The 1,153,433-nt window shown below is 43.4% G+C and overlaps 6 protein-coding genes across 18 annotated transcripts; 3 read left to right on the top strand and 3 right to left on the bottom strand.

Annotated features, from left to right (window-relative positions):
- The first annotated feature begins 50,873 nt into the window (after positions 1-50,873).
- Positions 50,874-240,610, top strand: LOC117347916 (RNA exonuclease 1 homolog). Of its 3 annotated transcripts, none has more exons than XM_033919436.1 (16): positions 50,874-51,235; positions 61,793-63,462; positions 85,604-85,705; positions 85,982-86,183; positions 110,543-110,688; positions 114,901-115,038; positions 115,362-115,476; positions 120,094-120,153; positions 134,809-134,958; positions 146,122-146,235; positions 153,343-153,416; positions 176,810-176,920; positions 181,572-181,687; positions 189,094-189,232; positions 198,451-198,571; positions 238,567-240,608. In XM_033919436.1, exons 1-16 carry the CDS (start codon positions 51,031-51,033, stop codon positions 238,653-238,655), a joined length of 3,552 nt encoding a protein of 1,183 aa, XP_033775327.1. In that variant the 5' UTR covers positions 50,874-51,030; the 3' UTR covers positions 238,656-240,608. The 3 variants fall into 3 exon arrangements, with proteins under 3 accessions (XP_033775327.1, XP_033775328.1, XP_033775330.1); XM_033919437.1 differs by having other exon boundaries at positions 110,546-110,688; positions 238,567-240,607; XM_033919439.1 differs by lacking the exon at positions 176,810-176,920 and having other exon boundaries at positions 238,567-240,610.
- A 22,390-nt stretch (positions 240,611-263,000) lies between these two features.
- On the bottom strand, positions 263,001-502,531 carry TEK (TEK receptor tyrosine kinase). The gene is made up of 23 exons (XM_033919424.1): positions 502,163-502,531; positions 429,635-429,943; positions 421,321-421,431; positions 412,095-412,247; positions 402,878-403,009; positions 378,866-379,006; positions 372,250-372,378; positions 365,029-365,186; positions 357,334-357,478; positions 348,685-348,849; positions 346,249-346,389; positions 337,760-338,047; positions 333,488-333,784; positions 330,886-331,043; positions 324,950-325,160; positions 323,768-323,878; positions 320,495-320,685; positions 301,508-301,621; positions 297,172-297,242; positions 289,299-289,339; positions 280,035-280,131; positions 272,333-272,432; positions 263,001-263,327 (listed from the first exon to the last, which is right to left on the bottom strand). Exons 1-23 carry the CDS (start codon positions 502,212-502,214, stop codon positions 263,253-263,255), a joined length of 3,390 nt encoding a protein of 1,129 aa, XP_033775315.1. The 5' UTR covers positions 502,215-502,531; the 3' UTR covers positions 263,001-263,252.
- Positions 502,532-521,791: 19,260 nt separating this feature from the next.
- Positions 521,792-826,966, bottom strand: IFT74 (intraflagellar transport 74). 7 transcript variants are annotated; one of them, XM_033919374.1, is made up of 20 exons: positions 826,880-826,966; positions 814,714-814,853; positions 782,113-782,245; positions 761,174-761,222; positions 747,616-747,714; positions 747,369-747,429; positions 734,677-734,736; positions 723,516-723,577; positions 666,573-666,711; positions 653,324-653,386; positions 635,380-635,523; positions 620,587-620,627; positions 612,583-612,662; positions 590,007-590,060; positions 583,683-583,780; positions 582,480-582,606; positions 568,712-568,875; positions 563,775-563,900; positions 541,034-541,094; positions 521,792-524,382 (listed from the first exon to the last, which is right to left on the bottom strand). In XM_033919374.1, the coding sequence occupies exons 2-20, from the start codon at positions 814,831-814,833 to the stop codon at positions 524,267-524,269; spliced, it is 1,797 nt and encodes a 598-aa protein (XP_033775265.1). In that variant the 5' UTR covers positions 814,834-814,853; positions 826,880-826,966; the 3' UTR covers positions 521,792-524,266. The 7 variants fall into 7 exon arrangements, with proteins under 7 accessions (XP_033775265.1, XP_033775257.1, XP_033775239.1 ...); XM_033919366.1 differs by having other exon boundaries at positions 826,831-826,882; XM_033919348.1 differs by lacking the exon at positions 826,880-826,966 and adding an exon at positions 826,739-826,867.
- On the top strand, positions 667,691-719,582 carry LRRC19 (leucine rich repeat containing 19). Of its 2 annotated transcripts, XM_033919403.1 has the most exons (5): positions 667,696-667,808; positions 675,483-675,569; positions 693,591-694,029; positions 708,938-709,135; positions 718,845-719,582. In XM_033919403.1, exons 1-5 carry the CDS (start codon positions 667,791-667,793, stop codon positions 719,168-719,170), a joined length of 1,068 nt encoding a protein of 355 aa, XP_033775294.1. In that variant the 5' UTR covers positions 667,696-667,790; the 3' UTR covers positions 719,171-719,582. The 2 variants fall into 2 exon arrangements, with proteins under 2 accessions (XP_033775302.1, XP_033775294.1); XM_033919411.1 differs by lacking the exon at positions 675,483-675,569 and having other exon boundaries at positions 667,691-667,808.
- Positions 826,967-852,968: 26,002 nt separating the features above from the next.
- PLAA (phospholipase A2 activating protein) lies at positions 852,969-1,005,160 on the bottom strand. The gene is made up of 14 exons (XM_033919326.1): positions 1,004,502-1,005,160; positions 996,544-996,737; positions 969,819-969,919; positions 969,588-969,708; positions 961,463-961,630; positions 958,300-958,435; positions 952,928-953,097; positions 938,639-938,796; positions 937,660-937,879; positions 919,600-919,662; positions 917,269-917,337; positions 892,353-892,451; positions 871,373-871,537; positions 852,969-853,903 (listed from the first exon to the last, which is right to left on the bottom strand). The coding sequence occupies exons 1-14, from the start codon at positions 1,004,639-1,004,641 to the stop codon at positions 853,338-853,340; spliced, it is 2,370 nt and encodes a 789-aa protein (XP_033775217.1). The 5' UTR covers positions 1,004,642-1,005,160; the 3' UTR covers positions 852,969-853,337.
- Positions 1,005,161-1,009,358: 4,198 nt separating this feature from the next.
- Positions 1,009,359-1,152,267, top strand: CAAP1 (caspase activity and apoptosis inhibitor 1). 4 transcript variants are annotated; one of them, XM_033919288.1, is made up of 7 exons: positions 1,009,359-1,009,476; positions 1,018,863-1,018,999; positions 1,056,356-1,056,559; positions 1,076,183-1,076,267; positions 1,093,375-1,093,435; positions 1,127,138-1,127,211; positions 1,151,032-1,152,267. In XM_033919288.1, the coding sequence occupies exons 2-7, from the start codon at positions 1,018,883-1,018,885 to the stop codon at positions 1,151,379-1,151,381; spliced, it is 891 nt and encodes a 296-aa protein (XP_033775179.1). In that variant the 5' UTR covers positions 1,009,359-1,009,476; positions 1,018,863-1,018,882; the 3' UTR covers positions 1,151,382-1,152,267. The 4 variants fall into 4 exon arrangements, with proteins under 4 accessions (XP_033775179.1, XP_033775205.1, XP_033775186.1 ...); XM_033919314.1 differs by lacking the exon at positions 1,009,359-1,009,476 and adding an exon at positions 1,009,501-1,009,547; XM_033919295.1 differs by lacking the exon at positions 1,009,359-1,009,476 and adding an exon at positions 1,009,630-1,009,731.
- The last annotated feature ends 1,166 nt before the right edge of the window (positions 1,152,268-1,153,433 follow it).

The raw sequence follows: 1,153,433 nt of genomic DNA, 5'->3' as shown, positions 1-1,153,433 counted from the left end.
GAAATTGTGATGTCATAATACCTCATTCCACCAATAAGAGCCAACCTCATCAGTGATGTCACAATGGCTTGATTGTGCCCTCCAACCCAGCCAGCTGATTAACCATTCCCCTTAACTATATCCATGACATCTTGTTTGTTTGTCTTGCCTGTTTAGATTGTAAGTTCTTTTGAGCAGGGACTGTTTTCTTACTTTTTGTGACTCTGTATAGCGCTGCATGCGTCTGGTACATTAAACTAAATTAAACCTTAAGTTTGTATACCGCATCATCTCCATAAAGATAGAGCTCGGCACGGTTTACAGGTAATTCAATAAATGAGGGAAGGACATAATAAGAAATTAGAGGTTCTGAAGAGGATAGCTAACTTTACATTTTAAATAGATAGCTTTACATTTTGGAGAAAAGCCAGGTTTTCAGATGCTTTCGGAATAATTGGAATGAGCCCTGGTAGTACTATAGAAATAATAGTAGTAGTAGGATACCCAGTAACGATACACTTACATATATGGATGTATGGCCTTTACCAAATAGATTGCAAAAATACATAATTAATACAATACTAAGACATTCTGAGTTATTTGAATCAACTCTTCACTTTTGGTTTTCCTTTTTTTTTTTTCCCAGTAAGTTAGAGTCCAAGAATCTGAGAACTCCAGCAGCTTCTGAAGTTTTGTATTTCTTCCCAGCTACATGACAGCACAGAGGAGCCTATGCTTGATCACAGGAAAAAGGGTTTGCAAACTGTAGTAATGCAGGATCTGATTATTTAAATCACAGTGGAATCCACCAGAATTTTGTTTGCTTGCATTTTTTTTGAGTAATATATTTTATTGATTTTCAAAAAGAACCTAACAATTACAGAACACTGCAGTGTACAAAGCAATGAAATGAGTACCAACTTTCTTGTCACATTTCACTATGGTGTGCCAATTCCCCCCTCCCAATCCCAAAAACACAAGACCAACCAAGAACAAGCCATAATCCCCATTCCAGTGTGCCACAAACAGAAAAAGTTAAACATTCAACAAATGACTATGAGCTTTGGGCGTCGGAGTGGACCAAAAGGGTTCCCAACAAGAACAAAACACTTGCCCCTGCGGCGTTTCCAAAGAAGGTACTTGAAGGCGCTCCATGGATGCCAATTCTATCATAAGAGTACGCCAATGAGTCAAAGTCGGAGAATCAGAAGATATCCAGCAATGAAGTATCACTTTCTTGCCTAGCAAAATTGCTCGTTCCAAGAAGTCCCTGAAACCCTTCGGAGAAGGTCTCAGCAGAAAATCCACAGTGAACAACAGGATCGGGCCAAACATGTATGTGTGATTCCACATGGCCATGATGTGCTGATGAACCTGCTGGCAAAAGGTTTGTATCTGTGCACATGTTCAAAATTGGTGTCCAAGAGTAGCTGGAGAATAATGATACTTGAGGCAATTAGCAGAAGCTCGAAACAAATATGCCGGAGACCTGTAGAGGCATAGCAGAAATTTGTAATTCAGTTCAATCAAAGTCACTCTAGAGGTCAATTTTGCCACTTGACGAAGTCCTCTTTGCACCATTTGATCAGTAACCACACAAGGTAAGTCCAAAGTCCATTGATTCGCATAATGAGCGTAAGGCAGTTCACCTAAAGATTCCTGCAGGTGACGATGATGATACCATAAAGGAATCAACGTCTGAGCTGACAAACATAAAGCCTCTGAAAGAGTTTCCATTCGTCTATCCGTAAGACAGTCTTGAGGTAATGAACGAACATAGTAAGAAAGCTGGGCGTAAGGGAGCCAATTTTGAGCTGTCCAACCACCGGACCAGACCCTAGGTCCATCTTGTCTGGCAACCCACACACGCGGAGGCTAAGCTAGGTGTTCCCTAATGGACACCTTGTTCACCCGTATCCCTCAATGTGATTTGCAAGAAGGTGTGCATCCAACTTGCCCTTAAATCCTAAAATGGTGGTATCTGTCACAACCTCCTCTGGGAGAGCATTCCAAGCTCACTCGCTGTGTGAAGCAGAACTTCCTGACATTAGTCTTGAGTCTGCCGCCCCTCAGTTTTAGTCCATGACCTCTTGTTCGAGTCACTTTAGACAGTGTGAATAATGAAGTTTCTTGCTCTATTTTGTCGAAACCTTTTAGTATTTTAAAAGTCTCTATCATATCCCCTCACAGCCTTCTCTTCTGGAGGGTGAACAATCCCAATTTTTCGAGGCGTTCTTTGTAGCTTAAATTCTCCACACCTTTTATTAGTTTCGTGGCTCGTCTCTGCACCCTCTCCAGCAGGGTTATATCCTTTTTTAGGTAGGGAGACCAGTGTTGAACATGCTCCCAAATGAGGTCCTTCAAAGTGTATAGGGTACCATTAGAATGGACAAGTTGAAAAATATATTGAGAAGAAGCATCCTTCCACACTGCTGCCGCCACCGGGGGCATCCCTGGAATAAAGTCGCCATTTCCCTGTATGGGATATGCATTCTTTCCAGACTTGACGCAAGGGCAACAAAAATAAATCTCTGGCAGAGGATGTCTTCGGAAGCAAACGCTTCGCATGAAGTAAATAGCTGAAGTGAAATGTACCACAGAGAGACTGTTTTGACTTATAGCTAAAAAATGGCCTGTCCCCCGGAACCAATCGTTAAGATGTCTCATCTGACAGGCCAAGGACAACATCTTTAAACAGCGCAGTCCCAGTCCACCCTGGTCCCTAGGTCTTTGCAAAGCAGACAAGGATAATCTTGCTTTCTTCCCATTCCACAAATAACGACGTAAACATGTACCCAATTCCTTATCATGTTTAGTAGAAAGGAGTATTGGTAGCATCTGAAAGACATAAAGCCACTGTGGTACCAAAACCATATTATACAATGCTATCTTCCCCAAAAGAGAGAGAGGGTAAACCTGCCAGTTCTGCAATTTTTGTTTGATGATGGCCAGTAAAGGGGAAATATTCAAAAGATAAAGCTAAGAAAGATCCGGAGAAACATGAATGCTAAGATATTTCAACTGCCCCTGGGCCCAGACTAAGGGAAAAGGGCCCTGCCAGATACTTTGTACATCTGGAGATAGTGCCAATACCATTGATTTCTGTTTATTTAACACCAGGCCTGAATACATATTAAACTCATCGAGGAGCTCCAGAGCTCGAAGAAGAGATCTCTGCGGATTCCCAAGGGTCAACAGGAGATCATCCGCAAACGCCAACACCCGCAACTGCGAATCGCCCTCCAGTAGACCCTGCAATTCATCATCACACTGTAATGTGTGCAAAAAGGGATCCAGGTAAAGAAGAAACAGAAGGGGCGATAAAGGACTCCCCTGTCTGGTGCCACACGCAATCGTAAAGGAAGATGTGCGACTGCCATTGACCAGGACACAGGCTGTAGGATTCGTGTACAACAACCGAACCATATTTAAATACCAACCTGAAATGCCCATATATTGGAGCACCTGAAAAAGATAACGCCAGTTGACCTGGTCAAAGGCCTTAGCAGCATCCAAGCCAACCAAAAGCCAACCAAAACCCCCTTAAGAACCGCATCCTGTGTGCGCTGCATGGCTGTGAGCAACCGACAAACATTTAAAACGGAATGGCGATGCTTCACGAAACCTACCTGTTCAGGGACAATCAGTGCAGATAATAAGAGTGCTAACCGGTTGGCCAAAATCTTATCCAGAATCCTAAGATCAACATTTATCAGTGATATAGGACGATAGGACTCAAGATCTGTGTCAGGCTTCCCTGGCTTAGGTATTAAGGTAATATAGGCATGATTTGCTCCAGGAGGAAACCCACCAGACTCAAGGGCCACAGAAAAGTAGGCCTCCAATGAACCACATAATGACGAAAATAAAATCGTATAAAACTCTGGGGAAAATCCGTCAGGACCCGGAGAAGTACAATTTTTGAGTTGATTTACTGTTACTTGAATCTCTTTCTCTTGAATGGGCCGATTTAATTGGTGGTGTGTGGGAGATGATAAGCGAGGGATCCCTGCATCCGCCAGGTAATCACTTACATTAAGGCCTCCAGAGCTCTCCCTCGAGGAATAAAAAGCTTTATAATATTGGAAAAAACCCTCTGCTATCTCCGGCGTAGTAGTCACCACCCCCCTGAAGGAAGTTTAAGACAAGGAATATAACGGTTAGGCCACTTAGGTTTTGTCAGTGCCGCCAGAAGGCGACCCAGCTTATTGCCATATTTGTAGTAGTGAAATCTAGTATAATAGAGATACTTTTGAGTGCGCTCGTGAAGTAGAGTGTTCAAGGAGGCCTGAGCCGCCACCCAGGCCTCCCTCGATTGAGGGGAAGGATAAATAATATAGGTGTATTTAAGCCGCCTACATTCCCTTTCCAAATGTATTATATCTTGGGACAATCGTTTTCTCTGAGCCACCATATAAGAAATTATATCTCCCCGGAGTACTACTTTTGCCGCTTCCCAAAATAGTAATGGAGTATCCTTATGTAGAGTTAAGACTCATAATCCTCCCACTTTTAGTTAAATATTGAGTGAAATCTGGGTTTTTAGCCAAATAGGAGGGAAACTTCCAACTGTCCAACACTGGAGAATCGTCCTTCCTAAGCAAATGTACCCAGATAGGGCAATGATCAGACAGGGAGAACAGACCCACCACAGAAGAATGAATCTGAGGAAAGTAATTCTTGGAAATCAAAGGTATGATGGGCCCGGGATTGATGGGTATAATCTCTCTCATTAGAATATAAGAGACGCCAGAGATCAATTAGGTCCAAAGTATCACACAAGTAAGGAATACCCCTGGTTATGGTATGCGGGAGAGACGTACCTGGTCCTGTCCTGTCTAAGGCCGGGTCTAACACTTGATTAAGGTCCCCCAGGAGAATCAATGGAGTAGATGGGTCTCGGAGGCCAACTTGAGTCAATGAAGAGAAAAAATTTTGATCATATTGATTAGGTGCATACGCCATCAAAAGGTTAAAGGATTGCCCTGACATAGTAACTTTACATAATAAAATCCTACCAGATGCATCCCCGTATAATTGTTCCACTCTGCCAGGAAATCCCTCATGGACAAGAAGGGCTACCCCCGCCTTTTTATGAGGGGAGGATGCATAAAATACCTGGGCCACCCAACTTTTCTGTAGTTTAGCATGTTCCACATCTGTCAATCGTGTTTCCTGCAAACAGGCTAAATCATCCCCATGGGATTTGAGGCATTGGAGAAGTTTAGTGCGCTTCATCGGAGAGGAAATGACACACACATTCCAGGAAATAATTCGAAAGGTCCTACCACTCAGGGCTCCACACACTCACCATGCACAAACAATGCACTCTAGGAAATCCCCTGAGTGCCCAGCCATCGCCCAAGGAAAATTGTACAGAACCCTGTCTTCTGACCGCCAACCAAACAAAAATCTGACAGCCCCGGACACACTGAATGTACAAAATTACAACCCCACAATACCCACCCCACTCCCACTCCCCAAATGTTTGCTTGCATTTGAATCTCAAGTCAGTTTTTAAACTGTTTTTATCAGATTTGCTAACATTTGTCACTAAGCATTCCTTTAATTTTTATATTAGGACCAAAGAAAGAACTCTGGGCTAGCAATCAAAAATTTTATCCATTTACAAAGCATTTCTAACAGAATTCTTTCTCTGGCATGATGTTGATAATGTAAACAAAGAATCATCAATCATTCATAGCAAAGAAAATTGTGTTTTCAAAAGAAAACAATCTAAAAGTATTAGACAAGACAGTAAAAACCACAGGAATCTTTCGGCATTGTTGAACCTCAGACAACCTGTAGGTAATTCTTCAAAAGGACAGAGAAAAATTTAGGATTCAAAGCATTGTCCTGGCTGATGAACTTCAAAGTTGTATTAATCATTAGACCAACAATGTCTGATGTTGATAAGTCTTCGGGTTATAGTTTATAGGGTGTGGACTTGTGGAGTGACTATATGTTATTTTGGTGCTATGCACCTTAAACCACATGTAGACATGCCTTCCATTTTTCATGAATTCTGTCTCCGAGACATTACTGGAAAAGAACTGAGAAATAAAGCTAACTGAAAGAAAGACAGAATAGGCTGCCCAGTTTTGACAGTTTCTCAGTCAAAGGTATGTAAATTGGATGTTTTCGAAAGCATATAAGCAAAGAATGGCAGTTTTCTTTATAGCATTTCTAATAAGACTACAATGATCTAAAGCAGTGGTATTCAACCCAGTCCTCAGGGACCACCTGGCCAGTCGGGTTTTCAAAATCTCTGTCATCCATATTCATTGTGGATATCCTGAAAACCTGACTGGCTAGGTGGTCCCCGAGGACTGGGTTGAATACCACTGCTTTAGATCATTGTAGTCTTATTAGAATGTTTATTTTCTTATTTTTCTTATCTATTCTCTATTTTATTTCTTCATTACTCTACTAATTGTCATTTTTCCAGGTACTTTAGTTAGATTGTGAGCTTTCGGGACAGTAAGGGAATTTCTAAGTACCTATTTTACTTATAATTTTAATGCACCCTATTGTCTATTTTTCTGTAAACCGCTTAGAATCCTAACGGAGTTTAGCGGTATATAAGAAATAAATTACATTACATTACATAAAGATTTTAGTGCCCCTATGTGGAGAGTGATGAGGAAAAAGCAGATGCGATAAACAAATACTCCTATTCTGTGCTCATGGAGGGAATTCCTGGAGAAGGACTTCAGTTGGCTACTTAGGGTATATGTGGGAATGGAGTATATATTGCATTAATCAAGGAAGAAATGGCATATGAATAACTTGAAAAACTGAAGGTAGGAAAAGCCATGGTGGGATACATCCAAGAATATTGAGAGAACTTAAACCTTGACAGGACCTCTTAAGGATTTATTTACTACTATCTACTTTACAGAGAGGGTGGTGGATGCCTGGAATGCGCTCCTGAGAGAGGTGGTGGAGAGGAAAACGGTGACGGAGTTCAAAGAAGCGTGGGATGAACACAGAGGATCTAGAATCAGAAAATAATATTAAATATTGAACTAAGGCCAGTACTGGGCAGACTTGCACGGCCTGTGTCTGTATATGGCCGTTTGGGGGAGGATGGGCTGGGGAGGGCTTCAATGGCTGGGAGGGTGTAGATGGGCTGGAGTAGGTTTTAACGGAGATTTCGGCAGTAGGAACCCAAGCACAGTACAGGGTAGAGCTTTGGATTCTTGCCCAGAAATAGCTAAGAAGAAAAAATTTAAAAATTTAAATTGAATCAGGTTGGGCAGACTGGATGGACCATTCGGGTCTTTATCTGCCATCATCTATTATGTTACTATGTTACTACTACTAATTATTTCTATAGTGCTACTAGATGTATGCAGTGCTGTACACATTATATGGAGGTACTTTCTCTGCCCCTATTGGACTCACAATCTGTTTTTGTACCTGGGGCAATGGAGGGTTAAGTGACTTGCCCAGGGTCGCAAGGAGCTGCAGTAGAAATTAAACCCAATTCTCCAGGATCTCAGCCCACTGTACTAACCAGTAGGTTATTCCTCCTGTCCACTTATTCATTGGGTCCTTGAAAATGGGAGATGTTCTGTGACAATGGAGATGAGCAGATATAGCCCCACTTCACAAAAGTGGAGACAGGGAAGGAGTGGGAAACTATAGGCTGGTAAACCTTACTTTGATGATTGCAAACTAATGGAGATGCCACTGAAGGAAAGGAAAGTGAACGTCCTGGAATCCAGCAGGTTGCAGGATCCGAGGCAGCATGGTATTGCCAAAGGAAAATCCAGCCAGACAAATCTGATTTGATTTCTATGACTGGAGGAAAAGAAGGTGAGCAGTGGAGTGTTTCAGGGTTCAGTGCTGGAGCCATTCTTTTTAATATATTTAGGCGTGACATTGCTAATGGTTAGAGGGAAAAGTTTGACTTTTTGCAGATGACATGAAAATTACCAACAGAATGGATACCATTTTTTCCATTCCTTGTGACTAGGTAGTTATTATCGCTTCTTTCCTTCTTTTTCTGCATTCTAAACCTAGCCTCTTGTTCTTATCCTCTTTGTTTTTCCCTCATGATATTGTAAGTCTTTCCTGCCCCTGATTGTCCTCTTGTGTCTAGTTTAGTTATTTAGTCTACGTACATCTCATTTGTTCTGTTGTGGTTGGGGTTTTTTTTTTTAACTTATTTTTTGATAAAGCCCATTGTTTTTATTTGTTGTAAACTGCTTTGATTTGACTTTTTTGGTTAAAAATGGCGGTATATCAAATAAATAACTGTAAATACCCCAGAGGGAGTAAAAAGCATGAGAACAGATCTACAGCAATTAGAAGACTGGTCTAATATTTAGCAGTGAAAATTGAATGTGAGGAAGTACACGGTGACGTACTTCGGTTGCAGAAAGTCAAAAGATATATATGACATTGGAAGCAAGAGACTGATAAGCAAAGTTCAAGAGAGAGACCTTGGGGTAATAGTGTTCAGGGATCTCAAGATGGCGAAACAATGTGACAAGGTGATGGTTATGACCAAAAGAATGCTAGGCTACATAGAGAAATGTATAACTAGCAGGAAAAAGGAAGTGTTGATGCCCCTGTACAAGTTGCTGGTGAGGCTTGTAGTTGATAAGGGCTCACAAGCTGACCACATGTTAATTGGTCTCCTTATGGTGATGTAGCTGCGCTAACCAATTAGCCTACTCTCTGCTCCCAGACACACATGGGTAGCATGCACCAATCCCAAAACTACTACGGGACACCTGAGCATGCTCCATGGTAGTGCTTTATTTATTTATTGTACTTTGAGCAAACTAGCCCACATTATGAAGACACATCTAGAATATTTAGCAAAGAATTAAAACTAAGGTACATCTACAGCAGTGGTCTCAAACTCAAACCCTTTGGAGGGCCACATTTTGGATTTATAAATGCTTAGAGGGCCTCAGAAAAAAATAGTTAATATCTTATTAAGGAAATAAAAATTTTGCATAAGGTAAAACTTTTTGTAGTTTATAAATAATAATGTAATAATGTAATTTATAGCTGTTTTATTTTACTTTTGTGATTATGATAAATATACTGAGGGCCTCAAAATAGTACTTGGCGGGCCGCGGGTTTGAGACCACTGTTATCCCATTATCTAAAGAAAAATACAATAGGATCCACTCGGGGTGGCAGTGAAAACCAGAAAAGGAAGCGTTTATCTCTGTCAATAGCACAGAAAGTTAGGGTATTGAAGAAGCTTGATGAAGGTGTGTCTGTATAACGGCTGACTGAAGAATATGATATGGGAACAAAAACTATAACTTAAAGAAACAGAAAGATAAGTTGTTGACATTTTACAGTGGGAGTGATGACTAGAAATTAATGAAAACCAGAAAAACATTGCATAGGACAAAAAACCCAAAGATTTAGATTGTGTGCTGATTGAGTGGATTCAGCAAAGAAGGCGTGAACACATGGTTTGATGGCAATTAAGCAAGCCAAAAAAATACCATAAAAAACTGAACATTCAGAAGGTTGACTGCAGAAATTTAAGAAGAGCATTGGTGTTATCTCAAAATCTGTGGTGATAAAGCTTCTGCTGATTACGAGGCAGCTGAAAGTTACATTAATGATTTTGCTAAGAGGATATCTGATGGAAACATTGGTTTTGAACAAATTTACAGCGCTGATGAAACAGCTCTCTGCTGATGAAATGTTCCTAGAAAAACACTGAATTGGAAGCCAAGGACGGGTCTCAATGATGAGACGAAATCACACAACGAAGGAGTCGTGAGGACAGGATGTCAGAAGATCAGCTGAGGGTGTATTGTTCAAAAAAGTCACTTTATTGATAAATATGCCTCAGTAGCTCAATAGACTCGACACTGGCAGTGTTTTGGCATCTGTGCCTTTATCAAGAGTCTAGAGGACCATGTGAAAATATAATAAAATAAAACATGATTATGAATGAAACATGAATAAATAGAACAAAACATGAATACAACCATAGTATAATTTAGAGCATATATGTACACCAAACCAAACATAAAAACATATGTGTAAATATGTTTGCATAGCTTAAATAAAAACATATTAAAAACAGAACTGGATTGAAACCATTACATCATTAGAGATGAATGCATAGAGGGGCATAATCGAAAGGAATGTCTAAGTCCGTTTTCATCTAAGTCGCATGCAAGTCGGCCAAAGTAAAAAAAACACTGTAGGACACATTTTCGAAAAATATGTCCAAAAAATATTTGTTTTCAAAAATCGTCTATCTATACATCCAGCCGGCCTGAATGTCCATCTTTATACCACATTTTCGTCCAACTTTTCGTCCAAGTCCAAAACGCCTAGAAACAGACCTTTTGGACATGGGAGGGGTCTGCAAAGTGATGGACAGGACACCCACACAGGGCACCTACACAGTGGGCTACCTTACAGAGCACTGCTGTGAACTTCACAAAAAGGGTGCCACGTAATCATCTAACTACAGCTCCCTTATAGGTAATGGTGAGCCCCTCAAACCACTTCCAGAATCTCCTAGACCCACCTATCTACCACCCCAATAGCCCTTATGGCTGCAGAAGCCACTTATAGGGCAGTACAAAAGGGTTTTGGGGTTTTTTTTAAGAGAGTGCACGTTTCACCATCAATGCAGTCATTACAGTGGCTTATAGGTCCTCCTCTCCATGAGTCCCTAACCCACCCCCAAGACCACGTAAGACGCCTCTGTGCAGCGCAAATAGGCTTTCCTATGCCAGGCTGCCAGGTGCTGATGTTTTGGAGGCAGAATTTAAAAGTTGTGATTACGATTTTTATGGGGGTGAGGGGTGATCACTGGGGTAGTGTGTGTGGCTCTGTACTATGTGTTTGCAGTACTTATCTGGTCACTTTAGGTTGGTTTTTGTGACTTAGACCATGTTTTAAATGGTCTAAGACACAACATCTAAGTTTCGTCTATGCTGTGTTTTAAAACGTTCAGTTACACATGCAGTACAACTAAGTCTAAGCCGGCCCATGTCCCGCCCTCGACACTCCTCCTGAAATTCCCCATTTAGCTCTGGTTGTTCAGCGGCACTGTGAAGGTCTAAGTCGTTTATAAATACGTCTAAAACCTGGATTTATTATCAGCACTTGGACATATTTTGACAATGTTCGTCCAAGTGCTAACTTAGGAAGTTTTTTGGACATTTTTCACTTTCGATTATGAGCCCCATGCTGTATAGCGAAAACATATAGCAAATTAAAACTGGGCTAATAAAATAATATTAATAGTTATAACAAAAATTATTTTAAAAACCATGCGGAATGGGTCAATATAAATATAAACATAAACACGGGAACATAAAAAGTATGTAAAAAATATAATGTAATAAATATATATCTGTAGCATAATCAGCCAAAGCATTTTATTAAAAACATAATGAACATATGTAGCATAAACAAAACATAACATAAATGCAAGCACAGTGTGGTTAAAGCATATTTAAAAACAAAGGGTGCAAATATATGTTCAGCAAATGCATATAATAAAAGCATATAACAAAACAGAGCTACGCTGTTAAAAACAAATACAAAGATAAAAACCTTTATCCAACCAACCCAACTGAGGGTAAAAGGAAGGAAGGGACATTGTGTCTGAAGAAGAGTGCTATCTCCAGGGTAAAGGAGGGTCCTCCATGCCGTCTCTCCCAGTGAGAGGAAACTCCTTCTTTGTGCAAGATACAAGAGTCTAGAATCAGCTAGCGAGGAGCTCAAGGAGAGAGCCTGTAGTTAGAAGTAGGGTTTTTTCCGCCCAATGTCAGAGCAGTGGCATAGCTGGAGTGAGCAGTGCCTGGGGCAATGGAGCCCTTCTCCTGCTTTCCCCCCCCCCCCCCCCCCCCGCCACACATGCACCCCTTCCCTGTACCTTTGTATCTTTCGGTGCAAACATGAAATTCTAGGTATAGCGGTATACAAGAAATAAAATTATTATTATTATTATATTAGATCAGAAACTAACTTAAAGAAATTCAAAGGCGCTTTAAAATGTTTTTTGTTCAAAGATGCCTAGGAATACCGGATACCCTTTGTGAATGTGCTGCTCGCCCCTTACAGTTTTTCTTCTCTTAAAAGAAATATAGCAGCATAATATGTCTTCCCATTCCTTGCGTTGTTCCTGTTATGTTTTCTTTTGTGACTTTATTGTAGTTTCTCCCCCCTTCCCACGGGATTCAAGATAAAGTTAGACAAATTCCTGCTTAGAATTTGTCCTACCAGAACGTACGCAGGTAAGGCTAGTCTCAGTTAGGGCACTGGTCTTTGATCTAAGGGCCGTCGCGGGAGCGGACTGCTGGGCATGATGGACCCACTGGTATGACCCAGCAGCAGCAATTCTTATGTTCTTATGTATAATCAGTTTGGTTTGTTCTTAGTCTGTAGATGTCTTTGTTTTAAATTATTGTATCCATTATTTTTTTTTTAATTGAAATTTATTAATGTATCCAAACAAGTATACAGGATATGGGAATTTACACAAAAAATATAGAAATATTATTTCTTAATAACTTAAATCAATCATAGAAAATCAGAAATCCCATCAAGCCCACATCATTGAGGAGAAAGAATTATATTACATAATAACATAAAATTTAGTAATCAATAAGGGATAACATCCTTAATTTTATAGAGGCATTTAACTATTTAAACTCCTATTTTCATTGAAATTATCATAACCAAGAAAGGAAAATTCTACCCCAACTTACAAAAAAGGGGGGTTACTAAGAATGTTCAAGAAAATACTCTAATTGAATAGGATCAAAAAATATGTAATCCTTATCCTGAAAAGTTATCAAACACTTAGACGGAAATTTCAGAAAAAATGTGGCACCGGATTCCACTACCTTATATTTCAAAGCTAAGAAAGCTTTTCGTCTAAGTTGGGTTACTCTTGCCACATCTGGAAATATTTGGATTCTAGCCCCAAAAAACATTGCCTGTTTATTTATTTATTTTTTTCTTATAATTTCTTTATTCATTTTTAAACTTACATCAAGTGTACAGTAAATATCAACCAAATAGAATACAACATCACTTGAAAAATTTTCAATATCATACACCAAGAAGATTTAACCCCACTCCTCTCCCAAATTCATATACAACTAATATATACCACATGAAAATAATATCTTACGACAATCATCTATATATTCTTAATGGAAAAACAAGAAATCCCCCCCCCCAAATCCACATGTGTATTAAGATTGGGAAAAGTGTAACTTATTCATTACTATAATTTAATAAAGGTCCCCACACATCCTTAAATTTATTATAATAACCTTTTTGAACAGCCAACGCTCTTTCCATTTTATACACATGACAAACTGAAGACCACCAAAAACAATAATTCAGTCTTTTACAGTCCTTCCAATTATGTGTTATTTGTTGGATGGCAACTCCTGTTAATATCAATAAAAGCTTGTTATTATTAGCAGATATTTGACATTTAGCTCTCATAGACATGCCAAATAAAATTATTATTATTATTATTATTATTTTTAAAATATTGTTTCATTATCAGTACCGTATCACTCTCATTTGTACATGAAACTAAGAGGGTAGACCTGGTTTGTATTGTATCTTTGTATCTATTAATTTTATTATTGTACTTTCGTAAGATAAGAAGGGGAGAAAATGATTGTTTAATGTAATAGTTAATAGTGTGTTTTTATGCAGTTTCTATGATTTACCATTTGTATTGCACTATCAAAGTTTAAAAGTCAATAAAGATTTACAAAAAAAAAAATAAAAAATTGTACTTTCGCCTAGAATTTTGATAGGCGTGTAATCAGATTTTAAATAAACTATGAAACTATGAAGTAGCTGCTCACCTTAGCTTTGGTGCTCTCTCTAACGTCACTTCCTAGGTACAGAAGTCAATGTGAGCAAGAGATTCGACCCATGCACATTTATATTACATAGATATTTAAACGTCTCTATCCTATCTCCCCTCTCCCGCCTTTCCTCCAAAGGATAGAGATTGAGATCTTTAAACCTGTCCCTATACGCCTTATCACGAAGACCACACACCATTTTAGTAGCCTTCCTCTGGACCTAGTCCATCTTTTTAATATTTTTTTCAAATTTCTTAATGGCTCAAAAGCAATCTGCGTGCTCTAAACCTGGAAAAATGTGAATCTTATATTATTCTCATCATTGTCCGATACTATCCTCACACCCCCTACCATTGATCAACATCCACTTGTACCTTCTCAGAATCAGTTTGTATCCTTGGTGTCATTTTTAATGCAAACTTATCATTCAAACAACATATTAATTCATTTGTTCAAGCTTCATTCTATTCACTTCTACAAATTCGCTCAGCTCGCTCCCTTTTTTCACCTTCACTTTTACAACCATTAATCCATGCATTTGTCATTTCTCACCTGGACTATTGTAATTCATTATTTCCAGGTCTCCCTCTCTCATCCCTTAAAAGATTACAACTTATCCAGTCTATTCCTATTAAACTGTTATACTCTGCACGATGCTTTGAACATGTTACCCCACTTTTAAAACAGGAACATTGGCTGCCCCTTTCTGCCCAAATCACATAAAATTACTAATTTTAGTTTTTCTGTCACACCTTCCCACAGCCTCTCTGTACCTCAGCAGACTTATTATCCCTTATATACCCTCACATTCCCTTCATTCAACCAACAGTAATTTCCTCTGTTTGCTGCCACTATTTGAAATCCATTTATCCTCCTCTCGACACTCAGTTTTTTGATATATTGATCCTAAGCTCCAGAATGATCTCTTCCCATACATTAGGAACCTTTCAGCATTAACAGAATTCAAAAAGGTATCAAAACGTACTTATTCAGACAAACTTTAAGTAAATTAACCCAATGCTCAATGATGTTTTGTTTTCCAACTATTTAACTGACCGTGTTGTGGGTTTTTTTTCTGTGCATGCTGCATGTTTAATTTGGAAATATATACAGTAAAACCTTGGTTTGTGAGCATAATTCGTTCCAGAAGCATGCTTGTAATCCAAAGCACTCGTAGGAAATAATGGAAACTCGGAAGATTCGTTCCACAACCCCAAAACTTTAATACAAAATACTATACGTACTTGCATCGCAAGACCTCGCTCATTTTGAACAGTCACTATACTCCTGCAGCGTCAGAGAGAGAAGAACCATTGGCTCAGTTGTAATGAAGTGACGCGTGTATACTGTGTGTACTCGTATTGCAAGACTTTGCTTGTTTAGAACAGTCATTACACTTGCAGTGTCAGAGAGAGAAGAACCTTCGGCTCAGTTGTGATAATGTGATGTGTGTATACTCTACGTACTTGTATTGCAAGATATTGCTTGTATATCAAGTTAAAATTTAATGAAATGTTTTGCTTGTCTTGCAAAACACTTGCAAACCAAGGTTCTATTGTACTTGCCTTGTTGAGATTCATTATAAACTGCTGAATTGTCTGTCTCTTTGATTTTTTTTTTTACATTGTAATTGTGTTATGTGTATCTACATTTGATGTAAACCGCTGTGATGTCTCTGTGACCATCAGCTGTATATCAAATTCAAATAAGATAAAGTAAAGATAAGAAACCATACACAATCTATAGGAAGATACATACCATAGTTCAATCAAAATTCACATTAAATCAGATAAAAATAAGAATTTAATCTAGACAGTATCATATAAAAAGTCTTCAACTTTTTGCAAAATCTTAACTGAATTCATACCTTTTAGGCCTACTCATTTATGCCAGGTTTTTCTTGGCCTAAATGCCTGCGCTTTAGTTGTTCGCACATTGGCGCATAAGTCAAAAACTTGTGCATAACTTTAAAAAAATGTCCACAGTCTGCCCCTAACCATGTTCACTTTTACATACACATACTAGACATGATGCATAACACTTTCTGTTATGCACCTACCTAGTTGTGTGCATAACTTTCAATTAACTCCAGTTAACATCAGCTACGATGTTAATTGACAATTATAGGCATCAATTAAGCCTGTCAATTAAGTTGTTAATATACCGCTACATTGGCTACTCACGCCGATGTGTGCGCACAACTTTAGATACCATATATAGAATTGGGGGGGAAGTGTGCATATATGTCATAGTAACAAAGCAAATGACGGCAGATAAAGACCTTCATGGTTCGTTCAGTCTGCTCTAGAAAAGATTTGTTTGTAGATTAATGCCATTCAAGTATTTAAACCTCTGTATCATATCTCCTCTATCTCATCTTTCCTGTGTACCGCTTACATATACTAATAGTTGTCTACATTTGTCTATTTCTAATCTGAAGGGTCACCTTTGAGAGCTAATCAAACAATGCACTACGTAAGTTAGTTCAATTAAAAAGGTATTGCCTTTAATCTTTTTGTTTTATTTCTTTTAATTATATATATTATCTCAAACAGTGCACCAACTCAGCTACCATACCATTTCACTCTATGGTATACATATTGGGGTATTCAACTCTCTTCTCATATGTCTTAATTCTTTGACTGGGTGACCAGAGAATTGGGTAGAGGGAGTGCGCTAGATATGGTGTATTTAGATTTTAGCAAAGCCTTTAACAGTGTTCCTCACAGATGTCTAATAAATAAACTGAGTGCCCTCAGGATGGGTCCCAAAGTGATGGGCTGGGTCACGAAATGGTTGAGTGGAAGATGGAGGAAAGGGATGTTACCAGTGCTGTGCCTCAAGGTTCTGTTCTTGGGCCTGTTCTTTTTAACATTTTTATAAGCGATATTGCTATCAGATAAGATTTGCCTCTTTTGCAGTTGATTCCAAAATCTGCAATAGAGTAGACACCCTGGATGATGTGAATAACATGAAGAAAGACCTAGCAAAGCTTGAAGAATGGTCATAAATTTGGCATCTAAAATTTAATGCTAAGTAATGCAAGGTCATGCTTTGGGCTGCAAAATCTGAAGGAACAGTACAGTGTAGGGGATGAAGAACATATGTGCATGACAGAAGAGCAACACTTAGGTGTGATTATATGTGATGATCTTAAGGTGGCCAAACAGATTGGAATGGTGATGGTGAAAGCTAGAAGGATGCTAGGGTGCATAGGAAGAGTTATGGCCAGTAGGAAAAAGGAGATATTGATGCCCCTGTATAAGACTCTGGTGAGACTTCATTTAGAATATTGTGTACCATTTTAGAGACCACACCTTCAAAAAGATATGAAAAGGATGGAGTCGGTCCAGTGGAAGGCTACTAAAATGGTGCGTGGTCTTTGTCATAAGATGTATAGGGACAGACTTAAAGGGCTTAATATGTGGAATAATAAAATTCGCGGACGACACCAAACTATTTAATGGAGCTCAGCCTAAAGAGGATTGTGAAGAATTGCAAAGGGACTAGAACAAACTAGGGGAATGGGCGACGAGATGGCAGATGAAGTTCAACATTGAGAAATGTAAAGTACTACATGTGGGAAGCAGAATCCCGAGGTACAGCTATACGATGGGAGGGATGTTATTGAAGGAGAGTACCTAAGAAAGGGACTTGGGGGTAATAGTGAATTTGACAATGAAGCCGATGGCATAGTGCGCAGCGGCCGCTAGGAGAGCGAATAGAATGCTAGGTATAATCAAGAAGGGTATTATTACCAGAACGAAAGAAGTTATCCTGTCGTTGTATCGGGCGATGGTGTGTCCGCATCTGAAGTACTGCGTCCAATATTGGTCGCTGTACCTTAAAAGGATATGGCGTTACTCGAGAGGGTTCAGAGGAGAGCAACACGTCTGATAAAAGGTATGGAAAACCTTTCATACGCTGAGAGATTGGAGAAACTGGGACTCTTTTCCCTGGAGAAGAGGAGACTTAAAGGGGATATGATAGAGACTTACAAGATCATGAAGGGCATAGAGAGAGTAGAGAGGGACAAATTCTTCAAACTTTTGAAAAATAAAAGAACAAGAGGGCATTTGGAAAAGTTGAAAGGGGACAGATTCAAAACGAATGCTAGGAGGTTCTTCTTTACCCAATGTGTGGTGGACACCTGGAATGCACTTCCAGAGGGCGTAAAAGGGCAGAGTACGGTACTGGGATTCAAGAAAGGATTGGACAATTTCCTGCTGGAAAAGGGGATAAAGGGGTATAGATAGAGGATTACTGAACAGGTCCTGGACCTGTTGGGCCGCCATGTGAGCGGACTGCTGGGCACAGTGGACCTCAGGTCTGACCCAGCGGAGGCATTGCTTATGTTCTTAAGTTGCGGTAGGGGGTTTAACGCGTGGAATACCGCGCGTTAAACCACCTGCCGCGCTAGCCACTAACGCCTACATTGAGCAGGTGTTAGTTTTTTAGCCAGCCGCGGGGGTTAGCGCGTGATGAAATGTCTGATGCGCTAACCCCGCTAGCGCGGCTTGATAAAAGGACCCCATAGTCCAAGTCAAAAACATAACAAAGTACCCCAAAAAATATCAATAAAGGTCCAAAGTTAATATAATCCATGCCTATGCAGCAAATCCAATCTCGTCTTCCTCGACACAGATCGTGTTTCAAACGGTTCTTTCTCAAGAGGAAGAGGACGCGGGTGGAGAGCAAAGACTACACACTCCCCAGCTCAGCAGTGCAATAACTGCCAGACCAAACCAGTGGCTTTCATGTATGGAGGAGTGTGTGGCGCAGTGGTTGGATCTACAGCCTCAGCACCCTGGGGTTGTGGGTTCAAACCCCACGCTGCTCCTTGTGATTCTGGGCAAGTCACTCAGTCCTCTATAGCCCCAGGTATGTTAGATACATTGTGAGCCCACCGGGACAGATAGGGAAAATGCTTGAGTACCTGATTGTAAAAACCGCTTAGATAACCTTGATAAGTGGTATATCAAATCCTAATAAACTTGAATAAACTTGTATGTTCATGCCACTGATCACATATTAATTTAAATTTGCGATTTTGTTTATTTAAATTCTCTTAAATTTTAACTGCTAAACATTAGAGCATTCTTCTAACATTTGTATATCGCATCTGCAAAAAGACTTACTTTTCCTTCTAACCCTCCAGTAATGTCACTCACAAATATATTGGACGGAATAGGCCCCAGTACCTATCCATGAGGCACACCCTTATTTTAATCATTTACATTTATAATTGATGTGTAAATGTTCGCATTCACTTTTAATTTCCCCTTCCTTCTCATGCTATAAAATCACCTAAATTTAGATGCCAATTGTGTGCTTAAGTTACAGAATACTAGGAGTGACACATATGACTGTTAACATGTAAGTACTAGCTGTGCTTTCAGTAGTATTAGGGTTACCATATTTTTTCTCCAAAAAAAAAGAGGACATATTGCCCCGCCCTGTTCTGCCCTGGCCCTGCCATGTTCTGCCCTCAGCCCCACCCCGTTCCACCCACAGTCCTGCCCCATTTCACTCCCCAGCCTCGGCCCCACACAAACCTCAGCCCCCAAGTTCAATGGTTTTCACAGCCCGGACAAAGTGCCGGATTTTGAAAACCCAAGAGGACATGTCCGGTTAAATTCAGATATCTGGTAACCCTACGCTTGCATGCATGTACTTTTGCTGTTGACATGCCTAAATATTAAGTTGCTGACTTATGCTAGTATTCTATAAGAATCTTTATGCAGGTAAGTGCTCTTATATAATTAGCTCCCAGCCCATATCATTTGGGCACTTATAGAACTTCCCCAGATCACCCTCAAATGAAGTAATGGGAGCTAGACATCTGCTTAAGTGCTCTGATATGGAGTTATGCTAACCTCGAGAAGAAGTAATGCTATTTGATTCAAAGGCCAGAGGCCATGAATGCTCGGTATGCTTGCATTTGAGTGACTAGTTCTTTGTGGGCATACCTGCGAACAGAGCAGCAGGCACTAGGTTGGGCCATAATAAAATAAATAAATCTTTCAGTATCATTTTCGGCTATGACAAATATTTCCTTTTGTTGCCAAAGATCTCCCACATTCCTATTTTTATGGCAGATGCTGTTCAGACCTTTCCCCTCACTTTGTCCTATAGATAATTCTGTGAATAGAGCTCATTATGTCTGTGGGAAGACTAATCAGCCCGACATGTCAAGCTCCATGGGGGGTCAGCTAGATCTCATACTTTTGTGAAGATTGCCATCTACTGGTCGATTGCTTCTATTCAGGTATCAAGGTTTATGTTTACTGGGAGCACTTTTTAAAGATGAGCACAAATATTTCTTAAGAACATAAAAAATTAGAAGGTCCATCAAACCCAGTATCCTGTTCCAACAGTGGCAAACCCAGGTCACAAATACCTACTAAGATTGCAAAAGAGTGAAACAGATTTTATGCTGCTTGTCCCAGGAATAAGCAGTGTATTTTCCCAACTCATCCTTAACAATGGTTTATGGATTTCTCTTTTAGAAACTTGTCTAAACATGTTTATAAGTCCTGCTAAGCTAACTGCTTTTACCACATACTCTAGCAACAAATTCCAGTGTTTAATTATGGACATAGGTACAACGAGCGAGGTGATTAAATTTGCGGACAAACGAAGTTATTCAAAGTAGTGAAGACGCAGGGGGATTGCGAAGATATGCAACGTGACATAATCAGGCTCAAGGAATGGGCATCAAAATGGCAGTTGAGATTTCACATGGATAAGTGTAAAGTGACAAAAATCTCATGCACGAATACAGGATGTCCGGGGTGGTACTTGGACAGACCTCCCAGGAAAGGGACTTGGGAGTTCTGATCGACAAGTCGATGAAGCCATCTGCGCAATGAGTGGTGGTGGTGAAAAGGGCGAACAGAATGCTAGGAATGATAAAGAAGGGGATCACAAACAGATCGGAGAAGGTTATCATGCTGCTGTACCGGGCCATGGTGCGCCCTCACCTGGAGTACTTCGTAAATGATGGAGGACACGGTACTACTCGAAAGGGTCCAGAGAAAAGCGACTAAGATGGTTAAGGGGTTGGAGGAGCTGCTGAACAGTGAAAGATTAGAGAAACTGGGCCTCTTCTCCCTCGAACAGAGGAGATTGCAAAGGAACATGATCGAAACATTCAAGGTACTGAAGGGGATAGACTTAGTAGATAAGGACAGGTTGTTCAGCCTCTCCAAGGTAGGGAGAACGAGAGGGCACTCTCTAAAGTTGAAAGGGGATAGATTTCGTATGAACGTAAGGAAGTTCTTCTTCATCCAGAGAGTGGTAGAAAACTGGAACACTCTTCCGGAGTCTGTTATAGGGGAAAACACCCTCCAGGGATTCAAGACAAAGATAGACAAGTTCCTGCTGAACAAGAACGTGCACTGGTAGAGCTAGTTTCAGTTAATGCATTGGTCTTTGACCAGAGGGCCGCTGCGTGAGCGGACTGCTGGGCATGATGGACCGCTGGTCTGACCTAGCAGCGGCAATTCTTATGTTTTTATGTATGCATTAAGTGAATAAATATTTTCTCGATTTGTCCAGCACTGGTTGCCATACATGAAGAAGGACATAGTATTACTCTAAAGGGTCCAGAGAAGAGCGACTAAAATGGTTAAAGGGCTGGAGGAGTTGCCATACAGTGAGAGATTAGAGAAACTGAGACTGAAAGGGGACATGATCAAAACATTCAAGATAATGAAGGGAATAGACTTGATAGATAAAGACAGGTTGTTCACCCTCTCCAAGGTAGAGAGAATGAGAGGGCACTCTCTGTAGTTAAAAGGGGATAGATTCCGTAAATATGTAAGGAAGTTCTTCTTCACCCAAAGAGTGGTAGAAATCTGGAACACTTCTGGAGGCTGTTATAGGGGAAAACACCCTCCAGGGATTCAAGGCAAAGTTAGACAAGTTGCTGAACCGGAACATATGCAGGTAAGGTTAGACTCAGTTAGGGCACTGGTCTTTGACCTAAGGGCCGCCGCGGGAGTGAACTGCTGGGTACGATGGACCACTGGTCTGATTCAACAGCGGCAATTCTTATGTTCTTATGTTCTAAATTTTCTACGTAGTAGCTTCATTCATTGCATGCTTCCTAATTATTCTATTTTTGGAAAGAGCAAACATTGAAACATGATGGCAGATAAAAGCCAAATGGCCCATCCAGTCTGCCCATCCACAGTAACCATTATCTCTTCCTTTATCTAAGACATCCCGTGTGCATATCTAATGCTTTCATTTTTTTTTTAAACTTTATTAATTTTTCAAGCCAACAAAAGTACAGAATAATATATATATATAATCATTAATCCACCAAAGTAAGCACTTATAATCTGTCAATAATAATATATAAAGAATAACCCCCCTCCCTTCCCTTCTATAACCTATAGACATAGAACATAACAAAGCAAAGATATACCCCCCCAACCTCCCACCCTACCCTGGATGTGTGTGTAATTCCACAAAAAACTAAAGATAAAAGACAATTATAATGAAGTAATAAAAGATGTTAATGGGCCCCAAATCAAATTAAATAATTTGCTATGCCCCAACATATCAGCATTTATTTTCTCATACATGTAGCAGAGGCATAAATTTGCCCACCAAAAAGAAAAATTAAGGTGATCGCAATTTTTCCAATTACGAGTAACCATCTGTATGGCTACCCTGGTCATAATAAGGAGTAGCCGGCTTTTATATCAGTCCAAAGGGGGTTTAAGATGTAATAACGTCCCACATATGACTACATCATATGTCAATGGAATCGATGACTCCAGTACAGTGTTAATCGACTTCCAAAAACTAAGTATTAAAGGACAGTAAAACAACAGATAATCCAATGTCCCAATGTCAAGATGACAGTGCCAGCATCTGTTAGATTTAGAATTATCTAACTTCTGTAGACGAACCATGCTTTCTTGAATTCAGATACATTCTCTGTCTCCACCACCTTTTCAGGAAACTGTTCCACGCATCTACCACCTTTTCTGTAAAAAAGTATTACCTTAGATTACTCCTGAACCTATCACTTCTTAACTTCATCCTATGCTCTCTCATTCCAAAGCTTCCTTTCAAATGAAAGAGACTTGACTCGTGCATTTATACCACATAGGTATTTAAACGTCTCTCTCATATCTCCCCTCTCCCGCCTTTCCTCCAAAGTATGCATATTGAGATATTTAAGTCTGTCCCCATACATCTTATGATGAAGACCACGTACCATTTTAGTAGCTTTCCACTGGACCGACTCCATCCTTTTCATATCTTTTTGAAGGTGTAGTCTCCAGAATTGTACACAATATTCTAAATGAAGTCTCATCAGAGTCTTATACAGGGGCATCAATATCTCCTTTTTCCTATTGGCCATAACTCTTCCTATGTACCCTAGCATACTTCTAGCTTTCGCTGTCACCTTTTCAACCTGTTTGGCCACTTTAAGATCATTACATACAATCACACCCAAGTCCCACTCTTCTGTCATATACATAAGTTCTTCACCCCCTAAACTGTACCATTCCTTTGGGCTTATGCAGCCCAAATGCATGACCTTGCCTTTCTTAGCATTAAATTTTAGCTGCCAAATTTCAGACCATTCTTCAAGCTTCGCTAGGTCTTTCTTCATGTTATTCACACTTACTAGGGTATATAATCTATAGCAGATTTTGGTATCATCCGCAAAGAGGCAAATCTTATGTGACAGCCCTTTATCAATATCACTTATTAAAATGTTAAAAAGAAAAGGCCCAAGAACAGAACTTTGAGGCACAGCACTGGTAACATCCCTTTCCTCAGTGCGATCTCTATTGACCACTACCCTCTATCGTCTTCCACTCAACCAATTTGTGGCCCAGCCTGTCACTTCAAGGCACATCCCGAGGGCATTCAGTTTATTTATTAGACGTCTATGTGGAACACTGTCAGAGGTTTTGCTAAAATCTAAAGACACCACATCTAGCGCACTCCCTCTATCCCATTCTCTGGTCACTCTGATCAGATTTGTCTGACAAGACCTACCTCTAGTGAATCCATGTTGCCTCTGTTTTAAAAGCATTTCCATTAATTTGCTTACCACAGAAGTCAGACTTACCAGCCTGTAACTCCCTACTTCCTTACTTCCACTTTTGTGTAGAGGGACCACATCTGCCCTTCTCCAGTCCTCCGGTACCACTTCTGACTCTAGAGAAGCATTGAAAAGGTCAGTCACCGGAGCCCCCAGAACTTCCCTAAGTTCCTTCAGCACCCTTGGATGTACACCATCCGGCCCCATTGCTTTGTCTAACTTTAATTTAGCTAGCTCCTCATGTACATAACCCTCTGATAATCGATCAGGGTATACCACTCCTCCATCCCTATTTGTTTGTTTGTTTGTTTAACCCAGCGGGATTTCAGGGCAAAAGCCCCTTCTTCAGGAACCGAGCAGGACTGAATAACACAGCCGTGGGTCAGAGAAAATTTGGGTGGGCTTCCAAAGCTCAGGATGAGCATGTGGCAAAGAATATGGACTCTGCAGGCAGAAAGGTGCCCTGTCTTGCTAAGGGCGTGGCACCCCTCCTCTATACCCCCCCTGCTCCTCTCCTTGCCGCGTGCCCCCTTGGCTTCCCCCTTACCTTTTTTACTTCCCCGGCACGAGGTTGCTCTCTCTGATGTCACTTCCAGGACCCGTACCTAGGAAGTGACATCAAAGGCCAGAGAAGTTAAAAAGGTACGGGAAAAGGAAAAGGGCATGCATGTGGCAGAGAAGTGGGATGGGGGAAGGGCATCACTGCCCTGGGCACCGCTCACCCTTACTACGCCACTGGCTGCAGTGCAAAAGGGGATAAAGAACCAGTCCCAAAAAACGGGAATATGCTTGGAGCCAGGGAGAGCAGAGCATGGAAACGATCCAAGCCTCTGATCAATGGGAAGTTGCAAATTGAACATGAGTTAAATCTACAAACAAAGGGAAGTCTCACCTGTAGAGGAGAATGAGCCAAACCTGCATGGAATGGCAACTAGCTAAGGAAAAGTGCATTGGACCTTGCTGGGGAGTGGAGAGAAACAAAAGGCTAGAAAAAAGGAAATAAGAAGCAGAACAGGTTAAAAAGATTTAGGGAGTAGAGTAGGCCTAGAGCAATTAAATTCCCTGCTCCCCAAATACAAAGCATCAAATTATGCCTATATAGGAGGATGGAGGGAGGAGATGAAATTAGGGAAAATGAACAAATTGGGGAAATAGAGTGTGGTGTAGATTGGCTGAGGGAAAAGAGGGACCGGTTACAGAAAAGTACTATAAATTGCTTGAATGTTGGGAGAAAGAGAGTAAAATGCTGTTACTCTGAGAGGGGAAGGAGAGAGTGGCTGGACCCTAGCTTTTGGTTTGTTCACATTCCCTGCCCCTGCTTTTGACATTTAGATACAGACTGGTCATCACTATCATTCGCTACCAGATGTACTTTGTTTTTCCTTTTTTTCTCTTTGTTGGGCGAGGGGAAATTTGTTGTGACTTATGAGTTGAGCACCCCCAATCATTTTCAAAAGTTGGCTCCTATGCCCCAGCAAACTCCTTGACTTCAGCATCCAGACTCTCTGCTTGGCTGAGGTAAGTCAATTCTTTGTACTGACTAAGTTCTAAGGTCTGGCTAGGACTAGACCTTGCTACCTGTTTGGAAGAAGACTTTTTGCAGTCTGTTTGAGGCGTGGTAGTACTGTACCTGCTCTAGGTTCAGCTCAGGACTTTTGTTTGTCAAGAGATTGGTTTTTTTTCTTCTGTGTACCCAATCCTATGAAACAACAGGATTCAGGGAGTGTTTTGTTTAAAGCCAATAAAGAACTATTCTGCATTATTGCTGGTTGTGTCTGGCTGTGTGTTTCCAGGCCCAAAAACCCTAACATGACATAACAATATGCTTGCATACCGCAGCTATCTCTCAGTTCTTTTTTTTTCTATTTATAATTTTGAATACATTACAATATCCAATAATTTAAAAGAAAAAAGGAAAATCACATAAAGCAATACATAATCAAATCATACATACATAATTCCTTTTAAGCCCACATTAATGGGGAGTATATCTTGCTATTTCTAACAGAATAAAGTTCAAGAAAATAAAGGACAATAATTCTTGGTTCACACTAAAGAACCTTGAATCATTCCTTAAAATGGGATACTATTTATATTAATACTCCTTGCTATCTCTCAGTTCTGTGCGGTTTACAGAGTAAAAATGCTGGACATTCACAGTGAATTACAATCCATTAGTTAAAATATTTACTAAATAAGTATGTTTTTAATAATTTTCTAAATGCCAGATAGGTGCTGGAATTTAATATAAAATTACCAAGATGTTTATCCCATATACCGGCCATATACTGCACTCAACAAAATATTTTTTAACCATATCTTTTCATGAAATCAATAGCAATCTTGGAAAATTTAACAGTCTTCTAACTTGATTTTCAAGATACTCCAACCTCCGGTGAATATAATTTGTATCCCTAAGGGAGACTAATTCCAAATTTGACAAAATCTAAATTTTATGTTTTAGTATTGCATTCTCAGAGAGCTGCCCATTGATGACTTGAACCTGAACAAGAGCAGCCTTGGAAAGTATTTTCAAACCACCAGAATGCTCACCAGTTATCAGCAGCAGAGAATGCATGTTATGTACAGCATCCCAAAGTGACTCCAAAGTCACGTGGCAAGTTTTTCCCGAACCCGAATTTCTCTGCCAGAAATAATCTGGTTCCTCAATCCACCCAAACTACTGTCTGCTCAGATAGGATCCTGGAAGCACATTGAAATGCAAAGTGTTCTTCTGAAAGAGGAGCCATACTCAGTGCTACCCCCAGCACAAAAGTTTGCAACCAACTCCTGGGAAACCTCAGCTGCACATTGCCCTTCACCAAGACCACCCAATTTGATCATAGACAATTGGAGGATTTTCTTAAAGCTACAGAGGGAATTTGTTGTTGTGCAGATCATTATGGAACCAAAAACAAAAACGTTGTGGAGAAGATGTCCAAGATGCAGGCTTATGGGTCCTAGACATTTTATTATGTGGATTTTATGACTGTATCTTCAGTAAAGCCTGTATCTTCAGTAAAGCCTGTATCTTGGACATCTTCTCCACAGCGTTTTTGTTTTTGGTTGCTCTTTGATTCTGTGGAGTATCCGGGTCAATTTCTGTTTGGTTGTGTAGATCAGGAGTGTCAAAGTCCCTCCTCGAGGGCCACAATCCAGTCAGGTTTTCAGGATTTCCACAATGAATATGCATGAGCTCTATTAGTGTACAATGAAAGCAGTGCATGCAAATAGATCTCATGCATATTCATTGGGGAAATCCTGAAAACCCAACTGGATTGCGGCCCTCGAGGAGGGACTTTGACACCCCTGGTGTAGATCATTATGTTCATTATTAAGCTGGTTTATGGAAGTTTTTTAAAAAAAATTGAAATCCAGGGTCTATACAACAATACAATAGAGAATAGACAAAAATAATCCAAAAAGTGAATAACAAAATCAATGTACCAGCATCAAAGCACCCTGAGTAAAACCAAATACAAAACAGTAGCGGTGGAAATACTCCCAGAATTGTTTTTGTAGTAATTATAGAAAGAAAACAACAACCTCCTCCTTCCAAAAACCTATCCCCCTACCCTTCCTTGCAATGACACACTGTAGAATATAGGTGGTGTACAGCATCAAGAACTTTGTGTTCATTTTAAAATAATTTTTCTTCATAATATTTTTCCTTTCATGGATCTCTATTTTCCTTTATTGTGGACAAATAAATGTATTTTTCCCCCTCAGTACTGAAGCGTATGATTATATTTGCTGTATTTCCTTGTATCTTAGGTGGATGGTGATATGTGTAATCTGAAAATTCAATAAATATAAAGTAAAAAAAAAATTGTGCCCAATATGCCCGCTAGCATGACTCCAAAGTTCTAGATCTCTCTCCCCATTGAAAGAACTCTCTTAAAGTCTAGCTCAGAATACCTGGGAGTTACTTAACTACATACAGAACTGAGGGCTCCTTTTACTAAGGTGTGCTTGGGCTTTAACGCACGGAATAGCGCGCACTAGCCCTTAACGCCAGCATTGAGCTGGCGTTAGTTCTAGAAGCGTAGCACGCGATAATTTCCTGTGTGCGCTGAAAACGCTAGCACACCTTAGTATAAGGAGCCCTAAGGGACATGTTTATTAAAGTGCAGTAGGATTTAGCACTCAGTGCAAGTTAGCAGCCAAAATCAGCACTTATTGACGCTTGGATTTTAGATAGTTCACCCAAAGTTAGTTAATGAGCTCTTAACAATCAATAATTAATGTTACCAGTAATTGGCAACAAACGAGATGCTGTTTTATAAAATGCGTGCTTAAATTTCATAGCGTGCAACTGCAATGGGGCATAACCATGGAAAGGATATGGGCAAATCAGGGGCATTCCCAAATGACGTTCCTACTCCCACTTCATACCGAGCCACTGGAATCGACAGTCCCCACAGATCAGATCCCTTGAAGGACTCCTCAACTTTAGGAAAGTAATAAAAACATACTTCGGCACCTAACTCTCCTACCCTTGACCAGTGGATTGCATTGATTCCAGATCCCAGTATGTGTCGCATAAGGAAAATTTGTGCTGAAAAATCTTGCACTGTAACTTTGGGAAATCTAACCTGTAAACTGACTAAGGGCTCCTTTTATAAAGGTGCGCGCTAGCATTTTTTCAGCGCACGCACCGGATTAGCGCGCGCTAGCCGAAAAACTACCAACTGCTCAAGAGGAGGCGGTAGTGGCTAGCGCGGGCGGCATTTTAGCATGCGCTATTCCGCGCGTTAAGGCCCTAACGCACCTTCGTAAAAGGAGCCCTAAGATGTCAACTTAGGATAAAACTTGTACTGTAAGGATAACTATGGCAAATTTTAACCTGCAAACTGTATATTAGTATTAGTCCCCTAGTATGTGTCAAGTTAGGATAAAAGCTTGTATCGTAAACTTGTACTGTAATTATAGCAAATCCAGTGCAAATCGTAACCTGTTAACTGTATATTATGTGTGTTTAACCTGTAACCCGTTCTGAGCTCTTTGGGGAAAATGAGATAGAAAACGAATTAAATAAATAAATACAGTTAAGCATGATGTTATAGAATACCCGACACTGGCATTATGCACATAAATAAGTATGATTTAGATTTTACATAGGATGTTTGTACTAGGGTATAGATGCACAGACGAGCGCATACATAGAATAAATGCAATGTACATATAGAGTGGAGATAGGACATACATATGGTATATAGATAGATATATGTTGGTTGGAGAGTATTCTATACTATACACTCAGTCAAAAAACAAACTGTATTAATCTGTCTCATAACCATCACAGAAGCACGTCTATTGTAACACAATTGCAGAAGCTCATGTAAACTGCTCCGAAATGACTCCCCAGTCATTAGTAGCGGTATATAAGCTTTCAGTGAACAATTTTGTGTACCCCAAATGCCACAAATGAGGCATTTACACCAGGTTTTGGGATGTGTAAATGTTGGTGCCTACTTAGGCGCTTAAGAGGGAAATTCTGTAAGGGACACCTAAAGTTAGGCTCTGGCAGGTGCCTAACTTAATTGTTTTAATTGGCTTTAGTGGCACGATAATTGATCAGGCCATTAAAAGCCATTGAAAAACCAAAATCTAGGTGCCTCCTGGGTCCAGCGGCTAACGCCTGGGTGCCTAGTGGCGCATAGTGATGCTACACACCTAAGTAGTCATGTTTAGGGGCAGAGTTAACCTTAGGTATCACTAACCCTAACCCTAAGCACCACTAGGCGCAATTCTAAGACGAACCTAGGCACTGGAAATGTCAAACTCCAGCCTACATTATCAATTAGGCGCCTATAGCCACGACTCTCTAAGTGGCGCCTGAACCTGATTTGGCACTTGGCAGATTTTTCTAGGCGCCTGCTGTTTCAGGCACCACTTTCCGTGCTTAGCTAGTTTTCTATAAAGAGCATTCAGAACAGAGTATCGTTTGCTGAATATTATCTTGGTTCAGATCTTTCCAGCAATTAACGTTGGGTGCCATTTATTAAATCCAGCCCTAGGTCCAAACAGTGTGCAGTCACATTTCCAGAATTCCTCATGCCGATTCTCTAACATATATTACTGTCGGGCATGATGAGCATAGGTGCACGCAAGGCTACCTCTTGAGCAAGCATTAGATGAACCTGCATTAATTGCACATTTGACAGCACATGCTACCTACAACACACTAATTACAATGTGCAGTTCATGCCAAATCTCCTTCCATAACTCACCCAGTCTCCACCCATCCCACAGTAAGCAGTTAATGCAGGGATGAATCCCAGCATGGACCTACTGGACCCCCAGACCCAGGGGCCCAAATGTCTGGTGGGGACCCTTCTCATTATCAAGGTAGGCTTTGCATAGCCACCTACCTGTACAGTCCAGTGGTTGTGCTTTTCAGGAATGTGATAAATCTCTTTATAAACTCTGCTGCAACCCTGACATTTGCCATTTATTAATGCTCATGTCAATATAGTCAAACAAAAAAAGGCAAGGGTGGTGTTTTTCAACCGGTAATACAATCTTTATTCACCAAATATAGTCCCAATAAGGATCCCAGTTTCAGCGTATGGGAACGCCTTCTTCAGGGGACACTGACAGATATCGCTGAAATCCACTGAACACGTGAAGCTGTTTATGCTGCTGCTCACCACTCACGTTTTCAGTGGATTTCAGCGATATATCTTTCCGTGTCCCTTGAGGAAGGCATTACCATACCCCGAAACAGGGATCCTTGTTGGGACTATATTTGGTGAATAAAGATTGTATTACCGGTTGAAAAGACACCACCCTTGCCTTTTTTGTTTGACTGTTCTTCCCTGAAGGCGAGGTGTTCTTCTGTTTGTTCGCCATGTCAATATAGTAACTTGATTTAGCAAAATAGTTTATTTTATTCCCTCTACCAATATCTACGTACAATAGATTATATTTCATAAACTTTGCAAACTTTCTCTTATGTCATTTGTCATTGGCATTTTGTTGGTTATTGTTGATACTGTTATTGGCAAATGGATCGTAAGCCTTTAAGTGGTTCTGTAAAGGGGGAGGGGGGCTTATGTGCTAGTTGGCCCAGGGACACACAAACTTGCGATCCATCCCTGCATTAGAACCAGGCTTATTATCATACTGCCTGCTAATACCTGCTAGGTGTTAGTTCAGGCTGACAGCACTCATGACTATTGTTTTGAAAACTGCACTAAGGATAAACTTAAGAAAGTGTGACAAAAATTAAGTGCAAAAGATAGGGTTGTGATGCCCCCATTTATATAAAGGCAATGGCAATTATAGAATAAAGTGTAATTTGCATATGCATACCTATCTTTAGATGCGAGGCGAGCAGTTAAGTTAAAGCTTGGTGTAAATCTTCATGCCTACAGTTGGTAGTTGCATACAGAAGCAATAGTATCTTATCATGTGTGTGTGTAACTGCAAGACATGCCCCAGATCCGCCCATATGCCTACCAAGTTGTGTGCATATCTTCTAATTTGTGCTAATTAGCATCAATTAGGTGTTAATTTCTAATTATCAGCACTGATTGGTCTGTTAAAACAATTAAGTTGCGTGTGCAAATTGGCTGTGCATTCTAATTTGGGGGGAAAGTTTATAGAATAGTACCCAAGTGCAGTTAGGAACACAACTACAAATTGGTGACAATTAGCAGCAATTAACGTCACCTACAGACTATTATTGGTATTTAACAAGTTAGATGCGCAATTGGCTCAATTTTATAAACTGGCTAGTTAGACACTTGTACTCACAACTTTATAGAATGAGGAGGTAACTGCTTAGTGCATCTTGGTTAACATGCAGTATGTTTAGATGGCTATTTAAAGTCAAATGGTATCTTATTAAGAGACTAATCAAATATACTTGTCACTAGCTGGGCAAGGCTAACTGATTTGGTTCACAGAAAGCTATTAAAAATGGTTTTCTGACCTTTATGTCTACAATATATCCTTAGGTGAATTAAAGTAGCGATCACTTGGTTTCCATCCTCTTCAGATAACATTACGTTAAACCTGCCTGATGATCATGTTTTTGGTATAATCAAGAACCCAAACAGTTAATTATGGGAATGCAATGACAGTAAGTTGCTTTGCACAAATCCAAACTGAAAAACAACTGTGTAAGCCTAACCACAAGGAACTCTACGTGGGTGGACATCCGCTTTCTAATTCTAATACTTTCAGTTCTGACAAAGGCCCGAAAGGCTTTAATGATACAGAAAAACATTCAGAACGAGAAAGGACATTCAATGTACAAAAAAAAAAAAGAAAGTATTATATAAAAAAAAAAAGAGGGCATGACAAAATCGGAACTCCTTAAATGGTTTTGAAAGAAAAGGTCCCGGAATCATTACAGCCACTAGAATGATTTTTGCTTCAGTTTATTGCTCTAGGAGGCTTACCATCAGCAATTTATCTTTTATAGTATTTCATGTAGAAAATTTCTCAAAGTAAATCATTCTTGCTGTTGCATATAAAGAACTCTATAAGACATTATTCATGTTTTAGATACTTATGGGCTAATTTTCTAAAGGCTGCTACCACTACTACTATTAATTTCTGTTTTATAAATGTTATTGAAAAGATTTTAAAATTACATATCAATGGTTTTTTTTTATTATTTATTTATCAATTTTTTACATGTTATAAATCAAGTATCCACTTGTACAGAAAGTTGAAGAAAAGCAAGAAAATAATACTCAAAGGTAAAATACATAATAATCAAATCAAATCAAATAAATATTTAGCTTAAATTCAGCTCAAGTCCTCAACATTAGATCCAAGAAGGATAAGGCGGACATATTAACAAATGCTAACAACTGCTAACAACTATCAATTCAAATATTAGGAAAACAAGATCCCCTGGCTGAGAAAGGATATCATTATTCAAATGCACTTCACTTTGATTTTGATTTTCCTTCATCCAGCCGAGTTCCTGCCAAAAAGGCTGTCAACTGGAATGGTTCAAAGGATACATATTTCTTCATATGGTATTGTATTACACATTTACAAGGGTGTCGAAGGAAAAAAGTCCCACCAAGAGATGTAACCCCTGGCTTCATCAAAAGAAACTCTCGCCTTCTCCTCTGGGTTTCCCGTGCCAAGTCTGGAAACATTAATATTTTTTGTCCAAGAAATTCTTTCATTTTATTTCTAAAGAACAATCTAAGCAACCAGTTTTTATCTGGAGCAAGAGCCACAGTAAGAAGCAATGTTGCCGGAGATACTAGCTCTCTATCCGAAAGTTCCAAGATTGCTGAAACATTAAGTAGTTGATTATTCTCCTGTTGTTTAGATGGTGATTTAATAGCTTTCATTGGTAGGTAATATACTTGAGTAAGTGGTGGTAATGTATCCTCTGGAATACCCAAAATCTCCAACATATAACGTTTCAACATATCCCTAGGTGTCACCGAGGCTATCCTAGGAAAGTTAATCAGTCGGAGACAGTGGCGTACCTAGGGTATGTGGCACCCGGGGCCCATCATTTTTTGACACCCCCCCCCCATGTAAAAAAATTTTTTTTTTTTTTTTTTTTTGCAATAACCATGAAATGGAATAAATGGTCAGAATAGAAACAGGCAGTGAAAATTTTCTTTTATTGAACCTCATATATGTAACCATTATTCCAAACATAACATAACGCCTGTCCCTTCCCCTTGTAGGCCTGTCCCCCCCTTGAAGGCCTGCCCCCCCCCTTGAAGGCCTGTCCCCCCCCCCTTGTAGGCCTGTCCCCCCCCCTTGTAGGCCTATCCCCCCCTTGAAGGCCTGCCTGCCTTTCCCCCCTTGAAGGCCTGCACCCCCTTGAAGGTCTGCACCCCCCCAAAGGCCTACACCCCCCCCCCGAAGGCCTGTCCCCCCTTGAAGGCCTGCCTGCCTGCCTGTCACCCCCTCCCCCTTGAAAGCCTGCTTGCCTGCCCGCCCGCCCCAACTTCCTGACCCCCAAACGCATTTTGCAGGGGCGACCTGCTTCCGCCCTCCGCCCCCTACCGCCGGGGCTCGCCGCTTCTACTTGCCTCGGTCTTGGTGATGCGATGCCTGGCCAGTTTCACTACGGCGAAGTTGCCCTTTCCCAGGGTGCGCTCGATGTCGTAGAAGCCCACCCGCACGGGCCCCCGTTGCAAGTGCCTCTGACCATCCGCCATGACCATGGCTGAGAGTCGGAGTGGGGCGGGGGAGGGGAGGAGGGACGGGGAACGGAACGGCAGCGGCAAAACGCGGGCAGAGGAGAGCTCGAGGACAGTGGGAGCCGGGTTGCACCGTAACTCCGCGCGCCACTCCGAGCCCGCCAGCCCCAGCCTCCGACGTCTGACGTCAGAGGAGGGGCGGGATCGCAGCGCAGGGATGCTGACGCTGACTTCGCGATCCTGCTGCGGCTGTTCATAGGTGGTGCGGGGAGGCCAGGGGGGCGAGCGGTCCTTCGGGGGTGGCGGGGGACTGAACGGCAAGGCCGGGAACACCCCCTTAGGGCTGGTACCCGGGGCGGCCCGCCCCCCCCCTAGGTACGCCACTGGTCGGAGATTATTATTACGAGAAAAATTCTCCAAAGATTCCAGTTTTCTACGCATATTTGTATTATCTTTTATTATTGCTTCATTAAGCTGTTTTGATACTTTTAACTCCTGTTGTATATTCTCAATAGAATTCTTAGATTCACCAATTTCAACTTTTATGTTTTTTATCTCAGTTTCTTGAAGAGTAATTTTATTTTCCAGCTGCAAAAGCTGGGGCTTGACAGACTTGGCGAGGTCAGCCACTAAATCCCAAATTGAATCCAGTGTTACTTCTCTGGGTTTTTCAATAACATATGAAGGATTAAAAGTTTGAATAGTCTCACCAGTTTTCAGCTGTTCCTGGCAATCCTTCTGCTGGCCTGAAGTAATCCCTGATGTTTCCAAGTCCTCGGTGTTTCTTGGACTCACCTGAAAACTCAGGGAGTCCATCTCAACGCTCCCCTCTCTGTTCTCTCTGGCCTCCGAGGGTAGATGTCTGCCTTCTCCCGGCAGCTCCTCCACTCGTGGGGAGCTGGTAACCTGAGGAGGTGGGGGAGGTGCCCTAGCGTCGGGGCTCAACGTTGTCTCTAGCCCCAAGGAGATCACCTCATTTCCGCCCTTCTGAGGCGTCTCCAGCGGGGGTGCCGACGCTGCTGGGATATCCTGCATCCGACGCAGGAGTTCTTCTATGTTGCCGAACGAGGGGACCGTCGAACGCCGCGAGGCTCCAGCGGCGCTGCGATCTCTCCTCTTCGGCATTCTAGGTAGGTAAATCTGTTCAGCAGAAAATTTTCAGAAAGTCTCCTCCGGTGTGCTGCTCAGCGTCCGGGACCGTCGGCCATCTTGGATCGTATCTGGCCCTGCACTCTTCTAAAGTCAGTCACATATCAATGTAATAAACAATATACATACTCAAATGTGAGTACCTACGCCTTTTGATGTAGGTGAAGACAATACAGGTATTACAATGTAATAGTATTTTCCTCAATAATAGAGTTGGTACATACTTGAACAGTTAACAATATAACAAAAAAAATTTTATACAGAAGATAGAAATAAAAGAAAATTATCGACTACTACTATTAATATAGCTAGAATTGTTAGCTTAAGTTTGCAACCTATTAATGGATTTAGAGAGAGAATCATCCAATTTCTTACATTTACGGAAGCACTTACATGAAGGAGGTAATTCTTGAAAACAATATCTTCATATTTCATATATAATAAAATGATATTCCCAAATGATGAGGACAAAACTATAAAAAGTGGATTTCTTGCTAGACCTCAAACACCCAAGGCACTACTTTTGATTTTATTCGTGCCCTTCTGGGGTAGTGTTTTCATCATTGGTCTTAGCAAATGGCATGTGCAATAAATATTTTAATTAATTTTCAACAGGCTCTGCATAAATTATAAAGTGCATAGAGTGCTATAAAAGTGCTATATAGTGCTCTAAAGGAAAGGCACTTATCTTTGCGCCCGACGGCTGCCCAACCGTTTCACTTTATGTTTCGTCAGGGGCTATGCCTCCTTGGTTACAAGCACCAACATTTTTTAGTTAGAAAAGCCCATTCTTTGAGCTGAAACCACCTCTACTTGCGGCACTGCACTCAGCCTCAGCCTGGGCTTTTCCAACTAAAAAATGTTGGTGCTTGTAACCAAGGAGGCATAGTCCCTGACGAAACATAAAGTGAAACGGTTGGGCAGCCGTCGGGCGCAAAGATAAGTGCCTTTCCTTTAGAGCACTATATAGCACTTTTATAGCACTCTATGCACTTTATAATTTATGCAGAGTCTGTTGAAAATTAATTAAAATATTTATTGCACATGCTATTTGCTAAGACCAATGATGAAAACACCACCCCAGTAAGGGCATGAATAAAATCAAAAGTAGTGCCTTGGGTGTTTGAGGTCTAGCAAGAAATCTACTTTTTATAGTTTTGTCCTCAGCATTTGGTATTTATATTCATTGGACATCTCTTAAAGTTTCCTTATTTAGTTGATTTGTACATAAAATGATATTCCACCATAAGAAAATTGATAATTGTTGAATTGTTAATTTCAATGCAACAGATATTAGAAAATCAAGAAGTAAAGGGTACTTTCTCTATCCCTAGTGGGCTCACAATCTAAGTATTTTTTTTGTACCTGTGGCCATAGGGGGTTAGGTGACTTGCCCAGGGTGGGAATTGAACCCAGTTCCCTATGATCATACTCCACTGCACCAGCCATTAGACTCCTCCTCCACTGATGCCTTTTAGTGTGGATGCCAAATAGTAATATGGTGACTCATGATTAAAGTCAAGCATGTTTGTGGACATAAAAGAACAGCATTAACATTCAAATTATACATGTATGTTCATAGCAAGTTCATGAGCTTCCATCATCCTAATTACAAAGAAACTCAATTAATAAGTAATAATTAAAATTAATTAGAAACAGTTTAAATTTGCATGCAGATCTTCCCTAGTCACTACGTATTCTGTAACATCGGTGTCTAACTTTCCTAGCATGCAACACAAAAAGAACATAATCCTGGGAGAGACATAAGCGGGTCAGGGGGCATTCCTAGAAGTTAGGCCTGATATCATAGAATACTGTCATTTGCATGCTCATTTCCCAATAATTAGATGCCAGCATTTACACCAGATTTCAGCAGGCTTCAGTGACAGTGCAGTGCAGATATCTACGCTAAGTGCTTTTTATAAAGAGCATTTGGTGCAAATCATCCTTTATAGAATACAAGTTCAGCATGGATCTTTCCAGTACCTTTCGGTGCCATTTTACTGATCCAACCTCAGTAAAGTTTAACACCACTTCAAGATGTTAAAATACAGGGGAAGGCCGTATCCTCAAAGCATCCCCTAAATTTAAAGGTTCACCCACCCCTTCCTCCCTCCTCATTCATTGTGAAAAATCTTCTGGGGGCTGCCACCCTCATTCCCTCCAACTGAAACTAGAATCTTTCCAAACGGTAGCCATGAACACTCTAGTTGGCTGAACAGGGTAGTAACTATCAGTGCTTCAGTAAAGAAGGCACAGGGATGTTGGGAAGGGAATAGAGAATAGGGGGGGGGGATATAAGGGGTGAGGACAGAAAGGAGATCTTGAAGGAAGATGGAGAAAGGAACTGAGGAAGATGGAGAAAGAATCCTGGGGATGAGAGGCAGGGAATGAAGTGGTATTGGGGATGAGAGAACAAGAGGGGAAAAGTCACAATGGGGATGGAATCAGGAAGAAGGGGGATGAATGACAAAAAAGAAAGGGGCATTGAGAGACTCAGGGAAAAGAGGGGATTCTTTAATTTTAGGATATTTTGGATTGAATGATGATTCATATGAGGGCTGATTGAAAAGTAATGAGACTGGGTTTTTTTAAAAAAAAAAATTCAAAATGATGACTCCATAAGATCTGAACATTTTTTTCTTTTTCAAAGTAGCATCTTTGACATTCAACACATTTTTTTGAAGTATGTCAAACACAATTCAGAGATGTGCAGTAGATAGTTTGTGACATCACTTTTTGCAGCTGTGGCATTTTTCACTTCATCATCTCAAGAGAAAACTTCTTTCTGTGTAATTGTTTTTTTTCAGGTTTGGGAACATTTCAAGAGTTTCATAACACTTTTTCCAAGTTTAACACAAAATTCAATCACACACCTCTGGCGTACGCTCACAGACATGTCTCATCTGCCATGACAAAACATACAAAGTTCTTCTTCTCACTGTGTGACTCAACAATGAAGACAATGGCAGGCCATCTGCAGGTTCAGAAACGTTTGAGCGTCACAAGATGTAAATCTTGATCGCAGCTTTCTGAGCAGTGACATGTCTTATCATACCCTGCACTCCACACACCAGGAAAAACTATTGCACATATATTTGTTACCACCACTTTAGGGACCCCCTGATGAAGACGTGTTGATCGAAACACAGACCGTGTCAGGTCCCTTTATTTACCTAAGGTGGTTTATTTGTGCGCAACAAATTATTGAAATAAACATTGCCTGCATCTTGTACAGTGTCCTGTAGTTTTTTTTTCTTGTTTTGAGCTTTACAAGAACCAGCACAGCTTTGCCACATCTACTTGAAATGAAAAACAGAGGCAGTCTCATTACTTTTCTATCAGGCCTTGTACATCTCCTGCTGATGCTAATCTCTTTTCTCATTTACCGGTATATATCCCAAATCCCCTCCAATCCACTCATTTATACCCTAATATTCCTCAAGTTTCTTCACTCATGGTCTCTTCATCTCTCTGCAGTTCTTGTTCTTTTCCCACCCCTCTGTTCCCCTCACACACAGCCTACCTCCTGTTTAATGCCCTGCCTCACTTCTAGAACTTTCACCAACCACTGTTTGATTTTGGCTTGTTATTATAAGAAGACAATGGTGATATAGCTCCTACGATCCATTTTAAAATGAGTTTGTTGATTCAAACCATTGCTTTTACAGTGACCACAATTCACTCTAAAAATTACAGTTGATTGCAGTGATTAATCTACTGAATGCAAATCTGTATTTTGGATCAGTATAATTTGCTTTTACAGTGACCACAATTCACTCTAAAAATTACAGTTGATTGCAGTGATTAATCTACTGAATGCAAATCTGTATTTTGGATCAGTATAATTTGATTTTGTCCACTCATAGTGCAACCACAGTTTTCAAGATTTTATTTAATTCCAGATTATAATCATCCATGTTGAATTATGCAAGGAAGTGTTAGTTAACCAATAAAAATTCAAACTGGTTTGTAATTTTATAGGGTTGATAATTTGGTACTTATGCTTCAGAACTGATATATTTTGGCTTTCAGTTTTCTTTTCATAATTTCTAATGCAGCTTCTGGGCTAGAACAAAGTGACTGAATCTGGCACATGAAATACAGATCTGAGTCATTATTCCATATGGTCAGTTTTCATCTGAGTCACAATATTGTCAGTTTTGCACATGAAACAAACAAATTTCCTTCCTCTTATATCAAGCTTGATGGCTCTTTGCCATTGTGAGCTAGAAATGCCATCTTGCTGCAGTTTCAAACTCAACAGTAGGAAGAAGTATTAAAACTGAGTATTCAGAATCATAAATTAATGTGCAATTCAGAGTAGTATGCAATCATTCCTGCTTTTTAACTGATTCTTCTCGTGTCCAGTTGCCATTATGGTTTTCCTTCAATCCTGCATAGAATCTCAGGCTATAATAAGGTGCCTCTCCCTCTAAATTAGCTTGATAGACTTTGAATGTTAGTTTACTTTGGCTGTGTGTTACAAAAAAGAGGGCACATGGTTAAGTATGGTAGGCAGGGCCGGTTTTAGACCTACTGGGGCCCATGGCAAACATTAAGGAGGGGGCCCCAATCCCTTCTCCTTGGACCCTCCCCCATCTGTCATTTCTACCACACACAGAATAACTTTAAATGACTTCTTCACACAGTATATCCCCTCCTTCCATTCTTCTAACCCAACATCTCCTGTCCTTCTCCCCTTCATGGCCAAACATCTCTCTTCCCTTTATTCCTCCATTTTTCTGTTCCATCTCTCTTCCCTCCTGTTCACCTCCTCTCTCTCTCTCCTCCCCCTCATGGTCCAAAATGCTCCTGCTCTCTTTCCTGCTGTTCTTTCCTCTTCTCGCCCCATGATCCAACGTATCTCCTACCCACCCCAGCCCCCGGTCCAACATTTCTCCTTCTTTCCCTCCCTCCCTCTTCAATATATTTCTTGTTCTTCCCAACTGCCCTTCCATCCAGCATCTTCCCCTTTCCAGTCTACTTCCCCCAAGTCCAACATTTCTGCCATTCTTTTCCCTCATCAGGGGAATAGCCATGGGGGTCCAAGCACCCCCCCCCCCCATTCATGGCTCAGGTTCCCCAGCTGTAGTGCTGTATAAACTGTTAAGTAAGGGATCCAATGCTTTGATCATGCAGTTTGATTTAGGCTGCACTTTTGATTTAGTGGATCATGAAAAACTTTTGGAATGTCTAGCAGCACTTTGAATACATGGAAAAGTATATAACTGGTTTGAAGGATTTCTATCCAGCTGTTCTTATCAGGTTAAATTTAATAACGAACTTTCAGGAAAGTGGAAAAGTGCTGTCCACTCTTCCCCTTATTGTTTAATGTGTATTTGTCTTCTTTGAGGTCAAAGTTGACTTCCTTGGGGTTAAATTTATTCATTTATGCTGATAATGTTACTATAATTTTGCCTTTTTCTCAATCAGTAGCAGAAGGAAAAATTCCGGGCCACATAAGACAGCATGCTTACGGTACTTCACCGGTTCCAGAACAGATCCCTGCAGTACTCCATTATTTACCCTCCTCCACTGAGAAAAATGGTGAGAACCAACTGGTTTTTAAATTTAAGCCTTACCAGTGAAGCTACATTAATTTTAGTGTTTTTTTTTACAAGAGTGTCTGGTGTGGATGTGTTATGAGTGAAAGTTGTTGTTTGAGTATAAGAAACAACTGCAAACTCCAGAAGACTAAAGAGGAGGCTGTCCTAAAGACATTTTAGGGGGAAAAAAAGTATAGGCAGGATGAGAAAAATACCTTTATTGTCTTTTGTTAATTAGTCTTACAGTAAACAGGTCTCCAGAGCAGGCAGGCGGACTCTCCATTTACTTCCTTTAAGTAATGTTTAAGAACATAAGAATAGCCTTACTGGGTCAGACCAATGGTCCATCAAGCCTAGTAGCCCGTTCTCACAGTGGCCAATCCAGGTCCCTAGTACCTGGCCAAAACCCAAGGAGTAGCAATATTCCATACAACTGACACAGGGCAAGCAGTGGCTTCCCCCATGTCCTTCTCAATAACAGACTATGGAAGATACAGAGGAAGACTGAAGAAGAGGGGCCTGAAGAAAAGATAAGAAGAAGAAGCAAAGGACATTTTAACTTTTGTTATGAGAGATTGAGACACTTGCACATATATTATATTTACCTGGTCACTATAATGGAAAAAGAAAATTGAGATTAAAAAGAATAAGCCTGAATTAAATGTTTGGTAGTAAATATGAAGAAAAATTATTTAAAGAGACTTCTGAAAGTTTTCTTAGAATGTTCTGTAAAAGACTATAGTAATTCAGAATGCAATATAGATTATTGGATCCAGTTTAGGAATGTGTAGCATACTCTATATTGGAATGTGAACTTTATTACATTATTGGAATCTTAACTTGTTTTAAAGTATTTTACAAATTTTAAAGAATTGGGAGAGTGCAACAAAATAATTAATGCATTTTCAGATTGGGTCATTTCTCATTTAGACCAGTGTTCTTCAACCACTGGCCTGCAAAAATGTCCTGCTGGTCCATGGCCCGATGACTGGCGGTTGAGTAGAGTATTGTGGGACAAGTATTTAGGCTATGACTTCCAAGGCAGATGGTCTTGGGTGCTTATCTGCAGCGATTGGCTTATCAGGATAGGGAATTCCCTGTAGGAACAATGGTGCACTTTGGTGAGGTCGTCTCTTGGAGGGAAACAGCAGTGTTGGCGACACTGAACAGGCTGCTTCTCTGCCAGGATCTTCCCTCTACCGCCACGTCACTGATGACATCATCAATGACGCAACAGCAGAAGGAAGGCCCCTGTGGGAAAGGCCGTGCAACCTGTTCAATTGTGCCGCTGCTGTTGTTTTGAACGGAGGCATGTCGGCCTCGTGGTGGTTGGGCCAGCTGTGCGGAATAGGATGGGAGTGAGAGATGGAAAGATGATACGCAGGGGGATGGGTTGGCGGGGTCATCGGGGTTCTGCAAGCTCAGGGCTCCCACTGATTCAGCATTATGGTAAGTTGTATAATTTTTATTATATTATAACGTAATAATAATAGAAATGTAATGTATATAACTGCCCTAAGAACCTGCCCCGAATCCTCCCCCCCTACTGGTCCCTGGAAAAATTTGCTTCTATAAAAGCGGTCCTTGGTGTCAAAAAGGTTGGGGACTACTGATTTAGACAATTTAAGTAAAACAATATCGTTACACTGCCTCTGAATCTTCATACCACATTAATCCTAGCCAGGTTATCCTTGATATTCCAGTCAAAAATTGGTTAGTTGTTGTCTCTGAGCACTCCCCTCCTGAGTAAAAGTTATCAGCTAGGCCATTTGGGATACTGCGATTACGTTATAATTGAAATAAAACTGCAATACTCTTCGGGGAGGGAGGGGGGGGGCTACATCAAATTCCCTTTCACCAGAGAGGCATTTAGACCTGGATTCTCTAAATGGTACTTATATCAGCAGCAGCCTAAAAAGCGGCTACCGATTGTGTGTCAATCACGTGATGGTGCTCTTTGGAGAAATGAACATCCAGGAAAGATAGGCAGCAGAAATGTAGGCCAGGGTTTTCAAGACCTACATTTCTGGTGCTTATCTTTGTGGTGAATCATGCCTACGCAGGCGCTTTATGGCGCCTAACACCACTTCCAGCGTTAGCCATGCATATAGTGGCATTAGGTATTGGTAGGCACCTTCGGAGGTTTGATTTTGATGCCTTTTGTTTAGGTGCTGGTAGATGATTTAAATTTAATGTTGCTTGCTGTTTCAAATGGTATTTCCCAATTAACTTAGGCACCAGTAGGGTGCCATTTATAGAATTTCTCATAGTGGCATCTATGGATACAATTTTCCCTGAACACTCATTTAGTTTCCCACTACATGAAACCAAATCAGTCTCTATTGAAGTTGCTTCCCCAGTATTATTCCCCTGTAATATTGAAGTTGCTTCCCCAGTAACAGTTGATATCCCCTCCATTCTAGTTATCAATTTCCATATTTCAACATTGAGGACCTCGTTAGGTATCAATGCTATTTCAAGATTTTGCCTCATGTAGCCTCCAAAAGTAACTGCCTTGAAGGCAAGTCTAGTTGGTAACATACGAGGGTCATTTCATAAATAATGCACACTATTTTTTTTTTTTTTAATTTACGGTACTATTTTTATTTTTCAAGTATTTCTTTACAATCCTTCAATATAGTCTCCCTGCTTTGCAAAGAACAAGTCCCAACATCCAGGAAGCTTCATTATTCCATCCAAGACACCATTTTGTTCAGTTGCCGAATGGTTCGGGTACTGGCGGAAGAAAGCTCTTCCAGAGATGCAAAACGATGTCCATGCATAGGTTGTTTCAACTTTGGAAAAAGGTCGAAGTCTGGTGGAATCATGTCTGGACTGTAGGAAGCATGAGGTAACACCTCCCAGCCGTATTCGCATAGTTTTTCAATGACAAGTGGAGAGCTCCATCTTCCCCATGACCAAAAAAATTTCAATGAGCTCAATCAAAAGTCAAACAAATGATGATTTTTGCTTATGATCAAGGCATCATCATCACAGACAAAGTTCCATGTGGAAGAAGTGTCAAAGCAATATATTATTGTGATTTTGTGCAGAAAAATGCACAAAACCCAACCTCAATTGCTCTTGGCTGGGCCACTCATTCTTCACAACGCTCGACCACACATAGGGAATGTCATTGAAAAACTACATGAATATGGCTGGGAGGTATTACCTCATGCTCCCTACAGTCCAGACATGAGACCACCAGACTTTGACCTTTTTCCAAAGTTGAAACAACCTATATGTGGACATCATTTTGCATCTCTGGAAGAGCTTTCTTCTGTCAGTACCCAAGTCATTCGGCAACTGAACTAAACAGTGTCTTGGATGGAATAATGAAGCTTCCCGGGCGTTGGGACTCGGTCATTGCAAAGCAGGGAGACTATATTGAAGGATTGTAAAGAAATACTTGAAAAAACAAGCAAACATGTAAATTAAAAAAAAATAGTGTGCATTATTTATGAAATGACCCTCATATTCTTAGAAAATGAGCTAACAGATGGTACAGCTGCAGCAACCAATTGAGAAACTCCACCAATTATCTCCAGGTCAACCCACATCCACTGTGAAACTAGAAGTCACTGGAGCAGAACTTGAGGAAGCATTAGGTGAATTAGGCAGTGAACATGGATCAAGGCATAATGAAGGAGCTTCCAAACTATTTTCAGTATTAATAGTCAAATTTGTTTCATGTGTAGTCTTCCATCCTAGCAACTAAGCATCAGAATCTCTCACCAGTTCCCATTTACTCCCACCTCACTCTTTCCATGTCAGTTCAATGGATCAGAAATGTGCCTTTAAATTTGATCCTTAGAGCAGTACTCTTCAACCTTTTTACAGCTATGGACCAGCGGAAATAAAAGAATTATTTTGTGGATCAGCAAACTACTAAGGCAAATAAAAACCCCTGTCTCCACCCCATCCCTGCAGCTCGGTCCCCATCCCGTCCCTTTGAACTCGGTCCCCGTCTCCATCCCGTGTAGAGGGAGCGGGGAGATAATAATAATAATAACTTTATTCTTCTATACCGCCACAATCTTGCGACTTCTAGGCGGTTTACAATCAAGAGTGCTGGACATTCAGCGAAATACAATAAGTAGATATTCAGAGGAAATAGAGATCAGATAGAGATCCATGGTGCATCTCTCCCACTCCCTCTACTGCCATATCCAACATTTTTCCCTTTCTCATTTCCTGAATCATGTGCATTTTTCACTATTGCCCACCAGCCCCATGCCTAACATTTTTCCTTCTATCACCCCTCTCCATCACCATACCACACCTCTCCCTCCATCACTATGTCCAACATTCCTCCCCCTTGCATCCCCTTCAATCTGTCCCTCTCTACTACCATATCCAACATTTCTCCCTCTCATCCTTCTTTTCCCTATGTATCTCTTCCTCACTCCTCTCTCTATGCCCAACAATTTTCCTCTTTCTTCTTTTCCCCATGTGCACCATCACCATCTTTCCCCTTTCACTTATATACTCATCTTCAGTAATTCTCCCTTTCTAATCCTTCCTTTGTGTCCCAAGTTGATGCCTCCTGCCTTCCTTCTGTGTCCCGAGTTTGTGTCCCCCCCTCCCCCCAACCTTTGCCCCTCCCATGTCCCAACACACTCCTCACCCCCTTCCTTACTTGTTCAGGACCATCCAGCTTCTCTCCCTTGTTCAGGGCCGTTCAGCCTCTGCCGAAGCCGGATCAGTGTTCCTTGCAAGTGCGTGTCTGTCTTCCTTCCAGCTTGACTGCTCCTTATCTTCAGCGCCAGGACAGTGTGCAGCGGCTCTTGCACGCTGCAGACTCGGTTCTGGTTCCGAGTCAGCCAAGTGCAGCATGCATTAGCCACTGTGCGCTGTTCCAGCAAACAAGTGCAGCTGGCGCTGAAGGAGCAGCCAAGCCGGAAGGAAGACAGACACGAGCTTGCAGGGGACACTAATTTTTCATGGACCAGCAGGAAATTTTTGCAGACTGGCGGTTTAAGAACACTGCCTTAGAGATTGACACGGAGACAAATTTGTCCCCGTCCCTGCAGGATCTCAATATCCCTATCCCCAAGAGTCCTGTCCCTGTCCCATTCCTACTCATCAGTACATTCAGGTTACAATGTCAACTGTCCAAAGTTATGTGCAGTTTTCTAATAATAATAATTGTAATTTACATTTTAAAACAAAAAAGTGAAAATGGAATTTGTGGAAAGAAAACAAATTGATTGTGTAGTAAATAAGCAAGCCATATAGGTTATAAAGAGGTTAACTTGTTTTTATTTCTAAAATATTACCAAAATAATATTGTGCATTTAATCTCCAGGTTTGGTAGGAAGCATTGAAAAAGAAAACAGCCTGTCCTTCCGTCCCTGAAATATATATAAGCCCTTTCAGTGTGAGTCATCGGAACTCTGTGGTTTGTGTATCCTGAGTGAAGAATAGATTTTGTATACTTCTGAGGCATTTAGCAAGCATTAAAAAAAAAGGAATTCTTGATAAGGAAGTTAAATATTGGATCGGAAATGTCTGGTGCTTGTTGCTTTTTAATTTTAATTGTGTGCATAATAATTTAATTATGTTTCTTTCTAAGCCATGGATCGATCCAACAGGCTGTGAGAGGGAAATTAAAAGAAATATACCTACCATTACAGATGGAAGAACAATGATGACATTTTGATACCAGACTATAGGGAAATGTTCAAACCTATCAGCACAGATGTACAGCCCAGGGATATTTGTTGCACTTTATACAAGTTAAAAAAATAGTATGTACATACTTTCCCACAGACTTTCCCATACTTTCTCAAACTACCTTTGAGAAAAAGTACCTCCAGAAGTTTAAATTTGCTTTTTCTGCAGGTCTCTTTTCCGTCTAAAACAATGTATATATTTTGAAACCCCTTGGGAGCCACTAGGAGCTGCGATGAGCGACGCTTTTATGAGGATTTTTGTGTAAGACTGATTTGAAAATATGGGTAAGCGAAAGGCTAAGCCTAAAAGTTCGACACCTGCATTATTAGGTCCTATGGATAATAATAATAATAAAGCTTTATTTATATCCCATCATACCTTTTCAGTTCAACACGGTATATAGTAGCGGAAAAGTACAAAGTGGATAATGAACCTTTTCAGTTCTAGACAGTATACAATAGTGGATACAGTAGTGGATAGTTACAAAGTGGGATTGTGGGGACAGTTATCAATATAAGTAAGGGGTAGGGGGAAGAGGGAAAGAGAAGGGGAGGTGGAAGTAGAGGGGGGAAAGGGGAAGAGAAGCAGGAAGAGAGGGGTGGAGGGGCTTTTAGAATGGGTCAGGGGCTTGGAGGATCAAACGAACTTGTCGAATAAATGGATTTTCAGTGCTCCTCTGAGCTTGGTATGTTGGGGAATTTAAGAGGAGGGTGCTTAGGGTGCTGTTCCAGATGCCTGATTGGAAGGATAGTGTTCTATCAAGGAATCTTTTGTAGTGGCAATTCTTGGGAGTTGGGAATGAGAATATCAACATTTTGTGGGAGGGGTGGGGTTTGTCCTATAGGTCGAAGTGATTCAGGAGGTAGGTGGGTGAGGTGCCGAATAGTGTCTTGTAGCAAAGGCAACCAAATTTACCGATGATTCTGGCCTCAATCGGCAACCAATGCAGTTTTCTGAAATATGGGGTTATGTGATCGGATTTTTCAGGCCAAAGATCAGACGCACTGCCATGTTTTGGATCATTCTTAGTCTTTTTATGTTTTTTTAAATGAGATCCTAGGTATACAATGTTGCTGTAGTCCAGTGAACTTAGAGATTGGACTAGAAGTCTGAATGCAGCGAAATCGAAGGTTAAAGCATTTTTTGATTAGGATGCTGGTATAGGCCTCAAATGTGAGTTGTTGGTCGATGGTAATGCCTAAGATTTTTATTGTGGAGTTGATTGGGGAGTTTCTTCCATTTATGTCAAGTGAGGATTCAGTGTTTTTAGTGGTTGGGGAGGCCATGAAGAATTTGTTTTTTTCTGGGTTTAATTTAAGTTTAAAATTGTTTGTCCATTTAGCTACCTGGTTGATCACTGATGCAATGAAGTCTCTAGTTTCAGTCGAGAGGGTAGAGATGGGGATGATGATTGTGATGTCATCCGTGCATATGTATGATTTGAAGTTCAGTTTTGATAGAGTGTGTCCAAAAGAGGCCATGTAGAGGTTGAAGAGGGTGGGAGAGAGAGGTGAACCTTGTGGGACACCACAGGCATTGGTCCATGGTTGTGAGTAGGCTTGTTCATTGACAACTTGGTAGGATCAGCATTTGAACCAGTTTAGTACTTGGCCCGTATTGCCGATAGCATCCAGGCAGCTGAGTAAGATATCATGGTCCACCAGGTTGAAAACACTGCTCAAATCAAATTGGAGTACTAGTGCTTGTTTCCTGGAGCTAAGTATATGGGAGATGTGATCTATGATGGAGGCTAAGGCGGTTTCAGTGCTGTGTGTGCGGAAGCCTGATTGGAATTCGTGTAGTGTTGAGAATTTGTCCAGGTAGTTTGTCAGGGCTATGTTGATCAGTCCTTCTATCAATTTGGTGAAGAAGTGGATATTGGCTACTGGTCTGTAGTTGGAGGGTAGAGATATTGGCCCTTTATGGTTTTTGATGATGGGAGTGATGAGTATATGGCCGATATCAGTTGGGATCATTTGTTGTGATGTCCAGTCATTTGTTGTGATGTCCGGTCGTAGAGCAGTACTTTGAAGGGTGTGGGAACTGATTTCACGATGCTAGGCGGGCAACTATCAAGGCGGCAATAGGAGTTGGCATATTTGTTGTAGAGTTGGAGGAATTGGAACCAGTCGGGGGTTTCGAAGCGGTCCCAGTACATGTTGGCTGGGATTGAGTCAAGTCGGGGGCACGTAGAGGTAAAGGGGTGATGGAGGGGGAAGGGTTGTTTTGGAAGGATGTCCTTAGTAGGAGGATTTTTGATTTGAAGTGGGATGTGAAGGTCTCTGCAGATGGAAGATGGGTGGAAGGGGCTCTTTTGTGTTGGTTGACATCAAATAGAGTGTTGATTAGTATGAAGAGGTCTTTACTATTGGCAGTGGGGAATCCTATTTTATTTGAGTAGTAGTAGGGACAGCCCTAGATGTATTTATGTGGATTACTTATTTGTTTTAATAAAGCCATCAACTTGGACATCAATTCTCCACAAGTTTTTTGTTTTTCTATGATTAGGTGAAAAAGAAAATAGAAGAATGTGGAGTGTGTGAGATGGGAAATGAGAGAGCTAGAGCATAAGAGATGAAAAGTTGGTAGGTAGATGAAAAAAGAAGTGAAATTTGAGTGGCTGGAGACGCAGGAAGAGCTAAAAAGGAAAAATCAGTATATCAGACAGGTGTAGAGAGAGAATGAAAAAGGAGAGAGGAAAAAAGACATAGACAACAACCACTGGATAGGGAATTTATTAGAAGACATGGGATAGTAGAAGATGCATACACCTAGGAGGAAGATTGTTATTTCTGTTTTATCAAACTTATTGTCCAGGACATCTAAAGTAAAGCATACAATAGAAAAGGGCCATAAAATGAATACATCACAGACACAAGAACATTAGCAGTCTTCAAAAACCTTCCACAAACCCAACTGGTCACAGCAGGGATAGAGGTCTGAAATAGTTGAAAAGACAAAATATCATGATCCATCTATGTCTAAAGAAAGGACATTAGATGCTTTTTGCATCGAGTAGCATCTACAGACCCACACAGCTGATTCAAGAGGGGGGGAGGGGTAGTGTACATCCTGTAAATGATAAATTAGAGCTATGCAGACCTTATATGAATTATGACAAAGGGTAGAAATATTTGACATCAATTATACAGCTTTGAAAACTAATAAAGATTTTTTTCTTTGGTGTGGGTAGTACAAGCATTTCTTTTATAATCGTAGCAGTATCCTGGAACAGCAATGAGATCTACAGAAAAACTGTAGTGGAAGCATATCCAAGAAGCAGTTCCACTGTGACTGAACAACTCTATCTGGATAGGAGCACTTGTGAAAGTAAATTCTTGATCCAGGTGGATACATCCCTCCTGGAAGCAATAGGGGCTGGATCCAGCCCTCCTGGAAGCAAAGACATACTATCCTCCTTTGCTTAATCCTGCCCCCACAGGTCAACTGTAGGTCAGGGAGTCAGGACAGGGCAAAGAGCCAGACATAACAGGTCAGCATGAGGGGGGGGGGGGGGGGGGGAAGAGCTTGTCCTGACCATACCAAAACCAGCAGTAGCTGCCAAATGAAAATTACACTCTGGTCTTAAGGTGGTACTTTAAAGATCTAGAAAATCCTACTTTTGCTAAGATCCTTACCTTCACATTACTGTTCCCACCTATAAGCCAGTCACTATATTAAGGTGTGTAAGGAGCAACTGCACTGGGCCTTAAGCCTTTCTGAACCCGAAGGAAAAATAACTTCTTAGTGGATTATGAAGCCCCCTCCCAAATTTCTAGTCAGGATTCCTACAAGTCTAACGACAGTCTTGCAACCAGGGCCATAAGCAGTAACTACTTAGTTATTTCCATGTCAGGCTTCAATAACAAGTTCCACCCACATTTCTGAAGTAAACGTAAAGCATCGTTAAAGATTCCATATTTATTTCTATATACTTGAGGCGTTTGCATCTTAGCCTATGGGTTCCTTCCCTCTTCAACACTCCATAACTTAAAAACTGCTACAACCAAATATCGCAGGATCTATTTCGGAATAGGCCAAGCCAACAAAACGATCATTTTTTTTCCTCTCATTTCCCGCCCTTCCGTCCAGTGGGGGAGGGGGGTGGACCAGCACCTCTCGCCCTACTCCTGTCTCCTTCTTCATCCCCTCGTCTCTAACTCCTCGCCAGCGCGAGCAGCATCCCCAGCCTACTGCTGGGTCCTGCCTCGGCCCTCCCTCTGAAGTCACTTCCTGGTCGCGGGACTAGGAAACGACGTCAGAAAGAGAGCCGAGGTCGATGCGACTGCAAAGTTTGCGACGCTGCTCCCGCGGGCGAAATTAAAGAGGGAAAGGGGGAGGGGGCTCCTCCCACTGGCGCTACGCCACTGCATTATTTGTCTACTGAAGTGGGCACGTGGTCCACTGAGAGCGTGTACAAGTGGGAGGGGTTTGCGCGCCCTCCTTTGCCATTGGTGGATGGTTTGGCTTTCGAACACGCCCCTTCCGGCCTCGTCTTCTGACGAGTTTGTTTCTTGTTCTAGTTCTTATTAATACTGCGGTTAATATACCTTTTTGTTTTCCCGCCTTTTTTTTTTTTTTTAGTTTTTTTTTGCTCCGTGGGGGCTTTCCCCGTGTGTATGTGCTTGTGTATGTTGCGTCCGGCGGGCTACTTCAGGGATATACCCTGCCCTTTTGACCAGGCTGCGCCTGGGGGATGTTTGCGGCCCCACTGCCAATACAAGCATAGTCGAGGGGACTGGAGGGAGCCCCGGCCGCTTGTGGTTGCTGCTGCTACTACCGCCGCCTGCCCTTCTCTTGTTAGTAGTACTCGGCGAACCTTGGGTGAGAACACGAAAAGAAACTTTTTCTCTGCTGACTCGCTGTTAAATCAAACACATCCCAAAAGGATTTGGAGGAGGTGTATGTACGCCTTTAGAACTTTGATATTGACAGTGATGTTTCAATAATTGGCAACAGTAGCCACCTCTACAAACGTTGCTTCGAGGGACAATTGGTATTTGCAAGAACGGGTAGTATGGATTGGGTTAGAATGCTTTTTTTTTTTTTTCAGCCTCCCACTGGGGCCAGATTCATATTTGTTCTTGTTAAAATTCGATGTACTGTATTAGATTTCTAATAACATTGGTTTTGGATAAAATTAAATGTTTTGGTCTTCCAGAAAAACGAAGTGCGTCTGCCATTTGAAGATACTGTAGTTGGTACGGTAAAGTGTCTGAGCTAGCCCTCAGCTTCTTGCAGTCATACTGGCCATCCTTGTTCTCATGTGTTAGTTTTATTTATGAAATTTAGAAATTGAAATTGTTCACATATAAACCTGTTCAACTAAAAACCTGGCTCTTCTCTAACATGTAATTTCTTTTTCCTTACTTTTCCACTCGATTTATAAACTTATGTAAACCTTTTCCTACCCTTTCTCATTTTTAAGTTCTTGTAAACCGTGCCGAGCTCTACTTCCGTGGAGATGATGCGGTAAATTTTGCAGTAGCCGCCCCAACGTTGTGGAATGTTCTGCCACAGCAACTCCGAGATGAACAACATCTAGACAAATTCAAGATAAGCCTGAAGACTTTTTTATTTCGTGACGCATTCGCTTGTGTTTAGACTTATCTTCTCTTTTCCTTTTTCTTTTTGTTCTCTTCTTTCTCATTTTCTTTTTCTCTCTTAAGCAACCAACCGCTTTAAAAAAGCGACCCTACCCAATATGTTTTATCCTATTCCCACTTTCTCCTTTTCTTCTCAAATATATAACTTTTCCCTTCCATTCCCTTTTACCCTCACTTTCAAGTCTGTCCAGTTAATGTCTTTGATGTTCACTCTATTTATTTCTAAATATTTATTATTTTATTTTCTTCTTTCTTACCCTTTTAAAATTTTATTGTTAACCGGCCAGATATTTGTTGATGGTCGGTATATTAAAAAGCTAATAAACTTGATAAACTTGAAACTATATAAACTTAAGGTTTAGTTTAGTTTAGTTTAAACCACAATATGCCCGGTCTGTTACGTCCCTTCCAGATTCAGGCCCAGATTCTCAAAACTTTAACGCTGTCACTAAACTGGTTTCCGACGGTTTAGCCTGCACGCATTTTAGTGATGAATTATCAAAATGGCTTATCTTTAGCGAGCTTTCTAGCAGTCTCAGACACTGCCATGCAAATGGATTCTTCCAACATTAAAATGAGCACTCCAGTGGATTATTGAAAATCGCAGAGCCATTTTCTAAGAGTGGTGTCGGCTTTTTGCAACAAAAACCAGTGACTGGTCCAGGGGTGCCAGTACAGTGACAGCACTCTTTAAAACCCCAGCAGCACTTTTTTAAACCCTGGCACTGGGAGAGAGGTCCACTCTCTCCTGCTGCCACACAACACCCTCACCCCCACAGAGGGAGGGATGCCCACTTTCTCCTGCTGCTCTCCTATGGAAGGGGGCTTTAAACAGCCTGGGCCAATCAGAACCTCGGGTGCCTCCCTGGTGTATCCAAGGATGCACCAGGGAGGGGAAGGCCCATTTTGAAGAGGCGGGCGTAGGGAGGAAGGCAGGCATCCTTCTGATCAGCCATCTAATTCAAGGTACGGGGGGGTGGGGTGGGGGGTGTTGTGTGACAGCGGGAGAGAATGGGCATCTCTCCTGCAGCTGGGGGGGGGCATCTCTCCCGCTGCTGGGGGGTTCACTTGGCAGTGGGAGAGATTGAACATATCTACTAGAGAATGACACAGGGAAAAATTCTGTCCCTGTCACTGCCCCGTCCCACCATCCTCTTCACCGCCCTGTTCCCGTCCCCGCAGCATCCATACAAGCCTCAGTACTGCAATATTTAGCTTATTCCTTCCTTATAAATCAAAGTTCTGGCTGCTGAACTAGAGAAAGAGATGTTCAGCTAGCAGGACTTTGTTTATGAATTTTTATAAACACAATTAATATACTACTTTATTCTAAAACAAATTAAATAAATAAATAGAATTTTTTTTTCTACCTTTGTTGTCTGGTTTCTGCTTCCCTCATCTTCTCATTCAATTCCTTCCATCCACTGTCTGCCATCTCTCTGCGTCTTAAATTTGCTCTGTTACTGTGCCTCTCCCGTCACCCCCCCCAATTGGTCTGGCACCTATCTTCTTCCTTCCGCTCCCCCATAGTCTGGCATCTCTGTCTTCTTCCCTTCCAACGTCTTCTCCTCACTCTCTCCTCCCCATTTCTCAGCGTCTTCTCACTCTCTCTTCCCCATTTCTCAGCGTCTTCTCCTCACTCTCTCTTCCCCATTTCTCAGCGTCTTCTCCTCACTCTCTCTTCCCCATTTCTCAGCGTCTTCTCCTCACTCTCTCTTCCCCATTTCTCAGCGTCTTCTCCTCACTCTCTCTTCCCCATTTCTCAGCGTCTTCTCCTCACTCTCTCTTCCCCATTTCTCAGCGTCTTCTCCTCACTCTCTCTTCCCCATTTCTCAGCGTCTTCTCCTCACTCTCTCTTCCCCATTTCTCAGCGTCTTCTCCTCACTCTCTCTTCCCCATTTCTCAGCGTCTTCTCCCCACTCTCTCTTCCCCATTTCTCAGCGTCTTCTCCCCACTCTCTCTTCCCCATTTCTCAGCGTCTTCTCCCCACTCTCTCTTCCCCATTTCTCAGCGTCTTCTCCCCACTCTCTCTTCCCCATTTCTCAGCGTCTTCTCCCCACTCTCTTTTCCCCATTTCCCAGCGTCTTCTCCCCACTCTCTCTTCCCCAGTTCCCTTCAGGCTGCTTCAGCGTCTTCTCCTCTCCATCCCCCTACCCCCAGCACCCTTTGCGCGGTCCAGCAGCTCCCTCTCTCCAGCCAGCCGTGCATCTCTCTCCCTCCCATTCTCTTGTGGTGAAACTGGCGATTTCTATAAGGCTATGCGCTGTATTACAGCCGGAGTCTTGAAGTCGCGTTGTGTTGCCTACAGGAAAAGTCTCCTCTGATGCAACTGGAAACAGGAAGTTGCGTCAGAGGAGACTTTTCCAGCAGGCAACGCGATGCGACTTCAAGACTCCAGCTGTAATACAGCGCATAGCCTTGTAGAAATCGCCAATTTCGCCACATGAGAAGGTAAGAGAGAGAGGGAGATGCACGGCCGGATGGCTGGCGGAAGAGAGGGGGCTGATGGACCGCACGCTCGTTCACCGAGCGTGCTCACCATTCACTGCTCCACGGGGTGGTGAATGGCCTTGTCCCCTATCTCATGGTGACCTTGTTTTTTTGGTCACCATTTCAGTGGGTAACAACCACTGTGTCATTTTCTAATATCTACCACTGTTATTGTTTTTTGTTTTTTTGTTTTCTGGGCATGTGCCTATCACCAGGGATGGACACATGTAAATTTAGCGAGTCTTCTTAACTCTCCGCCAACTTCATTTACATGAGCGTTTCTTGGAGAATGACTCGTTTTTAAAATTTTGCAGCTCATTTTTTAACATTTGCGATAGCAGCCCATTGTTTTTAATGTGGTTTTTGAGAATCTAGGCCTCAGTACACTAGGTGTTCAATCCCTTCCCGCAATCTGGGAGTTGCAGAAATCCAAACACTTTTCTAAGCACATGCTAGCGAGAGATAGAGAGCCCCCAGCAGTTTTCAGTTTCTGTAGGCAATCTGTGCAGATGTCTTTTGGATATGCTCTTCATCTTTTTCTTATTTTTTTGCTTAAAGTTCTTTCTTTCTTTCTTTTTTTTTTTGTGTGGCTCATCCATGAGACCCCATGTGGTGTCCTCTCCCTAATGAACTTCGCTGAAAACCTACCTATACTAAATTTAGAACTTCTTTTAAAACCTATTTAATTGAATTGGCATTTCTTTTGTCATATGGTTTTAGAGCATTGGATCATACAGTAACTAAATGGATGCATTTTTTTTTTCTTTCTTACCTATTCCTTTTTTTAATATCTGTACTATAATTATTGGCGTTCTTTTCCTTTTTAATTGATGTACACCGCACTGATGTTATAACAAAGAGCAGTGTATAAATAATAATAAACTTAAACATGCCAGCCTGTTTGGCTGGGGGGCCCCCTGCAGTGGTCGTCTGGTGCAAGGGAAATGGACACCATCTCAGCAGAATTGATTGATAAATAGGCTAGAACTGAGAGCGATCCACCTGGCTTTGTGAAACCTACAGTCGGTATTGGAAGGCAAAGGCCTAAAAGTTTTCTCAGACAATGCCACAGCAATGGCCTATTTCAATCAGCAAGCAGGCACCAGAAGCACATCACTCTAATGAGAGGTGAAAATACTGTTCACTTGGGCAGAAAGCACCGGCTGGCCATCACGGTGTCACATGTAGCCAGAATGGACAATGTGCATGCGAACTACCTCAGCAGACCTGGGAGAGTGGCTTTTGGCCTTGTGGGCATTCCAAGACATTGTTGGGCGTTGGGGGCATCTGACATTCGATCTGATGGCAATGGCATGCAACAAGAAAGCATCTTGGTTTTTCAGCCAAAGATACGAGACGGAATGCCCTGGGGCAACCATGGCCGAAGTCCAAACTGCTATATATGTTTCCTCCATGGCCCCTGATAGGCCGGGTAGTCCATCTCGTAGCATCACGCCCATTGAGGATGATCCTCGTGGCCTCGGATTGGCTCAGGTGTTCTTGGTATACAGATCTAGTACACCTATAAGCTGATGAATGTCTCTGTCAGAGATTACAAAGGCTAGGGGACACTCGATGAAAGTTACAGGGAAATACTTTTAAAACCAATAGGAGGAAATATTTTTTCATTCAGAAAACAGTTAAGCTCTGGAACGCATTACCAGAGGTTGTAAGATTGGCTAGCATAGCTGGTTTTAAGAAAGGTTTGGACAGTTTCCTGGAGGAAAAGTCCATAGTCTATTATTGAGAGAGTCATGGGGACAGGCCACTGCTTGCCCTGTATCAGTAACATGGAATGTTGCTAATCTTTGGGTTTTGGCCAGGTACTGGTGACCTGGGTTGGCCACCATGAGAATGGACTACTTGGCTTGATGGTCCGTTTGTCTGACCCAGTAAAGCTGTTCTTATGTTCAGGTGTATCTGGACTTGCTCACACAGGGGCCGATTGCTCTAGAAGATCCAGGTCACTTCGGTCTTACAACATGGCCCTTGATCGTGCAGCGCTAGCCAAGAAAGGATGTTCAGAAATAGTCATTACCACCCTACTGAAGGCCATGAAACCAACCATCCACTCTTTCGGTATATGCTAAAGCATGGGATATTTTTCAGTGCTGGTGCAATAAGGAGAATCTGAAAGCCCAACAAAGTCCCAGTATCTTTGACACGCAGCTCCTGATTGGTAAGGCCCGACTTTAGTGCAGGAAGAGACGGTTTGAGCATACAGCGAGTGATTTCCTTCACTCGCCGATGCTCCGGCTGTTCTCTCCTGCCTCTCCCGCTGCCCTCTCCAGTCTCCCCCATGAAAAACCGTATTCGTGGGGGTTCCTGGAACAGAACCCCTGCGAATTTCGGGGGAATACTGTATGCTTTATCATGCCAAAGAAAGGCTCTGAAGATTGTGGCCTACTCTGTATCTTCAAGTAAATACGACTCTCAAGGTTCCACGCTTTCGCATGGAGACAGTGCGATCAGTCATTGCAGCAGTGGCCTCAGGAGAGTTCCTTGCCTCTCTGGATCTCGTGGAAGCCTACTTGCACATTCCAATATTTCCAGCCCATTACAAATGCTTGCGGTTTTATGTACTAGAACAGCATTACCAGTTCTCGGCACCGCCTTTTAGGCTGGCAACAACTCCCCATACCTTCACCAAGGTGATGGTGGTTGTAGCAGCTTATCAGTGAAAAATGGGTCTGCAGGTACACCCTTACTTGGATGACTGACTTATCAGGGCTCCCTCATTGGCCGAGGGTCGGCGCACGGTGGATCAGGTGATCCAGGTGCTGGAGGAACTAGGCTGGATCGTGGGCTACAGAAAAACCGATTTGATGCCCACGCAGTCTCTTTAATATCTGGAAGTTCTCTTCTGCACGGCTGTGGGCTATGTCTATCTTTCAGAGGTGCGCAGACAAACTCTGTGCCCAGATTTCTTCCTTTCTGGAAGCAAGGGTCTCGACACTCTAGTGCAGCCATGACCTCTGGAGATTCTGCTGTATTGTCTTTTCTCCCTGGCCAATGATAGGCCAGGATATTCGGCGGATCACGGTCCATCTGGGCAGCGTCATTCTGGTGGCTCCAGATTGGCTTCGCAGACCATGGTACGCAGATCTGATGTGCCCATTCAAACCTGCTTATGCAGGGTCTGGTCTGCATGGAGGACCTGAGTCGTTTTGCTCTTATGGCAAGGCTCTTGAACACGCAGCCTTAGAATACAAAGGTTATTCTGATGTGGTTATTGACACTTCTCAAGTCTACGAAGTCGTCCACAATTTCTGCTTACACTAAGGCATGGAAAGCTTTCCAACACTGGTGTACTCAGGACCAGGTGGACCCTTTTTCAGCTCTGAACACTGTGATTCTTGCTTTTCTGGAAGCTGGAGTTGATAAGGGCCTCGCTGTAGCATCTGTTTGGGTTCGGGCTGTCTTGTTTTAGAGCTTGGGATTGCCATTCCTGATGTCGCTAGATTTCTGAAGGGGGCTCTTCGCATCAGATTGCTGGTTAAGCAGCCGTTCCTTTCTTGGGACTTCAACCTGGTGCTGTCTAGCCTCACCAAGGCTTCCTTTGAGCCCCTTCGGGATGCTTCCCTCTTGGACTTTGAGGCCTTTGTTGGCTGTTTGCAGTTGATTTTCTAATGTTACTTCTTAAGCAGAACAGTTGTTGCTGAACTTGATTGCCATGGGTATCCCTTCTTCATGTTTATGTAGTGACTCTGTGCTTGGTTACTAACTGTAGGTGGTGCTAAGGAGCCTAATGAAGTACACCAGAGGCACAGAGAAAAACAATCTGGAGTTGATTCCTTCTATAGATGGCACATGGCCATGGGGATACTACCCATCTGTCTAGAATGTCTCGCCTATCTGAAAAAGAGCTTACCAGGGTAGATACATAATCTCTTTTTAGATTCTTCAAAGGAACCCTGAGGCTTAGGCTGCTGATATGAGATCCCTTCTGTTTCTGGAATATCAACATCATTTTAGAGAGTCTTTGGAGGGTCCCTTTTATAGCCTTTGGAGAAAGCTTCTCTCATGGATCTTATGATCAAAGCGGTGTTTCTATTTGCAATTATTTCAGTCAGAAGAGTCAGAATGGCAAGCTTTGTCATGCAGAATACTGTTTCTGAGGATCACGGAAATGGGAGTGACCTTCCTTTTGTTAAAGGTTATTTTAGCATTTTCACATCAACCAGGAAGTCAGGCTACCAGCCTTTCAACCTACGGGTTCTAAGAAGAAAGACTAGACTTTAAAGCTGCAGGACGTCCACAAAGTTCTCTTGTGTTATCTGGAAGTGACTAATGATATTTTAATTATTGATTGCTTTTGTATTTTACCGTAGATTTTGTGGCTTCTTTGAATGTAAATCGCTTTGAACCTTTTTGGTATAGTTCGATTAATAAGTTGTGTATTAGATTAGATTAGGTAGATCAGACCATCTCTTTGTCCTAACGAAAGAGTCAACCTGAGGCAGACCAGCCTCCAAAGGCACCATTTCCTAGTGAATTTGGACAGTGATCTCCTCCATCTACATTGTCTGTCTGCGGCAAAAAACCGCCAGTGCTGTTGAAAGCATATTTGACCTCTTGGACGGAATTGAGGGTGATACCTCCGGAAGAAATAGGCAAATCTATGACATGGTCTTCCCTACACACTGTCACTAAATTCTATAGGGTGAATGTGGTAGCGCAAGAAGATTCCACTTTTGGATCCTCGGTACTGAAAGCAGTCTTCTCTCCCACCTGAGACTTTGGGGACTGCTTAGGTACGTCATAAGGTTCATCATACCATTCCTATTGCACTGGAAAAAGAGATTAGGTTCTCACCTTGATAATATATTTTCCAGTAGATAGGAATGGTATGTTGAACCCTCTGCCCGATAATTTCTGATGCACCTGTTTCTGTCTTATGCTATATGGTTATCTCCTTAGCTAAGACTTCTCTGCCAGTCGGACTATGGGTTCAGGATCAGTTTGTAAATAGAATCTAGAGAGAATTGAGCTCCACTGATATTCAAGCTGTTGCTATTATTTGATGTGCTTTAATGTTCAGTGGTAATATTCGTTCTAATCTAATCTTCCATTTGTGAGTCGCGCATACCTTTACAGGCTCAAGGCGACAGATCAAAGAGGAAGGGGAAAGTAGTGGGGGAAGGGACATGGAGAAGAAAGAGGAGGAACCTAGAAGTAGGGGGTGCTATATAGAATTGAAGACAGTTAATTGTCAAACTGGTGAGTCTTCAGGTTTTTTCTGAAAGTAGTATACTGTAGTTTGTTTCTTTCCTGATGGTTTCTGGTAGGTCATTCCAGGTTTTTAAATCCAGATAAGTTAGCAGAGAGTAGAAAATTCGTTTGTAGTGGAGGTATTTTGTGGATGGCAGGTTTAGTTGGATTCTGTTAAGGATTCTATTTGATGTCGACCAAGCAGTAGAGAATAATTGAATAAGAGGGGCTGCTGAGTTTCCATATAGAATCTGGTGTAGCAGGGGTGCCCACACTTTTTGCCGTGCGAGCTACTTTTAAAATGACCAAGTCAAAATGATCTACCAACAATAAAAAATACTAAAAGTATACCCCCTCTACACGCTAAGTGCTAATGCACCCATTATATTCTATGGACGAATTAGCATTTAGCATGTGCTAAATCTTCTAGTGCACCTTAGTAAAAGACCCCCCATATTTATTTATTATATATTCTGTGTGCACCTCTTCTGTCCTCCAGACCTTGTTCCATTCCCCAACCAACATCTCTCTCTGTCCCTCCAGGAGTCCAACTTTTCTTTCTCTCTGCTTCACCTCTATTGGCAACATGTCTCCCTCCTCTGTTATGATTGTGCATCTCTCTGTTCTTCCTCAGGGTCTTTCCCCCTCTGTCTGCACCTCTCTTCTGTCTCCCCTTTGTTTCAGGTTTCTCCTCTCTATCTTCCTTCTGCTAACATTTTGAGTCCTCCCACCTTTGGTTCAGGTCTTTGTCTCTCTCACTATGTCTTCCCCCTCCCCAGGGTCTGGCATCTCTCTTTCCTCAGTTCAGGGTGTTTCCCCTCTTTAATCCCTCTGGTAGTCTAGGATCTGCCCTGTCTTCCCCCTCCCTTTTGGTTCAAGGCTGCTTTCCCCCTCCCCTCCTTAAGGTCCTTTTGTCTTCCTCCCCCCGATCCAGCGTCTCTAAAGCAACCCCCATCCCACCTCGCGATGGGCACAGCCTTACCTCCTCCGCTGCTTCACACACACAGTGACTGTCAGGACCTTGGACCTCTTGATTGCAACTGTCCTCGTTTCCGTTCTTCCCTCTGAGCCTATCACAGTTGAAAGTTAATTGCAGCAGCATGCAGAGAAAACATAGCTGGCTGCCGTCAGCCTCTAGAGCACGTTCTCTCTACCGCGGTCCCGCACCTCCTCTAACGTCATGGGCGAGACTGCAGCAGAGGGAACGTGCTACAGAGGCCAATGGCAGCCTGCTATGTTTGCTCTGCAGGCTGCCGTAATTAACTTTCAACTGTGATAGGTCCAGAGGGAAGAACGGAGGATGCTGAGGGGGAAGCGTGTCATCTGAGCGCAGAGCGCCCGGCTAAAAGATGCTAAAAACGCTAGATAGAACACTGGCTCAGCAAACTACTGGCATTGCCTTTGCGATCAACCGGTAGATCGCGATCAATGTTTTGGGCACCCCTGTGGTGTAGGATACATGACGATTTGAAAATTATCCGTGATGAAATTGGGAGCCAATGTAGTTTCCTGATGAAGGTTGTGATTGAATTATATTTCTTCAGGTATACATTGCAGTTTCATTATTGACTGTTATAACGTTATATGAGTAGATCAGAACCTTGGTTTCGGGGAGTTCCCTGTGTCCCTCCTTAGCTCTTTTACTCTAGAGCTCTTGCATGCTTTGGAACAAACTGAAGGGAGCAGCAGACTCCAGGGAAAAGTAGGTTTCAAAAGCTGTCATTGACATCTCTCTGCAGTATGCTTGCAAGAATGGACAGAATACCCTAAGGTTCAGCATACCATTCCTTTCTACTGGAAAAGATAAGGTAAGAACCTAATCTCTTTTTGTACCAATATTTCAGTGTATTTGGACATTTATCAATTGTTTTGACACAAAGAAAATTACATTTTTAGGTGTGAAGATAATGTATTAGAAGCTGATTTTCTGAGCAGAGTTGGGGGGTTTACAGAGTAAGTTTATGATAGCTTTAGAAAATCATCAAATGCCTGTGCCATATTAGACAAAAATTGAAATTCATTTCTGAACAAAGTATTTTGCACTTTTTTAAACTAATTTATTTTCTGGTTACAGAACTTGAAAGAATTAATAAAGAAATTGAGGCAGTGAAGACAGAAATGGAAGAAAACCAGAAGAAACTTGTCCAGTATAAGCAGGAGGCAAAAAATGATGAAAATATCAATATTGGTACTAATTTGATTGACATAAATGGAAATCATCCATGCTGTGCAGATGAACAGCATATTGGAGATTCAAAAGGCAGTCATAATGCAACTTCTAGCAGCTCTAGGAAAGTCCTTCACTCAGTTTCTAGTGAGAAATATGTTGTTGATCACCGCTGTCCAGCAACTGACCTGGAATATGACCCAATACTTAACTACTCTGCAGACCTTCTTAATTCCTTTACCAAAAAAGAGGCTGAAAATAAGTTAAAGCCTAAGCGTTTTAAAATTAGTGGACATGAAAATGGAGGCAGCTCCAAGTGTAAAAGATCAAGAACTGCATCACCAGTCAGGCTTGAAATAAATCTTCAAGAATCTGATGACGATACCCTTGTTATTGATGTCCCACCATTAAAACCTATGTCTAAGAAACCGAGAATAAAGAAGAACACTGACTGGAATCGGAGGGAAAAAGAGTGTCATCTTGTGCATGAAGAAAATCCTCCAAATAATAATTTACTGAAAGAGTCTATGAAGGTGATAGAGACAAGCAAAATTGAGAAAAACATTGCCTCTGGACCAAATGACAGCAACGACTTGAACAAAACAGTTGCAGTTCAGAAACAGCAAAATATGCCATTGATGCAAAATATTTATCTGTCAGCTGTTACAGAAATGAACACTTTCAATGAAAGTGATGTTAATCTTGATAATACAAAATATTCTTCCATACCTAAAATGAGTAACATTTGTTTAGCACAGAAAGATAAAGGTCAGCTTGTGCATGAAGAAAATCCTCCAAATAATAATTCACTGAATGAGTCTATAAAGGTGATAGAGACAAGCAAAATAGAAAAAAACATTGCCTCTGGACCAAATGACAATGACTTGAACAAAACAGTTGCAGTTCAGAAACAGCAAAATATGCCATTGATGCAAAATATTTATCTGTCAGATGTTACAAAAACAAACACTTTCAATGAAAGTGGTGATAATCTTGATAATACAAAATATTCTTCCATACCTAAAATGAGTAACATTTGTTTAGCACAGAAAGATAAATGTGAAAATGATGAACAAAAATGTGCACAATCTGAAAGCATACAAACTGATCTTCAGCAGGCAAAAACAGGGCATAAGAACTTCTGCAATAGCAAAAGGCCAAAAATCAATGCACATCGAGACAGTTCTAAAGAGGGAATGTCACAAATGCATGCTGATTTTAAAGTTAGGGATTTAGAAAAAGTTAAAGGCATGTCAGGAAGTAAAAAAGCTACAATACTGGATAGTACACATCTCAATGAAACCACATCTTTAGTAGACCAATTAAGTTTCTTTAACAGTGTTCCTTGTGAAACAGAAGTGACACACAGCTTGTATAACAAGGATGGTAATGGTGCTTTATGTACAAAAGTCAAAGAAAATGAAATCATTGTATTAGATTCATCATCTGGAGACTGCACAGATGTTTCTGATCATGATGCGGAAGAGTCCGATTCAGATGACCCCATGGAAGAATGCCTCCGAATTTTTAATGAATTTGCTGAGAGTGAATTACAGAAGGAAGAACTACCTAAGCAGGTAAAGTCTGAACATCATTGGATTATAGATTGGATTGGATTTTAGATTAGATGACTTAATTTCTAGTGTAATGTGTTTACTAGTTATGAATTCTAGGATTATGTACCTGAACCCACAAGTTGCTTGCAGAAAGCTGTCAATCATCTTTCAACTCCACCTCCTTCCCAGGAAGCTGCTCCTTCCCCTTGGGTTTTTTTTTTTTTTTTTCTTTATTCAAGTTGCTCAGAAATGTTTCTGATTTGCTCTGTGATTTTGTTATTTTCAGGCTTTATGTTTTGTTTGTCTTTGTGTTCAGTTGGAGGCTTGGTGCCCAGAGGTTCCCACTTCTGGGACCTCTGCCTGGAGGAAGACGCAGACTTGCACGGCAGAAGTCTACTGCTTGCAGGATCAGCCCTTGGGGGCACTGAACTAGCCCCATACTATTTTCATATTTTTTGGAGCTCAGGGGCCGTCCCCTGTATAGCTGCTCGCATCCCTGATTTATCAGCAGCTTGAGCGCAGGCTGTTTGGCTCTGACTTGGTTGTGCTTAAAAGTAGGGCAGCTGCTTGATCCTCCACCTGTCACGGCGTGAGGTTTTCTAGGGACATTAAAACACTAAGGTCACCATGGACCAATGCAATAAAATATTTTCCTCCAGAAAAAAAAGCAAAACAGTTTATAACTTGAAGAGTTGACCATTTTTCAATGTTAATGTATGTCATTACTTTGGAAACTTCCATAACTTTTGATCCTTATTTTTATCCCAGGACAAGCAGGCAGCCTATTCTCACATAAGGGTGATGTCATCCACGGAGCATGGATGCGGACAGCCTCGCAAACAGACTTGCTTGTAGAAACGTAGAAATTTCAAGTCAGCTGCACCGTGCATGTGCGAGTGCCTTCACGCCCAGTGCAGGGCGAGTCCTCTCAGTTTTCTGCAGAGCCGAGAAGTCCGTCTTTGACACTTTGCGCCAAACTTTTCTAATTCGTGCCTTCTCACCGCGGTTTGTGTTACTTTTCGTCGCGAATCGCTGTGTTATTTCTTTTCTTTCAGTTTAAAAAAAAAACAAAGACTTTATTTTTTCTTCGTTCGACTGGCGGGGCAGGCCGCTTGGCCGCAGCCTGTGGGCTTCGACTTCACTGCGGTCATTTTTCCTCCTATGTTCTGGCCAGCAACGGGCTTCAAGAAGTGTAGCCAGTGCCAGCATGCAGTTTCACTCACAGACCCACACTGTTGGTGCCTCAAGTGCCTCGGGCCTGACCATAATTCTAAGTCATGCAAGCGCTGTGCTACTCTTCAACCTTGGGCCCTTAAGCGTCATGGGATTTTAGTGGAGAAACTGTTCGGGATGGACTCTTCAGTCGCACCTTAGACTTCGAGCACGGCCTCGGTCCCATCTTCCAACAAGGATCCTCCTGCTTCCACCACTCCGACCTGGAGCCTCATCAGATCTTCTTTGTTTGGGACGTCTCTGACCTCGAGTAAACCTGCTGTGTCTTCCCCTGATCTTCCCTCAGGGCAGATACCTAAGCAGAAGGTTCCGGCGGTGGTCCTCAAGCTTTCCAAGACTTCTAAGTCGAAGCACATCTCCACTGCCACTTTGGAGCCTATAACCGCAGCAAGTGGTCCGGTTTCAGACGCGGATCCATCTTTGCTCTCCATCCATCCTCACACTCCATTCAAGGAGTAGAGTCTTTGGGAGTGCTTTGAGATTCCTCCATCAAACCTCCTAAGTTTTGATCTACTGCTTCTAGCCCTATACATTCACCTGTAGCATTGCCTACTTCCATCTCTCCTCGAGACCTGCTTCTACACACCACTCTCATCCTCGATCGAGGCCTTCATTAAGGCATCCATCCAGGCATAGGTCTTCTTCCAAAGAGCAACCTTCTTCATCTAGGCCTCATTCCAGACCTTCCAGCTCTCCCAGACGACCGACTCCTCGATCGAGGTCTCCGCTTCCAGACCTCAAGGACTCAGCTTCTTCCATTGCCTTGTCCAAGTCTCCATATTCCTTTAATGGTCATTCTTTAGCACTCTCCAGACCAGTAGAGGTTAACTTTACGAATGGGTATATATCTAATCATGACCAGCAGGTGGAGACTGAAAACAAAACTTTGGGACAGTATATCCTAGCCCCTCCTCTCTATTTCCCTCAGTCTTCTTTCAGTCTCCAGCAGGTGTTGATGTGATCTGTACCCATCTCCCTTGGTAGGGCTGTTGGAATTTGTTTAGGGGGTTTATTGTCCCTGTTTTTGGCCGGACGGAGCTTGGACGGACTCTGTTTGGGGGTTCGTCCGACCTCGGGGGTGTCAAACCCGGCGGGTCTCGAGCGGGGTCCCTCCCCCCACTTCCTCCACCTCCCCATATTTTTTTAGAGGAGCCTCAGCAGTAAGCCTTGCCCCCTAAATCAAGCAAGGCATATTGCTTAGAGAGCCTGTGGAGTCTGTTCTGTAAAAAAAAAAAAAAAAATCCTGAGGTAGTGCTGGTCTGGAGGGTTGTATCCCTTTAAGAACACTGTATTTTACTGTATTTTTCATCTAACCGGCACTTTTTTACAGCTAGGTCGCGTATGGAGCAATGAGCACTTCTAAAGGGAAAAAGTGCTCATTGTGCTCCAGACGCGAGGCACTCGCGGCCGGCCTGTGCAAGCGGTGTTCAGGCCGGTGCGGTGGAGGAGCTCCGTCGGCAGCGGCTGCAGGCGCCCAGAGCTCCCCGCCGATGGTGCCTCGCGAGTCGGCAGGGAACGGTGGAGAAGCCCGGTCTTCTCCGTCCGCCCACGGAGGGATTCCCCGAGCCGCCGACGGTCGGGTTTTAGAGGATTCCCTCTCAGCTGATATTTTGACAGCTGATGCCGGCTTGCCTGCTTTAGCGGCTGAGACTATTCAGGTCTCTCAGCCGCTGCAGGCTATGGAGGGAGCTGTTTTGGCGGGAAAGACGCCATCTTCTCTGTCTGGCCCCTCCATTTTGTCTTCCACCTCAGGTGACCTTCCCCCTGTTTTGTCTAAGCAGGGGCAGGTTTCTGCTGGGTCCCCTGCTGTGGCAGGGAGTCCCTTGGGACCCTCGGGGGGTTTTTCCCCTGATTTTTTCTTTTCTTTATGCAAAGCCTATTTTCAGGCGGCTGGGGGTCCCGGTTGCGCCCAGGGGGTTTCGGGGGGTGGGATTTCCTCCGCGCTCCCTGCGGCTTTGCCTCTCTCGTCTGACGTGACGTCCCCTCCGCCGCCTCTCTTGTCCAAGCGTCCGCAGGTGTCGTGGGACGAGGATTTGTGGTCGGAGGAACGTGTCGGTCTGGAGGAGGACCTGGACCCTTCTGAGGAATTCCAGGACCCTCTGGAGGGGACGGAAGCTGGCGGCGGGTTGTCGGGTTTCCCGTTCTCCAGTGACGAGGCGTCCGTGGTGCGCCTTTTTCAGAGAGATGAGCTGCCTGACCTTATTCAACAGGTTTCTTCGGTTTTGCGTTTTGAGGACGCGCCGCCGGAGACTCCGCGTGTGGGGGACCCTCTGTTACGAGGGATCCGTTCCGTTTCCCGCTCTTTTCCTATGCATCAGGATATTCGGGATATTATTCTTGAGCAGTGGAAAACGCCGGAGACGCCGTTTCGGCTGGCGCGCAGCATGGCTCGCCTGTATCCCATTCCTGAAGGGGATCGGGCTACGTTAGCTTCGCCAGTCGTAGATGCGGTGGTCTCGGCTATTTCCAAGCGGCATACCGTGCCTGTTGAGGGCGGTTCTGCCTTGCGGGACTCTGAGGAGCGCAAATTGGAGAACATCCTTAAGCAAAATTTTCAAGTCTCTGCCTTTGGGGTCCAGGCGGCTATTTGTGGGGGACTGGTCGCTCGCGCCGTGTTTCGGTGGGCGGAGCGGGTCTTGGATCGAGAGTCTGATGACTGGTCTCTGGTGGATCAGGAGGTGGCGAAGATTGAGATGGCTGCCTCATTCCTCTCTGATGCTCTGTATGACTTGGTGCGGATCTCGGCTAAGTCTATGGCTTTTGGCGTGGCCGCAAGGCGTGTGTTGTGGCTGCGCGCTTGGGCGGCGGATGCTGCGTCCAAAGCTAAGCTTACTAAATTTCCCTTTCGGGGGTCGTTTTTATTTGGAGAGGACTTGGATAAGTTGATTCAGACTCTGTCGGACTCGAAAGTTCCCCGTTTGCCGGAGGACCGTGCCCGCCCGGCGTCTCGGGGGGGTGCGGCCCGGGGGCGTTTGCGGGAATTTCGCAAGTATCGCCCTGGGCGTGGGGCTGCTTCTTTCCAGTCTCCGGGGTTTTCCCGGGGTCGGTTCTTCCAGCGCATGCAGCCCTTTCGGGGGGCCCGTCGGGGGGCAGGGAATCCCTCCGCCGGTTCCCCCGCTTCCCGTCCTGCACAATGACGCCTTGCCGGCGCCCCCCTTGGTTCTGGTGGGGGCCCGGCTGCGCGACTTTTTTCCCAAATGGGCCGAGATCACGTCCGATCAGTGGGTCCTGGAGGTGGTGCGGGACGGTTATGCCCTGGAGTTCGCCCGCTCTCTGCCGGATTTTTTCCTCGCTTCTCCATGTCAGACTCCTGGGAAGACGCTGGCGTTTCGCCAGACCCTTCAGCGCTTGCTAGATCTCAGGGCAGTTGTTCCAGTGCCCCCCCCGGAGTGGGGCACGGGCAGGTACTCCATTTACTTTGTGGTGCCCAAGAAGGAGGGGACTTTTCGGCCCATCCTCGATTTGAAAGGGGTCAACAGGGCTCTCAAGGTTCCCTCTTTCCGTATGGAAACGCTGCGGTCGGTCATTCTGGCGGTTCAGCCGGGGGAGTTTCTCACTTCTCTCGATCTGACGGAGGCCTACTTGCATGTTCCCATTCGGGCCTCTCATCAGCGTTTCCTGCGCTTTGCGATCTTGGGTCGGCACTATCAGTTCTGTGCGCTTCCCTTTGGGCTGGCCACGGCTCCCCGGACGTTCACCAAGGTGATGGTGGTCGTCGCGGCAGCCTTGCGGTCAGAGGGCATCCTGGTACACCCCTACCTGGACGACTGGTTAATTCGGGCCAAGTCGTTGCAGGAAAGCTGCCGGGTTACGGCTCGGGTGGTGGAGTTTCTCCGGTCGCTGGGCTGGGTGGTCAACCTTTCCAAGAGTCGGTTGGTTCCGGCTCAGCGTCTGGAGTACCTCGGGGTGCTGTTCGACACCTCCTTGGGGAAGGTCTTCCTCCCAGAGGCCCGGGTGAGCAAATTGCAATCTCAGATTCGCCTGCTTTTGGCGTCCCGGTGTCCTCGGGCGCGAGATTTCCTCCAGGTCCTGGGGTCGATGGCGGCGTCCCTGGACGTGGTGAGGTGGGCGCGGGCCCACATGCGTCCTCTCCAGTATGCTCTGCTCCGGAGGTGGTCTCCCCAGAGGCACGGGATGGATGTTCCGGTTCCCCTGCGAGGCTTGGCGCGCTGCAGTCTGCGTTGGTGGCTCCGGACCCCTCACCTAGTTCAGGGGGTGGGTCTGGATCTTCCGCGGTGGACGGTGCTCCTTACGGATGCGAGTCTCCTGGGTTGGGGGGCCCAGTGCCTGGGTCACTCAGCTCAGGGAACCTGGACCACGGAGGAGGCCTCCTGGTCGATCAACGTGTTGGAGACCAGGGCGGTCCGGCTGGCGCTGTTGGCCTTCCACTCCCTTTTGTTGGGCAAGTCGGTCAGAGTCCTGTCGGACAATGCCACGGCGGTGGCTTATGTCAATCGTCAGGGGGGCACCAAGAGCACTCTGGTGGCGCAGGAAGCGGCTCGGCTCATGGTTTGGGCGGAGTCGCATCTTCTGGACCTCTCGGCCTCTCACATTGCCGGGGTAGAAAACGTTCAGGCGGACTTCCTCAGTCGTCACTTCTTGGATCCGGGAGAGTGGTGTCTCGGCGCCGAGGCGTTTCAGTTGATAGTGCGTGCTTGGGGGCAGCCCCTGATGGATCTGATGGCTACAAGTGGCAACGCCAAAGTACCCCGCTTCTTCAGTCGTCGCAGGGACGGTCTGGCCGAGGGTCTGGATGCTCTGGTCCAACCGTGGCCAACGGAGGGGCTGTTGTATGTGTTCCCTCCTTGGCCATTAGTGGGCAGAGTACTGCTTCGCATTGTTCGCCATCCGGGGCTGGTGGTTTTGGTGGCTCCGGATTGGCCTCGTCGTCCGTGGTATGCGGATCTGGTGAGGCATCTGGTGGCGGATCCTCTTCCTCTGCCTCTCGGGTGCGATCTTCTGACGCAGGGTCCCATTCCCATGTTCGACCCGTCTCCCTTTTGTCTTACGGCTTGGCTCTTGAAAGGGGCCGCCTGAGTAAGAAGGGATATTCCGACAAGGTGATCTCTACACTTTTGGGGTCCCGGAGGCTTTCTACCTCTCGGGCTTATGTACGGGTTTGGCGTCTTTTTGAGGAATGGTGCCGAGCGCGGGGAGTGGTCTCTTTTCGCGCTTCTCTGCCTAACATTCTAGAGTTTTTGCAGGATGGCCTGGATAGGGGCCTGGCCTGGTCTTCTCTCCGGGTTCATCTGGCGGCCCTGTCGGCTTTTCGGGGGCTGGTGACAGGTCAGCGTTTGTCAGCCATTCCTGATGTGATTCGCTTTCTTAGGGCGGCCAAGTTGATCAGGCCTCCCATAAGGCCCTCGATTCCCTCTTGGGATCTCAATCTGGTTCTCTATGTTCTAGTGCGCCCTCCTTTCGAGCCGTTGGATGGCTGTTCGTTGAAGGACCTTACGCTGAAGTCGGTCTTTTTGGTGGCCATTACTTCCGCTAGACGGGTGTCTGAGCTACAGGCTTTCTCTTGTAGGGCTCCCTTCCTGGAGTTTTCGAAGGAGCGGGTTGTTTTGCGGCCTGTTCCTTCCTTTCTGCCGAAGGTAGTTTCTCCTTTTCATGTCAATCAATCGGTGGTCCTCCCGGTCTTGGGTAGTCGGGAGGGTTCTTCTGAGCAACGACAGCTGCGCAAGTTGGATGTCGGTCGGGTCCTCCATGCTTATGTGCAGCGGACCCGGGATTTTCGGAGCTCCGATCATCTCTTTGTGCTTCTGGCGGGTCCTCGTCGGGGGGCTGGCGCTTCTAAGGCTACTATTGCGCGCTGGATCAAGGAGACGATTGCTTCCGCTTATCTTCTGAGTCAGAAGCCGGTTCCGGAGTTTCTCAAGGCTCATTCCACTAGGGGTCAGGCGGCTTCTTGGGCTGAGTCGTCGCTCGTGCCTCCGGTGGATATTTGTAAGGCTGCGGTTTGGTCCTCCTTGCATTCATTTGTTCGGCATTATCGGGTAGATGTTCAGGCGCGTCGGGACGCGGTGTTCGGTGAGCGTGTTCTGGTATCGGCCCTTCGGGGGTCCCGCCCGTGAGAGGGACTGCTTTGGTACGTCCCATTCGTAAAGTTAACCTCTACTGGTCTGGAGAGTGCTAAAGAAGGAGAAATTAGGTTCTTACCTGCTAATTTACTTTCTTTTAGCTTCTCCAGACCAGTAGAGGTCCCCACCCTGTCTGTTGTTGTTGTTGTTGGGGCTGTTGCGCGGGCAGTTTTTTGGTTTTTGCTGCGGGTTCTAGTATTTTTCTAGGGCCGGGGAGAATTGAAGAACAGCGGCTGTGGCTCGGCTGGCTTAGCTGGCGAGCTGTGGGGACCTTCTTCCTTCGGGAATTTTCTCCTCTGCATTTTCCAACAGCATTTTTGGGTATGTTCTTTGTTACTCCTTTCGGAGTATTGTTTTTTCTCTCTGTTGTTTTCCAGTTCTTGGTTCTGCTTGGCTATTCGGCAGACTGAGGGAAATAGAGAGGAGGGGCTAGGATATACTGTCCCAAAGTTTTGTTTTCAGTCTCCACCTGCTGGTCATGATTAGATATATACCCATTCGTAAAGTTAACCTCTACTGGTCTGGAGAAGCTAAAAGAAAGTAAATTAGCAGGTAAGAACCTAATTTCTCCTTTCTCCAGAGAGGCTTTGCCTCCGACCCAGGCCGCCTCGGGGTCATCGCGTCTGTCTCGAGGCAAGGCCTTGGTGGATCAGCTGTCTTTCTCTGCTTTTCTCCGACAGATGGCTAATGACCTGGAACTTCAATTAGATGCTGGTTCTAAGTACTCTAAGGAGTACCTTGAGGTCATGCATCCTTCAACCTCCTGCAGAGTCACTTAAGCTTCCTTTTCACAAGCTTTTGTCTCAGACTTTCACATGCTGCCTGGAGACTCCTTATACCATTTCTGCTGTTCCAGGCAAATTGGACTCCAGGTATAAAACTCTATATTGCAAAGGATTTGAGAATTCACAATTGTCTCACCAATCCCTTCTTGTGGAGTCCTCCTTAAAGAGATCCCTTCCTTCCAGAGTATATGCTACTGTTCCTCCTGGAAGGGAGGGGAAAACTATGGATAAGTTTGGATGTCGTCTTTTATCAAGATGTTATGATGTCCTCCAAAGTCCTTAATTATAATTTTAACTTTGTTACTTATCTCAAGTTCCTCATTGACCTACTTCCAAAGTTTCTCAATTTCCTGGATACACAGAAGCACTTCGAATTCCAAGAAGTTATTGCTACTCTGTCACAACTCAGATTTCTTCTTCTTCAATCCTCTTATGATGCCTTTGAGTTGTCAGTCAGGGCCACTGCTTTCTCTGTAGCAATGCGCTGCTTGGCCTAGCTTCGTACCATTGACATGGACCCTAATCTTCAGGACCGCCTGGCTAACATCCCTTGTGATGAATCCATAGAGGCAGCTACCAAGAAACTGTCTGAACATGAAAAATCTTTTGCTTCCATTGTCAGACCAAAGCCTAAGCCAGCTCCTGTGAAACCTTCACGCCCTCCTCCAATTTTCCAGAGGCGTTGTACTCCGAACAATCGAGCGCCTCCCAAGAAACAGAAGCAACAGAAACCTCAGCCTTCTGCTGCACCTAAGTTTGCGCAACCTTTTTGATATTTAAAACAGAGCATAACCTCTATTGTTCTGTCTGTGTCCTCTCTTCCCCCCCCCCCCCATAGGAGGTCATCTCCATTATTTTTATCACCGATGGGAGACAATTACATCTGAACTCTGGGTGCTGTCAGTCATCAGGGAAGGATACTATCTTCATTTCACTCAGGTTTCACCAGAGCTTCCTCCAAGAGAGTATACTTCAATCCATCCCAGACCGCCCTTCTTCTTCAGGAAGCTCAAGCTCTGCTTCGTCTCCGTGCCATCGAACCAGTTCCTTTGGAACAGCAGAACAGGGGGGGGGTACTCCCGTTACTTACTAATTCCGAAGAAGACGGGCGATCTGCGACCCATTCTGGATTTCAGGGCTCAACAAATTTTTAGTAAAAGAAAAATTTTGCATGTTGTCCCTGGCGTCCCTTTAACCCCTTCTAGATCAGAACAATTGGTTATGCTCTCTGATCTCAAGGAGGCTTATACTCATATTCCCATTCATCCGGCCTCCCATCAATATCTCAGATTTCAGGTGGGGAATCTGCATTACCAATACAGAGTGCTACCCTTTGGCCTGGCTTCATCTCCCAGAGTATTCACCAAATGCCTGGTGGTGGTGGTAGCAGCAGCAGCTCTAAGGAACCATCGTCTTCAGGTGTTCCCCTAACTAGATGACTGGCTCATCAAGGATTCCACATCTCAGGGGGTTATTGTAGCGACCATAACGGACTATGTAGTTCCTACAAAGTTTGGGATTCGAAATCAACTTTCCCAAATCCCAACTTCAGCCCTCTCAGAATCTACAGTTCATCGGAGCTGTTCTGGACACTATCCAACTCAGAGCATTCCTTCCGCAACAACGTCTGGAAGCTCTCCTTCAACTCTGTCAAGCAGTGTCTTCCCACTCTTCAATCTCAGCGAGACACATGATGGTACTCCTAGGTCACATGGCCTCCACAGTACACGTGACTCCTTTTGCCAGATTCACCTCAGAATTCCTCAGTGGACTCTGACATCTCAGTGGACGCAGGCTTGCGACCCACTCTATTGACACATTACAGTCACTTCTTCGTTGAGACAGTATCTCCGCTGGTGGATGCTCTCTTCCAATCTCTCCAGAGGCTTGCTGTTTCAAACGCCCCCTCATCAGAAGTCCTCACAACAGATTCTTCGACCTACGCTTGGGGCACTCATCTCGATGGTCTCCGTACTCGAGGCCACTGGACCAGTACGGATCGTTAGTGTCACATCAATCTGTTGGAACTCAGAGCAATCTTCAGTGCTCTCAAAGCTTTTCAACATCTTCTTCACAACCAGGTAGTCATCATTCGAACGGACAAGCAAATCGCCATGTACTATGTCAACAAGCAGGGGGGGACAGGATCTCCCTCCCTTTGTCAAGAAGCTCTGAAGGTTTGGGATGGGTCAATCCTTCACAACACCTTCCTCAAAGCTGTCTACATCCAAGGGGCGAAAAACAGTTTGTCGGATAAATTGAGTCGTCTTCTGCAACCTCACAAATGGACACTCAATTCCTCGCCTCTTCATCACATTTTTTCACAGTGGGGAACACATCAGATAGATCTCTTTGCAGCTTCCCACAAACTGCCCCAGTTCTGCTCCAGGATATATTCTCCTTATCACCTCGAGGCAGATGCTTTCCTACTGGAATGGACGAATCTTTTTCTATATGCATTCCCTCCATTCCCTCTCATTCTCAAGACTCTTGTTAAGTTGAAGAACGATCATGCCACCATGATTCTGATAGATCCTCGGCCGAGAAAGTCTTGGTACTCCCTTCTACTTCAACTCAGCAGCAGGGAGCCATACCTTCTACCAGTTTTTCCGTATCTGCTTATACAGAGTCAAGGATCTCTGCTTCATCCCAACCTGTAGTCTCTACACCTGACAGCTTGGTACCTCTCAACATAACTCCTCTTCGGTTTTCTCAACCTGTAAGAGACATTTTAAAGGCTTCTAGGAAGCCTGCCACTAGACAATGCTACCACCAAAAATGGACTAGATTTTCTCCTTATCTTCTGTTCTAGATTATCTTTTGCACTTATCCACCTCTGGCCTCAAGTCTACATCGATCCGAGTCCATCTTAGTGCAATTGCTGCTTTCCATCAGCCTATTGAAGGGAAACCCCTCTCTGTTCATCCGGTAGTTTCCAGATTCATGAAGGGACTTTTCCATGTCAAACCTCCTCTCAAACCGCCTTCAGTGGTTTGGGATCTCAGTGTTCTTGCTCAATTGATGAACCTCCATTTGAACCAATATCTACAGCTCATCTGAAGTATCTCACTTGGAAAGTGGTGTTTCTCATTGCCCTCACATCTGTTTGAAAAGGCAGTGAGCTGCAAGCGTTAGTTGCTTATCACCTTTCACAGTTTTCCATCATGACAAGGTGGTCCTCCGTACTCATCCTAAATTCTTACCTAAAGTGGTTTCAGAATTTCATCTCAATCAATCTATTGTACTACCAGTGTTTTTCCCACGGCCTCATTCTCATCCTGGAGAATCAGCTCTTCATACTTTGGACTGTAAATGTGCTTTGGTCTTCTACTTGAAACACACCAAACCACACAGAACTGCTCCTCAACTTTTTGTCTCCTTCAATCCAAACAAGTTGGGACATCCAATCTCTAAGCGTACCATCTCCAACTGGATGGCTACTTGTATCTCTTTCTGCTATGCCCAGGCTGGATTACAACTACAGAGTTGAGTCACAGCCCACAAAGTCAGAGCAAAGGCAGCTTCAGTGGCTTTCCTCAGATCCACACCTATTGAGGAAATTTGCAAAGCTGCTACGTGGTTCTCGGTTCATACTTTCACTTCTCACTATTGTCTGGATGTTTTCTCCAGACGGGATGGCCACTTTGGTCAGAGAGTATTAAAAAATGTATTCTCCTAAGTTGCCAACACTCCCACCATCCCATTCTGGTTAGCTTGGAGGTCACCCAGATGTGAGAATAGGCTGTCTGCTTGTCTTGTGATAAAGCACAGTTATTTACCGTAACAGTTGTTATCCAGGGACAGCAGGCAGCTATTCTCACAACACACCCACCTCCCCTGGTTGGCTTCTCTGCTAGCTATCTGAACTAAGGAGACTCGCCCTGCACAGGGCAGGAAGGCACTTGCGCCTGCGCGGTGCAGCTGACTCGAAACTTCTACGTTTCTACAAGCAAGTCTGCTTGCGAGGCTGCCCGCATCCGGGCTCCATGGATGACATCACCCATATGTGAGAATAGCTGCCTGCTGTCCCTGGATAACAACTGTTACGGTAAGTATCTGTGCTTTAGGCCAGTGTTCTTCAACCTTTTTATACCTATGGACCAGCGGAAATAAAATAATTATTTTGTGGACCGGCAAACTACTAAGACTGAAATTAAAAACAAAAACATTTCCACCCCGTCTCCGCGAGCTCGGTCCCTGCAAACCATCTGATCCCATCCGCACAAGCCTCAGTTATGATTTTATATTGAATGTATTTTATTAAAGTATAAAAAGAAATAATATTCTGTATAATTGTCATTTTATAAATATAAATATACAGAACAAGGACCAACAAAACCCCTGTCTCCCCTCCCCTTCACATATATCCCCTCTACTATCAAGAAAACTGAACAAGCCAAATTATTACAGAATGCTGCACAGAAATATCATGCTAACAAAATACCACAGTCCCACATGACAGGAATAGTGTTAGGGGAGTGCCCCCTAGTCAGAGAGAGCCCTAAGCCAGCTGGAAGCTAAAGAAGCACTGCCTGGGCTTTGCAGTCCCCAGTTATGTCTCTAGCAGGATATATAGTTCAAATCTGATATATTCTAATGACAAAATAGAAATAAAATTATTTTTTCTACCTTTATTGTCTGCCCATTTTGTTCTGCTTTCTTCTGTCTTTTCTTAATTTTCTTTCCAAGGTCTTCAGTCTATCTGCTACTTCTGTCCCTTCCTATCTTTTATCTATTATTCCAATATCCAGAACCTCCTTTTTCTTCTTACTGCATCCACCCCGTGTCCAGCAACTCCCACCTGTCTTCCTACTCAGTCAAGTCTGCTTTTTTCTTTCACCCTACAACCTCCATGTCCAGCATCTTCCTGTGTTTTTTTTTTTTTTCTTCCCGTTGCTGAGCCAGCCAGCCAACCCACCTCTTTTCCCATCCAATTCCAGTACCTCCCCTCTTTTCCCCATCTTAATCCGGCAGATACCTTCCATCACCCTACTCCCTCCATTCCTTATTCAGCATCTTCTCCTTGTCTCCCTATTCCCCCTTCACTATGTCCAGCATATCCCCTCTGTCTCCCTAATCCCTTTACCCATGTCCAACATCTTACTTCTGTCTTCATACTCCTCTCTCGTGTTCAGCATTTTCTATGTCTCTCTGCCCCCTGTAAGGTCCAGCATCTGTCTTTGTGTCCCTATTCTTCCAACTCCCACCTAGTTTCAATAACTATCCTCCCCCAAGGGGATCCACCATCTCACTTCTGTCACTCCAATCCCCCCCACCGGTCTACCATCTTCTTTCCACAACACGTATATCACATTTTTCCCTCTCCTCATAATCCAGCATCTCTTATTCCCTCCCTTGGCTGCTGGCCCCAGAGTGGCTCCAGTGTCACAATGGCTGGTTTCACCATAACTGACACTAAATCGGAAGCAGCCTGGTTCTTAACTCGCATCAGTTTACTTACAGTTCCCTTGCCCAGAACTCTGGAATATAGAGCTACACGGGAACGGGGATGACGGGAATCCCGCGGGTTCCCCCTTCGGGTCTCGGGGATCCCATGGGGACGCCCCCTAGGGTCGCGGGAATCCAGTGGGGACGCCTCCGAGGGTCATGGGGTTCCTGCGGGGCTGGATGTACTCAGCCGTGAGGCTCGTCTTCTCCCTACCTGCCCTGCCGCAGCACATAGCCGAACGGAAGTCTTCCCGATGTCAGCGCTGACGTCGGAGGGAGGGCTTAAGCAAAGCCCTCCCTCCCTCCAACGTCGGCGCTGGCATTGGGAAGACTTCCGTTCGGCTGTGTGCTGCGGCAGGGCAGGTAGGGAAAAGGCAGTGGCGTACCAAGGGGGGCTAGGAGGGCGGTCTGCCCCGGGTGCAGCACAGCCGGCCAGGTCCCCTTACCTTTGTGGCGTTTCCCCCGACCGACTGACAACAGGCCCGGTCCGACAAACCTCCCTGCCCTGTAGCTGCGACTCTAAATTACTTTCTTACAGCAGCTTCAATACTCCAGCTGCTGTAAGAAGGTAATTTAGATTCACGGCTACAGGGCAGGGAGGTTTGTCGGACCGGGCCTGTTCTGTTGTCAGTCGGGCGGGGAAGCGCCACAAAGGTAAGGGGCAGGGAGGGAGAAAGGGAGGAAAGGTGGAGTGAAGAGGAAAAGACGCTTAAGGTAAAACGGGGGAGAAGGACGCTGAAAGGACATGGGGAAGATGGGGGGGAGAAGGACGCTGAAAGGACATGGGGAAGACAAAGGGGTGGAGAAGGACGCTGAAAGGACATGGGGAAGACGGGGGGAGAAGGACGCTGGAAGGACTTGGGGAAGATGGGGGGGGGAGAAGGAAACTGAAAGCACATGGGGAAGACAGAGGGGGAGAAGGACACTGAAAGCACATGGGGAAGACAGAGGGGGAGACAGGGGGGAGAAGGATGCTGACAGGACATGGGGAAGAGGGAGTGGGGAGAAGACGCTGGCAGGGAAGAAGACAGAGATGCCAGACTATGGGGGGAGCGGAGGGAAGAAGATGGGTGCCAGACCAATTTGGAAGGGGGGGGAGAAAGGGAGAGGCACAGTAACAGAACAAATGGAAGACGAAGAGAGAAGAGAGACAGTGGATGGAAGGAATTGAATGAGAACATGAGGAAAACAGAAACCAGGCAACAAAGGTAGGAAAAAAATTCTATTTCTTTTTTTTTTTTTTTTGCTTTAGGATAAAGTAATATATTAGTTGTGTTGATAAAAATTTATAAACATTAGAGGCTCTGGTAGAAACCCGTTTACAAAGTATGTATTCTTCCCAATTAATATTTCCAAATTAATAAAGTCTTTTTGCTTATTTGTAAATGGGTTTCTACCAGAGCCTTTAATTCAGTAGCATAATTAAATGAAATAACTATTTCTGTAGTTTATAGGGACGGTGGGGACGGAGGGGATTCCTCGCAGGGACGGGTGGGGACGGAGGGGATTCCTCGCGGGGACGGAGGAGATTCCTTGCGGGGACAGGTGGGACTTTGGTGGGGACGGGTGGGATTTCTGTCCCCGCGCAACTCTCTCCTCTGGAAGCAGCTTGAAAGGCTTGTTCTTCATTCAGAGTTAAGCCCAATAATGCTGCTGTCTGCCTCCCTTGCTCGCTGGGACTTGACTCAGACAAGCGCTGAACTGCAGTGGCGGGGGAGCCACCCATTCCATGGGGCTTAGGGATGTCTCTCCCAAACTCGATTGCTATCAGTCCTGCCTTAGTTGTGGTCCCGCTAAATCAGATGGCTAGAACGAAGACAGAAGGCGTGGAACCTTTCTTCTTGCCTGTATTGCTATTAGCTATAAGCTCTGCCAGTCTCAATCCTGCCCCTCAAATACAGGAAGTCACTTCAGAGGGGGGCGGGATCAGGATCGGCAGAGCCTATAGCAATGCAGACAAGAGGAAAAGTCCCACGGCTTCTGTGTTTCTTTTTGATGTCCGTTGTAGCAGTACTGCGGCCAATCCTAAAGCCAGCCCTGGAAGGGAAAGGGGAAGAGATGCCAGCCAGGAAATTTAACTGCGTCGATTTTGCCGGCCCTGTGCGGACCGGCATGAATTTTCTGTGGACCAGCACCAGTCCACGGACCAGCGGTTGAACAGTGCTTTAGGCACTGTTTGCTTGTGTTTAAAAACAAAACCAACTTTTTCAGGGGGGTCTGAAACATTGTTCTTTCTAATAGTTAGTTTGAAAATGTTTCCAGAACATTATTTTTTGTAAAAGCTGGCATTGCAATGGAAATTTAGGTGACCTTAAGCATATGATTTATGACTGCCCAAATATTCAACTATTTTGGAGATCAGTATGGAAAACCATATGCACTATAATTACTATTTCTTCTCAGTTATATTATGATATTGTTCTCTTTCATTCTTTTGCTTTGCCTGATGTACTGGACAAATGGCATTCTAAGTTACTTGATATTCTTATGGCTTTTATCCTGCAAATGATTCTCTCACACTGGAAGTCAGCTCAATTATTAAACACCTCTTTTTGGTGGGCTACGGTCATGATGATTCATAAATATGAATACAAAGCGAATTCCCTTACTAATAGGAGCTTTAAAACTAACAAAATATGGTTTCCAATAACAAATGAAGGAAAAGGGGATCCATGGGTACAATTAGAGGGTTACTATACAGTACAGAAGGCTGTAAAGTAATAGAGTAGTAGAGTAATAGATCACTACAGGTCATTGACCTGGGGGGCCACCTCGGGAGCGGACTGCTGGGCGTGATGGACCTATGGTCTGACTCAGCAGAGGCAATGCTTATGTGCTTAAATATCTCTTCTCATTTGTTAGGTAATTGTTACATTTCAGCTGGTAACTTTGAGTAGAATTTCTTATCCTAATGTTTTACTTATTACTTGTGATGCTTAATTTACTAAAATTAGTTCTAATCGAATATTATCTAATCTTTGGTCTTTACCTAATTGTATAGTTACATATATATATTTAAAATTGTCCAAACAAAACAAAAAAGGACACTTAAAATATGTGAAGTGCAAAGCTATAACTTAACTTAAATGTAGCAAAAAAGAAGTCTTAGAAGTTGTCTCACTGCAGCGTGTACTGGCGGATACAGTCTCACACTTTAGATCAGTGTTCTTCAACCTTTTTACACCTATGGACCACGGAAATAAAAGAATTATTTTGTGGACCGGAAAATTACAAAGACTGAAATTAAAAAAAACATTTCCGCCTTGTCTCCGTGAGCGCGTTCCCCGCAAACCATCTGATCCCATCTGCACAAGCCTCAGTTATGATTTTATATTGAATGTATTTTATTAAAGTACAAAAGAAACAATATTCTGTACAATTGTCATTTTATAAATACAAATAATACAGAGCAAGGATCAACAAAACCCCTGTCTCCCCTCCCCTTCACATTTATCCCCTCTACTATCAAAACTGAATAAGCCAAATTATTACAGAATGCTGCACAGAAATATCATTCTAACAGAATACTGCAGACCCACATGACAGGAATAGTGTTAGGGTAGTGCCCCCTGATCAGAGAGAGCCCTAAGCCAGCTGGAAGCTAAAGAAGCACTGCCTGGGCTTTGCAGTCCCCAGTTATGTCTTAACACCAGCTCTAGCAGGATATATATTTCAAATCTGATATATTCTAATGACAAAATAGAAATAAAAATTATTTTCTAGCTTTTGTTGTCTCTGGTGTCTGCTTTCATCTTCTTTTTTCTCTCTTTCTTCAGCGTCTGCCCTCTCTGTCTCTTCAATCCAGCATTTGCCCCTTCCATTCACTGTCTGCCCTCTCCCCCTTCCATATGGTATCTGCCTTTTTTCTGTGCCTCTCTCCTCTTTCCATCCAGCCTGTGCCCCCTCTCTCCTTTTTACATGATTCATTCCAGCTTCACTGCTCTCTTCATTTTTATCTCTCCTACACCAGATCTAGCATCTTTGTCCCTCTCTCATTTCTCTGCTGACCCCCTTTCCAGCATCAATCTCTCTTTACTTTCTTATTCCTTTGTCTCTCTCCTTTCCCTCACCTGATCTCTCCATTCCACCCTGACCCCTTCACCTCCTCTAATCTCCCTGCCAGCTGGTTCCTTCCTTTTTTCCTTCTCCCTTCCCTCCTCCCCCCTATCCAACAGTAACTCTCTTCCCGTCCCTTTCCCTCCTCTCCTCCCAGCAGCATCTCTCCTTCTACCTCCCTCCAGGTCCAGTAGCAACTTTCCCTTTATCCAGCAGCTTCTCAGCCGTCAACAGTGGCTTCCTCCGCTCCCCTCCCAGCTGCTCAGTACTTGCCTACAGCAGCGAATCACTTAGGCAGCTTTGGATCCCTTGATGGGTCGTGCCACCTCTGAGGAAAGAGGAAGTTGCATCATCAGAGGCGGGCTGCGACTCAGCAAGTGCCCCAAGGCTGCCAAAGTGAATCCCTGCGCTGGCAAGTACCGAGAGCTGCTGGGAGGGGAGAGAGCCACTGTCGGAGGCTCCCCATGATCTTGCTCACCCCTGCTCCCAAACTCCCACACGTGCTCTGCATGTTCGCGGCCACCCTCCCCCCCCCAACAAGCTGACGCAAACAACGTTGCACCACAGGCCCTGCCACTCAAGACAAGCCGGAGGCCCTTACCCGCCACCCTGCCGTCAAGTCACCACGAGTGAGCGGCCTGCCGACAGGAAAGCTCAGCTGCACTGCTCGCTGACCCATGGATGCTGTCAACAACCTGGTGGCGGCCACTGAACACGGTATGACTCTGCAGCCGCATGGGCTCAACCCGTTGCACCCAGAGGCACTCTCTCAACCACCAGGTGCTCGCACGTATCCTGCACATGAGTGGACTCTCGCTGCACAAACGAGCCATCGCAGAGGGAAGGCCCAGATGCTGCTGATGGACCCAATCCACACGCCGGCCCCACGCACCGCCTGGAACCCGAGGCAGGGTGGAACAACAGCCTGCCGCCAACACCACCACAATCAGGGAGCCCAAGACTGGTGCCACACTGCTGTACACCCGGCAGGAAATTTCAGTTGACCCTGCGCGGACTAGCAGGAATTCTCTGCAGACCGACACCAATCCACGGACCGGCAGTTGAAGAACACTGCTGTAGATGACTTAAAATTTGTGATTTTGGAAGCCCAGAGGTTGAAAAGAGGTGGAATCATGAAAGTTGTCTTATGGAAGAAAGAACACTCATGGATATTCCATTGGCAGACAATAGATCCAGAGGGGCTACACCGGGAGGTGGAATAGTGGGCGTTCCTCCATAAATGATTGATATCAGTGTGAATAGTTAAACCGGGACGTTTACTGGGGGTGACATCAGCAAACTGGAAATGAAGTAACTGTGAGAGGATAGCAAAGTATTCACCAGTGGCGGCGTGAGCTTGTTTGTAAGACTCTTTTATTTCACATTTTGAATGGCAGCTTTCATCTTTTTCTGTTTAGGGAGAAGTTTTCCACTATTTAACAGCCAGCGAGAATGGGTTCTCTGAAGAAGCCACTGGCAAAACGCGTCAGAACCTGCCAGTACACGCTGCAGTGAGACAACTTCGGAGACTTCTTTTTTTGGCTACATTAAAGTTAAGTTATAGCTTTGTACTTCACAAATTGAAAACATTTCTATTTAAGAAATTGAATATTCTTCTTTTTTTCACACAGCAAAAACCTTTTCATTGGCAAAAAAAGATTGTGCAATGATAGACTCTGGAAAGCTTATTTAGGGGCTTGTCCCAGTTTGTGATTTTCTTACCACCTTCATTGGGTCAGAGCACCTCTGTCAGTTTAAGAGATTCAATATTTTAAGTGTCCTTTTTTTGTTTTGTTTAGTATTGCTCCTTTGGGACACACTCGTTCGAGAATAAACACCCAGTAGTGTGATTGGAATTTAAAATTGTCTACATAGATGTTTTTTGTCTTCTCTGCATCTATGTTTTACATTTATAAATCATTTGTTCTGTAAAATATCATTGTATTGTATTTAATCACTTGTTATATGTTAAACTTCAATAAAAAAAATTTTAAATGAAAAAAAATACCCAATTTTTGACAATTAAAAAACCCCAACAACTTTAAATTGAAATTATAAAGTAATGAGATTAGTTTATATGTTGAAATTGTATATTTGAGAACAAAGTCATGTTACAAAATAGCAGACAAACTTTGACAGGGATATCTTCATTATTACAGGAGCCACAGAAGGCAAAACTTTGAAATTTTTTAACACGATCCATTTTTTTGACCCACTTTGAGGTTTTTTACTTACGTCAGTTTAAAAAATTAAAATGTGCATTAGTTCCATTGAATATATGTAAAAGAGTGCCAAGTTTCATTTGTTTAATTTCAAAGGTCAAGGAAATATTTTGACTCAAAGTTGCCAAAATTGTGCAGGGATACTATCAAAATGATTGTGGTATGGTATCAAACAAAGAGCTATATCTCCACAAGCATTCCACTGGTGGATCATAAACTTTATCAGTGTTAGGTCATGTAAGATTCAGCACACAAAGTTTCATCAAAATCCATGAGGTGGGGAGCCCTAGACCACTTGATACAGAATGACTCTGCTCTTTTGACTTAGCTTTTAGGGCTCTAGTCCGTACCTTCGTCCTGTTGATCGCAGCCCCTTTCATGGCCGCCTCAATCTCTGAAAGCAGAATGGGGCCCCTTTGGCCAGGCCCATCACTGGATGCAGAGTGCCACTCTGCTTGCATCACAGCCAAGTCTCCCTTGCTGGTATGCACAGCTTCGGCTGCATCTGTACCTAGCCTATATCTCTGGATCCAGAGAGCAGCTGCCAGTCTGTCAGCAGCTCCCAGTCTCATCTCTGCTCCATCTCTGAAGGTAAAGTGCAGCTTTGGCTGCCTGGTTGGCTCTGCTTCATCTCTGGTGGTAGAGCCCAACTCCACTTACCTCCTGGGGCAGCTTTCTCTTTAGATGTGGGATATCAAGTGCTGCTCTCTTGGGTTCATAGCATAGCTCGTGGATCCTCTTGCCTGTTTGCCATAATTTCATCATTGGCTTTAGAGCATGGCTGTACTGGCCTGTTTGGCACGGTTCCATCCGTAGAAGTGGAGCATAACCCCCTTTGCCTATTTGGCACGGCTCTGTTTTTACAAGCAGAGCACAATTCCACTTGCCTGTTTGCCTGATCTTTGGTGTCCATGTTGGCTCCGCTTGCCTATTTGGCATAGTTCCTCCTTCAGATATAGAGGGCAGTTCTGCTAGCAGGACTGGCACAGCGCCATCTTTGGATGTGGACGGCAGCTCCTCTTGTATGTGGTGCAGCTCCCTGTTTGGATGCGGAGCGAGGCTTCTCTTCCTGATTGGTACAGAGCTACCCTGCGATGTACTACATGCCTCCTCTGGCCTCCATATTCAGATGTGCTCCACAACTTTGGATGCTTGCCTAGCGCATCTCCATCTTTGGGTGTTGAATGTTGCTTTGAATACCTGCCTAGTGTGTCTCCATTTTCGGAGGTGGAACACCGCTTTGGATACCTGCCCACCGTGTCTCCATCTTTGGATGTAGACCAATGCTTTGGATGCCTGCTTCATGCGTCTCCATCTTTGCCTACTTCGGGCGTCTCCATCTTCGGATGTCAACGGTCTCATTGGACGCCTACTTCAGGCTTCTCCATCTTTGGATGTAGACCTACGCTTTCGATGCCTCTGGATTTCTAGATGTGGTCTTCCACGTTGCATGCCCACATGTAGAGACTGTCGCTCTGTGTGTCTGCCATGTGCATCTCTTGCGTTCCAGGCAGGCCCTGTCTCCTTCTCTGGAGGTAGAGCTCCTTTATCATGCCCTCATCATTTCATGGCATCCAGGAGCTCCTCTAGGCTAGGGCACAGCTCCATATGAGCTGTCGTCCTTGGCGCCAGGTCAATAAGATGTGCACAGCTCCTCTGTGCAGACTGTAGTTCAGGTCTCATAGTGCTGGATCTACACTGGTCTAGAGTTGCTGTACTCCATTCTTTCACTCTTTCAGGGCTTGTGGGCATCAGATGTTGGTATCCTTTCTGTGTGCCAATTTATGTCCCACCCTCCTATAGATGGATTGCTTTGTTTCATCCCACTCAGGTCTGGATTCATCTGCTGCTGATGACAAAGAAAGAAACATTATATATCATACCTGATGATAATATTTGTTTCTTTAGTCACAGCAGATGAATCCAAAGCCCTGCCCTTTCCAATTATTCCAATTGTTCTCTGTTTTGCTTTTGCTCCAAAGGAATTGGGCCTGGGGGCGGCCTCTGCGTTCATTCAACAGCTGTAAAGTGGGAGTTCTCTTCGGTATGTATGGCAGTCAACTTTGTGCTCTCTATCTCCGCCTACTGGTAGGTGGACACAACCCATTCATCTGCTGTGCCTAAAGGAATGAACATTATCAGGTATGATATATAATGTTTCTTTATCTTAGATTTAAACCTAGCTGGACCTAATATAAAATAACCTGACCAGCAATGTTATATATATATATATATATATATATATATATATATCCAAAGGGCCATAATTTTTACCACTATGAAATTTGCTAGTGTGGCTATAAACCCTTTAATGTACTGCACTTTTATTTCCCACTAGGTTCCTGTGGAAGAACATATTGAAATGGATGTATCCGATAGTAAAACAATGGATAAGATTTCTGGCCAAAAGAAAAGAATTGCACATCCTGCAAAATGCAATGTAAGATTAATAGCTGTGGAGGGTTATATGTTAGCCTATAGGTTAATTGGACACTAAAAAGACAAAATTTGCATCAATGGCAGTAGGGTAGAAAACTGTGAATAAAACTGCACATGTAGCCATAATAACTTGGTTTCTGAAATCAAAGTCTGTTTGTTTTTTGTTTGTGTGACAATAGATATTTCCTATTATGTTTAAATATCAGAAAAGACAAAACATAGGATGGATAAGAGGATGGATTAGAGGAGTAGTATAACATGTCTTTTTTTTACATAGGTAAAATCAAATCGAGAAATACTTGTACCATTCAAGGTATCTGCTCCACATCAAATATTTAATTCCAGAATTCTACAAGCTCAGCAACAGGCAGTGCAAATAACAGCCGCTGTTAAGAGTGGACAAGCTTTTGTTGCTGCCACTTCTATGCAGCACATGTCTGGATTCCCAGCCACTGGTCCACACTATGAACCTGAGATAGGTATGTTACAGATCCTTTGATGATACTTCCATCAAAAAAATCTTTCCTGCATATTTAAACTGCAAAATCATATTGTTACCTAGATATCTGTCCCTCCAGTGATTATGAAATCAGTTTCTATCAGTTTTAAAAAGGAAGTTTATGAATGGATAATTCCTTTATTACAAAAGGAGAATTATCCTTGGACAAGCAGGCAGCATATTCTCACAAGTGGGTGACATCATCCACGGAGCCTCTGTACGGACAGTGAACAGTGAAGTATCACTTTAAGCTTTTGAAAGCTTTTAGACTGCCTGCACTGCGCATGTGCAAGTACCTTCCCGCTCAACACCAGCTCGCGAGGTCATCAGTTTTTCGTTTTCAGTGGAGTGTAGGAAGACATTTCTTGTTACTTCAAGTTGCCTTCCTGTTTATTTATTTATTTTTTTTATAAATCTTTTTAAAGTTTCTTTTTTCTCTTCTACTACTTTTCTTTTGAAAATAAGCAAAGAAGAAAGGTAGAAAGGAAAATAAATTTTGGACTTTTTTTCAAACTTCTTTCAATGTTTAGCGGCCTTCACACAAATTTCCATCCTGTCTTCCTCTGTGATCATCGATGGATTGCTGGCCTTGTTTCTACTCCACTCTGGTTTGCCCTCTCCAATTGTTTCTAACTATAGGGGGGGGGGCTATAGATTAGAAGAAGAAGAAGACAAACATTGTTTATTGATGTCAAAGTTTTTCTTCTTTTGTTTCTTTATTTCAACATATAGTTCTGGAGTTGGACTTCTATCTACCTGCATTGGTGGCATATTAGCATCAAATTTATTTAATGCATGCCTTTAACCGATGTCTCAACTACACAGATGAATTGCAGTGGACAGTGCCCTGCCAATTAAGTATTGAGTCCATTTGATGCATGGCTTTCTAGGCGAAAACACCAAAAACAAAAAGAAACTGCAGAGGGGAATGTAAAAGGTACAGGAATTTTTATTGAAAGTCAGTAAAATGATGTTTTCCAAAGGATAGCTCTCTTATACATGAAGACCGGACCCAACACGGTCCGTGTTTCGGAGAAACACTCCTTCAGGGCTTCCGAGTTGTCCTATGCTTCAGTAATAGAGAACCATGTGGAATGCGTCGATATGGGATAAAATCCTTAAAATATAAAATACTCCTGTTTGACTGACGCGCAGTGTGAACACTGAATGCAAAAGTGAAAGGAAGAACGTCATGGGAATCGGCAGCCTCATCATTTTACTGGCTTTCAATAAAAATTCCTGCACCTTGTACATTCCTCTCTGCAGTTTCTTTTTGTTTTTGATGTTTTCCCATTACTACAGATTCATTGGATTTCTTTTTATTTGGCTTTTTAGGCAATACAGGTTGTCAGAAGTGCATCACCTTTTCAGGCACTCCCACTTCAACATCTTTGGCACTATCGATACCACTTGATGTTATATGATCATGGTGTCTCCTCGTCATTGATGAACATCGATCCAGATTGTCGTTTTAGAGTACATCGCCTTCTCTGGCATCCATGCTTCAACGACTGTGGCACTTTTGATACCACATGATGATATATGGCGTTGGTGCCTCCTTTTCATGCATTGATCTACATCGGTACCGATCCATGCTAAATGTAGCATATCCAACAATGATACCTTATCCAACAATGGTACCTTCGTCATGCATCGTAGCATCAATGATTGTTGAGCCTTAGTGTAGTATTTTCTTACAGTAGCAGGTTTTTCTTCAGTACTGCGGCATCTACACCAATGGTACCTGTCCTGGATCCAAGGATATGGGTGTACATTGTTGAGGAATACTTCCACATTGACACTGGCGTTCTCCTGTGCAGGTTGTGTCTTCTACTGGGCTTGCAACCTTTTTGAGGTCTCTCACCCTTCAACACATTGATGCCCACTCAGTCTCAAGTATCTGTGCAGACTATTTGTTCCAGGGTCGATGATTTTATGCACACTGCTTCACATCATTTACATCAACCATGACCTACTTAATCTTGACAGAGCATTGCATCAGCTGCAGTTTGGGGGAATGTTCCTTTTTCTTGGAGCAGTACCGAAGACATCGGGGAGTATCATTGTTCTCCCATTTATATTCATCGGATACCACTTCAGCCTCTGTTCATACATGTTGCTCTTCTTTGCATTGACTCAAAGTGGCCTTCTGCTTTCATAAGGTATCAACGCCGTCAGCGATCCTCTTCATTGGAGACTCGATCACCAGCGAAATACTGATTTTCTTCACATCGAGGCTTGGTATCGAGGGTCTTTGGGGCACCAAAAATTTTTCATCAAAAATACAACTTAAATTTGAACTCGTCCTTAGCCATGGCACAGCATTCCAGCTCTAGTTTCTTAATTTCTAACAGTCTTTGAATTTTATTTTTGTGTGGACTCCGCTGCGCAGATTCACATAAGAAGGGAATTTGTTGTTATATTACAGATGACGTCACTGCTTATATTGGAGCGTCAGTCTGGGTCCAAAAGGCATCAACGTTCTTGTTCCCGTTGACAGTGATCTTGCTCCTCAGACTTTGATCATCTTTGAAGCATCTATGCCCTTCTTTACATTGAGATTCTGCATTGACATCGATGGTTTTTAATTGGGATACTGTGAGGCTTCATCTACGTTTCAGAAACCAGCTCATTCTTTTTGACCTGCTTCTAGAGACTGCTTTCTTTGGTACTGGGCCTACCTAAGCATAGCATTTTGTTGGCTTCAAGGTACCGAATCTGGTTTTCTATTGAGAAATCGATCTATGTTGCAGCTGTCTTTCCATACCACTTCAGTAATCCAGAGTGTAGAGCCTGTAAGGTGTGTTTTTGCTGTTGTCTTGACATGTGAACATGAAAAACATGGGTCTTTTTTTACACTTATGAAAAACAAAAGACTGATAAAATGTCTTTAACTGTTCATCTCCAGTAGTTCACTGAGCAAAAATAACTGTTTAATAAATGGCCTCAAAGTCTTTTCTACACATCACAAGAACTAGTGGATGAATCGGTGTCAGGTCAAAAGCGCACCGGGACAAAGGCGCGAGCAGACAATTGAGCGTAGCGCGGAGGCGCGTGCCGAAGAAAATTACTGTTTTTAGGGGCTCCGATGGGGGTGTGTGTGGGGGAACCCTCCCACTTTACTTAATGCAGATCGCGCCGCGTTGTGGGGGATTTGGGGGGTTGTAACCCCCCACATTTTACTGAAAACTTCACTTTTTCCCTGTTTTTCGGGAAAAAGTTAAGTTTCCAGTAAAATGTGGGGGGTTACATACCCTCCACAACGCCGCCACGATCTGTATTAAGTAAAGTGGGGGGGGGCTCCCCAACAAAACCCCCCGTCGGAGCCCCTAAAAACAGTAATTTTCTTCGGCGCGCACCTCCATCTTGCGCTCAGTTGTCGGCGCGCGCCTTTGTCTTCCGCGATTATGTCTATGAACCGGTGAATCTAACATGGGTGTAGAGCCTGTTAAGTTAAATTCCCTACTATGTTTAAAAAAAAACCCCAATTTTAGTTGACCTTGTGTGATCTCTTGTTACAACCATGTCTTGTTACAATCATTTCCTAATGGTCTAGCAGGGTTAATTTACTTCTTGCTTTTACCTAGAGAAGAAGAGTTTGGGCTGCTGTAGAAGGGTAGAGTGGTTGGTCTGTTTGACTTTTTTTCTACCATTATCAATAATAATATAAACCCTTAGCCGCACATGCGCCTCTGTGCCTGCATGCTTCCGTACCGCCACATTTGCAGTAGAAGGAGCCTGCGGTGGTTTCCCCATCGCTCTCTCTCCTCATGCACATACTCGGCAATGGCTTCCCACCCCCCAACCAGCCTGTGCCTCGACAAATGGCAAATGTCCAATCCACTAGGGGTCAAGGCACCGCTGCTAGGCCCAAAGACGGGAATAGCGGGGTTTCCCCTGCCCGAGGGTAACTGCTGGGCGTGGTGGAAGATGGCTGCGGCTCTTCGGCGATTGGAAATGAGGACGATCGTCGTGAGGCATTTCCGTGACTGGGTTTGCTTGCCCAGGAAGCCAAGGAGCCAGAGGTAAGAGGGAGGAGAGCTACGATTAAACATCTTGCCTACATCTCGGGGATCTGCGCATCCCATCTACCTCTGCAATTGCCCCAGCTGGAAAACACAAAAAAGCCGAATCATCCCTCCCAACCAACTGGAAAGGAAATGAAATCCTTGCAGAGCACGGGAGACAGAAAGAAAGAAAAACAGACAGGCAGGCAGGGGGGCAGGGAGAGAGACAGAAAGAAAGACAGACAGGGGGCCAGGGTGACAGAAAGAAAGAAAGACAGCTACACAGAAAGACAGGGGGCAGTGAGAGAGACAGAAAGATAGACAGGGGGGGCAAGTAGAGAGAAAGAAAGACAGAGATTGAGAGGCCAAGATGGCATCGAATGCAGACGCTTGAGAGAGAGGCTCCCTGCAGTCGACTCCCTACTTTCGTCATTGTCGGTGGCCTTTCCCTTATATTATGGGAAAGAGGAAGGGAACCCCGCATTCTAATCCTCCAGCGGCGGTGGCGGCCCCGCAGTGTTTGAGGCAGACAACTCTGCCAGCAGCTTTTTCTCCCTCTGGCAAACCTGTTTTCCCTACTTCGGGGAAGAGCCTGATGTCCTTGGGGGATCCTGGCTTCCATTCTGACTGGGCGTCTCTAAGCCCAGAGCAGCGGCTGGTCCCACCCCAACCAGGAAGCACACCAGTGCCTGGAGAGACTGAGTTAGCCGAGCCCAGAGTGGAGATCTCGGACCTCAGCGTTGGAGGGTCTCTCGCACCAACTTCAACAGGAAAAGGAGCAGTAGGAGAGTCATTCCATCCACCAAGCACTGGATCAGAGATGAGAGGTGCTTCTGGTGTATCTTCAGTCCAGTTTAGGGTGCTTTAAAAGCATAAGGAAGCATTATGGCAAGCCATATCGGTAATGGATGCTAATCTCAAACTATCTTTTTCAACTTTAAGTAGTGACTGTGGAACTATTTTTTCCAAAGTTGAGCAACAAGGTTTAGCTATTACAAAGGTAAATGAAAAGTTGGAGAAACAGGAAGAAAAGATTCGGGAAATGAAGGTAGTTGAAAATGAATTGGTGAAGGAAAGATCTTTTATGGCAAGGAAAATCAATTAAGAAAAAATAACTTAAGACTTCTGAATTTTCCTAAGTGTCCTTTGATTTTTCCTTTGGAGATGGTAAAATATTTTACAGAAATTCTTGCTATTCCAACGGACAATTTGCCTCCGATTGAAGAAACCTGCAGGGGTCTCTACCCCTAATGAGACTCAAGTTGACAAAGTGGTGGATATGAATTTAAAAACGTTCCTGGAGAGTTCACTTGAGGTTATAACAGAAGGAAAAACCTTGCTGATAACTCTTGCTTTGGAAAGTGATAGAGAATATGTATTGCATCTTTATTTCCGGAATATAAATGATCAGTTTTTGGGCTCTAATGTGCAAATATTTCCTGACATGTCTCAGAGGCGAAGAAAGGAATTCCTGGCATTAAGGCCAAGAATCCTATTCCTGGGAGGGTGCAGCATCTCTAACTTAAGATATGAAACTTGTCATAATACCGGCTGTAGGATTAACGGGGTATTGCTGTTCTCTTGTTTGATTATTATATTCTCCTTTTTAATTCTTTTTTATTTCCTGTTGTTCTCTCTCAAATTATTGTGGTCTATATAAATGAATAGATATTTATTTTTTTCTTTTTGGAAATTATGGATCTGATTCAAGTTGTAATTATTATGCTTGATTGTAAATAAGAAATGTGATAAATAAAGAATTTAAAAAGAAAGAAAGACAGAAAGTCGGGGGCAGGGAGAGAGAGAGAGAGAAAGAGGGAGGAGGGGCCAGGGAGAGAGACAGAAAGAAAGGGGCCAAGGAGAGAGAGAGAGAGAAAGACAGAAAGAAAGGAGGCAGGGAGAGAGAGAAAGACAGACAAAAAGAAAGAAACACCTCAGTGCCCCATTGTGCTAAAAGTTTACACATCTGTTCTAGCACCCATTAATGTAACGGGCTTAAACACTATCTTGCCTGCATCTCGGGGATCTGCGCATCCCATCTACCTCTGCTATTACCCCAGCTGGAAAATGCAAAAAAGCCGAATCCTCCCTCCCAACCGACTAGAAATGAAATCTTTGCAGAGTACGGGAGATAGACAGAAAGAAAGAAAGACAGACAGGGGGGCAGGGAGAGAGACAGAAAAAAAAGACAGATAGGAAGGGGGCAGGGAGAGAGACAGAAACAAAGAAAGACAGACAGGTGGGCAGGGAGAGAGCGAGAAAGAAAGACAGATAAGGGGAGAGAGACGGAAAGAGAGACAGGGGGCAGGAAAAGACAGAAAGAAAGAAAGACAGGCAGGCAGGTGGCAGGGAGAGAGACAGAAAAAAAGAAAGACAGGCAGGCAGGGGGCAGGGAGAGAGACAGAAAAAAAGAAAGACAGACAGGTGGGCGGGGAGAGAGACAGAAAGACGGGGCAGGGAAAGAGAAAGAAAGACAGACAGGAGAGAGAGACAAAAGACAGACGGGGCAGGAAGAGAGATAGAAAGAAATACAGACAGGTGGGCATGGAGAGAGAAAGAAAGACAGACACAGAAAGACAGAGGGGCAAGGAGAGAGACAAAGATGGACAGGGGGCAGGGAGAGAGAAAGAAAGATAGAAAGAAAGGGGGCAGAGAGAAAGAAAGACAAACATAGAAAAGGGGCAGAGAGAGAAAGAAAGACAAACAAAGAAAGGGGGCAGAAAAAGAACGGGGGCAGAGAGAGACAAAGGGGCAGAGAGAGACAAAGAAAGGGAGGCAGGGAGAGAAAGAAAGAAAGATAGAAAGAAAGGGCAGAGAGAGAGATAAAAACAAAAAGGGGCAGAGAGACAGAAAGAAAGACAGATGGGGGCAGAGAGAGAGAAAGAAAGACAGACAAACGCTTCAGCGCCCCATTGTGTTAAAAGTTTACACATCTATTCTAGCATCCGTTAATGTAATGGGCTTAAACACTATCTTGTGCGCATCCCATCTACCTCCGCAATTGCCCCAGCTGAAAAACGCAAAAAAGCCGAATCCTCCCAATCGACTGGAAAGGAAATGAAAGACAGACAGATGGAGATAGGAAGGGAGACAGAAAGAAAGACAGGCAGACAGACATCAGGGGAAGAGAGATTGACAGACCATGTCACTCCACTTCTTAAGGAAGCCCATTGGCTTCCTGTTACTCACAGAATCATTTATAAACTCAGCTTGCTTACTTTCAAATCTCTTTCTCTCAAAACTCCGGCTTTTATATATAAATCATTAATCCCTTACACCACGAATAGAACATTAAGATCTACCGACCAACATCTACTATCAATCCCTTCACTTAAAATCATTAACACACGACGCCAATTTATTTTTTCCGTCACTGCTCCCCAAACATGGAATTCTTTACCTTATCAATTGAGACAAGAAGTCAACTTAGAGAAATTCAAGAGTAATCTGAAAACATTTTTATTTAATGATGCATTTCTAAATTAATAATAATTTCATCATATCAACTTCAGGACCAAGCCTCACCCCTTCCTCATGTTCTTTCCCTAAATGTGACCCCCATCTTTATTTTATATTGTAACTTCTTACCTTCTCTTTCCCATATGTTTCTAGTATTGTCTTTTTTTGTCTTAAGTTCAGTCAATTATCTTCAATGTTTTAATATGTTTATACTGTAATTTTTAATGTACATCGCTTTGAATTAAGAAAAAGCGATTAATCAAAACCTAATTAAACTTGGAAACTTGGAAACATACAGGGGGGCAGGGAGAGAGAAAAAAAGAAAGACAGGACAGGGAGAGAGAAAAACAGACTGAAAAAAAGGGGCCAGGGAGTGAGAGAGAAAAACAGACAGACAGAAAGAAAGCTGGGCAGGGAGAGAGAAAGAAAGAAACGCCCAGCGCCCCATTGTGATAAGTCTACACATCTATTCTAGTACCTGTTAATGTAACAGGCTTAAACACCTAGTGTTTCTATATTTCTGTAGGAAATATGGTGTGCATGTCATCCTACTTGTAGTTCCTTCAATGGGTTTGGGTGCTGGAAATGTTCTTGCACGTTTCTCTGATTTCTATTTCTAAAATTCACACACAAGACCTTATTCTGAGTCTGCGTTGTTTTCTGGATGGACCTCTGGTATTACACCTGCTCCAGCAATTTTAGTCCTTCATATTTTGTTTTTCTCCATTGCATGCTTCTCTGTGCAACACTGAGGTTTTCTTTTGTTGGTTGTCCATTTCCTCTTGTGTTTTCTGGTACTTGTAAATAGAGAATGACACAGTGACTGTTACCTGCGGCTAGCTGCGGGTAACTCATAGGAATGGGGGGGGGATGAGTGGTTGCCACAGGTACGGAGAAAAGGCCATTCATTGCCCCGAGGAGTGGTGAATGGCCTTGTCCCCGCAGTGAAGTGTCTACCGCAAAGGGGCTGAGCCAGGTTAATTGGTTGTTGTTTTTTGTTTTTGGGGGGGAGGTTGGTTAGGGTTTTTTTGCTGTCCATTGGGAGGGAGGGTGCAAGGGTTGGGATGCTGTTGGACCGGTGAGAGGGAGGGAGGCTGCTGGACTTGCAAAGGGGGGGGGGGCTGTTTCTGCACCCAAGAAAGGGGAGATGCTTGGGCAGCTGGACGTGTACTAGCTGGAGCTGAAGGGAAGGGAGACAGTTGCAGAATCTAGTCTGGGGATTGGGGGGGAAGGGAAACAGGTGGTGGGTGGAGTGGAGCTGGAGGGATGAGCGAGGTGCCAGATCCACACCTGGGTGCTGAAGGGAGGGGATAGAGGTGGTGCATCCATGGGAAGGGGGAGAGGTACAGGACCTGCAGAAAGGAAGAGAGAGAAAGAAAGGGAAAAAGAAAAGCTGAACCAAGGAGATGAAGGAAAGAGTGAGTGAAATATTGAACATAGTGGAAGGAGGAAAGAGTGACTGTGAGAGACAAATTGTTTTAAAGGAGTAAGAGAGGAGAGAAGTTAGACACGGAGATATACAAACAGAGGGAAGATGATGAGAGCATAGGAAAAAAAATTATTTTCAATTTTGTGAATTAGATTATATCAGATTTGAAATATGTATCCTGCTAGAGCTGCTGTTAGACATAACAGGGGACTGCAAAGTCCAGCCTGTGCTGCTCTAGCTTCCAGCTGGCTTAGGACTCTCTCTGACCGGGGTAGTTGCCCTAGTTGCACTCCCCTAACGCTATTCCTGTCATGTGTGACTGTAGTATTCTGTTTAAGTAAAGATCACAGTCTCCTCTTCTACATTAGTCACCTCTCTATACTCAATACTTAAACGACTAATGTCTCCACTGTCTCATCACATCTATAGTAGAAATTTTTTAATTGTTAACGGGCTTCAGACATGCCATTTTTGTACGCCCACATTTTTTGGCGATACAAAATGCTCTTAGTGGCTATGACTGCGGCTTCTTCATTTGCCCAAATTATTTATATTTTTGTTTTCTTTTTTATTTTTAAAGTGCATGGTGCCCTCATAAATATTTGCAATAAAAATATTTTGCAATAAAATTTGACTTATCTTAAATATCTATTGGTTCCTTAATAGGATCAAATATCGGGTAGGGGCTTGTCACATCGACATGTTTTGCCGTGAGGCTTTTTCAAGATAATATCCCCTATAAGAATAAAAGAAGACATAATGTTTCCCATCATATTTCCTACAAAGATATCTTTCCTTAACTTTAAAGGGACCACATAGTGGAATAAGTTCAAAACCATATGCTCACCCTTTTTTTATTATTTTAACAGACCGTCCCGATGTCAAAGTTTTCTGATCTAACAAAGATGGCCGCGGCGTCTTTTTTACAATTTTTATACCTCCCCCACTCGATGACATCACTCCTTCAGTTAACGAATCAGGAGCATACATTATAACAAAGTGTTCCATTCCACTTCCTGGTTTAAACCTCCCGGTACCACTGTATTTAACCTGTAGATCCATTTTTGTTCTAACCAGTTTAATCTTTTTTTGTAGTTCCCACCCTCCCACCCTTCCTTAATATGTGCTATAACTCGCCATCTTATATCCGTGCTCTGATGCCTATAAGTTTCCCAATGTTCTACTAAAGGGGCTTCCATCACTTTATTGACTATTCTTGACTTGTGCTCGTTCAGTCTGATGTTCATCTGTCGGCTAGTTCTGCCCACATATATTAAGTCACAAGGGCATAATATAATGTATACTACATTATGGGTTTTACATGTGGTGGTCGTGTCCGCTGTGATCTTAATTTCCCTATGTGGGGGGCACCACTCAAGACCTTCTATTGTGCATTTGCACCACTGGCAGTGTTGACAACTTTGATGACCTAAAATTGTTTGCACTCCACGTTCTTCCGTGAAGTATCTATGGCATGCTAGGCACTCGCCTATATTTTTTCCCCGATGATAGGTGATTGTGGGAAAATCCTCAAAAACATTAGAAACAGTTTTCAAAATGTGCCAATATTTCTTCATACTATTGACTATATAGTTCGATCCCATATGAAAAGGCAGTACACACACCATTCTTGAATTTTTCTCCTCCTGACTTTCTTTTTGATCTTCTCCTTCTTCCGTTTGGGCTCTCGATGACGATTGTAGTAGTAACTCCCGGTTGGCGTATTTTGCTCTAAGGAACGCTTTTCGTATAGCTCGATTTGGATACCCTCTAGCTCTAATGCGATTTTCAAGTAATCTAGATTGGTAAACAAAGTCCTGATCTTCTGAGCAAAGGCGTCGCAACCTGAGAAACTGACCTACCGGTAAATTGTATTTCAGTTTAAATGGGTGGTGACTATGGAACTTTAAAAGTGTGTTCCTAGATACAGGTTTGCGATATAATGACGTGATGAATCTTCCTTGTTCATAAGTTACTGTAAGATCCAGGATTGTAATCTGCTGTGAATTTTATATGTTGATTCAAACTATTAAGGGCTTGTACAAATGTTAACAGGGCTTCTTCTGTATCTCTCCAGATGATAAAAACATCATCTAAAAACCGCCTCCACATCCCTACTTTATCAAAATTCTGCATGGTGTAAATCAGGTTGTCCTCCATGCTGGCCAAATATAGTGTTGCCACCGAGGGCGCCAGCGTCGCCCCCATTGCCACACCCTGAATTTGTAGATAGTATCCTCCATTAAACCAGAAGTAGTTAGCTGATATAACAAGTTCTGCTAAATCCAATAAGAAGCTGGTATGTATTCTGGGATTCCCTATCCGTTTTTCCAAGACATCTTTAATAATGTCCAGCGCTGCTTGTTGTGGTATCATGGTGTACAAAGATGTTATGTCCAAAGAGGCAAGCATGGGGATATCATCAAGCTGTTCAACATCATTTAACATGGTAATAAAATGTGAGGAGGCAACACTATATTTGGCCAGCATGGAGGACAACCTGATTTACACCATGCAGAATTTTGATAAAGTAGGGATGTGGAGGCAGTTTTTAGATGATGTTTTTATCATCTGGAGAGATACAGAAGAAGCCCTGTTAACATTTGTACAAGCCCTTAATAGTTTGAATCAACATATAAAATTCACAGCAGATTACAATCCTGGATCTTACAGTAACTTATGAACAAGATTTTTCTGTGTAGCATTCTGTAATAATTTGGCTTATATAGTTTTCTCAATAATGGAAGGGATATTTGTGAAAGGGAGGGGAGACAGGGGTATTGTTGTTCTTTGCTCTGTACAGAATGTTGTTTCTTTTTATACTTTAATAAAATAAGTTCAATATAAAATCATAGCTATTCGAGGCTTGTGCAGATGGAATCTAACAGTTTGCAGGGACAGAGACTGAGCTCTCAGGGATGAGACGGAGCCGGGGGACTGAGCTCGTTGAGACAGGACAAATTTTTTCCTCCGTGTCATTCTGTACTTGTGACCACTTTCCTTGAAGTACCTCTATTGCTTCCCAAGAAGATTCTATTCCGCACCTCAACTCTGCAGGCATATTGCCTCTTTTTTTGTTTAGTTAGGTCATTATCGACTCTCTGGCTCAGAAGTAATTTCTTCAATTTTTTTTTTGGGGGGGAGGGGGGTACCACATGGCTAAGCTCTGTTACCCATGATCCCTCTTCTATATAAAGAGGGTACAGGAGTTAATTGACACGGGTTTATTACTTTTTCCTGTTCACCTTCTTGGGTACATGTGTTTTTATGTGCCACTTATTTGTTACTCGGTGCCACATCTATCATGGCTCGTTTCTCCATTCCTTATTTTTACTGGGGTAAAATTTTATATATTTTGATTCCCAAGTTGAAAACTATTTTCCTTATAGAAATATGTTTTTATGGTTCAGGTCCCAATTTTAGTAACATTCTAACCCTAATTGTATTACTTTATAACCAGATTGTAATTCATTCCTAGTTTTCCCTGTATTTTTGATTGTATGTGTAATTTGACTTACTATTATGTTTTAATAGATTTGGTACTTGTCATTTATGTTCGTCTTCCTTTACTTTGTAATTTTTATCTCTTTGTACATCGCTTAGAATTCGGATTAGACAATTAATCAAATGTCATAATAAACTTGAAACTTACTAAATTCCTCTTTTTTAGTACATGAGGAGCCTTTTTTTAAAAAAAAACAACCAACAATAAGAAAAAAAACATTTGACCAACTTTTTATTTTTACAAGGATATTAAACAAATCCATTCTCACTTTCCTTACTAAATGTCTGAAGGGATTTCGTGTTTACTGGCATATTGCTTGTGTAATATGCTTCCCCTTCCTGTTCCTGGCTTATTACAATACATTCTAAGCCTTTGCAAGATTAAATATATATATATATACTAGTGTTTAAGCCCGTTACATTAACGGGTGCTAGAATAGATGTGTAGACTTTTAGCACAATGGGACGCTGAGGCGTTTCTTTCTTTCTGTCTGTCTTTCTTTCTCCCTGCCCCCTTTCTTTCTGTCTGTCTCTCTCCCTGGCCCCCTGTCTGTCTTTCTTTCTGTTTCTTCTCCCTTCCTTTTACCTCCCATGTCCAGCAGTACCCCTTCCCTGCTCCCCCTGTCCAGCAGTAACCTCTCTCCCTTCCTTTTACCTACCCATATTCAGGCTCCCATTTCCCCTTTTACCTTCCATATTTCCACCTTTTTCTCCCCATCCAGCATCATTCCATCTTCTCTCTCTCTGCTATCCCATCCAGCATGCTGCTGTCTCTGTCTTCCCCTCCATCAAGAATCACCCCAAACCCACAAGACAACTGGCACACAAATAAGCCCCCTTCCCAGTGACATACGCATACCAAGGGTTGTGCAGGGAGTTTGGATGTGCTAGTGCAGTTGCGGGTCTGCAGTCTGCCTGCGGCTTCAGTGGCCCACCTCCCCATCTGACATCAACTTCCTGTTCCACGACAGGGGACCAGGAGAACCAATGGCCTCATGCAGGCAGCCTGCAACCCTGTGACCGATCCACACACCTTACCATTACCTGGAGGACGGGGGTGCTCTGCCCTGGGTTCCCATCCCTACAGGTATGCTACTGGCCCTTCCTATCTACAGCTGTAAAAGCATATACAGTGAGACTAAAAGCTCATGCATGTGCAAGACCTAGGTCCACAGGCTATCTTATAAGACCTGGTGTAGATTCTCCATTTCAGAACCCAAGGCGTACCATTCTCCCTCCCTGTTTCTCTTGTTTTTTTCCTTTCTCTCTCTCTATCCCTTCCTGTGTATCTTTTTTTGTTTAAATCTTTATTGATTTTCAAACTTTGACAGTGCAATACAATTAATTGAACATAAAATACTACATAAAACGCACTATTAACTACACAAATAATACATAAAACAATCATTTTCTCCTACCCTCCTCCCAATTATTAATACAATATGACATATGATGTGATTACAACATTCTCTCTATCCCTTCCTCTGTATCTTAATTTCCCTTCTTATCCTTCAGTTCGGTCTCTTTTTTTTTTCTTTCTCTCTTATCCTCTGTATCGTGTCCCCCCCCCCCCCCCCAACCTTTCTTTCTGGCTCCCTGGCTTTTCCATCAGCTAGAGGGAGCAGTTTCCTCAGCAGTTGAGTTACTTGCCGGATCAGGCGCTTCTCTTTCTTCTTCTAGCCCTGTCCTCAGCCCATCCTTTCCCAGCACAGCCCGGAAACAGAGAGACAGGGACACGGTCGCTGGGGTCACTGTGGCTCGCTGCTATTTTACTTCGCGTCCTCTTGCGTTTGGGAAGCCAGGCTTCAGCCATCTTCCGCCGCAGCCGACAGCTGCCGCGGGGGATTCTCGCGCATGCGCACTCCTACCTGCGATGCCCTACAGCGCACGAAGAACAGGAGCACGCAGGTGGGAGTGTGCATGCGCGCTTAGGGCTTTATTATATTAGATAGATAGATAGATATATATATATATTTTTTTAATATTTATTTATTTTATCAGGAGGTTACTTTCACCACAGCCACTATGTTCTACTTTTATACTTCATAGCATCGGCTTTTCTTTCCTTCTAGGATAGTTCCTCCTTTTTATCCTCTAAGGCTGTTCTTTTCATAAGAATCATGCTTTCGTTGCTTTTACATTCGTATCTATTCTGGAACATGACTGATTTCAACTGATCGTTTGGTCTGCTGTTCCATATGGGTGTATTTGCCAATAGTCCATCCTTATTTGATTCTTGAATCTTTTTGGCTTCTCCATTGCCTATATTTAGATTTCACCTGCCTCTATGATGTTGTTTATTATTTTCTCAGCCTCCATACATATAGGTTTTCTCAGAATCCTCCTTTTACCTCTAAAGAGCATGGAGTTCATCTATTCATTTTTTCCCAATTATGTTCCTTCCCTTGCCTTCGCGCTCTCGTATCAAACTTTTAGGTCTAGGTTTTTGCGAGGCAACTCAAAATTTTCTGAGTTCTTGGAACCCAATTCTCCCTCCATCCCTTTTTTTTTATTTTTTTTATTTTTTTAAAGCTAGTGAGTCCCACATGTGAGAATATGTTGCCTGCTTGTCTAAGGATAAAGCACAGTTACTTACCATAACAGGTGATATCCTGGGACAGCAGGCAGATATTCTCGCAACCCGCCCACCTCACCTAGTTGGCTTCTGCGCTTGGGCATAGAACTGACAACCTCATGTGCTGGCGACAGGTGGGAAGGTACTCGCGCATGCATGGTGTGGGCAGTCTAAAAGCTTGCAAAAGCTTAAAGTAATACTTCACTGTCTATACTGGGTCTTTGTGGATGATGTCATCCATATGTGAGAATATCTGCCTGCTGTGCTTTTCTGAAAGAATTATGTCATATTATTACGCCAATAACAAAAAATCCAAATGAATCTTTGTCTTTAATTACTAATTATAGACCAATTGCAGGTATTTCAATTTTTGTAAAACTGATGGAAGGTCTGGTTAAGATTGAAATGATGAATTATTTGGATCAATTTTCTATCTTGCATGACTCCCAACCTGTTTTTTTGTGCCCTCCATAGTATGGAAACAGTTTTAGCTTCTTTATTGGATCATATTCACAAATTATTCAGTACAGGTAGGAGTGCACTGGTCTGCGTTTGATCTCGTGGATCTTGGAATTCTGATTAAATATTTAGATGCAATTGGTATTTCGGGTTGTGTTCTCCAATGGTTTGAAGGATTTTTAAAATATTGAACTTATTGGGTTCGTAGTGATGAACAATATTCTCATGTCTGGAGTAACACAAGTGGAGTTCCGCAGAGTTCTCCACTTTCTCCCTCACTGTTCAATGTTTATTTGGCATCCTTGGGCAATAAACTAACAAGTCTTGGCTTGAAACTATAGTTATGCAGATGATATAACTATTCTGTAGCTCACTGTTCTTCAACTGCCGGTCTGTGGACTGGTGCTGATCCGCAGAACATTTCTGCCCATCCGCACAGGGCCGGCGAGATCGAGTTGGCGGTTAAATTTCCTGCTGGCGGCAGGCTTCTGATTAGCTTGACCACCTCCTCCTCAGGGAGTAGCACTTGGACAGGGTGTCTCTGCAGAGCCCTCACAGACCGATTTACAGTCACGACTCAGGTTCCTCTTCTGAAGAGCCCAGCTGTAGGAAAGTACAACCACAGCGCCGCCATGCTCTCTTGGCAACGAGCTCTGATGTCAGGAGCCGATCCCATGCAGTTGCAGACGATGACGTCAGTCGATGAGACTAGCTACCATGTGTATGGCGCCAGAAAACGACTACATTACACACAGGGAGCCCTAGAAAACGTGAAATACAATTGCCGTTAATGAAGGTCACGCGAGACTAGCAGCTAAGGGCTTTGACTTTTGAGCCCGTTGCTCATTGGCTGCTGGCGGCAGGCTTCTGATTGGCTACTTTTGTGTTCCCTCCCTTCCTTAATCCTGTTGCGCCAGGATTTTGTGGCTGCTGATGGGTTTCAGGTAAGTTTGTAGCAGAACAGAAATGTTAGTCCCCCCCCCCCTTCCTATTTTTCTGTTTTAGTGCTTGCTGTTCGATTACTTTGGTACTAACTGAAGGGGGCTCTATAGCACTGTTCTTCAACCGCCGGTCCACGGACTGGTGCCGGTCCACAAAATAATTCTTTTATTTCTGCTGGTCCACGGGTGTAAAAAGGTTGAAAAGCACTGCTGTAGCGCCTGTTGGACCGGTATAGTCCTAGTGAATGGGTATTATACCTCACTATGACTCAGGTGGAGAATGAGACAAAAACTTTTTGTAGTATATTAGCTGAGGCTTCCTCTAGCAATCTGGTCTATCTCAGTCTCCAGCAGGTGGTAAGACTAATTTGGCTCCCCTCTTAGTGCTGTTAGAATTGGTTTTGGACTCCTGGGTTCCCCTTTTGTACCGGCGGATCTCGTGCTGGGTCCCTCCCCCTACCTTTCTCCACCTCCCCAAATTTTTGTAGAGGTGCCTCAGCCGGCAGCCTGGCCCACGTGGTTGGGCAGGCTTCCAGCTTTGAGAGCCGTGGAGTCTGTCCTGATTGACTAAATTGCCCTGCAAAAGAAAAAATAAATAAATCCTGAGGCTATGCTGGTCTAAAGGGCTCATTTCCCTTTAAAACTGTTGTTTTACTTGTATTTTCTCATATAACCGTCCCTTTTCTCCGGTTAGGGCAGTTTTGGAGCACAATGAGCACTCGGCAGGAGAAAAAGTGCTCATTGTGTTCCAGCTGCGAGGCACTTGCGGCCATCCAGTGCAAATGCTGCGCAGGCCGGAGCGGTGGAAGATCCTCGTCTGCTTCGGGAGCCAGTGCTGTGGCAGAGAGTCCCTTGGGGCCACTGGGGTTGGGGGTTATGTGCTGATACCTGGAGGTCCTGTTTCCAATCCGGTGATCTCAGGGGGTTGGTGCCCTTGACGTCTGCTCCGGTTCAGCCCCAGACAGTAGCAGTTTTGCCCCCTTCTACTCCTCTCTCGTCCCAGTGGCCGAGGGTCTGTTGGGACGAGGTATTTTGTCTAGAGAAGCAAGATGTGCTTGTGGAGGACCTGGACCTGTGGGGAGCTTTCCAGGATCCTCTTGGGGGGTCTGATTTGCCTCAACTTATCTTTTATCTCATTTCGTGTTGTATAGTCCTATAAGGAAAACTAGGAATTCACATTTATTTGCTTATCCAAAAATTGCTGGTTGCAGATACAAAACTTTTTTGGGTAAGATTCTCACATTCCAAGCAGGTAAAGAGCAATTTTGGCTGGGTAGATACATTGGTGAAGCTATGTTGTCTTATGGTGCATTTAGTAAAGAAATTAAGCCAGCGCTGTTTGACAAATTTATTCCTTAAACGTGGGTACTATTGTTAGCAAAACTCTACTTTGAGTATATCTAAATAACTGTTGTATTTTTAACTATTTGTATTTTGCTGATTGTCTAGCCTTCTGTGTAAACCGCCTAGAAATCATTTGGTTATGGCGGTATAGAAGAATAAAGTTATGTTATGAGTGCCTGCAGAAAAAAGACTGGATTTTTTGGCTCGTTGCTGCTTTTTTCTGCGGAACACGCTTCCTGAGCTAATTCTTCCGGTTTCCTCTTGGTTGCACTTTGAGGATGCTTTGTCGGAGCCCCCGCGTACAGTAGACCCCTTGCTTAAGGGGATTCGCTCTGCTTCCTGCTCTTTTCCTCTGCAGCAAGATATTCGGAATATTCTCGCACAGTGGCAGGTGCCGGAGGCACCTTTTCATTTTTTGTGCTCCATGGCCTACCTGTACCCCATTCCTGAAGGAGATGAGGACTCTCTGCAGTCGCCGGTGGTTGGAGTCTCTCCTTAAACAGAGTTTTGATATGTTATCTCTGGCGCGCTGGTGGCTCGGGCGTGTTTTCGCTGGGCCTAGCATGTGCTTGACAGTAAATCTCAGGATTGGGAATTGGTCAGGCATGAAGTTCCCAAAATTGAATTGGGTTCTTCTTATCTTTCAGATGCCATGCATGATTTATTGCGAGCTTCTGCCAAGTTGTTGGTGTTTGGAGTGGCAGCACGCCATACCTTGTGGCTTCGTGCTCAGTCGGCGGATATGGCGTCCAAAGCTAAGTTGACTAAGTTCCCATTTAAGGGGTCTTTCTTGTCTGGTGAGGACTTGGACAAGTTGGTTCAGACTTTAACTTATTCTAAAGTGCCTCGTTTGCCTGTGGTTAGGCCTAGGTCGCTGGCTTGGGGTGGTGGTGTTCGTGGGCGTGATTTCCACCCTGGTTGAGGGGCTGCCTCTTTTCAGTCTCCTGGGTTCTCTAGAGGCAGGATTTTTCAGCGTATGCAGTCCTTAAGAAGGGCCTGCCGGGGTGCGGGTAGCGCCTCCACCTGGTCCCCTGCAGCCCATCCTGCCCAATGCCTCCTGGCCGGTGCCCGTCTTGGTTCTGGTGGGTGCCTGGCTGCGCAGTTTTTTTATCCAAAGTGGGCAGAGATCACATCAAATCAGTGGGTTCTGGAGGTGATTCAGGACGGCTGTGTTCGCCCGTTCCTTGCCAGATCATTTTTTCGCTTCTACCTCGCAGGTGGCATGGAAGCAGAAGGCCTTTCATCAGACCCTTTAAAAGATTGTTTGATCTCCATGCGGGGGTTCCAATACTTTGCAGGAGTGGAGCACAAGTTGGTACTCGATTTATTTTGTGTTGCCAAAGAAAGAAGGGACTTTTCGGCCCATCCTCGATTTGCAAGGGGTCAACAGGGCTCTTCACGTGCCTTCCTTCCGCTTGGAAACTCTGTGGTCTGCGATTCTTGCAGTTCAGCCAGGGGAGTTTCTGACCTCTCTCAATCTGATGGAGGCCTACTTGCACGTTCCAATTTCGGCCTCCCATCATCGCTTCCTATGCTTTGCGATCTTGGGGCAACACTGTCAGTTCTGTGCGCTTCCCTTTGGTCTGGCCACAGCTGCGCGGACGTTCACCAAGATGATGGTTGTTGTTGTGGCAGCATTGCGAAAAGAGGGCATTTTGGTTCTTCCCTATCTGGACGACTGGTTGATTCGAGCAAAGTCGTTCCAGGAGAGCACCCGGGTCACGGCTCGGGTGGTGGCATTTCTGCAGTCGCTGGGCTGGGTTGTCAACCTTGACAAGAGCTGGTTGTCTCCATCTCAGCGCCTGGAGTATCTAGGAGTTCTGTTCGACACCTCCTTGGGGAAGGTCTTCCTCCCGGAGGCCTGGGCGAGAAAATTGCAATCTCAGATTTGCCTGCTTATGGCATCCAGTGTCCTTGGGCGCAGGATTTCCTCCAAGTCTTGGGGTTGATGGCAGCTTCCCTAGATGTGGTGAGGTGGACTCGTGCCCATATGCATCCTCTTCAATATGCTGTTCTTCGAAGGTGGTCGCCTCAGAGACACAGTCTGGATCATCCTGTTCCTCTTCAGGGTTTGGCTCGTTGCAGTCTTCGTTGGTGGCTCCAGACCTCCTATGTTGTACAAGGGGTGAGTCTGGACCTGCCGCAGTGGACGGTGCTGCTCTCGGATGCCAGTCTCCTCGGTTGGGGAGCATAGTGTCTAGGGCATTCAGCTCGGGGCACCTGGTCCACGGAGGAGGCTTCCTAGTCAGTCAATGTCTTAGAGATCAGAGCCATTTGTCTAGTGCTATTAGTCTTCCAGTCCTTTCTGATGGGCGAGTCAGTCAGAGTTCTTTTGGACAATGCCACAGCGATGACCTATGTCAGTCTTCAGGGGGGCACCAAGAGTTCTTTTATGGCGTAGGAGGTAGCTCTACTCATGCTCTGGGCAGAGTCTCACCTTCAGGATATTTTGGCCTCCCATATAGTGGACGTAGAGAATGTTCGGCGGACTTTCTGAGTTGTCACGCCGTAGATCCCAAAGAGTGGTGTCTAAGTCCTGCAGCTTTTCAGCTACTTGTTCAGTCTTGGGGTCAGCCCCTCATGGACCTGATGGTCCCAAGTGTCAACGCCAAAACACCCCGCTTCTTCAGTTGTTGCAGGGTTGGTCAGGCCGAGGGGCTGGATGCTCAGGTTCAACCATGGCCAACAAAGGGTCTGTTGTATGTGTTCCCTCCGTGGCCCCATTAATGGGCAGAGTTCTCTGCATTGTTTGGCATCCCGGCCTGGTGGTTCTGGTGGCTCCGGATTGGCCCAGGTGACTGTGGTATGTGGATCTGGTGGCGGATCCTCTTCCTCTGCCTCTCTTGGCTGACCTTCTGTCTTACGGCTTGGCTCTTGAAAAGGAACGCCTAGGTAAGAAGGGGTATTCGGATAAAGTGATCTCAACCTTCTTGGTGTCCCGGAGACTTTCTCCTTCTTGGCATTATGTGAGGATTTGGCATGTATTTGAGGAGTGGTGTGCTACGTGTGGAGTGTCTCTTTTTGCAATTCCCTGTCTGCCATCTTAGAGTTCTTGGGCTTCTCTCTGGGTTCAGCTTGCGGCCTTGTCAGCCTTTTGTGGATTGTTGAAAGGTCAGTGTTTGTCTGCCATTCCAGTGTTTGTCTGCCATTCGCTTCTTGCGGGCGGCTAAATTGCTCATGTCTCCCGTGCGTCCCTCTGTTTCATAGTGGGATCTACATCTGGTTCTGTCTGTTCTGGTGCATCTACCTTTTGAACCTTTGGGCGTCTGCTCTTTGAGGGACCTTACTCTTTTAAAGTGGTCGTCTTGGTGGCAATTTCATCTGCTAGACGTGTTTCTGCGTTGCAGGCTTTCTCTTGTGGGGCTCCCTTCCTGGAATTTTCTAGGGAACAGGTTATCTTGCAGCCTGTTCCTTCCTTTCTGCCAAGGGTAGTTTCTCCTTTTCATGTCAATCAGGCAGTGGTCCTCCCAGTGTTGGGTCATCGGGAGGGATCTTCCAAGCAGAGACGGATGTGCAAGTTGGATGTCAGTTTGTTCTTCTAGCGGGTCCTCGTAAGGGGGATGGCACTTCCAAGGCTACCATTGCGCTCTGGCTCAGGGGGACTATTGCTTCTGCCTATCTTCTTAAGAAAAAAACATATTCCTGAATTTCTCAAGGCTCATTCCATTCGGGGTCAGGCAGCTTCTTGGGCTAAGTCTTGTCTAGTGCCTCCAGTGGATATTTGCAGGGTTGCAGTTTGGTCTTCTCTGCATTCCTTTGTCAAACATTATCATGTAGATGTTCACGTGTGGCAGGACGCAGTATTCGGTGAGCATGTTCTGATGTTAGCCCTTCGGGGGTCCCACCCTTGATGGGTATTGCTTTGGTATGTCCCATTCGTAAGGACTACACTGGTCTAACAGGCGCTACAGAAGGAGAAATTAGGTTCTTACTTGCTAACTTTCTTTCTGTTAGCCTATAGACCGGTATAGTCACCCACCCTATCTGTCTTTGTGCGGTGCTTGCGTGTTTTTGCTTGCGTGCAGGTTTTGTTTTTTCTGCGGGTTCTAGTATTTTTCTAGGGCCGGGGAGATATAAGAATAGTGACTATGGCTTAGCTGGTGAGCTCTGGGGACTTTTTCTATGCCAGGTTTTCAGTTCCCTACATGTTCCAACAGTTGCTTATCAGTGTTTGTTGTTTTTACACTCCTGTTCAAAGTATGCTTTACTGTTTTTCAGTTGAAGTCTTTCCTAGGTTCTGCTTGGCTATTCGGCAGACTGGATTGCTAGAGGGAGCCTCAGCTAATATAGTACAACAAGTTTTTGTCTTAGTCTCCTCTTGCTGGTCATACTGAGGTGTAATACCCATTCATAAGAACTATACCGGTCTACAGGCTAACAGAAAGAAAATTAGCAGGTAAGAACCTAATTTCTCCTTGTAGTCCCTATTTCTTTGTTAACATTGGATACTCAACATTTTGTATAATCCATAAATGCTTGTTGAGCAATGGTCAAAAGAATTTAGACTAAAATTAAGATTTTTTTTTTTGGCAAGTCTAGCTAATAAGATTAAAGAAAATTCTTTAATATTGAATGGAATTAATTATCCTATCAGTCCAGTTATTAAAATCTTGACCGAAACTTATCGTTCGATGCTCAACTTGATGCTTTAGTAAAGAAAAGTTTTTTCACACTATGAAAGCTTCGCACAATTAAATCTTATTTTGACTTTTTGTCTTTCAGATTGATTATACAGTCCTTGGTTCTGAGTACTTTTAGACTATTGTAACATCATTTATCTAGGTTCTTATCAAAAATCATTAGGAAGATACAGATCATCCAAAATACAGCTGTTTGTCTAATTTTCAATCTAAAAAAATCAGAACATGCAACAGCATGCTATCAGAAGTTGCATTGGCTCCCGGTAGAGGCAAGAATAATTTTTAAATTGGCCTGTATTTGTTATAAAACATTATATGGTCTTATACCAAGTTAACTTTTAGATCATTTTGAGCTAGTAGAAAACATGTTGTTCACAAAATGCAACCTTATTTTCTCAAATCCAACTTTTGAGCTTGAATAAATAGTTTAAAAGAGACTTATCTTTGGCGTTGGCGTTCTTCTGCCCCTGGTATTAGCTAATGTCTAAACCAGGACTTCAAAGATAAGTCTCAATTAAATTATTTATTCAAGCTCACAAGCTGGATTTGAGAATTTTAAAGATATAAGCTAATAATAAGATTTCTATATATTCAGTAGTGTATGAGCCTATGAGGAAGCATAAGCGGCAAAGAGCTCCACGAATTTGATATCTTGTATATCTGGAGTGCCGCTTTTGATGGCTCTAACTTATAGGCAGACTGGATGGACTGTTCAGGTCTTTGTCTGCTGTCATGTTCTGTTACTATATGACAAACATTAAATGCCATTGAGAACACTTCATTTCAATGTTGTGGTTATGAGAAAATCTTTTTAAGAACCTGAGGGATTTGCATACTATCATGGAAAATTGTAATATAGCAAACCTCAAAACCTTATTAGCTTGTTTAAGAGCTTGATCTATCTGGAGCATGGCATGGGTGGAGAGGGGACATGGAATGATTGGCCAGCTGCTGCATTATACTCGTAGTTGGTGGCTAACAGAGTTAATGCTGGTGCACATATGGCCAGATTCTATAAACACACCTCCATTAGGCACTGCTAAGCGTTGTAATTGGTGCACCTAGCAATGCCTATCTTTAGAATCTGCGTACATATTTTTATATTGGCTTAATTGGCTTGGTAACTAACCACACTAGTTTTCAGCCAATCAAAAAAAGTTTTAAAATTTACAATTAGAGTTTGGCATCACACTCTTAGGATGCCTAAGTGGAGGCACCCTCTGATGCCTACCTGAAAAGAAGTCGTGTTTAATGGCAGAGAATAGGTGTGATTTACTTAGGCTTCAGAGATGAGCGACAGCAAATTATGCCTGGTAAAACTTGGCCTAATATACCGGTGCCCACCTCAGAGATACCTAGAGAGATGCCCAAATCCACTTAGACACCACTAGGCATTATCTATAAAAGGCACCTTGTGGTTTATTGACAATTGTACTGAGTGGTGCCTACAATGTAGGTGCTGTTTTTAGAATCTGGCCCTAAATGCCTCCTAAAGGAGGTGGTAAGTGGTCTCACATCAACCTCCTGGGCCTTCTATGCATTAATGTTTATATAAAAGCATGACCTGCAATTTTAAAAAATGGTGTCATGCTAAATCTGGTCTTATGGTGCAATAAAATCCTATGTTATAAGCCAAGATTTCAGCACCCTTTTACAAAAGGGCCTCTCAATCAAGATCTTTAGTTCTTGTGAAAAAGTAAGCATAATCAAAAGCTAAACTCGGGATAATATTTTGAGGCTCAACGTTGATCAAATAAGATTTCATCTAGTAGTATATCACGAGTCCCAATACATTTTTACTGTGGTTGCTTAACATGGTAAACATTTATTGGTAAACTGAGGAAATGTAGTATATAAAATAGTGATCTTGAGTAGGAAACCATAATCTGTTACAAAGTCATTTCTTGATTGACTGTTAAGTATAGTAAAGATGTATGATCTATGGATTTTATGTACTAGTAATACATTTTTGATTTATAAGCAGTATGCATAAACTTGTTGGATATTCAGCCAGCTGTATCAAGTGGAAACCATTCATATGGAGTCTTTCAAGGACATTCCATTGCAGCTGTAACCTGCAGGCCAAATATTCCTCTCAGAAAAACAATTCAAATGCCACCTCCTAAGGTATGATAGTTTTTAAAACCATTAAATACAAAAAGCATAAATTGTAACTTTTTGGAACAATAACAATTCATATGTTTGTAGCATTTACAGAATGATCATAACTATCTTGTAGCCCAGGGGTGGGCAAACTTTTTGACTTGTGGGTCACAATGGGTTCTTAAACTTGACAGAGGGGCCAGACCAAGAGCTTCCTGGGTGCCACTTCTTCTTCCAGCCGACAGCCCCACATGTGCGTGCACACGTGCGTCTCGCAGAACTGAAACTGGCCATGGGGGAGTTCCAGGTGCACTGGGTATGCTTCTTCTGCTTCGTGCCCTCAGGGGTCCGCTGTCTGCATTAATGTGGCCACTCGGAGCGCTTGGCCGTGGCCCACCTGGACAGCTCCATTGAGATCTTCAATCTGGCCGCCAACTGGGAAAACACAGGCATTGCAGGAAAACTCGGCAGGCCGGATTAAAAAACTAAACGGGCCAGATATGGCCCATTGGCCGTAGTTTGCCCATGTCTGTTGTAGCCCCATCACTAGAAACTTTGTTTTTTTCAGACTTGTATTCCTATGATTCTGACTTTGATAATAATATTCTTCTTAGAAGACCAGATTCCCTAGTAAAACAAGTGGTCAGAAATGTGCATTGGCACCAAATGAACATGTCTACTCGGAGCTTTTTGGAATAGGCAAGATTTTTTTCTCTGTGTCTCAATCAGCTCTTTTGTTCTGGAGAGCCCCTGGAGATGATCTTCCTTGTCTAAAAATGTTTCTCCCTCTTAGTAATCCAGTAATTTCATGAAAATATCTTTAAAATATTGTCTGGCCTGGCTAGTTTTGCCAGTAAGCTATCCTATGGTCACCCTATTGTCACCCAAGTCCCATTTATAAGGTCTCTTAAGATGGAATTCTGGTAACTTTTTTTTTAATTTTCTACCATTTCAGTCCAGAACCAATGGGTTATGCTCATCAACCAGCAGATGGAGACATGGAAAATAAATTGTGAGCCCTGCTTCATAAAGAGCACCATGTAACCACTTACCAGTGTGCTTTAGCAGATGGGGATAGAATGTTCTGTGCTGCTTCTGAACTGGGCTGGTGAGGCTGCTCCTGGGCCCTGCAGGAGAGCTGATTACTCAGTTGACCTAGGCCATCAAGGGAGAGAAATCTAGGATTTTGCTGTAATGACCACTTGCTTGGAGAGAATTTTATTTAATCAGATATTGGGATTGCCCTGAATAAAAATTTTCTGGGCCTTAACTAACAGCTTAATTTTGATTTGAAATTTACATGGTAACCAGTGTGATCCTTTTAAAAGGGGAGAAGCCCTATCTTAGCACATGGCACCTGAAACAATCCTAATAGTCTATTTTAACCATGTATTCTGGTAGGCCATTAAAGAGAGAGTTGGTCTTTTTCCCGTCCTCCCAACCACAGTTCTCAAGAGGTCTAGGGAGTCTCATCTCTACCTTCTTTCCCCATACTTTCTCAACCCATTAAAAAAAGGTAAGGCGGAGGATCAGGAAAGCAGGAGGGAGATTCTGTGAGTTCAGGACAAGCTTGCAGATAGTATTGGTGCACACCAGAAGCAGACCCTGGCAAGCGAGTTATCAAAAGACAACCAGAACCTGGGACCAACATGATTTGAATAATGACCAGACAACAAAAGGTAGAAAAAATAATTATAATATGGAAGATTTGAAATGTGTATCCTGCTAGAGCTGGTGTTAGACAGCAAATGTGAACTAGGACCTAAAAGAGAGAGGAAAAGTATTTTTTATTTATTTTGTTTACATCACAGAGCCGGCGTGGGGTTTGAGAGGTTGTAACCCTATACTTCTACTAAGACTAAGGGGTGCTTTTATTAAGGTGCACATTTAGAGTACGCTAAATTGGTTAGTGTACCTTTAATAAAAGGACCCCTAAATATCTTAATTAAAAATTTGGCCTGCGACTTAGCCTATGTTTTAGATTTTGGCCCCTTATGTGATTGAATTTGACACCCCTGGTCTAGAAGAGATGTACAACGGAGCTGATTTGGGCTTTAAAAGAAAGCATTGTCAAGAATTTTGCCTAAAAGTTTAATAGTCTGTATCAGTTGTATTGGAGTGGAAGAAATGTATAATTGGGATTTCACTGACTTTCATCTCAATCGATCGATTGTGCTTCCAGTATTTTTTCCCAACCCTCACTCTCATCCTGGAGAAGTGGCTTTTCATATTCTGGACTGCAAGCGAGCATTGGCTTATTACTTGCACAGAACTCAGCCGCACAGAACCTCTCCTCAACTTTTTGTCTCTTTTGATCCTAACAAGTTGGGACATTCTGTATCCAAGAGAACTATTTCCACTTTGTTGGCGGCTGTATCTTATTCTGTTATGCTCAGGCTGGGCTGCAACTGGGGAGTCGTGTCACAGCCCATAAAGTGCGAGCTATGGCAGCTTCAGTTGCTTTTCTCCGCTCTATTTCAATTGATGAGATCTGTAAAGCTGCTACTTGGTCCTCAGTTCATACATTCATATCACATTACTGTCTGGAATCCTATTCCAGACAGGATGGTTACTTCAGCCAAGCAGTATTGCAAAATTTATTTTCATAATGGCCAAACACTCCCTCCATCCCATTCTAATAAGCTAGGGAGTCCCACATGTGAGAATATGCTGCCTGCTTGTCCTGGGATAAAGCATAGTTGCTTACCATAACAGGTGTTATCCAGGGACAGCAGGCAGATATTCTCACAACCCACTCACCTCCTCTGGTTGGCTTCTTAGCTGGTTTACCGCATGCCTACATCGGGTGGAAAGGCACTCGCGCATATGCAGTGTGGGCAGTTCACAAACTTTCCTAAGTTCTTAAAGTAGCGATACACTTTTAAAGCCGTACCGGGGCTTCTTGGACGACGTCACCCACATGTGAGATATATCTGCCTGCTGTCCCTGGATAACGCCTGTTATGGTAAATAACTGTGCTGTCTGTGGCATTGCTAATGAAAAAAAAAAAAAAAGGAAGAATAAACAGTTTTTAAATGTTAGTATATTTCAAATTTAGGTTTGCTTATGTAGTCAATACATTGCCACCATCTGACTCCTAACAAAAGGTCTGCTGAAGACTTGCTTTGGTTATGTAAAACTGTGATCCAGTTTGAAGAGGTATTCATTTATAGCAAATGTTGAACACAGGAGTTTTGTTGCAAAGTAAAACTTTTGCCACTTAAACACAAAGGGATAAATACAATATAGGTCACCAAAAGTTAGTGACCAAAAAATGGACCCTAAACTAGTATTCTGTAACAATCATACTATCATTAATCTGCAGCATGATCACCTAATGCCAAGTTTATGCCTAGTGTAAATAGTAGTGCCTAAATGCAGCAGTTGGAAGAAAGGCGGGAGAGGGGAGACAGAAGAGACATTTAAATACTTACTTGGCATATCTATGCATGAGGCCAATCTCTTTCAATTGAAAAAACTCCAGAGTGAGAGGGCCTGGGAAGAAGTTAAGAGTTGATAGGCTCAGGAGTAATCTAAGAAAATACCTTTTTTACAGAAAAGGTGGCAGATGTGTAGAATAGTCTCCCGGTAGAGGTGATGGAGACACTCTGAATTCAAGAAAGCGTTGGACAGGCACATGGGATCTCTTGGGGAGAGGAGGAGATAGTGGATGCTGTGGATGGGATGAATGGATAGGTCATTTGGTCTTTATCTGCTGTCATGTTTCTGTGTTTAAATGCAACTATTCTATAAAGTGCACGTAAGGATAGTGGGAAAGCCCCTGACACACCCATTCCCCTCTTATAAATGCCCTCTTTGCCGTTGTGTGTGTTTTAGAGGCTCAGTTTACAGAATAAGGCTGTATGTCATTTGTATGCAATTGCCAATTAATGCTTAATGCCAATTATTGGTAGTTATCTCTGATTAAGTGCCAATTTACCACCAATTAACTAGTTATGTTATGTACATAACTGTCCCTATAACTGGGCATACAATTATACACCTAACTTTAGGTATCACTTATAGAAGTTGGGGGAAATACTTTTAGGTGCTTGCTTTGCTGGTGAAACAGATGGTGGTGAAAATTATTCTTTATTTAATTTGTTTTCTATCCTGTTCCTTCCTCCCTCCAAAGAGCTCAAGAACGGGTTACAAGTTACACTTCTGTAAATGCTATAGGGTTGAATTTATGCAAATTGATGATAATTTCTATCAGAATACTTTAATCTTTTAAAGGTTGTAACTCGAAGGAGACCTTCAGTAATTCCTGAAATTGGATCTAAAGTTCCACATGATACACGTCAACGATATGTCAATTTCTTTGTTGAAGAGTCTTTGAAAACTTGTTCAACTGTGGAAGAAGCTTTTGATAAGGTTGGTGAGAAACTGTTAAAGAGCACTCTATTTTTTTAAATTGGTATATATGAACAATTTTTATCAGCATAGGAGGTTGAAATTTAGCATTCCAATTCACAAAATTCTGCTTCCTTCTTTAGTGTTCTTTTGCATTATTAGGGATTCTAGGCTGTGATTCTGCTCTGGTGTTTTGAAGCTGTTACCAGTGTAAATATGTTGGAGAATATTTACATATTGCTTTCTTTCATGAATAGTATGACTGTTCAGAATAAGTGTGTTTGGTATATATTTGTTTTCTGATTATCCCAGCTGCTTTTTTTTTTTTTTTTTTTAATACTTAGGCTTTGTCTGAAGAAAAGGCAATTTATGATCGTTGTGGAAGCAAAAATATGTACTTGAATATTGCAGTGAATACTCTTAAGAAACTGAGGGATCAGGGAAATCTATCTTCAGATTGTAAGTTTGTTTTACAATGCTGTATAAGTCAGTGAAATCTCTTAGTTGCTGAGTTTGCTCTTATGCAGTTCAAATACTGTGTGCAATTAGAAAAGGTACAGAGAAGGGTGATGGAAATGATAAAGAGGATGGGACAACTGCCCTATAAGGAAAGCCTAAAGCAGCTAGGGCTCTTCAGCCTGTAGAAGAGACAGCTCAGGGGAGATATGATAGAGGTCTATCAAATACTGGGTGGAGTGGAATGGATAGATGTGAATCACCTATTTGTGCCTTCCAAAAATACTAGCACTAGGGGCCATATATTGAAGCTGCTAAATAGATTTAGCATCACATCACGTGACCCCTAGCTGCTAAATAGATTTAAAACAAACCAGATAAATTTGTTTTCATGCAATATGTAGTTACAATCTAGAATTCGTTGTCAGAGAATGTGGTAAAAGTAGTTAGCTTAGCAGGGTTTTAAAAGGATTGGATAACTTCCTAAAAGAGAAGTCCATAAACCATTATTAAGATGGACTTGAGGAAATCCACTGCTTATTCCTAGGATAATTGGCATAAAAAATGTTTTAGTCTTTGGGATCTTGCCAGGTACTTGTGACCTGGGTTGGCCATTCATGGAAACAGAATACTAGACTTGATGAACCTTCGGTCTGTCCAATATGGCAACTCTTATTTTCTTAATGAATTATGAATTGAGCAAGGATTTTCATTTATTGTGAGGATTTGATGTGAAATTATAGTTAGCATTTCATGATGAATTTGTAATGTGATTTGCTGACTTTAGTAGGATCATCTTCAGGAACAGTGTACTGTACCACATATGTTAATGTTGCTATGAACAGTGTTCAAATTTTATTTTATTCTGAATGATATGTAATTATGCCAAGGCAGTAGCAAGCTATAATTGTACCTCCTGCCCCAAGAAATTGGGGGCTTGGGAAGTAGGTGTATGCTCTTTGGAGGGAGAGAGGTGCATACTGCAGGCCTCTACAAATTTTTGGTAAATCTAGGAGCTAGCAGCGGAGACATTTTGATTCTCCAGCATAGTTCCCAGTGAATTTCAGAAAAGGGCGGCGAGAATCTCCTCCCAGGTAAGCAGTTGCTCTTTCAGAGGATCGTGATTCACGCAATGCGCATAAAGAAGGGTAACTGACTACCTGGCTGCCAGGTGTTAGAGATGGACCAAGGGAAGCAAAAGAAGATCACAAAAACATTTATAAAACTTCACCGTAAATCCATCCAATCCTGGAGACTTACCCGCTTTCATAGATCTAATCGCTTGGCGAGCTTCCATAAGAGTAATAGACTGATCAAGACGCAGGAAGTCCAACTTGGTAACTTTCCCCAAATTTGCAGAATGTATATAATCTTCTGTCTGCCCGGGTCTTTTATACTCTTTCGGGGTATAAAGCTGTTGATAGTAAGCAGCAAAACATACCCTAATATTTTCATCCCACTATATCTCCTCTCCTGACATCCCATGCAAAGACAAAACATTGTTTTGTGTATGGCATACTCACAATCTGTGGGCCACCAGACGACTGGCCTTGTTAAATTCAAAATATCTCTGCATACTCTCCAACTCATATTTCTCCAGGTGCTGCCGCACTGACCGTAACTGGAAGAGAGAACCTCTTTTATGGATACCTTCCAAGGTTCTAATCAACTTAATCAGCCTGACCTCCTCTGTGCACCGCTGGTGCATCCAAAAAGATGCCAGTGCAATAAGACGTGGCCATAATAATAATAATAACTTTATTTTTGTATACCGCAGTACCACAAAACAGTTCAGAGCGGTTTACAGGAGAAGAGACTGCATATACAGTGAAGATACAAAGAGTTAGTTATCAAGTGTATAACCAGTAGCAATTACAAAATAATCCAATAACAATTACAAGGGAGTGCAGAAAGGGGATAGGAAAAACCGGGGGAGATGAGGTATATAGGTGAGAAGGGAGAGGAAAGGGGCATGCCCCTTCGGAGCCCGTGAGGAGTCTGGAGCGGGCCAGTATCAATTCCTTCCACGATGGGTAAAAGAAAGGCAAAATTAATCTACCAGTTTCAGGTATGGGCCCAATCGACCATCACCTCACGATCCCCTCTTTGCCACGGTTGGAAGAGCACGTAACTTTAGGTATACAGTCTGCTTCCTTCTCCTCAGGGGAACCGTCACCACCTCCCCAGCCATCAAATTTTGTTGGAAGAGTAGAGACACCCTCTAAGGTTGAAGATATAATCTCTTCCTTACAATTTTCTGATGTAACTGGACTTAGTGTTTCTGATCAATCTGGTATGGTGGGAACTAAAGGTTTGACTCCCGTACAAATGTTTGTGGAGCCAAGTCTTAGTGTTCTCCCTAAAGATAAAGTTGCCACTTTAAATGATGTATGGCTAACTGTTAATAGAATTCAGTTTTCATTGCAAAATACTGTTTTGAAATTGTCAGTTCTCTTTCGATACAACTGATAAAATGAATGAGCATGAAATTCAAATAACGGAGCTAGGAAATAAATTGGATAAATCTGTGTGCAATATACAGAGTACTGCTTCTTCTAACATCAAAGATAGTATATTGGTTCATGCTAAGATGGAAAAACTGGAGAACAATATGAGAGCCAAGAATCTCTGTTTTTTTAAATTTTCCTATCACACACTACCTATCTCCATTGGAGCTAGTAAGAATGTTTGAGGGAGATTTTGCAATATCCTAATATGGACACTTTCCGAGAGCTTCTAAGGAGGTGGTAGATGAGGGGAAAATAGATAAACTAGTGTCACCAGATAGTTTGGATTTGTCTCATTTCCTTGAGTCATCTAAGGACACAATTACAAAATGTGCTACACTCTTGGTAGCTTTCAAAACAGAGCTAGAGAAACAAGCTATTTTGAAGTTATACTTTATTAAGGCCTAGATTCACTAAGCAAACCGATCGTGTATCGATTGGTTTGTGACCCGTTTATGACCCTGACCTGATTCACTAACCTTCTGACCGATCCTGTCTGCACCCGATCTGATCCACGCATGCAAATGAGTGAGATGGCATGCAAATCTAGCAAGGCAGCGATTCACCAACATTTTTCAGGCACACCGACTGGGCTGGCTGATCTGAAACCAAGTGACTGGTGAGGACCAGTCACTTACTCCTTTCCTGCTCTCTTCCGTGCTGAAATACCAGCCTTGCAGCCCTGAAACTCCCTGCTTGCAGCTGACCATGGATACGAGAAACTCCACTGTGGGGAAAAATGCTTCTCAGACTCTCCTGCTCTCTGCCGCCCATCCCTACAGTACAGCCCCGCTTTAAAACCACGGGCTGCAGCGAGTACCAATTGGCTCTCCCCATGGCTCACAGGGAATTCAGCTGGCTAATTTTTTTTTTTCACCCTGCCTGCTCTTCCTTCCTGCAGTTGTGACATGCGCCACTTCCAGATTCATGGAGGTGGAAGATTGCTGGCTGTTCTCCCTGCTCAGCTGCCAGCTTCTCCTCACTACCACTAGCAGCCTGCACATAAGGGCTCCTCTTCAGTGCCGGCTCCTGCCTTTAGCCGACAGTCTCCATCTCAGGGCCCCCCCCCCTCCCCAATTATGTTGGTGATCATAAGCGCTAGCTCTGTGGATGCCTTTGCCTTGCTTGCCTGCTATTACTTCCCCAACCCTTCCCCCTTCTCCTGCTGGTGCAGGAGAGCAACGCATGCGGGATCGCATGTACAGCCATCAATGATGTTCTGCGCATGCGTCGCGATCGGTCTTCAGCAATCTGTGGGATTGCTTGTGGGCGTGTTTACGATTAGGTGATTTGCATGGGGAGCCTTTAGTGAATGAGTCACCCAGCAAGTCTCGGAAACGGAGCAGAACAAGATCGGATAGGTAAGGGGGCTTTAGTGAATCTAGCCCTAAGAAACGAGCTCTGTTTTGTGGCCAACGAGTGTCAAAATTGCTTGATGTGTCTAAGCAGACTCAGTTAAAGAGGAAGCAGTTTCTATCGCTCAAGCCTAAGGCTTCAGCAGTAGATGCGATCTTCTTAAAATTTCCTTGCAAGTGCCTTATCTCATTTGCAAGTAACAAATATGTGTTTCTGGACCCAATCCAGTTAGAAGATTTTCTTAGAGATAAACCTTTGCAGATAGTTTCTTAAAATTTTTATTTGTTTTTTCTAGGGAGGATAATTGATGACATTTAAAGAATATGCCACATGTTTGCCTGCCAAGATGTTAACATTTTTAAAATTAATTTCCTAACCTCCGGCACTTTTGGCCATTTAATGTGGGTTAGATCACTGATAAATGATTGCCTTGAGACTTTATTTGTTGAACATTTTTATGCTATGTTTGAAAAATTGATATACCTGTATGTTTGTTATATAATTGTAAAAAAATAAATAAGTTAAAAAAAAAAAAAAAGGAAACAATGGAAGACAGTTTTCTTTCCCGGGAAGGTGTAAGTGGCCTAGAATCTCGCTACTTTTTGAGCTGCTGCCATGTTCTTGTGACCCGAATTGTTTACTTAAAAATGGGATACCGTGCTAGATGGACCAGTATGTTTTTATGTAGCAATATAGTATGACAACTGCATTTTTTTAAAATATGAAGTACTGATGTTAATCTTTTCCTCTAATTTAGATTTACAGCTGGCTGGTAGAGAGAACAATACTAGATCCAGAAAACAGGATGAAAAAAATGGTAATAAAATTTTTTTTTTTCCCAGAAATGAACTTTATTAATCAAAAAAATATGCACCTTCAAGTCTGAACCTGGAGTTTTTCTTCAGTTAGTTGGATGTACATGTACCAATAAAATGCAAATAAAGTAATGAATTTGTTGAGTGTTGGAGCCCATAGGTGTTAAGGCTAGTTGTACATAGGTCGGTTCATTGGTACACCTATGTTTTATGTTCATACTAATTATTCTTTTTCATGAGTTATAGATCAGAACAGAAATGTATTGTGCCCCTCCTCTGAATTTCCTTTCTTATAGTGGAGCTCAACTGCTTTGGTAGAAACTGAAGAGGGCACTATATTCCACTGATGAAGGAGGAGGAGCTGAAAGATTTGATTTGATACCCTTCTGCAAGCAACTCACAACCAGGGAATATTCATCTAATGTACAAACTCCTACGTCTTCTAATAGAAAAAAGATTAACAAGGTAAGAACCTAATCTTCCAATAGGTGGCATTGTGCCCTCTTGAATTTGTCAGCCTAAAGCCTTAAAGTCAATCTTTGGCTAGTTTCTATGCCATACAGTCATCAAAAGGGTATGTTATCTTTGGGACATCTTTCTGGCACCTCCTTGCCTATTAAATTGATTTTCATAAGGGTATATCTTCTATGTGGAAGTTCTGCCTTCCTGGCTCTCTTGCCTTCTTCATATATCTGCTTCTCTTTTTCGTGCACATACACTAGAGATCTGCATAAGGATGATGGTCATAGGAATCCTGCAGGTATGACCTTTGGGTTTGTGGGATTCCCATGGGGATGGAAGAAGTTGCTGTGGGTTTACTGTGGGAGTGGAGTCTACCTTTGGGAAAACCAAAATGAGGATTGGAATGCCCAGAGGCAACTGGTATACCAGACTGAGGCTTGGAACATTCACTGTTGCATAGTGAATACTGCCAAAAATATGCAGTGGTTTTTTTTAGGAAGGAGGTGAGATGGCTGAGAAAACCAGGGCTGTAGAGTCGAGGAGTCGGAGACAATTTTGAGTACCTGGTGTCGGAGTTGATAAAAATGTACCGACTCTGACTCCTGATAAATTTAAATTATAATTAAAAAATAAAGCAAGTTCAAATGTCCTATTTCACAAACAATAGTCATAATTAACACATTGTTTATGGGTATTTTTCACCGATTTACACCAAAAAGTGGGCAGATTTTTTAAATGTTGCACAGGAAATTGTTTCACATAAAACAACTAACTTCTGAACCATTGCTTATTTTTTTCTTATATTGAATTCTTTGGGCTCCTTTTACGAAGGTGCGTTAGTGGGTTTAACGCATGAGACTTTTCATCACACGCTAACCCCTGCGCTAGCCGAAAAACTACCGCCTTCTTAAAAGGAGGCAGTAGCGGCTAGCACGTCCGGCGGTTTAGCGCACGGTATTACGTGCGTTAAACTGCTAATGCGCCTTCGTAAAAGGAGCTCTTTATTATAATTTGAACACATTTTTAAATTATTTTGTTATAAACAATTACAACATTCAAGGTTAATTTAAAAATTTTAAAAAACTACTCTTATACTGAAGAAATTTAAGGAAAGACAACTGAATTTACCGCTATTTTATTTATGATTTTGATCTCCCTTCCAACCCTAATTCCACGAATCGTTGGGTATCTCTTAACCGCCTAACGTCTAATGATAGATAATGTGTAATTTTTAATTCACCGAATAGCCATGTTTACATTTTTGCTGCACCCCAGCACTAATTTGTAGAAACCAAGTTTTGTCGTCTCCCTAGTGATAGTATGCGAAAAACGTATTTCTGTAGCACCTGGTAGACTGGTATAGTCTTTACGAATGGGTTATATACCTCACTTCTACCAGCAGGTGGAGACTGAGAACAAACTTGTATATCAGGATAGCTTCCCCTCTTGCAATCCAGTCTTCCTCAGTCTCCATTAAAGCAGGTAGTAAGACTAATTCGTCTCCCCTCTTATTACTGTTGGAATTTTGTTTTGGACTTCTGGGTTCCCCTTTTGTTCCAGATAGAGCTTGGATGGGTCCTGTTTGGGGATCCGTCTGACCTTGGGGATGTTAAACTTGGCAGGTCTCGTGCTGGGTCCCTCCCCCCACCTTCCTCCACCTTCCCACATTTTTGTAGAGGTGCCTCAGCCGGCGGGCTTCCCCCTGGTTGGTCAGCCCTCCAGTTTTGAGAGCCATGGAGTCTGTTCTGACTTAAGTGGAAAAAAACAAATCCTGAGGTGTGCTGGTCTAAAGGGCTCAATTCCCTTTAAAACTGCCATTTGTATTGTTTTTTCTCATCTAACCCGCACTTTTATTACAGCTAGGGCGTTTTTCAGCACAATGAGCACTTTTAAGAGGAACAAAATGCTCCTTGTGCTCCAGACGCGAGGTACTCGCAGACGGCGTGTGCAAGGGTTGTGCAGGCCGCAGCAGTGGGGGAGTCTCATCAGCAGCGATTGCTGACGGCCAGGGCACCACGCCACATGTACCTTGCGAAGGATTCCCTTACTGCCGGAGCAGCAGGGGATTATCTTTTCGTGTCGGTCAGTGCCTCAGCGTTAGGAAAGTCCCAGACTTTTAAGACACGACAGGCCGCAGCAGCTCCGATTTTAGCAGTTTCAGCTCCAATTTCAGCGGGAACCTCTTCCTTCATTTCTGTTACCTCAGGTGACCTTCCTCCTGTTCTGGAAATACAGGGGCAAGATATGGCAGGGTCCCCTTGGGGCCTTCAGGGGTTTTCCCCCCTGAATTTATGTTAGCACTTTGTAAAACTTATGTGCTGACGGCTGGAGGTTCCGTGTCTACTCCGGGGGTCTTTGGGGGGGTTGCCGTCTGTCTTCCCCGGTGTGGTCCCACACCGGCGGTTTTGCCCCCCTCTACTCCTCTCTCATCCAAACGCTCGAGGGTCTCTTAGGAGTAAGAGGTAATTGATGAGGATCTGGACCCTTGGGGAGATTTCCAGGATCCTCTTGGGGGTCGGATTCTGCCAGCGAGGAGTTCGAGCACCCCTCTGCTGGCGAAGATGCATCTGTTCTGTGCATTTTTCAGCGGGAAGAGCTTCATGAGCTAATTCTTCAGGTCTCCTCAGTTTTGCACTTTGAGGATACCGTGTCGGAGCCCCCGCGTATGGTGGACCTCTTTGCTTAAGGGGATCCGCTCTACTTCACGCTCTTTTCGTATGCATCAGGATATTTGGGACATTATGCTCGCACAGTGGCAGGTGCCGGAAGCTACCTTTCGTTTTGCGTTCCATGACCCGCCTGTATCCCATTCCTGAAGGGGATAGGGACACTCTAAAGTCACCTGTGGTGGACGTGGTGGTCTTGGCCATCTCTAAGAGGCATATCGTGCCTGTTGAGGGCAGTGCGGCCTTGAAGGACTCGGAGGAGCGTAAGTTGGAGTCCCTCCTTAAACAGAGTTTGATGTGACAGCTATGGCGGTCCAGGTGGCAATGTGTGGGGGGCTGATGGCTCTGGGATTGGGAATTTCTCAAGGATTGGGAATTGCTCAAACGTGAGATGGCAAAGATTGAATTAGGTGCTTCTTATCTTTCAGATGCCATGTTTGACTTCTTGTGAGCTTCTACCAAATCGTTGGCATTTGAAGTGGCAGCTTGCCGTACCGAAGTTGACAAAGTTTCCTTTTAAAGGATCTTTCTTGTTTGGTGAGGACTTGGACAAGTTGGTTCAGACTTTCACTGATTCTAAACTGCCTTGTTTGCCTGAGCTGCTGGATCGAAGTGGGGCTGCTCGTGGGCGTGATTTCCGCCTCTTCCGCCCTGGTCGAGTGGCTGCCTCTTTTCAGTCTCCTGGGCTCTTTAAAGGCAGGTTCTTTCAGCGCATGCAGTCCTTTCATGGGGCCCGCCAGGGTGCGGTTAGCGTCCCTGCCAGTCCCCTGCCGCCCGTCCTGCCCAATGACTCCTTGCTTGCGCCTGTCTTGGTTCCGGTGGGCGCCCGGCTGAGGGATTTTTATCCAAAGTGGGCAGACATCACGTCCGATCAGTGAGTTCTGGAGGTGATTTGGGATGTTTATGCTCTGGAGTTTGCCCGTTCCTTGCCAGACCGTTTTCTCGCTTCTCCCTCGCAGGTGGCGTGGAAGCAGCAGGCCATATTAAAAATTGAACTAAGGTCAGTACTGGGCAGACTTGCATGGTCTGTGTCTGTATATGGCCATTTGGTGGAGGATGGGCTGAGGAGGGCTTCAATGGCTGGGAGGGTGTAGATGGGCTGGAGTAGGTTTTAACAGAGATTTCAGCAGTAGGAACACAAGCACAGTACCGGGTAGAGCTTTGGCTTCTTGCCCAGAAATAGCTAAGAAAAAAAAATTTAAAAATTTAAATTGAATCAGGTTGGGCAGATTGGATGGACCATTCGGGTCTTTATCTGCCGTCATCTACTATGTTACTATGTTACCAGCCCCTTCAAAGATTGTTAGATCTCCACGTGGTGCTTCCAGTTCCCTCGCAGGAGTATGGCATAGGTTGGTATTCGATTTACTTTGTGGTGCCAAAGAAAGAAGGGACCTTTCAACCCATCCTGGATTTGAAGGAGGTCAACAGGGCTCTTCATGTGCCTTCCTTCCGCATGGAAACTTTGCGGTCTATGATTCTGGCGGTTCAGCCAGAGGAGTTTCTGACCTTTCTAGATCTGACCGAAGCCTACTTGCACATTCCTATTCAGGCTTCCCATCATCACTTCCTGCGCTTTGCGATCTTGGGGCAACACTATCAATTCTGTGCACTTCCCTTTGGTCTGGCCATGAGTCTGCAGACATTCACCAAGTTGATGGTGGTCATTGTGGCGGCGTTGTGAAAAGGGGCATTCTATTTCATCCCTACCTGGACAAATGATTGATTTGAGCAAAGTTGTTCCAGGAGAGCACCCAGGTCACAGCTCGGGTGGTAGAGTTTCTGCAGTTTCTGGGATGGGTTGTCAACCTTTCTCGGAGCCGGTTGTCTCCATCTCAGTGCCTGGAGTATCTAGGAGTTCTGATCAACACCTCCTTGGGGAAGGTCTTTCTTCTGAAGGCCCGGATAAGCAAATTGCAATCTCAGATTCGCCTGCTTATGGTATCCTGGGGTCCTCGGGCGCAGAATTTCCTCCAAGTCTTGGGGTCGATGGCGGCTTCCCTAGATGTAGTGAGGTGGTCGCGGGCCCTCATGCATCGTCATCTTCAGTATGCTCTTTGGAGGTGGTCGTCTCAGAGGCACAGTCTGGATCATTCTGTTCCACTTCCAGGCGAGTCTGGATCAGCCACAGTGGATAGTGCTACTCACAGATGCAAGTCTTCTTGGTTGGGGAGCTCAGTGTCTAGGTCACTCAGCTCAGGGCACCTGGTCCACGGAGGAGGCTTCTTGGTTGATCAATGTCTTGGAGACCAGAGCCATCCAGGCCTTCCAGGCCTTTCTGATGGGCAAGTCAGTCAGGGTTGGCCTATGTCGATCATCAGGGGGCACCAGGAGCACTTTGGTGGCACAGGAGGTGGCTCTGCTCATGGTCTGGGCAAATTCGCACCTTCAGCCTCTCACGTAGCTGGAGTGGAGAATGTTCAAGTGGACTTCCTAAGTCATCATGTGCTAGATCCCGGAGAATGGCCTTTCAGTTGATAGTGCAGTCTTGGGATCAGCCCCTCATGGCCCTGATGGCCACAAGTGTCAACGCCAAAACCACCTGCTTCTCAGTCATCTCGGAGATGGTCATGCCGAGGGCCTAGATGCTCTGGTTCATCCATGGCCAATAGAGGGGCTATTGTATGTGTTCCCTCCTTGGCCATTAATGGGCAGTATTCTTCTCCACATAGTTCATCATCCGGGCCTGGTGGTGCTGGCAGCCATGGTACGTGGATCTGGTGAGGCATCTGGTGGCAGATCCTCTGCCTCTTTTGGATGACCTTCTGACTCAGGGTCCCATTCCAATGTTCAATCCGGGTCCCTTCTTTTGTTTTACGGCTTGGCTCTTGAAAGGGATCGCCTACGTAAGAAGGGGTATTTCAGATAAAGTGATCTCAACTCTCTTGGGGTCCCGGAGGCTTTCCACCTCACGGGCTTATGTGAGAGTTTGGCGTATATTTGATGAGTGGTGTGCTGCGCGTGGAATAGTCTCTTTTCTCTCTTCCCTGACTACCATCTTAGAGTTCTTGCAGGATGGCCTGGATAGGGGACTGGCTTGGTCTTCTCTCCGTGTACAGCTTGCGGCCTTGTCAGCCTTTTGTTGAAAGGTCAGCGTTTTACTGCCATTCCTGATGTGATTCGCTTCTTGCGGGTGGCCAAATTTCTCAAGCCTCCCGTACGACCCTCTGTTCCTTCTTGGGATCTGAATCTTGTTCTGTCAGTTCTAGTGCGCCCTCCCTTTGAACCGTTGGGCAACTGTTCTTTGAAGGACCTTACTCTTAAAGCGGTCTTCTTGGTGGCCATTACTTCTGCTAGACATGTTTCAGAGCTACAGGCTTTCTCTTGTAGGGCTTCCTTCGTGGAGTTTTTTAGGAAGCGGGTTGTATTGAGGCCTGTTCCTTCCTTTCTGCCAAAGGTAGTTTCTCCTTCTCATGTCAGTCAGGGAGTGCTCCTCCCAGTGTTGGGTAGCCGGAAGAGCTCTTTTGAGCAGAGACAGTTGAGCAAGTTGGATGTCGATCAGGTCCTTCACTCTTATGTGCAAGGGACCCAGGAGATCAGGAAATCCGATCATCTCTTTGTCCTTCTAGCGGGTCCTCATAAGGGGGATGGCACTTCTAAGGCTACTATTGCGCGTTGGATCAAGGAGACTATTGCTTCTGCTTATCTTCTGAAGAAAAAGGTCTGTTCCAGAGTTTCTCAAGTCTCATTCCACTTGGGGTCAGGCAGCTTCTTGGGCTGAGTCTTCTCTAGTGCCTCCAGTGGATATTTGCAAGGCTACAATTTGGTCTTCTCTGCATTCCTTTGTCAGACACTTCCTTGTGGATGTTCAAGCACATCAGGATGCAGTATTCGGTGAACGTTTTCTGGTGTCGGCCCTTCAGGGGTCCCACCCTTAATGGGTACTGCTTTTGCACATCCCATTCGAAAGGACTATACCAGTCTACCAGGCAATATAGAAGGAGAAATTAGGTTCTTACCTGCTAATTTTTTTTCTGTTAGCCTGTAGACTGGTATAGTCCCCCACCCTATCTGTCTTTGTGCAGTGCTTGCAGGTTTTTGTTTTGCTTGTGTGCAGATTTTGTTTTTTCTGCGAGTTCTAGAATTTTTCTAGGGCCGGGGAGAATTTAGAACAGCAGCTATGGCTCAGCTGGCGAGCTGTGAGGATGTTTTCGCTACCAGGTTTCAGTTCTACACATGTTCCAACAGTAGTTTATAAGTATTTGTTGTTTTTCCACTCCTGTTTGGAGTGTGTTTTATTGTTTTCAGTTGAAGTCTTTCCTAGGTTCTACTTGGCTATTCGGCAGACTGGATTGCAAGAGGGGAAACTATCCTGATATATAAGTTAGTTCTAAGTCTCCACCTGCTGGTAGCAGTGAGGTATATAACCCATTTGTAAGGGCTATACCAGTCTACAGGCTAACAGAAAGAAAATTAGCAGGTAAGAACCTAATTTCTCCTTAGTCGTTTCCCGCCAACAATGTGTTAAGTACTTCTCTAATGTAAGAATAAAGCCCAGTGCTTAGTTGTATTTCTACTAGTGTGAAGGCAGGCCTAGTGAATTCCATTCACATTCACATTATTGTAATCTGACATTCACATTATTGTAATCTGGATTATGTACATTACAAAAAGTGTTTTCATTTATTTCAGATATGTGTTTAACAAGTTCATTTGCATGTAAACAAGTGTAATGATGTAAGTGTAGGTGAGTGCTATGGTGTCCTGTCTACACTTTCCATATATGCTCCGATCCAGAGCTGAACTTCATCATTTTGCACACCACCTAATACTAGGAAGTTAGTTAAGTGGCCCCCAAGGCCCTGGAACCACGTTGGAGTCGGAGGTACCAGAAACTGAGGAGTCAGAATCAAAGGATTTACCGTATTTTTCACTCCATAAGATACACTTTTTTTCCATCCAAAAGTGGGTGGAAATCTCGGTGCGTCTTATGAAGCGAAGATACAAAATTTCCCCCCCCCCCCCCCCCCGAGCAGCTGCAGCACCTTTCTGAACACCGCCTGCCTGCCGCTGCTGCAGGATCACCTTTTTAAAACAAACACCTCACCTGCCTTGACTGATCTGTACTATTTCAGGTCAGCAGGCGCACGAGTCAGGAGCGCAGAGGTCAGGACTGGTGGCAGCCATTCAGAAAACAGCACGGGGCCAGGAGGGAACGCGGAAAGCTCGCGCCTGACCTCCATGCCCCTGACTTTGCGACTGCTGCCTGGAAATAGTACGGAGCCGTCGAGAGAGGGAAGGAAGAATTTTAAAAGGTACAGGGTAGTCTCATCCGCCTTGCTTGCCGTGGTTTTGGTTGTTTGCTTTTTTCTTTCTTTGTTTCTCTCGTTTCTCTTTCTTCCTCTATTTTTCTCTACTTCCTTTGTTTCCTACGATGCAATTGGAGGGGGGTTTGGGGGTGGGGAGGCACTTTGGGAGGTAGGGGGGTTAGGCTGTTCTTGACGTTTCATGTTTATTGGATGGATATCTTATATTGTTTCTCTGAAAGATTGAATTGGGGGATTGGTTTGAGGTCTTCTTTGTTTTCTGTGTTTTTGACATTGTGTCTTTTGCATTGGGCCTCATTGCATTTGTTTCTGGGGGTTGGGGGGAGGGGGTTGCGTGCTCTGGAGTGAAAACGAAAAATGAATGTCAAGATTTATCCTGTACGGTTTTCTTTATATTTGGTTTTCTGTTGTACTCAATAAAACCTTTTTTTAAAATAAAAGGTGCAGGGTTAAAAAAAAAGGTACAGGGGAGTATGATTTATAAGGTATGGGGGTATTTAAAAAGGTTCGGGGTATGGGGGATGATTTAAGGTACTGGGGAGGTACGTGGGGGTATGGAGATGATTTAAGGTACTGGGGTACATGGGGGCATGGGGGGATGTTTTAAGGTACCGGGGGTACATGGGTATGGGGGGATAATTTAAGGTATGGGGGGTATGGGACCTGCCTGCCTTCCACTAGGCCTGCCTGCCCTGTGCCGGCCTACCACTAGACGACCAGAGAGGGGGACTGGGTGCAGAGCCTGGCAGGGAGAATTTGATTCAGAATGTTTTTTTTTTTCTTGTTTTCTGCCTCTAAATCTAGGGTGTGTCTTATGGTCTTCAATGAGAAACCTAGGGGGCAAGGGGGCCCCTTCTGGTGATTAAGGCAGGTCATGACCTGTTGGGGCCGCCGCGGGGGCGGACTGCTGGGCGGGATGGACCTCTGGTCTGACCCGGCAGAGGCACTGCTTATGTTCTTAGGTGCGTCTTATGGAGCGAAAAATACAGTATCTACCAACTCCATAGCCCTGGAGAAAAGAAAGTTGTGAGCAAGTAAATTGTAATGTGGCTGCTATGGGGAAAGCCTGAGTAAGAGTGGCCTTGGTGGCATAAAGGGTAGCAGATTGAAATTAATAATAATATGGATCTGCATTCCTGCTTTTACAGAGCTTATGTTCAATTGTGGAAATTCCTTAAACTGCTAAAACTTTATAGAACTGTTGCTGGTGGTTTTGAAGATAGTATCTAGGACCACACACTGTAGATGAATTTCTGTTTTGCATGGAGTTAATTACTTTTAGATAAAAAAATAAGTTCCATTGGGTTTTTTTTGTTTATATATTCAAGAATCTGAAGGGATGTTTGGGTGAGGTATTGAAGGGTGGGGGAATGGAATGGATGTTAGCAGGTAAGGATAGGTATGGTTTAGAGTCCAGTGAGAATGTGGGGAGATAAGGTGAAATTTGTCTCCATGCAACTCTTAACATACACAGGTGCACAACTTATAGTCTGTAAGCATCAAAGTATTTAGATCAGCTTCTCGCAAATTAGCCAGAGCCGCTGCACACTAAATGGGATTGCGGCTGGATGTCTACACATGCGCAAAGGCTCTGTGTCACCAATGGGGGATACTTAACAGGAGAGGCATGGGTAGGAGGAGAGGCGCCGTTGGCAGCTGACTGTCTACAAGATGACCGTCTCTTCGCAAGAGGCACGTTCTTTAGGAAGTCAGACGGTGCTTCGCGGCACACAGTTTGCGATTCACTCTGTTTCTCAACTTCTTCAAGCCAAGTACCCTCAAGCCTAACAAGTACCAACCGAGTACCCCTGCCCAAGCTCTGCCCCAGACCTGCCCAAGCTCCACCCATGACCCCATCCCCATAATCATAATACTAATTGTAACGCAATTTCTTCCATCCATTTTTCATATACACACAATATAATCTTATTAATACATAATGGTAATCACAAAATTTAAAAAACACAAAGCACACTGTATGCAGAGAAAGTGTTATCTTTTATATTTGGGCTTTTTTTTTTTCAAAGAGGTCAAGGCAGATGACTTTAAAATATGTAATCAGTAACAACTATAGATAAATAGACAAATATAAAGCAAAATAAGAGAGAAAAGAGAATAGTTACTGTATTTTTCGCTCCATAAGACACATTTTTTGCACCCCAAAAAGGGGGGTGGGTCTTATGGAACGAAGATGAAACCGCCGCCCCTCCCCCGCCGTATCTTACCTTTTTAAGCGCCCCTTAAGCCTAGTGGTCCAGCGGTGTATGGGCCGACAGGAGCATACTGTCTGTGCTGCTGCCTGGGCCCGCCCCACTTTCAGCATGGCTGCATCAGTTCTCGTGGAACATTAGAGCGGTCGCGCAACTGCATTCATGCTAGGGAATGGGGAAAGGTCAGGGCATCATGACGCTGCGCACTGAGATCAGCCGGGGCTGGTGGCGAGAAAGTGCAGTCACGCAGCAGAGCAACACGGAAGGAGCTGAAAAGCTGTCAGTCGCACCCTCCACACGCTCTTCCCAGCCTACAGAGTCACCCCGGAGGCGTGAGCTGGAAGCTGTGCAGCAGAAGAGATTCTGGGGCACGAGGTGCTCTCGCGCTTGGTTGTGGTGCGCCCACAGTCAGGTATACCTTCCTAAAAATATCTGTAATGAGACACACAGAAATAGGTCCCACGTAAGATTAAAAACAAGAAAACAACAACACAATCTGTTTTCTCTCCTGAGTGGTTTTCTTATTTAGCTCTTCGATTAGAAACGTGATGCAGGAACTCATGCCCATATTATGTTAGAAGGCATGTCATGTAAAAAGCAATACTGATCTAGCTATGTACATAGAAGTAACAGGAAGCTGAGGTAAATGTTGATTATTCCTGAGCGTGATTTGCCAGATTGAATGTTAAATGTACCTTACAGTAATAAATCAGTTTGGAAATGCACTAGAGGTGAGGGGGGATGGTAGGTTACAGGTCAGGGAAGGGGGGGATAGGGTGCAGAGCCTGACAGGGAAGGGAGGACAGGGTGCAGAGCCTGGCAGGGAAGGGAGGACTGAGTGCAGAGCCTGAGTGTGGGGTTGGGTGCAGAGCCTGGCAAGGAGTGAGGGAGGCTGGGTGCACAATTTGGATCAAAATGGGTTTTTTTTCTTGTTTTCCTCTTCTAAATCTGAGGTGCATCTTATGGAGCAAAAAATACGGTAAGCTCTGCAATGCTTTGCCAGAGGATGTGGTAAGAGCGGATAGCGTAGCTGGTTTTAAGAAAGGTTTGGACAAGGTACTGGAGGAAACGTACATAGTCTTATTTTTTTTTTTTTAATTCTTTATTCATTTTAAAACTTTCATCAAGTGTACAAATATTCAAAATAAACACAATTAGTCTGAGCACTTGAACATCTTATCATTATAACTTATAAGTAGAAATGTAACCCTCACCCCACCCTCCCTCAAATCCCTCTATTCATTATAAGATCTTATATTTGAAACCCTCCCCCACCCAATACTAAATGGTGTATAATTAATAGAAAAATGGCATCTAATCATGACAGAAAGATGTTAATGGCTCCCATATTTTAATAAAATTTTTATAATTTCCATTCTGTACCGCTATTGATCTTTCCATTCTATATACAGTGGTACCTTGGATTACGAGCATAATCCGTTCCAGGAGCATGCTCGTAATCCAAAATGCTCGTTTATCAAAGTGAGTTTCCCCATAGGAAATAATGGAAACTCGCTTTGATGCGTTCCCCCCCCCCCCTTCGATCAGGCACCCCCCCTGTGATCCGGCACCGCCCCTGCCTCGAACCGGCACCCCCCCGACACGATTGGGCCCCCCCCCGGCCACGATCCGACCCCCTCCCGCCACGATTGGGCACCCCCCTGACACGATCCGACATCCCCTCGACACAATTGGGCACCCCCCTGCCGCTTCTTACCCTCATCTGGGCACTCTTGAAAATCGGCCTCCTCGTCTGCTGGGCCTTGAGCATCTGAGCTTGCTCAAGGCCTGCGAGTTCACGTTCAGAACGTGAACTCGTGAGCATGCTCAGATGCTCAAGGCCCGACAGACGAGAAGGACGATTTTCAAGAGTGCCCAGATGAGGGTAAGAAGTGGCGGGGGGGGGTGCCCAATTGTGGCGGGGGGGTCAGATCGTGGCGGGGGGGTGCCGGTTCGAGGCAGGGGAGTTGCCGGATCGCAGGGGGGGGTGCTCGTAAATTGAGCCATGCTCGGTTTCCGAGGCACTGATTTTGCAAATGTTTTGCTTGTCTTGCAAAGCACTCGCAAACCGGTGCACTCGTAAACCAAGGTACCACTGTATATGACATACTGAATTCCACCAAAAATTAAAATTAAGCCTACTATGATCTTTCTAGTTATTAGTAATATGTTGGATGGCAACTCCAGTCAAAATCATTAAAAGTTTATTGTTACACGCTGATATCTGACTCTCTTTTTTCTCATAGACATTCCAAATATCACAGTATCATAAGATAACGCTACATGGTTTTCCAATAAACAATTTATTTAATCCCAGATTGGGTTCCAAAAGGCTAAGATATGGGGAGAGTAAAACAAAAGATGATCCAAAGTCCCTACATCCAGATTACAATGCCAGCATTTATTAGACAAAGAACTATTTAACTTTTGTAATCTAGCTGGGGTCCAAACAGCTCTCTTTTTTTTTACATAGTCTGTTATTGAGAAAGACATGGGGAAGCCACTGCTTGCCCTGTATCGGTAGCATGGAATATTGCTACTCCTGGGGTTTTGACCAGGTACTAGTGACCTGGATTGGCCACCGTGAGAATGAGCTACTGGGTTTGATGGACCATTGGTCTGACCCAGTAAGGCTATTCTTATGTTCTAAAATATAGACAGCAGATATAAATTCACAAAACTGACAAATTTTGATCACTAAATTGAAAATACAATTATTTTCCTACCTTTATTGTCTGGTGATTTTATGAGTTTCTGGTTGCATTTCCTTCTGACTGTGCATTCAATATTTCTTTCTTTCTGCTTCCTTCATGCTTCCTCTCCTCCGGACCCCATTCCCTTCCCCATACAACATCTCTCCCTCTCTTTCTCTCCATGAGTCCAACTTTTCTTCCTCTCTCCTCCATCCCTATTGGCAATATGTCTCCCTCTCTCTCTCTCTCTCACTGTCCATCTGTCTTGAGAGATCCAGGTATCTCTCCTACCCTCTCTACTGCCACATCCAACATTTCTCCCTCTCTCATCCCCTGGATCATGTGCTGCATTTTTCACCACTGCCCTCCAGCACAATGCCACTTTCTCCCTCCATCACTATGTCCAACATTCCTCCCCCTTGCATCCCTTTCAATCTACCCTCTCCACCACCATATCCAACATTTCTCCGTCTCATCCTTCTATTTCCCTTACTCCTATTTTCCTTTCTTCCTTTCCCCATGTGCACCATCTCTCACTCACACATTCATGCCCATCAATTCTCCCTTTCTATTCTCTCCCTTCTTTGTCCCATGTTCATGCCCCGTCCCTTCCTTCTGTGTCGAGTTTGTGCCCCCTCCCTGCCTTTCAGCTCTGTCCCAAAATTAAGTTGCTCTCCTGGGGATCCCTGCCTGCCCCATCCATCTGCACTCCCCCCTCCCCCAAAGCCGACCCATCCACAGAAGCCTCAGGCGTCAGCAAGAATCCCTGCCCGCTCACCCCCTGCTGAAGCCGCTGCTGGGGATCCCTCCCTGCCTGCCCGCCCGTCACACCACTCCCATCCCCAAAACCGACCTTGTTACTTTGTTGGAGCCGGATTCGCTCCATCCTCCCCCAGCAGCAACTCCATGCAGGGACAGCACGTGCAGCGATTCACATGCTGCATGTGACTGGCCCATAAGCCTTCCCTCTGATGTCGGTTCTGATGGAGAGAAGATTCCGGGTTAGCTACGCAGTGTGTGAGTCACTGCCTGCGTCCCTGCATGGAGTGTTGCTAGGGGAGGAGGGAGCCAGTCTGGCTCCAACAAAGTAACAGAGTCGGCAGGGAGTGATCCCTGGCAGCGGCTTCAGCAGGGGGCAGGTGGGCAGGGAGGGATCCCCGGCGGCAGTGGCCAGGCTGCATACCCCCAAGCGGTCCTCATACCCTCAAGAGTATACATACCGCGTGTTGACAAACACTGATTTAGAGGACCAGTTATTGTGTAGCATATCGTATTGAATGCTGTTCCCATGATTTTATAGGAGGGGAGGTTTTATAATATACTAATACTTTTTATCTAAAACCCCTTTTTCTGGTTTAGATGTTACAGGAGTCATTTTCTATAAACTCATTAAAGTCTATGCACTGAGTGAAGAGCAATTAGAAGAAAATGGTTATCCCCGAATAAATCCTAACAAACCAGGCAGTGCCATAATATGCACAGGAGTAACAAAAAACTTTCTATCTGATGGTGAGTAAAATTTCCTATATTTTACCAAATTTGAGGCCAAGGCCAGATCACTACTTCAGACGTAGTACATTGCCGTGGGTGAATTTCTTCAAAAAGGTGGTAAGTAAATCCTAATAAATGAATGAATAAAATAAAGCACATTTCACAGGCTCTTAAAAAATTGTGAAAGGGTACACATCCACAAGATAGACACATGAGCTAATTCTGTAAGTGCTGACTGAAAAGGCAGGTGCCTAGAAAAATGACATCTGCTGTGTGTCAGTCACTTTCAGATACTATTTAGAGAATCTTGTTTACTGGCGCCTAAAGAAGAACTTAGATGCTGGTAATGTAAGGCCAGGGTTTTAAAGGCCTACATCTTTGGCATCTAGGTTCATCATAGAATTATGCCTAGTAGTGCTTAGTGACACCTAAAGCCAGCTCCTCCCCTAAACATGCCTACTTAGACGTGCAGCATTACTAAGTGCTGCTAGGCGCCTGAGTGTTAGCCGCTAGTCCCAGGAGGTGCCTAGCAGCGCCAATATTTTTTTTAATTGTTTTTTTTAAATGTTAGAGGATTGCATTCCCTCCCTCCCCAAACGTACAGCCTTGTTTAGAGAGCTAGTGCATCTCCAAGCAGAGATATGCTTCCTACAGGAATCCCATCTTCCCAGAGCCTATGAAAGCTACTTGAGGGACTCTAGATTCCCTTCGATGTATTGGGCATCTACTGGGGCTTCCAAAAAGAGAGAGGTGGGCATTTTGTTCGCCAGGAACCTGCCACTAGAAGTTAAGACAGTGATTCGGGACCCTCAAGGCCATTATATTATTGTGGTGGGGGTTCTCCAGGGTCGCATCTATACCTTTGCTAATTTTTATGCACCAACTGAGAGGCAGGTGACTTCTTTCATGAAATGACATCTAAGCTACTTCAATACAAAGAGGGCTCGCTGATCATTGAGAGGGACCTGAATATGACACACTTTCCATCCTTGGACAGTTCTGGCAGTCAGGTGACTTATGGTAGGAGGGCTAGGGCTGAGCTGCGCCGCTTCCTCCTAGATCTTAACTTAGAGGATGGGTGGAGATGGCTGAACCCTAGGGACCGGGATTACACTTATTTTTCATACTCTCGAATAGACTACATTTTGGTGAAGAAAGAACTTTTACATAGGGTGGGCTGAGCTGGAATTGAACCACAGAGCGAATCTGACCACTCACCTGTATGGGTATATTTGGAGGGTTGTCTTCCAAAGCACAGGTTGTACTTATTGGAAGCTAAATGATGGCCTCTTGGATGATCCTGTGGTCCTACATAATAATAATAATAATTTTATTTTTATATACCGCCAAAGCCATGAAAAGTTCAAGGCGGTTTACAACAAGAAGCGCTGGACAATCAGCGAAGAGGTCAACAATTCAAAGACATCTATACAATCTTATATAATGGAAGAAGTAGAAAGCTATATAGTTCATAAGGTTAATGGTTGAATTTGCAGTGCTATAAAATTCTTAGTTTACAAATTGATTGAACAAACTCGTTTTTATCAATTTTCTAAAACTGAGGTAGGTTGAGGAGTGCGTGATAACGTTGTTCAGCCAATCATTCTATTTGCCTGCCTGGAAGGCGAGGATTCTGACCAGGAATCTTTTGTAGTGTTAAGCCTTTATTGTTGGGTAGGTGAACAGATGTGTTCTTCATGTAGGCCTAATAGAACTTGCCAGATTAAATTGGGAAACTAGGTAAGTGGGGGCCAGACCAAATATTGATTTATAACACAGAACAGAGAACTTAAACAGAATTTCACGCCTCCAGGGGCAGCCAGTGAAGTTTTTGATAATAGGGGCTTATGTGATCCCATTTCTTCAGCCCAAAAATCAGTTGAACTGATGAATTTTGAATGACTCTGAGTCTTAGAATGGTTTTTTGAAGGTTCCCAAGTAAATGATGTTGCAATAATCGAGAATGCTTAAGATGGAAGATTGAACCAGTAAGCGGAAAGATGTTGCATCAAAGTATTTTCTGATGGTTCTGAGTTTCCAAAGTAACGAGAAGCATTTTTTAACCAGTAAATCTGTGTGAGCATTTAGAGTAAGGTGGCAGTCCAGAGTCACTCCCAGAATTTTAATGGAATGTCAATAGGGAAGACCTGACCGTTCAAGGAGATCGATGAGTCTTTGATTTTGTCGTTAGGGCTTGCTAGGAAAAATTTAATTTTGTATGTGTTGAGCTTCAATTTGAAGTCGGTCATCCATAGTTCAATTTGTTCTAGAATGAATGATATATGAATCTTTGTCTCGGAGGTCAGAGTAGTAAGTGGAATAACTATGGTGATATCATCAGCATAGATATAAAATGTAATTTTTAAGCTTTGTAGTAAGTTCCCCAGTGAGGCAAGGTATATGTTGAACAATGTAGGGGATAGAGGAGAGCTCTGCGGGACTCCGCAAGAATTTACGCAACTACAGGATTTTTTATTGTCACTATAGACTTGATATGACCGTTTGCTCAAAAAATCCTGAAACCATTTTAACACGTTACCTGAAAGACCGATTGATTCCAGACAGTCAATCAGAATGACTTGGTCGACCAGATCGAAGGCACTACTCAGGTCTAGTTGCAGAATTAGGGCACTGGTACCCTGACTGAATAATGTATGAAGGAAATCCAGCAGTGATGCAATGACAGTTTCAGTGCTGAACCCAGAACGAAAACCTGACTGATTGTTTTTCAGTATGCTTAATTTGTCCAAATACATTACTAGTTCCTGGTTGACCAAGCCTTCCATCAGTTTAACGAAGAAGGGAGTGCTCGTGATTTGTCTGTAATTAGAGGTCAGTTTGGTAGATTCTTTAGGATTTTTGACGATCGGGGTGATCAGAATCTGGCCTAATTCTTCAGGGAAAGTACCGGTTAGTAAGAGAGAGGAGAGCCAGTTGTATAACTTGGCTTTAAATGAGACTGGAGCAACTTTCATTATATTTGGGGGGCAGCAGTCTAATCTGCAGTAGGAATCAGCGTATTTCATGTAATATTTGGAGAATTGTTGCCAGGATGGAGTAGTAAAATTATTCCAGATCATATCTACCCTAGGTTCATCTTTGTGTTGTGCAAACTGGGTGGTTCAAATGTTTGGTTGCGGGACCTGTTAGTTTAGATCTCAATTGTTGATTTTGTTGTTGAAAAAGTCGGCCAGGTCGTCTGCAGATGGTGGGGAATCTGGGGTAGAACATGAGAAGCCTGTATGTCATAGAGATTGTTGACTAATTCAAAGAGATTTCTACTGTTGGCGTTCGGTGATCTGATTTTTTGGTGTAAAAGTTGGTGCGTTTTCTTTTATTATTAGTTTTTTTGTATTCGTTTAGTTTTTGTCTCCAGATTGACCTTCCCACACTGTCCCCTGATTTCAGCCATTGTCTTTCGAGTTTCCGTAATTCCCGTTTTACATTTCCTAACTCAGTATCATACCAGCCATCCAGATTCTTATTTCTTATTTTTCTTAGTTTAGTGGGGGCCATTTTGTTTAATATCTGCGGACTCATGTTGGTCCAAGAGACAGCCAAAAAGGAGTCCGAGTCTGAACTAGAAGTTATGTCATAGTGTGACCAGAATTCTACCAGAGTTCACCCTACCTCTGCTAGCTACCATTTTCTTAGCTCTTATTGCCTCCTTGGATTTGGTTGGGGGGTGTCTTACTTGCCAGCTGAATTGGAAGCTACACAAACGGTGGTCTGACCATAGAGAGTCGGTCCAGATGGCTTGGTTCCAGAAAATCTTGGGATTGACTAGCTCTTTGGAGGAATAAGTGACTAGATCTAGCTGGTGGCCTTTTTGATGGGTCTTTTCAGGGGGCGGCACAAAGAAGTCTAGTGAAGAGATGAAGGATAGTAGATCTTTGGAGTCACCCTGATCTGCCTGCACTAGGTGAATATTTAGATCACCTGTCAGTAGGTTGTATGGGCCTAGTGTTGAGTTTGTAAGGAGAAATTCGTAAAACATGTCTCTGGCTGCGGGCCATTTCTTAGGAGGAATGTAGAATAGGGTAATTATTAGAGCATCTTCTAATTGATTTGACCAGAGTTTGCAGGAAAGAATTTCTAGGTTCGCTGAGGAATTTGAGGCTAGGATTGTGGACTCGAATGATTCTTTTAAGATAATCGCTAGTCCTCCCCCTCTACCTCTGCTTCTAGGTAGAGAAATAATTTTAAACCCAGGGGGTAGACAGTCACGTATAATAATGTCGTTATCTGAGACCAGCCAAATTTCAGTTAGAAGAACAAAATCAGGGTTGGCTTCTTCCAGCCAGTTTTTGACCAGCTGTGACTTGTTCCTAATAGAGCGTATATTTAAGTAGAACCATGAAGATTTTGATGGTGAGGAGCATTGGTGGTTACAGGGTAGGTAATCTTTCTCAATATCCGCTGTCTTTTACAGTAGGGTCTGCTAGGTTTTCGTGTGGGGGGGTACAACCGGGATTTGGAAGGGACCCCTTTCTGAACAGTCATATAAAGAAGGATTAACATCTCTAAGATGTTCTGAAGTAGTTGAGCGAGACCTTATAAGTCAGGGGTGTCCAATGTCGGTCCTCGAGGGCCGCAATCCAGTCGGGTTTTCAGGATTTCCCCAATGAATATGCATTGAAAGCAGTGCATGCACATAGATCTCATGCATATTCATTGGGGAAATCCTGAAAACCCGACTGGATTGTGGCCCTCGAGGACCGACATTGGACACCCCTGTTATAAGTACTGGAATGGGAATAGCATAAAATGCAGCAACTGACCTGCTTTTGTAGCAGATCCAATAAACCATAAGGACCTAAATCAGATAATTGGTTAGGAGAGCCATCCTATACAGAGTGGACAACAGAGATTGAAAGGCTTCAGAGAAGTAATGTTCGTAGTCTAAATCATACAGAGATCTAGTTAGAAATTGACCGGGAAGTGAGCATGGGCATTGGACGCCTGCGCACTCATAAAGCTGCAGTTGCCAATTAAGCTGCTAGCTTTCACTCAAGGTGTGTAAAATAACAAAAAACATGGAAAATGACGCTAACACAAGGTTTTAACAAAATATAATAATTATGTATTTATTGTTTTTATTTTTCAATCATGAAACTCAAAAGAATAAAGCATAGTTCCGTTAACAGTTGCGTTAGTGGGAGGTCGTTATAGTTGCCAAAATGCTGGCCTTCTGATAACGAATTCAGCTCAATACTTCGAAGCACCCCATTATATACCTTTGGCCCAGTGTGACATCATTGGCTGTGCGGGCCAATCAAAACTAACAGAGGTGGTCTTAAAAGTTAGACAAAGAAAATTCCTCTACGTTTAAAAGTTTCAGAAATTACATTTGTTTGTTTACATTCATTTCTGAATATACATTAACATTTTATTACATATTCAATATTCTTTTTGTCATTCTTAAAACTTATTTCAGACAATTTGTCTATATGTCAGGCAAGATGCTGAAATGTTCTAAGCCTGCTTTGAACAACTAAGTTTCATGTTACACCTACAAACAGTGCTGAAAATTGGTCAGCTTTAGAAGAAAGGAGGGGCTGTCTTCCCCTCTCCCTGAGCTGACAGTTTCAAATTTCATTGATCTTCACACAGAAGCCTTCCTATGTTAGAGACTGGAACAGCAGTCTCTGACTCTAAGTTAACCATTTCCGGATGTTGTGTTCAGGATTTTTCCCTTAGTATCTTCCATTTCATTTTTAATACAAAATTCCTTCATCCATCCATACTTGGGCCCAACATTCATAACTTCACACACATTATATGTCATTCATATTTAATACATATTATATCTTAGTTTAGGATACGTAATCTAATATGCTCTTCCTACCCCGCCTAAGGCACATCTGATATCAATTAGAACCACGATGCTAGGAGCGGGAAACCTGAACAAAGACAGAGACAGAAAGTCACTGACATAAAATGGAGTCCAAAACACAGAAGATACAGAAAAGACAGAGAACAAAATGGAGTCCATGTATATCCTGATTTCCTCCATGATCTAGCCTAATAGCAAAGTACATACAAATAATATTATTATACTTTCCCTTAATATTAATCTGTAGTGTGTTTTTCTTGACTACATCCATATTCAGATTTTTATTCACCAGCTTTTCGTACGCTTCTTTTGGACGTGGCCTTAACTAACACATATGCTTGTATCTAACTAGAGTTACCCAGAATCATACGAAAAACAGGCCCTTTTGTAGAAAAATTCCACAAAAATACTGCACTATTATATCCTGATGTCCATTCCATTACCGTCCCACAGACATCACCCCCTACTGGCCACGAGCCACTACTGCTCAGGAAGATCATGCAAATACTTTATATAAAAAAGTCATGCAATTAGATTTGCCAGAGTAGTCATTCAAATACTTATAAGATTTTGTCCAGGCTGTGGGCCTGTGGGGGTCTTCCAAGGCAGGAGGAAGAAATCGCTCAAGCAGGCACATGTTGCTGATGAGTTCTTGTGGAGTTGTAGAGAAGTTTTCCTGTTAGCAGTCCCCGAGTAGCTAGGAGGAGGAGGGAGCGACGGAGTAAGATCTTTAGCCCATTGTTTGGTCGTACCAGGCTGGAATGCTCCTGGCTAGTCGGGAGGGGCGGAGCAAGGTCGCACACCTGGCTGGGGGAAGGGGGCCACAGCAAGGCTCCGTGCAGGAACAGGAATCTGGCCCGATCGCTGAGGAGGTGAGGAGGTGCTGGATCTTCCGAGGGGGAGCTCCTTCAGCCGAATTTGAATGTCCCCGGCTAGTCGGGAGAGGCGGAGCAAGCTCGCACACCCGGCTGTGGGAAGGGGGCCGCAGCAAGGCTCCATGCAGGAGCAGGAATCCGGCTCGATCGCTGAGGAGGCGCTGGATCTGCTGAGGGGGAGCTCCCTCAGCCGAATTTGAATGCTCCCGGCTAGTTGGGTGGGGCGGAGCAAGCTCGCACACCCAGCTGGGGCAAGGGGGCCGCAGCAAGGCTTCGTGCAGGAGCAGGAATCCGGCCCGATCGCTGAGGAGGTGAGGAGGCGCTGGATCTGCTGATTCAGACTATTATTAATGATTATATCCAGTTGAATGTGGGTGGTGAAGCTTCCCAGAAGGCAATTTGTGAAGGGCTAAAAGCAGTAATGCAGAGTCATTTCATCTCGGTGGCGACCCACAAGAAGAGACAGAGGGTACAAGAGGTCCTGCATCTCAGCAAAGTTAGAGGGAACTCACAAGCATCAATCGGGGGAGGGTGGGGTCTTGCATTGTCTTTGGGAGGCATGGTTGTGGAGCCTCTGGCCCAGAGGATGCGGAGCGATTGCATTATGGTAGGCTTTTGGGTTTTCAGACAAACGTGTCCAAATCAGAACTGTTAAATATCACTCTTTCCCCTGTCCGAGAGAGGGCCTTGTGCCGTCTCTTTCACTTCCATTGGGTGAAAGGAGCTATGTGCTACTTGAAAATCCATATAAGCCCTCCTGCCTTTTGTATTTACAATTAAAATTATATCCCGACGCTTCAGAGAATTAAGAGAGGAACTGAATACTTGGGAAAAATCTTGCTTCTTGGTAGGATTGAGGTGATTAAGATGATGATTCTACCCCAGCTTCTATTTCTTTTTCAGACCCTTCCAATTTGGGTGGGTAGAAATATGCTTGGGGCAATGCAACAGTGACTTCTTGCTTTCGTGTGGGCCCATAAGCTTTCACGGATCAGTGGGAGAGTGTTGTGTTTGCACAAACAATTTGGTGGCCTGGCGGTGCCGTCCCTTTTGAAATATTATCAGGCGACCCAGCTGAGGACGTTTCTGGAATGGCAGATTCAAACCTGCAAACCCTGGGTGGATATAGATCAGAGCAGAGACAACTTGATTCCCTTGCTCTATTTGCCATGGTTCTCGGGAGGTAGGAAGTACACGGGGTGGGGGGGGGGGGAGTCTGGAAGCTGTGAAGACTGCCCTGTGGGTCTGGTGCTCGGTGGAGCATCTGGCCCTGCAGTAAAGGCAACACTCTTGGTATACCCCACTCTGATTTAACCCTGAATTTGCCTCTGGCTGTAGGGTGGGGATCTTTCACGGTGGAAACTTCAGGGGCTGGTATGTGTGGGTCAATTTATAGACATAGAGGGGCAGGTTGTACGGTCTTTTGGAGACCTCCAGGAGAGAGATGGTTTGGAACCTAGAGATTTGTTCCATATCCCCAAACAAAGGACTACATTCAACGGGCTGGGATTCTGAGAGAGCTCCTTGGGGTGGGGGTAACTGAATTTGAAAAGCTGTTGGGCCCGGAGGTTAAAAAAGGCATGATTTCCACTATATATGCCTGCCTTAATAGTAGATCCAATATCCCCCTGAAATGCATGTTAGCATGGGAAACAGATTTGGTCTGGAATACCCAATTTGGGCAGTGCTACCCAAAAGTTCGGGCAATGTGAACAGCGCGCGCAAACGGATATAGTATGCCCTTCCGCCGCTAGAGATGTCTAGCAGTATGCTTTGTGAATCAGTGTGCCAACGGGCATGCAACTGAGTGGTCGCATTGCTTTGTTCTGTGTGATTTTGTAAGGCTGTGTTTTAGTGACTCGGCAGATTTCGATGTGATGGATTTTACCGAGCAAAGAATCGGCATCAAATTTTGTTTCAAACTTTAAAAAACTGCTGCAGAAACCCATCGTATGCTCCAGGAAGCCTTTGAAGATAATGCCATATGCCAAAGCAAAATCTTTCTTTGGTACAAATGGTTCAAGGACGGACGAACATCTGTCCACAACGATGACTGTTCTGGATAACCGTCAACAAGCACAACACTGGAAACCATAGCAAAGGTTTGTGAGACTATCCTTGCAAATCATAGGCAAATTATCCACAGTGTTTGTGAGATAGTAGGACAGTCATACGGGACAGTTCAATGAATTTTGTCAGACGAATTGAACATGAAGACGCATTGGTTGCTCTACCATGGCAACGCGCCCGCTCGTTGTTTGGCAGTTCCTGACTTCCAGAAACATTATAGTGATTACGCATCCTCCCTATTCGCCTGACCTTTCCCCCTGTGATTTTTTTTCCTGTTCCCCAAAATGAAATTACGACTGAAAGGGCGCAGTTTTAACACAATTGAAGAGATCCAGGCAGAATCGCAGCAGGTCCTCAAGACACTCACCCAAGATGACTTCCATAGATGCATGGACTCATGGGAAAAATGCTGGGATCGCTGTATACATTCTCAAGGGGACTACTTCGAAGGAGACGGTAGAAACTAGGAGTTTCGGCAAGCAATTTTTTTTTTTTACAATTGAATTCCCAAAACTTTTGGGTAGCACCTCGTATAATCCAAGAGGAATGGGACATGACCTGGAAGCATACTGCCACACTTGGTTTAACCACTGTGATGGTGGAAAATGGGTGCTACATTCCTATTTTCCTAGCAAAACTCTCTGGAAGGGGGGGATGGACAGTGTTGGTGGAGCTGTGGGTTCCCAGGTACTTATTTGCACATGTGGTGGGATTGTGGAATGACTCAGGGGTTCTGGATTTCAGTATTCCAAATCTTGTCATTATCTTGCATAGGGCTCTTGAGCCCTTCATTGGGTTAGTATTTCTGCATCATTATGATAATGTTTGGGAGGAGGGGGAAAGTCTGCTTCACTAAACTGTGCCTGTCAGCGACCTGCTGGTGCTGATGGCCAGTTGGAAACAGTTTGCTGCTCCAGTTATGCAATTAGTGCTGACTAAACTGGACAACTGGTACTCTGTATAGGCTGCTGGCCTTGAAGTATCTTAGGATGGGGAGCTTTATTGGGAAATGGAAATGCTATGAAGAATGGAAGAAAACTGTACAGTGAAGGTGATGTTTGTTGTGTTTGGGGAGGGGGAGAATTAATGTTGCTGGTTGCTTTATGTACAGAAAACACTCTCCCTTGGTTAGGGCTGTTGGAAATTGTTTAGGGCTCCTAGTCCCTGTTTTTTTGCCGGACTAAGCTTGGGTGGGCCCATTAATGAACACCTTTAGTGAAGCGACCGAACTACCACAATTTCAAGCTCTACTAACCAACCTACCCCATGCCTTCTCCTCCTCCCGCCATTTCATAGCTATGACGTTATACACGTTGAGGTTTGAAGGATTGAATGTTGGGTACGTCAGATGGCCAAGATGGCGACCACCGGTGGGACTTGCAAAAAAAAAAAAAAAAGTGGTTGCTGAGAGGAAAGCATGTGTCGTGTGTCCCCGTTAGTACTGCTGAGGTCGTAATTTCGATTTCAGCTTTGTAATTAAAAAAAAAAAAAAGTAAAAAGAAAACTAGTTCCTTCTAACGAGTGTAGTGCTTTGTTTCGCTTGTTGTCAGTTTACGTTTAATTTGCGGGGACCGAGCTCACGGAGACGGGACGGAAATGGGTTTTTAAAATTTCAGTCTTAGTAGTTTGCCGGTCCACAAAATAATTCTTTTATTTCTGCCGGACTGTAGGTATAAAAAGGTTGAAAAACACTGTTCTAAGAGATGCTGAACTTGTTCACTTGCTTCTGTTTATAGTTTAATTGATACTTTGAATGTTTTTTCCTAATTTTTATGGGGAGTTAGATTCACTGCTTTAAAGAAAATACTAGCCACTGCAAGGCAGCACAGAATGCTGTATAGTGATGTCACTTCAATAGTTCTTAGTCTCCTGCTGGCTGGAGAGCATATTCTCAAGTGGCTGGCTTGGTTTTGAAGGACTCGAGGAAAGAAAATTAGGTATGATCTAATTTAACATTTTTGAAAAAACTTTTATTCAATATTTGAAATCCTGTTAAACAAAAACTAATAAAGAGTAGGTCATTTAAAAACAACATTCAGTTTTCAACTGCTTGAGCAATTAATGGCTTTTAAAACCTAAAGATTTGTGGATATCTAGTGTCTTTCCTTGCTATACCAGCCGCTCTAAAGTGATCCTAATTGAATTTCCATTCTAAAGGATGCCTGGAAACTAGACTGCTAGATATTATATTTTTATAACTGGTAACAATCTACTTTAACAATAAAGTAATTTTCTTCCAATAAGAGAAGGTTAGAAATTGACATTTATTTCCAGGGTCAAGAAGTTTTGAGAGTAGTTCTATAAAGGGACACCTGGATTTGAAGCTTAATTTATTTATAGAGAATTTCAAAGTTCTAAATTCATACTTTCAGGCTAACCATTATTCTCTTTTTGTTCTAGGTCTTAGAAGGATTTGTTGTCGCTGTGGTGAAACATATTCTGTAACTTCTAAAGGAAAGCATGTTCGTAAAGAAGAATGTAACTATCATTCTGGGAGGGTGCTCAGACACAAAGGTAAATATATGTTTCTTCAGAAATGAGTAATTTCCAGATAGTATTGATGACAGCGCTGTACGTTTTCATTCAGAGGATCTGAGCTTGATTCTTTGATCTTGTCTTCTGTTAGGCCAGAACTAGTGGTGCTGCAGAGGTGGAGCTTACAGCCCCTAGGAGGAGGAGGAAGCCCAGTCATTTTGCAACAGTGGCTCTTGGCAGCTGGATTTTGGGGTCTATGAGTGCAGGTTTCTGTTAAGTGCCTGGTGCATGGCCCCTGATTGAAGACTGTCTGCAATGAACAGGCTAAGCAATTTGGGAGGGAATATAAATTAGAGGAAAAACAGAGTAGATATAGACGAATGTTCAGAGAGCCAGATCCTAATCCCTGGTTTTTGCAGATCTGAAATCCAAAAGTAGTATGAATTTGAAGGGCAAACAAAAAAATTATTAATCCCACTTTTAAGCACTGCTGAATACTGTGGTTCATATTTATAATAGATGTGCAATAAGTTGGTACAATTTTTTATCCCAGAACAAACAGGCAGAATATTCTCACATGTGGGTGACATCATTCACGGAGCCTCGGTACAGACAGTGCAAAAGTGTACTGTCACTTCTTTAGAAGTGTCAAGACTGCCAGTGCCTTCCCGCCTGATGTCGGCTCATAGGACCAATAGTTCTTAGTCTTCCGGAGAGCTAAAAAGTCATGTTCAGTTTTTTCTTGTTTTCTTTGTTTTTTCATTTTCCCTACCTTTTTCTTTTTCTTTTCTGTTTTTGGCCTTCCCTCAGCCTGTTTTTAGGTCAGTTACATTGAGCCTTTTTTGGACACTCATTCACTCAGCCTCCAGAACAATTGAGTCCTTCGACCTCTCAGCAGTAGTTTTTCCATCAATGTCAAATCCTTCTAGTGCAGTGGTCTCAAACTCAAACCCTTTGCAGAGCCACATTTTGGTTTTGTAGGTACTTGGAGAGCCGTAGAAAAAATAGTTCATGTCTTATTTTAAAAAATGACAACCTTGCATGAGGTAAACCTCATTATAGTTTATAAATCTTTCCTTTAACTGTTAAAGGAAAAATTTATAAGAGTTTTACCTCATTCAAAATTGTCATTTCTTTAATAAGACATTAACTATTTTTTCTGCGGCCCTCACAGTTAAAGTTTAACATCTGTCCTTTCTCAAAACTGACACATTTCAATCACTATAGAAGATAAAATCATTTTCCCTACGTTTGTTGTCTGGTGACTTAATTTTTCTGTGCTTTTAACTATGTTTCCAGGGTCTTCTTATCCATTGACTGTTTTTCTTTCCATCTTCACTTTCTGCCTTGCATCCATCTTTGGCATTAACTTAACATTCAATTTTTCTGCTTTCTTCTCAAAATCTATTTTTCCATGTCTTCCCTTCCTATCTCTCTCTCCTTCCCTCCCTATTTCCATGGTCTGACATCTCTGTCCTTCCCTCCTTGTGTAGCATTTTTCTTTTTCTTCCTCCTTTCTGCCCCTTGCAGTCCATGTCCCTTCCCTTCCTCCTTTCTGGCCCTCCTCCCAGTCCAACATTTTTCCCTCCTTTCCACCAGTCATAGAAACATAGACTATGACGGCAGAAAAGGGCCACAGGCCTAACAAGTCTGCCCACTCTAATGACCCTCTCCCCTAAGTTCTTTCTTGAAGTGATCCTACATGCTTATCCCATTTTTTCTTAAAATCTAGCATGTTGCTGGCCCCAATTACCTGCAGTGGAAGATCATTCCAACAATCAACCACCCTTTCGGTGAAGAAATACTTCCTGGTGTCGCTATGAAATCTCCCACCCCTGATTTTCAACGGATGCCCTCTTGTTGCCATAGGTCCTATAAGGCAGTGTTCTTCAACCACTGGTCCATGGACCAGTGCCTGTCCACAGAAATTTCCTGCCGGTCCACAGGGCCAGCACGTGCATCAGGCCCAAAACAGTGTTCTTCAACCGCCGGCCCATGGTGCGATCAATGCGGCGTTATCTTCGAACCAGCTCCCTCTTCCTAACTGATTCAGTGCACAGAGCCACAGGCAGTGGCTCCTACGGGCATCCTGCGCCTGAACCGGAAGCCTTCTCTCTTACTTTGCAACGTCAGAGGGAATGCTTCCAGATGAGACACGGGACGTGCAAGGTGCAATTAGTACTATTATGGGGGCGGGGTCTGGGGTGGAGATTGGGTAGAGATGGGTGGGATCTGGCCTACAACTTAGCCCAGTGTTCTTCAACTGCCGGTCCACAGAATAATTCTTTTATTTCTGCCGGTCCATAGGTGTAAAAAGGTTGAAAAACACTGCTTTAAGGAAAAAAATATCCTCTTCTACCTCAATATGGCCCGTAACATATTTGAACGTCTCAATCATGTCACCCCTCTCTCTGCGTTCCTCGTGAGTATAGCTGCAACTTACCCAGACGTTCCTCATACGGGAGATCCTCGAGTCCTGAGACCGACTCAACTCTCAGCACATCCTTTTGATAATGTGGCCTCCAGAATTGTACACAATATTCCAGATGAGGTCTCACCATGGACCTGTACAACAGTATTACAACTGCAACATTTTTTTCTGTCTTCCTCTTGCATGCTTCTCCTCTGGTCCTCCTTTCCTCCCCAACCAACATCTCTCTCTCTCTCTCTCCCTCCCTTGAGTCCAAGTTTTCACTCTCTGCCCTCTCTCCCTTCCCCAGTGTAATATTTCTCCTTCCGTCCTTTCAGTCCTCCCCATCAATCTTGCCCTCTCCATGAGTTCAACACTTTCTGCCTCTTGCACGCTTTCTCTCTTTATCCTTACCTCTTCCCTTGAATGGCATCCCTCCTTCCCATCTCCCCAACCCAACATGCTCTCTCCCCATGCACCATCGCACCCTCCCCTCCAGTATGTAGTACCTTTCCAGGTGTATTCAGTGCATAGGACCTGATCATCGTCTGGAGTCGTTCACCCGCTGTGCTACACCTCAAAATCGAGCCCTCAAACGACGTCGTGTTCAACTTGAAAAGATTTTCAGGGGTATGGATCTTTCTTCAGCTAAAGCCTCAACCTCGACTCTGTCTAAGTCTTCTGTGGGGCCCAAAGCTTCGACCTCGACCTCGTTAAAGCCTTCCTCGATGGGAAAGTCCTTATCCTCGGGGAAATCTGCAAAATCGTCTCCGGAGGGGCCGTTATCCTCAGTGTCTCCATCAGGTAAGCTACCTAAGCCAGTCCTTCATGAGTCACAGCCCATTCCACCAGCGACCTTAGTGGGCCCGGTTGCTTCGAGGTTTCCCAAGAAGCGTGTCTCAAAAACGAGGCAGCACTCTTCTTCGAGGTCGTCTTCCTCAGAATCTATAGCCACACAAATTGTACCAGCTCCAGTGGTTTTGGTGCCGGCTTTGCAGAATATGTTGGAAACTATTCTGCATCAGGAGTTTGGTAACATGCTTGCCAATTGACTCCTGCCTTGACCATGCTTCCTGCAGTCCAGCCTGAGCACTCAGCATTATTACAAGGAGTGGAGTCCTTGAGAGTGCCTCGAGGTCAATCTGAACACATTATACAAGGAGCCGAGTCCTTGCAAGTGTTTCGACCTTGATTTTCAACTTCCAGTCCTATCTCACAGCATCAGACAATACCTTATTCGAAGCACAGGGCGAGGACACCTTGATATTCCTCATCGAGGCTGGATTCAAGATCACTGCCCTGTTCTTTGAGGCATAGTTAATCACCACACCATCTGTCGAGGCATTCGTCTCAACCCAGGTCGTTTTCTCGAGGCAGACCTCGTTCTTCGAGACATCAAGACCACTCGAATCCAACAACTCCCTTGTCGAGGAAATCTATGGAACCTCACCAGAAGCCACAGGTTTCTCACCAGTTCTGCAAGATTTTCTTCAACTGGTTCCTCAAAAAGAAAATGTTCTGTTTCTCCTACTCATTCCAGAAGTGGACTTTCGTCTTCATCTGCCTAAGGATTCAGATCTTCAGTACCAGTATTCTAGAGAGGCTTCACCTTTCTTTGCTGTAAGGGGTATTTCGGGAGGCTCTCGTTCACCTTCACCTCAACAAGGCCATCCCTCTTCTGATCCGGTGTCCTTTACTAAGTTCCTATGTCAAATGAGTAAAGATCTCAACATTGCCTTGGAGTCTGATTTGAAATACTCTAAGGAGTATATGGAAGAGCTGGGTTTGTCTAATCCTCCTAGGGATTCTCTCAAATTACCCATGAATGGCATTTTCTCTCAGACTTTTAAGAGAAATCTGGATACCCCGTATTCTATTCCTGCGGTGCCAGCAAAGCTAGAATCTGGTTATAAGATGGTTCATTGTAAAGGATTTGAGAAGTCTCAACTGTTCCATCAATCTCTTTTCGTGGAGTCTTCTTTAAAACAAACCAATCCTGCCAAAGTTTATGCCACAGTTCCTCCTGGCCGAAAAGGAAGGGCCATGGATAAGTTTGGCCATAGTCTGTATCAAAATTCTATGATGACGAATCGGATTTTAAACTATAATTTGGTCTTCACATCCTATCTGAAGCATTGGGTCAACTCCATGCCTACTTTCTTTAAGTATCTACCTAAACATTGGCTCCCAGAGTTCCAACACATGCATCATACTCTGGGTCAACTTCGTATGCATATGATGTTTTTGAAATGTCCTCCAGAGTAACGGTGTTCTCAATAGCCATGCACCGTCTAGCCTGGCTCCGCACCGTAGATAAGGATCCAAATCTGCAAGATCAACTGGCCAACATCCCATGTCAAGGGATTGAGCTGTTTGATGAGGCAGCTACAAAGCGCTTGTCTGAGCATGAGAAATTGTTTGCCTCTATAGTTAAGCTGAAGCCTTCCACTGCTAAGAGTTATAGACCTCCTCCATCTTATAAGAGGCACTATCCTCAGAAGTCAGCACCTTATTCAAGGCCGCCTCCTAAGAAACAACAACAGTGGCAGCGTAAACCTCAGACTCCTGCTTCTCCAAGTCCACTTAGCCTGTCTGACCATCTAACACTGAGCATAACCTCAATCATTCTGCCTCTGTCCTCCCCTCTTCCCATTGGAGGTCATCTCCATCATTTTTATCGATTATGGGAACTAATTACATCCGACCTCTGGGTCCTCACAATAATCAGGTAAGGTTACTCTCTTCACTTCTTTCAGCTTCCACCAGATCTTCCTCTAAGACCACCCTTCTTCTTCAGATAGCTCAAGCTCTGCTTCATCTCCGCGCCATCGAGGAAGTTCCTCTGGAGCAGCAGAGCACGTGGTTTTACTCCCGTTACTTCCTTGTCCTGAAGAAGACGAGGGATCTGCGACCTATCCTGGATCTCAAATTTCTTGTCAGAGCATCCTTGTATCCCCTTCTGGATCACAATGATTGGTTTTGCTCTCTGGATCTCAAAGAGGCTTACACTCAAATTCCCATTCATCCAGCCTTTCGCAAGTTTCTCAGATTTCAGGTGGGAAATCATTTTCAATACAGAATGCTGCCTTTCGGCCTGGCATCATCACCCAGAGTTTTCACTAAATGCCTGATTGTAGTAGCAGCAGCTCTGCGCAGCTATGGTCTTCAGTTTTTCCCGTACCTGGACGACTGGCTCATCAAAGACTCAACATCTCAGGGGGTTATTGTAGCGACCCAATGGACTATTTGGTTCCTCCAAAGTTTGGGGTTTGAAATAAACTTTCCAAAATCCCAGCTACAGCCCTCTCAGATTCTACAGTTCATTGGAGCTGTACTGGACACTGTGCAACTCAGAGCATTCCTTCCTCTACAACGTCAGGATACTCTCATACAACTTTATCGCAAAGTGTCGTCCCTCACTTCACTCTCAGCGAGAAGCATGATGGTTTTCCTAGGTCACATGGCCTCTACAGTTCACGTGACCCCTTTTGCCAGAATTCACCTCAGAATTTCTCAGTGGACCTTGGCCTCTCAGTGGGCGCAGGCTTCTAATCTACTCTCTCAGCACATTACAGTGACTCCTTCATTGAGATAGTCTCTCCACTGGTGGATGCTCTCTTCCAATCTCTCCAGAGAAACGCCCCCTCATCAGAAGGTCCTCACGACAGATTCCTTGACCTACGCTTGGGGGGCTCATCTCGATTGTCTCCGTACTCAAGTATATTGGTCCATCACAGTCACATAAATCTGCTGTCAAAGCTTTTCAGCATCTTCTTCACAATCAAGTAATCCTTATTCGTGCAGACAATCAAGTAGCCATGTATTATGTCAACAAGCAGGGAGGAATAGGATTCTTCCCCCTTTCCAAGGAAGCTCAGAAGGTTTGGAATTGGGCAATTCTTCACATCTTTCTGAAAGTGGTCTACATTCAAGGAAATAAAAATTTTCTGGCTCACAATTTGAGTCGTGTCTTACAACCTCACGAATGGATACACAATTCATCGCCTTTCCATCACATTTTTTCTCAGTGGGGAACCCCTCAAATAGATCTCTTTGCATCTCCCCACAACAACAATTTTTCTTTGCTCCTGCCCCGTGCAAAGCTATGATCAGAAATGGCTGCACAAGTTCCCGGGGCAGTCTCGTGAGACTGTGAGAAAAAAATTGCTCCTGCCCTGCTTCACTGCTAGATCACCAGGGTTCAAAAGGTATGTTGTAGAGGGGTCCAGGAGATGGGGTGGTTAACAGCTAGCCGGGACAGGGCGCAGGAAGGATCGCTCCTGTCCTGGATCAATGCTGGACCGCCAAGACTTAAGGGAGGCCTGCAGTGGGCATTGGAGGATGGGTGCAGAGCTGGACAGAGAGGGAAGGAAGGAGGGAGGGCGTGATCATTCTTAAAAAGAAGAAATGAGTCTTAGAAGAGAAAAGTGGAGGATAATATAAAGAAAAAACCTATATAGGAAATTATATCTGAATTACCTCATTCTGAATTAAGCACTTTCCATTATAACTGTTATAACTGTTATAACTTCAAATACAATTAAACATCTTCATATGGTTCAACTGAATTCACAGGTAAAACCTGAGATTCTCTAATGATAAATTACCTGAAGACTCATTAATCTATTGAAGAAAAGTCTTTAAAAACTATGTACACTACACAAGATATTGAAAATTTCACTTTTAGTAGCAGATCTTTATCAAATCAGTTTGTTTCTTTTTTTTTTTTTTAACAGTGCCTGGTGGTGTGGAAACTCGCTATAGCTGTTGTGAAGCAGTAGTAGGGACCCCTGGATGCCAAGTTGCAAAGGTAAAATGTATGGAACTTTTTCTTTTTTTGCTATCTTGAATTTAAAAAAAAAAAAGTACACTAATTTTTGGATTCAAGTTGTACATGTTTTAACATAATTTTCCTGTAAAAGATCTCAGTTTAAAACAAATGACCTTTGGTTTTGGGGAAAAAAATCCTTAAACCTTGCATACTTCAGTGTAATTACAAATTTTCATTTTCTGGGTTTTAGGCCAGCCTCTCTGCTCAGGTTTGAATAACACATGCAGTTTTTTTTTATCCTTACAGAGCAGTTCTAATATACAGGTTATACCCCCCAGCCATCAGATGGGAAAGATTTTATATGACTTTAACTTAATTATAAGGCTGCTATAGATTAAGATCTGCATCACATGGTGCTGATATCTAGTAACTACTACACTAGATCAGAAGCTTTGGGGTAGAGAGTTGAGAGACTTGGGAACGTCCAAGCAACAATTCAATTGATTTTCCTGTTTCCTGCTAGGGATACCCAGTTTGAGGGTTGATATAGGAGAAGTTCCTTACTTGGCAGTGCTTAGAAGACAAGGATGCCCTGTTTGAGGGCTTTTGGACTATGAGGAGACTCTTAAGGGATTTGTGAAAGATCAGGCAATGCATTAAAGTCTTAAAAAATATATAGAGAGAAAAGTTTTGCCTTCACATTCCCCTCTCCTAACCTAGTTAACCTATGATATCATCTGAGTTCAGTTAAGAAGGCTGTTTTAGGTATGTCCAGTTTGGATAAGTAGTGCCTAGTATGTATGACCTACAGTTCAATAACTGGGCGTACCAGTGCCATATTTGTTTGTAAATGGTGCAGAGCAGTGAGATCTTGAGAGCAAGCACACTTGTTGGCAAATAATCCTGAATCCCCTTGTGAGGCTTACTGCTAGTCTGCCTTGTCTCTCCCCCTCCCCCCCTCTTCCAATTTAGTTCCAAGTATCCCTGATTTACTGTTCTAGCTTCAGGCTGCTTCTGTAGCTTCCCCATTCATTTGTTGAAATTTTCTCCTGTCTCATTCTTTACAGACTGGATTGACCATTTAGCCTTTATCTGCCGTCATGTTTCTATCACCTCCATCAAAAAATACCAATTTTGTCTCAGTTCACAATATCCTATCATTTCTCAGTTTATTGTAAAGAGCCTTGCATTTTGTAGCCTGAGGTCAATGTAGCAAACCTTAATAAAGGGCTTGAGTCAAATGGAGTCGGCTTCAATTAGGCTTGCTCTGGATCCACTGCCACCATTGCAATCAGCACTTTTTTTCCTCTGGGCTATCTCCCTGGGGTAAAACTTAACTAGTGAATATAGATTAAACTTGGGCTCTCTCTCACTAATCTTAATATGTTTGCTAATATCACTGCACAACAATTTTTTGGTTAAGTCTTGATTCCTGAAAAGTTTTTGGTGATTATGACAGGTACCAACTTGGTATGCTCAAATATGGTTTTGGTTTTACTGCATCACGTAAGAACTATGAGAAATAGACATTTTTATGTTTACTGACAATAAAATATATAGTCAAGTTTACGTTTCGCACAAGCGACTAAATGAAACAGAATTAAAAGTGTTTTGCTCCCGAGTTTCTTTTATATTCAGTGTCTGGTGCATCACGTTGTAGCATCCAACAATAGTCGGCAAGCATTGACGGATTCCAATTGCCCTGGTATCGTTTCTCCATCGTAGCTATGTCTTGATGAAACCTTTCACCGTGCTCGTCACTCACAGCACCGAGATTTGCGGGGAAGAAGTCCAAGTGTGAATGGAGGAAATGAATCTTGAGTGACATATTGCACTTCATTCTCTTGTATGCTTTGAGAAGTTTGTCTACCAGCTGAATGTAGTTTGGGGCTCTGTAATTGCCCAGAAAATTGTCAACAACGTCTTTCAAGGCTTTCCAGCCAATTTTTTCCGGCCCAACTAACAGATCTTCAAATCGCTTGTCACTCATAACATGTCTGATCTGGGGGCCAACAAAAATACCCTCTTTGATCTTGGCATCAGTTATTCTTGGGAACATCTGTCTTAAATAACGAAAACCTTCCCCTTCCTTGTTCATTGCTTTCACAAAATTCTTCATGAGTCCCAGTTTAATGTGAAGAGGAGGCAAAAATATCTTTGTCGGGTCAACAAGCGATTCATGTGCTACATTTTTCTGTCCTGGAACTAACTTTTTACGGAGTGGCCAGTTCTTTCTAGAATAGTGCGACTCTCTGTCTCGGCTGTCCCATTCGCAGATGAAACAGCAGTACTTTGTATAGCCAAGCTGCAGTCCTAGTAACAGAGCAACGACTTTGAGGTCTCCACAGATATTCCAGTTATACCTGGTATACTGGACATACTTTAGTAACATTTCCATATTCTCATATGTTTCTTTCATATGTGCTGCATAGCCAACAGGTACTGAAGGATAAACGTTGCCATTGTGCAACAGAACAGCTTTCAGGCTTAACATTGACGAATCAATGAAAAGACGCCACTCTTCCGGGTTGTGATCACAACCAAAGACCGAGAACAATCCTTCAATGTCACAACAGAAACAGAGACTGTCGACTTGTGCAAAAAATTTGGTTATATCATGATGCCGGTCTCGAAACACAGAAATTTTCGTACCTGGTGATAGCAAACACCATTCCTGCAGTCTCGAACCTAGCAGCTCAGCTTTTGCTTTTGACAGACCCAAATCTCTGACCAAATCGTTCAATTCGGACTGTGTTATCAGATGTGGATCGCCTGATGAGGATGGTTCAAAATCCGGGTCAATGTCACTGTTAGAACCCTGCACTGCAGTTTCTTCATCTGGTTCGTCTAAGGTCCAATCCTCTGGTGGTTTCGGAACTGGAAGACTGTCATCATGTGGCATGGGTCTCATTGCTGAAGGCAGATTAGGATATTCAATTGACTTCTTGTTTTTGGCAGAGAAACCAGACACATTAGTCAAACAGAAATAACAGTCCGTCACATGGTCTTTCTGTTCTCGCCATATCATCGGAACAGCAAATGGCATCGTCTTTCGAGTACCTCTGAGCCAGGCTCTCAGACTAACAGCACATGTCGCACAGCAAATGTGAGGCGCCCATTGCTTGTCTTGATCACCTATTTTGCAGCCAAAATACAGATGATAGGCTTTCTTTACAAGGGCAGTCATCGAACGTCTCTGAGGCGTAAGTGTATATTCCCCACAGATATAGCAGAATGTGTCTCGGCTGTTACGACACCGACGAGACATATTGCCCGACACCAAAACGTCTATAGCATCAAGCTTACTTACTGTTATATTGCTACAGCTACTATACTACTATACTTTACTATACTGATACTATATACACACACGGACTATCTATATTAACCAAATGAGCAGGATCGGTGTATGGAAGCCACCATTATAGCATGGTGAGACAGCGCAAGCTCGTTCAGACCTGCCCAGACATGCCCAGGATGTCATCTTCCATAAAACAGCTTCCAACCTGGCTAGATTTTATGCATGGACATACCCAGGCGGCACAAACCGTTGTTGATAAGACACTTATGGGAGAAAAAAATTGTTTGCATCCAAATATAAGAAAAAATCACGACAAAATTGAAGATTTCTCTGAAATGGTACGTGATGGGTAATTTTTGATGTAATATTCATGATCAGCACCCAAAATTCTATAAGAAACACCCAGCAGTGTTCAGGAAGCAAAAACTTTGTTGTGCAGTGTATTTTTATGTCCATTTAGCAGCAAAATAGGCACAAGCTGTTAAGCCTGTCCCTTATTCAGGTAGCACTCTGATTCTTTCTCATGTCATGGAACAGGATAGCCCATGACCTGCAATAAACTATTAAACAAGACCACCAACTGGTAGTTTTCATTAGTTAACCTTGGCCTAGCTACTAACTAGCAGGTTTATATTTTTTCTGTAAAAGCATTCTGTAACAAACAAAGGGAAAAACCAACAAAGTCTGCAGTGAAGAACGTGAAACAAAAACAAGGAAAACTGCAGAAACACGTACAATGATGCAGGCTGAATTTATTTATAACAAATAATTGAGTGTGGTTAATAATACCACCTTAAAAACAAACCTAGGGACCCGACACGGTCCGTGTTTCGGTTAACACGCCTTCATCAGAGATCACAGGGCGATAAGGGATCAAATAAAACCGCAAACAAAGAAAACTGTAAAAATAATACCATAGCCTGTGGAAAAATGAACATCAAAGAGCAATCTGTGTGTGAACTCCTGCGTAACAAAGCATTCTGTAACCTTGGAGATTCATAGTAACATAGCTAATGACGGAAGATAAAGACCTGAATAGTACATCCAGTCTGCCTATTAGTTATACCCATTAAAATACATGATTAACTTAACTTGTCTCTTCTTTGAAATCCTGTTTGCAAGATATCTACCATAAAGTCTGGCCATTAACATCCTCATGTTCCAATGGAATTCCCATTGATGCCCTCCCCAGCTCAGTCCTACACCAAATCATCACATATGAGCCACAGACAATAATAATAACTTTATTTTTATATACCGCCATACCACAAACAGTTCTAAGTGGTTTACAAGAGAAAAGACTGTATACAGACAGCGACATTACAGAGAACTTTCAAAATTACTTTGGCATGTTAAGTTTAGTCAGGCTTCTTTGGAAGTATTTTGGAAGTACATCAGGTTGAGGTACATCAGGTTGAAGTGGGGTCAGAAATTTGTCAAAGAGATAAGTTTTTATTGACTTCCTAAATGTTTGGTACGAAAGTGCGTTTGAGATGAAGTTGATTAAACATTTGTTCCATTTGCCTGCTTGGAATGATAGTGTTCTGTCGAGGTATCTCTTGTAAGTGCAGCCCTTTAGGGATGGAAAAGCGAACAAATAGGTACTGCGTGTATTAGTTGTGCCTGGGAATTCGAATTGGTGAGACAGATAGGTTGGGGATGAACCGGTCATGGTTTTGAAGCAAAGGCAAGCAAACTTAAAAATGACCCTTGCTTCCACAGGCAACCAGTGTAGTTTTTTGTGCAAGTCTGTCCAGTACCAGCCTTAGCTCTTTAATTTACATTCTTTGTTTTCTAATTAGAGATCCTCTATGTTTATCCCACACTTTTTTGAATTCCATCACCGTTTTCCTCTCCACTACCTCCAGCCATCTACCACCCTCTGCATGAAAAATAATTTCTGAACATTGCTCCTGAGTCTTCCTCCCCACAACCTCAAATTATGCCCTCTAGTTACCATTTTCTCTTCTCTGGAAAAGATTTGGTTCTACATTAATACCTTTCAAGTATTTAAACATCTGTCCCTCCTCTCCTCCAAGTATACGTATTTAAGTCTTCCAGTCTCTTCTCATACTTCTTTTGGTTCAAACCCCTTACCATTTTTGTCGCCTTCCTGGACTGCTTCAAGTCTTTGTATATCCTTCATCAGATACGTTCTCCAAAACTGAACACAATACTCCAAGTGTGGCCTCACCAAAGATCTATACAGGGGCACCAACACCTCCCTTCTTCTGCTGGTTATTCCTCTTTCTATACAGCCTAGCATCCTGGCTACAGCCACTACCTTATCACACTGTTTAGATGCCTTTAGATCCTCAGACACAATCACCACAAGGTCCATCTCTCCATCTGTGCTTATCAGCTTCTCACCTCCCAGCTCCTATGGTTCCCTTGGATTTCTGCTCCCCAAATGCATCACTCTGCAGTTCTTCGCATTGAATTTTAGTTGCCAGGAAAACTGCTGGAATGGGGTCCTGAGGGTCTCCTAGCTTGGATTCATGCCAAATTTGTGAAGATTTGCCGTTGTTTGAGCATTTATGCGGTACGTGCTCTCTTTACCTAAGGCCTTGACCCCGATTCCGGGCCCAACCGACTCCAGCAAAGTTTTTCTACAGGGCCAAAATCTTCAACCTCGATCTCGATCAAACCTTCCTTGATGGGGAAATCTTTGTCTTCGGGGAAAATCAGCTAAATCTTCCCCTGAGGCAGTGTTATCCTCAGTGTCTCTATCAGGTAAGATAGCAAAGCCAACCCCTACGGACATGCCACCCTTAGAACTGGTGAGTCTGAGGTTATCCAGGAAACGTGTCTCAAAATCGAGGCAACACTCTTCCTCGAGGTCATCTTCCTTGGAGTCCATAGCCACACCAATAGTACCAGATCAAGTGGTCTCGTGCCGGCTTTGCAGAGATGTTGGAAGTTATTCTGCATCAGGAGTTTGGTAACATGCTTGCCAAATTAACTCCTGCCTTGACCCTGCTTCCTGCAGTCCAGCCTGAGCACTCAGCGGTAATACAAGGAGTCGAGTCCTTGAGAGTGCCTTGAGATCAATCTACACACTCTGTGCAAGGAGTTGAGTCTTTGCGAGTGCCTCAAGATACATCTGCACATCCTTATCTGTGTCTTGACTTCGATCTCCAACTTCCAGCCCTACCTCTACGCCTAAGGCATTGCCTTCTTCGAGGCACAGGGCGAGGACTCCTCAACATTCTTCATCGAGGCTGGATTCAAGTTCACCACCTCGTTCTCCGAGGCACAGTTCATCTCCACACTATCTTTCGAGACATTCATCGAGGCCCAGGTCTTCTTCTCGAGACAGAACTCGTCTCTCGAGGCATCGAGACTCCTCGAGGCAACCAGCTTCCTTGTCGAGGAAATCAACTGCAGAACCACAGCATTCTCGTCAGTCGCGTTCTTCTCCTGTGAGGTTTTCTTCACCAGCTGGTTCTTCCAAATGGAAATGTTCCGCCTCTCTGGCTCACTCCTATGGATTCAGACCTCAGGTATCAATATTCCAGAAAGGCTCCACCTTCTTTCTTGGCTATGAGAGATACTTCGAGGGGCTCTTGTTCAACTTTGCTTCAACAGGGCCATCCCTCTTCTTCTTCGATGTCCTTTACCAAATTTCTTTGCCAAATGAGTAAAGATCTTAACATCACTTTGGAGTCTGATTCAAAATACTCTAAGGAGTATTTGGAAGAACTAGGTATACCTAATCCTCCTAGGGATTCATTAAAATTACCCATGAATGGCATTCTCACTCAAACTTTCAAAAGAAATCTTGATACACCATATTTCGTTCCTGCTGTGCCAGCAAAATTGGAATCTTGATAAGGAAAGGGAGTCCCTCAGGGTTCGGTGCTGGGGCTGATCCTGTTCAATATGTTTGAGTGACATTGCTGAAGGGTTAGAAGGAAAAGTGTGCCTTTTTGCAGATGATACCAAGATTTGTAACAGAGTAGACACCGAAGAGGGAGTAGAAAATATGAAAAAGGATCTGCAAAAGTTAGAGGAACGGTCTAATGCCTGGTAACTAAAATTCAATGCAAAGAAATGCAGAGTAATGCATTTGGGGATTAATAATCGGAAGGAACCGCATATGCTGGGAGGTAAGAAGCTGATATGCACGGACGGGGAGAGGGACCTTGGGGTGATAGTGTCCGAAGATCTAAAAGCGAAAAAACAGTGTGACAAGGCGGTGGCTGCTGCCAGAAGAATGCTGAGTATAAATAGAGGTGTAGCCAGTAGAAGGAAGAAGGTGTTGATGCCCCTGTACAGGTCATTGGTGAGGCCCCACTTGGAGTATTGTGTTTAGTTTTGGAGACCGTATCTGGCGAAGGACATAAGAAGACTTGAAGCGGCCCGGGGGAGGGCAACGAAAATGATAGGAGGCTTGCACCAGAAGACGTTGAGGAGAGACTGGAAGCCCTGAATATGTATACCCTAGAGGAAAAGAGGGACAGGGGAGATATGATTCAGACTTTCAGATACTTGAAGGTATTAACGTAGAACAAAATCTTTACCAGAGAAAGGAAAATGGTAAAACCAGAGGACATAATTTGAGGTTGAGGAGTGGTAGATTTAAGAGTAATGTTAGGAAATTCTACTTTATGGAGAGGGTGGTGGATGCCTGGAATGTGCTCCTGAGAGAGGTTGTGGAGAGGAAAATGGTGACTGAGTTCAAAGAAGCATGGGATGAACACAGAGGATCTAGAATCAGAAAATAATATTAAATATTGAACTAAGGCCAGTACTGGGCAGACTTGCACGGTCTGTATATGGCCGTTTGGGGAAGGATGGGCTGGAGAGGGCTTCAATGACTGGGAGGGTGTAGATGGGCTGGAGTAGGTTTTTGACGGAGATTTTGGCAGTTGGAGCCCAAGCACAGTACCAGGTAAAGCTTGGATTCTTGCCCAGAAATAGCTAAGAAGAAAAAATTAAAAAAATTTAAATTAAATCAGGTTGGGCAGACTGGATGGACCATTCGGGTCTTTGTCTGCCGTCATCTACTTTGTTACTATGTTATGTTATTTGAAAAGTCTCAACTATCCCATCAATCTCTTCTCGTGGAGTCTTCGTTGAAAAGAACCAATCCGGCCAAGATCTATGCCACAGTCCCACCTGGCCGAGAGGGAAGAACCATGGACAAGTTTGGCTGTCGGCTGTATCAAAATTCTATGATGACAAATAGAATTTTAAACTACAGCTTTATCTTTACATCATATCTCAAATATTGGGTCAATGCTATGCCCAATTTCTTCAAGTACCTCTCAGAACATCGCCTGTCATAGTTCCAGCATATGCATTTCACTCTGGGTCAACTTCGCATGCATGTGGTCCAAGCTGCATAAGACGCTTTTGAGATGTTCTCCAGGGTCACTGCTTTCTCGGTGGTGATGCTCCGTCTAGCTTGGCTCCGCACCGTAGATATGGACCTGAATATACAGGATCGACTGGCCAATATCCCATGCCAGAGTTGCATGAGAAGTCGTTTGCCTCCATCATCAGTCCAAAGCCGAAGCCTTCCGTCGCTAAAGGTTATAGGCGTCCTCCATCTTACCAGAGGCATTATCCTCAGAAGGCAGCACCTTATTCAAGGCCGCCTCCTAAGAAACTATAGCAACAGCAGCGTAAACCTCAGACTCCTGCTGCACCCAAGGTCTTTCAGTCTTTTTGACCATCTAACACAGAGCATAACCTCAATCGTTCTGCCCCTGTCCTCTCTTTTTCTCATAGGGGGTCGTCTCCATTATTTCTATCAAAGATGGGAATTCATTACATTTGACCTCAATCAGGGAAGGTAACTCTCTTCACTTCCTTCAGATCCACCAGATCTTCCCCAAGAGAGTATCCTTCCAATCCATCCCAAACCACCCTTCTTCTTCAGGAAGCTCAATCTCTGCTTCATCTCCGTGCCATCGAGGAGGTGCCTCTGGAACAGCAGAGCAAGAGGTTTTACTCCCATTGCTTCCTTGTCCCGAAGAAGATGAGGGATCTATGACCTATCCTGGATTTCAAAGCTCTCAACATTTCTTGTCAGAAAGTTTGGATGCTGTCTCTAGCATCCTTGTATCCTCTTCTAGATCACAGCGATTGGTTATGCTCTCTGGATCTCAAAGAGGCTTACACTCACATTCCTATTCATTCAGCCTCTCGCAAGTTCCTCAGATTTTGGGTGGGAAATCATCATTTTCTGTAGAGTGCTGCCTTTTGGCCTGGCATCAACTTCCAGGGTTTTCACCAAGTGCCTAGTAGTGGTAGCAGCAGATCTCTGCAGCCATGGTCTCCAGGTCTTCCCCTACATGGACGACTGGCTCATCAAAGATGCAACATCTCAGGGGGGTTATTGTAGCGACCCAACAGACTATTTGGTTCCTCCAACATTTGAGGTTCGAAATAAACTTTCCAAAATCCCAGCTACAGCTCTCTCAAAACCTACAGTTCATTGAAGCTGTACTGGACACTATGCAACTCAGAGCATTCTTTCCGTAACAACGTCAGGATATTCTCATTCACCTTTGCCTCAAAGTGTCATCCCTCACTTCACTCTCAGCAAGACACATGATGGTTCTCCTAGGTCACATGGCCTCTACGATTCACATGACTCCTTTTTCCAGACTTCACCTCAGAATTCCTCAGTGGACCTTGGCCTCTCAGTGGGTGCAGGCTTCCGATACACTCTCTCAGCACATTACAGTGACTCCTTCGTTGAGACAGTCTCTCCACTGGTGGATGCTCTCCTCCAATCTTTCCAGAGGTTTGCTTTTTCAAACGCACCTTCATCAGAAGGTCCTCACAACAGATTCCTCGACCTACGCTTGGGGAGTTCATCTCGATGGGCATTGGTCCAGCACAGATCGTTGGAGCCACATCAATCTGTTGGAACTCAGAACGATTTTCAACACTCTCAAAGCTTTTCAACGTCTTCTTTACGATCAAGTAGTCCTCATTCGTATAGACAATCAAGTAGCCATGTACTATGTTAACAAGCAGGGAGGAACAAGATCTCTCCCTCTTTGCCAGGAAGCTCAAAAATTTTGGAATTGGGCAATTCTTCACAATGTCTTCCTGAAAGCAGTCTACATTCAAGGAGAGAAAAACTGTCTGGAGGACAAATTGAGTTGTTTTCTACAACCTCATGAATGGACACTCAATTCCTCCCCTCTCCACCGCATTTTTTCTCAGTGGGGAACTCCTCAAATAGATCTCTTTGCTTCTCCCCACAACAGCAAGCTGCCTCAGTTTTGCTCCAGGATCTACTCTCCTCAACGCCTGGAGGTAGATGCATTTCTTCTGGAATGGATCTGCAAATTCCTGTATGCGTTTCCTCCATTCCCTCTAATTCTAAAGACACTCGTCAAACTCAAACACGAACCATGATTCTCATAGCTCCTCGGTGGCCCAGACACCTTGGACGGTCAGGCACTTGCACATGCGCGGTGCGGCAGTCGCAAACTTTCTAAAAGTTCTTCTTCTTCAAGCAAGTCTGCTTGTGAAGCTGTCCGCATCGGAGCTCCATGGATGACATCACCCATATATTGAGAATATCTGCCTGCTGTCCCTGGATAACACCTGTTAAGGTGAGTAACTGCTATATCTAATGAGTACTAAGAAAAATTTGGCCAGGTTGAACTTGGTTCAGAATATGGCAGTAAGCATGATATATGGTCTGAGAAAATATGACACTTAACACCTTATTATCGTGAGCTGCATTGGCTTCTGGTGGAGGCTTGGGTGATCTTTAGGTTAGGATGCTTATATTAAAAATTGCCTTTGGTGTCGCTCCATTATATCTTGCCAACAGGTTTGTCATAGTTTCGCATGAAAATAGTAGACAATCTCATGCTTTATTTACGTTTTCTTCGGCCAAGGGCTATAAAAGTAAGAAATATGGGCATTGCTCTCCTACCAAGCAGCTTACTATGATAAGGATTTCCAATTACAGTCAAACCTCGGTTTGCAAATAACCCGGTTTGCGAGTGTTTTGCAAGACGAGCAAAACATTCTCACAAAACTTGTCTCGCAAACCGAGTGTTGACTCGATTTGCGAACACCCCCTCCCACCCCCCCGAGAACCGGAATCGCTCCCCCCCCCCGGCTTGCAAAGGCCACCCCGCGCGAACTGGCACTCCCCCATCCGAAAAACTTGAAACTTACCCCCCGTCTGGAACCGGCACACAGCCCACAGGACGTGCCAGTGCTGCTTGAAGAACTTCCTGCCTCTGCCAGGCCTTGAGCATGCATCTGCGCATGCTCAAGGCCTTCTAATTCTACCTCTCGCCGGCAGAGGCAGGAAGTTCTTCAAACGGCACCAGCACATCCTGTGGGCTGCGTGCCAGTGCTAGACGAGGGGTAAGTTTAAAGTTGTTCGGGCAGGGGGGTGCCGGTTCGTGGGGGTGGGGGAGCAGCGCCGCTGGCCTCGGGGTGGGGGTTGGGGGATGGGAACGTATCAAGCGAGTTTCCATTATTTCCTATGGGGAAACTCACTTTGATATATGAGTACCCAGTATTTTGGTTTACGAGCATGCTTCTGGAATGAATTATGCTCGTAAATCAAAGTTCCACTGTACTACTATTCAGATCCTCGTCCTACGAACGTTTTAGAAAATTACTGAAAATCTTTCTTTTCTCTAAATTTTTGACCAGTTGGATCCCCCTGTACTTCATAGCATTTCTTCGAAGTCCCTTCTCTTGCTTCTTCATGTCCCCTTCCCCTACCACTTTCCCCTTCCTCTTTGATCTGTCGCCTTGAGCCTGTATAGGTATGTGTGACTCACAAATAGAAGATTATATTAGATATTTCTCATAGCATAATCTTTTGTTAACCGCATTGAGCTCATGGCTATGCTGTCTAGAAATTAGTTATTATGTCATGTTATGTCACTTGAAATAACTGACCCAAAAGGTCCTATTTTTGGTGGTGGGTCAGTGAGATCTAGCCTTAAAGATTTTCAACAATAAGAGTGGTCTTGCTTGCACATTCTAAGTTCTTAAGATAGTGTCAGAGTTCCATCTTAACCAGTTAATTGTTCTGGCAACATTTTTTTTCAAAGCTTTATACCCACAAAGGTGAAAGCACACTGTACACTTTGGACTGGGAGAAAACTTTAGCTTTCTATCTGGAGAATACTAAAGCCCATAGACCCAGCTTTTTGTTTCTTTTAACCCAAACAGAATGTGAACTGCATCAGCAAATGGACTTTCAATTTGGCTAGTGGCCTATATTTTCTTTTACTTTTGTCTAAACTGGGCCATCTATGAGCCACTTACATGACCCTCAACATTGTCAGAGCTATGTTGGTAATCCATATGAGATCAGTATCCATAAAGGTAAATTGCAGAGCTTTAATATGGTCTTCAGTCCATACATTGACATCTTATTACTGTTTAGAACAAGACTCCCAATTTGACAGTCATTTTGGTCAGACTGTCCTTCGGATATTATTTGGGATCCAACTCTGTAGCCCATTTTTTCAATTCCAAGCTGCTCCTACAGTGGGGAAGTGAAGCCAGTTCTGGAAGGCCACCTACAGTCTGTGTCCCATATGTAGCAAGACGGGCCAGAATTAGCTGAAATTAGCTTTAATGGCACCTCGGTAGCTGGAAAGTAGGACCAATGCAGGGCAGACTTACTTACAATCTGAGCCCTGAAAATGGCAAGAATGGATCAGGAGCTAGTTTGCATGTTTCATATTACATTCATATCATCTGAGTGCAAGTCTTGCATATCTCACGGGGAGGGGAAGACATCTTATAGTGGAACTTAGCAAGTACAGTAGACTGTTATCCGGTATCCATGAGGATTGGTGTATGCCAGATAACTCGTTTCTGGTTGCTTGAATTACTGTAAAAATATTGTTGTCTCCCTTCCCACCTCACTCACTCTATCATCCCCCCCACCCCAACTTTGTAGGTCCAGCATCTGTTCTTCCCTTCTTTCTGGGTCACTTTCTCTCTCCCCCCTTCTCCCCTCACTTATGGGTCAAGCATCTATCCATCTCCCCTGCCCTTCATCCTGCAGAACCAGTATCCATGTCCCTTCCTCTCCCCACACACACTTATAGGTCCAGCATCCATGACAGCTGATTCTGACAACACCCCTCCTTCCCTCCAGTGCCGGGTGTATTTCTTTAGTGGTTTGCCCAGAAATATTAAAGAAAAGACAGTTTAGCCCAAAATATATGATGTGTGTGACTATTGGGCAGACAGGATGGATCGTTCAGGTCTTTATCTGCTGTCATTTTACTATGCTACACTGGAATTAGCCAGTCCTTACAACCCCCCTCCCTCCCTTACCCGAAGCAGCAGAGCTGGTCCTGACAACCCCCTTCCCTCTCTCCCTTACCCGAAGCAGTAGTAGCAGCCAGTGAGCAGAGATAGCGCTGTAAGCAGGCTGCTTCTGGCCAGCCCCAGCATGACCTTTGCCACATCAGAAGAGGAAAGGCCCTGCCAGGTCTGGTCAGAAGCAGCCTGTTTATGTCACAGTTTCTGCCACTACTGCTTCGGGTAAGAGAGGGAGGGGGGGTTGTCCTTCTCCTGCTAACAAATGCAGATGAATGGGTGGTGTCGTCCTACCAGCAAATGATGGTAGAGAATTGATATCTTCCAGGAAAATGCTGGTAGAACGGGTGGTGCAGTCTGGAACTTTCCAGTATTCTCTTCCTTCAGCATAGGATGTAGGTTGGGCTGGTACAGCATGTCTAGTGTTTGGGTCTGACTCTCTGGACCTGCAGTATTCAAGGCTATCTCTTTGCTAGCTGCTCCTGGAATTCAGACCATGGCCTTTATTCACAATTGATCTGGGAGGAGTGCCTTCCTCCAGAGGGTTGAGCACAGCTCATAGGCTGGTGCTTGGTGAGTCTGGTAGTGGAGCCTCTACTTCATTGAGAAGGGGGCACGAGATGCATCATTCTCCCTTCCCCATACTTCTGCAAACACTTTAATATTTTGGTGAGCCATGCTTTTAATTTTACTTATCTAGCAGTTTGGTAGGAAAGTAAAGCTACATTAAAAAGTGAAAGCACAGGGAGTGCAGGGTGAAAGCAGACAAGAGAGACAGAATTCCAATCCTGCACCCTTGGACAAGTACAGGACAGGGTCTGATGGGAAAGAGTTCTCCCCCCACCCTCCAACTACAGCATTGTCAGTGGTGTGAAGGTGAGAATTGCAGGCACAGTAGTGCTGCAGGAGAGTCTGGAGAATAAGTACCAGGATTTTGCATAGATGCACAGCTCCCTTTGAACTCCTAATGATGGCTGCAGGCCAGAATGAGAAACACTAGACAGAATTTGGAGCCCTCAATATTCTGCTTATTTGTGGTAGACATTTCAAATTCTTTAAGAGTTCTGGAAAGGGCCCCTGGGAATTTTAGGGCTCCAAATACTGAAAGCAATTAGTCCCTTATGTTCACAGTAATTTCAGGGACCTCTTCAGGCATGTTACCATGGTGCTTGAGTTCCTGGAGGAGGATTGGGCCCCATGCGCTCCCTTTTTCTCCCTGGATATTCTAGGGAGAGGCTAATTCCAATGCTGCATAGTAAATGACAGCAGATAAAGACCTGAACGGTCCATCCTATCTGCCCACTAGTCACACTCATTATGTATTCTTGGTCAAACTGTCTTTTCTTTAATATTTCTGGGCCGTAGAAGTCTGCCCGGTACTGTTTTTCGGTTCCTACTGCTGCAGTTGCCATTGAAGCCCACTCCAGTCTATCCTAACCTTCCTGTCACTGGAGCTTTTATCAAAGCCCTCCCTAGCTCATCCTAAACTAAATCATCATAAATGGGACACAGACCATGCAGGATTGCCCATTACTGGCTTTAGTTTGTTTTTATACCATTCATTTTCTAATTAGAGGTCCTCTGTGATCATCCCATGCTTTTTTAAATTATATCACCGTTTTCATCTCTACCACCTCAATGTCTTGGGCTTGAAGGCAGATCTCAAGCGGGGAAGACTCTTCCCTTTGAGGAGGGGGATATCTGATCAGTCTCTTCAGACTTAGAGCTAAGTGGTGACTTAGCCAAAGACAAAGATAGGGCACCTCAAGGATGGGGGTCTGCGAACATCCCAAGGCTTACCAGACAGTTGATTAGCTTGGAAAATTCACAATAGCATTTTGAAGGGGAAATGAGCAGCTGAGTATGCCTTAATTGCTTCCTTGAAATATTGCACAAGATCTTTCGACTTTCAAAAGTGGATGTTCTCATCACAGTCATGATGAAGGCAGTTACACTCCAGGGGTAGGGATGTTTAGCCCTTCAGGACGTTGTCATTGTAAGTAGTTCAAGAAACTTTATGGCTCTTCAGAGAGACAATTATTCTTCCTGGAATAGCTGTCTTTCCACCTATAAATCACAGGATCAGGCTGTCTTGTGCATGATGGTGGTAGACATGAGGGGAAAAAAAGGGTCTTTCTTAGGACAATCTACCTCTGGTAGATGGCCTGAGACTAGGTCTGCATTTTCTTCAGGGTGGTGGTGTCTCCATTGGTAGCTTACAGGCGCTTAGCTGTTATTGAGTAGCATGACGCAGCTTCTAGGGCCCACTTGAAAAAGCCTCCTCTTTGGAGCTGCATGTTCAGAGATAGCCTTAGGCTGGAAGAATGCTTGACTTTGCTGGTCCTGACAGAAGCTTCTTTGCTTTCATGTTCCAGGAAGCACATGGATTCCTTCATTGGTTCTGGGTGCTCAACAGGAATTTTCTGTTCAAAATGATGCCCTTTGACCTGCCACTGTACCCCATGGTGCCTCTAAGATCATTGAGGTGCTGGCATCGCATTCCCACAGGCTGGGGATCTGGGTCCATCTGTTCATGACATCTGGTGGAGCCCATTTTGAAACGGGGAGAATTTTTTTTCTCTCTTGGAACAGCTTGGAGGTGAAGGAGTCTTGTCAATTCTGAATACTTGTTTGGACACACAACAAAGATGAAGGCTACTTATCTAACATTTTACCTCTTCCTGCCTTCACAGAAGGGGACAACAGTCTAGGTGAGGTCTGATTCTACAATAGTGGCATATGTTAATAAATAAGGAGGTAGATCAAAAAATTTCTAATATACAAGATTAAAAATAATATTATCAGCTAAAAAAACCTACTTGACATGGGGCTGTGTTTTGGTAGAAGAACTGTCTGTTTCAGGAGTCAAAATATATTCTGTTGAATGTGTTATGCGATCGAAACAGTATCCAACATAAAACAGATGACAAAAAACAACTGTAGACAGTTAAATCTGCAGCATAGAGGTCAATTACAAAATGCAATAAATAGACCAATGTTTTCCACATTTTCTAACTGACTTCTCTACGCTGGAGTAAAGCAGATTGACTGTCCACAGTTGGGTTTTTTTTGTCCGTTTTATGTTGGATATTGTCACAATTGGTTAACACATTCCACAGAATATATTTTGACCCATAGAGCAGGCGGTTCTTCTGCCAAAACACAGTCCTGTGTTGGATCTTTTTAAAGTTGGTACTTTTATTATTATTATTAGTTTTTTAATCTTGTATGTTAGAAATTTTTCGGCTCACCCTTCTGTTTTTGGACTTTTTTACTAAGGGGGTTTTCTTTACTTTTTTTTGTTGTTTGAACAAATAAGGAGGTACCTGGAATGTGGAAGTGGTATTGGAAAAACATATATATATATATATATATATATATATATATATATATATATATATATATATATATATATGGACCCATAGGGATGGCAGGAGGGAAGAGAGCTGGGATAAGAAGATGCTAGGAGATGGAAGGAAAAGGACAAGGAATTATAGCCTGACCAGAGGAGAAATGGAGGGGGATTCTTAAAGTGGTGAGCCATGTGGATGAGGTCAAAAGGGAGATGACAAGATGAGTGAGAGAGCAGTGAATACAGTGGTAGAAATGTGGTAATGGAGAGTAGACAGTAGGAAGGAGGTTGGGAAAGGAGTGAGATGGGAAATGGAAGAGTTAGGAACTGAGAGAAGATGGAGAATTAAGAGGAAGCTAAACATTTAAAAAGAAGAACGGTGAGAAAGAAGGCAAGATTTGAGTGGACAGAGGCAAAAAAGAAAAAGTTAAGAAAGCTGAAAAGGAAAAATCAATATATTGGAGACAGGCATAAGAAGGAAATGGAATGAGAGAAGAGGAGAAAAAAATGGACAGCAGACACTGGAAAGAGAATTAGTTGAAGATAGAGAAAAAACAGAAAGAGAAACTGGGACCAAGCTGATGGAATAACAAAACATCCAGTCAACAAGGTAGAAAAAATGGTTTTATTTTGAATTTATTAACTGGAATATGTTAGCTTTGGGATATGTGCATCACAATTATTTTTGTATTCAGTGGCTTAGTCATGTACAGCTGATTTGGGGGAGGGACGATCCCAAAATTAGTGGATGGGCACCAAAGTTTCTTGAGCTAGTGGGGATTTCCAAACCCTGCCAACTGAAGAGATCTTCCTTCAGTCTGGCAACTCAAAATCTCCAAGCTTTGCAGCCAATGGCAATATCCTCAAGCTGCCCCTGCTTTCATGCATGCATGAAAGCCAAAGGGGAGGGGCAGGGAGGAGGGAAGGCAGCAGCTCTGCAGAACTTGCCAGCTGCAGAACTTGGGAAGTTGGAGGGGGAGGAGATGGCTGTCAGTTGGTGAGGCTTGGGGATCCCTACTAGCTACAACAGGGGAGATGTTCATTTTGAGGGAGCTTAAGCTCAAAGCAGGAGGCCCAAAAAGCAGTAATATTTACCCTGATTAAACGATCCTCCACGTGTGCTCCTGACAGCTGATTCAGCATCCCCGCTCTTATGAGGCTCACCTCTGAAGAGGCTCACCGTAGCTATAATAGAAGTGAATGGGAGAACCAGGAGCGCGCATCCCTGCTCATCAGAGTGGGGATGCGGAAGCCTGTGGCTGCTCCCACTGTCAGTGGAGCAAGTGGAGGATCACTCAGCCAGGGTAAGTATTACTGCTTTTTTGGGTTCCTTTCCATAGTGTCCCTTTAATGAAGGTTTATTATTAGATACGTACATCTTCTATATTAGTGATTGTACAGTCAATTTAATATCCAATTTGCAAGTTTTTCCGGAATTAATCTAGGTACCTCTTCTCCCTTGTAACCAAACCCCCCCCAAAAAAAAAAACTGTTGTAACTTCACTGGAAATGTCCAGTTAGCTCTTTTGTAATCCGCCTTGAACTGCAAGGTATAGGCGGAATAGAATTCCCTAATGTAATGTAATGTAATGATTGCAAATTTGGGACCTGCTCAACCTTTTTTTTTGCTCATCGGCTAGTGTTAGTGTTTGTGCGGCCCCAGAAAAACTTTTTTCTGCTAATGCAGCCCAGGGAAGCCAAAAGGTTGGACACCCCTGATATAGAGTATTCCTGGCAGGCAAATTAGGCCTCAATTAAATATGTGACTTTTTATCTTCAACCAAATTAGTATCTGAAACTTTCTGCACAGGTTTATCTTTCAAGAAATTCTCCAACTGTAATGGATCCGCAAAAACAAATTTATCAATCCCATATGTTACAAGGCACTTACATGGAAACTTTAGGAAGAATGCAGCTCCAACAGTTAAGACTTTAGATCTAAGCTGTAGGAATTGCCTTCTAAATTGCGTCTGTCTGGACACATCTAGGAAAATATTCAGTTGTTGTCCACAGAACAGTGCTCTCTTATTCACAAAGTACAATTTAAGAATTTGTTGTTTTTCCATCTCCGATTTAAAAGTTACCAATAAAGTAGCACATTTAGTTATCAAATCTTTAGAAGATTCCAAAAATTGAGAAATGTTCAAACTATCTGGTGACACTAGTCTATCATTTTCCCCTTTTTCCCTTATTTCTTTGGAACTCCTAGGAATATAATATTGGTATCCGGTACAAAAGTATCCACCTGAGGGTATTGTAAAATATCCTTCAGGTACATTCTTAGGAGTTCCAAGGGTGCCAAATAGTGTGAGATAGGAAAGTTAAGGCATCTAGGATTCTTTTGTCTCATTAGATTCTCTGTTTTCTCCATCTGTGTATGAAGTAAAGTACTATCCTTAATATTTGCCATAGCTGTTTACTGTAAAGTATTAACTGTACCTTCCAATTTTTCTACATTATTTTCAAAGGACTTTTTCTGAGATAATTGCTAATTTACTTTAACAGTTATATCTGAGGAGAATTGACATAAATTAGACACAGTAGCCTGTAATGAGGACTCAATCTTATTGACCACAAGCCAGACATCGTTCAAAGTAATTACTTTGTCTTTAGGAAGGACTTCCTTATTAGTCGCTAGTACCATTTGAACCGGAGTCAAAAGATGTACTCCTAAGGACTTAGCGCCTTCCTGAGATGAATCCATAATGTCAGTTAGATGAGGAAATTGTAAGAGAGAATATGATGATTCCCCCATCTTATGGAAATCGACTAAACTTCCAGAGGAATTAAGTATCGGTTGAAGAGGAGGTGACAGTTCCCAAGAGGAGGGAGACACAGTTTGAGATGGCATGATTACCTTGTCTTCCATCAATGGTGAAAATAGGGGTTGAAGATGTCTGTCCATTGGTCCTGAGGTCAGCTTGAGATGGCACAATTTTAGCTTTCCTCTTCCCCATGATGAAGCACTATGTTAATCCCTTGGACTCTACTCCTCATGGCTCCAAAGGGGCTCATAAGAGGCATGTCCTGCCCCTTTGGTCACGCTGCTTCGGACACGTGACTGCGGGCCGTGTACCACAGCTCTCTGCTGATTAATATACTCTCCACCAGGTAGCTTAGGTGGCTGCGGGGAAGCCTGCCTGATCTCCTACTGCTCCAGTAGCAGCTTACTTACTCGCGGCTCACAGCTGATTAATATACTCTCCACCGGGTAGCTTAGGTGGCTACGGGGAAGCCTGCCCGATCTCCGATTGCTCCAGTAGCAGCTCCAGAACTGAGTTGTTTTAGACCCTGATGGTTAGTTGGGGAGCTCCCTCTTCTGACTGGTTGGAGTCACAGCAAAATTGATTGTAGCTTTCTCCCACAGAAAAAAAAAAGCTCAGCTTGGCTGGCTTAGACACCCTAGCTAGTGGCTACTGATGGGCAGGGTCTTCAGTGTGTGTCCAGGCAGCCATTCCAATGATCTTATTGACTCTAGACTGGCTGTGTCCTCTGTGATATGTGGCATTGGTTTGGCTCACAGCAGGTCCAAGTATTTCTTACCTGTAGGGACGTGAACTACTGTTAAAGGGACCAGTGGTCGGGGAGGATTCAGTTCCTTTCTGGCTCAAGACCTGGTCCTGAAGAGGTGATGCCTGTGTTCTAGAGTTGCTTTTCTACAAAACTTGCTACTCAGCAGAAGACTCGTAGGCCTTTTTGTTCTTGGCTTATGTCCAATATGGCATGTCTTTGGGAGAAGCTGCACAGAGTGTGGCACTCTTTGATGAACAGGCTTGTATTTCTTCCTGACATCCTATATTTTGCCCTAGAGCAAAAATTGATTAATTCCTTCAAATATCAGGGAGCAACTTTGTTTTATTCTTATAGCAGGAGGCAGGCAGTTTCCTATAGAATGACCTGGATGTAGTTCATATCTTGTGTGGTATAGAACATTTTTGTTCCCTTTGCATGTAGTGCTTGATTGAACTGGTATTTCAGCTCTTGAAGTAGACTTTCCTGGAACAATGTTTGGCCCGTCAAGGGTCAGAGATGCAAGCCATACTTAAATTTGCAAATAATGAAAGCTCCACATACTATTCCATCTTTTTGCTAATGTTGACTTTTCCACCCATATGAATCGAGTGATAATTTTTCCTGCCTTTGCAGCAGCAGCTACCATAAATGCCTTTCTGTAGCTTTTTATCCTAAATGTTTGCCAAGTGCTATTGCAGTGCTTATTAGGAAGCCACTTAGGTTCTTTAGGGGAAATTCTTAACTTAATAAGTAAATTAGCTTCAATTATGAGCTTTAACAAACTCGTAACTGAAAAAAGAAATTAATTGGGTAATAGGTGCATATCTGCTTAGGTGCGATTCTACAAAAGGTAGCGGTGACTATCTCCTAAGTAGGCATGTTTAGGGGCAGAGAAGGACTTGGCACCACTAGGCGTGATTCTCTAATGGACTTAAGTACCTGTAGCAAGATTTATGGTATACCAATCAGTTACATAAACAAGTTACGTGTCTGTTAGTTTTGCCTAGGGAAAACCATAAACGCTGATCCAGGTTCAGCTTTCTTGGTCTATTTATACGACACAAGACCCAGGCTAATGCTAAATATTTTTAATATGAAAATAGAAAAATAATTCACAAGCCAGCTGCAATCTCTAAATATTGTTCACAAAATATCTGATTACATAAATGAAACTCAGTACATAATTATCACAATACATTTGTTAGATAACTAAGTAAACTAATTGTTACACACACTAAACAATTCCTTATAATAATAATAATCCCTGATTAGCAAATGATTACAGTAATCACCAAGGTAGCTTTACAAACCTTGTCCTATATCACAATTGGATATACTTATCTAACCCAGCTGATAAGATAGTAAGTTCCGTATTCTCACCCTTTGATTTGGCCTCTGGCGAAAATTAGGTGAAATGGAAAACTTTCTTGTTAGCTTCAGGAGATGTAAGAAATCCTTTGTTACAGGCACACGTGTTCGTCAACCACTGGTAAGGCTATAATTCATTGGCAGACAAGTTCCTTGAAGTGCTGCAATTCAGAGCTGTTTAGAGTCCGATTCACATTCTCTTAGGCAGAGAGTCACACGAGGTAACTTCTCAGGTCTTACTTATTGAAGAAAAGGTTACGTGCAGGAGACCTGTGGTAAGATGTGAGCTTCCTCGCACCCCAACACAGACTAACTGTAATTAGCACCCTTTCACTTGGATCTCGTCAGATGACTTACTCGGACCAATCCAGAAACAGAACTTAGATGAATAGCCTTTCTGTGTAAGGTGTCATATAGACTGGTAGACACAGGTGCCGTTAGACATATAAGAACAGGATAGGAGTATAACTCCCCCAAGAATCACACAGTCCAATTATGAAGACACAGATGGATGTCCTTGAGTAGAATAACATTCTGGTACATACCCAGAATGCATCAGACAGAAACAGCAAAGATGTGTTCTTCTCTCTCTCTTGCAAAATTCATGCTGGAAAGATTTCTTGCGGACAATGGTTCAGGCTTGATGATGTCAGAGAGGCCTAACCTTCAGGTGCAAATACGGAAACACCCCTACATACCCAAGTTTTAAGGCTCCACTAAGTGCATTTCTGTAATGGGCACATAAGAGTGATTGACAAAAGATAGGTGCCAATTACAGAATCTGACCCTTTGTGCTTTCTCAGGGTCTGCATGTAAGGGCTGTGGTTTCAGAATCCCAAGATGGCCAACAAGACAGCCTATATCCTTAAAAAAAAAAAGGTGTGTAGGGGGGAGGCTTTGTACGCTAGGTTCTGAACTTCCACTCCACTCAGGCAGAAGCAACTTCTCAGGCTGTGGTCCAGGTATTAATAATTCTCTTGGGAAAAGTAGTGACCTGATTAATACAACATTCCTTCATGAAGCATTCTAAGATTATTGATCTAGCTAGGGGTTTAGTGTCCTCTGACAGTCATTCAAAGGGCCTCAACTTCTCCACCCTAAAAGGTACTGCTTTTGTATAGCCTATTCTGGACTGATCTAGCAGGATAAAGAAGATGAAATTTATTCATACCTGTTAATTTCCTTTCCTTGACTCATGCTAGACCAGTACAGGACCTGGCCTAGGTTGGGGAAAAGATTCCTGAATTTCACTAGATCTCTTCTTTGACTTTAGAAGGGTAATTAGTTATTGAAGTAGGGGTGGTTGAGAGCTTCTTCAGAGTTTCCCCATGGAGTGTGTAAATTTGCAAGTTTGATTTTGTTGAACTGCTATGGCAGTGGCCAGTAGAACCAACCTTTTAAACTAGAAACATAGAAACATAGAAAAATGACGGCAGAAAAGGGCCAAAGCCCATCAAGTCTGCCCACTCCAGTGACCCTAATGATGTCACAGAAAATTTTCAGCCCTCTACATCCTTCAGCTGGAACATAACTCATTTGTCTAGACTAGTTTTGCTGGATTCAGGGAAAGGAAATTAACTGATAAATAAATTTCACCTTTTTTTCCATCTTATATAGCTCCATGTTCATGATGGGCAGAAGGAAAACTTGGATGGCTTTATGAAGACATTTATGAAACAGCTGCCTTCTGATGGTAATCCGGGGGTATTTGCAGTGGATTGTGAAATGGTATGATTTTTTATTCTAGATTATTTACATGCTGCCACTTAAAGAGAGATTTTATTTTAATAGACTTTCAGTATATAATTGCATCTTCCACAATTCTGCTTTTTGCTTTAGTATTCCTTTTTCACACAAAAATTGTCCAATCACAGCATGATATAGCGATTCGAAAGAATGCACAGATAATACGGGATCATGCATCTTTAGCAAAACAAGTTCCAAGATTTTAAAATATGGAAAATACATGCATTTTTCTTGGTGCATTATTTCTGTTTTTAAGGGAAGATAATATTCAGTATGATGGTATCAAAGCTTGCTTTGTCTCTTTAGATCTGGATCATTGATTAATGGTAATTTTTATACAATCCTACTTGTTCTGAACAAGTGAGTAGTCAATCCCATCTCACGAGATCTCTTGTAGGAAGCCTCATGTGCATAGTTTTGATTCTCCACTCTTACCTCAGAATTGCTCTGTAACTTCCAGTTGTCTTCCTACAAGTAAGACAGTAGGAGCTAGGTTTTTCTGCTTGTGTTTATTTTCCACGGGTGAAGATACAGCAGCCTCAGGGCTGCGGGACCCAGATCTTGGGTGGAGGGGGGGAATCAGGATTTTAGAGAAGATACCACTGTGCACAGGCTGTTTTCAACAGTTGCCATTGAGGGAATGATACCAAAGTCCCAGCAGGAGATGAAATTAGACACTCATGTGACCTCGGCCTTGCATTGCTTCCTTGGGAGTAGCGCAAAACCACAATCTTTTTCTGTTTTACGTTTCATCCAGACATCGCTCAGACACATGGATCACTGGGACATGCCCAAAGGGGTCCTACAGGAGGCCAAGGCTTTGACTGACACTTTTAATCAGTGCTTTGTTCTGCCAAAGGTGGATTCACTGGGGAGGGGGCACAAGTTCCCTACTGCACATGTTTCTTCAGTGGCAGTGGTGTGGTGTTCACCGACACCTAGGACTGCAGACTTGATTTTGTACTAAAACGCCTTCTTTTGGACTCCACAGCTTGGGGTTTGAAGGCAGCCACAGTGGCCTCCTTCGTCGCCAAGGCCTGTCACTCCAGCTTGCCGTCACGATCCTAACACCGTTGGGGATAAGAATCTCTCCTTTTTAATCTTTGGAATACGTTATGTAACTGATGCCCTGTATGTCCTTTTCCAAGTTGTGAGCCAGCTTTCGCTTTACTCCGTCTCCGCATGGAGCATTCTCTGAACTAGACAATGGTTTGGGAATTCTTCCTCAAAAGCCACGCTTAGTAAGCTGCCGTGTAAGGGATAGCTACTTTTATGTTAAGGCTTTGATTGATGTACACCGCCTAGAAGTCTGATTAGAGGGTATAAATATTTTTTTTAATAAACTTGAAACTTGGATGGTTTTCTGGCCAGTGTACCAGGCTGCAATTTTTTCGTCCAGTCCCTGTGAGTTTTGTAGCTTTCCCTGCCCCAATCCTGTAAGCTCTGCCTTAACCACATAAGCCGTGAATACTTAGGATTTTAAAATGTTTGAGGCTTGTGCAGATGAGGACAGAGCTTGCAGGAATGGGCAGGGAAAGGAAAATAACTCGACAGGGCAGGAAAATGAGTTCCCGCTGAAATGGGGAAAATTTTATCCCTGTTTCATTCTCCAGAACCCACAACCCCGGGGTGCTGAGGCTATAGCTCTAACCACTGTGCCACACACTCCCCCTATGTTTTCATGACAAAGGCTGTAATGACTCAATTTACTGAATTGTGCAGTTCTTATGAACCAAATGTTTCCTATTACATTTCATTTTTTTTAAGTTGTTTTGTTCAACATATAATGCAGAGTTCATGTAGCATTGTAATGTTGTGTGTAATGGTGTATTACTGTGACATTATCAGTTAGCACTGTTGCTGGCTAACAACATATGTTAATCAGGGTCATTAGTGGACACATGGTTTAGAAGGGGGTACCAGGCTTTCATTGATCAATTAAAGGGATGTGGGAATAAAAAGAAAGTTGTTTTCTGAGCTATGAAAGCATTTTTACCAGTTGTGCTTTGTTGGATAACCATTATCCAGATGTGAAGATTTATATCCTGCTATCCACAGAACACCTGCTACAAGCCAAGTTGCTTGGTTTTACTGACAACTTTAATCTGCTTCCAAATAATTCTCATACTGAGCAAAAACAAGAGGAACTGTGATCACCTTTTTTTTTTCTTATCCCAGACTGTAAGAGGGGAGCGTTAAATAATTTATCTACCTCAGTAAGAAAGAAAAGTTTTCAAAAAAAAATTTATTTTTTCCCTGATAGCTCCATACACTTCATCCACTTTTCCTGCAAAGACTTTAACCCCTTTGAAAAGAATTCTTCTGTTTGACCTTCAAACCAGGATGTCACAGTTTTCTTAATGTCGTCTTCACTTGAGAACTGCTGTCCACGGATAGATTTCTTTCAAAACTCAGAACAGGAAATAATCTGAGTGAGCCAGGTCAGGACTGTAGGGTAGATGGTACAGCTGCTGAAACCCACATTCTTGGATGGTAGCCTGTGATTGTCGTGAAGAAGCAGCAGGCCTGCTGTGAGTTTTCCTTGTCTTTTCTCTTTGATTCCCACAAAGCGATCATTGTATTGGCATAACTCTCCCCGGTTATGGTCATCTTGTGTGGCATGAACTCCAGAAGCAAAAGTCCTTCATCATCCCAGAAGACAATTGCCATGACTTTGCCTTCAGATTTTTGTATCTTGAACTTTTTTGGGGTGGACTCAGAATTTCTGTGAGAGAACCAGATTTTGGACTCAGAATCTCTGTTATAGAACCAAATCTCATCTCCAGTCACCAAACAATGAAAAAAAAAATCACTTGGTCTTCACAGACCATCTCCAAATTCTCCTGACAACACTGGAGCCTCGTGGCCTTCTGACATGACATCAGCATTCTTGGAACCCATCTTGCACTAACCTTGAACATTCCCAACTTTTCATGAATTATTTTCTAAACTACCTGCTGAGATGCCCATTTCTTCAGCTATTCGTGAAGCCTTAATTTGTCTGTCTGACAAAATTAAATCCTTGACTTTCTTGCACATTTCTGTGGAAGTTGCTTCCACAGGCCATTCAGTGTGAGGGTCCTCTTCAATAGATTCTCTACCCCAGTGTTCTTCAACCACCGGTCCATGGATCAGTGCCGGTCCACAGAAATTTCCTACCGGTCCACAGGGCCAGCACATGCATCAGGCCCAAAACAGTGCTCTTCAACCGCCGGTCCACGGTGCGATCGATGCGGCATTATCTTCGAGCCAGCTCCCTCTTCCTAACTGATTCAGTGCACAAATCCATGGGCAGTGGCTCCTACGGGCATCCTGCGCCTGAACCGGAAGCCTTCTCTCTGATGTTGCAACGTCAGAGGGAAGGTTTCCAGATGAGGCACTGGACGTGCAAGGTGCAATTAGTAGTATTATGGGGGCGGGGTCTGGAGTGGAGATTGGATAGAGATGGGCGGGGTCTGGCCCATGACTTAGCCCAGCTAAGTTCTTCAACCGCTGGTCCACGGACCGATGCCAATCCACAGAATAATTATTTTATTTCTGCCGGTCCATAGGTGTAAAAAGGTTGAAAACACTGCTCTACCCCACTTAAACTGCTTGCTCCAAAATTTTACTTTGTAGAATGATGGGGTAGACTCACCATAAATTGCAGTCATATTTTCATGGATCTCCTTTGGCTTTTTCCCTTTTTGTGAGAAATTTTATCACTGAACGGTGCTCCAAATCTAGCAGTTTCTTAATTGATTCACACGAGGACTCTTCTGACATCCTTGGAATGTTAGATTTGCACTAAAACGTAACTGTGCATAAGTAACCTTGAGACGTGTCATAACATGCACATACCGTATATATTTTTTGGCCCAAAAATGGGAGTCCTGATTTGTAATCGGGCCACCGCCCCCCTCCCAGAATTATTGCAGGCCACTGCCAGGTTCTGTATCCTGTCCCCCCTCTCTGCTCTGTCCTCGTACCTGCTCTGTCAATCCCTGGTGGTCCAGAGGTGCAGCGGGTAGGAGCGAGCGTTCCGTGCTCCTACCCCGCTTCTAACCCAGTCGGTGATAGCTGCCGCGAGATCAGATTTCTTCAGCCGCTGAGCAACACAGAGCAGGAGCGCCCTTTGGCAAGAATTTGCGGGAGCCAGTCAGGAAGCCACTCAGTGCCAAGCAACAGCGCCAAAGAGTGCAGAGCCTGACAAGGGAGGAAAGGAAGGAAAGGGGCTGGGTGCAGAGCCTGACAGGGGTTGGGAAGGAAGAGGGCTGAGTGCAGAGCATGGGAGGGAGGGAAGAGGGTTGGGTGTAGTGCCAGGCAGGAAGGGGGCTGGGTGCAGAGCCTGGCAGGGAGGAGGCTGGTGCAGAGCCTGACAGGGCAGGGCACTTGAATATTAAGCCATCCGACTTGCATTCGAGTCTACCATTTTTCCTCCTTTTTGGGTGGAAAATGGGGGGGTCTTGAGTTGACTTATATTCGAGTATATACGGTACTTGTTTCAATACGCTTGCTATTTTCTTTCATACTCAGTTAGATAAATTATTGAACATCCCTCATACATAGAATCTTTTGTTATTGAATGGTACTTTAAAAGAAATTCTAATCTATTGTGTGTGGGTTGTTGGTTTTCTTTTTTTTAATTATTTAGTGCTACACAACTCAAGGTCTGGAGCTTACTAGAGTGACAGTGGTTGATTCCAGTCTACAAATTGTGTATGATACTTTTGTAAAGCCTGCTAATGAAATAATCGACTATAATACTAGGTATGTTTCTAAATTTATAAATCTTTGTATAATATATACTAAAGTGCTTTTTGTTAGATATTGAATTGGTCTAGTGATTTCTTCAAAGATTATATGAAACATAATGCCTCCACCTCCATAATTTTTGCTTAAATGAAAATAGTGTGAATAAAATTATGCTTTGAATTTATTTGCTTTTCTACATAGTTGCCACCATTCACTGCACATTTCTGCCAATGATGTACTAGTTTTTGAACGTTGTCATAAAAAGAACATGTCTTGTCTTTTCAATCAGTTGCTAATTGTCCTTTCCATTTCTTCGAGTTGAACAGATGCTCTAAAGGTATTCCTTCAATGGTGGATGGGTAAGACTGAGATCCATCTTCACAATTGCGTTGTAATGTTGCAACAAAATTTCTTCTTGTACTTCTGAACGCTTCTCAATCATTCTTCCAAAGTTTTCAGGGTTGCAGTTTAATGCTTTGAATAATCCTCCATTCTGGTGTTACATACACATGTTTGCCGTATATATTTGAATATAAACTGATGTTTTTGGGCCCAAAAAAGGGGGTCTCGTTTTATATTTGAGTCCATCAGATAGCTGAGCTTTTGTACTCTTTTTAATAATGGGTGCTGCTTCCCTGCACTCCCACCACTCCCTGATGACTGGCGCTGCGCTCCTGCATGCCCCCTGAAGAGCGGAGCTACTCTCCTCTCCCCAATGACTGGGCTGCGAAATAGCAAATGAGGTTCAACGTGGATAAGTGCAAGGTGATGCATGTCGGTAACAAAAATCATATGCATGAATACAGGATGTCCAGTGCTATATTCGGAAAGAGCCCCCAGGAAAGAGACTTGGGAGTACTTGTAGACAAGTCAATGAAACCATCCGCGCAATGCGCAGCGGTGGTGAATAGGACAAATAGAATGCTCGGAATGATTAAGAAGGGGATCACAAACAGATCGTAGAAGGTTATCATGCTGCTGTACTGGGCCATGGTATGCCCCTACCTGGAATACTGCGTCCAACACTGGTCGCCGTACATGAAAAAGGACATAGTACTACTCGAAAGGGTCCAGAGAAGAGCAACAAAAATGGTTAAGGGACTGGAGGAGTTGCTGTACAATGAGAGGCTAGAGAAACTGAGCCTCTTCTCCCTTGAAAAGAGGAGACTGAGGGGACATGATCGAAACATTCAAGATAGTGAAGGGAATTGACTTGGTAGAGAAAGAGAGATTGTTCACCCTCTCCAAGGTGGAGAGAACAAGAGGGCACTCTATAAAGTTAAAAGGGGATAGATTCCGTACAAACGTAAGGAAGTTTTTCTTCACTCAGAGAGTGGTAGAAATCTGGAACGCTCTTCCGGAGACTGTTATAGGGGAAATCACCCTTCAGGGATTCAAGAAAAGATTAGATAAGTTCCTGCTGGACCAGAACATATGCAGATAAGGCTAGACTCAAATAGGGCACTGGTCTTTGACCTAAGGCCGCCGGCATGAGCGGACTCCTGGGCATGATGGACCACTGGGTCTGACCCAGCAGCGGCAAATCTTATGTTCTTATGCTGTCCTGTGCATTCTCCCTCTCCTCCTCCCCCCAATGATTGGTACTGCTGCGCTTCTCTGTACTCTATCCCCCACCATCCTTAGCCACTCTGCTGCTCAGGGGACGAAGACAGATAGAATTGTTGGACATGATGGGAGAGGAGTGAGGTAGAGATGCATGGGCGCAGAGAGAAGGGGGAGAACATGCTGGGCCGAGGAAGCCTCCTGGACTTTTTTTGGGGGGAGTAGGGTATTAAAAGAAGCGCCAGACTGGGCGTGGGTGGAGAGCTTATGGGGCCAGAAACAGAGGATAGAAAGAGAGATGGTGGGCAATGGTCTGAAGGGAGAGAAGTTGGACCTGGGGTGGTGTGGAGGAAGAGGGAAAGAGATACTCGAAGGGAAAACTTTTGGGAAGAGAAAGGAAGAAATGGTGGACCTGGGGAAGGGAGGCAGGGAGAGAGATAGGATGGGGGCAGTTGGGAAGAGAAAGGGAAAGAAGTTGGATCTGGGGATGGGAGGGATGGAAGACACAGAGATGCAGCATCTCTCTTTATTTCCTCCATTTCATTGTTCAGCATCAAGGGGGGAGGGAAGAAGAAAACCAGAAAAGAGAGGGAGCAAAATGTTGGACCATGGAGGTAGAAGAGGAGAGATGGAACCATGGGAGGGCAGGAGGGAAGAGAGCTGAGATAAGATGATGCGAGGGGATGGAAAGAAAGGGACAGGGAGTTATAGCCTGACCAGTGGAGAGAGGGATAGAGATTTATAGCCTGACTAGTGGAGAGAGGGAGGGGGTTTCTGAAAGTGGTGAGCCATGTGAATGAGGTCAAAAGGGAGATGACAAGATTGAGTGAGAGAGCAAGTGAGTACAGTGGTAGAAATGTGGTAATGGGGAGTAGATAGAAGGGAATAGAAAGCTGGGAAAGGAATGAGATGGGAAATGGGAGAGCTAGAGACTGAGAGAAGATGGAGAATTGAGAGGTAGCTAAACAGTTAAAAAGATGAAGTGTGAGAAAGAAGGCAAGACTTGAAGGGACAGAGGCAAAAAGAAAAGAAAAAGTTAAAGCTGAAAGGGAAAAATCAATACGTTGGAGATAGGCATAAGAAGGAAATGGAACAACAGAAGAGGAGAAAAAAATGGACAACAGACACTGGAAAGAGAATTAGTTGAAGATGGATAAAAAGCAGAAAGAGAAACTGGGACCAAGATGATGGAAAAACAAAACATCTAGACAACAAGGTAGGAAAAATTGTTTTATTTTGAATTTATTAACTGGAATATGTTAGCTTTGGGATATCACAATTATTTTTGTATTCAGTGGCGTAGTCATATACAGCTGATTTGGGAGGTGGGACTGGAGCCCAAAATTAGTGGATGGGCACCAAAGTTTCTCTCCGCCTGAGTGGAATTTTTAAATACTTGAGTTAGTGGGGATTCCCAAGCCCTGCCAACTGAAGAGATCTTCCTCCAGTCTGGCAACTCAAAATCTCCAAATATTGCAGCCAATGGCAATAATCTCAAGCTGCCCCTGCTTTCATGCATGCATGAAAGCCAAGGGGGAAAAGGAAGGCAGCTGCTCTGCAATATTGCTGCCAGCTGCAGAACTTGGGAAGCTGGAGGGGGATGAGGTAGCCATCATTTGATAAGGCTTGGGGTTCCCTACTAGCTACAGCAGGGGAGATATTCATTTTGAGGGAGCCTAAGCTCAAAGTGGGAGGTCCAAAAAAGCAGTAATATTTACCCTGATTAAACGATCCTTCACATGCGCTACTGACAGGTGATTCATCATCCCCACTCTGATGAGGCTCACCTCTGAAGAGGCTCACCGTAGCTGTAATAGAAGTGAATGGGAGAACAGGAGCGCATATCCCTGCTCATCAGAGTAGGGATGTGGAAGCCTGTGGCTGCTACCACTGTCAGCAGTATACGTGGAGGATCACTCAGTCAGGGTAAGTATTACTGCTTTTTGGGGTTTCTCTCCACAGTGTCACTTTAATGAAGGTTTATTATTATATACGTACATCTTCTATATTAGTGATTGCAAATTTGGGACCTGCTCAACCTTTTTTTTGCTCATCAGCTAGTGTTTGTGCGGCCCCAGAAAATATTTTTTCGTCCAATGCGGCCCAGGGAAGCTGAAAGGTTGGACACCACTGGTGTAGATGAACTGGAGTGAGCTTTGATGGAGACTTTAGTAGTTGGAACATAAGAACAATACCAGGCAGAGCTTTGGATTCTTGCCCAGAAATATCTAAGAAGAAGAAGAAGAAAAACTCCAACAAATTTTTAGATTGAATCATGTTGATCAGACTGGATGGACTATTCGAGTCTTTATCTGCCATCATCTACTATGTTACTAAACAAGTGGTCACATGACCACGGTTTTTTGAAAAAAATGCACGAAAATGGCAAATAGAAGTAAAATGGCGCAATCAGCTTAAGTGCTGTTGAACTAGAGAACGAGTGATCACATGGCCATGGGGTTTGAAAAAAAAAACACGAAAATAGCAAAGCTACTAAAACCATGACTCAACCAAAATAAACTAATCACAGCAAAAAGGGGAAAACTTGAAAACCAACTAAAAAAGCATCATGCATGAAAATAAAAAATCATCATCATGCATGAAAATAATAAATAAGTAAAAGCAAGATGTCAGGGGACAAAAAGTACAGCGCGATCAAAATTGAAAACATAGCATATGACAATGGAGGAATGAAGAGAGAAAGATAGACATGACCGGAGTGGAAAACGCATGATGAAAGAGCTGAAGGGAGATAGGGACTGCAGTCAGACATAACTAAACAAATCAAAGTTGGAGCCGAGTGTGTGAAACAACGATAAAACATGGGAGAAATGCTGGTTAAGGTGTTCCAATGAATCATACTTGAGGGCAGTCAGAAGTTGTACAAGGAGCGAGGGGACTGCAAATAGAGACAGACAAAGAGCAGAGGAGAACAGATCCTTAGTTTGGGAATATCCCCATACCCCTCCTTCTTATGTGTTCCTTTATAGGGCAATCGCCTGCTTTGGTACAAACTGAAGGGGGTAAGAGAGCCCTCTGGAAAAGGAAGAGTTTAAAACCTGGAATGGATTCCTTCTGCATGGCTAACGAGTATGGGAAGAAAACCTTACTTTACAGAATGACGCACCTATCTACTAGAAAAGATATTAGCGCAAGGTAAGGGTACACCGACAAATGCACGCAGGACAATAGCGCCCTGCAATTGCACCCCGTAGAAAGAAGAGATTTATTGGCTACATATGAATCTTCCCTGGACGATGACATGACGGACCTAACGCCCTGATTGGCTCAGGCACCTGAGGCCCCTCCCAAGGGATAGGGCCTGAGGAGTCTGAGCAAATCAGAACCTTCCAGATAGGGTTCCCATAATCAGTATGTAAACGTTACCCTAATACTAGATAAGAAATTAATATTTTCAGTATAGTGGGGGGGGGGTCCTCCCCACCCCCTCAAAAAAGAGGGTTACTTGTAACCCTCGAAAAGATAAAATAATATCCACGTCGGGCCACATTTGACAGGTCACCATTCAGTACACGTGTGCGCATTTGTTGTGCGTGCGCATAGTTGTCAGGGAACTATTGTCCTCCATGCATTTGAGGGGTCACCAAGGTAAGAACGTAATCTCTTTTTACATTTTGATAACTGTTAATAGCAGAAGTTTGAAGAAGAGCATACTGTAAATCAGGTTTTAAGATTAAAGCAACTGTTCAGCAGAATCTGATTTTATGCTATTAGTAGACAGTTCTCTGTTTTATACAACTCTTGTCATTCCCATGTATTTTTATCATTATTGATTATCTTTCCTTTGGGTTAGCATTTTAACATTTGGCAGTTATCTACATTTTTTTTACTGCATTGTTTTACATCATAAGCACATTTTAGATAACCTTTTTCCAGATTAGCAAATTCATTTTTTATTCAATTATTTTAAATTCCTATATGATTGAATTGTCATCGGTAAGATAAATATTTATGCATATTTTGAATAAAGTTTTATCAAAATATACTGGCATTAAATAGTGCTTGAGGATAGACAACAAGTTTGGTTTTAACAAGATTTTATATTTTTTGGAAAGTACTTAAATATACTTTTAACATTAGGATCATAAGCTTTTGGTTTTCTTTTTTCCAAAAGAGTGGGATTTGTTCTATTCTGTGATGTGATTGACTGCTGCTTATGCTGATGAGCATACATAATATTTGTCTCTCCTCCTCCACCTTTTACAAAACCATGCCAGAGGTTTTTAGTGCCGGCCGGCATGCTGAATGCTCTGCACTGCTCCAACACTCATAGGAGCAACACAGAGCATTCAGTGCGCCGGCCGGCACTAAAAACCTCTTGCATGGTTTTGTAAAAGAGGTGGTGGTATTTTCTCATGAGTATGAAGCTAATTTGCAGTCTAGTAGAATGCTTCTTACCTTGAGCTCCATTTACAAAGTTACAATAGTGATTCTTCCATGGCAAATGTACCGAAGCCCTTTACTTTTTGTTAATTTTTTTAGCTGATAGATCCCTGAGTAGGAAATTAATTTTCTTATGGTACTCGTATGTGGAAGAAGGTTTTGTGTGAAACTTTGATCTTAATACTGCGACATGTGACATAAAATCAGGGCTGTGGAGTCGGTAGATAAATGTTCCGACTGACTCCGACTCCTCAGTTTTTTGTACTTCCTCCTCGACTCCGACTCCACAGCACTAGTTAATTTTCAGATCGTTAAAATGGAATGTCAAGTTGAGAGAAATGAGCATTTTCGACACCACCTTCTTTTTGCTTTTAATCAAGGTTCTAAGGCTGCAGAAGCTGCTCGCAACATTTGTGCTGTGTGTATAGTGGGTGCTATAGCTGAAAGAATTGCTCGTGATTGGTATGCCAAGTTAAAAAATGGAGTCGGTAGATAAATGTTCCGACTCCGACTCCTCAGTTTTTTGTACTTCTGACTCCGACTATGACTCCTCCTCAGTTTTTTGTACTTCAGACTCCGACTCCAGGTACCCGAAATTTCCTCCGACTCCTGGACTCCAACTCCGACTCCACAGCCCTGCATAAAATATAGCAAATTACCCTGCAAACTTAATCCCTACAAAAAATTATGGTGTCGGTAGCATTGTTATGAGATGCTTTACAGCAACAGGGATAGGGAATCTTGTGGCAGTCAAGGGAAGGATACATGATGCCAAGTACAGACAGATCGTCCATCTGGGACTAGGGAGATTTACATTTTAGTAAACAATGATTCTAAGCAAAAGCATGTAGTGATGCATCTTAGCAAGAAGAAAGTGAATATCTTCAAGTGGTTCAGTCAAACCCCCAGACCTGACTCTTATAGAGCATCTGTGACAAAATTTGAAGACTGGAATCCATGGATGATGTCCAGCATCTTGAAAGAGCTTCTGCCAAGAATAGGCAAAAACTATGCCAGCCCACTGTACAATGTTAAAAGACAGTTATCCTAAACAACTCATGGCTTTTACTTCTGCAAAAAAGGCTTCCTCCAAGTACTGAATCAAGGGATGTGAAAGTTTTTTTAGTTAGAAGTATAATTTCATATTCTTTATTACTTTGTGAATTTCTGGAATTAATTTTCTTGAATATATAGACATGTGTTGATTAATGTAACAACTCCAATGCATTTTTTAATTGTATTTTGTAGATAGAATGTGAAAATGAAAGATGAAGACTTTTTTGCAAGACATTGTAGCTGAGTCATACTAATACATTTAGTACAGTAATGTTTCAAAGTCTGTCCTTAAGATGTGTTAATTTTAGCACACAAGGTCTTAGACAGGACTATGAATAATATAAAATATTTTACATTGCTGATAGGTAATAAGAGTATATATTTTTTATGTTCTGTAGATTTTCTGGCGTGACTGAAGATGACTTGAAGAATATAACCACTTCCATTCGAGATGTTCAAGCAATTTTGCTAAATATGTTCAGTGCAGAGTCGATTTTAATTGGACACAGTTTGGAAAATGATCTTTATGCTCTCAAGGTAAATCTTGGTTCTTCATGAGTATAAAATGATTTCTAATTAAGGTGCATGTCTGAAAAAAAAATCCCTCCAATGTTTTAATAATAACAACTTTATTTTTATATACCGCCATACCACAAACAGTTCTAAGTGGTTTACAAGGGAAGAGACTGTATATAGACAGCGACATTACAGCGAACTTTTGAATTTACATTGGCTTGTTAAGTTTAGTCAGGTTTATATGGAAGTGTATTGAAAGTACATCAGGTTGAGGTGGGGTCAGAGAAATTTGTCAAAGAATAAGGTTTTATCGACTTTCTAAACGTTTGGTACGAGAGTGCATTTAAGATGAAGTTGGTTAAACATTTGTTTTATTTGCCTGCTTGGAATGATAGTGCTCTGTCGAGGTATCTCTTGTAGGTGCAGCCCTTTAGGGATGGAAAAGCGAACAAGTAGGTACTGCATGTATTAGTTGTGCCTGGGAATTTGAATTGGTAAGACAGATAGGTTGGGGATGAACCTGTCATGGTTTTGAAGCAAAGGCAAGCAAACTTAAAAATGACCCTTGCTTCCACCGGCAGCCAGTGTAGTTTTCTGTAATATGGGCTTATATGGTCTGATTTCTTGAGGCCATAAATGAGACAGACTGCAGCATTTTGGATGACTGTCATTTGATGATTTTTTTGAGAGATCCCAAGTCTATAATGTTGCAGTAGTCTAAGGTACTTAAGATCAGGGATTGAACCAGCAGTTGAAAGGAAAAGAAATCAAAATATTATTTAATGGTACGAAGTTTCCATAGAGTGAGAAAGCATTTTTTGACTTGAGCATTAGCAGTTAGTGAAATAGTTCCCCTGGGTTTGATTTGCAACTCTGGTTCCTGCTTCTTAAGCAGGAGGGTTGGTGTGCGAGTGCTAAAGATACAGAAATTGGAGACTAAGGTTCAATCAAATATGGGTTACTGTAGTCTAAACACAACATATATGTTCTGCCTTTGCTGATACACATAGCAAAGCAGTTTAAAATAGATTGAAAGGAACATCAGTGTGACAGAAAAAAATGAATTCATTGTACATGAAGGAATGAAAACAAGTAGAAAATATTAGAAGGATAGGTCAGTGCAAAGATTAAGTGGTCCTCAGAGAATTACAAGGAGCCACATAATTTCTCATTTTGAGCAGAAAGTCTAACAGTATGCCTGAGTTATGTAGTAGTGGTCACATTGTTACCTTCTCTTATCTCTATTCTTATTATGCTCTGCTACTGTCTAGAGGCAAGAGTGTTGTTCAAATTTGCCCCTTTGTTTCAAATCTATTCTAGGTTTGGCCCCCATATACCTGGTCTCCCATTTTAACCTGGACTGTTTCACTAGGCCTACACACTGAGTACATATGTTTAGCCACCCAACAATAAAGGCCTGCCGATACAAGAGATACCTGGACAGAACTTTTGCTTTCCAGGCAGGTCAACAAAACGGTTGGCTGACAGAATTGACGGCCAGTCTAGAGGAGGTATGTAGGCAGATTGATAGGCTTAAGAGCGATAAATCCCCGGGACCGGATGGCATCCATCCGAGGGTCATCAAGGAACTGAAAGGGACCATAGCTGAACTGCTTCAGCTAATAGCCAATCTGTCGATCAAATCGGGAAAGATTCCGGAAGACTGGAAGGTAGCGAATGTTACACCTATCTTCAAGAAAGGTTTGAGGGGAGATCCAGGGAACTACAGACCGGTGAGTCTGACCTCTGTACCGGGAAAGATGGTAGAGTCACTGATAAAAGACAGCATCGTTGATCACCTTGACGGAAACGGGCTGATGAGGACCAGTCAGCATGGTTTTAGCAAAGGCAGATCGTGTTTGACAAACTTGCTGCACTTCTTTGAGGGAGTAAACAGACAGATAGACAAGGGCGATCCAGTCGACATTGTATATCTGGATTTTCAAAAGGCGTTCGACAAGGTTCCGCATGAACGACTATTTCGGAAAATTGCAAACCATGGAATTGAGGGTGAAATACTCACGTGGATTAAAAACTGGCTGGAGCATAGGAAACAGAAAGTGGGGGTAAATGGACAATACTCGGACTGGAAGAGCGTCACCAGTGGGGTGCCGCAGGGCTCGGAGCTTGGACCCGTGCTCTTTAACATCTTTATAAATGATCTGGACATAGATACGACGAGCGAGGTTATTAAATTTGCGGATGACACGAAGTTATTCAGAATAGTAAAGACGCAGGGGGATTGCGAAGATCTGCAACGTGACATAATCAAGCTCGAGGAATGGGCATCGACATGGCAGATGAGGTTCAACGTGGATAAGTGTAAAGTGATGCATGTCGGTAACAAAAATCTCATGCACGAATACAGGATGACCGGGGCGGTACTTGGAGAGACATCCCAGGAAAGAGACTTGGGAGTTCTGATCGACAAGTCGATGAAGCCGTCCACACAATGTGCGGTGGCAGCAAAAAGGGCAAACAGAATGCTAGGAATGATAAAGAAGGGGATCATGAACAGATCAGAGAAGGTTATCATGCCACTGTACTGGGCCATGGTACGCCCTCACCTGGAGTACTGCGTCCAGCACTGGTCGCCGTACCTGAAGAATGACACGGTACTACTCGAAAGGGTCCAGAGAAGAGCGACTAAGATGGTTAAGAGGCTGGAGGAGCTGCAGTACAGCGAAAGATTAGAGAAACTGGGCCTCTTCTCTCTCAAACAGAGGAGATTGGAAGGGAACATGATCGAAACATTCAAGGTACTGAAGGGGATAGACTTAGTAGATAAGGACAGGTTGTTCACCCTTTCCAAGGTAGGGAGAACAAGAGGGCACTCTCTAAAGTTGAAAGGGGATAGATTCCGTACAATCGTAAGGAAGTTCTTCTTCACCCAGAGAGTGGTAGAAAGCTGGAACGCCCTTCCAGAGGCTGTTATAGGGAAAAACACCCTCCAAGGATTCAAGTTAGACAAGTTTCTGTTGAACAAGAACGTGCGCTGGTAGGGCTAGTCTCAGTTAGGGTGCTGGTCTTAGACCAGAGGGCCGCCGCGTGAGCGGACTGCTGGGCATGATGGACCACTGGTCTGACTCAGCAGTGGCAATTCTTATGTTCTTACCATCATTAAGCACTCCTCATCCTATCTTAGCTTTAGAAAACTAGTTAAAACAAACCTGTTTAACCAATTTGTAACCAAGAACTCTTAAAGCCTTATCCCTGTATTCTACTTACATGTATTCAGTGTCCCTATGTTGTGACTATTACTCTGACTTTCTCCCCTTCCACTTGTATTCTCCCTCTCTACATGTATTCGACGACTTCATTGTAATTATTTTCGCTGATTGTCCAGCTCTTCTTGTTGTAAACCGCCTCGAACTACTATGGCTTTGGCGGTATATAAGAATAAAATTATTATTATTAAAAACCTTTTTCTAGTGCAAAAAGCGTATGAGTCTTGAACCAATAAGATATTTTCATTTAATGGCTAGTTCTGTAGAAGACATCATCTACATTTTTCTTCTGCATCCTTGAGCTGTGCTATAGCTCCTCAGTTTTTCCTTCTACTTGTGAGTTAGAAGGTGTTATTCTGATCTGCTCTGATTCTGGTTTATTATTTTTGGGTTTTTGTCCAGATTTTGAGGCCTCTCAGTTCTTCAAAGGTCCCCAGTGTTACTGGGACAGCTCTATCTTGGATAAGACACAGACTCTCTGGGTCAGAAGTCTTTAGCTAGGAGGGCAACCCTTTTATAGGGCATCTGCCTGGCCGGCCTGTATTAGCATTATTTTGGTGGCTTGGGATCCGTGCCCCTGGTAGCAAGGCTTACTCCTGGTACTCCCAGAACTTGAGCGCAGGCTATGTGGCCCCATGTCAGTTCTGAGGGCTCTATCTGATGCTTCCCCCCACCCTGACGTGTTTAGAACTGTAGGGGTCTGACGTTTCATGCTCTCTTAGGGTCTGACTGGCAGCCCAAAGAAACAAGAATTTAGATCATTTTTACATGCTTATCTGAGGCAGTATCCTTCTCCATATCCCAGCTGCTGAGTCAGCTGAAGCAGGCACTGCACCAGAACAATTGTGAGTACTGTCTATGGGAGACATCGAAGAGTCTCTAATTTCAGTTTTAAGGTTTCTGAGGCTAGGTTTAATAATAATAATAATAATAATAACTTTATTTTTGTATACCGCAATACCACAAAACAGTTCAGAGCGGTTTACAGGTTAAGAGACTGTACATTTACAGCGAAGTTACAGCATGTCAGAATACAGTTCAGCATATCAGAAAACAATTTAGAGCAATTTATGCAATGAAGGTGCAGAGAATTAGTTAACAAGTGTATGGTATAAACCAGTGACAATTACAAAATGATCCAATCGCTGTTGTCAAGGGGGTGCCAACCGGGGAGGAAGGGTAGGGAGGGGAGGCGAGGTTGGGATTATTAGTTTGGTAGGGAGGGCGGGGGTTAGAGGAATTTATCAAAGAGGTATGATTTGAGAGATTTCATGAAGGATTGATAAGTTGGGGCAAGAGAGATGAGGGTGGACAAGCAGTCATTCCATTTGCCAGCTTGGAAAGAGAGGGTTTTGTCGAAGAATCTTTTGTAGGTGCATCCTTTTGGGGAGGGGTAGGCAAACAGGTGGGCATTGCGTGTACGGTTAGAGCCTGGGAAGACGAAGTGGCGTGACAGATATATCGGGGCTGAGCCAGTTAGGGTTTTGAAGCAGAGGCAGGCGAATTTGAAGATGATCCTTGCTTCGAACGGTAGCCAATGAAGTTTTCTATAGAAAGGGCTGATATGGTCTGACTTTTTGAGCCCGTAGATGAGGCGGACGGCGGTGTTCTGGATGAGTCTTAGTCGTTTAATGGTTTTCTTGTAGGAGCCCAGATATATGATGTTGCAGTAATCCAGGGAGTTTAGGATTAGGGATTGGACTAGCAATCTGAAGATGGGGAAATCAAAGTAATGTTTGATGGAACGGAGTTTCCAAAGGGTGGAAAAGCATTTTTTGACCTGGGCATTAGTGTGGTCTTCCAAAGTGAGGCATCGGTCCAAGATGACTCCGAGGATTTTTATAGTGGGGTTGATTGGGTACATTAAACCATTAAGTTGCAGGGTAGTGGACGTTAGTTTGTGGTTAGGACTTGCGAGGAAGAACTTGGTTTTTTCTGGGTTTAGTTTCAGTTTGAAGTGTGTGGTCCAGTTTTCTACCATGGTGAGGACAGTTGAGATGTATTGTTCTGTCTCATGTGACAGTGAGGTGATGGGTATGATGATTGTAATGTCATCAGCGTAAATATAGGATTTCAGGTTACAGTTCGATAACATGTGTCCCAGTGATGCCATGTAGATATTGAATAGTGACAGGGATAGGGGGGAGCCTTGGGGGACTCCGCAGGGGTTGTTTAGCGTCCCCTACTTCCAAATCCCCTTTCCTGAATTTTTTGAATTTTGATGTAGCTCTCCCGGGCCATTTTATTGTGCCAAAACATTGCCATCTTGGATTCTGTATCGCCTGGTAGACTGGTATAGTCCTTACGAATGAGTTATATACCTCACTGCTACCAGCAGGTGGAGACTGAGAACAAACTTGTATATCAGGATAGCTTCCCCTCTTGCAATCCAATCTTCCTCAGTCTTCATTAAAGCAGGTAGGAAGACTAATTCGTCTCCCCTCTTAGTACTGTTGGAATTTTGTTTTGGACTCCTGGGTTTCCCTTTTGTGCTGGATAGAGCTTGGAAGGGTCCTGTTTGGGGATCCGTTCGATCTCGGGGGTGTTAAACTTGGCGGGTCTCTTGCTGGGTCCCTCCCCCCACCTTCCTCCACCTCCTCACATTTTTGTAGAGGTGCCTCAGCCAGCGGCCTGGCTCCCTGGTTGGTCAGCCCTCCAGCTTTGAGAGCCATAGAGTCTGTTCTGAAGAAAAAAAAAAAAGACAAAAATCCTGAGGTGTGCCAGTCTAAAGGGCTCAATTCCCTTTAAAATTGCCATTTGTAAGGGGGATGGCGCTTCTAAGGCTACAATTGCGCGATGGATCAAGGAGACTATTGCTTCCGCTTATCTTCCGAAGAACAAGCTTGTTCCAGAATTTCTCAAGGCTCATTCTACTAGGGGTCAGGCAGCTTCTTGGGATAAGTCTTCACTAGTGCCTCCAGTGGATATTTTGCAAGGCTGCAGTTTGATCTTCTCTGCATTCCTTTGTCAGACAATTCCTTGTGGATGTTCAAGCGCATCAGGATGCAGTTTGGTCTTCTCTGCATTCCTTTGTAAGACACTACCGTGTGGATGTTCAAGTGTGCCGGGACGCGGTATTTGGTGAACGTGTTCTGCTGTTGGCCCTTTGGGGGTCCCACACTTAATGGGTACTGCTTTGGTACGTCCCATTCGTAAGGACTATACCAGTCTACCAGGCGATACAGAAAGAGAAATTAGGTTCTTACCCGCTAATTTTCTTTCTTTTAGCTTGTAGACTGGTATAGCCCCCCAGCCTATCTGTCTTTGTGCTGTGATTACGGGTTTTTGTTTTGCTCGCGTGCAGATTTTGGGTTTTTCTGTGGGTTCTAGTATTTTTTCTAGGGCTGGGAGAAGTAAGAACAGCGGCTATGGCTTAGCTGGTGAGCTGTGGGGATGTTTTCTATACCAGGATTCAGTTCTACCCATGTTCCAACAGTAGTTTACCAGTGTTTTTTTTGTTTTTGCACTCCTGTTCGGAGTGTGTTATACTGTTTTCAGTTTGAAGTCTTTCCTAGGTTCTGCTTGGCTATTTGGCAGACTGGATTGCAAGAGAGGGGAAGCTATCCTGATATACAAGTTTGTTCTCAGTCTCCACCTGCTGGTAGCAGTGAGGTATATAACCCATTCGTAAGGACTATACCGGTCTACAGGCTAACAGAAAGAAAATTAGGTAAGAACTTAATTTCTCCTTTCCCGATTTGATTTTAAAAGCCTCTATCTACCTCAAAATACCTCAATTTGGATTAAAATTGATAGTTGTGGACTCCTCAGGCTTTTTTACACCTGATTCATGTCAGATTTGCACTGGATGGCCAATTAAGGAGTGTCCATGTTCCACATACCGTGAGGCACATGAGAATGGCAGGAGTACTGGGCACCCCCTTTCAGCTGTCTAGAGTGATGGAGTTGCAGGTGGCTTGTTTTTTGGGTCAGAAATCCCCCATAGTGCCCTTGATTCACTATTCAAAAGACAATTTGAGGTGCTGGCTTTAGACCTTAAGGCATCAGCTGCAGCATCCTATGTGATAAGAGCCTGCCACAAAATGCTATGCCAGAATCTGGGCAGCACTCTTCTCATGCTGTTCTTCGCAGAGGGATCCTCTGCATGTTCGACTGCCCTGGACGACGGAGGCCCACTGCAGAATGTCCTGGCGGCTTCACCCTCAGTCGCTGTCCTCCGGGATACCTCTTAAGAATCAACTCTTAGACCACACTGACAACGGATGCCAGCCTACTGGTCTGGGGAGCGCATTGTGAGGATCACCCAATGAAGAGGCAATGGTCCCCATTGTAGTGCTATTGATCCATCAACAGGCTGGAGCTCTGGGTCATCTGGTTGGTGCTGATTCAATTTCAGCCCCAGTTATTGAACAAAGCGGTCAAAGTGTTTTGTGACAACAGGCAAGCCTACCAATAGCTTTCTTGAGATAAGGAGACCAGAATTGAACACAGTACTCCAGGTGAGGTCGCACCATGGAGCGATACAGAGGCATTATAATATCTTTAGTCTCATTAGCCATACCTTTTTAAATAATTCCTAGCATCTTGTTCTTTGAGGGTATAAAATATCAAGATTCATTAGTGGGTTTTTATGCTGCAGATACCATTGCTTATGTATCTTTTTTCTGTGGAATGAAATGTGTATTTTTGTGGAAAACGTGCAAAACTGATTGGAGAAGACAAGGGAGAGGTAATAGTACGAGGGGAAGTTTTTACAGTGTTTAGTAAAATGATTTGTTTGAAAAAGCATTCCCAAGCAAATATATTCAGTTAATTTTTTAAAACCTGAAAAAAGACATCTTAATTATACTACAGAACACTTATTGCAGTTTTGTCAGTTCTACCTATTAGGTTGGTGAAATTGGCTTCTGTTCATATAAGCTTCTTGTTAATAGCAGGAGAAATTTTATGAAACAGACTGTCGGTTTCACTTAGGATGACAAGGAATTATATTGTTTTTTTAAAACTTTTTTGTTGTACCTTTTCATTGTGAATCTTAATGATTTGAGTTTGATTTTTTTTTTTTGGTTTTTAGTCTGCTGTATGGCTTTATATTTAGTTTTGAATGTTTTATTTGATGATTGTGTTTATGGCAGTTTTTATTTAATCCATTTTAGGTTAGCTTTACTGAGAGTTGTTGGAATAGAAGTATAATTGAACATATTTAGAGCTCCTTTTACTAAACCGCGGAAGAGCTTCGTAACTGCAAACTGGTGAGGTAAATGTTCTGACGCTCATTCAGTTCCTATGAACATCCGGAGCATTTACCTTGCTGTCCCACAGTAAGAAGCTCTTCCACAGTTTAGTAAAACCTAGCATTGGGTACAGCATAGGGATACCTGTGTGCTAAGAAGAGCTCAGCAAACTCAACATTTTCCTAGATCAAGAATTCCTCAGACTTGTCCTGGAGGACCACCAGCCAGTTGGATTTTCAGGATACCCACAATAAATATACATGAGATGGTGGTAGTAGGCATCCAAATCTATTATATATAGATCTATTTTCCCTATATCTGACTTAGTGAGAATTATTCCAGTTTGATGCCATTAAAGGCCATCAACCACTGATTTATCTTGTCTACAGAGAGCTCCTGATATAAAAATGCAGTTAAACGGCTTACTTCTCAGTGATCAAACTCTTGTTGGTAACTGATATATTTCTGTGTTACTATACAAACCAACCCAGCTCCCCTTTGGGAGTAGCTCTCCTCTGCCTATTTAAATTGAGTAAAACTGGGAGGACTGCAGGTTTGCATCCATACAGAAAGCTCAGATAAGACACATGACTCTGGAAACTCGAAAAGCACGACTACACTTGCCTGACTTGTCTTCAGAATATACCTGTTATGTGTAAGTAACCATGCTATCGCGGCCTTAGAAGCAGATAAGAGAGGTCTTACGGGGATAAAAATCAGTATCTGAATACTTAAAACATGAACTTTCAAAAATTTTAAGTAGAAATTTTGTATGCACTCTGCTTAGCAATAAATTCACTTTTCTTTTCTTTGACAGCTAATCCATGACAATGTTGTTGACACATCAGTAGTGTTTCCTCATCGTTTGGGCTTACCTAATAAAAGAGCTCTTAGAAATCTAATAGCAGATTACCTCAGACGCATTGTTCAGGATGATGGTAAGACCATATTATAACCCAAATTTCCATTAAAATTTCTTTAACTGCCCTATAGTTTGTTACGAGTGTAATATGTGACCATTTAGAGCAGGGGTGGCCATACTTTTTTTGGCTTGCGAGCTACTTTTAAAATGACCAAGTCAAAATGATCTACCAACAATAAAATTTTAAAAAGCACACTGTATGCAGAGAAAATATTAATTATCATTTGTATTCGGGGTTTTTATCAGAGGTCAAGGCAGATGACTTTAAAATATGCAATGTCACCTCAGTAACAACTATACAAAAATAGACAAATATACCCCCTCCCCTTTTACTAAACCACGATAGCGGTTTTTAGCGCAGGAAGCTGCGCTGAATGCCCTGTGCTGCCCTCGATGCTCATAGTCTCCCTGCACTAAAAACCGCTATTGTGGTTTAATAAAAGGGGGCCATAATGCAAAATATAGACAGCAGATATAAATTCTCAAAACAGACACATTTTGATCACTAAATTGAAAAAAAATCATTTTTCCTACCTTTTTGTCTGGTGATTTCATGAGTCTTTGGTTGCACTTCTTCTGTAAAGCCAATATTTTTTCTGCCTTTCTTTTTCTCTCCCCCTGCCCCCTCTTTCTTTCTGCTTTTCTTTCGCTCTCCCCCTGCCCCCCCCCCCCCCCAAGCCATTGTGCCGATTTCTCCACTTGACGTCGGAGGTGAAGTTTTGTAAGTCCGGCACTTGTATGCGCCAGGCCTGGCTTGGGGAAGCAGCAAGGAGAAAAAGATCGCAAAGGCAACGCAATTGACTCGCATTGCCTTTGCGATCTACTGGTCTGAGAATCTCATTTAGAGCGAGAACCAGAAGGCCTTGAGCATGCGCAGATGCTCAAGGCCCAGCCCAAGCAAGAGGGAGGATCTTCAGGCACCGGAACTGGCAAATCCTGTGTGTTGGTGCCGGTGCCAGATCCAGGGTAAGGGATCGTGTTTGGGTGGGTGAGTGGGGGATGCCGGGGGGGGTGGGGGCATGCACGACAAGAGCGGGGGTGAGATGACATTCTCAGAGGGTGTTAATGTCAGTTTCTCTAGTGTCCCCCCCCAATGTATGGTGGTAGGGGTTAAGTGCGAGGCGTACTGACAAACGCTGGTCCCAGATTCAGTTCCCTCACTGAAGTTTCATCAGGAAGTAGAATCAAATAATAGGCACAGCCAGAGGTGATTGCATAAAGAATATATTATAGAAATAGTCTTACAGGAAAGCAATATTTATAAGCATTACAACTAAGTAGAGAGCAAAGCAGTTTCCCTGCCTTACAGAGTCCAGAAACAAAGAGAGTCAGAAGTTCTAGGAAGAGCCAGAGAGAGAGAGAGCCAAGACCCCTCTCCTCCAGAGATAGAAAGATAGATTGATAGAACAGAGAGGAGGCTTTTATACCTTGGAATCTTATTCTGTGTATAGAAAACTATTGAGCTTCAATAGAAGTTAAATCTTCCCCTCCTTAGTAAACAGCCGAAGAATAGGCTATGGGCATATATGTATTTCCAGTCTGTCTCTGACAATAGTTTCTGATTAAGTTATCTGTGCACCTGGACCCATTGTCCTAAGCACCCTCTTAATCAGACATTAACACCTTTTAGAGGTGAAGAAGCTTACTTATCATACTGTTGTCCTTCCAATTACAATTTCCTTTACAATCATCGTCATAACCGTAGGGGTGGAGGACTTGCTGTTATCTATAAACATAATTTTCTAAACTTAATCGATCAATCCCCGAAAGCATCTACAATCGAATTTCTACAATTAAAATGTAATATAAATAATAAGATCCATTTTCTACTATTATATGTACCACCACCCATAGATTTAAATAAATTGACACAACTACAGGATATTATTTTCGACTTTTCGTCTTCAACCACCATTCCGTTCATATTAGGTGATCTTAACGTACATTTTGATGATTTTGACAATGTTAACACGAAGGACCTACTTAATATCTTAATGCCCCTTCAGATGCATCCACAAATAACAATTCCTACTCACATAGCCAATCACATACTAGACATGATATTGTTACCACAATCTCAACAATCAAATCTTTTAGATCTTTCAGTTGTACCTGTCCCCTGGTCTGATCATCATTTCATAACATTTATTTTTAATTCCGTTAACATTACTAACCTTTCCATACCTTCTAAAACTAAAACTATAACCTATAGAGAATTTGACAATCTAGAAAATATAGACATAACTTCTTTACTTGACCCAGAAATTTTAACAACACATTCAGACTCCATTGAAACTCAAATGTCGGCATGGAATTCATCTTTGCTAACTCTCCTTGATAAATTATCTCCATTAATACTCAAACCTCTCTCCCTTCGTCAAATCACTAATCCTTGGTACAATTCAGAATTAAAATTAATTAAACAACAAGTGCGTTCCCTTGAAAGAAAATGGAGAAAGAATAAAACAATTGAGAATCTTCAATTATACAGAGATAAGGTTTCACTGTATAAAACCAAAATTAACTCGGTTAAAAAACTATATTACTCCAAAAAAATTGAAAAAGCAAAAAACACGTCGATACTATATAAAATCTTAAAATCTATGGATCCAAAAAACAATCAAAATAACTCCTTTCAAAATTCTTCTCTAAAAGCTCAAGAATTAGCAGATGCATTCGTTCAAAAAATAAACAAAATCCGAAACTCATTCACTCAATCTATATCTTCTATCCCAAATAGTTTTGATTCTTCTTCTAAATTAATTCCGACATCAAAATGTTCAAATTTCAAAATTCCTTCTCTTCGAGATATTGAATCCTTATTTCTACAAATGAATTTAAAAAGTTCTCAATTTGATTTGATACCCCCATTCTACTTAAAAAAATATTTTTCTCATTTTGGGCCATTCATATTATCTCTTATCCAGAATAGTCTGCTTACATCTACTGTTCCATCCCACTGGAAAAAGGCTTCCATTACTCCTATTGTCAAAGATCACAAAATTAGTTTAAATGAGGTATCAAATTATCGGCCAATCACTAACATATCATTTATTGCAAAATTAACAGAAAAGCTGATTTTTAATCAGCTTTCTGATTTCATCGAGAAAACAAATGCACTACATCCGAATCAAACCGGATTCAGAAAATTTCATAATACTGAATACTCCTTAATAGGACTGACCTCTAACATCCAATACTATTTAGATCACCATAGATCCGTTATTCTTTTCTCCCTTGACGTTTCGGCTGCCTTTGACACCATAGATCATGATCTACTCCTATATAGACTTGAGGAAAAAGGAATAAATGAAAGTGTATTACAATGGTTTAAATCTTACCTTACAAATCGAACTTCCTCAGTCAGATTTAACAATGAAAATTCTAATTCGTTTACCTCAACATTTGAAATTCCCCAGGGTTCCATCTTATCCCCTTTACTATTTAACATTTTCTTATCTCCTTTATTAGAAATCAGTCAGGCCTTAGGTTTTATACCATTCTCTTATGCGGATGATATCCAACTTATACATCCCTTGGATCCCGAAAATCACTCAGAAATCTTAGCTATAAACCAAAAATTGGAACAAATTCAAAATTGGCTGGATATAAATAAACTGGCTTTAAATATTAACAAGACTAAATCCGTTCTGTTTACTTGGAAGAAAGAATTATCACTTATAAAACCTTTTTATCTTAATAACATTCCAATTAATTTGGTTCCCTCGGTTAAAATTCTTGGTATATTGATAGATGAGAAACTTTCATACCATGATCATATCTCCCTCATTGTTAAAAACTGTTTTTATAAACTTCGTCAGATTAGGTCAATTTCCAAATTCCTTTCCACATCTTCTTTGAAAATATTAATCCATTCTTTTATAATATCAAAAATTGATTATTGTAACGCCTTATTTCTAAATATTACTAATAAGGAAAAAAGGAGACTACAGATAATTCAGAACACAGCCGTAAAATTAATTTATAAAGCAAAAAAGTTTGACCATGTTTCCCCTCTCTTAAAAGATGCGCATTGGTTACCTATCGGCCACAGGATCATGTTTAAAATATTGTTTCTTATTTTTAAGACATTAGCATCTAACGAACCACAGTTCATTTCCAAATCACTGATTCCTTACAAACCTAAACGTTCCCTGCGATCACCTGAACAAAATCTCCTCTCGGTACCGTCATTAAAGATTATTGGGACCAGAAGATCAGATATATTTACAGTTATGGGCCCTCAATGGTGGAATACTCTGCCTCAGTATATTCGATCTGAACAAGATATTGTAAAATTTAAAATACTGTTAAAGACCCATTTATTTAAAGATGCCTATGATTTTTAACATTAGTTTTTTCAACTAATTTAAAATTTGCTTATTTCATTACATTGTGCTTTGGTTTTATAAATCCCCTCCTTTTGTTTTTTCCTTTTTTAACTAATCCCAAATATTGTAACTTTTAACCCTATTCCTCAAACTCATGTCTGTATTGTTTTAAATTTGAAATTTGAATTTATTTTGTAAGTTTCTTCTATCTAAATTATAATATGTACATCGCCTAGAAATTGTAATAGGCGATTCATCAAAAATTAAATAAACTTGAAACTTGAAACTTAGCTAGTCATGATTCAATCAGGGCTATCAGGGATACTTAAAACATATCAATCAGGGCTACTTAAAACCGTCTTCCTGCCCTCAGGGTCTATCTGCATTCCCATGCCAGAGTCAGATTGATATAATTTCCCATAGGCCTCGCTGACATAAGTAATGTCAACTAAAAATGCTGAATGGTAGCGATAGCTAGGCTGACAGTTCTCTGGCGGGGGGGGGGGGTATGCCAGTTCTCGGTGGGGGGGGGGGGGGGGGCAGCGCCGGGGGCCTCGGGGGGGGGGGGGGTAAGTGGAGCAACACCGATGGCCTCGGGGGGGGGGAACTAATCAAGCGAGTTTCCCTTACTTCCTATGGGGAAACTCGCTTTGATATACGAGCAATTTGGTTTACGAGCATGTTTCTGGAACGAATTATGCTCGTAAACCAAGGTTCCACTGTATATAGAATTTGAAGATATATGTGTTGAACTGTCTTTGGAAATGAGTTCCAATGTCTTTTTTCCTCCATGTTTAAGTATGAGGGCATTTCAGAAATTAACAGCAAACTGAATATTTTGAGATATATAATTCAATTAGAGATACAAATTATATGTCATTTTTCTACATAATCGCACTCCTTTTCAGCACACTTCTCACATAGTTGTACAAATTTCTCTATTCCATTGGAAAAAGAATGTTTTTGGTTGTGCCTTGAGCATGCTTGCACTGCGCCTTGTCTCAACATAGGGTACCTTATGCCAATTAATACACACACAGATGTATTTTCATAAAAATATTTATTCAATTTATATCAAATTAAACTTGAGGTTAAGGGCTCCTTTTACAAAGGTGCGCTAACGTTTTTAGCGCACACACCAGATTAGCACGTGCTACCTGAAAAACTACCGCCTGCTCAAGTGCAGGCGGTAGCAGCTAGCGCGCGCTATTCCACGCATTAAGGCCCTAACGCACCTTTGTAAAAGGAGCCCTAAAATTAGAATTAAAATGCCAATTATATGCATTACATGCATTCCCATAAACCCTATAAACAGTCTGTGTGTGGAGAGATGTATCATCCATGAGACAAAGTTGTTCATGCATGTGGAGGAGGTTTCCAATGAATCGGAACTTTGTTGCTGCTTATATATCATTACAGTGATAGTGACATGTCACTTCAATCTTCCAATGCTCAGCTACCACTTCCTCTTAGGAATCGGGTCTGTTTCAGACAATCCTTAAACTTTTTAGATAACAGGCATAAAGAAAAGTTTTACAAAGAATACAAGTTATATATATTTCTGTTAAGATATGTGTATTCTTAAAAGGAGCATTCCTAAGCACCACTTAAGCTGACAATTTACCTAAGAAATACAAAGCTTGTTTTTAGAAAGAAAGGATATATTTTATCTTTTTTTCATTAAATCCCTATTCTCAAAAGATTTCAGGATATGTGCATTGTTGAAAATAGCCAATAATTTTACCCTTAGAAATATCTTTTATGAATTAGCTTATGTTTCTACAGGCTTGAAGAATTAATCAGAAATCTCTTTCTGACCAAAATAATTATTTCTAGAAAAAGCAGGTGACAGTTTACACAAACCCAAGCTACTGCAATTTACATTTTACTCAGGTTTAACAAAGCAATCTAATCTAAAGAGACTCCTTGCATTCCTTCTTTGTTTTCCTAGAATGCAACTGAGAGATCCTCCACAGATAGCCCCAATTCACTAAAGTCAGCGATCGTCGCTAAACCTGTTTCCACAGATTTAGCGACAATCCTTGCTACCCACCCGATTCACTAAACGGCCCACCGCGTGTTGTCTGATCCAATCCAACCCATGCAAATTAGTAAAACCCAATGTAAAATAGCCAAGCGATTGATGCACTAACATTTGCTTGACTATTTTGAATCAGGTTTTATTATCCTAAAACCCGACTGCTGTAGACCTGTCAGTAACTGTTACCGACAGGTCTGCTGGTTTTTTGACAGGTCTGCCTGTCTTTTTTTATTCATTTTTTTTTCCCATGGCACAGATATTTTGCATGTAATACACATGCAAAATATCTTTTTTTTTTTAGTTCAATAAATTTTATTCAGTATTTTAAAAAATACAAGGAGCAATTCAAATACATAAAAGTAGTATAACATTTTGCATTAATATACAGTTAATTATAAAGGCCCATATTATTAAGAAAAGCTCAGAGTTGTTTTTGGATTTGTTTGTGGTGATGTATGACAATAGAAAGTGAAATAGGACAAAGTAAAAATTGAAAGAGAGAGGAAAAAAGAAGAGAGAAAGAAAAAAAAATATATATATATATAATTTTTAAAGAGAGGAGAAGACAGGAGTGTCTACATAGTAGAATGTACATATGAATCTAAAAATGACCAGGGTGATTTTTTGTTTTTCCAATTCATGGATTTATGGAGTGAAATTTTATTTTCATATGCATATGATTCAAATCTGTGGTACATACATAGAGAGTTCCACCAAAAAGTATAATCTAATAACGAAGATGATTTCCAATTTTTCAGAATATGCATGAGAGCAGTCACAAACATGGTATCAATAAGTTTAGGAGGACAATTTGATTGCGCGAAACAGGGGTGTTGAGATCGAAGGATTATAATGTCCATAGAAATCTCTTCTGAGCAGTTGGTGATAGATTGTATGGTATTCCAGATTTTGGACCAAAAAGAACGGACCAGAGTACAATGGAAGAACATATGATCAAGAGTTCCTTCCTCTTTCAAACAGTTCCAGCAGATAGAATCTTGTTTTAATTTGGCTTTCCACATACGAAATGGGGTCCATATTGCATTCCACATTACAAAGAGCATTGACTGTGAAACTCTAGAAGATAAAAGTGGGCGATTTGTTGAAGACCAAAAGAGTTCCCAGTCAATGTCAGAAAGTGGAATGGTTATTATATTATCCCAGTGTTTCATAGCATGATATGAGAAAGTGAAGGATTGGTCTCTTAGAATATTATAAAAAAAAGATATAGCTTTCCCTTTTGATAGAGACCGTAAAGACCAATGGTAAATAGTATTTTTAGAAGATATGAAGTCATATTGTATCTGTACAGAAGACAGTATTTCACTGAGTATGATCCATTGTGAATAAGCAGAGGATGTTAGTAGGTATGTGGAGCAAAGTATATCAAAAGGGATTAGTTTATTAAGAGTATATAATTGATGAACAAACCATATACCTGTCCGTTGCCACCGTTTCCATGAAAGGGATTTGCCTTGGTTTTGGATATTGGGATTGTTCCAAAGGGACATGAATGGGCTAACACTAATTGAGATATCAGCTATTTTATCTAAATGATGGAGAGCATGCTGCGTTGAATTCAAAAGAGAGTATTTTCTCAAATGTCTGGGTATTGGTATCGTTAATAGGCAAGAGATGTGTAAAGGTTTGCATAGAAAACATTCCATTTCATACCAATTAGGAGGGTCTTGAGAGAAGGAGTCATTGACCCAGTAAGCTCCATATTTAGTTAATGAAGCAATATAGTAGTGGTAGAAATCTGGAAAGTTAAGACCACCGTTAATTTTAGAGGCCTTCAGCTTGGCTAGAGCAATTCGGGGTTTTTTCTTGTTCCATATAAATTCAGATAGCTTCTTATTTAGCCAATGGAAAAATGATTTCTGGCATAAAAGAGGAAGCATTGAGAGGATGTAATTAATTTGAGGTGCTAGGGTCATTTTGATGGATGATATTCTACCCCACCAAGACAAATAAAGTGGAGACCACCTAGATGTAGTGTTAAGAACTAAATTTTTGATTTTGGATATATTAAGATCTTGAGCAAAGACTGGATCTTTGTGTATTAAAATCCCTAAATATTTCACAGCTTCATTTGACCATGTGAATGGAAAATTAGCCAAGTCTGATTGAAGAATGTTATTGTTCAGAGGAAAGATTTCTGATTTCTCCCAGTTTACAGAATATCCTGAGAAGCTAGAATATTGTTTGATGATATGTATAAGATGAGGGAGAGAAGATTGAGGGTTCCTTAGAAAAATTAATACATCATCAGCATATGCTGCTAGTTTGAAGTCTCTATCAGGGGAGGGAATACCATTAATTAGCGGGCATTGTCGAATAGCAGAGAGAAGAGGCTCCAACACTAAATTGAACAATAGTGGTGAGAGAGGACAGCCCTGTCTAGTGCCTCTGTGAAGGGGAAATTTATTGGATAAAGAGTTATTAATTAGAATACGAGCATTAGGACTATAATATAATGTTTTTATCCATTTCGTGAAAAATGATCCAAAGTTATACCATTTTAAGACACTGAAAAGAAAAGACCACTCCACTCGATCAAAGGCTTTTTCAGCGTCTATAGCTAGGCCTATTATTGGGTCTGTCAATGTTTTAGCATGTGCATTCACGTGGTGAAAAAGTCGTAGGTTATCTCCTATATATCTTTGTTTAATAAATCCCGTTTGGTCTTTGTGTATAAGATGTGGAATCACTTTGGTGAGTCTTAATGCAAGTAACTTTGCCATTATTTTATAATCTAAGTTAAGGAGAGAGATGGGACGGAAGTTTTTGACCAAGGTAGCGTCTCTGTCAGGTTTAGGGATTACAACGATGGTGGCTTCTGTGAAATTAAATTGTTTATCTGGAGAGGAGTGGAGGAAATCATAGTATGTAAGGAGATGAGGAGCTAAGATGTTTCGAAATAGTTTATAAAATTCGTTAGTAAAACCATCCGGACCTGGGGCTTTTCCAGTCGGTAGGGAAGATATAGCAGTTTCTATTTCTGTTATGGTTATCGGAGAATCTAGTTCCAATTTAACAGGCTCCGATTTGGTCGGGTGAGATAAGGAGGAAAGAAAAGAGTCTATATCTGATTCAGGAGCCACAACTTCAGACTTATATAATGAAGTATAAAAATTTTCAAATTGAGAAGAAATTGAAGATCTGGTTTTGACTAATTGTCCTAATGAATTTTGGATAGATGTGATATGTAATCTTTTGGATTTAATTTTAAGGTATCTGGCCAGTGGACGACCCATAAGATTATCTCCCATATAATGACCAGAATTGGAAATGAAGATATCTCGTCTGGCTGTGCATGAAACTAAAGTATTATATTCATATTTAAGTTTTTGGATATGATGGAGAATAGTTGGGTCATGTAAGTGATTAGACATATGTTGTATTTCTAATGTTTTAATAGCGTTTTCTAATTCTTTTTCTTTTTTCATGGACTGTTTTTTTTTCCAAGAGGCAATTTTTATCAATTCACCTCTAAGGGTTGCTTTATAAGCTTCCCAGATTATGGAAGGACAAACTTCAGGATCTTTAGAGTTATTTTCGAAGAATTCTAATGTAAATGAGTTGATTTTTTCAACAGTTTCTTCATCCAAGAGTAAGGCGTTGTTTAGTCTCCAAGAAGGAGATTCATTACGTGGAGCCGAAATAGAAATATATAAAGAAATGGCAGCATGGTCCGTAAGGGAGATTGGATGTATACTAGTATTAGTAAGGTCATGAATGAGAGAGGAGGATATAAGAAAGAAATCAATTCTCGAGTATGTATTATGCGGTGGTGAAAAATGTGAATATTCTCTACCTTTCGGGTGAAGTAGTCGCCAAGGATCTACAAGGGAGAAAGCATCTTTTAGGGCCTGTAGAGCTGTGAAAGACTTGGTCTTGGATGGTTTACAGGAAGAAGATCTGTCAATATATAAGTCTTGGATTTGGTTAAAATCTCCACCCAATATCAGAGAACAAGAACTGAATTCAATTAGTGCTAGTTGAATGTCTCTAAAAAAATCCGGGTGATCTTTAACCGGGCCATAAATATTGAGAAGAACAAAGTCTATTGAGTGCAACGCAGCATGTACCAGACACCATCTTCCCTCTGTGTCTGTTTTAATTGAATGAATAATGGGAGAGAGTTTATCTTTAAGAAAGATTGAAACACCATTTTTCTTTTGATAAGTCGCAGGGGAGTATATATGAGCAGAGTATCCCTTTAGTTGAAATTTCGTGGCGGCAGCAGATGGGAGGTGGGTTTCTTGTAATAAAATTATGTCTGGATGTTTATTGGACACATAATTGGATATCTTTTTTCTTTTAATGGGATGATTCAGGCCATTCACATTAAAGGAAAAGACATGTAGGTCAGCCATAATATATGATTTGCGTTAGAGAGATATGCAGTATATCACTTTTGTCGAGAGAAGATATCTGATATATTAGTGAGATAAGGTAGACACTCCTGTCTAATAAGAAAAGTAGAAAAGACATTAAAATAAGAAAGAAGAAGATAGTAATGACCTCATAATATGTGGTCAGAAGATAGATAAACCAAACTATCATGTACATATTAAAATATTTTAAGGATGCTTCTATGAGCATATAAGAATGACGCATGTGAAGCATCTAACATCTAACAAGATCCACACCTAATCAGTAATATAAATGTAAAGATTAGTGTGCTTAATTTAGCAGGTTATATAAAATTTGTATTTCATTACATAACATAACATGTTAAGATAAGAGCTTATTGGCTCAGATTAAAATATTAAATTTGGAATTGATTTGATCAAACAGATACCTCAAAGTAAAATATATGGCTGATAATATTAGCCCGTTGGGGTAGTATTTGTCTCAGGTATAGAGTCTATAAATAGTTGTGCGGTTGCTTTGTCTGTGAATGAGTGTGATTTCCCTTCTCTCCATATGCGTAAAGTCGCTGGATACACTAGTGCAAACTTCACTCCTCGATGATGCAGTGTAGAACATAGTGGCACCATCGTCTTGCGAAGGGTGGATACATGTAGGGAGTAGTCGTTGAACAAAAGTAATCTTTGACCTTCATATTCAAGTCGACCATATTTTCGAAAGGCTTGTATGATAAGATCTTTATCTTTCCAGTTGATATATCTAGCAATAACTGCTCTCGGGCGGTTGTTATTCTCTGTACGTTGGCTCAAGCGGTGTGCCCGTTCGCATGGAAAACCAGAATCAGGGGTCACTAGGCCAAGTTGTTTTGGGAGCCAAAGTTGAAAAAAATAGTATAGATCCTGATCAGTACGGAGATCAGGTAGCCCCACTACTCGTAGATTGTTGCGGCGTTGACGATTCTCCTGGTCGTCCAAACGTGTTGTCAGTGTTGCTATTTGATTTTGCAATGCTGTTACTTTTTCACGATCTTGCAAAGTTGCATCTTCATTATCAGACACCCTTTGCTCCACTGCTGTAATACGTCCAGCGTGTGATTCAAAACGATCATTAATACAGTCTACAGCCAGTTGTAATTTAAGAAATTTTTCTTCCAGGGCCTCGGTGACCATTTTTGAGATTTCTTGGGCCCAATCTCCCCATTGTGTCAAGGTTATAGATGGAGTCGGTGACGTCGCCATTTTAAGTTCTGAGCAGGATAATTTATGTTTAGGTGTTTTTGCCGGTCTTACCGGCATTTCTATTTGATGCACACTTTTAAATTGCTACGTATTTAAATGTAATGAAAATAAAATTGCAAAAGCACAGATTATATTAAATCAGGTGTGTAAGAGGAGCCGTTAAGCCATCCGTGCGTTTTTCGTGGCGATCAGGTCATGGACTTGAAATCACCTTCCTCTTCGGCGGTTCACAGTGGGCGGTGCCGAAGTGGCTGTTAGGGGGCGGGGCAAACCGCCGATTTCAGGCTCCTCCGGTGCAGTGAAGGGGGATGCCTCGATCTCCCTTTCCCTTCACTGTGCTGGATTTTGAAGAGGGGTCCTGTATTCAGAGCCCTCAAGAGGGCTGCAAAGGCAGACTTGTGCCGAAGTGGCTGTTGGGGGCGGGGCAAACCGCCGATCTCGGGCTCCTCCGGTGCAGTGAAGGGGGACGCCTCGATCTCCCTTCCCCTTCACTGTGCTGGATTTTGAAGAGGGGTCCTGTATTCAGAGCCCTCAAGAGGGCTGCAAAGGCAGACTTGTGCCGAAGTGGCTGTTGGGGGCGGGGCAAACCGCCGATCTCGGGCTCCTCCGGTGCAGTGAAGGGGGACGCCTCGATCTCCCTTCCCCTTCACTGTGCTGGATTTTGAAGAGGGGTCCTGTATTCAGAGCCCTCAAGAGGGCTGCAAAGGCAGACTTGTGCCGAAGTGGCTGTTGGGGGCGGGGCAAACCGCCGATCTCGGGCTCCTCCGGTGCAGTGAAGGGGGACGCCTCGATCTTCCTTCCCCTTCACTGTGCTGGATTCCAAGGATGGATCTTGAATTCAGAGCCCTTAAGAGGGCTGCAAAGGCAGACTTGTGCTGAAAGTGGCTGTTGGGGGCGGGGCAAACCGCCGATCTCGGGCTCCTCCGGTGCAGTGAAGGGGGATGCCTCGATCTTCCTTCCCCTTCACTGTGCTGGATTCCAAGGATGGATATTGAATTCAGAGCCCTTAAGAGGGCTGCAAAGGCAGACTTGTGCTGAAAGTGGCTGTTGGGGGCGGGGCAAACCGCCGATCTCGGGCTCCTCCGGTGCAGTGAAGGGGGATGCCTCGATCTTCCTTCCCCTTCACTGTGCTGGATTCCAAGGATGGATATTGAATTCAGAGCCCTTAAGAGGGCTGCAAAGGCAGACTTGTGCTGAAAGTGGCTGTTGGGGGCGGGGCAAACCGCCGATCTCGGGCTCCTCCGGTGCAGTGAAGGGGGATGCCTCGATCTTCCTTCCCCTTCACTGTGCTGGATTCCAAGGATGGATATTGAATTCAGAGCCCTTAAGAGGGCTGCAAAGGCAGACTTGTGCTGAAAGTGGCTGTTGGGGGCGGGGCAAACCGCCGATCTCGGGCTCCTCCGGTGCAGTGAAGGGGGATGCCTCGATCTTCCTTCCCCTTCACTGTGCTGGATTCCAAGGATGGATCTTGAATTCAGAGCCCTTAAGAGGGCTGCAAAGGCAGACTTGTGCTGAAAGTGGCTGTTGGGGGCGGGGCAAACCGCCGATCTCGGGCTCCTCCGGTGCAGTGAAGGGGGATGCCTCGATCTTCCTTCCCCTTCACTGTGCTGGATTCCAAGGATGGATCTTGAATTCAGAGCCCTTAAGAGGGCTGCAAAGGCAGACTTGTGCTGAAAGTGGCTGTTGGGGGCGGGGCAAACCGCCGATCTCGGGCTCCTCCGGTGCAGTGAAGGGGGATGCCTCGATCTTGCAAAATATCTGTCCCATAAAAAAAATGAATAAAAGACAGGCAGACCTGTCAAAAAACCGCCCCCATAGACCCACAAATGGCAAAAGGGATTCACACTCCCTCTTGCCACCCGACGCTCCCCCCACTGTGCTGAAAATATGTCAGGAGGGCAGGGCTGATGTCAGGACGGTGCTGCACTTTTACAACAAATTAAAGGTATACATGTGGTGGGAAGGAGTAGAAGTCGGCGAGGGGACATGGCCGAGAGTCGACCAGCAGGCATGTTGTCCGGTAGAAAGGTGCCTCTTCCACTGGAATCTGCTATATTTCTACGCCACAGAATACTAAATTACATGCACTCTTATTGCATATATTATAGAGCCTTACCATTCTTTTCAGTATTGATTAATGAACTATTTATGATTTTTGGTAATAGTTATTTCACCCCACATTTTTGTTGTTTATCATTTTTGATTTTTCAGTGGAGTTTTTTTGTCTTTCTTGATTTTGCGTTTGATATATTATAGAACTATATGCAGACTACCAAGCATATAGTAGCTACATGTGTAATAAATTTTTGTATGGACCTTCGGACTGCAGTTGGGCACTGAATCCTTCCAACTGCTAAACTATTCATCAGTCCAATTTTTATTGAAAATGTCTAGCTATTGTTTTTTTATCTTTATGTGTCATTCCTTATTAATAGTGCAACTACTCATATATATTTTAAAAAATCCATTTGAATCAATTTGAATCACTTAGCTTTAAATATTGTTTTTTTCTTTTTCACTTCTTTTTTCAAATCTCAACAAAGCCACGTCTCCCGACATGCATGTTTCAAATGAAACTTTCTTCAGGGTCAAGGGGAGCTAGAAACATCACATAAAAACAAGAATCTTACTATCGTAGCTTCTAATTGCTGAATATTGTGCCTCAGCGATAGCACAAACAGTTCTCATTATATCCAACTTCTAAAATCATCATTCAACGTGCCAAAGAAGATAAAATATTCATTCACTTACCAATTGAGGGAACTTTCATCCAGTGTCAAACATAGCCGCAGTTTGTAATTTGAGACCGTTTTATTACAGCTGATCTAACGCGGGACTAACATGCACCGTGCAACTTCTGGACGATGACCAATGAATAGAGTTTAACTATTGTTCTATGGAAACAACTCATGCACCCGCACGATCTACAGTTGTAGATGTTTGGTCTCCCCTCAGGCATTAGCACCATCAGCTCAATTAAAACTGTATTCAGACAGATTTGTTGTTGAAAAGACATCAGGACAGAATCATATTACAGATAACCATTTGATTTCTTCATTTAAACCATCAGACATTAAAGATTTCAAACAAAATATCCATTTTTGTTCTTTTAATGCTAATGCTTTTTGAAAATTTCCTCCCTCCCACCCAACAGAGATTGAATCCATTATTCTCCATCTGATGTCAGACCAAGTGTGGCCCATTAATTGCCAGTGTTTTACAAGCGGAGCAGTGTCATTCCTTGTGCACCCTCGACTTATGTTCATTAAGTCATACTTTAATTGATTGCATAGTGTGTCCAATATAGATTTTGTTCCAGGGACAGTGGATCAGGTAGATTACATATGTGGAATCACAATCTATCAATTCACGAGTATAATATTTCCTTCCTGTGTTTGGATGTATCCAACAGTCCCCTGTCATGGCAGATGTGCACCATTGGCACCTGCCACAAATATTGAGTCCACCTCTGTTTTGACATCTAGAGGCATGCAAGTTGTCTTTCACCAATGTTTCTTGTGCGTTTATATGAGAACATAGGTGTTTCAAAGGACTCTGAGAGGGCCATTCTGGCCACATGCCAGTGTTTTCGGATCAAATTATTGATCTTGGATGCGAGAGGGGTATATTTTTGAACAAAAATTAGTCCCATATCTTCCTTTTCCACTGTAGTGACATTTCAGATTCGGGGGAGAGAGGGAGTGAGGGAAGGTAGAGATGTTGGACGCAAATGAGGGCAGGAGGGAGATGTGAGGAAGGGAGAGTGGCGCATTGGGTTACAGGAGGGAGGGAGAGGGGCGCATTGAGACACGGAAGAAAGGAAGGGAGCATGAACTGGAGACGAAGGAAGAAGGGAAGGGGCATGAATTTAGGGCACAGAAGGGAGAAAGGGGGCACAAACTTGGGACAAAGTCTGGAAGGAAGGAGGGAGGGGACACTAATTTGGGACATAGGATGGAGGGAGGGGAAAAGAGATTCTGAAGTGGGGAGGGAATAGAAAGGGAGAATTGCTGAGCATGGTTTTGAGAGAAAGGAAGAAAGAATTGTCGGGCATAGTGAGGGAGAGAATTGTTGGACATGGTGATGGAAGAGGAGTGAGATAGAGAGAGATGAGGGAGAAATGTTGGATGTGGTGCTGGAGAGGGAACAGTGGGGCAGATGAAAGGGATGCAAGAGGGAGTAATGTTGGACATTTTGGGGGAGGGAATGGAGGAAGAGATGTGGTATGGAGCTGGAGAAGAGTGATAGAAGGAGAAATGTTGGGCATGGGGTAAGGTTGAAAGATTCTGCACACAGTGTGGGGGATAAGAGAGGGAGAAATGTTGGATGTGGCAATAGAGGGGGTGGGAGATATGCACCCTGGATCCCTTTTTTGCTCTCTCTCTTTTTCCCCACTCCCTTTGCCCATACTTCTCCACTTCTAAAACAGTATCACTTGCTTCCAGTTGATCAACATATTAAATTTAAAATCTTGTTTCTAACTTTCAAAGCTCTCTGTTATGGTTTACCTGATTATCTTCATTGCTTAACCATTCCTTACACACCACACAATACACTCCGGTCTATTAATGATGATTGATTAGTCCTGCCTGCCCCTCATTCTCCTGGACTTAAATCAACCCGTCCTAGTGCTTTTTCTTTATGGCTCCCGCATTTTGGAATTTATTACCATTGGTAATTCATAGTGATCGTTCACTGAAAAAGTTGAAAACGGATATAAAAGCATAGCTCTGTCAACAAGCCTTCAGTGACTAATGCCTGGACTTTTCAGGATCCGACAATAATGTCAACTATCCTCTATAATTCTTTGTTTTATGCTCCCTTACCTTTTTTAGAATTATTGATTGTGTGTATGGATGACTCTTTCCTATTTTAATTTGTAGTTCTTTTCCAATATTTTTATTTTAGAATGTATACTGCTTTGCTCTATCATAATAGTTAAAAGAAAAATAATCTACTTTGCCTGTTGATTTGAGTTTTCTTCTCCCCCCCCCCCCTTTTTTTTTTTTTGTTCTTTCTACATTAGATCTGCCTCCTTTTAAGCTTATGGATTCTGCAACTTTGATATCACTCTTAGAGCATTTTTTTCTTGTAACTGGTCAGCTAGATGAATTTCAGCATTCTAGGTCTTATCCTGCAGGGGACCTTTTAAAGTTTTTAACAAGGAAAAGGTACTTGAGGGAGTACAAAGAAGAGCAACTAAACTGATAAAGGGAATGGAAAATCTCCCATATACCGACAGATTGAAGCAGTTGGGACTTTTCTCCCTGGAAAAGCGGAGACTTAGAAGAGTCATGATAGAAACCTTCAAGATCCTGAAGGGCATAGAAAAAGTAGACAGGGACAGATTTTTCAAATTATGGGGCACCACAAGTACAAGGGGGCACTCGGAGAAATTGAAAGGGGACAGGTTTAGAACAAACGTTAGGAAGTTCTTTTTTACTCAGAGGGTGGTGGATACATGGAACGCGCTTCTAGATGCTGTTGTAGACAAGAAAACATTAAATGGTTTCAAAGAAGGTTTGGATAGATTCCTAGAAGAAAAAGGGATTGAGGGGTATAGATAGGTATAGACCATTACTCAGGCAATGGGCCTGATGGGCCGCCGCGGGAGCGGACCGCTGGGCAGGATGGACCTATGGTCTGCCTCAGCGGAGGCAACTTCTTATCTTCTTATGTTCTTAGTCCATCCCCATCCTCCTATCTGAATCAGACTGTCTGTTTTTTTGGACCTTAAAAGTGAGGATACTGCATTTGTCTTGCACAAATTGTACGTGGGACACATATTGAAGTCCCTGAAGCATACTGAGACTAAGAAAATCAGGTAAGCTGTATTGATTTTGGTGGAGTCTGTAAAGGAGAAGCAGCATTAAAAGCGCAAAGCTATTGCTTCCATGTATATTTTCAATGGGCATGTCCAGAATTTTTGGAAGTTCATTCTCCAAAGGTTCAGTCATACCTCCCTCCCCCCCAAACACAGACAAGATAATTAAAACTACAACTGGGAACCTAACTCACTTTGAAACTGTCTCCCGTGACAATATCACCAAAATGCTAGACACTAGTCACCCTTCTAGCGCCATCCTAGACCCTATCTGTCACATCTTCTAGTGGCTGTGAAAGACGCCATTCTTCCTCTCCTCTACACCTCTCTACAAACAGGTTTAGTGCCCACAAACTGGAAGTCATCAGACCGATCTTGAAAAAACCCATACTCAACCCTAACGTGCCCAGCAACTGTAGACCTGTATCCAACTTCCCTTTCCGTCTTAAAGATCCTGGAAAAAGCAATACTAAACCAATTACACTCCTTCATTGACAAACAAGGAGCCTTCCAATCAGGATTCGGGAAATTCCACATTTCTGAAACCGTCCTCAACATAATTGACGATTGCTAGAAACTCATGGATTGCTAGAAACTCATGATATTCTTCTGGTGTTTTAAGATCTCAGCGCAGCATTCGACACTATTGATCATCCTCTCCTCATTGCATGGCTCTCTGAAATTGGAATTCAAGACACTGTGTTACTTACGATGGTTCACCTTCTTCCTGAATAATAGATCCCAAAGCGTACTGCTCAATGATGCGATGGAAACCAATCAAATATGGTGTTCCTCAGGGGGCTCTACTATCCGCTGCCTCCCCCCCCCTATTATTCAGTCTCCACATTAGACCTGTCCTAAACATAGCCCACAAATACCAAATACAGATTACAATACATTACATTAGTGATTTCTATTCCGTCATTACCTTGCAGTTTAAGGCAGATTATATAAGGAGTTATTTGGACATTTAGGAATACATAAGGAGTTATCTGGACATTTCTCATTGTTTTATGGAGTGCAGCGGGTTGCTATTGGGGATTGAGAAGATTCTTGCTGTGTTAGTTTGTCTTTAAGGATTTCTTGAATAGCAGGGTTTTTATTTCTTTTCTGAAAGTTTTGTAGTCTGGGGTCATGATCAGTAAATTGGAGAATTGGTAGTCTAGTTTTGCTGCTTGAGTGGCAAGGAGACCATCGTACATTTTTTTTCGTTTGACGTTTCTGATTGGAGGGTGCGTGAATGGTGTGTGGGTTCTCCTATGTCTGGTTGTGGTTGTTTGGATTAGTCAGTTGTTCAAGTAGGCTGGGCAGTCTCCGTTTATGATCTTAAATAGTAGACAGTAGAATTTGAATAGTATTCTTGCTTGTATTGGGAGCCAGTGTGAATCGAGGTAAGCTGCTGTGATGTGGTTGTGTTTTCTCAGTGAGTAGATAAGTCTCAGAGCTGTGTTTTGTACTGTTTGTAGTTGTTTTATCATGGTTGCAGGGCAGGGGAGATAGAGGATGTTGCAGTAGTATAAAGACCCAGGACCATGAGCTGGAATTGTTTTCTGTTGAAGATTCATTCCTTCACATAAGAACATAAGAAGTTGCCTCCGCTGAGTCAGACCAGAGGTCCATCCTGCCCAGCGGTCCGCTCCCGCGGCGGCCCATCAGGCCTAATTGCCTGAACAGTGTCCATGATTAAATTTGTAACTGCCTCTAATCCTATCCCTATTACCTACCTCTACTCCTATCTGTACCCCTCAATCCCTTTTTCCTCCAGGTACCTGTCCAGACCCTCTTTGAAGCCCTGTAGCGTGCTTCTGCTTATCACATCATCCGGTAGCGCGTTCCATGTATCCACCACCCTCTGAGTGAAAAAGAACTTCCTGGCGTTTGTTCTAAACCTTTCCCCTTTCAATTTCTCTGAGTGCCCCCTTGTACTTGTGGTTCCCCGTAATTTGAAAAATCTGTCCCTGTCTACTCTTTCTATGCCCTTCATGATCTTGAAGGTTTCTATCATGTCTCCTCTAAGTCTCTGCTTTTCCAGGGAGAAAAGCCCCAACTTCTTCAGTCTGTTAGTATATGAGAGGTCTTCCATACCCTTTATTAGCTTAGTTGCTCTTCTCTGGACTCTCTCAAGTACCGCCATGTCCTTCTTGAGGTACGGCGACCAGTACTAGACAACAGTACTCCAGGTGCGGGCGCACCATTGCGCGATACAGTGGCAGGATTACTTCCTTCGTCCTGGTCGTGATACCCTTCTTAATGATGCCCAACATTCTGTTCGCCTTCCTTGAGGCTATGGTGCACTGCGCCGACACCTTCAATGATGTGTCTACCATCACTCCCAGGTCTCTTTCAAGGTTACTCACCCCTAGTGGTGATCCCCCCATTTTGTAAGTGAACATCGTGTTCTTTTTCCCTACATGCATGACCTTGCATTTCCCTATGTTGAAGCTTATTTGCCACTTTTTGGCCCACTCTTCCAGCGTTGTCAGATCTTTTTGGAGGTCTTTGCAGTCCTCCATGGTTTTGACCCTGCTGTATAGTTTAGTGTCATCCGCAAATTTAATAACCTAACATTTTGTTCCTGTCTCCAAGTCGTTGATAAATATATTGAACAGGAGCAGTCCCAGCACCGACCCCTGCGGAACTCCGCTCGTGACCCATTGCCAGTGTGAGTAGTGGCCCTTTATTCCGACCCTCTGTTTCCTGTTTTCCTGACATCCAACTATATCTGCTGCTAGGAGAAACTACTGCCTTTCGGAAATCAAAAACTGGATGTCCAACAAATTACAGCTAAATGCCTCCAAAACAGAACTCCTTTAGATCCGCAAAGAGCAGTGCTACCACGCGCATCCCTCCCTGCACTAGGACTCAACTACCATAACTGCAAAGGACCAAGCACACAGCCTAGGAATATTCCTTGACTCCAACCTATCGCTTTCCAACCATATCGCACAGGTGGTATCTTCTTCATTCTACTACTCGTAGCAACTCTGAAAAATAAGAAGCAATATTTCTGAGTCTGACCTCGCCCAACTACTCTATGCCCTTGTCCTCTCACACATGGACTACTGCAACACGCTATTCATGGGTCCCACAGTGAAGAACATAGGTCTCCAGACTTCTGAGAAAATTAGAAAGTTATGGGCTAGGAGGTAATGTCCACGTATGGATTAAGAACTGATTGAAAGACAAAACTAAGAGTGGATTTAAATGGTCAATATTCTCAATGCAGAAGGGTAAATAGGTATCCCAGGGGTCTGTGCTGGGACTGCTGCTTTTTAACATATTTATCAATGATCTAGAGATAGGAATAACTAGTAAGATAATTAAATTTGCTGATGACACAGAGTTGTTAAATTGCAAGAGGATTGTGAAGAGTTGCAAGAGGACCTTGTGAGACTGGAAGACTGCATCAAAATGGCAGATGACGTTTAATGTGAGCAAGTGCAAAATGATGCATGTGGGAAAGAGGAACCCAAACTATAGCTATGTGATGTTGGGTTGTATGTTAGGAGTCACTGCCCAGGAAAATGAACTAGGTGTCATTGTTGAGGATATGTTGAAACCCTCAGCTCAATGTGCAGCGGCTGCTAAGAAAGCAAATAGAATGTTAGGCATTATCAGGAAAGGAATGGAAAACAAAGATAAAAATGTTATAATGTCCTTGTGTTGTTGCTCTATGGTACAGCTGCAACTTGTATACTGTATTCAGTTCTGGTCGTCATATCTCAGAAAAAGATATAGCGGAATTAGAAAAGGTACAGAGAAGGGCAACAAAAATGATAAAAAGGATGGGACTATTTCCCTATGAGGAAAGGCTAAAATGGCTAGGGCTGAGTAGAGTGAAAGGGGTGGATGTGAAAAGCTTATTCACCCTTTCCAAAGGTGCTAGGACTAGGGGGCATGCAATGAAGCTACTAAGTGGTAGATTTAAAGCAAACTGGAGAAAATGTTTGTTCACGCAACGTGAAATTAAACTCTGGAGTTTGTTGCCAGAGAATGTGGTGAAATCAGCGGGGATTTAAAAAGGGCTTGGATAATTTCCTAAAATGGAAATCCATAGGCCATTATTGAGATAGCTTGGGGACATACACTGCTTATTCCTAGGATAAGCAGCATGCAATCTCTTTTACTACTTGGGATCTAGCTAAGTACTTGGGACTTGGGTTAGCCACTGTTTGAAACAAGATACTGGGCATGATGGACCTTCGGTCTGTCCAGTATAGCAGTTCTTATGTTCACTAGTAAGACTTTGCTGGGAAATTTCTATTAAACTTGGGAAAAGGGAATCCTAAAGCTAAATTGATAAGCTCAGGGAATTATTTTATTTAAAGCAGTTTGCTCTCTTAGCAAGGGAATTTTAAGGATACAGTAGTTTGTTTTTTTCTTAGCATAGGACGTGTCTGTTAGTGTACATAGGCTAGCATTTCAAGGGGCTATTTTAAAATTGCCATAGTATTAGTGTAAAGCAAGCTAGTAGGTGCAGACAGCTTCAGTTTAGATTTTTATTTAACGTAGCCATTTCAAAGACAGAGCTAACAATACAAACTGAAAGCAAGCTATTTGTGGCTATCTGATTTCAACCATGTCAATCAAACCACAGTGATTAATTAAAGACAAAAATTCAAAAGGGCCCACTGATACATTATTTGCAGTATGAACTAGCATGGATCTAGCAGCACATAAATAGGGCACTGCTGAATCCCCTCCTCAGTCCAGAAGCGGTGCTGTGAGAGGACTTCAGAGACAAGAGAGATCTTCACTGGTAAGACTTTGCTGGGAAATTGCTTACAAACTTGGGAAAAGTGAATCCTAATAATAAGTAGATGAGCTCAGGGATTCTTTTATTTAAAACACTTTCCTTAGCATAGCAGCAGATGAATCCAGAGACAAGTGGGATAGCTCACATCGACCAGCAGGTGGAGATAGAGAAACTGATTAACAGTTGGTCTTATAGACTGGTATTCCTCTTGTCCATTCAGTTTGCTCTATCTCCCAGCAGGGGTTGGAGCTATCACTCTAGCTCCTGGATTCTGGCTGTGCCAGGTGAATTTGTGTACAGTTATATTCTTCTGTTGAGACTAGCTCTCTTCAGAAAGACAGGGGTGCCTGGCTTAGCGGTGCCGGCTTTGGGAGCTACACCTGGGCCCTCCCAGGTCCCTTCTCCACCCTCCCCTCCGGAAGATTGAGGGGTTTACTTGGGCTCTGCAGTTTCTTCTTTCCAGTATAAAAAAAAAAAAAAAAAAACAGCCTGCCTATTCTGTGCTGTGCCTTTTTGGTCAGCTTTCAGTTACAATTGCCAGCCATAACTTTGCTTCCTGTGGTGCTGTTTGGGAGTTTGTGGTGAGTAAGATTTCTGGTTTCTGTAGTTTTGTTGCATTTTGTTTGGGCCCCCCCCCCTCCGCGACCCGTCCGTCCGGTCCGCAGAACGAGTGCCGGTTTTTTTGGAGGGCTGCGTCGGCGGTTTTGGCGGGCTTTTTCCGTTTAAAAAAAAAAAAAAAAAGAGAGATAAATGGCGGCAGAGGCTGTAAAGCGGTGTTCGCGCTGTGGGAAGCGCAGAACACTGTCGGGACTGTGCTCTGCCGGTTGTACAGATGCACCGGCAGAGGATTCTTTCTTGCAGGCGTGTGACTTGGCCATTTCCCGCGTTGGGGAGGCGCGATCGACTTCCCCTTCTCTCGCGGTCGAGTCGGCCATGCTACAGTGCACTTCAGCGGCTGAGGGGAATTCGGCGGCTGTAGTGGCATCGGGAACGCTGGGAGGAGCCGCGGTTCCGCTCTACTGCTCAGAACAGGCAGGGTCGGCGGGATTCGGGCTGAGTTCGTTTTCACCGGAATTTGTTATGCTGATGCACCGGGCTTTTGTTTTGCAGAGCTCTCAGCCTGCTCAGCCGGTGCCTTTGAATTTTCCGTTGCTGCCTGTTCCATCTACTTCCACTACTATTTTTACTAGTAGTAATGCTGGTGCGGCTGCGGTTAATACTGTTTCTCCGGTGAAGTCGCAGGTAGCGAAGAAGCGCAGACACGCGGCCGCGGACGAAGGGGATCCTATTCCAGTCTCCCCTTTATCTCTTCCTGAGTCACTGGAGGAAGGTGAGGTGTTAGACTTGGAAGCGGATGATCCCCCGGGTAGGGAAGTGGATGATCCTTCCGCTCTCCGTCTTTTTCATAGGGAAGAACTTTCTTCTTTAATTTCAAAGGCGTTGCAGGGATTAAACATCTCGCAGGAGGATGCTAAAGTTTCTGGGTCCGCGAACCCCCTTATGGCAGGGACGTGAAAGCCGCCTAGGTCCTTTCCGGTGCATGAAGCAATGCAGGAGCTTATCGCGGCGCAATGGGACACGCCGGAGGCCAGTCTAAGGGTGGCAAAAGCCATGCGGCTCTTGTATCCTGTTGCCCCGAACGAACTCGAGAAATTTAAGTTACCCAGGGTTGACACGCTGGTGGCCGCGGTTACCAAAAAGACTACCTTGCCGGTTGAAGGGGGAGTTGCGCTGAAGGATGCCCAGGATAGGAAGATTGAATCTTCACTGAAAATGTCCTTTGAAGTGGCTGCGGTCACCTTACAGGCCGCGATTTGTAGTTCGTATGCGGCGCGGGCGTGTCTGCAATGGTCTCAGTTGATGGCTGATAATTTGATGGAGTCCGGGGGTTCTGTCCCATCGGAACTGGCTGATTTGGAGTCGGGACTGGCGTATTTGGCAGATGCCTTATATGATATTATTCGCGCTTCTGCAAAGCAGATGTCTCTTTCGGTTGTTTCTCGCAGATCTTTATGGCTCCGTAATTGGGCGGCGGATGCGGCGTCCAAACTTCGGCTCGTGAAACTCCCTTTTAAAGGGCGTTTGCTGTTTGGGGAAGATTTAGATAGATTGGTGAAGGATTTTGGTGATACCAAAACCCAACGATTGCCGGAAGACAGGCCTAGGCCCCCGTTGAAGTCCTCAGCTTCCAGATCGCGTTTCAGGGATGTTCAGAGATATAGGACAGGTAAACCATTCTTCCGGTCCGCGTATGGTTCCTTCACTTCTTCGAGACCTAGATTTCCGCAGAAAAGTTCCTTTCATACAGCGAAACCTCCAGCTCAGCCAGCCTGTGCCCCAGCAAGTCGCACTCCACAATGATGGGGTCTTGGCTCCCTCCGCCATTCCCTTAGGGGGGCGGCTGTCGGCCTTTTTGGCAGAGTGGGCCAAAATCACGTCGGATCAGTGGGTGTTAGACATTATTCAAGAAGGTTACAAGTTAGAGTTTGCCTCTCCCGTCGCCGATTCTTTCTTGGTGTCCCCGTGCAATGGGGCGGCCAAGGGAGACTCGGTCCGATGGACTCTTCAGGTGCTTCTGGATCTTGGGGCGGTGGTGCTGGTGCCACCGGAAGAGGTGGGCCTCGGCAGGTATTCCATATACTTCATTGTGCACAAAAAAGGGGGGTCGTTCAGACCAGTGCTGGATCTCAAGAGTCAACAAATTTCTCAGTGTTCGCCATTTCCGTATGGAGACAGTTCGCTCAGTTATTGCGGCAGTAAGGCCGGGGGAGTTCCTCACGTCCCTCGATCTCAAGGAGGCGTACCTCCATATTCCGATATGGTCTCCGCATCAGCGGTTTCGGCGGTTTGCGATCCTAGGCCAGCATTATCAATTTCGGGCGATGCCCTTTGGTCTGGCAACGGCTCCCCGCACCTTTTCAAAGGTGATGGTGGTAGTGGGAGCATTTCTGCGCAAAGAGGGAATTCGGGTACACCCTTACTTGGACGACTGGTTGATCCGCGCCTCTTCCAGGCAGGAGAGTTTGTCGGTGACTCAGAGAGTGATATCTCTCCTTCAGTCTTTGGGGTGGATCATCAACTTTCCCAAGAGCTCTCTGTCCCCGTCCCAGTCATTGGTGCATCTGGGAGTGAGGTTTGACACTTGTCTGGGGAAGGTGTTTCTGCCCCGAGACCGGGGAGAGAAGTTGCAGTCTCAGGTTCGTCTACTTCTCGGGTCGCCCAGACCTCGGGTTTGGGATTATGTACAGGTTCTGGGCTCGATGGTGGCGGCTCTGGAGGTGGTTCCCTGGGCTCGGTTCCACATGAGGCCATTACAGAAGTCTCTACTTTCCCGGTGGTCCCCGGCATCTCAGGACTACGATCGGTGTCTCCAGTAGAGTCCTCTGGCGGCTCACAGCATGCAGTGGTGGCTCAACGAGTTCAATCTATTCCGGGGCATGCCGCTAGCGACGCCGGAATGGGTCGTGATTACGACTGATGCCAGTCTTCTGGGCTGGGGGGCTCAGTGCCTGCAAGCATCGGTGCAGGGGGTTTGGTCCTCAGAGGAGGCCCAGTGGTCGATCAATATGCTGGAGTTGAGAGCTATCAGGCTTGCGCTTCTGGCGTTTCAGTCCATGATTCAAGACCGTCCGACCAAGGTCTTTTCGGACAGCGTCACGGCGGTGGCGTATATCAATCATCAGGGGGGTACCCGGAGTCCTCAGTTAGCCGAAGAGGCAATGGTGCTGTTTCGATGGGCGGAGGTGCATGTTCCTCTTCTCTCGGCGGCACACATTGCGGGTCACGAAAACGTTCAGGCGGACTTCCTCAGCAGAAATCTTCTCGATCCAGGCGAATGGGAGCTGTCCGCTCGGGCGTTCGATCTGCTGGTCCTACGGTGGGGGCTTCCAGAAATAGATCTCATGGCCTCGTCCCGCAATGCAAAGCTGCCTCGGTTCTTCAGCAGACGCAAGGAGCAGGACTTGGAGGGGGTGGACGCGTTAGCTCTCCCGTGGCCTCCGAATTCCCTTCTGTATGTATTTCCTCCTTGGCCGATGATAGGTCGAGTGTTACACCGCATCTCTCTCTTTCAGGGGAGGGTGATCCTGGTGGCTCCGGATTGGCCGCGTCGGCCGTGGTACGCAGATCTGATTCAACTATCCGCAGGCGATCGGCTAAGGTTTCAGGTGACTCCGGACTTACTGACTCAGGGTCCAATCTCCATGGAAAATCCGTCCCACTTTGGTCTTACGGCCTGGCTATTGAACGGTCGCGGCTGAGAAGTAGGGGCTATTCAGAGCAGGTTATTGCCACTCTTCTTCAAGCTAAGAAGATTTCTACGTCTGCCTCCTATGCTAGAGTCTGGAGAGTTTTTGAGTCATGGTGTGGGAGGCAGGGTATTTCGCCCTTCCGGGCGTCTCTGTCGGCTATTCTTTCTTTTCTGCAGGAGGGCGTAGCTAAAGGGTTGGCCTATAATTCTCTGAAGGTTCAGGTGGTGGCCATTGCTTGTTACAGGGGCCAGGTTTCTCGTTCGGCGCTCACATCGCAGCCCGACGTGGTCCAATTCCTCAAGGGGGTTCACCATATCCGGCCTCCTGTAAAGCGAACCTGTCCCGCTGGAGTCTTAAACTTGTCCTTGGGAGGTTGCGGGCGGCGCCTTTTGAGCCTTTGTCTACGGCTACGCTGAAAGATGTCACGTTGAAAACGGTGTTTTTGGTGGCTATGGCTTCTGCAAGACGGGTGTCGGAATTGCAGGCGCTATCTTGCAGGGATCCGTTTTTGCGTATTTCGGATGCTGGGGTGTCTGTTCGGACGGTGCCGTCCTTCCTGCCTAAGGTGGTTTCTTCCTTTCATGTGAACCAGTATTTATTCCTCCCGGCCTTTCGGCGGGAGGATTGGGGGGAGCGATACTCGTCGTTGCGTCTCCTGGATGTGCGCCGGATGGTTCTACATTATTTGGGGGTGACTAACGACTTTCGTCGGTCGGATCACCTGTTCGTGGTGTTCGCGGGCAAAAACAAGGGTATGGCCGCGTCTAAAGCTTCCGTTGCTCGTTGGGTCAAAGAGACAATTGCTTCGGCTTATTTGTTAACGGGGAAGCAGGTACCAGAGCAACTTCGTGCTCATTCGACTCGAGCATTGGCTACGTCTTGGGCGGAGTCCGGAGGTCTTTCCTTGGAGGAAATTTGCTGGGCGGCTACTTGGTCGTCTGGAAATACCTTTTCGAAGCATTACCGATTGGATGTGGCTGCCCGTGAGGAGGCTAGTTTTGCCGCTTCAGTGATTGCGGAGGCGGCATTAGCTTCCCACCCGGTTTGAGTTTTGCTTTGCTACATCCCACTTGTCTCTGGATTCATCTGCTGCTATGCTAAGGAAGGTAAAATTATGTTCTTACCTGTTAATTTTCTTTCCTTTAGAAGCAGCAGATGAATCCAGAGCCCCACCCTTTCTGTGGACTATCTGTCTCTGTGTTATGTGGCATTTTTTCAGTTGGGTTATTGTTGGTAGTTGTATTCTTGAATTTATGGTTTGAACATTCGCTACTGGAAAGAAGTTTTTTGGATGCTCATTCTCCTGTCTCTGGATGCTTGGGCAAGGAGCATAACTGAATGGACAAGAGGAATACTAGTCTATAAGACCAACTGTTAATCAGTTTCTCTATCTCCACCTGCTGGTTGATGTGAGCTATCCCACTTGTCTCTGGATTCATCTGCTGCTTCTAAAGGAAAGAAAATTAACAGGTAAGAACATAATTTTACCTTGCTCACTTAGCAAGGAAGTTTTAGGGATAGTTTGTTTTTTCTTAGCATAGGAAGTGATTTTTAATATATATAGGCTAGCATTTCAAGATGCTATTTTAAAATTGCTATAGTATCAGTATAAAGCACAGCTAATAAAGGTACAGGAAGCTTCCATTTATTTTGATAAATTTTTATTAAATTTTAAAAACTAATACATCCAGAAACACAGACCAAAGTGAGCCACACAAGTTCGTTCTTCACGGTGGCCCCAGCAAAATCAATACAAGACCAAAGTATTACATTTCTTTGAAGGGGTGAATGAACATGTGAATAAAGATGAGCCGTTGACATTGTTTATTTGGATTTTCAAAAATCATTTGATAAAGTACCTCATAAGACTCCTGAGGAAATTAGAAAATCATGGAATAGGAGGTAATGTCCTATTATGAATTAAGAACTGGTTGAAAGTCAGAAAAATGGTCAAGATTCTCAATGGAGAAAGGTAAATAGTGGGGTTCCCCAGGGGTTTGTGAAGAACATACGTCTTCAACATGTACATGAAAGACTTCTGAGAAAATTAGAAAGTTATAAGCTAGGAGGTAATATCCTATTATGGATTAAGAACTGGTTGAAAGACAGAAAGCAGAGAGTGGGTTTTAATTGTCAATATTCTCAATGGAGAAGGGTAAATAGGGTTTCCCAGGGGTTTGTGCTGGAACCTCTGCTTTTTAACATATTTATCAATGATCTAGAGACGGGAATAACTAGTGAGAATTAAATGTGCTGATGACACAAAGTTGTTCAAAGTTGTTAAATTCAACAGGATTGTGAACAATTGCAAGAGGACCTTGGGAGACTGGGCATCAAAATGGCAGATGGCGTTTAATGTGAGAATGCAAAGTGATGCATGTGGGAAAGAGGAACCCGAACTATAGCTATGTGATACTTGTTCTATGTTAGGAATCACTGCCCAGGAAAAAGATCTAGGCTTGAGAATATGTTGAAACCTTCAGCTCAGTGTGTGGCGGCAGCTATGAAAGCAAATAGTCTCTCATATTAGGGCAATTAATAACAATATTTATCACTATCACAAACTTATTCCACCGGACAAAACATTGAACGCATATAACTGTTCATATGTGTCATAGATATGCAAGTTTGAACTTGTGTGAAGTGCGAATCACGTGTGCACCGCTCAGCCCAGTCAGTAAAAAAATTCTTCTCAGGCCATGCAGTGCAAACGCGATTCGCACTTAACAAATCTATTTAGCTGCATGAAATAGATTAAAAAAATCATACAATATGATTATTTTATGTTACTTTCAGTAAATTGCAAAATAAAAAGAAGTTGGCCTGGGGATTACAAAACTTTTTAACATTATGGCGGTCGACGTGTTAATTGTTGGTCTGTGAGGTGATGGTGCAGCTGGTGGCCTTGTTGCAAGGAGTTGAATAGCATCCTTTATCCTGACTCTCAGGAAGAAGAATGCTTGAGTGTTTGGAACACCATTGGTAGATGATTATACCAAAGTGTATATGTTTAGCTATTAGCAAGGTAAGTTAAATTTCTGTTACTTTCCACAATAAAGTGCAGATACTGAAGGTTCATTTAATAAAATACTGCTAGATCTTTTGCATAAAGTGTCTTTTTATCATTATTTGATGGCAGGAGAATGTTTTTGGAGACTCTAGCATTATTTCTGACCTGATTTATTGTTCTTTTTCAATAAAAGAGATGAATTAAAATGTCTTTTTATCAATGTATCATTGCTGAGTGTGAAAACATAAGTTATAGCTATAAAACCAAGAAATTTGCTCCATTAAGCAAAAATAATAGCAAATTTTAAGAAAAATGGAGCTTTATGTAATCCAGTGTCTCAAACTTTCTTGAACCGGGGCACATTAAAGGTAGTGGCCATGGCTCGAGGCACTCAGAAGTGTGCAGACGTCACCATGATGATAGCATGCGCATGTGTGACATCATCACGTCGACATCTGCGCATGCGCAGAGGCCCTCAAGACAAGCCCTGAGATGCCTATAGGGGGGACCAGAGAGAAGGAGAAGTACTGGTGCCGGCTGATTGCCTACAGCAGTGTTTCTCAACTACTTCAAGCTATGTACCCCCTAAGTCTAACAAATATCAACTGAGTACCCCAACCACAGACCACCCTAGGCCTACCCAAGATCTACAATTTTTTCCATTCATTTTTCATATACGCACAATATACACTTCAGATATAAATTCTCAAAACTGACACATTTCAATCACTATATTGAAAATAAAATCATTTTCCCTACCTTTGTGGTCTGGTGACTTTATTTTTCTGTGCTTTTAACTATGTTTCCAATGCCACCTTATCCATTGACTGTTTTTATCTCCTTCTTCACTTTCTGCCTTGCATCCATCTTTTGTGCAAAACAATCAATGAAGGCACTACTTTTTTTCTTGGAACTATGATCAAACTCACACAAATAAAACTGGTTCCAAAATATACGTTTCTAATCTTCTTTCAACCTGCACCATTCAAAATGTTCTTGTTTAATCTAGTTAGCATTGCTCATGCCACAGACCTCAGAAACACCCCTCCTCCGTCCCATATAGGCTATGTTCTTTTAAACGGGGAGAAACAAGTGTGAACTCCTCACTGGTCAGGGCTCAATTTTCTGTTGATTTGCTCATTTCATTCATATGTGTTATAAATCTCTTTAAAAAACTAATGAAAGATGTTTAGCGGCATGAGTGGATCCCTGACGAAGTGGCAGCGAAACATGTCAGGTCTACCCACTTAAGCATTTAAGCACTTATGAAGATAAGTACTATTTTTCATTAATTTTTAAGAGATTTATAACACACATGAATGAAATGAGCAAATCAACAGAAAATTGAGCCCTGACCAGTGAGGAGTTCACACTTGTTTCTCCCCGTTTAAAAGAACATAACCTATATGGGACGGAGGAGGGGTGTTTCTGATGTCTGTGGCATAAGCAATGCTAACTAGATGAAACAAGAACATTTTGAATGGTGCAGGTTGAAAGAAGATTAGAAACATATATTTTGGAACCAGTTTTATTTGTGTGGGGTTGCATCCATCTTTGGCATTAACTTAACATTCAATTTTTTTGCTTTCTTCTCAAAATCTACTTTTCCATGTCTTACCTTCCCTTCCTATCTCTCTCCTTCCCTCCGCGTTTCCATGGTCAGACATCTCTCTTCTTCACTCCTTCCCGCCCAGTAATCCAACATCTCTCTCCTTCCTTTTGTCTTTCCCAGTCTGGCATCTCTCTCCTCTCCTTCCCATAATCTGGCATCTCTCTTCTACTACTACTACTATTTCCCTTCTATTCCCTGATCTGGTATCTCTCCCTTCTTTTAGTCATCTCTCTTCCCCCCACTGTAACATTTCTCTCTTCCTTTCTTCCCCCTTCTGCCTCAGGATGTCCGGTGCAGTACTTGGAGAGAGTACTGGTCGAGAAGTCAATGAAGCTGTCCGCAGCAGCGAAAAGGGTGAACAGAATGCTAGGAATGATTAAGAAGGGGATAACAAACAGATCGGTGAAGGTTATCATGCCGCTGAACCGGGCCATGGTATGCCCCCACCTGGAATACTGCGTTGCCGTACATGAAGAAGGTCACAGTACTACTCGAAAGGGTCCAAAGAAGAGCAACTAAAATGGTTAAGGGGCTGGAGAAGTTACCATACAGTGAGAGATTAGAGAAACTGGGCCTCTTCTCCCTTGAAAAGAGGAGACTGGGGGGGCATGATCGAAACATTCGAGATAATGAAGGGAATAGACTTAGTAGATAAAGACAGGTTGTTCACTCTCTCCAAGGTAGAGAGAACAAGAGGGCACTCTCTAAAGTTAAAAGGGGATAGATTCCGTACAAATGTAAGGAAGTTCTTCTTCACCCAGAAAACTGGAACGCTCTTCCGGAGGCTGTTATAGGGGAAAACACCCTCCAGGGATTCAAGACAAAGTTAGACAAGTTCCTGCTGAGCCAGAACATACGCAGGTAAGACTAGTCTCAGGGCACTGGTCTTTGACCTAAGGGCCGCTGTGGGAGCGGACTGCTAGGCACAATGGACCACTGGTCTGATCCAGCAGCAGCAATTCTTATGTACAGTCCTCTTTCTTTATGTGAACCGCTCAGAACTTATGGCAGGGCGGTATACAAGAATAAAGTTTATTATTATGCCTAATTATCGTATCGGTTATAATTTTTTTTTTCTGGTGACCACCAATTACCTTCTATAGCTAATTTCCTATGTTCTCAAAGGCCAATAAACTAGGTGATGACATACTCTATAGTTTGTTTTCCTTATATTGCTTTTATTACACTTTTAGCTGGAAACTTGCTATTTAACAGCATAACAAGGGTAAAGGATAGTTTAAGTATGAAACTAGATGCAGGTGCACATTTATCACTAGCTGATTTCATCCACAACAATTCTTCAAAAAAAGGCACATCAGGATCAAGTTCAAGATGTAGATGCTTGACAATTAGGGGTTTGACATATGACAGCAGATGTAGGATTTACATTTTACTAAGAAAAACCCACAGAATATGAAACCTACAAGTATATTTTCTGTGTTTAAGATCAACTACTGTCCCATTAACCTACCTTTCAGAGGATAATAATAACTTACTACACATACTAATCCTCATTGCAATTGAAATCATTCTCTCTAATTTTGAAGAATTTAACCATTGCTGAATACGATGCCTGGTGGAGCTCGGTATGTCTGGTGGCTAAATACGAGCGCATTGCTTCTGAGCAGTTACGTTCCTTGCAAAAATTTGAAAGGCTCTGGGCCCTTCCTCTGGATTTCACCATTTGTCTTTACCAGTCTTCAGGTTGACTCCTCTTGCTACAAAAATGGGTTGATTGGAATTCTTATTTACTGCTAACATCATATTGTGCTACTTTGCTAATCTCTCACTGAGTCCTTTTCTGGTTGACATCCAGGTATTGCTGTTTATTGTCTACAAGTTACTGTGTTTCTGTCTATTTTATTTTATTTATTTCTTTATTGTACTGATTGTATTGTGGCGCTGCTTTTGAGATGTACATTGAGCATATGGATTAAGCCATATGTTTTCTTGGAAAAACTCAATAAAATCCTTTCTGAACTTAAAAAACCTACTTATAGCAAGGTACTACTATATAATTGTTTCCTCAGGTTGAATAGATATGATGGTTGTTTTAAAATAATGAAGTGTAGTTTTGTGTAACATTTTCTCAATTAGTTTGTTGCTTGGATTTGAAATACTACTTCATTTTAGGTTTGTAATCCACCTTAGTAAGAGGTGAACATTTCATTATAATTGCATGCTAAATTAAACAGTAGTGTCTTCTACTGTATTGTGAATGAAAGTTTGACTGAAATATCTGGGGTTTTTCCTCTAGTTATGGGATACCAATTTCTAACATGTACCAAAACAGAGATGTAAGAAATTGGGAGATAATTAACTGATTATAATCTAACCCTCTAGTACTTTTAAGTACTGGTTTGATTTGGATACGTTAGGAATATTGCTGCTGTTAGAGACTGCTCTACTACCTCTAACTGAAAAAAAAAGAGCTTTCAGCTCTTCTGGCAGATGTAATAACTAGTATGAGTAACCATCCAGATTACAACTACCCCTAGGTAACCTTTCTAACCATTTATAAAGACCAGAATGACTGAGTATTGAATGTCTCAAGATTGAAGCTGGATTATGCGAGTAATACAGAATTTTCTTCTCTCCCTCCTGTTACTTTGACCATTCTGATGTCCTCTTCCCTTCTTCCTTAATTTTAATTGCCACAGAAGGAAAGGACCTTTTGAATAAATTGTGCAAGTTTCTGAGAGCTTGGTCTTTGGATCTTTCACCCCATGTTCTTAACCTGGTCCTCAGGCCCCTACCCATTCAGTCAGGTTTTCAGAATTCCCATAATGAATATGCATGAGATATTTATATGTACTAAGAATATAAGAATAGCCTTACTGGGTCAGATCAATGGTCCATCAAGCCCAGTAACCCGTTCTCACGCTGGCCAAGCCAGGTGACTAGTACCTGGCCAAAACCCAAGGAGTAGCAATATTCCATGCTACCGATACAGGGCAAGCAGTGGCTTCCCCCATGTCTTTCTCAATAACAGACTATGGACTTTTCCTCCAGGAACTTGTCCAAACCTTTCTTAAAACCAGCTACACTATGCACTCTTACCACATTCTCTGGCAATGTGTTCCAGAGCTTTAACTATGCAAATCTGGCTTTATATATATCATTGTGTGTATCCTGAAAACCTGATTGCTTAAGGATTTGAGGGCTGAGATGAGAATCACTGCTGTAATATGGCTGTCTAGAACACAGTTCTTCAACCGCCGGTCCACGGACCGGTGCCGGTCCGCAGGAAATTTTTGCCGGTCCGCACAGGACCGGCAAGATTGACTCATTTCAACTTCCTGCCGGTCCGCGCAGGACCGGCAAGATCAGCATCGGAAGCGTGCGCTGGGCCGGAGAGATCTTGGGGAGCCTCCGACAGTGGCTTTCTCCCCTCTCTTCAGCTCTCCTTTACCTCCCAGCGCAGCGATTCACGAAGGCAGCCTCGGGGCTTTTGCTGAGTCGCGGCTGCCTCTGATGATGCAACTTCCTCTTTCCTCAGAGGCGGCGCGACCCAACAAAGGACCCGAGGCTGCCTTCGTGAATCGCTGCGCTGGGAAGTAAGAAGAGCTGCTGGGAGGGGAGAAAACCACTATCAGAGTCTGGGAAGCTGCTGGGCAGGGGAAAAAGGGACAGCTGCTACTGGAAAGGGAGAAGGAGAGATGCTTCTGGGAGGGGAGGAGGGAAAGGAATCTGGGAAGCTGCTGGGCCAGGAAAAAAAAGGGACAGCTGCTACTGGAGAAGGAGAGATGCATCTGGGAGGGGAGGAGGGAAAGGAATCTGGGAAGCTGCTGGGCCAGGAAAAAAAGGACAGCTGCTACTGGAGAGGGAGAAGGAGAGATGCTTCTGGGAGGGGAGGAGGGAAAGGAATCTGGGAAGCTGCTGGGCCAGGAAAAAAAAGGGACAGCTGCTACTGGAGAAGGAGAGATGCATCTGGGAGGGGAGGAGGGAAAGGAATCTGGGAAGCTGCTGGGCCAGGAAAAAAAGGACAGCTGCTACTGGAGAGGGAGAAGGAGAGATGCTTCTGGGAGGGGAGGAGGGAAAGGAATCTGGGAAGCTGCTGGGCAAGGAAAAAAAGGGACAGCTGCTACTGGAGAGGGAGACGGAGAGATGCTGCTGGGAGGGGAGGAAGGGAAGAGAGTTACTGCTGGACAGGAGGAGGAGGGAAGGGAGAATGAAAAAAGGAAGGAAACAGCTGGCAGAGAGATTAGAGGAGGGGAAGGGGAAACACAGGCATGAGAAAGTAGAGAGATTGATGATAGGAAGGGGTCAGCAGAAAAATAAGCAGAGGGACAACGATGATAAAAATGAAGAGAGCAGTGAAGATGGAATGAATCATGTAAAAAGGAGAGAGGGGCACAAGCTGGATGGAAAGGGGAGAGGGACATAGAAAGAAGACATACCATATGGAAGGGGCAGATGCTGGATTGAAGAGACAGAGAGAGCATACGCTGGAAGGAAGAGAGTGAAAAAAAGATTGAAAGCAGAAACCAGAGATGACAAAAGGTAGAAAAAAATAATTTTATTTCTATTTTGTGATTAGAATATATCAGATTTGAAATATATATCCTGCTAGAGCTGGTGTTAGACATAACTGGGGACTGCAAAACCCAGGCAGTGCTTCTTTAGCTTCCAGCTGGCTTAGGGCGCTCTCTGACCAGGGGGCAGTTGCCCTAGTTGCACTCCCCTAAAACTATTCCTGTCATGTGTTACTTCAGTATTCTGTTAGCATGATATTTCTGTGTAGCATTCTGTAATAATTTGGCTTGTTCAGTTTTCTTGATAGTAGAGGGGATATATGTTAAGGGGAGGGGAGACAGGGGTTTTGTTGATCCTTGCTCTGAATTATTTATATTTATAAAATGACAATTCTACAGAATATTGTTTCTTTTTATACTTTAATAAAATACATTCAATATAAAATCATAACTGAGGCTTGTGTGGATGGGATCAGATGATTTGTGGGGACCGAGCTCGCGGAGATGGGGCGGAAACGGGGTTTTTAAATTTTAGTCCTAGTAGTTTGCCGGTCCACAAAATAATTCTTTTTTTTCTGCCGGTCCACGGGTGTAAAAAGGTTGAAGAACACTGGTCTAGAAAACCGGTGAAATAGAATTATGCCAAAGCCCAATGTTCACTAAACTTACCAGTACAAATCTTTGTGCCACATTACATTTACAAATAAAACTAGTATTTCAAATCCAGTACCATGGGAGAAAATCTTTGACCAATATTTCTGGGTTTGGTTGGGGTTTTTTTTTTGTACCACTTCTAGCCTTGGCAGGAGCAATAGCATCAGCAACCCTTCTATCTCGTTCCAGCTTACCCCTTTAGTTTCTAATAACTTAGCCTTGATTCCTTTTTCAGTTGATCCTAAGGCTTTTATAACATTAGAAGTATCTATAAACCCCTTATAGCCTACTGCCTCTCTTTATTCACCATTATGTATTGAGAGAAAAATTATCTACTGATAAACTTAGAAACAGAAACTTGATGGCAGATAAAGGCTAAATGGTCCATCCAGTCTGCTCATCCCCTAAGAGATCCCAAGTGGTTGTCCCACGCTTTCTTGAATTCAGGCACAGTCTTTATCTCCACTGCCTCTGCTGGCAAACTATAACACGCATATACCACCTTTTCTGTAAAAAAAGAAAAAAAAGTATTTCCTTAGATCAGTGGTTCTTAAACCTGTCATAGGGAACCCCCCCCAGTCTGTTGGGTTTTCAAGAAATCCCTAATATATATATATGAGGCAAATTTGCAGCTATTTTATGCAAATCTGCCTCATGCATATAGCTTTTTCAAGCTGTTTGGCCACCTTAAGATCATCACATACTATCAGACCCATGTTCCGCTCCTCTTTTGTACATAAAAGTTCTTCACCCCCTAAACCAGTGGTCTCAAACTCGTGGACCGCCAGGTACTATTTTGAGGCCCTTGGTATGTTTATTATAATCACAAAAGTAAAAGAAAATAGTTTCTTGATCATATGTCTCTTTAGCTATAAATTACAATATTATTATTAAGACTTAGCCAAAAGGAAAGATTTATAAAACTATAAAGAGTTTTATCTCATGCAAAATTGTCATTTCTGTAATAAGATATTAACTATTTTTTCTGAGGCCTTCCAAGTACCTAGAAATCCAAAATGTGGCCCTGCAAAAAGTTTGAGACCACTGCCCTAAACTGTACCGTGCCCTCAGGGTTTTGCAGTCCAAATTACATTACATTAGTGACTTCTATTCCGCCAGTACCTTGCAGTTCTAGGCGGATTACAAAAGAAGATAACTGGACATTTCCAGGAAAAAAATGCATGACCTTCAATTTCTTAGTTTTAAATCTTAGCTGCCAATTTTCAGACCAAGTTTCGCTAGGTCCTTCCTCATATTATTCACACCATCAGATGTGTCTGTTGCAGATTTTGGTTTCATCTGCAAAGGAATCCACACTATGAGTACAGATATCACTCGGAATGTATATTAACTTCTTATCTAATCTGAGATTTCCGAGTTGCTCTATACCTAACTAGGTTCAAACTGACTTCCAATGCTATTTAAATTGTTACAATTTAAAGAAAAAAATAGTAATACAAAAAGCTCTTAGAAGTACATAATAATACAAATGTGTGTGTGTGTGGGGGGGGGGGTAATAAAATTGGAGAGTTAATACTCTATGTAAGGGAAGCTAAGGGTGGAGAACCCTACTGTGCAGTTTCTACAGAGACACAAACTAGTGCTATGCAATAGTGATGATAATATCATGTGGAGCACTGCTCTTTTCAGCTATACCGTCACACTAGGATATCCCTTACAAATAAATCTTTATTAGTGATATTATCATCACTATTGCATAGAAGTTAATATACCTCATGAGTGCTATCTGTACTCATAGTATGGATTTCTTTGAAAAAGTATGGGCCTGTTCGACCTTGGGTTGATTTGATTTGGTTCATCTGCAGACAACTCTTACCTGAGAGCCCTTCAGTAATATCGCTTACAAAAATGTTAAAAAGTAGCAAACCTTGAGGCACACCACTGGTAACATCCCTTTCCTCAGAGAGATCTCCATTGACCAGTACCCTCTGTTGACTTCCACTCACCCAGTTCCTAACCTAGTCCGTCACTTGGGGCCCATAGTAAGCGCACTCAGTTTTTTTTATTAGCTGCCTGTGTGGAACATTATCAAAGGCTTTGCTAAAATCTAAATACATCACATCTAGCACACTCCCTCTATCCAATTCTCTGGTCACCCTGTCAAAGAAATTAATCAGATTTGTCTAACAAGACCTGCCTCTGCTAAATCCATGTTGCCTCGGGTCCTGGGGCTAATAGGTCTAATCTGTACCCCCTCCTCTGCTTGTAACAAGTTAATTGTACCAATTTTGAACAGTTATAGCCTAGTAATTGCCATCTAGCCGCAAATTAGACCACTCAACAAGAAGTACTAGGAGACTAGTTGGAAGTTGACAATAAGGTCAAATAGGAAGAGAGTGTGGGTCCCCCTGCTCTATGGACTATGTGCTGCATTCAGTTATAAGATATACCTCATTTTCTTTTTTTTTTCTTTTTTAAAATTCTTTATTCATTTTCAAATTTACAATAAGTGTAACAATATAACCAAACAAATTGACAATAAATATAACACTTAATAATCATCAATGTACAAATAATATGCTCTTATCTCCCACCCTTCCCACCCTTTCTTATCATATAATCAATACCTTATACAATATGTAACAATAAATTTACCCTCCCCTCTCCCCCTCACAATCAAACTTGTAAATTTAAGGGAAAAAAAAATAAAATGTCATCTAATCGGTATAATACTTTGTAAATGGCTCCCACACATCCTGAAAAAAACCGCGCTGTATTGCAATAAATCTTTCCATTTTATAAACATGACATATGGAATTCCACCAGAAATTATAATTTAATCTACTCTAATTTTTCCAATTATACGTAATATACCTCATTTTCTAGCCCTTCACATGTACACTCTTGTTGCTGCTTCTACTTCATACTATAATTGTCTGTTTACTATCACGATCCAGCTGCCAAGCTTTTAAAAATTTCTTTCCTTGGAACTGAGCATTATTACCCTGACCTTTACAAACTTCAGCAGAATTGGCTAAGCACTGCCCGCAGTACCTGGCTCCGAGATCAGATTTGCCAATAATGCTTCCTTCCTTTTACTATCTGCCTGCATATATTTGCCCCTTACCTTTGCTCCCCTCACCTTTTTTTACCCATGTCTAGCCAAATAAATACCCTAACCTAGTAGCCTCACCAAAAACTCAATAATTCAGATGGTCACAATTCCCTCATTCCACAGTTCATTCCCCATAATCAAATAACAGGAGTAATACCAATTCCTACCTTTTTTAACCTCTTCACAGAATAAAATATCCAAGCTGTCATAAACACATACTAAGTGCTCACACTTAGAGCATTTTAATGCAGCTACTCTTGGTGAAATTTGGGAGCAAAAATGGCACTTGGTAAATAAGTCTCTGAAGTTGTGTTTTGACCTAGATGTGTTTTAAAAATACTTTTCTAATTCTTTTTGTTCTGTTTAGTTGGTGGTCATAACTGTGTTGAAGATGCAAGAGCTTGTATGGAATTAATGATTTGGAAGGTCAAAGAAGACACCAAAGGAAGAAGATGATTCTTTGTATTAAATACCTGTTGTATTAAAAATGAAAGTGAACAATTATGCTATATTGTAACTTACTGTATTGGGTTGTTTATACTTGTATGTATTTTCTGTAAAATATGTACATTTGATTTCCATGGAAAAATCTATATGCTGTGATTGTAAAATCTGTAAAGCTTTAACAGTTTTGTATATTAATGTTAAAAGCCTAAGGAGGATTGTTTCTATTATGTCTACTCTGCATTTGTATTGTAGTGTTTCTTACTGTTGTACTTCTTTTTTGTTTTCAGTCCAAACCGCTACCCTAAGCCAAATAGTTAATGTCATTCTATTCAACAGCAGTTCTCAGTCTTGAAAAGACATGTTCCATATTGGGTGTGGGTTAGTCTGCCTTCTTTAAGAATACTGGCGAGTTGGCCTTGAGAGCCTTTGTGTGATGGCTTGGCTTTAGCGGCTTCTTTTTTGAAACGCTAATGCTGTGCTACTCATCACGATAATTTAAGCTACAGGCATATACCACTATGGCAGTATTGTATTGGTTATGTCAAATTTTAAGACACTAGCTCAAAAGAAAGAATGAAGTTTGAAGCTGATTGTGAGAGGTGAGTAGGGAAACAGTCAAGGACAATCATCAACTTCTATTTTTTCTAAAGCTTTTGCCGATGCTGCTTTCCCTACTTTTTGTGAATAATATGTCAGAGTCCATCAACAGCAGTTCATGTAACAAATGTCAGCATGACAGCAGTTATAAATTGTGTCCTGGTTGATTTTCAGAATCCTCATAATGGCTACAGAGCAGATAGTTTGAATATCCAGTCCTTCTGCATACCCTTTAAAAAAAAAAAAAATCCTCAGTAACTGAGGATAATAGTGAGCAAGAGCCTATTTTCTTTGAAATTATTCTGGCAAATTGGGATAATTATAGTTAGGTTTGATGAGTTGTCATTACAATAGCTGTAGGCTTTATTGAATACTTTGAAATAGTTCATTTGATTGTTTCTTATTAGCTGGGCAATGGGGCAATTAGCTTTTGGTTTAATTTTAGTAAAAAAGAAAAATAGTGGGAATGTTCTGTTTGGAGGGAGGAGGAAGCTATCATTTTGCTTAGACTGTAACCCTATGACCTTTGGGAAATAGCAAAGGAACTGTTGTGTTGAGATACACTTTTGATTTATTGATTTATTTAATTTGTTTTCCTTGTTGAAAACTGTTAAAGCTAGAAGCCATTATGTTGGAATTATGCAAAATAAAAATATAGAGCCATGATGGTGAGGGATTATACAGCAGTAGTTTAAAAACTGTGATCTAAATTTAAAGCAATTTTCTGTTCAAGGTATAGTATAGTGTGTTTAAAATCCTTTCTTATTTTGGGAAAAATAATTTGTGTGAACCTTAAGTGTAACTAAAAACTGATTCAAAACCTGGCTTGTCTCTTTAATCTGTTTACAAATCTCTTCTGCCCTCCATTGAATCTTTCTGACTTTGCTAATCTTGCAAGTTCTAATCCTATAAACTCCTTTGTGGGTTTATGTGTGAGAAATGTCTTGTGCTTTTTATTTATTTATTTAAACATTTTCTATACCGCTTAAGAACTAAATGGTTCACATGAGTTAAACATAATTATGATAAACTAAAGTCTTAAAATCAACAGGGGAGAACTATCTTTTCTTTTCCAAAGAACTGTTAAGTCATAAGAATACGGTGACAAACAATTGGGTTTTTAGCTGTTTCTTGAATTGAAACCGATCACTACATTGTCGCAACTGCCCTACCAAAGCATTCCACATCTTTAACACCAGCAATGCAGAATGTGATTGCTCTGGTGTCTGCATAATAATCTTGCTTCCTTGAGGTTAATATATTTTTATTTTCAGATTGTAAAGATCTACATCAGGGGTCGCAAAGTCCCTCCTTGAGGGCTGCAATCCAGTTGGGTTTTCAGGATTTCCCCAATGAATATGCATGAGATCTATGTGCATGCACTGCTTTCAGTGCATATTCATTTGGGGAAATCCTGAACACCCGACTGGATTATGGCTCTCAAGGAAGGACTTTTGAGATCCCTGATCTACATTTTTATAGTTTACAATGACTTGAAAATACCACAAGGTTTGATGGTAAATATAGATGAGGAAAGCTGATTTAACTAATCAATGCTAATGCCTGGTAATAATCACCTTGTATGTTCCAAGAATACTTGTCTGTCCCATGGTTGAACTAACTTTCGATGGTATCTTTAGAAAATTATCAAGTTCACCAGGAAAGAAATGTGATTCTCTTGGACAAAGTTTGCAGGCATGTCTCTTTGTATATATGTTGTGAATGTTCAAGGGATAGCTTGAGTAAAGCTGCTCTTGAGCAGGAATTCTTAGCTTTTTAGGATCTGCATAATGAATAGGCATGAGATAGATTTGCATACAATACAGGCAGTCTCATGCATACCCTCAAAACTTTGACTGGACCAAGAACCCCCTATACTAGGGTAGTGCTGTTCAATACAATCTTTGGTCACATTTACACAGACAGATTTTTGGAGTATCAATATGAAATAGATTTGCATACACTGTTCCTTGATATTCAGATATATCTTATGCATATGGTTTGTGGATAATCTGAAAACTCAAGTGGCTGGGGTGCCTTATGACAAACAAATGGAGGCAGGAGCCAACAGGGGAAAAAAAACACAGGTATGTAAAAAAAGTTGGATAAAACATAAACACAGTATGGTAAAAGTCACTTCAAATGAGCCTAGTATGGTCATGTTTTGGTTTGTGCCTTATAAGAGCAAAAAAATTGTATCTTGACAGATGTGTCTCAAGCTACAGGCTAATGAAATGCTTGGCCATTGAAGCCTTAAAAACTAGTGATATTTACCTGATATGCAATCACAGTTAATAATGTAACAGAGAGGAAGGAACATAAGGAAATTAACATATGCCCAATCTTTTATAAACATATATAATATACCCCCCCTTAAAAAAAAAAACTGCTAGTGGTTTGCGCCGGCAACAGCTCTGAAGCTCATAGGAAATCTATGATCATCAGCGTTGTTACTGCTGTGATCAGCAATTTTTTAAAAATGCTAGTGTTTTGTAAAAGGGGGGGGGGGAGGGGTGACATAAGGCCAACCCAAGAGGAAAAGATCTTGGAGCCCAGCTTCACCATTCCAAACAGAACCCAGACACCAACACCATTTTTTAAAAAATGATAATTTTTAATTACAAAAAGTGCTGTATGCAATGCAAAATACAAATTAATCAAATTGCAATGTCTTGGTGGCTATAACCTAACTCAGGGCTGCTCAAGTCCGGTCCTTGAGATCTACTGGCAGGCCAGGTTTTCAGGATATCCACAATGAATATGCATGAGAGAGATTTGCATATCAAGAAGGCAGTGCAGGCAAATCTCTCTTATGCATATTCATTGTGGATATCCTGAAAACCTGGCCCGCCAGTAGATCTCGAGGACCAGACTTGAGCAGCCCTGACCTAAATTATTTGCGAGTTCACCTTTATATTGAAAGCTGAGATTGGGTCCATTGCTGTTACAATATTTTGCTAAATCCTGCTTCAGGATTTTAGAGGGCTAATCTTGCACGCTGATATTCAGTGATACTTCTAGCACAGGATCCATCTATAATAATAAAACGCTAAGCGTGCATGTGCACTCATGCCGCGTGATCCCAGATCTGTTGGGATGTGGCGGCACGAGTGCGCATGCGCGCCAGACAAGCCTCCCTGCTCTCCACCTCACAATACGGCCCTACCGGCTGAAGTTTCTTTAGATGCTGCCGCCACGGCTTGAGGTGAAAGGTGGTGCAAAGACAGTGCGGAGCGGCGGCTGCCGGGAGGAGGCCACGGCGGCTTGAGGCAAAAGGCAGTGCAGAGCGGCGGCTGTCGGGAGGAGGCCATGGCGGCTTGAGGCACCTGCAGACCGCAGCAGCTTGAGGCTCCTGCAGGCTGCGGCAGGCCTTCCTGGTCTGAGCCGCGTACTTTTCAACCTCACAGATGGTCCCTGGATGCAACTCTTTGGTTCCCTCTTTCAAGTGTGGAGAATGCCTCAAATTGGCCTTTTTGTAAGTGCGGAGAATGCAAAGCTTCTTTTGCATTATTCGATTCTTCTTTTCTCCTTATATTTAGCTCCAGCTACCCTGGCAACTTGATCATCCTTCTACACTTATCCTATTCCTCTCATACTGAGAGTGCTACACAGGTTCCAGCAAAGCTGAGGCACTATAATTCTCATAGTAGCATATAGTGAGACCTTTTTAAAGCTGCAGGGGGGGGGGGATAGAAATGCTGCTGCATAGGGGGCAGGGAGAAAGACAGATAGTGGGAAGGGAGGGAGACAGAAATAAAGACAGACAAACATATATTCTAGCAGGGGGGAGGTAAAACAAAGGGAGAAGGGCTGCTGCTGGATAAAGAGCAGTGAAGGAGTGATGGTGGACACAGGGGAGGTAAAAGGAAGGGAGAATGGACAGGTGGAGCAAGCAAGAGGTGCTGGTGGGCAGCCAAGGAAAAAGAAAGAAATAAAGCGGTTAAGGAGAGAGAAAGAAATAAAGACAGACACACACACATATATTCTAGCACCCGTTAATGTAACAGGCTATAAGACTAGTAATATTTCAACATTTCTCTGCTTTGTAGCTCAATTTCTTACAATCTGTTTCACCTCTTCCCAATCCTCTGGTACAGCAGGGGTTTTTAAACCTGTCCTAGAGGATCCCCAGCCAGTCAGGTTTTGAAGATATCTCTAATGAATATGTATGCCTACTATCTAAATCTCACTCATGTTTATTCATTAGAGATATCTTGAAAACTGACTGGCTGGGGATCCCCCAGAACAGGTTTAAGAACCACTGTTCTACTGTATCAGCATCTTCCTTCTCCTTACTCTTCTAAAATCTACCCTCTGCTGCTTCTGCCTTTATCTGACTTGTTCTTCCTTCCTCCCTCATGATGCTCTCCGTCCTCAGCATCTTCTCCCATCTCTCTGCTTTGCTCTCTTAAATTAGAGAATGACATGGGAACAATTTGTCCCTGTCCCTGCAGGAACTCAATTTCCCTGTCTCATCCCTGTAAGCTCTGCCTTAACCACACAAGCTTGAACACATGATTTTAAAGTGTTTTGAAGCTTGTGTAGATTAGAACAGAGCTTGCGGGAATGGGGCAGGGACAGGAAAAGATTTATCCCCTTGTCATTCTCTGCTCTTAATGCTAAGATACACACATCCACACAAAATATAGAGATGAAGAAGCTATCCCTATTTAATCTCTTAACCACCTCACCCTTGTCAACACTTGGAAACAGTAGTAGTCCTCCAAGGACCCAGAATTAAGATTTGCCAGAGTGAGATTTGCCTTGGGGTGGGAAATTGAATGGACCAATGCCTCTTGTTGCTCTACCACAATGATGGGAAGAAAGTGGACCTACAATCCAAGTGGCTAATTTTGCTTCCTCAAGGACAGAAAGACCCTACACTTGCTCCTCATATTGCTTCCTTAGAGGACAACCAATAACCATACTTTTGCTTCAGCGACCTCTGCCTTCAGCTATTCTATGCCTCTTTTGGAACTAGGGCACAATGGATTCCATGACACTGACTTGTGCCTTCATGGGAGTGGAAAGGTCAAATAGATCACAGGAATAGCCTTACTGGGTCAGACTGTAGCCTGTTCTCATGGTGGCCAATCCAGGTCATTAGTATCTGGCCAAAACCCAAAGCGCAACAACATTTCATGCGACTGATCCAGGACAAGCATCGGCTTCCCCCATATCTTTCTCAATAACAAACTATGGACTTTTCCTCCAGGAAATTGTCCAGACCTGTCTTAGTACCCAAACAAAGAGATGCAATTGAGTGTGTTGCAAGTGGTAGCATCCCTGAACCTTATCAGTAGAGAAAAAGGGAATCCAGAGAGAGGTTGAAAGGAAACTCCATGAAACTAATTGGGGAAAAATCAACTTTTATGTGATCTATTATAGGCATCCCTGAAGGTAACTGGAAAACATGGAGGTGAAGTTACAGTGTACTGTATATGCATATTTTGAGGTACATGTATAAAATACATATGCATGTTTGCACTTTTATCAGAGCAGATGTATTCATATGGGCATTTGCACATTATTAGGACCGGTTATGAGATCCTTTATGGCTTTATAAAATAAGCTTAAAATAGTTATCTCTTTGGACTTCTCACCTAAGCTATCATTTTATGAAATCTCCCCCAAAGAGAGGAACTAATTCCAGATTATTTGGCATTGGAGTCTGTCCATCAGTTCTCATTCTTCGGATGTATGCACTGCTGTGTCAATCTGAGGCATTTTTCTCTTATTTTGGGTGCATGCTGGGTTTGAATCAGGTGGTCTCTCAGTGGCCATGATCGTACAACACTTTTTTTGAATTTATATGATCATACGTATTTGATGTTATCCTCATTGTATTTGTTAACACTGAATACAATGCCTGCAGTGAAGTGAACATTGAATTAGAGGTGTCAGCAGAAGGTTTTTCAAGGTTTCAAAGTTTTATTAAAAATTAGATTAATCACCTATTAACATTCTAGGCGATATACAATTAAATTGAGGGGATCAAAATTAAAATAATTAACGAGAACCAAAACACAGACAAGACCCACAGACAAACAGAAAACAGTTAAGGATAACACAAAGGGGTAGAAGAAAGTTAGTTGGGAGCTGCCCTTTCATAGATTGTAAACGAGAACTGAATTATGGAGTAAAAGCATCTCTGTAGAGGAAGCTTTTTAATGTCCCTTTAAATTTATCAATATATGATTCTTCCCTCAGATAAGAGGGCAGGGAGTTCAAACATATCTTCCACCACCACGTCTCATCTGCATCTTCAGGTGTGATGAATGATCAACATGTAGGGGGGAAAAAAAAGTATCCTTGTAGCCAAAGAGAGGTTGTGCTGGCAACGAGAATGCAGTGATATTTCTGGAGCACTGGGGAAGTTCAGAATTGGGTACAGGCTGGCTGAGGTCAGCTGTTTTGTGCCTAGGCTGTTGGGGGGTTTCTCAGCCAGGCAGCAAATGAAAGGAAACCTCATATTGTTTAGTCAGCAGGGGATGGCAAAGGCCACAGTCTAGAACAGAAGATAAGTGGTCCATATTTCACTGAGCCCCAGCAGAAGAAGGTATTCTTCCAGGCTACAACACAGAGGTTTCCTCTATTTCACTGAAGTATCTTATTTGTATGTCTTGCTCAGGACTCAAGATTTGAATAGCCAAACTGTATGACTTTTTTCAGAAGTCCAAAAGATGTAGAGGAACTATAAATTTGTCACCTGTGGGGAAAGAAAAATGTCATTAAAAAAAAAAAAGCCACCACATCAAAATCCCTGAAAACTTTAAAGAAGGTAATGCAAAAGGTTTTAAATAAACATTTTAAATTGTTTAGTGTTCATATCATAGAGACCATATAACATCTGTTCTGTCAAAATAAGCTCATATTTTTAATCCTCAAACCATAACTTTTTAATCATACATAAAAACTTTTTATTTACGCCATTTTATTCAACTTGCTCAAAATATCAACTTTGTCCAAAATATATTGAAAATCACTTATCTTTAAAATTCTAAAGTAATAAAGTTCCAACATTGGCCATGTTTCTTTGTTGCTTTCTTTTGAAACCCATAAATCTTTGCATACAGTCTATTCAAATTTCAAAAGATGCCCCGGTGTATTTTTTCTCGAGGTAGTTTGAGCAAAGTTGATATTCATATCATGGCATACATAAAAATATTTTTTGATGATTAAAAAATATACGATACAGCTGATTTTGATAAAAACAGATGTCTGATATGAGCACTAAATAATTTTAAAAGTTTTATTGTAAAAATGCATATAATTTTATTTGTTTAAAATTTTTTTCATTTTTCCAGAAGTGCACAGAATTTTACATTACTGGCCAGTATGTAGAAGGGTAATGGTAATATGTGTGCAGAGTTTTTGGAATTTAAAACCTCTGCAATTTTCCAGTCAACACCCCCCTCCCCTCCCCCATGTGTGACTGCTAACTCTTTTCATTGTAACTAGCAACAGAGACCATAGGTACAATCTTGCCAAAAGGAAGAGAGTAAGGGCAGAGGACTGGAAGGTATCTCTAGCCCCAGAAAGGGAGAAGGTGATCTGGAAGATGTTTCTGTACTGTAGAAGTAAATTTCTGCATGAGTGTGGGAGGGAGAGAAATGTCCCAGTGTATATTTCTGTGGGAGAAGCAGTTACAATGCATGCAGTATGCATATACACTGATTCACTGTAACAAGAAATTAATGAATTTCACCTTTCAAACTGCATTCCCTTGTCATTTCCTCTCCTGATCACAAACATACACTATAAATGCAAGCATGGACTTGCACACACGTACACACATTCCAGCTCCTCTCCATACACACTTTTACATTACATTAGTGATTTATATTCTACCGTTACCTTGCAGCTCAAGGCAGATTACATAAAGGATCTATCTGGCCATTTCCAGAGGAATTATAGAATAGTTAGATTGGTTCTTAAAGATTAGGTGGTTCTTTTGGCGTTAGGTTGTTTTAGAGAGTAGAGAGGCTTTAGGTTGGTTTCGATTGTTGGGTATCAGGGTTTAAAAAAAAAAAAAAAGTATGGTTTTTATTTCTTTTCTAAATGTTCTGTAGTCTGGGGTCGTTACCAACAAAGTAGAGAGTTGGTGGTCTAATCTCGCTGCTTGTGTGGCCAGGAGGCCTTTGTACAGTTTTTTCCATTTGACTTCTCTGATTGGGAGGTATGTGAATGGAGTGTGGGTTCTCCTTTGTCTGGTTGAGGTGGTTCATATTAGACGGTTGTTTAGGTATAGTGGGCTGTTGCCGTTCATGGTTTTAAATAGAAGACAGTAGAACTTTAATTGTATTCTTGCTTGAATTGGTAGCCAGTATGAGTGGAGGTAGCTGTGGTTTTCCCGCTGAGCCTTTTACACTGGCTCTGCGGTCGGGGCGGAGTGCTCTTCCACGCCTGTAGTCCTCAGTCGCTCCGGTCAGCAAGATGGTGGTGAAAATGAAGAAACAGTAGTAGATTTCCCACTGAGCCTTTTAACTGGCTCTGTGGTTGGAGCGAGGAGCTTGGGTGGAGTGCTCTCCCATGCCTGGCGTCCTCGGTCTCTCCGGCCGGCAAGATGCATGCAAAGGGACTGGAAAGAATTCCATAAGCCATGCTCTGCATACTTTCCCCACTTATTTATATACTGTATAGCAGGAATGTGGTTGGGTACTGATTATAATTTTACATTTTTTTTTTCCTGAGATTGCTGCTGTCAATTTTTTGATCTGTTAAAAATCTATTGGGCAATTGGTAGTAGTAATCAGTTAATGAATTTGACTGAATTGATTATTAATATACAACTTAGATTTTTATTCTTTATTGCATTATACTTTTAAACAGTTTTTGAGTCAAATGTTCAGCTAGCAGTGGTCAGCGTTTCTTTAAACACTGACTACTGTTGGCTAAATTAGATCCAGATATTCAATGCCTCGACACTGAAAATACAGGTTGTCAGCAGTACCTGGAAATTATTCAGGTCTGGCCAATATTGAGTGCTGTATCTCCATTGCTAAGAAAACCCAAAAAAACTCTGTGGAGTGACGATGTTCCTAAATGGACTTTATTTGAAAGTATCAAAGTTCCTGCCTGTGGCTCTCGAGGACCAGAATTGCCTACCCCTGGCCTAAGCAGTTCTTCATTTGTCATTTACTATGTTGTCTCATTATCTCAACAATTTTATGTCTTGAAAGATAGTGGATGATTATGACTAGAAAATCTTGAACTGGGATATTAGGTTTTTGACAGTGGATGAGAAGGTGATTGGCATTAGAACTAATGTGGTTATGTTGGTAAAAGATAATACTATTTTTCAAAATGGAGAGTTTGGAAGACTCAATTAGGTGGAAGAATCTAAGTCTAGCTAATTTTGCTAAAGCAGATCAAACTGCCCCTCTGTAGTTATTTTAAAAAAATTTGACATATATTGAAAATTCCTATTGAATCTCAGCCTCCTATGTTTAGAGTATTTTATATACTGTCATCAACGAGAACATCTGGTGCGTAGAATACTTCTAGGATTTTGTCAAATAACCTGGTAAGTTCCAGAAGGGGAGAAGTTTCCTTAGCAATTTATGGTTTTGTTTTTAATCTTGAATCTGGACAGAGATTGGATATTACCTTTATTGTTCAGATTATAAAAAGGAGGGAGCTTTTAGCTTTAAATTTATATCTTTCCAGATGTTGGCAGGGCGAGTCAAAAAGGCAAATGCAGTTTTTTAAATGTTAAGGCCTAGGATTTTGCAGGTAGATGCACTGTTATTTGTGAAATACCCTTATAAATATGTTATTATCCAACCCAATCAACTCTCTTCTTATGTGATATCCCTTTGCAAAAGGGGGTTACTTCTGTATTGGGTTTAGGCTAAGAGTTATTTTGTGGGACTGGTTTTCTCACCTGTTTGGATACGTTGGAGTAAAATTTACTCATTATTTTACTTTTTAGTTTTTTAGTTTTTTTTTAAATCTTTACTCATTTTTAAACTTATAATAAGTGTGATAACATATCCATACAAATAACCATAAATATATCACTTAATAATCAACAACGATACATATAATATTCTCTTATCTCCCCCCTCCCCACCCTTATCTATCATATAATCAATACTTATACAACATGTAACAATAAAAATACCCTCCCTCCCACCCCATAATTGAACTTGTAAATTCAAAGGAAACAAGATTTTTCTAATCATTACAATACTTTGTTAATGGCTCCCAAATATCTTGAAATTTCCTGAAACAACCCTGTTGTATTGCAATGTCTCTCCATTTTATAAATATGACATAAGGAGTTCCACCAAAAATTATAATTTAATCTATTCCAATTTTTCCAATTATATGTAATGGCAACCCCACTCATTATAAGTAATAATTTGTTATTTTTTACTTTTTAGTTTTGAGTTTCTTGAGTTTTTGGACAACTTCACTTCCCTTTATATCATGAACTTTGGAAGGACTGAAAAGGGCAGCCTTGGATAGTTAAGAATATACTAGCTATTGTCTTATTTCTGTATTTCCTCTTTTAGGTAAATTATTGAAGAGGCAGCTTTTTGCCACTTTCATGAATTAGTGAAGAAGTGGGATTTACTGGATTTTGTCAGATAAATTTCCACCCAGGTTGTATTAGTAAGAATAGGCATTTAGGTTCTGTTTAAATTTCCTTGAATATATCAACTACCATTGAGAATGGGACAATGCTGTCATGTCTCAAGGTCATCATTGTCAAGGTCCATGATCATATTCAGCTTTCTGGTGAACTAAGAGCTGAGAAGGCTCATTAATTGTCAAAACTTTTAAGCTGTTTGAAATGAGTGGAGTATCCTTATGGTTAGTTCAGTGGGCTGTGAACAATTCCCACTACAGCTCCTTGTGGCCCTGGCCAAGCACTTAATACTCCATTATCTCTGCTACTATTCTTCAAATCTTCAGTGCAGCCATCCTCTGACAATTCAGGGTTGGTTTGTACTCACAACACAGGCCAGCTTATTGAGCTAGGGAGCTGATTGTCTCCTTCAGTCAAGTCCATGGCCGATGGTATAGTCTGTAAAAGCTGACAAAATTCTTGATTTTAAATCAATCACAGTAAGTGACAAAAAGAGAAATAGTTGGTTCCACTCAGGTGAGTAAGAAAATTTTAAATAACAATCCTCATCACTTGTTTAAAATTGTGTATGATTTAACAAACAACTCTTCTTAAGAACATAAAAATTGCCATACTTGGGCAGACCGAAGGCCCATCAAGCCCAGTATCCCATTTCCAACAGTAGCTAATCCAGGTCCCATGAACCTAGCTAGATCCCAAGTAGCAAAACAGATTCTATGCTGCTTATCCTAGGAATAAGCAGTGCATTTTCCCCAAGCCATCTCAATAATGGCCTATGGATTTCTCTTTTAGGAAATGATCCAAACCTTTTTAAAACCCTGCTAAGCTAAATGATTTCACCATATTCTCCGCAACAGTATTTTTGGAAAGAGTGAACAAGTGACTCACATCTACCCTCTCTACTCCACTCATTATTTTGTAGACTTCTATCATATCACCCCTGATCCATCTCTTCTCCAAGCTGAAGAGCCCTAGTTGCTTTAGCCTCTCCTCATAAGGAAGTCGTTCCAGCCCTTTTATCATTTTTGCAGCCCTTCTGTGTACCATTTCTAATTCTGCTATATCTTTTTTGAGATATGGTGACCAGAACTTCACACAGTATTCAAGGTGCAGCCATACCATAGAGCGATACAAGGGCATTATAATATTTTCATCTTTCTTTTCCATTCCTTTCCTGATAATTCCTAACATTCTATTTGCTTTCTTAGCAGCCACCGCACATTGAGCTGAGGGTTTCAACGTAGCCTCAACAATGATACCTAGATCCTTTTCCTGGGCAGTGACTCCTAACACAGAACCCAGCATCACAAAGCTATAGTTCGGGTTCCTCTTTTCCACATGCATCACTTTGCACTTGCTCACTTGCTATTTTGATGCCCAGTCTTCCAGTCTCACAAGGTCCTGTTGCAATTTTTCACCCTCCTGCGATTTGACAACCTTAAATCTTAGAAACATAGAAACATAGAAATTGACGGCAGAAAAGGGCCATAGCCCATCGAGTCTGCCCATACCAATGACCCGCTCCTTGATTCTTACTCTCCTAGAGATCCCACATGAATATCCCATTTTCTCTTGAAATCTAACACGCTGCTGGCCTCAATCACCCGCTGAGGCAGCTCGTTCCAATGATCGACCACCCTTTCGGTGAAGAAGTACTTCCTAGCATCACCCCGAAATTTCCCTCCCCTGATTTTCAGCGAGTGTCCTCTGGTTACCGAGGGTCCTGTAAGACTGAAGATATCATCTTTCACCTCTATACGCCCAGTAATATACTTAAAGGTCTCAATCATGTCCCCTCTGTCTCTTCGCTCCTCCAGCGAGTACATCCGCAGTTTCTTTAACCTTTCTTCATACGTGAGATCCCTGAGCCCCAAGACCATTCTGGTAGCCATTCGCTGAACCGACTCAATTCTCAACACATCTTTTCGGTAGTGTGGTCTCCAGAATTGAACACAATACTCGAGATGAGGTCTCACCATGGATCTGTACAGTGGCATTATGACCTCAGGTTTTCTGCTGACAAAACCCCTACGGATACAGCCCATCATTTGTCTTGCCTTAGACGAAGCCTTCTCTACTTGATTGGCAGCCTTCATATCATCGCTAATGATCACTCCTAAATCACGTTCCACCGTGGTCCTGGACAAGGTTTCACCATTTAGTGTGTAAGTTCTGTGTGGATTTTTTTTCCCTAGGTGCATTACTTTACATTTTTTAGCATTGAAGCCTAGCTGCCAAGTGGATGACCACTGTTCAAGCTGTCTTAGGTCCTGCGTCATAAAGTCAGGCACACTGCTTTTGCCAACTATGTTGCATAGTTTGGCATCGTCGGCAAACAGTGATACTTTTCCTCTAAGTCCTTGGGTCAAGTCTCCTATGAATAAATTGAATAGAATCGGCCCCAAGACGGAGCCTTGAGGTACTCCACTCATCACTGCTGACGTTTTCGAGGGGGTACCGTTTACCATCACCCTTTGAAGCCTACCATCTAGCCAATCCCTTACCCATGTAGTGAATGTATCCCCCAATCCCATCGATTTTAGTTTGTTCAACAGCCTGCGGTGTGGAACGCTATCAAAAGCTTTGCTGAAGTCCAAATATATCACGTCAAGGGACTCACCGGCATCCAGATGACTGGTCACCCAACCAAAGAAGTCAATCAGATTAGATTGGCAGGACCTTCCCCTGGTAAATCCGTGTTGATGTGGATCACGTAAATTTTCTTCGTCTAGAATTTTGTCAAGTTCCTGTTTGATCAGTGTTTCCATGAGTTTGCATACTATGGATGTAAGACTCACCGGTCTGTAATTTCCTGTCTCTGTTCTGCAGCCCTTTTTGTGGAGTGGAATCACGTTAGCTGTTTTCCAGTCTAGGGGTACTTTTCCCTTGCGCATGGAAAGGTTGAAGAGTACGGATAGTGGTTCAGCCAGAACTTCACTCAGCTCTCTGAGTACCCTGGGGTGTAGATTGTCTGGCCCCATGGCTTTGTGTCATCAGCAAATTTAATTATCTCACTAGTTATTCCCATCTCTAGATCATTGATAAATATGTTAAAAAGCAGCAGTGCCAGCACAGACCCCTGGGGAACCCCACTATTTACCCTTCTCCATTGAGAATTTACCCTTCTCCATTTAAACCTACTCTGATTTCTGTCTTTCAACCAATTCTCAATCTCATGAGTTTCTAATTTCCTCAGAAGTCTTTCATGAGGTACTTTGTCAAATGCCTTTTGAAAATCCAAATAAACAATATCAGTCAGTTTACCTTTATCCATATGTTCATTCACCCCTTCAAAGACATGCAGTAGATTGGTGAGGCAAGATTTCCCTTGACTAAAACCATGTTGCCTTTCCCTCATTAATCCATGCTTACGTATATGTGCTGTCATTTTATGTTTATGTTTTATTAACATTTGATATACCGCTTAAGCATATTACAGATCTAAGCGGTTTACAATAAAATACAGGTACTTAGAACTTCCCTATCTGTCCCGAAGGCTCACAATCTAGCTTAATCTTTATAATAGTCCTACCATTTTGCTTCAAAAAAGAAGAATATTGAGACAAATATACTTGCAGGACATGGGGTTAATGGACCTTCGGTCTATCCCAGTATGGAAATTTTTATATTTTTATGTAAAATACAGCAATCAGACTTCTAAAAAATCTCCATGCCTGTGACCCTATCTCCTTTATCATCAGCTCACAGGCTACCCACAGCCAAACATGCCTTCAAGGGTCTAATGCTAGCATTTAAATCCTTGCATGACATGACGCCAGACTACAAGATAACCAAGCTTTCTTTGTATGTGCTGAACAGGTCCCTCCTCTCCCAGGCTGAAATATGCCTCAAAATGTCGTTCCCTTCAACTGCAAACTGTCAAACAACGTTCCTACTCCCATTTCATACCAAGCCACTGGAATCAACTTCCTTTGAAGTAACCCCGAACTTTAGAAAAGCAATAAAAACATACCTCTTCACCTAACTCCCCTGCCTATAGCTAGTGGATTACAAAGAAATGTATTGGTATTAGATCCCTTATATGTGTCAAGTTAGGATAAAAACTTGTATTGGAAAAGATTGTACTGTAGCTATGGGAAATTGTAACCCGTTAACTGTATATTATGTATGTTGGTCTGTAACCCATTTTGAGCTTGGTGGGAAAATCGGGATAGAAAATGAATTAAATAAATACAACAGAGAGATTTTTGTGCCATTTTGATTTAAAAAAATTCCACTTTAATGAAAAACCAGACAGCTGCAGCATTCGGTTTAATGGAATTGAAAGATGAAGTTAGTGATCAGGTCCAAAAAGATGAAATCAATGATCAGGTTCAAAAACTGAAATGTAATCAAATTTGGGAACAGTTTAATTCTGTTGCTGTATCTGAGCTCAAGCAAATTGTGTCTTGGAGAAATCTGCTTATTCCTAGGATAAGCAGTATATAATATGTTTTACTACTTGGAATCTTGCAAGGTTATTTGGGACCTGAGTTGGCCACTGTTGGAAACAGGATACAGGGCTTGATGGACTTTCAGCCTGTCCCAGTGTGGCAATTCATATGTGACCTCAGTAAATTCTTCGGCAGTCCAGTTAGATATTGTTCCATTCAGGATTCTAACCTCGAGTAGGAAAATAATCATTCCTTTTATAGTCCTTTTATTGTCAATCTGTATTTGAACTTAGGAACTGTCCAGATTGCTTAAAGAAATCAGTAATCACCCCATTAGTAAAAAGAATTCATTAGTTTGAACTTAAGAACATACGAATAGCCTTACTGTGTCAGACTAGCCCATTCTCACAGTAGCCCATTCTCACAGTGGCCAATCCAGGTCATTAGTACCTGGCCAAAACCCAAGGAGTAGCACTTATTCTATGCTACCGATACAGGGCAAGCAGTGGCTTCCCCCGTGTCTTTCTCAATAACAGACTATGGACTTTTCCTCCAGGAAATTGTCCAAACCTTTCTTAAAACCAGATACGCTATCTGCTCTTACCACATCCTCTGACAACACGTTCCAGAGCTTAACTATTCTCTGAGTGAAAAAAATTTCCTCCAATTGGTTTTAAAAGTATTTCCCTGTAACTTCATCAAGTGTCCCCTAGTCTTTGTAATTTTTGATGGAGTGAAAAATCGATCCACTTGTACCCGTTCTAATCCACTCAGGATTTTGTAGACTTCAATCATATTTCCCCTCAGCCTTCTCTTTCCCAAGCTGAAGAGCCTTAACCTTTTTAGTCTTTCCTTTTCTATTGGCCCCCAATTCCTTGGACTAGATCTTCTTCTTCTGTTTTGGATATGATCGCCAATGCCTCAACTAAATTTCATAGATTATTAGTATTAGGTGACTTAAATTTACATCTTGAAGATACTAATAATAGGGATGTCTCTGATTTCATCCTTTTTCTTCAGGCATTGGATTTTTCATCTTCACCTTTTACTTCAACCCATGAAAAAGGTCATTTACTGGATATTGTTAGTTTTTTTAATCAAACCACCCAACAGACTTTTATTGATCCTGTCCACCGGCAGCAAGTCCCTTGGACTGATCACTATCTTGGTGAGTTTTCACTTCCTATTTTTATGTCCCCTATTCTGACACAATCTTTGCAGAAAAAAACTGTTACTTTTAGAAAGAAAATCTGTCCAGAATCCTTCTGGTCTCAAGTCTTAGCTTCCCTCCCTGGTTCCCCTAGGGAATATCCTATTGATGTGATCTGGCCTAAGTGGAGTTCTTTTACGGAACATATCTATCATTCTTTAGCACCAATCACTACTAAAATCATTTCTTATGTTTGGAATGCACCATGGTTTTTACCTTCCCATAGAGTTATGAAACAAAATTGTAGAAAGTTAGAAAAGAAATGGAAAAAATTTCATTCAGACTTGGACAAATTAAATGGAGAAGTGCAATTAGAATATATAATTTTGAACTTAGAAAAGCGATGAAATCTTACTATGTTTGTAAAATAGCTAAGTCCAATAACCAGAGTGGCACCCTTTTTAAACTCTGGCGTTCCTTGACTGATTTTAAATCTGACCATTCTTCATTTCCCTCTGCTGATACTCTAGCTTATTTTTTTCAAGATAAAATCTCTCTCATTAGACAATCTTTTCCCACAAGTGAAACTGAGTATCTCCCTACATATTTCAAAACTTCTACAGATAAGATTCCAGCTGATCGCTATTGGTGTTCTTTCACTCCAGTATCTGAACTTCAAGTTTCTAGACTGTGTGAAAAGATGAGAAAATGTAAATATTCACTGGATCCTTTTTCGTCATATCTGTTTCTTAATATTCCTTCTTAAGCTATAACATAGTTAACCTACTGAATTTCTCTTTGGAAAATGGTTACTTTTCACAATTCATGGGTCAAATAGCACTTATTCCTCTTCTAAAAAAAGTAAATTTAGATCCTACAATTCCCTCTCACTACTGACCAATTGCTAATATACCTTTATGGAGTCAATTGTAGCTGGTCAACTTATTGACTATTTGGAGAAATATTTGTTACTTCAGCCGTTTCAACATGGATTTCGCTCTAATTTTAGTACTGAAACCTTATTGATTTCTCTTCTTTCAAAAATTCAACAAATTCGTCCTCAAAATAAATGTTCTGTTCTACTCCAGTTCGATTTATCTGCAGCATTTGATGTAGTACATCATGATATTTTACTTCAGCTACTTTCAGATATAGGTCTCCATCAGGTTGTTTTGGATTGGTTTTCTAAATTTCTTCTGTACCGTTCCTATTCAGTAAATATTGAAGGCGATATCTCCAACTCCTGGCAGCCTCTCTGTGGGGTTCCTCAAGACTCCCCACACTCTCCAATTTTATTCAATCTCTATATGACCACACTGAACACCTTTAAACTGTCAGCTTGAGAAACGTTATTCACTTACATAGAAACATAGAAACATAGAAATAGACGGCAGATAAGGGCCAAGGCCCATCCAGTCTGCCCACCCTAATGTCCCTCCCCTACCATTGCCCTGTGTGAATAGATCCCTCCTCTTCCTTTGCCCTGTGAATAGATCCCACGTGACGATCCCATCTGGCCTTAAAATCAGGCACGCTGCTGGCCTCGATCACATGTAGTGGAAGACTATTCCAGCGATCAACCACCCTTTCTGTGAAAAAGAATTTCCTGGTGTCAGCTCGTAGTTTCCCTCCCCTAATTTTCCACGGATGCCCTCTTGTTGTCGTGGGACCCTTGAAGAGGAAGATATCTTCCTTCGTCTCTATGCGGCCCGTGAGATACTTGAACGTCTCGATCATGTCCCCCCTCTCTCTGTGCTCCTCGAGTGAGTATAGCTGCAATTTGTTTAACCGTTCCTCGTATGGGAGATCCTTGAGTCCTGAGACCATCCGAGTGGCCATTCTCTGAACCAACTCCAGTCTCAGCACATCCTTGCGATAATGCGGTCTCCAGAATTGCACACAGTATTCCAGGTGGGGCCTCACCATGGATCTATACAATGGCATAATGACTTCCGGCTTTCGGCTGACGAAGCCTCTGCGTATGCAACCTATGACTTGTCTTGCTTTGGATGAAGCTTGCTCCACTTGATTGGCAGCCTTCATGTCCTCACTGACGATCACCCCTAGGTCACGTTCTGCTTCAGTTCTTGTTAGGATCTCGCCATTTAGGGTGTAAGTCTTGCATGGATTTTGGCTGCCCAGGTGCATAACTTTGCATTTTTTGGCATTGAAGCTGAGTTGCCAGGACCTAGACCAGCGCTCCAGTAGGAGTAGGTCGTGCATCATGTTGTCGGGCATTGAAACATCATCTATTGTGCATTTGCCCACTACATTACTTAGTTTGGCGTCATCGGCGAATAATGTTATTTTACCCCTAAGCCCTTCTGCCAAGTCCCTTATAAAGATGTTGAATAGGATTGGGCCCAAGACCGAGCCCTGTGGCACTCCACTGATCACCTCCGTCATTTCAGAGGGTGTGCCATTCACCACCACCCTTTGAAGCCTACCTCCAAGCCAGTTCCCAACCCATTTCGTCAATGTGTCACCTAATCCTATAGAACTCATCTTGCTCAGCAACCTGCGGTGTGGTACGCTATCAAATGCTTTGCTAAAGTCCAGGTACACGATGTCCAGGGACTCCCTAATATCTAGCTTCCCCGTCACCCAGTCAAAGAAGCTGATCAAGTTGGATTGGCACGATCTCCCTTTTGTAAATCCATGTTGACGGGGATCACGTAGATTCTCCTCATCCAGGATCTTATCCAATTGGTGTTTTATTAGAGTTTCCATTAGTTTGCTTACTATCGATGTTAGACTCACTGGTCTGTAGTTTGCTGTCTCCATCTTGGAGCCTTTCTTGTGGAGTGGAATAACGTTAGCCGTCCTCCAGTCCGACGGAATGCTGCCTTTGCTAAGGGAGAGGTTGAAGAGCTTGGACAGTGGCTCCGCCAGGACATCACTCAGCTCCCATAGCACCCTGGGGTGTAGGTTGTCAGGCCCCATTGCCTTGTTAACCTTGAGCCTTCATAGCTCACTGTAGACACTGCTGGGCGTAAACTCGAAGTTACTGAATGGATCAACTGAGTCAACCCTTGTCTGTAGCTGAGGGCCAAGCCCCGGCACTTCTCGGGTGAAGACTGAGCTGAAGTATTCATTTAATAGTTGGGCTTTTTCCGAATCCTTTTCCACATAGTCTCTCTCCGTCTGGTTTCCTAAGACGTACAATCCCGCCTGAGTTTTTACTTCTGTCACTGATATACCTAAAGAAGGATTTATCTCCCTTCTTGATGTTTTTTGCCAGAGACTCCTCCATGTGAAACTTAGCCTCCCTGACTGCCGTTTTGACGGCTTTTGATTTGGTCAAGTAGTCTGCTCTAGAGACCTGTTTCCCTGATTGTTTGTAAGAGATGAATGCTTTTTTCTTCTCCTTGATAAGGGCCGAGATCTCTGTAGTGAACCACTTCGGCTTATTGTTCCTTCGTTGTTTACTTACTAATTTAACATAGCGGTTTGTCGCTTCCTGTATGGTGGTTTTCAAAGTCGACCACATTTCTTCCACGCTATCGGTTTCTGCTTGTTCTTGTAGCGCCTGGTGAACGAAGTCTCCCATTTCTTTGAAGTTTGTGTCCTTGAATTTGAGGATCTTGGTAAGTGTGGTAGATTTAGTGAAACCTTTCCTAAGATTGAACCATACCATGTTGTGGTCACTGGAGGCCAATGTGTCACCCACCGAGACCTCTGTGACACTTTCTCCATTGGTAAGTAATAGGTCCAGTATTGCCTGATCCCTTGTTGGGTCCAACACCAGTTGCTTGAGACCAGCTCCCTTCATAGCATTTAATAGCCTCCTGCTGCTGCCGGAAGCAGAGGTAAGTTTATCCCAATCCACATCAGGCATGTTGAAGTCACCTAACACTACTGTGTCCCCACGCAAGGTGATATTTTCTATATCACTGATTATTTCCATATCCAGGTCATCATGTTGTCTTGGGGGTCTGTAAATTACGCCAAGATACAAGCATTTGTCCTTCCCTCTGGCCAAATTAACCCAAAGGGATTCCCCAGTGTACTGGACATCTGAGATTCTTGTGACCATAATGTCATCTTTAGTATATAATGCTACACCTCCCCCTATTCTGCCCTCCCTGTCCCGGCGAAGCAAGTTGTAACCTGGTAAGACCATGTCCCACCTGTGGGAGTCTGTGAGCCAGGTTTCAGATATTGCCACCACATCCAGGTCGTCATTCCTTATTTCCGTTTCTAATTCTTATGCGGATGATATCTTTATAATGATTGAGATTGATCCGGATATTACCAATCTAGTTTCCAAAGTAAATCTTTGCATTTCCAAACTTCAAGCCTGGGCTTTATCTGTCCGAATGAAGCTTAATACAACTAAAACTAAGGGCCCCTTTTACAAAGGCATGTTAGGGCCTTAACGCACAGAATAGCACACGCTAAAATGCCACGTGCGCTAGCCACTACCGCCTCCTCTTGAGCAGGCGGTAGTTTTTCAGCTAGCACGCACTATAGCGCGCGCTAATCTGGTGAGTGCGCTAAAAACACTAGCACACTTCCTCCTACTGTAGCTCTGGTATCTGGGTCCTCCTTACCAATTGAGTTCTCTGCTAAGATATTGGGAGTTCTTTTTGATTCCTCTCTTTCCTTTAAGGCCCAAATAAATTCCTTGCTCATGAAAAGCTTCTTTAGTTTGCGAATGCCGAGGAAGGTTAGACATCTTTTTCATCACCGTCATTTTTCTATCTTAGTTCAATCAATTATATTATCTCGTCTTGATTACTGTAACGCTATCTACCTCAGCATTACAAAAATTTGTCTTCATAGATTACAATTAATTCAGAATACTGCTGCGAAGCTGATCTTTGGAAAATGTAAATTTGACTATGTGACCCCTTTGCTTCAGAGTCTTCATTGGCTCCCGGTTAATTTTAGAATTCAATTTACATGCACTTGTATTTCTTTTAAAATTGTACATGGTATCTTTAATTATTTTATTCCTTTATTTTGGAATGTTTACCAAGAGGTATCCAACAATTTAAACTCTCCCTTCCTTCTAAAAAAGGGATTAAAGGAGTCAAGATCTTCAGACAATCTTTGGTCTTTAAACTCTCTCAACTCTGGAATGATCTCTCCTTTTTTTTAAGGAGTTCCAGTTCATTTCAATTTTTCCGTAAATCTTTAAAAACTACTCTATTTACCAAACATTTTGAAAATTAATTATTTTGAAATTTTGCTATTATCATCTATTTATCATTTGTAAATCATTCCCTGTTTATTTAAATTGCTGTAAACTGAGTCGAGCCTTCTCAGAATGATGACTCAGTATAGTTTCAAGTTTATTAGGATTTTATATACCGCCTATCAAGGTTATCTAAGCGGTTTTTACAATCAGGTACTCAAGCATTTTCCCTCTCTGTCCCGGTGGGCCCACAATCTATCTAACGTACCTGGAGCTATGGAGGATTAAGTGACTTGCCCAGGGTCACAAGGAGCAGCGCGGGGTTTGAACCCACAACCCCAGGGTGCTGAGGCTGTAGATCCAACCACTGCGCCACACACTCCTCCTACAAAGTTAAGCTTTAGTTTAGTTTAGTTTTAGGAGTTCCATCCCCTTTATCATCTTTGTCACTCTTCTTTGAACCTTTTCCAGCGCCACCATAATCTTTCTTGAGATAAGGAGACCAGAATTAAACGTAGCTTAATGGTTAGTGTAATGGCCTGAGAACCTAGTGACTCTTGGCAAGTCACTTAATCCTTCATTGCCCCATGTACACTACTTTAGTGAGCCCACTAGGGAGAGAGAAAATACTTGCATATATTAAATGTAAACTGCTTTGCTTGTACCACAGAAAGTAGGAGACCCATTACCCTTACAGTATTGTATAAACTATGAGGGGCATAATCAAAACATCCAGATATCCAAAAACTTGCCTAAATTGGCCTAATCACCAGGAAGTCCAAGTGCCGAAAATCAAAACAGTCTTTCTGTACATCTAGCAAGGTGTTCCAGCCTCTGTACTTTTAGAGCATGAGATGGGCTTGGTGGAGATGTGTTATGGGCAGGCTTTGGGCAGTCTCAATGTTGGGTTAGACATGGACGTCTTGTAGTGATAATCAAATATTTTGCAAGACATCCTGGACAGAACTTATACATTTGGAACTAGACCTGTTTTAGAAGGGTCTAAGTGCCACAAAGGTGCCCAAATGACCAGGTGACCATGCATCAAGGTAAGACACCTCTACACTCTCCCAGTATTCACTGACCCCCTCACACCTACAAAGATCAGAATATAAACTTACATACCTGTCTCCAGAACATTAGCACCTGGTATAGGAAAGCCTAGTAGAGCTGCATAGAGGTGTCTTCAGTAGCCTGGGGGGTGGGATAGTGAGGAGTAGCAAGTCCCATAAGTCACTCTAGCTACTACATTCATGGTGGAAAATGTGAACCCCCCTCAAAACCCTACTCTACTGCCATATAGATGTCACCTGCAGCCATAAGGGCTATTTGGGTTGTAGACAGGTGGGTATAGTAGGATTTTTTTTTGGGGGGGAGGCTCACCATAACCCATATGGGAGTTCTGGTGAGATGTTTATCTTGCACCCTTTATATGAAGTTCACAGCAGTGCCCTCTAAGGTGCCCCACTGCTTTGTTGCTATGTCTGGGTGACCAGTCCATTACAGGACTGGCTCTTCTCATGTCCAAATGGTCTTGTTCTGGGCATTTGGGACTTGGACAAAATTTTTGTCGAAAATGCAACATAAAGATAGATGTCCTGACAGTCTGGGCATCCCAATGGCCTGGACGTCCAGATAGAGGATTATAAAAAAAAAAAGATTTCTAAACATATGGCGGTTTGCCTTTTGAAAATAAGCATTTTCTTACTGCCAACTTTGGACGTCTAGCGCCATATGTCCAAATCAGACTTAGAAGTACGTTTTGAAAATGCCCCTCCACACGCATAATGGGGGACATGCCTATGCTCTGCTCATATGGTAGGGCACTTAGGCGCTACCTTACAGAATAGCAGCTATGAGTGCATGTAGAGAGGTATTTTCAATATGACATCTAAGTCCGACTTTGGATATTTTGCATTAGAAAAAAATGGCCAGTTTCAAACCAGATATATATCCAACTTTTTGCTTTGCGAATGGCCAGTATTTCAACTCAAAGCAACATTTAGGGTTCCTTTTACTAAGGTGCGCTAGTGGTTTTAGCGCACACTACAATGCCGCGTGTGCTAGACGCTAACACCTCCATAGAGCTTGCGTTAGTATTTTTTGTTTAGCGTGTGGTTTGCGCGCGCTAATCTTCAGCGCGCGCTAAAAACGCTAGCACACCTTAGTAAAAGGAGCCCTTAATAACTCACCTAAAAAAAAAAAAGAGCAGGGGGGAGAGAGAACCTGCATGGAGCAGTAGGTACAACCTTGATCTCCTGTCTGCTATCATGCGTTACTATGTGTAATTAAACAAAATCAAGTTATATCTGGAATATATACGTTCATATAATTATTTTTTTTAAAAATGTTTCATAGAGGTAAACACATATATGACAAATAGTCTATTTCTTAAGCTTCCAATAGCACGCTATGACATGCCTTATTTCCTATATGCAAGCTTTACAAATATTGAAAGAAATATAAAGCATTGATATTACTGTGCCAGTAAGTCCAGGTTTCTACCAAAATGTATTATTATATGTGAAATGCACATAAAGCATGCTCATAGTTTTAGCACAATATAATATTTACACTCTTAGAAAGCAGCATTGTAAGATCTACATACAGGTAGCCATAGTTTAATAGTATAATACAGAGATATACACAGATCCACATCAAAACATCATATTACATTGTATTCCAAAACTCTGCTTTCTTCCACAGATAAAAGAGAGAGAGATTTTCATTAAGCAGCTTCTTCAGCAGAGCAATCAATGCCTGCATAGGTAAACTTCTCATAAAGTGTAGTATTCACATAGGTCTGAAAAAAGCAAGAGAAGTTGGTAGTTAATATAAACAAAATGGCATGCCGTTTATATTTTCTCTCTCTGTATTTTTACTGCCCAGACTGATTTCTGTTTTATTCCTGTTCTCTAACCTTGTTCAAGAACCGTGACTATTCCCACAATCAGACTGATGCAGAAAACTTGCACAAAAGACTCTTGCCTTTGTTTTCTTCAAAATCATTGGTACAAAAAAAAAAAAGCAAGTTAAACAAAGTAGTCTCCATCGAGGGCTATAAGCTTAGTCCAGTGAGTTTCCAGTTTTTTTGTACCGTATGACAAATAGCTTACAAAAAAACCTGGAAACTTGCTGAACTCATAAGTATATATGCTTTTTTACCAAACCTTTCAAGCCACCTTCATACTAGAGAATGACATGGGGACAAATTTTTCCCCGTCCCTGCAGGAACTCATTTTCCCATCCCTGTGAGTTTTTTTCCTGTCACTGCCCCGTTCCTGCAAGCTGTGCATTTAAGGCAGAGCTTACAAGAATGGGGCAGGGACAGGGACAACGACAAAACTCGCAGGGACGGAATGGGAAAATTGAGTTCTCTACTTCATACCTCCCATTAAATCAGGGGTAGGTCACCAAGGTCCTTGAGGGTCACAATCCAGTCAGGTTTTCAAAGATTTCAACAATTAATATATGTGAAATTGAATTTGCATTTACTGCTTCTATTGAAAACCTGACTGGCTTGTGGTCCTCGAGGATCATAGTTGCCTACCTCTGTATTAAACTTACTTCCCAGGAGAGATTCTTTACAGTTCAAAGGCTCAAAGCAAGATTCCTCTGAAATCTTAGTTCAAGTGTAAAATGAACCAGGGCACAATGCAAACTTGGCCTTAAGTAGTATGTTTTCAAAAGAAAATATCATCTTACTTTAAAAATGCTATCTTGAATGTTATATGAGAATGGCGGTGTATATTTTGAATTATAATATGACAAGGGCTCTCAACCAGTCAGGTTTTCACAATGAATTTGCATAAGATAAATTTGCATGCATGATCCCCATTTTATATAAATCTATCTCAAGTATATCCATTGTGGACATCTTGAAAAGCTGATTGGGTATGTCCCGAACACGGAGTTGAGACTTTCTAGACTTGTATAGGTGGGATGTGCATCACAATAGTAAAAGATAATAAAAGAACACCATTTTAGAATGTATTGTAAACCGCATATGCTTCAAGTAAAATGGGGATGATGCGGTATATAAAATGAAAGATTAGATTAGAATGTATTAGCTTTTAAAAGACAACTGCTGTGGAATTTACAGAAGCTGTCTAGGTAACCCTTCCAGTCCAGCCTCTCATCTGCTCCAGTCTCTGATTTTCTCTTACAAGTTTCAAATTTATTTAAAAATTTGATTCAATCGCAGTATCATATTTCAAAGTGATTTACAAATTAAAAATCGAGATAATGACAAAACTCAATGCACACGTGACTCAGACAGTACATGACAAACATAGGGTAGGCAGGTAGAACTACAATAAATAAGAGAAAAAGAGAAACATGTAGGGTTAGACCATTAGGAGTGGGAATTGCTATCCATGGAAAAAATGGGATAGAATAAATTATAACTTTTGGTGGGAAATCTTAAGCCAGGGGTGTCAAAGTCCCTCCTCGAGGGCCGCAATCCAGTCAGGTTTTCTGGATTTCCCAAATGAATATGCTTGAGATCTATTTGCATGCACTACTTTCATTCTATGCTAATAGATCTCATGCATATACATTGGGGAAATCCTGAAAACCCGACTGGATTGCGGCCCTCGAGGAGGGACTTCGACACCCCTGCCTTAAGCCAAGTTTATAAATTTGAACATATTAACTCGTTACAATTGGGACATTATAATAAATTCAAAGAGATTTGGGATCCATTAATAAACTTTGTACGAATTGATCATTAATATTTACCTTTGATTTCTGAATGAGTTAAATGCACATCCAGGAAGGGGGGATAGGAGGGAAGTTGGGGGGGATAAGTACTTATCTTATTGTAATGAGTGCTGTTGTTGTTAATCTGTTGCACTTTGTGTTGGCTTTTAAAACAAATAAAGAATTGGAAAAAAAAAAAAGTTTCTTTTCTAGAAATAAGTGGCCTCAGATGAAAAGCAGGTTTCAAATGAATCCGAATAGAATTGAAATTCTGAGTAAAGTTGAATTTCAAGATTCAACTGCGTCCTTATAAAGCCAGCTTTTTAATAGTCCTTTGAACCTATTAAGTATTTTTTCTTTCCTAATATAGGTCAGCAGTGAGTTCCATATTTGCGGAGCCGTGACAGAGAAAATAGTATTCCTCCAAGTGTTGATCAATCTTAGAGAAGGGACTGAAGGAGTGTTTTATCCTCAGATCTTAGAGATCTGTTTGGTGTATACCGGGGTCTCAAAGTCCCTCCTTGAGGGCCACAATCCAGTCGGGTTTTCAGGATCTCCCCAATGAATATGCATGAGATATATTTGCATGCACTGCTTTCAATGCATATTCATTGGGGAAATCCTGAAAACCCAACTGGATTGCGGCCCTCAAGGAGGGACTTTGAGATCCCTAGTGTATACGGAATCAAATATCTTTCTAAAAATGTGGGCGCTTTATCTATTAGTATTTTATGAGTCAGTAATGCTAATTTATAAGAGATTCTGTGAATTATGGGTAGCCAATGAGCTTTCTGTAAGAGTGGAGTAATATGATCAAATTTTTTCCTCTTAGCGATTATTTTTATTGCGGTATTTTACAGGCTGGTAAGTGAGGCAAAGTTTTTTTTGTTTGTTTATGCAACTTTTCCCAGTTACATTAAAGTGAATTTCACCCAATCATGTTTTCTAGAGTTTCACTTTACAAGCGGTTTTATACAGCCTCTTCAGAGACCCATTTACTTACGGCCTCTTTTACAAAGCTGCACTAACGGCCCCGAAGCCTATAGAGATTTAAAGGGCTTCGGGGCTGTTGCTGTGCGGCTTTGTAAAAGAGGCCTTTAGTTTAAATTGTCTCTACCTTGATTTATCCCAGTTAGTTTAGTTCTTCTCAGTCAATTTTCCTTTTAACTTTGATAATGTATAGAAATAAAACAAAGAAAATAAAGCAATACCTTTTATTTTAGACTAACTCAATTGAGTTCACCTTTTAACTTTAAAAACTTCTTAAGTGATTTTTTTTAAATTGGTATATCTTGCCTGAAAAAAAATTTTAAGAATTTAAATTGAATCAGGTTGAGCAGATTGGATGGACCATTCGGGTCTTTATCTGCCGTCATCTACTATGTTACTATGTATGTTGACTAGATTGCAAGTTCTGATAGCCAGTGGCGTACAAAGGGGGGGCGGGGGGGGGGGCGGTGCGCCCCGGGTGCCAGCCCTAAGGGGGTGTTCCCGGCCTTGCCGTTCAGTCCCCCGCCACCCCCAAAGGACCGCTCGCCCCACTGACCTTCCTGCACCACCTGTGAAGCAGCCCGCAGCAGGATCGCGAAGTCAGAGGAGGGGCGGGACCGTGGCGCAGGAAGCAGCGCAGGGATCGCTGACGCTGACTTCGCGATCCTGCTGCGGCTGCTTCACAGGTGGTGCGGGGAGGCCAGGGGGGCGAGCGGTCCTTCGGGGTGGGTCAGGGCATCAGGCCTTCAGGGTGGGGCGGGCGGGCAGGCAAGCAGGCTTTCAAGGGGGAGGGGGTGACAGGCAGGCAGGCCTTCAAGGGGGGACAGGCCTTCGGGGGGGGTGCAGACCTTCAAGGGGTGCAGGCCTTCAAGGGGGGCAGGCAGGCCTTCAGGGGGGGTGTAGGCCTTCGGGGGGGTGTAGGCCTTTGGGGGGGTGTAGGCCTTTGGGGGGGTGCAGACCTTCAAGGGGGTGCAGGCCTTCAAGGGGGGGAACAGGCCTTCAAGGGGGGAAAGGCAGGCAGGCCTTCAAGGGGGGGACAGGCCTACAAGGGGGGGGACAGGCCTACAAGGGGGTGGGACAGGCCTTCAAGGGGGTGGGACAGGCCTTCAAGGGGGGGTGCAGGCCTTCAAGGGGGAGACAGGCCTTCAAGGGGGGGAAAGGCAGGCAGGCAGGCAGGCCTTAAAGGGGGGACAGGCCTACAAGGGGGTGGGACAGGCCTTCGGGGGGGGGGTGCAGACCTTCAAGGGAGTGCAGGCCTTCGGGGGGGTGCAGGCCTTCAAGGGGGGGAAAGGCAGGCAGGCAGGCCTTCAAGGGGGGGACAGGCCTACAAGGGGGGGAGAAGCTACAAGGGGGTGGGACAGGCCTTCAAGTGGGGGACAGGCCTTCGGGGGGTGCAGACCTTCAAGGGGGGGACAGGCAGGCAGGCCTTCAAGGGGGGGACAGGCCTACAAGGGGATGGGACAGGCCTTCAAGGGGGGTGCAGGCCTTCAAGGGGGGACAGGCAGACCTTTAAGGGGGGACAGGCCTTTGGGGGGGGGACCATGATTTAGAAGTACACGGAGGGAAGGGGGTGTTCAAAGAGACGTGCATATGCCAAACTTTGGGGGGGGGGGAAGAAATAATGGGTCTGAAAATAGAGGAGAGGGAGAGAGATGATGGACCATGGGATTTAGGGAGGGAAGGAACAGAAAGGGAGAGAAATTGGACACAAGGGATGGTGTGGAGGAGGGATAGAGATACTGGATAGGAGGGTAATTAGGAAAAGAAAGGGAGAGATGGCGGACTCTGGGATGGTGGGGAAGGAGGGAGAGATGCCGGATGAAAGGGTATTTAAGAAAAGGTGGATCTGTGGAGGGAGATGAAAAAAAGGAAAGATACCAGACTTCCTGGGAAGGGAAGGGAAATGGAAAGGGAGGACAGAGTTGGCAGATGGATGGTTAGCATGCAGAAAGAAGGAGACCCTGGCAAGCAAGTTATCAGAAGAAAACCAGAGCCTTGGACCAACAAGATTTGAAATATAACCAGACAACAAAAGGTAGAAAAATTAATTTTATTTTCTGTTTTGTGATTATAATATGTCAGATTTGAAATGTGTATCCTGCCAGAGCTGGTGTTGGACTGCAAACGTGAGCTAGGATTTAACAGAGAGAGGAAAAGTCCTTTTTGTTTCTTTATTTTATTTACACCAAAGCGCCAGTGTGGTTAGGAGAAGCCAAAGGGGGTGAAAAAGCTATAAAACCCACCAGGAGTTTTGAAAAAAATCACCCAACTGGGCAGGAAAATCGAATTGAAAAACCAATTCAATAGGGCTGAATCGAATCAAAAATTTTTTTCCTGTATCTGGCAGCATTAGTTTGCGCTACTGTCTTACACTTTAGGACCTGGGATTGGGGAGAGATGGCATCCTCAGTACTTTATAATGCAAGTGAAACGAGGATTTGGTCAGACTTTTGAAGGGTCTGCAGAAAAAAAATATTGTATAGGCCGGGGACATGAGACAGCAGGAAATGGGAACTTTTCTTCCTTCTATTTTTGTGAATGGAAAGGCTGAGGATGTCAGAGAGTTCAGTTAAAATATGTGCTTTATAAGAAAATATAATAATGTGTTTTATAAAGTTTATAGCATAGCTGGCCTACCCAGTGAGGTGTTCCTAGTGGTGATGGTGGCAGCGTGTCAATGTGTTGAGAGGAAGAGGTGGTCTGGGAAATTCTGCTGAGCAAACTCCGGGCCCATTTCCACCCCCCAGTTAGTCCACTCCACTCAACTGGTTCACACACTGAGTGGGTCTTTGGGTGTTGTTTTGGGATCTCTTCCAGTGGTTTATCTCCTTCTGGTCCAAGGAAGGAAACTTTGTTATCCTTAGCATTGACCTACAGAATATGTTTGTAACAGCGCTGCTTGTGTGGCATTAGGCTAAGTAGTGATCGAAAGAAAAAAACAGACCTTTGCACATTTGTGCACTATATGGTGGGTGTATGAGGAGATTCACATTTCCTGCACAGCTAAGTCCATGTGAAGTTACCTTGTGCTGTATTTGACATCTAGCAAGGTCTCTGTTTGAAAGGAAAGATCTAAACTTAAAAATGAAGTGGCCAGAAGTTATGGTAAAAGCAGATAGTGTAGCTGGTTTTAAGAAAGATTTGGACAAATTCCTGGAGGAAAAGTCCATAATCTGTTATTAAGACATGGGGGAAGTGTCTGCTTGCCCTGGATCGGTAGCATGGAATGTTGCTACTCTTTGGGTTTTGACCAGGTATTAGTGTCCTGGATTGGCTACCATGAGAATGGGCTACTGGGCATGATGGACCATTGGTCTAACCCAGTTAGGCTATTATTATGTTATGTTCTCATCTGTAGGGGCCTTTGTTTTCACTTCTTATTTTAATGTATTTTTTTTCTGGGAACTTATCAGTGTTTTTTATAATGGGAACAAAAATGGAAGAGAATTAATGTGTGTGGGATGAGGGGGTAACTAATTTCTTCAGCTAAATAATTTAATCCACCTCAACCAGACATAGGAGAACTCACGCACCATTCACACACCCTCCAACCAAAAACGTCAAAAGAAAAAAACTGTTCGACAACCTCCTAGCCATTCGAGCTGCAACACTCGACCCCCAACTCTACAACCAATTGACATCGACCACAGACTGCAAAACCTTCAAAAAGAAATAAAAACCCTTCTATTCAAAAAACACATAAAACCGAACTAACACAATCAGAACTGTCCCAAGCATCACCTGCAACTACTCCATATGTACTTCTGATGTCATGACAATTCAGACATAATTTATGTTATGTTATGTTTGGAATATAAGAAAATTTTCACTGCCTGTTTCTATTCTGACCATTTATTCTGTTTCATGGTCATTACAAAAAATATTTTTTTACATAGGGGGGGGGTGTCAAAAAATGATGGGCCCCGGGTGCCACATACCCTAGGTACGCCACTGCTGATAGCAGAGTCTAGATTTTATGTTTTTATAAAGTGCTGTGCACATCTATTAGCACCTCACAAATAATGGATTTATGTTTATATGAAGATCAACCAGCTATCATGTCCTCATATATCAGGGGACATTGTCTAATGCTGCTTGAGGTAGGAGGGAGTGGGAGGGAGGAAGATGTCAATCTTCTTCAAGAAGTTGGGTGGAAGGGGGATGGAATCGGGAACCAACAACTTTCAGGTGAGGGGTTGGATGGCACAGTTAGATCATGTGGGGGAGGGGCTGTTAGTAGCTGAATGGATTCAGCCTGCTACTCAGAGCTAGTAGATGCACTAAAGTCAGCGATCATCTAACAATGATCGCTATACCGGTTTTGACTGGTTTAGTGACGATCGGATTTGATGACCCGATGCACAAAACAGCAATCGCTCATTCAATCTGGCCATGCAAATAAGGTCATTAATATTGAAATGTAAACTAGCAGTGCAATTGATGCTCTAACATGGCTTTCCGATTCACAGAAAAAGTGAACGCTTTTAGCGATCTGAAAAAAGCAACTGTTCAAGACCAGTCGTTTACCTGTCCTACTGATACAAATTAATATATTTATGACATGCCATACCTTTTTTGTTTTAATGGGCACAGCACACACACACAATTTATGCCCCATTAAAAAAAAAATCCCGCAGCCAAGCCACCCCTTCCCGATGACAAGCTGTCACTCCCCCCCAACCCGACAACAACAGTGGGTCCCTGAACCTCCTAACAGAGAAACAGGAGGGATGATCACTCCTTCCTGCCACCGTGTCAGCCTGTGTCAGCCAAAATTGACCCTGAATGTTCCCCTTGTGCCAGGTGCCCCCTCCCCTGAACCAGTGAAACCAATCAGGGCCTTAGGTTCCTCCCTCTGTATCCTGAGATACAGAGGAAGGACGCTAAGGCCCTGATTGGCTCAGATGTTTAAGGCACCTCCCCATGCATCACATGATGCACCGAGGAGGGAAAGGCCCATCATTTTGGACTGACGGGCCTCTGAGCTGGAGGGACCTTCCTGCTCTCAACTTCAGACAAAGAAACTGGGGGAGGGGGAGCTCAGGGGGATTTGGGGAGCATCTGATGGCAGGAGGGAGTGGGCATCCATCCTGCTTTTGGGGAGGAAGAGGTAGGGTAGGAGATGGTTCACAGGGTGGGGCACCTGGCGCAGGGGGGCCTCCATTGGCAGGAGGGAGTGGGCTTCCCTCCTACCATTTTTGCTGCTGCAGGTTGCTGAAGCAGGAAGGAGTGGACATTCCTTCTATCTCCCGTGGGGGGCAGCTGTCATCATTGGGGGAGGAGGGGGGACCTGCAGTTTTCGTTAGGGGATTACGAAGGTTGTAGAAAGCCTTCCTCAGGTTTTCTAGTGGAAGCTGAAACATGGACCATGTTGGGTCCAAAATATGAGTGAAAGGACTCTATTTAAGGATTGGTGTCTTACATATTTTATATATGTGATTTGTTTTTAAGGCTTGGTCTCTTATATATTATATATATGTGACATATTTTTTATGATTATTTTCAAAAAATTATAATTGTCCAAAGGTTGCTGTGCACAGTCCCTTTCCCACTTGTTTTTTGTTCCATATTTTAGTAACCATACTAAAATACCATACTACTATCTCCAATCTACTGATCAAATCAATAGACATTAAAGCATTCCGAAAAGAAATCAAAACTCATCTCTTCAAAAAACACTTCCCATCATTTTAACCTCACTATAGCACTAGAAAATACTCTAATGAACACCACCACCACCACCACAGCAACACCTTCAACATTGTACAACTCACTACTGTATCCCGATTGTATTATTATTCATCACAGTAACCTATTATATACCTACTCTTTGCTTTGTAATTCTCCTGGAAATGACCAGACTAACAATTGTAACTTGCTACATACATGATTCTTTGTACTGTAATGCTCCTGGAAATGTCCAGACTTTTAACTTGTAATCCGCTTAGAACCGCAAGGCACAAGCGGAATAGAAATCACTAATGTAATGTAATTGTGGGGAATAGATTCTTTCTTCGCATGGTACCCTTGTAATCTTGAAAGCTCATGTTCAATATCTATGAATTATTTTGATGGTGATCCAATGAAAAGAAAACATTTAAATGCATTAAATCTTACCTTTCTTTCTTCTAACATCCTGTTCAATGACACCAGTATCTGAGCAAATGATGGTCGTTCATATGGTTTCTCACGCCAGCACTGTCTCATGAGGTCATACCTTAGAAAACAAGAAGTAATTCAAATTGAACTATTCTGTATTATCTTCAATGTTTATTTTGTATAATAATCAAGAACCTCATTCAATGAATTGGACAGAAAATGCCAATTTGTTTTGTTTTCTCAGCTTTCCTATGCTGTATTTTCATGTATAGGTATGAGATGTAAGATACTGTCATAGTTTCAGTCTATCAAGTAAAAGAAGATACAGGTAACAAAAGGTGAGTAAAACATGCATATTAAAGTTTCATAACCTCAAACATTAAAAAAATAACTTCCCCCTCCCCCGTTTGCAAAACCATAGCGCGGTTTTTAGCGCCGGCTGCAGCGGTAACAGCTCTGACACTCATAGGAATTCTGTAAGCGTCGGAGCTGTTACCATTGTGGCTGGTGCTAAAAGACGCACTAGAGGTTGTGGTAAGAGCAGATAGTGTAGCTGGTTTTAAGAAGGGTTTGGACAATTTCCTGGAGGAAAAGTCCATAGTTTGTTATTGAGAAATACATGAGGGAAGTCACGGTTTGCCCTGGATCGGTAGCATGGAATATTGCTACTCCTTGGGTTTTGGCTCGGTACTAGGGACCTGAATTGGCCACTGTGAGAATGGGTTACTGGGCTTGATGGATCTTTGGTCTGACCCACTAAGGCTATTCTTATGTTCTTATGGTCAAATAACATGCAAGTACATCAGGAGTTAAAGTATTCCAATACAAATGTGTGCAAAAATGCAAGTAAAAGGTACACTGGAAGATCAGCTAAAAATAATAGCAAAGCCCTATTTTTATTGTAGATGAAAGTTAAGTCTAACCATTGAATTAAAATAATTGAAGACTTTGGTCCAAGCTAGGATTCCTAGCTACAATGGATCTGCCTTAGGATGAATAAGTTAGTAACTGGGTGGAAGGATAGCTAGGTAATGAAAGATTAGGTTCTTACCTAGATAATCTTCTTTCTGTTAATATACACAGGTGTCTGTACATTAGATAATCAATACATGCTCTCGAACTGTTGCAGAAGGATGTCAGTCACATCTTTCAGCTCCCCTTCAGTTTGCACCAAAGCTAACAATCTCCACTGTAACAGAAGAAAAGAGAAGGAGGGGCATAGGGAACTTCCCTAGAGATACCATACAATTCTGTTCTGCTCTTTAACTCATGAAAAAGACTAATTAGCATGAACTTGCAACATAGATGTATCAATGAACCAACCTGCTGAATGCAAATAGCACTAACACATAAGGAGCTCTAAAGTAGCCTGAAACTCCACCCCTGCAGATTTGTAAAAGGAGCCCATAGAGATAAGAGTCGAAACGTTTGCTTTTAACATTTGATGTTCTTGTCCACAGGCATCTTTGAAAAACTTTTGCTGAAAAACATGTTGTTTGCTCGGCTTCCTGAACTAGCATCTGTGAAACATGGCTCGTGTTGAGGCCGGGGTTCATTTCCAGCAAGATAAGTGTTTATAATTCAGGCCATTATAAGCTTGAGTTTATAACTTTTTCAGTATGTGAAGCTTGTGTGCTATGATTTGAATCACTTGCACCACTGGTATAAAGTTATTTACTACAGGGTTGCTTTGTGAATGATCACTCTAAGCACATGAAGACTAGTCTTAAGAAACTGTATCTTTTATATTTTGTGTAAACCAATTATATCTCTGGGGATAATTTTTTTTTTTTTTTTCTGTTGTGATAATTGTTGTTTCCCTTTGATATTCATTTTTTTCCACATTAAATTCTCTTTTTGATTTTGATGTATTATGACAGGCAGGAGTGGTGATGGCAACTCCAGCTGTGAGGAACCGAGTCCAGTGCTGGCCAGGCTTCTATTGTCTGTGTTCCCTTTATGGCAAGACAGCTTAGGATGGGCTAGAGTGGGCTTTGATGGTGCCTTCAGCGTTGGGATATTAGAACAGTATCAGGAAGACTTCTATGATCTGTGTCCCATGCATGGCAAAACAGATCAGGATTGGCTGGAATGGGCTTCGATAGCACCTCCAGTAGTCGGGATGTAAGGACAGACTTCTATGGTCTGTAAAACGAAAATAGCACAGAAAGATCAGAATCATAAGAACATAAGAATAGCCTTACTGGGTCAGACCAATGGTCCATCTAGCCCAGAATCCTGTCTTTATGGTGGCCAATCCTGGTAAAAATCGAAAATGTAGCAACAAATATATGTACCGTATTTTATATCACTTTCATTGTTGGTTTAATCATGAATGTGACTGTAGGGCAGATTGGATGGACCATTCAGGTCTTTATCTGCCATTAACTACTACTATATGTTACTATGGCCTCCTTTTATCAATCTAGATTGGGTTTTTAAAAAATCTCTGGCTGCTGCAGTAAAAGTTCTGATGCTCAAAGAATTCCTATAAGTGTTGGAGCTTTTACTACAGTGGCAGGTGATAAAAAACCGTAACATAGCTTGATAAAAGGGGGTCTATGTTATTTCTTCCAACTTTTTCAGTTTCTGGAATTCCTCATCAACTTCCAGAAGTTCATCCTTCATCTAACCAGCATTATTTTATAGAAATTGTGTAGGACACTATTCATGCCAAGGCTTTTCTTCCAGAGGATAGTATTCAAATGGTTATGACATGTTCAGGCCATACAATCAGTGCCCTAAGTCACAGTCAGAGCCAGAGGTGGCTCAAGGCAAAATGGGGGTGGGGCAAGGGATGAGCTACCCCCCTCCCCAAGCATCCAAGATGGGGGTAGGGCAAGGGCTACCCCAGTTATTAGGTAAGGCTGGCCAGCTGCCTATGGCAGCAGCTTCTAATAGGGTAGTAGCTTCAGTAACACAGTAAATGACAGTAGAGCCTCACACACCACTCCTTTTAAGCCCAAGTCACCCATGTTTAAAGCAAAACAATGGATCCTGCCAGACAAACTCAAAGAACCATGTTTCTTGCCACACATTGTTTAACCTGCTTTTTAGAAGACCTCAATATGTATACTTCCGAGGAAAGACGGGAGAGGGGAGACAGCTGCCTGTCTCTACCTGAAACACAGTTGCCTGCTCTTCTGGTCTCTACTCAGCTTCTGTCTTGAAACATATATTTATGAAAAGCTCCAATGCTAATCATCTAGCCATTGTATCAGACTCCATGAATCAATGTGGAGATGGACTATCAACAAATACATATTCAATATTGCTGAGGCCAAAACCCCTCACTACACTTTAGAAATTGTCTAATGCGTACAACTTCACCCCCAATCCTAGGTCAATCAGACATTGACTCCTAATCTAATGCACTGGTCCTGGTGGACTTCTTCCAAAACAAGATTTAAAAAGTACAATCAGAAGTCAAAAAAGCTACTATCACTGCCCCTATATCTTTCCAACTGAGTTATACACCAAATCTGGAGCACTTTCCAGCCTTTATCCCAAACAACCACTGTTACTCTCTTGAAAAAACTGTCCACTTGCAGCAGTATACTCAACCGATGCCCCAATTGTCTACTTGCAGAAGCCCCTGACCACATCATATGAAGGTCATTTCATAAATAGTGCACACTATTATTTCAAATTTACATTTTTTTTTCAAGTATTTCTTTACAATCCTTCAATACAGTCTCCCTGCTTTACAATGACTGAGTCCCAACGTCCGGGAAGTTTCATTATTTCATCCAAGACACTATTTTAGTTCAGTTGCCGAATGGCTCTGGTACCAGCGGAAGAAAGCTCTTTCAGAGATGCAAAACGATGTCCACGCATAGGTTTTTCAACTTTGGAAAAAGGTCAAAGTCTGGTGGTCTCATATCCGGACTGTAGGGAGCATGAGGTAACACCCCAGCCGTATTCGTGTAGTTTTTCAATGACATTCCCTATATGCAGGTGAGCGTTGTCGTGAAGAATGAGTGGCCCAGCCAAGAGCAACTGAGGTCGGGTTTTGTGCATTTTTTGCAGAAAATCACGATAATATACTGCTGTGACACTTCTTCCACATGGAACTTTGTCTGTGATGATGCCTTCATGATCAAAAGCAAAAATCATAATTTGTTTGACTTTTGATTGAGCTCATCAAAATTTTTCTGGTCATGGGGAAGATGGAGCTCCCCCACTTGTCATTGAAAAACTACACGAATATGGCTGGGTGATGCCACTCTGGATGTTGGGACTCGGTCATTGCACAGCAGGGAGACTATATTGAAGAATTGTAAAGAAGTATTTTTTTTTTTTTTAATGTAAATTTTTAAAAAATAGTGTGCATTATTTATGAAATGACCCTCGTAGAATGGCCAACAAAACTCTTAAACAATCTTCTTCACCATGGCCAACTACCATCCTAAATGGAGGAAATTGCTCTCACACTGATCTCCAAAGCCCAGAACGTAGACCTCTCTAACCCCTCAAATTACAGACCCATAGCAGGAATCCCTATACTATCCAAACTTCTTGAAACGCACGTCAGCAAACAAACCTCTGCCTACATTCAACAACACTCTTGCCTCCATCCCATTCAATATGGTTTCCGCTCAAATCACAGCAGAGATGTTCTGTTATTGACATTTAACCACCAAAATCAAGCAATACTTGAGCATTGGATGCCAGGCGATCCTCCTTCAATTTGATATATCAGCAGCCTTCAACTTGGTCGACCACCAAATATTACTAGCCAAACTCAACAAAATAGGCATTGTAGGAGCCGTTCTGAACTGGTTCAAGGACTTCTTACAAAGCAGACAATATCTTGTCTACAAAGATGAAAAGTTTTCAAAAAACTGGCAAGCATTCTATGGCGTACCACAAGGATCACTATTATCACCAACTCTATAATCTTTTCATGAGCTTATTAAGTCATATCAAATTTGACAACAATAAATACATATTTTCATATGCAGATGACATTCTTCTATTAATCAGGACTCTAATGACACAATGCTGATAATAACAAATGGAATACATAAAATACATACCTGGGCTGCATCCAACACACTCAAACTACTCCCCCCCCCCATTTTTACAAAGCCGCATTAGGCTTTTATATAACTGGCTGTGGTGTGGTATTAGCTCAGATGCTCATAGGAATTCTATAAAAAAGCCTAACTTGGCTTTGTAAAAGGAGCCCTAAATGCATACAACCAAAGTTCTATGGTTTCATAATGCTGCACATATGGTTCCTCCTGCTGTAACTCTAATCTCAGGTTCCACACTGGATATCAACAAGATGTCCAAGGTTCTTGGAGTCACACTTGACCCCACCCTATCATATGAATCTCAAGTATCCAACCTAAGGAAGAAAACTTTCTACAGCAGGGCTGCCCAAGTCCGGTCCTCGAGATCTACTGGCAGGCCAAGTTTTCAGGAAATCCACAATGAACATGCATGAGAGAGATTTGCATACCAAGAAGGCAGTGCAGGCAAATCTTCTCATGCATGTTCATTGTGGATATCCTGAAAACCTGGCCTGCCAGTAGATCTCAAGGACCGGACTTGGGCAGCCCTGTTCTACAATATGAGAAGACTAAGACTTATCAGACCCTTTTTTCAAGAGCATCATTCTGCCATACTGATGCAAATCTGATACTGTCCCAGCTGGATTATTGCAACTCCCTCTATGTGGGCAACTCCGGTCCTCGAGGGCCGGAATCCAGTCGGGTTTTCAGGATTTCTCCAATGAATATGCATGAGATCTATTTGCATGCATTGCTTTCAATGCATATTCATTGGGGAAATCCTGAAAACCCGACTGGATTCTGTCCCTTGGATTCTGCCCACCCCTGGTCTAAACTCTACTCTCCTAAACAAACTACAGATGATTCAAAACAAGGTGGTCAGACTAATATTCAAGCAAAAAAATTTGACTCCATTTCACCTTATTATAAGAACTTACATTGGCGACTTGTCAAAGCTCGTATCACCTTCAAACTATCATGCATAATGTTCCAAATCCTATATGCAAAAACTGCAGAACCGCTCATAAACTTATTTGCCAATTCTTGGTCTAAGTCAACCAGAAAACTGAAATCACTTCAACTGCTCCTCCCATCTCCCCAAAGGTTTAAATACAAATGCATATTTGACTCGCTCTTCCAGGTCTTGGTACCAAGATATGTGAAAAACCTCCTGACAGACATCAAGACGGAACCATTCTACAACAGATTCTGAAACAAATAAAAAACTCTCTTCTATGAAAGCATACATACTGTAGACAACTAACTCGAAATACCTAATGTCGCTAAATCTCATACTCTACTCAAGTGCTATACCAGTATTGTTATAGAACCTCCATTCACAACTCTACCCTTCTCACTCTGCTATACATTCTGTAATTTCCTATATTGTAAGTCACCTTGAACCTGTTTAGGCATAGAGCAACTCAAAAATACTAGATTGGATTAGATTAGATATGATAGAGATGTTTAAATACATACATGGCATAAATGAGCATAAAGTGAGTCTCTTTCATTTGAAAGGAAGCTCCAGAATGAGAGGACTTAGGAGGAAGGCTCAGGGGTAATTTAAGGAAATACAGTATGTTTTTTACAGAAAGGATGGCAGATGCATGGAATAGTCTCCCATTGGAAGTGGTGGAGAGAATGACTACAGGCTCCTTTTACGAAGTTGTGCTAGCGGTTTTAACGCGTACTACAATTCCCCACACACTAGACGCTAACGCCTCCAAAGAGCTGGCGTTAGTTTTTCCGTGTAACATGGTGGTCAGTGTGCGCTAATCTTCAGCGTACGCTAAAATCGCGACTGCAGCTTAGTAAAAGGAGCCCTATGTCTGAAGAAAGCATGGGATAGGCATGTGGGATCTCTTAGGGAGAGGACAAGATAGTGGATGCTGTGGATGGGCAGACTGGATGGGCCATTTGGCCTTTTTCTGCCATCAAGTTTCTATGTTTCAAATTAAATGTTTTTAGCTGGTGTATATATTTGCTGTACACTGCCCTGAAAAGCCAAAACACAGTAATTATTGAGAATGTAAATATGAGAAAAGTCAAAAACATAATTTTTTTGAATAAATCCCATGATGTAATTTTTGATCAAAACTAACACAGTACTGTGTTCTGGCTTAATGTATTTCCCATTTGTACTGTGTTTTGGACTTTTGCTATTGGTTTGAAAATACATCCAAATGTTAAATGGCTTCCATATTAAGAAATGCAAAATAACTACAAGACATCGGGCAAGTTAGCTTAGTTTTGACCAAAATGTCCTGGCTTTCCAGGGCAATCTACCACCAAGGGAAAAATCTTTCATTTAGACATTAGTGCAGATACATGAATTTTTAAAAGTGATACTTTACCTTTTGGTGGGTAACGTTGTACTTATATTATAGGTATGAGAGAATGTATGCGGAACAAGTAGGAAATAATAAAAAAATTCAAAGAAGTCTGGGGTCCGTTGGAAAATTTATTAAATTGTAGATTGGTTAATTGAAACGATCCTTAATTTTTTGATTTTTTTTATTTTTCCACACACATCCAGATGGGGGGGGGGAGGGGAGGGAGTGGGGAGGGTGTAAGGGGTTTTGTTTTTTATATTTATGCAATTTTCTTCAGTTTGGAAAATTAATAAATATTTATTTTTTAAGTGATACCTTTTAAGTGTTTTTTAAAATATTTTTATGGGTACATATTTTTTAGCTTACACTTCATCATCACAGTTGAGTGGCTTTTCAAGCCTGTATCCTTGTGGCAATTTTTCATAGAGTTCTGCACAGGTCATGCCACAGTAGGGTGTTCCTCCTATTAAAAAGAAAAAGAAAGAAAGTCACTTTAGGAATTTCCTCAATGATTTCATTGCGTTACATTACATTGTGCTTGTTAACCGTGTAACCACAAGTTCAACGCGGTTTACAAAAGACTATTAACTAAGCCTAGTACAAATGAATGAATTAATCAGATACTTGGAAAATAGATAAGTCTTCAGCTGTGTTCTAAAATGTTTATAAAAATAAGCTGTGAGCAATAACGCTCGAAATTCTTTGTCATGAGAGGCTGCTTGGTACGCAAGTGTATGATCAAGACATTTTTTTACTTCTACAGCCTTGGACAGAAGGAAAATTAAACAGAGGTTGAGTTTTTCTGCTATGTTTATATGAAGCTAAGGAGAATCTATTGACCAAATAAGGAGGAGTTGATCCATACAGTACTTTGTAGCAAAAACAACCCAGCTTAAACAGCACCTGAGCTTCCACAGGAAGCCAATGTAATTCACAGTAAAAAGATGTGATATGGTCATGTTTCTTCAGGCCGTAGATCAGCCTGACCGCTGTTTTCTGCATTAGTATCAGTCTCCCTAATTCTCTCTTAGTGATTGTCAAATAGACAATGTTGCAGTAATCAAGAAGACTCAGTAATAGTGATTGTACTAATAGTCGTAAAGCAGCAAATTCAAAATAGGATTTAATTGTTCATAACCTCCATAAGGTGAAATAACTTTTACGTACTACTGCATCTATCTGTCAGCAGAAAAATGAAAGGAGTCCACGTTGTCTTCATTGATTCCTCTTTTCAAACTTATTTCTAAATAACTCAAGCCATAAAATAGGGTAAATGCACAGTAGCATGCATTATTAGTAAAATGATTAGATATTTTCTAGTAACTAGGAGGATTATTGGTCAGTAATAAATACTTCAAAGTTGGGAGCGCAATTGCTTGTTTCATAAATGCTAAGATTAGTCTCTCTTCCTTAGATGCATTCATGATTAGGTTAAGAGAAGCCATAACTTCCAAATTAACCCCCTCATTTTACAAAACCGCGCTATGAGCGTCAGAGCTGTTACTGCCGTGGCCTGTGCTAAAAACACTAGTGCAGTTTTGTAAAAGGAGTGGTAAATTTTCTAGTCCAATTCATCAAACAAGGACATAAATAATAAGACGACCCTTGTGAATGAGGAACCACATTTGACACTGCTTCTTTCATGACAAGACTAAAAACTCATTCCAATAATCAAAAAGACTTTGACACTATCCATCTTCTTCAATGACACATGTAATGATCCCAAAGCCAAGTTACTCAATTTGGACTCAAAAATCAGTGGTAAAACCTTTAGGCCTAGAAACCAGAAACTTAACAAATGAAAATAACTTTCTAGGCTGGTCTAATGCATAGCATATTTTCTTGCGAAAAAATGTACAGTATTTTATTTGTCAAGCAGCACTCTATGGGCTCTTTTTACTACGCTGCACTACCGGTTTTAGCGCGCGCTTAGCGCGTGCTGCACTGCTGTGCGCGCTAAGCACTAATGCCTCCATTGAGCTGACGTTGTTTTTGGCGCGTAGCGCAGGGTTAGCGCGTGCTAAAAATGCTAGTGCACCTTAGTAAAAGGAGCCCTATATGTTCTAAAACATTGAAATACCTTGATTTAGAAAGAGTTGAGTGAATTTTTGTCCATATCCATTTAGGGCAAGGGTTTTCAATCCAGTCCTTGGGACACACCCAGCACAGTCATATTGTCAGGATGCCCAAAATGAATATGCATGAAACAGATTTGCATACAATGGAGGTAGTGTATGCAAATTTATCTCATGCATATTCAATGCAGATATCTTGAAAACTTGACTGGCTGGGTGTATCCCCAGGACTTGGTTAAGAACACCTTACGTATTTAGGGTGAAAGTTATCAATATGGGCTAAAGTAAAGATTTGTTATTTTACTTTTACCCTCAGTTATTAATTACTAGATTTCATTGCATAAAATGGAAGATTAGGTTCTTACCCTGATAATTTTCTTTCCAGTAGAAAAGCACATGAGTCCTGAACCTGTGGGTAGTGCATCTTCACTGGTGAGGGATGCTGAAAGTATCATCTTACATTTTCAACTCCACCTCCCTGCATCACTGAGCACTGCCTTCTCTCCTCAGTTTGTACGAAAGCAGAGATAATCCCTGAAAGAGGAAAAAAACAAGGAGGGGCACAGGGAAACTCCCTGATCGCAAACTTTTGATCTGCTCTGCAGGAAAATACAATTCATTAACAAATGGAATATAGCATCAACAAGACAGAACAAAAACAACCACCTAACTATGTGCAACCTGTATAGATGCTCCTGTATCTCTGAAACCGTAGCTTCATATTGTTTCTTCTTGCTTGAGTGCCATTAGACAAGCCTCTGCAGAAACATATCTCTCTGAGGCTAAAAGCCGGCTACACTGAAAACTGATAGGGCAAGGCTTCATGACTCATGTGCTTTCCTATTTGAAAGATTATTGAGGTAACGTATCAAACCAATCCCTCGAGCCTAGGGTGGGATAGAAGAGCCTGCTGCTAGCACCCCTGCTGGCAATCCTCACCCCGAAGTGCCATGGTTCGGAGGGGGGTGGGCGATCACCATCGCAGCAGATGAGCCATCTCTCCTGCAGCGATCAGCCCTCCCCCACGACTCGATCTGGGAAAAAGGGAGCCAAGCCCTCTTGCCCAGTGGCACCCCCCCCTGCCGATAATGATTGGGCAAGAGGGAGCCCAAGCCCTCTTGCCTGGCGGCACCCACACCCACCGATTGTGATTGGGCAAGAGGGAGCCCAAGCCCTCTTACCCGGTGGCACCCCCTGCCGATAATGATTGGGCAAGAAGAGGTCCTGTGGGCGGGGTTTTAGCCACCTGGGCCAATCAGGCCCTAAGGCCAGCCATTCAAAGGATGGCTGGCCTGCTGGACGGATGGGCTAGGCACCCGTTCGTCCGTCCAACTAATTTAAGGTACGGGGAGGAGGGTTGAGGGTGGGGGGGTTGAGGGGTCGGCAGGGTCTCGCGGGTTGGCAGGAGGGGGCCGATCAGGGGTTCGGGGTCGTTCATTGGAGGGGGGGGGTGTCGAGGGCAGGAGGGCCTGGGATCCTTGCTGCCCTTATCTTAGTGGGGGTAGGGGGTTTGCCTGGGCAGGAGGGCTTGGGCTCTCTCCTGGCCCGATCGTTGGGGGGGGGGGGAGTGGATTCTGTAACCAGTGTTGTTTTTGACGAACACCGGTTACAGAATCCAGCTTTTAGGCAAAGGACTGGCTCCTCCTTTGCCTAAAAGCTTTTGTTTTGGGCGTTTGGGAGTTAGGCTTTTTTTAGGTTGATTATATGTTGTTAATGTAGACGTAGTGGTGGTCTGGGCATTTAAACAGCTGAACATAGAGGCAACCATTATACAAAAAACCTCCTTTTGGACTTTTTTTTTGATAATAGACATTTTCCCTGCTTCTACTTTCAACGTTTAAGATCTTAGGCCAAAAGGGGACTTAGATGTTTTTTTTTATTATGCCCCTCCACGTGTTCCTGTGTTAGCCAGTTAGCATGCGATAAGTATAACTCATTAGTTAGTTAAAGCTTTCATGCTGACTGCTAAAGCTAAGCCTCCTCAGAGAAAAATTCAGAAAACTTCAGTAATGTGGGATTTAACATGCCGTAGCAAGCAAACTACCACACGACCCCTAAAGGCGTTTGTGCGGGAACCTGTTACTGCATTCTAACCATGCTTTAAGTACTTAACGTTCTTTAGTAAAGGGGCCCCTTAATGGGATAATTTTGGCCAAATATCACAGAATATCTGTGTTATCTGGCTAAAGTTTTACCATCCCCTGTAGACCTTTGAGTCTTGTGGTCAACAGTTAACCAATCTGTGAGATGGGAAATTGTAAAACAAAACTTTGTCCAGGTAATGCTTGAAGTTACCTAGATAAGTCTTTTGAATATCAGCCCCCAATTTAACATTTTTACTTAGAAAACTTATAACAGTTACAATAAGGTGCTCATTTCTGAAGCAGACAGATGTCTCAAAATGGCCACAAAAAGTCCGTCTGCTGAAAATGTCCATATTGCTATTTTCAATAGGCAGAATTTGGATACTTACACTACAGTTTGTCCATTAAAGCAAGGAGGTGTGCTGGAGACATGTTTGCGCGGGACTAGGGCAGACTCAAAATGAGGACATTTTTCAGTGATAATTGAACAGGAAGAAACATCCAAGGCAAAAAAGAAGGAAGCTTTTATCTAGACCTGTTTCAATCACATTCAGAATACAAAAAGGTACAATAATTGAGCAGCTGGCCACTGGAAGGATGAAGGCATGACCGCTCCTGCATCTCCCAGTGGCTACTGACTTCCTCCCACCAGGCTCTATGACAGCATCAGATATTATGATCATTCCTGATAGAGCAGCAAGCACGTGTAAAGAGTAGTGCTGCCCGATTCACGATTCAAATCGGTTCACCGATTCACTTCGGGTGAATCGATTCAAATTGATTTAAAACAAACAAAAAAAATTGGCTTCTTGATTCGGTAACTGACTCTCCCCCTTGCGCTGCCTATTGCTGGCAGGTCGCTGCCGCACCTGCTTTAGAGGGCGAAGGGGGAGGGTCAGTCAGGAAGTGGTAGTGTCTGGCTTTTCCCCTGGCCTCCCGCGCATCCATTTAATTAATATCAGCAACCTGCAGAGAAGCTCGCCAGTGCTAGCAATCTTTGTTTCCTCTGCTGCGATCCTGCCTCTGACGTCAAAGGAGGGGCGGGACCGCGGCAGAGGAAACAGCTCTGAAGACCTATGGCAGCTTGCAAAGATCTCTAGCACCGGTGATCATCTCTCCAGGCTGCTGATATTAGGTAAATGGATACGCGGCTATTATAGTGCGGTGGCTATTATAGTGGTATACCTTTAAGTACAGTACATTTTTATCTGTTTCTGGAAGGTTCACAATAACATATAACAGAATTAAGGTACCCTTTTATTAAGCTGTGTTAGAGGTTTTTAGCGCGGGCTGGCAAGGTAAGTGTTCCGACACTCATAGCAATTCTGTGAGCGTCAGAGCATTTACCATGCTGGATCACGCTAAAAACCTCTAACACAGCTTAATAAAAGGAGCCCTAAGATAGGATTTGCACTTTTGTTCCATTGTTTAAAGTCCAATGCACTGACTATCAGGCTAATTCTCTGCTCTGCAGGGATGTCTGTATGGCCATTTTTGTATAAATGATGCCAGACAGATGTTTTTATGCCTGCTTTTTTTTTGGGGGGGGGTTTCATATTTTGGATGTTTCATTTTGGAAAATGGCTGTTCATTTTAGACATTTTCAGGTCAAGAACGTTCTTCTCTTGTATTTTTGAAAAGAAAATCCCAGCATTTTTCCCGTTCAAAAATGGCTGAGAGATGGACTTTGCTTTGGGTGTTATGTACAAGTACATCTGAATTTTGACATGGACATTCTTACAAAAATACCTCTCTGCCTGAATTAAAGTTGTACAAACTTCAAACAAGTTATTCTTATACATGTACTGTATATTAAGGAGGGAAGTTATTTATTTATTCAATTTTTGATACTGTTCTCCTAAGGGAGCTCAGAACGGTTTACATGAATTTATTCATGTACTCAAGCATTTTTCCCTGTCTGTCCCGGCAGGCTCACAAACTATCTAATGTACCTGGGGGCAATGGGAGGATTAAGTGATAGGGTCACAAGGAGCAGCATGGATTTGAATCCACAACCTTAGGGTGTGTGAATGCACTACTTACTCCCATAAGAACATGAGAATTACTGCTGCTGGTTCAGACCAGTGGTCCATCATGCCCAGCAGTCCGCTCACGCGGTGGCCCTCTGGTCAAAGCCCAGTGCCAGACCAGCGCACATTCTTGTTCAGCAGGAACTTATCTAACTTTGTCTTGAATCCCTGGAGGGTGTTTTCCCCTATGAGAGACTCCGGAAGAGTGTTTAGTTTTCTACCACTCTCTGGGTGAAGAAGAACTTCCTTACGTTTGTACGGAATCTATCCCCTTTCAACTTTAGAGAGTGGCTTCTCATTCTCCCTACCTTGGAGAGGGTGAACCACCTGTCCTTATCTACTAAGTCTATTCCCTTCAGTACCTTGAATGTTTCGATCATGTCCCCTCTCAATCTCCTCTGTTCGAGGGAGAAGAGGCCCTGTTTCTCTAATCTTACGCTGTACGGCAGCTCCTCCAACCCCTTAACCATCTTAGTCGCTCTTCTCTGGACCCTTTCAAGTAGTACCGTGTCCATTTTATATCTCCCATTCTCCTTATCACAATCTTCCCATAGGACCCATGAAGGAGTGTTTTCTGAAACATGGATTGCGTTGAGTCCGGTGTACTCACACAAGAGAACCATTTGTTTGGAATGCTACCTTGAATTTTTTTTTTTTTCAATAAAGATAAGACTTTTAAACCTTGCACATCATTTCTGCAGTTTTTCTCCTTGTTTTGGTTATTTTACCAGAAGTCAGGTTATTTGAGCACAGGGTTCCATTTTATACAATAAGATCCTAAAATAACCTGATTTGTTGTACAGTAACTCGACTTATGATATAATAACCCGACTTAACAGTAACCCACATTGATAACTTCCCCCTTAATTGAGACAATAAGCAGCTGATCGAGTTAGAATGGTAACAGTGACATGTTTCCTGTTTGATTATTCATAAGGCTGCTCTTAGGATACATTTTAGCAAATATAACCTATATTTGATCATTTTCGTATGGGAGAAGTTGGTGATGGCGATGCCTAAACTGATCTAAAATGCAATGTGATTATTTTTAAAACATAATTATACATACAGAGTCGATTTTTCAGTAAGATAGCAGTTGTATACGTAATTGAAAGCCTAAACAGAACAAAGTGTTTTTCAAAAAGGTTTCTGAGGTCAGTTTGAAAACTGAGTGGTTATGTGTGTAAAGAATATATACAGACTTTTAAGTAAAATAAAATAAGGGTGTAATGTTGGAGACTTTAGCAGTATTCATACCTTTTGAAAATGTAAGGTACATACATACATCTCCTACATGTCCTCAAAACACCTTCAGTTCCTTCTTCCATAATCATCTTTTTATCATGCTAAAATAGGGTTAGTCCATTTAAGTCAATCATATGAAGTCAAGCCCTTAAATGAGAACTTCACACCTAGAAGTAATACCACAAGACTACTGCTAGGGGTCACCCTACTACTACTAGCAGTAGTCACAAGACTACTGCCAGTGTGATTTTGAACCCAGTGCCTGCAGGGACAAGAATGATTTGAGGATTGTTCCTATCCTGGGGGGATCTTAGACCATAAGAAATTCAAAGAAGTAGGCCTAGGGGTCCTACAAGAGGATGATGTCTTTGGGATGGTCTCTATAGGGAGGTGGCATCCTTATAGGCAAAGGGGAACTTCAAGGGGTGTGTTTGGAGGGGAGCTCTACTGTATTCAAAGGGCCTTTATAGGGAAAGGGAACTCTATGGGGGATATTTGAGGAGGGATTCTGTAGGGGTGTTTCTTCAATGGGAGGTGGGAAAATATATTTCAGCTCATGCCTCTTTAAGAAGAAGTCGAACAATGCATCTTGCAAAGTCGATCACAATTTGTATTATTCATGTACCAAGGGAATCACATTAAGATGTGGTAAAATGCCATCCTACTACATCTTAGTAACTACCCGCCTAAATCTGAAATAGTTTATCCCCAAGATCTTTAAAATGTCATGTAGAATAATGGATGCATTTCAAAAATGAAATACATTTTTTCAACTTTTTTATGATTAGTCTTGTGGTGGTGATAAATTGTTTACATTAGAAGTCAAAAATCAAGAAAACTGAAGCTGCAAAAATATAGAATAACAGGATTCTGTGCCTTTAAAGGTTTTCAGTTGTAATTACTTCTATAAAAGCAACCCTTTGATCTACATATACTGAAGACATGATGAGCCATTTTTGATAGGATGTCTAAGTCCGAATTTGGATGTTTCCTGCAAGAGTCTAAGTAGCCGATTAAAAAAATAAAATAAATTGGAAGTCTTGCAATATTGCTGGTTTCAAAAATGGTTGTTTTTCCGCCTCTGACTTTGGACATCTTGGCTGCCAAGACATGCAACCCTTAGGACCACAAAACCATCCAAGTTCAAAATGTCCAAATCCAGACCATTTGGACGTGGGAGGGGCCAGAATTGTAATGGACTGGCCACATAGACATACACAAATACAGCAGTGGGGCACTTTTAGAGACCACTGATGTACATCTCCCCATAACCCCCTTATAATGTATGGTTAACCCTTCAAAACTCCCCCAAACCTATTATACCCACCTGTTTACCACCCCAATAGCCCTTATGGCTGCAGGTGGCACCTATATGGCAGTAGAGTAGGATTTTGGTGGGCTCACACTTTCCATCATAAATGTAGTGTTTAGAGTGGCTTAAAGGGCTGGATCCTCCTCTCTGTGGTTCACTAGCCAACCTACCAGGCTACTTAAGACACCTGTGTGCTGCTCTTCTAGGCTTTCCCATATTAGGTGCTGCTGTTCTAGAGATAGGTATGTACTGTTTCATTCAGATTTTTGGGGGGTAGGAGAGGCTCAGTGACCACAGGTGGAGTGTGAGGGGTCATAACTTAATCCCTCCAGTGGTATTCTTGTCAGTCTGGGTACCTTTTTGGCACTTGGATGCTTTTAAAACAGGTCTAGCTCACAATGTCTCAGCCCAGGACGTCTTAGAAAAGATTTGATTATTCCTGCAAAACATCCAAGTCTAAGCCCGCCCAAAGCTGGCCCATAATATGCCTCCAACACAGTCCCCTGTAGTTCTGGACGCACAGTGGATAGAACGACTTGCAAGACATCCAGAAAGACAATTTTGAAAATCGGCACTTGAACGCCCTGGCAATAGGACGTCTAAGTGCCAATTTATGCTCTCTTTTGGGCATCTTAATGTTTTGAAAATGCCCCTAGTAGCCATGTTGGCTGTGAGTTTTTAAAAAATAAAATGTGTATGTTTGTGAGTGACCTTAACTTTCTTCATTTTTTAATCACTCACATAAAGCTTTTCATAAACAAGCAACATCTATGGATCCATCCATCAATAAACAAAGGATCAAAAAACTGTTCGTATGGGTCACATAGAATTTCAGCATATAAATGTGATTGCAGTCAGTACAAGCAAGAAAAAAAAATACTCACCTAAACTCACAACTTCCCATAATAATATCCCATATGACCATCTGTAAATAACATGGTAAAAGTCAGTAATTTCTGTTATAATTCACAATAAAAACTAGCAAAGTAATTAAATATGTGCACCAGGTACTCAATGTGTTTCTATGCAGGCAATTTTATTTATTTATTGCACATTTGCAATACTGCTAAAAATGCGAACATAAGAATTGCCACTGCTGGGTCAGACCAGTGGTCCATCGTGCCCAGCAGTCCGCTCCCGCGGTGGCCCTTAGGTCAAAGATCAGTGCCCTAACTGAGTCTAGCCTTACTTGCGTACGTACGTTCTGGTTCAGCAGGAACTTGTCTAACTTTGTCTTGAATCCCTGGAGGGTGTTTTCCCCTATAACAGCCTCCAGAAGAACATTCCAGTTTTCTACCACTCTCTGGGTGAAGAAGAACTTCCTTATGTTTGTACGGAATCTATCCCCTTTTAACTTTAGAGAGTGGCCTCTCGTTCTCTCTACCTTGGAGAGGGTGAACAATCTGTCTTTATCTACTAAGTCTATTCCCTTCATTTTCTTGAATGTTTCGATCATGCTTCTCTCAGTCTCCTCTTTTCAAGGAAGAAAAGGCCCAGTTTCTATAATCTCTCACTGTATGGCAACTCCTCCAGCTCCTTAACCATTTTATTCGCTCTTTCGAGTAGTACTGTGACCTTCTTCATGTACGGCAACCAGTGCTGGACGCAGTATTCCAGGTAGGGGCGTACCATGGCCCGATACAGCGGCATGATAACCTTCTCCGATCTGTTCATGATCCCCTTCTTAATCACTTCTAGCATTCTGTTTGCCCTTTTCGCCGCCGCTGCGCATTGCGCAGATGGCTTCATCGACTTGTCGACCAGTACTCCTTTTCTGGGGGGGTCTCTCCAAGTACTGCACCGGACATCCTGTATTCGTGTAAAAAATTTTTGTTACCGACATGCATCACTTTACACTTATCCACGTTAAACCTCATTTGCCATGTCATGGCCCATTTCTCGAGAATGTTTATGTCACGTTGCAGGTCCTCACAATCCTTCTGTGTCTTCACTACTCTGAATAACTTCGTATTGTCTGCATATTTAATCACCTCACTCGTCGTACCAATTTCCAGGTCGTTTATAAATATGTTGAAGAGCACAGGTCCAAGCACCGAACCCTGCGGCACTCCACTCGTGACGCTTTTCAAGTCCGAGTATTGTCCATTTACCCCCACTCTCTGTTTCCTATCTGCCAACCAGTTTTTAATCCATGTGAGTATTTCACCCTCGATTCCATGGCTCGCAATTTTTCAAAGTAGTCGTTCATGCGGGACCTTGTCGAACGCCTTCTGAAAATTCAGATATACAATGTCGACCGGGTCACCCTTGTCTATCTGCCTGTTAACTCCCTCAAAGAAGTGCAGCAAGTTCGTCAAGCAAGATCTTCCCTTGCTGAAGCCGTGCTGGCTGGTCCTCATCAGATTGTGTCCGTCAAGATAGTCAGAGATGCGGTCCTTTATCAGCACTAAGTGGTTATTCTGTGTTATTCAATAATGAAACTTCTAATAATTTTTCCTTAACATACGGTGTTCCACAAGGTTCCATATTATCTCCACTTTTATTTAATATCTTTCTTGCACCACTCCTTACTCTTTGTCAGTCCATCGGCTTTAATGTCTTTGCTTATGCCAATGACATTCAATTGTTACATCCCATTGATACTAATAATCCCTTGGACATTTCAACAATAACCATGAAACTAGAAAAAATATCAGATTGGTTAAATATCAATCGTCTGGCATTGAATATAAATAAATCAAATACAATGCTCTTTCCCTGGAAAGATAATTTAAGTCTTAATTTCCCAATCACTATCAAGGGCTTTCCGTTACAAGAAGTTATAAAAATAAAAATCTTAGGAATTATATTTGATAATAAACTCACTTTTCATGACCATATCAGCAGTGTTGTCAAATTATCTTTTTTTAGGCTCAGACAAATTTGCTCTATTTCTCAATTTCTTTGTGAAAAGTCTCTTAAAATTCTTATCCATTCTTTCGTTTTATCTAAGATAGACTATTGTAACTCTTTATATAATGGTATTGCTCAAAAGGAACTTAAACGCCTTCAGATTATTCAAAACACATCTATAAAATTGATTACCAAAGCAAGGAAATTCGACCATGTGACACCTCTTCTTAGGGAAGCCCACTGGCTCCCAGTCACACATCGTGTAACTTATAAAATATGCCTACTTACATATAAAACTCTTCTTTTCAAAACCCCAGCATTTATTCATAAATATTTGATTCCATATACCACTAATCGAATATTAAGATCTACAGAACAACATCTTCTATCGGTTCCCTCTCTTAAATTCATAAACACTAGACGACAAGCTATCTTTTCTGTTTCAGCCCCCAAAACCTGGAATTCTCTCCCTATCTATTTAAGGGAAGAAACAAACATAGAAAAATTCAAAGGTAAGCTGAAGAGTTTTCTCTTTAAAGATGCCTTTTCTAGTTAATCATTTCTACACTAATTAATAATAATTATTTTACTTCTAATCTTTCACCGAAACATTTAGCCTTTTCCCTCTCCTTATGTACTTTCCCTACTTGTTTTTCTATCTTTAAAACATATTGTAACTTTTACCCATGCTTTTCCTCATGTGTTTCTTATTTTTTTTTTTGCTTTTTGTTTTGTCAATAGTATGTTCAGTTCTATTCAGTGTATTATTCCCCTTTTATTGTAATTTTAGTAATATGTAAATCGCTTAGAATGTGGATTAAGCGATTAATCAAATTTTTAATAAACTTGAAACTTGAAACTAAGGAAAGGAATGACATTTATTTGGACAATAAAGAGAAGTTGAAAGTGGATATATGAAATGGATATATGAAAAGAAATAACAACAGATAAAGAAAGGTATTGGAAAAACGGACATGAGGGGTAAAAGGGGTTCTGCAATAATAACCAACTATAATATGAACCTTTCATTCTCAGATTCAAAAGGCTTGTGAAACATCCAGGTCTTTACAGCCGACTCAAAGTCTTTGAGAGAGGACAGAGGACAGATCGAGAGAGGTAAATTATTCCATGTCAAAGAGGCAGAGAAATAGAAAGCTTTCTGTCTGGTGACTTCCAATTGTGCCTGTTTAGGTCCCGAGAGCACCAACTGATGTTCATTCAAGGACCACAGTAAGCAGGCAGAGTATTAAGGAATAGTCAAGGCTGACAGGTAATCTGGAGTCTTGAAACACAAGGCTTTGAAGATCAAAAGTAAAAATCTGTATGTGATTCTCTGCTTAGCTAGGAGCCAATGATGAGATTTTAGCAGAGATGTAACTTTGTCATACTGGCTCGTCTTACATAGATGCCGAATGGCCATGTTCTGGGGTTTCTGTAGTTTTTTTTTATTATGGAGATTGGCGGACCTGTGTAGATGATATTGCAGTAAATGATCCTTGAGACAAAAAGAGACAAAATCAGTGAATGAAAAGTATTTTGATTGAAGAGGTGCCTTATTTACCTTGGTTAGTGAAATATTAAGAAACTTGATTTTACTAAATTTGAAACATGTAGAATGAAAGCTGAGAATCTAGAATTATCCTAAATAGTGGAAATTATCAACGGGTGTAATTCTGTTATCAAAGAAAAAGATAGTCTGCTGGTTTGGGGAGGGTGCCCGTGAGCCAGCAGGCAACTGTTTTATCCTTATTTAAGACCAGTCTGTTTTGGAATAACCATTTGGCGACAGAATCAAAACATTTTGAAGGAGGGTCAGAGAGGGGGCAAAAGGATTAGTTGGAAAAATTAGAAGGAGATCATCTGCACAGAAATAAGCAAATATTCCTTTTGATTGGATCAACACAGCCAGTGGGCTTAGAAAGAGACTGAACAGTGAGAGAGGATGGAGCCCTGAGGTACTCCGCAGTCTGTCATATATTTGAGAAACAGAGTGGGGAGTGTGGACCTGAAAAGCTCTCTGGGATTAAAAAAAAAAAAAAAGACTGTAATCACCATAGAAGAGAGTGTTTCACTAGGTCAAAAGTGGCACCTAGATCATCAAGAGTTACAGCCAGAATGATATGTTTGACAAAGTAAGAGTGGACTTTATTCATGAGGGCAACTGACTGTCTCTGAGCTATGTTGGGTCCTGAATCCCAACTATCTGGGGTGAAGGATGTCAGTTGGGTGTAAATCACTTTCTTTAAAATTCTGGATATAAGTTAGATATGGGATGGTAATTAGCTTTTAACGAGGGATCCAGAGTCGATTTTTTAAGATAGAGCGATCAGTTGCTAGTTTCCAAAGGGCAGGAAATTTGACCGTTGAAAGGCTTAGACCAGGGGTGCCCACACTTTTTGGGCTTGCGAGCTACTTTTAAAATGACCAAGTCAAAATGATCTACCAACAATAAAATTTAAAAAAAAACACAACGCACACTGTACGCATAGAAAATGTTAATTATCATTCCTATCCAGGGTTTTTCAAAGAGGTCAAAGCAGATGACTCTATGCACTGTCACCTCAGTAACAACCATACAAAAATAGACAAATATACCCCCTCCCTTTTTACTAAACCATGATAGCAGTTTTTTAGAGCGCAGGGAGCTGCGCTGAATGCCCAGCGCTGCTCTCGACGCTCATAGGCTCCCTGTGCTAAAAAACTATTGCGGTTTAGTAAAAGGGGACTTTAGTGTAAAATATAGACAGCAGATATAAATTCAGACACATTTTGATCACTAAATTTAAAATAAAATCATTTTTCCTACCTTGTCTGGTGATTTCATGAGTCTCTGGTTGCACTTTCTTCTTCTGACTGTGCATCCAATCTTTCTTCTCTTCTTTTAGCCTGTATGCTTCCTCTCCTCCAGACCTCATTCCTTCCCCCAACTTTTCCTTCCTCTTCCCTGCCCTTTCTTTCTCTCTGCCTCCCTTGCTTTTTTTTCTGTTTCTCTTCTTTCCTTCTGTCTCCCTGCCTGCCCTTTTTATTTCTTTCTCCCTGCCCTCCCCCAAGCCACTGCCATCGGGGACCAGGACCCAAACCGCCACCAATAACAGGCCCGAAAGCCGCCGCCGCCCCAAGCTGTCCCTGCTTCGGCCGACCAGCATTCCTCTCCCCGATGTCAATTCTGCCGTTGGGGAGAGGAAGGCTGATTGGGCCAAGATCACGATCGACCTATTGGGGGAAATGCTGCCGGGTCCTGCCTTCGAGGAAACAGAAAGTAGGCAGGACCCGGCAGCAAGAAGAGCAAATGCTTCACTAACCTGTCTCCCGCCTTAGCCCATAGCGAACGCTTGCTTCAGGGCTCTCAACATGTGCGTGCCGGCTTCCCTTCACCCCCCCCCCCCCCCGGACATAACTTCTGGTTTCTGAGGGAAGAGAATGGAAGCCGTCACGCACACGTTAGAGCCACAGACCATAAGTTCGCTACGGGCTGAAATCTCCAAGCCGGGTTTTTTTTGGTTTTTTTTTAATGTTCAGCAGCGGCGGCAGCAGCAGATGATAGCTGGGCGAACCGCCCAGCTAAAAGGCCCTAGAGAGAACACTGGAGAGGAAGGCTGATTGGCCCGGTAGATCAGGATGGCAACACAAGTCTATCATGGAGCCCGGGATGGGCTCCGCGATCGACTCGCGTTGCCTTCCTGAGCTACTGGTCAATCGCGATCGACGTGTTGGGCACCCCTGGCTTTGACTGATACCAAAATCTGCAATAGAGTAGACACCTCTGCCGATGTAGATAACATGAGGAAGGACCTAATAAAGCTTGAGGAATGGTCTGAAATTTGGCAGCTAAGATTTAATTCCAAGAAATGCAAGGTCATGCATTCGGGCTGCAAAAACCTGATGGAACGGTATGGTTTAGGAGGTGAAGAACTTTTGTGCACAAAAGAGGAGTGGAACTTGGGTGTGATAGTATGTAATAATCTTAAGGTGGACACACAGGTTGAAAAGGTGACAATAAAAGCTAGAAGGATGTTTGGGTGCATAGGGAGAGGAATGGCCAATAGGAAAAAGGAGGTATTGGTGCCCCTGTATAAGATTCCAGTAAGACCTCATTTAGAATATTGTGTACAACTCTGAAGATTGCACTTTCAAAAAGATATAAACAGGATGAAGTCAGTCCAGAGAAAGACTACTAAAATGGTTGGTGGTCTACATCATACGATGTATGGGGACAGAATTTAAGATCTGAATATGTATACTTTGGAGGAAAGGTGGGAGAGGGAAGATATAAGAGACGTTTAGATACCTATGTTGCATAAATATGCATCAGGCGAGTCTCTTTCAATTGAAAGGAAACTCCAGAGTGAGAAGGCATACTATACTATACAAGTCTTATATCCTACAATTTCTCAACAAGGATTCAATGCAGCTAACAAAAGACTTTGTACAGCATTTAACAGGAGGAATTGTGAATGAGGTAAGAGAGATCAGTAGAGACAGATATACTGGTTAGAGTCATCATATCCTATGTGGGGAAGAGATATGTCTTAAGTCTGTTCCGGAAGCGGAAGTAAGAGGAGATCTGTCATAGAGGCATTGGGAGTTTATTCCAAATGTACAGAGCTTGGAATATGAAGGTGGACTCGAACATTTTTTTTCTGGTGGATTTGTTGAGGAGATGGGAAGGAGATCTTGAACCATTGTGTTGGTCTTGCAGTGAAGAAGGAGTTTTCGCAATATATAGCTTTGTGGATCGTGCATGCCATCTTGAACTGTATTCATTTCTTAATCAGTAGCCAGGGTAGTTCTTTTAGATGTGGGGTGGCCTTGTCCATTGTGCTGGCTCGGAGTATCAGTCTGGCTGCTGTAGTTTGGAGTGTCTGTAATATTTTGAGTTCCTTTTATGCGATGCCAGTGTATAGAGAATTACAGTAATCCAGGTATGGTAGGCGATAGGCTCAGGAGTAATCTAAGGAAATACCCTTTTAAAGAAAGGGTAGTATTCATTTAGTATTTTATTTATTTATTTTAATATTTATATACCACTTATAGCCTATGTGGTTTACATTCGAGTGCTCAAGCACTTTTCTCTATCAGGAATAGTCTCCCAGTAGAGGTGCTGGAGACAAAGGCTGTATCTGAATTCAAGAAAGCATGTGGGATCTCTCAGGGAGAGAAGGAGATAGTGGATACTGCGGATGAGCAGACTGGATGGGTCATTTGGCCTTTATCTGCTGTCATGCTTTTATGTTTCTAAACTCCACCCCTGCATATGCTTGTGAACCAAATATGAATGCATTTAGGTGCATAGGTGATCACATATGTGCAAAAATTGCAGGATGCACTTTAAATAGTTGCAGTTGAGTAGTTGACAAGACTTTTCACATGTGAGCCACCTAGATAACTAGTTCTGTAGGTGGGGTAGAAACTCTCAATAAACCGGAAACTTGATTGGTGCTACAGAGCTGGCATAAGTATGTGTGCCCAAGTTCTTGAAATACGCATGCAACTTACAGTATTATACTGCATAAATTATATGCAGAACTTTGTGCCCAGTCTACACTCTATCCAGATTCTGCCCACATGTACGTATGCCTACCTGCAGACTATGTTCTATCAGAGATATGCTGTATAGAACAGCATTTTGGCACATGTCATGCACATAATATGCTTATATGCTGGTATTCTTAACATTTACAAATATATCTGCCACATAAGGCAGAGGAGGAGACAGTAGATCATGTGGATGGCAGACTGGATAGGCCATTTCACCTTTATCTACCATCATATTTCTATAAATGTTAGCACCTACTTTACAGAATTACCTCCTAAGTGCTTAGGATAGATTTAAATATATTCCGTGTCATGTCATAATTTGCAGTACTGTCATTGCACTAAAACATTTTTAAGAGAGTTACTTACACATCACTGTTTGTTGTATATACACTGTAATTTAGAGACTCGATTGCCATCCATCGCACTGGAAGCCTTCCCTGTTGAAAACAACAATTACCTATGACATTGTTTGCTCTGAATATCTACATGAACAGGTTGAACAGTGGCAAGGCTTACAGGTGAGGCACATCTATTCCCCAAAATTTTGGGGAAGTTTGAGAAATGGGGAGAGGGACTCATCCAGTTGAATGTGACACCCCCAAGGTCAGACAGACCCCCAAGAGGGTCCCCAAAGCTCATTCCGGCCCCACAACAGGGACAAGAAGGCCATTAAGCAAATCCAACAGGCCCCACACTACACCAAGGAAATATTTCACAGGCTTACTACCTCTACCTGCTGGAGACTGAGAACAGACTGATTGTAGATGGGACTGCACAGACCACTTATACTGCAGCCAAAAGTCAATGTCTCAGTCCACCTGCTGGCAGAGGAGCATAAATCCATCCATTTCTGTGCCGGTCTGGAGGGTCGCTAAAGAAATTATACTTTAAACATTCAAGGCCTTGGGAGTTCTTGGCAACCTACTAATTGGTAGGGTACCAATCAAGAATCTCTCCGAATTGCAAGTGACTGGCCATTTTATTGGGTTTATGACATCACTTAAGGAAATAATTAAACATATGTAGTTGTTACATCTGCCAATTGAATTACAATTGTTTCATTAAGATCCAATGATAAATTGCATACTATAGCAATGTTCTTTTGGTTATTTTTGATCACATGATTTCTTTCCAATCTTATTTCATTAGTAATTTTCCCTAGCAACAATAATGACTTAGTTATCACATGCTATTCAGCTTTGCCCCTGTCAGCATTAGAGAGGGTGTTCTATTTCAGTGCATTGCTCAACTTGTAACAACATGTCCATTTAGGGCACAATGACCTTAGGCACTTCCTATATTCTGTTAATGGAACGGGATGTAACTGGGTCAAACATCTAACCAAGCAATATTCTTTTTACTGTAACTCTGAAGCATTTCTATATCCTTCAACTTAATCTTTTATTTCTATATCTATATACTGGTGTCTTTTCAGATTTCCCAGGCAAGGGGTGTCTCATACATACTGGGTTATGGGCTCCCCTTACATCCTGTTTAATACTATTATTCAAATAACAAAACAAGAAAGCAATAATTCCACAACCAAAATATCACATACTCAACAAAAGTGGAATGAAACTAGGTTTAAATTTATCAATTCTATTCAATTCAATTGCACTGATAGATCACTTATGGAAGAAGGCAAAACCTCAGACCATATTGGTACGTCTCATAACAGCCAATGGCTATTTGACAAATGCGATGTTTCAATCATTGGTCCGCCTCCGTCCCTTTGATATCAATTATAGCACTAAGTGAATTATTGCATTTATATCAAAGGGACGGAGGCGGACCAATGATTGAAACCGTAAACATTGCATTTGTCAAATAGCCATTGGCTGTTATGAGACGTACCAATATGATCTGAGGTTTTGCCTTCTTCCATAAGTGATCTATCAGTGCAATTGAATTGAATAGAATTGATAAATTTAAACCTAGTTTCATTCCACTTTTGTTGAATATTTAATACCATTATTTAACAGAATACCAATAAAAATCGGCAATTAATATAGAAAGAGCAAAAAACCTCACTATATAAGTCAAAATGAGGGGAGTACAAAAATATGAAAAAAAAAATGAAATCCATCAACAATGAACTGAAAAAGAGAGACCTCAGTACTGGGGAACTGCAATGAATCAAATCCCTAGCAGTATACCCCCGGGCAGACACCTCATGTTTAACTTGAAGACTGTAACCTAAATGAGTTCACCCCGTACATTACAATATCTCCTCTACAGTACACAAATACTAAATAAATGAACAATAATTGCACTTACTGACCTAAAAGAACATTTACTCTAAAGCCCCTCATATCTCTCCTCACTCATCTCCCCCTATGCTTCCTCCCATGAACTCTATTCATTAGGTAAGTCCCTTCTATCTGTATCCTTCTCTTCCACTGCCAACTCCAGACTGTCCCTTCTATTTTGCTGCACTGGATGCCTAGAACAGACTACCTGAGTCATTATGTCAGACTATCCCCCTCTTTTACGAAACTGCGATAGCAGTTTCTAGCATAGAGAGCCGCGCTAAAAAATGCTACCGCAGTTTAATAGAAGAGGGCCTATGTCTCTAGCAGTACAGCCAAACCTCGGTTTGCGAGTAATGTGGTTTGCGAACGTTTTGCAAGATGCAAAGACGTTTTGCAACCTTAACTTGCAAAACGAGTGTTGACTCGCTAAACGAGCTCTCAGCTATGGTGGCCCAGGGGTGGGTACCTGCCTGTGGGTGCTGCAGCCCTTTCAGCGTGGTGGCTTCCTTCCCTCAGGGTCCCCGTGCGGCTGCCCTTCCGCTTTGGCTGATGCCTCTGCCGTCTACCAGCGCCTCCCGGCTTCTGATTCAAGCTGGCCGCCATCCTGCAGAAGCATGCACAGGACCTCTCAACTCCTGAGTCAAGCCGGCCGCCACTCCAACAACACGCGCACCACATACAAGCACGCATGATGTCCTGCGTGCTTGTACGTGGTGCACGTGTTGTCAGGGCGGCGGCCAGCTTGGCTCAGGAGTTGAGAGGTCCTGCGCATGCTTCTGGAAGATGGCGACCGGCTTGAATCAGAAGCCGGGAGGCGCTGGTGGACGGCAGAGGCATCGGCCGAAGCGGGAGGGCAGCCGCATGGGGACCCCGAGGGAAGGAAGCCACCACGCTGAAAGGTGCTGCAGCACCCACATGCAGGTACCCACCCCTGGGCCATCATAGTACACCTTGGTTGTAGAACGAATCTTCTGAGTTTGCATTACGGCCTATGGGGAACTTTGCTTTGATATACGAGTGCTTTGGCTTACGAGCATGCTTCTGGAACGAATTATGCTCGTAAATCAAGGTACCACTGTATTCAAATCCAAGCAAAAATCCCACTTTTTCAAGGTTGTTTTCAATTCCTAACTCCCACTCACTGTAAGACACCTATATCCATCCCATCATTCTCTCTGCAAGACTCTCCCCAACCCCTATGTGTCCTGTCTGTCTGTCCAAATTAGATTGTAAACTCTTCTAAACAGGGACCATCTATTACATGTTAAGTGTACATCACTGTGTACACCTTTCAGCATTATAGAAATGATAAATAGTCGTAGTAATAGTCATTCCAAGCATGAAACTTGCAAGTGGAATACAAAAGCACTCGCCCAATACTATCTGAATGTGTTTATAATTAAGTAATATCTAGTTTAAAATTAGGATAATATGAGATCACACAGATGACTGTATGTAAGTGAGGGGAGATTAGTTGAGAAACATTTGCATACAATTGTTTTCAAAATACAAACTGGTGTATATTCTATAATGTGTTTATTATTGTAATAGTAATCCACCTTGAAGCTTGAATTAAGTTAAAGGTGGAAAATCACAACAAATGAATGGAATATTGATTTATACTTATGCATATGCTGCAAACTAGAGAATGGCACGGGGACATATTTTTCTCCCATCCCAGCGGGAACTAATTTTCCCATTCCGGCAAGTTCTTTTCCTATCCCTGCCCCATTCCTGCAAGTTCTGTTCTCATCTGCACAAGCCTCAAACACTTTAAAATCTTAAGTGTTCGAGGCTTGTGCGGTTAAGGCAAAGCTTACGGGAATGGAGCAGGGACAGCGACAAAACGTGCGGGAACGGGACGGGAAAATTGAGTTTCTGCGGGGACGGGGAAAAATTTGTCCCCGTGTCATTTTTTACTGCAAACCCATGGGGCTCCTTTTACTAAGCTGCGTTAGGGCTTTAACGCGCAGAATAGCGCGCACTACAATGCCGCGCATGCTAGAAGCTAACACCAGCATTGAGCTGGCGTTAGTTCTAGCTACGTAGCGCAGGATTAGCGCATGCTAATCTGCTGCGTACGCTAAAATGCTAGCGCACCTTAGTAAAAGAAGCCCATAGTATTTCAGAATTTGAAAAGTACTTGAATGTATATCACTCAGTTCATTCAGGCTGTTGTATTTCTTTTCATATTGCTATCTGTGGAAACTGTACTGCTTCTATGCAAAATGTCTCCTCACCTCCACCATAACTTGGCTACAGTACTGAATGTTGAGTAACCCTAGTTCTTCCAACAATAGCTTATTTAGCTATCAGCCACATTCCATTATTTCTTTACAGCTAATCTTTAGCTCTTCTTCAACCAATCTCTTCATCATTCAAATGAAAATGTGCAGTACAGGCCAGTTTTAAGTGACAAGCAAACATCGTTTACATATTCCAGTTCTTACCATTGTCTTTTTTACATAAACTTCTTGGCCTCTTGTTAATCCAAAGTCTGCAATTTTTGCCACATAGTTTTCTCCCACCAAAATGTTTCTAGCGGCTAAATCCCTGTGGATAAACTAAGACAAAACAAAATTTCTTAGTTTTTCATGATTGTAGTGCATGTTAAAGAGGTTTAAGTATCAATGCAGAATGAATAAACAAACAGAATTAAACAGTTAACACTTAAGATTTTCAAGTCAAGGCAAATACACAGTGGTGTACCTAGCATATGTGACACCCAGGGCCCATGATTTTTTGACACCCCCCCATCTATATGAAAAATATGATTTTTAGTAACAATCCACATATCGCACAACAAGAGTGTACCTAGGAAAAGGCAGCATCTTAAACACTGCAGTGAACACCAACACATACATTGTAAAACTAAACAAGCCAGATCCTGCACAGTCAATTGATCCTGCAGTCAATGCCAACTGAAAACTATGTTCTTTTCATACACACAGAACAGAGATACACCCTCGCCCAATATGGAATAATCACAAACTAAAAATAGAAATATGTAGACAAAAGTTAAACTGAACCGCCAAGAAACCAGACTTTGCATACAATGCAACACCACACCACAAAAACAGTAACACATGTCTTCTAATACTGTGCAAAATATAAAGCCAGTAGATGTAAATTTGAAAAAACTGATACATAACAATCACCACTTTACAAATTAACAAATAAAAATAAATCAAATAATGAGAAATAAGAAAATACCATTTTATTGGACTAATCTCCGTAAGCTCAGTCCCCATCCACACAAGCTTTGAATTGTTTTATATTGAACTTATTATATTAAAGTATAAAAAGAAACAATATTCTGTACAATTGTCAATTTATAAATCAGCGTCTTCTCCCCACTCTCTCTTCCCCATTTCCCTTCAGCGTCCTCAGCCCACTCTCTTTCTACTTTCCTTCAGCACACGCACATAAAAACAAGCAAGTAATTTTATATCATTTTCATTCTATTCATTCACAGAAATTAAAGTCTAAATAATGCCAGTCACATAACAAAACATGATTTTACAAAAATAATTCCCTGCAGTCAAGCCTGCAAGGATTACTAGATGTCTTTCAGCAGCTCCCTACCCTCCCTCCCCCTTACCTTTGTGGCCAAGTCAAAATGATCTATCAACAATAAAATTTTTAAAGCACACTGTACGCAGAGAAAATGTTAATTATCATTTATATTCCGCAGGTTTTCAAAGAGGTCAAGGCAGATGATTTTATGCAATGTCACCTCAGTAAACAACTATACAAAAAATAGACAAATATATTGCCTCCCTTTTTACTAAACCGTGATAGTGGGAGCTGCGCTGAATGCCCCACGCTGCTCTCGACGCTCATAGGCTCCCTGCGCTAAAAACTGCTATTGTGGTTTAATAAAAGGGGGCCAAGTGCAAAATATAGACAGCATATATAAATTCTCAAAACGGACACAATTTGATCACTAAATTGAAAATAAAAATCATTTTTTCTACCTTTGTTTGGTAATTCATCAGTCTCTGGTTGCACTTTATTCTTCTGACTGTGCATCCAATATTTTTTCCCTTCTTTCAGCCTCCTGTATGCTTCCTCTCCTCCAGACCTCATTCCCTCCCCCAATGTTTTCTTTGTTTCATCCTGCCCCCTTTTTTCTTTCTCTCTCTATGCCCCCTTTCTTTCTGTATGTCTGTCTTTATCTCTCTCTGTGTCCCATTTCTTTCTTTCTTTCTTTCATCCTGCCCCCTTCTTTCTTTCTCTCTTCATGCCCCCTTTCTTTCTCTAGGTCTGTCTTTCTCTCTCTCCATGCCCCATTTCTTTCTTTCACCCTGCCCCCTTTTTTCTTTCTCTCTCCATGCCCACTTTTTTTCTCTATGTCTGTCTTTCTCTCTCTCCGTGCCCCATTTCTTTCTTTTTTTCACCCTGCCCCCTTCTTTCTTTCTCTCTCCATGCCCACTTTCTTTTTCTATGTCTGTCTTTCTCTCTCTCCGTGCCCCATTTTCTTTCTTTCTCCCTGCCCTCCCCCATGCTACCGCCATTAGGAAACATGCTGCTGTCACCACCGCCGGGGAAAGGCTGCCACTGCAGCTGTCGGGAACAGGCCGGCGCCGAGTTCTCCCTCCCTGCTTTTCTTCCCCGTGGTGCCGACCAACTCTCGCCGCCCGACGTCAATTCTAACATCGGAGAGGATGTTCTGGGCTAGCCAGGCAGTGATTGGCTAGCCCAGAACGGCCTCTCCGATGTCAGAATTGACATTGGGTTGCGAGAGTTGGTCGGCCCTGTGGGGAAGAAAAGCAGGGAGAACTCGGCGCCAGCTTGTTCCCGATGGCGAAGTGGTGGCCTATTCCCCGGCGGCAGCCTATTCCCCGGTGGGTGGCCAGTTGTACACCCCCTAGGATGTGCACCCGGGACGGACCTCCCCCCCTGCCCCCCCCCCCTTGGTATGCTACTGCAAATACATTTTACAGACTGGTATAAGGACGCTTAAAACTTTTATTTTCTTTCACACTGTAAGACGTCCACCCAATGTCCTTAATGTTATAATGTTTTATTATTATGACGTTATATAGAATGGTGATTTTATGCTGTTTTTCATTAAAATTGTAAGCAATGAAATGAAATGTTTATTTTTTTTTATTCGGATTTTTTAAAAAATCTTTTAATCTTTTTTAAAATTTCTCTTCTGTCACAGACAGTGAGTGGGATTTGATTTCGAACCAGCAACGTCAGAGTAGAAGGCTGTAGGTCTAACCAGTGTGCCACAGAGTGAGCTAGTGAGCTACATAGCAATTGTAAAACTAGGTCTTATAGGCATTGTAAAGCAGGTCTACTTTTGAGTGTGACTTGGGCAGTAGACAGACGTCAGTTAAGTGGACAGGACTTAGCGGGCTTTGGACGTCTCTAATGCGTTCTGCTAAATAGGTTTATGGGGGCTTTTATTTTTGCTTTATTAAGCTCAAAATACATTTAACAATACACCACATAAACAGGACACATGAATACAGATATATTGCATGCAAAATCTTCTATTTTTGTGGGTAAACAGCAATGGTATTTGCTAATTATAGGAAAAGATCCATTAACAAGCACAGCTCATGAAAAAGATATCTTTATATTGCTTACTTAAAAAACTTTTCTTTTTCTGAGTAGAGTGCTGCAATGTGCAAAGTCTTGAAAGAGCTGCATTATGATTGGGTATAAGTCCAGTAGGTTTTGGGTATACCTGGGACTTTTTATGTGAAATTCACTTCAGTGTCTGATAGGGTGTCCCACTGCCTCAGCACGGATGAATGCAGCAGGCTGATGATATCACAGAGCATGAAATGCATCACAACTCCAGAATACCTGTTGCTAAGCAACTGGAGAGACCCTACATTTACCTTCTCACCTGCAGCCTAGGGCCAACTAGGAGAACCTTCTGGAGAGAAGCAAAATATAACTCACTTCTTGACAACCCTGGGGATTGGAAATAAACAGCATCCTCCCATTGCACAAGTTCTGGGGAATAATGTGAAGTTAGGGGTGACCCCACAATGTGTGACTGTTACAACTGCTGCTGAAGTATATATCCAAGCTCTGTTATTTTTTTTTTTAATTTATTTATTCAATTTTTCTATACCGTTCTCCCAGGGGAGTTCAGAACGGTTTACATTAATTTATTCAGGTACTCAAGCATTTTTCCCTGTCTGTCCCGGCAGGCTCACAATCTACCTAATGTACCTGGGGCAATGGGGGGATTAAGTGACTTGCCCAGGGTCACAAGGAGCAGCGTGGGTTTGAACCCACAACCCCAGGGTGCTGAAGCTGTAGCTTTAACCACTGCGCGACCAACATACAGTGAAAGGGGAAGAATTACTTCCTAGACAAGAGGATGGAAGCACAGTGGCCAGGGCTGGTAGAGAAGCATAGGATGGGAAACAGGCAAGATCTGGAAGAGACACGCAGATCAGGCTTTGGAGGGGAAATGAACAACAGGAACATCTTGGAGGCTAACAAAAGTATCAGGACAATGAGCAAATTTAAGTTGGGCTCTGCTCTTTGTAGCTGGTAAGGAGAAATTAGGTTCTTACCTGCTAATTTACTTTCTTTTAGCTTCTCCAGACCAGTAGAGGTTAACTTTACGAATGGGTATATATCTAATCATGACCAGCAGGTGGAGACTGAAAACAAAACTTTGGGACAGTATATCCTAGCCCCTCCTCTCTATTTCCCTCAGTCTGCCGAATAGCCAAGCAGAACCAAGAACTGGAAAACAACAGAGAGAAAAAACAATACTCCGAAAGGAGTAACAAATAACATACCCAAAATGCTGTTGGAAAATGCAGAGGAGAAATTCCCGAAGGAAGAATGTCCCCACAGCTCGCCAGCTAAGCCAGCCGAGCCACAGCCGCTGTTCTTCAATTCTCCCCGGCCCTAGAAAAATACTAGAACCCGCAGCAAAAACCAAAAACTGCCCGCACAACGGCCCCAACAACAACAACAACAGACAGGGTGGGGACCTCTACTGGTCTGGAGAAGCTAAAAGAAAGTAAATTAGCAGGTAAGAACCTAATTTCTCCTTCTTTAGCACTCTCCAGACCAGTAGAGGTTAACTTTACGAATGGGACGTACCAAAGCAGTCCCTCTCACGGGCGGGACCCCCGAAGGGCCGATACCAGAACACGCTCACCGAACACCGCGTCCCGACGCGCCTGAACATCTACCCGATAATGCCGACAAATGAATGCAAGGAGGACCAAACCGCAGCCTTACAAATATCCACCGGAGGCACGAGCGACGACTCAGCCCAAGAAGCCGCCTGACCCCTAGTGGAATGAGCCTTGAGAAACTCCGGAACCGGCTTCTGACTCAGAAGATAAGCGGAAGCAATCGTCTCCTTGATCCAGCGCGCAATAGTAGCCTTAGAAGCGCCAGCCCCCCGACGAGGACCCGCCAGAAGCACAAAGAGATGATCGGAGCTCCGAAAATCCCGGGTCCGCTGCACATAAGCATGGAGGACCCGACCGACATCCAACTTGCGCAGCTGCCGTTGCTCAGAAGAACCCTCCCGACTACCCAAGACCGGGAGGACCACCGATTGATTGACATGAAAAGGAGAAACTACCTTCGGCAGAAAGGAAGGAACAGGCCGCAAAACAACCGCTCCTTCGAAAACTCCAGGAAGGGCAGCCCTACAAGAGAAAGCCTGTAGCTCAGACACCCGTCCTAGCGGAAGTAATGGCCACCAAAAAGACCGACTTCAGCGTAAGGTCCTTCAACGAACAGCCATCCAACGGCTCGAAAGGAGGGCGCACTAGAACAGAGAGAACCAGATTGAGATCCCAAGAGGGAATCGAGGGCCTTATGGGAGGCCTGATCAACTTGGCCGCCCTAAGAAAGCGAATCACATCAGGAATGGCTGACAAACGCTGACCTGTCACCAGCCCCCGAAAAGCCGACAGGGCCGCCAGATGAACCCGGAGAGAAGACCAGGCCAGGCCCCTATCCAGGCCATCCTGCAAAAACTCTAGAATGTTAGGCAGAGAAGCGCGAAAAGAGACCACTCCCCGCGCTCGGCACCATTCCTCAAAAAGACGCCAAACCCGTACATAAGCCCGAGAGGTAGAAAGCCTCCGGGACCCCAAAAGTGTAGAGATCACCTTGTCGGAATATCCCTTCTTACTCAGGCGGCCCCTTTCAAGAGCCAAGCCGTAAGACAAAAGGGAGACGGGTCGAACATGGGAATGGGACCCTGCGTCAGAAGATCGCACCCGAGAGGCAGAGGAAGAGGATCCGCCACCAGATGCCTCACCAGATCCGCATACCACGGACGACGAGGCCAATCCGGAGCCACCAAAACCACCAGCCCCGGATGGCGAACAATGCGAAACAGTACTCTGCCCACTAATGGCCAAGGAGGGAACACATACAACAGCCCCTCCGTTGGCCACGGTTGGACCAGAGCATCCAGACCCTCGGCCAGACTGTCCCTGCGACGACTGAAGAAGCGGGGTACTTTGGCGTTGCCACTTGTAGCCATCAGATCCATCAGGGGCTGCCCCCAAGCACGCACTATCAACTGAAACGCCTCGGCGCCGAGACACCACTCTCCCGGATCCAAGAAGTGACGACTGAGGAAGTCCGCCTGAACGTTTTCTACCCCGGCAATGTGAGAGGCCGAGAGGTCCAGAAGATGCGACTCCGCCCAAACCATGAGCCGAGCCGCTTCCTGCACCACCAGAGTGCTCTTGGTGCCCCCCTGACGATTGACATAAGCCACCGCCGTGGCATTGTCCGACAGGACTCTGACCGACTTGCCCAACAAAAGGAGTGGAAAGCCAACAGCGCCAGCCGGACCGCCCTGGTCTCCAACACGTTGATCGACCAGGAGGCCTCCTCCGTGGACCAGGTTCCCTGAGCTGAGTGACCCAGGCACTGGGCCCCCCAACCCAGGAGACTCGCATCCGTAAGGAGCACCGTCCACCGCGGAAGATCCAGACCCACCCCCTGAACTAGGTGAGGGGTCCGGAGCCACCAACGCAGACTGCAGCGCGCCAAGCCTCGCAGGGGAACCGGAACATCCATCCCGTGCCTCTGGGGAGACCACCTCCGGAGCAGAGCATACTGGAGAGGACGCATGTGGGCCCGCGCCCACCTCACCACGTCCAGGGACGCCGCCATCGACCCCAGGACCTGGAGGAAATCTCGCGCCCGAGGACACCGGGACGCCAAAAGCAGGCGAATCTGAGATTGCAATTTGCTCACCCGGGCCTCTGGGAGGAAGACCTTCCCCAAGGAGGTGTCGAACAGCACCCCGAGGTACTCCAGACGCTGAGCCGGAACCAACCGACTCTTGGAAAGGTTGACCACCCAGCCCAGCGACCGGAGAAACTCCACCACCCGAGCCGTAACCCGGGAGCTTTCCTGCAACGACTTGGCCCGAATTAACCAGTCGTCCAGGTAGGGGTGTACCAGGATGCCCTCCGACCGCAAGGCTGCCGCGACGACCACCATCACCTTGGTGAACGTCCGGGGAGCCGTGGCCAGCCCAAAAGGAAGCGCACAGAACTGATAGTGCCGACCCAAGATCGCAAAGCGCAGGAAACGCTGATGAGAGGCCCGAATGGGAACATGCAAGTAGGCCTCCGTCAGATCGAGAGAAGTGAGAAACTCCCCCGGCTGAACCGCCAGAATGACCGACCGCAGCGTTTCCATACGGAAAGAGGGAACCTTGAGAGCCCTGTTGACCCCTTTCAAATCGAGGATGGGCCGAAAAGTCCCCTCCTTCTTGGGCACCACAAAGTAAATGGAGTACCTGCCCGTGCCCCACTCCGGGGGGGGCACTGGAACAACTGCCCTGAGATCTAGCAAGCGCTGAAGGGTCTGGCGAAACGCCAGCGTCTTCCCAGGAGTCTGACATGGAGAAGCGAGGAAAAAATCCGGCAGAGAGCGGGCGAACTCCAGGGCATAACCGTCCCGCACCACCTCCAGGACCCACTGATCGGACGTGATCTCGGCCCATTTGGGGAAAAAAGTCGCGCAGCCGGGCCCCCACCGGAACCAAGGGGGGCGCCGGCAAGGCGTCATTGTGCAGGACGGGAAGCGGGGGAACCGGCGGAGGGATTCCCTGCCCCCCGACGGGCCCCCCGAAAGGGCTGCATGCGCTGGAAGAACCGACCCCGGGAAAACCCCGGAGACTGGAAAGAAGCAGCCCCACGACCAGGGCGATACTTGCGAAATTCCCGCAAACGCCCCCGGGCCGCACCACCCCGAGACGCCGGGCGGGCACGGTCCTCCGGCAGACGGGGAACTTTCGAGTCCGACAGAGTCTGAATCAACTTATCCAAGTCCTCTCCAAATAAAAACGACCCCCGAAAGGGAAATTTAGTAAGCTTAGCTTTGGACGCAGCATCCGCCGCCCAAGCGCGCAGCCACAACACACGCCTTGCGGCCACGCCAAAAGCCATAGACTTAGCCGAGATCCGCACCAAGTCATACAGAGCATCAGAGAGGAATGAGGCAGCCATCTCAATCTTCGCCACCTCCTGATCCACCAGAGACCAGTCATCAGACTCTCGATCCAAGACCCGCTCCGCCCACCGAAACACGGCGCGAGCGACCAGTCCCCCACAAATAGCCGCCTGGACCCCAAAGGCAGAGACTTGAAAATTTTGCTTAAGGATGTTCTCCAATTTGCGCTCCTCAGAGTCCCGCAAGGCAGAACCGCCCTCAACAGGCACGGTATGCCGCTTGGAAATAGCCGAGACCACCGCATCCACGACTGGCGAAGCTAACGTAGCCCGATCCCCTTCAGGAATGGGATACAGGCGAGCCATGCTGCGCGCCAGCCGAAACGGCGTCTCCGGCGTTTTCCACTGCTCAAGAATAATATCCCGAATATCCTGATGCATAGGAAAAGAGCGGGAAACGGAACGGATCCCTCGTAACAGAGGGTCCCCCACACGCGGAGTCTCCGGCGGCGCGTCCTCAAAACGCAAAACCGAAGAAACCTGTTGAATAAGGTCAGGCAGCTCATCTCTCTGAAAAAGGCGCACCACGGACGCCTCGTCACTGGAGAACGGGAAACCCGACAACCCGCCGCCAGCTTCCGTCCCCTCCAGAGGGTCCTGGAATTCCTCAGAAGGGTCCAGGTCCTCCTCCAGACCGACACGTTCCTCCGACCACAAATCCTCGTCCCACGACACCCGCGGACGCTTGGACAAGAGAGGCGGCGGAGGGGACGTCACGTCAGACGAGAGAGGCAAAGCCGCAGGGAGCGCGGAGGAAACCCCACCCCCCGAAACCCCCTGGGCGCAACCGGGACCCCCAGCCGCCTGAAAATAGGCTTTGCATAAAGAAAAGAAAAAATCAGGGGAAAAACCCCCCGAGGGTCCCAAGGGACTCCCTGCCACAGCAGGGGACCCAGCAGAAACCTGCCCCTGCTTAGACAAAACAGGGGGAAGGTCACCTGAGGTGGAAGACAAAATGGAGGGGCCAGACAGAGAAGATGGCGTCTTTCCCGCCAAAACAGCTCCCTCCATAGCCTGCAGCGGCTGAGAGACCTGAACAGTCTCAGCCGCTAAAGCAGGCAAGCCGGCATCAGCTGTCAAAATATCAGCTGAGAGGGAATCCTCTAAAACCCGACCGTCGGCGGCTCGGGGAATCCCTCCGTGGGCGGACGAAGAAGACCGGGCTTCTCCACCGTTCCCTGCCGACTCGCGAGGCACCATCGGCGGGGAGCTCTGGGCGCCTGCAGCCGCTGCCGACGGAGCTCCTCCACCGCACCGGCCTGAACACCGCTTGCACAGGCCGGCCGCGAGTGCCTCGCGTCTGGAGCACAATGAGCACTTTTTCCCTTTAGAAGTGCTCATTGCTCCATACGCGACCTAGCTGTAAAAAAGTGCCGGTTAGTTGAAAAATACAGTAAAATACAGTGTTCTTAAAGGGATACAACCCTCCAGACCAGCACTACCTCAGGATTTTTTTTTTTTTTTTTTTTTACAGAACAGACTCCACAGGCTCTCTAAGCAATATGCCTTGCTTGATTTAGGGGGCAAGGCTTACTGCTGAGGCTCCTCTAAAAAAATATGGGGAGGTGGAGGAAGTGGGGGGAGGGACCCCGCTCGAGACCCGCCGGGTTTGACACCCCCGAGGTCGGACGAACCCCCAAACAGAGTCCGTCCAAGCTCCGTCCGGCCAAAAACAGGGACAATAAACCCCCTAAACAAATTCCAACAGCCCTACCAAGGGAGATGGGTACAGATCACATCAACACCTGCTGGAGACTGAAAGAAGACTGAGGGAAATAGAGAGGAGGGGCTAGGATATACTGTCCCAAAGTTTTGTTTTCAGTCTCCACCTGCTGGTCATGATTAGATATATACCCATTCGTAAAGTTAACCTCTACTGGTCTGGAGAGTGCTAAAGAAGTAATACATTTGCTGTTTCTTTTTTTTAAATCTTTATTTAGTTTTCAATGCCAACAAAAAGTGCAATACAATATACATACAAATAATAATAATCAAATAAGCACTTATAATCAATCAGTATCAATACAAAAATAAAACTCCTTCCCCCATCCAACATTACCATCAGGGAATAATACCAAACAAAAAAATATACCCCCACCCTCTCCTGGATGTGTGGGTGCTAAAACAATAGAAAATAAAGATAAAGATAAAGGACAACTATAATGAATCCACAAAAGATGTCAATGGACCCCAAACTAGTTTGAATATCTTAGTATGCCCTAGCATGTCAGCATTCATTTTCTCATACTTATAACTTAAGCATAAATTTGCCCACCAAGAAGCAAAACTAAGGCGATCTCAATTTTTCCAATTGCGAGTAACCATTTGCACGGCTATCCTGGTCATAATAAGAAAAAGCCGACATTTATATCTGTCCAATGAAGGTTTAATATGCAATATCATCCTACATATGACAACCTCATACGTCAATGGAATCGATGACTCCAGTATTAATCTGTCCCCATATTGACTTCCAAAAGTTGAGTATCAAAGGACAATAGAATAGCAAATGATCTTAAACACTTGAATAGCCAAGACAAGAGAATGTGGGAAGCTTGAGAGAGGAGATGGGCTGAAGGGGAGGGGAGTGCAGCCGAGTCAGGAAATAGACTGGAGGGAAAAGAGGTTAAGAGAAGTGATTAGCAGGAAGAGAAGTTGGCTGAGAGTGAAATACTGTATCTCAATGACTTTATCGCTTAGAAATTTGTATAAGTGTTTTTATCAAATTTTAAATAAACTTGAAACTCCTTAACGATAGGGAAAAGGAATTGGTGGGACTCATATACCACCTTTTTGTAGTTTTACAACCACACTCAAAGTGATATACATACAGGTACTTTAAGCATGTTCCCTATCTGTCCTGGTGAGCTCACATTCTGTCTATTGTACCTGGGCCAGTGGAGGATTAAGTGACTTGCCCAGAGTCACAAGGAGCAGCCAGCATAGGGTTTGAATCCACAACCTCAGGGTTGCTGAGGCTGTAGATCTAGAGAACCACACTATAGATATACTTTTTTGTTATTCAACACAATACTCATAAGAAACATAATGAATATATCAAATACGTAGATTGTTTCAGAATTTGAGAGAGAAGGGTATGGATCTCCCACCCTACCTGGTTAGTTTGTTGTAGTAGTCATTTGGGGGTCATGTGAATTTTTAAATGCTAAAATGGGGTCACATCAACTAATGAGAAGCACTGGGTTATTTGAGCACATACATCGGTCTGAATATTGAACTCGGGGTGATAATTAAGTTCACAGCAGTCAGCGGTTATAAAGCTGCTAACAGCTGTGGGGCTGAATTATACTCAGATATTCAATGCTACACCATATCCATGCACCAGCATTCAATATCATCTCATCCGCAGACTCAGAAGTTAAGCAAGTGCTGACCAGTATCCAGTGCCAGTACCTGCATACCTAACTGGGCAAAGATAGTCTCCTTCTTTTCATCTATTCATCTATCTACCATCTTGGTTTCAACTCCCTGTCGTCCCATTTCCAGCATTCCCATCGCTCCCTCTGTTTATTCTCCCTTCTGTCTCTGATCTCTAATCTAATCTATTGGTTCATAATTGTGTATGTTTGCTTGTTAGTCGCTTAAGTTGTAAGCAGGTTATAAATTTTTTAAATAAATAATCTAATCTTTCATTTCTAGCCCGTTTGATTCTCGTAATAGGTTCAAAGCAGCTCACAAGAAAACAGATATCGTAAATGTAGACAGCACATAAAAGTAATATGCTATCATGTAATTAACTATTACAACTTAGTGAGCATGAAACTCTTAATTTAAGAATCTCTCAAACAGTAAAAATTTCAATCCCTTTTGAAATAACATGTATGATGATTGATTCGTCAAGGAAAGTGTATGCATATTCCAAATTTTGAGTAGATTGATGCATAAAAGAATTCACCAAATACTGCTTACATTTTACTCCTTTGAAAGATGGACTTGCTAAATCAAAATGGTGAACTAAACAACTAGCTTAATTGACAAACTCTGATATACAAGACCTCTACAATAATCTAGGTGTGACATAATCACACTGAACCAACAATCCAAAATGCTGACTCATGAAAATATGCTTGGATTGATCTTTTTTTTTTTTTTCATAAGTACTGCCATCTCCGGATCAGACCTTCATAAGAACATAAGAAAAGCCCTCACCAGATCAGACCAAGGTCCATCCAGTCCGGTGATCCGCACACGCGGCGGCCCATTTAGGTACTCCTGATTGAAGAACCAGATATATACATAGCCCTCAATACAATTTGCAAGAAGGTGTGCATCCAACTTGCGCTTGAAAATCCCAGAACAGTAGTCTCTTGTCACAACATCCTCTGGGAGAGCATTCCAAATTCCAGCACGCGCTGTGTAAAAAAGTAACTTCCTGACATTCGTCCTGAACCTGCTGCCACTCAGTTTCAGTCTGTGATCTCTTGTCCGTGTCACCTCCGAAAAAGTTAGCAATGCTTCTTCTTGGTCGATTTTATCAAATCCCTTATATTATTTTAAAAGTCCTCTATTAAATTCCCCTCTTAGTCTTCTCTGCTCGAGGGTAAATAATCCCAATTTCCTAAGGCGCTCTTTGTAGCTCAAATTCTCCAATCCCTTGACAAGTTTCGTGGCTCTCCTCTGTACCCTTTCCAGCAGAATTATATCTTTCTTGAGGTATGGAGACCAGTGTTGGACACAGTATTCCAATTGAGATCTGACCATTGCTCTATAAAGTGGCATTATTACATCTTCCGATCTACTCGTAATCCCCTTCTTAATCATGCCCAACATCCTGTTTGCTTTCTTCGCCGCCGCCGCACATGTGCCGAAGGCTTTAGGGTTCTGTCAATCAGTACCCCCCAAATCCCTTTCTTGTTCACATTTTGCTAATGTCACCCCCCAACATCTCTATACTTGTGTTCTTTGTTTTTTTTTCCTAGATGCTATCACCTTGCATTTGTTTATGTTAAAATTCATCTGCCACTTTGTTGCCCATACTTCTAGCTTGTTCAGATCCTTCTGGAGTTCCTCGTAGTCCCTTTGAGAGTCAACAGCCCGACATAGTTTTGTATCATCTGCAAACTTTATTATATTGCAAGTTGTTTCCTCCTCCAGGTCATTTATAAAAATATTGAACAAGATAGGCCCAAGAACCGAGCCCTGGGGCACTCCGCTAGTCACCCTCTCCCAGTCCGAGAATTTCCCATTTATGTTAACCCTCTGCTTTCTGTTCTCCAACCACTTGCCGATCCATCTGTGCACCTCTCCTCCTACTCCATGGCTTAGTAGTTTCTTCATATAGCCTTGCATGCGGAAACCTTGTCAAACGCTTTCTGGAAGTCCAAATAAACTATGTCCACTGAATCTCCACTATCTACTTGTTTGTTCACTTTCTCAAAGAATTGTAGTAAATTTGTCAAACATGACTTCCCTTTCCTGAATCCGTGTTGACTAGCCCTTATTAGGTTGTAATCCTCCAAATGTTGTACAATGTTGTCTTTAATCAGTGTTTCAATTATCTTCCCAGGAACCGAACTGAGGCTCACAGGTCGATAGTTCCCTGGATCACCTCTTGATCCTTTTTTTAAAATTGGGATAACATTTGCTATCCTCCAGTCTTCTGGTATTTGCCCGGTTCTAATTAACATATTAGCCACAGATTGTAACAATTCACCAATTTCGACCTTAAATTCCTTTAATACCCTCGGGTGAATTCCATCCGGTCCAGGGGATTTGTCGCTTTTCAGTTTGTCAATCTGAAAGTATATCATGTCCAACGTCACATTTACTGTTGTGAGTCTTTCTTCTATGCCTCCGGTAAATATCTTTCCTGTGTCTGGCACTGTTGAAATGTCCTCATTTGTGAAGACAGAGGTAAAAGAATGAATTTAAACCTATCGGCAACCTTGTTTATCCTCCTTAATTGCCCCTTTCTTCCTTGATCGTTGAGAGGGCCCCACTGCCTCTCTTGCTGGTTTCTTACCTTTTATATATATCTAAAAAAGGGCTTGAAGTTTTTGGTTTCCTGTGCTATCTTTTCTTCATAGATCTTTTTTGGCATCTTTTACCACTTTATGACACTTTTCTGATCTCTTTTGTGACAGTTCCAGGCCTCTGGATGTTTTTTTCTCGTTTCCATTTTTTAAACGAGTTCCCTCTTCTCCCTCACTGCATCTGTTCACCTCTTTTGATAACCCCAACTGGTTCTCCTTTTGTTCTTCTTTCGCCTTCCTTTAGATATCTTCGGTATGTGAAGATTCTGTGCTTCTGTGATGGGTGTTTTTCAGCAGAGACCATGCTTGATCAACTGTCTGGAATTTCTGCTTTGTCTTCTTGAGCCGTTTTCTAACCATGGATCTCATGTTGTCATAATTGCCTTTTCTGAAGTTAAGAGGTCGTGGCTTTATTCTTGATTGGTTTCCCCTTTCCGATGCTAATGGTAAAATTGATCATATTGTGATCACGTTGTCCCTATCGGGGCCTTAACTTTTACATCAGTCGCTCTTCCTGAAATTCCCATTATAACCAAGTCCAGGAGTGCATTTTCCTCTTGTCGGTTCTCCTACCATTTGCTCCATGAAGCAATCTCCTATCATTTCCAGGAATTTTATCTCCTTGCCGCAGTATTGACGTTCCCAAATTCCAGTTTATCCCCGGAAAAAGTTAAAGTCTCCCATGATCGTCATATTGCCTGATTTGCATCCTTCGGTCCATCAAGTCCGGCGATCCGCACATGCGGAGAGGCCCAGCCAGGTGTACACCTGGCGTAATTTTAGTTACCCATATCCCTCTATGCTCTCTCGAAGGAGATGTGCATTCTAGTTTGCTTTTAAATTCCTAGAACAGTGGATTCTGCAATAACCTCCTCTGGGAGAGCTTTCCAGGTGTCCACCACTTGTTGCGTGAAGCAGAACTTCCTGATATTTGTCCTGGACTTGTCCCCCCTTAGCTTCAGTCCATGTCCTCTTGTCCGTGTCACATTGGACATTGCAAATAATTTTTTTTTTCCTGCTCTATTTTGTCGATTCCTTTCAGTATTCCCTAATCTCTCATTTCCATCCTCTGTACTCGGCCTCTCAGATCTCACTTACCTTCACCAGCCCCAGCTTGAAAGCTGGTTATATTAACAGGAGTGATTAGAGCTGCCGCCTCAGCACCCTGAGGATGCAGGTTCAATCCCAGTGCTGCTTCTTGTGACCCTAGGCAAGTCACTTAAACCCTCCACTGCCCCCAGGTACCATATGTCCGATTGTGAGCTCCCCAGGACAGATATGGATAATTACCGTATTTTCACGCATTAACGCGCTGCGTTATACACGGTTTTTACCAAACCGTGCATAATCTTGCGTGTTATACGCGTGAGTGCGTTGTACAAAATTTTTTTTACATAGTTCCCCCCGATGTCCGATTCACCCCCCCCACCCGCAGGACCGCGTCGCACCCCCACCCCGAAGGACCGCTCGCACGCGACCCGCACCCCACCCCGAAGGACCGCTCGCACGCACTCCACCCGCACCTGCACCCCCACCCTGAAGGACCCGCTCGCACCCCCACAGCCTCCCGACCCACCCCCCATCATGTAGAAGCTCCTAACGGTGTCCTGCTGCTTCCTCTTGGCGGACCCGGCCCTTCTGTGAGCCCTGCGCCTTCGCTCCTTCTTCCAGTAGTCCCGCCCTTTCTCTGACGTCAAGCGCCTCTTGCCCCGCGACTCCCCGACACGATCGGGGCAAAAAGGGAGCCCAAGCCCTCTTGCCCCGCTGACTCCCCAACTTCCCCGACAATATCGGGCCAGGAGGGAGCCCAAGCCCTCCTGGCTCTGGTGACACCCCCCCCCCCGCTAGTTGTTCGGGCCAGGAGGGATCCCAGGCCCTCCTGCCTTCGACGCAAACCCCCCTCCCCCCAACGACCGCCCCACCCAAGAACCTCCGACCGCCCCAACCCGACCTGTGCCCAAGGCCCCCCGCCCCTAGGAGGGACCTAAGGCTCCCGGGCCTATTCTGATTGGCCCAGGCGCCTTAGGCCCCACCAGTAGGTGGAGCTTTGGGACGGATGGGCCAATCCGGCCTCATTCCGTCGTTGGCTGCCTGCCAGACAGGCAGGTTTGGCTCCCGTCTGTCCGGCCAACTACACAAAGGTACGGGGAAGGGGTGGGGGTGTCGTGGGGGTCGGCCAGGGGGGTTGCGGGTCGGTTGGGGGGGCGGTCGGAGGTTCTTGGGGGATGGTCATTGAGGGTGAGGGGGGGGTTTGCGTCGAGGGCAGGAGGGCCTGGGATCCCTCCTGCCCGTAATGTAGTGCGGGGTGGGGGGTAGGGGGTCGCCGTGGCCAGAAGGGTTTGGGTAGCCCCTCCTGGCCCGAACGAGGGGAGGGGGTCGCCAGGGCCAGGAGGACTTGGGCTCCCTCCTGGCCCGAACAACTAGCTGGGGGGGGTCGCCAGAGCCTAGAGGGCTTGGGCTCCCTCCTGGCCCGATATTTCAGGGAGTTGGGGAGTCGGCGGGGGCAAGAGGGCTTGGGCTCCCTTTTGCCCCGATCGTGTCGGTGAGTCCGCGGTTGGCTGGGGCAATAGGGCTTGAGCTCCCCTCTTGCCCCGATCGTATCGGGGAGTCGGCGGGGCAAGAAGGCTTGATGTCAGAGAAAGGGTGGGACCGCCGGAAGACGAAGGCAGCGCAGGACGCAGGGCTCACAGAAGGGCCGGGACCAGCCCAAGAGGAAGCAGCAGGACACCGGTAGGAGCTTCTACATGATGAGGGGGGAGGGGTCGGGAGGCTGTGGGGGTGCGAGCGGTCCTTCAGGGTGGGGGTGCGGGTGCGAGTGCGTGCAAGCGGTCCTTCGGGGTGCGGGTGCGTGCGAGCGGTCCTTCGGGGTGGGGGTGCGAGTGGTCCTGCGGGGGGGTGAATCGGACGTCGGGGGGCATCAGGCTTTCAGGGTGGAGGACAGGACTTCAAGGGGGAGAGGAGAGTCAGGGCGGAGGAAAGGAGAGTCGGGGTGGCCAGAGGAGAGTCGGGGGTGGGTGAAAGGAGAGTCGGGTGGCGACGGGAGAGTCGGGGCAGCATGCGCGGTATAAGGGTGTGCGCGGTATATAAAAATTTTTTTTACATACATGTCGGTTTCCCGCGCGCTATACCCGTGTGCGCGTTTTACACGGGTGCGCGTTATGTACGTGAAAATACGGTACTTAGAGTACCTGCTTACTATTCAATATATTATAAACCACTTTGATATATGCAGAGGAAAGGTGGTATATCAAATAAAGATAACCATATCCATAACATGTTCTAGCAGTCCAGGGCATAGGAGCATGCACTCATACACACATTCATCACCTTTTCTGGAAGGAAATAGCTCCTCATGTTACCTGTTGTTAATCTCAATGGTGGCCAGTATCCGCAGGAAGAAATGGTTGTATTACCAATTAAGGTACAGAGATTTATAGGTTGGTGTGTTAAGTCAATTTGTAAGTGCAAAATATCCTTAACATGCAAAGATAATAAGGGATCAATATTTAAAGTGATCTAGCCAGCAAGAAACACCTGCTGGCCATATAAATCACATGGATAGGGCTATCTGCTACCATACGGCAACACTTAACTTGGCAGTGAAACTGAATATCACCACAGACCTCTAAAGTGAAATCTGGCTATTTTGTGGGTCCAGGAGTGGAGTCAATGCTAAGAACATAAGAATAGCCTTACTGAGTCAGACCAATGCTCCATCATGCCCAGTAGCCCGTTCTCACGGTGACCAATCCAGGCCAAAACCCAAGGAGTAGCAATATTCCATGCTACCGATCCAAGGCAAGCAGTGGCTAACCCAGTCATGGGCAAATTACGGCCCGCGGGCCATATCCGGCCCATTTAGTTTTTTAATCTAGCCCGCCGACCATCCAAACCCCGCCGACCACGAACCCTACATATCTCCCTCCAGAGCAGTGTCGGGTCGGCAGCATTCTAAACAGGCTGCTTTGTGGCCTTCTCTCGTCGGGGAATTCAGTCTGCAGCATCACTGATGATATTATCCGTAACGCGGCACACAGAAGCCCCAACGAGAGAAGGCCGTAAAGCAGCCTGTTTAGAATAAAGCTGGATATTCAGTGTCAATGCTTAGCCATGGAACAACAAAAAACAAGAAGACGCAAATTTCCACAGCAAATGAACAAGTCCAAACAAAAGACACTGTGGAAATAAAATGCTCTCGGACCTTGGAGATAATTTATTCAAGATTTTCTTGATAAAAGCAAACAATAATAAAACAGTAGAAAAACTCAATCCACATGTGTCTTTTAGAAGGACCCTCACAATATATGTGGCCTTAATTAGCAGAGAAAAAAAATCTCTCTTGAGTGAAGCAGCATATAAAGTTTAATAAACAAATAGCCACACTCTTTCAGTTCAGTCCATTCCAAAAATATCTATGATCCACTTTAAGTAACAGTTAGCAAATACTCCTAAAGTGACCTCAGCGGCTACACTCAAGCATCATTTTTCATGTAAAGCTTAAGATATATAGTAGCCAGCCTCCTCATTGGTCACATTATTTTATATATTCATTCATTTTCTATTATAAGATTTTAGGTTCAGAAGAACTTATCTTTAATGATATACTGAATGGAGCCCCGGTCATGTGAATACAAATAAATACAGTATTTTGTGATACTCGTATTTAGCTACAGGATACAGATGAGGAAAGGACTCATTTGTTTCCTGTAGACCGGTTATTCCTCCTTGGTATGCAAATCTATCACATGCATATTCACTGTGGATATCCTGAAAACTTGAATGGATGGGGTTTCCCCAGTACAGGTCTGAGAACCCCTGCTGTAGCCAAATGCCACCAAAAAAAAATGGCTGCTAATCCAAACATGTTTTCTTTGAGTTAGTACATTGGTCTCTTAGCAATTAAGCCGTCAATGTTTTCAAGAGGGTGCAGTCTTCACAAAAGTGGCCTCGAGCATACCTGTTTTTGGCTCAAGTACTCCATCCCTCTGGCTACATCTGCCGCAAAGTGCAGGAGTTGCTGGGAAGACAGTGTGGAGGCAGTGCTGTTGGCAATGGCAAATGCTGGGTCTGTCTCTAATACTCTGCTTTTCCGAAGGAAGTCCAGCAGATTTCCGTGAGGAGCATACTCGATAGCAAGGTACAAATAGCCTATAAACCAAAGAGTAAATGTTAGGCACTTGAATCATAAAAATATAAAATGATTTCAAACAGTACATCTATGCAATCTACCAGCACTATAGACTGAAATGCTGTATTAGAAGATAATAATAATAATTTCTTTTTATATTCCGCCTAACCAGCAGTTCATAGCGGTTTACACAATAGGTACTCGGCATACAATATAAAAATAACATACTGACAAGTTGTGCATAATCTGTGATGATTATCTTCATTCTGACACCACCTTAGAACCAAATTTGGAATTAAATACCCTTTTCCAGATTTTGCTAATGCCATTAAGGCTGTACAACTTGTTCAGAACCATATTGTCTTGGTACTTATAGAGCTAAACTGGTTGCCTATTCAGTATAGGATTCTCAATAAAATCCTACCAATGATTTAAAAGCCTGTTAGGGGATTCATTGTTCTGTTTCCTTGTTGTCGATGCTTTGCTCTTTTGTTAGGCTGTTGCGCACCTGCTTACATGCTGCTTTTTATGGGTTAGAACTTTATTTTGGTTGTGATGCAAAAATACAGTAATCCTTAGATGGGGTGGTCGGGAGGGAGAATAAGTGGCTGAACAGTCACGGTGATATGAAAGATGCGAGTATAGCGGAGTTTTAGCTAAATTCTATAAATGGCATCCAAATTAGCACTATTCTATAAATGACGCTCAGGCAGGCTCTGCGTCCAATTTTGGGTGTGAGGATTTATATCGACTGAAACTTGCCCCCTCTTTTACAAAGGTGCGCTAAGCTTTTTAAGTTGATGTTAGCTACTAAATTCACATTGGGGAATGTTATCAGTTTAGAGCAGGGGCCCTGGGCTTCCCTGGGCCGCATTGTCCGAAAAAAATGTTTCTGGGGCCGCGCAAACGCTGCAGCAAGATAGAGGAGGGAGCCGGCAAGACGGTAAACACCCAGGGGCAGCAGAGGAAAACACCGCATCGCCCTTGACCAGGGCCGCACAAAATACTTCACTGGGCCGCAGGTTGGACACCCCTGGTTTAGAGGTTTGGGAGATGTTTTTACATGCCACCACTGATACTGCTATCATTTTGCAGTGGGGTCAGTTCCAGCAATACCTTTGAGTAACTGGGCTTCAACTAAATCAGCATTTACTCAATTTTCCCTATTAATTAGCGGTAATAGTTATTTATTTATTTATTTATTTATTTATACGAAGAAAATAATTGTGTTTTAATTTTGATACAGATTGAAGAATGGATGGCTACTTATGCTGGTCGAATGTACTGGGCAAAGCATTATTTTTCAGGTAGCAGCAGATGTTTTTTAAGAGCATAAGAATAGTCTTACTGGGTCAGACCAAAGGTCCATCATGCCCAGTAGCCCGTTCTCATGGTGGCCAATCCAGGTCACTAGTACCTGGCTGAAACCCAAAGAGTAGCAACATTCCATGCTACCGATCCAGGGCAAGCAATGGCTTGCCCCATATCTTTCTGAATAACAGACTATGGACTTTTCCTCCAGGAAATTATCCAAACCCTTCTTAAAACCAGCTACGCCATCCTCTCTTACCACAACCTCAACCTCTGGCAAGCTCTTATGCTACAAAGAAAGTGGCACTCCTGTGATCTAAAGCTGAAGTTTAACAAGTGGCAGGCTTATTCCCTATAAAGTGTCAATTTTGAGATGCTCCATAGAACTTTTTTGTTCCTAGTGGGCTGCACTCTACAGAAGGGATTGGGGGAGGCTGCACCCCATCCCAACTGATTCTGCTGAATGACTGTGAGCTCTGTTTTTAATTGCAGAAAATAAAGCTAATGCAATACTTAGAAACATAGAAGACAAAATAATTTAGTACTTCATGAAATTATATTCCAATATGTAAAAAACAAAAGGAATTGACCCCAAAATATCCACAAAGAAGAAAATCCAGAGAAAACAAAAAAACTCTGTGGAGTGACGATGTTCCTAAATGGACTTTATAGGACCCCCAGGAATCCCTGAAGAAGAGTTTTTGTCGAAACGCGGACCATGTTGGGTCCTGTATCCCTAGCGGACTAGGTCCTTTAAGGCTCTTATGTGGATGATTTATTTTTATGTGGATGGAATTATTTTATGTAGATGATTTCAGTGTACGTTTGGAACTTTGACACTTTCAAATAAAGTCCATTTAGGAACATCGTCACTCCAATATGTAAACAAGATATTGACATGTAGATTTCTAAAATTACTATTACTACTACTACTATGATTTATCATTTCTATAGCACTGAAAGCATACGCAGCGCTGTACAATCAATAAACAATAGACAGTCCCTGCTCAGAAGAGCTTATAATCTAATTGTACACACAGACAGGACATATAGGGGTTGACAATCATAAACCTAACTCTATAACCCTGATTCTATAAATGGCACCTAAATTGGTAAGTGCCTAGAGAAATGGTGCCTGCCAAATGTCAATCAAATTTATAGAATCCATCCATTCCCAAAGCAGTAGAGCCGATACTGACAACCCTCCTTCCCTCTGTTCCCGAAGCAGTAGAGTATCCTGACAAACCCCCCTCCCTCCCTCCCTCATGTGCCTGAAGCTGTAGTGGCTGCTAGCGAGCAGAGGAAGTGCCAGTAAACAGGCTGCTTCTGGCCAGCCCTGGCAGGGACTTTCCTCTGCCTCATCACATCCGACACGGCAGAGGAAAGGCCCTCTGACTGTTTACTGGCGCTTCCTCTGCTCGCTGGCTGCTGCAGCTTCAAATGAGTGAGGGGGGTTTGTCAGGATGCTCTACTGCATCGGGAATGGAGGGAGGGAAGGGGTTGTCAGGACTGGTTCTACTGCTTTGGGAACAGAGGGAGGGAGGGAGTGGGGGGAAAGAAAATGGGAGAAAAAAAGGGAAGAACAGGTGCTGGACCTACAAGAGGGGGTAGGGAGATGATAGAGTGAGGTGGGAAGGGAGATCAAACTTATCATTACAGTAACTCTCAAGCAACCAGAAACTACAACTATCTGGCATCCACCAATCCCCATAATGTCTTTATTTTTCCCAGGGCAAAAATTTAAGGTAATATTGATGAAATGATGAAAACAAAGTTAGTGCATATCCCTACCCCGGTGCTCACAAGCTCCTAAGAGATTTATGATATTGGGATGGTGCCCAAGTTTACAAAGAACTTCCAGTTCACCAGCAAAATCCCTGTGATCATCTTTGGATGCATACTCTGAAACAGAAACAAGAAAAAAAATAACATCAGTTCTATATTTGATATAGCTTTTAGGGCTTGAACCTGCATACACATGTTAGCTGTATGTACTATTATCATATGCTCATTATCACTGAAATCATGACCACAGACTTTGCTCCAGTTTTGAATATCATTTTTTTAAATTTTCCGACCTCCACAAATAGCAAGGAGTAGACTGTAACAAAACATTGTCCCTTGGGAGGGAGGGGTTCTCTCCAAACTCACTCTGTGTCTCTCCTTTACCACCCCTCAATATCTGATTCTCCTTCCAGGTTTAACTATTGAGATAGATGACATTAAATATAATGTGGAAAAATCAGTAAAAATATTAGGAATTATCTTGGATTCCCTATGGAAATGCAGACTAATCACTTGTTAAAAAGTGCTTTTTGGGCTATGAGGTAGTTCAGAAGAGTTTGTAAATATATACTGTTAGCTAATTTTAGATTAGTAGTCCAATTGTTAATTTTAAGTAAAATAGACTACTGTAATACTGTCTATCTGGCCACTTCTAAAATCATACAAAAATTTGCTGTACCAACTTTATACCTCCCCTGACTAGCTCCTTGCTCGTGGCTTGCATTAGCCCTTAGTGCTTGTCACTTGAAGCTCACATCTGCCACCAGTGTCCAGGCTCTCCTCATTATAGGCAGAGAGGCTCATAGGCTGGTGGTGATTCCATTATCAGCATTACAGAGGCTGCCCAGTACTGGCCTTAGTTCCTTCAAGGTATACCTATTATTTTCTGATAGAGATCCTCTGTGAGACGAACACAGAGGATGGTATGGTTGCACATGTTATAAGTGAGGAGGACTTCAATTATTGGTCATAGTATAGAGTAGGCGGGAGAACCAAGAGGCATTTCACACAGGGTGTGATTCTGTTGAAGGGCTTGTTGAAACTTCCAAAATATGCAAATCTTATCTTGCCAAGCTAAACGAAATTCAGGATGAAGCCAAAAAAATTAGTAAGATAAAGGAGAGGCAACAGAGAACAGATCTTTTCAACACAACCAAAGATAGGGAAAAAGCAACAAACCTCACTCACCTTTCATTCTTTTAATGGCTGCGTCCATCCGCAAACCATCCTTTTTTATTCGAGCTTTAAGAACTTGCCCAAAGTTCCCTTCTCCAATCACATCTTGAAATTTGATATCATTCCAATCCAGAACTGGGTAGACAATGGGATCAGGGCTGTTTTTTGCTTTCTTTAGAAGTGGTAGCATGCCTGAATTAAACTGCACAGCTGGCTCTTCTCTCTGGAAGGATAAAGGCCTTTAAGTATGAGCACAGTATAAAACCGCAGCAGTTGATCTTTATGTTGCATAATTTAAATGTTTGCAAATTCTGGGCAAAAAGGCATCACAGTTATGGGAGATATTACCAAATATGACTTCTTTCCTCAATAAACAGTAGGGATGTTGATGCTGGTGGTTCAAACCCCCTACTGCGTCATAGCTTTGCTTCATTTCCCTATTTACTACTACTACTACTAATAATAATAATAAACTTTATTCTTGTATACCGCCATACCATTTAGTTCTAGGCGGTTCACATTCAAGAGAGACTGAACAGTTCACTGACAATACATTCTTAGAGAATACAAAGTATAACTGATGTTTACTTTACAAATTTTTCAAAAAGATTCTAGAAGCGTAGCGCGCGGTAATTTCCTGCGTGCGCTAAAAACCGCTAGTGCACCTTAGTAAAAGGAGCCCTGAGTCTGGGAAATTATTGTACTTAACCAATCGTTTGGTTTGCCTGCCCGAAATGCAAACATTTTTATCACGAAATCTTTTATAACGGCAATGTTTTAGTGTAGGATAGGCAAAGAAATGGATTCTTCAAGCAGACTTTTTTTTATCCCATGTAGTTCAAACCGTGAAGATAGGTAGCGAGGACAAATAAGAAACTACACAGGATTAAAAAGCTGGGAGGAAATGTCTGCCTTGTATTCTTAACTCTGATCCTGTTCTGCCTTCATATCTCTGGTTACCCAGGGATTGCTGCCTTGCTAAATCACTTTTCACAGGAAGAGGAGAGAATTGAATATTGCTGTTTACATGCTATCTCTAGGTAAAATGTTTCTGCGATGGTGCGCCCGCATTTGGAGTACTGCGTCCAATATTGGTTGCCGTATCTTAAGAAGGATATGGCGTTAGTCGAGAGGGTTCAGAGGAGAGCGACGCGTCTGATAAAAGGTATGGAAAACCTGTCATATGCTGAGATTGGAGAAGCTGGGTCTCTTTTCCCTGGAGAAGAGGAGACTTAGAGGGGATATGATAGAGACTTATAAGATCATGAAGGGCATAGAGAGAGTAGAGAGGGACAGATTCTTCAAACTTTCGAATAATAAAAGAACAAGAGGGCACTCGGAAAAGTTGATAGGAGACAGATTCAAAACAAATGCTAGGAAGTTCTTCTTTACCCAACGTGTGGTGGACACCTGGAATGCGCTTCCAGAGGACGTTATAAGGCAGAGTACGGTACTGGGGTTCAAGAAAGGATTGGACAAATTCCTACTGGAAATGGGGATAGAGGGGTATAGATAGAAGATTACTGCACAGGTCCTGGACCTGTTGGGCCGCCGCGTGAGCGGACTGCTGGGCACGATGGACCTCGGGTCTGACCCAGCAGAGGCAATTCTTATGTTCTTATGTTATCTTTTGGATATAGGGTTTGCTCCAAAAGACATATATGAGAAGAGATGTGAAGATTTGAACATGTAATACTTATAGGAAAAGAGGGACAGGGGAGATATGATACAGGTGTTTAAACAATTGACAGGTATTAAATGCACATACAAAAATGTTTTTTTTCAGAGATAGGTTAGTGGTAGTACTAGAAGACACAAATAGAGGTTAGAGGGAGGCAGACAGGAGAAATATCAGGAATATATTATACAGAGAGTGTTGTAGATGCCTAAAATACCCTCTTAGTTCCATCTTTAAAACAAATAAACACTATGGGCTCCTTTTACAAAGGTGCGCTAGCGGTTTTAGCACGCGCTTATCACGCGCTAAAATGCCCTCCGCGCTAGCCGCTACCGCCTCCTTTGAAGCAGGCGGTAATTTTTCGGCTACCGCCCACTAATCTTGTCCATGCGCTAAAAACGCTAGCGCACCTCAGTAAAAGGAGCCCTTATAAGATCTAACAATTTTGCAGTAAGCGCACCATCACTATGGAACTCTATTCCCAGTTATATTCGGGAAGAAAAATCTTTGATCCATTTTAAAACAAACTTTAAAAACGTTTCTGTTCTAAGATGCGTATGACACCTAAATGCTCTTATAAGGGCCAAAAAAATAAAAAAAGCTGACTGCAGAAAGCATCCTTTTATCCCTACCCCTAATTTTTTTCCCTTAATTGTTCTTTTTCTCTTGAAAAACATTGTAGTTCTTCCCCCCTTTCCCATTTGTTTCTGTCCGTCCCTTCTAATTTATTACACAGTTTATTTTAAATGTTTTCCCCATTTTATGTGACACAAATTGTAATTTTTATTGTACACCGTTCAGAAGTCTGATTGAGCGGTATAAAAAATTTTAAATAAACTTGAAACTTGAAAAATATGCAGGATAATTACAGAGGATACCTACATAGGAAGAGGAGTGAATCAAAGCAAAAAAAAAAAAAAGCATAAAAGAGTGGCAGGTAAAAAACTCTAACCACCTAATTGGGCAGATCATATAAGTCTTTTCTGCCATCATTTACTATGTTACTATATATTACTATGGAGGCTGACATTCAAAGGAAGTTATGTTACATATATTTATTTTTTAAAATTTATTACCCACCTAAACCTAGGAGATTTACAAACACTGTCATAACAGTACAACGGCAACAAAAATAAATTAAAACTCTGCAATCAATGCTCCGCCAAAGATATTACACTTTGAAATTTATAAATATTAATTTAGAAGTTATATAAATATTAATTTAGTTGTATAAATATTAATTTTGAAGTAGTAAAATTAGATCCCTTAGACCAGGGCTGCCCAAGTCCGGTCCTCGAGATCTATTGGCAGGCCAGGTTTTCTGGATATCCGCAATGAACATGCATGAGAGAGATTTGCATACCAAGAAGGCAGTGCAGGCAAATCTCTCTCTTGCATATTTATTGCGGATATCCAGAAAACCTGGCCTGGTAGTAGATCTCGAGGATCGGACTTGGGCAGCCCTGCCTTAGACCTTTTCTCTGCAAAATCTCTCTTGGCAACATTCACAGTAAAATAGGTCATAAACTTAGGAATAAGCTGTCACTTTATCTGAGATTTCAGATTTCTTTGACTAAATTCAGATCAGATCTGAAAACATTTCTTTTCTCTGATGCCTATACTTGATCTTTTCCTTTTCCCTCCAATCCAGCTAGAATGGTCTGGGAATTAAGAAAGCAGAGCTAATCCTTCTTGTATTGCTCCTCCTCTTTCCTAGGATTATCATATTTCACTCCAGGATACTCCGGAGACAAGACCCCACCCTGTTCCACCTCCAGACCCACTCCATTCCACCCCGCCCCGCCCAATTCTGCTTCCAGCCCTGCCCCCACAAAGCCTCCTCTTTTCTTCCAGACAAGCTCCAGCCGCGTCTGGAGGGCCTGGAGCATATGCGGATGTGTGTGACGTCATCTGCAGTGCAAATGCTCAGAGGCCGTCCAGACGCGGCCAGAGCTCATCAGGGCTTTCCAAAACCCAGACAAATGCCAGGTTTTGGAATGTCTGTCCGGGAGTCCGGACAGTCCTCTAAAAAGAGGACATGTCCGGATTTTAACCCTACCCTTTCCTATCTAATTTTGCAGTTGTGCCCTCTCCCCCACTGTCCTGTCTAGTTCGCACACGCCCTCCCCTATGAAGCTAGATTTTAAGCTGTTCAGACATTGCTTCCTCGATAAGTGAGATATTAAATCCCAAATAAACTTGGAAATTTTAAACCTGAAACGAAAAGCCAATGCTTTTCAAGTGGCTGACTAGGTACCATATTCAGAGTGACAGCTGACATCATAACTCCACAGAGAGGCTAGTTCCTAATGAATTTATCATCCCACATTTACAGATTTAAATTCCTGCTAAAATTGTATCAAAAACATTTTTGGAGCACTCTACCATATGAACTATTGTGCAAGATCATAATTGCAATCACAGTACAAAATAAAAGAATACAAAGAGTAGCTCCCTAGAAGTGGCGTAGAAAGAAGGGGTGGGGGAGGCTGTCTTGGTGGGGGCACCGGCACCGTCCTCCTCTCTGCTCCCCACTACCGCACATGCGCGCTTCTTTCCCTCGTATCTCATTAATGTTCACAGAAGCAACCCCAACCTGCCGCTCACGCCAGCGTCAGCTCTTCCTCTGACATCACTTCCTGGACCTGCGCCTAGGAACTGACGTCAGAGGAGGAACCATCGCTGGCACGAGCAGCAGGTTGGGGGTTGTTGCTCGCACCGCGAACATTAAAGAGGTACAGGGTACGTGCGCAGCAGAATGGGGCGGGGAAGGAGCGGATGGGGGAGCGGAGAAGAGGGCAGGGGTGCCACCGCCTGGGAATGCCACTCACCTTCGCTACACCATTGCTCTCTTTACAATCTCTGATGGTCAAGTGATGCAGTCAGGGCAGAAGCAAGGCCCCAGTCATAGCAGCCATTTTGACAGCAGAGCCATTCGGGCAGGAGTAACTGCAGATCATTCCTACCCCAACTACACTTCTAGTCCACCATGGATGTAAGAGAGGACTAGGGGTCCTACAGAAGTGTGTGTGTGTTGGGGAGGGGAGTCCAGGAGGAGGTGCAATTCTTGTTCAGGGGAGGGGGAGAGATAGAGGGAGAAAAATGGGACAAAACATTTTTAGCTTCCAGCAAAAACATATGATCAAAAAACGAAAATAAACCATGACCAAAACCAAAATTCAGTTAGCCTCTAGACACCAGAGAGTTCTCACTGCTACCATGCTTCTATCTAGCTCTGCCCTCTGGAAGACTAATGAAAACTTTAAGAACCAGAATTACTTCTCCACCACCCCCGAGTCAGTTCATATAATCAGAAAAGCTTTTTTCTTGGTACATGGAAACAGTGAGCGATCTCAGTGCATCCGACCAGAAAAGTGACATTTGTACCTCTAATCCATGGATGGATTTGAATTGTAAGCAGCCTTAGGCAATGGGAAGAGGGAAGCATCCAGAAATCAGAGGGGTGACCCCCCACCCCGAATTGCCTCTCCCTAGATCCTCCCCTCTACTTAGTGGACCCCTCACCTTGCCCACTTGTCATGAAGAGCAGCCCAAAGCTGGCACAGCATCAGTAACTCCCATAATACAATTCAGTGTGTGTGTGTGTTGGATGGAGGGGGAGGGGGGCTGTGAGACCTCACATGATGGTTGACCCTACAGCACCTCACTCCTTACACATGTTTCCAAGGTGAAAGGAAAGCCTTGGAAGAAGAGGGGCAGAGTGCTGCTCAGTTGGAACTGACTTCTTTTGGCCTGAGACCTTATGAGCCCAACATTCATACCATACTGTACTATGTCCCCTTGACACTAAATTGAACCAGTCACTGCAATATCAGTCTTTGACTGGGGGCCTATTTCCAATGATATTCCATTTTAATGTGTGCTTTATGGCTTGTGGGAAACATTGGATTATTGTAATGTGCTCTATCTTTCGATATCCAATAGTTTGAGGCGGTTTACAATAAGAAGAGCTGGACAATCAGCGAAGATAGGTACAATGAAAAGTCGATTGAATACAAGTGAGCAGGATAAAGAGATAAGAGGAGCTGGGACAATCAGCACACAATCAGCGAAAATAGGCACACTATGAAGTCGTCAAGTACATGTAAGCAGAGTACTAAGAAGGCTTGAGAGATCTTGGTTACAAATCGGTTAGAGTATAACGGGAACAGGCTTTAGGAGATCTAGTGAAACTCTGCCTGTAAAGAAAAAGGTACCTTTCACAAAAAATACCTCCTCCATTCAGAAACTCCCACATCTGAAAACATACCACTCCATTTTGGAAAGCCTGGACCATCCTGCGTTGAAAGTGCGCTCGCTTGAACTGCAGAATGATCAGAAATGCCAGCAGTATTGTCAGGCAGGTCATTCCCGCAGAGCCCAGGATAGCAATGAGCAGCAGGTTTCCATCCCTCGCCTCTTGTGGTGCTGGGAAGGAGAGAAAGAAATCCCTTTACAGCACTGTACATCTTTATTTAGTATAGTATAATACGAACAAAACTATGCCCCATTTTCTGCCACCACTGCTGTACTAATCTTTCCCCCAGCCATTCTCCCATTGCAATTAGAGGTCTGCACGGGAACGGAGATCGCGGGAATCCCACAGGTCCTGTGGGGTTCCCACGGGAATTCCCCCTAACCCACGGGACTCCCGTGGGGACCCCCATCTGGCTCACTGGACTCCCATGGGGACCCCCCTCTAGCCAACGGGACTCCCACGGGGATGGAAGGCTTTGGAAGTGGGGTTCGTCCATATAATATAATGGACACGTCAGCCTTAGTAAAAGAAGGGGTTTATAAGTTAATTACCAGAACAGAAAACAAAAAAAGGGTTCCACCAAAGAGATTCCACAAGGAAAACAGCAACGCAAACACAAAAGAAACTGTGGAATTGATGATCCTGTCAGAAGTAATTGCTGCTTTTTATGGGGACGGGCGGGGATGGAGGTAATTCCTTGCGGGGACAGGTGGAGATGGAGAGGATCCTGACGGGGATGGGTGGGGATGGGGAGGATCCTGACGGGGACGGGTGAGGACAGAGAGGATCCTGGCAGGGACGGGTGGGATTTCTGTCCCCGTGCAACTCTTTAATTGCAATCACTCTGAGACATCGCTAAACACTTGCATGAAACAGAGTCAATAATCAAATAGAGCTAAAAGTTTAATAGCCAGTGACCACTGGGAGAGCGTGGGGGGTTATAACTTAATTCCTCCAGTGGTCTTCTGATCAGTTTGGGTACCTTTTAGGCACATAGATGCTTTTAAAACAGGTCTAGCTCAGAACATCCGAGTTCCATCCAGGATATCTTGGGAAAAGATTTGATTATTACCGCAAGACATCCAAGTCTAAGTCCGCCCAAAGGCCCCACCCAGAACACACCTCTAACATACCCCCTTCCCCCTTTTGTTTTGGATGCAAGTGGCTGGGAAGCCAGAAAGACGGTTTTGAAAATCGGCACTTGGTCGTCCCAACGATTAGGATGTCCAAAAAATGAACCTCATAGGTGCTTATGTCTTCATAAAGTATGTCCAAAATAAGCACTTTTTTGCACTTGCAACCTAGGTGACCTGCTATAAAATGATCTTCTCCGTATATAACTGCAGGAGGTCTTCTAAAGTAAATTGCATACCTTTACATATAAAAGACTCTATAAGTATAGCTAATAATGATCACTGTTTTCCATGTACACTCAAATGTATCAGTGATGAATATAGGTATTTTCTTAAACACCAAAGCTAGCGTTTAAAATAATACTGTACAATGATTACTACAACCAAAAATGGACCTAATATATTTGACTCTGATATTTAAAAAGAAGTACTAGCTACAAACAATAATTTGCTTGGTCTTGAGTCCCTTTCTTTCTGTTTTGATCTATGTATGGGTCATTGGTTTCTCTGAATGTACTTTTTTTCTTTTTATGGTACAACGTCAATAGCACGCAGGACAATTGTGCCCCGACAATTTCACTCCATCAAATGCACCGACAAGTGTGCACACAAAGGGAGCTGGGTTTATGGGGTGCAATTATAAGAGTAGTGAGGGGGGGGGTTAGCGGCAATCTTCAACATCGGCATCCTCCTGAACAAGAGTGGGATTGAAGTGGGGGTGTTCCCCCTCACACACACACCTCAGAGCAGAAACAAGAAAGCTTCAGGAGAAGAGCGGGAGTTTTAAGTGTAGTGGGGGTATCCCCCCCCACACCCTTCCTCAATGAGAGTGCGAGTGTGTTGGGGGGGTCCCCCAACCCCCCTCAAAGCACTAACGGAAAGCCATAGGGGGTGGCAAGTGGGCGGCGTGCATTTCTCCTGCGCTCAAATGTTTGGGCAGAAGTGTCGGCGCGCCATTGTCCTACTCACATTTGACGGGTCACCTTTTTTATAGTTTCACACATTTGTGGGCAACAGAAAATGGGGACACACTTTTTATTATAGGTACAGCTTTTAACTTTGCCATTTTTCAGTTAGTTCAGTAGTGAATTTCGAGTCTGTGGAAAAGTTCCTTAGTGGCTTCTTTCTGTTAATACCATCAAGGTTGGTATCTACAATGTGTTCCTTTAGGCCTCGATTCCATAAAATTCCTGGGCCATTTAGTTGGCAATATTCAAGCTGAAACATTTTATTTCAGATTGAAAAATACATATTTGGGCTGGTCTAAGGAATATTCATCATCATCCTGTGGGAATTATGTAATTATTTCCACTTCTCTGAATTTTGAAGAATCAGGGCTTAACTGAATAGCACTGTGGCAAATGTGAGCTCGGTGCTTGGATTTGGACCGAAAGACAAGAAAAATGGAGACATGCTGAGCAGTTTGATCCAGAATGAAGATTCATGTCATATTTCACATTCACGATTCTGGGAAAACCTACCTGTAATTTCTAAGGATGTTTTCATTTGCATCCTGGAATTTGGGAAGCTCTGCCCAATATTGTTCTCTGCACAGATCTCCACTATGTATGGTGTGTTTGCCTCTAGGCCCTTGAGCTGGTACTGAGTGATAGAGATGTTTCTTATCTTGATGTCATGGTTGAAGTCCATGCTCTCAGCAATTTTGTACCGAATAGTGATTGAGGTAATAGAGTGCCCTTCTTCCAAGGACCAGGAGATGAAGGCAGAGGAATCGGTGACGTTAAAAATGTTAATGCTTGCAGGTGCAGGCGGCATTCCTATAAAAAGCAAAAACATTCATTCATTTTATCTAAGATCATTCACAGAGAAAATAATTCTTCGTCAGATGTGGTCACATTTTCGCCTTTGACATCAAAATTACCTGCTGTCCCTCATCATTTTGATATATGTTGTGCTGAAACACATTCCTTTAGTATGTTTCTGATTCTTGGTCTCTGTTTATTCACCAATGGCCCTACATGACAGCAGGACTTGCAAGACACATTTTTAAGAAAAGTGACAGCAGGACTGTTAGCAGAGCCACAGTGCTCTGAAAATGGTAGTGGTCACTACCACCCATTCCTACCTCCAGCTCACTGGGCAGTTCTTCTTATCCACCCCTGTATTATGGCAAGCTGGGCAGTGCAGGCCTGCTTGGTAAGGAGGGAGAACTATCAAATCACAAAACCCAAATTAAAGAACACCTTAAATACGGAACAAAGCATAGTTCTTGAGGAAGTGGTGTTTAGGAGAGAGGATTCCACACACATGAATTTCAAATAATCAATAAAGTTTTGAATTTTTTGGGAGACCTCAGTGTGGATTGATTAAGTCAAGTAAACGCAAAGTGCTCAATCCTTCAACCCATGCTTGAGCAAAAGCTCAATGCAACACACCATCACAGCGTCTTCCCATGTGTGTTTAAATGTGAGTAAGTGCAAAACACACTAAACTTAAATGTGAATAAAGCGCAACCCAATCTCATAAACATAAAATATAATATATAACTGCACAGCCCTTTAAAATTCAAGGACTTATCTCATATTAAAGAGCTGGTCAAAGTCGTCATTGCTCCCGATAGGTGTGCCTAATTGGCTGTAACAAGTTCATTTCTCCATTTATCTTTGAGAAATGAACTCAGTCACAGTTTTACTCTCCACCACCTCTCTCGGGAGCGCATTCCAGGCATCTACTTTACGGAGAGGGTGGTGGATGCCTGGAATGTACTCCCAAGAGAGGCGGTGGAGAGTACAAAGAAGCGTGGGATGAACACAAAGGATCTAGAATCAGAAAATAAGATTAAATATTGAACTAAGGCCAGTACTGGGCAGACTTGCACGGTCTGTGTCTGTATATGGCCGTTTGGTGGAGGATGGGCTAGGGAGGGCTTCAATGGCTGGGAGGGTGTAGATGGGCTGGAGTAAGTCTTAACAGAGTACCTGATTGTAAAACCGCTTAGAAAACCTTGATAGGCGGTATATAAAATCCTAATAAACTTAAACTTAAACTTAAACCACAGCAAAAGCTAGAAGGATGCTAGGATGCACAGGAAGACGTATGGCCAGTAGGAAAAAGAAGGTATTGATGCCCCTATATAAGACTCTGGTGAGACCTCATTTAGAATATTGTGTACAATTCTGGAGTTGACACCTTTAAAAAGATATAAACAGGATGGAGTCGGTCCAGAGGAAGGCTACTAAAATGGTCTGTGGTCTTTGTTGTAAGGCATATGGGAACAGATGTAAAGATCTCTATGTATACTTTGGAGGAAAGGTGGGAGGGGGGGGAGATATGATAGAGACGTTTAAATATCTACATGGCATAAATGCACATAAGGTGAATCTCTTTCATTTGAAAGGAAGCTCCGGAAAGGGAGGGCTTAGGATGAAATTAAGAAATGATAGGCTCAGGAGTAATTTAAGGCAATACCTTTTTACAGAAAGGATGGTAAATGCGTGGAACAGTCTCCCGAAAGAGGTGGTGGAGATTAACTCCCTCTTCTACAAAGCCATGTTAGCGGCTGCCGCATAGCAACAGCCCCGAAGCCCTTTAAATCTCTATGGGCTTCGGGGCCGTTACCACGTGGCTTTGTAGAAAAGGGGGATAAGACTTCTCAGAATTCAAGAAAGTGTAGGACAGGCAGGTGGGATCTCTTAGGGCGGGGGTAGGGAACTCCGGTCCTCGAGAGCCGTATTCCAGTTGGGTTTTCAGGATTTCCCCCAATGAATATGCATGAGATCTATTTGCATGCACTGCTTTCAATGCATATTCATTGGGGAAATCCTGAAAACCTGACTGGAATACGGCTCTCGAGGACCGGAGTTCCCTACCCCTGTCTTAGGGAGAGGAAGAGATAATGAATGTGGATGGGCAGACTGGATGGGCCATTTAGCCTTTATCTGCCATCATGCTTCTATGTTTCATCTATGAGGATAACTTTATCAAGTCTAAACTATATGGAAAGGGGATGGGACGATATACTTCCTTTCTGTGGTTACTATCAAAGCGGTTTGCATACTATATTTTTTGTACCTGGCACAGTGACTTCCCAGAGACACAAAAAACTACAGTGGAAATTGAACCCAGTTCCCCAAGTTTGCAGGCTCCTGCACTAACCACTAGGCTACTCCCCCACTCGTGTTTCACATGCAGAAATTGGCTTTTATAAAACTACACAACCACATACATGCACAAAAACTATATGGATGGAAAGTGTGTACCTATTTTTACATAACTTTCATGGAGGCATTCTCAGGGGTATAGAGCAGGCAGGGCAAAGATATAAAATATGTATGTACATATGTAGAGTATATACACATATTTACGCTTCTCACAAATGCATCCTGTTATAAAATCAAGCCCCAACATGTTCAAAAATTTACTTTCTAGCAACAGAGGCAGTCCAAGTGCAGATTCTAGGCAGAATTAAGATCTATATTCGTTCTTTTGAATTTCGCAAAGTATACATGCAAATTTTCTCAGCAATTCTTCAAAGTAGCAGATGTAATTTGTGAAAGTAGATTGACCAATAGGTTTCAGAGTGAATAAAGTCACTTTGAAAACTGGGCTATGTTGACGGAATAAGTCTATAACAAGGTACCTAAAATTAGATGCCCAAAGGGTGCCTGGTAGGAATCTTTTCCACAAATGAATGTAGGTGCATACTTTTCTATATAGAATACCAGCCTAACTGTGTACATATGTGCTTAATATTTAAGTATAAGCATTTATGCCGGTCATAGAACTGGTGTAAATGTTGGCACCTAAGTGCTACAGACACTTGTGTAATTTACAGTTTTTGTACAATCTAATGGGTTCCCCCACCAACCCCTGAATTTATTAATATGATGTTCCAGGCTAATTTGGCTTGGAACGTAATGCCAGCCATCCTTCTGCAGGCATCATCGCTGGCTATGAAGACCCCTCCATCCCAGGGCACAGGCTTTCTCTCCTGCCCCCACACTGTGGTCTTGGCTAATACGCTGGCCATGTATGTGGTTGACCCGGATGCTCTGACAATGTGCCTCTGCTTATACAGGCGGGCACCATTCCTTTGGGAAATGTTGTGGCCCTTGTGGATCTCCAGGACCAAGATCAGGGTAGGGTGCTGGATCGGGGAGGGGGGGGGGACCCCACTATATGCACAGCCATCTGGTGAATTTGAAATTCTAGCCTGTAGCAGTCCTGGAGGACCTCCAGGACCCAACGGCCGGCAATGATGCCTGCAGAAGGGCAGTTGGCATTAAGTCCCAAGCCAAATAAGCCTGGAACATCATATTAATAAATTCAGGGGGAAATGTATTACTCCAGGAATAGATTGTGGATTTACAAGAAAGAAGATTAGCTTTAGGTAAGAACCTAATCTTTCATAGCTCCTCTTGCAATTACATGCTATCTACGTTACAAGGGTAATTACAGAAGTGCTTAAGTGTATATATCCACATAATGAGTAAATAAACATTAGCACCTAGTTATTGTGCACCTATGTTATATGCACAATAGCCTTCTAATTTCTGCAGACTGTTTTAGAATTATCACCTATATTATTTCCTTTTCTTCACACTTCTTTTTAATATTTGTAATTCACTCATTATTTTCCATCCGCCTATGTGTTTGTGCCTAAGAAAACTTAGGTTTTTATGCATCTGAGAAACAAAACTGAAAATGGCAATACGCTTCTGGGAACCTGAGAGTTTTAAGGTCTCACGACGCCTTAAATTTCACAATTGGCACAGATGAATTCATTAACTTACTGTCACTGTAAGTCCATGCACACACCGTCTCACTCCACTCTCCTGAGGATGTGGTATTTACACGGACTCTGCACCGATACAGCTGTCGAGGTTCTAAGCCCTCTATCGTAGCATTCAGCTCATTTCCTTGTACTTTCATAGATTTCTGCAGACCACTGCCATTCACTGTCCTGCATTCAATCTCATAATCATATTTTTCCTCTGTGCTCTTAGTGGCAGGCAGCCAGGTCAAGTTGAGTGATGTCTGATCTTTAGGAAGCACGATGAGTCTTCTTGGTGGAGGGAAACCTTTGAGAAATCACATAGATATGCAAGTTTATTTTAGGCAGTAAAGCTCAACTTTGGCATGTGTGAAGCATGCTACTCTTCATACAACCTGGGATGCTGATAAAATAATGTTTTGTCATTCCAATTTTATATCTGTCCTAGTGCTTGGTAAAATTTTAGAATTCCCTCCCTGGCATCCCGAGGACCTGTCCTGATCGTTTACAGTTTAGAAAGATGTTGAAGACACAACTGTTTGTGGAGGCTTTTCATTGAAATTGTGCTGGTAGGCATATCTAATAAGAATCTCAGATTATGACTGCTGCACGTTATTTAGTAGGGATGGATAATATGTAAAGTCATTGAGTTTTAACATTATTTTAAGTGGATAAAATTACTATGTGATTGGAATGTAATTGAATGCATTTTGTAAATGTACTGTCCTTTGAACTATGAATATTTTAATTGTTAACCGCTTAGTTATAGGCAGTTTAGAAATTTTAGAAAAAAATATTTCAGCATATCATATTTCCACTTTCCTATTTTCTTCCCAATTCTTCTAAACATAAAAGTCAATAGGTAGGTGCAACACCAACATATGAGGGATCTTCAAAAACTTTCTGCACTTTTATTTTTTTAAACACTATTTATTAAATATCTCAAAAAGCAAATTACATTTTTCCCACCTTACCACTTCTCCCGCCCCAACCATTTCCCGCAAAAATATGAAAGTGTGGAAACTTTTTGAAGAGCTCTTGTATTATCAAGTCTGCACTGGGCTATAGAAAAACATATTTTATTAACCCATAGTGAAAACATGCCACAGTGAATTACTACAGGAGAGGTATGATGTTTCCTATAACATTCACATAAAAGTGCATTCTAGAATATGATCATAAATTGCATCCTATTACATATCAAATGGAGGGTTATTAAAAAAAACCCAAAACCCCAAAACCATCCAAGTTAGAATTGGAACATCCTACTCATAAAGTCCAAAAAAACATCTATCCCACAATAATTTTCAAACAGGAAAAATATCTAGATTTTCTATTCAAAATGGCTGTGAGAAAGATATTTTTTTTTTTTTTTTTTTTTTTAAATTTAATTTATTTCTTATATACCGCTACATCCGTTAGGTTCTAAGCGGTTTGAAGAAAATATACATTAAGATTATAAATGAGAAGTAAGAAGGTACTTAAAAAATTCCCTTACTGTCCCGAAGGCTCACAATCTAACTAAAGTACCTGGAAATTAATAAAGAAGAGAAAATAAAGATGGTTGAAAAAAGAAAAATTCTATGTGAATTTATAGGATGGAAATTAAACTGACAGTGAAGAACTGTATGAAAAATTTTGTGCTGAGAAAGATGTTTTTGTTTATTAATTTTATCTTAAACATCTTACAGTAAGTGTAACAGATTATTCATCAATAACATTCTTGAAAAACACTTATGTGCTATACATGAATACAAAATAAACAATCCCCTCCCCTTTCTAGAAAATATGAAATCTTTAATATGGTAGGTACACAGTATTATTAAAGTTATTTAACATAAGAATCTAATTGACCCCAGATTCCTATACATTTTTGTGGCTCATTTATTTTTTCTGCAAGCATATCGGTAATACAGACGTAGGGAGGGGCATAATTTAAAAAAATAGTCTAAGTCTCCTTTTGCCCTAGGCCCTAAAAGCTGAAAGTAGAAGCAGGGAAAATGTTCATTCTCAGAAAAAACGTCCAAATGGAGGTTTTTAAAAAAAATAATGGCCTGCCTCTACGTTCAGCTGTTTAAATGACCAGATCACCACTACGTCTATACCAGTGGTCTCAAATCAAAGCCTTTGCAGGGCCACATTTTGGATTTGTAGGTACTTGGAGGGCCTCAGAAAAAATAGTTATTGTCTTATTAAAAAAATGACAATTTTGCATGAGGTAAAACTCTTTATAGTTTATAAATCTTTTCTTTTGGCTAAGTCTTTTTTTTTTTTTAAATTCTTTATTCATTTTCAATCTTACATCAAGTGCACAAACAATAAAACAATACAATTAAACACATCACTTGATAATCTTTCTAATTTATCTTACAATACATAAAATTACCCCTTCCCCTCCCATCATTCCTCTATTATTTTCTCAATATGAATAATAAAAAATATACCTCCTCCTCCCCCCAAACATTAGACGGTGTAAATTACAATAGAAAATGGTGTTTACTCATTACAATAAGAAGTTAATGGCTCCCAAATTGGCTAAGTCTTAATAATAATATTGTAATTTATAGCTAAAGAGACATATGATCAAGAAACTGTTTTATTTTACTTTTGTGATTATGATAAACATACTGAGGACCTCAAAATAGTACCTGGTGGGCCACATGCGGCCCCTGGGCCTTGAGTTTGAGACCACTGGTCTATACTAACAACAGCTTTTAGGAGGGGCCAGTCCTTTGCCTAAAAGCTGGATTCTGTAACTGGTGTCTGTCAAAAAAACCACTGGTTACAGAATCCACTCCCCCCCAGAAACGATCGCGGTAGGAGAGATAGCCAATCTCTCCTGCCGCGATCCACCCCCCTCCCCCTATCGGATCGGGAAGGAGGGAGCCCAGGCCCTCTTGCCCGGCAACTCTCCACCCCTCCCAACACGATTGGGGCAGGATGGAGCCCAAGCTCTCCTGCCCTGGGAAACCCCCTACCCCCACCCCCTCTAAGATATGGACAGAAGGGATCCCAGGCCCTCATGACCTCATCACCCCCCATGATCATCCCCGAACTCCCGCTCGGCCCACCCACCCCGCGAACCTCCCCCACCCGGCGATCCCCAACCCCGACACTACCGCCGGTACCTTAAGAAAGTTAGACGGACGGACGGGTCCCAAGCCCGTCCAACCGGCAGGCCCGCCATCCTCAGAATGGTGGGCCTTAGGGCCTGATTGGCTCAGGCGCCTCAAGCCCCGCCCACAGGTGGGACCTGAGTTGCCTGGGCCAACCAGAATAGGCCCAGTTGCCTTAGGCCCCTCTTGAAGATGGTGGGCCAACTTTCTTAAGGTGGGTGGGGGTGGGGGTCGCTGGGGGACTGCGGAGCTCAGGGGAGGCCGATCATGGGAGAGGGTACGATGAGGGCAGGAGGGCCTGGGATCCCTCCTACCCATATCTTAGAGGGGGTAGGGGGTTTCGCCGGGGCAGGAAGGCTTGGGCTTCCTCCTGCCCCGATGTTGTCAGGGAGGTTGCGGCCTTAGCATTTAACACGCGCTAAATTGGTTAGCGCGCCTTAATAAAAAGACCCCATAATCTTTGTACTTTTTGAAAGAGTAAAAAGTTGATTTACTTTTACCTATTCTACATCACTGAGGATTTTGTAGATTTCTGTCATACCCACCTTAACTGTTTCTTTTCCAAGCTAGAAAACACACATTTAGCTTTTCCTCATCTGAGAGAAGTCCCATCCCCTTTATCATCTTGATAGTCCTTCTTTGAATCTTTTCTAATTCCACTATATCTCTGAGATACTGCAACCAGAATTGCATGAAGTTCAAGGTGAAGTCACATCATGAAGTGATACAGAGGCATTATAGTATTCTTGGTCTTATTTATCATCCCTTTCCTAATAATTCCTAGTATCCTGTTTGGTTTTTTTTTTGCCCACTGCCGCACACTGGTCAGACGATTTCAGTGCATTGTCTACAATGACACCTAGATCTTTTTCTTATGTGCTGACTTCTACAGTGGACCGTAACATTGTTTGTAATCAAATACTGTAATCATGATTTGGATTATATCTTCCCAATCAGGGCTGGCTCAAGAGATTATGGTTCCCTGGTCCATGCTCCACCCCAAGCCAGTTCCCTCCTTTCTACTTAGACACTACTGCCTAGACCCAGCAGGACGTGGCTTCATATGCCAGCTGCCGTGAAGAGGGAGAGCCAGTTTCAGTGTCAAGCAGTAGCATCAGAGGAGGGAGGAGGCAAGTATTGCACTTCTCTGCACTGACACTGGCCTCCCCCCTCTCAACAACTGCCAGGACCAGGCAGCAGTGTCAGAAGAGTGAGGTGTGCATACCATCTGGTCCAGGTAATTTGCTACTCTTTAAGTTGCTGATTTGTCCCAGTACGTCTTAAGTTAAAGTGTAAAACTATAAGTAATAAGGTTTTAAACTATTTAAACTAGTTAATAATTTTTTTTTAAATAAAAAATGGTAAACTGCTTGATTTTTCACAGTTGCAACATAAATTTGGTCTTGATAAATTACAAAGTTTTAGATGGTTGCAACTGAAGCAGGCCATACAAGCGGGGTTCCCTGAATGTGAAAAATCTCACTAATCAATATAGTTTGGAGTTCTTATGCTTTCAGGTGGACTTCCTGGGACACCAGGCCGCACGCTGCATAAATTCATATCTGGATTCATGAATAAAAAGCCTAAAACTGCATTGGAGTTTTGGAGCATTGAGATTAAGCATAAAATTACTGCATCTCAATGGCCAAGAATTTGGTCTTGGAGGATGAGATGTACAATGTCAGCATCTATGAGACAAACTTGTTTTTTTCTGTTACATAGAGCATTCTGGACCCCTGTTCGTTTAAAAGAATTAGATAGCTCTAAGTCTAATAGATGTTGGCATTGTCATCTTGAAACAGGGACTTTAAATCATTTATTATTCTATTGTCCATTTATTTTGGCTTTTTGGAAATCGATATGGGAACAAATAAATTGTTTATTAGAAAATCAGGTGGCGTTATCATATGATAGACACTATATTATTTGGAATGTCAATGAGGAAGAAAAGTCAAATTTATTCAAAAAATAATAAGCTCTTACTTATTATGACAGGAGTCACCATTCAACAGGTTACATTTAATTGGAAAAACTGGAGCAGATTAAATTATAGTTTCTGGTGGAATTCTTTGTGTCATACATATAAGATGGAGCCACACAGAAAGGAAATTTTAATAAATTTCAGGAGGTTTGGGGACCATTAATAGAATATTGTAATGAGTAAATAACATTTTTCCCTTATTGATACAATTGTAAAGTGAAGGGTGGGAGGGGAGGGATTTCTAATCTTGTATTAAATGTTAGAATAATAGAAAAGATTGTATATAAGTATTATATGATATATGTAGTTACATATGAAATAATAAGGTTGGGAGGGTTTAAATATTACTAATATAAATTGATTATGATAGATAATCAAGTGATATTGTATAAATTCAAATGATATTTTATGATGCACTTGTTGTAAGAGGTTAAAATGAATAAAGAATTAAAAGAAAAAATAAATAAATAAAGACTGAACTAGACTCTGCTTTGCCTTCTAGAGACTGTTAATACTGTAGACTGTAACATTTAAGTTTCAACCTCTGACAGAAACTTCAAAACTATGGATAAAGGGTTTTACACTATTTTAAACTCTTTTTTAAATCAAGCCATTTTTATCAATAACCTTACAATTTCTCTTTTATCTCAATCTTTAAATCGCCAAAGCATAGAGCAAAATAATGTTCACTTACCCAAAGAAATATTTTCTTCTCTCAAAGTTCCTTAGAAAAGAAGGTTACCTGGAATCTTTCTGCTCTATATAGCTTTGATTATAAGGAGACTGCCTTAGGGCCAGATTCTCAAAACTCACCAATAGAATCCAGCGAGTAGCTGTAGTGGCCGTAGTGGGAACGATTAGAATTTTACGGGTGTTTCTCAGCATAATAGTAAATTATTTGCATGCTATTTGTGCAGAGAATTGCCAGTAAACAGGGGGGGGGACTGTTGCCTGGCGCTTACTCAGTAAAAGAGGGGGTAAGTGTCCCCTTTGCTTTATTTTTCCTTCCTACAGCATATGAACTATGAATTGAGTGGATCTGTGTGTGAATACTATATTGGAACTGATTCTCTCTATGAAGACTGATATCTCTTGATGGGACTTGCCATTATTGCACTGGATGGACATATGGGAATTTTGATATTTGACAAAGTGGAGTTTTTTAAACCCATGAAGACTGAGCTTTTTTCTCCACTTTATTGCTATTTTTATTGTTTTTTTGCCCTATCAGGATGGGCTTATGAGAGGGGTTATAGTGAGTGCATAGAGCATGTAGTACTTGGGATTTAGTAATTGAAATCACCCATTATTATACTGTTGCCCAATTTGCCAGCTTTCTTAATCTCTGAAAACATTTCTTCACCTGTCTGCTCATTCTGTCCCGGGGACGGTAGTATATCCCTACCTGTATGTTCCTTCCCTTGACACATGCAATTTCTATCCATATGGATTCCACACTTCTATCTACGTCATGCAGAATGTTTATTTTGTTTAATTCAATTTTCTCTATAAAATATAGAGCAACCTCCACCTCCCTTCCCAATTTGATCTACTCTAGCCTTGCGATATAATTTGTACCCAGATAACACCATGTCCCATTTATTGTTCTCCTTCCACCAGGTCTCTGAGATGCCTATTATAGCTACCTCATCGTTCAGTGCTATATTCTGTAACTCTGCTAGTCTATTTTTTAGGCTTCTAGCATTTGTATACAGCCACTTGGAACTGTGTTTTTAACTTGTATCTATCTACAGGCTGCTGAGAAGATGACAGGGATAATTTGAGTCCTCTACTCTGCCTTCTTCTTCAACATTCCTGGCTTTCTTTCACCATTATTGAAACCTCTCTATTAGGACTTTCTAAATATCCTGTTTCAATAGTATCCTTCAAGGATACTCCACACTAAACCATCCGCTCCTGGGTGACTGTTGGCTTTCCCTCCTATCTTAGTTTAAAAGCTGTTCTATCTCCTTTATAAACATTAACTTCAGCAGCCTGGTTCCATCCCAGTTAAAGTGGAGACCATCCTTCTGGATGGCGCTTAGCATGATTCTAAAAAAACACCTTTGAAGTTACGCGCAGTTTATAGAATCATGCTTAGTATTTGTACACATGACTAACATTTAGGTACACCCATTTAGGCCAATAAAACCCCCAGGTGTAAATACTTGCATCTAAGTTGTGCGTGGATCAGGCATATTCTATAACAGTGCGCCTAACTTTTAGGGATGTCCATGACTCACCCATGCTCCTCTCCTAACCCCCCTTTGAGATTTTCACACTAGAATTTATGCGCATCACTTTATAGAATATGCATAGAAAGTTGTGTGTGCAAATTCTAATTAGTGGCAATTGTTAATCATTAATTTCCAGTTATTGGTGCTGATTAGCTTGTTAAATAAGTTGTATGCGCAAATCAGCATGTATGCATGTATGTGACCATTCACGTTTGTAAGTGCTAGTGTTCTATACCAGTGTTTTTCAACCTTTTTACACCTATGGACCGGCAGAAATAAAAGAATTATTCTGTGGACCGGCATCGGTCCATGGACCGGCAGTCGAGGAACACTGGGCTAAGTCGTGGGCCAGACCCTGCCCATCTCTTCCCAATCTCCACCCCAGACCCCGCTCCCATAACAGTACAAATTGCACCTTGCACATCATGTGCCTCATCTGGAAGCCCTCCCTCTGATGTTGCAACGTCAGAGAGAAGGCTTCCAGTTCAGGCGCAGAATGCCCGTAGAGCCACTGCCTGTGGCTTTGTGCACTGAATCAGTTAGGATGAGGGAGCTGGCTCGAAGATAACGCCGCATCGATTGCAATCTGGACCGGCGGTTGAAGAACACTATTTTGGGCCTGATGTACATGCTGGCCCTGTGGACCGGCAGGAAATTTCTGTGGACCGGCACTGGTCCATGGACCGGTGGTTGAAGAACACTGTTTTATACTTTAAGAACACAAATGACATTTAGATTTTAATGTTCCTTCTAAAGCAGTGGTCTCAAACTCAAACCCTTTGCAGGGCCATATTTTGGATTTGTAGGTATACGGAGGGCCTCAGAAAAAATAGTTAATGTCTTATTAAAGAAATGACAATTTTGCATGAGGTAAAACTCTTTATAGTTTATGAATCTTTCCTTTTGGCTAAGTCTTAATAATAATATTGTAATTTATTGCTAAAGAGACATATGATCAAGAAACTGTTTTATTTTACTTTTGTGATTATGATAAACATACCTGGCGGGCCGCAAGTGGCCCCCGGGCCGCGAGTTTGAGACTACTGTTCTAAAGGATAATGAGAGTACAAAGAGTGCTCCACAGATACATTGGGAAATCACACAAATAAAAGGCAATAGGTTCACTTCTAGCTTACAGAAGATTTACTTGAAAAATGAAGTAGCATGTTCATACCAAGTGCATCTGTCATAAATCCAGCCTCTGGGCCTGGGTGCCCTGTTCCACCTTTACCTTCCCGTGAGAGCTGAACACAAAACAGATACTCGGTTCTAGGCTCCAAACCCTCCAGTCTCATAATGCTTCCATTTACTGGTACTGAAAAGGGATCAAGAGGTTTCCTGTTATGAATTAAATCATTCAAGTCTTAAAACTTGGGATGAAACTTCAAACACAAAACCTATTATTATCAAGTGTGTTTAAACTTTATGGCAAATGTCCCATTGGCAGTTATGAGATCTCATTCAAAATTTGGCTGGGTTCTTTCTGTCTCTCTCACTCAGATTCCAATTTAGGAAATTTTATTGGCATATCAATTTGGATGTGTTGCCAATACATATGGGATAATTTTATCAAGGGTTTTCATGCTTATATCCCTTTACACATGCATAAAAGACCTCATAAAAATAACGCAATGTACAAGTACATGCTATGACAAGTAGGTGGGTACTTATAAACAACTTGCTTGTAAGCAACTTATGGGGAAGTATTTGGGAGGAGCATTTTCATGAAAGCAAAGTCAAAGAAGGCAAAGTCATGAAATATACACATAGGGGGCATTTTCCATAGCGCGTCTTAAGTCCAATTTGGATATCTTGAGAAATGCATCCAAAATTCAGATGCCAAAAATGTCCGTGTTCAAAACTGCTGAATGTTTTGGTTTTTTTTAATGGTCTTTTTCGATGTCTTGGCCATCAGGACGTCCAACTTTAGGATATCAAACTTTTTGGGCCTTTTCGAACACAAAAGTGTCCAAGTTCTAAACGTCGAAACCAAAGCCATTTATACTCAACTGGCCAAACAGACGTGCCAGCAGAGCAGTGTGGCACCTTAGAAGGCACTGCTGTGAACTTCACATAAAGGTTGCCAAATATACAGTACATCTCATCATAATCCCCTTATAGTGTATGGTGAGCCCTCCAAAACTTTCCCCCAAAGCTACTATGCCACCTGTCTATGACCCCAAGAGCCCTTATGGCTCCAGGTGGTATCTATTTGGCAGTACAATAGAGGTTTGGTGGGCTAACACTTTCCACTATACATGTAGTGGCTAGAGTGGGATATGGGCCTTGGTCCCTCTTTCTATGGTTCACTCTGTACACCGTCTACCAGGTTACTCCATACACCTGCCTGCTACCCTACTAGGCTTTCCTATAACAGGTGTTGCTATCCTAGATATTGATATACCATGTTTCCCCAAAAATAAAACAGTGTCTTATATTCATTTGGGGCCCCAAAAAGGCACTAGGTCTTATTTTGAGGATATGCACATGATCATCTCTCCCTTCCTCTCCTTTACCCCAATTCTTCCTCTTTCCTTTCTCTCCCCCACATGTGGAGCATCTTTTCTCTCTCCCCCCTCCCATCCCCCTGTGCAGCAGAAGTTTGCCTAGCTTCTATCCTTCCATCCCTCCCATCTCTCGTTCAGCATAATCCTTACCCAGCTTCTATCCTTCCTCCCTCCAATCCCTTGTGCAGCATAACCCTTACCCAGCTTCTATCCTTCCGTCCCATCCCTCATGCAGCATAACACTTGCCCAGCTTCTATCCTTCCCTTCCTCCCATCCCTTGTGCAGCAGAACCCTTGAGCACCCCCACCCCCCCTCGCCCCCACCGCACAGCCAAACCCCTGCTGACCCTCCATCTTTCCCGCCCCGCCGACCGCGAGCGAGCCCTACCTTGAACCAAAGCAGCATCGGGCCGGCAGCACGCTAAACAGGCTGCTTGGCCTTGTCTGTCGGGGATTTCATTCTGCTGCATTATGACATCATCCGTAATGTGGCATAGTGAAATCCCCGATGGACAAGGCCGAAGCAGCCTGTTTAGAGTGCGGTCAGCGGGAAGGAAAGGATGTAGGGTCAGCAGGGTTTGGCTGTGCAGAGGGGGGTGGGGCGGCGGTTGGGGGGGTTGCCGCTGAATCCCAGGACTAGGGCTTATTTTTGGGGTAAAGCTTATATTAAGATTTACCCCGAAAATGATGCTAGGTCTTATTTGCGGGGAAACACGGTAGGTGCAGAATGTTTGTAGGTTCAGGATTTCTATAGAGTTCTGTCCCATACTGTATGGAGTTAATGATAGATCCCCAAACTTCATTTCATACAAGAGGACTGGTTTAACAAATAATTTTTTACCAGTGAATGGGAGGTTGTAACTGGTCCATACTCATAGTTCCTTTTGTCGTATATAAGGCTGTTTGGGCTTTGTCTTATAGCATTTTATAGCCAGTTTAGTTTAACTCTCAGATGCACATTTTAGGGTATGCACAAATTCTTCATTATTTAGGGAAAATGTGAATTTACGCTGGAAATTTTATGTTTGGGGAAGTCATACAGTTTTGACTATTCTAGGTCTCTCTCTCTCTGTTTAGGTTGGGAGAAGTGAAAATGCCCTTACCTTCTTTAGTATTCCAGGAGGGATTCCACATTTTTACAGGTCTGTAGAGGATTTTGACTGATACAATAGGCCCATCACCAGTATGAGGCTCTGCATTCACATGGATAGTAAGATGGTGAGGTCCACTGCTGTTCATCCTGGGGGGATTCTGGGGTCTTGGAAGAACTGAAATACAGTGAAACCTTTAGACCATAGGCGTCAGTTCTGTGGTGCTAAAGCACCCACAATATTCTTTCCAGCAATGCTCAGACATCAGAGTTGAAATCTTCCTGATGTAGAGCTGCAGGAGAAAGCGGGAAGTAAGGCTGTGTCTCTGAAGCTATTGCTCCCGCCTCCCCCTGTAGCCTATTGGTCAGATGTTCTTCAGCCAGCCAATAAGCTACAAGGGAGATAGGACCAGTAGCTTAGGAGATACCATTTGTCAAACATGCCTTAGCCAGCCAATAGGCTGCAGGGTAAAGTAGGATAGAAGATTGATATATCCTAAGTTACTGGTCCTACCTCCCTCTGCAGCTACTGGCTGGCTAAGGAATGTCTGAGCAATGGGCTATATCATAGCAGGGAGCAGAGAAGAGCAGCAGTGTAAGTCAGACAGACTTCCTGCCTTTGCTCTGCCAGAGAGAGGGGGAGGAATGCTGAGGGGGCATTAGGAAAGGGGATGAGTAGGGTTACTAGGCGTCTGGATATACCCAGACATGCCCATTGCCCAAGGTATTCTTCCCAGCCCCCACCTAACTCCAACTCCGCTGAAATGTAATCTTTAGGCTGGCCGGCAGCAGCAATAAGGTGAGCCTGTTGCTGTCGGCCTGCCACGGAAGCCTTCTCTGTGGGGTGACTTCCTGTTCTCGCATAGGCGGAATGCTCCAGAGAGGTGGCTTCTGGGGCAGGCCGATAGTAGCAGGCTCACATTGCTGCTGTCGGCAAGTCCAAAGACTACATTTCAGCTTGGAGGTAGATGGGGAAGAGAGAAGCACCTACCATAGGGGGGGGTTGGAGGGAGAGAGAAGTATCCACTAGAGGGGGGTTGGAGAGAGAGAGAGAGAGAAAAAAAAAAGCACTCACGAGGAGAGGGAAGCACTTGTTGGGAGTGTTGGAGGGAGGGAAAGAGAGAAGCATTAAAAGACTACAGAAGAAGGTAAGGGTGACTGAGAAAATGGTGAAAAATGGGGCGGGGCAGGAGTGAGACTGGTTAAAGGTGTGAGGTTGTGGTGGGGCAGCCAGGGACAGGACTATTGGGATGGGATGGGGTTAGGGCTGGGGCTGGGTCAGGTGTTCTCTTTTTTCACTTAACAAATATGGTTAACCTAGGGATGAGGAATTGATAGAGAAGCAAGGAAAGGAAAGAGTAGGACAGGCACAGTTAAGTTGTCAGAGGAAAAGAGAGTGAAAAGTGAAGAGAGATGGAATGTGAAAGGGAGAACAGAGCTAAAGTGAATATAAGCTGGGAGGGGTCATGCTGTGATACAAAAATAAGAGGGATGGGCTGAAGAAAGAAAAATAGACATGAAGACAGGGGGAGAAACTGTGGGGTTCATAGAGCAGGGTTCTGAGAAAAGATCAGGTTGGAGGGAAGAAGTACTAAGGGGTGAAGAGAGGGATGGAAGTGGCTGGAGTGGTGAGACTAGGAAGAAAAAAAAAATACAAACAAGGAACAAAATAATGTTTAGATTTTTGTGCTGCTGGTTCAAATCAATCAGCCGCACCCGCAAACTGATCCAACCCAAGAATCACTCAGGGCTCCTTTTACAAAGCTGTGCTAGTTGTTTTAGCACGCGCTAAGCGCGTGCTAAATTGCCAAGCGCTAGTCGCTAACGCCAGCATTGAGCTGGAGTTAGTTCTAGCCACGTAGCGTGGGTTTAACGCATGCTAAAATTCTGTGTGCGCTAAAAACGCTATCACAGCTTTGTAAAAGGAACCCTCAGTGGGAAGTATATTACTAATTGTACTGGGTAAATTTTGGGTAGCTGCTGGAATCTGCTCTTCCAACCTTGCAGTCACTGTGGTAAATAAGGTATTTCATTAGTAGGATGGGGAAAGGGGGAGTAGGTTATGGAAGGATGGAATATCATGAACTGAAAATTTCCCTTTTAAAATTTACTTTGGCTTGGCAGCTTTGATATTGAAAGGAGCTATGGTCAGAGATTGAACCAAGGGAGAATGGAGAGTAGCACTGTTCCCTTTCCTCACAAAAATTGAAAATATTCCCCATTATATCCCAAAGGAGTTAGAAATGGCAGGGGCACTGAACTATGTGAATCCAAAGAAGTAGCACAGCAGGAAGAGTGGCAGGAGACCATTGGTAGGATTGGGGTTGAGAGAGAAGGGACATGCTGTCTCACAAACTATTTCCTGGTTTGGCTCCCTGGCTTGCTTCTTGCTTACTTGCTGAATCCTTACTCCCCTCTTTGCTCATAAGAACTGCCATCTCCGGATCAGACCTTCAGTCCATCAAGTCCGGCGATCCGCACAAGCGGAGGCCCAGCCAGGTGTGCACCTGGCGTAATTTTAGTCACCCATATCCCTCTTTGCCTCTTGAAGGAGATGTGCATCTAGTTTGCTTTTAAATCCTAGAACGGTGGATTCCGCAATAACCTCCTCTGGGAGAGCATTCCAGGTGTCCACCACTCGTTGCGTGAAGCAGAACTTCCTGATATTTGTCCTGGACTTGTCCCCCCTTAGCTTCAGTCCATGTCCTCTTGTCCGTGTCACATTGGACATTGTAAATAATTTTTTTTCCTGCTCTATTTTGTCGATTCCTTTCAGTATTTTGAAAGTCTCGATCATATCCCCTCGCAGTCTCCTTTTCTCAAGGGAGAAGAATCCCAGTCTCTTAAGTCGTTCCTCGTATTCCAAGTTCTCCATACCTTTTATTAGCTTAATTGCTCCTCTCTGCACCCTCTCCAGCAGTTTTATATCCTTCTTTAGGTTGGAAGACCAATGTTGGACACAGTATTCCAAGTGTGGTCTAACTATTGCCCTATAAAGCGGCATTATAACTTTCTCCGATCTACTCATGATTCAGGGTCCCATCTATCAGTACACCCTGGTCCTTTTCTTGTTCACTCTTACCCAGAGTTGCACCTGACATTCTATACTCGTGTTGCTTGTTCTTTCTGCCTAAATGCATTACTTTGCACTTTTCCACATTAAACTTCATCTGCCATTTCGCACCCATTTCTCTAACTGACACAAGTCACTCTGGAATTCCTCGCTATCCTTCTGGTAAAACTCTGCAACCACCTCCCAGGTCTCAACTCGGCTCCTTGAGCTAGATGCTTCTTCCTTGGCCACTGGAGAAATATCCTGCAGGCAGCCCACAACACAGTGGCTTAGACTTAGTATGAGCGCATGCTCCTATGCCCTGGGCTGCTAGAACATGTTCTACCACTCAGCATGTAATCTTTGAGGTTTCACCCATGCAACTGTGATCTTTGCTGGGCTTCCAGAGCTCAGGGTGAGCATGTGGCAAAGAATCTAATGTGGATTCTACAGGCAGGAGGTAGCCATTGGCCTGGAATCTGTGAGTGCTAGGGGAAGTGCTGCAAAAGGGGATACAATACAATACAATACAATATACTGTAGTTCTTATTATATCTGTACAATAAACTTGTCTAGCTCTATGCAAATCACAAAATTAAGAGGCTGGCTAATAAACCAGGATTTAAACAAGTGCTTTTTAAAAAAAAAACTAATATCCAGCAACAAATTCATAACTTTCTAAATCATTTTTAAAATTCTTCAAATAGAATAGATTTAATCATTTTTCTAAATGTGAAATAATTATTTAATTGTCTCACTTTCATAGAAAAACTGTTATTCCATAGAAAAACTGAATTATATTGAAAAGTGGAGGTGAATTGTTTTATATACGTATTTCATACTTTTTACCGATGGAAAATTTAACATTGTATAATCTCTACAATTAGATCTTGACGTTTTAAAGGAAAATATAATCAGTTGAATCAAATACTGCGGAGCCCTCCATGATAAAACTTGAACATCAATACATTCAATTTAAACCTAATACAAACTTCAACTGGCAACCAGCAAAATGAAATCAAAAAAGAAAATACATGGTCATACTTGCTAGCAGAGAAAACAAGCCTAGTTACAATATTATGAATAATTTGCATTTTTCTAATTTAATACTACCCATATATACTAAGGGCTCCTTTTACGAAGGCATGGTAGCAGTTTAACACGTGTAATACCGTGCGCTAAACCGCCGGCCGCGCTAGCCGCTACCGCCTCCTCTTGAGCAGGCGGTAGTTTTTCGGCCAGCACGAGGGTTAGCGCGTGATGAAAAGTCACGCGCGTTAAACCCACTAGCATTGTAATCATCTAATTTAGAAAGTATTATTGATTGGACAATCGGAGCTAATTTGGCAACTCAATATATTTTTTAATTTGTCGCATTTTTTTAATGATAAAAATGAACTTTTAACCACATTATTAATTTGAAGTTTTATCGATAACTGACTATCTGAATATATTCCTAGTATATGAATTTTGCTGCAGTGTTTTATAACAGTTGGAGTTTTTTCATTAATTTCATGGAGTTACCTGAGAGTAGAGTATTGCAATAGTCTAGTAGCGACAATATCGTTGACTGCACTGTAGTGCTGTTGGAAGAAGTAGGGTCTTACATGTCTTATAGCCTATTTTACAAAGCCACTCCAGCGGCTTCTGCGCAGCAACAGCCACAAAGCCCTTTAAATCTCTATAGGCTTCGGGGCCATTACCGCACAGCAGCTGCTAGTGTGGCTTTGTAAAACAGGCCCTTAGTTTTTGTAGTATAAGAAAGGATTTTCGGACTAAGTTGTTAACATGATCTTCAAAACTTAATGAGCTAGCTAAAGTGATTCCCAGTATTTTGGAGGTTTTCTCAGTGTTGAAGCTGGTTCCACATATCAGAATAATAGTAGATAGGATTAGGTGTGTGTTGCCCAAACCATAATAGTTTGTTTTTTTCAGTGTTTAGTTTGAAATGGTATTTCCCCACCCATTCGTGCACTTTAGTTAGCATTTTGGACAATATTGTAGTCATGTTTTCTTGGTTCAGACTTACAGGAATGAATAGAAATGCATCATCTGCATATGAGAAGAACCATTCCCCTGGTCTGAGGCTTATTGATTTGCCTCTTTGTGAATGATATCAAAACCTGCAATAGAGTAGGCACCCCGGATGGTGTGAATAACATGAAGAAAGACCTGGCGAAGCTTGAAGAATGGTCTAAAATTTGGCAGCTAAAATTTAATGCTAAGAAATGCAAGATCATGCATTTGGGCTGCAAAAATCAGAGGGAACAGTACAGTTTAGGGGTGAAGAACTTATGTGCACAACAGAAGAGCAAGACTTGGGTGTGATTGTATGTGATGATCTTAAGGTGGCCAAACAGGTTGAAAAGGTAACGGCAAAAGCTAGAAGAATTCTTGAATACATAGGGAGAGGTATGGCCAGTAGGAAAAAGGAGGTATTGATGCCCCTGTATAAGACTTTGGTGAGACCTTATTTAGAATATTGTGTACAATTCTGAGGCCACACCTTCAAAAAGATATAAAAAGGATGGAGTCGATCCAGAGGAAGGCTACTAAAATGGTGTGTGGTCTTCCTCATAAGGCGTATGGGGACAGACTTAAACATCTCAATCTGTATACTTTGGAGGAAAGGCGGGAGAGGGGAGATATGATGGAGACATTTAAATAACTACATGATATAAATGCGCATGAGTTGAGTCTCTGTCATTTGGAAAGGAATCTCTGGAATGAGAGGGCAAAGGATGAAGTTAAGAGGCTCAGGAGTAATTTAAAGAAATACTGTTTTACACAATGGGTGGTAGATGCGTGGAACAATCTCCCAGAAGAGGTGCTGGAGACAGAGACTGTGTCTGAATTCAAGAAAGCGTGGTATAGGTAATTGGGATCTATTAGAGAGAGGAAGAGATTATGGTTACTGTGGATGGGCAGACTACTTGGGCCAGTTGGCCTTTATCTGCCATCATGTTTCTCTGTTTCAATGTAGTCATAAAGATGTTATATAATAGTGGTGAAACTGGAGATCCTTGTGTACTCCACATGGTAGAGACCAGTATTCAGAGAAGGCTCCATCTTTTAACACTCTGTAGCGCCTTTTTGTCAGGAAGCCTTGGAAACTTTGTAATACCATTTCTGAGATTCCTATTTCATCTAGTTTATTTAGCTCATGTCAAATGCTGCTATGACATCGAACTATAGTAGTAACATTTGTTTACCTGTGCTTAATACTAATCTAACTCTAGATGTCATATCAATTAACCATGTTTCTGTACTGTGTTAGTTTCTGAACCCCTGTTGAGAAGCTACCGGTCCGTAACTTGCCGCTTGGGACTGGTCTAGGTTTGCTCCTTTAGGGATAGTTGCAAGTAGAATTTCCCCCAAATTCCTCTGAGAACCACCTTTGCCCTAGTGAAAAATTAATAATCTCAACTAACTAATTCAGAACTTCTTCCAGGATTTCTCGGTATAGGTGGGATGATCATAGATCCAGTTGGCATTTAATTTCTGATAGCCCATTAACCAGAGATCTTAATTCTGTTGTTGTGACAGTATTAAACATTGTCTATGTTCTGTCCACTGGTATACCTTTCAGAAATAGTATCCTCTAGTTTACTGTCTGCCATATTATCTAATAGCTTAAATATATTCTCTAAAGTATGATGCTAGTGAGTTGGGTGTGGGGGAAGCTACATTTGAGGCTCAGCTGATCGGGGGGAACATACCCCTGCCACGATCAGCTAAGTGGCTGCAGCAAGGGACCCCCCCAAATCAGCAAGAGGGTTGCCCACTCCCTCCTGCCTCTGGAAACCCCCCCCCCCACTGCAGGAGTGGCCCACCCCCCACCGCCAGCATACCTCTTGAAATGTTCGCTGGGGATTGCTGGGAGACACCGGACTTGAGAGAGACTTGGGTGTGCTAGTGGATCCATCCATGAAACCATCCGCACAGTGTGCAGCAGCCTCGAAGAAAGCCAACAGGATGCTGGGCATCATCAAGAGGGGCATAACAACCAGGACGCGGGAAGTCATCATGCCGCTGTATCGAGCGATGGTGCGCCCACATCTGGAATACTGCGTTCAATATTGGTTGCCGCACCTCAAGAAGGACATGGCAGTACTTGAGAGAGTCCAAAGGAGAGCAACGAAACTGGTAAGAGGGCTGGAAAACTGCCCATACGCCGAGAGGCTGGATAAGCTGGGGCTCTTCTCTCTGGAAAAGAGGAGGCTCAGGGGGGATATGATAGAGACCTTCAAAATACTTAGAGGCATAGAGAGGGTGGACAGGGACAGGTTCTTCAGACTAAAAGGGGCAACAGGTACGAGGGGGCACTCAGAGAAACTGAAGGGGGATAGGTTTAAATCAAATGCAAGGAAGTTTTTCTTCACCCAAAGGGTCGTGGACACATGGAATGTGCTCCCGGAGGAAGTGATCCGGCAGAGTACAGTACAGGGATTCAAACAGGGATTGGACGGATTCCTGAGGGACAAGGGGATCGTGGGGTACTGAGGGAGGTGCTGGGGTGTTGCATAAGTATAGACAGCTCACCAGGTCATGCAGGTGCAAGGCCGGAGGGTTAGGACTTTGATGGGAAGATAGGACTTCGATGAGAAACCTAGGGGGCAAGGGGGCCCCTTCTGGTGATTCAGGCAGGTCATGACCTGTTGGGCCGCCGCGGGGGCGGACTGCTGGGCGGGATGGACCTGTGACCTGACCCGGCAGAGGCACTGCTTATGTTCTTATGTTCTTATTTACTGCTCACGCTGGCCTCAGCTCCCTTCTGATGTCACATCCTGGTCCCTTGACCAGGAAGTGATGTCAAAAGTAAGCCGAGGCCGGAGCGAGCAGCAGGTGGAAGATGCTGCTCATGCCGGGGAACATTTAAAGAGGTATGGAGAGGGGGAGAGGCACTGACATCATGCGAGATGTAGCCTAGGGTGGTCCACCTTAATATGCCACTGTCAACCTTAATATGCCCTGTCAACCTTAATATGCCACTGACTACTGCGTCTCTTAGGAAGATAAGTGAAATTTATATTTTTTTTATTTCTCTGTCCTGAGAGGAGTGAATAATAATGTAAAAAAAAAAACAACCCAAATAATAGATTAATGGATAAAAACTTTTCTTGTTATTTGAATTCAATTCTGGATATGATTTTGTGGAGTCCAAATTTTAGGACCCATGAAAGTGACTGATTGGAAATTGTAAATTATGTGAAACTCCTATTACACTGAGGTTCTGTTCGCCACTATTTAAATTTTGTGAGACATGATATTATTATATCTAGTGTGAGAGAAGATTATATTGCATGTTTATTGACCATAATAAGAGCTAACCCATTGAAAAGCTGGTGAGAATCAAGAAATTTCCATTCCTTGGAAGTATGGAGGGGCAGCATAAGCAAAATCTTAAATTTCCCTTGCTCTTTTCCTAACTAGTCATAGCTTTCCCTTAAAATGAAGTTTATAGAGGCAGTAGAAGTGATACCAAAAAATAATTTCAGGTTTGAAAATGATGTCTCTGAGCTAAACACCTGAGCCGAGGATGCTTTTGCCAACTCATGTATAATGAAAACAGCCTTAAACTGAACAGAGAGATTACTTAATTGACTTTACCTTTTACAGAAGCGCGGAAAGGTTTTTCGGCCATCCCTGCCATGGTTTTCACACTACAAATCCAAACCCCAGAATCTCGTGGTTGGGTTTTGTTAACCTGGAACAGTGCCACAGAGCCTTTTTTTTCTTCTCTGATTGCTACAGGCTGGGAATACAGTCACAGATCATCAGAATGAGAATATGATTTATTATTTATTTTAAAAGTTTATGAACTGCATACTCAAGAGCTAGTTCAATGCAGTTTACAAAATTATACACACAATATAAATCAATAAAAACAAACTAAAGAAACAACATATCAAACAATAGAAAAATCCATATGTCCCCACTGTCACCTGTTGCTTGTATCTCTCCACTGACCCACCCAAGGCTGCACAGTCTTCGCTCCCAGTTCTAGAGTAGTTTCTCACTATGGGATAAGCTGTGTTTGATCAATCTTTGAAAAAGCACCCTGGTTTAATTCCAGCCTCACCTCTCTAGACATCTCATAGCACCATAAAGGTGTTGCAATCATCAAAATATGAGAATCCTCCAATACTCTTCCTGAACTTCTTAACAGAGGTCAACACCAGCAAAGAACCTTCTGAAGATTGTATGACACGAGCTGAGCAATATTTCCGTAGCCTGTCAAGTACTTCAGTTGACCTTCTCAAAAAGCTCGAAAAGTTAATTACAAACTTTAAGGGCTCCTTTTACGAAGCTGCATTAGGGCATTAACGTGCAGAATAGCGCACACTACATTGCCGCAAGCGCTAGGCGCTAACGCCAGCATTGAGCTGGCGTTAGTTCTAGCCGTGTAGCGCATGGTGTAGCACGCGGTAATATCCTGCGTGCACTAAAAACGCTAGCACACTTTAGTAAAAGGAGCCCTAAATTTCACCCTTGTAACATAAGAAGCTAGTGTAACACAAGTTACAAAGGAGTCACTCTTTCGCTCCTGGACTTAACAAAAATAATCCTCACACAGTAGCGTAGTGAGGGTAGGAGGTGCTCGGGGTAGAGACATCCCCTTCTCTGCCTCCCCGCTCATTCCATGCCCCTCCTCGCTCCTTCTGCGCCTTCCACACCACTCTCGCACCCTCTCTTCCCCGAAACCTCTTTAACTCGAAGCAATTTTTATTGATGACAAAAGAACAATAATAACAGCGTAAGCAAAAAGGAACAGTCAAGGCATTAACAATTTTCCCCCTTGTTCCAACCGCCCCCCCCCCCACCAACACATGTCTATTCCCACATCCCAATGGCCATCACATGAAGAAAGAAAAAAAAAAAGGGACCAGACAAGAAAGAACCAAAGAGAACATCTAATTCCCCACTCCCCACCACAGGCCAGCCCCCCCCAAGCTCCCCCCCAGGATAGAGACGAGGTAAGAAAGGAAACCAAAAAGCAATGGAAAACAGGATATACTTAAAGCAAATTCAAAATCTGGCTGCGCTTTTGAGGTGGTAAAGAATTAAGATAGGATCCCAAACAGCTAGAAACTGTTTTTTCTGCTTAGAGGTGCCTCTGGCATCTTTAGCTTCCCAATCCCAACCCAGTAACTCAAGGATAGTCAGTCTCCAACCACAATACGAGGGGGGATCCTGTGAGGTCCACACTGTCAAAATCACTTTCAAACCCAAAATACCAAGCTTCCGAAGCAACAATCGAGCTCCCTTCCCTCGAACTCCACAGGAACCTAAGAATCCCAAAAGGAGCACCTCGGGAGATAGCAGCAGGGATTGGCCCAGAATGCGTCTAATAAAGGCTCCAGCATGCTTCCAAAAGGCTTGCACAGTAGAACAATGCCAAAAAACATGAAAGAAAGTGGCCTCTGCCAAGTTACATTTCAAACAAAGAGGATCCGGGGCATAGCCCATTCTATGAAACTGGGAGAGGGTAATATAAGCCCTATGTATTATCCACAAGACACATTCCCTTAAGCGAGCATTGCAGACCTCAGAGGGAATACGTTTTATACGAAGCTGAATCGCCCATATATCCCCCATACCTCTTTAAATCCTTGCCAACACAAGCAGCTACTCCAGCCTGCTGTTAATACTGGAATTGGCTTTCCCTCTGATGTCACTTCCTGGCCCCACGTCCCAGAAGTGATTTCAGAGGGAGCCAGGCTGGCGTGAGCAGCAGGCTGGAGAATTTGCTCACACTGGTGAAGATTTAAATAAGTATGGGCGGGGGAAGGGAGGGTGCAAGCGTGGCATGAGAGGGGGGCAGAAAGCCCACCAAGATGGCGCTCAGGGCAGGTCTGCCCCTCCCCCCTCTTAATACGCCACTGCCCTCACAACAATATTTTGAAATATTTGGAGTTTTCTAAAACGCTTACTGGTTGCTCCTATCAACAATGCATTACAGTAATCTAATTGTGAGATAATCAGTGGTTAGGTAACCATCTACAGCACGTTCACATCAACAGCACATTCACATAAGATTGCAGTCCCTGAACAATACACAATTTACTATACAGTGAAATTACTTACCTGTAGCAGGTAACCTCTGAGGACAAGTTTAGAAACCGGATAAACGGAATATTAAATTTTAAATAAACTTAGCATAATATGCTCACATGTGGGTAACGTCATCCATGGAACCTGGTATGGACACTGACAAGTGCTTTGTTACTTTAAATTAGACAATCCTCTTCCTGCCTGACATCGGCGAGTGGGACCATCAGCTCTTCATTTCCTGTAGAGCTGAGAAGCTGTGTTTTCAGTTTGCTCTTCAGCATGTTGGACATTTCATCCTTTTCTGCCTTCCCATCCTTATTTTTCCTAGTTTTCATCCCAACTTTGGTTTAATTTTGTCAACTTTTCTCTTTTTAGCCTTTGGGCCACCTTAAGCCTATTTTCTTATCCGGGAACATCAATTGTTTTTAGAATACTTTTCACTCGAGCTCCCTGGATCATTGAGCCCTTTGATATAGCATTGGCCATTTTCCTATTCATATCTAAGATGGTACCAAGCAGCTTTAATAAATACTTTTGATGTAATTAGACCATCTCATGCTCTGACCCATATAATTGGTGTGTCCAATGTCTAGGTCGTCAATATCCATCTGTGCCCTCTAACTCCATGTGCAAAAGAGGTCATTCATAGCCCAGAAACTTCAACTCAAAAAACTTTTTGGTATTGTGTCAGCATCAAAATCCAACATGGCAGGGGACTTGGAACCTGACAGTCTCCTATAATCCCATCATCGAAAAAAAATGGGCAGATGAAAGCGAGCCAACATGGCTTCTGCAAGGGAAGATTGTGCCAAACAAACTTACTGCACTTCTTTGAGGGGGTAAACAGTCAGTTGGACAAAGGGGAACCCGTAGACATCATTTACCTCGACTTCAAAAAGGCCTTTGACAAAGTACCCCATGAGCGGCTACTTAGGAAGCTGTGGAACCACGGGGTGGAAGGGGACGTGCACAGATGGGTCAAACACTGGTTGGCAGGCAGAAGGCAGAGGGTTGGAGTGAAGGGTCACTACTCGGGTTGGAGGAAGGTCACGAGCGGAGTTCCGCAGGGGTCTGTACTCGGACCGCTGCTGTTCAATGTATTTATAAATGACCTGGAAACGGGGACGAAGTGTGAAGTTATCAAATTTGCGGATGACACTAAATTCTGTAGAAGGGTTAGAAATGCGGAAGAATGTGAGGACCTACAAAGGGACCTAAACAAACTGGAGGAGTGGGTGAATAAATGGCAGATGGACTTCAATATAGGGAAATGCAAGGTCATGCATATAGGGAGAAAGAACCCGATGTTCAGCTACCAAATGGGGGGATTAGTATTAGAGGGAAGTAACCTTGAAAGAGATTTGGGTGTACTGGTGGACACAACAATGAAGTCAACAGCACAAGGTGCAGCAGCCACGAAGAAGGCAAACAGAATGTTGGGTATTATTAAGAAGGGTATTATGACCAGAACGAGAGAAGTCATCCTGCCGTTGTATCGGGCAATGGTGCGCCCGCACTTGGAGTACTGTGTTCAGTATTGGTCACCGTACCTTAAGAAGGATATGGCAATACTTGAGAGGGTCCAGAGGAGAGCGACACGAATGATTAAGGGCATGGAAAACCTTTCATACACTGAAAGATTGGAGAGATTGGGGCTCTTCTCCCTGGAAAAGCGGAGACTCAGAGGAGACATGATAGAGACCTACAAGATCATGAAGGGCATAGAGAGAGTAGAGAGGGACAGATTTTTCAAACTTTCAAAACATAAAAGAACAAGAGGGCATTTGGAAAAGTTGGAAGGAGACAGATTCAAAACGAATGCTAGGAAGTTTTTCTTTACCCAGCGTGTGGTGGACACCTGGAATACGCTTCCAGAGGACGTAATAGGACAGAGTACTGGAGTTCAAGAAAGGATTGGACAATTTCCTGCTGGAAAAAGGGATAGAGGGGTATAGATAGAGGGCTACTGCACAGGTCCTGGACCTGTTGGGCCGCCGCGTGAGCGGACTGCTGGGCACGATGGACCTCGGGTCTGACCCAGTGGAGGCATTGCTTATGTTCTTATGTTATGTTCATTGGCGCCAAGTGCATGGACACTGCAGCCAATGTATCGGGCTCCTTGCATAAGCTTCATCGGGCTCCTCTACATAAGCTTCATCGATGCCTCGAGTATCAAAGGATGTAACACATAAAAAAGCTAAGAAGCATAAACATTCTTCCCCTTCTAGGCATGCCACTGCGTTCTCCCAGGCGTTGACTTCCGCAATGCAAGGATGACCATTCTCATTCCATCAAGATGATGTCTCCTTGTAGGCGTGTCTCGACATCGAGGTTTCCTGTGCCACGCCAACTAATACAGAGAGATTGCTTCCATGTCAATGTCTCTTCTAGTACTAGCACCAGCACTGTCTCTCCAAGAAGAGAACAGGGCTATGTTCAGACAAGAGCTTTCAGTGTTACTGCAATCGCAGTCTTCACAGGCATTAAAGGCTTCCATGCATGCCTCCCTTAGCCTAGCCCAAGGATACATTGGCACATCAATCAAAGACGAGGTCATTCACCTCAGCATTGGAATAGGCATCGACTCACTTAACACATGCATCGTCATTGCTGGAAAGATGGGTTTGCCCCCTATATGGTGGTAATAAGCACTGATTGCAGAAAGATAAACCCTTCTGGAATTGGTTTCTAAATCAGCCTCTATAAAGTGTAGGAGAAATTCAAGCAGTTTATGTGTAGAACAAGTAAGTGGATCAGGAAAATTCAAGGACTAAAACTCTGTGCTCTAAACATCCAGGCTCTTTCGGTGGGGGGGGGGACGACCCCAGGGGGGGAGAGAACCCCAGGCATATAAGCTTCAAACCCCAGCATGTAAGCTTCAAACATCATATTGAATTCAAGGGGAAACCCCTATCTAGGACATCCAGCTCCTTTCTGGGGTTTTGCAACAGCAGCTCGGCTGCGCTTCACCAGGGATGCACTTGCACTGTTGCCTGGACTTTTTACCTGCCCTTTGCACTATCTGGAACAAAACAAAAAATCAATAATGATCTACTTATACTTGTAACTATGACATAACTGTATTAATAACTGTACTGATCTATCTGTACTAGCTAGCAACTCTATTGAATGTCCATGTTAAACTGTCCATTGTATCTCCCTGGATAACTAACCCAACCTCTTGTAATGTAATCCAACCTTGAACTGAATAGGTAAAGCCGGAATAGAAATCTGTTTAACATAACAGAACATCTGGGCACTAACACCCCCCGACGGACCAGAGGAGGCTAAGCCAGCGGCTCCTGTCCCCCTCATGTGCCATGCAGCACGTGAGATACAACAGTCCCCAGATGGCCATCCAATGCAAATCTGACATGAATCCACTGTATTCTGGTTTGAGGAGTCCATCACCCCTGTTTTGAGGTAGAGGATTTTAATTTCAAATTGGGAAATCTAAGATGGCCCCTTCAGCAGCGATTTTGGCGCCATAAACAGCCTGGGGAAGCTACAATGGGGTCCATAAATTATCAATTTAGGAATTTTAGAGATGAGAGTCCCTGGCTCTAATCTTAACCCTACCCCTAAATTAAAACCCTACTTTTAATCCTACCCCCCCCCCCTCCTTGATTTTGTTTTTCAGGCTGTCATCCTGTTTCTCAATGTGCCATGTTGTGTGCTGAAGCTGCAGACAGCTTTCAGGGAGAACTTTTGCCTCAATAAGCGTGGAATCCGGACTGCATTTCTCTTCGGACTGCCTCTTGGGCCCCGACGAACCAGCCAGGGTCCTCAACCCCTCGCCCTCATGCTCGCAGATGGGCGAGGAACGCAGTCAGGCCCGAGCCTAGAAAAATCACCATGGAGCCACTCAGCCTGCTCAAGCCCACTGCAGACAGAACCTGGGGCAAGCCTTGCTCCTAAGGGATCGGTACCTGAGCCTCCCAACTGTTAGTGCAGGCTGTCCAAGTGGATGCACTGCAGAGCAGTCTATCCCTTGGAATCAGATCCTTGACCTGAAGAGTCTGTGCTGTCCCGCAGCCAGAGATGCCCTAAGATTGGAATCTTCTACAGCACCGAAAAAGCCTTGCATATGGTATGCAAAAACCAAATTTAATAGAAAAATAAACAGAAGAATTGGAGGCGAGACAGAGGGAAGAATGCTAATGAGGATCTCTACAAGAATTCTTGCAAGAAGGAGCTGACTACCCTAAAGTTCAGGATTAAAGTGTCTGTTACACTAGAAAGATGCAAGAGACGGCTTTTGGTGTCCTGTTTGAAAGATGACTGATCGGTCGGGATGCACCCTGAGGCAGCAAATTTTGTGAAACGCTGGCCACCGTTGGTGTACCGATCAGCTGAAGATAAGTGGAACTTTTTCTTCTATCTTTTGTTTTTCATATAGCTAAGCACAGCATAAGGCTGCATTCACATTGAAGGTTTTTTTGCCAATGAGGTTACTGCTCAACCACCTTTAACAAACCACTTTGGTGGAGGTGGGAGGGCCCTTTTCTGAGGCTTTTTCCTTCATTTTGAGGCATTTCTAGCCCATGCTGTTTTTGCATCGTAGTATAGGACATAACTGTATCAGCCATTCTGAAAGTGTTTATTATTCTATACATTTGGTTTTCATGATATCTGTGTTATTCGTGGCTATATTGTTACACTAGAAAGGCCACTTTTACCACAGTTTGGTAAAAGGGCTCAATTTAACGCAAGCTGTGCTGTTCTCGTTCCATCATTATGAGCTGCATGCATTTGTATTTGCTTTCTTTGCAACTCATTACTGTTTAATTTGCACTTTGTTAAAAACATACTTTATGTTTAAATGATTTTTATTATTCCAGCAGTAAGAAGCAAATACAAACAGTAGTACCATTCAGGAAATAACATTTTCAACAATATAATCAGTTCCCCTCCCCTCCCCAAGAATCCATGGCCAGTCCAACAGCTGAGAGTGGGAATAAAATCTTAAAGATTCAAAAGTCTACTGCGAGCACGCGGTGTGAGGTCCTGCCAGAAGAAAAACATACTTTAAGTTGCATTATTGACAAATTGACAAATATAGATTATTACCATAATGTAGCCTAATAATTCTAGGCCTAACTGTGTAACACCCAGGAGTCATTAACCACATATACAAATGAATATTAAATCCTGTATCACTATGGAAAGAGCCACATTTAAAATTAATTTTAGCTAGATAACAAAAGTTATATTTTTCCATGTTCAAACATACACAGAACTGGCACCTACTTGAAAGACAGTTCCATCGTGTTTGGACAACTTAAATTCTTCCAGTACAGGAGCTGGTCGGCCAGTGGCAGTGCAGCTGATTATAAAATGTTCTACTCCAGAATTAACTTCCACATGTTCTGGTAGTTCCACTATCTGTGGTGAAACATCATCCTCCCCTGTGTGAGAAGACCATACCTGTGAAAAGTTCCTCTCAGTATCAGCAAGAGTTGATAGCACACAGTGACATGTACACTTTACTAAAGTAATACTTCATAAAGATAAAGAGGGCCATTTTCGTTAGGACGTCTAAGTCCAAATTTGGATGCTTCCCACTAAACGTCTGCAGAAATGTCCTACTTGGACATCTTGGCTGCCAAAACATCTAGACCGTCAGGGCATCTAAAGTTATTTGCCATTTTCAACCACAAAAATGTCCAAGTTAGAAACATTGGTTTTACTGTTGCATTTCTGGTTCTTCAAGTTTCAAGTTTATTTAAAATATTTGATTTGATCGCATAATCCAAATCCAATGCGATTTACATGTAGTTAAAAATTTAGGTTAAAATAAAAAATACAAAACAAGACAATTAGTTCTAAGTTTAATAAAATAAAATAAAACGTTTGAAAAAGGGGGGAGAAAAAAAATGAGGATTAAATACAATTCATAAACAAATAAAAAAGGATAGGTAGAGAAACAAGAGGTTGGGGAAGGTAACCCACTTAATTTTCACTTGGCAGTATTCCTAGTCCACTGTAAAATAATAAAATTTAAATGAATCAATTAAAAGCGTCCTTAAAAAGCCAACTTTTTAGGAGACTTTTAAACTTGCTAAGTAATTTTTTTTTCTCTTATGTATTGTTACTGTTATTTTGTTGATTGTATTTGCCTGTCTGGGCTGTTTTGCCATTCTCAATAAAAACAATATTTTAAAAAAAAGAAACATCAAAATCAGCACCATTTAGATGTGGGAAGGGTCAGCATTTTACTGGACTGGCTACATAGACAAACAAACAGAGCAGAGGGGCACTGTTGTGAACTTCACATAAAGAGTGCCAGATATACATCTCACCATAACCCCCTTATAATTTATGGTGAGCCCTCCAAAACTCACCCCAAACCTACTATACCCATCTGTCTACCACTCTAATAGCCCTTATGGCTGCAGGTGGCATCTATATGGCAGTATAGTAGGGGGTACGTGAACCGCTGGTGAGGGGTACGTGGCGCTGCACAGGTCTCCCACCCTCCTTACTTCCTCCCCCCACTCCATGTAGAGCTATCACCACCACTAAAATCATTTTACCTCCTGCTTTGAGGGGGTTGGCTAAGCTCCAGCTGTCTCTGCATCTCCCTTTCATCTCAATCTCTTGCTTCAATGGGTCAGCAGCAGCGATTCCTACATGCTGTCTGCCACTGACCCACAAGCCTGTCCATTACCGCATCTTGTCCTCTGTCACAACTTCCTGTTTCTGCCTAGGTGGGAACAGCAGAAGAGAGGCTTTCGGTCAGCGGCAGGAATCGCTGTCGCTGACCTGCTGAAGCAAGAGACAGACAGTTAGTTGTGAGTGGGGTTGGGGTTGGAGGGAAGGAAGGAAAGATGTTGCAGGAAGAGAAAAGGAGGATTGTTGGACATAGGGTAGAGGGGAGGAACGGACAGATGCTGCAAATGGGTGGAGAGGGGCAAGAAAGAGAAGGGGTGGAAGGGAAGGAGAGATACTGCATGGAGTAGACAAAGGGTGAGAGAGAGAAATGTTGAGGCATAGTGGTGGAGGGGATATGGGGATGGTGCATGGGGAAATAGGGAGAAATGAACATGGGGTGGAGAGGAGGGAGATATAATGCATGGGGCAGAGGGAGAAATGGACATGGGGTGGAGGGAGGGACAGAATGGTACATGGGGAAAGAGGGAGAAATGGATAGGAGGCAATGTTATGTTATGGATTAGGAAATTGAACAGAAAACAGGGGACAGGGTTAAATGGCCATTTTTCTTAATAGAGGAACGACGCAGGGACCTATACTGGGACTGGGACTATTTAACATATTCATAAATGATCTGGAAATTGGAATAACAAGTGAGGTTATTCAGTTTGCAGATGACACAAAACTATTCAGCATTATTAAAACTCATGCGGACTGTGAAAAAGAAGACTGGGCATCCAAATGGCAGATGAAATTTAATGTGGACAAATGTAAAGTGATGCACATTGGGAAGAAAAATCTAAATCATAATTATATGATGCTAGGGTCCACCTTAGGAGTCAACACCCAAGGAAAAGATCTAGGTATCTTAGACAGTAAGCTGAAATCCTCTGCCCAGTGTTCTTTGTTTGCCTAGAAAGCAAGCAGGATGCTAGGAATTATTAGGAAAGGGGTGGTAAATAATAAGACCAAGAATATTATAGTGCCTCTATTACTCCATGGTATGACCTCACCTTTAGTATTACATTCTGATCACTGTATCTCAAAAAAAACACAGCAAAATTAGAAAATGTTCAAAGAAAAGTGACCAAAATGATAAATGAGGAAAGGCTAAAGACATTATGTTTCTTCAGCTTGGAAAAGAGACAGCAGGGAGGGGGAGGGGGATATGATTGAGGTTTTGCAAAGTCCAGAGTGGTGTAGAACAGGTAAAAGTAAATTGATATTTTACTCTTTCAAAAAGTACAAAGACTGTTATAAGACTAATTATTTAATTATTGACAATCTGTGTTCCTATCTCATTAATTTGATAATTAGAGGCATTTTCAAAACATTAAGACATCTAAAAAAACAGCGTAAATCAGCACATATATGTTTTTCTCGCCAAAACATCCATCCAAGTGCCGATTTTTGAAACCACCTTTCTGGACTTCCTAGCTGCTGTGCATCTAGAACTAAAGGGGGCATGTTGGAGGCATGTTCTGGGAAGTCTTTGGGCGGACTTACACTTGGATGTCTTGCAGTAATAATCAAACTTTTCTCAAGATGTCCTCGACGGAACTTAGATGTTGTGAGCTAGACCTGTTTTAAAATCATCTAAGTGTCAAAAAGATACTCAAACTTTCAGTAAGTCAATCAAAACTTACCTCTTCGATAAATTTCTTTGACTCCACCTCTACCTGGTTGTACTTTTATTCCTCTTCCAAACAAATTTGATTAATTTGAACATGCTAATGTAATTTCGAAAGTTTTATGTAATATCGCTGTCTGTATACAGTCTCTTCTTCTGTATACCACCCTGGTATTGCGGTATATAAAAATAAAGTTATTATTATTATTAGATGGCTACTAAAGGGATTAAATTATGACAACCCCCCTAACTCCTCCAGTAGTCACTAACCCCCTCTCACCTCCCAAAAATCTGAATGAAACAGTACATATCTGTCTCTCCAAAAGCAGCACCTGATATGGGAAATCCTAGTAGAGAAGCACACATGTGTCTTAAGTAGCCTGGTGAGTGGGCTAGTGAGCCATAGAGAGGAGGTCCCAGGCCCATAACCTACTCTAACCACTACATTTATGGAAGAAAGTGTGAGCTCACCAACATCCTACTATACTGCCATATAGGGTGTCACTTGAAACCATAAGTGCTTCTTAGGGTGGTAGACAGGTGGGTATAGTAGGTTTGGGGGGAGTTTTGGAGGGCTCACCATAAATTATAAGGAGGTTTATGGTGAGATGCACTTTTGGCACCCTTTATGTGAAGTTCACAGCAGTGCCTTCTAAGGTGCCCCATTGCTCTATTGGAATCTCTATGTGGCCCTCCCATGTCCAAATGGTCTGGATTTGGATGTTTTGAACTTGGACGGTTTTGTGGTCGAAAATGGCAAATAAAGTTGGGCATTCTAAGGGCTGGACATCCTCGTGGCCAAGATGTCTAAGTTGAGAATTTTAAAAAAAAATTATTTGGATGTCTTGTGGTGTTGCCAGTTTCGTAAATGGCCATTTCTCTACCTCCGACTTTGGACATCTTGAGGGAAACTTCCAAAGTCAGACTTAGACATCCTTTCGAAAATGGCCTTCAATGTATATTAAATACAGCATGTGAATATTTATAACATTGCTTTGTTATGCACCCATGTTCTGTATCTGTTCACTTAAAATCAAATAAAATGTATTGGGGAAAAAAGTACATAGACTAAGGGGCACGCAATGAAGTTAATGGAAATACTTTTAAAACAAATAGGAGGAAATAGTTTTTCACTCACAGAACGGTTAAGCTCTGAAACGCATTGCCAGAGGATGTAGTAACAGTAGTTAGCATATCTGGATTTAAAAAAGGTCTTCTATTGAGACAGACATGGGTGAAGCCACTTGTTGCCATGAGATTGGTAGTATGGAATGTTGCTACCATCTGGGTTTCTGCCAGGTCCTTGTGACCTGGATTGGTTACTGTTGGAATCAGGATTCTGGGCTAGATGGACCATTGGTCTGACCCAGTATGGCTATTTTTATGAGCTTGATATTGAAACTGCGGGAGGCAGCCTGTGGCAATCCCGGATATTCAATGCCAAAGTTACTGGCATTGAATATCCAAGTTAAAGTTTGGCAGCTCGTACTTAGCCAGCAAAGCTGATCTTTATCGGCTGGCCAGCTAAGGCTAATAAGCAAAGATAGACCTGCCTTTTTAGGCAGGTTTATCTGGTCAAACGGCTTAGCTAACCAACTGATAAAAACTGGCTGTGTCTGGCTAGGTTCTGCAACTTAGCCGGTGAGACAGATATGGGAGATAGCCAGCAAATCTCCTGCCAAATATCAGTGGGTAGCTGGCCAAACAGGACAGCCAGCTGGGAATGGGAGGTTCTTATGTTTTTAAAAGTAACACAATGTCAGAAATTATTAATATTAACAGGGGTCGCCATGCAACAAATTACTCAAAACTGGAAAGATTATACTAAATTAAATTATACATTTTGGTGGAATTCAGTTTGTCATATATATAAGATGGAAAAGATACTAGCGTTACAACAAGGGAATCTTCATAATTTTTAAAAAATATGGGAACCATTGACTAATTACTCTAATGATCAGATATCTTAGCACATGGGTAGCAGACAGGTGGGGGTGGGGTGGGAAATGTATATCATATGGAATTAGGAATATTGATAAAAAGGGGGGTATTTATTTTATATTACAAGAATATTTGATTGTAAATACAAGTGATTTATGAAAGATGTTTGTATTATGTTTAATTCACTTGTTGTACGAATTCACTTGTTGTATGAATTAAAAAAAAAAAAAAAGTAACATAATGTCAGCACCCTAAGTGCTATTCTATAAGGGTTTTCATAACTGCTATTGCATGGCATTCCAAGGGGTGCATACCCAAGGGCAGAACAGGATCTAGACATGGCAGGGCTCCCTCTTATGTGCATACATTACAGAATACTGTAAGTTACACATGCCCTTGCTGCATTTAGGTACCCATAGCTATACCTGATCTATGGCTGGTATAGCCGTTGGAATCTAAATGATAGATGTGCTGATATCAGCTTACACTTATATTCTATAATGACACCTAGGGCACTCAAGTGTTGTTACGGAATATGCTCCTATCATGTGTTATCAGATTGCCTAACTGTTATAAAACTGTTTCCTCTGTGTGGGAGACTATGTTTTCCCACGTCAAATCACATGGTGCAAACATTAGAAAGCATCACGCTCCCCATCAATGTAGGACTGCTTAGTGACTACAGTAGCAGATAAGGGTCTTTAAGGCCCAAATAATCTTTCCAGTATCCTCCCTGGTATTATGCCCTAGTTAATTTCTGGCGTTTCCTTCACTTCATTGTGCTTAAACCTCTGTGACACAATGCTAAGAAAGAAACCAACTGCGATCCCTTAATGCCTGCAAAATATTCTTCAACATATCAGTTTATATGGAGTTATCATACGGCTCTAGAAAATGAAGGATGGATTTTACTTCTATTGATTTAAATGAATGTAAAACCCAGATGTCTCAATCCATCCTCCTTTTTCTGGAGCTATATGATAACCCTAAATTGATTCTGACCTCAAGTCAATTTCCATCCAATTTACTGTATATACTTGAATGTCCCAAAAATGAGGGTCTCAGTTTATATTCATATCCTCAAGTCATATTCATGGCCTCAATTTTGTACACTCCCCTGTCCCCCCACTCAGACCCATGGCAGGCCTACTGCTTGCCTGCCTTAAGCCCTGGTGGTCCAGCGGTGAAGCGGGAGAGGAGAAATCCTTCCCGCATCCTGTCCTGGCCAACTGTTAACCACCCCACCACCCTCCCGCCTCCCAGACCCATTGCAGGTCTCCCACAGGCCTGTCTTAAGCCCTAGTGGTCCAGCGGTGACCAGAGCAATCTTACCGCATTCTGTCCTGGCCAACTCTTAACCACCCTACTTCCTTCCCCCCCTCTCGGACCCCTCTACAACATACCTTTCAACCTTGGTAGTCTAGAGGTGAAGCGGGGAAGGAGCTATCTTCGTTCACTCCTGCCCCATCCAGAGCCACGATCAGAAATGACTGCCTCAAGTTCCCGGGGCAGTCTCGTGAGAACACAAGAATTTGCGAGACTGCTGCAGGAACTCCTAGTAACCATTTCTGATTGTGGCTCTGCACAAGGCAGGAGCGAACAAAGATAGCTCCTGGCCCGCTTCACCTCTACACCACCAGGCTTCAAAGGTATGTTGTAGAGGGAGGTGGGGTGGTTAACAGTTGGTCAGGACAACACGTGGTAAGATTGCTCCTGTCGTGGTTCACCAGTCCTGCAGGAGGAAGGCGGGATGGTTAACAGTTGGTCAGGACAACACGTGGTAAGATTGCTCCTGTCGTGGTTCACCAGTCCTGCAGGAGGAAGGCGGGATGGTTAACAGTTGGTCGGGACAGGACGCAGGACGGATCGCTCCTGTCCCAGCTCACCATTGGACCACTAGGGCTTAAGGGAGGCCTGCAGTGGGCATCAGAGTCTGGGTTCAGAGCTGGGCAGAGAGGGGAGGAAAGGAGGGCTGGGAGCAAGTTGGGGCAATTGAATATCCCCCTCCCCTGGTTTATATTCGAGTGAACCTTTTTCCCCTCTTTATTTTTTTTTTTTTTGGGGGGGAGGGGAAGTTAACTCGGTTTATTATCGGATTGGTTTATATTTGAGTATATACGGTATGAGTAAAACTAAACTTCTGATAGTAGCTTTCTCACTTTTCATTTTCTTTCATCCTCTAGTGTCTGGGTGAAAACCTTTCACACTGAGATAAGTGTTTTTACTACAGTGTTACCTGGCTTTACCTTCACTCTCACAGTGTACTCCATGCCAGCCTGGGGGGCACAGGCAGCCTTTGAATCTGTCACAGGTTCCTCCTTTACTGCACTGGCACTTTAGTTTACAGTCTGGACCATAAAATTCTGATTCACAAGCTGGAAACATATTTAAGACAGAAAAGACAAACAGAGTTAATGGTACTAATTTCAGATTCCTATGCTAGACCCCTTTCTGATAACTAAGCATTGATCTTTTTAGTCTCATAGTAATATCTGAATGTCTAACTTCATCCACATCCAGAACTCAAACTCAAAAATTATATCAATGTCATGTAAATCACATAGTGAATCAGAACAAGTTAAGTGTGCTCAGAAACTTCAGAGAAACCTGTGATGTCACATCCTGTTGGGCTTTAAGAAGGGGAGTGTATGACAAGTCAGCATATATGAGACAGTAATGACACTTGAAGAGTGAGGAATCCTGCCATATTGCTGGGAATGTTTGTACCATTTGTATTTAAAGCTTTTAAAAGATGCTTTCTATGACTTTTTTTTAAATTGTTTTGTTTGTTTTCAGAGGCCATTTTGTACTGCTTGAACAAAAACATCTTTCTTTGGGGTTCACCTGGAGGCAAAACGCAGTCTGTGTAGATCCCAGGAGTTTTAAAAAAATGAAAGTTATGTACAATTTCTTCATTCAGCAGTATAAATTGTTTCTTAGAGCAGTGGTTCTCAATTGCTCCTGGTCAGGTTTTTCAGGATATCCCTAATGAATATGCATGAAATATATTTGCATGCCTGTTGCCTCCATTATATGCAAATCTCTCTCATGCATATTCATTAGGACCCAACTGGCTGGGTTCGGATAGGATTAAGAACCACTGCCTTGGAGCATATAAACATTAATAAATGTTTGTTGTTTACAGTTGAATGTGGGTAGCACGGTATACAATAATTCAGTGGTCTCAAACTCAAACCCTTTGCGGGGCCACATTTTGGATTTGTAGGTACTTGGAGGGCCGCAGAAAAAAATAGTTAATGTCTTATTAAAGAAATGACAATTGTGCATGAGGTTAAACTCTTTATAGTTTATAAAACTTTTCTTAAGAACATAAGAACTGCCATCTCCGGATCAGACCCATGGTCCATCGAGTCCGGCGATCCGCACACGCGGAGGCCCAGTCAGGTATACACCTGATGTAGTTTTAATCACCCATATCCCTCTATGCCTCTCGTAAGGAGATGTGCATCTAATTTGCCTTTGAATCCTAGCACAGTGGATTCCTTAATAACCTCCTCTGGAAGAGCATTCCAGGCGTCCACCACTCGCTGCGTGAAGCAGAACTTCCTGACATTTGTCCTGGACTTGTCCCCCCTTAGCTTCAAACCATGTCCTCTTGTCCGTGTCACGTTGGACAATGTAAATAATTTGGTTTTCTGCTCTATTTTATCGATGTCTTTCAGTATTTTGAACGTCTCTATCATGTCCCCTCGCAGCCTCCTCCTCTCAAGGGAGAACAGTCCCAGTTTCTTGAGTCGTTCCTCATATTCCAAGTTCTCCATACCTCTTATTAGTTTCGTTGCTCGTCTCTGCACCCTCTCCAGCAGTCCTATATCCTTCTTCAGGTTGGGAGACCAATGTTGGACACAGTATTCCAAGTGTGGTCTGACCATTGCTCTATAAAGCGGCATTATGACTTTCTTCGATCTACTCGTGATTCCTTTCTTTATCATGCCTAACATTCTGTTTGCTTTCTTTGCCACTGCCGCGCATTGTGCCGATGGCTTCAGGGTCCTATCTATCAGTACACCCAGGTCCTTTTCTTGTTCGCTCTTATCCAGAGTTGCGCCTGACATTCTATACTCGTGTTCCTTATTCTTACTACCTAAATGCATTACTTTGCATTTCTCCACGTTGAACTTCAACTGCCATTGCTCTGCCCATTTCTCTAACTGATACAAGTCACTCTGGAGTTTCTCGCTATCTTCCTGCGATCTGATTGCCCGGCATAGCTTTGTGTCGTCTGCAAACTTAATGATCTCACTGGATATTTCGTCTTCCAGGTCATTGATATAAATATTAAATAGGATCGGCCCAAGTACCGAGCATTGGGGCACACCACTAGTCACTTTCTCCCAGTCTGAGAACTTCCCAATTATGCCCACTCTCTGCTTCCTGTTTTCCAGCCATTTGCCTATCCACCTTTGTATATCTCCCTCTATTCCATGGCTTTGTAGTTTCCTGAGAAGTCTTTCATGTGGAACTTTGTCGAATGCTTTCTGGAAGTCCAAATATATTATGTTCCACTATCAATTTGCTTGTTCACGGTCTCAAAAAATTGAAGTAAATTCGTTAAACATGATTTCCCTTTCCTGAACCCATGTTGACTGGGTTTCAGCAAGTCGTGTGTATCTAAGTGCCGTACTATGCTATCCTTGATCAGTGCTTCAACCATCTTTCCAGGTACAGACGTAAGGCTCACAGGTCTGTAGTTGCCCGGTTCTCCTCTCGATCCTTTTTTGAATATTGGCGTGACGTTCGCTATCTTCCAGTCATCTGGTATCTGTCCAGTTCTGATTGTCAGATTGGCGAGTTTTTGCAATAACTCTCCGATTTCACCCTTCAATTCCTTTAAGACTCTCGGGTGAATTCCATCCGTTCCAGGGGATTTGTCACTTTTAAGTTTGTCGATCTGGTAGTATATCTGGTCCAACTCCACTTCAACTGTGGTGAGGCTGTCTTCTATTACTCCACTAAACACTTTCACTGCTTCTGGTATTTTTGCGGTATCCTCCTCCGTAAAGACGGACGCAAAGAAGGAATTTAGTTTGTCCGCAATTTGTTTATCTTCCTTAATGTACCCTTTTCTTCCCTGGTCGTCCAGGGGTCCCACCGCCTCTTTTGCGGGTTTTTTCCCTTTCAAGTATCTAAAGAAGGGCTTGAAGTTTTTGGCCTCTTGCGCTATTTTTTCCTCATAGTCCTTTTTGGCATCCCTCACCGCCTTGTGACATTTCTTCTGATCATCTTTATGTTTTTTCCATGCTTCGGTTGTTTTCATGTGTTTCCATTTTTTGAAAGAGTCCTTCTTTTCTTTTATGGCTTCCCTCACCTGTCTGGTAAGCCATGCAGTTAAAAGGAAAGATATATAAACTATAAAGAGTTTTACCTTATGCAAAATTGTCATTTCTTTAATAAGACATTAACTATTTTTTCTGCGGCCCTCCAAGTATTCTATTTTTTCTGCAGCACTCACATTTAAAGTTTAATATCTTTTCTTTCTCAAAACTGGCACATTTCAATCACTAAATTGAAAATAAAATCATTTTCCTATCTTTATTTGGTAATTTCATCAGTCTCTGGTTGCACTTTATTCTTCTGACTGTGCATCCAATATTTCTTCCCTTCTTTCAGCCTCCTGTATGCTTCCTCTCCTCCAGACCTCATTCCCTCCCCCAACTTTTTCTTTCTTTCTCTATGTCTGTCTTTCTCTGATTCCGTGTCCCATTTTTTGCTTTGTTTCTGGCTCCCTGCCCCCCCTTCTTTCTTCCTTCCTGCCCTCCCCCATGCCACCGCCGCCGGGGAATAAATAGGCTGCTGCTGCTGCCATCGGGAACAGGCCGAGATCTCCATGCTTCTCTTCTCCACAGGGCCGACCAACTCTCACCGCCCGACGTCAATTCTAACGTCGGAAAGTACGTTCCGGGCAGCCAGGCAGCGATTGGCTAGCCGGAACGTCCTCTCGACGTCAGAATTGACGTCGGGTGGCGAGAGAAGCAGGGAGATCAAAGAGCACGGTGCCGGCCTGTTCCCCGATGGCAGCGGTGAGAAGGGAAGGGAAGCAGGTTGGGCACCACTGCTCTAGATGAGCCGCACTCTAGGGAGAACAGTGGAGGGTAGCCAGCAGTGTGGACCGCCCCCCCCTTGGTACGCTACTGGAGCAGCAGCGTGTCTGGCCGGCTCGTTCTGTTCAAAGCCTCGGGTGGCAGCTCCTCTGATGTTGTGATGTCAGAGAGGCTTCCGATGCAGGAGTGGATAACGCAAGGAGTCGCCAACCCGCGGCTTTGAACGGAACGAACTGGCCAGACACGCTACTGCTCCAAAAGGAAGAGAATGATCCAGTCCAGACCGTGGGCCGCAAATAAAACCTGGAGAGCCACATGCGGCCCATGGGCCGCATTTTTGAGACCGCTGCGATAATTGATTTTGTAAGTGGAACCTTACCCTTACATAGAAACATAAAAATATGAAGGCAGATAAAGACTATGGGCTTATTTTACTAAGCTGCATTAGCGGTTTTACCGCATGCAGCATTGTAGCATACGCTAAACCCGCGCTCAATGCTGGCATTAAGGTCTAGCACTATTCCATGCGTTAAAGCCCTAATGTGGCTTAGTAAAAGGAGCCCTATATGGCCTAACTAGTCTGCCTAACTATGCCATTTAGCATCCCCTCCTCTTCCCTAGAGATCCAACATATTTGTCCCAAGCTGCTTTGTCCCCATCACCTCTATCGGGAGAACATTCCAAGCATTCACGACAGAACCCTTAGATTGCTCCTCTGCTTTGCTCAGCTGTCTGTGTGGCCAGTGTGCAAAAAATACTGGCTGCTTGGATGTCACAATGACTTGTTTTTGTGTGTTTCATTTGGATATTTTCATATTCAAAATGGCTAAAAATTATTGATGTACCAAGGACCAAAATATCTAGATAGGTCATTTTCAAAAAACAAAAACGACATCTTTCAGTTTCGAAAATGGACATTTTCTCTACTGGATTTTTGAACGTCCTTCCCAAAATGTCCAATCTCAGACTTAAATGTCCTATTGAAAATGCCTCTCTATGTCTTGAGAATTAGATCCAGCCACAATGTGTCAGCCTTAACGATGACTATGACAGTCTCTCCTGTCTCCTCAGCATCTCCAGCCTGACTCAACCTGGAGTGTAGAAGATTCAGTCTAGGCATGGAACTATGAACCTTCCACATGTTAGACGTTAGTGTCTCATCTGTTCTGTTTTTATGTCGTGTCTGTGTGCACCATTTGATCTAGCTTTTCATCATCCTGTACTTCTCTGCCATGCATGTATGCAAGTGTGCATGCTCTTTGTTTTGGCAATTCTACATACAATGGAAAGACAAAGGAACCAGTTGTCTAAACTGGTGCCTCATTTTAAGCGCCACAAAAGGGTGTGCTTAGCACCAATTCCATAAAGGCTTAAAAGTGCATCTAAACCCTTATAGAATACTTGTACCAAACGTTAGTCAGGCCAACCTATGTCATGTCAATGGTTGGTATAAGTTGGGAAAAGTAGATGTGCTAATCAGCGCATGTAATTGATAGTATTCTTAAAGTTGTGCACATGGCTTGGCAACATGCCCATGACATACTCATGCTCCGCCCATGCCAACACCCCTCTTGCAGTTGCATGATATGTGAATTAGGTGCACCATTTATAAAATAGTGCAGTGTGACGCAAACATTTTGAAGCCGCAGCACACTAAATGCGAGGCCGTGGCTGGAGGGCATCCAGAAGTGCACTGGTGTTGACGCAGTGACATCACGCGCATGTATAATGTCATCCCATCGACATCCACACATGCACGGATGTCCTCCAGCTGTGGCTCTGAGCCTCCTATTTCTGCTGGCGGGGGAGTGCTGGAGAGGGAGAAATGCGGAGAGGAGGCAAGGCACCAGTGCCAGCTGACTGCCTATAGGACATGCCTCTCGCTGCGAGAGGCACATCCTGTAAGCAGTCAGCCGGCACCAGCGTCTCTCCTCCTTGGGCGTCTCACGGCACACCTGGAATCTGCTGTGGCACACAGTTTGCAATATGCTGGCATAATGTTCTGCACATCCACATAACTGTCAATTATTGGTGTCAATCATGCGCTTAAGTGCTAGTTCTCTATACCTTTCTAGCACCAGTTTATAGTATGAGGGGCAATATGCTTTTCTGTTGTTTATGTTATATGTCTGCTTCTTCTATGCATCTTGCTTCCCATTTTCCCTTATATTCATAAATATATCCTGTTTCCCCAAAAATAAGATCTATCCCGAAATAAGCCCTAGCATGATTTTTAAAGATGCTCCTAATATAAGCCCTTTCTCAAAAATATGCCCTAGTTAATATCGACCCTCAAAGCTCCCCCACCGAATGTCCCCAACACTCCCTGACCCCATCCTTGACACTAATGTTGACTGATTTGCCGAAAAAATTGGACTCATCGATTCAGCAACCACCACCCCTGCCGCTTTAAGAGGTGGGAGGGTCGGTGGGATTCTGCTTCACAAGAGGATGGGAGGGAGGGGAGGAAATATGCTGCACATGGGGGGGAAAAGGAAAGAGGAAGAATTGGGGTGGAGGAGAGGAAGGGAGAGAATTGTTGTACATGAAAAAAATAAGACATCCCCAAACGTAAGCCCTAGTGCATTTTTTGGGCCCCAAATTAATATGGCACTGTCTTATTTTCGGGGAAACATGGTAGTTGTTTTCACTTATATCTGCCTGTCTGCTGTTTCTTCCCCTCCCAATCCCCGCCCTCCCCGACTACTCAAAACATGCAGATGTATCTCCAAAGGCTCTTGTTGTCTAGCTCGAGACTGCCGTCTGTGGATGCATGCATTCCTGGGAGTTTGCAACATACCGTTATCACACCGAAGCCCTGTCCAGCCGGAAGCACAGGAACAGCCATATGGATCTGGGAGGCAGAACATCAAATGCTGGCAATCACCGGCTTCTCTGCAGGTGTTTGTACAGGTTCTGCCAAACTTATGGTCTCCACAAGCTAGTGAAAGAAAGGCACCCAATAGACATTAAGGAAACTTCACTAGTCTACTTTTGAGAAACAGAAAAGCAAATAGTTAAAAAAAAAAAGAATGAAAATGAACATGTGAAAGCTGCTATGGTTTTTTATTTTTTTTTTTTTAAGTTCAATAAATTTTTATTGAGTATTTTGAAAAATACAAGGAGCAATTCAAATACATAAGAATAAGATAACGTTTTGTATATATATGATCTATAAATATAAAATTAATTATAAAGGACCATAGTATTAAGAAAAGCTCAGAGTAATGGAGTTGTTTGTGAAGACTGTATGAGAAAAAGATGAAAGAAGACAGAGTAAAAATAAAAAGAGAAAGGAAAGAAAGAGGAAAGGTGGAGAAAAGGAAGGGAAGACAGGAGTGTCTACAAAGCAGAGTGTACATATGAATCTAAAAATGACCAGGGTGATTTCTTGCTTTTTAAATTCATGGAGATTTGGAGTGTGATTTTACTCTCATATGCATATGATTCAAGTCTATGATACATACATACATCTTTAGTTGGTGAGTTCCACCAAAACGTATAATCTAATAACGAAAATGATTTCCAATTTTTCAGAATGTGCATGAGAGCAGTCACAATCATGGTATCAATGAGTTTAGGAGGACATTTTGATTGCGCGAAGCAGGGATGTTGAGATCGAAGGATTATAATGTCCATAGAAATTTCTTCTGAGCAGTTAGTGATAGATTGTATGGTATTCCAAATTTGGGTCCAAAAAGAGCGGACTAAAGTACAATGAAAAAACATATGATCAAGAGTTCCCTCCTCTTTCAAGCAGTTCCAGCAAATAGAGTCAAGTTTTAAGTTGGCTTTCCACATGCGAAATGGGGTCCATATTGCATTCCACATAATAAAGAACATTGATTGTGAAACTCTAGAACACAGGTGTCAAAGTCGGTCCTCGAGGGCCAGAATCCAGTCGGGTTTTCAGGATTTCCCCAATGAATCTGCATAAGATCTATTTGCATGCACTGCTTTCAATGCATATTCATTGGGGAAATCCAGAAAACCCGACTGGATTCAGGCCCTCGAGGAGGAACTTTGACACCCCTGCTCTAGAAGATAGAAGTGGGCGGTTTGTTGAAGACCAAAAGAGTTCCCAATCAATGTCAGATAGCGGAATGGTGAGTATATTATCCCAGTGTTTCATAGATTGATATGAAAAAGTGAATAAATGATCTCTCAGAATATTATAGAAAAAAGATATAGCTTTTCCTTTTGATAGAGACCATAAAGACCAATGGTAGATAGTGTTTTTGGAAGACATGAAGTCATATCGTATATGCACAGAAGACAGCACTTCAATAAGTGAGATCCACATGAATAGGCAGAGGAAGGCAACAGGTATGTGGAGCAGAGTATATCAAAAGGAATTGACGTAGTGAGAGTAGACAATTGATGAGCAAACCATATACCTGCTCGCTGCCACCGTTTCCATGAAAGGGATTTGCCATGATTTTGGATTTTAGGATTATTCCAAAGAGACATGAGTGGGCTTACACTAATTGAGATCTCAGCTATATTATCTAAACCACAGGTGTCAAAGTCGGTCCTCAAGGGCCAGAATCCAGTCGGGTTTTCAGGATTTCCCCAATGAATCTGCATGAGATCTATTTGCATGCACTGCTTTCAATGCATATTCATTGGGGAAATCCAGAAAACCCGACTGGATTCCGGCCCTCGAGGAGGGACTTTGACACCCCTGATCTAAACGATGGAGAGCATGCTGCGTTGAATTCAACAGAGAATACTTTCTCAAATGTCTAGGTATTGATATCGTTAGTAAGCAGGAGATGTGTAGAGGTTTGCATAGAAAACACTCCATTTCAAACCAAGTAGGAGGGTCTTGAGAAAAGGAGTCATTAACCCAGTAGTCTCCATATTTAGCTAATGAAGCAATATAATAATGATAGAAATCCGGGAAGTTAAGACCACCGTTAATTTTAGAGGCCTTCAGCTTGGCTAGAGCAATTCGAGGGTTTTTCTTGTTCCATATAAATTCAGATAGCTTCCTATTTAGCCAATGGAAAAATGATTTCTGGCATAAAAGAGGAAGCATAGAGAGAATGTAATTAATTTGAGGTGCTAGGGTCATTTTGATGGATGCTATTCTACCCCACCAAGACAAATAAAGTGGAGACCACCGAGATGTAGTGTTAAGAATTAAATTTTTGATTTTAGATATATTAAGATCTTGAGCGAGGACCGGATCCTTGTGTATTAAAATCCCCAAGTATTTCACAGCTTCATTAGACCATGTGAATGGAAAGTTAGCCAAATCTGATTGAAGAATGTTATTATTCAGAGGAAAGATTTCTGATTTCTCCCAATTGTCAGAATATCCGGAAAGTCAGGAGTATTGTTTGATGATATGTATAAGATGAGGAAGAGAAGTTTGAGGGTTCCTAAGAAAAATTAAGACATCATCAGCATAGGCTGCTAATTTAAAGTTTCGATCAGAGGAGGGAATACCGTTAATTAAGGGATTTTGTCGAATAGCAGAGAGAAGAGGCTCCAACACTAAATTGAACAGTAGTGGTGAGAGAGGACATCCCTGTCTAGTGCCTCTGTGAAGGGGAAATTTATTGGATAGAGAATTGTTAATTAGAATACGAGCGGTGGGACAGTGATATAATGTTTCTATCCATTTCGTGAAAAATGAGCCAAAGTTATACCATTTCAAGACACAGAAAAGAAAAGGCCACTCCACTCGATCAAAGGCTTTTTCAGCGTCTATAGCTAGGCCTATTATTGGGTCTGTCAAAGTTTTAGCGTGAGCATTAATATGGTGAAAGAGGCGCAGGTTATCTCCTATATATCTTTGTTTGATAAACCCTGTTTGATCCTTATGTATAAGATGTGGAATCACTTTGGTAAGTCTTAATGCAAGTAATTTTGCCATTATTTTGTAATCTAAATTAAGGAGAGAGATAGGACGGAAGTTTTTGACCAAAGTGGCGTCTCTGTCAGGCTTAGGAATTACTACAATGGTGGCTTCAGTGAAATTAAATTGTTTATCTGGAGTGGAATGGAGGAAATCATAGTATGTAAGGAGATGAGGAGCTAAAATGTTTCGGAATTTTTTAAAAAATTTGTTAGTGAAACCGTCCGGACCAGGGGCTTTCCCAGTCTGTAGGGAAGATATGGCAGCTTCTATTTCTGTTATGGTTATCGGAGAATCTAGTTCCAATTTAAGAGAGTCCGATATGGTCGGATGAGATAAGGAGGAAAGAAAGGAGTCTATATTTGATTCAGAAGCCGCAAATTCAGATTGGTATAATGAAGCATAAAAATTTTCAAATTGAGAAGAAATTAAAGATCTGGTTTTGACTAACTGTCCTAATGAATTTTGGATAGATGTGATTTGTAGTCTTTTGGATTTAATTTTAAGGTATCTGGCCAAGGGGCGACCCATAAGATTATCTCCCATATAATGGCCAGATTTGGAGATGAAGATATCCCGTCTGGCTGTGCATGAAACTAAGGTATTATATTCATATTTAAGTTTTTGGATATTTTTGAGAATATTTGGGTCATGTAAGTGATTAGACATATGTTGTATTTCTAATGTTTTAATAGAGTTTTCTAATTCTTTTTCCTTTATCATGGACTATTTTTTTTTTCCAAGAGGCAATTTTTATCAATTCACCTCTAAGGGTTGCTTTGTAAGCTTCCCAGACTATGGAAGGACAAACTTCAGGGTCTTTAGAGTTATTTTCAAAAAATTCTACTGTGAACGAATTAATTTTTTCAACAGTTTCTTCATCTAAAAGAAGGGCGTTGTTCAGTCTCCAAGAAGGAGATTCTTTACGTGGAGCCGAGACAGAAATATATAAAGAAATGGCAGCATGATCCGTAAGAGAGATTGGATGTATAATAGCATTGGTAAGATCCTGGATGAGAGAAGAGGATATGAGAAAGAAATCAATTCTCAAGTAAGTATTGTGTGGTGGTGAAAAATGTGAGTATTCTCTACCTTTCGGGTGAAGTAATCGCCAAGGATCTACAAGTGAGAAGGCATCATTTAGAGCCTGAAGAGCTGTGAAAGACTTGGATTTGGAAGGTTTACAAGAAGAAGATCTATCAATATACAAGTCTTGGATTTGATTAAAGTCCCCTCCCAATATTAGAGAACAAGAACCGAATTCAATTAGCGCTAGCTGAATATCTCTAAAAAAATCCGGGTGATCTTTAACCGGGCCATATATATTAAGAAGAACAAAATCCACTGAGTGCAACGCAGCATGTACCAGACACCATCTTCCCTCCGTGTCTGTTTTAATTGAATGAATAATGGGAGAGAGTTTATCTTTAAGAAATATTGAAACACCATTTTTCTTTTGATGAGTTGCAGGGGAGTATAAATGAGCGGAATATCCCTTTAGTTGGAATTTCGTGGCAGCAGCGGGTGGAAGGTGGGTTTCTTGTAAGAAAATTATATCTGGATGTTTGTTGAACACATAATTAGATATCTTTTTTCTTTTAATGGGATGATTCAGACCATTCACATTAAAAGAAAAGACATGTAGGTCAGCCATAATATATGATATGCAGTGGTGAAATATAAAGTATATCCCCTTGGTCAAGAAAAAATAGCTGATATATTTGTAAAGTTAGGTAGACACTCCTGTCTAAGAAGAAAAATAGAAAGAGCATTAAAATAAGAAAGAAGAAATCAGTATTATCAGCATAATATATAGTTAGAAAAGAAGTAAACCATAATATTATGCATATCTTAAAATATTTTAAGAGTGCTCCTATGAGCACAGAAGAATAACCAGGTCGTGCAGGTGCAAGGCCGGAGGGTTAGGACATTGATGGGAAGATAGGACTTCGATGAGAAACCTAGGGGGCAAGGGGGCCCCTTCTGGTGATTAAGGCAGGTCATGACCTGTTGGGCCGCCGCGGGGGCGGACTGCTGGGCGGGATGGACCTCTGGTCTGACCCGGCAGAGGCACTGCTTATGTTCTTATGTTATGTTCTTATGAAGTAATTAACAAAATCCACACCTAATCAGTAATATAAAATGTGAGATTAGTGTGCTTAACTTAGTAGACTATACAAAGTATGTATTTCATTACATAGTACAGTGAGATAAGAGCTTATTGGCACAATCTAAAATATCAAAACTGGAATTGATTTGATCAGACAGAGACCTCAAAGAAAACTGCACGACTGATGACAAGTAGAATTAAATCGTTGGGGTATTATTGATCATAGTCTCAGACATAGAGTCTATAAATAGTTGTGCGGCTACTTTGTCTGTGAATGTATGTGGTTTCCCATCTCTCCATATGCGTAAAGATGCCGGGTACATAAGTGCGAACCTCACTCCCTGACGATGAAGCGTGGAACATAGTGGTACCATTGCCTTGCGAAGGGTGGATACATGTAAGGAGTAGTCATTAAATAATAGTAATTTTTGACCTTCATATTCAAGTCGACCATGTTTCCGAAAGGCTTGCATGATGAGTTCTTTGTCTTTCCAGTTAATATATCTAGCAATTACTGTTCGCGAGCGGTTGTTATCCTCCATACGTTGGCCTAAGCGGTGTGCCCGCTCGCATAGAAAACCAGTCACAGGGGTCACCAGGCCAAGTTGTTTTGGGAGCCAAATCTGAAAAAAAATGGTATAGATCTTGATCAACACGGAGATTAGGTAGCCCCACAACTCGTAGATTATTGCGGCGTTGACAATTTTCTTGGTCATCCAAACGTATTGTCAATGTTGTCACTTGATTTTGCAAGGCAATCACATTTTCGCGATCTTGCAATGTTGCATCTTCATTTTCAGACACCCTTTGCTCCACTGCTGCAATACGCCCAGCATGTGCTTCAAAACGATCGTTAATACAGTCTACAGCCAACTGTAATTTAAGAAATTTATCTTCTAGGGCTGCAGTGACCATTTTCGAAATTTCTTGGGCCCAATCACCCCATTGTGCCGAGGTTAGAGTTGGAGTCGGTGACGTCGCCATTTTAAGCACTGAGCAGGATGATTTATGTTTAGGTGTTTTCGCCGATCTTACCGGCATTTCTATCTGATGCGTACTTTAAAACTGCTACACATATACGAGAAAGCTCTGTAGGTGAGTCAGAAATAGTTTGAATAAGATTTATTCTTAGACACACTCTCTTCTACCCACAGCCGCAAATATACCTGTGATATACAGGTTCAAAGGAATGCAGCAAGCTCCCTGCAGGGGAGAGAGATCTCTGGTAACCAAAGCTGGTTCAAAGTCACTCAAGTGAAGCAAATCCAAATGAGATCATGTTGTGATGTTGAGCACATCTGAAAATGAGTTCATACTTCTGAGCAGCTCCAATAACTCCTGTATTTGAAGGGATGTTCGTGATCTCAGGTTTCTTACTGTTGAACAGCGCTGGAGAAATTTTCTTTCCCTTTTTTTTTCCTTTTAGTTTGTGCCGATTTCGCTGGGATTTAAGCGAAGGTCCCGTACAACTGGCGCATTTGCGACCTCGGCATGACCCAGGATATGAGCGACACCTTCATCCGGGACATCGGATGTCTGGGTTACTCGTCTGAGATGAGTTGAGGGTTCTGGCAGCAAAAATATAATAGACTGTGTAAAACAAACAAATATAAAAGCACAGTTTTATTTGAATTAGGCGTGTGCAAGAGGAGCCGTTACGCCATCTGTGTGTTCTCCGTGGCGATCAGGCCACGCCCCCCTAGAGCCGACTACTTCTTAAAATTAACTCACAGTCCAACCGCCGCAGTCAGCACTAAGCCTCTTCTGAATCATTTGATATCAGCAGGCTGCTTCTTCAAGATAACTCACAGTCCAACTGCCACTGTCAGCACTAAGCCTCTTCTGATCTGTCTTTACTATTCAAATTTAACAAGCAAAGTCACACCTTCAGATGATCATTGGAAGTATTCACATCGAGTTCTCATTCACAGAGCTTGGCACTGGAAGAAATACCACCGAAGATGTAATGGACTGTCTTAAAAAAGAACTTTTTATGATAGTCTTACACAGAGCTTAAGCTGATGCTGCCATCTTGCAGAGTTCTAGAACCCGTCCCCTATGCTATGGTTTCTAAACATTCAAAATCTTTTACTTGCAGATTCCTGAAACATCATTCATTTTCTCAATATCTTTCTGCACTTGGAGGCTGAGTTTATTAAGTACAGTAAAACCTTGGATTGCAAGTAACTTGGTTTGCAAGTGTTTTGCAAGACAAGCAAAATATTTCATTAAATTTTACCTTGATATACATGCAATGTCTTGCAATACAAGTACATACAGTATACACACATCACAACTGAGCCGATGGTTCTTCTCTCTCTGACGCTTTAGGGAGTGTAGTGACTGTTCTAAACGAGCAAAGTCTTGCAATAGGAGTACATATAGTATTTTGTATTAAAGTTTTTGGGTTGTGGAACGAATTATCTGAGTTTCCATTATTTCCTATGGGGAAATTCGCTTTGATATACGAGTGCTTTGGATTACAAGCAGGCTTCTGGAACGAATTATGCTCGCAAACCAAGGTTGGACTATATGTGCAGGTAACAATATGTGTGTCTTTCAAACATTTTCAGACATACAAATTAGTGAAGCATAGTCAGTGGTGATGTGCTGGAGCTGGCTCAGACCAGCTTGCAAGAGTTGTTAAGTTTTTAAATAATTTTTGGAGCCAGTTCTTTAAAGTAAGACCCTTCCCCCACAACTGCGGCTACTTTAACAACCTACTCCCAAAATTTGGGCTCAAACCCTCTTCTGAACTCCCTTTTACCTTTACTGACAGAGATGCTGAACCCCACCAGCCAAATAAATGAACTGCTGCCACTTCCCGCTGATTGCCTCTGGCTCTCAGCTGCATACTGGAACATTTATTTGGCTGCCAGGCTTGGCAAGGATATGCCTAGCATACCCACACTGGGGGGGGGGGGGAAGGGGAAAGGTAGAGAGAGAGAGGACTGCATTGTCCCCCAGTCCACCCCCGGATTCCCCCAACCCCAAACTGCAAAGCTGGCTACGCCCAAAGAGAGAGCCCGTTGTTAAAAATTTATCTGCACACCACTGAGTACAGTTCAAACTTACTAGGAATGAACAGCTTTTCAAAACGTTGTGCTAGTGTTTATTGAGCCCGGTTAGAGAATCGGGTTGTACATAGACGCGGTCGCTGAGCTTATCACGGCAAGGGATCGCCCTGCTGTGATAAGTTTAGCAGCTGCTGCTGCAGCCACCTCTCCCCCTAAGATTCCGGTTGGACCAGGCGTTCGGGGGGGGAGGGGGGCGGGGTTTCGGCATCCCTCCTGGCATCTCTCCTGGGCATCCCTCCTGCCAGCGATCTATGGGGGGGGGTTCTGGCAGGAGGTATTGGGCATCCCTCCTGCCGGTGATCTACGGGAGGGGGAGGTCCGGCTGGAGGGATTGGGCATCCTTTCTGCCGGTGATTGTTCAGGCAGCCACTACCATGGCCAGCGGCTACGTCTACATACAATGTAGGCCTTGGGACATTTTGCTGGCCTATATTGTACATGTCTCCCGCTGACCTAGTGTGATGTGTACTGCCGCCTAGGTTTACCTAAGGCTACTTACAGGGCAAACCACACTCACGCCTAGCCTTAGGCGAGCTTAGGCGGGCCTACACGTCTCCCTAGTCTCCTGGAGGCACCTCCAATGTAGGCGGCCTGCCTCGAGAGCTTGTATTTTAAAAACGTGTGTCCCACAAAAAGGTTTGGAAGGGAGGCACAGAACTCAATTTTGTAACCTTCTCAAACAACTTCTAGGACCCAACGGTCTGTGCCAATCGCCAACCAATAGGCCGACACTCTGCCCCCTATCTGGGAGGGCTTGACCCCTATCCTGGCATCATTGTGCTTTCTTGGAGGCTGAAGAGGGGCGAGAACCAGAGGCTTGCTGTCTCCTGCCCCCGCTGAACCTCTGCCGTAACCTCTAAAAAGACCTATGCATGTGAGAAAAGGGACAACACTATAGTATTTCAGAAGAAATGAAGGGCCATGCAAAAGACCTAGTTAAAAGAACCCAGTGTAGGTACAATATAATTATGAAATTTAAATAAATAACACCCTCAGAGGAATAATCTTAAAGACCACATGAAAGAAAACTAAAAAAAACCAAAGCTAATTGAATGTTGTGAATGAACATTCACATCAGAAAGCAATGAAAGCTAATGCCCTAAAATGCCAATAAGAACATAAGAATTTCCACTGCTGGGTCAGACCAGTGGTCCATCGTGCCCAGCAGTTCGCTCCCACGAAGGCCCTTAGGTCAAAGACCAATGCCCTAACTGAGACTAGCCTTACCTGTGTACGTTCTGGATCAGCAGGAACTTGTCTAACTTTGTCTTGAATCCATGGAGGGTGTTTTCCCCTATAACAGCCTCCAGAAGAGCGTTCCAGTTTTCTACCACTCTCTGGGTGAAGAATAACTTCCTTACGTTTGTCCGGAATCTATCCCCTTTTAACTTTAGAGAGGGCCCTCTCATTCTCCCTACTTTGAAGAGGGTGAACAACCTGTCCTTATCTACTAAGTCTATTCCCTTTATTATTTTGAATGTTTCGATCATGTCCCCTCTCAGTCTCCTCTTTTCAAGGGAGAACCTTTTAGCGCTGTTTGAATTTTGTTATTTTGCCTGCTGGAAATCCGTAGCCACGGGGTAAAGCTTTGACATAGTCTTAGCCACTCACAGGAACTCTTCTGGCGACTCCCAGTGGCCGCTGACAAGCTTGGTGATGTCTGGATGCGAGGGAAAAAACACGGTCAGAGTAACTGAGCCGCTCCTAATTGAGCACTATGATGAGGGGGCTGGAGGAACTTCCAGCTTCAGTTCTTACAGAGAGGTAAATATAATGCCAGAGAGCACGGAGGCATTGAACAGCCAGTGCACCATGGGGTCTTCCACTTGGTCCAGGGCCACAACCACTTCTTGACCGCTGTTCTCATGCAGAGAACCAGACTCTGACAGAGAAAACTGCATCCTGGGACAATCCAGTCAATGTCAGACTGAACATCCTGGTCCAGCTCTGTGTCCTCATCTAGTTGGGGGTGCATGCTGAAGATCCCCAACACCACTGCCTCTATGGCCTAGATTCACTAAACTTACCGATCGTGTCCCAACCAGTTTGCGACCCGATTCACTAACCTTCCTCCCGATCTGATCCGCGCATGCAATTGAGGGGAAATGGCATGCAAAAGTAGTAAGGCAGCAATTCACTAAACAAATTCAGAAACATCGACTGGGCTGGCCGATCAAAAAAAAAGTGACTGCTGAGGACCAGTCGCTCACGTCCTTTCTGACTGAAATAAAACATCTCCTTTGTGCAAAAGCCCTGCTCTCTGCTGCCCTTCGAGCCCATGGTTTTAACCCGTGGGTTAAAAGCATGTTCTGTTCCATGTAGCTAAGTACAAGTATCAGGAATTTTGCTTTTTGTCTTCACAGAGCTGTGCTTAGAATGCAAGGAGTCCCGGTTTCTTTCTCTACTCTTTTTTCAGACGCGTGTTCTGTTCCACTAAAGCCCCCTCCTCCCCTTTGTTTTGATCTCATTTGTGCAGAGAGCCAGCACATGCGCAGACCATCTGCAGGCAAAGAAGATGGTCTGCGCATGCGTCAGGATCGCTCTGGGGTCATTGTGGGGCGTGCCTCTGATCACTGCAATTTGCATGAAGATGCTTTGTGAATCGGTGGCCCGGGAAGACTCGGCCACGCATCGCCCACAGATCAGATCGGATAGGTGAGTTATGTGAATCTAGACCTATCATGCTTAACACAGACACTGAGGAGCCTCGGCAGTTAAAATAGGCATTCCACATACAGTTCACAAAATCTGAGGTGAAGCCTTGTACTTCAGTTCCTCCTGGGCTCCGTGACAACCACGCATCTGCGCTTAGCCAATGCACCTTCAAAGGGCTCTGGAAAGGGTCTCTTCCCTTGAGATTGCACTTCCTGCAGATCCCCAGCCTTGAAGGACTCGGAGGAGGCTGAGCCCAAGGCGCTCCCCCCCCCCCCCTCACACACACACACTTTTTGCACTATGCCACACAAGGAACATGGATGCTCATCAGCAGGCCATCCAGAGCAAACCTGGCAGGATATTACATTACATTACATTAGAGATTTCTATTCCGCCATTACCTTGCGGTTCAAGGCGGATTACAAAAGAGATAAAAAACAGAGGGTTACAATGGAAGAGCATTTGTCCTTTCTAGAGAGGTAATGAGTAGGTTATGTAGTTTCTGTGTGGCAGGAAGAGGGAGTGGGGAAGGACGGTAAGTTTGAAGTTAGGGCTGTTTCAGGAATTTCTTGAAAAGTATAGTTTTTATTTCTTTTCTGAACATCTTGTAGTCTGGTGTTGTTATCAGTAGATTGGAGATTTGGTTATCTAGTTTAGCTGCTTGAGTGGCCAGGAGGCCATCGTATAGTTTTTTCCGTTTTACTTCTTTGATCAAGGGGTGTGTGAATGGGGTGTTTGTTTTTCTATGTCTGATTGAGGTGGTTTGGATGAGGCGGTTGTTCAGGTAGGTTGGGTATTCTTTCTTGGATTGGTAGCCAATGTGAGTTGATGTATGCTTTTGTAATATGGCCGTGTTTTCTCAATGAGTAGATGAATCTCAGAGCTGTATTTTGGATTGTTTGTAATTGTTTAGTCATTGTAGCAGGGCAGGGGAGGTAGAGGATGTTGTAGTAATCTAGTGGATTTAGGATTAGGGATTGTACTATAAGCTGGAATTGTGTTTTTTCGAAGAATTTCCTGACTTGTCTTAGGTTTCTCATCACTGCAAAGGATTTCTGTATTGTTTTATTTATTTGTGGTTGCATGGTGCAGCATCTGTCTATAGTCATTCCTAGTAGTTTTATGGTAGTTTGAATGGGATAGTTGATTGTGTTAATTTCTATATTGGTTATGGTTGGGACTTTGTCGTTTTCGAGGAGGAGGAATTTAGTTTTGTCTGTGTTGAGTTTCAGTTTGTGATCTTTCATCCAGGTTGCTACTGTTTCTAGTGTTCGGTGTAGTGTGTTTGTCATGACGGTCTTTGGTTGATCAAAAGGTATGAGAATAGTAATGTCATCTGCATAACTGTAGGTGGTGATGCCTAGATTATCTAGGTATGTTCCGAGAGATGCAGTGTATAGGTTGAAGAGAGTAGGGGATAGTGGGGATCCTTGTTGTACGCCGCAAGGGTTGGACCAAGGTTCAGATTTTTCTTTATCTGATTTTACTCTGTATGTTCTAGATTTTAGGAAGCCTTCAAACCAAGAGTATACTTTATCTGAGATGCCTATTGCATCCAAAATTTGCAGTAGAATGTTATGGTCTACCAGGTCAAATGCTGTGGTAAGGTCTAGCTGTATGAGAAGCATTTTTTTTCCTGTGCTGAGGTGTTGTCTGGCTGTGTCAATGAGGGAGCCTAGTAATGTCTCTATGCTGAAGTTGGATCTGAAGCCAGATTGCGTGGGGTGAAGTATATTATGGTCATCTAGATAGTTGGTGAGGTGTTTGGCTACTAGTCCTTCTGTCAGTTTGACATATAGAGGTTTTGAGGCAATGGGTCTGTAGTTGGATGGTATGTCTGTTGGTCCTTTTGGATGTTTTTGGATTGGGGTGATGATGATTTTGCTGAGGTCAGTTGGGAAAAGGCCGTCAGTGAGCATGGTTTGTATCCATTGTAGAAGTAGAGTACCGAATTTTGTGCTGGAGGTTGTAAGGAGATACGATGGGCAGTGGTTAAGGTCACAGGATGCGTGGCTGTACTTTTTGTAGAGTTTATTGAATTCAGATCATTGTATGTTGGGGAATTGAGACCATGTTCTGTCAGCTGCAGTTGATTCTTTATCTGTGGGAAGAATTGTGAGTTCATTTAGGTGGGATGGGGAACAATTGAGGGTGGCTCTGGCAATTGTAATTTTGTTCTTGAAGTGTTCTGCTAAGAGGGTGGCTGAGGGGGGTGGGGTATTGTTAGTGGTCATGTAGGGTTTGGTGTCTGTTAGGTCTTTTAATATTTGGAATAGTTTTTTGGTATCTTAGATTTCTGTTCCTATTAGATTAGTGTAATGTGTTTTTCTCTTGTCCTTTAGTTGTATTTTGTATTGTTTGTTAGTTTTTTCCAGGAGGTTTTTGTGTGATCTAGATTAGTTTTTCTCCATTTTCTTTCTAGTCGTCTGCATTATCTTTTAAGTAGGAGTAGTTCATTGTCAAACCATTGATCTGATCTTCTGCTGATTCTAGTTTTGGTTTGTAGTGGGGCTAGTTCATCAAGGATGTTAGTAGTCAGATTGTTCCACTGTGAGATGAAGTCCTTGGGGTCACAGTCCTGAATTGTTTCATCTATTTTTGTCCTGAATTTGAGGGGGTCGATGTGTTTGCGTGAGGTGTAAGTTATTTTTTGGGGTTTAGGTATGGTTTCATTCTTGGTCCAGTTGATGTTGAATTGTATATGTAGTGGTCTGACCAGAGGGATGGGGACCAGGTTCCATTAGGTGTTTGAATTTCTGGGGAGGATGGTTGATGGGTCATGAAGGCTGTGATGTCAAGTTGGTGTCCTTTTTCATGCGTGGGTTTAGGATTTGGGTGGGTTTAGGATTTGGAAGGATAAGGATACCGTTCAACCACCAAAGTTGTATTTCATTGGAACTCATTGTATTTCATTATATTTTATTGGAAATTGTTTAGATGCTAAACTGTACTGTATTTTACTGGAAACTGTTAGATGCTAAACTGTACTCCTTCCGTGATCAGTACCTGAACCCCTTCCCCGTTCACCCTTCCTCCCACTAACTCATTTAAGTCCCCGCTCAGTCCTGGCTTCCCGACAGTGCAGCCTCCCCTTGCTAAACCCCTCCGATTAAGCCCCCTCTGCATACGATTCCGCATGGAATACCCTATTGCTCAGGTTCCAAAAGATAAATAGTTTCAGAGGTAAATCCGCTCTCACTGCTGGGATTCGGGTTTAACCACTCTTTCCCCCCAGTGTTATCAAAAAAAAAAAAAAAAAAAAAAAAAAAGACTCTCCCTACTTAGCAAACTGTTTCACACACGATTCAAACAAGCCCTGCCTCCCAGCAAAAAAGGCTCCCCAAGCTCAAACATGAAGCCTCCCTTTTGGCTCCTATTTCTCCTTCTCTGCTCTTCTCTTAAGATCACCCTCTGCTTGAAACCCCCTTCCCCCAATCTATCAGACTCCCCAAATGTCACTAATACCTGCCCCAGCCTCAAAATCCCCATGCTGTTGCGCACTAGAAGTCACTCTCACAAACATAAACCCCGCAAAGCCAACCTCGCCTATTTAAAGCCTGTGCCCCCCGCCAACCTTCCCAACCATGCCCCTGACTCTCTAACCCCAGTCCCGATACTTTACTGCAACGCCAGATCCGTATGTAACAAGACCCAAATTATGAAAGATCTCCTCACAGATTCTGATCCTGGATTCTTCTGTATCACAGAGTCCTGGATCAAAAAAGATGATTATTTTACACAAAACGAGATTTGCCCCCAGGGCTACCAAGGCCTCTTTTCTCCTAGACTAAACCGAAAAGGAGGCGGATTGGCACTCCTCTACAAATCTTTCTTCAATGTTGAACTTCTCGAAAAAGGCAGCCACCACTCACTAGAATATATGCTAGCCTCAATCAATGATGAGCTCCATCTACACCCACTAGGTATCTTATTACTCTATCGCCCACCCACCCCCTGGAGCAATTCCTCCGAACTTGTTTACGAGACCATATCTAACGCATTCCTTAAGTTCCAAAGACTACTGATCATCGGAGATATCAATCTCCACCTTGATGACACCTCCAGCAAAGATGCATCCGATTTCAATAATTTCCTCATCTCTCTCGGCCTCTCCCTCCCTGCCCCCTCTCCAACCCATGAAAAAGGCCACACACTAGACCTCATCAGCTTCCTCGATCTCACGGATTACAAAACTTCAACCGATGACATCCGTTGGGACCACGTTCCCTGGTCCGACCACTACCTAGGAACCTTCTGTCTCCCCATCTTCATGTCTCACCTTGGAACCTCTCCTCAGCCCTCTAAGTCCATTACTTTCCGCAAGAAAATTTCAAGTGATCAGTTCTGGTCCAAATTTCTTGACACTCTCTCATCCAATCCTAAGCCATCAGATTCTGCAACCAACTGGCACAATTGGACCACTCTCTCAGAATCCACCTACCAATCTCTCGCCCCGCTGTCCACCAAAACCATCTCCTACTCCCGTAAGGCCCCCTGGTACCTCCCACAACACAGGATGCTAAAACAAAAATGTCGATCCCTGGAACGCATCTGGAAAAAATCTAAATCCCCCGCAGATAAACAAATCTGGAGAGTCAACATTAAACTCTACAACAATACACTCAAAAGAGCTAGGAAAAATTTATATGGTGACAAGATCTCCAGTTCAAAAAACCAGAACAGTATGCTGTTCAATATCTGGCGCTCCTTAACTCCCAACACCAACCCTTCTATACCTCCCTCCTCCCCATCAGTGGACCTACTAGCAAACTTTTTCAATGAAAAGGTCACCGCCTTGAGAAGCTCCTTCCCTCCCGTAGTCTCCTACAATCCTCTGGTGCCCGCCTCCCCCGATCCTACTACAAAGGTCCCCACCCCCGTCCCAGTCAACAGATCCTGGACTACCTTTGAGCAAGTATCCGATTCGCAGGTCCTCAAACTCTGCCTGAAACTGAAATCCTGTAACTGCACCTTGGATCCATTCCCATCCTATCTATTTGAGAAAATACCCACACAGGCCATCTCTTCTCTCACCATACTCATAAATTCTGCCCTATCATCGGGCCTCTTCTCCCCTGAAATGGGACGCATTGCACTGACCCCTCTACTGAAGAAAGCTGACCTAGACCCCTCCTCCCCATCCAATTATCGCCCAATAGCAAACATTCCGCTCCTAACCAAATTGCTAGAGTCCATCGTCTCCTCCCAACTCTCAGCCTACCTGGAAAGATTCTCTGTCCTCCTACCCTATCAATACGGCTTCAGACCCAACTTCAGTACCGAAACCCTCCTGGCCTCCCTAATCTCGAAGATCCAACTATTTCACTCTCACAAAAAATTTGCCGTTCTCCTTCAATTCGACCTCTCTGCTGCCTTTGACGTTGTCCACCATGACATTCTAATCTTCCTACTCTCCGAGATAGGCATTAGTTCTACAGTCCTTGACTGGTTCTCGAACTTCTTACGTTCTCGCTCTTACACCGTCACCAAACATGGTTCCTCTTCCTCCCCATGGAAACCGACTTGTGGAGTCCCACAAGGCTCCCCCCTTTCTCCCATCCTCTTCAACATTTATATGTCCTCCCTGAATCTTCTCCACCTATCCCCCCTAGAAACACTCTACACTTACGCCGACGATATCCTGGTCCTCATCGAGATCGACGCGAACCTCACCAATCTCGCAGCTAACATTTCTTCTTGCATAACCAAACTTCAATCCTGGGCTCACACTGTACAAATGAAATTGAACGAGTCCAAAACTAAACTACTTTGGCTCGGCCCTAAACTTGATCAATTACCCACTTCCATCCCACTGCCCACAGGCTCCTCTCTACAGCTGGAATTCTCTAGCAAAGTTCTGGGCATCACCATAGATTCATCATTATCCTTCAACGACCACCTCAACTCCCTGATAAAAAAAATGCTTTTGCAGCCTTCACATGCTGAGGAAAGTGAGATCTTGCTTCCACCAAAAACACTTTGCCGTCCTCGTACAATCCATTATCCTCTCCAGATTGGATTATTGCAATTCCATTTACCTAAGCTTAACAAAGAAAAGCCTCCACAGACTCCAACTAATCCAGAACACCGCGGCCAAACTTATCTTCTCAAAAAGTAAATTTGACCATGTCACACCGCTCCTATCCAAACTCCACTGGCTTCCCGTTATTTCCAGGGTCTACTTTAAATGTGCCTGCCTAACCTTCAAGATCCTCCACGGTATCCTTCCTCCTTTTATCCCTCTATCATGGAATTCCTCAAATCCAACCTCCACTAGATCCACTCAAAAATTAAAACTATCCTACCCCTCCTTAAAAGGCATCTCCCTTGTTGGTAAACTTGGCTCTTCCCTCCCTTTCAGAATCACTCAGCTCTGGAACAGTCTCCCTTCCCCTCTCCGCAATTTGAGCCCCCTTCTACCATTCCGTAAGCATCTGAAGACCTGGCTCTTCTCCAGAACGTAACCCCGTCCCGCTCCTGGCACTCTCACACCAACCTCTCTTCTCTCATACTTATATAATTCCACTGGAGTTCCGTTCCTTCCCTAACCATGTAAACCGTGTCGAGCTCCATCTGCGGAGATGATGCGGTATATAAACCCAAGATTTAGATTAGATTAGATTAGATAAGGCATTGAGAAATGATAAGACAGTTTTCTGCTGGTTTGGATGCTTGGTCTTCAAGGTGTATGTTTAGGTTTCCTAGGATGAGGTTGTATTCTGCTGTTAATGAGTTTTGGTATATGAAGTTTTCAAATTCAGGTCTTACTGTGGTCCAGTTTCCTGGTGTTATGTAGCAGAGCATGCAGTTTAGTGAGTTTTATAGAGTGGTGCTTGAGAGATGGCAGGCAAGGAAGTCCATTTGTGGGGTGGATGTTTTTTCGAGTATATTCAGGGTTAGGGAGTCCTTGATTAAGATTGCTAGTCCTCCTCCTCTTTTTTCTCTCTGCAGATCACTGTTATTTTGTATCCCTGAGGGCAAACTTCTGTTATTCTAGGATTTGCGTCTGAGGTTAACCAGGTTTCTGTGAGGAAAAGGCAGTCTAGGTTTTCGGTTTTTATCCAGTTTTTTATGTGTTCTGTATTAGGTCCTAAGGCTCTGATGTTTAAGTAGGCACATGTTAGGATGGTGATATCTGTTTGGAAATTGTGAGTCGTTTCAGGGTAGATGAGTGTTTTAGGAGGAGGTTGAGGTTTGGTCTTGGGAAGTGGTCTTCTTCTCCAGGCTAAGGCGATGGGATGTTAAGCACGGGTTTGGTGGTTTGAGCTTCTAAATATTGGGGTTCTCCTGTTGTGGTGTTGGATTTTGTTTGCAGTGGAGCATGTGGGTGGTGCTGGTAAGTTGTTTGCTACTGCTTTCCAACTGGTAATGAGGAGGATTATCAGTAGGGTGGCCAGGGTGTGTGTTTGTGGGTAGGGAGGGCTGAAGGATTCATCCCTTTCGTTTAAATAAAATCAAGGGGTTTTGAGGCAGATGGAGGCTTTAGAGTGTGGCAAGGAGAGTGGGGTGCAGTGGTTAAAGCTATTGCCTCAGCACCCTCAGTTTGTGGGTTTAAACCCACACTGCTTGTGACCCTGGGCAAGTCACTTAATCCCCCCATTGCCCTAGGTACAGTAGATAGATTGTGAGCCTGCTGGGACAGACAGGGAAAATGCTTGAGTACCTGAATAATTTAATGTAAACCATTCTGAGCTCCCTTGGGAGAATAGTATAGAAAATTGAATGAATGAATATGGGGACTCTCCTGATGTACAAAAAATGAAGGGAAAGAGTTTTCAGAGGTTGGGGGGGAGGGACCTTGGCTGTGGCTGTAGGAACGTTCCAATTTCACTTTTGGACCCCCCTCTCTGATTTTCCTCTTAGGTTATAATAGCCTTACTCATTGTGCCAAGTACCTGCCTGCTTCAGTTTATGAGTGCAGCTGGAACAAATGGAGAAGAACTCTGTTTCACAAGTATGTGGGACAAACTTGGTCTCTGGGCTGTTAGCAGTACTAATGTTGGCCTGAACCTCAACCTCTGGAAAACTGCATGCCTTGTAGGGGGAGAGGACCACGTAACTGGCCCACTATTAAGCCCAGCTAAGCCAAGATGTTATCAAACAGCCTGCGCTCAAGCTCCTGATAAATTAAGAATGCGAGCAGATATGCAAGGGACGGGCCCTGAGCTCCAAAAAATACAATAGCAGGCTGGCTAACTAGGTGTTCCTGAGGGCTGATCCTGCTAGCAGCATATTTCTGCAGCACGGGTCTGTATTTTTTCCAAGGCAGAGGTCCTAACAAGTGGGAACCTCTGGACACTGAGCTTTCAACCGAACACTAAAAAAAAATACCTGGAAATAATAAAACTGCAGAGCAGAGCAGAAACAATTATGAGTAACTTGCTTGGAGAAAAAAACCAACTGAAGAAGCAGGAGCAGCTTCCTTGGAAGGAGGCGGAGTTCAAAGATGATTGACAGCATTCTGCAAGCAACTTGCGGGTTCAGATACATAACCCTAGCATTCAGGACTACTAGACACATTGCACCAGAATAGAGTGTGGTACCAGGATTTGTACCCAAAATTGGGTGTGAGGATTTACACAAGCTGAAACCTGGTGTAAATCCTTGGGCCTCAAGTAGATATTGTGAATTTTTACTTTTCCTTTGTATTGCTTTACCTTTCCTAGTTGTATTTTGCTATCCCTTCCCTCCCTATGTTTTTTTTAAATGATGTCCTAGTTTTTAACCTAATGTTATTATTCAAAGTTTGTATTGTATTGTTTATTTTGTAATTGCTAATGAATATATTTTAAATTGTTCATCGCTTTGAAATCTGACTAAGCGATCAATCAAGAGATATATTAAACTTGAAACTTGAAACTTCTGTCTAATTCCGTAACAGTGTGCACAAATTCCAGGAACGTCCCTAACCTACCCATGCCCCTCCCATGGCCACACACCCTTTTTGTATCCACATGTATAAATTTACACACGCATCTTTATAGAATAGCAACTAAAAGATGCATGCATAAATCAAATTATTGCTAATTTCTTCCAATAATTGGTTGTTAGGGTAGTAATTGACTTGTTATGCAATATTTTGATTTTATATAATTTAAAATCCTGGTTCAACCTTCAATCCTTTCAATATTGGATTATTGTAATGTTATTTATCTGGGATCGTATAAAATAACTACTAGCCGACTAAAAATCATACAAAATACAGCTATTCATTTGATTTTTAATCTGAAAAAACACAATCATATCAGTGTATTTTATCAAAAGCTTCACTGGCTACAGTTTGAGGCTAGAGTGTTATTTAAATTTGGATGCATTTGTTTTAAAGTTTTATTTGGCTTAGCACCGGCTTACCTTGTTTCTCATTTTAGTTTTTTTATTTCTAAGAAAAATATTTGTAGATCTGGTTGGTTTTATTTTCCTTCAGCAAATGCATGTCGTTACAAAAAATTTTTGGATAGGACCTTAGCGTTCCAAGCAGGATTAATGAATTCTTGAATCTTCTTGTTTCTCCATTTCTTACTTACTATCAATTTCGAAAAGATCTTAAAATCCACTTATTTAAACAATATAATATACATTATTGATTTTCATATTATCATGTAGTTATAATGTACTTTTAATCTTTTTATCTATACTTATTTTAGTTTATATTGTGTGTGTGTGGGGGGGTTATTCATTAGTTTTAATGCTTGTATTAGTTACTTAGAATTTTATTATATATGATGTTATTATATTGTATGCTGAGTACCTATTGTGTAAACCGCTATGAACTGCTGGTTAAGCGGTATATAAAAATAAATAATAATTATTATTATATTATTATTATTAAATTGCCCAAATTTGCACATGCATTTTTTAGTGCCATATAAAGAATTAGGGGTAAATGGATAGCGTAGGAGTCTCTGCTTACACTTATTTTCAGTGACAACACTTAAATGAATACCTCTGATGAAATATGTATAATGGTAAACATTGGGTCTAGTACATAACATACAGTCACCACTTCAGCTCAATATCTACCTCTAGATTTCTATATGGCTGCACCTGGAACACCCCCAAAAGGTTCTCTTTTGGAAGGGTAATTTTGGCTGTATGTGAATTATTTGTCCCAAACTATCAATTAAGTGGCCTGAATTTAAAAAATAAAATGTGGTTAGCACTGCTGTCACATGCTTAAATGCTTTTGAATAATGGGTCATTTAAATGTAAGCTTTTCACCAAATTCACAGTTATGATGGCTCAGAATTAAGAAACATGCAAATGTAAAGATCTTGTGGCACGATATGAGTTAACCAAGCACATTACAAATACTCTATTGTTGTCATGTGGTATTTCTGAAGACATCCTTCAGTTATATGCCATCGACCTACCCTTCCATCCAATGGGTATGCGTTTTTTCAGGGGGGGGTGGAGGTCTCCAAAGACTTTCAGAAGGACAGACTCTTTTTATGAATATGAACATTGGCAATGTTTCCTTTTTAGATTGGTGCTGTTGGAACGAAAAGAGGCAGGTTTAGGGGAAGGTCCTGGTTAGAGAAAATTTCAAGCTATTTGTGAACCATATTGGTTATCTTTGTCCCATAGGGAGCATAGTTTTCTGTTAAATAGATAATCTGCTGTTTTGGCATTTGTTCTGGGATTATCTTTGTTTCCTACACAGTCGTGTGGGATGGAAATCATATTTTAAGATTGTATTCATATGGCTTTATTTCCTCTCTTGCTGCTTTGTTATTTTTCTGTTTTGTTATTAGGATTGCTTTGGGTGATTTGATATGCACTTGTTAGATTGGGAAGTGTGTGGGAAGGGTTCATGGGAGGTTGGCTTGTCTTCCTTCATAATTTCCTTAGAGCTCCTTTTACAAAGCTGCAGTAGCGATTCCCCTGTGGCAAATGCATCAAAGCCCATTCAGTTCCTTTGGGTTTCGGCCCATTTGCCGCAGGAGGAATCGCTAACGAGGCTTTGTAAAAGGGGCCCTTAGTTAGCTTAGGTTGTAACAGCTGGGACTTTATGAAATAAAGGCATGGCGCTCTAATTCCCATTTGCTCATTTTGTTTGTTGTGAATGTGGTTGACATCTGTTGCATATTTACTATGACTCCAGATTACTATATTCTGCAACTATGTATCTAATTAATGTATGATTTTAAATCTTGTTTGTATTTTTGAATTGACTGAATTTGTGCTCTATCCCTATTATAACAGGGATGATTAACGATGTTGTCTTGACATGTCTATGTTATATGTGATAATCAGAGGGAAACAAGATTTTATGTATGTGATATGGAAACCAAAAAGAAAAATAAAGAGGAACCGGAGCAAAAATCCACAAACACAACACAAATATCCTCCAGTTCAAATGCTGAAGCTAAAGCTCAGGGCTTAACTATTTAGGCCCTAATTCTACATAGTGCGTCCCGATTTTAGGCAGCTGTAGGCGTCCTACAGCTGTCTAATCAGCCAATCGGGATGCACGTTTTTTTAAAAAAATGCTCCTCCAACAGGCTTTCTATACTGAAGGCGAGGCCCGCAAGACACCTAAGCTCGCCTAAGGGCCTTAGGCGAACCTAGGCGGCCCTACGCGTCTCCCTAGTAGAGGAAGAGACGCTTACAATGTAGGCCAACAAAATGCTGGTCTACATTGTAAGTAGACGCGGCCGCTATACTTATTGCGGCAAGGGATCTCTCTGCTGCTATAAGTATACCAACCGCCCCCCCCCCCCCCCCGACACTACCGATCGCTGGCAGGAGGGTGCCCAATCCCTCCTGCCGGAAGACGCACCCCCTCCGCAACCCCCCCCCCACGCTAACAGCCCTCAAACCTCCCCCCAACCAAACTAACCTTTCCTTGTTGGCCAGACGGGACTTGCCCGTGCAACCGGCAGGCCCGTCTCGTCGAAATGAGGTGGGCCCGCCCCTTCCCGGCCCATCCTTCCGAAGCCTAAGGCCTGATTGACCCAGGCTCTAGAAGCCTGGACCAATCAGGCCTTAGGCATAGCGGGTCCGCCCATCCCCACTTAATCTAAGGTCTGATTGGCCCAGGCTGGGGGGAGGTTTGAGGGCTGTTAGCGCGGGAGGGGTGTGGAGGGGGTGTGTCTTCCGGCAGGAGGGATTGGGCACCCTCCTGCCAGCGATTGGTAGTGTCGGGGGGGGCGGTAGTGTCGGGGGGGGCATCTTCTGGCAGGAGGGATTGGGCACCCTCCTGCCAGTGATCGGCAGTGTCGGGGGGGGGGGGGGGGCGGTTGGTATACTTATAGCAGGAGGGATTGGGCACCCTAGGTTCGCCTAAGGCCCTTAGGCGAGCTTAGGTGTCTTGCGGGCCTCGCCTTCAATATAGAAAGCCTGCCTGGGGAGCATTTTTTTTAAAAAATGTGCATCCCGATTGGCTGATTAGACAGCTGTAGGACGCCTACAGCTGCCTAAAATCGGGACGCACTATGTAGAATCAGGGCCTTTATGCCTAAAGCATACAGTTCAAGCACATATGCAGTCTTTGCTCCAGAGCTAAGAAGGAGAACCCAAATTCCTCATTGGTTAACCTTCAATGAACATTGAACATTGAAGGTTAACCAATGAGGAATTCGGGTTCACCTTCTTAGCTCCGGAGCAATGACTGTCCGGTAGCTTCTGAGGCAAATTCCCCTGCATATGTGCTTGAACTGTATGCTTTAGGTATAAAATAGTTAAGCCTTGAGCTTTAGCTTCAGCGTTTGAACTGGAGGATATAAGTGTTGTGTTTGTGATATGGAAACCGCATAGTTGTATGCAGTATATAAAGTTTTTTAAATAAATAAAATAAATAAATAAATTAGCTATGATTTTATTCATTGTGTTTGTTATATTGTATGCACCTAATAAACAGTGGATAAAAAAAACAACAACATTCTTACTAGTTAAAATATGTTAGTACATAGTCATCAATATGATTACAATACTCCTGCCCCAAAGATCTTTGCTATCTTAAACAAATTGCTTGACATTGTAGTGAGAAGGTGGGTGGAAGGATTAAAGTGGAGTCTCTAGTCTTATCGCCCTTTATTGGAACCATTTTTCCTATACTTTGGCCTTGCTAGAGGAAAGGCTCAAAGCAGTGATTAGGGAACTTACCTTTTTCACATGTTGACCCCATAAAGCCTGGAGGACATATGCATTCCCCAGTATCTTCATGGCAGATGCCTCGGTTCTGACACTTCAAGCAGGTCTTCTTACACATAGGTCCCCACTTTTCTGCTTCACACCCTACAAACAACCACCAATAAACAACTCCATAAGGTCTTGCTGCATGAGATTACTGATTTAGTGTGGTATAGTTTTTAAGTGCTTTTCAACTCATAGAAGGTAATATGTAGAAATAAAACAAAAACATAAAGGAAAAAAGTAATTTTTTTTAAACTAACTTAATATAATTTATGATTAGATTTCGAAGGTTTTTTCTGTTGCATCATTCTTTTTGGACCCCAGTTAGATTGAATAAGTTGGATAATTCAAAGTCTAATAGATGCTGGCACTGTCATCTTGACATAGGAACATTTGGGGAGATATTACTAATATTTTAGAATCTGAGATTCCTTTAACTTATGAAGTAGTAATCTGTGGTACCATTTTGTATATCAAAGATCCCCTAGATAAATATAAAATAAGTCTTTTTTAAATTATGACAAGTACAGCTGTACAATTGATTACACGTAACTGGAAAAACTGGGATCATCTCAATTTTGCATTCTGGAGGGCAAGTTTATGTCAAATATATAAATATGAAAATATGAAAAAATGAGAGCTGATCAGTTAGGGAATTTAAAAAACTTTAATCTAATATGGGGTCCATTGACGTCTTTTGTAGATTTAATATAATTATACATTTTGTTGTTAGAAGAATTGCACATCCAGGGAGGGAGGGGGAGGGTGGAAGGAATATAAGGGTTATAATCAAATATTATTATGGATGGGGGCAGGGTGGTTTATAAGTTTAAAATATGTCTAAGTGGATAAATGTGTAATTTTATTTTTAAAATATGTAGTGAATTATGGAATTATGATAAATTTATAGATACTTGAATGATAAATAATAGTTTGGGTGGGGGGGATTATTGATCTGAAAGAATCTTGTAATATTTTAAGTGATGCCTATAGTGTAAATGTTTTATTTATTGTTCTTCACTTATTGAAATTATTTTAAAATGAATAAAGATTATTTAAAAAAAAAGATTTCAAAGGTAACCCTTTTTTCTTCAGATCAGAAAAACTCATAGAAAAAAGTGCTTAGGGGCTCATTCAACCTATTCTGTCCATCCATCTGAATTTTTAAGGAAAATTTCCTGATCGTTTCCAAACTCAGAGGATAGCCTAACATGGTTCCAATAAGGTGGACAGCAAAATATCAAAAACTACACTGCTGATAAGTATTGGAGGGAGCAACCATAATCGTTCAAACAAAAATTAAACCATAAAAAATAATAAATTGTGTAGAAAAACAAACCTCATTACGGGGCCTCTTCAATCAAACTGCGCTAGCAGTTTTGGCGCAGAGAGCTGCGCTGAAAGGCCTGTGCTACTCTCAATGCTCATAGAGTTTCTTTGAGTGTCGGGAGCAGCGTGAGCTATTCAACGCAGCTCTCTGCGCTAAAAACTGCTAGCGCAGTTTGATAGAAGAGGCCCACAGTGGTTCCTGGGCTGCAAGGTACCCAAAGGAACCTGTATCAACACTGGAATAAAAAAAATACTCCACAACATAAATATAATTCAGTCATTCAAAATGGAAAAAAATTTCAATACTCTGAACTTGTTGAATTCCGGGCTCCACACAATAAACATATATGGAGGCAACAATAATAAAGACATAATAGCAGTTCAAAGAAATATACTGCAGCTGGCATGAAACCCATATAGATGTATTTCAAGCATTGTCCAGAACTAAATATATTCAACATCTCAATTAACTGGAACAGATTTTCTAAGGCACAGCCATTAGCTTCAGCTCTGTCGTCTTTTCCTGACAGGGGTCCAGGGGTGATATGATACCTGAGGAGATCATAACGTAGAAGATTCCTAAGGTATCAAATCACAGGGCAGGAAGAACCACCTGAATGGAAGCTGCTGTAGCTCAATGGGTAAAAGCCCTGTTCTTAACCTCCAAAGGTTATGGGTTCAAATCCCAAGTATGGTCAGTTCCCCCAGCACAAATCCCTATTTGAATTGTGGTATTCTACCTTCCAGGTGCACCTTGTTAATCTCACAATGAAGTCACCATTGTGCAGCTGGAGACCTCCATTTGCAATGAACTAGAAGCCATGCTGACATCTGTATCTCTTTTTAACCTTTTGGAAATGAAGTTATCTATGCAATATATATATATATATTTTCATGAGCCTTGCTTGCTTAATGGAGCTCTTTCAAGAATTAACTCATTGCAGTACTCTTTAGTCAGAAAAAAGGGTAGCTTTTTAGCAAGAGATATAAAGCTATCTTTTTCATGTGCTCTGCTTCATTTAATGGATCTTTTCCTATAATTAGCACATAACATTGCTGTTTGCCCATAAAAATATATCTGCATTCATGTGCCCTGTTTATGTGATGCATTATTAAATGTGTTTGGAGCTTAATAAAGCAAAAATAAAAATGCTATTAACTTATGTAGCGAAACGCATTAGAGACGTCCAAAACCCACCTAAGTCCTGTCCACCTAACTCACGCCTATCTGCCGCCCACGTCCCACTGAAAAGTAGACCTGCTTTTCATTTGCCTACAATGTAGGTGTTAGATGGATGCGCTTGGTTGCTCAACAATATGCAAATCATTCAACAGATCTCTACATCGAAACCTCTTGCACGCCACACCTATGCCAAGCCCACACCTATTTCCATAAGCGCAGCTTTTTCCGATGGGCATCTGCAAAATTGTGGACACATCTCGGAACTGACGTCCACATCCTTTGGATGTCCAAGTTCCAATTATCACTTGTTAAGACCATTAAATTGCTTGTTAACCACTTTATTTGGACGCATAAGTCCTGCCTAACTATAGGCGGGACTTAGGCGTCCTTTACAGAATTTACCCCATGTGTATATTTTCCCTTCGAAAATTGGTGCAGAGTTTATAGGTTAAAAAAAATGTATGCAATTTCTGGTCCACTGCAGACAATATGTAAATTGTCCCCCTCCCCCTCACTAGCATTTACCATTCTTTTCCCCAATGAAATAGATTTAGGTTTATTATTTATAGTCCATCCTTATCCAGGGAGGAGAACAATAATATACACATAATAAATACAAAGAAAATAAATATATAACATATAACCAGTAATTATAATACAAAAAATATAACAAATCCCAAGCACAGAAGGGAAATAATAATATGGACATTGCAATTCATTCTCTAAATAATGCTCAGATAGCAAAATCAAGGAAGTCCTGATTCATCAGTCAAATTTTAAGTACAAGAAAGCAAATAATTCTTTAACTGGTGCTTAAATGCAATCAGATGAGCTTATTTTTTAATTTCCAAAGGTAATATGTTCCATTCATATGACACAGAAAAAACTTTGTTTCGGTCACAATTGTTAAAGAACAGGCAACACAAAATCACAAGCTGTCACTGACCGCAAGGCCCGCTGTGATGGCACACAGCATTAACATAAACATAACATAAACTCATTTCTATACCGCAAATACCGCTAAGTTCTATGCGGTTCACAAAAGATAAAAAATACAGGTGAATACAGCAACAGAGATTTAGCTGCCAAAAGATTCTATAAAAAGATGAATTTTTAAAGCACGTCAAAACTGTTGATAGGAGTTGGAAGATGTAAATACATGAATCAGGTACTTAGCCCATAAAGCCGCTTGAAAAGACAGCAGACGTTCCTGGAATTTTTTAAATTTACAACCCTTTGCAGATGGAAAAGAGAATAGCACATGAGATTTCCTAGAATGTTTGGAGTTAGTGATGATAAAAGATTCCATAAGATATTCTGGGATGAGACCTGTTAATGCTTTGAAGCAAATACATCCGAACTTATACTTAATCTGTGCCTCAACCAGCAGCCAATGTAATTGACGATAGAAAAAGGTAATATGATTGCACTTCTTTAAATCATAAATCAATCTAACTGCTGCATTCTGTATTATACGCAGTCTTTGGAGATTTTTTTGGGCTCCTGCAAGGAGAACAATATTGCAATAATCGAGATGGCTAAGAACCAATCGATAGGAGTATATATTAAAGTATGCTCTGATGGTTCTTAGTTTCCACAATATGTAGAAGCCCTTTCGGACTATTGAGTCGACCTGATTTTTCATAGTAAGATTTCTATCAAAGATTACTCCAAGTGTCTTTATAGTTGGTTGAACAATGTACGTTTTTAGCAGTGCTATGCAAATAAAAAGATCTGGTTGGGGCTGGAAAGAAGTAATATGGGAGAGTATAAGGACACAGCTCTCTCAGGAGTCCTATTATTAAGGCGCACTAACAAGATTTAGTGCGCGGTAAAGATTAGCATGTGGTAAAATGGTTATTCTATGGGCACCTTAGCATTTAGTGTGGGTTAATCTTAAGCGCACACTAAATCGGTTAGTGTACCTTAATTATAGGACCCCTCAGTTTATGGTTAATATCCCCACATATAATTATGACACATCTATAGCTTTGCGAATGCGTGGATGCAACATGGTGATGTCATGCGCACACACCTGACATCATTGCTTTGCATGTGTACATGCGCGGATGCTGTCCTGATGCACAAACAAGTTAAGGAGGTGGGCTGGGGGTGGGGCTGTGAGGGGTGGACATGATCTTGGTGGAACTGGGCGGGCCTGAAGGCATGGCCATGAGTCTGGATTTTCCTTTGGAAAAATCCGGTAACCCTAGGAACAGTCAACAAGCGATAACAAGATCTTCTCCGACACCAATCTCACCCTCTACAGTAGATCTTCCACCGGGACTGTAAGTTGCTCTTCCTGCATCAGAGATCAATGTCTCGATTGCTGTTGATGTCACTTCCTCTTCTGGAAACAGTGCTTGAGAAGACTTCCCCTCAGCCATGTGAGCTGGTGCTACACTCAACATTCCTAACTCAGCTTTTTCAGCCTCCAGGACCACTGGTGGTAAATTAGAAGAAAGATCACTGTCCAAAGGGGAGCTGCTCTCTGTGTGACTCACCCCTTCAGGAACTCCCGAATCAACCTGGGAGCTGGCAAACTCCCAAATTGTCTGCTGTATCATCGGGGAGGTAGGTATAGAGGTAAGAATGGGAGGTCTTGTTTTCCTCTTCCTCTCTGGCATTTCAGCAATATTAATCCTGAGGAAAGGCAAAAGTAACTTCAGTGTTCAAGGGAGCTCTGCAGGGTATTGCTGTTCAGCGGTCACCTTGTCCCTCCAACCCAAAGCTGGCATGTTCAAGTCGCTAAACCAAAACTACATTTTTTTTCTACGTTTATTGTCTGAACAGCTCTGCCTCTATGTCTAGGGACCATGGGATAATTTTAACAGGGAATGAGAAAGGTGCCAGTATTTAGTATCACCAAAGGTCAGAGTTGTCAGGGTGTGGTGTTGGGGTTGTCAGGGTGGGGTGATGGGGGACGTTGGGAAAGTGGGGGGCTTGGGGGGTTTGGGGAAGGGTGTCAGGAGTTTGAGAGGGCCCGGCAGCAGGAGGGAGTGGGCATCCCTCCTGTCAATCTCAAGGGAGGGGGGGGGGGGGTCCTCTGCCTGCTGCAGCCGGCTGAGCTGTTCACAGCAGAGGAATTTTCCTCTGATCAGCTGAGCCAGCAGGACTCTCCGAAGCCATGATTTTGGAGAGTCCTGCTGGCTCAGCTGATCGTGGGGCAAATTCCCCTGCCGTGATCAGTTGATGGTAAGGGATCCCTCAGCAAAGATAGGCAGCTGAGCACCTATCTTTGCGATCAGGCAGGCGCGATTCTCTAACAGGCACCAGTTGACATGGGCGCCGGTTAGAGAATCAGGGGTAAGGCAGTGCCTTAAGGTATGATTGACATGTGATTCTTGGCCGCTTTTTAGGCCGCCACCAAGACCAGCATCCTATACAGAATCAGGTCCTTACTAACTAATTAAAATTTTTAAATTGGTGTTTAGTGGCACTTATAATTAACTGTGCCAATTAAGCCAATTACAAAATTAAGTTAAGCGCCTAAAACTAATGGCATCTTGCTGATTTAAGCGGCTGTTTCTGGAATCAGGGCCTTATTGCTTTTGGGAAATCTTTGTTGAGCTATGGTCAAAATTCTATAATTATTCAGTTTGATCTTTCTTGTGCCTTCGATTTAGGGCAGGGGTGTCCAACCTTTTGGCTTCCCTGGGCCGCATTGGCCGAAAAAAATGTTTCTGGGGCCACACAAACGTGCAAACGCTACAGCAAGACAGAGGAGGGAGCCGGAAAGACGGTAAACACCCGGGGGCAGCACAAAATACTTTTGACCGGGGCCGCACAAAATACTTCACGGGGCCACTTGCGGCCCTTGGGCCACAGGTTGGACTCCCCTGATTTAGGGGATCAAAATAACATTGAAATACATATCCAGGGTAGAGTATTGGATTGGGTTTTGGGTTTTCTCTCCTCTCAAAATTACAGTGTTAAGAAGACAAGAATCTTTTCATTTCCTTGATAGGTCAACTGTGGCATACCTCAAGGCTCTCTATTGCCCCCTTCTCTGTTTAATGTTCTACTTAGATCACTTGTTGCAATGCTACTAAAAATTTTCATCTATACAGATGATATTACAATACTTCTCCCAGTTAAAGAGAATCGGCCCTCAACTATGAAAAAAATCATAAGATGCGTAACATGTATTGAAGATTGGATATCATCTCATTGGCATACATTAAACCGTGACAAGACAAAATTTCTGTGGATAGGTCCTACAGATCATCCTTGGTTGTCTCGGGTCAGATAGGGAAAATGCTTTAAGTACCTATATGTGAACCGCTTTGAGTGTGGTTGTAACAACAAAAAGACGGTACACAAAATCCCCTTTCAATGTTTTACTATAGGATTGGATAAATTTATATTTCGGGGTGGCGGTGGATAGTTGTAACACTTTAAAGTCCCAGGCAAAGTCTATAGCGAAAAATACCTTGTATATTTTTTAAAAACTTAGGGCTCCTTTTACTAAGGTACGCTAGCGTTTTAAGCGCACGCAGCAGATTAGCGCACGCTAAACCCGCGCTACGCAGCTAGAACTAACGCCAGCTCAATGCTGGCATTAGCGTCGCCCGCAATTGTAGCGTGCCCTAACGCAGCTTAATAAAAGGAGCCATTAGAGCTATCAGTAAATATTTCAAGTGCAGAGGCAAAGACAGTTAGAGGAGGAGGAATTGCCCCCTTCTCCAGCCGTGGTGTTACCAGAAGTAGTAGAAGCCGTGGAGACTTTGGAGCTACCGGTGGAGCCTGAAGTTTTTGCAGAAGACTCCAGAAGCAGGCCTGTTGGCCGAAACATGTACATGTCGAGTCATTGAATTATTGGATGAATAAAATCATTTGAACCATTGGATGAGTGTAAGGACATTTTTTATGATAGTTTGTGGTCATCAGTCTAATTAGGACAATTCCACTCCTTTCTTTAAATATTTCAAGTTAAACACCTTTAGATTATTGGTTCAGACCCTGATTTTGTCAAAGCTAGATTACTTTAATGTCTGCTGTGTGGGCTGTTCTAAATAGTGATTAAACAACTTCAGTTAACACATAATATGGCCGTTATTTGATCTAGTCAGCTCACAAGTGTGATGTGGTGATTGCCTTTTATCTGAAGTTGCATTGGCTTTCTCTTGAATCTACAGTAGAATCCAGTTTAAAGTGTGCGCATTATTATTTTTAAAATCTTATATGATTTACTATTTCTTCTTTGTAAAGGTAACTAATATGACATGCCTAATCAGTTGTTATTACACTTTCCCACTATAACAAGCAAAACAAAAACTAGAATACTGAATTATTTTTTATACTAAGCTGCCTTATCTTGGAATTCCTTACCAAAAGTGATAAGAATGCTAATTAGTTATCGATTGTTCTGTAAAGCACTTAAAACTTTTTTATTTTTAGAAAATATGTACTTCAGATGGAATAATGTAGTTCATGATGAACGTACATGTGTTTTTCTATTTGTTAGTTTTGTAGTTTTCTGTGATCCTGTAACTCCTAGGGCTCCTCTTACGAAGCCGCGCTAGCGGCTTTATCGCACGCACCTTTTTAGCGCGCGCTAACCCCTGTGCTAGCTGAAAAACTACCACCTGCTCAAGAGGAGGCGGTAGTGGCTAGTGCGGCCGGCAAATTAGCGCGTGCTATTATGTGCGTTAAACCGCTAACGCGGCTTCGTAAAAGGAGCCCCTAGTTTTAATGTTATAATGCAATCTGCGCAGAACTAATTGTTGGTAGCTGCAGAATAAAAGCATGAAGTAACATAATATAATATAACATTTCGTGACTAGTGCTGGTTTAATCCCATTGCCTATATCAGGGGTGTCCAATGTCGGTCCTCGAGGGCCGCAGTCCAGTCGGATTTTCAGGATTTCCCCAATGAATATACATGAGGTCTATTTGCATGCACTGCTTTCATTGTATGCTAAAAGATCTCATGCATATTCATTGGGGAAATCCTGAAAACCCGACTGGATTGCGGCCCTCGACATTGGACACCCCTGGCCTATATGGACCTTAATATTTCCATGAGTTGATGCATAATAAGCCCATGCATGCAAGGGAGAAAAGCCACATCGACTAGATGAACATCTAAATTCTCACATTTAAACTTAACATCAGCTCTCCCTCTCCCGAGTCTTTCACCCTGCCTCTCAACCCTATGCCTCTATATTCTGTCTCCAGAATATAAATTGTATGGCGTCCACCAGTAGTCCATTCCAGGTACATGCTACCCTCTTAGTAAAGAAGTATCTCGTCTTGTTTTCACTTAACTTAAATGAAGATGATAGCAGATAAGGACCACCTGAATCATGCAATCTACCTGGCTACTTTTGTCATATCTGTCAGCTCCAGCAATTCAGTAATCTGCAGAATAATATACTTTACCCATGTTAGTTTTTGGTATCTTCTTCTTTGTCTCTTGCATGTTCCATACTTGTGCTATCAAGGCCTCCTTTTACGAAACTGTGATAGCAGTTTCTAGCGCGGGGATCCGTGCTGAATGGCCCACGCTGCTTCTGACGCTCATAGGAACTCCATGAGCATCGGGAGCAGCGTGGGCATTCAGCGCGGCTCCCCGCGCTTGAAACCTCCATTGTAGTTTCGTAAAAGAAGGGGTAAGAGTCTGATTCATTTAACTTTGATGAATTCATAAATGTAGAAATGTGTAGAACTTACTTCTGACTATCAACCTGGTGCGAGCCATTGTGAAATGGCTTCCCCCCATGTACATGGCAGAGTACACCACTGCATCTCCTGGTTCAACATGAGAAAGGGGCATTTCCAAGACCCTATGCACATCATCCTTGGGCACTGTATGAATGAACGATCCTGAGGAAAGACATTCAGAAAAAAAATAGTATGTCAGCTCATTGGAAGTAGATGTGTAAGACTTGTCCCAACTTGTAAAGGTTTCAATAGTAAATAATGCCCCCTCCCTCCAAATAAAACTATCCACCCCAAGGTACTGTGGAAACTGAAACACTGCAGGTTCTTCAGCACAGTGTTGGGACCGCTGCTGTTCAATATATTCATAAATGACCTGGAAACAGGGACGAAGTGCGAAGTTATAAAATTCGCAGACGACGCAAAACTCTCCAGTAGGGTCAGAACTGTTGAGGAATGCAAAGATCTACAAAGAGACCTGAACAAACTGAGCAAGTGGGCAGAAAGATGGCAGATGAGCTTCAATGTAGAGAAATGTAAAGTCTTGCATATAGGGAAAGGGAACCCAATGTACAGGGAGGGTACTGGGGGAAGGCAACCTAGAAAAAGACTTGTGGGTACTGGTGGATAAAACAATGAAGCCGGTGGCGCAATGTGCAGCGGCCTCAAAGAAAGCGAACAGAATGTTGGGCATTATCAAAAAGGGTATCACTACCAGAATGAAAGAAGTTATCCTACCACTGTATCGAGCGATGGTGCGCCCGCATCTGGAGTACTGCATCCAATACTGGTCGCCGTACCTTAAGAAGGATATGGCGATACTTGAGAGGGTCCAGAGAAGAGCAACTAGGATGATAAAGGGCATGGAAAACCTTTTGTATGCTGAAAGGCTGGAGAAGCAGGGGCTCTTTACCCTGGAAAAGCGGAGACTTAGAGGGGACATGATAGAGACTTATAAGGTCATAAAAGACTAGCGGGGACAACAAAAACAAGAGGGCATTCAGAAAAATTGAAAGGAGACAGTTTCAAAACAAATGCTAGGAAGTTCTTCTTCACGCAGAGGGTGGTGGACACCTGGAATGCGCTCCCAAAAGAGGTGATAGGACAGAGTACAATATTAGGTTTCAAAAAGGGATTGGATGACTTCCTGAAGGTGAAGGGGATTGAAGGATACAGATAGAGGGTAACTATACAGGACACTAAATGAATGAGGAATACACGATTTAGGTAAAGGATCACTTACAGGTCATGGACCTGGGGGGCTGCCGTGGGAGCGGACTGCTGGGCACGATGGACCCCTGGTCTGACCTGGCGGAGGCAATGCTTATGTTCTTATGTTGGCCTGTCATATTTGCCTGCACCGTGTACAAGTCTGCAGTTTTGGTTTGTTTGCTCTGGCCTGTCATATTTTGCCATCTACTATATTTGACACTCTTGAGGCTCATCTATAATTGAGCTCAAACCAGTGCAAGATAAAGTTCACAAATGCAGTCTTTTCGTTTTTTGCTGAGTATACCTCTTTATGAGGAAACCTTTAAAGTGGAAATGGGCAAATTTGGTTAATAGGCTGAAAATAAATTTGGGGGACAATATTCATCTGGCAGCATTAAATGTCTTTTACCAAGTTTATTAAAATTTGATATACCACTTTAAAAATTGTCAAAGTGGTGTACATTACATTAAAAAAAATATAAAATTGGGAAAATATAACTAATACTGTAGATGAATACATGACAAAGTGAAACATAGGGGAAGAGAGATAGAACTACAATCATTTATAGGAGAGAGGGAGAAAAGGATAGCCACCAGCCGCATTATTCCCAGATATTCAATACCAGACAGGCCCCGGCTATGAATGTCCACGTTTATGCAGCCAGCTATCTCTTATATATTTATGTTAAAAAATTCCGCACATTTACTGCATAAGCAATACTGCTTAAAGATAGAACTGATTTTTATCCAATCTAATTTAACTGATAAACTTAGGCGGTTAAGTTCTGAATATCGGTACTTAACCATATAAGTGCTGACTTCATCCCTGGACCTCCCACATAATAGCTGGCTTTCATCTTAGCTAGCCAGTTAAGTATCACTGAATATTAGCAGATAGCCCCAAACAAATGATTTATTTATTTAAAGTTATATCCCACCCTCCCCAAAGAGCTCAGAATGGGTTACAGTTTACATTCAGTGTTACAATATAGGGTTTACATACAGTGTGTTGCAATATATCTTCATAAGTGGTATACATTCACTATATACTGGTTACTGGTTTGTTGTTTTGAGATGAATGTGACTGTGGGGCAGACTGGATGGACCACATAGGTCTTTATCTGCTGTCATTTACTATGGGGCTCATAATCGAAAGAGAAAAACGTCCAAAAACTGGCCTAAGTCGGCACTTGGACGAACATTTCTCAAAAACGTCCAAGCGCCAAAAATAAAAATGGGTTTTGGACGTATTTCTAAACAACCTAGGCCTTCATAGTGCTGCTCAACATCCAAAGCTAAAAGGGGCGTTTCGAGAGGCGTGTCGAGGGCGGGATGTGGGCCGGCTTAGACTTAGTCGTACAGCATGTATAATCGAAAGTAAAACATGGTCTAAGTCACAAAAACCCACCTAAACTCACCAGATAAACACTGCAAACATATAACAAAGACCCCCACACCAAAACGACCACCAGTGATTACCACCCCACCTCCACCAAAATTTTATTCGCAACTTTAAATTTCAGCCTCCAGACCATCATCACCTGGCCGCTGTCACAAGCCCAGCACTACAGCTAGCCTTGTTCCAGCTAGAAAGCAGAGGAACTTAGCCCTGAAGATAAAGAGAGCTGATCAATGCAGCAGCTCTCCAACTAGCATAGAGCAGAACTCTGATTCTGGGGAAGTTTCCAAGAGCAGGAGCCCTGGGAGGAGTTGGAACAGAATGGGAACAAAAGCTACTTTAAACCTAGACCAGTCTCTGGTAAGACTCAGCTTAAAAAACAGGCTCTGAGCCCTTTAGGCGCACACCTGCTGAGGTTAATTGAAGAGCAGGAGAAAGCTCAGGGAAAGCTGAAACCTGCCCTTCCCACACACAGGCTGGGGTGTGGCTCTCACAGAGCAAGACAGTTGGAGCTGTGCAAGCCAGGGAGAGTCAGTGTTGAGCCACCTGAGGAAGCAGACGCATGTCTAGGTGCTCCATAGGTTAGGCAGGGAAATGAAGTGGAGATGCAGGATTCAGAGGAATCCCTACTGGTAAACCAGCCAGACTGCCTGAGGCCGGAGGAAGCCATGGACATTTCATTGGAAACTGTTGAGAACAGAATGGATGAGAGTTAAGTTTTTTTTTATGCTTTCAACCACACTGGGTTTTTGGAAAAGGAACTGTATGTTTGCTGGCTGTGGGAGAATTTAAACGCACATTGCAGAGAAAAGTTGCCCTGTCTAAAAAGGACTTTGGACTGTGTTTTTTTTCTCCTGTTTTGAAAGATTAAAGCCACTGATTGACACAGTGGAGATTGTGGGGCAGAATCCACATAAGATCCACAGGGTTGGGATTGCGGGTACCTATTAGGCTGTATTTGAGAAGTGGATTCAGCAATTCCCCACCTCCATCAACTTACTAGGGTTGGTAGGGGAAAGCCTAATTAAACTTAGGCAGGCACAGTGCGCTTTACCAGGACAAGTGAATTTTTGCAGGACTGTGCAATACTCACCAATTGTTGTTTTTCCTTTTTGCTTGCAAGAAGCTGGTGAGAAACTTTAGGACTTACCCTGAGGCAAGAGTGTGGCCAGCCTTGTGCTGGCCTGGCAGTTAGAAGATCTGCAGGGCTAATAGCCAGAACAAGTGAACTGTTTGAGTTGTTTTTCCTTATTTTGCATATATTTTGAATATTGGCTGCATTATTGAATAAAGCCTTCACTATTTGAACTGTGGCTGAGCGGTAGCCTTATTGTGTGGGAAGAACCGTTGCCATTCTGACCATTTACTTCCCAGAACATTATTGTATCAGCAGGGCTTTCACCTTTTGAAGGCACGCCAGCGTTAGTGTTTTGTGCGCTGCCCAGTATCCGATCCAGGACTCGGTGCCGGGAGTGCGACACCGCCTGGCATAAGAAAGCCTAGTCATCCAGCACAGAGGCAGCTTAAGTCATCTTAGGGGTGGGTTAGAGACCCATAGAGAGGAGGACCTATGCCCATAAGCCCCTGTAATCACTGCATTGATACTGACACGTGTGCACTATCCTATACATCCCCAAAACCCTTTTTTACTGGCATATAAGTGGCTCCTGCAGCCATAAGGGCTATTGGGGTGGTAGATAAGTGGGTCTAGGGAATTCTGGAGGTGATTTGGGAGGATCACCGTGACCTATAAGGGAGCTGTAGTGAGGAGACGCCATGGCACCCTTTTTGTGAAGTTCACAGCAGTGCCCTGTAAGGTACCCCACTATTTAGGTGGCATGTCTGGGTGTGCAGTCCATCACTTTGCAGACCCCTCCCACGTCCAACAGGACTTGTTCTAGGCATTTTGGACTTGGACGGAATGTTGGACTGAAATGTGGTATAAAGATAGACGATTTAGTGGCATGGACGATCAGATCTGCAGGACGTATAATTAGACGATTTTCGAAAGTAAAAAAAAGTTGGACGTATCTTTCGAAAATGTGTCTTAGGCTCTTTTTAACTTTGGATGACTTGAGAGATGGACGTAAACGGACTTAGACGTCCCTTTCGATTATGCCCCTCCAAGTTACTAATTACATATAGGATTACTTACTGTTGCTGGTGAAGGGTTGAGGGAGTGACTAGGCAAAAAGGTAGGTTTTTACAGCTTTTCTAAAGTTAAGAAGTCCTTTAAGGGCTCTGATATGAGGAGGTAGGCTGTTCCAGAGGTTTGGTAAAAAATGGGAATAGGATCGTTTCCAGGCTGTCTGGAGCTGGAGGGAGGGTCTTGATGGTGCATTTAGGTGTTTTTCATCTTGGGAGTGTAGACAGTTTTATATTCTCCTGTTTGGAGGGTTGGTTGTTTATTATGATACATGAATGTGTATTGTTTTATGTTTTTGTATTCTTGAAAATCAATAAAAATGATGAACTTAAAAAAGAATTCCTATAAGCGTTGGAACATTTACCTCGCTGGCCCACAGTAGACACTTCTACCACTATTTATAAAAGGAGCCTTTAGTCTTTTGGACAAATGGTTGTTGGACCATGGCTTGATTCTGAACATTGATATATCTGCTGCATTGTGGTTTTCACATAAAGGGAGACCTCTGCTTGTTCATCCAACCATGAGTGGCCATCAAGAAGAAATACTAACTCTAGGCTTTTGTTGTGATAATACTTTGAAATTTGATAGACAGATCATCCATGTTAAATCTTGTTGCTTTCAACTACTACTAATTTGCCAGCTGAAGGCTCTTTTGATGCACCCAAGCTTGATCAAGCTTGTGCATACTGTTGTTACAAGCAGGATTGATTATTACAATTCCCTGTATTCTGGAATTATTGTAGCAAGTCAAAAGAGACTTCAGCTGGTGCAAAATACAATTGCATGTTTGTCAGTTGGAGAAAACCAGATCAGAATACTCTGATATTGAAAGAATTGCATTGATTGCCCATTTCTGCTCGTGTCACTTTTAGAATACTGCGTTTCATTTAAAGCACTTTATTTGAATGTTCCAGAATACCTTTCAAATATATTAATTAGGCAGGATCGCCAGAGTTTCTGTTTGCACTCCTCTCAGAGCTTTCTAATACAACTTCCTTCATTTCAAATGGTCAATTTGACTTCAACTAGGAAGCAAGCTTTCTGCTCTCTGGGACCCTCATTATGGAACATGCTCAAGTTACCATTAGTTATTTGGGTTTTCGTAAAGCATTAAAGATATGGATTAGTTTGACCTTTTTGCTCATAGCATCATTGATATTGATTAGTCAGTTTTTAATTCATTGTTTTCCTGCTGGATATTGTAATTTTTTTCATTTATTTATTTGGTTTTATATCCCGTCCTCCCAGAAAAGCTCAGAACGGGTTACATGTTTACATACAAATTAAAGTGAATGTATGTGTGGCATGGCAGGACATTGTTTGTCAGAGATGGCATGGTAAAAACATAACATGACAAGCATGGTATTGCATATGACAAAACATAGGATAGCAAACATTTCATGACAAAAGTAGTATTATAAGTGTGGCTAACATAGCATAGCAACCATAGTTTTATATATACAGCATAGCATGGTAAACATAGCATGGTAGACATAGAGGTGCATAATAAAAAAAAAAAAGGTCTAAGTCCGTTTTGGGCCTAGAGTACTAATCGCCCAAAGTCGGCAGCGTCTAAAGTCCATTCTCGAAAAATATGTCCAAAATATATTTTTTTCCAAAATCGTCTACTTCTACATCCAGCCATTTGATCGTCCAGACCGCCAAGTTGTCTATCTTTATACCGCATTCTCATCCATAAAATCATCCAAGTCCAAAACGCCTAGAACAGAATAGCACTTTACAGGGCACTGCTATGAACTTCACAAAAAGGGTGCCACATAAACATCTCACCACAACTGTCTTGCAGGTCATGGTGAGCCCCCCCCCCCCAACCTACTATATTCACCTGTTTACCACCCCAATAGCCCTTATGGCTGCAGGTGGCACCTACATGTCAGAACAGTAGGGTTGGAAGGGGGTTTGGTGGGCTCACATTTTTCACCATGAATGCAGTGGTTAGAGTGGCTTATGGGCCTGGGTCCTCCTCTCTATGGTTCACTAGCTCACCCCACAGACTCCTTAAGCCACCTCTAAGCAGCTCTACTAGGCTTTTCTATGCCAGGTGCTGATGTTCTGGAGGCAGGTATGTATGTTTTTATTCAGATTTTTATGGCGAGGGGGGGGCAGTGATCACTGAGGGAGTATGTGTGGGTCTGTACTTTGTCCCTGCAGTGGTTATCTGGTCACTTTGGATACCTTCTGGGCACTTATACCTGTTTTTAGATCGCCTAAATCACAACGTATAAGTTCCGTCTCGCATTATTGTATGAAAGATACAAGACATAGCCTTCAATCAGGCATGTTTCACAATCTTTTGCTTATTGACCACCGATAACTGATACTGCATGAGTTGCCAAAAACATCAGAAGTAACCAGTGGTGACCTACAACTTGGGAATCCCCATTCAGTATGTCTGCATCTGCTCTGCTTATTTGTAACAGGGGATTTCCATAAACAATGCAACTATGCTTTATACCCCTTTCCCTTTCAATTTTGCCCACTATTCCTCTACTACCACTGTATGTTTCCATTTTGGCACCATATCTGCTGCTCCTCCTCCTTTTGCATGCCACTTGAATACATTAAGAACATTGTGGCAAGTGGTTATATAAAATAATAAATCCAATGTGCATGCATGCACGCATAGGTCACAAACTGTTTGCACATGGCACATCAGAGGACACACAAGAAAATATAATACTGTGACAAATTTTAACTAGGTCTCATAAAGCAGCACAAGGAAACTGAACTATTCACATTTGCCTGATCTTAGAAGCAATGTTTTCTAATTATTTAACAAACCAACCCAAGTCTCCAAAAACACTGCTATAGATACTTAAAAAGATAGAATAATGAAGCAGAACTAGTCAATAGGTTCTTATAGGGGACTCATCTGTGCACATAGACACATTCCACCAAAAAACTATTGGGTAATTAATTAATTTGTGAAACGAGATGTCGTCAGTGTGGAGGGTCAGCGAAGGGAGAAAATTCTCCAGCACTTGACACAACTGGAAAGTGAGTACAACTCACTCACCTGCACACCATCACTGGACACCTCGTGTGTGCTCAAAACAATTAATAAGTGTTCAAATAAACTGTGATGCATGGATGATGTCACATGCATCCGCAGATGCTTGGAGGCCCTCCAGACCAGCGTGAAAGAAGAGGTGAGGCTGTGTGTAGGCAGAACAGGGCAGCGTTTGGGGCAGAATTGGGGGTGGCCATGTGTCTGGGATTTTTTAGCTTCAAATATGGTAACCCTAACCAGAGGAATGGAGCAGTGTCTCTCAAACTTTTTTAGCTCCGGCACACTAAATGGAGCAAATGTTTTTCACGGCACATTATAATTGAAATTATAAAATTGCAAAACCAACAAAAAATTAAATTTGAAAGTTATTTGTTTAAAGTTCTTTAAGCTATGTATGGGTAATTGCAACAACAGTGAAACTAAAGTAGATAGAATAGAATTGCTAATCAATGTGATGGATGGGCTTGTTTTTGAGTGCACATTAACTCAAAATGCAGCTTGATAATCGACAAGCAAACATGTATTTCATCATCCACCATCTGTAGTCGTTCTCCCTTTTTGTAAAAAATGTAATTTCTATCAGAGCTGAACATCCAAGTTCGCAAAGATAAGAAGATCCAAATGGTAACAAAGCCTTGATTGCTTTGTTGCTCAAGTTAGAATAACTACTGCATAAAAAATAATAATAAAATTACTTGCCGTTAGTTTTCAAGGACCAATCATGTCAAAGTATGATGCCTTTCTGGGCTTATACACACAGATGCTCATAACATTGACAGACCCTTGCGTACATGATGTACATGTCATTTATTCTAGTGTATACTTATGAAGGGAATTTTTAGAAATAAAGTAAAATTTTGGAATCTCTCATGGCACATCTGGAATCTCTTCAGGGCACACCACTGTGCCGTGGCACACAGTTTGAAAGACACTGCAATGGAGGATTAAGTGACTTGCTGAAGATTACAGTGGAAGCTACAGTGGAATCTGAACTTCTGACTTTCCTGGTTCTCAGTCTGATCTCAAACCACTGCCATACTCTATTGCACACCTTCAGAATATTCTCCCACTTCCACATTTCCCTCATCCCCCCTCTCCCCTCCCCCCCCCCCCCACCCGACACACACACACACACACAGATTGGATCTCTGAGCAGTCATGGAACTGAGCATCAGAGGTACACCTGTCAAAATTGCTCTTTGGCCAGCGGAAGACATCTTCCCACCATCTGCTTTTGTAATGTGCCTAGGTTGACAGACAGAAAGAGCATCCTAACGCAGATTCTTGTTCCTCATTGCACTATATCTGTCCAACTCTGCCCTATTGTATTGTGTAAGTGCCACTTTAGTCATGAAAAAATAAAATAAAATAAAAGGAATCACCGAACAGACCAATGAAGAACTGAAATAGATGGAAAGCTTTGAGAATAAACAAGCATGTCTCTAACCATTTTTGAAGATCAGAACATCTTCTTGTTTTGGGATCTGTCTGATGAAGGAAATGGTGACATTTTCTCCTCTGTTCACTGTAATAGTTAAGGAGTCTGGAATGAAAGATGCTGAAAAGAAAGATCATGAGATTACACAATAATTCCTTTCTCACATAATCAATATAAAATACAATTTATACAATTGGAAAAATTTGCTGAAAAGTAATGGCTGTCTATTGAAACCAACAGAAGCCTCCTGTGGCCTTTACTGTGGATTCCCTCCACTCCTTGTACATAACATATAGGAAACTTACATCTGCCTTTGCTCTATGTTCCTCTCGGTCTCAATATCCTGAAAAGGTTATTTATGATGGACACTGTCTGGGAATGGATAGAACCATATAAACATTCAAGTACATAGGCCCAGATTCACTAAAGATAGTGACTCAATCGCTGTTGGCTGATTCTCTGGCCAATTTTGAAACAGCGATTGATTCACTATCAAGTTTGCATGCAAATGATTTGCAAGGAGGTGCAAATCATTTGCATGCAAACTCACCGACTCACTCACTCAGTGAGCGATTAAGTCGGTGCACAGCTGTGACAATAGTGACAGGAGAAGCAGCCTCCTGTCACTACCGTCAGGGCTTCTGCTTTTTTTTTAATGGGGCAGATGTTCTGTGCGATTTAAATGTGCACCATCTGTCCCATTACAAAAGCTGACAATTGCCCCCCGCTCCTGAGCGACCATTCCCCTGCCTGCCTGCACACGCCGCCAAAAAAAACAGCAGGAGGGATGCCCACTCCCTCCTGCCACCGCAAAGCCCCCTCCCTTCCTCTGCCCTTCCCTGCTCTGTGTCCATACCTTTGCCGTTGGGAACAGGAGGAACCGCAAACATCTCCTGCTCCTTCTCCACCTGGCCTGCTATGCCACTGGACCTTAGGCCCCTTCACGGTGCATCATGTGATGCATGGGGAGGGGCCTAAGGCCCTGATTGGCTCAGACACATCATGCTCCTCCCTTGGGAGGGGCCTGAGGCATCTGAGCCAATCAGGGACTTCCTTAGGAAGGAGTCTAAGGAAGTCCCTGATTGGCTATTTGTTTTGGCCATGGAAAAAAAAAATGAAAAGAAAACCACGCAGACCAGTCATAAAACTGGCAGACCTGTCGGTAACACAGTTACCGACAGGTCTATAGCAGTCGGGTTTTAGGATCGTACAACCCAATGCAAAATAGCCAAGCAAATGTTAGTGAGTCAATCACTTGGCCATTTTGCATGGGGGTTTTACAAATTTGCATGGCCGGATTGGAAAATGGGCGATCGAGGGGAAAAACATGAGGTGTGCCATTTTGTGAATCAGGTCAGTTAGCTGCGATCGTCGCTAAACCTGTGACTTTAGTGAATTGGGGCCATAGTTCCTTTCATTGCACTTCTAATAAAGTATGCCATTACTCGATCTAGAAACCCCCACTATTCTTTCCTGAACCAGTGGCTTCATTAATTTATCCACCACTGAGAGCAGACTAACTTGTCTGTAGTTACCAACCACCTCCCTTTTTCCACGTTTATGAATACAGATAATGGAGGCAATTCTATAACTGGGTGCCAGATGTTAAGTGCCTATGACAGCATCTGGGTACCTACATTCTGTTTTAAAATACTGTACTAGGGTATTAGCATTTATGGCAGGCATAAATGCACGCACCAAAATGCAGCACTTGCACACAACTGTATTGTGTATATGCTGTCCCCAATTTAAATATGAGCAAACTACGTTGTGTGTTTGCATTAGGCATTAATGTGTTATGGACTACAAGTTTCTATCTTTCTATAGTTCTTCTATACCTGGCCCTTTCTGAGCACATGTGTTCTGTCAGCATCTTATGGATTTTCCTTATTGGCTTACCTCCTCTCCAAGCATGCTGGGTAAGGAGCCTGTTCCCTCCCCCCTCCCATGATGTCTGTAGCCTGTTGAAACCACATGTATGTGTAATAGCCAGAACCCATGGGTCTCAAGAGGTTTAATGACCAGAATCTGTGCATGCTGTGAACCTGCTGCTTAACGGTTTCAAATCCCTGTGATTTTGTTTTGTTTTCACCCTGCCTATTTACAACTTCACCAGCAGCACATATAAAGCTGAATTCACCAGCATCTCCTGCCTGAGAGAGCTGGATCCAAAACATCTCCAATACATCTCCGCAGTAAGTGACTGGTTTTCTTTTTCTTTGGGTTGAATGCATTAAAAATGGAGTCTTCGTTAGTGATGTTAATACTGGTTTAGCTCTATGTCAAACTTTGTGGTGCAACATTGTGAGGCAGAAGACATTACGTTACATATGTAAGTGGGAGACGCCTATGTCCCACCCTTACGCTTCCCCTTGTGATCACCCCCTTGTATTTACACACTAAGGCAGTTGTGTATATGTTATAGAATAATACTAAACGCACATAACATAAGAATACCTTACTAGATCAGACCAATGGTCCATCTAGCTCAGTATCTCATCTCCACAGTGCCCAATCCAGATCACAAGTACCTGGTAAAAACCAAATAGTAGCAAAATTCCATGCTATCAATCCAGAGCAAGCAGTGGTTTCCAGAATGTCTGTCTCAATAACAAACTATGGACTTTTCCTCCAGGAACTTGTCTAAACCTTTTTTAAAACCAGATATGTTAACCTCTCTTACCACATCCTGTGGCAATGCGTTCCAGAGCTGAACTATTCTCTGTGTGAAAAAATATTAGTTTTAAAAGTATTTCCCTGCAACTTCATCGAGTGTCCCCTAGTTTTTGTAATTTTTGATGGAGTAAAAAATCAATCCACTTGTACCCATTCTACTCCACTCAGGATTTTGTAGACTTCAATCATATCTCCTCTTTTTCAAGCTAAAGAGCCCTAACCTCTTTAATCTTTCTTCATATGAGACGAGTTTCATCCCCTTTATCATCTTGGTCACTCTTCTTTGAACCTTTTCTAGTTCTGCTGTATCTTTTTTGCTATAAGGTGACAAGAATTGAATGCAATACTCATGGAGCAATACAGAGGCATTATAACTTTCTTAGTCTTGTTTACCATCTCTTTTCTAATATTTCCTAGCATCTTGTTTGCTTTTTTGGCCACCGCCACACATTGGGCAGAAGTTTCAGGGTATTGTTTACAATGAAACCCAGATCTTTTTCTTGGGCATTGACCCCGCAAGGTGGACCTTAGCACATGGTAACTATGATTTAGGTTATTCTTCCCAATGTGCATCACTTTGCATTTGTCCACATTATATTTCATCTGCCATTTGGATGCCCAGTCTTCCAGTTTCCTAAGGTCTGCATGCAATTTTAACAACAGTTTAGTGCCATCTGCAAATTTAATTACCTGACTCGTCATTCCAGTTTCCAGATCATTTATAATTAATTAAATCGCACTGGTCCCAGCACTCCACTATTTACCCTCCTCCAGTGAGAAAAATGGCCATTTAACCCTACCCTCTGTTTTCTGCCTGATAACCAATTCCTTATCCACAACTGGATTCCTAATTCACAACTCATTGCCTCCTATCCCATGATTCTTTAATTTTCTCAGGAGCCTCTCATATGTAACTTTGTCAAAAGCTTTCTAAAAATTGAAATATTCTACATCAGTGTTTTTCAACCTTTTTACACCTATGGACCGGCAGAAATAAAAAAATTATTCTGTGGACCGGCGGTTGAAGAACACTGGGCTAAATCGTGGGCCAGACCCCGCCCATCTCTACCCAATCTCCACTCCAGACCCCGCCCCCCATAATAATACTAATTGCACCTTGCACGTCCCGTGTCTCATCTATAAGCTTTCCCTCTGACATTGCAACGTCAGAGAGAAGGCTTCCGGTTCAGGTGCAGGATGCCCGTGGGAGCCACTGCCCATGGCTTTGTGCACTGAATCAGTTAGGAAGAGGGAGCTGGCTCGAAGATAACACCACATTGATTGCACCATTGACCGGCAGTTGAAGAACACTGTTTTGGGCCTGATGCATGTGCTGGCCCTGTGGACCGGCAGGAAATTTCTGTGGATCGGCACTGGTCCATGGACCAGTGGTTGAAGAACACTGTTCTACATCAACTGGCTCATCTTTATCAACATATTTATTCACACCTTCAAAGAAGTCAAGCAAATTGGGAGGCACGACATCCCTTGATTGAACCTCTAGCTTTAGGCTACCTGTTATAAAATGAAGGAAAGCATCTGCTCTTTTCCTTTGGAGCTGCTTATGTCTCTAAAGACTGAACATACCTACCACTGAAATTGTCAGAATAGGTCTAAGCTTCCTTATAATCCTAGGATGTATCCTATCTTGCCCTACTGACTTGTCTAATATCTGTGTATACATATAGCAAAATTAAAATATTTTAATATTAGCCTTCAACAAAATCAACACCGTTAATTATGAAACTTTACACCATTATTCCTGTACTTAATAGGAAAGTTCTGTTTTGTTTAGGTTCACATCCTAAATTCAATTAAGGAAGCCATAAAAACATATGAAAAAACATTTTGAGTCAGTCCAAGGCCCTATAACCCAGCATCCTGTTTTGTCAGTGGCCAAATAAAGTCAGAACTACCCAGATTATCCCAAAGTGTAGATCTATTTCTGATAGCTCATATGTAGAACTAAGCAATGGCTCTTCTGTATCTATCTAGTAATATTCTGTATGGATGGTTTTTTTTTCCAGGAGTCTGTACAAACCTCTTTTGAATCCTGCTATGAGAGTTACTCTTGACCACATCTTCTGGTAACAGATTCCATAACTTAGGGCTCCTTTTACAAAGGCGCTTTAGGGCCTTAATGCGCGGAATAGCACGTGCTAAATTGCCCCGCGCGCTAGCCGCTACCGCCTCCTTTTGAGCAGGCGGTAGATTTTTGGCTAGCGTGCGCTAATCCGGTGCATAAAAGGAGCCCTTAATTGTTCTCTGCATGGATAAAAATACTTTCTCTACTTTGTTTTCAGTCTGCTGGTCGTTAGTGCCCTAGTGTGTCATCGTCTTTTATTGTTGTTTGATCATTCCACCCCAACATGGTTGTACAAATTTCTGCTATTAACGCTTGCAGGGCTAGATTCTGAAAAATTTGCGCTAAAAACTGACGGGCTGCTGTCGCAGCTGTTATAGTAGCGATTTTAAAAAAGCGAGTCATTCTCCAAAAAATGCTCATACAAATGAGGTTGGCAGAGAGTAGATTCGATAAATTTGCATGTGTCCATCACTGGGTTTTTTTTTTTTTTAAATTATTATTTTAATTTGCGGGGGGAGGGGGGGAAGGAATCTGAACTGTCAGACCTTACTTTCCTGTCACTGCCTGAGCTAATCAGCACTCAGGCACTGATCAGAAAGTAAGGCAATGGCAGCTAAGACCTGTCAGTAAATTTTGACCGCAAATGTGGCACAACGAGGTTAGAGAATCACTCGGCAATTCTAGGGAATCACTGGGAATGATCATTTTAATATTAATGACCTCGTTATACTACATTTGCATTGCAGTATCGGAGCCTGCTGGAAAACTCAAAAAAGACCTCGGTAAGCCGTTTTGATAATCCGCCAATAAAATACTTGCTGGAATCGGTTTAGCAAGCACGTTAAAGGCAGATTTTAGTTTTGAGAAGCTGCCCCTCAGTCTTCTCTTTTCTATATAACAGACTGAAACAGACCAAAGGTCCATCAAGCCCAGTATCCTGCTTCCAACAATGGCCAACCCAGGCCACAAATACCTGGCAAGATCTCAAAGAGTAAAACAGATCCTAGGAATAAGCAATGAATTCCCACAAGTCCATCTTAATGATGGCGTATGGACTTTTCTTTTAGGAAGTTATCCAAACCTTTTGTGCTTTCACCACATTCTTCGGCAATAAATTCCAGAGTTTAATTACACATTGAGTGAAGAAATATTTTCTCCGGTTTGTTTTAAATCTACTACTTAGTAGCTTCATTGCATGCTCCCTAATCCTAGGGCTCCTTTTACTAAGCAGCGTTAGGGCTTTAACGCGCGGAATAGCGCACGCTACATTGCCGTGTGCGCTAGACCTTAACGCCAGCATTGAGCTGGTGTTAGTTCTAGCCGCGTAGCGTGCGGTCATTTCCTGTGTGCGCTAAAAACGCTAGTGCACCCTAGTAAAAGGAGCCCCTAGTATTTGGGGGGAAGGTTAAAAAGCGATTTACATCTACCCTTTCCACTTTGCTCAGTATTTTACAGAGCTCTACCATATCTCCCCGAGCATCTCTTCTCTAAGCTGAATAGCCTTAGTCTCTTTAGCCTTTCCTTATAGGGAAATCATCTCATCCTTTTTATCGTTTTCATTGCCCTTCTCTGTACCTTTTCTAATTCTACTATATCTTTTTTGAGATGTGGCAACTAGAATTGCACACAATGTTCGAGGTGCAGCTGACGTGATAAGCCATAATCTGTTTCACTTTTCTTCATGAGGGAGGTTTTCTATCTCCTTTATCTTTTTTCCTGCTCTTCTTTGAATGCCACAGAACAGCTCAAGCACCATCTTGAGAAGCAGCAGCACTCCTACCCTTAGAAAATGGTACTTAAAGGACAATTCTACAATTGGGCTCCCCTGTTTATATTCCCCTTGTGCATGTAAATTTATAGAATACTAGCACTTATGCATCTAAGTATACACTGATCCTAAGCACCAGTCTGTAGGGGTGCATTTTACTAGCATGGTATGTCAAGGTAAGGAGGGTGGAGCATGAGTGTGCAATGACCAGGGCTGCCATTTATGCATGGAATTTACAGAATACTGTACTGTGCGAATGGCATCTGGCATTTATATGACTTCAGTTGAGTGGCATAGCCAGACTTTGGGTGGGCCCAAAGTGAGGATGGGTGGGCCTTTCAAAATTTTCCCTCTCTCCTTTTGTCCTGCATCTCTCTCCCTCTCCTATTATCCTGAATCCAGTATTAGCCCCATTTTCTACTTCAGCATCTTCACCAGCTCAGCAGTGACACACTTTCACTGCCTGGCCCAGCTTCTGCTGCAGTCAGGAAACAGGAAGTGACATCAGTGAGGGTAGAATGTGGAGAGAGAAACTTTCAGGGCTGACCCTGACAATAGATGGGTGGTGCATCACTGCTGCACTGGAGAAAATGTTGAGGTAGATAGTAAGGGAAGGAAAAGCTTCCAGGCCACAGGAGAATGCCTGGTCTATTGGCAGGAGAGAGCAGGCTGGGTTTGTGCCCATCCAGGCCCACCTGTAGCTACACCACTCCTGCAGTTATGCCAGGTCTATCTGTGCTCTCTATGCATTAAAAAATTCTAGCGCGGTTTCATAGAAGAGGGGGTTAGTGTATGCTAAATCTGTTAGTGTACCTTAGTAAAAAAAATAAAAAAAAGTCATTTGCCATGACTAATAGATTACTCTCATGGAAAATGTCTTCCTTTACATGTTGAAGGTATGTGTGAAGTCTTTTAGTATGCATGTACACTTGAATCAGATAATAAAAGAAGTATCCCAGGTCAGAGGAGGAATGCTTGAGTATTTCACATCTGTACACATCCTGGTTCACTCCTGATTGGCTATTCACAGAAATAGCAGTGGAACTAAAAAAGTAGTTTGTATGTACATAGCTGGTAACCAGTTTTCAAAGAGAAATCATCCACAAACAGTAGCTTCCCTTGAACATTCACTAAAAAGTGCATGCATATGAAAGTACACCATGAGCTAATGAAAACTGCCCCCATCTAAAATAGGTACACCTGGTACTTATGGCAGGCCGACTTTTGCTGGCCTCTGCTTGGAAGAAGCCGGATCTCCCGGCTTATCTGATGCTGTTGGCAAAAGTGCACTATATCCAGCACATGTCTAAACTGACAGCCTTCAGAAGGAATCATATGCCGCACTATTGAAAGATATGGGACGCTTATGAAAACTGGCACCGCACTCAGTCTGAATCTGCGCCTTAAATTAGTGGACAGAATTTTATTACCTTCTAGTTGATGGTTGAAGTACACACATCCTTTCCTGGGGGATGGTGGGGGATGGGGGGATTGTTGGAGGGGGGTGCCAAAATAAGCATGTGCCAAAGAGTACATCATTGTTGGCTGCTTTATTCTCTCCATGTTTGTATACTATTTTCCTGATGCTTTGCATATAATATTGTATTGCCTTGGATTGGATTGGTTAAAAAAACCTCATTTAAATTTTTTTTTTAAAAAAAGAAAACTGTCCCATCTAATGTACTGGTTTCGTCATACGTAATATTACAGGTAATATCTACCTGTGTTTTTTAAGAGAGCATCTCAATATGTGGTACACCCCTGTAGTATATTGAGATCGCTGCCTATAGTACCTTGCTCTGGCATCTTCATGGTTCGTATCCTTGTCGCTGCTTCTTGGACTTTTCCCTCACAGTAGTAAGTGCCCATGGTCTCACTAGCCTTTTCTCTTTTCCACGTCACAGTTTTGATCACTCGCCGGCTCTCGTCTTGAATAACATTCAAAGGGAGCTGTGGTTGGTTCTTCAAGACATCATCCCGCCCTATGGTGATGGACTCTGGGGAGCTCCATTCAGGAGCTATGCAGATTAATGATGTTTCAGCACTGGATACCAGAGGAAGGGAATTGATTAGAATGAGGTCCATTGTTGCTTCCACATCACCTGAAAAGGAGCAACACAACACAACAGGCTTTAATAAGTTGTTGGAGCCTTTTCTATAGGAAACTTTAATCAGCTTTTATTGTTTTGTGTAAGATTGACTAGTCTTGAATCATCAAAGACCTATGTATTCAAGCAGCTGATCAATTACATATCTTATATGATAATGAAATCCAAAACATTCTATGTGTAATACCCAAAACTTACTCTAATAGGTCAATCATATTTTTGATTACCTCAGCTGTCCATTTTTCAACCCCCCCCCCCCCCCCCAAATGACAAGAAGTGGTGAGTTTGATTTTCATACAAAATAAGTTGCCTTATTCCATTCTTGTGTGCTCCTGTAAATAATTTGTACAATGCATCAGCTGTGAGAAACATGTAATTCAGTAAATGACACCCAAAGTTAGGCACTGGGAAGATCCTTGCAGAGCTGGTATTCTACTGTATAAAGAGCGTAGGTTTTACTAGCTTCTCACGGACTTCGTGCCTAACTTTGGGCACCAACATTTATGCCAGCCAAAACTTGATGTAAATGCTGCTGCCCAATTTATGGCAGCTGGGCATGCATTTTATAGTATTCTATAACATCGTGCCTAAATTCTAGGAAATGTGCCCCAAAACCTCTCAGGATATCACACAACTCTTCAGCTCCTTTAAAATTTTGTGGGCTTCAGCAGTGCCACTTACAGCTCGATTGCTGTCACTGCTCTAAGATTTATGCACCCACCTCATCATTAACCCTTTCAATCTTAATTTCAAAGTGCTTGCTACTCATAATTTCTTTCTCTTTAAATACAACTTTAATTTATAACATTTTATTGAAGGAATCAAATAAATATACAATAATATAATACAATAAGATATTCATTACAATTATAGTCACAATTCTAATTTTTCCATACATATTTCTATCATTCCTTCAAAATATATTTCCATATTTTCATACCTCTATACCAGGGAACTCCGGTCCTCGAGAGCCGTATTCCAGTCGGATTTTCAGGATTTCCCCAATGAATATGCATTGAAAGAAGTGCATGCAAATAGATCTCATGCATATTCATTGGGGAAATCCTGAAAACCCAACTGGAATATGGCTCTCGAGGATCGGAGCTCCTTACCCCTGCTCTATACACTCTCCTTGTTCCCTTCCCCCTTTCCCTTCCCCCCATTGTTTTATTTCCAATTATAACATTGTAATGAATAAATTAAACAAATATATAATTCAAGTATTTCCATACATATTACTATCATCCTTCCTATTCCCTCCCCTCCCCCAGAATGGAAGGTGACACAAATTACCAGATGTAGGAATGCAATGAATGTTTCCCAAAGCTTCAATATAAAACATTAAGAATCATACTTCGTGCTCTAGAGCAGTGATTCCCAACCCTGTCCTGGAGGAACACCAGGCCAATCGGGTTTTCAGGCTAGCCCTAATGAATATGCATGAGAGAGATTTGCATATGATGGAAGCGATAGGCATACAAATTTGCTTCATGCATATTCATTAGGGCTAGCCTGAAAACCCAATTGGCCTGGTGTTCCTCCAGGACAGGGTTGGGAACCACTGCTCTAGAGGAAAGATTTTGAATATATGGGCCCCAAATTTTCAAAAAGAGACGAGTTTAAATAAATAGTTTTTACATAAACGTTTATTTATCTTAGAAACTGTTCTAGTCCATTGGCCAGGTAGAATGTATTCAACATGTCTAATAACTGGCTTTGTCAAAGATCTCCCGTTATCCTGCCGAAAGCCACTTGCCCCAGCTCTTGGGATAAAAATGTGATGTGCATTCAATGTTCTAACTTCCAGGAAAGGCATCTGATCCACCCATGCTCCTCCCATAGCCATGCCTCTTTGGATTTGCATGCTATAAAATTCAGAGACAGATATTATAGAATAATGCCTAGAGGAGATGCCTGTGTACCTCCAAACTGTTGTCAATTAACATCAATTATTGATTGTTGATAAACCATTAACTGATTTGTAGATAGGCGGGGTATACTTTTATTTTTTTTTATTTTTTATTTATCTTTATTAACAATTGCAAAGGAACAAACATTCAAAGGCTAGACAGCCAAAACAAAGCTATCAACAACAGTGGGTAACAACAGAACAGAGATTGGCAACAAGAGATACACCATACAAAAGACCCTATGGGTGAATGCCCATCACAATTGGCATTTTGAGATGATACCCTCCCCGAGCAGACACACACCATCCATCCCCAAGCCCACTGTACAAACCACACCAACCACACCACTCACAAACCGCCCAACATCCCAAAGACACCCACCCACACACACACCCTCACAGATGCAGCCACTCCTGGGAACAAAGCGAAAAGACAGAAGGGAAGGGAAAGAAAAAAGAGGAAAGGAACAAGGCCAAGAACAACAGCCCCCCCAAGAAAAGAAAAAGAATAAAGAAAGAAAGCTAGGAAGAAAGAAAAGTCAAGAAAGAAAGAAAAAAGTCACGGGGGGAAGGCCACATCCTCTGCATCCAAGCTGGAACAGCCCCGCACCACCCGCTGCCACAAATCTCGGTAACAACGATGATTCAGGTTCCCAGACTGAGGAACACGCAGAAGTTCATACCGCCCCACTTCAGCCAACCGAGCCCGCCATTGCGGGAAGGAGACCACAGAGTCGCCCACCCAGTGCTGTAACAGGAGCTTTTTCACCACCAAGTCAGCCATGTAAAGAACCCTACGCTGGGGGAGTGTGAGCCCCCCCTCAATTAATTCACGTTGATCACCCAAAAGCAAAAAGCCATAGGACCAGGGCACAGTTCGTTGCAAAATACTCTCTAGAAAAGGGAGAGCCTGCAACCATACGGCAGTAGAAGGGCATTCCAGAAAATGGTGAGTAAGGGAACCAACAAATCGAGTGCATTTGGTACAGACTGCATCCTCCCACAACCCCATACGAGCTCCCTGAGCTCTAGAAAGATACGCCCGGTGAAGGATTTTAAACTACATCTCCCTATAATCCGTGGACCCCCCCAAGGCATACACAGCGGCAAAGAGATCAAGAAAGGCCTTACGATCCAGAATAGTGCCAAGTTCAGATTGCCACTGTGAAGCCAGGCGATCAACAGATCCCAGGGCCGACGCATTCTTCAGAATTCGATACCAAGTAGTTAATGTATTAGAGGCAGGAGAGACCTGAAAAAATTGGACATCCAAGGGCCCACAGAGCCAAGCCTCTCCCCAACGCCGGTCTAAAGACAAGTAATAATGCCGGGCCTGGAGGTAATCCCAAAAGTGAGTCGAAGGTGCCAGTGAGTCTGCAGTTGGGCAAAAGACGGAAAAGGACCCCCCCCCCACCGCAAGGATATCCTGAAGCATTCTACCCCCTCTCTGCTCCCACTGCCGAAACCAAGCATTGCCCACACCTGGCGGAAAGTCAACATTGCCGTACAACTGCAACAAAAGGGATGCTGCCGGGGTTTTCCCCTGCCGCCGCCGCCACCACCATCGCCACGCACGCCTCAAGGGTAAAAGATATGCAAACAGCCCACCTCCCGGTATAGCCGACAACGGAGCATGCAGAAGCGACAGGACGGAGTGCGGGACGCACCAAGCCTCCACCCAATCCCGGGAAGAGAATCTATAACATCCCGTCCAGCCCTCGTGAATAAAGCGAAACAGAGCGGCAACATTATAATATCGAAGATCAGGAAGATTCAGCCCACCCCTATATTTATCCTAAGCTAAGGTAGCGTAACTGATTCGGGCTCGCTTACGGCGCCAAATGAACGCGGTGATAATTGAACGAAACAAACGCACCTCCCTATCAGTAACCCAAATGGGCACAGCCTGCAATGGGTACAAAATCTTGGGGAGAAGTACCATCTTAGTCAAGGCCACCCGGCCCCAAACACCCAACGGAAGATCTCTCCATTTATCGCACAACTGCCGAATCGCCTCCAGAGGAAGGGTCACATTAGAGCGGTACAGAAGCTTAAGATCCGGACTTAAGAAAACACCAAGATACCGCATCGGCCCCCTCACCGGTGGTATCTCGAGGCTCGCGTGCCAAGGTTCCACAGTAGGAGGAAGGGAAGAAGTTCAGACTTATCACAGTTAACGCGCAGTCAAGTTTCAAGTTCAAGTTTCAAGTTTATTTCATTCTTGATATATCGCCTATATAAACATTCTAGGCGATGTACATAGTATAATAAAACATAGAAACATTAATATACTTTAAAAACAACAAAATTCAAAAATGACTAACAATAAAGCAGGGAAAGAGGGAACAAAGTTACAATAAGGGCATAGGAAAAAAAGGGAAAAAACAAAAGGTTGGGTAAATTGTTACAAGGCACTCTTTATGATTATTAATATAGTCCAGTCCAGAAAGATCCCCAAAAGAGCGGACCAGAGCAAGGGCCCGGCCCAAATCTCGACGAGGTTGATCCAGATAGAGGAGAATATCGTCGGCAAAGAGGTTAATGCGACTCTCCCTGTCCCCAATACGAATGCCCTGAATAACCGGGTCTCCGCGAATCTTAGCTGCCAAGGGCTCAATAGCCAGCACAAAAAGCAGCGGGGATAACGGGCAGCCCTGTCGCGTCCCCCGTCCCAGAGCAAACGGGGCAGTAAACTGACCGTTAACCAAAAGTCTAGCCTGTGGCAATATATATAAGCTACTGATCCACTGGTGAATAGAGCCGTCTATGCCAAACTGCCGTAAAACCCAAAAGAGATATTGCCAAGAAATACTATCAAAGGCCTTCTCCATGTCCAGACCAACAATAGCCGAGTCACACACCAGACCCCGCTGGGAGTGAAGAGCCATTAGAGCTCGGATCAGATTCATGGACGCATATCTGCCAGGCACAAAGCCTGCCTGGTCCTCATGGATCAAAAGTGGCAGAAAAGCATTCAATCTACGCGCCAAAAGCGCAGAAAAGAGCTTGGCGTCCTGGTTAAGGAGGGAAATAGGCCGATAAGAACCCACCTGGGCCGGGTCCTTACCCGGCTTAGGCAACAACACAACATGGGCCATGTTTGGAGTCCCCAAACCCCGAGTCTCGGAGAGCGCATTAAACGTCCCAGCCAAAGCCGGAGAGATCTGATCCGACAGAATCTTATAATACTCAGAGCCAAACCCATCCGGACCCGGCGCCTTGGTTAATTTAAGCTGCTTAATACCCAGCAGGACCTCGTCAGAGCTAATAGGGGCATTCAGTTGCTCCAATTGATCGTCCGTCAGCCGAGGAAGCTGGAGCCCCTGAAAGAAAGCGTCCCGAGCAGCATCCGAGAACGGGCGGTTAGCGTACAAAGATTCATAAAATTGAACAAATTGCTGCTGAATCTGCCATTCCTGCATGTAACAAGTACCCTTAGAATCCCGGATGGACAAGATAACCTGACGGGTGCGCGGCAGCCTGACCAGATTGGCCAACAATCTCCCCGTCTTACCGCCCCAGGCGTACAGCTTATAGCGTTGAAAATAAATATCGCGAGTAGCCCGCTGGGTCAAGATTGCATCTATCCGCCGTCGAACAGTCAACAAGCGACCCCTATCCTCCGCTGAAAGGGAAGTACAGTGGCGCGTCCTCAACTGCCGAAGCTCCCCCGACAGCGTCAGAAGCTCCGCGTCCATAGCCTTCCTCCTACGAGAAAGATAAGCAATAATAAACCCCCGCAAAACCGCCTTGGAGGCCTCCCAATAGGTTACCGGATGAACCTCGGCTGTATTATTGTGAGAGCTGTACTCCAACCATTGCTCCCGAATGTATTTATGAAAGTCAAGATCTCTATATAGGTAGCACGGGAATTTCCAATGACGCTCCTCAGATTCCGACGCAAACTGAAGCTCCATGACAACAGGCGAGTGATCCGACAGGGGAACTTCCTCAACATCTATTCGAGAGACCCTAGGGAGCAGAGAGGGCGAGACCAACAGATAATCCAATCTAGCATAGACATTGTGTGGATGCGAGTAAAATGTGTAAGTGCTGTCCGTGGGGTGCAAAATCCTCCAAGAGTCCAATAACTGCAACTGGCTAAGCAAAAAATTTACCCCCTTAGCTCCATGGTCCCGGGCCCCCGCCTTCGCCGGATTACAATCCATGGCAGGATCCGCAGTAATGTTAAAGTCTCCTCCCACCAGCGATTGATAATCAGGGTACATGGCTATCTTGGCGAGTATAGCTGAAAAAAATTTATGAGTATACACATTAGGAGCATACAAATTACACAATAACCATTTGGACCCCCACAATTCCCCCAGGACCAGAACATAGCGCCCGTCTGGATCCTGGAGAACCTTGTGAATGTGAAAGGGCAACTGTTTATGAAAAAGAATGGCAACTCCCCGCTTCCGGGTACCAAAAGCAGACGAGCAAACCTCCCCCACCCAGTCACGCCTCAGCTTCAGATGTTCCGCCTGGGAAAGATGGATTTCTTGCACAAAGGCGATATCAGTCCCCCTCCGGCGGAACCAGGTCAATATCTTCTTCCTCTTAATAGGAGAGTGAATCCCATCCACATTGAGGGTCGTTATAGTCAACCTAGTCATTCAGAAAGTATACTCTCAGAGATAAAAACAGAAGACAGTGAGATACCAGAGATGGGTAGCACCCCAGCTAGGCCTCCCATCCAAGAATACTGAAGTCTGGACCCAGAGCGCTGCACCACCACCCACACTGCACACATCCAATCCCATACACACCACAGCCATGCACACCCACAATCCACCACAACAAACCTCCCTCTCCCTACCCCCCCCAGTTCCCCCTCTCCCCACCCCCCGAATAGACTCAACCCCTCGGCTACCTCCCAGGCTCCCCAACACAGCAAGAAACAGAGAACATCCTCACCCCACCCCCGGCGGAGCCCATCTCCAGCGGCTCCCCCACAAACCCCAACCCGCCCAATGAGAAAAAAGAAAAAGAGAAAATACAAAAAACTGAGCTCCCAACAGTGGAGCCCCTGAAATCTTGAATATGAGCTCTCACAGTCCCGAGCCCCCCAAGTCCACTGTCCAATAGCCCCCAGAGAAAACCACCCCCTAGCAGAGAGAAGAACCCCCCCCCCCCCAGGCAACCAGTGCAAGAGAAAGAAAAATGGACCCTCAGACAGCACTGTAAGCAGGCCAGCCAGCAGCCCTAGGACCAGCAGCAGGGACAGAGCACAGTCCAATCCCCACGCCTCCCCAAGGCCGGGCCACTCCAAACGGCCCTTCACAGTTCAGCAGACACCATACAGTCCAACCCCGACGGGCAGGGATAGCAGGCCAGCGGAGGGTCAACAGTACTCACAAAAGGTGAAAGTGTCAAAGGCGACTGCAGATTGCTTCTCCAAATCAGATCACAGCAAACAAGGCCAACAGAGCCGAACAAGCAAAGCAAACCTGCAGGTCAAACAGCCGCTGGAGCTCCTCCGTCGACCCCCGCTGGCAAAGAGTCCAGATACCGTTGAGCAGCTGCCCGGTCCGGGAAAGTATGGGGTTTCCCCTCTCGCCAGACTCGCAGGGACGCCGGATAAACGAGCGCAAAGCGCACTCCCCGCCGATGAAAAGCAGTGCAGAGAGGCGCCATTTCTTTTCGGAGGGAAGCCACGTGGGGAGAGTAATCGTTAAAGAGCAGCAGCTTCTTCCCCTCGTATTCCAGCATGCCCGCTCTCCGGTAAGCCTGAAGAATTAACTCCTTCTCCCTCCAATTAAGATATCGGGCGATCGCTGCTCGAACTCGATTGTTGTCCTCCGTGCGTTGCCCCAGCCGGTGCGCTCTCTCACACAGGAAGCCCGCCGGCGGCGGCTCCAGTCCCAGCCGCGTGGGAAGCCACACTTGAAAAAAGGCATACAGATCATGATCTGCACGCAGCTCTGGCAGACCCACCACTCTGATGTATTCCTCCGCTGGCGATTTTCCTGATCATCCAGTCTGCCCATTAAGGTAGCCACCTGTGCCTGCAAGGCTAAGACAGCCGTATGCTCCCGGAGGGCCACGTCTTCCCCGTCCGAGACCCGCTGCTCTACCGCCGCTAGACGAGTGCTGTGAGTCTCAAACCTCTCGTGGAAGCCCTCCACAGCAGACTGCAGCTTATGCAGGCGATCCTCCAGAGCCGCCGTCACCATCCTCGATATTTCCTGGGCCCATTCGCCCCACTGAACCAGTGCCGTAGGGGGAGTCGGGGGCGCCGCCATTTTAGCCCCAGGCAAAGCCAATTTATGCTTCGGTGTCTGCGCGGTTTTTACCGGCATCCCCGGTAGCAGCGAGCTCGCATTTAGCTGGGCAGCACCCCCAGCCCTAAGGAAGAGACCAGAGTAAGTAGAAGCTGCCAAACCGCGTAATTTGAGGGATTTAAGCAGGTATTAGGGGGCTCAGAAGCGGAGAGCTCAGGGAAACACGTCCTACCCAGGCAAACACATCACGTGACCCCCCGGCGGGGTATACTTTTAAATTAATAAAAATAAAAATTAATTTTAAATTAATAAAAATAAAATAAATAAACTTTGTACAGCATCTGCCCTTGGTGTCCAAATTTGGGAAACCAACTTTGGGTGACCTATATAGAATCTGGGGGATGGTGGCTTCTGGTGACAATTCTTTGGTGGGCTGATTTGATTGTCATGTAATGGTTTGCGATGTTAGTTCCAGGATTACTAAATCTGTGCTATGCTTCCTACAGTAATACTCCACACTAGAACAGAGTAGAGTCCACATTCATTTTCCAGGGCTGAGTCTAATTTTCCTATCCCACCACTGTCTCAGGCCCTGTTGAGGATTTATTCAATGAGGGGAAGAATTACTTTGGGGCACAGGCATTAGTATATGTGAATCTGACTGCCAGTTGCTAAAAGAAAATTGCATTGCTATTTCAGATTTAGAATGATGATCAAGAAAAATGCAAGAGTTGGTTGAGTTTCACAGATTTTATAAATAGAAACTTAAAATGCAATTGCTGTGTCTATGATTCCTTGGAATTTAAATCACTCCCCCCCCCCCCCAACCAAGTCTCCCATCTTGGTTCTTGGGATGTCCTTAAGACTCAACATGGGGCAATTCCCTATTCTCTTGTGAATGGCCTCTTTTTACTTTGAATCCAGTTTTACTCCACCAACCTCTCCACTTCCTCCTGTTTCCTTTTATTTTGGTATAGCAAAGATACTCACCTGTAGCAGGTGTTCTCTGAAGACAGCAGGGATAAATTCTCACATATGTGTGACATCATCCATGAAACATGGCATGGACACTGCCAAGTGCACTGACTTTAAATCATTAGGCAGTGCCCATATTGTGAGCGAGGTGGTGCCTTCCCACCCAATGTCAACTCACGGGACCATCAGTTCAATAACAAAACTAAGAAGCCAACTAGGGAGGTAGGTGGGTTGTGAGAATATATACCCGCTGTCCTTGAAGAACACTTGCTACAGGTAAAAGTATCTTTCTTTTCTCCGAGGACAAGCAGGCATTATATTCTCACATGTGGGACTCTCATGCTTCTAGAAGAGGTTAAACGTTGAATAAACAGGACCCTGGAAAAATCCAACAGAGTTGGATTTAGGTAGAGAATAGATTCTGCAGAACTGCTTGCCCAAACTGACTGTCTCTTCTGGAGTTGTGTTCTAAACTGTAATGAGATGTAAATGTATGTATTGAGGACCAGGTAGCCACTTTGCTGATATACTCAATAGATGTAGAGTGGAAATGAGCTACTGAGGCAGCCATAGCTCGTTTATTGTGGGCTGTTACATGGCCTTGCAAGGTCAGCTCAGCCTGAGTATACATGAAGGAGATGCAATCCATTAGCCAAGTGGAGATAGTTCTTTTAGAAACAGGAACTCCTACTCTGTCAGGGACAAAAGAGTTGGGAGGTCTTCTCTATGAGGTTTAGTCTTGTCCAGATAGTATTCCAGAGCATGCTTGCAGTCCAAGGTATGAAGCACTGACTCTCCAGGATGGGAAAGTGCTTAGGAAAGAAAACAGGCAGAACTATGGATTGCTTGAGATGGAATTCCGAGACAACTGTAGGAAGGAATTTGTATGTGTTTGGAGGACCACCCTGTCGTGATAGAATCTTGTGTAGGGAAGATCTGAATGACACGGTGACAAAATTCATCACCGTTCCTGTCCCCGCGGATAACCATGGGAAACCATCTTCTTGTCATTCTTTAAGGAGAGAGGGAAGAATCAGAGTATGAATGGCCACAACCACTGACCTGCAAGCTTTGCTTTGAAGAATGCTGGTGTAGAAGGACCAAGGTTGAAATAGACACTAGAAAATAGCATGGGATTATTTCCCACAGTTATCCGCGGGGACGGGGACAGTGATGAATTTTGACACCATGTCATTCTCTAATCTGAAACAAAGCTTGAAGTTCATTGACACAGTATGCAGATGTGAGGGCAATAAGGAAATTGACCTTCTAAGTGAGAAATTTCAAAGAACAAGAGGTAAGCAGTTCAAAGGGAAGTTTCATGAGAAGAGAAAAAAACACATTAAGATCTCAAACAACAGGTGGAGGTTTTATAGGTAGTTCTGTGTGAAATAGGCCTTTCATTGAGCAAACTATCAAGGAATGAACAGATAAAGGCTTCTTGTCTAGAAGTGAGTGAAAAGCACTGATAGTTCTGAGATGAACTCTAACTGAGTTGGTCTTTAGCCCAGAATTTTAGAGCTAGAGAAGGTAGTCCAATATTGAGGGCAGTGGGCTGGTGATATGTTTTAGGGAATTCAGTGTACACCAGGAAGAGAATTGTGTCCACTTAAAGTGGTAACAGCACTGAGTGGAATGTTTCCTAGACATCTCTATGATGGCAGATGCTGGAGCTGAAAGACAGAAAAAATTTACATGTTTGGAGAAAGAAACGATGCTGCTACTGCTAATAATCAGGGGTTTGGATAAAGTACAGACCATTCTGAGTGAGGAACATTGGAAATGGTTGGATTTCCATGGTTTCTTGGTTGAAACTCTAGGAGGGGTAGAAACCAAACTTGGCATGGCCAGAAAGATGATATTTTAAATAATCTTGTTAAATCAGGAAGACTTTTTGTGTATAATCATCAAAGCTGAAAAATCACACAAAGTTCATCATTTGTGCTATGCTTACAAAGTTTTTCTGATTTAACAAGATTATTTAAAATATTATCACAAGAATAACAAATGAAATTTTTTTATATATTTGAAAACAGCTCATGGAGAATATATGCGGACCCATTAGACTTTTGCCCAAGAGTGTGATCTACGAGGTTCTGTGGGGATATTTCATCTAATCTAATCTAAACCTTAAGTTTTTATACCGCATCATCTCCACGAATATGAAGCTTGACACGGTTTACAAGAATTTAAAAATATAGGTAGAGAAGGAAAAGGTTTACATGAACTTATATGTAAAAGGAAAGAAAAAGGGGGGGATAGAATTACAATTTAGTGAAAAGCCAAGTTTTCAGTTGTTTGCAGAATAATTGGAGGGAGCCCAGGTTCCGCAGCGGGATGGTGAGATTGTTCCAAAGGCTGTGATTTTGAAGAGAAGGGATTTTTCCAGTTTACCTGCATAGTGAATGCCGAGTAGACAGGGGAAGGCTAATTTATACCTTTGGGAGGTTCTGGAGGAGTCAGAACTTGAGGAGTTGTAAGATAGTGGGATAAGGGGAGGAAGGATGCCGTGAAATGATCTTAAAAGCCAGGCAGGAACATTTGAAATGGATTCTGGAGATCATTGGGAGCCAATGAAGTTTGGCAAGGAGTGGGGAGACATGGTCAGATTTGCGTTTTGTAAAGATCAATTTGGCTACAGTATTCTGGATTAGCTGGAGTCTTTGAAGACTTTGTTTCGATAGGCTTAAGTAGATGGCATTGCAGTAATCTAGTTTGGAGAGGATGATGGATTGGACAAGGATGGCAAAATGTTGTTGGCGGAAGTAGGATCTTACTTTTCTCAGCATGTGGAGGCTGAAAAAGCATGATTTTGCCAAGGAGGTGGTCATTGAGGGAGAGAGAAGAATCGAGAATGATACCAATGACCATGCATGAGAATTCAAGCTGCAGTGCATTGCCTGAGGGTAATGCGAAGAGGGTGGGCAGGTGTTCTAATTTTGGACCGAGCCAGAGTAATTTTGTTTTTGATTCATTTAGTTTCATCTGTACCGAGAGGGACCAGAAGCGGAGTCTCATTATGCAAGCTGTAATGTTCTCGTGGATGTTGGTGAGGTTCTGGTCTGTCTTGAGGAGGACAAGGATGTCATCCACGTATGTGTAGATTGTTTCAAGGGGGGATAGTTGAAGGAGTTTCAGGGAGGACATATAGATGTTAAAGAGAATAGGGGATAGGGGTGATCCCTGAGGGACACTGCAAGATGGTGTCCAAGGAGTGGACATGGTGCCATTTGTGTTGACTGTGTAGGAGCGAGAGCGTAAGAAGTTTGAGAACCACTTTAGGATGGTGGAGTCAATTCCTATCTCGGAAAGTTGGTAAAGTAGTATGTTGTGGTGGACGACATCGAAAGCAGCAGAAAGATCGAATTGTAATAGGACAGAGAATTTGTTACGCGAATGTAGTTGTTGCACCTTTGAAATTAGGGAAACTAGGAGGGATTCGGTGCTGAAGCTGGGTCTGAAGCCATATGGGTAGGGATGGAGAATGGAGAATCTCTCGAGGTAGGAAGAGAGCTGGGTAGTGACTATGGCTTCTAGAAGTTTAGTAAGTAGAGGGATATTTGCTATCGGGTGGTAGTTAGATGGTAAGGAAGGATCGAGATCGGCTTTTTTCAGAATAGGTGACAAGGCAATATGTCCCATTTCTGTGGAGAACAGGCCTGATAGTAAAGCAGAATTAATAAGTCTAGTAAGGGAGGAGATGGCCTGCGCAGGAATGTTTTCGTAAAGGTGGGAGGGGAAAGGATCTAGGATGCATTTGCAGGATTTCAGTTTGAGACAGAGTTTAGAGATCTGGGGATCAGATACGAGTTCAAAGGTAGTCCAGGATCTATCAGCAGGGATAGGGTTGGAGTCATTGGGAGATAGAGAGTTGTAAGAGACTACTGGGGGGAAAGAACTCCTTATGGTGGAAATCTTTTCATTGAAAAATTTGGCTAAGTCGTTTGCGGATGGGGCGGAAGGGGGAAAGGTGGAGTCATTTTTTGAGGTTAGGTTTCGCCAGATGTTGAACAGTGTACTATTTTGTTTTTTTGATCTGGTGATTTTATCTCCATAGAAATTCTTTCTTGCTTTTTTAATACTGTGTTATAGAACTTGATGTTGTCTCTCCAGGATTGTCTGTCTGAGGGGGATTTCGATTTTTTCCATTTACGTTCCAGGGCTTGACATTTCTGCTTTAATTTCCTGTGGTATGGAAGATACCAGGGAGCCTTGTGGGAGTGGGAGATAGGTTTTGTAGATAAAGGGGCAAGAGCGTGGTAGGTAGTCCCGGAAAGGGTTACCCAGTTATGCCAGTTGGACTCTGGGTCAGCATGTTTAGGAAAAGGGGGAAGTTGATTAAGAAATTGGGTCCAGAACAGTTCACTCGTGATTTTTTTGTGGTAGGTGATAGAGTTTGTGGGCCGGGGTGGAATGCCTAGATGAGATATGAAAATGGGGAGGCAGAAAGAGCCTAGAAGGTGGTCAGACCATGGGACATGTTCCCAACGGGCCTGTTTGGCAGAAGTTTTGTGCTCAGTCAAGTCGAGGAAGCTGATGATGTCTAGTGTATATCCTTTATCGTGGGTAGGGGTGGGCGAAGGAGCGGTGAAGCCTAGGGAGGTGAGGAAGTCTTTGAATTCAGTTGTGTCCTTGCTGGTGTTATCGTCTAGGTGGAGGTTAATATCTCCAATGATCAGTAGTCTCTGGAATTTTAGGAAGGCTCTTGCTATAGTCTCGAGAATGAGTTCTGAGGATTTATTCCAGGGGGTAGGAGGGCGGTAAAGTAACAAGATACCTAGTTGGTAGGGATGAAGTTCGTCATTAACTGAAGCTAACATGAATTCTAATGAGGAATGGCTGCCCTTTTCAAGGAGCTGAACATTGAAGAATGATTTGTAAGGCAGAGCCAGGCCTCCTCCTTTCCGGTTGATTCTGGGTGAGAAGAGGCCATAGTAGCCAGGGGGGCAGAGTTCGTTTTGTGTGAATGAATCATCTTTTTCGATCCATGATTCTGTGATGCACACGAAACCCGGATTGGAGTCACCGAGTAGGTCTTTTATTATTTGGGTCTTATTGCGGACTGATCTGGCGTTACAGTAGAGTGTGGGGACAGGGATGAGAGAGTCAGAGGTAAGGTTGGGTAGGTTGGCTGGAGGAACAGGCTTTAAAGAGGTGTGATTGATTCCTCGGTGTTTTTTGAAATGGTGGGTTCTAGTGTGTACTAGTGTGGGGATTCTGAGGCCTGGGCAGGTGTTGTTTGAGTTTGTGGAGTCAGGGAGGTTGGGGGGAGAGGTTTTTGGCAGTGGGAAGTATTGATGAAAAGAGCAGAGAAGTAGAAGGAGGAGCCAAGAGGGAGGCTTCATGGTGGGAGCAAGGAGAGCTAGTGATAGAGAGTTTGGGCAAAGCTTGTCAAGCAGGAGGGAGGAGAGTTTAGTGCTGATAGTGAGATGCAGACTGAGGAGGTGCTAGGCTATATATGCGGTAATAGTGATGGGCAGAGCAGGCTATGTAAGTGGTGGCAGACTAGACGTGCAGTAGCTGGCTATACATGCAGTAACAGTAATGGAGTAGCACAGAATATATATGCAGTGGCAGGCTAAATATGCAATAGCTGGTTGTACATGCGGCTATACCTATAACATGTGGTAACAAGTTGTACATGCGGTGGCTGGTTTTAGATGCAGTCAGTGCATGTTTTAGCAGGCTATAGATGCAGAATATAACAGATGCAGCTTATAACAGGCTATAGATGCAGTTTATAACAGAAAAAGCTCCGTGGAGGAGCCGGATCAAGGATTCTGAGCACTGAGCAGTTTCAGTCGTGGGAGTCCTTCCCTTGAAGCAGTCCTGGAGGGGGGGTAGTTTTGGTGGGGCTCCGTGGAGGAGCTGGCCCCGAATTGAAGAAAAATCGCTGCCAATTGCAGATGATGGAAGCCCAAAAAGCTCTGTGCAGGAGCTTTGAAGAAAAAGCTCTGTCATCTTGCAATGAGTTCCCTCTACTGAATTTCTCTTTGAGAATCAATTTACATTTTTCAGCATTTAAATATTTGCCACTTAATGCACACAGACTTTTACAAATGAGGTTTTTGTTCTATATAGTATTGGGAATACCTCCTTTGTTTTTCCTTTTTGAGTTTTTTGCCAATTACTTTGAGTACATTTTAGAGAATGACACGGTGAAAAAATTGTTCCCCGTCACCGCCCCGTCTCGAAAGCACTCAGATCTTTGATATGAAGGGGAAAACAGCTGACATAAAGTCAAAAGGCTTCATGGCCTGGGGAGCTCGAGTTAAAAGTATTTCAAAAATGTTGATGCTCTCTGGGCCAAAAAAGTGCCTCGAAGTGACCCAAAAGCCTAAAACTGAAAAGTTGATAGAATTTAACTAAACTCAAACAAAATATAGAAAAACAATAGAAATGAAAAATTATGAAGAGAACAACAGGAAAATTATATTGGGAAGGCACAAAAATTACTTCAAATTTTGATGCACTGAGGAGAGCTCAAAGACACAGCTTCTCAACTCTGCAGAACACTTAAGAACTGATCGTCCCACATGCCGATGTTGGACATAAAGGCACCTGCACATGCACAGTATAGGCACTGCCTAAAGGTTTAAAGTGACAGTGCACTTAGCAGTGTCTGTACCAGGTTCCATGGATGACATCATCCACATGTGAGAATATTATGCCTGCTTGTCCTTGGAGAATGGGCAATACCTCCTCTAACTTCCCACTGTGTTGAGCTCCTTCTAGTAAAGTTCTATATCCCTTTTACTTTTATCTCAGGCACCACTTAGGCAACCTACATCTATCCTTACTTTTTTACCTTTCCAGCTTAGAGACCCTAAGGTTCTGCTTTAAGGTCCTCACTGTGACATCTAGAGGTTCTACTAGAAAAATATGCTTTTACTTTACTGTGATATCACTGGTTGTTAGAGAGGAGTTTCCACTGTGTCCAGTATTATAATCTGAGGAGAGAATTAGTTTGGGAGGAAACTCACTGGAGATATAAAACTCTATGTACAGTTCAAATCTTTGTCATTGGCTCCTAATCTCCCCAGTCACTAACCTTACATGTGAGTGGACAGAGTATCCATCCAGATGGTCTTAGCCAATACACCAATACAACAGAACAGAAGAGACTTTAGGCTACCCCACTTAAGCTCCGTGCTGTGACTGGTTCTCTGGGAATGGGAAGCCTGTCAAACCCACTCCTGAGCCCAAAGAGTAAAGCTGGAGTTGTGGTGTGTTTCCAACAGGACAACCAAGATTATTTATCATATGTAAACTGCTTTAAGAGTGGTTGTAAAACTGAAAAAGATGGTATACAAGTCCCAATCCCTATCCCTATCTCTACCAGATCCTGGAACAACTTCAGAGGCTGAAGAAATAAGAACTATTTACAGCTACTTATCTCCTAGGGATCAACACATATTCTTTCACAGAGAGGGTGATAGATGCCTGGAATGCCCTCCCGAAGGAAGTGCTGGATAGGAAAACAGTGATGGAATTCTAAAAGGCGTGGGATAAACATAGAGGATCTCTAATTAGAAAATAAAGGATGTAAATTAAAGAACTAGCCCCCCTCTTCTATTAAACTGTGCTAGTAGTTTTCTAGTGCAGGAAGCCACGCTGAGTGGCCTGCGCTGCTCCCAACACTCATAGGAACTCTATGAGCGTCGGGAGCACCGCGGCTCCCCACACTAGAAAACTGCTAGCACAGTTTAATAGAAGAGGCTCTAAGGATAGTACTGGATAGACTTGCATGGTCTGTGTCCCTTTTGTGGGATTTGGTGATTTGGTGTAGGATGGGGCTGGGGAGGGCATCAATGGGACCTCCACTAACTTGGAACATGAGGATGTTACTGGCCAGACTTTATGGCAGATATCCTGCAAACAGATGGTTGGATATGCTGGAGTGAGCTTGGACGGCAACTTCAGCATTCGGAATCTAGGACAATACCAAGTCTATGATCCATAAATATCAATGAAGAGACAGGTTAATTTAATCATGTATTTTTAATGGGAATAATTAATGAGCAAACTGGATGGACTGTTCAGATCTTTATCTTCTGTCATTTATTATATTATTATTCCCCTCTTTTACTAAACCACAATAGCAGTTATAAGCGCAGGAAGTCGCGCTGAATGCTCTGCACTGCTCCCGACGCACTGCTCCTGTCTCTAGAACAGCAGCACCTAGTATGGGAAATCCTAGCAGAGTATCACACAGGTGTCTTAAGTAGCCTGGTGAGTAGGCTAGTGAGCCACAGAAAAGAGGACCCAGGTTCTTAAGCCACTCTAATCACTACATTTATAGTGGAAAGTGTGATCCCACCCCAAAATCCTACTATCCTGCCATAAGAGCTATTGTGGTGGTAGACAGGTGAGTATAGTAGGTTTTGGGGGAGTTTTGTAGAGCTCAGCTCAAATTATCCCCCTCCTTTACAAAGCCAGCTTGGACGCTCATAGGAATTCTATGAGCGTCAGAGCTGTTACCGTGGCAGCCAGTGCTAAAAATGCCAGCGCGGCTATGTAAAGGAGGGGGGTATATGAGGTATATGGTGCGATGTACATTGGTACCCTTTATGTGAAATTCACAGCAGTGCCCTCTAAGGTGCCCCACTGTTCTGTTGGAACGTCTGTGTGGCCAGTCCATTACAATGCTGGCCCCTCCCATATCCAAATGGTCTGGATTTGGACATTTGGCACTTGGACGTTTCCATGGTTGAAAATGGCAAATAAAGTTGGACATACTAAGGTTGGATGGCCTGGTGGCCAAGCTATCCAAGTAGGCAATTTTCAAAAAAATTTGGACATTTTGCCACTTTCGAAAATGGCCATTTGTCCACCTCTGACTTTGGACGTCTTAAGGGGGAACATCCAAGTCAGACTTAGACGTCCTATTGAAAATGGCCCTCCACATGTCTTTACTTGGATATTGATTTTTGTTTTTGAAACTTTCTTTCCAAGTTTCCAAGTTTATTATTAGATTTGATTAATCGCCTATTCCAGATTCTAAGCGATGTACAGCTAAAAATTACAAAGTTAGGGTAAACATACATAACTAATAAAAATTAATATTAAACATGTTAAAATATCGTAAAAGTACATAACATAAAATAACATGACTAAACATAAGTAACAAGACTAGTTAACATAAATGATCCGAAAAAGGTAAAGTTGTGGGAAGAAATACAATTCAATATAAAAGAAACAATAAAGGTAAAATAACATTAGGAAAAGGGGAAGAAATTTAATATAAAATGTAAAAATGAAAATAGTCAATTAATCATTAAAAGCGTCTTTAAAAAGGAATCCCTTAAGTTTGCTCTTAAATTTGTCTAGAATTCTTTCTTCTCTTAAATAAATTGGCAGAGCGTTCCAGGCTAGGGGAGCCGTAACTGAGAAAATAGAATGACGTCGTGTACCAATAACTTTTAACGAAGGAACAACCAATAGGTGTTGTTCAGTTGACCGTAGTACTCTCGAAGTATTATAGGGGATTAAAAGTTTATAAATAAATGCTGGGGTTTTGAAGATTATAGATTTGAGAGTGAGCAAATTTAATTTGTACATTATTCGATAGGCGACCGGCAGCCAATGTGCTTTCTCAAGTAAAGGCGTAACGTGGTCGAATTTCCTAGCGTTTTCAATAAGTTTAATCGAGGCATTTTGTATAATTTGCAAGCGTTTGATTTCTTTTTGGGCTATTCCTTTAAATAAGGCATTACAGTAATCGATCTTTGAAATAACTAAGGAGTGTATCAATATATTCAAGGATTTTGGGCATAGAAATTTTTTCATTGAGCAAATTTGACGGAGACTATAAAAAGTAGATTTCACGACATGACTAATATGATCGTGGTAAGTTAATTTTTCATCAAAAATAACTCCGAGAATCCTGATCTTATGAATAAGTTTCAAAGAAATGCCTTTAATAGTGATTGGACAGGAAAGAGTGCAATTGTCTTTCCAGGGAAATAGCAAGACATTTGTTTTGTCAATATTTAGGGCTAAAATTGCATTCTAAATAACTTTCTGTAAGAAATGAAAAAAATCCACTTATGTGACATTTATTATGGATATTAAATTATCTTATAAAAAGTATTTTTCATGGAAAATGTCTAGTTGAACCTTTTTATAATATGCATAAAACCTTTACTGGTCATTTGCCAAATATAAGTAATACTTTTATTTGTATTTATAATATTCCCAAGAGCTGTCCGAAGCCCATCTCACATCATAGATAGATAACAAAATTTCCTGTGTAAATATTTCCTGTAGCTGCATTGAATATCTGGCAAGCTGTGTCTGCCTTGCTTTTGGATGTTAGTGTGTGCTTGGGTATTCTTGGGGAGTTCTATGGGGAATGCACGATTGAAGTCTGCCAAGAAAGGAAATAAGACAGAAGGGAAGTATGTTGCCTTCTTATTTTTGTGCTGACTGTCACAGGAAATATAAGATTTTCCAGGATTTTCACTGGAAACAAAAATTGGTTTAATGATTCATCCCAAACTATTACTCCACAGAATGGTCCTTGCCATGGGTTTAATTTTGAAACAAACATGAAAGACAATTGATGAAAACATGCGTTTTTAAAATTATTATTATTAGCTCTTTACACCTCCTCTGTGCATAATAACCTAAAAAAAGATGGTTCAGTGGAAGTCAAGGAGCCCAAAAGCACAATGATAGTCTCATGGGTTCAGCCACGATATATGGCTTTTGCTACTACTGCTATCAGTGCTGCTCTATGAATGCAAATGTGTGTCAGAAATGGTGTGCCTGTACTGGAGTGTCGCAAAGAAGTCTTGGTTTTCAGCTTGTAAATTGAACCTGTCTGAATTATACTACTCGGGTCCCCTGACGCAGGGAACGAAACGGGGCCACGTGGGGAACCCCAAGTCCTGCTTAAGCTAAGTGTCATTTCAGCACATAGTACAACACACAGTGACTCTCAAATCCGTTAAAAATCTTTATTATGAAAGTTTTTGAGACTGAATCAAGCAATATTCTGTGGAGTTAGTGATCAAAGTTTTTACAAAACCACAATGACTGGAAGGTGAACTCTTCACCCAAGGGAGGTATTCGAGCCTTCCTTACAGAGTTCCACATCTCTGAGTATTTTTATAAACTTTATTTTGATCCCTCTCCATGAATTTTGTTACCAATGTGGGTCAGTTGAATGATTTGATATCATAGCCTATTTCTGACCTCAGGTCTGTAATTATTATCCCTGAATCTTACAGCAAATTTGTAAATTTAACCAGGCACATAAATATCCAACAAAGCTACCCTGAAAATTCATCCCAGACGTGGTGCTCTGGACTATAATCCATCATTCCTATAGTTATAATATCAGCAAAACATTATTTTGTTATATTCTATTTGTTGGTAATAGAGAATATTTTTTTATTTATTCAATTTTCTATACCGTGTTCTCCCAGGGGAGTTCAGAACGGTTTACATTCATTTATTCAGGTACTCAAGCATTTTTCCCTGTCTGTCCCGGCAGGCTCACAATCTACCTAATGTACCTGGGGCAAAGGGGGGATAAAGTGAATTGCCCAGGGTCACAAGGAGCAGCATGGGTTTGAACCCACAACTCCAGGGTGCTGAGGCTGCAGCTTTAACCACTGCACCACATTCTCCCCTAATATGAAAGCCCTGTTCACGTTTGACAAAAATACCACCAGGCAGTTTCTCTTTTCTCATTCTTCCTTCCTACTTCATTCATTCTGAACTACCCAGGGATTTCCCCTCTATTTTAACATTGTTCTTGGCCTGGTTATTACAGTAGGGTTAAAGAGCAAAGTGGTGTGGAAGGAACACAGGTCAAACTGCTATAAGGACAATTCGTTTATTAACAAATTTAGTTTAAAAGATACACATACGATGGTACCAAATTGCCAAAATTCAAGTCAAAATGGTTACATGCTTTATGTATCATAAAATTCCTGCTGCCTGGCACAATGTCCCCAAAAAAACAATCCTGAGAAAACACTGCGATAAACTCCATCGTTTACACCTCTGAGGAAGGCCTACTTGGCTGAAACACGGATTGTGTTGGAGTCCAGTATATATTTTATTAAAAAGGACTTTCTATGCCTGTCACATTTTATTCATACATACAGTATGTGTACTTTTAACCTAAATTTGTTGACATTCTTTTTTTGATAAAATCTTTATTTGTTTTAAAACTTACAATAAGCGTGACAGTGAGTTAAAACATTTTAACATTAAATAAAACACTTTAATAATCAATAGTCCAAATCATATAACTTATCTCCCTCCCCACCCTTCCATAGCAAATATAAAACATATGTATCATATGATAAAATTTCCCCCCCTATCATTTTTATATTGTTAAATAATAAACTAATAATTCCCCCCTACCCCAGTATTGAACTTGTAAATTTAAGGGAAAAATGGTATCTATATAGTACAATATTTTGTTAACGGCTCCCATACATCTTGAAATTTCCTTAAATACCCCTTCTGTGTAGATATTGCTCTTTCCATTTTATATATATGGCATAACGAGTTCCACCAAAAATTATAGTTCAATCTACTCCAGTTTTTCCAATTACATGTAATTTGTTGTATGGCGACCCCTGTTATTATAAGTAAAATCTTGTTATTATTTGAAGATATCTGACTCTTTGCCCTCATTGACATGCTAAATAATATAGTATCATAGGTCAATGCCACCGGGTTTTCTAATAAACAATTAATTTGGCCCCAAATTGATTTCCAAAAAGCCTTGGAGGGGCATAATCGAAAGGGACGTCTAAGTCCGTTTACGTCCATCTCGCAAGTCGTCCAAAGTTAAAAAGAGCCCAAGACACATTTTCAAAAGATACGTCCAACTTTTTTTTACTTTCGAAAATCGTCTAATTATACGTCCTGCCGATCTGATCATCCAAGCCACTAAATCGTCTATCTGTATACCACATTTCCGTCCAACCTTCCGTCCAAGTCCAAAATGCCTAGAACAAGCCCTGTTGGACGTGGGAGGGGTCTGCAAAGTGATGGACTGCACACTCAAACATGCCACCTAGATAGTGGGGTACCTTACAAGGCACTGCTGTGAACTTCACAAAAAGGGTGCCATGGCTTCTCCTCACTACAGCTCCCTTATAGGTCATGGTGATCCCCCCAAATCACCTCCATAATTCTCTAGACCCACTTATCTACCACCCCAATAGCCCTTATGGTTGCAGGAGCCACTTATATGCCAGTAAAAAAGGGTTTGGGGGGTGTATAGGACAGTGCACATGTGTCAGTATCAATGCAGTGATTACAGGGGCTTATGGGCATGGGTCCTCCTCTCTAAGGGTCTCTAACCCACCCCCAAGATGACTTAAGCTGCCTCTGGGCTGAACGACTAGGCATTCCTATGCCAGGTGATGATGGTCTGGAGGCTGAAATTTAAAGTTGTGAATACAATTTTTATGGGGGTGGGGGGGTTAGTGATCACTGGGGTAGTGTGTGGGGGTCTGTGTTATGTGTTTTCAGTGCTTCTCTCATGAGTTTAGGTGGTTTTTTGTGACTTAGACCATGTTTTACATGGTCTAAGTCACAACGTCCAAGTTGCGTCTAGGCTCTGTTGTTAAACCTTCGGTTATACATGAAGTACGACTAAGTCTAAGCCGGCCCATGTCCCGCCCAACTCCCGCCCTCGACATGCTTCCTGAAATGTCCCGTTTAGCTTTGGACGTTGAGCGGCACTATGATGATCTAGGTCATTTAGAAATACGTCCAAAACCCAGTTTTATTGTCGGCGCTTGGACATTTCTGAGAAATGTTCATCCAAGTGCCAACTTAGGCCGGTTTTTGGACGTTTTTCTCTTTCAATCATGAGCCCCATAATAAATGGACAATAGAACAATAAATGATCTAAAGTCCCTGCTTCAAGATGACAATGCCAACATCTTAGAGCTATCTAACTTTTGTAACCGAACAGGGGTCCATAATGCTCTATGTAACAGAAAAACCAAGTTTGTCTCATAGATGCAGACACTGTACATCTCATCCTCCAAGTCCAAATTCGTGTCCATTGAGACGCAGAAATTTGATGCTTAATCTCAATGCTCCAAATGTCTCTCAGATCGGTTTTTGGTTTCTTTTTAATAAATCCAGTTATCAATTTATACCACTGGGTGGCCTGGTGTCCCAGGAAGTCCACCTGAAAGCATAAGAACTCTAAACTATATTGATAATTAAGATTTTTCCATTCAGGGAACCCCACATGAATGGCCTGCTTCAGTTGCATCCATCTAAAACTTTGTGATTTATTGAGGCCATATTTATGTTGCAACTGTGAAAAATCAAGCAGCTTACCATTAGAAATAACATCATCTAATATACGTATACCTGCTATCATCCAATACTTCAGATGACCTTAAATCCATCAATTTGAATCTTGGAGTTCAGCCATGTCGTTTAATTTGTTGATTTGTGAATTGGAATAGGTGTTAAATTACTCACATATCTTAAGGTTTTCCATGTGTCTACTAATATTGTATTATCTTTATATAATCTAGGCATTTTGATACTGAGAACATGGCACAATCGCAGAGGAAACATGAGTCGCTATTCCAACCATAACCAATCTGGGATATTTTCAATGAGCTCTGGAAGGACCCAATACATACCCTTGCGCATAATATAGGATTGATGATACCCATAAAAATTGGGAAAATTTACCTCTCCCTCTGTAATTGGCTTTTGTAGAGATACTAAAGCAACTCTAGGAGTTTTACCTAGCCAAATAAATTTTGTAAGAATACTATTTAATTTTTTATAAAAGGAAAAAAACCGGTAACATACCCATTTGATAACAAACCACAGGCAAAATCATCATTTTAATAGTTTGGACTCTCCCCCACCACGAAAGATGTAAAGGATTCCATTGCTCACACACTTCTGTTACCTTCTGTAATAAAATATTTTCATTCACTTTCATTGCATCTTCCAGCGTACTTTTTTATCCAAATGCCTAAATATTTTATTCCATCCTCCTTCCATAGAAAGGGGAATGAATCAAACAAACCTTTTGTACAATGCACATTAAGAGGAAGAACTGATTTACTTCAATTTATCTTGTATCCTGAAAATTTTCTAAATTTCTCTATCAATTCTAGTAAGCTTGGAATGGTTATTTCCGGATTTCTCAGATGAAGAATATATCATAAGTATATCATAAGCAGAAACCTTATATTCCCGATCTGAATAAGGAATACCCTGTATCTCCTTCACTTGCTGAATAGCTAATAACAAGGGTTCTAATACAATATCAAAAAGCAGAGGAGATAAGGGACAGCCTTGTCTAACCCCCCTCTGTAGACTAAAACTTTCCGATAAATTATTATTAATATACAATCTAGCAACAGGGGAGCTATACAATATTTGAATCATTTGTATAAATCCTAAATCTATACCAAACCGTTCCATTGCTTGATACATGAAGGTCCACTCCACTCGATCAAAGGCCTTCTCTGCATCCAAGGATACAGAAAAGGCTGGGGCATTCATGGCTTTTGATAAATGTAACATATGTAAAGCCAACCTGGTATTATTAGAAGAATGTCTCTGAGCAACAAACCTTTTTGGTGCATACCAATAATAAAGGGGAGAGCTTTAGCCAAGTGCAAAGCCAATGTCTTAGCCAAAAGTTTTCCATCTACATTGATTAAAGAAATAGGCCTGTAGTTTGAAACCAATGTGGTATCTTTAGTTGGCTTTGGTAAAACTATAGTTAACGATTCTGCTATAGTACCTGTGATGCAACCTTTAGTTAGTTGAACCTGATATAAATTTAACTAATATGGTAACAGGGTATTTTGAAATGATTTATAAAACTCTATCGTGAAACCATCCCCACCTGGAGCGGATCCAACTCTAAGAGACTTCAACGCTGTTTGTAATTCTTTTAGTGATATTGGCTTTTCTAAACTTTCTTTTATATGTTCAGGAATTTTTGGTCCCTTAATTAGATTTAAAAATTCTAAACCATCCTTTTCTTTATCTAAATAAGGCTCAGAAGAATATAAAGCTTTATAAAATTCCAAAAATTGTTTTAAAATAAGTCCAATTTGAGAATAAGTATCACCTTTTTCATCCTTTACTGCAATATTTTTGTTTTTCTTTTTTTTTCTTTAAGATAATTTGCCAATAATCTTCCCACCTTATTTGAATTTCCATAATACAAAACTTGTTGAGCGAATAAGTCTTTTCTTATCAATTTAGAAGAAATCTCATTATATTTACCTTTAACTTTTAAAAGAGCCTGTAACGTAGAATATTCCCATTTATCAATCAATTTTGACTCCAAAAGCTTAATTTCTTGTTCCCAATTGGAAAATTGTCTTTTAACTTGTTTTCTAATATATGCCGAAAATGAAATAATTTTACCTCTCATGGTTACCTTAAAAGCATCCCATAGAGTTTCCATGGAGATATCTTCCGTATTGTTAAATTGGAAATAATCATTTATTTTTGACTGAACTTCCTCAATAAAAGTTGGCTCTGCAAGCAGTGTATTATCAAATCTCCATACAGATCTATTATCTTGATCAACTATTTTAAATTCAATCCACACACCCCAATGATCAGACAAAATAATTGGATCTATGGAGGCTTGTGTTACCTGTTGAACTAATTGATTTGAAACAAAAATATAATCTATTCTTGAAAAAGATTTGTGAACCTGGGAACAAAAAGAAAATTCCCGATCATTAAAATGATGTATTCACCATATATCTTTCAAATCACAAGTTTCTACCAGATTATCTAATCCTAATGACTTCATAATTCTACTAGGTTTTTTATCCATTAAGGGGTCCATAACAGCGTTAAAATCCCCTGCCACAACTAAATTAAACTGAAACAAGAAAAAACCCGAAAAAAATGGGAGCTAAAAAAACTGAGAATACAAAAGACTCCCAAGCCCCAAGACGTAAACTGTGATCAGGGGTAGAGACCGCCCACAGTGAGAAAGAAGGAACTAAAGTGTTCCACTCAAACTACCCTAAGGAAAAATATATAACTTAGAATTGTGTAGAGAGCCCTCAGCCACACAGCCACCTCCGCGGAGGCAACGGCTGTCACTGGCTTACACCAAAAAGGTGTCAACTGTGAAACATCCTTGGGCTCTCTGTGAATTTAGTGCATTATAACACAAAAAGTGCTTAAAGTGCTTACTTAATCATCACTCACGGTGAGTAGTCTCTACCCCTGATCCAGGGGGGCTAGCAAAAAAAACAAGTGTCCAAATTCGACCAGCAATATCAGAAGAAGATACTTAGCTTCTTCAAAAAGGCAATCAGCATATCACCACACGTCCTACGGGACTCCGTTTCGGGGGAGTGCTCCCCCTTCTTCAGGAACAGCTGACGCTAGGCAGGAGCCAGTCAATCATACGGCTGCTGCATGAAGGCAATAGAAGAAAATGGCGCTTGACCAGAACAGACGCCTCCGATTTAAACCAGCAGACTGAGAGGCGTGACCAAGGTAACTGGTCACATGATCTGACCAGGTGCAAAACCAATGCAGACTGGAATCGTACAACCAGACAAATCCTCAGCTGAATAAAAGCAAAAAAAGAAAATGTAAAAAAAGGAAAACATTTTTTTTGTTAACAGAAGAAATTTATAAAAAACTGAAACAAACTCAAAATGTATGATGCCACTCTATATAGTCATTATGTCCTGCAGGAGTAAGTGTTTGGAGCTCGTAAATCCAATACTGTTCCCTTCTTTGTAACAACGCTAGTTTATCCCCTTGGTAGTCTGGGAAAATCTGCTCAATGACAGTCCATTGTAAATCCTGAAAGGTATGATTAAGTTGTAAACAATGAGGCACCATCGGGGAAGTCATGGATTTGGTATTAATCCGGCTGCGATGCTCTATGAGGCGAGTTCTAATGGTCCTTTGCGTACGCCCAACATAGCCCATCCGACATGGACATATAATAATATATATGACCCACTTAGATGTACATGAAGTGTTGGATTTGTGGACATATTGTTTATGGGTCATAGGGTGTTCCCAATCCATACCTTCAATTGTAAGGGCACATATATCGCAGCTGTTACTGCATTTAGTGTGGTGACCTCCCTGATGACTTTGCGCACGTGTGGAAGAATAGTTTGACCGGACCACCCGGTCTGCGATGTTCTTGGGGCGTGCATAAGCAATACACGGTAGATCCCGAAACTCGGGGTGCAGCTGGAGAACATGCCAATGAGTCCTGATGCTCCGGGCCACCTCAGAGGCTTGGTCAGAGAATGTTAATACACAAATCGTTTTGGTATCTTCACCTGGAGGGGCTTGAGAGAGCAACAGGGCTCTATTGGCATACAAGGCCCTGTTATAGGCTTGAGAAAGAACTCTGTGAGGGTACCCCCGCTCTCTGAAGCGGGCGTACAATACTCGTGCCTGCCTGCGGAACTCGTCCAGATCAGTACAGAGTCTGCGAATACGCAGAAATTGACTGATAGGTAAAGATTTCTTGAGTTTGGTGGGATGACAACTCGTGAAGTCCAAATAATTATTTACTTCAACGGATTTTCTGTACAAAGTAGTAACGAGTGTATTATCGTTTTTTTGGACCCAAACATCCAAAAAAGAAATTCTCTTGTAATCAAAAGACATGGTAAATCTGAGATTGGGGTCTAAGGTGTTCAACCACTCCAAAAAATGATATAATAGTTCCTGGGGACCCGTCCAGACGCAAAACACGTCATCTATAAATCTAAGCCATGTTTTGAAGTAACGATACCAGGGCGCTGGGTACAAAAATCGTTCCTCAAAGGCGGTCACGTACAAGTTCGCGATGCTCGGGGCCGCTGCAGTGCCCATGGCAACTCCATGGGTCTGAAGAAAAAATGTATTGTCAAATTGAAAGTAATTATGATAAAGAACCAGTTCAGCCAACTGTATGAGTAGATCGGCTCTGATGCGTTCGTGTTGAACCTCCTGCATGAAAAGTCTCGATATCAATTCAAAGGCGGCAGGTTGAGGGATGTTTGAATATAAGGCTTCCAGATCCAGAGTCACTAAAATATCAGAATCTTTTATATCAGTAAAGTCTGTGATAACTGAAAGAAAGTGAGTAGTGTCTTTGAGATACGATCTTGCATTGATAACCAAAGGTTTTAAAAACCAATCGATGAACTTGGAAAGCGGTTCCAAGACCGTGCCTCTCAAAGATACAATGGGTCTGCCGGGAGGAGGGGAAATGTTCTTATGAACTTTAGGAACGATGTAGAAGGTCGGACGGCGAGGAAAAGGGAGTTTCAAATATTTAGTCTCGGCCTCAGTGAGTTGACCATCTACGAAGGCCGCATCGACTATGGTGGCTATGGTGCTAACTAGAGCATCAGTGGGATCCCCTGTTAAGATAACATAAAAACGGGAATCCCCGAGCTGTTTGTTGATTTCCTGAATATATTGGTGATTACTCAAAACCACTATAGACCCTCCCTTGTCAGCCGGTTTAAAAACCCGCTGAGTATCGTTGGCCAATTCCGCCAGGGCTCTGAATTCAGAGGAAGACATATTGGAATATCTACGAGATTTAGTGGAGTAGGATGATTCCAATGTGTTCAAGTCCCTTAAAACAAGCTCCCGAAAAGTATGGAGAGCAGGATCGAGTGGACCGGGAGGTTGCCACTTCGAGGGGACTCTGAATATGGAAGGATCCCCCGTATCAGGTTGATTGTGAAAAAATAGTTTGATTTGAAGAGATCTAATGAATCGTTCTATGTTACAGCGGGTAATAAAAGGGTCATACCGGGAGGAAGGAACGAACGAGAGCCCTCTGTTGAGGACCCTCAGTTGATCAGAAGTGAGGGGAATACCAGATAAATTATTAACTATGGATTGCCCTGAACGGATGACCTGGTCAATGGGCGCATCTGTGGATCCATATTGGTGTAATGTCCCCTGTTGATTCCCCTTTGTTTTCCTCCCCTGCGCCGTCGACCTCCCCATCCCCCTCGAGGCAGAAAAACCGGGGACCTTGATCTGGCACTGGACCCATCGGAGCCGCTACTGGAGGCTGTGTCTAAATCAGTAAATGTATGTGTGGATAAAGGTTTTGGTCCTGTTTCTTTGAAGGCCAGCCAAGAATAAATATTGCCCTTGGCGTAATCTTCAGAGTCACGATGAAATTTCTTTATATTAGATGCACGAGTTTTGGTTCTGAATAAATCTAAAGATTGTTGAGTAATCGGTAGAGTCTCTTGAAAAGACTGAAATAACTCGGGCTCCTTGCGCAGATCCTCAAAAATCTGATCTGCCTGTGTAGATACCTCTTGAGAAAACTCTTGGATAGTATCCACAATGAGCATCATTAAGTCCAAAGAACATTTGTTCAAAATAGATGCCCATTTGCACAAGAAAGGTTCTCTATCGGTAAATAGCCCCGGGACTTTTTGGATACGCAAGCCCCTGGGGATATATTGATGTTTCAAATATTCAACCATAGACATGCTGTGTAACTCCAGGCGAATGAGGCTGCGTTGCAGGTTGATCCAAGTTTGTTTGTTCTGGGACATACCCAGAGATGTAGTTGTCTGGCCATTGTCTAATAAAGAACTGAGTTTAGAATATGAAGATAATTGGTCTGCGGTATAGCACAGAGTACGTTGCCATTCTGGTAGATCCATGGGTACGTAATGCAACTGAAACAAGAAAAAACCCGAAAAAAATGGGAGCAGATTTTCCCAGACTACCAAGGGGATAAACTAGCGTTGTTACAAAGAAGGGAACAGTATTGGATTTACGAGTCCAAACACTTACTCCTGCAGGACATAATGACTATATAGAGTGGCATCATACATTTTGAGTTTGTTTCAGTTTTTTATAAATTTCTTCTGTTAACAAAAAAAATGTTTTCCTTTTTTTACATTTTCTTTTTTTGCTTTTATTCAGCTGAGGATTTGTCTGGTTGTACGATTCCAGTCTGCATTGGTTTTGCACCTGGTCAGATCATGTGACCAGTTACCTTGGTCACGCCTCTCAGTCTGCTGGTTTAAATCGGAGGCGTCTGTTCTGGTCAAGCGCCATTTTCTTCTATTGCCTTCACACAGCAGCCGTATGATTGACCGGCTCCTGCCTAGCGTCAGCTGTTCCTGAAGAAGGGGGAGCACTCCCCCGAAACGGAGTCCCGTAGGACGTGTGGTGATATGCTGATTGCCTTTTTGAAGAAGCTAAGTATCTTCTTCTGATATTGCTGGTCGAATTTGGACACTTGTTTTTTTTGCTAGCCCCCCTGGATCAGGGGTAGAGACTACTCACCGTGAGTGATGATTAAGTAAGCACTTTAAGCACTTTTTGTGTTATAATGCACTAAATTCACAGAGAGCCCAAGGATGTTTCACAGTTGACATCTTTTTGGTGTAAGCCAGTGACAGCCGTTGCCTCCGCGGAGGTGGCTGTGTGGCTGAGGGCTCTCTACACAATTCTAAGTTATATATTTTTCCTTAGGGTAGTTTGAGTGGAACACTTTAGTTCCTTCTTTCTCACTGTGGGCGGTCTCTACCCCTGATCACAGTTTACGTCTTGGGGCTTGGGAGTCTTTTGTATTCTCACAACTAAATTAAAAGCAGCCAGTGGTAGTATCAATTGTTGTAGAGATTTTAAAAATTCAATCTGGTTCGAATTAGGTGCATATACATTGAAAAGCGCCAGCATATGGTTTCCCAAGCTCATTTCTACATGTAACCATCTCCCTAAAGGATCAGCAGCAATCAAATTAAATATAGCAATGCATTTTTTTATTCACCAAAATTGCTACACCAGCCTTCTTTCCCACAGCAGGGGCAAAAAAACAATGTTTCACTGAACCCCCTTCTAGTTTCTTGAGACTCTAAAGCTGACAGATGTGTCTCCTGGATATAACAAATATCTACATTCTGTTGTTTCAAAAACCAAAAGTGTTTTCTTCATTTTAATTGGATGATTGAGGCCGTTAACATTTAATGAGAATATTTTAAACTCCATTCTGAAGTTTTCCTCCAGGACATATAAACCCAATCTAATATTTCAAAATATTATGATTTCCCTGTAAATACTACTCCCTCAATTTAAAACCTAAAACATAATACCTATCCCCCCAAACCACTCCCTCCCAAATCTTTTTTCTTCCCTTGATCCTTTGAACAATATAATTCTAAGACCCCTAAAACCCATCCCTTTTCCCTTCCATAACCCCACCCTTCTTATCCTTTGATTACTTGAAGACATATATTCAGACTGACAGCCATAGCCCTCCCCAGGCATCCTACTTTAATTTTTCCCTCTATATTATTACAATTAAATAACCCAATTAAATAAAACTCTTTCTAAATAGTAAATCATTATATAATTACTTTTGAAACAAGGAACCCCTATAATAAACCCTTTAATAAGAATAATATCATTCAATCCTATAGAACAAAAGCATTTCATAAATATCTAAGTGAACTCTATTCATAAATTGAATAATTAAATATTACAGTATATTAGCCATATAAAACAAATTTTCATTCATTTTTAAGAATCCCCCTTTCAATTAATTTTTCCAATCCTATGATTTTAATTTATGCATATCTAATATCAACGTCACTGGAAATGTCCAGTTAACTCTTTTGTAATCCGCCTTGAACTGCAAGGTATAGGCGGAATAGAAGTCACTAATGTAATGTAATGTAATGTAATATCCCCTTCAATTAGAATCGATTTTTTAAAAAACATTTTAACTTAATTAATATATGTAATAAATGACTTTCAATATTGCTAAAATGAATATTTCAATATCTAAAAGATCTCTTTTGTCCCTTTCATATAATAAAATTGATCATTCCCAAAATAATAAAATATTTCACAAGTATCTTATTAATACCTATCCTTAAAAGGTAAATAAATAAATAAATATTAAGGTATATTAATAATTAACATAAATAATAAATTACATAAACAAATGCATTAAATTAATATTGCCATCTCTTCCTCTATGAAATTATTTATATATAAATAATTTACCCATTCAATACTCTATATAATAACCTGCATCCATCTGGTCAATTCAGACCCGCTCTCATATGGGAGTGGGAGAGTCTCAACTCTAACAAGGGAGGCTTTGGTATTTCTGTGACATGCCTGCGTTATGATCCTAAAATAGAAGGGATCCAGGTAGTCACTTGTCAAAGGGCGCATCAGGTGGGATCACAGGCAACAGAATCATGGCCCCCACCAATCTTTGCTCCATACAGTGAAATGGGGCAGGGAGGAAGCTTTTTGTATCTGGTCTTCCTAACTGAAAAGCTCTGCTGCCCCTTACTATCGGTGTTCTAGCAGTTGTAGTTCCTTCTTCTGTGAAGCTAGGGCAGGAGAGCCCAGTCTGCCATGAATTCACTTTTCAGCAGAGTAAAGCCACTAGATCTCTCTTCTTGCTCAAATGCTATTCAGGGCATAAGCAGCGCCTTGCCTCTTTAAGGGGTTGGGGTGGTGTGGCCACTTTAAGGCTGGGCCTCTGCCCGGCACTTCAGAAGGCGGCTGTGAGGTGTGAGTAGCCTCAGGTGACAGCGCGGCCAGGGCGGCCTTGCTAACTGAAACGTGTCGGCGGCTCATTGACGTCTCAGCTCCAGTTTCAGGGCAAATTCAGACCACAAGCTGATTGCTGGTTTCACATCACACAGAAAAAAATCAATGGAAGCCTGCAGCTGAGGATTTACTGTAATTCCAGAGGCAGCTTTAACCCTTGACTGCCCAGCACCATCCAGTGTAAAAAAGCCAGTCTCGCTCCTGACTTCTTGCTACCTGAGACTGACTATTGATTCCTTTACCGCAGTTATTCAGGACAGTGGCAGCGTCAGTCTTCAGTATCTCTTCCTTTATTTTAACTCTCCTGTAACGTGACATTTTCTATAGGCAATGCACATCACTGTAATAGGCTCTCCTCCTCCACCAACAAATCAGCTTCGCTCTTATCAGAAGGGGGGGGGGGGGACCCGGCAACTGATATACCAGAATATAACTCAAGGCTTGAATCTGCTCTCCCTCTCTGACCTGCAACTCATTGTCTCAAGCAGGATTTCATCTGAAGCAGTTCTGGCATCAGAACAGAATGATTCAATGATTCCAGAAATTACACTCTGGGCTTCCAATCTCTTTTTAGAATGAAGACAGTATCGAGTGTTCCTTCCACTTCTTTCAGCATCAGGTATAAATTTGCATATGATTATATTAATGAGATGGAACTTTCTTATTAGATTTAGATTCTTCTTTTTATTTGAATGAGAGAAAAAAAAAACTGCTCTTAGAGTTCTTTTACAGTTAAAAGAAACTGCATATATTTGGAATGTCCATCTTTATGTAATAAATCATGTATAACCAAAAACTTATAATTATTCTTTTAATTTTCTTTTTAGTGTAGTAAACCCTAATAATAAATGAATAACATAATATAAAAATAAAAGCACACGTGGGGTTGTGATTTTTTTTTTCCTTTGTATTGTATGATATATTACAGTAGGGTTACCATTTGGCTCCAGAAAAAGAAGGATGGATGAAGACATCCGGGTTTTACTTCTATTGAAAGCAAAAGAAGTAAAACCCAGATCTCAGTTTGTCCTCCTTTTTCTGGCTGCAGTAAGCACGTCAATTGGCAGAGCCGGATTTGGAAGCTCAGCTGGGAATGAAAGTCAAGAGCAAGCATCCCCTCCTGAGGAAGCTGTGAAAAGGCGAAACTCGAGTCAGGGGGAGGGGGGGTTGCGACTCGGACGGTACAGCACGAAGGAATACACTTATTCAAGGCACGGAATCACAGCAAAAACCTCCTCATAGACGCAGCATACAGTAAGATAAGTAATGCTTTTCAAGTGATAATTAAAACAACATAAAAAGCAAGAGTGAGGCGGCGGGACTTGATGGTGCTATGATGGTCCCATGACAACCCGTTATTTTCGAGGTTGTGGGTCTGAGCACATCACTTTCATGTAATAAATAATTTATATAAACTATAGTTAAGGCAATACAGTATACTGATTTAGTTAAAGAGACTCTGTGATACAGATTGAAGAAAACTCCTTTTTCTGGAGCCATATGATAACCCTACAATAGTTCTGAGGCTGGGATTCATGTACCAGAACTCCTACTGGAACTTCTACCATGGTGTCACCCATAAATATGACCATAATTCTCTTTCTCCCATAAGCTGTGAATATTAATCATGATTATCATAAGAATGATACAATTTGAGCGACTGCCCCCTGGACTACAGGTCCATCAAAATGGTTTACAATTCAAAATTATTTGCAAAAATAATAATAATAAAACACACAAAGGATAACAGGGAAGGAAAGTCTAGTGTGGTGCTGTAAGTTCAAAGATGCTTTCTTGAAAAAAACCAAAGCATTCATCTAGCAGTTTCTGCAGTATCTACAGCCCCCTGGAGGATCTGCAGTATGGAGGATCTGATCTGAGAATCAAACTGAGCATTCCCTGCATGCTCTGTATCTTTATAATCTTATCTCAAACTAACACAGGTGTTAAAATTATCTGAAAGTATTGTTCAGTTACCCTGTTATAACAGAGAATGGCTTTAGAACTCCAGATTAGAGAATGATAAGGGGACAAATTTTTCCCCATCCCCCAGGAACTCAATTTACCCGTCCGGTCCCCATTTGTTTTGTTGCTGTCCCTCTTCTATTCCTTTAATCTCTGCCTTAACCGCACAAGCCTCAAACACTTATGATTTTAAGGTGTTTGAGGCTTGTGCAAATGAGGATGGAGCTTGCAGGAATGGGGCAGAGACAGGAAAAGAACTCGCAGGGACAGGACGGGAAAATGAGTTCCTGCAGGAACGAGGAAAAAATTTGTTCCCATGTCATTCTCTACTCCAGATACACATCAAGAACATAAGAACATAAGAAATGCCTTCACCGGATCAGACCCCAGGTCCATCTAGTCCAGCGACCCACACACATTAGCCAAAATGACAAAATCTAGCAAATCTTATAAGTAAGCTTGTATGTTTCATTAAATATATATTTATTGTATATAATACATATGTATCATCTAAAATGTATTATAATACATTTGTATTATACAAATGTATTATACATTTGTATTATATACAAAAAAATTGTATATTTGTATTATACATTTGTATTATATACAAAAAAATCGTATATAATACATATGTATCGTCTAAAATGTAAATGTAACATTAACGAAATTGTAACTTCGCTGTAAATGTACAGTCTCTTCATCTGTTAACCGCATAGAACTTCCATGGTAATGCGGTATACAAGAATAAAGTTATTATTATTATTATTATGATGATGATGATGATGAAACATACTTTTAAAATTATATTTTATATAACTGTATACTCAGTGGCATAGCGAGGGTGAGAGGCGCCCGGGGCGGTGGTGCCTCTCCCCGCCCTCTTCTCTGCTCCCCCAATCCACTCCTTCCCTGACCCCTCCTGCCATGTGCACGAACCCCATTCCCTTCCCCTGTACGTCTTTAACATTCCCAACCCATCGTCGGCTCTTCCTCCGAGATCACTTCCTGGGTGCAGGTCCAGGAAGTGAAGTCAGAGGAAGAACCGATGCTAGTGCAAGTAGCAAATTGGGGTTGCTCCTCATGTAGTGAACATTAAAGAGGTGCGTGGGGAGGGAAGGGACACATGCAAGCAGTAGTGGGAGGGCAGGGAAGGAGTGGGAGGGGGTGGAGAGGAAGATGGGTGCTAGCATCCCCACCAAAATTGTACCCAGGGTGCACCCCCCACCTCCCCTTACTATACCACTGTGTATCCTCTATATACTTCCAGAGAGCAATATTATTATAAACTTGTATGCGTGTGTGTATGTGTGACAGGGATCCGGCTAGGCCTAATAAAGCCAAGGGAAAAGCTCCTGTAAGTATCACTAAAGTCCCAGTGACTAAGTGGAAGAAACATCCTGGGTATAATGGAAATCCTGTGCATAATGTCAAGAGTGAGCCTGCCCCTTTAAAAGTTCACAGAGCTCAGGCAGGAACTAGAAGGACAGGGCTCTTTAAGAATTTAGCTGACTCTGCTGTTAGGGGGCGTGGTTGCTGGCCGAGTCTCCCTTTTTCTGAGCTTCCCTTGTCAGAAGGAGAGGAGAGGCAGCTGGGACTGGAAGCTGAGGAAAAGCTGAGAAGGAAGTCAGCTGGAGCAGCTAACTTATGGCCAGCACAGAAAGGTTCTCACAAGGATTGGGAAATGGAAAATCCTGAAGTACAGTCTGAGGTTTGTGATATGGACTGGCTGGAGAACAATGTTATGCCTCAGGGGGAAGAGCACCCCATGGAATGGGAGTAGGTTTGGGAAAGCCTGAATTTTCTTTTCCTTTGTGAAGGTTTTTTTTCTTTTTGGAGTTTTGTGTTTTGAAAGTATTTTTATACACTGTTTTGAACCTGTGCTGGAAGCTGCAGAATTTACCTTGAGCTTATATGATTGGAAAGAGTGGTAACACCTGTAGGAGAACCGGCCTCTCTGCTCCTGCTATTAGGGGGAGCTGCTGTTCAAGCTTTAGAGCTAATACTGTTAAAAGCCTTATATCCTAAACCATTACCAGAGGCATGAACTGTTCTATCTTACCTTGAAGGTGGCATATAGGATGAATGGGGTTTTGTATTATTATTGTTTTGAACTTATTTCTGAAAGCACAGCCGGTGCTGGGATTAGAACTGGCGTGTATGAGGAAAGAAGCAGCAGAGAAAACTGGAACGTTTGGTTTTTTATTGATGCCAAATTTTGACCTTTTTGTTTGGAACTTTCATTGATGTTCAATAAAAGTGTGATATTTAGACAAACCAGGCCATTTTGGTGTGCAATTTATGGGAGACACCAGGCAAGCTGTGTTCCACCACCTTTATGCTCGCGCCAAGACCAGGATTCTGTGGAGCTACTAGGCCTTGCCAGGATCCTGGTCCCACAATATATATATACTAATTTTATAGCCCGTTACATTAACAGGTGGTAGAATACATGTGTCCAGCAGCACCCTTTCCCTGCTCCCCCTGTCCAGCAGTAGCCCTTCTCCCTTACTTTTACCTCCCCCTGTGTCTCTCAGGTAAGATGTCCGATCGCAGCTCTCCTCCCTTTTACCTCCTGCTCTTTCACAAAGCCTCCAGAAGAGCGTTCCAGTTTTCTACCACTCTCTGGGTGAAGAAGAACTTCCTTACGTTTGTACGGAATCTATCCCCTTTCAACTTTAGAGAGGGTGAACAACCTGTCCTTATCTACTAAGCCTATTCCCTTCAATACCTTGAATGTTTCGATCATGTCCCCTCTCAATCTCCTCTGTTCGAGGGAGAAGAGGCCCAGTTTCTCAAATCTTTCGCTGTACGGCAACTCCTCCAGCCCCTTAACCATCTTAGTCACTCTTCTCTGGACCATTTCGAGTGGTACCGTGTCCTTCTTCATGTCCCCTATTACTTTTCATTATTATGACAGTAAATATTCAGGAGGTAGTAGGCCCAATGATTTGGGTAAAAGTGTGGCCCAGCTCCTATTATTTTCTATGGGAGGGAAAGAAAATAACTGTAGCAACTTTCCTTTCATAGGTGCAAAAAAATGGAAGTTCAAAAACTTCCTGATAAGAAACCACCCAGGGCCTAGTCTGAGACACGAGTAAATGTCCAAGAGGCAAATAAAATACTGCCAATATAATACCATGCCAATATAAAACCTTCAGAAAGAACCTTAAGACCCACCTTTTCTCCTCAGACCTATAGCGAAATCCCAGGAGCCTACCCCCTGCTTTATAGTTATGTCCTGTTCTTGTTGTAAACCACAGTGAATCCTAGCGGAAAATTGCAGAATAGAAGAAAAATGTATGAGATGGTACTTTTGAAACGTACATGTGCTAGCGCGCTCTACAAAAATAAAATTCATTTATTTTGCTGAAGAGCATATATGGGGTAGAGGGTGAACGTTAGCATAGTTAATTTAATCATGTACTAACTGATTAGCGCAGGAGCCCTTACCACCTACAAAATAGGTGGCAGTAGAGACTCAGGTGCTAATTTTGTTGATGGCTGCGTGCTAATGGCCATTAAATCGGAAAATGGAAAAAAAATTGTAAATTTTTCAGCTGTGGCAAAAAGTAGCCTTAGCATGCGGAAAAGGGCGTGCTAAAGCCACTTCTTGCAGTAACCTAGTCAAAGGACCCCCTAAATTAGCTCTGTCTGCTGAAGGCCTTGAATTGATTTTTCAACAGTATGCTAAATAGGGCCCCGGTGCTCTAAGCCTACCATGCATTTAACGATCGACACTAAACCAGATCTAACTGGTTTAGCATCGAAGTATTTCAGCTACCGATGGCTAAAATGGCTAATCGTGGTCTTTTGCATGGATTGTAGCAGCCTCCGATAATCGTATGTAAATGGATTACGAGCTCATCAATATTAAAATGAGCACTCTGACCGATGCCCAGATGAAGTGCCAGCCTTTAACAATCCAAAATTAGTAACAGGTCAAGTTGAAATACGTGTGTTAGAAGTGTATACCAGGAGGTCTGGGCCACTGATTGCAAGTGGAAGTTCATAAAAATATTTTTTATGGGATTAGGGACCATATAATATATGCATGTGTAAAGAGTACGTCTCATGCGCATGTGTTAAAGGCATGTCTCATGAGCATTCCTTAAAAGCATATACCAGCTGGTCTGGGGCTGCTGATTGCATACGTCCCATTGAAGCAGTGTAGAAAAAGCATATATATCTTGCATTTTCACATTTGCATGGTTTATTTAGTTCTCCGCTCCTCCCCTCTTATGATGTGCGCCAAAGATGCACTACACAAAGGCACAACTATGATTGACGCTCATGCGTCCCTGCGACGTAGCCATTCTGTGCATGTGTCAGTCGCTTTCTCCTACGATTGATCAAATGGGATTAGGGTGGACCTCCGTGAAACTCATTTGCATATGAAGTTGTTTGAACATCGATCGCCGTTGGACAATTTACCGGCACCACAGCATTGGGGCCTAGATGCTTTCTCACCCCCAAATAATCTCTTCTAAGATATTTCCTGCAGTTTTCCATAAGTATTTCCAAACTCTAGCACATTAGCGTGATGATTATTTTCTGAGTACAGTATTCTGTATAAATGTGATTTCCATTTTCTAGCAGGTTTCTGAGCATACTGAGGTTATTGCATTAGACATTTCTTTCAGGTTGCAGAGATGCCAAGTTACCCAGTTCCAGGCTGGATGTTTCAGGTCAGTCATGGATTTCTGACCACTACTATTACCACTTATCATTTCTATAGCACTGCTAGATGTACACAGCACACCCCATCCTTATGCATTATGGGACTTGCAGTACTTATTTCAATGGGCAGGATGAGGCACTACAAATCCCACACTGCTTCAAAACTAGGACTGTCCCAAAAACTCCCACCCAGAACTGCGTAACGTGGTATCTCTGAGGGTTACCTAACATATGCTATTAATTAATGTAAGATCATTAGGAAACAAATCTTAGGCGCCAACATTTCAGAATGATTGGGGTGCTAGCCATAATAAAAATTACCTCTCAGTGGACACAATGAAAGAGTTTACTCTCTGAGTGCCCCTCGTACCTGTCGTCCCTTTTAGTCTGAAGAACCTGTCCCTGTCCACCCTCTCTATGCCCCTAAGTATTTTGAAGGTCTCTATCATATCCCCCCTGAGCCTCCTCTTTTCCAGAGAGAAGAGCCCCAGTTTATCCAGCCTCTCAGCATATCGGAAGTTTTCAAGCCCTCTTACCAGTTTCGTTGCCCTCCTTTGGACTCTCTCAAGAACTGCCATGTCCTTCTTGAGGTGCGGCGACCAATATTGAACGCAGTATTCCAGATGTGGGCGCACCATCGCTGGAATACTGTGTTCAATATTGGTCGCCGCACCTCAAGAAGGACATGGCAGTTCTTGAGAGAGTCCAAAGGAGGGCAACGAAACTGGTAAGAGGGCTGGAAAACTTCCCATATGCTGAGAGGCTGGATAAACTGGAGCTCTTCTCTCTGGAAAAGAGGAGGCTCAGGGGGGATATGATAGAGACCTTCAAAATACTTAGGGGCATAGAGAGGGTGGACAGGGACAGGTTCTTCAGACTAAAAGGGACGACAGGTACGAGGGGGCACTCAGAGAAACTGAAGGGAGATAGGTTCAAATCAAATGCAAGGAAGTTTTTCTTCACCCAAAGGGTCGTGGACAAATGGAATGCGCTCCCGGAGGAAGTGATCCGGCAGAGTACAGTACAGGGATTCAAACAGGGATTGGACAGATTCCTGAGGGAAAAGGGGATCGTGGGGTACTGAGGGAGGTGCTGGGGTGTTGCATAAGTATAGACAGCTCACCAGGTCGTGCAGGTGCAAGGCCGGAGGGTTAGGACATTGATGGGAAGATAGGACTTCGATGAAAAACCTAGGGGGCAAGGGGGCCCCTTCTGGTGATTAAGGCAGGTCATGACCTGTTGGGCCGCCGTGGGGGCGGACTGCTGGGCGGGATGGACCTCTGGTCTGACCCGGCAGAGGCACTGCTTATGTTCTTATGTTCTCAGTATTGAGGGTGTTCAGCACTTACTGAAGAGCTGACTCTTGTGAAACAATTATTGGCAGAGAATGCTATTTTGAAAATGTTTCAAACGATGTAATTTACTCTTAAGATGATTCTGCAAAGTTGGCAGCTGTCATTCATCATATAACAAAATATTTATTTTGAACAGACATAATTGTGGGAACACAATTCTGCTGCACAGACAGAGAACAATAGAATCTTTTAGGGACAAAAGAAAAACATATGATGAGCGATTCCATGTTGGTAAGCCATTCAGTATATGTTTATTTTGCTTTTAATTTATTACTTGGTTTATGGAAAGCGTTATTGTTAGTCTTCATGTTTATCTGAAGGATGCAGTCCTAAAGGAATCCTTAGAATGGAAGAGTGGACAAGCAGTTAAGCAGCAGGGCTATGATCCAGGAAAGCCAGTGTTCAGATCCTGCTGACACTCCTTATAATGTCAGCCAAATCTCTTCACCCTCCAATGGCTCAGGTACAAAAACTTTGGTGGTAATTCTCAACAGCAGCTGGCACCGTTGTAATGCAAATGCCAGAGTTTGTGTGTTTTATGTAGTCCCTGGACACCTATGGCTGGTTATATGCATAGGATAGTAGACTTGGGGGTGGGTCAGTAGAGTGGGCAGACCTGATGGGCTACGGCCCTTATCTGCCGTCATCTTCTATGTTTCTATGAGGCAGGCCAGGACACTATCAGGTAAACTGAGAGTAAAAAGGACAAACAGAAATTCCCCCTTTACCAGCATCTTCAGGGTTATGGGACACTGACCTGCCTGAGCTCTATGCATAGACAGTGGCGTAGCGAGGGGCAGAGGTGCCTGGGGCAGTGGCACCCCCATGCCCTCTTTTCTGCTACCCCCTCCCCCCCGGGTTATCAGATATTTACTTTAGTAAAATCCGGACCTCTAGACCCACCCCGCAGACCCACCCAGTTCCATCCATCTCCAGCACATTCGACCCAGTCCTGCCCCGAATACCACCCTAACCCCATACCCGGCTGCCTGCTCTCGTTGGACAGGAGGGCATCTGCGTATGTGCGGATGCCCTCTTTCCCATTGCAATTTCGAGGAAACTTTTGAAAACCCAGACAAAGTGCTGGGTTTTGAAAAGCCATCCGGACCCCCGGATGTGTCCTTGAAAAAGAGGACATGTCCGGGGAAATCCAGACTTCTGGTAACCCTATCCACTGCACAACACTCGTGCCCTCCCTTCCTGCCCTGAATCTCTTAAAATCTTCACCAGCGTGAACAGCTTCTCCAGCCTGCTGTTCGCATTGGCTTTCCCTCTGATGTCACTTCCTGGCCCCACAACCTGGAAATGATTTCAGAGAGAGCCAGGCCAGAGCAAGCAGCAGGCTAGAAGTAGTTGCTCTCACTGGTGAAGATTTTAAATAGTGTGACCGGGCGTGGCCAATGTGGGCTCAGCAAGTGGCCTTACCCAGTGCACATAAACCTCAGCCGAGCGGTTATGCGAGGTTCTAATGGTAGCTTGGTATTGGAATAAAGGAAAAGCAACCAGTTCAGAGTCAGAGGTGCAATTTCTCAAGAATACTTTATTGAACAAAAAATCAAAACAAAACCTTCAGGCTCCTTCAGGCTGGTATCACCTGGTATCCTGGCAGCATTTAGAACACAAACAATAGTCAGTTCTCAGCTTACTGTCTCCAAAAGAGAAAAACAAAAAAAAGATTCTAACTGAGAAGGGTCAACAAAATATATCTATTGTTCCCGTAATTGACCAGGAACTTATAGGGGAACCTGAGGAAAAATGTTCCTCCCACAGCCAAGACCTTAGACAAGTAGAGTGAAATGGGGACAAAGATTCATCAAATTTTCACACAATAATTATTACTGGGACAACTCTGAGCCAAAGATCCATCTTCATCCCTTCCTCGCAACCAAATATTTTTTCCTTGATCCCACCCCATCCCCACAGTGAAGTGCACTTCGTAACCCCATCCCCTTACCCACATTCGCCACAGTTTTAATTTTCTTCCCTGCATTTCCCCGCTCTCAACTAAGCAGGAAGGCAACTGTGCTAACTGGGGATAAGGAAAAGCAACCAGTTGGACAAATAAATGTGGACCTCAGCAGGTTATATGAATAAAATATTTTTCCCTTTTCATCTGAAAACAACATAGGATAATCTAAAAAAAAAAAAAAAAAAAGTCTGCTGTAGAGTCTTCTCACTAATGATACTCCTTATTACTTATGCAGTGTTCAGCATCTTCCAGTTGGCCATGAGAACAGCATGACTGGGGAAGGGCCACGTGTCTTCTGTTTTGCTTTAAAAATCTGGTAACCCTATGTAAGCCCTGCAGCCAGCGGCAGCCCTATTGAAAGGCTGCCTGTGGCTTGCTCCGGGTCTTCCCTCTGGCCCAGCAAGAGGGAAGAGAGAGACAGAGAGTGTTGGATCTGAAGGGAAGGAGGGATAGGGAGTTGGACTTTGGGGGAGGGAGGAAAATAACAAATTGGATCTGGGAGGAGGGGGAAGGGAGGGAAAGGGACTTGGTGGAGGGAGGGGGAGAGAGAATTGAAATGGGGGGAGGGGGAGAAAGAGAGTTGAACCTGGGGCCCAGAAAAAGGAAGATATTGGACTTCCTCCCTCCCAAACTGCAGCACAAGTCCAATGGCTTGTGGGGTAGCTGAAGCCCCATCAACCAAAGAAATCTGCTGCCTGAGTTGCCCCTTTCCTCCTCATACTACCTCAAGAGCGGAGAAGTCAGCAGCATGCCAAAGGTTGTCAGATTTTCTCTTTAGAAAAAGAGTACACCTGGCCCTTCCCCATTTTGCCCCCAGACTCACCCCATTCTGCCTCCAGCCCTGCCCCCAAACAAACCTCCTGTCTCCTTCCCCGAGATCTGGAGGGCCTCTGCGCATGCGCCGATGTTGACGCGATGACATCACATGCATGCGTGCGTATGATGTCATTGTATCGATGACCACACATGTGGCCCCGAGCTGGGAGACTTCTAAATCCTGGACATCTGGTAACCCTAAATATATTTGCAGCCACTAAGACTTGCACTCCCCAAGCATCCATCCATGAACTGAGCATGCTTGTGGAGTGCCGGCATTGGAGGCTAGAGGCACCGTAGCACGAATTGAAAGTATTCGGGCAGTGAGTAGTTCCTGATGAAGCTCCGTTAAGCATTGCTAGCTATCTGAGTCACTGCTGAAATTTAAGATACGTTTAGATTGATTTTTGCTCAAATGGATTTTGAAAGAAGATTGTGAATATGTATGAAAAAGTAAATAGCAAACAAGTCAAAGGACTTTTTTTGGAGGTTTTTCCGATAGGTGATGAGGTACTAAAATTCCCATGGAAAGTTACATAGATAACCCATGTGTGTACCCATCAAAACATTTTCCTCCTTGAATTTAAATATTTTTATTAATTTTCATTTTGGATTCTATTGTTGTACTTTTTTTTTTCAAGTACACATTTTCGAGTGTCATTTAAAAGAGTCCAGGCCTTTGTATTGTTGCTATTGCTATTTCATGTTCCATTTGGATGTTTTGTTCTTACTTTTTCATGTATACTAAACTCAATAAAAATATTGAACACAAAAAGAGTCCAGGCCATTGTGTCTAAATACATGAACAACAAACATACAAGCACATTTCTTTGTTATGCATATAGGCCAAAGAGCTGGTGTGAGTGTTAGTGCCTAGGTACTACACCTACTCATGTGTGTACATTTGAGCCCAGCTCATGCCACACTCATGTGTACCACCTCTTTGCAAATACCCACTATGTAACTTACAAGCCCCTGACCCACTCTCTCTAGCAATGATATTGGCCCACTGGCTGCCCATAATCAAACGCTGCATTTTCAGAAGCCTAGTGCTGGCATATAAATCCCTCTACAACATGACACCCAAATACTTCTCAGACAAACTTCCTCTCTATACCCCATAGAGAACGCTACGCTCCCAAGATTAAATACGCCATCAGGCCACTCCCTCCATCTCCAAACAGCCAGGAAACAATCCTATTCCCATTTCTTACTAAATCTCTGGAACAGCCCACCTCCTCATATCAGAGCCTTTAAAGATTTCTTAACTTTAGAAAAGCTGTAAAAAAAACCTACCTTTTTGCCTAGTCACTCCCTCAACCCTTCACCAGCATCAGTAAGTAATCCTATATGAAGATATACTGCCACACACTGTATGTAAATCTTATATTGTAACACTGTGAATGTAAACTGTAACCCGTTCTGAGCTCTTTGGGGAGGACAGGATAGAAATCTAAATAAATTAATGTTGGAAGCGTGACCTAGTGGTTAGAGCTGCTGCTGTAAAACCCTGAGGCTGTGGGTTTGATCCCAGTGCCACTCCATTGCCCCAGGTACCATAATTAGAGTCCAAGCCTGCTGAGCCTGATTGGGAAAGTAGGTTGTGTACCTGATTATTATTCAATGCAAACCTCTTCAGATATAGGTGGTACATACATAAATATAATAATAATAATATATGCTTGTATTCTATACATCAGTGGTTCCCAACCCTGTCCTGGAGGACCACCAGGCCAGTCGGGTGTTTGGGATAGCCCTAATGAATATGCATGGGGCAGATTTGCATGCCTGTCACTTCCATTATATGCAAATCTCTCTCATACATATTCATTAGGGCTATCCCCAAAACCCGACTGGCCTGGTGGTCCTCCAGGACAGGGTTGGGGACCACTGCTATACATTATTTATGCATAGTATACACACCTGTTTCAAAGAATTGCCCTGACAGAACACATGTACTGGATTTCAGAGACTGCTGTTGCAGTGATTTGGCTAGACAGGGATAAAAGATGACAGAAGTGATAAAAATTTATACTATTCATTTGATTTATTACAACTGAAAAGCTGCCATTTGGCCGTGGCGACTGCACCAGCCTAGTTAGGTGTGTATACCAGTCACACCCACTGTGAACGCTCTGTCAGCTTTCCCATTTTTGTTAGAACATGATATCACATTTCCTGGGAAGGTTGCTAGAAGACAATGAAAAACCACTTTCCTCTCCGCAGGGCAGGCGGAGCTCAGGAAAGCAATATTGACATTTGTGGGAGTTGGGAGACATTAGGGAGGGTGGAAAAAAACATAATGAGTTAAGCTGACCTTACCAAAATGGAGATGAATCTGGATATAGTGTACTGTTTGGGAATTAAGCAAAATAATATATACTTTTACCAGAATGAATAAATCTGGAAGTGCTATAATTAGAAAAAGGTGTTTATTTTTAACTTTACTGACTGGCAGACATGAAGAATTCCTTTAGCTCAAGCTATGGTAAGATTCTCTTACCTCACCGATCCTATCCGATCTGTGGGCGATCCGTGGCAGGCCGACCGATCCACAATGTGTCCTTATGCAAATGGGGGTGATCGGAGGCACGCCCCACACCGACCACACGGATTGCTGAAGAGCGATCCCGACGCATGTGCAGACCGCACAAGCGAGGCCAAAACAAAGAGGGGGGTGTTAACAGCAAAGGCCCTGCTACTCCAAGAAAAACCCCCAAAACATGCTGCTGTTCCTGGATGCTTAAACTAGCATGCGAAAAGCCCACACAACCCACAAACAGCAGGATCCAGACAGTTAGAAAGAAAAAAAATACAACGAAAAGAAAGCCAGAAAGACTATAGCTGTGAATGAACAGGGAGGGAGAGATCGGTAACTAACAGGCAACATAACATCCCATGTATTCGGACAAACATCAGCCCATGGTTTTAACCCGTGGGTTTAAAGCGGGGATGCACAGAACAGAACACGGCTTAGTGCAGCCCCGCTTTAAACCCACGGGTTAAAACCATGGGCTCGAAGGGCGGCAGGGCAGCAAAGAGCGGGACAGTCGAAAAGGATGTGAGTGACTGGTCCTCAGCAGTTGCTTTTTTGATCGGCCAGCCCAGTCGGTGTAACTTCTTGAGTTTAGTGAAACATAGAAACATAGAAAATGATGGCAGAAAAGGGCCACGGCCCATCTAGTCTGCCCACACTAATGGCCCACCCCCTAACTACCTCCATGAAGAGATCCCACATGCCAATCCCATCTTTTCTTAAAATCTGGCACGCTGCTGGCCTCGATTACCTGTTGAGGAAGATTATTCCAGCGATCAACCACCCTTTCGGTGAAGAAATATTTTCCGGTGTCGCCATGAAATTTCCCACCCCTGATTTTCAACGGATGCCCTCTTGTTGCCGTGGGTCCTTTAAGGAAAAAGAGATCCTCTTCCACCTCGATACGGCCTGTGACATATTTGAACGTCTCGATCATGTGTCCCCTCTCTCTGCGTTCCTCGAGTGAGTACAGCTGCAACTTACCCAGTCGTTCCTCATACGGGAGATCCTTGAGTCCTGAGACCATCCTGGTGGCCATTCGCTGAACCGATTCAACTCTCCGCACATCTTTTTGATAATGCGGCCTCCAGAATTGTACACAGTATTCCAGATGGGGTCTCACCAAGGATCTGTACAACGGCATTATGACCTCGGGCTTACAGCTGACGAAGCTTCTACGGATACAGCCCATGATTTGTCTAGGCCTGGATGAAGCTTTCTCCACTTGATTGGCAGTCTTCATGTCTTCGCTAATGATCACCCCCAATAATCACCTGCGCGAATGTCCTGCCCGACGAAAGAAGGCAGTGAGGGCGGGGCTGGGGCAGGATTGGGGGTGGAACCAGGTCGTGAATCGCATCCTTCCTACTTTGCATGCCATTTCCCCTCATTTGCATGCGTGGATCAGATTGGAGGTTGATCGGCCACAAGGTTAGTGAATCGGGTCGAGGAAAAATCGGGTGGTTACACGATCGCAAACACGATCAGTGGGCTTAGTGAATCTAGCTCTGAGTGTGCTTATGCACAGATTTTGTGCACTCCGTTGTCAGTGGAGGACACTTGTATTGGCCTTACTGAAATAACATCAAAACTTTTATAATTTTAGTTTGTTATAATATCAGACAGGGATTTAGAATATTTTGCAGAATCTGATGTGTGTTAAGGCAGTTGTCTTTGTAGCAGACTTGTGTCTGATCCCGTGCTGGGCACGTAATGCTGCTGAAAACAACCTTATTTGTGGAAATAGCATTTTCTCCGTCACCGCTCCCACACTATAGAACTCAGCACCAGCTTATATATGAGAAATTAATTCATTAGACAAATTTAAATCCAGCCTAAAAACTATGGGCTCCTTTTACAAAGGTGCGCTACGGGTTTTAGTGCACGCACTGGATTAGCGCGCGCTAGCCATAAATCTACCGCCTGCTCAAAAGGCGGTAGATTTTAGCGTGCGCTATTCCACGTGTTAAGGCCCTAGCACACCTTTGTAAAAGGAGCCCCATGCTTTTTGAAGATGCTTTTGCAGTACAACCGTCCTTTTAAGGATGTTCTCTTTTAACCAAATAGTAGAATTTTCTTCTGACCAGCCTTTCTGCTCAGGAAAAAACTGCAGTGTCCACCCTACCTTTTGTATTTTTCCATTTTTGGTCTTTCCTTTCAAAAATATTGTAGTTCTTCCACTCCCTTTTTGTGCCAGTTTTAAAGTTTAGGGGGTTTTTTTGTTGTTTTTTTTTAAAAAAAACTTTGATGTTATTTTAATATTTGATGTCATTTTGTTATTTTGTTTAATTGTTTTTACCCTACTCAAATGTATTATGAATGTAAGCCACTTTGAAATTTTGAAAAGGAGGGATAACAAAATGTAAATACACATGAAACTTGAAATGTGTTAAACATATGGTCAAATTTGTGTAGCAGGAAATAAGAGAAACAAGCAGCAAAATAGGATTTTAAATTTTGTTTATGCTTTTAATGTTACTTTGTTTATTTAATATTTTATGAATGTTTGGTTGTAATCCACTTAGTTTTTAGGTGGACTATGTCTTTTAAATAAATAAATAAATAATATCTTATGGTTTATTTTTTATTATAATATAATATATCATATTTCCCGAGATAACAAAGCAGTGAACAATAGACATGGAGGGCCATTTTCAATAGGACGTCTAAATCCAACTTTGGATGTTTCCCACAAGATGTTCAAAGTCGGAGGTGACGAAACAGTCACTTTTTAAACCAGCAAAACCGCTAGACATCCAAATTTAGTTTTTGAAAATCGCCTACTTAGATGTCTTGGTCACCAGGACATCCTATCTTAGGATATGCAACTTTGATCACCATTTTCAACCACAAAAACATCACAAGTTCACAATATCCAAATGCAGCCTATTTGGACATGGGAGGGACCCGCATTGTAACAGAATAGCCACATAGACATCCTAACAGAGCAGTGGGGAACCTTTGAGGGCACTGCTGTGAACTTCATATAAAGTGTGCCAGAAGTATATCTCACTATAACCCCTTTATAATGTATGGTAAGCCTCCAAAACTCCCTCAGAACTTACTATATCCACCCAATCAGGCGTTTGTTTGGGAGGGCGGGTTCAAACGCCCTAGTGGGTTTATTTTATAGCCGTTCCACCCATCCCACCCCACCCCAGCCCGTTTTCCTCACTCATTGGCTTTAAATGTCAGTCTTTTGGGTAGTACATCTCAGTCAATGTACCCTTGGCATCTCTGAAATTTTCCTACTAACTAATTAGATTTTGGAACTCCAACAACAACTTCCACCCAGAGACTGCCAAGATTACGAACATCATATACATCTATGATCAGGGTAAAAATATACTTCTAGTCCAGTTAGATCTAAGTTCTGCATTTGATTTTGATTTTCAACACACTTTTTCTAGCTTAGCAAGAGGAAGCAAGTATTAAAGGGATGGCTTTAAATTGGTTTCAATCATATTTTTATCTTTTTGTTCTTTTGAAATAACTGTAGATTTTTATATCCCTGCAATTTGGACATTTCTTTGAGGTTATTTTAGGAGGAGGATGTTTATTTATTCTTTATCTTCTCTTGTAAGTTATCTGATCTTCATGAAGTAGACAAAATGGAAAATGTGTTTCTCGTTTTTCTTTGCTTGATATTATGTAATTTTCTTCAATGTTTTTTGTATATATTTAGGGCCTGATTCTATATATGTTGTCTAAAAAAAAAAATCGGTGTCACTAGATGTCCTAACTTTTAGGCACACTGTTTTGTGCACACAACAGCGCCTATGTCAAAAACAGGAGCATAACTCAAAAATATGCCGCGATCCACCCCTAATCATGTCCACTTTTAACTATGTGCTTTGGGCTAGGTACATACCATCGTGTGCTAGGTGCCTAACTTTCAATTAACTCCAATCAATGCCAATTATGAGGTATTACTTTGCAATTATCTCTCCATCCCCCATTTTTATTTTATTTGTAGTAAAAGAAAGGGATGGTTAACAAGACTAAGAATGTTATAATGCCCCTGTATCACTTCATGGTGCGACCTCATCTGGAGTATTACATTCAATTCTGATCTCCTTATGTCAAGAAAGATATAGTGGCACTAGAAAAGGTTCAAAGAAGAGTGACCAAGATGACAAAGGGGATGGAACTCCTCTTGTATAAGGAAAGACTAAAATGGTTAGGGCTCTTCAGCTTGGAAAAGCGACAGCTGAGGGGAGATATGATTGAAGTCTTCAAAATCCTGAGTGGAGTAGAACGGGTACAAGTGGATCGATTTTTCACTTCTTCAAAAATTGCAAAGACTAGGGGCCACTCGATGAAGTTACAGGGAAATACTTTTAAAGCCAATTGGAGGAAATTTTTTTCACTCAGAGGATATATAGTTAAGCTCTGGAACGCGTTCCCAGAAGATGTGGTAAGAGCGGATAGCGTAGCTGGTTTTAAGAAAGGTTCGGACAAGTTCCTGGAGGAAAAGTCCAGTCTGTTATTGAAAAAACATGGGGGAAGCTACTGTTTGCCCTGTATCGGTAGCATGGAATATTGCTACTCCTTGAGTTTTGACTAGGTACTAGTGACCTGGATTAGCCACAGTGAGAACGGGCTACTGGGCTTGATGGACCATTGGTCTGACCCAGTAAAGCTATTCTTATGTTCTTATAGTCTAAGTGGTTTATGTACATTCAGGTACTCAAGCATTTTTCCCTGTCTGTTCCGGTGGGCTCACAATCTATCTAGCTCCTACTACTCGAGGAATGAATCCAATCTCTGGAGACTAGAATAGCAGACTTGGAGGAGCTGAGGGAGACAGTTTATAGAGGATTTCTACAGGGACATACATAGTAGTGAAGTCCCACCTCCAGACTGGCAGCCCCTGTGCTGCCTTGGAGAAGGAAGGTATTTTAACAGGAGATCATCACCATGATGAAGTAGGAAGTAATCCTGTTGCCAGAATCGATCCACCAGTGGATGCAGTATCTTCTTACACCAAGGATGTGTTTTCAGGGGCTTCTGCCCATGAGGGAAGGGTTAAGATGGCTTTTGTATTTGGAGATTCGGTCATTATGCATATAGATAGCAGGTGGATATAAGGATCACGTGCTCACTTATCTGCTTGATGGCGGACCTAACACATCACCAAGATAAGATTTTAGACAGTGCTGGGAGAAGCCTGCTGTCTTGATACATGTGGGTACCAATGACATAGGAAAACGTGGGAGGGAGGTTTTGGAAGCCAAATTTAGGCTCTTAGATAGGAAATCCAGAAATCCAGAACCTCCAGAGTAGCATTTTCAGAAGTGCTCGCCATTCCACATGCAGGACCCAAGAGATAGGCAGAGCTCCAGAGACTCAGTGTGTAGATGACCTGATGGTGCAGGGAGGAGGGTTTTAGATTGATTAGGAGCTGGGCAACATTCTAAGGAAGGAGGAGCCTATTCCTGAAAGATGGATTCTACCTTAACCAGGGTGGAACCAGGCTGCTGGCATCAATATTTAAAAAGGAGATAAAGCAATTTAGTAATTTAAAGTCTTTTTTTATGCTAATAATACCATATTTTGGTGAGATACATTATAGTTATGTTATAAATATGAGACTGGAATGGCAAGTAAACACTTCCAGCTTGATTTGCTGCACAAGATTTGGCAGCCGCTTAAACAGAAATTGGAGACTATATGATACTATCTTTTTCTTTCCTTTCTTATTTTTTTTACCTTCTATATTGTTATTCCTGTCTGCCATTTTGATGCCTGTCTATAAAGTTGCTGCTGGTTTCCTTCTGTTTTTGTAGGATTAGCAAATAGTTCTTTATTGTTCAGAATTTTTCTAGACTGTGGCTCCTTTTATTATGGTGCGCTAGCGTTTTTAGCGCACGCACAAAATTACCGCGCACTACACTGCACGGTACGCTTCTAGAATAACGCCAGCTCAATGCTGGCGTTAAGGTCTAACGCGCGTGGCAATTTAGCGAACGCTATTCCGTGCGTTAGGGCCCTAACGCACCTTAGTAAAAGGAGCCCTGTGTCCCTCTTTGGTGTTTGCTGAAGGGTTGGGTTTGTTTTTATTTTGGTGTTTGTGCTTTGCATTTGTTGAACATTCAATAAAGACATTGAACTAAAAAAAGAAAAAGAAGAATCACTGCAGAGCTATGCTTTCAAAAAAGGCCTTATTACACATATCAGTTCATAATGTATTTATTCCATTTTCTATACTGTTCTCCCAGGGGAGCTCAGAATGGTTTCCATGAATTTATTCAGGTATTCAAGCATTTTTCCCTGTTTGTCCTGATGGGCTCACAATCTATCTGGGGCAATGGGGGGATTAAGTGACTTGCCCAGGTCACAGGGAATAGTGTGGGTTTGAACTCACAGGGTGCTGAGGCTGTGGCTTTCACCACTGTGCCACACTCTCCCCCTGAGACTCTCAGAGTGGAGAACACCTGCCTAGATGGCTTCCTGATAGGTGGTATATCAAGAATAAAGAAAACTCATACTTGAACACTTTGAGACCAAAACAGAAATCTTTCTATACCTGATTACAGCTGCTTCCAGGTATTGCAGACGTGAGCTTATAAACACAGTTTCCTAAGCTAAAGAAGACTATCGGGCGAAATCTAGAACTGTCAAAACAGACAGGAAAAGGAACACAGATGGGATAGTGTGCCTTAGGAAACCTGATGGTAAATATGTAGAATCGGACTCTATTAAAGCCGAACTACTCAATGAATACTTCTGCTCAGTCTTTACCTGTGAGGCGCCGGGATCCGGTCCACAGCTTCAGGCAAGGAGGAGCTCAAATGACCCATTCCGGAATTTTGAATTTACCGCCAGCAGCATCTACCAAGAACTATCAAGGCTCAAAGTGAACAAAGCCATGGGACCAGATAAACTTCATCCCAGAGTACTTAGGGAGTTGAGAGATGTCCTTGCGGAACCGTTAGCTACGCTCTTCAATCTTTCCCTGGAAAACAGCTAATGTCATTCTGCTGCACAAAAAGGGATGCAAGACAGAGGCTGAAAATTACAGACTGGTAAGTCTCACATCGATAGTGTGTAAACTATGGAAACATTGATTAAACACAAATTAGATACAATCTTAAATGATGAGAGACTAAGGGATCCCCACCAACATGGATTTACAAAGGGAAGGTTCCTGCCAATCCAATCAGATCAGTTTTTTTGACTGGGTAACGAAAAAGCTAGATATGGGAGAGTCCCTGGATATCGTGTACTTGGACTTTAGTAAGACTTTTGACAGTGTCCCACACCGTAGGTTATTAAACAAGATGAGTTCATTGGAATTAGGGGAAACATTGATGGCATGGGTTAAAGACTGGCTCAACGGAAGACTTCAGAGGGTGGTGGTAAATGGTACTCCCTCTGAAACATCGGAAGTGATCAGTGGAGTGCCTCAGTGTTCGGTCTTGGGTCCCATCCTATTTAATATCTTTGTACAGGACCTGCCTCACAGACTTCGAGGCAAAATTGCATTATTTGCCGACGACGCTAAACTGTGCAACATAGTGGGCAAAAGCACAATGCCCGACAGTATGACGCAGGACCTACTCTTACTGGAACAATGGTCCGCAACTTGGCAACTGAATTTTAATGCCAAAAAATGTAAAGTTATGCACCTTGGCAGCAGAAATCAATGCAGTACTTACACTCTGAATGGTGAGACCTTAACAAGAACTGCTGCAGAACGCGACCTAGGAGTAATCATTAGTGAAGATATGAAGACTGCCAATCAAGTAGAGAAAGCTTCATCCAAGGCTAGGCAAATGCTGGGATGCATCTGAAGAAGTTTTGTTAGCCAGAAGCCCGAAGTTGTAATGCGGTTGTACAGGTCCATGGTGAGACTTCATCTGGAATATTGTGTTCAATTTTGGAGGCCACATTATCAAAAGGATGTGCTGAGAGTGGAGTTGGTTCAGCGAATGGCCACCAGGATGGTCTCAGGACTCAAGGATCTCCCATATGAGGAACGTCTAGGTAAGTTGCAGCTATACTCTCTTGAGGAATGCAGAGAGGGGAGATATGATAGAGACGTTCAAATATGTAACTGGCCGTATTGAGGTAGAAGAAGATATTTTTCTTACAGGACCTACGGCAACAAGAGGGCATCCATTGAAACTTAGGGTGGGAGATTTCATAGCAACACTAGGAAGTATTTCTTCACTGAAAGGGTGGTTGATTGTTGGAATGATCTTCCACTTCAGGTAATTAAGGCAAGCAACATGCTCGATTTTAAGAAAAAATGGGATAACATGTGGGTTCACTTTGTGGAAGTGCTTAGGGGGGAGGGTCCTTAGAGTGGGCAGACTTGTTGGGCCAGTGGCCCTTTTCTGCTGTCATATTCTGTTTCTATGGTTTAGGTTTGATAGTTCCTCTGCTCTCTCAAAAGAATAGCTGACCCCTGTGATCCCACCATAGTATCAGTCCATTCAGGCCCCTCTATCAAGTTTCAAGTTCAAGTTTATTAGGATTTTATATACCGCCTATCAAAGTTATCTAAGCGATTTTACAATCAGGTACTCAAACATTTTCCCTATCTGTCCCGGTGGGCTCACAATCTATCTAATGTACCTGGGGCTATGGAGGATTAAGTGACTTGCCCAGGATCACAAGGAGCAGTGCAGGGTTTGAACCCACAACCCCAGGGTGCTGAGGCTGTAGCTTCAACCACCGCGCCACACACTCCTCCCATAGCATTTATAGCATTTGCATCATTCTGGACCCCTTCCCCTGACAAATAATAACCCCCATTCTGGCCCCCCTCTCAACATGCGGTACACATACTCCTAGGGGTACACAAGCCACTTGTAGGGGGTACAAAGCATGGGTTTCCCACCCCCTTCCTCCAGCGGCATTCTCCTTGACAGCAACAGCTGCTGATCGCGCCACGTGCTCAGGAAGGTCCTGTCAGCTCCACCCACTTTGACATGTTTGTGTCAGAGGGGCAGTACTAACAGGGCCTCACAAGCTACTCGAAGGCCCTGCGTCAGTTAAGCTAGCGCCAGCGCCAGGCCTTGTATAGACTCCGGATTCCCTAACAGGCAGCTACCCGGACTGTTGAGCTACCCCAGCTGTCTTGGCCTCTTTGAAAACAAACAAACAAAAAAATATAAATGATAATTAACATTTTCTCTGCGTACAATGTTCTTTGTGTTTTTTTAATTTTGTGGTTACCATTATGTATTGTTAATAAGATTATATTGTGTGTATATGAAAAATGAATGGAAGAATTTGCATTAAAATTAGTACAATTATTATGAGGTTGATTCAGGGGTGGAGCTTTGGCAGGTCTGGGGCAGAGCTTTGGTCGGTCTGGGGCAGAGCTTAGGCGGGGGTACTCGGTCAATATTTGTTAGACTTAGGGGTACTTGGCTTGAAGAAGTTGAGAAACACTGGTCCTATAGGAGCTTTTCTGGGCAGGAATGATCCCTAATCACTCCTGCACTTGCCTGCTCTGTCCTCCAAATGGCTGCCATGACCTCTAGCAGTAAATTTGCAGTACTACCTAGGAGCAGTTCAAAAAATCTTTGAAGACCAGACTGTTTCCACAGGGAAACTACAGACCAGTGAGTCTGACCTCGGTACCGGGAAAGATGGTAGAGGTGCTGATAAAGGACTGCATCATTGATCACCTAGACGGACACGGTCTGATGAGCACCAGTCAGCAAGGTTTCAGCAAAGGCAGATCTTGCCTGATGAACTTGCTGCACTTCTTTGAGGGAGTAAATGGGTGGATAGACAAGGGCGACCCGGTCGACATTGTATATCTGGATTTTCAGAAGGTGTTCGACAAGGTTCCGCATGAACGACTACTTCAGAAAATTGCGAGCCATGGAATCGAGAGTGAAATACTCACATGGATTAAAAACTGGCTGGAGTGTAGGAAACCACTTAGATAACCTTGATAGGTGGTATATAAAATCCTAATAAAACTTGAAACGTGAAACAGAGAGTGGGGGTAAATGGACAATACTCAGACTGGAAGAGTGTCACCAGCGGGGTGCCACAGAGCTCGGTGCTTGGACCCGTGCTCGTTAACATCTTTATAAATGATCTAGACATTGGTACGACAAGTGAGGTGATTAAGTTTGCGGACAATACAAAATTATTCAGAGTAGGGAAGACACAGGGAGATTGCAAAGATCTACAAAGTGACATAATCAAGCTCGAGAAATGGGCAGCGACATTGCAAATGAGGTTCAACGTGGATAAGTGCAAAGTGATGCATGTCAGTAAGAAAAATCTCATGCATGAATACAGGAGAGACCTCCCAGGAAAGAGACTTGGGAGTTCTGATCGACAAGTTGATGAAGCCATCTGTACAATGCACTGCGGCGGCAAAAAGGGTGAACAGAATGCTAGGAATGATAAAGAAGGGGATCACGAACAGATCAGAGAAGGTTATCATGCCATTGTACTGAGCCTTGGTGCATCCTCACCTGGAGTACTGCGTCCAGCACTGGTCGCCGTATATGAAGAAAGACACGGTACTACTCGAAAGGGTTCAGATAAGAGTGACTAAAATGGTTAAGGGGCTGGAGGACTTGCCGTACAGTGAGAGATTAGAGAAACTGGTTCTCTTCTCCCTTGAAAAGAGGAGACAGAGAGGGGACATGATCGAAACATTCAAAATACTGAAGGGAATAGACTTAGTAGATAAAGACAGACTGTTCACACTCTCCAAGGTAGGGAGAACAAGAGGGCACTCTCTAAAGTTGGAAGGGGATAGATTCCGTATAAACGTAAGGAAGTTCTTCTTCACCCAGAGAGTGGTGGAGAGCTGGAACGCTCTTCCAGAGTCTGTTGTAGGGGAAAACACCCTCCAGGGTTTCAAGACTAAGCTGGACAAGTTCCTGCTAAACTGGGACGTACACAGGTGAGGCTGGACTCATTTTAGAGCACTGGTCTTTGACCCGGGGGCCGCCGCATGAGCGGACTGCTGGGCACAATGAACCACTGGTCTGACCCAGCAGCGGCAATTCTTATGTTCTTAATATTGCAGAAGAATGGTTGCAGTCACTCTTCATATTGTATAAGAGAAGAAGCCACAACTTATAGACCAATAAGCCTTATCTTAGTGGTGGGAAAATTAATGAGGCTCTATGAAGAAATAACTGTGAACTATCTACAATTAAGTGGGCTACAGGATGCCTCATAGCATGGTGTCAAATGAATCTGATTGGTATCTTTTGGTCAACTGTCAATTGGTTGACTAGAGAACTACATCAAGTTCAAGTTTATTATTATTATTAGGTTTTGATAGTCCACCTATCTAAAAAAATCTAGGCGGTGTTCAGTAAAATGGTTAAAAATAATTTGACGGTACAAGTGAACATATTATATAAATAAAAAGACTTTTTACAGAAACAGTAATGAAAGAGGGGGAGAAATACAGTCTATGGAAAGGAAATAAAAGCACTTAGTTTAAATCCATCCGACGGCGGCACAACTTTTTGCTTCATCAAGGACAATTTTGCAAAAGATTTTGAACACACAAGCGTAGAATTATCAACATCCAAATTGGATATTATATACTCTTCAGTGCCACTTTCAAGCCATGTGATGTTTGTTGCTGACCAGGAGCTGTTTCTGGCTGGTTAACTCACTTTGATCTATTTTCCAGAAGTATCAAAGAAGAGACAAACTAATTTAATCATGTATTTTTCATGGGTATAACTAATAGGCAGACTGGATGGACTGTTCAAGTCTTTATCTGCTGTCATTTACTATGTTACTATGAAAGCTGTGGAGGAGTAAAAAACACAAGGAAGGGGAAAAAGAACAAAAAATACCGCAAATCAAAGTTGTATGTGGTGGTTTATTTGGATATCTGCCAATTATTGGCACTGATTGAGCCTATTAACCAATTAAGTTGTACGCGCACATCAGCGACATGCACCGATGTACGCTCATAACTTTAGGCGCCATTTATAGAATTTGGGAGTCTGTTTCTGCACACGTGCTCTGCTCCATTTGCAAACTATGCAAAATCAAATCAAATGTCCAGGTTGTGGTCCAGCAGCACCCAACAACTGGCACCATTTGCCCAAACTCGGGCAAGGTTAAAACACATCAACACTTTAATTTTAACTATAGATTTACATAGAGAAATGGTCTAATGCCTGGCAACTAAAATTCAATGTAAGGAAATGCAGAGTAATGCATTTGGGGATTAATAATCGGAAGGAACCGTATATGCTGAGAAAACCGTATATGCTAGTGGCTGAGAAAATAAAGATGAAAGAGTTGGCATTTGTGACATATAAATAAAAACTAAGAAGAGGAGAGCAGAAAGAAGCCAAGAGAGAGATACATCTGGCGAAAGCACAGGCGGAAGAACAAATGGCTAAAAATGTAAAAAAGGGAGACAAAAATTTTTTCAGATATATTAGTGAAAGGAGGAAGATGAAAAATGGAATTGCTAGGCTAAAAGATGCTGGGAACCAATATGTGGAGAGTGATGAGGAGAAAGCAAATGTGCTAAACAAATACTTCTGTTCTGTATTCATAGAAGAAAATGCTGGAAGAGGACCGAGATTGTCTGGCAAAGTTACACGAGAAAATGGAGTAGATTCTGCGCCGTTCACGGAGGAGGGTGTTTATGAGCAACTTGAAAAACTGAAGGTGGACAAAGCGATGGGACCAGATGGGATCCATCCCAGGATACTAAGGGAGCTCAGAGAGGTTCTGGAGAGTCCTATTAAAGACTTGTTCAACAAATCTCTGGAGACGGGAGTGATTCCTGGGGATTGGAGGAGGGCGGATGTGATCCCTATTCATAAAAGTGGTCACAGGGATGAAGCAGGAAACCACAGGCCGGTGAGCCTCACTTCAGTTGTTGGAAAAATAATGGAAGTGTTGCTGAAACAAAGGATAGTGTACTTCCTTGAATCTAATGGGTTACAGGATCCGAGGTAACATGGCTTTACAAAAGGTAAATCGTGCCAAACGAACCTGATTGAATTTTTTGATTGGGTGACCAGAGAGCTGGATCGAGGACATATGCTTTACTTGGATTTCAGCAAAGCCTTTGATACAGTTCCTCATAGGAGGCTGCAAACTTGAAGGGCTGAAGTTAGGACCCAAAGTAGTGAACTGGGTCAGAAACTGGCTGTCAGACAGACGCCAGAGGGTGGTGGTTAATGGAAGTCGCTCGAAGGAAGGAAAGGTGAGTAGTGGAGTCCCTCAGGGTTCGGTGCTGGGGCCAATCCTGTCCAATATGTTTGTGAGTGACATTGCTGAAGGGTTAGAAGGAAAAGTGTGCCTTTTTGCAGATGATACCAAGATTTGTAACAGAGTAAACACCGAAGAGGGAGTGGAAAATATGAAAAAGGATCTGCAAAAGTTAGAGGAATGGTCTAATGCCTGGCAACTAAAATTCAATGCAAAGAAATGCAGAGTAATGCATTTGAGGATTAATAATAGGAAAGAACCATATATGCTGGGAGGAGAGAAGCTGATATGCACGGACGGGGAGAGGGACCTTGGGGTGATAAAAAACCTGTGTGACAAGGCAGTGGCTGCTTCCAGAAGGATGCTGGGCTGTATAAAGAGAGGCGTAGTCAGTAGAAGGAAGAAGGTGTTGATGCCCCTGTACTTGAAGGGTATTAACGTAGAACAAAATCTTTTCCAGAGAAAGGAAAATGGTAAAACCAGAGAGGTTGAGGGGTGGTAGATTCAGGGGCAATGTTAGGAAATTCTACTTTACGGAGAGGGTAGTGGATGCCTGGAATGCGCTCCCGAGAGAGGTGGAGGAGAGTGAAACTGTGACTGAGTTCAAAGAAGCGTGGGATGAACACAGAGGATCATTTTTTGACACCCCCCCCCCCATCTATATGAAAAATATGATTTTTAGTAACAATCCACATATCGCACAAGAGTGTACCTACGAAAAAGCAGCATCTTAAACACTGCAGTGAGCACTAGAACACCAACACATACATTGTAAAACTAAACAAGCCAGATCCTATACAGTCAATTGATCCTGTACAGTCAATGCTATCAGAAAGCCATGTCCCTTTCATACACACAGACAGATACACCCTCGCCCAATTTGGAATAATCACAAACTAAAAATAGAAATATGTAGACAAAAGTTAAACTGAAACGCCAAGAAACCAGACTCTGCATACAATGCAACACTACAACACCACAAAAACAGTAATACATGTCCTTTAATACTGTGCAAAATATAAAGACAGTCGATGTAAATTTGAAAAAACTGATACATAACCATCACCACTTTACAAATTAACAAATAAAAATAAAACAAATAAGAAAAAATAAGAAAATACCATTTTATTGACCTAATCCCCGTAAGCTCGGTCCCCATCCCCGCAAACCACCTGATTCCATCCACACAAGCCTTGAATTGTTGTATATTGAACTTATTATATCTATAATAATAAAACGCTAAGCGTGCGTGCGCACTCATGCCGCGTGTTCCCTGATCCCTGATCTGTTGGGATGTGGCGGCACGAGTGCGCATGCACGCCAGACAAGCTTCCCTGCTCTCCACCTCACAATACGGCCCTAACAGCTGAAGTTTCTTTAGACGCTGCCGCGGCGGCTTGAGGTGAAATGCGGTGCAAAGGCAGTGTGGAGCGGCGGCTGCCAGGAGGAGGCCGCGGCGACTTGAGGTGAAAAGCGGTACAGAGCGGTGGCTGACGGCGGCCAGCACCCCCTGCCTTCTCTGTCACGGCCCAGGAGAGACGTGGCAGTGCGAGGCCTGGACGTCACCGCCGTGCGATGCGACACCTGCGCGCTGCACACAGAAGAAAGCGCTGCGGCTCGCCTGGGCGGACATGTTGGTGGTGGCAGCTGTGGAAGAGGGAATGGGAGAATGCTCAAAGCTGTCTTTGTAGGAAGTGCTTCTGTCCAAGGGTTGAAGGCGATTGGACAAAAGAGATGACGGGAAGCGTAGAGGAGTGAGATAGAAGATCAGTAGGGAATCTAGAGAGATTGGAGGAAGTGGCTAGAAGTGCAGACACCAGCACCCCGTGGCCTGGCAGAAGCCCCGCACCAGAGTGAACTGCCACCCAGAACTCCCCCACCTCTGCTGACCCTTGTCCCTGCCTGTTCCACAGGCACCCCTGGCAATCCTGGCCCACAATAGTCGGCCCAGACCCAAGGCAGAGGAGACACTGGAACACCAACAATGCAACAGGTACTCTAATGATGCTGGATGGGGTGAAAAAGGTGGAAATAGGAAAGGTAAAAGGGGAAATGGGAATATTGGTAGGTAAAAAGAAGGGAGAAGGGCTACTGATGGACAGGGGGAGCAGGGAAGGGGTACTGCTGGACAGGGAGAGGTAAAAGGAAGAGAAAAGGGCTACTGCTGGACAGGGGGGAGAGACAGAAAGAAAAGACAGAAAGAAAGGGGGGCAGGGAGAAAGAAAGAAAGACATACATACAGAAAAAGATAAAGAAATGCCTAAGTCTACACATTTATTCTAGCACCCGTTAATGTAACGGGCTAAAAAACTAGTTAAAGTATAAAAAGAAACAATATTCAGTAAAATTGTCAATTTATAAATCAGCGTCTTCTCCCCACTCTCTCTTCCCCATTTCCCTTCAGCATCCTCAGCCCACTCTCTCCACTTTCCTTCAGCGCACGCACATAAAAACAAGCAAGTAATTTTATATCATTTTCATTCTATTCATTCATAGAAATTAAAGTCTAAATAATGCCAGTCACATAACAAAACATGATTTTACAAAAATAATTCCCTGCACAGTCAAGCCTGCAAGGATTACTAGATGTCTTTCAGCAGCTCCCCTCCCTCCCTCCCCCTTACCTTCGTGGCCAAGTCAAAATGATCTACCAACAATAAAATTTTAAAAAACACAAAGCACACTGGATGCAGAGAAAATGTTAATTATCATTTATATTCCAGGGTTTTCAAAGAGGTCAAGGCAGATAACTTTATGCAATGTCACCTCAGTAACAACTATACAAAAATAGACAAATATACCCCCTCCCTTTTTACTAAATCGCGATAGCGGTTTTTAGCGCAGGGAGCTGCGCTGAATGCCCCACGCTGCTCTCGACGCTCATAGGCTCCCTGCGCTAAAAAACACTATTGCAGTTTAGTAAAAGGGAGCCATAGTGCAAAATATAGACAGCATATATAAATTATCAAAACGGACACATTTTGATCACTAAATTGAAAATAAAATCATTTTTCCTACCTTTGTATGGTAATTTCATCAGTCTCTGGTTGCACTTTATTCTTCTGACTGTGCATCCGATATTTCTTCCCTTGTTTCAGCCTACTGTATGCTTCCTCTCCTCCAGATCTCATTCCCTCCCCCAACTTTTTTTTCTTTCATCCTGCCCCCTTCTTTCTTTCTCTCTCCATGCCCCCTTTCTTTCTCTATGTCTGTCTTTCTCTCTCTCTTCGTGCCCCATTTCTTTCTTTGTTTCACCCTGCCCCCTTCTTTCTTTCTCTCTCCATGCCCTCTTTCTTTCTCTCTGTCTGTCTTTCTCTCTCTCTCTCCATGACCCATTTTTTTCTTTTTCTTTGTTTCACCCTGCCCCCTTTCTTTCTGGCTCCCTGTCGTCGTCCCCCCCCCCCCCCCGTTTCTTTCTTTCTCCCTCCCCTCCCCTATGCCACTTCCATTGGGAAAATGCTGCCACCACCGCTGGGGAATAGGCTTCCATTGCCGCCATCAGGAACAGGCTGGCTCCGAGTTCGCCTTGCTTCTCTTCCCCATGGGGCCGACCAACTCTTTGCTGCCCGACATCAATTCTAAAGTTGGAGAGGACATTCTGGGCCAGCCAGGCAGTGATTGGCTGGCCCAGAACGTCCTATCTGATGTCAGAATTGACGTCGGGCAGCGAGAGTTGGTCGGCCCTGCAGGGAAGAAAAGAAGGGAGAACTTGGCTGGCTTGTTCCCGATGACGGCAGTGGAAGCCTTTCCCCGGCAGCAGCCTATTCCCCGGTGGGTGGCCAGCTGTGCTCCCCATTGGGGTGTGCACCCGGGGCGGACCTCCCCCCCCCTTGGTATGCCACTGCTAAGGCCAGTACTGGGCAGACTTGCACGGTCCGATGGGCTGGGGAGGGCTTCAGTGGCTGGGAGGGTGTAGATAGACTGGAGTAGGTTTTAACAGAGATCTTGGCAGTTGGAACCCAAGCACAGTACCGGGTAGAGCTTTGGATTCTTGCCCAGAAATAGCTAAGGAAAAAAATTAAAAAATTTAAAATGAATCAGGTTGGGCAGACTGAATGGACCATTCGGGTCTTTATCTGCTGTCATCTACTATGTTACTATGATTTGTGATGGTAGATACTGTAGTTTGGGGCTATTTTATATATATTTTAAAAGTAGTTTTTTACTTTCTTAGGCAGAATTGTTGACAAGGTTGGACAAACAGGACAACAGCCTAGGGGCATCAATGCTCCATGCTGCTACCTCTGCTATAGCAGCATTAGGAACTCATTTCAAAGTCTTAACACATCTGCTAGTATGCCTAGATGAAAGAGTTAGCGCCCCCCCCCCCTCACCACACACACACACAAGCAGTTGAACTTCAGAAGCAGATTCTTTCCCTGCTTTACCCAAACAACTTGATTCCAAGCATAATAACTGGTCCCAGATGGGTGGCTGTGCTCTCCTTATCTTAAAACTCTATCTTGCACTGTTTAGCAATGCTTTTAGCCTGGAGGGATGGGGAAATGTTGTGCCTATACACTATAACCTTTGCTTCTTTTCCCAGCTCTATCTTGCCCATTTCCCTGAAGTTCACAATCCAAGCTTGGGCTATCTATAACAAAGCTTCTCAGGCATCTCCAGGTGTCTATTCCCCTTGACATAAGCATCAAACAAAAAACAGCGGGACTTGTCACAACTCTTCATAGCCCCAATGATATGAATGATTTCAAGTTTGTGGTTCTGATTAAGGTTCAATTATCTAGAGGTGGTAATGTGTCTGAGATTTTGTTGCGGAAGGAGCAAAGATTAATTTACACCTGGGACACGGTAGAGTCCCAAGTGTTAAATAAGGAAAAAGAGTGGCATCTGCTGTGAATAAGGATGATTGGGTTATTAGTATATTATGGGGAACAGGAAATGGGTAGTTTAGAGGAGGTTGATCCTATAGCTGTTGAGCTAAGGAATAGTTCTGGTTTGAACGCCCCACCAGTCGATGCAAATGTTCTGAAGACTACTGAGGTATTGTGAAATATATTATGAGTGAATGGGTGTATATGTTGAGTACTAGATGAAATGTTATGTATTATATGGTATTGTATGATTTATGTGTTATAGATTGATGAAAATGGAGCCTTTGCCATTTTAAGCTCCTGAAGACGCCTATCCGGTGAAACACAGAACTGTGTCAAGCGTTGATAACTGCCAAATTTGGATGGAAATGCAACAAGGATCATATGATATATTTTGGAGTTATGGAACTTACATGATAACAATTGATCTCAACATAAGGACAGATGCTGTTCGTTTTAGACCCCACTTGGACTGGTGATGCACATAAACTTTTTGCATTGATATAGATATTTGGGGAGGGCTTTGGTATTTATGTTGGATGAATGAGTTGTATGTTGAGATGAATGAATTATTTATTGAGCATAGTTATATTTATGTGAATGATATATATTGTTATAAGTAGCATTACATTATAATAAAAGATATGTAATTAAATAAATTAATAGTCCCCCTGACTTAAGGAGAGGTGCTTATCTCATGGCATCTAGCTCATCACTGTCAAACTAGTGCCTGCTCAGTACTGCTTCACACTTTGATTTACATAAGGACAAAGCATGAGATGACACAAAGCTGACATGATTTTGATAACAGGCAAGGCAGTAGAAGGTAAAGAACCTCTCTTTCTGCCCTTAGCGAGTTATTGGTGGATCAGGGAGACCTTGTAGGGAAAGGAGTAGACTTTTAGAAACTCGGAGAAGCATTGTTTTATTCGAGGAACAGGAAGGATGTTGGGAGTATATGCATGTTTGTTGAATCATGACGATAGGTCAGTAATCAGCATTTAGATGGCCTTTTTTGTGTTGGAATGGTTGCCAAAGAGGTAAACGCAGTGATCCTGTGATGTGAGTTTGTCATGCTGGGCTTTTCTCTACTACTTTCCCCTCCCTGTATCATTAATTATCTCAAAAAACTACATGCTATGCACTTTAGTGCATGGCAACGTTCCCTCTAAGAACCGAGTTCATGGGAAACCAGGAAACCAACGTGAGAAAATGTGATCTAGGAGAGCACAGAAAAGCATAACCAGAAGGAAGAAGGAGGCGTGTAATGCTCCTGTACAGTTCACTGGTGAGGTCTTACTTAGAATATAAAATGAGGCTAGATTGGTGAAGGGGTAGAAAAACTGAGGTGCAAACTAGAGATTGGAAAGTGGAGAAAGGCTCCAACACTGCTCCGACTTTCATAGGAATTCTATGAGCATCAGAGCATGAAATAAAGTAGATCCAATCCTGGATATGAGACAGAGAGAGGGGGACTAAGAGAAAACATTCTTTTTAAACTTATGTTTATTGAAAGTGAAAAAGATCACAACCGAACAGTATTCAAAACACAGTTAAGTACAAAAACAGCCAAATACAGAGAAAGTGCAACAAGGGTAGTAAGACCCGCAGAAAAGAGAGCCTCGTAGTCAGGAAGGGAAAAGTAGGCAGAGCAAGACAGAATAATGAAGAGAGGGTAACTTTGTGAAAGAGAACAACAGAGGCAGTATGTGCATGTTTACAGAATGGCACTTAAGTGCATTTTTTACACACATATGTGCAAACATATGCATATATACATGTATGCCAGTATTCTAATCATTTACACTCATATTCAGCATATAAATGTTAGTGCTTTATATATAGTATTGCCCCTGAATAGTTTTTTTTTTAATCTGAATGGATGATACTAATGAGCTGATTTAAATAGGCTTTCTTGATTGATTGATTAAAAATCTGTCATTTCAGTTGATCCATTAGCAATGTAAGAAGTCAGCTCTAGCAGACTGAGAAAAAATGTTTTCCCAGATGCAGAACTGGTATACCAGAAACGTGGATTTATGTCAGACGTTTAATGCGCTGGATTGCCACAGCAAATGGGAAGCTAAGGGGCCCATAATAAAAAAACATAGATGGCCAAAAAGCATCCTAAATCAGCACTTGGATGTCCTAATCACCAGGACATCCAAATGCCGATAATCAAAATCATTTTTCTGTACATCTAGCAAGGTGTTCCAGCTTCTGTACCTTCAGAGCACGAGATGGGTGAGGTAGAGGTGTGTTATGGGTGGGCTTTGGGCAGTTCAAGGGCAGGTTAGACTTTGACGTCTTGCAACGATAATCAAAGATTTTGCAAGACATCCTGGATGGAACTTATATGTTTGGAACTAGTGTTCATAATTAAAATGGATTAGAAACAATTTTAAATACTAATATTAACCCCCCTTTCACTAAGCCGTGGTAGAGGTTTCTACTGCTCTGACACTCATAGAATTCCTATGAGCGTCAGAGAATTTAGCACCCCTGTAGAAAGCTCTACCGCAGCTTAGTAAAAGAGGTCCTATATATTTAGTTATGGATTGTATAAGTGGCGCCAGTAGCGGCAGCTACCTACAAAATGGCTGCTGATTGCATGTCAAACACGCGACAGCGCCGTTTATAGAACTGTGGCTTCGTGAAAGGTAGGCACTGGAAATGTAGGCCAGGATTTTCAAGGCCTACTAGGAGCCGCTGAAAAGTTCTCAGCCCAACCAACAAAGTTGGGGCTATCTCCATCGAGGGCTATACACATAATCACGTGATTTTCTACATTTTTCATTCCATCATAAAAATACGGAATGAACAAAAGTGGAAAATCTCTGTACTAAGGGGCATCCAAATTGTAGGCAGCGGTAGGTGCCCTACCGCTGTCTAACTATCCAATAAGGACGCACGTTTTCTAAAAAAAAACAAAAACAAACCAACAACCCCAAGGCCAGGCCGCCTACACTATAGACATCTTTCTATGGTTTATATTCTGAGTGATTACTTTGAACCCTCAATTCACCTGATAACTGCTTTTCCTCTCCAAACTCACAGAAGCTGAAGCTGGATTTCCCTACTTTAAAAAAAAAAAAAAGTTCCTTATAAAACACATAATGATCATTCTTTCCCTTATTAAGGGGTGAAGATTTGGAATAACCTCCTGATTCTAATTATACAACTTTCTCCTTATATTATTTTCATAAAGCCCTAAAGATATATCTGTTCTTCAGCTAGCTACAGATGCTATTTTATTAATGGAATTCTAAATTTGTAAATTTCCTCTCTTTTGATATATTCCACTTTGATGCCTAGTGATACAAGTATAGGACCCTGTATAGTTTCCAAGTTTATTAAAATCTTTCTATCTCGCTCCAAGGGTAAAAACCGTCTGGGTGGCTTACAATCTAAAATCATAATCCAAAATAACATTCACACATAACATCATATATATAGGGTAAAACTGAAATACAATTATTATAGAAAGAGGGGAGGAAAAATATAGTTTGGAAACCCTTTCATGTCTTGCAGAGTTCTCTCAAGACCTTAGGGCAATTTATCTATTATGATAAGCATATGTAAAAAGAAATGTTTTCAATTCTGTTTTAAACTTATCAATTGAATACAATAATCTAAAGTTTATAGGCATGGAATTCCAAAGTTGTGGACCTTTTACTGAGAATGTGGAAGTTCTGATACGTTCATGAACAATTTCTCGATGAGTTAGGACAACAAGGCGTTTTTGATTTTCAGATCCAAGTGTTCTAGATGGTGTATATGGGGGTCAAGAAATGTGCTAAGTAAGGTTCACCTGTTATTAATACTTTAAACATTAATAGAAGTATTTTATAAGTAATATGATGAGAAATGGGAAGTCAATCTGTTTCCCTCAAGAATGGTGTAATGTGATCAAATTTACAAATGTTAAAGATTAATCTTATAGCTCTGTTTTGGTTTGGATATTTTGGAAGTCTTTGCATCTCTTTTTGGCGTATCCCCGCATAAAGGGCATTGCAGTAATCCAACTTTTGGATTATTAGTGAATGCACTAAGATGTTCAGAGCTTCTGGAAAGAGGAGAGATCAGACTGATCGAATTAACCTTAGTTTAAAAAGAATCTTTTTACTACTTCAGAGACCTGTAGTTGATATGTTAGCTTTGAATCAAATTTAATCCCGAGAATCTTAGTTGATGTGACTAATGGGATTGATAGACCATTTAACTGAGGGCTCCTTTTATTAGCGTTTTTAGTGCCAGATTGGTGTGCGCTAGCCAAAAAACTACCACCTGCTCAAGAGGAGGCGGTGGCGGCTAGCACATGTGGCATTTTAGTGTGTGCTATTCCGTGCGTTAAGGCCCTAACGCACCTTTGTAAAAGGAGCCCTAAATCTTTAAAAGTAAGATAACGTCATTGCATGAAAAAACTATTGAAGTTGATATATCTGGGTTTAATTTAAGCTTGTGATCTATGAACCAATCTGAAATAGTTTAGTATAATGTGGCCATCTTTAGCCAAAGCATATACATATTTTATGATTGACTGCTTAGAAGTTATTGCTCCATTAAGAAATGTATGACTGTTAAAGACTTATCTTTTCTCCTCTTAATGACTGATCTCTACCCTGCCCCCTATCTATGAGAATCTGTTTGCTAATGTAATAACTGATCCCAATCTTATTGTAAGCTGCAATGGCTCCATGTAGAAAATTGTGGGATATAAGAAATGATATGTTATGGTACCCTCTTAGGCACTGGAATCGCATCTAAGCATGGCACCTAGCAGTGCCCAAGGTCAAAGTAGGCATGGTTAGGGGCGGAGATGACCTTGGGTGCCATTATGTGTGATTCTCCATCAAACTTAGGAAAAACTGACAAGTCTAGTATAGACCTGTCTGTAACTGTGTTACTGACAGGTCTGCCTTTTTTTTAATGGCACAGATATTTTATGTATGTTACACATGCAAAATATCTGTCCCATAAAAAAATTTGAAAAAAGTCCCCCACCGCTGATGACAGCCCTCCTATTCGACCTCAAAAAACACAGTATGAGAGAAAATTGGAAGGAGGTATGCCCACTCCCTCCTGCCCTGCAGAACACCCCCATGCCATACCTCCCCCCCACACCAGGCACCCCTAAGCCACTGTCCCCCCGAACCCAAAGAAAATGGCAGGAGGAATGCCCACTCTCTCCTGCCACCAGATGCCCCTGAACCTCTTCCAAACCTTTCCCATACCTTTTTAAAAAGTTGAAAGCAGGAAGCCCGCTCTGAGGCTCCTGCTTCATACCCGCCAGTCCTAAATGATGGGCCTTACCCTCCCCGGTGCATTATGTGATGCACAGGAAGGGGCCAAAGATCCTGATTGGTTCAGTTGCCTGTCCCAAGGGGAGGGATAATGAGGGAGGAGCCTAAAGTCAATCAGGTTTTAGGCACCTCCCTTTGTATCCAGGATATTGAGGGAGGAGCCTAAAGCCACCTCCTTGCAAATCATTTGCATGTAAACTTGATAGCGCATCGATCGCTCCTGGTAAATCGGCCAGAAAATTGGTCAGCAGTGATCCAGTCGGTATCTTTAGTGCATCCAGGCCATTATCTGCAGATAGTCACAATTTACAGTATGTGTTTAGCCCGGAATGCTAACTGCTCTGACGCTCATAGGAATTCTAGGAATCTCTACCATGGCTTAGTAAAAGAGGGCCTATAAGATTAGTTTCAAAATCATAGGATGAGCCAGAAGAAACAATGGGTGCCTTGGTGAATTAAATATTTGCATTTATGCAGCTAATAGATTTCTTTATATGCTTCCAAAGGCTGAATATTATCAGATGCAGCAACAATATTATAAAGGGGAATACGGAATGGGAGTTTTCTTTTTTACAAGGTATTAAATATGCAATAACACAGTTTAGATATTGAAAGAGCTGGTAAAAGACAAAAGTATGCATATCATCGCATACATATAGACAAGGAAGATAATCTCATAGCCATTAACGTGTGTAAAACTATGCTAACACTTAACAGGAATGGAACAGCAAGCACTCTATCTTTTATTTCAAATTGGTCAGCACACATGAAATTATAATCTTTAAATTCCTTTATGAGGGAGTGCTGAAAAGTTCTCAGCCCAACCAACCAACTTCCTAAATTCGGAGCGTTATTTTGCCACTGTAGCTGAAAAGAGTGTTGTTATCTTATTTCATTAAGTGCCAATTAGCAGAACAAAATTCTATGGATTTTTTTTTTACATTGTTTCAGATCATTGATTCAACCATATCCACTTCATGGTTGAGATGAGAACTTTTCAGCACTCCTTCATTTGTTGGTTAGCAAATGACAGAATCGATGCAATTCAGTTTTCTTAAGCTTACCAAAATATACACAAATATTTTCCTAATGGGATTTTTATTAGCCATTAACAAACTGTAGGTGGTAGAAAATTTTTTTTATAGAAAAGCTTTGTGTCCACACTGTCTAGTTTAAGAAATTACACACTTTTGTAAATCATAAACGATCCCCTGTAACTATTATTAAACTTTAGGATAACTCCCACGAAGTTATGAAGTATGCGTATGCTTTGTCACAATACATTTTTTATTTGGTTATATTAAATGAAACTATAAAATATAAAGCAGCATGTTATTTTATCATTCTGAGATTTTTGTGGAACAACATATAGAGGGGCCGCTGAAAAGTTCTCAGCCCAACCAACAAAGTTGGGCCAGTCTCCATCGAGGGCTTAACAATTAGTGCAGTGATTTTCTACTTTTTTTCATTCGGTTGGAAAAATATGGAATGAAAAAAGTGGACAATTGCTGGACTAATTGTTAAGCCCTCGATGGAGACTGGGCCAACTTTGTTGGTTGGGCTGAGAACTTTTCAGCGGCTCCTCCTAACATACACTGGCCACCAGAATCCCTCGAATGCATTAGGGAAAGGGAAAAGGAACGGGGACTTGTATACCGCCTTTTTGCTGCTTTGGCATTTCAAAGCTGACATTCAAAGTGGTGGGCACTGATGAAGAAATATACAACACTACCCTCATTCAATTTATTATGTTCTTTGTAACAAGACTTTGTGGGACATTTTTAAAGGTTACAAATTGATGAAATTTACGGCCAAATCTTTAAAAGGCCAGTAAACTTTTTTTTTTTTTAATGCTTTTTTGCACTGTAGATGCAAACTGAGGAAAGACTGTACACATCTCACTTTGTTTTAGTAAAAACAATAGCAGGTTATGAAAGACACTTCTAAAACTTGTTTCACAGATGGCAATTTAACTGTGTATTGTAATTAGGTTCTTTCCATAATGGCATTAATGTTTAAGCTCAGAACATAGTAAACAGGGAATTCTGATTCCACTTCCTCAATACGAGTTGGTGGATAAAGTGTTCTTCATTATTCCCCACACTTGGATAGTATTGAATTTATAGTTTTTAACTTTTTCTTTTCTTTTAGTATAAATAGCTTAATAGCTTAATATTTTAACTTATATGTGGATTAAGAAGTGCATCACTTATCTTAAGTCCTTATCGGTTCCCCTTCCCGACGCGTTTCGGAACTCTTTTTCAAGGTCGGGGGAACAAGGGATAAGGGTTATCCTAAACCATACTAATACCGCCGCTGGTTATCCAAAAAGATTTGTTTGTTTGTTCAGGAAAATTTTGATAAGAATTTGTGAGTCAATCAATTGGGTAGATTAATGTTTAAGTACATAGGGCTCCTTTTATCAAGGTGTGCTACGGAGGTTAGCGCGTCGGACATTTCATCACGTGCTAACCCCCACAGCAAGCCAAAATACTAACGCCTCGTCAATGGAGGTGTTAGCGACTAGCGCGGCAGGCGGTTTAACGCGCGGTATTCCGCACTTTAAACCCCTACCGCACCTTGATAAAAGGACCTCATAATGTATGATTCAGTATTTCCACAATTATGTACTGATTTGTGGAACAACTGGAAATTTGTATTTCCGTAAGAACCAACCACTTTTCCATGTCTTATTACTCTAAGAAGCGATACAGCTGTGTGTATGTGTATATATATATATATATATTCATAGAATCCAAATACCCTCAGTAAATATATGAAAAGAGAATTTACACACCAGAAAAGACACAACTGAGCTATAATATATCCATAACATCATCTGATCATAGCCAGACTTTCATGTAAAGAGACATATAAAGAGACTTACCTGAAATCAGAAAGCTGATCCCATAGAGAACTAAATGTGCTAAAAAATCCATGCTTTCCAAAATATATCCATCCAGTTCTCAGAAAAGCTCATAGGTTTATTATATCCTTAGCATAATATGCCCTTGTTCCCAGTTGTTTGTTATGAGCTGTCGTGTTGTCAACTAACTTACAAGTACGGGAAGATGAAGGGTTACGTTTTGCTGCTTTCCCATGTCCAGCAGTGGGGCGTATTAAGTGCTGTCCAAACACTGGGAGTTGAAGTTCCTTTTTCCTGTTTCCTTTGCAGATTAGAATGGAAAAGGCAGGATCTTAAGGCATTTTGCATCAGCAGTACTTAAGAGCAGGGTAAAGGCTCTCCAGACACACCGTAATATATCAAACCATTTAGGCACTGCACGGGTGTGGCCCAGAACTGCTGGAAGAGAACAGGCAACAGGTCACTCAGTTATGTTAGAAACAATAATGGCATTGTCCCATAAGAGGAATAAGTAGCCACACCTCTCCTCTTGCTAAAAGTTGTCACCGACGTTTGTATTCCATGTATAAGTCACTTGTAAATATATACTGTAAAACAAAATACCTGATCTGTATCGGGTACGGTAAGTATTCTTTTTATTTTTTTAATATGAAGTACTTTATATCTTTTGGAAAAAAGTAATCTTCCTTCAGATCTTTAGGGCTCCTTTTACTAAGGTGCGCTAGCGTTTTTAGCGCACGCAGGAAATTACTGCGCACTACACCGTGCGCTATGCTTCTAGAACTAACGCCAGCTCAACGCTGGCGCTAAGGTCTAGCACGCGTGGCAGTGTAGCGTGTGCTATTCCACGCGTTAAAGCCCTAGCGCACCTTAGTAAAAGGAGCCCTTGGTTTCAAACAATGTTTATTGGTGCAAGCAAGAAACATATCCAATGTGCGCGAACAGTCATCAAAGAAAATCAAGAGCAAGGTTTCAGCAATACACAATAACTCAGAGATTTCAGCATCAAATTTTGAACGGCAGCAAATGAAAGCATAACAGTGTGGAATGGATGATAAGACAGACATAAGGCATGGAATTAGAACTCGAACAGGCAATATGACTGCCATGATAAAAGTCAACTCAACTCAACTACCCCCTCCCAACCCCCCACAACCCCATTTAAGTTCAAACGGTGATTAGCGATGTGAACAGCATACCAATGAGGAACATAGACTAAATATATCTCTGTCAAGCACAAATAATAGTTGAACAGCTTTATATGGAAACCATCATCATCAGTTGTGGAAAAGAACATGCTTAAACAAATGTCCTCAGAAGTTGCTTGCTTCACTAGAATAAGAGATCACAATTTGTTTTTACGTTCAACCAAAATACATTTTTATGGCTTTCTCCTCTCCCCCCCTTCCCTACACAGTAAAAATTCCAATTCATAATCATGAGTGTTTACCTTCTCCCCTTTCTTGCTGTCTTTTGATTGCCCTAGAAAAGAGCACCAAGAACCATTTTCTTGGCTCCCAAATTTCTTCCTGCCTTCCCCTCCTTGAAGACCCCCTACTGCCGAGCTTCCCAAACTCTGGGGTCGCACACTTTCTGTGGCTATGGAAATTTGGGTTGTGACTGGTGCACTGCTCTAGTGGCTTCCACTCACATCCATATTTCATTCAAGATTCTCTTTCTCAAGTTCCCGGACTCCTTTTCCCATCCTCATATTCATATTTTAAGGCCTGATTTACTATGCTTTTCTTTTCATAGATACAGAATAGGAAAAAAAAAAAACCCTTATTAAATCAGGCCCTGAAATCTTCATCCTGTTCATGCTCTGCCATTGCCTTAGGCTACAACACTGCTACCCACTTCCTAGCTTCTGTGTTTCTAGTTCCAAGTTTTCTTCTTGATGTCTCTTGCTATGAAGTTCTTGCCCGTTTGCAAAGCACAACGTCTCTTTCTTTACCTTCAAAGTCCACCTAAATACTAATTGTATGGGAGTCACATAATGATGCTGAGCTGAGCATACACCTGCTGGGTCTTCTCCGCAGAAGCCTTGCAACATTTTTACAAATCATAGCATCAAATGGTACCTTGCACACTCCTCAAGGTTGGCACTTAATGCTGAGGAAATAGACAGACCAGAAAGAGGAATGCACTATCCAGAGAACTCAGAAAAGATAGTGTGAAGGAGCTCCCTGTGTTTACTTTTCACAATGCAGTGATCCAGGAGCTCACTTGAAACCTGACTGCAGTATTAGAAGGCAAGCTTGCCCATATCCAGACCTCCACTGAAGAAATAAGAGGGCCTGGAGGGACACGTGAAGCAAATCAATCAAGCAGAAGAACGATTGTCACTCCAGGAAGACCACATGGAAACTTTTTAAAGCATGGATCAGAGATCTGGAAATGCAAAAACCATATGCTTACTGCTGGAATGAAGTAGGAGAATCAGGGATGCCAGATTGCTTGGAATCCCTGAATCAGTGGAAGATGGTGAATTGCAAATAGTTTTGGAGAGATGATTGCCTGAGACCCTTGGTTTTGCAAGAGGACATGGCCTTAACAGTAGAGAGAACTCACCAGACTGGTGGTGTCTGTCTGGAGGGAGAAGAGTAGCTCAGCACCACCATACTATGAAATCTAAGTTAAGGATGCCAATTGCAGTGATTCCACCAAAAGGGTGGTTGGTATCTTATATGAAGGATTTGTACCAACAGATACTGCTGAAGCAGTAGGATTGGACAATTTCCTGCTGGAAAAGGGTACTGCACAGGTCCTGGACCTGGTGGGCCGCCGCGTGAGCGGACTGCTGGGCACGATGGACCTCAGGTCTGACCCAGCAGAGGCATTTCTTATGTTCTTATGTTCTTATAGCAGTGCACAATGTCCCCACACTTTCCAAAATTGTACAGGTGGGGAGGGAAGTTTGCCTTATATTATTGAGTGAACGTGTACCTTCTTTAAAAGAACTGGGCACTCATACTTAAAAAGCCTATTAGTTGGAAGGAATTTCTAGAAAAGATACCAGGCAGTGGGCAAGCGATCTGACATGCAAACTGCCCAAGATATAAAGTATGTAGGACATTGATCAAATAGAAAATGAAACGGAGGGAAAAGCTGTAAATGGGGACAGATGGTGTTTTGGAAGGTTAAATGTTTGGTTGGAGGGAAGGGGGAAAGGGAAGGGAAGAGAGTGTGCAGGACATTGAATAAAAGGTTTGATAGGTGTGAATGGATGTTTGCAGGATGTTTGATATTGAAGGAAAGAGAAGGGGATATTAGTTTAAGTTGGGAACTGACAACAAAAGCAAAAAACACTGTGGAGAAGATGTCCAAGATGCAGGCTTTATTGAAGATACAAACGTGAAATCCACATGATAAAATGTCTAGGACCCATCATTTTATCAAGTGAATTTCATGTTTGTATCTTCAATAAAGCCTGCATCTTGGACATCTTCTCCACAGTGTTTTTTGCTTTTGCTTGATTTTTGGTTCTGTGGAGCACCCCAGGTCAATTTTTGCTTGTTTGGGAACTGACAAACCACACATATTGGGAGGTTGGAAGGGAGGCTTTCTCTTGAGGGTATAGAAAAGCACTGAAGATTTATTTGAAGAGATATTCTGGCCAAATGATTAGACTCAAAATTGCTACTTTGAATATTGATGGTATCCATTCACCCGCTAAGAGGATGAAAAATCTCACATACATATCATTAGAGACAAGAATTGGACAAAGAATTTGTACAGGAAACTCATTTGAATTTCCTAGAACACAAGAAGCTGTAGACTGGGTGGCACTGGTGGGATATGCAACATATAATGGGAGACAAAGAGGGATTAGAGAATGACATGGTGGCGGTTTACCCGCGGCTACCGCTTTTAGCCATGGGTAACCCGCCAAAAACGGGGAATGAAAATTAGCAGCCTCTGCGGGGACGGGGACAAGGCCATCACCGCCCCGTGGAGCGGTGAATGGTCTTGTCACCGCAGTGAGGCATAAAGGATCGTGCGGTCCCCGAAGCCTCCACCCACCCACCCGCACGCCGGCTCGATCGTTTAACCAGCTTCCTCTCTCCACCTCACCTTAGTATGCCGGCTTTCTTTTTTGGCGACCGGAACGCTTTCAAAAGAGCCGCGCATGCGCGGCTGCTCAGTATTCAATCTTCTGCTCTGACCCAACCGGAAACAGGAAGTTGCAGCAGAGCAGAAGATTGAATTTTGAGCAGCCGCGCATGCGCGACTCTTTGAAAGCGTGCCGGTCGTCGAAAAAGAAAGCCGGCAAACTAAGGAGAGCTGGAGAGAGGAAGCTGGTTAAACGATCGAGCCAGCGTGCAGGTGGGGGCTGCGGGGACCGCGTGTTCCGGCTCACACAAGGAAGGAGGAGGTGAAAGGGAAAAGTTTCTCTTCCTTGGAAATGTGGAAGGCAGAGTGGGGAGAAGACGCTGGAAGGGAAGAAGACAGATGCCAGACTATGGGGGAGCGGAGGGAAGAAGATGGGTGCTAGACCAATTGTGGGAGGGGGTGAAGGGAGAGGCACAGTAACAGCAAATGGAAGACACAGAGAGAAGACACACAGTGGATGGAAGGAATTGAATGAGAAGATGTGGAAAGTAGAAACCAGACAACAAAGGTAGAAAAAAAATTCTATTTATTTATTTATTTATTTTTTGCTTTAGGATAAAGTAGTATATTAATTGTGTTGATAAAAATTTATAAACAAAGCCCTGCCAGCTGAACATCTCTTTCTCTAGTTCAGCAGCAGGAACTTTGATTTATAAGAAAGGAATAAGCTAAATATTGCAGTACTAAGGCTTGTATGGATGCTGCGGGGACGGTGACGGGGCGGTGAATGGGATGGCAGTGGCGGTGACGGGGCGATGAAAGGGATGGCGGTGACGGTGACGGGGTGATGAAGGAAACGGCGGTGACGGGGCGGTGCAGAGGATGGTGGGCCGGGGATGGTGCAGTGACGGGGACAGATTTTTTCCCCGTGTCATTCTCTAAGAGGGATTTCTATTCTTTTATACATGAAATTATAATTTGAGTTCCATAAGCAGTTGCAGAATCCAGAAGGGTGATACTTGATCATGATGGGAAAGCTAATGGGACAGAAGCTATTGTTTTGTAAAGTCGTACACTACAAACATATGTAGTCACAAGTTCTTCTCAGGCCTACTGGCTATTCTATCATTATATAATGAGTACATGGAAAGAATTGGTGGTGACTTCAATATTCACAAACTCATTAGTGGATTGTGCATCACCCAAATAACCACCTAAGGATAATGTTTATTTATTATTAATGCTTGATATACCACTTTAACTGAGCTGACAGGTCAAGGCAGGTTACATAGAACATAATTAAAGATGGAAAAGAATGCTAAAATATAATAGGACAGTTACAGTCAACTAAGGATCAATGGGTAAGAAGAATGAATGCATATTCATTGTGGACATCCTGAAAACCTGACTGGTAAGGGGGTACTCCAGGACCCAGTTGAGAAACACTGCCTTAGAGCAAATTTGCAAAGAAAAAAATAGATCTTCAGCAATGCCTTAAATCTGAGGAAGGATTATTCAGTGCCAGAGCAGATCATTCCACAATTTTGAGCAAAAAAAAAGTGTCATCTGGATTCCAAATGCATTACTATACAGTGAAAGTGAAGGGAATGCAATAACCTTATGGGGGGTGTAACGGACAGTGACAGAAGACAGATAAGATAGAACACCCAGATAGTAACCCTGGTGGTTGAGGCAGAACAACTTAAATGTAATCTTAAGCGAGTTCAAGAGTCAGTGTAATTAAACAATAAAGGGGACAAGGTCTGCATGAGTGCTTTGTGGTGTAAATGAGACACACTGCAGTGTTCTGTAATGTCTGAATATGATAAAGGAGTGAACTTTTTAATGCAGGAGCTGCCATTTCAAGATGCTTGGAGATATTGCACCCTGATAATGCGGTTTACAGTAGTTAAAAATACAACAAATTGAATAAGAGTAAAGAAGTTAAAAGCCAATAACTAAAACCCTTTTTATTCCCATAAATAATATTTGTGCTAGGATAGACTATTGATTGATTACAGGAGAGACTTTTAATAGGCTAGTTAAAAATTCACTAATCTCTGACCACTCTTTAGAGCAGATGGACTTACGATAGGGAGAAAAGGCTAAAGAACACTTGTAGAAGATGAATCGCACTTTTATGGGGCGTGTGGTGCAGTGGTTAGAGCTACAACCTCAGGTTCAAATCCCTCATTGCTCCTTGTGACCCTGGGCAAGTTACTTAATCCCTCCATTGCCCCAGGTACTCTAGATAGAGTTTGAGTCCACCGGGACAGATAGGGAAATAGGATAAAGTACCTGAATCTGAATGTAAACCACTTAGGATATAAGTAGTATATAAATAAATAAAATTAAAAACAATTTCTACACTTTTTTTTCCCCCATAAGGCCTGGATATTTACAGGAGAATGATTCTGGAAAAATGGGGACTAACGTATTGTGAGAAGCAGTAAAGGCAAAAGAGCCGATATAACTGGGGGAGGGGAGGGGAGGGGGGGCAGGGAATGAGAGTTCCTTCAACTTTCACAGGAATCATCTGTATAAAGAACTCATTACACATCTTCCTCCATGTGTAAAAGATAGAATTATATCAATGCATAAAGGAAAGAGGAGGTTCTGACAGAGAGGGCAAGACAGAGCCAGCACCTGCAAAAGTACAACTTACATTTATGAGGTAACATAGCTGGGAAGTTCTTTGCCAATTTGGTTAAGGCAAAACATGTTAGATCCATCGGAACTCCCACTCACTTGTAAAGCACCCATACCTGTTTTATCATTCCCTCTCTGAGAAACTCCTTAACCCTCTACTTCTGCTGTAATCCTTTCCACATCCTGTCCTGGCCAACTATTAACCACCCCTCTTTCCTGGACTCCTCTCCAACACATCTCTTGAACCCTGGTGGTCTAGAAGTGAAGCAGGGTAGGAGCAATTTTTCATCATTCCTGCCCCGTGCAGAGCCAAGATCAAAAATGGCTATGCCTGTTCCCAGGGCAGTCTCATGAGACCGTAAGAACTTGCGAAACTGCCCCAGGAACTTGCGCAGCCATTTCTGATATGGCTCCGCCTGGGGCATGAGCGAAGAAAATTCACTCTTGCCCTGTTTCACTGCTAGACCACCAGGGTTCAAGAGGTATGTTGGAGAGGGCTCTGGGAGGTGGGAGGGAAGTGGGGTGGTTAACAGTTGGCCAGGACAGAACGGGAGGTGGGAGGCGAGGAGGTTTACAGCTGCCTGGGACATGAGGCAGGATCACTCCTGTCCCAGCTCACCACCAGACCACCAGGGCTTAAGGGAGGCCTGCAATGGGTATCGTAGGCTGGGTGCAGAGCTGGGCAGGAAGGGGAGGGAAGAAAGTAGGAAAAGAAGGAGAGCTGGGTGCAAGGCAGGGCAATTGAATATATCCCTCCCCAGTTTATATTCAAGTGAACCTTTTTCGGGGGGAGGGGGGAGGTTACCTTGGTTTATAATCGGATCAGTTTATATTCAAGTATATATGGTAGTAGCGGCAGTTGTTGCAACTATGGAATGAGCCAGTTATTGAAGGTAAGCAAACAGTGACTGTTGCAACTACACAAGAGGTGATGGTAGCAGAAACAACACAGGTAGCTGTTGTAAGATAACTATGAATAGACTTACAACTGCTTTAGGAGAGCAATACAAGTGATTTCCAATATAGAGGAGCAACCCAAAGGAGTGCTGCCATTATGCAATACCAGGGGAGCAATTAGTGTGTCAGGCGTTTGCTGTGCATGCGCAGTATGGACGGTCTTTTGGTTTCTTAAAGTGACAGTTAACTTTCGACGGTTCATGCCGAGTTCCGTGGATGACGTCACCACATGTGAGAATAGGCTTCCTGCTTGTCCTGGGATAACCAGTGAATATTTCTTTGACTCTCTTCTGTGGAGGATTAGCTACTCCTGTTTGTGTTAAAAACTTGCAATTTTTCATGCCAAAATTATGTTTCCATTTCTGTCAGCTGGTGTTTGGTTTTTATCAAGTGTTTCCTGGTTGATTGGTTCACAGTAAGCAAATCCAGACATTTATTAGCTCTCAAATTTAAATTTTAAAAAAAGGATTTTTACCTCTTACTAGGACTTGTGCACCTATTCTTTGGTTCACCGCTGTATGATTTCATATTGTAATTTCTGGTACCTTAATGGTTACAGTAACTGCCTGAATAGTAGATACAGATTCTACTACTTTTCTTTCTGTTTAATTTGAATATCAGTTAAATTGAGTCTGTTCTTATGTGCAGCAGTCAGTTATTAATTGCAGTTAATTCTATGTAGTTTTTCCTATATAGAGTTCCTAAGAATTAACTGGTTTTATCTTCTGCCATTTGGCTATATTTTGGCCTAAATAGCCAAACTTGCTTTTTGCCCATCACCACTATTATTCTTTAATATATATATATTTCTATCTGGTCTGATGATTCAGTGGTTCTGTGGGGTAGGGTTGCCAGATTTTCCAATTGGAAAATCCGGACCCCTAGACCCATCCTGCCAAGTTCCACCCATTCCCGCCCTGTAACACATGTGCAGATTTCCTCCCTGCCTGATGCGATTTTAGGGGGGGCTTTTCAAAACCCAGACAAAGTGCCGAGTTCTGAAAAGCCATCGGGACTCCTGGATACATCCGGTGAAATCTGGACGTCTGGTAACCCCGGTGTGAGGGCAGGGGGAAGTGGTGATAGGGACCTCAAAGACCTCTTATACCTCAGTTCCACAGAATAGCTGCCTTTTTTAACAGGAGCTTATGCCAAAGAAGGCACCCCTAGTCAACTGAACCCCAGCCATTAAACTTGGTCAAGAGAACATGCCCAGGAAGGCCCCTCCCCCATCTAAAATGAAACACAGCTGAGAAACTGGTCCAGAACAAAAAAACAAGGAGGAACTCCAAAAGGTCTACTGAGACTCAGTATAAAACTGGCTCAGGAGCACAAAACCCCAAAAGGGGAGTGAAAGCTCAACTGAAACTAGTTCTACACCAGGACTGTTAGTCTGTCATCCATCTGCTTGGGAGACAGAAGAAATACTGAACATTCTGTGCTACATAATACTTTTGAGGGGTTGAGTCGCAAGAACTATTTTATTGCTTTCTCTCCATCTCCTTGTAGGACACAATTCATTGGTCTGGACTGGTTTGATAGGATGCTATGGAATAACTGATAATCTACATTTAGAACTACATAAATAGCTCTGGACGCTGGAAAAAAATGCACATCGAGCACTATTCTCTAAATGGTGCTCTGAGTTGGGTGCCATTTATAGAATAGCACATAGTGCTTGGATCCATGCACAACTTTTGGGCATGAGGATTCAAACTAACTGAAACCTCTCATAAATTCTCAAGATTAAATTAGGTGCAGATCCTCTGAACTCTATAACATGTTAATCTTTAGTGAATGCCCCTGACCAGCCCAAGCCCCTCCCATGGCCATGACTTTTTCAGTTACATGCTATACACATCTTTATAGAATAGCATATAGTAAGATGGACATGCAAATCCAAATTGTTGCCAATTAATTGATGGTGCCCAATTATTGGCGCTAACTGGCTTGTAACTCAAACTGCATGTGCCCAAATTTGTGCGCAAAAGTTTTGGTGCCTTATATAGAATCCAGGGATTAGCCCTTCACTTGGCTTAATAATTTCACAGAACCAAGTCCATTTTTGAAAATGTGCATTTTTCAACCTTGTACATGTCCAATATATTGTTTTATTTAGAAAATAAGTTGACTAATGAAGTCTGTCCTTATACAGTACATGATCTTGCCCCTGAAGCTTTATCAGAATTTATCAGGTACTTTCACAGGAGTAGCTGAAATGCTCAGAAAGGAAGGAAAATAGATTCATTAACACTTCCTCTGAGACAACAGCTTGTGATTCAAATAAATCCTGTTCCATCACATTGCCTCAGCAACACAGAAAGAACTAGTGTATCAAAGTACTTGTTATTTCTATTTTCAATCTAGCAGCTCTATCCCAGGAACAATTTTAAATACAGTGGTACTTTGGTTTACGAGCATAATTCGTTCCAGAAGCATTCTCGTAAACCAAAATACTCGTATATCAAAGTGAGTTTCCCCATAGGAAATAATGGAAACTCGCTTGATACGCTCCCCCCCCCCCCCGAGGCCAGCGGTGCTGCTCCCACCCCCGCAAACCGGCACCCCCCACCCGACCAACTTGAAACTGGCACTGGCACGCAGCCCACAGGACGTGCCGGTACTGCTCAAAGAAGTTCCTGCCTCTGCTGGGCCTTGAGCAGGCCTTCTAATTCTCCCTCTTGCCGAGATTCTCAAGGCTCAAGGCCCAGCATAGGCAGGCACTTCTTCGAGCGGCACCAGCACGTCCTGTGGGTTGCGTGCCAGTGCCAGATGGGGGGTAAGTTTCAAGTTGGTCGGGCGGGGGGTGCCGGTTCACACGGGGAGGAGCAGTGCCGATTCTTGGGGGGTGCTTGCAAATCGAGTCAACACTCGGTTTGCGAGACAAGTTTTGCGAGAATGTTTTGCTTGTCTTGCAAAACACTCGCAAACCGAGGTTTGACTGTATACTTATTTTTGAGTAAAACCTCTTCCGCTCACTACATTGACATTGAAGAAGATACATTCAGCCACCAATAAAGCCATAACATATTCTACATGCTATTGAGAAAATATGACTCAACCTCTATGTATTAACTCGGTGCATTTCAAACTATGTGCCACGGCACAGTGGTGTGCCCTGAAGTGATTCTGGGTGTGCCACGAGAGATTCCAGAATTTCACTTTATGTTTAAAAATTCCCTTCATAAGTATACACTAAAATAGATGTTATGTACGTAACATATGCAAGATTCTGTCACGGTTAAGAGTGTGTGCGTAAGGATACAACTGCTCAGACAAACATCATTCTTTGACGTGATTGGTCCTTGAAAACTAATGGCAAAGTAATATTTTTTGATTTTTACTGTAATAATTATCCTAACCTGAGCAACAAAGCAATCAAGGCTTTGTTACCGTTTGGATTTCTTATCTTTGCAAACTTGGTTTTTCAGCTCTGACCGAAATTAACCTCCCCTTTTATAAAACTGTAGTTCAGTTTTTAGCACTGGCCACAGCAGTAACAGCTCTGATGCTCTTAGAATTCCTATGAGCGCCGGAGCTGTTACTGCCATGGCTGGTGCTAAAAACCATGCTATGGTTTTGTAAAACTGTGTGTGTAGGGGTGTGTGTGTGGGGGGGGGGGGGGGTAGGGTAAATAAAATAAAAAAAGAGAATGACTGCAGATGGTGGATGATGGAATGCATGTTTGCTTGTTGACTATTGAGCCACATTTTGAGTTAATTTGCACTGGAAAACAAGCACATCCATTGCATTGATTAGCAATTTTATTCTATCTACTTTAGTTTCACCAGTGTTACAATTACCCATGCTTAGCTTAAAGAGTTTTAAATAATTCTCAAATTAAATTTTTTGTTGGTTTTGCAATTTTATAATTTCAGTCCATATGAGCTGCAAAGCACCCCTCCACCCACCCCTTTACAAAGCAGAGGTAGCGGCTGACATGCTGCAAATGCTCCAGTGCCCATTAAATCCCTATGGGTGTTGGAACGATTACCCCAGTTTTATAAAAGAAGTCCTAAAAGAATGAGAAACATATATTTGGGGGCCCTTTTGCTAAGGTGCCTAAAGATATTAATGTGTGAATTAGCACACATTAACATCTTCGCACACAAACTGTTAGTGCAGTTTGATGCTGGTTAGTATGTGCAAATTCATGTGTTAACAGCATGTTATATGGGGTGGAAACAAGGCAGAGAATGAGTAGGGACTGCACATAGAGAAAGGAGTGGCTTAGTGGTTATAGCTATAGTCTCAGCATCCTGAGGCTGTGGGTTCAAGCCCTGTGTTGTTCCTTGTTATCTTGGGCAAGTCACTCAATCCTCCATTGCCCCAGGTATGTTTGATAGATTGTGAGCCCACTGGGACAGATATGGTGAATCGATTCACCAATTCGAATCAGGTGAATTGATTCGAATCTATTCGTTTAAAAAAAAAAAAAAAAAATTGGCCTGGCCAATTCGGTGGGGGAGGGTCAGTGCTACATCACTTACGGCCGAGGGTGCGTTTCGCCGTTAACTCTCAGATACCCGCTGAGGTAAGGAACCCCCCCCCCTTTATCACTCAATGCCACCGCAGGTTACCAAGCACAGGGTGGTCCGAAGTGGCGGGTGGTGGAAAATACCCACTGTGAGAAATGGCAGTTTGGCCATTGTGCAGCTCATGGTATAGACACAATGGTGTCTGTTCACAGGTGCTAGGGCAGGGAGAAATGATCTCCGACATACTCCAGGACCTTCATGGTGCTGTCAGCCGACTGTATGGAGCACACGGGCAAGCACATCTACAAGGGCCGTGAGATTGACTTTCGGTGCGCACAGGAGCAGGGCTGGAACACTGAGATCATGTCTCAGCTGGTGCAGTACATCCTGGCTGTGAAGTCAACCCGCCAGAAGCCGCAGCACCTGACATTGGCCTACTAATGGCTTTTATTTTGGATATGAGCCCAACTTTATCCTTGAGGCCTCCTGGATGATTTGAACTAATGTTGTTAGGTTACCGTAGGCTCGATGAGGATTGTGCACGGCCCAGACATACTAAAGCAACTTATAGAGAGATATTTTTTTTAAAAAAGTACCCATTTTATAACTTAAAGCTATGTAAAATAAGTGCCGTGATGTTTGAATACTATTCTTGAAAAACTCACACGTATATGCCAAGATTCTCCTATCCAAAGGGAATATATTTTGATCAGTGCTAGTTTTTAAGGTATATCCCAATATTTCAGTATATTGCAATATTTTATAATTTTTAATTCTAGCTGGACTAGAGTGGAGGGGGTGGGTGGGAGGGGAAGAAATAATGGATCTAAAAACAGAGAAGAGGGAGAGAGATGGTGGACAATGGGAGGGAGGGAGGGAAGGAAGGAACAGAAAGGGAGAGAAGTTGGACACACGGGATGGTGTGGAGAGATACTGGATAGGAGGGTAGTTGGGAAGAGAAAAGGAGAGATGGTGGACTCTGGGGTGGTGGGGAAGGAAGGAGAGATGCTGGATGAAAGGTAGTTTGAGAAAAGGAGAGATGGTGGATCTGGGGATGGTGGAGGTCTATCGCTGCAGCTGCGAAAATAGAGACAAAAAAAAGGAAAGATGCCAGACCTCCAGGGAAGGGAAATGGAAGGGGAGGACAGAGATGGATGGTTAGTACAAAGAAAGAAGAAAACAGCAAATGGGCAGGAGACCCTGGCAAGCAAGTTATCAGAAGACAACCAGAGCCTGGGACCAACATGATTTGAATAATGACCAGACAACAAAAGGTAGAAAAAATAATTTTCTTTTCTACTTTGTGATTACAATATGCCAGATTTTAAATGTATATCCTGCCAAAGCTGGTGTTAGACTGCGAACGTAAGCTAGGATTTAACAGAGTGAGGAAAAGTCTTGTTAATTTTGTTTACACCACAGCGCCAGTGAGTGTAGGAGAGGGCAAAGGGGGTGAAGAGGCTATAAAATAAACCCAATCGGGCAGGAAAATCTAATTGGAAAATCAATTCAATAGGCTGAACCGAATTGAATTAAAATTTTAATAGGGACAAATGACTGAGTACCTGAATGTAAACCGCTTGCAAGCAAAAAACAAAAGGAACTGACCCCGAAATATCCACAAATAAGAATATCCAGAGAAAACCAAAAACAAACTGTGGAATGACGATGTTCCTAAACCGCTTACACAATCAATAAGTGGTAACTAAAATAAATAAATTACAATTGATGCATAGTACTTAGCTGACACAGAGGACACACAACAAGCATGGGTAGCAGATTTAAAATCAGGCGAGGGACCTCACAGTAACACCAAGGACGCTACATAAGGAACCAGGGAGAAACCACTTCAGACAGCAAACCAGCAAGCGGACAGCAATGGAAGCAGCAGACAGAAGCAGGATGTTCAGCTACCTAGTTTTCTGCACCTTTTGCCATATGTATGACTACCTCCCCTCTGGGAGGCAGTCTTATGTATGCACTCAATGTGAGGAACTGGAGGGCCTGAAGAAACAAGTTATACTCCTGGAATGCAGAATACTGAACTAGAAGCACTTTGAGCAGTGGAGGAGGAGGACAGAGAGGCAGAAAACTTCAAGACAGAGGAAACCATTGAGGAAGAAGTCCAGAAGTTAGAGAAGTTCATCAAGGAGGCATACAGGGAGGCTGTGGAAAATCACCAGCAACAGTAGAGCTGCCAAGATACACCTGCAGTGAGTGAGGAACACCTGGAGGACAAACACAAGGAAAAAATGACACAGCAGTGACACCTGGAAACAGCGGAGGTAACCCACAGGAAGACAAGTCCGGTGCAAGCCAACACCAGGTTGAGGGAAGATGGAAGTGCACAGAGGACACGGACCTATGGCTGGAGAGATGGACATACACTGGTGACACAGACTTGCAGCTGGAGAGACAAGAGAAGACAGAGAGGAAAGTGATTGTCATGGGGGACTCCATCATCAGACAAGTTGATAGCCACATGCGGGAGGAAGAAAGGATTGGCTGGTGACCTGCCTATGGGGAGCCAAGATAGAAGATATAGTGAGCTGCATTGACAGGATCATCGACAGCGTGGAAGAGGAAGATACGACGGTGGTGATCCATGTGGGGACAAACAACGTGAGCAACAGGAACTACAGCAGGGAAATACTAAAGGACCAGTTCCGGATGCTAGGAAGGAAGCTAAAGAACAGAATGACGAGGGTAGCAATCTCAGAGATCCTTCTGGTACCCAGGACCGACAAGAAGAGGCAGATGGAGCTGCAAGCAGTCAACGCATGGATGAGGCGCTGGTCTGAGGAAGGATTCCACTTTGTGTGCAACTGGACGACATTCTGGGGGAAGAGCAAGCTATTCAGGAAGGATGAACTACACCTCAGCGGAGACGGAACAAGGCTACTTGCAAGCAACATCAAGAGAGAAATTGAGAAGTTTTTAAACTAGGAAGAAGGGGAAAGCCGACAGTCGACCAAGAGTTGATAGTTCAGGAACTGGTATACCCAGAGGATACCATGCAGGAAGATAGTGGGGAAGACTCACCAGATCATAGGCAAGACAGAAATCCTGATGGATTGAAAGGGATACAAGAGGGAAGGAAATGCAAGAAAGTAACAGGCTGCAAACTCAAGTGTATGTACACGAACGCAAGGAGCCTAAGGAATAAGATGGGGGAATTGGAAGCTATGGCACAAAAAGATAACCTTGACATCATCGGCATCATGGAAGCATGGTGGAATGAGGAAAATGTCTGTGCTACTGGGATACATGCTATACCGCAGAAACAGAGTGGGTCAAAAAGGTGGGGGTATTGCTCTATATGTCAAAGAGGAAATTGACTCTACTGGACAGAACACGCCAGAAACGAAAAATAAGGTAGAGTCTCTAAGGATCAAAATTCTGGGAACAAATGGAATGGAAACGAAGATCGGCATCTACTACCGACCTCCTGGGCAGTCCAAGGAAATTGATGGAGAATTGACGGAGATTAAATGCAACTACAAGATAGGCAATGCAGTTATCGTGGATGACTTCAATTATCCAGGGATAGACTGGAATCTAGGCACCTCCGGCTGCAGTAGGGAGACCAAGTTCCTGGATGCCGTAGGCCTGTGGTAGGCAAACTCATTAGTCAAAAGAACTAAAGATCAGCAGTACGATTAAGATTTCTTTTGAGAGCCAAATTTATTTTCAAGAACCATGTTTTTAGGAGTCGGTTTAAACTAGCTATTAACATTAAATAAAACCAGATATCATAATAATAATCTTATTTACTGGCAAAAAAATATTTTTTACATTAAAATAAAAATGTCAAAACACTCATTTAATGTGAACAATGACCTTGCATTTCCTAGGAAACTTTGGATAAGTCAGGTTTGTATATCGTTGGTTTTAATTTCAAGCAGGATTCCAGGTTCTCACTAATAAGACAATTTCTCAATGTACTTTTGATAAGGTTCATGCTTGAAAAAGATTGTTCGCATGAATATGTAGAGCCAAAGAGTAAAAGAATAGCAAATGCTAGTTTTTTTAACTGATCATATTAGTCAGGAATACTATTCCAGGTGTTGAAAATTATCATGTCTTTCTTCTCCAGGTCTTTCAAAGCAGACCACTTGTGCTGTGAACTAAAATCACATTTATTTTTGTCCAATTTTTCCAGATCAGCATTAAGGCGTCAAATTTCAAGCTCCATAATTATTTGTTTTTTAACTCCAGTAACTGCATTTCAAAAGCACCAATGTCAATATTAAAAAGAGAAAAATTCAATTCTGTTACGTCAGCACTGAGAGGTTTTTTTTTTTTTAACAAAGGCTAACATAGCCATGCTATTTCTGAATTCCTGAAACCTACATATAAAAGCTTCCCTCATATTTAAAATAAGGCCATAAGAGGGGCCAAAAGAGACTACAAGGAAAAAATAGCCAAGGAGGCGAAAAACTTCAAGCTGTTCTTTCAATATATTAAGGGGAAACAACCCACAAAGGAAGCGGTGGGGCCGTTGGATGACCAAGGAATAAAGGGAGTGCTAAAGGAGGACAAAACCGTCACTGACAAACTGAACACATTTTTTGCATCTGTATTTACCGAAGAGGATATACGCAACATACCGGATGCTGACAGGCTATATGTGGGAAACGAAGATGGGAAACTGACAGGGTTGATGGTCAGTCTAGAAGAGGTATGCAGGCACATTGATAGGCTTAAAAATGATAAATCCCCAGGACCGGATGGTATCCATCCGAGAGTAATCAAGGAATTGAAAGGGGCTATAGCTGAACTGCTTCAACTAATAGCTAATCTGTCGATCAAATTGGGAAGGATTCCGGAAGACTGGAAAGTGGCGAATGTTACGCCGATCTTCAAGAAAGGTTCGAGGGGAGATTCGGGAAATTACAGACCGGTGAGTCTGACATCGGTACCAGAAGAGGGTAGAGGCGCTGATAAAGGACATCATTGATCACCTTGACAATCGAAACAATCTGAAGAGGACCAGCCAGCACAACTTCAGCAAAAGATCTTGCTTGATGAACTGCACTTTTTCGAGGGAGTAAACAGATAGATAGACAAGGGTGACCTGGTCAACATTGTATATCTGGATTTTCAGAAGGCGTTCGACAAAGTTCCGCATGAATGACTATTTCAAAAAATTGCAAGCCATGGAATCGAGGGTGAAATACTCACGTGGATTTAAAAACTGGCTGGCGGATAGGAAACAGAGAGTGGAGGTAAATGGACAATACTCGGACTGGAAAAGCGTCACGAGTGTAGTGTCGCAGGGTTCGGTGTTTGGACTCGTGCTCAACATATTTATAAATGACCTGGAAATTGGTACGAGTGAGGTGATTAAATTTGCAGATGATACGAAGTTATTCATAGTGAAAATGCAGGATTGCAAAGACCTACGTGACATAAACACGCTCGAGAAATGGGCTGCAAAATGGCAAATGAGGTTTAACGTAGATAAATGTAAGGTGATGCATGTTGGTAACAAAAATCTTATACACGAATACAGGATGTTTGGTGCGGTACTTGGAGAGACCCCCGAGAAAAGAGACTTGGGAGTACAGGCCAAGTCAATGAAGCCGTCTACGCAATGTGCGGCAGCGGCAAAAAGGGTGAACAGAATGCTAGGAATGATTAAGGAGATCATGAACAGATCAGAGGTTATCATGCCGCTGTACTGGGCCATGGTACGCCTTACCTGGTATACTACGTCCAGCACTGGTTGCCATACATGAAGGACACAGTATTACTTGAAAGGGTCCAGAGAAGAACGACTAAAATGATTAAGGGGCTGGAGGAGTTGCCGTACAGTGAGAGATTAGAGAAACTGGGCCTCTTCTCCCTTGAAAAGAGGAGACCGAGAGGGGATATAATCGAAACATTCAAGATAATGAATGGAATAGACTTAGTAGATCTTCATGTTGTTCACCCACTCCAAGGTAGAGAGAACGAGACGGCACTCTCTAAAGTTAAAAAGGGATAGATTCTGTACAAACATAAGGAAGTTCTTCTTCACCCAGAGAGTGGTAGAAAACTGGAACGCTCTTCCGGAGGCTGTTATAGGGAAAAACTCCCTCCAGGGATTGAAGACAAAGTTAGACAAGTTCCTGCTGAACCAGAACATACACAGGTAAGGCTAGTCTCAGTTAGGGCACTGGTGTTTGACCTAAGGGCTGCCGCGTGAGCGGACTGCTGGGCACGATGGACCACTGGTCTGACTCAGCAGCAGCAATTCTTATGTTCTTATAAGTGCTTCCACATTAATTGCATCCAAGTTTAGTGCAGTAATAAGCATGCCCACAACGGCTGCACACCTTTGCATGTAGCATGTTTTAATTTTTGCTGTTAAGGCAGGGCAAATTGCAAAAACAGCACACTTTATTACAAGTCCCTCTTCATTTGTAAATTTTTCTCATTTACATACTATGGCAACAACATAGCTAAGTATTGTATAAAAAGCACCCAACATTAAGTGACAAGTGTGAATTATACTGTATATACAATTACACTTGTAACTACCTTTATAGAATACTAGCTTATGGGGTTCAATCAAAAATTAAAAACATCCAAAAACCATCATGTTGGCACTTAGACATCCTAATCACCAGGACGTCAAAGTGCCGATTTTCAAAGCTGGTTTTCTGGATGTCCAGATTTTCTGGGACGTGTTAGGCTTTGAGTGACTTTGAATGTTTAGCAGGAAATATCCAAAGTCAGAAGCATTTTAGCTGCGAGCATATACACCATGTCAAAGGTAGGTGAAGGTGAATGCATCCAACTGATGTCAGTTACACATATAACTGACAGTATTCTATGACCTTAACGGTGGAAGAGTAGCCTAATGTTTAGTGTAATGAGTTGAGATCCTGGGGAATTGGGTTCTATTCCCACTGCAGCTTCTTGTGACCCTGGGCAAGTTACTTAACTCTGTCCCAGGTACAAAAACGTAGATTATGAGCTCCTTAGGGACAGCACTAATTCAATTATAGCCTATTGGTGGTTAGTTCCAATTAGTGGAGGAGCAACCTAGTGGTTAGTGCAGTAGGCTTTGATCCTGGCAAACTGGGTTCAATTCCCACCACAGCACCTTGTGACCTTGGACAAGTCACTTAACCCTCTATTGTCCCAGGTACAAAACTTAGATTGTGAGCCCACTGGGGACAAATAAAGTTTCTGCATAGAATATGTACAGTACTACGGATGCCTAGTAATGTTACAGAAATGATTATTAGTAGTAAACAAATAAATTATACCCATTATTTTATAACTTGCATACAAATTTTCATGTACAAGTGCAAAAATATGCACTCAGATTATAGAATTAGGACAGTGGTCTCCAATCTATTTCACATAAAGTGCCACAGTGTGAATATAAGAAAGCTCCAAAGGCCATCAAAAGATTTCAAGCTTTTACTCATATTTTGTAAACCATCTTGACATGCTTGTTCAGACTGGGTATTAAACATTAAAAATTAATACTAATATTGATTTTACAACACCTCAAGGATATATTTAAAAAAATCACTTTATTTTGGATTGTTAATAGTAGCAAATTCCATAAATGAGATGCCTGTAATTAACACATTTATAGGATATAAAGAGCATTTCAGCCAATTGTTTGAGGGCTGAAATGGAAGAGTTTGGGGGCCGTGTGCTGGAGACAACTGAATTTCATAACACATCTAAAATGTTCAAAATAAAGCATCTATTTTATAAAAGCAACATTGTAATCTTGTCCCACTTTAAAACAGGCTCTTACAATGATCCCTACTAGTACTCAAATGCTCTTTCACAAATATATACCTGCTCTGAGGCAGGACTAAGAGTATAAATGTATTCTTTCTCTATGTAAATGTGTACATTGCGATTCTGTCCCCAGAAACATCTAAATGTAGATCATGTAAAAGTAGGAGCTATCTTTCAGCGCATCAACCTTTTACATATATCTGCCACTGTGCATTTTTGTAATAGCTATTTTCTGGATATAAAACAGCTTTACAAGCACTTATAGGCAATTCTATAACATAGATGCTGTCATTTATAGGGCACTATGGAGATCAATGTTTAGAATACCAACATATATGCACAGATATACCAGCATGCCCCCTTGCAAATCCCCCCTTAATGTGGGGTATGCAAAAGGGCAGAGTATAGGCAGGAAGCAGTGTTCCCTCTAAGCTTAGCAGGAGTCCTCCAACTGCTTTGCTACCAGTGGGGGCAATGTTCAAGTACTGTGTTTACAATTAGAGAAAGGCAGGTTACCTGGAGTCCTGCAGAGCTCGCCTGTCCCTCACTATTGAAAATGTGACAGTGAAATAGCAGCATCTCCCATTGGTATAACTCCTGCTCAACTTAGAGGAACAGTGGGCAGGACCTATATTTATATGTATAAGTTTAGAATGCATAAGTTTAGAATAGTGTAAAACTACATGCGTATCTGCAGCATTTAGGCACTAACACCCCAGCTCTGGTGTAAGTGCTTGTGCTTAAATGTTAGGCATGCTAATACCTGGTTATGCTAGTATTCTAAACAGGAAAGCAGGTGCCAATTTTTCCTTAGTAGAATATCCTCTTATTCACTCAATTACAGAATTACCCTATAATGCTTTATAAAAACATCCCCCCCTCTATGAGTGGGTCAAAAAGAATAAACACTATTTTACAAAGCTGCGGAAGAGGTTTCTACCGTGGGCCAGTGAGGTAAATGCTCCAATGCTCATAGAATTCCTATGAGCGTTGCAGCATTTACCTCGCTGGCCTACGATAGAAGCCTCTACGGTAGCTTTGTAAAAGGAGCCCTTAATATTTTAGTATTAGTTCAATAAGTGAAATTCAGCTATAATAGAAAGCCTTTACCAAATCAGCTTCCTTCCTTTTTAAAACTTAGTTCCATTTTTGAAGAGATAGAAAGTGCAATACAGAATGCAAGAGCTAGTAATATGAGTGCAACTTCAGATGTTCTAATGAAAATGACACAGGTAAAATTGAGCTATATACTACCATATTCAAGTACTAGAAAAACTCCTTTGTTTAATTATATTTTGGTATTTTATGTAAATGGATATATATACATGTAGCTGATGAAAATTGCTTATGTTGGTTTAACAATGTCTTCTAAATTTGGCTCTGCTTCACCATCCTGAACATGACCTCTATGCTGACCCTTGTTACAAAACAATTAAGAAAACCCCTGCACATTTGTAAGACAAAATCTTAGGACTGTTCATCCAAATATTTTGAGAAACAATCAGTGACAAGTTTTAACAATGCTTGATATTAAAAAAGTGTGCTTCCCAATTTCAATTGAGGCATTTTTTCCCAGTTTGGCTAGAGGGGAAGAGGGGCTTAAATTTCATTTTATTCAAACTTTTTCATTTTCATGTCACTAATTTTTGTTTAGTGTGCATTATTTGCAAACAATATGCTAGAAGAAAAATTAAAAAAATTCATTCATTTTAAAACAAATGCATACTCCTAATAATAATAAAACAAACATTTAGGGCCCCTATTACAAAGCTGCGATAATTCCTGCATGGCAAATGTGACACAGCTCATTCAAGTCCTAAGGGCTATGCCGCATTTGCCACACCAGTACTTGCTACCACAGCTTTGCTCACCCATACATGACAAGGGATGTAATATGGATAGTCCCGGGGCACAGTTGCAACGTACATACTTCATATTATAAAATACACATCTATACACACAGAATACATGCACATACTATAGTATTCACATCTTCTTTGGAGTGAGCATAAATTTCTGTGTTACTGGTGGTCTGTCATAAAAGCACATAGGTGCCTATGTTAACTTTATAAAGGTACCAGTGTAAAGATTTCACATAGAAACCATTAGGAAATTACATATGCAAAATATACTATTTCTATTTAAAATATTTTTAAAAACAGAGTTGGTAAACGCCTTGGGATGTTTTATATTGTTCTTCTGAACTAGCAAGTATGCAGCGAGGAAGTGGCTGAGTTCAGTTCCTGGAGTTCTGCAGGGCTTCCATAAGAGTTTTGTTATACTCTGTGATCTGCTTTGTCACGTTCTTCATTACTGGCCGGTAGTCGCTCTCTTGACTTTTTGTTGCTATAACTGATTTTCAGAGTTAGGAAAATTAAGTGCAAATAAAAATATCTTGGAATCTTGCAATTTCTTGTAAATCTTGGAATATCTTTGGAATCTTGTAATTCCAAAAGGGAAGAACAATTTGAATGTTTCTAAATGAAAATATCTTTAGAGCCTTCAAATGATATCAAAAGAAATTTGCAAAATAAAGACAAAATAAGTGCATAGGATACATACTAAGGATATTAACAATATTGTTAAACTTTGAGTGAAGGTTTTTTTTTTTCCTTAAACTGTTTATTGGATTAAGAATATTAGTAACAAAAACACTCCAGTTTTGATTTTCAGCCCTCTCCACCTCACAAAATCAATTTCATCAGCAAGAGTTATTCAAGTTGCATCAACTTCCACTAAAAATACAGCTGGATTTCTTCTTAATTTCTTAATGCATTTACCATGTGGTCATGAAGGAAACTGGGAGAACAAAGAAACCCTTTATAACACTCACAACTGTCACTGACAATTTTCCCATTCCCACCAATTTATTCATCTGTATTCCTCAAAATGTTATAGTGGGTGGAGATTCATCAATCCAATAAAATGATATAGGCAAGATTTCCTTATAAAAAGTAACATTCTGGAATCAATAATTGACAAATGAGCTTTAATATTCAAACAATCACATCCCAATCCTCCACCACTAGATTGGACATCTGCTGGAAAACTACCGTATTTTTGCGGATATAACGCGCGCGTTATACGTGATTTTACATACCGCGCATACCCCTCGCGCGTTATATGCCTGAGCGCGGTATACAAAAGTTTTTAAACATAGTTCCCACCCCGCCCAACGCCCGATTCACCCCCCCAGCAGGACCGCTCGCACCCCCACCCCGAACGACCGCTCGCACGCGCTCCCACCCGCACCCGCATCCACGATCGGAGCAAGAGGGAGCCCAAGCCCTCTTGCCCGGCCGACTCCCCGACGTCCGATACATCCCCCCCCCGGCAGGACCACTCGCACCCTCACCCCGAAGGACCGCCGACTCCCCAACAATATCGGGCCAGGAGGGAGCCCAAACCCTCCTGGCCACGGCGACCCCCTAACCCCACCCCGCACTACATTACGGGCAGGAGGGATCCCAGGCCCTCCTGCCCTCGACGCAAACCCCCCCCCCCCAACGACCGCCCCCCCCCAAGAACCTCCGCCCGTCCCCCAGCCGACCCCCACGACACCCCCACCCGCCTTCCCCGTACTTTGTGTAGTTGGGCCAGAAGGGAGCCCAAACCCTCCTGGCCACGGCGACCCCCTAACCCCACCCCGCACTACATTACGGGCAGGAGGGATCCCAGGCCCTCCTGCCCTCGACGCAAACCCCCCTCCCTCCAACGACCGCCCCCCCCCAAGAACCTCCGACCGCCCCCCCAGCAGACCCGCGACCCCCCTGGCTGACCCCCCCACCCCCCTTCCCCGTACCTTTGGAAGTTGGCCGGACAGACGGGAGCCAAACCCGCCTGTCCGGCAGGCAGCCAACGAAGGAATGAGGCCGGATTGGCCCATCCGTCCTAAAGCTCCGCCTACTGGTGGGGCCTAAGGCGCGTGGGCCAATCAGAATAGGCCCTGGAGCCTTAGGTCCCACCTGGGGGCGCGGCCTGAGGCACATGGGCCAAACCCGACCATGTGTCTCAGGCCGCGCCCCCAGGTGGGACCTAAGGCTCCAGGGCCTATTCTGATTGGCCCACGCGCCTTAGGCCCCACCAGTAGGCGGAGCTTTAGGACGGATGGGCCAATCCGGCCTCATTCCTTCGTTGGCTGCCTGCCGGACAGGCGGGTTTGGCTCCCGTCTGTCCGGCCAACTTCCAAAGGTACGGGGAAGGGGGGTGGGGGGGTCGGCCAGGGGGGTCGCGGGTCGGTCGGAGGTTCTTGGGGGGGGGCGGTCGTTGGAGGGAGGGGGGTTTGCGTCGAGGGCAGGAGGGCCTGGGATCCCTCCTGCCCGTAATGTAGTGCGGGGTGGGGTTAGGGGGTCGCCGTGGCCAGGAGGGTTTGGGCTCCCTTCTGGCCCAACTACACAAAGTACGGGGAAGGCGGGTGGGGGTGTCGTGGGGGTCGGCCAGGGGGGTCGCGGGTCGGCTGGGGGACGGGCGGAGGTTCTTGGGGGGGGGCGGTCGTTGGGGGGAGGGGGTTTGCGTCGAGGGCAGGAGGGCCTGGGATCCCTCCTGCCCGTAATGTAGTGCAGGGTGGGGTTAGGGGGTCGCCGTGGCCAGGAGGATTTGGGCTCCCTCCTGGCCCAATATTGTCGGGGAGTCGGCGGTCCTTCGGGGGGGGGGTGCGAGTGGTCCTGCCGAGGGGGGAGAAGAATCGGACGTCGAGGGGGGGCATCAGGCTTTCAGGATGGGGACAGGACTTCAAGGGGGGACAGGCAGATCTTCAAGGGGGACAGGCAGACCTTCAAGGGGGACAGGACTTCAAGGGGGGACAGGCAGACCTTCAAGGGGGGACAGGCAGACCTTCAAGGGGGGACAGGACTTCAAGGGGGACAGGCACGGAGAGGCGGGGCAGTGCACCGAAAGTCAGGGCGGGTGAACGGTGAGTCGGGGCAACCAGAGGAGAGTCGGGGCAGTGCACCGAAAGTCAGGGTGAGTCGGGGCAACCAGAGGAGAGTCGGGGCAGTGCACCGAAAGTCAGGGTGAGTCGGGGCAACCAGATGAGAGTCGGGGAGGGCGAAAGGAGAGTCGGGGTGGCCAGAGGAGAGTCGGGGAGAGCGAAAGGAGAGTCGGGGTGGCCAGAGGAGAGTCGGGCAGCATGCGCGTTATATGCCTGAGCGCGGTATAGAAAAGTTTTTGTACATATCATCGTGATTTCTGCGCGCTATACCCCTGTGCGCGTTTTACAATGGTGCGCGTTATATCCGCGAAAATACGGTACTCAAATTAGACATGTTGTGTCTCCCTCTGCCATCCCATGGTTTGGCATCTCGTCTCTCTTACTCCTGCATCTATTAACAGGCCTTGCTCTTCACAGGATCACCAGAAGTGATTCTCACTTGCTGCCTTCTGGCAGACCCAGAAGGAAAGCATTGGGGGTCAGTCGCAATCAGCGCACGGGAATCACTGCCGGTGACCCTATGAAGGAAGAACCATGTTAAGGTAGATCGGGAAGAGGGAGGGAAATGCCAGACTGGGAATGGGCAGGGGGAGAGTGAGAACTGGCGGACAATGGGAAGGATGAGCTATTAATGTCACCATTGCTTGAACTTTATGTGCAGTGACATGGCCTTCAAGCATCAGCCTAGCCTGAGCCTAGCAAAAGGAGATACAGTACACCAGCTATGTGGAGATTGTTCTCTTGTTGACAGGAGCTCCAAGTCTGTTACGATTCAATGACAGGAACAGCTCAGTGGAAATTCTGAGGTTTGGTCCAATTCAAGTAATATGCAGAGCGAGTTTACAGTTCAAGGTATGGAGTGCTGCTTCACCAGGTAGCACTATGAATTGGTTTAGATGAAATTTTGAGATGACTTTTGGGAATAACTTTGGATAAGTGCAAAGTAGAGAATGACATGGGGACAAATTATTCCCCGTCTGTGCAAGTTCTCTTCCTGTCCCTAACCCATTCCTGCACGTTCTGTTCTCATCTGCAAACACTTTAAAATCATAAGTGTTTGAGGCTTGTGCGATTAAGGCAGAACTTACAGAAATGGGGCAGGGACAGCAACAAAACTCATGGGGATGGGATGGGGAAATTGAGTTCCTGTGGTGATGGGGATAAATTTGTCCCTGTGTCATTTTCTAATGCAAAGAACCACCTTATAGTGGTAGAAAGTTGTATAAGATGAATCTGATACAAGCACCTGAAGTTCACTGACTCGGTGTGAAGACGTAATAGCTATCAGGAAGACCACTTTCCAAGTGAGATGCTTAGTGATGAAGTGGAGTATGGTTCAAATGGAGGTTTCATCACAGTGGAAATTATAACATTAAAATCCCAAGCTACTGAAGGAGACCTGAGTGGCGGTTTGGTATGATTAAGTCCTTTCATAAATCTGGCAACCAAACGATGTACAGATAACAGCTTTTTTTCTAGAGGTGTATGAAGAACACTAATAACGCTGAGATGAATTCTGATTGAAGTTGTTTTGAGGCTGGAGTTAGAAAGGTGTAGAAGATAGTTGAGAACTGGAAGGAGTGGACAAGTGATCAGATCCAGTGCATTAAGTTCACACCAGATTGTGAAATGAGTCCACTTGAAACGATAGCAGCACTGTGTGGCAGGTTTTTTAGATGCTTCAATGATTGCTGACACTTGTGCAGATAGTGCAAAGGCATCTATTCGTTGGGAGAGAAATACCATACTGAGAGAGCTAACAAATACAGATTGGGATGGAGAAAAGAGCCTTCGTTCGTCAGCAAGGTTGGAAAGAGTTGAAGCATGATAGATAGCCATATACTAAGTTGTAGCCATCCAGGTGCTATGAAAATCATGGTGGCATGTCCTTGGTGAAGTCTGAGTAGAGTTTTCCAACTAGAGGAATTGGGGGGAAGGTATAAAGAAACGTGCCTCACCAGTCGAGGAAAAAGACATTTGATTCCATGCGATCTGGAGTGTAGAGTCTAGAATAGAACAGAAATTTGTGGTTGTGTGGGGAAACAAAGAGAGCCACTTCTGGGGTTCCCCAATTCTTGAATATCTGGTTGTAGAAGACTGCTCAACTTGTCTGCTAAGATATACTGATTCCTTGGCAGGTAGACTGCTTTCAGGAAAATGTAGGGTGGAATTGCCCAGGTCCAGATTTGAATTGCTTCTTGACAAAGTGGGCAAGCCCTGTACCCTCTTGTTTGTTCATGTAGTATATGGCTACTTGATTGTCTGTTTGAATGAGTACTACTTGATTGAAAAGGCGATCTTGGAATGTGTATGGAACATTGCAGATTGTTCAAAGCTCAAGAGGGTTGATGTGGAGAGTTTTCTCATGAGGACTTCAAGTCCCTTGGATATGGAGGCTGTTGAGGTGAGCTCCCATGGACGAATCTTCTGATGTGGTGGAATATGGATTAGGAGGCCTCTGGAGAGATTGGTTGATTTGATGTGCAAGTAGATGTAGAAGATTGGCAGTATCTCTTCTTGTAATAGTAAGTGGAGTGCTTGGAGGTGTCAGAATAACTCCTGGGCATCTGAGATTGAGTTGATTAAATAGAAGATAAGGTTGTCAATGCGGTCACTATGGCTTCTAATATTTGTGTGGCGGTCCTGATCTAGATCTGAGTCATGCTTGCTTGCGTATGATGACAGACTGCATTGGCGCATCGACACTTAGGATGCATCGATGATGAAGATGCTTGGGATGATGCTAATGCATGCTTGGAGGGGGAAATGTGTTTATGCTTCTTAGCTTGTTTATTAGATTACCCTGATGACAGTAGCACTGAGGAAGAGATGGAATGAATCATTCATGCTGTCAGTGCTGGTGTCAATGACTGTGTTGATCAATGTCCACTTGGCTGTTGGCGTCTCCAGGTAAAGTTGATGTACTTCAAGTTGAACCGAAAAGCTTCTTAAATTGCAACTTTCAGGCCTTGTGTGACCTCTTCTACATACGAGAGCAGAGGGTGCAGGAAATATCCTGATGATCAGACCCTAGGCACTGGACACACCAGTTATGCGAATCCTTGCCTGAGATGGTCCTATCGCATTGAGTGCACCTCTTGAAACCACTAGGAGCCTTGGACATTGAAGGTAAAACCGCCATCATAAGGTCAAAGGACTCTATGGTCCAGGGAGGTTGAGTAGATAGTACACTGAAAAAAGGCTGATGCTTTCGACCTGAAAACAGGCTGAAAAGAGCTTAAAGGTCCAAAAATAAAAATTGGTAAAAATTGATTTTACTGAAGGAAATAATAATAAAGAAATATGACAAAAAGGAAGGAAAAAATGAATGGGAAGGCACAAAAAAAAATAAAAATCATAATTTTGATGCACTTAAAGAGACTCTAAAGCAGTGGTATTCAATCCAGTCCTCAGAGACCATCTGGTCAGTAGGGTTTTCAGGATATCCACAATGAATATGGATGATAGAGACTTTGAAAACCCGACTAGCCAGGTGGTCCCCAAGGACTGGGTTGAATACCACTGCTAAAGTACAGCTTCCCAGCTCTGCAGAAAACTGCAAACTGATGGTCCCATGAGCCAACTTTGGGTGGGAAGACACCAGCATGTGTGCAGTATGGGCGGACTTAAAGTTTTAAAGTGTCAGTACACTTTTTGACTGTCCATGTCAGGTTCTGTGGATGACTTCACCCATATGTGAGAATATACTGCTTGCTTGTCCTTGGATAATAGTGAATACAGAGGGTTGAAGTTGGTAATGGAGTAGATGAAAGATGGAAAGAGAACAGAAGGCTAGGGAAAGATAAAGATGACAAATAGGATGAAGACATGGACAGTTGAAAGGTAGGTGAAAATTAAAAAAGGATGAGAGGAAATTTCAGTGGACTGAGAAGCAGAAAAGAGGGAGGAAAGAGTTAAAAAGATCAGTATATCAAAGAGGTAAGGGAGCAAGACATGAGAAAACCAGAAAGAGAGAGGAGAAAAGACAAATGGACAGCAGCTACTGGAAAGAGAGCAGAAGACAAACAGGAAAGAAAAGAGAAACTGAGAACAATATGATGGAAAAATAAAGGAGCATATTCTATAAATGGCAGCCTGATTGTAGGCGGTGGTAGGTGTCCTACCGTTGTCTAACCAGCCACTCAGGATGCACATTTAAAAAAAAAACAACCAAAACCTGAGGCAGGCTACCTACACCATAGGCATCTGTCGTGGTTCAGCGAGACATGTAGGGACGCTTTTAACATTCCTCCGGTTACCAGTTCCAGAGCTTAACTATTCATGGAGTGAAAAAGTATTTCCTCCTATTCATTTTAAAAGTATTATCATGCAACTTTATTGAATGCCCCCGATTCACATGTACTTGTTATATTCCACTTAGGATTTTGTAGATCTCTATTCTATTCCCCCTCAGCTATCTTCTTTCTAAGCTGAAGGGCTCTAACCTTATAAGCCTTTCCTTATATGAGAAGTGTTCCAGACTCTTAATCTAATTCTGCCATATATTTTTTGAGATACAGTGACCAGAATTTCATGCAACAATCATGGTGAGGTTGCACCATGGAGTGATACAGAGGCCTTATAATAATTTGTCTTCCTTTCTAGCACTTTCCTAATAATTCATAGCATTCTGTTTCCATTTTTTGGCCATTACCACACACTGGGCAGAAGATTTCAGTGTACTGTCCACAGTAATACCTAGGAACTTTTTCTTAGGTGATGACTCCTGAAGTGGAACCTAGTATCAAGTAACTATCAGGTTTCAGGTTTATTAAAAATTTGATTTACCACCTTATCAAATATCAAAGTGGTTTTACAAAGTAAAATTAAAAATAGAAAAGACATTAAAACAGTATTCAATACATCAACAAGAAGATAAACGGACAAACAAGACTTACTGGAACGAAAGGTAATGGGGCAGAACTACCATGTTTGAATAGGAAAGATCAGGTGGGAAAAAAACGAAGGGGAATGCAGACACATCCGCCATGATTTGGATGGTTCTTCCTAATGTGCATCATCTAACATTTGGATGTCATGTCTTCCAATTTTCTAATGTCTTCTTGCAATTTTCAGTCCACATGTATTTTAATGATTTTGAAGGTTTGTTTTTCTCATCTGCAAATTTAATTACCTCATTTCATTCCCATTTCCAGAACTTATAAATATGTTAAAAAGAACTGGTTCCTGTTCCTGTACAGATCCCTGGTGTACTCCACTATTCACCTTCCTCCACTTAGATCAAAGGCACTGCTCTGGACACCAAAATGATACTAGAGAATGACATGGGGACAAATTTTTCCTGTCCCTGCAAGTTTTGTCAATGTCCCTGTCCTTGCCCCATTCCTGTAAGCTCAGCCTTAACCGCATAAATCTTGAACACTTATGATTTTAAAGTACGAGGATCATTTCATAAATAATGCACACTATTTTTTTTTTAATTTACATGTTTTGGTTTTTTTTCAAGTATTTCTTTACAATCCTTCAATATAGTCTCCCTGCTTTGCAATGACCAAGTCCCAACATCCGGGGAGCTTCATTAGTCCATTCATCCATTGTTTTTGTTCAGTTGCCAAATAGCTTGGGTACCATCAGAAAAAAGCTCTTCCAGAGGTGCAAAATGATGTTCACACATAGGTTGTTTCAACTTTGAAAAAAGGTCGAAGTTTGGTGGATTCATGTCTGGACTGTAAGAAGCATGAGGTAACACCTCCCAGCCATATTTGTGTAGTTTTTCAATGACAACTGGAGAGCTCCATCTTCCCCAAGGCCAAAAAATTTTGACGAGCTCAATCAAAAGTCAAACAAATGATGATTTTTGCTTATGATCATGAAGGCATCATTACAGACAAATTTCCATGTGGAAGAAGTGGCTGGGCCACTCATTTGTCACGACAATGCTCAACCGCACATAGGGAATGTTGTCATTGAAAAACTACGCAAATATGGCTGGAAAGTTACCTCATGCTCCCTACTGTCCGGACATGAGTCCACCAGACTTTTTCCAAAGTTGAAACAACCTATGTGTGGACATTGTTTTGCATCTCTAGAAGAGCTTTTTTCCACTGATACCCGAGCTATTCGGTAACTGAACAAAAACAGTGTCTTGGATGGAATAATGAAGCTTCCTGGATGTTGGGACGCGGTCATTGCAAAACAGAGAGATTATATTGAAGGAATGTAAAGAAATACTTGAAAAAAAAAAAAAAACATGTAAATTTTTTAAAAAAAGTGTGCATTATTTATGAAGAGACCCTCGTATTTGAGGTTTCTGCAGATGAGGACAGAGCTTGAAGAAATGGGGCAGGGGCAGGGGCAGGAAAAAAAACTCACGGGGACGGGAAAACGAGTTCTCGCGGGGATAGGGAAAAATTTGTCCCCGTGTCATTTACTAAATGACACCACAATATGCTAACTTTTTCATTGTAGAACTGGATGGATATTTTTGAATAAATATGAGACTAAGGGTGAAATTCATCACTGTGGCTACTGTTAAGACAGGTTATTTTACAACAAGCTGTGCTATTTTAACGAAGTCTCATTGGATAAAATGGGACCCTATGCTAAAACAGCATAACCCATCTTAACAGTAGCACACATTGATAAATTCCCCCTTAAATCTTTAGGTTCAAACAATTTTTATTGATGCAAACAACAGCAAATACAACACCACAGCACAGGACAAACAATGATGCATCATATACAATAATATAACAAGCATGTACAGAAAGCACAGTTACTTACCGTAACAGGTGTTATCCAGGGACAGCAGGCAGATATTCTTGACTGATGGGGGTGACGGCACCGACGGAGCCCCGGTACGGACAATTTTAGAGTGATTGCACTCTAAGAACTTGGAAAGTTCTGGCATGCCGCACCGCGCACGCGCGAGTGCCTTCCCGCCCGACAGAGGCGCGCGGTCCCCAGTTATGATAAGCCAGCTAAGAAGCCAACCCGGGGAGGTGGGTGGGACGCAAGAATATCTGCCTGCTGTCCCTGGATAACACCTGTTACGGTAAGTAACTGTGCTTTATCCCAAGACAAGCAGGCAGCATATTCTTGACTGATGGGTGACCTCCAAGCTAACAAAAAGAGGGATGGAGGGAAGGTTGGCCATTAGGAAAACAAATTTTGCAAAACAGATTGGCCGAAGTGTCCATCCCGTCTGGAGAATGCATCCAGACAATAATGAGATGTAAAAGTATGAACTGAGGACCAAGTAGCAGCCTTGCAGATTTCCTCAATAGGAGTGGAACGGAGGAAAGCTACAGATGCTGCCATTGCTCGGACTCTATGGGCCGTGACAGAACCTTCCAGTGTCAGTCCGGTCTGAGCATAACAGAATGAAATGCACGCTGCCAGCCAATTAGACAACGTACGTTTAGAAACAGGACGTCCCAATTTATTCGGATCAAAGGACAGAAAGAGTTGGGGAACTGATCTGTGGGGTTTCGTACGCTCTAGATAGTAAGCTAGAGCCCTTTTACAATCCAAAGTATGCAGAGCTTGTTCCCCAGAATGAGAATGAGGTTTTGGAAAGAAAACAGGCAAAACAATGGATTGGTTGAGATGGAATTCAGAGACAACCTTAGGGAGAAACTTTGGATGTGAACCACCTTGTCATGGTGAAAGATCGTAAAAGGTGGATCTGCAACCAGTGCATGAAGCTCACTGACTCTCCTGGCAGAGGTAAGAGCAATAAGGAAAAGTACCTTCCAAGTGAGAAACTTGAAAGGAGAGGTAGCCAAAGGTTCAAATGGAGGTTTCATTAAGGCGGAAAGAACCACATTGAGATCCCAGATAACGGGAGGGGCTTTAAGAGGTGGTTTCACATTGAAAAGACCCCGCATGAACCTGGACACCAGGGGATGAGCTGAGAGAAGTTTTCCATGGACCGGCTCATGAAAAGCAGCAATGGCACTGAGGTGGACTCTGATGGAAGAAGACTTAAGGCCAGAGTCAGACAAAGAAAGCAAATAATCCAACAACGTCTCCACTGCCAGGGAAGTGGGATCAAGATGATGAAGAAGACACCAGGAAGAAAATCTCGTCCACTTCTGATGGTAACATTGCAGAGTGGCTGGTTTCCTGGAGGCATCAATAATGGAACGAACAGGCTGAGGCAAAAGAGTATCATGAGAGGTCAGCCCGAGAGATACCAAGCTGTCAGGTGCAGAGACTGGAGGTTGGGATGTAGAAGGGTCTCCTGATGCTGTGTAAGCAGAGAAGGAAACAGAGGAAGAAGAAAAGGTTCCCTGGAACTGAGTTGAAGTAGAAGGGAAAACCAATGTTGCCTGGGCCACCTCGGAGCAATCAGAATCATGGTGGCTCGTTCCCTCTTGAGCTTGAACAAGGTTCTCAACATGAGAGGCAGAGGAGGGAAAGCGTACAGAAACAGATTGGACCAGTCGAGTAGAAATGCATCCACTGCCAGACGGTGAGGAGAGTAGAGTCTGGAGCAGAATAGGGGCAGCTGGTGATTGTGAGGAGCTGCAAAGAGGTCTATCTGAGGAGTGCCCCATTGAGCGAAGATAGACTGTAGAGTTACAGGATCGAGTGTCCACTCATGAGGCTGGAGAATTCTGCTGAGCTTGTCCGCTAAGGAATTCTGTTCTCCCTGAATGTAGATAGCTTTCAGGAATAGATGGTGATTTATGGCCCAAGTCCAGATCTTCTGGGCTTCCTGGCATAAGAGGCGAGAGCCTGTCCCACCTTGTTTGTTGATGTAGTACATGTCCACTTGATTGTCTGTGCACAGCAGAAGGACCTGAGGAAAGAGAAGATGTTGGAAGGCCTTGAGGGCATAAAACATCGCTCTGAGTTCCAGGAAATTGATGTGATGCTTCTTTTCCTGGGCTGTCCAAAGACCTTGAGTCTGGAACTCGTTCAAATGAGCTCCCAATGCATAAGGAGAGGCGTCGGTGGTGATGACTAGTTGATGAGGAGGTTGATGGAACAGAAGACCTCTGGATAGATTTGAGGATACCAACCACCATTGTAGAGACTGACGAAGAGATGATGTCACAGATATGTGTCGTGAGCAAGGATCTGTCGCTTGGGACCACTGAGTAGCAAGGGTCCATTGAGGAGTGCGCAGGTGAAGACGTGCGAGGGGTGTGACATGGACTGTGGATGCCATGTGACCCAAGAGTATCATCATTTGTTTGGCCGAGATGGAATGTTGTGGAAGAACCTGCTGACATAGAGACTGAAGGGTCTGAAGACGATTGGATGGTAGGAATGCTCTCATGAGGAGTGTGTCCAGCATCGCTCCAATGAACTGAAGTCTCTGAGTGGGAATGAGATGAGACTTGGGTAGATTGATCTCGAATCCCAGTATTCGTAGAAACAGGATGGTTTGGTTGGTGGCCAGGAGAACTGCTTGAGTGGATGTGGCCTTGATTAACCAGTCGTCCAGGTAAGGGAATACCTGAAGGTGGTGAGAGCGTAGAAAAGCAGCTACCACAATAAGACATTTGGTGAACACCCTTGGAGAGGAAGCAAGACCGAAGGGCAGCACCTTGTATTGGTAATGACATTGATTGATCATGAAGCGGAGATACCGTCTTGAGGTTATATTGATCGGTATGTGAGTGTATGCCTCTTTGAGATCGAGGGAGCATAGCCAGTCGTCTTGATTGAGAAGAGGATAAAGAATGGCTAAGGAAAGCATTTTGAATTTTTCCTTTACCAGATGTTTGTTGAGATCGCGAAGATCCAGAATTGGTCTGAGATCTCCTGTTTTTTTGGGTACTAGAAAATAACGGGAGTAGAATCCCTGCCCCTTTTGATCTAGAGGAACTTCTTCTATAGCGTTCAGAAGGAGGAGGGATTGGACTTCCTGAATAAGGAGTGCAGATTGAGGACTGTTCAAAGCAGACTCTTTTGGCAGGCTTTGGGGCGGAAGAGTCTGAAAGTTGAGAGAGTAGCCGTGGCGGATGATGTTGAGGACCCATTGGTCCGAAGTGATAACTTCCCACCGGCTGAGGAACAGAGTGAGACGACCTCCTATAGGTTGAGGCAGGAGAGCAGATATAGGAGTACTGGCTATACTTTGGAGAATTAAGTCAAAAGGGCTGTGCCTTCTGCTGTGGAGATGGCTTCACAGGCTGCTGTTGTCTGGGAGGCTGACGTTGTTGCTGCCGCTGACGCCTGGGTTGCTGAGCTGTTGCTGGCAATGGGCGAGCTGTGAAGCGGCGTTGATAGGCTGACTGTTGTCTAAAAGGCCTTGCTGGGGGAGGCTTTTTCTTATTTTTAAGCAGGGTATCCCAGCATGTCTCATGAGCAGAGAGCTTTTGAGTAGTCGAGTCCATGGGTTCCCCAAAAAGCTCATCCCCTAGGCACGGGGCGTTGGCTAACCGATCTTGATGATTAACATCAAGTTCAGATACCCGAAGCCAGGCCAGGCGACGCATTGCCACAGACATTGCTGTCGCTCTGGAAGTAAGTTCGAAGGTGTCGTAAATGGACCTAACCATGAACTTACGCAGTTGAAACAGAGACGACAAGCAATGGTGAAAAGATTGTTGTTTCCGTTGGGGAAGGTACTTCTCAAATGAAGCCATGGTGGTAAGGAGATGTTTAAGGTAGAAAGAAAAATGAAAAGCATAATTACCAGCTCTATTTGCCAACATTGCATTTTGGTAGAGCCTCTTACCAAATTTGTCCATGGCTTTACCCTCTCTGCCAGGAGGTACAGAAGCATATACACTGGCTCCTGAAGATTTTTTAAGGGTGGATTCGACAAGTAAAGATTCGTGTGGAAGTTGAGGTTTGTCGAACCCAGGAATGGGAATTACTTTGTATAAAGAGTCTAATTTACGTGGGGCCCCTGGAACCGTTAAGGGAGTCTCCAAATTCTTGTAGAAAGTCTCCCTCAAGATGTCGTGAAGAGGGAGCTTCAAAAATTCCTTTGGAGGTTGGTCAAAGTCAAGGGCATCCAAAAAAGCTTTAGACTTTTTGGACTCAGCCTCCAAAGGAATAGACAAAGAGTCACACATATCTTTCAAAAAACTCGAGAAAGATGAAGTGTCATGCCTAGAGGACGGGTCATGTACAGCAGAATCCTCCTCATCTGAGGAACATTCTCCTTCAGAGAGAAAGGGTTCTTCTGAATCTCCCCACAGATCAGGATCCCTGACATGGGAAGAATGGTCCCGAGACTCTGGAGTAGATGGTTCTACATGTTGGGTTTTGCGCACCGACTTACCCGATCTCATCGATACCGAGCCAGGCGATGTAATCGGTGGCACCGGTGCTGAAGTCTGCACCGACTGATGTTGAGCTCTCGGCTCCGGTGCAAGGACTGGCATCGATACCGATGAGGTCGAGTGAAGCGGTACCGAAGGAGTGGATACCGACAGCACAGGCTGTTCCACTATCGGTACCGGCTCAGTGCGGACCGGCACCGGAAGGTTCGGTGCCAGGATAGCTGGAAGGAGCTGTTGTAATTGCTCCTTGAGCTGCACCTGGAGAATGGCCGTAATTCGGTCATCAAGGGATGGCACCGGTACCGCTTTTTTCTTCTGCGGTGCCGCTCGACGCCCCGGAGATGAGGAGCCTGATGTCGAGGGACTCACCTCGATAGGGGCGGAGCGCTTCCGCTGGCGCCTCACAGTCGGCAGGATTGGACTCACTGCACTCGAGACCGGAGGACGCTCCAGCGGGGAAGGCTTCTTAGCCGGCTTACCTGAATGCTGGGACGCCGGTGCGGTGTTGCGCGGCGTCGAAGAAGAGGGTGCCGACTGAACCGGTGCCGAAGCCAGAGTCGATGGAACGGGATCGGACATCTCGGCACCGAACAGTAATCGCTGTTGTATTTGGTGATTTTTTAATGTTCGTTTTTTAAGTGTGGCACAGCGGGTGCAGGTGGAGGCCTGATGCTCAGGACCCAAACACTGTAAGCACCAGTTGTGTGGGTCCTTGAGAGATATAGGCCGAGCACACCGCTGGCACTTTTTAAACCCTGGCTGAGGGGGCATGAACGTAAAGACGGCTTCAGCCAAATCGAAGGCCGAGGCCTCGATGGTGGCAGAAGGCCCCGCAGGGGAAAAGCCAAATTGACTAAAAAAGAAAAGTTTTTTTTTTTGTTTTTTTTTACACAAAAATTAAAGAAAAAGGAAACAGGCAAAAGCCAAAAAGGTTTACGCGAGCGGGAAGGCAAGTCAAAAAAATTTTCAACAGCCGTTGAAAAAACGCGTCTTCTTAGCTCCGCGGAAACTAAGAAACTGGGGACCGCGCGCCTCTGTCGGGCGGGAAGGCACTCGCGCGTGCGCGGTGCGGCATGCCAGAACTTTCCAAGTTCTTAGAGTGCAATCACTCTAAAATTGTCCGTACCGGGGCTCCGTCGGTGCCGTCACCCCCATCAGTCAAGAATATGCTGCCTGCTTGTCCTGGGATAAGAAGAGTAACAGCAACCAAACTTCACCCCCCTTTCCTACTCTACATAGGGCAAGCGAAACTAATGGGGGCAGAAAGGCACTCTGAGGCCCTGGACTCTTATGAGCCCCAAAGATGCCATACTACCCACTTCCCTCACCTAACCCCACTTATCATATCCGTAACTAAGTGCCAGAACCTTTCAAAACCCCCCCACCTCCCCTCCCCAGTCCCCCCTACCTCTCCCCCCAGTGGTACTCTCCACCCCGCTCCACCAGTATTCACCATTGCTCTCTCACATTGCTCTCTCTCGTACCTTGAGGGCGACGCCAGGGGTGACTCCGTGTACCTGGTTGCGAGAAAAGTATTATAGGGTGACCTTACACTCGTACACAGTTGTATTACAGTGGAGGTCTCCCTACACCACTGTGTCATAAATGTGGGATGGGGGACACACTCTGGGACATGCCTTTTGGTCCTGCCCCCTTATTCAGCGCTTTTGGAGGCATATAATCTCTTACATGTCCGGGTTAATTGGGAGAGCCTTGCACAGTACTCCTGCCTACTTTGTCTTGGATTTGCCAGAGGCTTTTGGCCATTTGCCTAGGGGGCATCAGGCTCTGTGTAGGAAGATGAGCTTATTGGCCAGGAAATGTATTCTTCAGTGCTGGACGGTCCCTGACCCTCCGGCGTTTTGACATTGGAGGAACCAGTTGCATCAGTTGGCCACCTGGGAGGCGCGAGACGCCGGAGGGGCTAGGAAGCGAAAGCTGCTGTTCTTGAATATCTGGGAGCCATATCTGCAAGCCTTGCATCCAAAGGGTCGCAGTGCGGTTTTAAGATGGGTGTCCTAATCTTGGCACTCTGTAGGACACCCATCTTAAAACCGCACTGCGACCCTTTGGATGCAAGGCTTGCAGATATGGCTCCCAGATATTCAAGAACAGCAGCTTTCGCTTCCTAGCCCCTCCGGCGTCTCGCGCCTCCCAGGTGGCCAACTGATGCAACTGGTTCCTCCAATGTCAAAATGCCGGAGGGTCAGGGACCGTCCAGCACTGAAGAATACATTTCCTGGCCAATAAGCTCATCTTCCTACACAGAGCCTGATGCCCCCTAGGCAAATGGCCAAAAGCCTCTGGCAAATCCAAGACAAAGTAGGCAGGAGTACTGTGCAAGGCTCTCCCAATTAACCCGGACATGTAAGAGATTATATGCCTCCAAAAGTGCTGAATAAGGGGGCAGGACCAAAAGGCATGTCCCAGAGTGTGTCCCCCATCCCACATTTATGACACAGTGGTGTAGGGAGACCTCCACTGTAATACAGCTGTGTACAAGTGTAAGGTCACCCTATAATACTTTTCTCGCAACCAAGTACACGGAGTCACCCCTGGCGTCGCCCTCAAGGTACGGGCTACATCCCAATGTCCCAAATTTTAGTGATTTGGAGTGAGAGAGAAGAGACTCTCGGACTCTCAAACAATGCTATAATTCTTTTAATGTATCCCATCCTTCAATCAGATTCAAAATTGAAGACAAACAGACAGAAAGAAAGAGAAAATGATTGGAACTGAGCATATCCTGACCTGGACATCTCAATTCTGATGTCAATATTCTATACAAAATGGGCCTTCAGATGTCTGAAAATCAAATTCAACCTAACTAATGCACCAAGGGAAAGATTTAGCAAAAGGATACATTCTTTCATTACAAAGTTATTTTGCTCATGGTGTTGCCATTTCCTTTCCAAATTTGTAAGCTGAAAGCACATAAAGCAAAATGTTAATACAGCCAAGAAACAAAACACTACACACCCTTTTACAAGTTAAAAAAATTCAAATGTTAAGTCTTATCAATTCCTAACATTCAATCAAACTGATAAGATTATAGTCAACACAAAGGGAAATTAATAGTGGTAAACAATGAATACATTTTTGTGTCATCTGGTGGGTCAGATATTTTAGATCTAACAAGACTACTGTATAAATCTTTGTGGATACTAAAAATAAAGGTATCTACAAAACTGAAGGGTTATTTTGGTAAGGCTGGTTTGTTTCATCTCTGAATGGTAGCAGCTTTTTATATATTATTGGCAGGCTGAAACCACTTACCGGATGTCTTTGCAAAAAGTCACAGAGTAGATTTTTTTAAAAGGAAAACATAGGTGATATGAGGGACATTTTCGAAAGGATGTCTATCCGACTTTGAAAGTTTTGAGAAAAACGTTAAAAAATTGGGTGAAGAAATGTCTATTTTTGAACCCGCAAGATGTCTATCTTTTTTTTAAAAAAATTTTAAAAATGGCCCAGCTATACGTTTTGTCTAATTTCTTTTCAAAATGGCCCGGTTAGATGTTTTGTCCAGCTAGATGTCTAATTTTTTTTGCCATTATCGGAAAAGAAAAAATAATAATAATAATATCCATTTGCATGAAGGAGGGGTATGTATTTTTAATGGACTGGAGGCACTGTTGTGAACTTCACATTAAGGGTGCCAGGAACACATCAAGTTTATTAGGTTTTTATATACTGCCTATCAAGGTTATCTAAGCGGTTTTACAATCAAGCATTTTCTCACCATAACCCTTATAACATTATATGGCGAGGCCTCCAAAACTCCCCCCAAACCTACTATACCACCCCCTAATAGTGCTTGCAGGTGACACCTATGTAGTAGTACAGTGGGTTTTTTGTGGGCTCACACTTTCTACCACAAGTGTACTAGTTAGAGTGGCCCACCAGGCTAATCCAGAGACTTGCTTGCAGCTCTACTAGGACTGGTCATAGAATCTTCAGCTGTCATATGTACTGTTTCATGCAGATATCTGGTGGTGGGAGGAGGTCAATGACAACTGGGGGAGTGTGTGGGGGCTATATTTTCATCCCTCCAGTAGTCATCCTGTCAGTTTGGATACCTTTTTGGCCCTTATTCATTTTAAGAACAGGTCTAGCCCAAAACACCCAAATTGTGCCCTGGACATTTTGTAAAATGTTTGTCGCTGTAAAACATCCAGTTGCTAAACCCACCCTAATCCTGCCCAAAACATGCCCCCTTAAGATTCAGATGCGCTGGAGACAACGACCAGAAAGACATCTAGAAAGTCAGTTTCAAAAATTCCTACTTGGATGTTTTGAATAATAACACGTCCAAATGGAGGTTTATGCCATTTTGGACGTCTATGTTTTCTTGAAAATGAGTCCTGATGTGCCTTTATATAACAGACTCCCTGATGCAACTCCAATAGCACACTCACCTTGAACTAAGATTTGGAAAGCTAAAGCACAGATTTACACCTACTTCAAAGGAATAAATATGTGCATATATTCTAAGTATATCATATAAAATATGAATGGACATTGCAATTCTGCTTCCATTCCACCTAAACTACACCTCCGGGAACACCTACTGTACATACATATAGTATAAAAGCAGACATACATTTTCTGTACTGTACATGTATATGGTCATACAATTTTATAAAGTAGTTCCATGTTCATTTTGAACACAGGAAGAAACATGTCTACAATTACCACCTAGTTGGAGCCTCCAACTAGAAAGTGCCAGACAAAAGTCATACTCTCACTTCTTACCAAAGTACTGGAACCAACTACAATAGACTCTCAGTAAACCAGCACCCATGGGGATTGGTAGATGCCGGATAAATGTAGTTTCTGGTTGCTTGATTTACTATTAAAAATAGGCCTAACTAATACTATAGCCCATACTATGTCATACCATAAACTGTCCTCTATACAAATAATGCCCTCATTACTTTTTAACTTTTAATTTATTGAAAATTTTTAAAAATTATTCAGCATACAAAGCATTAAAGACCTCTTTTATAAAGCCACGCTAGCGGCTGCTGTGCGAACAGCCCCGAAGCCCTTTAAATCTCTATGGGCTTCAGGGCCGTTAGTGCAGTGCAGTTGCTAGCATGGCTTTGTAAAAGAGGCCCTAAATAACAATAGTAACTGTTCCAGACAAACTACTGGACATGCGGTAGGCAAAGCATGGGCGTATTCAGGTGTGGTGTGCCATGTTTACACTTAATACCGCTGTTGACTTTACATGGTTGAAATATTATTCTGCTATATTTTATTAAATATATTAGTACACCATTTGGTTTAGAATATTTTTTTTTCTTATTTTCCTCCTCTAAACCTAGGTATGTCTTATGGTCAGGTGCATCTTATAGTGCGAAAAATACAGTAATTTCTTTGTGACAATTTTATGGACAGAGCTGCTAAACTGAGAAAGATTCACGTTTTCTCCTCTTTTACTGCTGCAGAATGATCTCCTGTTAATTCATTCAGGCTGCAAGCCATATGCATCATATGACATATCCGGACATCAGAGGCTCTTAGCTGTGCAGACAAAACTTCCTTACTTCCACAACTGAATTTCCTGCCTGATGCAAGAATCTGTGATAAGAGCAGAGCTGCAGTGTGAAGATTACAAAAATTCAGGTTAAATGTTGGCTCTGCTTCAATACTTTCAACATCAACAGGAAGTTAGTGTACATATTATTTTGATGGTAGTTTTCTCAAAATATCAGTTATCTTTGTGTTAAGCAGTTTCTTTAAACCACAGATCAATATGTTTACTTTACAACAAGAAAACTAAAGACTAAATTACTATGAGCTCCTTTTACTAAACCGTGGTAGAGCTTCTTATCGCAGGCCGGTGAGGTAAATGCTCCGATGCTCATTCAATGCCTACGAGAGTTGGGGCATTTACCTCGCTGGCCCATGGTAAGAAGCTCTACCACGGTTTAGAAAAAGCTAGCATATATTTTTTTCATTCACCTACTGGAAAATGCCTATCGCATCTGACCACATTTATTTAAAGAAATATGCAAAAGTGCTTAAAAAACAACTGAAGAACTTTCTTATGTTGATAAATTATATTGCATTCACACAAAATTATTACATATACCTTTCATTTTATAACTATCCCCCCCTTTTACAAACTGTAGTGGTTTTTAGTGTCGGTCACAGCTCTGACACTCATATAATTCCTATGAGCATTGGAGCTGTTACTGCCGTGGCCAGTGCTAAAAAACGGGCTATAGTTTTGTAGGGGGGATATTTTGTCTAAGACAAAATAAAATACATTTCAATTATAACAGGGATACATAATGATTTACAGGTTTTCAGATATCTTGAAATTTTTAAATATATTTTGGGGCTTCAACAGTTCCATATTTTTATGTCAAGCACTAAGAAGGGGATAAAAATGATTATAATGAAAGAGTTTTAGGTAGTTTCCCTGCTTTGTGTGGGTGTGTTGCTTAGGAGGGTATTTTTTTAAGGTACATTACTTCAACAATGATCTTAATTTGCCTCTCCATGCATGTTTATTTAAATAAATATGTATATTTATTTGATTTTTTTAGCCCATCCTCCCAAAAGAGCTCAGAACAGGTTGTAAATTAAGTACTCAAGCATTTTCCCCATCTGTCTTAGCAGGCTCACAACCTTTATGCTCCCTACCTGTGCCCAGTAGCCGTACCCATTGTTCCAACCTTGCTAGCCAAATCCTCTCGCATATCATCTGCGCTATACAGTCTCCGTACCGGACCTGATAAGTTTCCATCCCATGGTTTACCAATACTACCCCCACGTTACCCCGATAATCAGGGTCAATAACCCCTGCCGCTACCTCTATCGCCTTCCTCACTGCCAACCCTGACCGTGAGGCCAGTCTTAAGTAGGAGCCTGGGGGTGGTGAAACTTGGATGAGCGGGTACCAGCATATCTTGGGCAGCATACAGGTCATAACCCGCTGCCCGCTCATAGGCTCTAGTCGGGGCCCTGGCTCTGTCTGACAAAGGCGCCCATCTCACTGTAGGCTGCCAGCCTTTACGTAACCTCCTGGGGCGGTTCTGTTTCTTTTTGGGCCAAGTCCCAAATACCTGGCAAACATGCCCTTTAACTTTGTTGTTAAATTCTCCTGCCCGGGCCTCTCCTCCCCGGGTCCTTAATCAATCCTGCCCCAGTACTATAGGGTAGGGCAGACTATGCACTAGGGCGACTTGCAATGTCCTCTCTGCCCCTTCGATCTTTACCTTCACCCTGTGAACAGGATATTTTTTTGTGTCCCCATGCACACACCTATTTCCACCTCCTCAAGGCTTGTGCAGTCTGGATTATCCCCTTTAATCTTTTGCCACAGCTCCCTGGCCATAGCGCTCTGTTCTGCTCCGGTATCGATCAAGGCAGTCACTGGTCTACCCTTGATCCATACCTTCCGGAGATACTCCCCCTGAGCATTCCAACTCACCCTGCTAGTGATGGTGAAGTCTCCTTTCTGCCTGCACTCCCCCTGTTGATGTCCTTTTCCCCCACACTTAAAGCATCGAATCTCAGTGGATGGTGTAAACCTTCTCTGAGCAGTGCTCCCCTGGATTCTGGGCACCCTATTTTCCCTTGGTGTCATATCCTCAGGTGTGTGTGTTGGGGCGGGTGTGGGTGGGTGTTCTTTAAATGTAGGTCTTATATCTACCATACATTGGGCGCCAAAATATGTCTCCACACTTGCAACAGCTGTCCCATTATGTGCAACTGTGTCTCCATTAACTTGACAAAGTCCTTATGGTGACATTCCACTGCCTCTTGGCTGGCTTGCCACAGTCCTTGGTTGGTCCCCAAGACTCTCTTCAGCTTCTCGTTCTGCCGCTGCCGTTCAGCTGCCACTGCCGCCAATGCCGATGTCTCCATCTTGGATCTGCAGACACGCGGTACTGACGAGTCTGCGCCTGCGTGCTCCTTAACAGGGTGCACCGCCCTTCTTCCGGAACCTCCTGGTCCCCTCCGGTTCCTCAGGAACTCCTGGCACCGTCTGTGACTTGTCCTGGGACGTCGCTGTCGGTTGCCCGCCTGTGGAATCCTCCGCAGTTGAGTGCGCTGCTCCTCACCGGCTCCGGCCGCTGTGTTAAGCTGAAACAGGTTCTCAAGAATGGCATCCAGTTAATTAGTTTACCACATTCACACTGTGCTTGTCAAAACACACTTTTCCTCCAGGAACTCCACACAAAATTCCTCCAGGAATTTAACCAAAAGTATACAAAAAAAAAATTTTTGCATGCAGTATCCTTTTCCAGCCTTGAAAGGTAAATCAATCCCACACTGATACCACTTTGTCACCACCTATGTTCTGGCAGAGCTGTTTTTGGCAGCTAGGCAGTGACTTATAACTGACACTCCGGCGTGAGCCCCTTTGTAGTAGGGCTACCTTTCAAGCAGGATACCTCTAATTTATCACCTGGGTTAGATCTGGTGTGTTCTTGGTACAGAAACTTCAACAGTCAGAATGGCTTCAGTGGTAAATTATAGCTTTTATTAGACCCCTGGCCTTGGCAACCTCAGGCAAGCCCGGTTTCACCGGTGACATAAACTTTATATACAAAACAGGCACTTCTTTAAATCAGACATAATATGGCAAGCTCAGGACTTCATCAGAATAAATCATAGAATTAACAGTCTTCTTCACCAGAGTATCATAACTGAGAAGGGCATTTGCTATCAATCAAAAGTTCCTTCTGTTAATGCAGTACAGCTAGTCCCCCATCGGCTGTTACAAACGGGGACTGTATTCTCTCAACCTTCATACCTAGTCCTTAGCCAGCGTTTGGGTTAAGCCTCTGAAGCAGGAAGCACTCGTAGCCTCTCACTAGTTGATATGGAGAGCAATTAGCACTCTGCAAGCCTGCACGGAGGCTTGTAACCTGACATCAGGCAAACATAGGCTGTCCTTCTGTACAGCGTTTCACTCAGCTATATGCAGGCTTGTATATTCCCAAACCATATAAGCTCTGGTGCCTTATTTGATCCTAACATCAGGAAAAGTGCTGACAGTTTTCATGAATATTACCTTGGTCATAACTTCTCCTTGTGAGCAGGGAACAGCAGAGAAACAAAAAGGAGCAGAAATCTTCCCTTCCTTAACCTCACAGCCCTAAGCAATCTTCACTGGCTCAGCATGAGTTACACCCGGAGCATAGCCCTCATCAATTATCATAGGCTCAGGCACACAGTATGATAAAGCACAGTTACTTACCGTAACAGGTGTTATCCAGGGACAGCAGGCAGATATTCTTGACTGATGGGTGATGGCACCGACGGAGCCCCGGTACGGACAATTTTAGAGTGATTGCACTCTAAGAACTTGGAAAGTTCTAGTAGGCCGCACCGCGCATGCGCGAGTGCCTTCCCGCCCGACAGAGGCGCGCAGTCCCCAGTTAGGATAAGCCAGCTAAGAAGCCAACCCGGGGAGGTGGGTGGGACGCAAGAATATCTGCCTGCTGTCCCTGGATAACACCTGTTACGGTAAGTAACTGTGCTTTATCCCAAGACAAGCAGGCAGCATATTCTTGACTGATGGGTGACCTCCAAGCTAACAAAAAGAGGGATGGAGGGAAGGTTGGCCAGTGCCGCCAATGCCGAAGTGTCCATCCCGTCTGGAGAATGCATCCAGACAATAATGAGATGTAAAAGTATGAACTGAGGACCAAGTAGCAGCCTTGCAGATTTCCTCAATAGGAGTGGAATGGAGGAAAGCTACAGATGCTGCCATAGCTCGAACTTTATGGGCCGTGACAGAACCTTCCAGTGATAGTCCGGTCTGAGCATAACAGAATGAAATGCACGCTGCCAGCCAATTAGACAACGTACGTTTAGAAACAGGACGCCCCAATTTATTTGGATCAAAGGATAGAAAGAGTTGGGGAGATGATCTGTGGGGCTTAGTACGCTCTAAATAGTAAGCTAGAGCCCGCTTACAGTCCAAAGTATGCAGAGCCTGTTCTCCAGAATGAGAGTGAGGTTTCGGAAAGAAGACAGGCAGAACAATGGATTGGTTGAGATGGAATTCAGAGACAACCTTAGGGAGAAACTTTGGATGTGTACGCAGAACCACCTTGTCATGATGAAAGACTGTAAAAGGTGGATCCGCAACTAGTGCATGAAGCTCACTGACCCTCCTGGCAGAGGTAAGAGCAATATGGAAGAGCACTTTCCAAGAAAGGAACTTGAAAGGAGCTGTAGTCAAAGGTTCGAACGGAGGCTTCATTAAGGCGGAGAGAACCACATTGAGATCCCAGACTACAGGAGGGGCCTTAAGAGGTGGTTTCACATTGAAAAGACCCCGCCATGAATCTGGAAACCAAAGGATGAGCTGAGAGAAGTTTCCCATGAACTGGCTCATGAAAAGCAGCAATAGCACTGAGGTGGACTCTGATGGAAGTAGACTTGAGACCAGAGTCAGACAAAGAAAGAAGGCAATCCAACAAGGTCTCCACTGCCAGGGACGTAGGATTATGATGATGGAGAAGACACCAGGAAGAAAATCGTGTCCACTTCTGATGGTAACATTGCAGAGTGGCCGGTTTCCTGGAGGCATCCAGAATAGAACGAACGGGCTGAGATAACAGAGTATCACTCGAAGTCAGCCCGAGAGATACCAAGCTGTCAGGTGTAGAGACTGGAGGTTGGGATGCAGAAGGGTCTCCTGATGCTGTGTAAGTAGAGAAGGAAACAATGGAAGAAGAATAGGCTCCCTGGAACTGAGTTGAAGTAGAAGGGAGAACCAATGTTGCCTGGGCCACCGTGGGGCAATGAGAATCATGGTGGCTTGTTCCCTCTTGAGCTTGAACAAGGTTCGCAACATGAGAGGAAGCGGAGGGAAAGCATACAGGAACAGATTGGACCAATCCAGGAGAAATGCATCCGCTGCCAGACGGTGAGGAGTGTAGAGTCCGGAGCAGAAGAGGGGCAGCTGGTGATTGTGAGGAGCTGCAAAGAGGTCTATCTGAGGAGTGCCCCACCGAGTGAAGATGGATTGTAGAGTTAAAGGATCGAGTGTCCACTCGTGAGGTTGGAGAATTCTGCTGAGCTTGTCCGCTAAGGAATTCTGTTCCCTCTGAATGTAGATAGCTTTCAGGAATAGTTGGTGATCTGTGGCCCAAGCCCAAATCCTCTGGGCTTCCTGGCACAAGAGGCGAGAGCCTGTCCCACCCTGTTTGTTGATGTAGTACATCACAACTTGATTGTCTGTGCACAGCAGAAGGACCTGAGGAAAGAGAAGATGTTGGAAAGCCTTGAGGGCATAAAACATCGCTCTGAGTTCCAGGAAATTGATGTGATGCTTCATTTCCTGGGCTGTCCAAAGTCCTTGAGTTTGGAATTCGTTCAAATGAGCTCCCCAGGCATAAGGGGAGGCGTCGGTGGTGATGACAAGTTGATGAGGAGGTAGATGGAACAGAAGACCTCTGGAGAGATTTGAGGATATTAACCACCATTGTAGAGACTGACAAAGAGATGATGTCACAGATATGTGTCGTGAGCACGGATCCGTCGCTTGGGACCACTGGGTAGCTAGGGTCCATTGAGGAGTGCGCAGGTGAAGACGTGCGAAGGGTGTGACATGAACTGTGGAGGCCATGTGACCCAAGAGTATCATCATTTGCTTAGCAGAGATGGAACTGTGCAGAAGTAGCTGCTGACATAGAGATTGAAGAGTTTGGAGACGGATGGACGGCAGGAATGCTCTCATGAGGACTGTGTCCAGCACCGCTCCAATGAATTGAAGTCTCTGAGTGGGGATGAGATGAAATTTGGGTAGATTGATCTCGAACCCCAGAAGTTGTAGAAATAGGATGGTTTGGTTGGTGGCCAGGAGTACTGTCTGAGATGAATTAGCCTTGATTAACCAATCGTCCAGGTAAGGAAAGATCTGAAGGTGGTGAGAGCGTAGAAAGGCAGCCACCACAATCAGACATTTGGTGAACACTCTTGGAGAGGAGGCAAGACCGAAGGGCAGCACCTTGTATTGGTAATGACAATGATTGATCATGAAGCGGAGGTACTGTCTGGAGGCCAAATTGACCGGTATGTGAGTGTATGCCTCTTTGAGATCGAGGGAGCATAGCCAGTCGCCTTGATTGAGAAGAGGGTAGAGAGTGGCCAGAGAAAGCATCCTGAATTTTTCTTTGACCAAGCATTTGTTGAGATCGCGAAGATCTAAAATGGGTCTGAGATCTCCTGTTTTTTGGGGGACTAGAAAGTAACGGGAGTAGAATCCCTGCCCCTTTTGATCTAGAGGAACTTCCTCTATGGCGTTCAGAAGGAGGAGGGATTGAACCTCCTGAAGAAGGAGGGAAGACTGAGGAGTGTTCAAAGCAGACTCTCTTGGCAGACTTTGGGCAGGAAGTGTCTGAAAGTTGAGAGAGTAGCCGTGGCGGATGATGTTGAGGACCCATTGATCCGAGGTGATGATCTCCCAACGGCTGAGGAAAGAAGTAAGACGGCCACCTATAGGTTGAGGTAGGTGGGCAGATGGTAGGTAGCTGGCTATGCCCTGGAGAACTAAGTCAAAAGGGCTGTGTGGAATTTTGCTGTGGAGGTGACTTCGCAGGTTGCTGCTGTGGTGGCCTAGTGGTCTGTCGTTGTTGCTGACGTTGGCGCCTAGGTTGTTGGGCAGCTGATGGCAAGGGACAGGCCACATAACGGCGTTGATAGGCCGACTGCTGTCTGAAAGGTCGCGCTGGTGGAGTCTTCTTTTTTGTTTTTAGCAGAGTATCCCATCTAGTCTCATGGGCGGAGAGCTTTTGGGTGGTAGAGTCCATGGATTCCCCAAAGAGTTCATCCCCCAGGCATGGTGCATTGGCCAACCGATCTTGATGGTTGACATCAAGCTCCGACACTCTGAGCCAAGCAAGGCGGCGCATAGCCACAGACATGGCCGTTGCTCTGGTAGTTAGTTCGAATGTGTCATATATTGAGTGAACCATAAACTTACGGAGTTGGAAGAGAGATGACGAGCAGTGGTGAAAAGCCTGTCGTTTTCGTTCAGGAAGGTACTTTTCAAATGAAGCCATGGTGGTAAGAAGATGCTTAAGATAGAAAGAAAAATGAAAAGCATAATTACCAGATCTGTTAGCTAGCATTGCATTCTGGTATAACCGTTTACCAAACTTATCCATGGCTTTACCTTCTCTGCCAGGAGGGACAGAAGCGTATACACTAGCTCCGGCAGACTTTTTGAGCGTAGATTCCACAAAAAGGGATTCATGTGGAAGCTGCGGCTTATCAAATCCAGGGATAGGAATCACTTTGTATAAAGAATCCAATTTACGAGGAGCTCCTGGGATGGTCAAGGGAGTCTCCAGGTTTTTATAAAAGGTTTCCCTCAAGATGTCATGGAGGGGTGGTTTGAGAAATTCCTTTTGAGGCTGGTCAAAATCCAATGCATCAAGGAAGGCTTTGGATTTTTTAGACTCAGCCTCCAAAGGAATAGACAGAGATTCGCACATATCTTTCAGGAAGGAAGTGAAAGATGTAGAATCTTGTTTGGAGGATGGATCAGGGGCAGCAGGATCATCCTCATCCAAGGAACACTCACCCTCAGAAAGAAAAGGCTCTTCGGAGTCACCCCACAGATCAGGGTCCCTAATATGGGAGCTACGGTCTTGAGACTCCGGAGTGGAGGGTTCCAGGTGTCGGGTTTTGCGTGCCGACTTACCTGACCTCATAGACACGGTACCGGGAGATGTTACAGGCTGCATGGGTGCCGAAGTCTGAACAGCCTGGTGTTGCGCTCTCAGTTCCGGTGCGAGGACTGGCATCAAGACCGATGAAGCGGAGTGGACCGGTACCGACAAAGTGGACGCAGTCAAAAGAGGCTGCTCCACTGCCGGTACCGGTGGCTCAGACCAGACCGGGACTGGAAGGCTTGGTGCCAAGAGAGCAGGAAGGAGCTGTTGTAACTGCTCCTTTAGCTGCACCTGCAGGACGGCTGCAATGCGTTCGTCCAGAGAAGGCACCGGTACCGCCTTTTTCTTCTGCGGTACCTGCGGTGCCGCTCGACGCCCCGAAGATGAGGAGCCCAAGGTTGAGGGACTCACCTCAATACGGGCGGAGCGCTTCCGCGGGTGCCTCGCGGTCGGCAGGACTGGGCTCGCTGCTATCGAGACCGGAGGACGCTCCAGCGGGGATGGCTTCTTAGCCGGCTTACCTGGGTGTTGCGGTGTCGTGCGGCGTCGACGAAGTGGGTGCCGACTGAGTTGGGGCCGGTGTCGATGCCGCCGGGTCAGACATGTCGGCACCGAAAAGCAACCGTTTCTGGATTTGTCGGTTTTTTAATGTACGTTTTTTCAAAGTGGCACAGCAGGTGCAGGTGGAAGCCTGATGCTCTGGACCTAGGCACTGTAAGCACCAGTTGTGCAGGTCCATAAGAGAGATAGGCCGTGCACACCGCTGGCACTTCTTAAACCCTGGCTGGGGGGGCATGAAAGTAAAAACGGCTTCTGCCAAATCGAAGGCCGAGGCCTCGATGGTGGCAGCAGGCCCCGCCGGGGCAAAACCGACTAAAGAAAAGAAAAAAGAAAGTAATAATTTTTTTTTTTAAAGAAAATAATAAAAGAAAAAAAGGAAATACAATTTCCTAACAGATTTCGTGAGCGGGAAGGCGTCAGGAAAAAATCTTTTCAACAGCCGTTGAAAAGTGCGACTTCTTAGCTCCGCGGAAACTAAGAAACCGGGGACCGCGCGCCTCTGTCGGGCGGGAAGGCACTCGCGCATGCGCGGTGCGGCCTACTAGAACTTTCCAAGTTCTTAGAGTGCAATCACTCTAAAATTGTCCGTACCGGGGCTCCGTCGGTGCTGTCACCCATCAGTCAATAATATGCTGCCTGCTTGTCCTGGGATAAAGGCAAGTTTCCAACCTGTTCCTCGTTCATGTCCCAGTCCCTTTCAGCAAGTAGCTCTGGCTGCTTCCAAGCTAGTTCAGCTTCATGCTGGGATTCTGGCTCCTGCTCTGCTTCTGTCCCGGGGAATCTGCTGGTTCCTTTCTGCCACATTCTTGCTGCTTCCCTAAGCTCATTACAGAGCCACCGTTTAAGCAGAGGGAAGAAACCACTCCCCTTTAGCTGCAGGGGGGTAAGTTTCCTTCCCTCTGCTTGAATTGCTCTCAAGGCACCCTGCTGTGCTGCTTTCTGCTTCCCAGCACCTGGAAAACAGCAAGGTAAAACTTTACTGCCTGGTTTCTGGACAGTCTCAGGGAAGTCACAGCTTTCCTGTTCTACTTCCATTCTGTCTCAGAGTCCACCGGATAGTCAGCTGATCTACACCCCCGAGTTCTGACTTGGTTCGCCCTTCTGCATCGGGCTTGTAATTCCTACCAAATCTCTCTGTGACAAGACTCGGGGTTACAGGATTGTCACAAGGCACAATTTTCAAGTTGTGATTAATATTTTTATGGGGATGGGGGGGTCAGTGATCACTGGGGTAGTGTGTGGGGTCTGTATTATGTGTTTGCAGTGCTTATCTGGTCACTTTAGGTGGGTTTTTGTGACTTAGACCATGTTTTAAATGTCCAAGTTCCGTCGATCCTGTGCTTTCGGTTATACATGCAGTACAACTAAGTTTAAGCCTGCCCATGTCCTGTCCAAATCCTGCCCTCAACACTCCTCCTGACAAGCCCCATTTAGCTATGGTCATTCAGCGGCACTATGAAGGCCTAGGTCGTTTATAAATACGTCCAAAACCTGGTTTTATTATCGGCACTTGGACGTTTTTGATTGATGATCGTCCAAGTGCCGACTTAGGCTGGTTTTTGGTCATTTTTCTCTTTCGATTAAGAGCCCCATAGAACATAGAAACACCCTCACCTACTTTTGAATAAGTAATCACAAACTAAAAATAGGAATAGTAGACAAAAGTTGAACTGAGCCACCAAGAAGCCAGACTCTGCATCACAATGCAACACCACAGAAACAGTGACACATCTAATCTAATCTGAGATTTCTGAGTCACACTAAGTTCAAGGCGATTTCCGATGCTATTTATATGGATACAATAAAAAAATAGTAATACAAAAAGCTCTTAGAAGTACACAATAATATAGATGTGAGAGGGTAATACAATAGAAGAGTTAATACTGTACTGTATGTAAGGGAAGCTTATATAATGGAAGTCCCTACTGTGCAATTTCTTTTTTTTTTTTTTAAATCTTTATTCATTTTCAAAAATTACAAGTGTACAACAATCATTCATAAATATCTTAATTAATCACTTGACATTCTTATTTGTAATATTCCAAATAGATAATTATATAAGAAGCCCACCCCTCCCACCCATATACTAATAAATAACAATTATCAATTATTATCCTTCATAATCCCACCCCCTTATCTTGTCCAATATTTAGGTGTTTAAGATGTCTGATCATCGGAATAAATCGTCAATGGCCCCCAAATCTTTTTAAACTTATTATAATTGCCTTGTTGTAGAGCAAATACCCTTTCCATTTTATAAATATGACACACTGAATTCCACCAAAAAGTATAATTCAATTTAGTATAATCTTTCTGTGCAATTTCTACAGAGACACATGTCCCCTAATACTAGTCAAAATATAAAGATAGCAAATGTAAATTTGAAAAAAACCCAATCACTTTACAAATAGAAATAAAACAAAAAATGGAAAATAAGAAAATACAATTTTATTGAACTAATTCATTTTTTAATTAGTTTTCAGAGGCCAAATACTCCTTCTTCAGGTCAGCACAGTATACTTTTGTTATTATGATATCCTGTCCTGACTTGAGGAAGGGGGTTTTGGTCTCCAAATGTTAGTAAAAATATATTTAAATTAGTCCTTTAAATCCATTTTCTATTTATAAATGTTTATCAATATGGCTACAATACTACTTTATTCTAAAACAACCCCCCCCCATTTTTTTTCTACCTTTTGTTGCTTCTGCTTTAATCATCTTCTCTTCACTGCCTTCTTTCCATCCAGCATCTGTCCTCTCGCTTCCCTTCCATGCAGCATCTGCCATCTTTCTCTCTCTGCCCCCTCCATCCACTGTTCGCCCTTTAGCTCAATTTCATCCACAGTATACTCTTCTCCCCCTTCCATAAACTGTCTATCCTGTGCCCCCTCTTTCCTTTGTACATGATTCATTTTAGCTTCACCCCTCTTCATTTTTTTCTCTGTCTCAACCTCCTCCGCTATGCTCTGGCATCTCTCTCTTCTCCTTTCTTTCTTTCCTTCCTTCATTCCCACCCCACAGTCTGGCATCTTTCTCCTTCCCTTCATTACCTAAATGCCTGCAGAATCTAATGGGGGAGGAATTAACAGGTGACAAGGCAGGTCAGGTCAAAAGAAGTACAGAACAGAAAAGTATAGAATGTGGGAATGGAATAGGTATGGTGGTGGATATTAAACATCCTATCCCAAAACAAAAGTCAAACTATGCACTGAGAAAAATAAATTAGGGATAAACCAAAGACAAAAATGAGAGAAGGGAAAATAATTAAAAAAGCGAGGATGGTCTGAGAGAAAAAGCACAGTTACTTACCGTAACAGGTGTTATCCAGGGACAGCAGGCAGATATTCTTGACTGATGGGTGACGGCACCGACGGAGCCCCGGTACGGACAATTTTAGAGTGATTGCACTCTAAGAACTTGGAAAGATCTGGTAGGCCGCACCGCGCACGCGCGAGTGCCTTCCCGCTCGACAAAGGCGCGCGGTCCCCAGTTAGGATAAGCCAGCTAAGAAGCCAACCCGGGGAGGTGGGAGGGACGCAAGAATATCTGCCTGCTGTCCCTGGATAACACCTGTTACGGTAAGTAACTGTGCTTTATCCCAGGACAAGCAGGCAGCATATTCTTGACTGATGGGTGACCTCCAAGCTAACAAAAAGAGGGATGGAGGGAAGGTTGGCCATTAGGAAAACAAATTTTGCAAAACAGATTGGCCGAAGTGTCCATCCCGTCTGGAGAATGCATCCAGACAATAATGAGATGTAAAAGTATGAACTGAGGACCAAGTAGCAGCCTTGCAGATTTCCTCAATAGGAGTGGAACGGAGGAAAGCTACCGATGCTGCCATAGCTCGGACTCTATGGGCCGTGACAGAACCTTCCAGTGTCAGTCCGGTCTGAGCATAACAGAATGAAATGCACGCTGCCAGCCAATTAGACAACGTACGTTTAGAAACAGGACGTCCCAATTTATTCGGATCAAAGGACAGAAAGAGTTGAGGGAATGATCTGTGGGGCTTAGTACGGTCTAGATCACAGGTGTCAAAGTCGGTCCTCGAGGGCCAGAATCCAGTCGGGTTTTCAGGATTTCCCCAATGAATCTGCATGAGATCTATTTGCATGCACTGCCTTCAATGCATATTCATTGGGGAAATCCAGAAAATCCGACTGGATTCCGGCCCTCGAGGAGGGACTTTGACACCCCTGGTCTAGATAGTAAGCCAGAGCCCGCTTACAGTCCAAAGTATGCAGAGCCTGTTCTCCAGAATGTGAGTGAGGTTTCGGAAAGAAGACAGGCAGAACAATGGATTGGTTGAGATGGAATTCAGAGACAACCTTAGGGAGAAACTTTGGATGTGTACGCAGAACCACCTTGTCATGATGGAAGATTGTAAAAGGTGGATCCGCAACTAGTGCATGTAGCTCACTGACCCTCCTGGCAGAGGTAAGAGCAATAAGGAAAAGTACCTTCCAAGTAAGGAACTTGAAAGAAGCGGTAGCCAAAGGTTCAAATGGAGGCTTCATTAAAGCGGAAAGAACTACATTGAGATCCCAGATAACAGGAGGGGCTTTAAGAGGTGGTTTCACATTAAAAAGACCCCGCATGAACCTGGACACCAAGGGATGAGCTGAGAGGAGTTTTCCATGGACTGGCTCATGAAAAGCCGCAATAGTACTGAGGTGGACTCTGATTGAAGTAGACTTGAGGCCAGAGTCGGACAAAGAAAGAAGATAATCCAACAAGGTCTCCACTGCAAGGCAAGTGGGATCATGATGATGAAGAAGACACCAGGAAGAAAAACGTGTCCACTTCTGATGGTAACATTGCAGAGTGGCCGGTTTCCTGGAGGCATCCAGAATTGAACGAACAGGCTGAGACAAAAGTGTATCATGAGAAGTCAGCCCGAGAGATACCAAGCTGTCAGGTGCAGAGACTGGAGGTTGGGATGTAGAAGGGTCTCCTGATGCTGTGTAAGCAGAGAAGGAAACAGTGGAAGAAGAAAAGGTTCCCTGGAACTGAGTTGAAGTAGAAGGGAGAACCAATGTTGCCTGGGCCACCTCGGAGCAATCAGAATCATGGTGGCTCGTTCCCTCTTGAGCTTGAACAAGGTTCTCAACATGAGAGGCAGAGGAGGGAAAGCGTACAGGAACAGATTGGACTAGTCGAGAAGAAATGCATCCGCTGCCAGACGGTGAGGAGAGTAGAGTCTGGAGCAGAATAGGGGCAGCTGGTGATTGTGAGGAGCTGCAAAGAGGTCTATCTGAGGAGTGCCCCATTGGGCGAAGATGGACTGTAGAGTGAAAGGATCGAGTGTCCACTCGTGAGGCTGGAGAATTCTGCTGAGCTTGTCCGCTAAGGAATTCTTTTCTCCCTGAATGTAGATAGCTTTCAGGAATAGATGGTGATTTATGGCCAAGTCCAGATCTTCTGGGCTTCCTGGCACAAGAGGCGAGAGCCCGTTCCACCCTGCTTGTTGATGTAGTACATCGCAACTTGATTGTCTGTGCACAGCAGGAGAACTTGAGGGAAGAGAAGATGTTGGAAAGCCTTGAGGGCATAAAACATCGCTCTGAGTTCCAGGAAATTGATGTGATGCTTCTTTTCCTGGGCTGTCCAAAGTCCTTGAGTTTGGAACTCGTTCAAATGGGCTCCCCAGGCATAAGGGGAGGCGTCGGTGGTGATGACTAGTTGATGAGGAGGTAGATGGAGCAGAAGACCTCTGGATAGATTTGAGGATATCAACCACCATTGTAGAGACTGACGAAGAGATGATGTGACAGATATGTGACGTGAGCAAGGATCCATCGCTTGGGACCACTGGGTAGCTAGGGTCCATTGAGGAGTGCGCAGGTGAAGACGTGCGAAGGGTGTGACATCAACTGTGGAAACTATGTGACCCAAGAGTATCATCATTTGCTTGGCAGAGATGGAACGTTGTAGAAGCACCTGCTGACACAGAGATTGAAGCGTTTGAAGACGGTTGGATGGCAGGAACGCTCTCATGAGGACTGTGTCCAAGACAGCTCCGATGAATTGAAGTCTCTGAGTGGGGATGAGATGAGATTTGGGTAGGTTGATCTCGAACCCCAGAAGTTGAAGAAACATGATGGTTTGGTTGGTGGCCAGGAGAACAGTCTGAGATGAATTGGCCTTGATTAACCAATCGTCCAGGTAAGGAAAGACCTGAAGGTGGTGAGATCGTAGAAAGGCAGCCACCACAATCAGACATTTGGTGAACACTCTTGGAGAGGAGGCAAGACCGAAGGGCAGCACCTTGTATTGGTAATGACGACGATTGATCATGAAGCGTAGGTACTGTCTGGAAGCCAGATTGATCGGTATATGAGTGTATGCTTCTTTGAGATCGAGGGAACATAGCCAGTCGCCTTGATTGAGAAGAGGGTAAAGAGTGGCCAGAGAAAGCATTTTGAATTTCTCTTTGACCAAGCATTTGTTTAGATCGCGAAGATCTAGAATGGGTCTTAGATCTCCTGTCTTTTTGGGGACTAGAAAATAACGGGAGTAGAATCCCTGCCCTCTCTGATCTAGAGGAACTTCCTCTATAGCGTTCAGAAGGAGGAGGGATTGAACTTCTTGAAGAAGGAGGGAAGACCGAGGAGTGTTGAAAGCAGACTCTCTTGGTAGACTTTGGGCAGGAGGTGTCTGAAAGTTGAGAGAGTAGCCGTGGCGGATGATGTTGAGGACCCACAGATCCGAGGTGATGATTTCCCAACGGCTTATGAAATGTATAAGGCGTCCTCCTATGGGCTGTGGAAGATGAGTAGAAGGAGGAAGATAGGCTATGTCCAGGAGAACCAAGTCAAAAGGGCTGAGTTGACTTTTGAGAAGGAGGAGGTTTCACTTGCTGTTGCTGCTGGGCAGGTCGAGCAGGTTGCCTCTGTTGCTGCCTCTGACGCCTGGGTTGTTGCTGTGTTTGAGATAAGGGACGAGCCACAAACCTTCGTTGGTAGGCCGATTGTTGACGAAAAGGCCTAGAAGGTGGGGTCTTCTTCTTTGTCTTAAGGAGAGTATCCCATCGAGTTTCATGAGCTGAGAGTTTCTGAGTAGTAGAGTCCATGGATTCTCCGAACAGCTCATCTCCTAAGCAAGGTGCATTGGCCAGTCGATCTTGGTGATTGACATCGAGTTCGGACACTCTGAGCCAGGCCAGTCGTCGCATAGCCACTGACATAGCCGTGGCTCTAGAGGTCAGCTCAAAAGTGTCATAAATTGATCTGACCATGAACTTGCGCAGTTGCAAGAGCGATGAAGAAGCTTGGCGAAAGGCTGGTTTCTTACGGTCAGGGAGATATTTCTCAAAAGATGACAAAGTTTGAATAAGATGCTTAAGATAAAAGGAAAAATGGAAAGCATAGTTTCCTGACCTGTTCGCTAGCATTGCATTTTGATACAGCCTTTTGCCAAACTTATCCATGGCCTTACCTTCCCTACCAGGAGGGACAGAGGCATACACACTAGCCCCCGTGGATTTCTTTAAAGTAGACTCTACTAATAAAGACTCATGGGGGAGTTGAGGCTTGTCAAAGCCTGGAATTGGTATGACCTTATATAGGGAGTCCAGTTTACGGGGAGCTCCTGGAATGGTCAATGGTGTCTCTAGATTTTTGTAAAATGTCTCTCTTAAAATGTCATGGAGAGGCAGCTTGAGAAATTCCCTTGGAGGCTGGTCAAAGTCAAGAGCATCTAAAAATGCTTTGGATTTTTTGGATTCAGCCTCCAAGGGAATAGATAAAGAGTCACACATCTCTTTAAGAAAAGAGGTGAAAGAAGTTGCATCAGGTTTGGAAGATGGATCAAAACCAGAAGGATCCTCCTCCCCTGATGAACACTCTCCCTCAGAGAGGAAAGGCTCTTCTGAATCACCCCACAGATCAGGGTCCCTCACCTGAAAACTGCGGTCCCGTGACTCCGGTGTGGAGGGTTCTAGGTGTCGAGTTTTATGAGTCGACTTACCAGACCTCTGTGAACCGGTACCGGGAGACGTTAAGGGTTGTGCCAGTGCCGACGTTTGAACAGCCTGGTGTCTCGGTTCCGGTGCCAAGATTGGCATTGATACCGAAGAAGTGATGTGCCCCGGTACCGACAAAGTGGATGCCGATAGAGGGGGCTGCTGCACCGTCGGTACCGGCGGCTCAGACCGGACCGGGACTGGAAGGCTCGGAGTCAAAAGAGCAGGGAGTAGCTGTTGGAGTTGTTCCTTTAGCTGGACCTGCAGGACTGCGGCAATGCGCTCGTCCAATGAAGGCACCGGTACCGCTTTTTTCTTCTGCGGTACCTTGGGTGCCGCTCTACACTCCGAAGAGGAACCCGATGTCGAGGGGCTCACCTCAATCGGGGCGGAGCGCTTCCTTGGACGCCTCGTGGTCGGCAGGATTGGACTCGCTGCTACTGAGACCGGAGGACGCTCCAACGGGGAAGGCTTCTTAGCCGGCTTACCTGCGGGGTGCGACGCCGGCGCGGTATCACGCGGTGTCGACGAAGTCGGTGCCGACTGAGATGGAGCCGACGTCGGTGCCGGTGGTGCGGAATCAGACATCTCGGTGCCGAACAATAACTGCTGTTGTATCTGGCGGTTTTTAAGTGTTCTCTTCTTTAAAGTCGCACAGCGGGAGCAGGTAGACGCTCGATGGTCAGGACCAAGACACTGCAGACACCAGTTGTGTGGGTCTGTCAGTGAAATTGGTCGAGCGCACCGCTGGCACTTTTTAAACCCGGGTTGAGGGGGCATGAAAGTAAATACGGCTTCTGCCAAATCGAAGGCCGAGGCCTCGATGATGGCAATAGGCCCCACCGGGGCTAAACGAAAACTGAAGAAAAAAATTAATTTTTTTTTTTTTTTTTTTTAGAAAAGAAAAGAAATAACGGAAATAAAATTTCCAAAAGGGTTTACGCGAGCGGGAAGGCGATATAAAGTAGAAAAAATAACTTTCAACAGCCGTTGAAAGAAACGCGTCTTCTTAGCTCCGCGGAAACTAAGAAACTGGGGACCGCGCGTCTCTGTCGGGCGGGAAGGTACTCGCGCGTGCGCGGTGCGGCCTACCAGAACTTTCCAAGTTCTTAGAGTACAATCACTCTAAAATTGTCCGTACCGGGGCTCCGTCGGTGCCGTCACCCATCAGTCAAGAATATGCTGCCTGCTTGTCCTGGGATAATAAAGTATATGGTATGTACTGGTTAGATGGGGAAGAGGGACTATTGAGGACTGGCTGTGAGGAGAAGAATAAGAGTTATATAGATGGACCAAAGTGAACTGAAAGGCATAGCTTGAGAGAGGTGTAGATGGGCTGGGATGGTAAACTGTTACAATGAGTTGGGATTGGGAGGAGAAGAAAAACTAGTGGGTCTTACTCTCTATCCAACTATCAAGCTTCTTGGGACACCAAGCTGCACAGTGGTATAAATTGATATCTAGATTTATGAATAAAAAAACCAAAGACTGGTCTTAGAGACATTTGGAGCATTAAAATTAAGCATCAAATTTCTGCGTCTCAATGGCCACGAATTTGGTCTTGGAGAATGAGATGTACAGTGTCCGCATCTATGAGACAAACTTGGTTCTTTTTGTTACATAGAGCATTTTGGACCCCAGTTCGATTACAAAAGTAAGATAGCTCTAAATCTAATAGATGCTGGCACTGTAATCTCAAAGCAGGAACCCTAGATCATTTAATATTTTATTGTCCCTGTATCATGGCCTTTTGGAAATCAATTTGGTCTCAAATAAATTGTTTATTAGAAAACCATGTAGCATTATCATATGATACAATTCTGTTCAGTATGTCAATGAGAACAAAAAGTCAAATTTCATCAAGCAATAATAAACTTCTATTGATTATGACAGGAGTCGCCATGCAACATATCACCAGTAACTGGAAAAATGACAATAATCTTAGCTATACATTCTGGTGGAATTCGTTGTGCCACATTTACAAAATGGAAAGAACAATTGCTATACAGAAAGGGAATTATAATAATTTTAAAAAGATTTGGGGGCCATTGACAAATTATTGTAATGATTAGACATCATTTTCCACTGACAGTATATTTATACATAGGGGGGAGGGGGGATGGTATAAAGTTCTATTAAAGGTTTAATCAATAGATAAGAATACAATATTTATATGATATTTTTGATTGAAATTTTTGTGGGAAGGGTGGGTGGGGAGGGAATAAATTTATGTATTTATGATGACAATAGAAAGAAATTCAAGTGATGTGTAAAAGTTTTAAATGATGTAATATTGTGTACTTGATGTAAGATGAAAAAATGAATAAAGAATTAGAAAAAAACAACAACCATCTTGAGTTTTATCAGTATCATCACATAACAATAAACTTTTATTGATAATGACAGAAGTCGCCATTCAGCATATTACAAGTAATTGGAAAAATTACAGTAGACTCAATTACAATTTCTGATGGAACTCATTATGTCACATATATAAAATGGAAAGAGCAATAGCTATACAACAAGGAAGCTATAAGAAATTTAATAAAATTTGGGAGCCATTCACTTCTTATTGTAATGAGTAAACACCATTTTCTATTGTAATATACACCGTCTAATGATTGGGGGGAGGGGGAGGTATATTTTACATTTTTCTTATTGGGGAAATTAGAGGAATGATGGGAGGGGAGGGTGGTAATTTTATGTATTGTAAGATAAATCAGTAAGATTGTCAATGATGTGTTTAATTCTTTGTGCATTTGATGTAAGATTGAAAACGAATAAAGAATTAAAAAAAAAGAAAAAACCAACTACAAAAAAAACTAGTGGGTCTTGCAGTGCTACCCCTAGTATTTTTTTTTTTGCGCACAAGTAAAGAGCAACATGGGGATGAAGTTGTCACCATCCCCATTAAACTCCAACTCCAACCCCGCAGCAGTACGAAAAACAAGTGATTGTCTCTCTTTTATTGAAAATTATGAAACTAGTGCAGTGGAGTTTGAGGGGAAGGGAAAAGGATGGGCTTGCAGGGAAGGGACAAACTTTGTCCCTATGTCATTCTTTACCCATGTCCTCTCTATGAGTGTACTACCTGCTGTGCTCATTTAAAAAAAGCACTCGGCCAGTTGTGTTTACAGCACACACCTTGTTTTAATTTCCTTTATATGGACTTGGTAATTTGTGCTCAGTTGAGCAACCACAATCATTTTGAAAAGTTGGCTCCTATGATTCAGATGGCAACCTGCACCGGGATCAGTGTGTAAAAGCAGGCTATGTATTTATTTAAAAATTTCTATTTCGCTTACAACCTAGGCAGAACATAATAGTCACATATAAAGATAACTTGACTGTGCAGATTGGCAGTTATATATTCCAGCCGCAAAGGGTTTACAACAAAAAATATAAGTCTGGTCATATTGTACCTGGGTATGAGTTTCATTCTCCTGTAATTGTGTCTTCAGTGCCTCGTATTCACCATTTAACTTGTCCATTACTTTCTTGAAGGTGTCTTTGCGTTTAGAGAGCATTACTTTATCTTCTTGGAGTTTCTGCAAGATAAAGGGGAATAGAAGATAAAAAGAGAAAATTCTGTAAGATCTTTCAAATCTTTTGAAAAATGGTAAATTTCTAGGCCCAACTTCATTTTCAATGCAAACTCATTCAGAATGTTCTTCATTTTTATTCTTTCTTAGTACATTATGGGGCTCATTTTGGAAAAATAAAAACATCCAAAAAGTAACATAAAGGGGCAGATGGATGTTTTCTCACCAAACAATTCACTATTTCCTAAACCCATTTTGTAGATGGATTTTTATGGTGGTTGTCTGCAGTGCATTTAAATCTGAAAGGGGTGTGTTGGAGGCGTTGTTTGGGTGGGACTAGGGCAGGTTTATGATTTGAATGTTTTTCTGCAATAAACATTTTAGAAAACATCCAGAGCAAAATTTGGACATTTAAGGCTAGATCTGTTTTAACACTGAATAAGTGTCAAAAAGGTGTCCAAACTGACCAGATGACCACTGGAAGAATGAAGGCATAACCCTTCCACACTCACCGAATAGTCACTGATCCTCTCCCACTCTCCCAAAGATGTGAATGAGACAGTACATACCTGCCTGTATGATAGCTTCTGATGTTTATTGTTTATTTATTGAAAGCTTCTATACCGCTACTAATGACTGGGGAGTCAATTCAGAGCGGTTTACACTGAGCTTCTGTAAAGGTGTTACAATACTGAGTTAGCATTTTCCGAGACAGTTTTCAATACAGACATATTTACACCATAATCAACTATCCTACGTATATGTTGGCAAGCAGGTTCCTGGAGTAGTCTAATGGACTATATAGAGATGGAGACCCAGGCCCGTATCCCACACTAACTACAGTACTACACTTATAGTGGATTATGTGAGCCTTCTAAAACCATACAAATCCCACTGTACAGTTGGTTTGGGGTGGGTTTTGGAAGGCTTACCATAAACTATAATGGGGATATGGTGAGATGTGTATCTGGACCTTTTTATATGAAGTTCAGAAGTGCCTTTTAGGAGCCACCTGCTCTGCTCGGATGTCTGAGTGGCCAGTCTACTAAAAATGTGGGACTTCCAACATTCCAATGTTTTGTTTTGTGCATTTTTCTTTTGGATGTGGTTTTTTAAGATTCAAAAAGATAGACACACTGAAGACAAGCCCATCTAAGAAACTGTCATTTTTGAAACAAAAAGATGTTTTTCTGTTTTGAAATAGGTCATCTTCGCTACTGGATTTTTGTGCATTCCACAAAACATCCAAACTCAGATTTGGACATCATATAGAAAATGCTCCTCCTTGTAAACCACATAAAACAGAAAAAGAGCTTTCAAATTGTTGACAGCAATCATAATTCTAATAAACTTGGCTAAATAACTATAAATTTCAAGATAACATATAAAAATTGTTTATATTATATATTAATACACCATATTTAATGGGTCAGTTCTATAAACCCCCCAAATATAAATGATAATTAACATTTTCTCTGGGTACAGTGTGCTTTGTGGTTTTTTTCTATTTTGTGTTTACCATTATGTACTAATAAGATTATATTGTGTGTATATAAAAAATGGATGGAAGAAATTGCATTACAATTACATTACATTACATTAGTGTCTTCTATCCCACCAATACCTTTCAATTCTAGGTGGTTTACAAAAAGAGCTGGCCTGGGCATTCCCAGGGAGATTACAAGGTTGATGGATAGAATATGCATTGGGATCTAGGGAAGGGTCGATAAAGTTTAGTTAGATCATTTGAAAAATTTCTTGAATAGCATAGTTTTCAAATCTTTCCTGAATGTTTTGTAGTTGGGCGTCATGGTCAGCAGATTGGAGAGGTGGCGGTATAGTTTCGCTGCTCTGGTGCATGACAAAACTTTAGCGAGTCTTGACTTGTTTCGCATCCAGCTGCTTCAGAGTGGAGCTGGAGGGAAGGGAGAGGTGTCAGACCCACACCTGGGCACTAAAGGGAGGGGATAGATGTGTTGGATAAAGAAGAGTGAGTGAAATATTGAACATAGTAGAGGGAGGGAGGAAAGAGAGAGTGTGAGAGACACATTGGTGTAAGAGAGGGGAGACATTGGACACAGGGAGATATACAAAAAGAGGGGAGATGGTGGGCATGGATGGGAACATAAGAACAGGAACAAAAAGGGAAATGCTAGACATGGGAAGGTATATGGACACAGAGAGGTAATGCTAGACATGGAAGAGTATATGGACACAGAGAGAAGATGGCTAGACATGGGGGAGAATAAGAACGCAGAAGGAAGATGCTGGACAAGGGGGGCATAGGGATATAGAGGAGTGATACTGTACACAGGGGGAGGGGGATCATAGAATGGTGAGATGATGAGGGCAGGGAGATAGGCACAGGGGAAATACTTGAAAGGGATGTATAGGAGATATAGAGAAGGGAGATGCTGAATATGGATAACAACACATACACAGAGATAGAAGATGGATAGTAAGCATGGAGAAAGAAGAAATGTCAAATGGTCAGGAGACCCTGGCAAGTGAGTTAAAAGAAGACAAAAAAAAAAACCAAGAGACCAGCGCCTGAAACCAACATGATTTAAAGACTAAAATGATGAGACAACAAAAGGTAGAGAAAAATAATTTTATTTTCTATTTTGTGATTAGAATGTATCAGATTTGAAATATGTATCCTGCTAGAGCTGGTGTTAGACATAACAGGAGACTGCAAAGCCTAGGCCATGCTTCTTTAGCTTCCAGCTGGCTTAGGGCTCTCTCTGACCAGAGGGCAGTTGCCAGAGTTGCACTCCCCTAACACTATTCCTGTCATGTGTAACTGTGGTATTTTGTTAGCATGATTTTTCTGTGTTGCATTCTGTAATAATTTGGCTTATTCAGCTTTCTTGATAGTGGAGGGGATATTTGTGAAGGGGAGGGGAGACAGGGGTTTTGTTGATCCTTGCTTTGTATTATCTGTGCTTATAAAATGACAATTGTATAGAATATTGTTTCTTTTATACTTCAATAAAATAAGGTCAAAATAAAATCATAACTATTTGAGACTTGTGCAGATGGAATCAGACGGTTTGCGGGGATGGGACAGAGATGGGGACCGAGCTCGTGGGGATGGGGTGGGGACTGAGACAAATTTTTTCCCCATGTCACCGTATCATTCTTTACCCTGGCCTCCTATGACTGATTATGTGCACAGGAGGCAGGACAAAAGAACACTATCAGGTAAAAAGAGGGTAAACAGGACAAATAGAAATTCCCCCTTTACTATGGCATTCAAGGTTCTGGGACACTGATTCCTCAGCTGCTTAGAGAAATTTTTTACCAACTCCCACAAAACTATTAAACAGAGAGAGAAAAATTGTTTCTTCCTAATCCCAACTGCTCACTTCCCCACTTTCTTCCTCACCAACTGCTTTCTGTATTTTCTCTACACAGTTTCTCAGACTGAAAAAACAACTCTGAATCTTTAAAACAACCAATAAGTCTATATAATCCACAGTCAGTTTCCCTATTGCTGTGACATCAGAGGCCTGTTTACTGAATTTCTGCACTTTGAAAGATTCAGTGAACACAAATCCCCCTCCTCATATTTGCATGGAAAAACTTGTGGCAAATGGGGGATGGCATTCTAGCATACACTGGTGTGCTTGCTATATTATGCCTAAATATCAGTCTCACTAAAACATTTTCCATATAAAATTTTCATGAGACTTGTATTTATGATAAGTAGGATGTCACTCCCTAATAAAACTTGGAAACTTGGTAAATCTATATACTTCCCTATAGAATTATCCTTTAAAGGGGTAATTTTATAACATATTTAAACCCTATTTTATGCATATAAAGGGTCTCAAAATCTCAACCCAAAGATTACATGAATAAATCTGAACATTTTGACAAAAAGATGTATATTTTTACATGACTTACTTGTAGTCATACTCAGGGGCATAGTTTTGAAAGAGTGCAGGCAAAGTCACAAAATATGTGCACATTTTATAAACTATGCACCTATTAAGTACTTATGTGCAAACTCCACCTATATATATTTATACCTGTACAGAAAAGCTACAGTAAAAGTGGTTTATTATTTAGACCACCCATTATGGTTTTCTCTTGTCTTTTCCCTACAGAAAGTCCTTTCCTTTTTCCTGGTAAGTCATGAATCTCATTTCATTTTTAATCCTCCCCCCCCCTCCTGACTGTTTTATGCTCAAACCATCCCTATACTCTTTTCCTTGCTTTTTTCTTCATAGTTCACTAGCGCAGCTTGAATACATGATGAAAAGTCTGCAATGATGAAGTGGCATGTGATGAACTGGATTGGTGATTAAGTACTGTGTAATGAAATGTACTGTGCATAACATTAAAATTTAAAGAAATAATCCCCAAATCCTTAAAGCAAGAGAGAGAAAGAAAGAGAAAATGCTGTGCACTGGTAAAACAGTCACTGATCTGTTCAATCAGCAGATCATTAATAAAGGAGGTACAGAAGGGCTGCCAACAGAGAAGAGAGACTATACATCCTCAGAAACTAGTGAATTCAGACCTCTTAGAGAGCTACTATGTCTCTGCACTATTTGATGATATCACCCACCTATATGGGTGGCTGATTTATCCTACCTGGAGAAAAAGAGAAGGCTGTCCCAATCATATTTCCCAAGGTTCTCTCAGGATGCGTAATAAGCCCTTGAATGAAATCCTATTTAAATTGGTTACATAAAATAATGGGCTTTGAGGGTGGGGAGAGAGTTACATTTGTATTTATAGGTTACATAAGCAATTTGAAGTGTACTACATCCATGTGCATGCTAAGTTCTAGGAATTAAGCTAATTACCTTTTTCTTTACTTCTCCAGATGTTTTCAGTGCATCAAGATTACTGTAGGTCACTAAGCCTTCTGTCATTTGCTGAATTTTATCCTTCAGAGAATTCAATTCTGTGTTAATCTTATTCTCCAAATGTTCCATTTTCTGTAAGTCTTGCTGAAGGCGATGACTCTCTAAAGCACAGAAGATCTCATTAAAGTAGTTAACAAAGCAATCAATATTATTTGTGACTTAACATTACTACATATTGAACAAAGATTGAGGTTTCAGCCATGTATTACACTGTTCTTACTAAGCTCTACTATGGTTTTATGGATGGGACCACTGGCTCAAATGCTATCGTGTGTGCACTGTTAACATTCCATTAAAAGCCACATTTATAATTATGCAATGTTGCTTACCTGTTAACAGGCCTTATCTGGAGGCAGTAGTTCATTATACAAGTAAGTCACATAAATGCATATTGACACTTACAAAGCTGAATGAAAAAGTAAAATCTCAATCTGCGCATGTCCAGCACTTCCTGTGGTGAAGTGGCTATATTGCTCTGATAAGGGCAGAACAACTGCAATGATGGGTAGCTAGGTTTGTACAACTGGTGCACAGCTGCGTGCCTGATACAGATATGCAATTTTGCTTTATATGAAGACAAGCAGATTTATCTGTAACACAAGCAGGACTCCCTAGCTATGGGTTGTCTTCAATAAATAAAAAGTGGGAACAGGATCAAACATCTACCAATACAGTATGTTGTAAATATTTTTCTTGAGGAAAAATGTTTTGTCTTTTCTATCATTTCATTTTTAAAAAAAAATCTTTATTCATTTTCAAATATTACGACAAGTGTATAATAGTCAATCAGAAACATGTGGATTTGGGGGGGATTTCTTGTTTTTCCATTAAGAATATATAGATGATTGTCGTAAGATATTATTTTCACGTGGTATATATTAGTTGTATATGAATTTGGGAGAGGAGTGGGGTTAAATCTTCTTGGTGTATGATATTGAAAATTTTTCAAGTGATGTTGTATTCTATTTGGTTGATATTTACTGTACACTTGATGTAAGTTTAAAAATGAATAAAGAAATTATATTAAAAAAAAAGAAACATTTTAACTAATCACTTGACAAACTTACTTATACTCCTTAAAATATATAAATATAAAAGAATCATTTTTTATTAAATCACAGGTAAGGCAATTTGAAATCATAAAAACTAGAACCAAGAGCGATGGAAAAAAATGAGATTTTGCCCTTCAAACAAATCATCCAAAGCCAATTTCCTCTACCAGGAGACCATGTCTAAACAGTAATAACACTTAAATGTCTAGACTAAATTTGTTATAATCTTGCAAAGCTTTTCAAAGGAAGTAAACCATAGATACTGTCATGATTCTAACATTATGGGAACAATTTTATAGAAGATTTTTCATACATACATATATATATGTGTGTGTGTGTGTAAAAAGCCTCTTATAAATTAAACCCCTCCCAAAAACAAGTGCATGCTAAGAAACATAGGTGCATTTTTATACATAACACAACTGCCTACATTTATATCTGCTCCCATAAACGTGTCATAGTTCTAACATTATGGCAGCACAGGAGTCAAGTCTGTGGGTTGCTTGAGTGCCCCCAACATTGAGAAAACTGTTTGGATTAGAACTTTTAAACATCTTGAAAAGTTGGCCCCTATGCATGACAGTATTACCGTATTTTCACGCAGATAACGCGCACCCGTGTAAAACGCGCACACGGGTATAGCGCGCAGAAACCACGATTTTATGTACAAAAACTTTTGTATACCGCGCTCACGGGTATACCGCGCATGCAGCCCGACTGTCCTTTCGCCCGCCCCGACTCTCCTCTAGCCACCCCGACTCTCCTTTCGCCCTCCCCGACTCTCCGTGCGCTGTCCCGACTATCTGTTCACCCTCCCTGACTTTCCGTGCACTGCCCCGCCTCTCCGTGCGCTGTCCCGACTCTCCGTTCACCCTCCCTGACTTTCCGTGCACTGCCCCGACTCTCCGTTCACCCTCCCTGACTTTCCGTGCACTGCCCCGACTCTCCGTGCGCTGTCCCGACTCTCCGTTCACCCGCCCTGACTTTCCGTGCACTGCCCCGACTCTCCGTGCGCTGTCCCGACTCTCCGTTCACCCACCCTGACTTTCCGTGCACTGCCCCGCCTCTCCGTGCGCTGTCCCGACTCTCCGTTCACCCGCCCTGACTTTCCGTGCACTGCCCCGCCTCTCTGTGCGCTGTCCCGACTCTCCGTTCACCCGCCCTGACTTTCCGTGCACTGCCCCGCCTCTCCGTGCGCTGTCCCGACTCTCCGTTCACCCGCCCTGACTTTCCGTGCACTGCCTATTCTGATTGGCCCACGCGCCTTAGGCCCCACCAGTAGGCGGAGCTTTGGGACGGATGGGCCAATCCGGCCTCATTCCGTCGTTGGCTGCCTGCCGGACAGGCGGGTTTGGCTCCCGTCTGTCCGGCCAACTACCAAAGGTACGGGGAAGGGGGGTGGGGGTGTCGTGGGGGTCGGCCAGGGGAGTCGCGGGTCGGCTGGGGGGCGGTCGGAGGTTCTTGGGGGGGGGCGGTCGTTGGAGGGAGGGGGGTTTGCGTCGAGGGCAGGAGGGCCTGGGATCCCTCCTGCCCGTAATGTAGTGCGGGGTGGGGGGTCGCCGTGGCCAGGAGGGTTTGGGCTCCCTCCTGGCCCGATATTGTCGGGGAGTTGGGGAGTCGGCCGGGCAAGAGGGCTTGGGCTCCCTCTTGCTCCGATCGTGGATGCGGGTGCGGGTGGGAGCGCGTGCGAGCGGTCGTTCGGGGTGGGGGTGCGAGCGGTCCTGCTGGGGGGGGTGAATCGGGCGTCGGGCGGGGTGGGAACTATGTAAAAAAAATTTTGTATACCGCGCTCACGCGTATAACGCGCGAGGGGTATGCGCGGTAGGTAAACACACGTATAACGCGCGCGTTATATGCGTGAAAATACGGTAGCCGCTTTAGTTCTGTTATTTTATAAAGACACTTGGGAACCTATTAGAAGCAAAAGTCTAAGATGTCCAAAATTGGCATAAATCAGCACTTGGACATTCCACAGTAACATAGTGGTTGACGGCAGATAAAGACCCGAATGGTCCATCCAGTCTGCCCAACCTGATTCAATTTAATTTTTTTTTTTCTTATTAGCTATTTCTGGGCAAAAATCCAAAGCTCTACCCGGTACTGTGCTTGGGTTCCAACTGCTGAAATCTCCGTCAAAGCTCACTCCAGCCCATCTATACCCTCCCAACCTATCCATACCCTCCTAGCCCATCCTCAACCAAAAGGCCATATACAGACAAATACTGTGCAAGTCTGCCCAATACTGGCCTTAGTTCTTCAATATTTACTATTATTTTCTGATTCTAGATCCTCTGTGTTCATCCCACGCTTCTTTGAACTCCGTCACCGTTTTCCTCTCCATCACCTCTCTCAGGAGCACATTCCAGGCATCCACCACCCTCTCTGTAAAGTAGAATTTCCTAACATTGCTCTTAATCTACCACCCCTCAACCTCAAATTATGTCCTCTGGTTTTACCATTTTCCTTTCTCTGGAAAATATTTTATTCTACGTTAATACCTTTCAAGTATTTGAACGTCTGAATCATATCTCCCCTGTCCCTCCTAGGGTATACATATCCAGGGCTTCCAGTCTCTCCTCATACGTCTTCTGGCGTAAGCCTCCTATCATTTTCGTTGCCCTCCTCTGGACCACTTCAAGTCTTCTTACGTCCTTTGCTAGATACGTCCAAAACTGAACACAATACTCCAAGTGGGGCCTCAACACCTTCTTCCTTCTACTGGCTATGCCTTTCTTTATACAGCCTAGCATCCTTCCGGCAGCCACTGCCTTGTCACACTGTTTTTTCGCCTTTAGATATTTGGACACTATCACCCCAAGGTCCCTCTCACCGTCCGTGCATATCAGCCTCTCACCTCCCAGCATATACGGTTCTTTCCGATTATTAATCCCCAAATGCATTACTCTGCATTTCTTTGCACTGAATTTTAGTTTCCAGATATTAGACCATTCCTCTAACTTTTGCAGATACTTTTTCATATTTTCCACTCCCTCTTCGATGTCTACTCTGTTACAAATCTTGGTATCATCTGCAAAACAGCACACTTTTCCTTCTAACCCTTCAGCAATGTCACTCACAAACATATTGAATGGGATCGGTCCCAGCACCAAACCCTGAGGGACTCCACTACTCACCTTTCCTTCCTCCGAGTGACTTACATTAACCACCACCCTCTGCCTTCTGTCCAACAGCCAATTTCTAATCCAGTTCACCACTTTGGGTCCTAACTTCAGCCCTTCAAGTTTTTTCAAGAGCCTCCTATGAGGAACCATATCAAAGGCTTTGCTGAAATTTAAATAAATTACATCTAGCATATGTCCTCGATCCAATCGCCAGGACATCCAAGTGTCAGTTTTCAAAACCATCTTTCTGGACATCTTGCAAGCCGTTCAACCTGTTGTGTGTCCAAGAGTAAAGGGGACGATGACATATAGGAGGTGTGCTCTGGGTGGGCTTGCGGCAATAATTGAACCTAGACATTATGAGCTAGACCTGTTTTAAGAGCGTCTAAGAGCCAAAAATGTATGCAAATTGAACTGAATGGGCTTTGGTGCATTTGCAATGGTAGACTTGCTACCATGGCTTTGTAAAAGAGGCACTTAGTGCCAAGTCTATAATGGCATAGCTATGCCATTTAAAATACTAGAATAAAGCCATTCTGGTGCATTCAGTTTTAGGAATGACCACTTACGACAGATCTGTGGTAAGTGAAAGTTGGCGAGACAAGTGTGCCAAGCAACACGTACAACTGGCACACCCCATGTGCTCACCCCCTTGCAGTTGAATGCTAAGTGACTTCTGCACCTCAGGTATAGAATAGTGCCCAGCATTCAGACATGTAAATGCCAATTAATGGCACCTATCATATGTGTGAATGCTAGAATTCTGTAAAATATGCATGCTACTAGCACCTAACTTTAGGTGCCAACTTACAGAACTGCCACAAAAGTGTGTATTGTTAATAAATGAGCCCTTTAATGCAGGAAAAAAATTTGTTTTCTGTGGTCACTTTTAGAAAATAAAACATGTCTTGAACCATCTTGGAATATAACAAAATTATCAATGCTGGGTTTCTCAATGAGCTTGCAGCAAGATATCCTCTATTATGGGGCAGTAGGTTAATTAAGATTTCCTTTAAAGAACACTTTCCGGCAGGAAAAAAAGGGGGAAAACTGCTAACGGAAGGTAGTTTATTTTCCTTTAACTAAATCTCTTTAAAGACTTTAGAGAAAAAATGCTTTCTCCAAGGGAAGAGACAGGAAGAGGATGCAGCCTTGTTCCTTCAGATATGCCATGAAGCCACAGGAGCAGTGTGTACACAGCAGTGCAGTATGAGACTAAATGGCTTTCACCTAGAGAAAGTTTCTGGGAAAGCATGGCAATAGCACATTTGCTTACTCTCCGGACTTTCCTTTCTTCCAGGGCTCAGTTGTTTTATCTTAGTGATTGTAATATAGTACAGTATATCCAGAAAGTCTGCTAAGTAGATGCATCATTTAATTTAACTAGTCTGAGGTTTGGAAATGATTCTAAATAATAATTATACAATCCATCATATTTATATTTTAAAAAATTCTAGGTTATACTGGTTTTGAAATACTCTATGTACTTTTTATTCTAACAATTACCAGAAGCATAAAATTTCATATTATAAATAAGGGCTTAAACATTCTGAAATTCCTATATGATCTCTAATTTCAATCTTTTAATGATGACAGTGGGAATTCTCAGAACCAAATATTGTTATTTCAAGTAAAATGTGCAAAATTCCAGACTCTGAAGTAAAGATCAGTAAAGATTTGCTGTAATAATTTAAAATAATTTTAAGCACAAATGTATGTATGACAAAGCTCAGCATAAGAAACAGAGAGTAGGAATTAAGCTTAAGGTCGGAATGTTGTACACATAAATTAAAATATTCCATGTGCATTCTGACTAAAATCTAGGCACAAGCATTTACACTATCATGGAACTGTTATACGTGATCACAACTTAAATGTAGGGTATTTTTGCATTCTTACCCTTGCACTAGTATTCTGTAAAGAAAATTAGGTATCTACTTATTTTTATAGAATAGGTATGAAATAGGCACCTGCTTACTCTCTTATTTTTGCTACCCCTGTTAAAGAATTACTCTCGCAGGGTGTTTTGTTCTCTAATAATGCCCACATGCATATAGTTCCCCATTGTCTCGAAAATCATGACTCTTTTGCTAGCAGGGTACATGCCCTTGTCCATAACCAATATTGTTGCTCAATAGCAAACACAGATTTTTTTCAGAGCACATACATATATTTTCCTTCTAGACTTTCTCATTTTCCAGTTTCTCAGCTCCTCCTTTTCATTCTTTTCTTGCATAATTTCTGATTTGAAGTAGAGTTTTCCATCTTTTAAGTCTTGGTTCAAGTTTAGGGACACATCAAAAAACTAAGACATTAAAAAAAACCTGCCTAAGTTGGCACTTGGACGTTCTAATCGCTGGGACATCCAAATCCCAATTTTTTAAACATTTTCCTGGCAGTCTACTGAGATGTTTCATCCACTGTGCGTCCAGAATTCAAAGGGGCATATTAAGAGGCATGTAATGGGTGGGCTTTGTCCTGCAGGGATAAAACATATGTGGATGACATCATCCACGGATCCTGGTACGGACAGTGTAAAGAATGTATTGTCACTTTAAATCTTCTAAAAGTCTTGAGACTGCTTGTATCGCGCATGTGCTGGTGCCTTTCCGCTGTCAGATCGCAGATCCATCAGTTCAGTAAAAAAGATAAGAAGCCAACTAGGGGAGGTGGGAGGGTTGTGAGAAAATCTGCCATATTTGGATAACACCTGTTACAGGTAAGTAACTATGCTTTATCCCAGGACAAGTAGGCAGCATATTCTCATAGGATGCCCTAGCTGAAACCGAAAGGGTAGGAGGGGTAGTTGGCATCTAAACAGAGAATACATTTTGTAGAATTGCTTGGCCAAACTGACTAACATAGTAACATAGTAGATGATGGCAGATAAAAACCTGAATGGTCCATCCAGTCTGCCCAACCTGATTCAATTTAAAATTTTTTCTTCTTAGCTATTTCTGGGCATGAATCCAAAGCTCTACCCGATACTGTGCTTGGGTTCCAACTGCCGAAATCTCTATCAAAACTTACTCCAGCCCATCTACACCCTCCCAGCCATTGAAGCCCTCTCCAGCCCATCCTCCCCCAAACGGCCATATACAGACACAGACCATGCAATTGTGCCCAGTACTGGCCTTAGTTCAATATTAAATATTATTTTCTGATTCTAGATCCTCTGTGTTCATCCCATGCTTTTTTGAACTAAGTCACCGTTTTCCTCTCCACCACCTCCCTCGGGAGCACATTCCAGGCATCCACCACCCTTTCCGTAAAGTAGAATTTCCTAACTTTGCTCTTGAATCTACCACCCCTCAACCTCAAATTATGTCCTCTGGTTTTACCATTTTCCTTTTCTGGAAAAGATTTTGTTCTACGTTAATATCCTTCAAGTATTTGAACGTCTGAATCATATCTCCCCTGTCCCTCCTTTCCTCTAAGAATATAAGAACTGCCATCTCCAGATCAGACCTTCGGTCCATCAAGTCCGGCGACCTGCATACGCGGAGGCCCAGCCAGGTGTACACCTGGCGTAATTTTAGCCACCCATATCCCTCTATGCCTCTCGTAAGGAGATGTGCATCTAGTGTGCTTTTGAATCCTAGAACGGTGGATTCCGCAATAGCCTCCTCATATTCAGGGCATCTTCAGGACTTCCAGTCTCTCCTCATACGTCTTCTGGCACAAGCCTCCTATCATTTTCGTCTGGACCGCTTCAAGTCTTCTTACGTCCTTCGCTAGATACAGTCTCCAAAACTGAACACAATACTCCAAGTGGGGCCTCACCAATGACCTGTACAGGGGCATCAACACCTTCTTCCTTCTACTGGCTACGCCTCTCTTTATACAGCCCAGCATCCTTCTGGCAGCAGGCACAGCCTTGTCACACTGTTTTTTCACCTTTAGATCTTTGGACACTATCACCCAAAGGTCCAACTCCCTGTCTGTGATTATCAGCTTCTGTATATACGGTTCCTTCCGATTATTAATTCCCAAATGCATTGCTCTGCATTTCTTTGCATTGAATTTTAATTGCCAGGCATTAGACCATTCCTCTAACTTTTGCAGATCCTTTTTCATATTTTCCACTCCCTCTTTTGTGTCTACTGTTACAAATCTTGGTATCATCTGCAAAACAGCACACTTCTCCTTCTAACCCTTCAGCAATGTCACTCACAAACATATTGAACAGGATCGGCCCCAGCACTGAACCCTGAGGGACTCCACTACTCACCTTTTCTTCCTCCGAGCGACTTCCATTAACCATGACTTCCATTAACCACCACCCTCTGGCGTCTGTCCGACAGCCAGTTTCTAACCCAGTTCACCACTTTGGGTCCAGGTATGAATTGAAGATCAGGTGGTTGCTTTACAGATGTCCAAAATGGAAGTAGAACGTAGGTGAGCTAGTGAAGTGGCCATTGCTCAAACTTTATGTGCAATAACACAACCACCCAGCCCGAGCAAAGCAAAAGGAAATACAGTCCACCAGCCAAAGTGAGATGGTTTTCTTAGTGACAGGAGCTCTGAGTCTGTTTGGATCAAATGAAAGGAATAGTTTGAATGGATGTTCTATGAAGTTGGGTGCAATGCAATTATACAAGAGCATGTTTACAGTCCAATGTATGGAGTGCTGCTTCACCAGGATAATAAGGAGAAATTAGGTTTTTACCTGCTAATTTTCTTTCTGTTAGCTTGTAGACTGGTATAGTCCTTACAAATGGGTTATATGCCTCACTGCTACCAGCAGGTGGAGAATGAGCACAAACTTGTATATCAGGCTAGAATCTGCCTAGCAACTCAGTCTGCCAAATAGCCAAGCAGAACCTAGGAAAAACTTCAACTGAAAACAGTATAACACATCCCAAACAGGAGTGGAAAATCAATAAATACTTATAAACTACTGTTGGAACATGTGTAGAACTTAATCCTGGTTTAGAAAACATCCCCACAGCTCAACAGCTGAGCCATAGCCTCTGTTCTTACTTCTCCCCGGCCCTAGAAAAATTCTAGAACCTGCAGAAAAACCCCAAATCTGCACGCGACCAAAACAAAAACCCGCAATCACCGCACAAAGACAGACAGGGTGAGGGACTATACCAGTCTAAAAGCTAACAGAAAGAAAATTAGCAGGTAAGAACCTAATTTCTCCTTCTGCATTGCTTGGTAGACTGATATAGTCCTTACGAATGGGGCGTACCAAAGCAGTACCCATTAAGGATGGGACCCCCGAAGGGCCAACACCAGAACACGTTCACCGAATACTGTGTCCTGATGCGCTTGAACATCCTTACGGAATGCAAAGAAGACCAAACTGCAGCCTTGAAAATATCCACTGGAGGCACTAGAGAAGACTCAGCCCAAGAAGCTGCCTGACCCCTAGTGGAATGAGCCCTGAGAAATTCTGGAACAGGCTTCTTCTTCAGAAGATAAGCAAAAGCAATAGTCTCCTTGATCCAACGCGCAATAGTAGCACCATTCCCCTTACGAGGACTGGCTAGAAGGACAAAGAGATGATCTGATTTCCTGATCTCCTAGGTCCTCTGCACATAAGAGCAAAGGACCCGACCGACATCCAACTTGCGCAGTTGTCTCTGCTCGGAAGAGCCCTCCCGGCTACCCAACACTGGGAGTCCCACTGCCTGACTGGCATGAAAAGGAGAAACTACCTTTGGCAAAAAGTAAGGAACAGGCCTCAAGACAACCTGCTCCCTAGAAAACTCCAAAAGGGAGCCCTACAAGAGAAAGCTTGCAGCTCAGAATCACGCCTAGCTGAAGTAATAGTCACCAAGAAGACCTTTAAGAATAAGGTCCTTCAAAGAGCAGTCGCCCAACGGTTCAAAAGGAGGGTGCACTAGAACTGACAGAACCAGATTCAGATCCCAAGATGGAACAGAGGGTCGTACGGGAGGCTTGAGCAACTTGGCCACCCACAAGAAGCGAATCACATCAGGAATGGAGGTCAAACGCTGACCTTTCAATAACCCCCAAAAGGCTGACAAGGCCGCAAGCTGAACCCGGAGAGAAGACCAAGCCAGTCCCTTATCCAGGCCATCCTGCAAGAACTCTAAGATGTTAGGCAGGGAAGCGCGAAAAGAGACCACTCCATGCCCATCACACCAAACCCTCACATAAGCCCGAGAGGTGGAAAGCCTCCGGGACCCCAAGAGAGTTGAGATCACTTTATCTGAATACCCCTTCTTACTTAGGCGACCTCTGTCAAGAGCCAAGCTGTAAGACAAAAGGGACCTGAATCAAACATTGGAATGGGACCCTGAGTTAGGTTGTCCAAGATAGGCAGAGGATCTGCCACCAGATGCCTCACCAGATCCGCATACCACGGTCGTCGAAGCCAATACGGAGCCACCAGAACCACAAGGCCCGGATGGCGAATTATGCGGAGAACTCTGCCCACTAATGGCCATGGAGGGAACACATACAACAGCCCCTCCATTGGCCATGGTTGAACCAGAGCATCCAGGCCCTTGGCCTGATCTGTCAGCAATGACTGAAGAAGCGTGGTATTTTGGTGTTGACACTTGTGGCCATCAGGTCCATGAGGGGCTGACCCCAAGACTGCACTATCAAACTGAAAAGCCACCAGGCTGAGACATCACTCTCCGGAATCTAGCATATGACAACTGAGGAAGTCTGCTGGAACATTCTCCACTCCAGCTATGTGGGAAGCTGATATTTCATGAAGGTGCGACTCCACCCAGACCATGATAAGAGTCGCCTCCTGTACCACCAAAGTGCTCCTGGTGATTGACATAGAACCCTGACTGACTTGCCCATCAGAAAGGACTGGAAGGATAGCAACGTCAGACGGATGGCTCTGGTCTCCAAGACACTGATTGACCAAGATGCGTCCTCCATGGACCAGGTGCCCTTAGCTGAGTGATCTAGTCACTGAGCTCCCCAAATGAGAACACTGGCATCTGTGAGCAGCACCGTCCACTGCAGCTGATCTAGACTCACTCCTTCTACAAGATGGGGGGGGGGGTTTGGAGCCACCAACGAAGACTGCCCCGAGCTAAGCCCGGAAGCGGAACAGGGTGATCCAGACTGTGTCTCTGAGGCGACCACCTCCGAAGAAGAGCATACTGAAGAGGAAGCATGTGGCCCCACGACCACCTCACTACATCGAGGGAGGCCGCAATCGACCCCAAGACTTGGAGGAAATCCTGTGCCCAAGGACACTGGGACGCCATAAGCAGGTGAATCTGAGATTGCAATTTGCTTACCGGGGCCTCCGGAAGGAAGACCTTCCCAAAGGAGGTGTCGAACAGCACACCTAGATACTCCAGGCGCTGAAAGGGAAACAGCCAGCTCTTGGCGAGGTTGACCACCCATTCCAGCGACTGAAAAAACTTCACCACCCGAGCCATGACCCAGGTGCTCTCCTGTATTGACTAAGCTCAAATCAACCAGTCATCCAGGTAGGGATGAACTAGAATGCCCTCTTTGTGCAACGCCGCCAAAAGACCACCATCACCTTGGTGAACGTCCGCGGAGCCATGGCCAGATCAAAGGGAAGTGCACAGAACTGATAATGTTGACCCAAGATCGCAAAGCGCAGGAAACGATGATGGGAGGTCCGAATAGGAATGTGCAAGTAGGTCTCGGTCAGCTCTAGAGAGGTCAGAAACTCCCCCGGCTGAACCACCAGAATCACAGTCCTCAGAGTTTCCATGCAGAAGGAAGGCACGTGAAGAGCCCTGTTGACCCCCTTCAAATCCAGGATGGGCCGAAAGATCCCTTCTTTCTTTGGCATCACAAAGTAAATGGAGTACCAACCTGTGCCCCACTCCTGTGGGAGAACTAGAACCACAGCGTGAAGATCCAACAATCTTTGAAGAGTCTGGTGAAAGGTCTGTTGCTTCTATGCCACCTGCGAGGGAGAAGCGAGAAAACGATCTGGCAAGGAACGGGCAAACTCCAGAGCATAACTGTCCTGAATCCCCTCCAGAATCCACTGATCGGACATGATGTCTGCCTACTTTGGATAAAAATCCCGCTGCCGGGCGCCCACCGGAATCAAGATGAGCATTGGCAAGGAGCCATTGGGCAGCTCGGGCAGCAGGAGATCTGGCGAAGGTGCTACCCACACCCCAGTGGGCCCCACGAGAGGACTGTATGCGCTGGAAGAACATTCCTCTAGAGAGCCCAGGGGACTGAAAAGAAGCAGCCCCTCGACCAGGGCGGAAATCATGCCCACGAGCAGCGCTCCTCGAGCCAGCGGCCTAGGCCTATCCTCAGGAAAACGAGGCACTTTAGAATCATTGAAAGTCTGAACCAACCTGTCCAGGTCCTCACCAAACAAGAAAGATCCCTTAAAAGGAAACTTTGTCAACTTAGCTTTGGACACCGAGTCCGCCGACCTAGCGCGAAGCCATAAGGTACGGTGAGCTGCCACTGCAAACGGCAACAACTTGGCAGAAGCTCGCAAGAGGTCATACATGGCATCTGAAAGATAAGAAGCACCCAATTCAATCTTTGCCACCTCATGCTTGAGCAATTCCCAATTCTCAGTTTTACAGTCAAGGACATGCATGGCCCAACGAAAACACGCCCAAGCCACCAGCCTGCCACACATCACCGCTTGGACTGCAAGAGCTATCACATCAAAACTCTGTTTAAGGGGGGACTCCAACTTAGGCTTCTCCGGGTCCTTTAAGGCAGCACAGTCCTCAACAGGCACAGTATGCCTTTTAGAGATAGCCGAGACCACCGCGTCCACTACAAGCGACTTCAGAGTGTCCCTATCCCCTTGGGATACAGATGGGCCATGGAGCGCGCAAAATGAAAGGGAGCTTCCGGCACCTGCCACTGTGCGAGCATAATATCCTGATGCATAGGAAAAGAGCAGGAAGCAGAGCTGATCCTCTTAAGCAAGGTGTCTACCATATGCAAGGGTCTGACACGGTGTCCTCAAAGTGCAAAACCGAGATCTGAAGAATTAACTCATGAGGCTCTTCCCGCTGAAAAATGTGCACTACAGACGCTGGGGGAGTGCTCGTACCCCTCGTTGGCAGAATCCAACCCCCCAAGAGGATCCAGGAAATTTCCCCATGGGTCCAGGTCCTCAATAGCATCTTGCTCCTCTGGTCAAAAATCCTCATCCCAAGACACCCTTGGGTGTTTGGATGAGAGAGGAATAGAGGGGGACAAAATCGTCCTGTGTGGGGCTGCACAAGGAAAGACATCAAGAGCAAATCCCCCCCCCCCCCCCCGAGTGGACATGGAACTTCCAGCCGCCAGCACATAAGCTTTACAAAGTGCTAACATAAATTCAGGGGGGAAAACCCCAAGGGACTCCCTGCCCCAGCAGGGTACACTGCCTTACCTTGCCCCTGTATTTCCAGAACCGGGGGAAGGTCACCTGAGGTAACTGAGATGAAGGAGGAGGTTCCCGCCTAAATTGGCTTTTCCCCAATACATTGTTTGTCTCCCCCATTCTTTTAATGTACATCGCTCTGAAATTTTGAAAAAGGGATGTTATCAAATTTTAAATAAACTTGGAATTTGTGTTACCTGGAGTAAGATTCTTAGCAGTATTCTGTGACTTGTGCATTTCAATCTCTTTGAAAATAAGGTCTTCCTGCATAACTTCAAGTTCAGGAGCAGTAATAGAAGTGATTTGTTTCAGGCGATTCATATTCTGCATATTAGCAAAATAATGCAAATATTATTTTACATTACTCCCTAGTCTATTCCCTCCAGTCTCTTATCTTGATACCTTGTTTTGGAATTTGCTTTCCACTGAAAATGCAATTGCTAATAAATAATACAAATTACTCATTCGTGCATTATGTCATATATTTAAAATGGAACGAGCAATAGCAGTACAAAGAGGGACATATACTAACTTTATAAAAATATGGGGGCCATTGGCAAAATATTGTGGTGAATAGTTATCAATTCTTCTCTTTTTCTTTTCTTCTTTTTTAGCACACTAAAGGGGGGAGGGAGTTGGGAATAATTTTACATAATATGTTATAATATGCTATATAATATGTGTATATTCCTATTGAAAATATGATAAAGGATGGGTGGTTGGGGGGTTATTGCATCACTAGATTTTTATGTGGTAGATATTAATGTGCTATTGTGGAATAATTTGTATAATATATTCTTTTGTGCACTTGCTGTTCAATTTGAAAAAGAATAAAGAATTTAAAAAAAAAATACAAATTATTAAAAATGCCAATATTTAAAAGCATTTTTCCTGGTTTCAGTCCTGCTACCCAGATAAATGCTGCAGAGACCAATATTCAGCAGCACAGGTTGCTTTGCACTATCCAGAGAACTTAACTCAGCATATATGCTGACTTAAATTCTATCCAGATAGCGCCAGCATCTCAGCGCTCTATCCGAATATTCAATAGCAGTCACTATATGGCTATTGTCACTGAATATCTACGTATATTTCTATCCATGGCATCTGGCCTTTACAAAAATAAACAGATCGCTGCAGGCTCAACACTGAAGGGCTCATTAATTTTATATTTTTTATGAACTGTTGTAATGGAAGTGTAATCATTTTTATTTGTTTGCTTATAAAACCAAATGATAAAATAGACTGAACAGAAAACAAATGAAAAAAAATTACAGTTATCCATTTCCATCTTCAAAAAGAATATTTAATCTCTTTGCTATATGTAAGAGCTCAACAAATTCTCTCTGTAGAATTTTACTGTGCAAAAAAACCCAAAGAAAAGAGTAGTCAGCATGTACCCTGCTTGTGTGTTCCAAAAGTGCAACAATATTAGTCTCTATCTGTGCCTTCCGTTCCAGTTCCTGATTCTTGGTCTCTTCAAAAGTTGCAAGAAAGCCTGCAGATCAAAAATAACATAGACATGAAACTTCTTTTTCTATTGTGCTATTATATTTTGCTTTAATTGTACTTGCTCATTATTTCACCAGAAAATGTCAAATAATAAACCAATTCAATTACACAATATTGAACCCTTCTAACATTTTACTAGTTTAACAATGTTTGTTGGATTGTAAAAAAATAAACAGACCCCTCTTAAATACTGAGAAGGGAGGGGGAGGAGAGAAAGAGAGTCCTGTACAGGTGAAGAGCCCCTCCCCTGAAATCCCCTAACATATTAGGCCAACAAACACAACTAAAGGCCTAAAATGGCTGAGAATGCTCTGACTAAAACTGTCAAGCCTTTGCACAATCTATGCTTGCTGAAATCAGCAAGCCAAGCGAAACTTATGCTAAAAATGAGCGAGTAAAACGAAACTTATTCTTTTACATGGTAACTGGTGTCACATCTGCTGTAATGCCATACGGACAGGGAAGTGAACCTAAGAAGGATGAGGACATGTCTTGACCAAGAATACAAAAATACATTATTTGCGAGATATATCCTGGAATGGGCGAATTCTTACCGGTCACTTTGCTTGAAATTGTTGAGTTGATATTAAAATGACATTTGATGGGAATAGATAGTTATTTTAGTAAACAGGACACGCGTATGGTATGACACAGATATTATGAACCAATTAATAAACTGATAAATGTAATGATGTTTGTAAGTGACCAATAAAAACTAACAATATGATATGTGCCAACGTGGCCTCATGCCGGTAAACATTACATTACATTAGTGACTTCTATTCCGCCCGTACCTTGCAGTTCTAGGCCGATTACAAAAGAAGCTAACTGGACATTTCCAGGAAAATTACAATTTGGGAGCTGTATACATGGTTGATACTTTGGAGAGAAAAAATTGCAAGAGAGGATGAGACAATGAGGGGGAATTTACAAGGGAGGGGAAGGACAAGAGGAAGAGTTAAGATATCTGGATAGATTTTTTGAATAGAAGGGTTTTGATTTCTTTTCAAAATGATTTGAAGTCTTTTTTTTTTTTTTTATAAATCTTTATTCATTTTTATCTCTTACATCAAGTGAAGATACACATATTAAATCAATTTTTACAAAACACTTGAAACTACAATCACATAATATTATAGAATAAGAATAAATACCCCCCTCAATGATCAATACTTAATTGACAATATTATACATATATCCCATCCCTATCCAAGTATAAACTATTCATGTGCTTAAGATGTCTGATCACTAGAATAAGAAATCAATGGTCCCCATATTTTTTTAAAGTTATGAAAATTTCCTTGTTGTAACGCAATCAACTTTTCCATCTTAGAAGTTCTGTGAAGTCGTTTGTTGTTGTCAGCAAGTTGGAGATGGAGTGGTTAAGTTTCGCTGCTTGCGTCGCTAGTAGGTGTCAAACATCTTCTTGCGCTGAGTACCTTTGAATGGGGGGTAGGTAAATGGGGTCTGGGTTCTTCTTTGTCTAGTAGTAAGGTTCTGATTTAGGCGGTTGTTTAGGTAAGTGGGGGCAGTGCCATTTAATGCTTTGAATAGTAGACAGTATAATTTGAATTGAATACGTGCTTGTATTGGTAACCAGTGTGAGTCTAGGAAGGCTGTGGTGATGTGGTCATATTTTCTTAGCGAATAGATCAATATGAGAGCTGTGTTTTGTACAGTCTGTAATTGTTTTATCATGTTTGCAGGGCAAGGTAGATAGAGGATGTTGCAATAGTCCACTAGACCTAGGGATTGGACTATGAGCCTATATTTCTCTATGCCGAAGAATTTTCTTATTTTTCATAGATTTCTCATGGTTAAGAATGCTTTCTGGGTAGTCTTGTTGATTTGGATCTGCATTGTGCAGCATCTATCTATCATCACTCCTAGGAGTTTAAGATCGGACTGTATAGGGTATTTGGTGGCATTAATTTCTAATTCTGTAATGGAAGGGATTTTGGCCTTTTCAAGCAAGAGAAATTTAGTTTTGTCTGAGTTGGTGGTCTATCATCCATTTTTCCACTGCTTCTAGTGTTTTTTTCCAGTTTTTCTGTTGAGGTGGGAACTGGTGAATCAAAGGGGAGGAGTATGGTGATGTCATCTGCATAGCTGAAGGATATTACATTTAGGTTATCTAGAGTGGTTCCAAGGGAGGATATAAAGAGGTTGAAGAGCGTAGGCGACAGTGGTGACCCTTGTGGAACTCCACAGGGGTTAGACCATGGTTATGATTTAAGATCTTTTGACTTTACTCTGTAAGTTCTTGATTTAAGGAATCCTTGGAACCAGTTGTATACCCTACCTAAGATCCCTATGGCTTCAAGAATCTGTAGTAGTATGGAGTGGTCAACCAGGTCAAATGCAGCAGAGAGATCAAGTTGGATTATCAGCATCCTTCTGCCTTTGCTAAGGTGCTGACGGGCTGTGCTAGTAGGGTTACTAGTAGAGACTCTGTGCTATGGTTGATTCTGAACCCTGATTGTGAGGGGTGAAGTAGGTTGTGGTCTTCCAGGTAGTTGGTGAGGTAGTGTGCAACTAGTCCTTCTATTAGTTTAACGTATATTGGAATTGAAGCGATGGGTCTGTAGTTGGAGGGGATATCTATTGGGCCTTTATGATCTTTCACAATTGGGGTGATTATGATCTCTCCCAGGTCTTGTGGGAATTGACCTTCCGTGAGCGTGGTGTGTATCCATTGCATGAGGCTCGCTCTAAATTTGGGGGAGGCATTTGTTAGCAAATATGTGGGACAGTTGTTCAGGTCGCATGATGCTTGGCTGTATTTTTTGTAGAGTCGGTTCATATCAGACCAGTGTACTACTGGGAAGTTGGTCCAACTCCTGTCAGCTGCAATGGCATCTCCTATTGCAGGGTTTGTTATTATCTCATCGAGGTGGGTGCGTGTGTTGTTGAAGGTGGACCTGATCTTAGTAATCTTGTTTTTGAAGTGGTCTGCAAATTGGGTAGAAGTTGGTGGATGGTTTCCTTGTGCGGCTAGGAAAGGTTTGGTATCAATGAGGTTTTTTATTAGTTTGAATAGTTTTTTTGTATCTAGGGCCTCCATGCCTACCAGTTTGGAATAGTAAGCTTTTCGTTTTTCCTTGAGTTTGATCTTATATTGTTTGATTAGGCTTCTCCATGCTATTTTAGTGTGTTCTTGGTTCTTTTTTTTCCAGTCCCTTTCCAGTTGTCTGCAATGCTTTTTGAGTTGGAGAAGATCGGTGTCGAACCATTTGTCAGATGGTCTGCAGATTCTGTATTTTGATTTTACTGGTGCTAGCTCATTCAGGATTGTTTCACTTAAGGTTTGCCATTGGGTTATGAATTCTTTGGAGTCTATGGTATCGATAGCGGGGTCTGCTTTGTCCCAGAAAGTGGTGGGTTCGATATTTTGGCAGATTTTGAAGGGGATTTTGCTTTGAGCCCAGTTGATGTTGAAGGTGTATTTATAATGGTCTGACCAGAGGGAGGGATGCCAGGCCCCATTTGACATGTGGATTTCGGGTGTGTGAGGGTGTTGGGTCATGTATGCAGCGATATCTAGTTGGTGGCCTTTTTCATGTGTGGGTTGGGGGTTAAGAATCTGGTAGGTTAGTGCTTTGAGGTATGAGAGTATATTTTCAACTTGTTTGGAGGTGTGGTCTTCTAGGTGGAGGTTTATGTCTCCAAGAAGCAGGTTATCTGTTGACGTTAGAGAGTTCTGGAGGATGAAATCTTCGAGTACTTGTTTTTTGGCGTTCCATTTTCCTGGTGTTATGTAGCAGAGAATGCAGGTCAAGGTACCTTTGAGTGTATCGTCAGAAAGTTGGCAGGCTAGAAGATCCAAGTGGAGAGTAGAGAATTTGTCTTGAACTTTTATGTTGAGGTTGTTTTTTACTAGGAATGCCAAACCTCCCCCTCTCTTTTTTTCTCAGCAGACTATCTCTAATTTGTATTCCTTAGGGCAGAATTCTGTTATGCAGGGGTATGAGTCGGAGGTGAGCCAGGTTTCGGCTAGGAACAGACAACCTAGCTGTTCTTTAACTATCCAGTCCTTCATTAGGTTTGCCTTTGGGCCTATCGATCTAATGTTCATATATGCACAAGCTATTGAGGTGTATCTTGTATGGGGGTTGGAGGTATATTTTGGGTGGAGGAGGTTTCTTGATTGAGGATGGGGGTTGTTAGCTATTGTCCTTGGCTTAAGAGATGGACTTTTTCCCCAAATGGGAGGGATGCTTTTATGGGTGAATGTTGAGCAGTCTATCAGATTTCTGGGTGAGTGGAGTTTCCTGGATGGTTGAAGATGTCTGTAGGATTCTGTCATAACTGGGATAGGGGATATAAAGTACCCTGCTGTTTTCCAATTTGTTAAGAACAGGAAGAGTAGTATGAGGACGTGCATGAGTTTTGTTGTGCGAGGAGTCATTATGTTATTGTGTGATGGGGTAGTTCTGCCTCTGCCTGAGAGCTGGACGCGAGGTGTAGGTTCCTGAAGGTCTAGACCTATATTGGAGGAAGATTGGAGAGGAATGGAGGCGCTATGGCATAGGAGAGGAGAAATATAGTAGAGAGGTGACTGGCTGTTAGGATTGATAGAGTTGGTAGAATTAAGGCATGAAGTGGCTTCTGGTGTAGAGACTGAGGAGAGGGGGGAAGAAGGCGGCTCACTTCCTCTCTACCCTACTGGGTTGGTAATGCAGCTATGCTCTCTTGTGGGCTCTTTGCAAGGCTGGTAGGTTGGTAGAGTTGGGCCTGAGTGGCTTTTAGCATTAGAGTCTAGGGGGGAGAAGAAAGAAGTTGGCTCCTTACCTCTCACCTCTTCAAGGCTGGGACAGCTGCAGTTCTCTTGAGGGGTTCAATGGAGGGCTGGTGAGTCGTCTGCTGGAGAATTCGCATTTTCTAGATCAGCGTCCTTCGTCTCTTCACGCTGTCGCTTCGCAAAGGCGCACACGCCTTTGCCGTGCGCCTTAGCTGGCGCGCCAAAAGGCTGTGCGCCGTTACCACCGCTCGAATTTAAAGCAAAAAGTTTCCTTTCCTGGCTGGCTGTGGGGAGGAGGCGGAGCGGAGCTCGTGCGCCTGTCAGGCAGGGGTCGATGGCTTTCTTCTTTGAAGCGGCGTGGGCTGGATTCCCGCCACTCAAATTTAAAGCAAAAAGTTTCCTCTCCCGGCTGGCTGTGGGGAGGAGGCGGAGCAGAGCTCGTGTGCCCAGCAGGCAGGGATCGATGGCTTCCTTCAGGCAGCTGTCCAGCGAAGCACCAGCGAATGGCACATTTAGGAAGTGTCGTGGGCCCAGGCATTAACATAGAAACATAAAAATAGACGGCAGATAAGGGCCACGGCCCATCTAGTCTGCCCACCCCAATGACCCTCCTCTACCTTTCTCTGTGAATAGATCCCACGTGTCTATCCCATTTGGCCTTAAAATCAGGCACGCTGCTGGCCGCAGGCCCCAACAAGCAGCAGGCAGCTGTCCACCGACCTCCAAAATTTAAAGGTGCTGCTGGGGGTGTGTGTGTGTGTGTGTGTGTGGTATATTTGGTTCATAAGACGCCCCCTTATTTACACTCACTTTTTTGGGGAAAAAAGTGCATCTTATGGAGTGAAAAATACAGTAATTTGATTTGTCTTATTACTACATCATAATTTGAACCCACGGGTTAATCTAGGCAAATGAATGGCAAACTAAAATTTAGAAGCATAACTTGTAAGCTCTTATATTTAAGTAAATTTTCAGCTGAAACTTACCCCTTCTTTTACTAAGGTGTACTAACCGAGTAGCGTGCGCTAAACTCTAATGAATCCATAGAATATAATGGATGCATTAGTGTTTAGTGCATTAATCAGTTAGAGCACCTTAGTAAAAGAGGGGGTTAGGCTTCTAAGTTTGAATGAATATATAAGGGACAAATGCAGGCATCTAACTAAGGTGTATCAATTTAGGAGCTAAATCATTTCCCCTCTTTTTAAAAATTCTAAGATGTACATACATCATTAAACAATCCTTCCCCCCTTTTTAAGCTTTTAAAGATACACACAAGCTTCCTTAAACCTTGCTCACACATCAGTAAAGGCAGCTCTATCACATTCCTTCAGTAAAGGTTGAGCCTTTGTCTTTCTAACACCTGTTCTTCAAGATAATTTGCATGTATCATGTTAGAGCTGATATTAAAGCTAGTTAGTGATCAAGAAAACAGAAGATTAGTAATTGTCATACAATGGCATTAACTTACTGTCCATGCCTTCTTCTCTTTTCTTCAACTCCTTATACTTCTGATTTTTCTCTCCTAAAAGAGATTAAATTCAACAAAAGTATTAAATAACCCACACCTAAAGATTTATAGCAGGGGTTCCCAAACTATGGTTTGAGGACCAGACACAGCACAGGCAACTAGTTTTTTTATTTTTACCCTCCTTGCTCTTCCTGTCCCCAAAGAGGATCAGGCTCATGGAGCACATTTTTCTGCTTTCCCCCCCCCTCTCTAGACAGTTCACCCTGCTTCTTTCTCTTCTGTTCCTCCTACAACTTAGGGTTCTCAACAGTCCTCTGCTCCCTATCCCTTCCTGCTGAGCTTTCCCACACTGTTAGATGCCCTTTCTCTTGGAAAATAGCAATAGTGCCTGAAATAAGATGAAAGCCTCTGGACGCTAAGACTGCTGAACTTGCAAAAAGTAAATCCACCAAACTGCCTCTGATCCCCATGATTGCAGCCCAATCCCAAATCCCAAATTTCACAAGCTAGGTACCCCTACAAGTAGGGAAGTGAGTAAACCCACTCTTGATGTGGGGATGAGGGTATATGTTTGTCTTCTCTGCTTCCATCTGTTGAAAGGAGCATACAAGCCACTGGTCTGAACTGGTTTAGCAGGACAAGGAAGTTGCCTTTAGAAAATACACTTCTCCCTCAATATTTGCGGGGGTTAGGGGCAGAGCCGGCCCGTGAATATTAAAAAAACGCGAATAATATTCGGGCTGGTTCTGACCCACCCCCCTGCTTTCCCCCGGAATTAAAACTCTATTCCAGACCTTCCCCGCCTCCCTCCCGCTTTCCCCAGGAATCCCTTAAGCCTTACCTGGTGGTCTAGTGGGTTTTCGGGGCAGGAGCGATCTTCCTACACTCTTGCCCCATGCAGATCACTCATAGGAAATGGCTGCTGTGAGCTCCCATAGTCTCTCGAGACTACGACGGGAGTTCACGGCAGCCATTTCCTATGAATGATATGCATGAGGCAGGAGCGTAGGAAGATCGCTCCTGCCCCGAAAACCCACTAGACCACCAGGTAAGGCTTAAGGGATTCCGGGGGAAAGCCGGGAGGCAGGGAAGGTACGGAATACAGCTTTAATTTAAAAATTAAAAAAATCATGAATAACCGAATCCGCAGATGCTGAAACCGTGGATTCGGAGGGAGAAGTGTAAGCCTTTCCTGCCTAGGTGACCTGTTATAAAATTACTCTCTATATGAATCCAAAGTAAATTTATTTACTTGGCAAACAAATTTCCTACAGGGATTTGTTTTTATCTGCATAAGAGAATGCACACATAAGGAGAAGACTACAAGACCTAAGTCATTCTGGAATAAAAACAAAATCCAATACATTCTTGAATGGAGAAGATCTTCTGTCCCTAAGAGGTAGGTGGTATCAAAGAGGGTGAATATATGTTTGCTGTGACAATTATTTTAGTTGCAAATTTAACTATGCAAAAATCACCAGAGCACCTTTGCCTGCCCTATCAACTCCATTTTTTCTGGCCACCTGGTTCTCCACCTTTGATGGGCTGTGAATCTCTGGCAATGCTGTCTAGCAGGCTCCTTGCCTCTTTGGCCAGTTGGCTTCTTATCCTAATTGCATTGTTTTGCCTGAGGTTGTAGAAATGTGTGGTTAACAGCCCTATGACTATTAGAACCTCATATCAGGATGCACACGGTACACTTGTCTACTGGCAGGTATATGCGCACACCACCAGTCACTGAAAGACACCAATTTGCTAAAAAGAATATTTTACATATATCATAGACATATATTATAAACTAGGTATATAATTATAAACCTGTGTTTTGGGATCTGATTATCTCAAGTGCATGCCTTTATTATTTTACTACTAATATCCATTAAGTTTCTTTTGTACCCACTTCTGGCAAGTACAAATGGATAATTTATATTCAATATGAACACTCTGAAAGATATAAAATACAAGACATCTCATAGCAAATCATTGAACTACCCAATAGCAAAAGAGTGGAACTCATTTCCCATTATAATTTGTACAACCACAGTATATATACTGTTTCACAAAAATCTAAAAACACAGCTTTTTAAGAAATCCAAAAACACAGCTTTTTAAGAAATCCCTACCAGAGATCCAGAGACTCAGACTAATAATACAAGTCACTCGAAACAAAGACAGCTGCTATTTATGACATGTTATCTCAGACTGTATGTATAATTTGATAACTTTATGCAGCATGTATAATTCTTTATAACATATTTAACTCTATACAAAATTCTATGTAACAGTATGTTGCTTGTAACCCCCCTAGAACTCTAATTAATGAGGATTCGATGGGATATAACAAAACTAAATTCATCAATTATAATTATTTTAGTTTAATATCTATTGTGAAAGGTTCAAATGGTAAATTAAACATATACCAGTATAATATTTTGCAATAAACATTAAACAAAGTGAAATGCCTTCCAGGATCCACAGCTATACAAACCAAGTACCGAGTGTGATCAAAGAAAAGAGTAAGGATTCTAAAGTTGATGCAATCCACCTGGGGGCAAAATGAGGTGGCCAAAAACAGCATACCCATAGTGCAGAGAGCTTTACAGAAGCTGGTGGAGGGGTTAATTTGGTTAAGGTTTTTGGTATGGACTCTAGTGTTATGTGAAGTAATATCTACCCCTGGAAAGCACAGTTACTTACCATTAACAGGTGCTATCCAGGGACAGCAAGCAGATATTCTCACAGGTGGATGACAGCATCCACGGAGCCACGGTACGGACAGCTTTAAAAGTGCATCACTACTTTAAGAACTTAGGAAAGTTTGCAAACTGCCCAGACCGCGCATGCGCGAGTGTCTTCCCGCCCGATGCCACTCGCGGCTCCTCAGTTCAATAAGCAAGCTAAGAAGCCAACCAGGGGAGGTGGGTGGGTTGTGAGAATATCTGCCTATGGTCCCTGGATAACACCTGTTACGGTAAGAAAGATGAACCTCAGCCAATGTCAGCCTGAGCGGTACCAATCAGGTGTAAAACTGAAGATTGGTATGCAGAAGAGATCTGTGAACATAAGAATTGCCACTGCTGAGTCAGACCAGTGGTCCATCATGCCCAGCAGTCCGCTCACGCAGCGGCCCTCTGGTCCAAGACCAGCACCCCGACTGAGACTAGCCCCACCAGCGCACGTTCCTGTTCAGCAAAAACTTGTCTAACTTTGTCTTGAATCCTTGGAGGGTGTTTTCCCCTATAACAGCCTCTGGAAGAGCGTTCCAGCTTTCTACCACTCTCTGGGTGAACATAAGAAATGCCTCTGCTGGGTCAGACCCGAGGTCCATCGTGCCCAGCAGTCCGCTCATGCGGCGGCCCAACAGGTCCAGGACCTGTGCAGTAATCTTCTATTTATACCCCTCTATCCCCATTTCCAATAGGAATTTGTCCAATCCTTTCTTGAACCCCAGTACCGTACTCTGCCCTATTACGTCCTCTGGAAGCGCATTCCAGGTGTCCACCACACGTTGGGTAAAGAAAAACTTCCTAGCATTTGTTTTGAATCTGTCTCCTATCAACTTTTCCGAATACCCTCTTGTTCTTTTATTATTAGAAAGTTTGAAGAATCTGTCCCTCTTTACTTTCTCTATGCCCTTCATGATCCTATAAGTCTCTATCATATCCCCTCTAAGTCTCCTCTTCTCCAGGGAAAAGAGACCCAGCTTCTCCAATCTCTCAGAATATGACAGGTTTTCCATACCTTTTATCAGACGTGTCGCTCTCCTCTGAACCCTCTCGACTAACGCCATATCCTTCCTAAGGTACGGCGACCAATATTGGACGCAGTACTCCAAATGCGGGCGCACCATCGCCCGATACAACGGCAGGATAACTTCTTTCGTTCTGGCTGTAATACCCTTTTTGATTATACCAAGCATTCTGTTCGCTCTCTTAGCGGCCACTGCACACTGTGCCGACAGCTTCATTGTCATGTCCACCATTACCCCCAAGTCCCTTTCCTGGGTACTCTTATTCAATAACATCCCTCCCATTGTATAGTTGTACCTCGAGTTTGTGCTCCCCACATGTAATACTTTACATTTCTCAATGTTGAACTTCATCTGCCATTTTGCCGCCCATTCTTCTAGTTTGTTCAAGTCCCTTTGCAATTCTTCGCAGTCCTCTGTAGTCCGAGCTCCATTAAATAGTTTGGTGTCGTCCGCAAATTTTATTATCTCGCACTTCGTCCCTGTTTCTAGATCATTTATGAAGATATTAAATAGCAGCAGCCCGAGCACATCTGTATGAAATCTATCCCCTTTCAACTTTAGAGAGTGCCCTCTTGTTCTCCCTACCTTGGAGAGGGTGAACAACTGTCCTTATCTACTAAGTCTATCCCCTTAAGTACCTTGAATGTTTTGATCATGTCCCCTCTCAATCTCCTCTGTTCGAGGGAGAAGAGGTCCAGTTTCTCTAATCTTTCGCTGTGACTTTGCATAAGAAGAGATAGACGAAACCTGAAGAGGCATTGGTTCCCTGATACTGAGTTGAAGTAAAAGGGAGAACCAGGATTGTCTAGGCCAGTGTTCTTCAACCTTTTTACACCTATGGACCGGCAGAAATAAAATAATTATTTTGTGGACCGGCATAAGTCCGCAGGCCAGCGGTTGAAGAACACTGGGCTAAGTCATGGGCCAAACCCTGCCCATCTCTACCCAATCTCCACCCCAGACCCTGCCCCCATAGTTCCAATTGTAACACTATTTTTTCCATTCATATATACACACATTTTTTCCATTCATATATACACACAATATAATCTTATTAACAACGCATCGATCGCACCGCGGACCGGCAGTTAAAGAACACAGTTTTGAGCCTAATGCACATGCTGGCCCTGTGGACCGGCAGGAAATTTCTGTGGACCAGCACCGGTCCATGGACCAGTGGTTGAAGAACACTGGTCTAGGCCACCGAGGAGATATAAGAATCATGATGACCAACTCCTGTATGAGTTTGACAAGTATGAGGATAAGAGGGATACGCATAGAGAAATGTGTGCGTACAATCCAGAAGAAAAATATCTGCTGCCAGATGTTGAAGAGAGTACTGCCTGGAGTAAAACTGGGGCAGCTTGATTGTGAGGGGAAGCAAACAGGTGTTCCTGAAGAGTCTTCCCACTGAGAGAAAATGTAATGCAGAACTATAGAGTTTAGCGTTCTCTCGTGAGGCTGAAGAAACCTGCTAATCTTATCTGCAAGAGTATTCTGTTCCCAGGAATGTACATTGCCATGAGAAATATGCAATTGTCCAGATCCAAATATGTTGGGCCTCCTGAAAAAGAAGGAAAGAACCCATTCCTCCTTGCTTTTTTATATAATATATTGCAACCTGAATGTCCGTACTGACTAGAAGGACATGAATGGCTATGAGATGATGAAAAGTAATTATAGCATTATGTATGGCCTTAAGCTTTAAGAGATTGATATGAGGGGGCGTGGCTTGAGAGTGCACGAGAATGGACGGGTAAGGCAGAGGCTCCATATTTACAGACATTATTGACATAAAATACTAAAATAAAAATTTCATTTACAGTATAAAACGAAGAAAAACAACAACGTGATGGCTTCAGGAAAACAAAGTAAATCCGATATGGTGGCTTCCAATACCGGCAGTGTCAAAATATCTAAACCGGAGCCGGCGACACCGTCGAAATGTCCGTTGTCAAGGGATAAAAGCGACATCGATTTTTGGAAAGAAATAAAGGAAATTCTTTTGAAAAACGCCAAAAAACTAGATGAGATACAGGAAGAAGTAACGACTTTAAATAAAAGAACTGAAGCGCTAGAAATCAAAACAACGAAATTAGAAATGCGAATGGAGTTTTGAAGCTGAAAAAAGGCAATATAAACTGGACAGAGATAAAATCTTTGCACTCACCAGGGAGGTGGAGGATTGCCAGAATCGCATGAGGAGGAGTAATCTGAGACTTTTGGGTGTACCGAAAGGGGTGGAGAAAAACAACCCGGTCTTATTTGTTGAAAACTTCTTGATGAAAGTCCTGCCCCTCAAATCCAAATACCCGATAGAAGTTGAACGTGCACATCGCATACCAATGAGAAGACCTGATACTTTAAAAGGTCCTCGCCCCATAATATTCAAGTTGTTACGGCACCAACAAGTTTTAGAGGTGTTACGAATGGCTAAGGAACATGCAAATTTAAAATGTCAGGATGCCAAAGTCCACATCGTTCCTGACTTTGCTAAAACAACGGCAGATAAAAGGAAAAAATTTCTAGACATGAGGCCGAAACTGAGAGACATCGGAGCTAGATTTGGGCTGATATACCCTGCGATTATGAAAATAACTATTGACAATAAAACTATGAGCTTTGATGAGCCTGTGAAGTTGGAAATGTATCTAAATCAAAGGGAACAGCCGATGTCAGTTTAATTGAGCTTATTCCCTTAATGGAATTGGAAATGATTCTCTTTCATTGTTTTTCTTTGATTTTATTTGTTTATTCATCTTTGATTTAATTGAGAATCTTTTAATTGACAGTTTGACTCTGTTTTATTTGAATGGTAATGGTAACGGTGCAATGGAACACTGAAGCAGCTGGCAGTTTGTTTCTCTGTGAGCCTTTAATATCTTGTTCTCAAAAGATGACTGTTAAAGCTGAGACTATTTTTCCCTATGCTTTACATATCTTGTAAAGATATTATTAGAAAACTTTATTTATGAAGATAAGATACTAATGTGTAGAACTTATAAAAAAAAAAATGATAAAATGATAAAAAAAGAAATAACAAAAAAAAAGAAAATATATTATTAATATTTAATTTATATTTATGGGTTTGTTATAAGTCTAACTCTTTTAACAAATATATTTGAGATTGAGATTCTCTTTTATTATTATACTGAGAGTGGAAGTTCTCTATTTCGTTTTTTATTTTGGTTTCCATATTTCAAGAATTTTACATTTAATATATGTGAACGTATATATGATTATTACAGACAATAGTGTTTTATAATTGAGGTCTGTATAGAGCTTTATTTTTGTTTTACTTAGTCTTGTATGTGCAGTTTCAGGTTGTATCAGTCTATATTAAGGGTGGGAGAGGGAGGGACGGGAAGGGGTTTAAGGGGATATGAGAATTGGGATAGGGATGTTGTGGGGTGGGTTACAGATGAAAATGGTGTTTCTTCATTTCAAGTGATTTCAGTTTTTTGTTTAGATATAATAAATGGAAGAGCTTTTGTAAAAATTATTTGGATTGATGGAGATTAAAATCTTTTCGCTCAATGTTAATGGCCTTAATCACCCAGTAAAGAGGAAAAAAATGTTAGCATTTTTAAAAAGGCAACAGGCTGATGTGTATTATATTCAAGAGGCACATTTGTCAGTGGTTGAATCCAGGAAGCTAGAGGATAATTGGGTGAAACACTGTTTTTTTCGCTCCTACAGTGGGGAAAAAGGCAGGAGTGGCTATATTAGTGAACAAAAAATGTTTAGCTTCATTTAAAATGATAGATTTTGATCCTTTAGGGAGATGGATACAAGCGGAAATGAGCATGGGAAATAATACTTTGACTTTACTAAATATCTATGCCCTGAATTCGAATCAAAATGATTTTTTTACAAATATACAAAAATTAATACTCCCACTGGCTGCTTCTAATTTAATAGTAGCTGGAGATTTTAATGCTGTTATGGATCCTTTTTTGGATAAAAAGCCAAGCAAAAATATAAAATCATTAGGGTTAGATAATTTGGTGAATACTTGTAATTTGAAAGATATATGGCTTATTCTTCATTTTAATGATCAGGAATTCTCTTTTTGCTCACCAGTTCATAAATCTTTTTCAAGAATGGATTACATTGACTGAACTGTTCAAAATAAAACTGATGCTGACTGAAAATGCCAATAAAATCTCTGAAGTTAAAGAAGAACTTCTCAACATGAAACAAGAGATCCAAACCGAAAGACAGAGAATGGCAGTGATGGAAGAAAAAATGGAGAAATTTGAATCCTTCACACAAGAATATGATAAAGATAAAAAAGAAGTAGCAGCTTTAAAAAATCAATTGGTGGATATGGAAAACCGAGGAAAAAGAAAGAACATCAGAATTTTAGGGCTGGCTGAAAATATTGAAGGGGGAGATCCTGTACAATTCTTGGAAAATCTTTTACCTAAACTGCTTCAGCTCAATTCAAAATGGCCGTTAGAAATAGAAAGAGCCCACAGAATCCCCATAAGAAAGCCAGTAAACCAGGCTGCTCCAAGACCTTTGATATTCAAGGTATTAAGGTACCAACATGCTCAGGAAATATTAAAAATGGCAAAAGCAAATAAAAACTTGAATTATAAAGGATCAAAACTGATTTTAGTTCCTGATTTTGCCAAATATACTGCAAATATAAGAAAACAATTCCTCACATACAGACAGCAGTTGAAAGAAAAAGGTTACATATATGGAATATATTATCCATCCACTATGAGAGTATCCAGTGGAAATAAATCCATATATTTTCAAGACCCTGCAAAACTGAAAGAATTTTTGACACAAGAAGAACCTATGTTTACATAAAAAACAGAATAAAAGGAATAATTCAGCTGAAGAAAGAAGAAAGAAGATGGAAAAAAGGGAAAAATAAAGAAGATTACTAAAAAAAAAATAATAAGACATAAGAAATGTTACTAACTGGAAAGATAATTTACTGATATAGTGGATGCAATAATATAATATTATTATATCAAATTAATTATTAATAAAATAATAGCATCCACATTCATTAATACTAGTGAAAAAAAAAATAAAATTTTTAATTATTAAAATATAAATAAATAAATTATAAAACTAATAATATTTATATAAAATATATATTTTAATCAAAATAGAGAATTTATTTAATTATATAAGTATATTAACTTATTATGATTAATGAATAATGAAAATGATTTACAATGAATTTATTATTAATAATATTGAAAGGAAAATTTGTTATTGTTATATTGAGAATAAGACAAAAAAAAAAAAAGAAATATATTAATTTATTATAAAAACAATATTTTAATTCTATGTAAGAAGATTGTAATTTTATGAAATATATACAAGATAATAATTTGATTATTGAATGGATTAATTAATAAAATAGGTGTCTATTATAAAATTTATATTTAATTCAATTATTCAGTTATATTAACTTATTATGGAAAAATAATGAATTAAGTAATTGATTGGTAGATAATTAATAAAATAGGAATTCATTATAAAACTTACTTATTGATATAAAATGTATATTTTATTCAAGTATTCATTCAAATTAATTCATTATGAAGAATATCTATGAAAATGATTGAAATGTATTTATTATTAATATTAATATTTTTATAAAAATGGATATATTTAATTTACATGATGAATAACAGATATATAGAGAATAAGAGATATATTTGTAATATGTTTATTTATTAAGAATATTATATTACATGTATGCATGATATTGAATTTAATTTTATGAATCAAATATATATAATTCTCAGTAAATTTATAAAATTTTATAGATTAAATGGATATAATTTTCAATTATATAAGGGTGGAAGTATAAAGAATGTATTGAATTTAGAAATATGTTTTTAAATAATATAATGAATTATTAGTTGCCTGGGGATGGAGATTTAGGTTTTGCATGACCAATGCGTGTTCCAAATCAGAATATGATAATGGGTGGGGAGGGAGGGAAAATAATGGGTGGGATAGGAGATAAATTTTTATTGAATGTGCTAGGAACTAATCTTGTAAATTATCATAGAATATTGGTTAAAACATAATTATTAATTAGATGGATATAAAAATGTATTCGCTGAATGTCAATGGTTTAAATCATCCTATTAAGAAGAAGAAATTATTATCGTTCCTTAAAAATCAAAATGCGGACATTTACTTCATTCAAGAGACCCATCTTTCGGAAATTGAATCAAAAAAACTATCTGGAGGTTGGATTTCTAAATGTTTATTTGCACCGGCTTTAAAGAAAAAAGCTGGAGTGGCTGTTCTAATAAACAAAAAATGTAATGCAGATTTTAAATTAATTAATTATGATCCCTTAGGTAGATGGGTACATATCGAAATGGTTCTGGGAAATACAACCCTGAATTTATTCAATTTATATGCTCCTAATACGAATCAAATGGAGTTTTTTAAACAAATTCAACAATTACTTTTACCACTGGCTACATCTAATTTAATAGTAGCAGGAGATTTCAATGCTGTAATGGATCCGATTTTGGATAAAAAACCAAGTAAAGTTATGAAATCATTAGGCTTAGATAATTTGATACTATCTTGTGATTTAGTAGATATATGGCGAATTCTTCATTTTAATGATCAGGAATTTTCTTTTTGTTCTCAGGTCCATAAATCTTTTTCACGAATTGATTATATATTTGTTTCTAATAATATAGCGCAGCGTGTACTAAAAGCAATAATTGATCCCATTATAATTTCAGATCATGCTGGTGTGTGGATTAATCTTCAAAATTATGATGTTGAAAACTTTGATTCAATATGGAGATTTAATAATGATTTACTAGCGGATTCAAAATTTCTTGAAGATTTTAAAATAAAAATGCAAGAATTCTTTCAATTTAATGAATCAGATACTATTAATGCTGAGATCTTATGGGATACTTTTAAAGCAACTATGAGAGGAAATATTATTTCATACTCAACATTTATTAATAAACAAAAAAAAAAACAATTTCTTGAGATGGGAAAGCAAATTAAATTATTAGAAAATAAATTAATTGAGAAATGGGAAAATAATACATTACAAGAAATATTAAAATTAAAAGTTAAATATAATGAGATTTCTTCTCAAATTGTGAGGAAAGACATTTTCAATAAACAAGTACAATATTATGGAAATTCAAATAAAGCTGGGAAATTATTAGCAAATTTTCTTAAAGTAAAGAAAAGAAAATCTAAGATTATTGCAATTAAAGATACACAAGGTAACACACATACCAACACAAAAGATATTATAACACAATTTCTTGATTTTTACAAAGAATTATACACTTCCAATTCTTATAAAAATAAAGAACAAGACGGATTAACTTTTTTAAATTCATATATTGGACCAAATATTCCAGATCATATAAAAGGAAGTTTAGAAGAACCTATATCTTTAAAAGAGTTAGAAACAGCATTGAAGTCTCTTAGAGTTGGATCCGCTCCAGGTGGAGATGGGTATACTGTTGAATTTTATAAATTTTTCCAAAATATCATATTACCACATCTGTTAAATTTGTATCAATATCAAATAAAGAATGAAAATATTTCTGGTACTATGGCAGAATCGATAATTATAGTCTTACCAAAACCAAACAAAGATCCTACTCTGGTTTCAAATTACAGGCCTATTTCATTATTGAATGTGGATAACAAATTAATGGCTAAAGTATTAGCATTAAGATTGGCAAAAGCTCTTCCTTTCATTATTGATGTACATCAAACAGGATTTATTGCTAAAAGACATTCATCAAATAATACTAGATTAGCATTCCACTCATTAAATTTAGCAAAAAAAATAAATGATCCAGCTTTTTTAATATCTTTAGATGCAGAAAAAGCATTTGATAGAGTGGAATGGAATTTTATATACCAAGCTTTACAATGGTTTGGTATAGGATCCGGTTTTATTAAAATGATTCAGACATTGTATAGCTCTCCTGGAGCAAGATTATATATTAACAATAATATATCAAATAGATTTAACTTGCATAGGGGAGTTAGACAAGGATGCCCTCTGTCTCCTTTACTTTTTGATATTGTCCTAGAACCTTTATTAATTGCAATAAATAAAACTAGGGAGATAAAGGGAATATCATTTACCAGTTTTGAATTTAAATTATCTGCATATGCAGATGATATATTATTATATTTAAGAGAACCGGAAACTACTATTCCATGTATACTTAATTTAATAGAAAAATATGGTACTTTTTCTGGATATAAAATTAATTGGAACAAATCTGAAATTCTCCCAATCAATGTTCATTGTACCAAAGGATTATTTGATCCATATTCATTTATTTGGAAAGAGGATGGAATAAAATACTTAGGAATTATGATCAAAAATACAATTGAAGACACAGTCAAAGAGAATGAAAAACTTTTATTGAAAAAAATAACAGAAATGTGTGAGCAATGGAATCCATTACATCTTTCTTGGTGGGGAAGAATTCAAACAATTAAAATGATGATATTGCCTGTGGTTTGTTACCAAATGAGTATGATTCCAATATTTTTTCAGGGGTCATTTTATAAAAAACTTAACAATGTTCTTACAAAATTTGTTTGGTGTGGGAAAAGACCAAGAATCGCTTTAGTATCATTACAAAGACCAATTATGGAAGGGGGGGTAAATTTTCCAAATTTTTATAGGTATCATCAAGCCTATATTTTAAGACAGGGTATGTATTGGATCCTCCCAGATCTTTTAGAAAATGTACCAGATTGGCTGTATTTAGAATGGCGGCTCCTGTTCCCTTTATATCCAGAACAGTTAATAACTATAACAATGCCTAAAAGATACAAAGACCACAGAATTTTATTTGACACTTGGAAAACATTGAGATACATCAGTAATCTGTCACCAGAACCTATTGCTAAATCTCTAAATCAATCAATATGGGTAAACTCCAGGATCAGAATTGGCGGATTTAAAATCGTCTGGAAACAATGGATAAATGCAGGAATACGAACATTGAATGATGTCATATCAGAAGGTTCACTGCTTAGTTTTTCACAATTGCAAAATAAATTTGGATTAAATAAAACACAATATTTTAAATGGATGCAATTGAAGCAGGCCATTCAGGTAGGGTTCCCTGAATGGAAAAATCTAAATAATCAATATAGTCTACAGGTTCTATGTTTCCAGGCGGATTTTTTGGGTCACCAAGCCGCAAAATGGTATAAATTGATATACGGATTTTTAAATAAAAAAAAGAAAACAGGTCTTAGGGATATTTGGAGTATTGAGATTGGTCAGACAATTTCTGAGTCTCAATGGCCACGATTTTGGTCCTGGAGATTAAGATCTACAAAGTCAGCATCTATGAATCATGGTTGTTCTTATTACATAGAGTGTTCTGGACCCCAACGCGCCTGCAAAAAATAGATAGTACTAGATCCAATAGATGCTGGCATTGTAAATTGGAAATAGGGACGTTAGATCATTTAATCTTTTTCTGTCCCTGTGTAAACGCATTTTGGAATTCAATTTGGCCCCAAATTAATAAGTTACTAGAGAATTATGTAGGACTCTCATATGATACCATATTATTTGGCACTGCAATGAGAACTAAGAGTCCGATATCAGCAAATAATAATAAGCTATTACTAATACTAACAGGAGTCGCCATGCAACAAATTACTCAAAATTGGAAAGATTATACCAAATTAAATTTTACGTTCTGGTGGAATTCTGTCTGTCATATTTATAAAATGGAAAAAAAATTAGCATTACAACAAGGGAATCTTCTTAATTTCAAGAAAATTTGGCAACCATTGACTAATTATTCTAATGATTAGTTTTCTTAGCACAATGATAAAAATTATATATGATTGGGGTGGGATTTGATTAATTATTGGAAACATGTTATACAAAAAGGGGGAGGGATTTATATTTTTATGTTAATGTATAATCTTTATCATATTATATTTTAAATACTATGAATTATTAATGATAATATACTAGATATATAATAATTAATAATATTTACTATGATTCAGATGTTGTAAGAATGGAAAATTTATAAATAAAAATTTAAAAAAAAAAAAAGAATGGATTACATATTGGTATCAAATTCCATGGTGCAACAAGTGACACAAGCTTCCATTGATCCAATTATTTTGTCTGATCATGGAGGAGTGTGGATTACACTTACACTAGATAATAGTGAATATAATAGATTATGGAGGTTTGATAATGCATTGGTTTCGGATTCAACTTTTCTTGAAGAAATTAAGTTAAAAATTTTGGATTTTTTCCAAATAAATACTTCAGCAGATATTAATGCGGAAATTTTATGGGATGCATTTAAAGCTACTATAAGAGGTAATATTATTTCTTATTCTGCATATATTAAAAAACAACTTATTAAACAATTTTCAGATTTGGAAAAAGAAATTAAACTGCTGGAGTCCAAATTAATTGATAAATGGAATCACGAAAATTTGCAAGCTTTATTAAAGGCTAAGGGTAAATATACTACCACTACCAAGAGCCCTTTGCCCCGATCCAGCCAGGCATGTGAGCTCCTCCCTCTGCAGTCCATTGGAGAGATCAATCTACCTGCTTTTAAATATCAGCAACAGTGGGAAATCAACTGCTTTTACACCTCAGCAGCAGCGGAACTATCCGCAACTACCAAGAGCACACAGACCCGATCCAGCCAAGAGTGTGAGCTCCACCTCCCCCTGCAGTCCACTAGGAAGATCAACTGTTTTTTACACCTAAGCAGCCTATAATAGGAGCCCTTGCCCCGATCCAACCAGGCATGTGAGCTCCTCCCCCTATATCCCGTTTAAGAGATCAATCTACCTGCTTTAAATATCAGCAGCAGTAGAAAAACAACTGCTTTTACATACAAGCAGCAGCGAGACCTACCGCAACCACCAAGAGCCCACAGACCCGATCCTGCCAGGAGTGTGAACTCCTCCCCCTGCAGTCCATTGGAGAGATCAATCTGCCTGCTTTTAAATATCAGCAGCAGTGGAGATCAACTGCTTTTACACCTAAGCAGCAACGAGACCAGCCACAACCACCGAGAGCACACAGACCCGATCCTACCAAGAGTGTGAACTCTTCCCCCCATGCAATCCGCTAAGAAGATCGACTGTCGGCTCCGGGCGGCTTTCCCGCAGAGGAGAGAATCCTGCATTCACCGTGGGCCTCATCTGGGGCAGCCTCCTTGGAGCGGCTGGGGCACGGGCAGTGTGTCTGGGAGGGAATGCATGGATGGGAGAACATCGCAGGGGAGGAGACATAGGCATCCTGGGACTGTCTGCCAAGTCTCTTCCCTGAAGAAGCCCTTTCTGGAAACGTCAATCACTCCTCCTAAACTTACTTGCTCCACTTCATCACTGACGCTGAAACCGTGGATTGAAGACAAAGTTTTATTTTATTTTTCTTTCCAGCTTATGATTTATCTTTAATCTTATCTATTGTTTTGCCTTTTGTCTTTGTTTTGTTCTATTTCTATCATTTAAATTTCTCCAGAATTCTACTGTTCAACGGCTCCCCCTTCTGCTTCTATTCCTTTCTCTCCTCTCTTCTACCTTCCAAAGTATTTAGATCAATGCTGTCTTGTTAAAATGTTTATTTTATTTTTATTTTTTCTCTAACTCTACTTTTCACTTCTCTATTACCCTCCAGGTACTTTAGTTAGATTGTGAGCCTTCGGGACAGTAAGGGAATTTTTCAAGTACCTTTCTTATTTCTAATCTTAATGTATATTTTCTGTAAACCGCTTAGAACCTAACGGATGTAGCGGTATATAAGAAATAAATTACATTACATTACATAATGAAATTTCTTCAAAAATGGCAAGGAAAGATTTGTTTTCTTCGCAAACCTTGTATTATGGAAAATCTAATAAGGCAGGAAGTTTACTTGCAAATTATCTTAAAGCAAAGAAGAGAAGAATAAAAATAATTGCAATAAAAGATGAGAAAGGAAATATGCATAATCAAATTAGTAATATTTTAAATCAATTTTTGGCTTTTTACAAAGAGTTGTATTCTTCCGAGTCTTCTGTTGATAAAGTTCAAAAAGGTATGGAATTTTTAAATCTTCTTGAGAGTCCAAAACTTCCTGATCATATAAAAAGAAGTTTAGAAGAACCTATATCATTAAAAGAATTAGAAACAGCATTGAAGTCTCTTAGAGTTGGATCCGCTCCAGGTGGGGATGGTTTTACTGTGGAATTCTATAAAACATTTCAAAATTCTTTATTACCCTATTTACTAAATTTATATCAGTTTCAACTTAATAAAGGTTGTATTAAAAGTACTTTGGCAGAATCTGTGGTGATTGTTTTGCCAAAGCCAAATAAAGATCCCACTATGGTTTCAAATTACAGGCCAATATCATTAATTAATGTGGATGGAAAATTATTGGCTAAAGCTCTGGCATTAAGATTGGCAAAGGCTCTCCCTTACATAATTGATGTACATCAAACGGGTTTCATTGCTAACAAACATTCTTCTAATACAAGACTGAAGTTTCATACTTTAAATTTAACTAAAATGATGAATGAACCAGCTTTTGCTCTATCATTAGATGCAGAAAAAGCTTCTGATAGGGTAGAATGGTCATTCCTGTATCAGGCTTTGGATTGGTTTGGTATAGGTCCTGGTTTTGTTCAAATGATTAAAAATTTGTATAGCTCCCCTATGGCAAGATTATACATTAATAATAATTTATCTGAAAGTTTTAAACTACATAGAGGAGTTAGACAGGGATGTCCATTATCTCCTTTGCTGTTTGATATTGTTTTAGAACCCTTATTGATAGCTATTAACCAGACAAAGGGGATACAGGGTATTCCCCTGAAAGAATGGGAATACAAATTATCTGCTTATGCGGATGATATTTTATTATATTTGCGCAATCCAGCTTCAACTATACCGTGTTTGTTAGAATTGATTGAAAGGTTTGGAATGTTTTCAGGATATAAAATCAATTGGAATAAATCTGAAATTCTTTCGCTTAATGTACATTGCATAAAATCTATGTTTGGTTCATTTCCTTTTGTTTGGAAGGAGGATGGATTAAAATATTTAGGAATTTGGATTAAAAATTCAATAGAGGATACAGTAAAAGAAAATGAAAAACTTTTATTAAAAAAGGTTTCGGAATTATGTGAACAATGGAATCCGTTACATATATCTTGGTGGGGGAGAGTTCAAACCATAAAAATGATGGTATTGCCTGTGGTTTGCTATCAAATGTGTATGATTCCGGTATTTTTTCAAAACTCTTTTTATAAAAAATTGAATTAAATAATTATTAAGTTTGTTTGGCTTGGCAAAACACCTAGAATTGCTTTGGTATCTTTACAGAAATCAATTAAGGAGGGTGGGATAAATTTCCCAAATTTTTATAGGTATCATCAGGCCTATATTTTACGTCAAGGTATGTATTGGGTCCTCCCAGATCTCATTGAATACACTCCAGATTGGTTATATTTGGAATGGCGACTCCTGTCTCCTTTACATCTTTATCACATTCTCAGTATCAAGATGCCCAGATTGTATAAAGAAAATAAACTTTTATTAGATACATGGAAAACTCTGAGGTATGTAAGTAATTTAACTGAAATTCCTATTAATAAATCAACAAATCAATCTATATGGCTAAACTCCAAGATTCAAATTGGCGGATCTAAGATTGTCTGGAGGCATTGGTTAAATGCAGGAATACGAACTTTAAATGATGTTATTTCAAATGGAAATATGCTTGAGTTTACACAATTGCAAAATAAATTTGGACTGAATAAATCACAATTTTATAAATGGTTGCAATTGAAGCAGGCCATTCAGGCAGGGTTCCCTGAATGGAAAAATCTAAATTCTCAATATAGCATGGAATTTTTATGCTTCCAGGCAGATTTTCTGGGTCACCAGGCCGCACAGTGGTATAAAGTTATTAGTGAATTGGTTAATAAAAAACCTAAAAATGGTCTTAGGGATATTTGGAGCATTGAGATTAAGCATCAAATTTCAGCATCTCAATGTCCACAAATTTGGTCTTGGAGAATAAGATGTACACTGTCAGCATCTATGAGACAAACTTGGTTTTTTCTTTTGCATAGAGCATTTTGGACCCCTGTTAGATTACAAAAATTAAATAGTTTATTGTCTAATAGATGCTGGCATTGTAAGCTTGATGTAGGGACTTTGGATCATCTTTTATTTTTTTGTCCCTATATATTAGCCTTTTGGAATTCGATCTGGGATCAAATAAATTCTTTATTAGAAAATCCTGTAGCATTAACTTATGATACTGTGATATTTGGCAAGTCTATGAGAAAAAAGAGTCAGATATCGGCAAGTAATAACAAACTTTTATTGATTATGACAGGAGTTGCCATGCAACATATTACTACCAATTGGAAAGATCACAGCAGACTTAACTTTAATTTCTGGTGGAATTCACTTTGTCATCTATACAAAATGGAACGTTCAATAGCAATACAAAATGGAAATTATAAAAGGTTTAATGAAATATGGGAGCCATTGACATTGTTTTGTAATGAATAAACACCATTTTCTTAACATTACTTATGAATGGAGGGGAAAGGGGAGGGATTGTATAAATGAAGAAAAAGGTAAAAAGAAAATATGAAAAAGATTGATTCAATTAAGAAAATAGTAAGAAAGGGAGGGGGGTAGAAGGGTTTAGATACATATACATTTGTTATTATCTTGATAGATTTATCAAGTGTTGTTTGTAAATCTATGTATCACTTTTATTGTACACTTGTTGAAAGATTAAAAATGAATAAAGAATTTAAAAAAAAAAAGAGATTGATATGAGACTGCTGTTTCTGGGCAGACTAGCAATTCTGTGTATGAAGACTGCCCAGATAGGCTCCTCAAGTGTATGGGGATGAGTCTGTGGCAAGAACCTTCTAATGTAGAGAAGTTGGAAAGAATAACCCTCTGGAGAAATTTGAAGGGTTCTTTCACCACTGCAGAGATGGATGAAATGACAGTAATCTATTGAGACAGTGGGTCGAGAGCTTGAGACCACTGAGATGCGAAAGACCATTGAGGTGTCCGGAGATGATGTCTCACGAATGGAATAGCATGCACCGTAGAAGGCATGTGACTGAAGAGCAGCATCATGTTTCTGGCCAAGATAGAAGGAAATTGAGAGATTTGATTGGAAAGCTGAATCAAAGCTGAATCAAAGATTTTTAATCTTGTTGAGGAGGAAAATGCTTCGAGCTGAATGGTGTCAAGCAGAGCTTCAATAAATGGCAGAGTTTACGAGGGTTGAAGTTGTAATGAGGGAAAAAGTGACTTCAAAGTCCAACCGCTGAAGCAAGATAATTGTTGACCGATTCAATGGAAGCAGTCCCTGTGAAGAGGCAGTATGTATTAGCGAAACATCCAGATACATAATACCTGGAGATCTTGAGTTCTCAATTGTGCTGCCACTACGACCAGGCACTAGGTGCATACTCTGAGAGAGAAAGAAAGGTCAAATAGCAGAACCTTGTTTGGAGAATGGTGCTGCGCCACGTGAAATGTAAGGAAGTTCCTATGGGCTGGATGGAATGGAATGAGTGGAAGCTTCTTTAGAGCTAGAGAAACACAGGTAGTCATTCTGATCTAAGACGGGATTAGAAAGTACTAAAAACAATATGGGAAACTTCCTTTTCCAGAAACTTGTTCAGGTCCCTGAGAGTTAAGAGTGAATGGAGACCTCCCGTCTTCTTTAGAATGAGAAAATACCAGGAGTAAAAAAACCTCTAATTTTTCTATGCAGATGAAAGTTTTTCTATTGCATTCAGAAGAAATTTTAAAGACGAACACTCTTGGAGGATGATCCGGAGGAATCATTGAAGAGAATATCCTGCTGGAATGACTTTTAGAACACAGAGGTATGTGAAGAGTTCCCAACAGGATATTACAATTGGAATCGACCTCTGATTGGCTGAGGAAGAGGTTGGGGAAGAGAACAGCGATTATGCTCTCTAAAAGCCCAGCAAAAAGACTGAGGAGGCTTTTTAGGAGCTGCTGATGGAAAGTTGTGCTCTTCCGCTGTAGCCTAGAAAGAGCAGCTGGTTTTGAGGAATAACACCTTGATGTGTTGTAGGCGTAGAATAGTAACTAAAGCAAAAAATGATTTTCATGAACTGTGAGCTTTTGAGGAGCACTTTTACTAGGGTCTCGAAACAGCTGGTCTCCCAAACAGAACATATTAATCAATCTATCTTGATGATTGATGTCCATAACAGAGAATCTTAAGCATACTAGAGGTCTCATTATTGTTGAAAAAGCTGAAGCTTTGGAAGATAATTCAAATGCATTATAGAAGAGGTCATCAAGTACCTTCTAGGTAGGGAAGGGTACAAAAAAAATGTACCAGGAGTTTTACATGCTGAGGCTGGGCCGGTACCGAGTGAGTGAATGTTGAGGTGAGGAGTTTGGACATATCACTCAACTCCAGGTGGAAAAGTGCATCGAGCCTTTCGCGGAAGGAAAAACACCGGTACCGCTGGCTTATCTCCCGGTACCATCGGTGCTTCGGCTTGCCCCCAGAGAAGTGACTTCGAAGAGAATGCACACCTCGATGTAAGAGAAGCAAGCTGCAGAGTGGTCATCACTTGGTCAGCATCAAGGGACTCAATTAAATAGTTACTTGCGACACCGGTACCATTGGTGTAGTAGGTTGTCTCAAATGGATGACCTCGATGAGGATGCATACCATATGATAGAGACAACCTGTTAAGCTGGGGAGTGGTGGCGTCATCAAGTGGCCTGCATCAAGAGACTTGATGCTGTAAAGACCTATGACGCTTGCTGAGAAGTGGATGCTTCTAAGCTAGTTCCCCCGATACTGGAAGTTGATGCAGCTGTTGTGTGCAAAGATGTGAGATCTTATCCATGCTGGTCTTGAACAAATTTTTTGTTGAAGTGTCTGGCTCAATATCGAACGTGTCTGCAGGGTAGAACAGCAAGCGGAGCCAGTGTTTTCTGGTTCAAGTCCCAGAAGCTCTAACTGTAAAGGTTGGTGCACTTTGAAGCCCGTTAATGGTGAACATAAAGACCGCGTCAGTCAAATTGAATTCAGTGGCTGAGGGAAAAAGAAAAGGCCTCATCAGGTGAAGCTCGTGAGGACAAAAGAGCGGAAAAAAATGTTTCCCCATTCTTGTTTTTTTGAAAGAAAAAAGAATTAAACTTGAAAAAACAAGTAAACTAAAGAAAAGAAGAAAAAATATGAGTTTTAACAGCTTTGAACAGTTTAGTGTCATCTGCAAATTTAATCACCTCACGTTCCAATTTCCAGATCATTTATAAATAAGTTAAATAGCACTGGTCCCAGTATAGACCCTTGTGGCACTCCACTGTTTACTCTCCTCCATTGAGAAAAATAACCATTTAACCCTATCCTCTGTTTTTTTATCCGATAACCAACTCCTACACAACTGAACTTTGCCACCTATCCCATTACTCTAATTTTTTCAAGAGCCTCTCATGAGGAACTTTGTCAAAAGCTTTCTGAAAATCTATATATACTACATCTATATACACTACGGTTCATCTTTATCCACATGATTATTCACACCTTCAAAGAAGTAGAAAAAAATAAAATAATGACAAAAATAATTATCGGGAAGGCACAAAAACAGAGTTTGATGTACTTTTGGACTGACTCCGCAGAAAACTGAGAAATATTGTTTCCGTGAGCCAATGTTGGGCAGGAAGGCACTGGTGCATGTATGGTACAGGCAGTCTCGAGATCTTCAAAAGATTTGTTTATTTATAGTATTTATATAGCACTTATAGCCTAAGTGTACATTCAGGTACTCAAGCATTTTTCCCTATCTGTCCCAGTGGGCTCACACTCTGTCTAATGTACCAGGGGCAATGGGGATTAAGCGACTTGCCCAGGGTCACAAGAAGCAGCGTGGGATTTGAACCCACAACCTCAGGGTGCTAAGGCTGTTGCTCTAACCATTATGCCACAGACTCCCACAGTACACTTTCTGCACTATCCATATCGGGCTCCCTGGATGATGTTAACCACATGTAAGAATATATTGCCTGTTTGTCCTGGGATAAAAAAAAATTAAAATTAACACATAGTAACATACATAGTACACTTTTGGTACCTTTTCATTCTGCGCATCACAAATAATGTAGTCCCAGGAAATAAACAATAAGTTAAATAAAATAACATACTCTAAAGAACCTTGGCCCTAAGTCTCCCCATGGTACTCTATTCAGTCTCTTCTATAAGAATTCTTTTTCCACACACTATTCTCAACTATTTCATACACCATTCTCAACTATTTCCCAAGCATCAAAGTACAAAAATCATATTCCTGTCTAGACTCCACTGTGCCTCAAAAAATTTCAGACCTGTATTACAAAGCATTTCTAAGTTATTAAGGTTTTTTTAAGGGGGGATGAGCACATCAATATGAATTACAACATGCTTACATATCAGAATAATCACACATGCCTCTCTTTAGATAAAACCATGAAGAAAACTGAATGCAAAATTTTGCTTTATTTTCTGAATAAAATATGAACAATTAAATGGTTTTGGAACTATCACTGAAAAGTAGTGATAAATGTGTTAAAAAATAGGGAAAATAGGACAACAGGAGAAACAGAGATAAATGAATATCCCACTCTCCCCCCAAATTTAGAAGAGATACCAGAAGCTTAGAACAAACTCCATGACAATAGTAGTAATCTGGGCAGTAATCTGTTTTAAAAAATTCATACATTTGCCTCAATCCCAATTAAACTGAACCTTAGCCTTTTGTGCCATACCTTGGTGCTCCTCTAGGTCCAAGTCTAATTGTCGAATTTCTTCATTGAGCTGGTTATTTTTTTCCCTGATATCTGTCAATCTATAAATAATATAAATATTAGATAAGAAACACTGCCTTAATTTGAATTTTTTCTGTTTGATAATTATTTAAATATGAGCTACCCAAGAGATAAGTGTGAATAATTTGTAGTATCTGTCAGAAAGTAAAATACAACTCTTTTGGTCTTTATGTACCAACTAACTATTATCAGTTAGCGGTTCAATAATGAACATTTCCCTGGATTATGACATCAATAGCATAGAGATTCTCAGGAGAGGTTAAACCCCTTAGGATCAAATAAGCACTTTAAAAATAAATTTGCATATATAATCAATTTTACTTTTAGCATTCTTTGCTGTGGTAGGAGAAAATATTGAACTGGCTAAAAGGTAACATTATTTTTTTTTTCCAATTCTTTATTCATTTTTTCATCTTACATCAAGAACACAATATTACATCAATTGAATCATATACATCACTTGAAATTCTTTATATATATCATCTTAAATACATAAATTAACTCCCTCCCCCACTCACCCTTTTCACAAATATTGTAATCAAAAAAATCATATATGTATTATATTCATAAATATTGATTGAACCTATAATATAACTATATACCACCCCCTTCCCTTAATTATAATTATACTTACAGTGTAAAAAGGCGTCTAATCATTACAATAAGTTATCAATGGCCCCCAAATCTTTTTAAAATTATTATAATTCCCTTTTTGTATGGCAATTGCTCTTTCCATTTTGTATATATGGCATAACAAGTTCCACCAGAAGGTGTAATTAAGTCTAGTGTAGTTTTTCCAATTTCTGGTGATATGTTGAATGGCGACTCCTGTCATTATTAATAAAAGATTATTATTGCTTAATGAAATTTGACTTTTTATTCTCATTGACATCCCAAATAGAATTGAATCATATGATTGAGCTACATGGTTTTTTAATAAAGAATTAATTTGAGACCAAATTGATTTCCAAAAGGCCATAATACAGGGACAAAAAAATAATAGATGATCTAGAGCACAGTTCTTCAACCGCCGGTCCGCGGACCGGTACCGGTCCGCAGGAAATTTTTGCCGGTCCACGCAGGACCGGCAAGATTGACTCATTTGAACTTCCTGCCGGTCCGCGCAGGACCGGCAAGATCAGCATCGGAAGCGTGCGCTGGGCCGGAGAGATCTTGGGGAGCCTCCGACAGTGGCTTTCTCCCCTCTCTGCAGCTCTCCTTTACTTCCCAGCGCAGCGATTCACGAAGGCAGCCTCGGGGCTTTTGCTGAGTCGCGGCTGCCTCTGATGATGCAACTTCCTCTTTCCTCAGAGGCGGCGCGACCCAACAAAGGACCCGAGGCTGCCTTCGTGAATCGCTGCGCTGGGAAGTAAGAAGAGCTGCTGGGAGGGGAGAAAACCACTATCAGTCTGGGAAGCTGCTGGGCAGGGGAAAAAAGGGACAGCTGCTACTGGAAAGGGAGAAGGAGAGATGCTTCTGGGAGGGGAGGAGGGAAAGGAATCTGGGAAGCTGCTGGGCCAGGAAAAAAAAGGGACAGCTGCTACTGGAGAGGGAGAAGAAGGAGAGATGCTTCTGGGAGGGGAGGAGGGAAAGGAATCTGGGAAGCTGCTGGGCAAGGAAAAAAAAGGGACAGCTGCTACTGGAGAGGGAGAAGAAGGAGAGATGCTTCTGGGAGGGGAGGAGGGAAAGGAATCTGGGAAGCTGCTGGGCAAGGAAAAAAAAGGGACAGCTGCTACTGGAGAGGGAGACGGAGAGATGCTGCTGGGAGGGGAGGAAGGGAAGAGAGTTACTGCTGGACAGGAGGAGGAGGGAAGGGAGAATGAAAAAAGGAAGGAAACAGCTGGCAGAGAGATTAGAGGAGGGGAAGGGGAGACACAGGCATGAGAAAGTAGAGAGATTGATGATAGGAAGGGGTCAGCAGAAAAATAAGCAGAGGGACAACGATGATAGATCTGGTGTAGGAGAGATAAAAATGAAGAGAGCAGTGAAGCTGGAATGAATCATGTAAAATAGGAGAGAGGGGCACAAGCTGGATGGAAAGGGGAGAGGGACATAGAAAGAAGACAGATACCATATGGAAGGGGGAGAGGACAGATAGTGGATGGAAGGGGCAGATGCTGGATTGAAGAGACAGAGAGGGCATACGCTGGAAGGAAGAGAGTGAAAAAAAGATTGAAAGCAGAAACCAGAGACGACAAAAGGTAGAAAAAAATAATTTTATTTCTATTTTGTGATTAGAATATATCAGATTTGAAATATATATCCTGCTAGAGCTGGTGTTAGACATAACTGGGGACTGCAAAACCCAGGCAGAGCTTCTTTAGCTTTCAGCTGGCTTAGGGCGCTCTCTGACCAGGGGGCAGTTGCCCTAGTTGCACTCCCCTAAAACTATTCCTGTCATGTGTTACTTCAGTATTCTGTTAGCATGATATTTCTGTGTAGCATTCTGTAATAATTTGGCTTGTTCAGTTTTCTTGATAGTAGAGGGGATATATGTGAAGGGGAGGGGAGACAGGGGTTTTGTTGATCCTTGCTCTGAATTATTTGTATTTATAAAATTACAATTCTACAGAATATTGTTTCTTTTTATACTTTAATAAAATACATTCAATATAAAATCATAACAGAGGCTTGTGTGGATGGGATCAGATGATTTGTGGGGACCGAGCTCGCGGAGATGGGGTGGAAACGGGATTTTTAAATTTTAGTCCTAGTAGTTTGCCGGTCCACAAAATAATTATTTTTTTTCTGCCGGTCCACGGGTGTAAAAAGGTTGAAGAACACTGATCTAGAGTCCCTGCTTCCAGATTACAATGCCAGCATCTATTAGACTTAGAGCTATCCAACTTCTGTAATCTAACTGGAGTCCAAAATGCTCTATGTAACAAAAAGAACCAAGTTTGTCTCATAGATGCGGACACTGTACATCTCATTCTCCAAGACCAAATTCGTGGCCATTGAGATGCAGAAATTTGATGCTTAATCTCAATGCTCCAAATGTCTCTAAGACCAGTCTTTGGTTTTTTATTCATAAATCCAGATATCAATTTATACCACTGTGCGGCCTGGTGTCCCAAGAAATCCGCCTGAAAGCATAAGAATTCCAGACTATACTGATTGTTTTTAAAATAACATCACCTAGAGTCCGTATACCTGCAATAATCCAATGCTTCCATATGATTTTAAAACCGCCAACTTGAATCTTGGAGTTTAGCCATAAAGATTGATTGTTGATTTGTGTATTGGATTTGGAGTTAACTTGCTGACATAACGTAATGTTTTCCATGTATCCATCAATATTCTGTTCTCTTTATATTTTCTAGGCATCGTAACACTAAGAACATGAGATACGTTTATAGGAAACATGAGCCACCATTCCAAATACAACCAATCTGGGATATTTTCCATGAGCTCTGGGAGGACCCAATATATACCCTGGCGTAAAATATAGGCTTGATGATACCTATAAAAGTTTGGAAAATTTACCCCACCCTCTGCAATTGGTTTTGTAAAGATACTAAGGCAATTCTAGGCATTTTACCCAGCCAAACAAATTTTGTAAGAACCTTCGACGCGGCATCTGATCCTGTTTTTGACGTTTTTCTGTTCCTCCTGTCGTAAAAGCCGCTTCACTTTTAGATTGCCGTTTGCTCGCCATGCTACCGCACTTATGTCAGGCTCTTCGGTGAACACATTAAGGGGGAAATGTTATCTGTGGGCTACCATTAAGATGAATTATACAGGTCAACACATCATTTTCATCAGAGTTCATGTTGGGTGAGTTTTATAGGATTTTTCATGCTGATTTCAAATCTGTGTTTAGTTTTTCACTAGCACGTCACATTTTTGTAATGAGGCTCATTATATATAATTATAATCATGAGTTTATAGGATAAACGTATAAGGAGGGTTAACGACATTGTCTTTGTTTTTTTATATTACAAATGGTGATTAATGTCAGTCTTTATCATACCAAGACATTGTACTAATCATCCAGATAGTTTCTGTTACGTCTGTGGTTCATTCATGACAGAAGCACAACGTCACCTATTTAGAATTAAGTCCAGAATTGCATTTCATCTCGTATTTTCCTTGACAAGTTGTTCAAGGAAGCAATCGCCCACAGCATCCAGGAACTTGATCTCCCTACCGCAGCCGGAGACACCAAGGTTCCATTCTATCCCCGGATAATTGAAATCACCCATGATAATTGCGTTGCCTCCCTTGCAGTTGCATTTAATCTCGTCCGTCATCTCTCCATCAATTTCTTCGGACTGCCCTGGGGAGTCGGTAGTAGATGCTGATCTTCGTTTCCGTTCCATTTGTTCCCGGAATTTTTACCCATAGAGGCTCTAACTTATTCTTCGTTTCCAGCGTGTTCTCTCCGGTAGATTCAATTCCCTCTTTGACGTATAGGGCAATGCCCCCACCTTTTTGACCCACTCTGTCTCTGCGGTATAGCTTGTATCCCGGCAGCACAGTGTCCCAGATGTTTTCCTCATTCCACCATGTTTCTGTGATACCGATTTCAAGGTTATCTTTTTGTGCCATAGCTTCTAATTCACACATTATTCCTTAGGCTCCTTGCATTCATGTACATACACTTGAGTTTGTGGCCTGTTACTTTCTTGCATTTCCTTCCCTCTTGTTCCTTTCGTTCTGTCAGGATTTCTGTCTTGCCTATGATCCAGTGAGTCTTTCCCGCTATCTTCCTGCACGGTATCCTCTGGGTATACTGGTTTCCTGAACCATCGACTCTCTGTCGACTGTCGGTTTTCCCCTTCTTCCTAGTTTAAAAACTTCTCAATTTCTCTCTTGATGTTGCTTGCAAGTAGCCTCGTTCTGTCTCCGCTGAGGTGGAGTACATCCTTCCTGAATAGCTTGCTCTTTTACCCAGAATGTCGTCCAGTTGCGCATGAAGTAGAATCCTTCTTCACACCAGTGCCTCATCCACGAATTGACTGCTTGCAGCTTCATCTGCCTCTTCTCATTGGCCCTGGGTACCGGCAGGATCTCTGAGAATGCTACCCCTCGGCGTTCTGGTCTTCAGCTTCCTTCCTAGCATGCGGAACTGGTTTTTCAGTCCTTCCCTGCTGTAGTTCCTGTTGCTCATGTTGTTTGTCTCCACACAGATCACCACTGCCGTATCTTCCTCTTCCACGCTGTCGATGATCCTGTCGATGTAGCTCACTATGTCTTCTATCTTAGCTCCCGGTAGGCAGGTCACCAGCCGATCCTTTCTTCCTCCTGCTATGTGGTTGTCGACTTGTCTGATGATGGAGTCCCCCACGACAATCGCTGTCCTCTCTGTCTTCTCTTGTCTCTCCAGCTGCAGGTCCATGTCCCTGGCGTATGTCATTCTCTCCAGCCGTAGGTCTGTGTCCTCTGTGCACTTCCATCTTCCCTCTATCTGGTGTTGGCTTGCACTGGACTCGTCTTCCTGTGGGTTCCCTCCTGTTTCCAGGAGTCGCTGTTGTGTCACCCATTTCTTCCATGTGGTTGTCCTCCAGGTGGTCTTCACTCACTGTGGGTGTATATTGGCAGTTCCATTGTTGCTTGTGATTTTTCACGGCCTCCCTGTATGCCTCCTCGATAAACTTCTCTAACTCCCGGACTTCTTCCTCAATGGTTTCCTCTGTCTTGAAGTTTTCTGCCTCTCTGTCCTCCTCCACTGCTCAAAGTGCTTCTAGTTCCAGTATTCTGCCTTCCAGGAGTCTAACTTCTTTCTTCAGGCCCTCCAGTTCCTCGCATCGAGTGCACACATAAGACAGACTCCCAGATGGGAGTAAGTCGCACATATGGCAAACGGTGCAGAAAACTGGGTAGCTCAACATCCTGCTTCCGTTGCTGTCTGTTTGTCAGTCTGCTGTCTAAAGTGGTTTCTCCCTGCTTGGTTGTTTCTTGAGTGTCATCTGTGTTTGCTGCGGTTGCCGCCCTTTGCTCTGTTTGCTTGTGTGTCCTCTGTGTCTGCTGTGGTTGCCCTCTGCTCTTCTATGCAGTGACTCGCCCCTCTTTAAGGCCCTTCGCAAAGGCGCTTTCGCTAAGGCAAGCCCCTTTAACGCTTGCCTTCGATGCGCGCTGAACGGCTGAGCACCATTGGCCCCTCCCCTTTTAAGGGGGCACTCCAGTAGATGACTTCGAGTGTGGGCGAAGCTAACTCTCACCGCTGCCCTTGCTCTCTCCTGCCTTCTGCTCCTGCTTGCCTTCTCTCCTGCTATCCTTCTCTCCTGCTTTTCTCCTCTGTTCCTCTCCTGCTTTTCTCCTCTCCTGTCTCCTAGCTCCTTTACAGAGCCTAAAGCTCAGTGCCGTTGGCCCCTCCCCTTTTAAGGGGGGGCTCCGGTAGATGACGTCGGGGGTGGGCTGCCTCGCCTAGCAGCATTTGTCAAAACAAAAAGATGATCAGAAAGACAAAAGTCATCTAGGCATTGAAGAAGAACTATTATTACATCCAGTAATTTCAACACTTTGTCCTCTTCTGGGAGCCCGTGGACTGAAAAGCAAGTAACCTTGAAAGGTCACTTGGACACACAAAGTCAGAGGCGTGAAGAAAGTACAAGAAATTTATTACAGTATACCGGACTCTAGTGCAGTTAATAGCCTGCCTACTAGAGTGTCAGAAACAGGAAATACACGGACTTTTATGCCCTTTTTGCAAACTAATATATGCAAAAACTACAATTTTCATTTGTTACTTCTATAACTTTTCTACAATTATTATTGGCCCTAAGCTCACACTAGCAGGTCACTTATCTAACTCTTACAGTTCTAAATGTTAAATGTACAGAAGGGCAGGGTACATCATGGTTCAAACTCTTATCTATTTAGCTTACAATGTGGTAAGGTAGGGACATATATTTTAGGCAGATGAAGTCAATAGATTGTACACTTTCTTCAGCTATGTAGACCAGAGCAATATTTTAAACAACAGTTAACCATTTCATGACCCTAACCTGACCTCTTGATTGATATGAAATGCCAATGCTACCTTCGGTAAAAATTAAAGTACAGTTCAAAGTGTGACTCCCGCTTCTGTAATTCTGAGAAACGGATTTCTACAAGACAGTGCCTGTATCTCTGAGACTCGTCTCACAGAGACGATGGTTACTCAAAATACCATCTTCACTGTTAGATTTAGCAAAGATGCCTCCCCAAAAAGCTTGAACAGCGCCTTGCTAAGACCTTCAGTACGATGTTCAAGTTCCACAAGAGAAATGGCTGCCTTATGTGAGGTCTCAATCTGGAGTGCCCTCTTTAAGAATCTGCCAATATCCAAATATGAAGCCAAGGATCCTATTTCCATACAGGCTCTATAACACGAGAGACCCGCCACTTATACTTTAAGGCAGTGTTTCTCAACTCAAGTCAGGTTTTTAGGATATCCACAATGAATATGCATAAACTTGATTTGCATATATTACCTCCATTATATACAAATTATATACAAATTTCTTTCATGCATATTCATTGTGGAGTACTGCCAGTTCAGCTGATCTTGACAGGAGAATCCCTGAACAGCTGAGGTGGCAGGACTCCACGAAAATGGATCAGCTGATTGGGATTCCCCTGCAGCGATCAGTTGATGGGAAGCCTTTCGGATTAGATAGTTGGGTACCACGTCCAAAAAGCTGGCTTTTATGCGTTTTTCATGTGGATGTCTTTATATTAGAGAATGGGCAAAAAAGATACACATACTAGGGACCAAAACGTCTAGATAGGTCATTCTCAAAAGAAAAAGACAGATATCATGCTGTTTTGAGAACTGGCCTTTTCTCTTCTGGATTTCTGGACGTCTTTCCCAAGACGTCCAAACTCAAAGACGTCTTAATGAAAATGCCCCTCCACTTGAAGAACCCACTAGGGCTACCTATATTGGTAAAAATTCAGCCTACTGAGAATTATCATTTGATGAGTGCAGACATTTATAACGTTTAAAATAATACTTACTGTCTTTCCATGCTTGCTATTTCCTGATTGTCTTCTTTTACCTGACAAAAGAAAATACATTCAGAATGTTGACAAAAAAAAGTAAATATTTAACGAAAAGATTAAGTTAGTAGCAGAAAATGGGGCAATTGGTGAAGAAGGCATGCATGGAGTGTGTGTGCGAGTGAAAATCATCCCTATCCACCCTCTTTTTTCCATCTCTTAAACTCTCACCTCCTCCCTACTTTCCTTCTATATTCTTTATCCTCCTCTGTCTTTCTTCTCACTCTTCCATTCCCTCTCCTTACTTCCTTTCTACATGGGTAAATCCAAAAGTAAAGACAAAATACATTTAACGGTTTAAAAAGAAGTAACTGTGAAAAATTGAACATATCACTTTTCCACATAGTTCCCATGCAAAACAATGCATTTGTTGTATCATTCAACTAGCTTCTGCATCCCTGCAGAGAAGTTTTTCATCTGCTCCTGAAGCCAGGTGAACACCGCTTTCCTTTACTTCATCATGCTTTGTCTTTTGCTCTCTGGGTTACAGTAATGCAACCATATCTCATCACCAGTGACAATTAAAAACATAAGAACTGCCATACTGGGACAGACCAAAGGTCCATCAAGCCCAGTATTTCGTTTCCAACAGTGACCAACCCTATGAAAAATGTTACAATAACAAATTTAAGGCCTACTTTGACTCCTCATTGCTCCTGACCTATACTTTGATTCAGGCCATAACTGGAACAAGTAGTCATGGCCCATGGGGGGAAGAGTATCTGTAATGTTCGAGTGGGTGCTCACCTGGGATCATCAAATGGTTTGGTTTGATATAACAGCTACATTGGAGAGCGGCCGCACAATACTTACAGTCCTAGATTTCAAACGTATGGACTTTAATAAAATGGAAGAGTACATGAAGAAAGAGCTGTTAGGATGGGAGGATATAAGATAAGTGGAAAAACAGTGGTCTATGCTGAAAGGAGCAATAAAAATGGCTACGGACCTTTACAAGAAGAATATAAATAAAAACAAGAGAAAAAGGAAACCGATATGGTTCTCCAAACTAGTGGTGGAGAAAATAAAGGCAAAAGAGTTGGCGTTCCTAAATATAACCCCCCCCCCCCCCAAGAAGAGGAGTATAGAAAGGACTACCGGATGAAACTCAAAGAAGCCAAGAGAGATATGTCTGGCGAAAGCGCAGGCGGAAAAGCAAATGGCTAAAAATGTAAAAAAGAGAGACAAAAATTTTTTCTGATATATTAGTGAAAGGAGGAAGATGAAAAATGGAATTGCTAAACTAAAAGATGTGGAGAGTGAGGAGGAAAAAGCAAACGTGTTAAACAAATACTTCTGTTCTGTCTTCACGGAAGAAAATCCTGGAGAAGGACCGAGATTGTCTGGCAAAGTAACACAAGAAAATGGAGTAGATTCTGCCAACTCCTCGTCAGTCGGCGTTTGTGGCTGGAGAGCTCATTGCTCAAAGTGTGGCAGGGAAAGAAGTTACTTCTTCTGGAGTCACAGTTTCTATTTTAATCTTACTGCTGGGCTGGGCGTCTGAGCTTGCTCCGCCCCCCAAACAACCTTGCCGGGACTTCCAAAATAAAAAAGACTGCCTAAACGGCGCGTGGAGCCATTTTTTAGCAGCGGCTGCTGCCCCTCCACGCACCCGCCGAGACTGCCTGCCCTGCTCCTGTGTAGGGCCCGCCGACATCGTCTCCTCCTGCCTCGCCCGAATCCAATAATCTTACTGCTGGGCTGGGCGTCTGAGCTTGCTCCGCCCCCCAAACAACCTTGCCGGGACTTCCAAAATAAAAAAGACTGCCTAAACGGCGCGTGGAGCCATTTTTTAGCAGCGGCTGCTGCCCCTCCACGCACCCGCCGAGACCGCCTGCCCTGCTCCTGTGTAGGGCCCGCCGACATCGTCTCCTCCTGCCTCGCCCGAATCCAATAATCTTACTGCTGGGCTGGGCGTCTGAGCTTGCTCCGCCCCCCAAACAACCTTGCCGGGACTTCCAAAATAAAAAAGACTGCCTAAACGGCGCGTGGAGCCATTTTTTAGCAGCGGCTGCTGCCCCTCCACGCACCCGCCGAGACCGCCTGCCCTGCTCCTGTGTAGGGCCCGCCGACATCGTCTCCTCCTGCCTCGCCCGAATCCAATAATCTTACTGCTGGGCTGGGCGTCTGAGCTTGCTCCGCCCCCCAAACAACCTTGCCGGGACTTCCAAAATAAAAAAGACTGCCTAAACGGCGCGTGGAGCCATTTTTTAGCAGCGGCTGCTGCCCCTCCACGCACCCGCCGAGACCGCCTGCCCTGCTCCTGTGTAGGGCCCGCCGACATCGTCTCCTCCTGCCTCGCCCGAATCCAATAATCTTACTGCTGGGCTGGGCGTCTGAGCTTGCTCCGCCCCCCAAACAACCTTGCCGGGACTTCCAAAATAAAAAAGACTGCCTAAACGGCGCGTGGAGCCATTTTTTAGCAGCGGCTGCTGCCCCTCCACGCACCCGCCGAGACCGCCTGCCCTGCTCCTGTGTAGGGCCCGCCGACATCGTCTCCTCCTGCCTCGCCCGAATCCAATAATCTTACTGCTGGGCTGGGCGTCTGAGCTTGCTCCGCCCCCCAAACAACCTTGCCGGGACTTCCAAAATAAAAAAGACTGCCTAAACGGCGCGTGGAGCCATTTTTTAGCAGCGGCTGCTGCCCCTCCACGCACCCGCCGAGACCGCCTGCCCTGCTCCTGTGTAGGGCCCGCCGACATCGTCTCCTCCTGCCTCGCCCGAATCCAATAATCTTACTGCTGGGCTGGGCGTCTGAGCTTGCTCCGCCCCCCAAACAACCTTGCCGGGACTTCCAAAATAAAAAAGACTGCCTAAACGGCGCGCGGCCGTTCGGCGCGCCGGCGAAGGCGCACTTGCGCCTTAGCACGCGCCTTCGTGAAGCGACTAAGTGGAGCCCAAAACTACCTCTCCACCCTACACCAACCTCTCCCAGCTCTCCAGATCTGACTCTTCAAAATCGGATCAGCCAGCCTCGTGCCGACGACTGCTTCCAAATAGTCTAACCTGACCGGGATATTCCAGACTGGCCTAGCAGCAGCTAAGTATGTGCATGACTACTTCTTCACCTTTCTGCACACTTGAACAATCACTCTTCCCCCCTGCATGAATTCAGCTTCCCAACCGCATACCCCAACTGCATACTCCACCAGCTAGACCCATCAACCTCTGACACTCTCCTATCAACTACCGCAGAATCACCTTACATCTACCTCAATTCATCCCAGCCCCATCAATCTCTCCCTCCAACCCCTACTCAACCCTTCATCACTCTCTATCAAACTTCTGCAAGGCCCAACATGCCTAACTTCACAAAAAAACTGCTTACTCTCCTCCTCCTCTATCTACTCAGCACAAGAAATTGGATCACCAGAACCTTAGCATTTGAACCCATCCCCACCTACCTTACTTGGAACAGAGCCATCAAACCAATTAGACCACTTCCCCCCTCCAATATCCTCCATGACTACAAGGAATCAGGCCCATTCCCGATCACCGTAATCAACTCCACCCGACACTCCTCCAGACCAACACAAAAAAGAAATAGACTCCTAAAATATCTACCAAGTACTCAGCCCATCACTCGCTCGGAACACCAAACAATTTTGGGTGCCTATCTGAACATTCGCTCAGCTAGAAACAAAGCCCAACTGATCAAAGATTGGCTAGAAGAAACCCACCTCGATATCCTACTCCTCACCGAAACATGGCTAATTTCCGACCATGACCCCATCATCAAAGACCTACTCCCTCCAAACTACAAAATCATTCCATTATCAAGAAACTTTAGAAGAGGTGGCGGCCTAGCAATAATCCTCCGCGACCACTTCCAGTTCCAAATCCTCGATTCTAAACTTACCAACGCTCTGGAAATACTCTCCTGCAAAATCTCCAAAGCCGACTGCAAAGACAATCTAACTATTACACTATTTTACTCCCCCCCCAGCAAATGGAACCTAGCCAAAGAAGATTTCTATGAATACCTCCTCACAAATTCCGTCGCGGGCACCCACAACCTTCTTGCAGGGGACGTCAATCTACACCTTGAACAGGAAGAGAATTCCAACGTGGCCGATCTCCTCTCCTTCCTAACCTCCCTAGGTTTCTCTAAACCACCCCCCACAAAAACCCATGACAAAGGCCATCACCTAGATCTGATCTCCTTCCTCCCCAACACCACTTCAACCCCCAGCATCAACCTTAAAGAAGAAAACTGGTCCACCACTCTCTGGTCTGATCACCTTCGTTGCAATTTCAAATTACACTGGCTAATAAAACAAACCAAAAAACAACCAAAAAAAACCACCCACAAAGAAAAAACAAAATGGCCTAGAGGCCAACTCAACCCAGAAGAATTTTGGTCCCACTACAACCCAACATCCATCCAAGATCCTGACCCTAACTTCATCTCAGACTGGAACAATTTCAGCAATAAGACCCTAAACGACATTGCTCCACTGAAACTTTACAAGAAAAAACACCGCTCCTCAGCTAAATGGTTCGATGCAGATCTTCTTGCCCTCAAACGTGAAGTACGCAAACTGGAAAGAACCTGGTGCAAAACAGGCACAAACACAGATAGACACTCATGGCGAATTAAAGTCACAGAATACAAAAAAATGATTAAAGAAAAACGACACAAGCACTACTCCCAACTTATCAACACCCCATCCCTAAACACTAATAAACTCTTCAGAATAGTTAACTCCTTAATGGACACCGTCCCACATAAAAGCTCCCCCACTGAACTACCACCCTCCCCAACAAGCCTAGCTGACTACTTCGCCAACAAAATTCTCAACTTGAAAACAACGCTCACAACAACCAGCACTTACCCATATAACCAACCACCCTCTCCAGAAAAGGAGGGCTCACCAGCAGACATGACCTGGTCCCACTTCAATAACCCAGACTGGAACCTATTTCTCAAGCTATACTCAAAATATTCCAAATCCAACTGCCTACTAGATAACTGCCCTCCAACCATCATGAAAACTGCCCCCCTCCCCTTCAAAGCGGAACTCTTCAACTGGATAACCTTGTGCATGACAACCGGCCACTTCCCACTGGAACTTGGACACATCCTCGTATCTCCAATAATTAAAAACCCCAAAGAATCTCCCTCCGTAATCTCCAACTACAGACCCATCGCCAATATTCCTCTCTTCCAAAAAATCATGGAGGGACTGGTCAATCACTACCTCACATCATACCTAGAGAAATTTAACATCCTCCACGAATCCCAGTCTGGATTCCGCACCAATTACAGTACGGAAACCGTTCTAGCCTCACTAACCAATCACCTCCTCCAACTATTCTCACTGGGAAACAGCGCACTGCTACTACAGTTTGACCTCAGCAGTGCCTTCGACCTAGTAGACCATGACATTCTGATTAATTGCCTCGACTCCATAGGCATCGCCGGACAAGTATTAACCTGGCTCACAGGCTTCCTAAAAAACCGAACCTACCAAGTCCATAATGACGGAACCTTCTCCCACACATGGAGCAACCCCTGCGGAGTCCCCCAGGGCTCCCCCCTATCCCCGTCACTATTCAATATCTACATGGCATCACTGGGACACATGCTATCGAACCGTAACCTAAAATCCTATATATACGCGGATGACATTACAATCATCATACCCATCACCTCACTGTCAAATGAGACAGAACAATTCATCTCAACTGTCCTCACCATGGTAGAAAACTGGACCACTCGCTTCAAACTGAAACTAAACCCAGAAAAAACCAAGTTCTTCCTCGCAAGTCCCAACCACAAACTAACATCCACCACCCTGCTTCTTAACGGCATAACATATCCAATCAACTCTACTATAAAAATCCTCGGAGTCATCTTGGACCGATGCCTCACTTTAGAACAACACACTAACACCCAGGTCAAAAAATGTTTTTCCACCCTGTGGAAACTCCGCTCCATCAAACATTACTTTGATTTTCCCACCTTCAGATTGCTGGTCCAATCCCTAATTCTAAACTCCCTGGATTACTGCAATATCATATATCTGGGCTCCTACAAGAAAACCATTAAACGACTACGACTTATTCAGAATACCGCAGTCCGCCTCATCTACGGGCTCAAAAAATCAGACCACATCAGCCCTTTCTACAGGAAACTTCACTGGCTACCGTTCGAAGCAAGGATCATCTTCAAATTCGCCTGCCTCTGCTTCAAAACCCTAACTGGCTCAGCCCCGATATATCTTGCACGCCACTTCACCTTCCCAGGCCCTAACCGTACACGCAATGCACACCTGTTTGCCTACCCCTCCCCAAAAGGATGCATCCACAAAAGATTCTTCGATAAAACCCTCTCATTCCAAGCTGGCAAATGGAACGAATGCCTGTCCACTCTCATCTCTCCTGCCCCAACGTATCAATCCTTCAGGAAATCTCTAAAAACATACCTCTTTGATAAATTCCTCTAACCCCCGCCCCCCCGACCAAACTAATAATCCCTTGCCTCCCTCCCTACCCTCCCCCTCTCCCCATGCAACAATTATTGGATCTTTTTGTAATTGTCACTGGTTTATGCCATATAATTGTTAACCAATTCTCCCCAACTACATTGTTTAAATCGCTCTGAACTGTTTTTCGATATGCTGTAACCTCGATGTATCTTTGCAATAACTAAGCTGTAACTTCGCTGTAAATGTACAGTCTCTTATCCTGTAAACCGCTCTGAACTGTTTTGTGGTATTGCGGTATAAAAAAATAAAGTTATTATTATTATTATTAGTTATTTGTTGTTTTGAATTTTTTTGGCATTGTTTTTTTTTTTGTTCAATAGTTATATTTTCTTGTCTTTGTTTTTCTCTTTTTACATGTTTCTTACGCAGTGATTGCTGTTCTTCTGGAGTGAGAGTTGCTATTTTAGTTCTGTTTCGTTCTGATTTTTTTTACATTGTTTTCTTTTTCTTGATTAGACATACTTGCTTTGCTGTTCTTTTTTGGCGTGTTTCTGACGCAGTGATTGTTGTTCTTCCGAAGTAAGAGTTGCTATTTTAGTTCTGTTTTTTTCTGCATTTTTTTGACGTTGATTTTCCTTTTCTTGAATAGACATACTTGCTCGTTTTTGCTGTTTTGTTTTGGTGTATTTCTGACGTAGTGATTGTTTTTCTTCCAGAGTCAGAGTTGCTATTTTAATTTGTTTTTGTTCTGCATTTTTTTTACGGTCATATTCCTGCTTTTCAACAGATGTATTTGTTCGTTTTTGTTTTTCTCTTTCGGCCTTTTTCTTTTCAACTCTACCTGCTGAGGTGACTGCTCTTCCTGTAGATGCCTTTTACTAGCGATGGTGTTTTTTCAATTTTGTGTGAATTTTCCTTTAAGTGCGTTTGTTTAATGTTATGGTTGGAGTACCTTACTGTTGGCACTGAGTAGTGTAAAACAGTGAGTATTGACTCTGCGGAGGCTATTTAGGCACACTGACTGCAGACACTGTTTTTTTAGGCACATTGCTGTCACAGCTTTTTTTAGGCACACTGAGTGCTGTCAGTTTTTTTTTAGGCACACTGAGTGCTGTTACAGTTTTTTTTAGGCACACTGAGTGCTGTCACAGGTTTTTTTTAGGCACTAAGTGCTGTTACAGTTTTTTTTAGTCACACTGAGTGCTGTCAGTTTTTTTTAGACACACAGTGCTGTTACAGTTTTAGTCACACTGAGTGCTGGCAATGTTGGTGTTTTTTGGACACACTCACTACTGTCACTGCAACCAAGCAGAACCCTCCACCCAAAACAAAGCAAGATCACTCCCTAACCCCAACCAACCACACCCCTCCCCCAAAGCAAAACAATATCACTCCCTGACCCAACCAAGCACACCCCCTTCACCCAAACCAATGCAAGATCCCCAGCTCACCCCTCTCCTCAAAGTAAATTAAGATTGTTCCTTGCCCCCTCCCCTTAAAGCAATGCAAGATCACTCCCTGATTCTAACCAAGCACAACCCCTTCACCCAAACCAATGCAAGATCGCTCCCTGGCCCCCTCCCCAGTACACCTCTCGCCAAACCAAAGCAAAATCGCTTCCTGCCCCAAGCACACAGGTTTTGGCTTATCTGAGAAATCTCCTATTTTCTAAAGCAGCCGTGGCAGGGTCTGACGCAGGCTCCTTATAGCGATAGGAAAACTGCTGCTGGAGGAAACAGCCGCACACAAATCACCGCAGTTGCTAGAATAGATGTGTAGAGATAGGCATTTATTTATTTATGTATGTGTGTCTTTCTTTCTCTCTCCTTTGCCCACTGTCTGTCTGTCATTCTTTCTTTCTCTCTCTTTCCTTGGAAGCTGTCTGTCTTTTTTTTTCTTTCTCTTTCTCTCCTTGGACGCTGTCTCTATTTATTTCTGTCTGTCATTCTTTCTTTCTCTCATTCGCCTTGGACGCTGTATGTCTGGGTTTTTTTTCTTCTTTTTCTCTCTCTCCTTGGACGCTGTCTTTTTTTCTTTCTCTCTCTCTCCTTGGACGCTGTCTGTCTGTATTTTTTTTCTGTCATTCTTTTTTTCTCTCTTCTCCTTGGCTGCTGTGTGTCTGGATTTTTTTTTCATTCTCTCTCTCCTTGGACGCTGTCTGTCTTTTTTTCTTTCTTTCCTTGGACGCTGTTTGACTATATTTCTTTCTCTCTCCTTGGCCGCTGTATGTCTAGGTTTTTTTTTCTTCTTTCTCTCTCTCTCTCCTTGGCCGCTGGCTGTCTGCATGTCTTTTTTCTTTGCTTCTCTGTCCTTGGACGCTGTCTGTCTGTATTTCTTTCTTTTTTTATGTCATTCTTTCTTTCTCTCCTTGGACGCTGTCTGACTGTCAGTATTTCTTTCTGTTTGTCATTCTTTCTTTCTTTCTCTCTCCTTGACTGCTGTATGTCTGTTTTGTTTTGGTTTTCTTTCTCTCTCTCTTCTTGGACGCTGGCTGCCTGTATGTCTTTTTTCTTTGCCTCTCTCTCCTTGGCTGCTGTCTGTCTCTCTCCCTGGCCCCCTGTCTTTCTTTCTGTATGTTTCTCTGTCTCTCTCTGCCTGCCTATATTTTTCTGTTGTGCCATCCCTGACTGTCTCTCCGTGGCCCCCTTCTATCTCCCCCCCCCCCAGCAAAGCTGTCTGCCCCCAGCACACCCCTCCCCCCACATCAGTCCCCTTTCCCTCTCCCCCTCCAGTTCCTCCCTGACTGCCTCTCCGTGGCCCCCTTCTGTTTTCCCCCCAGCAAAGCTGTCTGCATACCAGCACACCCCTCCTCCCAAAGCAGCCCCCTTTCCATCTTCCGTTCCTTTGAGAATTTTTACCAGCATGGGACATCTGCAGCACCGGCATGACACCCTCCAGCCGTTCCTCTCAGCTATTGGAGTGAAACAACACCCTCCAGCCGTTTCTGTCAGCTCTCAGTCAAACTGCCACACCGCTCAAACTCCTGCACGCGCCGCACGCTGTTCAAGGTGCCACGTGCTGCCAGCCAGCACACGCTCTTCAAGCTGCCACGCGCTGCTAGCCACCGCACGCTCTTCAAGCCTCAAGCTGCCGCGTGCCGTAAACAGAATCTGGCCATGGAAGGACACTGCATTTGTCAGGTAGCACAGCTCCTAAGTGTGCATGCGCACTTAGAAGATTATTATAGTTGATAACTTAGCAACAAGAACTATAAAAAAATTACAATAATCTAAAAGTAATACCACAAAATATATACTCGTATAGTTATTTAAAATTAAAATCTCACATTAATAAATTTTGTATATATAAATGAACAGAACTTGAATATCCTTTCTCCCATTTCACAATCTGGCTCCCCATAACTATGAAACCTCAGATGGTCATCATAGTTTACATGTATGAAGATCAGGAAGGATAGCCCTAAGCCTCACCATGTTCTCACAGAACGCTACCTCAGGCAAAAACATATAGGCCCTTTTTATCAAGCCGCAGTAGAACGTTTTAGCACTGGCCAGCGAGGTACATGTTCCAATGTTCATTCAATTTCTATTAGCATTGAAGCATTTATCTCGCCAGCGAGTACTAAAACACTTGATAAAATGGGGCTATAGTTAATGAAGAATATGCGTGTACATTACTGGGTAGATCATGTAGAAAGGGATTCAATGTGGGTGTTAGCGCTTGATTGCAGTTGGAGCATACAGACCTGCAGTTGGAGCATACAGACCTAACCGTCTTCCCTTTTTCTTTTCTATCACAAATTGTAGTTATTCCCCTTTTTCTCTTTTGTTTCACAATATGTTTTTATTAAATTTATTTTTTACTGGTTTTATATATCAATTTGAATTAGATTAGCCACTTAAGATATGATTTGATTTGCAGAATATCAAATAATAATAATAAACTTGAAACTTAAAAAAAAATGAATGGTAAATAGGATATTAGCAATTATGCCATAATGCAGAGAAATATAAAGAAGATTTTAAGGTGAGGACAATCTGAGAAATTTACTGCCACGACTTGAGGGAGGTTAAGCATCGGAGCAGAAAAGCTAATAGCTGCCCCATCCACTTGGGCACCCCACCATCTACCAAACTCAACCCCCCAAAATAGAAAAAACAGCTATGCCATCTAGTGGACCCCACTCAAAAAAACAGCCCTAGTCAAGTAGTACTCCATATTCTACAAACAAATATCCATATTATTTGGTGGCCCTCTCACTGCTAGCACCTTGCCACCATCTTGGAAAATAGTTATGCTTCTAGGGATATTTCTTTGTGGATCAGAGGAAAGACACTCAAACAGGAAGTTATGCGCCAAAATGGGAATGAAACAGCAATAAGGCACCTAAGGCGCCAGATTCTTTAAACAGTTCCTTAAGTTAGGTGGTGGTAGGTATCGCACTGCCACCTAATTTAATTGCTTTTAATCTGCATGGTAATTGACTGCGCCATTAAAAATCAATTAAAAACCCGTTTAAAAAAGTAGGCATCAGTAGATGCCTACAAAGGTAGATGTTATGTTGTAAATGCTTCTAAGTAGGCACCTAAGGTCAAAGTAAGCGTGGTTAGGGACGGTGAAAACCATAGGTGCCGTTAGACGATTCTCAAACCAATCCCCTCAACTCTCCCACCAACAACAACTAGTTGGTGACCCTCTGGTCCAATCAAATGTATTACATCCCCAGGAATTTCCTATGAATGTCCCCACCCAAGATGTCCTTAAGTTACTGTACAGTCCAGCTTTGTCATTATACTACTGTATTGTATGGTATTGTATTATAGTATATACCTGTCACATCACTTTGTGTTCCCAGGCTCTAACCAAACACGCAATGCCCACCTGTTTGCCTTCCCCTCGCCAAAGGGATGTATTTATAAAAGATTCCTGGACAAAACCCTCTCTTTTTCAAGCTGGCAAATGGAATGATTGCCTTACCACCCTCATCTCTCTTGCCCCATCCTACCTATCCTTCAGAAAATCTCTCAAAACTTACCTCTTTGATAAATTTCTCTAACCCCATCCTTCCTTCCTTTCCTCTCCTTCCTCACCTATATACCTCTTCTTCCCCGGATCTTACTATCCTCATCCTGCACTCCCTTGTAACTGTATATATTCCTTTCTCTCCTCTCTTCATCCTTCCAAAGTATTTTACATCAATGTAGTCTTGTTAGAATGTTTATTTCTTATTTTTCCTCTATCTCTATTTTTCACTTCTTTGTTATTCTCCAGGTACTTTAGTTAGATTGTGAGCCTTCGGGACCATAAGGGAATTTCTAAGTACCTATCTTACTTTTTAATTTTAATTGTTATTGTTACTGGTTATTTTACCCTGGTTAATCTGACTCTGCATCTTCACTGTAAATGTACAGTCTCTTCTCCTATAAACCGCTCTGAACTGTTTTGTGGTATTGCGGTATACAAAAATAAAGTTATTATTATTATTATATTGTATTGCTTTGTATTGTCAAATGTACTGTGAATGTTGGCTTATAACCTGTTCTGAGCTCCTGGGAGGACGGGATAGAAATCAAATTAAATAAATAAACGTAGCCATTTGGAATGTAGGCTAGTAAAACCCTGACCAATATTGTAGACGCCCAAGTTCTGTGGTCAGTGGTGTTAGTTGTGATTCTTTAAATGGCGCCTAGGCATGATTGATACGTGGCTGGTGCCACTTTTGATTTAGGCATAATTTATAGAATCTGGCCCTAAGTGTTCTAGTGCATAACTGCAAGTATAAGTGGTCATGATTAAATTTAGTCCGCCGACAACTTCGATCTGCCGAAAATAAATGGCGTAAGACACGCCTTAACAATTACCTCATTCAGTTCAAAGAAAAAGCCTCCTATTATAAAAAAAACTATCCAACAAACTAAAAAAGATTATTACTCCAAGCTCATCTCATCCACCCGCAATTCTTCTACTCTCTTCAGTCTTGCACAGTCGCTTTCAAAATATTCTAAAAAAAAACCAAAACCCACCTATCTCAACTTTACCATCAGCAGCGGAACTTTCACAATTCTTTGACACTAAAATCAAAGATATTAGATCACTCTTAGGTTCTTCATTACCTACCCTTTCTGCTCAAACTTCTGTCGACTCGACTCAACTACCCTTCAGCTCCTTTGCTAACTTCAAAATGCCCTCATTATCTCATCTATTTCTCATTTTACAATCTCTTAATTCCTCTAATAACCTTTTGGAAAGTATTCCTCCATTACTTCTTAAAAAATTCTACTCTTTCTTCAGCCCATACCTTTGGGAAATGATTTCCAAATCTCTTTCAGACAGCTCGGTTCCAATCGCTTGGAAAACAGCTCTCATCTTTCCTAAACTCAAACAACACAATACAGATCCTACTTTACCTAAAAACTATCGTCCTATAGCCAATCTACCTTTAATCTCTAAACTTACGGAAAAAATTATTCACTCTCAACTAACAGATTTTTTCGAGAAAACCCACGCTCTTCATCCATGTCAAACCGGTTTTCGCTCTTCACACTCCACAGAACTATCTCTACTAGGACTTATCTCAACCATACACTACTATCATGATCATCAGAAATCTACTATTCTAATCTCTCTCGACCTGTCTGCAGCCTTTGACACTATTGATCATTCTCTTCTTCTCTCCAGATTAAAAGACTGCGGTATTACAGGTTGTGCCCTTTCTTGGTTCATATCCTATTTTCACGAACGCTGCTCCAAAGTTCAAGCAAAAAATGAAACTGCTTCAACCATACCACAAACATTCGGAATCCCACAAGGTTCAATCTTATCTCCTTTACTCTTCAACATATTTCTATCTCCGCTTCTTACTTTGGCGCAATCTATAGGATTTACAATCTACGCCTATGCCGACGACATACAACTCCTTCACCCAATCAATACTACTAACATTTTAGACATAAAAGAAATAAATAATAAATTGAACATCATAAGTGACTGGTTATATTTAAACAAACTCTCACTTAATATTGATAAATCTTGCGGGCTCCTTCTTCCTATCAAAACATCTGAATCATTATTAGGAACAATCTCAATCAAATCTCTACCATTACAAATGCTAACCAAAATAAAACTCCTTGGTGTTATCTTCGATAGAGAGCTTACCTTTCACGACCACATAAGTTTGGTCGTAAAAATCTGCTTTTTCAAACTTCGTATTATTCGATCACTCTGTCCTATCCTAGATACTGACTCAATCAACATCTTGACTCATTCTCTAGTCATTTCCCACCTAGACTACTGTAACTCCCTTCTTAATGGACTCCCTCAAAAAGAACTACGACGACTGCAATTAATACAAAATTCTGCAATAAAATTAATATACAAAAAAGGTAAATTTGAACATGTTACTCCTCTTCTTAAAGAGGCCCATTGGCTCCCCATCACCCATCGCATCACCTACAAAATCATCTTACTTTCCTTTAAAATTAAACTTTTCCATCAACCACTATTCCTTGAGAAACTACTAATTCCACAATGTTCCCCTCGTACGTTAAGATCCACTGACCAAAAACTCCTTTTTATTCCTTCTCTAAAAGAATTCTATTACACCCGAAAAACCAATTTTGCTGTAACTGCACCCACACTATGGAACTCTCTCCCACAATATTTACGGGATGAACAAAATTTAATCAAATTCAAGACTGGCTTAAAGACTTTCTTATTTCAAGATGCTTTCGATTGAACCTAAATCATCCTTTTTCATCTCTCAAGTCTTCCTCTTTTATTTTTTCTTTCTCTCTCTTTTTTCTGCCTCTTACCGCGAATAAGTACTTGCTTCAACAAAGCTACCCTAACCCTCACACGTTCTATCCTCTCCCCACTTTCTCCTTCTTTACTAAATTATGTAAATTCTCCCCTCCTTCCCCTATTTTCCTCACCTTCCAGTTTGTCTAGTCTATGTCATTTACGTTCACTTCATTTTATAAAATTTTTAGCCTTTACAAAACATTGTTAACCGGCCAGACATTTGCTTGATGGTCGGGATATTAAAAACTAATAAACTTGGAAACTTAGTTCCTTAATTGCTGACTTATATTAGACTTCTATAACTAATTAGGTGCACAAATTTGCCGTTATACAATACTAGCTTGGTGCCTAACTTTTAGTTCTCTTTAAAGAACTGCACCCCCAATTGTCCAGTTTACAACCTCTATTGCCTCATCTTATCTCCCCACACATTGATTTGTCTTTAACCTGACCCTCAGCAAAAGTCAATTTTACTTGATGTGAAATGTGACTAATAATAAAAAAAACTTAATTCCTCAACTGCATTTTAAAATTACATCAAATATTTGTCCTCTCTTGCCTGTTTTAGTAATCTTTCTCTTTCTTCTTGTGGCGACTCCATACTTTTGTCCTCTGAAATTATTTGGTCTCGACGACACTCAAGTTCATGTAGTTTTTCATGCAGTAGTACTGCTTCCTGTTTAATCTGGGAATGTGCTACTTCCTGCATATACAAATAAATACTTTATGGTAAACTAGTATTTACAATTTAGAACAAGATGTTACATTTTAACATAAAAAATGAGCACAGTGCCTTGCAAATGTCTTCACACCCTTGTATAATTTTAAATTTTTCTGTCTAAAACATGTTTTACTTTCCTATATAATACATTCTATGCTTTTGAAAATAACAAGAAACATAAAAATCTTCACACTCTTTGACTCAGTACTTGGTGGAAGACCCTTCTGCAGCAACAACTGCCAACAGGTTGAAAAGACAATGGTGAAAGATGGTTGGGTGCATGGCCAGTAGGAAAAAGGAGGTACTGACGCCCCTGTATAAGACTCTGGTGAGACCTCATTTTGAATATTGTGTACAATTCTGGATACCACATCTTCAAAAAAATATTAACAGTTGGTCCAGAGAAAGGCTACTAAAATGGTCAGTGGTCTTTGTCATAAGACATACAGGGACAAAGATCTCAATAAGTACAAGGGTTGATTTATAAGTTGTGGCATCTATTTTTTTCTCTCAAAAATACACCAACATTGGAAATCTAATATATACATTTGAAAGTGTATAACATGCCACGGATGAGTATAGCAGTATCTGGTAGCATACAATTAGGCCATAGAAGAGTGGAAGTTTGTTGGGGGGGGGAAGCAAAAAGGGCTTTTTGTTTCAAAACATGCAGCTAAAATCTCCAGCACAGTGAGGGGATAGGAGGCCAGTCGTCCCCCTCACTGCACCAGGACTCCATTGCTCCAACTTCTCTTCGGCGGGAAGCCCCGCCCCCTTCTGCCCTGGAGCCAGCTTCCTCTCTTCAGCCTTTTAAAAGCCTTGTGTTCCTGCGTGTGGCTTGTTTCTTCTTCCCCAGAGATGTGGCTCAATTTTCTTCCTTCCCATAGCCAGTCATCTCTCATCAGCCCCTTGGGCGGACCAAGCAGGCCCAGTCCTAAACTATGCCAGAACCCAAGTCCCCGGTCAGTCAAATACATCGAGCCCTATCTCAGCTATCACACTTATACTTCCCATAATGGCTCTCCACATCCCTGTTATCACAGATCAAGGCCGCCGAGAGACCTGACAAACCGCTTGCACACAAGGCAAATAGCAGCCAGAACCCCCAACCTCATAAAAATTCCGATAAACACAGAACCACCCAAAACAAACAATATCGCGGCAGCCCTAGTTAACGCCAGAACTGTAAATGGCAAAGACCTCATCCTACTACATGCCATAACAAACAACAGAAGGGACCTCCTATTAGTGACTGAAATGTGGCTCAAATACGACGGGACCACCCTGGGTGCACTATGCCCTCAAGGTTACCAAGCACTGGCATTCCTCCCACCAAAAAGAGGGGGTGGGGTGGGGTGGCAGCCATCACAAAATCCAAATTAAACCCAAGACATATAAACTCCATCTCACTAGAAGGCCTGGACGGCCTAATTTTTTCAATAGGCCACAACCGGAAAACCATATTCATACTTATCTACAGAGCCCCCTCTTTCCCAATGTCGGCAACCTCTCAGTTGACCACAAACAAATTATCATCCTAGGAGACTTTAACTTTGCGGAATATCCAGAAATCACTGGTGCACTAAGGGAATTCACAAAGACACTGTCTGACCTCAGCTTCATCCAACAAGTTCACTCCCCACTCACTCTTCTGGGAACACTCTAGACCTGATCTTCATCTCTAAAGGCCCGCTACTCGACAACAAATCAACCCCGCTAACAAACACTCAAGTTCCCTGGACTGACCACCACGTAATCTCATTCAACATACATGTTAAGACCAAAGAGCCCATAGAACACCCAGCTTCACTAAAAACATCCACACTCGACCCAAAGTCAGTCAACCTTCACGACTTATCCATTGGCATCTCCAAAATGGACCTACACCCAAGCTCCACGACCTACTCACTAGAGGAAAAGGCACAGGCATGGCATTTTGGTGTAAAGTCACTGTACGAGAAATTAGCAACATTCAAAAAAGTCAAATCAAACACAAGATCCTTCTCATCACCCTGGTTCACAGAAAGCCTGAGAGAACAGAAAAGGAAAGTCAGGAAAGCAGAAAAAAACCTGGTGCAAAACACGCAGCGCCGAGGACAAATCCACCTGGAAAAGCTTCTTGAAAGAACACAAGCTAGCAACACTCAATACAAAAAAAGGTATACTTCACAAACCTAATATCCAAAATACCAAACAGATCAAAGGCCATTTTCTCACTGTCGAAAAACTTATTCACCTCCTCCCAAGGATCACACATCCAAAAATCACACTTAGATAGTGAATCCCTCTCAAATTTCTTCCACGACAAGATATCAAAGATACGAGAATCCTTAGATTTAGAAGCCAAAGCTCTGCCAAGCACCCCGAAAACTACACAAAACAACAACCTATATAAGATAGAAACTCTCAACAGCTTCAAACCAGTTTCCATTGACGACCTAAAAAGTACAATAGTCTCCTTGCACCCCACAACCTCAATCCTGGACCCATGCCCATCCACTATACTTCTAGCTACCAACGAATACTTCCTGAACTCCATTTTACCCCTAATTAATAAGTCCCTACAATCAGTATTAATACCACGAAGCTGGAAATCCACTGTAGTAAGACCACTCCTAAAAAAACCACCATGGATCCGGACAATCCAAGCAGCTATAGACCAGTCTCAAATCTCCCATTTGTCTCAAAAATACTAGAAAAGATAGTGCTCACACAACTACGAGACTTCATGGAAAAAAACACCACCCTCTCCAACTTCCAATCAGGATTAGAAACAGTGCTTCTAGACATCGTAGATGACTGCTGGAAAATCCTTGATGAGGGAAAAGATGCATTGCTGGTCCTACTAGACCTAAGCGCAGCCTTCAATACTATCAACCACTCGCTCCTCCTATCCAGATTATACTCGATCGGAATCCATAATGTCGCACTGGCATTCTTGAACGAAAGGTCTCAGAAAGTACATTACATTACATTACATTAGAGATTTCTATTCCGCCATTACCTTGCGATTCAAGGCGGATACTACTGGAGCCCTCCTTATTAGAACCAAAACCTCTCTGCTACGGAGTACCCCAGTGTGCATTACTATCCCCACTCCTCTTCAACCTATATGTTAAACCAGTACTTGACATTGCAGAAAAATATCAAATCAAAATCCAAGTATATGCAGACGACATACAGCTCTACCTCCCCCCTAAGTCAACACCGAGATGCACAACTAAAAAAACTTCACTGCTGCCTAACAGAAATAAAAAAATGGATGACTGCAAATAAACTTCAGCTAAACGCATCAAAAACAGAACTTCTCTGGATACACAAGGCAATTTGCGCCTATCTCCACCAATCTCTTTCTTGGGGAAATGCCACCCTCACAGCCAAAGATAACGTCCGCAGCCTAGCAGTGATTCTCGACTCAAACCTGCCATTCTCAGACCATATATCAAAAATAGTGTCATCCTCTTTCTATTACCTCCGCCAACTAAAGTGCATCCGTGCCTATTTTTCAGAATGCGATTTTGCTCAGCTGCTATACACGTTTGTATTATCTTGACTAGATTACTGCAACTCTCTACTAGTGGGCCTACCAGCAAAAACACTCTCCCATATCCAAGGGGTGCAAAATGTTGCAATCCGACTCCTAAAAAACCTGGGCTTCTGTGATCACGTCACCTCTGCACTAACTTCCATGCACTGGCTGCCTATTCAAAAACGATGCACCTTCAAAGCCTTGGTGTTAGCCTTCAAGACTTTCCAAAAGATGACACCAAACTACATGGCATCAAAACTACAATCTTATGTCCCCAATCGATCACTGAGATCTCAAATAGAAAAACGGCTGATCCTGCCACCTGGTTCCTTGCTCACGTCCGAGACAGCCCGAAGATGCTCTTATTCTCATTACATATGCAGATTATGGCACATCATCCCCCCCATCCATTATATCACTAGACAGTCTTTGGAACTTCAGGAAAGCCGTGAAAATCTAGCTCCTTAGCAACCCAGAGATACCCCGGACGGATGGATCTCAAAGGCACCACCTAATATACTAAACGACCTCTCTAAACTCACAGGCTACCGCAAATATAACCTGAATTACCACCATATTCTCCAACAACAAAGATGCATCCACCTGCTAGGAAAGTTATGTCACCTCCATGTTACATCTACACTGTACACGCTGCAATTTAATCCACCCTATACATACTAAGTCTGTATTTTTAAATCTGTATGTTATGTCTTCACTGTAAATGCTGTAATCTAAACCCCCTTGTCTATAATGTAAAGTCTGCATTTCTCACTAAAGTTTGTCCTACCCATGCTATGAATGTACTCCTGTAACCCGTTCTGGGCTCCTTTGGAAGGACGTGCTAAATAAATGAATAAATAAATAAAAATTAAAAAAAGATCTATGTTCAGAGTCCCCCATTTAGTGAAAACCTGGCAATAGGAGGAAATGCTAAGAGACTACTCATGGGACTGAAAAAGTCTGCTCAATCTGTCTGCCAACACATTTTGCTTCCCTGCCAAATAATCTGGCAGGAAGATGCCAAGAACAGTTGCCCAAGTCAAACCTGGATTGCTTCCATGCAGAAAGGATGAGATCTAGTGCATCCTTGTTTGTTCACATAAAACATGACAACCTGATTGTCAGTTTGGATAAGGACAATTTGATGGTTCTGGAATGTCTGGAGAGCATTGCTTATTGCTTGGAGCTTTATGTGGAGAGTTTCTCATGAGAAGACTAGACTCCCTGAATATGGAGGCCAGCGAGATGAGCTCTTCAGCCAAACAGTCTGTATTGAACAGACTTGTATGATATGTGTCCCATATATGATGATTCGGTGTAGGATGGGCTAGGGAGGGCATCAATGGAAACTCCACTAACTTGGAACATGAAGACATTACTGGCCAGATTTTACAGTAGATATCCTGAAAACAACAAGACAACCGCCAACTTAGTGTCACTGGGACTTTTTGGAGGGTGGGTTGACTCAAGACCCTGAGAGCTGCTGGCATCTGGGTTTGCTATATCGTTATTTATAACCCTGGAAGGATCTTTGGGTTGAGGAACTTGGATTGTATTGGCAAGAATGGTGGGAGGGATGAAAATGACCTCTACTCCCTCCTGGGGGTTGGCGCAGCCTGTTCTCTGGCAGAGACTTAGGGCAGCGATCTGTCACACTGGCCATGAGATCGTTTAGGCCCTTACCGAAAAGCAACTGCCCCTTAAAAGGCAGTCTACTTAAGGTTGCTTGGTTGCTGAGTCACCCGCCTGATCCAGAGAATTCTGTTACCAGAGACTGCATACGCTGACACCTTGCTCATGACCCTGATAAGGTCCTTATAGCACCAGCCAGGGGCAGATGTCCTCCTCAGCAGATGATTCTCGTCTCAATCTAGTCTGACAGGCTCATGCTGCAAATGAAGCTGTTGTCGCTGTTTTGATTCCCAGAGCTAGAGTTTCAAATTGTTTCTTCAAAACCATGTCCACCTTGCGATCTTGCGCATCTTTCAGCATAACTCCTCACTCACTCAGGAGAGCCATGCACTTGGTAAACTGAGTCATCACAGAGTTTACCCTTGGCTGATTAAACAGCTGCTGGAACTTAGGTGCCATTGGATAGACTGGACATAGTCTGAGAACTGGAGCCGCTCATGACCAGACCTGAACAGGGAACTGGATTCTTCAATCCTGCCAGTCCAGCTCTGAGTGTCCGCTGGAGCTAGGGGCAGGCTTGCTTATCAAAGGAGAAATCACAAGAAGTGAAGACACTCCCTGGACTAACAGCGGTGCGCTTTTAGGCTGTGCCAAACGTCCTGACTCCATTAAAAATACTCTCCGCATAAGATTTACAAATTCTGGGGAGAAGCCTTGTGCAGGGAAGATAAACGATCCTGGAGGACCTCCATCTGGGCTTTCATGGGTTTCACGGACTCCACTTGTCTGCACATCACGCCTTCAGGCTCCAGATGGGACTTTCTATCCATTTCCCAGACCCACAGCGGTTCCCCAGCCCTGCAGGATACAAATAGGGCTAAGCTCAAGGCTTCTGCACCTCCCTCTTACAAGCTGTGGCACGTAGTACATGGACACACCTCTGCCAGCCGGTCAATTGGAGCAAACATCACATAAAATGGTGTCAACACATTCTGAGGAGTCCATCCCTGTCAATTTTTGTAAAAATTAAGGGGTTTTGAGCCACATAAGAGGCTTCAGAAAAAAAGATTGTTAAATCCAAGATAGGCAAAAAAATTGTGCCAAAAATGGCCCGTGGAGACTTTTCTGAAAAATAAAAATCACTGAAATAGGGGTTTTGAAGGTCGGGGACCTGAACTCTGACCCTAAAAACCCTCAAAAATGAGTTTTTTGGACCCTCCATCTGATTTTCCCATAGGAAATAATGGGGCTGTACTTACAGTTCTGTGAAAGTATCTGCCTGTCAGCTTTCCTTGCAGCTTGAAGAGATGGAAATAACTTTCTGCCTCAGAAACTTCAAATGATAACTCCAAATCAGGAAATCTTTGGACTGCCAGTCAGACCGACCCTATTTGAGACCTCTATCCCCACAGAACCTTGAAGCATGACCAGGGGAGGGGGAACACAAAATATGCAGCTGGCTCCCTGATACCCTGAGGGCTCTAACTCAGGCCACCTACAGACTACACTCAAGCTTTTGAAAAATTCAGAAGGTGAGTTGTCTCCAAGGGGAATGAACCCTGAGTTGCAGCCCGGCTCCATTGAACCTGTGTCCTTTCCCAGGCAAAAAATCCCCAAATATGGGATCTCAGGGCACCAAATCCTCAGAAAAATGAACTTATAACCAAAAATAAGAAAAACTAAGTAGAGCAGATCTGAAATACCTCTGCACAGTTTGCTTGCAGAAGGAAAAATTGAAGGGGGCACTCCACTCCACTGGCAATGTGGGAGGTGCTGAAAGTTGTAACACACTTCTGAAAAACCCGGCTCACAGGAATGGACTGATCACCTAACATATGGATTTCTGAGTAGATGTAACAGAAAAAGAGATTATATCCTTACCCTGATAACATATTTTCCAGTAGATAGGTGTGTCATTGTAGACATGCGGGATATCTCCCCATGGCCATGAGCCATCTGCAGAAGGAATTCACTCTGAATTTTCTCTGTGTCCCTCCTACTTCACAGTAAGCTCTACTGCTACCTGCAGTTAGTACCCAAGCATGTTAGAGCTCCAACTGAGAATGTGAAGTAAGGACAAAGAGGGGACACCCCAACAATACAACTGTTCTGCTTTAATACAAAAACTGTTATCATGTAATGAACTAGCAACAGCCAACAGAAGCAACAAAGGAAGTACCCCTGTACACTTCTCCCTCATCATTTGCGGGGGATACGAGCAGAGCCGGACCGCGAATGCCGAAAAACCCGCGATTATCTGGTTCTGACCCACCCCCACCCCCCTGCCGCCTTCCCGGCCTTACCTGGTGGTCTAGAGGGCTTTTGGGGCAGGAGCAATTTTCCTACACTCCTGCCCCGTGCAGATCGCCATCAGGAAATGGCTGTAGGGAGTGTAGGAAGATTGCTCCTGCCCCGAAAGCCCTCTAGACCACCAGGTAAGGCCGGGAAGGTGGCAGGGAGGAAAAAAAGATGAATTTTTTTTACATGAAGACTGTTTTTTTTTATTTCCCCCTCCCCAGAAAAAAATCACGATTATATGAAACCGCGAGTGCAGGAACCGCAAATACGGAGGGGGAAGTGTAGATGCTAAATCATATGCTACAATATTCTTCAGGGCCCAAAGGGCTGACGGAATCCAAAATACAACTTGGAGAAGCCTATACAGAAGGAAACAGTAGGCAAGTGCAGGAAGAACAGGGTGGGAATCTAAAATGACACACCTATCTCCTGGAAAAGATATTATCAAGATAAGGACATAATCTCTTTTTCCAGTGCAATAGGTGTGCCATTCTAGACAAACGGCATGTATAAAAGCAGTCCCAGAAATCTAGGGTGGGCTGACTGTGCCGGCCCGTAACTCAGAGGAGCCAAAGACAGAGACATATTATGCCTGTAAAATCTTGCAAAAGTGTTAAGTCGCCACTGTACAAATCTCCTCTGGACACAGTGCTCTAGCTGCGGCCCACAACAAAGGCACACTTCTAGTCGAATGCGCCTTAATAGAAACAGGGGACCCACAGACAATGTAGGCTGATGAAATGGACTTACGGATCCATATGGTTATCCTGGTCTTAGAAGCAGGCGCATCTCACTTAGACGAATGAATCAGCACAAGCAGATGGTCAGAGAACCTAAACTCGTTGGTGACCTCTAGATAGTGAGGGGGCATTCATCTCATGTCCAACTTAAGCAAAATGCAGTCCTGGTTTCTTAGAACCTGTAGGTTGGAACGCAGGCAAATGGACCACTGACTTACATGAAATGCCAACACCACCTTCAGCAGAAAAGAAAGAACAGTGTGCAGGGAAACTCCAATCTCTGAAATTCTGAGGAAAGGCTTACAAGAAAGAGCCTGGAATTCCAAAACTTGACACGCTGAGGTCACTGCAACCAGGAACACAACTTGAGGCATCAAGTCCAAGAGGGACACTTCAACTGGAGGCTCAAATGGCACTTTGGAGAGGCCTCCGAGAACCACGTTAAAATCCCATGAAGGAAATGGTGGCCTGATCGGTGGTCTAATGCGGAGAGCTGGCTTGATCAGTGGTCCAATGCAGAGAGCACCCTTTAGATGGAATGCTGGTGTATAATCCCAAGCCATGAAACAAGAAAGCCCAGTGACTGGACCCAAAACAAAATCACAGTGAGGACCTAGGTATAGCCCGCCTGGAGAAAGGCTAACACCACTGAAATTGGAGCTGAAAATGGTACCACATGCTCTTGGACGCACCAATGCTGGAAGGTTCTCCACACCTCAGCTTAGGCAGAAACTGGCCGACTGCTTAGACTGGAGAAGGGTGGCAAGGACTGCATCTGAGTAAACTTTACGCACTAACACTTCACATTCCATAGTCATGTCGTAAGAGCAAAGTGATCTAGATCCTCCATGCAGTGGCCCATTCGAAGCCTTATCAGATCTATATACCATGGCCTGCGAGGCCAAACTGGAGCCACCAGAACAACTCTGTCCTGATGAGCCACAATGCATCGAATGACCAAGCCTATCATGGGCTGGGGAGGAAAAACATACAACAGGAATCCCTGCAGCCACAGCTAAACTAGAGCGTCTAGCCCGTTGCTTCCGGGCTCGACTTTTCAACTGAAGAATCGGTCTGCCTTCTTGTTTTTTGCCGTTGCCATGAGGTCAAAGCGCTGAATAATTTCCTGAAATGCTGTCTGAGACAGTGACCACTCACCTGGATCCAAGATCCGTCTGCTAAGGAAGTCTAAAATGAGGGGAACAAGAAAAAGAGAGAAGGTATATACCAATACAGTGCATATTACTTATAATAATTTATTTCATTATTATTTTGAGTATATTTTCTCAAAGACTAAAAATCTATTGCACATATCCATAACATGAACAAAAGGGAGGGGTCAACAACAGACAATATACAAAAATTGGAACAGGAAAACACAACAGTAGTGAATTTATCTTCAAGGACTTTGTCCGATATAGAGTTGAAGGTGTTATCGAAAGATTTTTCATTTGTTCCATAGTTTTCTGCAATTTCACAAAAGCCAGACTTCGAGAGGGTGACCAATGCCCCTGATTGGATGACTGTTATAAATTGGATGACTGCTGTAAAGGGCTCCCCAGCCCAGGAGACTGGCATCCATCATTATAACCACACAGGAAGCAATCAGCAGAGGCATGTCTCTGATGAGGAACTGAGGGTGGGACCACCATTCATTCTACGCCGAGTCTCCAGCATTCAAAGCAGACACTTATGTAATGTGTTCAACTGAGGGGACCAGCAGGAGAGTAATGGATGCTAGAAGAATGGATGTGGGCTCTCGTCCAAGGTACCACATCTAATATGGCCGCCATGTATCCCAGGACCTGAAGACAGCCATGTCAAACAAAATTTCCATGTATCCCAGGACCTGAAGACAGCCATGTCAAACAAAATTTCCAGATACTCGGGACTGAGTCAGCGTCCCTCATTTGGAGTCAGCGTGTCAATTCTGGAGACCACACTACCGGAAAGATGTGCTGCGAATTGAGTTGGTTCAGCGAATGGCCACCAAGATGGTCTCGGGGCTCAGGGATCTCACGTATGAAGAAAGGCTAAATAAATTGCAGCTGTACTCACTTGAGGAATGAAGAGAGAGGGGAGACATGATTGAGACGTTTAAGTATGTTACGGGTCGTATCGAGGTGGAAGATGATATCGACCACCAGAGGGTATCCACTGAAAATCAGGGGAGGGAAGTTTCATGGTGATTCCAGGAAGTACTTCTTCACAGAAAGAGTGGTTGATCATTGGAACAGTCTACCTCTGCAGGTGATTGAGGCAAATAGCGTGTCAGATTTTAAGAGAAAATGGGATATTCACGTGGGAACTCTAGGGGAGTAAAGTCAGGGGGGTGGATCATTGGGGTGGGCAGACTTGATGGGCTATGGTCCTTTTCTGCCGTCATATTCTATGTTTATATAATTCACAATCCAATCCAGGTCCTCCAGGACTCGGATCACCTGATCAACCGTGCACCAACCCTTGGACAATGAGGGGGCTCTGATCAACCAATCATCTAGGGAAGGATGCACCTGCAGCCCCATCTTGCGCAGGCGAGCTGCTACCACAACCGTCACCTTGGTGAAGGTATGAGGAGCAGCTGCCAGGCCAAAGTGTAGAGCTGAAAACTGACAATGATTTTCCAGGACATGAAATCTGTACCCAGGCCTGTAGGAATGCTGAGAGCCTGCCCCAATATGTAGAAAGGCATTTCCCGGTCCGACGTCATTGCAACTTCTTGTTAGACGGAACAGCTTGGGTAGCAGAGGACTGGTTATGACTGGATCCAGAAAATCTCTGCTTGTACCCAGGGTAGAATCTTTGCAACATAGAACTGAAATACGGTTGAGAGTGCTGTGAGCTACAAAATTAGAGTGCCCTGAGCCTCTAGAGGCTCTGTGTCCACTATCAGGCAGGGTCTTGGGGCAACAATCCACCACAGAATTCATGAGATCACCCAGGCCTTTGCCAAATAATAATTGCCCCTTAAAACGTAGTCTGGCAAGAGAAGCTTTAGAGGTAGAATCGCCAGCCCATTGTTTGATCCTGAGCATTCTACGAGCAGAAATGGAACAAACTGACGCTTTACCCAGGATATGAAGAATGTCATACATTGCGTCAGTCACACAGACCATGCCAGATAAAATGAGCTGAGGAGGCAGTTTGACACCCTCACTCTCCAAAGTGAGCAGTCTGGATAGACAAGCACATGTGCCAAAGGACACCGCTAAGGCAGCTTTGACTCCCAAAGCCACTGCCTCAAAAAGTCCGCTGAGAACTACATCCATGCAGCGGTCCTGTACGTCTTTGAGTACCATTCTGTCTTCGATCATAAGGGAGGTGTGCTTTGCAACCTGAGCAACAAAGGAATCCACTCTGGGCTTACTAAAAAGTTGCCGACATTCCTGTGCCACAGAATACAGATGAGACAAGGCTCTCATTACTTTGAGAGTCCCCTCTGGAGAATCCCACTGCTTTGAAATCAGGATGCTAATGGCAGGATGCCAGGGAAAGACAGAGGACTTAGGTCTCACTCCACACATAAGAAAGGAGGAAGTAGAAAGAGCTGGCTGAGTGACTAAATTCAACTCATGCAGAGACTCTGAAATAAGATTTGGTAAAGCAGCGGACTGAAATAAGCGCATGGGATTGTCCCCTGGCTTTAAAGCCCAGGCACAATCCACAGAGCCGTTGTAAGTTCCTGGGTTCCCAGCCACGGGAAGAGCATCCCCTATAAATAAGGGATCTGTATCTCCGAGAGAGAGAGGACCCCTAAGACCTGAACAGTGGCAGATTGTGAAGACTAAGTGCTCTGAGAGGCAATGCTGCGAGGATATAAGTCAGATGCAATGTGAACGGTGGAGGCTATGTGCCCCAGGAGGATCATCATCTGCTTGGCCGAGACCGAAGTCCGCTGAGACACCAGCTGACTCAACCACAAGAGGCAGAAACAACCGAAGGCGGACTGTGTCCAGCACGGCCCCGATAAACTGCAGGGACTGAGAGGGACACAATTGAGACTTGGGGAAGTTGATTTCGAACACAACCAGTCCCCCTCGTCCATCAAAGGATACAAAATGGGAACTGAAAGCATGCGGAACTTCTCTAGGAACTTGTTCAGCTTCCGCAGGACCAAGATAGGGCGAAGGTCTCCTGTCTTTTTGGGAACCAGGAAGTACCGGGAATAAACACCGGAGCCCCATTGACAAGGGGGAACCTCCTCGACAGCCCGCAGGTGAAGGAGGGCCCGCGCTTCCAAAAGCAGAAGAGGAAGCTGTGCCCTGTAGGAAGGAGACTTTCCGGGAGGTCTGTCTGGAGGCAAAGCCCAAAAGTTGAGGGAGTACCCTACCCAAATGACGGAGAGGACCCAAGAGTCCGCAGTTATCACCGCCCAACGTTGATAAAAGGCGCGGAGATGTCCCCCGATGGGTAGAGGGGGAACACCCAGGGCGGAAGAGGCCAGGCCTCTCCCGCCAAGCCAATCAAAAGGACGGCAGCTGCTGCTGCGCAGCCAGGGTCTGGGGCTTAGGGGGAGCCTTCTGCTGCTGCGGACGCCGAGGAGGAGGGCGAGAAAACGCCGGCATGGACTTCTATGGATACCACCGGGGAGGCAGCCAATAGGTCTTGGGCGGGAGATTGGCCAACCGGTCTTGCAGGTTCGGTTCCATGTCAACGATGCAGAGCCACGCCATGTGACGCATGACCACTGCAAAGGAAGAGACCCTGGTTGACAGCTCAAATGCATCGTAGGAGGCTTGAAACATATACAGCCGAAGCTGCGACAGGACTTCCACAAGCCGGCGAAACTCCGCACGGCGCTTGGAAGGCAAATCGTCCTCGAAAGAAGGGAGGGACTTGATACACCACTTGAGATAAGACGTGAAGGTAAAGTTGTAATTCAGGACTGTTCGTCATCATGGAGTTCTGATAAAGGCGCCTCCCGAACTTATCCATAGTCCTGCCCTCCCGGCCCGGCAGGGACAGCGGCATAGACCTTGGATGGGTGAGACTTTTTGAGGGTAGACTCAACAACCAAGGACTGGTGAGAAAGCTGCGCCTTCTCAAAACTCTTGCAAGGCACCGTCTGGTACCGAGACTCCATCTTGGAGGGAATAGCCGGAATAGCGTAGGGAGTCTCCAAATTTCGAAAGAAAGTCTGCTGCAAACACCGGATTAAGGGGCAGCCGTAAGGACTCCTTAGGAGGGTAGGGGAGCTCCAAGTACTCCTTGGTATACTTGGAATCCGACTGGAGGTCCAAGTGCAAGGCCTTCCCCATATCGTGAACAAATCTAGTGAAGGAAGAGGGCCTGCCTTCACAATGCCCCTCGAGGGGAGTGGTGGAACGAAACCGCAGAGCAGCTGAAAAGGAGAGGGAAGCCTCCCTGGAAAACTGCGGCGGGATGTCCGTATCCACGAACATGGATGTCAAAGAGGCCCCGCTGAGAGACCGAGGAGGGGTCGACGAAAGCTTGCATCGAGAGACCCCCGGAGGGGAGGAACCCGGGGTACGCCCCGCCGAGGTCAGTGACCCGGAGAGCCTCGGTCCGGAGGCAAGCCTCGGGAAAAGGAGGTAGGGTCCCTCGAGGTCGGCTCCTCCCGAATCGGGGTACCCAACCGGACCGGCGACCTAAGGAGACTCGGGTTAGACAGAGTAAGGTCCAAGTAATGGAGCCGGTAGTGCGAGGACCCGGGGACCTACCCCGCCTCGGGGGGGAATCCCGGGGGCGCTTCACAAGGCGCCTCGACCGAGGCCGGTTCGAGGGAGAAGTGAGCCTCGATGGCAGAGGCAAGGAATCAGACGAGGACAGACACAAAGACCGGCGTGTCTTGCCTCGACGCAACGCTCAGGCTGGTCCACAACGCGCGAGGTCGAGTCCGGAGCAAGCTGAGCCAACGCCGAGGAGAGCTCCGAGGAGATGATAGCCTTCAATACCTCCTCGAACATAGGCACCGTGACCATATTAGGCCAGGCAGGTGCAGCATTGCATTCCACCGAGGGCGACCTCGAGGATGAGTATTCCCGTATGGTGGAAGCACACTTGGAGGGCTTGGACGGTGGTCTCGTTGAGGCCTGCGGGACTACACTCACCGCTTGGATGGCCAGAGACTCCGAGGAAGGCTTCTTCGGTAGCTGAACTGAACCTGAAGGAGGAAGAGGAGACTTACCCGGAGCCAAGGTCTTCGAGGTCGAGGCCGCCGAGGCTTTCGAGGTCGAGGGAGACTTGCCTGGGGCCAAGGTCTTCGAGGCTGACGTCGAGACAGAGGCCGGGGACGAGGTCGAGGCCCAGACTGGGTTGAAGCGGAAGCAGCCTCCATGGCGAAAAGCTCCGCAATCCTGGCCCTACGGCGCCGGAGAGCCCGAGGCTGAAAGGTGGCACAACGAGGGCAGGAGTCCGTGGGGTGATCCACACCCAAGCACAAAATATACCAGCGGTGCGGGTCTGTGATTGAAATTAGAGAATGACACGGGGAAAAAATTCTGTCCCCGTCACCGCCCCGTCCCCATCCCACCATCCTCTGCATCGCCCCGTCACCGCCGTTCCCTTCACCGCCCCGTCACTGCCATCCCTTTAACCGCCCCGTCACCACCACTGCCATCCCATTCACCGCCCCGTCACCGTCCCTGCAGCATCCATATAAGCCTTAGTACTCTAATATTTATCTTATTCCATTCTTATAAATCAAAGTTCCTGCTGCTAAACTAGAGAAAGAGATGTTCAGCTGGCAGGGCTTTGCTTATAAATTTTTATCAACATAACTAATATACCACCATAATGTTTCCGACAGAGGACAAGTATGCAATAAATGCATTTTGCTGTTTCAATGTCAGTGCTCAGCAGAATAACAGACAGCAATATGTACATTCACCTTATGGACTGGGTGATATACATTTCTAATGTAGTACTTTTTTTTAATATATAAAAATAGGTAAAATTAGTTGCTATTTTATCATTATATTTTCTTGCCATTGGTGCCACACATGATTTTAAAATGATAAACCAGTTCTGCTAAAGAGGGGAGAATACCCACAACGAAACAGTATTTATGTATTACAAATCTATGAAAGGACTAGCAGCCCCCACCCTCCCTCCACCTCACCTTATATTCCGAGTTTGCCGGCTTTCTTTTTCCCGAGCTGCACGTATTCAAAAAGCCGTGCATGCGCGGCTGCACGAGTCAATCAAACTTCTCCTCTCCTGCAACTTCCTGTTTCCGGTTGCGTCAGAGGAGAAGATTGATTGACTCGTGCAGCCGCGCGTGCACGTCTTTTTGAATGCATGCGGCTCGAGAAAAAGGAAGCCGTCAAACTCGGAATATAAGGTGAGGTGGAGGGAGGGAGCTGGCTAAACACTACGGGCGGGTGGGCGGTGGCTGCGGGGATCACCAGATCCTTGATGCCTCACTATGGACAAGGCCATTCACCGTTCCACGGGGCGGTGAATGGCCTTGTCCCCGTAGCGACTGCTATTTTTCTTTTCCCATTCCGGCGGGTTACCCGCGGCTAAATGCGGTTAGCCGCGGGTAACCACCACCATGTCATTCTCTAATTGAAATAACCCGACCACACTGGGAGCACTTCTTAAACCCGGTAAGAGGCTGGGACATAAGATACAAACGGCCGCAGCCACTTGAGGCCAAGCGGCCACGGCGAACCGGGAGCCCCTGGTCGCCGAACCGATATAAAAACAAAAAATGAAAAAGAAGCATAAAATGGAATTCACAAACCGCACAGCGACTCCCAATTTAAAACAAAGAAGCCGCGGTGCTAGAAAGGCACTTAGAGAACGCAGAAAAGCAAGACAGGGCTTTCTGGCTCCGCGGAAAACTAAGAACTGAAGGCCACGAGGAGGGGTTGCGCCCTCTACTGGAGCAGGAAGGCACACGCATACATGGGCAGCACTAGCAAACTTTGAGATCTTCAATCAAGTTTGCTTGAACAGCTGTCCGCGACAGGGCTCCGTGGATGATATCACCCACATGTAGAGAATATGCTGCCTGCTTGTCCTGGGATAATAATGCTGTCCCCTCAGCCATAAAAGGCTTGATCATCGCTCTGCCCCACTCCAGCAGAATGGGAGCTTCTATAAACAGTGCTCTCCCTGGCCACAGAAGCATAAGCAAGAGCTTTAGCAATTACTGTCCTCTCTTGCTGAACTGAGTATGCCTCCCAACACCCAACTAGCACACAATTTAACAAAAAGATGACATGCCTGAACAGTGGCATGGTGAAAGAGTTTGGCATGGGGTGTTGATGCCCTGCATCACCATGCCATATACCCCCCCCCCACGTACTTCTTGAAATATTAGCTAGCGCAAATAGCATCTTCCACCTGCTGCTCACGACAGCCTCAGCTCCCTTCTGATATCACGTCCTGGTACCGTGATTAGAAAGTGATATCAGAAGGGAGCCAGGACCGGCGTGAGCAGCAAGTAGAAGATGCTGCTCGCACATGCAAACATTTAAAGAGTTACGTGGATGGGGAGGAGGCAGAAAGGAGGAGAGGCAGTGCCCTCTATAAAGATGGTGCCTGGGGTGGTCCGTTACCCTTATTATGCCACTGCCTCAGCTGCATACTAAACAAGTTTCAAGTTTTCTTTATTTTTGATATACCATTTATCAAACAGGTATCTAAACAGTTAATAAAATAAAAAAAAATTTTTTTTTAAAGTAATATAGTATTTATGAAACGAAAAGCTTCTCCAAAGCTGCTGCTTTTTCTTTTTTAAACACCAAGCAAACTGCCTAAGAAGATCAAGAGTATTAGGGATGGGAGGGGAACAAGAAGACCCACAGTCGCCAGGAAAGGTTTGGAGGGATGAAAAGATGGCCCAAGGGGCCATATTCACCACACTAGACTTTCTGTCCCCCTCTGCCAGGAACAAGTCAGTAGACTGGATTTCTGGAACTAGGGTCCAGGGGAGGGGACAGAATGCTCACTCCTCTCCTCACTGGCAGGAGTCCCACAAGACCTCTTACAAATCCAGTTGCATTGAGCAAAGATCCAAAAGCCTAGGTTTGGGACTGAAAAGGATAAAACTCTCTAAAGCTCAAACAGGGCATAGGTCCACAGGCCAATTTCTAAGAGTGCACACAGACAAGAGGCTCTACCACTGGGCAACTAAGCCTTAGTCAAGGGAGCCTAGCCTTCTTCAAACATTTTGTTGCACCAGGCCATATGCACCATCTATTGGAGGTAGAGAATAAAGGCAAGTTCCACAGTTGCAACACATCTTATGCCGGTGATGTTGTCACTGAATTTTTCAGCATTCTCTGTCTCCATCTGATGGTCAGGCAACATAACCCACTGGAATTTCAGAATGATCATACACTCACATACACTATTACTTGCAGAGATTTTATGAGTTGCTTAATGTCCTCCACAAAATCAGTCCTCTAGTTCACAAAATTCCAAGAAGGGCAACATTTCTACATAGAAATAAAAACTCTGTGGTTAGCAATATGTTCCCCATTTGTCAAGACAGCAAAAACATTACAAAAATATTTCCACATATCTAGTCATCTACCTTTCAAAATTTAGCTATATATATATATATATATATAAATAATTTGTACATCAACCATATTACGCCAATACTTACAGCTTCTAGTGTTTCCTTCCTTGTATTTAGAGAATCTAACTCTTGCTGATACACCTCCAATTCCTAGAATAAAATATAAGATCATGAGGTGCTAAAATCTAACCTTGAAAATATTTAGCATGTTTCTATAGGGAACAAGAACACACAACAAAACAAAACAAATTTAAAGTCAAAGGATAATGATATGAAACTGAAGGAAGGTAAGTTCCAGGCTATAAAGAAATATTTATTTAAGCATATGGTAGTGGATGATTAGAACAGCCTACCAGAATTGATAGTGAAAATCATTTTTGTGACAGAATCAAGGATGGTTAAAATGCAGAAGGCAACAGTAAAAACAAAGACAAGGTGACCATTAGAGGGGCGGAGGTGAACTGGGTACAAGAAATGTTCATATTTTGTAGATAGGGGAAGACCTAGATTCTATAAATAAGAGATTGTGTAGTCTTATCTGCACATAATGGCATAGGACACCAAGGAGTGAAGAAAAAAAAACAAAGTAATTCCTGCAAATAGTAGTATAAATGCCACCCAAAGAGGTCATCCAGAGAAAGAGCATGTGTGTAGACCAGTGTATCTTAAACTGTGTGCCTCCTGAGATTCCAAGTATGCCACAGCACACTGAGGAGGAAGAGAGGTGTCTGCCAGCTGATCTCCCTGGCCTACATGGTACAGCGCCAGCGCTGCCCGGCTTGCCGAAGGCCTGCATGTTTCCCCCTTCTCTCTAGTGTCCTCCGGCTTCTCCCGGTCTCACCTTTAAAGCACAGTTACTTACCGTAACAGGTGTTATCCAGGGACAGCAGGCAGATATTCTTGACTGATGGGTGACGGCACCGACGGAGCCCCGGTACGGACAATTTTAGAGTGATTGCACTCTAAGAACTTAGAAAGTTCTAGTTAGGCCGCACTGCGCGTGCGCGAGTGCCTTCCCGCCCGACAAAGGCGTGCGGTCCCCAGTTAGGATAAGCCAGCTAAGAAGCCAACCCGGGGAGGTGGGAGGGATGCAAGAATATCTGCCTGCTGTCCCTGGATAACACCTGTTACAGTAAGTAACTGTGCTTTATCCCAGGACAAGCAGGCAGCATATTCTTGACTGATGGGTGACCTCCAAGCTAACAAAAAGAGGGATGGAGGGAAGGTTGGCCATTAGGAAAATAAATTTTGTAAAACAGATTGGCCGAAGTGTCCATCCCGTCTGGAGAATGCATCCAGACAATAGTGAGATGTAAAAGTATGAACTGAGGACCAAGTAGCAGCCTTGCAGATTTCCTCAATGGAAGTGGAGCGGAGGAAAGGTACAGACGCTGCCATAGCTCTAACTTTGTGGCCCGTGACAGAACCTTCCAGTGTCAGGCCCGACTGAGCATAACAGAATGAAACGCAAGCCGCAAGCCAATTGGATAGAGTGCGTTTAGATACAGGATGACCCAACTTGTTAGGATCAAAGGACAAAAACGGTTGAGGGGATGATCTGTGAGGCTTAGTGCGGTCAAGATAGTAAGCCAGAGCACGTTTACAGTCCAAGGTATGCAAAGCCTGTTCACCTGGATGAGAATGAGGCTTTGGAAAAAAAACAGGTAGGACTATGGACTGATTAACATGAAAGTCAGACACAACCTTAGGGAGAAACTTAGGATGTGTACGGAGAACCACCTTATCATGGTGAAAAACAGTGAAAGGTGGATCGGCCACTAGTGCATGAAGCTCACTGACCCTCCTGGCAGAAGTGAGAGCTATAAGAAAGACCACTTTCCAAGTAAGAAATTTGAAATGTGCTGTGGCCAAAGGTTCGAAAGGAGGCTTCATTAAAGCAGACAGAACCACATTGAGATCCCAGACTACAGGAGGGGGCTTGAGAGGTGGTTTCACATTAAAAAGTTCCCTCATGAACCTAGAAACTAAAGGATGAGCCAAGAGGGGTTTTCCATGAATTGGCTCATGAAAAGCAGCAATGGCACTAAGGTGAACTCTGATAGAAGTAGATTTGAGACCAGAGTCGGACAAGGAAAGAAGATAGTCCAACACCAGTCCCACTGCTAGAGACATGGGATTATGGTGATGTAAGAGGCACCAGGAAGAAAACCGAGACCACTTCTGTTGATAACACTGGAGCGTGGCCGGTTTCCTGGAAGCATCAATGATAGAGCGGACAGGCTGAGAAAGGAGTGAGTGAGCCGAAGTCAGCCCGAGAGATACCAAGCTGTCAGGTGCAGAGACTGTAGGTTGGGATGCAGTAGGGTCTGCTGATGCTGAGAAAGCAGAGAAGGAAACAGTGGAAGAATTATAGGTTCCCTGGAACTGAGTTGAAGTAGAAGGGAATACCAATGTTGCCTGGGCCACCGTGGAGCGATGAGAATCATGGTGGCTCGTTCCCTCCGGAGCTTGAACAATGTGCGCAGCATGAGCGGTAGAGGAGGAAATGCATATAGGAAGAGATTGGTCCAATCCAGGAGAAATGCATCGGGAGCCAGACGGTGAGGAGAGTAGAGTCTGGAGCAAAACAGGGGCAGCTGATGATTGTGAGGAGCTGCAAAGAGGTCCACCTGAGGAGTGCCCCATTGATCGAAAATGGACTGGAGAGTCAAGGGGTCGAGAGTCCATTCGTGAGGTTGGAGAATTCTGCTGAGATTGTCTGCCAAGGAATTCTGCTCCCTTTGAATGTAGACAGCCTTCAGGAATAAATGACGAGCTGTCGCCCAAGACCAAATCCATTGGGCTTCCTGACACAACAGGCGAGAGCCCGTCCCTCCTTGTTTGTTGATGTAGTACATTGCAACTTGATTGTCTGTGCAAATGAGAAGTACTTGAGGAAAGAGAAGATGTTGAAAGGCCTTGAGGGCATAAAACATTGCTCGGAGTGCCAGGAAATTGATGTGGTGTTTCTGTTCCTGAGCAGTCCAAAACCCCTGAGTTTGGAATTCGTTCAAGTGAGCTCCCCAGGCATAAGGGGATGTGTCTGTGGTGATGACGAGATGATGATGAGGTAAATGGAACAGTAGACCTCTGGATAGATTTGAAGATGTCAACCACCAAAGAAACGACTGTCGAAGAGACGAGGTCACAGATATGTGTTGTGAGCAAGGATCCGTCGCTTGTGACCACTGAGTTGCTAGGGTCCATTGAGGAGTACGCAGGTGGAGACGTGCGAAGGGGGTGACATGTACTGTGGAAGCCATGTGCCCCAAGAGCACCATCATGTGAGTTGCAGAGATTGTAATCTGTTGAAACACCTGCTGACAGAGATGAAGAATGGTCTGAAGGCGGTTGGATGGAAGAAACGCCCTCATCAGAACAGTGTCCAGAATGGCTCCAATGAATTGAAGCCGCTGGGTCGGAATGAGATGCGACTTGGGTAGATTGATTTCGAACCCCAACAGTCGAAGGAAGTGAATGGTCTGATTGGTGGCAAGCAGAACCGCCTGAGGTGAATGAGCCTTGATCAGCCAGTCGTCCAGATAAGGGAACACTTGAAAATTGTGAGAGCGGAGATAGGCCACTACCACAATCAGACACTTGGTGAACACCCTGGGAGAGGAGGCCAGACCGAAGGGTAGCACCTTGTACTGATAATGATGTTGATTGATGAGAAAGCGGAGATATTGCCTGGACGTCAGATGGATAGGAATATGTGTGTAAGCCTCTTTGAGATCGAGGGAGCATAGCCAGTCGCCCTGAGTGAGAAGAGGGTAGAGGGTGGCAAGAGAGAGCATTTTGAACTTCTCTTTGACCAAACATTTGTTGAGATCTCTGAGATCTAAGATGGGTCTGAGGTCTCCGGTCTTTTTGGGAACTAGAAAGTACCTGGAGTAAAAACCTTGACCTCGCTGATCTTGAGGAACTTCTTCAATGGCATTGAGAAGAAGGAGGGATTGAACCTCTTGAGCGAGAAGGAGGGACTGAGATTTGTTGGAAGCAGACTCTTTTGGCAGGCCTAACGGCGGAGGAGTCTGAAAATTGAGGGAGTAGCCATGGGCTATGATCGAGAGCACCCACTGGTCGGTGGTGATTACTTCCCATCGAGAGTGAAAAATGTTTAATCGACCTCCTATGGGCTGTGGAAGAGGACAGGAGGGAGGAAGACTGGCAATGCCCTAGAGAAGGGAGTCAAAAGGGCTGAGTCGGCTTAGTCTGAGTGACAGGCTTGATGGCAGGTTGCTGTTGCTGACGAGTCTGTTGATGCTGTTGCCGTTGCCTCCGAGGTTGAGGAGGATGAGGCTGAACCGGCCGAGCAGAAAACCGCCTCTGATATGAAGGTTGCTGTCTAAAAGGACGAGGAGGAGGAGGCTTCTTCTTATTTTTCAACAAGGTATCCCACCTCGTCTCATGGGCAGAGAGCTTTTAAGTGGTGGTATCCATAGACTCTCCAAACAGCTCGTCACCCAGGCAGGGAGCATTGGCAAGGCGGTCCTGGTGGTTCACATCAAGGTCTGAGACTCGAAGCCATGCTAATCGTCTCATCGCCACAGACATAGCCGTGGCTCGGGATGTGAGTTCAAAAGTATCATAGATGGAACAGACCATAAACTTCCTGAGTTGCAGGAGACTGGAAGTGCATTGTTCAAATGCAGGAAGTTTGCGGTCAGGAAGATACTTTTGAAAAGAGGCCACTTGTTGAATCAGATGTTTCAGGTAAAAAGAGAAGTGAAACGCATAATTACCTGAACGATTGGCTAACATTGCATTTTGATAAAGTCTTTTGCCAAATTTATCCATGGCCTTGCCCTCTCTACCAGGAGGGACAGAGGCATACACACTAGAGCCTGCCGATTTTTTGAGGGTTGACTCCACTAGCAGAGATTCATGGGGCAGCTGGGGTTTGTTAAACCCTGGAATAGGAATCACTTTATAAAGTGATTCCAGCTTCCTAGGGGCTCCTGGAACGGTTAGAGGGGTTTCTAAATTTTTGTAAAAAGTTTCCCTCAAGATGTCATGGAGGGGCAACTTTAAAAATTCTTTAGGAGGCTGGTCAAAATCCAAAGCATCAAGAAATGCCTTGGATTTTTTAGAGTCAGACTCTAGGGGGATGGAAAGGGTGTCTGACATCTCCTTAAGAAACTTGGTGAAGGACGAGTGCTCTGGCTTACTAGCAGGATCCTGCACCGATGGATCATCCTCATCGGAGGAATAATCTGCCTCGGTACTGAGAGGGTCGTTGGAATCATCCCACAAATCAGGGTCCCGTACCGATGAAAGACGGCCCTGAGAAAGGGAAGTAGAAGGTTCGATATGCTTAGTCTTGCGCACCGATTTACCTGATCGCATGGACACTGTACCGGGTGACTGTACAGCGGTACGGGTGTCAGAGAACGGTACCTGCTCAGAAGTCGAGTAAGCAGTGTGTCGAAGAGACTTCGGTTCCGCCGAGAGAACAGGCATAGAGACAGATTTTTGCGGTGCCGATAACGTCGATGCCGACAGAATAGGCTGTTCGACAATCGGCACCGAAGGCTCAGTAGGTACCGACACTGGAAGGTGTGGAGTTAGTAGAGCCGGGAGCAAGTGTTATAACTGCTCCTTAAGCTGGACCTGAAGGATGGATGCTATTCTCTCATCCAAAGACGGTCCCGAAGGCACCGGTACCGCTTTTTTCTTGCTCGGTACCTGCGGTGCAGCTCGATGCTCAGGCGAAGTCGATGCCGATGAAGAGGCAGTGACTTCAATGGGAGTGGAGCGTTTGCGGGGCCGGCGCGCAGTCTGCAGGACTTGACTCACTGCTTGTTCGACTGGCGGGCCAAAAACAGTAGGGGATGGCTTCTTAGCCGGCTTACCTACAGGGTGCGACACCGAGGTGGATCTTGCGGCGTCGAAGTCACCGGTGCCGATTTGGAGGAAGTTGTCGGTGTCGATGTCGGGGGAACTTCCATGGTGGCACCGAAAAGAATCCACTGTTGAATTTGGCGATTCTTGAGTTCTCTTTTGGAGAGAACTGCAGCGGGTGCACGTTTCAGCCTTATGGTCTGGACCCAGACACTGAAGGCACCACTTGTATGGGTCGGAGAGGGAAATAGGACGTGCACACCGCTGACACTTCTTAAAACCCAGTGAAGGGGGCATGAAGGGAAAAACGGCCGTAGCAAAATCGAAGCCCGAGGCTTCGATGGTGCCAACAGGCCCCGCTGGGGCCGACCGGAAAAAAGTCGAAAAAATTGACTTTTTTTTTTTTAAGAAAATAACGTGAACACTTCAAGACAAGAAAAAAACGCGCGAGCGGGAAGGCGAGTAAAAATTGAAAAAATATTCCAACAGCCGTTGGAAGCACGCGTCTTCTTAGCGCCGCGGAAACTAAGAAACTGAGGACCGCGCGCCTTCGTCGGGCGGGAAGGCACTCGCGCACGCGCGGTGCTGCCTAACTAGAACTTTCTAAGTTCTTAGAGTGCAATCACTCTAAAATTGTCCGTACCGGGGCTCCGTCGGTGCCGTCACCCATCAGTCAAGAATATGCTGCCTGCTTGTCCTGGGATAAAGCTAATTACAGCAGCCTGCAGAGGATCGACAGTAGGTAAAATGATTTTATTTTCAATATAGTGATTGAAATGTGTCAGTTTTGAGAATTTATATCTGCTGTGTAGATTGTGTGTATATGAAAAATGAATGGAAAAAATTGCATTACAATTAGTAAAGGGGATGGGATCTGGGGCAGAGCTTGGGTGGGCCTAGGGAGGTCTGTGGTTGGGGTACTCAGTTGATATTTGTTAGACTTAGGGGGTACTTAGCTTGAAGTAGTTGAGAAACACTGCTGTAGGCAATCAGCTGGTGCCAGTGCCTCTCCTTCTCTCCGTCCCTCTTCCCTGCTGGCACCCCCTACTGGCGTCTCAGGGCCCATCTGGAGGGCCTCTGCACATGCGCGGATGTCGATGTGATGATGTCACGCATAAGCGTGATGTCATCATGGCGACGTCCACGCACTTCTGGGTGCCTCAAGCTGTGGCCATTACCTTTAGTGTGCCCCAACTCAAGAAAGTTTGAGACACTGGTGTAGCCAAATAAGTAACGGGCCCAGTGATCAATAGTCCCAAGCTACTCTTCAGAGCCGGCCCCCAGCTCACTGTGATCTGCAGCAGCAGCAATATGATTCCCTTCCTATGCTCCGCTCTCTCAGCATAAGAGCAGCATCTTTTCTCCTCCCTATCTTTCCTTCTCCCCCATAGATGATGCAATACCTAAGATGTCAGAGCAGCAATAATCCAATCTTTAGCAAAACAAAATCTATGGAAGGCTTGTTCCTCTAGCAAAAGAGGACTGTGGAAACAAGGATCTCAATAACCAGGTTTATTGTTCAAAATTAAAAGTCTTCACAAGTAAAGGCAATGCATAAACTTGATACATCCAATGGGTACACAGTAAAAAGTCTGTGGCGGCCTGAAGAGTAAGAACAATGCTGCTGGGAATGAGAATGGTGAGCAAGCACTGGATCTCACTTGGGAGGGGAATTGCATGGGGAGGGTAACAGAGAGATACTGGACTGCAGGAATAAGGAGGAAAGAAAAAGATAGATGCCAGCAGGGCCGGATTAAAGGATAGGCCCAGTAAGCCTGAAATGGTCAGGGGGGCCCGCCGGTGCGGTGCTTTGCACAGCTGGCCCACCGGGTCCGGAACCATCCTCCCTATTCTGCTGCTGCTGCTTTCCTTAACCAGCAGCAGCGGCAGTAAACTTTAAATCAGGGGTGTGCAACCTACGGCCCAGCTTGTGCTCCCAACACGACCTTCTCCTTTCCTTCCTTCTGTGCCTCCCTCCAGCAGGTGTTTAGCTTCTGGCCGGCTCCCTTGCTGCAGTCGTTTTTCCGCTTAAAGCCACAGGCGTCTGCTCCTTGTGCAATCCTTGGCTGCGTCGGTAGCGTTCCCTCGGCTTCCAACGCAGCAGCGGATTGTTCGAGGAGCCGACGCCTGCAGCTTTGAACAGAAAAACGACTGCAGGCAGCAAGGGAGACAGCCAGAAACTAACACTTGCCACAGGGACACACAGAAAAGAGAGCGAGAGAGAGACCTACAATTTGCTGCTCTTGCTTGCTTCGGGCCTTCCTCCGCGAACACAGAAAGTAGGTGGGACCCGGCAGCGAGGAAGGCCTGAAGCAAGCAAGAGCAGCGAGTTGTGAATGCTGTGCTGCCGACGGGTGTGTGAGACGGGGGAAGAGAAATGCTGCTGCTGCATCCAATTGGGGAGAGGGAGGGAAGGAGAGAGAAGGAAAAGAGAGAGGAACGAGAGATGCGAAGTCCATGGGAGGGAGGGAAAGGAGATACCAGACCATGGAGGGGTAGAGGGAGATGCCAGGGAATGGGGAGAAGGGAACAACTAAGTTCGCTTGTTAAAAAGTGTTTTTTCAGCCTCCGTGTTCTGAGAAGAGTGAGAGGACTCTCATCAGCAACATTTCTCAGTATTGGTTCAATCAATCATTTTGTCAAGGTTGGATTATTGTAACTCAAAGATTAGTCTGCAGAGACTTCAACTAATACAGAATACTGCAGCTAAGCTTATTTTCATAAAGAGTAAATTTGATCACGTAATCCCTCTGCTCAAGGAATTACATTGGCTCCTAATGTATCTTATAATTCAATTCAAGTGCATTTGTATTGAATTTAAGACCTTATTTGGCATTTTCACCACTTTGATTCCTTTAGAATGGAATGTGCATAGGTTTCATCTTGTCATAAGTTCTCAAAAATTAAAACTTACATTTCTCTCTCTGAGTGGTAAAATCAGAACCTTTAGGAGATTTAGTCATTCTTTTTGTTTTTAAATTAACTGAATTCTGAAATGCTTTACTGCTTACATTAAGAAGTTTACCCCTTTTGCTTTATTTCAGAAAGTTCTGAAAACCTTTCTGTTTGCTTAACATTTTGGAAACTAACTACGGTACTCTAGTCTACTTTTCCTTGTCAAGTTTATGTATTATGCATTACATTACTGTTAACCGAGTCAAGCTCCTTTTGGTTGATGACCAAGTCTATAAAATTAAGTTTTAGTTCAGGGAAGGAGACAGATACCAGACCAGGGGAAAGGAAGGAAGGAGAGGAAATGCCAGATAAGGGAGGGGGAGTTGGGAGGCGAGGAAAGAGATGCCAGGGCATGGGGGAAGGGAAACTAAGGAGACAAATGCCATACCAGAGGGGAAAGAGGGAGAGGAGGTACCAGAGCATGGAGGAAGAGAGATGCCAGGGCATGGGAGAGGGAAGGGAAGGAGATAGAGATAGAGATGCCAGACAATGAGGTGGAGTTGAAAGGAAAGGAGAAGAGAGAGATGCCAGAGCATAGGGGAGGGGGTGGAGACAGAAAAATGGAGAGAGAGTGAAGTTGAAATGAATCATGTACAAAGGAGAGAAGGTGCGCAGGATAGACAGTTTATGGAAGGAGCATAGAAAGAGGGGAGAGGGCAGACAGTGGATGGAAGGGGCTAATGCTGCTTGGAAGACAGAGGGAGGACAGATGCTAGCAGATGAAATTCTGAAACCACTTTAGGGACGAATTTAGGATAAGTACGGAGGACCACCTTGTCATGATGGAACACAGTGAAAGGTGGATCAGCAACTAAAACTTGCAGTTCACTGACTCTTCGAGCAGAAGTGAGGGCAATGAGAAACACCACTTTCCAAGTAAGATACTTCGGATGAGCCATAGACATTGGTTCAAATGGAGGCTTCATCAACTGAGCAAGAACAACATTGAGGTCCCAAACCACAGGAGGCAGTTTGAGAGGAGGTTTGACATTGAAAAGTCCTTTCATGAATCTGGAAACCACCGGATGAGCAGAGAGGGGTTTCCCTTCAAAAGGCTGATGGAAAGCCGCAATTGCACTAAGATGGACTCAGATCGATGTAGACTTGAGGCCAGAAGAGGATAAGTGCAAAAGGTAATCCAAAACAGAAGATAAGGAGGAATGTTGAGGCTCCTTATCATGAGAAAAACACCACGTAGAAAATCTAGACCATTTTTGGTGATAGCATTGTCTAGTGGTAGGCTTTCTAGAAGCCTCTAAAATGTCTCTGACAGGTTGAGAAAACTGAAGAGGAATCATGTTGAGAGACCAAGCTGTCAGGTATAGAGACTGCAGGTTGGGATGAAGCAGAGATCCCCCGACTCTGTGTAAGCAGAGAAGGAAAAACTGGTAGAACGTGTGGCTCCCTGCTGCTGAGTTGAAGTAGAAGGGAGTACACCAAGGTTGTCTCGGCCACCGAGGAGCAATCAGAATCATGGTGGTATGATTGTTCTTCAACTTGACCAGAGTCTTGAGAAAGAGAGGGAATGGAGGGAATGCATAGAGGAAGAGATTTGTTCATTCCAGAAGAAAAGCATCTGCCTCGAGGCGATGAGGAGAGTATATCATGAAGCAGAATTGAGGCAGTTTGTTGTTGTGGGGAGCTGCAAAGAGGTCTATCTGAGGCGTTCCCCATTATGAAAAAATGTGATGAAGAGGCGAGGAATGGAGAGTCTACTCGTGAGGTTGCAGAAGACGACTCAAGTTGTCCGCCAAGCAATTTTTTGCCCCTTGGATGTAGACAGCTTTGAGGAAGGTGTTGTGGCGGATTGCCCAGTCCTAAACCTTCAGAGCTTCTTGGCAAAGGGAGGCAGATCCCGTCCCTCCCTGTTTAATACATGGCGACTTGGTTGTCTGTCCGAATGAGGACTACTTGGTCGTGAAGAAGATGCTGAAAAGCGTTGAGAGCCTTGAAAATCGCTCTGAGTTCCAACAGATTGATGTGACATTGACGATCTGTACTGGTCCAATGGCCTTGTGTACGGAGACCATCGAGATGAGTGCCCCAAGCGTAGGTCGAAGAATCTGTCATGAGGACCTTCTGATGAGGGGGGGTTTGAAACAGCAAGCCTCTGGAGAGATTGGAAGAGAGCATCCATCGACGGAGAGACTGCTCCAAAGAAGGAGTGATTGATATGTGTTGAGAAAGTGGGTCGCAAACCTTCGTCCATTGGGAAGCCAGGGCCACTAAGGAATTCTGAGGTGAAGTCTGGCAAAAGGAGTCACGTGTACTGTGGAGGCCATGTGACTTAGTAGTACCATCATGTGCCTCGCTGAGATGGAAGAGCGGAAAGATACTGTATGACAGAGTTGAAGGAGAGCATCCAGACGTTGTTGTGGAAGGAATGCTCTGAGTTGAATAGTATGCAGAACAGTTCCGATGAATTGTAGATTCTGTGAGGGTTGAAGTTGGGATTTGGGAAAATTGATTTTGAATCCCAAACTTTGTAGGAACCACGTAGTCTGTTGGGTCGCTACAATAACCCCCTGATATGTGGAATCTTTGATGAGCCAGTCGTCTAGGTAGGGAAACTCCTGAAGACATTGGCTCCTTAGAGCTACTGCTACCACTACCAGGCATTTGGTGAACACTCTGGGGGAGGAAGCGAGGCCAAAGAATAGCACTCTGTATTGAAAATGCAGATTCCTCACCCGAAATCTGAGATATTAACGGGAGGTTGGATGAATGGGAATATGAGTGTAGGCCTCCTTGAGATCCAGAGAGCATAACCAGTCGTTCTGCTCTAGAAGGGGATAAAGAAATGCCAGGGACAACATTCAAAATTTTTCTTTGACTAAAAATTTTTTGAGATCTCCGAGATCCAGAATGGGCCACAGATCGCCCGTCTTCTTCGGAACAAGGAAGTAACGGGAGTGAAACCCCTTGGTCTGCTGTTCCAAAGGAACTGATTTGATGGCATGGAGATGAAGCAGAGGTTGAGCTTCCTGAAGAAGAAGGGTGGTCTGGGATGGACTGGAAGGATACTCTCTTGGAGGAAGCTCTGGTGGAATCTGAGTGAAATGAAGAAATTATCCTTCCCTGATGATGGACAGCATCCAGAGGTCGGATGTAATTGTCATCCATCGGTGGTAAAAATGATAAAGATGACCTCCTATAGGGGGAAGAGAAGTCAGAGACAGAACGGTGGAGGTTAGGCTCTGTTTTAAACAGTCAAAAAGGCTGTGAAGCCTTAGGTACAACAGAAGGTTGAGATTTTTGTTGCTTCTGAGGCTGCTGTTTCTTAGGAGGAGGGCGAGTGTAAGGAGCCGTTCTCGGAGCAAAACGCCTCTGGTAAATGGGAGGAGGACGTGTAGACTTGACAGGAGCTGGCTTTGGCTTAGGTCTGACAATAGAAGCAAAGGATTTTTCATGTTCAGACAATTTCTTGGTGGCTGCCTCAATAGATTCATCGAAGAGGTCATTGCCTGCACAAGGAATATTAGCCAAGCAGTCCTGAAGATTAGGATCCATGTCAATAGTACGAAGCCAGGCAAGGCGACGCATTGCTACTGAACAAGCAGCTGCCCGGGCAGACAACTCAAAGGCATCATAAGATGACTGAAGTAGATGTAATATGAGTTGTGATAGAGAAGCGATGACTTCCTGAAATTCAAAGTGCTTTTGAGTGTCTAAATAGGTAAGAAATTTAGGCAAAAGAGCAATGAGGAACTCAAAATAGGTGACAAAATTCTGGTGCTGTTGTCCGCTTCAGCTCAAATTGTAGCAGAACAATGGAGAAGAAAGCTGCAACAAATAAGCATGAAATTCTACTCCAAATGCTTGTTTCTTTGGATTGCCAGTCAGACCCTAAATGAGCCTGAGGCCCCAGGCCCTCACGTGTTTTCGTAGGGGTGTGGGTGTGGAATGCAGCCAGCACCTGCTAAAGCCCTCAGGACCAGCATGGGGCCACACAGACTGCTCTCAAGCTCTGGTAAAAACCAGGAGCGAGCCACACTCCTAGGGGAACGGTACCTGAGCCATCAAGTGTTGGGGCAGGCTGGCCAGGCAGGTTTCCCTGTAAAAGGGATGCCCTCCTGGTTACAGACTTCTGATCATAGAGTCTCTGTCTTCTCCCAGGCAGAGGTGTCCAAGTCAAACTGGGAACCTCTGGAGTACCACAAGCCTCAGTGTTTGGAGGAAGACCCAAAAATTAAAAATTTAAATCACAGCAGATCAGAAAGACACTTTCCAACTCATTCCCTTATGAATAGCTATCATGTCTGTTCCATCTACCATGATGGAATAATAAAGTTCACATGAAAGAAAGATTCTCAATTAGAAATGGTCTGTCAAGCTTCCGGAAGCTCTTACAAAAAATTATTAGTGAGAGCAATCTAAAAAAAACCCAAAAAACCATTTAGTTCAGTTTTGGTGCACAGCCCCCAAGTCTCATTCTATTTTTTTCAGCCATCTATACTTTTGTTTAGGAATCACACAGTAAATTTTTCTAATAAATTCAAATAAGATAGCATTTGAGAAAAACAAAATGAAGTGTTACCTGCAGCAATTTTTCATTGGTTGCCTTCATCTGCAAATATTTGGTTTGCTTTTCCTGAGACATATTTTTAATGATGCCATCTGCTGCTTGTTTCTCTCGTTCAATATCTTCTTCTACAGATCGAATTAGGTCTTCTTTACTATAACATATTGAATAGGAAAAAGTAGGCAAAACAATAAACAAATACAGAAAAACACAAAAGGAACTAGCCATTCCAACATATTGTGGGCATTCTATTATTTATTAGAAACAGCATAAAAAATCATTAAGAACAATAGGAACAAAATAGTACCTTAAAAACTTTAATAATATACTACTTTTACACTGCTTATTATGAAATAATTATATCACAAGGTAGTCAGCAAAACCTAAGACCACAATTAAATGAATACAGAAAATACATAGGAACAAGAGAGAATAATGAAAGGCCTACTTACTAAGCTGCATTAGCCATATAGGAATATAGGAGGTAATTTTGTACAGTATAGGAAGTGCATAGTGGTAGGAATAAGAGAAACAGAAATGTTTGGTGGTGTTAATCATGAGAAGAGAGGTTACTATATTGCTGCAGGTTAAACTAGAACTGCAGCTAAAAGGAAGACCAAGTAAAGCTGGATAGAATTAGGATGCCTAAGGTTAAAGATTAGGAAGAGAACATCCCAAACTCTCTCAAGCTATGATTTAAGCTTTCTCTATTGGCTCCTGCTGTTCAACAGTTTTGAGCTCCCTAACGTGGATTCCGCTGTGGCACAGGATACCCAGCACACAGCCCCTCTGGTGTTGGGCTTAATGGACCTTTGGTCTGTCCCAGTATGGAAATTCTTACGTTTGAGATGAAGATATGCTTTTGTACAAATATTTTTGATAATTAGCAAGAGTGCAGACATATACCACTAGGCAGTACTAATTAACTGTAAATGCACTTTCAACTATTGCAGTTTAATTTAATTTGGCTTGTATAACAATGGAATGAGAGGGGTTGATCAGATTACCAGAGGTTCTTTCTGGCAGAACACTGGAATAGCCAAAGAAGATCATAGGAAAACAAGGAACTTGCCAATCTTTTGCAAGAGAAGTTAGGGAGGGGTTTTATTTTATTACCACTCATTCTCAGAGTACAAAGGTTGAAACACAGTGAAACGTAACTGAGACTGTGTTACAATAGTATTTTTCAATGTACAGGACATAACTTAAAATATAAACGCAAGTTTCCAGAGAATGATATACTTCAGAAATGTAAGTGATTCTATCTCCAGGAAAAAAATATTTTTAATTATAGTATTTTGTTTTGAAGGAAATGCATCTCATCAGTTAGCAGTAGTTGAAATATGTAACCCATTACAGAATACTATCTCAGTTCCTGAATTATTTGTGCCTTGTAAAAGAAATATTTTCAGAAACTGGAAGCGTTTTGATACCATATAATCCTAAACATATTTAATTGGGAGGGTTTCAAGGTATTATTTTCTAACATAGCAAAAAATATTTTCCTTGATTTGCTGAATGCTAAATTTGTGATATATCTGAATGCTGAACTTGAAGGAACTGTTATGGTTACTGAATAACAAAATGAAAACTATGATTGCTTTTTCAAGACATGTTTCATAACAAATCTAGATATTTTCAATTCTGATAAATGTTTGCTTAAAGTAATCTAGGTATTTCATAGGTTAAAGAAAAAATAAGAAATGTTTCAAGTTTGTAACAGACATATTCTGAAGACTCCGATTCACCTGTCACACACATTGGAATGGGGCCTGGGATATATCGCAGATTAATCTTTTATTTCATTCCTTTCCCAGCTTTATCTGTTCCTTTGAATATGATAATGTTTCTTTTTCTTGCTTATTTATACTTTCCCTCTCTCCTCTATTAGGCTATGCTATATTACTTTTAACCACTTCAGACAGCACCACTGATGTGCGGCATAATTAAACAAATAATAAACAAACTTGAAATCTGATGGGTCATGTGTCTTGGCTGGCAATTAATTAATTTTATTTATTTGCCCAATTTTTTAGCCCGTCCTCCCAGAATGGATTACAAGGTGCATTCACAATATGGTTAAGACAGAACAGAGATGACAATTTAAAATATAGACATGACAAAATAAAACATATTACATTATGTAGCATCTGGGTGAGAGTAGATGGCACAGTTATGTTGAATTCTGAATGGCGTTTCTGGGTGCACGTCCTTCAGGTGCTGGGTTTGTAAAGTGGAAGGTTTTCATGGCGTTCCTGAAGCTCCATAGTCCATCTAGTGTTCTAACAGATGGGGGGATGATGTGCCATAGTCTGGGTATGAAATGCAAATAGGAGTGTTTGCGGGCTGTTTCTGTCTTGAATGAGTGACCTGGCGGTATGGGCAGTCGTTTCTCTTCTTGGGATCTCAGTGGTTACTTTGGGAAGTTGATTTGTAGTTTAATTAATCCTCCCCAAAGCTTTCTGGAAGCCTTTATTGTTTCTATGGCTGTAGAACTCCCTTCAATTTTAGAAACATAGATTTGAATAGCAGATCCGCAACAAGGGGTATGTAGAAGGGTTTGTGTGACTGGTGAACTGTTTGCAAAGAAAACCCAACTTTGTTTTTTCTACATGCAGACACACATGTTCACTTAATCAAAGAGTGGGAAACCTCTGGCCCATGGAATGAATCCAGTCCATTCCTTAATCTCATGTGGCCATCACCTGCTCTCATTTTCTGCTTCCCTCCCCCCTGTATTATTATTAAATTCAGTCTTCTTGGATTCATGCAAAATGTCATAGTCAACCCCAGAAGGTATGTATCTTCCATGTTTTTCTACACCTCTTTAACATCCCCACAGCACCTACTCATAAGAACAAAAGAATTGCCACTGCTGGGTCAGATCAGTGGTCCATCATGCCCAGCAGTCCGCTCACACGGCAGTCCTTAGGTCAAACACCAGTGCCCTGAGTCTAGCCTTACCTGCGTACGTTCTGGTTCAGCAGGAACCTGTCTAACTTTGTCTTGAATCCCTGGTTCCATCCCTCTACCACAGCAGTTCTCAAACGGTGTGTCGCAGAAGTGGCACATGGTAGTGGGGGATCTTTTCCCCAAAAAATGTGCAGCATGGTTTTCTCTCAACTGCCACTCAAGAAGCACAAGTCTGTTTTCTTTCCTCAAAATCCCCTGAGTTCAGCACTATTTCCCACTTCCACTATTCCCATCTTCAAACTCCCCTGGTCCGTCAAACCTGCATCATCTGCAGCATTAAGAGGCTGTCTGGGCCGGTGCTAGATCCTTCCCTCTGCTACGTCCCACCTATACATACACAGGAAGTTGTATCAGATGGCTTTGAGGGGAGCATCAATGAACTTGTGATGGGGGAATTTGAGGGAAGATTGATAAACTGGGGGGGGGGGGGGTTTGAGGGAATGAGAGGAAGCATCGTTAAGACTGTGGGGAAAACATAAGAATTGCCATACTGGGACAGACCAAAGGTCCATCAAGCCCAGCACCCTGTTTCCAACAGTGGCGAACCCAGGTCCCAAGAACCTAGCTAGATCCCAAGTAGTAAAACAGATTTTATGCTGCTTATTCTAGGAATAAGCAGTGGATTTCCCCAAGCCATCTCAATAATGGCCTTCTCTTTTAGGAATCCAAACCTTTTTCCAAACCCTGCTAAGCTAACTGATTTCAGAATATTCTCTGGCAACGAACTGAAGAGTTTAATTACACATTGTGTGAAGAAATATTTTCTTTGGTTGGTTTTAAATCTACTACTTAGAAGCTCCATCTCATGCTCCCTAGTCCTAGTATTTTTGGAAGGAGTAAACAAGCGATTCATATCTACCCTTTCCATGCCACTCAGTATTTTATATACCTCTATGATATCACCACTGAGCCATCTCTTCTCCAAGCTGAAGAGACCTTGTGTGCTAAGGACACATACGCAAGAGCCATGCCATAATCCCAAAGCATTCCGGATCCCCGGTCTATGGTCACTGGACCCTATGAGAAAAGAGTTGGATGAAACGGCAGTTTGAGGCATTGGTGCTTCTGCAGATGGACCAGATCCATGAATCACGGCCAATGAGGCCAACATGAGACAACCGGGATAACCAACCCCAGGAGCGTCACAATTCTTTGAATGGCCAGGCCTATTATGGACCAAGGGGGGAAACAAATACAACAGCCCCTTCTCTGACCAAGGTTGTACTAGAACGCCTATGCCAGTGCTTCTGGGTTCGACGCTTTGGCTGAAGTAGCAAGAGACATTCTTCTTGGCTGCCAACGCCATTCGATTGAATGTCTGACATCCCCATCAATGCACAATGCTATCAAAGGCCTTCCAGGAAGGGACCACTCCCCCAGATCCATGAGATAGTCAGCCTGCACATTTTCCATGCCCACTACATGCGCTACGGATAGTGCCTGTAGGTGGACTTCTGCCCAGCAAAACAATAACTGGGCTTCTATTCTCAACAGAGCACTCTTGGTGCCTCCTTGTTTTTTGACATAGGCCACAGCCGTGACATTGTCTGAGAAGACCCTATCTGCCAAAAAGGTGGGGGTATTGCCCTATATATCAAAGAGGAAATTGAGTCTACCGGAGAGAACACGCCGGAAACGAAAAACAAGCTAAAGTCTCTATGGGCCAAAATTCTGGGGACAAATGGAACAGAAACGAAGATCGGCATCTACTAACGACCCCCAGGGCAGTCCGAAGAAACTGATGGAGAAATGCAAGCAGTGTCTCATTTCCTACTCACCACACAATTGTTTCCCACGTATTCACCTTTATAGGACTCCCGGGACCCCAGAAGAAGACTTTTTGTCAAAACGCGGACCATGTTGGGTCCTGTACACCTAGTGGACTAGGTCCTTTAAGGCTTTTATGTGGATGATTTATTTTTATGTGGATGATTTCAGTGTACCTTTGGAACTTTAACATTTTCAAATAAAGTCCATTTAGGAACATCGTCACTCCACAGAGTTCTTTTTGGTTTTCTCTGGATTTTCTTCTTTGTGGATATTTTGGGGTCAATTCCTTTTGATTTTTGGACGAGATTAAACGCAACTGCAAGGAAGGCAACACAGTATCATGGGCAACTTCAATTATACGGGGATAGACTGGAACTTAGGCACCTCTGGCTGCAGTAGGGAGACCAAGTTCCTGGATGCTGTAGGCGATTGCTTCCTGGATCAACTTGTCAAGGAAAATACAAGAGGAAATGTAATTCTGGACTTAATTCTAAATGGACTATGAGGACCGGTATAAGGTGTAGAAGTAGAAGGGACGCTGGGAAGCAGTGATCACAATATGATCCACTTCAACCTGGACACGGGCAAAACATCGATCCAGAATGACGGCTACGACACTGAACTTCCGAAAAGGGAACTATGAAGGGATGAGACTCATGGTGGAGAAGAACATTATGAAGAGGATAAGTAGTGTAAAAACGCTGGAGCAAGCATGGTCCCTTTTTAAGGAAACAGTCACCAAGGCACAAAATCTATATATACAGTGTATCAACAAGGGATCCAAGAGGAAAAAGAACAAGTAACCACTGTGGCTCACTGTAGCGGTGAAGGAAGCAATCAGAGACAAGAAGACTTCGTTTAAGGAATGGAAAAGGTCAAAACCGGACGAAAACTGGAAAAAGCACAAACAACATCAAAGCAGGTGCCATAAGACGGTAAGAGGGGCCAAAAGAGACTACGAGGAAAAAATAGCCAAGGAGGCAAATAACTTCAAGCTGTTCTTTCGATATATTAAGGGGAAACGACTCGTGAAGGAAGCGGTGGGGCCGTTGGATGACCATGGAATAAAGAGAGTGCTAAAGGAGGACAATGCCATCGCCGACAAACTGAACATATTTTTTGCATCTGTATTTACCAAAGAGGATATACACAACATACCGGAAGCCAACAGGCTAAACACAGGAAATGAAGATGGGAAACTGACAGGGTTGACGGACAGTCTAGAAGAGGTATGCAGGCAGATTGATAGGCTTAAAAATAATAAATCCCCAGGACTGGATGGCATCCATCCGAGGGTAATCAAGGAACTGAAAGGGGTTATAGTTGAATTGCTCCAACTAATAGCCAATCTGTCGATCAAATCAGGAAGGATTCCGGAAGAATGGAAAGTGGCGAATGTTACGCCGATCTTCAAGAAAGGTTCGAGGGGAAATCCGGGAAACTACAGACCAGTGAGTCTGACCTCGGTACCAGGAAAGATGGTAGAGGCGCTGATAAAGGACCGCATCATTGATCACCTTAACGGACACAATCTGATGAGGACCAGCCAGCACAGCTTCAGCAAAGGAAGATTTTGCTTGACGAACTTGTTGCATTTCTTCGAGGGAGTAAACAGGCAGATAGACAATATTGACCCGATCGACATTGTATATTTGGATTTTCAGAAAGCGATAGACAAGGTCCCGAATGAACGACTACTTCGAAAAATTGTGAGCTATGGAATTGAGGGTGAAATATGTGGATTAAAAAGTGGTTGGCGGATAGGAAACAGAGAATGGGGGTAAATGGACAATACTTGGACTGGAAAGGCATCACGAGTGGAGTGTCACAGGGTTCGGTGCTTGGACCCATGCTCTTCACCATATTTATAAACAACTTGGAAATTGGTATGACGAGCGAGGTGATTAAATTTGCAGATGATATGAAGTTATTCAAAGTAGTGAAGAAGCAGAAGGATTGCGAAGACCTGCAATGTGACATAAACACACTCAAGCAATGGGCTGCGACATGGCAAATGAGGTTTAACGTGGATAAGTGTAAGGTGATGCATGTCGGTAACAAAAATCTTATACACGAATACAGGATGTCTGGTGCAGTACTTGGAGAGATTCCCCAGGAAAGAGACTTGGGAGTACTGGTCGACAAGTCAATGAAGATGTCCGTGCAATGCGTGGCAGCAGCGAAAAGGGCAAACAGAATGCTTGATATGATTAAAAAGAGGATCACAAACAGATCAGAGAAGGTTATCATGTCACTGTACCGGGCCATGGTACGCCCCCACCTGGAATACTGCGTCCAGCACTGGTTGCTGTACATGAAGGACATAGTACTACTCAAAAGGGTCCAGAGAAGAGCGACTAAAATGGTTAAGGGGCTGGAGGAATTGCCATACAGTGAGAGATTAGAGAAACTGGGCCTCTTCTCCCTTAAAAAGAGGAGACAGAGGGGACATGATCGAAACATTCAAGATAATGAAGGGAATAGTCAGTAGATAAAGACAGGTTGTTCACCCTATCTAAGGTGGAGAGAACGAGAGGGCACTCTCTAAAGTTAAAAGGGGATAGATTCCGTATAAACATAAGGAAATACTTCTTTACCCAGAGTGGTAGAAATCTGGAACGTTCTTCCGCAGCTGTTATAGGGGAAAACACCCTCTAGGGATTCAAGACAAAGTTAAACAAGTTCCTGTTGAACCAGAACGTATACAAGTAAGGCTAGACTCAGTTAGGGCACTGGTCTTTGACCTAAGGGCTGCCATGTGAGTAGACTGCTGGGCACGATGGACCACTGGTCTGACCCAGCAGCGGCAATTCTTATGTTCTTCCAGGGCGGTCTCCAAGGCTTGCAGTGCTAACTGGTTGGCTCGCAGTTCCAATCTATTGATGGACCATTTCCTCTAAAATGGCGACCATTGGACCTGAACCAGATGACCCTCACAGTGACCCTCCCCCCGGCTCTAAAGACTGGCATCTGTCATCAGACTCAACCAAGAGATGCGGAGACGCAAGCCTTTAAACAGGGACTCTGGCTGGAGTCACCAACGCAGACTTTGACACGCACTCACAGTCTAGGGTAGTGGCATTTGAAGAGAATTAGTCTGCAGAAACTAACAGGACAATAGAACATTCTGCAGAGGGCAAAGGTGAGCTTTGACCCAAGGAATCACTTCTATGATTGCTACCATCAACCCCAGTACCTGGAGGCAGTGCCAAGCAGAGGGGGCTGGCATCACAAAATCTTCCAAATTTGTTGTTGTAGCTCCAGTCTGCATGGATCTGAAAGAAAAACATGGCCTTCTGCCATGTGAAAGTGAATCCCCGGGTACTCCAGAAACTGTGTGGGCTCCAGGTGGCTCTTCCAGAAATTGATGATTCAACCCAGACCTTTCAAGAGCTGAATAACTGACACTGATGACCTTGGAAGGGGCTCTGATCAGCCAATTATCCAAATATGGATGCATGTGGATTGCTGCCTTGTGCAAGTGCACTGCTGACAGACCATCACCTTGGTGAAGGTGCAAGGGCACTGTTGCCAGACCAAAATGGGAGCACTGAGAATTAAAAATGTTTCTCCAGCACTTTGAACCTCAGGAACTTCCTGTGAGCTGGACGTTGAGGCTTATAAAGGTACAGATAGGCTAGGGAGGGAGGTGGGGGGAAGGTATAGAGAGGCTGACCATTGCTGCCCCCCCAAAAAAAAAAGTAAAGTGTTTTACCACTCCAATGGGGCAGTAAAAAGCTTTGCTCCCACACCCATGGTAAATGCCCTATGTCCCCATGTCATTCTCTAGTTTGAATCACAACTTTCCCATGGCTCCCCTCCCCCAGCCTTTAAAGAGACAACTCCTCCTTTTTAATCTTATGATATCCTGGGGTTGATTGGGTTCCCTCTTAGAACATTCAGTCACTCCTCCTGTCACTGCTGATGGCTAAGGAACAATCCCTCCAAATCCAGGGGATTCCATTCCAGGGTCTCCTTTCACCCTGAGCTCTAAACCCCTTTTACCAGCTCCATATGACAACCAGATGGGAAAAAGGCAACAGGGATTCTGGGGCTATGCCTTAATACCGCATTTTTTTAAACTGCATTGTGTATACCTAGCAGTGCTATATAAATGACAACTAGAAAAAGTAAAATACCAGGTTTTATTTTAGTATAATTAATGATGTGTGTTCTTGTCAGGTCAAGAACATGAAGATCATTTGGTTGATGATAACTGTTGCATCTATTCTATATGGTTCATCAATATGCAACACCACATCTCAATCTGTAAGTTTTATAGTTAAACCTTTCATTAATGAATACAATTTGCTTCCTTCATAACATAACATAGTACTGTACTTGCTGACCGCGTGGTTTACAAAAAATTACTAAAGAAAATCTTAATTCATGGAATGAAGAGTTAGTTGGTCAGGTATTTAGAAAATAAATAGGTTTTCAATTGTGATCTAAAATCTTTATAAGAGTGAGCTACTAGCAACAAGGCTCGAAATTCTTTATCATGAAGGGCTGTTTGGGATGCCAAAGTGTGACTGAGAAATTTTACAACCCTGGATTGAAGGTGAGTTAAACAAAGGATGGGTTCTTCTACTATGACACCAAGGAAAATCTATTAACTAAGTATAGAGGGGTGTGGTGTAGATAACTTTATAACAGAAGCAACTCAACTTAAACAATACACGAGCCTCCACAGGCAGCCAATGCAACTCACAGAAAAAGACGTTAACATGATCATATTTCTTTAGGCCATAGATCATTCTGACCGCTGTGTTCTGTATCAGTACAAGTCTCGCTAACTCTTTCTTAGTAATTGTCAAATAAATAATATTACAGTAATCAAGGAGACTTAATAAAAGCGATTGAACCAATAATCTAAAAGCAGCAAATTCAAAGTAAGATCTAATAGTTTGTAATTTCCATAGGGTGAAGTAGCTTTTATGTACTATATCATTTACCTGAGTTTTCATAGTGAGTTCCTGGTCCAAAATAACTCCTAGTATTTTAATTGTTGAGAGTATTGTATACGAAATTGAATTTATGCTGATAAATGGTTCAAAAGGTACTTTGCTAGAGGATGCCACAAAAACTTAGTTTTGTCAGACATTCATCTGTTGCATTACAGCTTCAATTTTAGTGGTGAACTGAGACATAGTAACATACATAGTAGATGATGGCAGATAAAGACCCGAATGGTCCATCTAGTCTGCCCAACCTGATTCAATTTAAATTTTTTCTTCTTAGCTATTTCTGGGCAAGAATCCAAAGCTCTGTCGTATTTTCACGTAGATAACGCGCACCCGTGTAAAACGCGCACACGGATATAGCGCGTGGGAAACACAAATTTATGTAAAGAAATTTTTATATACCGCGCTCAACGGTATACCGCGCATGCCGCCCCGACTCTCCTCTGGCTGCCCCGACTCTCCTTTCACCCGCCCCGACTTTCCGTTCGCTGCCCCGACTCTCCGTTCGCTGCCCCGAATCTCCTCTGGCTGCCCCGACTCTCCTTTCACCCGCCCTGACTTTCCGTTCGCTGCCCCGACTCTCCGTTCGCTGCCCCGACTCTCCTCTGGCTGCCCCGACTTTCCTCTGGCTGCCCCGACTCTCCTCTGGCTGCCCCGACTCTCCTCTGGCTGCCCCGACTCTCCTCTGGCTGCCCCGACTCTCCTTTCACCCGCCCTAACTTTCCGTTCGCTGCCCCGACTCTCCGTTCGCTGCCCCGACTCTCTTCTGGCTGCCCCGACTCTCTTCTGGCTGCCCCGACTCTCTTCTGGCTGCCCCGACTCTCCTTTCACCCGCCCCGACTTTCCGTTCGCTGCCCCGACTCTCCGTTCGCTGCCCCGACTCTCCTCTGGCTGCCCCGACTCTCCGTTCACCCGCCCCAACTTTCCGTTCACTGCCCCGACTCTCCGTTCGCTGCCCCGACTCTCTTCTGGCTGCCCCGACTCTCCTCTGGCTGCCCCGACTCTCCTTTCACCCGCCCCGACTTTCCGTTCACTGCCCCGACTCTCCTCTGGCTGCCCCGACTCTCCGTTCACCCGCCCCAACTTTCCGTTCACTGCCCCGACTCTCCTCTGGCTGCCCCGACTCTCCTTTCACCCGCCCCGACTTTCCGTTCACTGCCCCGACTCTCCGTTCGCTGCCCCGACTCTCCTCTGGCTGCCCCGACTCTCCGTTCACCCGCCCCGACTTTCCGTTCACTGCCCCGACTCTCCGTTCGCTGCCCCGACTCTCTTCTGGCTGCCCCGACTCTCCTCTGGCTGCCCCGACTCTCCTTTCACCCGCCCCGACTTTCCGTTCACTGCCCCGACTCTCCTCTGGCTGCCCCGACTCTCCTCTGGCTGCCCCGACTCTCCGTTCACCCGCCCCGACTTTCCGTTCACTGCCCCGACTCTCCTTTCACCCGCCCCGACTTTCCGTTCACTGCCCCGACTCTCTTCTGGCTGCCCCAACTCTCCTTTCACCCGCCCCGACTTTCTGTTCGCAGCCCCGACTCTCCGTTCGCTGCCCCGACTCTCCGTTCACCCGCCCCGACTTTCCGTTCACCCGCCCCGACTTTCCGTTCACCCGCCCCGACTTTCCGTTCACTGCCCCGACTCTCCTCTGGCTGCCCCGACTCTCCTTTCACCCGCCCCGACATTCCGTTCGCTGCCCCGACATTCCGTTCGCTGCCCCGACTCTCTTTGGCTGCCCCGACTCTCCTCTGGCTGCCCCGACTCTCCTTTCACCCGCCCCGACTTTCCGTTCGCTGCCCCGACTCTCCGTTCGCTGCCCCGACTCTCCGTTCGCTGCCCCGACTCTCCGTTCGCCCGCCCTGCCCTGCTCCCAACTCTGTAAGCATGCGCAATGGTCTGAGCATGCTTGCCGCTTAGTTTTCTGCGCCGGGTTGTGGGGGCGTGCTTTTGCCCTGTCACCAAGGCGGTTTTTCTGACGGTGTGCTTTTCACCACGTGGCTGTGGCCCCCCTCTATCTGGCCTTGTAATTTGCCCAGTGAATACTATTTTGACTATACAATAGCATCTCAGCCTTTGGGTAAGCCTATAAAAGATTAATGCTGCATGTAGAGCCCACATTTTAATTTGATCTCTTCAGATTGGTATTCTGCATTTATCTACCCGGTAGTAGAGTTTATCAATTAAATTTAAATTTACCACCGTAATGGCAGGAATGAGACGAAAGTCATATACAGCGGACTTTAAGCTTCAAGTCGTTGCGAAAGCTGAGGAAATAGGCAACTGGGCCGCAGCGAGAGAGTTTGATGTTGGAGAAACATCGGTACGTGAATGGAGAAAAGATAAGAAGGAATTGGAGAAATGCAATCCGCGAAAACGGGCACATCGTGGGGCCAAACCAAAATGGCCTCAACTGGAGGATGACTTGAAGCAGTGGATTCTGACGAGAAGTGAGCAAAATCAATCAGTCTCTACTGTTGGGATTCAGATGAAGGCAAAACTACTTGCCAATGGAAGAGGAATACCCGACTTCAAAGCTGACTTCACATGGATCTCAAAATTTATGAAAAGGAACGGACTATCAGTTAGAATGAGAACAACTGTTGGCCAGCGACTTCCGGATGACTGGCAGCAAAAATTGATTGATTTCCGTGACTTTGTCACCAAAGAAATATCTGAACTTGGCATCACTGCAAAGGACGTCATCAACATGGATGAAATTCCAATGGCATTCGACATTCCAGCGACAAGAACTAAATCTGTTGCCATCACCACAACTGGGCATGAAAGAACGTGTTTTACAGTCGTTCTTGGTTGCTCAGCTAGCGGGGTTAAGTTAAAGCCCATGCTCATTTTCAAAAGGGTCACTATGCCCCGTGAAAAGCTGCCCACCAGTGTGGTTGTGCACTGCAACAAGAAGGGATGGATGGACTGCGACATAATGAGATTGTGGGTAGATAAATGCTTTAGGGCAAGACAGGGTGGATTCTTTGCAAAAAAATCCTTGTTAATTTTTGATGCTATGGCTGCCCACAAAGAAAAAAATGTTCAGGCCTACATTAATTCTACTCGTGCCCACATCACTGTGATACCTGGAGGCCTGACGTGTAAGCTGCAGCCACTTGACATCGCAGTGAATCATCCATTCAAGACTTTTATTAGAAAGGAGTGGGAGGAGTGGATGCAGAGCGGCACGCACGAGTACACACCCGCGGGGCGGCTGAAGCGGGCAACTTTCACAGAAGTCTGCAAGTGGGTGGCTTCAGCATGGGACAAAATAACACCAGATACCATTCAAAACAGATTTAGAAAAGCGGGCATTGTTTATGAAACCAATGACACTACGGGTACTACCAGTGCAGCGGAAGGAGGCAACAGCATGGATATCAGCGATGATGATGACGATATCACTTCGGAAATAAACGAGGATCGTCTGCAGGCCTTGCTCACTTTATTTAATGACGATGATGACAATTCGGATTTTGATGGATTCAAGGATTCAGATGACTGTGATGATGATGACTGAATAAACCTGTAAACTTTGTTTATTTACAACTTTACCGTAACTACGGTAACTGTATTTAGATTATTTTGTCCTCGATACTTCGTTTGATCTACCGGTTAATGTTATAGTTTATAAGAATGAACATGTAATTTCTGTTCTTGTTGCTGAATTCATACTCACTAACTCTAGATTAAAAGTTATATGGTTGTTTATAAGAATGAACAGTTTTTTTCTGATGTCAGAGAAAGGGCGGGACCGCCGGAAGAGGAAGCAGCATAGCGCAGGGCTCAGAGAAGGGGCAGGACCACCGGCAGAAGAAGCAGCTGGGCTCACTGGCATCCGGAAACAAGGTAGACAGCTTCTCCATGGGGGAGGCTGTGGGGGTGCGAGCGGTTCTTCGGGTGGGAGTGCGAGTGGTCCATCGGGGTGGGAGTGCGAGCGGTGGGGGTGCGAGCGGTCCTTCCGGATGATGAATCGGGCGTCGGGCGGGGTGGGAACTATGTAAAAAAATTTTTATATAGCGCGCTTACGCGTATACCGCGCAAGGTTATGCACGGTTTGTAAAAACACGTATAACGCGCGCATTATATGTGTGAAAATACGGTACTCGGTACTGTGCTTGGGTTCCAACTGCCGAAATCTCTGTTAAAACCTACTCCAGCCCATCTTAATTCTCCCAGCCATTGAAGCCCTCTCCAGCCCATCCTCCCCCAAACAGCCATATATAGACACAGACCGTGCAAGTCTGCCCAGTACTGGCCTTAGCTCAATATTTAATATTATTTTCTGATTCCTCTATGATCATACACGATTCTTTGAACTCAGTCACCGTTTTCCTGTCCACCAAAACTGAATTAAATGGTATGACAAATGTGATGTCCAGATTACTCAAGCATGAGCCTAGCGACGATAAATAAACATTAAATAATGTAGGTGAAAGCGGTGATCCTTGAGAACACTGCATGGATTTTTCTAGGTGGTAAAAAGTTGAGTCCTAAACCTAACTTGATAAAGTCTGGTTTCCCAAAATCCCCTAAACCATGAATAAACTTTTCCTTGGAGACCTAGATTATCCAAGCAAATTAGTAAATTAGAATGATCCACAAGATCAAAGGCGCTACTAAGATTGAATTGGAGCACCAAAGCATTGCTGCCTTTACTTAACAGGCTTGTTAAATAGTCCAAGAGGGCAGCTATTACTGTTTCTGTACTAAAATGAGGTCTAAATCCCGATTGTGAATAATAAAGCAAGGAATGTTGCTCAAGAGGTTTGGTCAATTTGATATAGACCAGGCCTTCCATGATTTTAATAGAGAGGAATCGATGCTATCGGTCTGTAATTAGATAGCAAAGAAATAGATTCTTTAGTGTTTTTAATTATTGGAGTGATGATTATACTACCCATCCTCTGAAGGAAATTTCCCTGCATTTAGGGAATCAGTAATCCATTCAAATAACTTCGATTTAAAGTTTAATGGTGCAACTGTCATCAGTTCAGGAGGACAGGAATCAAGCAAACAATAAGTTTGAGCATATCTTTGAAATAGTTTTGAAAAATTGTGCCATTCTGGCTTATCGAATGTGGATCAACATAAGTCTACATGAATCTGTTCATCTTTTGGGATGAAATTAAAACCCGTATTTATAGAACAAGGTGAACAGGCAGATCTCAAAGATAGTACCTTGGACATGTTCCTAAAGGAAAAGGGGATTGAGGGGTATAGCTAGAGGGGTACTATAAAGGATAAAATGTCTTAAGTGAAAGAACAGTACAGGTCATGGACCTGGGGGGCCGCCGTGAGTGCGGACTGCTGAGCACGATGGACCTATGGTCTGACTCGGCAGAGGCGATGCTTATGTTCTTATGTTCTTAAAAAAATTAGCTAAGTTTTCAGAAGATGGGATGGGTTGCCAGGAAGATTGTGGGGTCCTTTTACAAATGCACGGTAGCGGTTTAACGCGTGGAATACCGTGCGTTAAACCGCCTGCCGTGCTAGTACCTAATGCCTCCATTGACGAGGCATTAGGATTTTAGGCTGCCGCGGGAGTTAGCGCGTGATGAAATGTCCAATGCGCTAATCCCCGTAGCGTGCCTTGATAAAAGGAGTCCTGTGTCTTTTTAGTAGTATTGAAAGTATTATTAACTAATTGAAATAGTTTTTTTTAACGTTAATAGAGGTGGGAACGACTTTCGTAAAGTAACAGATTTTTCGTTTAACCTTTAACATTACTTTATACTTTTTAACTTCTTGTCTCTATTTTACTTTGTCCACTGCTAGTTTTGATTTTATCTATTTTTTTCTCAAGGCGTCGTACCGAGCATTTCATTTCAAGTAGATCAGAATCATACCACTTTTTAGAATCATCTAATCGCCTTTTTATTAAGTGTTTGGGAACAATTTCATCTAGAATTGTGTTGCAAGTTTTATATTCCAATCGTGTGAAAAATCAGGAAAATTAGAAGTGTTGTCTTCTAAAAATAAGTCTGCACGTTTCTAAAATTCATCGGAGTTAAGAATTTTTCTAACTAAAATTTCTTGTTTTTTCTGTAACAAATTCGATTTTGATTTTTTCAGCCACTTTAAAAAGAAATAGTAAATGGAGTGATCTGACCGAGAGGTTTGCACCCATCTTCCTCCATTTAAATCGATTTTGGATAAGGAATCTAATTTTGTAGTTACGGTTACCAGATCAAGGTGGTATCCATCTTTGTGGGTTTGTGAAGGTTGTGAAATAGAAAAATCTAAAAAGGTAGTGAGATCAGCCACATCTGAATTGGATTCTATTTCCAAATGAAGATTAATAGCAACAAACAGTTGGGGGGGTTATGAGAGAATTATTAAAAATAAATTCATAAAAAAGCCGTTTGACCTGGGCCCAATATCCAGGGGGTTGATAAAATAATATGCAGTTTAAGTAAATCTGGTACAGGAAATTATCTCTAAACTCTTGTTTATCAACGAATCCTGTACTGCAAAATTGAAACTCTTATGTAATATAATAGCAATTGCACCCCCTCTCCTTATGACAGTAATTTACATCATCCTCAGTAACATGATAGCTGGAAATAAGTGTATACTTCTAAAAAAAATGCTAAACTCTACCTTTGACAGATGTTTTTGAAGGATGGTAAACAATCTTACATAGGAGAGAAAATTGATTAAATATTTAGAGCTCCCTGACATCATTTACTGTGTATGAGGATGTCCCATGTCATGGGGGTCAAATTAATTTAAGGTCTAAAGAAATATGATCATGTGACTTCTTTCTTCCATGAGCTCCATTGGCTTCCAGTGGAGGCGCGTGTTTTCTTTAAGCTGGGTTGTCTTTGCTACAAAGTTGCGTATGGTATTGCTCCAAACTATATGACCGATAGATTTCTCAAAGCATTGCATAAACATAGGAGAGAATCATATACATTGTTTAATTGTCCGTCTGCTCAAGGTTGTAAGAGTAAGAAATCCTTGGAACATACACTAGCATTTCAGGCTGCTTTCTATGACAGGGAATTTAGGCCACTGTTGCTTAGTGCTTGCTCTTACAAGCACTTTAGAACTCAGTTGAAAACTCATCTTTTTTCAAAATATTTAGCGAACTAATTTAAATCATCCTTAGGTTATGTTATTTTTAATCTTTTGTTCACCACATTGAACTTACGGTTATGCAGTTTATAAGTACGATGTTATGTTATGTTATGTTATATGGAGCTCTGTTTAGATTTATTATAGCTATAGTTTTGGATAAACCAACTTCTTGAGGAGATTGGAAAGCTTTGTTAGTATTGATATTCTCCTGTGCTTGGAGAACTGTGCTTACTGATTAAAGGATCTTCCAAGCACAGAAAGTTACAAATTTTAATATATGAATGGTGAACTGTACATGTGTGGTAGTTCTGAAATCTTCAATGTTATGTAGCGCCACTTCAGCTCTTTATGAAGCTTACAATTAGTTGAAGTCAACTACAGGAGGTGAGTAAGCTTTATGAGGATTATGCAACCAAATGTCCTTGGAGAACCTTTTTATAGGTTTCTACAAGGACAAGCAGGTTACCTTAATTTTGTTAATTAGAACAGATTTGGCAGAAAAGTAAATTGGAACAGGAAAGATTAAACTGAAGAGCAAAAATCAGCATAAACTAAATAAGAAATCTATAAAAACTGTTAGAAAACAATACTATTCAAATCTAATTGGAACTGTGACACCAATACAAACATGCTCTTTAAAGTAGCTAATGGGCTAATACTTCAGATTTGACTCAGTCTGAGGATTGTTCGCCATCAGCTCAAGATCTGGCTGACTTTTTAAAAGAAAAAATCAAAATGATAAAAGCCTTATTATCACTGCTAACTCTAGCTGCTTTAAATGACTAATCATTACTAAATCTTTAGAAAACAGGTGACAATAGGGAACCCTCAGGGATTCCACAGCCAGTAGATCATAAAGACAAAAATAATTATTCTTCTTTATTGTACATGTTTTAGAAGTTAAAAATCCAGGAAGCCATCGTAAAATGGTATCTGCAAAGCTAATCTCTTCAAACAAATACTGTAATACCTGATGATCTATTACATCAAATGCCATAGTCAAGGCAAATTGAATCAAAATAACTTGATAACCTTTGCTTAACCAAGTTCTAACCTCTGCTACCAATGTGCCAAACATTTCTTTACTGTAATTCTTTCTAAGGCCAGATTGACTACCCAGTCATTAGTAGCAGTATAGAAGCTCTCAATAAATAAACAATAATAATTGGCAAGTTGTGAAGTCATTATTGCTTCCATTATTTTGACAAATAAAGAACCCCTTTTATAAAGCTGCGGTAGCATTGCTGCTTGGTAAATGCATTGAAACCCACAGAAACTGAATGGGCTTCGGTGCATTTATCGCAGCAGCATTGCTACCACGGCTTTGTAAAAGGGGCCCAAAGGGATTAATGCAGTGGGTGATAATTGGAAGCTGTAGATAATTTACCAGATGGATTTTTTTTAGAATTGAGGTAAGAGTAATATAATAATAATAATAACAGCTTATATACCGCAATACCGTGAAGTTCTATGCGGTTTACAAAGATTAAGCAAAGGTACAAATTGATTGACTTTAAGAGGGGAGGAAGAAAGAGGGTTACCGTATTTTCTCGCATATAACGCGCGCGTTATACGTGGTTTTTACGTACCGCGCATACCCTCGCACGTTATACGCATGAGCGCGTTGTACAAAATTTTTTTGCATAGTTCCCCCCCCCGACGTCCGATTCACCCCCCGCAGGACGGCTCGCACCCCCACCCCGAAGGACCGCTCGCACACACTCCCACCCGCACCCCCACAGCCTCCCGACCCCCCCCCCCATCATGTAGAAGCTCCTACCGGTGTCCTGCTGCTTCCTCTTGGTGGTCCCGACACCCGACACGATCGGGGCAAGAGGGAGCTCAAGCCCTCTTGCCCCAGCCAACCGCGGCACACCCGACACGATCGGGGCAAGAGGGAGCTCAAGCCCTCTTGCCCCAGCCAACCGCGGCACACCCGACACGATCGGGGAAAGAGGGAGCCAAAGCCCTCTTGCCCCGCCGACTCCTCAACTCACCGACAATATCGGGCCAGGAGGGAGCCCAAGTCCTCCTGGCCCTTGCGACCCCCCCCCCGCTAGTTGTTCGGGCCAGGAGGGAGCCCAAACCCTCCTGGCCACGGCGACCCCCTACCCCCTCCCCGCACTACATTACGGGCAGGAGGGATCCCAGGCACTCCTGCCCTCGACGCAAACCCCCCACCCCCCAACGACCGCCCCCCCAAGAACCTCCGACCGCCCCCCCAGCCGACCCGCGACCCACCTGGCCGACCCCCACGACCCCCCCACCCCCTTCCCCGTACCTTTGTGTAGTTGGCCGGACAGACGGGAGCCAAACCCGCCTGTCCGGCAGGCAGCCAATGACGGAATGAGACCGGATTGGCCCATCCGTCCCAAAGCTCCGCCTACTGGTGGGGCCTAAGGCGCCTGGGCCAATCAGAATAGGCCCGGGAGCCTTAGGTCCCACCTGGGGTCGGGGCCTGAGGCACATGGGCCCAACCCGACCATGTGCCCAAGGCCCCGCCCCCAGGAGGGACCTAAGGCTCCTGGGCCTATTCTGATTGGCCCAGGCGCCTTAGGCTCCACCAGTAGGCGGAGCTTTGGGACGGATGGGCCAATCCGGTCTCATTCCGTCATTGGCTGCCTGCCGGACAGGCGGGTTTGGCTCCCGTCTGTCCGGCCAACTACACAAAGGTACGGGGAAGGGGGGTGGGGGTGTCGTGGGGGTCGGCCAGGGGAGTCGCGGGTCGGCTGGGGGGGCGGTCGGAGGTTCTTGGGGGGGCGGTCGTTGGGAGGGGGGTTTGCGTCGAGGGCAGGAGGGCCTGGGATCCCTCCTGCCCGTAATGTAGTGCGGGGTGGGGGTAGGGGGTCGCGTGGCCAGGAGGGTTTGGGCTCTTGCCCCGATCGTGTCGGGGGTGCCGCGGTTGGCTGGGGCAAGAGAGCTTGAGCTCCCTCTTACCCCGATCGTGTCGGGAGTGCCGCGGTTGGCTGGGGCAAGAGGGCTTGAGCTCCCTCTTGCCCCGATCGTGTCGGGGGTGCCGCGGTTGGCTGGGGCAAGAGGGCTTGAGCTCCCTCTTACCCCGATCGTGTCGGGGGTGCCGCGGTTGGCTGGGGCAAGAGGGCTTGAGCTCCCTCTTGCCCCGATCATGTCGGGGAGTCGGGACCGCCAAGAGGAAGCAGCAGGACACCGGTAGGAGCTTCTACATGATGGGGGGGGGGGGTCGGGAGCCTGTGGGGGTGCGAGCGGTCCTTCAGGGTGGGGGTGCGGGTGGGAGTGCGTGCGAGCGGTCCTTCGGGGTGTGGGTGCGTGCGAGCGGTCCTTCGCGGTGGGGGTGCGAGCGGTCCTGCGGGGGTGTGAATCGGACGTCGGGGGGGGGCATCAGGCTTTCAGGGTGGGGACAGGACTTCAAGGGGGAGAGGAGAGTCGGGGCGGGCGAAAGGAGAGTCGGGGTGGCCAGAGGAGAGTCGGGCGGCGACGGGAGAGTCGGGCAGCATGCGCGGTATACGGGTGTGCGTGGTATATAAAAATTTCTGTACATAGATTTGTGTTTTTCGCGTGCTCTACCCGTGTGCGCGTTTTACACGGGTGCGCGTTATCTACGTGAAAATATGGTAATAGGACAGGAAATCCATTTTTGAGGAGAGAGTGATCAATAGAACAAGTTAATCGCTATAGAGGGGAGAGAGAAGAGAGGATCAGTTGTCTAGATACTTTAGGAACAGGTGTAATAATAATATGACCCAAATAATTGAGAAGGATGCCATGATTCCTTCATTCTCTTAACTTTCTTTTTCTAATGAGATTCTGAAGTGAAATAGGAGCCACAGCAGTTGAGCAAGGCCCTTTCTATCGAGCTCACTCAGGCTGAAACAGTCTTGCACTCAAAAGAACACAGCAGATAAAAAGGGCAAGCCTGGAAAAGAGCAAGAAAGTGTTGGAGTAAGAAAACAGTCAGAAAAAAAGAAGCATGAAAGTTTTTTGGCGATGTAGAAAATAAAGAAAAAGCATGTGAGCTACAGGTTAAAATGGAAGAAAGAGAAATGGGTAGAAGAACAAGAGATAAAAAGGAATAGAAAAGAGCATATATGCATAGATTGAGCTTTTGGAGTTTGATCAAATTGAGCTCAACTGAATATTTGGGGGTAGAGAAATAGTACTAGAAACACAACTTATTATCTTTTGATACACTTGGCGTGTCCAGAAATTGTTATGTTGATTATAATATATCTTTCTAAAAACTAAATGCCACTAACAAAGAAAACAGAAAGTGAAGCAACCTGTCTTTTTGTTAGCACCCACCTTGCTGCATAAAATGTGTATTTGCTGTCTATATGGTGATGTGTAGTATTGTATGTATGAGAAAAAGCACAGTTACTTACCGTAACAGGTGTTATCCAGGGACAGCAGGCAGTTATTCTCACATATGGATGACGTCATCGACGGAGCCCGGATACGGATGCCTCACTAGCAGACTTGCTTGAAGAAACTCGAAGTTTCGAGTCGCCCACACCGCACATGCGCGAGTGCCTTCCTGCCCAGCACAGGGCGCTTCTCCTCAGTTCAGATAGCTAGCAGAGAAGCCAACCAGGGGAGGTGGGTGGGTTGTGAGAATAGCTGCCTGCTGTCCCTGGATAACACCTGTTACGGTAAGTAACTGTGCTTTATCCCAGGACAAGCAGGCAGGTATTCTCACATATGGGTGACCTCCAAGCTAACCAGAATGGGATGGTGGGAGTGTTGGCAATTTAGGAGAATAAATTTTGTAATACTGTTTGGTCAAACTGTCCATCCCGTCTGGAGAAAGTATCCAGACAATAGTGAGAAGTGAAGGTATGAACCGAGGACCAAGTAACAGCCTTGCAAATTTCCTCAATAGGTGTAGATCTGAGGAAAGCTACCGAAGCTGCCATAGCTCTGACTTTATGGGCTGTGACTTTACTGTGAAAGGGTAATCCAGCCTGGGCATAGAAGAAAGAGATACAAGCCGCCATCCAATTGGAGATGGTACGCTTAGAAATAGGATGTCCCAACTTATTTGGGTCAAAGGAAACAAAAAGTTGAGGAGCAGTTCTGTGTGGTTTGGTGCGTTCCTTGTAGAAGGCCAAAGCACGTTTACAATCCAGAGTATGAAGAGCTGATTCTCCAGGGTGAGAATGAGGCTTTGGAAAAAACACTGGAAGTACAATGGATTGGTTGAGATGAAATTCTGAGACCACTTTAGGTAGGAATTTCGGATGAGTACGAAGAACAACTTTGTCATGATGGAACACCGTGAATGGTGGGTCAGTAACTAAAGCTTGCAGCTCACTGACTCATCGAACAGAAGTGAGGGCAATGAGAAACACCACTTTCCAAGTGAGATACTTCAGATGAGCCTTATCAATTGGTTCAAATGGAGGCTTCATGAGTTGAGTAAGGACAACATTGAGGTCCCAAACCACAGGAGGCGGTTTGAGAGGAGGTTTAACACTGAAAAGTCCTTTCATGAATCTGGAAACCACCGGATGAGCAGAGAGGGGTTTCCCTTCAATAGGCTGATGGAAAGCCGCAATTGCACCGAGATGGACTCTTATAGATATAGACTTAAGACCAGAATTGGATAAGTGCAAAAAGGTAGTTCAAAACAGAAGATAAGGAGGAATGCTGATGATGAGAAAAACACCATGATGAGAAAAACACCATGTAGAAAATCTAGTCCATTTTTGGTGACAGCATTGTCTAGTTGTAAGCTTTCTAGAAGCTTCTAAAATGTCTCTTACAGATTGAGAAAACTGAAGAGGGGTTATGTTGAGAGGTACCAGACTGTCAGGTGTAGAGACTGCAGGTTGGGATGAAGCAGAGATCCTTGACTTTGTGTAAGCAGAGAAGGAAAAACTGGTAGTAGGTATGTCTCCCTGCTGCTGAGTTGAAGTAGAAGGGAGTACCAGGGTTGTCTCGGCCACCGAGGAGCGATTAGAATCATGGTGGCATGATCGTTCTTCAATTTGACCAGAGTCTTGAGAATGAGAGGGAATGGAGGAAATGCGTAGAGGAAAAGATTCGTCCATTCCAGAAGAAAAGCATCTGCCTCGAGGTGGTGAGGAGAGTATAAACTGGAGCAGAACTGAGGTAGTTTGTAGTTGTGGGGAGCTGCAAAGAGGTCTATCTGTGGCGTTCCCCACTGTGAAAAAATGTGATGAAGAGGCGAGGAATGGAGAGTCCATTCGTGAGGTTGAAGTAGACGACTCAAGTTCTCCGCCAAGCAATTCTTTGCCCCTTAAATGTAGACAGCTTTGAGGAAGGTGTTGTGGCGGATTGCCCAGTCCCAAACCTCCAGAGCTTCTTGACAAAGGGAGGCAGACCATGTCCCTCCCTGTTTGTTGACATAATACATGGCGACTTGGTTATCCGTCCGAACGAGGACTACTGCTCTGAGTTCCAACTGATTGATATGACACTGACGATCCGTACTGGTCCAGAGGCCTTGAGTACGGAGACCATCGAGATGAGCGCCCCAAGCGTAGGTCGAAGAGTCTGTCGTGAGGACCTTCTGATGAGGGGGCGTTTGAAAAAGCAAGCCTCTTGAAAGACTGGAAGAGAGCATCCACCAAAGGAGAGACTGCTTCAAAGGAGTGACTTTGATGTGTCGAGAAAGAGGATCGCAAACCTGCGTCCATTGAAATGCCAGGGTCCACTGAGGAATTCTGAGGTGAAGTCTGGCAAAAGGAGTCGCGTGTACTGTGGAGGCCATGTGACCTAGGAGTACCATTATGTGTCTCGCTGAGATGGAAGATCGGGAAGACACTGTATGACAGAGCTGAAGTAGAGCTTCCAGACGTTGCAGTGGAAGGAATGCTCTGAGTTGGACTGTGTCCAGAAGAGTTCCAATGAATTGTAGAGTCTGTGAGGGTTGAAGCTGAGATTTGGGAAAATTGATTTCGAAACCCAAACTTTGGAGAAACCAGGTAGTCTGTTGGATAGCTACAATAACCCCTTCAGACGTGGAATCTTTGATGAGCCAGTCGTCGAGGTGGGGAAACACCTGAAGACCATGATTCCTTAGAGCTGCTGCTATCACTACCAGGCACTTGGTGAACACTCTGGGAGATGAGGCCAGGCCGAATGGTAGTACTTTGTATTGATAATGCAGATTCCCCACCTGAAATCTGAGGTACTGATGGGAGGCTGGATGGATGGGAATATGAGTGTAGGCCTCCTTGAGATCCAGAGAGCATAACCAGTAGTTCTGCTCGAGAAGGGGATAAAGGGATGCCAGGGACAACATTCAAAACTTTTCTTTGACTAGAAATTTGTTGAGAGCCCTGAAATCCAAAATGGGTTGCAGATCGCCCGTCTTCTTCGGAACAAGGAAGTAACGAGAGTAAAAACCCCTGTTTTGCTGCTCCAAGGGAACTGGTTCGATGGTATGGAGACGAAGCAAAGCTTGAGCTTCCTGAAGAAGAAGGGCGGTCTGAGATGGATTGGAAAGACACTCTCTTGGAGGAAGCTCTGGTGGAACCTAAGTGAAATGAAGAGAGTATCCTTCTCTGAGGATTGTAAGCACCCAGAGGTCGGAGGTAATTAATGTCCATCGGTCGTAAAAATGATGGAGACGACCTCCTATAGGGGGAAAATGAGACAGAGACAGAACGGTGGAGGTTTTAAACAGTCAAAAAGGCTGAGAAGCCTTAGGTGCAGCAGAAGGTTGGGGTTTCTGCTGCTTCTGAGGTCGCTGCTTCTTAAGAGGAGGGCGAGTGTATGTAACTGGCTTTGGAGCATAACGCCGTTGGTAGATAAGAGCAGGGCATGCAGGCTTGGCAGGAGTTGGCTTTGGCTTAGGTCTGACATCTGAAGCAAAAGATTTCTCATGGTCAGACAATTTCTTGGTGGCTGCCTCGATAGATTCATCAAAGAGGTCATTGCCCTCACAAGGAATGTTAGCTAAGCGGTCTTGAAGATTAGGGTCCATATTGATGGTACAAAGCCAGGCAAGACGACGCATAGCCACAGAGCAAGCACCTGCTCGAGCAGACAACTCGAATGCATCATAAGATGACTGGAGGAGATGCAACTGGAGTTGAGACAAAGAAGCAATAACTTCTTGAAATTCAAAGTGCATTTGAGTATGCAAATAATGCAAGAACTTCAGCAATAAAGAAATCAGAAATTCAAAATAAGTGATGAATTGAAAATTATAATTGAGGACTTTAGAGAACATCATAGCATTTTGATAGATGCGACATCCGAATTTGTCCATAGTCTTCCCTTCCAGGAGGAATGGTGGCATAAACCTTGGAAGGATGGGACCTCTTTAAGGAGGACTTGACAAGGAGGGATTGATGAGATAACTGAGTGCTGTCAAATCTTTGCGATGCACAGGTTTATACCTAGAGTCCAATTTTCCTGGAACAGCTATTATAGAAAAAGGTGACTCTATGCATCGACCAAAAGTCTGATTCAAAAGCTTATGAAGTGGAAGCTTAAGAGACTCTGCTGGAGGTTGAGGAAGATGCATGACTTCTAGATACTCCTTAGAGTATTTTGAGCCAGTATCTAATTGAAGATTCAAGTCCACAGCCATCTGACGAAGGAAAGACGAGAAAAATAGCTGGTCTGCCAATGCTTTGCCTCGAGAAGGACTCGAGGACGTCGAGACAGCATGAGTTGAAGATGAAGTTTTGGCATCAAAGGAACCTGGTGATTTGGACGAGGCAATCAAAACCGGAATATCCTCGAGGTCTGGCATCGTAGACCTCGAATGAGGCGTCGGTGGTCTGGTTGAGGCTGGAGTAGATCAAGGCTTAGAGGAAGATGATCTGTCTTGAGAAGACGAACTATGCCTGGAATGATGCCTCGAGGAAGGCCTCGAACGTCGATGAGAACTGTGTCTAGAACCAGATCTCGAGGATCGAGGAGACTTCGCCTTGGAGACAAGAGCAGCCGATGCTATCGGATGAATAGGACTAGAGGCTGTAGATCAAAACTCCAGAGGCTTGGTGGAGGAACCTCGATGCATTCCGAAAGACTCTGCTCCTTGTATAAAGTGTGAGGATTCCCGTCGAGGCACTCACAAAGAATCTGCTCCTTGCTTTATGTGCTTGGATGCCAGACCAGACACTCGCAGAAACTCTGCTCCCTGCAAAGAGTGTGTAAGTTCAGACAGGGGCAAAGGAAGCAGCTCGACGTCGCGGGAGTCTGCTGAATGCCCAGGCTGCATAAGAGGAAGCAGTTTGGGTCCCATGTTAGTAAGGAACTGAATAAACTGCTTCTCTAACATGGTCTGGAAAGAAGCCGGCAAGGATGGATCCGCGTCTGAAACCGGACCACCTGCTTTGGCTGGAGGTTCCTTTGAGGTAGTGTGACTGTGCTTCGACCTATGAGTCTTAGACAGTTTAATCTCCACCGGCAGAACCGACTGCTGAGCTATCTGACCTGAGGAAACAGGGGAAGATAGAGCAGATGACGTCAAAGTAAGAGCCACTGCAAATGACGAAGGTCTGATGAGGCTCGAGGTGGACTCAGTAGGCACAGAAGGAGCCTTGGTGGGAGTCGAGGCCAAAGATGCCTTCAAAGTTGAGGGATCAGTAGAAGACTCCATCTCGAAGAGCTTGTCCACCAAAATGCAACGACGCTTGAAAGCATGAGGCTGAAGTGTTTGGCAAGGCAGGCATGACCTGTTTCGGCCCAAGGCACTTGAGGCAGTGTCCGTGAGGGTCCATAAGAGAGATTGCACGCTGACACTTGCTACACCTCTTGAAGCCCGTGGCAGGCCGGGACATAGAAGGAAAAATAGCCACCGCAAAATTGAAGCCCTTGGGCTGCGGCCGAGCGGCCTGTCCGGGAAAACGAACAGAAGAAGAAAATCTTTTTTTTTTTCAACTAAAATAAAAAAATAAACTAAAAATAGTGATTTGTGAGGAAAAAACACAAACCGCGGTTGAGAGAAGGCACAAAGGAACGAAGTTAAACGCAGAGAGTCAAAGACGGACTTCTTGGCTCCGCGGAAAACTGAGAACTGAGGAGACACGCCCTGTGCTGTGCGGGAAGGCACTCGCGTATGCGCGGTGCGGGTGACTCTAAACTTCGAGTTTCTTCAAACAAGTCTGCTTGTGAGGTGTCCGCATCTGGGCTCCGTCGATGACGTCACCCATATGTGAGAATACCTGCCTGCTTGTCCTGGGATAATAGTGATTATGTTTATCTCCTCCCCAATCTCAGGATCACAAAGCTGTCTACTGCAGATAATTTGGAATTTGATATCCTAATTGTAGTCTCTTGCTTTCCTTAACAGGTGGTTTGTAACAGAACTGGGTTGGGCCTTTCTTCTATTCCTGATAATTTACCTCAAAATGTTAGTATACTATACCTCAGTAATAACAACATAAGTTTCAGTGCCAAAGACAATAAAATCCTCCAAATATATATCAACCTAAATGAACTGTATCTCAATAACAACAAATTTACTGGCCTACCAGAGAACAGTTTTTCTCAACTGGCAAAACTTAAAATTCTAAACCTCAGGAACAACTCTATCAATATAATTGAAAAGAATGCTTTTCGAGGCCTGGACAATCTAATTAACCTGGACCTTGGCAATAATAGAATATCCCAATGGATGATAGCAACGAATCTACACTTAAAAAATTTAGCTCTTGATGGAAATCCATGGAACTGTACCTGCAGCCTACTGAGTCTGCAGAACTGGTTGAATTCCACCAAATCAGTAACAGGCAAGTTATTTTTTTTAATTAATTTTATATTATATAGAGGTAATTATTGCTCCTTATTTACTCGGAATGCCAAAAACAAACATACTGCTATTGTAAAGCTGAAATAAAGTCTGCCAATTATTTAAGAAAGGAAACCATGGACAGGGCATAGCCGAGTTAAGAATATAAATCACATAAGAACATAAGAAGTTGCCTCCACTGGGTCAGACCAGAGGTCCATCCTGCCCAGCGGTCCGCTCCCGCGGCGGCCCATCAGGTCCGCGACCTGTGAAGTGGTTACTGACCACTTCTATAACCTACCTCAAGTTCTATCTGTACCCCTCTATCCCCTTATCCTCCAGGAACCTATCCAAACCTTCCTTGAACCCCTGTACAGAGTTCTGGCTTATCACCTCCTCCGGAAGCTTGTTCCATGTGTCCACCACCCTCTGGGTAAAAAAGAATTTCCTAGCATTTGTTCTAAACCTGTCCCCTTTCAATTTCTCCGAGTGACCCCTAGTGCTTGTGGCTCCCCACAGTTTGAAGAATCTGTTCTTATTCACTTTCTCTATGCCCTTTAGGATTTTGAAGGTTTCTATCATGTCCCCTCTAAGTCTCCTCTTCTCCAGAGAGAACAGCCCCAGCGTTTTTAACCTGTCAGCGTATGAGAAATTTTCCATACCTTTTATCAGTTTAGTCGCCCTCCTCTGCACTCCATCGAGTACCGCCATGTCCTTTTTGAGGTACGGCGACCAGTATTGAACACAGTACTCCATGTGCGGGCGCACCATTGCACAATACAGCAGCATGATGACTTCCTTTGTCCTGGTTGTGATATCCTTTTTGATGATGCCCAGCATTCTGTTTGCTCTCTTTGAGGCCGTCGCACACTGCGCCGATGGCTTCAGTGATGTGTCAACCATCACCCCCAGATCCCTTTCAAGGTTACTCACCCCTAGCCGTGTTCCCTCCATTTTGTAGCTGAACATCGGGTTTTTTTTCCCTACATGCATGACTTTGCATTTCTCTACGTTAAAACTCATTTGCCACTTATTTGCCCAGTCTTCCAGTCTCGTTAGGTCCCTTTGCAGGTTTTCACAGTCTTCCGTGTTCCTAACCCTGCTGCAGAGTTTGGTGTCATCAGCAAATTTGATAACCTCACATTTTGTCCCCGTCTCCAGATCGTCAATAAATATATTGAACAATAGAGGTCCCAGCACCGACCCCTGTGGAACTCCGCTCGTGACCCATTGCCAGTCTGAGTATTGGCCCTTTACTCCAACCCTCTGTTTCCTGCCTGCCAACCAGTGTTTGATCCATCGGTAGATATCCCCTTGCACCCCGTGGTTCCACAGCTTTTTTAGTAGCCGTTCTTGAGGTACCTTGTCGAAGGCTTTTTGGAAGTCAAGGTAAATGATGTCTATGGATTCCCCCTTATCCATCTGGCTGTTTATTCTCTCGAAGAAGTACAGCAAGTTTGTGAGGCACGACCTTCCCTTGCAGAAGCCATGCTGGCTCGCCTTCAGTTGTCCATTTTTTTCTATGTGTTCGCAGATTGTGTCCTTTACCATTGCTTCCATCTTCTTTCCCGGAACAAAAGGGCCCTTTTACTAAGCAGCACTAAAAAGTGGCCTCCACTATGTGGCTTTCTTGTGCATTAAGACCACTTTTAGTGCAGCTGTAAAATGGCTGCATGTTCCATTTCATAACAGTAAATGACAGCAGATAAAGACCTGAATTTCCTCTATTAATGCCTCATGCTAATTTCCCCATTAGCAAAGGATAACTTACCAACACTTATTTTCTAGGTGGAAAGGGTTCCTGTGGTTGGAACATGCCAATGTAGCAGCGCTAACGTGCTAGTGCTAGGCACACCTACTCTCTGCTCTCAAACATGCCCCAGCACTAAAAAAATAAGAAGTATTTTTATAGTGTGTGAAGCATGCACTGATCCAAAAACTACTGTGGCATACCCGAGCGCCCTGCAGTTGTACTTTTTACCTTGCCGTTTACACGCTAGTACTTACAACAGCTTAGTAAAATGGCACCAAAGTAACGCCATCCTGAATCATTAGTACCCTTATTTAGAATTTGCAAGTTGATACTAACCTTATATTTTATCTTAAAGTCCAAAGAGCTGATTAATACAACCAATGTGCTCTTTTGCTATATACTTTAACAGAAGAACTAATCTTTTACCACTCAGCCACAAACACCAATGTATTGAGACAAACTACTTTAAAAAGTGATAGCTAATATAGGCCCTCCCTTTTATCATATAATTCCTATAAGCGTCGGAGCTTTTACTGCAGCAACCCACAATAAAAAAAACCCTTAACTCAGCTTGATATAAGGGGGCCATAGATACAAAGGCATTTTTTTTGTTGTTTTTTCCTTGATTATTGTCCAGACAGCACATCTAAATAGAAACTTTTTAACCAGCTCAGCCTCTACATTCAAAATGTTTCTCTTTAGATTGTGATGGTAACTGAAATCTAAAAAACAGCCAACAGTATAATGGAAAATAATTTTAATGAGAAATAGAAACTCTGTGTATGCAAAGCATTTGAGTCGTGGTCAAAAAAACTAAAAAGAAACTTCTATTTCTCCATTGGCAAGCAGAATTGAACTAGCCACACAAAACATAATCCAACAGCACCAAGATGGAACAGCTCTCCCAGAAATTAGAGCTAATGTAAAGTCTGAGCACATATAGCCTTTCCCACTACTGCAGTTACCTCGGTCTCCTCAGTTTTGCTTCCTTTCACTTCTGTTTATTCATACCTGAATAATTGGCTTCTTTCAGCTCCATTACTGAGTCTTGCAATCTTACTGAGAAATAAGGCCTTATACCCCCCACCCCCCTGGTCCTTGGGGTTCTCAAATGTCAACAAGGCTTCCTTTCTCTGAAGCATATAAATTAAAATAAAGATTTTTCTTCTGCAATACAAACTACAGAAGCTTGTAAGATTGTTCAATTGGTTCATCATTCCCCTTGGATTAGTCAAACCAACTTCATATGGCAACTACAGTGCTCATCTCAAGATGAAAAGACTGCAATGGAACCTAAAGCTTCAGTAATTACCCTGCAAGTTCTTTCCTTCTGCAAAATTTGCAAACCATACTGCAATGGTGGGATGGAACTAGTTGGCTGTTTTGGAAATTCAATATCCAACCTAGGCTCTGTAAGACCTGGACCATGTGAGCCACTGCTTGTTATCCTTCTTGGAATGATGGAGCTCTGATCAGCCAGTCATCCAGGTATGGATGAACCTGCAAGTCCATCTTGCACAGATGGGCAGCTACCACTATCATCACCTTGGTCAACGTGCGAGGTGCTGTTGCCAGCCTAAAGGGAAGGGCCAAGTACTGATAATGGTTTTCCAGGACATGAAATCTTGGGAACTTTCTGTGGCCAGGAAATATGGGAATGTGCAGGTAGGCCTCTGTCAAATCCAGAAGCCAGAAATTCCCCCATTACCACCGTCGCTATGACTGATCATACTGTCTCCATGCAAAAGTGCGGAACTTTCAGCGCTGCATTGATGTGCACAAGATCCAGAATGGGTTTCCAATTGTCTGAGCCTTTCTTGGGCTAAAAAAAGAATATGTAGTATCTGCCCAAGCCCGAATCTTCAGGCGACACAGACTCTATGGCCTGAATAACAACCTCTGAATTGTAGTGGCAACCTTGCTTGCTTTCTCTGGTTTCTCCATTGGGGAGTCCACAAACCAGTCCATTAAGGGCTGGGTGAATTCAAGCTTGTAACCACTCTGAATGATCTTCAGTACCCAAAAGGTCTGATGAGATCTGCACCCAGGCCTCTGCATAGTCCGAGAGATCAAACTATCTTCAGGGGAACTGCTCCGGGCCTGGTGCCATTGTGCTTTTTTGAGACCTCAGAATCTCTGTCTGGATCTCTGAGAGAAGGCTCCTCTTGAGAACTGCTGAAAGCACCTGGAACCACTGAAATTAGACCTCTTGGAGCTTCTAGAGGTTGGTGGTCTTCTGTTAGGAAGAGATTTCAGCCAACGATCTGCCATGCTGGTCATGAGATCATTTAGTTCCTTTCCGAACATTTGTCCCTTGAAAGAAGTCTGCCGAGGGTAGCCTTAGAGGTAGTACATCCCGCCCATTGCCTGATCCAGTGCATTCTGTAAGCCGAGATCGAATAAGCCAAAATTTTGATCATTATTCTGAAGATGTCATAGAGAACATTGTCTACGTAATCAACTCCAGCTAATAGGAGCTGGGGTAAAGGCTCACCCTCCGTCAGCTCAAGACTCCGTAACCTTATATGACAGGTGCATGTCTCAAGCCAAGCTGCTGCAGCTGCTTGGATTCTCAAGGCCAGCACTTCAAATTGTCTTTTAAGAATCACATCCACTCTGCCTCCCTCACTTGGTAGGGACATGCGCTTGGTTACTTGCGCTATCTTGGGCTTAGCGAATAGCTGCTGACACTCCTGTGCCACTGGGTAATTCGAGCCATTATTTTGGCTATTTTAAGGAACTCTTCAGGAGCATCCCAATGCTCCGTAACCATTGATATCAGGATTCCAGGGAAATGAAGAAGACTGGGGCTCTCACGCTGCTCATTATAGAGAGGGGACCTGCTGGGAATCCAAATTTAACTCCTGCAGAACTGAGGGTCTGAACAGCAGCGGACAGTGCTATCACTGTATTTAGCACACACGTACCTACCTGTGACCCTGCATCTCCCGACAGGGAGGGCTAGCTCTGTTTCTCTTGGAAAGGCCAATCGGATCCTGGACAGCCTCTACCAATCGGATCCTGGACAGCCTCTAAAACTGAGGCAGACATGACTGGGAGTATCACCAGATGCCCCTTGGGGATTCTGGCTATCCAGAAAAACTCTCCACATTAGACTGACAAATTCCAGAGAAAATGCCATATTAGGCAGTACGGAGTCTCCTTTAGATGACTCCAGCTTGCATTTCTGCATCCCTGAGTTTAGAATGACTGTCATTCCAATCTCTGGAAGGGATTTAATCCTTACCAATGAACCCTCAACCGTTCCTTGGCCCTAGAGAGCAAAGAGGAGGCTAAGCCAAATGCTCCCGCTCTCCTTCACGTGCTGCGCTGCACATAGCGCAAGGGCGCTCTTCGGGTACCCATCTAGCATTAATTAGGAGTAAAGGAACATGAGGACTCCATCCCTGGCAGTTTTGCAGAGTCCCTCTGGAAACCCACCTCAAGGACAGAGTCCCTCTGGCACCTTCATACGTCTCAGACTCAGCCAACATGATAAATTTCTTGACAGATACAAGCAATGTACCATCTAATGCTATACTACTTACTTTAGATATAACGGCACTATATATCAACATGCCTCAAGATGCAGCAATTCAAGTCATAGCTGACGAGCTTACAGCTTTAGAATTATCACAAAAAAGGATATCTTTTCTACTTCAGATCGCCCACATAGCATTAAGTATGAATTACTTTCAATTTGATATCACATATTACCAACAAATCAAAGGTACTGCCATAGGAGCTAAAATGGCCCCATCCATAGCATGTCTATATGTTTCCAAGTTTGAACAACAGTTCCTATACCCCTCACAACATTGGGTACATATGCACATATGGAAAAGATATATAGACAATGTTTTTGCTGTATGGGTTGGATCTTCCATTCAACTTGATGAGTTTTTTTGCTTGGCTGAATACCTGTGATCCAAATTTACAATTCCCTATGCATACCGATCCACATCAAGTTCCGTTTTTAGATATTAACATTATTCTCACCCAAGGCCATTTCACCACCAGCATCTATCGGAAACCTACCGATAGGAATAATCTTTTACAATACACTAGTTTTCATCCCCAACATCTTAGGAATAATATCCCCATTGGCCAGTTCCTTCGGCTACGCAGACTATGTTCCACTACACATGAATATGTACATCAAGCCACACAGATGCAAGCTCATTTCGTAGAAAAAGGATACCCCTCATCTGTGATTCATAAAGCTTACAAGAGGGCACTGTATTCCAATAGGGCACTGTTGCTAAATCCCACTAGTTCTCAAGATTCATCACCCCTGGTATGTGTCCTCCCTTACTCTATTCATGCATTCCAGATTAAACAAATCATCAAGCAGCATTGGAATATTATGAGATACCACTCTGAGTTTTTGGAATTTCCCAGATTCACCCCTTTTCTTGTGTTTTGATAAAGCAATGTTACTTACCGTAACAGTTGTTATCCAGGGACAGCAGGCAGCTATTCTCACTAATGGGTGATGTGATCCAATGGAGCCCCGATGCGGACGCCTCACAAGCATTTTGCTTGATGAAACTCGAAGTTTCGAGTCGCCCACACCGCGCATGCGCGAGTGCCTTCCCGCCCAGACCAGGGCGCGTCTCCTCAGTTCAGATAGCTAGCAGAGAAGCCAACCAAGGGGAGGTGGGTGGGATGTGAGAATAACTGCCTGTTGTCCCTGGATAACAACTGTTACGGTAAGTAACATTGCTTTATCCCAGGACAAGCAGGCAGGTATTCTCACTAATGGGTGACCTCCAAGCTAACCAGAATGGGATGGTGGGAGAGTTGGTAACTTAGGAGAATAAATTTTGTAATACTGTTTGGCCAAACTGTCCATCCCCATCTGGAGCAGGTATCCAGACAATAATGAGAAGTGAAGGTGTGAACCGAGGACCAAGTGGCAGCCTTACAAATCTCCTCAATTGGTGTCGATCTGAGGAAGGCTACAGAGACTGCCATTGCTCTGACCTTATGGGCTGTGACTTTGCTGTGAAGGGGTAATCCAGCTTGGGCATAGCAGAAGGAGATACAAGCCGCCATCCAGTTGGAGATGGTGCGCTTAGAGATGGGACGTCCCAACTTGTTCGGATCAAAGGAGATGAAAAGTTGAGGAGCAGGTCTGTGTGGCTTGGTGCGTTCCAGGTAGAAAGCCAAGGCACGTTTACAGTCCAGAGTATGAAGAGTTGATTCTCCAGGATGAGAATGAGGCTTTGGAAAGAAGACAGGGAGAACAATGGATTGATTCAGATGGAATTCCGAGACCACTTTGGGGAGGAATTTTGGATGAGTGCGAAGGACCACCTTGTCATAGTGGAACACTGTGAAAGGTGGATCCGCCACCAGTGCTTGAAGCTCACTAACTCGATGAGCAGAAGTGAGGCCAATGAGAAACACCACTTTCCAAGTGAGGTACTTCAGATGAGCCTTGTGAAGAGGTTCAAATGGAGGTTTCATAAGTTGAGAAAGAACAACATTGAGGTCCCAAACCACTGGAGGCAGTTTGAGGGGAGGATTGACATGGAAAAGTCCTTTCATGAATCTGGAAACCACCGGGTGAGCAGAGAGGGGTTTCCCTTGAAGAGGCTGATGGAAAGCAGCAATTGTACTAAGGTGGACTCGTATCGATGTAGACTTGAGGCCAGAATGAGAGAGGTGCAACAGGTAATCCAAGACTGATGACAAGGAGTTGTGGCTCATGATGATGAGAAAAACACCAAGTAGAGAATCTAGTCCACTTTTGGTGGTAGCATTGTCTCGTAGTAGGCTTTCTTGAAGCTTCTAGGACGTCTCTCACAGGTTGAGAAAACTGGAGAGGAATTACGTTGAGAGGAACCAAGCTGTCAGGTGTAGAGACTGCAGGTTGGGATAAAGTAGAGATCCCTGATGCTGTGTAAGCAGTGATGGAAACACTGGTAGAAGGAGGGGCTCCCTGCTGCTGAGTTGAAGTAGAAGGGAGTACCAAGGTTATCTGGGCCACCGTGGAGCAATCAGAATCATGGTGGCATGGTCTGACTTGAGCTTGACTAGAGGAAATGCATATAGAAAGAGGTTCGTCCAGTCCAGAAGGAAAGCATCTGCCTCGAGGCGGTGAGGAGTGTAGATCCTGGAGCAGAACTGAGGCAGTTTGAAGTTGTGAGGGGCTGCAAAGAGGTCGATCTGAGGTGTCCCCCACTGGAAAAGATGTGATGGAGGGGCGTTGAGTAGAGGGTCCACTCGTGAGGTTGCAGCAGGCAACTCAAGTTGTCCGCCAAGGCATTGTCCGCCCCTTGAATGTAGACAGCTTTGAGGAAGGTGTTGTGGCGAATCGCCCAATCCCAAACTTTCAGAGCTTCCTGACAGAGGGGGGCCAATCCCTTGCCCCCCTGCTTGTTGATATAATACATGGCGACTTGGTTGTCCGGGCGAATGAGGACCACCTTGTCTTGAAGCAGGTGCTCGAAGGCATTGAGAGCATGGAAAATCGCCCTGAGTTCCAGGAGATTGATGTGGCACTGGCGGTCTGTGCTGGTCCAATAACCCTGAGTGCGGAGACCATCCAGATGAGCCCCCCAAGCATAAGTGGACGAGTCGGTCGTGAGGACTTTCTGATGGGGGGGAGTTTGGAACAGCAAACCTCTGGATAGATTGAAGGATAGCATCCACCAGCGAAGAGACTGTTGCAGATCAGGGGTGACCCGCATGTGTCTGGACAGAGGGTCGGATATCTGCGTCCACTGAGATGCCATGGTCCACTGGGGGATCCTGAGGTGAAGTCTGGCAAAAGGAGTCACTTGAACTGTCGAGGCCTTGTGGCCTAGGAGAACCATCATGTGTCTCGCCGAGATGGACGGGCGAGAGGACACCAAGTGGCAAAGATGGAGGAGAGCTTCCAGCCGTTCGGGAGGGAGGAACGCTCTGAGTTGGGTAGTGTCCAGAACAGCTCCGATGAAGGGAAGAGTCTGGGAAGGTTGTAGGTGGGATTTCGGGAAGTTTATCTCGAACCCCAGATGTAGCAGCAACCAGATCGTCTTTTGAGTCGCGAGGACAACTCCCTGGGACGTGGAATCCTTGATGAGCCAGTCATCCAGGTAGGGGAATACCTGGAGGCCGTGGTTCCTGAGCACTGCGGCCACTACTACCTGGCACTTTGTGAAGACTCTGGGTGACGAGGTCAGGCCGAAAGGAAGTACTCGGTATTGAAGATGAAGATTTCCCACCCTGAATCTGAGGTATTGGCGGGAGGCCAGGTGAATGGGAATGTGAGTGTAGGACTCCTTGAGAACCAGAGAGCATAACCAGTCATTCTGCTCGAGGAGGGGGTACGGGGATGTCAGGGTCAACATGCGAAACTTCTCTTTGACCAGGAACGTGTTGAGCACCCTGAGATCCAAAATGGGTCGCAGACCGCCCGTCTTCTTCGAAACAAGGAAGTACTGGGAGTAAAAGCCTTTGTTCTACTGAGACAGAGGGACCGGCTCGACAGCTCCGAGCTGTAATAAGGCCTGAGCTTCCTGCAGAAGAAGGGCGGTCTGGGTCGAGTTGGAAGGATACTCTCTTGGAGGATGTTCCGGGGGACTCGGTTGAACTGGAGAGAGTATCCTTCTCTGATGACGGAGAGGACCCAGAGGTCGGTGGTAATGGTCGTCTATCGATGGTAAAAGTGATGGAGACGACCTCCAATTGGTGGAGTGACTGAGAATGGTAGAACGACTGAGGTTACGTCCTCTATGAGACAGTCAAAAGGGCTGAGGGGCCTTAGGGGCAGTAGATGGCTGAGGCTTATGTTGCTGCTTTTGGGAATGCTGCCGCTTCACAGGCTGTCGGATGGTGGGAGCATGTTTAGGTGGGTAATGCCGCTGGTATATCAACGGTGGACGTGATGGACGAGGAGGAGCAGGCTTGGGCTTCGGACGCAGGATGGATTGGAAGGATTTCTCGTGGTCCGAAAGCTTATTGGTCGCCGCCTCGATGGATTCATCAAAGAGGTCGGTACCAGCACATGGAACGTTGGCAAGCCTGCCCTGGAGATTAGGGTCCATATCGATGGTCCTGAGCCATGCCAGCTGGCGCATGGCCACTGCACACGCTGTAGCCCGAGCCAAGAGCTCAAAGGCATCGTAGGAAGACTGCATCAGCTGTAACTGGAGCTGGGACAGCGAGGCCAGAACCTCCTGGTACTCGGATTGTGCCCTGGGGTCCACATAGGGCGAGAACTTCTGGAGTACCAACAGGAAGAACTCAAAGTATGGGACGAAATGGAAGTTGTAATTCAGAACCCTGGATGTCATCATGGAGTACTGATAAATCCTCCTGCCAAATCGGCCCATGGTCTTGCCCTCTCTACCAGGTGGGACAGCAGCATAGACCTGGGAGGGGTGAGACCGCTTCAGTGAGGACTCCACCAAGAGGGATTGATGGGAGAGTTGGGAACCATCAAACCTCTTATGGTGTACCGTGCAGTACCTGGTATCCAATTTGCCCGGTACAGCAGGGATGGAATAAGGTATTTCAAGGCATCGCATGAAGGTCTGGTCCAGCAACTTATGAAGAGGAAGCTTGAGGGATTCAGCAGGTGGTTGAGGGAGGTGCATAGTCTCCAGGTATTCTTTGGAGAATTTGGAACCTGTGTCCAGGTGGATGTCCAGGTCGTCTGCCATTTGTTGAAGGAACGAGGAGAACGACAGCAGGTCAGCCGAAGCCGGGCCTCGAGACGGGCTCAAGGACGTCGAGGCCTCAGGATCCAATATGGACGGGGATCGTGGTGGTGATAAAGACCCCAGCGTGTCCTCGAGCTCCGGCATCGGAAGAGGTGAAGTAGCTGGTGGTGAATACTCGAGGAAAGGTTGCTTCTGATGAGGCGAGGCATGCCTGGACGAGTGCCTCGATGAATGCCTTGACCGATGTGAACCGTGCTTGGATATTGGCCTCGTTGGACGAGGCGAATGGATCTTCGCTGAGGCCCCCAGGTAGTAGATGGGGCTGGAAGCAGTCGATCGAAGCACAGTTGGATGGCTGGAATCACCCCGGGACACTCGTATGGACTCGAGCCCCTGCATCGGGTGGATCGGCTCCAATGGAGGCACTCGCAAAGACTCTGCTCCTTGCATCGAGTGGATGGGTTCCAATGGAGGCACTCAGAAAGACTCTGCTCCTTGCATCAAGTGAATCGGTTCCAATGGAGGCATGGGCAAAGACTCTGCTCTTTGCGATGCATGCACTGAAGCCAGACCAGACACTCACAGAGACTCTGCTCCCTGTAGAGAGTGTGTATCGCTGAGGCACTGGAGGCGGCTCGACCTCGCGAGAGGCCTCCCCGTGCCCAGGCTGGATTTGAGAGAGAAGCTTGGGCCCAATGGTGGTGAAGAGCTCAATGAATTGCTTCTCTAACAAGGTCTGGAACGAGGCCGGCAAGGACGGATCCGCATCTGCAATGGGACCGCCTGCACGGGCCTCGCGTTCTTTGGGGGTAGTGTGTGAGTGTTTGGCCTAGAAGCCTTGGGCACTTTTAGCACTACCGGTGGAATAGGCTGCTGTGCTACCTGATCTGAAGAGACTGAGGAAGGCATCGCAGCAGGCGCTGGAGTCGGGGCCGGCACGAACGATGCAGGTTTGATGAGACTCGGCGCCGCAGAGGTGGAAGGCTGAGGAGCAGCGGATGAAGTTGAAGGTGAGGGGCCTTTCGATGACGATTGCTCCGTCGAGGACTCCTTGCTGAACAGCGACTCCCACAAGACGCAACGGCGCTTGAAAGCACGTGCGGTGAGTGTGGGGCAAGGCCGGCACGATTTTGGAAGGTGTTCAGGCCCGAGACACCAAACACAGCGTCAATGAGGGTCCGTGAGCGAAATCACGCGCTGGCACTTGGCACACTTTTTAAAACTGGTGATAGGCCGGGTCATAGGCCGGAAAAGCTCCGCCGCAAGATCAAAGCCGCGGGGCTGCGGCCACGTGGCCTGCCCGATCGGACGGAAGAAATTTTTTTTTTTTTTTAAAACAACAAAACGATGAAAATCAGCGATTGAGAGAAAATTAACCCAAAACTGCGGACTTAGAAGGCACAAGTGAAAAATCTTCACGCAGAGTTGAAGATGGACTTCTCGGCTCCACGGAAAAGTAAGAACTGAGGAGACGCGCCCTGGTCTGGGCGGGAAGGCACTCGCGCATGTGCGGTGCGGGCGACTCGAAACTTCGAGTTTCATCAAGCAAAATGCTTGTGAGGCGTCCGCATCGGGGCTCCGTTGGATCACGTCACCCATTAGTGAGAATACCTGCCTGCTTGCCCTGGGATAATAATTTCTTCAATGTATATTTAATTTCCTGTATCAAAGTATTTTTGTTCTTTGATGTGAAAATCAATAAATAATAATAATAATAAAAAAAGGATACATTACTTTAAAATTATACAAGCCAACTGATTTAAAGACATTTTCGTCCAGATTCTCTAACTGGTGTCCAAGTCAGTGGCCACTTTAAAAGCAGCTGCCAATCACATGACAGTGCTGGTTAAAGAACTCAAATGCCTACATATGTGCATGAAATGACACCTATGTAGGTGCTTTAGGCCTCCAAACACCAAAGTAGGTGGGAGGGAGCTTTCTCTGGAGGGGTGCTAGGGGGATCGGTAAGTGGGTGGTTGGAAGGTAGAGAGGAATCGGAGATCTCCCTGCTGGTGCCTGTCTTTGCCAGATTCCAAAAATAGTCACAGCTTGCCATCAACTGATTGTGGCAGGGGAAACCTTGATCAGTTGAGACGGCAGGACTCCCTGAAACTGTGGCTTCGGAGAGTCCTGCTGGCTCAGCTGATTGGGGATTCCCCTGCCACAGTCAGTTCATGGCAAGCTGTGGACTATTTTTGGAATCTGGTAAAGACAGGCACCAGCAGGGAGATCTCCGATTCCTCTCTACCTTCCAACCACCCACCTACCAATCCCCCTAGCACCCCTCCAGAGAAAGCTGCTCCCTCCCGCCTACTTTGGTGTTTGGAGGCCTAAAGCACCTACATAGGTGTCATTTCATGCCAGGTGGTCTAATGGTCCCAACCATTATGTTTCATATTTTGTTCAAAATTTGCATCTAGACAGTCAAGAGTACTGAGAATTTTCCTAAAATTTTAGATTCATAACTACATTAGTCACTGAGATAGAGCTACTTGTGTGGCTAGATGTTGGCAGCATTGGGCACAGTAATTAATAAAGTGACATTTTTACCTGCTTATAAAATTGAGAAGAGAGCTAATTTTTGGTAGTCCAGCATAACTTTTTGTGCTAGTTGCAACGATGCTAGTATGAGCATCATGGATACAAAAGCTCACCTGAAAATTTTGCTCAAAGTGTGGCCAAAAATATGTCACAGTTTGTTGCAACATATTTTGACCAGTTTATCAGCTACTATAGCTCCAGAGCAAGAGTAAATACAGACTTCAGAATTTTATCATTGATTATCCTTGCACTGGACACTACACTCTCAAATTTGCAGCAATTCTGCATGAATAGCTACATCATAACATTCCCTCAAATTTGGCATCTTTGATATAGGGGCTGAAATTCATCAATTTTCAGGGTCAATTATAAAAATAGTCTGCCTATATCTTCCTAAAAGCAGCACTGTTTGAATATTTTTACTCTATGAGATACATGCCTTTTGGTTTTGCAAAGCCACCGTCATAAATGTACAAATTCACCTCAAAGTTAGGAATACCACATTGTGAACCTGCCGGTACCAGGCTTTGAGGTTGGCTACCGGAGAGGACTCAACAAACACAGTTCTCGGCGTGCCTTCAAAAAGGTTGAAAGTCCTGCTGGGTTCTATAATCAATGTGACAAAATAGCGTCAGGAAAATAAAGTGTTGTCAAAAACATGAATCTAACTTTAATTCTTAGCACAGCTCCAAATAGCAAAGCTGCCACAGTTCAAGCTTTGAACTCAAATAAAATATAAACAGAAAACTGGGGTCTTGCATAAAGACAGCCCACACCTTTCTTGCAGGTAAGTGTCCAACAGTCCTGTTGCAGCTCTGTCTTATAGTCCCAACACACTCAAAGGGAAAAATAAGGGCTACAAAAAAAAACAACTATACAGTCTTATCTTAGGCTTCAGTAGAGTTCATAAGCCCTAGTAAAACATGCTGAATATGCCTGGCTTTCGACAGGCCTTCCCAACCAACTTAACAAGATGGTGGGGGAGGGGAGTAGCTGAATCCACAAATTGGCCCCACGATCCCAACCACGAAAAGATCTTCTGTGGATTCACCCCACCACTACCCCTCTAACACATTCAGCAGCAGAGTCTCATACAAGCAGCAAAAGGTAAAAAGAATGCAAAACAAAACTTCATTCAAAGTCTCAAAAATAAGGCGCCGTTTCCAGCATTGAGCCAAGCAATGCTCACACTCCCAGCACTAGTCCCATCCTTCCAGACATAAAAAAAAAAAAGGATTCAAGAAAAAAACAGTAAAGAAACCAAACTTAACTTTCATCCATGTAAACTTCTGGAGAATCCATAAAGTGTCCATGTCCTCCACTGCTTGAGTGCTGGCTGGCTGGTTCGCCTCAGGGAAAGTTTCTACATCCAACATCTCCACTTCATTACCCTGCTTGCATTCAGGAGCACTGTCTGAATTGCTGCAAATTTGACAGTGTAGTGTCCAGTGCAAGGATAAAATCTGAAGTCTGTATCTACTTTTGCTCTGGAGCTATAGGATAACTTGGTCAAAATCTGTCATGACAAACTGTGACAAGTTTTAAGGCACACTTTGAGCAAAAGTTTTAAACGGGCTTTTGTATCCATGATGTTCATACTAGTATCGCTGAAACTAGCATAAAAAGTTGTGCTGGACTGCCAAAAATTAGTATTTTTCATCAATTATTGTCAGTTTTATGAGCAGCTAAAAATTACTTTTTATTCACTGCTGTGTACGATGCTACCAGCACCCAGTAAAACAAGGGGGTCTAGCTCAGTGACTATTGAAACTAAGGATCTGATATTTTGGGAAAATACCTACCGGCACCTAAATTTAAGTGCCAATTTTAGAATTTCTCTGTTTATATTTTATTTTGCCTGAAACTTGATGTTCACCTGTAATAATGTGCGCCATATTTCTGAATATATGTGCAATCTATCATATGAGCATTTCTGAATGTACTTGCTCTTTGAACTACAGCAAATGAGAATACCACTGTGTGCATCAGTCCAGAACATCTGGTCAACATCTCTGTTAAGACAGTCAATATTAAGACAATATGCCTATCTGCAAATGACTCGTTTGAAGTTATCTCAACTTCACCTACCACTACTCTCCCCACAAGCTCAAACCAACAGACCTCTTCTGTGAACTCTAACAATACCTCCTCTCAGTCAGGTAAACAATATATTTCAATTTCATGCTTCAATTCTATTTATCATTTCTATTCAAAGGTACATAAAGAAAAGTGTTAACATAATTTACGAGGATGCACAATATATATGTTCATATAATAATTCAAAATGTTGTGTGATTGTGACACAGAGGTACCCCCTCTTCAAACCCAGCATGCACCCAAAAAGAGGGAGAAAAAGCCTCAGACTAATGTAGCAGTATAGAACCAAAAGGTACAAATCAAAACTGCTTCTGATACTTTAACTGTGGCTGCACTTTTCAAGGCTGTATTGTTTATTTCCCTGATGAGCCAAACGTTGATGAAACAAGGTCGCTTGTTGGGAAGATTAGAGAATACGTGACAGCGTTGGAGCTCTTTTGTCAGCTAAGTCCTTGAATGTGCCTCTGGGTGACTTTGCCCTTTTCTAAACCTGAGCTGTTCTGTGAGGGAATTTTTTTGCCAGAGAAATGTCGATAGTGGCTTAGAGAATGTCATTGAGAAACAAAGTGACATTTGGAAACTGGCTCTGTGACAGTACCTTGTACTGTATGAGAACTACACTCAGGCTGGGCTGGTACCGATGGGGTTGGTGCTGATAGTGGTGCAGAGAATAGCTTGAACATACTGTCAAGCTCTCTTCATACAAACTCATCGATCTGGGATTTAAATCCTGTATTAATACCAAAAGTTAAACAGTTATCAATGGTACTGCCAGTTGTCTAGGGGTGGGAAACCTCGAAGAGGATGGACACCTCATGAGACAATGCCAGTACCGATGGTGAGCGCCGATGTTGAAATTTGGCCTGTGACGCTGATTTGGAGGATGGTTTCAACATAGATGGAAATAGTTGTGCTAGATCAAACTTAATTTTTAAAGGAAAACCGTTAACTGGTAAAGCAATGGTCAACATATACTCTCCATAGGGAGAGGGGAGAAAAGAAGTAAAATCTTCTCTCTTCCCTCTTTTTTTTTGCGTTAAAAGAAAAATATACTAACCAGAAAATAAAATAGAATAAACAAAATAAATAACAAATGGTTTGCAACAAAGGGAAGGCAATGCAGAAATGAAAAATATAGCTTCCTCGCTCGGCGGAAAACAAAGAACTGGGTACCGCAAGCTCATACTGGGAGGGAAGACATTCACGCATGCACAGTAGTGGGCTGTTTAGAAGCTTTGGATTTCTTAAAGTGCCGTTGCACTATTTACTGTCTGTGCCATGGGCTCTGTGGATGACGCCACCCATATGTGAAAATATGCTGCCTGCTTGTCCAAGGATATAGTAAGGCTATGACAGCTCAGACCCTAATATTAGCCCCGATTCCTTTATAAGAATCATACGGAGAGATCATTTTAATATTAATGACCTAATTGTACTACATTTGCATAATACAATCACATGCAAGTCGTTTTAATAATCGGGCAGTAAAATCTGTGCATTTAATGATGGTTTAGTGCCATTGTTAAATGCACGGTGACTTTAGAGCAGGGGTGCCCAATAGGTCGATCGCGATCGACCAGTAGATCGCCAAGGCAAAGTGAGCTGATCGCGGAGCCCATCTTGGGCTCTGTGATACTCGCGTTGCCTTCAAAATCTACCGGCCGATCAGCCTTCCGCTCCCCTACTGCCTGGTGAAGACAGCTCCCCTCCCTTCCACTCACTCACTGCCCTCTTGCCCACAAGCGAACTGAACTCAGGCTGCGGGGCTCTAACACTGCGTGTGCTGGCTTCCCTTCTATAACACAGGAAGTTATGTCATTCCTGTTTCAGAAGAGAAGGGAAGCCGGCGCGCGCAATGTTAGAGCCTGCCCCCTGCCTGGGTTCAGTTCCTCCAACAACGCATGCTCCGAAACAGGAATGATGCACCCCGCAAACTCCGGCCTTGGGGTGCGACACTCTTGATAGTTGGCTGCAGCCGCAGACATGTCCAACGCGGCCACAGTGGCAAGTATCTGGACTGCCAAAGAGCAAGGGCAGGACGTGGCAGCCATGCTCTGAGCGTCGCCTTCCCTCCCTATGGAAAGTTTCCGCTCATGTCCGCCCCCGAGGAGAGCATCGCCGAACATAAATGGGTGAGTGCCGTTCTCCTCACATATTTTTGTCACCCTCTCCCGCATCCCCAGAGCCAGAGAGGGCAAGTGACTACGTCCCGTTCCTTCACTTGGGCTTCTCCAGGAGGCAGGGCATGTAGGGATTAAAAATAATAAAAAAAATATTATAATGCATCTATATTGCTTGGCCACTAGCCGGCAAGTCTGAGAGGTCCAAACCGGACATTGTAATGTGTGGAGTGATGCCGCCCTTTACCTCCAGCCTGGCTACCAAACACGGAGGCGGCAGCAGAAGCACAGTAAATGCCACGGGCTTCTGAGAGAAGGGAAGTTAAAGAGAAACCAGACCATGAAAGGAGAGAGAAGAGAAGGAGACAGATGCCAGACCAGGAGCAAGGAAGGAGAGAAAATGCCAGATAATGGAGAGGGAGGGGGAGATAGAAGAGAAGGAGAGCAGAAAGATGCCAGGGCATGGGGGGAGGGAAGGGAAATTAAGGAGACAAATGCCAGACCAGAGAGAAAGGAAGGAGAGGAGATGTCAGAGCATGGCAGGGGAGGAAGAGATAGAAGGAAAGGAGAGAGATGTCAGGCCTTGGGGTTGAGTAGGAAAGAAAGGAGGCATGAAATGAGAGAGAAAGAAAGGACAAGAGAGACGAAGAAAAAGTTTGGGGAGGGAATGAGGTCTAGAGGAGAGGAAGCATACAGGCTGAAAGAAGGGAAGAAATATTGGATGCACAGTCAGAAGAAGAAAGTGCAATCAGAGACTCATGAAATCACCAAACAACAAAGGTAGAAAAAATGATTTTACTTTCAATTTAGTGATCAAAATGTGTCCATTTTGAGAATTTATATCTGCTGTCTATATTTTGCACTATGGCCCCCTTTTACTAAACCGCAATAGCGGTTTTTAGCACAGGGAGCCTATGAGCGTTAAGAGCAGTGCGGGGCATTTAGTGCAGCTCCCAGCACTAAAAACTGCTATCGTGGTTTAGTAAAAAGGGAGGGGGGTATATTTGTCTATTTTTGTATGGTTGTTACTGAGGTGACAGTGCATAGTCATCTGCCTTGACCTCTTTGAAAAAATCCCAGAATATAAATGATAATACATTTTCTCTGCGTAGTGTGCTTTGTGTTTTTTAAAATTTTTTGTTGATAGATCATTTTGACTTGGTCATTTTAAAAGTAGCTCGCAAGCCCAAAAAGTGTGGGCACCCCTGCTTTAGAGAATCAGCTTCTGAGTGACAAATACCATCACATTCCACACTGAAGAAGTGAACCTTTCAGCAAAGAGATTTCGAGACCATAGATGCAGCAAGGTCTAGGAGGCCTCAAACAGTGTCAACACCTGAAATTCTTGACCATGTTCATGCCCTGATTTTTGCAGATCAGCAAATATCATCTAAAATAATTACTAAGACACCATAGATATCCAGAGAATGTGTTGGGTTTATAATCCACGAGCAGCTGGGTATGCAGAAGCTGTCAGCCAAGTGGATGCTCAACTGATTGAATGCTGATGAGAAACAACATCGTGTGGACACTTTCAAGTGGATTTTGCAGCATTTTCAGTGAGCTGGAGCCAACTTTTTGGATCTAGTTACTGTTGATGAAACATGGTTACAATGCTATGATCCTGAGAAAAAAACAATATCCAAGCGACCGAAATGCAAGGGACCTGGGAAGAGGAAGAAGCGATATGGATTGCTCTGAAAAGAGAAGATGGAACTTCTATCTACGTGGGTGTAGTCTACAGACCTCCGACTCAATCGCAGCTAATTGATAAGGATCTGATTGTGGATATCCAAAAGTTTGGAAGGAAAGAGGAGGTTCTGCTGTTGGGAGATTTCAACCTGCCGGATGCGGACTGGAATGTTCCGTCTGCGGAATCGGAAAGAAGTAGGGAGATTGTGGATGCCTTTCAAGAGGCTCTGCTCAGACAAATGGTGACGGAACCCACAAGGGAAAAAGCGATATTGGATCTGGTCCTCACAAATGGAGAGAGTATCTCTAATGTTCGAGTGGGTGCTCACCTGGGAAGTAGCGATCATCAAACGGTTTGGTTTGATATAACGGCTAAAGTGGAGAGCGGCCGCACAATACTTAAAGTCCTAGATTTCAAACGTACGGACTTTAATTCAATGGGAAAGTACCTGAAGAAAGAGCTGTTAGAATGGGAGGACATAAGAGAAGTGGAAAGACAGTGGTCTAAGCTGAAAGGAGCAATAAAAATGGCTACGGACCTTTATGTGAAGAAAATCAATAAAAACAAGAGAAAAAGGAAGCCGATATGGTTCTCCAACCTAGTGGCTGAGAAAATAAAGGCGAAAGAGTTGGCGTTCTTGAAATATAAAAAAAAACAAGAAGAGGAGAGCAGAAAGGACTACAGGGTGAAACTGAAAGAAGCCAAGAGAGAGATACGTTTGGCGAAGGCACAGGTGGAAGAACAAATGGCTAAAAATGTAAAAAAGGGAGATAAATTTTTTTTCAGATATATTAGTGAAAGGAGGAAGATAAAAAATGGAATTGCTAGGCTAAAAGATGCTGGGAACAAATATGTGGAGAATGATGAGGAGAAAGCAAATGTGCTAAACAAATACTTCTGTTCTGTGTTCACAGAAGAAAATCCTGGAGAAGGACCGAGATTGTCTGGCAAAGTTACACGAGAAAATGGAGTAGATTCTGCGCCGTTCACAGAGGAGGGTGTTTATGAGCAACTTGAAAAACTGAAGGTGGACAAAGCGATGGGACCAGATGGGATCCATCCCAGGATACTAAGGGAGCTCAGAGAGGTTCTGGCGAGTCCTATTAAAGACTTGTTCAACAAATCTCTGGAGACGGGAGTGATTCCTGGGGATTGGAGGAGAGCGGATGTGGTCCCTATTCATAAAAGTGGTCACAAGGATGAAGCAGGAAACTACAGGCCGGTGAGCCTCACTTCAGTTGTTGGAAAAATAATGGAAGTGTTGCTGAAAGAAAGGATAGTGTACTTCCTTGAATCTAATGGGTTACAGGATCCGAGGCAACATGGCTTTACAAAAGGTAAATCGTGCCAAATGAACCTGATTGAATTTTTTGATTGGGTGACCAGAGAGCTGGATCGAGGACATATGCTAGATGTAATATACTTGGATTTCAGCAAAGCCTTTGATACAGTTCCTCATAGGAGGCTGTTGAACAAACTTGAAGGGCTGAAGTTAGGACCCAAAGTGGTGAACTGGGTCAGAAACTGGCTGTCGGACAGACGCCAGAGGGTGGTGGTTAATGGAAGTCGCTCGAAAGAAGGAAAGGTGACTAGTGGAGTCCCTCAGGGTTCGGTGCTGGGGCCAATCCTGTTTAATATGTTTGTGAGTGACATTGCTGAAGGGTTAGAAGGAAAAGTGTGCCTTTTTGCAGATGATACCAAGATTTGTAACAGAGTAGACACCGAAGAGGGAGTGGAAAATATGAAAAAGGATCTGCAAAAGTTAGAGGAATGGTCTAATGCCTGGCAACTAAAATTCAATGCAAAGAAATGCAGAGTAATGCATTTGGGGATTAATAATAGGAAGGAACCGTATATGCTGGGAGGAGAGAAGCTGATATGCACGGACGGGGAAAGGGACCTTGGGGTTATAGTGTCCGAAGATCTAAAGGCGAAAAAACAGTGTGACAAGGCAGTGGCTGCTGCCAGAAGGATGCTGGGCTGTATAAAGAGAGGCGTAGTCAGTAGAAGGAAGAAAGTGTTGACGCCCCTGTACAGGTCATTGGTGAGGCCCCACTTGGAGTATTGTGTTCAGTTTTGGAGACCGTATCTGGCGAAAGACGTAAGAAGACTTGAGGCGGTCCAGAGGAGGGCGACGAAAATGATAGGAGGCTTGCGCCAGAAGACGTATGAGGAGAGACTGGAAGCCCTGAATATGTATACCCTAGAGGAAAGGAGACAGGGGAGATATGATTTGGACATTCAAATACTTGAAGGGTATTAACGTAGAACAAAATCTTTTCCAGAGAAAGGAAAATGGTAAAACCAGAGGACATAATTTGAGGTTGAGGGGTGGTAGATTCAGGGGCAATGTTAGGAAATTCTACTTTACGGAGAGGGTAGTGGATGCCTGGAATGCGCTCCTGAGAGAGGTGGTGGAGAGTAAAACTGTGACTGAGTTCAAAGAAGCGTGGGATGAACACAGAAGATTTAGAATCAGAAAATAATATTAAATATTGAACTAGGCCAGTTACTGGGCAGACTTGCATGGTCTGTGTCTGTGTATGGTCTGTGTCTGTGTATGGCCGTTTGGTGGAGGATGGGCAGGGGAGGGCTTCAATGGCTGGGAGGGTGTAGATGGGCTGGAGTAAGTCTTAACAGAGATTTTGGCAGTTGGAACCCAAGCACAGTACCGGGTAAAGCTTTGGATTCTTGCCCAGAAATAGCTAAGAAGAAAAAAAAAAAAAAAAAAAATTAAATTGAATCAGGTTGGGCAGACTGGATGGACCATTTGGGTCTTTATCTGTCGTCATCTACTATGTTACTATATATGTTACAACAGTCCATGCAACGAAGGTGCTCAGGTTCTCCAAGGCTAGGGAAATTTAAGATCCAAAAGTCAGTAGGAAAGTTCATGGCTACAGTGGTTTGAGATCAAGAAAGCGTTGTAATGACTATCTTCCAAGGGGCCAAACAACTAACTTTGTTCCGATTAGAGGAGGCATTGAAAGAAAAAAGAAGAAGGAAGCTGCAGAAAGGAGTTTTCTTTTTGCGAGACAATGCACCTACTCACAAGCTGGCAAAACGATGGTTGTTTTGTCACAGTTGGGGTTTCAGTGCTTAGACCATACACCCTACTCACCAGATCTTGTGCCAACTGACTATTTTATGTTTCCAAACCTTAAAGAGAGTTTGAAAGGGTGACAATTTTTGAGTGACTCAGAGGTGATTGCAATAGCAGAGCAGTTGTTCAGTGACCAGATATCAGAATATTTTTGGAAGGGTTACAGAAACTTCAGACCTGATGTGCCAAGAGTGTTGAACTTAGGGGTAAATATGCGGAATGCCTTGTAAGTTTCCGTCTTGGTTGGGCTGAGAACTTTTCAGCAACCCCGTAGACGTCTTGGTCGCTAGGACATCCAACCTTAGTGCATCCAATTTTATTTACCATTTTCGACTACAAAAACATCCCAATTACAAAACATCCTCATCCGGACCATTTGGATGTAGGAGAGGCCAGCATAGACTGGCCACACTGACATTCCAACAAAGCAGTGGGGCACCTTAGAGGGCACTGCCATGAACTTCATATAAAGGGTGCCAGGTGTACATCTCACCATAACTTCCTTAAAATGTATGGTGAGCCTTCCAAACTCCCCCAAAACCTACTATATACTCACCTGACTACCACCCCATTAGCCCTTATGGCTGCAGGTAGCACCTATATGGCAGTATAGTAGAATTTGGGTGGGTATTTGGGGTCTCATACTTTCCATTATAAATGTAGTGGTTAGAGTGGCTTATGGGTCTAGGTCCTCCTCTCTATGGCTCACTAGACCACTTACCAGGCTTCTTAAGACACCTATGTGATACTCTACTAGGATTTCCCACACTAGGTGCTGCTTTTCTACAGATATGTATGTTCTGCTTTATTCAGATTTTGGGGGGTGGGAGGTCAGTGACCACCGGGAGGGTGTGTGTGTGTGTATGTATGTGTGTGTGTGTGTGTGGGGGGGGGGGGGGGTGGTGGTTACCTAATCCCTTCAGTAGTCATCTGGTCAATTTGGGTACCATTTTGGCACTTAGATGCTTTAAAAACAGGTCTCACTCAGAACGTCTAAGTTCCATCCAGGATATCTTGGGAAAGGTTTGATTATTACCACAAGATGTCCAAGTCTAATCCCACCCAGAATATTCCTCTAACACACCCCTATTTAGTCTTAGACACAAAGTGAGAACGACTCACAAGATATCCAGAAAGATGGTTTCAAAAATTGGCGCTTGGACGTTCTGGTGATTAGGATGTCCAAGTACTTATTTCTGCTGGTATTTGGATGTTTTAGTTTTTTTTGAAAATGCCCCTGAATATCTGCTATGATGAACAGTGTTCCTTGGTGCATCAACGCTTACTATACATTGAAGAGGTGAATGTCTATAACAATGTCATTCCATGCCTAGAAGGGGAAGAATGTTTGTGCTTCTTAGCTCTCTTACTTGATGCTTCCCCTGATGGATAAGGCATGGATGAAGATGATGGTGAGTCCTGTCTCTGCAGAGAGCCCAATGTTCAATACTCTCTATTTGGCGTCAGTGCACTTGGTGTTGATGCAGGGTAAGCGTTAGGTCCTGGAATCTCCTGCCATGCTGGATGTCGATGCTGAACTAAAACATTTATCATACTGGATTTGTCGGGCTTTCAGTGACCTATTTTGCATACGCAGACCCAATGAATGTCTTGATGGTCAGGAACCAGACACTGAACATACAAATTATGGAGGTCAGAACCTGAAATGGTCCCATTACATCGATTACATTTCTTGAAGCTGATCAGTACCCTCTTTGATATGGAGGGAAAAACAGCCAACGCAAAGCCAGAAGGCATGATGGCTCAGAAAAGAGGACCTCAAAGTGATCCGTAGGCCATAAATAGTTAAACTGACTGAATTGAACCAAGGGAAATGAGAAAAAATGAAAAAGATGAAAAATTATGAACAAAAAGACAAAAAACTAATATCAGGAAAGCATAAAAATGTCTTTTACGATTGACGCACTGAGGAGATACCGAAACCATAATTTCCCAGCTCTGTGGAAAACAAAGAACTAATGATCTGCAAGCTGACATCAGGTAGAAAGGCACTGGTATGCACAAAACATGGGCACTGCCTAAAAATTTAAACCGACTATGCACTTGGTAGTGTCTATACCAGGTTCTGTGGATGACGTCACCAACATATGAAAATATTATGCCTTCTTGTTCACGGAGAACACTTGTTCACAGAGAACAACCTAGCATTCTTTTGGCTCCCACTACGGTCTAGTCATACTGTTTTGCAACCTTGAGATCAACAGATATGATTTCATTTCATTTATTTACTTATAGACTTCTCGTCCTCTCCCAACTATAAACTTGCCCAAGATAATGAACAACATGATAAATAGAATTCAACAAAAAAAGATCTTTTACCAATACCACCTCCATCCCATCCATCACAGGATAACTGTATCTGCCATTCAAAGCTCCTTACTCTAATTTTCAAGCAGTAAAGCAAGCAGGTGTTCTTTGAGGGCAGCAGGCTGAATATTCTCACAGCTGGGTGACATCATCCAACACAACCTGGTAAGGAGCTTGCTAGCATAAATGTGTGCCAGCATTAAGTTACCTGTAGCAGGTGTTTTCCCAGGACAGCTGGCCAAATATTCTCACATACCTTCCACCTCTCCCTGGAGTTGTATTCTATCAGTTATATTATAGGACTGAGGGACCCAATCATTTAAGTACAGCGCTTTTAGAAACTTCTGCATACATTTATACTAGCAAGTTCCATATCAGGTTCCGTCGGATAAAATCGCCCATCTGTGAGAATAGAAGACTTGCTTGTCCTTTGATAATAATATATATTCTTTACATTATGTGTACAATATATGTTATTATTTAAACTGTATTTGGTTCTGAATTTCAATGTTTTTTTTCTTTGACAGGTACTTTTCTATTTGGCAAAAGCTGGAAATTTGTAGTGGGGGTTATTGTAGTTGCCCTGACTACAGCACTACTTATTTTGCTGGCTATGAAAGTTCCAACTTGGTACAAGTATGTGATAAGCTATAATCATCAGCGTCTGGAAGATGATACATTTAACATGTTTGAAGAAGAATTTGCCACAGATAAGAATTATATAGGAACATTCTCAAACAGAGAAGATGACGCTATAGTGGTATTTGAACAAGTGCATGCATTTGCCACAGATGATGATGGATTTATTGAGGATAAATATATTGACGCACAAGACTTGAGTATTCAGAACTAAAAGCTGTGCTAAATGTGATTGAAGCAAAAAAATGGAAAGGTACTTAAGCAATGAGGTTTTCCTAGGGATCACTGCAATTTGTTCATTCCTACTTTATGTATAATCATTTGTTTCCACTCAATAAAGTGAAACATAGAAAAATGAAGGCAGATAAATACCATATGACCTATTAGTCTGACTAACTATGCCATCCACTATCCCCTCCTCTCCTTTAGAGATACTTGTCCTAAGCTTTCTTGAATTCAAAAACATTTTTTGTCTCCATCACCTCCACCGGGATGCTGCTCCTAGAATTCACTACCCTTTCCATGAAAAAGTATTTTCTGAGGTTACTTTTGAATCTACCCCCTTTCACCTTCATCTTATGTCCCCTCATTCCAGAGTCTCCTTTCAGTTGAAAGAAACTTGTCTCATGCGCATTTATGCTAGGTAAGTATTAAAACATCTCTATCATATCTCCCTTCCCCCACCTTTCCTCCAAAGTAAATATACTGAGATCATTAAGTCTGTCTCCATACACTTTATGATGCAGACCACCAACCATTTTAGTAGCCTTTCTCCAGACCGACTCAATCCTATGCTAATGTGCACAAACTAAACGATATTCTAGATAAGTGCTAAAGTCACTGATATTTGAAAAGTCATTCAGATATTCAAATTTTCATGGAATAATAATAATGATGATGATAATAATAATAGTATTTATAGGATATAGGCTGTCCTCCATAATATTATAGCAAATGTAGACATAAAGGCTCAGCATTTTGTCAGACTATTTTGGTAACAAATACTTCAGGGTGTGAAGCTAATCTTTCGATTGAAAACGAATTGGAATCTACAGTATGATAAAAAGGGGCATTTCCCCCTTTCACTGTTGGTAATCTTGACCTTTCATACCAAATTACCAGTCTTGGTAGATTCCAGCTTGTCTGAGAGATTCAGTGAGAAGTGTAAAGTGTTTCTTAGCAGAGTTATAGGTGGTGCAAAAAAAGGGACTGGACATTTCTATTTTGGGAGGATGTTACCATGTGATGCAAGTGTTGGATGGGCATGTTTTTGGTGTGTTCACATTTTAATGTAAATCTCTTAACTGAAACAACAAGCAATAAATAGCCGATTATATGGACAAGGTATTAATAATAGTATCTGAATGATTATGAACCAGAAAATATATTTTTCAAAAATAGTGAGAAAATCATGCCTCCCTCTCATTTTCTCCGGATCCATCTATACACCAGGTAGTTACGACAAATGATAACATTTTTGCTGAAGGTTTGTGTTTTTTACAACCTCCCTGTGTACTGCTACTCCTCAAACCCTTATGACCACTCTCTTCCAAATACAAATATTCATATATGACTAATGAGATCCTACCTATTCTGCTCCCTCCCCTTAATCCCCTCTCCTGTCAGTATTTAGGAGCCTATATTCACAATTCATTCACTAAGGGGAAAATTCTATAACCAGCGCCTAAATTTAGGTATAGGTAGGCGCCCTGCTTATACTGAAGTAATTGAAAAATGCAATCAGAAACGGCAGAGTTGAAGCGCCTACCGACACCTAAATAAAAGGCGGCTGAAATGGCTGCTGGAATTGTGGCTAAGTAGCCGCTTTAGCCCACAGAACATCAAAGTAGGCATGGCCAACACTGGAAGTAGTGGTAGGCGGGCTAAAGCGACTACCCAACCACGAATCATGCCAAGATAGGCTGCTGAAATATAGGCCCGGAAAAACTTTGCATTTCAGCCACTTATCTTTGCCGCTAGACTGCAGCAGCTGATCACGGCAGTTGAATTTCCCCCACCCCCATCATCTGAGTGGCAGGGACTCCACAAAGCTGCAATTCTGTAACTAGTGCCCAAGTCGGATTGCCTGTCAATCATTCTAGGGCACCAGTTAAGAATCGCAGCTTTGGGAAGTCCCTGCCGCTCAGCTGATGGAGTAGGGTAGAATTCCCCTGCCAGGATCGGCAGAACGTCCGCAGCAGGGAACCCACGAACCCCACCACAAGTCGGCTGGCAGGAGAGATGCCCATTCACTCCTACCGGTATCCCCCCCTGCTAACATCCCCAACAGGAGGAATGTCCAATCCCTCCTGCCTCATGGGAATGGCCTTAGGGATCTGGCCAATCAAGAGTCTTAGGCCACTCCCAATACATCTCAGAATGCACTGGGAAGGAGACCTAAGACTTCCAGTTGGCCCAGGTGCCTAAAGCCCTTCCTATGGGAGGGGACCTAGGCATCTGGCCAGTCAGGGCTTTAGACCCCTCCCCAGTGCATCCCAGATGCACAGGTTCTGTAACCGGCACCCTAAAATGATTGATATGTGATTGGCGGCCGCTTTTAAGGCAGCCACCAGATTGGGCGCTGGTTACAGAATCCAGCCCAAAATGATGAACCTTAGGGGATAAAGCACGAATGGAGCTTTCCCAAATCAACAAAGATTTTCTGTCTCTGGCTCAACTGGATTAGAAGAAACCAACGTGCCCACCGGCTGCGTCTAATAAGCTGGGTTTGAAGAACATACTTTCCAGAGGAGCTAAAAAAAGTTTGATGACAATTCACACCATGTGCACTGCAGGGACCTACTGAGGTGCTTGCACTGCACCAAAAGAGTCCCCAGATTTGAAATGCAGGCATTTGGCGCCAAACTCCAGAATGGTCTATGGGTAAGATATGTCCTTGAAATCACGGACCCAGGCTGGCTCCCCAGCCTTTTAGGATCTGAAAGAGATGAAGCCCAAACCTCCAGACCCCTCTCTCAGCGCACTGCAGCATACGGTATATGGTCGTAGATCAAGCACCAATATGGCACAATCAAGGCACACATTCGACAGATTAGGGACTGGGGAGTCCATCCCAAATGATTTTTAATTAAATCGAGGGGTTTTCAGGCAGAAATAAAACTTTGAAAAAAAGACTGATTAAAATCCAAGATGGTCACAAGCCAGAGAATTTGTGCCAAAAACAAACAAAATCCAAAAATTAAAAAATGGCAATTTGGTGTCTGGGGAGGTGGGGGACTTGAACCCTACCCTCAGAAACTGTGAAAAATGAGTTTAAACATGTTTTACAAACCACCCCCAAAGTTCCCATAGGAAATAATGGAGAACTGGTTACTCACAGTTCTGCAGTGCTAGTCTGTCAGCTTTTCACACAAGTTTCAAGTTTTATTTAAAATTTGATTAAATGCTTATAAAGATTTCTAAGCGATATACATTGATTAAAATGGGGGACAAGTAAAAAAAACCCAAAAAACAACATACATAGCAGCTGAATGGAATAAAGTATTTTCTGCCTCAGAATAGCTCCTAATTGACCAGACTTGAAGATCTTCAGATTGCTAGTCAGCTGGACACCGACTATAACCTACACACCCATAGATCCTCTCCACATGACCTGGGGTGAGAAATGCAGCCTGCGCCCTGAAACCCAGGGGATTTTCACCTGGACGCATGCAGCCTGTGATTAAACTCCTGACAAGGTCAGCAGTCAAGCGAACTCCCAGGGAAATGGACCCTGAGTCAAAGAATGGTGGCACATGGCAGGCTGGCTCCACAGATCCACCAAAGTTTCTCCATGAAGCAGCAGTCCAGACTCGCGGGACTGTGTCCTTTTCTCTGACAGAGGACCACCAGAAAGGGGTCTCAAAGCACTGAAGCTACTGAAAAAGACAAACTTTAAGCAAAAATAAGAAAAAGAAGCATAGCAATTTAAAAGACTTCTGCACAAATTGCTTTCAGAAATTGAAACTGTAGGGGGCTCTAACTCACTCTATAAGGTAGGAGGAGCACATGCTCAGAAAAGTGTCTGGATTTCTACAACTCCCAGATTGTGGGAAGGGATTGAACACTTAGCGTATGAAATCTGGAAGGGATATAACAGAATGACTTTTGAATATCACTAATTTGCTTTGCTGAAATGGTCATACCAAACACCAACAGCCAAAAGGCCTACTTTGAGAATGACCTTCAGATAGACATTTTTTTTACATCTACACAAGTGTATGTGTAAATAATGGCACATATCTACTAAAATAAGGCATAGTACCTAGGAAAACAATGAATAAAACAAAAAAATAGCACATGCTGGAAAAACTAAGGGAAGATAGTGGGCTTAGAATCAGCCAAGAGGTCCAGAGAAGAGTAAAACATTCCTAGAATGTTCTGGAATAATCAGTTTACTTAGCATCAACAGGATGATGTCACCCAACTTTATGATGAATTAAATATTTGTCCTCAAAGAAAATGTATGCTTTAAAGTGTGCAGCTAGTTTCTCAAAATATTTACAATTCTTTTTCCTGTTACAATACATAACATGCAACAATTTGTATACCGTACTTACGCTTGTCTCTCAGTAAAAATGATATCCATGCTTTGTGCTTCTCGATCATTTTGAGATTTAAGCTGAAAAGAGAATAGATATTGTAATAAAAATGTGAGAATGTATTCATCATTATTAAAATTCAAATTTCTTTGGATACACTTAAATTGATCTTGGCGGACGCTCCCTATGGAGCTATGTGAACATTGTCTTTGTGACAGGAGTTGCATGGGCATTTTTTCCTTAATTAGATATATTTTTATGATACTTATATACAATTTGATCCTGGTTTTCTCCTGGTGGGAGGCTACTATGGTTTTCAGAAGATGGGAGGAAACTTGTCTAAGTTAGCAAATAGTAGCTACAAAAAAAATGACAGGATCCTAAAAAGTAGCAAGACTATGCTACTTACCCCCAGAAATATGAAGCAGCTTTCTTCATGTCTAACTTAAATGGTTAATAGACTTTTCCTACATGAATCTGTCCAAACCTTTTAACCAGTTATACTAACTTCTTTTACCACATCTTCCAACAATGAGTTCCAGAGCTCAACTATGCACTGAATGAAAAGCACAGTTACTTACCGTAACAGGTGTTATCCAGGGACAGCAGGCATATATTCTCACATGTGGGTGACATCATCTACGGAGCCCCAGCGCGGACAGCTTTTCAAGCAAACTTGATTGAAGTTTCAAGTTTGCTACACTGCACCACGCATGTGCATGCCTTCTTGCCCACTAGAGGGCGCATCCCCACCTCGTGGTCCTCAGTTCCATAACCAGCAAAGAAGCCATCCCCGGGGAGGTGGGCGGGTTGTGAGAATATATGCCTGCTGTCCCTGGATAACACCTGTTACGGTAAGTAACTGTGCTTTATCCCAGGACAAGCAGGCATGATATTCTCACATGTGGGTGACCTCCAAGCCAACCAAAAAAGGGCAGGTGGGAGGATGGCAATTTAGGAAAACAGGTTACGTAACACCGACTGGCCAAACCGACCGTCGCTTCTGGACAAAGTGTCCAGACAGTAGTGGGAGGTGAACGTATGAACCGAAGACCAAGTGGCAGCTTTACATATTTCCTCCACAGGAGTAGACCGGAGGAAAGCAACAGAAGCTGCCATAGCCCTGACCTTATGCCCCGTGACTCGACCATGGAGCATGAGACCAGCCTGAGCGTAGCAAAAAGAAATACAAGCAGCTAGCCAGTTGGACAAGGTGCGCTTGGAAACAGGATGTCCCAGCCGATTAGGATCAAAGGACAAAAATAATTGAGGAACCTTCCGATAAGACTTGGTACGTTGGAGATAAAAAGCCAACGCCCTCTTACAGTCCAGCGTGTGAAGAGCCGCCTCACCAGGATGAGAGTGGGGCTTCGGGAAGAACACCGGAAGGACAATAGACTGATTGAGGTGGAAATCAGACACAACCTTAGGTAGAAATTTTGGATGGGTGCGAAGAACCACCTTGTCATGATGGAACACAGTAAAGGGCGGGTCCGCAACCAAAGCCTGAAGCTCACTAATTCGACGAGCAGACGTGAGCGCAAGTAAAAAGACCACCTTCCAAGTGAGAAACTTAGGAAGAGACTTGTCAATTGGCTCAAAGGGAGGTTTCATCAGCTGAGCCAAGACGACATTCAGATCCCAAACTACAGGAGGAGGTTTCAGAGGAGGATTAACATTAACTAAACCCCTCATGAAACGAACCACCAGAGGATGAAGAGAGAGAGAGAACGTCCCTCTAGATGCTGATGGAAAGCAGCAATAGCACCGAGATGCACCCGGATGGAAGTTGTCTTCAGCCCAGACTTGGACAAATGCAGCAAATATTCCAGAACCGAGGACACCGGAACCAAATTCGGGTCCAGATGGTGCGAGGTACACCAGGATGAAAATCTGGTCCACTTCTGTGAATAACAAAGCCGAGTCGAGGCCTTGCGCGAGGCTTCCAACACCTCCCTGACCGCCGGAGTCAGGGGGAAAGGAACCAAGCCGTCAGATGTAATGACTGAAGATTGGGATGCAACAGCGAACCCCAACTCTGAGACAGCAGAGAGGGAAAAACTGGCAGAAGTAGAGGCTCCCTGGCACTGAGTTGAAGGAGCAGGGAAAACCAGTGCTGACGAGGCCAACGTGGCGCTATGAGAATCATAGTGGCTCTGGATGACTTGAGGTGAACCAACGTCCTCAAGATCAGAGGAAAAGGAGGAAACGCATAAAGGAATCTCCCTCCCCAGTCGAGAAGGATGGCATCTGCCTCGAGACGGTCCTGGGAGTAAATCCGGGAACAATAGAGGGGCAGTTTGAGAGTCTCCGGGGAAGCAAAGAGATCCACCTGAGGAGTCCCCCAGCGGTCGAAGACCTCGCGTAGGACTCGGGAGTTTAGCGACCACTCGTGCGGCTGGAGAAGACGACTGAGTTTGTCTGCGAGACAATTCTTTTCTCCCTGAATGTAGACCGCCCGCAGGAAGATGTTCTGGGAGGTCGCCCATTCCCAAAGGCGCAAGGCTTCCCGGCACAGGGACCAAGAGCCCGTTCCCCCTTGTTTGTTTACATAATACATCGCCACTTGGTTGTCCGTCCGTACCAGGACCACCTGATTGCGTAGCAGATGACCGAAGGCTCGAGCTGCCAGAAAAATGGCACGAAGCTCCAACACATTGATGTGACAACGACGGTCCTCCACCGACCATAGCGCTTGAGTCCGCAGACCGTCGAGGTGAGCCCCCCACGCATACTCCGAAGAGTCCGTGGTTAGGACCTTGCGATGTGGAGGGACGAGAAAGAGCAAACCCCCGGAAAGATTGGAAGAGTTGGTCCACCAACGGAGCGATCGTCTCAAGGAAGGAGTGACCGTTACAGGAAGGGAGAGCGGGTCTCGATCCTGGCGCCACTGGGAGGCCAAGGTCCACTGAGGGAGTCTCAGACGCAATCGGGCAAACGGCGTGACATGAACTGTCGAAGCCATGTGGCCGAGCAGGATCATCAGCCGGTGTGCAGAGACGGAGCGCTGCAGCAGAATCTGACGGGCCAGGCGAAGCAGAGCCTCCAGTCTCGACGAGGGCAGGAATGCACGAAGGCGAACCGTGTCCAGCACGGCCCCGATAAACTGAAGGGATTGAGCCGGGCACAACTGCGATTTGGGAAAATTTACCTCGAACCCCAGACGTTGAAGAAAGATGATAGTCTGTCGGGTCGCTGAGATAACCCCTTCCCGGGATGAAGCCTTGATCAGCCAATCGTCCAGGTAGGGGAAGACCTGCAGCCCCTGGGATCGTAGGGCAGCCGCGACCACCAGCATACACTTCGTAAAGACCCGAGGAGACGAGGCCAGCCCGAAGGGGAGGACTCGATATTGGAGGTGCAACTCCCCCACCTGGAACCGTAAGTACTGGCGAAAGGCGGGATGCACCGGAACATGCGTATATGCTTCCTTCAGGTCCAGGGAGCACATCCAGTCCCCCGAGTCTAGTAGAGGGTATAGGACTGGAAGGGACAACATACGGAACTTCTCCCGGACAAGGAACTTGTTGAGCCTCCGGAGGTCCAGAATGGGGCGTAAGTCCCCGGTCTTCTTCGGGACCAAAAAGTAACGGGAGTAAAACCCCCGTCCCCTTTGGTTCGGGGGCACATGCTCCACCGCCCGAAGGCCCAACAAGGACCTGGCCTCGGACAGGAGAAGAGGAAGCTGGTCTCGGCAGCAAAGAGAGGCCCCTGGCGGATGTTCCGGTGGCATGGATAAGAAATTTAGCGAGTAGCCCTCGGAGATGATCCGGAGCACCCAAGCGTCCGACGTGATCTCGGCCCATGCTGGGAGAAAGACCTGCAATCGGCCCCCGATAGGAAGGGGGTCCTTTGACAGTGCGGAGGGGGCCCGCTCCCAACCGCGCATCATGTCAAAAAGATGGAGCGGGTTTAGACGCTCCTTGCGCCTGAGGCTTTGGTTGAGACGCCCTGCCCTGCTGCTGGGGACGTCGGGGCGGAGGCCTGGAGAAGGCCGGCGTCGACTTCTGCGGGTACCGCCGCGGAGGAGGTCTAAACGGCTTCTGCGGCGGAGCCCTGGGTTTGGGACGGACCAATGAGGCAATAGAGCGCTCGTGTTCAGACAAAAGCTTGGTCGCCGCCTCCAAGGACTCATCAAACAGCTCTGAGCCAACACATGGAAGATTGGCCAGACGTTCTTGTAAGTTCGGGTCCATATCCAGGGTACGGAGCCATGCCAGGCGGCGCATGGCCACCGCGAAGGCTGACACCCGAGAGGCGAGCTCAAATGCGTCATACACCGCATGGAAGAGGTAGAGACGCAGATGGGACAAGTTGGACATAAAAGCCCCAAAATCCTCTTTATGGGAATCTGGCATGACTCCATAATACCTCGGCAACGACTTCACCATCTGTCTCAAATAAGACGAGAAGGTGAATGCGTAATTCAGGACCCTGGTCGCCATTAAAGAGTTGGAATAGAGGCGACGACCAAACTTGTCCAAGGTCCGTCCCTCCCGTCCGAGGGGAACAGCCACCGAGACTCTGGAAGGCTGCGACTTCTTCAAAGCTGACTCCACCAGTAAAGACTGGTGGGACAGCTGTGCCTTGTCAAAGCCCTTGCACGGAACCGTGCGATATTTAGACTCCATCTTAGAAGGCACCGCTGTGACTGTAAGAGGGGAGTCAAGGTTCCTCAAAAAGGTCTGGTTAAGAACTTTATTGAGAGGCAGCCGAGGTGTCTCTCGAGGAGGGGAGGGCAAATCCTGCTCCTCCAAGAACTCCTTCGTGTACTTTGATCCTGCTCCCAGATCAAGGTCCAAAGCCCTTCCCATATCCAGAATGAACCTCGAGAAGGAGGAGGGCTTCGAAGGCGGAGAGGGAGATCGAGACGAGCGCCTCGCCAAGAAGGAAGGAGAAGCCTCGCGTGAATATCGAGGTTCCTTCCCCGTGCCAGACCCCGAGCCCCACGAAGCCGCACCGAGCGATCTGGACGGGGTCGGGGACCGCCTAGGCCCCGAGGACCCCCTTCGGGAAGTCCCCGGGGTATGGGGCACCGAGGCACGCCCCTTTCGTCTTGGCGAAGAATCCCTCGAGCACTCAACCTCAGACGAACGAAAAAGCCTCGGGTTATCGAGGCGCAGTTCGGAGACCCGCAGGGTCTCGGCCCCGGTCGGCAAGGAGCGACCGTGTCGTCGAGGAGAAGCCCGGTGGCGTTTGGGCTTCCTCGACCGACGCTTCGCCCGAGGCCGACCCGAGGGCGAGGAACCCCGGGAGGACCTCGACGAGGACGAAGAGATCCTCCGAGCCCGCCGCACCTTGTCCCGAGGCCGCACACTCCGCTCAGGCTGGTCAACCGAGGTCGAGGGCAAGGTCGGGGCTGAGGCCGAAACCCCCCCCGGGCCCGAAGTCGGGGGCACCGAGACAGAGGTCACCGACGCCGAGGCCGAAGCCTGCTGAAGGTGCGTGAGGGCCCCGGACAGCTCCGAGGCAATGAGAGCCCGGAGCAGGTCCTGAAAGACGGGAACCCCCATCATAGTTGGCAGGTCCGGGGCCGTTGGGTGCTCCCTCGAGGGCGACCTCGGTACCGAGTATTCCCGCGGGGCACCCGACTTCGGCGCTCAGGGCGGGGCCGAGGACGACCCACCCGCCCCCGCCGAGGAGCTCGAGGATGGCTTCTTCGAGGCTGAAACAGAAGCAGGAAGTGAGGACTTACCCTTTGCCGACTTCGGGGTCGAAGACACCGGCTTCGACGCCGGGGGTTCCCGGGGCGAGGACGAAGGAGTCGAGGCCGAGGTCAAGGCCGGGGCCGAAGCCGAGGCTGACGTCGAGGCCTTCCCCGCTGCGGGGTCAACTGCAAAGAGCTCCGCCATACGAGCCTGACGGCAGCGGAGAGCTCTCCGTTGAAAAGTGGAGCACCGGGAACAGGTGTCGGAGGGGTGCTCAGGGCCTAGACAACGCAAGCACCACCGGTGAGGATCGGTAATCGACAGAAGCCGATCGCACCGGGTGCACTTTTTAAAGCCCGTCACAGGACGGGACATGGGCCCAAAAACCGGCCGGGAACAAGTGAGGTCCCGCGGCCGCGGCTACTGGGAGCCCCCGGAGCCGAACGGAAAAGTTTTATTTATTTATTTTTTCAACGAAAACTTGAAGAAATAAAAAGAACAACAAAGAAAAACACAGCGACCGAGTCGAAAAAAGGACACAGCCGCGGTGACAGAAGGCAAAAGTAAGAGCACAATTTCCACAGGGCTTCTGGCTCCGCGGAAGAGAAAGAACTGAGGACCACGAGGTAGGGATGCGCCCTCTAGTGGGCAAGAAGGCATGCACATGCGTGGTGCAGTGTAGCAAACTTGAAATTTCAATCAAGTTTGCTTGAAAAGCTGTCCGCGCTGGGGCTCCGTAGATGACGTCACCCACATGTGAGAATATCATACCTGCTTGTCCTGGGATAAACTTATTTTCTATAAAGATACTAGAGCGATTCTAGGAGTTTTACCTAGCCAAACAAATTTGATAAGAATACTGTTTAACTTTTTATAAAAGGACTCTAAAAAAAAATGGTAACATACTCATTTGATAACAAACCACAGGCAATATCATCATTTTAATCATGTGAACTCTCCTCCACCAAGAAAGATGTAAAGGGTTCCATTGCTCGCACATTCTGTTACCATCTGCAACAAAGATTTTTCATTCTCCTTCATTGTGTCTTCCAGCATATTTTTAATCCAAATTCCTAAATATTTTAATCCATCTTCTTTCCATATAAAAGAAAATGAATCAAACAACCCTTTTGTGTAATGCACATTCAGTGGAAGAACTTCTGATTTACTCCAATTTATCTTATAACCTGAGAATTTTCCGAATTTTTCAATCAATTCAAGTAAGCATTAAAGAGGGTGGGGTAAATTTTCCAAACTTTTATAGGTATCATCAAGCCTATATTTTGCGCCAGGGTATGTATTGGGTCCTCCCAGAACTCATAGATAATACCCCAGACTGGCTATGGTTGGAATGGCGACTCATGTTTCCTCTGCGCTTATGTTCTTAGTATTAAAATATCTAGATTGTATAAGGAAAGCAGAATATTAATGGATACATGGAAAACATTACGATATATTAATAATTTAACATCTGTTCCAATACAAAAATCAACAAATCAAACTATATGGCTAAACTCCAGGATTCAAATTGGCGGATTTAAGGTCATCTAGAAGCATTGGAAGATAGCAGAGATACGTATTTTGGAGGATGTTATTTCAAATGGTAAACTGCTTGAATTTTCACAATTGCAATATAAATATGGCCTTAATAAATCGCAAAGTTTTAGATGGTTGCAATTGAAGCAGGCCATTCAGGCGGGGTTCCCTGAATGGAAAACCCTTAACAATCATTATAGTTTGGAGTTCTTATGCTTTCAAGTGGACTTCCTGGGACACCAGGCCACACAGTGGTATAAATTGATAAGTGGATTACCGTATTTTCACGTAGATAACGCGCACCCATGTAAAACGCGCACACGGGTATAGTGCGCGGGAAACCAAAATATATGTAAAAAAAATTTTGTATACCGCGCACACCCGTATACCGCGCATGCTGCCCGACTCGACTCTCCTCTGGCCACCCCGACTCTCCTTTCGCCCGCCCCGACTCTCCTCTCCCCCTTGAAGTCCTGTCCCCACCCTGAAAGCCTGATGCCCCCCCCCGACGTCCGATTCACCCCCCCCGCAGGACCGCTCGCACCCCCACCCCGAAGGACCGCTCGCACCCCCACAGCCTCCCGACCCCCCCCCATCATGTAGAAGCTCCTACCAGTGTCCTGCTGCTTCCTCTTGGCGGTCCCGCCCTTTCTGACGTCAAGCCCTCTTGCCCCGCCGACTCCCGGACACGATCGGGGCAAGAGGGAGCTCAAGCCCTCTTGCCCCAGCCAACCGCGGCACCCCCGACACGATCGGGGCAAGAGGGAGTTCAAGCCCTTTTGCCCCCCCAACTCCCCGACACGATCGGGGCAAAAGGGAGCCCAAGCCCTCTTGCCCCGCTGACTCCCCAACTCCCCGACAATATCGGGCCAGGAGGGAGCCCAAGCCCTCCTGGCTCTGGAGACCCCTCCCCCCGCTAGTTGTTCGGGCCAGGAGGGAGCCCAAGTCCTCCTGGCCCTGGCGACCCCCCCCCCCGATAGTTGTTCGGGCCAGGAGGCAGCCCAAACCCTCCTGGCCACGGCGACCCCCTACCCCCACCCCGCACTACATTACGGGCAGGAGGGATCCCAGGCCCTCCTGCCCTCGACGCAAACCCCCCTCCCCCCAACGACTGCCCCCCAGCCGACCTGTGACCCCCCCTGGCCGACCCCCACCCCCCTTCCCCTCCTGCCCTCCTGGTCGGGTTGGGCCCATGTGCCTCAGGCCCCGCCCCCAGGAGGGACCTAAGGCTCCTGATTTGCCCAGGCGCCTTAGGCCCCACCAGTAGGCGGAGCTTTGGGATGGATGGGCCAATCCGGCCTCATTCCGTCGTTGGCTGCCTGCCGGACAGGCGGGTTTGGCTCCCGTCTGTCCGGCCAACTACACAAAGGTACGGGGAAGGGGGGTGGGGGTCGGCCAGGGGGGTCGCGGGTCGGCTGGGGGGGCGGTCGGAGGTTCTTGGGGGGGACGGTCGTTGGGGGGAGGGGGGTTTGCGTCGAGGGCAGGAGGGCCTGGGATCCCTCCTGCCCGTAATGTAGTGTGGGGTGGGGGTAGAGGGTCGCCGTGGCCAGGAGGGTTTGGGCTCCCTCCTGGCCCGAACAACTAGCGGGGGAAGGGGGTCGCCAGGGCCAGGAGGACTTGGGCTCCCTCCTGGCCCGATATTGTCGGGGAGTTGGGGAGTCGGCGGGGCAAGAGGGCTTGGGCTCCCTTTTGCTCCGATCTTGTCGGGGAGTCGGGGGGCAAGAGGTCTTGAGCTCCCTCTTGCCCCGATCGTGTCGGGGGTGCCGCGGTTGGCTGGGGCATGAGGGCTTGAGCTCCCTCGTATCGGGGAGTCGGCGGGGCAAGAGGGCTTGACGTCAGAGAAAGGGCAGGACCGCCGGAAGAGGAAGCAGCAGGACACCGGTAGGAGCTTCTACATGATGGGGGGGGGGTCCGGAGGCTGTGGGGGTGCGAGCGGTCCTTCAGGCTGGGGGTGTGGGTGGGAGTGCGTGCGAGCGGTCCTTCGGGGTGCGGGTGCGTGGTCCTTCGGGGTGGGGGTGCGAGCGGTCCTGCGGGGGGGGGGGGGGTGAAACGGACGTCGGGGGGGGGGGAGAACTATGTAAAAAAAATTTTGTACAACGCGCTCACGCGTATAACGCGCAAGGTTATGCGCGGTTTGTAAAAATTGTGTATAACGCGCGCGTTATATGCGAGAAAATACGGTAGTTAAAGAGAAGCCTAAAAATGGTCTTAACAGATATTTGGAGCATTGAGATTAAGCATCAGATTAATGTGTCTCAATGGCCACGGATTTGGTCTTGGAGAATGAGATCTACAGTCTCCGCATCTATGAGACAAACTTGTTTTTTTCTCTTACATAGAGCTTTTTGGATCCCAGTTAGATTGCAAAAGTTGAATAGCTCTAAGTCTAATAGATGCAGGCATTGTAATCTTGAAGTTGGGACTCTAGATCATTTATTATTATATTGTCCCTTTATTTTATTTTAGCCTTTTGGAAATCTATTTGGGGTCAAATAAATTGTTTATTGGAGAACCATGTGGCATTATCTTATGATACAATTCTATTTGGAATATCATTGAGGACGCAGAGTCAAATTTTGTCTAACAATAATAAGCTTTTCATGACAAGAGTCGCCATACAACAAATCACATTTAATTGGAAGAACTGGAATAGACTCAATTGCTTCTGGTGGAATTCATTATGTCACATTTATAAAATGGAAAGAGCAATTGCTATATAAAGAGGGAACTATAATAAATTTAATGAGATTTGGGGGCCATTGACAAGATATTGATATGAATAGATACCTTTTTCCATTATAAATACAATAAAAAGGAAGTGGTGGGGGATTTCATAATTTTATTAAATATTTAGATCAATAATAAAGAATATTGTATATGAGGTTTGTGAATGCACAGGTTATGGTTGGGTTGGGATGGATTGGGTTACAATTTTAATGTTTTAATGTGAATATGATAGAGATTCAAGTGATGTATTCAATTTCAACTGTTATTTATTGTTACACTTGTTAAGATGTAAAATGAATAAAGATTTACAAAAAGAAACCCAAAAAACTTATTTTCTACAATTTGTTTTGAATGTATTATATAGTAACTTCATAGTGTATACACTAGTCGTTTTATATTCTGACAAACTGAACAAATGATTTGCGTTCATCTGTTGTACTCTACTTCAGATTTTATAGACCTCTATCTTGTCTCCCCTCAGTCTTCTCCAAAGGAGCCCAACCTCCCTAACCTTATTATATGAGGGTAATTCTAAACCATTAATCATTTTGGTTGCCTTCTCTGTAACCTTTCCCAATTCTGTTATATCTTTTTTTTAATGTGGTGGCCAGAATTGTATACAATATACAATGTGAAGTCATGATACCTTTTCCGATATATTTTGTTGTATTCTCTAAGATTTTCCTAATAATTCCTAACATTGTTTGGGGTTTTTTTTGGCCACCACCACATATTGAGCAGAACATTTCGACATTTTGATGATAAAGACACCAAATGGCTAAATCCCAGGAACCTGCTCAATCTGATGCCATAGCTCTGAGAACATACTTATCAGCGGAATCAGCCTAAGGACTGTTTCACTGGAAGCCTTCTCAACCAAGAGAATAAGCCTGCATACTATTGCCCTTGGAGCTGGAGATCCTAGCTCCTATAGGATTCCGTTGCTATAGGAGCTCAACTGAATCCTGTTACACCAGAGGAAGAGGACCTGGAGACTACTGCCCTAGGACTTAAACCTGCTGTACCAGTCCACATGTCTGCACCATTCACTAGAAACAGATTAAATATCAAGGAGCAGAAAATAGTTAAAATCTCTATAATGGAAGTTTAATTAATACTAAGCTCTTTGTCTCCATCTGCAGGCATGGGGACATAACTCCCTTGTCTGGACTAATATACTGAAAACTTTTCTCCTCTTTTAGCACAGTTCCAAATATGACATTATTATTTGGCTATAACATAAAACCGTAACAAAAAAGAGCTCTTACCGTATTGTAATCATTCATTACTTCCTCCATGTCAGTATTAGTATTGAGTTTGTCCACCAACTGAAATAAGATGTATATTCAGCAGTTAGTAAGACTCTTTGCTCTTGAACAACTATTACAGTTTATGAGTAAGCAATTAAAAGACCTCTTTAATCATGTCAGACTGCAAATGCTAATACCTAACCCTAATACAATATCTACATACAATGGAACCTCAGTTTGCGAGTAACCCGGTTTGCGAGTGTTTTGCAAGACGAGCAAAACACTCAGCAAACTTATGACTCGCAAATTGAGCACTGCCCCGATAAACGAGCATTTATAGCCCAGGAAGCCCCGCTTCGGGGGATTCCTCTTCCATCTTCCGGCCAGCCTTCCACATCGTGTGCCTTCCGCAGGTTGGAGGGCCTCTGTCTGGGCCTGCGTGGCTGCCTGCGCATTGCGTGTGACGCACACAGTGTCAATCATCGGCGTTGTGCGTGTTGTGTGCGGCATACGGGTGGGGCGGTGCTCGACTGCGTGGGTTCGGGTGGGGGCTCTCCAGCATGTGGAGGCATCCGACGTAGAGGGCTGGCTGGCGGATGGAGGAGGCATCCCTATGAAGCAGCACTGCGGGGTTCTTCTTTGGATGAAGGACGGAGGAGACGGCGCTGCAGCACCCGGCACCCGACAGGTACAGACCCCGGGTTCTGGAACGAATCATTGGTGTTGCCACTATTTTCTATGGGGAACTTTGCTTGAATAAACGAGCGTTTTGGATTACGAGCTTGCTCCTGGAACGGATTATGCTCGTAATCCAAGGTACCACTGTACTTTATTAATTTCACATCTAACATAACATTAATACAAATGCTACAATGCCTGCGCTTTCAAGTTTCAATAAAATTTGATGGATCGCTTATTTGTTATTCAAAGCAATGAACAAATTTAAAACAAGTAGCACATTTCTCAGTGTGGGGAGACATTATTAACCTAAGTCGGAAAATAAAACAAAACAGATCCAACGGGAAAATAGGGCAGGAACTACAACATTTGACAGTAAAGGAGACAAATAAGGGTAAAACGATAGGAAGGGGAAAGACCATATATAGGTCTCATAAAAATTAAGATAGTAATAAAATTTCCAATTGAGATAGTGATAAAATTACGAAGAGGGGAAAAAAAAATTTAGCAATTAAAAGCATCTTAAAAAAGAAAGCATTTCAATTTGCTTTTGATTTTGTCTATATGACATTCTTCCCTTATATATATGGGAAGGGAATTCCACAGTTGAGGAGCAACGACCGAGAAAATGTATTGCCTACGGGTATTAATGGATTTCAAAGAAGGGATTACCAGCAAGTGTTGAATATCAGATCTAAGTGATCGAACGAGAGTATAAGGTATTAAAACTCGCTCGATAAAGGCCGGGGTTTTATGAAGAATAGATTTGAAAGTTAATAGAAATTAGTAGGCTTAATAACTTAACATTTAGCACAGTTACTCACTTGTAGCAGGTGTTCTCCGAGGACAGCAGGCATATATTCTCACATGTTGGTGACATCATCCACAGAACCCGGCACAGACAATCAAAAAGTGTACTGTCACTTTAAAACCGCCCATACAACACACATGCTGGTGCCTTCCTGCCTGACTTCGGCCTGTGAGACCATCAGTTCAGTAAAATAGCTAAGAAGCCAACTAAGGAAGGTGGGAGGGTATGTCTGCTGTCCACACCTGCTACAGGTGAGGAGCTATGCATTCTCCAAGGACAATCAGGCATTATATTCTCATATATGGGACTCTTAAGCTGCCAGGATCATGTCTCTGAGAAGAGAGTTATTAACAACTACCTTGAGTCTCCAACAAGGTAGAAGGGAAAGCACAGTTACTTACCGTAACAGGTGTTATCCAGGGACAGCAGGCAGATATTCTTGACTGATGGGTGACGGCACCGACGGAGCCCCGGTACGGACAATTTTAGAGTGATTGCACTCTAAGAACTTGGAAAGTTCTGGCATGCCGCACCGCGCACGCGCGAGTGCCTTCCCGCCCGACAGAGGCGCGCGGTCCCCAGTTAAGATAAGCCAGCTAAGAAGCCAACCCGGGGAGGTGGGAGGGACGCAAGAATATCTGCCTGCTGTCCCTGGATAACACCTGTTACGGTAAGTAACTGTGCTTTATCCCAGGACAAGCAGGCAGCTATTCTTGACTGATGGGTGACCTCCAAGCTAACAAAAAGAGGGATGGAGGGAAGGTTGGCCATTATGAAAACAAATTTTGCAAAACAGATTGGCCGAAGTGTCCATCCCGTCTGGAGAAAGCATCCAGACAATAATGAGATGTAAAAGTATGAACTGAGGACCAAGTAGCAGCCTTGCAGATTTCCTCAATAGGAGTGGAATGGAGGAAAGCTACAGATGCTGCCATAGCTCGGACTTTATGGGCCGTGACAGAACCTTCCAGTGTCAGTCCGGTCTGAGCATAACAAAATGAAATGCACGCTGCCAGCCAATTGGACAACGTACGTTTAGAAACAGGACGTCCCAATTTATTCGGATCAAAGGACAGAAAGAGTTGGGGAACTGATCTGTGGGGTTTCGTACGCTCTAGATAGTAAGCTAGAGCCCTCTTACAATCCAAAGTATGCAGAGCTTGTTCCCCAGAATGAGAATGAGGTTTTGGAAAGAAAACAGGCAAAACAATGGATTGGTTGAGATGGAATTCAGAGACAACCTTAGGGAGGAACTTTGGACGCGTACGCAGAACCACCTTGTCATGGTGAAAGACCGTAAAAGGTGGATCTGCAACCAGTGCATGAAGCTCACTGACCCTCCTGGCAGAGGTAAGAGCAATAAGAAAAAGTACCTTCCAAGTGAGAAACTTGAAAGAAGCGGTAGCCAAAGGTTCAAATGGAGGCTTCATCAAGGCGGAAAGAACCACATTGAGATCCCAGATAACAGGAGGGGCTTTAAGAGGTGGTTTCACATTAAAAAGACCCCGCATGAACCTGGACACCAGGGGATGAGCTGATAGAAGTTTTCCATGGATCGGCTCATGAAAAGCAGCAATGGCACTGAGGTGGACTCTGATGGAAGAAGACTTAAGGCCAGAGTCAGACAAAGAAAGCAAATAATCCAACAACGTCTCCACTGCCAGGGAAGTTGGATCAAGATGATGAAGAAGACACCAGGAAGAAAATCTCGTCCACTTCTGATGGTAACATTGCAGAGTGGCTGGCTTCCTGGAGGCATCTAGAATGGAACGAACGGGCTGAGACAAAAGCGTATCATGAGAAGTCAGCCCGAGAGATACCAAGCCGTCAGGTGCAGAGACTGGAGGTTGGGATGTAGAAGGGTCTCCTGATGCTGTGTAAGCAGAGAAGGATACAGTGGAAGAAGAAAAGGTTCCCTGGAACTGAGTTGAAGTAGAAGGGAGAACCAATGTTGTCTGGGCCACCTCGGAGCAATCAGAATCATGGTGGCTCGTTCCCTCTTGAGCTTGAATAAGGTTCTCAACATGAGAGGCAGAGGAGGGAAAGCGTACAGGAACAGATTTGACCAATCGAGGAGAAATGCATCCGCTGCCAGACGGTGAGGAGAGTAGAGTCTGGAGCAGAATAGGGGCAGCTGGTGATTGTGAGGAGCTGCAAAGAGGTCTATCTGAGGAGTGCCCCATTGAGCGAAGATAGACTGTAGAGTTACAGGATCGAGTGTCCACTCGTGAGGTTGGAGAATTCTGCTGAGCTTGTCCGCTAAGGAATTCTGTTCTCCCTGAATGTAGATAGCTTTCAGGAAGAGATGGTGATCTATGGCCCAAGTCCAGATCTTCTGTGCTTCCTGGCACAAGAGGCGAGAGCCTGTCCCCCCTTGCTTGTTGATGTAGTACATGGCCACTTGATTGTCCGTGCACAGCAGAAGGACCTGAGGAAAGAGAAGATGTTGGAAGGCCTTGAGGGCATAAAACATCGCTCTGAGTTCCAGGAAATTGATGTGATGTTTCTTTTCCTGGGCTGTCCAAAGACCTTGAGTCTGGAACTCGTTCAAATGAGCTCCCCATGCATAAGGAGAGGCGTCGGTGGTGATGACTAGTTGATGAGGAGGCTGATGGAACAGAAGACCTCTGGATAGATTTGAGGATACCAACCACCATTGTAGAGATTGACGAAGAGATGATGTCACAAAGATGTGTCGTGAGCAAGGATCCGTCGCTTGGGACCACTGAGTAGCAAGGGTCCATTGAGGAGTTCGCAGGTGAAGACGTACGAGGGGTGCGACATGAACTGTGGATGCCATGTGACCCAAGAGTATCATCATTTGCTTGGCAGAGATGGAATGTTGTGGAAGTACCTGCTGACATAGAGACTGAAGAGTCTGAAGACGGTTGGATGGTAGAAATGCTCTCATGAGGAGTGTGTCCAATATTGCTCCAATGAATTGGAGTCTTTGAGTGGGAATGAGATGAGACTTGGGTAGATTGATCTCGAATCCTAATATTTGAAGAAACTGGATGGTTTGGTTGGTGGCCAGGAGAACTGCTGGAGCGGATGTGGCCTTGATTAACCAGTCGTCCAGGTAAGGAAATACCTGAAGGTGGTGAGAGCGCAGAAAAGCAGCTACCACGATGAGACATTTGGTGAACACCCTTGGAGAGGAAGCAAGACCGAAGGGCAGCACCTTGTACTGGTAATGACATTGATTGATCATGAAACGGAGATACTGTCTTGAAGTCACATTGATTGGTATGTGAGTGTATGCCTCTTTGAGATCGAGGGAGCATAGCCAGTCGTCTTGGTTGAGAAGAGGATAAAGAATGGCTAAGGAAAGCATCTTGAATTTTTCCTTTACCAGATGTTTGTTGAGATCGCGAAGATCTAGAATTGGTCTGAGATCTCCTGTTTTTTGGGGGACTAGAAAATAACGGGAGTAGAATCCCTGACCCTTTTGATCTAGAGGCACTTCTTCTATAGCGTTTAGAAGAAGGAGGGATTGAACTTCCTGAATGAGGAGGGCAGATTGAGGACTGTTCAAAGCAGACTCTTTTGGCAGGTTTTGGGATGGAAGAGTCTGAAAGTTGAGAGAGTAGCCGTGGCGGATGATGTTGAGGACCCATTGGTCCGAAGTGATAACTTCCCACCGGCTGAGGAATAGAGAGAGACGACCTCCTATAGGTTGAGGCAGGAGAGCAGATATAGGAGTACTGGCTATACTTTGGAGAAGTAAGTCAAAAGGGCTGTGTCTTCTGCTGTGGAGTTGGCTTTACAGGCTGCTGTTGCTGTTGTTGCCTGGGAGGCTGACGCTGTTGCTGCCGTTGACGCCTGGGTTGCTGAGCAGTTGTTGGCAATGGCCGAGCTGTGAAACGGCGTTGATAGGCTGACTGTTGTCTAAAAGGCCTTGTTGGGGGAGGCTTTTTCTTATTTTTAAGAAGGGTATCCCAACGTGTTTCATGAGCTGACAGCTTTTGAGTAGTCGAATCCATGGATTCTCCGAAAAGCTCATCCCCTAGGCATGGGGTGTTGGCTAACCGATCTTGATGATTAACATCAAGTTCAGATACCCGAAGCCAGGTCAGGCGACGCATTGCCACAGACATTGCTGTCGCTCTGGATGTAAGTTCAAAGGTGTCATAAATGGATCTAACCATGAACTTACGCAACTGAAACAGAGAAGACAAGCAATGGTGGAAAGATTGTTGTTTCCGTTGAGGAAGGTATTTTTCAAAGGAAGCCATGGTGGTAAGGAGATGTTTCAAATAGAAAGAAAAATGAAAGCCATAATTTCCAGCTCTATTTGCCAACATTGCATTTTGGTAGAGCCTCTTACCAAATTTATCCATGGCTTTGCCCTCTCTGCCAGGAGGAACAGAAGCATATACACTGGCTCCTGCAGATTTTTTAAGGGTGGATTCGACAAGTAAAGATTCATGAGGAAGTTGTGGTTTGTCGAACCCAGGAATGGGAATTACTTTGTACAGAGAGTCTAACTTACGTGGGGCCCCTGGAACCGTTAAGGGAGTCTCTAAATTCTTGTAAAAAGTCTCCCTCAAGATGTCGTGAAGAGGGAGCTTCAAATATTCCTTTGGAGGTTGGTCAAAATCCAGGGCGTCCAGAAAAGCTTTAGACTTTTTGGATTCATCCTCCAAAGGAATAGATAGAGAATCACAAATATCTTTCAGGAAACTGGAGAAAGATGAAGTGTCATGCTTAGAGGACGGGTCATGTACAGCAGACTCCTCCTCATCTGAGGAACATTCTCCTTCAGAGAGAAAAGGCTCTTCTGAATCTCCCCACAGATCAGGATCCCTGACATGGGGAGAACGATCTCGAGACTCAGGGGTAGTTGGGTCTGCATGCCGGGTCTTGCGCACCGACTTACCCGATCTCATCGACATCGACCCAGGCGATGTAATCGGTTGCACCGGAGCCGAAGTTTGCACCGATTGATGCTGAGCCCTCGGCTCCGGCGCAAGGACTGGCATCGATGTCGATGAGGTGGAGTGAATCGGCACCGAGGGAGTGGATACCGACAATATAGGTTGCTCCACTATCGGTACCGGCTCAGTGCGGACCGGCACCGGAAGGTTCGGTGCCAAGATCGATGGAAGGAGCTGTTGCAATTGCTGCTTGAGCTGTTCCTGGAGAATGGCCGTAATACGGTCATCAAGGGATGGCACCGGTACCGCTTTTTTCTTCTGCGGTACCTGCGGTGCCGCTCGACGCCCCGGAGATGAGGAGCCCGATGTCGAGGGACTCACCTCAATAGGGGCGGAGCGCTTCCGCTGGCGCCTCACAGTCGGCAGGATTGGACTCACTGCACTCGAGACCGGAGGACGTTCCAGCGGGGAAGGCTTCTTAGCCGGCTTACCTGCATGTTGGGACGCCGGTGCGGAATCTCGCGGCGTCGAAGAAGAGGGTGCCGACTGAACCGGTGCCGAAGTCGGAGTCGATGGAACGGGATCGGACATCTCGGCACCGAAAAGTAATCGCTGTTGTATTTGGCGATTTTTTAATGTTCTCTTTTTCAGTGTGGTACAGCGGGTGCAGGTGGAGGCCTGATGCTCAGGACCCAAACACTGTAAGCACCAGTTGTGTGGGTCCGTGAGAGATATGGGCCGCGCACACCGCTGGCACTTTTTAAAACCTGGCTGAGGGGGCATGAACGTGAACACCGCTTCAGCCAAATCGAAGGCCGAGGCTTCGATGGTGGCAGAAGGCCCCGCAGGGGAAAAGCCAAATTGAATGAAAAAACAAAAGTTTTTTTTTTTTTTTTTTTGAAAATAATGAAAGAAAAAGAAAGAGGCAAAAGCCAAAAAGGTTTACGCGAGCGGGAAGGCAAGTTCAAAAAATTTTCAACAGCCGTTGAAAAAACGCGTCTTCTTAGCTCCGCGGAAACTAAGAAACTGGGGACCGCGCGCCTCTGTCGGGCGGGAAGGCACTCGCGCGTGCGCGGTGCGGCATGCCAGAACTTTCCAAGTTCTTAGAGTGCAATCACTCTAAAATTGTCCGTACCGGGGCTCCGTCGGTGCCGTCACCCATCAGTCAAGAATAGCTGCCTGCTTGTCCTGGGATAAGTTGGCATTTAAATAGAGAATACATTTTGTAGAACTGCTTGGCCAAACCAACTATCCTGTTTGGAATGATTCTCCAAAAAGTAATCGGATGTAAAGATATGAACTGAGGACCAGGTGGCTGCTTTACAAATGTCCTCAATAGGAGTGAAAAGTAGGTGGGCTACTGAAGTCGTCATTGCTCAAACTTTACATGCAGTGACATGGCCCTGAAGCATCAGCCCAGTCTAAGAACATAAGAACATAACAATAGCTTTACTGGGCAGACTAATGGTCCATCAAGCCCTGTAGCCCGTTCTCACGGTGGCCAATCCAGGTCACTAGTACCTGGCAAAAACTCAAAGAGTAGCAACATATCATGCTACTGATCCAGGGCAAGAAGTGGCTTCCCCCATGTCTCTCTCAATAACAGACTCTGGACTTTTCCTCCATGAAATTGTCCAACCTTTCTTAAAAATCAGCTATGCTACCAGCTCTTACCACAACCTCTGGCAACGCGTTCCAGAGCTCAACTATTCTCTGAGTGAAAAAATATTTCCTCCTATTGGTTTTAAAAGTATTTTCCCATAACTTCATCAAGTGCTTGACTGAGTGAAAAATCAATCCACTTGTACCTGTTCTACTCCATTCAGGATTTTGTAAACTTCAATCATATCACCCCTCAGCCATATCTTTTCCAAGCTGAAGAGCCCTAACTTTTTCAGTCTGTCCTCCTACGAGAGTAATTCCATCCCCTTTATCATCTTGGTCGCTCTTCTCTGAACCTTTTCTAGTGCCACTATATCTTTCTTGAGATAAGGAGACCAGAATTAAACACAATACTCCAGGTAAGGTAGCACCATGGCGCAATAGAGGCATTATAACATTCTTAGTCTTGCCAACCATCTCTTTTTTAATAATTCCTAGCATCTTGTTTGCTTTTTTGGCCACCGTCACATATTGAGCGGAAGGTTTCATCGAATTGTCTACAATGACACCCAGATCTTTTTCTTGGGCACTAACTCCCAAGGTGGACCCTAGCATCTAAGCATAACAAAAGGAGAAACAGTCTGCCAGCCACGTGGAGATGGTTCCTTTGGTGATAGGAGCTCCAAATCTGTTGGGATTGAATGTTAGGAACAGTTGAATGGTAGTTCGGTGAGGTCTGGTCCTATCCAAGTAGCAAGAAAGAGCTTGTTAGCAGTCCAATGTGTGGAGTGCCATTTCACTAAGGTGAGAATGTGGTCTTGGAAAGAAGACTGGTAGAACTATGGACTCATTCAGATGAAACTCCGAGACTACTTTCAGAAGGAACTTTGGATGTATGAGAAGAACTACCCCTGTCATAGTAAAAAGTTATATGGGGTGGATCTGAAATTAGTACCTGAAGTTCACTAAGCATGCTTGAGAGATGAAGTTGAGAGTGGTTCAAATGGAGGCTTCATCAGATTGGAAAGTATAACATTAAAGTCCCAAACAACAGGAGGAGGCTTGAAAGGTGGCTTGTATGGACTAGGAGAGCTCCAACGAATTCTGAGGTCCGAGTTGGTTGAAGATGTGATTTCTGGTAGTTGACTTCAAATCCCAGAAGTTCCAATAGATGAACTGTGGATCTGATGGCTTGGTGAGCTTGTTGTGATGATGAGGCCTTGAATAACCAGTCGTCTATGTAAGGGAACATATAAAAGCCGCATAAGTGGAGAATTGCAGCTGCTACACCGAGCATTTCGTGAACACTCTTGGTGCTGTTGCCAGTCCAAATGGTGGTAACTTGTACTGGAAGTGGCATGTCCCTATTCCAAAGCAAAGAAATTTCCTGTGGGCAGGAAAGATGGAAATATGGATGCAAGCTTTCTTGAGGTCTAGAGAGCAGAGCCAGTCATTATGTTCTAAGAGTGGTATCAGGTTCCCAGAGAAACCATATGAAATCTCTCCTTCACTAAGTATTTGTTGAGAGCATGGAGGTCCAGGACTGGACGGAGACCTCCGGTCTTTTTCGGTATTAGGAAATACTTGAAGTACTACCTTGGCCTCACTCCAGCAGAGGAACTTGTTCTATTGGATTTAGCTGGAAGAGGGCTAAAAGCTCTTGTTAAAGGAGGGTCTTCTGAAGGGAGTTGAAAAGAGACTCTTTTGGAGGATGATTCAGAAGTTTTTGCTGTAAACAAAGGGCATAGCCCTGAAGGATCCAGTGATCTGCTGTTATAAGGGTCCATCGATAGTAGGCATGGTGAAGATAACCTCCTATGGGTAGAGTATGAGTTAGATATGCTGGAAATACTCTCTATAAGGTAGTCAAAAAGACTGCTGTTTTCTGGATGGAGGCTGAGTTCTCTGCTGCCTTTGTTATCTGGGACACCTCTGATTCATTGAGTGGAAGGATGTAGAAGGCTGGTTATACCTCAATTTAGAGTAGTAAGAGCAGTGTTTGGAAGTATTGGAATATCTCCTCGAAGTTTGGGACTGTGTTGACTTGAAAGTTGTTAAGGTTGCTATGCAGTCATTGTATGTTTTGATCTTTTGTGTTGTTTCTTCAATATGATCTCCAAAAAGGTCTCCTCCAATGCATGGAATATTGGGAGAGTCAGTCTTGAACATTGGCGTCTTGGTCTGAAATTTGCAACCATGCTTGCATGCGCATCGCAATAGATACTGCTGTGGTGCAAGAGGTGATGTCAAAGAAATCAAATGTAGGCAACTATATATTTTTGGATTTTAGGAGATCATTGGGCAAATGTTACTAAGATTTAAGATGCTCTGATGGCACATACTGCTCAAAAGGGGACATATTTTGTATAAGTGTTTAAGGTGGATGGCTCAGGTCCCTCTGTTCTCTTTGGTCACTTCTGGTCCTTCTGATCTTCCTTGCTCACCTCCAGTATTGCTGCTGTGAGATGGCTGGGACTGCTTCCCTACTGTAGCACATGCTAAGGATATCACCACTACAATCATCCCTGCTCTAATTGGCCTGAGGGGCAGAAACTGCATCCAGATATCAAGCCCAATTTTCTGATATCATTATACATAAGAACATAAGAATTGCTGCTGCTGGGTCAGACCAGTGGTCCATCCTGCCCAGCAGTCTGCTCACGCGGCAGCCCCTAGGTCAAGTCCAGTGCTCCAAATGAGTCCAGTCTCACCAGTTTGTCTTGAAACCCTGGAGGGTGTTTTCCCCTATAACAGACTCCGGAAGAGTTTTCTACCACTCTCTGGGTGAAGAAGAATTTCCTTACGTTTGTACGGAATCTATCCCCTTTCCACTTTAGAGAGCGTCCTCTCGTTCTCCCTACCTTGGAGAGGGTGAACAGTCTGTCTTTCTCTACTAAGTCTATTCCCTTCAGTATTTTAAATGTTTTGATGATGTCCCCTCGCAGTCTCCTCTTTTCAAGGGAGAAGAGGCCCAGCTTCTCCAATCTCTCACTGTATGGCAACTCCTCCATCCCCTTAACCATTTTAGTCGCTCTTCTCTGGACCCTTTCGAGTAGTATCGTGTCCTTCTTCATTTACAGCAACCAGTACTGGACGCAGTACTCCAGATGAGGGCATGATAACCTTCTCTGATCTATTCGTGATCCCCTTCTTGATCATTCCTAGCATTCTGTTTGCCCTTTTTGCCACCGCAGTGCATTGTGCAGATGGCTTCATGGACTTGTCAATTAGAACTCCCAAGTCCCTTTCCTGGGAGCTCTCTCCAAGTACTGCCCCGGACATCCTGTATTCGTGCATGAGATTTTTGTTCCCGACATGCATCACTTTGCACTTATCCACGTTGAACCTCATTTGACATGTCGAAGCCCATTTCTCAAGCTTGATTATATCATGTTGCAGATCTTCACAATCCCCCGTGTCTTTACTACGCTGAATAACTTTGTATTGTCCGCAAATTTAATCATCTCACTCGTCGTACCAATGTCCAGATCGTTTATAAATATGATGAAGAGCACGGGTCCAAGCACCAAGCCCTGCAGCACCCCGCTGGTGATGCACTTCCAGTCTGAGAATTGTCCATTTACCCCCACTCTCTGTTTCCTATGCTCCAGCCAGTTTTTAATCCATGTGCGTATTTCACCCTCGACTCCATGGTATGCAATTTTCCGAAGTAGTCGTTCATGTGGAACTTTGTCGAACGCCTTCTGAAAATCCAGATATACAATGTCGACTGGGTCGCCCTAGTCTTTCCGCCTGTTTACTCCCTCGAAGAAGTGCAGCAGTTCATCAGGCAAGATCTGCCTTTACTGAAACTGTGCTGGCTGGTCCTCATTAGATCGTGTCCACCAAGGTGTTCAATGATGCGGTCTTTTATCAGCGCCTCTACCATCTTTCCCGATACCGAGGTAAGACTCACCGGTTTGTAGTTTCCTGGATCTCCCCTCGAACCTTTTTTGAAGATCGGCATAACGTTCGCCACCTTCCAGTTTTCCAGAATCTTTCCCAATTTGATCGACAGATTGGCTATTAGCTGAAGCAGTTCAGCTATAGTCCCTTTCAGTTCCTTGATGACCCTCGGATGGATGCCATCTGGTCCCGGGGATTTATCACTCTTAAGCCTATCAATATGCTTGCATACCTCTTCTAGACTGACCATCAACCCTGTCAGTTTCCCATTTTCGTTTCCAGCATATAGCCTGATGGGTTCCGGTATGCTGTGTATATCTTCTTCGGTAAATACAGACGCAAAAAAATGTGTTCAGTTTGTTTGCGATTTCTTTTTCCTCCTTTATCACTCCCTTTATTCCATGGTCATCCAACGGCCCCATCGCTCCCTTCGCGAGTCATTTCCCCTTAATATATCGAAAGAACGGCTTGAAGTTTTTCGCCTCCTTGGCTATTTTTTCCTCGTAGTCTATTTTGGCCCCTTTTACCGCCTTATGGCACCCTGCTTTGATGTTGTTTGTGCTTATTCCAGTTTTCATCCGTTTTTGACCTTTTTCATTCCTTAAACAAAGTTTTCTTGTCTCTGATCGCTTCCTTCACCTCTATAGTGAGCCACGCCAGTTCTTTGTTCTTTTTCCTCTTGGATCCTTTGTTGATACATGGTATATATAGATTTTGTGCCTTATCTTCTGCACCTATTTTACAGCAATGCTATACGCCATATAAAAGTCAAGCTGTTATTAATCAGATACTTCACAAGAATTAAAAAAAATGCTGAAATGACAAAGAACACATACCATGTTGTAATCTGCTAGCTGACCTTGATGTTCTTTGATTTCAACAGCTAATGATTCAGCCCTAGACAAAAAAATCCACAAATTGGTTAGAATGTTACATGCCAAAAAATTTAATTGGATATAGTATGAGTTTTATATAGACTATAGTTTAGTGTACCACAAAGTAGGCCATTAAATTACAGTTTTACCAATGAAAATATAATTTAATTAATGTTTAAAAGAAAATATCAACCATAATATCGCTTACCTTTTTTCATAGGACAGATAGACAGAATTCTCCTGATTGTACATGTCTATTTCCTTCCTCAGTTTGTTCATTTCTGTTGTAAGTTCACTTAATTTACTTCTACAGAAAGAAAATATACAAGTGGCAGCAATGATAAATCAAGTATTCTTCATCAACACATAGAAAATATTTGGGACAGAATTACTGGTTCAGCTTTCTTCCTGACATACCAATTTGTAAAGCAACAATTCCCTAAGATAAGAAAAGTATAATTCAGAAATGGTTTCTCTTTGCAAAGAAGTGGATTACTGTCTAGGTGAATTCATAAACTTCTAATATATAATAATCAGATTGGTCTTTCTTAATAAAAGGTAAGCAAGCAAATATGCAGAACACAAAAGCAGATCTTCACTTTTAGTGCTCCAACAGAAAAAAGAATAAAAACAAACAAAAAAATTCTAAAATACGTAAGAATATATAAAAGAAAAATACAAGCAAAGCCCCCAACAATCTAATTTCATTCAAGTCAGTTTCAGAATCTCTTTTAAAAGAAAATGAGGAAAAAACTACAAACCTGGCAATGCAAATTGTATGTGTTTTCTCTCCATTTAAATATGCATGCAAATTTATTAAAACAAAAACATGCAGTTGAGTATCCTTGTCCAGTGTTTCCCAAGTCAGTGAGGTTTTCAGGATATCCACAATGAATATCAATGAGATTGATTTGAATACACTGGCTCTACTATATGCAAATCTCTTCCATGCATGTTTGTTTGTTTTATTTATACCTTGCCCTTATCCAGGGCGAGTTACATATTTAACATACAAAAATGTAAAATTACATATAACAGACAAGTCGAATCAACGACAAACATACTTACAAACAGGAAGAACATAAGAAACGCCTTCACCGAATCAGACCTTTTGGTCCATCCAGTCCGGTGACCCGCACACACGGAGGCCAAGCCAGGTGTTCCCCGATGAAGACCTGTTTACCCGTATCCATCAATGTGATTTGCAAGAAGGTGTGCATCCAACTTGCCCTTGAAACCCAGAATGGTGGTCTCCGTCACAACCTCCTCCGGGAGAGCATTCCAAGCGTCCACCACTCGCTGCGTGAAACAGAACTTCCTGATATTTGTCCTGAGCCTGTCGCCTCTCAACTTCAGCCCATGACCTCTTGTCTGATTCACATTTGACAACGTGAATAACGATGATTCTCGCTCTATTTTGTCGAATCCTTTTATTATTTTATAAGTCTCTATCATATCCCCTCGCAGTCTTCTCTTCTCAAGGGTGAATAAGCCCAGTTTTCTGAGGCGTTCTTTGTAGCTCAAATTTTCCATACCTTCTACTAGCTTCGTAGCTCGCCTCTGCACTCTCTCCAGCAGGGTCACATCCTTCTTTAGGTAGAGAGACCACTGCTGGACACAATACTCCAGGTGTGGTCTGACCATTGCTCTGTAAAGCGGCATTATGACGTCTGCCGATCTACTCGTGATTCCCTTCTTTATCATACCCAACAACCTGTTTGCCTTCTTCGCCGCCGATGCACACTGCGCAGACGGCTTCAGGGTCCTGTCAATCAGTATCCCCAGATCCCTTTCTTGTTCGCTCTTGCCCAATGTCACACCTAACATTTTATATTCATGTTCCTTGTTTTTCCTTCCCAGGTGCATCACTTTGCATTTCTCTATATTAAACTTCATCTGCCACTTTTCCACCCATTTCTCTAGCTGGTTCAAATCTCTTTGGAGTTCTTCAATGTCCCTTAGTGACCCAACTGTCCGGCATAGTTTTGTATCATCTACAAACTTGATTATATTACTTGTTGTTTCCTCTTCCAGGTCATTTATGAAGATATTGAACAAAATGGGCCCAAGAACCGAGCCCTGGGGCACACCGCTTGTCACCTTCTCCCAGTCCGAGAACTTCCCATTTATGCTTACCCTCTGCAATCTGTTCTCCAGCCATCTACCTATCCATCTTAGGATGTCCCCCTCTATTCCATGGCATTCTAGTTTTCTCATAAGCCTTGTCGAATGCTTTCTGAAAGTCCAAGTATATTATGTCCACCGGGTCTCCTCTATCGATGTGTTTGTTCACCTTCTCAAAAAATTGTAGCAAGTTCGTCAGACATGACTTCCCCTTCCTGAAGCCGTGTTGACTGGCTCTCATCAGATCTAGATAACAATCTAGATAATAAAATACATCAGTGACCAGCACCTACTATCATCAATCTCTACTCTTCCTCATTTATTCAATCTCAGACCCTGTATTTCATCTGATAAAACAAATGTTTTTTGAGTAATCTCTTGAAATTCTGTATATTCTGCTATTGTCGAATATACTCAGGGAGGTTATTTCATGCCATGGGCCCAATACAATAGAAAATACTATCTCTGGATTATATTAACCTCAGATCTCTTACAGATGGAATTTGCAGATCAAAATGTTCTGCGGACCGAAGCACTTGAGACAGAGCACGTGGCAGGATACTCTGGAGAAGATGTTTGGGGGCCAAGTTGTGTAGGTACATGTAAACGATTAACAATAACATATCCTGTCCCTCAACTTCAACCTATACAAATTTATATAATATTCAGAGATCTTACCACCAAATTTGGGGCAACCCTGGCACTTTCAGTAACACCAAACTAAAATAATCAAGGACTGAGAGAACAATTGTCTGCACTCACACTGTCCATTCACCAAATGGAGATGGAAATACACTTTACTGCTAGCACCTGCTCTTTTTTTTTTTTTTATCTTTATTCATTTTCAAATATTACAAGTGTATAATGGTCAAACAGAAAATCTTTAACTAATCAATTGATAATCTTACTTAAATTCCTTCAAATATATAAACATAAAAGAATCCCTACCCACCCACCCATATTAATAATAAACAATTATCAATTATTATCTTTCACATTCCCACCCCCCTATATTTTATCTAATACTAAGGTGTTTAAGATGTCTGATCATTAGAATTAATCAATAAGAACATAAGAAACGCCTTCACCGGATCAGACCTAGGTCCATCTAGTACAGCGATCCGCACACGCGGAGGCCCAGTTAGGTGCTCCCTGTTGGAGACCCGGATCTCCCATATCCCTCGATATGATTTGCAAGAAGGTGTGCATCCAACTTGCGCTTGAAACCCTGAACACTATTCTCCGCCACAAGCTCCTCTGGGAGAGCATTCCAAGCGCTCACCACTCGCTGTGTGAAGCAGAACTTCCTGACATTTGTCCTGAACCTGCTGCCACACAGTTTCAGGCTATGACCTCTTGTCCGTGTCACATTTGAAAATGTCAGTAATGCTTCTTCCTGGTCTATTATGTCAAATCCTTTTAATATTTTAAAAGTCTCTATCAAATCCCCCCTCAATCTTCTCTTTTCGAGGGTGAACAGTCCAAGTTTTCGGAGGCGTTCTTGATAGCTCAAATTCTCCATACCTTTGATTAGTTTAGTGGCTCGCCTCTGCACTCTTTCCAGCAGAGTTATATCCTTCTTGAGGTATGGAGACCAGTGTTGGACACAGTATTCCAAGTGTGGTCTGACCATCGCTCTGTAAAGTGGCATTATGATGTCCTCTGACCTACTCGTGATCCCCTTTTTAATCATGCCCAACATCCTGTTTGCTTTCTTTGCTGCCGCCGCGCATTGAACCGATGGTTTTAGGGTTCTGTCTATCAGGACCCCCAAGTCCCTTTCTTGTTCGCATTTGGCTAATGTCACACCCAATATTCTATATTCATGTTCTTTATTTTTCTTAACCAGATGCATCACCTTGCATTTGTCTATATTGAAATTCATTTGCCACTTTATCGCCCATTTTTCCAGCTGGTTCAGATCCTTCTGAAGATCCTCGCAGTCCCTTGGAGAGCCAACCCCCCGACATAATTTTGTGTCATCTGCAAACTTGATTATATTGCATGTCGTTTCCTCTTCAAGGTCATTTATAAAAATATTGAACAAGATGGGTCCAAGAACCGAGCCCTGAGGCACGCCGCTAGTCACCTTTTCCCAATCTGAGAATTTCCCATTTATTATCACCCTCTGTTTTCTGTTCTCTAGCCATTTGCCGATCCATCTGTGCACTTCTCCTCCTATTCCATGACTTAGTAATTTACTCATAAGCCTTGCGTGCGGGACCTTGTCAAACGCTTTCTGGAAGTCCAAATAGATTATGTCCACTGGATCTCCATTATCGATTTGTTTATTCACCTTGTCAAAAAATTGAAGTAAATTTGTCAAACATGACTTCCCTTTCCTGAAGCCGTGTTGACTAGCACTTATTAGGTTGTGCTCTTCCAGGTGTTGTACAATGGTATCCTTAATTAGTGTTTCAATTATCTTCCCAGGAACCGATGTGAGACTCACAGGTCTGTAATTTCCCGGTTCACCTCTTGATCCTTTCTTGAAAATTGGGATGACATTTGCTATCCTCCAGTCATCCGGTATTTGCCCGGTTCTGATTGACATGTTAGCTAAGGATTGTAATAGTTCGCCAATGGCCCCCAAATCTTTTTAAACTTATGATAATTTCCCTGTTGCATGGCAAGCACTCTCTCCATTTTATAAATATGACATACTGAATTCCACCAAAAAGTATAATTCAGTTTAGTGTAATCTTTCCAGTTTCCAGTAATCTGCTGAATGGCAACCCCTGTCAATATTAATAGAAGTTTATTATTATTTGCAGAAATTGGGCTTTTAAATCTTATAGATGTACCAAATAATATAGTATCATATGAAAGGGCAACATGATTTTCTAACAATGAATTAATTTGGGACCAAATTAACTTCCAAAAGGCATTTACACAGGGACAGAAAAATATTAAATGATCTAATGTCCCAGCTTCTAAACCACAATGCCAGCATCTATTGGACCTAGAGCTATCTAACTTTTGTAAACGAACTGGGGTCCAAAAAGCTCTATGCAACAAAAAAACCCAAGTCTGTCTCATAGATGCTTGCCCTTGTGGTTTTTATTCTCCAAGACCAAAAACGTGGCCATTGAGAGGCAGAAATTTGATGCCCAAGCTCAATGCTCCAAATATCTCTAAGGACAGTTTTTTGTTTTTTATTCAAATACCCATACAACAATTTATACCACTGTGCGACTTGGTGACCCAAGAAATCCGCCTGAAAGCACAGGAATTCCAAACTATACTGAGAATTAAGAATTTTCCATTCAGGGAACCCCTCCTGAATAGCCTGCTTCAATTGCAACCACTTAAAACTTTGTGACTTATTTAAACCATATTTATGTTGCAATTGTGAAAAACTAAGCATTGATCCATCTATAATAACATCATTTAAAGTCCGTATACCTGCAATAATTCAATGCTTCCAGACGATTTTAAACCCGCCAATTTTGTTCTTGGAGTTTACCCAAATGGATTGATTTAAAGATTTAGAAATTGGATCTGGTGATAGATTACTAACATAACGTAAGGTCTTCCATGTGTCAAGCAAAATTTTATTATCTTTATATTTCCTGGGCAAATTTATACTAATAAGATGAGACAAATGTAAAGGAAACAGGAGTCGCCATTCCAAATATAACCAATCTGGAACATTTTCCATAAGGTCTGGAAGGATTCAATACATACTCTGTCTTAAAATATAGGCTTGATGATACCTATAAAAATTTGGAAAATTTACCCCTCCCTCCACAATTGTCTTTTGTAGAGATACTAAAGCAATTCTAGGTCTTTTACCCAACCAAACAAATTTAGTAAGGATTCCATTTAACCTTTTGTAAAATGACCCCTGAAAAAAAATTGATATCATACTCATTTGATAACAAACCACAGGCAATATCATCATTTTGATCGTTTGAACTCTTCCCCACCAAGAAAGAGCACCTGCTCTTTAAATGTAAGCCCTGAGTCCACAAGAACACCTTAATATTTCACCTCACAATTGGCACACTTTCTCCCAGTAACTTAAATGCTTCTGGGACATCAGAACCTAGTGATCTCGTGACGTACAACACCTTCATCTTCTGAATGCTTAATCTAAGCCTACTGGGTCTATCCAGTTTTTTATAGCTGCCACTACTGACTACAAGCGCGAAGATGCCACATTAAAGTCCCTTTCTATTGGGAAAAAGAATTGGATATAGTCGGCATACAGACGGTAAAATACACCAAGATCTAAAAGCAGTTTACAAAGTGGTACGATGTACAGATTAAATAATGCAGCAGACAATGCGGATCCCTGGGGAACCCCTATCTTTACTTCTCTACAGCCTGACAGATCTCCTCCTACCAAAACTTCTTGCTGTCTCCCACTCAGAAAAGAATTGAACCAAGCCAATACTGATCCACGAAACCCTCATACCTTCAATCTTGTTAACAACATTGCATGGTCAACAGTATCAAATGCTGCCGAGATATCAAGAAACACCACCAAGAATTTTATTTCCTCATCTAGACCCACTCTCAGTTTGTCAATCATGGACACCAGTAATGTCTCTGTACTATGGTGTTTTTTGAATTGCATACTGATGGTCATATAGGATGTGGTGATCCTGCAAATACTGATGAAATTGTGAGTATACCACCTTTTCCATTATTTTTGCCACCACAGGTAATGACGCTACCGGGTGGAAATTACTTATTTCTCGTATACCCACTTTTAAAAAAATCCTTCATCAGTGGTTTAATTGTCGATATTTTCAACGAATCCGGAATTTCACCCTTTGCCAGATGTTTATTCAGATATCCTGAAAACCTGACTGGCAAGGGGGTACTCCAGGACCAACTTAGGAAACATTATCCTAGTCTAATAAGGACCTTAATGGTCAGCTCAAAACTACACAACATCACTTTTTGCACTTGTAAGACATGGAGACAGACAAGACCTAAATAAGCAAGCTTTGATATGATAATATACATTTAAATACCTCCAATCTATAAATGCACAGGAGGTAGGCCTTTTAAATGGAAGAGAGGCTCTCTTGCCTTTGGGATCCCCCAAGACATAAGATGGACTTCAATATTCATGGGAATTTAAGATGGGCAGTAGGAAGGAGTCTTGATTTCTCCAGTATAGTAAAGTGGATTCCCAAGGTTCTTTTTAGTGAAGATCATAGGAAATGTTGGTATAGAATTCTTCATAAAGCTTATTTTTTTCTCCATACAGAGTATCTAAAATGGGAAGCTCTGATCTTTCCCAATGTCCTAAATGGTCAAGGAGATTTAGATCATATGTTTTGACATTGCCCTTTAATGTATTCTTATTGGGAGTCATTGTATGTTTTTTAAACTAATTGAAAAATCTATTTATTTTCATCCATGGGGTTTAATGCTTGGTTGGGAAAGGCCTTTAGGAATCTATGGGAAGGGTTCATTACTACTGATTCAAAAATTTGGAGTAAAATGTATTCTTAGGCACTGATTGCAAGTTGATCCACCCTCTTACTGGGAATGCAGAAATGGCTTACATAATTTATGTGTCTTGGATTCTAAGGGAGTGAAGGATTTCCAAAAACGTAGGCAGAGAATTTTGGATACTTGGGTCTCTTACCTTTATTCCCTTTAACCATGACAGAGGAGGAGGAGAGCAAGCCCTTGTATAGGTACAGGTGAAGATCTCAAGTCCTTTAGGTAACTAAAGGTGAAGAACCTATGAAATCCCTTAATATAATAGGTAATACTATTAAAGGCCTAAAAATGACTGAAAAATAATCTGACTTTAGCTGTTAGCTTTTGCACAATATATGCTTGCTGGAAAATAACTTGCTGAGAACAGCAAGTGAAGCGAAACTTATGCTAAGATAAGCAAGTGAAGTGAAACTTATTCTTCTACATAGCAACTGGCGCCACATCTGCCATGATATCATAAAAGGATTAGGACATGTCCTGACCAAGAATATAAAAATACATTCTTTGCAAGAAATATCCTGTAAGGGGTGGATACTTACTGGACCTTTGACTTGAAATTGCTGACCTGATGATTAGAATGACATTTGATGGGAAAAGGTAGTGATTTTTCCAGTAAACAGGACACATGTATAGTATGACTCAAATATTGTAAACCAATTAGTGAACTAATAAGTGTAATGATGTGTGTAAGTAACCAATAAAAACTAATCATATGACTTGTACCAACGTGGCCTTTGACTACCAAGATAGCTTTTCTTTTTTTTTTTTTTTTTTTTTCCTTTATTTATTGGATTATTCATTACAATATCTCTGTAATAAACATACATGAATGAACACAAATGATAATACAAAGTACAAAAATGTGAATTCCAAAAAGGAATTAACATAATATAAGAAAACTAATTCAACCATTTCCTAGTCCACATTAAGCTTTTCTGATCATGTAAGCAGGACAGATACGAGATCTTAGGCCTGAAGATCATATGCTCTGTTACTCTTTATGCTGAGAGATTTATTCTTGTAAGCTGTTACTGATTTACTAATAAAATACCTATTATTCAAGAGCAGTATATCGAGTGTGAGGTCTCTCATTATTATGGCCCCTGAACAGCAGGGCCCCAACAACTGCGAGCCAGAAAGCAAAGTTACTTACCATAACAGGTGTTATCCAGGGACAGCAGGCAGATATTTTCACATATGGGTGATGTCATCCACAGAGCCCCGGTACGGACAGCTGTACAAGTGCACCGGCACTTTAAGAACTTTAGAAAGATTGCGACTGACCGCATTGTGCATGCGCGAATGCCTTTCCGCCCTGTATGCCAGCTAAGAAGCAACCAGGGGAGGTGGGTTGTGAGAATATCTGCCTGCTTTCCCTGGATAACACCTGTTACGGTAAGTAACTGTGCTTTATCTCAGGCAGCATATTCTCACATTTGGGTGACCTCCAAGCTAATATAACAACAAAGGTGACCAACTGGTGTTCAGTCTCTTTATTTGTAATGGACTTGACACGATCGTGTTTCGGCCCAGGAGGGCCTGCCTCAGGAGTCTTGCGATGAATCAATTCGTGCAATTTCCATAAACACTTCAATACACGCTATAGTGAACTGGAGCTCAAATGAACAGCGTCTGCTGTTGTCCACAGAATGGTGGGAGAGTTGGCCTTTTAGGAAAATAAATTTTCACTATTTGACCAAAGTGCCCATCACATCTGGAATAAGAGTCCAGACAATAATGTGAAGTGAAAGTATGAACAGAGGACCAAGTAGCAGCTTTGCAGATTTCATTAATAGGAGTAGAGCGAAGAAAAGCTATTGAAGTTGCCATAGCTCGAACTTTATAGGCTGTGACCCAACTCTCCAGTTGCAGCCCTGCATGAGCATAACATAACAAGATGCAAGAAGCCAACCAATTAAAAATTGTTCTCTTGGAGACAGGATGCCCCAACTTGTTAGGATCAAAAGAGACAAATAATAAGCCAATACTTGTTTGCAGTCCAGAGTATGAAGAGCCGTTTTGCCCATGATGAGAATGAGGTTTGGAAAAAATACTAGAAGAACAATTTATTGATTGAGTTGATATTCAGTGACAACCTTTGATAAGAACTTCGGATGAGTGTGAAGCACCACCTTGTCATGGTGGAATGTTGTAAATGGTGGATCCGACACTAAAGCTTGAAGTTCACTCACTCTGCGAGCATAAGTCAGAGAAATAAGGAAAATTACTTTCCAAGTAAGATATTTGTGATGAGCCAAAGACATTGGTTCGAATGGAGGCTTCATCAATCTAGCAAGTACCAAATTAAGATCCCAAACTACTGGAGGTGGTTTGACATTGAAAAGCCCTTTCATGAATCTGGAAACTACAGGATGAGCAACAAGAGGTTTTTCATCCATTGGATGATGAAAAGTAGCAACTGCACTGAGATGGACTCTAATGGAAGTGGACTTGAGGCCAGAGTGCAACAAATGCAGGAGGTAATCCAAAACTGAAGAAACAGGTGGATTTTGGATCCTGGTGGTGAAGTATGCACCAGGCAGAAAAATGGGTCCATTTTTGAGTATAACACTGTTATGTGGCCAGTTTTCTGCAAGCATCCAATATGTCTTTGACAGGCTGAGAAAATTGTAGGTCAGCTGAAGTCAGCCTGAGAGATACCAAGCTGTCAGATGCAAAGACTGATGGATGGGGTGTAGAAGAGAACCGTGACTCTGCATAAGAAGAGATGGAAAAATTGGCAGAGGTATCAGCTCCTTGATACTGACTTGAAGTACAAGGGAGAACCATGGGTCACCGAGCAGCTATCAGAATCATGGTGGCCAACTCCTGTTTGAGCTTGACAAGCGTTTTGAGAACAAGAGGAATGGGTGGAAACACATAGAGGATCTTGTGAGTCTAATCCAGAAGAAAAGCGTCCATTTCTAGGTGATGAGGGAAATATAGTCTGGAGCAAAAGCGGAGCAGCTTGTGGTTGTTGGGGAGATGCAAATAGGTCTACTTGAGAGAAGATGGGATGAAGAGCTGCTGAGTTCAGTGTCCATTTGTGAGGTTGAAGAATGCAGCTTAGTTTGTTCGCTAAATAGTTCCTCCTGAATATAGGCTTCAAAAAACCAAAAGTTACCAATAATATGATAATTCAAGCTCAGAAAAATTGGTAAAATTTTCCTTGCTAAAACAACACTAGGATGGTAGTTGCACCATAAGCTCAATCATTAGATTAACTCAATGATTAGATAAAGGGGTTTCAGTAGGGCTCAATTATCCCTACGAGTAAACAAAGGCCCTGGGCGGTATTCATAAGTGACTAGCATTTAGATTGAAGGTCTAAATAAATCCTGCTCAGTACATCATAATACCCTTATATTTTTAAATAACCTTGATAAATAAATATAAGTGCAGTATTATGATGTACAGGGCAGGATTTATTTAGACCTTCAGGCTAAGTGCTAGTTACTTATGAATACCTGCCCAGGGCCTTTGTTTACTCGTAGGGATAATTGAGCCTGTACTGAAACCCCTTTATCTAATCATTGAGTTCATCTAATGATTGAGCTTATAGTGCAACTACCATCCTAGTGTTGGTTTAGCAAGGAAAATTTTACCAATCCCCCTGAATATAAACCGCTTTGAGGAATATGTTGAGAAATTGCCCAATTCTACATCTTTTGAGCCTCTTGACAGAGGAGAGACCTCGTTCTTCCTTGTAGTACTCTCGCTGATCATTTAAAAGTTAGACTATTGCAACTCGCTCTACAAAGGAGTAGCTCTTAAAGAAATCCGTCGATTACAACTAATTCAAAACACCGCAATTAAGATTATAACGAACAAGAAAAAATTTGATCATGTGACTCCTCTTCTTAAAGAAGCTCTTTGGCTTCCAATTGTTCACAGAATCTTCTACAAATTAGCAATATTAACATTCAAAATATTAACAACTAAAGCTCCATCATTCCTAGAAAGATACATTATTCCATATATTCCGACTAGAAGTTTTGAGATCGGAGGATATAAACTTTCTAGTAATTCCATCACTTAATATAATAAATATAAGACAAGATACGATCTTTGCGGTGACAGCGCCCAGAATATGGAACTCCTTACCAGCATTTATTAAGGAAGAAAAATCACTAAATAAATTTAAAGGATTGTTAAAATGCTGGTTCTACAAGGATGCTTTTGAAACCTAATCATCAGTCTCTTTTGATCCCATTCGTTGCTTAAACTCACATATACTCTGTCTTTAGGCTCCGAGAAATTGAAAAAAAAAAAAAAAGTTCTTAATTTTCTATTTCATTTTATCATTACTTTTAAAATTTCTTACCCTCCTTCTGTACTTTCCTTTCATGTGTCCTTTACTATGCTAATTATACTTCTTCCTACTTCCCTTATGTATTGGTATGTCATGTGTCAGTTGTAGTTAATAATTTAGATCCTGTTTTTAATTGTACATCGCTTTGAATTAATGATATTGCGATACATCAAAATTTTAATAAAACTTGAAACTTGTTTATATAGTACATGGCCACCGGATTGTCCATATGGACAAGGATAACTTGATCTTGTAGAAGATGCTGAAAAGCCTTGAGAGCATTGAAAATTGCTCTGAGTTCCAACAGATTTATATGGTGGTGTCGATCTCTGGCAGACCAGAGGCCTTGAGTGCGCAGGCCATCCAGGTGAGCTCCCCAAGAATCCTTGGTGAAAACTTTCTGATAAGGAGGTGTGTGGAATAACAATCCTCTGGAAAGATTGGAAGACAGCATTCACCACTGAAGCGATTGTCGAAGAGATAATGCGCTACGAAAGTAGGTCCAAAGCCTGGACTGCTGAATAGCCAGAGACCACTGAGGGATCCATAGAAGCCTGGCAAAAGGAGTCACGTAGACTGTAGTTGCCATGGGTCCCAGAAGAATCATCATGTGCCTTGCTGAGAGTGATTGAAGTTGAACCATGTGATGACAAAGTTGGACAAGGATGTCCTGACGCTCCTGAGGCAGAAACGCCCTGAGTTGTATTGTGTCAAGCAGAGCTTGAAGGAAGCGGTGGGACCGTTGGATGACCAAGGAATAAAGGGAGCACTAAAGGAGGACAAAGCAATCGCCGACAGACTTCCGGGACCGCCGGAAGAGGAAGCAGCGCAGACGCAGGGCTCACAGAAGGGCCGGGACCGCCAAGAGGAAGCAGCAGGACAACGGTAGGAGCTTCTACATGATTGGGGGGGGGGGTCGGGAGGCTGTTAGGGGCGAGCGGTCCTTCGGGGTGGGGGTGCGGGTGGGAGTGCGTGCGAGCGGTCCTTCGGGGTGGGGGTGCGAGTGCGTGCAAGCGGTCCTTCGGGGTGGGGGTGCGAGCGATCCTGCAGGGGGGAGAATCGGATGTCGGGGGGGGGGGGGGCATCAGGCTTTCAGGGTGGGGACAGGACTTCAAGGGGGAGAGGAGAGTCGGGGCTGGTGAAAGGAGAGTCGGGGTGGCCAGAGGAGAGTTGGGGCGGGCGAAAGGAGAGTCGGGCGGCGACGGGAGAGTCGGGGCGGCATGCGCGGTATACGGGTGTGCGCGGTATATAAAAATTTATTTACATAAATTACAGTTTCCCACGCGCTATACCCGTGTGCGCGTTTTACATGGGTGCGCGGTATATGAGTGAAAATACGATACTTATATGTCAAGTTCTTTTTACATTTCTCTTTGTGGTTATGAATGCAATTTAATTAATAAAAAGAAAGATTTCAAATAAATAAGTAAATATTTCTTTGCAGTAAAGGTTTGGATGCCTGTCAATGTATATAATGGAAATGAGGACTATATCTGAAAGCAGGGGACAAGCACAGCGGACACAAAGAGGATTGTAGAGCTAAGCAATTGGTGTAGCTGGGCAGACTGAAGAGGCTGTATGGTCTTTATCTGCTATTCTCTATGTTTCTTTAGGAGGTAGCCTCCATGGAGCAGGAGGTACAGCTGTAAAGGAAGGCATGAAGGTAATAAGCATAATGTGGCAGTCAAAACTTTAACTAACTTAATGGGCAGACTAGGTGGGTCATTTTGGTCTTTATCTACCATAATCTACTATATTACATGAAGATACTAAAGAAAGGCTGTGCTTAGGAAAATATAGTTAAAAACAATTTCAGTATGTTTCTTGCAACAGTTCACATATATGTTCACAGTGATTAACTTACCTCAATAGTCCAAGATAATATGATTTGTCCATAATCTGTCTCTGCGGTCCTACAAACAAAAGAAAATAAAAGCAAAGTTGCTATGAAAAGTACTATATTTGAATAAGTTTTTAAAATAAACTTGCCCTTGCTACCTATACATATCTATGAGCTCTTGCCTGCCCTAGGTACAATAGCTGGACTCGGTATGATAATCTGGAAGACAGATTCATACCCCACTGAGAAGCCTCAGATAAAGGTAAAGAAAAATGGGTATCAGTATACCACTGACATGATTTATTAAGGCACATATCTATTTATTTAAAATATTTATAGACCATGTTACTATTCTAAGTGATGTACAAAGCCACAAAAAACAATAAAATGAAACAAAAACACAAACAGAATGTACAGCAACACATATACCTATAATGGCAACTAATGTCCCCATTGAGATTGTGTCATGTTTTGAGTATCAAATTACCACGTATTTATAAGGACAATAGTATTTTGCTAGACACATGGAAAACCTTAAAATTCATCAACAACTTAACATCTGTACCGGTACAACAGTCCACATGTCAATCCTTATGGTTGAACTCCAAGATTCGAATTGGTGAGTCTAAGATCCTCTGGAAGCATTGGCTGCAGGCGGGCATATGCAGATGGAAAGCTGCTTGATTTTTCACGACTGCAACAAATATTTGGGGCTTGTTTTACAAAGCCGCGCGGTAACGACACCGAAGCCCATAGAGCAGGAGTAGGGAACTCCAGTCCTCGAGAGCCATATTCCAGTTGGGTTTTCAGGATTTCCCCAATGAATATGCATGAATTTATTTGCATGCAAATAGGATTTCCTGTCCTATTAACCCTTTTTCTTCCTCCCCTCTTAAAGTCAATCAATTTGTACCTTTGCTTAATCTTTGTAAACCGCATAGAACTTCACGGTATTGTGGTATATAAGCTGTTATTATTATTATTATTACTTTCAATGCATATTCATTGGGGAAATCCTGAAAACCCGACTGGAATACGGCTCTCGAGGACCAGAGTTCCCTACCCCTTTACTTAAGCCCTCCCTCTGATGTCAGCGCTGACATCGGGAAGATTTCCGGTCAGCTGTGTGCTGCGGCAGAGCAGCACACAGATAGGGAAAAGAAGACGAGCTTCGCGGCTCGAGTTGCTTCGAACCATGCAGGATTCCCGCGACCCTAGGAGGCGTCCCCACAGAATCCCTGCGACCCTAGAGGGCATCCCCACGGGATCCCGTGTCCCGAAGGGAGAACCCGCAGGATTCCCGTTGTCCCCGTGCAGCTCTCTACTCCAAGCTAAGCATAATGGGATGGAGGGAGAGTTGGCAAGTTAAGAAAAAAGATGTTGCAAAACAGATTGGCCAAAATGGCCATCCCTTCTAGAGAAAATATCCAGACAGTAATGAGAGGTGAATGTATGAACCGAGGACCAAGTGGCAGCCATGCAGATTTCCTCAATAGGAGTTGATCTGAGGAGAGCTACAAACGCCGCCATTGCTCGAACTCTGTGGCCCGTGACTTGACCCTGTAGAGGGAGACCAGCCTGAGCATAGCAGAAAGAGATGCAAGCAGCCATCCAGTTGGAGATGGTTCGCTTCGAGACAGGATGCCCCAACTTATTTGGATCGAAGGAGATGAAAAGTTGAGGGGCTGTCTGTGAGGTTGAGTGCGTTGCAAGTAGAAAGCAAAGGCACGTTTGCAGTCCAAAGTATGGAGAGCCACTTCTCCAGGATGAGAATGAGACTTTGGGAAAAATACTGGAAGAACAATAGATTGATTGATGTGAAATTCTGAAACAACTTTAGGTAAGAATTTAGGATGAGTACGGAGGACCACCTTGTCATGATGGAAAACTGTGAAAGGTGGATCCGCAACCAAAGCTTGGAACTTACTGACTCTTCGAGCAGACGTGAGGGCAATCAGGAAAACTACTTTCCAAGTAAGGTACTTGAGATGAGCCTTATCAATTGGTTCAAATGGAGGCTTCATCAATTGAGCTAAGACAACATTGAGATCCCAGACCACTGAGGTGGTTTAAGTGGTGGATGAACATTAAAAAGTCCTTTCATAAAGCGGGAAACCAAAGGATATGCAGACAGAGGTTTCCCATCAAGAGGCTGATGAAAAGCAGCAATCGCACTGAGATGAACTCGGATAGATGTAGATTGAAGTCCCGAATGTGATAAGTGTAGTAAATAGTCCAAAATAGAAGCCAAGGAGGTAGACATTGGCTCCAGATGATGAGTGGAACACCAAGCAGAAAATCTAGTCCATTTCTGGCCGTAACACTGCCGAGTGGACGGCTTTCTGGAAGCTATCAAAATTTCTTGTACAGACTGAGAGAACTGTATAGAGTCTGTTAGGTTGAAAGGTACCAAGCTGTTAAGTGTAGAGACTGCAGGATGGGATGTAGCAAGGATCCTTGACTCCGAGTAAGCAGAGAGGGAAAAAATGGTAGAAGCAGAGGCTCCCTGGTGCTGAGTTGAAGTAGAAGGGAGTACCACGGCTGTCTGGGCCACCAAGGAGCTATCAGAATCATGGTGGCATGTTCTGTCTTGAGTTTGACAAGAGTCTTGAAAATCAGAGGGAATGGAGGGAAGGCATAGAGAAAATGACTCATCCAATTCAGGAGAAAAGCATCTGCCTAGAGACGCTGGGGAGAGTATATTCGAGAGCAGAACTGAGGCAATTTGATGTTGAGGGGAGACGCAAAAAGATCCCCCATTGAGCAAACACCTGACATAGAGGCGAGGAATTGAGTGTCCATTCGTGAGGTTGCAGAAGACAACTCAATTTGTCTGCCAGACAGTTGTGCTGACCTTGAATATATGCAGCTCTGAGAAAGATGTTGTGATGGATTGACCAATCCCACAGCTTCAGAGCTTCTTGACAAAGGGAGTGAGATCCCGTCCCTCCCTGTTTGTTGACTTAATACATGGCAACTTGGTTGTCCGTCCGGACAAGGACTACGTTGTCGTGAAGAAGGTATTGAAAAGCTTTGAAAGGATTGAAAATCGCTCTGAGTTCAAACAGATTGATGTGACAAAGATGGTCTGCTGAAGACCAATGACCTTGGGTACGTAGACCGTCTAGATGGGCTCCCCATGCGTAGGTTGACGAGTCCGTTGTGAGAACCTTCTGATGGGGAAGAGTGTGGAACAGTAAACCTCTGGAAAGATTGAAAGAGAGCATCCACCAACGGAGAGATTGTCTCAACAAAGGAGTTACTGTAAGTTGTTGAGAAATTGGGTCGGTAGCTTGCTGCCACTGAGATGCCAGGGTCCACTGAGGTATGCGAAGGTGAAGTCTGGCAAAAGGAGTCACGTGAACTGTAGAAGCCATGTGACGAGTAAAATCATGTGTCACGCTGAAACTGATGTGAGATGAGACACCTGATGGCAAAGACGAATGAGGACATTCTGATGAGGTTGAGGCAGGAACGCTCTGAGCTGTACAGTGTCCAGAGTGGCCCCGATGAATTGAAGAGACTGAGACGGGATCAACTGGGATTTTGGAAAGTTGACTTCGAACCCCAGACTTTGGACAAATATAATAGTCTGTTGGGTCGCTACAATAACCCCTTGTTGAGAGGGGGCTTTGATAAGCCAGTCGTCCAGGTATGGAAAGACTTGAAAACCCTGGGTACGGAGGGCTGCAGCCACCACCACGAGGCACTTCGTGAAGACTCTGGGCAAGGCCAAAAGGAAGAACTCTGTACTGCAGATGAAAATTCCCCACCTTGAATCTTAGAAATTTGCGAGAGGCTGGATGAATGGGGATATCAGTGTAAGCATCTTTGAGATTCAGAGAACATGGCCAATCTCCCTGATTCATCAGGGAGTAGAGTTGGTAAAGACAGCATTCAAAACTTCTCTTTCACTAGAAATTTGTTGAGGACTCTGAGGTCCAGAATGGGTCGCAAATCCCCCATCTTCTTTGGGACTAGAAAATAACGGGAATAAAACCCCTTGTCCCGTTGCTGAAAAGGAACTTCCTCGACAGCTCGAAGGCGAAGAAGAGCCTGAGCTTCCTGAAGAAGGGGAAGTTGCGATGAATTTGAAGGACACTCTCTTGGAGGGCGATCTGGGGGCACCTGAAGAAAGTGTAGAGAGAACCCCTCCCCAAATGATGGTGAGAACCCAGAGATCTGAGGTTATCAATTGCCATTGGGGACAAAAATGGTGAAGACAACCTCCGATGGGCAGAAGAGAAGTCTGATGAAGGGAGGTTGGCATGCTCAGACTGGGAACGTCAAAAAGACGGCGCGGGTTTAGTTGGAGCAGGAGGTGGAGGTTTCTGCTGGCGTTGTTGCTGTGGTGGCCTTCTATGCGGAGGACTGGAGAAAGCTGGCGTCATTTTTTTGGGATAACGACATGGTGGTTGTTTGTATGGCCGAGCAGGAGGAGTCTTAGGCTTTGGCCGAATCAACGAAGCAAAGAGCAGGAGGAGTCTTAGACTTTGGCCAAATCAACAAAGCAAAAGAGCGCTCATACTCAGAGAGGCGCGTTGTAGCTGCTTCAATGGATTCGTCAAACAGTTCATTTCCCTGGCAAGGTAAGTTGGCTAGATGGTCCTGCAAATTGGGATCCATATCAACAATGCGTAGCCAAGCTAGGCGCCGCATGGCTACTGCAAAAAACAGAGACCCTGGAAGAGAGCTCAAAGGCATGTAGAATGAAGAGGCGAAGTTGAGACAGAGTTGTGATAATCTGTTTAAATTCCGGGAGTCATTGCTCCCCAAGAGCCGGGTAGAACTTAGGCATCAATTTGAGGAAATAGTTGAAATAAGCAGTGAAAGTTTGGTTGTAATTCAGAATCCGGTTAGCCATCATGGAATTCTGATACAGCCTACGGCCAAACTTGTCGGTACAGCCCTCCCTGCCTGGAGGGACCGCAGCATAGATTTTTGATGGATGAGCTTTCTTTAAAGAGGATTCCACACCCAAAACTGGTGAGACAATTGAGATTTTTCAAAGCCCTTGCATGGTACTTTGCAATACCTGGATTCCAGTTTGGATGGAATAGCAGTAATGGAATAAGGAGTTTCCATGTTCCTGATGAAAGTTTGTTTCAAAACTGGAGTCATAGGAAGCCTCAAGGTCTCCTTGAGTGGATGAGGTAACTCCATATCCGCCAAGAATTCAGGAGTGTAATTGGAATCAGAGTGGAGATCCAGCTGCAAAGCTTTTCCCATGTCAAAAACAAATCTGGCAAAAGAGGCAGACTTCGAGGTCGAGGCACTTTCAGGAGAAGGAGTGCGAGACCAAGGAAGCACTGAGTAAGAAGGAGAAGCCTCTCTGGAATATTGAGAGAGAGGTTCAGAATCCAGGCGTAGAGTGACCGAAGAAGCTCCACTACCTGCAATAGGAGGAGTCAGAGAATGTTTTTGCTTTAAAAGCCTCGATGGTGAAGTCCCTGGTGTTCGAGAAACAGAATGAGTCGAGACAGGAGGAGAAAGTTCCCTTGGAGGTGGTCTGGAAGGAGAGTCTTCGACCACGATGGACTTCGAGGGGAAGCAGCCGGTGTAAGAGCTTTGCGAGACTTATGTTTAGATTTAGTAGAAGTCGCGGTAGCTTTTGATAATCGAGGCATAGAAGACTCAGTATCCAGAGGAGGGGATGGTTTTTGCTTCAGAAGGGACTCCTGACTGAGCTTGGAAGTAAGATGCCTCGAATGCCTCGAGCGATGCCTCGATCGAGGTTCAGGAGACCGTGGCCGAGGATCAGGCGATGAGTCACTTGATGACAAACAACGAGACTTCCGAGGTTTGCCTCGAGGCGCTGCAAACGGGGTCTCAGGCTGCCACTCAGGCTGGCTGGTAGGAAGCAGGGTCGAGGATGAGGTCGGAAGGAGCTGAGCTATGACTGAGGAAAGCTGAGTGGTCAGGATGGCTTTTAACATGTCCTCGAACATGGGCACTGGGACAAATGGATTAGGTCTCATAGGTGCAGCAGTGCGCTCCAAGGAGGGCGACCTCGAGGATGAGTATTCCCGATGCTTGGATGCACGCTTAGCTGGAGGTCTCGACGAGGCTGGCAGGACCGTGGACACGGCCTGGGATGCCTGAGACTCTGGAGGCTTCTTAGGAAGAGTACCTGAAGGAGAAACAGGAGACGTACCCATCGAAGAAGACTTCTGAGGAACTGCCGCCGAGGCCTTCGAGACCGGAGGAGTCGAGGTTGAGGCCTTAGTGGAGGCAGATGAGGGCGTCGAGGTCGAGGGCTTGGTCGAGGTTGCCCCCGAATCCGAGGTCGAGGCCTTGTCAGTAGAAGGGTCCATGGTGCCAAACAACTGAGAAAGCTTGGCACGGCATCGACGAAGGGTCCGAGGTTGAAGAGTAGCACAGTGCGGACAAGCGTCGGGGCAATGTTCAGGACCGAGGCAAACAATACACTGACTATGTGGATCAGTGATTGAAATTGTCCTACCGCACTGACTACACTTTTTAAATCCGGTAAGAGGCCGGGACATAGAAAAAATAAAAGCCGATGTTATGATCGAGGTAGTCGGCCAGACCTAGGCCCAAAGGCCAGTGGTCGGAAGAAATGAAAAAAGAAAAGGTTTTTTTTAAAAACAAAAAGAAGAGAGAATTCAAATGCGAGCACAGCGACTGTCAAAAGAAAAAATAAGAAAGCCGCGGTGAGAGAAGGCAACGAAGGCTGCAGAGCTGAAGTAAAGAGGACTTCTCGGCTCCGTGGAAAACGTTGAACTGAGGTTCCTCACAGGAGACGTGCGCCCTAACTCGGGCGGGAAAGCACTCGCGCATGCACAGTGCAGCACTCGGAAACTCTTACAAAGATCTTCAAGCAAGTCTGCTTTCGAGGCTGTCCACTGCGGGGCTCCGTCGGTGACGTCACTCACTGTTGAGAATATGCTGCCTGCTTGTCCTGGGATAACAGCAAATAGCAGCCCTCAGAAGAGCGTAGATGCCCTCGCACCTCCTCCCAAGGGCCAAAATTTCCGCCAACAGAGGGCATAGAAGCATCAAATAAAAATACCCTCCTGAAGGCTAACCAAGGCTACAATAACATTTTAAATTACTAACCCCATTCCCCGCACACACACCCATCATCCAACAAGCAACACCCTCAGAAACATAACACACTAGCCACACTGCACACCCACCAAGCACACACCTCAGACACCCACCCATCCATACTGGCTTGAGAGCAGACTAACAGCACTAGCTCTGATGCCCTGTAGAGCAAGTCAAGATGGGGCAACTGGCACCGCTTTCTCAGCCTCTGATTGGAATGGTCGCCACAAAGAAGCATATAACTTTTTGTCACTGGTTAGAACAGAATGGTAGGTTTATAACTCAATCTGGGCAACCTCCCACATTTTTGTTATCTAATGGGGGAAGGAAGCCGGGGTAGTATCTACCCAATGTTGTAGCACAAGCTTTTTCACCAACAATAGCGCTGTATATATAAACTTCCTGTGCAGGAAAACAAACCCCCCCTCATGGAGCTCCTTCTGATCCCCTAAAAACAGCAATCCATAATCCCGGGGCACCTGTCTCCCAAGTAGTGTGTCTAGAAAGGGGAGGACCCGATGCCAAACAGCAGAATGAGGACATTCCAGAAACATATGTACCAAGGTACCTGGAGCCTGCTGACAACGAGAGCATATTGTAACCCCTCATAGACCCATATATTTTCCCCGGGCTCTGGAGATGTAAGCACGATGCAAGATTTGAAACTGCATTTCCCGAAGTTTAGTAGAGCCAACTAAAAGATAAAGATTAGCAAAAAGGTCCAAAAATTGAAGTCTGGCATATTCAACTGCTATTCAACTTCCTGGAACAAATGGTAAATGAGCCGACAAGAGGCAACGCCACCTTGGACTTGGTCCTAAATGGCCTCACGGGACCGATAACAGTAGTGGAAGTCATGGTTCCACTGGGAACGAGTGATCACAATGTAATTAACTTTAAACTTGACATCGGGAAAGGGAAACATGCCAAAACCTTAACCACCACATTGAACTTTAAAAAGGGTAAATACGATAGCATGAGAGCCATGGTAGAAAAACGACTCGAAAAGAAGGTGGACAAACTTGAAACGGTAGATCAGGCATGGTCCCTACTGAAAAATACTATCACAGAAGCACAAGATCTCTACATTCCGAGGATTTCCAAAGATCGGAGATCAAAGAGCAAAAGAGAACCGGCATGGCTTATCAAACAGGTGAAGGAAGCCATAAAAGAAAAGAAGGACTCTTTCAAAAAAATGGAAATACATAAAGACAACCGAAGCCTGGAACAAACATAAAGATGATCAGAAGAAATGTCACAAGGCGGTGAGGGATGCAAAACAGGAATATGAGGAAAAAATAGCCCAGGAGGCCAAAAACTTCAAGCCCTTCTTTAGATACGTGAAAGGGAAAAAACCTGCAAAAGAGGCAGTTGGACCCTTGGACGACCAGGGAAGAAAAGGGTACATCAAGGAAGATAAACAAATCGCAGACAAACTAAATTCCTTCTTTGCGTCCGTCTTTACGAAGGAGGACACCTCAACAATACCTGAAGCGGAGAAAGTGTTTGCAGGAGAAATAGAAGACAGCCTCACCACAGTTGAAGTGGACTTAGACCAGATATACTATCAGATCGACAAACTTAAAAGTGACAAATCCCCTGGACCGGATGGAATTCACCCGAGAGTCTTAAAGGAATTGAAGGTTGAAATCGGAGAGTTATTGCAAAAACTTGCAAACCTGACAATCAGAACTGGACAGATACCGGACGACTGGAGGATAGCGAACGTCACCCCAATTTTCAAAAAAGGATCGAGAGGGGAACCGGGCAACTATAGACCTGTGAGTCTTACGTCTGTCCCCGGCAAGATGGTTGAAGCACTGATCAAGGATAGCATGGTCCGGCACTTGGACGCACACGACTTGATGAAACCCAGTCAACACGGATTCAGGAAAGGGAAATCATGTTTGACGAATTTACTCCAATTTTTTGAGACCGTGAACGAGCAAATTGATAGTGGGAAGCCGGTGGACATAATATACTTGGACTTCCAGAAAGCGTTCGACAAAGTTCCACACGAAAGACTTCTCAGGAAACTACAAAGCCATGGCATAGAGGGGGATATACAAAGATGGATAGGCAAATGGCTGGAAAACCGAAAGCAGAGAGTGGGCATAAATGGGAAGTTCTCCGACTGGGAGAAAGTGACTAGTGGTGTACCCCAGGGCTCGGTACTTGGGCCGATCCTTTTTAATATTTATATCAATGATCTGGAGGAAGGAACATCCAGTGAGATCATCAAGTTTGCAGACGATACAAAACTATGCCGGGCGATCAGATCGCATGAGGATAGAGAGAAACTCCAGAGCGACTTGTGTCGGTTAGAAACATGGGCGGAGAAATGGCAGATGAAGTTCAATGTGGAGAAATGCAAGGTAATGCATTTAGGCAATAAGAATAAGGAATACGAGTATACAATGTCAGGTGCAACTCTGGGGAAGAGTGAACAAGAAAAGGACCTGGGTGTACTGATAGATAGGACCCTGAAGCCGTCGGCACAATGCGCGGCAGCGGCAAAGAAGGCAAATAGAATGTTGGGCATGATAAAGAAAGGAATCTCGAGTAGATCGGAGAAAGTTATAATGCCGCTTTATAGGGCAATGGTCAGACCACACTTGGAATACTGCGTCCAACATTGGTCTCCCTACCTAAAGAAGGATATAAAACTGCTGGAGAGGGTGCAGAGACGAGCAACAAAACTGGTGAAGGGTATGGAGAAACTGGAATACGAGGACAGACTTATAACACTAGGATTATTCTCCCTTGAGAAAAGGAGACTGCGTGGGGATATGATCGAGACCTTCAAACTACTGAAAGGAATCGACAAAATAGAGCAGAGAAGATTATTTACATTGTCCAATTTGACACAGACTAGAGGACATGTAATGAAGCTAAGGGGGGACAGGTTCAGGACTAATGTCAGGAAGTTCTGCTTCACTCAGAGAGTGGTTGACACCTGGAATGCCCTCCCAGATGAGATTATTGCGGAATCGACCGTCCTAGGCTTCAAGAGCAAACTAGATGCATATCTCCTTAAGAGAGGCATGTAAGGATATGGTGGACTATAAATTACGACAGGTGTACACCTGGCAGGGCCTCCGCGTGTGCGGATCGCCGGACTTGATGGACCGAAGGTCTGATCCGGAGATGGCATTTCTTATGTTCTTATAGATCCCGAGACCACAGATCAACCACTCTACATTACATTATATTTGTGTCTTCTATCCCACCAATACCTTTCAGTTCTAGGCGGTTTACAAAAGAATTGGCCTAGGCATTCCCAGGGAGATTACAAGGCTAATAGATGGAAAATGCATTAGGATCTGGGGAGTCAGGGTTTAGTTAGTCAAGGTTTAGTTAGATCAATTGACAAATTTCTTGAATAGCATAGTTTTCAATTCTTTCCTGAAGGTTTTTCTTTTTTTATAATAATCTTTATTCATTTTTAGAACTTACAACAACTATAAAAGGAAATCACATTTGTTTTTTTTTCCATTTATAATTTTTATTCGTTTTCAAATTTTACATAAAGTGTACAAATTATTAAATTACAATTGATGAATACACAATATCACTTTTATATCTAATACATCATATTTTAAATATATTTTTATCCCCTCTCCCTCCCCCCACCCTTCTAGTACTTTTCAATCATACATTACATACTGTATATCATGTTATATCATATTATATAAAAATTATTTTCACTACCCTCCCCTTCATGTGTGTCACCAAGAAGATATTGAAAAGAAGAAAAGAAATCTTACTATTTATTCATTGCAATATTTTGTCAATGGCCCCCATATTTTTATAAATTTAGTATATGTCCCTCTTTGCATTGCTATTGCTCTTTCCATTTTGAATATATGACATATTGTATTCCACCAAAATGTATAATTTAGGTTATTATAATTCTTCCAATTGTTGGTTATATGCTGAATGGCAACCCCTGTCATGATTAATTGTCATGATTAATTGTTATTTTCTGTTGAAATTTGACTTTTTTTTCTCATCATCATTCCAAATAACACTGTATCATATGATATTGCTATATGATTTTCCATCAATTTATTAATTTGTGGCCAGATTGCATTCCAAAAACTTTTAATGTAGGGACAATGATACAGTAAGTGATCTAACGTCCCTGGTTCGAGATTACAGTGCCAGCATTTATTGGACTTAGAACTATCTAATTTTTGTAATCGTGTAGGGGTCCAAAAAGCTCTATGTAATAAAAAGAACCAAGTTTGTCTCATAGATGCTGACACTGTACATCTCATTCTCCAAGACCAAATTAGTGGCCATTGAGATGCATTAATTTGATGCTTAATCTCAATGCTCCAAATATCTCTTAGACCATTTTTTGGTTTTTTATTCAAATATCCAGATATTAATTTATACCACAATGCGGCTTGATGTCCTAGGAAGTCTGCTTGAAAACATAAGAACTTTAAACTATATTGATTATTTAATGTTTTCCATTCAGGGAACCCAACCTGAATGGCCTGCTTCAATTGCAACCATTTAAAACTTTGTGTTTTACTAAGACCAAATCTATGTTGCAATTGTGAAAATTCCAGCAGTTTACCTTCTGAAATAACATCATCTAGAGATCTAATGCCTGCAATAATCCAGTTCTTCCAAAGGATTTGAACTCCGCCAATTTTGATCTTGGAGTTTATCCATAGAGACTGATTAGTTGATTTGTTTATTGGGATAGGTGTTAATTTACTAATAAACCTCAATGTTTTCCAAGTATCCATTAATATTTTATTTTCTCTGTATCTTCTAGGTATATTAATACTTGGAAGGTGAACTAAATTTAGGGGAAACATAAGGCGCCATTCTAAATACAACCAATCTGGTGCATTATCTATAAGTTCTGGGAGGATCCAATACATACCCTGACGTATAATATAGGCTTGATGGTACCTATAGAAATTTGGAAAATTTACCCCTCCCTCCTTAATTGATTTTTGCAAAGTTACTAAAGCTATTCTAGGTGTTTTACCAAGCCAAAGAAATTTTGTTAAAATGCTATTAAGCTTTTTATAAAAGGACCCCTGAAAATAAATAGGTATCATACTCATTTGGTAACAAACTACAGGCAACATCATCATTTTAATAGTTTGAACTCTCCCCCACCAAGAAATATGTAAAGGGTTCCATTGCTCACATAATTCCGTAACTTTTTTTAATACAAATTTTTCATTCTCTTTTACAGTATCTTCAATTGTATTTTTAACTTGAATGCCAAGATATTTAAATCCTTCTTCTTTCCATATAAACGGAAAAGCGTCAATTAATCCTTTTACACAATGAACATTTAAAGGTATAATTTCAGATTTATTCCAATTAATTTTATAACCTGAAAATCACATTTGAACTTAAAAACATCACTTGATTTTCTATTACAATCATCTCAAAATAATGAAGTTTAACCCTTCCCCCATCACTACCATTTCATACATATTCATCTATATTATACAATATTTTCATTCCTATTAAACCAAATATTTAATAACTAAACAAAAACACCCCCAACCCTTACCCCCTCATTTTCTGCTTTAAAATCTTTATTCATTTTACCTCTTACAGCAAGTGTATAATTAATTGACATATTGTAATGTATACATCACTTGAATTTCTTATCATTTTAGCCTTAAAACATAAGAATTGAATTGATCTCTTCCCTCCCTCTCTTTCCACATTATATCAAATCAAATATACCCAAAAAGAAATTTTCCCAAAATTCAGAACCCCCTCCCCCCACCCATCATCTACATTTATACTTGTATTGGAAAAATGGTATTTACTCATTACAAAATTTGGTCAATGGCTCCGAGATCTTTGAATTTATTATAATTTCCTTTTTGTAACGCAATTGTTCTTTCCATTTTGTAGACATGACATAACGAGTTCCACCAGAAACAATAGTTTAGTCTACTCCAATTCTTCCAATTAGATGTAATATGTTGTATAGCGACCCCTGTCACGATCAATAATGGCCTTTGACTGGGGGGGTGGGTAAAGTGTACCTTTTTTCTCCTTGGTCTGGATGTGACTTGGGAGTACTGATCGACAAGTCGATGAAGCTGTCCGTGCAATGTGCGTCAGTGGGAAGGCAGTCTTAAGGACCGGTACCATGTAGCTAAAGTATTCACCTGGGAGAGTAGCGACTGAAGATGAAAGTCCAGCTTACCCAAAGACCCCTGTTTCCCCCACCTCCGCTCCAGGTAAGAATAGTAATGTCTGCCCTGCAAATACGCCCAGAAGTGTGTAGCTGGGAGCTCCAAATAGGATTGCAGCTGTGAAAAGGAAGGGAAAGCGCCCATGCCCCCTCAGAGAGATGTTTCAGACTGACACAGCCCTGTGATACCCATAGCCGAAACACAGAGGCGCCCATTCCTGGAGGAAAGTCCACATTCCCCACCAAAGGCAGAAAAGGAGAGGCCTGTGGAGAGCGATGCTGGGACCTCCTACACTTTCACCATGCTTGCGAAAGGGAATCAGGAATTGGAACTGGGATCCCACCCCTGGGAGTGCCTTGGGCATCACCTATAATAAGGAGACGAATGAATGAGGGACACACCACACATCCATCCAACCCAATGGAGAAAATTTAGAACAGCCCGTAATACCCTCATGCACAAAACGCATCAATGAAGCCACATTGTACAGTTTAATATCCGGAAGGTTCAACCCACCCAGTCGTGAATTCAAAGTCAAGGTAGCAAGACTAATCCGGGCCGCCTTGTGACAACAAAGGAAGAATATAAGAATTAATTTAAAGGCTCGTTCATCTTTATTGGTAATCAATAAGAGAACCGTCTGCAAGGGATAGAGAAGCTTTGGTAATAAAACCATTTTGAATAAAGCTGCGCAGCCCCATAGGGAAAGTGGCAGATCCCTCCATTTTGCACAAAGTGTACGAATAGCCTCGATATGATGTAGAACATTGTATTGATACATGATAGTAGGGTTGCTACTCAGGTAGATCCCCAAATATTGCATCAGCTTCTGGACCAGCGGTACAGGAAGATCATGTCATTGCTTGTGCCTACTCGAGGCTAAGCGTAAAAATTCAGATTTGGCACAATTAACGTGGAGGCTGGAGATAGTCCCAAAGTCCCGTACTATAGTAAGCGCCACCAGTAAGTGTTCTTGGGAGTTTTCTAGATATAACAGAATATCATCGGCGAACAGGTTAATATGGCTTTCCCGAGTTCCTAATTTTATACCCAAAATAGTAGGATCCAAACCGCCAAGGGCTCGATGGCCAGAAGAAAAAGAAGCGAGACAGCGGGCAACCCTGTCTGGTGTCCCTCTCCAAGGGGAACAATGGGGTAATGAGAAGTCTTGTCTGAGGAGAAAAATATAAACTCCGCACCCACTCCAAAAAGGAGTGACGGGACAAAAGCATGCGAGACACCAACACGCCGACAATCGAGCACAGACAATTCGGCGCAAGACACCAGCGCCAAGGGAAAACTTACTTTTAAAGAGCTCCGAAGTGGGGGGAACCCCCCACTTTACTTCATACTGCTCGCGCTGCCGTTGGAGGGGGTATGGGGGGTGCAATCCCCCACATTATAGAGAAAACTGAACTTTTCCTGAAAAAAGTCAGAAAAAGTTCAATTTTCTCTATAATGGAGGGTTCCAACTCCCCCAACCCCCCCCCCCCAACGACAGCGCGAACAGTATGCAGTAAAGTGGGAGGGGGTTCCCCACTCACACCCCACTTCGGAGCTCTTTAAAAGTAAGTTTTCCCGCAGCGCACAGGTGTCTTGCGCCGAATTGTCTGCGCGCTTGTGTCTCGCACGTAAATGACTATGAACCCCAAAAAGGTACCATCAAGCCCATATTGTCACATTACCCAAAAGAGATAAGACAAGGAAATGCTATCAAATGCCTTTTCCATGTCCAGGCCCATGATAGCAGCCTTTTTGGTTCCCTCCCTCCTAGAGTAGTTAGCCATCAGAGCTCTGGTCAAATTCATAGAGGTGTACCTGGCCTTCATGGATGAGGAGATGTAAAAAGGCATTCAGGCGTTTGGCAAGTATCGCTGCCAGTAGTTTCGCATCTTGATTAAGGAGCAATATAGGTCTATATGAGCCCACCTGGGCAGGGTCCTTACCCGCCTTAGGGAGCAGGACACATGAGCCATATTATAGCGGTCCATGCCCCTCTGAGAGTGCAGGTGGTTGTATGCCGCCCCCAGGGATGGGGAAATGAGATCAGAGAGAATCTTATAATATTTGGGCCTGAGCCATCCGGTACCGGGGATTTGGTTAACTTAAGACCCTTAATACCCTGCTCCACTTCTTGGCGGGTAAGGGGAGCATTCAAGACTTGTACCTGTTCTGGCGGGAGCTTAGGAAGTAATACTTGAAAGAACGCATCCCGAGCTGTATCAGCATAAGGCCTGTGGGCTTACAGGTCACGGTAATAGTTCATAAATTGCTGATGGATCTGATCGGTCTTTTTATAAGTATGGCCCTGGGGATCCGTGATAGACATAATCACCTGGCGTTTACGATAGGGATGGACCAGGCTTGCCAACAAGCCACCCGCCTTCCCCCCCATCTATGAAGTATATAGCGATGAAAGTAAAGTTCCCAATCTGCCCTTTTGGTTAAAATAGCATCAACCTGTGGCCTAAGAGAACGTACTCGCATCTGATCAGCAGTCGTCAAAGTTCCCTGTTGGCATCTCCACATCTGCTGTAGTTCACAGGACAATGTCATCAATTCCGCTTCCTGTGTCTTCTTCTTGCCCAAGACATACTCAATGATAAAGCCTCATGGAACCGACTTTGACGCCTCCCAAAAAAGACCTGGATCAAGATCCGGGGCATAATTAGTGCTATAATAATTCAACCACTGTTCTCTCAAATACTTATGAAAAGCAAGATCTTTGTACAAATAACCCGGGAAGCGCCAAGTGTGCTCAGAAGGCTCAGCTGCTATCCGGAGGGAGAGTGATCAGACAAAGGCACCGCATCCACAATAGACAGCAAAGAAGAAGACAGCAAGATTTTATTTATTTATTCATTTATTTAGACCGTCCTCCCAAAGGAGCCCAGAATGGGTTAAAAGAGTACATTCACAGTATAAGCAGGACAAACTTTGGTGAAAAAAACAAACTTGGTGTACATAGAGGTATAAATTTCAGCTTTTACAGTATAGCTATAACATATAGATTTAGAAATATAGACTTAGTGGACATAGGGTGTTTTAAAATTGTAGCATTTTCTGAAGAGATATAACCTATGGTGGTTTAAATTACATTATTTTCCGTATGGACATAGCCTAACATAAGGTAAGATAGTTTTGTAGGTTTGTGCGTCATTGAAGTATGGTGGGTTTTTGATCTTGTGGACTGCCGTAAGGATCAGTCAGGGATGCAGATGTAAGCTAAGGAGCTGGGTTTGTAAAGAGGAAGGTTTTCAAGAAGGTTTTCCTGAAGTTCCATAGAGTATTTAAAGATCTGACAGATGGGGGGATGATGTGCCATGATCTGGGTATGAAATGTGAATAAGAGCGTTTCCGGGCTGTTTCAGATGTGAGTGAGCGTCCGGGTGGAATGGCTAGCCGTTTTTCTGCTTGGGATCTCAGTGATTGGTTGGGGACATAAATTTGTAGTTTTGATGCTATGTCTTGAAAGCTAGAACCAGGGCTTTAAAGGTGCATCGTTTTTGGATAGGCAGCGAGTGTAGAGATTATGTTAGAGAAAAAAAGTAAAAGTACGTTCCGTGGGGTGGAACAATCTTCATATGTCCAGAAGCCTAAGTTGGTTAGTCAGAAAATTAACCCCTTTGCCATGATGGTCACCAGGGAACCTTTTCAGGGTGGGGGGAACAGTCCTGTAACGGGTTCGCCGTGATATTAAGATCCCCTCCTAGGACTATGTGGTAGTCCAGGTGCTGTGCCAGTCTTGACAACACTCCCAAGAAAAAACGATGACTATAGATATTAGGGGCATACAGATTACACAGCAGCAATTTATGGCCCCAGAGCTCCCCAAGTACCATAACATACCTACCCTCCTTATCCTGAAAAACTTTGTGCATCTGGAAAGGAAGTTGTTTACGGACCAGAATGGCCACTCTCCTTACTGCTATAGAAGGAATAATACACCTCCCCGACCCAGTCCCTTTTCAGTTTCTCATGTTCTACTGTCGAGAGGTGGGTCTCCTGTAAAAAGGAAATATCAACATGCTACTTGCAGAACCAAGTCAATACCTTCTTTCGCTTAATTGGGGAATGTAGGCCGTCCACATTCAATGTAGACAGTTTCAATTTAACCATAGTCTATCTGCCCATCGAGGAAGTAGATGTAAAGCGTCAACCATAGAAAGGAAAGGACAGGAACCCCCAGCCAGGCCCCCCGCTAGACACACAAGGAAATGTCCTCCCCAAGAGTCCCAAAGAAAAGCTCAGCAGGTGCCCTCTACAAAGAGTCCCAGCATGCTCACCATATCTCACTGCTCTCAAGCCACCAGTCATTCATCCCCATGCACACCCCAGCCGACTCACTCCTCCCCTCCCACTCCCGACCCAGTCACCCTCATAAACACTCACCATCTATGCAGCCCCCAATCTACCTCACCAAAACCTGAAACAACACAAACCCCCGAGCCCCACCCCTACCCCCATAAATGAATCAGGCGCAAGATGTCACAGCTTGTCAGCAAATGATGTGACCGTCCCTCGGAGTAAGGTCTCTCAGGAGTAACAGTGAGAGAAGTAGGCCTCCCCGCTGAGCCAGTCATAACCCCCCCAGGAGGAAAGTCTCCCCATCCAGAAAAATGGGTGCAGAAATACCGCAGACCTCCTCAGATGCTGTAATGCAGAAAAGTCAGAGGAACAAAGGCTAGCTGAGGAGGGCCTGGGACAGCCAGCTGAAATGGGGTCAAGAAGGGAGGCCTCCGCATAGCACCCTCCGAGAAAACCAGCTAAGGCAAGGTTGACAACCCATCCCAGTGACTAGACCAAAAGGGAGTGCACAGAAACTGAAAGTGCTGGCCCAAGATCGCAAAATGAAGGAAGTGCTGATGGGAGGTCCGGATTGGAACATGCAAGGAGGCCTCCATCTGGTCGAGAGAAGCTAAATACTCCCCTGGCTGAATCGCCAGAATCACATATCGCAGTGTCTCCAAGCAAGAAGACAGAACTCTGAGAGCCCTGTAGAAACCCTGGAAATCTAAGATGGGCTGAAAGGACCCCACTTTCTTGGGCACCACAAAGTAAATCGAGTACCTGCCAGTGTAACATGTCTGAGGGGGAACCGGACCAACAGCTTATAGATCTAACAATGTTTTAAGGATCTGGCAAAAAACCTGCATCTTCCATGCTACTACAAGGAGAAGCTAGAATGGGCAAACTGCAGAGCAGAACCGTCCCGAATCATCTCCAGCCAAACACCCACCAGAACCAGAGGAGGCTTGGGCACAGAGTTATTGGGCAGGATGGACAGCGGGGTCACCGGCGGAGGGATTCTCAGCCTCCCGATGGGCCCTACAAGACTGAATTTGCTGAAAGAACTGACTCCTGGCAAAATCAGAGATTGGGTAGGTAGCAGTCCCACTTTCAGGGCAGTACCTGCGGAAATTTCACAGACTCCCTCGAGCAGTGCCACCTCGAACAGCCTGGCAAGCACTGTCTGCAGGCAGGCAGGGCACTTTAGAGTCCGTGAGAGTGTGAACTAACCAGTCCAAAACCTCTGGAAAATAACAGGAACCCCCGTAAAGAAAATTGAGAGAGTTTAGTGATGGACACCGCAACCGTCAACCAAGCCCGAAGCCAGAAGGTCTGACGCACAGCTATGGATTAGGCAGACATCCGAAAGAAGTCATAGAAGGCGTCTGAGAGGAAAGAGGCAGTCATCTGAATCTTCGCCACCTCCTGACCAGCAGATTCACTATCAAGGACTCACTCGGTCCATTGAAACACAGCCCGAGCCACCAGTCCCGCACAAATAGCTGCCTGGACCACCCAAGGCAGATACATCAAAATTCTGTTTAAGAATGGTCTCCAACTTAATCTCCTCAGAGTCTGTTAAGACAGAACTGCCCTCGACGGGCACAGTATGCCACGTAGCAATAGCTGAGACCACCGTGTCCATCATTGGCGACTTTAGTCCTATCCCCAACCGGAACAGGATAAAAACAAGTCAAGGAGCACGCAAACTGAAAAGATGCTCCTGGCAAAGATCATTGCACCAGGATAATATCCAGAAAAAAACGGAAGTATTGGACAAGAGTGGAAAGTAGAGGAAACCTCTTCCCCCCCCCCCAAGGAAGAAGGTCCTCTACACTTGGGGGTCGCAGGCAGCGCCTCCTCAAAGTGCAACACTGAGGAGATCTGCTGAATCAGATCTGAGAGCTTGTCCCTCTGAAAAAGGTGCACCTCAAACACCTCCTCGCTGGTAGATGGAAAAAAACCAAGTCCCTGGTACTAGCGGCTGTCCCCTCGAGAGGATCCTGGAAGTGTCTCCAAGTGTCCAGGTCCTCATGCAGTAGTTAAAACTCTCCTCAGACAACAAGTCCTAATCCGAGACCATACGTGGGCGCCTGGATGAAGGGGGACATGAAAAGAATTAAGGGGTCAAAATATCAGGGGGCATGGAGGGAATAAATCTGAGACCCCCTGGACACAAGTAGGACCCCCGGCTACCAGAAAATATGCTTGACACATAGCAAAAAGAAAATGAGGGGGAAAAAAACCCCGGCAGCCCCATGGGACTCCCTGCCCCAGCAGGGGACTCTGCTGCAACCTGTCCCTGTTATGTCAAAACAGGGAGAAGGCACCAGAGGCTAAATACAAGATGGAGGGTCTAACTGAGGAAAAACGGCAAAAAACACGCCAAAAATAGCCCCTCCAGGGTCTGTAGCGGCTGAGAAGACTGAACTGTCATAACACCTAAAGCAGGCAAAAGCCACCATCAGCTGAGAGAAAAAACAGCTGACAGGAAATCCCCAGCCGCACCAGCGGCAGCTAAGGAAAACTCTCCGTGGGTGGCAGGAAAAGACCGGGCTTCCCTGCAAAGCTGTGCCGGCTTGCAAGGCACTAGTGGCGGGGAGCCTTGGACACCAGCAACTGTGCGGACGAGACTCTTCCACTGCACCGGCCCAAACAGCTGTTTTCAGGTCAGCTGTGAGTGCCTCGCATCTGGACCAAATTGTGCACCTCTCCCCCTGAGAAGTGCTCGACCTAGCTGAAAGAAAAGTGCCGGTTAGTTGAAAAATACACGACCTAGCTGAAAGAAAAGTGCCGGTTAGTTGAAAAATACAGTAATTTACAGCATATTTAAGGGAAAGCAACCCTTCAGACCGGCACTGCCTCAGGATTTTTTTTCTTTTTTTCCCCCACAGAACAGACTCAACTGACTCTCTAAAAAATATGCCTTACCACCAGGGGGTAAGGCTTACTGTTGAGGCACCTCTAGAAAAATGTTGGGGAGGTGGAGGAAAGGTGGGGAGGTGGAGAAAAGAGGAGGAGGGACCCCGCTTGAGACCCGCCAGGTTTGACACCCCCAAGGTCCGACGGACCCCCAAGCAGGGTCCACCCAATCTCAATCCGGCAACATAAAGGGACAAAAATTCCTAAACAAATTCCAACAGCCCTACCAAGGGAGATGGGTACAGCTCACCACACCTGCTGGAGACTGAGAGAAGACTGAGGTAATTAGGGAGGGGTCACATGATATGTACAGTTTCAAAGTTTAGTCTCAGTCTCCACCTGCAGGTCATGAGATATACCCGCTTGTAAGATCCTATACCGGTCTGGAAAGGGCTAAAGAAAACTTTCTTCAGCCCCTTTATGCTACTTTCTAAACATTTTTCTTTTTAGAAAATGAGCCCCTTTGTGTGTCACAATACAGAATAATACCTTTCATTCCTGTTTTCATTCCACTTAGTCCCTGTTGTGTCACTGGTCGGTCTGCAACTTTTATCTGAGCTGACAACACACCTCCAGCTCCAATGGAACCACGAGTACCAGGCCTGGCTGTGCCAGGAGGCATCTGAACAAATAAAGAAAAAAAATAATTTGCTCTATCACTTTAATAAAGTCTGGTATACTGTAGTGTCTTAAAAATCAGCACTAATACTGTTCTAATACAATTTTTAAAAAGATCAATGTGGCAGCTTGAGGAGAGATGCTGTTTGAAGCATCATTTGTTTGTTTCCACCCACCATATTCATTTTCTAAAATGAGAAATTAAGGTGGAAGTTTTAGATACCCTTGAAATATATTCAACTTCAGAAGAATTTAATCACAGGAGAACAAAGCAATTGCAGACAGAATGAACACGTTTTTTGCGTCTGTATTTACCGAAGAAGAAATACACAGCATACCGGAACCCATCAGGCTATATGCTGGAAGTGAAAACGGGAAACTGACAGGGTTGATGGCCAGTCTAGAAGAGGTATGCAGGCAGATTGACAGGCTTAAGAGCGATAAATCCCCGGGACTGGATAGCATTCATCCGAGGGTTATCAAGGAACTGAAAGGGACCATAGCTGAACTGCTTCAACTAATAGCCAATCTGTCGATCAAATCGGGAAAGATTACGGAGAACTGGAAGGTGGCGAATGTTACGCCGATCTTCAAAAAAGGTTTGAGGGGAGACCCAGGAAACTACAGACCGGTGAGTCTGACCTCAGTACCAGGAAAAATGGTAGAGGTGCTGATAAAGGACCGCATCATTAATCACCTCGATGGACACGGTCTGATGAGGACCAGCCAGCACGTTTTCAGCAAAGGCAGATCTTGTTTGACAAACTTGCTGCACTTCTTCGAGTTTCAAGTTTATTAAAAATTTGTTGTACACGCAATGTCAGATACTTCAATACGTATGACAGTTTAAAATTAGGAGACAAACAATAAAACTTTAGACAAATAAACAGGCAGATAGACAAGGGCGATCCAGTTGACATTCAGACTTTCAGAAGGCGTTCGACAAACTTCCGCATGAACGACTACTTCGGAAAATTGCAAGCCATGGAATCAAGGATGAAATACTCACGTGGATTAAAAACTGGCTGGAGCATAGGAAACAGAGAGCAGGGGTAAATGGACAACACTCGGACTGGAAGAGTGTCACCAGTGGGGTGCGGCAGGGCATGGAGCCATGCTCTTCAACATCTTTATAAACGATCTGGATATAGGTACGACGAGCGAGGTGATTAAATTTGTGGATGATACATAACATAAGAACTGCCATGTCCGGATCAGACCATCGGTCCATCAGAGTAGTGAAGACGCAGGAGGATTGCGAAGATCTGCAACGTGACATAATGAGGTTCAATGTAGATAAGTGTAAAGTGATGCATGGCGGTAACAAAAATCTCATACACGAATACAGGATGTCAGGGATGGTACTTGGAGAGACCTCCCAGGAAAGGGTCAAGTTGATGAAGCCGTCCACGCAATGTGCGGCAGCGGTGAAAAGAGCGAACAGAATGCTAGGAATGATAAAGAAGGGGATCATGAACAGATCGGACAAGGTTATCATGCTGCTGTAAAGGGCCATGGTGCGCCCTCACCTGGAGCACTGCGTCCAGCACTGGTCCCCGTACATGAAGGACACGGTACTACTCGAAAGGGTCCAGAGAAGAGCGACTAAGATGGTTAAGGGGTTGGTTGAAGGAGCTTCCATACAGCGAAAGATAAGAGAAACTGGGCCTCTTCTCCCTCGAACAGAGGAGATTGAGAAGGGATATGATCGAAACATTCAAGGTACTGAAGGGAATAGACTTAGTAGATAAGGGCAGGTTGTTAACCCTCTCCAAGGTAAGGAGAATGAGAAGGCACTCTCTAAAGTTGAAAGGGGATAGATTCTGTACGAAAGTAAGGAAGTTCTTCTTCACCCAGAGAGTGGTAGAAAACTGGAATGCTCTTCCGGAGTCTGTCACAGGGGAAACACCCTCCAGAGTTTCAAGACAAAGTTAAACAAGTTCCTGCTGAACCAGAACATACGCAGGTAGGGCTAGTCTCAGTTAGGGGACTGGTCTTTGACCAGAGGGCCGCCATGTGAGCTGGGCACGATAGACCACAGGTCTGACCCAGCCGCGGCAATTCTTATGTTCTTATATGCTGATTTACTTCAATGTCCACTGGATGAGTCTGTGACTAGCTTCGGCAGTGTAATGACCAGTCAGATGGATGCTGATAGGTCTCTGATCCCCGATGGACTGCTCCTCTTACGCCATCTCAGGATTCAGTATTTCATCCATGAAACTTATCAATCCTCTCTGGGAGGAGAAGGAATGGTTATTGCTGAGTGTCCACTAGTGCTGCCCAATTCACAATTCGAATCGATTCACCGATTCACTTCGGGTGAATCAATTCGAATCGATTTACCAGGAGAAAAAAATCGGCCTCCTGATTCGTTGACTGACCCTCCCCCCTAAAGCAGGAGCGGCAGCGCTGCCTCTTGCTGGACTGCTGCTCCTGCTATAGAGGGCGAGTGGGGAGGGTCAGTCGGGAAGTGGCTTACCCGCTGGCCTAATTTCAGCAGGCTGCAATAAGATCGCTGGAGCTAGCGATCTTTGCAAGCTGTCGTACAGCTTTGGAGAGCCTTCTCTCTGCTGCGGTCCGCCCCTCCTGTGACATCAGAGAAGGGGCGGGACTGCGGCAGAGAGAAGAGAGCTCCGAAGCCGTATGGCAGCTTGCAAAGATCGCTAGCGCCAGCAATCTTATTGCAGGCTGCTGAAATTAGGAGAATTGATTCTGGGAGGCCAGGGGGAACATGCAGGCCTTCCGAGGGGGGGTGTAGTCCTTTGGGGGGGGTACAGGCCTTCAGAGGAGACAGGCAGGCCTTCGGGGGAGACGTGGACATGCAGGCCTTTAAGGGGGGGATAGGCCTTCAGGGGGGACAGGCAGGCAGGCCTTCAGGGTGGGGGGTTGGGACAAGCCTTCAGGGGGGACAGGCAGTCAGGCCTTCGGGGGGGGATGCAGGCCTTCAAGGGGGGGGACAGGCCTTCAGGGTGGGGGGGGGACAGGCAGGCAGGCCTTCAAGGGGGGGGGGACAAGCCTTCAGGGATGGTGGCGCAGGCCTTCAGGGAGGTTCAGACCAGGGGAGGGGGGGCCCTGGTGTAGAAGTACACGGAGGGAAGGGGGGGTCAAAGATACGTGCATATGCCGGACTTTGGGGGGGGAAGAAATAATGGGTCGGAAAATAGAGGAGAGGAAGAGGGATGATGGACAATGGGATTTAGGGAGGGAAGGAACAGAAAGGGAGAGAAGTTGGACACAAGTGAGAAGGGAGAGAGAGGGAGAGAGAGAGAGAGAGAAAGAGAGAGAGCGAGAGTCCTGTACAGGTGACAGGTGAAGAGCCTCCCCTGAGAAATCCCCTAACATATTAGGCCAATAAACACAACTAAAGGCCTAAGATGGCTGAGAATGCTCTGACTAAAACTGTCAAGCCTTTGCACAATCTATGCTTGTTGAAATCAGCAAGCCAAGCGAAAAATGAGCGAGTGAAACAAAACTTATTCTTTTACATGGCAACTGTGTCACATCTGCAGTAATGCCAGGGAAGTGGATCTAAGAAGGATGAGAACATGTCTTAACCAAGAACATAAAAATACATTATTTTGCAAGAATATCCTGTGATGGTCAGGCTTTTACTGGCTGATGGCTTGAAATTGCTGACATGATAAATTAAAACGGCATATGCGGGAAAAGATAGATTTTCTGGTAAACAGGACATGCATATGGTATGACACAGATATTATGAACCAATTAATAAACTGATAAATGTAATGACATTTGTGAGTGACCAATACAAACTAACAATATGATATGTGCCAATGTTGCCTCAAGCTGTCAAGAATTGTATAAGAGACAGCTTTTAGGATTATGAAAGCAGGACAGACATCCAGGTATACTCAAGCGCTTGAGGCATACTATCCGTCAGCTCCATATGCTGTAAGATTCGTTCTTGTAATCTGTTATTGATTGTTAATAAAAATAAATATATATTAATTATAACAGCATATTGAGTTTCCATGAAGCCAGTGGTATTGAAAGGCCGTAAACAGGTGGCTTTTCACAAGGCATGGTGTAGAGGGGTGGGGGTGGGGGTTAGAGATAATGGATAGGAAGGTAGTAGGGAAAAGAAAGGGAGAGATGGTGGACCTTGGGGTGGTGGGGAAGGAGGGAGAGATGCTGGATGAAAGGATAGTTAAGAAAATGTGGATCTGTGGATGGAGATGAAAAAAAAAAGAAAGATGCCAGACCTCTGGGGGAGGGAAGGGAAACGGAAGGGGAGGACAGAGATGGCAGATGGATGGTTAGCACGGAGAAAGAAGAAAGGAGACCCTGGCAAGCAAGATATCAGAAGACAACCAGAGCCTGGGACCAACAAGATTTGACTAATGACCAGACAACAAAAGGTAGAAAAACTAATTTTATTTTCCATTTTGTGATTACAATATGTCAGATTTGAAATGTGTATCCTGCCAGAGCTGTTGTTAGACCGCAAAGCACAGTTACTTACCGTAACAGGTGTTATCCAGGGACAGCAGGCATATATTCTCACATGTGGGTGACGTCATCTACGGAGCCCCGATGCGGAAGCATTTTCAAGCAAACTTGATTGAAGATTTAAGTTTGCTCTGCTGCTCCACGCATGCGTGCCTTCCTGCTCCACTAGGGGGTGCATCCCCTCGTGGTCTCCAGTTCACTTAACTAGCCAAGAAGCCAACCTCGGGGAGTTGGGTGGGTTGTGAGAATATATGCCTGCTGTCCCTGGATAACACCTGTTACGGTAAGTAACTGTGCTTTATCCCAGGACAAGCAGGCATGATATTCTCACATGTGGGTGACCTCCAAGCTTACTGAAGAGGGATGGAGGGAAGTTGGCAATTTAAGCAAATAGATTTCGCAACACCGATTGGCCGAACCGGCCATCGCTTCTGGACAGGGAGTCCAGACAGTAGTGGGAGGTGAAGGTATGAACCGAAGACCATGTGGCAGCCTTGCAGATTTCCTCAATAGGTGTTGACCTGAGGAAGGCTACGGAGGCTGCCATCGCTCGGACTTTGTGTCCCGTTACTCGACCATGCAGCGCGAGACCAGCCTGAGCGTAGCAAAAGGAGATGCAATCGGCCAACCAGTTGGACAAGGTGCGTTTGGAAACTGGGTGACCTAACCGGTTTGGGTCGAAGGACAAAAACAGTTGTGGGACTTTCCGGTGTGGCTGAGTGCGTTGGAGGTAAAAGGCCAACGCTCTTTTGCAGTCAAGAGTGTGGAGCGCCACTTCTCCGGGGTGAGAGTGGGGCTTGGGAAAAAACACAGGTAAGACAATGGACTGATTGAGATGGAAATCAGACACTACTTTAGGTAGGAACTTGGGATGGGTGCGGAGTACCACCTTGTCGTGATGGAATACCGTGAAGGGTGGGTCCGCTACCAGAGCTTGTAGCTCACTAACCCGCCGTGCGGACGTGAGTGCAAGTAGGAAAATTACCTTCCAAGTGAGGAATTTTGGATGGCATTTGTCTAGGGGCTCAAATGGAGGTTTCATTAGTTGAGCCAGAACCACGTTAAGGTCCCAAACCACCGGGGGAGGTTTGAGAGGGGGGTGGACGTTCAGCAGGCCCTTCATGAAGCGAGTGACTAAGGGATGGAGCGAGAGGGCTTTCCCTTCCAGGGGCTGATGAAAGGCCGCAATCGCACTGAGGTGTACTCGAATGGAGTTGGTCTTTAGGCCGGAATGAGATAGTTGAAGTAGATAGTCAAGGACCAGGGGGACGGGGACCGACACCGGGTCCTGGCTGTGGGAGGAGCACCAGGTTGAGAATCTGGTCCACTTTTGGGAGTAGCAGGTTCTCGTCGAGGTTTTTCTAGAGGCCTCCAATATCTCCTTGACTGATTGAGACACGGGGAGAGCAGTCAGGGGGAGAGAAACCAAGCATTCAGATGAAGAGATTGAAGATTGGGATGTAACAGTGAACCCTGACCCTGTGACAGTAGAGAGGGAAACAGAGGCAGAGGCAGTGGATCTCTGACACTGAGTTGAAGTAGAAGGGAAAACCACGGCTGGCGTGGCCAGCGAGGGGCAATCAGGATCAGGGTGGCTTGTACTGTTTTCAGGTGGACAAGCGTCCGCAGTATCAGAGGGAACGGCGGGAACGCGTACAGGAACCTTCCCTCCCAATCGAGGAGGAAGGCGTCGGCCTCGAGCCGGTCCGGGGAGTATATCCGGGAGCAGAAGAGAGGCAGCTTGTGATTGTGAGGGGACGCGAACAGGTCTATTTGAGGCGTCCCCCACCGTTCGAACACTCCTCGTAGGGCCTGAGAGTGTAGTGACCACTCGTGTGGCTGGAGGAGGCGGCTGAGTCTGTCCGCCAGGCAGTTTTGTTCTCCTTGTATGTACACCGCCCGAAGGAAAGTGTTGTTGGAGATTGCCCATTTCCAGAGGCGCAGGGCTTCCCGGCAAAGGGGCCAAGATCCTGTGCCCCCTTGTTTGTTTACGTAGTACATCGCTACTTGATTGTCGGTTCGGATGAGAACCACTCGGTCGCGGAGCAGATGTTGGAAGGCTACTGCTGCGAGGTAGATGGCCCGAAGTTCTAGCACGTTGATGTGGCAACGGCGGTCTTGTGCTGACCACATTCCTTGGGTGCGCAGGCCGTCCAGATGGGCTCCCCAAGCGTACTCCGACGAGTCCGTGGTGAGTACCTTGCTGTGGGGTGGGGTGAGGAAGAGCAAACCTTTGGAAAGATTTGAAGAGTCGGCCCACCAGCGGAGCGATCGTTGCAATGAAGGAGTCACTGTCACGGAGTGGTCGATCGGGTCCCGGTCTTGACGCCATTGAGACGCCAGGGTCCATTGAGGGATTCTCAGATGGAGGCGGGCGAAGGGTGTGACATGGACGGTGGAGGCCATGTGGCCCAGGAGGGTCATCATCTGTCGGGCTGATACTGAGGTCAGCCGAGAGATCCTTCGGCTCAGACTTACTAACGCCTCCAGGCGCGGAGGGGGGAGGAAGGAACGGAGGCGAACCGTGTCCAGCGTGGCCCCGATGAACTGTAGGGATTGTGAGGGGCGTAGTTGAGATTTTGGGAAGTTTATTTCGAACCCCAGACTTTGTAGATAGGTAATAGTCTGTTGGGTCGCTGAGATAGCCCCTTCTTTGGACGGGGCTTTGATTAGCCAGTCGTCCAGGTAGGGGAATACCTGGAGGCCCTGGGAGCGTAAGGTTGCTGCTACCACCACGAGGCACTTGGTGAAGACTCGAGGTGATGATGCTAGTCCGAAGGGGAGGACTCGGTATTGTAGGTGCCAGTCCCCTACTTGGAAACGCAAAAACTTGCGGTGAGCGGGGTGCACTGGGACATGTGTGTACGCCTCCTTGAGATCGAGGGAGCAGAGCCAGTCGCCCTCGTCGATCAGGGGGTAGAGTGTTGGTAGTGAGAGCATCCGAAACTTTTCCCGTACCAGGAATTTGTTGAGGCGTCTCAAGTCTAGTATTGGGCGTAGGTCTCCCGTTTTTTTCGGTACCAGAAAGTAACGGGAGTAGAAGCCCTTCCCCCGTTGGTCGGGGGGGACCTTCTCCACTGCTCTCAGGCGAAGCAGGTCTCGAGCTTCGGAGAAGAGTAGAGGTAGCTGAGTCCTGTTGGGAGGGCAATTCCTTGGGGGGTTGTCCGGGGGAATGGCCCGAAAGTTGAGAGAGTACCCTGATGAGATCACGCCAAGGACCCATGCGTCCGTCGTGAGTTGTTCCCAGCGAGGGTAAAAGGCTTTGAGTCGACCTCCGATGGGAAGGCGGCCTGGGACTATGGCGGAGGGGGCCCGCCCCCTTCCGCGTGTCCCGTCAAAAGGACGGGGATGGTTTGGTGGTCGCGGGCGGTTGGGACTTGGGCATGGCCCTGTGATGGGCTTGCGGACGTCTGGGTGGGGGCCGCGAGAAAGCAGGGGTGGACTTTTGTGGGTAGCGGCGCGGAGGGGCCCTGTATGGCCTGGGCGCTGGCGGTTTGGGCTTTTGCTGGACAAGGGAGGCAAATGAGCGTTCATGCTCGGAGAGGCGTTTTGTCGCCGCCTCGATAGTGTCATCGAACAATTCCTTTCCCACGCAGGGGAGGTTAGCTAACCGGTCCTGTAAGTTGGGGTCCATGTCGACCAGGCGCAGCCAAGCTAGTCGGCGCATGGCGATAGCGAAGGCTGCTTCTCTGGAGGAGAGTTCGAAGCCATCGTAGGCCGCGTGGAATAGATGAAGGCGCAGGTTGGAGAGGGACTCTAAAAGCAGGCCGAACGTTTCCTGCCGGGAGGCCGGTAGGTCAGTCTCAAAGGCTCTCAATAGTCCAATGAGGTGTTTGAGGTATGATGTGAAGGTGAAAGTGTAGCTTTGCACCCTAGAGGCCATCATTGCGTTTTGGTATAGTCTCCTGCCGAACTTGTCCAGGGTTCGGCCTTCCCGGCCTGGGGGTACCGCTGCTGAGACCCGGGACGGGTGAGCCTTTTTCAAGGAGGATTCCACTAGCAGCGATTGGTGGGAGAGCTGTGGTTGCTCGAATCCCGGATAAGGTACTGTGCGGTACTTGGCCTCCATTTTGGAGGGTACGGCCGTGACCATGTAGGGGGTCTCCAGGTTCCTGAAGAAGGCCTGTTGGAGTACCGGGTTAGGTGGTAAGCGAAGGGACTCTCTAGGCAGTGATGGCATATCCAGCTCCGCCAGGTACTCCTTAGAGTATCTGGAGTCGGACTGGAGATCTAAGTCCAATGCGTGGCCCATGTCTTGGACAAAGCGAGTGAAGGATGGGCGAGATGTCCCCGGAGCCCCGTGCGGGGTCAGGGAACGAGACCTTCGTCGGGTGGAGAAGGATAAGGAGGCTTCCCTCGAGTATCGAGGTTCATGCTCTGATCCATTCTCCGAGGTTGGGGAAGCACTGTGAGAGTGTTCCGGGGTTGTCGATCTTCGGCGTCTCGAGGAGCCCCTCGGAGACGATGCCGGGGTTAGGGGTACCGATCGATGTCGGATTGGTGACCTCGATCCGGACTCCCTCGGAGAATGCGTCAGAGGGGGAGTTCGGAGGATACGCGGGTTGGAGAGTGATAACTCAGCCACCCTTAGTGGTCCTGTACGAGGTGTGGGAGAACGGCCTCGTAGGGTTGGTGAACCTCGGGCCTTCTTGGAGGTACGGCGGTTCGAGGTTTCTGTCGTTCTAGCCCGACGTTTTGCCCCTCGGCGGTCCGCAGAGGGGGAACGTCTCGGGCGTCTCGGCGAGGAGTCCGAGGAGGATGGGATGCGGCGAGGATTGCGCACCTTTCCTCGAGGTTGTTCGGTGTGAGGCTCAGGTTGGTCTGGCACATTCGAGGTCGAGGCCGATTGAAACTGGGCCATTGCAGCGGACAGCTCCGACGTGATCATCGCTCGGAGTAGGTCCTGGAAGACGGGCACGGACAGCATCGAAGGCATGTCCCCTGCCTCTGTGCGCTCCACCGGGGGCGACCTCGTATCAGAGTATTCCCGTGTGGTGGAGGCACGGCCCGAAGGCTTGGAGGGCTTAGACGGGGCTGTAAGCATGGGGCTTCCGCCATGCGTCGCCGTTGTCCCCGAGGCTGGCTTCTTCGCTGTTACAGAACCTGAAGAGGGAAGAGGGGACTTACCCGGAGCCGAGGCTTTCTGTTGTCCCGAGGACTTCGGGGTCGAGTCTCGAGGCGATGCCGAGGTTTCCGGGGCCGAGGTCAAGGCCGGGGCCGAGGCCAGGGCCGACCTCGAGGCCGAAGTGGAGGGTTGGTCCGGGGTGAAGAGATCCGCCATGCGGGCTTTTCTTCGGCGGAGGGCCCGGTTTTGGAAAATAGCGCACTGGGGGCAGGAGTCGGTTGGATGAGTCGCCCCCAGACAAAGGATGCACCGGCGATGCGGGTCTGTGAGAGAAAGAAGCCGCTCGCACCGGGTGCACTTTTTAAAGCCGGTCAAAGGCCGGGACATTAAATCGAAAGTAGCCGCGGCTCGATTAGCCACGCGGCCACGGGGACCCGGAAGCCTCCGGGTCGTTGAAAACGAAGCAGGAATCAAGTAAAAAGGTAAGGAATTCGCGCACAGCGACTTAATCGTGAAAAAACAAGAAAAAATCGCGGTGCTAGAAGGCAGTTGGGGCAGAGCCTGAAAAACACGTCTTCTAGGCTCGCAGAAAATTTTGAACTGGAGACCACGAGGGGATGCACCCCCTAGTGGAGCAGGAAGGCACGCATGCGTGGAGCAGCAGAGCAAACTTAAATCTTCAATCAAGTTTGCTTGAAAATGCTTCCGCATCGGGGCTCCGTAGATGACGTCACCCACATGTGAGAATATCATGCCTGCTTGTCCTGGGATAAATGTGAGCTAGGATTTAACATAGAGAGGAAAAGTCTTTTGTGTTTGTTTATTTTGTTTACACCACAGCGCCAGTGTGGTTAGGAGAAGGCAAAGGGGGGGAAGAGGCTATAAAATAAACCCACCAGGATGTTTGAAAAAAAAAAAAAAAAAAAAAAAAAAAAAAAACCCCAATTGGGCAGGAAAATCAAATCGAATCAAATAACCAATTCAATAGGCTGAATTGAATCTAAATTTTTTTCCTGAATCGGACAGCACTTTCCAATCTCAAAATGGCAGCCGTGGCCACCATTTTCAATTCACAGCAGGCAGGAACAATGAAAGATTAGGTCCTTACATTTACTAATCTTCATTCTGCAAATCCATAGAGGAGTCTGTACAATAGGTATTTTATCTCAACCCGTGAACTGGGTCTCGGCATCAAACCACACTTTTTTCCTCTGCTCATCCCACATGGCTGAGGAACACAGAGCAACCTACAGTTCAGTCCAAAAGCAAATGAATAGCACTAGAACAAGCATACACACAAAGGGGGGAGGGGGGTATGGGGAACATCCCTGCCACACAATAGCATTCTGTTCTGCTATGCAATATATAAGAAAGCTATTAATAAACAGACAACATGGAAGTCTGCTACATTCAATGAGCACCAACTGGCACAAAAAGCCAACTAGAAAGCACAGTTACTTACCGTAACAGGTGTTATCCAGGGACAGCAGGCAGATATTCTTGACTGATGGGTGACGGCACCGACGGAGCCCCGGTATGGACAATTTTAGAGTGATTGCACTCTAAGAACTTGGAAAGTTCTAGTAGGCCGCACTGCGCACGTGCCTTCCCGCCCGACGAAGGCGCGCGGTCCTCAGTTAGGATAAGCCAGCTAAGAAGCCAACCAGGGGAGGTGGGTGGGACGCAAGAATATCTGCCTGCTGTCCCTGGATAACACCTGTTACGGTAAGTAACTGTGCTTTATCCCAGGACAAGCAGGCAGCATATTCTTGACTGATGGGTGACCTCCAAGCTAACAAAAAGAGGGATGGAGGGAAGGTTGGCCATTAGGAAAACAAATTTTGCAAAACAGATTGGCCGAAGTGTCCATCCCATCTGGAGAATGCATCCAGACAATAGTGAGATGTAAAAGTATGAACTGAGGACCAAGTAGCAGCTTTGCAGATTTCCTCAATAGGAGTAGAACGGAGGAAAGCAACAGATGCTGCCATAGCTCTAACTCTATGGGCCGTGACCGAACCTTCCAGTGTCAGTCCGGACTGAGCATAACAGAATGAAATGCACGCTGCAAGCCAATTTGACAACGTACGTTTAGAAACAGGACGTCCCAAGTTATTCGGATGAAAGGACAGAAAGAGTTGGGAAGATGATCTGTGGGGCTTAGTACGCTCTAAATAGTAAGCTAAAGCCCGCTTACAGTCCAAAGTATGCAGAGCCTGTTCTCCAGAATGAGAGTGAGGTTTCGGAAAGAAGACAGGCAGAACAATGGATTGGTTGAGATGGAATTCAGAGACAACCTTCGGGAGAAACTTTGGATGTGTACGCAGAACCACCTTGTCATGATGAAAGATGGTAAAAGGTGGATCCACAACTAGCGCATGGAGCTCACTGACTCTCCTGGCAGAGGTTAGAGCAATAAAGAAGACCACTTTCCAAGTGAGAAACTTGAAAGGAGTTGTAGCCAAAGGTTCAAACGGAGGCTTCATTAAGGCGGAGAGAACCACATTGAGATCCCAGACTACAGGGGGTGCTTTAAGAGGTGGTTTCATATTGAAAAGACCCCGCACGAACCTGGAAACAAAAGGATGAGCTGAAAGGAGTTTTCCATGAACTGGCTCATGAAAAGCAGCAATAGCACTGAGGTGGACTCGGATGGAAGTAGACTTGAGACCAGAGTCAGACAAAGAAAGAAGGTAATCCAACAAGGTCTCCACTGCAAGGGATGTGGGATCATGATGATGAAGAAGACACCAGGAAGAAAATCGTGTCCACTTCTGATGGTAACATTGTAGAGTGGCCGGTTTCCTGGAGGCATCTAGAATAGAACGAACGGGCTGAGACAAAAGAGTATCATTCGAAGTCAGCCCGAGAGATACCAAGCTGTCAGGTGCAGAGACTGGAGGTTGGGATGTAGAAGGGTCTGCTGATGTTGTGTAAGCAGAGAAGGAAACAGTGGAAGAAGCATAGGCTCCCTGGAACTGAGTTGAAGTAGAAGGGAGAACCAATGTTGTCTGGGCCATCGTGGAGCGATGAGAATCATGGTGGCCTGTTCCCTCTTGAGCTTGAACAAGGTTCGTAACATGAGAGGTAGCGGAGGGAAAGCATACAGGAACAGATTGGACCAATCCAGGAGAAATGCATCCGCTGCCAGATGGTGAGGAGAGTAGAGTCTGGAGCAGAAGAGGGGCAGCTGGTGATTGTGAGGAGCTGCAAAGAGGTCTATCTGAGGAGTGCCCCACTGAGCGAAGATGGACTGTAGAGTTAAAGGATCGAGAGTCCACTCGTGAGGCTGGAGAATTCTGCTGAGCTTGTCCGCTAAGGAATTCTGTTCTCCCTGAATGTAGATAGCTTTCAGGAATAATTGGTGATCTGTGGCCCAAGCCCAAATCTTCTGGGCTTCCTGGCACAAGAGGCGAGAGCCTGTCCCACCCTGCTTGTTGATGTAGTACATCGCAACTTGATTGTCTGTGCACAGCAGGAGGACTTGAGGAAAGAGAAGATGTTGGAAGGCCTTGAGGGCATAAAATATCGCTCTGAGTTCCAGGAAATTGATGTGATGCTTAATTTCCTGGGCTGTCTAAAGTCCTTGAGTTTGGAATTCGTTCAAATGAGCTCCCCAGGCATAAGGGGAGGCGTCGGTGGTGATGACAAGTTGATGAGGAGGTAGATGGAACAGAAGACCTCTGGAGAGATTTGAGGACATCAACCACCATTGTAGAGACTGACGAAGAGATGATGTCACAAATATGTGTCGTGAGCAAGGATCCGTCGCTTGGGACCACTGGGTAGCTAGGGTCCATTGAGGAATGCGCAGGTGAAGGGTGTGACATGAACTGTGGAGGCCATGTGACCCAAGAGTATCATCATTTGCTTGGCAGAGATGGAACGTTGTGGAAGCACCTGCTGACATAGAGATTGAAGAGTTTGAAGACGGTTGGACGGCAGGAACGCTCTCATGAGGACTGTGTCCAGCACCGCTCCAATGAATTGAAGTCTCTGAGTGGGGATGAGATGAGATTTGGGTAGATTGATCTCGAACCCCAGAAGTTGTAGAAACAGGATGGTTTGGTTGGTGGCCAGGAGTACTGTCTGAGATGAATTGGCCTTGATTAACCAGTCATCCAGGTAAGGAAAGACCTGAAGGTGGTGAGAGCGTAGAAAGGCAGCCACCACAATCAGACATTTGGTGAACACTCTTGGAGAGGAGGCAAGACCGAAGGGCAGCACCTTGTATTGGTAATGACAATGATTGATCATGAAGCGGAGGTACTGTCTGGAGGCCAGATTGACCGGTATGTGAGTATATGCCTCTTTGAGATCGAGGGAGCATAGCCAGTCGCCTTGATTGAGAAGAGGGTAAAGAGTGGCCAGAGAAAGCATCCTGAATTTTTCTTTGACCAAGCATTTGTTGAGATCTCGAAGATCTAGGATGGGTCTGAGATCTCCTGTTTTTTTTGGGGACCAGAAAATAACGGGAGTAGAATCCCTGCCCCTTTTGATCTAGAGGAACCTCCTCTATGGCGTTCAGAAGGAGGAGGGATTGAACCTCTTGAAGAAGGAGGGAAGACTGAGGAGTGTTCGAAACAGACTCTCTTGGCAGACTTTGGGTAGGAAGAGTCTGAAAGTTGAGAGAGTAGCCGTGGCGGATGATGTTGAGGACCCACTGATCCGAGGTGATGAGTTCCCAATGGCTGATGTAAAAAGCAAGACGTCCTCCTATGGGTCGTGGAAGATGGGCAGATGGTAGAACACTGGCTATGCCCTGGAGAACCAAGTCAAAAGGGTTGGGTAGACTTTTGTGGTGGAGGAGGCTTGACCTGTTGTTGTTGTTGGCGCTGACGTCTAGGCTGTTGAGGAGCCGGTGGTAAAGGACGAGCCACATAGCGGCGTTGGTAGGCCGATTGCTGCCTAAAAGGCCTGGTAGGTGGGGTCTTCTTTTTAGTTTTAAGGAGAGTATCCCACCGAGTCTCATGAGCAGAGAGTTTTTGTGTAGTGGAGTCCATGGATTCTCCAAAGAGCTCATCGCCTAAGCAAGGCGCATTGGCAAGTCGATCTTGATGGTTGACATCAAGTTCTGAGACTCTGAGCCATGCCAGACGATGCAAGGCAACCGACATGGCCGTGGCTCGAGAGGTCAGTTCAAATGTGTCGTAGATCGACTGGACCATGAATTTGCGAAGCTGTAGGAGAGATGAAGAAGTTTGGCGAAACGCAGATCTCTTGCGGTCAGGGAGGTACTTTTCAAAAGCAGTCAGATTGTGAATGAGATGCTTTAGATAAAATGAAAAATGAAAAGCATAATTCCCTGACCTGTTAGCCAACATCGCATTCTGATACAACCTCTTGCCAAATTTATCCATGGCCTTACCTTCTCTGCCAGGAGGGACTGAGGCGTACACACTAGCTCCTGTGGATTTTTTTAATGTGGATTCCACCAAGAGAGACTCATGTGGAAGTTTGTCAAAACCAGGAATGGGAATGGCTTTATATAAGGAGTCCAGTTTACGAGGGGCTCCTGGGATGGTTAAAGGCGTCTCCAGATTCTTGTAAAAAGTCTCTCTCAAGATATCGTGGAGAGGCAATTTCAGAAATTCCCTTGGAGGCTGGTCAAAATCCAGTGCATCAAGGAACGCTTTGGATTTTTTGGACTCAGCCTCCAAGGGAATAGAGAGAGATTCACCATCTCTTTCAGAAATGAGGTGAAAGAGGTTACATCTGGTTTAGAGGATGGATCTAAAGCAGAAGGATCCTCGTCACCAGATGAACACTCCCCCTCAGAGAGAAGAGGCTCTTCGGAGTCACCCCACAGATCAGGATCCCTAACTTGGAAGCTGCGGTCCTGGGACTCCGGTGTGGAGGGTTCCAGGTGTCGGGTTTTGTGTGTCGACTTACCCGACCTCTGAGAAACGGTACCGGGAGATGTTAAGGGCTGTATCGGTGCCGAAGTTTGCACAGCCTGGTGGAGAGATCTCAGCTCCGGTGCCAGGATCGGCATGGAGACCGAGGAAGCAGAATGTACTGGTACCGACAAAGTGGACGCGGACAATAGAGGCTGCTCCACTGTCGGTACCGGTGGCTCAGACCGGACCGGGACTGGAAGGCTCGGTGTCAATAAGGTAGGAAGGAGCTGTTGTAACTGCTCCTTAAGTTGTACCTGCAGGACGGCAGCAATCCGCTCGTCCAGCAAAGGCACCGGTACCGCTTTTTTCTTCTGCGGTACCTGCGGTGCTGCTCTACGCCCCGAGGATGAGGAACCCGAGGTCGAGGGGCTCACCTCAATCGGGGCGGAGCACTTCCACGGGTGCCTCGAGGTCGGCAGGACTGGGCTCGCTGCTACTGAGACCGGAGGACGCTCCAGCGGGGAAGGCTTCTTAGCCGGCTTACCTGAAGGATGCGACGCCGGCGCGGTGTCGACGAGGTGGGTGCCAACTGAGACGGGGCCGATGTCGGTGCCGTAGAATCAGACATATCGGCACCAAATAATAACCGTTGTTGGATTTGACGGTTTTTCAAAGTTCTCTTTTTTAAAGTGGCACAGCGGGTGCAGGTGGACGCCCGATGGTCTGGATCCAGACACTGTAAGCACCAGTTGTGCGGGTCGGTGAGAGAAATGGGCCTTGCACACCGCTGGCACTTCTTAAACCCGGGTTGGGGGGGCATGAACGTGAAGACGGCTTCTGCCAAATCGAAGGCCGAGGCCTCAATGGTGGCAACAGGCCCCGCCGGGGCGAAACCGAAAGAAACAAAAAAACAATGTGTTTTTTTTTTAAAAAAAGAAAAGAAAAGAAAAGAAAATGAAGGAAATATTATTCCCTCAGAGGTTTACGCGAGCAGGAAGGCAATACCAGAAAAACCTTTCAACAGCCGTTGAAAGAGACGCATCTTCTTAGCTCCGCGGAATCTAAGAAACTGGGGACCGCGCACCTTCGTCGGGCGGGAAGGCACTTGCGCGTGCGCGGTGCGGCCTACTCGAACTTTCCAAGTTCTTAGAGTGCAATCACTCTAAAATTGTCCGTACCGGGGCTCCGTCGGTGCCGTCACCCATCAGTCAAGAATATGCTGCCTGCTTGTCCTGGGATAAAGATATGTACTCACATATACAAAACAATTCCCCAAATGGTCCGTCTGCTGGGTGGAAGATACTTTGGCCTGAAAGGAGAAACAATTGAAGCAGAAAATGCAGGCAATATAGAAGAAAATCAGAATAGACAGCATGTGGAATGTAGACTCCTTCATGGATTTACAGAATGTGGATGTACAGACTCCTCCGTGGAATTACAGAATCTTTCATTCTGTTACATCCACTCTGGAGTCTGTACAGTAGGTGACGTATCAAAGCAATGGCAATGTCTAGAGTGGGACAGAAGAGCCTGCCCCACAATTCCGAGGCCCCAAAAGCAGCATCAGACAACCAAGTGGCCACTCTACAAATCTCAGCCGGATGAATCTCTAGAGTCTCTGCTCACGAAGCAGTGACACCTCTTGTCGAGTGAGCTTTGAGAGAAACCGGTGGCTGCTTGCACAGGAGATGCAAGTCAACAAAATGGCCATGAAGATCCATCGGGCAATAAAGGTTTCCATTATAGAAGGTTTCTTGGACCTCAAAAGAGTGGCAACAACTGCATCAGAGTAGCCCCTCTGAATCAAGGCCCTGCGTTCAAGATCCATGCCATAAGATCAAAGGGCTGGGGGGTTTCCATGGGAACTGGCCCCTGAGCAGGTCGCAATGAAGAGAGAGCTTCAGCTTTGTCCTGCTGAAGACAAACAAGATCCACATACCACAGATGGTGAGGCCAGTCTGGAGCCACGAAGATTACTAGGCCTGGATGAGTCGCTATTCAGCGGTTGACTTGACCCACCAAGGGCCAAGGTGGAAAGATGTAAAGGAGTTCCTGAGTTGGCCAAGGCTGAACCAATGCGTCTAGCCCTAAGCTTCCTAGCTCTGTTCTTCGACTGAAGTGCCTGACTTTTGAGGTCTTGGCTGAAGCCATCAAGTCTATCTATCTGGTGGTCTGCCCCAATGCCACACAATGAGACAAAATGCTCTCTGTGAGAGAGACCACTTTCCTGAGTCCAGGACTTGGAGACTCAGAAAGTCGGCTTGAACATTTTCCACTCCGGCCATGTGTGTTGCTGAGAGCTTGAAGGTGTAGCTCCGCCCACCGAAACATCCAAGACTCCCGACTCAAGAATCACTCCTAGTGCCTCCTTGTTGATTCATGTAAGCCACCACCGTAGCGTTGTTGGAAAACACCTTTACAGCTTTTCTTTCTAGGGTGTTTTGAAGAGCTCATAATGCCAATGCGTATGGCTCGAAGCTCGACAGTTGGACCAACCCTTTTGATAGGGAGTCCACCAGCCCTGGATGGAGCAGTCCCCGCAATGAGCACCCCAGCTGGAAAGACTGGCATCCCTCATGAGAATAATCCACTCCATGACCTGAAAAAAGACATGCTTCATGCTAAAGCTTCTCCCTGAATCCACCAGCGCAGACTGCTGGCTCCGTCCAGGGGAGTGCATCTGATTAAGAGGACCACCAAAATAGGAGGGACTCCTGCAAAGGCTGCATGTGCGCCCAGATCCAGGGCACAACCTCCAGGTGTCTTTATGTATCCCAGTACTTGAAGGCAATGGCAAGCAGTGGGGTTCGGTAGCGTTAGAAGATCCATGATCTGTTTCTGCAGCTTCTATTTGAATGGCTCAGGGAGAAAAACACATCCCTAGATCTTGTCAAACCAGACTCCCAGATATTCCAGCATCTAATAAGGTGTAAGCTAGCTCTTTTTCTTTTTGTCTTTATTGATTTTCAAAGCTAATACAAAGTGCCATGAATTATATATACATTAATAACAAAATGAGCACTTAAATTCCATTAATAACAATGCAAAAAATATAAATTCTTCCCCTCTCATCCAACAATTAATCAAGAAATGAACCAGAAATATATCCACCCTCCACCCACCCTGTCCTGGAAATGTATAAAATAAATTTACATTTTAAACAAAGACAACTATGGTGACAAAGGACGTCAATGGGCCCCCAAACCAACTTAAATAATTTATTATTCCCTAATATATCTGCATTCATCCTTTCATATTTGTAGCCTAAACACAAACTGGTCCACCAAAATGGAAAATTGAGGTGATTGCAATTTTTCCAGTTATGGGTTATCATTTGCATAGCAGTCCCTGTCATAATCAAGAAAAGCCTGCTTTTGTAGCGATCCAAGGGAGGCTTGATATGCAGCAATGTTCCACATATAATTGCCTCATATGTCAAAGGGATTGTTGAATCCAATATAAGGGTAATCTGTCCCCATAATGACTTCCAGAATCTGAGTATCAAAGGGCAACAGAACAGGTGATCCAATGTCCCTATGTCAAGAGGACAGTGCCAGCATCTATTAGAACTGTCTAACTTATGTAACCTAACAGGGGTCCCACAAAATCTGTGTAACAGAAAAAACCATGTTTGTCTCATAGATGCTGACGCTGTACATTTCATCCTCCAAGTCCAGATTCGTGGCCATCGAGATGCAGAAATATATTGCTTTATCTCGATGCTCCAAATGTCACGAAGACCAGTTTTTGGTTTCTTATTCAAAAATTCAGATATTAATTTGTACCACCGGGCGGCCTGATGTCCCAGCAAATCTGTCTGGAAGCATAGGACCTGCAAGCTATAATGATTTTTGAAATTCTGCCATTCAGGGAACCCACTCTGAATGGCCTGCTTCAACTGCAGCCATCTATAGTTCTGAGACTTTGCAATACCGAATAATTGCTGCAGTTCTGAAAAATCCAGCAGTTTCCCATTAGATATCACATCATCTAATGTACGAATGCCTGCCTGCATCCAATGCTTCCAGAAGATCCCAGGCCCTCCTATTTGAACCTTGGAGTTTAGCCATAAGGACTGATAAGTGGATTTCTCTACTGGAACATCTGTTAATTTATTAATACATTTCAATGTTTTCCAAGTATCAAATAAAATACTATTGTCATTAATATATCTAGGTAACTTGACACTCAGCACATGAAACAATCGCAATGGGGACATAATTTGCCACTATAAATACAGCCAATTCTTAAAATTGACAATGTAGTCTCGGCGCTGTAGAAAAGAGAACAGTCTCCCCTGCTTGTTCGCACTCCAGTCTGGACAGAGTTCTGATCAGCCAGTCATACTGATAGGGATGAACTTGGACCCACCCAAAAAAAAATCTCAGGAAGGACATACAAAACTCCTAAAACTAATGAATTATGCCCTATTGGAAACCATAGGAGGGACCTACCTAGACACTACCAGGTCTACCCATTGCACTCACTTAAGTGAATGAGCGGGTCTTTGTATGAGTGCAGTGGGTAGACCTGGTAGTGTCTAGGTAGGTCCCTCCTATGGTTTCCAATAGGGCATAATTCATTAGTTTTATGAACTTGGACCCCCCATCCTGTGGAGATGAGCCACCACCACCTTGGTGAAGGTGTGGGGAGCCGTCACTAGCCCAAAGGGAAGGGCTGCAAATGGAAATGCTGCTGGAGAACATGAAATCTCAGATACTTCCAGTGCTCCAGGAATATAAGTATATGAAGATAAGTCTCTGTCAGATCCAGAAATGCAAGGAATTTTCCCGGAGCCACTACTGTGATGACCAATCGCACTGTCTCCATAGAAAAGTGCGGAATCCGCAGAGAAGCATTGACCAACTTGAGATTCAAGACAGTTCTCCAGTCCTATGAGCCTTTCTTCGGCATGATGAAATATAAGGTGTATCTGCCGAAGTCTGATTTGCTTTTAGGAACCAGCTCTATGTCTTGAATGTCTAAACATGCTGTAGCTTCACCCAGACCTTTAATGCCTTCTCTGGCTTTCCAGCCGGAGAACCCAGAAATAACTACAGGGGGAGATGAAAGAAGTCTATCTTGAGTCCCTTCCGTATGATGTCTAGCACCCATTGGTCTGAAAAGATCAGCTCCCATTCCTAAAGAAAACACAGACAACCGGCCTCCAATACGAGGAGGCATGGGCAAGGACCTGGCATCACTGGGACTTCTTAGAGGTGGGGCTGGTGTGAGAACCCGAAGCTTGCTGGCATCTGGAGCTTCTATAGCATTGTCTGTAGCTCTGAGAATCTCTCTAGGCAGACGAGCCCATGGAATTCAGGTGAAACTTACGTGAGGGACAAAAATTACTGCGACCACCTCCAGGAGTAAGTCGAGGCTTTATCTGGGAAGGACTTAGGGTGGAGGTCGCCACACTTGCCACAAGGTCATTGAGCCCCTTTCCAAAAAGCATTTAACTCTCTTAAAAAGGAGTCTGCTTAAGGTCGCCTTAGAGGCTGAATCTCCAGCCCAGTGGCGAATCCAGAGTGTTCTGTGAGCTGACACTGCATAAGACGACTTTGCCCAGAACCCTTATAAGGTCATATAAGGTGTCTGTCACCCCCTCGAGCACTAGTTTGTTTGTTTGTTTATTTATCCCATACCCTTATCCAGGGCGAGTTACACATTTACATACAAAATACAACAGTACAGTTTACATTTAATACAACATCAACAAAAACATCACAATACAGTAGGGGGCAGGCATCCTCTTCCACCAATGGATTCTGGTGCAGTCACGTGTGACAGGCATATGAAGCAAAAGAGGCAGCTGCCGGTACTTTGAGGTGGTTTCAGGCATTAAAGAACTTCTTCGAGACCATATCCACCCTGCGGTCCTGAGAATCTTTAAGCATCACTCCTCCTTCAATAGGGAAGGCAGTGCACTTGGTAACCGAAGCCACCACCGAATCCACCTTTGGCTGCTCAAATAGATGCTGAAATTCTGATGCCATAGAATAAAGTTTGTATGAAAAAGCTTTAGTCCATGTAAAGGTCTTCAGAGCATCGGAACGGCTCATGATGGTATATTGAGAGGTGGAGGGTTCAGCCTCCAAATTCAGTTCCTTTACGGAGTCCTAAATAAAATGGTGGATAGAGGCAGACTTAAACAGCTGGCAGATGAAGGGGTCATCACCCGGATCAGGACTCCCAAAGACATTGTGTTTAACTGTCCTGCAAAAGGAATCAGTGTCATTCAGGGTGAACGCAGCATCCAGCATAGTATCAGTGCACCAATTAAGGCAGTCTGCGTCTGTAGCGATTGGGTGGTGGGGACTGAACAGTGACCTCCACAAAGGAAAGCACTGGCATGGAAGTCTGTGGCGCACCTGCCGGCTGTACCCATGAGCTGGGTCCATAAGGTATGTTCTCCAAAAGAGCTGAACAAATTCCAGTGAAAAGCCACATAACAGGGCCAATGATGGCTCCCTACAGGCCCAAAGTGACGCCTACGAGGTGTCCTCAGTCTCAGCATGCTTACGTTTGGCTTCACCACCAAAACTTGGTGCTGGGCAGGATTTTCTGCCCATTTCCTAGAACCATACAGACTTCCCAGCCCTAGAGGACCCAGAGGAGGTGAAGCCTGAAGCTCCCACGCCACACAATACATGGACGCATCTCCGCAGGAAATCTAGCACAATCCACAAATGAATTTGATAGATCAGGGGCTGAGGAGTCCATCCCTATCAATTTTAAACAAAAATCGATGGGTTTTGAGGCAGAAAAAGCGACTATGAAAAAAAGAACAATAAAACCCAAGATGGCTACCGCCAAGAAAATTGCATCAAAAAAGGCTCAGGGAAACGACTCAAAAATATAAAAATGTCAAAATAGATGTTTTGGAGGTGGGAGATCTGAACCCTACCACCAGAAACTGCTAAAAATGTTGTTTTTAGACTCTTCTCGATTCTCCCATAGGCTATAATGGAACTGTACTCGCAGACTTTCAGGTGCCATGCCTATTAGCATTTTCACAGCAGCCGAAGGACAAAGGATTTCTGCCTCAAAGTTTCACCAAATGGTCCAATCTACAGAAACTTCGGGCTGCCAGTCGGATAGACCCTGACCAAAATCTCCGCCCCCCTCTGAACCTCCTCACCATGCAACCGAGGGTGGGAAAACACAGCCTGAGCCTTGCTACCCCAATGGCTCTTACTCAAGGCGCATACAGCCTGTGCTTAAGCCTTTGACAGAGTCAGAAAGCAAGCTCACTCCCAGGGGAACGGATCCCGAGCTCTGATGGGGGAGTGTGTGGCGCAGTGGTTAAAGCTACAGCCTCAGCACCCTAAGGTTGTGGGTTCAAATCCATGCTGCTCCTTGTGACCGTGGACAAGTCATTTAATCCTCCCATTGCCCTAGGTACATTAGATAGATTGTGAGCCCCCCAGGACACATAGGGGAAAATGCTTGAGTACCTGACTAAATTCATGTAAACCGTTCTAAGTTCCCCTGGGAGAACGGTATAAAAAATTGAATGAATAAATAAATAAATAGTACGGGGGGCATGGCTTGGTGGTGCACACGGATGGACGGGTGAAACGGTAGCTCCACAACTACAGACATTTATATTTAAATAACTTCAGAAATAATTTATTGTATGTTAAAAAAAAACAACGAACGAGTTAATTGATATGATGGCGTCGGGAAAGACGAATAAATCTGAGACCGCGAGTTCAAATGCAGGTACCGGCACAGGTAGTGTGAAAAGATCCAAGCCAGAACCGGCAACCCCATCGAAGTGTCCGTTACCAAAGGACATCGCAAGTGACATCGATGTTATGAAAGAGCTACAGATAATAAAGAAATTGTTTCTAATAATGCAAAGAAGCTAGCTGACATACAAGAGGAGATAGTTACTTTAAATAAAAGAACTGAACTATTGGAAATAAAAACAACTAAACTGGAAGTTCGGGTTGACAGTTTCGAATCTGAGAAACGATAATTTAAAATGGACAGAGAAAAAATTTTATCGCTTACCAGAGAGGTGGAAGATTGCCAGAACCGCATGAGAAGAAGTAATTTGAGACTCTTAGGAATATCGGAAGGGGCGGAAAAAGGCAATCCAATCGCATTTGTTGAAAATTTTCTAAATAAAGTACTGCCTCTCAAATCCACGTACCCGGATGAAGTTGAATGTGCACATCGAATACCAATGAGGAGACCTGATAATTCAAAAGGTCCTCGCCCTCTTATTTTTAAGTTATTGCGCCATCAGCAAGTGATAGAAGTTTTACGACTGGCTAACGAACATTCAAACTTACGTTGTCAGGATGCTAAAGTCCATATTGTTCCTGACTTTGCCAAAACAACGGCTGATAAGAGGAAGAAGTTTTTAGATATGAGGCCAAAACTGAGATAAGTCGGAGCAAGATATGGTCTTGTATATCCAGCGTTTATGAAAGTCACATTGGATAATAAAACAATGAGTTTTGATGAACCGGCAAAGCTGGAAATGTATTTAAACCAAAGAGAACAACCAAGTCGGTTTAAAATTGGATTATTCTCTTCATGTTTGATTTGGGTGCCTTATATTTTACTTTTGGATCTTTATTTATTTTCATTTCTGGATTTGAGATACTTCTGAATGGCAGTTGGTTCCTATGAACATTTGAATAAAAACGGTGGAATGATTTCATGGGCTACAGTGAAGAACTTTCTATGCTTCATTACTTTACAGCTCAGAAAAGAAAGGGATTTGAGTTTCAGATCTTCTATTTACAGCCCAAGATGTGGATGAAAATGGAAATTGGAGAGTGCTATCAATATTATTTGACAAGAAAGAATTACTGTGATTCAGGAGCATGTAGGAATAATAGTCAAAATGCTGGAAAAGTTAAATTTTTGAAGGAATGAACTTAAGTGTTTAAGTCTCCTTTTTAAAGATTTAATTCTTCAAGAAATCTATCTAAATACTTGTGGATTTATATGTTAGAAGATAGTTGGACAATTCATAATATATGGATGGAGATAAATAATTTGATGGATGTAATTTGCTTTTAATATAAACAGCTGATTTTTGTTTATGTATATGAGATAAAATGAAGATCTGTCCATGATATTTTAAAATAGGGCAAAATTTTGTCTCGTAAATTTTATTTAAGATGGAATTGTAATGTTAATTTGTTGGGCTATTGGTATTGGTTCTCTTTCTATTTAGGAGGGATTGGTTTTTGGATTTTATGTTTCTGATTATAGAGAGTTGTTAGGATTTTCTGTTAAGATTACTATTATCTGGATAAAAATCCATCTTGAAGTTATTATATTTCTTCTTTTGGTTTTCAAAATATACAGGTTAGAAGGTCTTTCAATAGGACTTTTGGGTTGACTAAAAATTTTTATATTTATGATTTAACTCATAAGTTTATGGAAGAATTTTTAATCTCATGGGGGTTTTAAATGCAGATGGGAATAATTAGTTTACTTTTATATGGTAATGTCGAGTAAATGAAGATCTTATTTAGGTTAATTTCCTAGGATATTTTAATACAATATTGTGTTTATATTTGAGGTCTGTGTGGATTTCTTATTGTTTTGCTTGATCTTTATGTGCAGCTCCAAGCTTTTATGGTTATTATATAGGGTGGGTAAGGGTGGGTTGGATGGGGGGATTTGGGAATTTATTGAGTGGGATGGGTATATTTTTCAAAAGGTAATACATGGGAAAATGGTGTTTTTTCATTTTATATTGTCAAAATTTAATTATAAGAATTGGAAGAATATGTTATGGTTATTTTAATTAATGGAGGTGAAAATTTTTTCTCTCAATGTTAATGGCCTTAATCACCCAGTGAAAAGAAAAAAAAATGTTTGACTTTTTTAAAAAGGCAACAGGCTGATGTATTTTATCTTCAAGAGATGCATTTGTCTGCAACAGAATCTAAAAAACTAGAAGGTAATGGGATAAAGCATTGTTTTTTCGCATCCGCTGTGGGTAAAAAAGCTGGAGTAGCGATCTTAGTAAGTAGTAAATGCTCAGCTTCATTTAGAATGATAGACTTTGACCCTTTAGGGAGATGGATTATTGTGGAAATGAGCATGGGAAGTAATACCTTGACTTTATTTAACATATATGCCCCTAATTCGAATCAAAATGATTTTTTCAAGAATTTATAAAAATTAATTCTCCCACTGGCTACTTCTAATTTAATAGTAGCTGGAGATTTTAATGCTGTTATGGATCCTTTTTTGGATAAAAAGCCTAGAAAAGACATAAAATCATTAGGGTTAGATAATTTGGTAAATACCGTATTTTCACGCATATAACGCGCGTGTTATACGTGTTTTTACAAACCGTGCATAACCTTGCGCGGTATACGCGTGAACGCGCTATATAAAATTTTTTTTACATAGTTCCCCCCCGACGTCCGATTCACCCCCCTCCGCAGGACCGCACGCACCCGCACACCCACCCCGAAGGACCGCTCGCACGCACTCCCACCCGCACCCGCACCCCCACCCTGAAGGACCGCTCGCACCCCCACAGCCTCCCGACCCCCCCATCATGTAGAAGCTCCTACCGGTGTCCTGCTGCTTCCTCTTGGCGGTCCCGGCCCTTCTGTGAGCCCTGCGCCTGCTGCTTCCTCTTTCGGCGGTTCGCCCTTTCTCTAACGTCAAGCCCTCTTGCCCCGCCGACTCCCCGACATGATCGGGGCAAGAGGGAGCTCAAGCTCTCTTGCCCCAATCAACCGCGGCACCCCCGACACGATCGGGGCAAGAGGGAGCTCAAGCCCTCTTGCCCCCCCGACACGATCGGGGCAAAAGGGAGCCCAAGCCCTCTTGCCCCGCCGACTCCCCAACTCCCTGACAATATCGGGCCAGGAGGGAGCCCAAACCCTCCTGGGCCACGGCGACCCCCTCCCCCCACCCCGCACTACATTACGGGCAGGAGGGATCCCAGGCCCTCTTACCCTCGACGCAAACCCCCTCCCCTCAACGACCGCCCCCCCCAAAGAACCTCCGACCGCCCCCCCAGCCGACCCGCGACCCCCCTGGCCGACCCCCACGACACCCTCACCCCCCTTCCCCGTACCTTTGTGTAGTTGGCCGGACAGACGGGAGCCAAACCCGCCTGTCCGGCAGGTAGCCAACGACGGAATGAGGCCGGATTGGCCCATCCGTCCCAAAGCTCCGCCTACTGGTGGGGCCTAAGGCGCCTGGGCCAATCAGAAGAGGCCCGGGAGCCTTAGGTCCCTCCTGGGGGCGGGGCCTTGGGCACATGGTTGGGTTGGGCCCATGTGCCTCAGGCCCCGCCCCCAGGAGGGACCTAAGGCTCCTGGGCCTATTCTGATTGGCCCAGGCGCCTTAGGCCCCACCAATAGGCGGAGCGTTGGGACGGATGGGTCAATCCGACCTCATTCTGTCGTTGGCTGCCTGCCGGACAGGCGGGTTTGGCTCCCGTCTGTCCGGCCAATTACACAAAGGTACGGGGAAGGGGGGTGGGGGTGTCGTGGGGGTCGGCCAGGGGGGTCGCGATCGGCTGGAGGGACGGTCGGAGGTTCTTGGGGGGGCGGTCGTTGGGGGGATGGGGGTTTGCGTCGAGGGCAGGAGGGCCTGGGATCCCTCCTGCCGTAATGTAGTGCGGGGTGGGGGTAGGGGTCGCTGTGGCCAGGAGGGTTTGGGCTCCCTCCTGGCCCGATATTGTCGGGGAGTCGGCGGGGCAAGAGGGCTTGGACTCCCTTTTGCCCCGATCGTGTCGGGGGGGCAAGAGGGCTAGAGCTCCCTCTTGCCCCGATCGTGTCGGGGGTGCCGCGGTTGGCTGGGGCAAGAGGGCTTGAGCTCCCTCTTGCCCCGATCGTGTCAGGGGTGCTGCGATTGGCTGGGGCAAGAGGGCTTGAGCTCCCTCTTGCTCCGATCGTGTCGGGGAGTTGGCGGGGCAAGAGGGATTGACGTTAGAGAAAGGGCGAACCGCTGGAAGAGGAAGCAGCGCAGGCGCAGGGCTCACGGAAGGGCCGGGACCGCCAAGAGAAAGTAGCAGGACACCGGTAGGAGCTTCTACATGATTGGGGGGGGGGTCGGGAGGCTGTGGGGGTGCGAGCGGTCCTTCAGGGTGGGGGTGCGGGTGGGAGTGCGTGCGAGCAGTCCTTCAGGGTGGGGGTGCGAGCGGTCCTGCGGGGGGGGGGGGTGAATCGGACGTCGGGGGGGGGGGGCATCAGGCTTTCAGGGTGGGGACAGGACTTCAAGGGGGAGAGGAGAGTCGGGGCGGGCGAAAGGAGAGTCGGGGTGGCCAGAGGAGAGTCGGGGCGGGCGAAAGGAGAGTCGGGCAGCATGCGCGGTATATAAAAATTTCTGTACATAAATTTGTGTTTTCCGCGCGCTATACCCATGTGCGCGTTTTACACGGGTGCGCATTATCTACGTGAAAATACGGTACTTGTAATTTAAAAGATATATGGCGCATACTTCATTTTAATGATCAGGAATTTACATTTTGCTCACCAGTTCATAAATCTTTTTCAAGAATTGATTATATTTTGGTTTCACATTCATTGGTGCAACAAGTGACACAAGCTTCTATTGATCCAATTATTTTGTCTGATCATGGAGGGGTGTAGATTAAAATTACAATGGACAAATATGATAACACTAGATCTATATGGAGATTTGATAATGCATTGGCTTCGGATTCAGCTTTTGTTGAAGAGATCAAATTAAAAATATTTGAGTTTTTCCAAATAAACACTTCGGTAGATATTACTTCGGAAATATTATGGGATGCTTTTAAAGCTACTATAAGAGGTAATATCATTTCATATGCTGCTTATATTAAAAAAACAACTTCTTAAACAATATACAGATATGGAAAAAGAAATTAAAATGTTGGAATCTAAATTAGTTGATAAATGGAGTTCAGATACTTTACAGGCTCTATTAAAAGCAAAAGGAAAATATAATGAGATTTCTTCAAGAATGGCTAGGAAAGATTTGTTTTCCCAACAAACCTTGTATTATGGTAAAGCGAATAAGGCAGGAAGTTTACTTGCGAATTATCTTAAAGCAAAAAAGAGAAGAACAAAAATAATAGCAATAAAAGATGAAAATGGAATTATGTACTCTCAAATTAAAAATATTTTAAATCAATTTTTGCTTTATTATAAAGAATTGTATTCTTCTGAGTCTTCTGATGATAAAGTTTTAAAAGGTTCAGAATTTTTAAATCTTCTTGAGGGTCCAAAACTTCCTGATAACATTAAAAGAAGTTTAGAAGAACTATATCATTAAAAGAATTAGAAACAGCGTTGAAATCTCTTAGAGTTGGATCCGCTCCAGGTGGTGATGGTTTTACAGTGGAATTTTATAAAACATTTCAAATTTCTCTATTACCTCAATTATTAAAATCATATCAATTTCAACTAAATAAGGGTTGTATTACAGGTACTATGGCAGAATCTTTGACTATTGTTTTACCAAAGCCAAATAAAGATCCTACTTTGGTCTCAAACTACAGGCCAATATCTTTAATTAATGTGGATGGAAAATTGTTAGCTAAAACATTGGCCTTGAGATTGGCTAAAGCTCTCCCTTTCATAATTGATGTACACCGAACGGGATTCATTGCAAATAGACATTCTTCTAGTAACACTAGATTGGCTTTTCATAACTAAATTTAACTAAGAACTTGGATGAACCGGCTTTTGCCTTATCTTTAGATGCGGAAAAGGCATTTGATAGAGTGGAAAGGTCATTTATGTATCAGGCATTGGAGTGGTTTGGGGTGGGTTCGGGATTTATTCAAATGATTCAAACTTTATATAGCTCCCCTATGGCAAGATTATATATTAATAATAATTTATCAGATCGGTTTCTTTTGCATAGAGGAGTTAGACAGGGTTATCCACTATCTCCTTTGTTTTTCGATATTGTTTTGGAACCCTTGTTATTTAGCTATTGAACAGGCAAAGGGAATACAGGGTATCCCGCATAAAGAGTGGGAATATAAACTTTCTGCTTATGCAAATGATATTTTACTTTATTTGAGGAATCCGACCTCAACCATTCCTTGTCTGTTAGATCTGATTGAATTGTTTGGAAAATTCTCAGGATATAAAATTAATTGGAGTAAATCTGAAATTCTTCTACTCAATGTATATTGTGTTAAAAGTATGTTTGATTCATTTGCTTTTGTTTGGAAAGAGGATGGACTAAAATATTTAGGAATTTGGATCAAAAATACAGTAGATGATACGGTGAAAGAAAATGAAAAGCTTTTATTAAAAAAGGTTACAGAATTATGTGAACATTGGAATCCATTACATTTGTCTTGGTGGGGGAGAGTTCAAACTGTTAAGATGATGATTTTGCCTGTGGTGTGTTATCAAATGGGTATGATACCAGTATTTTTTCAAGGGTCTTTCTATAAAAAATTGAATTCAATTATTATTAAATTTATTTGGCTTGGTAAAACTCCTAGAATTGCTTTAGTATCTTTACAAAACCCAATTAAGGGGGGAGGGGTAAATTTTCCAAACTTTTATAAGTATCATCAGGCCTATATTTTGCGTCAAGGTATGTACTGGATCCTCCCAGAGCTTATTGAGTACACTCCTGATTGGTTATATTTGGAATGGCGACTCCTATTTCCTTTACATCCTTGTCATTTTCTCAGTATCAAGATGCCCAGATTGTATAAGGAAAATAGAATTTTAATGGACACGTGGAAGACTTTGAGATTTGTGAATAACTTAACAGCTAATCCTATTAATAAATCAACACATCAATCCATTTGGCTAAACTCCAAGATTCAAATTGGCGGATTTAAGATTGTCTGGAAGCATTGGATAATTGCAGGAATAAGAACGTTAAATAATGTTCTTTTAAATGGAAAGATGCTTGATTTTACACAATTGTAACATAAATTTGGATTTAATAAATCACAAGGTTTTCATTGGATTCAATTGAAGCAGGCCATTCAGTCAGGGTTCCCTGAATGGAAAAGTCTTATTTCTCAATACAGTTTGGAGTTTTTATACTTCCAGGCAGATTTTCTGGGTCTCCAGGCCATACAGTGGTATAAAGCTATTAATGATTTGGTTAACAAAAAACCTAAAAATGGTCTTAGGGATATTTGGAGCATTGAGATTAAGCAGCAAATTTCTGCATCTAAATGGTCACAAATTTGGTCTTGGAGAATAAGATGTACGATGTCGGCATCTATGAGACAAACATGTTTTTTCCTTCTTCATAGAGCTTTTTGGACCCCTGTTAGATTGCAAAAGTTGAATAGTTCTTTGTCTAATAGATGTTGGCATTGTAATCTTGAGGTAGGGACTTTGGATCATCTTTTGTTTTATTGTCCCTATATTTTGGCCTTTTGGAAATCAATCTGGGTTCAAATAAATTGTTTATTGGAAAATCATGATCTTATGATACTGTGATATTTGGAATGTCTATGAGAAAAAAAGAGTCAGATAACAGCGTGTAACAACAAACTTTTAATGATTTTGACCCGAGTTGCCATCCAACATATTACTAATAACTGGAAAGATCATAGTAGGCTTAATTTTAATTTTGGGTGGAATTCAGTATGTCACATATATAGAATGGAAAGATCAATAGCGGTACAGAATGGAAATTATAAAAATTTTATTAAAATATGGGAGCCATTAACATCTTTCTGTCATGATTAGATGCCATTTTTCTATTAATTATACACCATTCAGTATTGGGTGAGGGGAGGGTTTCAAATATATGATCTTATAATGAATAGAGGGATTTGAGGGAGGGTGGGGTGAGGGTTACATTTTTTTTTTTTAGTTCAAAAATTTTTATTGAGTTTAATAGATGAAGTACAATAAATGTTAACAAGGCAAGAAACATGCATGCCGTACGAATGCAAAGAGTCACAAAATATTATCTACATACATTTCTACTTATAAGTTATAATAAGATGTTCACGTGCTCAGACTAATTGTGTTTATTATGAATATTTGTACACTTGATGAAAGTTTTAAAATGAATAAAGAATTATAAAAATATCTACCGACTTCACAGCCCTGGATTAAATACCATGTTTTCTGTGAATGATACACCATTTTATAATAGAAGGGGGGTGGGAGGATATTGGAGAGTTATTTGGAAATTAATATCAAGGAGGGAGGGAAGGGGGGAGGAGGGATTATTATTTATATAAAGACATTGCTGATAAGATTTTCAAGTGATTTGTTAATTGTTGATATGTGTATTGTACACTTGTTGAAAGATGAAAAAATAAAGAATTATAAAAAATAAATAAATAAATAGTACACAGCAGGCTGGCTCCACAGGTCCACCTGAAGCTTGCCCTGTGAAGCTGCAGTCCATTTAAACTGCTTCCTTTCCCAGGCACACAACCTCTCCAAAAGGGGTCTCAAGGCACCAAAACCACCAAGAAAAAGACAAACTTAAATGAAAAAAATTAATAAAAAGTAGCAGAGCAGATCAGCTCTTATGCACAGTTCGCTTGCAGAAATAAAAACTGTAGGGGACTCTGTGTTCCTCATCCATGTGGGAGGAGCAGAGGAAAAAAGTGTGTGGTTTTCTGCAAGACCTGTTTGCGGGTTGAGATAAAACACCTACTATACAGACTCTGGAGTGGATGTAACAAAATGCTTTGATGTTGGATGATATCAATCATGCTAGGTTGGAGATGAAGCAAATTCATACAAAAGGGAAATGAGGTGAGCTGGTTACAGGCACAGATGTTAAGGGCTCGGAAGACGACTAATATCTTGAAAGTGAGAGATATAGGAAGGGAACTTTTGGTACTGTCAGATATTTGAAAATAGTTTGCAAAGCTCTAAAAGTGATTTTAGGAGAGCAAAAGTAAAGATCAGAAGAGAAGGTCTTGATGTACCTCAGAGATTGCAAGGACTACTCTTTCACAAGCAGTGCATTAGTTGTCTGGAGGCCGAGATTTAAGACGCTGAGGTCTGATGGCATATAAAATCTTTGAAAAATTATAAGACTCCAGGGAATAGCTATTCAGCCAAGGCTCCCTGGTGAAGTCATTGGTGTGCTTTCAATTAAAACTTGGGTGGAGAGGAGGTTGGTGGACTAGAGAAATATTCTCTCACTTACCCCTGTTCCTGTTCTGACAGGAGTTGGTGGAGGCCGAATGCCAGAAGGTGGCCTGCCTGTAAGATTTATTCCTCCTTTTGTATTGGGACGAGCTGAAGGGGGTCTCTGGTTACTTGCCATTTCTTATACTCTGGAAGCTTCTATTTGAAATACATTATAATAAATTCATTATGCCATTTTAAAAAATGTATTTACAGCTTTAATAGAACACAAATCCTTCCTCACTGATTATCAATAAATTAATTATTAGAAATGAAGTGCACAAGCAACATATTATACAATGGAATTCAAATAGAGTAATTTTCTGGTTACTGATTAGACAGACAAAGCAACCTCACATGGAATTCAAGACTTAAAAAAAAAAAAACTGTCTCAAAAATAAAAAACCCAAGAAAATATTTTTGGCAACAGATACAGTTTGAATTAGCAATAACTCACCACAGCCTTGATTATCAGAACTGTCAACAAATAATGGAAGATTATGGTCTTACCTTGGTAATCTTCTTTCTAAGACACAGGATTCTGTGTTGAAGCTGTTGTCCTCCTTTAGTTATGAACTTTGCAGAACGATGTCACTCATATATTTCAACTCCTCCCCTACAGCAGTGGAGAATAGCTCCCTCTTCAATTAGTACCAAAGCAATGAAACACCACTGAAACAGAAGAAAAGGAGGGGAATAGGGAACTTCCCCAGATTCAGTATACATTTCTGCTTTATAACTCATGAATAAAGAATAATTAATATGAACTCGTAAATTGGGAGCATCCAGGAACCAACCTGCTGTATGCAACAAGCACTATCGCATGAGAAACCTCAAGGTTCAAACAAAAATAGCATTGCTCTAACTCCTGTTTTTAATGCTCTTCTAAATAACAAGAGAAGAAGTCCCATGACGAACCCCAGCAATGTCCGAGGCAGTAAACAGGCAAAATGTAAGTCTGCACGGGGTGGGCCTTACAGAATCCTATGTCATATAACAGAAAGAAGATTGCCCAGGTAAGAACCTAATATTCCATTTTGTTGCAAAGACAGGCCTTTGTATGATTGAATGCTAGCAGTGGCAGCAGCAGAGAACTATCAGGCAGTTAGTTTTCTACTCTGTCGGTTCCCCCTGTGAAAACTGTCCAAGGCTGGGTGGATCTGGGACGAATCAGGCCCACCCATGGCTACACCCCAGTGCAAAAATTGTGAAAATTCTGCACACAACACTTAAGTAGATTCCAGTAGATCCAGTGAGACATTCTAGACAGATGGGTTATATCCCTAAAGCCGCATGCATCTGCAGAAGGAATCCACTCTGAATTTTTCACTCTGCCTCTGCTGTACTTCACTGGGCTCCTTAGCTCCACCTACAGTTAGTACCCAAGCACTGAGAGCCACCCAATACACGTGAAGTACCGCATTTTCCTGAAAATAAGACCTAGCATAATTTTCGGGAAAGATCTTAATATAAGCCCTACCCCAAAAATAAGCCCTAGTTGAAGTGCTAGATTCGCCGGTAGCAGCACTTCACCCTGCCTCCGCTGTGCACTCCCCCGCTGATCCTTCCATCTCTCTTTCCCATCCAAACTTTGCCAACCGCGAGACTGAAATACCTTGTTCCATACAACAGCGTCAGCAGCAATCTAGACAGGCTGCTTCGCAGCCTTCTCCCGCCGGAGCGTTCCTCTGCTGCATCACTGATGATGTCATCAACAATGCAGCATATGGAACACCCCGACGAGAGAAGGCCGCGAAGCAGCCTGTCTAGATTGCTGCCGACACTGCCGTTTGGAACAAGGTATTTCGGTCTCACGGTCGGCAGGGTTCGGATGGGAGGAAGAGATGAAAGGGTCAGCGGGGGGGGGGGGAGGTGCGGTGAAGGTGGGGGGGAAGCTAACAGGATTGTTCAAGCACACGTTTTTGAGCTATGGTACTGTAGTAAGGTGCTGAGGAGATTACTACCGTATGTAGCTCATGTTCTGTCAGGATTTTTTTTCCCATCTACAAAGCACAGTTACTTACCGTAACAGGTGTTATCCAGGGACAGCAGGCAGATATTCTTTACATGTGGGTGACGTCATCCACGGAGCCCTGTCGCGGACAGCTTTTCAAGCAAACTTGACTGAAGATCTTAAAGTTTGCTAGTGCTGCACCGCGCATGTGCGTGTGCCTTCCCGCGCAGCTAGGGGGCGCATCTCCTCAGCGTGGCCTCAGTTCAGATAGCTAGCAAAGAAGCCAACCAGGGGAGGTGGGTGGGTTGCAAGAATATCTGCCTGCTGTCCCTGGATAACACCTGTTACGGTAAGTAACTGTGCTTTATCCCAGGACAAGCAGGCAGCATAGTCTCTACATGTGGGTGACCTCCAAGCTAACCAGAATGGGACAGTGGGAGAGTTGGCAATTAGGAGAACAGATTACACAAAACTGACTGGCCGAACTGGCCGTCGCACCTGGAAAAAGTATCCAAACAGTAGTGTGAGGTGAAGGTATGAACTGAGGACCAAGTGGCGGCCTTGCAGATATCCTCAATAGGCGTGGACCTGAGGAAAGCGACAGACGCCGCCATCGCTCTGACTTTATGCCCCGTGACCCGACCCTGCAGCAGGAGACCAGCCTGAGCGTAGCAGAAGGAAATACAAGCAGCTAACCAGTTGGAGAAGGTGCACTTGGACACAGGATGGTCCAACCGATTCGGATCAAACGATATGAAGAGTTGAGGAGCCGTCCAATGAGCTTGAGTGCGTTGCAGGTAGAAAGCCAATGCTCTTTTACAGTCAAGAATGTGTAGCGCCACTTCTCCAGGATGAGAATGAGGCTTAGGAAAAAAACACAGGAAGAACAATGGATTGGTTGAGGTGGAAATCCGAAACCACCTTAGGCAAGAACTTAGGATGAGTATGAAGGACCACCTTGTCATGATGAAAAACAATAAAAGGCAGGTCAGCAACCAGAGCTTGCAGCTCACTGACTCTGCGAGCAGTCGTGAGAGCAATCAGGAACACCACTTTCCAAGTGAGATACTTCAAAAGAGACTCATCGATGGGCTCAAAGGGAGGTTTCATCAACTGAGCCAGAATCACATTCAGATCCCAAACCACGGAAGGAGGCTTGTCCCGAGGCCTTAGTAGCCAGAGTAGTCGGGACCTTCGAGGCCGAGGGAGATTTGCTTGGGACCAAGGCCTTCAAGGTCGGGTTTGAGGCCTTGTTAGCTGGTTGATCCATGATGCCGAAGAGCTCGGTGATCTTGGCCCGCCGCTGAAGAGCCCAAGGCTGGAGAGAGGTGCAACGTGGACAGGAGTCGGTAAGTTGGTCGGAACCCAGGCACAGGATACACCAACGGTGCGGGTCGATAATGGAAATCACCGGACCGCACTGCGTGCACTTTTTAAACCCGGTAACAGGCCGGGACATAGGGAGAAGACGTAGCCGCGGTCACATGAGGCCAAGCGGCGGACGAAGACCAAGGCCCCCCGGTCAAAGACGTTTGAAGAAAAAAGAAACAAAATTTGTAGATGCATTGCACAGCGACTCCGATCGAAGAAAAACAACAAAAAAAGCCGCGGTGCAGGAAGGCACTTAGATTCAAACGCAGAGAAGAGAGACAGGGCTTTCAGGCTCCGCGGAAAATTAAGAACTGAGGCCACGCTGAGGTGACGCGCCACCTAGCTGAGCGGGAAGGCACATGCACGGTGCAGCACTAGAAAACTTTAAGATTTTCAATCAAGTTTGCTTGAAAAGCTGTCCGCGACGGGGTTCTGTGGATGACGTCACCCACATGTAGAGACTATGCTGCCTGCTTGTCCTGGGATAAACATAGCTTTATTTTGCAAAACTATCTAAATACATCTTTCTAATTTTATTCAGAAGTGTGCTAAATGTAGCACTGTTAATGAAGCGGATTGTGCTCTTTAGTCTCATTGAGGTTACAGCTTCAGCAGATAAGCAGGTTGTTATGAGAAGCACCTGACAATTTTTCATTGTTCAGGTTTTTCATTTGCCTTTGAAATGGCTGCTGAAATACTGTGTTTTCCCGAAAATAAGACCTAGTGCGTTTTTTGGGGCCCAAAATTAATACGACAGTGTCTTATTTTCGGGGAAACACGGTAGAGGCACCTGGAGCAACAGGCTTAGCAATAAACTACTCTGCTTAAGAAATAAATCTGACAGTAATGTCAACCACCAACAAAGGCTTCAAAAGAGCTCAGAACTACTCCATAGAAAATGGAAACATATATACAGTATTCTCCCAGCCCCAAAGGGTTGACAGGCATCCAAGAATCAACTTGGAGAAGAAAAACAGACTGAAAAAGTAGACAGGCGCACGAAGGACTGGGAGGGAATCTAGAATGTCTGACCCAGCTACTGGAAAAGAGCTTACCAGGGTAAGTATATAATCTCTTTTTCCAATGCAATAGGCGAGACATTCTAGACAGATGGGATTTACAAAAGCAGTCCCCAAAAAGCTAAGGTGGGCTTACTGTGCCGACTCTTAAGACCAAGGACCCCAAGGCAGAGTCCTATCTTGCTGCCACAACCACTGTGGAAAACTCGGCAAACGTGTGAAGAGAAAACCACATTGCCGCCCTGCAAACCACCGCAGGGGAGACAGCTCCAGCTACGGCCCACAAAGAAGCCACATTCCTGGTAGAATGCACCTTGACGGAAACAGAGGTCTATTTCCCAGAAAGAATGTAGGCTGATGAAATGGCTCTATGGATTCATCTGGTTAGGCGGGAGCAACCTGAGATAAGGAGAACGGGTCTCTGCAAGAAAGAGCCTGAGCTCTGACACATGTCGTGCCAAAGTAATGGCAACCAGAGCATCAAATCCAAGAGGGAAACCTATCAAAGGGGCTCAAAAGGAGCCTTAGTAAAACTAGACAGCACCAGGTTAAGGTCTCAGGAAGGGAAAAGTTGTTTTATCAGCAGTGTTCAGAAATCTAGCAATAAAGACCAACAATCCTGGGATCTAAAACAAGAGAGCCTGTACACCTGAACCCTAAGAGATGCCACAGTGAGGGCTCTATCCAGGCCAGCCTGAAGAAAGGTGAGAATCAGCAAGGTCGGAGCTGAATAAGGGTCCACCTGGTCTGAGCACACCAATGTTGGAAGGCCTTCCATGTCTTAGCATAAGCAGAAACAGTGGATGACTTCTTAAGACTTGAGAAGAGTATTAATAACCATAGGAGTATATCCTTTGTGCCTTAAGGCTGCGCACTCAAGAGCTATGCCATAATAGCAAAATGACCCAGATCTCCCATGCAGACCGAACCCTGTGTGAATAAGTCCAGATGGGCACTCAGCTGAAGGTTGCAACCCCTGTACAGATGCATCAGATCTGTGGACCACGGTCTGTGAGGCCAAACTGGAGCCACCAGAATGACGTGGCCTGGATGGGCAGTGATCCGCCAAGACGTACAGGAGAATCTCTGGAGACCACGGCTTCACCAAAGCATCGAGGTCCTCACTTCTGGACTCGAATCTTCGACCGAAGAAAATGATCCGCTGTCTTGTATCACACTATGGCCATGAGATTGACATGCAGCTGACCTGCTCAGAATGCCACTGCAGACAAAGTCCACTTGCCTGGATCCAGAGTCTGTCTGTTGAGGAAGTTTGCTTGAATATTGCCGACTCCCTCTACATGCGTTTTCATCAGCGCTTGGTGGTGGCGTCCAAAGAAAAAAGCGACGGGCTTCCCGAGTCAGAGGGGTGCTTTAGGTCTCTCCCTGGTGATTGACATAGGCTACTGCCGTTGCAAGTCGGAGAAGACCCTGAAAGACTTTTGGCCCAACAGACTTTCAGACCCTGAAAGACTGAAAGGCCCAACAGAGTCTTTTGTAATTGCATCTGAGCTAGCCGAATGGCTCTGAGATCCAACTGGTTGATTGACCATTTTTGCTGAGAAGGCAACAACACCCCTGAACAGAACGATTGAATTGGGCTCCCCAGCCCCAAAGGCTGGCACTGGTCATCACCACGATCCAGGAGGCAATGCGAAGCAATTACTGGAGAAGCCACCAGTCCATGTATGCTTGAAGTGTCCAGAGTTCAAGGAAGACAGGCCTAAGGCATCCCTGTGTGGAGCCCAGCAAGAGAGCAAAGCATGCTGAAGAGAACACATGTGCGCCCTTGCCCAAGAAACCACATCCTACGTGGCAATCAGGGATCCCAGAAATTGAAGATAGTCCCATACTGAAGTTGCCAGCTGCTCTAGAAGGGAAGAAATCTGGGCACATCTTTTCTGCCTGCCTTCCAGATATTCCAGCAACTGCACGGGCATCAGAGTGCCCTTACGGAAGTTGACAATCCAGCCCAGGCTCCACCATCCGCCATCTCTCGAACAACAAGGGAGCTCAGAACAGCCAGTCATCCAAGTAAGGGTGAACCTGGAGACCCATTTTCCGCAGGCAAGCTGCCACGACCACTGTCACCTTGATTAAGGTCTGGGCGCAATTGCCAGTCAAAAAAAGCAGAGGTGAGAATTGGTAATGCTGTTCCAGAACATGAAAGTGCAAAAATTTGCAGTGGGCCAAAAAATAGGGATATGCAAGTATGCCTCCGTGAGATCCAGAGCGGCAAGAAACTCTCCTGGGTTCACTGCTACAATGACTGAATGCATGGTCTCCATGCAAAAGTGTGGAACCTTGAGAGCCACATTCACGTGCTGAAGATGTAGAATAGGCCTCCAATCTTCGGAGCCTTTCTTTGGCCCAGTAAAGTATATAGAGTATCTACCTGAACCCAAGTGATCGGGTGGCACTAGCTCTATAGCTGGAATATCAGCAAATGCTGAAAGGTGGCTAGAACCTTAAGCGCTGTGACCGGGCAACCTGTAGGAGAGACCACAAACCAATCCATGAGAGGCCTGACAACTTCCATTTTCTAGCCCAACTGAATAATGTCCAAGATCCACTGGTAATACGAATCCAGGCGGGAAGAAACACCGAGAGCCTGCCCCCTCTCGGTACAGGGGCACCTTTTGAAATGGTGTAACTGTATCTTTTAGGCAGAGGGTGCAGAATGGGAGGTGAAGGCAGGGAATGCCTGTAGCCAGCATACTGTCATCGGGAGCCTGTGAGAATCTTTGTGACATGGCACTTGCTGTCAGGATCGCCGGAAACCATGAAAATTAAAGTGAGCAGAACCTCTAGAGGTCCTGGATTTGCTGTCAGGCAGAGTCTTGAGGGCGACGGTCCATCGCAAAATTCTTGAGGTCATCCAGGCCTTTGCCAAACAATAACTGCCCCTTAAAGGGCAGTCTAGCCAAAGTAGCCTTGGAAGTGGAATACAATGCGTCAGCAATATAATCAGTCCCAGCCAAAAGAAGGTGAAGAGAAGGACCCCCCGCCTCACTCTCCAGTGTGCGCAGCCGAGACAGGCGGGTGTGACAAAGGACATTGCTAAATCAGTTCAGATGCCTAAAGCAACTGCGCCAAAGAGTTTCCAAAAGACCACAGCCACACGGCGGTCCTGCATAGCCATTAGCACCACACCACCTTCACAGGAGAGAGGGGTGCATTTAGACACCTGCGAAACCAAAGAATCCACCCTCGGCTAACCCAGAAGCTGCTGACACTCCTAGCAATGTTAAGGACACCCTCTGGAGAGTCACACTGCTCAGAGACCAGAACGCTCATATCAGGGTACCAGGGAAAGCTAGCAGTGAGTGCACACCACAAAGCCAGGAGGAAATAGTGGACGGAGCCAACTGTGTGACCAAATGCAACTTCTGCAAATTCATAAATAAGGTCCAGCAAAAATGCAGACTTAAATAAGTGCAGGCCTATGGGATCATTCCCAGGATTCAAAAATCCCAGAAGGACCCACAGATCCAGCACACAGTCCTGGGAAGTGCTGCACCTACAAATAAGGGGTTAGCAAGCAGGCCATCCGCTAGAAGACCAGGCCTTAATGCAAACCAACCTACAGAGCAAGCAATGCTGAACATTTTGCCCAAAAGATCAAAGGTGTATGAACAACACTCATTAGCTCCCCAATGTCTAAGACACCTTCTTCTCCTCTGCCTAAATATTCTCTTTCCTTCAGTTCCTTTTCTGATTTCTGTCTGCCCACACTTGATAAGCTGAAGGCTATATAATTCAGAGCCTAAACCCGAGAAATAACTCCTTAGGAAATTTGCCTACCACTATTCTTAAAAAACATTTTACCATCTTTGGTCCGTTTCTACTCGATATGATCAATAAAAGTCTCTCTATCGGCTATATACTACTTCCTTGGAAATCCGCTCTTGCATTCCCAAAGCTCAAACAAATAAACATATCCGAAAACCAAAATCACCAATTATCCTCCTATTGCTAACTTTTTTTTTTTTAAGCAAAGATAGTTGAAAAACTGGTTTTCAATCAGCTGTCCAATTTTGCCAAAAAAACTAATGCTCTGCACCCTTACTAAACAGGATTTTGAAAAAATCACTCTACTGAACTCTCTCTCATTGTTCTAAGAACTTCAATTCATTACTTTAAAGACCATTGTAAATCCTCAATTCTGATTTCTCTAGACCAGTGTTTTTCAACCTTTTTATACCTATGGACCGGCAGAAATAAAATAATTATTCTATGGACCGGCATCGGTCTGAGGATTGGCGGTTGAATGGGCTAAGTCGTGGGCCAGACCCCGCCCATCTCTACCCAATCTCCACCCCAAACCCCGCCCCCATAATAGTACTAATTGCATCTTGCACGTCCCGTGTCTCATCTGGAAGCCTTCCCTCTGACGTTGCAACATCAGAGAGAAGGCTTCCGATTCAGGCGCAGGATGCCCGTAGGAGCCACTGCCCGTGGCTTTGTGCACTGAATCAGTTAGGAAGAGGGAGCTGGCTCGGAGATTACGCCGCATCGATCGCACCGTGGACCGGTGGTTGAAGAACACTGTTTTGGGCCTGATGCATGTGCTGGCCCTGTGGACTGGCAGGAAATTTATGTGGACCAGCACTGGTCCATGGACCGGAGGTTGAAGAACACTGCTCTAGACCTCACATCTGCCTTTGACATAATTGATCATTCCCTACTCCTTGAAAGATTAGAATCCATTAGCATCTCTGGTACAGTTTTGCAATGGTTCTCTTCTTATTTTCAGGATCAAAACTATAAAGGTAGCTTCAATGACTCTACCTCCTCCACCATCTATCAATGCCTTGATTCTCTCTCCACTTCTCTTTAATATTTTCCTGACACCTCTACTTACTCTGGCTCAATCTATAGGTTTCACTGTATTTACACATATGCCGATGACATCCAACTGCTTCTTCCCCTAAATCCTACATCTCCTAATGAAATAACTGAAATTAATCATAAACTCAATAAAATCAGTTCCTGGCTCCAGCATAACAAACTCTCATTGAATATTCTTAAAACTACCATGTCTACCCATTTGCATTGACTCCTCCCCAATTCAAATGGACAGTAAAGTCAAAATTCTTGGGGTCATCCTTGACAAGGACCTTACCTTCCACCAACAAATTATTGCAGTTACACAGAAATGTTTTCATAAGCTTAGGCTCATCCACTCTATTTCTTGATCCCCCCTCTATCAAACAACCTGATTCACTCTCTCATAATTTCAACCATAGAATACTGCAATGCACTATATCAAGGCATAACCCAGAAAGAAATCTGTCACTTACAACTATTACAAAACATGGCTGTTAAATTAATTTATCATGAAAAAAAATTTGACCATGTTACTCCTCTCCTCCGTAAAGCACATTGGTTACCCATCACTCATTGCCTCACCTATAAAATACTCCTCCTCACCTTTAAAAGAAAAACCTGTAACCAACCGGCATTAATTGACAAATTACTGATCCCATAGTCATCATCCAGGGCCCTTCGATCTAACAAGCAAAACTTACTTTCCATACCATCAATACGTGAACTGTTCTAGGTATCACTCGCAAATCCATTTTTTCAGTCACCTCCCCCTCTCTGTGGAATGCCCTTCCATCAGATCTTCGATTAGAGAACTCTCTTGAATAATTTAAAACTAAACTCAAAACTTTTCTCTTTAAAGATGCCTATACTCTTTAGTACTAGCTCTCGCTTCTAAAGTCCTTAATTCTCATGAGGTCTTTGGAAAACAGCAAATAAATCAGGGGAAACAAAACCACAAACTCAAAAGCAAAAAGACAAAGTGGAATTGTCCCAATCAGAATGGTGAGCACTAAAAAAGTGTCCTTCAACTCATCTGATGAATGTAAATATCTTTATTGGTTCAAAATCTTGTATATATATCCAAAGACTCAACGACCCGACATGTACATGTTTCGGCCCAACCGGCCTGCCTCAGGAGTCTTATGAGCCTTTAAAGGTTTTATGGGAAAATCACATGAGATACAAAGTAGCGCACACTCTCTACAAAGCGAGTAACTCTGGAGCGTGGATAGCAGATAAACGACATGAACCAATAAAGATATTTGCATTCATCAGATGAGTTGAAGGACACTTTTTTAGTGCTCACCATTCTGATTGGGACAATTCCACTTTGTCTTTTTGTCCTTTGGAAAACAACACACTGAACTGCCCTAAAACACCAAAAATGCTTCTCTTGAAGTGATCCCCACCCTAATATATTACCATTCTCCATTTACCTCCCTTTTTAAAATTAATTTTACTTCGATGTATTTAAAAACTTCTCCTTCCCTACTTCCCTTTTGTTCCATGTACGTCAATTTGAACTTTATTTTTAATATTTGATAAGATATTGTTTTTAATTTGCCTCTTCTTTTTTAACCTCATTATATTGTACACTGTTTAGACACTTGTTTTGATAGACGGCATATAAAAAATAAAGCAAATTTAAACTATTGGTGGTTTAAATAAACTAAAAAAAAAAAAAAAAATCAAAACTTTCATAAGTAATTGCTGTTTTTTATGGGGGCAGGTAACTTTTATGGGATGTGGGCGGGGACAGAGGAGATTCCTCGTGGGGATGGGCGGGATTCCTTGCAGGGATGGAGAGGATTCCAGCGGGGATTTCTGTCCACGCGCAATTCTCTAGTTGTGAACTATACTGCTCTATCCAATGAGCAGACAGGCAGAAGGGGCTAGCTAAAGATTGTACTTCTACTTCCCCCTCTGTATTCACGGTAGTTAGGGGTAGAGAGACTACGGGAGCTCAAGGCAGCCATTTCCTGTGAGCGATCTGCATGGGGCAGGAGCGTGGGAAGATCACTCCTGCCCCGAAAACCCTCAGGGGTGTCAAAGTCCCTCCTCGAGGGCCGTAATCCAGTCGGGTTTTCAGGATTTCCCCAATGAATATGCATTGAAAGCAGTGCATGCACATAGATCTCATGCATATTCATTGGGGAAATCCTGAAAACCCGACTGGATTCCGGCCCTCGAGGACCGACTTTGACACCTGTGCGCTAGACCACCAGGTAAGGCTTAAGAGGGAACTTATAGTGCTTAAAATAGCCCAAAAAACGAAAAAACATTTTTTGTTCTAAAACCGCGAATAATCGAATCCATAGATACAGAAACCGCGAATCCGGAGAGGGAAGTGTACTATAGATTCAATGAATGTACTATGCCATTTGTCTGTGTGGCCAAAAAGTAAATAAATTTCACCAATCTTACTTTACCCAAAATCTCTTGAGAGTTCTCTCATCCTGTGGGCAGCGTTTCTCACATATCTACAACCAGATTGTTTTCCAGAACAAAAAGACTTGCTGTCCATTGTTTTCCCCAGAAAGTGTTACCTTAACTAGGTGGTCAATAAAATAAAGGTCCTAGGGAGCACAATGTTACCCTTACAGAATCAACTTTGACTCTTATACTGTACCTCCTTAAATGTCTCGTCCAATTTACGATTCCTACAGAAAGCAACAAAGCAAATGGGCAAATCAGATAGCCAGGAATGTTGTACTTAGTGATCTACTAACCACTAAAAAAGCAGCCACATTCCTTTCCCCTTTTCTCATTCGCCAGCGAGCTAGCAAGCTTTCCCCGTCATCCTCGATACAGACGCCACCAGAAGCCTAGAGACAGATGTGATGCGCACCTCAAACACCAATGAAACAAACCTATGGGCCGAATGAATTCTTATAGTGTACAGTGAGGTTACTGCAGAGATTGCTTTGTTTCTTCTCAGTAATAGAAGTAAGGCCAGACTCACGTTCCCACAACCGGGAATCTGTTCCCCAACAACCTCTACGCACACTCACCCCACACAACGCCAGCAGTTATGTATCGTAGCAACTAGCCCCTCCTCCTCTACGCAACAATTAGTTATAGCCCGACGCTGCAACGGCCACTCTCGCGAGATCTACAGCTAAACGCTAAGAGGAAGGGATGGAGGGAGGAGTGCGTTGCATTTTAAATAAGTTTTATTAGCTATTCAATAACATCGAGCCATCATCTTCTTTGGCGTTTGCTAGCATCCACTCCTTTGTCCCGAGTGTAGGGGGACGCCGCTAGAGGAGAAAATGAAGTACGCAGTGGAGCGTAGCTGCCGCCTGCGCAGCTCTCTGCCCCTTTTTTTCATTTTTTTTTTTAAAGCCTTAAACTGAAGAATCGCCTGTAGCTGTTCTTTTCCGTCTCACAAGCACGAGTGAAGAGATGTTAGGGAGGCAAGATCAGAACGGGGAATGTACAACGTGACCATTTATTTTTTTTTTTCTCATTAAAACCGGACATCTATTACATCAATTTCTTCCATTTATTTTTCATGTACACATAATATCTTATTAATTCATAATGGTAATCATAAAATTTAAAAAAACCTACAAAGCACACTATAGGCAGAGAAAATATTAATTATCATTTATATTAGGGGGGGGGGTTCAAATATGTCAAGGCAGATGACTTTAAAATATGCAATGTCACCTCAGTAATTATAGAAAAATAGACAAATATAGTGCAAAATATAGACAGCAGATATAAATTCTCAAACCTGACACATTTTGATCACTAAATTGAAAATAAAATCATTTTTCCTACCTTTGCTGTCTGGTGATTTCATGAGTATCTGGTTGCGTTTCCTTCCGACTGCATCCTTTCTTCCTGCACTCAGGCCCAACAATTGTCCCTTTCTATTCCCTCCCTCCTTCCTATATCCTTAGTGCCCTCAGTGCCTCCTTCCTATATCCTTACATTACATTAGGGACTTCTATTCCGCCTATACCTTGCAGTTCAAGGCGGATTACAAAAGAGCCAACTGGACATTTCCAGTGAAGTTACAACAGTTTTGGGGGTTTTTGTTTTGTTTTTTGTTACAAGGGAGGAGAGGTACCTGGATTAATTCCGGAAGAACTTGAAAATTGGATATTAAATTGACTGTACGTTACTGTGTGGTATAACAAATAGATTACAGTTAGAGTACAAATAAGATTACGTTACATTTCAGGGATCCTTAGTGCTCCCAGTCTCATTCCCATATCCTTAATGCCCCAGTGCCTCCTTCCTATGTCTCCCTCACTGCCTTCCAGACTTTGTCCCACCCCCAAAGCCTGCCTTCCTGCCTACCTACATCCCTGCCGTGCCAAAGCCAGCCTGCTTGCCTGCCTACCTCCTCTCCCTGCTGCACAAAAAAACAAGCCTCCCTCCAGTGCCTGACTCACCCCTCTCCTCCCCCCCCCGGTCCGCCGCAGCCACTGCTCTTCTTATCTCCCTCCAGCGCCGATTCAAACCCCCCCCCCACCGCTGCTGCTAATTGCCGCCCAGAAGTCTTCCCGACGTCAATTCTGACGTCTGAGAGGACATTCTGGGCCAGCCAATCACTGAATGGCTGGCCCGGAACATCTGCTACGTCAGAATTGACGTCGGGAAGAAGGCTTCTGGGTGGCAATTAGCAGCAGCGGGTTTGAATCAGCGCTGGAGGGAGGTAAGGAGAGCAGCAGCAGCGGCAGAACGGGGGGGGGGGAGGTGTTTGAATCAGGCGCTGGGAGGCTTTATTTTGCGAGGCAGGGAGGGACAGGAAATGATCGCCTGTCCTGTTGTCCCCGCACACAGCTTTGGGAAGCTGTCCTTAAAAACGGGATATTTCAGCGTCCTGAAGCTGTGTGTGGGGGCAGGGGATCTAAAAAACGGGACAATCCCATTCAAAACGGGACTTATGGTCACCTTAAGAATGTAGGGAGAGAGTAATGGTAGCCACAGGGATATGGGAGCGCGAGATGATGAAAGGAGAAAATCAGATGGCTGTGTGGGCTTGGGCTTACCGTAGCTAGCTCCCTGTGCTCCCAACCTTTTTTGCATCAGGGACTGATTTCATGCAAGACAATTTTTCTAGAGGGGACAGGAGGGATTCAAGCGCATATTAAGTACATAATATATAATCTAATTATTACATATGTAATGTAATTGTAATTATTACATCTTATATTATTTACTTCAATATGACATTGTAATATAAGCACTATAATCTTACTAATACATTATGGTAATCACAAAATTAAACTATACACAGCATGCTTCTTTTCCCCTCCCAGGGTGCCTCTCTATCACCCACCCCCCCATTGGCACATCCAACATTTCTCCCTCTCATCATCTAAGAACATAAGAAGTGCCGCTGCTGGGTCAGACCAGTGGTCCATCATACCCAGCAGTCCGTTCACGCGGCAGCCCCCAGTTCAAAGACCAGTGCCCTAACCGAGACCAAACCTACCTGCGTTCGTTCTGGTTCAGCAGGAACTTGTCCAACCTTGTCTTGAATCCCTGGGAGGGTTGTTTCCCTTATAACAGACTCCGGCAGAGCATTCCAGTTCTCTGCCACACTCTGGGTGAAGAAGAACTTCCTTACGTTTGTAAGGAATCTATCCCCTTTTAATTTTAGAGTGCATCCTCTTGTTCTCTCTACCTTGGAGAGGGTGAACAACCTGTCTTTATCTACTAAGTCTATTCCCTTCATTATCTTGAATGTTTCGATGTCCCCTCTCAGTCTCCTTTTTTCAAGTGAGAATAGGCACAGCTTCTCTAATCTCTCACTGTACGGCAACTCCTCCAACCCCTTAACCATTTTAGTTGCTCTTCTCTGGACCCTTTCGAGTAGTCCTTCTTCATGTACGGTGACCAGTACTGGACGCAGTATTCCAGGTGGCGTACCATGGCCCGGTACAGCGGCATGATAACCTTCTCCAATCTGTCTCTTTCTCTCGCATACAGGGCAGTTTTACATCAACCCCACAACTCACCTTGAGCAGGGGTGTCCAATGTCGGTCCTCGAGGGCCGCAGTCCAGTCGGGTTTTCAGGATTTCCCCAATGAATATGCATGAGATCTATTTGCATGCACTGCTTTCAATGTATATTCATTGGGGAAATCCTGAAAACCCGACTGGATTGCGGCCCTCGAGGACCGACATTGGACACCCCTGACCTTGAGGAACAGATTCCAGCTGTTACAGGAAGGACCTGACAATGAGGTACAGGAAGTTGTCCAACAGACGGTTCCGGTTCCGGAGACAACAGAAGAAGCGCAAAGTGGTAGTCATTGGGGATTCCCTGCTGAGGGGCACCGAGGGACCAATATGCAATCAAGCGAGGTTTGCTGTTTGCCAGGGGCCAGGATCTAGGATGTAACTGTCTGCCTAGACAGACTCGTCAAGCCCCAAGACCACTTCCCCATGTTTCTCATCCACGTTGGAACAAACGACACTGCCAGGAACACCCCGGAGAGCATACCCGAGGACTTTGGAGCACTGGGTGAGAAGCTGAGGAGGATGGATGCATAGGTGGTCTTCTCCTCGATCATCCCAGTGAGGGGCAAGGGAAGAGCCAGGGAAGATCGTATCCAGAGGACAAACGACTGGCTGCACGGATGGTGCAAGGAGATGAACTTCGGGTTCCTGAACCATGGAGAGGCGTTGCAAGGACTACAGGGACCAGACGGGCTACACCTGACCAGAAGGGAAAAGAACGTCTTTGGACACCGACTAGCTCGCCTACTTCATAGGACTTAAAACTAGGTAAGTTGGGGGAGGGTACCCACTCAAGTACTGGCATAAATAACCAACCTGGCGAGGTAAGTTGCCAATCCATTTCTGAGTCTGAGGTAAATACACATTGCATTTCCGAGTCTGGGGTAAGTACACACATTGCAATTCTGAGTCTGGGGTAAGTACACACATTGCAAACAGTATCAAAGGAGTCAAATTAGCTCAAGCGGGAATATCTCCACAAAGACGTAGCAAACATAAGTTATGGAGGGCTATGTACGTCAATGCCCACAGTTTGGGCAACAAGATTCTGGAATTAGAGACGGAAATGAGGAATGCCGACCTAGATGTGGTGGCGATATCCGAGACCTGGTTCACGGACTCCCATGGCTATACCGGGTTACAACTTACTTCGTCGAGACAGAGAGGGCAAAATGGGAGGAGGGGTAGCACTATACACTAAAGATGACATTAAAGTTAAATAAATTGCAGATGTCAGGTACACCAGGGAATCCCTCTGGATGAATTTGGCCAGGGGGAAGGACAAATGCCTGTATCTTGGCATAATATACAGACCTCCAAGACAACAGGATGACCTGGATATAGAATTAATCGAAGACAAAGAATATCACTTTGCGTGGGGACACAGTATTGTTAGGAGATTTCAATATGCCTGATGTGGATTGGAACAAACTTTCCTCTGTGACCAGCAGCAGCAGAAGGCTATTAACCTCTATAAAGGGAGCAAGACTCAGGCAAATGGTATTAGAGCCCTCTAGGGATCAGGCGATACTGGACCCGATACTTACCAACGGAGAAAGCGTCACAGAGGTCTCGGTAGCTTCCAGTGACCATAACATGGTATGGTTCAACCTCAGGAAAGGTTTCACTAAATCAAACACATTAACCAAGGTCCTCAACTTTAAGGACACAAACTTCGAAAGCATGGGAGATATCGTCCATCAGGCACTGCAAAACCAAGCAGAAACAGATAATATAGAAGTAATGTGGTCAACTCTGAAAACAACCATACACGAAGCAACCAACCGCTATATAAAATCAGTAAGTAAACGGCGAAGAAACAATAAACCACAGTGGTTCTCTGTGGAGATCTCAGACCTCATAAAAAAGAAGAAAAGAGCATTCATCTCCTACAAACAATCAGGGAAGCAGGAATCCAGGGAAGTCTATCTGGCCAAGTCAAAAGCAGTCAAAACAGCAGTCAGAGGGACCAAATTCCGAATGGAGGAGAATCTAGCGAAGAATATCAAGAAGGGCGATAAATCCTTCTTCAGGTATATTAGTGACAGAAACAGAAACACAGATGGGATAGTACGCCTTAGGAAACCCGACGGGAACTATGTAGAATCGGACTCCGATAAAGCCAAAATCTTAAATGAATACTTCTGCTCAGTCTTCACTTGTGAGGCGTCGGGATCCGGCCCTCAGCAGCAGACAAGGGAAAGCTCAGAAGATTCGTTTCGAAATTTCGAATTTACGCCCAGCAATGTCTATTATGAGCTATCTAAACTCAAGGTGAACAAAGCTATGGGACCAGACAAACTACACCCCAGGATGCTCAGGGAGTTAAGTGACGTCTTGGCGGAACCGTTATCCGCGCTCTTCAATCTTTCCCTAAGTACAGGAAGAGTCCCGTTGGACTGAAAAACAGCTAACGTCATTCCACTCCACAAAAAAGGATACAGGACGGAGGCTGCGAACTACAGACCGGTGAGTCTCACATCGATAGTGAGCAAACTTATGGAAACTCTAAACAAACGCCAATTGGATACGATCCTGAACGAATAGAATCTACGGGATCCCCATCAATATGGATTTACAAAGGGAAGGTCCTGCCAATCCAATCTGATCAGCTTCTTTGGGTAAAAAGGAAGCTGGATATAGGGGTATCCCTGGACATCGTGTACTTGGACTTCAGCAAAGCATTTGATAGCATCCCACACCGCAGGTTATTGAGCAAGATGAGTTTGATGGGATTAGGTGAAACATCTGCATGGTTAAGGACTGGCTTAGAGGTAGACTTCAAAGGGTGGTGGTAAACGGCACCCCCTCCGAAACGACAGAGGTGATCAGCGGAGTGCCACAGGGCTCGGTCTTGGGCCCGATCCTATTCAACATGTTTGTAAGAGACTTGGCTAAGGGGCTTCGAGGTAAGATTACGTTATTTGCCGATGACACCAAACTATGCAACATAGTAGGCGAGAGCACAACAGACAAAAGCACAGTGCCTGACAAAAGCTCAATACCCCACAGTATGACACATGACCTACTCCTACTGGAGCACTGATCCAGGACTTGGCAACTAAGTTTCAATGCCAAAAAATGCAAGGTCATGCACCTTGGCAGCAAAAATCCATGCAGGACTTACACCCTAAATGGTGAGACCCTAGCAAGGACTAGCAGAACGAGACTTGGGGGTGATCATTAGTGAAGACATGAAGACTTCCAATCAAGTGAAGAAAGCTTCATCCAAGGCTAGACAAATCATAGGTTGTATCCGTAGAAGTTTCGTCAGCCGTAAGCCCGAGGTCATAATGCCATTGTACATATCCATGGTAAGACCCCTTCTGGAAGACCCCTTCTGGAATACTGTGTACAATTCTGGAGGCCACATTACCACAAAGATGAGTTGAGTCGGTTCAGCGAATGGCCACCTGGATGGTCTCAGGACTCAAGGATCTCCCGTATGAGGAACGGCTGGATAAGTTCCAGCTATACTCACTTGAGGAACACAGAGAGAGGGGAGACATGATCGAGATGTTCAAATATGTCACGGGCCGTATTGAGGTGGAAGAAGATATCTTTTTTCTTAAAGGTCTCACGGCAACAAGAGGGCATCCGTTGAAGCTCAGGGGTGGGAAATTTCATGGTGACACCAGAAAATATTTCTTCACTGAAAGTGGTTGATCGCTGGAATAGTCTTCCACTACAGGTAATTGAGGCCAGCAGCGTGCTAGATTTTAAGAAAAAATGGGATTGGCACGTGGGATCTCTTCACAGAGGAAGTTAGAGGGTGGGTCATTAGTGTGGGCAGACTAGATGGGTCGTGGCCCTTTTCTGCCGTCAGTTTCTATGTTTCTATAATCTGTTCATGATCCCTTCTTAATCATTCCTAGCATTCTGTTCGCCCTTTTTGGCGGCACAGCACATTGCACAGACGGCTTCATTGACTTGACCAGTACTCCCAAGTCTCTTTCCTGGGGAGTCGCTCCAAGTACCGCCCCAGACATTTTGTATTCGTTTATGGGATTTTTGATACCGACATGCATTACTTTACACTTATCCACATTGAACCTCATTTGCCATGTCGCTGCCCATTTCTCTAGCGTGGTTATGTCGCATGGCATATCTCCACAATCCCCCTGCGTCTTCACTACTTTGAATAACTTCATATCATCTGCAAATTTAATTACCTCACTCGTCGTACCCCTTTCCAGATCGTTTATGAATATGTTGAAGAGAATGGGTGCAAGCACCAAGCCCTGTGGCACCCCACTGGTGACATCCTTCCAGTCCGAGTACTGTCCATTTACCCCACTCTCTGTTTTCTATCCACTAGCCAGTTTTTAATCCACGTGAGTATTTCACTCTATTCCATGGCTCTCAATTTTCTGAAGTAGTTGTTCATGCGGAACCTTGTCAGACACCTTCGGAAAATCCAGATATACAATGTCGACCAGGTCACCCTTGTCTATCCGCCTGTTTACTCCCTCGAAGAAGTGTAGCAAGTTCATCAAGCAAGATCGTCCTTTGTTGAAGCCATGCTGACTGGTCCTATTCAGATTGTGTTCGTCAAGATGATCAATGATGTAGTCTTTTATCAGCACCTTTACCATCTTTCCCAGTACTGAGGTCTGTAGTTTCCCAGATCTCCCCTCAAACCTTTTTTGAAGATCGGCGTAACATTCGCCATCTTCCAGTCTTCCGGAATCTTTCCCGATTTGATTGATAGATTGGCTATTAGTTGAAGCAGTTCAGCTATAGTCCCTTTCAGTTCCTTAATGACCCTCGGATGGATGCCCTCTGGTCCTGGGGATTTGTTGCTCTTAAGCCTATCAATCTGCCTGCATACTTCTTCTAGACTGACCGTCAATCTTGTCAGTTTCCCGTCTTTGCCTCCAGCGTATAGCCTGTCGGGTTCCGGTATGTTGTGTATATCCTCTTTGATAAATATAGACGCAAGTTTATCGGCGATGGCTTTGTCCTCCTTTAGCACTCCCTTTATTCCATGATCATCATCCAACGGTCCCACCGCTTCCTTTGCAGGTCGTTTCCCCTTAATATATTGAAAGGACAGCTTGAAGTTTTTCGCCTCCTTGGCTATTTTTTTCCTCTTAGTCTGGACCATGTACAGCATCTTTTACCCAGGGCCACCAGTCCCATATCCAATATTGCTCATTGTATTATCTCTCCTTCCATTGCCTCCAAAACCATGTCCAACATTCCTCCCTCCCTCCACGCTGCGCACAGCTAATCCAGAAGACTTCCCTCTGACCGACATTCTTCCCCTTGCAAAGTCTGATCCTAATATTCTTCCTACCTTTATCAAGGCCCCTCTTGCATCCCTTTCCATCCATCCCACTGTTCCCTCTCCACCACCACATCCAACATTTCTCCCTCATCTCTCTTCCTCATGTGTCTACCTCAATTCTCTCCCACTACCATATCCAATACTCTCTATGCTCTGGGTGTTCCTGTACCTGGATGACTGGCTCATCAAGAATTCAACATCTCAAGGGGTTAATTTAGTGACCCTACAGACTATGTGGTTCCTACAAAGTTTGGGGTTCGAAATAAACGTTCCCAAATCCCATCTACAACCCTCTTAGACTTTACAGTTTATCGGAGCTGTCCTGGACACTGTCCGACTCAGAGCATGCCTTCAATAACCTCAGGATGCTCTCATTTGTCTCTACCACAAGGTATCTTCCTTGACTACGATTTCAGCAAGACACATGATGGTTCTCCTAAGTCACATGGCCTCGACAGTTCATGTTACTCCTTTTGCCATCTCAGAATTCCTCAGTGGACCCTGGCATCTCAGTGGGCGCAGGCTTGCGACCCACTCTCTCAACACATTACAGTCACTCCTTCATTAAGACAGTCTCTCCACTGGTGGATGCTCTCTTCCAATCTCTCCAAAGGTTTACTGTTTCAAATACCCCCTCATCAGAAGGTCCTCACAACAGATTCCTCGACCTACGCTTAGGGGGCTCATCTCAACGGTCTCCGTACTCAAGGCCATTGGTTCAGCACAGATTGTCAGTGTCATATCAATCTGTTGGAACTCAGAGCGATCTTCAATGCTCTAGTTTTTCAGCATCTTCTTCATGACCAGGTAGTCCTCATTCGGACAGACAATCAAGTTGCCATGTACTACGTCAACAAGCAGGTTGGAATAGGATCTCTCCCTCTTTGCCAGGAAGCTCAGCAGGTATGGCACTGGGCAATCCATCACAACACCTTCCTGAAAGCAGTTTATATTCAAGGAGAGGAAAAACTGTCTGGCGGACAAATTGAGTCGTCTTCTGCAATCTCACAAATGGACACTCAATTCCTCACCTCTGCATCACATTTTTTCTCAGTGGGGGAACTCAGATAGATCTCTTCATGTATCCCCACAATAACAAACTGCCTCAGTTCTGCTCCAGGATATACTAAACTAAAACTAAACTAAACCATAGGTTTGTATACCGCATCATCTCTACATTCGCAAAGCTCGACATGGTTAACAAGGGTTAGGGTAGAAAGAAACTCCAGTGAAGGGAAAAGACAAAATGAAGAGAAAATTTAGGACAGAGTAACCAGAGAGAGGAAGAGTTACATTTTTGAAAATAACCAGGTTTTCAGATGTTTACGGAAGAGCTAGAGGGAGCTCACATTCCTAAGAGGGGATGTAAGGTTGTTCCAGAGCTCAGTGATTCTGAAAGGGAGGGAGGAACCTACTTTTCCTACAAGGGAAACGCCTTTTAGGGTAGATCTGGAGGGGGAGTGTTCTCGTAAAGGTAGGTGGGGAATGGATCCAAGGTACAGTTGCAGGATTTCAATTTGAGGCAGAGATTATAGAGCAGGGATTCAGAAACTAGTTTGAAGGAAGACCAGGATCTGTCAGCTGGGATGGGGTAGGAGTCTATTGGGATAGGGTTGGGGGTCGATTGGAATCAAAGATTTGTAGGAGATTGCAGGTGGGAAGGAGCACCTCAAGGTGGAGACCTTATCGCTGAAGAACTTTGCTAGAGAATCGGAGGAGGGGAGGATGGAGTCATTTTTGGAGGTTAAGGAATGCCAGATGTTAAATAATGTGCTACTCTGGTTGTTGGATTTGGAGATTTTGTCACCATAGAAGTTTTTCCTTGCTTTTTTTAGAACAGTGTTGTAGAATTTAATATTGACCCTCCAGGAGTGTCTGTCTGTAGGGGATTTAGATTTTTTCAATTTTCGTTCCAGAGCTCGGCATTTCTGTTTCAGTTCTCTGTGGTATGGGAGGTACCAAGGGGCCTTACGGGAATAGGAGATGGTTTTAGTGGAGAGAGGGGCGAGGGAATGGAAGGTGGACTCGGAGAGGGTGACACAGTTTTGCCAGTTAGTTTCTGGTTCTGCAGGTTTAGGGATGGGGGAAAATTTGTCAAGAAAATTGGTCCAGAACAGATTGCTCGAGATTTTTTTTCGGAACGTAATAGAATTTGAGGTGTGGGATGGGGGCCCAAGATGTGACATGAAGATTGGGAGACAGAAAGCCCCTAAGAAGTGGTCGGACCAGGGGACGATTTCCCAGCGAATGTCGTCGGTTGAGGTTTTGTGGGTAGTGAGATCTAGAAAATTAATGAGGTCTAGTGTGTGGCCTTTCGTGGGTTGGGGAGAGTGTGGGGGGGAAGCCTAAAGAGGAGAGGAAGCTATTAAATTCAATTGCATCCTTGTTGGTGACATCATCAAGGTGGAGATTGATGTCTCCGATGATCAGTAATCTTTGAATTTTGAGGAAGGCGTTTGTTATGGTTTCAAAGTCGAGTTCAGAGGAATTATTCCAAGGGGTAGGTGGGCGGTATAGGAGCAGGATACCCAGTGGATGAGGGTGGAGTTCATCGTTAACTGAGGCTAACATGTATTCTAATGAGGAGAGGCTGCCCTTTTCAAGGAGCTGGACATCGAAGAATGATTTGAAAAGGAGGGCCAGGCCGCCTCCTTTTCGGTTAGTTCTGGGAGAGAAGAGGGCTTGGTAGCCATGGGAGCAAAGTTCGTTTTGAGTAAATTGGTCATCTTTTGTGATCCAAGATTCTGTGATGAATAGGAATCCGGGGTCTGAGTCCTCGAGTAGGTCCTTCAAGATTTGAATCTTATTACAAGCGGATCTGGTATTGCAATAAAGTGTCGGGACTGGGGTGAGAGAATCAGAGGTAAGGTTGGGGAGAGTGGAGGCGGGGACAAGTTTTAGAGAGGCATAGTTGACTTTCCGGGGGTTTTTATAGGATGGGTGGTGTTTGTGGCGTATCAGGGTGGGAATTCTGAGGCCAGGGCAGGTACTGGGGACATTTGCGTGGTCGAGGAGGTTGGGGGAAGGGGTGTCAGGCAGGGGTTGAGTTTGAGAGAAGAGCAGAGTAGGAGAAGAAGGAGCCATGAAGGTGGCTTCATGATGAGATTTGGGGGATCTATGGGCTAGACTGGCCTGTTTGAGGTAAGGATAGAGGAGCAGCTAGGTAATAAACGTACTAGGTATCAGCACAAATGATATTGGAACAAATCTAGTAGAGCGTTTCTAAATTGGTGTTATTCTGAAGTAGATCTAGTGAAAGGGGAATGAAGATAATCCGGCTATCAATTTGGTACTCAAATTAGCATAAACTGTTAGATACAATAGGCAATTAGCAAAACATTTAAGAATCGACAAGTTATCAAATATTAACAAAATAGCAAGCATTTAACAAATTATAAGATTCAACAAGTACTTAACACAATTTTTTTAATTGCTTTTGCCTTTTATATATATTTTTTTTTGAGAGCTAGCAGTTAAACTTTACAGTTGAATGGATTCACGATTATACTTAGCAATTGGAAAAGTTTCCCCTGCTGGCTCGGGGGATGGGCGGAGCAGTGCTCTTGAGCCCCGCCGATGTGGCCGCTGGTTTCGGCTGACAAATGCCCTCTTGAAGGGAGAAAAGTTTCCCCTGCTGGCTCGGGGATGGGCGGAGCAGTGCTCTTGAGCCCCGCCGATGTGTGGCCGCTGGTTTCGGCTGACAAATGCCCTCTTGAAGGGAGAAAAGTTTCCCTGCTGGCTCGGGGGATGGGCAGAGCAGTGCTCTTGGGCCCCGCCGATGTGGCCGTTGGTTTCGGCTGACAAATGCCCTCTTGAAGGGAGAAAAGTTTCCCCTGCTGGCTCGGGGGATGGGCCGAGCAGTGGTCTTGAGCCCCGCCGATGTGGCCACTGGTTTCGGCTGACAAATGCCCTCCTGAAGGAAGAAAAGTTTCCCCTGCTGGCTCGGGGAATGGGCCAAGCAGTGCTTTTGAGCCCCGCCGATATGGCTGCTGGTTTCGGCTGACAAATGCCCTCAGATGCGTTTCTCCTGCAATGGACGTATCGGTTTCTCTATGCATTCCCTCTCATTCTCAAGACACTTGTCAAACTCAAACAGGAACATGCCAACATGATTCTGATAGCTCCTCGGTGGCCCAGGCAACCTTGGTTCTCCCTTCAACTCAGCATCAGGGAGCCACTGCTTCTACCAGTATTTCCCTCTCTGCTTACACAGAGTCAGGGGTCTCTACTTCATCCCAACCTGCAGTCTCTGCACCCGACAGCTTTGTACCTCTCAACTTAACTGCCACTCCACAGTTTTCTCAATCTGTACAGGACATTTTAGAGGATTCTAGGTAGCCTACCACTAGACAATGCTACAATCATTAATTGGCTAGATTTTCTGCTTGGTGCACCATACATCACAAGGAGCCCCAATCTACCTCCTTGTCTTCAGTTTTGGATTACCTTTTCCACTTATCACAATCAGGCCTCAAATCCACATCCATTCAAGTCCACCTCAGTACAATTGCTGCTTTTTATCAGCCTATCGAAGGGAAACTCCTTTCTGCTCATCCTGTAGGTTCCAGATTTATGAAAGGACTTGTCAATGTTAAACCACCTCTCAAACTTCCTCCAGTGGTTTGGGATCACAATGTTGTTCTTGCTGAATTGATGAAGCCTCCTTTTGAACCAATGGATTCGGCTCACCTTAAATATCTCACTTTGAAAGTGGTTTTTCTCAATGCTCTTACATCACTCGCAGGGTCAGCGAGCTACAAGCTTTAGTAGCGGACCCACCTTTCACAGTATTCCATCATGACAAGGTGGTCCTCTGTACTCATCCTAAATTCTTACCTAAAGTGGTTTCAGAATTTCATCTCAACCAATCAATTGTACTTCCAGTGTTTTTTCCAAAGCCTCACTTTTATCCTGGAGAAACAGCTCTTCATACTCTGGACTCTAAATGTGCTTTGGCTTTCTACTTGCAATGCACTCAACCACATAGATCTGCTCTTCAACTTTTTGTCTCCTTCAATCCAAACAAGCTGGGACATCCAATTTCCAAGCGCACCATCTCCAACTGGTTAGTGGCTTGCATCTCTTTCTGCTATGCTCAGGCTGGACTGTATCTACAGAGTTGAGTCACAGCCCACAAAGTCAGAGCCATGGCAGCATCAGTAGCTTTCCTTAGATCTACTCCTATTGAAGAAATCTGCAAAGCTGTCACTTGGTCCTCGGTTCATACATTCACTTCACATTATTGTCTGGATACTTTTTCCAGATGGGATGGCCATTTTGGCCAGGCAGTTTTACAAAATTTATTCTCCTGAATAGCCAACTATCCCTCCAAACCTATTCTAGTTAGCTTGGAGGTCACCCACATGTTGAGAATAGGCTGCCTGCTTGTCCTGGGATAAAGCACAGTTACTTACCGTAACAGATGTTATCCAGGGATAGCAGGTAGCTATTCTCACAACCCACCCACCTAACTTTCTAAGTTCTGCAAGCAAATCAGCTTGCAAAGCTGTCCACATCGGGGCTCCATGGATGATATCACCCACATGTTGACAATAGCTGCCTGCTGTCTAATCTAATCTTTGGTTTATATACTGGGTCATCTCCCAGTGGAGCTCAATTCGGTTCACATATAATTAAGACTAGAGTAGGTACATAGCAGATAACATAGGAGAAGGAAGACCTAATTAAAAACTAAAGTATATAAGAAAAGCATAAGAAAAATAACTATAATATCATTTCATTGAGGCTGTAGTTAAACAATTTAAAAATTGCGAGAAGAACAAAGTTTTCAGGAATTTATTTATAATTGCAGCTAGCCTAAAAGCCTAATGGAGTCAGGAAGTTCATTCCAGATCTCTACAAACTTGAAAACAAAAGATCGACTGAGCTTCCCAGCAGATTTAATTCCCTTAAAGGAAGGGAAGGCTAACTTATATCTTTGTGTGTTTCTCAAATGGCAAAGTCTAAGGGTTTTCCAACATAAGGGGACAAAAGGATCAAATATTCCATAGAGAAGTTTGAAGATTATGCATGCGCATTAAAACTGTATCCTAAAGCAAACTGGGAGCCAGTGAAACATGATCATAATTTCATTTCCCAAAAATGAGTATAGCTGCAGTATTCTGTATTAACTTTAGTCGTTTTAGATTGCTCTGCTTAATGCCCAGATAAACTGGTTACAATAATCTAGCTGAGAAAGCACAGTGGATTGTACCAATATTGAGAAATATTCTTGACCTTCCTCAACATGCGCAGACTAAAAAAACTTTTTTTGTCAAGGAATTTATCTGTTCATGAAATGTAAGTGATGAGTCCAAGATGACACCCAGGACTCTAGATGAAAAATCTATATGTAATATGATACCTGTTTTTAATGTAACAGAGGAAGGGAGGTTTTCTAATTTTGGCCCAATCCAAAGCAATTTGGTGTTGGCAGTGTTCAGTTTCATTTGAATAGACAAAGCCCACAGTTGAAGTTTAGAAATGCAGCAGTCTATACTAGGGACCAGACTGTTAAGATCAGGATCAACTTCTAATAAAATGAAAATATCGTCTGCATATAGTCTCTGCTGATGAAAGGCAAAAATTTTTCAGAGAAGTCATATATACATTAAACAAGATTGGTGACAACGGAGAGCCCTTTGGCACTCCACAGTTGGATTTCCAAGTGGAGGAAGTCTCACCCTCCAAATAAACCTCATAAGATCACAATGAGAGGAATTTACTAAACCAATTCAGTACAACTTCATTTAAACCAATATCTGATAACTTACGAATCAGGATGTCGTGATGAACGACATCAAATGCAGTCGACAGATCAAATTGCAACAATGCCGCACATTTATTTTGTATCTGTAAATTTTGAATCTTTGCAATTAACGATAATAGGAGAGTCTCCGTACTAAAGATTGGTCTAAACCAGGGGTGTCCAACCTGTGGCCCTGTGAAGTATTTTGTGCAGCCCTGGTCGAGGGCGATGCAGCATTTTCCTCTGCTGCCCCCGGGTGTTTACCATCTTGCTGGCTCCCTCCTCTGTCTTGCTGCAGCATCTTCGTGTTTGTGTGGCCCCAGAAAAATTTTTTTCGGCCACACAAAGGTTGGACACCCCTGATCTAGATCCATGTTGAAATGGTAACAAAATAGAAAATTTCTCCAAGTAGTTGGAAAGTTGGCTAGAAATAATTGACTAATTTATTAATTTGTCAATTCAATTGTACTGATAGATAGTTAATGAAAGAAGGCAAACCTCAGACCGTACTGCTGTGTCTCATAACAGCCTATGGCTATTTGACAAATGCAATATAATGGTTTTAATCATTGGTCCGCCTCCTTCCTTTTGATATAAATAAAATAATTTAAGTGTGACAATTAATATACTATGAAAAAAAATTTTTAGCAGTTGCTTTTAAAAATTAGTTAATATGATTGTCAAAAAAATGAAATTAATGGCTAAAGCATCTGTGCAAATAGCAATTCTGTGCAAAATAACAATTTAGTCACATAAAACTGAATTCATAGAAAGTTCATAGAAAAACCACTTAGCTTAGTGGCCACAATAAATCACTCTCAGAGTTTCAGAGTCAATTTTTTTCATAGTATTATATTAATTGTCATACTTAACAAATTATTGTATTTATATCATAAGGAAGGAGGCGGACCAATGATTGAAACCATTATATTGCATTTGTCAAATAACCATAGGCTGTTATGAGACACAGCAGTACGGTCTGAGGTTTGCCTTCTTTAACTATCGATCAGTACAATTGAATTTACGCATTAATAAATTAATCTTTTTGATTCCATTTTTGTTATATATTTGATATTTTGGTCGTGGAATTTTTGCTTTTATTATCTCTATAATAAAACCCTAAGCTGCGCATGCGCACTTCTACTTGCGTGTTCCGTACGTCTGTGGCCTGAAGTGCGCATGCGCGACTACAACTGCCCCACACTCGCGGCCCTGTTTGCATTCCAGTGGCAGCAACTGAGTGGTGGAGAGCAGCCCCGCTCTGCCCGTTGACCCTCTACAAACCTTCCGGCTCCAGTGGCATAGGCAGCACTTTAAACACGCTGCTTCGCGGCCTTCTACTGCCGATTTCCTCTGCCGCGTCTCTGATGACATCATCAGAGACAGACGCGGGAGAGGAAATTGGCGGTAGAAGGCCGCGAAGCAGCGTGTTTAAAGTGCTGCCTACGTGGCTGGAGCCCGGAGGTTTGTCGGCGGGGGAGGGTCAGGAGCAGGCCAGATCGAGCAGGACAACGGCAGGAAAAGAAGGGGGAGGGGCCGAGCGGAGCAGGGAAGGGTAAGGGAAGAGAAGGTAAGAGAAGGGAAAGGAGGATGGGGAAAATGCTGCTACTGCTACACAGGAAAGGGAGGGGGGGATAGGAGAGAAATGCTGTTGCTGCTGCATAGGGAAGTGGGATGGAAATGCTGCTGCACAGGGAAATGGGGAAAAATGACAGATAGCGGGAGGGAGGGAGACAGAAAAAGAAAGACACAGGGGCAGGGAGAGGGACAGAAAGACAGACAGAGAAAGGGGGCCAGAGAGAGAGAGAGAGAGAGTCAGTGGGAGATAGACAGACATATTCTAGCACCCGTTAATGTAACGGGCTTAATGACTAGATAATAAAACCCTAAGCTGTGCATGCGCACTCCTACCTGCGTGTTCCGTATGTCCGTGGCCGGAAGGAGTGCGCATGCGCGCCTACAACTGCCCCACACTCGCGAAGGGAGAAGATACAGAAACAAAGAAAGACTAACAGACAGCCAGGGAGAGAGACAGTTAGACAAGGGGCCAGGGAAGAGACAGAGACACACAGGGGGACAGAAGCAGAAAGGGGGGTAGGGAGAGAGATAAAAAAACATAAAGTAAGAAAGAAAGAAACGCCTCAGTGACCCATTGTGCTAAAAGTCTACACATCTATTCTAGCACCCGTTAATATAACGGGCTTAAACACTAGTTAGAAATAATTGACTATCATTTTTGTCAAAAGGGGTATACTTGTGATCAGACGATAATGAGAGCGAACTGTAGGATCCAGATTGGTGCTTTTTAATAATGGTGTCAAAATTATGTTCCCCATACTCAACGAAAAGTAACCATTTTCAAGAAAATGATTCAATAATGAAGTCAGCCATATAATAGCTTGTAAAGGAGCTTCCCCGAAAAGATAAGGAAATGGGTCCAATTTACAACTGCATTTTTTTCAACTTTTCACATAATTTTGAAACATAAGTTTCTGAGACAGATCCAAGGTGTTCCAAAAATGATCCACTGGAATTACCGTTGGCCTATTGGGGCTTAAAAGGAAATCGTCAGGATTTACAACCGGAAATGTATCTCTAATGAGTGTAATTTTACTATTAAAAAATTTTGCTAACTCCTCTGAAGTTGGAATACAATTTTGTTTTGAATTTGTGCTCACTACGGTTAATGAACGCCAGAGCTTAAAAAGCAGTTATTTACCGTAACAGGTGTTGTCCAGGGACAGCAGGCAGCTGTTCTCACATATGGGCGACGTCATCGATGGAGCCCGGATGCGGAAGCCTTGCAAGCAGACTTGCTTATAGAAACTAGAAGTTTGAGTTGACCGCACCATGCATGCGCAAGCGCCTTCACGCCCAGCATAGGGCGCGTCGCCTCAGTTCAGATAGCTAGTAGAGAAGCCAACCAGGGGAGGTGGGTGGGTTGTGAGAATAGCTGTCTGCTGTCCCTGGATAACATCTGTTACGGTAAATAACTGTGCTTTATCCCAGGACAAGCAGGCAGGTATTCTCACATATGGGTGACCTCCAAGCTAACCAGAATGGGATGGTGGGAGTGTTGGCAATTTAGGAAAATAAATTTTGTAATACTGTCTGGCCAAACTGGCCATCTAGTCAGTAGAAAACATCCAGACAATAGTGAGAAGTGAAAGTATGAACTGAGGACCAAGTAGCAGCCTTGCAAATTTTCTCAATAGGTGTAGATCTGAGGAAAGCTACTGAAGCTGCCATTGCTCTGACTTTATGGGCTGAGATTCTACTGTGTAGGGGTAATCCAGCCTGGGCATAGCAGAATGAGATACAAGCAGCCATCCAGTTGGAGATGGTACGCTTAGAGATTGGATGTCCCAACTTGTTTGGATCGAAGGAGACAAAAAGTTGGAGCAGTTCTATGTGGTTTGGTGCGTTCCAAATAGAAGGCCAAAGCACGTTTACAGTCCAGAGTATGAAGAGCTGATTCTCCAGGATGAGAATGAGGCTTTGGAAAGAACACTGGAAGAACAATGGATTGGTTGAGATGAAATTCTGAAACCACTTTAGGGAGGAATTTAGGATGAGTACGGAGAACCATCTTGTCATGATGGAACATAGTGAAAGGTGGATCAGCAGCTAAAGCTTGCAGCTCACTGACTCTTCGAGCAGAAGTGAGGGCAATGAGAAACACCACTTTCCAAGTAAGATTGAGCCGTAGACATTGGTTCAAATGTAGGCTTCATCAATTGAGCAAGAACAACATTGAGGTCCCAAACCTCAATGAGGCGGTTTGAAAGGAGGTTTGACATTAAAAAGTCCTTTCATGAATCTGGAAACCACCGGATGAGCAGAGAGGGGTTTCCCTTCAATAGGCTGATGGAAAGCCGCAATTACACTGAGATAGACTCGTATAGATGTAGACTTAAGGCCAGAATTGGATAAGTGCAAAAGGTAGTTCAAAACAGAAGATAAGGAGGAATGTTGAGGCTCCGTATCATGAGAAAAACACTATGTAGAAAATCTAGTCCATTTTTGGTGATAGTATTGTCTAGTGGTAGGTTTCCTAGAAACCTCTAAAATGTCTCTGACAGGTTGAAAAAACTGAAGAGGAGTCATGTTGAGAGGTACCAAGCTGTCAGGTGTAGAGACTGCAGTGTGGGATGAAGCAGAGATCCCTGACTCTGGGTAAGCAGAGAAGGAAAAACTGGTAGAAGGTATGGCTCCCTGCTGCTGAGTTGAAGTAGAAGGGAGTACCAAGGTTGTCTCGGCCACCGAGGAGCAATCAGAATCATGGTGGCATGATCGTTCTTCAACTTGACCAGAGTCTTGGGAATGGAGGGAATGCATACAGGAAGAAAAGCATCTGCCTCGAGGCGATGAGGAGAGTATATCCTGGAACAGAACTGAGGCAGTTTGAAGTTGTGGGGAGCTGCAAAGGGGTCTATCTGAGGCGTTCCCTACTGTGAAAAAATGTGAGGAAGAGGCGAGGAATGGAGAGTCCATTCATGAGGTTGCAGAAGATGACTCAAGTTGTCCGCCAAGCAATTTTTCGCCCCTTGGATGTAGACAGCTTTGAGGAAAGTGTTGTGGCAGATTGCCCAGTCCCAAACCTTCAGAGCTTCTTGGCAAAGGGAGGCAGATCCCGTCCCTCCCTGTTTGCTGACATAATACATTGCGACTTGGTTGTCCATCAGAATGAGGACTACTTGGTTGTGAAGAAGATGCTGAAAAGCGTTGAGAGCCTTGAAAATTGCTCTGAGTTCCAACAGATAGATGTGACATTCACGATCCGTACTGGTCCAGTGGCCTTGTGTACGGAGACCATCGAGATGAGTGCCCCAAGCGTAGGTCGAAGAATCTGTCTTGAGGACCTTCTGATGAGGGGTCGTTTGAAACAGCAAGCCTCTGGAGATATTGGAAGAGAGCATCCACCAACGGAGAGACTGCTTCAAAGAAGGAGTGACTTATGTGGAGACCATGAGACCTAGTAGTACCATCATGTGTCTCGCTGAGATGTAAGAGCGGGAAGACACTGTATGACAGAGTTGAAGGAGAGCTTCCAGACGTTGTTGTGGAAGGAATGCTCTGAGTTGGATAGTATCCAGAACAGCTCTGATGAAGTGTAGATTCTGTGAGGGTTGAAGTTGGGATTTGGGAAAGTTGATTTCGAATCCCAAACTTTGTAGGAACCACGTAGTCCGTTGGGTCGCTACAATAACTCCCTGATATGTGGAATCTTTGATGAGCCAGTCATCTAGGTAGGGAAATACCTGAAGACCATAGTTCCTTAGAGCTGCTGCTACCACTACCAGGCACTTGGTGAACACTCTGGGGGAGGAAGCAAGGCCAAAGGGTAGCCCTCTGTATTGAAAATGCAGATTCCCCACCCGAAATCTGAGGTACTGATGGGAGGCCGGATGAATGGGGATATGAGTATAGGCCTGCTTGAGATCCAGAGAGCATAACCAGTCGTTCTGCTCTAGAAGAGGACAACATTCAAAATTTTTCTTTGACTAAAAATTTGTTGAGAGCTCCAAGATCCAGAATGGGCCACAGATCGCCCGTCTTCTTCGGAACAAGGAAGTAACGGGAGTAAAACCCCCTGTTCTGCTGTTCCAAAGGAACTGATTTGATGGCATGGAGACGAAGCAGAGCTTGAGCTTCCTGAAGAAGAAGGGCGGTCTGGGATGGACTGGAAGGATACTCTCTTGGAGGAAGCTCTGGTGGAATCTGAGTGAAATGAAGAAAGTATCCTTCCCTGATGATGGACAGCATCCAGAGGTCGGATGTAATTGTTGTCCATTGGTGGTAAAAATGATGGAGACGACCTCCTATAGGGGGAAGAGAAGTCAGAGACAGAACGGTGGAGGTTAGGCTCTGTTTTAAACAGTCAAAAAGGCTGTGAAGCCTTAGGTGCATTAGAAGGTTGAGATTTTTGTTGCTTCTGAGGCTGCTGTTTCTTAGGAGGAGGGCGAGTGTAAAGAGCCGTCCTCGGAGCAAAATGCCTCTGGTAAATGGAAGGAGGATGTGTAGACTTGGCAGGAGCTAGCTTTGGCTTAGGTCTGACAATAGAAGCAAAGGATTTTTCATGTTCAGACAATTTCTTGGTGGCTGCCTCGATAGGTTCATCGAAGAGGTCATTGCCTGCACAAGGAATATTAGCCAAGCGGTCCTGAAGATTAAGATCTATATCAATAGTACGAAGCCAGGCAAGGTGACGCATTGCTACAGAACAAGCAGCCGTCCGGGCAGACAACTCAAAGGCATCATAAGATGACTGAAATAGATGTAATCTGAGTTATGATAGAGAAGCGATGACTTCCTGAAATTCAATGTGCTTTTGAGTGTCTAAATAGGTAAGAAATTTAGGCAAAAGAGCAATGAGGAACTCAAAATAGGTGACAAAATGGAAATTATAATTGAGGACTTTAGAGGACATCATGGCATTTTGATAGATGTGACGTCCAAATTTGTCCATAGTTTTCCCTTCTTTTCCAGCAAGAACTGTAGCATAAACCTTGGAAGGATGGGATCTTTTTAAAGAAGACTCCACAAGTAGGAATTGATGAGATAACTGTGAATTCTCAAATCCTTTACAATGGAGAGTTTTATATCTGGAGTCCAATTTTCCTGGAACAGCTGGAATTGCATAAGGAGTCTCCAGGCATCTGGTAAAAGTTTGAGACAAAAGCTTGTGAATAGGAAGCTTAAGTGACTCTTCCGGAGGTTGAGGAAGATAGTATGTAAAGAGGCCTTAAATATATATCATCCCTAAAACTCAAATAATTGTTAACAAGAAAAATAGGAAGGGAAGATGATACTTATTGATAAATCAATTCTGACTATACTTATAACTACAGGAAAACCTTGGATTGCAAGTAACTTTGTTTGCAAGTGTTTTGCACGACAAGCAAAACATTTTATTAAATTTTAACTAGATATAAAAGCAATGTCTTGCAATACAAGTACATACAGTATACACACATCACAACTGAGCCGAAGGTTCTCCACTCCTTGACACTGCAAGAGTGTAGTGACTGTTCTAAACGAGCAAAGTCTTGCAATACGAGTACATACAGTATACATGCGTCACATCATCACAACTGGTTCTTTTCTCTCTGATGCTGCAGGAGTGTAGTGACTGTTCTAAATGAGCAAGATCTTGCAATACGAGTACGTATAGTATTTTGTATTAAAGTTTTGGGGTTGTGGAATGAATCGTCTGAGTTTCCATGATTTCCTATGGGAAAATTTGCTTTGATATATGAATGCTTTGGATTACAACCATGCATCTGGAACGAATTATGCTCGCAAACCAAGGTTTTACTGTATATCAAAGCTATCATAGCATCTAATGAATCAATTATTTCCAAAAATTATATGTGTAAAAAATATTTGTTAACACTAAATCAAGATTCCTATTAGATATTTAGAACAAAAAGTGGTGGACATATCATAAATTATATAGACTTCAGTCTTTGGAACCTCTTATGATGTATACCATTATAGGTTCCTGTCTTGTAGATTTTGTTATAATCATCTATGTCTACCAAACAAATTTTTGTTTTATTCAACTACTTAATTTTGAATTTTATTCCCTAATGTATTTAACGCTTTATTCCCTAATAAAATTAGTATCACTAGATTTATTATAACACATTTAGATCTTATTAGAATATATACTGTTTTTAATGGTAACTGTCTTTAATTATTATTGTAGTATATATTATATTATTTTATGTATTTTTATGTATGTATAATGAAAAAAGGAAACAAATAGATGAAAAGCTTAAAATATTAATTTCTGTAAATATAATAAATTTATGGAAATTTAGAGAATTCTTTTAAAATTCAATGAATTTATAAACTTAAGAAAACTTTTTATAAAGTGCATGAAGTGCATGTGAAGAAAACTTACAAATAAATGTTATGTGCAAAACAACTTATTAGATATGAAAAATGTATAATGTGCAAAACCACCAATACAGTGGTGCCTCACACAACGAACTTAATCCGTTCCAGGAGCAAGTTTGTTATGTGAAACGTTCGTTGTGTGAAACGCGTTTTCCCATAAGAATACATGTAAAACAAAATAATTCGTTCTGCAGCCCTGTTTTCCCATAAGAATACATGTAAAACAAAATAATTCGTTCTGCAGCCCTACATTTCCCTCCCTCCACCTCACCTTATATGCAGAGTTTGCCAGCTTTCTTTTTCACCCAGCCGCACGCTTTCAAAAAGCTGTGCACGCGCAGCTGCTGAAGTTGATCAATGTTCTCCTCTCCTGCAACTTCCGGTTTCCGGTTGCGTCAGAGGAGAAGATTGAACAACAGAGCATGCGCGCATGTGCTGCTCTTTGAAAGTGTGTGGCTGGCCGAAAAAGAAAGCCGGAAAACTCGGCATCTAAGGTAAGGTGGAGGGAGATGATGGAACACTGCATTCAGACAGGAGGGTGCTGCTGTTCCCGGCTCACATTAGGAAGCGGCGAGAGTAGTTCCGCCCCCCCCCGGGCCCCTCGGGCGACTTCGTTGTGTGAAACGAAGTTCGTTATAGGGAGCAAGACAAAAAGTTTGTTATGCGCAGCGTTCGCTGTACGAGGCGTCCGTTATGCGAGGCACCACTGTATTGGATAAAAAAGGAAAAAAATAAATCAAGAAGTGGAAGGAAAGCAGGCAACACTTAGCTTTATCGTGAGGTGGAGCCAGCAACCATTAACGTTGATATGCTAAACAACTCCCGACGCCTTTTGTTTCTGGAGGCGTTTCAACCCTGAAATGGGTCTTCTTCAGGGGAACTTCCAAACTCGAGTTGCCTTAAAATACTAAATAAAAGAAACCGGCATTGTAAACGCAAAACGAACATTAGAGAAATGTGATGAGCCAGTCTGACGCATGACTTCGAGATACTCCTTAGAGTATTTGGAACCAGCATCCAGTTGAAGGTCCAAGTCCACAGCCATCTGACGAAGAAAAGAGGAGAAAGATAGCTGATCCGGTAATGCTTTGCCTCGAGAGGACTCGAGATCGTCGAGGCAGCTTGGGTTGAAGACGAAGCTTCGACTGAAAAAAGGCCTCAAAAGAATAGGGAGACTTGGACGAGGCTATAGAAGCCGCTGAGTCCTTGAGGCGTGGAAGTGGAGACCTCGACCGAGGAGTCGTCGGTCTAGTAGAAGTAGGTGTAGATCGAGGCTTAGTTGAGGAAGGACGCTCCTTAGAAGAACTATGCCTGGAAGGATGCCTCGATGAAGGCCTCGATCATCGGCGAGAACAGTGCTTGGAAGTAGAGAATGACACGGTGACAAAATTCATCACCGTTCCCGTCCCCGCAGATAACCGCGGGAAACCATCTTCATGTCATTCTTTAAGGAGAGAGGGAAGAATTAGAGTATAATTGGGCACAACTACTGACCCGCAAGCTTTGCTTTGAAGAATGCTGGTGTAGAAGGACCGAGGTTGAAATAGACACTAGAAAATGACATGGGATTATTTCACACGGTTATCCGCGGGGACGGGAACGGTGATGAATTTTGTCACCGTGTCATTCTCTACTTGGAAGCAGATCTCAAAGATCTAGGAGACTTCGCCCCAGAGACGGAAGCAGCCGATGTACCAAAGAATGGATAGGACTGGAGGCTGTAGATCGAAGCTCCAGAGGCTTGATTGAAGAACCTCGATGCACTCCCAAAGACTCTCCTCCTTGTATGGAGTGTGAGGATTCCTGCCGAGGCACTGGCTAAGAATCTGCTCCTTGCTTAGGGTGCTTAGATGCCAGACCAGACACTCGCAGAGACTGCTCCCTGCATAGGAGAGTGTAGACGCAGACTGAGGCATAGGAAAAGGCTCGACCTCGCGGGAGACTGCCGAATGCCCAGGCTGGATTAGAGTAGCTAGCTTCGGTCCCATTTTGGTGAGGAACTGAACAAATTGCTGCTCTAACATGGTCTGGAAAGAAGCCGGCAAAGATGGATCCACGTCTGAAACCGGACCACCTGCCTTAGCTGGAGGTTCCACTGAGGCAGTGGAAATGTGCTTCGACTTGGAAGTCTTAGGCACCTTAAGCACTACCGGTGGAACTGTCTGCTGAGCTATCTGACCTGAGGATACAGGGGAAGATATAGCAGATGTCGTTGAGGAAAGAGCCGCTGCAAACGAAGGAGGTCTGATGAGGCTCGAAGTCGAAGCAGTGGAGGCAGGAGGGCCCTCGGTCGAAGGCGAGACCGAGGTCGGCTTCAGAGTCGAAGAAGTGGATGAATCCATCTGGAAGAGCTTCTCCACTGAAAGTAAATGACATTTAAGGGCTCGAGGTTGAAGAGTAGCACAGCGCTCGCACGACTTCGGATGATGTTGTGGCCCAAGGCACTTGAGGCACCTGGTGTGAGGGTCCGTGAGAGAAATCGCACGTTGACACTGGCTACACTTCTTGAAGCCTGTCACTGGCCGGAACAGAAGGAAAAACAGCCGCTGCAAGGTCGAAGCCCCTGGGCTGCAGCCGAGCGGCCTGCCCCGGCAACCGAACGGAAGAAATAAATATATATGTATTTTTTTTACTAGAAATAAAATAAAGTACAAACAGTGATTCATGAAGAAAAACAACATAAACCGTGGTGTCGAGAAGGCACAAAGTGAAAAAGTTAAATGCAGAGAGTCAGACGGACTTCTCGGCTCCGTGGAAAACTGAGAACTGAGGAGACGCGCCCTACGCTGGGCGGGAAGGCGCTCGCGCATGCGCGGTGTGGTCGACTTGAAACTTCTAGTTTCTACAAGCAAGTCTGCTTGCGAGGCTTCCGCATCCGGGCTCCGATGACATCACCCATATGTGAGAATAGGCTGCCTGCTTGTCCTGGGATAAAGGATATTACTTTGATTATCTGAACTAGCTATCCTACAGTAAATAACTGTGCTATTTGTACCTTAAAACCCCCCAAAACAGGTGCCTATTTGGGATTTCCAATCTAGGCAACCTGTTATCTAATTATCCTTATAATGCATAACTTATGATACAACCCCTGTATGGTTGAGTAAGACTTAGAAACTAACACCAGAACAAATGCTCAGAACAGCTATGTAACTAATAAAAAAGTCACACAATCTACAATCAGTGCAAAAGGCTTTATTTAGTCTGTTTCAATTTCAATAACAAGTTAAATCTTCATTAAATTTATACTTTAACCACATCCACAGCATTCTCTCAACTATGGTTATAGTACTGCAAATCTGAAAACAGTATTTCTCTTGATACTTTAGGGCAGTAGTTCTCAACTCAGGCCTTGGGACACACCCAGCAAGTCAGGCTTTCAAGACAGTATCAGTGAACAGGCAAAGGACATTTCTGCATGCACTGCGTACAGACAAATATCAAGCATATTTACTATGGCTATGTTGAAAAAGAGACTGAATGGGCACGTGCCAAGGCCTGGGTTGAGAATATTTGCTTTAGAGTTTTCAAATACTGGAGAGAATTATAGCACATTTAGAACAAGTTTACAGCACTCACTTATTTTAGCAGGTTCCGATACAGCAGCATATTTTTTGATTTGAGAGTCAATGCCTAAAGACTTGGCCAGCTGGATGGCATTTATATCATTGCTGATCAGTGTCCCCAAAGCCACAAGCAGCCTGAAAGCAGCTTCAAGGTCCTGTACCATTTCTATGGCTGTGCTGATGACTGATAGGCATTGTGCTTTCCCCTCAATGTCATTGACTTGGTGTAAACAGATTGCATAGTTGAGTGCCAATGTGGCCAGAGCAATGTGAATACTTTTATTGCTACTCGCTTTCAGTTCTATTGCCTGCGACAGTATCTGGTCCCTGTGGAACATCATGAGTTTCTGACCTGGTTGCCAGGCAAAACAATTACAGAGTATTCGAAGGGCAAGCATCTGGTTTGCTTGTTTGCCCTGAGGGTTCAGGTGCTTTATGAGGTAGCTGCAGAACTGACCAGTGGCTTTGTCATTGCACAAGTTCTCATTCACACTGGGGTGCCGGATGGCCAACCGAAGAATGTCTAGTGCTGGGAAGACTATATCTAGAACAGAAAGGAATGGGAGCATTATTTTTTAAAAATTTGATGCACACACAAGAACATCTCTCAAACGTGCAGAGCTTTATTTGCTGCTAATGTGACATACTGCCAAAGTTGTAGAATAGGAACATTACACTTTAAATCAAATATATTGCATATTTTTCACCAGCTAAAATTCTAACACTCATGTGTATATCACTGGAAAACTATTGCCAACCACTTTCTTTACAGAGTTTCTGCTAATTAGTATGGATAACCTAAGAACTGTGAGGTACCTACTAGAGAATGACACGGTGGTGGTTACCCGCGGCTAGCCGCGTTTAGCCGTGGGTAACCCGCCAAAACGGGGAATGAAAACTAGCAGTCGCTGTGGGGACAAGGCCACCACCCGCCTGCCCAATCGATCCTAGTATTTAGCCAGCTCTCTCCCTTCTCCTCACCTTAGTTTGTAGGTTTTCTTTTTCGGCGACCTGCACGCTATCAAAGAGCCGCGCACCAACTGCTGCTCAGTTTCGATCTTCTGCTCTGACGCAACCAGAAACAGGAAGTTGCAGCAGAGCAGAAGATTGACACTGACCAGCCGTGCGTGCGCGGCTCTTTGGGAAAGCGTGCAGGTCGCCAAAAAAGAAAGCCTGCAAACTAAGGTGAGGAGAAGGGAGAGAGCTGGCTAAACACTAGGATCGATTGGGCAGGCGGGTGGGGGCTGCGGGGAAAGCGCGATCCATCTGTAAGATATGTTACATGCATTTCTACTAGAGAGCATCATTTTTTGGTTAACGCTGAGAAAAACATGTGCCACATCAATCGCCTGTAATGCACTAGTTGCCATTGTTCATTATTTGCTGGAGTAGTGGTTGGTACTTAAGGTGTAAGAAGAATGAATGTTTTGTACTAAATAACACCATCTACCCTACCTGCTTATTTGGAACTTTGGTTATCTAGATGTGCAGTTCTAGAAACCGCTTTCACTATTATGAGCTGTCTACCTCTATTGCATGTTGAGGGAAGAGGAAGTGGTGGTTGCAAACTTACCAGGTGCAATACCATATTAATATAGCATATTACTTTGGAGATGAAGGAACAGGCATTGCTTCTGCCCAACCAGGCTCAAACTGGAAGGAGGGAGTGAAAGGGAAAAGGATTCTGGGCCAAGGGGATGAAGACGGAAAGAAAATCCCACAGCAGGAAAGAAAGGGAAGGACAGGCAGATGAGCCAGATGCTAGAAGCAGGGGGGGGGAGAAGATGGGTGCTAGACCAATTGGGGGGGGGGTGAAGGGAGAGGCACAGTAACAGCAAATGGAAGATGCAGAGAAGACACACAGTGGATGGAAGGAATTGAATGAGAAGATGTGGAAAGCAGAAACCAGACAACACCTCGGAAGCGGAAATCCATGCAGGACGTACTTCTTGAACGGAGAAACTTTAACTAGGACTTCAGCAGAACGAGATTTAGGAGTAATCATCAGTGCAGACATGAAAACTGCCAATCAAGTGGAGAAGGCTTCATCTAAGGCAGGCAAGGCAGATATTGGGTTGTATCAATAGAAGTTTTGTCAGCCGAAAGCCTGAAGTCATAATGCTGTTCGTTGTACAGGACCATGGTGAGACCTCATCTGGAGTACTGTGTGCAATTCTGGAGGCCACATTACAGTAAAGATGTGCGCAGAATTGAATCGGTTCAGCGGACGGCCACCAGGATGATCTCGGGGCTCAAGGGTCTCTCGTACGAAGAGAGACTGAACAAATTGCAGCTCTACACTCTCGAGGAACGTAGGGAGAGAGGAGACATGATCAAAACATTTAAGTACCTCACGGGACGTGTCGAAGTGGAAGATGATATTTTCTTTCTCAAGGGACCCTTGGCCACAAGAGGGCACCCGCTCAAACTCGGGGGCGGAAAATTTCATGGTGACACCAGAAAGTATTTCTTCACAGAGAGAGTGGTTGATCATTGGAACAAGCTTCCAGTGCAGGTGATCGAGGCAGACAGCGTTCCAGACTTTAAGAATAAATGGGATACCCATGTGGGATCCCTACGAGGGTCAAGATAAGGAAATTGGGTCATTAGGGCATAGACAGGGGGTGGGTAATCAGAGTGGGCAGACTTGATGGGCTGTAGCCCTTTTCTGCCGTCATCTTCTATGTTTCTATGTTTAAAGGTAGAAAAAAAAATTATATTTATTTATTTATTTTTTGCTTTAGGATAAAGTAGTATATTAGTTGTGTTGATAAAAATTTATAAACAAAGCCCTGCCAGCTGAACATCTCTTTCTCTAGTTCAGCAGCAGGAACTTTGATTTATAAGAAAGGAATAAGCTAAATATTACAGTAATAAGGCTTATATGGATGCAGCAGGGACAGTGACGAGGCGGTGAATGGGATGGCAGTGGCGGTGACGGGGCGGTTAAAGGGATGGCGGTGAAGGGGCGGTGAAGGGAACGGCAGTGACGGGGCGGTGCAGAGGATGGTGGGCCAGGGATGGGGCGGTGACGGGGACAGATTTTTTCCCCGTGTCATTCTCTAGTACCTACGCAAAGGGAAAAGTCATACAGTGGGTATATATTTTTTTAAGCCACTGGTTCTCAACTTAGTAAATATGCATAAGATAAGTTTTTGTGTGTTAACTCCATTACATGCAAATCTCACGCATACGAACTATGGGTTTCCTGAAAATTGGACAGGAGAGGTGTGTCCCAAGAACTGGGATGAGAAGAACCTCTACTTTAAACCATTGGGAACATTTTGAAAATTGATTTTAAAAAATAAATAGCTGGGGGGCGGGTCACATGATAAGAACATAAGAACATAAGCAGTGCCTCCGCTGGGTCAGACCACAGGTCCATCTTGCCCAGCAGTCCGCTCCCGCGGCGGTCCGAACAGGTCACGGCCTGTCTGAGACACCAGAAGTGGCCCCCTTGCCACCTTGGTTTCCCATTTGAGTTTTATCTTCCCATCGAAGTCCTAACCCTCCGGTCTTGCACATGCACTACCTGGTTGGGTTTCTATACTTATTACCTGGTTAGCTTTCTATACCTGTGTTACATCCCAGCACCTCTCTCAGTATCCCACGATCCCTTTATCCCTCAGGAATCCGTCCAATCCCTGTTTGAATCCCTGTACCGTACTCTGCCTGATCACTTCCTCCGGTAGCGCATTCTAAGTGTCCACGACCCTTTGGGTGAAAGAAAACTTCCTTGCATTTGTTTTGAACCTATCTCCCTTCAGTTTCTCCGAATGCCCCCTGAGTGGACGCCACATTGTTTGGCTCTGCTCCGACCTCCCCATTAACCCCCTTTTTATGCTTGATTTTTGCATCGCAACTGTGCTTTTCCGATAGTACTTGAGTTGCTTAAAGATTGCCCCAACGATTGGCAGCAAATTGAGGTGCCTTCAGCTTATGTAGGCTGAGTAATGTCCGTTAAAGCAGTGTGGCAGGGGAGAGACAGAGTAGTTAGCCCACCGAAGAAAAAGCACAGTTACTTACCGTAACAGGTGTTAGCCAGGGACAGCAGGTAGCTATTCTCACATATGGGTGACGTCATCGACAGAGCCCGGATGCGGACGCCTCATAAGCAGACTTGCTTGAAGAAACTCGAAGTTTCGAGTTGCCCGCACCGTGCATGCGTGAGTGCCTTCCCGCACAACACAGAGTGCATCTCCTCAGTTCAGATAGCTAGCAGAGAAGCCAACCAGGGGAGGTGGGTGGGTTGTGAGAATAGCTGCCTGCTGTCCCTGGATAACACCTGTTACGGTAAGTAACTGTGCTTTATCCCAGGACAAGCAGGCAGGTATTCTCACATATGGGTGACCTCCAAGCTAACCAGAATGGGATTTTGGGAATGTTAGCAATTTAGGAGAATAAATTTTGTAATACTATTTGGCCAAACTGTCCATCCCGTCTGGAGAAAGTATCCAGACAATAGTGAGAAGTGAAGGTATGAACCGAGGACCAAGTAGCAGCCTTACAAATTTTCTCAATAGGTGTAGATCTGAGGAAAGCTACTGAAGCTGCCATTGCTCTGACTTTATGGGCTGTGACTTTACTGTGAAGGGGTAATCCAGCCTGGGCATAGCAGAATGAGATATAAGCTGCCATCAAGTTGGAGATGGTACGCTTAGAAATAGGATGTCCCAATTTATTGGGATCGAAGAAAACAAAAAGTTGAGGAGCAGTTCTGTGTGGTTTGGTGCGTTCCAAGTAGAAGGCCAAAGCACGTTTATAGTCCAAAGTATGAAGAGCTGATTCTCCAGGATGAGAATGAGGCTTTGGAAAAAATACTGGAAGGACAATGGATTGGTGAGACGAAATTCTGAGACCACTTTAGGTAGGAATTTCGGATGAGTACGAAGAACAACTTTGTCATGATGGAACATAGTGAATGGTGGGTCAGTAACTAAAGCTTGCAGCTCACTGACTCGTCGAGCAGAAGTGAGGGTAATGAGAAATACCACTTTCCAAGTGAGATACTTCAGATGAGCCTTATCAATTGGTTCAAATGGAGGCTTCATGAGTTGAGTAAGGACAACATTGAGGTCCCAAACCACAGGAGGCGGTTTGAGAGGAGGTTCGACATTGAAAAGTCCTTTCATGAATCTGGAAACCACCGGATGAGCAGAGAGGGGTTTCCCTTCAGTGGGCTGATGGAAAGCCACAATTGCACTGAGATGGACTTGGATAGATGTAGACTTGAGGCCAGAATTGGATAAGTGCAAAACATAGTCCAAAACAGAAGATAAGGAGGAATGTTGAGGCTCCTTATGATGAGAAAAACACCATGTAGAAAATCTAGTCCATTTCTGGTGATAGCATTGTCTAGTTGTGAGCTTTCTAGAAGCCTCTAAAACGTCTCTTACAGATTGAGAAAACTGAAGAGAGGTTATGTTGAGAGGTACCAAGCTGTCAGGTGTAGAGACTGCAGGTTGGGATGAAGCAGAGACCCTTGACTCTGTGTAAGCAGAGAAGGAAAAACTGGTAGAAAGTATGGCTCCCTGCTGCTGAGTTGAAGTAGAAGGGAGTACCAAGGTTGTCTCGGCCACTGAGGAGCAATCAGAATCATGGTGGTATGATCGTTCTTCAACTTGACCAGAGTCTTGAGAATGAGAGGGAATGGAGGGAATGCATAGAGGAAGAGATTTGTCCATTCCAAAAGAAAAGCATCCGCCTCGAGGCGATAAGGAAAGTATATATTAGAGCAGAACTTAGGCATTTTGTAGTTGTGGGGAGCCGCAAAGAGGTCTATCTGAGGCGTTCCCCACTGTGAAAAAATGTGATGAAGAGGCGAAGAATGGAGTGTCCATTTGTGAGGTTGCAGTAGACGACTCAAGTTGTCCGCCAAGCAATTCTTTGCCCCTTGAATGTAGACAGCTTTGAGGAAGGTGTTGTGGCGGATTGCCCAGTCCCAAACCTCCAGAGCTTCTTGACAGTTAGGCAGACCCTGTCCCTCCCTGTTTGTTGACATAATATATGGCGACCTGGTTGTCCATCCGAACGAGGACTACTGTGTCGTGAAGCAGATGTTGAAAAGCCTGGAGAGCTTTGGAGGATCGCTCCGAGTTCAACTGATTGATATGACACTGACGATCCGTACTGGTCCAGAAGCCTTGAATACGGAGACCATCGAGATGAGCGCCCCAAGCGTAGGTCGAAGAGTCTGTTGTGAGGACCTTCTGATGAGGGGGTATTTGAAAAAGCAAACCTCTGGAAAGATTGGAAGAGAGCATCCACCAACGGAGAGACTGTTTCAAAGAAGGAGTGACTGTGATGTGTCGAGAAAGAGGATCGCAAACCTGCATCCATTGAGAAGCCAGGGTCACTGAGGAATTCTGAGGTGAAGTCTGGCAAAAGGAGTCACGTGTACTGTGGAGGCCATGTGACCTAAGAGTGCCATCATGTGTCTCGCTGAAATGGAAGATCGGGAAGACACTGTATGACAGAGTTGAAATAGAGCTTTCAGACGTTGCTGTGGAAGGAATGCTCCGAATTGGGCAGTGTCCAGAAAAGCTCCGATGAATTGTAGAGTCTGAGAGGGTTGAAGCTGAGATTTGGGAAAATTGATCTCGAATCCAAAACTTTGTAGGAACCAGGTAGTCTGTTGGGTCGCTACAATAACCCCTTGAGACGTGGAATCCTTGATGAGCCAGTCGTCGAGGTAGGGAATTACCTAAAGACTATGATTCCTTAGAGCTGCTGCTACAACTACCAGGCACTTGGTGAACACCCTGGGAGACGAGGCCAGGCCGAATGGTAGTACTCTGTACTGATAATACAGATTCCCCACCTGAAATCTGAGGTACTGACGGGAGACCGGATGAATGGGGATATGAGTGTAGGCCTCCTTGAGATCCAGAGAGCATAACCAGTCGTTCTGCTCAAGAAGGGGATAAAGGGATGCTAAGGACAACATTCAAAACTTTTCTTCGACTAGAAATTTGTTGAGAGCCCTGAGATCCAAAATGTGTCACAGATCGCCCGTCTTCTTCGGAACCAGGAAGTAACGGGAGTAAAAACCCCTGTTTTGCTGCTCCAAAGGAACTGGTTCGATAGCATGGAGACGAAGCAGAGCTGGAGCTTCCTGAAGAAGAAGGGCGGTCTGGGATGGATTGGAAGGATACTCTCTTGGAGGAAGGTCTGGTGGAATCTGAGTGAAATGAAGAGAGTATCCATCTCTGAGGATGGTAAGCACCCAGAGGTTGGAGGTGATTGACATCCATCGGTCGTAAAAATGATGGAGACGACCTCCTATAGGGGGAAAATGAGACAGAGTCAGAACGGTGGAGGTTATGCTCTGTTTTAAACAGTCAAAAAGGCTGAGAAGCCTTAGGTGCAGCAGAAGGTTGGGGTTTTTGCTGCTTCCGAGGTTGCTGTTTCTTAAGAGGAGGGCATGGAAGCAGTAGGCGCAGAAGGAGCCTCGGTGGGAGTCGAGGCCGAAGACGCCTTTGAAGTCGAGGGATCAGTAGAAGACTCCATCTCGAAGAGCTTGTCCACCAAAATACGACGCTTGAAAGCACGAGGCTGAAGTGTTTGGCAAGGCAGGCACGACCTAGGATGATGTTTCGGCCCAAGGCACTTGAGGCAGCGTCCTTGAGGGTCCTTAAGAGGGTCCGTAAGAGAGATCACATACTGACACTTGCTACACCTCTTGAAGCCCGTGGCAGGCCGGGACATAGAAGGAAAAATAGCTGCCGCAAAATCGAAGCCCTTGGGCTGCGGCCGAGTGGCCTGTCCCGGAAAACAAACGGAAGAAGAAAATTTTTTTTTTTACTAAAATAAACTAAAAACAGCGATTCATGAGGAAAAACACACAAACCGCGGTTGAGAGAAGGCACAAAGGAACGAAGTTAAACACAGAGAGTCATAGACGGACTTCTCGGCTCCATGAAAAATTGAGAACTGAGGAGAAGCGCCCTGTGCTGGGCGGGAAAGCACTCGCGCATGCGTGATGCGGGCGACTCAAAACTTCGAGTTTCTTCAAGCAAGTCTGCTTGTGAGGCGTCCGCATCCGGGCTCCGTCGATGACGTCACCCATATGTGAGAATACCTGCCTACTTGTCCTGGGATAATGGAGGATTCGCAAATGGAAGTAGATCTGGTGGGGCTGATAGTATAGCCCAAGGAGACACCGCAGGTGTCTCTCCGCCACCTGTCCCAGCTTTACGGCGCATTCCGAAAATCAATTAGAATCGCTGTTTGACAAATTCATCTCCTAAAGAGAAGCCTCTCCACTCTCAAGGATATATTCCCTATCTTTCAAGATGCAATTTAATATCCTCTTTCTATTTCTTATGTAACCCTCATTCTTGCCTCCTGTAATTCGCTAATTGTCCAGCCTTCTTTGAATGTAAACCGCCTAGAAGTTTCTCGACTATGGCGGTATAGAAGAATAAAGTTATTATTGGACGACAAGCTGGCTAAGCTGCATATCTCAATGGAGGACATCAAAGAGAGCTTAGCAGGGCATGCTGTGAGACTGTAGGAGGCAGAGGCACACATATCTGTGGAGGAGGATTGGCTCTCCACGGCGGAGGGGAGACTTATCTCCATAGAAAGTCAAGTTGCTGCTAGAGAGGATTGAGGACCAGGAGAATTGCAGCAGATGAAAGAACCTCTGTGTAATGGCCTGCCAGAGATTGTAAAAGATTCTGAGCTCTCCCAGTGGATGGAATGCTGGCTACCTCAGGCGTTGGGACTCCCCTAAAGTGTGGGCCCGTACATCTCGTACATGTGGAGCGAGTACATCGCACTTTCTCAACTATGCCGTAAAAGCAAAACTCTTGGACATATAAAAAACTGCATCTTTGATTACAAAGGAGAATATTTCTGCTATTTCAAAATTTCTCCCTGTGGGTGGTGGAGCAGTGCAAAGCCATGGCACTTTTCTGCTCTCAGTTGTTTGCGAGAGAAATCAAGTTTGCCTTACAATGCTAAAGTGCACCTCACGCATGAGAATCGTACCATCATTCTGATCAAGCCTGAGGAGCTGCAAGTTTTTCTGGAATGGTTTCATCCTCCTCCTCTTGAGCCTACTGGTGGGGGTCTGAGGAGTTGGAATTTCTGTTAGAGGTTTTTGCAATGATGGTGTATCTCTGCAGAAGCAGGGAGGGTTTCACCTTGCAGGAGTTTGCTGCAGTTTTGGACAATGCTTCACTGGTGTTTCTCTTGACACGAGCTGGTGCCTTCCTCTTTCGTGGGTCATACAATCTGTGCTGCTAGTTCAGGGCCCCCAAAGTTCTGCAAACTTTTGTGACCCATTGCTATCTTTTTTTGTTGTTGTTGTTGATATAAGGAGATTATGGTATTTACCCTGGTAAGCTTTTCCAGTAGATAGGTAAGACATTCTAGACTAGTGTTCTTCAACCTTTTGACATCTATGGACCGGCGGAAATAAAATAAGAACATAAGAAAAGCCATTCACCGGATCAGACCCTAGGTCCATCCTGTCCGGCGACCCGCACACGCGGAGGCCAATCCCGGTGTTCCCTTCCAAAGACCCTGTTTACCCGTACCCCTCAATATGTTTTGCAAGAAGGTGTGCATCCAACTTGCCCTTGAATCCTGGAATGGTGGTCTCCGACACAACCTCCTCCGGGAGAGCATTCCAAGCATCCACCACTCACTGAAGAAACAGAACTTTCTGATATTTGTCCTGGGCCTGGTGCCCCTCAGTTTCAGTCCATGACCCCTTGTCCAAGTCACATTTGACAATGTGAATAACAATGTTTTTTGCTCTATTTTGTCGAATCCTTTTAGTATTTTGAAAGTCTCTATCATGTCCCCTCGCAGCATTCTCTTCTCGAGGGTGAATAATCCCAGTTTTCCGAGGCGTTCATTGTAGCTCAAATTCTCGAAGCCTTTTACTAGCTTCGTGGCTCGCCTCTGCACCCTCTCCAACAGGGTTATATCCTTCAGGTAGGGAGACCAATGTTGGATACAGTATTCCAAGTGTGGTCTGACCATAGCTCTGTAAAGCGGCATTATGACGTCCGCCGATCTGCTCGTGATTCCCTTCTTTATCATGCCCAACATCCTGTTTGCTTTCTTAGCCGCCGCTCCGCATTGAGCCGACGGCTTCATGGTCTTGTCTACCAATACCCCCAGATCCCTTTCTTGATCGCTCTTTCCCAATGCTGTACCTAACATTTTGTATTCATGTTCCTTGTTCTTCTTACCCAGGTGCATCACTTTGCATTTTTCTATATTAAACTTCATCTGCCACTTTTCCGCCCATTTCTCTAGCCGGTTCAAATCTCTCTGGAGTTATTTTGTGGACCGGCACTGGTCCACGGACTGGCGGTTGAAGATGTGGGCCAGACGTGTGTGTGCATGTGCGCGTGTGAACGCGCAATGTAATCATATTAACGACACACAATAGTTGACCACAAAATTAAAATACACAAAGCACACTGTATGCTTTTCAACATTCATTCCTACCAGAAAACAGATAACCCCATGCAAATACGAGACCAAAAACTAAAAGTACTAATATTTACAAACAAACCCTAAGATGCAAGACTCTGCAAGCAGTACAATCCCAGAGGAAAAGAAACAAATGCATTTCTTCCTGAACAGATAGCAGATGTAAATCAATCACTAAATAAAAAAATAAAATCATTCCCCCTACCATTGTCTCCCTCCCTCCATGCTGTGCCTTGACTTCTGGCCTGCCCCCCAGCGTTGTCTTCAGTCTGGCTCCCTCTTCCTGAGTGCTGCAGTGCACAAAGCCATGGGTAGCGGCTCCTTGCGCATCCTGCGCCTCATCTGGAAGCCTTCTCTCTGATGTTGCAATGTCAGAGAGAAGGCTTCTGGTTCAGGCGCAGGACACACATAGGAGACTCTTATATAGTAACATATAGTTACATAGTAACATATAGTTACATAGTAACATAGTAGATGACGGCAGATAAAGACCCGAATGGTCCATCCAGTCTGACCAACCTGATTCAATTTATATTTTTTCTTCTTAGCTATTTTTGGCCAAGAATCCAAAGTTCTACCTGGTACTGTGCTTGGGTTCCAACTGCCAAAATCTCTATTAAAACCTACTCCAGCCCATCTACACCCTCCCAGCCATTGAAGCCCTCCCCAGCCCATCCTCCACCAAACGGCCATATACAGACACAGACCGTGCAAGTCTGCCCAGTACTGGCCTTAGTTCAATTTTTAATATTATTTTCTGATTCTAGATCCCTGTGTTCATCCCACGCTTCTTTGAACTCAGTCACAGTTTTACTCTCCACCACCTCTCTCAGGAGCGCATTCCAGGCATCCACCACCCTCTCCATAAAGTAGAATTTCCTAACATTGCCTTTGAATCTACCACCCCTGAACCTCAAATTATGTCCTCTGGTTTTACCATTTTCCTTTCTCTGGAAAAGATTTTGTTCTATGTTAATACCCTTCAAGTATTTGAACGTCTGAATCATATCTCCCCTGTCTCTCCTTTCCTCTAGGGCAGGGGTGTCCAATGTCGGTCCTCAAGGGCCGCAATCCAGTCGGGTTTTCAGGATTTCCCCAATGAATATGCATGAGATCTATTTGCATGCACTGCTTTCAATGCATATTCATTGGGGAAATCCTGAAAACCTGACTGGATTGCGGCCCTCGAGGACCGACATTGGACACCCCTGCTCTAGGGTATACATATTCAGGGCTTCCAGTCTCTCCTCATATGTCTTCTGGCGCAAGCCTCCTATCATTTTCGTTGCCCTCCTCTGGACTGCTTCAAGTCTTCTTACATCCTTCGCCAGATATGGTCTCCAAAACTGAACACAATACTCCAAGTGGGGCCTTACCAATGACCTGTACAGGGGCATCAACACCTTCTTCCTTCTACTGGCTACGCCTCTCTTTATACATCCCAGCATCCTTCTGGCAGCAGCCACCGCCTTGTCACACTGTTTTTTCGCCTTTAGATCTTCAGACACTATCACCCCAAGGTCCCTCTCCCTGTCCGTGCATATCAGCTTCTCTCTTCCCACGGCTTTCTGCACTGCAGCACTCAGAAAGAAGGAGTTGGCCCGAAGACGACGCTGCTTTGGTCACACCATGGACCGGCGGCTGAAGAACACTGTCTTGGGCCCGATGCACGTGCCAGCCTTGCGGTCAGGCAGGAAATTTCTGCACAACAGACATAAATTCAATGTCCGACAACATGATGCACCACCTACTCCTAATGGAGCGCTGGTCTAGGTCCTGGCAACTCAGCTTCAATGCCAAAAAATGCAAAGTCATGCACCTGGCCAGCCAAAATCCATGCAAGACTTACACCCTTAATGGCGAGATCCTAACAAGAACTGAAGCAGAACGAGACTTAGGGGTGATCGTCAGTGAGAACATGAAGACTGCCAATCAAGTGGAGCAAGCTTCATCCAAGGCAAGGCAAAACATAGGTTGCATACGCAGGAGTTTCGTCAGCCGTAAGCCTGAAGTCATTATGCCATTGTATAGATCCATGGTGAGGCCCCACCTGGAATACTGTGTGCAATTCTGGAGGCCGCATTACCGTAAGGATGTGCTGAGACTGGAGTCGGTACAGAGAATGGCCACCCGGATGGTCTCGGGACTCAAGGATCTCCCGTACGAGGAACGGCTGGATAAGTTGCAGCTGTACTCACTCGAGGAACGCAGAGAGAGGGGTGACATGATCGAGACATTCAAGTATCTCACGGGCCGCATTGAGGTGGAAGAAGATATCTTCTTTTTCAAGGGTCCCGCGGCAACAAGGGGGCATCCGTGGAAAATCAGGGGCGGGAAACTGCACGGGGACACCAGGAAATTCTTTTTCACTGAAAGGGTGATTGATCACTGGAATAGTCTTCCACTTCAGGTTATTGAGGCCAGCAGCGTGCCTGATTTTAAGGCCCAATGGGATAGATATGTGGGATCTATTCACAGAGAAAGGTAGGGGAGGGTCATTGGGTGGGCAGACTAGATGGGCCATGGCCCTTATCTGCCGTCTATTTCTATGTTTCTATGTTTCTATCGGTGGTTGAAGAACCCTGTGCTAGACAGTAGGGTTATTTCCCTTTAGCCGCATGTTGTAGAAGGAATCCACTCTGCCTCTATAGTACTTCTCTGGGTTGTTTAGCTCCACCTCTATAGTTTGTACCCAAGCACGTAGAGCCCACCCAATACACGTGACATAGAGGCACCTGTAACAGGCTCCAACCAACTGTTCTGCTCAAGAATTCACTCAACATTAAAAGTTAAATGCCAACACAGGCTTCAAAGGAGCTCAGAAACTATTCCCCAATAAATTGAAACATATATACATATTCTTCCCAGTGCTTAAGTGCTGACAAGCATCCAAGAATCATCTTGGAGAAGCATATACAAACTGAAAACTTTAAGCAGGCACAAGAAGGACAGGGCGGGAGCCAATGTTTCACCTATCTACTGGAAAAGAGCTTACCAGGGTAAGTACATAATCTCCTTTTCCACTGCAATAGGTGAGACATTCTAGATAGTAGGGACGCACAAAAGCAGTCTCTCAAAAAGCTAGAGTGGGTTTGCTGTACCGACCCACAAGACCGAGGACCCAAAGATGGAGCCCTATCTTGCCATCACGTCCACTCTGTAGAACACGTTGCCACCCTGCAAATCTCCTCAGGGGAGAGCTCTAGCTTCAGCCCACAAAGAAGCGACACTTATGGTAGAATGCGCCTTCACAGACACAGAAGACTGGAAACAGAAGACCGTTTCCCAGCAAGAATGTAAGCTGATGAAATAGCCCTACAAATTCATCTGGAAATCATGGCCATAGAAGTGGGAGCACCCCGCTTAACGGAATGAGTCAGCATAAATAAATGGTCAGAGATGAAATTCTGTGACCTCCTCATAATGCAGTAGAACTCTGTACACATACAGATTCTTCAATAGGTGGTCCTGTGATTTGGAAAGGCAGGCAAACATTTCCTGATTGACATGGAAAGCTGAAACTACTTTCGGCAAGAAGGAAGGAACAGTCCAAAGGGAAACCTCTGCCTCCAAAATACAGAGGAAAGGTTTCCCTGCAAGACAAAGCCTGCAGTTCCAACATGACGCGCCGATGTAATTGCGACCAGAAAAACAGCCTTGAGTGTCAAGTCCAAGAGGGTAGCATCTTGAAGGGGATCAAAAGGAGCCTTGGTAAGGTTAGACAATACCACATTAAGGTCCCTGGAAGTGAAAGGATGCTTAACTGGCAGTCGAACATGAAGAGCCCCCTTCAAGAACCTAGCAACATCAGGATGAGACGCCAAATGCTCCCAGGATCTATAACAAGAGAGCCCACTCACGTGGACCTGAAGAGAAGCCACAGTGAGGCCTTTATCCAAACAGCCTGAAGAAAGGTGGGAATCATTGAGATTGGAGCTGAATAATGGACCACCTGGTCCTAGGCACACTAAATGTTGGAATGTCTTCCACACCTTAGTGTAAGCCAACACCGTAGGCGACTTCTTAGACTTCATAAGAGTATTAACCAGGGCAGAATATCCCTTATGCTCTAAGGCCACACACTCAAGAGCCATGCCTTAAGAACAAAGTGACCCGGATCCTCCATGGATACTGGACCCTACGTGAGAAGGTCCAGATAGAAATTTAACTGAAGGCTGCGACCCTTGTGCAGCCTCATCAAATCTACTTTCATGTCTAAAATTTTATTTGCCTATACATTTTAATTTTTTATGAATGACATAACTGGAGTTCTGTTACATCCCTTCAGGATTCCATACACTAGGTGTTCAATCCCAACCTGCAGAAATCCACATCTTTTCTGAATTCATGCTCCACACCTTCCTAGGCTGAGAGTCAGCAAACAACTTTAGTTTCAATTTTTGCAAACAGAGTGGATAACTCTTTGCATGGATGCCAGACTGTTGGGTCGCGGGCTCATTGCGGGGCCCGCTCTATTCAGGGATGGTGGACTCGCTCTCCAGCCCTTTCAGAAAGACCAGAGGCGCACGTTCCTTTGATGACATGGTGGTGGTGTTATGTACTTCATGAGGGATCTCTCTAGTGCTCTCTATCAGACTAGAAAGCTAGGTGGTGTTCCTCTGGCTGGAAGAGCTTCTTCTGTCTCTTAGCAGCCCATGGGTCCAGAGTCGACAATGTTCCAGCAGTCTTCCTTGGCCGATAGTTCCTGGTCTCAATGCATGGTTCCTCTCACAGGAGCCATTCCTTCTGCTCTTACATAAGTTGGGGTTTGCCCCAGAGGGTCTTGTTGGCTGACTTCGGCAGACATCTTGAAGGCTGGGTGCCTTTTCAGTTGATAAACAGCATGAAACTAGGGCCGGATGCCCTGGTTTGGCCCTGGCTGATTCACATTCCTGTATGATGTTCCCTTCGTGGCCTCTGGTTGGTCGCGTCTTCCACTGGACAGTGACACATCCCGGCCTGGTGTCTCTAGTGGCTACGGATTGGCCTCGCTGCCCATGGTATGCGATTCTCGTATGTCTTTAATGGGATGAGAGGCTCCGGTTCCCTTTTCTTCTATATCTTCTCAGTCAGGGACTGGTGTCCATGAAGATCCCTCAGCATTTTGGTCTTTTGGCATGGCCCTTGAGTGCTCAGCCTTGATGAGCAGTTATTTGGAGGTAGTTTTCTAGACTCTTTTGCACTCAAAGTTCCCTCTGTTATGGCTTCTTCTGGCAAACCTGGTATGATCTCTCATAGTTGAGCTCTAGGAATTGGGTAGAGCCGGAGAAGGCTCCCAGTTAGGTAGTCCTAGCTTTTCTTCTAGAGGGTTTAGACAAAAGTCTGGCAGTGGCTTCCCTGAAAGTTCAGGTTGCAGGCTTTGCATGTTTTCAAGCGCATTAAGATGCTAATTTGCTTACTGCTCTTTCAGATATGACCAGGTGTATAGGGGGGGGGGCACTTCAACTGCATCCTCCCTTGTACCTTCCTTTCCCTTTGTAGAATCTTAACATCGTTTTACAGGGTCTTGGCGAGGCCCCCTTTGACAGACGGTTTTTCTGGTCACCCTTGTCTCAGTATGGTGTATTTTGGAGTTTCTGCTCTTTTGTGCACAGAATCCTTTCTCCATGTTTCACATGCAGGCGTTTCCTCCATACTGTACCTTCCTTCTTGCCGCAGGTGGTCTCAAAATTTCCAAGTCAATCAGGAGGTTAGGTTGCCAGCATTTCATCTGACAGGTTCAGAGCGCACAGATCAGATCTTCTGCAATTGGGATGGCCAGAGGGTCTTGCTCCTTTATTTGGAAAGGACAACTGAGTTCAGGCTGTCTGATCACCTTTTTGTTCTCACTGCTGCGCTTCACCATGATAGGCCAGCATCCAAGTCCTCGATCATTCGATGGATTAGAATGGCCATTTCTGCGACTTCCATCACCCATGGCAAGCAGCTGCTGATCTCGTTTACAGCATTCGAAGAGAAGTGTGGCTGCGTTGTTGGGGGGGAGGGCATCTTGTGCAATTCATCCTGATGAAATTTTCAGAGCGTTTTCTTGGTCCTCTCTTGATACTTTGGCCTGGCTTTACCGAGTTGTTGAGGCAGTGCATTCTAATACAATTTTTCAGGACCTTGGGTTTGAGGGCAGGCTCTTCTGTCCCTCCCTAGCTACCGTGACTTTGGTACGTCACCTAGCATATGGAATCCGGAAGGGATGTAACAGAATGTAAGATTAGGTTTATACCTTTGATAATCTTCTGTTAGTCCCCAGAGGATTCCATATGACCTGCCCTCTCCGTATTCACTCAGTTGTTGGAGTAGCCTGCTCCTTTCTTCCTCGGTCACTCTCATTACAGGTTTGAAGTTTTTCCAGCCAGTTGGCAGATCCTGTGGGGAGTTTCTGTGAGTATACACATTACCGAAGGCCTTTCTTGGGGTGCTCACTGCAGGTTATTACTGCATTGTTCCTCAATGTTTTTTCTGAGTTGCCTTTGTGCCCGTTTCTCACTTAATATTTTGCAGAGTAAGCAAGTTCATGATTTACTTGTGTTGATGGGGATTTTTCCCTTGTCCTGGATGTGCAGGCTTTGGCTTTGGGACTGAACTAAGGTTGTTTGCTGACTCTCAGCCTAGGGGGGTGGAGCATGTGTTCAGAAAAGATGTGGATTTCTGCAACAACCGGACTGCTGATTGGGAATGAACACCTAGCATATGGAATCCTCCAGGGACTAACAGAAAGAAGATTATTGAAAGTATAAACCTAATCTTCCATTAATATTTATGTACTTAGGTTTGGATAATTTCCTAAAAGAGAAATCCGTAGGCCATTATTGAGATGGCTTGGGGAAATCCACTGCTTAGTCCTAGGATAAGCAGAATAGAATCTATTTTACTACTTGGGATCTAGATAGATGCTTGGGACATGGGTTGGCCACTGTTGGAAACAATCTAGCCATTGTGGCATCATTTATGAGGCTGGCTCTTAGGCATTGGTAGAATGAGGTATTTTGACGTCATAATCTCAGCTCTGGAATGTTGCTACTATTTGGATTTCTGCCAGGTACTTGGGACCTGGGTTGGCTACTATTAAAAATAGGATACTGGGCTTCATGGACCTTCGGTTTGTCCCAGCATGGCAACTCTTATGCTCTTAAGCCTACTTTAGTTAGTGTCACTTTGAGAAGAAACTGTAAAATACAACCAATACTTTAAAAAATTTTTCCCCTCCTTTTGTACTTACCTTTCATGTGTCCTTTACTATGCTTATTGTAGTTCTCCCTACTTCCCTTATGTATCAGTTCATCATGTTCGTGTGGGTTTGTTGTATTTAATAATTAAGATCCTGTTTTTAATTGTAAATCGCTTTGAATTCATGATATTGCGATATATCAAAATTTTAATAAAACTTGAAACAAGTAATAAAAGGAAAGAAGTCTGAACTTACCAAGAACAAGGATTAAAATGGATTCATAGTGTGCTGTAACAAGAGAGATTTCAAAGAAAAGAAATGCACTTTTGGATGCAGTAGCTAAATTAAGAGAGAGCACAGACTAAGACACCATAAACAAGAGCCTCCTTTCCATACCTTCCGGCCACTGTGCTGCTTTCCACAGAGTTTCCATCTGTGGTACCGTGGGTGTTTCCATTAAGGGTTTACATGTTATAGCCAATAACTTTTCAAGAAGGATCAAATCTTCCTCTGCTAACTTCTTTTCTTCTGGTGCTGTGCCATTGAGTTCCTTTACCTTCCCTAAAATGGGACAGAACAAAAAGGTTAAGTGCCTGCTTAACTTAATGAAATACAGGATTATAGTTTTGAAAATGGGAGAAGCCCCTTTCAGAATCCATATAAGTATTTTTCATGAAGAGGCTGAACAATAATTGTGAAATCATTAAACTACCAAATTCTTATTTCTCATCCTTTATGCTCAGCATAGTTCTTTTCTCTGATGTTAATCTCCAAAATCTCCTTCCAAAATGATTCACCAAGTTGCCTCATCCACCTCTTTGTTCCATCTTCAATATCCCCTATTTTTATGAAGGTCTCTCATAAAAACTTGGTCCAGGACCCCCTCACTGAATGGCTTCATTATATTTCATTCCACTCCATCACACACACCATTGCTGAACTGTAACCTATCCGTCCCCATTATATGTCCTCTAGACTAGAGTTTATGGCTTCAACATTACTGTGGCCAAAATCTGGTTAATTTTAACCAGAGAGCCTATTCAGTTACATCAGGCTGCTGAATATAAAAAACTCAAAAACTGTCACCCAAAGTGGCTCTGAAAAATATGCTACCCAAAATTGTGAGAAAATATACCACTTATACTAGTGTTACAACCACATAAACTTCTTTTTTCTTTGTTTTTTATCAGCACTTTCAAAAAGTCATAAAACTGTTTTTTTCACTCAGGAAAAAGCCTCAGAATAGGAGCCCACGCTCAGTCTAATCATAGACTTAACTTTCAGCGTGGTTTTTTCCGCTCCGTGGTTCCAGTCATTGGCTTAAAAAACCTGAGACTCAATTTTATTACTAAATAGTCTAAAACGCTTTTGTCATAAATATCTTTATCAATCTTTGAAATAACTGCTTATTTTATATCTTTATAATAGCTGTGGAAGCAACACTTCTTTAGTTTGAAAAAGCTAGCAACCAAGCACTTATCTCAGCGTTCATTTTGTATGCTGTCGTGCTATCAAATCATTGCCGCTGCCTGCCAACGTTTCGCGGATATCGCATTTAATCCGCTGCTTCAGGGCTATTGGCAGAAGCATCCAAGCATTGTTCTCAACTGTAAATAATGCAGAAAGAAAAGGAAACAGACTTAGTAACGTTCCTAATCCTAATTCACCTCTAACAGAGTGTAACTTACTGTTCTCAGCTGCACAGGAATTTTTCAAACCGAGGCAGAATAGCCCCGGCATTCATTTTATACTCTAACAGTAATATGCTGACAAAGGACGTTGTATTACGTGCTGACATCATCGTTCCCGACATTAACCCTTAACGGGAGCGATCATTCAGTAAAAGTGCTGCCACTCAATATTTCTATTAAGCCCCTATGGGGCTTAAGTCCCATAACAGAGTGCTATGGGCTTAATAGAAATATTGAGTGGCAGCACTTTTACTGAATGATCGCTCCCGTTAAGGGTTAATGTCGGGAACGATGATGTCAGCACGTAATACAACGTCCTTTGTCAGCATATTACTGTTAGAGTATAAAATGAATGCCGGGGCTATTCTGCCTCGGTTTGAAAAATTCCTGTGCAGCTGAGAACAGTAAGTTACACTCTGTTAGAGGTGAATTAGGATTAGGAACGTTACTAAGTCTGTTTCCTTTTCTTTCTGCATTATTTACAGTTGAGAACAATGCTTGGATGCTTCTGCCAATAGCCCTGAAGCAGCGGATTAAATGCGATATCCGTGAAACGTTGGCAGGCAGCGGCAATGATTTGATAGCACGACAGTATACAAAATGAACGCTGAGATAAGTGCTTGGTTGCTAGCTTTTTCAAACTAAAGAAGTGTTGCTTCCACAGCTATTATAAAGATATAAAATAAGCAGTTATTTCAAAGATTGATAAAGATATTTATGACAAAAGCGTTTTAGACTATTTAGTAATAAAATTGAGTCTCAGGTTTTTTAAGCCAATGACTGGAACCACGGAGCGGAAAAAACCACGCTGAAAGTTAAGTCTATGATTAGACTGAGCGTGGGCTCCTATTCCGAGGCTTTTTCCTGAGTGAAAAGAACAGTTTTATGACTTTTTGAAAGTGCTGATAAAAAACAAAGAAAAAAGAAGTTTATGTGGTTGTAACATTAGTATAAGTGGTATATTTTCTCACAATTTTGGGTGCTGAATATAAAAGCCAGTTAACTTTAGGATAAATTCACATGGCCTGACAACCAGTTAAATTGATATTTAGAACTAGTTGCATCCCAAAGCATTACACCACCCTCCAAATTTTAACTGGTTAAATTTTGTCTGGTCTGCTAAATTTAAGCAGTAAAATCTAAACAAGACCTGACTATACTGAAAATTAGTGCTCAGAGAGTGACAAGTGCTTTTTAAGGTATGCTCAGAGAAGTGAGACTCTGAAGAGGGGGTAAAACCCTCTCTTAGGGTAAGAGTCTACCGTCCAATCACTGCATAAGAAGTTCAAAGTCACTTTCTGAGAACTAGGAAAAAATCCTAAAAAATTTTTTGTTATTCTTTTCAATACTGTATTCAAAAATTGATAAATTTCTCTAGATCATAAATGTGCTATAAAAGTATGCTTAACTTGATCAATTTTTTGGCTACTTTCACCAACGTCCCTGATCACGCCATATTTTTCACTCTGGACATCACAGCCTTGTACACAAATGTGCCCCAAAACGATGCCATTGACATCATTAAAGCTGAACTTTATGAGTCAGCCATTCCTGATTCCAGAATTAATTTTTTGATACAACTTGCATCCATTGCACTGAATATGAATTACTTTCAATTTGGAGACACTTTTTACAAGCAAATCAAGGGCACTGCTATGGGGGCCAAAATGGCTCCTTCCGTAGCCTGTCTTTATGTTTCTAAATTTGAACACAAATTTTTGTATCCTTCTGTACATTGGAAACATCTTTTGTTCTGGAAACGCTATATAGATGACATTTTGGGAGTATGGACGGGCACAGAAGATGAATTGGACTTGTTTTTTGTATGGCTTAATTCTTGTGATGTCAATTTACACTTTACTATGACCAAGGATTATCACAAGGTTCCTTTTTTGGACATTAATATTTTCTTAAGTGAGGGTAGTTTTCATACCAGCATATATCGAAAACCCACGGACCGCAATAACCTTTTACAGTATGACAGTTTTCATCCAAGACATTTGAGGAACAATATCCCAGTTGGGCAATTTTTGAGGCTCCGCAGACTTTGTACCTCTGTGAACGAATACATCTCTTAAGCAGTAGTTATGAAGGAGCGATTTCGGGAGAAAGGATATCCTGTTTCAGTCATTCATAAAGCTTACAAAAGGGGTCTATATGCCAATCGCTCCTTGTTACTTGAGTCTCGCCCGAAGTCTGAAGAACAACCTTTGGTTTGTGTGTTACCTTATTCACATCTCGCGTTTCAAATCAAGTACATCATCAAACGTCACTGGCACATCATGCAATACCACCAAGAGTTTCAAGAGTTGCCCCGCTTTGCTTTTTCTAAGAATCAAAATCTCAAGCAAAGATTGGTTCATTCACAATTCATCAACAGATCTCAAGAAGTTATTCATACCATGTGGAGTCACAGTCCGTGTGGACACTGTAAAATGTGTCAGTACAATGTACCTCTGCACCAGATGCAGGTCAACATCAAGAGAAGATATATTCCCCTAAATACAGACTGTACTTCCAAACAAGTAGTATATATCATACAATGCCCTTGTGGCTTATTTTACATAGGGTGTACAGTTCGCAGTGTCAAGATTAGGATCAGTGAACATATCAGCAGGATTAGAACCAACATACAAGAAGCCCCGTTGGTCTCACATTGGCTTCAATTTCAACATGATCTGTCGGATCTTAAATTTTCAGTTATTGACACTGTATCAAACACGAGAGGAGGTGATATGGCTAAGTTGCTCTGGAGAAGAGAGCAGAAATGGATCTATGAGCTGAACACACCATCTCCTCATGGGTTGAATAATGAACTAGAATGGGTTGCCTTTCTTTAATCTCATGCACTTTCAAAGGTTCCTTTTAGACAGTGGCTCTCTTATTCAATCAGTTTTCCTTCGTGTTCCGACATGATGACGTCATCGCGTCGTTGCACGGAGGTTTCCCTCCCCCCTCCCGCATCGGGTTAAATTTGGCGGGATTGGCAGCGTTCTTTGTTGCTTGGAACCTTTGAACTCCTCCTGCAATCGGTATGCTTTTGAATTTATAGTTTTTGCTTCCTTTCTCCCTCTTAGCCAGTAAGTCTTGACTTATTCATAGCGCAGCTGATTTAGAGAACTGTCTGTGCTATGTTCTGATACCAATTTTTGTATTTCAGATCATCTCATTGATCCTGTCAAGGATTTTTTCATTGAACCGTTTTACGGCTCATTTCAGCGTATTACAGTCTACAGTACTTTAAAGATTGTCTTTTGGGTCTCCTGAAGCAGACCACGAAACGGGGCCACGTCGAGACCCCCAGAGAAATAAGCTTACACGTTAAGCATACTTTTACAGCACATTTATGATCTAGTGAGATTTATCAATTTTTGAATACAGTATTGAAAAGAATAACAAAAATTTTTTTAGGATTTTTTCCTAGTTCTCAGAAAGTGACTTTGAACTTCTTATGCAGTGATTGGACGGTAGACTCTTACCCTAAGAGAGGGTTTTACCCCCTCTTCAGAGTCTCACTTCTCTGAGCATACCTTATAAAGCACTTGTCACTCTCTGAGCACTAATTTTCAGTATAGTCAGGTCTTGTTTAGATTTTACCACATATATTTTGGACTGACTCTTTGTTACAATATTTTCCCTGTGTAGTGTGAACGCAGTTAAATTTAAGCAGTATGCAAGTCTGAAAACTTAAGGTTTGGCTAGTAAACTCCCAAGTTACCTGGACAAATCTTTTAGATATAATATTTATTATAAATTTGAAAATAAAAATTACAAACCAAAAGGTTCAAGTTGTCCTTTTCTTCCATTCCTTATAAACAGTAGAATTTAAAAAAAAAATCATACCATGAATGGAGACCTTGTTCTTGTGCTTCCAGTTACAAATAAAAACAATGTAGACCACAAAACAACTTCCTTACCCCACCCATTAACTCCCCTCTAAAGAACTTAACCATCCCCTTTACTCTCCCTTCCCTCACCATCCTAAATACCAACAAACAAAAACAGTATCTTCAGATGACATACTAAAATAACCTGCAACTGCAAAAATCATTACAAATTTAGTTTATTAAGTATCAAACTATGAGTTTTGGTTGGAAGGGTATTAATATAATGCTCCCAAACAGACCAAAATTGCTTCTTCCTTTTATAAGTTAAAATGCATCTCTAGCCTCCCATGACATTAATTGATGCATCAGATTTTTCCATTGCCAAAAGATTGTGGTGCATTTTGTACCCACATTTGTACAATACATTTCTTCCCTACAATGCATAAAATGGATAAAAGGTGGCTGGCTACCTGATGACATACCACCACCAAAAGTAAACTTCCCAAATAAAACACTTAATAGTGTAGGTAATAATTGTTGCAAAGAAGCCCCAATATAATCAAAAAATTGAAGTCAAGACCACAAGGAATGGGAGAGTATTTTTTTAAAAAATTTTTTATTAACATTTGTTACATCAATAACAAAAATCAGGAAAAGCAAGAAGAACATTTCAAAGAAACAACTTAAAATTCAAAATTAAGACTTACGCCAAGTTCACATTGGGAGAGTATTTACCTGTGTACCACACTTGAAACAAAGGGATGAATCTACACTTCCCATATGATAAAATTATAACTGCGAGAGATATGCTCTCAAGATAGTTCCGAAATTACATTTTCTATAAACTTGCATTATGTACCACAAAAGGTATTCCCTTTCAATAAGGAGGTCATCTCCTGCTCTGAAATAGCCATATTTAACTCTGAACTCTGTTTATACACTTTTTGGGTGTCAGTTGAATAAGAGCCTTATGTAAGCTATAGATTGATACCTGAGCTCAGGTTAAAACACCCCGATCCTGTATCAAGGTCGTAAGGCTAGATCATATGACTGTTAAAAAAAATCAAAAGCCAAACCAAAAGATCAATGTCAATATATAACTGGCCGCAACCAGAAAGCACAGTTACTTACCGTAACAGGTGTTATCCAGGGACAGCAGGCAGATATTCTTGACTGATGGGTGACGGCACCGACGGAGCCCCGGTACGGACAATTTTAGAGTGATTGCACTCTAAGAACTTAGAAAGTTCTGGTAGGCCGCACCGCGCACGCGCGAGTGCCTTCCCGCCCGACAGAGGCGCGCGGTCCCCAGTTATGATAAGCCAGCTAAGAAGCCAACCCGGGGAGGAGGGAGGGACGCAAGAATATCTGCCTGCTGTCCCTGGATAACACCTGTTACGGTAAGTAACTGTGCTTTATCCCAGGACAAGCAGGCAGCTATTCTTGACTGATGGGTGACCTCCAAGCTAATAAAAGAGGGATGGAGGGAAGGTTGGCCATTAGGAAAACAAATTTTGCAAAACAGATTGGCCGAAGTGTCCATCCCGTCTGGAAAATGTGTCCAGACAATAATGAGATGTAAAAGTATGAACTGAGGACCAAGTGGCAGCTTTGCAGATTTCCTCAATGGGCGTGGATCGGAGGAAAGCTACAGATGCTGCCATAGCTCGGACTTTATGGGCTGTGACAGAACCTTCCAGTGTCAGTCCGGTCTGAGCATAACAGAATGAAATGCACGCTGCGAGCCAATTTGACAGCGTACGTTTCGAAACAGGACGTCCCAATTTATTTGGATCAAAGGACAGAAAGAGTTGAGGGAATGATCTGTGAGGCTTAGTACGGTCTAAATAGTAAGCCAGAGCCCTCTTACAGTCCAAAGTATGTAAAGCCTGTTCACCAGAATGAGAGTGAGGTTTTGGAAAAAAGACAGGCAGAACAATGGATTGGTTGAGATGGAATTCAGAGACAACCTTCGGGAGAAACTTTGGATGAGTACGCAGAACCACCTTGTCATGATGAAAGACTGTAAAAGGTGGATCCGACACTAGTGCATGGAGCTCACTGACCCTCCTGGCAGAGGTAAGAGCAATAAGAAAAAGCACCTTCCAAGTGAGAAACTTGAAAGAAGCAGTAGCCAAGGGTTCAAATGGAGGCTTCATTAAAGCGGAAAGAACTACATTAAGATCCCAGATAACAGGAGGGGCTTTAAGAGGTGGTTTCACATTAAAAAGACCCCGCATGAACCTGGACACTAAGGGATGAGCTGAGAGGAGTTTTCCATGGATTGGCTCATGAAAAGCTGCTATAGCACTAAGATGGACTCTGATTGAAGTGGACTTGAGGCCAGAGTCTGACAAAGAAAGGAGATAATCCAACAATGTCTCCACTGCAAGGGAAGTGGGATCATAATGATGGAGAAAACACCATGAAGAAAACCGTGTCCACTTCTGATGGTAACATTGAAGAGTGGCCGGTTTCCTGGAGGCATCCAGAATTGAACGAACAGGCTGAGACAAGAGTGTATCATGAGAAGTCAGCCCGAGAGATACCAAGCTGTCAGGTGCAGAGACTGTAGGTTGGGGTGTAGGAGAGTTTCCTGATGCTGAGTAAGCAGAGAAGGATACAGAGGCAGAAGAAAAGGTTCCCTGGAACTGAGTTGAAGTAGAAGGGAGAACCAATGTTGCCTGGGCCACCTCGGAGCAATCAGAATCATGGTTGCTTGATCCCTCTTGAGCTTGAATAATGTTCTCAACATGAGAGGCAGAGGAGGGAAAGCGTACAGGAACAGATTGGACCAATCGAGGAGAAAAGCATCCGCTGCCAGACGGTGAGGTGAGTAGAGTCTGGAGCAGAATAGGGGCAGCTGATGATTGTGCGGAGCTGCAAAGAGGTCTATCTGAGGGGTGCCCCATTGAGCGAAGATGGATTGTAGAGTTACCGGATCGATTGTCCATTCGTGAGGTTGGAGAACTCTGCTGAGCTTGTCCGCTAAGGAATTCTCCTCTCCCTGAATGTAAATAGCTTTCAGGAATAGATGGTGATTTATGGCCCAAGTCCAGATCTTTTGGGCTTCCTGGCATAAGAGGCGAGAGCCCGTCCCACCCTGTTTGTTGATGTAGTACATCGCAACTTGATTGTCTGTGCACAACAGGACAACTTGAGGAAAAAGAAGATGTTGGAAGGCCTTGAGGGCATAAAACATCGCTCTGAGTTCCAGGAAATTGATGTGACGCTTCTTTTCCTGGGCAGTCCAAAGACCTTGAGTTTGGAACTCGTTCAAATGAGCTCCCCATGCATAAGGGGAGGCATCGGTGGTGATGACTAGTTGATGAGGAGGTTGATGGAACAGAAGACCTCTGGACAGATTTGAGGATACCAACCACCATTGTAGAGACTGACGAAGAGATGATGTCACAGATATGTGACGTGAGCAAGGATCCGTCGCTTGGGACCACTGGGTAGCTAGTGTCCATTGAGGAGTGCGCAGGTGAAGACGTGCAAGAGGCGTGACATGAACTGTGGAGGCCATGTGACCCAAGAGAATCATCATTTGCTTTGCTGTGATGGAACGCTGTGGAAGCACCTGCTGACATAGAGAGTGAAGCGTTTGAAGACGATTGGACGGCAGGAACGCTCTCATGAGGATTGTGTCCAAGACAGCTCCTATGAATTGAAGTCTCTGAGTGGGGATGAGATGAGATTTGGGTAGATTGATCTCGAACCCCAGAAGTTGAAGAAACCTGATGGTTTGGTTGGTGGCCAGGAGAACAGTCTGAGATGAATTGGCCTTTATCAACCAATCGTCCAGGTAAGGAAAGACCTGAAGGTGGTGAGATCGCAGGAAGGCAGCCACCACAATCAGACATTTGGTGAATACTCTCGGAGAGGAGGCAAGACCGAAGGGTAGCACCTTGTATTGGTAATGACAACGATTGATCATGAAGCGTAGGTATTGTCTGGAGGCCAGATTGACCGGTATATGAGTGTATGCTTCTTTGAGATCGAGAGAACATAGCCAGTCGCCTTGATTTAGAAGAGGATAAAGAGTGGCTAGAGAGAGCATTTTGAACTTTTCTTTGACCAAACATTTGTTGAGATCGCGGAGATCTAGAATTGGTCTGAGATCTCCTGTTTTTTTGGGGACTAAAAAGTAACGGGAGTAGAATCCCTGTCCCTTTTGATCTAGAGGAACCTCCTCTATGGCGTTCAAAAGGAGAAGGGATTGAACCTCCTGGAGAAGAAGGAAAGACTGATTGTGCGAAGCAGACTCTTTTGGTTGACTTGGAGGAGGTAGAGTTTGAAAGTTGAGAGAGTAGCCGTGGTGGATGATGTTCAGAACCCACTGATCTGACGTGATAAGTTCCCAACGGCTTATGAAATAAGAAAGACGTCCTCCTATAGGCTGTGGAAGTTGAGTAGGAGGGAGAAGACTGGCTATGTTCTGGAGAACCAAGTCAAAAGGGTTGAGTAGACTTTTGTGCAGGAGTAGATTTTACCTGCTGTTGTTGCTGAGGTTGTCTAGCAGCTGGACGCTGTTGCCTCTGACGCCTAGGTTGTTGAGCAGTTTGAGGCAGAGGACGAGCCACAAATCTACGTTGGTAGGTTGATTGTGGACGAAAGGGCCTAGTTGGTGGAGGCTTCTTAGGTTTAAGAAGCGTGTCCCATCTGGTCTCATGAGCCGATAATTTCTGGGTAGTGGAGTCCATGGAATCTCCAAACAGCTCATCCCCTAAGCAAGGTGTATTGGCTAGCCTATCCTGGTGATTAACGTCCAGTTCTGAAACACGAAGCCAGGCTAGCCTTCGCATGGCCACTGAGATGGCCGTGGCTCTGGAGGTCAGCTCGAAAGTATCATAGATAGATCTTACCATGAATTTTCGAAGCTGTAAAAGAGATGAACAAGTGTGGTGAAAAGCAGACTTTTTCCTATCAGGAAGATATTTCTCAAAAGCAGTGATATTTTGTATTAAGTGCTTAAGATAAAAAGAGAAATGGAATGCATAATTTCCTGATCGATTTGCTAACATAGCATTTTGGTATAGCCTTTTACCAAACTTGTCCATAGATTTGCCCTCTCTGCCAGGAGGGACTGAGGCATATACACTAGCCCCTTTGGACTTTTTCAAAGTGGACTCAACCAAAAGGGACTCATGAGCTAATTGGGGCTTGTCAAACCCAGGAATAGGAATGACTTTATACAAGGAATCCAACTTTCTAGGCGCTCCAGGAATAGTTAAAGGAGATTCCAGATTTTTATAAAACGTCTCTCTCAATATATCATGGAGAGGGAGTTTAAGGTATTCCTTTGGAGGCTGGTCAAAGTCCAAGGCATCAAGGAAAGCCTTGGATTTCTTTGACTCAGCCTCCAAAGGAATGGAGAGAGAATCACACATTTCCTTCAAAAATGAAGAAAAGGAAGATACTTCTGGTTTAGAGGAGGCTTCTAAAAGAGACGGGTCCTCATCACCAGAAGAGCATTCTCCCTCCGAAAGAAGAGGATCCTCCGAGTCACCCCATAAGTCAGGGTCTCGAACCTGAGAACTCCGGTCTCGAGACTCTGGAGTGGAAGGCTCTAAATGCCGGGACTTGTGAAGAGACTTCCCTGACCTGCCCGATTCGGTACCGGGAGATGCTACAGTACGCACCGGAGCCGAAGTTTGTACAGCTTGATGGTGAGCTCTCGGCTCCGGCGCCAGAATCGGCATGGAGACCGAGGAAACCGACTGTACCGGTACCGATAGAGTGGACGTCGATAAAATAGGACGGTCCACTATCGGTACCGGTGGCTCAGACCGGACTGGTACCGGCAAATTCGATGCCAGGGCTGGAGGTAGGAGGTGCTGTAGCTGTTCTTTAAGTTGTTCCTTCAGAACAGCAGCTATACGCTCCTCAAGGGAAGGCACCGGTACCGTCTTTTTCTTTAATGGTACCTTCGGTGCCGCTCTACGCTCCGAGGATGAGGACCCCGATGTCGAGGGGCTCACCTCTATTGGAGCGGAGCGCTTCCGTGGGCGCCTCGAGGTCGGCAGAATTGGACTCGCTGCCATCGAGACCGGAGGACGCTCCAACGGGGAAGGCTTCTTAGCCGGCTTACCTGGAGTCGACACCGCCGCGGTATCGCGTGGTGTCGATGATGTGGGTGCCGACTGCGCCGGTGCCGATGTCGGTGCCGGTGTAGAATCAGACATCTCGGCACCAAACAATAATTTTTGTTGAATCTCTCGATTTTTAAGAGTTCTCTTTTTTAAAGTTGCACAGCGGGTGCAGGTTGACGCTCGATGGTCGGGACCAAGACACTGGAGACACCAATTATGAGGGTCAGTTAGTGAAATTGGTCGTGCACACCGCTGGCACTTTTTGAAGCCGGGTTGGGGGGGCATGAATGTAAAAACGGCTTCAGCCAAATCGAAGGCCGAGGCCTCGATGGTGGCTAAAGGCCCCGCCGGGGCAAGGCCGAAAAACAGGCAAAAAAACAAAATGTTTTTTTTTTTTTTTTTTTAAGAAAGAAAATAAAGAAAAAAGGAAAGGAAATAATATTCCTCAAAAAGTTTACGCGAGCGGGAAGTTCACAAAAAATCCTCTCACAACAGCCGTTGAGAGAGACGCGTCTTCTTAGCTCCGCGGAAACTAAGAAACTGGGGACCGCGCGCCTCTGTCGGGCGGGAAGGCACTCGCGCGTGCGCGGTGCGGCCTACCAGAACTTTCTAAGTTCTTAGAGTGCAATCACTCTAAAATTGTCCGTACCGGGGCTCCGTCGGTGCCGTCACCCATCAGTCAAGAATAGCTGCCTGCTTGTCCTGGGATAAACATATATAGACAAATAACAAGCCAGAGAAGTACAGCTGCCCTTATTCCAGTTATAAAAAACATGGAGAAATACCTCAGAAAATAGCAACCCTTAAATTCAGTCCAGAAAAGACATAGAAGGGTCTAATCAGTCACCAGTCTCAGAAAAAACTCCCGTAAGACTGAGGACGCAAAGGCAGAGTCCTGTCTCACCATCACATCCACTCTGTAAAACTAGGTGTGTGTATAGAGAACCACATTGACGCCCTGCAGATCTCCTCAGGGGAGACAGCTCTAGCTTCGTCCCACAAAGATGACACACTTCTGGTAGAATGCGCTCTTACGGAAACAGGAGACTGTTTCCCAGAAAGAATACAAGCTGACAAAATGGCTCTAATTATTCATATGGAAATCGTGGCCTTGGAAGCAGAAGAACCCCACTTAACACAATGAGTCGGCACAAACAGATGGTCAGAGAGAAAATCATTAGTGACCTCCAGGTAGTGAAGAAGTACTCTGCGCACATCCAGTTTCTTCAAAAGGCATCCTGGAACCAGTAGGCTGAAAAGCAGGCAAATGCACTTCCTGATTAACATGGAAAGGCAAAACTACTTCGGCAGAAAGGAAGGAACCGCACGCAGGGAATCCCAGTCTCTGAGATGCAGAGGAACGGTTCCCTACAAGAAAGAATCTGGAGTTCCAAGACCCGCCGAGCTAAGGTAACAGCCACCAGAAACACAGTCTTGATCGTCAAGTCTAAGAGGGAACCATCCCTAAGGGGCTCAAAGGGAGCCTTGGTGAGGCTAGACAGCACCAGGTTGAGGTCCCAGGAAGGGAACTGCAGCTTGACTGGCGTTCTGATGCGAAGAACCCCCTTCAGAAATCTAGCAACATCAGGATGAGATGCCGAGGAATGATGATCCTGGGCTCTAAAACAAGAAAGCCCGGCTACCTGAACCCAGAGAGATGCCTTTATCAAGTCCAGCTTGCAGAAAGGCAAGAATCACCGAGATAAAGAGTCAAATAAGGGTCCATTTGGTCCAATGTTGGAAAGCCGTCCACGTCTTAGCACAAGCAGAAACGATGGACAACTTCTTAGTCTTGAGAAGAGTGTCAATAACCACATCAGAATAGTTTTTGTTTTCTAAGGTTTATCAAGTTTATCAAGTTTATTAACACAATTTGATTAATCGCCTATTATAATCACTAAGCGATGTACATAGCAAAAATATATCAAGTAAAAAGGGGTTAACATTTTAACAAAAGAACATTTAACTTGAACAAACATACAGTTGGGAAGGAAAAGATAAAAGTTACAATTTTTGTTTGGGGTAGAATAAAGGAAATGACAATAGGTAAAGGGGAGTAATAACCTCAGCAATTTTAAATTTATTGTACTTTACTTTAAACATTAAAAGCATCTCTAAATAAATAAGATTTTAAAAGTTTTTTAAATATTAAAATATCTTTTTCATTACGAATGTATTGGGGAAGGGCGTTCCACCATAGGGGACCTGTCACCGAAAAAATGTCGGCCCTTCTTGTACCAATGATTTTTAGGGAAGGTACTGAAAGAAGGTTCTGGTTGGAAGAGCGAAGTGAGCGTTGTGTATTATAAGGTATCAAGAGTCTAGATATGAATTGAGGTTCACCGCATGCTAAAGTTTTAAAGATGAGTATAATTATTTTAAATGTGATTCTATGGCTAATAGGTAGCCAATGAGAATCTATTAACAACGGAGAAACATGATCATATTTCTTTGCATTGTATATTAATTTTATTGAAGTATTTTGAATTAATTGTAATCTCCTTTTTTCTTTTAATGATATGTTGAGAAAGAGAGAATTGCAGTAATCAAGTTTCGATATTACTAATGAATGAATTAGTATTGTGATAGATTTAGGGGTCAGAAATTTGGATATTGATCTAATACGCCGTAATTTATAAAAACAGTTTTTAACCGTAAGAGAAATATGATCGTGATAAGTGAATTTTTCATCAATTAGTACGCCAAGAATCTTAACTGAAGGAACTAAATTTAGTGTGGTGTTATTAAGAATGAATGGGATTGACAAAGTTATATCGTTCCTCCAAGTAAATAATTTATCGCTCAAGAGCCATGCCATAAGAATAAAGCGACTCGGGTCCTTCATGCAGACCGAACTCTGCATAAGCAGGTCTGGATGGGCACTCAGCCGAAGGTTTCGACCTATGCAAAGACGCCTCAGATCCGCGCACCATGGTGAGGCCAATTTGAAGCCACCAAAATGATGCAGCTCAGATAGACCTTGATCTGCTGAATGACTCAGCATATCATGGGACAGGAAGGAAAGACAGAGAAGAATCTGAGACAATGGCTGCACTAGAGCATCGAGACCCTCACTTCTGGGCTAGGATCTTTGATCGAAGAAACAATCTGCTTTCTTGTTCTTTACTATGGCCATGAAGTCGAAGCAGGGCCAGCTCCAATGCTGCACTTTGGTTTGAAATGCCACTGCGGACAGGGCCTGTGCGCTTGGATCCAGAGTGTCTCCTGAGAAAGTTGGCTTGAACATTTTTGAATCCTGCCACATGTGCTGTCGATAGCGCCTGGAGGTGATGTTCTGCCCATAGGAAAAGGTGGGGGATTCAAGATAGCACTGTGGTGGTAGGACACACTGGATCTAAGGGGACACAAGAGGGAAGGAAATGCAAGAAAGGAACAGGCCACAAACTCAAGTATATGTACACGAACGCAAGGAGCCTAAGAAACAAGATGGGTGAATTAGAAGCTACGACACAAAATGATAACTTTGACATCATCGGCATCACGGAAACATGGTGGACCGAAGAAAACGTCTGGGACACTGTGCTACCGGGATACAAACTATACCGCAGAGACAGAGTGGGTCAAAAAGGTGGGGGCATTGCCCTATATGTCAAAGAGGGAATGAAATCTACTGGAGAGAACACGACTGAAATGACAAATAAGTTAGAATCTCTATAGGTCAAAATTCCGGGAGCCAATGGATTGAAAATGAAGATCGGCATCTACTATTGACCCCCAGGGCAGTCTGAAAAAATTGATGGTGAAATGATATATGAGATCAAACGCAACTGCAAGGGAGGCAACGCAGTTATGTGGGATTTCAACTATCCAGGAATAGACTGGAACCTAGGCACCTCCGGCTGTGGGAGGGAGACCAAGTTCCTGGATGCTGAAGGCAATTGTTTCCTGGAACAACTTGTCAAGGAAAACATGAGAGGAAATGCAATTCTGGACTTAATTCTAAATGGACTACGAGGACAGGCGCAAGATGTAGAAGTAGAGGGGATACTGGGAATCAGTGATCACAATATGATCCGTTTCAACATGGATGCGGGGCCAAAACATTGATCCAGAACGACTGCCATGGCACTTAACTTCCAAAAAGGGAATTACGAAGGGATGAGACTCATGGTGGGGAAGAAGTTCAAGAAGAGGATAAGCGCTGTTAAAACGCTAGAACAGGTATGGTCCCTTTTTAAAGGCACAATCACCGAGGTGCAAAATCGATATATACTACGTATCAACAAGGGATCCAGGAGGAAAAAGATCAAAGAACCGGCGTGGCTCACTATTGTAGTGAAGGAAGCAATCAGAGACAAGAAATCTTCGTTTAAGGAATGGAAAAGGTAAAAAACGGACGAAAACTGGAAAAAGCACAAACAGCATCAACGAAGGTGCCATAAAGTGGTAAAAGGGGCCAAAAGAGATTATAAGGAAAAAATAGCCAAGGAGGCAAAAAACTTCAAGCCGTTTTTTCGATATGTTAAAGGGGAAATGACCTGCGAAGGAAGCGATGGGACCTTTGGATGATCATGGAACATAGGGAGTGCTAAAGGAGGACAAAGCCATCGCTGATAAACTGAACACATTTTTTGCATCCGTGTTTACCAAAGAGGATATACACAACATACCGGAACCCGACAGACTGGAGGTGAAGACGGGAAAATGACAAGGTTGACGGTCAGTCTAGAAGAAGTATGCAGGCAGATTGATAGACTTAAGAGCAACAAATCCCCGGGACTGGATGGCATCCATCTGAAGGTCATTAAGGAACTGAAAGGGACTATATAGCTGAACTGCTTCAACTAATAGCCAATCTGTCAATCAAATCGGGAAAGATTCCGGAAGACTGGAAGGTGGCGAATGTTACGCCAATCTTCAAAAAAATGTTCGAGGGGAGATCCAGGAAACTACAGACCGGTGAATCTGACCTCGGTACCGGGAAAGATGGCAGAGACACTGATAAAAGACTGCATTAGTGATCACCTTGATGGACACAATCTGATGAGGACCAGTCTGCACAGCTTCAGCTGCACTTCTTCAAGGGAGTCAACAGGCAGATAGACAAGGATGACCCAGTCGACATTATATATCTGGATTTTCAGAAGGCGTTCGACAAGGTTCCGCATGAGCGACTTCTTCAGAAAATTGAGAGCCATGGAATAGAGGGTGAATTACTCACGTGGATTAAAAACTGGCTAGCAGATAGGAAACAGAGTGGGGGTAAATGGACAATACTCGGACTGGAAGAATGCCACCAGTGGGGTGCCGCAGGGCTCGGTGCTTGGACCCGTGCTTTTCAACATATTCATAAATGATCTGGAAATGGGTACGACAAGTGAAGTCATCAAATTTGCGGACGATACGAAGTTATTCAGAGTAGTGAAGACACAGGGGGATTGTGAAGATCTGCAACGTGACATAACCATGCTCGAGAAATGGGTTGCGACATGGCAAATGATGTTCAAAGTGGATAAGTCTAAGGTAATGCATGTCAGTATCAAAAATCCCATACATGAATACAAGATGTACGGGGTGGTACTTGGAGAGATCCCCAAGGAAAGGGACTTGGGAGTACTGGTTGACAAGTCGATGAAGCTGTATGTACAATGTGCAGCGGCGGCAAAAAGGGCAAGCAGAATGCCAGGAATGATTAAGAAAGGAATCACGAACAGATCGGAAAAGGTTATCATGCCGCTGTACCGGGCCATGGTACGCCCTCACCTGGAATACTGCATCCAGCACTGGTCGCCGTACATGAAGGACACAGTACTACTCGAGAGAAGAGCGACTAAAATGGTTAAGGGACTGGAGGAGTTGCCATACAGTGAGAGATTAGAGAAACTGGGCCTCTTCTCCCTTGAAAAGAGGAGACCGAGAGGGGACATGATCGAAACATTCAAGATAATGAAGGGAATAGACTCGGTAGATAAAGAGAGGTTGTTCACCCTCTACAAGGTAGAGAGAACGAGAGGGCACTCTCTAAAGTTAAAAGGGGATAGATTCCGTACAAACGTAAGGAAGTTCTTCTTCACCCAGAGAGTGGTAGAGAACTGGAATGCTCTTCCGGAGTCTATTATAGGGGAAAACACCCTCCAGGGATTCAAGACAAGGTTGGACAAGTTCCTGTTGAACCAGAACGAACACAGGTAGGGCGGGTCTTATTTAAGGCATAGGTCTTTGACCTGTGGGCCGCTGTGTGAGTGGACTGCTGGGCGCGATGGACCACTGGTCTGACCCAGCAGCGGGAATTCTTATGTTCTTAAAGTAGTGCACTGAAAGGCCACATTGAAAAGGTGCACAAACTGGGCTTATATTTTGAGCGCTTGCCAGTCATACCCTATTTTCTTGTCGGTGAACGATGGGGAAAAGGAGAGGAAAAGTGCGGGAGCCTCCCCCAGTGGCACCTTCCAATCTGGGAATGAGACAGATGACTCTTGACTCTTTTCGAGCTCCAGAGGGGCTGGTGACTTCTCCTTCAGTCATGCCTGGAACTTTTGTCTCGGGCAGCAGTTTGAATGGGGCATCTTTGAGCCCCATAGATTGAATGACACCTCCTCCTCCGTGTACAAGTTTACCGGAGGTTCAGCGTTCGGTAGGGGAACCCGAGTAGGATGATATCCGCTACAAGCAAGGGAGGCAGACCTCTGGGAGCTTGGAGTTTACTCTACAAGAAGAAGACCATCAGATGCAAGCTGCTTCCAAAACCTTGGGTCAGGAAACAGTGAGTAATCTTATGAAAGCTAAGACCCGGGTAATTTTTGAGAAATAAGAAATAAGACCTGCTGTTGTGACACTTGAATCATTGTGGGAAGCCATTAATGACATAAATTCCTCTCTAATAAAAGAAGTTAAACAAATTACTTTGGATGTGAAAAATATTGCTTATGGAGACTTGATTCAAGCACAGGTTGCTAATCAACATGGTCAAGAAGTGGACTCCTTAAGGTCTAGAGTCAGTGGAGTCTTGTGAAGTCCTGATGGTAAAGGATATAAATTATATTGCAAGGTGACTAGAATACTTAATCAATCGAGGTGTTTAAATTTAATTTTCCTAAATCTCTACTGGTTTCAGCTATGGAAATGTTTAAGAAATATCTTGTGGAGATTTTGAAGATGCTGTCAGAGGCACTTCCACCTATTACTCGCATACAATATCTTCAGGTCCAGAGCATTTCGGTTAACCTGGAGGCAATAGCTGAAAAAGGGTACGAATACTGCGTGTTCAGAAACACTGCTATAGACTACTATAACGTATATATGCAGGTTGTTTGAAAAATAAGCTTAAAAAAATCCAGATTATATAAAACTGCAGCTTGATTAATATTTTGTGCCAGAAAATATGATTGTGTGCCTCAACTTCTAATAAATGGCTACACTGGCCATCTGTACAGGCAAGAATCCAGTTCAGGTTTTGCACTTAAATATTCAAAATTCTGTATGGGATAGCACCCTGTTTTATGTTATCTGTCTGATAACTGTTATATGTTAACAGTCTGATACTTTTCAGTTACATTTCCCTTCACCTAAAGGCATAAATATCATCTCTATTTTAAATCTAATTTTACTGTAGTTAAGCTCCCCCGATTTAGAATGGCCTTCCTTTGGAAATAAGATCTACTCAAGATTTCTTTCTACATACAAAGGTTGACTCGAATATAAACCGAGGTTAGAAATCTAGGTATGTGTGTGTCATTTGTCATTTCCACCAGAACACCTGGCCTCAGTCACACATGCAGAAAATAGAAAAAACCCAAAAAAAACCCCTCAAAAACTTTTCAGATACAAACCCACAAACAAAACATTAATATGCCAGACTCTGCACACAATACAACACAAGATAAATAGAAAGAAATGCATTTCTTCCGAACAGTCCAAAATATAAAAACAGATGTAAATTTTCAAAGTTGACATATTTCAATCACTAAATTGAACATAAGCATTTTCCTACATTTATTATCTGGCGATTTTATTTTTCTGGTCATCTTGTTCCATCTGTGCTCTTAATTCTGTTTGCAAGGCTTCCTTATACATTTGCTGTTTCTTTCCTCTCCTTCAGTTTTTGCACTACATCCTTCTTTGGTACTGATTTTCATGTTCAGTTTTCTTCCATTTTTCTGCTTCCATCTCAAATCTATATTTCCAACTCCTCCCTTTCCCACCATTCCACCACCATGTGCAACCATCTCTTCCCCTTCCCACCATCCATGTTCCACCATCTCCTTCCTCTTGCTGCCTGTAGCCTCCCCTGCACCGTTCCTTTGCTGCAATCCATCCAAGCAGAAACAGAAGTTGCTTCAGAGGGGGTGAGACCGCGGCAAAAGAAAAGTACAGGAGGCGGCCACTGTCTTAGGTACTCCTATCCTCCTCTACCCACTCCTCCTCTACCCACTCTTCCCTGCCCCAGACCGACATTGCACTTACAACCCAATGCTCCAGAAGTCAACACCGATGCTCTGTACTGGGCTGGTGAAGGGCCTTGAGTGTCTGCGCATGCTCAAGGCTTGCTGGACTCCCTTCGAGAATCCTGGAGAGGGTGGGAGCCAGCGGGCTTTGAGCATGTGCAGATGGTCAAAGCCCTTCTGCCCAGCACAGAGCATCAGTTTCCAGAGCATTGGGACTGTTAAGTGCGATGTTGGTCTGAGGCAGGGGGGAGCGAGTAGTAGATAGGAATGCCGTTCAACGCATGGGGGGGGGGAAGACAGGAGTGCCGGTCAACACGGGGAGGGGGAGGAGACAGCAAAGGCCATCAGTGAGGACAGCACTACTGTCATCGTGAGGGGGAGAGATACCGTGTTTTCCCAAAAATAGTAATTTTGGGTCCAAAAACGCATTAGGGCTTATATTCGGGGATGTCTTTATTTTTTTCATGTACAACAATCATCTCTCCCTTCCTCTCCCCCTAACCATGAGCAGCATCTTTCCTCCCCTCTCACCTATACCCTTGTGCAGCATCTTTCTATCCCTCCCTCCCATCTCCCTGTGCAGTAGAACCTCACCAACCCTCCCACCATGAGACTGTCATACCTCCGAGGCATCCAAAAACAGCAGTGGCGGCAGCGCTCTGAACAGGCCGTTTTGCGGCCTTCCCTCTGCCGCCCATTCAGAGCGATGCCACCGCCACTATATTTGGATGCTTCAGAAATGTGTCAGTCTCACGGTGGGAGGGTTGGTGGGGTTCTGCTGCACAGGGGTATGGGCACCCAAAAATAATGGAAGCCTGGATTTTTTGTTTTTTTTTTAAACTAGGGATGGAGTCGGGGAGTGTCAGGGACATTCAAGAGGGGTTGCGGGGTCATCTTAACTAGGGCTTATTTTGGGGGTAGGGCTTATATTAGGAGCATCTTTAAAAATCATGCTAGGGCTTATTTTCGGGGAAACACGGTAGCTATGCCGGTCATGGGTGGAAGATAGCAGTGCTGGGCATCTGGAGGGGCGGAAAATAGCATTGTTGGAGGGAAGGAATAAAAACACCTTCATCCAAAAAAGAGGTTCAAATATAAACTGAGAACCCTTTTTTGGCCCTTTTTTTGGCCCCAAAATCTTGGTTTATAGTTGAGTATATATGGTATTTGCAGAACATAAGCATAAACGTAATATAATATAATCACTGCTTTAATCTATTGGAGATCTCTAAATATAGTTCATTAAACATCATATTCTTGAATTATCACTGATGAAGATGATCAATTACGGGGGAATAAAGCCCTTTGCTCAGGATAATTCCAGAGCAGGAGTGAGAAAAAAACAAAACTGTGCTCACCTAATATTTGTGCTGGATTAGCCTGGTCAAAAGTGACAGCCTCCTTCTTGGGAAAATAAATATTCACATCAGCTGAGGCCGATCGATAAGCATTTCTCCCTAAGAAATAAATAAAACAGACAAAATAGTACAGTAAATAGGAGAAATTAATTAACCAGTATATACATATAATACAATATTTCATACAAATTCAAAGACATAAGAAGAAAAGCATTATTTGATCAGATCAATGGGCTATCTAGCCCAGCATACCATCTTCACGGTGGCCAATTCAGGTCACAAGTACCTGGCAAAAACCCAAATAGTAGCAACATTCCATGCTACAATCCAAGGCAAGCAGTGGCTTCTCCCATATCTGTCTCAAAAGACTATGGACTTTTCCTCCAGGAACTCGTCCAAATCTGTTTTTAAAACCAGCTACATTAAACTGCTCTTACCACATCTTCTAGCAATGCATTCTAGAGCTTTAACTATTCTCTGAATGAAAAAATATTTCCTCCTATTGGTTATAAAAGTATCTCCCTGTAACTTCATCAAGTGTCCCCTAGTCTGTAATTTTTGATGGAGTAAAAAAAACCAAAAAAAAAACCCCAATCCACTTGTACTCATTCTACACCAATCAGAATTTTGTAGACGTCAATCATATCTCCCCTTAGCCATCTCTTTAGAGCCTTAACTTCTTCAGTCTTTCCTTATATGAGAGTTCCATCCCTTTTATCATCTTGGTCGCTTTTCTTTGAACCTTGTCTAATTCTGATATATCTTTTCTAAGACAATCAGAAATTGAACAAAACACTCAATTTGAGGTCGCACCATGAAGCGATAGAGGCATTATAACATTCTTGGGGCTAGATTCACTAACCTGCCCGAATCAGAACAGGCAGGTCCGAGTGATTCACCAGTCATATTCAAATGGGGGCGATCGGAGGAACACCGCCATTTGAGAGCAGGGATTGCAAATGTGCACACCCTGACAGTAGTGACAAGAGAAGCAGCTTTCCGTCACTGCTATCAGGGCTCAGCTCTGATCTCTCCTGCCTGCCCTGATCTCTCTTGCCTGCTCGCCGGACTCTCATGCTCTCTGCTGCCGTTCCTTGCAATGCAAACCCGTGGTTTTAAAGCGGGCCTGTACTGTGGGGAATGGCGGCAGAGAGCAGTATTATTATTATTATTAAGTTCTTGTATACCGCCATATCCAAAGAGTTCTAGGCAGTTCACATCAACTAAATTAGGATCCGATCTGACCACGGATTTACAACATTTTGTCGGAATTACAAGCAACGCCAGTAGAATCTGGCGAGCAGGCAGGAGAGATCGGGACAGAGGAGGGCAGGCAGGAGAGATCAGGGCTTGCCCCATCCACCGGCCCAACACATCGGCCCTGCCCGACACCCCCTCCCACCGCATCACCCACGACCAGCCCACTGGCCCCACCGCCTCACCCACCCCAGGTCGGACCCAGCCTACCCATCCCGCATACCTCTTGAACGGTTGGGAGAAGGAGGGGTGCCAGGACCCTCCTGCTCCTAGGCCAATCTTCGGGAGCAGGAGGGAAGTCCTCCCGCTCCTGCTTCTCCGACCGCTGCCCAATAACGGCCTTAGGCCTCGTTGCAACATCTGATGTACAGGGAGGGGCCTAAGGCATTGATTGACTGTGGCACCTCAGGCTCCTCCCAGGGAGGAGCCCGAGGTGCCTCAGCCAAACAATGCCTTAGGCCCCTTCCCATGCATCAGATGATGCGCCGGGGCAGGGCCTAAGGCCGCTATTGGGTGGCAGCCAGTGGAGCAAGAGCACTTTCCTCCTGTTCCCAAAGATTGGCCTGCTCCCAACTATTTTAAAGGTACAGGGAGGAAGGTGGGTGCAGGCAGGCCAGCCGGTTGGACCTGGGGTGGTGGGAGGCCTATGGAACAGGAGGGACTGAGCAACTCTCCTGCTCCCAACTTTTTGGTGCTGGGGGGGGGGGGGGGGTCGGTGGGCCGTGCTGCAGCATCGGCAATGTGATTTTTACTTTTTTTTTGGGGGGGGGGTTTAAGCACTTATGGCAGGAGGGAGTTGGCATCCTCCTGCTTGGGGGGCATGTTTTCTTCAAGGAGGGGCACGTTCGTGTGTGTACATTTTTTTGACAGGCCTGCTTGTCTTTTATGAGGCAGATATTTTGCGTGTGTAATACACACAAAATATCTGTGCCATGGAAAAAAATGAATAAAAAAAAGACAGGCAGGTCTGTCAAAAAACCTACAGACCTGTCGGTAACTCAGTTACCGACAGGTCTGCAGCAATCAGGTCTGCTAATAGTAAAACCTGATTCAAAATAGCCAAGCAATTGTTAGTGAATCAATCGCTTGGCTATTTTGCATGGGGCTTTGCTAATTTGCATAGAAGGGTCAGGATCAGATCGCTACAGGTGTTAGTGAATGAGGTTGGAGGGAAATTTGGTCGCAAAGGGCTCGCAAACCGATCGGTACACAATCGGTTTGCTTAGTGAATCTAGCCCTTAGTCTTGTTAACCATCCCTTTAATAATTTCAAGCATCTCGTTTGCATTTTTGGATGACACTGCACATTGGGAGGAAGGTTTTAGCATATTGTCTATAATGACACCCAGATCTTTTTCTTGGGTGCTGAACCCCAAGGTGGACTCTAGCATCTAGTACTTATGATTTGGGTTATTCTTCCTAAAGTGCATCATATTAAATTTCATCTGCCATTTGGACGCCCAGTCTTCCAATTTTCTAAGGTCTGCCTGCAATTTTTCACAGTATGCATGCATTTCAACAACTTTGAACAGTTTAGTGTCATCTGTAAATTTAATCACCTCACTCAGTCCAATTTCCAGTTAAATGGCATTGGTCCCAGAAAAGATCCCTGTGGCACTCCACTATTTACCCTTCTCCATTGAGAAAAATGACTATTTAACTCTGTTTTCCATTCGATAACCAATTCCAACTGAACACTGCCTTCTACCTCATGATTCTTTAATTTTCTCAGGAGTCTCTCATGAGGAACTTTGTAAAAAGCTTTCTGAAAATCTATATCAACTGGCTCACCTTTTTCTGCATGTTTATTCACACCTTCAAAGAAGTCAAACAAATTGGTGAGGCAAGACTTGGCTGAATCCATGCTGACTCTATCCCATTAAATTGTTTGTCTACATGTTCCATAATTTTATTTTTTTAAATAATTATTTCTACTATTTTGCCAGGCACTGAAGTCAGGTTTTCCAGTCTAATTTCGGAGATCTTCCCTGGAACTCTTTTTAAAAATCAGTGTAATATTGGCCACCCTCCAATCTTCAGATACTACAGACGATTTTAGCGACAAGTTACAGATCACGAACAGCAGGTCAGCAATTTCATGTTGGAGTTTTTTTAGTACCCTGGGATGTATACCATCCAGCCCAGGTGGTTTATCGCTCTTTAACTTGCCAATTTGGCTTAATATGTCTTCTAGGTTCACCGAGATCTTTCAGTTCATCTGCATCTTGACCCTTGAAAATAATTTCCGGTTCAGGTAGATCTCTTACATCTTCTTCTGTAAAGACGGAAGCAAAGAATTCATTGTCTCTCTATGGACTTATCTTCCCCTGAGCGTCCCCTTTTGCTTCTTGATCATCCAAACAGTCCCAAGAATTCCCTCACAGGCTTTCTGCTTCTAATGTAGCTAAAAAAAAATTGTGACTGAGTTTTTCCTCTTTAGCAAGTTTAATTTCATATTCATTTTTAGCTTTCTTTATCAATGCTTTGCATCTACCATATTTTTTGCTCCATAAGATGCACTTTTATTCCACCCAAAAGTGGGTGGAAACCTCAGTGTCTTATGTAGTGAAGGTACAAAAAAAATAAAATCACCCCCCATACCGTTTAAAAAACACCCCTCCCACCACCAAACCTTTTTAAAACACCCCGCCCGCTGCCCCACCGCACGCCCGCTACTCCTCTGTAAAACACCCCACCCCCCTGCATGCCCACCGCCATCTGTCACACCTTTGTAAAACTCCACCCGCCTGCTTACAAATTACCCGGTGGTCTAACGTGATCTCTCCCTCCCTAGCTGTCTCCTCTTCTTATTTCCCAGCCAGCAGCACAGAGGTCAGAAGAGCGCGGCAGTCAGGAGCAAAGTTTTCTGCGCTCCTGCTTGAGCCCACACTGTTTTCTGTATGGCTGTGATCAGTTCTCGCAGGACTTGCGAGAACTGATCACAGCCATTCAGAAAACAGCGCGGGCCCAAGCGGGAACGCAGAAAGCTTTGCTCCTGACCGCCGTGCTCTTCTGACTTCTGTGCAGCTAGCTGGGAAATAAGAAGAGGAGACAGCTAGCTAGCGAGCATGGAAGGGACTTTAAAAGGTACTGTGGGGGAGGAAGGGGAATATTTAAAATAGCAAGACAGCTGTCTAGGGAGGGAGGGATTTTAAAAAGGTACCGGGGGGATATTTAAAATAGCAAGACAGCTGTCAAGGGATGGATTTTAAAAAGGTACTGAGGGGGATGTTTAAAATACAAAAAAAAGTTGTCTAGGGAGGGATTTAAAAAAGATATCGGGGGTGGGGTGGGGAGATGTTTAAAATACCAAGACAGCCATCTAGGAAGGGATTTTTAAAAGGTACACGGGTGTATGATTAAAAAAGGTACTGGGGATATGTAGAGGGGATGGGGAGATGATTTAAGGTACTGGGGAGGGGTATGGGGGGATGATTTAGGGTACGTGGGGGGTATGGGGCCTGCCTGCCTGCCTGCCATTAGGCCAGCCTGCCTGCCACAAGGCCAGCCTGCCTATCACTAGGCCACTAGGTCTGCCTGCCTGGCTGCCCTGTCCCAGTCTACCACTAGACCACCAGAGGGGGGGGGGACAGGGTACAAAGCCTAGCAGGGAGAATTTGGTTCAGAATGGTTTTTTTCTTGTTTTTCTTCTCTAAATCTAGGGTGCGTCTTATGGAGCGAAAAATACGGTAACTTGCTAGTGCTTATGTCTCTTATTTTCTTCATTTGAATTTTTTTCATTCTTTAAAGGATTTTTTTTTAATCTAATAGCCTCTTTCACTTCACCTTTTAGCCATGCCAGTTCTTATTTCTTCTTTTCCATCTTTACTAGTACATGGAATAGATCTTGTCAGAGCTTCCACGATCACAGTTTTAAATAAAGTCCATGTCTGGTTTACAGTCCTAAACTTTGCCACTGTTCCTTTTAGCTTCTTTTTAACCATTTTCCTCATTTTATCGTAGTTGCCCTTTTGAAAATTAAGTAGATACAGTAGATTTCTTTAGCAACATCACTCCAGATAGCTCAAATTTGATCACGTTAGGATCACTGTTTCCCAGTGGACCCAACAAAGTTACCTCCCTCCAGTTACTATGCCCTACATTCCACTAAGGACCAAATCTAAAACCAGCTTCTCTTCTTGTCGATTCCTGGACTAGTTGCTCCAAGAAACAGTCATTTATGACATCTAGGAATTTCACATCCCTAGCACTCCCTGATGTAACATTTATCTAGTCAACATTAGTATAATTGAAATCACCAATTATTATATGGTTGTCTAATTTGCCAGCTTTCCTAATCTCTGAAAACATTTCTTCATCTCTCTGCTCATTCTGTCCCGGGGGATGGCAGTTTAGCCCTACCTGTATACTCCTTCCCTTCAACACATGGAATTTCTATCCATGTGGATTCCACACGACTATCTATGTCATGCAGAATGTTTGTTTGATTCAATTGCTGCTTTAACATATAGCGTAAACCTCCTTCAATTTGATCTAATCTATCCTTGCAATATAATTTGTATCCAGGTAACAGTGTCCCACTGATTGTCCTCCTTCCACCAGGTCTCAGATGCCTATTATAATCACAATGTTATTCAGTGCTATATACTTTTAACTCTCTTATTTTTTAGGCTTTTAGCATTTGTATAGACCAGTGGTCTCAAACTCAAACCCTTTGTAGGGCCACATTTTGGATTTGTAGGTACTTGGAGGGCCTCTGAAAAAAATAGTTCATGTCTTATTAAAGAATTGACAATTTTGTATGAGGTAAAACTCTTTATAGTTTATAAATCTTTCCTTTTGTCTAAGTCTTAATAATTATATTGTAACTTGTAGCTAAAGAGACATTTGATCAAGAAACTGTTTTATTTGACTTTTGTGATTATGATAGACATACTGAGGGCCTCAAAATAGTACCTGGCGGGCTGCATGTGGCCCCCGGGCCGCGTGTTTGAGACCACTGGTATAGACACACTTCAAATTGTGTTTTTTCCTTGTATCTACAGGCTGCTGAGATGACAGGAATAATTTGAGTCCTTTACTCTACCTTCCCTCTTAAGCACTCCTGGCTTTCTTTCACCATTATTGAAACCCCCTAAATATCCAGATTCAATAGTATCCTTCAAGGATACTTCACACTGAACCATCTGCTCCTAGGTGACTGTCTGCTTTTCTCCTCCTCCATTTTAAAAACTGCACTATCTCCTTTTTAAATGTTAGCACCAGCAGTCTGATTCCATTCCAGTTAAGGTGGAGTCCATCTTTTCAGAATAGGCAAACAAATCTTACATGTATAATGCACATATTTCCAACTATGAAAAACACATTTAATCCCAATTATTGTATCAAGCATGTTATGTGACTTACTGAATTCCCTATCCTACAGTTGAAATTTAAGCACTGGAAGATGAATGTGATCAGATGAGGGGGTGGGAAGGAGAAGGAAGTACATTTCAATTTTTTTTGTGATGGCAGAGGGGTAGCCGATAGTATATTTATCTCAATTTATATCTAATTGCACAATTCTCAAAATTTACAGATGTAACATTTAAGATGCCATAAAGAGGATGCAATATATTATAATCTCTATATTAATATAGAAAAACTCAGTATGGTAGACCACGATTTTATAATATTGGGATCAGGCTCCATACCATTAAGACACTCCTGAACTCAATAATGGCTAGCCCATATTATGAAAGAGTAATAAGACTGTTGACCAGATAGGGAAAAATACTTGAGTACCCAATTATTATTTAATATATTGTAAATCGCTTTGGATAAATCTCTTCATAAAAAAGCAGTTAATAAATCCTAATAAAAAAAATAAAGTTCATGGGAGTACATTTCAAATATATAGTTTTGTGCAAAAATTAGATGCTTTTGGTCAAAATGTATGTTTTAATGAATCCCTAAGTTTAAAGATGACAAAACCACTACATCAGGGGTGACCACACTTTTTTTGGTTTGCAAGCTACTTTTAAAATGACCAAGTCAAAATGATCTACCAACAATACAATTTTTTAAAAATACAAAGCACACTGTACGTAGAGAAAATGTTATCATTTATATTCGGGGTTTTTTTCAAAGAGGTCAAGGCAGATGACTTTAAAATATGCAATGTCACCTCAGTAACAACTATACAAAAATAGATAAATATACTCCCCCCCCTTTTACTAAACTGCAATAGTGGTTTTTAGCACAGGGAGCTGCGCTGAATGCTCCGCGCTGCTCCCGACGCTGAAAACTTACTATTGCAGTTTGGTAAAAGAGGGCCATAGTGCAAAATATAGACAGCAGATATGAATTCGGACACATTTTGATAACTAAATTTAAAATAAAATCATTTTTCCTACCTTTGCTGTCTGGTGATTTCATGAGTCTCTGGTTGTACTTCCTTCTTTTGACTGTAAATCCAATATTTCTCTCTCCCTGCCCACTCCCCTTTCTTTCTCTCTCTCTCTCTGCCCTCTCCCCTTTCTTTTTTTTTTAATAATAATTTTATTTTTTATATACCGCCTAACCAGGTATGGCTCTAGGCGGTTCACAACAAATAAAAACTGATCATACAATGAAGAATACAATTTAAAATGGAAATACATCAGATAATAAAACATAAGAAATGCATAAAATTTTAAAAAGACGACAGAATACAATTAGGATACAAATTTATCAAATAATTGGGTCTTCAATAATTTTCTAAAATCAAGATAGGAGGAAGCTCCTAGCATAGTTTTTCCAAATCCACTATTCAATTTAGCAGCCTGAAAAGACAGAGTTCTCTCAAGAAATCTTTTAGAACAACACAATTTAACAGAAGGAAATGTAAACAAACAAACTCTACGTGTGGACTTATTTTGAGTGGTTCAAAGAAAAATGGGAAAGAAGGTAGCCAGGTGACAAGCCAAAGATCGATTTATAACAAATGCAAGCAAACTTAAACAAAACTCTGGCCTCAATTGGCAACCAATGAAGTTTCTGATAATATGGCGTAATATGCTCCCATTTTTTCAAACCAAAATCAATCGAACTAGTGTTCTGAACCACTCTCAATTTTCTAAAAAATTTTTTATAGGCACCCAGATAGATAATATTACAATAGTCAAGAATACTTGAAACAGATGACTGCACTAACAGACGGAATGAAGCTTCATCAAAGTATTTCTTAATGGTACGAAGTTTCCAAAGCACTGAAAAGCATTTCTTCATTAATAGATCAGTATGCTGTTCCAAAGTAAGATGTCTATCTATAGTCACTCCCAATATTTTTATAGACTGTTCTATAGTATAGTCGAGACCGTTCAAATGTATCAATGTTTATTTGATTTTATCATTAGGAGTTGCAAGAAAAATTTTAGTTTTTTCTGGATTTAGTTTCAATTTAAAAGCAATCATCCAAAGTTCAATCTGATTCAGAATAGTCGCTAAAAAATTTGTGATCTCGACTGTCAAGCAAGTTAACAGGATGACTATGGTAATATCATCCGCATAAATATAAAATCTAAGATTTAAATTATGCAAAAAGTTTCCCAGTGAAGCAAAGTGGGGGATAGAGGCAAACCTTGTGGAACCCCACATAAGATTTTTCCGACGGTAAGAAAGACTTTAATCCTTGAACACCTGGTACGATCCGTTACCCAGAAATCCTTGAAACCAGTTTAAAACATTTCCCAAAATACCAATGGATTCCAAGCAGTCAATAAGAATAGTATAATCCACCAGGTCAAAAGCGCTGCTCAGATCTAACTCCAGAATCAAAGCACTTGTACCTTGACTAAACAACGTATGAAGATAATCCAACAAAGAGGCCTTTGACAGTTTCTGTACTGAAACCTGACCGAAACTCAGACTGGTTATCCTGTATTATATTAAACTTATCCAAATAAGTAGTTAGTTCTGAGTTAACCAGACCCTCCAGCAGTTTAGTAAACAAAAGAATACTAGCAATGAGTCTATAGTTGGAAGCCAAGGTAGCAGATTCTTTAGAGTTTTTGATAATCGGTGTAATCAAAATCTGACCCAATTCCTCTGGGAAAGTCCCGTTAGATAATAAAAAAGTCAACCCAATTAAACAGTTTAGCTTTAAAAGTGACAGGGGCAACTTTCATGACATTCGGGGGAAAGCTATCAAGCCTACAATATGAATTGACATACTTAGTATAAAACTTACAAAAGGTTTGCCAATTGAAGGCTGTAAAATTATTCCAATACATGTCAACTCTAGGGTCCACTAAACACTGAAAAACTGGGAAATACAGATGATTGTTAACAGGAGCTACTAAAGAAGTTCTCAGTTTTTTTATTTTCGTATTGAAGAAGTCAGCCAAAACATCAGCAGAGAGGGAAGATTCTTCAGTAGAACCAATAAACACCTCTATATCATAGGGGTCGTTAACCAGTTTTAAAAGAGTACTATTAGTTGATGAGTTGCTGATCTTTTGAGCAAAGTAGTACGTTTCTCTTTAATCAAATTTTTATATTCTTTTAATTTTGTCTTCCAAGCTAATCTATATTCCATAATTCCCGATTTTAACCACTGTCTTTCCAATTTTCTGAGTTCCCTTTTTACCAATAGCAGGTCTATATCATATCACCCATCCAAATTTCTATGTCTCTTTCTACTCAATTTAATAGGGGCCATTTCATTTAAAATATGGGTACTAGTATCAGTCCAAGAATCTTCATATTCAATATCACTATCTTGATTTAGGAGTATATCATAATGAGACCAAAATTCAACCAGGTTAATCAAGCCTAGCTGCTAGCTTGAAATTTCTTAATTCTTTTATTTCCTTTAATTTTTGATTGGACCTTTTTTTACCAATCAAATTCAAAATCACATAATCGATGATCTGACAATAAAGAGTTAGACCATTTAGCTTGCTTCCAACAAATCTTAGGATTGACTAGTACTTTGAAAGAAAAAGTAATCAAATCTAACTGGTGGCCTTTTTGGCGAATCTTGACTGGGGTTGCTTTAAAATAACCTAATGAAAAAATAAATGACCAAAATTATTTAAATGTCGGTTTGATCTACCTGTTCAAGATGAATGTTAATATCACCAATTAATAAGTTATAAGAACCTACTATTGAATTTATGAGTAGAAACTCATAAAAAGATGTCCTTTGCTAAACTCCATTTTCTAGGAGGAATATAGAACAGAGTGATTATTAAAGCTTCAGTTAAATAATTAGAAGTTAATTTACAAGATAAAACTTCTAGATTTTGAATTTAAAACAGTAGATTTTGAATTTAAAACAATAAAATTTAATAACTCTCTTAAAATAATAGCTAGTCCTCCACCTCTTCCCCAAACTCGAGCCAAAGATATAATTTTAAAACCTGGTGGTAAGCATTCTCGAAATAATAATGTCACTATCTGACGTCAACCATGTTTCCGTAAATAAAACAAAATCAATATTAGAATCTTTCAACCAGTCATTAATCAGCTGGGACTTATTTATCATAGATTGTATATTTAAATACGAGCAACAAAACTTTTGATAGCTAGGGGGGGGTCAACTATAGTATAGCTAGAATAAGTCAAATTTTTAAATACTCGTTTTTTAGTGTAAGACTTATTTGGTCTGCAGGAAACAGGCAAAACTGGTATGTAAAATGGGCCCAATTCGGTACAATCATATAAATAACGATGTGAAATCGTTGATGGCCTTATTTTAGCAGATCGGGTCATTGTATATAGTGCAGGAATAGAAGGATATGACATAACAGCTGGCCAATTCCTAAAACTAATTAAATAAAAAAGTAATAATATAATCAAACCATTTCTAAAAAGTGCCATGGTGCTAGTACTGTGGGAACAATTAATAAACAATTCATTAAAAAGAGCTAAAAATCTAAAACAATCTAAAAGTCTAAAACTAAGTTCACCAAAAATTTACTATTTTAGCCATTTCACCACTGTTAGGCAGTCACCCTATCCTCTATACCAGGGATCTCAAAGTCCCTCCTTGAGGGCCGCAATCCAGTCGGGTTTTCAGGATTTCCCCAATGAATATGCATTGAAAGCAGTGTATGCACATAGATCTCATGCAGATTCATTGTGGAAATTCTGAAAATCCGACTGGATTGCGGCCCTCAAGGAGGGACTTTGAGATCCCTGCTCTATACTTACTGTATAAAAACAAGCCCCAGTAACTATGTAATACATATAAGAATCTTATCTTATTGTCATTTCTTCCAGTCGCTTCGAAGGCGCACATGCCTTTGATGGCACGCCGAACGGCTGCACGCCGTTGAGGCTGTTGATTTTATAAAGGCAGCTGCCGTTAATGACAGCAATCATCTGATTCATCTAGCAGGCAGGCAGGCAGGCTCTCAGTACCCAGATGTAAGGCTCTGAACAGAGCCATTGTAATTAAACCCTGCAGATAGGCAGTGAAAGGAAACTCCTGCAGCAATACGTTAATATGAAAAGTTCAAAATCCTCCTCTGAGATAGATTACACAGTACCGAAGGTAACAATGGCAGCAAAAACAGCAAACAACAATACAACCAATACACCTGATAGCCAAATCCCCACCTCAAAACATAAACTGTCATACTGGTACTCTTCAGTATAAGGCATTACTATCCACCCAAAATTCCCCCACCTTCTCTCTTTCTTTTTCTCTCGCCCTGCCCCCCTTTCTTTCTTTCTCTCACCCTGCTCCCCCCTTTCTTTCTGTCTTTCTCTCTCCCTGCCCCCTTAGCCAGGCCCACAGCCTTCCTCCCTGACGTCAATTCTGACATTGGAGAGGAAGTTCCAGGTCAGAATTGACATCGGGGAGGAAGGCTGTGGGCCCAGCACTTGTATGCACCTGGCCTGGTGTTGGGGAAGCCGGGAGAACAGAACGCAAAGGCAACGCGAGTCTATCGTGGAGCCCAGGATGGGCTCTGCGATCGACTCGCATTGCCTTTGCGATCTACTGGTCAATCGCGATCGACCTTTTTGGCACCCCTGCACTACACAGAACAAAATTTGACATATTTCTGCAATTTTAAGCAAAATTTATTTTTGCAGGTTTTAAGCGTCTTAAAATAATAACAAAAAGTGAATATGGCACATGCAAAAGACCATCATTCCAGAAGATTCCTTACAACTACTTTTAAACAAAGTTCCAAGAAGTTGATCGACATGTTAGACTTTCAAGTAATCCAGTGAAAATGATTTTACAGTAGAATGAGTACTGGACGCATTTGATAATTAGTAAGCTCGTCTAATGGCATTATTTCAACTGCATTTTATAGCTTCTCGGAAGTACACTGATCTTTCCCTTCCTTTTGGTTTTTTCCTTTGAATGTCTTATTTACTATCAAATAACTTGTATTTCCTTTCCCTATCTTTCCTTGTGTTTTAATGTTTGTAATGTTAGTTTATAATATGTTTTGCAAGACTTAGTCATTTATTTTGTTATCCCCTAAATTTTGTAATTTTATTATCGCTTCGAATTCTGATTAAGCAAGCGATCAATGAAATCCTTATGCATAGAAGGATATGGGTGACTAAGTTTTCGCCAGGTTACACCTGGATGGGCCTCCACGTGAGCGATCACCGGACTTGATGGACCTAAGGTCTGATCCGGAGATAGCAGTTGAAAAAAAAAAAATTAAAATTTTTTTTTTTTAATTCTTTATTCATTTTTAATCTTACATCAAGTGTACAAATAATAAAACATTTGAAATTAAATACATCACTTGAATTTCTTTCTAATATAACATCAAATATATAAATTATTCCCTTCCCGCCCCCCATTCCTTTAACATTTAATAAAAAATATACAATATAAATATTCTTTTTCTTTTGATTAAACCCACAGTAAACTATAAACCACCCTCCTCCCCCCATTTGCAAATATACTTTCACTGGAAAATGGTGTCTATTCATTACAATAAGTTGTCAATAGCCCCCAGATCTTTTTAAATTTATTATAATAGTCTGGAATTCTTATGCTTTCAGGTGGACTTCTTGGGACACCAAGCCGCACAGTGGTATAAATTGATAACAGGATTTATAAATAAAAAAACAGATTGGCCTCAGAGACATTTGGAGCATTGAGATTAAGCATCAAATTTCTGCATCTCAATGGCCACAAATTTGGTCTTGGAGGATGAGGTGTACAGTGTCTGCATCTATGAGACAAACTTGGTTCTTTTTGTTGCATAAAGCATTTTGGACCCCAGTTAGATTACAAAAGTTAGACAGCTCTAAGTCTAATAGATGCTGGCATTGTAAACTTGAAGTAGGGACTCTAGATCATTTATTATTCTATTGTCCCTTTATCATGGCCTTTTGGAAATCAATTTGGTCCCAAATTAATTGTTTATTAGAGAATCATGTAGCATTATCATATGATACAATTCTATTTGGTACATGATAACAAGGAGTCAGATTTCATCAAACAAACAATAAACTTTTATTGATTATGACAGGGGTCGCCATTCAAAATATCACAAGTAATTGGAAAAACTGCAGTAGATTAAATTATACCTTCTGGTGGAATTCGTTGTGTCACATTTATAAAATGGAAAGCATAATTGCTACTCAAAAAGGGTATTATAATACATTTAAAAATTTAAAAAAAACAAACAAACTTGAAACTTGACTTAAAACTTACCCTTCTAACATCTTAGGTTGGGAAAGGGATTGAGACTTGTATACCGCCTTTTTGTAGTTTTACAACCAAATTCAAAGCGGTTTACATTCAAGCATTTTCTTCATCATAGAAACATAGAAATAGACGGCAGATAAGGGCCACGGCCCATCCAGTCTGCCCACCTCAATGACCCTCCCCTACCTTTCTCTGTGAAGAGAACCCACATGTCGATCCCATTTTGTCTTAAAATCGGGCACGCTGCTGGCCTCAATCACCTGAAGTGGAAGGCCATTCCAGCGATCCACCACTCTCTCGGTGAAAAAGTACTTTCTGGTGTCACCATGCAGCTTACCTCCCCTGAGTTTCCATGGATGCCCTCTTGTAGCCGTGGGACCTTTGAAAAAGAAGATATCTTCTTCCACCTCGATCTGTCCCTGTGAGCTCACAATCTAACCTAATGTACCTGTGGTGATTGTTCTGTCTACTTTCAACTATAGGCTTCTTTACAATCACTTAAACATTGCAAATGAATTCCTTTCTTTCTTTTTTTTTTAATTTAATAAAACAGATGAAGGTTATTACAAAAAATTAAAACCAAAACCCCTTTAAAACACTTCCAGATACTTATAATGCCAATTTTCAAATTCACGTAGAAACATAAGTTAATAAAAGTAATAAGAAAATTGACCCTGGTCCCTCCACAAAGAAGAATATCATAGAAGCAAAGAAATCGTGGAGAGTCGATGTCCAAGATGAAGGCTTTATTCAAACAAATAAACATTTTTATGTGGATTATTTGTTTGAATGAATAAAACCTTCATCTTGGACATCAACTCTCCACGATTTCTTTGCATCTCTGAAACATAAGTTAATAGAATTGCTTAAGTCAAGGGAGAGCTCTGGAAATATCTGTTATAGATTTTCTAAACTGATCCAATCTGCAAAATACCCACAGATCACTGCAAATGACCTAGTGAAATGTTAGCCAACACTGAAGCAGTTCTCTACAGTCATTCATATAGTACTGCTCACACAACAATTCTCACAAAATAATTGTCAAAAATAAACCTTTTCTATGACCTCATCACAAGAGTCATTGTCATGGTACCCCCTAAGCCTAACAAATAACTGAGTACCCCTGACCTCCCAACTCTGCCCCTGACCCCACCCCCATAATAACAGTACTAATTATAATGTAATTTCTTCCATCCATTTTTCATATACATACAATATCTTATTAATATATAATGGTAACCACAAAATTTTAAAAAATACAAAGTGCACTGTACGCAGAGAAAATGTTACTTATCATTTATATTCGGGGGGGGTTCAAAGAGGTCAAGGCAGATGACTTTAAAATATGCAATGTCACCTCAGTAACAACTATAGAAAAATATAGTGCAAAATACAGACAGCAGATATAAATTCTCAAACTTGACACATTTTGATCACTAAACTGAAAATAAAATCATTTTTCCTACCTTTGTTGTCTGGTGATTTTATGAGTCTCTAGTTGCATTTCCTTCTGACTGTGCATCCAATATTTATTTCTGCGTCCTGCATGCTTCCTCTCCTCCAGACCTCATTCCATTCCCCAACCAACATCTCTCCATGAGTCGAACTTTTTCTTCCTCTTTCCCTGCCTCCCCATCCCACCCCTGAAGCTGACCCTGCCACCCAACACACTTCATTTCCCCTCTAACTTTTTCTTCCTCTTTCCCTGCCTGGACCCCATTGAAGCCACTGCCACAGATTCTTCCCTACCCCACCCCCAAAGCCGACCCTGCCACCCGACACTCCATTCTCACATACACCCCGCCGAAGTAACAGGGATGGGCCAGATGGACAGCACACAGGCCTTCCCCCGATGTCAATTCTCACATCGGAGAGAAGGTTCTGAGCCAGCCAGGTGCCTGGCCCGTCCCTGTTGTGGCCTGGGTGTATGTGTGGGAATGGAGCGTGTCAGGTGGCACGGTCGGCTTCGGGAGTGGGGCAAGGAGGAATCAGCGGTTTCAGAAGGGTGGGGCAGAGAGAGATCCCAGGAGGTGGCCAGCCCGTGTACCCTCAACAGGCGTCCCGCGTACGAGTACCACTGTATTAGAGTCCATCTGAGTGTTATCACTGCCTTTCATCAGCCAGTGAATGGTAAATCTCTTACTGTTCATCTTCTCATTTCCAGATTTATGAAAGGATTTTTCAATGTCAAACCACCTCTCAAGCTGCCTCCAGTGGTATGGGATCTTAATGTGGTTCTTGCTAAGTTAATGAAGCTTCAATTTGAACCAATGTCTACGGCTCATCTCAAATATCTTACTTGGAAAGTTGTCTCATCTCTCTCACTTCTGCCAGAAGAGTGAGTGAACTTCAAGCATTGGAAGCCAATCCACCATTTACAGTGTTCCACCATGACAAGGTAGTTCTTCGCTCTCATCCAAAGTTCTTACCTAAGTTCGCCACTGAATCTCAATCAATCGATTGTTCTTCCATTATTTTTCTCCAAACCTCATTCTCATCCTGGAGAACAGCTCTTCATACTCTCGACTGTAAACGAGCATTAGCTTACTACTTGCAAAAGACTAAATCACACAGATCATCTCCACACCTATTCGTCTCTTTTGATCCTTACAAGTTGGGCCATCCTGTTTCTAAGAGAATGATTTCCAACTGGTGGGCTTCCTGCATATCATTCTGTTATGCTCAGGCTGGGCTGCAACTGGAAAGTCTGTTCACAGCCCATAAAGTTCGAGCTATGGCAGCTCCAGTAGCTTATCTCCGCTCTACTCCTATTGATGAAATCTGCAGAGCTGCTACCTAATCCTTGATTCATACCTTCACATCACATTACTGTCTGGAATCTTTTATCAGATGGGATGGGCTTTGACCAAACTGTATTAAAAAATTTATTTTCCTAAAAGGCCAACATTCTCACCATCCCATTCTGGTTAGCTTGGAAGTCACCCACATGTGAAAATATGCTGCCTGCTTGTCCTGGGATAAAGTACAGTTACTTACCATAACAAATGTTATCCAGGGACAGCAGGCAGATATTCTCAGAACCCACCCACCTCCCCCTGGTTGGCTTCTTTGCTGGCTTACTGAACTGAGGAGCTGCGCACCTACTGAAGGGGCACATATATTCTTTGTAAGTTTTTCTATTCCTGCTTGTGTAGCATATAAAACAAAGGAACTGCTGAAACAGTTCTTGTTTGTCAAGAGGCAACAAGGTCTTTTCCTTTTCTGTTCTGAGCTCTGTGTCTTACATTCTGTTCTATAGCTGAGTCAGGACTTAGATAAGAAACATTGCTAGACCTTAGACAAGACAGTATTATATGCTATAATGGAAACTTTCCACTATTCCCCCCCCCCTTATGTTTGCTACCTCTTTCTAGTTGCTTTTATGTATCTTGTTACCAAATATGGTCTTTCCTACAGTCATATGCTGAAAAAACTGACCCATGTAAAATGCTATAAATATGTATGCAATACTCTGAATAAACGGGACATTTCTTTAGCCATGCAACTGCATGTGTGTTCTTTTCTTTCTAATGAGATGCCCCCCCGATGCATCGGTACCAGAGATGACAGAGTATGTGTATGAGGCAGTATTGGGATCTGAACCTTTTCACCTACGTCAGGCAGGAATAATTTTTTTAAAATAGTAATGTATGTAACTACTATATATATTTAATATAAATGACTATTTATATTGTAAACCACCTTAAAATAATGGTACAAGGCAGTATATAAAATTAGTGTATCCAATCCAACAAATCTCCTCAATGAAGCCAATCTCAAGTAAGATACAAACTCAGCCATGGCTCCAACACTAGGCTGTGACATCCCTCTCAGCCCAGCCTGGACATAAGTAAAGGAGATGCAGTCTGCTAGCCAACTGGATATAGTGCATTTATCAATGGCTGCAGCTATTCTGTTTGGGTGCAAAAAACCCCCCTCAAAAGTTAAGGTAGACCGTCTATGGATTTTGGTCCGCTCCAAATAGAAGGCTAAGGCTTGCTTGCAGTCCAAGGTGTGCAGTGTATTTTCACTAGGATAGGCATGAAGTTTTGGATAAAAATGTTGATTAAGATGGAACTCCAATACCACCTTAGGAAGGAACTTAGGATGTATGGGGAGAAGTACTCTGCTCTGATGAAACTTTGTGTAAAGTGGATCCACTACTACGGCCTGAAGTTCACTGACTCCACAAGCTGAAATGACTGGAACCAAAATGAGATGAGATCTTATAGGTCAGGTATTTCAGTTAACATGAGTCCAGTGACTCAAAAGGAGTTTTTATCAGCTGGATGAGGACAATGTTGAGGTATTACGAAACATGCAGAGATTTGACAGAGGGTTTTGTCAACAGCAAACCTCTCATGAATCAAATTAGAGGCTGTTCAGAAATGGGATTACCTTCTACACTTTGATAGTATGCACTAATTGCACCGAGGTAAAAACTGTTATAGGAGTTGGTTTTTAATCTACACTGTGAACTGCAAAAAATTAAAAAAAACCCACACCAAAATGTTTTGTCATAACTTTCACATAAGTTTGACAAATTCTTAAGAAATTTAATGCGTCATGTCCTGAATGAAAGTAAAATGTAAATATTTCCCACTGCACCACAACACTACCTTGTGACAATTAATTGTTGCTATGGGATATGTGCAGCAGACAATAGTTTGTACACAGTCTCTGTATCAAAATGGTTTTCACTGCAGAAGACCGAATTTTGATAAAAGAACTTGGTACTGCTAAAAGGTTATAGAAGTCGACAATTGTTGAAAGAGTTTCCCAGAAGGTTGGAACAAAAATGGCCTCGATGTGCTACTACGCAAGATCCGAGCAATGGGCGCTGTGGATTATAGGCCAGGCAGTGGATGACTGTGCTCAATTTGCACACAAAAGCACATTGCCGTTGTATGCGATCTTGTACTGAGAGCCAGGAGAATGCACCGCAAACACAATTAACTTGCTAAATAGCAAGAGATGCAGGAATAAAATCAAGACAACTGTAGTTAGGATAATTCATGACAATCTAAAATTAAAGTGTCTTAAGTGTTGTGTCTAAGAGTTAACTTTACACAACAAAGACACGTGTCTGAAACGGTGCAAGCAGCTTTTGACCAAGTACCCGGAGCACAGCATCAGATTCATCTAGTTTATAGATGAAAAGATATTTACAGTAGCTCCACCGACTTACACACAGAATGTCCATGCCTTCAACAACACTGAAGCGTAAGGTTAGTGCCAAACGCCTACTACAGACTCGCCCAACCTTCAGCCAGTTATGGTCAGTCACAATCTCGAAATGCAGATTCACAGATCTGTTCATCGATCCTGGGGTTAATATCAACAGGGCATACTAGTGGGATATCCTCTTGATGCAGAAGCTGTTGCTAGCAATCCGTCGCATCTCAGGAGACTTCTTTATCTTCCAACAGGATAATGCCACAGCACATTGGGAAAAGAACACCGTAGCACTGCTACATCGTGAAATCCCAAACTTCATTGGTCAAGACCTCTGGCCTGCGAATTCACCAGACCTAAACCCAGCTGACTACCAGATCTGGGGGCTGATATAGGAATGCATCTACCAGACAGCGATCTTTCATGTTGAAGACCTTAAACAGCATTGTCGTGAAGAAGCAGCACGTCTCTTGTGAGTTTTCCTCACTTTTGTACTAGCAGCACTTGAAAATGATAAAAATCATTTGGGGTTTTTGAAGACCAATGAATGACAAAGGAACCAAATAGACTAGCAGATTGAACACCAATGTCTGCATTCTTTGGTTGCAGAGGTCCTTTACCCCACAAAAAGTTTTATTTAGAATTTAGATGGAAGCTTACTAAAATTTAAATTGAAATATTCTAAGGTGCCTGAAGTAGCATCTGCAAATATCAACAAATTGGAGAATTTAACAGCTTTTTGGAATCTTCCCAAGATGATATATCTTTGCGTGACACTCTTCTGGTCTCCTTTTCATCAGAGCTTAAGAAAATTAATGTTTTAAAAAATTACTTAAAAAAAAAAAAGGGTTTCCTGTTTTGTGCAGGGAAGTTACAGGTATTTCATAAAAACATAAGAATTGCCACTGCTGGGTCAGACCAGTGGTCCATCGTGCCCTGCAGTCCGCTCACGCAGTGACCCCCAGATCAAAGACCAGTGCTCTAAATGAGTCCAGCCTCACCTGCATACATTTCAGTTTAGCAGGAACTTGTCTTGAATCCCCTATAACAGACTCCGGAAAAGCATTCCAGTTTTTTTACCACTCCCTTGGTGAAGAAGAACTTTCTTATGTTTGTACGGAATCTATCCCCTTTCAACTTTAGAGAGTGCCCTCTCGTTCTCCCTACCTTGGAGAGGGTGAACAATCTGTCTTTATCTGCTAAGTCTATTCCCTTCAGTATTATGAATGTTTTGATCATGTCCCATCTCAGTCTCCTCTTTTCAAGGGAGAAGAGGCCCAGTTTCTCCAGTCTCTCACTGTATGGCAACTCCTCCATCCCCTTAACCATTTTAGTCACTCTTCTCCGGACCCTTTCAAGTAGTACTATGTCCTTCATGTATGGTGACCAGTGCAGAGCGCAGTACTCCAAGTGAGGGCGCACCATAAGAACTTGCTTATGCCTCCGCTGGGTCAGACCTGAGGTCCATCGCGCCCAGCAGCCTGCTCATGCGTCGGCCCAACAGGTCCAGGATCTATACCCTCTATCCTCTATCTATACCCTTCTATCCCCTTTTCCAGCAGGAAATTGTCCAATCCTTTCTTAAAGTCCAGTACCATACTCTGCCCTATTACTTCCTCTGGAAGCACATTCTAGGTGTCCACCATACGTTGGGTAAAGAAGAACTTCCTAGCATTTGTTTTGAATCTGTCCCCTTTCAACTTTTCCGAATGCCCTCTTGTTCTTTTATTTTTTGAAAGTTTGAAGAATCTGTTCCTCTCTACTCTATGCCTTTCATGATCTTGTAAGTCTCTATCATATCCCCTCTAAGTCTCCTCTTCTCCAGGGAAAAGAGACCCAGTTTCTCCAATGAGGCACCTTGTCAAAGGCTTTTTTGAAATCTAGGTATATGATGTCTATGGGGTCTCCTCTGATCATCAGTTTGTTAATTCCTTCGAAGAAGTGCAATAAGTTAGTTAGGCACGATTTCCCCCTGCAGAAACCATGTTGGCTGGTTATCAAAAGTTCGTTTCAAAATGTTCATCGATGTTTTCTTTTATCAGTGCTTCCGCCATTTTCCCCGGAACTGAGGTCAGACTCACCGGTCTGTAGTTTCCCAGGTCACCTCTTGATCCCTTTTTAAAGATGGGCGTAACATTGGCTATCTTCCAATCCTCCGGGATCATGCCTGTTTTCAGGGATAGGTTGCAAATTTGCTGCAGTAGTTCCGCTATCTCCTCCTTTAATTCCTTCAGAACTCTTGGATGGATTCCGTCCAGACCCGGGGATTTGTCAGTTTTTAGTTTTTCTATCTGCCTGCGCACATCTTCAAGGCTCACTTCCATGGATGTTAATTTTTCTGCTTGATTTCCATTGAAGAATTGCTCAGGTTCCAGTATGTTGGTTGTATCTTAGTTTGTAAATATAAACGAAACATGTTAAGTCTTTCCGCGACCTCTTTCTCCTCCTTCACCACTCCCTTCCTGTCACCGTCATCCAGCGGTCCCACCTCCTCCCTAGCTGGCTGCTTCCCTTTAACATATCTAAAGAATGGTTTGAAATTTCGTGCTTCCCTGGCTAGCTTCTCTTCATACTCTTTTGGCTTTTCGAACCACACGGTGACATTCTTTTTGATACTTCCTGTACTCTTTCCAGTTCCCCTCGGTTTTGTCCTTTTTCCATTTTCTGAATGAATTTTTCTTATTGCCTATCGTTTCCTTCACTATATTAGTTATCCACGCCGGGTCTTTTGTTCGACTCTTTTTGCACCCCTTTCTGAATCTGGGGATATACAGATTTTGTACCTCACTCACTGTGTCCTTGAAAAAAGACCAGGCATGTTCCACCGTTTGCCATTTTTGGGAAATGTTCCTAAGTTTCTTCTTTACCATTCCCCTCATTGCTTTGTAGTTTCCTTTCCTGAAGTTAAAAGTTGTCGCTATGGTTCTCTTTCCTTTCGGTATTCCTACCTCAACCTTGAACTTGATCATATTATGATCGCTGTTTCCCAACGGTCCCACTACTTCCACTTCCTTTGCAGGTCCCCTTAACCCATTTAGGATTAGATCCAGAGTGGCATTTCCTCTTGTCAGTTCTCTAACAAGCTGCTCCATGAAGCAATCTTGTGTAGCCTCCAGGAATTCTGTCTCCCTAGCGCATCTTGACCTTCCAAGACTCCAGTCTATCCCGGGATAGTTGAAGTCTCCCATAATAACAGTGTTACCGCTTTTGCATTTTCGCTTCATCTCAGCTTCCATTTCTTCATCGATATCTCCAGTTTGCCCGGGTGGACGATAGTACAGGCCCATCTTTATTTCAGGCCCTTTCCTTCCCGGTATTTTAACCCATAGCGATTCCAGCTTGTTGGTCGTCTCTGCTGTGTCTATTCTTTCGGTCGATTGTATGCTTTCTTTTATGTATAGTGCTATTCCACCTCCTTTCTGTCCTGACCTATCCTGGCGATAGAACTTGTACCCCGGCAGTGCTGTATCCCATTTGCTTTCCTCATGGCCCGGTACAGCAGCACGATAACCTTCTCCGATCTGTTCGTGATCCCCTTTATCATTCCTAGCATTCTGTTCGCCCTTTTCACTGCCACCGTGCATTGTGCATACAGCTTCATCGACTTGTCGATCAGAACTCCCAAGTCTCTTTCCTGGGAGATCTCTCCAAGTACCGCCCTGGACATCCTGTATTCGTGCATGAGATTTTTGTTATCGACATGCATCACTTTACACTTATCCACGTTGAACCTCATTTGCCATGTCGATGCCCAATTCGCGAGCTTGATTATGTCACGTTTCAGGTCTTTGCAATCCCCCTGTGTCTTCACTACTCTGAATAACTTTGTATCGTCCACAAATTTAATCACCTCACTCATTGTACCAATGTTCAGATCGTTTATAAAGATGTTGAAGAGCACGGGTCCAAGCACCGAGCCCTGCAGAACACTACTGGTGATGCTCTTCCAGTCTGAGTATTGTCCATTTATCCCCCTCTCTTCCAGTCCGAGTATTGCCCATTTACCCCCCCCTCTCTGTTTCTTATGATCCAGCCAGTTTTAAATCCACGTGAGTATTTCACCCTCGATTCCAAGGCTCACAATTTTCTGAAGTAGTCGTTCATGTGGAACCTTGTCGAACGCCTTCTGAAAATCCAGATATACTATGTCGACTGGGTTGCCCTTGTCTATCTGCCTGTTTACTCCCTTGAAGAAGTGCAGCAAGTTTGTCAAACAAATCTGCTTTGCTGAAACCGTGCTGGATGGTCCTCAGACCGTGTCCGTCAAGGTTATCAATGATGCAGTCCTTTATCAGCGCCTCTACCATCTTTCCCGGTACCAAGGTCAGACTCGCCGGTCTGTAGTTTCCTGATCTCCTCTAGAACCTTGTTTGAAGATCAGCGTAACATTCACCACCTTCCAGTCTTCTGGAATCTTTCCCGATTTGATCAACAGGTTGGCTATTAGTTGAAGCAGTTCAGCTATAGTCCCTTTCAGTCCCTTGATGACCCTCGGATGGATGCCATCCGGTCCCGGGGATTTATCGATCTGCCTGCATACCTCTTCTAGACTGACCGTCAACCCTATCAGTTTCCCCATCTTCGTTTCCAGCATATAGCCTGATGGGTTCCGGTATGCTATGTATATCCTCTTCGGTAAATACAGACGCAAAAAATGTGTTCAGTTTGTCGGCGATTGCTTTGTCCTCCTTTAGCATGCTCTTTATTCCATGGTCATCCAACGGTCCCACCACTTCCTTTGCGGGTCATTTCCCCTTGATATATCGAAAAAACGACCTGAAGTTTTTTACCTCCTTGGCTATTTTTTCCTCGTAGCCTCTTTTGGCCCCTTTTACCGCCTTATGGCACCTGCGTTGATATTGTTTGTGCTTATTCCAGTTTTCGGCAGTTCCTGACTTTTTCCATTCCTTAAATGAAGATTTCTTGTCGCTGATCACTTCCTTCACCTCCATAGTGAGCCACGCCGGTTCCTTGTTCTTTTTCCTCTTGGATCCTTTGTTGATATATAGATTTTGCACCTCGGTGACTATGTCCTTAAAAAGGGACCAAGCTTGCTCAAGCGTTTTTACAGTGCTTATCCTCTTCTTAATCTTCTTCCCTACCATGAGTCTCATCCCTTCGTAATTCCCTTTCCGGCAGTTCAGTGCTGTGGCCGTCGTTCTGGACCGATGTTTCGCCCCTGCGTTCAGGTCGAAGCGGATCATGTTGTGATCGCTGTTTCCCAGTGTCCCTTCTACTTCCATTTCCAAATGTATCTAAATATGAAACAATTTCTTCAACTAAAATCTAGAGCTTTGGCACTTGGAGCTAGTTTAATCTTAAAATTTTCCCTCTAAAATGTTTAATTACATTAGCGGAAGTTAAATATGTCTTCTTTGAACCAGACCAGTAAAACTTATTAGAAAGGGAAGAAATTATAGTTCCAGCATAGGTGTATGTGTAATTATCATTGTCAAAGTCTTGATAGGTAGCAACTGGTTATTTGCTTATATTTTTTTGTTTCTTCTTGTTTTGAGTTTCTCTCTCTTCTCCCTATACTATCAGAAGAGGACAGCCCAAAAACCACTGCTCTGGGGCCTAGCAATGTTACTGCACCACCACCTGGAGGCAGAGAAATACTCATGAACATAAGGCAGTATCAGCCCCCTATAAAGTGAAAGAAACTCTGAGCTTTTATTCTCCAACTCCATCTGCTGGCAGGAGTACATTATCCACTTGTCTGGACCATCTGATATGGATAAAGAATTTGCGTTTTTGAAACTAGTTTTCATGTCAGGTTCCAAGTTGTAGAACCCTGATCACAGGCACTGTTAGATAATGCCTAGTGAATTTCTTGGGGAGAAGGGGCAAAGGAAGAAAATGGAAACAGTACCTGTGAATGGGTCGCTTCCTCCTACAGTTGCAGTGTCTGTACCTGAGCCTGGAATATAGCGACCAGCACCTGAAACAAAGCCACACAAGATTCTCTCCACAGACTGAAAATGTTATGACTTTTATACAAATAACCCCCCCCCAACACACACACACAACCCACAAAAGGATTTAAAAGAAATCAGAAAAATCCCCCTAAACTTTTAGGAGAAAGCACTTCCTAAAATCTACAAAAGAGCTTGCAGGAGTAAAAAGAGAGATGGTGTAATACAAAGTCTGTAAATTTCATATTACTGACTCCAGTCATTTATTCTCCCTCCTAATTTTGTTCTATAGAGAACCTATAAATGTCGCATCCCAACACAATTTGTACAAATATGCTTTCTCTTTGTGTATGTATCAATATACTATAAAGTAGGATGTAAAACTCAGGCTGCCACCACAAGCAAATGGCTCAAAAGAAAAATGATTCATGCAGCAGAGTTTTGCACCGATTGCAGGGGGGAGAGGCAGCACTGCGGGAGACCAGTTAGAAGTAGATTGCAGTAATCTAAGCATGAGGTTACGAGAGTGTGGATAAGGGTCCGGGTAGTGTGCTCAGAACGGAAGGGGTGAATTTTGCTGATGCTGTAGATACTGAAGCGATGGGCTTTAGCAGTTTGTTGGATGTGTTTAGAAATGAGAGGTCGGAATCAACGACAACTCCAAGGTTGTGAGCAGAAGAGACTGGAAGAATGACATTATTATTTACAGAGATGGAGAACAGAGGAAGAGCAGTAGAGGGTTTAGGAGGAAAGAGGAGCAGCTCAATCTTGGACAGGTTTAGTTTCAGATGACAGCAGGACATCCAGACAATTATGTCAGCCAAACAGGCAGACTTTCTTGGATGTTAGGTGAAATTTCAGGTGTAGAGAGGTAGCTCTGGGAGTCATCAGCATATGGATCATACTGGAAGCCATGGGAGGAGATTAGGGCACTGAGGGAAGTAGTGTAGAGAGAGAAAAGAACCCTAGGGTACACCAACTGCTAGCAGGGCAGCAACAGAAGAGGACCTACCAACACATACACTAAAGGTGCGATGGGAGAATTAGGAGGCAAACCAGGAGGACAGATTCACAGAATCCAAGCAAGAACAGCATATCAAGGAGTAAGCTGTGATTAACAGTATCAAAGACAGCAGACAGGTCAAGAAGGATGAGGATCGAGTAAAGGCCCTCAGATCTGGCCATGAGCAGGTCACTGCCGACTTTGGTGAGGGCAGTTTCTGTGGAGTGTTGGGGGTGAAAGCCAAATTGTAGAGGATCAAGAATCTGTCAAATTGAAAGGAAGTTCAGGCAGCAATGGAGAACGGCATGCAAGAACAGAAGATGGGAGATAGGGTGATAGTTGGACGGGCAAGTGGGGTCCAGCAAGGGTTTTTTGAGAAGCAGCTTAACCACCGCAGCTACAGTTACAGTGGAAATGAATAGATTGAGAATATGGCACATGGGAAGGATAACAATATGTGAGATGGAGTCAAGTAGAGGGGTGGGAATAGGGTTGTACGGTGAGACAACCTCATGGGCAGACTGGGATAATATAGTGGAGGCATGTAGAGATGAAACTGGTTGAGAGCATAGAAGGAGCGAGGGCTTGACGATTTCAAAACCTGTTGGAGGTGACTGGGCATGGCTAAGGGTGAGTAATTGTGAGGGTTATCAGGTGATGATCAGAGATGGGGAGTAGTGAGGTAAAGAATTTAGAGAGAGAGAGCAGTTGGAGAAAAAGACAAATTCAAGGCAGTGGCCATCCCAGTCAGTTGGGGTAGTGGAGCACAGCTGGAGGTCAAATGAGGAGGTTAAGGCAAGAAACTTAGAAGTATACATATCAGGGGGATTATCAGGGTGAAAGTTAAAATCCCCAAGAATGAGGGAGGGAGATGATGAATCAAGGAAGCTCAAAAGCCTGGAGTCAAATTCAGTGAGAAAGGAGGAAGGGGACTTGTTGGGGGGGACGATAAATGACCGCTAGCTGCAGGGGTATAGGAGAGAATGGGCGGACAGAGTGGACTTCAAATGAGGAAAGGATGTGGAATTGAGGAGGAAGAAGAGGCTGGAATCTGCAAAAAGGAGAGAGAAGCCCAACACCTCTGCCTCGATCAGTAGGATGAGGTGTATGGGAGAAGTGGTAGCCACCATGGCAGATGGCAGCAGCTGCAGCAGAGTCCTCAGGTAAAATCCATATTTCAGTCACAGCAAGCAGGTGGAGGGATTGTGAACTCTTTCATGCAATTCTGTAAATCTATGCCTCTTAACATTGCTGATGAGGAAGAATCAAGAGAGATCTGCTATACCTGTGAATGGATCTGCTCCAGACATTGGCCCAGAAGAAGAACCAGGAATGTAACGACCTCTGCCTGTAGAGTAGAAAAAGGAAAAAAAACCAACAACAAAAAAAAAAGTCAACCAGTAAAGGCATTATCAATTGTACGGCCAGGACTTAACAGAATAACTCATCAGTAGCCAACATGCTCAACTGCTAAGGGAAGCATGTTTGCAAAGAGGTCTCAAGACCTCCTCTACCCCAACTTCCTAGTCTTGCAGTAGAATCACTTGAGAAAACACCGTTACGCAAATACCAAACACACAAAGTTTTTCAGTGAGCATTTAAGGCATTTTGTTCAAAGGGAACCTCAACAGTCTGAAATACCTTCAAAAAGACCTATAACTTACAAAGCCTCTAGTTTTCTCCAGGATCACTACGATTCCTACATTTATTAGTTTGATTGTTTTAAAATATTTAAAACTCACACTTTTACAATTCTAGACTGTTCTCATTAAGAAATCCCAATTCACTACTTATCATATTCTACAGTTATCTGTTAACATAAAAAAACAGAAAGCCTGAATCAAAGGAACTAAGTACCTGCCAGAATCTAAAATAGTCTTCATCCCAAAATATTCGACGCTCTAAAGCCCTGATGACTTTCTTCACAGTGAATGTTTGTAAACTAAAGAGATAACGATCATATGCTTTCATACCAGGCTGCAATTTGGGAAAGGGTGTTTTCTTCAGCTTCATATTTTCACTTTAGGAGACAGTTGAAACCCTATTTATTTTCAAAATCCTTGGAATTCTAGTTTCCTTATTCTTCACTGTTTTATACTCCTAGTTTAACCTTTTATAAACCGCATAGAACTTAAAGGTAATGCGGTCTAGAAATGGATTTTATGTTGTTTATGTTACAGTGAGTACTAACTCCAGTACTCTTGTAATGTAACAATATTTTTCAAGTAAAAATAAGTTGAAACCTTTTTATCTATCTTTTTCATTCTCTTTATTGCCTCTCCCTCAGTTACTTTTTTTGTTGTATATCCCAAACATTTCACCCGTTTTAACACTTCTATATTTGCTCTCATAAGAACATAAGCAGTGCCTCTGCCGGGTCAGACCAGAGGTCCATCCCGCCCAGCAGTCCGCCCCCGCGGCGGCCCAACAGGTCATGACCTGCCTTAATCACCAGAAGGGGCCCCCTTGCTCCCTAGGTTTCTCATCGAAGTCGTATCTTCTTTTTGATTTTTTTTTCTGTTTTCTTCTTATCCATTCTACTCTTAAAATTTTTTCCTCAATGTTTCCACCCTATTACTCCATTCCTAGTCCAATTTCTTTTTTGTCTTTTCTTTTTCTATACATCTTAGTACTTTTTATCCTACCTTACAAGGGAAGATTAGGTTCTTACCTCCATCTTCCTTCTGGTAAAAGGGTACAGGAGTCTTGTGGGTTATGTAACCCCACCTGCAAGTTTGTGTAGAAGGAATTAATTTTCTTCAGCTCCACCTCCTGCTCTGGGCAGCACATCAGCTCCTCCTCAGTTCGTACCAAAGCACTATGTGAAGAGAAAAATATAATAAAATAAAATAAGAGGTATATGATAATTCTCCCCAACATAGCCAATTCTGTTCTGCTCTTTAAATAGTGTTGAAAATCAAATCATGGTACAAACCATGCAAGACAAAAGAAAAACCCAAGGTGGAACTAACAAACCACCTGAAGGGACATACATATATCTTGTAAAGTGTTTGTGCTGGGAAACCCAGACACAGTTTGTGTTGATTCTGCTTCTATGTTCTGAGACAAGGTTATTTAATTTTGTTAATGAAGTTAGCTGCTTGGGACAATGGAGGTTCGACCCCCACAGCTATGCTCTGGTTGAGAGAGATAAAGGAAGCTTTAGATAAGACACTGTTGCTAAGACAGCACCTTTTGATCTTAGACAATGAAGCACATATGCTGTTTACCCACCCTACCCCCTTTTCTTGTGTTGATTACTTCTTTGAAGTTTAAATATCCTGTCACCAGATATGGTTTGTACTTACATCATCTGCTAATACCACTGACCCATGGATTCAAAATGCCGCTGCTAAGCTTATCTTCGCAAAAAGCAAATTCGACCACATCTCACCACTTTTGTCCAAGCTCCACTGGCTTCCGATAATCTCCAGAGTCCACTTCAAATGTGCCTGCCTTACTTTCAAGATCCTACACGGCATCCTCCCCCCTTTTATTCCTCTTTCTTGGAATTCATCTAACCCCAATTCCACCAGATCTACCCAAAAACTGAAACTTTCCTTTTCCTCTCTAAAAGGCGTTTCCCTTGTAGGAAAACTAGGTTCCTCCCTCCCTTTCAGAATCACCGAGCTCTTGAACGACCTTACCTCCCCTCTTAGGAATCTGAGCTCCCTCCAACTCTTCCGTAAACATCTGAAAACCTGGTTATTTTCAAAAATGTAACTCTTCCTCTCTCTGGTTACTCTGTCCTAAATTTTCTCTTCATTTTGTCTTTTCCCTTCACTGGAGTTCCTTTCTACCCTAACTCTTGTTAACCGTGTCGAGCTTTGCGAATGTAGAGATGATGCGGTATACAAACCTAAGGTTTAGTTTAGTTTAGTAAAAAGGTATAAAACTGGATGTAAGACAAATAATAAAACTGGAAATTCCTTTAGGACACTGTCTGAGTATCCTTCCTTCCTAAGGGGACTGCCTCCAGATATCTGAATAGGCGACAGGGTGTGTGCAGGGCAGTTTCGGGACCAAGAAACGGACCCCGTTCGTTTCACCACCTACCTGAACACAACCAGCACTAACACTGAGGAGATCCCAGAGATACTCTTATGACTGTACAATTGAGAAGTTTTAACATTCTTCAAATATTTCTGGCAGACAGAAATCCAGATAGGCAAATGGCTGGAAAACCGAAAGCAGAGAGTGGGCATAAATGGGAAGTTCTCCGACTGGGAGAAAGTGACTAGTGGTGTACCCCAGGGCTCGGTACTTGGGCCGATCCTTTTTAATATTTATATCAATGACCTGGAGGAAGGAACATCCAGTGAGATCATCAAGTTTGCAGACGATACAAAACTATGCCGGGCGATCAGATCGCAGGATGATAGAGAGAAACTCCAGAGCGACTTGTGTCGGTTAGAAACATGGGCGGAGAAATGGCAGATGAAGTTCAATGTGGAGAAATGCAAGGTAATGCATTTAGGCAATAAAAATAAGGAATACGAGTATACAATGTCAGGTGCAACTCTGGGGAAGAGTGAACAAGAAAAGGACCTGGGTGTACTGATAGATAGGACCCTGAAGCCGTCGGCACAATGCGCGGCAGCGGCAAAGAAGGCAAATAGAATGTTGGGCATGATAAAGAAAGGAATCTCGAGTAGATCGGAGAAAGTTATAATGCCGCTTTATAGGGCAATGGTCAGACCACACTTGGAATACTGCGTCCAACATTGGTCTCCCTACCTAAAGAAGGATATAAAACTGCTGGAGAGGGTGCAGAGACGAGCAACAAAACTGGTGAAGGGTATGGAGAAACTGGAATACGAGGACAGACTTATAACACTAGGATTGTTCTCCCTTGAGAAAAGGAGACTGCGTGGGGATATGATCGAGACCTTCAAAATACTGAAAGGAATCGACAAAATAGAGCAGAGAAGATTATTTACATTGTCCAATTTGACACGGACTAGAGGACATGTAATGAAGCTAAGGGGGGACAGGTTCAGGACTAATGTCAGGAAGTTCTGCTTCACTCAGAGAGTGGTTGACACCTGGAATGCCCTCCCAGAGGAGATTATGACGGAATCGACCGTCCTAGGCTTCAAGAGCAAACTAGATGCATATCTCCTTAAGAGAGGCATATAAGGATATGGTGGACTATAAATTAAGCCAGGTGTACACCTGGCAGGGCCTCCGCGTGTGCGGATCGCCGGACTTGATGGACCGAAGGTCTGATCCGGAGAAGGCAGTTCTTATGTTCTTATGTTCAGACTTCTAGATATATACTTGTCTGAGACAGAAAGACGGCTAAATGGAAATATGACAGGGCGGGGTGTCAAGACTGCTGTACCCTTTTACCACAAAGATGATCATCGAGGTACGAACCTAATCTTTCCTTCTGGTGCAAAGGGTGCAGGTGTCTTGACAAGTGGGACATATAGCAGTCCTTGGAGTCTAGGGCAAGATAGAAGAGCCTGCTGCTGTCAGCACTGCAAACCTAAAAGTGGTGTCTATGTGCACCCATGTCCACTCTGTAAAATTCTGTAATGTAAACCACCTTACAAATCTCTTTGGGCATTAACACCTGGGCCTCTGCCAATGAAGCCACCACACTTCTAGTGGAGTGAGTGTGCATAAGATATTAGCAGCTGTATACCACTGCCAATGTACGTAGAGGCAATCGCCATGTGAATCCATCTGAATAGAGATACCTTAGAGGCTGTCCTTCCCTCCAGTTGTTTGTTAAAACAAAAAGATGATCTGAAAGACAAAATTAATTTGTCGATTCTAGGTAATGGAGAAGAACTATAACATCTAGCATTTCCTGATTAACATGGAAGGCTGACATCGCAAAAATGAAGGAACTACAAGGTGTAACCCCAGCATATGTAAGCTTGAGGAACGGCTCTCGGCATGAGAGTACCTGTAATTCTGAGACTTCACGCCAAGGTGATGGCCACTAGGACAACCGTTTTTATGGTCAGATCCATCAGAGAAGCCTTCTGTAAAAGCTCGGATGGGGCCTTAGTGACACTATGCAAACCCATGTTAAGGTTCCAAGCTGTTAAAGGTTGCCACTCAGGGAGATGCAGACGCAGTGCTCTCTTCAAGAATCTGGATGAGAAGCTAAAGAAACTATCCACTCAATCCCTAAAGCAGGATAACCCTGTTACCTGAACTTTGAGGGAGCCAACTGCCAGATCCTTCGAGACCCACTTGCAGGAGCGCTAGGACTACAGTTATTGGGGCTCTCAATGATTCCACCTGTTCATGTATACACCATATCTGGAACATTTTCCAGGTCTTGGCATAGACCATCACCGTTGCTGGATTCTTAGAGCATAGGGGAGTCATTATGACCGCCTCTGAGTACCCCTTTTTCTTCAAGGCCTTGCATTCAAGAGCCATGCTGTAAACCCAAAGCGTTCCAGGTCCTCTAGGGCAACTGAACCCTCTGAGAGAAGATATGGATGAAGTGGTAATCTGAGACACCCATCTCTTTGTAATTAATTAGATTAGTGTCCAGGGCTGATGCAGCCAATTTGGGGAAACCAGGATTACTAATCCCAGGTGGCTTGCAATTCTATAAATGACATGGCCTATCATGGGCCACCTGGGAAATACTTACATTAGACTTTTTTAGCCACAATTGTACTAGAATATCCACTTCAGCCCTTCCAGACTTGAATCTTCGGCTGAAGAAATGCAAAAAAACAAACAACAAAAAAAACCACCTCTCATTGCTGGCCAATGTCTATCAGATCGAATGTTGGGGGCCCCCATTGATGTACAATGCTGTCAAAGGCATTCTGGGACAGAGACCCCTCCCCTGGGTTTAAGGTCTGTCAGCTGAGATAGTCTACCTACACACTGTCCAATCCCACTACTTGTGCTGCTGACAATGCCTGCAGGTGGACCACCACCCAATGAAACAGCAATTGGGTCTCTAGTTTCAATGGAACACTCTTTTATGTCTGTTGACATATGCCACCGCTGTGGCATTGTCTGAGAACACCCCAACTGCTTTGCTTTCCAGAGTGCTCTGCAACATCTGCAGTGCCAAATGAATGGCCCTCAGCTCCAGCCTGTTTATAGACCATTACCTCTGGAAGGGCAACCAGCATCCCTGGACTAGGCAACCCTCGCAATGGCCTCCCCAGCCTTACAGGCTGGCATCTGTAATCAGAATCACCCAAGAGAATATGTGGAGAAGTAGGCATTTGGCCCAGCGACTCCAGCTGTAGCCAACAAAAACAAAACAAAAACAAACTGTGCCCGTGTGTCCTCTATCCAAGACAAATACTTTTGGAGAGAATCCTTCTGCGGAGATCAGCGGGACAACATGCCTTGTAGCAGGCATAGAAGAGCCTTCACCCAAGGGATGATCTCTACGGTTGCTACCATTGAACCCAGCACCAGAAGATACAGTAGAAACAGAAACATAGAAATAGACGGCAGATAAGGGCCACGGCCCATCTAGTCTTCCCACCCCAATGACCCTCCCCTACCTTTCTCTGTGAATAGCTCCCATGTGTCTATCCCATTTGGCCTTAAAATCAGGCATGCTGCTGGCCTCAATAACCTGAAGTGGAAGACCATTCCAGCGATCAACCATCCTTTCAGTGAAAAAGAATTTCCTGGTGTCCCCGTGCAGTTTCCCGCCCCTAATTTTCCACGGATGCCCCCTTGTTGCCGCGGGACCCTTGAAAAAGAAGATATCTTCTTCCACTTCGATACGGCCCGTGAGATACTTGAATGTCTCGATCATGTCACCCCTCTCTCTGCGTTCCTTGAGTGAGTACAGCTGCAACTTATCCAGCCGTTCCTCGTACGGGAGATCCTTGAGTCCCGAGACCATCCGGGTGGCCATTCTCTGGACTGACTCCAGTCTCAGCACATCCTTACGGTAATGCGGCCTCCAGAATTGCACACAGTATTCCAGGTGGGGCCTCACCATGGATCTATACAATGGCATAATGACTTCAGGCTTACGGCTGACGAAACTCCTGCGTATGCAACCTATGATTTGCCTTGTCTTGGATGAAGCTTGCTCCACTTGATTGGCAGTCTTCATGTTCTCACTGACGATCACCCCTAAGTCTCGTTCTGCTTCAGTTCTTGTTAGGATCTCGCCATTAAGGGTGCAAGTCTTGCATGGATTTTGGCTGCCCAGGTGCATGACTTTGCATTTTTTGGCATTGAAGCTAAGTTGCCAGGACCTAGACCAGCGCTCCAGTAGGAGTAGGTCGTGCATCATGTTGTCGGACATTGAATTTATATCTGTAGTGCTTTTGCCCACTACATTGCTTAGTTTTGCGTCATCGGCGAATAATGTTATTTTACCTCACAGCCCTTCTGCCAAGTCTCTTATAAAGATGTTGAATAGGATCGGGCCCAGGACCGAGCCTCACGGCACTCCACTGATTACCTCCGTCATTTCGGAGGGGGTGCCGTTCACCACTACCCTCTGAAGCCTACCTCCAAGCCAGTTCCCAACCCATTTTGTCAATGTGTCGCCCAATCCTATAGAACTCATCTTGCTCAGCAACCTGCGGTATGGTACGCTATTGAATGCTTTATTTAAGTCCAGGTATAGGATGTCCAGGGACTCCCCAACATTCAGCTTCCTTGTCACCCAGTCAAAGAAGCTGATCGGGTTGGATTGGCAGGATCTCCCCTTAGTAAATCCATGTTGATGGGGATCCCGTAGATTTCTTCGTTCAGGATCGTATCCAATTGGCGTTTGATTAGAGTTTCCATTAGTTTGCACACTATTGATGTGAGACTCATCGGTCTGTAATTTGCTGTCTCCACCTTGGAGCCTTTCTTGTGGAGTGGAATGACGTTAGCCGTTTTCCAGTCCAACGGGACGTTACCCGTACTAAGGGAGAGATTGAAGAGCGTGGATAGCGGTTCCGCCAAGACATCACACAACTCCCTGAGCACCCTGGGGTGTAGGTTGTCAGGCCCCATTGCCTTGTTAACCTTAAGCTTTGACAGCTCGCAGTAGACACCGCTAGGTGTAAACTCGAAATTACTAAACGGGTCATCTGCGTCAACCCTTGTCTGTAGCTGAGGGCCGAGTCCTGGCACCTCGTGGGTGAAGACTGAGCAGAAGTATTCATTTAACAGTTGGGCTTTTTCCGAGTCTGCTTCTACATAGTCTCCGTCTGGTTTCCTAAGACGTACTATCCCGCCTGAGTTCTTATTTCAGTCACTGATATACCTGAAGAAGGATTTATCTCCTTTCTGGATGTTCTTCGCTAGAGACTCCTCCATGCGGAATTTGGCCTCCCTAACTGCTGTTTTGACGGCTTTTGACTTGGCCATATAGACTTCCCTAGAGTCCTGTTTCCCTGATTGTTTGTAAGAGATGAATGCTTTTTTCTTCTCCTTGATGAAGTCTGAAATCTCCGCAGAGAACCACTGTGGCTTATTGTTCCTTCGCCGTTTACTTACTGATTTAACGTAGCGGTTTGTTACTTCTTGTATGGTGGCTTTCAAAGTCGACGACATTTCTTTCACGTTATCGGTTTCTGCTTGGCTTTATAGCGCCTGGTGAACGAAGTCTCCCATTTCTTTGAAGTTTGTGTCCTTGAATTTGAGGACCTTGGTCAGTGTGGTAGATTTAGTGAAACCTTTCCCGAGATTGAACCATACCATGTTGTGGTCACTGGAGGCCAATGTGTCACCCACCGAGACCTCTGTGACACTTTCTCCATTGGTAAGTATCAGGTCCAGTATTGCCTGATCCCTTGTTGGTTCCTACACCAGTTGCCTGAGTCTTGCTCCCTTCATAAAGTTTAATAGCCTCCTGCTGCTGCCGGAAGCAGAGGAAAGCGTGTCCCAATCCACATCAGGCATGTTGAAGTCACCTAACAATACTGTGTCCCCACACAAGGTGATATTCTCTATATCTCCGATTAATTCCATATCTAGGTCATCCTGTTGTCAAGGGGGTCTGTATATTACGCCAAGATACAGGCATTTGTCCTTCCCTCTGGCCAAATTTACCCAAAGGGATTCCCCAGTGTAGTGGACATCTGTGATTCTGGTGACCTTAATGTCATCTTTAGTATATAATGCTACACCTCCTCCCATTTTGCCCTCCCTGTCCCGGCGAAGAAAGTTGTAACCCGGTATGACCATGTCCCACTCGTGGGAGTCCGTGAGCCAGGTCTCAGATATCGCCACCACATCCAGGTCGGCAATACTCATTTCTTTTTCTAATTCCAGGATCTTGTTTCCCAGACTGTGGGCGTTTACGTACATAGCCCTACATGTTATATGTTTGTTACGTCTCAGTGGGGATGTTCCCGCTTGAGCTACTTGGACACCTTTAGCATTATTTGCATGTTTTGTACTTTCCCTAGACCCAGAGTTACAACGTGCACCTATCCCGGACTCCCCAGACCCAGAACTACAGTGTGTTCCTATCCCAGACTCGGAAATGTGTGTACCCTGTGGGGGTATTCCCGCTTGGGTTACTTGAACTCCTTTAGTACAATTTGCAATATGTGTTCTCTCGCTGGACCCAGAATTACAATGTGTACTCCCCCTAGACCCAGAATTACAATGTGTACTCCCCTTAGACCCAGAATTACAATGTGACCCAGAATTATAATGTGAGCCAACCCCAGACTCGAAAGTGTGTATACTCTCCCCTAACCCAGATCGGTGTTTATTTACCTTAGTCTCAAAAAAGTATTGGCAGCTTAGCTCGCCAGGTAGGTTGTTTGTGCCCGGACCCTACCCCAACTTACCTAGTTTAAAGCCCTGTGTAGTAGGCGGGCTAGACGGTGTCCAAGGACGTTCTTCCCTCTTCTGGTCAGGTGTAACCCGTCTGGTCCCTGTAGTCCTTGCAATGCCTTTCCATGGTGCAAGAACCCAAAGTTCATCTCCTTGCACCATCCCTGCAGCCAGTCGTTTGCCCTCTGGATGCAATCCTCCCTGGCACTGCCCTTGCCCCTTACTGGGAGGATCGAGGAGAGGACCACCTGTGCATCCATCCTCCTCAGCTTCTCACCCAGGGCTCTGAAGTCTTCAGGTATGCTCTCTGGGGTGCTCCTGGCGGTGTCGTTGGTTCCGACGTGGATGAGAATCATGGGGAAGTGGTCACGGGGCTTGATGAGTCTGTCCAGGCAAGCGGTTACATCCCGGATCCTGGCCCCTGGCAAACAGACCTCTCTTGATTGCAGGTCAGATTTACAAATTGGACCCTCGGTGCCCCTCAGCAGCGAATCCCCGATGACCACCACTCTGCGCTTCTTAGGGGTGGGCCGATCTGTTGACTCCGGAACTGGAACCGTCTGCTGAACAACTTCCTGTTCCTCGTTGTAAGGACCTTCCTGTAGCAGCTGGTATCTGTTCCTCAGGGTGATTTGTGGTGTCGATGTAGAGCTGCCCTGTATGTGAGAGAAAGAGACAGAATAAGGTCTTCTGCGTTTTCCTGTGGAGGAAGTCACCAGCTGCCAGGAATCAGCGTCCCCAGCCACTTCCTGTATTCCGACGGTTGGTCTCAAGTTTGCAGGTTTGGATGCTTTGGGTGTCTCTAGGATGATCTTGTCAGGTTCCTGTTCGGCGATCTGAGACAGCTCCTGGATGACTCCGTCGATGAAGATCTCATCGTCTTGGATACATCTTAAGCGCTGAACCTCCTCTCTCAGGCTCCTCAGCTCTAGCAAAAGGCTTTCATCTGGCTGATCCATTCCTTCCGTCTGTGAGGAGTCTGTAGACATCTTTGAGGGGATGGCCTCGGTCTGTACAATAACTCTGCCCTCCGTCCTGGCTTCCCTTCCATCTGTACGAAGACAGTAGCCATCCCCTGGGTACTTTCGGTGACTGGACTGCCTGTCTTAATAGAAGTCTTGCTGCTTCTAGTTCTACCTGCCATTTACAAAAGTTGGTTGTTGGTTTTTTTTTTATATTTGTTAGGATGGGGGCTGTTAGGTGTTGTCAGAAAGTGTTGAGGTTGGAGGGATAGAGGTAGCTAGTTAGTTCTTGGTCTGGGAGATAGAGTAGTTAGTTAATTGTCAGTTAAGGTTGCCTGCTTGTTAGTGTGCTAGTGAGTCTGATTAAATGTTAGAGGATAGTGTGGTCTGCCTGTTAAAATGGTTTGGGGATAGAGTGATTGGTGTGGTCCGCCTGTCAAGTGTGAAAGGTTTAGTTGCTTGTTGGTTAAGTAGAAAGTTGAAAGACTTGGAAGAAAGTTGAAGAAAGACTGAAGCCAATTGGTTAATTAGCTAGTTGTAGAAGTTAAGAGACCGGCTAAAGTTAATAGCCCTTCCTTGATGCCCTTCGCAAAGGCGCTCGCCTTCGCGCCATTGGCTTGCCCCTTTTATGGGGGGAGTTTGGCTGGTGACGTCGGGGGTGGGAGGAGTTAGCTCTCGCCTCTTCCCCTGCTAGCACCGCCTTCTCTGTTCCTCTCTCCGCTTCTTCCTGCTAGCACACTCTCTGCTCTGCTCACTGTTCTGCCATGTGCTCAGGACTGTTCTACCTTGTGCTCAGGACTAGGCGCAGCTCCTACAGTCTCCCTTCGGCTGGCCTTGCACTGTGGACTCTCTGCCGTTGGCTCGTCTCCTTTTATGGGGAGAGTTTGGCTGGTGATGTCGGGGGTGAGCGGAGTTAGCTCTCGCCTCTTCCACTGCTAGCACCGCCTTCTCTGTTCCTCTCTCAGCTTCTTCCTGCTAGCACACTCTCTGCTCCGCTCACTGTTCTGCCATATGCTCAGGACTGTTCTACCATGTGCTCAGGACTAGGCACAGCTCCTACAGTCTCCCTTCGGCTGGCCTTGCAGTAGTGCCATGCTGCAGACACCTGAATCGCCAGAATAGTCGCAATCTGGTGGGTTAGATTAAGTTTGTGTGGCTCTGGTAGAAGCACACGACTTGCTGCAGTGTCAAACCAAACTCCCAAGTACTCCAGGGATACAATCAATTCCAGGTGAGTTTTCTGGAAATTGATAATCCAGTCTAGATCTTGTAGGAGCTGGACCACTTGTGCCACTGCTCTGTCATCCTCAGATGGCGGTATGATCAGCCAATTATCCGAGTATGGATGCCCCTGAATTTCCACTTGCATAAGTGAACTGCTACCATGATCATCACCATGGCAAAGGTGCAAGGTGCCGTCACTAGACCAAAGGGCAATGCTACAAACTGGTAATGTTTTCCTAGAACATGAAATCTCAAATTTCTTCTGATCTAGGAAGATGGGAATATGCAAATAGACCTCTGTCAAATCCAGAGAGGCTAGAAATTCCCCTGGTGTCACCAATGCAATGACTGACCAAACGATCTCCATGCAGAATCAGGGCACTTTTAGAGCTGCATTTACAGACTTCAGATCCAGGATCAGTCTCCAATCATCCCAGTCTATAGTTGTTACTGAGGTGATATTAAATATGCAAATATAAATGATATAACATTTTCCCTGAATACAGTGTGCTTTGTGTTTTTTTAATTTTGTGGTTACCATTATGTATTAATAAGATTATATTGTGTACGTATGAAAAATGAATGGAAGAAATTGCATTACAATTAGTACTATTATTATGGGGTTGGGTCTGGGGCAGAGCTTGGGCAGGGGTACTCGGTTAATATTTGTTAAGACTTAGGGGGTACCTGGCTTGAAGTTGAGAAACACTGCTCTAGGTGACATACCAAAGAAATGGCAGCATCTAAAGAGGGACAGAAGAGGCTGCCCACAACACAGAGGTCCTAAGAACGGCATCAGAACGAGCCGCCCACATCCACTTGGTAAAACCAGGTAAAGGTATAAAGAGAAGACCAAGTAGCCACCCTGCAAATTTCATCTGGATGAATAGCTCAAGACTCCGCTCTTGAGGCAGCAACAAGTTCAGTTGAATGGGCTGTAAGAGAAACCAGCAGCTGCCTACTAAGGGCAATGTAAGTCACAGAAATGGCCATATGAATCCAACGGGCGATTGAGGACTTAGAAGCCAACCTACCTGGCTGAGATGGAATAGTCAGGACAAAGATGATCAGACAGCTGAAAATCATTAGTCTTCTCCAAACAGTGGAGGAAGACTCTCCTGATATCCAATTTACGGAAGATCCAACCCTTTTGCACCGATCCAGTGAAATGAAACCCAGCCAAATTAACCTCCTGAGTGATATGGCAATTGGAAACCACCTTCAATAGAAAAGAAGGTACTGTACGGAGAACCACCCCCGCTTTTGTGATCTATAGAAAGGGTTTACTGCACTAAAGAGTCTGAAGCTCCAAAACACACTGTACCGAGACAATGGCGACCAGAAAGACTGACTCGAGTGTCAGATCCAGAAGAGAAGAATCCTTCAGGGGCTCTAATGGGGCTTCCAACAAGGCCCTGCAGAACAAGGTTAAGATGCAAGGGAGGTCACAAACGAAGCGTCCCTCGCAGCAACCTGGTCACATCAGGATGAGCAGTAAGCAAACTGGAAGCCCTATGTGCTCAGAAGCACAAAAAGCCTGCTAAACCCTTATCCACAGCTAAACCCTTATCCAAGCCTGCTGGAAGGAAAAAAAAAAAAAAAAAAGAGACAGAACCACTGGAAAGGGAGTCCACTCAGGCTCTACTGGGTCCTTGGCACACTACTGTTAGAAAGCCTTCTAGGCTGCAGCATAAGAAGCTAAAGAGGTTTTATTAGACTTCATAAAACGTTGAAACGACCACATCAGAATAACCACGCTCCATCAAGGCTAAACGCTCAAGAACCATGCCAAAAAATCAAAGTGCCATGGAGCATCCATGGGCACCAGATCCTGACTGAGGTCACGAAGGAGAGAGCGTTTGCTTCCAGTCCCACTGAAGACATATGAGATCCATATACCACAGAAGACAAGGCCAATCTGAAGCCACTAGGCCGGAAGCAACACTATCCACAGTGTTCTCCCCAGAAATTTTTTCCAGCCGGGTGGCATGAAAAAGTAGCCGGGCGGGGCGGGATGGGGAAATTTGGTGGTGGGGAAAATGAAAAGGTACTTTTACTAAGGCTTGCTATAGCCATTTTAACACACGCTAAACGCTAACGTGTCCATTATAGTTTATGGATGAATTAGCGTTTAGTGTGCGCTAAAATAGCTAGCACGCCTTAGTAAAAAGATCACTAAATGTGCACGATTTTTATTAGTTAATTATTTTCCAACGCTCAATATGACTTCCTTTTTTAAGGTTTGACACTTAGGCAGTGTTCCAGTAGCGTTTAAACCACCCTTGAAAAAAAGTAATGCAGATCCTCTTATTCCGAATAACTAATGACCAGTATCAAACCTTCCATTTCTTTCAAAACTACCGTACTTCAAACTCAAGTTGAATCAGTTAATGCTTTGCATCCCCGGCAATCTGTGTTTTAAGACACAGCACAAAGACAGTAGTTCCTGCCTTAGGGCTCCTTATACAAAGCTGCGATAGCAATTCTACCACAGCAAATGCACTGAAGCCCATAGAAATTGAATGGACTTTGGTGCTCTGTTCTTCGACTGAAGAAATGCCTGAGCTACAAGGTCCTGGCTGAAGCCATCAAGTCCAGCTGTGGTACTCCACTGCCCCTGAATGAAGCGGTCTCCACAGAGAGTACCCCAGCCCAAAAGGCTGGCATCCGTCATAGGTGACCCACTCCATGGCCGAAGAGGTGTGCCCTCATGGAGAGCCTCCCCCTGAAGCCACCAGCGGAGACTGCTGTGAGCTGGTTCTGTCCAGGAGTGCTGCATCTGAAGGGGATGATGCTTCGGAGACCACCAGAAGGAGGAGAGACTCCTGAAGAAGGTGCATGTGTGCTCTGGCCCAAGGGCCACCACTAGAAAGGCTGCCATGAACCCCAGAACCTGCAAACAAATGCCATGCTGAGGGAACTAGAAGAGCCAGGAGATCTCTAATTTGCTTCTGAAGTTTGTCTGCAAAGTTCGGGAAGAAACACACGGCCCTGCAAGGTGTCTAAGGGAAGGCCCAACTACCCTAAGGTCTGTGACAGCAGCAACCAGCTCTTCTTTGAAGTTGACAATCCAACCCAAGTGTTGTAGCAGAGACACCACCATCTCCACTGCTCATTTATACTTTTGCCAAGATGAAGCCCGGGGTGAACCATCCATCCAAGTAAGGTTAGTCCTGAACACCCTGCCTGTGGTGAAAGTCCACTACACCTACCATCACCTTGGCGAAAGAGCAGGGCGCTGTCACGAGCTCAAAAGAGCAGAGCTGCAAACTGGAAATGCTATAGCAGAACATGGAAATGCACTCCAGGTAGATTGGAATATGGAGGTACACCTCTGTGAGATCAAAGACCACAGAAACACCCTGGGAGAGATGGCAGCTATGACCGTGTGCACAGTTTCTATGTGGAAAGGAGGAATCTTCAAGAAGTGATTGACTGACTTGAGATCCAGAAAAGTCTCCAGTCCTCCGAGTCTGTCTTTGGCACGATGAAGAATAAGGACTATCTGCCTAAGTCCGATTTGTTTTCCGGAACGGGCTTTATCACTTGGATGTCCAAGAGACGATGCAGTAGCATGAACCTTTGACTCCTCCAGCCAACCTGCCAGAGTCCAGAAACAAATCTGGAGATAGGCAAATGAAGATCATCTTGTGCCCCTCCCGAACGATGTCCGTCACCCACTGATCCGAGGACACACGAGATCACACCTGGTAAAACAGAGAGGGTGCCCCACCTGACTTCTGGTGTCATTAGGGCTTTTTTTTTAGGAGCAGCAGCGGCATGGGCTCCAGATGCCTGAGGACGTCTTGAATTGGAAGTATGGTAATGTGTTGGTATCCCTGGGAATATATGGTATACGTGGGCAGAAGAGTTCGAAGATCTCCGACAAAAGCTGCAGGAGGGACAAAAAATACTATGGTCCCCTCCATAAGTCTGGTCAGCAACACTGGCCAGGAGGTCACTTAGGCCTTTTCCAAAAAGAAACTGATCCTTGTAAAGGAAGTCTGCTGAAAATGGCCTTGGAGGAAGAGTCCCCAGACCAATGAAGGAGGCAGACCTTACTGAGAACACTAAAGAGAACATAAAGGGCATCCTCCACATAATTCACACTGTCCATCACCATGTGAGGGCAGGCATCTTCCTCCACAGAGGGTAAACGGCACAATCTTAAGAGACAAGCAAGCGCTGCAAAGGAGGCTGCTGCTGCAGCCTTGATACCTTGAAGAACTCACCTCCAAAAGCTTATTCAAAATAATGAGCTTGCTGTGATCTTGGAATCATTAAGCAGTACACCATTCACAGCTAAGGAGTTCCTTGCACCACAGCGGCATTCACCTTTGACTGCTAAAAACTGCTAACAGAAGGGGGGGGGGGGTCAGTGGAGAAAGTGTAGCCAGCGCTTTAGGAGTTTGAAAGAGCTTTCTGAAATCCCACTGGCCCGTCACCAGATGGAAAAAAGGATAGTACATTAGAATAGTCCATGACTGAACACTGAGACGTAGAAGGCTGAGAGTCCAATTTAAGCACTTTCATGGCATTAGCATGAAATGGTAGCCACCAAGATCGACCTAAAAGTGGGGTCTTTACCCAAACCCAGAAACTCCAAGGCATGGTGTTGACAAGTCCCTGCAAGAAACAGCATCCAAAAGAGACAGAGAGTCAAAAAATAGGATAAGCATAATATCCGTGCAACAACTTACACAATCGAGATAAGTCGTAGACGTAGGAGAAGGCTCCCGCACAGGGACCTCCGGCACCGGAATGACCAGCCTGGAAGGCGGCGACATGCTTGCAGGCTGCATCAAATGAGCCATGTCTGAAAAGCACACTCTCCAAAAGAGCCAAAGAATATCCGGGGAAAATGCACACTCCAAGGTCACTGCTGAGTGTCCGCGCCACCCCAAAAGAATCACCAGACTCGGAATGTTGGCGTTTGGCACAAGTGTCCAGAACAGCCAGTAGGCAAGACTTTTAGCCCAAAACACAAACCCAGCCAGCTCCTCAGCCCTGGAAGTCCCATTGGCGGTGAAGCTTGAAGCTGTAGCCTCTCTCCCCAGTGTGCTATGGCACCAGTACCCAAACGCTGTTCTAGCGACAATTTAGCGCAATCCATATAAGCAGTCAACAAATTAGGGGCTGAGGAGTCAATCCCAATTGATTTTCAACAAAATCAAGGTGTTTTGAGGCAGAAATCAAGCTTTGAAAAAAAGATCGATTAAAATCCAAGATGGCCACCACCAGTGAATTTGCACCAAAAATAAAGAAAATCTGAAAATAAAAAATAACTATTTGGGTTTTGGGCAGGTGGGAGACCTGAGCCCTATCCTCAGAAACTCTGAAGAACAAGTTTTACAGAGTTCCACAGACCACCTTCGAAACTCCCACAGGAAATAATAAAGATGTACTTAGTCTGAAATGCCTGCCTACCAAGCTCTGTTGCACTGCAGCTGAATGGAGGAAAGGGATTTTCTGCCTCAAACTGCTCCAAATGTCTAAACTTGAAGATCTTTAGAATGACAGTTGGACGGACACTGACTGTAACCTCCGCCTCCACAGAAACTCTCTATGCAACCCGGGGTGGGGAGGGGGGGGCAGCCTGTGCTCTGAAACCCGGAGGGATATTTTACTCAGGATGCATACAGCCTGCGCTTAAACCTCCTGACAGGGTCAGAGGGCAAGCGAACTCTCAGGGGAATGGACCCAGAGTCTGAGAAGGGCAGCACAAGCAGGCTGGCTCCACAGATCCAAAGTTTCTCTGTGAAGTAGGACCGAGTCCTTTCCTCTGGCAGATGACACCACACATGATCTCACAGCACTGAAGCCACCGAAAGAAACAAACTAAGAAAAAAAAAAAAGAAAGAAAAAAATGCAGAACAGAACAAAATACTTCTGCATGGATTGCTTGCAGAATTTGAAAACTGGAGGGGGCTCTAACTCACTTTCTAAGGTAGGAGGAGCACATGCTCAGAAAAGCGTTTGGATTTCTGCAACTCCTGGATTGTGGGACGGGATTGAACACCTAGAGCAGATATGGGTAACTCCGGTCCTCGAGGACTGGAATCCAATCGGGTTTTCAGGATTTCGCCAATGAATATGTATTAAAAACAGTGCATGCAAATAGATCTCATGCATATTCATTGGGGAAATCCTGAAAACCCGATTGGATTCCGGCCCTCGAGGACTGGAGTTGCCCATGTCTGATCTAGAGTATGGAATCCGGAAGGTACATAACAGAATACATGTTAGTTAATGTCCTGCTTAGCTATTGATGAAGTCTTCAATGAAGTTTTCAACTCATACACAGCACTTTGTCTCTTAATACTGTACATTCTCTAACAAAAAGCATACAACGCCTTCCCCCCCCCAAAAAAAAAAGCAAAAACAAGAAACTCATGTGTGCCAATGTGGCTCTTTACCTGTGAAGGGGTCAGCGAACTCAACGTTCGTAGGTCCTAGAGTCTGTCCTTTGGTATTATCAATAATAAATTTAGCCACCTGATCCAAGAACATAGGATTCAAGTCATTTTTCTGCAGAAAACTGTATGCTACCAGCCAGGGATCATCAGAGATGTTATATGGAAGTTTATATGAAGGCCCACTCTCATTGACATCAATCGTGAAAACGTAGTCATATTCCTTTGAGTAACAAAACAGAAAAGGATTTAAGTCATAAAAAAGAATGTGCTGGGTTTAACTATCGGAACAGCAATAATTAGCTGGTCTCCATGTTAGAACAGAACATATAAAATTCAAAACAGCATGGAAATAGGCTGTAGCATACTCATTCAAACTCAATCCTCTTTCAGGGATTATCTGCTTACAAAACAAATTACATACTTCTCTTCTTCTAAAATCAGTTTTATAAGTACAATGCTTACCATGAGGAAAGTTCAATAGAACATAAGAGCGTTATAAACTCTGTACCACAATCAAATGCACTATTTTTTCACATTAACTCCATTAGTAAATGACAGACAGGTACAAATACCTTATCTGCTTCAAATATACAGTAGAAGACAACCCCTGCCTTTGACAAATATGCTAGAAAAATATTTACATGAATACAGGTTTTATATTTGGCCATTTCCCAATCAGTTCAGAGCAGATTACAAAACAGCAATACAATCACATACGGTATACTCCAATTACATAATCCACTGTACACACACACAAAAAAGAAAAGATTGGTGCAATGAGGGAAGATGACAATTTCTCAAAACATGCAGATATCTTCTAAAATAGGCACAAAATACAATATTCAGCCTGAACCACAAGCTATCTGTATTAAAGCCACATTCAGGTATCTGTATTCTTCCTTTTATTCTGTAAAGAAATTTGTCTCTAGATTTGCAATACGACTTGATAAATTTTCCATTTTTGGGAGAGATTACATACTTTTCCTTCAAATAAGACTTTTCCAGATGTTTGCTGTGTGGCTCCAGATGAGCCAACCACATCCCCGATCTTCATCCACTTTCCATCACTGGAGCTCCACTGATAGGCTTCAACCTTCCCTTCAACTTTTATCAGTCGTGTCTGGCCTTCCTTTATACCTAGGGATACAAAAAAGGAGGAGTGACTAGGGAAGTTACAAATGCAACCCCTTGCTCTTCGTGCTTTAATAATCTCAAAGCTAGATTGTAACATTGTATACTTGGGAACATCAAAAAGGAAGATTGATAGGGTGACACCCTTAATCTGCAATACCATTGGTCACCTGTTTAATATAGAATTTGATTTAAAGCTTTAATCCTTGCGCATCGAGTTTTCTATTCTTTACAGCCTATTTTCTAATTCCTTATTCACCATCAAAAACTTTTGAGATCTATTCAAGATAATAGGTTAATACTCCCGTCTGTGATAGAGCTAGGTGGGAGTCTACACGAAATAAAGCGTTCTAATTAACAGCAACAAACCTATGGAATCATTTGCCCTGAGAGTTAAGATTAGAGGAAAAATTCAAATCTTTTAAAATTATGTTAAAACTAGTTGTTTTTTTAAAAAGATTTTGGACAAGATTCGATCCAATCTGAACTAACCCTTGTTTTTAAAATGATTTTTGGGTCTTCAGTCAGCAGTCCTGTGAAATCTTAATATGATATTACTGTTTTTTTTAGGAGTGAATGTTATCCTGTATGCTTGTTTGTGTGGGTTAGGCCTATTCTATTTAACAATAGAGTTCTTTTTATTTGATTCTATTTTGTAAACTGCTTGGACCAGTAAAATGAACTAGCGGTATAACAAAATTCATAAACCATAGTTTGACCATAAGGACAGTGTCCGGTGGACTTCGTCCCAGAAATAAAAAAAAACAAAACAAAAACAAACCCACCCCAACAATGATCAAGTATTTTATTTCACATTGGTGAAAGAGGCTATTAGAGCCAAAAAAAAAATCCCTTAAAGAATGGAAAAATGACCCGAATGAAGAAAATAAGAAGAAACACAAGCACAAGTTAGATGCAAAGCATTGATAAAGACAGCCAAGAAAGAATATGAAAAGAAACTTGCAAAAGAGGGAAAAACTCATAGCAATTTTTTTTGGTACATCAGAAGCAGAAAATCTGTGAGGGAATCTGTGGGACCGTTGGATGGTCAAGGAGCAAAAGGGGTTCTCAGGGAGGATACGACCATAGCGGAAAGACTGAATGAATTCTTTGCTTCGGTCTTTACGGAAGAAGATGTAAGAGATCTATCTGAACTGGAAATGGTTTTCAAGGATGATGATGCGGAAGAACTGAAAGAAATCTTGGTGAATCTGGAAGATGTGTACTGAGCCAAATCGACAAAATTAAAAAGTGATAAATCGCCAAGAACAGATGGTATATATCCAAGAGTACTAAAAGAACTCAAACATGAAATTCCTGACCTGCTGTTAGTGATCTGTAACCTGTCGCTAAAATCGTCTGTAGTACATGAAGATTGGAGGGTGGCCAATGTTATGCCGATTTTTAAAAAGGGCTTCAGGGGAGATCCAGGAAATTACAGACTGGTAAGCCTCACTTTGGTGCCGGGCAAAATGGTAGAAACGATTATAAAAAATAAAATTGTGGAACATGTAGACAAACATGATTTAATGAGACGGAGTCAGTATGGGTTCAGCTGAGGGAGATCTTCCCTCACAAATTTGCTTGACTTCTTTGAAGGTCTGAATAAACATGTGGATAAAGGTGAGCCGGTTGATATAGTTTATCTAGATTTTCAGAAAGCTTTTGATAAAGTTCCTCATGAGAGGTTCCTGAGAAAATTAAAGAGTCATGGGATAGGTGGCAAAGTTCAGTTGTGGATTAGGAATTGGTTATCAGATAGAAAACAGAGGGTAGGGTTAAATGGTCATTTTTCTCAATGGAAGAGAGTAAACAGTGGAGTGCCGCAGGGGTGTGTACTGGGACTGGTGCTATTTAACTTATTTATAAATGATCTGGAAACTGGAACAGCGAGTGAGGTGATTAAATTTGCAGATGACACTAAACTGTTCAAAGTTGTTAAAACGCATGCGGATTGTGAAAAATTGCAGGCGGACCTTAGGAAATTGGAAGGCTGGGCATCCAAGTGGCAGATGATATGTGGACAAATGCAAAGTGATGCACATTGAGAAGAATAACCTGAATCACAGTTACCGGATGCTGGGGTCCACCTTAGGGGTTAGGCTCTTCAGCTTGGAAAAGAGACATCTGAGGGGAGAAATGATTGAAGTCTACAAAATCCTGAGTGGAGTAGAATGGGTACAAGTGGATCGATTTTTCACTCTGTCAAAAATGACAAAGACTAGGGGACACTCGATGAAGTTATAGGGAAATATTCTTAAAACCAATAGGAGGAAATTCTTTTTTCATTCAGAGAATAGTTAAGCGCTGGAACACCTTGACAGAAAATGTGGTAAGAGCGGATAGTGTAGCTGGTTTTAAGAAAGGTTTGTACAAGTTCCTGGAGGAAAAGTCCATAGTCTGTTATTAAGAAAGACATGTGGGAAGCCACTGCTTGCCCTGTATTGGTAGCATGGAATATTGCTACCTTGGGTTTTGGCCAGGTATTAGTGACCTGAATTGGCCACCATGAGAATGGGCTACTGGGCTATTATTATGTTTTTATACTTTAATCTTGAATTGATGAGAGCACTCTTATTCCCCTTGACGTATGCCACAGCTGCAGCATTGTCTGAGAAAACACTGACCGCTTTGCCCTCCAGCTAGCTAGGCTAGATGGACCTCAGGTCTTTATCTGCCATCATTTACTACGTTATGAATAAGAACAACTCATCTTTTAGAACAGATGAAACAATAAGCTGTAAAGCACAGTTACTTACAGTAACAGGTGTTATCCAGGGACAGCAGGCAGCTATTCTCACATATGGGTGACGTCATCGACGGAGCCCGGATACGGACGCCTCACAAGCAGACTTGCTTGAAGAAACTTGAAGTTTCGAGTCACCAGTACCGCACATGCGCGAGTGCCTTTCTACCCAGCATAGGGCGCGTCTCCTCAGTTCAGATAGCTAGCAGAGAAGCCAACCAGGGGAGGTGGGTGGGTTGCGAGAATAGCTGCCTGCTGTCCCTGGATAACACCTGTTAAGGTAAGTAACTGTGCTTTATCCCAGGACAAGCAGGCAGCTATTCTCACATATGAGTAACTTCCAAGCTAACCAGAATGGGATGGTGGGAGTGTTGGCAATTTAGGAGAATAAATTTTGTAATACTGTTTGGCCAAACTGTCCATCCCATCTGGAGAAAGTATCCAGTCACATGAGAAAATGGAATAGATTCTGCGCCGATCACGGAGGAGGGTGTTTATGAGCAACTTGAAAAACTGAAGGTGGACGAAGCGAAGGAACCAGACGGGATCCATCCCAGGATACTAAGGGAGCTCAGAGAGGTTCTGGCGAGTCCTATTAAAGACTTGTTCAACAAATCTCTGGAGACGGGAGTGATTCCTGGGGATTGGAGGAGAGCGGATGTGGTCCCTATTCATAAAAGTGGGCACAGGGATGAAGCAGGAAACTACAGGCCGGTGAGCCTCACTTCGGTTGTTGGAAAAATAATGGAAGTGTTGCTGAAAGAAAGGATAGTGTACTTTCTTGAATCTAATGGGTTACAGGATCCAAGGCAACATGGCTTTACAAAAGGTAAATCGTGCCAAACAAACCTGATTGAATTTTTTGATTGGGTGACCCGAGAGCTGGATCGAGGACATATGCTAGATGTAATTTACTTGGATTTCAGCAAAACCTTTGATACAGTTCCTCATAAGAGGCTGTTGAACAAACTTGAAGGGCTGAAGTTAGGACCCAAAGTGGTGAACTGGGTCAGAAACTGGCTGTATGACAGACGCCAGAGTGTGGTGGTTAATGGAAGTCGCTCGAAGGAAAGAAAGGTGAGTAGTGGAGTCCCTCAGGGTTCGGTGCTGGGGCCAATCCTGTTCAATATGTTTGTGAGTGACATTGCTGAAGGGTTAGAAGGAAAAGTGTGCCTCTTTGCAGATGATACCAAGATTTGTAACAGAGTAGACACCAAAGAGGGAGTGGAAAATATGAAAAAGGATCTGCAAAAGTTAGAGGAATGGTCTAATGCCTGGCAACTAAAATTCAATGCAAAGAAATGCAGAGTAATGCATTTGGGGACTAATAATAGGAAGGAACCGTATATGCTGGGAGGAGAAAAGCTGATATGCACGGACGGGGAGAGGGACCTTGGGGTGATAGTGTCCGAAGATCTAAAGGTGAAAAAACAGTGTGACAAGGCAGTGGCTGCTGCCAGAAGGATGCTGGGCTGTATAAAGAGAGGCGTAGTCAGTAGAAGGAAGAAGGTGTTGATGCCCCTGTACAGGTCATTGGTAAGGCCCCACTTGGGAGTTCAGTTTTGGAGACCATATCTGGCGAAAGACGTAAGAAGACTTGAGGCGGTCCAGAGGAGGGCGACGAAAATGATAGGAGGTTTGCGCCAGAAGACGTATGAGGAGAGACTGGAAGCCCTGAATATGTATACCCTAGAGGAAAGGAGAGACAGGGGAGATATGATTCAGACGTTCAAATACTTGAAGGGTATTAACGTAGAACAAAATCTTTTCCAGAGAAAGGAAAATGGTAAAACCAGAGGACATAATTTGAAGTTGAGGGGTGGTAGATTCAGGGGCAATGTTAGGAAATTCTACTTTACGGAGAGGGTAGTGGATGCCTGGAATGCGCTCCCGAGAGAGGTGGTGGAGAGTAAAACTGTGACTGAGTTCAAAGAAGCGTGGGATGAACACAGAGGATTTAGAATCAGAAAATAATATTAAATATTGAACTAAGGTCAGTACTGGGCAGGCTTGCACGGTCTGTGTCTGTATATGGCCATTTGGTGGAGGGCTGGGGAGGGCTTCAATGGCTGGGAGGGTATAGATGGGCTGGAGTAAGTTTTAAAAGAGATTTTGGCAGTTGGAACCCAAGCACAGTACCGGGTAAAGCTTTGGATTCTTGCCCAGAAATAGCTAAGAAGAAAATTTAAAAATTTAAATTGAATCAGGTTGGGCAAACTTGATGGACCATTCGGGTCTTTATCTGCCGTCATCTACTATGTTACAGACAATAGTGAGAAGTGAAGGTATGAACCGAGAACCAAGTAGCAGCTCTACAAATTTCCTCAATAGGTGTAGATCTGAGGAAAGCTACTGAAGCTGCCATAGCTCTGACTTTTTGGGCTGTGACTTTACTGTGAAAGGGTAATCCAGCCTGGGCATAGCAGAATGAGATACAAGCCGCCATCCAGTTAGAGATGGTACGCTTAGAAATAGGATGTCCCAACTTATTTGGATCAAAGGAGACAAAAAGTTGAGGAGCAGTTCTGTATGGTTTGGTGCGTTCCAAATAGAAGGCCAAAGAACGTTTACAGTCCAGAGTATGAAGAGCAACTTCTCCAAGATGAGAATGAGGCTTTGGAAAAAACACTGCAAGAATAATGGATTGGTTGAGATGAAATTCCGAGACCAATTTAGGGAGGAATTTAGAATGAGTACGAAGAACCACTGTGAATGGTGGGTCAGCAACCAAAGCTTGCAGCTCACTGACTCTTCGAGCAGAAATGAAGGCTATGAGAAACACCACTTTCCAAGTGAGATACTTCAGATGAGCCATATCAATTGGTTCAAATGGAGGCTTCATCAGTGAAGCAAGGACAACATTGAGGTCCCAAACCACAGGAGGCGGTTTGAGAGGAGGTTTGACATTAAAAAGTGCTTTCATGAATCTGGAAACCACCGGATGAGCAGAGAGAGGTTTCCCTTCCATAGGCTGATGAAAAACCGCGATTGCACTGAGATGGACTCGGATAGATGTAGATTTGAAGCCAGAATTGGATAAGTGCAAAAGGTAGTCCAAAACAGAATATAAGGAGGAATGTTGAGGCTCCTTATGATGAGAAAAACACCACGTAGAAAATCTAGTCCACTTTTGGTGATAGCATTGTCTAGTGGTAGGCTTCCTAGATGCTTCTAAAACATCTCTTACAGATTGAGAAAACTGAAGAGGGGTTATGTTGAGAGGTTCCAAATTGTCAGGTGTAGAGACTGCAAGTTGGGATGAAGCAGAGATCCTTGACTCTGTGTAAGCAGAGAAGAAAAAACTGGTAGAAGTATGTCTCCCTGCTGCTGAGTTGAAGTAGAAGGGAGTTCCAAGGTTGTCTCGGCCACCGAGGAGCAATTAGAATCACGGTGGCATGATCGTTCTTCAACTTGACCAGAGTCTTGAGAATGAGAGGGAATGCGTACAGGAAAAGATTCGACCATTCCAGAAGAAAAACATCTGCCTCGAGGCGATGAAGAGAGTATATCCTGGAGCAGATTTGAGGCAGTTTGTAGTTGTGGGGGGCTGCAAAGAGGTCTATTTGAGGCGTTCCCCATAGAGAATGACACGGGGAAAAAATCTGTCCCCGTCACTGCACCGTCCCCGGCCCACCATCCTCTGCACCGCCCCGTCACCGCCGTTCCTTTCACCGCCCCGTCACCGTCTAGTACCCATTTTCTTCCCTCCGCTCCCCCATAGTCTGGCATCTGTCTTCTTCCCTTCCAGCGTCTTCTCCCCACTCTGCCTTCCACATTTCCTTTCAGGGTCTGTTCCTCTCTACCCTCTTTCAATGTCTGTTCTATTCCTTTCCACCACCACCCTTCCCTCCCTCCTTTACCATCTGTTCCTTTCTACCACCCTTCTTTCATATCTTCTATCAGTCCCCCCACCATCACTAGCAGTCTCTCTTCTCCCTTACCATGAGCAAATATAACTTCTGAAAATTGTATTGCTGAGGCATTATTTCTAGTACGCCTTTTTTTCCAGATGGATAATGACATCAATTTTATAATTCTTACTGTCTGCTCTGATTTCATTCACAATTTGGTTTGTGTTTTGTACCTGAGGATTCCATGAGGCATTTAACCTTTTCCTGTCTCTTCTGTGATTTCAAGTTGATTCCTTCAATAATGGAGTCTCAAGGCAGTAGCAGTTTTCTATTTTGGGCTCTTTTGACATTGTTTAAGGGATTTCTTGTACATTTAGTGCTGGTCTTCTTTGATGAGGTCACTTCAGAATCTATTTCCAAGGAAGATAAACTTTTTCCCTTTCACCCCCTCCTTCCTTGTGTGAGCCGGAACACGCGGTCCCCGCAAGCAAGTAATTTTATATCATTTTCATTCTATTCATTCATAGAAATTAAAGTCTAGATAATGCCAGTCACATAACATAACATGATTTTACAAAAATAATTCCCTGCACAGTCAAGCCTGCAAGGATTACTAGATGTCTTTCAGCAGCTCCCCTCCCTCCCTCCCCCTTACCTTTGTGGCCAAGTCAAAATGATCTACCAACAATAAAATTTTAAAAACACAAAGCATGCTGTACGCAGAAAAAATGTTAATTATCATTTATATTCCGCGGGTTTTCAAAGAGGTCAAGGCAGATGACTTTATGCAATGTCACCTCAGTAACAACTATACAAAAATAGACAAATATTCCCCCTCCCTTTTTACTAAACTGAGATAGCGGTTTTTAGCGCAGGGAGCTGCGCTGAATGCCCCACGCTGCTCTCGACGCTCATAGGCTCCCTGCGCTAAAAACCGCTATTGCATTTTAGTAAAAGGAGGCCATAGTGCAAAATATAGACAGCAGATATAAATTCTCAAAACGGACACATTTTGATCACTAAGTTGAAAATAAAATCATTTTTCCTACCTTTTTGTCTGGTGATTTCATGAGTCTCTGGTCCTTCTTCTTTCTTCTCCTGCCCCCCCCTCTCTTTCTTTCTCTCTCCCCCTGGCTCCCCTCTTTCTTTCTGCCTTTCTTTCTCTCCCTCTTGACCCCCTCTTTATTTCTGCCTTTCTTTCTCTCTCCCCTTGGTCCCCCTCTTTCTTTCTGCCTTTCTTTCTCTCTCCCCCTGACCCCTCTTTATTTCTGCCTTTCTTTCTCTCTCCCCCTGCCCCCCTCTTTATTTTTTCCTTTCTTTCTCTCTCCCCATAGCCCCCACAAAGCCATCGTGCCAATTTCTCCACTTCCACGATTCTTTCCCTACCCTCACCCCCAAGCCAGCAGCCGATTTCACCCTGCTCCTTCCTCGATGTCCTGAACTTCATCGGGCAGCAGCAGCATTCACAATTCACTGATGTTGCCCGCTTCAGGCCTTCCTCTCTGTCGGGTCCTGTCTTCATGAAAACAGGAAGTAGGCAGGACCCGGCAGAGAACAAGGCCTGAAGCCGGCAACAGCAGCGTATTGTAAACGCTGCTGCTGCCCGAAGAAGGTAATGGAGCACCGAGGCAGACCGCTTCTCCCCCCTCCCAGCCGAATCCCCGCTGACCCTCCTATCTCCCCCCCCCCCCGTGAACCTTTCCGACCCTCCCAGCGAGAGCAGCAAACCTCCTTCGTGGCTTTCTCCTCCCTCTGCCGCGTCACTGATGACATCATCAGTGATGCGGCAGAGGGAGGAGAAAGTTGACGCTACTGGAGGGAGGTTTGCTGCTTTCGCTGGGAGGGTCGGAAAGGTTCACTTGGGGGGGGGAGAAGCGGTCTGCCTCGGTGCTCCAAGGCCTGGCGCCATTACCTTTTTCGCCCCTCCCACCCCCCCCCCCCCTTGGTACGCTACTGCTCTCCAGCTCTCCTTAGTTTGCCGGTTTTCTTTTTTTTGCGACCGGCACGCTTTCAAAGAGCCAAGTTCAATCTTCTGCTCTGCTGCAACTTCCTGTTTCCGGTTGGGTCAGAGCAGAAGATTGAATACTGAGCAGCCGCGCGTGCGTGGCTCTTTTGAAAGCGTTCCGGTCGCCGAAAAAGAAAGCCGGCAAACTAAGGTGAGGTGGAGAGAGGAAGCTGGTTAAACGATCGAGCCGGCGTACGGGTGGGCGGATGGGGGTGCGGGGACCGCACGATCCTTTATGCCTCACTGCGGTGACAAGACCATTCACCGCTCCACGGGGCGGTGATGGCCTTGTCCCCGTCCCCGCAGAGGCTGCTAATTTTCATTCCCCGTTTTTGGCGGGTTACCCGCAGCTAAACGCAGTAGCCGCGGGTAAACCGCCACCGTGTCATTCTCTAGTTCCCCACAGTGAAAAAATGTGAAGAGGGCAGAATGCAGTGTCCATTCGTGAGGCTGCAGGAGACGATTCAAGTTGTCCGCCAAGCAATTCTTCGCCCCTTGAATGTAGATAGCTTTGAGGAAGGTGTTGTGGCGGATTGCCCAGTCCCAAACCTTCATAGCTTCTTGACAAAGGAAGGCAGACCCCGTCCCTCCTTGTTTGTTGACGTAATACATGGCGACTTGGTTGTCCGTCCGAATGAGGACTACTTGGTCGTGAAGCAGATGTTGAAAAGCATTGAGAGCTTTGAGGATCACTCTGAGTTCCAACAGATTGATATGACACTGACGATCCATACTGGTCCATAAACCTTGAGTACGGAGACCATCGAGATGAGCGCCCCAAGCGTAGGTCGAAGAGTCTGTCGTGAGGACCTTCTGATGGGGGGGTGTTTGAAAAAGCAAGCCTCTGGAAAGATTGGAAGAGAGCATCCACCAACGGAGAGACTTCTTCAATGAAGGAAGAACTGAGATGTGTTGAGAAGGAGGGTCGCAAACTTGCGTCCACTGAGATGCCAGGGTCCACTGAGGAATTCTGAGGTGAAGTCTGGCAAAAGGAGTCATGTGTACTGTGGAGCCCATGTGACTCAGAAGTACCATCATGTGTCTCACTGAGATGGAAGAGCAGGAAGACACTGTATGACAGAGTTGAAGAAGAGCTTCCAGATGTCGCTGTGGAAGGAATGCTCTGAGTTGGACAGTGTCCAGAACAGCTCCAATGAACTGTAGATTCTGTGAGGGCTGAAGTTGAGATTTGGGAAAGTTGATTTCGAATCCCAGACTTTGTAGGAATCAGGTAGTCTGTTGGGTCGCTACAATAACCCCTTGAGATGTGGAATCTTTGATGAGCCAGTCGTCTAGATAGGGAATTACCTGAAGACCAAGACTTTTTAGAGCTGCTGCTACCACTACCAGGCACTTGGTGAACACTCTGGGAGACAAGGCCAGGCCGAAGTGTAGTACTCTGTATTGAAAATGCAGATTCCCCACCCGAAATCTGAGGTACTGACGGGAGGCCGGATGAATGGGAATATGCGTGTAGGCCTCCTTGAGATCCTGAGAGCATAACCAGTCGTTCTGCTCGAGAAGGGGATAAAGGGATGCCAAGGACAACATGCAAAACTTTTCTTTGATTAGAAATTTGTTCAGAGCCCTGAGATCTAGAATGGGTCGCAGATCGCCCGTCTTCTTCGGAACAAGGAAGTAACGGGAGTAAAAACCCCTGTTCTGCTGTTCCAAGGGAACTGGTTCGATGGAATGGAGACGAAGCAGAGCTTGAGCTTCCTGAAGAAGAAGGGCGGTCTGGGATGGATTGGATGGATACTCTCTTGGAGGAAGCTCTGGTGGAATCTTAGAGAAATGAAGAGAGTATCCTTCCCTGATGATGGAAAGTACCCAGAGGTCGGATGCAATTATCGTCCATCAGTGGTGGAAATGATGGAGACGACCTCCTATTGGGGGAAAATGAGAGAGTCAGAACGGTGGAGGTTATGCTCTGTTTTAAACAGTCAAAAAGGCTGAGTAGCCTTAGATGCAGCAGAAGGTTGAGGTTTCTGTTGTGTTTGAGGCTGCTGTTTCTTTAGAGGAGGGCGATTATAAGGAGCTGTCCTCGGAGTAAAACGCCGCTGATAGTTAGGAGCAGGGTGTGCAGGTTTTGTAGGAGCTGGCTTTGACTTGGGTCTGACAATAGAAGCAAAGGATTTCTCATGGTCAGACAATTTCTTGGTGGCTTGCCTCGATGGATTCATCAAAGAGGTCATTGCCGTCACAAGGGATATTAGCCAAACGGTCTTGAAGATTAGGGTCCGAAGCCAAGCAAGACGATGCATAGCCACAGAATAAGTAGCTGCCCGGGCAGACAACTCGAAGGCATCGTAAGATGACTGAAGAAGATGCAATCTGAGTTGGGATAAAGAAGGTAGGACTTTCGGAAATTCAAAATGCTTTTGAGTATCCAGATAAGTCAAAAACTTTGGCAATAGAGAAATAAGGAATTCAAAATAAGTGATGAATTGAAAATTATAAATCGAGGACTTTAGAGGACATCATAGCATTTTGAAAGATGCGATGTCCGAATTTTTCCATAGTTTTCCCTTCCCTTCCAGGAGGAACGGTGGCATAAACCTTGGAAGGATGGGACCTCTTTAAGGAGGACTCGACAAGCAGGGATTGATGAGATAACTGTGAGTTGTCAAACCCTTTGCGATGCACAGTTTTATACCTAGAGTCCAATTTTCTGTTAGCTGGTAAGGAAAAAGGTGTTTCCATGTATCGACCCAAAGTCTGGTTCAAAAGCTTATGAAGTGGAAGATTAAGAGACTCTGCCGGAGGTTGAGGAAGATGCATGACTTCGAGATACTCCTTAGAGTATTTGGAGCCAGTATCTAATTGAAGGTCCAAGTCCACAGCCATCTGACGAAGAAAAGATGAGAAAGATAGCTGATCTGCCAATGCTTTGCCTCGAGAAGGACTCAAGGATGTCGAGGCAGCCTGAGTCAAAGATGAAGTTTCGGCAGGAAAAAAGGCATCAAAGGAATATGGTGACTTGGACGAGGCAATCAAAACCGGGACATCCTCAAGGTCCGGCATTGGAGACCTCGAACGAGGAGTCGGTGGTCTAGTCGAGGTTGGAGTAGATCAAGGCTTAGTGGAAGAAGGTCTTTCTTTAAAGAAGAACTATGCCTGGAAGGATGCCTCGAAGAAGGCCTCGATCGCCGATGAGAACTATGCCTTGAAGCAGATCTCGAAGATCGAGGAGACTTCGCCTCGGAGATGGAAGCAGCCGATGGTATCAACGAATGTATGGGACTGGAAGCTGTAGATCGAAGCTCCACAGGCTTAGTGGAGGAACTTCGATGCACTCCCAAAGACTCTGCTCCTTGTATAGAATGTGAGGATTTCTTCCGAGGCACTTGCAAAGAATCTGCTCCTTGCTGTACATGCACTGATGCCAGACCAGACACTCGCAGAGACTCTGCTCCCTGCAAAGAGTGTGGAAGATCAGCCTGAGGCAATGGGAGCGGCTCGACCTCGCGGGAGACTGTTGAATGTCCAGGCTGGATAAGAGGAAGAAGCTTCGGTCCCATATTAGTAAGGAACTGAATGAACTGCTTCTCTAACATGGTCTGGAAAGAAGACGGCAAGGATGGATCCGCGTCTGAAACCGGACCACCTGCCTTGGCTGGAGGTTCTTTCGAGGTAGTGCGAGTGTGCTTCGACTTGGCAGTCTTAGGCATTTTAATCACTACTGCTGGAACAGACTGCTTCAGAGCTATCTGACTTGAGGAAACAGGGGAAGATACAGCAGATGTTGTCGAAGAACGAGCCGCTGCAAACGACAAAGGTTTGATGAGGCTCGAGGTGGAAGCAGTAGAAGCAGGAGGAACCTCGGCAGGAGTCAAGGCCGAGGTCGTCTGCGAAGTCGAGGGATCAGTAGAAGATTCCATCTCGAAGAGCTCGTCCACCAAAACACAACGACGATTGAAAGCTCGAGGCTGAAGTGTTTGACAGCGCAGGCACGATCTAGGATGATGTTTAGGCCCAAGGCACTTGAGGCAGCGACGGTGTGGGTCCGTAAGAGAGATTGCGCGCTGACACTTGTCACACTTCTTGAAGCCTGTGACAGGCCGGGACATAGAAATGAAAATAGCTGCCGCAAGATCGAAGCCCTCGGGCCGTGGCTGAGCGGCCTGTCCCGGAAAATGGACGGAAGATGAAAAAAAAAATTTTTTTTTTTTTTTTTTTTTAACTGGAAATAAAAGAAAGAAAATAAGAACAGCATTATTGAAGAAAAAAATAACAAACCGCAGTTCAGAGAAGGCACAAGTAACGAAGTTAACGCAGAGAGTCAAAGACGGACTTCTCGGCTCCGCGGAAAACTGAGAACTGAGGAGACATGCCCTACTCTGAGCAGGAAGGCACTTGTGCTTGCGCGGTGCAGGCAACTCGAAACTTTGAGTTTCTTCAAACAAGTCTGCTTGTGAGGCGTCCGCTTCCGGGCTCCGTCGATGACATCACCCTTATGTGAGAATACCTGCCTTCTTGTCCTGGGATAATGGAGAAATCTACAACAGATGAAACTAAAGCATAGTCTGGTGTCAGGTCCTTTAGAATCATTACCTGTTGGCAGCGTTAGAAGAACCCCAGGAGCTAAGTCACCTGGGCTTTTAAAACCTTTGGCACCTGGTGCCCACCATTAAAAAAGCAAAATATAAAATTCAAGGGAAACAACTTTAATGCAAATAAATAAAAGACAAGAAAACCAATAAAAACTAGCCAAGTAAAGTGGAAAAGCCAAAAAAACAAAAAAAGAAGAAATTTCCCTGGCTTCTAGAAGTATTTATAGTGCTTAAGTTTTCTAAATATATTTCTCAACCTTGCTCATAAATTATCTGAGATTCAAACAAGGCATAGATTAGACTTCAATCTGGGGAACTCATGAACACCACAAAATGTGATTCCAATTCAAGTCAATCACATACAACACAACAAACAGCAGCCATGACCTAGGCTATATTCCAGCAAGCAGAACCCACTCCTGGAGTAAAGAATGCTGTAGAAGCAGGGCTTGGACTTAAGGTTCAATAGTAATAGCCAGTTTTATTCGCCTTGAACCGCGGAATAAAAATCACTAATGTAATGTAATGTGGCTAACCCAAGAGTGCACTTGAATGATTGTATTCTCCACCTTTTGCTTTCCTATGTTAAATTGTAGTTCTTCCCCCTTAACCATTTGTATAATGTGATGTTTTTATTAATTTTTTTATTTTGTACAATTTGTATTGTAAGCTGCTTAAACACATTGTGATTTGCGGGGTATAAAAAAAAATGATAAAACTTGTTGGGGGAGAAGGTGCAGTGCGGACGGTAAGAGGGATGAGGAAAATGGATGAAGCTTTATGGCACAGTAGCTCCAGTTACAGCCAATTACAGCTGGGCAGAAAGCAAAATTCAAAACATGGACAAATTTCCTGAGGTCAGGTATTACAATTTCACAGAAAATAAAAACTCGCCACGAAAATAAAATCCACCACATCAAAGTGAGAAAAAAAAATTTTTTTTTAAACCCACAATAAATAATATTGTAATCCAGACATTTACCAGGATCATCCAAGTGTTCTTTTCCAGGAAGTTCTTCCAGGTTAATATCACCCAAGTCCCCTGTTTTTGGGTCAATAGTTGCAGTGGAAAGCTCCTCCTCAAAAGCCTTCAGTTCCTCGGGACTTGCTCTCCGTTCTAGAGACTGTGTAAACACTCGAATCATGCCATCACTAAACATAAAATAAATATTTTTTTAAAGAATATGAAGACTCAGGCCAAGAAAAAAAAAAAAAATCACATTCAAATTTATGAAAAATATTGTTGGTTGAAAACAAATGCAGAGACCTATACATACAGTATAGTAACCCAGTGACTACAACTCAAATCATAGGGGTCCTTTTACTAAGGCGCACTAGCCGTTCTATCGTGCGCTAAATGCTAACGCATCCATTATATTCTATGGACATGTTAGCGTTTAGCGCGCGCTACTTAGCGTGTGTTAAAATGGCTAGCGCACCTTAGGGCTCCTTTTACTAAGGTGCATTAAGGCTTTAACATGTAGAATAGCGCATGACCTTAACGCTAGCATTGAGCTGGCATTAGTTCTAGAAGCATAGCGCGCGGTAATTCCCTGCGTGCGCTAAAAACGCTAGCGCACCTTAGTAAAAGGACCCCATAGTAAATGCTAGATATTAGCAGGATAAGACAAGTTTGGACACTGCAGTTTTCTCTTCTTACATTTTTATAGCTAAGAATACTTCCTAGTTAGATATTTCTAAGGCTATTTCTGATACTTACAATGCAAGTGCAGGTCAGAAAAGTGATTGGAGTAATTTTTTTTTCAACTAAAAATTAAGGCATTAATTTTTGAAACTGTTGAAAATTTTCAATTTTGTAACTCGATGCTTAAACATACTTTGAAGTCATTACAAATTACTGTCATTTTGAAGTAGGAACACTGGATCATTTGTTGTTTTATTGTCCCCTGATACTCAATTTTTGGAAATCTATATGGGGGAAAATTAATATGGTACTTGAAGCATCGATACCATTATTTTACGATGTGGTCCTATTTGGGACATTGTTGACTGCTAAGTATCCAATAAACATATACAAAAGCAGATTTCTTCTGATCATGACAGGGGTGGCCATACAGATGATAACCAGAAACCGGAAAAACTGGGATAGGCTAAACTATTCTTTTTGGTGGGAAACACTCTGTTTGTATTACAGATACGAAAGAATGTATGCAGAGCAAATGGGAAATAATATAAATTTTTTAAAAAATATGGGGTCCATTAGAGACATTTGTTAACTTAAAGACTGACTAATTGATAAACTTAATTCCTTGATGATCTTTATACACATTCAGGAGAGGGGGGAAGTAAAGTATTTTATTTATTATCTGTTTGAAGATAAGTGCTGTTTATATGTGTTTTTTCTGATTGTATACTTTGTTTGCACTTTGTATAAGTTTTGAAAATGAATAAAGATTTACAAAAAAAATAGAAGTCAATAGCTCAAAATTCAGTTGGCATATGCAATTTGAACATATTACACCAATGTAGATCACTGTGCATTGGTTATCAGTAGAATTTCAAATAAGTTATAAAATTCTCATGTTTGTTTGACTGATAAAGATTTCAAAATTCATAAACACTTTGTACCAGTACAAGAAAACATCATAAGAATTGTCACTGCTGGGTCAGACCAGTGGTCCATCGTGCCTAGCAGTCCGCTCACACTGCAGCCCTTAGGTTAAAGACCAGTGCCCTAACTGAGCCTAGCCTTACCTGCGTACATTTTGGTTTAGCAGGAACTTGACTAACTTTGTCTTGAACCACTCTCTGGGTGAAGAAGAACTTCCTTACTTTGTACAGAATCTATCCCCTTTTAACTTTAGAGAGTGCTCTCTCATTCTCTCTACCTTGGAGAGGGTGAACAACCTATCTACTAAGTCTATTCCCTTCATTATCTTGAATGTTTCAATCATGTCCCCTCTCAGTTTCCTCTTTTCAAGGGAGAAGAGGCCCAGTTTCTCTAATCTCACACTGTATGGCAACTCCTCCAGCCGATTTTAACTATTTTAGTCGCTCTTCTCTGGAACCTTTTGAGTAGTACCATGTCCTTCTTCATGTATGACAACCAGTGCTGGACGCGGTATTCCAGATGGGGGCGTACCATGGCCTAGTACAGCAGCATTATAACCTTCTCCGATCTGTTTGTGATCCCCTTCTTAATCATTCCTAGCATTCTGTTTGCCCTTTTCGCTACCGCCACGCATTGCATGAACAGCTTCATTGACTTGACTACCAGTACTCCCAAGTCTCTTTCCTGGGAGGTCTCTCTGAGTACTGCACCAGACATCCTGTATTCGTATATAAGATTTTTGTTACCAACATGCATCACCTTATACTTATTCACATTAAACTTCATTTGTCATGTCACAGCCCATTTCTCGAATATGTTTCTGTCACATTGCAGGTCTTTGCAATCCTTCTGTGCCTTCACTAATCTGAATAACTTTGTATCGTCTGAAAATTTAATCACCCCGCTCGTTGTACCAATTTCCAGGTCGTTTATAAATATGTTGAAGAGCATGGGTCCAAGCAATGAACCCTGTGGCACTCCACTCGTGATGCTTTTCCAGTCTGAGTATTGCCCATTTACCTCCACTCTATTTCCTATCCACCAACCAGTTTTTAACTCATGTGAGTATTTCACCCTCGATTCCATGGCTTGCAATTTATTTTGAAGTAGTCGTTCATGTGGGACCCTGTCGAACGCCTTCTGAAAATCCAGATATACAATTTCGACCATGTCACCCTTGTCTAACTGCCTGTTTACTTCCTCGAAGAAGTACAGTAAGTTCGTCAAGCAAGATCTTCCTTTGCTGATCCTCATCAAATTGTGTCTGTCAAGATGATCAATAATGCGGTCTTTTATCAGTGCCTCTACCATCTTTCCCAGTACCGAGGTCAGACTCACCGATCTGTAGTTTCCCGGATCTCCCTCAAACCTTTCTTGAAGATCGGTGTAACATTCGCCACTTTCCAGTCTTCCTGAATCCTTCCTGATTTGATCGACAGATTGGCTATTAATTGAAGCAGTTCAGCTATAACCCCTTTCAGTTCCTTGATTACCCTCAGCTGAATGCCGTCTGGTCCTGGGGATTTATCGCTTTTAAGCCCATCAATCTGCCTATATACCTCTTCTAGACTGACCGTCAGCCCTGTCAGTTTCCTGTCTATAGCCTGTCGGCTTCCGGCATGTTGTGTATATCCTCTTCGGTAAATATAGATGCAAAAAATGTGTTCAGTTTGTCAGCGATGGCTTTGTCCTCCTTTGGTACTCCCTTTATTCCATGGTCATCCAACGGCCCCACTGCTTCCTTCACAGGTAGTTTCCCTTTGATATAGCGAAAGAACGGACTGCAATTTTTTGCCTCCTTGGCTGTGTTTTACTCGTAGTCTCTTTTGGCCCCTCTTACCGCCTTATGGCACCTGCTTTGATGTTCTTTGTGTTTTTTCCAGTTTTCTTTCGTTTTTGACCTTTTCCATTCCTTAAACGAAGTCTTCTTGTCTCTGATCACTTCCCTCACTGCTACAGTGAGCTACGCCAGTTCTTTGTTCTTTTTCCTCTTGGATCCCTTGTTGATACACGGTATATACAGATTTTGCGCCTCGGTGACGGTGTCCTTAAAAAAGGACCATGCTTGCTCTAGCGTTTTTACAGTGCTTATCCTCTTCTTAATCTTCTTCCCCACCATGAGTTTCATCCCTTTGTAATTCCCTTTTCGGAAGTTCAGTGCTGTGGCTGTTGTTCTGGATCGATGTTTTGCCCCTGTGTCCAGTTTGAATGGATCGTATTGTGATCACTGCTTCCCAACGTCCCTTCTACTTCTACACCTTGCACCGGTCCTTGTAGTCCATTTAGAATTAAGTCCAGAATTGCATTTCCTCTCATATTTTTCTTGACAAGTTGTTCCAGGAAGCAATCGCCTACAGCATCCAGGAACTCGTCTCCCTACTGCAGACGGAGGTGCCTAGGTTCCAGTCTATCCCTGGATAACTGAAGTCGACCATGATAACTGTGTTGCCTCCCTTACAGTTGCGTTTAATCTCATCCATCATTTTCTTCAGACTGCCCTGGGGTCGGTAGTAGATGATGATCTTCGTTTCCATTCCATTGTTCCTGGATTTTTGGCCTATAGAGAATCTACCTTATTTTTCGTTTCCGGCGTGTTCTCTCCGGTAGACTTGATTCTCTGTTTGATGTAGTCCATGGTAGGCAATTCCAGTCCTCGACAGCCGGAGCCAGGTCAGGTTTTTAGGATATCCACAATAAATATGCATGAGATAGATTTGCATCTCAAGAAGGTAGTGCATGCAAATCCATCTCATACATATTCATTGTGGATATCCTGAAAACCTGACGAGGCTCTGGCTCTCGAGAACCGGAATTGCCTACCCCTGGTATAGGGCAATACCACCTTTTTGTCCTACTCCGTCTCTGTGGTATAGCTTATATCCCGGTAGCACAGTGTTCCAGACATTTTCCTCGTTCCATCATGTTTCTGTGATGCCAATGATGTCAAGGTTATCTTTTTGTGCCATAGCGTCCAATTCCCCCATCTTATTCCTTAGGCTCCTTGCGTTCGTGAATATACACTTGAGTTTGTGGCCTGTTACTTTCTTGCATTTCCTTCCCTCTTGTGTCCCTTTCGATCCATCAGGATTTCTATTTTGCCTATGATCCAGTGAGTCTTCCCCGCAATCTTCCTGCATGGTATCCTCTGGGTATACCGTTTCCCGAACCATCGACTCTCGGTCAACTGTCGGCTTTCCCCCTCTTCCTAGTTCATGGATAAGGTGTGTGTGTGTGGGGGGGGGTAGCGTATGTACCCGAGTGCTGGTTCAGTTATGGGAATTTATGTATGGAGGGCCCAAAATAAGTTAAGTTCTAATGAGAGGTAGAACTGGAAGGAGATGCTGGCCTCACAAATACATATGAAAATACAAAGAAAAGGAAAGTAAGGCACCAGAAAAATGATCTCAAAATCCAAATATTGCAGTGACTCGACATGGCTGTGTTTCAGCAATTTGCATCAGGAATAAGTCAGCATAGTGTACAAGATTTTTCACTCCAAGATGCTGTCTTTTTAGTAGCAAAGGTTTTTGTTGGCTGTATGTCAGAGTTCCTTTCTAGCAATCCTGTGTACTATATATTTGACTTACTCCTGGATGCAGGCTTCTTTGCCAAAACATTTGGATTTTGAGATTATTAATTCACCACTTGGATTTTAAGACCATTCATATAAATTGTATATTAATTGGATCTGTTTTTCCTGATTCCTCACTTCCCCTTTCTTTGCTGGGAGAGCCCCGATTCTGGTGCAGCCCTAACTAAATTACTGGAAGACATTTTGGTACCTCGCACCAACAACGATGTCACCATTCTCTAGGATGCAGCAGCACCAGATAGACTGAGTTGGAAGACTGACTGTCTGAGTGCATTCACCCTCTTTCCAGATTCTCAAAGAGCGATCCTCTCCTGTGGTTACAAAATCTGCAAAGAAACAGAAGAGAAAGATCTGTTCCAACACAAGAACATTTTTTTTAAATGACAGTTATCACTTTTAAATGCACAAGATTAAAAAAAAAAAAAAGTTTCAAGCCCAAGCTACAATGGATCTTTGCCATTAAAACCATGGGCAGGTTTTACATGTATGAACTTGAAATGACAAATACAACACAAACAGGGTCAAATGTAGAGCACATACATCTTGTCCATTTTCTGTTTTGGATGTATGACCAATTAAGTCTTCTCTTGATAAAGCCTCTATTCTTACTCAACCTTCTCTAATACAATAGGCAAGATATTCTCTTTCCTGAAATCTATTAGCCATATCCTTCATCTGCAATCTCATATGATGGTTCTGAACAGATTCTTTTTACTCTTAAAACTGACTGAAGGGAAGATTCTTCTTTACTGCTTTGCTATGACAACTTCTATAATGTAGTAATTTGTTTATATCTGTGGGTTTATGATATCTCGTTGTGGTTTTAAAACATCCATCTTCATCTTTTACTTTTATATCCGGAAATAACACTGCATTTTTACTACAGTAAAATCTCAGTTATCTGGCACCCACGGGGATTGGTGGATGCCGGATAACTGTAGTCGCCAGTTATTTGAGAGTTATTTATTTATTTAAGTTTTCATTAGGACGATATTATCATTATTCAAATACTCATCCCTTTAGGAAGCATAGCAGGGGATCTTCATCCAACATAGGCTATGTTTCGCCCAGGGAGCTTTATCAAGGTATTTCCCCTTAGTTATGCCGGTTCCATGAATTTTATTCTAAGGATAAGCCCCCCTGGGTGAAATATAGCCTATGTTGGATGAAGATCCCCTGCTATGCTTCGTAAAGAGATGAGTATTTGAATAATAATAAGAATATCATCCTAATGAAAACTAAAATAAATAATTAAAATAAAATAAAAATAGACCGATGAAGATTCTGGTGCTAGTGAATCTGTGTATGAAAACAGACACACAGTTTGCACCGCTGAGGTCTTTAAACGGGTTATTACCTGAATACCCAAGGTCTTTTGTCTATATGCTATTGTGATTAGAAAACCTTAGTAAAAAATAGATTAGATTGTGTGCCTGATATATATGTGCACTGAACACTATGACTGACAGTCTTGAGGTTTTGTGATAATTTGCTACAATTCAGAAAACTGCTCAAAACTTACCTTTTTGCACAGTCGTTTTTCGGTTAGCTTTCTACTTCTCAACAATGATTATGTTACCCTCATTAAGACCTTCATGTGATAGTTTTTGTATCTTTGATCTCTACTTTTTACCCGTTATATACTTGGTCTCATAACACTGTATGTATTTTAAGCTGTATATGTGAATTGTGAGCCATTTTGGTGAAAAAGCAGATTATAAGTGTTTTAAATAGACACTTTTAGAGGCTTTCAGTTTCAGATTTGTATCATCAAATTCTTCTTTTTATATTACTCTACAGTGTGTAACATTCATTTGGAGCAAGTATAGCATGATGCATCTCCAAAGCGCTGGGAAGAAAGGATGAGGGAAAGGGCACTCAGGGGATGCCCACTTTCTAATAGGATTGAATTCTTTCTTCTGCATTATAGAGCACCACAGAGCTAATCACATGGCTATCATCCTTTTCAATTATGGTTAAACCACTCTGAAGGGTCATCTGATCACTGCATTTCTACATACCACCTGATACAGAAAGCACTATCCATTACAATAAAGGAATTATACAATTCTAACAAGCAGGAAATCAAACATCTGGAAACCATGGTCAACAATGATAATTTAACCTGTTGCTCAGGTTTCTACAGACAATGCTAAAGAGAGGAAATGCCTACAGAATCAATTAATCTGTAACCATTTCTGCAGTACTGTGGTACCTTGGTTTGTGAACATAATTAGTTCCAGAAGCATGCTCGCAATCCAAAGTGCTCGTATATCAAAGCAACTTTCCCCTTAGGCCATAATGGCAACTCGGATGATTCATTCCACTGACTGAATACCAGTAGGTACATCTCTCCGACCTGACTCGACATCCGAACCTGGGAACCGGCTTTGTTGCTCCCCCGAGGCCACCGGCGCTGCTCTCTCCCTTCACGATCACCTCCTCCTCCCCACTGACCGGCCCTGTCCTTACCCCTGTGCTGCCGGTGTTCTGCTGGGCTACTGCTGGGCCTTAAGCATCTGTGCATGCTCAAGGCCTTCTGGTTCTCACCCTCTCCGAGATTCTCACTCTCATGAGAATCTCAGACAGGGTGAGAGCCAGACGGCCTTGAGCATGTGCAGATGCTCAAGGCCCAGCAGCAGCACAGCAGAGAACTGGCGGCAGGCACTTTCAGTACCAGCAGCGCACAGGTAAGGACAGGACCGGTCAGTGGTGGTGGGAGGGAGGAGGCGATCATGAAGGGAGGGAGCAGCACCGGTGGCCTCAGGGGAGCAATAAAGCCGGTTCTCGGGATGGGGGGCTCGCAAATCGAGTCAATGCTCGGTTTGCGAGTTACAGTTTGCTCGAGTGTTTTGCTCGTCTTGCAAAACACTCGCAAACCGCGTTACTCGCAAACTGAGGTTTGACTGTATATGCCTTTTCTCAACAAAAAGCGAGACTTGAACCATGCTGAAAATTGAATCTTTCTTTGGTGAAAACTAAATCTCTTCAGTGCTTTATTTACAGAAAGCAGGCTTTTCAGTTTATCCTCACAATGGTTACTGCACTTTGCACAAATGCCAACTATATATAGTGCAGTGGCTTTTTACAAAAAGAAAAACACTGCAAACCATAAAATAAGCTATACAAGGACAACAGACCTATCATAGCTTTGAAATAAAGTTCATTACTGCTAATAACCCAGTATTCTGAATGAGAAAAATGCAGATGTAAAACTGGAAAATCTGCATACAGGCAACCCTTATACATTTGGTTGAAAAAGCCTTAGTGGTCCCTGGTAAATACATCAAAAAAGCTACCCCACAATCCTCTTACTGTTGAAGGTGCAAGTGAAGAGCAGTGAAATATCTCACCTTTGCTACCTGGAAAAGTGGAAATGCTGTAGATGTAATTGGTATGACCAAAGCAGACCTGCAAACATTCGCCAGAGATCTTCCATCTTCGGACAGAGGCATCATTAGAGCAGGAGAGGAACTCTGTCTCGCTGAGAGTAGCCAGTCCCCTTACACAGTCCTCGTGTCCTTAAAAAGATGATTAAAAACTGCCAGGAATGCAACACAATGAATTTGCGTCTTGTAAAATTCATCTAGCACTCAGTATCCCTGAATATCATTCTTCAGGACAAACATTTTTCATTTATGCCTGTTCAATTTTGCGCCTTCAATCTAGGCACAATTTCTGAAGGATTCGTGTAAGTATTTTATAAAAAAAAAGGACACAAAGAAACCTTTAAACACGGCACTAACATTTAAGCACCAAATGTGTGTGTAAATTATTAGACTACTGGTACACATGTGTAAAAATCAAAACTCCATTTAAGAAGTTTTCCATCAATACACAAATGGTTAAGGGACTGGAGAAGTTGTCATACAGTGAGAGATTAGAGGAACTGGGCCTCTTCTCCACTGAAAAGAGGAGACAGAGGGGACATGATTGAAACCTTCAAAATAATGAAAGGAATAGACTTAGTAGATAAAGGCAGGTTGTTCACCCTCTCCAAGGTAGAGAGAACAAGAGGGCACTCTCTAAAGTTAAAAGGGAATAGATTCCATACAAATGTAAGGAAGTTCTTTTTCACTCAGAGAGTGGTGGAAAACTGGAATGCTCTTCCGGAGGCTGTCATAGGGGAAAACGCCCTCCAGGGATTCAAGACAAAGTTAGACAGTTCCTGCGGAACTAGAATGTACGCAGGTAGGGCGCTGGTGGACACCACAGGAGCGGACTGCTGGGCACGATGGACCACTGGTCTGACCCAGCAGCGACAAATCTTATGTTCTTACATAGTGCATATTTTACAGGTGGGCATACACATGGACAGAGTCGGGGTGGGACTTACACTTAAATGTAACTTATAGACTATTAGAAGTTATACACATATCTCTACCATCTAGACATGGTAAGTACTCATGCTTAAATGCATACACATACTCTGTTACGTTAGTATCCAATAAAGGAAAATGACTTCCCTTTACAGAACAGGCTTTTCAGGTGCTGTCATACAGAATTGCCCACATACCTCTTCTCTTACAGATATTGTTTCACCTGCAACAATGGTTTTACACACAAACGGTAAAAGCACGTAAAACTGGTTTTGAGTAGGCAGCTGGCAGGAAAAAATAAAAAAGTTTGTTAATACTGACTGAAATGTGATGCAATGAAAATGAAGTCAAGGAACAAAAATTTGTGCCACCAGAAAAGTTCACATATCTTTGACCAACTATTATCTTATTCCAATGGTAGTGAACAAGAAAAATGTCACCAAGGCAGCTGCGTCACCCACTTTGAGGGGAAGGTACATATTGCCACCTGCGCTACCAAAAATCCACCCTGGACTGAATCAAAGCTGCTAATACTTCATTGCTATATAATCCCAGCATGGCATAGCTCTAGCAAAAAAGTCAGAGCACTCTCAGGAGAATTAAACTGCTCCAAGATTACATTACATTACATTACATTAGGGATTTCTATTCCGCCATTACCTTGCGGTTCAAGGCGGATTACAAAAGGTTAATTTAAAAAAGACAGTATTACAATGATTAGCTAGAGAGGTAAGTTGTAGATCTTAAGAGCATTTAGAGGTCGTGTTGTTATTGCTGTTTCAGGAATTTCTTGAAAAGTGTGGTTTTTATTTCTTTTCTGAACGTCCTATAGTCTGGGGTGGTCATCAGAAGGTTGGAGATCTGGTTGTCCAGTCTTGCGGCTTGAGTGGCTAGGAGGCCGTCGTGTAGTTTTGTTCTTTTTACTTCCTTGATTGGGGGGGGTATGAATGGGGAGTGCGTTTTTCTGTGTCTGGTACTGGGTGCTTGGATGAGGCGATTGTTCAGGTATGATGGGCTGTCTCCGTGTAGGGTTTTAAATAATATGCAGTAGAATTTGAATTGGATTCTTTCTTGGATTGGGAGCCAGTGTGAGTTGATGAAGGCTTCAGTGATGTGGTCATGTTTTTTCAATGAGTAGATGAGTCTCAAAGCTGTATTTTGGATTGTTTGGAGTTGTTTTATCGTAGTTGCAGGACATGGAAGGAAGAGTATGTTACAGTAGTCCAATATACCTAGTATTAGGGATTGTACTATAAGTTGGAATTGTGTTCTTTCAAAGAATTTTCGGACTTGTCTCAGGTTTCTCATGATTGCGAATGATTTTTGAATTGTTTTATTTATTTGCGGTTGCATAGTGCAGCATCTGTCTATGGTCATGCCTAGTAGTTTTATGGTGGTTTGGATGGGATATTTGGTTGCGTTTATGTCTAGGTTGGTTGTGGTTTGGATCTTGTCATTTTCTAGGAGGATGAATTTGGTTTTGTCTTGGTTGAGTTTAAGTTTGTGATTTTTCATCCAGGTTGTGACTGCTTCAAGTGTTTGGTGAAGTTTGTCTGTCATGGTAGGTTTCGAATGATCGTATGGGATGAGGATGGTGATGTCATCCGCATAACTATAGGAGGTTATGCCTAGATTGTCCAGATGCGTTCCTAGAGAAGCAGTGTAGAGATTGAAGAGGGTAGGGGATAGTGGAGATCCTTGTGGTACGCCGCAGGGGTTTGACCAGGATTCTGACTTTTCTTTGTTTGATTTTACACTGTAGGTTCTGAGTTTTAGGAATCCTTCAAACCAGGAGTATACTTTATCTGAGATGCCTATTGCATCTAGGATCTGTAGAAGGATGTTGTGGTCTACTAGGTCGAATGCCGCCGATAGGTCCAGTTGTATGAGTAACATTTTTTTCCCTGTACTAAGTTGTTGTCTGACGGTATCCATAAGGGAGCCTAGTAGTGTCTCTGTGCTGAAGTTTGTTCTGAAGCCTGATTGCATGGGGTGGAGTAGGTTGTGGTCCTCTATGTAATTGGTGAGGAGTTTGGCTACTAGGCCTTCTATAATTTTGACATATAGCGGAATTGAGGCTATAGGTCTAAAGTTGGATGGGAGGTTTTGTGGTGCTTTTGGGTCTTTTTGGATTGGGGTGATGACAATTTCGCTGAGGTCAGCAGGGAATGTGCCTTCTGTGAGCGTGAATTGGATCCATTGTAGAGTTATGGTGCGGAATTTTACACTAGAGGTGGTAAGGAGATATGAGGGGCAGTGGTTGAGGTCACAGGAGGCATGGCTGTATTTTTTGTAGAATTTGTTGAATTCTGACCATTGTATGTTAGGGAATTGAGTCCAAATTCTGTCTGCTGCGATTGCCTCTTTTCCTGTAGGGTGGATTGTGGTTGGATTTTGATGGGATGGGTTAAGGATGAGTGTGGCTCTGGTGTTGGTGATTTTGTTCTTGAAGTGTTCTGCTAAGAGGGTGGGTGATGGTGGAGGTGTGTTCGTGGTGGTAGTGTATGGTTTGGTGTCTGTTAATTCTTTCAGGATTTGGAATATTTTTTTGGAATCTTGGGTTTCCGTGCCTATGAGATTAGTATAGTAGCTTTTCCTCTTATCTTTTAGTAGATTTTTGTATTGTTTGTTGATTTTTTTCCAGTCGGTTTTTGTTTGATCTTGGTTCTTTTTTCTCCATTTTCTTTCTAATCTTCTACACTGTCTTTTGAGTTGGAGTAATTCATTATCAAACCATTGGTCTGATTTCCTGCTGGTTCTGGTTTTGGTTTGTAGGGGTGCTAGATCATCAAGGATGTTGGTGGATACATTTTTCCAGTGGGAGATGAAGTTTTTTGGGTCGCAGTCTTGGATAGTTTCGTCTACATTTGACCAGAAAATGGTTGGGTCGATATGTTTGCGTGAGGTATATGTGGTTTTTTTTTGATTGAGGTGTGTGTTTGGTCTTGGTCCAATTGATGTTGAAGTTATAAATGTAGTGGTCTGACCATAGGGATGGGGACCATGTTCCGTTAGGAGTTTGGATTGCTGGATTGGATGGTTGGTGAGACATGAATGCAGCAATGTCCAGTTGATGACCTTTTTCATGAGTGGTTTGTGGGTTTAGGATCTGGAAGGATAAGGCATTGAGGAAGGATAGACAGTTATTTGCTGGTGTGGAGGTTGTGTCTTCTAGGTGTAGGTTTAGGTCTCCTAGGATGAGGTTATAATCAGCTGTTAGTGAGTTTTGGTAGATGAAGTTTTCAAATTCAGGTCTCACTGTGGTCCAGTTTCCTGGTGTTATGTAGCAGAGCAAGCAGTTTAGAGAGTTTTTTAGTGTTGGGTTTGTGAGTTGACACGCTAGGAAATCCATTTGTGGAGTGGATGTTTTCTCAAGTATGTTTAGAGTTAGGGAGTTCTTGATTATTATTGCTAGTCCTCCTCCTCTTTTTTTCTCTCTGCAGGTTACTGTTATTTTGTATCCTGGCGGGCATACTTCTTTTATTCTAGGGTCTGTGTCTGAGGTTAACCAGGTTTCAGTGAGGAATAGGCAGTCAAGTTTTTCTGTTTTTATCCAATTTTTTATGTTTTCTGTTTTGGGTCCTAGAGCGCACATAGAGTATCAGGGGAAGGTAGCAAGTGTACACCACAAAGCCAGGAGGAAGAAGTGGCCGGAGCCGGCTAAGAGAACAAAGAGACCTCATGTAAAGGTCTGGCAAAGCAGCAAATTCAAATAGGGACAGGTTCGTGAAAGCATTTACAGGATCCCAAAACCCCAGAGGGGTACACAGATCCAGCACACAGTCACTGATTTCCTGTCCCAGGAAACACTACACCTGTAAAAATAAAGGGTCAGCAAGCAAATCATCCGCACCCGGATCCCCCAGATCAGGGTCAGGCAGCACAGGCATCATAGCCAGTTGAGTCTAGGATGTCTCCAAAGGAATAACGCCACAGAGATGCCATGTAGGCGAATTGGGACTGCGCAGGTGGGAAAACACAGTGGTCCGAAATCCAGAGCACAAAAATTTAAAAAAGGATGAAAAGGTGTCTGGGGCATAGGTCACATAAATGTGGCGAAACTGAACTTTTCTGAGGTTGCGCAGGGTCCGCAGCCTGGTGGATGGAATTACCAGCTATGCTGAGCCCCAAAAACCATGAAGGTCGCCCCGCTGGGCTAGCTGAGCTGATCACCTGCTTCAGCAGAAAAGAGGCTAAGTTGGACACTGTGCCCCCCCCCCTCCCCACCATGTTGCGCCACTAATATTGTGCAATTCTGGCAAGAATCCACGAGAAGAGCCCAAGGACTCCATCTCAGCAAGTTTCCGGGCAAAGTCTGCAGGTTTGATGCAGGAAGCTTTAGAATTAAAAATTGCTAAAAATCCAAGATGGCCGCCGTCACAAAATTCACACCAAAATCACGATATTTTCACATTTCCCAAACTCTAAAAAAGGCGATTTTAGAATTTTTCAGGAGGGAGAACATAGGGGAAACATTCAGACACACTCAAAACCCCACTTTTCACACCTCCCCCAATGTCTCTCACAGGGTGTCAGCCTGTGTACTCACTATGAGCTGACAGCTGACAGGATCAGTTAGAAGTGCTGGAAGCCTGCATTCAGCTCTCTGATAGTAGTTGGATGACAATAATCACTGTCACAAATCTGGGAACGTTTCTACAAAGCTAATCTTCAGGTTACCAGTCAGAATCCAATGTCTGATCATACCTCCACCCTTGCGGACCATTGGATGCGCACCAGAACAGATGTAGGCCCGACAACACAGCCAGCACCCTGCGAGACACCACTGAGCCTCCTAAGGGAACCTATCAGCCTGTGCTCAACCCCTGAATAGCAAAAGGTGAGACCACCTCAGGGACAGCCCTGAGCTCTGGAAAAAACTAAGCAGGCTGGCCAACAGGTACCCAGAGGGATTGGCCTGTCAGCTATAGACCAAAGTCTGTGAATTCTCAAGCAGGCAGAGCTTTAAAATCGCTCCAAACATTAAATTACCTGAAAAGGGGATGAGATTACATTGAATTAAAACAATAAAACAGGGAGAACAGAACACACCCAACTGAATCCATGCGTGCAGAAGGAAGGAACTGTAGAGGATGCTTAACTGATCAGTGAAGTACTATAGAGGCAGAGTGAAAAATCCAGAGTGGATTCCTTCTGCAACCATGTGAAAAAAGGGAAATAACTCTACTGTCTGGAATGTCTCACCTATTGCACTGGAAATGTAAATTAGACTCTACAGACTTCGCAGTAAAGGAGGGTAAATACCCATTGGTCAAGACTGATATCCCTGTTGCACTAGACGGTAGGGAACAGGAAGAGCTGGAAACTAGATAGATTTGAGAAAGAGGCAGAAAAATGGAAGAAAGTTTTTATGTGAAAGATGGTTATAAGGCAGGGAGTGAAGAAAAGAAATTGTGAATGGACAGGAGGACGCCTTGGAAACAGAGCTCAGAGCTAGAAGCAGAGCCATAAAATCACCAGGCAACAAAAGATAAGAAAAATTATTTTCATTTTAGTCATTGAAACATCAGTTCTGAGAATTTACTTCTGCTGTCTATATTTGCCACTGTACATGAAGAAATGTGAGAAGGGACATTTTATGTGATTAACATTTTTAATTAATATGCAGCCCTAATAAATTTATTCAAGAGCATATGTGCATTACTAGGGATCACATTACAGCACACGGGAAAGCACCTTTCTAAAATTACACAAAACTCTTCAAAAACACCTCAATATCATATAAGAAAAATAATTATGTATGTAATAGAACACACCTGTTCCTAAAGTATCTAGACAACTGATCCTCTCTTCTCTCTCCCCTCTATAGTGATTAACTTGTTCCATTGATCACTCTCTCCTCAAAAATGGATTTCCTGTTCTATTAACCCTCTTTCTTCCTCCCCTCTTAAAGTCAATCAATTTGTACCTTTGCTTAATCTTTGTAAACCGCATAGAACTTCACGGTATTGCGGTATATAAGCTGTTATTATTATTATCATATTCAGAGGGTTATTGAACTCGACTATGTTCAAAATACATTTGAATCATTAGTCCAATTATATATTATTTTTTATTAAATATATATATATTTTTTAAAACCCACAAAAAACAATGCCCCAATTTCAAAAATATATAAATATATGTACAAAATAAGAATTTTCTTTACTTTATATAGATGCCCTATTATAAAAATTAGCCCCATAAGTCCTAACCTTTACCCCCAAAATGTAACCCTCAGCAAAGAATACTGCCTCCAGACTTGACCACTCCATCCCTTTTACTTCCCAGACTCTACCCTCCTCAGCCTCTCCTCTCCAGAACTCCATCCCCAGCTTGCACTCTCCTTACCATCTTTCATCTCTCTCCTCCAGGCTGAATTCCCAGCTCTCTGCTCCCCGAGACTCAATCTCTTTTCGTATCTGCTCCAGGTCAGACTCACCCAGTTCTCCCCCCACCTCCCACTAGCCCTCACAGTTCTCTCTTCCTGCATCTCCCTTTCAGATCCAGTTTTCTCTCTTTCAACCCCTACTGTTTTCTTCTCTATGGTGTAACTGTAGCCTCCTCTCTACCAGACTGCATAGCTAGTGCTGCCTTGACTGCTTTCTCCTCCCTTGATGCTATCCTCTTTCCTTTTGATCCTGCACAGTAATGATGTAGCTACTATTGCTTTCTCCCAGCCATGCTGGTTGTGTCACTAGCTCCTGATCACCCTATCAAACTCTACAAGGGAGAGGAAAGCTGCATAAACTGCACAGAAGTCCCCCAGGATTTATGACCCCTGCCCACATAACAAGTTGCAATCCAGTAAACACCCAGGTGCCCACAGTACAAGGGTTAGGCTGAAGTAAAGCAGAAAGTGTGTTAAGTTATAGAAGGCACATCTCCTGTTGCACTAGAATAAAATAGGAAAGCTCATAAAATCAGGCCCCACATGTGAACCTGGAGCTAAAAAAAAACTTTCTGGTAGCAAGAAGCATAGCTGAAGAAGAGATGTGGTTTTGAATGTTCATTTACAAGATCACACTTCTGGTTGATCCTTAAAAAAAGGAAAACAATCCATGATACTAAATGGCAGAAAAACAAAACAAGAGTTATTCATGTATGTTGTGCTTGGTATACACCGTTATAAAAGCGGAGCGCTAAGAGAAGCGCTTACCAGTGTAGGTTCTTTCACATCTGCCTGCTTTCCAAAGCTTAATAGTTTTATCAGCTGACCCTGTCAGCATCAGGCCTTGCTCGGGTAGTATCTTCACTGCCCACACTGCTGCCGTATGACCCTGTAAAAAGGAGGAGATTAGTAATCAAGCAATCCCAGCAACAGCTACACTACATTCCACACTCCATGAGCAATACAAGAAACCTCATACTCACACAGCAGCATGCCTACCTGCAGTGTCATCATGCACTTATCACTCAACCAGACCTTGGCAGTGGTGTCCCATGATCCGCTCAGAAGTGTACCAAATTTTCCAGAGGAGAGGCTGCAAACTGCAACACAACATCTGCCCTTAAAATTCTAAAACTGAACTCTAAACTCTTCCAAAGATTCTGAAAGTCAAAATTAACTAGCTTTTGTACAAACTATGGTCTATTCTACAAAAATTGGGAGGTGTGCAAAAGTCATTTAAGAAAAAAAAAAATAAAGAGAGAAAGGGGATGGGACTTGATATACCGCTTTTTCTGTGTGGCTTACACAATCAAAGCGGTTTACATATTTTAGACAGGTATTTATTTTGTAGCTGGGACAATGAAGTGTTAAGTGACTTGCCCAGAGTCATAAGGAGCTGCAGTGGGAATCAAACTCAACCTCAGGGTGCTGAGATAGCTGTTCTAACCACTAGGCCAGAGATTCCCAACACACGGTACATGTACCCCAGGGGTTATGCAGCAAAGTCATCTCCCACTCTCCAGCCACTGCCAATACTACCGCCATTGCCCCCTCCTGCCTTACTGCCACTGCTGCAATTTTGCCTCCTATACATCCTCCAGACTAGCAACAGCCGCAGCTTTGCCTGCACAGCTGCTATAGCGTTAACTCTGCGATTCCATTGGGCAGCCTCGGGGCCTTTGCTAGGCTGTGCTTGCCTCTGAGGAAAGAGGAAGATGCTTCATTGGATGCTAGGCCGGTCCACCTCCAATGATGAAACATCCTCTTTCCTCGGAGGTGGGCTCCGCCTAGCAAAAGTCCAGAAGCTGCCTGATGCAATCGCCGATTTAATGCTATAGCAGCTGTGCAGGCAAGTTGAAAAGGGAGTTGTTGGACCTGTGTGGGGAGGTGAGAGGGAGAGATGCTGCTAGGACATGGGTGGGAGGGGAGGTAAGAGGGATATGTGCTGCTGCTAGTGGTGGTGATTTTTTTTTTTGGGGGGAAGGGAAGGATTGAGGGAGAGAGGTGCTGCTGGACCTGGGTGGTGGGTTGGGGGAGAGGGCAGTAGAGAGAGAGAGTGCAATATTGACTATTGGGAAAAGAGGGAATAATAGACTCCAAGGTACAGATGCGGATCACAGGGGGAGAGCAAGAAATAGAGGAGGACATGCAAGCCACAGGGTGGGGTGTGTGGGCAGAAAAGTATAGAGAGGTGATGCGCAGAGAAGAGATGCTAGGCATGGAAGGAGAGCAGGGAAGAGACACAGAGGGAAATGCTGGACAGGATAGATGGGGATGGAGAGGGAAAATGGAAGGTGGATATGGAGAAAGAAGAAGATGTGAAATGGACAGGACACCCTGCAAAAGGTAGAAGAAAAAAAAAAAAAAAAAAAAGAGAAAACCCAGAGACACTGCGACCAAAGCGAATAGAAAAAGAAAATACTCAGACAATAAAGGCAGAAAAAGATACAGTATGTCATTCAGAATTTATTAATTGAAACGTTTCTAAATAGAAATCTTGCAGCAGTCCCATTTTTCTGTTCTCTCACTTTCGATAACCACGGTAAAAAATACTATAGTGGGAGCAATTTTTTTTTTTACAAAAGCATGCAAATTATATGAAAGCTTTTCGGACAGAGCATCACAGGTAAAGGGGGAGGAATTGTGCCTAGTGCTTGTCAGAAGAACAATTGCTAGGCATAGCTCCTCCCTCCTGTCTGTGCACAAAAAAAAAAAAAGCTGCAGTTCCTACTCTCCCTGCCAGCTCAGCGGCAAGGGAATCCCCAAACAGCTGAGTTGGCAGGATTCCCCAAAGCTGGCTTCAGCACTTTCCCTGCTGCTCAGCTGTTTAGGGCTTCCCCTGCCGGCTCAGCCACTATCAGCAGAGTCAGCAGGGGAAGCCCTGAACGAATTGGGGCCTTAGGCCCCTCCCAGTGCATCCCATTTTGAAGAGGCAGGCATGCCGTCAGGAAGGACTGCCAAACTTTCTACAAAACATGGGAGGGGTGTGTGTATGTGTGGGGGGGGGTGTACTACTGGACTACCAGATCCTTTTGGGTGTTGGGGGATTCACGGCATTTGGGGTTTTTTTAACCAGGGCATTAGGGCCTTTAACAGCATTACACGGAGTGCTCATTATAATACTAAAGTATGGAATAAGTTAAGTTTCATGGCTCCACATCATTCTCGTCTTGGTTGGGTTAACTTTTCAGCAACCCCTCTCTATAAAGATAAAATACTGTGTTCAGCAGCTGTTGACAAATGTGTAACTCACTTTGAATAATAGCCCTTTGGTTCTGAACTTGAACACAGATTTTCCTTATCAAAAAGTTATTCTGATACAAGAATGCCTCCTTTTCTTAATACAAAAGCAAGCATGCTTCCTGATGCGAATTTTCACTTCTCAGGCCTTAGATTCTACAGTTAGGAGCTTTATTTTGGCAAATTTTCCAAGTAACTGCATAATCAAGATAAGTTAGAGAAAATAAGGACTATCAGTCAGCTTATAAAATGCTTGTCAGAAAAATCTGCTCAGAGTGTTCACCAGGAACCTCCTCCCCACTCCCTGCACAGCACACCATACCAAGAGAAGCTTAGTCAGTCACAAGTAGAAATTTTTTTTTATTGAAATGCATAGAACATTACCAGTTTTTGTTTTGTAGTCTATTGCCTTTTATTATGCCTTTAAATTGTGAATTTGGGTCTCCTTTTATTGATGTACTGTTTAGTACATTATTTTTTTCTGTTTCTTTCTTATTTGAATTAAATTCACATTAGATCTAGTTTAAATATTTTAGCAAAGTGTTTTTGTATTATACTGTTAAAAGTGTACATAGCTCCGTGAGAATGAAATCGGTTCAGCGAATGGCCACTAAGATGGTCTCAGGACTCAAGGATCTCCCATATGAAGAACGTCTAAGCAGGCTGCAGTTATATTCTCTCGACGAACGCAGAGAGAGGGGAGACATAATAGAGACGTTCAAATATCTTACAGGCCGTGCTGAGGCGGAGGAAGATATATTTTTCCTTACAGGTCCCACGGCAACAAGAGGGCATCCGCTCAAACTCAAGGGTTGGAGACTTCATGGCGACATCAGGAAATACTTCTTCACCGAAAGGGTGGTTGATCGTTGGAATGGTCTTCCACGTCAGGTAGCCAAAGCCAGCAACATGCTCGACTTCAAGAGACGATGGGATAAACATGTGGGTTCACTTTTGGGAAATGCTTAGGGGAGGGTTCTTTGAGTGGACAGACTTGTTGGGCCGTCGACCCTTTTCTGCCATCATACTCTATGTATTCTATGTATGTATTCTATGTATTCTAGTCCTGACCTGTGAACACGTCTGCTGAATGTGGGTAAAAATATGCACATTATAAACCAATACACATACACTTCTCCCTCCATATTCGCGGTTTCCGTATCTGCGGTTCCACTTATTCGTGATTTTTTTGGCTGCTGACTCCGCCCCCCCCCCAAAATTACATCATCACTAAAGTTATTTTCTGTGTAAAGAATTACTACTGTGAAGGCATCTTAGATTGGGGACGGGGGGGACGGGGGGCTGAGATGGGAAGAGCTGCAACCTTGGCCCCAGAGAGACAAAGATATGTCACGGGCAGCCATGACTCTTATTGGGAGGAGGGGAAGGGAAACTTCGGTTTGGTTAGCCGGAGGAGGGGAATATGTTGCTGGTCTGAACAAAGAAATCAGAAAAACCCAAAAAAATTGGAAGGTGAATACACAAATCCAACAACAAAAAACCTCCCAAACCCCAAGAATAGAAACTAGATAAGGGAGAGAGACAAAAGCAGAGACGGCTCAACTACATTCACCAACCTATCAATGATGTTTAAGATGTAAGTAGATTAAACGGGAGAGCTCTCAGTAACACAGCCACCCACTAGAGAACCAGTGGAAAAGGCTGTCACATGGCTTACACCCAAACGAGTGTTAACTGTGAAACATCCCTGGGCTCTACTCCGTATTTTTTACAATAAAGTGCACCCAACAGTGCTAAGTGTGAAAAAGATATACATAAATCAAAAAAACACACTTTACCATCCACTACGATTGTCTCTGCCCCTTGTCCAGGGGGCCAGAAAACGTCCAAGTCCAGCCAAGCAAAAAACAACAGGAAGTACTTAGCTTCTCCGTGAAGACAAACAGCCAGCAAAGATATTCTTCGTCCAACGGGACTCCGTTTCGGGGGTGCACACCCCCTTCTTCAGGAACAGCTGGACTGTGCTGTGACCATCCAAATCATCCGGCACAGCAAGGATTGACAAAGCAGGAAATGGCACTGAACCGAACAGAATGCCTCCAATTTAAACAGCAGACCCAAAAGGTAATTGGACAAGAAAAAAGAAAGAAAAAGCACCTGACTCCAGAGAACTTCAAAGAGACTAGAAAAACACGGCCCGGAGTCAGCTGAAAAAATGAACTGCAAAAAAATTCAATAAAAAATAAAGCAAAACTAACTTTCAAAAAACAATAAATTAAAAGGTATGTTGCCATTCAATATAGTCATTATGTCCCATAGGAGCTAACGCTTGGAGTTCAAAAATCCAATATTGCTCCCTCCGTTGTAACCACAGTACTTTATCTCCCTGATGACTCTCATAAACCTGTTCAATAATAGACCAACGTAAATCCTGAAAGGTATGTCCCAACTGGATACAATGAGGCACCAGCGGGGAATTCATTGACCGGGTATTGATACGTGAGCGGTGCTCAATCAAGCGTGTTTTGATTTTCCTTTGAGTACGGCCCATGTATACCATACGACAAGAGCATGTAATAACATACATCACCCACATAGAACTACATGTGGTGACAGATTTGAGAGCATATGTCTTAAGTCTTAGGGTGTTGCCATGTATTACCCTCAATAGTAACCTTGCACAAATCACAGGTATCACTGCATCTTGAGTGCTGTCCCTCCTGGATCTTATGGTTATGTTCAGCAATATATCTGGAATGAACCACATAGTCTGCAACATTTTTGGCACGAGAATATGCTATGCAGGGAGGTTCATGAAAGATGGAATGAAGCTGGAGAATATGCCAGTGCTTTTTGATGCTTTGAGCAACAGTGGCCGCTTGATCAGAAAACGACAACACACAGACTGTTTTAACCTCTTTTTGAGGGGAAGTGGAGGACAGCAACAAGGCCCGGTTGGCATAAAGGGCTCTGTGATAGGCATTCTGCAGGACACGATGCGGGTATCCTCGCTCTCTAAATCTGTGGTATAATTTCCGGGCTTGAATACGGAGGAACTGGCTTATAGGAAGAGATTGTTTAAGCTTAGTGGGGTGACAACTGGTGTAGCTTAAATAATTATTAACCTCCACCGCTTTTCTGTAGACAGTGGTGGTTAGGGTTTGGTTGGACTTCTGGACCCATATGTCCAAAAAAGCTATTTGATGTTGATCAGATGTCATAGTAAATCTCAAGTTTATGTCCAACGTATTGAGCCAATCCACGAAATGCACCAACAATTCTGGAGGGCCCATCCAGATACAAAAAACATCAATAAATCTATACCAGACTTTAATATAAGCAAACCACTGGGATGGATACAAGTGGGTTTCCTCAAACCGGGAAACGTATAGATTAGCGATGCTGGGGGCCGCTGCGGTGCCCATGGCTACGCCATGTGTCTGCAGGAAAAACTGATGGTCAAATTGAAAATAGTCTGGTCTGAACGGCATTTCGGTGCTAGAAGGGACGTGGCGGACTTTGTTACGGGGACAGAGGACGGCAGTACCCCTCACTGCAGTAAAACCCAGCCGCTTGTTTCCCATGGATCGGTTCTTTTGTGCATCCGATAATCGGAGGTGCCTTTCTACTTCCTCAATCACACCATAATGGCACTCCCTATGCTATAGATCCTGTTAATAATATTGGATTTAACAGTTTCGTAAAGCTTGAGAATTATGAGAAGCAGCAGCTGTGTTTTAATTTATTTTAATACCAATTTTACTTTTAAAAAGGATTTAAGAGTTTAAGGTAGCCTGATTCCTAAAATTGTTTCTCTCATTTTGTGCCTATTTCCCAAAACCGCAAATAACTTAAAACGTTATTCGTGGTTTCAATACAAAAAACGCTAACTTTTACAAAAAAACACACAAAAAAACCGTACATAATATTTAAAAAAGTTATTTGCGGTTTTTCGGTATGTTGTGCCAGCATCCCCCGCGAATATGGAGGGAGAAGTGTACTTTTACCTGCACACCTTGGGACATTTTCAAATACTGACCATGTACAAAGTTTAGAAAGAGTTATGTAGCAGAGCATGTATGGTCTCTGAAATTACTCTGTTGCAGTGATTTCTCTCTCTGCTGCTTCTCTCCCCCCTCCCCCCAGAGTTCATTCTTCTATTCTTTTACATCTTGGGTCCTTAATCTTTCATTCCATTTTGTCAGTGCTGTTCTTGAGAAGTTTTTGGTTTTATACTCTGATTCATGTAATTGAACATAAGAATTGCCCCTGCTGGGTCAGACCAGTGGTCCATCGTGCCCAGCAGTCCGCTTCCACAGCGGCCCTTAGGTCAAAGACCATTGCCCTAACTGAGACTAGCCTTATCTGCATATGTTCCAGTTTAGCCTTATCTGCATATGTTCCAGTTCAGCAGGAACTTGTCTAGCTTTGTCTTGAATCTCTAGAGGGTATTTTCCCCTATAACAGCCTCCAGAAGAGTGTTCCAGTTTTCTACCACTCTCTGGGTGAAGAACTTCCTTACATTTGTACAGAATCTATCCCCTTTTAACTTTAGAGAGTGCCCTCTCGTTCTCTCTACCTTGGAGAGGGTGAACAATTTGTTCCCTTCATTATTTTGAATGTTTCGATCAAGTCCTCTCTCAGCCTCCTCTTTTCAAGGGAGAAGAGGCCCAGTTTCTCTAACCTCTCACTATACGGCAACTCCTCCAGCTCCTTAACCATTTTAGTCGCTCTTCTCTAGACCCTTTCGAGTAGTATTATGTCCTTCTTCATGTATGGCGACCACTGCTGGACGCAGTATTCCAGGTAGGGGCGTATCATTGGGTACAGCAGCATGATAACCTTCTCCGATCTGTTCGTGATCCCCTTCTTAATCATTCCTAGCATTCTGTTCACCCCTTTCACAGCCGCCGCGCATTGCATGGACGGCTTCATTGACATGTCGACCAGTACTCCCAAGTCTTTCCTGGGGGGTCTCTCCGAGTACTGCACCAGACATCTTGTATAAGATTTTTGTTACAAACATGCATCACCTTATACTTATCCACGTTAAACCTCATTTGTCATGTCACAGCCCATTTCTCAAGCGTGTTTATGTCACATTGCAGGTCTTCGTAATCCTGCGTCTTCACTACTCCGAATAGCTTTGTATCGTCCGCAAATTTAGTCACCTCGCTCATCGTACCAATTTCCAGGTCGTTTATAAATATGTTGGCGAGCACGGGTCTAAGCACCGAGCCCTGCGGCACTCCACTTGTGACACTTTTCCAGTCCGAGTATTGTCCGTTTACCCCCACTCTCTGTTTCCTATCCGTCAACCAGTTTTTAATCGCCATGAGTATTTCACCCTCGATTCCATGGCTCGCAATTTTTCAAAGTAGTCGTTCATGCGGGACCTTGTCGAACGCCTTCTGAAAATCCAGATATACAATGTCGAATAGCTCGCCCTTGTCTATCTGCCTGTTTACTCCCTCGAAGAAGTGCAGCAAGTTCGTCAAGCAAGATCTTCCTTTGCTAAAGCCGTGCTGCTTAGTCCTCATCAGATTGTGTCCATCAAGGTGATCAATGATGCGGTCCTTTATCAGCACCTCTACCATCTTTCCCAGTACCGAGGTCAGACTGTAGTTTCCCAGATCTCCCCTCGAACCTTTCTTGAAGATTAGCGTAACATTCGCCACTTTCCAGTCTTCCAGAATCCTTCCTGTTTTGATCGACAGATTGGCTATTAGTTGAAGCAGTTCAGCTATAGCCCCTTTCAGTTCCTTGATTACCCTAGATATTACACGCAAGAGTATATTCTCTGAAACAACTCCCACACTCTGGAATGCTCTTCCGTCATACTTACGACATGAAACATTAACAAAATTTAAGTCCAATCTTAAAAAACTATATCTTATTTAATGATGCATATGATTAGATACATTAAAGCCATTCTAAGATCCAATTAGTTCTGTAGTTTGATTGCAGATCTCAGAACTATGAATGTTTTCTTACCCTTTATCCTATTATAATTTCCCTTTATTTTCTTTCCTATCAAGACAATGTAGTTTTCCCAGCTTCTATATTATCTACCTTTATGTATCATGTGTATTGTCTCATTATACGTATTGTACAATTTAGTTTTTATGTAATTTATTTTTAACCCCTCCTCTTTTTTTTTTTTTTTTTTAGATTGTACACCACTCAGTCATGTAATGAGCAGTATATCAAAACCTAAATAAATCTGGAAACTTTCCCCCTCTTTTACTAATGCATAGTGCAGGCTTTAGCGCTGGCAGTGGCGGTAACCGCTTCGATGCTCACAGAATTCCTATGAGCGTTGGAGCAGTTACTGCCACTGCCAGCACTAAAACTGAGCTATGCGTTAGTAAAGTAGTAAAGGAGGGGGTTACTTATCCTTGCCAGACCAGTCCAGAAATGAAAAGTATGAGAGTTTTCCCTTAGTCTGGGCAGGAAGCTGCCTTTTGTATTCCATTCCATTCATTCGACTCGTACCATTTTTCAAATGGGTCATTCCATGTCAAGTAATCCAGAGCTCCTCACTAAACCACCTCAGAAATTAGTTATCCTCACCTGAACAAAATTCATCCACAGAAGCTATTAAGTGAGGACCCTCTTTGAGATTGGACCAGTTGACAAGGAATTAACCAAATAGCAATAAGCAATTTGGAATCAAAATCAAAGCTAATCCAAAACAAGTTAACAAATTTAATAAATTAATAAAGCCAAACTAATGCAATTCTTAACAATAGCAGCCCTACAGATAACGAATTAAGAATAGGACTCCTTTGTTTTATTTCTAAACTGTAAATAGTTACTAATGTCTCGAGCAGGGAATTCCACAAGTGCAGCCTTGTCCACTGTATCTAAGCCAAACATGTAATCCTGGAATTAAGCACTGGGCCCAAACTTGCAGATACTGTATTTGACTAACTCCTGGCACTGCTAATCTTTGATAACTAAGGCCAGTGAACTAGTTTCCTTAGGCCCACGTGATATGGAAGTCTTAAATACCCTCTCTCTCTAACCAGAGTGTCTAGACTAGCAGGAACCACTTCCCTGTCTCATGCTTTCCCACAGATGGGCCGAATTCTTTGAAGAATATTTAAGATAAACTTATCTTCTAAATTATTAAAAAATGAAAGAAATTTTTTTGTAAAATACTGTGTTATACTGCAAAATTATAAAGGCCAGTAACGATTCCACACAAATCACTGCTGCTAAAAATTAAATGTTGGACAAAGAAGGTGTGTTATTGAGGCCTAAATTTATAAAGCATAAAAACTTTTAAGCTTCTAAACTGAGATGGATTTTCAGCTGAAAATTTGCGCTCCTAAATTTTTGTCTTTTTTCTGCTGAATTTAGGAGCATAAGTTTGAGAGATCAGCTGTTTTTGGAATATAAGGCACAACATATTTATCTAGGCTTGTTCTAACCTATGAATTTTTTTTTTTTACATGACTTCAAGGTCACTATGTATGTCCATACAAAAAAAATCACAATGATGAGGTTCAACCAACGTGCATCTTACATACCATATGCTAATATCTCAAACACAATAGCTCCCATACTAATTACAGACCTCAGTGTCAACTCTTCACAGACTACTCAATCCATAATGTGGATGTCTTTTCATAGGTAAGTTTTTCAACTAAGTTATTATTTCTGAAATGTTCTCTCATGCTTAAGTGTAAATTTTATAATCAGATAATTTAAAGAAGATTATGCAATTTAAAAAATGAGGTGGTCACATCTACATATAAAAATTAAGTAAGAGGTAATGTTTGAGAAATAACAGTTGAAAACTAACCTACAAGAAGGCAGAGGAGAGGAAGAGACCAGCGCCAGGGTTCCCGTTGTCCCGGCCAAGAGAGGAGCAGCGTCGGGCCAGGCACAGCAGGGGAAGCGGCGAGAGACGAAGCAGTAGGCTCGGGGAAGCGGCGAGAGTTCGCTCCGCCCACCCCCACCGCGTCAGAGGCTGCGCCGGACTCCCCCTTAAAAGGGGCGGAGCCAACGGCGCCCAGCCGTTCGGCGCGCGGCGAAGGCGAAGGGCCTTGCAAGGGACGAGTACCTACTATCAAGAACACCGAGGAGGACTGAACGGTAAGAAAGCGACAAACACAAAAGGTAAGGAAGAGACAGACGCCAAGGGAACAAACCCACACATACAATCAAGGTGAGGTAGAGCGGAAACAGCACACACAAAAGAGACAGCAAGGCAAGCAACATAAGGAAGCAGCAGGAAAGGGACACAAGCACACACAAGGGAAGTAAGAAATGGAATCCCAAGGAAGTCAGAAGGTGAGCTTTCCGGTCTTCTGTATCGGCTGCAATATGTATGACTACCTCCCTTCGGGGATCCAGGCATACATTTGCAATCGATGCATGGAGATGGATAGCTTGAAATGTCAGGTAAGACTATTGGAAGGAACAGTGATGGAACTCGAAGACAGAATCCGAGCACAGGAGAAGATGCTAGTGGAGTACAGCCCAAACGACGAGGTCAAGGAACTAGAAATGTTCATAGAGGAAGCTCATCAGCACCACGTAGAGATCCCAGGGCTGGAAAACTGTACTCAGGAAACCGATGTGAGGAGAGAAGACACCCATGCAAACACAGAAGAAACCGAAGACGAGGTAGGAGACAACCGCACATCAGGAGGAATAGTGAGAGCACAGGAAGACATCGCCCCACCCAAAGAACAGGAAACAAGTTCAAGAGTATCATTGGAGGAAGAAGACTGGCCCTACTCCAAGGAGACAGACTTATAACACTAGGATTATTCTCCCTTGAGAAAAGGAGATTGCGTGGGGATATGATCGAGACCTTCAAAATACTGAAAGGAATCGACAAAATAGAGCAGAGAAGATTATTTACATTGTCCAATTTGACACGGACTAGAGGACATGTAATGAAGCTAAGGGGGGACAGGTTCAGGACTAATGTCAGGAAGTTCTGCTTCACTCAGAGAGTGGTTGACACCTGGAATGCCCTCCCAGATGAGATTATTGCGGAATCGACCGTCCTAGGCTTCAAGAGCAAACTAGATGCATATCTCCTTAAGAGAGGCATGTAAGGATATGGTGGACTATAAATTACAACAGGTGTACACCTGGCAGGGCCTCCGCGTGTGCGGATCGCCGGACTTGATGGACCGAAGGTCTGATCCGGAGATGGCATTTCTTATGTTCTTATGTTCTTATGTAGGCAAGTCATGGACTGAGTAGTGAGTTGCCATGGAGGTCAGTTGCCATGGAGGTCAGTAATTAGCATGGGAGCTGGTTTGAGACACTGGTATATGACAAACAAGATCTTTTCTTAAAATGTCATTAAATTCATTTGTTTTGGTAGTATAAAATATTTTGGATAGAATCTTGGCTACATTGCTGTGAAAGTGCATCTTTAACTTCAGAGGTAGGGGGTAGAGAATGACACAGGGAAAAAATCTGTCCCCGTCACCGGCCCACCATCCTCTGCACCGCCCCGTCACCGTCGTTCCCTTCACCGCCCCGTCACCGTCATCCCTTTCACCGCCCCGTCACCGCCACTGCCATCCCATTCACCGCCCCGTCACCGTCCCCGCTGCATCCATATAAGCCTTAGTACTGTAATATTTAGCTTATTCCTTTCTTATAAATCAAAGTTCCTGCTGCTGAACTAGAGAAAGAGATGTTCAGCTGGCAGGGCTTTGTTTATAAATTTTTATCAACACAACTAATATACTATTTTATCCTAAAGCAAAAAATAAATAAATAAATATAATTTTTTTTTTCTACCTTTGTTGTCTGGTTTCTGCTTTCCACATCTTCTCATTGAATTCCTTCCATCCACTGTGTGTCTTCTCTCTGCGTCTTCTATTTGCTGTTACTGTGCCTCTCCCTTAACCCCCCCCCCCCCCCAATTGGTCTAGCACCCATCTTCTTCCCTCCGCTCCCGCATAGTCTGGCATCTGTCTTCTTCCCACTCTGTCTTCCACATTTCCCTTGGGGGTCTGTTCCTCTCCACCCTCCTTCAATGTCTGTTCTATTCCTTTCCACCACCACCCTTCCCTCCCTCCTTTACCATCTGTTCCTTTCTACTACCCTTCAGCTCCTCTCGCGTGGCCTATCTACCTTCCTTCCTCTTATTTTCATGGCACGTTACAATGTAATTTGTGCAAGCCACTGGAGCCTGCAAGCTCGGTCCCTGTCCCATCCCCACAAACCATCTCGCTTCTGTGCTCCTATTTTCTCCATTTCTAATATCTCCCCTATGTATCTGTCATTGCCCCCCCTGTGTCCATATACCATCCCCATGGCATGTCCCCTTTATGTCTCTGTCCCTATGCCCCATGCACATAATTTCCCCTCTTTCTGTTACCTTCCTGTGTCCAGATTTCCCCTATCTTCCTCTTCCATACCAGTGTGTCTCTTCTTTTCAACCCCATCTAGCTTTTTTTCCTCTTTCTTCCCCCCCCCCCCTGCTTCTAGCATCTGGCTCACCTGCCTGTCCTTCCCTTTCTTTCCTGCTGTGGGTTTTTCTTTCCGACTTCATCCCCTTGGCCCAGAATCCTTTTCCCTTTCACTCCCTCCTTCCAATTTGAGCCGGGAACACTAGCGATCGCACGGTCCCCGCAGCCACTACCTGCCTGCCCAATCGATCCTAGTGTTTAGCCAGCTCTCTCCCTTCTCCTCACCTTAGTTTATAGGTTTTCTTTTTCGGCGACCTGCACGCTTTCCCAAAGAGCCGCGCACGCGCGGCTGCTCAGTGTTCAATCTTCTGCTCTGCTGCAACTTCCTGTTTCCGGTTGCATCAGAGCAGAAGATCGAAACTGAGCAGCAGCGGGTGCGCGGCTCTCTGATAGCGTGCGGGTCGCCGAAAAAGAAAATCTACAAACTAAGGTGAGGAGAAGGGAGAGAGCTGGCTAAACACTAGAATCGATTGGGCAGGCGGGTGTGAGCTGCGGGGACCGCGCGATCCTTCATGCCTCACTGCGGGGACAAGACCATTCACCGCCCCGCGGGCGGTGAATGGTCTTGTCCCCGTCGCCGCAGCGACTGCTAGTTTTCTTCCCCGTTTTCGGCGGGTGACCCGCGGCTAAAATGCGGTGGCCGCGGGTAAACCGCCACCGTGTCATTCTCTAGTAGGGGGAATGGCAGAAATCGAGAGAGTCAGGCATATAGCTGTCTCTATTCAAAGGGCACAGAACAACTGAGCTGTACAATGTTTTTCAAGCTGTTTATGGTGAAATATGTTGATGCTTCAAAAACAGTAAGATACCTCAAAATATTCATTTCTTTCCGTTTCTTTATACTTTGCTTCTTTTCTAAATCTGAAGCCCTAGCATCCTGGGTGTCTACTCTATTGCAGATTTTGGTATCATCCGTAAAGAGGCAAATCTTATCTGACAGCCCTTCGGCAATATCGTTTATACAAATGTTAAAAAGAACAGGCCCAAGAACAGAACCCTGAGGCACACCACTGGTAACATCCCTTTCCTCAAAGTGATCTCCATTGATCACTACATTCTGTCGTCTTCCACTCAACCAGTTATTGACCAGCCCGTCACTTTGGGACCCATCCTGAGGGCACTCAGTTTATTTATAGACGTCTGTGTGGAACACTGTCAAAGGCTTTGCTAATAAATACACCACATCTAGCGTACTCCCTCTATCCAATTCGCTGGTCACCCAGTCAAAGAAATTGATCAGATTTGTCTGATAAGACCTACCTCTAGTGAATCCATGTTGCCTCCGGTCCTGTAATCCACTGAATACCAGAAGCTTCACCATTCTCTGTTTTAAAAGCGTTTCCATTAATTTACTTACCACACAGAAGTCAGATTTACTGGCCTGTAATTCCCTGCTTCTTCCTTACTTCCACTTTTGTGAAGAGGGACCACATCCGCCCTTCTCCAGTACTCCGGTACCACTCCTGACTCTAGAGACTCATTGAAAAGGTCAGTCACTGGAGCCACCAGAAGTTCCTTCAGTTCCTTCAGCACCCTCAGATGTACAGCATCTGGCCCCATCACTTTGTCTACCTTTAGTTTAGCTAGCTCCTCGTGAACATAACCCTCTGAAAATTGATCAGGGTCTACCACTCCTCCATCCCTATTCATGTTTGTCTTCTGCAGTCCCGCTCCCAGCACTTCAGCCATGAACACAGAACAAAAATATTTGTTAATCAATTCAGCCTTTAAAAAAAAAAAAAAAGCTTCTACATTTTCTTCCCCTTTATGTCTCACAATGCTACTTTGGCATTTCTTCCTATCACTAATATATCTAAAAAGTGTTTGTCTCCCCATTTTACCGTGCCAGCTATTTTTCCTTGCATTTGCATCTTTGCTTTCCTGGCTATACAACCAGCTTCTCTTAACTTTTCCAGATAGTTTTGCCTGTCTTCCTCTTTCTGTGATCTTTTGTAGTTTATGAGAGCTAACCTCTTATTCTTTACCTTCTCAGCTACTACTTTTGAGAACTAAAGCGGCCTTCTTTTCCTCTTTTACTTATTTGCCTCACAAAAAGGTTTGTCGCTCTTATAATTACTCCTTTCAGTTTTGCCACTGCATTTCCACTGCTTCCAGACGTTCCCATCCAGACAACAATTCCTTGATGTAATCCCCCAACTGTTTTCCCCTATGGCAGACTTTTCCGGAGTCTGCCATAGGGGAAAACACACTCCAGGGATTCAAGACAAAGTTAGACAAGTTCCTGCTGAACCAGAACATACGCAGGTAGGGCTAGTCTCAGTTAGGGCACATTTTAATATTAAACTATACCATGCAGTGATCAGTGGATGCCAGATCACCCACTGTAACATCAGAAACACTTTCCCTGTTTGTAAGCACTAGATCCAGTATGACCTCATCTCGCGTGGGTTCCATTACCAATTATTGGAACAGTTCTTGTAGAGAATCCATCTCCCTACTTCTAGAAGACCCCGCAATAGGGATATCCCAATCAACATCCGGCATGTTAAAATGACCTATTAGTAAAACTTCCTCTTTTTTACAAATATTCTGAATGTCTACTATAAAATCTCTGTCCACTTCTTCCGTCTGTGAAGGAAACCTGTATATCACACCAATGTAAATATATTCACTATTCCCTCTTTCCAAATTGATCTAAAGTGCCTCTTCCTTGGCCTGCAGATCCTTCAATTGTGTGGCTTTAATATGACATTTAACATATTATGCTACTCCCCCCTCCTTTTCTTCCTACCCTGTCTTTCCTGAACAGATTATAGCCCGGTATAACTACATCTCAGTCATGGTTCTCCATGAACCACGTCTCCGTGATCGCGACTATATCTAACTCATCTTCTTCCATTACAGCTTCTAGATCCAGAATCTTGTTTCCCATATTTCGAGCATTAGTATATACTGCTTTCCAGACATTGCCCCCTTTTCCCATCCGTGTAGAGGTATTCAGTGATTTACTTACTTGAGGGCTTTGATCACCCTGCCCTATCACTTTCTACTCGAAATACTTTTGTTCAAGTCTCAATTTAAGATAAAGGTACTACAAGTAGAAAAGACAACATTCTAATACAGTTTATATCCTAATATTTTACATTTTTAAGCAAATTTATGTACCAGTTGTATGGGAATAATTCAGATTTAATAAATTATTTTTCAACTGCCTGTTACATTCTTAAATAGTGCAGGTAAGGTGTCCCCTCCCATGTCATGGGAAAGGGGAAAGGAAAGGATTTATTTATATACTGCCTTGTTATAGTTATACAACCACACCCAAACTGGTTTAGATAGGGAAAATGCTTGAAGTACCTGTATACATGTATCATCCCCTCTACCAGAATCTGCAGCACTTTAGAAATGATAAACAGTAGTAGTAGTAGTATCTGTCCCGGTGGACTCACAATCTATCTATTAGCAGTGGAGGATTAAGTGACTTGCCCAGGGTTACAAGGAACAGTATGGGATTTGAATCCACACCTCAGGGCGCTGAGGCTATAGCTCTAACTACTACATCACTCTCCTCAATGCTTGAAGTACCCTGTATGTAAACCACTTTGGCTGTGATTATATGTCATGGGGCTCTCATAAGGGTGGTAATCACAAAGATGTAATCTGATTCGAGCCCAAACCTTTGATGGCTTTATGCTGTAGCTGCATGAGAAGCTGTCATAAGCTATGTTATAGAGTACGGGAAGTCAATTCAGTACTACAGAGATTACGGATCAAGACATTTTGCTATTCTACAAACAGAATGTTCTGTGGAAATAAGATTTGCCAATAACTGGGGATAAAGGGAATTTCCAAGTTTTATTTCACATTTGATGATGGACCATTATTAAAGGAAATACCAACATAATGGTTTACAACAATAAAATCATTTAAGAAAAAGGAAAAATCAATAGTTACAGTTCAATCCAAAGAGAGAAAGGGAATTTGTCTTCATGCTTCAGATAAAACCCATAGATCAAAACGCCAGAGCCGCAACCCATTACTCCAATTATAATATCAGTGATAGCTAGTTTCCAAATGTCTCAGCGAATAATGTTTTTAGGCCCCTTTTGAAGGCCTGGAATGAGACTTCCAAATACCTCACATCCATTTTTTTTTCAATGGTCTGTGTGAAACTGTGGACTCATCATTACCTTGGAGTAATTCTTGACTCAAAATTACGAGGGGGTGCTGAAAAAGTTCTCAGTCCAATCAACTTTCTAAATTCTGAGCATTAATTTTGTCACTGTAACTGAAAAGAGTGTTATTTTATTTTGCAAAATGCCAACTTGCAGAATCATGATACATTTGGACATTGTTTCAGATCATTGATCAAACCATGTCCACACAAAAGTGTGGAATTTTTCAAGTGTGGAACTCCGAGCCGTCATGAAGTTCCAATTACTGCAGACGAAACTCCAAAGGAAATGCAGGAATGAATGATGCAAACATTGAGTAACAAATGCCCATCATACTCCACACAGTGTGCAAACTTTCAGTGTGGAAATTTCAAAATTGAAGATGCAGCAAGGTTTGGGAGGCCTCAAATGGTGTCAACTCCTAAAATTGTTGATGTCCATGATCTGATTTTGGCACATAAGCGAATATCGGCTAAACAATTGCTGAAACACTACAGATACCCAGGGAACATGTTGGGTGTATAATCCATGAGCTGCTGGGTATGCAGAAGCTGTCAGTCAAGTGGGTGCCCAAATGTTTGAATGCCAACAAGAAATGACATCGAGTGGATGCTTCCAAATTGATTCTGCAGCATTTTCAGCAAGTTGGTGCCAACATTTTGGAATAACTAGTTACTGTTGATGAAACATAGTTATATCACTATGATCCTGAGACAAAACAGTCCGTGCAAGGGCAGCACTCAGGTTCTCCAAGGTCAAGAAAATTCAAGTCAGCAGGAAAGGTCATGGCCACAGTGTTTTGGGATCAGGAAAGTGTTGTAATGTCTAACTATCTTCCAAGGGGCCAAACATTTAATGCAGAATACTACTGTAACTTGCTATGCCAATTAAAGGAGGCATTAAAAGAAAAAAAAGGAGAGGGAAGCTGTGGAAAGGAAGTTCTCTTTTTGCAAGACAATGCACCTACTTACAAGGCTAGCAAAACGATGGATGTTTTGACGTAGTTGGGGTTTCAATGCATAGACCACCTACCCTATTTACCAGATCTTGCTCCATTCTGACTATTTTCTATTTCCAAGACTTAAAGAGTCTTGAGAGGGTGACAATTTTCAAGTGATTCCGAGGCGTTTGCAGCAGTGGAGCAGTATTTCAGGGACCAGACATCAAAGTATTTTTTGAAGGGTTGCAAAAACTTTAAGACACAATGTGCCAAGTGTGTTGAACATAAGGGTGAATATGTTGTAAATTTCATGGTTCCATATCATTTCCTTCTTGGTTGGGTTAATTTAAAAAAAAAAAAGTTTCAGCACCTCCTCGTATCTTTTCACAAACTTCTCATGTACTTAAAACAGGTTTTTCTTGCATTGCGTAAAATATGCTCTCTATGGAACCTGCTAAAATTTGACTTTGCAAACCTTGGTTCATGCTTTAATGTTGCCGATTGATTATTGCAATTTCATCTATGATGGCGAAGTAAATTACAAACATTGCAAAACTTGGCTGCTCTTCTGCTTTACAGTGCTTGTACGTATGACTTGTTACCCCTTTTGTTGATCAGGTTGCTTGCTCAATATCAGACTTGATTTAATGTTTTATATCTCACTCGTACGTACCTTACCATCTTGCTAGACTTGTTATTTCACATACCCCATTATATTCACTCAACTCACACCAAATAGTCTTACTGCCGCCAAAGAAGAGACAATACAAAAATCAACCAGGAATCCAGCCACCTTCTGCCTTGCTCCAAAATTATGGACTACACTGCCACCAATAATTCATTCTGAACCAGTGCAAAAGAAATGTAAATCACTTCTCAAGATCTATTACTTTGGCCTTGCTTTTGGAAATCGTCTTATGGCACAGAACTACCGGTAATTCAAGTTCAGCCTTGAACTGAAGGTTAGGAAAGATTCACTGCAGGATGAATTTTTATCTTTCTGTTTTCTTCTCTTTAAGGATTTTGTTGTACTGAGTGCACTCATCTATCCTACATGTAAACTGGTGTTCTTTCCCACCTATTTTAACTGTACACCGCTTTGGTCTGTAAATCAGTTTAAATGGTATATCAAGAACATAATAAAGATAAATGTAAACTGAAGTAGAAGGTAATTCCAGACAGTTGTTTCTAGAACATTGAAGACAGATAGTGTTGAATAGTTGTTAAACAGATGTGTCTGAAGGAGAGAATTACTACATATGTAATTCATTTGAGAGGACTGCAGCATTCGGGGGAGGGGGGGCACAATAATTTGTTACTAGCTGCGATATAAAGATTGGGAAAGCACTATAGTGTACGGTATGGACTAATATGAGGTATAACAAACCAGATGGTAAGAAGCCCAAACTATAGCATACAGCTTAAATATAAATTGTTTCTGTTCTCGGTAAATGTGTTCAATATTTCAGAAAACACCTTCTCTAAAGAGAGAGAAAAGAATCTCAGAAACCAGCTTAGAACTAATTGTACAAGGAAATAAATCCTAGACTTATAGGTTCCAGATTTCAATCATAGATTTAAAAAAAAAAAACCAACACAAAACACACCTCTCCTGTATGTAAATGTGTGATCTTCAATTGAAAATTAAATTCTCAATATTAAATCCCACTATCGTGAATACTATTTAGTGCAGTATCATTAACATTAAACATTTGCCAAATCTTGGCTGATATATAAAGATGCAATCTTTCATGCAACAGTATATATTCTAATTCAAATATCAATCGCTGTATCATAATTCATAAACTGAAAAACTCTTATGTCTTAAAGATCATTTACAAAATCTCTGTCAAGAAGATCATTCTTGTTGCAAGATCTTTTTTTTTTAATTTTATTTATCAAATTTTACATTTTATAAATCAAGTATCCACTTGTACAGAAAGTTGAAGAAAAGCAGGAAAATAATACACAAAAGCAAAATACATAGTAATCAAATGAAATAAAATAAATGTTTAGCTTAAATTCAGCTCAAGTCCTCAAAATTAGATCCAAGAAGGATAGGGCGGACATATTAACAAATGCTAACAAATATCAAATCAAATATTAGGAAAACAAGATCCCTTGGCTGAGGAAGGATATCAAGATCTTTAAGTGGGCTTTAGGAAGAAAGCCATTTGGATCCATCTGAAAGTGGTGGCTTTCGAAGCTGGTCTGCCCTTACGGGTAGCACCTACCAGCACAAATGATTGGACAGACGAAACTCATTTGTGACCTCTAAGTAGCAAAGCAAAAGCCTGAATAGTTACATCCAATGATTTCAAACACCTTGTCATATTCAAACCTGAGGGTGTAAAGACTGAAAACTGAACCTCTTGTTTTTCCCCTATTTGTTTTCTTTCCTATCAGATATTGTATTTCTTATCCTCCTTCCCCTTTGGCACAGTAAGTCCTATAGGTCCATTGTACATTTGGCATATTGTACCCTTTGAATGTTGTAAATTTTTTAGTTATGTTCATCGCTTAGAAGTATGATTAAGTGATCTATCAAATTTGAAATAAAACTTGAGGTGGAAACTAGAGACCATCTTCAGAAGAGCCATGTCTTAAGCCCAAAGCTGTCCAGATCCTGCAGGGCTATGGAACCCTGCATGAGAAGGCATGAGTGATAGGAAAGTCAGAGACCCTGATTCAGATGTAGACGAATCAGGTCAGCATTTTAAGGGCGTCTCAGCCAATCAGGCCGAACCCCAGTATCTCTTGATTCTTCTCAGAAAATTATCTATCATGAGTCATAGAGGAAAGACAAAAAAAGGTCCTCCTATGGCCATGGCTGTACCATGGCGTTCAATCCTTCACTTCCTGGCTTGTGACAACAGCTGAAGAAATGAGCCACCTTTGTATTGGATGCAGATACCATCAGGTCGAATATCAGGCGTCCTATCTCTCTACTATACATTTGAAGGCTCTCTGAGCCAGGCACCATTCCCCTGGATACAGTTTGAAAGCCGAGATAATCCACTTGCATGCTGTCCATTCCTGCTATGTGTGCCGCTGAATGTGCCAGAAAATTATTTTCCACCCAGCAAAATAGTAAACCCTCCTGTCGCAGAGGTGCACTCTTGGTGCCCCCTTGATGAATCGACATAGGCTACTGATGTGGCATTGTCAGAGAAGATGTGAACTGCCTTGTTCTGAAGTGCACTCTCAAAGTGCAGTAGAGCCAGCCAAATTGCTCGAAGCTCCAAGCTCTCTCTCAGAAGGGGTCCAGTCCTGGGACGTTGGTACATCTGTCCCATCCATAAAGTCTAGGGAGAGGGGGAGATGATTCAACCACCAGGCTAGACTGCATAGAGCTTCTGTCATTCAAGAAAGCCACACATTCTGTGGATCACTCTGTGGATTCCAACAGGAGATAAGTGCATTCTATAATGAGCGCAAGCGAGCCCTCACCCAGTGAACTACATCTATAACCCCAAAACCATTAACCCCAAAACCTGCAGATATTGCCAGGCAGTCAGGGCATGAGGGTTCTGAAAGGCACGAATCAACTGGCAAAGCTTCCCTTGGTGCGACTTGGGAAGAAACACCTTGTTCCTTCCTGTAGTGAAATGGACACCCAGGTATTCCAGGTTTTACGACTGAACAAGCTCACTCTTTTGAAAGTTGACCACCCAGCCTAGTGCACTGTTTGGCATCCTTCAGACTTCGAGTGAGCCCTGATAAGCCAATTTTCTAGATACTGATGGACTCAGATCCAAGTTTCCATAGGTGGGCTGTCACAACCATCATCACCTTGGAAAAGGTCCGAGGCACTGTCACTAGCTCAAAGGGCAAGGATGCAAACTGGAAGTGTTGTTGCAGGACATGGAACCTCAAGTATCTTCTGTGCTCTAGTAAAATGGGGAATATGAAGGTAGGCCTCCGTCAAATCCAGAGAGGCCAGAAATTCCCCATGTGCTACCAAGGCACTGTTTCCATTCAGAATCAAGGAATCTTGAGGACCGCTTTGAGCTCCAGAATGGGTCTCCAATCTTCAGAGTCTCTCTTTGGCACAATGAAATATATTGAGTATCTGCCACAGCCAAAGTTGGACTTTGGAACATGCTCTATGCCCACTTTATCCAGCACTCTCTGTACAGTGGCTCTGACTTTGGCCACTGTCTGGTTTCCCTGCTTGAGAACCCAGAAAAAATTCTGGAAGAGGCTGATAAAACTCGAGGTTCTATTCATCTTGCAGAATATTCGGCACCCAGCGATCTGTGATGTCCACCCACTCCTCCAGAAATGCCGAGAGCCTCCCTCGAAACTGCAGAGGCTCGGCCAAGGGCCTGGTGCCATAACTGCTTCTTTGGGGTCGAAGTAGGGTGGACTCCCAGAGACTATAGTCACCTAGCTCCACCAAACCGTTGTTTGGTGCTCTGATAAGAACTCTGACCCAAGGAACTTCTAGTGAACCACTGATTTTGCCTGAAGAGACAAAAACTAGAATGCCTCAGCCCACTAGATGACAGAGGCCTCTGTTCGGCAAGGATTTAGGTTTATGATTCTGCATACTAGTCATAAGATCATCCAGACCCTTACTGAACAATAATTGCCCCTTAAAGGGCAGTTTACTAAGGATTGCCTTAGAAAAAGAATCACCAAACCACTGTCTGATCCACAACATCCTGGCACGTGGAGAAAGAGTAAGCCGACAACTTGCTCACCACTCTGAATAAAAGTCACACAGGGCATCAGCCATGAGGTCCACTCCGGAAATCAAAAATGGAAGATCCTTAAGCATGATGGTTATCAGGGTCATGATGCAGCCTAGTGACAAAGGATGCCCCAATCTCAAATGATCTCAAATCTGAGGCCATGGAATCAAAAAGGCTCTAGTGACAAAGGATGCACCAACAGCTGAGCTCAAATCTGAGGCCATGGAATCAAAAAGCGTTTTCAGCACAACATCGATCCTGTGGTCTTATGTGTCCTTCAATACCACATAGTCTTCACTAGGAAGAGAAGTGTGCTTTATGACCTGTGCCACCAAGGAATCCATCTTTGGAGAAACTAAACACTAATTAAAGGTCTCTGCTATCCAATATAGCTTGTCCATGGCCTTGGCCACTCTCAGAGGACTCTCCAGCACTTCCCAGTGATCCGTGAGCATCTATGCAATGTCCAGGTCATCTACAGTAATATACCATATACCCAGCATGTGGCTTCATACTACTAAGAGAGTACTGTAATGTCAAGGACTGGGTAGCCTCCAATTTCAATTCCTGAAGGGTTTCTAAAATAATTTCTATCAATGCAGAGTTCTGAATAGTCTCCGCACAGAGGGGTCCTCTCCAAGATCCGGAGTATCTCCCAGATTCTGGTCCTGGAGATCTATGACTACAGCCAAATCTCCCACTGTGGAAGTACCTGCCTGAGAAAGCAAGGACATGAGGATATCATCCAAGTCAACTGTTGGCGGATTGTCCCTGACTGCATATGGCCCTGCTGCTGGGGACCTGCATCCTGAAAGAAGGGGGCCCCCGACGCCAACAGAGATAGGAGGATTTGGCAAATTTTTATTGGCTAGATAAGCCTGAAACAGCATATTAATACATTCTAGGGGAAAACATTGTCCCTGATGGGCAGCCACCTCCTCCGAGCCCTTCTTGGAGCTTTTGTGGGCTTTAGGCAGGTAATTGCAGCTGCATTTCACCAGGGACACATTTGCTGTGCCCCCAACCCAATTTTGGACTTTTTGGCAGGTCCTCAGATGGACTGAGTGGTAGAAACCCCAAAGAGGCAAGGGGTCCTAAAGCCAAGGTTGCTTCCCCCTTCACACGCCGCATGGCACATGGAATGCAGATGCTTGCCTTACAGCCATCCAATGCAAATGGGTCATGAATCTGAGGTGTCTTGCTTTGAGGAGTCCATCTGACCTGTTATCTTGCAAAAAACGAAGGGTTTGAGGCAGATAAAAGCTTTTAATTCAAATCTGGAAAATCCATGATGGCTGCAGCAGGAGTGATTTTGATAATAAAACAGCCCACGATTAATAACGCATAAATTTTAGGATTTATGGGGTGGGGGAGACCTAGGGCTAACTCCCAAACTTCTTAAAATCCAAACCTGGAAACCCCCCCAAATTAATCTCACAGACTGTCAGCCTGTTACTCACTCTGTGTATTGCTGTGTGCTGGGAGCTGAAAGATAGAAGCAGGTACTGCTTACAGGGAGATCATCTGCCTCAAGAAGCCTTGGACCCTGAACTGTTGGTCTTTCTGACTGCCTCAAGGGCCCAATGCCTCGGTCAGAGACCTCCACCTCACCCAGAAACACTGTGCAGATGAAGGGGTAGAGGTACGCAAGTTGACCCCGATCCAGGACACTCTGCCATGGAGCCATGCAGCCTGCACTCCAACCCACTAATGGACAAACCTGGGGTGAACAATGCTCTCAAGGGCACGGTCCCTGAGCCCCAATCTGTGAATGCAGGCTTTCCAGATGGGTGCACTACAAAGCAGCCACCCCCCTGGAAAAAGACTTTGCCAGTAAAGTCTGCAATCTCCCACAGCCAGAGCTGACCCTATTGAGAACCTCTGCAGCACGCAAAAATACTTACATTACAGGGGAACAAAAAAAAAAAGACACGAGCAGAACCACCTGATCTACCGTGCGTTAACCCTCAGGGGGGGGGGAGAGTGTGGCACAGTGGTTAAAGCTACAGCCTCAGCACCCTGAGTTTGTGGGTTCAAACCCACACTGCTCCTTCTGACCCTGGAAAAGTCACTTAATCCCCTTGTGACCCTGGAAAAGTCACTTAATCCCCCCCTCCCTGAAATAGCTAAGAAGAAAAAATTTAAATTGAGTCAGGCTGGGCAGACTGGATGGACCATTCGGGTCTTTATCTGCCGTCATCTACTATGTTCACTGCCCCAGATACATTAGATTATAAGCCCACTGGGACATACAGGGAAAAGTACTTGAATAAATTCATGTAAACCATTCTGAGCTCCCCGGGAGAATGGTATAGAAAATTAATTGAATGAAATAAATAACTCCGTCCTTTACAAAGCCGAACTAGAATTTTTATTGCCAGCCATGGCGGTAACAGTTCAGATGCTCATAGGAATTCTATGAGCATCAGAGCTGTTACCGCCACGGCCAGCGCTAAAAACATTAGTGCGGCTTCGTAAAGGAGGGAATACATACCCCTTTAACAAAATCATGGAAGATGTTTTTAGCACAGACCAGTGCTCTGAATGCTTTGCGTTGTTCCCGATGCTCTTAGGACCTCTAAGTGTCGGGAGCAGCGCAGTGCATTCAGCATGCCAGCCTGTGCTAAAATCCGCTTTTGTGGTTTTGTAAAAAGGGGTGGGGGGGGTAAATAAATAAATAAATCCTACTGGCTCGCTTGTAGAAAGACAACTGGAAGTCAGAGGGCAGTCCTGAGGTAAGAGAGGAGGATCAAAAATATGTAAATGAAGCTTCCTACAAGAGATCTCATGAGATGGGACCGACTACCCAAATTCAGGAATAGAGTGGGATTATACAAAGAATTTACATTTCTATCATATCATCCCTGTTCCTCCTGGATTTTTAAATAATTAGAGATTTTCATAGGATGTAGGACTTCAACTTTGCCATTAATTTGCTTTATTTTAAATTTTCCTCAGGAGTGTACATTACATGCATTTGCATGGGGTTCTCATAAAAAGCGGCACAATAGTGTCCCAGTTTTAAGATATTCATAGTTATCATAGCATTATTAAAACTTTGAGCAACAAAAATTGAACAAAAGCAAATCTAAGCAATTTCATTAGTCAGCCAAATCACATAAAAGTATTGTCTTGTTTGTCTTACTTTAGGAAAAGGAGCCTTCAGACAGATGATATTTGCTTTAGGATCTGCATAGTAGTGCTGCCCGATTCTAATCAATTCAGTTTCTAAAAAAAAATTGGACTCACCGATTCAGCGAGTCCTGACTCACCTCTGGGCCTCCTAAAGAAGCAGCAGCGGTTGGGATGACCAGCTTAGCACATGTGCAATGAACAGGCTTCTCCTAGACTGCCCCGCCGGTGCTTTCCCTCTGCAGCGTCACTGATGACACAGCAGAGGGAAGCCCGCGCTACTTCTACCAAGCCGGTCACCGCCACCACTACTTTAGGAGGCCCAAAGTGGGGAGGGGTCGGTCAGGAGGTGCAAGCTGCTGCACAGGAGAATTGGAAGGAGGAAAGCATGCATGGAGAACAGAGAGGGAGAAATGTTGTACATGATAATGAAAGGGAATAGAGAGGTTAGCGAGAGAGGAGATCGTATAGAGGAGAAGGTACAGAGATGGAAGATGGATGGTGAGCATGGAGAAAGAAGAAAGTATCAAATGGGCAGGAGACCCTGGCGAGAGTGTTAACAGAAGACCAACATGAGTTGAATAATAAAATGACCAGACAACAAAAAGGTAGGAAAAAAAAAAATAATTTTCTATTTTGTGATTACAATATGTCCAATTTGAAATGTGTATCCTGCCAGAGCTGGTGTTAGACAGCGAGCATGAGCTAGGGCTTAACAGAGAGAGGAAAAGTCTTTTTTGTTTACTCTACAGCGCCGGCATGGGGCTGGAGAGGGCAGAAGGAGACGGTGTGGGTTAAGAGGCTACATAATAAATCCACCAGGATGTTTGGGAAAAAAAAAAAAACAAAACCCACCCTATTGGGCAGGAAAACTGAATCAAATTGAAATTTTTTTTCCCTGAAATCGGGCAGCACTACTGCACAGCCCTGCCATGACTACATATGAAGCAGAAAAGAATAAGGAGCAAAGTGTAAAATCCTCTTCTGCTTGCATCCTTGCACAAAGTATGTAAAATTATTTGCTCCTGCCCTTACCTCTAGAAAAGTTTAATGGCAATTTTTTATTTTATTTTTTTTTAATTTACAAAACCTCAACTATAAGCATTTTGATTTTGCATCAGCTTAGAAAGACAGAGAAAAAAAATGAAGTTCATCACTCCAACCTACCTGTGTTTTTGTGACCCTTGAGCACGTAGAGTGGATTTGGGTTGTCAAGTGTGAAGACACAAATGTTGTTGTCATTGCCTCCTGTGGCAACCAGCCCCCTAGGGTAGTTATCACTCGCAGGTATGATACATACAGATGATACAAAACCAGAGTGGCCAAGCATACAGTGCATTTCCACAAACCCTCTGTGAGGACTAAACACAAAGATAGTATGGGGATAACTTTTCAAGCAATTTCCATGGGGAAAACAGTTTAAACGGGGACACATCACCCTTTACAAAAACTACCCAGTCTACTTGTGCTTAAACTTCTATGAATACACCATGTAAAGTTTATCCAAACTGAGCAAGGCATTCCTGGAAACAAGGTTTGGACATATGTACATACTTTATAAAAGAGGCAGCCAAGTAAGTAAATGGACACAGACTGGGAAATGTGTGTCCAAGAACAGATGGAAGTGCACGTATACTTAAAAAGAGAAAATATGTACATACTTTTCCTTAGAAATCTAGTTTAACTTATGTATATATTTGCCACTTGCCACACATATTACATTTGTATTTATGGATCGTTAATATGCCCCAGAATTTAGAATAGACTGGTCATATCCAGGTTTTATATTATTTCATTAGGGATCATGAAATAGATATCTTGGTTTGTGTTCATGTAGTATGCATATGATTACGGTATATTACTGTAAATTAGAGAATGACACGGGAACAAATTTTTCCCCGTCCCCGCAGGAACTCAGTTTCCCCGTCCTGTCCCCATGAGTTTTGTCCCTGTCCCATTCCTGTAAGCTTTGCCTTAACCGCATAAGCCTCAAACACTTATGATTTTAAAGTTCTTGAGGCTTGTGCAGATGAGGACAGAGCTTGCAAGAATGGGGCAGGGACAGGAATAGAACCCACCAGGACAGGATGGGAAAATGAGTTCCCATAGGGATGGGGAAAAATTTGTCTCCGTGTCATTCTCTATTGTAGATGACCTGCTACAAAATTATCCTGTAAAAGGATATTTTAAAAAAATTTTCATACCTAGAGGCCTTTATATACACAAGTATTTTATAATATCGCATAGGGGGTATACAAACTTATAAGCATGTACATTGACAAACAGAACATCTTATAAATACACACATCGGTCCAGATTCTGTATAGGACGCCCAGGAGAGGTGTCCTATACAGAATCGGTCCTACACTAAACCCCGATTCTGTAACCGGCGTCCATGGTACAGACGCCGGTTAGAGAATCGGGTTAAATTAGACACAGTCGCTACACTTATCGCTGCAAGGGATCTCTCCCTGCTGTAATAAGTATAGCAGCCACGGCCGCCTGTCCCATCACCGACAGGAGGATGCTCAACTCCTCCTGTTGGAACCCTGGACCCCCCTCCCCCCCAAACTCGTAATCACCGACAGGAGGATACCCAACTCCTCCTGTCGGAACCCCGAACCCCCCTCCCCACCAAACTCATAATCACCGACAGGAGGATGCCAAACTCCTCCTGCCGGAAAGCCCGACGACCCCCCTGCCCCAACTAATCTCCCTCCCCCAACTAGCCTTTCAATGTTGGTCGGCTGGACGGGTCTTGCTGCCGTCCAGCCAACAGGCCCGCCTTGTAGAAATGAGATGGGCCCGCCCCTTCCCGGCCCATCCCCGATAAATCTAAGGCTAACTGAAGCATTATCCCAGGACAACATTAAGGTCAATGCAAGATGGCAGACTAGTACTCCCGTCAGCAAAGTGTCAAATGGGAATTTACTAGAAATAAAGCTTTTTATTTCATTAGCCCCCAGTTATGGAATCATCTACCACAGGACATTAGATTAGAAGTAACCACACAGTCAGTCAAGACTAGACTGAAGACATTCTATTTTGAGGGATCATTTGGGAAGGACAGTTTGTCATCAGAAACCCAAAATTGGTTCAATTATTATTATTTTCTCTATCTAGTGCTTTCCTATCTCTTATGGAGTTCCTTTCATATATTATTTGTATTATAATATAAACCGCTTAGGTCTGCAATATGCTGATGCGGTATAATAAATGCTAATAAAACATAAACATTCACTTTATAAGCTTTTTTGTAGTTCCAGATCCTCTCCCCCAATGTTACTTTAAGGGCTTGAAGGTGCAAACTTGGAGCAGTTTAAATTCTAAACTAAAGAGGTGAATGCACTATATCAGCTGTGTTTTCCCAGCAAAATCATTGCCCATCTTCCAAAACTTGCATAGCTAGCAGGTTTCCCCGAAAATAAGACCTACCCTGAAAATAAGCCCTAGCATGATTTTCGGGGTAGGTCTTAATATAAGCTCTACCCCCGAAAATAAGCCCTAGTCGTAGGCAATCATGCTTCCCCCCCGTCCTTCCCCCTAAAACCAAACCCCCACTGACCCTCCATCTCTCCCTCCTAACTGATCCTGCCGACCGTGACCATAAATACCTTCCGGCAAAGAAGCATTGGGCCAGCAGCACTCAAAGGCTGCTTCACGGCCTTCTCGCTGGGGCCTTCTGTGTGCCGCGTTACTGATGATGCTCCTCTGCTGGAAGGTATTTATGGTTGCGGTCGGCAGGGACCAAATGAATATAAGACACTGTCTTATTTTCGGGGAACCACGGTACTTATTTTCCCCTGGTATTAGGTAACAGTTAGAATTACAACTGCAAATAGCACAGAAAGGGCAGTGTGACTACATAGCTCCAAATTCAAAGCCTATAGGCTGAGATACTCTTAACTTTCCTCCCCCCCCCCTTCTCCTCTCTGTTTCATGAAAGAGATACAGACTTGAAAGGACAAACATGACTAGACTTGTATGGATACAATAGAGAAAACAAGAAATAACTTCTTAAGCTGGTTCATTTTAAATAGTGAATATACCATTTGATCAAGCTTTGGGTTTTCCTTCTCATTTTTGTAGTTTTATTTCTATAAACTTACTATCTACACTCACAAAACAGTATCCTCACAGGTTTATCTTCAGCATTACTCAACAGCCAAACTTCATCCCAGCAGAGCTGGAGTTAACCACCCCATACTACAGGCCAAAATAACTTTTTTTCCAGTTTTGGCTAAAAATCAAAACTGCAACTAAAATTCATAGTAAAATAATAAATGTCAGGAGAAAAAGACCTGTATGGCCCATTCAGCCTGCCCAATAAGGTGGCCAGAGTTGAATCTAACACATTGCACAGGCTCCACTTCTTTGGTAATCACATCTCTCCTTGTTAATTTTGGGGTAGACACAATAGAAGTCTGACCAGCACTGATCCTACTTCTCAACTACTAAAAAGTTGTTGTCGAAGCCCAGCTTTAAGCCTAATATGTTTTTGCCATTTGCAGGACCCAGATCGTAAAGCTCTGCCTGGCATTAGGCTTACTTCCCAGCCTCTGAAGCTGCTGTCAAAGTTCACTCCGGTTATGAAGTCATTTAAGTTCTGTTTTAATTGAATGCCATCCTTTTTCTATATAGTGCTGCTCTGAATATACCATGCATTCTTGAATTCAGTCATTTTTGTTGTCACAACCTCCCATAAAAGGGCATTCTAGGACCTACTACCCTTTCTGTAAAAATAAAAAACAAAACAAAAAACACAAACCAACCCATAAGTATTTTATGACATTTCTCCTAAGTCTCCCACTCTATAACAAACTCATGACATTTAATTTCACTGTTTCCCTTTCCCTGAAGCTTTTAAATCTTTAAACATTTATATCATATCCTCCCCATCTCTACTATTCTCTAAGACATGGGCAAACTACGGCCCGCAGGCCATATCCAGCCCGCTGACCATCTGAACCCTGCCGACCGCAAACCCTACATACCGCCCTCCAGAGCAGCGTCGGGCCAGTAGCATTCTAAATAGGCTGCTTCGCGGCTTTCTCTTGTCGGGGAATTCCCTCTGCCACATCACTGACAGTGGAGTGCTGCAGGGCTCAGTACTGGGACTAGCGTTTAACATATTTATAAAAATGATCTAAAAACTGGAACTACTAGTGAGATGGTTAAATTTGCAGAGGACACAAAAATATTCAGTCATCAAAAATAAACACACTGAAATATTGCAAGATCTTAGAAATTGGAAGGCTGAGCATCCAAATGGCAGTTGAAATTTAGTGGGGACAAATGCAAAGTGATGCACGTTGGGAAGAATAATCCAAATCACAACTACCTGATGCTTATGTTCACCTAAGAAAAAGATCTGGGTGTCATTGTAGACACTACACTATGGGGCTCATAATCGAAACGAAAACACATCTAAAAACCTGCTTAAATTGGCACTTGGATGATCAAAGACAGGTTGTCCAAGTGTCGATAATCGACACGGGTTTTAGACGTATCTAAAAGCAGCTTACGCCTTTTCAGTGCCACTGTGCGCCCAGAGTGAAAAGGGGCGTTTTTCCAGGAGTGGTTAGAGCAGGAGGTGGGCAGGATATGGGCTGACCTAGACTTAGTTGTCCTGCAGCGATAATCGAAAATGTAACGAGACTGCCTAAACAGAACTTATACATTGTGACTCAGGCGATCTAAAAACATAAGTGCCCAGAAGGTAGGTATCCAAAGTGACCACATAACCACTGCAGACACAAAGTAGAGACCCCACACACATGCCTCTAGTTTTCACTGACCCACCTCCTCCCACCACACCCCAATACAAATCAGAATAAAAACGTACATATCTGCCTCCAGAACATCAGCACCTGGCATAGAAAAGCCTAGTGAGGTGGCTTAAGTAGCCTGGGGTGGGCTAGGGAACTATAGAGAAGAGGACCTGGGCCCATAAGCCACTCTTAACCACTGCATTTATGGTGAACATGTGCACCCACCAAAACCCTACTGTATTGCCATATAGGTGCCACCTGCAGCCATAAGGGCTATTGGGGTGGTAGACAGGTAGGTATAGTAGGTTTTGGGAGTGTTTTGGGGTGCTCACCTTAAGGATGAGCCCCCACCCAAAATATAAGATTTTGGAGGGGTAATGTTGAAGCAAACAAGCCCCAATGATATAATGTGGTGACCTTACACTCCGCCTGGTCCTGGATTCAATAGGAAGTGAAATCAATGACAAGGACAGTCAAGAGTGATTGCATAAAGAATATCTTGTGTAGAAATAGGCTTAATATTACAGAAAAACAATGTTTAGAAAGGTACATCAAGGATATGCTAGTTTACAGATGTACAGAAAGAAATAGGAATAAGCTTTACAATACATTAATGTGTGTCTGTGAGACGATAGTTGATGAGCCAGAGTAAAGAGAAAAAAAAAGGATTTCATCTCATATTTATATTATTGGACACAATTTGGACAAGTTGTGGGGAATGGCAACTTCGTACACAATTTTGACAGATTGAGGAAGTAATCATATAGCACAAATCAATTGGAATTATAACAAGAACATGCTGGAAGCTGAATGATTTGAGTGACGTGGAAACTTCAAGTATTTTTCTACCGATAGGTGGACTTGCACAAGTTTTATGTTAGATTGACTGTATGAATTGGAGGGTTCTGTATATTATTAAATGAATGGTATGTGTTTAATTAGGTGATTATATGATAATATTGATAAATTATATAATAAAAGGTTATATTTTAAATCTATAAAGTGAATAGTTTTTTCATGGTGTGTATTATCTAATCAATTGAAGATTAGCTAAACTATTGAATAGAATTGATAAGTCCTAGGGTTTATTGTATATTTATAAGTTTGAGACCTGTTCTAAAAATCTATTGATGTTGAGTATCCCTATCTTTTGTAAAGTCTTTGAAACAATGGTAAATAAAGTGAGTGAGGCATGAGAGACTGGAGAAGAAAAGAGGGAGAAACTGTCCTTCATACACTGGAGTTACTGTTAATTTCCAGTATCACTCTGACAATGGTTTCTGATTAACCCTTACTATCTGTGCCAGACCTTACAGCTGGGGCTAGTGTATATTTTAAGTATAGACATTAACACATCTTAGCTCATCTTTAGAACCTCCAGTCTGTTCCAAGGTCTTTTGTTACTTTTAATCATTGATACTTTAGATGTAATTTTGAGGCTGTCTGCAGTCAGATAGTCAGATATAACTTATATGATCTCCCATAGGCTTTTGCTGACATTGGTAAAGCCAACAGAAAATGCTGACCACTAGCACTGTACAGCTGGGCTGACGCTCACCATGACCTAAGGGAAATGTTTATGTGGCACCCTTTTTATGAAGTTTTTTATGAAGTTCACAGCAGTGCCCTGTAAGGTGCCCACTACTCTGTTGCCATGTCTGGGTGGCCAGTCCATCACTTTGCTGACCCCTCCCACTTCCAAAAGGTCTTTTTCTAGGTGTTTTAGACTTGAATGATATTTTTAGATGCGAATGTGGTATAAAGATAAGACGACAGTGGTCTGGATGATCAAACGGCTGGACATGGAATTAGACAATTCTTTAAAAATATATATATATATTGGATGTATTTTTTGAGAATGGACTTTAGACACTGCCAACTTTGGACAACTAGCGCCTTAGGCTCAAAACGAACTAAGATGTATTTTTTTTATTTTGCCCCTCCACATCTTCTGCCATGTGCAGTGGCGGCAGACAAAAAAAGCAAACAGGATGCCAGGAATTAGAAAGGGTTGGTAAATAAGATCAAGAATACTATCACTCCATGGTGCGACATCACCTTGAGCACTACATTCAATTCTGATCACTGTTCATTAAAAAAATATAGTTGAATTAGAAAAGGTTTAAAGAAGAGCAACCAAAATGATAGAGGGGATGGAACTCCTCTCGTATGAAGAAAGGCTAAAAGAGATTAGGGCTCTTTAGCTTGGAAAAGAGAGGGCTGAGGTCTACGAAATACTGAGTGGTGTAAAACAGGTAAAATGAATAGATTTTTCACTCTTCCAAAAGTACAAAGACCGGGACACTCGATGAAATTACAGTACACAGAAGTACTTTTAAAACAAATAGGAGAAAATATTTTTTTCACTCAAAGAATAGTTAAGCTCTGGTACTCCACATCACCCCCTCTCCTTTTCTTGGGGAGTCATTCGGTTCACTCCCCTACAGCAGGGTTCTTCAACCTTTTTACACCTGTGGACCGGCAAAAATAAAAGAATTATTTTGTGGACTGGCATCGGTCCGCAGACCGGCAGTTGAAGAACACAGTTTTGGGCCTGATGCATATGCCAGCCCTGTGGACCGGCAGGAAATTTTTGTGGACTGGCACTGGTCCATGGACCAGTGGTTGAAGAACACTGCCCTACAGGATTACATTTAAGATTCTCAGATTGTTTTTCCAAATTCTTAAGTCTTAGCAACCTGTCAGTTTTATATCCTTTCACCATATGTACTTACTCATATTTTGCACTCAAGTAGAAAAGCAACTCATGAGGATTACTTCAGTTGGACTTTACCAGGTAAACAGACTTTTACTTCCTGGCCCACTTGTGGCATTTGTTACCCAATACATTTGGCTAAAAATATTAGACAGGAAATTCAAAACTAATTTTAAGATGCACCTTTTTTTTTTTTTAACTTTGGCATTTGTTCTTTAATGTATTTGTTGCTGGCGGGATAAGGAAAGAGGTGTCCTGAACCATGGCTTCACCTCTCTCCTCTCTTTTAATAAATTGTAGTTACTGATGTGTATTGTAAATTGTTCTTCTGTATCTGCAAAGGGCAATGCAGTATAGCAAATTGGGAAACAACAAAAAAAAAAAGAGAGAGAGAGAGAGAGAATCTAGCTCCCCAGGCCATTCCTGTAGGAAAAAAAAAACCCCGAAAGCAGATAAAGCCCATCTATTATGTACTTTTAAAAAAGTTACAAAGGAACAAGGTACAAGAATGTTGTAGTAAGTTACAGGGGCGCATAACATTAGCGCACCCTGATGCTAACCCAAGCCCTATGTGACTAACTTTGAAGAAAGTTAAACACATCATACCATGAGACTTTGAATTATGACGTCATACTCACCTGCTGGGTGACCAGAGGCGCGCGGTCCGATCTCGGGAGACGGACACGAAAGACCCTTCCGGGAAGAGGCCACTCGCCAAGCCGCGCACATCCAACTCATGGCCAGAAAGCGTGCAACTCAGGCGGTAACCGCTCGCCATGGTAATACCACCACCAGCCCGACCCGCACGGCTGCGAGCTGGATTCAATTGCTCAGGATCCTGACACAGCAAACTCCCAGGAGCCGACACAGGAAACTGTCAACAGCTATAATGCTCCACCAACGGAAGTGAGGCACATCCCTTCCGCCGAAGTCGCTTTTTTTACCGTCATTCCTAAGCGCTATGCTATACGTTGCATTTCTTTTAACTAGATACGGCATACATACAACCACAATAACAAGTAATAGTACACATGGAATAAGGGAAGGTCTTAACCTGTCTGATGACTAACGCAAATCTTTCCCTGCCGTCAAACACAACCAGTTAGAAAACGTTTTTCTCATTTAATGCCTGAGAAATAATAAAGGTTTATGAAGACTCGCTACATCGGTTATTTGAAGGTCCTGAGTAAAGGCATCCGGAAATACTATCAATAAAGATTATTTTAAAAATCTCAAAAATGGGAGAAGTAAAAATAAAAGCGTCCCCCGGTTCCTGTCTCGCGAGAGCGGCCGTTACTGTACAACGATCTCAACCATTGTTGCGGGATTGAAAGGGAAGAGACCTGCTTGGTTGCTAGGATACGGCGATAATAGGAAGTCAGTGAGGCGTGAGCACGCTTATTATTTTGTTTTGTTATAATAAATTTTATTGGAGAATTTTACAACAACGTACAACAAACGAGATCGTCTGAGTCAATACGTCAAGCACAGTCTCAAGCAGTATTCAAATCCAAGCTAAAAGCCCATTTTTTTTCGAGGCTGCATTCAACTCATCTCCCACTCATAGTAAGATAACTTATGTTCATCCTATCATTCTCTCTGCAAGACATTCCCCAACCCTACAGCATCTGTCTGTCCAAATTAGACTGTAAGCTCTTCTGAGCAGCCACCATCTATAGCATTTTAAATGTAAAGCACTGCATACACCTTTTCAGTGCTATAGAAATGATAAATACTGCCTCTGGCAGAGGATAAAAGTTTCATAAACAGGAGTCTGGCAAAACCCCATAGGGTTAGAGGGAAAGTTGGCTTTAAGTAGAGAATACATTCTACAAAATTTTTGCCCAAACCGCCTGTCTCTTCAGTTATTTTCCCAAACAGTAGTGACAGGTAAATACATAGACTGAGGACCAAGTAGCTGCTTTGCAGATTTCTTCAATAGATGCAGCAAAAATGAGAAGTACAAGGTCATGCATATAGGGAGAAGGAACCGGATGTTCACTTACAAAATGGGGGGATCAACGCTAGGGGTCAGTAAGCTGGAAAGAGACCTGGGAGTGATGGTAGACACGACATTGAAGGCATCGGCACAGTGCGCCACAGCCTCGAGGAAAGCAAACCAAATGTTAGGTATCATTAAGAAGGGTATCTCGACCAGAACGAAGGAAGTCATCCTGCCACTGTACCGGGCTATGGTGCGCCCGCATCTGAAATACTGTGTACAGTACTGGTCACCGTACCTCAAAAAGGACATGGCAATGCTTGAGGGAGTCCAGAGAAGAGCAACTAAACTGATTAAGGGTATGGAAAACCTTACATACACTGACAGACTGAAGAGGCTGGGGCTGTTCTCCCTGGAGAAGCGGAGACTCAGAGGAGATATGATAGAGACCTTCAAGATCCTGAGGGGCATCGAAAAGGTTGACATGGACAGATTTTTCAATTTGAAAGAAACCACAAGAACAAGGGGTCACTCGATGAAATTGAAGGGGGACAGGTTTAGAACAAACGCAAGGAAATTCTTTTTCACACAGAGGGTAGTGGACACATGGAACACCCTTCCTGAAGCCGTGATAGGAAATAGCACAGTACAGGGTTTCAAGGAAGACCTGGATAGGTTCCTGGAGGACAAAGGGATTGAGGGGTACAGATAAGAGCAGTGGAAGGTTTAGAGATAAGTGTAGAGGTAGGCATAAAATTAGTCAGGGACTGCTGCTCAGGCAATATGCCTGATGGGCCGCCGCGTGAGCGGACCGCTGGGCAGGATGGACCTCTGGTCTGCCCCGGCGGAGGCGACTACTTATGTACTTATGTACCTTTGCTAATACTTTTGTATATTCTGGTGCTAATTGTTGCAGTATTGCAGAGGTATGGAGAAAGAACTGACTGCCTGGGAAGGAAGGAACATAAGAATAGCCTTACTGGGTCAGACCAGTGGTTCTCACGGTGGCCAATCCAGGTCACTAGTACCTGGCCAAAACCCAAAGAGTAGCAATATTCCATGCTTCCAATCCTGGGCAAGCAGTTTTTCCCCCCCGTGTCTTTCTCAATAACAAGACTATGGACTTTTCCTCCAGGAAATTGTCCAAACCTTTCTTGAAACCAGATACGCTATCTGCTCCCTCTGGCAATGTGTTCTAGAGCTTCTGAGTGAAAAAATATTTCCTCCTATTGGTTTTAAAAGTATTTCACTGTAACTTTGAGTGTCCCCTAGTCCCTGTAATTTTTGACAGAATGAAAAATCGATCCACTTATACCCATTCTACTCCACTCAGGATTTTGTAGACTTCAATCATATCTCCCATTAGCTGTCTCTTTTCAAAGCTGAAAAACCCTAACTGTTTTAGTCTTTCTTCATACGAAAGGAGTTCCATCCCCTTTATCATCTTTGTCACTCTTCTTTGAACCTTTTCTAGCACCACTATATCTTTCTTGAGATAAGGAGACCAGAATTGAACGCAATACTCCAAATGAGATTGCACCATGGAGCGATACAGGGGCATTATAACATTCTTAGTCTTGTTAGCCATCCCTTTTTAAATAATTCCTTGCATCCTGTTTGCTTTTTTGGCCACCACTGCACATTGAGAGGAAGGTTTCATCGTATTGTCTGCAATGACACCCACATCCTTTTCTTGGGCGCTAAACCCCAAGGTAGACCCTAGCATCTGGTAACTGTGATTCGGGTTATTCTTCCCAATGTGCATCACTTTGCATATGTCCATATGTCCAGTCTTCCAATTTCCTAAGGTCTGCCTGCAATTTTTCACAATCTGCATGCATTTTAACAATTTTGAACAGTTTAGTGCCATCTGCAGATTTAATCACCTCACTTTTCCAATTTCCAGATCATTTATAAATAAGTTAAATAGCACCAGTCCCAGTACAGATCTGTGCTGCACTTCACTGTTTACTCTCCTTGAGAAAAATGACCATTTAACCCAGCAGTTTCAAACTCGCAGCCCACCAGGTACTATTTTGCAGCCTGCGATCTATACTAGGGCTGCCTGCTCTTTGTAGCATCTTCCGGCTTCCCCCCTGGCCTCTCATTCTTACCTTCAGATAATTACCACAGCCTGCAGAGAGGATCGCTGCTGCTGTAGTGATCCTTGCAGGCTGCCATCATCCTCAGCAACACATTCCCTCTGCCGCGATCCTGCCCCTGACGTCAGAGGAAGGGTGGGACTGCGGCAGAGGGAACGTGCTGTAGAGGCTGATGGCAGCCTGCAAGAATCGCTACAGCACCGGTGATCCTCTCTGCAGGCTGCGGTAATTAGCTGAAACTAAGACCGGGAGGCCAGGGGGAAGCTGGAGGATGCGGAAAATAAGGGCAGTACATGCAGGCCTGGGGGGGGGGGGCATGGTGTAGAAGTACACAGAGGGATGGAAGAGAGAAGGGGTACTGCTGGACAGGGGGGAGGTAAAAGGACCTGGCAGAAAGGGAGGGAAAGGAAAGGTGCTACACACTGGAGGGGAGGGTGAGTGGATTTCTTCTAAACAGGTTTGTGGCCATGGGAAGATAACTTGCTTGTCCAGGATGACACACCTATTATACTGGAAAGAAATAAAAGAGATCTGAAAGACACCTTCCAGCTCCTGAGCAGAAAGATAAAAATGAAGGGGGCAGCAATGCCCTCTGGAGAAGGATGAGTTGAAAACTTGAAACAGATTCCTTCTGCATGGCTCACGAGCGAGGGGAGAACATTAGGGTTACTATATGGCTCCAGAAAAAGGAGGATGGATTAATGCTTCCTTTGCTTTCAATGGATGCCTCAATCCATTCTTCTTTTTCTGGATTGATATGGTAAGCCCCAGAATGACACACCAATTGCACTAGAAAGTTAAAGGGTACAGAAAGATCTTGCATTTATAGATTCAAATACGGTACGTATAAACTTAAGTGTAATGCGGGAGTCTAGAAGAACTTTGCGCGCATATAATGCTCTTTAGCGCACACAAGGCCAATGACAAACTAAGGGCTCCTTTTAGGAAGCAGCGTTAGCTATTTAACGCGCGTAAAAGCGCGCGCTAAACTGCTGACTGCGCTAGACGCTAACGCCAGCAATGAGCTGGCGTTAGTTCTAGCTGTGTAGCGCGGGTTTTAGCGAGCACTAAAAAGCTGCGTGCGCTAAAACCGCTAACGCGGCTTCGTAAAAGGAGCCCCAAGATTCTGGATAAGAGCTCTCCTTCCTTAGAACTTCTGGGGACAAATAATTAATAATGGTAGTAGTGGTAGAGTCTTGTGCCCTTCCTCCAGACAGTTCCCAGACAACCCCAAGATATAAAGTCAATGAGATCGAAGCTAGCTTAGTAGATCAATCTCTCCAAGTACGTTGACACAGAAACCAGAAGGGTCAGATACTGAATAAACTACACAAACCCTACCAAATCTCTCCCTTTTTCTTTCGAACTTAACCCCTCGTCCTCTGACCAGCATCTCTCCTACATTCACATTCACAAGCTCCCGCCCCCACTGCGCTAGAAAAACGTGGACTCCTGCGTCCCGACCCCTGTGACGCAACTTATATCTCTTCGCAGCGTCCCGCCCCACCGCAAACAGGAAGACGCGTCAGAGTGGGCTGGGCGAAGGTGACCACAAAGAGAAGTTTGAAGGTAGGATGCAGGAGCGGAGAATTTGAGAGAACGAGGGAGAGATGCTGGATAGGGAGATGTTGGGGAGGAGAGTAAGAAAGATGCTAGACCGCGTCGGAGGGAGGAGCCTAGGGTGCGAGGGTAGTCACATGTGTGTGACTTGATAGGAGGTGGGGGGAGATCTGTGCTCATTTCCGGTCTTATCGCTATATACTGACTGTCACCTGAGCTGGGACCTGTAAAATTCTGAGCCCACAGGCAGCAGTTACAGCAAGAGTAGGAGAGCAAAATCTGTTAATGTTTTAGTCTCACTGTTTGGGTCTTTTCTTCTTCCTGTGGGCGGGTGCAATGTCTTTAAAATGGGTTCATTTTCATGTGTATACTTTAGCAATGCTGAGTCTCTCTCTCATAAGCAAGGGTACAGAGTTTGATTCCAGTCTCTTAATTTATTGTCGTCACTTAACTGTTTTTATGAAAAGATATAGCTAACATGGTGTATAGTAGATACAGTTTAATATAATTTTGTTAAAACAGTGAAATTATCATATAACTACAATCCTTGAGATAAACTTGGAGAAGGTAAATTGAACCTTAAAAATAGGCATTAATTTGGCCCCATATTGACTTCCAAAAACCACATATAAATATGAGAGAATGAATGCTGAATGTATGGTGTTTAGTAGTTCATTTAATAAAGTGTGGAGCCCATTGAATACATTTGTTACTTTGCAATAAGGGTCATGTATCTTTCCTTTTCTTAGATTTCCTTACACATCAAGGGTGGGTGGGTGGAGGGAGGGAAATGTATTTTCAGGATTTAAATTACTTAATTATAATATTGTAATCACATCATATGTCTTATTGTATTAATAATTGGGAGAAAGATGGGAGAAAATGATTGTTTTATGTATTACTTGTGTAGTTAATAGTATTTTATATTCAATTAATTGTATTGCACTATTTAAGTTTGAAAATCAATAAAGATAAAAAAAGAAATAAGGTTAATATTCTGGCAGATGAAGTTCAACGTTGAGAAATGTAAAGTATTGCATGTGGGAAGCAGAAACTTGAGGTACAACTATACGATGGGAGGGATGTTATTGAATGAGAGTACCCAAGAAAGGGACTAGGGGGTAATGGTGGACACGACAATGAAGCTGACGGCACAGTGCGCAGCGTCCGCTAAGAGAGCAAATAGAATGCTAGGTATAATCAAGAAGGGTATTACTACCAGAACGAAATAAGTTATCCTGCCGTTGTATCGGGCGATGGTGCGTCCGCATCTGGAGTACTGCGTCCAATATTGGTCGCCGTACCTTAAGAAGGATATGGCGATATTCGAGAGGGTTCAGAGGAGAGCGACACGTCTGATAAAAAGGATGGAAAACCTTTCATACGCTGAGAGATTGGAGAAACTGGGTCTCTTTTCCCTGGAGAAGAGGAGACTTAGAGGGGATATGATAGAGACTAACAAGATCATGAAGGGCATAGAGAGAGTAGAGAGGGACAGATTCTTCAAACTTTCAAAAAATAAAAGAACAAGAAGGCATTCGGAAAAGTTGAAAGGGGACAGATTCAAAACAAATGCTGGGAAGTTCTTTATCCAACGTGTGGTGGACACCTGGAATGCGCTTCCAGAGGGAGTAATAGGTGTTTAAGAAAGGATTGGACAATTTCCTGCTGGAAAAGGGTATAGAAGGGTATAGATAGAGGATTACTGCACAGGTCCTGGACCTGTTGGGCTGCCGCATGAGCGGGCTGCTGGGCATGATGGACCTCAGGTCTGACCCAGCGGAGGCATTGCTTATGATCTTAGAACAATTAACATAGAATGTATATTTCTACTATTATGTAAACACAGTAGGACAATTGTATAATAGAAATTGATCAATTGTACTCTGATGACATGTATCACATCATAATAAGCAGCATGAAAAGCAGATTAATATAACATATTTGATACTTATGATTTCAGTACAATACAATTGAAACACTTATATGCATAAATTGGAACATTCAGATAATATAGATATGGAAACATGATTGTACAATACAAATTGCACACCTAAATAGGCAACCATTAGAAAAATCAGTATAGAAAACAATGATCATATACTACTACTATTTATCATTTCTATAGCATTATCAGATGCATGCAGTGTGGCACATTAAATATGCAAGAGACACTTCAGTATGTTCAGAACTCCACTGCATGGCGGTATAGAAGAATAAAGTTATTATTATTATTCCATCAATTTTGCTATGCCCACATTACCCTTCTCCTCAAGTCACTTCATTGGCTCACTATCTGTTTCCATATACAGCTCAAACTCTTTTTACTTACCTACAAGTAAGTGTACTTGCTCTACAGCTCCTCAGTATCTCTTCTCTCTTCCCACATTCTCATCCCCCCCCCCCCACCGCCGCCGCACATTCTGCTCATCGGATAAATCTATCTTATCTGTTCCTTTCTCCTCTACAGTCAACTCTAGACTCCATCTCTTCTACCTTGCTGCAACGTATGTCTGGAGCAAACTGCCTGACTTGATACGTCAAGCTCTCTCTCTGGCAGTATTCAAATCCAGACTCAAAACCCACTTCTTTGAAGATGCTTTCAATTCCAAACTCCAATTCACCTTCTAAGAATCAATATCTGTCTTATCATTCCCTCTGTAAATCCCCTACCTGCTAACCACCAATATCTCATTCCCTCTATATTTCCCCCACCTGATCATTGTGCATCGATGCACCTTCTAGTCCAATTTGTCTGTCTTGACTAGATTGTAAGCTCTTTTGAGCAGGGACTGTCTCTTCTATGTTTTGATGTACAGTGCTGCGTATGTCTACTAGAAATGGTAAGTAGTAGTAGACAGTACCCACTTGTAAGAACTTACAATCTACCGTATTTTTCGCTCCATAAGATGCACTTTTTTCACACCCAATAGTGGGTGGAAATCTCAGTGTGTCTTATGAAGCAAAGGTACAAATTTTGGTACCCCGCTGCACCACCTTTTTAGACCCACCCGCTTGCTCCTGCTGATGTCACTACGGCACCACCTTTTTTAAAAAACACCCCCCTGCCCGTTGCCGCCGCCACTGCACCACCTTTTTTTTTTTTGTAAATTTTTATTAGTTTTCAATTATTAACAGTGCAATACAGTGAATTTAAACATAAACGAATCAAACAAAAGCACTTTAAATATACAAATATTTCAACAACAAACATTTTCACCCCCCCTCCCCTTGACTAATGAAAATAAAACCATATGTATAATTTCAATAAAATAGATATAATGAATAATAATTATAATGTTTTCCCATCTCCCTCCCACCCTGGATGTGTAAGGAGAACAAATAAAAAGAAAAGGTACATGACAACTATTTGACGCAATAAATGATGTCAATGGGTTCCACACCCTTTCAAATGCACTTAACCCATGCGTCTGGATTCGTCTGCTGCTGATGACAGGGAATGGCTGTTATAATTGACTCCTGTAGAACACTGATTTTAGGTTCCAGAGATCCCAGTCATTTGTTCAAAGTCATAGTTCTAAAATCAAAAGATTGTAAAGTCTTTGAAAAGTGTTCAGTGTAATCACATAATTAAGAAAGAGTTCTTTAACATGGTCTCATCCTCAGAAGGGTGATGGCGGCGTTCTGGAGAAACGCAAGCACAGTTCCGGTGAAAAGTTTCATAAATCTTCTAGCACTCCAAATCTGAGGCACATAGAGCGGCCCTTGCCTGGGGGGGGGAAGGAGGAAATACATCTTGCTTAGGATAATACAGCAGGAATAAATGTTCCAAGATCACATTTTACCAAAGAATATGCTTTCTTAGACCACAAAAAGAGCTGGGGGGGGAGGGTTAAAGCAGGCAAGTAAGAAGTTAATCAATCAATCATGCTGAAAAAAGGTACAATATAGGCTATAACATAATCTGCATTCTAAATTCTATTTAACACCTCATACAACAGCAATTTTCTTAAGATCCAGAAAGGATCTTAATTGCTCTGGTTGAAAGAAGACATATTTAACTTGAGCATATTTGACAATGCATTTACAAGGGTACACAAGCAAAAAAAAAAAGACACCCCCCAAAGCCCTAGTATTCTGTCGCATTGCTAAGAAAAGTTTCCTCTCTTCCTGGGTAACCTTAGTTACATCCAGGAATACCCATACCTTTTTTCCATATAACAGTTCTTTAGACACACGGAAGTAGAGTTTCATAAAAGAATAAATGTCCTGTTGGAAAATGAAAGAAGCCAAAAGTGTCATTCTAGGTATATAGTCAGATAGATTCCTCAAAAATGGCTGAGATATTATTTAAATCCAATTGTGGAAAAAGGGAAGGTAGAATACTTTATTTAAAGGAGGAATATTATCAGAGGAATACTTTAAAATTTCCATTAAATATTTCTTAAGCATATCATAAGCTGATATCCCGGGTACTTTAGGGAAATTTAAAATCCTAACATTCAGCCTTCGATTAAAGTTCTCTATGTGGTCAGGTTTTCGATGTAATATCACTGAGTCTTTAATTGTAGCATTTTTAAAGTTATGCAGGGATTTCACCTACAGATGGTCTGCACATGCACTGGGATCGTTATAGAGTGATCTGGGCAGGCAGATGGGGGCATTCCTCCGATTGCCCCCACCTGCATATTCAACTTTGAAGAATTCATCGGATCTACCCGGATCGGGCATGGATCGGTTCCGATTGGGCAGGTTTGTGAATCTATCCCTAACTGGTATCCAGGGAGCATGCTCCAGGAGCAGAGTAGGAGGGGCTCAATTTCTATTAACTGAAGTTCCTACATCCCTTGGCAGCAGGGGATGACTACTTCCTACCAATTCTACTCCACTCAGGATTTTGTAGACTTCAGTCATATCTCCCCCTCAGACGTCTCTTTTACAAGCTGAAGAGCCCTAACACCATGCTCTTCAATCTCTCCCTAAGTACGGGGAGAGTCCCCCTGGACTGGAAAACAGCTAACGTCGTTCCTCTGCACAAAAAGGGTTGCAGAGCAGAGGCTGCAAATTACAGACCAGTGAGTCTCACATCAATAGTGTGTAAACTCATGGAAACTCTACTTAAAGGTAAATTAGACACGATAATGGATGAAGGGAATCTAAGGGATCCCTGTCAACATGGATTCACCAGAGGCAGGTCATGCCAATCCAATCTTATAAGCTTCTTCGATTGGGTGACAGGAAAGCTAGACTCGGGAGAGTCTCTGGAAATAGTGTACTTGGATTTCAGTAAAGCTTTCGACAGTGTCCCACACCGTAGACTATTAAACAAGATGAAATCGATGGGTTTGGGTGAGAAACTAACTGCATGGGTCAGTGATTGGCTGAGTGGAAGACTTCAGAGGGTGGTGGTCAACGGCACCCTCTCTGAGACATCGGAGGTGACTAGCGGAGTGCCGCAGGGCTCAGTCCTGGGACCATCCCTTTTCAACATATTCATAAGGGACTTGACCCGGGGGCTTCAGGGTAAAGTAGCACTGTTCGCCGATGCCGCCAAACTGTGTAACATAGTAAGTGAAAGCAACCTCAAGGATAGTATGACACAAGATCTGATCACGTTGGAAAACTGGTCCTCGACATGGCAGGTAGGCTTCAACGCTAAAAAATGTAAGGTCATGCATCTCGGCAGCGGAAATCCATGCAGAACATACTCCTTGAATGGAGAAATGCTAGCTAGGACTTCAGAGGAACGGGACTTGGGGGTAATCATCAGTGCAGACATGAAGGCTGCCAAACAAGTAGAGAAGGCCTCATCAAAGGCAAGGCAAATGATGGGATGTATCAATAGAAGCTTCGTCAGCCGTAAACCTGAAGTCATAATGCCACTCTAAAGAACCATGGTGAGACCCCCATCTGGAATACTGTGTGCAATTCTGGAGGCCACATTACCGGAAAGATGTGCTTCGAGCTGAGTCGGTCCAGCGGATGGCCACTAGGATGGTCGCGGGGCTCAAGGGTCTCTCATACGAAGAAAGACTGGGCAAACTGCAGCTCTATACCCTAGAGGAGCGCAGGGAAAGGGGTGACATGATTGAGACATTTAAGTACATCACGGGTCGTGTCGAGGTGGAAAACGATATATTCTTTCCCAAGGGACCCTCGGTCACAAGGGGGCACCCGCTCAAACTCAGAGGAGGGAAATTTAGTGGTGACACCAGGAAGTATTTCTTCACAGAAAGGGTGGTAGATCACTGGAACAGACTTCCGGTGCAGGTGATCAAGGCCACCAGCGTGCTCGACTTTAAGAATAAATGGGACATTCACGTGGGATCCCTACGAGGGTCGAATTAAGGAACTAGGTCATTAGCATTCAGACTTAATGGGGTGGGTCAATAGAGTGGGCAGACTTGATGGGCTGTAGCCCTTTTCTGCCGTCATCTTTCTATGTTTCTATGTTTCTAACCTTTTTAGTCTTTCCTCATATGAGAGGAGTTCCATCCCCTTTATCTTGGTCGCTCTTCTTTGAACCTTTTCTAGCGTCACTATATCTTTCTTGAGATAAGGAGACCAGAATTGAACGCAATACTCCAGATGAGGTCGCACCATGGAGCGATCGATATAGGGGCATTAAGAACATAAGAAGTTGCCTCCGCTGGGTCAGACACGAGGTCCATCGTGCCCAGCAGTCCGCACCCGCGGCGGCCCATCAGGCCCATGACCTGTAATGTGATCCTTCTCTAATCCCTTTTATCCTTCTATCCATACTCTGTCTAAAACCTATCTCTACCTCTATCTGAATCCTTCAATCCTCCTATCGTTCAGGAATTTATCCAATCCTTCCTTGAACCCCCGTAGTGTACTCTGTCCTATCACAACCTCCGGAAGCGCATTCCAGGTGTCCACCACCCTCTGTGTAAAGAAGAACTTCCTAGCATTGGTTCTAAAATTATCCCCTTTCAGCTTCTCTAAGTACCCCCTGGTGCTTGTGGTTCCATTATAACATTCCTAGTTTTGTTAACCATCCCTTTTTTAATAATTACTAGCATCCCGTTTGATTTTATGGCTGCCGCCGCACATTGGCCAGAAGATTTTATCGTATTGTCTACGATGACACCCAGATCATTTTCTTGGGCACTAACCCCCAAGGTGGACCTTAGCATCTGGTAACTGTGATTTGGGCTATTCTTCCCAATGTGCATCACTTTGCCTTTGTCCACGTTAAATTTCATCTGCCACTTGGATGCCCAGTCTTTCAATTTCCTAAGGTCCGCCTGTAATTTTTCACAATCCGCATGAGTTTTAACAACTTTGAACAGCTTGTGATTGGTTTTGTTTTATTGTTTCTGTTATACATGCATAGATCTTTAGATAAATGGGTTTTAAATATTTTAAATAAAAAGGGGAAGTTGCTGCACTAGAGTACTATGGCTAGCAGGTGTGTAGACAGCAGGAAAGCCAACACTATGAAGCTAGTGAGGGGAAAGCTTATGTAAAAATAATTTTTAAGCAGTTTTAAAATTTCATAAGACATTTCAGGCCCAGTGCCCAAAGGGTGAGCATACAAGTTCAAGTTTATTAATATTTTGATCACAGGTATCTGGTTGGTTTAAAATAATAAAAAGTAAAAAATTTAAAATATTAAAGTTATGTATAACAAAAAAAAAAGTCTAAATAAAAATAGGGGGATTGAGATCAAAACAAAGACTTGATTGCAATGGGTATGGGACAAAAGGAAATAAAGGGGAAGGGAAAGTTTTTTTAATGACATTGTATAAATGAAAATAAGAGGAAGGGAAGTATAGGTGCCACAAACTTAAAGCAGAATTGCCGAGTAGAATCTAAAAGAATATGCAAGTTCAAAGGAGCAACCCTTAGTTTCTGAGATGAGTGTAATACTGAGAAAGTACGTATTGTGGGACAGGATCCCAGCTATGCCTACAAGCCCCTGTGAATGTGTGTCCCAGAGTTGAATAAGGCAGTGGAACACAGCTCTCAGTGCCTCCCAGAAATGCACACAGACTTCTCTGTTGTAACACAAAAGGAAAACTTTAATGGAAAATCCAAAACTCAAACAGGATGGTAAATATGGCATGAGCAAATAAGGATTCTATAAATCCAATTATATCTTATTGAACCCCCCCCAATAAAGTTTCAATAGTTCCACACACTTGAGCCATAAGCCATAGTCAAGTCCAAACTCAGCACACAGTCTCTTAAATACCAAGACTAAGCTTCCCAGCACAACCAATGCAGTGGATTGAGTCCAACATTCAAAAACAAACTCCAAAAACTTTTCTTCTGGCCACACTAGCTGGCCTATCAAGAACAGTTCATTCAAACAAATGTTTTTCCTTTTTTAAAGCACACACTCTGGCTCTGGCTGAAGCCCTGTTAGGTAGAGCCGAATTCATCAAACAAGCTGGGAGGAGATAGGCCCATACACCACTGGTGTTGCCGACCTCCCAAAAAGACGGGCACAGGTTTTATCCCTCACTCCCACAGCACACCTTAGCAGTGCATAGCTGCTCCAAAACAAAAAGGCAGCTTCTACTTCACAGTTCTTTGGGGTGGCTGGGCAAATCCCACAATGTCACTAGCACAAACACTCAACAGGCTTGAACCAAAAATATCACAATGAAAACTTTAGTGAAAGGAAAAATAAACTGTTTGGCTTAACAGCCTACTTACAATCCATCTGCGCCTCACTAAGGCTAGCAAAACACAGTTCTTTTGGAAATCCATTGTATAGATCTCTGCCTGGGCTTCTGTGATTGGCTCAGCATGGCTTTCAGCAAGCTTCTCCATTTCCCAGTCAGCAGTCTCCATGGGGGAATGGGCTTGTGCTGGCTCCAGCTCAGCTGGAAGGACTGGCCTCCTTCCCAGCCTACGTTCAGCTGCTTTTTCCAGCTTTCTTCCTCCCCTGTCTGACAAGGGAAGCTCAGGAAATGGAAACCTCGGCACCTAGACACGCCCCCTCCTAGCAGGGGCAGGCAAGATCTTAAAGGGCCCTGCACTCTGAATGTCAGCCTGAGCTCTAGGCATTCTCAAAGGGGCAGGCTCCTGCCTAAAGCTGTGCACTTTATTTCTATACACTGCAGGATGTTTCACAGACCTGCTGACAGGGTTTTTAATGGGGCTTAGAGGATATTTCTCCCTGTTTCTGGTAGGGATAGCGGGATTCCTATCACAATGGAATAAGTGAAATAAAAAGAAATGGTCTTTAAAAAATTATTGAAAGAGCTGGATGCTGACTGTTAATGTCCTTCTCCCCCTTTCCACCAAGTTTTTTTTTTTTTTAACATTGCTTGTGGAGTTTTCCTTATAACATATTGGTGTTTATATTTTAAGTAGTGGTGTGTGCTTGTTTCACAAGCCTCATATTTTCAGTTACTGTCAGTAATGATATGAAATTTGACTTATTGTACATTTTCAAATAGAAACTTCCAGATAACAAGAAATGGCAAGCAACCAGAAACCCCCTTCTGTTCGTCCTAGTACAAAAGGAGGAACAGGTGTTGCATGCAGGCCGCCTTCTGCCACTCCAACTCCATCACCTGTTGCAGCAGGAACAGGGGTAAGTGATTTATTTTTTTTGTTAGGCAGTGACTACTATTTTGTACCCTATAGCAGCCAGGAATGATCTCTCTGCTACGAGAAATTCAGTATACTTCCAGACAGTATAACCAGCTTTTAGTGTTATAAACCTTTTTATTGAGATAAACAATGTATAAAGAACATCAGTACAGTAAGCAAGAAATGTCTTAAAATATTGTAAATATTGTAAAGGGAGGGTAGGGTGGGGCTTAATTTGTGTATTTAAGAAGATAATAGAAAATAATTTTGAGTGATCTGTATGATTCAATTGATGTATTATTGTACACTTGATGTAAGATGGAAAAATGAATAAAGAATTGGAAAAAAAAAAGAAATGTCTTAAAATTCCCATAATAATCTTGAAATAATCCAAATACAGAGCTTTTACTCTTATAGATTTCTGTGACAACAGCAAATATGAAAAGTTCATCTCTTATTAACCTACCCACCTTTCCCACCCCCACTCCCATTCATATAAATCACAACATTAACAAAGAGTAGTTCAACATGGTAAATATGCAAGATCCTATGCTCATTGCTTTACTGAACTACAAGCCTTGGAAGAAAGAGCCTGAATATATGATTGCCAAGTAGACCAAAAGTGCTTTTTAAACATATATATACTTCCAACATCATTAATGTATGTAATGCATTTTTCCATTATCAGAAAGAAGGTGCCTGATCTTGTATCCAATTCTGTAGACTGCAGAATACACTTCTTACCAATAATACAACTTCTTGTATTCTGCAATTTTCTACATGGAATCAATGCGGCTCACAGCAAGAGGATTTTACATTAGTGATTGAAGGTTAGAGATAAGCAAATTTAACACTGATAGCTCAGGTGTAGAGGGAACAATAGATGGGACGGGTATGAAGTCCTCGAAAAGCGTTTAGTAGCTACAAGGGGCAAAGGTATGTCTTTAGCTTTTTCCTGAAGTAATAGTTATGTGGTGAGTTGCTGCAGATATGCAGGCAGACTATTCCAGATGTTTAGTCCTAGGAACTCAATGGTGGAGTTAAACATCTTCTTCCAGTGTACTTGTTTAGAAGACGGGAATAGTATCTTGAAGCACTGCCTAGGAAAATGTGAGACCTTAATGATGAAGTTCTATCCATAGATAGCCTTGTGGATCATACAAGCTAACTTGTAGTGAATTCTTTTTTCCACTGGTAACCAATGTAGTTTAAGCAGTAAAGGACTGGCCCTCTGAAAACAGCTGGATCAAAAAATCAGCCTTGCTGCTGTATTTTGGAGCATTTGCAGTCACTTCAGTTCCTTCTCTTTAAAGCTGTAGTAGAGGGAGTTGCAGTAATCTAGGTAGGGCAGTAGGACAGCTTGTGCCACTTTTCTAAAGCTGTCTTGGATCAGAGCCGACCTGATTGTTCTCAGTTGTTTTAGTGTGAAGAAGAATTTCCTTACCATGGATCTGGTCTGGTTTTTTAAAGACCAAGAGGGAGTCTAAGTTAACTCCTAGCACCTTAGTGGAGTTCTTTATCATGAACATCTCACCTGTAGGTAGCACCAAGTCCTTGCAAGGTAGTAAGTTGTAGTCCCAGAACTAGAGTACCCTGGTGTTGCTTTACCATATATACTTGAATATAAACTGAGATTTTTGGGCCAGAAAAGGCCCCAAAATGGGGGTCTCTGTTTATATTTCGGTCAGCACCCACTTGCCCCCCTCGTGGACCTGTTGCAGGCTTCCCTCGGGCCTACTGTAAGCCCTGGTGGTCCAGCGATGAGTCGAGACAGGAGGGATCCCTCCCACCTCCTGACTTCTAGCCACTATCTAAAATGGTTGCCACGCATTCTCGTGGTCTCACTAAGTTTGCCGCAGGAACTTGCGGCAGCCATTTTAGATAGTGGTGCACACGGGGCAGGAGCGTAGGAAGATTGCTCATGCCATGTTTCACCTGGACCACCAGGGCTTTTAAGGTGGGCTTTCTAGAGGTCTAGGAGAGGGAGAAAAGAGGGATGTTTTAGAGTCAGCTGTGACAGGATGCGAGAGGGTTTCCTCCTGTCCTGGCTCACCACTAGACTACCAGGGCTTACTGCAGGCCCAAAGAAAGACCTACAAGGCATCAGGGGAGGGAGTGGGGACAGGGTGCAGAGCCTGGTAGGGCAGGGGAGGGAGGAGGAAGGCTGGTTGCAGAACTTGGTTTATATTCGAGTTAACCTTTTTTCCTCCTTTTTAGGAGAAAAAGGTTACCTCATTTTATATTTTGGTTCAGTTTATATACGGTATAAGAAGCTGGCCTTGTTATTTAAGGGATCCACATTGTTCCATTTTCCCAAATAAAATGCTCAACAAAGAGAATTAAGGATTTACCAAGAATGGTTCTCAAATAAGAGAACAATTTATGCCAAAATCTTTGTATGTTACCACAGGACCAAAGAGCATGTGATAATGTATTATATCGCAAACCACATTTAAGGCATGTTTTTGAACACACAAAGCTAGTATAAAAAGCTTGTTTTGGGGAAAAATAGGCTCTGTTAGTAGTACAAAAATGGCATTCCCTATATATAATGTGACATTTATTTTTCTCATCAAAATGGAACATCTATTAATATTCAGCCCCGCCCCCAATTTCATCCACTCATTTTTCATGTACACACAAAGCACACTGTACACAGAGAAAATGTTAATTATCATTTACGAGTTTCGGGGGGTTTTCAAAGATGTCAAGGCAGATTACTTTAAAATATGCAATGTCACCTCAGTAACTATAGAAAAATAGACAAATATAGTGCAAAATATAGACAGCAGATATATATTCTCAAAATGGACACCTTTTGATCACTAAATTTAAAATAAAATAATTTTCCTACTTTTGTTGTCTGGTGATTTCATGAGTCTCTGGTTGCACTTCCTTCTGACTGTGCATCCAACATTTCTTTCGCATCCAACATTTCTTTCACAATCCAGCCCCATCCCCTTTAGGTCAGGTCTGTTACCCTCCCCAGATCAAGTGTCAGTTCTCATTTGTACCTTTGTTCCAGGTCTCCCTCTCTCTCCCTCCTCTGTTATGATCTTAAATCTACCCAGGGTCTTTCCCCCCTCTGTCTGAACCTCCCATAGTCCTGCATCTGCCTCCTGTCTTTCCCCTTTGGTTCAGGTCTTTCTCTCTAGTCTTTCTAATCTGTTTACAACCCCCCCCCCCTTTCTCTGCCTCTTTCTCACCTCCCTCCTTCCCTCCCAGCAGATTTTAGCATATCTCTCCTCTTTTTCTCCCCTCAGATCTGGTATCTGTCTCCTTCCTCTTTTCCTCCTCCCAGGTCTGGTATCTGTCTCCTCCCCTTCCCCCCTGCTTAGGCATCTTTCTCTCTGTTCCCTTCCTCCTGTTCTTCCTTCTCAATTTATTTTCTGCCTCTGTCTAAATTCTTTCTTACTATTCAGTCTTCAATTTCCCTCTTTCAGTGTGTCTACCTATAGCTTGCCACCTCTTTCCCTCACCCCTTCCAGTATCTAACTCTATCCTCTTCCCTCAATCCAGCATGTACCCTTTTTTCTTTCTCCTCTCCACTTCCTTCCAGCATCTACTCCCCTCTCTCACCTCCTTCCATTCAATGTCTGCCCCCCTCCCCACACTTCCATTCAGCATCTGTCCACCCTCTCCCCCACACTTCCATTCAGCACCGGTCTCCCTCTCTCTACCCCTTCCATCTACTGTTCACCCTCTGTCTCACCCCTCCCATCCACTGCCCTCTCTGCCCTTTCCATCCAGTGTCCGCCCTCTCTCTTCCATATGGCAATTTCCCTCTTTTTATGTCCCTTCAATAAGCTGTCTGTCCTGTGCCCCTTCTCTCCTTTGTACATGATTCATTTCAGCTTCACCCCACTTCATTTTTCTGTCTCCACCCCTTCCCCTATGCTCTGGCATCTCTCTCTTCTCCTTTCCTTCCTTCCTTCCTTCCCACTCAGCCCCATGGCCTGGCATCACACACATTTCCTTCTCTTCTACCTCTCCCTCCGCCTCCATGCTCTGGCATCTCCTCTCATTCCTTTCCCTCTGGTGTGGCATCTGTCTTTTTAGTTTCCCTTCTCTTATACCCTGGCATCTCTCTGCTCTCCTCTTCTATCTCTCCTTCCCCCTCCATTATCTGGCATTTTCTCTCCTTCCTTCCTTATTCTCACTCCCTCCTTCCTTGCATCTGTCTTCTTCTCCCTCCATGTGCAAGTGATGGGTAAATGCAGATGCTCTGTTAGAGAGTTGGCCTTAGAGTGCTGGTAAAAAAATTGAAAAATAGGACTTTAGAAGTGGTCCTTTGAATACTGGCTACACTTGTAAGAGAGTCCATAAAATCCTGGCTTTGTAGAATGGTCAGTCACACTGGATGCTAATCATTTTGAATTTTCTTCTTCTCCTTAAGGTACATAAATAATCTTTACAGGAAGGAGAAAAAGAAAATCCAAAACGATTAGCATCCAGTGTGACTAATTAGAAGTTGACTGCTTGAGTCTTGTACGCTGGGCGGTTACCTGCCGGTTACTATGATCCTCGGGGTGTGGCGGGCAGTCTGCTACCCTCACAAGCTCTCTCTCCAGTCTGGGCCCATCTCCGTTGCCAGGTAACCCCAGCGGAGAGGCACTGAGACAGGTAGTGGACAGGAGATGGGAACACGTCCTGCTGTCTCCACAGTAATGACCCGTAAGTGAATTGAACTCAGGCCGCGGGGCTCTAACATGGCACGCACTGGCTTCCCTTCTCCTCCGAAACAGGAATGATGACATTTCCTGTTTCGAATGCGAAGGGAAACCAGCACGCGCAATGGTAGAGCCCCGTGGCCTGAGTTCAGTTCGCTTGCAGGCAAGAGAGTAGTGAGGGAGTAGAAGGGAGGGAAGAAGACCTCACTAGACAGTTTGGGGGCCCCCCTGTCCCTTTTGCTCTTCCCCTAACACCGGTCCTGAGGCAGGGAGACAGCCCGTTCTCCTGCGATCCCCTGTCCCGTTGGCCTCACACACAGCTTTGGGACGCCGTCTCTGAAAACAGGACATTTTGGCGTCCCGAAGCTGTGCATGGGGACAACGAGACAGGGGATCTGAAAAAGGGACAGTCCTGTTCAAAACGGGACGAATGGTCACCTTACCTATGTATAGCATTATGTATTGATAACAGGGTGGATAAATATCAATTCTATAAAAACAAATAGAAAAATTGGATTTTTAAAATTTAAATCAGATATTTTTTATTTAAATTGGCGTTTTATAAATAAAATGTTTTTTAAGGAAAAAATCAATAGTTTTCTGTTTAAAATTTATTGTACAATCTCACTCAATTCCTGAACAAGTGGGTAGTTAATCCCATATCGCGAGATCTCTTGTAGGAAGCCTCATTAGCATAGCTTTTTACTCTTCTACTCTTACCTCTAGACTGTTCTCCTACTTCTAGTTGTCTTCCTATAAGCGAGACAGTAGGAGCTAGTCTTTTCTGTTCGTGTTTGGTTTTCTTTAATGTCAGCATTTTTCCACTGCTTCACAATCTTCATGCTGCAGAGGATCCCTTTAGGGACAGCTCTGGCTGTGGGAGATTACAGACTTTACTCTTAAAGTCTGCTTCCAGAGGGTTTGCTGCTTAGCAGTGCACCCACCTGGACAGCCTGAATTCTCAGTTCATGGCTCAGGGACCCATTCCCTTGGGAACATTGCTCACCTAAGGTTTGTGTGCTAGTTTGAGACAGCATTTCAGAATAGGGCAGTTCAAACCTTCTTGGACAATGCCAAAGCAGTAGCCTATATCAATCACCAAGAGGGTACCAGAAGTGTCCCTCTACGGCGGGAGGCTCAAATGCTATTTCGCTGGGCGGAAAACTGTCTTCTGGCAAGAGTAGATAACATGCAAGTGGATTATCTTAGCTGCCAAACTCTGGATCCAGGGGAATGGTCGCTATCCCAGAGAGCATTCACATGTATTGTGCAGAGATAGATATGTGCATTCGACCTGATTGCATTGGCATCCAACAAGAGGGTGTTTCAGTTCTTCAGCTGCCATCGCGAACCAGGAAGCGAAAGATTGGATACCATGGTTCAGCCGTGACAACAGGAGGGTCATCTTTATGCTTTTCTTCCGTGGCCCTTGATAGAGCATCTTCTGTGAAGGATCAAGGCACACCAGTGTCAGATGATTCTTATGGCACCCTATTGTTCAAGGCCCTTGTGATATGCGTACCTGGTTCGTCTGCAGCTAGAATGGGGTCTCAGACTTCCCTGCCACTCACGTCTCCTCATTCAGGGCCCAATAGCCCTGCAGGATCCGGATTTTGGTTTTACGGCATGGCTCTTGAGCATGTAGCATTAAAGCGCAGAAGCTTCTCAGCTGGGGATGGTTGCTACTATCTTGCGCAACAAGAAGAAGTTGACCATTGCAGCGTATGTCAAGGCCTGGCAGTGTTTTCACACCTGATACACTTGGAAGAGTGAAGACCCGAGCTTGATGTCGATCTCAGTGATGCTCGCTTTCCTTTGAGAAGGCTTGAAAAAAGGCCTTGCATTTGGCTCTCTGAGAGTTTAGATAGCTGGGCTTTTCTGCTTTGTTCCTAAGCCCTGGTGGGGTTCCTTTGTAATTTATCTCGATGTAGTCTGTTTCCTGAAGGGTGCATTACAGCTCCGTCCTCCTTTGCGTCAGCCATTTGTGGCTTGGAATCTAATCTGGTTCTCAGGTCACTGGTGAATCTGCCCTATGAGCCGTTGTACTGAATATCTCTGATGAATCCTACTGTTAAGACGGTATTCATGGTGGCCATTACATCAGCCCATAGTGTCCGAGCTTCAGGATTTATCCTGCAGAGATCCATTTGTTCAGATTACAGAATTAAGCATGATTCTGCGCACTGTCCTCTCCTTTATACTGAAAGGAGTTTCTAGTTTCCACATCATCCAGAACGTACGGTTGCTAGCTTTTATGCCGTTGAATTCGAGCAAACATGACAGGGTGTTGAAATTGCTGGATGTGCACAGTCTTTTGCTGCATACTTGGATATCTCAAATGAATTTTGTTTGTCATATCACTTGTTTCTGCTGGTTCGAGTAGCCCGGAAAGGCAGACCAGCTTCAAAAATTACCATTTCTAGATGGATCTGAATGGCGATTTCCATCTCTGTATATTAGAGCAGGAAAGAGTCCTCCCATTTCGGTAAAGGCACACTCCACATGTGGCGTTGTTTCCTCATAGGTGGAATCTTCAACGGTTTCCCAGAAAAGTTTTGTATATTCATGCAATGTTTATATTTTTTATGGTAAATGAATTTCATTAATCCATTCATAATGTCACATGCAATTTTTCTTTCAAGAAGATATGATCACATATGATTGTTTTTGCATTTCTGAAAACTGAAGTTGTGTCTGCAACTTCTTCACAGCAAAAATGTTATAAAATATGTAGAGTTGAGAAAAAGACCTTACCCCATTGTTCTTTTGCAAGTTGATATACACATAATAAATCCCCTTACCTCTTAAGTGCTAAGTTTATATATGTGAGGAGGGAGGAGCAAACAGTAAAAATTAAAGTGAAACCTTTTGAGCAGAATATTCCACAAGTCTTGGTATCTTTATGTATATAGCCTGAGGTTTTATCATATTATTCTCTCCTTGGAAGAGAAAAGTTATAATGGTAGCAAGCTGTAAAAGAGACCTGGTTTTAGAGTATTTTAATTATATCAGGTAAGAATGAGTCTTTCTGTAGAAAACCACGATTTAAATCAAGTCTTTCTGTCTAGACCGTTGCAGAGGTGTCCGACCTTTTGACTTCCCTGGGCCGCATTGGCTGAAAAAAATGTTTCTGGGGTCGCACAAACGCGCAAATGCTGCAGCAAGACAGAGGAGGGAGCCGGCAAGACGGTAAACACCCGGGGGCAGCAGAGGAAAACACTGCATTGTCCTCGACCGAGGCTGCACAAAATATTTCACGGGGCTGCAGGTTGGACACACCTGGTAGAGGTTTAAATTGATTTGATTTAAATCAAATCTCCCCTGATTGATAATATAGAGCCTTCGGGACAGCTAGGGAAATCCAAAGTACCATTTTTATTTATTTTATTTTAATGTATTTTTAATCTATCTTCATTGTAAACCGCTTTGAACCTCACGGTATAGCAGTATATAAGAAATAAAATAATAATAATAATAATAATAGAGCAAATTGTTTCGTTCTCTGATGTATCAGTTTGTTAAAGGAGCCTGAATTGCCAGTAATGGGACTCTGTTCTGGGGTGTAGGTGCTCTGTTCTGGGGTGTAGCACCACATTGTCGTAATCGGGTTAACTACTAGCATGATCTCTCTTTTTACAACTAAAAGCAATAATATTGCCCATAAGTATCGCTTTTGCAACATTTCAAAACAAGATCACTTCCTGAATATGCAATAAATTGTAAAATTTATAGTCCGCCCATTGGGCTTTAATATACTCTGCAAAAATTACCTAAAAATTTTTATACCACATAACACCTACACGGTTTATATAAAAACACACATAAAAGTTTGACAATACATACATATTCATCAAAAAACCTACTTTTAGTTACAAAAGCATCAACAATAAATAACTCATCAATAATTAAATCATCACAGCGACTCCATTCTTATCTTCCAACACCCCTTCACTCTTCAAAAGTATTGTATTACATAAAAGCATTCACAAACAATTGTTTCTTCAGTAGTTTCTGAAAACCTAATCTAGCTGCACATAGATGCAGAGATCCTTTCAAAGCATTCCAGAGATTCACTCCAATCTTAGAATGTTATTATCCTGTTGCTGCCCAAATTCAATTTCATACTATATTCTGACTTTAAATTCCCTCTGGGATAATACATTTCTAGCAACCCTTTCTACACAATAGGAGATACATGGTAGAGTACATGATGTAATTCAACGCATGATCTAATATTTCTGTAGGTCCTATAACTGTTTCAGATTATTTTGATAGATAGACATCTTTTATTTTAGAGTATATCATGCAAGCACAAGACAAATGTGTAAAATCCCAATCCATAAGTTCACACCTGAAAAATTTTGTATGAATGTTTCTAAGTGATTGGTCTAACCCCTGTCCTGTTATTTAATGGTGTTCTTTTCTTTTACTAAACCTCCCTTTTTATAAAATCATAGCGTTGGTTTTTAGCACCGGTCACGGCGGTAACAGCTTCGATGCTCAGGAATTCTTTGAGCATCAGAGCTGTTACTTCTGCAGCCGGCACTGAAAAATGCACTACAGTTTTGCAAATAAAGGGAGGGGTAAGTTTTTATTATATTATATTTAGTAAGCCATATTGACCTTTTGACAAATTGTGGGGTATCAAGTATGTAATAAACATAAACATCTTTTATATCAATTGTTTTAACATAGTAAAGGTATTCCTTTAGTTACGTTTGTCCTCTCATTATGACTATTAAATTTCTTGTCCATAGCAGGATTAACCACCACATTGGCATTGTAAACTAAACTAAACTAAACCTTAGGTTTGTATACCGCGCCATCTCCGCAAGCGCAGAGCTCGGTACGGTTTACAGAATTAAGAAGAAAGGAACTACAATGAAAGGATAAAGGAGAGGGACTAAAAGGATAGAGAGGGACAGAATACTAGAGAATGGGAGGTGATTAGATTTTTGCAAAGAGCCAAGTTTTCAAGTGTTTGCGGAAGGATTGGAAGGAGCTTGAATTTCTGAGTGGGGATGAGAGGTTGTTCCAGAGTTCTGTGGTTCTAAAGGGGAGAGATGTTCCAAGTTTTCCTGCGCGGGATATACCTTTTATAGAGGGGAATGATAGTTTCAGTTTTTTGGGGGGTCTGGTGGAGTGTGGATTTGAGGAATTCCAAAAGAGTGGGATAACGGGAGGAAGGACGCCATGTAGGATCTTGAAGGCTAAGCAGGCACATTTAAAGAGGACTCTGGAGTATACTGGGAGCCAGTGAAGCTTGTAGAGGAGTGGGGAGACGTGATCGAACTTGCCTTTTGTGAAAATAAGCTTAGCCGCGGCGTTCTGAATTAGCTGGAGTCTATGGAGGTTTTTCTTAGTTAGGCTTATATAGATGGAGTTGCAGTAGTCCAGTCTAGAGAGGATGGTAGATTGAACGAGGACGGTGAAGTGAGAATGATGAAAGCAGGATCTCACTTTCCTCAACATATGAAGGCAAAAGAAGCATTTTTTTTATCAAGGAGTTGAGGTGGTCATTGAAGGAGAGAGAGGAGTCTATGACGATGCCTAGGACTTTGCTTGAAAACTCAAGCTGAAGAGTGGGGCCAGAAGGTAATGGGATGGAGGTGGGTAAATGATCTGATGTTGGGCCGAGCCAAAGTAGTTTTGTTTTGGACTCATTCAGTTTCATTTGTACAGATTGGGCCCAGGATTGGAGATTCGTTATACATGTGGATATGTTCTCAGCGAGGTTAGAGAGATTCGAGTCGGTCTCGAGGAGGATGAGGATGTCATCGGCGTAGCTGTAGAGAGTTTCTAGGGGGGATAGATGAAGGAGTTTCAGAGAGGACATGTAGATGTTGAAAAGGATAGGAGAGAGGGGTGAGCCTTGCGGGACTCCACATTTCGGTTTCCAGGGGGGGGGGGATGAGGTACCGTTTATGTTAACGGTGTAGGAGCGGAAGCGTAGGAATTTCGAGAACCAATCTAGGACTGTGGAGCTTATGCCTATTTCGGAGAGTTGGAAGATTAGGATATCGTGATGGACGACGTCGAAAGCTGCGGAGAGGTCGAATTGTAGGAGAACAGTGAATTTGTTGCGAGAATGGAGTTGTTGCACCTTAGAGATTAGTGAGGCCAGAAGGGATTCGGTGCTGAAGTTGGGTCTGAAGCCGAATTGGTGGGGTAGGAGAATAGAGAATCTTTCTAGGTAGGATGAGAGTTGAGTGGATATGATTGATTCTAATAACTTGGTTAGGAGGGGGATATTTGCTATTGGGCGGTAGTTTGATGGTATGGGGGGGTCAAGGTCGGCCTTTTTCAACAGAGGGGTCAATGAAATATGTCCCATGTCGGAGGAAAAAAGGCCCGATGTTAGGGCTGAGTTTATAAGTTCGGTGAGGGAAGCGATGGCCTGTATAGAGGTATTCTCGAATAGGTAGGAGGGGAAAGGGTCCATTGTCCCCTATTATTTCAGTACATCCATCTTGATTCTGGATAAGGATGATAAGTTTATGAAAACCTGTTTTGCTATAGACACAACAAAACAGAACTCGGCGGCGGCTCGAGAGTACACTGTTTACTTTTACTTTTACCTTGTTTACTTTTACTTTGCTTCTGTTGGTGTCCTGCAGCGCGGACCGGGAAGCTGAGGGGATACAGGCAGGCAGCCGGGCAAAGCGGAGGAGAGATAGAGAGGGGCGGAAGCCGGCAAGGAAGGGCAGAAGGCTGATTGGGTAGCGGCGAGAGCAAGCTCCGCCCACCCCCACAGCGTCGGAGGTCGTCTCGGAGCCCGGGCTCACCCTTAAAAGCAAGGGAGCCAACGGCTCGCGGCCGTTCTTCGCGAAGGAGCCTAGAGAAGGAGCCAGAAGCACAGGCAGCCCAGCAGCAAACTCTAACTCTAACTCTAACCTAAAAAAAAAAAAAAAAAAAATTATTTTTTCTGTTCTCATTCTTCTCTTCTCTATCTATTTTTTCAGCTAGCTGCACACCGTGTACCACTCCTAGTCACAAGGAAGGAATAATGGAGGCAGCAGAAGGCCAGCGAAGCTTTCCAGTATACTGCATCGATTGTCACATGTATGTCTACCTCCCTTCCGGGAGGCAGGCCTACATATGCGGTCGATGTCAGGAACTGGCTAGCCTCAAGAAGGAGGTCGGGAGACTGCAAATCAAAGTACAGGAGCTAGAGGGACTCCGCTCCATAGAGGAACCAGGGGAATTTGAACCAACTGAGGACACCACCAGAGAAAACCACTTCAGTGAACAGGTCAAAGAGCTCGAAAGATTCATCGAGGAGGCCTGCAGGATGGTAGAGACACAGGATCACCCGCTCTTCAGAAGGGAACAAACGGATGGAGGACAGGACCCGCCAGGAGCCATCAGGACCCATCAGGACCCACCAGGAGCCGAGGGAGAGGAACCTTGCGGAGGAACCAACCAGGAGAAGGAAGGATTGGAGGACCCACCAGGAGCCGAGGGAGAGGAACCTTGCGGAGGAACCAACCAGGAGAAGGAAGGATTGGAGGACCCAATCATCACCGACACAGACCTGAGACCCAGGAGGAAGCTGAGGAGAGGAAAATCTGCTATCGTGGTGGGAGACTCAATCCTGAGAGAGGTGGACAGTCACATAGCAGGAGGCAGAGCGGATCGCCTAGTGACATGTCTCCCAGGGGCGAGGACAAAGGACATCTCCGACAAAATCGAGAGAATCATGGAGGGAGCTGAGACAGAGGACACAGCAGTGATAATCCATGTCGGAACAAATGACGTCAGCAGAAGGAATTTCAACATGACTACACTGACCGAACAGTTTAAGATCCTGGGGAGGAAGCTGAAGCTGAGGACAGGGAAGATAGCCTTTTCTGAGATCCTGCCAGTACCAAGGGCAGATGCGAGGAGGCAGACCGAGCTGCAAGCAACAAATGGATGGCTGAGGCGATGGTGTGACGAGGAGGGCTTCCTCTTTGTACGGAACTGGTCAACCTTCCTGGGGAAAAACAAGCTCTACAGGAGAGATGGTCTGCATTTGAGCACAGCTGGGACAAGGATGCTGGCACGTAACATCCAGACCTGCATAGACATAACTTTAAACTGATAACAAGGGGAAAGCCGATAGTCGATCTGACTTCGACACATCGGACCACAGTATCGAGCAAAGATACTGAGACAGAAACTGGCAATAGAGGACTAGAGACAAAATGGACACTTTATGGACATAAACCCAAAGAAGCAGCACAGGGAACCGAGGGGCATTTAGAGCTAAAGAGCAAAACAAGGAGGAAACAGCCGGAACCAGAGGGCTATCAAAGAACAAAGAAGCGGGCAGAGGACGGAATAGACACACCGCAGGAGGCAACACGCGAGGAGACCAGCAGGAGCAACAAATCAAGAGTAGATCCGAAAGAAAAGGTAACAAACTGGGACTTAAATTGCCTATATACAAATGCTAGAAGCCTAAGAACTAAAATGGGGGAGCTAGAAGTTATAGCCAGAAAAAAGGACATAGACATAATAGGAATCACAGAAACATGGTGGTCAGAGGACAACAAATGGGATGTGGCCCTGCCAGGGTACAAACTCTACAGGAAGGACAGGGCTCACAAGAAGGGGGGAGGAATAGCACTGTATATAAAGGACTCCATTGTCTCATCCAGAATCGAAACAACAATAAGGGCAGACAGTCTGGAGTCACTATGGGTTAAGCTGACAGGAGGGGAAGGAGCTGACATCAAATTGGGACTATACTATCGCCCACCAGGACAGCCAGAAACAAACGACCTAGACCTGGAGGCCGAACTGAGACAGGTGTGCAAAACAGAAAAGGTGGTGGTTATGGGGGACTTCAACTATCCGGGAATAGACTGGGACATTGGGCACTCAAAGTGCACGCGAGAAACTAAATTCATAGAGGCAATAAGGGACTGTTTCATGGAGCAGCTGGTCACAGAACCAACGAGAGGGGATGCCACTCTAGACCTAATCCTCAATGGGCTAGAGGGACCCGCAAAGGAAGTGGAGGTACTAGCACCGTTAGGGAACAGCGATCACAACATGATCCAATACAAATTAAACATGGGAACAACCAAGGTGAAAAGAACCACAACGACAGCACTCAACTTCAGAAAAGGAAACTACAAGGACATGAGGAAAATGGTAGGAAAAAAGCTCAGCAGCAGCTCAGGAAAGGTGAAGACCGTAAAGGAAGCCTGGACACTGCTTAAATGCACAGTGCTCGAGGCACAAGACCTGTACGTCCCAAGGTTTAGGAAAGGGTGCAAAAAAAATCGAACTAAAAACCCAGCATGGATAACATCTGCAGTTAAAAAGACGATAAGCGACAAGAAATCATCCTACAAGAAATGGAAAAAGGAACCAACAAAGGAAAACCAGGAAGAGCACAAAAGACACCAGAAAGAATGTCATCGAGAGGTCAGGAAAGCAAAGAGAGAATATGAGGAAAGACTGGCAGGAGAAGCAAGAAACTTCAAACCCTTCTTCAGGTATGTGAAAGGGAAACAACCAGCCAGAGAGGAAGTGGGACCACTGGATGACGGAGATAGGAAAGGAGCGATAAAGGAGGAAAAAGAGATAGCTGACAGGTTAAACAAATTCTTCTCGTCAGTCTTCACCAGAGAGGACACAACCAATATTCCAGAACCCGAGGAGATTATAAACGGAGAACAAGATGAAAGGCTGGTAAAACTAGAGGTGAGCAAAGAGGAAGTCCTCAGGCAGATAGACAGACTAAAGAGCGACAAATCACCAGGCCCGGACGGCATCCACCCAAGGGTACTAAAAGAACTGAGAAATGAAATAGCAGAGACACTTCACCAAATATGTAACCTCTCCCTAAAAACAGGGGAGATCCCAGAGGACTGGAAAATAGCGAATGTCACGCCTATCTTTAAGAAGGGATCAAGGGGTAACCCGGGAAACTACAGGCCTGTGAGCTTGACCTCGGTTCCAGGGAAGATGATGGAAGCAATGGTAAAGGACGCAATATGCGAATACATAGAAAACAATGGACAACTGAAGGCGAGCCAACATGGCTTCTGCAAGGGAAGGTCATGCCTCACGAACTTGCTGTACTTCTTTGAGGGAATAAACAGCCAGATGGATAAGGGGGAATCCATAGACATCATTTACCTTGACTTCCAAAAAGCCTTCGACAAGGTACCTCACGAACGGCTACTTAAAAAGCTGTGGTACCACGGGGTACAAGGGGATATCTACCGATGGATCAAACACTGGTTGGCGGGCAGGAAGCAGAGGGTTGGAGTAAAAGGCCAATACTCAGACTGGCAATGGGTCACGAGCGGAGTTCCTCAGGGGTCAGTGCTGGGACCTCTACTGTTCAATATATTTATTAACGATCTGGAGGCAGGGACAAAATGTGAGGTTATCAAATTTGCTGACGACACCAAACTCTGCAGCAGGGTTAGAAACACGGAAGACTGTGAAGACCTGCAAAGGGACCTAACGAAACTGGAAGACTGGGCAAAAAAGTGGCAAATGAGTTTTAACGTAGAAAAATGCAAGGTCATGCATGTAGGGAAAAAGAACCCGATGTTCAGCTACAAAATGGGGGGAACACTGCTAGGGGTGAGTAACCTTGAAAGGGACCTGGGGGTGATGGTCGACACATCACTGAAACCATCGGCGCAATGTGCGACAGCCTCAAAGAAAGCAAACAGAATGCTGGGCATCATCAAAAAAGGTATTACAACCAGGACGAAGGAAGTCATCATGCCGCTGTATCGCGCAATGGTGCGCCCGCACCTGGAGTACTGTGTTCAATACTGGTCACCGTACCTCAAGAAGGACATGGCGGTACTCGAGGGAGTGCAGAGGAGGGCGACTAAACTAATAAATGGTATGGAAAATTTTTCATACGCTGACAGGTTAAAAATGCTGGGGCTGTTCTCCCTGGAGAAGAGGAGACTTAGAGGGGACATGATAGAAACCTTCAAAATCCTTAAGGGCATAGAGAGAGTAAATAAGGACAGATTCTTCAAACTGAGGGGAGCCACAAGCACTAGGGGTCACTCGGAGAAATTGAAAGGGGACAGGTTTAGAACAAATGCTAGAAAATTCTTTTTTACGCAGAGGGTGGTGGACACATGGAACGCGCTTCCGGAGGAAGTGATAGGCCAAAACTCTGTACAGGGGTTCAAGAAGGGTTTGGATAGGTTCCTGGAGGATAAAGGGATAGAGGGGTACAGATAGAACTTGAGGTAGGTTATAAAAGTGGTCAGAAACCACTTCACAGGTCGCAGACCTGATGGGCCGCCGCGGGAGCGGACCGCTGGGCGAGATGGACCTCGGTCTGACCCAGTGGAGGCAACTTCTTATGTTCTTATGTTCTTATGTACCCTATCGAGGACTACCTGTGCTATTAGGTAGTGTCCTTCTGGATCCAATTACAGATTTCTGTTCTACCCCCCAGGCTTTTGTGAAACAATATAATGACCTCAGCCTTTCTACCCACTACAGAAGTCTTAGTGTAGTCTCCAACCCTCCAAGTTTTCAATTGCTTGTTCTCCTCAGAGCTCAAATAAGTCTACTGAAGCATGGCTACCAAGGCATTTTTCCTGAGTACAGTCTGTAAGATTTTCTTATGTTTAATAGGGGAAGATATTCCTCCAATATTCCGTGAGATAATTTTTAATGACATCATGTTATCCTAATATCTAAAAGAGTCATTAAATATTTTATAGTTGCATAGTCTAGGGTCCCATCCTAGCCTTCGGTACCACATATAATGGCAATTATCCTCCCCCCCATACACACATATAACAACAAAAGATTAAACCCATAACCATAAAATCAAACTCTCTATGTACCCATAGTCCATTAACATAAGAATAGCCATACTGGGTTAGATCAGTGGACCATCTAGCCCAGTATCCTGTTTCCACAGTGGCCAATCCAGGTCACAAATACCTATCAAAACCCGAATAGTTGCAATATTCCATGCTACCGGTCCCAGGGCAAGCATTGACTTCCCCCATGTTTGTCTCAGTAGCAGACTATTGACTTTTTTCCTCCAGGAGTTCCATCCCCTTTATCATATGAATGGTTTGATGCCTTGGATTTTGAACAAATCCCTAATAACGGCTTGAGGTCTCTATTTCATCATCTTATGAAAGATACCTTATTTAAAAATTAGGAGGCGCCTGGGAAAATTGGCTCCCTTTATAGGGTCCAGGCATGTCCAGAGTTTGATAAACCTGAACTACAACATCATTTCCTCTTAGTTGAGTCTGGCAGACAAGCTAAGCAGATACCTCCAACCTCACAAGTGATCCTTGAACATGAAGACGGTACAAATCTTCTCAACATGGGGAACCCCTCAGATAGATCTGCTTGCATCTCCCTTCAGTCACAAACTTTCACAGTTTTGCTCCAGACTACACTTACCGCATTGTCTGGAATCCGATGCCTTCCTGATAGATTGGACAGACCGATTTCTCTATGCTTTACCTCCAATACCCTTAATAGGGAAACTTCTATTCAAACAAACGGGAGCCAGCTATGATGATTCTCATTGCTCCGGGATGGCCAAGACAGCCCTGGTTCCCTCGTCTACTTCAACTCAGTGTTGGTTCTAACAGCCTGTTATCTCTCTCCCACCAAATAGCTGATACTGAAGCGGATAGATGGATCCATTATAGACTCTGCTAAAAAACTATCCAAGCAATGTTGCTATCACTTTAAGTGGACTCCTCACCGTATGGTATGATCAACATGACTTGCTTCCAGATAAATGTCCCTTGTCATCAGTTTTGGAGTGCCTTTTACATCTCTTCAACTTGGGTCTAATGACTACTTCACTACTTCACATTCCTCTTCGCGAAAATCCTCTGGCTACACACCTTTCTCTTCAACTAAAGGTCCAGCCACAAACAGTCCCCTCTAAACTCTCTCTCATCACTAGTTGGTGACCCTCTGGTCCAATCTACTGTATTACGTCGCCAGGAATTTTCTATGAATGTCCCCACTCAAGCTGTCCTTAAGTTACTGTACTGTCCAGCCTTGTCATGATGTTAATGTATTGTATTGTAGTATATTGTATTGTATTGCCAAATGTACTGTCCAATGTAACATACTGTGAATGTTAGCTTGTAACCTGTTCTGTGTTCCCAGGAGGACGGGATGGAAATCAAATTAAATAAATAAATAAATGATGTATATAAAACCCCCAATCACAGCTCGTCTGGTTTCTTGGAATCTCAGTTTTGTACTTTCCACTCTCATGAAGCCACTGTTTGAGCCATTGACTGCTTCATCCCTCAAATATCTCACATGGAAAGTGGTTTTCTTGATTCAAATTGTTTGGTCTAAATAACTACATGAACAGGATACATACCAGGGCTGTGGAGTCGGTAGATAAATCCTCCGACTCCTCAGTTTCTGTACCCACGACTCTGACTCCAGGTACCCAAAATTGTCTCCGACTCCTCAACTCTGACTCCATCTCCGACTCCACAACCCTGATACATACCCCTCAGTTCTTATCTCTATCTCCAGAAGAAACCAAGGAAAAAAAGCCCCAAACTACCAGACACAAAAGTATAGTTTAAACATTCAAGGCCTTGGGAGTGTTTCTAACAACCCATTAAACTGGTAGGACAGCATCTAGAAAGTCTCACCCAAATACAAGTGACTGGCAATTTTTTGGGGATCGTGATATCATCAATTAATTCATTATTAAACATACATTGTTGGTACATCTTCCAATTAGATTACAACTATTCACTAGGATCCAATTACAAATTGTATACTAATCTAATCTAACCTAATCTAATCTTCCATTTGTGAGTCGCTCATACCTATACAGGCTCAAGACAAAGGGGAAAAGAAGGAGGGGAAGAGGACATGGAGGGACTTAGATGTAAGGGATGCTATACAGAAACTGAGATAGTTAATTATCAAAAAACTGAGTCTTCAGGTTTTTTCTGAATTTAGTGTAGTTTGTCTCTTTCCTGATAGCTTCTGGTAGGTCATTCCAGATTTTTACACCCAGATGGGTTAGCATAGAGTAGAAAATTAGAGAATAATTGGATGAGGGGGGCTGCTGAGTTTCTGTCTAGGATCTGGTGTAGGATGCATGATGATTTGAAGATTATTCGGGATGATATTGGGAGCCAATGTAGTTGCCTGATGAAGGTTATAATTGAGTCAAATTTCTTTAATTTGTAGATTAGTCTAACAGCTATGTTCTGGATGAGTTGTAGTTTGTGGATAAGAGCGATGTTGATGCCAAGATAGGCTAGAATTGCAATAGTCCAGTTGAGGTAGGACCATCATCTGAACGATCAGAGCAAAGTGGTATGGATGGAAGTATGGTCTTGTGAGTCATAGTTGACGCATAGTGTAGATGGTCTTTTTCCGAAGGTTAGATATTTGTAGTTCCATTATGAGACTGTCGTCTAAGATGCAGCCTAATACCTTGGTGGATTTTTCCATTATGAGAGTGATGCCTGATGAAAGAGTGAGGTTAGGTATGACATTCTGTTGTGCAGTGCGGAAACCAATGGCTTTGGTCTTAGTGGCGTTCAGTTTCAACTTGTTCGTTGCCCAGGTTTGAATTTTATCTATATTGTTTGAGATTTTTTCAGCAATATTGGGATGGTTATTGGTTATGGAGATAAGGAGGAGGATGTCGTCAGCATACGATAGTATAGATTTATCTTCCATTTTGATGTGGCCCAGTGAGCTTATGAATAAATTAAATAGGATTGGGAATAATGGGGAGCCTTGTGGGACACCACAGAATGCCTTCCAAGGGTTGGAGTATGTTTCTTACCTTTTGATCATGTATTTGTGATTTTGTAGGAAGTCTGCGAACCATTTCAGTACAGTTCCTGTTATTCCAATTTCCGAGAGTTTGGTTAGTAGTAATTGGTGGTCCACTGAGTCGAAGGCTGCAGAGATATCAAATTGGAGCAATATGGCCTGATGACCTGAGCTTAGCAACTGTTTGATTTTAGTGATTAAAGTGATGAGGAGGAGCTCGGTGCTGTGCTGTTTCAGAAACCATATTGGGATGTATGAAAGCAGGAGTGTTGCTCTATGTATGAGGCTAGCTGCTTGCTGACATAAGAACATAAGCAGCGCCTCCGCCGGGTCAGTCCATAGGTCCATCCTGCCCAGCAGTCTGCTCCCGCGGCGGCCCAAACAGGTCACGACCTGTCTGAATCACCAGAAGGGGCCCCCTTGCCACCTTGGTTTCCCATTTAAGTCCTATCTTCCCATCGAAGTCCTAACCCACCGGTCTTGCACATGCACGACCTGGTTGGGTTTCTATACTTTTTACCTGGATACCTCTCTCAGTATCCCACGATCCCTTTATCCCTCAGGAATCCGTCCAATCCCTGTTTGAATCCCTGTACCGTACTCTGCCTGATCACTTCCTCCGGTAGCGCATTCCAAGTGTCCACGACCCTTTGGGTGAAAAAAAAAACTTCCTTACATTTGTTTTGAACTATCTCCCTTCAGTTTCTCTGAATGCCCCCTCGTACCTGTTGTCCTCTTCAGTCTGTAGAATCTGTCTCTATCCACCCTCTCTATGCCCCTCATGATCTTGAAGGTCTCTATCATATCTCCCCTGAGCCTCCTTTTTTCCAGAGAGAAGAGCCCCAGCCTATCCAACCTCTCGGCGTATGGGCAGTGTTCCAGCCCTCTTACCAGTTTCGTTGCTCTCCTTTGGACTCTCTCAAGTACCGCCATGTCCTTCTTGAGGTACGGCGACCAATACTGAATGCAGTATTCCAGATGTGGACGCACCATAGCTCTATACAATGGCATGATGACTTCCGCGTCCTGGTTGTTATGCCCCTCTTTATGATGCCCAGCATCCTGTTGGCTTTTTTCGAGGCTGCTGTGCACTGTGCAGATGGCTTCAGTGATGCATCCACCAGCACACCCAAGTCTCTCTCAAGTCTGCTGTCTCCCAACAATGCCCCCCCCCAATTTGTAGTTGAACAACGGGTTCTTTTTCCCTATATGCATGACCTTGCATTTTTCCACGTTAAAGCGCATTTGCCATTTGTTTGCCCAGTCTTCCAGCTTGTCCAGGTCCCTTTGCAGGTCCTCACACTCCTCCCTGGACCTAACTCTGCCGCACAGTTTGGTATCGTCTGCAAATTTTAAAACCGCGCACTTTGCCTCCTTTTCCAGGTCATTGATAAATATGTTGAAGAGTAACGGCCCCAGCACCGATCCCTGTGGCACACCGCTTGTGACTCCCCGCCAGTCAGAATATTGTCCCTTTACTCCGACCCTCTGCAGTCTACCCGACAACCAGTGCTTGATCCATGTGTGCACATCCCCTCCCACCCCGTGGTTCCACAGCTTCCTAAGCAGCCTTTCATGTGGCACCTTGTCGAAAGCCTTTTGAAAATCGAGGTAAATGATGTCTATGGGTTCCCCATTGTCCACCCGACTGCTTATTCCCTCAAAGAAGTACAGAAGGTTCGTTAAGCACGACCTTCCCTTACAGAATCCGTGCTGGCTTGTTCTCAGTAGGCCATTTCTCTCGATGTGCTCGCAAATGCCGTCCTTGATCATAGCTTCCACCATCTTCCCTATAATTGAAGTCAGGCTCACCGGCCTGTAGTTCCCGGGGTCACCCCTTGATCCCTTCTTGAAGATAGGTGTGATATTCGCCAATTTCCAGTCCTCTGGTACCTCTCCAGTTTTCAAGGATAGGTTGCAAACATGCTGGTTTGTGCCCGCTATTTCTTGTCTTAGTTCCTTCAGAACCCTTGGGTGGATCCCGTCCGGGCCCGGTGATTTGCCGCATTTTAACCTGTCTATCTGTTTGAGGACATCCTCCTTACTTACCTCTATGTGCTCCAATTTTTCGGCCTGTTCCCCACTCATGAGCTCCTCTGAGTCCGGTATATTAGATGTGTCTTCTCTCGTGAAGACCGACGAGAAGAACGTGTTCAACCTCTCAGCTACCTCTTTATCCTCCTTTATCACTCCCTTCCTATCCCCATCGTCCAACGGCCCCACCTCCTCTCTCACTGGTCGCTTCCCCTTTACGTAACTGAAGAATACTTTGAAGTTTTTCGCCTCCCTGGCCAGCCCCTCTTCGTATCTCCCTTTTACTTTTCTAATCTCTCGGTGGCATTCCTTTTGGCATTTCCTGTGCGTCTGGTGATTTTCCTCCGTTGGGTCCTTTTTCCATCTCCGGAAGGATACTTTTTTGTCATTTATTGCCCTCTTTGTTTCAGTTGACATCCAAACCGGGTCCTTTGACCGCTTGTTCTTGCAGCCTTTCCTGAAACTGGGGACGTACATTCTTTGTGCTTCCTGCAGGGTGTCCCTGAATAGGGTCCAGGCGCTTCCTACAGTCTCCATCTTAAAGATGTTTCTGAGCTTCCTCCCCACCATTTCCCTCATAGCAACATAGTTCCCTTTCCTGAAGTTGAGCGCAATTGTTGCGGTCCTCCTTACTATGGGTGTCCCCCTTTCTAATGTGAATCTGATCGCGTTGTGGTCACTGTTGCCTAGTGGTCCTCCCAATTCTACCCCTCTTGCAGGCCCCCCTAATCCGTTTAGGATGAGGTCAAGAGTAGCACCCCCTCGCATTGGTTCCATGACTAGTTGCTCCATGAAGCAGTCCCTCACAGCTTCTACAAATCCTGTTTCCCTAGTGCAGTTGGAGTGACCCGTACTCCAGTCTATCCCCGGGTAGTTGAAGTCCCCCATCACTGTTACACTTCCAGTCCTGCATTCCTGTCTCAGTTCAGCTTCCAAGTCGTGTCCGACTCCTTCCGGCATACCAGGTGGGCGATAGTACAGCCCCAGTTTTATGCCTGCACCCTTGTTTCCCGGCAATTTGACCCATAGCGATTCCAGTCCCTCTGCCTTCGTTGCCATATCCATCCCGACCGAGTAGATAGAGCCCTTTATATATAGTGCTATGCCTCCCCCCTTCTTGTGGGTCCTGTCCCTCCTGTAGAGCTTGTACCCCGGCAGCGCCACATCCCATTGATTCTCCTCTGTCCACCAGGTTTCTGTAATTCCAATTATATCCAGGTCCTCCCCCTTGGCCACGACTTCTAGTTCACCCTTCTTGGCCATGAGGCTTCTTGCATTTGCGTATAAGCACCGCAGGTCCCGTCATTTTTCCTCCACCTCTGCATTTACCTGGGCCGCCTCCCCTTGAATTCCGGGCAGTTCTCCTGTTCCCTGTGCTTCTGCTTTGCCCTCAGCCTTTACCCTCGTAGCTTTCGGCTTCCCCACATTCCCGCAACCCCACTTCCCCGTTTTTCTTCTGGGTTTTCTAGCCCTACCGGCCCCCTCCTGGGCTATCATCCCTTGAGCCTCTGTTTGATCCCCCTCGCCTTGTGGCACCCCTATATTGCCCTCAGCTTTCGCCCTCGTGCCACCCAGTCCCCCTGTGTCTCCATGCCCCTTAGTCTCCTCCCAGCAAGCTCCCTTTACCTGATGTTTCCCTCGCTGTCTGATCATAAGATCCACCGGTCCCTCTACTTCCTCCTTGCAGTCAGCCCGTTCAGCATCTGTTCTGGATACTGTTGTCCGAAGCGTCAACATCAGATCAGCTGTCGGCTTTCCCCCTCTCCTCAGTTTAAAGCCCTCTCGATCTCCTTCCTCACATTGGCTGCCAGTAGTCTAGTTCCCGCTGTGCTCAGGTGCAGGCCGTCCCGCCGGTAGAGCTTGCTCTTTCCCCAGAAGGACGTCCAGTTCCTCACAAAGTGGAAGCCCTCCTCCTGGCACCATCTCCTCAACCATGCATTCACAGCCTGGAGGTCTGCCTGCCTCTTTGCATCTGCTCTCGGTACAGGCAGGATCTCTGAGAATGCTATCCTCCGGGTACTCCGCTTCAGCTTTCGTCCCAGGACCCTGAACTGGTCAGTCAGTGTGGCCATGCTGAAGTTCCTCCGGCTCACATCATTCGTTCCGACGTGGATTAGCACCGCAGTCTCCTCTGTCTCTGCTCCGTCCAGGATCCTCTCGATCCTATCAATGATGTCTCGTGTCTTGGCCCCTGAGACTCAAGGATTTTAGTGAGGATCGGAATGCCAGCAATCGGTCTGTAGTTAGATGCTATGGAGAGGTCTTCTTGGGCTGTTTTCGGTATAGGGGTTAGGGCTATTTTATCCATTTCTTTGGGTAGGTACAATATTCTATTGGTTCTGTTCAAGTCACATTGTTCCTGGTTAATCATACTTCATTAGTAATTTTCCTTAGCAACTATAATGACTATAATGCTTTTTGTTTTATGCTGACCTTGTTGACATGTTATATTCTACTGCAAATATCTAGTTAACAAAAACTTTAACATTTGCTAGTCAATGTACTTCTGTAGGCTACAATCACATGGTTACAGTCACACGATTACAATCACACGACTTCCCCTAACTTTACAAGTGACAAATATGTTAGTTCTGATTAGGTGAAAATATTTTAGGTTAAAGTGACCTCCAGCCTATGCTTTCTGTTATTTATAAGTTATGTTATGACTTTAGCTTCTTGTGTTCCAGACATTAAACCACTGGTAACAGAAAAAATATGTACTCTGCGTGCTGTCCAAATCTCTAAAGCATTTCTATCATTCAGCTCCATCTTTAAATACATATGTATTAGTGTCTTTTCAGGTTCCCAGATAAGGGGTGTCTAATACATATTAGTTATGATGTCCCCACCCCCTTATATCCTGCATAATACAATTAACGCCATCAGCATCACTTCAGCTCGATGCATCTGTGAACTTCAAGCACTGGTTTCAGATCCGCCTTATACAACCTTCTGCCAAGACAGAGTGGTCCAAATTCCTACCAAAAGTCATTTTGAAATTTCACCTCAACCAGTCTATAGTTCTGCCTGTCTGATTTCCACAACCACATTCCCATCCAGGTGAAGCTGCACTTCATACGTTGGACTGTAAACATGCTTTGGCTTTTTACCTGGATTGAACAAAATCTCATAGAACCTCTACTCAGCTATTCCTCTCATTTGAGCCTAACAGACTGGAAACTCCGGTTTACAAGAGAAATATTTCTACATGATTAGCAGACTGCATCTCCTCCTGCTATGCTTGGGCTCGGCTACCTTTGGAAGGTCATGTCACAGCACACAAGGTTAAAGCAATGGGAGCCTCAGTTGCTTTTCTCTGTTCCACTCCTATTGAGGACATCCGTAAGGCTGCCACCTGGTCTTTAATACAGGCAGTCCCTGGGTTAAGAACGGGTTCTGTTTTCTAAACCGTTCTTAAGTTGAATTTGTATGTAATTCAGATCCTAGTATTCTTCCCACCTTCTCCACCAACTTGAAGTCCCTCTTGCATCCCTTTCCATCCATCTCACTTTTCCCTCTCCACCACCACATCCAACATTACTCCCTCTCATCTCTCTCTTCCCCATTCATCTCTACCTCACTCCTCTCCCAAAACCATGTCCAATAATTCTCTCTCAACTCCCTATGCCCAATAATTCTCCTCTTTCTTCATCTCCCCAGGTGCACCATCTCCCTTTCCCTCTCTCTTAGACACCCTTTGTATTCTTCCTCTGCCTCATCATCTCTATCCCTCACTCCCTCCATTCTTCCATCCTATTGCTCATGCTCCCCTCCCTCCATTCTTCCATCCTATGGCTCATGCTCTCCTCCCTCCATCCATTCTGTATCCCAAGTTCATACAGTATACAACCATCACATCATAATAATAATAGCAGTTTATTTACCGCAGGACCGTGAAGTTCTATGCAGTTTACAATGATTAAAAATGCAACAAATTGTTACAAAAACTGGTGACCCTCCTTCCTTCCTTCTATCCTTTGTTTGAAGTTTGTGCTCCCTCCCTACCATTCTCCAATGTGCCTTTCTCCTTCCTGTGTCCCAATGTGCCCCCTCTCTCCCTCCATTCTGTGCCCCAAGTACAGTAAAACCTTGGTTTGTGAGCATAATTTGTTCCGAAAACATGCTTGTAATCCAAAACACTAATACTGTATATCAAAGCAAATTTCCCCATAAGAAATAATGGAAACTCCACAACCCAAAAACTCCTGCAGTGTCAGAGAGAGAGAGAGAAGAACCATTGGCTCAGCTGTGATGATGCACAATCTTTCCCACAATAACTGATCTCTGGAGCTGTTAGACACCAGTTTTTGTAACAATTTGTTGCATTTTTAATCATTGTAAACCGCATAGAACTTCACGGTCCTGCGGTATATAAACTGCTATTATTATTATGATGTGATGGTTGTATACTATATGTACTTGTATTGCAAAACCTTGCATTTATATCAAGTTAAAATGTAATAAAATGTTTTGCTTGTCTTGCAAAACACTTGCATACCAATTTACTTGCAATCCAAGGTTTTACTGTACTTGCCTCCCTACGCCAGATGTTTACCTTCTGTCCGGCTCCCTCCTTCCAGCTGCAGTTGTTTCTCTGCACAAAGCTGCTGGCAGTGGCTCCTACGCGCATCCCGCGGCTGAGCTGGAAGTCTTCCCTTTGACGTCGGAGGAAGCTCCTCCCATGTCAGAGAGAAGGCTTCCGATTCAGCCGCAAGATGTGTGTAGGAGCCACTGCCCGTGGCTTTGTGCAGAGAAATGACTGCGGCTGAAAGGAGGATAGAGCCGGCCAGAAGGTAAACACCCGCTGCAGGGAGGCACATACTTGGGGCACAGAATGGAGGGAGGGAGAGAGAGGGGTGTGTTGGAACTCGGGAGGGAGGGGGAGGGAGAGGGGTGCGTTGGGACACCTAAGGTAGAGCAGGATCCCCGTTCATAAGTACGAGTCCGACGTAAGTCAGATGTTCGTAAAATGGGGACTGCCTGTACATACTTTCACATCCCATTACTGCCTGGAGTCTCATTCCAGACAGGACAGTTGGTTCGGCCAAGCTGTTCTACAAAATGTTTTCTCTACATAAGTGCCAACTTCCATCCATCCCTTTTGAAGTAGCTGGGAAGTCCCATCTGTGAGAATATGCTACCTGTTTGTCCTAGGATAAAGCACAGTTACTTACCTGTAACAGGTGTTATCCAGGGCAGCAGGCAGATATTCTCACAACCCTCCTGCCTCCCCTAGTTGGCTGCTTAGCTTTTTTTCTTTTTTCTTTCTTTTTTTTTTTAACTGAACTGATGGTCCCACGAGCCGATGTCAGGCTGGAAGGCACTCGCACATGTGCGGTATGGGGGGGTCACGTGATTTCTAAAGAAGTTAAAGTGACAGTACACTTTTGCACTGTCTGTACCGGGCTCCGTGGATGATGTCACTCATCTGTGAGAATAGCTGCCTGCTCTCCCTGGATAACACGCTGTTATGTAAAATTGCCTATGCTGCCTATATAGACAACTCACTTATGTATAGCTGGCTTTTTAAAAGCTTTTTTAATGGTATTTGTACCCTAGTTTTGAGCTTCTCCATTCGACTGTCTTGCTTACTGCAGTTCACTGTGCTTTAGTTTAATTCCTTCCTGAAGATGACATTTAGGGGAAGATTCTCAAAGCTTCGTAGTAAAAACTGACAAGCCGCTATTGAAGCCATTCTTGTAATGATTTTAAAAATGCGAGTCATTCTCCAAAAACAGCGTATGCAAATAAGGTTCGTGGAGCGTAGGCTCACTAAATTTACTTGAGATGAGTCGCTGGTGGTAGCAATCAGCACAGGTGCAGAATACACCCGCATATATATTTTTTTTAAACCCAACCCAAATCGAAGATCGGTAGGAGAGATGCCCATTCTCTCCTGCCATGCTCGCACAACCTCCACACATCCACCCCTGGCAGTGGGAGAGATGCCTACTCTCTCCTGCCATGCTTGCACAATCCCCCACTCTACCACCCCCCCCCCCCCCCCCCCCCCCCCCCCCCCGCAATGGAAGAGATGGGAGGGGCCTTAAGCAACCTGGGCCAATCAGAGCCTTAGGCTCCTTCCCGTTTCATCCAGGTATGGGCCTAAGGCTCTGATTGGCCGGGAATCCTTTAGGCCCCTTCCTGGTGCATCCTGGGTTGCACCAGGAAGGAGAAGGCCCACCATTATGTGAAATGTGGGCCGGCCAGCTGGATGGTAGGTGTCCCACTGGCCGGACTTTATTAATAAAGTAGAGAGGGGTTGGGAGGTCATCGGGGGCACAAGGGGAGTTGTCTGGGGGATTGTGCGAGTGTGGCAGGAGAGAGTGGGCATCTCTCCTGCCAATCTTCGATTTAAGGTTTATTTTTTTATTTTAATTTGTGTTTGGGGTTCTGAACTGACAAACCTTACTTTCCTGTCAGTGCCTGAACCATTCGGCACTCAGGCACTAATCAGAAAGTAAGGCTACAACAGCTCAGACCTTTGAGCAAATTTTGTGTGGCACAACGAGGTTAGGGAATCACTCGGCAATAATAGAGAATTGCTCAGACTGCTCTAATATTAATGACCTCGTTGTACTACGTTTGCATTGCAGTATCAGAGACTGCTAGAAAACTTGGAAAAGATCACGGTAAGCTGTTTTAATAATCACCACTAAAATACATGCATGCTAAAACGGCTGGAACCGGTTTAGCGAGCACGTTAAAGGCACATTTTAGTTTTGAGAATCTTCCTCTGAGTCATGTGGAAGGGCAATTTGTCTGGGGGATTAAATTCAGGATGGAGAAAGCTACTTCTGTCTCTGAGGGTAACTAACCCCTGTATTTTATCCTGTCCTGTTTCTTTTGTATGGTTTGAGCAGCAGAGCTATGATGGAATAATTCAGCAGGTGGCACTGTTTAACAATGAACAGCTGATGTTAATAACTGCTGAAATAAAACAGGATTAGTGCATCTCTGTAGACAGAGAAGCCAAATCAGTGGTTATCCGTTAGTTAATAAGTTATATTATCTTGGATGAGTAAGAGGTAACAAGTGATATTATAACTGATATCGGATTGGTTCATATATTATCCCAAGACAAGCAGGCCTATATTCTTACTGATGGGTGACATCACCACGGAGCCCTCAGTACGGACCACTTTAAGAACTTAGAAAGTTCTTGATGCCCGCACCGCGCATGCGCGAGTGCCTTCCCGCCCGACGGAGGCACGCAGTCCATCAGTTTTTTCGTTTCCGCGGAGCTAGTCAGTTGCTCTATTTCGACTTGCGTCTTTTTTACTGCCTTCTTGCTCGCTCGGTACTTCTTTTTTCTTATTTTCCCTTAGGATTTGATTCTTTTTTTCTTTTTCTTCTTATTTAAGTAACAAAATTTTTTTTTATCTTTTTCGTTTTTGCGAACTCGGCCCAGCGGAGCCTCTTCTCAGCCTCAAGCCTCGACCTTCGATTTGGCTGAGGCTGTTTTTCCCTTGATGTCACGACTGTCTACCGGTTTTAAAAAGTGTGAACGGTGTGCTGGCCCGATTTCATTCATGGACCCGCATCGCTGGTGTCTTCAGTGTCTCGGGCCAGACCATTGGACTGAATCCTGCACACGGTGTTCTACTCTTCAGAAAAGAACACTCAGAAATAGTTCAGATCCGCAATGGAAGGGGATTCGGCATCGGTCCCGGTGTCGGAGTCGACGCTGAAGTCGTCTTCTCATCATTCGACATCGCAAGATTCTCCATCGGTGTCAGTGAGTAAGCCGGCTAAGAAGCCTTCTCTTTCCCTTTCAGGTCACTGCTGCAGTGAGTCAAGTCCTGCCGACCTCGAGGCGTCCCAAAAAACGCTCGGCTCCGATAGAGGTGAGTGCCTCGTCATTGGCCTCCTCATCTCCGGAGTGCAGAGCGGCACCAGTGAAAAGCAAGCGGTACCGGTGCAGTCTCTCGAGGATACAATTGCTACAGTTGTAAAAGAGCAATTGTGAGAGCAATTATGGAGCAATTGCAATTGTTGCTTCCAGTCATGGCGACACCGGCTCCTCCTCCGGTTCGGTCTGAGTCCATGATTTCGGCATCGACTTTGGCGACATCAACCAGGTCTGCACCCTCGATGCGGACATCCACTTTGGCAGAGCCAGTTTTTCATGCACCGACGCCATCTAAGAAAGCTTCATCGGTGCCAATGGTTTTGTCTTCAGTGCAATGTCGGATTCGGCTCGACATCATTCTGTCTTATCACCTGAGACGATATCGATCAAATCAGGCAAGTCTATCCGGAAGAGTAAGCATATCGACTCTTCGACACCCATTTCCCATGCTCCACTGATGAAAGATTCGAATCTTTGGGAAGACTCTGAAGAACCTATTCTGACAGCCGATGAGGCTTCCTCCGATGATGATGGTTTCACTAGAGACTCTGTTTCAAAACATGAACAGACCTCTTTTTCCAAATTTTTGAGGGAAATGTCAGAGATACTTTCTATTCCTCTTCAATCTGATTCTAAAAAGTCTAAAGCTTTCTTGGACGCATTAGATTTTGACCAACCCCCTAAAGAGTTTCTTAAGCTTCCTCTTCATGATATTCTTAGGGAAACTTATTATAAAAATTTAGAAACTCCTTTAACTGTTCCAGGAGCTCCTCGTAAATTGGATTCTCTTTACAGGATAGTGGCTCTTCCTGGGTTTGATAAGTCTCAACTCCCTCATGAGTCACTTTTAGTTGAGTCTACACTTAAAAAATCTGCAGGTGCTAGTATTTATGCTTCTGTTCCTCCTGGCAGAGAGGGTAAAACTATGGATCGTTTTGGTAAGCGTTTGTTCCAGAATTCTACACTTGCCAATCGGTCAGGAAATTATGCTTTCCATTTTTCTTTTTACCTCAAGCATTTAATTCAACAGGTATCTGCTTTCCAGAAATATTTACCTGACCGGAAGCTTCCTCTTTTTCAGCAGCATATTGCTTCTTTGTTGAAATTGAGGAAGTTTTTGGTTCGCTTCATTTATGATACCTTTGAGCTCACTTCTCGTGCTACTGCCATGTCCATTGCTATGAGACATTTGGCTTGGCTTCGAGTTTCTGAGCTGGATGTCAATCATCAAGATCGTTTGGGCAATGAACTTTTTGGTGAGTCTTTAGACACTACGACTCAGAAGCTCTCAGCTCATGAAACCAGGTGGGATACTTTAATTAAGAACAAGAAAAAGTCTCCACCCTCTCGTCCTTACAGGCCACAATCTACTTACCAATGTGGGTTTGCTGCTAGACTCCTACAACAACCTCAGTCTCAACCTCGGAGACTACAACAGCCTTAACAACAGCAACCTCGTCAGCAACAGCAGAAACAACTGGCTGCACAACCTAAATCTCAGCAGCCCTTTTGATCTGTTTTTCAGAGCATAGCCAATCTCCACATTTCTCATCCATTGCCTCAGCCCATAGGGGGTCGTCTTCAGTGGTTCATCAACCGTTGGGTGCTCATTACTTCGGATCATTGGATCCTCACCATCGTTCGTCAGGATAACACTCTTCATTTTCAGACTCTTCCTCCAGACTGCCCTCCAAAAGAGTCTGATTTGGACCCTGCACAGTCCTCCGTTCTTCCTCAGGAAGTACAATCTCTTCTTCAGCTAAATGCCATTAAAGAAGTTCCTCTCGATCAAAAGGGGAAAGGGTTTTATTCCCGTTACTTCTTGGTTCCCAAGAAGACGGAAAGACTCAGACCCATCTTGGATCTCAGAGCTCTCAACAACTTCTTGGTCAGAGAAAAATTCAGGATGTTGTCATTAGCTCTCCTGTATCCTCATCTCAATCGCAATGATTGGCTATGCTCCCTAGATCTCAAAGAAGCCTACATGCATTTACCCATGCATCCAGCCTCTCGGAAGTACCTTCGGTTTCAAATTCATCCAGTACAAAGTTCTTCCCTTCGGGTTGGCATCTTCTCCCCGCGTATTCACAAAATGCCTCATTGTGGTGGCCACCTGTCTACGTTTACACGGTCTCCAGGTCTTTCCTTATCTGGACGACTGGTTGATCAAGGAGATTCTCAGAGAATGGTTCATGCAACATCTCAAACCATCTCCCTTCTTCAGCTTCTGGGATTCGAAGTCAACTTTCCCAAATCAAATCTCATTCCAACGCAGCGTTTCCAATTCATTGGAGCAATTCTGGACACTACTCTGATGAGGGCGTTTCTTCCACCAGATCGACTTCAAACTCTCATCCTTCTCTGTCAGCAGTTGCTTCCTCTTCAGACCATCTCTGTCAGACACATGATGGTTCTTCTGGGTCATATGGCTTCCACGGTCCAGATCACACCTCTGGCAAGACTTCATCTGCGTACTCCTCAATGGACTCTAGCATCCCAGTGGTCTCAAGCCAGAGATCATCTCTCGAAGCACATATCCATTACATTGTCTCTTCTGCAGTCTCTGCATTGGTGGATGACCTCCTCCAGTCTTTCCAGAGATCTCCTTTTTCACTTGCCTCCTCATCACAAGATCATTACCACAGACACATCACCTTATGCCTCGGGGGCGCATATGGATGATCTACAGACTCAGGGTTTTTGGACTGTCAACGAGAAAAAATTTCACATCAATTTTCTGGAACTAAGAGCGATGTTTTATGCCCTCAAGGCATTTCAACATCTCCTCTATCCTCAAGTCCTCCTCCTTTGCACAGACAATCAAGTAGCAATGTACTACATCAACAAGCAGGGAGGCACGGGTTCTCTCCTGTTGTGTCAGGAGGCTCAAAAGATTTGGTCCTGGGCGACAGCTCGCCATCTGTTCCTGAAAGCTGTATACATTCAAGGCGAGAAGAATTCTCTAGCAGACAACCTCAGCAGAATTCTTCAACCTTACGAATGGACTCTCGACGCTGTAACTCTCCAGTCAGAATTTGCTCAATGGGGCACCCCGCAGGTGGACTTGTTTGCAGCTCCTCACAATATCAGTTGCCCCAGTTTTGCTCCAGACTTTCCTCTCTGTCTGGCGGTGGATGCCTTTCTACTGGATTGGACGGTTTCTATATGCCTTCCCTCCTCTTCCTCTCATGTTGAGAACTCTGTTCAAACTCAAAAGAGTGTCAGCCACCATGATTCTCATTGCTCCTCGGTGGCCCAGACAACATTGGTTTTTTCTCCTTCTACAACTCAGTTCCAGGGAACCCATACTACTTCCAGTGTTTCCTACTCTGCTTACTCAGAATCAGTAATCCCTTCTACATCCCAACCTTCAATCTCTACACCTGACAGCTTGGTTTCTCTCTCAGCCTGTTCGTCGGATTATTGATGCTTCCAGGAGACTGGCCACACAGCAATGTTATCAACAGAAGTGGACTCGGTTTTCTTCCTGGTGTTTACTTCATCATCATGATCCAACTTCCTTGGCAGTGGAATTAGTACTGGATTATCTCCTTTCTCTGTCGGACTCTGGTCTTCAGTCTACATCTATCAGAGTCCATCTTAGTGCTATTACTGCTTTTCATGAACCAGTGCAGGGCAAACCCCTTACTGCTCATCCTCTGGTATCCAGATTCATGAAGGGGCTTTTCAATGTGAAACCACCTCTCAAGCCTCCGCCTGTAGTCTGGGACCTTAATGTGGTTCTTTCCAGTTTGATGAAGCCTCCGTTTGAACCAATGGCCACGGCTCATCTCAAGTTTCTTACCTGGAAAGTGGTTTTCCTTATTGCTCTCACCTCTGCCAGGAGGGTCAGTGAGTTGCATGCGCTGGTAGCAGATCCACCTTTTACAGTTTTTCATCATGATAAGATGGTTCTCCGTATTCATCCAAAGTTTCTGCCTAAAGCTATCTCTGACTTTCACCTCAATCAGTCTATTGTTCTCCCTGTGTTTTTTCCAAAACCTCATTCTCTTCCTGAGGAACAAGCTTTGCATACTTTAGACTGTAAACGAGCTTTGGCTTACTACCTGGATCGTACAAAGCCGCACCGAACCTCTCCTCAACTTTTTCTCTCATTTGATCCAAATAAGTTGGGTCATCCTGTTTCCAAAAGAATGATTTCCAACTGGCTAGCCGCCTGCATTTCGTTCTGTTATGCTCAGACTGGACTGGTGCTGGAGAGCCGTGCCACAGCCCATAAAGTTCGAGCTAAGGCAGCTTCTGTTGCTTTCCTCAGGTCTACTCCAATTGAGGAGATCTGCAAAGCTGCCACCTGGTCCTCAGTTCATACCTTCACTTCTCACTACTGTCTGGAGTCTTTCTCCAGATGAGATGGGCATTTCGGCCAATCTGTGTTACAAAATTTATTTTCCTAATGGCCAACTTTCCCACCATCCCTTTCTATTAGCTTGTTGGTCACCCATCAGTGAGAATATAGGCCTGCTTGTCCTGGGATAAAGCACAGTTACTTACCGTAACAGATGTTATCCATATCCAGGCATATATTCTCACAACCCTCCCACCTCCCCGGGTTGGCTTCTTAGCTGGCTTAACTTAACTGACGGACCGCGTGCCTCTGGGCGGGAAGGCACTCGCGCATGCGCGGTGTGGGCATCAAGAACTTTCTAAGTTCTTAAAGTGGTCCGTACAGAGGGCTCCGTGGTGACGTCACCCATCAGTGAGAATATATGCCTGCTGTCCCTGGATAACACCTGTTACGGTAAGTAACTGTGCTTTGTGTACACTGCCATTATTGCTAGTATGTAATATTTGTTTAATCTTAAAAATGTAATTTATGACCAGTTGCAAACAAGTCAGTTCCAAGGTTTGCAGGGACACAGTAGAATTTACTACTTGTCATGTGTACTGTTGAAAAGTCCTTCACAAGATGCATATTTTTGATGGCTCCTGTATAACGGGGGGAAAAAAGTTTAAATCACACTGTTAATAAGTTTTGCAGAGTGTTTTACTCATTCAGCCCCAAACCACACAAATTGAAATCATAAATACAAAAAAGTGGAGAAAAACAGGCATCATACACAGACCTCCGGGACAAACAGTACCCTAAGCAGTCTGTATCATCTGTAAAAAAAAAAACTCCTCACATAAATATAGTTTTTAGTCTCTCATACATCCATATGACTTTTTTATATCCAAAAATATGCTTTCAAGCAGAACGATACTCCAGATTCCACTGCAAAAAATTTGAGTAAAGATGACTACAGCTGAGTGAATGAATAAATGTTCAATTCAGATTTTCAAATAGTGTGAAAATAACACTTATCTCTGTGACAAGAGACTTCAGGGGGAAAATACAAAAATCTTCATCTTTCTCACATATTCATGCTCACAAAAAGTTTCCACACAACTGGGATCTCGGTTTGACAAAATAAACATGGCCACTGATCCAAAAGATGCGCCCAGTTTTCAAACTAGGCGTCATGACATCATCATCAACGTGATCTGTGATTCGCAAGACTCCTTTAACAAAAACAATTGAAAAGAGAAAACAAAAGCACATGTGTAAAACTGGCCTAGCATCCATGTTCCCTCCTTATCACCCTCCCCAAAAATTGTGAAATAGCATCCATTCCCACTCCTCCGCGCGGAACTGCCCCCCCTCCATAAAATCCAACATAACCTGTGGGCTTCCCAGAGCAGCAGTTGCGGTGGCAGCCAGCCGGCAGAGGCAGTGAACAGGCTGCTCGCAGACAGCCCTACTGGAGCCTTCCCTCTGCCATCATCCATTTACAGAAAGCGATACAGCAGAGGGAAGGCTCCAATGGGGCTGGCCGCAAATTGCTTATTCACGGTGCTGCCTCTGCTGACCGGCTGCTGCACTGTTACTTCTTTGGGAGGCTGTAGATATGTTGGATCTCACAGCAAGGGGGTCAGTTGTAAGGAGAGAGGCCAGACCCACAGAGGGGATGGGAATAGGGTAAAAACAGAAGGTTGGTGCAGAATTCTGCATGGATAGAGAATTCTGTGTAAATTATGCATTACACAGTTGTTCAGATTTCCGCCAGCAGTATATCTCTTCCCTCTCTCTGCCCTTCCCCTCCATCCATGTGCACCATCTTTCCCTCTTTCTCCCCTATTCCCATCAATCCTAAACAGCATTTATTCCATCTCTCCTCTATCTCACTCTCCTGTGCTCTGAAATCTCTGTCTTCCCTCTTTCTATGGTCTGGAATCTTTCTTCTTCCCACAGTCTGGCATCTCTATACCCTCCTTCCTTTACTCCCCCCCCCCCTTACTATGGTCTGGCATCTTTCTCCTTCCTTCCCACCCCCTCCACCTTCTCATGGTCTGACATCTCCTTCCCTTCCCCTCTTTCCTGTGATCCGGTATCACTCTCTTCTTCCTGCAGTCTGGCATATCTCTTTCTTCCCTTCCCTCCTACTGTGGTCTGGCATCTCACTCTCTTTCTCTCTAGCATCTCTCCCCTTCTTCCCTTTCCTCCTACTGTGGTCTGGCATATCTCTCTCCTCCTTCCAGTGGTCAGACATCTCTCTCCTTCCTTTCCCTTTCTCCTCTGGTCTGGTATCTCTCTCTTTCTCGCAGTCTGGCATCTCTTTCTTCCTCCCCCCCTACTATGATCTGGCATCTCTCTCTACCTTCCCTTCCCTGGTATCTCTTTCTCCTTCCTTTCCTCCTCCTTCCCCTTCCCATGGTCCATCTCCCTCCTTCCCTTCCCTTCTCTCTCCTCTCCTCACAGTCTGGCATATCTCTCTCCCCTTCTTCCTTTCCATCCTGCTCTCCATCTTTCTCTCCTTCCCTTCCCCCTCCTGTGATCTGGCATCGCTGCCCTCCCCTTTGCTGATGTCAAGATACCTCATTAGCTTTTCTGGATCAGCAGTGGTGGCCAGAACAACCCTCTCATTTAGGTAAACCAAATGACTCCAATTCACAAAGATAAACTGAAAGGGACAGTAAAACTGACTGGTCAGGTCATAGGTCAAGCATCCCTTCCTGGACAACTCTAGATTATGCACATCATGCTGCTAACCCCCATGCTGTCTTTCAATGAAAAGTGAGAGTCAGATTTCAGAACTTAGTGGAAAATCCTGTTCTGAATATTATTCCTACCACTCCATGAAAAAGAAGAGAGAGAGAGAGCGTACCTTGAACATAATTTAAATCCCTGTTCATAACAAATAAGGGGTATGGAAACCCAGTTAAATTTAAGATATTATTTTGGTTGCGAGAACTGAGTTGATGGAAAAAAAGATGATAAAGTTGAAGTAAAATCTTTGGATCAGTCGTATGTTTTGTATTGGTCTGAATTGGCAGCTTTGTCAGCTAATCAAGGCAGAGTTATAATTTATGACATATTGCTTAAACATATTTGTATTGCATAAAAACACCTCCTCATAGCCTATGCAAGTGTCCTTCTGTGGGGCTAGGCAAGAAAACAAAGCTTTTATCTCTGCCAGAAAAATGAATATGCACAGAAAAACCTTAATTTTAAATGTAAACATTTTAATTTTCCCTGGACTTTGTTAAAGTTCAAGACCCTAAAAAAACCCTTTAATTTAGTCAGATATAATGTCCCTTTTGAGCCTATATTCAAAGGGAAGAAGGCTTTTGAGATTATTTATTTATTTTTATTTATTTAAAGAACTTATGGAGAGAGATGGATTTATTTAAAGAACATATAGAGAGAGATGGACACTAACATAGACAATTTTGCTATATGGTCATTCTAATGTAAAATTGTCTTTTGCCTTCCAAGGGGTAGGTGGAGGTGCAGATAATGCTGCTTGTTCTTTTCCTGGTTTTGAGACTCCTTTCTCAATTGTTGCTCTGTTGAATCTGTTCATGTGTTGCTTGCAATAGTTACAGATTCAGCTTTGTTCTATGATTGTCATCCTGAGGTAATTTTCTAAAAGAGTTTCTCAAATGTTTCACAGTAAAAATAGTCTTTACCATTTTATGTGCTTCTCTTATTTTTACTTTCGTCAATATATTTTAGGAAGAGAAATGTCCATCTACACCACTTACAGAACAAGAAGCAGAGGTGGATGAGCCCAGTGACATAGAAGAAGGTGGCCTAGATCTGAGCGTCCCATTGAAACCCATCAGTTTCTACATAGCAGACAAGAAGGAAATGTTGCAACAGTGCTTCCGTGTTGTAGGAGAAAAGAAACTGCAGAAAATGCTGCCTGATGTTTTGAAGGTACCATGTATGATTCATATTCCTTGTGTGCAAAATTATTAAAAATGATAGTCATTTCCCATTGGGCCAGATATGTTAAGCTTAGTGTTAAGCCTGGAAACTAACTCTAATCATTTTAAAACTAACCTTGAAACCTTTCTCTTTAAGGATGCTTTTGAGATTTAGTTAAACGGATTACCTAAGTCTTCCCCTTCTCCGTATCGTTCTTCCCATTACCTTTTCAATTTTTTTTTATTTTATAAATTGTAAACCCTCCCCTTTTTTCCTCTTGTGCCATGTCGTGACAATTCAAATTCACATATATATATGTTCTTTTCCCTGTTTTAAATTATTTTTTGTTTGTTTTAAAAAATTGTTTTATATTGTAAACCGCTTTGGCATTAAAGTGGTATATCAAACCATAAGAAACTTGAAAGCTTTTTATGTAGAGACAGAATGGGTTCAGGTAGAATTTGATACTCCTTTGGTCTGACCCAGAATTTTAGGCATTAGTTATGGATTTCTGAACCAGAGAGACTCTTGCTGTATTGCCTGCACTTTTTAGAACTGCTGGGGCCTTTCTTTACAGGAGCAGATGCCCAAACTGTAACTAAATCCCTTTTTTGTCTCCTTAAACATCTGAAGGAAGGTTAATTGTTGTGCCTGTTAAGTGTTGTGTTATCTGATTTTGGTAGTTATTAATCCTTTTATGTGTTACTTAAATTTGCTTGTAAGCTGCTTTGATATTGTTCTTGAAAGACAATATATCAAATAACTTGAAATAAATTTAAAAAAAAAAAAAGATTGCCAACATGAAATTGAATAACTCAATTTTGGGGAGAGAATAATAATAATTCAGAACTTATAGTACACTTTCATTTTGTAGATCTAAGTGGATTACAATATGGGAGAACTGGAACATAAATCAGGAATTACATAATCCAAACAAACAGCAGTCTATTACAAGTTATGTAATAAATTTTTGGAAAAGGAATGTTTGAAATTCTTCTCAAAAATTGTACATGGCTGAGTCACATTATTATGACCATTTGCTAATATCCAGAATAGCCGCCTCTGGCAGCATGAAAGGCAGCCAGACGTCATGGGAGTGACTCAATAAGGTGCTTAATGGTTGCTAGAGATATCTGGAGCCATGCAAACTGCAGTGCGTCCAAAAGTTGCTGATAAGTATGTGGTGGTGAATCTAGTCATCAAACATGTCGATCGAGGTGGTCTCAAATGTTCATGATTGGGTTAAGGTCTGGGGAATTTGGAGGCTAGGGAAGTAGCTGGAAGTTTTGGTCATACTCTGTGAATCACTTGCAAACAATTCTGATGGTATAACATGTTGCATTGTCCTGTTGAAAGATCCAATCAGCCATGTATGGGTGTACTTGATTGGCAAGGAAGGAAAGAGACCCATATTGGTTGAGAGTGCCTTCCAGAGATATCAAGAGATCCAGACCATACCAAGAAAACATTCCTCAGTCCATAATACTACTGTCACCAGCTTGTATATGTCCAACAATGGTTGCTGGGTTTTTGTTCTCGGTGGTTCCACGCCTGACATGTCAACATACATCTGTTCGATGGAGCTCAAAACATTACTCATCGGAGAAGGTATCCAGTCTGTGTAAGATACTCCTGTGCAAATTGCTGCCGTTTTTTCTGATGAAGCCTTTTTGAGCCTGGGTGCAGTCACTAGCTGTCTGCTCCGGAGCCCCGTTTGCAACAACAGGGTCCACTGCACAGCCATTTTGGACAAACATCTGGAAGCCCCTGTTCTTTGGAAGGTGAGTTGCTCCATGGTAGCATGCCAATTGGCTTGCATCAACCTGCACAGCCAATGTTCACTTCTTGCATCAATGGCTTGTGCTGCTCCACAATTACCATGTTGGGTTGTCAAAAAGGTTCCATTCATCCACTCATATTACACTTTAATCATAGCAGCCCATGAAAAGTTCACTCTGCCATCTCTGAAATGCTGCCGCCCTTGGCCCAGTAGCCAGTAATCATGCCTTTTTCAATGTCTGGGTGAAGAAGCATCATTATTGATCTTCACTGGAATGCAGTGCTGAGAGGATCCACTTGGTGCAGTGGACTCAAAAGGTCCAGGCTCAAGCCACTGATAGACCTCAGGTGATATAGGAGGATGTGGCTACTTCAGCCATGGCATCAGCAGAGTTCAAAGAGAAGCTCGATAGAATAAAATGACTTGATTAACATCTGCTGCAACATTAACCTCATGACAGATAAGGGTTATGCTGATTCCCTATGCCAATAGATTGCCTAGAGGATGTTCATTGGCACTCAAGTCTGTTTTGCCAAGCTCTAGATGTCAGCAGTCAAACGCAGCATCAGGACCACCATAAGAACATAAATGTAGAACTGCACATTTAGCGCGTTTTTAAAATGATTAACGTGTTAAAAGTATTGACACAAGTTAAAATTTTAACATTAATCGCATCAATCTCCCTACCTGTACCTCTCTTCGTCTCACTTCCAGTATCTCTTATCCCAGGACAAGCAGGTAGCCTATTCTCACATGTGGGTGACGTCATCCACGGAGCCCGGATGCGGACAGCCTCGCAAGCAGACTTGCTTGAAGAAACTCAGAAGTTTCAAGTCTGCCGCACCGCGTGAGTGCCTTCCCTCCCAGCACAGGGCGCGTCTCCTCAGTTCTCAGTTTTCCGTGGACCCGAGAAGTCTGTCTTTGACGCTCTGCGCTGAACTTGCGGCTCATGTTTTATTTTACTTATTACCATTTCGCTGTGCTTTTCTTTCAGTTATTGTTTAAAAAAAAGTTACATTTTTTTCATCAAGTGACTGGAGGGGCCTGTTGCACGCCCTCAGCCTGCGGGCTTTGACTTTGCAGTGGCTATCTTTCCTTCTATGCCCCTGCTGGTCACGGGCTTCAAGAAGTGTAGCTAGTGCCAGCGTGCGATCTCCCTCACTGACCCACACCACTGGTGCCTTCAGTGTCTGGGGCCTGACCATTGCCCAGAGTCGTGCATTCGCTGTGCTACCCTTCAACCTCGAGCCCTCAAACGTCGTCAAGTTCAAGTGGAGAAGATTTTCGATATGGAAACCCCTGCTACACCGTCGACCTCGACCTACGATTCAGTCAGGCCTGCTACAGGGTGTCCTCATGCTTCCATGACTTCGACCTCGACTCTCATCAGACTTTCCTTGTTTGGAACGTCCTCGACTTCGAATAAATCTGCCAAATCTCCTCCTGAGCTTCCCTCAGGTCAGATACCTCAGCAGACAGTTCCAGCGGTGGTCTTCAAGCTACCCAAACATCATTCCTCCAAGTTGAAGCATTCATTTTAGAGCGGGAATTTGTTCAGTTACTGACTATAGTTCTGCCTCGACTCTGCTTCCTGTAGTCCAGCCTGGACACTCAGCAGTCTCACAAGAGGTTGAGTCTTTGCCTGTGCCTTGAGCTGAATCTACACACTCTATGCAAGTAGTCCAGTCTTTGGAATCTTCACGCTCTATGCAAGGAGTTGAGTCTTTGCGAATGTCTTGTCTGGAATCCTCACACTCCATACAAGGAGTCGAGTCTTTGGGAGTGCTTTGAGATTCCTCGATCCAAACCATTGAGTATATGGGACTTCGATCTACAGCTTCCAGCCCTATATCTTCACATAAGGCATTGCTCGTTTCGAGGCATAGGGCGAAGTCTCCTCGACCTCGCATGAGACCTGCTTCCAGGCAGTACTCTCATCGCCAGTCGAGGCACTCATTGAGGCACAGGTCCTCCTCCAGAGAGAAGCCTTCCTTGTCCAGGCCTTCCTGCTCTTCGAGGCCTCCATCTCCTCGATCCAGAACACCAATAGCAGAACCTGAGGGCTCCGCTTCTCCCAGGGCCTCATCCTAGTCTGTTTATTCGCTGGGCTGTCAATACTCCAGGGAGGCTTCGCCTTCGTTTTCCACTTGAGGCGCCTCGAGGTCATCGAGTCCCTCTCGAGGCCATCCTCTTGCGAATCAATTGTCCTTTTCCTTCTTCCTCCGTCAAATGGCTGAGGACCTGGATCTTAAATTGAACGCTGGTTCTAAGTAATCTAAGGAGTATTTAGAGGAAATGAGTATGCCTCGGCCTCTTGTGGAGTCTCTCAAACTCCATCTTAACAGGCATCTTTCTGAAACTTTCAAACGAAACCTGGAGACTCCTTATGCTGTTCCAGGCAAGTTGGAATCGAGGTATAGAACTGTACATTGCAAGGACTTTGACAACTCCCAACTATCTCATCAGTCCCTTCTTGTGGAATCTTACTTAAAGAGGAGTCATCCTTACAGGGTCTATGCTATCGTACCTCCTGGCAGAGAGGGCAGGACCATGGACAAGTTTGGCCGTCGTCTTTATCAAAATTCGATGATAGCCTCCCTGGTTTTTCTAAAGACCTTGGGCAACACAGGCATTTAGAGTTCCAGCAAGTCATTGCTACCTTAGCAAAACTCAGGTTACACCTTCTTCAGTCATCTTATGATGCCTTTGAACTTTCCTCGTGGGTTACTGCTTTCTCAGTAGTGATGCGCCGCCTTGCTTTGCTTTGCTCCATTGATATGGATCCCAATATTCAGGATCATCTGGCCAATATTCCTTGTGAAGGCAATGACCTCTTTCATGAATCCATAGAGGCTGCCACCAAGAAGTTGTCTGAGCATGAGATCTTTTGCTTCCATCGTCAGACTAAAGCCTAAGCCAGCTCCTTCCAAGCCTTCTCGACCTCTTCCATCCTATCAGAGCGTTATCCTCTGAGGGCAGCTCCTTACACTCGAGCACCTCCCAAGAAACCACAACAACAGCAGAAGCAACAGAAACCTCAGCCTTCTTCTGCACCAAAGACTTCTCAGCCTTTTTGACTGTCTCAAACAGAGCATAACCTCCATCGTTCTGCCTCTGTCCTTTCCTCTTCCCATCGGAGGTCATCTCCATCATTTTTACCATCGATAGGAGACCATTACATCTGACCTCTGGGTGCTGTCAATAATCAGGGAAGGATACTCTCTTCATTTCACTCAGATTCCACCAGAGCTTCCTCCAAGAGAGAATCCTTCCCAGACCGCCCTTCTTCTTCAGGAAGCTCAAGCTCTGCTTCATCTCCGTGCCATCGAGGAAGTTCCCTTGGAACAGCAGAGCAGGGGGTTTTACTCCCATTACTTCCTAGTTCCGAAGAAGACGGGCGATCTGAGGCCCATACTGGATCTCAGAGCTGTCAACAAATTTTTGGTCAAAGAAAAATTTTGCATGCATCCCTTTATCCCCTTCTAGATCAGAACAATTGGTTATGTTCTCTAGATTTCAAGGAGGTTTACACTCACATCCCCATTCATCCGGCCTCCTGTCAGTAGCTCAGATTTTGGGTGGGGAATCTGCATTTTCAGTACAGAGTGCTACCCTTTGGCCTGGCATCATTTCCCAAAGTGTTCACCAAATGCCTAGTGGTAGTGGCAGCAGCTCTGCGGAACCATGGTCTTCAGGTATTCCCCTACCTGGACGACTGGCTTATCAAGGATTCAACATCTCAGGTGGTTATTGTAGCGACCCAATGGACTACATCGTTCCTACAAAGCTTGGGATTCTAAATCAACTTCCCCAAAACCCACCTTCAGCCCGCTCAGAATCTGCAGTTCATCAGAGCTGTTCTGGACAGTGTCCAACTTTGAGCATTCCTTCCTCAGCAACGTCTGGATGCTCTCCTTCAGCTTTGCTGCAAAGTGTCTTCCCTTTCTTCACTCTTAGCGAGACACATGATGGTACTACTCGGTCACATGACCTTCACCATTCACATGACTCCTTTTGCCAGACTTCACCTCAGAATTCCTCAGTGGACCCTGGCATCTCAGTGGGCGCAGGCTTGCGACCCACTCTCTCAACACATTACAGTCACTCCTTCGTTCAGACAGTCTCTCCACTGGTGGATACTCTCTTCCAATCTCTCCAGAGGTTTACTGTTTCAGACACCCCCTCATCAGAAGGTTCTCACGACAGATTCCTCGCTTGGTGGGCTCATCGAGACGGTCTCTGTACTCAAGGCCACTGGACCACCACGGATTGTCAGTGTCACATCAATCTGTTGGAACTCAGACTGATCTTCAATGCTCTCAAAGCTTTTCAGCATCTTCTTCACGACCAGGTAGTTCTTATTCAGACAGACAATCAAGTAGCCATATACTATGTCAACAAGCAGGGAGGAACAGGATCTCTCCCTCTTTGTCAGGAAGCTCAAAGGGTGTGGGACTGGGCGATCCATCACAACACCTTCCTGAAAGCAGTCTACATTCAAGGAGAAAAAAACTGTCTGGCAGACAAATTGAGTCGTCATCTGCAACCTCACGAATGAACACTCAATTCCTCGCCTCTTCACATTTTTTCTCAGTGGGGAACTCCTCAAATAGATTTCTTTGCGTCTCCCCACAACCACAAACTGCCTCAGTTCTGCTCCAGGTTATAATCTCCTCATCGCCTCGAGGCAGATGCTTTCCTTCTGGAATGGACGAATCTCTTCCTGTATGCATTCCCCCCATTCCCTCTCATTCTCAAGATTTGTCAAGCTCAAGAACGATCATGCCACCATGATTCTAATAGCTCCTCGGTGGCCCAGGCAACCCTGGTTCTCCTTTCTACTTCAGCTCAGCAACAGGGAGCCATACCTTCTACCAGTTTTTCCATCTCTGCTTACACAGAGTCAAGGATCTCATCTTCATCCCAACCTGCAGTCTCTACACCTGACAGCTTGGTTCCTCTAAACATAACTCCTCTTCAGTTTTCTCAACCTGTTCGGGACATTTTAGAGGCTTCCAGAAAGCCTGCCAGTAGACAATGCTACCACCAAAAATGGACTAGATTTTCTACGTGGTGCATCTCTCATGACAAGGAGCCTCGAGACACCTCCTTGTCTTCCGTCTTGGATTATCTTCTGCACTTATCTACCTCTGGCCTCAAGTGTACATCCATTTGAGTCCATCTTAGTGCAATTGCTGCTTTTTATCATCCTATCGAAGGGAAACCCCTTTCTGCGGTTTCCAGATTTATGAAAGGACTTTTCAATGTCAACCCTGCTCTCAAACCGCTGATGAAGCCTCCTTTTGAACCAATGGCGTCGACTCATCTCAAATATCTCACTTGGAAAGTGGTGTTTCTCATTGCCCTCACATTTGCTCGAAGAGTCAGTGAGCTGCAAGCTTTAGTTGCTGATCCACCTTTCACAGTTTTCCATCATGACAAGGTGGTCCTCCGTACTCATTCTAAATTCTTACCTAAAGTAGTTTCAGAATTTCATCTCAATCAATGCATTGTAATTCCAGTGTTTTTTCCAAGGCCTCATTGTCATCCTGGAGAATCAGCTCTTCATACCCTGGACTTTAAGCGTGCTTTGGCCTTCTACTTAGAACGCACCAAACCACACAGATCTGCTCCTCAACTTTTTGTCTTCTTCGATCCGAACAAGTTGGGGCATCCAATTTCTAAATGAACCATCTCCAACTGAATGGCTGCTTGTATCTCTTTTTGCTATGCTCAGGCTGAACTGCATCTACAGAGTTGAGTCACAGCCCACAAAGTCAGAGCCATGGCCATGGAGTAGTAGGAAAAAGAGATGAAATGGTATCCATGGAGGAGAAAAGAAGAAAGGAGAATGTGCCCATGGAAAGGAGGGGGTGCTCATAGAGTAAAGAGGAGATGAGATGGTGCCTATGACTAAACTAGGCACACGAGGAAGGAAAAAGAACCTAGCAGCCTTACTCCTGTTGTATATTTGATAGGGATGTCCAAGATCAAGTTTTTTCAACAGTGGACCACATGATCAGAACTCTTTTATGTAGGCCTTATGAATAACTTTGTCCATTGTATTACGATTTGTATTCAAAATATGTGAATCTCTTGTAAAACAGTGATTTTATATCCTCCAGATAGCTCTGTAATTCTTCAGAATCATGTGTACTACCTAATTAGGTAAACCTATGGGATTGTGGCCAAAAATCTCAAGTGGAATGCACCTCAAAGTCAATGAACACAGCTTACTTTGATGCAAAGTAAGATGCAAAATCCTCACAAGAAAAAGGGTTACATTCGGCCTGCAATGCTTTAACAGTTTTTCCCGTGATTTGCTTTGTATTTCATTTTGTTGCTAAACCTCCTTTAATAATCTACATTATAATAGTGGTGTACAATACGCAATCTTCACTTACACTTTTTCATTTAATATCCAATATAAATAAAATCCTTCATCCTGAAATTTAATTTCAATGAATTGTACAGGTCTTGTCCCTGTTCTGAGGTCTAAGTCCCCTAGATCTAGCACTTTCTCATACAATAGCTGTAACACCATAATTTATCTGATTAATTTCTTGCAGAGCACCCTCCTTTCTCCCAGGTAGATTATAAACTATCAAAAATGGAAAGAGCATTAGCTGTTCAAAAAGGATACTTTAATAAATTTCAGGATGTGTGGGGGCCATTAATAAATTATTGTAATGAAAAGATATCACTTTTCCCTGATTAACATAAATGAAAGAATGGGGAGGGGGGTGGGTTTTTGATTTTCATAATTTGGTATGAAAGGAAGGAAAGAATTATATTGTATTATATGTAATATTTGATATTAGTATAGTGGAAGGGAGGGGAATAATTCTTATTTATTGAGAAAATTTGTGGATTTGCAAGTGATGTATTAAATTAATTGTTGTTACTTTCTGTGCACTTGATGTAAAATATAAAATGAATAAAGAATAAAAAAAAAAAACAGGTAAGGGGATACCTTAATATTTGGAACAAAAAGCACCCCAGTATCGCTCATCTCAGTTACCAATGTATAACTCCCCTTCCTCCTCCCCTACCTTTAACCACTCTACAAAACCCTTAGGGCAGAGCTGCATTGGTGTCATTTCATCATGAAGACTAGAATTTATAACTTACAGTATTTTCCATTAGCTAATACTATAGCAACAAAAACTTATGCTCCATCAAAATTAATTGTTTAGCCAATTCAAGAGCATCCCAGGTAGAAATTGATATTAAGCACAACTCATCTTCTACCAACCTCGCTACGCTCAAGTCACCCCTCTCCTTAAGTTACTTCACTGGCTCCCTATCTGCCATCGCATACAGTTCAAGATCTTATTGCTGACCTAACAAGTGTGTTCATTCTGCTGCCCCTCAATATCTCTCCTTGCTTCTCTCTCCTTATACACCTCCCAGTGAACTCCGTTCCTCAGATAAGTCACTCTTAGTGTTACCCTTCTCCTCCACTGCTAATTCCAGACTTCGTTCCTTTCATCTAGCTGCCCCCTATGCCTGGAATAAATTACTTGAGTTTGTCCGTCAAGCCCCTTCCCTTGTTTAAAGCAGACTGAAAACCCATCTTTTTTATATAGCTTTCAATCCTTAACTCTACTCCTTTGCCCTTCAACCCAGCCCGCTGATTAACCATTCCCCTTAACTGTATCCCTGACATCCTGTTTGTCTGTCTTGCCTGTTTAGATTGTAAGCTCTTTCGAGCAGGGACTGTTTTCTTACTCTGTGACTCTGTGCAGCGCTGCGTGCATCTGGTAGCGCTATAGAAGTAATGAATAATAATAGTAATAGTAGTAGTAGTAGTAGTATCACTCTCCTACACCTATCAAAACCTCTTCTTCCTCCTGCTTATTATAAATAGAAATTTTATATTTGTGATCCCACGAATCTTTCCACACCATGAAAATGTTTACCGTATATACTCAAATATAAGATGAGATTTTGGGGCAAACAAAATGACCCAAAATGGGGGTCTTATCTTCTGTTCAGTTCAGTGCCCATCTGCCTCCCTCCCGGACTTGTTGCAGGCCTCTGCTGGCCTGGAGTAAGACCTAATGGGCCGGGGCAAGAGGGACAATTTTTTAACCTCCCTCCCATGTCCTCCTGCATACCTTTTTGAATCCCTGATTGTTCAGCAGTGTAAAGGGCAGGAGTGAGCTTTTTGCATTCTTGCCTGGTGCTGAGCTGCTCACTGAATCTCACAAGAGAACTGGTGGCAGCCATTCAGGGAGCAGCTTAAGACCAGGCAGGAGTGCAAAAAATTTGCTTATGCCCAGTACATCGCTGGGCTGTGAGAACCCGAGGCAGGCATTCAGGGAGGGGCTGGGCATGGGGTAGGAGCGCAAAAAGGGATTCAAAAAGGTATACGAGGGGAAGCGGGAGGGAGGTAAAAAAAATTGTCAGAGTCAGCTGGGACAGGAGCCGGGCAGGATTCCTCCAGGCCCTACCACTGGACCACCAGGTCATACAACAGACTCAATGGCTGCAGGCTCAGTGGAGGCCTGCAGGACATCGGGAGAGAGGGGGGACAGGGTACAGGGCAGGGAAGTGGGACAGGGTGCAGAGCCAGGGAGGGGGGGACAGGGTAGAGATCCTAGCAGGGAGGGAAGGGGAGCTGGGTGCAGAGCTTGGCAGGCAGGGAGTGAAGGGGGGCTGGGTGAAGAGCCTGGCAGGGCACATGAATATTAAACCCCCCACCCAGCTTATATTCGAGTCAACCTTTTTTTCCTCCTCGACTTATATTTGGATCATCTTATATTCAAGTATATAGTATATGGTATATTGTTTTTTAGGGGAGAAGAACTTAGGGTTTTATCTTGACAGGACCACACCCTAATAAAGGCAGTTGGTCCTGTTGATATTTTTTTTTCTTTATATTCTTAAATTATACATATGGTAAAACAACCAAGATAAAATGATTATAAGAAATTTTAACACACAGCATTTCAGCCTTATACTGCAAAAAGAAAGGAAAAAAATAAACAACAATCATAAGTCCACATCAAGGGGATGCAGTAAAATGCCAACTTATGAAAGTAAGTCAAAAGAAATTCAAGGTTGCAGAAACTAATATTTAATATTTTAGAACCCTTTTTTAACTTCTAAAATCTGAGATATCTTAATTATCAGCAGTATCAAAGATAATGTTAATGTGTACAAAATAAGTTATCCTTGGAGCATATTCTCACATGTGGGTGACGTCATCCACGGAACTTGGTATGGACAGTGAAAAGTGTACTGTCGCTTTAAGCTTCAATGAGGCTTCGCAACTGCCTACACCGAATATACACAGTGTCTTCCTGCCCGGCGTTAGCTCACGGCTCCTCGGTTCTTTGTTTTCCGCTGGGCGAAGAAGCTGTGTTTTGGACTTCGTCCATAAGAGTTGCCTTGCTGTTGCATTTTTTCTGTTTCCCTTCAGGGTTTTTTTTTTTCTCTCTTCTTGGTTTGCTTTGTTACAAAATGTAGCTCACTTCAACTTCGGTACATTTCCATTCATGTAGCTTCCTATTTGAAGATAAATATTATATGCAAAAAAAAGGGAATTGCTATGGGGTGGTCATTTGCACCTTCCATTGCAAATTTATTCATGGTTGACTTTGAACATACAGTGGTGCCTCACACAACGAACTTAATCCGTTCCAGGAGCAAGTTTGTTATGTGAAACGTTCGTTGTGTGAAACGCGTTTTCCCATAACAATACATGTTAAAAAAAATAATTCGTTCTGTAGCATAAAATATGCTAAGATGACATAAAAAAAGATAAATTTTTGGTTATTATTTTTATTTAGATACATCTAAAAACATAATTGTTTTTTAAAACAACACACATTTTTTAAATTTAAAGACAGACTAAGTAAAGTCTAATTTTACAGTGAGAGGGCAGAGTCTCAGCGGCAAAAACTGGGACTTAACTGTTCATTTTTTTTTTTTTTTCTACCGTGTTTCCCCGATGATAAGGCAGGGCCATCAAATAAGACAGCCCCCCCTTTTTAGAAAAAAATGTAAAATAAGGCACCCCCCCGCAAATAAGCCACCCACCGATACCTGCGCTTACCCGAATCGGGTGGTACGGTGGGTGACTCCGTGTGGTCCCTGGCACCCCCGACACGATCGGGGCAAGAGGGAGCTCAAGCCCTCTTGCCCCCCCGACTCCCCGACACGATCGGGGCAAGAGGGAGCTCAAGCCCTCTTGCCCCCCCCCGACTCCCCGACACGATCGGGGCAAGAGGGAGCTCAAGCCCTCTTGCCCCCCCCGACTCCCCGACACGATCGGGGCAAGAGGGAGCTCAAGCCCTCTTGCCCCCCCGACTCCCCGACACGATCGGGGCAAGAGGGAGCTCAAGCCCTCTTGCCCCCCCGACTCCCCGACACGATCGGGGCAAAAGGGAGCCCAAGCCCTCTTGCCCCGCCGATTCCCCAACTCCCCGACAATATCGGGCCAGGAGGGAGCCCAAGTCCTCCTGGCCACGGCGACCCCCTAACCCCACCCTGCACTACATTACGGGCAGGAGGGATCCCAGGCCCTCCTGCCCTCGACGCAAACCCCCCCCTCCCCCCAACGACCGCCCCCCCCCAAGAACCTCCGACCGCCCCCCCAGCCGACCCGCGACCCCCCTGGCCGACCCCCACGACACCCCCAACCCCCTTCCCCGTACCTTTCTGTAGTTGGCCGGACAGACGGGAGCCAAACCCGCCTGTCCGGCAGGCAGCCATCGACGGAATGAGGCCGGATTGGCCCATCCGTCCCAAAGCTCCGCCTACTGGTGGGGCCTAAGGCGCCTGGGCCAATCAGAATAGGCCCAGGAGCCTTAGGTCCCTCCTGGGGGCAGGGCCTGAGGCACATGGTCGGGTTGGGGGTCGGGGGTTGGGGGTCGCCGTGGCCAGGAGGACTTGGGCTCCCTCCTGGCCCGATATTGTGTGGGGAGTTGGGGAATCGGCGGGGCAAGAGGGCTTGGGCTCCTTTTTGCCCCGATCGTGTCGGGGAGTCGGGGGGGGCAAGAGGGAACCAGGCGGAGAGAGGGCAGTTAAGCGCAGTGCCTGCGCGGAAGGATGCAGCTCGGGCGACTTCGTTGTGTGAAACGAAGTTCGTTGTACGGATCAAGACATAAAGTTCGCTGTGCGAGGCGTCCGTTATGCGAGGCACCACTGTAAATGGGTTTATGCATCTCAATATGCTCATTACCTCCTTGGGTGGTGGAAGTATATAGATGATATATTTATTATCTGGACAAGGACGAGTTTACAATTTGCTGCCTTTGTGGAGGAATTTAATTTGTGTCATGTGTCTATCAAGTTTGAGCCTCGTTGGGACTATAACACCATTACTTTTTGTATATTCAAATATTAGTGAAAGCTACACGAATGTAAACTTCTGTGTGTGTGAAACCAATGGATCATAATACTTTGTTACATTTTTCTAGTATGCATCCACTGCATTCTCATTGGAACTCGGAACATCCCTTTTTTGCAATTCCTTCATTATAGGAGGTTATGTTCCTCTTCTCAGAATTATGATGATAAAGCTAAGGAATTGTCATCTAAACTACAAGCTAGGGGATATCCTCATAAGATAGTAGGACAAGCTGCTATGAGAACAAAGTTCAGTTATAGAACCAATCTGTTACATACACGAAAACAGGATTCTCAAGAGAACATTTGTGCGTGCATATTGTAATATAATACTCACACCACTGATTTTATCAAAATTATTAAGAATCTTCATGTCATGTCGGCTCATCCGGCATTTGACAACACAAAATTTATTTTTTCCTATGCAAGAAATAGTAATTTAAATGATTACCTGTGTCCAGCTGATGCGTGGAACAGTGGAGGGAAGAGGAGGGTGACCATTGGGGGTCATTGTTCAGTCTGTGACTTGATGGTGGAATCTTCTCAATTTATACATCTGGCCACTAAGAAGATTTATACATTGTATGCTAACACTTCATGTGTATCTGAGAATGTAATCTATGTGTTGTTATTATTTATTTATTTCGATTTCTATCCCGTTCTCACAGAAGCTCAGAACAGGTTACAAATTGACATTCACAATCGTTTGAAGACAGACTAGTCATGATGACAAATAGGTTACACAGAGTTTATTCTAGAGACCAGGCTGGTCATAGCAAAGAGTACTTGGAGAAGTATGTTGAGGAAGCAGTCATTGATGGCCCGATTGGCAGAAGAGGAAGATCCTACCCTTGCTCTTTCCAGACTCTGCATATGTGTCCGCAGCTAGAGAATGACACGAGGATAAATTTGTCTCCGTCCCCGCAGGAACTCAATTTCTCCATTCCACCCCCTTTGTAAAACCATACAAGAGGAGGAAGTAAACCTGTCTGTTAAATTTTGAGATGTTTAGCAACATTTTTGAGACTACACCGCTTAAGCTATGAACTTTTTGCATTGTATCATCAGTTCCCTGAAGCAGGATAAAAACGTGCCATGTTGGAACCTGCAAGCTATGATAAGTTTGCTATTTTTTTTTTTTACCTGACTTGAAGTTTATTGAATAATTGTGTTCCTGTTATTTTCCTTAACTCCTTGGTGACTCCATCAGGATAATCAGCCCTCATATAATGTGGACTTGATAAAGATTTTGTTTTTAGTTTGAAGTATTTTCCTTGAATTGTTTTTTATTTCATGAAATTGTTATATTTTGCAACAAATGAATAAATGTGTATTCACATAAAGTTAGAATTTCTTTATATATATATATATATATATATATATATATATAAATTCTAACTATATGTGAATACACATTTATTCATATAAAGAAATTCTAAATAATATGTGAATACAGTAGACTGTATGGTACACAGCATTTTGAGAATATACATCATTCTTGATATCAACTAAAGTCTTTTGAACATTCGATGATTGGGTGGTGAGGCAGTAGTTTTGGGGTTCTCCCCTATTTATTGCCTTCATGTCTCTGAGCATCAGTTTCATCATTAGTTGATACACTTTTCAAGTACTGAGTTTTACTCTTTACTAGAGTGATTTTCTATTATATATGGCATACTCTCTTTAATTGCTCAATTTATTGGAAGTATTGAGTTTAGTGTCCCCATTTTGATTCATCTGACAGTGTCTGCCCTGTATTGGTAGCATAGAATATTGCTACATCTTGGGTTTTGGTCAGGGACTAGTGACCTGGATTGGCCACCGTGGGAAGTGGCTACTGGACTTGATGGACCAGTAAGGCTATTCTTATGTTGTTATATTTGCTGTGGATGTGAATTTTCCTCTGAAGACGCTCCAGCAAAATGGGGTCTCCCGTTGAGAATTCAACTTTGTTTTCTTAAGCGACGAGGATGGCGTTTGAGATAAGTGACTTTTGAACTTAAGAAGTTGCAATGTTGATTATGACGATTTGATTTTGAATACCGGGACTTGGCTACTTAAGACTGTGGGTATTTGTGCCATTGTTATGGACTTAAGCTTTTTTCGTTGAAGCTGTGCAGTATTTTCAGCATTTATTATACAGCATGTCTGCCTGAAAGAGAGGGGGCATGCCTAGAAGAAGTTGGTTTTTTTCTGACCTGTAATGACAGTGGATATACTTTGATATGGCTGTGTGCTGCCTGTATTTTCCCCTACGTGCTTTGAGGTCTTTCTCCACTTTTAAGCATAAGCTACGCTGCTCATCTGTCTTTTTTGGCAGAAGAGAGTTGTTTATATTGGTTTTTGTATAGTGATTTCCCAACTCTTTTCTGTGGATTGAAGTTCTATTAGAAGGGTAATTGAAATCACCTATTATTATACTGTAGCACAATTCTCCATTTTTTCGTCTGTCTGCTAATTTTGTCCCAGGGGACAGTAATATAACCCTATCTTTATATTCCTTCCCTTCACACATGGAATTTCTATCCATAAGGATTCCACACTGCTAACTATGTCATGCAGAATGTTTATTTTATTTGATTCAATTCCTTCTTTAACATATAGCGCAACCCCCCTCCAATTTGATCTACTCTATCCTTGCGATATAATTTGTACCCAGGTAATGCAGTGTCCCATTCATTGTCCTCCTTCCACCAGGTCTCCGAGATACCTATTATATCTATCTCATCAGTCAGTGCTATATACACTAACTCTCCTATTTTATATTTTAGGCTTCTAATTGTGTTTTTACCTTACAACTACAGGCTGCTGAGAAGACAGGGAAAAGCTGAGTCTTTTACTCTGCCTTCCTCTTAAACCCTCCTGGCTTTCTTTCACCATTATTGGAACCTCTCTTCTGGGACTCCCTAAATATCCTGTTTCAATAGTATCCTCCAAGGATACCTCACACCGAACGATCCGCTCCTGGGCGACTGTTGGCTTTCCCCCACATCTCAGTTTAAAAGCTGCTCTATCTCTTTTTTATCCTTTAGCATCAGCAGCCTGGTTCCATCCCGGTTAAGATGGAGTCCATCCTTTTGGAACAAGCTTCCCTTTTCCCAGAAGGTTGTCCAGTTCCTAACAAGTCTAAATCCCTCATACCTGCACCATCATCTCAAGCACAGATTGAGACTTCGGAACTCTACCTGCCTCTTGGGTCCTGCACGTGGAACTGGGACCATTTCTGAAAATATTACCCTGGAGGATCTGGATTTCTACCCAAGAGCCTAAATTTGGTTTACAGAACCTCCCTCTCACATTTTTCTATGTCATTGGTACCTACTTGTACCAAGACAGCTGGCTCCTCCCTAGCACTATCTAAAATCTTATCTATGTGACCCATGAGGTCTGCCACCTTCGCACCAGGGAGGCAAGTGATCAGGCGATCCTCACGCTCACCAGCCACCCAGCTATCTATATGCCTAATGATCGAATCACCAACTACAACCTTTGTCTTAACTTTTCCTTCCTGTTCAGAAGCCCCTAGAGAGACATCCTCAGTGTGAGAGGATATTGCATCCTCTGGTGGTCGGGTCCTAGCTACAGGATTATTTCCTACTTCACCAGGGTGATGCTCTCCTTCTAGGAAAACCTCTCTCCTCCAAGGCAGCACAGGAGTGACCAGACTGAAGGTGGGACTTCTCTACAACATCCCTGTAGGTCTCCTTTATGTACTTCTCTGTCTCCCTCAGCTCCTCCAAGTCTGCTACTCTAGCCTTAAGGGAACCTACTTGTTTTCTAAGAGCTAGGAGCTCTTTGCAGTGAGCAAACACACATAACTTCTCGCCAACCGGAAGAAAATCATACATGTGACACTCAATGCAAAAGACTGGGTAGCAACCCTGTTGCTGCTGGACTACTGTCTGCATCTTGTTATTGAACTGATTAATTAATTAACCTTATTAAGCTACTAGGAATCTATTAGACTAGTATAGAGAGCCTTAGGATTTTATTATTTTCTTTATTTAGTGTTTGGTTCTTTGATACTCTTAGGGTTATATTGTATGCTTATTTACTGTTTGATTCTTTACAGGTAATGCCTCATGTTATCCAGTCTCCAGAGCTTGGTATCATCCACAAAAAGACAAATTTTGCCAGACAGTCCTTCTGCAATATCACTCACAAAGATGTTAAATAGAGCCGACCCAAGGACAGATCCCTGCGGCACTCCTCTAACAACATCCTTTTTCTCTGAGTAAACTCCATTTACCACTACCCTTTACCTCCTTCCACTTAACCAGCTTTTAATCCAGTTCATCACTTTATGGTCCATACTGCATGCATTCAGTTTATTTATCTATCGCCTATGCGACACAGTGTTGAAAGCTGTGCTAAATTCCAAGTACACTACATTTAGTGCCCCTCCCAGTCAAAGAAATCAATCAGATTCATCTGACAAGACCTGCCTCTTGTAAAACCATGCTGCCCTGGATCCTGCAGTCCATTTGATGCTAGAAATCTCATCCTCCGCTTAAGAAGCATTTCCATTAGTATACTCACTACCAAGGTCAGACTAATTGGCCTGTAATTCCCTAAATCCTCCTTACTTGTGCTGTTATGCAGAGGGACCACATTCACCCTTCTCCAATCCTCTAGGGCCACGCCAAATTAAGGAAGCATTGAAAAGATGAGAGAATGGAGCCACCAGAACCTCTCTGAATTCCTTGAGTACCCTTGGATTTATCTGGTTAGGCCCCTTCGCTTTGTCTATTTTTAATTTAGCTAGTTCCTTACAAACATAGTCTTCTGAGAATCTTTCCAGATCTACTACACATTCATTCCCATTTGCATTCATTTTTTGTGGTCCTACCCCTGGTCTTTCGTCCATAAACACACATGGGAAAAATTTGTTAAGCAGTTCAGCCTTATCCTTATTGGTTTCTGCTTGTCCCTTTCACCCTTGAGCCTCACTATGCCATTTTGACACTCTCCCATCACTTATCTAAGAAATGTTTTGTCTCCCAATTTTACCATATCAGCTATCTTTTCTTCCATTTGCATATTTGCTTTTCTGATAGCTTTTCCACATATTTTTGTCTGTCGTCCTCTTCTGCAACGTTTTGTAATTTATAAAAGCTAACCTTTTTTCCTCTCACCTTTTCAGCTATTACATTTGAGAACCAAAGCGGGCTTCTTTTCCTTTTTACCTTTATGTACTTTCCTAACATATAGGTTTGTCGCCTTTAGAATAGCTCCTTTCAGTTTTGCCCACTACATTTCTACTTCGTTCAGCTGTTTCCATCCAACTAACTCCTCCTTGAGTATTCCCCCATCTTGACAAAGTTTGTTCTTTTGAGATTTAGAACCTTCAAATTTGAGTCTTCTTGTCCTGCATTTTAATATTGAACCTAACCATTCTGTGATCACCTAGATGCCAAATGATCATCCACCATAACCTCTGAAACACTTTCCCCATTTGTAAACACTAAATCCAGAATAGTTCTATCCAGGTTGGGTTCTGTTATTAATTGCCAGAACGATTCTTCCTGTAGCGAATCATAATGTGCTAGCGGAATAATGAAGGAATTCCCACTCTCCATCCCTGACATACCTCCTCAAAAATTACTTCAAAAAAATAGTTTGTGTGTTTAGCATGCAAAAACAGGCAAAATATCACAAAACACTTTAATACATTTTTGCAGCTGCCTGGTTTTCTGTATTAACACTGTGTTAAGCCCTTAACACCCTTTAGTAAAAGGGCACTTAAACCACAAAAAGCGGTGACGTCCCTGAATTAGTGATTTTGAATTTTTTTCTCTCACTAAGGGCTCCTTTCACAAAGCCGCAGTAGTGATTCCTTCATGGCAAATGCACTGAAGCCCATTCAGTTCCTACGAGTTTTGGTGCATTTGCCATGGGAGAATCACTACTGTGGCTTTGTAAAAGATAATGGGAATGGAACCCTTCTCGTATGAGGAAAGACTAAAGAGGTTAGAGCTCTTCAGTCTGGAAAAGAGACAGCTGAGAGGAGATATGATTGAAATCTTCAAAATCCTGAGTGGAGAAGAGGAGGTGCAAGTGGATTGATTCTTTTTTCTTTTTCTTTTTTTTTTTTACTCCATCAAAAATTACAAAGACTAGGGGACACTCAAAGTTACAGGAAAATACTTATAAAATCAATAGGAAGAAATATTTTTTCACTCAGAGAGTAGTTAAGTTCTGGAATGCATTGCTAGAAGATGTGGTAAGACTGGTTAACGTAGCTGGTTTTAAAATGGTTTGGACAAGTTCCTAGAGGAAAAGCCAGTAGTGAGACAGGCATGGAGGAGGCCACTGCTTGCCCCTGGATTGGTAGCATGAAATATTGGTACTATTTGGGTTTTTGCCAAGTACTTGTAACCTGAATTGGCCATCGTGAAGGTGGGATACTGGGCTAGACGGATCATTGGTTTGACACAGGCTATTTTTATGTTCTTATTAAATGTCTGATAATATTTCTCTGTTCTTTTCCCTAGGACTGTTCTTTAGAAGAAATTAAGAAGCTTTGCTTAGAGCAATTAGAGCTGATGTCTGAGAAGAAGCTGATGAAGATTTTGGAGGGTATGAATTGATTGATTTTCTCTCCCCCCCCCCCCATTTTATAGTGGATCCTGAAGATTTTTCTTGCAGTTTATGCCACTTCTTTACAGCTCACAGATTGTAGTGCATATTCTCTAGTTGGCAAGTAGGATTGAATCAGATGCACATATAATATTCGATGGTGCTGACAGTGTGGCCCTTACCACATGCAGCAGTTCCTTCACTCTCCTCAGGTTCCCCCCCACCCCCACCCTATGTTGAACTGATGTGGGGACAAAGCTGTCCTAACATTTTCATTTAAATCTACTCTTGTTTCTCCAATACTGGTTTTGTTTTCTTCAGTTTTTATTTTTGTCTTAGTTGTTAAAACTATATATCCAGATTTCTCTCTGTTTAGATTAGTTACTTTTTCCCTTTAGACAGTCACTTAAGTAGCAGAACCAAACTGGTAAGAATGAGCAATTTTCATGTCATGAGTCCATAAGCTGTCTGAAAAAAAATTCATGTTTGAACTTTAGTAACTTTTTCATTTTTTCACATAATGGGATGGTGTTTTGACTGTAGCATTACAAATTGTTTTCTCTAATAGAATTCACTAAAATTCATTTTTTGATTCTGTAACTTTAGTCACCTTTTGCCAAAGATGATTACATATGTTCTATCTAGGGTCTTTTGAATGACTCTGCCACCCAGCTGATTTTGCTGAAAATCTGATTAACTTAACAGAAAACTTTGTAATACTGTGCAGTTCTTCTTTGTCCCTTTATGGCTATTCTTTCATGCCACCTTGCTGTGAAATATTTCTGGCGTGAATGTTGCTGGTACTCACAGGAGTGTGTTCTTGAGGGACATCACCTCATACACCTGCAGACTGGATACTAACACCACTCGGACTTCCTGCATGCTGCAGAAAACAAGCCACTACCCAAGACCCCAGCACTGCATCCCAGCCATGCTGCAAGCAAGTGGCTCCAGCAACACCAAAAACACTTGTTACTTACCTTGTCTTCAAAGAAAGGTAAGGCAGATACTAATTTGTCTAAGCACTGCTTCAGCCTTTTAAGAAGCAGCATCCTCTTACAGTGCACTCAAATAGCCAGTCCTTTTATTTTCCAGATGTCGTATCTCCAGCCATAGATCTAAACCAGTCTAAAATTGCTCAGGACACCCTAGCAGGTCTGCCTATGCTCTTACTCCAGTTGTAAATATCACCAGCCCCTCCAGCAAAAGGGAGTACTCCCCAGTGTGCTATCTTGTATCTTCAGAAGTTCTTTGCAGAAAGCATTTCACTGCTACAACAATTTCTCCATCTTATGACCTCAGAACACACCACAACTTAAACAGTTTCTCATCCTTTGATCACCATCCTATTGTCACAGGTCCCCTACTCACTGCTCTCATTCCTCCTTAGTTGTCTCATCATGGTATATTGGAAGCAGAGAACTGTACATAGGATCTTCCCCTCCCCAGAGGGTCTAATCCAAAACCATTATTACGCCTTCTAGTGCAATGTGTCTAGTAGTCAATGCTAGGATTAAGCATCTGAACTCGCAAGTTGCATGAAAAATTTTGTCAATCATCTTTGAACTCTCCCTCCTTCCCAGGAAGTTGCTCCTGCTCCCTCAGCTTTTTTCTGCAAGCAAATTTCTCAGAAGTGTTTCTGCTACAATTTTATTATTTTCAGGTATTTTTTCCTAATGTTCCATTTGAGGCTTAGTGCCCAGGGGTTCCCACTTTGTTGGGACCTCTGCTTGAGAGAGGACACAGACTCATGCTGTGGAAGTCTGCTGCTGTGAGTCTAACAGGATCAGCCCTGGGGGACACCTAACTAGCCAGCCTGTTTTTGTATTTTTATGGGAGCTCAGGAGCCCTGTGTAGCTGCTTGTATCCCTGATTTATCAGAAGCTTGAGCACAGGCTGTTTGGCTCTGTCCCAGCTTGGCTGGGCTTAATAGTAGGCTGGCTGAATGGTCCTCTCCCCCTTCATGGTGTGAGGTTTTCCAGGTGTTGAGGCTCAGTCTGATATTGGCCCAACTGACAGCCCAAAGACTCAAGTTCGTACTCTGAACCTGTGAGGCAGAGTTCTCTCTTTATCCCAGCTGCATTCCTAAGCTGAAGCAGGCAAGCACATGGCACAGTGAGTAAGACTATAATAGCCTGTGGGGAAAATCGGGGGGGGGGGGGGAGCGGTCTTCAAAAGTAAAATTTTAAAGGTTTCTGCAGCCAGAGCCAAGGTTCCTCACCTTTAAAAACCCCTTTCCCTGCATTTTTTGTACTACAGGGGAGTCCCCATTGGGACGTATTTGATGTAATTTTTCTGGCAGTGGTCATCTTGGATTTTAAAAACCTCCATCTGCCTCAAAACCCCTACATTTTATTTAAAATCAATTGGGATGAATCCCTCAGGCCTTTCTACCCCTGCATAATGCCAGGTTTGCGCTGGATGACCAACCGAGCAACATCCATGTCCCATGAGCGGTGGAGCGGGAGCCTTGGGCTCAGCCTCCTCTGAGTTCTGCAGGGCTGGTGATCCAAAGGAGGTGTGATCCTAAGAGAAGAGACCCTTTCCAGAGCTTTCCGAAGGTGCATTGGCTAAGTGCAGATGCGTGGTTGCCATGGAACCTAGGAGGTCCTTCAGGGATTCCCTGCCAAGTTCCTCGAGAACCCCTAGTATAAGGGTTCACCCTGGATTTTGTGAGCTTCATGTGGAATGCCTATTTGAACTGCATAGGGAATCTCCTCTCAGCATCCGCTCTGACCAGATGAAGACACAGAGCTAAACCAGGATGTTCAGTCTGACATAGACTGGGAGGATAGAAAGTCTGATTACATGCCATTATTGTCCCAGGATGCGGTTTCTGTAGCAGAGTTTGGTTCTCTGCATGAGATGAGAACAGTGGTCAAGAAGTGGTGGTGGCCCTAAACCTAGGGGAAGATCCCATGATGTGCTGGCTGATCAAAGCCTTGCTGCAAGAATTGAAGCTGGAAGTTCCTGCAGTCCCCTCATTGCAGTGCTCAGTTACTCTGACTGTGATATTTCCCTTGCATCCTTTTGTCACAAAGCTGGTCACGGACCACTGGGATGCTTCAGAGGAGTCCCTGCAAGTGGCTAAGACTATGTCCAAGATTTATCCTGTGGCTCCGGATTTCTAGCAGCTGTTTGTTCAGCTGAAGGTGGATTCGCTGGTGGTGCAGGTCACCAAACGAACCTCCTTGCCTAGTGAAGGAGGTGTGATATTAAAGGATACTCAGGACTGTAAAGTGGACGCGGTCCTCGAGAGAGAATTTGAAGCTCTGGTCTTAGGGATTAAGGTGGCAGCAGCAGTTTCCATTGTGACATGTGCTTGCTACACCCAGCTGTCTCAAGTTCCAGTCCAGGAGGAAAATGAAGACCCCCAAATGCTCCCATCTGGAATGAATTATATAGCAGATGCTCTGTATGACATCAGAGTCATGAGCAAGATATCAGCCTATGCTATCTCTGGCAGATTCTCTAGATCAGACAGTGGGAGGCCAAACAATGCAGAGGTCCTTTCAGGGGTCACGGCAGAAGATCAGTGGGGGCAAGAGACAGCAAGCCTCTGGCTCTCATCCCTCTCTAGCCTCCAAGAAAGCACAATGACACCAAGACAGGGGCCAGAAGGCTTGCCATCCTATATACACTTCTCCCTCTGAATCCACGAGGGTTAGGGGCAGAGCTGGCCCGCGAATAAGGAAAACTCGTGGATAACTTTTAGAGCCGACTCTGACCCACCCCTGCCTCCCTCCAGCATCCCGGACCTCCCCAGAACTTACCTGATGGATTAGCAGTGACGTGGGGCAGGAGCGATCTTCCTACGCTCCTGCCCCGTGCAGAGCCATCATCAAAAATGGCTGCTGTGAGTTCCTGTTGTAGTCTCGTGAGACCACGGGAACTCAAGGCAGCCATTTTTGATGACAGCTCTGCATGCGTAGGAAGATTGCTTCTGTCCCGTATCACCACTTAGACCACCAGGTAAGGTCTGGGGAGGTCCGGGACGCAGTGATTCAGAATTTTAAAACTAGGGGCAAAAAATTGCAAATAATCAAATTGGCGGGTACTAAACCCACGGATTCGGAGGGAGAAGTGTATTATATGACAGAGCTCTTCTCCACCTGCTGGTGGATGATTATAACCCACTTGTCTCATATTACCATACTATAATTGTATTTGACTCTGACCTTGTCATGATCCTATGTTGTTTGTACTTGTATCCTGACCTCTTATGTATGGTCATCTACTTAATTCCTGTTAACCGCATCAAATTTCACGGTGTATTGAGGTATACAAATAAAATTGTTATGTAAGTAATATCCCTTACCATCTGCCCTACACAAAACCCCTCCCAGTAGCATTGCCACACTACCTACATAGTAATGCTATGCTACCCAAATAAACTACAGTACTACAATGGGATTGGTTCCCTTGAACATACACACACACACACATTATACCAATGAACAATATGACTCCATCCTGCTTTTAACCCACAGCCAAATACCCCCATCCAAAAATAGGACAAAACAAGAAGACAGAACAATCACCACTGTCTGTCACTATTAGATGGCTTTCATGGCTGCAAGTCTCTGACATGGACGTTAACGTTCAGGATCATTTGGCAAACATTCCCTGTCTTGGTGAAGAGCTCTTTGGGGACAAGATGGAGGATGCTACCCAAAGACTTACTCGGCATGAACAAAGCTGGACTACCTTAACAGGATCCAAGACTAAGACTCAGCCATCTAAATCTTCTCAGACCTGCTTCATATAAGAAACATTATCCAACCACCTCATCCTCTTCAAAAACCCCACCACAGAAGAGGCAGAAATCATAAAAGCCTCAGAAACCTCAGACTTCTGCTCCTCAGAAATCAGCTCAGTCTTTTTGACATGCTTCTAGAGAGCATAGCCACAGTAACCCCATCCCCATCTCAACACCTCTCCTACTCATCAGAGGCTGACTTCTTTTATATCACTAACACTGGACACCTGAGTCCTCAGTCATTCAAGAGGGTTACTCTTTTCATTTTATTACCGTTCCTTCAAACAATCCTCCAAGAGTGTCCTTTTTCACATCTCAACAGACGTCCCGTCTTCAGGAAATCAAAGCTCTGCTTCAACTAAATGCCATAGAAGTGCCCCCTTCCCAGAAAATTCATGGGTTCTACTCCAGGTATTTCCTAATTCCAAAAAAGACAGGAGGTCTTTGTCCCATTCTCGACCTCCAAGATCTGAACAAATATTTAGTCAAAGAAAAGTTTTGCATGCTATCCCTAGGAACCATATAGCCTCTTATAGAATGAAATGATTGGTTATGCTCTCTAGATCTCAAAGAGGCATACACACACACAAAGCCATACAACCTGAACACAGAAAGTTTCTTCATTTTCGTCTGGATCATCAGCATTTCCAGTACAAAGTTCTACCATCCGGCCTTGCTTCATCTCCAAGAGTATTCGCAAAGTGCCTGGTGGTGGTAGCAGCATTCCTCTGTACCCATAGGTTTCAAGTGTTTCTGTATCTTGGATGATTGGTTGATAAAAGCTTCATCACCTCAAGTAGTGCACTCAGCAACACAAGTGACCATAGCTTTTCTAGGGTTTGAAGTCAACTTTCTAAAGTCTCATCTTTAGCCCTCCCAACTGTTGGAGTTCATTGGCGCTGTACTCAACACCACTCTTCTTCGGGCTTGCCTACCCCAACAAAGACAAACCACTTTGCTTCAACTTTGCAATTATTTGTCTACTCTGCAATATCTCAGCAATACAAATGATGCATCTCATGGGTCACAAGGCATCTACTGTCATGTCACTCTCTTTGCTCGACTTTATCTCAGATCAGCTTAGTGGACCCTAGCGTCTCAGTGGTCTCAAACCACGGATTCCTTATTCCAATGGATCAAAGTCAACTTGCCTCTTCATCAGTCTCTCCAATGGTGGTTGAATCTGACAAATCTCTTCAGAGGATTGCTATTTCACATTTCCTCAACATCACAAAATACGATGGATGCATCCATATATGTTTGCAGAGCTCACCTAGACCAGGGGTGCCCAATACGTCAATCACGATCGACCAGTTGAAAACTCAGGCAACCCGAGTTGATCGCGGAGCCATTCAGTTTCCCTTCTCTTTTATCCCCTCATGATCGGCATGCAATTAATCTGCCTCGTGAAGAACGCCGGCCAATCAGCGTGCTGGCAGGGTGGGGTTAGAAGGTCGGTGGGGATGGAGCTTAGCGCCCTACTACAGGAGACAGAAGCAGTGCACCACCTGTTGTGGTAAGAGCCAAGGTTGGGAATAGTGCTACCCGATTCAAATCGTTCACTTTGGGTGAATTGATACAATTTAAACCCCCCCAAAAAAATTGGCCTCCCAATTCAGTGACTGACCCTCCCCCCTCCCCCTCTAAAGCAAGATCGGCAGTGCTGCCGCTCCCGTTTTAGAGGGGGAGGGGGGAAGGTCAGTCGGAAAGTGCTGTGGTGTCCGGCTTTCTCCCTGGCCTCCTGCGCTTCCCTTTACCTAATTCCAGCAGGGAGCAGCCTGCAGAGAGGATTGCCGGTACTTTAGTGGTCCTTGCAAGTTGCCATAGGCCTCAGGAGCTGTCTTCCCTCTGCCGTGAGACTGCCTCTGACTCAGAGGAGGGGCAGGACCGCAGCAGAGGGAAGACAGCTCCTGAGGCTTATGGCAACCTGCAAGGATCGCTAAAGTACTGACAATCCTCTCTGCTGCCTGCTGAAATTAGGTAAATGGATGTGTGAGAGGTCAGGGGGGAACACGCAGGACCTCGGGGGGGTAGTCCAGGCCTTTGGAGGGAGGACAGGCAGGCCTTCGGGGGAGGAGGGCCCTGGTGTATAAGTACATGGAGGGAGGGAGGGAGGGAAGGGAGGTTCAAAGAGACGTGCATATGCTGGGGGAAGAAATAATGGGTCTAAAAGCAGAGGAGAGGGAGAGAGATGGTGGACTATGGGATTTAGGGAAGGAAGGAACAGAAAGAGAGAGAAGTTGGACACAAGGGATGGTGTGGAGGGGGGATAGAGATACTGGATAGGAGGGTAGTTGAGAAAAGAAAGGGAGAGATGGTGGACCCTGGGGTGGTGGGGAAGGAGGGAGAGATGCTGGATGAAAGGGTAGTTTAGAAAAAGTGGATCTTTGGATGGAGATGGAAAAAAGGAAAGATGCCAGACTTCCAGGGAAGGGAAGGGAAACGGAAAGGGAGGACAGAGATGGAAGATGGACGGAGAAAGAAGAAAGCAACAAATGGGCAGGAGACCCTGGCAAGCGAATTATCAGAAGACAACCAGAGCCTGGGACCACAATGATTTGAATAATGACCAGACAACAAAGGTAGGATAAATGATTTTATTTTCAATTTAGTGATCAAAATGTGGCCATTTTGAGAATTTATATCTGCTGTCTATATTTTGCACTATGGCCCCCTTTTACTAAACCGCAATAGCGGTTTTTAGCTCAGGGAGCCTATGAGCATCGAGAGCAGTGCAGAGCATTCAGCGCAGCTCCAAGCGCTAAAAACCACTATCGCGGTTTAGTAAAAAGGGAGGAGGAATATTTGTCTATTTTTGAATAGTTGTTACTGAGATGACATTGCATAAAGTCATCTGCCTTGATCTCTTTGGAAAAAAAACCCTGGAATATAAATGATAATTAACATTTTCTCTGTGTACAGTGTGCTTTGTGTTTTTTTAAATTTTATTGTTGGTAGATCATTTTGACTTGGTCATTTTAAAAGTAGCTCACAAGCCCAAAAAGTGTGGGCACCCCTGACCTAGACGGTCTCAGATGTCAGGGTTTGTGGTCTCCTCGAGAGAAGGCATTCTACATCAACCTGTTAGAATTGCAAGCAATTCACAATGCTCTGAAAACATTTCAAGATTGTCTCTCCAATCAGGTCCTCCTTGTTCACACAGACAACCAAGTAGCCATGTACTATATCAAAAAGCAGGGGGGAACAGGCTCTCTTCCCCTGTGTCAAGAAGCTGAGCACATTTGGAACTGGGCAAATCCTAAAAACATATTTCTCAAAACCTTATATGTACAAGGGAAACACAATGCTCTAGCTGACAAGCTCAGCAGATTTCTTCAGCTGCACAAGTGGACCCTGAGTCCAAAGTGTTACACCACATTTTCTTACTATGGGGGACACCTCAGATAGACCTGTTTGCTTTTCCCCACAACCACAAATTGCCTCAATTCTGCTCCAGACAATACTCTCATCGTCGTCTACAGGTTGATGCATTTCTTCTGGATTGGCTTCACAAGTTCCCATATGCGTTTCTGCCAATTCCTCTGGTCCTGAAGATATTAGTCAAGCTCTAACAGCTAGCCACTGTGTATAACACACAAAATATCTGCCCAATAAAAAAAAAAGCTTCCCGACAGTGTCCCCCCTCCCCAACAAAGCACCCCCTCCCTCCCTGAACTCCCCCCAAAATGGCAGGAGGGATGCCCACTCCCTCCTTCCACCAGATGCTCCCCCTCCACGCAAATATTGTAGGAGGGATGCCCACTCCCTCCTTCCATCACGCCACCCCGTTATCCTTCATTCGGGAGCAGGAGTGGTGCTCAGTCCCTCCTGCTCCTCGGCCGGCTGCCGTTAGCAATGAGGGCCTTAGGCCCCTCCCCAGTGTATCATGTGATGCACGGTGAGGGGCCTAAGGCCCTGATTGGCTCAGGCACCTCGGGCTGCAATAATGTGATCTCATGCCTTATGTTATATATGTATTGATGACCTAACATATTGTCGATTTGGCTGGATAAGAAGGGTTTTGTTTCTGGGGTGGGGTTTTTGAAGCACATTGGTATATTCTTTGAAAATTTGAATAAAAATACATTAAAAAATTTTTTTTTTTCGCTTTTAGATCCTTTTACAGAGCTGTGTTGCCAAGTAGCACACACGATGTGAGCGTGCGGAAGTATGACAGGGAAGAGATGAAGGGCCAGCTCCGCTCACTCGGAAGAAAACTGAAGATCAGGGAGGTGAAGGTGGCTTTCTCCGAGATCCTCCCGGTACCAAGAGCGGATGGAAAGAGACAAGGGGAATTGCAAGCGATCAATGCCTGGATGAGACGATGGTACGAAGAGGAAGCCTTTGACTTCGTGCGCAACTGGATGGCGTTCTGGGGAAAAAGCAAGTACTACAGAAAATACAAGGAAGGAGCAAGAGTATTGGCAGGCAACATGAAGAAGGCCATCGAGAAGGCTTTAAACTAAAAGACAGGGGGAAGCCGACAGTCGACCACCAGTTGATGGCCCGGGCGACAGGATGCCCCGAAGAAGGAATCACGGGCAAATACTCAAACACAGGAGGGGACAACCTCACAGCAAATAAGGGAGACAAGGCAGGAAGGGACGACTCAGACACAGGAGGGGATGACCACACAGAAAACTTAGGAGACAACTTAGGAGCAGAAAAGGATACCGTGAAAGAAACAGTAGAGACAGCTAAGCGTAGAAAGTCCAAGAAGGTAACACAAAGAGAACTCAAATGTATGTATACGAATGCTAGAAGTCTGGGAAACAAAATGGGTGAATTAGAGACAATAGCAAGACACGATGAACTGGAAATCATTGGCATAACAGAAACATGGTGGAATGAAGAAAACAAATGGGACACAGTAATACAGGGATACAAACTATACAGAAGAGATCGAGTAGGGTAGAAAGGTGGAGGTATTGTCCTATATGTTCAGGAAGGAGTAGAATCTGTTGGAGTGACTACGACGGAAAGGAAAAAGAAGCTGGAGTCCCTCTGGATCAAGATTCCTAGTCACAATGGCACAGACACAAAAATTGGCCTTTACTATCGACCCCCAGGACAGACGGAGGAAACAGACTCAGAAATGATAGAGGAAATCAAACAAGAATGCAAAACAGGCGATGTAATAATCTTGGGAGACTTCAGTTTCCCGGGGATAGACTGGAACCCGGGAACCTCCAACTGCGGCAAGGAGGCCAAGTTCCTGGAGGCGCTAGGGGATTGCTTCCTGGAACAAATGGTAAGAGAACCAACAAGAGGCAACACCACCTAGGACTTGGTCCTAAATAGCCTCAGGGGACCGACAAAAGAAGTAGAAGTCACGGTCCCGCTGGGGACGAGCGATCACAACATGATCAACTTTAAACTTGACATCGGGAAAGGGAAACGTACCAAAACCTTAACCAGGACCTTAAACTTTAAAAAAGGTAAATACGATCGCATGAGAGCCATGGTAGAACAACGGCTCAAGAAAAAGATGGACAAAATTAAAACGGTAGATCAGACATGGTCCCTACTGAAAAATACTATCACGGAAGCACAAAATCTCTACATTCCACGGATTTCCAAAGAAAGGAGAACTAAAGACAAAGGAGAACCGGCATGGCTTACCAGACAGGTGAAGGAAGCCATAAAAGAAAAGAAGGACTCTTTTAAAAAATGGAAACGCACGAAAACAACCGAAGCTTAGAACAAACATAAAGATGATCAGAAGAAATGTCACAAGGCGGTGAGGGATGCCAAAAAGGACTATGAGAAGAAAATAGCGCAAGAGGCCAAAAGCTTCAAGCCCTCCTTTAGATACGTAAAAGGGAAAAAACCTGCAAAAGAGACAGTGGGACCGCTGGACGACCAGGGAAGAAAAGGGTACATCAAGGAAGACAAACAAATTGCAGACAGACTAAATTCCTTCTTTGCGTCCGTCTTTACGAAGGAGGACACCGCAACAATACCAGAAGCAGTGGAAGTGTTTAAAGGAGTAATAGAAGACAGCCTCACCACAGTAGAATTGGACTTGGACCAGATATACTACCAGATCGACAAACTTGAAAGTGTCAAATCCCCTGGACCGGATGGAATTCACCCGAGAGTCTTAAAAGAATTGAAGGTTGAAATCGGAGAGCTATTGCAAAAACTTGCCAACCTGACAATTAGAACTGGACAGATACAGGACGACTGGAAGATAGCGAATGTCGCGCCAATTTTCAAAAAAGGATCGAGAGGAGAACCGGGCAACTACAGACCTGTGAGGCTTACGTCTGTCCCTGGAAAGATGGTTGAAGCACTGATTAAAGATAGCAGTCTGGCACTTGGATACACATGGCTTCAGGAAAGGGAAATCATGTTTAATGAATTTACTTCAATTTTTTGAGACCGTGAATGAACAAATTGATAGTGGAGAACCGGTGGACGTAAATATTTAGACTTCCAGAAAGCGATCAACAAAGTTCCACATGAAAGACTTCTCAGGAAACTACAAAGCCATGGAATAGAAGGAGATATACAAAGATGGATAGGCAAATGGCTGGAGAACAGAAAACAGAGAGTGGCATAAATGAGAAGTTTTCCGACTGGGAAAAAGTGACTAGCGATGTACCCCAGGGCTCAGTACTTGGGCCGATCTTATTTAATATTTATATCAATGACCTAGAAGAAGGAACATCCAGTGAGATCATCAAGTTTGCAGACGACACAAAGCTATGCTGGGCAATCAGATTGCAGAAGGATAGCGAGGAACTCCAGAGCGACTTGTGTCGGTTAGAGAAATGGGCAGAGAAATGGCAGATGAAGTTTAATGTGGAGAAATGCAAAGTAATGCATTTAGGCAGAAAGAACAAGGAACATGAGTATAGAATGTCAGGTGCAACTCTGGGTAAGAGCGAACAAGAAAAGGACCTGAGTGTAGTGATAGATAGGACCCTGAAACCGTCAGCACAATGTGCGGCGGCGGCAAAGAAAGCAAATAGAATGTTGGGCATGATAAAGAAGGGAATCACGAGTAGATCGGAGAGGGTCATAATGCCGCTTTATAGAGCAATGGTAGACCCCACTTGGAATACTGCGTCCAACATTGGTCTCCCAACCTAAAGAAGGATTTAAAACTGCTGGAGAGGGTGCAGAGACGAGCAACGAAGCTAGTAAAAGAAATTTAGACAATATTTTTCTAGGCATTTAAACTAGAAGGTGGGGGTGGTGTATGTACGAAGGACAATTATAGAGACCACCCCCGGCAAAAGAAAAGATGTGATAGTAGTAAAGACTGCAACATAAACAATATCAGCAACTCATTTCTTAGCATTGCAATGGAAAGTGAAATGAAACAAAAATCCATACGAAAATGGAGATTATCGCTGAAAAATAGCTGGAAAGCGATGACCACAAATGCTCGCAGTCTAAGCAACAAAGTTCATGATTTGCAAGCCCTGATGTTAGAGACAGATCTAGATATTGTCGCTATCAAAAAGATGTGCGGAGAGTTGAGTCGGTTCAGCGAATGGCAACCAGGATGGTCTCAGGTCTCAAGGATCTCCCATATGAGGAACGACTGGGTAAGTTGCAGCTGTACTCACTCAAGGAACGCAGAGAGAGGGGAGACATGATCGAGACGTTCAAATATGTCACAGGTCGTATCGAGGTGGAAGAGGATCTCTTTTTCCTTAAAGGACCCAAGGCAACAAGAGGGCATCCGTTGAAAATCAGGGGTGGGAAATTTCATGGCAACACCAGAAAATATTTCTTCACTGAAAGGGTGGTTGATCGCTGGAATAATCTTCCACAACAGGTAATTGAGGCCAGCAGCGTGCCAAATTTTAAGAAAAGATGGGATTGGCATGTGGGATCTCTTCGTGGAGGTAGTTAGGGGGTGGGCCATTAATGTGGGCAGACTAGATGGGCCGTGGCCCTTTTCTACCATCTTGTTCTATGTTTCTATTTCTACCTCCCCCCTTCCCCGCCCAGCATATCTGGCCGGTTCCCCTGCTGAAAGCCACTGGCGTCTACATCTCACCGATCCGCGGCTGCGTCGGAAGCCTTCTCTTTGACGTCGTAGCCGCAGATCGCGCGAGGAGCAGACGCCCGCAGCTTTCAGCAGGGGAGCCGGCCAGAAGCTGAGCAATGCCGGTGAGCACCTGCGGACACCCCTGTTTACTGCCGCTGCTGCTGGTTAAGGAAAGGCAGCAGCGGCAGAATAGGGAGGGTGGCCGGCTGTGCACCCCCTTGTGGCATGCACCCGGGGTGGACCACCCCCCCCCCCTTGGTACGCCACTGGGTTTATCAAATCTTAAATAAACATAAACATAATAGGGCAGGTATTGAAATAGTTTGCTTCCTTTTTAGAGAGCTTTCACACTATGTCTTGGTGCTGACAGTTCTGTCTGTTTGTACTTCAAGGCTCATTCTTGTTGATCTTAAGAATGAGTTATTGATTGTATGATCTGCCCATTGTATTTCCTTGCCCATTAAGAAATCAGTACACTTCTCCCTCCGTATCTGCGGATTCGCTTATTCGCGATTTTTTCGATGCTGACTCTGCCCCCCCCCAATTACATCATGATTAGTTCCTTTTCTTAATCAGAGAGCAATTAAAGAAAAAACAGTGCCTTTTGGAGGTCTCAGATGACGGCAATAAACGCATCATCTCCTCCGCCAGCCTGTCTCGCCTCTCACAGCACAGAACTGAAGAAGACAGCGCAGGAACCGCAAGTGCCAAGTGCTTTGAAAACTGAAGCGTCCTTCACGCAGGCTCCCGCCCCCCTCTCATGGAGATACGGAGCGGGAGCGGAAGCAGAGCATGCACGAAGCTCAGACAGCCCAACCAGCAAGATGGAGAGAGATCGAGTGAGAGAGAGTTGTTCACGTACACTTCCATCAGGCACACTCTCAATTACCTTCGTGCAGGCCTCCACCCCCTCTCGTTGTGACACGGAGCGAAAGCAAAGCCTGCACGAAGCCCAGCCAGCCCCACCAGCAAGATTGAGAGAGAGCTGCTCACATACCAGGTACCTTCAGCTGCAGAGTCTCTAGTTATTTGCAGTTTCAATAGCAAAAACACTGGCTGTTACAAAAAACCATGAATAACATATAAAAAGTTATTCGTGCTTTTTCTGTAATCGCACCTATGGTCCGCCCGCATCCCCTGCAAATACGGAGGGGGAAGTGTATATGAATCTCTTGACTTTTTAGTCCTTTAAGACCAGATTTAGCTTGAATGTTGCAAAAAGTCTAGTTTTATTTTTGTCTAGTTCAGATTTTGTAACTTCCTCCATTTTTTTGTGTTAGATTGTTAAGGAAACGGATTCACAGCATAAGATTGCTATGCAGAGGGATTTTTCAAACTTAAAATATTTTTGTCATGTTCAAGATTTTTGAGTCTTGTGAACATTTATACAATATTTCATAATTTTGAGTTTTCTCTTTTTGATTATTGTAACTCCTTACTTTAGGATCTTTCCCAGTGTTCACTGCAGCAGAGCTTCCTGAACTGCCATTTGGGTCCCTAAATAGGGTCATAAAACTTTAATTTGGGGAAATGATCTGGATGGATTTTTCATAAGTGCAACATTATTATGCTTCTCTGAAAGGTCACACAATTTTATTTGGCTGTGGTCATGGTGTCACAGCCTGTGCTATGGCCTTTTCAGGTTGCTCAGAATGCAACTGCTCACTTGCTATGCAGGATCCCTCTTACCAAGCATAAATCACTTTTTTCTTACTCAATTACATTGGTTTTGTTTACTAGGGAGAATTCAGTTTAAGGTACAGACGTTGGTGCTACAGCATTAAAAATGTATTGACCGCAAGAAGTATTGCAGTTGGTTGATAAGTGTCTTCTTGATATTCCTTCATTTCAGCATATTAGGTTGGAGGACTAGTCTCTCTCCATAGTTGTAAGTCTTGTTATATGGAACGCTTTGCCATTGGATCTGCATTCAGTACTGTCACTGATATTTTTTTAAAGGCAATTAAAAATTTATCTTTTTAAGCAAGCTTTTTCTGTTGGATATTTTCTGTTGAATATCTGCCTCTTGGTTTCTGCCATCTGGCTGCTTCTTAGTCTAGGCTAGCAGTTATTATAAAATGAAAAGCTTGGGAATCCTGTATGTCTAAAGAAGTGGAAGTAATTTAAGTATTTGGAAGTTTAAGGAAAAAATTTTATCTACTGCTGTTGACTGGATTTTAAGGCATTGTGCGCTTTTTGTAGCACAGCCTCAAATAATATGTTCCTTGCTTCTGCACCATGATTTGTCTCTCTGCATAAGCTTGAGCTGTGCAGTACAGTAAGTTCCAGAGTAAAGACTGATACGGTAGCTGTTGCCCGCGGTAAGCCGTGGGTGACTGCGGGTAACCCAGCGAAACGGTAGGGAAAAAACTGTTCACTGCGGCTATGGGGACAAGGCCATTTGTGGAGTGTTGAATGGACTTGTCTCCTCATTAAAGGGAGAGAATACGCGCACTGATCACTGATCGCGCTCCCTCCCTCCTTACTGATCACTACCGCCGCCCCATCCAAGCATCTCCCTCCCTCCTTACCGATTGCTATCACCGCCGCCCCGTCTGAGCATCTTCCTTTCTCTCTCCCTGTCCCTTACCTTCATGGCGGGTAATTTCTAAATTTCCTTCCTATGAGCAGCCGGAGCATTGAAATCGTGTGTAGCTGCTGTAAAGGTCATCTCTAACGCAACCGGAAGTTACAGAAGACCTTTCCTGCAGCTACAGGCAACTTCAACGTTCCGGCTGCTCGTAGGAAGGGAATTTATAAATCACCCGCCACGAAAGTAAGGGGCAGGGAGGGAGAAAGGGAGGAAAGGTGGGGTGGAGAGGAACAGACGCTGAAGGGAAATGGGGAAGAGAGATTTCAGAATATAGGGGGAAGAAGATGGGTGCCAGACCAATTGGGGAGGGAGGGAGAGATGGAAGGGAGAGGCACAGTAACAGAGTATATGGAAGAGACAGAAAAGGCAAACAGTGGATGGAAGGAAATGAATGAGGAGAAGATGAAGAAAGCAGAAACCAAACAAAGGTAGAAAAAAAAATTCAATTTCTTTTCTTGTTTTTTTTTTTGCTTTAGGATAAAGTACTATATTAGTTGTGTTGATAAAAATTTATAAACAAAGCCCTGCCAGCTGAACATCTCTTTCTCTAGTTCAGCAGCCAGAACTTTGATTTATAAGGAATGAATAAGTTAAGTATTGCAGTACTGAGGCTTGTATGGATGCTGCGGGGACAGTGGTCATGGGGATGGGGACAGGGCGGGGACAGTGGTCGCGGAGACGGGGCGGTGTCGGGAACAAATTTTTTCCCGTGTCATTTTCTATTCCAGAGTTTTGTCACATTAGGTCTCAAAGTATTTAAACTGTAAGACAGACCAAACTTTCTGTACCGCGTTAGCTGTGGACTAAGAAGCATGCTGTGTTTACTAAAAAAAACAAAATGTATCCCATGAGGTGAAGGGAAACAGGTAGTAGTGTTAGAGAGACTGGGTGAAGGCTAAAGGGGTGAGTTTGAGAGAGAGAGGCTGATGGGGACCCAGGCTATGATGACACATGAAACAAAGAGAAAATTTCCTCTGTTTCACCTGTTGAGGGTATTGACACTCAGCTAAGAGCTTGCTTTTGGAATGGATACTACTGGATTTGGCCCAGGTGATTTGCAGAGGCATTGTAAGAAGAACTGATTTACTAAAGTTTCTTTTCCCACAGACACAAAATTGGAAAAGATCCTTAATAAGTCAGTTTCTAAAAGAGCTGTTGCTGATCTGGAAGGGGATCCCCTCCTCCCCCAACTTCATGGGTGGGGGCAATGTTGAAAAGATGGGGTAGGAGAAGCAAGAGAGATCTCCTAAGTTATTGGGCTGGCTTATAGAGTTAGTGAAATTTTGTCAAGACCTGACATAGGTTGTAACGTAATCACCTACATATGTACTTCATCACTCTGCCCATGATTCACCCAAATTTTGCCCTCCCCCCCCAAACACTAAATACGAGTACACATCTGGGTAACCTAAAAGTATTCTCTGGCTTGTCACTGTACATACTTTTACATAGAGGTTAATTTTATATGAGGCCTTTTGCATGTTTACAATACAGTTTCTACACACAAAATTATAAAATTTATAAAATTACCCATATAGTGACTAAATCTTGAGGAAGTCTGGCACTAGAAACTTTCTACTAAACCCCGCAGAGTAAGTTGGATGATTAGTAATTCAGGGGGCGGGGTAAATAAAATACAGCCTTTTCTTTAAATTGGTTCAGCATATTAAACCTATAGTTATTTCTATTTTTAATAAACATTAATTGTTCACAAAAAGCACTCATGTTGTCATGTATAATTTTGTAGGAGAAAATGGAATTGATTCTGCCACTGATGAAGAAGGAGAGAAGGGTGCAGATGTTAGTCAGTGAGTATGAATACTTTTGATTCTCGTATGCTTAGGTTGTTTACCTGTGTCTTTGTTCAATGCCTGCCATCAGGTAAAATAAAATCTCTTAAGACAGGGCTCAATAGAAAACCTTCCAGTGCTGAATTTATTGTGGCTGTCTTTGAATGCAAGTGTTACCCAGTTTACTTATAGAATAGAGCTGAGGACTGACAGCAGTATGATAGACCTTGACTGATAGAAAGTGCAAGTGAGAAATCTGTTTCCATCACATTATGGATTCAGTCTCTACCCTTTACTACTTTTTGAGTTTCAGTTGTCCACAGCATATCCTCCCTCAGCTGTCTTTTACAAGCTGAATAATCCTAATCTCTCGAGCTTTTGTTCATACGAGGGTTGTTCCATCATCTTTCTTACAATTACTGAGCAAGGTTAAATCAGACACACTTGGTTATTATCAAACTTTATATCACTATGCATCACAGCATTGATGGATGACTGCCAATACAGATCCTGCTCTTGGAGTTTATAGATGGACAAAAATAAAAAAATGGTCTTTTGAGTGTGCATGGGAGTTGTACTTGTGTTGCCTTCCTCAAGGTACTCTATACTTTTTGTTTTTGTTGTTGTTGTTTTATCTGTGCTGGTTTTCAGATGTATGTCCAGTCTTTGATTTTTCCTCTTTGTTATTCCCCTCATCCACAATCAAAAAATAAATGTATTAAATTGAGTTGCACGAAGATGTTCCTAAAGGTTGGAAGTATAAAGCTTTTAAGAGGGAGGCCTAGATGTCTCTGAACCATAAAGTTGCACTGAAGAAATTCTAACTGGTTTCCCCCACATGGCTGAAGACCCTGGTGGCTATACTAGAATTAGAGGCAGGTGATACTTTCCCTAGCCTGTTGGTACCAATTCTTCAAATCATGGTGCAGCCCATCTACAAGCAACTTGAGTAAGTCCTGAGGAGATTCCCATTTTGTTCTAAGATCTTTCACCTGGATTCAGCTGTGCACTTATACTCTCAACCCATGCATACAACCAGTGTTGCATCAGGGTGCAATCAGCTTCAGAAAGTTTGTCTTACTGGCAGATGATGACCTCCTAAGTAAGGGAGGAAATCCAATTGTCCTCCTAGAATGGATAGCAGTGAAAGGTTACATAGGGCTCTTTAGACTCTTCTCTGCAGAAGGCCAAGAGTGCCTTACCAACTACTGAATAACATGAAATCCTGGCAATATTATTCCCCCTCATAATTCAGAAGGAGTAGGAGTAGAACCCAGTGGTGTTGCTATTTGACCACCTGCATCTACTGGATAAGTTAAGAGATGAGACAGCCATTTTAGGTCATGGACTTCTGCATATGCCAAAATTCTATCTTATGCTTCCTATTCATTCTTAGTAAGGCTCCAAGAAAATACAGCTGCCACATTTAGTGATGGTGCAGTCAACCTTCATGTGGATGAAGGGAACAGGTAGCAGTGTTAGAGAGACTGGATGAAGGCTGGGGGGATGGGTTAGGGTTGAGATGAGCGAGAGAGAGTGGGTGAAGGCTAAAGGGATGAGTTTGAGGGAGAGAGGCTGATGGGGACCCAGGATATGGTGACACAGGAAACAAGGGAATGTCCTCTGTTTCACCTGTTGAGGGTGCTGGCACACAGCTAAGAACATTCTTTTGGCATGGATACTATTGGCTTTTGCCCTGTAATTTGCAAATGATGATTAAGCATGCAAAGTAGTACTTTAACCCTCCACTAGGGAACGAGCACAAGAACTTTGGATACTGTGACGAAAGAAAGAAACTAGGCTCTATGCCAGGGCAGCTTTATATGGGAAAATTCTTGCATGGCTGTCTGTCCAGGTTGCTCCCATCAGAAGACACGGGTAGCTTCAAAGGAGTCCTGGATGCAATGGCATACCTAGCATATGAGGCACCCGGGGCCCATAATTTTTTGAACCCCCCCCCCCCCATATATATATGAAAAACATGATTTTTAGTAACAATCCAAACTTCACACAAGAGTATACCTAGGAAAAGGCAGCATCTTACATACTGCAGTGAGCAGAACATTAATAAACCCATTGTAAAACTAAACAAACCAAACTAGTACAGATCAATCCTGCAGTCAAGCCTAACAAAAAAACATGCCTTTCGATCACACAGAACACAGAAAACACCTTCGCCTAGTATAGAATATGTAATCACAAACTAACCCCTCCCCCTTTTACAAAACTGTAGTGTGGTTTTTAGCCATGGTTAAACGTCTCAAAATCTTCTTGTTACACCTTCTTTAAAATTGATTAACACGTTGCGCTCCAATAATTTTGCCGTCACTGCTCCTACTCTCTGGAATTCGTTGCCCAACCATCTGCGCAATGAATCCGATTTAAAACAATTTAAAGCAAAACTAAAAACATTCTTGTTCTAGGACGCTTTTGGATAACAACTGTCCTCTTAAGGACAAAATTAAATCAAATTGTTACTTTTTACCCTAACCTACTGTACTTTCCCTTTATGTTGCACTCTTCTTTAACGATTGTAGTTCTTCCCCACTTTCCTATTGTTTGAAGTAGATCCATACGTCTTATCAGTGCTTTATTATGACACTCGGATTTTATCCAGTATCCCCTGTTTTAATATGTTTTTATGTAATTTTATATTGTACACCGCTTAGAAACCTGATTAAGCGGTTAAAAAATTTTTTTAATAAACTTGAAACTTGTGGTAGAATTCTGAACATCAGAGCTGCTACCATCACGGCTGGCGCTAAAAAACTCCACAGTTTTGTAAAAGGGGGGATAAAATAGAAATACATAGACAAAGGTTAAATTGAACCAGCAAGAAGCTGGACTCTGCATACAATGCAACACCACAGAAACAGTGACACATGTCTCCTAAAGCAATAAATAAATAGAAAATTTTTGTTCTACCTTTGTCTTTGCTGGTTTCTGCTTTCCTCATCTTCTTGTTACTCTCTTTCTTCCATCCACTGTCTGCCGTCTCTCTGCCCCTATATGGCATCTTCTCTCCTTCTAAGCCCCTTCCAGAAACTGTATGCCTCTCCCTTCCATCTCTCGTTTCACCCCCATTGGTCTGGCATCTCTCTCCTCTCCTTCCCTCTCCCACACCTCTCCTCTGCAATCCCTTTCCTTCTTTCCCTTTCAATTTATTTTCTGCATCCATCTAGATTATATTCTTACTACCCACTCATCAATTTCCTTTTTTACTGTCTACCTACATACAGCTCACCACCTCTTTCCCTCAACCCCTCCAGTATTTCCCTAACTCAATCCTCCCCCCCCCATCATGTGCCCTCCTTTTATTTATCCCCTCTTTCCATCAGGTGCCCTCTTTCTCTACCCCTTCCATCTAGTACCTTCTCTCTGTCCACTTCCATCGTCTGCTCCCTTCTTTCTCTCCTCCCATTTCCTTTCTGCATTTGCTCCCTTATCTCTCCCATCTGCACTTCCATCTAGCATAGGCTCCCCCTCTACCCTCCCCACTACCATCCAATGTCTGCCCTTTCTCTCTCCATCCACCCCTCTTCAATCAGCAACTGCCCCCTTTCTTTCCCTCCAATCCAATTATATCCAGTATCCTTTCCCCTTATGCCTCTCTCCCTTTTCCCTGCACACCAATTCCATCAATACCACCCTTCCATACCATCCTACCCCATTTCTCTCCCTCCACCACTCTTCTATACCAGAAGTCCTGCTCCCTTCTTTTCCTTCATGCAGCAAGGTCCCACAATGAGTATGTCTGCCGGCTCTGCTCTGGAAAAAGTAAGTTACGTTGGAAGGGGTGGACCCGGCAGATGCAGTCATCGCAACTCCCTGCGTCTGCCGGGTCCACCCCCTCTGACGTAACTTACTTCTTCCGGAGCAGAGCTGGCAGATGTACTCATCGCGGGACCTTCCTGCACCTCAGCATGGCTGCCGACTCTGCTCCAGAGCAAGTACATCGAAGGGGGTGCACCGGCAGCTGCGCTGAAGTGCAGGTATTTTTCAATAGTAGGGCAGGACTTCTAGACCGCTATGCACCCGCTTAGGGCGTGCACCTGGGGCGGACCGCCCCCCCCCCCCCCCCCCACCCATCCCCTTGGTACGCCACTGCCTGTATGACATGTAATGTGAAAAGCATCTGATCTATTCAGTATATAAGGGATTCAACAGAGCCTCGAGAACTTTGGTGACAGTGATAACAGTGGGTAGACTGGCTTGGCTATGGATTAGTAGCAGCTGTTAGGTTATCTCCTGTGCATGGGACATTTGTCTTTTTAGGACAACATTTGTAAATAAAACATGTAAACAGTATACATGTCCTTTCTCATCCGTAGAAGAGTAATAAATGTAAAACAAATTGGAGAAAGACTTTTTCATTCAACATGTAATTAACCTGTGGAATTTGTTGCCAGAGAATATGATAAAAGCAGATAGCTTAGTAGTGTTTAAAAATAGATTTATCAAGTTGCTAAAAGAAAAGCCCATAAACCATGTATAGGAGCTGTATATGCACAGCTGCCTCTGCAGTTTCTCTGTTTCTTTTTATCCAAACTGCAGCATGGATGCAGATTCTGTTCTCTTCACCTTTTTGGAAAAAAGTGGGGTGGGGAGGTTATTTTGCAATTCCTGCTGTTAGCAGTACTATATCCTTTTTGTTTTTCTAGCTGGGACCAGAAGTAGCATAAATCTTAAGGATCATCTCTGAAGCTTTTCCAGTTCAGTTTTTTTTTTAGCATAATATAGAATATATTGAAATTTAACTTTGTTCACCTTGAACAATTGAAGACTTTATTCAATATTTTGAGGTAACATGAAAGGGTGCCATGGGTAGATGTCTATGTAGGTTTTATTTTATAAAGAAACATAAGCACCTTGTGAGGGAGAGAGGGGCACTCCCTCACCGATACTGCAATTACACCACTATACAGCAGAGGGCAATAGCTCACTGGTACTGCAATTACACTACTGGATAGAAGGAGGTGCTAGCTCACAGAAGTTATGAGCAGGCCACTTTAGGGTAGGTGGGGCAACCCTGCTGTATCATAGGGGTGGGACTTCAGCAGTGAGGAATTCATATGCCCTAGAATGGAGTCATTCAGGGAGGCCTCAAGACAAGAGGTCTCCAAAAGGAGAGATCTTCCCTATCTGTGGGCTGAGGAAATTACCCCAGAGCAAAATGGCCCTCAAGTGATTTTGAGAAAGACTGGCAAGGTGAGATGCCTGTTAATTATTTGAAGGCTTTGATTTTAAGTGTAAAAACTGAAGGCAAGCCTGTGTATGAAGCTAGATCTTCCCTAGCTGTGGGTTGAAGAGAGGACCTGTGAGAAAGCCTGTATGTGTGGACTTTGTTTTGGGGTCTGGCTGGGACCAGACTGTGATACCTGACTTGAGAAAGACCGCTGCAACCTATGTTTAGGGCTTGGTAGCCATTGGCCACAAACAATATTTTCTTTCCCCTGAGCCTGTGAAGTAACAAGACTCAGGTTTCTGAACTAATAAAGAGTTTTTTATTGCATCTTTCATGTTTGTCTGTCTATGAATGCACAGGCTTACCCCCCAAATCCGCTCAGTCTATTACACATCTACTTTTCTGTATTATAAATGCTAGTGTAAGTTGTCTAACATTCTCCTATATTGCAGGTGAGGATATGTACATCAACTGTAGCACTAAAGTAAATGTCCATGTCTATATTTTGCAAGTTCATTCATGAATTATAGCATGTGCACGCTCACCAGCAAAATAGGTACCTTGATACAGAAGCCCATATTTTTATATACATGGGATTGTATAATGTGCATGTGTGACCATATGTGAGATGAACTTGTTAGAATTACTTCCTATGTACAGAAGAATGTTCTCTATCTGGTCCTTAGTGTGTATCTCTGAGACTTGGCTCTCTGCTGAAACATAGAGTTCACTAAAGATGGGTCTGCCACAAAATAGACTGGTTGTAAAACTTTTAAACAGGTCTATAATAGTCATTGATATATATATATATAGTGATCTTAGACCTGTATCTCTTCTACGCCAAGTATATCATATAGGCATAATTGTATATAGCACTATTTCATTCTTGGTTAATTCTCACGTTCTTTCTTTTGAGCCACCAAAGCCATCAGAAGCGGCACTCTATTGTGTATCAAACACAAGGTGATATAGAGTAATGTTAGTCGCTTACGCTTCCTCATAGGTTATGGTTGGTGCATTACAAAATTATCTCTGAGGTGATTTTATAGTTGATTCTTTAAATAATTTAAATTTGAACTTATGGCTCTGGTAAGACGTATTGCCAGATTTAAACCAGTAATATACAGTAATTTAATAGGATCCGCTGCCGACATGCATGTTTCATTGCATGTATCACAAACTGCTTCAGGGCGCGGTAATCTACAAAACAAACATTCACCCCAAATTACATTTCTATAGTATTAGAAAAGCCAATATAAATCCTATACTTTATCTACTTATTTATTATTTCTCTAGATTTAACGTGGCAAGCATTTGTGTTAGCTGCAGAGTCTTTCTCATGAAAAGCACTGCCTGTCCTCTCCACGTCATAAAAGATATGGAGCAAACTGATTGGAGAGCTCACTAAAAGGATAAGAACATAAGAAGTTGCCTCCACTGGGTCAGACCAGAGGTTCATCTCACCCAGCGGTCCTCTCCCGCAGTGGCCCATCAGGTCCGCGACCTGTGAAGTTGTTTCTGACCACTTCTATAACCTACCTCAAGTTCTATCCGTACCCCTCTATCCCCTTATCCTCCAGGAACCTATCCAAACCTTCCTTGAACTCCTGTACAGAGTTCTGGCCTATCACATCCTCCGGAAGCGTGTTCCATGTGTCCACCACCCTCTGGGTAAAAAAGAACTTCCTAGCATTTGTTCTAAACCTGTCTCCTTTCAATTTCTCCGAGTGACCCCTAGTGCTTGTGGCTCCCCACGGTTTGAAGAATCTGTCCTTATTCACTTTCTCTATCCCCTTTAGGATTTTGAAGGTTTCTATCATGTCCCCTCTAAGTCTCCTCTTCTCCAGGGAGAACAGCCCCAGTATTTTTAACCTGTCAGCGTATGAAAAATTTTCCATGCCTTTTATCAGTTTAGTCGCCCTCCTCTGCACTCCCTCATTATCATAAACTTCTGTCATTAGGTTAAGTCAACAATTGCCAATCCAATTCGGCATTTAAACCTTTAGGTTCTAAGGATTACAGTTCAAAGATCCATATTTGCTCTTTATAATTGAGCAAAGACTCGATGTTACCACCCTCCCACCCGACTATAATTTCCTCCAAAACTCTCCATTTGAATTCCATTGGCTGATGTTTAGTTTGCTCCCAGTGATTGACTAAAGGGGCTAGTGGAGTATTATTTTTAAGTCTTGATTTATGCTCTGTAAGTCTAATTTTAATAGGCTGTGGAGATCTCCCAACATATCATAAATTACTCCTTTTGAAATAGTTGAGGTATTCCTTAGCGCCGTCAGCAGATGAATCCAGAGACTAGTGAGATACCACACATCTACCAGCAGGTGGAGACAGAGAACTGATTTGCAGGTGTATATTTTGGATGGAGTCCCTCTTGCCAGCCAGAGTGCTCTATCTCTAGCAGGTTGGATGGTTGCTGTTTTGATAGTTCCTGGATCTCTGAGGCTCCTGTGTGGAAGGCTATTGCTCCTGCTGCTTTGGCTCTAGTTGAGCTTAGGGAGGTCGGCAGGTTTCAGTTCAGACTTTTGGGGCAACACCTGGGCCATCCCAGGTCCCTTCCCCACCCTCATCACCTGTGAAGACAGTTTCCTGGTCCGGAGGGCTTCTTTCCCATTTATTTTTTTAAAAAAAACCCTACCCTGCCGTTTGGCTTTGGACCAAGTTTGCCGGCACAGCGTTGGGGCTTTGTGCTGGAGTGGGCCTTTCAGGACAGGAGCACGTGAGTACCACTGTATTTCCTTACCGGGAGGGGGAAGACATGGCAGCGGAGGTTGTGAAGCGTTGTTCGCGGTGCGGGAAGCACCACTCTGTTTCAGGGCTGTGTTTGGCTGGCTGTGCGGGAGACGCTGCAGCAGCTGTTTTTGCACCGGAAAGTGCGCCTCCTCCCCACGCCAGAGATGCGCTCGGGGAGATGAAGGCAGAACTGGATTTGGCCGTGGCTTTGGAGGTGCAGCCGAGCACACCAGCTGTGGCAGCAGGTAGCGTGCTACCACTGGGAGCGGCAGCACCGGAAGGACTTGCAGCCTTCGGTTCCCTCTCGCCAGAGTTTGTGCTTCTGCTGCACAAGGTATTTATGCAGCAGAAGACAAGCACGGACAGAGTGAAGGGGGTTCTGTGAGGGTGGCCTAGCCCAGGAGGTGATTTTCAGCCACAATTGGGTCTCAAAGGGGCCAAGAGGCCTAGGGTGCCCGAGACTGAGGATTTGGCCTACCCAGAGAGCCCTCTACCTCTGTTCGGTTCTGTGGGGGTAGGGGGGAGGAGGCCGGGGTGCAGGAAATTAATGTAGAAGAGGCTGATAGGGATGATCCCTCAGCACTACGCCTGTTCCAGAGGGAGGAACTGGCGGCCTTCATTTCTAAAGCTATGGAATGTCTGCACATTTCCCTGCCAGATACAGAGGTGGGGGGGGGCGATATCCAATCCCCTTATGGCGGGCACTAGGCGGCCGCCTAAGACTTTTCCTGTGCATGAGGCCATGCAGGAGTTGATTTCTGAGCAATGGACTGCGCCCGAGTCGGCCTCAAGGTTGCACGGGCTATGCGTTCATTGTATCCGGTGGCGCGTGAGGAGCAGGATAAGTTTAAGCTTCCTAAGGTGGACACCTTAATAGCGGCAGTTACTAGGAAGACTACTCTGCCAATTGAGGAGGTGTTACTCTAAAAGACCCTCAGGATAGGAAGATAGTCTTCTTTAAGGTTTTCATTTGATGTGGCAGCCCTGACTCTACAGGCGTCGATCTACAGTTCTTATGCAGCACGTGCCTGTATTCAGTGGATCCAGTTATTTACTGATAGGGTGGTAGAGGCCGGTGGGGCTCTGCCCCCAGATTTTCTGGATGTGGAGTCCAGGCTGGCATATCTTGCGGATGCCTTGTATGATATAATTAGAGCTTCAGCTAAGCAGATAGCTCTGGCAGTAGTTTCTAGACGGCACCTATGACTGCGGCATTGGGCAGCGGACGCTACCTCCAAATTGCGCCTGGTGCGTCTTCCCTTTAAGGGCAGGTTGCTGTTTGGGGAGGATTTGGAAAAATTGGTGAAGGATTTTGGAGAAGTCTCAAAGGTTGCCAGAGGATAGGTCCAGAGGGTCACCTAAGTCTCCCTCATCTAGGCCGCGTTTTCGGGATACCAGGAGGTATATCCCAGGGAAATCAGCATATAGGGCAGCTTATAGTGCCTGGTCCAAGGTTACACAGGGGCGCCCTTCTCGCCTTGCCAAATCTTCAGCCTTGCAGGTGGATCCTCCTCAGTCCTCTCGCCCTCCACAATGACCAGCTTTTGGCTGCTTCCGCCAAGTGAATGAGGGGGTATCTGACCTCATTGCTGGCGGAATGGGCCAAGCTTTTATAAGACTCAGAGGTCTTCTGTGTAGAGAGCAAAAGTCATGGCTGAGATTGCTTTTTTGCAGGCGCAGATTCTTTCTGGGCATCCCTATGGTGAGCCTTAGGGCCGGGAGTTCTGGTTCCTTACGGTCGGAAGGGCCTGGGGCTCCCTTCCAGGGTGTTGTGGGCCCACCAGGGGGTTCTTCGGTTCCTCAGGAGATGAGTACTCCAGGTGGTGGGTCCTTGCATTCCCTTGCGGCAAGTTCCCCGTCTCCCCCACAGGCTCAGGGAGCAAGCTTGGGGAGTGGGGTAGACCCTCGGTCCTCCCAGGGTCCAATGGCGTCTGTGGAGAGTGTTTCCTCTTTGGATGGTGAGAGGGTAAGTATAACTTCATCCAGCTCTGGCGCAGCTATTTCAGGATTGTCAGCAGCCCTCAGGTGTAATTCCTCGGGGGAGGTGGTCACCGGTCACTCCGCCTTGGTGGCAGGGGACACCCGTCTGCATCCCACAAGTGTAGGGTCAGGGGGAAGCTCCCTTCCACTGTGGTCTTATGGCCTGGCTATTGAACAGTCAAGGCTGCAGCAGAGGGGGTATTCCGAGCACGTTATCTCTACTCTGCTGCAGGCAATGAAGAGGTCTACCTCTACGACTTATGCTAGGATCTGGTGGGTGTATGAAGCTTGGTGCATTCAATTAAGGTTTCCTCCTTTTCAGACTTCCCTCTCTCAGATTCTTTCCTTCCTGCAAGAAGGGGTTGTTAAAGGGTTGGCTTGCAATTTCATTCGAGTACAGGTAGTGGCTATTGCCTGTTATAGAGAGAAGGTGCCTGGTTTATCCTTAGGGTCTCACCCTGATGTGGTAAGGTTCTTTAAGGGGGTTAACCGCATTTGGCCCCCTTTGCGGAGGCCATGTCTGGATTGGAGTCTGAGGGTGGCCCTTAAAGCCTTTTGAGGCTTTGGATTCCGTCACACTCAAGGATGTTACCTTAAAGGCGATTTTTCTGGTGGCCCTGGCTTCGGCTAGGTGGGTTTCTGAGTTGTAGGCTTTATCCTGCCGGGATCCATTCTTATGTTTTTCAGAAGCCGGAGTTTCGATTCAGACAGTTCCTTCCTTTCTTCCAAAGGTGGTGTCTCCTTTTCATGTCAATCAGGTCCTCTTTCTACCATTTTCAGGAAAGAGGATTGGGGGTCGAGGTTTCCTGCCTTGCATTTGCTTGATGTAAGGAGAATGCTATCTTCAAGTTACTAATGACTTTCTACGTTCGTATCGCCTCTTTGTCCTCGTTCCAGGTCCTAGAAAGGACTTGGCAGCTTCTAAGGCCTCGGTGGGTCGGTGGGTCCGAGAGGCTATTTCTTCTGCTCATTTATTAGCAGGTAAGCGGGTGCTGGTGGCTCTGCATGCTCATTCGACGAGAGTCCAGGAGGTTTTCCCTGGAAGAGATTTGTAGGGCAGCCACTTGATTGTCGTCCAACATGTTCTCTAGGCATTACTGCTTGGATGTGGCGGAGCGCACGTTGGCATCCTTTGGTGCTTCGGTGCTCACAGAGGCGGCATGTTCGCCCCGCCCGAGTTGAGGTTGCTTTGCTACATCCCACTAGTCTCTGGATTCATCTGCTGATGGCGCTAAGGAATGAAAAATTATGTCCTACCTTTTTATTTTCTTTCCTTTAGACGCAGCAGATAAATCCAGAGCCCCACCCGATTAGGTATTGTTCATGGATTTTTTCTCGCAAGTGCTGTCTCATGGTTGGGGTCAGAATGATTTTACACATGGGAAAGAAGTTGGCTGGGTTGCAAACTGCATTGTTCGGATGTTTGGACATTAAGCGATACTGGCTGGCAAGAGGGACTCCTTCCAAGATATACACCTGCAAATCAGTTCTCTATCTCCATCTGCTGGTAGATGTGTGCTATCCCACTAGTCTCTGGATTCATCTGCTGCGTCTAAAGGAAAAAAATTAACAGATAGGACATCATTTTTCATTGGTCCTAGACTATAAACAGCGGTTAGAGCAAGGGACATTCCAATTCTGTTCTCTTATTGTTGAATCACACCATTGACAGGAACCGCATTTTGCGTGTCCAGTCAATCTTACTTGATCAACTTCATAATCTAGCCTTTTTATATGTAAGCATTTCACCTATAGTTTTCCCTCTTCAATAAGCATAAATAGGAGAAACCTCCGTTTTTCATACAATTCATACATACTGCTTCATACAGTTCTTCATATAGTTTGCTCCTTGTTTTTTATGAAGTGGAGAGGGCAGGCAGTGCTTTTCATGAGAGAGACTCTGTGGCTATAACATACCGTATATATTTGAATATAGGATGAGATTTTTGGGCCCAAAAATGGGGTCTCATCCTATATTCGGAGGGATCCCGCCTGTGTTTCGTCCCGCCCCATACAAATAATTTTTTTTTTACTCCCCCCACGTACCTTTTCAATTACCAATTCCTCCATGTACCTTTTCAGTTATCCTTGGTGGTCCAGTGGGACCTGGCAGTAGCCATTCAGCTAATGGTGCAGGGCCACGCGGGCACTCAAGAAGCTCGCTCCTGCGAGCCTTGAGTCCGGAAGGAGATGCGCAGGGCAGAAGCACGATCCTGCCCATATTCTGTTCGACCACCAGGGATAATTGAAAAGGTACGTGAGGGTGGGGGTGGGGGAGGGGGAGTAAAAAAAAATTATTTGTATCAGCTGGGACGGGAGACCAGTGGGATCTCTCCTGTCCCAGCCTACCACTAGACCACCAGAGGTAGAAGAGGAGGTGGGAAAGGGTGCAGAGCCTGGCAGGGAGGGGAGACAGGGTGCAGTGCAGAGCCTGGCTGCAGGGGAGCTGGCTGCATAGCTTGGCAGGAAAGGTGGCTGGCTGCATAGCCTGGTAGGGCAGGGAGGGAAGGAGCCTGGTGGGGAAGGGGACTGGGTGCAGAGCTTTTCAGGGCAGGGAGGGAAGGGGGCCGGATGCAGAGCCTGGTAGGGAAGGGGGCTGAGTACAGAGCCTTGCAGGGAGGGAAGGGTGCTGAGTTTAGAACCTAGCAGGGAGGGGGGCTGAGTGCAGAACCTGGCAGGGGAGAGTGTGAGGGAGAGGACACTAGGTGCAGATCCTGGCAGGGCACTTGAATATTAAGCCCCTGTCTTATATTTGAGTCAACCATTTTTCTTCTTTTTGGGAGGGAAATGGGGTCTTCTTGACATATATTCGAGTATATACGGTAATTTGTAGGCCAATAGCTGGAGAGTTCACAGTGTGATAATGAAACAGATTGTGTTGTGTTATCTAAGTCTTATGTTCCATTATGTCACCTTATAAGTTCAAATGTGTTTTAATGTACAGTGCTGCATATGTCTAGTGGCGCTATAGAAATGAAAACGATATAATTTTCAATCTGTCCCTAAATATTTTATAGAGAGAAGTTTTTTTTAACTCTTTTTGAAAAACATGGGTAATTAAGTAACAAATGAAATGCCACTAGAAGGTGGTTCTGTTTTTCTGCTGAATATTCAAAAGAACCCTGAAAAAGTTTCTTAAATCCTAATCTTCTTTTTTGAAAGACAATAAAGACAGAAATTATCAAGAGAATGTAACATTTTGATGTGAGGAGAAAGACTTAGCAAACTGCACATGTAATCTGGTTGAAGTCCATTTAGTATTTTCAAAACAAACTAGAAGTGCTTATATCTATGAGGGCACTTCAAAAAGTAACAGCAAATTGACAGTATTTCATGAAATAAACACCCCTGGCATTTTATACTCCCGCAGAGGGAAGATACATTCTTGGAGGAAGTATTGACACTGCCCAATAGATGGCATGGCATGCTTAATCAGTAGGGCATTATATACAAAATGATGGCGACCTTAGCTGTTTGCATAGTAGAGGAGCAGCGAGCAGTCATCAGATTTTTGTGGTCAGAGAGTGTGAAACCTAATGAAATTTGTAGAAGAATGCAGCATCAGTATAGAAATGCCTGCATTGGCAAGAAAAGAGTGTACGAGTGGGTAGATGTGTTTAAAAATGGGTCGTCATGGCTGTTACTGATGAGAAGGTGGGTCATGCTGACACCATTATTTGTGAAAACAGGTGCATTTTTTTAGAAGTTCTGGCCAGGGAATTGAATGTGAGTATAGGATCTACATATAACATTGATACCGAGGTTCTCAAGTACCGCAAGTTGTGTGCACGGTGGGTACCTAGGATGCTGACTAATGAGCACAAGATGATTTGTGTGCAGACTTCCATAGTCCTTTTGGTATGGTATAACAATGAAGGAGAAAACTTCCTGGCATGTATCGTTACAGGGAATGAAACCTGGATGCATCACTATGAATCTGAAAGCAATGACGTCACACATCTCCAGTGAAGAAGAAGTTCAAGTCTCAACCTTTCAGTGGAAAGATCCTGTTCACTCTCTTTTGGGATATGAATGGACCAATTTTGAAGCACTATCGGAAAAAGGGTGAAACAGTGAATAGTGCCTGATACAGTGCAATGTTGGAGGAGGAGCTGAAGCAAAAAATATGGAGTTGGCACAGAGGACTTTTGTCTAAAGGTGTTCTTCTCCTGCATGATAACGCACACCATCACACAGCAACTGCAACTCTTGACACTATTTTGGAGATTGAGATTTCAGATCTTACAGCATTCTCCATATAGCCCTGATCTTGCTCCCTCTGAAAAGATGCTTTGAGATGGGGAAGATTTGGAAGTGACGACGAGGTCAAAGAAGCGGTGCATTCCTGGCTGAAAGCACAACCAAAAATGTTTTTTCCTTATAAAGAAGTTGGTGTAATGATGTGAGAAGTGTGTTGAAAAAAGGATGTTTATACAGAAAAATTACATATAGTTTGTCTCTTTAATTGAATTATATATCTCAAAATATTTAATTTTGAAACGTCTCAAAATATTTAATTTTTTGAAATGTCCACGTAGATTGGCTCCCAGTGAAAATGTAATGTAACATTCGCAATTCTGGTGAAGACCTATCATATTTTTGCTTTAATTATTTTTGCTGTAATATTTTACAAATGTAGCAATTTTTTTTTCATTAATGAAACATTTAATCCAATGTATATGGAGCTAATTGTATAAGTCAAAATTAAACTTTGAATTAATAATTTGAAATAAGATTTTATCATCCTTAATTATCTAAGGTTCCAGAATGCCTGTTTAATTAACTTATAAACTTGATCCATGCTTAAAGCTGAATTAAATTTTTAAATGAAGATTCTAATGAGATGGTAGAACAAAATATTAAGAAATGAAAAATGGGAAGAAATGATATTAGCCCTCTTTGACCTTATCATACATTTTCTTCTATACCACAAGTTTTAACAAGGATTCAATCTGGTTTACAATAAGATTTCTAGTCTGTGATCATGAACAATGAGATATAGACAGAGGACATAAAGCACCTTTGCATTTCGAGCCTGATTTTGGACTCCCAAATCTTTCCCAATATTTAGCAATAATTCTGCAGTTTTAGTGTTTATCAACCAGCAATTTTACTACCATCTGCCTCTTTAACTTGAATTTGATCATTCAGAGGATCAAAACTGCCAATATTAAAGAATCTCTTTGACAGTTTTGACACACAGGTGGAGGCGATGCCATGTTGGTAGCTTCTTAGCCTGCATCCCTGACCTAGAGTTGAGACCCACCTTCTAATACACAGATGTCAAAGTCCCTCCTTGAGGGCCTCAATCCAGTTAGGTTTTCAGGATTTCCCCAATGAATATGCATGAGATCTATTTACATGCACTGCTTTCATTGCATACTAATAGATTTCATGCATATTCATTGGGAAATCCTAAAAATTCGACTGGATTGCGGCCCTTGAGGATGGACTTTGACACTCTTGTTCTAGTGGCTCCAATGAGGTTGAAGAGGCTGAATAAGACTTTAGATGTGGTTTTAAAGATCTGCGATTCATGAGGATGAAGAGGCTGAACAAGACCTTAGAAGTGGTCTTAAAGATTTGTGTTTCAATTTGCAAACCATGAAAGGAGAACTGGTGGGGCAGATAGATGCCTTGCATCGAGATGGCTGTGATCTGGGTCTGATTCAAGGAAACGGAGATACAAATTTGTACTACATAATGCATATATCAAGGAGTTCCACTGATTTGGGCCACTAGAAAAACCAAATTCTATCTTGGTTTGATAGGATATCTGCCATTAGAATGAATATCCTGCCGTGTTTTATGTATTTATTTCAGGTTCTTCCTTTAGCTATTCCAAGAAGAGACTTTGTAGAATCTTCAAAACTGCATCCTCTGTTTTGTTTGGTTTGATAGAAAACCTAGGCTATTAAGGTGGGTTTTGTTCCAGGACCTAAACATGGAGAGGCTTGGGATCCCTGATTTATGGAACTATTATCAAGCTGCTCAGGCTAGAGTTGCTATTGAATGATTCAAAAACCATGACTATAAACTCTGGGTACAAAATAAATAGAGCAGTTGCAGGTGCATCCTGTCCCCTTGGGTGATTTGATTTGGTTACCTAGAAGGTACCATCCCTGGAGATATTTCTCCCACTGTTTCTCATACCCTTAGAAGGAGCATTTTCAATAGGACATCTTTAGTTTGGATGTTTTGGGAAAGATGTCCAGAAATCCAGTAGAGAGAATGTCCATTTTCAAACTTGCAAGATTTCTCTTTTTTTATGATCTATATAGACATTTTGGCTCTTAGTACATCTATCTTTTTTGGCCATTTTGGAATACAAAGGTGTCCAAATGAAAAACACACAAAAACAAGTCATTGGGGCATTCAAGCAGCTGGCATTCTTAGCAAACTACTTCAAAACAACAATGGTTAAGAACCTTTTTGAATGTGACACACAACTAGAAAATTATAGGTTCCACATGCAATTGACTTCGGTTTTTTCAAAGGGAAAGACCTCAGAAGCCTGCACCATACACAGAATAATTAATTCCAGCAATGGTATCTTCAGCAGGACAGGTTCTCTATCATAGGTCATAAAACCCTCTCATGTAACCAATTACCACAAAATATTCAATGGTGTATTAAACATCTCCACAATGCAATCGGTGAAATTTGAAAATATAATGCACTTATCTGTTTTAAGAGTTCTTAGCAAACTAGCCACACAGACAAATGAGTAGAGCAGAGGGGCATTCTGGAGGGTACTGCAGTGAGCGTTACATTAAAATGTCCCAGGTGCACATGTCACTATAACCTGCTTATATTGTACTAGTTTTTAAGCCCGTTACATTAGCGGGTGCTAGAATAGATGTGTCTGTCTGTCTGTCTGTCTTTCTTTCTGTCTCTCTCCTTGCTGCTGTCTGTCTTTCTTTCTTTCTCTCTCTCTCCTTGGCCACTGCCTGTCTGTCTGTCTTTTTTTCTTTCTGTCTCTCTCTCTCATTGGCCATTGTCTTTCTTTCTTTCTGTCTCTATTCTTGGTCGCCTTCTGTCTTTCTTTCTCTATCTCTCCTTGGCCACTGTCTGTCTGTTTTTCTTTCTTTCTGTCTCTCTCTCACTCTCCTTGGCCCTGTCTGTCTGTCTTTCTTTCTTTCTCTCTCTCCTTGGCAGCTTTCTGTCTTTCTTTCTATCTGTCTCTCTCTCTGTCACTGCCTAACTTTTCCATCTTAGCATCAATGTGTGTGTCATTCTGTGTATATTCAGTCGGCACCTCTTGCTTTACACTACCCAAACTGTGGTCTTCTTCCCGGTTCTTGTCTTCACCATTCTCATTCTGCTGGGCTGCAAATTCGCCATTCACTGGGGCACAAACATCTGCACAGGGCTCCTTCCTCTCTGTCTCATTCGTAGCTTCCTCTCCTGTTAGCTTCTCAACGTTCATCATGCTGTTTTTGTTTGTTTTCTGAAGTGGCCCCCCTCAGCACGGGCTTTGTTTTCCTTCTGATTTGGTTTCCTTGCTGACTCGGACTGCTGCTTCTTCACGTCATCACCAGTGTTGCTGTCACTATCACTGTCCTGCCCTTTTTCCATCTGTTCTCCGGAACTGCCACACGTGCCATAAACTGCCATAGGCTCCACCACTGTACGCATCGCAGAAGCAGCATTGAGAGAAAAGCGCTGCACCTCGCTACCGCTGGCTTTGCTGTCTTCTGTCCACGGCGGCCAACCCTAGCGGAAACAGGAAGTAGTCAGAGAGGGCGGGCCGCAGTGGACAGAAGATGGCAAAGCCAGCGGTAGCGCGGTGCAGCGCTTTTCTCTCAGTGCTGCTTCTGCGATGCGTACAGTGGTGGAGCCTGTGGCGGTTTATGGCACGTGTGGCAGTTCCGGAGAACAGATGGAAAAAGGGCAGGACAGTGATAGTGACAGCAACACTGGTGATGACGTGAAGAAGCAGCAGTCCGAGTCAGCAAGGAAACCAAATCAGAAGGAAAACAGCGGTGCAGCGCTTTTCTCTCCATTTAAACACGGGTGAGCCGGCGAGAAGGAGGAGGTGGTGGTTTTGGCAGTGAGTGAGGGCGGGAGGGGGTAGTCGCCGGCTCTGCTGTGCTTTCCCGATCTGGCCGCCGCATACGCACTCTGGCCACGGACCTACGGATCAGGGATTACAGATCACGCAGGTCTGAGTGCGCATGCGCGGCTAGCGTTTTATTATATAGGATGGTGAGCCCTCCAAAACCTACATAAAACTTTCTTGTACCCACCTGTACACCACAACAGTAGCACTTATACCTGCAGGTGTCATATTTATGTAGGTACAATAAGTTTTAGGTGGGTTTTGGAGTATCCCTAAGAGTGCCCCTCTAATCTGCTGAACTATGTCTGTATGGCCATCTGAAGCTGTAATACAGGCTGGAATGTACTGTTTCTTTCACATCGTTGGGTGGTTGGAGGGTGTCAGTGACCACTGTGGAAGTAAAGGGAGGTCATGCTTTAATACCTCCAGTGGTCATTTGTTCAATTTTGGAACCTTTTTGACCCTTAATCATTTTAAAAACAGGTCTAGCCCAAAGCCCACCCAAAACACACCTATAACATGCGTGTTTTGGATTTGTTCTTTGCGTTTTTGCATCTGCTGTCCCATGATCCCCTAATGAAGGTGATATAATCACCGAAACTTGGATCCTAGTCGAGGCTTCAATTTTATTCATTGTTAGAATAAATGCAACAAGTGGTTGGTACAGACATCTCTCTTGCCTCTTTTTTTACTCTTTAGATAAAATGAAGCCACACCTTGATTTTCAACTTTCTCATTATACTCTCTCTTATTTTATTTATTTATTTATTTCAATTTTCTATACCGTTCTCCCAAGGGAGCTCAGAATGGTTTTACATGAATTTATTCAGGTACTCAAGCATTTTTCCCTGTCTGTCCTGATGGGCTCATAATCTATCTAATGTACCTGGGGGGATTAAGTGACCTGCCCAGGGTCACAAGGAGCAGCGTGGGTTTGAACCTGTAGTTTTAACCACTGCGCCACACTCTCATTTGTCATAATCCTTTGTTTCCTCCAGCATTGGTGCCATTGGCCTTTAGACTGTTAGTAGTATGTTGGGGTCAATTCTATGATAATGAAACCTTGATCCCTTTTTTCTGCATTGGCCATGGACTATTATTTCTCAAAATCTCATCAGTATACTTTCCTGCAATTCATACATTCCTGCTAAGAATTCCACTGCATAGGTGATTACACATTTCTGGAGGATGTTCATGAGGATTTTAGATTCACAAAATTTTTGGCGAGTACTTTATAGATACTTAAGAGATTTTGGATCTCTTGATCTGATTGGTAGACATAAATGAGAGAGGGAGCTTGGAGTGACCTACGCTCTGAAAGATGTGAACATTATGTAACAGACTTCATCAAATATTGTCATTGCCTCCAATGTTAAAGAAAGCAGTATTAAAGTTTTGTATAGATGGTACTTAACTTTAGACAGTCAATTGATGGTTTATTCTGTAGGCTCCCTTTGTTGGCTGAGATGTGGTGCATTTGATTTATGGGTCATATTGTATGTGGTTGTTTTTTGGAAAAGTATTTGTTTTCAAACTCTTTGAGTTCATGGAATTTTTTTTTGTTAAATAAACCTAGTCCAGATATATATATATCTGGACCCAGATATATATATACAGTATATATATATATATACCCAGATATATATATATATCCAGATACAGTGGTACCTCGGTTTACGAGTGCACCGGTTTGCGAGTGTTTTGCAAGACGAGCAAAACATTTGCAAAATCGGTGCCTCGGAAACCGAGCATAGCTCGATGAACCGGCACCCCCCCGCCACGATCCGACCCCCCCCCCCGCCACGATTGGGCACCCCCCGACACGATCCGACCCCCCCCCCCGACACGATCCGAACCCCCTCCCGACATAATTGGGCACCCCCCCGCCGCTTCTTACCCTCATCTGGGCACTCATCTGAGCATGCTCAAGGCCTGCGAGTTCACGTTCTGAACGTGAACTCGCAGGCCTTTGAGCATGCTCAGATGCTCAAGGCCCAGCAGACAAGGAGTCCGATCTTCTAGAGTGCCCAGATGAGGGTAAGAAGCGGCGGGGGGGGTGCCCAGTTGTGTCGGGGGGGGATGTCGGATCGTGTCGGGGGGGGTCGGATCGTGTCGGGGGGGTGCCCAATCGTGGCGGGGGGGGGGGTCGGATCGTGGCGGGGGGGTGCCGGTTCATCGAGCTATGCTCGGTTTCCGAGGCACCGATTTTGCAAATGTTTTGCTTGTCTTGCAAAACACTCGCAAACCGGTGCACTCGTAAACCGAGGTACCACTGTATCTGGATATATATATATCTGGGTATATATATATATCTGGGTCCAGATATATATATATCTGGACTAGGTCTATTTAACAAAAAAAAATTCCATGAACTCAAAGAGTTTGAAAACAAATACTTTTCCAAAAAACAACCACATACAATATGACCCATAAATCAAATGCACCACATCTCAGCCAACAAAGGGAGCCTACAGAATAAACCATCAATTGACTGTCTAAAGTTAAGTACCATCTATACAAAACTTTAATACTGCTTTCTTTAACATTGGAGGCAATGACAATATTTGATGACAATATTTGATATTTTCCAAAAAGTTTGTTTATGCATCTTGCCCCAAACACGTCTCCATTTGCCAACAGCCTTGTGTCTCTCTGTTGTTAATTTTTCACTATATATGAAAAAAATATATATATATAGTGAAAAATTAACAACAGAGAGACATATATATATATATATATATAGTGAAAAAATTAACAACAGAGAGACACAAGGCTGTTGGCAAATGGAGACGTGTTTGGGGCAAGATGCATAAACAAACTTTTTGGAAAATTTAATTTCTCTTTACCTATTTTAACTGGGTACAGGTATTGTAGTAGGTATTTGTTTTTTCTTTTCTCCCCTTTTTTCTTTCTCCAGGTAACAAAGGTAAGAAAATGGTTTATTTTCAGTTTAGTGATTGAAATATGTCAGTTTTAGAATTGGGTTTCAGGAGCGGGTGGGGTCTTTAATTTTTGTTTTGGAAAGAAGTTACAAAACTTGAGAATTCTAATTGGGATTTTTGTTTAAGTGAAATATTTCTTGCTTCTTGTCAATATTTCTTGCTTCTTGTCAATATATATATAAAAAAGGATGTAGTGCAAAAAGTAAAGGAGAGGAAAGAAAGAGCAATTGCATAAGGAGGCCTTGGAAACAGAATTAAGGGCACAGATGGGACAATATAACCAGAAAAATAAAATCACCAGGTAACAAAGGTAGGAAAATGGTTTTTATTTTCAATTTAGAGATTGAAATATGTCAGCTTTGAAAATTTACATCTGTTGTTTTTATATTTTGTACCGTTCAGGAAGAAATGCATTTCTTTCTATTTCTCTTGTGGTGTACTGTATGCAGAGTTTGGCATATTAGGGTTTCGGTACAATAGTACTTTTAGTTTGTGTGTTTGTATTTGGAAAGGATTTTTTTTTTCTCTTTTTGCATGTGTGACTGAGGCCAGGAGTTCTGGTGAGGATGACAAATGACACTCGTATACCCAAATTTCTAACTTTGGTTTATATTCAAGTATATACGGTATGTAAGTGATAAGAGGAAGTGTCAAAATGGCATTGTGAAACTCGAGAGTGAAAAGGATAAATGAAACTGATAAGGATAAGGCTGAGCTGCTTAACAATGGATTTCTGTTCTGTTTTCACAAATGAAATACTGAGGGTAGGATAACGTGACCATTTATTTTATTCATCAAAAGGGGACAGCTATTAATTGTCAGTCCCTCCCCCAATTCCACCCTACTCAACCCCAATCCCACCCCCAATTTATTCCATTCATTTTTCATGTACACATAATATCTTATTAATTCATAATGGTAACCATAAAATTTTAAAAAATTACAAAGCACACTGTACACAGAGAAAATATTAATTATCATTTATATATTGGGGGGGAGGGTTCAAAGATGTCAAGGCAAATGACTTTAAAATATCACCTCAGTAACTATATAGACAAATATAGGGCAAAATATAGACAGCAGATATAAATTCTCAAAACTGACAAATAAAATCATTTTTCCTACCTTTGCTGTCTGGTGACTTTATGAGTCTGGTTGCATTTCCTTCTGACCGTGTATCTTTTCTTTCTTTCTGCACTCAGGCCCAACAATTGTCCCTTTCTATTCCCTCCTTCCTTCCTATGTCCTTAGTGCCCCCAGTGCCTCCTTCCCATGTCCTCAGTGCCCCCAGTGCCTCCTTCCCATGTCCTCAGTGCCCCCAGTGCCTCCGTCCTGTGTCCTCAGTACCCCCAGGGCCTCCGTCCCGTGTCCTCAGTACCCCCAGGGCCTCCGTCCCGTGTCCATAGTGCCCCCACTGCCTCCGTCCTGTGTCCTTAGTGCCCCCAGTGCCTCCTTCCCGTGTCCTTAGTGCCCCCAGTGTCTCCGTCCTGTATCCATAGTGCCCCAGTGTCTCCATCCTGTGTCCGTAATGCCCCCAGTGCCTCCTTCCCGTGTTCTTAGTGCCCCTAGTGTCTCCGTCCTGTGTCCATAGTGCCCCTAGTGTCTCCGTCCTGTGTCCATAGTGCCCCTAGTGTCTCCGTCCTGTGTCCATAGTGCCCCCAGTGTCTCCGTCCTGTGTCCATTGTGCCCCCAGTGTCTCCATCCTGTGTCCATAATGCCCCCAGTGCCTCCTTCCCGTGTACATAGTGCCCCCAGTGCCTCCGTCCCGTGTCCATAGTGCCCCCAGTGCCTCCGTCCCGTGTCCATAGTGCTCCCAGAGCCTCTGTCCTCTGTCCATAGTGCCCCCACTGCCTCCGTCCTGTGTCCTTAGTGCTCCCAGTGCCTCCTTTCTGTATCCTTAGTGCCCCCAGTGCCTCCGTCCCATGTACATAGTGCCCCAAGTGCCTCCATCCCGTGTCCATAGTGCCCCCAGTGCCTCCGTCCCGTGTCCATAGTGCCCCCAGTGACTCCTTCCCGTGTCCTTAGTGCCCCCTGTGTCTCCGTCTTGTGTCCATTGTGCCCCCAGTGTCTCCATCCTGTGTCCATAATGCCCCCAGTGTCTCCATCCTGTGTCCATAATGCCCCCAGTGCCTCCATCCTGTGTCCATAATGCCCCCAGTGCCTCCTTCCCGTGTTCTTAGTGCCCCCAGTGTCTCCTTCCAGTGTCCATAATGCCCCCAGTGCCTCCATCCTGTGTCCATAATGCCCCCAGTGCCTCCATCCTGTGTCCATAATGCCCCCAGTGCCTCCATCCTGTGTCCATAATGCCCCCAGTGCCTCCTTCCCATGTCCATAATGCCCCCAGTGCCTCCTTCCCATGTCCTTAGTGCCCCCAGTGCCTCTGTCCTGTGTCCATAGTGCCCCAATGCCTCCTTCCCATGTCCATAGTGCCCCCAGTGCCTCCTCCCATGTCCTTAGTGCCCCCAGTGCCTCCTTCCTATGTCTTGCCTTCCAGCCTTTGTCCCACTCCCTCCCCCAAAGCCAGCCTGCCTCCCTCCAGTGCCTGATTCAACCCCCCCCCCACCCGCCCGTGTACTGCCTGCCTGCCAGCCTCCCTCCTTCCTTCCCTGTCGCGCCGATTCAAAGCCTGGTCCGCTGCTTCTTGCCTTCTTCCCAACATCAGTTTTGACGTCGTAGAGAAAGTTCTGGACCAGCCAAGCAGCGATTGGGTAGCCCGGAACTTCCTCTGCAACGTTAAAATTGACGTCTGGAAGAAGGCAAGAAGCAGCGGCAATGGGGCCTGGTGGGATACATTCGAGAGTATTCAAGGAATTCAGAGAGGTTTTGGCGGCTCCATTGTCTCATTTTTTCAATGCTTCTTTAATCTGCAGTTGTCCCAGAGAACTGGAGAAGGCGAATGTGGTCCCTCTACACAAGAGCAGAAGTAAGGAAGAGTTTGGGAATTACAGGCTGGTTAGTCTGACCTCGGGAGTGAGTAAACTGATGGAAACACTTCTAAAGCAGAGGATAATGAGATTTCTAGAATCAAATGGACTGCAGGACCCGAGGCAGCATGATTTTACGAGAGGCAGGTCTGGTCAGACAAATCTGATTGATTTTTTTCACTTGGTGACCAAACAGTTGGATATGGGAGGGGTGCTAGGTGTGGTGTACTTGGATTTTAGCAAAGCCTATGACAGGTTCTGCATAGTCAGTTAATAAATAAACTAAGTGCCTTTGATATGATTCCTAAAGTGACGGACTGGATTAAAAACTGATTAAATGGAAGGAAACAGAGGGTAATGGCAAATGGGATTTGCTCAGAGGAAAAAGATATTAGCAGAGTGCCGCAGGGCTTTTTAAAATATCTTTGTGAGTGATATTAAGGAAGATATTTCTAGTAAAGTTTGTCTCTTTTGTGGATGATACCAAACTCTGTAATAGGGTAGACACTCCAGAGGATGTGGATAATCTGAGATGGGGATCTAGTGAAGCTTGAAGAATAGTTAATAATTGACAGCAAAGATTTAATGCTGCAAAAATCCAAGAGAATGGAATAGTTTAGGGAGTGAAATACTTCTGTGTTCAAAAGAAGAGCAGGACTTGGGGATGATTATTTAAGTTGCAAAATAGGTAGAAAAGGCAACGGTCAAAACCAGGAGGATGCTTGAGTTCAAAAGGAGAGGAATGGCTAATAGGAAAAAGGAGGCAATACTTCCGTTGTATAAGTCTCTGGTAAGGCCGCATTTGGAATACTGTGTGCAGTTCTAGAGACCGTACCTTCAAAAAGATATAAATAGGATGGAGTCAGGCCAGAGGCCACTACAAAATTGGTTAGTGGTCTTTGTCGTAAAGCTTATAAGGATAGACTTAAGAGACCTCAGTATGTATACTCCGAAAGCAAGGCGTGAGAAAGGAAATATGATAGAGACGTTTAAATATGACTTCATACAATTCAAATTCCTACTGACCTTCTTCCAGTCTGCTCTTTCACTTGCCAAACAAAACCTACAGTTATGTGAAAAAATTAGGACACCCCATGAAATATTCAGTTCTTTCTTAAGAAATGTTCACGTATCGATGTCAAATTTTTTTTTATCTCTGGAAAAGAAAGTGATGTAATTGCAGGTAAGCGACAAAAATTTTCCTTGATTTACTTATGAAACAAAAGATATCAAAAATGTGTATTCTAACTGAGGAATAAATTAGGATACCCCCACATATCCTCACACTTTTTTTTTTTTATTATTATTATTTATTTATCATTTTGTAAATAATTATCAAGTATAACTTGTACAGAAAGCAAAAATTTAAGTTTAAGGATACATAGCCATAATCATCATATTAAAGTCCAAAAATCAAAGAAACAAACGAATAATACATATCCATATTTTCAAGGAAAAACAAAAAGAAAACTCCATTAGGTTACTTAAATTTTTAACTCAAGTCCACTTTGAAGATCAAGATGTACAAAGGACAGTTTAAATGAAAAAACAAATAATACTAAGATTAATCTAAGTTGAGCTCAAAGTTCCCTAATAACTTCCCATCTAGGGCTAGATCTTATTGTCCTTTTTCTTTTTCCAAGCGAGATAATGACAGGAAGGTCACCAGCTGTGAAGGATCAAAAAAGACAAATTTCTGAGAAGAATAATACACTATGCATTTACATGGGTGACGTAAATAAAAGGTTGCCCCAAGGGCCAACACCCCTGGCTTTAATAGTAGAAACCTCTGGGTTTCTCTGGCAAGATCAGGATACATTTGTATCTGCATTCCTAAAAAGGTTTTCATTTTATTTTTAAAGAAAAGTCTCAGTAACCAGTTTTTATCCGGGGCCAATGCCACTGTTAATATTAAGGTTGCTGGGACTGCCTTTTCAGTATTCGAGGATTCCAATATAGTAGACACATCCAAATTTTCCTGTTCAACCTCTTGCTGTTGTTTCCGTTGATTAGTAGGAAGATAATAAACTTGTGTAAATGGTGGTATCATATTTTCAGATAAACTCAAAATTTCCATTAAGTATCTTTTCAGCATCTCCTGAGGTATAATCATCAAGACCTTAGGAAAATTTACCAATCTTAAATTATTTCCACGGGAAAAATTTTCCAATGATTCTAACTTTCTTCTAAGATTGGTATTGTCCTTAATTATTGTTTCATAAATTTGTTTGGTCTTAATTGATTCCTGGTTAATGCTGACAATCTCTTTTCTAAGCTCTATTGTTTCCTTTTTTACTTCTTTTATTTCTTTATCATGATGTTTTATTTCCCCTTCTATTTGATTTAATTGAGGTTTTAACAAATTAGGAATATTAGCAACCAGGTCCCAGATAGTTTCAAGTGTTACCTCTTGGGGTCTCTGAAGATGAAAGGAATAAGTTGTAGACTCTTCTCCCACTGGTGAAACTGCCTGTTTAGCACTCTCCTCTGCTGTCGACTCCTCTGTTTCTTCAAACAGACTCTCTTGAAAATGTAGAGAGTCTGGATCCCTGCTCCCTCCATGATTGACAACGGCCTCCAGGGCTGAAGACACTCCCTCTTTGGAGAGTTCCCCCTCCCGCGGGGAGCTGGTAACCTGAGGGCGTGGGGGCGGAGCCCTTGTGTCGGGGCTTAGTGTGGTCTCAAGTCCCTGAGAGATTGCCTCCGTTCTGTCTCCTTTACTCAGCGGGTGGTGGACACCTGGAATGCGCTTCCAGAGGATGTAATAGGGCAGAGTACGGTACTGGGGTTTAAGAAAGGATTGGACAATTTCCTGTTGGAAAAGGGGATAGAGGGGTATAGATAGAGGATTATTACGCAGGTTCTGGACCTGTTGGGCCGCCGCGTGAGCGGACTGCTGGGCACGATGGACCTCAGGTCTGACCCGGCAGAGGCATTGCTTATGTGCTTATGTCCGTTCGGGGCGTCTCTAGCGGGAACACCTCCGACTGCGGGGAACTCTGCATGCGGCGAAACAGCTCCTCAATGTTCCCCAAGCTGGGTCCGACGGAGGTCCGCGAGGCCCCAGCCGTGCTCCGACCCCTCCGCTTGGGCATTCTGCCGAAAATTCAACACGGAATCCAAAGTAAGTGAAGAGCTCACCAGCGCGTGACGCTCAGCTTAGAGCTTCGGCAGCCATCTTGATCTCTCATATCCTCACACTTAAAGTGGCTCAGATCACACACAAGTGTATCACATCAGATGCACATGATTAGAACATCATTACTCATCATTTTGAAGGAGGTTTGCCCTACTTAAACCTCAGATATTTAGTTTGGTGTGCTCATGACTGCTGCGGTGAGAGTAAACACCATGGTGAGATCAAAAGGGATGAAATATGTTTCCAAAGTCACAAGTCAAAATTCAGTAAGCAGTCAAGGGTGATAGTAAGGGCTTCCAGAGAGCCTACCATTTTAATATTAGAGTTAGCCATATATAGTGGTGCACAAAAGGAAATTTCTACTGTGTTGAAAAAAGTAGAGGCATTCAGTACTAATTTTTATCTGTGAGCCAGCTTCCTATGGTCACCAGCTTAGTATTATGTGATCCAGCTGCAGACATATTGGATAGATCAATCACACTCAGTATCAATGTCATCAGTGTAAATAAATATAGCAAGGTCAAAAGCCTGAATAAGAGATATTAGTGGTCACAAGAATATGTTGAACAGAATTAGTGCAAGCACTGAGCATTGTGGAGCACCAAAAGTGAAATGGTATGATGCAGAACAGACATCATCCCATATTGTCATATGGTATGTTGTGTTAAGTAGGAATGAAACCAACAGTGGGCTGTACCAATAATGCCAATATGGAAAAGTGATCCAAAAGAAATGCAGAGGATAAATGGAGCAGTGTTTAAAGCACGTTTGTTAAACATAGACATAAGAAATCAGATTGTGTTGTGATGAGGCTGAAACCCTGTTTGATAGGATTGAAGGGAGCCAGAGGTTTCTAAGTGTCATTCCAATTGATCAGCTACTATGTGTTCAGTAAGCTATAACAAAAACAAAAGATGTCGTGTCTGTCTTTTCGGGCATATAGATGTCATTTTCCAGCATTGAGGAACCACTCCCGATTGGAGAGAAGTAGTGATGAGATAAAACAGAAATGAAGGACATAATTATTTAAAAAGATGAGTTGGCATTGGGTTGTGAGGATGTCATGGCTTTAAAGCCCTGTAAACAATATAGATTCAAGATAGTTGACAGTTCAAACTGACAGTTTAATGCCAAGTGCCTATGAGGCAGGCATAAGAGCCAGAAGAGCAGACGCCGAATCAAGACGACCTTGCATTGCGATGTATGGAGGTACTAGTATACCTATGGCTGTTGGGACAAAAGTATTTCTAAGACCCCCCTCTCCAATTTTAGTGTGGAACTTGGTGGCCAAAATATCTGCTGAAATGCTTTCTGAGGAAGTCCCCATACAGTCTCTCTCCTAATCTTAAACAAAAACTGGTGAAAAACATACTCCCAATACAAACTCACAATGAAGAGATTGCACACATCCCTACAATATACCACACTGCAAACTTTGCCAACACATTTCACAGGACACCATAGTCCTATCACATGGGAAAAACATTCAGCATAAGGGAAATCTGCACATACTCAACTTCCAAAGTGATATATATCATTCAATGCAAGAAGTATAAAGAAAGGTGCAACATTGGAGAAACAGCCAGATGCTAAAAACTAGGATTAATTAGCACAGATATCTGCAATGCCAACCAGGATATCACCTCTGTGAGACAACTTCAACAAACCAGAACATTGTATCAATGTTTTTATGGCAAGAATACTAAAAGGAAATTGTAAAACAATCCAGAAACGTAAGATCTTTGAAATCATAATGATAAAATATTTTGACACCCACAAAACAAAACTTAACAGGGACCTTGGCTTCCTATCACATTGCAAGCCATTAATTTTTAAGACTTTGTCACCTGCCCATGTCTCTGTCTCTCACCCACCCAGATCCCCCCTTTTTTTCTTTTACCTTATCTACCCCTTCCTCCCTCCTCCTCCAGTGGGGCTATCACTTTGTTTCACTTACATACACTAACAGTTATCAACATTTGTTTATTTATTTAAAAATTTATATACTGCTTTAGACCAAAGCAATGTACAAAAAAACATACAAAATAAGCAAATACATTTACACATCAACCATGAATTTCAAACATAAATCAAGGCATAAAAACCTCTCTGGGTCAGCAATCTCACAATCATGTAAAATTTGAGGTATAAAACCTCTCTCCTAGAAACATATGAATGTTGATACCCATAAGTAAGTTTTCAGATTCTTCCACTCAAAATGAAATCTAAATATGGAACTTCTTTCATGGGTTCACATAAATACTGACGCATTTGTTTTCAAAACTTTTCTGGAAGCATCTCTAGGCTTACACAGGTGCAATTATCCTGTCAAAGCATTCCAGGACTTCACAGCTGCTACTGAAAACATTGATATCCCAATACTTGCATGAGAAATGTTACATACCCCATCTAGGGCCAATCTTATAGCATGTTCAGATCGTAACTGCCTAGTAGGACAGTATAATCGTAACATAGCCTGAAAACAATCAGGGACCTTAGAGTCTGGTGTATAATGAACAAGACCTTGAATTGAACTCTTTGCTGTTTTGGAAGCCAATGCAACTACTCCATGATTGGCGTAATGTGAGCCTATTAGGAAACCCCTGAAATCAATCTTGCTGCAGAATTCATTAGTACTTGTAATACTTTCTGTTTTGTCTTTACTACTCCAAGATAGAGTGCATTACAGTAATCTAGCTTATCCAAAATAAGCATATGGACCACTGTACAGAAATCATACGACAGCAACATTGGCCTCAACCTATATAGTATATGCAATTGCACATAACCAGATTGAATAGTTTTCAAGATTTGGTGTCCATGCAGAGTCCAATCATATCCCCAATACCTTTTTCACAGATAACTCTTTCCCCATATTTGCTTATTTCTGATCTTATCTTCGAATGCTAATCAAACAATAAACTAAGTGAGTGAAATAAAAAGGATTACGTTTATTCATTTTGTTTTATTTCTTTTTTTTTTTTTTTTTTAGTTCAATATTTTTTATTGAGTTTTTTGAAAAAATATAAGAAACAGTTCAAGTACAGGGTATCAAAAAATAAAACAAAACATTTAGTATAACAAATATTCAGTTATATTGTGCAATGTAGAATTGAATCGTTTTAAAAGATCTAAAGTACTAGGACTGTTCATGAAAAGATAATAAAAGAAAAGATAAGAGGAAAGAGAAATTGAAGGAAGAAAGAAAAAGAATAAAATGAGGAAAAAGATGAAGGTAAAGAAAAAGAAGAAGAAGAAGAGAGGAGTGTCTATGAAATAGATTGAACATATGAGTCTAGGAATTTCCAGGGTGATTTACATTGTGTCAAACTTTTGGAAAGTCGAATTAACCCCAAAATCCAAATCAATAGTAAATCTCTTTCATGGAAAAGGTGGCAGCGGGCTGGTTTGTGGTCTCTCCATCAGATAACCACTCTCACTTCGTTTGTTCCCTTTGTCACAATTTGCTCTACTTACTCATTGTCTCCTTCTGCTTACTCACAGTGGCTTTCTCTTACTAAGACGTTATCTTCTATGTCTATACGCTTTGATTATATGACATCCATTCACACTTTGTATCACTGGTCCACATTGGCTATATCAAAAGGTAAAGCGATATCTCTCTTCTATAGTATTCTAAGAGATCACTCTTTCACATTTTCCTCTCATTCCATGAAACATTGGGAATCTATGCTGACAACCTCACTTACTGATGTTGACTGGGAACTCTTCTGGTCATCGACAAACCGACCTCTTTTATCATCCAGAGTCTCACAATCAATGTTCTTCATTATGTGGAATGCGGTATGGACACCCTTTCGGATTTTGTTTTATTTCTATTTAATTCTATATATTATCTCAAACAGTGGACTAACATGGCTACTACACCATTTCTCTCATAATTGAATAGAAAATCTTATAAAATATAGCTGAATTAAGAGCCTGTGCAAAAAGCCCAGAATAGTAATACTGCTTGGTAGTTTTTAAAACTTCCTTATACTCGTTGAGGAGGTGTCCATAACTAAGGAGGTCATTTGAGGAACACTTTTTCTTTGTGCCTAATATATTCATCAGTTGATACTGGGCCTATACCAAGACTCATGCTTTCTGTTAGAGCACTGGAAGGTTTTAAGTGGCACAGTTTTGTCCAAAGACATAGCTGCATTTAGGGCCTGAACCTGCACCTCTAAAGAGGTGAAGGTAAAGTGGTTGGAGCAATCATAAAATTGTGTATGAATGATTCCTCAGTTAACTGCCCTGCCAACAAGTCATGCTTTTAAAAATGAGAATGGGAGACAATCATAGATAATGGACAGTTATATTGAAATCCTATTAAGTAATGATCTGTCCAAGAGAGAGTAAAGGCAATGATACCAGCAAGCAGAGAACAACTGTGTACATCTCTCCTAACTTGTTAAGGGCCTCTCTGTCTTCTGAAGAAATGCAGAAAAATCCCTAGTAAGAGAATTCAAAAGGTCATCCATATGGATGTTAGCTATCTGAACTGAGGAGACGTGCCCTGGTCTGGGTGGGAGGGCGCCTGCGCGGTGCGGGCGACTCGAGGCTTTGAGTTTTTCTTCGGGGAGGCATCCGCGTCGGGGCTCCGTTGGATCACGTCACCCATTGGTGAGAATAGCTGCCTGCTGTCCCTGGATAACAACTGTTACGGTAAGTAACATTGCTTTATGAAGAACTGTTGAATGGATGACAATCTTTGGAGAATTTTCAAGGCAGTAGCTTTAGTAGTCACAGCTGCTTCTTTGTTATATGTGCTTTTCTGTCTAGACTACGCACTTTGGAGAGTGAGACAGACTACTTCCTCCTCCTCAGTTGCTTTTATCTGGTGTGGATTATGTGTCTGGCACTTTATATGATATTTTACTTGTCCTAGGTAAAGCATCAGCTTATTTTCATTGCCATAATTGTACCCATCTTTGCTGACTGTACCATCCTTCGCCGATTGCACCACTGCTCGCTGATTATTCCATTTTTTCTCTCTGTTTGTACCATTATTTTTTTCTCTGCCACCTATTTTCTCTGATTGTAACATTGTACCATTTTCGCTGATTGTCCAGCCCTTCTTCGTTGTAAACCGCCTCAAACTACTATGGCTTTGGCGGTATATAAGAAATAAAATTATTATTATTATTAATCACCAAGATAGATGCCATTTGGGGATAGTAAATGGTAGTCCGTTAGAGTAGATTGTAAATCCTTAAGAGCAATAGGGTAAATTGGTGGAGGCCTATAAAGAAGAGCAATGGAGTAGGGAGCCACAAGTGAAATCAAAGAAACTCCTTGCCTTTGTCCTGTGTCCATAGTGCCCCCAGTGCCTCCTTCCTGTGTAAATAGTGCCCCCAGTGCCCCCTCCCATGTCCTTAGTGCCCCCAGTGCCTCTGTCCTGTGACCATAGTGCCACAATGCCTCCTTCCTGTGCCCCAATGCCTCCTTCCCATGTCCATAGTGCCCCCAGTGCCTCCTCCCATGTCCTTAGTCCCCAGTGCCTCCTCCCATATCACAGATTTGCAAGTCAGAGAATGATGCTGGTATGTGTTCTGGGTAAAGAACCACCAAACTGCTGCCTCTGGCAGATCTAATCGCAGGGAGAAAGCAAGAATTACCAGGAGGCATAGATTGGACTAAATAAATGGTCTCAAAATTAGACAGTCATATGGCTGTCAGGCAAAGTATACAAAGTGATGTCACTAATCTGTATTTAATTAGTGTGCAGAGATTCAGTGAAAAAAATATTCTTGGTTTTCACTCATAATTAGTGTTTCCCACTCTTCAAATACACAACTTAGTTTCTAGCACAGAGGCTCAGATTATATAACCAGCGCCTAAATTTAGGTGTCGGTAGGCGCCCTGCCAGTGGTCAGAAAAGGCAGGGTTGAAGCACCTACTGACGTCTAAATTAAAAGTGGCTAAAATGGCCGCTGGAATCACAGCTAGCTTGGCGCTTTAGATCGCCTAATGCCAAAGTAGGTGTGGCCAACGCCCAAAGTGGCATCTATAGCGCCAAGCTAGCCATGAATCACACTAAGATAGATGGCTAAAATGTAGGCCCGGGTAACCCTGGCCTACATTTAAGCTGCCTATCTTTTTCCTAGACCGCAGCAGCTGATCGTGGCAGGAGAATTCCTCCTCCACCATCAGCAGAGTGGCAGGGATTCCACAAAGCCACGATTCTTGGTCGCCAGTAACAAAATTGCAGCTTTAGTTAGCCTGCCAAATTTACCCATTTTTCTACTTACACTATTGTAGTTCCTCCAATTTTGATGCATACAAAAGGTTCCATGCATTGATGTTGATTGTTTAGAAAATGCTGTGAAGAGTCAAGATCATTCCCCTTAATATATAATGCCAGGAGCAGGGAGATATTAGTGGATACTTTATGTTTTTTTCCACTGTGCCTTATTAAAAGGGCTGCCAATGCTCTCTGAGGAATGCCAGACAGCATTTTTGTTCAGGAATCCTTGCCATTGCTATTAAAGGCAATCTTAGCAGAATAATGATATTCCCATTCTGGTTGATTTTCTTTCACTATGCATATCGTTGTGAAATGCAATCAGATTTTTTTTTTTTAAAGAACATAGTGTTTATCTTAGGTGAATGCAAGATAAAACATTTTTATGGCCTATTTTCCAAAAATGATTGATTTTAACTAACATTTAAAAGAAGGAAATGCACTTTGAAAGTCACTCTGTGCAATAATATGTGAACATGTTTTTTCACCCCAGGCAAGACAACAATGTAGACTCTACTTCTTCCCTGAGGGAAAGCAAAGAAACTGAAGGATTAGAACTAAAACAGGGTAAGAATCAGAGTGGGCAAAGTAATGGCACATTTGCGGTCTATGGGTGTTGTGTTTTATATTTTAAGGTATTGTAAGTACCTGTATGGGATGCTAAATGGTACATTCCTGTGCTTGCCTTCACTTTAAACACCTAGCCCCTTTCATTTTTTTACTTGACCTAGTTGAAAACTTTTGTTTTTTTTAATTTCTCCTACTGCTCCCTCAACAATTACAAGTGACCACTAATGTGATTATTTAAATTCATGATAAGGCAAATGCCCATTAAGATCCTTATTAGCCCCATAGTTTTATTTAATTATTTTTAATTTATTAGAAAAATTTTATATTCCATTCTATCCTACGATCTAGGCGCTTTTACAATCAAAACAAACAATCTCATAAATAAAACATTATAATAAATTACATAAGTTATAAAACATACAAGGTAAAAATAATGCAAATTTATTGACTGTCATAAGTGTTAAATAAAATATATCCTGCTCTACATCCAAGATGTTATCTTGTACCTACAATACACAAATTTGTCTTGCATTAGGTAGTTCTTATCAATTTATCCACAGTCAAGGTGTTCCATCTTTGTTCTATATATGCCTAGAGAAACAAATAAGATTTCAACTGCTTTTTAAAAGTCAGTAATTGGGTATAGGTCCAGCTATAAAGAATGCTCAGAATTGAATTTCTGCCAGATGGAAATATTTTACTATAAAAGCATCCAAAAGCAGCTGACTTTCAGAACACAAAGATCTAAGAGGTTGATAAATCTTCAAGGCAAAGCAGACTCTTAGAGGAGCTTCTTTCATCAGTGCTTTAAATATATATTTAATAATAATGAACTGTATTCTCCTTTTGACTAGCATCCAATGGTCAGAAAAAAGAATTGGAGATATATAGTCCAAGCAGTTACCTCTACTTATAATTCAAGTGACCGCATTCTGAACAAGCTGAGGCCATAGAAAGAATATTAAGGGAGACCTAAGTGAAGCCTATAGCAATAATCAAGGTGCAATATTAACAAAACCAGGATGACTGTATGAAAATTTTTGACTAATAAGAAAGGAGTCAATCTATGAACAAGGTGCAGTTTTAAAAAAGCTTTCTACAGATTGAATCCAAGCCTTCATTGTAAGGGGAGGAATAGCCTAGCGGTTAGTACAGTGGGCTGAGAAACTGTGAAAATGGGTTTAATCCCTCTTCAGATGCTTGTGACCTTGGATAGGTCATTTAGCTCTCCATTGCTCCTGGTACCAAACTTAGATTGTGAGCCCATTAAGGACAGAGAAAGTGCCTGCAAATAGGGAAAGGGATTTTTTTTTTTTTGTAGTTATACAACCACACTCAAAGCGGTTTACGTACAGGTACTTAAAGCATTTTTCCTATCTGTCCTGGTGGGCTCACAGTCTATCTAATGTACCTGGGGCAGTGGAGGATTACATGACTTGCCCAGGGTCACAAGGAGTAGCTCTAACTACTATGCCACACTCTCCTCCGTAATGTGTACCATCTGTGTATGTCTAGTAGAGCTATATAAATGATTGTTAGTAGTAAAACAGAATTTTATATCGACCATTATTCTGATTGTAATCTACTAATATCACACTGAAACCTTCTGCCCAATGTGTAGCAGCAACCTAAAAAGCAAACAGGATGCTAGGAATTATTAGGAAAGGAATGGTAATTAAGATGAAGATTAAGAATAATGCCTCTTATTGCGACCTCACCTTGAATGTTGTGTTCAATCTGGTTACCATATCTCAAAAAAGATATAGTAGTACTTTATTGAAAGGAGAAAAATAACCATTATCGTAATCATTTAAATAGTTTAATTTAATCAGAGCAATAACATTATACCACATTTATTCTTGTATTATCCATGTTAACTGATGTGACTGAACAAAATACATTTAAAAAACTATCAGTCAGGTCCACACTCAAAAAACTTAAAATACTGTCTTCTGTAGCTCACTCATCTTCATCTTCTTGTTTGCGCATAATCTGGAAAAGAAAAACAAGCTTTCCTGCTTTATTGGGTTCCAAACAATTTCTTAATTTGGAATGAATAAGTCCAAAGGAAGAGAATATTCTTTCTATGCCAGCAGAAGAAGCAACTGCTGTTAAAAAGTGAATTCATTCAACAATCTCTGACTCAATTTTGCTGAAAGCTGAAAGCTTCACAATAGACACATAAGTCAAAAACCTTACATGAATGCTGCCCATTCAATGCCTGTATTTAGCCCCATAGGCTCATTGGTATTTAAACTATGAATCCACTTTTGTTCATGCTGAAATAACATTTTACCTCAATCTCTTTTTATTCCTTGCAATATGGTATCAATCACCCAACATCTAAAATCATTGAGCGAATGATCTAAGCCAGTACAGTGGGGAGACCAAGGGAGCTTCCACCTTGGCTCTGATTATACATGAGTGATGCTCATTCTACAGTACATTCAAATTTCTCATGGTCTTTCTCACATAAAGTTGATTACATGGACATATCAAAATGTATACTACAAACAATGATTACATGTGGTGTGTGTTCTAGAATTATACTATTTACCTGTGCTTGGATTAATGAAACAACTACCTTCTAGTATCATAGCACAGGAGTCACACACTCCACGCTTAAAATGTCCCACTGTAATAATGTTCTCTTGAGTTGTTTCAAATAACATAGCTGGACTGATTAGTTCTTTAAGATTTTTTTGTCTAGTAAAAGCAACCCTTAATTTATGATCTTTAAAAATGGTATGTACAGTGTTCCCCCGCGAATTCGTGAATCGCGGACTCACTCATTCGCAGTCTGCTCCGACCACCTCTACCTGTAGTAAAGTCAGGCTACACCAATCAGGAGCTGCGTGTCAAAGTAGCTCCTGATTGGTGTAGCCCAACTTTACTACAGGAAGAGGTGATCAAAGCAGACCACAAGTGATTTTCTTCACCTGCCGGCGCTCCAGCTGCCCTCTACTGCCTCCTCTGCCTTTTGACAGGTGAAAAACCGCATTTGAGGGGGGGGTTTAATTTACGGTGGTTCCTGGAACGGAACCCCCGCAAATTTCGGGGGAGTGCTGTATTCGCATATTCACCCAGTTTTTTCTGGCTTACATCATTTGTTTAATGATTTTAGATGCTGGGTGATTGATACCATATAGCAAGTAAAAAGAGGAGGAGATTGAGGTAAAATTTTATTTCAGTGATTCATGCTAACATACCAGGCTATAATCTTTTTAGGAAGGATAGGGGTGGCCAAAAACGTGGAGGATTATCCCTCTATGTGAAGAACAATATCCAAGTGCCTGAAATGCAGGGGGCCTGGGGAAAGGAAGAAGTGATATGGAAAGGTTTGAAAAGAGAAAATAGAACTTCTATCAACATGGGAAGCAAAAAATAGAATTATGAGATTTAAAAAAGCTACAAACTGCTATGTGCAGACTGATGAGGAAAAAGCTAACTTACTAAACAAATACTTCTGCTCTGTATTCACAGAAGAAAATCCTGAAGAAGTACTGAGATTGGCTGGCAATGTTACATGTGAGAATGGAGTGGATACCGCACCGTTTACACAAGAAAGTGTATGAACAGCTTGAAAAATTGAAGGCGGACAAAGCCATGGGAATGGACTGCATCCATCTTAGGATATTAAGGAAGCTCAGAGATGTTCTGGCAGATCCTCTTAAAGATTTGTTTAATAACTCCTTGGAGACAGAAGAGGTTCCATGGGGTTGGAGAAGAACGAATGTGGTCCCTGTTCCGTCTTCACAAAAGTGGTCATAGAGATAAAGTAGGAAATTACAAGCTTGTAAGCCTTACTTCAATTATTGGAAAAATAATGGAAGCATTGCTGAAGGAAAGGATAGTGAACTTCCTAGACTCCAATGGGTTACATGATCCGAGGCAACATGGCTTTACTAAAGGTAAATTGTGCCAAACGAATCTGATTGAATTCTTTGACAGGGTAACCAAAGAATTGGATTGAGATCATATGCTAGATGTAGTTTACTTAGATTTCAGTAAAGCCTTCAACATGGTTCTACATAGGAGGCTCTTGAATAAACTTGGGCAAAATTTAGGACCCAAAGTAGGTGAACTGGATTAGAAAGTGGTTGATGGACAGAAGCCAGAGGGTGGTGGTTAATGGAATTCATTTGGAGGGAGGAAAGGAGAGTGCCACAAGGATTGGTGTGGCTAATGCTGTTCAATATATTTTTGAGTGACATTGCTGAAGGGTTAGAAGCTAAGATTTGACTTTTCCGGATTATATCTCAATTTGTAACGGAGTGGACAAACCAGAGGGAGTGGAAAACATGAAAAAGGATCTGCAAAGTTAGAAGAATGGTCTGTTTGGCAACTAAAATTCAATGCGAAGAAGTGGAGAGTGATGCACAGGGAGTAGAAATCCAAGGGAACCATATGTGCTAGGAGGTGCATGAACGGGGAAAGAGACCTTGGGGTGATAGTGTCTGAGGATCTGAAGGCAATGAAACAATGTAACAAGGCAGTGGCTGTAGCCAGAAGGATTCTGGGCTGTATAGAGAGAGATATAACCAGCAGAAGAAAGGAGGTGTTGATACCCCTGTACAGGTCATTGGTGAGGTCTCATCTGGAATACTGTATTCAGTTTTGGAGGCCATATCTGGCTAAGGATGTAAAAAGACTTGAAGTGGTCTAGAAAAAAGTGATGAAAATGATATGGGGCTTGCGCCACAAGATGTACAAGAAGAGACTGGAAGACCTGAATATGTATACTCTATTGAAGAAAAGGGACAGGGGAGATATGATACAGACATTTAAATTCTTGAAAGGTTTTAATCTAGAAACAAATTTTTTTCAGAGAAAAGTAAATGGTAAAACTAGAGGGCATGAATTGAGGTTGCGGGGTAGCAGACTTAGGAGTAATATTAAGAAATTTATTTTCACGGAGAGGTTGGTGAATGCCTGGAAGGCCCTCCTGTGGGAGGTGGTGGAGATGAAAACAGTGGCGGAATTCAAAAAAGCATGGTATGAACACAAAGGATCTATAATTAGAAAATGACGTATAAAACAAACTAAGGTCAGTACTGGGCAATCCTGCATAGTCTGTGTCCCATGTATGGTGATCTGGTTTAGGATGACCTAGGGAGGGCTTTGATGGAAGCTCCAGAGTCAGGATGGTTAAGATAGGCTAGAGTGAGCTTCAATGGCAACTCCAGCAGTAGGAAACTGAAGACAGTACCGGGTGGACTTCTATGGTATATTGCCCAGAAGTATTAAAGAAAAAAGATAATTTAACCATGAATGTATAATGAGTGTAACTATTGGGCAGACTGGATGGACTGTTCAGGTCTTTATATGCTGTCATTTACTATGTTTTCTCTCAATTTTGTTCTTAAACTGTCATCAGTATAGGCCAGTTCTTAATATACTGCGCAAAACAGTCCACTAAAGAGTTCCATCTAACATCTTGTGGGAGAGTTAGCTTGGTTCCACCCATTCTTTTTATAGCTGCTGCTGCAAAATGATTGTTACAGAAGTATTTAGCAATTTCAATGACAGTCTTTATTTTTGGGGCACTGAAGTCTTTGACTAGGAAGTGCAGCGAATGAGCACTGAAACCATATGTTATTAGCTTGGTATTCTCTTCATGCTCTTCTAAATTTCTTCTCATCTTGAATACATTTGCAGCATTGTCTTTGACTAAAATGTGTACTAGACATTTGAATTTTTGCTCACGTTTTATTATAGATTTTGTGGCTACTTTCTGTAAGTTTTCTGCTGTATGTGCATTTCCTGAGGTATTAATTGTTTTTGCAAGAAAAACATTCCCGTCTTCTGTTATACAAGCACATACAACAGGATTGTTGTGGACATTACTCCACCCATCAAGACTTAGGTTAACTATTTTATCTTCTAGACCTTTTGCACATGGCTCCATTTCTCTGTCATACACTTTATCCATCAGTTTTCCTGCAGCATCTGCTCTGCTGGGTGGATTATATCCTTATCTTAGTGGCTGAAGCATATTAATGATGTGTGGGTTTTCAGTCAGATGGAAAGAAGAGTTTAACACATAAATAAACTGGACAATTATTTCATCAATTACCTCTTTCAAATCTGCTGGTTTATTACAAACTTTCTGTAGTGGCTCCTGGATGGTCAGATTTATTTTTTCTTTCTTTTAGGTGATATACTTGATCTACATCTTATTGTAAACTGCATTGATTCCTTAAAGAAAATTACTATATATAAGACATTGTATTGTATTGTATGCGATGTGACTGAAACACTATCCTAGACAGATAACTTTGAAACTGTAGAAAAGAAAGATTATGATCTCAAAGGTAGATGGTTTCCAGAATCCTTTAGGATGATGATAGATTCTCCTAGACATAAAAAGTCAATGCTGTTATTTTATTATTATCATTTCTGCATATTTAGTATTACTCATTATATTCACTGTCACTCGGTACTGCCCAAAAAGGAATATTTGCTTGTTTCCATTCTAATTTTTTCATAACAACCGTATCAAAATGATAGTAATATAGTAGAAATAGCAAATATATTTTTGCTCAAATATGACAATTCCTCAAGGCAGTCTTTAAGAAATATGATGCAATCAATGCATTTACCAACCTGAAGATCCTGCCTGTTCAAACATCTTCATCAAAACACTTCTCATGATGTTATTTCATTTGGGCCACCAGGCCTTTGCATTTCTTTGTTGCAGTGTTTGCATTTTGCATGCATGCCTGCTTGCCCGTAGGTAAAGGAACTTCATTAAAATATTCCCAAACTGGGTCTCTTTTCTGGCCTGCTGACATTATAAGGGGGGGTGTAGGGGTGCCGGGGAGGGTTCTGCTCTCTGGGGGGGTGTTGGGGTGGAGGTTGTGCTCTGCAGGGGTATCGGGGTGGGAGGTTGTGCTCTGGGGGAGGTGCTATTGGCAGAAGGGAGTGGGTATCCCTCCTGCCTATCGTGGTTGGAGGGGTTTGGGGTTCATTATTTGCATCCTGCCTGCCAGAGTCTTCAAGGAAGGGTTTAAATATGGCTGCAGGAGGAGTAGGGCACTCCTGCCGCAGATGGTGTGGGGAGGGGTGGAGGGTCCCTATCGCTGCTGCTGAGCTGATTGCGGCAGGGAGATTCCCTTGACATGATTAGCTCAGTGGCAAAGTGATTCTTTAACTGGCGTCTGTGACATGGACGCCAGTTAGAGAAAGGTTCAGCATTTTTTAAGAATCCACCAGAGGGCTCATTTCAGTGTTGAAGAGCCCATTTGCATGTCAGTGTCGGAGACTGCTAGAAACCTTGCTAAAGACAGAGATAATCTATTTTGATAATCTGCCACTAAACTAAACTACCGAAAAAGAGTTTAGCAATGGCGTTAAAATTTTGAGAATCTGGGCCTAAGTACTGTATATTTATTCTTTTGTAAACCGCCTAATACATTTTCTAACTATTAACCTTATAATCACTTTGGGAATGCCCAGGCCAATTCTTTTGTAAACCACCTAGAACTGAAAGATATTGGCGGGATAGAAGACACCAATGTAATGTAATGTCATTTAATTACTGATATTTCTACAAGCATAACATATGTTGATTTTTGTTTTCTTTTGTCAATAAGATATATGCTACATTGTGAGTGCTTTGGTTGGAATATAATCTCAGAGAGTTTACCAGTAAGGAGTTTGCTATTTGAATACTATGTTGGAATTATGTCTTTATTTTGTACTTATCCATTCTGTTTTCACCTTTTTTTGGAGTTTTTGTTTTATCTCAATTTTATTATATAACTTTAGCTATGACATCGTCAGTTTACAGTTGATCAATGGTTATTTTCACATTCCTTGTGTTAATATCATATTTATGTAATTGTAATTTTACTTGATTTTTTATATTTAATTTTACATTCATTTTTGTTGTTGTTGTATTATATTTGTATTATATTAGCTTTTGTTATATTATAGGACCCCTGACACAGACATTGTGCAGAAACTTGGCTGTGTTGGGTCAGTTAATAAAGTTTCTGCAGTTTGGATCTATGGTCATGCTTCCATTCTTTGCGATCTTCGCTGTATGGTGTTCTTAAGAGTTACCTGCGGAGGTTTTTTCTTTGGGCTGTTGCTATTTACCTATACAAACTACCCAGCTGTAAGTTAAATCCTAGAGTAGCACTTATCAAACTTTCTGTGGCTGAGACCCCTGATGACATTTCTTGGCACAGCTCACCCAGGATGCAGCATCATTCAGGGTTGCAACCCACAGTTTGGGAAGCCTTAACATAAAGGTTGGTCACACTTGAAGCATAATGATAATAGCATCTGAAGGAGTTGCATTGTTTGCTCAATTGTAGGAGGGCACCTTATGTTACTGCTCCCATTTTCAGAGAGGGGTAGACAATATAATAAACACACATGCCATGGTGTTTATTTCTGCTTCCTTCCCATTCTGTGGTGCATCTGTTTATAATGTAATATGGGATATCTGGTGAGTACATTGATATTAGAATGGCAAATATTAAAGTACCGTATTTGCCGGCGTATAGGACGAGTGGGCGTATAAGACGACCCCCCAACTTTTAGTTAAAAAATAGAGTTTTGTGTTATACTCGCCGTATAAGACTACCCCTTCTCTACCGCCCCGGGTGCAGCACAGCCGGCCAGGTTCCCTTACTTTTGTGGCACTTCCCCGACCAACCGACAACAGCCCCGGTCCGACAAACCTCCCTGCCCTTAACCACAAATCTAAATTACCTTCTTACAGCTGCTGTAAGAAGGTATTTAGATTCGCGGCTACAGGGCAGGGAGGATTGTCGGACCCGGGCTGTTATCGGTCGGTCGGGGAAGTGCCACAAAAGTAAGGGAACCTGGCCGGCTGTGCTGCAACCGGGGCGGGGCGGCCGCCCCTCTCTCTTGGTAGCCACTCGAACTGCGAGGCTACTCTCCTTCTCCTTACCTGCCATGCCTGCAGCACAGAGCCGAACGGAAGTCTTCCCGACGTCAGCGCTGACGTCGGAGGGAGGGCTTTGTTTAAGCCCTCCCTCCCCTCCGACGTCAGCGCTGACGTCGGGAAGACTTCCGTTCGGCTCTGTGCTGCAAGCAGAGAAGGTAGGGAGAAGAAGAGCCGCGCGACTGAGTACATCCAGCCCCGCAAGTAAGGGCATGTAAACTGTACCCGGCGTATAAGACGACCCCCGACTTTGGGGAGGATTTTAAGGTACTGAAAAGTCGTCTTATACGCCGGCAAATACGGTACGTAGTTTCCAGGTGGGGCAGATTTTGTTAAAAAGACATTATTAGTTCTTAGGGGCTACATGTCTCATGTAACCTCAACACCATTCCCTTGAATCTTGTCTAGTTATTAAGACTAAAGAATGTGTCAAAAGCTACAGGGAGAATGTACCGCAGTGGTTAAAGCTTTAGCCTCAGCACCCTGAGGTGGGTTCAAACTCACACTGCTCCTTATGCCCCTGGGCAAGTCACTTAATCCCCCCCAATTTCCCCAGGTACATTAGCTATGTTGTGAGCCTGCCGGGACAGACAGGGAAAAATGCTTCAGTACCTGAATAAATTCCTGTAAACTGTTCTGAGCTCCCCTGGGAGAACCATATAGAAAATTGAATGAATAAATAAATTGTTCCAAAACACAACTCGTACCAAGTCTGTACCATTCAACTACTGTACATCATAAGGTGTTTTATATTAATTTTTATCTTGGAGATTCCTGGATTATTAGTTTTTTTATTTTTTTGTTCCCACTGTTGGGTGGTTGTTGTTTTTTTTTTTTTTTTTTTTGCCACCTAGTGTTTTGTGGGAATTGTATGTTTTGTTTTTTGTTGTTTTTTTTGTTTTTTTTTCTGGACTAGTTTCCAGAGCATCTGTTTTGAGAAATTGAGAGGGAAGGATATGAATGTTCAAGTTGTCTGTGAACTTTCTTCCCCACCTCCTCCCCCACATCGATGAGCTGCATTGTGTTTGTGCTTTGATCAGTTTACCACTACATACATTTTCATTATCTTTAAAACAATTCTCCTTCCTGAAATCCGAGCAGTCATTTTTTTATCTTAAACCTATGATAAGGATAATTGTGCTTGCCTTTCAGTGGATTTGGGGCTAGATTCATTAAGACCATAGATCTGATCCAATCTGTGAGGGATCCAATCAGATCCGTGTCCGGGGGGCTGATTCACGAATCGCCCTCATGCAAATAACTGAATACAATTGAACATATACCACTCATTAAAAGGAAAAAAAATGCATTGTTTATACTTAGCATAATATCTGTTGAAATTTTAACTAGCTAATCAGGGCTGGAAAAATCTAGATGAAAGGTCATCTATGTATCTGTTTTCAGGGCCAAGGAGGTAGTGTTACAGCAAGAGAGGGCAGGAGAGCAACCACTGGGCCAGAATATTGATATCAGGGTTGATCCAAGTGGAGGCTGCTGCATATTTATTTTAGAGGAGGAATAGAAAATGTGGAAGAGAGGCTGAGAAAAGAAATGGAACAAAAGGAGAGTGAAGAAATAACAAAATGAACAAAGTACTGTATATAAAACAGGCAATACTACCTAAAACAAAAAAAGCCTACTTTCCAGGATACAATCATCCACGACACAAAACATTTCTGGCTCCTAAACATTTTGACTAGTGCCTAGGTTTTCAGAAATATTCTTGCATTTTGCAGTTTTTCATGACTGCCTTGACAAATAATTAACCACATCAAGTAAATATCAGACAGCTAACTACTTTGAGCTGGATGCAGTAAACAAGTTCGAAAATACTGCGTGGGTCCACAGCGATCTGATTTTTGGCCAATTCCAAATTTGCTATTGATGCACTAACAAGTTTGCATTCAAATGATTTACGTGGAGGTTCTTCCATCCAATGGATTGCTGTGAGAGCGACTCACACATGTGCAGAGCCGGCAGGGGAAGCCCCGAAGCAGCCTCCTACCACTCAGCTTTTCAGGGCAGGAAACCTTGGGAGGGGCCTTAGGCCCCTCCCTGTACATGACATGATAGACTGAGGAGGGGAAGGTCCACTACTTTGGATTGACAGGCCACAGAGCTGGAGGGACTGTGCCTCCCTCCTGTTCTCTTCACACAAAGGTACTGGGGGGGAGGTTTAGGGGGAGCATCCAGAGGCAAAAGGGAGTGGGCATCCCTCTTGCCTTTTTTTTGGGAGGGGGAGAAGGGAGGAGGGTAGGGGATGGTTTGGGGTGGGTGGTGCCTGGTGTGGGGGGGAGTGGGCATCCCTCCTGCCAATTTTTTCTCACGCGGGGAGGGGGATCAGCAAGGTAAGAGGGAATGGGCATTCCTTGTGTCGATTTTCACTGGTACGGGGTGGGGCGGGGGTGTCATTCCCTGGCACTGGTATGTCGGGGAGGGCCGTCATCAAAACTGGTTTAGCGACGATCACTGACTTTAGTGCATCTGGCTTTTTGTGTTAAATGATTGATCTCATTATCCCACTGTACATGTCCAGCCAAGGAAGGAGTTTTATTACACTTTGCCCTGGTTTTCTTATGTTTATGATTAAGAGTTAGAAAATTATGCACATTTGAATAAATGTAACGAGATTTTCCTTACCATTAGTAGCAGATGAATCCAGACACATATGACCATTTACCAGCAGGTAGAGATAGAGAACACTGACTGACCAGGGAACTTACCATCCTATAAAGCAGAGCTCAGTTTGGTTCTCTATCTCTATCCTCTATCTTAACAGGCAGATGGATGGTCTTTCACATGCTCCTTGTTTCATCTTCAGAATTGCTCCCGTTCTGGATTTCCAAGTAAGTTGAGCATGGGGGCATTTAGGCTTTGTGTCTGCCTTTGTAAGAAGTATGCCTGATGGTGCCAAGTCCTTCCCCTATTCTCCCCTGAATCCTGCCACTTCTTTCTCCTTCCTCACAGCTATTTTGAGCAGTTCTGCTGCGGTCTTCTACTGGAGTTGGGAGTTTCTTCCTGCTACTTGGCAGGGCTGGATTCAGACATGCAGGAACTGTGATGGACTAAGGACCTTGCCATATAAGTATTTCTTTTGTGTTTTTGTCCTGTGAGGGGTGGTGCTGTGACATAGGATTGAGTGCGTCATGTTTCTCTTGTCAAGTAGGAGCCTTTTTTTACACCATTTTTAATCTCTCCTCAACCAATTAGGCCTACATTGCTGTAGGCAGTCCAGGGGATTCCCTTCTTCTTGGGACGCTTCCCCAAGGTGTTGACAGAGCAGTACTCTGTGCTCCCTGGCAAGCTTTGGGGCTGCTTTGCTTTAGTCAGTGCCTTTTCTGCATTAAAAAAGGTCAATAAAGCAGCAGTGGTGAATCTTGTTATGGGTCTGCGATCTAGCTTTGGCAGTTGCTGTAGCTCTCTTCTGGGGCTGCCCTCTTAGTGCAGCTTAGTTTGGTGCTGGGTCGGCCTTGCTCGCTTATGGGCAATGCTGTATCGTGATGCTTTAGGGTCCGCAAGCAGTGGCTTCTTCAGCAGCCTCATTTTTGTTGGCTAGATGCTATATTCCCTCTCTGGTGTCTTTTGGCTTGTCAGCCCTTCCTGCCTCAGGCTTCTTGGGGCCTTAAGGATGAATGTTGCACCTAGGGGGTGTATTCTTCAGGGGCCAGTCCTTGTTTCCTTTTCCTGTGGGCCTCTTTCTCTCCATCCTGCCCTTATAGAGAACTCTTGCTCCTCCCCAAACTGTTTTTCCTGGGGCTTCGCCAGCTGAATTCTGACTCTAGGCATGCTTACTGATCCGGGAGGGGTACAATGCCTGCCCCAGCCAGTGCTGTTTGCAGGTCCAGGTCTTGGCCACCCAGTCCTTGGAAGGTCTGATTTATGGCCAATCACTCGCTGCCCTCCTCATTCCATGTCATCAGACATGTTACTTGTGGATGCTGTCTGGCGGCCTGAGACAATACACTGTTGTTCATCAGCCAATGCCATCGTAGGCCAAATTAACATTCCTGGTTACTTTTTAGGCTCCGGAGTCCGTGAAGGAGCTGTTATGGTACTTGCTGGGATTTTCTCCATTACAGATGCAACCTCGCCCTATCCGAGTGCACCTCATCTCTAGGTCTTGGGTGCTGCTGTGTAAAGGGAATGGCTTCCTCTTAGTAGGTACAGCATCCCTATTTCATTTGCTTCTCAGGAAGCACTCCCATGTACCAGATGCTGCGCAGGTGTCAGATGGTGTTCAGGCTGCACTCTCATGTCTCTGCTGCTGTAGCTACGCTTTCTTGGCTTCTGTATGCCTGTGGTAGATGTTGCTCTGGTGTCCCCTTCATGTCTTGAATACTTTTCTGGGGGCCTCCATATGTCTTGGATGCTGCTATGGTGGCTCTCTAGTATCGGTGGTGCAGCCCTGCTCCAGTGGCTTCATCTGCCTTCTGGGGTTTTTGTCCCTTGGCTCAGACTTCTTCTAGTCTCTGGTGGTGGAGAGAGTTCATAATCTCTCTTTTGGAGCCTTCTTATGCAGCAACTCCAGATTCTTGTTCTCAGGGTCAGGGTTTGTCACCAGGATGTTGGCTGCAGGGTTTTAGGCTTTATAGTGCCAGCAGTTTTGAGTGCATTGTAGAGAGTTGTAGAGCTATGATAATATTCAAAACCCATAAAACCAAGGAACCGGTGTTTATTGATAGACTTCTCATTCCATATGAGCCGCCCAGAACCTTAAGATCTACCAGTCAACACCTATTCTTCATGCATTCATTAAAGATTAGTACTCGCCGGGCAACAACATTCTCAATAACTGCCCCCATGATTTGGAATTCTTTGCCAATTTGTATTAGAGAAGAGCAAAATCTGGATAAATTCAAAGATGCATTAAAATGTTTTCTTTTAAAACATGCCTTCAAACACTAACTTTCCTTTCTCTGCTTTTAAGATATCCAGCAATAAAGAAACTGTTCACCTTTGTTCCTATTATTTTTCCCTTCAACGTTCTCTTTCCTATACCTTATTGTTCACCCCTCTTACCTCTCGTTTAATTGTATGTCGATTCTATGTGCCTTGATCGTCTGTCTATTGTTTTAGATTTTGTCCTCCCCTTCTTATCATTGTAAATCGCCAAGAATTTTGGATAGGCGTTTAATCAAATTTTAAATAAAACTTGAGCCTTTATTGCTGTTGCATGGGTCTGTGGGCTGCAGGTTCTGTTTCCATTGTTCAGAGACTGCCAGAGGCAGTTGGCTTCTTTGGTATCTCTTTGTTGCTGCCTTTGACTCTGTCAGTGGTCTCAGTCGTCCTGTCTACATTCTGTCCACAGCCGGGAAGTCTGTTACCCTTGCTGTCCAGGGCTGTGCCCAATGTTTTCGTGGTGTTGGTCTGCTACATGCTTCCTAGAGGCTATGATCCCAGGGTTTTCTTTTATTTTGCCCTGGTCTTTCACTTCTTCAGCCAGAGCCTATATAGCTAGCAAAATCTCAGAACAGACGCTTAGCTATCTGGGCTCCTGATGAAGAAGTGAAACAGGGTACCTTGTCGAGTCCTCAAGCGTCAGCATTTTTTGCGATGTGAAGATACTGCTTATACCATAGCAGATAAGTTTTAATCAGCATGAGTTTGGGACACCATAAGGGCATAAAAAGTGGAGTTGGGCTAATACTGAATTGAATCGACTAATATTCAATTGAATTGGCACACTTTCACACATTAAAAACAGGACAGTCCTAGGATATTGTTGATCCAGCTTGGGACACCCACAAGCATGAAAGAGAGTTACAATAAGTGTGGTATCAAGCCAAAGTAACATAAGTGTTTGTTTATAAACCGCAAAATGCCTTTCGGTTCGATAATGACAATGATAAGTACTAAAGCTTAGTTATTTTATTTATTTATTTTAAAAATTTCCATACCGTTTAAAACTAAATGGTTTACATAATTTACATACATGCCTGGCACTAATGATTGAGGACTCTTAAGTTCTGTGTTCCAAGGTAGTAATATATAAGAAAGGAAGGAGATCACGAGTTTGTACAGTTTTGTGGTGTGAATCAGTGGATTGTATGTTGTTCACTTCAGAGAGTTTTCATATGTTATATAGGCTTCAATGTCGCTCTGTAAAGCCTATTTTTATATATATTGAGAAATATCTTGATCATAAACTGTCAGTTGGTTATATGGGTTAATGATTGTGAGCATGAAAAGCTCTAATTCATTGGTTAGTTATATGCATAATGATTGTAGGCAGAGTTGTCTCTACAAAACTCTACCTGGTATACAACATTGCCTGCTGTCCTGGCCTGGTCGGGCCCTGTCTGTCTGAATGTCCTGTCTAGACAGTATTGAGATAACAAACTAATGTATCTTGACACCATAAGCTGAATATTTCATCTAAGCCTCGTCTTTCAGAAGGCAGTGGCACTAAATCACTGTTGTATCTCCAGCTTTTCTCACTGTAACATTTTGCAGCTTGCGCTCTCTTCTAGCCCTTAGATAAACAGTAAAACATACAAATATTTGGTACAATTCTAGTATATATGTTGTTTGATTCAGCCCTGAATAGTTCCTCAAATACATTATTTGTATTAGGCCCAATAGTGATTTAAATTTGAATATGAATAATATAGGATTTTACTGTGCTAAATCCTACTGAAATATTTGATCTCTGATTTCAACATTGCTTCCTTTATTTGTATGTTAAAGCTCAATGCCCGGTATTCGGATAAATAATATTTTTCATTATTTGTATTCGGCCGAATAGTAAAATATGCTATTCGGTACAGCTCAAAATACTACTACTACTACTACTACTACTTATCACTTATATTGTGCTGAAAGGCGTAAGCAGTACTGTACATTTTGACATTTATAGACTGTCCCTGCTCGGAAGAGCTTGCAATCTAACTGGGACAGACAGACAGGATATATAGGGTTGGGATGCAGAATCCAAAGTGAGAGGAGTTAGGAATCGAAAGCACTCTTGAAGAGGTGGGTTTTTAACTGGGCCTTGAACACTGCCAGAGACGGAGCCCGCGTAGGGATTTGAGCAACTTGTTCCAAGTATACGGCGCAGCAAGGCAGAAATGACAAAATCTGGAGTTGTCAGTTGAAGAGAAGGGCACTAAAATCTTTGAGACTTGGCTAAACCACAAGCCAATATAAACCCAAGTTGGGTGCTATGGAGAGGACTAGGGATCTCAAGTGCTCACAGCAATAAGCCTGATATATTTTTCAAGCTAATAACCACAAAGTGAACTATCATCGGTCCCATATATTCTCCTTATTAATTGATTTCAATTTTCTCTCTCAATTTTTTTCAAATATTTTTAATATTTTCAATGTTGTAAATACTTTAAAGGTCTTATTTTATATAATGATCTTCATTTGTTAAGCGATACTCTCCCACTATAAAATATAATTATGAAGTACCAAATGTGCTTGACGACGGAAGATCTCCGTTTCGCTCATATTACATTTAGAAGAGCTTCATCAGGGAAAGCGCCAACAATAGCACTCAGTAGGCTCTAGCTCAGGGACAGCAATCTCCATGCCCTCTGCCTCACAAGGCTCTTTTAAGTCTGGAGGGCAGTTCAAGAACAACTTCTCTTGAAGGCTCTCCACAATAAGCAACGGCAAGAGGAAGGACCTATGGAATGGCAGAGCACTGAAGATCCAGACTTAACAGAGCCTTGTGAGGCAGAGGGCATGGAGATTGCTGTCCCTGAGCTAAAGCCTACTGAGTGCTATTGTTGGCGCTTTCCCTGATGAAGCTCTTCTAAATGTAATATGAGCGAAACGGAGATCTTCCGTCGTCAAGCACATTTGGTACTTCATAATTATATTTTATAGTGGGAGAGTATCGCTTAACAAATGAAGATCATTATATAAAATAAGACCTTTAAAGTATTTAAAACATTGAAAATATTTAAAATATTCAAAAAAAATTGAAATCAATTAATAAGGAGAATATATGGGACCGATGATAGTTCACTTTGTGGTTATTAGCTTGAAAAATATATCAGGCTTATTGCTGTGAGCACTTGAGATCCCTAGTACCTCTCCATAGCACCCAACTTGGGTTTATATTGACTTGTGGTTTAACCAAGTCTCAAAGATTTTAGTGTGTTTCACAAGAGTTTAAAGGATTACTAGTTGAAGAGAAGGGCACATATATGAGACTTACCAGCTGAGTGGAGCTGATGGGGGTAGAGGGGTGGGGGGGATCATAGGGGGAGATAGGAGAGATAGGAAGAAAACCAGGAGAGGAATCCCAACAAGGACAGCATATCAAGGAGTAGGTGATGATCAACACACAGTATCAAAGGTGGCAGAGAGATAAAAAAGGATGAGGATAGAATAGAGGCTTTTGGATCTGGCCATTGGAAACTTTAGTAAGGGCAGTTTCCGTGGAATGCAGCGGACGAAAGCCTGACTGAAGCAGATCCAGATTAGCATGTCATAGACACATGATTACATACTTTTGTAAACTGTACTTTACCAGAAAAATGAGCAAATAGTATTAGTTATAATACTTTCCTTCTTTAGAATGATTTTCTGTAATTCTTTCTTTTGAGTTTTGCTTCATTTTGAATTTTAATGAGGCTTTTCTCTCTAGCTACTGCTGATAAAGATCCGAGGACACCATGTTTGTCTTTTATCATTGCATCTGTAATTTTTCTAGCCTTCCCCTTCATATTAAGACTACCTGTTGGTTAACTAGAGCTCATAAAGCATATGTTTGAGAAACTGCTTGGTAGGAGGGTGAGTAAAGCAGAAAGTGCAGCAGATGTAGTCATGTGGCAGCTGTTGTTTGACACTTAGAACATAGGCCCAGATTCTATTTTTAGCTCAAAAAATCTGCGCTTAGCGCTATTCTATAAACTGCATCTGCAATTAGGCATAATTTATAGAATATGTGTAGTGTGTGGCCATTTACAATGAAAACCTGGTATAAATGTCTGTGCTAAAATTGTGCATGGATTGGATGTATTTTAGAAGTGTGCCCGACTGAGTAATGCCCTCCCATGGTCACACCCCCTTTTAAGGTGTGCATGCCATTTTATAGCATACACTTAAAGTTATGCTTGTAAATTTTAATTATCACTAATTAGTGCCAATAATTGCTTGTAATTTTGCAATTATCGGCACTGATTGGCTTGTTAACTAAGCTGCGCACACAAATCGGAATATGCACAGATTTGCATGCACAGATTTGCATGCACAACTAGTCATGGTATACAGAATCTGGGGGATAATACATAGCTGTTTGTTTTCCTATACCTCAGTTAACTGAAATATTGCTCCTTCCTCTCCCTTTTTGGAGACTTGCATATGTTTTGGTCATTAGACTTGGCAACTGTCATATGTATATAGAGCCTCTTAATAATTATAATTCTCATCTGGCAATTTTATATTGCGCCATCTGATATGATATCTTATTTACTTATTTTGTAGTGTAGTTATGACAGATTTTGAAAGTTTAGTTGGTAGGTGATGGATTGTGAAGAAATTATTTGATTCAATGGTAATTGGAAAATATAAGGAGTTTTTTTGTCTTTTCAAACTTCTGGCTGAACTATTTGAAACTTTTTTGATAGTGCTTTTCATTTGTAGACTTCACAATTAAAAGAAAGGAGGAATTCTGCTGTCACAGCATCAACTGTGAGCAGGTCAGATATCCCAATGACCTTTTGATAAAGACTTCTCTTGCTTTGTGTTGCATTCGGTTTAGTGACCTTTGGATTGTGACCTGAGAAGTGCCACATTTCGCACAGACCTTTTTCTATCCTCTTCCATAATATAGCAGAGAATTGATGGCTGCTGCAGGTGATTGCTTCATTGTCTCTTTTTTATGGCTATCAACAGCAGTGTCCAGTAGCTCTGGGCATTAGACTACTTTAGGTGTTAAGTTTTAAAATGGCATGCTGTTCCAAAACATGCATTTTGAACCGCTTCTGGAAGGATTGAGCCATGATCTTATTTTCCAGAAATAACAAAAAGACAGATCTAGTCTAATCAAGGCTCATTGAGGGGGCGCTCAGGGTCACAAATTGTACACCACACAAAGCTCGTGCAGCCTATCATAAATAATAATGTCAGGATCAAGGGTGCTCTCAGTGTGGACAGGCAGCGATAGGAGTCCAGCTCCAACACTTCACAAGTTAGGTAGAGGTAATATACCCCCACCCGCACACCATCATTGAGCACCCTGAGTGTGCTGAAAATCAAAGTGAAAATATCCACCAATCAAAAACCCACTAATCAAAAAACAGGTGAGTTAACAAATGAAACCTGAGCGACCCCTAAATGAACCCTGCCAGCCGAAACCCCAAAACAATAATCAACCGAATAATCAAAATACAAAATCAAAAAACAATGTACTTATCTGAAAAATCAAATAGCTGAAATACACAAAGAAACACGCCAGGCAAACAGGTTCTTATTTTCAGCAGAACCCCACAAAATATGTAGATATTCAGATGTACCACTAAAGCAAAATACCAGACATAGAAAGATGTTTCATGAATATAAGTTTGAAACTTAGCAGTAGCACCAGCCAGGCTTAATAGCTACTTTCCATTTTACATATAACATTCAGAATTCTTTCATCTTTAAAAAATAATAACAGTAACAAACTTGTTTGAATCGGAAAGAACTGGGCTTTGTGGCTGCAAACTTTGAAAAAGCTTCCTTAAGAAACTGAAATATTAATAAGAACAGGTTTCTAGGGGAATTTGATTCCCATTGCTCAATTTTCTTGAGGTTAATGAAGGGGAGATATATGTTCCTTTCTTTCTTTAAATATGATTGGATTCTGAATTTTTCTGAAATTCGTGCAAATGTACAGCAGCCAGGATTTATATCTTTATGACTGACATTCACAAGTTCTAAAATTGTGCTAATTCAGTCCCTTTTTGTCTATTCCATTGTGTTTGGTATGAGTGTAATTTAATAAAACACCATATATATATTCCCCATATATATTGAACTTCTATTTAAAAGGAAGGAAAACACCTTCAATCCGAACAAATCTTTCTAGTGCTTGATCAGAAACAATTATAGGTTAAGAACATAAGAATAGCCTTATTGGGTCAGACCAAAGGTCCATCAAGCCCAGTAGCCCGTTCACATGGTGGCCAGTCCAGGTCACTAGTACCTGGCCAAAACCCAAAGAGTAGCAACATTTCATGTTACTGATCCAGGGCAAGTAGTGGCTTCCCCCATGTCTTTTTCAATAACAGACTATGGACTTTTCCTCCAGGAAATTGTCCAAACCTTTCTTAAAACCAGCTACGCTATCTGCTCTTACCACAACCTCTGGCAATGCGTTCCAGAGATGAACTATTCACTGAGTGAAAAAATATTTCCTCCTATTGGTTTTAAAAGTATTTCCCAGCAACTTCATTCCCTAGTCTTTGTAATTTTTGACAGTGAAAAATCGATTCACTTGTACCCGTTCTACTCCACTCAAGATTTTGTAGACTTCAATCGTATCTCCCCTCAGCCGTCTCTTTTCCAAGCTGAAGAGCCCTAATCTTTTTAGTCTTTCCTCATACAAGAGGAGTTCCATCCCCTTTACCATCTTGGATGCTCTTCTTTGAACCTTTTCTAATGCCGCTATATCTTTCTTGAGATAAGGAGACCAGAATTGAACACAAAACTCCAGGTGAGGTCGCACCATGGAGCAATACAGAGGCATCTGGCATGGGAGTGGGCCTTCGGTGGCAGGAGGGAGTGGGCATCCCTCTTACCATTTTTGCTGCTGCGGGAGGGGGGGTATCGGATATCAGTTTGTTCGAGGAGGGGGGACATCCAGGAGGGCCATCATCGGCAGGGGGGTGGTTTTTTTTTAAAAATGGGGCCAATATTGTGCATCTGTGCCCATTAGAAAAAGAGCTAAACTATGGTTAGACAGGTAAGCAACTGGTCTTGACCAGTCACTTTTTTGGATCACTAAAAGCAATCAGTTTTCTTTGTGCATCAGGAAGCCATGTTAGAGCATCAATCGCTCTATTAGATTACGGTTCATTGAGCGCAAGACTTCATCGCGCCACAGGAAAACCTTCTTTTAAAGGGGTGTTGGTGGGGAACCCCACACTTTACTTAATAGTGATCGCGCTGGCGTTGGGGAGGAGTTTGGGGGGTTGTAACCCTACATTATATTGGAAACTGAACTTTTTCCCTATTTTTTAGGGAAAAAGTTAAGTTTTCAGTATAATAGTGTGAGTTACACCCCCCCACACACACACCTCCTGTCGGAGCCCTTTAAAAGAAGGTTTTCCTGCGGCGCGATGAAGTCTTGCACTCAATTGTCAGTGCTCATTTATTGGCGCGCCTTTATCCTCGCGCGCTTTTGTCCCGTCACCCTAGATTACATAGTATTTCAATATTAATGAGCCTATTTGCATGGTCAGATTGGAGAATGAGCGATCATGCAGAAAACCTTGTGGTGAGCTGTTTTCTGCATAGGATCAGCAAATGTGATCATTGCTAAAGCTATCAAAATAGGTGTTGCGACAATTGCTGGCTTTAGTGCATTTGGGCCTCAGTGAGTACAGCATTCCCCACCCCTACTTCCTCCTATTTCCTTACTCATGTATTTGCCTCCCCCCTTCCTATTATTTCTCTTTCCTGTTCAAGTATTGTAGTTTGTTTCTTTTTTAATTTTTTATTCTGATTTTCTAATTATTATTATAAACCACTGTTGCTTGTTTGCAGTAGATCAAGAAATTAAATAAATATATACTATATATAGATATATATATCTACACTGTATATATGAGAGATACGTGGAGGGGCATAATCGAAAGGAACATCTAAGTCCATTTTCGTCTAAGTCGCAAGTCATCCAAGTAAAAAAAAAAAACAGCCTAGGACACATTTTCGAAAAATACGTCCAAATTTTTTTCATTTTTAAAATCTTCTAAGTATATGTCCTGCCAATTTGATCGTCCAAGTTGCTAAATCATCCATCTTTATACCACATTTTTGTCCAACTTTTCGTCCAAGTCAAAAACGCTCGAACAAGCCCTATTGGACGTGGTTGGGGTCTGCAAAGTGATGGACTGAACACCCAGACATGGCACCTAAATAGTGGGGTACCTTACAGGGCACTGCTGTGAACTTCACAAAAAGGGTGCCATGTCTTCATCTCACTACAGCTCCCTTATAGGTCATGGTGAGCCCCCTAAACCACCTCCAGAATCCCCTAGACCCACTTATCTACCACCCCAATAGCCCTTATGGCTGCAGGAGCCACTTATATGCCAGTACAAAAAGGTTTTAGGGGTGTATAGGGATATTGTTTCAATATCAATGCAGTGATTACAGGGGCTTATGGGCATGGGTCCACCTCTCTATGGGTCCCTAACCCACCCCTAAGACGGTTTAAGATGCCTCTATGCAGCACGACTAGGCTTTCCTATGCCAGGCTGCAAGGTGATGATGTTCTGGAGGCACAATTTTCAAGTTGGGATTAATATTTTTAGGGGGGGTGGTCGGTGATCAGTGAGGTAGTGTGTGGGATCTGTATTATGTGTTTGCAGTGCTTATCTGGTCACTTTAGGTGGGTTTTTGTGACTTAGACCATGTTTTAAATGGTCTAAGTCACAACGTCCAAATTCCGTCGATCCTGTGCTATATAACTTTCAGTTATATACATGCAGTAAGACGGCCCATATCCCATCCAACTCCCGTTCTCGACACGCCTCCTGAAACACCTCGTTTAGCTATGGGCGTTTAGAAATATGTCCAAAACCCGTTTTTATTATCAGCATTTGGACGTATTTTGACAATGTTCGTCCAAGTGCCAACTTAGGCCGGTTTTTGGACGTTTTTCTCTTTCGATTATGAGCCCCATAGCCTATAGTTTCTCAAATATTTCCTACCTTCTTATGTTTACTAAGGTATAATGAAACATTTTAGAATTAGTTATGTAATCTTAAGGGGAGAGAGAGCATAAAGGAGGACAAGTGGAATTATCTTTTTGGAGTTTAGTTGAATGTCATGTTTGATCAAAATGGAGAAACAATTTTCTATACAAATTATATCAATTAATGTAGAAAATTGAAAAAAGCAACATGATAGTTATGTATATCCGTATAAATAAATGAGATTTTTCTCATGTTTATCAATAAAAAAGCTTAAAAAGAAAAAAGGACAAAATATGATTCCCAGTTGAAAAGTGGGGTGAAAAATGAGGGTATTTTACTCCTATTTTAATTGTATTACTATGTACATTCATTGGGAATCAAGAAGATAGATGGCAACCCTCTCAAAAATTTACTTATCAACCCAAAAAGGCTGACTGAGCCTTGATTTTGCTCCATGTAAGCAGATGTTCTGATTTCCCTACAAAAAATAAGGCTACAACTCTGTGCATGGAATGGGGCAAACCACAAGCAAACTGTATGGATCCAATTCCGTAATCACAGAAATAATAAAAGCCAAACACTTTGCTAAGAAATAAAGCCCTTGCTGTAGTCAGATGACCATCTATCTTCTTGACCATCTGACTACAGCAGGGACTTTTATTTCTTAGCAAAGTGTTTGGCTTTTATTAATTCTGTGATTACTGTATTTGTATTTTATATTAATAAACTACACCATTTAACTCTTGGAAGTCTAGGAATTGGTTCCACACAGTTTGTTTGTGGACATTTGTACTTTTGTGGTACCTAGGTCCATTGCTGTGGGAGTTTGGACCTTCCTTGTGACGTTGACCACCCCACAGTGTCATCTGTTCCCTGGAATGGGGCAAAGCCAGGACTGAATCAATCTTTTTGGGTTAACTTGGGTGGAGTGACTCTCTGCTTTCCACAGAACTATACTGTTTGAAGATGTTGCTACTCTGATTTGAATTGTGATTTTTATTTTTCTTCTGCATAGTAATTTTTGTACATTTTCTATTCAAGTTAAGGGAGAAGATAGTGATGCCCTCAGCATAAATGCAGATGCTTTCGATAGCGATATAGAAGGCATAGAGCATGAAGAGGGAATTCAAGACATGTCTGAAACTGCAGTCAAAAGCAAAACAGGACAAGGTGATGACCTGCAAATGGACATTGATAAAAGTGTGAATGAAATACTGGGGTTGGAAGAACCCAGTCCAGAGGAGCCTAAGCCTGCCCCCATCATTCCTACTCCTCCTCCGGAAGATATCCAGCCATCAGCACAGCAGCTGGAGCTTCTAGAGCTTGAGATGAGAGCTCGGGCTATTAAAGCCCTAATGAAAGCTGGTGATGGGAAAAAAATAAGCCCTTAAGTTATTTCCTTTTACTCTTTTTAAATATAAATGCATACATTTGTTTTGAAGGTTGTAATGGCAGGTCTGTATAAGTTTCATTTGAATTTCATATGGCATTCCTCATTCAGCCCCTTTTTCTCTGAAATGACTTCTGGCATAAAAAAAGCTATGTGAGGTTGATTTCACATTACAGTGGATTGTTATCTATGCTATATTAAATGAATCAACAGCCACCCAGCATATGCATAACACACAGATGCCAAAATTCTGAAACCTTTAAGACAGTGATTCCCAAACTGGGGGTCAGGACCCAAATGAAGTTGCATTATCAGTAGAAGGGGGTCTTAGAAATAGAGTTGTTCCCTTTTTCTCTTTACTCTCCCCTGTACCCTATGCCCAGTAGTAGCAATTGGGATTTGACCTGTGAGTTAGTGAAAGTTCATAGGCCCTGTGCCCCTCTGCTGTGTCGGCTTCCAGTTAGTCTGGGATCTGTGAGTACACACACACAAGACCCTGTGCTGAATGGTACTACTACTACCCCCTTTGCTGCAGTTTGCTTATAAATAGAGGGAACAGAAAGTGAATGAGAGAGAGGAAGGGAAAGATTTTCTCTTTTTGGTTTTATCATCTGGGGTCACATTGATTTAAGCATTAAAATGGAGTCATGCTGAATAAAAGTTTGAGAAACACTGCTTTAAAGAGAATATGACTCCCTTAGACGTCTTGAATTTCAAAGAAGACCTCTTTTTTCCTTTACCTTTTTTTTTTAAATAAATTTTAATTTATTTGATGTAACATTTATATCTTTTTTTTAACCTATTAAAACTATACCCCTCGCAAAAATTCATAATTGTTTGCAGATGATGATGATGATCTCTGTGCATTAAAAACAATGCTGAAAACAGGTTGACAATTGCTTTGTACTCTATTCAATGACCACAACAATGGGGCAATTTTCAGAGTAAGGTGTTTTTCTTTTTAACATGCGAAGTTGTTAGGTGCCTCCTTTAGAGCCTTTCTAGAACAGGGGTGTCAAAGTCCCTCCTCGAGGGCCGCAATCCAGTCGGGTTTTCAGGATTTCCCCAATGAATATGCATGAGATCTATTTGCATGCACTACTTTCATTGTATGCTAATAGATCTCATGCAAATTCATTGGGGAAATTCTGGAAACCCGACTGGATTTTGGCCCTCAAGAAGGGACTTCAACACCCCTGTTCTAGAGGCATCTAGGGAACAGTTTGTGATGCACTATATATATATATATATATATATTTATTTATAGTCTGAATCTATACAGCATGATATAAATTAAAATATTTGTTTCTCATTGAAGCCCTTATTTTTGTCCTTATGTAATTTTTAGGTAGTGTAGCAGTTGTTTTTAGTAAATAAATAGCAAGGTTATGGATATGTTCAAACTAGTAACATTGGCATTCACATTGCTTGCAACACTCATACTCCAAATTTAACTTAAATTAACACCCAACAACTTTTATTATGGATAAATAATTCTGGCTGCAGCTTTATTTAGCAACAATGCAATAACATTAACCATGAATGTAAATAAATGCAACTTTCCCCAAGCAGTCTTCCCAAACCCATATCAGCTAGTTGGTAACGACCTAGCTCACAGCCCCCCAACTGCATACTGTTTTCTTAACATTGATTCAACCCTTGCCCCCTTCCCAATGAGACCTGTGGTGGTGTCACACACAAGTATCTGCCATTCCATCAATCCCCGTTACAAATCCCTAGCCCATCATTGACCGCCTGTAAATAAACCCATTTCCCACTCAGCTGCGACAACCGCCCTCCCCACCCCATCCCAGAAACAGGGAATACCGAATAATACCACCAACATCCTAGGCCCTAACCTCAAACTGTCCACAAAACTTCTAAACCATCTACGGGACAGGGTGGGAGGGCAAATTAATTATTTTTTCTCACTCCCTTCCCTCTCCTTTTACTACCCTGTCACCAATAACCTATCCACCCTATCCTCCCTTTAATTCCCTGACTGAATTCGGATTTCTCACAGCCAAGCTCCCGACGAATACTCAACCAATCT

The sequence above is a fragment of the Geotrypetes seraphini genome, chromosome 1 (assembly GCF_902459505.1).
Source record: "Geotrypetes seraphini chromosome 1, aGeoSer1.1, whole genome shotgun sequence".
Lineage (NCBI taxonomy): Eukaryota > Metazoa > Chordata > Amphibia > Gymnophiona > Dermophiidae > Geotrypetes > Geotrypetes seraphini.
Note: the sequence above shows the minus strand (reverse complement) of the source record. Positions and strands in the feature narration are given on the sequence as shown.

Excerpts from the sequence above, each read along its gene's own strand:
- LOC117347916 (XM_033919436.1), top strand. The coding sequence starts at position 51,031 with ATGTGCTTGTGTATGTTGCGTCCGGCGGGCTACTTCAGGGATATACCC. Across the intron at positions 146,236-153,342 it reads GAGGGTGCTCAGACACAAAG|TGCCTGGTGGTGTGGAAACT; the intron begins GTAAATATATGT and ends TTTTTTTAACAG. Across the intron at positions 153,417-176,809 it reads CTGGATGCCAAGTTGCAAAG|CTCCATGTTCATGATGGGCA; the intron begins GTAAAATGTATG and ends CATCTTATATAG.
- TEK (XM_033919424.1), bottom strand. The coding sequence starts at position 502,214 with ATGGATTTTTTAGCACATTTAGTTCTCTATGGGATCAGCTTTCTGATT. Across the intron at positions 346,390-348,684 it reads CTCCTGGAATACTAAAGAAG|TACCAGTAAATGGAAGCATT; the intron begins GTAAGGGCATTT and ends ATCCCTTTTCAG. Across the intron at positions 263,328-272,332 it reads GGATGTTAGAAGAAAGAAAG|ACCTATGTGAATACTACACT; the intron begins GTAAGATTTAAT and ends TGCTTTTTTCAG.
- LRRC19 (XM_033919403.1), top strand. Across the intron at positions 675,570-693,590 it reads GCAACACCACATCTCAATCT|GTGGTTTGTAACAGAACTGG; the intron begins GTAAGTTTTATA and ends TTTCCTTAACAG. Across the intron at positions 694,030-708,937 it reads TTCCACCAAATCAGTAACAG|CAAATGAGAATACCACTGTG; the intron begins GCAAGTTATTTT and ends TTTGAACTACAG.
- IFT74 (XM_033919374.1), bottom strand. The coding sequence starts at position 814,833 with ATGGCAAGTAACCAGAGACCCCCTTCAGCTCGTCCCAATACAAAAGGA. Across the intron at positions 583,781-590,006 it reads AAGAGAAGAAGGCATGGACA|GCTTTCTTGCAACTTTTGAA; the intron begins GTAAGTTAATGC and ends TTTGATCTGCAG. Across the intron at positions 582,607-583,682 it reads TTTTGGAACACACAAGCAGG|AATATGAATCGCCTGAAACA; the intron begins GTACATGCTGAC and ends GCTAATATGCAG.
- PLAA (XM_033919326.1), bottom strand. The coding sequence starts at position 1,004,641 with ATGGCGAGCGGTTACCGCCTGAGTTGCACGCTTTCTGGCCATGAGTTG. Across the intron at positions 938,797-952,927 it reads AGAACACTTGGATGATCCTG|GTATAAAGGAAGGCCAGACA; the intron begins GTAAATGTCTGG and ends TTGTATCCCTAG. Across the intron at positions 919,663-937,659 it reads GTTCGCTGACCCCTTCACAG|GCAGAGGTCGTTACATTCCT; the intron begins GTAAAGAGCCAC and ends TCTACTCTACAG.
- CAAP1 (XM_033919288.1), top strand. The coding sequence starts at position 1,018,883 with ATGGCAAGCAACCAGAAACCCCCTTCTGTTCGTCCTAGTACAAAAGGA. Across the intron at positions 1,056,560-1,076,182 it reads TGCTGCCTGATGTTTTGAAG|GACTGTTCTTTAGAAGAAAT; the intron begins GTACCATGTATG and ends TCTTTTCCCTAG. Across the intron at positions 1,127,212-1,151,031 it reads AGGATTAGAACTAAAACAGG|TTAAGGGAGAAGATAGTGAT; the intron begins GTAAGAATCAGA and ends TTTCTATTCAAG.